This window comes from Strix aluco, chromosome 8 (assembly GCF_031877795.1).
Source record: "Strix aluco isolate bStrAlu1 chromosome 8, bStrAlu1.hap1, whole genome shotgun sequence".
Classification (NCBI taxonomy): domain Eukaryota; kingdom Metazoa; phylum Chordata; class Aves; order Strigiformes; family Strigidae; genus Strix; species Strix aluco.
The window spans coordinates 11,993,564-13,103,055 of record NC_133938.1 but is presented as its reverse complement, the minus strand read 5'-3'; the positions used below and the strand labels follow the sequence as shown (position 1 = coordinate 13,103,055).

At 48.3% G+C, this 1,109,492-nt stretch overlaps 19 protein-coding genes and 1 long non-coding RNA gene across 85 annotated transcripts; 13 read left to right on the top strand and 7 right to left on the bottom strand.

Annotated features, from left to right (window-relative positions):
• The first annotated feature begins 1,514 nt into the window (after nucleotides 1–1,514).
• Nucleotides 1,515–15,754, top strand: TIE1 (tyrosine kinase with immunoglobulin like and EGF like domains 1). Of its 2 annotated transcripts, none has more exons than XM_074832254.1 (23): nucleotides 1,515–2,060; nucleotides 2,532–2,819; nucleotides 6,238–6,348; nucleotides 6,457–6,612; nucleotides 6,710–6,841; nucleotides 7,141–7,281; nucleotides 7,478–7,606; nucleotides 7,997–8,142; nucleotides 8,296–8,440; nucleotides 8,699–8,857; nucleotides 9,051–9,188; nucleotides 9,312–9,602; nucleotides 10,624–10,914; nucleotides 11,452–11,645; nucleotides 11,866–12,076; nucleotides 12,231–12,341; nucleotides 12,445–12,635; nucleotides 12,763–12,876; nucleotides 13,041–13,111; nucleotides 13,364–13,404; nucleotides 13,527–13,623; nucleotides 13,909–14,008; nucleotides 14,267–15,754. In XM_074832254.1, exons 1-23 carry the CDS (start codon nucleotides 2,015–2,017, stop codon nucleotides 14,336–14,338), a joined length of 3,375 nt encoding a protein of 1,124 aa, XP_074688355.1. In that variant the 5' UTR covers nucleotides 1,515–2,014; the 3' UTR covers nucleotides 14,339–15,754. The 2 variants fall into 2 exon arrangements, with proteins under 2 accessions (XP_074688355.1, XP_074688354.1); XM_074832253.1 differs by having other exon boundaries at nucleotides 11,452–11,765.
• Nucleotides 15,755–15,891: 137 nt separating this feature from the next.
• Nucleotides 15,892–22,648, top strand: MPL (MPL proto-oncogene, thrombopoietin receptor). 13 transcript variants are annotated; one of them, XM_074832261.1, is made up of 12 exons: nucleotides 16,729–16,969; nucleotides 19,144–19,282; nucleotides 19,627–19,802; nucleotides 20,026–20,291; nucleotides 20,368–20,524; nucleotides 20,691–20,820; nucleotides 21,127–21,296; nucleotides 21,406–21,548; nucleotides 21,704–21,863; nucleotides 22,025–22,112; nucleotides 22,234–22,321; nucleotides 22,420–22,648. In XM_074832261.1, the coding sequence occupies exons 1-12, from the start codon at nucleotides 16,867–16,869 to the stop codon at nucleotides 22,606–22,608; spliced, it is 1,809 nt and encodes a 602-aa protein (XP_074688362.1). In that variant the 5' UTR covers nucleotides 16,729–16,866; the 3' UTR covers nucleotides 22,609–22,648. The 13 variants fall into 13 exon arrangements, 11 of the variants coding, with proteins under 11 accessions (XP_074688357.1, XP_074688356.1, XP_074688361.1 ...); XM_074832266.1 differs by having other exon boundaries at nucleotides 21,704–21,890; nucleotides 21,974–22,112; XM_074832256.1 differs by lacking the exon at nucleotides 19,144–19,282 and having other exon boundaries at nucleotides 15,892–16,969; nucleotides 19,627–19,798; nucleotides 20,145–20,291.
• Nucleotides 22,649–22,774: 126 nt separating this feature from the next.
• Nucleotides 22,775–28,411, top strand: CDC20 (cell division cycle 20). Its single transcript, XM_074832249.1, has 11 exons — nucleotides 22,775–22,981; nucleotides 23,314–23,516; nucleotides 24,109–24,254; nucleotides 24,992–25,088; nucleotides 25,592–25,720; nucleotides 26,070–26,266; nucleotides 26,624–26,718; nucleotides 27,038–27,269; nucleotides 27,379–27,504; nucleotides 27,667–27,784; nucleotides 28,149–28,411. The coding sequence occupies exons 1-11, from the start codon at nucleotides 22,935–22,937 to the stop codon at nucleotides 28,325–28,327; spliced, it is 1,569 nt and encodes a 522-aa protein (XP_074688350.1). The 5' UTR covers nucleotides 22,775–22,934; the 3' UTR covers nucleotides 28,328–28,411.
• A 3,604-nt stretch (nucleotides 28,412–32,015) lies between these two features.
• On the bottom strand, nucleotides 32,016–46,635 carry ELOVL1 (ELOVL fatty acid elongase 1). 2 transcript variants are annotated; one of them, XM_074832251.1, is made up of 8 exons: nucleotides 46,607–46,635; nucleotides 35,729–35,790; nucleotides 35,128–35,318; nucleotides 34,903–34,983; nucleotides 34,641–34,697; nucleotides 34,196–34,301; nucleotides 33,903–34,039; nucleotides 32,016–33,480 (listed from the first exon to the last, which is right to left on the bottom strand). In XM_074832251.1, the coding sequence occupies exons 2-8, from the start codon at nucleotides 35,772–35,774 to the stop codon at nucleotides 33,226–33,228; spliced, it is 873 nt and encodes a 290-aa protein (XP_074688352.1). In that variant the 5' UTR covers nucleotides 35,775–35,790; nucleotides 46,607–46,635; the 3' UTR covers nucleotides 32,016–33,225. The 2 variants fall into 2 exon arrangements, with proteins under 2 accessions (XP_074688352.1, XP_074688351.1); XM_074832250.1 differs by lacking the exon at nucleotides 46,607–46,635 and adding an exon at nucleotides 38,991–39,394.
• Nucleotides 46,636–59,230: 12,595 nt separating this feature from the next.
• Nucleotides 59,231–69,809, bottom strand: MED8 (mediator complex subunit 8). The gene is made up of 7 exons (XM_074832248.1): nucleotides 69,729–69,809; nucleotides 66,435–66,553; nucleotides 65,225–65,369; nucleotides 64,430–64,570; nucleotides 63,975–64,056; nucleotides 62,711–62,959; nucleotides 59,231–59,703 (listed from the first exon to the last, which is right to left on the bottom strand). Exons 1-7 carry the CDS (start codon nucleotides 69,732–69,734, stop codon nucleotides 59,639–59,641), a joined length of 807 nt encoding a protein of 268 aa, XP_074688349.1. The 5' UTR covers nucleotides 69,735–69,809; the 3' UTR covers nucleotides 59,231–59,638.
• Nucleotides 69,810–69,824: 15 nt separating this feature from the next.
• Nucleotides 69,825–130,020, top strand: SZT2 (SZT2 subunit of KICSTOR complex). 16 transcript variants are annotated; one of them, XM_074832233.1, is made up of 74 exons: nucleotides 69,825–69,885; nucleotides 70,178–70,303; nucleotides 70,475–70,648; nucleotides 70,996–71,166; nucleotides 73,047–73,178; nucleotides 75,696–75,855; nucleotides 76,324–76,430; nucleotides 76,622–76,832; nucleotides 77,889–78,059; nucleotides 83,416–83,647; nucleotides 84,320–84,449; nucleotides 85,705–85,847; nucleotides 86,461–86,613; nucleotides 86,966–87,080; nucleotides 89,631–89,836; nucleotides 90,230–90,454; nucleotides 90,877–90,955; nucleotides 91,321–91,418; nucleotides 91,680–91,848; nucleotides 92,332–92,446; nucleotides 94,487–94,600; nucleotides 95,075–95,272; nucleotides 95,392–95,504; nucleotides 95,998–96,139; nucleotides 96,684–96,848; nucleotides 97,546–97,750; nucleotides 97,968–98,080; nucleotides 98,541–98,799; nucleotides 100,227–100,392; nucleotides 100,476–100,568; nucleotides 100,752–100,833; nucleotides 100,956–101,237; nucleotides 101,568–101,706; nucleotides 101,964–102,080; nucleotides 102,199–102,262; nucleotides 102,646–102,831; nucleotides 102,902–103,240; nucleotides 103,379–103,568; nucleotides 103,971–104,045; nucleotides 104,295–104,433; nucleotides 104,668–104,788; nucleotides 105,010–105,139; nucleotides 105,256–105,408; nucleotides 105,521–105,623; nucleotides 106,006–106,123; nucleotides 106,353–106,464; nucleotides 106,920–107,038; nucleotides 107,430–107,594; nucleotides 108,193–108,277; nucleotides 108,845–108,895; nucleotides 111,886–112,077; nucleotides 112,194–112,391; nucleotides 112,759–112,922; nucleotides 113,108–113,274; nucleotides 113,713–113,810; nucleotides 114,716–114,848; nucleotides 114,963–115,090; nucleotides 115,352–115,482; nucleotides 115,999–116,181; nucleotides 116,622–116,892; nucleotides 117,048–117,127; nucleotides 117,475–117,600; nucleotides 119,231–119,436; nucleotides 119,556–119,649; nucleotides 121,049–121,129; nucleotides 121,537–121,611; nucleotides 122,660–122,725; nucleotides 123,971–124,184; nucleotides 124,473–124,656; nucleotides 124,967–125,089; nucleotides 125,360–125,861; nucleotides 126,168–126,284; nucleotides 126,684–126,752; nucleotides 129,319–130,020. In XM_074832233.1, the coding sequence occupies exons 1-74, from the start codon at nucleotides 69,856–69,858 to the stop codon at nucleotides 129,463–129,465; spliced, it is 11,034 nt and encodes a 3,677-aa protein (XP_074688334.1). In that variant the 5' UTR covers nucleotides 69,825–69,855; the 3' UTR covers nucleotides 129,466–130,020. The 16 variants fall into 16 exon arrangements, 15 of the variants coding, with proteins under 15 accessions (XP_074688334.1, XP_074688335.1, XP_074688336.1 ...); XM_074832234.1 differs by having other exon boundaries at nucleotides 95,072–95,272; nucleotides 104,671–104,788; XM_074832235.1 differs by having other exon boundaries at nucleotides 95,072–95,272; nucleotides 119,559–119,649.
• A 600-nt stretch (nucleotides 130,021–130,620) lies between these two features.
• HYI (hydroxypyruvate isomerase (putative)) lies at nucleotides 130,621–133,575 on the bottom strand. Its single transcript, XM_074832229.1, has 8 exons — nucleotides 133,375–133,575; nucleotides 133,178–133,289; nucleotides 131,948–132,062; nucleotides 131,718–131,796; nucleotides 131,482–131,531; nucleotides 131,223–131,292; nucleotides 130,898–131,032; nucleotides 130,621–130,751 (listed from the first exon to the last, which is right to left on the bottom strand). The coding sequence occupies exons 1-8, from the start codon at nucleotides 133,568–133,570 to the stop codon at nucleotides 130,663–130,665; spliced, it is 846 nt and encodes a 281-aa protein (XP_074688330.1). The 5' UTR covers nucleotides 133,571–133,575; the 3' UTR covers nucleotides 130,621–130,662.
• Nucleotides 133,576–188,796: 55,221 nt separating this feature from the next.
• PTPRF (protein tyrosine phosphatase receptor type F) lies at nucleotides 188,797–579,889 on the top strand. 15 transcript variants are annotated; one of them, XM_074832274.1, is made up of 36 exons: nucleotides 188,797–188,912; nucleotides 280,928–281,008; nucleotides 323,875–324,036; nucleotides 376,446–376,591; nucleotides 379,340–379,481; nucleotides 470,297–470,485; nucleotides 478,035–478,052; nucleotides 486,696–486,806; nucleotides 503,423–503,692; nucleotides 506,476–507,057; nucleotides 507,623–507,756; nucleotides 508,779–508,923; nucleotides 514,145–514,450; nucleotides 517,385–517,578; nucleotides 524,236–524,262; nucleotides 526,513–526,630; nucleotides 528,868–529,446; nucleotides 530,086–530,183; nucleotides 536,061–536,314; nucleotides 537,014–537,104; nucleotides 540,046–540,258; nucleotides 543,326–543,480; nucleotides 546,678–546,793; nucleotides 549,663–549,695; nucleotides 552,614–552,711; nucleotides 560,588–560,711; nucleotides 562,727–562,902; nucleotides 568,739–568,858; nucleotides 569,990–570,144; nucleotides 571,437–571,722; nucleotides 573,570–573,748; nucleotides 576,213–576,339; nucleotides 576,566–576,691; nucleotides 577,308–577,462; nucleotides 577,932–578,067; nucleotides 578,205–579,889. In XM_074832274.1, the coding sequence occupies exons 3-36, from the start codon at nucleotides 323,952–323,954 to the stop codon at nucleotides 578,271–578,273; spliced, it is 5,757 nt and encodes a 1,918-aa protein (XP_074688375.1). In that variant the 5' UTR covers nucleotides 188,797–188,912; nucleotides 280,928–281,008; nucleotides 323,875–323,951; the 3' UTR covers nucleotides 578,274–579,889. The 15 variants fall into 15 exon arrangements, with proteins under 15 accessions (XP_074688375.1, XP_074688374.1, XP_074688376.1 ...); XM_074832273.1 differs by lacking the exon at nucleotides 188,797–188,912 and adding an exon at nucleotides 189,062–189,165; XM_074832275.1 differs by lacking the exons at nucleotides 188,797–188,912; nucleotides 478,035–478,052 and adding an exon at nucleotides 189,062–189,165.
• Nucleotides 579,890–584,336: 4,447 nt separating this feature from the next.
• On the top strand, nucleotides 584,337–610,804 carry KDM4A (lysine demethylase 4A). 4 transcript variants are annotated; one of them, XM_074832216.1, is made up of 22 exons: nucleotides 584,337–584,401; nucleotides 584,814–584,966; nucleotides 585,205–585,380; nucleotides 586,410–586,524; nucleotides 587,364–587,557; nucleotides 589,057–589,106; nucleotides 589,638–589,741; nucleotides 591,096–591,233; nucleotides 592,147–592,397; nucleotides 593,152–593,342; nucleotides 594,619–594,983; nucleotides 596,620–596,740; nucleotides 597,331–597,509; nucleotides 600,393–600,597; nucleotides 600,889–600,965; nucleotides 601,709–601,764; nucleotides 602,577–602,685; nucleotides 603,651–603,839; nucleotides 604,538–604,708; nucleotides 605,201–605,320; nucleotides 605,958–606,050; nucleotides 607,132–610,804. In XM_074832216.1, the coding sequence occupies exons 2-22, from the start codon at nucleotides 584,829–584,831 to the stop codon at nucleotides 607,270–607,272; spliced, it is 3,183 nt and encodes a 1,060-aa protein (XP_074688317.1). In that variant the 5' UTR covers nucleotides 584,337–584,401; nucleotides 584,814–584,828; the 3' UTR covers nucleotides 607,273–610,804. The 4 variants fall into 4 exon arrangements, with proteins under 4 accessions (XP_074688317.1, XP_074688316.1, XP_074688319.1 ...); XM_074832215.1 differs by having other exon boundaries at nucleotides 584,365–584,480; XM_074832217.1 differs by lacking the exons at nucleotides 584,337–584,401; nucleotides 584,814–584,966; nucleotides 585,205–585,380 and adding an exon at nucleotides 585,460–585,847.
• Nucleotides 610,805–613,213: 2,409 nt separating this feature from the next.
• Nucleotides 613,214–815,927, top strand: ST3GAL3 (ST3 beta-galactoside alpha-2,3-sialyltransferase 3). Of its 10 annotated transcripts, XR_012624126.1 has the most exons (15): nucleotides 613,214–614,211; nucleotides 614,832–617,442; nucleotides 628,498–628,642; nucleotides 667,154–667,201; nucleotides 669,225–669,359; nucleotides 677,894–677,936; nucleotides 697,730–697,822; nucleotides 739,833–739,927; nucleotides 754,537–754,600; nucleotides 762,655–762,750; nucleotides 767,232–767,418; nucleotides 787,577–787,723; nucleotides 798,066–798,212; nucleotides 811,553–811,940; nucleotides 814,341–815,927. XR_012624126.1 is itself a non-coding variant. In XM_074832219.1 (14 exons), exons 3-14 carry the CDS (start codon nucleotides 628,528–628,530, stop codon nucleotides 811,640–811,642), a joined length of 1,260 nt encoding a protein of 419 aa, XP_074688320.1. In that variant the 5' UTR covers nucleotides 613,214–614,211; nucleotides 614,832–617,442; nucleotides 628,498–628,527; the 3' UTR covers nucleotides 811,643–815,927. The 10 variants fall into 10 exon arrangements, 9 of the variants coding, with proteins under 9 accessions (XP_074688320.1, XP_074688321.1, XP_074688328.1 ...); XM_074832219.1 differs by having other exon boundaries at nucleotides 811,553–815,927; XM_074832220.1 differs by lacking the exon at nucleotides 614,832–617,442 and having other exon boundaries at nucleotides 811,553–815,927.
• A 7,077-nt stretch (nucleotides 815,928–823,004) lies between these two features.
• Nucleotides 823,005–825,359, top strand: ARTN (artemin). The gene is given in 4 exon segments (XM_074833232.1): nucleotides 823,005–823,148; nucleotides 823,150–823,314; nucleotides 823,442–823,631; nucleotides 823,994–825,359. Coding segments are annotated over 4 exon segments (879 nt in total). The 5' UTR covers nucleotides 823,005–823,061; the 3' UTR covers nucleotides 824,431–825,359.
• Nucleotides 825,360–825,642: 283 nt separating this feature from the next.
• IPO13 (importin 13) lies at nucleotides 825,643–857,333 on the top strand. 3 transcript variants are annotated; one of them, XM_074832213.1, is made up of 20 exons: nucleotides 825,643–825,887; nucleotides 835,380–836,116; nucleotides 841,566–841,706; nucleotides 841,875–842,016; nucleotides 843,089–843,255; nucleotides 843,569–843,689; nucleotides 843,986–844,133; nucleotides 844,299–844,480; nucleotides 845,352–845,378; nucleotides 846,136–846,270; nucleotides 846,501–846,644; nucleotides 847,039–847,119; nucleotides 847,706–847,843; nucleotides 847,924–848,020; nucleotides 849,878–849,930; nucleotides 855,809–855,875; nucleotides 856,043–856,101; nucleotides 856,228–856,317; nucleotides 856,473–856,654; nucleotides 856,772–857,333. In XM_074832213.1, the coding sequence occupies exons 1-20, from the start codon at nucleotides 825,822–825,824 to the stop codon at nucleotides 856,869–856,871; spliced, it is 2,877 nt and encodes a 958-aa protein (XP_074688314.1). In that variant the 5' UTR covers nucleotides 825,643–825,821; the 3' UTR covers nucleotides 856,872–857,333. The 3 variants fall into 3 exon arrangements, 2 of the variants coding, with proteins under 2 accessions (XP_074688314.1, XP_074688315.1); XM_074832214.1 differs by having other exon boundaries at nucleotides 825,645–825,887; nucleotides 856,775–857,333; XR_012624125.1 differs by lacking the exons at nucleotides 849,878–849,930; nucleotides 856,473–856,654; nucleotides 856,772–857,333.
• A 493-nt stretch (nucleotides 857,334–857,826) lies between these two features.
• On the bottom strand, nucleotides 857,827–860,400 carry DPH2 (diphthamide biosynthesis 2). The gene is made up of 6 exons (XM_074833231.1): nucleotides 860,207–860,400; nucleotides 860,014–860,126; nucleotides 859,617–859,837; nucleotides 858,782–859,420; nucleotides 858,457–858,639; nucleotides 857,827–858,360 (listed from the first exon to the last, which is right to left on the bottom strand). Exons 1-6 carry the CDS (start codon nucleotides 860,348–860,350, stop codon nucleotides 858,230–858,232), a joined length of 1,431 nt encoding a protein of 476 aa, XP_074689332.1. The 5' UTR covers nucleotides 860,351–860,400; the 3' UTR covers nucleotides 857,827–858,229.
• A 236-nt stretch (nucleotides 860,401–860,636) lies between these two features.
• On the top strand, nucleotides 860,637–867,375 carry ATP6V0B (ATPase H+ transporting V0 subunit b). The gene is made up of 8 exons (XM_074832211.1): nucleotides 860,637–860,807; nucleotides 863,862–863,910; nucleotides 864,382–864,465; nucleotides 864,932–865,009; nucleotides 865,637–865,706; nucleotides 866,044–866,095; nucleotides 866,475–866,665; nucleotides 867,049–867,375. Exons 1-8 carry the CDS (start codon nucleotides 860,741–860,743, stop codon nucleotides 867,073–867,075), a joined length of 618 nt encoding a protein of 205 aa, XP_074688312.1. The 5' UTR covers nucleotides 860,637–860,740; the 3' UTR covers nucleotides 867,076–867,375.
• Nucleotides 867,376–870,047: 2,672 nt separating this feature from the next.
• B4GALT2 (beta-1,4-galactosyltransferase 2) lies at nucleotides 870,048–876,874 on the top strand. The gene is made up of 7 exons (XM_074832210.1): nucleotides 870,048–870,246; nucleotides 872,558–872,945; nucleotides 873,323–873,558; nucleotides 873,633–873,823; nucleotides 874,080–874,202; nucleotides 875,275–875,379; nucleotides 875,543–876,874. Exons 2-7 carry the CDS (start codon nucleotides 872,630–872,632, stop codon nucleotides 875,691–875,693), a joined length of 1,122 nt encoding a protein of 373 aa, XP_074688311.1. The 5' UTR covers nucleotides 870,048–870,246; nucleotides 872,558–872,629; the 3' UTR covers nucleotides 875,694–876,874.
• A 563-nt stretch (nucleotides 876,875–877,437) lies between these two features.
• SLC6A9 (solute carrier family 6 member 9) lies at nucleotides 877,438–895,113 on the bottom strand. Of its 2 annotated transcripts, none has more exons than XM_074832208.1 (14): nucleotides 894,959–895,113; nucleotides 892,415–892,562; nucleotides 883,811–883,967; nucleotides 883,505–883,636; nucleotides 882,172–882,421; nucleotides 881,963–882,095; nucleotides 881,404–881,538; nucleotides 881,219–881,322; nucleotides 880,891–881,128; nucleotides 880,665–880,799; nucleotides 880,265–880,364; nucleotides 879,881–879,981; nucleotides 879,513–879,683; nucleotides 877,438–879,303 (listed from the first exon to the last, which is right to left on the bottom strand). In XM_074832208.1, the coding sequence occupies exons 2-14, from the start codon at nucleotides 892,442–892,444 to the stop codon at nucleotides 879,091–879,093; spliced, it is 1,899 nt and encodes a 632-aa protein (XP_074688309.1). In that variant the 5' UTR covers nucleotides 892,445–892,562; nucleotides 894,959–895,113; the 3' UTR covers nucleotides 877,438–879,090. The 2 variants fall into 2 exon arrangements, with proteins under 2 accessions (XP_074688309.1, XP_074688310.1); XM_074832209.1 differs by lacking the exon at nucleotides 894,959–895,113 and adding an exon at nucleotides 892,860–893,114.
• A 25,784-nt stretch (nucleotides 895,114–920,897) lies between these two features.
• LOC141926822 (uncharacterized) lies at nucleotides 920,898–922,083 on the bottom strand. Its single transcript, XR_012624213.1, has 2 exons — nucleotides 921,397–922,083; nucleotides 920,898–921,292 (listed from the first exon to the last, which is right to left on the bottom strand). It is a non-coding gene; the product is annotated as an uncharacterized LOC141926822 (long non-coding RNA).
• Nucleotides 922,084–927,243: 5,160 nt separating this feature from the next.
• On the top strand, nucleotides 927,244–931,505 carry LOC141926460 (uncharacterized). The gene is made up of 3 exons (XM_074832207.1): nucleotides 927,244–928,097; nucleotides 928,360–929,335; nucleotides 930,126–931,505. Exons 1-3 carry the CDS (start codon nucleotides 927,477–927,479, stop codon nucleotides 930,299–930,301), a joined length of 1,773 nt encoding a protein of 590 aa, XP_074688308.1. The 5' UTR covers nucleotides 927,244–927,476; the 3' UTR covers nucleotides 930,302–931,505.
• Nucleotides 931,506–937,745: 6,240 nt separating this feature from the next.
• On the top strand, nucleotides 937,746–971,674 carry DMAP1 (DNA methyltransferase 1 associated protein 1). Of its 6 annotated transcripts, none has more exons than XM_074832197.1 (10): nucleotides 937,746–937,805; nucleotides 938,129–938,337; nucleotides 941,068–941,159; nucleotides 941,779–941,974; nucleotides 946,423–946,581; nucleotides 947,739–947,906; nucleotides 948,876–949,061; nucleotides 951,949–952,020; nucleotides 964,120–964,192; nucleotides 965,830–967,119. In XM_074832197.1, the coding sequence occupies exons 2-10, from the start codon at nucleotides 938,236–938,238 to the stop codon at nucleotides 966,174–966,176; spliced, it is 1,395 nt and encodes a 464-aa protein (XP_074688298.1). In that variant the 5' UTR covers nucleotides 937,746–937,805; nucleotides 938,129–938,235; the 3' UTR covers nucleotides 966,177–967,119. The 6 variants fall into 6 exon arrangements, with proteins under 6 accessions (XP_074688298.1, XP_074688299.1, XP_074688300.1 ...); XM_074832198.1 differs by having other exon boundaries at nucleotides 937,748–937,805; nucleotides 938,181–938,337; XM_074832199.1 differs by having other exon boundaries at nucleotides 937,763–937,809; nucleotides 938,181–938,337.
• A 1,486-nt stretch (nucleotides 971,675–973,160) lies between these two features.
• Nucleotides 973,161–1,109,143, bottom strand: ERI3 (ERI1 exoribonuclease family member 3). Of its 3 annotated transcripts, none has more exons than XM_074832204.1 (8): nucleotides 1,109,056–1,109,143; nucleotides 1,099,136–1,099,410; nucleotides 1,084,173–1,084,289; nucleotides 1,077,755–1,077,814; nucleotides 1,075,431–1,075,522; nucleotides 1,055,240–1,055,312; nucleotides 1,011,939–1,012,038; nucleotides 973,161–974,777 (listed from the first exon to the last, which is right to left on the bottom strand). In XM_074832204.1, the coding sequence occupies exons 2-8, from the start codon at nucleotides 1,099,385–1,099,387 to the stop codon at nucleotides 974,695–974,697; spliced, it is 777 nt and encodes a 258-aa protein (XP_074688305.1). In that variant the 5' UTR covers nucleotides 1,099,388–1,099,410; nucleotides 1,109,056–1,109,143; the 3' UTR covers nucleotides 973,161–974,694. The 3 variants fall into 3 exon arrangements, with proteins under 3 accessions (XP_074688305.1, XP_074688306.1, XP_074688307.1); XM_074832205.1 differs by having other exon boundaries at nucleotides 1,099,136–1,099,404; nucleotides 1,109,056–1,109,127; XM_074832206.1 differs by lacking the exons at nucleotides 973,161–974,777; nucleotides 1,011,939–1,012,038 and adding an exon at nucleotides 1,039,040–1,039,241.
• Nucleotides 1,109,144–1,109,492: the final 349 nt, after the last annotated feature.

Here is a 1,109,492-nt window from a genome sequence, read left to right as displayed (position 1 = left end):
TAACCCTGTCCTCAAACGGATCCTCGTGTCAGAGGACATTTCACAGAATGCATCATAACTCACAGCTCTGTGTGCTGCCAGGGGAGCACAGAACGAGTTGCTTCCCCCGGTGCGGTACATGTGAGCACGCGGTGGCATGATTGCAATTACAGTTCTGAGTGTGGCTGGCCTCTACAGCCAGTGAACTAGGGAAGAAGCCATTTATTTATCTATTTATGTATCCTGCAGCTGTACTGAGCGTGCGAATGAATCCCTGACCCAACACGCTTGCAAATGAGCTTGGGGTTGGCCAGGCAAATGGGGATGTGGGGTGCCCCAGGAGGGCACAGACGGCAGGAGGGACCAGCCTTGGCTGCCTGGCCCCTGCATGTCCTGCTGTGGGATGGCCTTGTGCTCCACACTGACATTATGGTTGTGCCTCAAGTGCCCTGGGGGATGGTCCAAAACCAGAGCCCCTCGCCTGTGCACAGCCCACAGCAGAGCACCATGCTTAGATTTCCCAGACAAATGGGGGCAGCTGCATCTGGTGTCCATCTTTTTCAGATCCTCTCCATCCCTCCTGTCACGGGGTGGTCGGGTGGTTGCACTGGAGCCCCTGCCCGCTGCCATCCCTCCCTCAGCACACCATGGGCACCGCACGACCCTGGAGCGCGCTGTAAATAGTCGGAAGCGATGAATGGATTTCCCCTTCCTCTCCATGTGTGCTTTAGATTTTTGGCCGGATACAACATGAGCTCAGGACACACCAAAACATGAAGCTCGCTCCCTAGCAGCCCTGGTTTTCACGTGGGAACAGTTCAATTTGTGAGGCAGCGTGAGGCTTGGTGGGTGAAGCTTACAGTGATTTCCTGGAGAATGCCTTTCTTTTGCCAGGCGAAGAGCCCAAAGCCCACCGGAGGTGAGGGGGGCAGCAGGGCCATGCTGTGCCATGCCTGTGCCCGTGCTGGTACCTGTGCTTGCACTGTGCATGGGAAAGCACTCAGGGAAAGCGCTCAGGGAAAGCACTCAGGGAAAGCGCTCAGGGAAAGCGCTCAGGGAAAGCCAGGCTTTCTGCCGCTTTCTACTTCCTCCCAGACATGTTTACTGCAACATGGAGGGTTTTCTCTCTTGGCAGTAACCGCCCTCCCATGCAGGCTGGCCATCTCTTTGTCGCCCTGCCTGTGATCCCACTCAGCCCCTTTCAACCCAGCCCCGCGACGGGCTGTTGCAGGCATGAGTCAGGCCCCAGCACAACACGGAGCCCAGGTGGGGCCATACCTTGGCACCCTGGCTCGTGGTGGCAGGAGGCCAAGGTGTCACAAGGTGTGTACAGCCTCAGCATCACCACACGCTGCTCACCGGGGGAGAGCCTGCACAGGGCAGCTCCTGCCAGCTCCTGGAGTCAGGGCCGTCTCCAAACAATGGGTGGAGAGCAGGAAACGCTGCATGGGAAACAGGATTTGGCTCCACCGCCACCGCCAGCCACAGCCCCTTGGCCCCTTTCCTTTCCCTGCTCCAGAGAGCCCTTCCCACAGCCATCAGCCACGGGGCTGCACTGAGGGGACAGGGATGCTGCCACCCAGGCAGTCTGGGGCATGAGACCCTCTGCACGGCGGGCAAAGAGGGGTGTTGGGACACCTCCTGTCTGGGCTGGGGGCTCAGCATGGCTTGGGAAGCCCTGAGCACGCAGCCCTAGCCCTGGAGGGGTGGGCGCCTGCCCCCCGCGAAAGCTGCCGCAGGGCAGGGGACCTCAGTGGGCTCTTCACCACCAAGACCCGCTCCTGAGCAGGTGGCCGCCGAGCAAGCAGGGACAGGGGCATCTTCCTTGCTGTGCCCAGGCTATGCACCAGAGGAGGTGGTCCCAGCTACCCCAGATGCCAGAGGCGAGATGGGGGGCACGGGCAGGGAGCAGGGGTCCTGAGCCACCGCTCACGTGGAGTCCCTAGGCAGCCGCAGCTACCGGCTCTGACCCTCGTGGCTGGGACATGTCGGGGATTTTCTGACCTCTGCCAGATTCAGGACACGCTCCAAGGACATGGGACTCTGCGTTTATCTTCTGCTTCTCCTTCCACGGTTGGCAGGTAAATCGCCGCTTTCCCTCTGCCCCAGGGAGGCTCGGTGGGACAAGGCAGCTGAGGGAGCTCAGTGGCGCCATCAGAGCAGGGTTTGGAGGGAGGAAACATTTCGTTGTGATCAGCCATTTGGAGACCTGAGAGGCCGGCAGTGCCCTCCTCTGCCTGCCTCTCCCTAGCGTGGGGCTGGGGCGCAGGCAGCTTGTGGGAGGAAAGGGGTCCCAAGACCCCCATCCTGCTGCACACTTGGCTCATGGCAGGGGGCTGAGCCCATGGGGATCTCCAAAAGGAGAGTGGAAATGCCCACCGTGTCATTCCAATGGGTCTCCACCCAACCTGGCTGCGCCGCCTGAGCTGGGGGTGTCAAAAATATCCTGGAAAGGGGGTGACATCTGGGTGATGGGGTCTGGCCCTGAGGCAGGTCTGGGATGGCCATGCCCTTGTCCAGCCATGACATGCCCTCGTGCTCCCCCACACCAGGGGCCATCCTGGACATCACCCTGATCGCCAATGTGCAGAGCCTGTCCCACTCCAACTTCTTCCTCTCCTGTGTCATGGGGGAGCGCGACGTGAGCTACCTGCAGATTGAGCGGGAGAACAAGATCGTGATGACGCACCCCAAGACGGGCTTCCAAATCTACCGCAACCGCAGCAACCATGTCGAGGCCAGGAGCTTCTCCATGTCTGACCTGGTGGGGATCCTCTACTGCCTGGGGCGCACGCCAACTGAGCAGGCCCAGGTGGTCTATGTGCACAACAGCCACAACGGTGAGAACTGGGGGGGGGTGGCAGGCAGCCCCGCACCTGCCTGCTGGGTCCACATGGGAGTTATCTGCCCCGTGTTTCACAATCCCAGCACCAGCCAGAGTGCTGGGGGGACAGTGGTGACACACGGGCTATATTTGGGGTCCTCCAGCACCAGTGGAGTGAAGGGGGAAGGGATGTTCAGCTGGAGGAGCGCAGCTGAGCCCCACGGAGGTGTGTGGGGATGGGCAGCAGTGCGGGCAGCTGGCTGGGCTGGGAATGGTGCCCAGGAGCAGGGCAAGGTCCAAGAGGAAGTCAGGCGCCCTTGAAGGAGGTGGTGGGGTCTGGAAATCATTAACCAGGGTGGGGGGCAGCCCATCGGAGCCGTGCCCCCACCACAGTCTCCCAGGGAGGAAGCAGTGCTAGGGCGCATCTCCAGCAGCCTCCCCAGGCACTTGGCAAGCACTATGCCACAGCAGCACGTTGCCGCTCCGGCAGTGGGGTCTTGCCGAGATGCACTGCCAGGATGCACCGCAGCCAAGGGCAGCTCTGGGCTCTCGTCTCCAGCTCCCATTTTGGGCCATATAAACCAAAAGGGCCTCCCTGGTCTGGCCAGTGGCAGGGATACCACTTGGGGAACCACTCTCCCACACTGCCCCTCCAACCTCCACTCCCTCCATGCTTGAGACTTTGCAAAACTATTAGGACTGAAATTTTCTGTGATAGGTGCTTGCCTGAGGATGCTGAGAATGAGAGGGTGGGGGATACAAGTTTCCCTGCCTGTGCTAAAACACAGCTTTAGCAAGCAGCTCAAGTAATCTCCAGGCTGGGGGAACAGAGGCTGCCGGTGGGGTCCAAGCATCCCCCAAGGAGCAGGGCCTGTGTCCTTGGCCAGAGGCTTGACCCAAAAACAGCAGCAGTCCTATCGGCAATGGAGCCAGCCAGTCTGGGCAAGCAGAGCGGCACAGAGACGCCGAGGGAGGGAGGCAGAGGCACCGGGAGGCAGCGTGGGGGGCAGGGCTGGTGGCGGGGGCGAGGAGCACAGAGGGGGCCCTGCACCCCCGGATGTCCCTCTATATAGGTCATGGAGGGAGGTGATGGGTCTGGGGCTCCATCGACGTGACAGGGTATCCCGTGGTAAGGTGGGTCCTAGCCAGTCCCCCTGCTCCTGGGTCGACACAGCCAGGCCAAAATAGTGCTGTGTCTGGGTCCATGTCCCTGCAGGAGTTACAAGCGCCAAACAAGCCGCTGTTGCTGTTTAATTTAGAGAAGGAGAAGTAAAAAAAATAAAGGAAAAAATAAGCAAAAAAATTACATCTCTGCAGGGGGAGGGAGAGCTGTGTACAGAACCCACCGGGGAGGCTTGGTGCACATTGTCTCTCCTATTAAGCCCAAGAGCACACCAAAACAGGCCAGAGTGATGAAGCAGCGGCTGGGGAATGCTGTTAGAGAAAAACTGGCATCTCCCAAAAGGTCACGCATGACGAAGGACATAGGAAGGATGATAAACTTTGGAAGTTTTGCTGTAAAAACAAAGTAAAGCAGACCAAATTGATCCTGAGGAGCAATTTCAGAGGGGTTTAAATCTGGCAATAAACTATTTTTTACAATATCCAGAGCAGAAAGATGCCCAGAAAAACAACTGCAGAAAACCAAAATTCTTTTATTTTTGTATCCATATGCCTGATAGAGAAGCTGGGGAAGCTTGCTGGGGAATCTGTCTAAACTGCCAGTGCTGATAGCAGGAGACAGGTGATAAATAGCCAAACAGAGCAGCATGGCATTGCCAGGCTGGGCTTACCGTGAGCGGGGTGTGCTGCTGACTGGTGGTGTGAGCGGAGGGCAGGCGGCAAGGCTGCTCGTGGGATGCCCACCTTTCCTAAAGGCTTTCTGTGTAGGGAGTTACAGGCTTGTAAACCCAAATCAGAACTGGGCAAGTCAGTAGAAACCGTAATAAAGAGCAGAATTTGTGGTTATGTGGTCCCTGAGAAAGAGGCAGTGTGAGTTTCCAGTGGGAGGGTGTCTGGGGTGGCAGCAGTGAGGATGCTGTGGATGACTGCTTGGGTTCCTGGAGAAAATTGGGAAAATTCCTTCTCGAAGGCTCTTTGGGAGCAACTCTGCACCCAGGGGGTGGCAGGAGAGGTCTTTGCATGGGTAAATAACTGACTAAAAGAAAGGGAGCAAGAATAGGAGTAAATTTGTGGTTCTTGTCACACGGAGAAGTCCCCACTGGCATGGCACGGGGTGTCTGCAGGAACCTGTGCCACCGGTTGTGGTTACAAACAGCTGAACAAGGGGCTGGATGCTGTCCCCAAGCTGCTGGGAGAGATGGGGAGATGGTTGAGCTCTGTGGGGGACTGCAGATGCTGCTGAGCGGTGATGGAGTGACAGATAACATTCAGTGTAGGTAAACACAAAGTGCTGTGTTTGGGGATCCCCAGGGAATGTGTTGGGCTCTCACTCCAGTGAGACGGAGTGAGACAGAACAGGGGCCACATCTGTGTGCCCTTTACAAGGGACTGCAAAGTCCGTGGTAGAAAGACCCCAACCGGAGGGATAGGTGGGGAGGCGATTCTGGGGAATTACCGGGATGTGTGACCTGCAGTGTCCTTCCCTGGGCGTCTGTGGTGTGTGCCACTTCCTCCTGGCCCCTGGCCTTGGTGGGGCAGGACACGGGGCTGGATGTGCCTTAGCTCCAACCTGGCGTGGCTGCTTTTAGTGTGTGCGAGCTGGTGTGCTGGCAGGATCCGAGAGCCAGCGCCGGCCTGTGCCCTCTTTTGTGTCTGTCCTGCCTGGCACGCCCAGGGTTTGGTTTCCCAGGCCTTAATGTATTTATAGCCCAGTTTGTGCTCAAAGCTGGGCTCTGGCTGACACATTAATAGTCTGAGAGTTCATTGCTGCTGCACGCCCCAACACCTGGGAAATCAGGAACACAGCCATGACAGGGCCACTGGTCCCATGGGCTGGCGTGCAGCCCTCCGCGCGCCTGCTTCCCCTCACCGCTCCTTGCCTGCCCGTGCTGTCGCTGCCTGCAGCTGCTCTGCGCCACCCAAGCCGGCAGCAAGCAGGGTCCACCCTGCAGATTTGTCCCAGCTGTCACCTCCCCAGGCTGCTGCCACCGGCATCCCACACCAGGCTGGGGCTGGCGGGCTGGCCAGAGGGCAACATGCCCCGTCCCACTCCTTGGTGTCTGCCCACAGGGTCTGGCAGGGCCAGGAAGGGAGTGCCTGTCCTGCAGAGGCTCGTGGGGTCCCAGCTCCCACACGAGGCGGAGGGAGAAGAGTGTCATAATTCCCAGCAGAAATGTGTGGTGGCTGCTGCGCTGAGCCAGGGCTGTGTTTTGGGGTGGCTGGTCTGGAGGCACTGGCACTGCCCTTGGGTGTGAGTGCCCTGGGAGGTGACCACTGCTCAGCCTCCTCTTCCTCCTCCTCTTCCTCTGCAGCCCACCTTTTCCCGGTGAAGGCCACGCAGTCTGTGAACGTCGCCGAGCCGGCCACCTTCTCTGCCAGGGTCCTCAAGAGGAAGGAGACGGACGTTATGTGGAAAAGAAATGGCAAGTGGCCCCAAGAGCAGGCACCGGGCTAGGGCTGCTCCCAGATGGTGCCTGGCACCAGCCCTGGGGGCGTGGGGAAGCCCCAGGTCACCCTCTGCCCCCTTGCAGGTACCTACTACCAGACCACGGACCGGGGTGAGGTGCAGGGCAACCTTGTCACCCTGACTCTCCCCAATGTCAGTGTGACTGAAAACGGTGTCTACAGCGCCACATTCATGGGGGACAGCCCTCTGTGGAGTGCCTTCTACCGCCTGATCGTGAGAGGTGAGTGGGGCCCTGGCTCCCTGGGACACAGGGACAGGCGACTGCACCTTGCCCTCCGGCCTGGTGCCACCCTGCGCTCCCTCCGCTCTCTCTGCAGCCTGTCCCGCGAAGAAATGGGGACCGTCCTGTGAGAAGGACTGTCCCAACTGTCTGAACGGCGGCATCTGCCACGACCATGTTGGCGAATGCATCTGCCCTCCCGGGTTCATGGGCACCCGCTGCGAGCGAGGTAGGTGTGGGACTGCCCAGCAGTGGGAGCTATGCCCAGGGCATGCGTGGGGGGCCCTGCTGCACCCCCAGCCCCAGGCACCGTGGCCAGAAATTCCACGTGCATCCCCATTGCCTCTCTGCCCACAGTGCCCCATCTCTGGAGCAGGGCTGGACCATCCACCTTCTCAGCAGGACATGGCTCCTGTGCCTGCTCAGGGCAGAGTTATGGGGCTTGGGGCACCTGAGCTGGTGCCATGCCATGCACAAGCAGTGCCAGGGTGAACAGCGGGTGAGGGCAAACCACACTTGTTTTTCCAGCCTGCCGGGAAGGCCAGTTTGGCCGCAACTGCCAGGAGACGTGCCAGAGAGCCCAGGGCTGCAGAGGGCTGAGCTTCTGCCTGCCGGATCCCTACGGCTGCTCCTGCGCCTCGGGCTGGAGTGGCTCCCGCTGCAGCCAAGGTACGGGGACATGGGCATCCATCAGCTCGCCCATCCAGCCTGGGCTTCCTGCGAGGCCCAGCTCTGCTCTGCAGCGTCAGCACCCATCCAAACCTCTCCCAGCTTGAGAGGTGGCATGGGCTGAGCAGTGCTGCTGCCTGCAATAGCAGCCCACGGTCTCTGCCCGGGGTAGCAGCGAGCTCTCCTCTTCCTGCAGCCTGTCCCCCAGGATACTACGGCCCCGACTGTGCCCTGGGGTGTGCATGCCGAAATGGAGGCAGCTGTAACCGCTTCAGCGGCTGTGTCTGCCCAGCAGGCTGGCACGGGCAGCACTGTGAGAAGTCAGGTAAGGCTGGCACAGGGCTGTGGCAGGTTTCTGTCCCCCACCCTCAGGTGGGCTCTGGCTCCTTCCTCACTGGTGACTGGAGGGGCCATAGGCTACCAGCCAGCTCAGCAGCCTCCTTGTCTGCAGAAATAGCCCCCAACCCAGGTGGGGGCTGGGAATGGAAACCAGGGTGCTACAAGGGGAGCATCTCGTCTGGGCCCCTGGGATTAGCCATGCCAAGAGCATTGCTGAGCCCAGCGCATGGGGCGAGGATCAGGGCTGGACCGCAGCATGTGGCACCGGCCCCCTGGCACCGGGGGCTGGCTTCAGCTGGGACCAGGGAGAGGTGCCAGCCTCTCTTGTGCCTGGGGAGAAGCAGGGTCAGCCCTAATGCCAATTTCTGTGTGCCAGACCGGTTCCCCCAGATCATCCAACTGGCCTCGGAGCTGGAGTTCAACCTGGGCTCAGAGCCTGTTGTCAGCTGCGTGGCCACCGGCAACCCACTGCCTGCCAGCGACAGCGTGGAGCTGCGCAAGGCTGACGGCACTGTGCTCAAGGTACTGCCCCCATGCCCTTGCCCCACCACCATCCCCATGTTGCTGGCTCACTCAGAAGCACTTGTCTCCCCACCTGGCTTCTGGGAAGCTTCAGACCAGTGCGGGGAGCCAGGGGGCTGAGCCAGGGGACTGAGGCACCCTCTGTGCCCACAGCTCATCAAAGCCATCATCGAGCCGGGGCAGATCACCTGTGAGTTTCAGGTGCAGCGTCTGACAAAGGCAGACACAGGGCTCTGGGAGTGCCGGGTCTCCACGACCGGGGGCCAGGACAGCCGGAAAGTCAAGGTCAACATCCGAGGTGAGGAAAGAGTGGTGGCACAAGTAGGATGAGCTGGGGTTGCTGGGGGAGGCTGACAGCACTGTGTGGCAATGCCAACCTCTCCATACTGAACCGGGTACCACCCATCATGTGCTCCAGTGCCAGCAGACAGGTTTGGGTGGTGATAAAAGACTTCCCTGACAAAGCTGGAAGGAGCCAAGGGGTGGCAGATGTACCCATGCTCTGCTACTTATTGCTCCCAGTCCCACTGGTGTCATTCCCTCCTTCTCCACCAAGTGCCACCAGCGCCCCTGAGCCCCCCCCGACTGCTGGCCAAACAGAGCCGCCAGCTCGTGGTATCGCCTGTGGACTGCTTCTCTGGCGATGGACCCATCATCTCCATCAAGCTGCTCTACAAGCCCAAGGACGACACCTCAGCATGGTCATCCATTGTGGGTATGTGTCTGCCAGGGAGTGAGGGGCACAGGTAGGACTTGGGCGGGAAGGGATGGCTGCCCCAGCCAGTGAGGGTCAGGGGTGGGCAGAGGTCTCCATCCTGGGACCCTTGTGGTGATGCCAAGGAGGATGCCAGTGGCAGGGCAGATTGTGTGTCATGGACAAGGCTTTGACGTGTCCTCTTGGCCAACAGTTGACAACAGCGAGAACATCACTGTCATGAACCTCCGGCCGGTGACCGCCTACATCGTCAAGGTGCAGCTGAGCCGACCAGGGGATGGTGGGGAGGGCAGCAAGGGACCTGAGGCTGTCATGGTGACCGAGTGCCTTGGTGAGCCTCCATCTCCCTCACCCTGACCCTAACACTGACTGTACCCCTAACCCTGTGCGACACAGGGTATGCAAAGCCCTGCAACTGATGCGCCATGAGTTTTTGCTGCCTTTTTGTTCGCAGAGCCCACAGTCAAGCCTGTGATCGAAGGTTGGTCCATAGAGGAGAAAAACACACTTCACATCAACTGGAAATTGCCAAGTAACCACGAGCCAGCACATGGGTTCATCGTCCACCTCTTCGACTCTGCAAGGCGACTGGTCTGTGAGAAAAATATCACATCCATCTCTGTGCTCTCTGCCCGCATTGGGGACCTGGAGTTCAATAAGGAGTACGGGTTGGAGGTGCTGGTGTACCACTGTGCCAGCCTTGGGCCCCCCTCCGACCTCTACAAAGTCATGATCAACAGCAAAGGTGGGTCCAGCAGAACACAGGGAATTATTACAGGGAATTACAATGATAAATCAGTTACAATTGTAACAGTGACCATCCTCAGGTCCGGCTGCCCCTGTATCCCATCTCTGATACAGCATGAACAGCTGCCTGGGGGGGAAATGGGTCCTCCTTTCCTTGCTAGACTCTGCAGCCTCCAGCACCAAGCAGCTGAGAAACACCCTAAGCTGAACATGACATTCAGGCCATCACGAGTGATGCTCACAAACAGATCTGCCCTCCGCACCCTTGCCCAAGCCCTGATGGACCTGTCTATACCTGCAGCTTTTACAACACCCTGTAGCAACAAGTTCCTCAATATAATTATACTTTGTGTGAAAACATTATTTCCCTTTGGTTCACTTTAACCAGCTGCCTGGTAATTTTGCTGGATGGTCACTAGGGCTTGGAGAGACCTGCAGTCCCTCCTGTGGGCACACGCACACTTGCACGCAGGCCTCCATGTGGGTGGGAGACTGTGGGGAGGTGGAGCCTGACCAACCTTTCTGGCAGCCAAGGGGGAAGGAGTGCATGAGGCCTTCAGTGAGGCTTGGCGCTGTCTGGTACATGTTGGGAGGGCTGATGGGCATCAGGTTTGGAGGATGCAAGGTTTTCTCCACTTGGTGCTTGTAAGAGCTTTGTGTGATTTGGGGATTTGGAGTTAGGGATGTGGGCAGGCTGGAGAAGGCTCAGAGGAGGCAATGGGAACACTGTGTGAGGGAAGGTTGAAGAAGGAAAATATTCCAAGGTCTAGTCAATACACAGACATCTAGCTTGATGGTCCCTGAGGCTGGGAGCATTTGGGGGTACTGTTGTACCTGGAGAGCAACTCCATATCCTCCTGTACCTCCTCCAAGCAGGGTCTGGGGGTCCCTGGAGGTCCCTCACACCTGGCACAGCTTTGGTTGCCACTGCCATCCACAGGGTCTGGTCCAGCAGCATTCAGCCCCTGCAGTGCCAAGAGCCCTGTCCTGGGACTGACACTCTCCTCTCCTTGTCCCAGGGCCTTCCTCCCCGCGGTTGCTCTCAGCAGAGTCCATGTCTGACACCGCTGTCAAGCTCTCCTGGCAGGTCCCTGAGTACCCCAACGGGGGCATCACCAAGTACATCGTGGAGCTGCAGCAGGTGGGGGGCACCAGCGAGCCCCAGTGGATCGACACTGACAGCGGCGCCGAGACCACCAAGATCGTCGGGGGCCTCAACGCCAGCACCAGCTACCAGTTTCGCGTCCGTGCCAACTCCCATGTCCCAGGGGAATGGAGCCAGCCTGTGAAAGCCAAGACCCTGGGGGACGGTGAGAGGGGTGTCCCAGCAGGCAGGGTGCTGACGGCTCTGCTGGAGCTTGGGCTCAGCATCTGGGTCAGCAAAGAGTGACCAGGGTGCTTGTGGCAATCTCAGAGAGTGGCTCTGAAGCAGCAGCCCAAGCCCAAAACACTTGTGGGTGTTTTCAGAAATCTGGCTCCTCCTAGTCCTGATGGGGCAGGGGTGGCATGGTGACAGCATGGCCACCACAGAGTGGTTCTGCCTTGGCCAGAGGCTGACATGGTGTGTGAGGGGCTAGAGGAGCAGGGCAGAGCCTGCATGGGAGGAGCTGGTGGCTGGACCCAGAACTGGCTGGAAGACCAGAAACCAGCAGGTTTGGTGGCAGGGCCTGGGCAGTGACACCTTCACTCCTGTGACACCATGGCACCAAGAGCTCGGGCTGTGGTTGTGGTGTCTTCATGGGGTCCCAGGGTGCTGGGAGAGGGCTGCCGTCTTGGTGCCTGGCCACCTGTGCAGCCTGAGCAGGGTTCGGCCGTGGGCCACGACCCTCCATCCCTCCTTTTGGCAGGAGCGCTGAGCGTGCCGCCCAGCCTGGGCAGCCAGAGCACCGAGCAGGCAGGAGTAGACCAGCAGCTGCTCTTGGCCATCGTTGGCTCCGTGTCTGTCACCTGCCTCACCATCCTCTTTGCCCTCCTGGCACTTTTCCTCATCAAGAAGAATTTTTTCCACCGCCGCCGCACCTTTACATACCAGTCTGGCTCGGTGAGTGCTGCCTGCCCCGCCAGGACCATGTCCCCAGCTCCCCACTTCCCAGCCCGATCCAGGTCACGCTCCATAGCCTCCAGTCCGGATGCAGCCAGACCTCACCTCCACGCAGAGAGGGTGCGGAGCCCGTCCTTGCCCATGACGCTGCCCTGCCGGGACTGCCGCGCAGGTAGAGGGGTGCCCAGTGCCTCTAACCTTACCCGCTCCCATCTCCCAGGGGGAAGAGACCATCCTGCAGTTCAATTCAGGGACTCTGACCCTGACACGCCGGCCCAAGCCACAGCCAGAGCCCCTCAGCTACCCCATCCTGGAGTGGGAAGACATCAAGTTTGAGGACATGATCGGGGAGGGCAACTTCGGGCAGGTCATCAGGGCCATGATCAAAAAGGATGGCCTGAAAATGAACGCGGCCATCAAGATGCTGAAAGGTGAGTGTGGGGGCAGGCAGGCAGGGTGGGCTGGGGGATGCAGCTGCATCCTGGGCCATGCTTGGGGCTGAGGAGGGGCAGGAGCCATCAGTGGAGGAGCAGAGGAAGGGCCCTTGTTGTAAGACTGAGGTGACCATCCCTTCTTTGCTTCCAGAGTTTGCTTCGGAGAACGACCATCGGGACTTTGCTGGGGAGCTGGAGGTGCTGTGCAAACTGGGCCATCACCCCAACATCATCAACTTGCTGGGTGCCTGCGAGAACAAGGGTGAGGACTGTTCTCCTCTCCCCAGCCCCATGGGCCCTGCCCGGCTGTGATTTCCTCTTTGCTAGAGAGAGCCCCACAAGCCCAATCTCCTCCTGTCCCCCAGGATACCTGTACATCGCCATTGAGTATGCTCCCTACGGAAACCTCCTCGACTTTCTCCGCAAAAGCCGGGTTTTGGAGACAGACCCAGCCTTTGCCAAGGAGCACGGTACTGCCTCCACCCTCACCTCCCAGCAGCTCCTCCAGTTTGCTTCAGATGTGGCCAAGGGGATGCAGTACCTGAGTGAGAAGCAGGTGCATCCCCAGCAAACCCCTCAGAACATCCTTCCCCTGGGGCCTGGGGACTCCCCATCGGGGCATGAGACCCCTGGGGCCAGCAGGAGGGAGTGTGCAGCTCCTGCTGACTGCTGGCTCCTTTCAGTTCATTCACAGGGACCTGGCAGCCAGGAATATCCTGGTGGGAGAAAACCTGGCTTCCAAGATTGCCGACTTTGGCCTCTCCAGAGGGGAGGAGGTCTATGTGAAGAAGACGATGGTGAGGCAGGAGCGAAGTATCTCCATGGGGCCTGCACCAATGCAGTGGGCAGGACCCACACCGTCAGCAGGAATGACCCACCATGCCAGGACTGGCTGGGTCACAGCTGTCTTCTCTCCGTGGGGCATCCCCCCTCCTCTGATGGTTGCTCTCTCTTTCCCCAGGGCCGCTTGCCGGTTCGCTGGATGGCCATCGAGTCCCTGAACTACAGCGTGTACACCACCAAGAGTGATGTGTAAGTCCTGCAGTCAGGGGCACGGGGGCTGGGGCATGGCCGTGGCTGTCTCCATCCGGCTCTGGGGTGGTCAGTGCAGCGATGCTTTTGCTCTGGGTGCTGTGAGGGCAGGAGGTGATGATGATGCATCTCCCTGGGGAGCTGCCAGCTCAGCCCAAGCCCTGGCTGCCCACTCCACCCTGGGCTTTTCCCATGCCCATCAGTGGGTCACGGCTGGGGGCTCTGTCACAGCCTCAGCTCCTGCCCTTTCAGGTGGTCATTTGGAGTCCTGCTCTGGGAGATCGTCAGCTTGGGTAAGGCTCTTCTGTGTCCCCTGCCTCCAATTGGGTCCCTGCAGGTCTGGTCCTCCTGCAGCCCCAGAGGGGACATCCCGGGGACCGTCACCCTGCAGCCAGCTCTGTGTCTGTGGCTGTAGGAGGGACACCTTACTGCGGGATGACGTGCGCTGAGCTCTATGAGAAGCTGCCCCAGGGCTACCGCATGGAGAAGCCGCGCAACTGTGACGACGAGGTGTAAGTGGGCAGAGAGCCCCAGGGGATGGAGGCACCCACATCCCCCTGACCCCCCTGCCCCACGGGGCTCCCACCAACTTGCTGTAGCTTCCTGCCTGGTTCCCCTCTGTGACTGGGGGGTGACAGCTGTGGTCCCACAACCCAAACACACTTCCTGGGCTTTAGTTTCCCACCTGTTTCCCCCCATATCCCACAAACAGCTTCTCTGTCCCTCTCCCCCCCACCCCCACCCCCCCCACCCCCGTGCACTCTGAGCCGCCACCACCACCGGCTCTCTGTCCCCAGGTACGAGCTGATGCGGCAGTGCTGGCGCGACCGCCCCTACGAGCGACCGCCCTTCGCCCAGATCTCCATGCAGCTCATCCGCATGCTGGAGGCCAGGAAGGTGAGTGGCGGCGACTCAGCGGGAGGGATGCCCACCCCTTGCCCAAATGCTGGAGCATCCCTTGGGCTCGGGGAGGGACATCCAGCAGCAGAACCTCTGTGACCCCACCATGCATGGGAGTAACCCCAGAATCACTTTTCGGGTGTGGGGAGCCCCATCGCTTCCCCCCAGGGCGCAGCACCCTCAAGCATGCCAGCAGGGATGGGAGGTAGACGGGGACATTGTCACAACTGGCTCCTGACTGGGGTTCCCCCACAGGCCTACGTGAACATGGCCCTGTTCGAGAACTTCACCTACGCGGGGATCGATGCCACTGCTGAGGAGGCGTGAGGCTGCGCTGGCACCGTGCAGGGGAGCAACGCTGGCCCCAGTCTGCTGGGACAGTGCTGTGGTGACGAGGGGCTGTCTGCCCCTCTCCGGGGCTGAGCACACATGCCGATGCCCCTTCCCAAGAGCGCCTTCCCCACAGCAGGACTGTGCCATCCCCTCCCTGACTGCCCACCCAGCATGTGCTGGCTCACGCTGGCACACCACTGACCACCAACATGGCCCCACACTGCTGGGGGACATGCTGGGATAGCCCCCAAGGACAAGCAGCAGCAGGGTGTTCCCAGCAGAGTGGGCAGGAGAAGGGCTCTCTCAGGAGCCAGGGTGCTGCTGCCTGAGCCCATGGACACAAAATGCCCAAGGTTTAGGGTGAGAGGGGAAGCAGCAGCCCAACAGCTGCCTGCCCTGCAGCCCTCAGCATGCTCTGGGCCTGAAGTGGTGCCAGCAAGGCTGTGAGCATTGCTGCCAGCGTGGGATGGGGCAAGGGACAAGGGACAGCGTTGGCTGTGCATAGCCTCCAGCTCTGCGGTAACCCTTCAGAGGTGCCAGCTCTGCCTTATGAACAATAAACGTAGAGCAACAGGCAGCTGGGTCCAGAGGAGGGGAGGTGGGGACCCAGCTCTGTGCCTCTGACGGCACCAGGGAAGAAGATGCAGGGCCCCGATGGTCTGCTGCACTCCCTGGGATCCTGTCCCTGTTGAGGTCCTCTGATGATCTCCAGGGATGCCCCAGATCCCCCAGACAAGCCCCAGGTCTCATCATGCCATGGGGATGGGTTTTCTTAGTATCCATCTGGGATCTCTCCCCTGCAATTTAAGACTTTGTCCTGTCACCAAGGGATATGGAGAACAGACTATGTCCTTCCTCTGCGCAGCTCCTTCTCGCATGCTTGAAAACTGTTCCTCCAGCTTCCCCTTGGTTGGCCACTGTACACGGGGATGGCCCCACTCCTCCAGCTGGTCCCTGCGGGGCTGTGCAGCTTCACACCCTTCCCACCGTGGCCAGCCAGCACCTGCCCAGCACTGCACCGAGCTGTCGGGTAACTTCCTGCGTCTTGCAAAGGGACCGTCGTGTTCAACCAGCCTGCTCGAACGCATGCCGGTGCCTCGAGGACCACCTGGGCTGACCCTCCTGTGGGAGCTTCTGTCCCAGCCCATGGTCCTTCATCCTGCTCTGCTGCCATTTGTTATATAGACAGTGGGTGGGCCTTTATCTCTGTTGGCTTCAGCTTGCTAAGCCCTAGGCGTGCCATCCAGCTGCCCATCTAGCCATCTTCTGCAGTCTGCAGGAAGCAAGGGCTGCTCCTCCAGAGTCCGGTATCTCAGCCAAAGGCAGGGGCATTTGCATTTGCCCTTCTGGGCAAGAGTCTTTTTTCCCCAGAAGGTGTTTTAACCCTGTCAATACCATTTTGATTTCCTATTCTGGCCTCCAGTGCTTCTTGGTATCAACCACAGCTGTTAGTAAGCAGCCTCTCTGCCCCATCACTGAGGTCCCCAGTGAAAGGGTGTTGGGGACTGGCTCTTGCAGGCAGCCTGATGTGTGCCACCGCCTGTGTACCTCCTCTGCTGCTGGCTGGGAATGGCATCTGAGTCATCGTCATCAGCCCTGCTCAAACCAAGGGCTTTCTGCTTTTTGCCTCCCTGAGGCAAAGCCCAGTAGCCAGATGGAGAAGGAAGTGGGACTGGTTTGACAAAATTTGACTGTGACAAATTGGTTCTGGCTGTTCCCGCCTCCCCTCAGCGCCCCTGGTGCTGTCTCCAGCTGCAGGGCAAGGAGAAGCCAACTCGCCCTTGACACAGTGGGGATGCGTGTGCGAGTGGCTCCTCATGCCCCGACTGGTGCTCCCTGGGCTGTGCCATGGTGCTGCACCCCAGCAGGGTGGGACATCCCTCTGGCTGCCTGCGCTGAGCGGTGGTAGTGGATTGGCATGAGATTGAGCATGTCTGCAGGACCCCACCATGGTGGTCCTGCTCCTGCACCAACACCGCTAGCATCTGTGTGGGCCCTGCTGATGCCCCTGTGCCTGCAGGTCTGCTCCTGGCACAGCCATGGGGATGGTGCTGCTGGGCCATGCAGGGCAGACCCAGTGCACACCAGTGCCAGGTGGCCCAGGGCAGGATGGAGCCGGAGCAGCTGCCTCATGTCCCATGCTCCCACATGCCTGCAGCCCCCAACAGCCTGCCCTGCCCTGCCTTGCCCTGCCCCACACAGGGGCCTCCCTGGTTTCTCAGGGGTTGTTTTTCTTCCTACCCCAGCCTCCCGGTGTGCCCGTAGCCACAAGGGCAGGACGTGCCGCCTATCTGATAGGAGCAGCCTCACTTGGCACTGCGGCTGGTGGCGGAGGGGCCGCAGAACGGTGGTTTCGGGCACGGGGAAGTGCCGGCGATGGGGTGGGGGGAGCCTCCAGCCAGGCTTCCTGAGCTGCACAGCCGCCACTTCCCAGATAAAGGTACCGCCCGGAGGAGCCGCAGCAGCTCCCAGGACGCTCGGAAGGGCCGAGGCACGCGTAGCCCTGGCACACGGGTTGCAGGATGGCAGCCTGCCTGCGCTGGGACTGGCTCCTCTCCCTGCTCCCTGCCGTCCTGCTCAGCCTCCACAGCCCACCATCAGCCCCCGAGCCAGTGACATCCCAAGGTAGGACCTTGGGGCCATTTTCTCCCACAAAGAATGGGCCAGAGAGGAGCTGGCACACTGGGCATGGGCAGCGAGCACCCCAAGGCAGCCGAAATCTGCAGGGTTGGGGAACATCCCAGGCGGGTGTGCGGGTGGTGTTCAGGATGGGCCATGGAGCACCCTTCTCACCCGTGGGACACCCTGGGGTGCCCAGAGCAAAGGGACATCCCTGGTCTCTGCAGGCAGGACCTGGCAGCCCCCAGTGCCCCTTTGGGGTGGCAATCTGGGGCTCCCAGTCCCATGCAGGTAGCAGAAGGGGCTCCCTGCTCATCAAAAGTTCTTGGAGTTATGGTGATGAGGGTCTGAGCAAAATTCAAGTTAATGTCTGACAGCACGGCTCTGCACCGCGGGTGACACAGCGGCACTGCCAGACTGATCCCAACGCTTCTGTGCCAGCCTTGCAGTGATCTTACTGCCCCGCTGAGCATCCTCAGCTCAGCTGGTAGCTGGCCCCAGCCTGGTTCACTGCACCTGGCAGAACCACTTCAAGGCTTTCTCCCATTTCAGGCCTGTTCACACTTCCTTTAAGCCCCTCCTTAGACTTTTTAACACTTTCTACAGCACCATAAAAACCATTAACTGAACAAAATCCTGTCGATCTCCTGCTCTGCTCTCCAGCCCCACCCCAGGTCTCTGACTACAGCAGGCTCAGGCACACGTTCTGAGTCGCCAGTGTAGGGGCAGTGGGAGGAAGGTTGGGGCTGGGCTCATCCTCCCTCTGCCCGCAGCTTCTACGACATTGCCATGCCCCGAGCCCACCACCAGCTCGGCAGCGTGCTGCCCGGGCGTGGCTGATGTGGGCTGCAGAGCTGGGTGGCCGCTCTTCCTAGGAAATAGCCTGTGCCCAGCAAAGATGCTCTGGTAGCCCACAGGACTGGTGTGGCCTCCCACTGGTGTCATGGGTCCCTGTGCCACCGGGCTGCTAGGACTTGGCCACCCTGGCACTGGGAGCCAGCATGAGGGTGGGGACAGTGGGGTGCAAAAAGGGAAGAGCAGGTGGGGAGGCTGTGGTCTGCGGGGAGGGGATGTTGGCTGGGGGAGGAAGGCAACACAGGGCTGGTAAAGGAGGAACAGGGCTGGGGGGTCAGGGCAAGGGAAGGGACAGGGAGAGCAGAGGGACACTGAGAATGTGGCAAGGACATTTGAGGACTGTCCCTTATTCTTCACCCAGGGTGGTCTCAACTGTCAGCATAGAGGGTGTGTAGCAGAGAATGGATGCACTCAGCACATGGAGCGGGGCCAGGCACTGGCAGTGGGTTTCTTGTGGGTTCCTGCAGCTGGGGGAAGCCCCTGGGGAAGGGAGCACATCTCAGGAGGAAGAGGAGGAGGGGGCCTGGAGCAGGTCCCAGGGCAGAGGCAGTGGGGGAGAAGGGAGTGCTGGAGCAATTCTGGGGGGCAGCAAGGCCACCCCTGTGCTTCACACATCTGCATCTTGGGGCTGTCCCCTTTTCCCTGACAACAGGGACAGGCACCCATGTGCCGGCAAAGCCACCGCTGCTTGGGATGGAGATCCTGCAGGGTGTGACACTCCAGTTCATCCCTGCAATGACAGGGAAGAGGGAAGCTTGCTGAGTGGGGCAGAGAAATCCACAGCCCCCCAAGCAATCCCCAGGCTGGGGTTTGAGCATCCCCTCCTGCTCAGGACCAGACGCCCCCATGCCAGCCCCGAGGCCCTTTCCCTCTCCCCGGGACGCTGCTCCTCCTTATCTCACTTCCGCGCACCTTCCGGCGTGAGCAGGGCAGGGGTGCTTCCCCCCGATCGACGGTCCCTGAGCCCCCCTCCGACCGCAGGGCTATTTTGGGATGTTTGTTTGTCCTGAAGGACCCCGCGTGCAGGGGGGGGGGGGGGGGGGGGGGGAGGGCCAGCCGGCGGGATCCCTGCTGCCAGCCAGGACCCCGGTGCAAGCCAGCAGCCAGCATGCATGCCATGTGCCCCCCGCGTGCCAAACTTGTGGAAGGCACCCGTGTCACAGCCGTGCCCACAGCTGTGCCCACAGCCATGCCCACGCTGCCCCAGGTGCCTGCACAGACTGGCCTTAGGGGCGAGCTGGCCAGCAGGCACGGGGTGGGGGGACACAGGTGAGGTGGGGACAGGTTTGTGCCCACGGGTTCCTCCATGCCCACACTCCTCCCAGATGCTGCGCTGCTGGCAGGGGTGACCGAGGACATCCTCTGCTTCTCACGCTCCTTTGAGGATCTCACCTGCTTCTGGGATGAGGAGAAAGAGGAGGAGGCAGCAAGCGGGATGTGCCACTTCTACTACTGGTACAGCAGGTAGGAGGTGGTGGGGACACAGCCCAGCCTCCCCCTTGCCTGCACAGAGAACAGCAGGGTCAGGGTGCCACAGCCCTCTGTGCCATCCCAGTGGCTCCCAGCTGGAAGGAGGGATGGTGGAGAGCCCATGGGAGCTACATGGCAGCTACCACACACCCTGCGGCAGGGCTGGGACCTCGGCTGTCCCTCAGTCCCATGGGGATGGTGCCCTGCAGTGGATGGGGGCACAGGGAAGGAGCTGATGACACTGAGGTCTTGGTGTCATGCCCCAGGTCCCCTCTCCTCCAGCCTGGCCCCAGGCAGGAGGCACGGGGTGCTGCAAGACCCTGCTCTCCATTCCTCAGGGACATGCCCACAGCGTGCACAGTGTCCACATGGCACCATGGGGCTGGCGGGATGCGGCACGTCTGCGTCTTCCCCAGCCAGGACGTGCGGCTCTTCACCCAGCTCCACCTCCGTGTCCTGGATGCCACCACCAACCAGACCAAGTACTGGCGGGAGCTCAGCGTGGACGCGGTGGGTGAGTCCCTCCCACCGGGCAATACCCCTGTGACACCAGGACAGTCCCCAGAACTGGATCCCCTGCCCTTCTGCCTGCCGTGGGGGCTGGCAGCACCCTGTGCCCTGCACACCGGGCATGGAGCCAGCCCTGGGGGGACTGCCGGCTGTCTCCCAGCAGGACCAGGGGGTGCCCAGATGGGGGCTGTCACAGGAGGGCAAACACCCCGGCACGTTCCCCACAGGTCTCATTGCCCCGCCAGTGAACATCACAGCCCGCTGGGCTGGGGCTGCAGGGCAGCTCTGCGTGTCGTGGCAGCCACCGCTTGACGACTACCTGAACTTCTTCCTCTACGAGGTACAGTGGTGCCCTGCCAGCTCCCCAGAGATGCCCTGCAGCACTGCGTTGGACCCCAGCAGGCAGCGCCCTGGGGATCCCTCCATCCACCCAGCAGTCAGTAACCATGCACCCACGGCCAGGGCAGCCGCAGCCTCCCCGGGAGCGGGGCAGGTACACAGAGGGGCCAAGGACAGGCAGGGGGATTTGGGGGCCACAGCCGTTCCTCAGCCTGGCCCCTCTCCTGCAGGGGCTGGTCCAGGCCAACACCTGGGTGATCCTCCGGGACCTGTGCCCAGGGATGAGGTACCACATCCAGGTGCGCAGCAAGCCCGATGGCACCTCCATGGATGGCGTCTGGGGGCCCTGGTCACAGGCAGTGGCTGCAGAGACACCCCACTCCTCTGGTGAGCGGCGATCCCCCCCACTGGGGTGCTGGCAGGCACAGCGGGGCGGCACCCATGCCTGGGGCTGCAAGGGACTGGGGTCCTGGGGTAGGTGAGGTGCAGCACCCAGGTTTTGGGGAGCCAGGGGGAAGCAGCCCCGTCCCTGCCCTGGATCTCGCCTGCCCAGGAGACATCGGGCTGCGCTGCAGCACCCCTGACCTGCTGCACGTGCGCTGTGAGTGGAGCTGGGACCCCACAGAGCCCCGCAGCTCCCACCAGCTCTTCTACCGTCTGTCTCCAAGCGGGGCCAGCACAAGGTGAGGGGCATGGTGGGGGCACGGCACTCAGGCAGAGGGGTGGCACATCCCAGGGACCTGCTCAGTGCCCCACATCCCACACTGTGCCACCAGGCCCTGTGCCCTGACCTGCCATCATCAACCTCAACCCTCACCACCACCACTTGGCCCACTGACTATGGGCAGCACTGGCCTTCCTGGGCAAGTGCAAGAGGAGCAAGGCAGCGCTGGCTGTGGGGACAGGGTGGCCCCAGAGCAGGGCTGGCAGCAGGCAAGGGGAGTGGGGCTGCCATGGTGGGTCTGACTGGCTCCCCACTCCTCACACAGGGAAGACACATGGCAGCTTTGTGAGGAGAGCGTGGGGGCACAGGGTACCCACGCCTGCACCTTCCAGCCCAGGGCTGGCAGTGCCATCTCTGTCCTGGTGAACATCACCCAGCCCCATGCATCTCTCACGCTCAGCTTCTTCAAGGAGCCCTTCTGGCTGCACCAGGCTGGTGAGTCCCAGCACCACAGTGGCCTGTGCCCTTGCCCATGCCTGGCTGATGGGGGACGCAGCGTCCTATGTCCCATTCTGTGGCGGTGACATGTCCCCGTGCCCAACAGTGCTCACAGACGCCCCACAGCTAGTGCAGGCAACAGTGTCACAGGGCCGGCTGAGCCTGCAGTGGCTGCCACCCCTGGAGGCACTGGCTGAGCAGTTGGACTACCAGGTCCGCTATGCCGTGGAGAACAGCCATGACTGGAAGGTAAGGCACGGCCAGGGCTGTCCCCTGAGCGGCCCTGCCCACCTCCACTGCCAGCACATGTCCCACATGGGGTCAGGCAGGACAGCCCCACACCCCAGCGCTGCCCTTCGCCGCCCCGCAGCAGCCATCATCTCCAGCTCAGCTCTGCCCCGCAGGTCCTGCAGGTCCCGCGGGCAGCCAAGAAAGAAGTCCTGGACCTACGGCCAGGCGCCCGCTACCATGCCCAGGTGCGGGCCCAGCCCAGTGGGCCGTGGTACCAGGGCAGCTGGAGCGCCTGGTCCAAACCTGTCGCAGTTGATGCCATGGCGGATGCGGGTAAGGGACAGGGCAGGACCAGAGGCTGTGGCCAGAGGTGCCACACAGCCGGGGGCGGGAGACCGAGAGTACTGGAAATGGGATGGGGAGCGCCGGGCAAAGGGTGACAGTGGTGGGGGGTCTGGGGAGGGCGCAGTCCCAGCGTTCCCCCACCGATGTAGGCTGGATCATCCCGAGCGTTACGGTGGTGCCGTTACTCTTCACGGGAGTGCTCCTGGGGCTGCGGTGCACCTTCCCCTCCCTCTACAGGTAAGGGCTGGGCCTGGGGCAGGCGAGGGGGGTCCAGCACCAGGCCTGGGCGCCCTGCGAGGGGGCGTCAGGGCACCCCAGGACTGGGGTGTGCTTTCAACACCCCCTTCCTCGCACCCAGCAACGTGAAGCAGAAGCTCTGGCCCCCCGTCCCCGACCTACACCGCGCACTGGGCAGCTTCCTCCACGAAAGCAGCAAGCACGGCCAGGTGAGGGGCCAGGGCAGGGCCCAGCGCGGCTGAGCGCCCCCCGGGGGCAGCTCGAAGGGCAGCCCCCACCGCGCCCCCTCTGTGTCTCCCCCCCCCAGGCCAGCGCCTTCTACAAGCAGCCGCCGGAGGAGGCCGTCCTGCCCTGCCTGCTGGAGGTGCTGCCCGGCCCGCGGCGGGAGGCGGGCGCGTCGCCGCCAGCGCAGACTGCCGGCCGGCTGCCCAGCACCGACATCGCCAACCAGTCCTACCTGCTCATGAGCGGCTGGGAGCTGCGCGGGCCGCCCTGAGCCGCGTCCCCCGCCCCGATATAAACTAGACGGGCAACCACCCGGCCTCCTCTCTCCTTTGTGGCGCCCCGGCCCCCTGGGCTCGCAGGGGAGCGGGGCGGAGCGGGGCGGGGCGGGGCGGGGCGGGGCGGGGCTGCTCTCCCTCCCCGGTGTTCTTCCTACCCCCGACCCCTCCCCGCATTACCGGCGCCCGCTGCGCCCGGTAGAAAGCCCCGCCCCGCCCCGCGGATCAGCCAATCGCGGCGCGACGCGCAGTGGTCGCCATGGCAGCGCGCGGCGTTTGGGTTTGAAGCAGCCAATGGGAGGAGCGGCCGCGCGGGGTTTAAATGCTGCCTCTGAGGGGGGCGGCGGGAGCTTCGGCCGCAGAGTGGAGGTGAGGGGTGGCGGTGCCGCGGAGGGCGGGGAGGGCCGGGACCCTGCGGCGGGGCGCCGGGGGGAGCCCGGGGAGGCGGGGGGGGGGGGGGGTGCGTCCTGAGGTGAACCGGGCGGCGGGAGAGACCCTGGTGGCGAAGGGAGCCCTGAGGCGCGGCCTCGGCGGGCGGGGGGGGGGGGGGGAAGGTTGTGGTGGAGCGGCCCGGGGGAGGGGCGGGTGCCCTGGGGTGGAGAGGGCCCTGAGGAGCGGCGAGGGGGGACGCCCGGCGGGGTCGGGCTGCAGCCCGTCCGGCGTCCCTGCGTGGGGCCCCGGCTGACGCCGCTCGCCCGCAGCGCCATGGCGCAGTTCGTGTTCGAGGCGGACCTGCACGGGCTGCTGAAGCTGGACACACCGATCCCCAACGCGCCGCCCGCGCGGTGGCAGCGCAAGGCCAAGGAAAGCGGCGCCCCCGGGCCCAGCCCCGCCGCCGGCCTGTCGCCCATGAAGCCCGTCAATCGCTCCCACAGCTTCAGCAAGACGCCGTCCAGGACACCCGGTGAGCGGCGGCGACCAGCGGCAACAGGTTGGGTGGGGGAGCGTCGCTCGGGCCCCTTGCCTGGGGCTCCGGGGCTCGGGGCTCCATACCAGGCTGCCCGAGCCGGCTTGCTGGTCGGGCGGAAGGCGGTGGGCTACCCTGCCTGGCTCCTGGAAGTCGCCCACCTTCTCCCCAGCATGAGGGGGGCGGAGCCCTGTGCACTGGGGCTGGGTGAACTGCTGATGCCCCGGCTGAGCCTTGCTGGCACAGCCGTGTGTTGGGACAAGCGTGGGTAGGACTGTCTGCTGACAGCTTTACATGCTGTAACAGTATTTTTGCATCTTCCCCTTATGTGTGAACTCGGGAATTGTGGCACTAGACCCAACGGTTTGTCTTCTGGCAGTCCCTAACCAGACTTTAGTGCAATTATAGGGGGGTTGGGGTGGCAAAAATATAAGTTAGTTGTGATTGCATGACATGAGCTCTGAGTCCTGCTTGTCTGAACCTTGTCTGGTAGGTGTGATGTGGAAGAGTGTGAGGTTTGCTGTCTCTTGAAAGCTCTAATACAGACTGTTTAATAGCTGTAAGACAATATTTATGCATGTGAATGCAGGTAAATCTGGATCCAAAATCCAGAGCACCCCAACAAAGGCTGGGGGCGATCGCTACATTCCCAACCGTAGCACTATGCAGATGGAGATGGCCAATTTCCTCCTAACCAAAGAGAATGACCCTGCTGAGGAGTCACCTACCAGGAAGGTGAGCATGTTGCTGAGTTATGATTACTACAATGATCACTGCCAAACAGCTAAATCTTCCTGGCCTTTTCCAGAGAAGCAAACTAAGTTCTATCAAGTGGGCACCTGGGGCTGACAGCCCGAGCCATCACTGCTTCCAGTGCAGGCTTCAGGAGTCTGGGATGAGGTGGAAGCTGTAAAGCTGCAGATAGAACAGCCTGAGCATAGCTGCTCTGTAGGGTTGTTTCCCTAGGCAGAGGGAAGAACATAGAGCATTACATATCTGCTTCCACTCACTCTAGCATGTGCCACTTCTGGTAGCAGAATTCAACTTTGGGCTAATGAGACTTTAAAACATAAGAGGCTACAGAGACACAAAGCTGTGAGCCTGTGCACAGTGAAACTGCTGGTGGTAGCTATTCTAGGACAATGTCTACACGGGGAACTATTCTGGAATGTGTACAGAGTGTTCTGAAATCTGTTTATGAAGCATTTGGTCCCTTGTGGCTGTGGCTTTCCCCACTGGCAATGAGACACTGAACTTGCCACTCTTCTGTATGAAAATGTGAGCAGGACAGTGTGTCAATCTCTGAGGAAAAAATACTTTGACCTGCCTGTCTGTAGCTGACTCCCCCAGCACAGCTGTACACCTCCTGATTCTAGAAGGGGGCGTAGGTGTGTCCTTTGCCAGCTGCAGTTTTAAGTGCAGTGTGGGCTTTGTTTCAAATGCATCTCGCTGAGGGTGGTTTGTCTCTGTAGGAGCAACAGAAAGCCTGGGCAGTGAATCTGAACGGCTTTGACATAGAAGAGGCAAAGATCCTCCGCCTCACTGGAAAGCCACAGAATGCTCCAGAAGGTATGGTACAGGGCCTGCAGAAGTTGACTCTGGGCAGGGGAACAGCAACATAGAGGTCCTGTGTGTGGACATGGGAGACATCAGCAGGCTTCTCGGAGCTCCTGTGCGCACTGGAGTCTCCCTCCTTGGGGTTCCTGAGCTTGAGGGCCTGCGTCATGATTACAGTGAATTTAATTATAAAAGTTGAAATGACTGTCAGTTGCTCACTTGTACTGCTGGTTGCAAACCTTCCTGAGGTCTGCAAAAGCTTCCAACTCTCTGCTCTGCACTTTGGAGCTTAACTGTCACTAAACATAATGGGATACAGAAAACCAAGTGCTTGTCAGTTTAAATTTGTTCCTGTGAATTAGGAACCAGAGTTCACCCTGGTTCAGCAGGCCACACTGCCAGTGGGGCTGCAACGCTGGGCTCTTCTCAATATATCTCTTCTCTCACAGATTCATTTTCACTCAGCTGGGAGGAAACAGTAACTGAGGTTAACAAGTCTGTTCCTCTGCACACAGGCTATCAGAATAACCTGAAAGTGCTCTACAGTCAGAAAGTGACACCTGGATCCAGCAGGAAGAATGGCAGATACATTCCCTCAATGCCAGACCGGATCCTGGATGCACCAGAGATCCGCAACGACTATTGTAAGTAGGCTGCAATATTGAGTGCTGGGCACTGAGATCATTCTGTGCTGGGGTGCAGTTCCTAGGGCAGTGTAACAACCAGGCTGTTTCAGTATCTTACAGACCACTTCTGGAGTGTCCCTGTGTGGACTTACAGGAACAGTGGTCCAGAGTGCTGTGTAGGCAACTTGGATCAGGGCTCCCTGACTGCCCTAACTGGGCATGGTGACACCCAGAAGGCTGCCCCTTACCCACCTGTGTGCTTGTGCATGCACACCTGTGCAGGTGGAAGAGCTGCCATCAGCACTGGTGAAGGGCAGAGCTCGCCAGGTAACCACGGTGTGACCTGCACTGCTCTTCCAAATTGTAGATCTGAATCTCATTGACTGGAGCTCTCAGAACTTCCTGGCAGTGGCTCTGGACAACTCTGTCTATCTGTGGAATCACGCCTCTGGGGAGATCATCCAGCTGCTGCAGATGGAGCATCCAGATGACTATGTTTCCTCTGTGTCATGGATTAAAGAAGGAAACTACCTTGCTGTTGGCACAAGTAATGCTGAGGTCCAGGTGAGTGCAGGAGTAAAACTAGACGTGTCATCTAGGGATTGCTGGAGCCGTGGGGCCTTGAGACAAAGGCTTGGCTAGCACAAGAAGGGTGCAGTGCACCCTGACTTGTCCTGACTGGTGGGTGGGCATGTCCCCAGCCAGTGTCCAACTGCAGCACACAAGGCAGAGTTTTTTTTGGTTTGGGGGTTTTCTGACACCTGGAGTTACCTTCTGCTCCCTAGGCATGAGATACAAGTTATCTCTGCTCCCATACTGAAAAGGTTGAATGCCAGAGCCTGTGCACCAAGGTTCCTCGGGCAAAGCAACAGGGCTGGGTTTCCTCATCCTCTGGAGAACTTAACTGCTCTGCCTCTCTAGCTATGGGACATACAGCACCAGAAACGCCTCCGAAATATGACCAGCCATTCTTCCCGTGTGGGGTCCCTCAGCTGGAACAGCTACATCCTCTCCAGGTAAAGCAGTGTGGGGAGGGGGGTGAAGGGCAGTGTCTGGCTGTTGCAGATTCCTGTCCTAGCTCTGAGTGGTGCAGGTTAGGGATGGCAGAGAGGAGTTTCTGTCCTGGCTTGGGATTCTTACTCAGCCTGTTCTGTTGGGACTGCGGGGAGAAGGCTGCTCTTCTCTCTTGCCCTTTGTGCTGAAGTTGTGAAGAGCATCTGTGGCATGCCATCAGGCCAGTGATGCTGGTAACACTGGTTGAAACCCATTCTTGTACAAGAATGGATTTTGGTGAAAATATGTGCCAGCCTGACCCTGCAAGCCTTCTCTCTGCAGCGGGGCACGGACTGGCCACATCCACCACCACGATGTCAGAGTGGCTGAGCATCATGTGGCCACACTTGCTGGCCACACGCAGGAGGTGTGTGGACTCAAGTGGTCTCTAGACGGCCGCTACCTGGCCAGTGGTGGCAATGACAACCTGGTGAACATCTGGCCATGCACCCAGGGGGACAGCGGACACTTTGCTCCTCTACAGACCTTCACTCAGCACCAGGGTGCTGTCAAGGTGAGTGCAGGGCTACTGTAGGCATGTATCTGCGTGCAAGGCAGACATGCAGCGCTGGCTGGGCACAGGTTGTCTCTTGCATGTCTTAAAATTAACCCTCTTCTTTCAGGCCGTGGCATGGTGTCCCTGGCAGTCAAATGTTTTAGCCACTGGAGGCGGGACTAGTGACAGACACATCCGCATCTGGAATGTGTGTTCTGGCACCTGCCTCAGTATTGTTGATGCCCATTCCCAGGTGAGACATGAACATCAGCATGGAGATAAACACCTTCTGGTAGGACACCTATAGAGCTGCTGGGTCCCGAGTCCCAGAGGAAAGGAGGGGACCACGCTCATCTCTGGATGGTAAACATCAGCACAAGCAGCTTGTCTTACCTGCATTACTGCCTCTTCCTAGGTCTGTTCTATCCTGTGGTCAACAAACTACAAGGAGTTCATTTCAGGCCATGGCTTTGCACAAAATCAGTTGGTTATATGGAAGTATCCGACGATGGCCAAGGTCACTGAGCTGCGAGGTAGGCTGAGGCCTTTGCCAGAGGGAGGGAGGACAGGTGGGCTGCTAGAAGCTGAGTGCAGATATAACCCTGGGTTTGAGCATGCTGGTGGTCTAGTCTGAAGTGTCACGGCTGCAGAGTGGTGTCTGGGGGTATGCTGCTAGAGGGAGGCACTCCTAGGGCGTGCTGCAGAAACACTGTTGCTCCAAATGCATGCCCAGGGTGCAAATCTGTGCTGCTGCAGCATGGTGTGGGGACAGCTGTGCAAGCTGGTGGGGCTCATGGGGCATACAGGAGTAAATGTGACCATTGTGGTAGAGCCAGAGGGACCAGGGCAGGTGGTGATCAGCCCAGCCCTGACTGAACACCTCCTCCTCCTCTCCAGGTCACACTGCCAGGGTCTTGAACCTGACTATGAGCCCTGATGGTGCAACAGTGGCCTCAGCAGCTGCTGATGAAACACTGCGGCTCTGGCGCTGTTTTGAGTTGGACCCCATAAAGAAGAAGGAGAAAGAGAAGGCAAACAGTGCCAAAAGCAGCATTATTCACCAGGGCATCCGATAAGTGCACATGGCTATTGTGGGGAGGGGGAAACTTAGTTTACACACTGTACAGTATTTTAAAAGTTAATAAACTGCTTTAATTTGATTTTTTTTTTATGGAGTCTGGTAGAAGAAAAGGCTGTGGCTCACAGAACCAGGCTCTTCCTCCCTGAGGTTTGGGATCTGGACAAGTGGTGGAGCTCTTGCTCTTTAGGGCTGGTTTCAGGCAGCCTGAGCCTAGCACAGCCCTGAAGTCCTGGGGGAAGGAGGCAGCTGTGCTATGGCTGCACTTCTGTATCTGTTCCTGACCACAGGCACAGCAGCTCCACCACAGAGGGAAGCTGGAGCCAGGGTAACTTCCTAGCCCTCCATCCCTAATCAAAACTGATATTTTGCAGGGCTCCAGCCCAGCAGTGGGGTTAGGAAGAAGTACCCGACTTGCCTCAGCTTCCCCAGAGCAGTGAACCAGCTCCAAACTGGCCCCTGCCTAAGGCAGGGCCCTCTGCCCAGCTCTTGCCTGCTTTGGTGCCAGCTGTGGTGGGGAGGAGTAAGGCTCAACTGAAAGCACAGTATGTCTGTGTCCCCAGCTTCTGCTGTGTCCTGTCTCTTGGCCAGGTGGGCCTTGCTGGGCCTCTGTGGGCAACCACCAGTAGTGACCACCTGTGCCAGAGCAGCCTGGGGACTTGTTCTGGGCAGTCAGGGCTGTAGTGTCACCTGCACACAGCAGTTAGCCTTGTTCTGCTACATGCAGCCTCTGTGCTGCAGCCAATGCTGCCTGCTCCTATGGTAGAATAGCTACTTTTACAGGGGTTTAGTACTACATTTAGGAGCCAAATGCTATTGGAAAAAAAAAGGGGGGGGGGGCGCATAAGCTGGAACCATACAGCAACAGCTATAGTCACCCCTAAGGCCAGAAAGCGGCTGGCAAGGGCATAAAGCCTGATGCAAAACAAAAGGTTAGTTTACATTGCACAGCCAGCTTGGCCATCATGCAAGAGCCACCCAAAGCACCATCAACCCAGTGTACAGCCCTCAGTCATACATTCTTCTGTATGTCCATCATACAGCAGCCCTGATCTCTGTCCACCCTCCCCCCTGAGGGGAAGCCCTGGTGCCAAGCTGAGGCTCGGGGTAGGGAAGCTGACATTTGGTAGAGCTTGACTCTCCAGCACTTGGAAAAATGCATTTTTTCCAGGTTCAGTTATGCTGGTGCAAGTTGGAGGGAGCATATTTGAGCCTTTATGTGAGCAAGAGAGCTGTGGCCCCAGTGGCCATGCTGCTCTGCATGTTGGAGCCGTGGTGTCTGGGGTTGTGGGGCTGCACCAGACCCATCGAGCCTGTCCTTCAGCTGCACCAGCACAGCCAGGGGCTGCTGGGGACACCATGCAGCTGATTAGCACCTTGGCCTGTGCAAAGCAGCTTGACAAAGCCTGTGCCTCTCATCAGCCTGTGATTAGCTGAGGGTGGATTATTATTAACTGTTTTCACCTTCCTCTCAGCACAGTACCACGCTGTACCTGGTGCCAGGCTCCCGCTCTGCCTCCTGAGCTTTAAGCCAGCTGGAGCCTTCAAAGGTGGGCAGTGCTGGCACCACCATGTGCTGTGGGAAGGCCAGCCAGCATGCACCCTCCCCTGCTGGAGCAGCCCCCCACCTATTGCTGATATGGGGGGCACAGTCTCAAAAACCAGCTTGCAGCAGCTGAGCCCAGCACCTCCCCAGTAGTGCTGTTGGTGCATCCCCCTTTGGCCACCCAGGGAAGAACAGGGGAGATCCAAGGAGGAAACAGAAGCTCTCCTTCCTCTTCAGAAGCACCTCAGAGGACAGCAGCTGGATGTAATGGGGAAGGGTTAATGCAAGATTAGGCTCTTCACCAGAGCCGTGCTGCTATTGTAGGAGCCCTGCCCCACTCCCCTGCATGATGCTGGGAGTTAGCACAGACTGGCCCTGTGGCCCCACAGCAGATTAAGGCTTCCAGTGGTTCCTGACCCTGGAAGGAAGGCTTTACATGCCTGAAAGCTGGTGTATTTTCTTCACTCCTGCATAACAGCAGAGGCTGTCTTCCCTCTCTCCTTAGCACATACCCAGCCCCAGCAGCTGTGCATTACACACCCCTTGAAAGTCCTCTAGGCATTACTAGAAGGTGATGGCATTGCATTGTCTTCCTTTGGCCCCATACTGGTCCTACTGCCCTGGAGCGAGGAGGAGCAGAGGAAGGAGCTGGGCGCTGCTCCGCCAGGCCCAGGAAATGCTGCCATATAAGGTGTGAATTCAGTTCAGAGCAGCAGCCCAGACTGACCCTGACAGCATATAAATTACCAAGTGCCACAGCCAGCCCCTAGAAAAAGATCATAGCTAACAGGAACAATTGGAGGAAGGGAGAGTAGAGCACACATAGGGAACAGCCTCCTTTGAAATGCCAAGCATAAGAAGCTTAAAGTATTGTTACTATTTTGGGCAAAAGAGAGGACTGTCTTTATGAAGAGTCAGTGGGGGGAAGGCAGTGCAGGGAGGAGGCGGCTAGACAGGGAAAGCTCCATCTCAGCTAGACTGTCACCTACAGCTCCTGAAGTCATGAATTCTGAGCACTGAAATAATGTTACATGCCACTTCAGCAGGGACCAGAACAAGCTCTCCTGCCAGTCCTTGCCCACAGAGAAGCAGCAACAACTGCAAGAACACTACCCAGTGCAGCAGCCAGATCCCATTTTAAGGCTTCATACATACAAGGGCGCAGAGACCTGTAAAACGGGGTGATGCCAACTACAGTTCGGTATATTGGTGACACCAGTTCAGGTCACACAAAGAGGTTTTCCTACATTCCAGAGCATGGCCTTGAGGAGGTGTTGAGCAGCTTAGGAAGGGCCAGCAGAGCTTTCCCTCACACCAAGACCTGCTCTAGGGCTTTGGCTGGACATCCACTCCCCAACCAAACCTACACTGAAACTCAGCTTCTGGAGGTCTGCTGGTCTAATGCATTCCTCCCAGCCACAAGCGCCCAGCTGGCTACCCATCCCTCTTCCCAGGCTTGACTCAAAACTAGGCTGGCTTCTCCAGTCGGGAGGGCCCCAGTCACAAGGTGATGGGGAAGGCAGCACTGCACCCCAACAGCACTGAAGGGAAGCCAGGCTGTCTCAGGTGGTAGGGAGACAGAGCCCAGCCAGGCAAGATGCAGTTCTGTAGCAAGAGCAAAGCAGCAGCAACATCAACTTCCCTCTGACCAACCTGAGCTACGTTCTGCACAAATCCAAGCTGCAGGGGCAATCACAGATGGCAGCAGCTTTGGCTTCAGCAGATGCAGAAAGCAAGAGACCGCTGTCTACCCATCACCTGGGTTTCCAGGGTCTCTATTCCCTGCTCTGCCACACCTCAGCTCCCCAGGATTTCTGAAAAGCAGCAGCTCCTCCTGGGCTGCTGGCCTGGGTCCCAGTCCACACCCACACTCCACCCCAGCCATTCTTTCACAGGGTGGAGCCACTTTCACAACAGGAGCCTTAACACATTTCCTGCCCTGAGCAGGGATCTACCAAAGCCCTTGGAAATAATCTGCCATCTGCTTCATCAGCACACTGCTATCACCCTCTCCCCCCAACACACAAACCTGCTATGCCAGCTGCTTCTCCCAGCCCTGCCTCCAACCACACTGGGCAGGACCAAGCATCTGGAACAGCTTCTGAACACAGCAAGCCAGGGAAACAAGAGGGCAGAGCCATTTCTCCTTCTGTCTGTTTATTTGTGATAGAAGAGCAGCCCAATCTGACAGGGCCTGGCTCCTTCACCTCATCCTCAAGGCCATCAGCATGGTTTTGGTTACAGCCAGAGCAGGTGATGGGCGCCAGGCCCAGGAGAGCTGCTGCACTGCCCTGCTGTAGGGCAGCGTACACCTTCACCCAGGCCCAGTCAGATCCACAGAGGCAAGAGGTGCTCACTGTTACACCACAGCAGGGCACACTACAGCCATCCTCTGCTGTGCTCCTGCTGGGCCAGTGCAGGGCTGGTCCCAAGCAGGAGAGCCCAGGAGCTGATTCTAGGGGCAATTATTGCTCAAGTCTTGAGTTTGCAGGAATGGAAGTGGTCCAAGTCAAGGCTGAGCTTGGCCTCCCCCACTCTAGAGCAAGCCTCCAGCTGCTATACAGGATCAGGCAAGTGTGGCTCAAGCGCACACCGAGCACCCAGCCTAGGCACAGAAAGGCAAGGCAACCTGGGCTCAGCATGTGGGTGAGGCATTTCAGGCTGTCACAACCCCCGCTATGTACTAGGCACAGGGCATGTGTACTGTACTGGGCAGGGCTGGGCCCTCGAGCCCCATATGCGCTGCCCCTACATTCTCCACAGCCACACCTGAGCACATACGCCAGGGCAGGACCCCACACCTGGACACACAGGGACCAGAAGGGACATGCAGCACTGTGGCATGGAACAAAGTGGCACAAGGCATGGTAGAGCAGGAGCACTCACACTTGAGCTGGCAGCAGCAGGCAGCCAGGGACAAGTCTGCTCATCCACACAGGCTGTGATGAGACAGGGTAGAGGAGAGGGCACCAGGACAGGGACCAGTCTCTTCTTTTGGTCCTACTCAGAAGGAAATGGCCCCCAGGCAGAAGGGCCAGATGTAGGCACTTGGGGGAAGTTCCTTTGGAAACACTGGAATGGGACTGCAGCCCCACAGCTGTGATGCAGGCAGCTGCCTCTCTGCTCAGCAACACTGAGAAACAGCACGAGCCCTCCCAGGAACTGGAGAAGTTGCCCACGGCTGCTCAGAGCAGAGGGGCTGGGCATGCAGACAGAGGACAGCAGGGCTGGGCACAGGGGTACAACAGTCTGTAGGCACTTGACTTGGCTAGTGGCACCCAGGAGCAGGGGAACAGGTCCCAGCTGCCTCTGCCCCGGGGCTCTCATTGGCTCTGGGAGGGCCTTGCCCTCTAGTTGGCTTTGACCTTGCCGTTGGTGACTGTGCCATTCTCATGGATGCTGCTACCATTGTGCTGGGCTGCTTGCTGAGCCACCCTGGGCAACCGTTTGCCCTTGGTGTAGGACTGGTACCAAAAGTTGGAGAAGAGGATGAAGAAGATGGTCCCATAAATCCAGATGAGGTGGATGAAGATGGGGAACTGGTACTGGCAGCTGGGCATGAAGTAATACTGGGATATGTGGACGGAGACAATCACGAACTGTGCCTGGGAGCAAGGCAGAGCAGGGACAAGTTATTTGTGGGAGCAGGGTCAGGGATCCCACTAGTAACCTCCTTTCTAAACAAAACCAACAGGCTCCTTTCCCACTCTGAAGTAGAGGCCCTTACAGTGAGGCACAGTCAGCAGCAGCTGGAAGAGGCAGACAAGTCTCTAGGCAGCATGTGCCTCTCACCCTCCCAACACAGCTGCAGCCCAGGGGCAGCAGGCTGAGCAGCACCCACACCCCAAACAGGCTGTGTAGGGCTATCAGAGACCCACAGTGTGCCAGAGCTGATAGAAACCCAGAGTGAGAGGCTACAGAAGAGACAGCTACAGCTGCTGGCTGCACCTTTCATAGGTACAAGGGCTGGCCTGCCCCTCACATCAGGGGCTGAGGGCACATGCTCTGCTCCACAGCACAGACTCACCAGCTGGATGGCTGTGATGTGCTTCTTCCACCAAAGGTACTTCTGGAAGGCAGGTCCTGCTGCTGAGAGCCCATAGTAGAAGTACATGACAACATGCACCATGGAATTGATCATGGCATGGAATGAGCCCATTCCCCCTGTTAAGACAGATTTTCATTAGCATAAGTCAATCCTCCACAACAATCAGTACTACAAGGAACTCATAGGAGCCTAGCAGGGCCAAAAAGCCCTTCTCAGCATCCTGGGGCTAATCCCACCCTTTCCCTAAGTTGTGCACCCAGTTTCCATCTTACCTGGACCAAACTTGGCTCCCCACCACCAGCTCCAAGGCAGAACTGAGTGGTGGAAGAGGTGCAGAAATGTGACCTGTTCATTCTTCTTCCGCAGGACAAAGATAACCTGCAATGAGAACCCAACAGCATCAAGGACCTGCAGTCCTGAGAGCAGCTAGAACCGGCTGAACCACTAATTCAATGTCTTATCTCATTGATACTTCACCCCCCACCCCCTTCCAAGCTCACTGCCACCACACATTAGGTCACCCCACACCTTCCAGAGCTATAACGTGCCAAGAGCAGCCTCTGCAATAGCCCGGAGTGGCCTCCTTGGCAGTGATGCCAGACAGAAGCGCTACCAGGTCAGACTGGAAGGGCTGAAGAAAGCATCTAGCCCAAGTACACAAGGTCCCAACTCCCTGCCCAGCAAGCAGCGACAAGGCCTCCTCAGTAACTCACTCACCGTGTCTGTCAGTTCAATGAATTTGGAGAAGACAAAGAGCCAAGCGACACTGACCATCTGTAACAGAGCAGGTTAACATTAGAGACCCACCTCAGCCTGAACAGACCCAGTGACCAAGGGTCTCCATACAGCAACCCTGGCATGAAACCAAGAGCCAGGACTAAGTCCTCTGCCACAGGAGAGGCAGGTAGCTGTGACCTTTCTGTCCAAACAGAAGCGCTAAAGGCCATCCCCATTTATCAGGAGAGGGATGAGAACTCACCCTGAGGGCCTTGGGGTCCTGTGAGAAGTCCACAGGGTCACATCGCCAGGTGTACCCAGTAAGCCACCCTGCCATCAGGAACTGCAACAAGAGCATCATCAGGATGAGGTCCAACACATCACCCACTGCACGGGCAGGGAACAGCCTGCAAAAGGGCTCCCTATTACCCATACAGCCTGCATACGCTGCTTTATATATGCCAGGCTACTACAGCCTATAACTCACCTCATAGACTATGTAAAGTGAGAGTCCCACCAGAAAGAAGTTGTATAGCACCATGAACTTCTTCAGGTTTAAAGGCTTCCTGTTGGCCATTAGCCGGGGACCCAAGGATAGTACAAAGTAGACATATGCCAGAAGGATGCCCATCACAAGGAACGGGGACTGCATCAGTGGATAATCAGCGATGCGGGGGTCTGCAGAGAGAGCCGCAGTGCAGAGCAGTTAGCATCCTCACCCCAATCTGATGCCAGAGCAGAGGCAAGTACAGGGCAATCCTGTTCTCCTAGGACAGGAGTGCAGGTAGGGGGGCAGTCTGGGAGCAGAGGCTGGTGAAGCCAGCCAAACTCAGTAAGGTACAGCCTGAGGCCACACTGCAGGGCAGCCTGGAGATCTGCCCAGGAGAGCACGAGTGCCCCAAAAGGGCCTGCACGGGCACTAAGACAAGACAGCAGTCCAAAAAAACAGAGCTGCATCTGTGTCAGGGCAGAGACAGGATGCAGCTAGACCCAGGCTGCTTCATGGATGACAGATCACCCCCCTGCACCTGTGGCAGTAAGGCATGCAATGCCACCTGCCCTGCAGCAGGGCAGAGCCAAACACTCACCTGCTTTCTTCATGAAGTCCTGATACATGGTCACAATCCCCTCCATGGTGGTGGCAGTATCTCTGTGGGGAAAGGAAGGGCAGATCAGGCAGCTGTTTTCCCAGGAGGTCAGCCTGCAGAGCACAGCCCAGCAGATCAGCAAATTTCAAGCACAGTTTCAGAGGTAGAGTCATGTGTATCTGGCCAGCATTGCTCTCAGCTGATCACACACAAGCATCCACTTTCCAGCTGAGCCACGTGCTCCCCACTTCTCCTCACTGAGCCTGGCCCCATCTCCCCTGCTCTGCTGGGAACCCCATCATCCACCAGCAGTCCTTCCAAGGCAGGATCCTAACATTTCAAGCCATCTAGGAAAGCTTCCAACCTCAGCACTGTATCTCCAGCCTCCTGCTGTACAGGCTCAAGCATTATCATCCACAATCATGATGTTGCCACCAGCCTTGCCACCCATACCCACCCAGCACACTGCTCTGCCTGACCCTGTTGCAACATCTCCAAGGGAGATGCAGAGCTGGCCCACACTCCACAGAGCAGTGCTTTTATGAGCAGCTTTGGGCTCCTGCCACTGTTCTCTGCCAAAGAAGCAGCAGCATCACTGGCAGACCCACTGCATGGGGAAGGAAAGCCATCGGTTCAGAAACAAACAACAGTTTCTGGTGTCAGAGTTCCTGGTTTCACATCCTTGCACAAAACCTTCCTGACAAGAACTACCACCCCATAACCCAGCACCTCAGAGGCTAGGTGCATCCTGCTTGGCAGTGACATTTCCACTCCCCTTCCAGACAGCGGACAGTATCCCCAGGTAGTAGAGAAAGCTGCAGGAGAAGGACTGGCACTCCCCACACTTGCTCAGCCTCTGTATGAGCACACACCAGACAGCAATCCAGACAGATGATCTCCAGAAAAATCAGGAAGGGCCCAGGCTCTTGCTGCTGCAGGCAAGTTTGAAACACCTTCACCCAGACCCTTGTGCTCCCCAACCTCTCCCCAGCCCACAGGACACCAGAGCAGCAGAAAGGGAGGCAGAGCACAGGCCCAGCCTCATCTGACTCACCCACCTGCGAGGGAGGCATTCCCCACAGCTGCTACCAGACACTCCACCTACCCATTCCTCCACAAAGGCGCACATGAATAGCTGCCCACGTACAGGCCCAGGGAAACAGGTCCCCAGCCCAGTCTCCCCAGGAGGTTTATTGCTGCTGCCACCAGGAAGCACACAGCCTCTCCCAGACCAGCAGCCAGGAGGCTGAAGTCAGAGTAACCTTCACAGTAAGGTCCCAGCTGGGAGTATCCAGCAGCCACTGCCACCTCAAGCCCTCACCAGGCAGCACCAGCATTGCTCCTTCAGCTTTGCTGGAAGAGAAAGAGCTCAGCAAAGTCCCCTTTGCTCTAGCTGGGAGGCAGGCAGGACAGCAGCAGACACTACATGTGCAGTGCTACCAAGGCTTTGGTGGCGTCAATCTTCACAGGAGCCTGGCACACACCATCCTGGCTCACCAGTCTCTGCAAATCACTTGTGCAGCAACAGTGCTGGCTCTGTGCCTGCCCAGTCATACCATCCGTGCTCCTCCAAAGTGGGGAGTGCCACCTGACCTCTTTGCAACAGCAGTGGGGTGGAACAGGTCTCCCCCTTCACCCCCACTCCACAAAGTAGCCATTTCTCCAAGCAAGGCTCCAGAGCAGCCCGCACAGGCATGCACCCCAAGGACAGAGCCCCGAAGTTTTGCTGTGCTTCAGCAAGCACAAAAGGTGGTTCCTCATGCCACCTCAGAGGCAGCTGCAGCAATAGGCCAAAGCCCCCTCAGGACTGATCCCCACACCACAGGGGCACCAGCAGCAGAAGAGATGCTCACCTTCCCAACCCAAGGTTTCAAAAGGTTTAATGGAAAACAATACTCACTTGTATCACAGTGATACTACAAGCAATATTTAAGGTCCTGGGCACTGCCAAGATTATCCACTCTCCACATGTAGCAGAGGCCAGAAAAGTGTAGCAGAAACTACAGCATCCTTGAGAGCTACTCAAGGCTCCAGCTGTGGGAAACGCAGTAAGTATAAGTCCTGAAAGCTGCTGAGTTTTATGTTGCTTTAATGGCTAAGAGCAAGCTCTAAACTTGTCTGTCTAGTTTCAGCTTTCAACCACTACATCCAGCTACACCTTTATTTGCTAGATTGAGGAGCCCTCAAGAGTTAGTTCCCAGTACAGGTACCTGACTATTCAAGCTCTGTGTTTATCTTATCAAGCTGAATGAGTCAGCCTTACTACAGGTCCAGGGCAGAGACAAAACTCCTACAGAGTACTTGCCTATTTTGGGCAGACTAGGATGAGAAGATAGTATCAGTTGACCACAAGCTCAGAGCTATATCTCACACTGCAGGGAAACACCTGAGCTCAGACACTACAGATTACTGACCCTGCTGCCAGCAAGGCTCCAGCACCACTGGCCAACTAGGACTCCAGTTCCAGCAATTTGGGGTCCCAGGACACTGGACACTCGGGTGAGAAGACCCACACCGCAGTTTTGCCCTGACAGACCTGCTGAAGGCTGCACAGAGCACACAGTAGACAAGGGTCATCCCGGCAGCAGGCCTAAACCCAGATTACTATCCCCCCAAGCAGTGGGAAAAGTGTACTTCAGCCCAGCACTGGCACAGAAATCCCCACCAGCATGAACAGCAACAAGTCCCTCTTCTTACTGCTGTGTCTTGTGAAGCACCTCCAGCACTCCTACAGCCAAACATCCCACAGGGAGACAGGAGGCACTGAACTTGTCCTGAACTTGGGCTCTGGGCAAGCACCAGGACTTCTACCAGGGCAGAACTAGCAGGATTATGCTACAGGCCCTTATGAAAAGGACACATGCATTTTCCACAGCTTCCCTAGGCAGAACATCATCCTGCTGCACTCAGCTAACAGAGCAACCACATCTCCCAGGAAGCCCCGAGGTCTTCAGGTCTTTGCAAGACCTGGTATCCACACTGGCATGCTCCATGATCCTGCATTAGACAGCAGCTGAAGGACGCCCTGCTCAGTGAGCAGATGCAGGTATGTCTCACCATCCTGTCTCCCAAGGGGCAGCTACTGGCCTTGGAGTGTTGGCAGTTGAGCTGCCAAGGGGAGTTGTGGAGCAGGCCCAAGCATTACCATCACTAAGCAGGAGGATGCGAAGTGCACTGGCCTGCCTGACTCCATGCCAGCCTTTCTGCTGCAGGCAGGGGTTTTCCAGTACAGAGCAGCAAGTGTCTGAGAACGTGGACTCACCTCTGCCACTTCCTCTCGGCAGAACACCAGCATTTGATGTCCCTCTGCACTTTGAGGGGTTCACCATCCAGCCAGGCATCTGCTCTTACTGCCCTCCATGCTACACTGCAGGTGTTCATAGCTCAGTAGTTGGTATCTGTCCTCTCTGCACAGGGGAGACACTAACTCTTCCTTTGACTGCTCCTGGATCCTGATCCTCTTCAGCAAGGAGCTGGGAGGAGATGGGGGACCCAAAGTTGAGCCTTGAACAGTTGAAGAGAAATCATGCAAACAGGTCTGAGCATCCCAAAGCACTGGGAACCCCACTGCTGTTACAAAGAGGTCAGGTGGCACTCCCCACTTTGGAGGAGCCCAAACACACCCTGCACAATGCCTAGAGACCTTGCAACACATCTCCTTTCACCTCTCATCAACAGTGTCACTTCCCCATCTCAGCGAGAAAGTTCTCACTATCTGCAAACCAGATTATCAGGCCTCATTCCGCCTCAGTAACCAACATCAAGGATTAGATACTTGCTTACGCCAAGCAACGTACACTGCATATTTCCAACAAGCTATACAGCTAATTAGTGCAACTTCAGCAAGAACAGCAAGGCCCTTTATAACCAGCCCCAGCAGCCCAAGAGCAGACCACAGCATTGTGAACCATGACACTGACAGAGACTAGAGCTCAATGCAGTTAAGTTTTGTTAACAGCCTCACAGAGCACATCTCTCCCCACACAGCAACCATCTGCAAGCAACAGACAGCTCCAGCCATCCAACACTCCTACTCCATCAGCGTTTGAGTCAGAAATCAGTCCTGTAATAAGTGTGAAAGCAAGCCACCCTAATCTTCCCACTAGTTTAATTACAGGCAGCACCAATACATGCTGGTAGGTGGCCACAGAGCTGCTACCCCAGGGATAGCTGGCACAGGGCCCTTGCTGAACTGGCTAAAGCAGGCCTGGCCCCTGGGGGGCTACCAGGGGAGTAGCAGTCCTCAAAGGTCAGGAGATAACCAGTTGGCCAGATATCAAACCAACCCACACCCCTGACCTACAAGCTGGCAGCAAGGCCTGCTGCAGCTCTGAGCTCCACAGCCTCTCAGAAGGAGGCATCTTCCTCCCTCAGCTCCCCACCACAGCTCCTGCCCAGCTTCTTGGAGCTCCAGAAAGTCACTGTGGGGTCCAGCAAGACCTGCATGCAGCTCCATGCACCCAGGGAGTACATTTCCCAGCAGAGCTACGGGGATCTGTGGTTCTGAAGCATCTGCAAGGAGCAGCTGCCACTGCAGAAGAGTGGGACTGACCAACCCACAGTCTGGTAGCCCCAGACCAGGCACAGCACACACTGAGGCTGGCACCTCAAACCATCACAAAGAACTGTTAGTCACAGCACCAGGAGAAGCTTTCCTGAGCTTATGCACAAGTGAATCCAGCAAGATGAGGAACATGTCTGCCCTGAAAACACACAAGCAGCAAGGCAGTCAGAGCAAGACAGGAGGGAGAAGGAGGCTGGCCATTCCTAATCAGCAAAACCCTGTTCTTTATCAAGTCTGCAGTGGGATCACAGCACAGAAAGCTGGATTTGAATCTCCTCCTTCTGCCACTCTGTGTCCAGGTGAAAGGGAGAGGGGCCTATAACGAAAGAGTGCACACTTGCTTCACACAGCATCTCAGGACACCAGCTCAAGCACATGTTCCAAGCACTCAACAGGAGAGTGTATTCAAGTACACTTGCGTTACTGCTAACGATTCAGCCATCTGACTGAAGACTCACTTAAGGCACTGTTGTCCACATGCTACTAAAGTCATGTTTTTCCCTCAAAAAAAGTCACAGCCTAAAGAGATTCCTGTGCACCAGGCACAGAAGACCAGCCTGGCAGGAGAGCATGAGCTGCTATGTTTAAGCATGAAAAGTCCTACCAGCAGATTAGGGCAGAGCAGGGAAGTAGCTCTCCTAGCCTGGCACCTTGGCTCTGAGGATTCAGGACAGACTCTGATCAGAGTTTGAGGACAACCAGTCCCAGAACTCTCAACTCACAACATAACTACAGAGTCTACAAGGAAACTTCATGCTAACACCACCAGAAAAGTTTTCCTACTTGAATCACATCGATTTGTCACTTCCTCTGGCTCAGCTACTTCATGCCAAGTGTCAAAGGACATGGCTAACAGCCTGGTACCATATGCTCTGCATCAGCACAGTTTGAAGTCAGTATAGGACAACTGTGTTCCCAGAGAAGGGATGCAAACTCTCAAACCCGTGATATGTGACAGCTTTTGCAAGAGCTGGTCTGGGAGTCACGCTGGCTGGGTGCTGCTCCTGGCACACTGGCTCCAAGTGGCAGGAAGTGACCTGTCTGAAGTTGAAGAGTTTCCCCATCTTCACCAAGTGTGTGTTAATACCCCACCACTCTCACACGGTGGCTGTAAAACCCTGAGGCCTTTGGATAGCATCCTACAAACAGAGATTAAGCTCTCCCAGTCCCATGCTTACTGGAAGCAGGGAGAGCAAGAGGACACTCCCAGGTTAGCAGGCAAACTCCACAGAGCCCAGGCAGTCAGCGTGGCACCTCACAAGCTTTCAGGGGAAGGAATAAGCCCAGTGCAATAGGGTACTGCTAACTTGTACAAAAAGCAAGGCAGGTAACCAGCCTTCAAGGTCATACATTGAAGCACACATTGCAGTAAAAGGTCTATATGCACAGCACACAGTGTTTTTTCAGGGACAGCACCTCCCCAAACTGCTTAGGCAAGCTGTTAGAGTAGGCTTACTCCTTATCACACTCAACGCTGGTGGCTGCATATTCACGGCACTGATATCGGTACAGATGAGAGCAGTCAGGGAAAAAGCAGGGAAAAAGGCAACATTAGGCAGAAAGTCTGACACAGCAGAGTGTCAGACTCCTACTACAAAGGACTAAAGTGAAGGAAGAAGAGAAACAGAGGGTGAGATACCTACAGAAGTGGAAAATAAGGTATTTTCTTTCCAAGCTAACCACACTGAGCTGTGTCCACTCCCTTGTGCAGCACCAGGTGAGGGGGAAAGGAGGGTGAGATGGCTGGGCTCCCTCTGAAGCGATGCCACCCAGCAGCCCCCCAGGGTGCACGGGAGAGCACGCTTGGGAAGGACAGAACTAGGAAGGTGAGAGAGGAGGGCAGGGCTAGACCGAGCAAGGCCAACTCCTAAAACCTGCTTCTAGAAATAAGTCAAGCCTCCTAAAACCCTCTAGCAGAGAAACACAGAGCACCCCTGTCTGGAGGTGGGACAGACTGTACCAGAGCATTCATCTCTGTGGTTTTTAATCATTATGCAAGTGCCTCACTACAAGGCTTCACCTCTGTTCTGAAAGCAGTGTCTGTAATCATTACTGTGTAATGATTACTGCGCTCTGTCCCATCCAGGCCTGTGCATTAATTGGACAGGCACACCAAGACAAGATGGACATTAAAAGTCTACAAAGCAAGATGCAGAAAGGAAAGACTCCTAAAATCCCTCCAACAGCTCTACCTGGACCATTCAAGAAGTCCAAAGTGTGAACCCATAGCCACATCTCATTGAGACAAGGGGTCACTGCCTAGAACTCACCATGACATCAGCTTTGGACCCCCCTACCCTCCACACCAAGTCACACAACCACCTTCTAACAAGGGAAAGGGATGTTCTCTGACAGTGCTAGAGATGTCAGACTCCAGCAGCACAGTATATGCACCACAGATCCCAACAGGCATAAGGCTTAATAGATACCACCTTTAACAGGGTTCATAGCCCTCTAGGCACAAAATAAGCATCAGGCCTTATTATCTCCACACAGGTGTAGATGGATCACTGAAAGCCAGGGCTGTTGCTCCTACTGCTGGTCCTGTACAGACAGGGAAAGTCACTTAGGGTTAAGCAGAAGCAGCAAGATAAAAATCTGCATGTATACAGAGCAAATCTATTAACAAACCATGAGAACAAGCTAGCTGATCTGATCCACAGGGTAAGAGCACTCCTTGCAGCAAAGCCGGAGAACTTGCTACTACAGTGACAGCTTACCACCCTGATCCATCCCACAGGGAAGAATCAACCAGAAATTAAATACCCTGTGAGACACTAAAGCAAATCAAGAACCATCAGGCCCAGTTACCACCTCCACCATGCAACTAAAGTCTCAGATAGCTTCAAGACACAGGCCTGCTAATGGGAAGCTGGCTGTGGGAGCTGCAACTTGTCATCTCTGAGCAACAGCAGCTCCACAACTCCTGCAAGGAAGAGCTCTGGCTCCTGGGGACCAGCTCCTCCCTGCAGCAGCCCAGGCTGCCTCACCTGTTTGACTGGCAAGAACCAGACTTTCCAGCACAAGTATTCCCACCATCTGACAGCCAGTAGGGCACACACTAGCACAAATCCAATACAAAAGCACAGAAACACAAAAGATCTCTTGGGCCATCACAGACACCACTCCCAATATCTCCTGTAAGCTTCTTCCTAAAGGAAGAATCTCAGCCTGAGTGTTGACTGTGCTGTAATCCCAGCAGGAAAGGGGAAAGTGTTCACCCACAACCTTCAAGGACAGCGTCAAGCCAAGCACACAGCAATGCACCTGCTTCTGATGCCAGGTTCAGAGCTTCTTGGAGATGTAAAGCTTTTCTCCACCAGGAGAGAACAGAGACACTAAGCAACTTAAATAAGCTCACTTATTTTCACCTCCAAAACATGGTGTGAGACACCTCTAGGTCAGAGTGAGTTTTTACCACCCTAGCCTCAGTTTTAACATTACTTTCTGACTACATTTCTGCCTTGGAGGACCATATAATCCCCCCCTATCTAACACTTTCAGAAAAGAGAGCCAAGAACACAACACAGGGCAGAACTACAGAGGCCCAGGCTGTGTGGGTGGCATGGCTCAATCCCCGCAGCGAGACGCAGCAAGTAGATACTGCAACAGCTGGCATCATGCTACTTATCACAGGACAAGCTGCCAGGGGCAGCTCACACTCACAAGCTAGAGGGGTTTCCTAGGAAAGAGATAAGACACAGCTGTCTCAGTCAAGCCCCAAGGGCTCAGCCAACTGTTTGACTCTAAACCATCCTCAAGAAGCTGCCCAGCAGGTCTGGGGGGAAGGTCAGCTCCATCCAGCTAGGAATCTGCCCTGGCTGCATTCTGGCAGAAGAGAAGGTGGTCAATTTGGGGCAGCACAGCAGGATGGATGCACTGCTGCAAAGGCAGTCCTGGCCTCTGAGAGGGTAAGAGATGCTCTGAGGGAATGCACTAGCAGGGAAAGCACCCAGTGTTATCCCACACTGCCCACCAAGCATAGAAAGGGGTATTTGCCCCACTTCTTCCTGCCTTTAGGACTCCAGAACCAAGGTGATCAGTCACGGGGAAAGCACCTGACAGCCCCCCTGCAGGAAGCAGCCTGGACACAGGCATACAGCCTGCCACCCCCAAAGCCTCCCCTCCTGTCGCAATGCCTATGTATTTATGCTGTCTCATTTAGCCTGTTACAGAGATAAAAAGAAGAAGCTTTCCCAACTGCCCCTTCATTACAACAGAGGAACAGGCCCACATAAGAGACCTACAGACCAAGTCCTGTACTGCTTGTGGAAGGTCGTATGAGCATTTGGCCATGGTTATTAAACCCGCAGTTGCCCAGCACGTGCAGACCCCTGTGCATAACCACACACCAGTCCGAGGTAAGTGTGCAGCCAGGCTACTGCTGCCACCAGGAGGGTGACAGTGACCCCCTCCTCCTCCCACCGGCGTTCCAGAGCAAGGGCCAGAGGGAGGCCAAGCACCTACACCAGCCAGCACTCAAAGCTAACATTGTGTCACAGCGGCGGGGGAGGCCTGGTACTGCCACCCTGCCCGGAGGAGGAGGGAAGAGCCATCTCAATGGTACATTGATGCTGAGGGCTGTGTAGGAGAAAGCTCCTCAGCCACCGAGCAGCCAGTGCTGCCGGACGCTGCTCTCGCCCTGTTGCAGTGAAGCCCCAGCAGACCACAGCCCTCCTCAGCTATTCAGCATCCCCGCGGCTTTCAGCCAGGGCTGAAGCCAGCAGCCGCACCACGACGGAGGGTGTCAGGGAGCCGAGCGCAGCCGGGATCCCCTGGCAGCACCCCACACGGGCCTTACCCCCCCATCTCCCCCCCGAGGCGGCTCCCGCACAGGCCCCGAGCCCCCCATCCCGCTGCTGGCCGTCGGGAGCGCTGAGCCCCGCAGGGACCCCCTCCCACCGCCCCCCCGGCCGGCAGCGGGCAGCGCGGGCGGCTCCCGGCGCGGCCGCGGGGTGGGGCGCCGCCGGGGCCTACGGCCGCCCCGGGCCCCGGAAGCGCGGTGCCGCGGCCCGGCCGAGCGCCGGCACTGCCGCCAACGGGGCCTGCACGGCCGGGCCCGGGGAAGGGCCTCTGCGACACACCCGGGCGGCCCCGCACCGCCGCCGAGGTGACGGGGGCGGGGGGCGACGGGTTAAGCCACCTCCCAGCGAGCCCCGGCCGCGGCCTGCCCTGCTGCCGGCTGGAGCCACAGCAGCTGCCCCCAGCCCCTCCAGCGCCAGCACAGCAGCGCTGATCCTCTCCCGTCAAGTTGTGCAGAAACAAGAGGAGAGGAAACAAGCGCCTGGCTCAGGGCCCATCTCTGCCAGCAGCTGGGAGGAAGCCCCAGCAGTGCCGGGACCCTGCCTCCGGCACAGCCGCCGGGCAAAGACCTGCCGGGCCCGAGGCCAGGGTGCTTGTGCCCTGGCACACAACCAGCAAGGAGACAGTCCTTCCTCCCGGCAGGCTGCGAAAACATCCCAAGCACTGAACCGAGACAGTACAGAGCAGACTGCTCTGGCATACAGCTGCCCCAAGGAGAGCAGCCCGGCTGTGGGGAGGGAATTACACCCTCCCCTGGGCACCCCATGCTCTGGGGCAGCGGCACCACACCATGAGCTGGGGTTCTCGGGAGCATGGCAGCTCCTCACAGCATCAGGACCCAGCTGGTCCTAAAAAACTCTTCAACAACCCAAGTTGGACTCTGCTTATCTTCCTCCTGACACAGTTTTGCCCACCACTGGCCTGTCACAAGGATCCACACTGCTGTTGTAGTTATCACCTCCAGAGGGGTGACAGCCTCTGCTAGCGCCTTCCTGCCTGGTGGCAGCCACACCCAGCCTCGCCACCTGCCAAGGGCATGTCGCAACACCCATCCCGCCCATCAGGCCACAGCCTCCCCAGACTCATCCCTTCACTGCTCGGGTGAGGGGAACACCACCCGCCTCCTCCCACGCCCCAGAGCATCCCAGGCGACAGGGACACAGACACACACACGAGCCTCCTCCAGCCTCTTCCACTCCTACAGGCTATTTAGCAGGTGCCAAGCTGGCACATGGCCTCCCCAGGGCAGGGCCCACCACCCCTGGCAGGCAAAGCTTCAGCACCAGAACAGCTAAACCCCACCACGGGCTTAGCTCTCCCCTGCTCTGCAACAGCCTTCAGCAAACAACCCCAAAAGCCCTTCCAGCACACACTAACCCAAGACACCTCCTCCCAACTCTCCCCAAAAATCCAAAAGGACCCCTGAGGAAGACCAGGCGCCCCCAGCCCAGCCCCCGGCAGGGCTGGACACCCCCCACCCCACCGCGTACGCAGCAGCCGCACACACTCACCGCTCGCCTCACCCCGCTCTGCCCGCCACCACCGCTGGCCCCGCCCTTAAATAGGGCTGCCCTGCCCCCCTCGCCGCTGCCGATTGGCCTCAGGGAGAGAGATCCGCCCCGAAGGGCGGAGATCTCCCCCTGAGGCCAATCGGTGCTGGCGCCGCGGCCCGCCCATTCCGTAGCCACGCCCACGCCGGCAGCGCCTCAGGGGCCGGGGCCGCGCAGTGCCCCGACAGTCTGGGGCGGTGGGTGCTGGGTTTTGGGGCGGGTTTACCTGATTTTTAGGGGCGAGGCAGCTCTCAGGGGAGGCCGAGGGGGTGGAGGGGCAGCGACAGGAGGGAAAAAATGGAAGATGGCTGGGAAAAGGCTGAGGGTTTGGACAGGGTCTGGGTGGGGTGTGGAGGGTCGGCTTGAGGGTGGTGATGAGGGCATGAGGGACCCTGCATGGCAGAAAGAGGGCCCTGGCATTGCTCTCACACCAACCTCCACTTTCTCTGGTGCTCGTGAGGTGGACCCTGTCCTGTTGCAGTCCAATGCCATCTTGACATCTATTTCAAATGGGAGTCCCAGTCCTGTGGGTTCCTGCAGGGTGGGCATGGTCCACCCCAGCAGCACAGTGGGCAGAGGCCAGGCAAAGCCTGGGTGATTGTCTGCAGCCAAGGCACAGCATCCTGGTCACTCACAGGTGATGGTGCACGTACCTTCAGGAGAGCTCAGTGTCAGCGGGAGTCCCTCAGCTTGGATGGTTTAAGGTGGACTCTTCCAGTCTTACACTTTTAGGAAACAACCAACTACAGATCAATAAACAAGTGGCACATGTGCTCATTTGTTTGCCAGTGACACCACAACAGCTACCATGAGCATTTGGAAATACAGGACAGAAGGACACCACAGAGACGTTAAGTCTGACTGCGCGCTGTTTTCGGCACCACTTCATCCTGTGTTGTCTTCACAGACTTATCAAGCTTCATCTTAAAAAGTGGCTGGGCTTTGTCTCGTGCTCATCTGATCTGAAGGCAATTTCAGGGTTCACTATTCTAATTGTTAGGAATCATCTTCTCATTTCCAGCTTAATTTGATGCACGGCCAGTTAATATCCATTTGTTCCTGTGCCAATGCTGTCTTTTATCTCACATAGGTCCTTGCCTTGGTATTTATGCTCCAATGTATTTGTAGACAGCAATCATCTTCCTCTCAACCATTACATGGAAGACTAAACAAGTTTTTCCAGCGTTTTCTTACTACCCAGTCTGTCCCTGCACCTAATGCCATGGTAACTCTTCTGGCTATGCTGCTGTGCAGATTCCCTCTCCTGAAGATGGGTGACCAGATTTTGTGCTCACCTGGTGAGAATTCCCCATCTGGATACAGCCAGGCTGCCTTCGCCCTTCTCGGTCCCCTTTGCAGTGACAGCTCAGAGTCACCCTGTGGCTGGTTATTCCTGTAACTCCTTCAGGTGCGTGCAGCTCACAAAGTCCCCAGAATGAAGAACTGCACTCCTGGTGACTGGCATGCCTTTTTTTGGTGCTACAGCATTCCTTTACTTTCCCCTACAGTGCCAATGCACGACAACATTCTGATTTCATCAGATTACACCCAATATTTGTGCCAGTCTTTATGGAAATCAGTTTATACAAACATCCACAAAGTACCTCAGTAGTAACCTTCTGCGTGTCCTGATATGCTCCTTTTCACCAGGCTCTGCTTTCATCTTGACCTTAACCACTCCTTCCCACATGAAATTCCTGTGCTCATTTCTGCCCCAACATCTACCAAAGTTCCCAACTCCTTCCCTGGAGTATACACAGGGCCTATAGCTTTATAGAAAGGGTTTTTAACTATCATCAGGTTAGTCAGACATAATAGACTATATTTTATCCCACTTCCAATTTCCTGTCCATGTGCTGCGTTACTCGTTAACTGAATACTATTAACATCAGACTGGCAGGCCTGCAGCTGTCTGGATCACTCTTTCTCCCTGGTTAAGTATAGGCATCAGTCTTGTTTGCTATTCTTCTTTTTTGTCCTCCTTTTATTTTGCACTATTACTCTATTTTTAGTTGATTCGTGGTCCAATTCAGTTGCTATGTTGTTTGTCATAAAATGAGAGGTCACCAGTGGATTCCTTCACACTCCCTACTAGATATTTTCCACCTTGTATCCCACATCTCATAGCTTTATCCAAGCATTCTTTCTGTCCTCTGGATCCACCCTTGCTGGCAGGCTTGTCAGGCTCTAACAATGAGCCCCAAATTGCACAGCCCGGCCTCTTCCTGCTATTGGAATAAATTTCCAGGTCACTGTCTTTTCTTCTGCTCTGAATGCAATTTTTATCTCTCTCTTAGCCCTGCACTCTACTTCCCTATTGTGTCTGCTGTCTTCACCATTACTCCTGTGTGGTATTTGCTCTTTAGTTTTCACTTGCTACCGCATCTTTCTGTGTCTCTCCTTAATTCTCCAACACAACAAATATATTTTCCCGTTTCTCCTCTATTAGTTGGTTTTTCTTTTCACACTCACTTGCCTTGATGCGTTATCTTTGTCTGCATGTCTGCCTTTTTTCACTTCTCATGCTCAGCAGGTGTCTGCAGCTCGTCAGTGTTCCCCCTTCCCACCACATCCCCAGAGCTGCAGCAGCCTGGGCAGGAGCTCCAGCTGGTGCGAGGACTCTGATCTGCTGAAGCACCTGGGCTGCGAGCAAGTGGATTCAGTGCAGTGCTGGCCCAGTTATGGCTGGCCAAGGGGGTGATGCAGAGTCCCCTCCTAACCCTTGGGGACAAGCCTCCAGCAAAGACTTGACTAATTTGCTCCCTGTGGTGGATTTGTGTTTCTGCCTTCCAGCCTCTTTGGAAGCACGGTAGCACCAGCAAACATAACAGAGAAAATCCCTCAAAAATAAGGGAGGTGGGGGTGAGGGAGACAAGGCCAGAGTGATGTGATCTGTTGTGTACAGCCCGATGTTCTCAGAATGTCTGGAGAGAGACTTTTATAAATGGATAATCTTCCATCTTCAGTCTTGCCTGTGTGACCTGAAATCTGGGAGAGAAGCTGTTTGCAGGCAGCTAGGCCTGTTGCTCTGACTGCAGTCTAGAGTGCTGAACCAGAGATGATGGTGTCACAGGCCTGCACAAGGGTGTCCTTCCTGCACCAACCACTCCTGCAGCAGACAAAGCCCTACAGGTCATTAACTCTTCACCTGCAATTCAGGAAACAACCTGGCTGCTGTGCTCTTGGTCCCAGCAGCCTGGGCTGCATCAGGCTCCAGTTTGGGAGAATTTAAGCTCCTTCTTCCATTGCTTATCCTGGAGAACAACACACGATTTCCACTGTAGCTTTAGTGAGGGTCTTGCTGATCCTTCTCACCATGGAGATCCGACCAGATGGAGGTGTGTGTGAGTCTCTGCACTCCTCCTTTTTGTTGTTCCTTCCAGTCCTTGTCTTCTGCTTTCTCCTTGCTTCTTGCAGAGCCAGGTGCACCTCTCTTTCTCCTTGTTGCTCTGTCTTGGTGCAAAAAGCAGGCATGCACTAATGTAACTTACTGAAGGCACAAAGATGGAAGCCATCAGCAATGCAGAGGATTATCAGATTAGCAGATGGGAAAGTCTGGAGGAACTAAGCAATGAATAAGGAATGAAGTTCCATTAAAGGTTATGACCTTAGGGATTAGTAATGATGATTTCTTCTGCATGTGATGAGAAATGCTGGTGCAGTTTCTCAGTGTTGCACTTTTTCTGGTGCCGGTCTTAAAGAGTGTTTTAGGATCACCATGCAGCTGGGTGGGGAAAAAGGGGATTTCAGCCCCTCCAGGTGCTAAGTTTCTCAGTTTTTCTGACAGAGACAGAAATTCTCAAAATCCTGGCTTTCTAGGGAACTAAAATATCTTTTTGATGATGTCTGATTTACACAGCCAGTTTATATTCTCTTATTCACTGGTTTTATAACTATTAATTCATTTTTTTAAATACTGAAAAATTGAATAGTGAACTTCTTATGTGGCAAAAACATTGTCATTATTCAACTTGAAAAATCTAAAAGATAATAAAAAGACCAAATGAATTTAGTGACATTAAACACATGTGCACTTGGCCCTGTAATTTTTCAGTAATGTATTTGACATACATAGTTAGCAAATTCACCTACCTTGTTACACTTGGGGAGTGATTTCCAGATCCTCCCATCCTTTTCTTTTTAATCCTGAAAAGCCAGCGATTTTGCATGTGATCAGGTAAAAACACCGAATGTAAATTGGCTCTCTAATGTTGTTTAACCCTTCTCCCTTTCTCCAGAGGTTGGACCCTAAAGCACTATCAACCACACATCATTGCTGCACACTTTCTCTGACTCCATGACAAAGAATGGCAAGCTGATTACGCTGGCAACCGCAAAACATCCAGGAAATGCTCCTATACCGCCTCTCTCTATACTGAGAGAATAAAACAAGGCTTTCACGGCCACTAAAAGTGGACACAGATGACACTACTCAGAGCCTGAAAGACCATTAAATGCCATAATGTCAGCTTGTGATTTCAACAAATAGAGATGGGCAGATAGGCCATGCCCGAGCCCGCATGGTTTGCTACGCTCAGACTGATGTGCTGCCTCCTTCCACGGTTGATATCAACATTAAGTGACTCATCTTGTGCAAACTTTTGTCTGTTATTTGTGCTGATTACATCACCCTGGCAGTAAAGGCCAATTACCCCATCGCTGTCAGTGTTGCCCTCTTCCCCTTCAGCCTGAAGAAATACCTTCAGTCCCAGAATCCAAAGTCCCTAGAAGCCCCTCAAGCTACCAGGAAACAACTCACAACATTTCTGTAGCCAGCAGGCACGAAATCACCTTGCTGAAATCCCTGCTGTAACATGATGCTGTAGTTTTACTTTAAGACATCACCTGGAAAAAGGCTTCTACCTTCCCTTTTATCTCATGGTGTGCATCACCCAGAAGCTTGCAAGGCACCGTGGTGATGTGTGGAGCACAGATGCTTTGATGGCACACTTTCACCCCGGTGTGTTTAATTGCTGGACTTTGCCTGCCAGTGGGGCAGACAGCACGCATGACTGGGGTTTCCTGCACAAGAATTCTTTATCAGCTGCATAAAAGCCAGCAGCCTCTCTGGCGTGAGCCCTGAGACACACCTCTGTGGGCTGGCAACATCACCAGGGCAATGCATGACACCCTGAGGTCCTCCACAGACATGGCAGAAGTCTCAGCCCTCTCTGGACCTGCTAAAGCATCCCCATTTGTTCCTGTGGCCTATAGGATAACCTTATGGAACAGCAGTGCTTGTTCCAAATCCACACAAATCTGGGTGGGGAACAGGCAGCAGAGCTGTGGATGGAGCAAGGGGCCCAAGGTGACTAAAAGCCTGAAGAAGCCCATTCTTCAGTGCCTCTGCATGGCAGCAGGCACAGCTCAAAGCCCAGCATGGACTGGTGGGAGGCTGGGAAGAGTCAGGAGGTTTGGGGGCTTCAACACATGCAGCACAACAGGAGTCCTTGGTCACCAGTGCAAGTGTTTGTGACTGTCCACATGCAGTGTGCCATGGCAGGAGACCACAGCAGCTCTCTGAGCTCTGTCTCTGGTAGGGACCTGAAAACTGTCCCTTCTCAGGGAGCTTTCAAGGCTGTCTCAAAGCTCATGAAGAAAGAAAATGCAGGTGATGGGAAAGCCCTGGTCCTACTCATCCCCAGAATCTCCCTTTCCATCTAAAGCCATTTCATTTTATCTCCATGATTTAGAGCCCACAGGAATTGATCAGCTCCAGCAACCTGTCCTAGACTGCCTGGAGCCTGAGAGAGCAGCCTGGCAAAGCCGGGTGACTTCTCCACCCCTAGCAGGCAGCTGGGATTACAGTCAGATGTGGTGACTCGACACCCACATGCCACGCTCCACAACTGCATCCCAGGGCTGCCCTCCTAATGTGTGGTGCAGCAGCACCATGCAGCTCCATGGAATGAACAAAACCAGAAGAAAACCCCCTCCCAAGTGCTTCAGGCTTTGATGGGTACTTTTCTGGGAAGACTTTGCCTTTACCTGGAGTGGCCACAGAGTCCTGAGCAGAGGCTGCTGGGGCCAGGGGTCCCAGGTGCTGCACCTTGGCCATAGGGCAGCAGAGCTGTAGCAGGCACTGGTGCAAGCTGCCAGGCATCAGGCTGAGCACGCTGCTGGTTGCTCTGCAGGGACTAAGCCACAGAAAGGACATTGTCAGAGCAGAGGATTGTTCTGGGAGAACAGGCCGCACAAAGAGGGATTGTTTTGCTGTGAAATGAGGCTGTGTTTTAGCTCCAGCCAGGGCTGGGCTTTGCCTGCCTGTTGGGGCTGCAGGCTGGCAGAGGACACTGCCTGCTCCCCAGTGGCTGCTGTCCTCCCCAACCTGCCTGGCATCTTCACTGCTTCTGAGGTTCTCCACTGGCACAGTCAGCAACACAGCGCATGTCCTGAGACCCATGGTGGGTGGGGAAAAAATGGAAATTGAGGAATAAGAGAACTCGTGGCAGCTCCTGCACCTGCCTGGCAGGTCCAAGGGGCACCAGGGCAGGGGAGAGCAACAGTGGGGCAGGTCCCATGGTGAGGGGCTGCAATGTTTGTCCCAGATAGCCAGGAGCAACTGACCTCCCTTGAAGGGAGAGATATAACCAGGAGGGAAGCAGAGATATGCAGTAAACTGCTCCAAGATAGTGGACAGAGAACATAGTGGCCTCCTTTCTGCAAATACCTCCAAGAAGTATTGATGGTGAACATCACAAGCCTCCTTGGATGCCCTCATGCTTGCACTGTGTGTGGGGACAAGCAGCTTGCAGTTGAGCCCCAGCAAGACACAGCAGGGAACACAGGACATGAAGAAGCAAAGGAGAGGGAGCTGTGTGCTCAAAATGTGGGTTGGAGCATTCCTATTAATTCCTATATTTTTTATTCTCTATGTGAGTGAACACAAACAGTTAAGAGCGATGGTGGGTGCACCCACAGAGGCTTTGTGTGAGTCATTCCTGGCTCAGCAGCTGCTGTGGGGCTTCAGCAGCCCAGGGCTGCGGATCCTGCTGCCCAGCTCCTCCTGCCCACAGAACCGTGCTGCTCAGCTCCCTGCCCAGCCCCGAGCGCTGCGGCATGGGGCTGCGCATGGCGTGTGCTCCCCCAGAGCCCCACGCAATCAAGTCACAACCTGGTGCATTGTTCTGCTGACTGGAGCAAAACAGGCTGCGCTACGATGATGATGATGACTGTGGCTGTTTCTATCACTGCGATGCCCATGGGAACCTAAATATACAAAAACAAGACAGCCAGAATTATGGCTCCTCGGCCCCACTTACGCAGAATGCAGTTCTCAGGGGGGATACAAACCAGTCCTGTATTAGCTACTGCCATTAGCTCTTTAGGCAGTGCTTTGAAGTCCCACCACGCTGCTGCAGCAGAGCAGGAGACAAGAGCCATCTCTCCCATCCCACACAGCAGGACCCTGACTTCAATACTGCATCGCTACCAAAAATAAACTCCATGTAAACATCCACCACACGCTTCAAAGCCCAGTTCCAGTGGGAGCAGCACACCTTCGTGCTGCATGCCAAGGCAGGCAGAGCCCAGGACTGGCACGTGACAGTGGGAGACACGTCCCACCAAGGCCACCTGGCAATAGGCGTAGAAGGGGGAGGACTGGGTTCAGAAGAGGAACATCCTGGGAAACGCTGCAGCTTCAAAATAACACCCACAGATAGCAATGATGCCCCTTTGGCCCAAAGCATGGCCAGCAAACACTCGATGAAAAAAATAATGCAAAAGTACCCTGGGGCACAGTCTTTACTCAGAGGAAAGGAGCTGTCATGCCAAGCAGGACCTTAGCACCACTGCTAATTTGTTGCAAAAACTGCTTGGACGTGATGGTAACAAAGGGAGAAACCTCACAGCAAGTAAATCAGTGACAGAATCTGAGCAGCAGTGATAAGATAGCTGCTGCAGGAACCACAGCTCTTGATCCCCTGACTTTGGAAAATATGCGTCTGAGTCAGAAAAATACATGCAGTAATTTCCTTTCTTTAAAAAGCACCAGAAAAAAGAAAGAAGAAAAAAGCTTCTCCTTCAGAGGAGCCAGCCAGTACACTTTGCATTAGTCTTATGTGCTTCTTCATGTACAGGGTTACCCCTGCACAAATTGCAGAAGGCTTTCATTAATTTCTAAGTGCAGGTTTCCATCAAGGCAACATTCATGGATCCAGCCAGAGAGCTGCAGTATCATAAGGACAATAAATAAACTGTGGAGTCACATCAGCCTGAACTATTTTTATGGCACATATTACAAATACATCCAAACATCCCATCTCTCAAGCACATACTTTTACTATCACAGCATCTATGTGAGGTACAAAGTGGTAACATTTTCCTTCTAAGACAGATGAAGATTTATTGCACTCAGTTGGAAGGAGGAGCTCCATGGGATTTTTCCAAAGCGCCTGTATATTCATTTGTAGGCATCAGCTGTCATGTAGACATGCTCTGGCTCTCCTGAGACCACCAGGCTCATGGGGGAAGCCCAGGGGAAAGCAGAGAGACAACCTGGGGTTTCTGCTTCCACCACTCAGCTGTTTTCCCTCTGTTTGTGCCTTTGACTTTCAAGCAGTTCCCTAGTGTTTCAATGGCTGGTTCAGAGGCACTTTTTGCTGCTGTTTCCATGTGTTTGTCTCTCTTTTATGAGCTGCAGGTGAAACTGCTTCGGGAGCAATGCAGATGCAAAACTTGGCTTACCGCCTTTTGGCAACACACACCCTATTATGTTGCTTCTTATCATAAAAAAGTGCTCAGGCTCCCTCAACCCAACAACCAGAAGACTTCTCCTTTGGTTTCTGTCAGAAAGGTCCCATCCTGGCAGGAGGATGGAAACCAGCCCCCAGCTGACGCCGAGACCCTGCCTCCCTGCCTTAACTACAGTATGGAGAGTGGAGAACTGCAGTGGTTCCCCTCCCTCAGCTATCCCCTGATCTTTTTGGTTGCCTCTCCCCTCACATCCTACGTACTTTGCCTCCACTGTAAGGGCTTAATGACACCCACTTAAAAGAACTGTAGGTTAAAAAACCAAACAAAAGTGTTACGTTTTTCTTTTTTAAAGAAAAGAAGACACCTGTGTGCACATCTCTGCATGGGGATGGGACAAGAGAACAAACACGCAGCAGATGTTAGTTGTGCTGATTGGTGGATGCAGAGAGATACAGAGAAGTGGTGGCACCATGCCGAGCTTTGTGGCTTCCAGTGGCGAGCTGGCCCAGGGCAGCAGCAGGGCAGGCTGCGGGCACCACCCAGCATGGCTGGATGCACGATACGGGCTGGGAACGGTGGGACTGCGGATAGCTGGGCAGGAAGGAAAGGCAATAAATATCTTGCTCCTGCATTTGGGAGGAAGCCAGATGAAGCATTCCTGTCACGAGGGTGAAACACTTTCCACTCTAACAGTAACTCAGGAAGATGTTAAACAACAGTTGCATACGGTAAATGTTAAAAATTCAGCAGTCTGGGTATCCTGCATCTCAAGATTAAAAAAAGAAAAAAAAAATCTGTTTTTAAAAATCCAGGCGATTAATGCTGGCATTCAGTAAGACAAGGAAGCCTGGAAAAAATCCAGAGAACAAGCAAGCTGATGTTATGCCAGCATTTTAAAAAAGTAAACAGGATGGCCTTGTAAACAGGTGTGTCTATTTGACAGTCATCCCATGCAAAATAATGACTGAAAAATATGTGATCGTATCGAGACTTAAAGCAGAGAAATATAAATACCAATCATCACGGATTACAGACAATGAACCTGTCAAACTAACATGATAATTTCTGTGGCAGCGTATACTCTTAAATATCGGAGAACGAGCTAGCTGGTATGGCAGCGTGTGCGATCAAGGAACAAGAGCGCTGGCATCCTGGCCAAGTGTGAGGCAGCAGAGGAGATGCTCCCCAGGGGATTGCTGCCGAGGATGTGTTTCTAGCAGGGAGTGCTAAACAGTGTAAAGCTGATGGTCTGGAAGGAAGCAAAGTCATGACGGGTAAAGCATGCTGTCCGGGGAGCCGGGGCACGTCAGTGACCTAGAGCCCTTGGGAGCCCTGGGGCACTGGAGCCACACTGCAAAAGGTGTCCGTTCTCTGCACTAGAGCCCGACTGGTACTGAGGGGGGGCTTGGGGGGCCAGTACAAACCAGTGCCTGTGCTCTCCATCACACTCCTGCACCCATGCTGGGGCCCAGGCAGCCCAGCAGTGGCTGCCGCGCTGGGGCTGAGCCTCCTCCCTGCTGAAATTATCCTACTAGGAACAGACAAGTTCAAAAAGAGATTGGACAAGGCAGGGAAAAAAACCCTGAGGGCTCAGCGTGGCAGCACATCCCATGCTTGCAGGGAGAGTGTGCTTCCCCCATCGCCTGCTTGGCCCCTGCCGCAGCGGGGCACAGAACGAGTCTTTGCCCTGACCCAGCAGGGCTGTGCTTTTATTCTGACACAGTGCACCAGGAACGGTGAATCCCTGTTGGACTTGCAGGCCATGGTGACAAGCAGTGGACCATGAATTTCCACCGTGACTTTATGGGTAAAAGGCCTGTTCCTGTTCCCTGTTTAAACATTCAAGCACTGGCAATGACTGGATAAGAGGTTAAAGTCGCTCTGCATTTGAAATCCCCATTCCCACAATTAGAATAGCATGTCCTAGTCCAGTGTCCCAAAGGACACAGATGCATAAGAAGATTTGGACGTGAGCCAAGAAGTGGAAAATATGCCTTAAAGCAAAAGGGACTTTCACCAGTTCAGTTTATTGTAAAAAAGGAACAGGAAAGCTTGATCATAATATCTGACTCCTCTCTCTGGGAGTAACTCAGGGGCTCACTCCCTGGCTGAGAAGATCCAGCAATGTGAAAGGAATTAAAGAAATGCAGCCTCACTATAAGGTGCAATAATTAACCTTTGGAACACGCTAGCAGAGATGTATCGGTTCAAGATCAACTGTTTTCCTAACAACAGTGCTCTAATTTACACAAGAACTAATTCAGGGCAGCCTGTGTCATGCAGGAAGTTACACTGGCGAGCCTAGCCGGCCTCCCCAGCTCTATAATCTACGGAAAAAAACCCTGCCTGTATTTCCCTTCCTCCCGTCCAAGTGTGTGAAAGGTCTGGCCTGCCCCACTGGAGGCGTTTTCGGGAGAGCCAGGTTAGCGCGGGTGACAGGCAGCCACGCTCTGCCTGTGTCCCAGGCTGCCCGAATCACCCCGGCCAGCTGCTGGCCCAGTGCTCCTCCACTGAGGCATTTTAGCTTTATAAGGAAGCCAGTCTGGGGGGACAAACTGAAGCAGCATCCCAGAGCTGAGGCACATTCTGCCTCAGCTGAGGGATCTGACACACATTCCTCTGACAGTTTTCTGCCTTACAACCAAAGCAGGGACACGAGAGAGCAGAGGACAGCGTTCCCCATGGTGCTCTGCCCATCGCAGACTCCCCTGCTGTCAGGCTCCAGGCATCTCACAAAACCCTCGTACCGGAGCCAGCAGCACGCCCCTGCCTTCACACCAGCTCCCCGCTGCAGCCAGTGGCTCCCGAGAGAGACAGGAGCTCCGTGTTTGTTAGAAGCAAAAAGCAATCCCATCAGTCTGGCTGGGCCAGTGCCATTGCGGACACGTCACTGGGGTTATTCATAGTGGAGCTGCTTTGCTTATCATATAGGCTGCTTGTGCATCCAGCTCAACTCTCTACTTACCAGCTCAGTGCTCTTCAAGGGCTTGCACATCAAAATGGGTCAGTAACTGCCCTAGTCACAGCTTTGTGGAAGGTTTTGTTTTGGGAGAACAGCCCACAGCCTCCACAAATAAGCTGGATCTGATTAGCTCAGAGGCAAGCAGTGCAGGAGCAGCTGCAGGCTGTATCTGCTGAGTGGAGATTTCCTCACTCATAAGATTGCTGACAGATGCTATTGAGTAAAACACAGTGCTGGCTTTCACCACGAGTCAAAAGGGAAGTCCAGGCAGGAGCAGTAAGAGGCATGATGGTTCTCTTTAGGATAGTGCTGTACATATGACATGCTCTGTGGGCAGGTGTCCCCACCCTTGTCTCAGAGGATTCTTTCATTAAGCAGATTGTATGTTACAGCTCAAGGGCAGAAAGTAGAACAGGAATGGCTTCACAATGCCCAGTTCCAAAGAGAGATGGGCCAGACCTCACAGCCTGGCCAATTCAGAGGTGCCACAGTCCTGAGCAGACTGAAATACCTCTCTGAAGTGATCAACTAATCCTGAAGTAGTTAAGAAACCTTATAGGAAACAGAGAAGCAGAGGACTATGGAAGTGAAATCAGATCCAGCTGGGATTTGCAGCAGCATCAGAATACAAAAGCTCTGTGCTTCTGTTCCTGAAATGCTGCCTTCTTGCTGTGGGCCTGGTAATAGTCTTTTCCAGTATTTTGCTTTCTGGGGAATAGTCATAATGTGTTTACAATGAAGAGGATGTTTACTGCTTATGTTTGTACCCTGCTGACTCACTTTATAACAGCTCTTTACACACTGCAACTCCAGCACTCAGCCTCCAACATTTTCTATGTATTTTACACTGGAGCTGCTTATAACCTTACCCCAAGGGAAATGAGAGTCCTTATGACCCAAGAGATGGACACCAGTGTCTCACAGTGTGCATAACAAGGTCTTTAATCAACAAGAGGGAGTAAAGAAAGAACATCCTGAGTGAAGAAGCAGAAACAAGGAGCAGAGTGCTCTGTGCAGCTCTTCAGATTCTTTATCAGGAAAGGGTAGTTGTTCTCCAGGCCAGAACTGGAGAAGATGGGATCAATACCAGAAGCAAAGTCCTTTGCTCTGACTGAACAAAGAAGTACTAATGTCCAGGAGACACAGCCACTAGCAGCTCCACACAAGCCACCCAGCACTAAAAACACACGGAACGGCCTCATAAGCCCTATCCCCCTGGATATGGTGTGTGGATATGTGAAGGGACTTGGAAGTCCTAGAAGGAATCCAGGTGTGGCGGCTGCAGCAGGAACAATGCTGGTAACTGCTGTTCTCTGGGTCTGGTTCATCTCAGCTCATCTCTGATACGGATGCATTGAGGCAGATTTGATGTTTGTTTTTATGCCACTCGGCATTTTTCCTGGAGCGGGAAAAAAGAAAAAGAAAAAGCAGTGCAAAATATGAGAATATGAGAGGACATTTGCTCAGGAGCATGCAAGACTCACAGTGACCCTGTCTGGGCTCTTCCTGTCCTACTCCAGGTACTACACTAGGCTTACCTGCTACAGCATCTTCCAGCTTCTGACCTAACACAGTCAATCTCTTCTACAAATTGGCATCTTTCTCTATTGGCAAATCTCCTCGACAATTCCTGTGTCCCGCTGCTATCCCCTCAAATTCTGTTCCATCTTAAACAAGCCTTTCTCTTTGTCAGGAGGCTCCTACAGGAATGTGGAACTTGTTCAGTCTCACAGAAGTTGCTGGCAGCAGCACTCACAGAAGTACCCAGACTCATCTCCACTTCCATTTCAGAGAAGCAAACACAAGAGCCTGTAACCCCTTCTGTGTAGCATTATTTATAGTCAGGGTATATATTTAAATTACTAAAACTCTCTCAGATCTCTTAATTTCTTTTAACCACACCCATCTCTTGGGCATTATTACCTTTTGCTGATACCAATCACACATGAGACTGTGTTCAAAGACACCACACTAGCCGCTTACAATAAGTGTACAGTGCTAGGCAAAACTAAGATGATCAGAAAAATGAAAAGACAGTGATTAAAGAGCAAGAACACTCATTTGGAAAGTGGAATGTGTGTTCAAATTAGAACAGAAAAAATGGACAACTTCTGAAAATTAAAACTGTAGTGCAGCAGGACAAGAAAAGATTTGATGAGTAAATGGCTAAAAGAATAAAGATTATTAAACTTTCTCAAATGTATCCTAAGTGGCTTATTGCCTGCAATGAATTGACAGGCAATCTGATATCACTTCAGTGCTAACAAAGAGTGAACAGGACTGTATGGTTCACCCACATCTGGAATACTGTGAGTGGTTCTGGTGTTCCCAGCCTTGAAAATAAACAGAAAAGGTGCAGGTAAGAGTGACAAGGGTGGTCCAAGATATATTGCAATTTTCACACAAAGACATATTAAACAGAATAGGACTCATTAGCTGAGGGAAAAAAAACCAGATGAACAAAGGGAGGAGGACATGACCGACTTCCAAAAAGTGAAAACTAGTATGGAGAGAGCAACTGAGGAATGATTATTCACCATTTCTCACAACATGAGTAAAAGGGAAACATACAATAAAACTATCAGGCAAAAGATTTAAACATAAAAAGGAAATTTTTTTAAGCAAAACACATGATAATGCTGTGAGACATGTTGCCACAGGCGTTGTAGAAGTCAAATTGCAGTTCAAAAAAGAACTGCAGAAATTGAGGGCTGCTATACCCACTGGTCTCAAAGCAAACTCTGACTTAAAATCCCTAAAGAACAACTGGTGTCAGGATATACTTTATTCTTATATTCTTTCAGCCTTGGCTATGGGCACTATCAAAAGCAGGATAGTGGGACTGACCTTTGGTGAAACCCAGAATAGCTGCTCTTACCAAAAGGGAACTTCCCGGTACCACAGGCTGGACAAGTGCTTCTGTTACCAGTGCACCCTGCTTGATGTACAGAAGTGACTGTGTTCCCATCCTGGAGACAGTGTGTGTGGGTACACAGCCAGAAACCACAGGGACCTTCTTTGTTTCCAAATCACAGTGGAAATTACTTTCTAACTCTTACATAAATACATAATTAACTTAGGATTAATATTGTTGCTCAAGTTCATTTCTGAACAACAGTCATTATACAGGCAAGAAAACACCAATTAGGATATCCGATATCCAAAATCTCAATTCACATGAACACAAGAATGACACTACAGGGTTAGGCCTGTAGGTCTCCCGGGCCAAACCCATTCCTGAGAGCAGAGACATTTAAGGAAGAATACCAGAACAGGGCAAGCCTGCAGCAATACCTCTGCAGAATACGCCCTCAGCTTCTAACATACTGTGGCTCAGGGACTTGGAGTGAGATGGTATCTTCAGGATTAGCTGTTGACTGATCTTTCATCCAGAAATTTACCTACTTACTTTTCCATGTCATATAAACTTTATCTACCAATCACACACTTGACAATGTGCTCTACAGTGTAATTATTTAGTATTTAGAAAAGTATCTCCCTTTTGTTCTGAATCTACAAGCTCATATTTTCATTAGTGTACTTTCATTGATCCTTCTGTATCATGGGAAGCAGTGAACAATCATTCCCCATTCACCCACAATTTGGGATTTTATAGTACTTCCATACTTTCTTCTCCCTGCCCCAAAGCTATCCCCAGTAGCAGAGATCGGAACTGCACATATTGCAGTGTGGGTGTTTCATAGATTTATACAATGACCTAATGATATCCTTTGTTTCTCTGTTCCTTTTCTAGTAATTCCTAACATTTGGTTTGCATTTTTGCCCCAACTGAACACCCAATTAATGTCTTTACCAAACTATTATATCATGTATCTATTTCCCAGATATAAGTAACTAGGTTAGAGTCCAGGTGTTGGATATATAAAGTCAAATTGCTATGCCTACGTGTATCACTTTATATTTAATACAAATGTAATCTACTATTACTAGGTGAAGTCATTTAGTATATAAAATCTTTCCGTGACTCTTTACAGACAGCTTTTGTTTTTTTTTTTACGTTAAATAACTCATTATCATCAAACTTTTCCACTTTATTGCCTACCCTCAACTTGAATTTGACAGCAAAACCCCCAGCATAGATGCCTGCAAAACTACACTGTGATGTCCCTCCATATTGAGTCCTATGTCCACTAAGTCTATTATTAAAATGGTATTGCAGTGTGAGTTAAGAAGCTGAAGTGGGATGGCTGGGATCCATTTCAACATCTGAGCCAATTTTAAGCAGGTATTACTCCACTGTTACAACCTGACTCATGTTATTAAGGCCAGAAATGAACCTCTTACTTGGTTATATCTAAGAGGTGACTGGGGAAGAATCTCTACATCTGCATGCGTCTTTCTTGCTCCCTGCATTTCAGATGCTCTCAGATAGGCAACTTATTTACCTGGCTGTCCTGCTTGTGCCATCTGCACTCCTGCCAGCATTGGCTGCTGCTGAGCTGGAGCACCCGACATTGGGACCTGCTGCATGCCTGAAGCACCTGCAATGATGGCACCAGCTCCCGGCTGGCCTGACTGGACAGATCCTCCAGAGCCAGGAGGTCTCCGGTTTGACAGTCCTTTCCCAAAGGCCACTGCTGCTACCAGAGCATTGGTATCTGCAGGGTTGAAAGTCTGCTTGTTCTGTCGTAAACCTGCAGAAAAAGAAGTGATTTTGGAGCATTTTATCAATCAAGTCTAAAAAGTAGCATAGCTGGTTCTGCTATTTTAGTGCATGTAATAGAGATCAGCTTCTACAAGAGTCTCAGCAGGGTCAAAGAAGCTGCAAAATCCAGGGACAGTGGTCACCCAAGAGCTTCTCCACTGAGAGCAGGGCATATGCTGCTCAGGGAAGGAGGACAGGGGGAGCCAACTCCTCCATGCCCGTGAGAATGTTCTCTTCTAAAGGCTCTTCCGTGCTGAATCCTCTGGCAGGTAACAAGCACTGTGTTTTAAATAAACAACGGCAATATCCACTTTTGGAGGCTCGTGAGCAGCATGGTATCTGCAAGTTTTTCTACCACACACCTGTGCAGTTATACTATTATCCCAGAAACCAGATAGAACCTGTGCTTAGGTCCTTGCTTACACTATGTGTGTCAAAGATGACAACAACAAACTCTACTACCTTTGAGAGTTTTGCATAGCACTCCCTGAAATAGTGAACAGCTGGTGGCAGAGACCAATAAAATAAGGATGTCCAGCATCAGAGCCAGAACCAGAAAAGGTTGACCATGAGTCTGAAGCAGCCACCATCTAGAGGACATCACACAAAAGCCTGCCAACAAACATGTTGTGGACTCATTCAGAACACAGATAAGGTGTTTCCCATTCACTGCCACTGCATTTGCACAGCTATTTTTATTAATCCAAATTGATTGAAATGTTTTGTTGGTAAATAATTACCACCTCCTCAAAGGGGGATATTGCAAAGGGTTGGAATGACGTTCCTGCCATACACAGGTCACACAAGCAAGACACATCGCACCCACAGAACCTCTTTTCAAATTAGTGGGCTCCAGGACAGCCAATCTTGCATCTTCTGGAATCCTTTTGTCTGCACTGCTCATCTGGATTTCCCATGCTTCAGGCTCTCTGAATTTACCTATTTTGCCACTACTCAAGCCTGCTGCTTGGACCCTGCACCCCACCTCCACCACAGTGACATACCTCCACTTTCAGATTCACGCTCCTCCTTACTGATTTTCTCCAGTAGATTTGAGCACATTTTGTTCAGACTTTGGATCTGTTTCTGCAAAATTAAAACCATCAGAAACCACCAGGATACCTCCAACTCAGTACAAGTCAGCAAGGTAAATGAACAAGCTTTGTCTTCCCAGGGTCTGTGTAACCAAACATAAAACATTTTGGTAGCAGAGCCTACAGAGCCCAGCGCTCTCTAACTGGTCTGATGGCACCTCCTGTGAACAGCCAGTGGGCTGCATACCCTTGGTTTGTGAAACTGTAAAGGAAACCAAACCTCTGCTAGCGTCAGCTGCAGAAATCTCAGACAGAAAAGGATACAACAAGAAAAGAAAACTGTCAGATGTATGGATGAAGGAAACAGAGTTAAAGAGCATCTTGTGCCCTAGGACTAAGAGGCAGAAGTATCAAACTTCACCTACCTGTGCCACATCAGGGCTAATTCGAGCTGCATCTGTAATCAGCTGCTTCTCCTGCTCCTCCACCTCAGGGTCAGGCTTAGTTCGAAGATGGTCAGGCACAACCTCATGGCTGAACACTGGCACACGCCCCTCTGTCTGCCGCTGTAATAGTTGGACAAGCCAGAATCAGAGCTTCCTCCTGCAGCCCAGCACTCAGACAGCTCAAGACCAGAGCACAGGCCATGGTGCTGGAACAAGGCTGTGGGGAAACCTTGATCTGGGGAGCATTAGGAAGTTTCAACAACTTGTCTAGGAATTTGCACTGTGCCTGTTTAGTCAGAGCAACCCATTGGGGTCTGCAGTGCAATCCCACCTGCATGGCCATGATCAGTTGAAATGTTGAGAATAAACATTGCCAGTGCACACCAGAGGTTCTGTAACATACCCCATGTTGGTCAGATGACAAACAATGCAAATCTAGATGCAGATGTCTAACAGAAACAGCACAGCCACTGCAGAGAAAATCAGGAGCTTGCAAGGAGACCTCCCAGTTACACAAGACACTATCTCTTTCAGCTCCAACATCATGAAAATAACATATTTATGAACAGGAACACCTCCTGTAACGTGTATCCAGTGCAAGTGTTTGTAGTGAAAGCCTCCCAGCAAAGCAGTTCCCAGGCAGAACTACGCATCACCTTTTCTTCCTCTACACCCAGAGCTGAGGAATGCCAAGCACAAGGAATGGCAAGCTGCAGCAGATACACAAGCATTTTCTGATACTCCAGGGCCAACATTCAGAGGGAAGTTTCTTACCATGATCTCCTCATCGCGGTCTGGAGACAGCACTAGGGGTATGATAACCTGGTTTCGCAACAGCGGGGTCTTCTCGTGCTTTAGCACTTTATTCAAGGTGTTCAGCTGCCCTGAGAGCAATGCAAAGCTGTCCAGAACTGAGGGCCTGGGAAAGCAAATAAAGAGGACAGAAATGGAAAGGGATGCCACAGGTGCCTTTTATCTCTTCTTCACTCAAATGGCTGAGATGTGAGGAATTAACACTATTAGTCCTCAAATCAGTCTACTCCGGAGAGTAATGAGTAAAACCTAGGGCTGAATGTGCAGGTGTGGACAAATCCCAGTCCCTACTGCAAATAGCTCAAATGCTACAAATAGCTCAGGGACATTACAAGCAGTACCACTGGAAGTGGCAGTTGTTTGGGATTTCAGTAACATACACAGAAACAATGCTTTCCTTATCGCTAACTCTCCCAGTACAATTCCAGAAGAAGGTCTGAGAAACAATTTAACTCCTAAACCATACAGTCAGGAGAGACAATATTTATAGCTTGGCTATCCAGACTAAGCAATAATAAAGCAAAATAACTGATAATCTTGTCAAGGACATATCCTTCAGCTTGCTCTCTCTCTGGGGGATTCATCACCTCTCCTGCCTTCTGCAACATTAACTATAGACACTAACAGTCTGTGAAGCCTTGCTGCAGTGGCAGACACTATCTAAGATACTGCACAGGTTATTAAGCTGTAGCTATAACACCGTTATGCTCCATCAGAAAGAGAATGCCACCTTGCAAGTCTCTCAAACTGTCTGGTAAAACATGCGGAACCAGCAAAACACAAGAGCTCAACTTATACCTCGGCCAGAAAAAGCCAAGAAGGTCGAGAAATGCAGAAAGAACCATTGATCATTTTATAGTGTATGTGGGTCTCTAAGATATTTTGTCCAAGGAGCTTCAGTCACCACAGATGCAAGTCTAGTTCTCATGAAGTATCTAGATTACAAGGTGTTAGCATGGCTCTATTACTGTACAGCACGCAACCAATAGATTTCAACTGGTTTTCTGGTGGAAGACATGTAGTGGTTCCTCCAGCAGAAATGTGAAAAGCAAATTTAAACCCCCTGACAATAGGCTAATGGTTTGTAATTATACTTTGTGGTCATTTGAGCTGAGTCTGGAACACCTTCAGCAGTGATCAGAAGTGTCCCCAGCTCTGTGAGACACCTTACCATGTCAGTCGGTCATACTCGTTCTCCAGCTTGTAGATAAAACTGACCAAAGAGTTCTTCAGGTCGGCCACCTGACTGATGAGTGCCTCCAGCGTCAGCTCCAGCTGCTTCTCCTCTCTCTAAAAAAGGCAAGAAAGGCAAGGGATGAGGACAAAGCTTCACACCTTCCCAAGGTGTTGTGGATCCACACACATGCATCTGTAGCCCAATCTCTCCTACAGAGAGCCTCCTTTTCAGGGGAAGCAAACAGAGACTCTGGAGATAAAAATCCTATAGTTTCACACTGACCTCTTCTCCTTGGGTTGGAACACTTAGGCAAGAGACTTGTGCCTGAGACAAACCCTGGCTAGCTGTCCTCTTTAAAACATAGATGAGTGTAGTGAAGACATTATCACTTACATCTGCTTTTTACCACATCACGCAAAGTCATCAAAGTTGGCTTTTGCCACCTTTGTGAACCCTTTAAGCTAACCTGGCTCAAAGTAGATTAGCATTCCCCCAACCTTTTCGGGCAGTAGATGTGGGCACAGTGATGTCTTCATCCAAAACAGCCCTTTGCAAAATGAGTATCAGTTCCATGGCCTAAAGACTCCAGTTTCTGCCCATCACCTCACTCTTTACTCTCTTCCTGCCCAAGTGCCACTTCCAGCTGCTAAAGAAACTGACAGCTCCTATTCTACTTGTGCCTTATCAGCTACAGGAGGCCTTGCCATGACAGAGACAGCACATACTGATACAGGCACACATCACCTCCTTTTGCTCTGGATCACGTTGTTTAACTAACCTTTTCCACTGACATCCCCGGGTGAGGGAGGCTGGTGACAGACAAAGTGTCAGGACAGGGCATCTGTTGCCAAAGACACCAAAGCATATCTTTGACTCTTGCAAAAACCTTCTAGAATCGTATCTATTCTAACTTCATACGACAGTATTGCGCAAAACATAATTAAAGTCCCAGCCCTAATGAACTGCTCATGTAAATTGAGAACTGTACAATAATAATCCGTGAGGAGGGTGGGACAAAACAATCAAATAATAGAAAGGGAATGCTGATTGGGAAAGCAGATAGAGTGACTCAGGCTGTTGGCACGCTTGCTATTGGGTTTGTTGTTGCTCTGTTTAAATACATTGGACCAGTGTGAGCTTCACTGAAGAGATTATCAGGTGTCTTCCACATGCATGAGCACACTACTTTATTTATAGTCTGACAAGACTATAAAGGCTTTTTTTAGTAATCACTGATCAGATTTCACTTCACTTAACCACCTTAGAAGAAACGGCTGAGTCAACTTTGTTAAAATTTGATCCCCACTCCGTGGAGTGGATTCACAGAGCGGACTGCTGGGTGTTCCACCTCCAGATAAAAGCACTCTCCTCCATCTTGTGATGGGACTAGTCAGTTCCTGTGCAATTAAGAAACAAGTCTACAACTGTTTGTCTGCACTGTGTTTGTGCAAGAAGATTAACTAACGCCTGTATTACAAGTTGGGCTGGTAGCCAGTGTTTTACTGCAGGGGTGCCAGGCATATACACCCACGACAATTCACCTGGCCCATTGCCTGTGCTTATCCAAGAAGCCCTGAAGAGGATGAATGAAATCCTGTTGCACATGCATTCCTCTTGTGGCAGCAGAGTACTTCAAGCCTCCTTCTTTTGTAGGCTCTCTCCAAAGCTATTAAGAACTGGAAGCAGATGTAAGCACTGCAAAGCATACACACAATAAGACCAACTGGTGTTTCCAAGGAATGCTGTGCCTCTTGCAGGCATATGCTATATTCAAGCAGTGCTTTAAGGAGTTTGCAGCAATACTAAATTGCCCTGAGATAGTAAAGATAGGGCTTATGGGCAGGGTTGCTGAAGGACCTCCTGATACGGAGCAACTGAGAGGTAAATATGAAATTCAGAGTAGGTAAATGTAAAGCAATGCACCTGCCAACACAAAGGGGAAAAAAAAAAAAGAAACAGTCCTGATTTTCTGTACATAATGACGTTCTCTGAGCTGATAACATTATCACTCAGAAACAAGATCTCGGGATTATCTGAGGGCAACCCATGAAAACATCTGCTCAAGGCTCAAAAAGCGGTCAAGGAAGTAAAAGCAATAATAGGATTTATTAGGAAAGCAACAGAAAACTAAGATTCATTATGTCATCATATAAATGCATGCCTCATTTGTATCTCAAATGTTATGGGTCACTCTTGTCCCTCAAACTGAAAAGGGATATAGTGTGAATACATACAAATAAAGCCAACAAGGATGATCAAGAATATTCATCAGTTCCATAGATGTGGCAGTTAAAAACAGAAAAGAGACTGGTATGTGCAAGTGGCTGAAATGAGGAGAGACAATGTAACGAATCCTGGAGATGAGGACTTGCAGGACAACCCAGTTGCACTTTCTTTTCTGGTAGGACAACCTGGAGACTTGCATGAAGCCAGCAGATAGCGGTTTCAAACAGACCAAAGGAAGTGGATCTTTACAGCCCGTTAACCTGTCATTAACCTCTGCAACTCTTCTCCATTGGACATTATGGACGCTAAAAATTCACAGCCTTCAAAATGTAAGTAGATCCTTCTTCCATCAATGAAAATTCATTCAAGGCTATTAAATGCGAAGGATGTGCTAGCAATAGTTTATACAAGATGACATCAGTAACTTATTTTGCTCTCACGACTTCTTTTGGGCATCGGCTTCTTGGCTAGTGGCAAAGCCAGGCTGCCGGGCAGGTAGACCTTCGGTTTGATGACTCTTACCGAGGGCTGCTGCAAGGGCTGAGAGGTGCACTCAGACATCCCTGCACACGCTCACCCTACAGCCGTGAAGCGAGGGGCGGTTGTCGCCCGGGAAAGCATTGAACCAGCTGCTCGAGGGCGACCTCAGTCTCCCGCCCAGGCCGCTTCAGTCCGGGGGGGGTTTGACCCCTGGGGAGCAGGCGGGCCGAAATCACCGCCACAGCCGGCGGGGCAATCGCCGCTCGGCGGCCGCAGCCGCCGCCAGGGCCACGCCAAAGGCGGCAGGATCGTCGGCCGCCGCCTCAGGCCGAGCCCCCGGGAGCTCGGGGAGTCCGTGGCAGGAGGCACCGAAACGCGAGGCCCAGCCCCGCCACGGAGCGGCCCCGTCGCCCGCGCTGGCTTCCCACCCGCGGCAAAGGCCCCGGCAGCGGCCCGGGCGGGCCTGCATCGCCTCGCCGCCCCGCCCCGGGTCCGGCCCACCCGCGCCCCCGAGCCGGCCCCCGCCCCGCTGCCCCCGGACGGGCCGCAGCCGCGCTCAGCCCCGGCCCCGTCGCCCCTCACCTGCATGGCGGCGCCGCCCCGTTGCCACGGGAGAGCGGCGCTTCCGGGTCAGCCGCGCGCCGCGGGGGGCGGGGCCGGGCGGGCGCAGGGCGGAGGTCAGAGGGCGCGGGGCGGGGCCGTGCCGGACATGGCGGCCGCCGAGAGACCCGACTCGGAGGTGGGGCCGGGCCGGGGTCGGGCTGAGCTGGGGAGGGGGGAATCGGGGAGCCGGGGGCAGGAGCAGGAGCGAGGGGAGGGGTAGCCGCGGTGCGGGGGGCAGGACGGCGGTGGGGAGCAGCGGGGCCGGCCTGGCCTGTGAGGGAAGGTGGGGGGTGTGGGGGGTGTGGGGCCGAAGCAGCCTGGGGGTGAGGGGCAGGGCGGGGCGCCCTCCCGGGGCGCCCTCCCGGGGCGCCCTCCTGGGGTGCCCGCCGAGCCCTGGGGTGACCTGGGCCGCTGTGCTCCTGCCGCAGGTGGAGGAAGCAGGACACGTCTTCCTCTTGATGAAGAAAGACTATCGCATCTCCCGCAACGTGCGCCTCGCTTGGGTTCTCAGCCGACTGCATCAGGTCATCTGGGCTGTGCCCGAGCCGGAGTTGGTGAGTTGGTGCCCGGGGCTGGAGGATGTCATCACAGCCTGGTGTGGCAGGCTGGAGCTACCTACACCACTCACGAGCAGCTGGACCCTGCAGAAGATTTTAATCCAATTCCTTTCTCTGATTCCTCTTTGGCTTGACATTCTCTCACATACCGTTTACTTGCTCTTGTAGGTAAAGTCAGAAAATGAACTTGATGTGCTCAGCATCCTGCCTAACGGGTGGCAGCCAGACGAGCCTGTCCAGCCCAGGCCCTATCTCCTCGTGCCCTCTACACGGGTCACCTTCCTGGCCCGCCAGTACCGATTTGTGATTGAACTTGATCTGAGCCCTTCCACAGGGATTGTGGTAAGTGCAGAAACTGCGTATTTGCAGTGTTTTGTGTTAAAAGGATGGAGACATTTCTATTTGCTTAGAAGGCTTATTCCTCTCTGTGGTAGTCTTACCTTTTGCAGAAGTCTTGCTTTTCCCAGGAGGGAGGCATGCAGTGCTCCTAGCTAGGCAGCTTAATGGCAGATCCTGTTTCTCTGCTGAATGCTCAGTGTGTGACTTTCGTTTACAGGAAGCTGTTATTTTAGTCCCGCTGCCATTGCAGACGGATGTTTGCTGTTGTTGGCTGTGTGTGGTGGGGCAACAGCAATGAGATTGAAAGTCTTAGAAGATTAAAAAGCTGTTTCCTTTCTCTGTTTCTGTAGGATGACTCAACAGGGGAGATCATTTTTGATGAAGTGTTTCATGCCCTTTCCCGATGTTTGGTGGGATTGTTAAGACCCTTTCGTATCCCTGGTTCAGACATTATCTACCAGCCAGAGATCTTTGTCACCATCCAGGCGTATTCCTCCATCATTGGCCTGCAGTCCCATCAGGTAAAGTTCAGCCTCTCCCTTGGCACGGCTCAGTGCATGAGCAGCTCACTGTATGGGCTTCCTGTGCACACAGAGGGAAGAGGGGGCATGTGGTAGCTGGGCCCAGTTACCTGTGATGATGCAGACTTGTCTCATTAAAATGTACAGCCTGGTGTGGTGGGGAAGTGTATGTGAGCAACTTCTGGACAGGAGGCGGAGGTTTCTCCTGGGGAGCAAGGCCCGGCAGAGAATGCCACCCACAGGCACGGTCTCAGAGTTGGGCCACAGGGAATATTTCCCTCGTTGAATGTGCTTTTTGTTGTTGTTTTGCTGTTTTGTTTGTTTGGGTTTTTTTTTAAATTTCTGTTTGCTAATTATTTTTAGCCTGTTATAATTAGCTTGAGGCATTCAAGAAGAGCTGGTGTGCCCAAAAGCTTGTCTGCCTACTCCAACTGTGTAGCAGTGGTTTATTCAAAGATAATTTCCTCTTCCTACAAACCTTGCTCTCTTTTTTGCACTGGTATGAATGTTTCCTTGCTAGAGAGAGCAGCTGGCCCCAGTATTGAGACTATCAGTGAGATTGTACTTGAGCCAGGGCAGGTCTGTTTAATAATTTGAAGTCTGTTTTATGGTGCCAGTGTGGTTTTTGAAGTTTATCCTTTATCCCTTCCACCTCACAGTATTTTCACATTATTTTCACATTTCTGATGGTGTACTTCATTCCTTTGCTAATACCAGGGAAAGTGGGTGATAACAGGAGGAGCCTGTTAGTCTGTGCTTGTTCCCTGCCTCTCTCTCCTCAGCCTGCCTCTGCCCAAGCTTTCTGTGAGGCTGCAGCCTTTAATGGTCTGTGTAGTGCTTGAAGAGCACAGCCCTTGCTTTGGTCCGTTCTTAGGTCCCACCAAAGTAAACGTAGCAGGAATTTCCATTTGCCAGTGATGTTTTGTGTCATCTCATCCAACTGTCCTGCAGATGTCATCATGTTTTGCCTCAGTATCTCCCCTATTTACACTAAATTGAGCACTCTGAAGTTGCTATGTTTTAATTCTTTGGATCTCTCTAAAGACTTGTTTATTGTATGAGGCCAGGAATTGGATATCTGGGTACAACTGGATAAGCTTTATGTTTCTTTTCTGGAGGAAAAGGCATATATGTGTATCCCTTGTCCAGAAAAGCCTGTCTATATTGTAATCACTTATTTTTCTGTGAGGTCTTGCCCATCTGAGGTTGAGGGAATGTGGATAACATGCAGCATCCCACACGTCTGTTGAGTTCTTTGTCTACATATTGTATCTTCTTTGCCTCCTGGTTGTGGACAGAGATTGCCTGTACTGTGGTGGCATCTGTAAACACAAGTCTCATGCCTGTCAGCTTGGGGAGTTTCTGTGGTGGCAGGCTCACTCTGTCACATCACTTAGCCTCTTTTGTAACATCCAGTCTAATTTTTTCTTTTCTTTATTTCAATTTGCTGTTCCTTTATCCAGCCACTTAATGGAAGGTAATTGGATCAGTCTATAGGTGATTTAGATTAGAACAAACAGGCCTTCCTTAGAAACATCAGACCAGAGTTAATGGCTTCTGACAAGGATCCCACATCACTTTCTCCTGACAACTGCTTATTCTGGAAGAAGGCAAATGAAGTAGAAATTTCTTGCCCAGGAAGATTTCCCAAAGAGCGATGAGAGCATCTGCTGTGGAGTGCACTGCAGATGCCATTGGACGCTGCTGCTCACAGGTGGTTGGCCCTGAGCAGGAATAGTGATGAGAGGCCTGTGCTGTACTGTACTTTGTCAGGGACGTGTCTGAACTTCACTGTGCAGAACTGTGTTCCTGTGGACCATTTTGGGGGCTGGTACTATAAAACCTTAACTTGATGACTGATGTGTGTGTCCTTGGGCCAGGTACTATTCCAGGGCTGTCAGCTGGATGAGACGAAGCGAGAGGCATTTCTGCACCAAGTGTACACACAGCTGTGTGCCTTTGAGAACAAAGTGGCAGAGATGCTCCAGCAACAGTATGAACCCAAACCACAGGTAAGGAGGGCAGAGGTGGTTGGGATAACAAAGCTGGTGAAGGGCCTGGAGAACAAATCCTATGAGGAGAGATTGAGGGAGCTGGGACTGTTCAGTTTGAGGAGGAGAAGGCTAAGGGGAGACCTCATCACTCTCTACAACTACCTGAAAAGACATTGTAGAGAGGTTGGTGCTGATCTCTTCTCACAGGTGATTAGTGACAGAACAAGGGGGAACGGCTTTAAACTCCAACAGGGGAGGTTTAGACTGGACATTAGGAAAAAAATTTTCACAGAAAGAGTGGTTAGACAGTGGAATAGGCTGCGCAGGGAGGTGGTGGAGTCACCATCCCTGGATGTGTTTAAGAGTCGTTTAGATGAGATGCTGGGGGATATGGTGTAGGGGAGAACTTTGTAGAGTAGGGCTGATGGTTGGACTCAATGATCCAAACGGTCTTTTCCAACCTGAATGATTCTGTGATCTTTTGGCTTTCTGGAGATTTGTACTCTGAGGCCCCTCTGGGGTGGGGTGACAAGAGGAACAGTGGCATAGGCCTGGAGAAGGAACAGCTAAGGAGTTTAAGATAACTTTGTGATATCCAGTAATGAGACATGAAAACTGAGGAAGGAGAACCAGTAAGTGTTTAGAAGGGCTGATGAGAATGGTTACCTTTCCCAAGATTATTGTACAGTAAAGCAGCCTGACTTCTTGTACATCATGGGACAAACTGTAGGATGTGCTTTCTCTCTGAAGAAGATGGTGGGAGAGGTGATTATGCCCGTATCATTAATCTATAAATTGCTGTGAATACACCTTTGGCCCATGTTAACATTTCTTGAATGAAAATACTTCCTTGTTAGCATGAAAACTGACCATGAAACTGAATAAACAGCTGGTGCAGTTTCTAATACTCTTTGAAATCTGTGGCAGATGTTGTTTAGTAGACATGGATATAAGTATCAGCAAGTTAATAATAGCACTGTAAAATATAGCTTAGGATGAAATTAAAACTGAGACTTTGTAGGGATTCAGAATGTCTATGGATTTCTCATCAAGATCATCTCTCCCGATCTTGGAAATTAAGAATGTGAAGGTTACATTGTGATACTGTCATGTTCATGTGGCAGTCACAATCGTATCTATGGGTGCCCTTCTTGCAGCCAAAGGCATTGTTGGCCTGGCTGAGGTTATTTAGTCCTTATTTAGCATTAGTTGTTAGAGTTTGGGCAGACAGGAAGATAAAAAAAAAAGTCTCCAAAGATGAGGAAGAGGCTGAAGTGCTTCAAATCTCATATTCTATCTGAAATTTCTATCTTTGAATGCTAAGTCTGTCAGCCCTGGAACAGAAAGAAGATTGCAGGAAGTAGACACCTTTATCAGTGTGTCCAGCTGGTGTTTTTGCAGTGCTTTGTATGCATTCCTGCTTGCTGCAGTATTTCTCTCATGGTAAACTACCCTATAACTTCTTCCATGCAAATGGGGGAAAGAGACGCACTTGCAGGCCAGAGGGACTGATGACTCCTACCACAGGCTCTGGGGTGGAGGTGGGAGGCCCCAGGCGGAGGGCAGGGACTGAAACATTTTTTACTTTTGAAGTTTTATTAGCTGTGTCATTGTTAACAAGTGTCTGAATTTAAGGCATCTGGCAAATTAAAGTGATGGATAGTCAGGGTTTTTTTGCTCACAGCCACAGACCACTCCCATTTGTGCAGAACAAAAGTTAAGTTAGTTCTATTTTTTTTTTTTCTCAGCTCCAATCATCTGTAGCTTTGCAGGGGAGGGTCTCGCACATTCTCTGTATTAGCAGTAAAAATGAAGCAATAGTTTATTACAGGGTTGAACTGCCAGAGGCTTCTGGAGATGAGGAGACTATGAACACCATAGGTTCCTCATCAGTGTAATTATACAAATTTCAGGCTTTGCCTGGGGGGTGTTTTTCATAGAAGATGCAGGAGAAGCCTCCCTGCATTTGCTTATATCAGCACTGCATAATCAGTGCTGTTTGAACAGAGTTAAATGTATAGGCACTAGACTTTGTCCTTACGAGGCTCCTTACCCCCTCTGCTGCCGTGCTTCATAAGTGAGACATAGTTGTCTCTGCCTCTCCAGCATTTCTGGGCTTTACTTGAGTAGATGCTGAATAGCTGCAGCTTCTACTAAATGACCAGGAAAAAAAAGAGATATTCACCATCTCTTTAACTGGGAACTGCTCTGCTCTGCAGAGGAGCTTTAGTGAGCCCAAAGTGTCTCATCTTTCCGCTTCTGTGAGAAATCAGCTTATAATAAAGCTCTGAGCATGTTGTCCCTTTCCTCCACCCCTGAGCAGCCTTGCCCAGCTGTTCTAAGGGGCCCAGATGACCAGGACTTTGAGAGCACCTGGAAATAAAAGCTAGAAGTGGAGCTTGCTGAAGTGCTCCAGGGCTGTGGTACCATGGGACTGCTAGACTGAAGGCCATTTGGGTGAGAACTAGAGCTAGGTTGAAGTCTGTCCCATGGGACCTTGTGTTTTTTGTTGGTTTTTTTTTTTTACTTTTCCAGGTGGATTTGTCGCCCCTGAGCCAAGAGAGTACTGGTGACGTGCCGGAGTCATCTGGGAGGAAGCCCAGTGTGTCTGTTGTCACTGCTGATGTTGGCCTTGTCAGCATGGTCCGGCAAGGGATCCTAGCGCTGCAGCTGCTGCCCTCCAACTCCAGCGCAGGTAGGCTTTGTCCTCTGGGTTGAAGTTTGCCTGGTTGTTTGCGAAGGATTGTATTCCTCCTGCCTTAGGCTGAGATTAGTTTTATAAGGGCTGGTGCATGGACCCTTCTGGTAGGAATGAAATTTCAACAGCAGCTTTTGCTCTGTACTCTGTGGGCAAACTGTGGTGGTGGGAATGGGGAGAACAACACTGTGCCACATGCCATGTGTCAGCATTAGGGAGTTTGTGAGGAATCACAGCTGTGATTGTTGCTCAGGACAGCCCAGGGTGTGCAGAGCTGTGCTCTGCCTGAGTGCTTTGCTGTACCTAGTTGGGAAATTTGCTAGCTCCAGGCTTGGAGGCTCTAAACCAACCTCAGGATTTTCCTTTCGACTTTTGCCCTGCCTGATTTTTATCTCTGGTGGATATACTGGGAGAGTGGTAGCTGGTTGAGATGAAGGATGCACTAAGATACTGACTTGTTTACAGGTATAATAATAATTACGGATGGTGTGACTAGTGTCCCTGATGTGGCTGTGTGCGAGACTTTACTCAACCAGCTCCGCAGTGGCACAGTGGCCTGCTCCTTTGTACAGGTATGTCTGCCCTTAGCAGGGAGTGTGGGGGGTGCTGCCTACCACAGGGAGGAAGGTGGGTTGCTGTCAGTGGTGTTCACTTCCAGAGGGGAAGAGGGGTCTTCTCTGCCTGTTTGAGGCCTTTACTGGTCCTCTGCCTTGTCCTCAGCACTGCTGAGCTCTCTCAGGTATTTTCTTTATCCATCCCATAGGTAGGCGGTGTCTACTCATACGATTGCAGCTTTGGCCACGTTCCTAATGTGGAACTGATGAAATTCATCGCCATGGCCACTTTTGGTGCTTATCTCTCCACATGCCCTGAGCTGGATCCCCTGAGCCTGGATCTGAATGTGTATCACAAGGCATTTCTGCTATACTCCTTTCTGCGTACTGGGGAGTCCCTGAATCCAGAATACTACTGTGGTGAGGAATGTGCATGTCCTCCTTCCAGCAGACAGATGTCTTGCAATACCTCTCTTTGGGGTGCCTCCCCCAGGCTTGGTTCTGCTAATACTCTCCCTTGTCCCCACTGGGCCGTGCTCTGGGCACTGTTGGGCCATGCAGCCTCATCTGTTACTCCACTCCTGGTTCCAGGAATTGGGTGGATTGGGGAAAACTCATGTCCCGTTTTACACCACTCCCCTTTCTGTGGACTTCACTCAGCAAACTGCAGTTAGGCCTGCTATGCTGGAACTTGGAGGGGGCGAGAAGCTCTCGTCTGACCTTTCCTGCATGCTGGCTAGCTTGCAGATGGGGATGTTCTGGAGAGCTTGTCCTAATCAGGCTTGCAGATGGCAGTTTGGATTGAAAAACTAGACCCCTGAGAACTGTCCCACATGCCTCTCTGGGTTGTTCTTATTTTGTGAATGTTAGTGACTGACAGTATGCCAGGAGAGATTGGTTACCAGTAAAACGTGGAAAGACCCTTCCATGCCCTGGCGATATGCTGGTGCCATCTGTGCTTTCTGTAACTTGGCAGCAGAAGCCACATACAGTGGCAAGTTTGAAGAGAGCTGGCCTGGGACTTGGAAATCTTGAATCTTAAAAAGATCAGGTGTTAGTCTTTTAAGCTCAAGGCTTCCATGTTCTGATACCTTTTACAAAGCACCTGGGAATTCAAGGTTTTCCAGGGGAAGGGTTGAAGCCCAAATGCTGTGCAACTGTTGCAACAGCTGTGCAGTTTCTGCCTGTCTAGGCTAAATGTGTAACTCCGTGTGCCTTGTCACAAAGGCTGTCCCAGAGGAAGAAGGCCCTGGCACCCCACCCTGCCCCTCTGCCAGGCCTTTTCGCCACGCTAGCGGACCTGTTTGCTGTGTTGCCAAATCAGGAGTGGGTATAAGTGGTGCCTGAAGGATATACTGTTCTTCAGGCCAGCAAGTGTTCCTGGCAGCTTGTGTGAAGCACTTTGGGAAAGCTGTTGCTGTAGGATGAGGAGCAGAGGAGCTGCTCCCTCACAAACCTCATCTCTACCGTTTGCAGTGTCCCAGCACAGACTGTTCAATGAGCACCTGGTGTCTGCAAGCAGCAACCCTGCTCTGGCGATGAGGAGGAAGAAGCACACTGAGAAGGAGGTGCATGCTGACCTCGTGAGCATTGTCTCAGTCCGGCTGCGTGAGGGCTACAGCATCCGTGAGGTCAACATCACGAAAGGTGACTGTGCTGCACTGGGGTTGGAGCTCAGATAAGACTCAGCTGTTCTCAACTGTTTAGAGGAAAGCGCAAGGTCCACCATCTCAGCAGAGGGACCGGTATTGTGGAGGAAGGAGCCGTTTTCTCCAAACTCTTAAGTTTTCATGAGTAACTGCCTGACGCAGGACTGTCCAGTATTATTGTGCACTTGCCAGGCTCATCCTCTGTGGCTGTAAGTGCTTGGGGAGGGACAGGCAGACTGTGACCCTCTATGTCCTGGAAATGAGTCTCCACAGTTGCAGGGAAACTAGTGACAGAACTTGGGGTTTTGCAGAGTTTTCTGGGGCTTCCTTTATATTTCACATTTTTCTCCTTTCCCTTTCTAGTCCTTTGCTAGGTGCACTCCAAAATACTAAGACAAATTTGAGCTCTGGTACAACAGATTTAATGCCTCTTAACTACAGTTTTCCAAAAGAAGAAATGGAGGAAAACGAGGATATCGTCAGGTGAAAATGCCAGATCAGTCAGGACTATGACTGATACTAGAAGGATGTGAAACCATCCAGTGGTCCTGTTCTCTCATCTGACTCGCTAGAGATTATGGCACTTGGAGTGTGAGAACTAACAAAAAGTGAAGGGACTAGGGACCTTGAGGGGTTTGAGTATCCCAAAGAGTGCCAGTAAATCCTGCTTAACTTTCCATCTCCAGCTGTGACTAGTGGTGGTGCTTTAATTAAAAGGGAGATGAAAAAATCCAAATGGAAGTTATTAATTACAAGCAAGAGAATAAGTTATTTTTGACTGTCGCAATGACCGGCAGAAAGCCTGAAGGATGGGATTCTTAAAACACAGCATAAACATGTACGACACATGGTCTTCACTATTCTTTTTGGGATATTAGTACACAGAATATGTTTTCTATCAGAAAATCAAAGTCTGTGATATAACTCAAAAATCATTACAAACTTGCTATATGATGTTTTCTATGAATTAACTGTGGTCTGCCTTAAACTGTATAAATATCTTATGCCACTGCTCTGCTTGGAAGATTGTCCCAGAGTTTCATTGCTCTTTCTCCAGCTTCCTTTCTAAACTCACTCAAACCAAATTAGACCTGTGTGACTTTATTATCCTTAATTAAGTTTATCCTCCTTCTCTGGCATTGCACAAACGTATTTAAGAACAATGCCTTTCTCCTTGTAACCTCCCTTTTGGCAGGTTAAGCAAGCCAATGTTTCAGTCTCCTTTTGTAAGGGCAGGCTTTCTGTTCTGTTTATTCATCTTAATAGCATGGTTTTTTTCCCTCATCAGTTGTTCGCTTTTCACAGTTTGGTCTCATATTTCTTGAAACAGTTGATAAGGATGTTGTAAATGTGGTTTTATCGGTGCCTTGTTCAGTAATGCTAATACTTCCCTGCTTCTGAAGTAAAATACCATATCTGATAGACCAGGAATCATGTGAGCTTTTTCCATGATTGCATTGCATTGTTAGCACAGAAATCCCTGTGTCTTTCACGTACCTTTGCTTCCAGTTGATGAGTCCTTAGGGGTGTGTGTTTGTTTGTTTGTTTAGTAGTCCCTAAATGTGGTGTTCTTCACATAATAGTTAAGCCTTAAGTTCATCTTGCTTGGTTCAGCTTGCTATTCCTGTGTGATGACTGGGAATTGCAGTTCTTTTGACTTGATGCTTCTTACAAACTGAATGTATGTTAGCAACCTTCCCAAAAATCATATTAGGTGGGATAATTTCTAAAGCTGGTCTTTCAGGAATATCCCTAATTTCTTGTTTTGGGAGTTTTCTATTAAAAGTAAGAATCTGCTATGATTTCCTACTGAGACAGCTCTTCTAGTAATGTCTGCAGATTGCTTTCACTATTTTACTGTAGGTGTGGCATGGGATACTTCCTTTAAATCCAGGCAGATTAGGTCCATTGCACTCTCTTTGTCTAGGAATGTCTATGAAACAGTCTGACAAGTCAGTTCCTGTCCAAGCTGTGCTCAGTATTGTGTCTTTTATCCTTCCGTGCACCAGTTCACTTACAGCTTGGACAGCGCTGGAGAAAGAGCCTTTGATCTGGCAGCAGTGGTGAAGTGCTCTTGGTGACTGTGAATTCCTGTATGGAAATGCTGGATAAGGTAGCAGGTGTGAATCATTCAAAAAGCAATCAGACAAGTTCATGTTGTACCTTTTTGCACAAAGTTGTGGCTACAACTCTGGCTCAGGATATCATAAAGCAGCAAATTTCTATACTCTGGAGGAATATATTGGAAATATCACCACATGTTCACCATGCTCCCTGCACTTTTCTCTAGGTATCTTCTTGCTGCCTTTTATCCTTGGAATGCTAAATGAATTGGTCTTTTGTTTTTACAAGAGCAGAAAACAGAGGAGCAGCTGCCCTGGATCAGAGTTACCTTCTGTGGTGAATAGCTATGGGCAGGTGCACAGGGAGGAGTGAGAATAGGGTAAACATACATGGTATCTCCTTTCTCCTTCCCTTTTTTCTTCCCTTTGAGCACTCTCTAGCTCTTTGCAGCTCAGGGCCTCCCTGAGCCAGAAATACTTTCTGTGTATCTCTTTGATGAAGTTTATTTAGAAGGAATTTAAAAATGAGATGTATGAGCTATCAAAAATACAGTGTGTATTTCTATGCTAGCCTTTAGAATAGTAGTAGATAATGTTACTTATACTTTGGAAAGGCTAAATGCTCTGGGGAGTTGCTGTCTGTGATCAGAAAAATTGTTGAACTAACTTCTTAAAGTAGAATTTACAAAAGATCAAGACATTTTGAGGTTGAGCACTGCCTCTGCTAAGGAAAAGCATGTTTGGCTAATCGGGGCTCTCTGGGCCATTCTGTAGAGAAGTGTATAACAAAGAACAGTTAATTAACCTGGATAGCCAAAAGCTTTTGCCAAAACTTGCAAACTAAAGGCTGTTAAGGAGCCAGCTGGCTGTGAAGCAAGAGGAAAGAGTGCAGTTGTGGACTTTGACACTGTGGCTTTTCTGCTTCACTTTGCCAAAGGCAAAATAGAATAAATAGCTAGCTTTGTGCTCAGAGTTGCCTGGAGAGGTTGTTTGTGATATTTATAAGTGCTCCAGCTACCCTCGCTATTTGATTTTAGATATTTAGGCATTTAGAAGGCTACTATGGTTAGTTAGGAATGCAGAAGTGCTTGCGAAAAGGGGAGTATTGGAAGGTATGGAAGGGAGAGGAGCTGTGTCTGAAGCTGTGGGACCATGGTGTTTCCTGTTTCTTTCTGGGACAATGTCAGAGGATTGCCCTCTGCAACAAAAAAAAAAATTCTCACTGACCATTTTGTGTTGCTGTGTGTTGAGGAGAGCCTGAAGGACGTTTTTCAAAACCTCATCTTCCTCTGTGAATCAGTCCAGCACAAAAATGGCTGGGCACGAGCTGACCAGTGAGAATGGCTGTTCTCAGTGTCAGGAATCGGGAAGACAAATTGAGTTTTCTAAAAACCAGAGCTGGACTTTATGAAAGAAATCAAAGCAGCAAAAACTTTTATTGGCTATAAGGTCAAAAACCAGAAATGGTTTGCTTTGCAGTAAGAACAAGCTAAAGATTCATCTAGGTATGACTGCAAACTAAGCAAATATTTTGCCTATGTTTTTAGTTTTGCTTGTGTTGAATCGTAGGAGTGAAGCCAGGATGACTAATGGAAACACAGGTGGAAGTAGGAAATATTTTTAATGATCTAGGCAAAAAATGTTGGAATTTACTTACCGTGTTTGCTGTTGATGAAGTAGAAAGGATTTGTTATGAGAATCGAAATACTGTGCAGAAAGCAGTGGATGAGCACTAAAGCAATAAGAGGTGACCATATGAAATGGAAAGAGACAAATTTATAAATTCTTGTTTAGCCTCTGATAAACTAGACAATCTTCATATGGAAACAACAGATGGTACAACCCTGGCAAATGCATTTATAGTAACGCAAAGCACCCATCGTGGAACATATTAGTGGCCTTAAATAAAATCCTAGTAATCCCTCAGGTGAAATATAGTATACATTTGGTCATCTTGGTTCAGGAAAGATGAATTCTTGAGGTGCAAGAAGGTCTGGGTCTGTTAAGGGGAATGGATATTCTGTCGTAGACTGATGAGCATGGCTTGGTTTAACCTGCACAGTAACAGCTGAAACTGGGTAAGGATTTCTTCCCCTAGTGCACACTCCTTGTCAGTGTTATGGAAATGAAGCTTCTCAGAAAAAGAATAATTTAATCAAAAGAACAACTGAGCATGAATTTGGCATGTACTCTGGAAGGTTTTGTCTAAACATCGACAGGGGAAGAGTACTCTGGGGGAGCCTCCCAGCAGGGACCATGGCAGCAAAAAGCAAGATGGCTTTAAAATGGAGTGTAGTCAGCCTGTGAAGGGGATGGCATGATGCGCCTATGACAGCAGCAAATGCAACTCTGCAGGAAACATAGGATCCAGGCTGATGACCTGTTCGGACGGTTTCCAGCACATCCAATCACTTATGTCACAAATGCTGCAAGTCTGGCAAACTGTAGAGCAGGCTGGACATCAGAATAGATGATTGAGCAGTTGAAACAGCAGAGTGGCACTGTTACAGAAAGTCATGTGTTTCTCTGGGTTGTTTCAGTACAAATACACATGCACAGTCAGCAGGAGTGTGACAGTTTTCTGCTCTTCTGGCTCAGTGAGGCTTGCTGTCAGGTGTCTCTGTTAATCTTGCTAGAGATGCAATGGCCCGCTTAAAGAAAAATGTAAAAATGTGCAGTCTGAATAATGGGTGAATATTCATTCTTAACTTCTTAACTTTGGGAGGAGAAGAGAGTAAACATGGTGAGAAGCTTTTGATGCTTGAAGTTCTGAATTGCATGATATACTGTCTGTGCAGGAGGAACATGGAATTTAGTTCAAGAATTGGGCCTCGCCTTCCAGGCTGTTTGTGATCTGCGCCCATCATGTCTAAATGTCCTTGTTGCTCCAATGGGATAGGTTAACTCTGCAGAGTGCAGATGAGAAAACTTTATAGCTTAAAGGCCCTGCTCATCTGTGCAAAGCAACAGTTTTCTTGGAGACAAAGGTGAAGCTGTGAAGAAGAGTCCATTGCAAACGTCAGCACCTCCTCCAAGTTTCAGTTGTCTTCTCTAGTGTAGATACTACATGTACATTTGAAGAACTGTTCACCAAATGCTACTGTGTAAGCAACGCCTCCCTCTGTTGGGGAGGAGAGAGAATGACTTCAGCTAGAGCAAACAGTTGTTAGATTACTTTGTCCTCCTCACAGCGATCAAACAATCTCACAGTATCACGGAGTCCCTGGTCAGAGAGGAAGCTTGGATGTGTACCAAACAAGCACTTGAACTTATTCCTCTGCTTCCATGCAGGTGGGTCTCAACTGGAGGTGAAACTAGTGCTGCTTTGGAAGCATAACATGAGGATAGAGTACTTAGCCGTGACACCCTGGCCCCTGGACCCATCAAAGCGCAGCACATGGGTGGAGGTGACGATGGAGGGAAGCTATGATATCTTGCATGACATCAGTTGCACCATGAGGAAGCCTATCACCAGTCTGTACCGCACTACGGTCATCCGGCGCTTCTGGAACACCTTGCAGAGGTGAGCCTGACCATCCCCAGCAGTGCTCAGTGTCCAATATAACGAAGAAATTCCTTCCTTGGCATACTGGGGCATAGGTTATACAAGCAGCTGTCACAACCTAGAGTCGTAAAGGAATGTGCTCTGAGAAAGAGGCATGACTGGCATCAAGCTTGCCATCTAGCCAAGGAAAAGACTCAAACTGGCCTGTGACCTAGTCTGTAAGATGGCTTCATGGTGAAGGTATTGCTGCCCCTGAGTCCTGATCCTGTGATGGAGACCTTAACTCTGACTGCTCTTCCATGGAGGTGGTGTGTTCTTACAGTACAGCCTTGCAACTGTGTTGCATGGTCACACTGAGAGCAGCACCTCATGTCTCTAGGCCTGAAGGACCTGCAGGTTATAACCATTTCCTGGCCAGGGTGACCATTACTCCCTGCTATTCAGCAGATTCATTTGCTAGCACTTCATTTCCAACTCTGATCATCCTCTTATATATTAGACTGTTACTCTTGAACTCCATTAACATGCTCTTTGCAATCAGGCATTGAATCCCAGCATTGCCCTAGAAAGCTGAGTTGGTATAGATGGGCTCCCAATACACAGGGAGGTCTGTGTGTGCAGGCACTGGACTGACTGGGCCAGCGGGGGGAGAGCATGGGCTTTTGTGCCTAACTGCCTCTTCTTTTTCAGCATCAACCAGACAGATCAGATGTTGGTTCATCTGCAGTCTTTTGACACAGTCCCAGAACACTTCACCATTCCTGAGAGCACCAAGAATGGGGTGCCCCTCTTCTACATCCCCCCAGGCTCCACCACTCCGGTATGTTCCTTCTCTCTCCTATTTAATGTGGGATAGGTTGTCCCTCCTGCCTATTCTGTCTTGCACCAGGGGATGCCGAGTCCCAGCAGGCAATTGAGATCTTCTGTAACTCTCAGGCTTCATCTCATGCTCTTTGTCCTGCTCAGTAACAGACCTCAGGTGCAATGCAGTGCCTGTGAACATCCCATCACATACTTTTTCCTCTTTAAGACATCACCCTCTGTCTTTATTGCTGCAGCTATACCTCTAAGCCCCACAGCAGGTCTCCTAAGTGTGCTGTAGAGCCTTCTCCTGTAGTGATAGGATGTGTGAGACTGATGGGGAGGCTGACACGCTTATTCTTGCCATGGTTTTTCAGTGGATGCCTCATATATGTGGAGTTGCTGCTGGCAGTCTTGTGCTCTTGTAGCTCAGCACCATCAGGGGAAGATATACGATGTGCTGAATAGTTGTTGTTTGATGGGCTCATTGCTCTGAGCACTCGTGTGGAAGGTTCAAAAGTGATACTTGTCATCTGCAAAGCAGAAACTAAACAAAATATGAGGTAATAGTTTCCACTGCAAAATTCAAACTCATTGAAGCTCACTGAGCAGAAGTGCTAGCATATTATCTGTTCCCTGCTAGCAGTGTCCTTGGCATTGGCTAGAGGAGCTTTAATTTAAGAGAACTATGCCTTTAATTTTATTGCTTAAACCCTACTTTAGGTTTGCCTACTAAATTTGCACTATGTAGGGTTATGTATCCGGCAGTATATCTGGAGCACCCCATCTTATGGCTAACCACCACTTTATTTCTGTGTCAGCAGAGTTGCTATAGCTGGTGAAATTACAGTGGTACTATACAAACATGTTAGAGTTGCCAAAAGCCACCCATTGCTGGTACCCTATTTGCATGAGCACTTTCAGACGAGTTATCTCAATGTGTAATTGCTCTGCTGACACAAGCCATATATCCCCGTCTCAATCAGAAAGCACACCATTACATATGCCATCTTTTCCACGGTTGATTTACTTGATGCTAAGTAGTTAAATTCCTAATTAACTTGACATTTCAGGAACCTAATTTATTTTTTCTTACATTGTATTGCCTGTTTCAATGCGAATGCACTTAGTTATTCTGCTGAGAGGCAGTTACCGAAAGCCAGGGATGTGGCTAGCCTTCTAGGCCTACACAGCTCAGCTACTAGAGAAATTCCTACTCTCTCTGGGTGGAGCCAGACAGCTTCTTGCTGAATATTGCCCTGTCATTTTCTCAGGTGCTATCCCTGCAGCACAGTGGGTCTGACTCAAGCCATTCCCAGTTTGCCTCCTACTGGAAGCCTATCCTTTCCATGGATGCCAATTTCTGGCAGAGGTGGCTGCACATGCATCGTATTGTCCTCCTGCTGGAGCATGACACGTACGTAACTGGAGGGCTGAGCTCAGTGTGCAGTGTGGGCCAGCCTGGGAAAGCAGAGGGTCCAGTTCAGTCCAGCTGCGGCTGTTTTGTGGGTACCTATGGCCAAGGGAAGGGCCTCACTAGTAGGACCTGGTGGATGAGGAAGGCTCATTTATCTGAGAGGGACTGGGGGTGGGGAAGTCATCTTTGTCAAGAGGGGCGCTGTTCTCAGAAGCATAAATTGTTTCTCAGTCCCTCTTAGTTTGGATTTCCTGATTGCAGGGGGTGTGGACCGTCCGGTTGGAGCTATCCCACACGTTTTGTTTGCTGCTGGAAAACATCTTCCCCAAAAGCATTGCTTTCCCGAGGCTGCTCCTAGTTGCAGAGTTATGTAAATAATAGCCATATATTGCATGGAGGAAGATAGAAATGATGCAGGGTGGAGAGCAGGATCCACATGCACTCCGGGAGCCTGGCTCTAGCCAACAGGCGCAGACAGGCAAGGTGCTTGAATATTGGCTGCTGTGGAGGCAGAAGGCTGATGTACCAGTCAGAGAATTAGTTGGAATGGATGTAGCAAACTCTGGGAAGAAGAGAAACTGGTTTTGAAATTACTTTCTGCCACACTCTGCAGGCCTGTTCCCAAGCACCTGCACACGCCCGGCAACAACGGCCGCTACAGCACCATCCAGTGCCGCATCTCTCACTCGGCGCTCACCTCCTTGCTGCGGGACTGGAGCAGCTTTGTGCTGGTGGAGGGCTACTCCTACGTCAAACTGATACACGGGTGAGTGGCTCTGAAGCAGCCCTGTGTGGGGAATGGGGCATGTGGCCAGACCAAAGATCCAGTTAGACCAGTACTCTGTGATGGGCCAGAAGCAGATGTCTAGAGGAGAGGATAAGAGCAAGACAGGTGGTTATGAAACCCTGTGTATTCTGAACTGCTGCCGCTCTGTGCCAGGCACAGCCCAGAGGGAGAGGGAAGCCAGCTGGGGGCTTTCTGAGCACTAGAACTGATATGTGTTGCTGCCAAGGTGTGTGGGCTGTTGAGCTGTGCAGAGCAGGCCTCTGCTTGGTCTGACATGACAGAGCAGCAAGGTCTGTGCTATTTCAGCCCTGTCTTAATCCCTCCTCTCCAGCTCTGAGGATCCCACACCTTCCTCGTTTTATGTGGTGCGGATCATCTCCAAAGCTCCCTGCATGGTTCTCCGGCTGGGGTTCCCCATTGGCACACCTGCACAGGCCAGGAACAAGGTGAGAGCTGGCTGGCTGCTTCCTGGGGTAGGAGCAGAGCAAGAAGTTGTGAAAGTGGTGGGTAGATCCCAGGTGACGCTGTGAGCAGGTATCCTCTGATAACTAACTACTGTGTTAAGGCTTAGATGGGTGTGAATTTACTGTAACAGAAAGGGACGATTTGGACAAAGATTTCTGTGTTAAGTCTGTGAAAGATCTAAACCCAAAGACTCGAAGATCAATATAATAGCTGGTCACATGAGTGTTTTTCCCATTGCTTAATTCAACTGTGGGGCTTGAAATGACTCCAAGGTTATCTAGTCTATCCTTGTGACCAAAGCACAATCAATACTGTCTGTCAGGAACAGCAGATACTTGTCTGACTCATCTGTAAAACCTCTGTGATGGATGTAATACATGTTCCCTAGACTATCTGCTTCAGTAGGTGGTGAATTGCGTGTGTATATATTGTATCATCTGGGCAAGGAGGAGTTAGAGTTAAAATGCAAACAATGCCCTGCATAAGCAGTACAGGGAGAGAAAAAGATGTAATACCCAGAAAATGTTTTAGAGATGCAAGTCTGCTTGATAGACTTTTAATAACCTCTTTGTATCAAAAGAAATGGGCTGCCTTAGTCAGATGCAGAAGGTGGGGTTACTGTGTGGACTCTCTCCAGCTCTAATGGCGGAGACAAGTCTTAAGTCTTCTAGGTGAAACAGTAAGTATGAGAAAGATGTCCTGCTGTTAAGCTGTGTGAACCTTTTGTTATAAACAAGAGGTTTGTCATTAAACCCTGATCTTCTGTCTTCATGAAACAAATCTTTGGTTTGTCTCACTTAGCTTTAGTGTTAGATCAGTCTGAGGAGAAGCTGACAAACATGGGAGGGACCATCTTTTTGAGATGATGAACCCAGATAACACTAAGTGCTCTGGCACTCTGGAGGATCTGCCCTTTCGTGTCTTTAGGGGATCCAGGCTTTGGGCACCGATTGCTGAGCCAACACGTGGGCAGGTAATGCCAAGTGACAGGTTTTATGAAGGAGTTCCCTCTGGCAGATATAAGTTAATACTTCATGAGGAAGGTGTGAGACGGGCAACATACCCTGCAGCTCTGGACAAGCTCCAAATCGTTGCACCAGGAGCTGTGTGTAGATCATAAATTGTATCATGCACAATTTCTTTCTTTTTTTTTTACCTGCCATAAGGCTAATTAGCTATCCAGTGTGAAGGATAGCAACGGAATTTAGCCCGCCTTGTTTAGGGAGAAGGGTTTTTTGTGTTGAGCTATTCAAATTTCCAGTGTTTGTGGGAGGGAAAGCACTTGGTACAGTCTGACTTTCAGAAGGCTTTTAGTGAGACTCCATATAGGGCACAACTGTAGAACTGGAGTAGGAATGGGGTGTCGTAAAACAAACTGTCTTAGGAAACAAGGCAAGGAAATTGAAGTGTTCTGTTCTCATCAAAGCAGAAGCTGCTTGTAGATTTCTCAGTCTTTTTACTAGTCAAAGGGTAGGGAATTCATCTGCAGGTAGTGAGCTGGGAAAATCTGCAGGTGGCACAAAGCTGTTTAGTTTTCTCTGCCCTTTCAACCTCTGTGCTTTGTGGACACCTAAGCAGCACGATGGTGGCTGGAAACTAGTATTGATAACTGCAAAATAGTGCACCTTCGATTTGGGAACTTAAATACCATTAGAGATTCTGTATTATCAGTATGAAACCAGGAAGGGGATCCAAGTGGCGTCATAGTGCAAAAAGAGCTCTGCTTAACATTTGGCGACACTCCTTTCTTTGTAAAGGACATAATAATGATGGGGAAAGTTGCTGAAATAATTAGTGTTGAGGACGGAGATGGATTGCTGCTGTTCTCTTTGCCTACAATGGTAATGGGAATTAAAAGGAGTTGAACAAAGATCATGGAAAGAAACCTAACCATGGAAATTTCAAAGAAAACACTAGGGCATTGTGGGGATCAGATGCTGGTGTGGGTAGAACCGTATTCAGAGCTGCTAAAAGCTAAAAAGAGTAATCAGGAAGTTGTTTTGAAAGTCTCTTGGGAAAAAAAAAAAAAGTAAAAAATAACCTAGGTTCTTGAAACCTTTTACCATAGAGGTTTAACACATGAACCTGGTAGTGGGGGAACACATCAGCTGTGGGAACAGTCTGGCTCTGTCTTACATGTACTAGTTTACATTTACTGTAGGCTGTTGTGGAGAGGAGGAGGCAAAGAATGAGGGTGGGTACTTAGACTGCTTCTGTGGAGGAGCTGGCATGCAATTAATTTCTGTTTCATCAGAGTTATGGAAGGTGATTTCTTCAGCCTTGAAATCATCTTTGGGTTTTCTGGACCTTTCTTTTGCTTTTAAAAATATTTGTAGTTGTTAAAATATGGACTTAAGAGCCTTATGTCATTTTGATCTTGGTCTTGCTAGTGCCTCAGAAGTAAAATGACCTTTAATTCCTGCTCACCTGTATATTCAAGGAGTGTTTTATTCCTTTCAGTCAGGCTCCTGTTCTGGAAGCTTATTTTGAGTAGCTTATGTCATGTTTACCTTTTGCTTTTGCCATGACAGATAGTGGAGGAGTTACGGGACCGAATCTTGCAGCTGCGCTTTCCCCACAGGGTCCAGAGCAAGGAGGCAACTCCAAAAGCAAAGAGGAAAATGTTTGGCAGTAGTTCTCCCTCCAAGTCTCCACCTGTGGCTGGGGCCCAGTCAGCCCTCTCAGACAGACCCTGCCTCGTTGTGCTGCACAAACCCTTGGAGAAGCTACTCATCAGGTAGTGATGGAGATCCAGGCCATCAGCACAGCCTCCTTGCCCTGGGAAGTGGGGAGAGGAGGGTCTGTGGATGGTGCTGCCAGCTGCAGGATGAGTGATGTGAAACTGGTGCTTGTTGGGGTGGGTTTGGGTTGCGTGACTGGGAATGACAGCTGTAGTTTGGGAGGGCTGTGACTTGCATCAGGGAGCTTTGCTGTACAGGCAGATTTGTTACTCCTAACGAATATGATGCAGAAGTAAATCTAGTTGCTGCCATCTGAGCTGGGCTAGCCAAGTTCTGCTGCTGGCAGGCTGTGTCCTGGGCCCAGCAAGCAGGCTATGAATCCAGACAGCTCTGCCCCTGAGCAGAGCATTCTTTCCACCTCAGTGTGCCACACTTCTGCCCTCTCCTAGGTATGAGAAGCTGCCTTCTGACTATCGAGCCCCCTTCATTCTCAACCTGGAGCATCCCCCGGTGTCTGGCCCGCTCACTATGGTGGCCAATCGTACTGCCTCTTCCACCCTGGCCTCGCTGTCCCGCTACTTCTACCACCAGCGTTGGATCTGGAGTGTCCAGTCAGGGCTAGCACCAGCTGTGCCCATCACTGCTGTAGCCCAGCTGCTTTCCACACTGACAGAGTAAGTTGCACACCTGAACGGGAGTCCTTTCTCTAGCTACTCACGGGGATGCACAGAAAGCAGGGTGGATCTGAGGCCTTATTACAGGTAACAGTTAAAGCTGCTGTGCAGAGGGTTTTGATCCTGTACACAGCTTCTAGAGCTACTTGGGCCAGTGCTTTACCCGGTTCTGCAGCTGCAGTTGAGGAAAAGGAGAGTCCTGGAAAACACAAAAAGGCAGGAGGTGTTACGGTGCCTGGCATATGCTGATCTTCACACAGGCAAAGCATCCTGTGCAAAGTGTCACATCTCCCTGTTCTCTGTGTGTAGCTCTGTCTTGGGAAGGAAGGTGTTCTGGGGTGAAGGGTACAATCATTCCTGTATTCAAGGCTTGCAGTATGGGTAGAGAAGTCTTCTATGTCTGACTGCCTCTCTGTTGCCAGGGTCCGTCTGTCAGAGGGTTTCCACTTTGCATCCAGCGGGGATGGAATTATCAATATGGTGCTGGAGCTGCCCATAAAGGTGAGCTTGGGTGCTGCAGTGTAGACACAGTACTTCATTGCTGCTTCTGAGGTGGATTCACCTTCTGGTGATGGGATTTGCCATCTGCTTCTAGCACACCCCCTTGACATGTACAGGAAGACCTGCCTCCTCCCCTGAAGTAAAGCAGCTTGTGGGTTGGGCATTTTCCTGTCTTCATCTGTAGTTAGAGACCTGTTTTGCTGGTAGAGATGTTCTGTGCTGGAGGAGTTCTTGGGGCTGCGACAGGCTCCCCCTCTCCACCACTGCTAGTGGAGCTGGGCGGTGAGGCTGTGTTGTGTAGGGGCTGCATTGGGTGGGTGTGGGCTGTTGCTGCTGCCCAGGCTCATGCAGTGTCTCCCCTCCAGATCGATGGCTCAAGTGAGAGCAGCAGTGGCAGGGAGAAGCACACCTGTGTGGTCCAGTACCTCCTCTTCCCTCCCCACTCCACCTCCACCAAGGACAGGTGAGGCTGCTGTCCTGCTCCCAGGCAGGGCTGGCAACAGAGTCACGGCTCCACACTTGCTTTTTGTGGGCAGTTTGGGAAGGGGGGAGTCCCCCATCATCTAGTCCAGACAACCAGCTGTCACGGATTGCTCACCAGTTAGATGAGGCTTTGCCTGAAAACCCAGGGTTTGCGTGACTGCTTTCGCAGCTCTGAGAGGAGCTGCAGTGGGCTACTGGCTCTGTGCCATCTTGCAGGACTTGCCTTATGTCTTTCCTCCAGCTTTTCCACAGATGATGACAATGATACAGAGGTAGAGGCCATTGAGGTGGATACAGAACTGAACCTGGTCACTGAGTGCTGGGTAGAGCCACAGAGCGGCCACGTCCACAGTACTGCTGAGAACTGGAAGCACCTCCATGGCTTGCCCTACCAGAAAATACCTAAAGCGGTGAGTGCCTGAAGGGGTAGGGGCATGGTCTCTTTTGTGGAGGGAGAAGGTTTTATTGCAAGTGCACCACAACACTGCAGGTGAATTATTGAGGGCCAGAAGAGATGGGAATGCTGTTAACAAAAGAGCCTGAGATTTCTAAAAAAGAAACTGGGCTACTGGACAGAAAAGATTTCTGGACTGCAAGGCAGTGGATGCAGTGCTGCTCTGAGATAGGTGGGAAAATACAAATTACTTTGTCAAGAACCATTCCATTGGAGGGGAGCGAGCTGGCCCAGAGCAGGGGTTGCAGGCAGTACTGCCAATGCACCTCCTAAACAAGGCAAAAAGAGGCTAAAGGGCTGGTGGAGGAGGAGGGAGCAATGAGTGAGAATAGAGCAAGTCAGGGGACAGGATTATGGGTGTTTCCTCTCCTTGCTTTTAGACTGTTTTCTTCTGCATTTGGGGTAATAATTCTGCTGCATACTTGACTGATTATTGCAGCTCTATCCCCGGGACCTTGCATGCATTGCCACCATGCTGACCTTTGAGTACATCAGCCAGTTGTGCCAGAACAAGGAGTGGGTCTGCCCCCCTTCAGACAGCAAAGCTACTGAAGGTGAGTCCAGCATATACATCCTAGCAGGTTCAATGGAGCAAGAGGCAGCTAGGCCCTGAATGTCTCAGGGCCTGTTAGAGGTTTCTGGAAGGTGGAACAGGTATTTTGGCGATGACTTTCTAAACTTCGATGGCTGTGGGTCTCTTTCTTGCACTTGTGCTAAGCTGCCAGAGAAGTGGCTTCATCCTGGGAAGGCCAAAAAAGCATTGAGGCTTTCTGCCCTGGCTGGAGAGATGACTAGGTGACCTTGCTTAAGCAGGGGGTTTGGACCAGATGACATGCAGAGGTCCTTTCCAACCTCGACCATTCTGTAATTCTGTGAGAGGGGTTGGCTTCTGGAGAAGATGGAAGATGAGCTCACTTGTATAGTGTTGGTCAGGGTATGCCTGGGCAGATGGTTGTACAGAAGTTGTAAATGTTGTGAAGGATGAGCTCCTCTGTTCTCAGTTACAAGATGCAGTATCCAGAGCAGTTTGTGGGACGCTTGCTTTCTGGTGGTCCTGTTTATCGCTGGACCCTCTGTGAATGCTCCATTAGCCCACAAAGTCGGGGAAGGGGACCTTAGCTCTGGTCTGTTCTCTTCCTTCAGCATAGAATTGTGTATCTGATCTGACATGAATAACATAGTTCATTGAGAACTCCAGGAGTATGTTCCAGGAGAGTTCACCCTTGTCAGGCAATCGGTTCCAGAACCTCACTATTTTTGCTTTCTTGTCACTAGTTCACCCCATCCTAGATCTTTTGTTTGCTTGCCTTACAGTGAATAACACAGCAGATATTGGGTGGGTTTGAGGGAGCCAAGATCATCCCAAAGTCTGAGGACAGGACCTGAGGGAACTTGGATCATATGACCCAGCAATGTGCACTTGCAGCGCCGAACGCCAACCATACCCTGGGCTGTATCAAAAGAAGCATGACCAGCAGGTTGAGGGAGGGGATTCTCACATTCTACTCCATTCTTGTGAGACCCCACCTGCAGTGCTATGTCCATCTCTGGGGCCCCCAACATAAGGAGGACATGGACCTGTTGGAGCAAGTCCAGAGGAGGCCGTGAAGAAGACTGGGGGGCTGGAGCACCTCCCCTGTGAGGACAGGCTGAGAGAGTTGGGGTTGTTCAGCCTGGAGAAGAGAAGGCTCTGGGCAGACATTATAGTGGCCTTTCCAGTACTTAAAGGGGGCTACAGGAAAGATGGAGAGGGACTCTTTATCAGGGAGCGCAGGGATAAGATGAGTGGTCATGGTTTTAAACTGAGAGGGGGTAGATTTAGATTAGATATAAGGAATAAATTCTTTACTGTGAGGGAGGTGAGCCACTGGATGAGGTTGCCCAGAGAAGTTGTGGCTGCCCCCTCCCTGGAAGTGTTCAAGGCCAGGTTGGACAGGGCTTTGAGCAACCTGGTCTAGCGGAAGGTGTCCCTGCCCATGGCCGGGGGGTTGGGACTAGATGAGCTTTAAGGTCCCTTCCAACCCAAACCATTCTATGATATCACTGGCCTTGTGGGAGGGGGAGAGGGCCAGGAAAGCTCAGGGCCTGGAGGGCAGAGACTCCTTCCTGAGGAAGAGGACAGGAAATGCCTGCAGGGATGTACAGAGCCTGACAGATGGGAGATCTCTCCCAAGAGCAGAGGTTTCTTCTCCCTGACTACACTGGTAATTCAGGCTGCCTCTGGCTCCCAGCACGGTCATTGCTCTCCAGCAGTGTTACCTGAGACAGTGGTGTTCAGTTTTTATCCCCTGACAGCTCTGGGCCCAAGCTCTGTAAGGCCTTGTGGTGGCTTCCTGTCCCTCCTTGTATGAGGTACCTCTCTGTAGATAGCTCACAACCTGCTGCAGCCTCCAGCGGGCCTTGCCCTTTCCTCACATTCATTCTTTGTATCACTGTGCCCTCCGAAGCAGAGGGAGTTGGGGCAGTGTTGTTGTGTATCTTCACTTGTGCTACCTGCACCGTGTTTAGGGCTGGCAGCATGCACGTGGAGGTGTCCTGGGAGGCAGGGCTATGTGGTGCCCACAGGCATGTTACCTTCCCAATTCTTGTTGCAGATCCAGACATGGGGGCTGGTTTTCGAGTGCATGAGATTCCATTCCAGTTTAACTTAATGAAGCTGTTGCCCAGGTGCCAGCAGGTTGAAATGTTCTTCCTAATGCTGACAAAAGGTAAGTGCCTCTTCACCACCTGCCTCCTCTTGTCCTCTTCCATGGCTATGGACACCCTGCTCTGTGTGCTTGTCTCCCTGGGCAGCAGGCAGGTGAGAGCTGCCATGACTCTTTCAGTAGCTTGCTGTTCATCCCCTCTCTGCAGCCCCAGGGCTGTCCAGGTATATTGCTGTCTGTCTTAGGATGAGAGCTTTGGAAGAGTTGCTTTTGAAAACATTAAACCTAGATGGTTGCTCTGTAGTAGTGGTTTCTTGTCTTTAGCCCCAAACATCTCCAGAACAGTTACAGTAGCAGGGTGAGTCAGTGCAGGGTAGCTACCTCAACACCCTTCAGGTCAGCCTTGCAGAGGTGCTGGGGAAAACTCCTGACTGTGTGGAAGTGTCACTTTGCAAAGGGCTGTCTCTTGGGGGCCTGGGCAGGTGGTGGCTGTGGAGATGCTGTCTCTGAAGCTGCCGTGGTTCTGTTTTGGAGCAGAGAATGAGGAGGTGACCAAGGACTCTTCGTTTGTGCCCAATGAAATGCTACTAAACCTCTTCCATGGCTGCCTGCAGCATGACCTCAGTGACCGGGAGATCCCTATGGCTGATGCTGATCATGTGGCTTTCATGGAGCAGGTTCTGCAACGGGATCGTGATGGCCATCAACCCCCCTTCACACTCCCTGTGATCAGAGGTAAGGGCTAGAAGCGTGGCAGCAGTGATACTGGGAGCTGGGTTGTTTCAGGAGCCTTGCTTTCAAGTCTCTTCCTCACCTGGTGTTTCTCAGGCTGGTTTCTTTGTGTTCCATTTCAGAAGAAACCCTGAAAACCTCTGGGACCCTGGAGCAGCAGGATGCTTCTGCATCCTATCATCTTGCTGGCAGCAATGGCACCAGGGATATGACTGGCTCCACAAGTACTCTGCAGGTACTGCTGCGCTGCTGTCCCTCTCCTGAGCCCCCTCTGAAGGCAAGGCTGGTGAAGAGCAGGAGAGTTAGTAGAAGAGTTGAGAACAGATTGAAAAGCTGGTGTTTTCCCCATGCTTGGTAGCAGTTTAGCTGTAGCCTGTGGCTGAAGTCAAGGAGGAATCTGGTAGGAGTGTGGATAGTTGCACTCGCCATGGACCTAGCCTGTTACAGCAGCACTGATGCTGTGCCGTAGATTGCTCAGAACCCATAGGCAGTCACTGCCTGCAGGTCAGAACTGGCCCCAGCAAAGCTGACTAATCATTTCCTGACTGTTTGTGCTGTGTTTCCTGGAGCCAGGCTGCTCTGAGAATGGTGCAGGGTGTGGCCAGGGTGATTTCAGCGCTGTGCCGACCAACAGTCATGGAGGAACTTGCTCTGTGTGGTTGCTACCTGCCTCAAGGTTGGCCTGTGCCATGTGCTATGAGCTTATCCAGCTTCTGCTCTTTCATCAGAGCCTCGGCAACACAGAGTTGCCTGAAGATGACGTGACCCTGAGCGACACCACGGGGCCCTTTCCCCCACAGTGGCGATGCTATGCCAAGCTGGTCAACCTGCAGCACGTGTTCCTGACCTTCCTGCCAGCCACCTTCTCAGGTGAGGCCACCTCTTGTGGGGAGGGCGAGGAGGCAGCCATCCCAAGCACCTCCTCAGGAAAACAGCAGAAGCAGAATCGGTTCTGGCAGGATGAAGAGAAAATTGGAACAGTGGAGTCTAGACCCAGTCTTTTTGCACCATATGGCCTGGCATAGAGCAGTGCACAGTGCTGAATGTCTTGCTCTTCTTTCCTTGGACATGGTGTTGCCCACATACTGTTTTCAGGCAGGGGATGTGGCTTCAAGTCATTTGGTGGCTGCAACCATTGGGCTGTTTTTCCAGTACAGCCCTTGAGGTTGTTACTGAATGGAGTAAGGAGACTGCTAATGGGATGGTCTGGGAGAGTCCCTGCTTCTGGGCATTGGCACTAGTCTGGCTTCCACTGAGCTGCTCGTGCAAGCTGCTAGGCTCAGCTGGAGGTACTCTTCGGAGCAGCTCCCACACGCAAAGAAGTAGCAGGAATATCTGCCCTCTTGGAAATGTAGATGGTGGGATTAAACTGTTCTCACTGGACAGAGGGTAATTTTATTTTGTTTTCTTCCAGATGTACAGAAGCTGATGGCTTGTGGGTTGGACAAACCTCCAAAAGATGAAAGTCGATCTGGAGAGGATACCCTGGGACCTGTCTGTGCAGAGCAAGTCAGGGCTGAGGGTGAAGAAGGAGATGCTGCAGTGCCATTGCCTACCCTCAGCATAACACCAGCCCACGGTACTGCCCTCAGGACAGCACTTTGCTAAAGTATTAGGGAAATATCCTTGCTATTCCCAAGCACACTACTGGGCAGATTGAAGTAGTAGGAATAACAGACTGCTTCAGCCTGTCAGCTCCTGCCTGGCAGTCAGCAGTTGGGGTCGGGACAAGGGGCACAGTGAAGCCTCAGCCAGCTTTCATGATGTTCATGGGAGGTGAGGGAGTGTAACATGAGCTGAGTGCCCATGGCCTAAGGCTGGGTCCCTGTGGGCAACGAGGTTGCGGGTAGATAGAGGCTACAAGGAATGGCAGTATTGGGCTATGCTGGAAAGTCAGTGAGTCTCGTCCTGTGATCCAGACTGGCACTACCTGCAGCACGTCTTAGAGAGAAGCACAGGTAGTGTCTTGAGGTATGTGGGAACTGGTTGCACAGCACCTGGTCAGCCAGGCCTGCAATGGGGATGGCAGGTTTTGCTGCTGCAGGAGGTGGTGATGAACGGTTAGAGCTGCCCAAGAAGGGGATCAGTATAGCAAAGCAAAGCGCTGGGCTGAGTGCTTGGGTGCTGGGTGAGGAGAATGGCCCCTGGGGTTTGAGTGGCAAGAAGCTTGTAAAACCAGTACCTATTTGTGGATGCTGCTGTGAGGGCTGTCACCTCTCAGGCCAGGAGTGAGGAGCCCATTGAAGGCCTTTATCTCAGGACTGTTTCTTTTGCAGAAGTGAGCCATGATGCTGGAGAACAGGGTGGCCCCTCCCGGAGAGATGTGCATATCTCCTTCTGTCGCCAGAACTCACAATCTGAGCTAGGCGAGTGCCGCCGATTTCGCTGCCCCATTTACATCTATAGCTGCTCTTTGGAGTTGTTACGAGAGCAGCTTGTCAGCCCACGGGCACACCGTCCTCCCCGGGACATCTTTTTCAGGTAACATCAACCATACTTGATTCCTAGACAGGAAACAGAGGAGCTTCCTTGGCAAGAGGCTGGCTCTAGCCCTGCGTTATTCTCTTGGTTTAGCCTCTCTGCCTTATAGCAGCAACTGCCTGTGCATGCCCTAGGGCCCTGCTTTACTGCTGCCAGAGCCATCTATAGTCTAAAACGTGCTTCATTGGTGCTGAAGGCTGTGGTTCCTCTTTTCCAGGTCCCAGTCTCTGGAACGTCCTCCTACTACTGCTTGGCTAGACCACAAGCATAAGGAGTTGGTGAGTTACTGCACGCTGCTGCAGGAGCACTCCCACCAGTGCTATGTGAAAGGTGAGGAGCGACGCGATGGGAGCTGAGGTGGGGTTGGGGCTGGACCCTGGATCTGAGTTTTAAGAAAGCACTGTCTCATTTTTCTTGTGATCTTACACCAAGCAAAAGGGGGGAGCTGTGGGACTAATCTCCCACCAGGAGGGATTTAAAGATGCCTCTGTGCATTCCCTATGGGCTTTACATAGGCTGTTCTGGGCCTGTGGAGTGCTGTGGAGGCGGGTCCCTTCTTTGACTTTCTCCTCTCACCTTCAGGGTGGCAGATCCCATGGGCGCTCTGGCATGGCACAAGACCAGGCTAACATGTAGCATTAGGCACTCTGGCTAAGTCTTGTCCCCCAGCACCTGTGCTGACTGCAACTCTGTGTTGGGACTTGGTGAAAATCTGTATGTGGCTATTGCCTAACTCCCACAGCCTTGCATCCTTGTGGTGGGGCGCTCAAGCACTGTGTTTGGTCTGTAGGGCTGTTCAAGAGCCTTCAGCAGTCACACAGCATCAGCTCCCAGGACCTACTTACAGCCATGGATTACTGTGAGGAGCTGCTTCAAGAGATTGATATCACAAACTTTCTGCTGACGGTGTGCAGCCATGTCCGCTCATTCCGAGAGAGCCACCAACATTTCCGTACACACTCCAAGACAGCCAGTTTCCAAGTGGGCAGCATAGAGCAGGAAGAGGAGCAGAGCTCTAGGGAACGGGGTGTCTTGGTCTCTGAATCAAGGTAGGGGCCCACCTTGGTCTTGCTTCTGTTCTTAGTATTGGGCCAGCACAGATCTTTCTTCAAGCATCTTCTACTGCCTGCTAGAAGGAAAGTTGTAGGACAGGATCTAACAGAGCCACATATAATAACAGATATTTCCAGTGGGATACCCACCTGGTATGGTGTCCACCAGGACCTTCTCTTTTTTATAATCTCTGGTGACATCCATCCTTTTGCTTTCTCTTGTAGTCTTAGCTCATTACTGTCCCACCTGGCTTGAGCTGGAGGGCAGTTTGTCTGCAAGTAACTCTCAGGCTTGTTTCTGGAGAAATTATGCATCTCCTGCTGCTTGACTCATTTGAGTTTGCTATTGACTCTGGTGAAAATGGCAGGTTTGTCATCTTTTTTTAATGAATGAAGTGTAATTTTTGTTTAATTAAAACTCTGGAAAAAAATTCACAAGAGAAATATCAAGGCAGAATTGGAATATGCTTGACGGTGAACTTCTGTGCTTCTGTTCCTTAGGGTATTTGAGGTTTGTATTGCCTCTGGAAACTTAAGGAGGGGAAAAAGTACTCTACTGTCCGTTAGTGTCTGTTGAAAAAACACCTTCTTTAGGTCCTTTGTCCTCTGTTTGCACTTGACTGTCCTCAGTTCCTTTATGAGAATTCACTAGCATTTGTTGGGAATCCCCAATCCTGTTTCTTCTTATACTGTAAGTCATTGAGATGAGGCTGTGGTTTTGAAGAGGCTTAGTGTTTGGAAAGTCAGGTGACTTCTTCAAGTGCTAATTCCCCAGAAAAACTGTGGGAACATTTTTTTGTTTATAAGGTGTTACAAGTCACCTATCCCAATGCAGTTTGTACAAACATGTACAGCTTGTGATACATTACACCTAGATTTGCCATCTATATTACTAGTTCGAGTACCTGGGGAGTACTTTGACCAACTGACATCCCACTCCCTAGGCTGCTTTTTCTGAGTTTTAGGGACTGATTCTGCCATGGAGCTGCTGAGTGAGTGTGGGCCTGAGCTGTGCACTCTGCTCTGTGCTGCCAAGACACAAGGGTTGCTGGCATAGTGGTATTTGCTGCGAGGTGCCCTGCACTGGGTGTTGGTAGTTCAAATTGCTCCAGGTCTGTCCCTATACTCTGTCACATGTCTCTGTTTCCCAGAGAGCATGTGTAGCATGGTGTAGAGCACCTGGCCATGGGATCAGTGTGGTTAAACTGCCTCTGGTCTGGCTTCAGACAGCCTGAGCACTTATTGGGGTTAGTGGGTGGCAGGAGGGTTTCTGGGGCTGTAGGGGTGGGGGCTAGGTAAGTCACATGGTGTTTACACAGTTGAGGTGTGGGGCACTGTGAAGTGGGATGCTTGCAGGGTAGATGATACATATAACTAACCTCGTTTCTCGATTTGCCTGTCTGACCTGTCCACAATCCTGTCAGTGCGGAAATGGAGGACTACAGTGAGCAGGACTCCCATAACATTGCTAGCCCCACAGAGGAGCCAAAGAACAGTATGGGCACCAGCTGCTGTTCAGAGTTTCCCCTCTCACTGCTGGAAATTGGACAGCCCTGCCAGGCACACCCTGACTTGCATAAAATTATCCAGGTGAGCAACATGGAAGCTCAGCTTGGCTCCCACAGAAGGGTAGAGTGGAATGTTTGCTTCATGTTTGGGATTTCTCTTTTTAGGAAAAATTTCTGGAAATTGGAAGTTTACATTTCAAGCCAGTGCCATCAAATCCTCACTATTTCTTCTATTGCCCGCCATCAGCTAAGAAAGAGGTAGGCATGGTTCTGCCCTGGCAGGCACCCAGTCCTTGTGCAGGGAAGTAGCTTGTCTTGGTGTCAGACGTGGATTTGGGGCTGGCAGACCCATGGGTAGACTGAGCCCCTGGGGGGCCCATCAACAGCCTGCTTCACTGCCTGCCATTGTTCTAGTGTCTGCCCTTACTCTCTCCATCTCAGGAAGAGGCATCTCGGGATCAGGCAGACAGGAAAGGGAGTGAGGACATGGAGGGATCAGAGGCAGAACTGGCAGCTGAAGAAGGTAAAATTTCCTTGCTCTGTCCTGGAGAAGAAAATGTCTGTAGTCTCACTGTGGTGGTGCCTGTCTGGTGTGGTTTCTGAGGACATGGGCCTGGTTGGCTAACAGGGAACCTGTATCAACAGGAACTGTGTCTGGGTGCTGCATTGCCACAGAGAGTGACCCAGAGCTAGAGGTGGAGTACCGTGAGAAGCTGGAGCATGAGTTCCCAGACACAGATTCCCTCTCGGACTCCAACACGGTGAACCAGGATGATGACTCCTTCAGCGTGCTGGGAGGGGACTCACTCAATGAGCAGGAGTTCCTGGAGCAGGAGATGCCCCCGCTCTTTGTGCACCTTACCTGCTCAGTGAAGCTGCGTAGCCAGCATAGCTCCATGCCCGTGCAGTCCCTGCCAACTTGTCTAGGTAAGAGTAAGCCTTGCTGTGAGATTAAAGGGCAGCAGGGCTTCTGTCAGGTCCCTGCTAGGTGAGCAGCCCCTGGAACAAACATACTGTGTCCTAAACAGCAGTTCCTGCGGACTGGGTCTCCCAGCATCAGACAAGGGCTTTTTCGCCATGTCTCCCACTTGCTGTGGGATTGGTCATGGAATGTTGAAAGGATCATGGAGGATGGGGGCCTTCTTGAGCCTGTCCAAGTGTGTGGGACAGGCACCTCTTGCAGTCTCTGTACTTGCCACCAGGCTGTGTATGTGTGTAAGCAGAGCTTGATTCCCTTCATCTGTGATTTCTCCTCAGGGGAAGTTCTGGGCTGCCTGGAAAGCTGCCAGGGCTTGAACACCATTGACTTGGGGGACCTCTGTGTGACCCTGGACATCTTTGTGCTGACACTGCCCCTGGAGATAGAAGTTGTAAACACAGACATTCTCCACAACAGGTAGGTGGAAAGAGGCCCAGTCACTCACCCACATTCTGCCTGTGCTTCCCAGCCAGCCAGTCTCAGCTCCTCTCCATGTGCTGAGACTTGGGATTCTCCTTTTCATAGAGCCTGCCACAGCCCTAAGATGACTACAGTTTTTCCAAGATAGGCTCACCTTCCCTAGAGGTCCCTTTTCCCTGCTCTGGAGCCTGTGTCTGTTTATCCTCCCTGGCTCAAAAGCTGATGCTCAGCCTGCTCTCTCTCTCCTGTGACAGATGCACCTCGGAGAGCAGCGTGTCCTTCACACGCTCTCCAGGGCAGCCGTCCTCTTTCCGCTCAGATGAGGATATCATGCACAACCTGGAACGGCTCCCATCCACAGGAGATGAGAGGTATGGCACTGCATGTGTAGCAAGCCCCTCATGGGTTCCTTTTGCTGCCTAGGAGCTGCACTGTGGTGGCTACATGAATGAGAATGACTGACTGGTTGATTCTTCTCCTCTCTCCTAGGCACCCTGCACTTTCCAACCTCCCTGGAGTGCACAGGCAGGCCATTGAAGCCACTATGAATGAGGTGAGCCAGCCTTGCCTACTTCTTGCTTCCAACTGGAGTAATGTGGCCACAGCACACAGATGCTGTTCCACACTTTCTAGCCTGCTCCAAGCTGCAACCTCTGTCAGCTGAACTGACTGTTGAGCCTTGCTGGTATCACACAGGCCATGAACCTTGTGCTCCCCAGAAGTGTGGGATTACCCTGACAAAACTCTTACTGGAGTTGGGGTGGGACAAGGCAGAGCTCTCTTCCAAAGATCTTTTCTTAAATACATTCAGAAGGAGATCAGTGATGTGGGCGATGAGAGGGGCTGCCCTTATCCTGTTGGGACTTGGATCAGAATTGGGGCAGCCTTGCAAATGCAGGTCCCCTAAGTCTTGCTCTGTGTCTTTGCTCTGCTCAGATTCGCTGGCTCTTGGATGATGAGATTGTGTCTGCACTGCGCCACTCACAGGTCATCAGCACCTCCATCCTGCACCGGGTGGCCACCCACATCTACAACTCGAAAGGGCGGCCCAGCTGCCACAGTGAGGTGGTGCTACTCCAGTTTGTGTTTGGACCTGAGCACTCTCTGGAGAAGTTCAAGGAGGTAAAGAGAAAGCCCTGAGGCAGCATCATACACTTAGCTGTCAGGATGCTTATTCTTCCCTGTATTGCAGGAGTTCAGAAGAATGGCTCTGCCGGGCTACATGCTTAATGCAGAAGGCAGTGACTACCACTACATCTCCATCAGCCGCCTGCACTCCAGGCGAGCAGCTCCAAACCCTTCGGGGACACCGTGCTTGCAGCAGCCAGCTGGAGGGAGTGCCAGGACAGCCCTGGGCCAGGCAGGCCAGGAGGGGAGCAGTGAAGCAGAGGCAGAGGGCTCTGAGCTACACCACGCAAGTTGTGTCTTCCCAGAAGAAGCCCGGGGTCTCTGGGGGTGGCCAGAGAGTGAGACATGTGTTGTGCCAGACACAGGAAACCCCGTAGGTGGGGGCAGCCACACTCAGGATGAGGTGAGAGACACTGAGGTAGACTGTTGGTGGGATGGTGTGGGACACTCTGGTAACAGAAGGTAGAAGGATACAGGAGGATGATGGGACTCTTCAGTGCCTGTTTTTCTGGTCATTTTTGCAACCTTGGCTTGTGTGCAGGTCCCAGGAGAAGCGCTGAGCCTTGAGCAAAGCAGAGCACCTGGCCATGACTCCCTGGAGGAGGCAGCTCCAGAGACAACCATACAGTCACTGCCATCCTCATCCTCCGAAAAGGGCAACAGCGAGAAATCACCATTGGTGACACCATCTGCAGCAAGCCTGGCTGACTCCGTAATGCAGGGCAGGGAAGGTAGGAGCTGCGAATGTGGGCAGGATGTACCTCAGCCTCGGGAACTTTTAAAGGAAGAGCCTAGTTCTGGTCGTGGCATACAAAATATGACTGCTACTCCTGTTCCAGTCCCTAAACACCAGAATTGGTACCCAGGACTGTTGGTCTCTTCCTTGCCAGGGTACTGGCAATTCACTGCTTAACAGTACCCAGGGTACTGGGCTGTGCTGCCACACTGATATCGCTAATGACATGAAGTTCCTGGTGATTCCAGTAATGGCTGCAAGAGCCCCGTTCCTCAGCGCCACCTCCCCCTGGCCAGCACTGCCTGGTTGTCCTGTGGTGTAGTGTTTTTCCAGCATGTGGGGCGTGTGAATGGCCTTAACAAGTGCTTTCATGATCAAACTCCTCTTCTCTTTGCAGGCTCTAGCAAGCAGCGTCCCAGCCGCGTGCAGAGCCTGGTGTCGAGCCAGGGCAGCATGGACTCCGACCACCTGGGTGAGTCTGCTGGGGCAAGGGTGACCCACAGCGTGCAGCCAGACGCTGGCAGTGACGTAGTAGTGCAGGGGTGTGGGGGGACTGTGTGCCTGGGCTGGGGTGACCCCTGAGCCCTGAGTGCCGCGATTGAGAGACGTACCCGACACCTGAGGACAGGGCTCATGAGTGGCTCTGATCTCCCAGAGCTAGCTGTGCCCAGGGAGGAGGATACATTGCCAGGCCTGGGACTGAAGTGAGGATACATTGCAGGTTATGATGGGGGAAGCAGTGACTCGGAGTATGAGGAGGCGCTAATGAGCGACCAGGAACCCAGGTGTCCCCTCATGCCGGATTTCTGGCTCATCATAAAAATCCAGCAGGACCGAGTGGAGGTCTATTACCACACACGGTAAGGAGGGTCCCTTGTCTGGCCACTGCTTCTCTGTACCAGGATCTTATTGCCACTCACTCATCTCTGGACAGGGTCTCCCTCCTGCCAAGTGTGGGTGGGGAGCTGCAGGGCTAGACTGGTGCTCCATGAGGGAAAGGTGCCATCCTTCCCCACTGTGTTCCTGCTCCCAGTGCACAGGGACAGGCACTATCCAGGTGCCCTGCTGACCCCTCTTTCCCCTTCCCTGTAAAGCAGCCTGAGTGTGGAGAAGGCAGCATCAGCAGAGACAGAAGAGGAGCAGCCAGGGGAGTGCCAGAGTCTCAACCAGGTGGTGGTGAAGAAGATCAGTGAAATCTGCAGGGTTGTCAACCAGGTAACAAATCTGCAGAGGGCAGGGACAGAGCTGCCAGTCATGAGATGGCTTAGATGAGAAGGGACCTCTGGAGGTTGTCTGGTCTGGGCCCAGCTCAGAGGAGGGCCTGGGAAGCCAGTTCAGCAAAGGGAAAGGGACTCAGTCTGGCCCTAAGCCCTCCTCCTTGCTGTCTTCTGTGGGCTGTGCAAGCAACAGAACCAATCTTCTCTCATCCTTTGCAGCGCTTGCTGCTGCAGGACCTGCATGACAGCCACATATGCAACTCATTACTGGTGGCAGAAAGCGAGGAGGACATCTGGAAGAGTGAGACGCCCTATACTTCATACAGGCAGCGCGTCATGCCCACAGATGGTATGAACACTCCCTTGGCCATGCCTCAGCGGCAGTGCTACTGCCTGCCCATGAGCAACTAAAAAAGGTAGTAAGTTCCATGCTATGGCCCCAGCTATGTCCTGTGTTCTTTGTAGATTACTCTGTAGAGGAGAGCTACCAGCCCCGGGACTACCTGGCTGCCACCATGCAGTTCATGCCAGGGCACTTCGCTTGTGATGTTGTGTGGAGCACACTCATCCACGTGCATTCACGCCTCAAGATGGGCCCCAACATGGGGGTCTCGCGAGGTGTGTACAGCCCAGTTCCCTCTTGTTTTGTGTGTCAAGAGTCTGGCCTCTGGCTGGATTGGCACACCAGAGAAGGGTATGTGGGATAGCTAACATCCCACGTTGCCCACAGCTATCCAGGCGCTTCGCTCGGTGCTCAATGCCTTCTCTGTGGTGAACAGGAAGAATATGTTTGTCTACCAGGAACGTGCCACTAAATCTGTTTTCTACCTCCGGTAAGAAGCCAGCGTGACTTGTTGGCCTGACCCTGCCCTGCTACATGCGTTACACCAGACTGAGAGCTCCTTGGGAAAGAAAGTGTCTGCCCAGCCTCAGGGACCCTGCTGCGATCCAAGCAGCAAATGTCTGATTTCCAATGAGTCAGAGTCTCATGAAGCCAAGCCCCTCCTGCTCTCCCTGTGCTAAGCCTTTACATGGGAGGGAAAAAGATGAGTTTTTTGAGGGAGCTAGAGAGCAATTGTTCCACAAGCTCCATATCATAAGGACTAATCCCCAGAAAGTGTACAGGGGAGAGCAGGGAAGATGTGGATCTTCTGTGGAGGTATGATGCTGTCATCCTTGGGAATGGAGGCTGACACGTCTTTCTCCTGTATTCAGACTGACTGAAACCACCTACAGTGGGAAGGTGTGGGAAGCAGAGAGCGTCCTTAGTCCAGCATCTCGCTCGCTGGCACTGACACGCAGCCAGGAGCCCCTTTACACTGAGGATGTAATGGTGAGTCTGCTGTTCTCTGGGAGTGGAGGTGGGTGCTCCTAGTCAGGAGTGGAGGGAAGTCAGTAGTTCCAGCAACCTGGATTTTGTGTAGGATAAAACTTACATTGTAGATGTGTGGAGTGGGGCAGCAGTGGGTGAATTCTGCCTGACCTTGCTGACAGCCCGGGACAGTGATGGATCTAGAATTCATGTGGAAACTGCTTCCATGTGGCTGTTTTTGCTTCTCCAGGGTTCTCGTTCCTCTCTGGACTCAGCTTCATGCCGTAGTGTGGACTCTGCCCGCCCTGTGGGACAGGTAGACAGGCACATCCAGCTGATGGTCCATGGTGTTGCCCCAGCAGGTAAGTGTTAAAGCAGCTGGCAGCAGATGGACTGTGCTGATCTAAAGCAGAGGAATAGAGCTCTGCCCCCTGCCCTCTTTGCTTAAAGAGCAGAGAAGGGATCTCCCTCCTCAGCCAGCTGTTCTTCCTTAGCCCAGAGCTGCTGTTCATTTTGTCTGGATGGGAATGTGAGGAAGGGATCCATGGCCCACAATGAAACCTCCTGCAGACCAGGTGGCTTATGCCAGCTTTCGCTGTGCAGGAGTGCATTTGTCTTTGCCTGCTGTACCAGCAGTCTTTTGTGGTCATGAATGGATAGAAAAAGATGCCTGAAGAAATTGATAGTGAGGAAAGATCTGTTCCCTGTGGGAAGTGAGTGTGAGGGTGGTACATCCTGAACAGGCAGGGAGGGGTGGCTGTGGTCATTCTTACTGGATGGGATGAAAAAGCTGCTTATATCTCTGCTTACTTTTCAGGGCCTGAGATCACAGATGAGCTGGTGAAAGTGCTGCGCAGACGCCTGGATGAGGCCACCCTGGATATCATCACTGTGATGCTGGTGCGGAACTGCAAGCTTACCCCAGCAGATGTGGAGGTATCTCACTGGATATCTGCTCTGCTCATCCCAGAGCCCATAACACTTTCCTACTTCTTACCTGTCTCAGCTTCTCCTGCCCCAGGGCAGCTTGCTGCATCCCATTCCCTGCTCCAGTGCTTGCTCAGGCTAGCGTTCACTGAGGTATATACTGTGTGGGTGCCAGGGTAGGTGGGGGATCCCCTTTGCTGGAGTTTGCAGCATGGCAGGGCCTCCCTGTGAATACCCCTGGAATATCTGCCCTCATCTGTCTTAAGGTGCTGTCTATGGGCCTAGGTTGTGACTATCACACTCTCACTTTGCATAGCCAGCTGGCATAATTTGGATCAGTATCAGAGCCCCAGGGCATGCTGCTAGTCTCAGCTGAGTTTTTAAAGCCTTCTTTCTGCAGTTTATCCAGCCCCCTGGGACGCCACCCACAGAGGTCCTGCAGTTCGCCCTGCCACCCTCCGCCCTGCCTTGGCTGCATGCAGTGGCCTACTATCTGCGCCAGAACCTGCTCATCTTCCTGCACACCCCAAAGTACACAGACAGCAACGTGGAGCACCACTTCAAGGTGAGGAGAGCTGTGAGTTGGGACAGCAGTCTGCCCAGCTTCTACCTCCTGCTGGGGGCATTTGTTGGGACAGCTCAGTCACTGTGTTCCCAGCTCTGCCGTGTAGTGTTGGGGAGGAACTGACACAGAATGCTGAAGCCCGGAGGAATTTTGCAGGACTGAGCAGCTCCTGTTTGACCTGCACAAGCCTTGCTTTTCACAAAAGTAGTCATGTGCTGTGCAGAAAGCAGCAAGCACAAAGCTCATGCCTACAGTCATCTCCCAGGAGCATGGGAGAAGACCCCTTGTATGGCTCCCTCAGATCTAAGGACTGAAACATCAGGATTAATAAAAGGTTGGAAGCAGCTACCCACCACCTCAGCATGACCATAGCAAGGGTAGAGGGTGAGGCCAGATGCGTAGTGCCGTATAATTCTGTATAGAGCTTCCAGGGGTTCCTTCAGCCCAACAGTGGTGAAGGCTGTGCTGGCAAGTGTTTTAAGTAGGCCTGGGTTACTTGCTACAGGTCTGGGGATGAGCTCTGCACACACATGGGCCTTTGCTGCCGGTTAAGACAAGTTCTCTAATCTGTCTTACTTTTTTTTGTTGCTCTCATTAGCACTACTTCAACCATAGTGGGAGCATACCTGACCAGGATCTCTATCTGTACAACAAGCCAGGCGGCCAAGGCACTGGTGGAAAAGGTATCCTGCTCAGCTCTCTTCTGAAACAGGGTGTGAGGCTGTGTGTTGGGGAGCTGCTTCCCATGTTGGAGAGCTCTGAGTGACTGAAGAGGGCCAGTGCTGGAGGAGTATGTTTCTCCAATGGCTGGGGGGTGGGCGGGGTGTGTGCTTGGGGAACCGTACACCCTTGCATGTGTGGTGCAAGCTAAGGCCTCCCACAGAGCAACTTGCTAAGCCTGGCCTGTTGCTGTAGAAAGCAGCTTGAGTTTGCAGTAGCTGTGGGACAAGACTCAGAGACACCTCAGTAAGTGTGGGGCACAGCAGCTCAGTGGGGCTGGATGTGGGAGCAGGAACAGTTGTTGCAGAAGCCTTGCTGCGGAGGAGTAGCTGGATGCTGTGTGTAACTGAGCACGGCTGTGGGGGCAGTGTCCTTGCTCTTTTCTCTGGACTGCTGGAGGAGGGATTGGACAGGGCCCATCCTGCAGCAGGCTGCCATGTCATGTTTTGTCCGGGCCATGTGGTCTGTCACCTGGCCATTGTGTGTCTTGTGCCCCTTGTGCACCATCTGAATGTTCTTCTGTTATGTAGGTACCATGTCGGACCTTGTGCAGCACCTCTTTCCACTCTCCCACTTCCAAGGTAGCACCTGTGGCTCCAAGTATTACTCTGGTCCCCTTTCCCATGCAGCTCCCTGGTCCCTCTGGTCCCTGCTGTTCTTGTTTTCCTTGTGTTGTGGCTTCAGCTCCAACTCCTCTGTGTGTTTGTGTGTGCGTGTCCATTTAGCTGAGCCTCCTCTTTCTTGCTGGCTGGATAAATGAGCAAACAGAACCTGCTGCCCTGAGATGGCAGCTCTGCAGTCCCCGGCTGCTGAAGGTCCGTGTGCTGCCATGTTAGCTTGCAAGCAGCAAACTCCAAAATCCCGCACCCTTTTTTCCAGCAGGTCCAAACAGACATCTCCTCCCTGAGGTAGACAGGAGTCATGATGTTTCAGCTGACGTTTCACGCTCCAGGGTGTAGCATCATCACTCTCCCAGTGGCTCTGTCCTGGGGTGGGGGGTTTTTTTGCATACCAAGGGCCTAGAGTGGCCGGGCACCACTAGATGTGTACTCTGTATTTCAGTGAGCCTGGGTCAGAGGGGGCTCAGAGTCCCTCACAGATGGGAGGTAACAGCTCCCTAGCACCCCACCTCTCTGTGGAGCACGATGGGTGGCTGTGTAGCCAAACTCCAGTGCACCGGGCAGCAAGGTGCTCATTTACCTCTTCCCATAGTCCCAGAGCTCAAGCCTTGAGTTTCCTGCCTGTTTCTTACCTGTGATTTAGTGGTTGCATTTCAGCTTCTCTGTGTTCCTGTAACAAGACTGGAAGCCTTGTGCCCTGCAGTGGGGAGTCGGGTCTTTCTGCTGGTGGGGCAGGGGCAGCCATCGTCTCTGCCCCGAGAGACTGAGCTGGCTGCAGGGTGCTGAGTGCTTGGCGCTTGCTTGGCAAACCAGCTCTGTGTCAGGGAGCACCTGCAAACAAGGAGTCTGCTCCTGCGGCTGCTGACCTGGCCTGCTGGAAAGCACTGCCGTGGGTGCTCCCTCTCTGGAGCACGTGTCCCAGCACGATGAGTATGTGGGACATTGTGCTTGGTTGTTCTCATGTCCTCACCTCAGATAGACTGAAGCACAGGAACAGGAATGGATGTGATAGGGAAACGTGCCAGAGATGGGGAGGCTGAAGGGACTCGGTGTGGTAATTTATCCAGGAGGGGAAGAGGGAAGTGACTACATCTTGGTCTACAATTACCACAGGAACATCCACTGTCATTTTGGTGGGCCTGGGGCTGACCATCAAGTTAGATGACTTTGTGCCCTTGACTGTTTAGAGGAAAATCTGCTTGGTAGACCTCATATTCACTGTCATGTGGGGTAGATTTGCTGCTCTCAATAACTCTGTATAGACACCTATGTCCCGGAGAGCTGCCCTGCTGGAGTGAGAAGCTGTGTGAGGTGGGAGAGCCCCTATGTGAGGCTCCCTGCCCTGCTCTGAAGGGCGATGAGGCTGGGTAAAGTCCTGATCCCCTCTGCCTTTGATATCTAGGAAATTATGAACTTCTCTGCTGTTGGCTGGATAAAGGGTTGTTTCTGTGCCTGTATGGGGGAGAGACATGCTGGAGGCTGTTGCAGAGCACCTCTAAGACAAGGCAGCTCCTGTACTTTTCTTCAAGCAGAGGAGTGCTCATAGGTGTAGAGTTTCCTTTCCGCAGTGTGAGTGCAGGTGAGCTGCCCTCTGACTTGAATGCCCACCTCTCTCCTTTGGGAGCAGCTCTCTCCATTCCAGTGCCCTCTCCCTTGCACCTGGCATGTCCTGAAGGAAAGTGTTGTGTTTTGATGGAAAGGTTGCTGCAGAGCTTATGCTTCATTAGCAATAATGGAGACCAGGTGGTTGTGCTGCTGACTAGACCTGAGCACAGTCTGCTGGGGCTGGATCTGTCTCAGCACAGGGAGGGCACCCATCCTCCACGCACATAGTGCTGTGGATCAGGTTGGGTGCAGCTTGGTCGCTATGTGGCAGCGGAGTCTGGTGTCACTCCCATCCTTGCTGGGATGGAGAGGGACAGAGTATGGACTCATCAGTACTGTGGGGCTGAGGTTGTTTGCATCTGGGCTCATCGCCCTTTGGCAGTGTTGGGGCATCTTTGCCATCCAGTCACCTGAGTGCAGGCTTAATTGGTCAAGGAGCTTTGAAAGGGAGTGGGAGCATCTAGGGTTACAGCGTTGGGTTTGGACCTCACAGCTGCATCTGTGCTGCTGCTTCCCTGGTGCCCCGGCCATCGAGCTGGGCTGTGGGGAGCGAGCTGTTTCCACTCTGGTTCTGTAGCAGGACTTCTGCTTCTGTATGGCCCAGGGCATGCAGCATATGGGCTGTGAAGCAAGAACCGTGCTGCTGCTCTGCATTTCTGAACTGTCCTGTTGTGTGTGCATAGGGCTCAGCGTAGAGAGGCTACAGGCAGGGCCTGAATTTTACTCTGCAGCAACTCCGGGCTAATACTAGGTGTCAGCCTGCTTTCTCACTGGCCCTGCTGGTTGGAGTGCATGGGGGAGGCACCTGATCTTGTAAGTGAGGAGGGGGCTGTAAGTGTAATCTGCAACAAGGTGTCATGCGTACAGACTTCCTCTGCAGGGACTCGAGGTCCTTCATAGCCTGGAGAGGGCTGCTGGAGAGTACCTGGGCTCTGTACTCTGTCCCTTAAGAGGATAGGGATGGTGAGCCCCATCCTGGATCTCTCTGCATAAAGGCCCTCCTGGGGCAAATGGAGATACTTTCCCCTTGCATATGGGACTGGACAACCCCAGAAGCTCCTGCAGGGCAAGGCAAAAGCTGCTGTGACTGCAGGAGAGAGATTCTTGGAGTGATGGGGACACCCTGTGCCAAACACCATGCTTCTTACCCTGGCTCCCCACAGGCACAGCTAGCCTCCGCTCCCCTGGCTGCGTCCCCTCCTGTGGGCCCTGCCTGCCACATGGCACTGTACAACCCAAGTGGTGACATGACGGTCCCAGGCGCGGGGTGTCAGGCTGCAGTCAGGGCTCGTCGGGGTGTACTCAGTGCTGGGCTGACAGAGGCTATCTCTGGCTCTCCCTGGCAGGAATCGCATGCATTGCACTGACGTTCGTGGATGAGCACGGCAACCCCACCTCACTGCCCCATGGGGAGAGGCCTGACCCTCTGAAGCTGCCTTCCTCCTCGCCCATCGTGGGCCTGCTGCAGGACACCGACTTTGAAAGCCTCACTGCAGTCAGCAGGCACCAGCCAGAGGCCGGCACCCTGCAGCATTCAGGTACGGAGTGAAACAGGCCCCAAGCTGCCCATTCCTTGCTGCCTCTGCATCCCCTGGGGCACCTAGGAGGGCTGGCTGGGGGTGCAGAGCCGTGCAGGACTGCCCTTTCCTCACAGAGCCCCGTGTGCTGGTGCGCCTGGATATCTGGGAGAAGGGCAACATCAGCCTGCTGCAGCTGTCAGAGAAGCTGCGCGGGGCCCTGCGTCACGCTCTCTGCGATGCCGTCATGGAGTTCCTTGTGCTGCCGGCCCCGCTCTGCGTGGAAGGTGCCTGTCCCCTGAGTGCCGCAGACATGGAGGAGCTGAGCTCTACAGGTGAGAGCCCGGCCAGGATGGCCACCCTGAGTCCCCAGCTAGCCTCTCTCCTCCCGTGTGGCCTGCGAGAGCTTGGCTCTGCTGGGGGGACTCAGATTGGGGGCACTGGGAGGGAGGAAGCTGCTCTCCCCTCTGCAAGCTGTGCTGTGTGATGTCTCGGGGAAGAAGCATCATAAAACTTAGGGTTGGAAAAAATATTTAAAGGTCTGTCTGCTCCCCAAGACTCAATCCACTTTTGCTGGATGTTACTGAAGGCTCTCTCCCTTCCCTCCAGCCAGGCTCTGGCCAGCCACAGTGGGGTACACAGGGACACCAGCAGTGTCACAGTGAGAGGCTCTGGGGAACCTGATTTGTTCTGTCTCCACAGGAGGCCTAAGGAGGACCATGTCGGAGACCAAGGGCCTGGCCACTGGTGGGGCTGGCAGGAGCTGTCCTCCACCCTTGCACTTCACCTCTGCCCCTTCGTCCAGCTCTGGGGAGCCAGTGACACCCACGAGCAAACTGGGACGCCGCAGCTTCTGGGACATGCTGGTAACGTTGCTGAGGGACCAGTGGGGAGCAGGGCCTGTGAGTCCTCATGGTGTGTCAGGCCAGGAGGAGTGGAGAAGAGGGATCTGGCTGGGGTTGGGAGGCCAGGCTGGTAGCAGGGACTTTGAGATCAGGGCACTGGCTAGGCTGTGCGTATGCACAGCGTTAACTTACCCCCTTCTCCTTAGAGCAAGGCAGAGTCCTCAGAATTGGGCAGTCCCAAGACTACTGATGACATTGTGCTGGAGAGGCCAGAAGAGGCTCGCACAAGGCGGCGGCACAAGACTGAGAGTGTCAAGCAGCACCAGAGCCAGGATCGGGCCACAGCCACAGCTGAACTGGAACAGGCACAGAGGCAAGCACAGCCTGCAGGCCAGGCAGCCAGGGTGTTGTTCCCATCCATCTGCTGTACATTGCTTTGCAACCTGACATCCTGCTGGCTCCATATGTGTCCCTCTGGACCACATCCCCTTTCCTTGTAGTTTCTCCCTTACACAGCCAGTTAGGGGAGCTGCCTTCTACACACAAAGTCTCGATCCTTGTTGCTAGCGTGCTGTTGGGAGTACTGCTGGTTCTCCCTGCCAGAGGTCCCTTCCCTGCATTGTGGGTCTCTGTGCAACACCTGACACCCCTATGACTACTGACCCAGAGGGACCAAGCTCAAGGGCTGTAACAACCCAAAAAGGAGGCTCCCTGGGCTCTGCTCTGGAGCTGGGAGGGGACCATTGCACTTTTGTGCCTTTGTTGCTGTTGACTGCTCTGGTATAACTGTGCTTCCCTTCCCTCTTCCCAGGCGCCGAGCCTGCCAGTTGGAAGAAGGGGATGTAGGTACCGTGCACCCACTCTTCAGTCAAACCTGCCAGCAGTGGATGGCATTCATGAACCACCTGGGTATGTGTCTCAGGCCCCACCTCTTCCAGATGGGCTGGGATTGGGCCTACCCAGAGCTCCAAGGACAAGTCCTCATATAGCACCAAGCCATCTGTCTTCATCCCTTGCTGATCTCTGCCGAGTTACACACCCTGTCTCTCCCCAAACTCCCCTGGAGTCCCATTGGCCTCAGGGCCAGCATCAGCATCACAAAGCTGTGGCAAGAGTCCTGGCATGTGTCTGTGCATCTGAACAAACCTGCTAATGCCTGTGGTTATGCCTTGTATGCTCTGAGTCCAGGACTTGCTGAAGTTGGCTGCAGCTGCTTTGAAGAGACCTGGACTCCAACAGCAGCTGCGGTAGTGATTTAGCTCCCAGATGTAGCAGGGAGGGAGGATCTGAGCCTCTGCAACGTGCTCTGGGGCTGTCAAGCTGCATGGGAGACCCCCACTCTTGCAGGGAGGGAGTGGAGGAGGAATGCCCTTCATATGGTGGGATTTGGGTCTGTGTGGCTGCCCTGTTGCTGCTTTCTGAATACTCCTCACTGCTGTGTTTGTACATCCTCTCATACCTCCTGCTGGCAAGGTAGAGCTGTCCTCCTCCTCTGGTGAGGATTAAGCCGGGGAGCAAACAATAAGTGGAGGAATAACATGCTGTGCTCAGGGCATGCAGGGAGTTTGGTCCAGGTCCCAGTTCAGGCCAGAGCCTGAAACCAAGGGTTATTTCAGCCTTTGTCTTCTTCTCCTGCATATAAGGTCCTTGTTCTCCAGCTCTGCCTGCCTCAGTCCCTGGCAAGGCAAGAACTTGGACTGCTCTGGGCAGCAGCCCTGCACTGGGGCATCCTTAGTCCTCTCTGCTGCCCAGGTGGGCAGGGCTTGGCTCTGGGGCAACCTGGCACCTTGTTCTACAGTACTTCTTCCATGCAGGGTGCCCATCGGTGCAGCAGTGCTCGCTGGAGATTGTGTCCCGTTTCCTCCTGTCCTCCATCCTGGTGGAAGTGGTGAGCCTGGTCACTGCCCTGGCGAGTGACACCACTGTCAAGGTGTTTGAGCAGATCTGGTGAGTTATGTGGTTCATAGGGGGTTGTTTGGCACCAGCAAATGCCAGTCAGCTGTGCTAGCCTCTGCTGCTGTAGCTGTACTTGTCAGCCACCTCTGATGCTCTTCTTTGCAGCTACCATCGGGGCACTGCCTTCCTGCCCTACAAGCCTGGCCAGAGTGCCAGCCCTCGCCCTGCTGCCGTCAGACACTTCATCCTGCTGGGACGCAACTTCCAGCAGTGGCGTTGCAGCACGGAGCAGGGTGAGTGCCCAGCCAGGGTCCACGGGACTGTGTGCTGGGGGCTTTTGGGGTGGGACATGTATAAACAGGGTTCCCCTCCTTGTTGGGACAGACTGTGCCCGGTGGTGGGCAGTGGGTTGTGTTTTCAGCTCCTGAGATCTTATTCCCAAATTTGCTTGTAACTGCTTATTTCAAGATGAGCTGTTACGCCACCTTAACAGCATGTGGGATGTAGGAGTAGGATGAACTGGTACTGAGGGTCATAACTCTGGCTTCTTCTAGCTCACAAAGGGCTCCAGCGCTTTGAGGCCATGGAATTCAGCTCGGCAGAGAGAGGCTCTGATCCCAGCCTTGTTGGACGAGACCTGGCACCCCGGCAAAGGTTCCTCTTCATGGAGATCATTGACAAAAAGGTAGCAATGGTCCCTGTGTGATGTTGTTTCCTGAAAGCCAGGCTGTTCCCAACTGGCCCAAGGCTAGGAAGAAGAGGAAGAGTGTCTCTGCAGGCAACCAGCCTTCCCAAAAGAGGAGCCCTCCAAAGCAGCAGTGCAGGATGTCTGCTTGTGCCACAAGCAGAGCTGGGGGTTCCCTGCAGCACTATGGGAAGTGCCAGGGTGGGCAGCAGCCCTTGCTGTCTCTGACTTCAGCTGCCCCGCTGTGGACTATAATTGCCCTTTCCCTCCCCACAGAAAGGCCCACATAGGGCTGGGCACTTGTGCTGCCAGTGCAAGTACCAGCACCACTGCTGTGGCTGTTAACAGGGGGGCTGTGAATGAGCTGGTGCCACTCTCTCTCTGTCCCAGCCTTGTCATCTGAAACTGGCTGCAGCTGCAGCAGATACCACCCAGAGCACCTGGGGCAGCTTGTGTCACCATGCAGGCCCTCTCTGAGCAGATCCTTCAGCCTTCCTCCCCCTCCTCTCTCTCCAGCTGACACTCTACACCTACAACTGGTCCCCAGACCTGGGGGCCAACTTGAACTGCTCGCTGACTCGCCTGCTGCAGTGGCAGAATGCCCGGTCCCACATCGTGCACTGCCTGCTCAGCCAGAAGCTGGGACTCTTCCACCACCACTGCTTCATGGACACACCATGGCATGAGGACAGCAAGCAGGTAGGGCACCCTGCCAGGCAGGGCAGTTCTTTCCTCTTCAGGAGGGACCTTAGCAGCTCGGGGGTCTGAGGAAGGTTGTAGACACTTCTGAGCTTCTGTGTGCTGGTTGGCAAAGCATCCCCAGGCGCTCAAGTGTCTGACTATGGCCGTGGCCAGCCAGGCTGTTGCTGTCCACTCTTAGAGACAGCCAGAAAATGAAAGGGAAGCAGGTTCTGCTGTTGGCAGCACTTACCTTTGACTAGATTATTTAGGGTGGAAGAGGCTGAGGAATGGGCTTTCCACTGGGCCATGCTGGGCCAACACCTGTTCTCAGGACTGGTGATGCAGAAGGCCAACAGATGTGTCTGCAGGTGGCCAAAATTGGGTTTCCTCTGTTCTTGTGGGTGTTTGCTCTAAGGCTGGCAGTAAGGAGGCTTTCATGGCTGTGTCTGCTTGCTTAGGAGCCAAATCCTTTCCTGAACTCCACTTTGGAGGTGGATGCGCTGATCCGGAGCTCCAGCCCTCCGCCTAGCAAGGAACAAGGCCGGCTGAGCAGCTCTGCCCGCAGCCTGCCGTCTCTGCACTTCCATCCTGATGTGGTGCCCTTTGATGAAGCTCTGCGGGATGTTACCACTGTCAAGCGCATACCCCATGGGCCTGACTTGGGACCTTTTGACCCCGTGTCTCGGCATGGGGCCCAGTTCCTGGAAATCAAGACCCTGGAGAGGAAAGGTAAAGCAAGAGTTCTGGCACAGGGGACAGTTTTTGGCTCCTCCTGTCAGGGTGCCATGAGGGAATGGGTTATGGCCTGTGTAGGGTGGGAGTGAAGGGGAGTGGCAGTACTTGGGGCTGTGGCTTGATACTTATGGCTGCTCTCTTTCCTCCAGAACTGGAGAAGCAGATGAAGATTGAAAATCTCTTTGTTACCTGGCAGCAGAGATCGGCGCAGTCCAACATGCCTATCAGTGTGAGTGCAGCCCGAGTGGGCGGGCAGCAGGCTGGGCCTTCTCACAGCGCACTGGTAGCATCAGCTTCCCTATGGCAAAGGGAGCACTGGAGCTCAGAGCAGGGCGTGTGTCGGGGATAGTGTTTGACAGTGGACCGGTGCTGTCTGCTTGGACTTCTGGGGTTGTTGGGCTCTAGCACCACACTTGGGCACGGGGCCTCGCTGCCCAACACTGGAAAGGCTGTAAAGCAGTGGGTTCCCTCTTGAGTTTGATTTCCATTTGAGCAGCAGTGCAGTGTTGGGGACTGCTTGCTCCCAGGCTTGATGAGGGATGTGTGCTGTAACCTTGTGCCTCTTGTCCTGTGCAGCTGGCAGACCTGGAGACCCTGAAGCAGTCCTCGCGCCTGGTTCACTACTGTGCTACCCCCTTGCTCTTCGACCCTGCTTTCCGGCAGCAGATCCAGACCGACCAGCAGGGCAAGGTAGAGGGGAAGGTGAGTGTCAGCAAGCGCCAGTGGCATTGGGCTTTGTGCACTGGAGCAAAGGATGGCTTTGCAATCTTTTCCCAAGACAGAGGTACTCTGAGCTCACCCCTGCATTACAGGGTGAATTTGCACCCTGTAAGATGGAAACTCCGAAAATCCTTGGGTCCTCAAAGCCTTTCTTCTGCAGCCACACCATCCCTGGGGGAGACTGACTCCCTTTTTCTACCCAGGGAATTCAGAGCTGAGTCTAGTTTAGCCATCAGAGTGTGCTGTCTGGTACTGATCTGTTAGGGAAGCAGAACTTCCCTTTATGCATTCAGCAGCCAGACCTGGTAAACCTTCCCTGGACCCAGCAAATAGCTGGAACAATTGAAAGCAAACCATCTGAATCCTGAGCAGGTTGCAATCTGACAGATTTTAACTGGTGCAGATCCTGTACTGGCTGTTCACGGTCTGTATGTGTGTCAGAAGGGAAGAACAGGCTCTTGTAATTTATCTAAATGTCAAAAGGATTCTGATAGGGTCTTTAAGCAGAGGTTGCTACAGAAATTGAGCACTCGTAAGCAAAAGGAAAAGTATCATCACAGAATGAAAACTTCACTTTGTTTTTGGAACAGAGCGAAATGAAAATTGGTTATTCAATTTGAAGAGCTGGGCAGCAGGGGTTTCAAGGTTGTGTATTGGGTTCTGTATCTCCAGATCATTTATTGCAGTACATATGAGATGTCGGGTGTTGCAATGCGTATGGCTGTTCAGATTTGTCAGAACAGAAAATGAACTTGAGAGAGACCTGAGTAGCCTGTGAAATGAGGGGTATTGTGGGAGCTGGGACCTGGTTCTCAGTAAGACAGAGCACAATGTGGAGATAAATTTGAACTCCTGTATTGTACACTAACTGCAGAGCCTGTACAGAACAGACAGCTCAGTGGATTTCTTCAATTCATGAAGAAATCAGTTGGATACAAAAGGCAAACCATTTAGAGTTCATCAGAAAGGGGTGTTAGTATTATGTGTAAAAGTCCAATACATTTCTAGAATACTAGTGTATCAATGTCTTCATCTGGACAGTAAGTGTGAGACCAAGCATCTTGGGCCAATGGCACTGACCTAGAGAGTCTCAGAAGGTCGGAGAGTAGCCAGAGATCCCAGGTAAGGAGACTGCTCCTGGGGTAGGTGAATGAAAGGACAAATAGAAATATGTAAAAGAGCCACAGCATTGAAATACAGAGATCAAGAAAAGAAATCTCAGTCTCTCACAGCACAAAGACACTTTAAGTCATGAAAAGGAGAACTGAAAATGGTTAAAAGGAAACACTGTTTCTATTCAGTGCTGGTGAACTACTAGTAAATCCTACAAACTCAGCAGGATTCATAAGGGGATGTGAATTTTCCTTTTCTGCCAGGGCACCTTTTCCTACAGTCTGCTGCAGGGATGTTAGGCCTGTCCGTGGCTGGGTAAATCTTGGATCTTGTGTTTCGGCACGTGCACTAAGACAGTGTTTGGGCAACCAGCTGTTAGTACTCTGACAGAGAGAGGTTTGCCCTCTGCTCAACCAGGACACCTGGTGATGTCCCAGCAAGTGTCACCTGCGGGAGCCAGTCACAGCAGGTCTCCTTAGGAAATGATTTTCTCTTCCAGAAGCGCCACCGTTCAAATGACTCTACAGCTTCAGGGAGAGACCGCAGCCACAGCTGTGACTCGGCGGAAGCGCTGCCCTGCAAGGTGAAAGAGGAGCCCTGGCTGCAGGAGATGTGCAATGCCTTCTTGCAGCAATACATCCAGTACCTGCAGAGCATGGGCTTCATTCTGGTCCAGGTGCGGCCACCCTCACCCACCACTCGCAGGTCAGTGACATTCTGGGAGCCCTGTTGTTGTTGAAGGGCGGCCACACTGAGCTGTGCCCTGGTTTGACACACGAGATGTTGGCTCCCCTGCTCAAGGCTGTCTCTGCTGTCATTTCCAGTAGCACAAGCCGGATCCGAGCTCTGGCAGCAATGGGTGTGGAGGGGAGAGGGTCCTTTTCCTACACGAAGCCAAAAGCAGAGGGGAGTCCAAAGGTGAGTGCATGTCCATGAGAGGGGTGGAACTGGGATGGAAGTCAGGCTGTGGAGTGGGGCAGTTCTCCTGGTTGGCTTTTGAATCAGTTTCAGGCAGAAAGCATGTGAAAAGGCAGAGAAAGCATCAAAGCCAAAAAAAGTCTGTCTAGCTCAGCACCATCTTTGGGATGCTGGGTCAGATGAGACCTCCTTGCCCTCCTGCGTGTCATCCTGCAGCCCTTGGAGCCCCTTCCTGGGCCTGGGTGGAACCCAGGACAAATCTCAAAAGGACAGCAACAACTTGGAGGGGACTCAGAAGAGGAGCAGGGTGACGTGTGGCCAGGTCAGCTGCCTTTGGGTGTGGTTCTGGAGGTTTACCTCAGCATCTGTGGTTAAGGACAACTCTGGGGCAGAAGGATCGTTAGTTAGTGAGATGAATGCTGAAGTTGAAGAGGTCAGAGGAGATAAACCCGGAATGGCTCTACTGTGAGAGCAGGAAGAGCAGACTGAGGTTCCTCATTTCTAAGGAAGTGGCAGCTAGGGAGGAACAGGGCAGAGCTCTATCAAATCATAGCTAACCTGGAAAGGGATTGATTCCTTGCTGTCTTATTCAATACATCACCTAGACAGCATCAAACGGAAGTATTGGGAGCCAGTTTCAAAGCTGAAGGGAGCGTGTCTTTGTGCAGCAGGTAACAGTGCTCATTATCAATAGGTTTTGTGAACACTAATAGCTTACATGAGTTCTGTGAAAATGAGCTTACAAGAGAGAGTAGGTAACTACTTGGGAGAGGAATCCATCTGAGTCACTAGATAGGCAGAAGCCACCTGTGGCTCATGAAATCACCCAGGGGTGATGGGAGCACATAACATTTGCTCACCCTTTTCTGACACTTTCCTGGCATCTGCCTTTGACTGATGTTGGTACAGGATTGTGGGCAAGGCAACACCTTGCAGTTAAATGAGAAGAGAGCAATCCACTGGAACAACTTAACAGGGGACAGATGAATTTGCTGGCAGCTAAGCTCCGAGTCCAGACTGGATGCCTCTGATAGCTGCTGTGTCAGGCAGATGTGATGGTCTGGGGAGAGCTCAGCAGGAAGAGTTGGGAGTGAGGTTTTATGGGCAGCATCACTCCTGAGCTCACAGTGTCCTTGAACTCTAGAGACACCCTGTCTTGAGTAAACAGGAGGTGAAGGGAACAGTGTGCCTGGTGTGCCCTCTCAAAGGGTGTTTATTAAGTTTGTTAGAATTCTTGTCACGCTCGGCTCTGGCACGTCTGCTCTCCTCCCTCCAGTGAGGGTGCTCAGTTGATGAGGCTCCTGTTTCCACCTCTGCCACAGAGCTTTGTGACAGCCTCACACCCTGGGTTGCTTTCCTGTGCCAGAGAGCCTCTTCAGCTTTGTCCTTCTCTTCCCAGAGCACAAGCCCTGCTGTTGCCACCTATCACCTACAGAGAGCTCTTCCAGGTGGAATTGTGCTGATGGAGTTGGCATTCCAGGTAAGAAAGAACAAGAAACAAAGTATGATCTCTGGGGGTTCAGAGACAGTCTTCAGAGGTGACAGAGTGATGAGGAGGAGTGCAGCAGGGACATGTGATTCTTCATTTCTTGTCCTGCCTCTTCTGTGGTCCTGCAGGACTGTGGATCAGGTAGAGATGGTTCTGCAGGGCTCAGAGCAGTAAGAGTTGCCTGGAGGGGGGGCTAATAAAAGCTACAAGGGCTCAGCACCAGGTAGGGTGCTCTGTGCTCATGCATGTGTTGGCTGGGCCAGCTTGATTCAGACAGGAGGGGAGACAAAACATGGAGCAAGAGTGTCTGGGAGCCAGCCCAGAGGATGAAGCATGGGGGCTGTTCTTCCCTGGAGAGGCCCAAGGCTTTCACTGTGCTCATGTGCTCTCTCCTCCAGGGCTATTACTTCTGTGTGAAGCAGTATGCGCTGGAGTGCTCGCGGATCCCCATGGGCCAGTCTGTGAACTCCCAGGTAACGGCTTTGCAGGCACAGCTGGTGCTTCTCAGGGTCAGGGATGCTTTGGGGAGGCAGCCATCTCTGGGACAGAGCGGGCATTCCAAGTGTAGCAAGTTCTAGAGAGCTCTGTTCCCTCCTCGTGGAAAAGCAGAACCACAGAGAACCTTCTGCAGCCATGTGCCCTCCGTGGCATGCTGCTTGAGCAGATCTGGAGTGCAGTGAAAGTGGGTGGGAGGTTTGGCAAGAGAATGATGCCTGTCCTAGCTTGGGGAGCAAGATAGAGCAGACTGGGGAGCAATAGGAGCAATTCTGGCAAAGATGACTGCTCCAGGGAAAGTCAGTGCATGGAAAGCCATAAGCTCTCCGCTTCCCTTGGAACAAGAAGGAAGTGGAATGGGAACAGGGATCTGTGAACATGGTTGCTGCCCTTTGTGGGAGGAGATCACTTTCTGCACCAGGAGCCCTGGTTCTTGATACCTCAGTGCCTTGCTCTACAACACCATGGGTTTGCCTGCTCCCTTATCTCTTGGTGTGTCAGGGTGTCTCCTGCCTGTCCCCAGGGCACTGGGTGGCTGCCTACAGGCTGGTCGGCCCCAGTCTGTCTGAGGCAGGTGTGCATGACCATACTGTCCTTTTCAAGGTGGCTCTGTAGCAAGGCTGCGTCTTATATATGCCAAGAGTGGCTCTCCTAAGCTTGGAGCCTGCCAGGACCTTGCCTGAGGGTTTGCTGAGCCTTTCCTGGGAAGCCTGCACATGCACAGCGCAGGGTTACCAGGCTGCAGCTGGCATTGCAGGGAACATCCAGGCTCTCTTTGGCTGACTTGGGAAAAGACTTTGCCTGGTTTTGCAGTGGAAGGGTATGGTCCTGGGAGCAGTGAGCAAGAGGTGTGGGGCTTGCTGCAGGGGCCTGGCTCAGAGTTCTCCCAGGTGGGGCAGTTGAGCTCCTCTGGCCCTTTTCTCCCCTTGTCCCACCCTGGGCCTGTGCAGGACAGGCTGGATGCAGGAACAGGGCTGGGCAGTGCCTTGTCTCTCCTCCCACTGGCTGTGCATCTCTCTCCATCAGGGCACTCTTACAGCCAGAGCTCGCAGCAAGAGCTGCATGGGACCCAGCTCCGTCTCTGAGTCTGCGGTACGTCCTCTCCTCCCACTGCCATGCTGAGCATGGCAGGACCTGCCAGTGCAGGGCTGAACCTCCCACTGGCTGTGCTTCCACCCTTCCTGCCCCAGCGCCGGCTGTGGGAGCTGCCTCTTGCCTCCTGTGCCAGTGCCTTCCATAGCAGTACCTACCACAGTGGGCAGCACAGCTTGGGAGGAGGATGGGGTGGGCCCCAGGTGCTGGCATGGGGGCAGCGCCTTGTGTTTCTTGCTCTTCGCCCTGCCTTTCATGTGGCAGAGCTATAGGCTCCTCTCTGGGCTCGCCCTGGCTGTGTGGGTTGCCCTCTGACTCATGGCAGCAGCAATGCAGGTGGTGCAGAGAGCGAGGGCAGCCTGTTCTGTCAATGCCTCCTTCCTGCTGGTTTTCCCTGCTTGCCCCCTTCTTAAGCCAAGGGATTATGATCTGGGTCAATTGCCCAAAGGTGTCAGAGAGCCAAAAGACATTAAAACTGTGGGCCTCTGGCATGAGGGCAAGGCTGAGGCCTTCACCAACCCTGTCCCCTGGCACAGGAGCTGCAGTTGTGCTGGGAGCATGGCCAGAGCTGAGTGTGTGCAGGCTGGTGCTGCCCCAGTGAAGAACCAGCATGCTGTGCAGAGGCGATGGCCACATGCCAGAGGGATCCTCTCTGGACACGGTTGGATCTGGCTTCCCAGCAGCCAGCCTGGGTCCCTGTTCGTTTCTGAGCACAGGGCATTAGCAACTCTATTGTTGCCCATCTCTGGGTTCAGCCACTCCCCGCAGGCCCCTGTGCTGCCTCCTGCTCTCAAATGACATTCAGGGAGTCAGTCTTTGCCTGTAGATCCAGAACTTGCTGGGGCTCCAGCCCCAGTGTGTCCTGTACCCGCTCAGGGACGAGGCAGTGCAGAGCAGCACTCAGCTGAAAGAAGGCTGTGTCCTCCTTCATAGCCACGTGGCCTTCAGCTTAAGGGGGGGATGAACCTCATGCCAAAAAGGGAGGCAGTGCTGATCAGTCTGTGCTGTTACTGGAGACCTGGAGTGGGGTCAAGGGTGGAAGGAGACACCAAGCTGGATGCCCTGGGGCCAGGCCTGCAGGTCTGCTATTTGCACTGTGCACACAGCTTCTCGGCTGCAGCCTGCTCTGGTGTCGGCGCAGGGGTGGCTGCACTGGCTCTGCCATGCCTTGCTGTCAGCAGGGCTTTGCAGGAGGGTGTGAGGTGCCTGGTAACATTCCTGCCTTGACTCCCTGTCCCTTCACAGCTCTCTATGCTCTTCACGGAGGAGTGTGACAAGGTGCGAGACCTCATGCATGTGCATTCGTTCAGCTATGACTTCCACTTGCGTATAGTCCACCAGTATCTGCTGGGTTCCCACATGACTCTCCGCCAGGGCTACCATCTCACCAGCTTCCTGGAGGATTTCATTGCCCACCACCCCGACATCCCCAAATTTGGCCGCAACCACGTTTTCCAAGGTGTGTAGCTCAACATGTGATCAGTCTGGGGTTGATCGCCAGCCCATAACTTGGCAAAAGGTTTCCAAGTGCTTTACAAATAAACCTGACCTTTGGAGTATGCAGGGAGGTGACAGGGAGAGGGTGACGTGAGGGGCCCAGCTCCAGAGGAACACTTTGCTGCTCTGTTGTGGAAGGGAGGTGGGTTGTTTTAGAGCTCTGTCCCCCAGAATGGTTTGTAGGACACTGCTCTGCCCAGGTAAGAGGCACTGAGTGTCTCCTGTGGTAGCAATGTGTCCTTTCCCCTAGGCATGCTGGCCCTGCCCACCAACATGATCACCGCACACCAGCTGTACAACTACATTGCTGACCACGCCAACACCTACCACATGAAACCCCTGCGCATGGCCCGGCCGGCCACGGGCGGTGACAACAAGAAGGGGACACCAGGCACAGAGCAGAACGAATATGCACTGGTCTCTATTTGGAACAGGTGAGTGCATCTGCTGAAAGTTTCTGGAGCTGCCAGAGATCGGTGGGTACCCCCTAGTCCTGGGGACACTGCCCTGAGGTGCCAGCAAAGCTGACTGTTCTACACAGTGTCAGGCAGCTCTTCTGCCCCGCTTTTCTGAGGTGGCCAACAGGGGTGGTGTGCCTGTGTGCTCATGCATTTGACATTTCCCGTAGCACTTCTGAGGAGTCCTGCTGTGTTGAATTCCCTGTGCCCAGTAGTTCCATTGTGACCAAGAGCTCTGGGGGAACAAAGTGAGGTCCCCTTCATATTGCTGTGCTTTTGCTCCCAGCTCGGGCTCCTACAAGGACTCTGAAGGTCTGCGTCATCACGATGACTTTGATGTGTCCCTCCTGGTGTGTCACAGTGCAGCACCGTTTGAGGAGCAGAGCGAGGCAGAGAGACGCATGCTCCGGTGAGCACTGGGGGCCCAGAGACATGACATCAAAGCTTCCTGGCTGGGGAGGAGGGCTCTGGGAGGGCCTGGCTCTGTCTGGGACATCACAGGCAGGTTTGGTGCTGTCTGGGGACGATCCTCACAGGGAACTGGGCGGTGTGGTATCTGTCCTTGTCTGGGCGGAGGAGCACCCTTACTGGCAGGGACAGAGAGGCCCATGATTCATTCACAGCCCAGCTGAGAAGGGAGCAGCCCTTCCCCAGGTCACAAGTGTCTCCTTGCTCTCAGCTTGCGTTTCTACGTCATCATGACTAGCCAGCGGGAGCTCTTTCCCCGGCTCACGGCCGATATGCGACGCTTCAAGAAGCTGCCACGCTTGCAGCGGGAAGTGCTGGAGCCTGTGGTGGGCCGGGCAGCCTGGGAGGCAGCGGAGCCAGAGACCAGCCTGGGGCAGCAGCAGCCGGCAGAGCGGGAGCTGTGGCAGGACGTGGAGGACAGCAGCGAGTTCTACGCGGGGGGCACGCAAGTCAAACTGGGGCCAGGGCTCTTCTACACCTCACCGCTCTTCCCCTTGCTGGCCTCCGAGGTGGCCTCGGCCCAGAAGCAGCTCAGCAGCATGGTGCAGCTGGCCAAGTGCCACTGCCGCAGGGACAACCTCTGGAAGCGCCTCTTCCTTCTGGAGCCTCTGGCTTCTGACAAGCTGAAGTTGGGCAAGCTCTCGCTGGTGGAGCTGGAGGAGCTGCTCGATGCCGTGCATGGAAAATCCATTGCTGATGTCGACCCCCAGCTGGTGAGCAGCAGGGATGGAGCCATGGTGCACAGCAGCTGCTGTTCTGCTCTGGGGCTGGCATGGGGCGCCAGGTGAAGGACCTGCAGGGCACATCTCTTCCTGCTTGGTGGCAAGGCAGAGGCAGGAACATAGCTCCTAGCTGGCAGGGGAAGGGTGAGGCTGCATGGACCTGTCTACGGAGGTCAGCGTGCCTCAGTGGGCTGTGAGGGATACATCTGATTTGGGGTCTGAAGGCTGCTGTGGCATTATGGCTGCTGGTGCCATGGCTAGAGGGAGGCTGAAATCGGCCCTTTTCTATGCCCACAGGGATGCTTCCTCACCATGACAGTCTCTTGGTACCAGAGCCTCATCAAAGTGCTGTTGAGCCGCTTTCCCCAGAGCTGTCGGCACTTCCACAACGCTGAAACTGGCACTCAGTATCTGGTAAGACAGCCCGTCACCCACCTGCAGCCGCTCTCCACTGCCTGCTGTGGCTTCTCACAGTGTGAGCCTGGCACGGGCTGTCAGGACAACGTGGGCACCATCACAATGTTGTTCTCCACTCTGCTACTAGTGCAGCGTGAGGTGTGTGCTCCTGTGGTACAGCAGTGTCTGTTTGTCTGCCCCTGGCAGGCAGGACACTCTGCACCCCCAGAACCTCATGCCGTGTATAGCCCCATGGGTTAGCAGTGTCACCTGTGAGCCCGGCAAACCTGCACCTTCACAGCTCTATCCTGGCACTCGTCCTGCACAGCAGCATGTCCCTGGGTGGGTGCTGTTTGTATCCCTGTCCTGGGGTTTGTACTGTTCCCTTTCCAACGTGTGCTGTGGCTCTCCTGACAGGTCGTGCTCAACCAGAAGTTCACGGATTGCTTCGTTCTTGTGTTTCTCGATTCTCATTCAGGAAAGACGGTAAGAACTGGGAAACATAAGAGCAGCTATATTGGCTCAGGCCAGGGATCTTGTCTAGATTCATCCAGCAGTGGCCAAGGGCAGGTGCGCATGGGGAGAATAAGAACAGGCCAAGAAGCTTGTGACACCTTTTCTAAATACTGTCCCAACATCTGACAATCCGTGGCTCAGGCCTATACTGAGCTAGAAGTGCCCTTTGCTTTTATTTAATAGCCCTCCACAGCTTTATTTTGCTCAGTTAATTTCTGGCATCCATGATTTCCCCTGACTTGAATCTCTGAGGCAATTACAATCCAGATGAAGAACTACCTTTCTTGGCTTGTTTTTGAAGGTCCTTCTGCTCGTTTTGTGTGATGCCCCTTTGTTCTTGTATTAGAAAACAGTGAACAGTTGATCCTCTTCTCCTTCGTAGGGTTGTTTTTGGATCATGCTGTCAGCCTTCTCTCTATTCAGTTTAGAGAGTCCTGTATTCAGCCCAAAGCCAGATCACACTGGTTCTGGCTGGGAAGGGTCACCAGTGCTGTGGTCTGCTTCTACCTGGGCAGAAAGGAAGGGGACCTGCACTGTGAGGGTCCCAGCAAACCTGCATGGGCCTTGGCCTCTGTTGCACTCGAGGGGAAAAAATACTCTGCTTTCAGCTGTGCTCCCAGGCAGGGTGCAGGATGGGTCACAGGGAAGGCATCTCCATGGGAGAGCAGGGGATCTACAAGACATTCCAGTCCACAGTGAGGCTTTTGCAGAGACTGCAGCTTAACTGATCCCTTTAAGTAAATCATACTCCATCTTAAAAGGAGGTAGGGGAGACAGAGGCAGGGCCTGCTGGAAGGCTGCTCAGTGCCTCCTGTCACCTGATGGTGAAGAGCCCTTCCCATTTTGTGCTGGAGCTTTTGTCATGGCCAGTTCTATCCTCCATGCCAGTGGTAGCTCAGAGCTGAAACTGCTCTTCACTGTGCACAACCACTTCCTCCCTGGTCCACTAGATTCACCTCCGCAATCTGAAGGTGGAATTTTTGCTAACTCCATGTTGCTGTGTTAAACAAGCTGAGCTCTTGAGCCTCCCTTCCCTTCCCCAATGGCTTCATTGTCGTCCAGAGCCGTCGAGGGCTCAGGTCAGCCTTTGTAAATAAAGGTGTCCGAGACAACACCCAGTATTCCTGAGGAGTCTCAGCAGAGCCTTCTGCGATTGGACTAAGGCTTTTCTGTCACTGCCTGGTGCTTCTGGTACAGCCTAGGGTGCTATTTGCCTTTTCATGGTCATGTCTTACTGGTCATAGGGTCACCTTGTGGTCATTGATATGATGTACCCAGACCCTCCATCACCTCTCCCAGTGACTCCCATCTTATAACAGAAATCCTTCGTGTTCCTCACTTTGTATTTTGTGCTTAACATTCATCCCATTCCTGTGGCCTCTCAAAAGTCTCTAGGGCTTTTTTTGCATTATCCCAATCCTCTTCTGTATTACTGCCTCAAATTTTATCAGCGTGCTCCTCATCTTTGTGCCAGACTCATTAAAGTACTAGGCAACATGAGTCACAAAACCTGTCCTGAAGGAACTCCATTTGTAACCTCTCTCCAGCCTGCTCCTTCCTCTTCTGGTTCTACCATCTTCACCTTACAATTACAATTTGTTAATTCCTATCTTTTCAGCTTACCTAAATATCCCACATGGCACTACATCAAATCCTTCCTGAAGCTCAGATAAGATGTACCATGATTCCTTTGTCTAGAAGTATTACCTTATCAAAAAGAACTTTAGCGTTAGCACATCACTTTGGTAACATGAAGCTGCATTTTCCTCATGGTTCTTTCTTTTCGAGCCTGCTCTAAAGCCTTGCATGCTGCTGCAGTTACGCTCGCAAATCATTTTCTCTTCCCTCTTAAATGGTGGTGGTACATTTGCTGTTTTGCAGTTACACAGCTGTTCTCATGGCTTTACGAGTTTGTTAGGGAACCCTGACTGCTAGATGTGCAGCATTTCAGTTCTGGAGAACATCCAGTCACTGTGTCATTCCTCCATGATGCTGAGTGCACCAAGTCACTCACGTTTTTCTTCTTATGAACCCTGTTCTCTGTTCCCCTCTGCCCTTGCCCTGCCTTGTCAGTACAGTTGCTAATGAGAATGGAGCAGCCAGCATTTATTTTTAGGATTGCAGTTATTACGTTTAATCTCCTCCCCTTCCCCATTTGTTGCACTCCTACTCTTCGCCTTAGAAGAAGAAATTTCCCTCTAATTTCCCTGGAAGCCCCTATTACTGTGGTGGCAGTAGGATCCCCTCCTCTCCTGAGGTTGCTGCTGGGGTTGGGATAACTGCAGATGTATGGGGGCTGGGACAGAGTGAGTGGGCAAGTCCTTGCACCTAATTTCCACCAGAAAAATTGGGAGGAGGCTGAAACATGCTCTGTCACAGGAGGAGGCACTAGCTTAGCGCTGTTGGCACTAAAGAAGTCCTAAAAGACTTCTCCCAGCCCCTGCCTGCCACTGCCAAAAAAGTGCCCACGCAGCTGGGCTAGGGACTACACAGTGCTTGTCTGAATCCTGTCCCCTGACCTGCTCCTCCTTCTCAGCAGAGCCTCACCGTGGTTTTTCGGGAGCCGTTCCCAGTGCAGCCCCAGAACAGCGAGAGCCCTCTGCCCCAGCTTGTGTCCACATACCACCACCTGGAGTCAGTCATCAACACTGCCTGCTTCAACCTCTGGACAGGCCTGCTCTAGCACTGGCACCCGTGTACCGGACCCCTCGGTGCGGCTCTGCCATGGGTGACGATGGGGAAGAACAGGCCTCTGGAGGGGTCCTGTGCTCCAACACTGCAGGCACTGCTGCTCGTGGCACGTGTGGGTACTGAACTGAGGAGCCTGGGGATATGCACCTCCGTCGTTGGCTGGCTGGCTGGTGTGGCCCTCAGTGTGCTGACCTTGAACCGCACCGCAAGGGCAGGAGCTTGGCTGCTCTGGCTCGGCTGAAGCAGAGCGACTCTCAGGGACATGGCTTTGGCATCTGCAGGTGAGTTCTGCCTGCTCGGAAGGCACAGAGGAACACGTACGGCACGTCTTCTGCACAGGGCAGCATCACACAGTGCTCTGGCTTTAGGCAGAAAGACTCCTGGACTTGAGGGCTCTGGGCAGTGTGGCTGCCCGCTTTGGGCCTTTTGCTTTCATCAGGAGAGCACCAAATGGGACAGGAAGGGTGAACTGGACCAGTGGAAGGTTTTATGGAGATGTACATTAAAGCCATTGACGTATCTGTGAAATAAACTGAACCAGATCCGTGTTCGGGTGCCGTAGGCTAGGATGTGGAAAGCCTCCTACAGGGGCGCAGAGGCATCCCTGGCTGTGGGACTGGCTGGGTTTGCAGCAGTCTCACACTTGCTCCGGAGCAGGAGCAGCAGGGCAGACCACAGCCCCGAGTGTCTGTGGGCAGGCAGCCCACAGCCTCTTACCTTGGTTGGGCAGCCTGTGAGGGGGCTGCTTACTTCACTTTCTCCACCTGCTGCAGGGCCAGTGCTGGGCACTGGCAGCAGCCGTGAGAACTGCAGGGCTTCTGCAGTCCAGAACCCTCTTACCACAACTCCAGGCACCAGCTGGAGCTGGACTAGGAAGACTCATGCCCTTCCCAAGGAGCGAGTGCTCCCCTCTGCCCTGCTGGACACCCCTGCAAAGCGGAGGTGAAGGTGCTCCTATGTACCACTAGTCACCTACAGTGCTGCCCAGGCCCTGCAGACAGTGTGTGAGTAGATGGGGTCAGAGTGCTTGGGCTGGCCCAATAGGGCCTGGGGAAAGGAAATACAACACAGGTGCTCCTAACATTTCTCTAGGAATCATCCCAGCCACCACCATCCCCTAGCCCTGGAGAAGACAGACATGTTCCTCTTAAGTCATTGCTTTGACTTTTATTCCAGTGGTTTCCTTGTTTTAGTTGGCTGCCTTGCTGGTCCCACCGTGCTGCAGCCCTCGGCTCTCCCAGTATGAGCGCAGCCAGCCCAGACCTTCCAGGGTGTCTCCTGGAGCGACAGGCATGCCCACGCAAGCTGCAGCAGCTTCTGCTCGGGGCAGGGCTCTTGTCCCCGGGCAGGAACTCTGACGCCCAGGACCTGCCTGCTGGTCTGTGCTTGGATGTGGGGCTCAGACCGCCTGCGGGCCCACTCACCTTTCGGAGCATACTCGCACCCCACGTAACCAGTGTAGCCGAGGGACTCCAGGAGCTCAAAGATGTAGGGGAAGTTCAACTCTCCAGGGCTGTCGGGCTCGTGCCGCCCTGGCACCTGTGCAATCTGGATATGACCTAGGGAGGGAACAGGAGCTGCTCAGCCCTGCTTGCAGCCTTCTCCAGGCATGAGACAAAGTGCCCCAAGGGCAGCCCCACACCCCCAGCCCCCAGCCAGCCAGAACAGAGCGTGGGGCAGGAGGGCCCCATCTTAAAGCTGCTCCTGCCCCACGGCCACAGAGGAGCCAGTTTGGGTGCAGGGCCTTACCGATGAGTGGGAAGTATGTCTCCAGGTTGCGTGACAAATTCCCATCCATGATCTGGCAGTGAAAGAGGTCCTGTGGGAGAGCGGAGGATGCAGCAGCTGTTCAGCAGGGAGCAGTCAAGGATGGCTGTGCTACAGCCCCTGTCCCTCCCCATGTCCCCAGGAGGGGGTAACAAGCCTGCACCCCCTGGGCTTCCCCTGGGGGCCTGTGCAAGGTTCCCTGGTAGAGGGTGGACCCTGGAGATCTTCAATGCTGACTCACCAGGTGCAGCTTCAGGTTGGGCCGTCCCACCTTCTCCAGGATGGCAGCAGCTAAGGGTGCAAGAAATGAGAAACCATCACCCCCAGGCTAGAAGCTTCATGGTGAAGCCCTGAGATCCTCTTCATCAACTGTGTTCCCTCAGCATCTCCCTGCATGTGAGGCAACCTCCTGTCTTTCAGACTGGGGATGCTTCTCCTCCTCTGAAGGAGACTTTGGGGAAGAGGTGGCTGCCTTACCTTGGTGTGGGGTGTTCAGATAGTAGCTGGGGTCAGTGATGCGGTTGTTAATAGGCTCCACCAGTCCAATCATGTCTTCCTGTAACACAGTAATGTCACCCAGCAGAGCATCCTGTCATCTCTGCAGCAGGGAGCACTCCTTCCCCATACCAGGCTCCTGGGGGATTCTCCATCCCCGGTACCCTAAGACCATGTAAGTACCTATGGAGCAGGACCTATTCCCCACTTACCTGGGCCAGGAGGTCAGCAGCATATCTGAGATTCTCAATGAAGGTGGTTTCCATCTCGCTTGCCACTGCGGCCAGGTCTGTGCCCGGGGGAACCCGCCCAGCCATCAGGTGGATCCTGCAGACACAGAGCAGTCAGCCACAGGCAGCAGCTTCAGTGATTAGCTGGTTGGATGTAATACACCTTCCTCTGCTGATAGAAAACAGGGCCAGGCTGGGGGAGCAGACACAGAAGGCGGTAAGAGGAACCATCTCCCCTGCAGGAGGCACAACTGGCACCAGCGAGCTGCAGGGACACAACACACACCATCCCACCGCAGTAGGCAGAGGGATGTCTTTGAATCTTTTGCCTGACAAACTGCAGACCTTGATTCTTCCGTCTTTTGCCAGCTCCCTCCACTTCTTTCTCCCCGAGGCTGGAGCTCTCTTAGGGTCTCACTCCTGGGGCTGCCCTGAGGCCAGCAGGATGGGCAGCAGGCGTGCTGCCTCTGCTGGGGACAGCTTCCATGCCTTGTCTCACCGCTTGCTGGCTTTAGTGCCGGGAGGGGACGGTGGCCAGTGCCTGGCTATGCGAGACTACGTGCAGAACTCACTGGCCAGGCAAGAGCAAGGAAAGTGTAGGGTGAAAACAAAACCCTTTTCACTCTGCCTATTATCAGAGTGCAAATGAGTCTGGACAAGCCCTGTCCTGCCTGGCCCGTGCCCTCTGCAGGGCTTTGGACTTTCTAAGGGAAAGAATGATGCAAAGTAAATGGAATAAAAGGGCCACGTTGGGTTTCTGAAGGGGATTGTGCCAGTTGCATCTCTTACAGTGTCTCTGCTGTGCTGTAATCAGTGTGGCCTTCAGTAAAGTAACTGTTGTGTCCTGGGGCAAACGACTGGTGCAATCAGGGAGGAAAAAAGGGAGGATTATCATGGGGACAGTTATGCAGAGGTGCGGACAAAAGCCTCCGCGGTGGAGGGCAGGGTGGACGAGAGTGCCTGCCAGCTCTGGGTCACTCCCAGGGTCACTCCCAGGGAGCACATTCTGGCCATGGGTCTGCAACGAACCGGCTCCCGCCCGACGCCCCCCAGCAGGGAGACGCTGCCCGGGAGAGGCTCCGGGACCCGGCGGCTGGAGGCACCGCGGGGCAAAGGGCGAACCGCGCTCGGAAGAAGAGCCGTGGCGGGATGGCGGAGGAGTGCTCTGGGGTCGGGGGCGCCGCAGGAGCGGGGGTCCTGCCTCGCACCTACCTGGGGCAGCCCACCGCCCTGGCGTACTGCACCGCCGCGGCCAGGCCCTGCCGGAAGGCAGCCTGGCGCCCGGGCACGGCCGCCAGCCCCATCTCGCCCGCCTCCGGGTCCCCTACGAGAGAGCGGCGGGGTCAGCGGCACCGGGACACCCCCGCGCCCCCCACCCCCCCCACGCGGCCCGGGGGACGCGGCGGTACCGGGGGGGGTGTTGAGGAGGACGATCCGCACCCCCGCCCGCTCCGCCGCGGCCCGCAGCGCCTGGGCCGGGCAGCCCGCCGGCCAGGCCGCCTCCGCCGCCCCGAACCCGGCGGCCGCCGCCGCCTCCAGCCGCGCCGGCAGCGACGGGAGCTCCCGGAACAGCCACGACAGGTTAGCGGAGAAGCGCAGCGACATGGCGGGCGGCGGGGCGGGGCGGGGCCACGGGGGGGCGGGGCCGAGGCGGCGGGTGGCGCCCGGGCAGCGCGGCCGGTGCGTCCCGCGCGGGCGGCGGCGCCTGTGGGCGACAAGGACCCACCCGCGGGGCTGCGGGGGGGCCCCGCCTGCGAGCGAGCCCCCACCGGCTGGGCCCGTGCCGGGGCGCGGCCTCTCCCCGGCAGCTCACGGCTCCGAGGGCCGGCGGCGGCTCCAGCGCGTGCCCGCGGCCACGCCGGGGCCTGGTGCCGCGGGCCCGCGTGGGTCAGCGGCCCCGCGCCGCGCAGGCAGGGCCGGCCCCGCGCTGCCCGCGACACCATCGGGGGCGGGGGGCAGGGGCGGCCTCCCCGGAAAGGTGTTTTTGCCAGGTGTTGGCCTGACATACACAAAGCGCCGTGTTAATTGGTTTCCTGGGGAGCTTGTCTCTAACAATGTCTCATTATGCGAGAAACGCTTTTTCTTTTGTCCCACGCTCTGCATATTTTACGGTAAAACGTTCATCTCCACTTCTGCAGAGCTGTGGCTCTGCTGTGCAGCAGTCCGACCTCCGCAGTGCCCGTCCCCGGTCCCTGTCCCCCACGCTCTCTGTGCCTCAGGCACAGGGTGGGGTGTGTGTCCTGTCCAGCCCACGACCGTGACATATAGCTGTGGACATTTTGCAGCCCCTTGTGCTGAGCCTGTTCCTGGGGGCTCTCACCCGCCCGTGCCTGGGGAGCCCTGTGTGCTCCGGCTCCTCCGTGCCCGTGGCAGAACCCTCTGCAGCCCCAGCCCCGTGCCCGCTGCCAGCCCCAGCAACCCACAGCAGCCTGGGAGAGCGCGGCGGCAGTGCTGCCCCGGCAGAGCCCAGCCACAGCAAGAGGGTTTTGGTGGGAGGGCAGGGCAGGGCCACCAAAGGGCAGAGCAGTGACGATGCTGTTAAAGAATCTTAACTCAATTAAGGCTATTGATTAATCAATTAGAAGAAGCTTGACTCAACTTCTCGGTAATAATCCAAACTATCCCCAGTGATGGACAGCTGTGCAGGGGGTGGCATCCGTGTCCCCAGCACGCACGTCCGCAGTGCCCATGTCCCCAGCCCACATCCCAGTGCCTGTCCCCAGCACACAGACTGCTCCCTGCCTGCAGCTGCCATGCCAAGGCACCGCTGCGCCTTCCCTGCGTCCTTCTGCAGCCTTGCCCCACGGTGCGTGGGGGTTGGTCTTCCTCTTCAAACACATCCAGGAGGTGCCTGAGCACGCTGGGCTCAGCACCGCCTGGCGGGTGGGTGGCAGAGCCACACGGGGAGCCCCAGAACAAGGGGTGGCACCTGCCTGGTCCAAGGGTGCAGCCTTACCGGGTCCTTGCACCTTGGGACTGGGAAGGCGCCCACCGAAGCCGTGTGCCATCCCACCCTGGCAGGCACGGCCACATCGCCAGGCACCGGGCAGGGGCAAAGCCCAGGAGGCGGCAGGTGGTAGCAGGAGAGCTTTGCTGGGGGGAGCAGCAAATAAACACATAGCTGAGCCCCAGCATGCGGGTGACCCAGGCAGTGAGACAGAAACACGGGGAGCCCTCACAGCAAACCTGCCCTGCTGACGGCAAGCGAAGCTGCTGGGCTCCGTGCTGAAGCGTTAATGGCATCTTTATATCTCTGGTAATATATTGCATTGATTTTATCTTGTTATAACTGCGGTTCCTGCATTGCAGGCCGGTCTTTTGTCACTTTACCTTGACAGGGCACAGTGAATTTACTCCCGGTCGTGCCACTTGCGGTGCTGGAGCTGTGTGCCACGTTGGCGCTGGGGCCTGTGCTTGGTACCCGCTGTTTGGGGGAGCTGGCATGAGCGTGGGGTCAGACCAGCACCCATGTCCTCCCAGGGCATCAGGGTGGGGGCTGAGTGGGGCGCTGGCACAGGAAGGCATCTTGGTGCCAAGCATCCCTGCCACTGCCCGGGAGTTTTATTGGCCCAAAGAAAACATAGCTCCTGCACATTTTATTAGGGATCTGACATTTTGGTGCAGACCCGGCTCTGGCCTCTATGATGGTTGGGGTGGGGAGGCGGCGAGTGGCCCCCGCTCCCTGTCACAGTGCCTTGGGATGCCCTGCAGCACCAGCAGCAGCAGCCGAGCTGGCTCCCCCCCAGAGCCCACAGTAATGGAGGCACCAGTCCTCCCAGTACCCCATAAATCCCCCAGCTCGTTGTGCTGCAGGGAAGGTTTTATCTCTCTCCTTCTTTATGAAACACATTTTAATTTAAATTGACATTTCTGTATTTTAACTACCTGTCCCTGGGCTCCCATGTGGCTCAGCTGCTCCCTGGGGGCCAGGAGGACTGAGGTGCTGCAGGCTGGGGTGGCTGGATGGCACCGTCCCACTGGGGTTTGTCACCCCTGTCCCTCCTGGGCACCCCCAGACCTGTCCCACTCCCTCTGCACCCCATGGCTGTGCGAAGCAATCTGGGGCTGGGGCTGGGAGGGGGGCACCTTGGGGTGTCACTTCCCCCCTGGGCTTTCTTCTCTGCTCTAAAGCACCCCAATGTTTGCAACCATGTTTAGTTTTTGGCTTTTATAGGTGAGTAAATTCTAGCCTTTTCATGTGCAGAAAAAGGCTGGGAAAAATAATCTGCGTGTGACCCAGCATCTTGTGGAGGCAGCTGCAAGAGCTTTGCTTGTATTAAATCTCATGATTTTTCACCAAAGACAGTCTTCCCCAAACCCATCCCCTCTGGGTGTGAAGGGACCAAGGGATGAAAAACCTTTCCAGCAGAACCCAGCACCGACCCAGTCCCACCTCTCCACCTGTGTCCCTGAGGCCAGTGTGTCCCTGCGATGGCTGTGCTCCCTGCCCCGTCACCCCCAGTCCCTGCCGGGGCGTCCCCTCCAGCTCCCCTGTGTTGGGGCAGGCTTTGCTGAGCAGTGTGACCTGGCTGGCTGAGTGTGTATCCCCAGCCCTCCTCCTTGCCCAGAATCTCACCTGAATCTCTTGGACCTCCCTGTTTTCATGGCCCTGGGCACCACCAAGGCTTTGGCTCAGGGACCTGGCACCAAAGGGACGCACCAGCTCCAGTGCACACTGGGGACTCCTTGGTGGGATCCATCACTCTGCCAGGTCCTTCTCCTCTTACCGTGGTCCATGCATAGCGTGTACAGTTAATTTGTTAATTAGCATCTTTCTGCAGCTGGGCTGCCTGCTTTACTGCCATTGAAGTTTGCTGTGCCCTTCGCAGCCACCTTTGCTGCTCAGCCTCTTGCCCCCTCCCGAAACGAAGGACCTGCCTGGGTTGCAAATGGCTAATGATGGGGTGCAGCAGAGCTGTGTCATAGCCGGGGCTTGCCCTAGTCCTGTGGGGTCCTCCCCTCCTGGTGGAAGCCTCCTCCTCCTCCATCCCTCTGTCCCCCTCATCCCTCCATCCCCTCTGCCCTTCCATCCCTTGGGTCCCAGGCACGCGGGAGATGCAGGGAAAGATGCCAGCCACTCCCAAAGTTGTGACGAAGATTTCTGCAGGATGCCTTAATGAGCACATTGCCCCTCTCAAGCCTCCCTTTCTTACAGCCTCCAAAAATGCTCTGGTACAAGAAAATCTATACATCATATCACAGGAAACAAATGCCCAACCTTTGCCATTTTATGTCTATTCTTCATCAGGGAGGATCGAACTAAGTGGAAACATGATATAAATCCCAGCAGAGCCAAGACAGGGAGGCAAGGACTGAGCACCCCTGCGTCCCTGCAGCTCCCAGCACGGGTGGGCTCTCGATCAGCCGGCTGGGATTTTCTTGCTCTTTCAAGATTTCACGGGAAATTAATGAGGAGGCCAAATTCTCCTCCAGCTCTTGGAGGAGGCCGGGGCAGGCGGTGCCTGGGCCCGCTGAGCTGGCAGATGTTGTTTAACATTCCCGGCAGTAATTAATAGGCGGCTTCATCACTCTTGTATGATTCAAGCATGTCGTCCCGCTTCTCTCCAAATACAGAGCAGAAATATTTGTTAAACGTGGCTGGCGTTTTCGCCTGATCATTAGTGCTTGAGCAGCTCTAGCGGCTGCAGGATTTATTGCCTTGCCAGGATTTCTTTTGGCCTCACGATGCCATCGCCATCCCTCCCTCCGCTGCTGGCCCCTCCTGGCAAGAGCCTCCCTTTATCACTTTCCCTCTGATTTATGTCCTGCCGGTTGCAACCTCTCCTTTACACCACGGTTATGGATTCCCCCTTTTCCATTCATTACACTCCAGCAGGATGGGCTTCGGCCAGACCGTCTCCCTGACCAGGGCGCCCGGTGAAATTCAGCCCAACTGGGCATGGTGACAGAAAGTGGTGGCTCGAGGAGCAGCGGCAGAGCTGGCTTGAGGCAGATGGCAGCCCATTAGCCAGCATCACCAGTGCCCCAGGGAATCACAAATTAATAGGAGCCTTCCAGCTCGTCCTCAGTCGCAAACAAAAGCAAGTGGGGTCCCTCCAAGAGTGCCCCGCTCATGGTAGTGGCATGGCACAGTGTCCAGTGGCATGGCCCAGAGTGGGGACATGGTGGGGACACAGGGAACAGGTGCTCAGCAGGGCCCCAGTGGCCACCCTGATGGAGAGGGAAAGGTATGCTGCCACTGCTGCCTGCCCGGATAAGCCAGGCTGCCAAGGTGCCCAGGGTCTGGGCTCAGCCCTGCCCTGGCTGGGGGAGCAGGGGTCCCATGCAGCCTGGCATCTCCAAGGCACAGCCTGGCCCTGGCTCCCATCCCCTCCCACAGCCCCACATGGCTCAGGAACCAGCTCCAGCTCTGCTGGCCCCAGCACGCTCCAGCCCCGTGTCCCATGGCGTGGGGTGCGGGAGCTGGCCCACGTCGCACCCTTCCCCAGCATAGCCCTCTGCAGCCCGGTCACTATGTTAAGCCATCTCTTAATTAATCAGGCTGATTGTAATGTGTTTTTAGGGCATTAAAATTCAATTGTGGAATTCTCCGCTGGCTGGGCTCGCGATGAATACAGAAGTTTGCCTAATTAGAGCTGACACGCAGCCAGCGGGAGAACCAGACAAACGGCCCCACCAGGGCTGCCCGCCTGCATCCCCTCACCCGGCCCCCAGCATCCCCGTCCCTGCCGCTGTGGGAACCAGCACCGACAGCCCCTGCCGTGGGCACCCAGCCTCTGCCGTGGGCACCCAGCCCCTGCCATGGGCACGGGAGGGCAGCGCTGCCTGCGGTGTCCCTGGGGACAGACCCAGCCCTGCGCCCGTGCCAACCCCCTGAGCCAGGCACCAGCCAAGAGCAGCAGAGATGTTTCCTTATCGGCAGCATCAGGTCTTCGCTGTCATTACCACGGCAATTATCATCTCATTTGGAGTCTTTAGCTGCCATAATCTGTCTCTTGCACTGATTTATTCCGCAGGCCTCTTCCCCAGCCGTGCAGGAGGGAAGGAGCCATCAATAAGGAGGCAACAAGCTCCATCTCCCCGGGAAGCGTCTCCCCGTCCAGAGCTGAGCAGAGGTGCCCCGTGGCCGGAGCATCTTCCCGGCAAGAGCCAGGCTGTCCCCACGGCCCTGCGTGGCTGGGGCCAAACCAAAACCTGCCACCTCCTAGCACCAGTTCAGAGCCAGTTTCCCCAAACATGGTGCATGTGTATTATTTAAGCTGCTGTTGGCACCGGCACACACAGGGCTGAACCAGCCATGCACGCCGGCAGGCTGGGAAGCAGAGGAGGGTGTTCACTCCCCGGGCACAGACAGAGGGACATTGAAGCCGCAGCTTCCTTGTCTTTCTCCTGTCTCCAGACCGGGCTGTTGCTTGGAGCTGGTTTCCCCTCCGGTTGCTTCAGTCAGTACCTCCTGTGACTCTGCCACCAAGAGCTTCACTGAGACTTTTCTCACCTGCATTTGCCAACTGCCAACTCGCACTCACTGCTCCCAGCTTTCCCATTTCCCTGGGCTCTGTGCAGCTCCTGCCTCCTCTTTCACCTTCCCTCGCAACCAGGACATCTGGGACTTTTCCAGACAGCAGTTTGGTGGCAGCCCTGGGGACAGTGACAGGCGCCAGGCAGAGCTCCACAGGCACCGTGAGCTGCCCCAGAGGAGAGGCAGAGGGATGAGACAGGGACAATGAGACAGTGCCAGGTAGTCACAGCCCTGAGTGCTCACGCCATGGCCGGAGTCGCCCAGGGTCTACTGCGTGCGGTCACCGCAGCTCCGTGGGCTGGGGTATCACTCCTGCCTGGCTCTGGCACATGAGGGGCCGTGGCTGTGCCCTGCTCCCCACTGCCTGCTTCTCTGCCCGCCCCTCTGACCCTGTCAGGAGGGAGCCGTGCTGGGCCAGGCATGGGGCAGGCTGAGGCTGTGCTGTGGGGCTGGGAGCTGGTGCATCCACTGGGAAGGACCCAGCGGTGAGAGGTGATGCAGCGGGAGGCTGTCTGCTCGCACCGGCCCTCCCTGGGCACTGCTGCCTTTAGCATCACCCCGGAGCAGGAGCAGGGGTCCCCTGGCTACTGTGAGCGGCCAGCCCAGCTCCCCCCATACACGGGGTCCCCCAGGCATGGGTGCTGGTGGCAGCAGTCACCCTCACTGCACGCACGGAGCAGGATGGCATCCCTGCAGTGCCTGCAGGAGGGACACTCTGTGCCCCCACAGCCTTGCTGACACCCTGAGCAAGACAAACAGTGCCACAGCAGCCCCGGTGCCCATCCTGGCTCCCACCTGCATCCCCATGTCTGTGGTGGGAGGCCTGGGGCAGGTGTGGGGTCAGCGGGACAAGGGGAAGCCACTGGGTCTGGGCACGGGCAGGAAGCCACCGGCCAAGCCCCACGCCACGGCTGAGGCTGGCTGTGGGGCACAGCGGATTGGGGCAGGCAGAGTGGCAGCAGTGCCACTGGTCCTCACAGCTCCATCCCAGTCCAGTGACACGGCTCCCATCCCACCCCTGTACCCGCCACAGCTCAACCTGCCTAATGGAATCCATTTATATGCAAAATCCCTAGAAAAAAGCAGTAATTAATGAAGTCCCTTTCATTACCATTATGCAAATGCGATTAATTTCAGCTGTTATGAATATGCAAATATTACAATTATGATCTAATTGCCAATGTGTGTAGGGAAGTGGGCAGAATATCAAGTCTCAGCCCAGGCCCCAGGAGCTTTGAGGTGCGTAGTTGCTCTGGGACGTTGCAGGCAGGAGGGGGAGCCCATGGGAGGGAATGCCCAGCTGGGGGGCTCTGCCTGCTTCTGTGGGCTCAGCAGGAGCGTGTGTGTGGGACCAGGCAGCAGGAACACACCTTGGCCACTGCCTGCTCATGCCATGGGTCCTGCATGGGCCCTGTTTACCCACCCCCCCAGTGCTCTGGGGCAGGTTCCCCACTGCACCATGACCCCTAACTCCTGTGCCAGGTAAGCCTGCAGCAGGGCTGGGGCTGAAGGGCTCCCCAAAAACACTGTCCATCCATCTCCAGCCCAGTTCAGCCTTATAAGACATTCATCCCTGGGCTGCAGAGAGGAGGAGGAGGAGGATGGAGGAGGAGGAGGACCGAGGAGGAGGAGGAAGGAGGAGGAGGGTTACCAGGCAACTCGGTGCTGCAGCACTGGAGGGCAAGGAGGCAAATAACAGTGGGAGGCAGAGACCTGCCCTGACCCTGCTCCCTCCTGGCCCAGGCCATGGTGGCCCTGTGCCCACACACACTGCCTGCGGGGTGCCACAGCTGTTAACAAACCCCAGCTCTGTGTCAGTGGCCCAGCTGCGATCCGCACAGGGCCACCGTCACTCTTGCCACAAGGGGGTCCTGTCCTCTGAGCCAGCTGTGCTCCCCAGCCCTTCACCCACTGTCTTGGGGGGGTTCGGTATCTTCCACTGCCGGGGACGCTCTGGACTCGTGGTGGGGCTGGGTGGGGGACAGGCAGCACCGTCGCTCTGACAGGGGACGGTCCCTGGTGCAGAGCGAGCCTGCAGCAGGCAGGGTGGGCTGTGGGGATGCCCTGTGTGGGGCCATGGGGATGCTCTGCGTGGGGTCATGGGGATGCCCTGTTTGGGGTTATGGGGATGCCCTGCATGGGACCATGGGGATGCTCTGTGTGGGGATGCCCTGCGTGGGGCCATGGGGATACCCTCTGTGAGACCCTGGGGATGCTCTGCGTGGGTCCAGGGGGATGCCCCGCGCAGGAAGGCAGGCTGCAGGCAGGGCCGGGCAGTGCAGCCGGCAGCCAGCAGGCTGTGCTCCTGCACCCCACAGCGCACGGATGTCACGCCGGGAAAGGCCAGCAGCAGGGCACGGCCCCCCCGTGCCGGCTGCGGGGCCGGCGGGCAGCGGCCCGGGAGGAGGATGCTCTCCCGCCCGCACCACCGCGCTCAGCCCTCACGCTCGGGCGCGCAGCCCTGCGCGGCCCAGGCAGCGCAGCAGCTGGTCCCAGCTGTGCCCGCAGCTGGCAAAGGCACCTTCCTCGGGGTCAGAGCAGCCCACATCTGCCCCGGCGCCTCCCAACCCCGTCCTGCCGTCCCTGCCAGGGGGACAGCCCCATCCCAGCCCTCACAACGGCCCCCCCCTACCCCCAGAGAGCAGAACAGGGGTCCCTGCCTGGCCCTGGGTGCAGGCTGCCGGCTCACGGCGGTGCCCCATGCAGGGGTTTTGCTGTGCCACAGAGGAGGGGTGTGCTGGCAGACCAGGGAGACCCTCTTGCCTTGGGTCCCTCTGTCCCAACAGCCCCCATTCTGCCACCCCCAGCACCCTGCTCCCGGCCTTGGGGCTCCTGCCCCACCGGTGCAGGAGGAGCTCAAGCTGTCACCGCAGGAGAGGTGGGGGGGGGGGGGGGGGGCGGGCTGTAAGGACACTGTCACCCCCCCTGAAGACCCTGGCACCTGCTCCCCACAGCCCCATCTCCACAGCCTGGCGAGGCCAATGGCCCTGCTCTGGCGCTGGAAAGGTTTTCCTCGCCCTCCACCACGACCCTCTTCTCCAGAAGAGGCAGGGACCAGCTGGAATCCACATCTCCTCCCTGTGCCCCCCATGTGGGGATGGAGCGAGACCCTCCCCACATTGCTGATGCTCATTTGAGCATCATGTGCTTTAATGGGGGACTTCTTGCACCCAGGGAGGAGGAACTGAGCAAGGTAGCAGGCAGCGGGGTGCGCAGTGGCTGGCACGGGTAGGCAGCCCCTGTGCCTGCATGCAGCACAGCCCCTTCGGCTTGTCCCCAGCCCCAAACACCCAAATCCCCCAGTCTCTCCCCACGGGGCTCAGCTAGAAGGAGGAGGAGAAGGAGGAGGAGGAGGAGGTGGAGAGGCTTCTCAGAGCTGCTGCTCGGTTTCCAAGGCAATGAGACGTAATGGCTGTTCATCCCAGCAGGGTCATCCCTCTGCGCTGGATGAGCCCTGGAAGAAGGGGCTGGGGAGCAGCTGCAGACCCCAGCTCCGGTGTCCCAGCTCCCCACCCCATCAGGACCTGCTGAGCACCCGCAACCTTGTCCCCACCTGCCTGGTGCAGGTCAGCACGGGCCAGACACCGCTTGGGGACACAGGTTGTTTTGCACAAGCTGCTCCCTCTCAGTCGCCATCAGTGCTGGGGATGGACCGGGACGTTCAATTCTGCGGCACATCTGCCACCATGTCCTGCAGATGCCAGTGGGGTGCCAGGCCCAGGGTGACCCCCAAGGGTTACAAACCAAGAGAAACACCAACGCACGGTGTTTCTCCGCTGTTTCTGCAGGGCAGTGTGGGCACCCATGGGTGCCACCACCGCTGTGTCCAGCGGCCCTGTGGTGACTCGCAGCAGGTGCTGGATGCTCTGTCCCCCTGGGTCTGACGAAGGCACACAGCCCCAGCCCTGCTCCCTACGCTGCCCCCTGTGTTTTCCCAACTAATTGAATTCAGAGAGATTTCTTCCCGGCAGTGCCAATCGATGAACCCCGTGTTATCAACCCCCCCCGGCCCTCAGGATGGATATGGGCGAGGGGAAAAATTGAATTTGCGGCTATTTTCATTGGGATTTAATTGGGCAGTCTCACCTCGTTGCCTTAATCCCGGGCGCTGACGCGTGCAGCCGAGCCAGCAGCTCCCCTTATTTATCACTTTTCAAATATTTGCCTCTTCGCAGTTGTGGGAAATCGATGCTCCCGCCTGTGGCATGCTGGGAGCGACCTGGCCGGGCGGCCGGGCGGCCGGGGATCCATCAGCCGCTGCCATCGCTATCGACAGGGCGATTGGGGTTTAAGAGGCACTTTGATAGCAGAACCGGCACACATTAAGTGCTCGTCATCAGGGGATGATCATGACTTATTACCGCTAATTCTCCCTGTGCAGCGGCAGGGCTGCAGGGCTCTTCCTCGCTAATCGCAGCGCGGCTCCGTGCTGAGGCGCCAGCGTGAGACTCCCACCCCACTCCCTGGGGACGCGGTGCTGTGTCACCCCCTGTGCTCCTGACTCGGCCCTCGGTGCCTTTGGGAGTCCTTGTCCCCAGGGTGCGGGGTGTTGCTGAAGGGCCAGGGGCTTTCTCTGCTCCTTCACTGCATGTCCAGCCTGGGGGAGGGTGAGTCCCTGCTGGGCTCCTGCCAGCCTGGCTGGGCCAGCGGAGGGGCTGCAGAGCTCCACTTGCAGCCACAGCTGCGGGCACCTCTGGAGGGGCCAGATGCCCATGCTGTCCCTCTCACCCCTCGCTGGGCTCTCCAGGCCCCGGTGCTGGCTCCAGCCCCCCTATCTTGCACCATCACCCCCCTGAAGCCATCAACCCCCCTGGACCCTGGGGATCTCAGCTGGATGGGAGACAGGACCAGCACCTGTGAGAACAGCAGCACTGTCAGGGTGACCCTGTACAGCTGCCGTGCCAGCCCAGGGACAGGGAACAGCTGGGCTACATGGCGTCCGCCTCCCTGCAGTCTGGGGTGTGGGGGTGCTGTCTTCCCGAGCTCATCCCAGGTGGTTCTCGGTGCCGGTGGTCGTGGTCATGCCAGCTTGGCTTTGGCCCCATGTTCACCTCCCTGCGTCCCTCCTCCCTGGGATGCTCCGGGATCCCTGTGCAAACCTGGGCAGCCTCCAGCCCTGGCGGCCCCGTTCCCCAGCAGAGCTATGGTGGGGCAGCCACTGAGCCCTTCGCCGACGTGGGCTCTCACTGTTAAACCAGCCGGATTAGTGTCATCCAGCCCCGTCGCTTGGAAGGCGTCCAGTAATGAGCAGCCGGAGAGAGAGAGATCCTCAGTGGCAGCAAACAGACACTGCTGTCGCCACGCAGCAGCTCTGGCACACGCGGGCTGCCAGCTCGGCGCTGGGAGCAGGACCATGGAGGCGCTTCCCAACGGCCCCGTGCAAGGAATGGAAGCAGCAGGTGACCCCGTCCTGTCCCCTCTGGGTGGGAAAGGGGGTCCCAGCCTCCCTGCAGCAGCACCAGGGCAGGCGGGGAATGCTCCCGGGTTGCACAGAGGTCCCCCAGACATGGTGCAGAGGACAAAGATCTTGGCAGCTGGACACCAGAGCCTCACTGGCATGGGGTGGGCGCACCCAGGAGGAAGGGTACAAGGAGCTGGGAATGGCCCCGTGCCTGGCCGCTGCGATCTCACTGGCACCTATCCATCCCTGCACATGGCTCGGCTCCATCTCCAGTCCAGCTTGTGCCCTGGGCAGTCCTGTTTGGGGCTGTGCTGGGGCCAGCTGCTCTGGCAGTGAGGGCCCTGTTTCTAATTTCTAGCCTAAATTTATTCATGGCCAGTTCAAACCCATCATCCCTGTGCCAATGCTGTGCTCCAGTGTGAGAGTGCTGTGCTCTCCTGGGTGCTCATCTGTGCAGAGTGCTCAGAGAGAGAGCCTGTCCCCTCCAACTCCTGGGGGATGTGGGTCTCCATGGGGACCTCCTCAGATGGACGGCAGGATTCATGCCAGAGGGGCTGAGCCCAGGTCCCCCCCCAGCCCCTTGCTCTCTGCCCCCAGTTAGGTCATGTCCCCTGCTGTGGGCCCTGGGGTTGGAGGTGTCCCTTCCCTGTCCCCAGAGCCACCCAGGGGTGACATGCTTCACCCGCTTGTCCCCGTTGCCATGGCAATGGGCGCTCACTGCCCCCCACTCCGCAGGATAGCCCTTAACCAGGGGCCTAACAAAATAAAGAGGTCAAACCCAGCCTAATGGGGCTGGTGACATGCTGCTGACCCCTGACTCATATGGCCTCAGTGCCGCTGCCACCAGCAACCCCAGCAGAGCTCCCCGGGGCTGTGCCACACGTCCCCGCATGAGGAGCAGGTACTGCCCTGGGGTGACCTGGAAAGGGTGCAGGGGCCAGCTCCCCTCACTGCCACCCCTGTGTGGGAACACCTTTCTGGAGATGAAAGATTCAGTGGAGGCTGAGCCAGGGTCTGGGGCTTTGCAGGATGGGAATTGGTTTCCTTGTTAAGCACTGGGTTTGGTTTTTTTAGCAGCCTGTTTATGGGAATGGAACCGCCCCGCCGTGAATTATTCATGGCCCCTCACAAGCTCATTCTCAAAATATCAATTTCTCTCAGTCACGCCAAGCAGCACTTAAGCCTAAAAGCCTTGTTAAAATGAACCGCTGGCCCAGTGAGCCAGGGAGGGGATGGGAGCAGCCAGGAGCGGGGCTCAGCAGGGGGGGTCCTGCCTTTGGCCCCTGCACCCACCTTGCAGGTCCTAGAGCCGTGGGGTAGGAGATGGCAGGAATTGCAGGAGGGGACCCAGTGTGGGGTGAAGGGTGGTCATGGGGATGATGGGCATCACCCCAGAGGTGAACAAGGGAAGGTCATTGGAGCACGTGGGGACTCTCCCTCAGGCTCTCTCCTGAGCAAGCTGCTTCCCAGGCAGGGGGAACACATGGGTGTCCCGGCTCCAGGCATCATGGCAGCATTTACAGAGCCACACGAGGAATTAATCAGGTGGAGGAGCAGGGATGAGCACAGGCATTAGCAGGGGGAGCTGCTGGAGTGGGTGGGAGGGAGGGAGCCGCCGCAGCACAAAACAAACCAGCTGTGGCTGCAGATGGCACAGTGATGCTCCTCTCCCCCAGGGCTGCAACCAGGACGCCAGGTCCCCTGTACATGCGGCCGAAACCCTGCTCAGCAAGTCAACCTCGCCTGGTGGGGCCATCCGTACTAAACCCTCTGCTCTCCTGCTGGTGCGGGAGGAGAGCAGGGCAAGGGTGAGGGCATCTCCGGCAGCCAGGAGCAGGGGCTCACAGGGCACCAAGCAGCACCCCAGCCAGGGCACCACACCAGCACCCGCACCAGGGCCACTCTCGGCACCGGCCAGGGACAGCGGCATGAGGCAGGTGCAGTGCCACAACCTCGACCCTGCCCCGGCGCGGGCAGCCCCGAGCGGCAGCAGGGACCCTGTAGGCAACAGCTGGGCCAGAGCAGCACTGCTGGTAATTACTAATTAAAATGCAGATGCTCCCCAAACTGCAACTTTTAGTTTCTCTAGCAACTGCTAAATCAAACGCAACGAGGCAGGGAAACACCAAGCCATGCAGCAGGTGCCACCGTGTCGGTGCTGGTGTCACTGGAGGCAGGGGAGGCTGGTCCTGTCCCGGCACCCCCCAGTCTGGCCACGCAGCCACGTGTGGTGTTTCCAGCCACGCTGCTGGGGACCCAGCCAGTGGGTGCCCTACACTGGGCAAAGGGCTGAGCCCACGGGGCCCAGCAGGCAGCACCCTGCCTTCCCCCTGCTTCACCCCAGCCTGCAGTCTCCAGGGCAGTTCCCTGCAGTCCCTGGGCAGGAGGGGTGAGGGCCCTGGCAAGGACCCCTCCAGGCCCACCACCCACTGCAGGTCTTCTCACACCCGGTTAACCCCTGCCAGGCCAGCACAACCTGCCTTCGCCCTGTGTTCACAGTGGTGTTGGGCGAGCGGAGGGCAGCGTCCAGCTCATGGCCAGACTGGGCATCCCAAAGCGGGGATGGGGGCTATTTTCCCCAGGACCATCCTCCCCTGCCTCTGAGAGCAACTGCTCACAGGAAGGCAAAAAACCTGAACAGATAGAAAATTCAGAGTTTAACGTGTCCTGCCCACAGAGCTGTGTTAAAATGTGTTTTAGGAAGGAGGACACCCCATTTCTCCTTAAACCTCCACCTACACAGCTCCTCTGTGTCACCCCTTACATTGTGGCTTGCTCTGCTGTGCTCACCCCAGCACCTCAGGCTGTGGTGCTGCAGCAAACCATTTTCTTCCTCGTTATTATTTCACAAGTCTTCCTCATGCCAGCAGTTTTTGCATCCTCACACTGCCTGTTGGTACAAAGAGTAAATAGTTTTGGTCCCCAAGGCCTGTCCTTGGCACGGCCCTTCCCTGATGCCACCCCATTAACAAAGCCATTTAGGGAATCTGTCTGTGAGAAGGTTTTTAATCCATCTACTGTGCCCTCTTAATTCTTCATAAACCAAGTTTTTAATCAAAATGTCATGTGGCAATAAGGGAAACACTGGAGAGGCATCAGTGGTGCTCTGCCGGTGCTGCTGCCCATATCTGCCAGGCTCTGCTCCTGCCCGAAGAGGAGTGGGTCTGTTGTATAGAGCTACTGTGGGATATACAGCGGTTCCCCTCCCAGCTCTTTGACATGACCCCAGATGAACCCTCCGCTGTTTTGCTAAGCTCAGCACCTCCCTACTTGGTCTTTGCTTTTTGCGCTGCCCCTTTTTCTTTGTCATCCCAGTCTAGGGGAAACTGGCTCTGCCTCTTGCACATGGTTCAGGCTAGACTCCGGGTTTTGGGCATGGCTCCATTTTTCCATCATTTGTCCAAATTAGCGGCTGGAGAACTCATCAGCAAGACCCCTTGGCAACGGGGTGGGTTACCTGCACCCAGGCACCTGCCCCTGCTGCACCCGTGCAGCTCCTGCCGCATCCCCTCCCGCTGCAGAGCTGCGGGTCACCTGCCCGTCAGCATCATCAGCCCCAAAGCAGGTGCCAGCGGGTCTGCGGGATACCCAGGTGCCCTGGGTAGGAGGATGTCAGTGTGTGACAGGGTGATCGTTTCCACGGCAACAGTGTGTGACAGCGCAAGCAGCTCCACGGCGTTGACGGTGGTGCCTGGAGTTAGGGTCGCCTGTCGGTACGTTTGTCCTGGAGGGAACCAGCACAGCGTGGGCACCCGCTGCCAATGGCGGGATGCGAGGGGCTGCTGCAAGCCCAAGTCCACCCGAGCAAACCCACAGCCAGTCCCTGACCGCTGCTCTGCGTGAGTGGGGCAGAGCTGTGCCCAGGGAGGCAGTGCGGGGAGATGGAGACCTCCTCAGCCAGGTGCCCATGCTACCCAGTGAGGGCAGCAGCCACTCGGGAGCATGACATGGCAGCAGGTGCTGCAGGTCCTCCACCAGCATGAGCCCCCATCCCTGGCAGGCACAGGGCAAGGTGGCACCCCCGTGTGCCCTGCACCCTTCCCCAGAATAGATGCACTGACACGCAGATACCGAGCACAGCATTCCCACTCTGAGCAGAGCCAGGAGGAGCCCACCCTGAGCCCTGGTGCATGGGAGCCCAGCACCCCCCACTACCACCATGCAGGCGATGCTGCAGCCCCCACTGTGCCCAGGGTGAGCACCCATGGGTCAGGGGCTGGCACCGAGCGTGGCAGGGGCTGCATGGCTGGCTAGAGACACTGCGAGGAGGGAGGGAGGGCAGGAGACCAGCACGTGAGTGCTCAGCCTTGCTCCTGTTCCCAGCACGCCTGTTGCTCGGAGAGAGCTGCCAGGGAGAATGGAGTGGGCACTTAATCTCCCCCTATAAGTTTAATTAATGGGCTGCAGCGCTCATTCTGTGCTGCTGCCTTAATTGGTACAAGCTGCAAACGCTGTGGAGCCTGGAAAAAAACATTTGGAAATGAAAAATATATTAAGCAGGAAACAGATCAATGGTTCTTAATGAAGCTGATTCGGGGCTGCCTGTCGTCGAGGGGCCGGGGCCCGGGAGACACCATCGCTGTCCAGGCTCCACGGCCCTGGCACCCACCCTTGTTAGTGCCAACAAACAGCCCTTGGAACGGGAGCAGAAGCCCCACTCCGGATTGCAGGAGAGTGGTCTGGGGCTGTATCCCCTCTGTGCAGGGCTGTGGGGCTCCTCCCCTACTTTTTGGGGGCAGCTTGAGCTGCCCTTGCACAGCTGAACAGCCCTGCGTGAGCACAGTTGGAAGAGGCAACCCTGCACAGCTGGAGTCCACTCCCTCCGTGCACAGCTGGAGGGGGACCCCCAGGCACAACTGGAAAACACCTCTACACATCTGCAGCCCCTGGCACAGCTGGAAGGGTGACCCCAGCACAGCTGCCCCATGTGGAGCTGCCCAGGGCCAGCCCCAAGAGCACCTCCAGCCCCGCGGGGCTGGAGCAGGGTGGCTGAGGACTGTGGGCAGCGCTGGCCGTGTTCATGGTGGTGGTTTAATGCGATTTTTTCCCTACACCTGGCACGGCGGGGCCAGGGCTGATTTGCATGAAGGGGCCGGGGGGGTGGCAGGGCTGTGCTGAGGGCTGTAATTGCCTTGGCTGTGCACAGAACATTAGCTGCGCTTCCCAGATATTTACACAGGGGAAAACAAAGTCATAACTCACCAAATAAATAATCTCCCAGGCGCGGTGCCTGGGAAGGGGGTGCCCCCCCTCACTTGCACAGCCGCCCCAGCACAGAGCATCCTCCGCCATCCCCCGAGGGCTGGCAGCACCCCCCGGGCCACACGCTGGGGGGCAGAGAGGGCACCCAGCAAGCTGAGAGGGGGGGTCATGGGTGCTGGGGTGCAATGGTACAATTGTCCCCACTGTGGACAGAGGGGTGAGAGACCAGGGACAGTGTGTAGGCAGACATCCCAGCTCCTATGCAAAGTGGGGCAACCCCCAGCCCTTCCAAATCAATCTGGGGCCAGAGAAATTCTGCAGGTGTCCGTTATGCCAATGCACACCCCAAGAGCACCCATCGCCCAGGGCCCAGACCCGTGAGACCTATAAATCGCGGGATGCTGTGTGGGAGACGTGGACCTCGGCGCCAGCCCATTTCACACAATACATTTAATTTAATATTTGGCATTTCGCTTTGTCTACTTGACAGCCAGCTAACAAATTAGCACGGCATGGTATCAATAGCTCCAGACTGCGTAGATTAAAATCTGTTCAACCAATAGATCCCAAGAATAAAATAGTGAATGAGGGCAGCATGGCTGCGAGGGCTGGGAGTCCGCTGGAGCTTCAGCACAGCTGGGAGCAGAGCAAATTGTGTTCGGGTGACATCCAAGGAGGCTCAGGTACCAGGGGAGCAAGCAGGAGGACCCTGTGGCTCCCAATGCCAGCAGGAACAAGGAGGATCCCAGCACAGCCTGGTCCAGCTGTGATCATGGAGCGTGTGGGGACAAGCAGCCCCTTCGTGCCCCTCGACTGCCCAGCTCGCTCGGCAATGGGCCAGGGTCTGCAGGGACCACTTTGATATCCTGCTGCTAAATCCCAGCCCCACTAATGTGATTGCTAATGGCCCACGGTCCCTAATGGGGAAAGTACACTGCAGCCTGCCTGCCTGCCTGGGACAAATTGCAAATCTTGTTACGGGGTTGAGTCCAGATTTTTAACGTGGTAATAGCTCCCCAGCTCAATTACGCCTTTGTCTCAGTCCCCTGATGGTCCCCAAGAAAGGGCTTAAGCAGCCGCACTCTGCTGTGCTCCTGGGGTGAGGGCAGAGGCAGGGGGACAGGGGTTGTTTATGGGAACCCCTTTATGATGCCCTGGGGCCCCCAGTGGCAGTGGCCTCACATGGTCCCCGTGACGCCTGGCCGGGGATGAGCGTGTGCTGGCCACGCTGCCCCACACACAGCCCCACCCGTGGATCTGGCTCCCCGTGCTAACCCCGGGGCTGGGCAGCAGCAGATGAAACCCAGCCCCGCATTTGTTTCCCTCCCGCCGCGCAGGGGCACTCGGCCCCCGTCGGGCTCGAGCGCAGCCGTGCTGCTCCCAGTCGGCCACGCACGGCTGCTCCTCACCGTGTCTAGTTAGAAAAAGAGAGAAAAAAAAAAAAACCTGGATAAATAATTTAAAACATGAAATCCTTTGCACCTCTTTAGTGCTTTGCACTTTCAAAGCCCGACATGTCCATTAACTAATGAACCACAACATGCTCTCACCTTGCATCTTGCCAGCCTCTCTGTTTGTCTGTACTGGCCTCTCCTGACTCTGTCCCTGCTGTTCCCAACCCTTCCCAGGCCCCCTGGCATGTCACCACCAACCCTTTCCCAGCTTGGGGCTCTGGCTGCAGCCCTGGCCAGAGCAGGCAGCCCTAGTGCAGCACCAGTGTGCCCGTGGGCTTCCCGTGACTCCCCTCTGCCATGGGCTGTGCCTCTCGCTGCTCCCATTGTCACTGGGATTACTGGTGAGCACTGTAGCGGATGGATGGTGAGACTGTCACATTTTGGCTGTCATTATGCATTCATTACTCGGTATCTTTTGCAAGCTTTCAATCGTGTTACAGAGTTAGGACCACGTAAGTACAGGGATCATTTTCCTTCTCCCACCTCCGAAACGCAGCCGCCCCGCAGCAGGGTGTAATAGCTGTTTAGCAACACGCAGTGCTGTTACTCAGCAGGGGGAGAAGGATCCCACGTCCCTGAAAGGTGACGGATGTGTAAGTGTAAATTACTCGGATCAAGTATTTAACTGCAAAAGTGGTAGGCTGGGGTGCGGAGGTCGCGCTCAGCCCCGCCGTGGGCACACACTGCTCTCGGCTCCACCGCCCCTCCACAGCCCTCCCAGGTTGGGAGTCACCCGTGCTCCCAAGGGATGCAGAGCTGTGCCACCAGCCAGCCCTGCTCCTGGTGTCACAGCCCCACATGGGGGATGCTCGGAGGCCCCCAGCCCCGCTGCAGGCAGAGCAGCAGGAGCAGGCAGGGCTGGTGCTTAGGCAGCCCCCTGGGCACACACCCACTGCCTGCAGGGTAGCAGGAGAAGTGGGGTTTTGTCCAAACAAAGAGGTGTTTTCAGAGGGCTGAAATTAATAACACAAACCCTAATTTAAAATTATATTAGGCAATCAATTACTCCCCAAGCGTCCAAGAGCTCTGCTGGCAGCGTCAAATTGCCAGCTGTGATAAATGGTTTTATTGGAATTTCATAAGGTCTGAATTATTTGCAGATAGGAAATTTTCATAGATTAATTAAAATTTTGTAACAAGCTGGAGTGGTTTGCGGCAGTCCCCCTCACTGCTGGCCTGGTGCAGGGTCAGGGCTCTCCTGAAACATGTCCCCAGGTTGCCCCCAGGGACTGCTGCAGCAAGGGCGGCCCCACTGGTGCCATGGGAGCACTGCGAGAAAAAATCCTCCGTGTTTGGCAAATTGGCAGAGCCAGTTATCAAAACCTGAGTGTCCGGAAGACGCTCGGCTTGAGCCAGCACAGCTTCTGCACATCAGCATCCAGCCTCATTTGTTGTATTAGAGTTCTTCTAATACTTCAGTAAAGAGTGGGTAGAAGAAAAACCACTCGACATAGTTTATTCAGATTTTCAAAAGGCCTTTTGACAAGATCCAGCACAGGAGGTTACTATAGAAATTAAGTTGTCGTGGAGTGAGAGGTAAAGTATTGCCACAGATCAAAGGCTCACTGAGAGAGAAAGCAGAGGAGGAATAAATGGGCAGTTGTCATCCCAGCGCAGGGCAGTCACGGGGGCTCACAGGCTCTGCCATGGTACTGTGTTGCTTAACGTATTTGTGGGGCATCTGGGGAGAAGGAGCAGCACTTTGAGAGACACAGCGTTGGAGGTATATCAGGGTCTGAGAAGGGCCTGCGCTTGCAGGCAGGTCGTGACAAAGCTCTGGTGCCACAGCCAATCCTTGGGGGTACAGATGGTGTCTCCCACGCCGCCCATCGTGCATTGTCCTCACATGACAGGCAAAGCGGTGCCTGCAGGGCAGAGCTCTCCTGGCTGGGACACTCCTGAGGGACGGCTGCGGGCAGTGCCAGGGCAGGGAGCTCGTGGGCAGCCCACGCATGGGCGCAGGCAGGAGCGTGTGGAGTCAGCGCTGCGCTCCCGTGTTTCCCAGGGCTACGGCACACGGTGCCGCACAGCATGGCCCCGGCGAGCCTTTGTTCTCCTCTGGGCTGCAGGAGTTTCTGCCTCTCCCAGAGCTGCTTCCAACTCCACACGCTGGGGAAGTTCCCTCCTTCATCTGGCAGCACTGCCCAACCCAGTTTGCCACTTTGCTGTCCTTAGCCCCAGCAAGAGCCCTGCCAGCGCAGCCGCGGCTCCCTCCCTCCCACTAACAGGCAGTTACCAGCTGACAGGAGAGATGGACGTGATCACTGCACGGCTGGCTGCTTCCCCAGCACTGGAGCCCGACTGCAGGGAACGGCCCCAGCCCAGCCCCAGCTGCCCCACACATGGCTGCGGTCCCCACGGCTGCTCCTCCAGTGGGGGCTTGGGGGGCCCGTGGGACTGCAGGGCTGCGCGGTGCAGGTGGTGAGTGCAGGTAGCAGCACTGCGTGGGCCCCGGGGAGCCAAACCATGAGCCCACACAGCTCCTGTGAGGGTCCAGCACACTCTGCCTTGCCAGCCCAGCTGTGCGGGTGCTTGGGGGTGCCCCAGAAGCAGCTGCAGCCGGCTTCTCTCAGCTCCCAGGCTGCAAACGGAACACGCTCCCAGGACTAGTAATTTTCTGGGGAGATGGTCAAAGCTCAGCTTAGTGAGCAGATAGGCTGGCAATGCCACACTGCCATGCAGTGCTGTCCCATCCCTGGAGTCACCCACAGCCCTGCCAGGCTGGGCACCCAGAGGTGCTGCCCGTGCCCACTTCTGGAGCAGAGCCACAGGCCCCCAGACTCAGGGCACAGCTCCATCTGCCCGCAGCACAGTGGTGAGGAGGATGCACCCCTGGATGCACCCAGGGATGCCCCGACCCCCCCACTCCTCCATGGAACCCTTTTGCACATGTGTGTCCTAGGTGCAAGAAGCAAAGGGGGATTTACACCCTGTCAGGTGAAGCCAGGCGAGCAAGACCAAGAAGAGTGACTGAGTCACCCCACAGCCCCAAATCCTGGCTGGAGAGGTGCGGACGCAGGAGGAGGGGCAGGGTGTGCTCTGGGAAGCACCCAGCCCGCCTGCCCTATGCAGACACAAGCTCAATCGGGCTTTGGCCCATGGCTGCCCTGGCCCATGTCCTAGTCCCTGCAGGCGACCCCGGCCACTGAGGAGGGTGCAGGGCGAGTGCTGGCGCCCAGCTCGCAGCTCCTGCACCCCCCCCCCAAAAAAAAAACCTGTTTAGCGGGAAAGGGGCCCCACGGGTGCCTGTGTGCAGATAAGGGCGGGAATGTAAACACCCTCCCGGCTCCGGCATCCCAGCTATCTGAAGTAGCAAGTGCCTCCAGAGCAAATTCCTCCCTGCTCCAACTCCCACATCAACTGCGGGGCCCTCCTGCCCTGATCTGCAGGGATGTGGCAGTCCCTCACTGTCCTGCAGCCCCCCATTTTCATTTACCCCACATGCGTATTTGCCTCCTTCCCCTCTGCCCCCACCCGGCTCCCCAGGAGCCTCCCAGGGCACCCCACGTTGTCACCCCGTCTCACCAGGAGCCTCTGAGGAGGGTGGCGGTGATTCCCCCCCTGCTCCGGCAACTTCAGTCTCCTGCTCAGACCGGTTTTGCCAGATGAAAAGTCTCCACCATGCAACCCCACCAGCGGTCAAGGGGCATTTCTCACCAATTTCTGCATTTCTAACTGATTTTGGCAGCCAGAGAACAGTCATGCTGGGATGGGAGAGGTCTTGGAAGAGACTCAGGGGGTTGCAGGGCACCCCAGTATGGGGCACCCAGCATTGCTGCCTGGTGCTTTGGTTGATGTCAGAGGATAAAAATCTCCTTCCCACTCTGAAATCAGTAAAGGCAGCTCCCATCAGCCCCCTTCTTTCATGGGCTTTAAGGGAAGAGCTCTGCTGCCATCGCAGGGGAGCAGATGCTGCAGAGCTTTGGGAGCAGCCACCGGTCCCTGCTGCTCCCTCCCTCACCTGGCCATGGCCTCGGTGTCCCACCTGTTCCCCTCGGCACCGGCCACAGCTGCTCACTCCTCTGCTTTGTGATCACAACCGGGTGCCGTTGTACGGCAGGGATCTGGTCTGCCGTGCTGGCGGCAGGCTGCAAACCAGCAACACCGGGAGAAGAAAAATGCACCTGGGGGTATGGCCTGGCAGATCCCTGGGGAGGCAGAGAGGAGAGGGCACCTGAGGGACATGGGGCCAAGGCAGCACAAGGGGCTCGGCACGAGCAGGGAGGGCTCGCATCACAGCATCCCAAAACGCTGCGTCTGCAATGAGGGGCTCTGACGGAGAACCTGTTGATATGGCAACCCTGCGCGGGGGGAGCGCCTGCCCTGCTCTCTTCTGAGTCCCCTCCATGTTCCCTCTGCAGCTGGCATCCCCCAGGGCCCCTGCGGTGTCCTCAGTCAGCATGGTCCTCGGGGGCCACAGCTGGGTCAGGGAACTGGTGTGGGGGGGGGGTGAAATGCAGTCAGATGAAGCAAAATGCCACATGCAGCGGAAGAATAACCCCAACATTCACACGCAACACAGGGCTTTCAATTGCCGTTTGGGTAAGAGACCTCGAGATCCCTGCAGGCTCCTCTCTGCAGCAGCAGCGGTGCTCAAAAAGGCACTGAGGAGAGGGATGGACAGATGCTGGAAAGAAAACAAACCACTCCAGCAGTGCATGCCAGTGTGGCAGAGCCATGACCTGAGCAGTGCAGCTGGTGGCTGCCCTGGCTCAGCAAGGGACCAAGCACCATCCAGGCAGGTGACGATCTGTGGCCAAGTTTTTGGTTGTGAAGAAATTCAATAGCCTGGGAGTCTTCATCAGTATTCACCATGTCTCTCAAAACAAGGAGAGCACCTGAATTAGATAGTTTGGCAGGTTTAAAATCAAGGAAATATTTTCTTACGACATGCAGTTAAACTGCAGGGCTCATGGCCACCAGGTCTGGTGGAGACGGAGGGGGATCACTCCCCACCTGCCCCATTTTTGTCCTTTTTCTGTGTATCCACAGGGTCTTTGAGAGCAGACAGCCCCAGCAGCACCTGCTGCCTTCATCCAACCCCTTTGACTGCTTTTACCATCCACACTCTTACACGTGTCCACCAGCAGAGTCAGCTTCAGAGCAGGCCTCTTCCCAGGGCTACCCACATTTGTCAGGAGATGGGCTGAGCCCTTGGGCAGAGCCCCCTCCATCCCTCTTGACTTCTTTTTGGAGATGTAAGAGTTTTCCTGACTGTGAAAAGTCACAGTGCAGTGAAAAGGGGGGCACCGCTTGCACCACTGATGCTCGGGGGGTTCAGAGGAGGCATAAGCCTCCCCACAGCACCCACCTCCACCACTTGGGAACATTCATAAGGTGTCAAAGAAACAGGTGGCAAACATCACTGGGCACATTGGGCATCAGTTCGCCAGCTGCCAACACTGATGCTGGAGGGGTCTGGGGGTGCAGAAGCAGGGGGACAGCCTGGTGGCACTGCCAGCTCTCGGGGCTGGTTTTGGAAAAGGTGTGCTTGCACTCATCTGGGAGTCACCGGTGGCGGCAGACTCTGGCTCTTTAAAATCAAACAGTGATTAAAATTAAATCTCTTCGCCAATGACTGCAGTTTGATGGATGAGCAGCATTTCTCTGCATTTCCAAAACGAATTTTTGGTGGCAGCTCTGCCACCCGTCTCCTCGCCCTTACCCCAGGTGCTGGACCCAGACATGGTGATGGCCAAGCGGCCCTTGGGGACACACGGGGCACCCTGGCTGTGACCCTGGGGAAAGGTGAGCGCAGACAGCAAACGAGGAATTGCTGTAAGGTGTAATGAAACCAGACTAGGAGCAATTCCTCACTGCACAGAGCTGCAGTGGGCTGCTTTAGAGCATGGTCAGATCCATCTCAAGAGCTGCTGAGCCTTTAATCCCACCTGCTAATCCCCTACCTGAACCTTTCCCTTCATCTTCCAGGGACTTTGGTGCCTCATCACCGCAGGGTGGTCTCTTCAGAGGGACCCCCTGAAGGTTGGTGCCTCCAGCAGTCCCTTTTCTAAGGGCCAGAGCTGGTGCTGACAACGCTGCAGAGGTTTCTCTCTGGCCTCGGGTGATGGGGCTGTGTGCCTGAGCCCCAGAGCAGTCCCAGCCTTTGCAACGATGCTCGAGCTGCTGCTTTGTGGTGCTCTGGGGTGTGTGTGCTGCCAGTGGCTTTCCCTCCCCGTGGGCTTGTTTCCTGTCTCACTGTCACCTGCTGTGCCCAACCTTACTCCCAACCCCAGACATGTTTTAAGAGCTTGGGAGCACTCGAGGAGACGCATGGACGCGCCCCCCAGGTGTGGGGCTGCAAAGCCAGCATGTGCAGTCAGTGCTGATGCAGCACATCACAGCCCCAGCGCAGGGACTGCCGGCCCGTGCCGAAGGGCTTCTCCTAGGTGGCAAAATTAGTTTGGATGAAAGGTAGGACAGGTCCTTGCCAGCAACCCCCACAGCACAGTTGGTTGATGGACCCCATCCTGGTTTTCCCGAGAACCCCCTGCCCTCCCACAGGTGCTGGGGTGGCTGCAGAGAAGGTGGCTCACCTCAAAAGCTGTCCCAGGGCTGAAGCTGTGACCCTGTGCAGAGCTCTTTGCCAGGAGGCAGGGTGCGGGGCAGTGGGGGCTTGGGCACAGCCCACGGGAGGGGATGGGACCAGAGAGATGACCTTCAGGAGTGGTGACAGTATCAGCCGCCAGCCCTGCTGCGGGTGGCCGAGCGACTAGGCCATTAGGAGTGTCAGATGTCTGCGATGCCATTACACATGTGATGCCTGTTTCTGCACCCTGTTAATTATTAATGGGGTCTGTGTTGCTGCCGAGGGGGACACAGCCAGGCTAAGCCAGCACTGTCGCTCTGTGCAGTGACTGCTGCCAGAAGAGAGTTTCCCACTGGAGCACGGCCTTTCCCGCAGCAGCCCCCGCTGCCTGCGGCACAGCAGCAAGGCAGCCCTCGGAGCAGGGAATCCCGCATCCCACGGAGGAGCTGTGCCACCAGCCAGGGACAAACACACGTTCACAATAACGCCTCTCTTTTCTCCCCTGCAGACTTTGTGCCTTTTTTCTCTTCTCCTTCTCTCCTCCTGGCTTTGCCATATGCAATAAGGAGTAAATAAAGAACACTGATGTTAAAAAAAAAAAAAAAAAGGATCAAGGGAAAGGCTGGGAATCCTTTCCCTGGGATCTCACTCACACCAGCCCTAGGGCTCCCTACACGTGTGGTTTGCAGGGCTATAGGGCTGCCTGCTCTGCACCCTTCACGCTGCAGCCGGGAGGGACCAGAGGCAGCCAGGAAAGCACTGGCAAACTCAGCTGGTGTGACGGCATGGGGATGCCACTCAAAGTCATGACGGGGCCTAGAGGAACGAAGTGACTTGGACAGGCACAGGAGGTGACTCCCACTCCAGGAAACACATTTAAAGTATTGTTTGGGTGTTTCCCACTATTTTCCCCAACAGGTCTCATGCAAGCCCCCGTTTTGCTTTCAGCTTCTGTTTGAGTGGCTGGGGGAAAAAGAAAACAAGATTTCTGAATTTCAGTAAGACCCCCCTTATCTCAGCCTCCTCCATCAAGGCTGCTCCCCATTCTCTGTCCTCCAGCCTCCTTCATGAAGTGATTTACATGGTAATGGCCTCTTCAGCCCAGGGTTAAATGGGGAATTTGCACTGGTGCCCAGCTGCCGGCTTGCCCTTGGGGCAGGGGGCAGGGACCGAGGGTCTGCCTCAGTCCCCTGCCCAGGACAAGTGTGCAGCAGAGAACCAGGCTGCTTAGTGCAGGCGAAGGCATGGGAAGAGCCCTGGGCAATGGGGCATGAGGTGCCCCAAGCCCACCCAGCACACCAGTGTGTGTGGGGTGCATGGACGGCACAAGCCTCCCTGCAGGAACACTCGAGCTTGGCACTCAGCATTGCTTCTTCCCTGCTCTTGCCAGATGGTGACTGGTGCAGAAAGGCAGAAATGTTTAGTAGATATTTCTGTTCTGTATTTGGAATGAAGCAGGAGGATATATTCATCTCCAGATGATACTGTGGATGGAATATAAATCCTGCCATCTGTAACAATGGGGGATGTGAGGCATGATCTCCTCGAATTCAGCATTTGCAGATCATCCGGACAGCTGATGCTCAGGAGTCTAGAAGGAACTAACTCAAGCCAATGCTACGATTTAACAGATCTTAGAAAAATGGGCAAATTCCAGAAGACTGGAGAAATGTCAGTGTAGTTCCAGTGTTTAGAAAAATTTAAAGGCACAGCCCAGAGACCTGCAAATCAGCCAGTTGGTTCATGGTTTTTTGTGGGGTCTTTTTTTGGACAGACTTATAGGTCTGGTTGTTAAAGGCAAGTGTACCAATATAGCAAACTTGGATTTCCTCAAAACATTTTGCTTATTGCTACATGGCATTTGGATTAAAAAACTCACGCTATGGAAGGAATTATCAGGGCACACACTAGATGGACTAAAATCTGTCTCAGACAGATCTCACTGTGTGGTGGTTACTGGGGAGATGTCAGAGGATGGAGGTATCCTTAGTGGGGTCCTTTGGGGAATCCGTTCCTGTTGCAACGCTATGTATGTTTTTATCCAGTGATTAACCTGGTCAGAAAAAAGATGTGATGGTGAAGTCTGCAGGTGATGCAGTGACTGGTAGGGATGTTAATAACAAGCGGGTCAGGTTGCTGCTCTAGTATCTTCTAAATTGCCTGGTAAAATGGCCATAATCCAACTAAATACATTTTAATATGGCTGCATGCAAGCGAAGGCATCTGGGAACAAAGACCACAGCCTTTATTTCCAGGATGGGGCTTGGAAAGCTGTGACTCGGAAGAAGGCTCAGGAATGATTGCAGGTAACTGCCTCTACATGAGCTCTCATTTCAACAGCACGCTGAAAGCAGCTAACACCTTCCTTGAATATATAATGGGAGAATATCAAACAAAAGTAGGGGAGTACTCTCGCCTCTGTTCACGTTAGTGTTGAAATGATTACTACGGATGTTATTGCCAACTTGGTGTCCAGAATTAAAAAGGACACCAAAGTTCTGCAACGGAAAGCCGTAAATACCATCCGGGCATCAGAAAACAAGCTCTGGTATGAGACTGGAATTGCACAAACTGCTTGGCTTTCTGGAGAGAAAATTGAGAGATGTCCCGACCTCATCAAGAAGAGTTCCTGACAGTTCAGCTATCTCCATCTCACAGAGAAGCAACAAGATCTGAAGGCTGAAGCAGAAGTTAGAAAAATTCAGCCTGGAAAGAAGACACAAGATCCTAGCAGGAGGGCAGGAGATGCTGGAAGAGCTGACTAGAAGGCAGCAGATTTACCAATTTCACAACACATTCCTGCATGTGAGATAGGTAAATCCAGATTCTGGGGAGGCTGCACAACCTCTTCTGCACCCAGGGGTACTTCAGCTGCCCCGGGACACCAGGACTGACCGTTCTGGCCTCGAGACATTCATGGCCTGCATGCCACAGGGGACAGGAGGTGGCTCAGGACTGATTTTGTTTCCCTCTCTCCCTCCTTACCCAGGATGGAGAGTCCAGGTCAGCAGGGCCAGGCAGCTGCTCAGCGCACCAGGGTCGGACACCCTGCGGAGGTGGTCTAGGATACCGGGCCCTTGCCGGTGGCTCTGCTAAGTGTCCTCCAGGCTACATCCTGACAGTGCTGGGAAAGTGCAGTAGTGTCACCCAACACCAGATACCTGCCTTGTGCTAAGCTGACCCCTAAGCCCACAGCAGCACACTTTGTGCATGCCCCTACCCAAGCCTCCCTCCAAGCATCCTGCTCCTCTCTGGAAGATGGAAGTGTCTCATTTGGTGAAAAACTCCTGCGGATCAGAAGCAATGTTTTTTTCCTTAGTGGTTTTGGGTTTTTTTAATTAAGAAAATATATCTTTTTTGTTGAAATAAAAAACTTTGGAAGTTTGGTGTGTTATTTCCCCTGCCTCTTCTCCCATCTCTTCCCGTTAGCTGTTCCTGCTCCAGAGTGGAGCAGAAGGATGGTGGGTGGGGACTGCCTTATGACTTTTCCCTTCCTAGCTGGAACAGGGCCAAACTTCCTCAACTTTGGAAAAGTGACAAGGGGAAAAAAAGAAGCACTAATTCTGGTGATCTGGAATGGCAGAATAAGAAAAACAGGGGTTTGGGGTGTTTTGGTTTTGTTTTTTCCAAAGAAGCTAAAGAGGGCAGGGAAAGGAAAATCCATGAAGAAGCAGGTGGACAGAACGTGACAAAAATGAGGGATGGTGTTCAGAGGTGCTCAGATTTTGAACACTGAAACAAATTAAGGAAAAGCTTTCATTTAACCAAGCAAAACAGAACCAAGATTGAGATTTTTCATGAAGTTGCTTTTCCATTTGTCTCTTCGGGCAACAGCTAGAGCCCCAGTGGGAGCACAGCAGCATCTCTTCAGGAAATAAGCTCATCTCCTTTGCTAAAGAAATCACCTGTAGAGCCTCTGCACGAGGCAGCCCTCAGCAAAAGAGGATCCAAGGGGTCCGGAGGAGTGTTTCACCATGTTAGGGTTCTGTGTGAGGGTTTCTGAGTCTGCACAGGGAAGAAAATGAGCCTGTGATGAGAATAGGAAACTTAGAGGGAGAATTAGAGAGGGAATAAGCAAAATATGTCAGAGCTGTCTCTGCGTTGAGGCTGGAAACCAAGGGAATAAGCAGGAGGAATGAGAGGTTCTCATGCATGAAGATGGTTGTGATTTAGCTGGCATTGCAGAGGGCTGGTGGGAGGGTATGTGACTGAAATACAGGTGGGGAACTGCATGGAGGCACCACGGCAGGGGGAACCGTGGGGAGGAGCGCTGGACTGCCAGCCCCCCGAGCAGGCATGCCGGAGAGGGGGAATTAGCAAAATCCTGGAGATGACAGCAAAGACAGCTGCCACCATTGCAGCCGTGGAGCCCTTTTACACCAGGACGGAGCCTTGGTGCCAATCACAGGGCACATGGGAGGCTCTACCATTGTTTAGAAGAAAAGCTCATTTTTATTCATAATTAATTGCAATGCAGATCAACGGATGCACATGTGACGGACTTAAACCTTAAAGCTCAGACATAAGATTGTTGAAAACTTAGTGACTCATTAATAACAGACAGGCTTGTATGGAGAAGATCATTAAGTAAATGAGTTACAGAGGGCTGTGAGAAACTGCCATAGCCTGAACCTCAGCCAGAGGCTTTTGGGGTGAAATTCAGCCTGGGCAGCAGGTCGGCTGCCGGGCTGTACATGGCTCTCGCCTAAAAATGGGGGGATGAAAAGGCTGGCAGGCACCAGCAGGGCTCTAAATCCCTCTCTGCAGAATAAGCAGCTATTTACACTGCATCATTTCCAAAACAAAAAGCTAAAAAAGAAGACAAGAAAGGAGGAATAAGACATTTTCTGACAGGTGGGAGTCCCTATTTGCTAAGTTTTGTTGGAAACGCAAGGCAAAAATCATTTCATATTTAGTCAAATATGCCACAAATGAAGCAGAAAATAATTCTCTCTGGTACTAACAGAGTCATGCCAGGGTGCCTTCTGGCAGAGAGGGCAGAGACAAGACTGCACGTGCAGTGAATGTCAGCAGAGTAAACCCTTGCAGAGGGGTAAATATGCTCAAACAAGCAGTGAAACTTTCCAGGGCAAAAAATGAGAAATGGCTGTGCAGCCACCAAGAGCTGGCAATATTGCCAAGTGCTAAAACCCATGCCTCCATCCACCCAAAATATCACATATTTGGTGTTATTTGCCCTCCATCTTCTGAGAAGGTAGTTGCATCATGTTTTAATGCCCTTCTCTGAAACTTTGTGAGATATAAACTTATTTCCTCCCTCACCAAAAAAAGAAAACTGGCCAGAACTGGTGAATACATCTGAAAAGATGGGCTTACAGAAGTATCCTTGAAACTGGAGCCCTGGGCAGTGCTGTGCTGAGCCAGCCCTGCCCTAAGCCTCAGGTGTGGGCACAGTGGGATGGGCATGGGGTGATGGGTGCGGGGCAATGGGTGCAGTGGCAATGGACACAGAGCGATGGGTGCAGGGGCTATGGGCATGGGGTGATGGGTGCACGGGTGATGGGCACAGGGTGATGGGCACAGGGGTGATGGGCTGCAGAGCAGGAGCCTCCTGGAGGTGAGGCAGCAGGCACCTCACCTGGGACTGGAGAAAGGCACAAACCACTTTGGAAATCACCATTTGAAAACAATTCAGGGTGCTATAGTTAAGGGAATGAATCAGGAGCCTATAACAAAGATTGCTTCACATTTAGGATATAAAAAAGAATAATAACACACAACACCATTCGTCTTTAAAGAAGCACCAGGTAATACATTTCCAACAATTCTATCCAGATGTACCACTTGAGAACCTCTCCTAATTGTGAAATTAGAAATATTTTTGCTGTAAATGCCACAGGATGACATATAGGGAGATACTCACCCCGTGCCACTCCACACTCTTTGCAACAGTCAAGTCCCACTCTAGTTTAAAGGTTGGTGCACAGAATGTCATTTACATTAAAAAAAAAAAAAAAATTCAGCTGCAAAGTGGGAGAAACATTTGCTATAATAGGTTTAACCCGGGAGGATTCTCAGATATCTGGTTGGACTGAGGCTGTCTGGAAAAACAATACCACATTAAACTCCAAAGATCGGTTACTTCAATGATCTCGCCAAAACAGAAAAAAAAAAAAAATCCCACTTTTAATGGCTAAAGCAAAAATGTAACATAATATAGAAAATCTGGGAGTTATTGAAAGGATAAGAAATTTCAGATGGAGCTAATTCTGTATCTGTCATTGAAGCCAGCTTAAGGAGCGAGATGCTTTGGTTTACATTATTTAAATGCAGCTGCAACACATGAACGCTGTTCTGTGAAACCACCATATGACAGGCAGGTTCCCAGCAAAAGGGAAAAAAAGTCACTGTGAAATGAAGGGCATTTGCTTCAGCAAATAAACTGCAAAGAGACAAGCTTAAATCTAACTTCAACAAGATCTTTAATATGCTATTTGGATGTTGTAAGGGTATGAGAATGCCCTTTGATATTCGTCCTGCTTCTGAGATATTTCACACAGTAATTGCCTACATCTTTAAGGTACAATGTATTGAAGCTATGGTGATTGCTATTTTAAATTGGGTGATGGGTGTAAAAAAGCAGAACTGAAGAGCCAGGCAAGAACTGCAGAGAGCAGAGAAGACACTTCAGAATGAACTTTAAAAGGTCAAAATTTGGTCTAGCAGAATTACCTGTACTGGCTCTGAGCTGAGCTACGATGGCTTTGTTGCCAATTTAGATAAAATAGAAGCAATAATTAGAATGTCTAGCCTCTAGGATATAAAGCAGATCTACAGAGATTTATGAAAACAATATACTATTTGGCAATATCTATTCCTAAATCTATGGCCAGTGTTTCCTCAGGAGAGAAGTGCTGCAGTCTGAAATTGCCTGGTGTTAGGCAGGCAGAGAAGCAAGCACTGGAAAGGCTACAACCATGGTGACAGAGATCCTTTAAGCACACCCCGGGATCACTGCCCGACACCTGCCTGCTCTTTGCAGGCCCTGCCTGAAGGCAGCAGGCAGCCAACCCCAGGTGAGCCATTCCTGAGCTTGTCTGCAAAAGCCAGGCAGGCATTTGGCACTGGAGTGTATTATCATCAGAGCCTTTGTGGGGTCTTTCTCTTGTGCCTGTCAGACAGATGTGGCGTGCACTACATTTCCCTACAGGTCTGGATGAAAGCGGGGCAGCGAGCTTTGTGGCAGTCTCCTGGCCCCCCAAAACCTGTATTACCCAGGACATCAGCCTGTGCTTGCAGTGCTAAGCATGGCTAAACACAAAACCACTGAGGGTCTGGAACAGAAGGAGGAGGCTTTGCAGAGCCTGTCTTGCACAAGCCCTGTCCTGCCAGTTCCACCACAGCAAAAAGGATTAAAGTAGGCTGCAGACTAGTCCTTCCTTAGGAAAGCCCGCAATTGCTTAAATCCAAGAGAGACAGAACTGCCAAGTGTCCCGAGGGAAGATCCCTGCTCCAGTTCTGTGGGAGTGTGGGATACGCAGACTGGTCTGTTTCCTTCAGTCTCTATAACCACAGTAATACCCAACTGCTGTTGTCAGCATCTAAATTTGGGCTACCAAACACCATAAGTAAGCATGCCATACATAGGGGTTCACTTAAAAGGCTCAGCTTCAGGAGGTGCTAAGCACTGAGTCTTTCCCACAGCAAAACACATAAGCAAGTGTCTTCAACAGCTTCAGAGTCCTGACATACATATATTGGCTGTATGGATGTGTCAGATGCTCTGCTGTGTTTATGTCCCATGCTCAGCATCTCCCAGAATCACACCGACGGTGGGCAAAAGGAAATAGTTAACAACATCACCCTTCAGGTTGAATAGCCTTTCCTAGTGACATGCAAGTGCTCCTGCAGAAAAGCAAAGCCATCCAGAGTTTTCACCATCACTTTGGTGGTGAGGGGTAGCAAACAGAGGTGGTGAGCCTCACACCTCCCAAAGGCAGGGGGACATCACGAGTGTTTGGCAATGACTTACCTGTTTTCCAGGTCCTCCCTGGAGATGCTGCTGCATCTTCATCAATCCACTTACTAGACAGAGCCAGCAGGTTGGTGCCAGGTCCTTTGTCCTGTCCCCATTTAGTTGTAAGTGACTGACAGGTGACGGATGGTTCTGTCACCCATGGGCAACGACGGCCAGGAGTACATCCTGCAGGGAGAATTGTCGTGTGAGTGGCCGGGTGGTGAGTGTAGCAATTCTAAGGTAATTCATGGGTATAAAATGGCAGACAAGAAATGCATAGCTAGGAAAGCATAAGAAACAGTATCAAAATTACAGGAGAGAGTTAGGAAACAAGAAATAAGAAAACAGTCCATATACGTGGGCAGAGCCATGACCTACTGATTTAAACTATCAATAATATGAATGCACCAGATCCACATGAAGATGAGCAAGTGCCAAAACAATGTATACCTGTAACAGTATATGCTTGAACTGTGTGTTTTAAACATCCTCTAGTCACCCTGTGGTGTTTGTGCATTAATATTTTTATTTAAAAACAAGAACAGAAGGGCAGAGGAATTAGGGAATAAATCTGAGTCCTCCAGCAACTGAAGGCTGAGTTGGGCTGACTCCAGGGCAGTTTGGGTTGGAGAGAACTGCTCTCACCTACCTTCAGTAATAATAATGAAGAAATTGGGGATTCTTCCACAGGAAGCAGAGGATTTATGAAAGAGCAGCTGGAGAGGCCAAGAGCAAAGGATAAACACAGAGATGGTAAAAGAGTATCTGACAAAACTCAACCTACATATTGTAAATCTGCAGGTCCAGACACAGTGTGCCTGAGAATTTTAAAAGAAATCTCTGAAGACAATCTTGAAAAATAATCTTCCCTTCATCGTGGGAGTTATCTGGGCTCTGAGAAAGGCCAAATGTGCATCCCATTGCAAAAAAGGTTGAGAAGATGGGGCAGGAATGTGCCGCCCACCTGCCCGCAGCTCTGGCAGGAGGATTTCAAATTTTTTTTTTTTTCTCATCCCTCCATTTACTCCTTTTCTGCTTCCCCTTGTTACTGCCTTACTGAGCCTACAGCCTCTGCCCAGGGCTCCACAAAACTGTGGGGAGCTCGGAGGCAAGGCAGCCAGCCTGTAGTGCTTATTGCTTGTCTGCATACACAGCCCTGTTTCAGTCCTTCCCGTATGTCAGGAGTGGGTATGTTTGCACTCCACCTTTGCTTTTGCACATGGAGCCTTTTTCTTCCCCAAAATGCAAAGGGAACTGGGTGTCAGTAGGGAGGGAAAGATAACTCTACATCTTCTTTCCAAACTACAGCACCTTAAATAACCCACAGCCTTTTTAAGTGCAGTCCCTGGAAAATAAGAATTTCAATAACCTCCATTCTCAGATAACACACTGAGCAGCCTCACATCTCTCTCCCTCACCAAGAAGCAGATGCATTGCCCTCCTCCCAGCTCTTTTTTGTTTTGGGAGAGGAATAAGATGTGAGAGAGCTGGTATGATTTGGGGAGCAAAAGCTGGGGGAATCAGTGGGATGAAGTTTCTTGACGGTGGGGAAACTCCCATTCGCCCAGCTCCTCCCTGTACACCGCTCACGCCGGGGATGAATCACAGAGTGCTTGTGAGCTGAGCTCACAAAAATGTGGTAATGAGGAAGCCGATGTGGGATGCACCTTGAGCCTTACAAGCAGCTTGTGGTTTTGGGACCTCTGCAGTAATCAGAGCTGCTTTGCAATCAGCTGCTGCAAGGCACCCAACCGCATGCTCTCTCCAACCAGAGGGACATTCAGCAGGTATGGAGGTGGGACTGCACTGCCTCTAACCCACTCTGTCCCTGTGCATTACAACTAATTTTCTTCCCTTTTTGAACAGCTCATCCTCATTATGCAGCCTGCTTCTCCACCTCCTGCGTGGCTGGTCCTCTCAGAGTTGTTCTTGTAGTGCTATAGCTAAGTTTTCTTAAAAACTGAATGAAAACTCTATAGATTTAAAGAATTGGTGTGGGCTAGAAATTGGTTGATGAGTCACAGACTCAGATAGTAACCATAAAAATGAAACTTCAAAATTGGGAACAATTTTAGTGATGTTACCACAGGAGACAGGACCGGCACTTGCATTTAAAGTTTCATTAAGCAGAGAACGAGGTGACACTGTTCATATCAGTGTCACCAGTGGGCACTGAGCACAGCCTGGGATGCATCCAAATCCTCCTGGGAACATTACAGCCATGGGCTGAATGCAACAAGACAAGACCCAGCACTGACAAAGAGCAGTCTGGAACCTTGGAGAGAAAGAGGAATAGCTGGAAAGCAGCGAGATCAAGGCTAATGGGTGAGAGCCAAGCTAATACTGTATAATCATGCAGTTTAACATCCCTGAACAGCACTGATGCCATTCAGCATGGAGAGCCAGCAAGAGTGCTGTACGGCAGCTGCTGTGCGAGTGCTTGCTCCGGCGTCACCCCTTGGCAATGCCAGCGATGCTGCCGGCGTGGTCCTGCACCCTGTTTATTTGTCCCAACTGTGTCTGAGCACCTGCCAGCTGCGCACCAGCCCCGGGAACAGACCCCTCCTGCACTGGGCTCTTCTGTCCTGCCTCCCCATGGGGAGAGGACCCAAGCAGCAGAGGTGCGGGCAGCATGTTGTAGTGCATGTCCACTTGCCTGAATACAAGTTGTTCCATGTTTAAAATATGAAAAATGTCCCTCCATTTTGAGAAATACAGGTAACAGGTAAGTAATAGGAATGATCCCAGGATTAAAGCACATGCTTATGAGAGACTGAAGGAACTAACATTTTATGAATTAGCAGTGTGAAGAGTCAGAGGGGATGCAGTCTTGCTCTATAAATACCTTCAAGGTAATGATATAAATGAAGAAAGGGAATTATTTCATAGTCTCAGAAGATGGCAGGACAAGGAGCCTGAAGTTAAGGAGGAAAAGCTGAGGCTGAATGTAAGACAGTCTCTGCGGTGAGCATCCCCGGACAGGGCACTTGACTCCCCATGGCACACAAAGCTGGAGTGATGCAGCAGGCAGGATGGTGGCAAGGAGCATCCCATGACCCTTCTCCTCCTCACACACTGCTAATTTCTGGCAGATAAAAGTCAGAAAGAAGTTTGACGCTCTGGCTCACCAACAAAATAACACCTGGCAGAGCAGAGACACACTGTGAGCTCGAGGGTTTGTGCGTTTGCTGTGGTGAGAGGCTCTGCTGGTAGCCTTGGAGCGGGGACTGTCTCCTGTCTCATCCTGAAGCAGCAGTGGCGCAAGTCTCCATGCTCCCACTGGGACAGGCAAGTTGAGTTAGTATCTCATTTGAATAGCAGCTTCTCCTCAGGGAGCTGCCAGTGTGGGTGCTGGCCACTCAGGGTACCTCCCCACTCCATCTGGGGCAGAAGGCAGGAGGGAGACGCCAGCAAGACCTGCCCGGCATTGCCACCCGTCCCCATGGCCGTGTCAGAGCAGCTCCTTGGAGGGTTGGATCCTACTACTACTTCCATACATCCAGAGCGTATTCTGGCTAGGATGTAGGTGAGGACAAATCCAGTATCCAGTGCTGCCACACAGTGGTGAAGAGGCATTTCAGAAGGTAACATCTGCAAAGTCACCCCATGAAGGATTTTTGGTTGGAGCCTCAGACAACTCTAGGTTGACCTCAGGGGACACCTGGGCAGGTGCTGGCAAGAGCTCGCTGGTACAGGCCCAATTTAAAGCACTTTGGTGACCAACCCAACTCTTCCCCATTGGACATGATTCCCTGCAAGGTGCGCCCAAAGGCATCCTTTCCTTTCCACCATAAGTTTTGGACACACGTCCCTCATTGTAGTAATATCACCATGGGGAACATTTTGTTGTTATTATTATTATTTTAAGTTTCTTCCATTTGATTTCAGCCCAGAATTCCTGTTTATATCCTTTCACATCATCCAGAGCAAACAGTCTCCCACATTGGGCTCCATAGACTTCACAGACTCACAGCTCAAAAGTTTGTTTTCCTTTGGCCATTACCCGGAAAAGTGGCACTGTATCAACACAACAGGTTCATACAGTAGGTTTTTAAATGTTGGTGCTCAAATATGCAGAAAGGTACTAAGGGGGACTACCGAGATATCCAGGTGCCCAACTTGCGCCTCTTTGCATGGCTCAGAGCCCTCCGGCAGGAACTCTGACCCTGCAGAGATTTACCTTAAAAATATGATCTCTTAACCAGGCAGAATATATTCATCTTTGAAATGCTGAACAGTGATGAATGAAACACAGGACTCCATTTTTCTATGGCCTGAATGACTCCCCCCAAGACTTGTGTCTTTCCAGGATGTAAGTCACTTACTGCGGTAGCTCCTGTCTGTTTTGCTGAGGTTCATGACCCTTTTGTATTATTTATTTTTCTTCTCTGGTGCGTACAACAGTCCCAGCTTTGGGATGATCTGCATGCACACAGTGTGCTATTAATACGCCATTGCAGATCATTACTATAGAAGTTAATTAATACTCTGCGTAAGTATTAGGCCTGTGGCAAGCTGCTGGAAACTTCACACAATCAGGAGGCTGTAGTTTACTGTTGCCCATTGTTCACCCCACTGGCATCCCACTTTCCCCATTTCACCAGTCTCAATTAACTTCTGAGGTACGACAACAGCTGAGATTTAGGTGAGCCCATCATCCAGCGGCTATGAAATTTGATCAAAAGGAATAATTATATCAAGGGAAATAATAAAGTTTTATATAATATGTATTAATAAATTAAGGTTTATATAATATAGCTATAAAGATATTATTATATATAATAATAAAGAGGCCACACCATAGCCGAGCACAGAGTCAACGGGATCTCCTGGCCAGCACTTGGGTACTCTATTTCTACACCCCAGAGTTTCACCAGCAATTTTGGCCCTGAACCATGTTGGCAGCTCATCTGCAAGTCATTCCCTGCCAAGACCCCTGAGTCCTTGTCAGAGTCACCATTTCCGAAGTCCTCATTCCCTGTTTGTAGCCATCCTTCATTTTTAGATAAATTAGTTTCTTATTTCTCATACTGAAACAGATATTGTTTGCAGGCTCCTGTGTTACATGCTGCAGTCTGGATTGCTTAGTAAATGACTCTTTGCTGTTCATCACCTGCAACGCCTGGAATGGTAGCTGTGGGGTAACAGCCGCCGCTCCTGGCAGGCAGCACAACAGTTCATGCCAGTTGGAGGGACCCTCTTCCCCAAAGCAGGAAACTGGCAACACGAGCACTCGCTTTCCTCCTTCACCACCCACTTACCCTCAGCAGGCTGGCAAACACCATTTGCTGGGTTCCTTCGCTCCATCACGGGCGCACAGGTTTCTTGAGACATCTTTGAAGGAGTCTGGAAGCAGAGGGTGAGTAGTGAGATGACACAGTCTGAAGATGATACAAGATTATTCAGGTTACTGAAATGAAGCTAAACACAACTAAAGCTGATTGCAAAGAGTGGAGGGTGATCTCATAATATTGAGTCAGTGAGTTTTAAAATGAAATTCAGTGTTTGTAGCTGCAAAATAATACATGGGGGAAAGAAGTAACCTTAACTCTACATATAAAATCTTGGGCTGTAAATGAGCTGTTAGTACTATGAAAGGGGTTGTGGAGTCACTGCAGAAGGCTCCCTGAAAACAACAACCCACTACTCAGCACCAGTCTAAAAAGTGAATGTAAGATTAGGAATTATTCAGAAGAGTGGAGAACAAAACAGATGAAACCACTGTCACTCTCTAAATCCACCTTACAGCCATCTCTTGAATCTACACCCAGTACTGATTCTTTCTTTTTTCTTCATCTTTCTTCTCTCCCTACTTCAAGATCATGTCAATGTACTGGGAGAGGTACTAAAGCCTATGCTACCAGCATAGTCACCAGACATGTGGAAAAGAAATGTTGAACAGTAAAGTGAGAAAATTTGTCAACAGTAGTTATTCAAGAGTAAAGGACAAGAAGTTGCCATGAAGAGATTAGAAGGATCTTACAATTCAGAATGACTGGACAACAAAATGTCATTAAAATCAATGTAGATATCTGTAAAGTGCTGTAAGGAGAATACACAAATCTAATTTCAAGTACATGTGTTGGTCTATGAGCTGACTGTTACCACACAGAGAAAAGATTTTTAGGTTATCACAGAGAAATGCCTGGAAATGTCATCCCAGTGTTCAGCAGAGATCAGAAAAGCAAGTAGAATGATTGAGGAAGGAATAGAGACCAAACTGCCAAACAGCATCAGGTCAGTATAAAACCCATGTGCCATGGGTGCTGGGTGCAGCTCTGGTTCCCCATCTGGAAAAGCAGAGAGCAGAGATGGAAAAGAGGGGAGCAGAGTACCAAGGGCAGTTCAAAACCCCAAGTACACAGGGATACAGGAATGGCTGAACAGATGAGGACTCCTAACCTGAACTGACAGAATTGCTGGATGTTTATAAGGTCCTGAACAGTCCAGAAAAGCTGAATTGGGATTTACCATCCAATGCCTCTTTCAATACAAGAGGTTGGGGGCATGAGCAAAGCAGTCAGATGGAGGTTCAACACGAAGCAGAGGAGATGCCCCTTCAGAAGAGAAGCAAACGAGCTGAGGAACTTTGCTGCCAGACAATGCTGAGCATCATGAAGGATCACAGCATTCAAGAAGTAATTGAGCAGATTAATGAAAGAAAATTTTATCATAGTCTATAAACTGAAACAAATGCTCACCTTTTCTGGTTTAGGAAAAGCCTGAGTTGTGACCAGTGGGATGAGGCAGAATAGACCAGGAATGTACCTGCTGTTGTTCCCTGCTTGGTCTCCATGGACTTCTGGTGCGATCCCCCATAACCTTCTTGAGGCCTGTGAGGGCAGCAAGTCGTGGAACAATGCCTGTGCAAGGAAAGATTATGCGTCCCATAAACAGACAGCTGAGGAGATGCCATAGAAGTCTATATAATAAAAAATGATATAGAGAAAGTGATCCAAGATAAACTACTCATTCTTTCTCACTACACAGGAACTGGCAAGCTCCCAGCTGAAATGGGTCACAGGTGTAAAACCAACAAAGGGAAGTACTTTTCCACACGATATATATATATATTTGTATATAAAAACACATATATATAAAATTGTGGAATTCATTGCCACAAGATACTGCAGAGTATAAATGGGCTTAGAATGGGATTAGACAAATTCATGAAGGATAGGCACATTTGTGGCTATGAAACACAATCCTGCGGTTGCAAATTTTCTTTTAGAATCTGAAAAGTGCCGATGTGTTACAGCTCTAGCTAATTCCTCCCTGGCTCGAGCGACTGAATACATGTTCTTAGGTTTCTATAAACTGTATAACATTCTGCATACATATTATAAAAAGTATTAAGTGTAAGCTTATGGTTTCTGGTATATTCTTAGTCTTTGATGGAGAATGCAAATGCTATTTTAGGGCATACTGTGAAGAAGGCATGTTGCCAAGACAAGCCTTTGGTGCAGACTGTCTTCTTTCATCTAGTATCAGGGCTTTCCGCATTCCAGTATTTCCACAATTTTTGTGCCATTGACAAACTAATGATTAACAATATATATTTTCATTTTTCTTCACTGCTAAAACTTTCAAAATGTGCATGGCCAGGAACTGATTGCTTCGGGCTCTTTAGTCACATCTCCTCTTGTGAGCATTCCTCATTTCCCATTACACTGCCAAACCTGTGTCAAAACTGTTGAGCAGCCACCCTCCGATTCATTTAATCTTTAGCATGTCTGCTTGCATGTTTCTAATTTATTAAGGAGAATGTTTGGCAATTAGAAGTCTTAGCCGTAGATGGTATTAATAGATTATTACTTTTTAAAATTGAACTTGTCAGCTATTCAAAAATATATCAAATTAGCCTGGTATTTTCCACAAATTCAGTGGGGATGAGTTATATTTGCCAGTTTTAATTCTTCACCAACATGCTGTATTAGTCATTTCATTCTTTTGTTATGGCTAGTTGTCAAGATGAAGGGTCTACAACTGTGTATCTTCTTAAATACTCGAATGATATTAGTTTTTTAACAGATCCCTGAACTTTTCTTAGTTCCAAAACTTCTTGAAAACCAACAATAATCATCTGGACAGTTTCCTGGCTGGCTCCTACAAAATCCTCAGATGCAAATTATCTAAGCTACTGATTTAAAAATGGTGCTATGCCTTCCATGATCAACGAGAGTTAATTATGTCTCACCATCATTTAACATGACAATGTCATCTATCTTTTCCTCTGAAGACAGAGGATGATGATTTATAAAAAATCGTGCTTTTACAATTTCATCATTTCTAGTAATAGACCAATATTACTGTTAGGATTGTTTTCATTCCAAATACGCTTACCAAAAAAAAGGTTTTAAAAATTAATTATGTTAGGCATAGCTTTCAAGTTTCATCTTGACTGATTCTCCTTTTAAAAAATGATGAAGATTAGTCAGGATTTCAGGTTCTTCTATGCCGATTCTTAAATTTGTTTGGCTTGCGACTATCTTCCAGCAACAAAAAATACTGCTCAACTCAAATTGAAATGATAATCTGAAATAAATATGAAATGGAAGAAAGGATGCAAATGAGTCAGTTCTGATGAGAGCTTTCTTCCACTTCTGACCATGGCTCTGATTTTCAGTTCCTCTCTCAAATTCTGCCTACCTTATTAAAAAACTGTATGTATAGTTTAGTAAATTCATCAGTTAGTTCTGGAAATTGGTTTGGGGAAGGGGGAATTTTGTCATAGGGAGGTCATGCAGAAAGGGTACAGCACACATGGAAGTGTGTCCACACAGGAGCCAAGCAGTGGGGTGTAGGCAGGTGGCCATGGCTAGGAGATGCTGGAGGAGGTGGAGATGGACCACGGCTTTCCGAGGAGGTGGGATTCAGGCACCAGCCACCCATCCCCAGCGTGTGGTGCCACCCTTCGTGCTACGGCAAGGGAAGACAGCTATTAGGACCGAAATACATCTTAATCTCAGTCACTCCCTTTCAGTTGCTCATAACTGCCTTACCCAAATTCTGCTGCATCTCGAATCCTAGCCCACATGATATTTTTAAGCCTTTCAGCAAATCCATCCCGCCATTTTGCATTTTTCCCGGGCATAAAAAAACCACAGACATGTCATACAGCTTTCCATCTAAATTTTGCAGAGGCATAACGAATTGTATTAGAAGGAAATAGCTCAGTCAGTTTAAATTAAGAAGTTCTGTTCTCCTTAATACTGATGACCTAAAGATTTTAAAATTTCAGATAACTTAAGTGTTCAAGAAATTGAGTTTATTAGTCTCTATATAATATTAATGATAGATTTGGTTTTCCTTTCAGTTAAGTTAGTACATGAAATAATACTGATGTTTATCATTCTGAAGATGGTCTCAGAAATACTCTCCACGAAATTAGTAGAAATTTTGCTATTGACTGCGATGGGCCCAGGGTTTTACCCCTAGCAATTAGCAGTCATTCTGCTGTATAACTTGGCTCCCCAAAGGTCTGCAGAGCTCAGTGTAATTATAACAGATTGTGTAATCAGACTGGCAGGACATGCAACCAGCAAGGAGAACCATGTCTTCCCCTTTCCTTTTAATTTTAAAATAAGATGTTTCCCAAAAGGAAGGGTAAATTTAAATGAATACATTTTCATTATAAATGTCTAAAATGCAAGCTAATGATTAGGAAGAGTTACAGAAAAAGATTCAACAAAACATCATGTTTGAAAATATTTACATGTTCTATTTTGTCTCTAACGAGGGAGAAATGATGTGCAGTTAAGGCTGACAGGACATTCTCTAATATGACTGGAGTATTCTCTCTAGAAAGAGGGAAATAAGAGAGAGACGATGGGGGAGAGAGAGACAGAGACCAAGAGTAAGCCCTGTGAGTACAGGATGGAGTCAGCTGTAAATTAGAATTTCCTTTAGCTTTGCAAGTACATTAGACAACCAGCATTATTTAGAAAGACATTGTCAAGGTCGCCCAGCCCCAGACTCACTTCCATTCCCCCTTACGACTGTTTGCAAACTTGTTAGGATTCTTAATATTTGTTTGCCTTCGTCTCAAATGCTCCAACGCTCTTAGTTTAAACCAAACACATAACCCGCCCCCGCCCTGTGTTTCTCTAACTCCAGCAGCCACAAGGGACCCTGTTACACCAGCCCTGGCTGCACAGGTGAGCCCCCCCGGCGCAACCCCCCAGCAGCGTGTGTGTGCAAAGGCAGAGGGTGCAGCCTGGACCTTCCCCTGGCCACCAGGTACGATGCACATGCTCAATATCCAGTACAAACCCTAAACCTGATTTTCAAGGAACAACCCCAGCAAGCTGAAATCACTGTGCATTTGCTGGAATTCAGAAGAAATTGAAAAAAAAAAAAAAACACCAAACCAAACCCATGTGCACGCACACCGGGGGGTGGCAAGAAGAAGCTTGGGGAGGGAAAGGAAGCAGATGGGACATTTAATTCAGGGAACAAACTAATTTAAATCTTTCAAGGAGTTTGTTATTATTTCCAGAGTGTTAAGAATGCATTTTTTTGCCTGCATATAAAATGCAATGTCCCTGCTTGGAAAAGCTCTAAGAAAAAAGCCCAACAATCTAGAATGAATAGAAAAAGAAGTCCAGAATGTTTTGATTATATCCTTTAAGAATACTATTATTTATATATTTCACAGATTTATATAAATAATTATAAATGTGCAGTTGGTGTAGGTCTCTTGGGTAAAGGCAAAAGCAGGCAGATTTATAAAACGGGTTTACATGCCAGGGTGATTGTAATGGCTCCTTCTGTCAGGTAAACACATAATTAGGATGTTTTCAAATAAATGTATTATGCACATGATTGAAGCCAATCCAGGCTGCAGTATAAATATTATGCTTTTTTTTAAAGTTGTATAATTACATATCTACCCATGGAGCTTCTCGCCTGATAGGCATCTATTTATGCAACACCACACTGTGGCTTTTCCACAGGTGCTGTAGCAGATACTTGCTGAACATGCAGCCCGGCTGATTTTTAAACTGCAATATCTCAGCTTTCTCTCAAAATACCAATTTTGCCTCAACCCCTTTTTGCCTAATTGCTTCTTAGATTTATTGTTTAATTAAAACTGTTCTCATGTTATACAAACAACAAATCCCACTAATGTGTGCTTTTTCCACGTACAAATTATTTTCCAAGGGGTTATGTATCTTCAGCTTGGGAAAGGATTCCATCCTCCTTGGCTGGGCTGTCATTGCTAAGCGCAGCCTCGTGGTCAAAGCTGTAAGTTGAAGTTTATGATGGCAGCGTGACAAAGGTGTATCTGTAAAGTCAATGTGGCAATACTAAACGCCATTTGAAAGACTGATGCAGTCTTTAAGCTGATGCAGTAAAAACTCTTCTTTACTTTATAGTATTTTCATACTGAGTCTCACGTCTGGTCATGCACTAGGAAAAAATAAATAAGGTGCAAGTAATGAGTTGGATGAGGAGGCACCCCAAGAAGACTCTGAGGGACATCACCTCCATGACAAGCCTTTCCTCAAAGCCTTCCTTGCCTGGCAAGGGTCCCACGGGGACATGTAGGAAGGAACAGCATGGGGACAAGCTGCAGCACTGCTCACGCACTCTGAGGCATCTGAACCTTCACTAACAAATTAATGTTTCTAGACATCTACTCCCAGCCTGGACATCTACCTGCTGGCTTCAGATGTTTGAGCTCCAACCCCTGTTTGCCTAGTTTGGACAATACAGAAACTGCTGCTAAAATCCCTGTACCCAGAGAAAGTTCTAGTCAGACACTCCTCAGATAAAAAACGGTGTTCAGATATAAACCTGCATTTGAATGGTTTTGTAGAAGGAACACTGAGAATATGGAAAGCTTTTCTGCAAGGAGCATATGCTACAGTTCCTGGAACAAGAACCCAGTTCTTGCAAGGATTCTGGCTGTCTCCAGCCTTTCAATATTAAAGGGCTCTCTAGCAGATTAGAGAGGCATAATAAAAGCTAATAAAGATGAAACTGGACAAATTCAGACTAGAAATTAAGATGCACATTTTTAACAGCAATAAACAGGTTCCAAAGGGATATGATAGATCGCCCAAAACCAGAGCCTGCCAAGGGCATGGCAGTGTTGTCAGCAGTCGGGGTGGGCTTGCAGGTGGGACAGAGGATGGCTGGGAGAGGGCATCTGGGCTTAGGGAAGCTCCGCACTGGAGTGGGAGGCTGGAGAGGGTGGTGGGATGGGGGGGACACTACAAGCAGCAGGCTGGAGGGTAATGCAACCACCTGGAGGGAACTTTCTGGGGGCAGAGCTGCCAACTTCTGTATCCCTATGACCTTCTCCTATTTTCTTCTCCATCCTCAGCTCATGTACCTTGTGTAAGGGACCCTCCTACAGCCCAGCCTCTCCCAAGTGCTGTAGGTATCCCCTTTTTCCCTATAGCTTCCATGGTCACCTTCAGGTAGCTCCCTTCTCGCTCCTGTTCCCCTCCAGCACCTGTCAGTGACTCTAGCCTGATGTGGAGGGGAAGGCTCAGGCTCTGCATCCTGCTGGGGAATTTGGATAGAGACTCCGATAGGAAACAGAAGAAGGTGTTTGTTGCCAGGGTTGAGATGGGGGATTGCAACTGTTGCTGCTCAGAGATGGGAAAACTGGAGGGTGGAGATGAATCAGTCTCTGGTGCAGAGGTTCTCTCTCCTTTTGTCTCTCTGATGCAACATATAAAAGGACGAAGTATATCCCTGATTCACCCCAGTGCTGGCTGTGCTGTGCCCCAATGGTAGTGCAAAGCAGCTACGTGAATTTACAGCTGCTTCACACAGCCAGTGCAGAATGTAGCAACCAAAGCATGCAGCACTTTCAGTCCTACAGCTGGAAGTATTGATATATGTTTTAACCTAGGGAAACCTTTTAAATTCAAAGTAGGCACAACGCAATACTCTTTACATTAGGCTGTAATTTTACATATAATTTAGGCCAGCGTAAACTATCACTGCTGCAGAAAGAAATGTCAGTTGTCTAACAGCAAAAGCATAAGAGAGCCCTGCCATGGAAAGCAACCCTGACTTCCCACTGCCACAGGTCTTCAGCCCAGCCCTCGCACACCTTTGCCTTGTGCTGGTGCCAGCATACGAAAGGCTGCAAGGGAAAATGCATTGAGATTAAACCTTGCCCTTTTTTTGCCAGATTAGTTTTGCCAGATTTGATTCATGCTGCAGCCGCTTCTGTTAATGCAATGGAAAATGTGGTATCAGGTAGGAATAAGATGACGTGGATGCTTCCTTTGGTGGCAGCATCAGCTTTTTCTGGATTCAACTGTATGTGAAGGCTAGGTCTTAAAATACTGAGTGTGCCTGGCTATGCATGGAGATCCCTCTTATCAGGAGAATGGGGAAAGGCTTGTTTCAGTGGCAACTCTGATCTGCCCCAGATGTTGGGGAAGGCAGCAGTGGGTAGGAGGAAGATGTGGAAGAGAATGGACTCATCTCCCTCCCAGCTGCCTGCAGCAAATTCACACCTGACCATAGAAGCTGAAGCTGGCTTGTGTCCCCTTCTTTGCAGTTTCATTTTTATCAGTTTTGATTGCTCTAAATCAGTTCCTAAGACAATATGTGATGTTACCGTGCACCACAGGAATTCCTAAGGAAACTTATTTGTATAACTTTTTTACAGATCATTTTGTATTTTATGAGAGTGAGATTTTGAGTGGCAGTTTTACTTCTTGATCATCAAGATGAACTGTTTGAGAATTTAGGGTTCTTTACTTGCTTTTTAAAAATCACCTGGTGATTTTTAAAAATCTCCTGCTGAACACAGTTGTTCCTTTTCTTTTCCAGTCAGAACCAGCTGGAGGATAGGGAGAGCAGAAAGTGAGTCCATCATTAAAACCAAATATGAATCTGATGATCACCCTATTTTATTTCAATGTCTTTTCTAAAGTGGAGTTCTCATTGTAATTAAAAATACAAAGTATAAATGAGAGGAAAAAAAACCACCTCCAGGAAGTGAGCTTCCTGCTACTATTCCATGGAATGAAAGTAGGAAAGAAAAAAGGGTGATAATTTTCCTGGTTTTGTGAATTTTGGGGGTGTACCTTTGTTGTGATTTAAGCCCCACACAGCCGCTCGTTCACTCCCCCCTGCTGGGATGGGGGAGAGAATCAGAAGAGTAAAAGTGAGAAAACTCGTGGGTTGAGATAAAGACAGTTTAATAAGTAAAGCAAAAGCCAGACATACAAGCAAAGCAAAGCAAAACAAAGAATTAATTCACCACCTCTCATCGGCAGGCAGGTGTTCAGCCATCTCCAGGAAGGCGGCTCCATCACGTCTAACAGTTACTTGAGAAGACAAAATGCCATAACTCTGAATGTCCCCCCCTTCCTCCTTCTTCCCCCAGCTTTATAAGCAGAGCATGCCGCCATATGGTGTGGGATATCCCTGGGGTCAGTTGGGGTCAGCTGTCCCGGCTGTGTCCCCTCCCAACTTCTTGTGCACCCCCAGTCTCCTCGCTGGTGGGGTGAGAGGCAGAAGAGCCCTTGGCTCTGTGTCAGCACTGCCTAGCAATAATGAAAACATCCCTGTGTTATCAACACTTTCCAGCACAAATCCAAACCATAGCCTCATACTAGCTACTGTGAAGAAAATTAACTCTACCCCAGCCAAAACCAGTACAACCCTGAAAAGCATCAAAAAAGATTTTGGGGAAACAGGAACACAGAACTGTTCAGCCCAGCCCAGCCCAGCCCAGCCATCTGTGTAGCCCCATGTCCTGCCATGACCAGCAGCGATTGATGCAGAGGAAGGTATAAAAACTGATGGGACACGTGTGGACTGTTCTGCTCTCAGCGTGTTCTCAGCTTGACCTCTAATAGTTAAAGGCTGACTTGCACCCAAAACCAGAAGACAGAATACTGCTGGATGGTTTTAGTCATTAAATATGACGCCAAATATTCTTGGTATCAAAGGAATGTAGCGCAGAGATAACATAAAAATTGTGAAAACCCTCAACATACCAGCAAAGCACATTGAAGGGATGAAAGAATGAAGATTGCAGGTGACACCCAGAGCCTCTCGGTCACAGGAAAATCTCACAAACTGAAACTTTACCCAAACAAAACAAAGACTCCAGCACAGCAGGCACAGCCCTCCTTCTTGGGACAGAATGGGGAGAGAGAACAAATCACCCGAGCCTGACATGAGTCACATCACTTCATGCATGACTGAAAGGTGCTCAGATACTACAGCCATGAGACCAGGCCAAGAACCTACATAAAGAAAATTTGGCAAGTGCCGTGCTAAAGCTGTTAAAAAGACTTGCAGGTGGGAAAGTGTGGGGTAGAGAAATAAAAGAGTGGGTGAGTTCAGTACCTCTGTTTTGAAGTTTGACTTGGAGGCAGTCTGAGAGCAAGGAGAGCTTGGAGATACAGAGGTGATGGCCAGTCCCCAGGGTGGCAACTCAGCCCATCAAGTGCTCAGCAGGGGAGTGCTTTGGGGATGGGGGGGGGACGGGACAGGACGAGGGTCAGAAGAAGGGAAAAGGCAGGCAGGGCTTGGTTTAGAGGAGGGCTGAGGAGGAAGCCTTGCAGCTTTCCACAGGGGCCGTGGTTCAGGCGAGGGACAGTCAGGAGTGCCCAGCCAGCCCATTTAATTTGCTGAACATGCCTAACCCTTCAATATTGGAGAAATGCCATCTCAAGGTGCTTTTAAAAACAAATCCAAACACCACTCTATAATATTTGCGGAGTGACTATTGGAGCCAACTCTCCCACACTTTGAACAACACTGCAGAAACCCTTTATTCCCCAATTTTACCAAAGTCCCTACTGTGTTTATAGTCTGTTCCTCACCCACTTTATTGCTCTTACCTAAACTTGCAGACAGTCATCTTCAAAGTTGGGACACATTTTTCAGGAACAGGTTTTCACATCCATTGCTCTGAACACCTTAATGGGAACAGTGCTTAGAAAAGACACTGATATTATCACCACAAAAGCAATTGTTATGCTGGCGGGCTGCACCTTTCTGCTAGAATCGTGATGGAAAGGTTAGTTAAATTTAAACAAAATTTATTCCCTGAAATTCTGACCATCTTTAATAGGAAAAGCTATAACCTCCCTGATGCACGAAACAGCCCTTGCAGCTGATGTCTGAAGCCTGCACCTGTTATTCCAACAGAGGTGACCTCTGAAACAAGAAAGCCATTCTATATAAACACTGAGTTAAGTGACTTTCCCCATGTCTCCTCAAATAACACCCAAATATCTGTTCTTGTCAAAATCTTGCACTTGTCCCATAGTATACACAGTAAATCATGACAACCAGTGACTTATTTGAAGGCTGGAGCCCAAAGCAAGAGGTGCTGGTGCTGAAAGAGGTTTAACTAGTCACCAGCCTTTAAAATATTAAGCTATAAAATACAAATCTATTTTACAAAAGCAGTTTTAAATGACCTGTCAAGACAGTTGGTCCCTGCTGGGCTCTTTTTTTTGGGGTGGTAGAAGGAATGAATTAAAGGGGAAAAAAAAAACATTAGGAGATCTTTTCCATTTCAGTTTACTTCTAGAATATGCGCATGTCCTGCAAGAGAGCAGCAAAATTCTGCGAAGCATTTAAGTCCTGTTCAAGCTTATGAGATTAAGCGTCATATATCCCTCATTCTGGCCTCTTCCTGGGTGTGAATCCTGCCCTGTGAGCGCTGCGAGTATTAGTCCCACAGCCCAGAGGAGGACCGCTGCTCCCGGCTCACAGCGCTGGTGTTCATCACACCATGGTCACACTTTACAGCACCACAGCCTTCCCCAGGCCCGTGGTGTTCCCATGCTGTTCACATGGACTGACCACTGCAACCTGGTCTCTGCGCAGAGCTCAGATGCTGAGCTTCACACTGAGAAAATTCACTGTTGACTATAAGAGGAATAAGTACAATTCAGCTGCGAAATTCTACTTCTGCCAAGTTCACAGCTGCCTGTCACACTCCAGGCCAGCTCTGGAGCCTGTAATACTTCAACCAGAAGATCCCAGCTTTCACAAACATAGCTGGCCAGGCCCCAAACCCCTCCTCTGTGCCCTTAGTGTTGAAAACTGGAGCACCCAAATGCTTCTGTTGATTTCTTTGCAGACCTCAGCTGCAGAGCGGAGCTATAATAACTATTCTGTGCCCAAGGGCTCCCGCGACCCTTCTGAGGCCACTCTTGCCATTTGCACACAAAAGGCTGAGAGGCAATACTTTATTCCCACCCCATTCCTTTTCCCAAAGGCAAAAGGCAATACTTTATTCCCATCACCTTTTTTAGGACTACAGCTCTCAAACACTGAGGTAAGAATATGGGACTCCTCATTTATTGCACCTTGAAAATTTCAGATCCGATCTTCCAAGTTAAAAAGAAAATTTGGTAAATAGCAGTTGTGTCAGCTCCTTTGGGGATATAAACGTCAATCCAATGTAGCTGTCCTGTTTGCCTGTCATCTGTTGCAGCAGAGCCCTGGTCAGGGTGATCCTTCTCCCAGTTATGCTTGTTGTCTCTGCTCTCTGAATGACCTTTTTATCTGAGGTGGCTGTTGTCAGAGGGTGCTGCTGCACGCAGAATCGAGGGCAGAATCCATCCTGCAATCAGACCTGAAGTCAGTGATGCCGTCAAAGAAAAGCACTAGCTTTGCAATCCTACAAAATACTAAAAACTGGTAAGAGGCGGAGTTCTCTGAGGCAGGAGTAGCCATTTAGGCAGGATCATTTTTGGTGCTGAGGAAGAGTATTTCGGGATACTTGCCTTGCTTTAACATGAAACATTCAGTATGACTTCATCTGCTACTTGGTTGTGAACTGAAAATTTGAGGTGATTTTTATTGCAGAAAGAGGGTGTGGAAAGTTTAGTCAGCACAAAAGTTTAACCTCGCTAACAAGGTCTATAAATTTGCTGCAAGGGTAAGGCAATGCCACTCCCTTTCCTGTCTCAATGCTTATAAGGACAAGCATTTAATCAAAACCCACTCCTGTACACATGAGCTGTGTTAGTGGCATTCTTCACCTCATACTTACAACCCAACCTGAGGTTTCAAAACAGAATTGGTTTTAAGGTCTCTGAACATAGTCTCCAGTATTTTCTTAACCTCTTCATGGCTTCTTTTAAAATGTTTTCAACATGTTCTGAAAACTGAATATAAAAGTAGGCAGGACTAAAAATTAATATATTAAAAAAAAAAAGGATTTGGTTGAAATTTAATTTCCAAAAGCTCCTGCTTTCACTGGTGTGAAAATGAGGAGGGGAGCTGAGAGATTTTCTGACAAGGCTGAAATCAGTCGAGAGCTTTGATCCAATATCAGGAATCACTTCTCAACAGTTGTCAGGAAAAAAAAAAAGCTTCTTCCTCAGACCAAGTCCAAACGCCCAGTCACTCTGCAAACCTGCTGCCTGACTTGGATCTGACGGATTGCAAATCCATCCCTTCCTTCCTAGGTTGCCATGATCTGAAAGGTTGTAGTTTGAATTTTCCACCTCGGGTTGCTGTGCTCTGAAAGCTCATGCTTTGCATTTGCACAGGGCTATAAAAGCCCGTGGGCACCAACCTGGCTTTCAAAACCGTTTGAGCCAACCTGTCCTCCGGCACGCGGCACTGGGACCGGCGGCTGATCTCATCTGACTGCTCTGCCACCGGCTCCTGCACGACATTAGCTAAGTCAATTAGCTTCTGCGTGCATCTGGTTTTCATCTCTAAAAGGGGGACAGTAGTAATTTCCTACCTCACAGAAATCCTGTGAGGATAAATGTATTAGCTTAGGAAGTGCTCAAATAGTAGTGTGATTAGTGCTCCTCTCCATCTCTTTGACAGCCTGTATTTTGCAGCCTGGAAGCCTGTGGTCTGCCAAATTGTAAAGGATCAGAGCTGAAGACCATCAGAGCAACTCTTGGACTGGCTGAGCACAGATGTCATCGCAACAAAAGCCAGAAGAAACATGGTTTCTCAGGGACCTCACAAGAATGGAAAGAAACGCAGGAGAAGCAACTCCAGCAGGAAACACAGAGGGGACCAGAGACCACTCCAGCGGCAAGCTCACTGTATTTTGTATATTGTTTGCTTTAACTTACATGATGTATTTTAGTCTTTCCGTTACCATTCATTTAGGGTTAGAAAAGGACAGTGAGCTGTATTTCTGGGACTTGAACACATGGAGACCATGCTGCAGAAGATAATTACTCATCTTTAAGTCTGCTTTTCCGAGCAAGCGATTGCGTTTTGGGAAGAGTCTTCCATTAGCCAATTGCCATTAGTACTCCAGATTTTGGCCCTTCGCAGAAGCAGGAGGTCATTTTGATTTCAGTATTGGTGACGAGCATTTCCAGGGCCTTCCTCTATCACATTTTATTGAGTCAGGAGCAGAAAACTTTTCTCATTTAATAATGCCTGAAATATATTTACACACCAGGAACAAATTGTCAGGTGGTGCTTTTTGTTTGTTTGGTTGTTTTTTTTCCTCAATGAATTTACCTTTTTTGTTTAGTATGAGGAGAAGGAGGTGAATGAACTATGAGAATTATTACTCATGTTTATGTACTTTGTAGGACCTCTAAGACATCAATCAAGAGGGGAGCTTCACTGTGCTAAGCACTATGCAAAGCCACAGTAAGGGAGAGCACATATCCTGACCAGATCTGGTCAGGCAGCTGAGACAAACGATGCAGAAAGGGAAAGACACTTGCACCTACTTTCCAGAAAGGTACCTGAGGAACAGAAAACTTATGGACCTTGCCCAGGAAATAGAAGCAAATACCACTTTAGCATTGTGACTGCACTTTCATTACAACACATTATTTCTTCAATCAAGTACAAGCTGTAGTAAATCAAAATTAAGGGCAAGTTGTTATCCTCAACTTAAAGATTCCCCAGTCCAGACAAACTAGTGAGGAAGCACCAGGGCTGTCTTTCCAAGGCTGCACCTCTTTCAGTTGGAGAAGAACAGAAATGTGCAACACAGATTTTTTTTATTATTATTATTATTTGGAGCAAAACAAAGTATTCTAATAATTCTGTCTTACAAAGGAAATGAAAGAGTCTTGGGGGTAATACTGAAAACATGGTGGGCAGTCAGAGTCATGGCCATATGGTCCTCAAGCTGTGCTGTCAAGCAGATCTACAGATGGAGATGTATTATCTTACATGAGCACCAAGTTGAGCATTGCACTAGGCACTTGTGAATCAGACCAGTGGGCCTGACAATACAATTCACAATTACTATAAAATCAGGTGAGAAAAAGTCATCAGCAAGAATATTCCCTCAAAAAAAAAAAAAAAACAAAACAGAGAAAGGAGGAGCTTCCGACAGGCTCTGCAGCTTACAGATTCAATCCAGAGCATTTAGCAAGTTTAGCAACACCTGAGATGAGAAGGGAAGTTGTTCTGACAAGTCTTAAATAATTCAGAATCCTGGTCTTTTGATTTTATACCTATTTATTATGTTAAAGGCAAGCAAAACCCATCCCACAGTATCTATACACTCGCTGGGTATCAAGTGGCACATATGACAAGACTATGGGTGTGTATGTTTGCTCTGAAGAGCTGGTTCAAAGGGAAGGAAGAGCTACCAGGAGCAGTGACCTCCAAATCAGGTACTGCAAATATACTCTGAGACTTTGCTTTCCAAAAGTTTACTACTGCAACGGCTGGGCAAGCCAGAGCCAAGAGAGCTACCGATATATAAACTGGTGGATCAATCTCAGGGCTTTAAGACTGTTGTATACCTCCTTCCAGAATACGGCTCTGGTGACAACATGCCAGTGTATCCTGTACTAAGCAAACCGCTGAAGTAGATAGATGCCTTTGCTTTGAGGAACAGTGCCCCCTGACTACAAAGTCCTCAGAGAGGTAAAGCGGTGACAAACCAGCCACCTCATATTCAGTGGAGCACAAAGCACCAGTGCCTACTGGGCTCACACTATTCATAGCCTTCCAGGTTTTTATGTCATGAAGGCATGGATTGCATTGGGGAATAATACAGAGTTTGGGGTGGTAGCTGTATGTGAAAACTCTCTGTTTCGTGATTCAAATGATTAATGGCTTACGCCCATGGGACAATCATTTACCTGCAAGTCTTGGCTAGAAGCTCCAGGGCATCCAAAGTTTATGAGGCAGCTCTGTGTCACTCACATGAATCCACATTTGTGAAGGTGTTTAGAAACCTGCACTTTTAGGTGTCTAAAAATATCTTAAAAATCGGTCCTGTAGGTTGGCCCAACATTTCAGTGTCTCCACTCAAAAGTTCTTAAGCATCTGACAAGATTAGCAAAGGAGCAGTAAGCCACAAATCTTCCATTTTTCAAGCAAACTTAAAAAACCTGTCACTGGCACATAAAATGAACAGGGGTTGGGTTGACATGACCCACCTTAAACTTGCCAACGTGGCGGCTGTGCGAGCCGGGGGAATGGCTCTGGCAGCTCTGTGAATCCCTGCTCTGGAGTAGGGATCTCCCGGCTTCCCCGTGGTCTTGTGCCTCAGCGCATCCTGAAGCAGATCCAAATTTTAACATGGAGAGTGGAGCCCATGGGCACTTTGGCAGTGCTGTGTGGCACTCGGCCAGCACCACTTACTCTAAGCTCCGTGGCCTCACTGTGTAATGCACAAAAGGGCCGTTTTGCAGCAACATTTGGATACTGAGTAGGAAGGAGGATATCCCCAGAACCAAAGGCTTTCAGTGCCAGAGCTTCCCGCCGCGTGGCAGGGGTGTAAGAGTGGCTTCAGGTGCTCCGTTTAGGGCAGAAGCGAGTGACCCACGAGGGACTGGGCATCGCATTCAGGAGTGTGAAGCCCAGAGCTCCTCAGAGTGCCTGAGGCAGCCACGCTGGGGCAGAGGAAGAACCTCTGCAAACCATCCGGCCCTTACCACCACCCTGCGTGAGCGGAGATGAGAGGACAACGGCAAAAGATCCTCAAAAGAACACAGTTACCACGCACGAGGAGAAATCCTGGAGACCAGAGAGGGGGAAAAAAATGCGTAACGTGCTGTGGGAAATGCCCGTGACCCCAGCACAGTGCGCAGAGGAGGGCAGCAGGGCGAAACCGCCGAGCACCGTGGTGTGGCCCGTGCTGACGCAACCCCAGCTCCGAGGACGGGTTGGGCAACGAGCCAAAGAGCACCGACACAATCGGTGCAGTTGACTGACTTAACCCTTCCACCATCTAAAAAGGCGACGAAAACTCCTCCTGGGCTTCACTGCTTCTTAGTTCGGGGCCCCGGTCGGGGAAGAGGGAAGGACCGGAGCCGTGAGGCGGCTGAGGCAGCAGCGTGCTCCGTGACTGCACGGGCTGAAACAACTCCCAGCAGCCGCCACACGGTCAAACCGATCGTAAACCGCAACAGGTCTCGGCGTGGCGCTCACCCGCCGCTGCCACCGACGGGCAGACCCCGCGGCGGGGGGGGGGGGGTGGGGGGTGCGTGGGGAGGGCTCCGGTCTGCCTCTCCACGGGCGCTCCTTGCACCTCCCGCTTCCACCTCCCGCCGGCGGCCCCCCCGGGTCTAGACCGACACCCAACCGGCACAGCCACCCAGGGTGAGGCGCGGAAGGACCGGGCGCGGACAAGTGCCCGCCGAGGCCCCGTCCCTCTCCCGTGGGCCCTCGGGCGGCTGCCCCCGCACCGGCGGGGGAGGGCGGCGGGGCGGCGCGGGGCCCCCCGGCTGCAAGGCCGGGTCCTTCCGGCGCCGCCGCCAAAGCGCCCGCCCCGGGCCGCGGCCGCGCCCTCCTCCGCCCCACCGGGCCGCCCCCCGCCCGCCCCCGCCCACACCTGGCCGGGGCGGGCCCTGCCCGCCGGCTGCGGGCCGACTCGGCGGGCAGGGGCGGGCGGCAGCGCAGCTCCAGGCCGCGGCGGAGCGAAGCGGGGCTCGGCCGGGAGCAGCGCCGCGCCTCGCCGCGGGGCCGAGCGCGGCAGCCGGCGCCCAGCCCAGCCCAGGTGAGCCCGCGGGCGGCAGGTGGCGGCGCGGCGGCGGCGGCGGCGGCGGGGCGGGCGGGCGGCGGGGCGGGCGCGGCGCGCGGCCCCGGCGGGGGCGGGCTGGCGGCGGCGCGCGCGGAGCGCGGTCCCGCGCGGCGGCTGAGGCTGAGGCTGAGGGAGCGGAGCGGAGCCGCCGGGCGGCCGGTGGGGAGCGGAGCGGGTTCTCGCACGGCGCCCGGAGGCAGCATGCGGGCGGCGGAGCCCCGGAGCCCCGGTAAGTGGCTCGGCTGCGGCGCCTTCCCCCCCTCCCCCCACCCCCGCCTCAGCCCCGCGCCCGGCTCCCGGCGCGGCGGGGTCGTCTCCCGGGGAGCCGCCAAACTCCGCCGCCTGTTGAGCTCCGCGGATCGGCGTCCCCCGAGCGCCGGCCCCGCCGCCGCCCCGGGTGTGCCCCGCGGGGGCCGCCGCGCGGTACCGGGGCCGCCGCGCGGTGCCTGGCGACTGGTGGCTGCGCCCCGCGGGGCCTCCGCGGGTCGCCGGGGAGCAGCCAGGCACCTGCCGGCGCCGCGCCGCGGTGCCGGGGGCGCGGCGGGGGGCGCTGGGGCTCGCCGCCGCGGCGTGACCTTCCCGGCGGGCTGCGGCGCTCGGGGCAGCCCCGGCAGGCGGGTCCGCCCGCGGGGCGGGGGGTGGGGGGGCCGGGGCCGCGTCCCGCGGGGCGCAGCGCCGAGCGCCGCGGGGCGCCACGGGCGCGGTGCCTCCGCCGTGCGGAGAGCTGCGGGGCGATCGGGAACGGCCCGGAGCGTTTCCCCGCGGCGGGCACCGGCCGTTCCGCGGCGGGAGGCGGGAGGGCGCTGCAGCGGGGCGCGAGCCGGGCGGCGGGGGGCGGCAGATCGCGCCTTTCCCCCCCCCCCGCCCTCGGTGGGGCGAGCCGCCGCCTGGGAGAGCGCGGGGCTGCCGGGCGGCGGCGTCTTGGGTGGCGAGAACAAAGGGCCCCCGGCGGGAGCGGGCAGGGAGCTCCGCCGCTGCGCCCGGGGTGCCGTCTCCCAAAAGCGGGGGGGTGGGGGGCGGAGTTCCCCCCTTCCTTCCCCGCCCGCCCTCCCGGGGGAGCGCGGCTGCAGCCTCCCCGGGACCAGCCCCTGCCCCCGGCCGCCCCCGCAACCTGTTGGGCCGCCCGCCTGGTCGGGAGCCCCGGGGGTGCCCGGGGAGGGGGGACGCGGGCAGTTCTCCCCCGCGGGACACCCGGGGGTGCCGGGCTCGCGTGGAGGGGCGGTGGGGTGGGCGCAGGCAGCCCGCGGCGAGCGGGAGTTGAGGCTGAAGGCGAACGCTGCGAACGGGTGTGTTTGCCTTCCCGGTGTCTTCGACGCCCAGAAAGTGTTTTAAGACCCAACTTGAAGCAGTTCAAATATCTGGCGTAAATTAAAATTAATGAAATAAAGTACTTCCACGCTCTAAACAAAGATCTGTTCCCGCAGACCTCTTGTGTGGAAAAGATGTGCTCTGTTTCCAGGAGACTGACTGGGGCAGCTGTTTTAAAGCGTTTTGGAGTTTTGTATCTATTTCCGATGTAACCAAATGAAGCTGTATTGTCAGTATCAAATAAAATGTTCTCTTGTCAAGAGTAGAATTGAGCTATAAAAAGTGATTTAGTCTGAAGATAACTGGATGATCAGAGCCCCAAATGTAAGTTACATCGAATATTTGCTGGTTTAGAGATCTCTGAAGGTGGCTGAGTTGAGCAGGGACGGCGAACAAATAGTTTCCTTATGCTGCTTGTGTAACCACCTTTGTTCATTTTTCAATGTAAGTGTTAGAGAAATGACAAATTTAATTTGAGATTACTAAGGTTCTGTGCTGCAAATGACTTGCCTCCATGTCTGGTTACTGGGTGATTGTTCCAAGCCTGTCAGTGTGGCTTTGAAAGCAGCTTTTTAAATAAAGTCCATTGCACTCCTTACGATAATGCGGGAAATGTGTCGCTCAAGAGAATGGTTTTATGGAGGGAGCAAGTGTACTTTAATCCTGATTTTATTATTTCTGCCGTGGTGGTTCTCTGTTGGGGCTGAGGACGTAGGAGTAAAGATATCTGTACATTGAAGCACACGATCAGCAGTCTGAACTTTGAAAGCAAGAAGTAAAATCTGCGTGGCAAAACGGCCGGTTTGTGATCTGAATGTGTGGTGGGTGACAGTGTTGGATTATTTAAGTTCTCAGTTTCTGCCTTTAACCAACCATCTTAACGTGCAAGTTTCTTAGCCTACGTCACTGGCATGCGTCGTGGTAGTTGAAATAGGATGCAGCATGACCGTACATGTGAAGGGGTTAAAACAGTTTATGGCCAGAGAGTTGCTGCATCACTTCAGCTCAAGAGATTTTTATAATTCAGCTTAGTTACAAATATTGCCATCTGCCCTTTTCTTTGCCTGTGCTTGTCCATAAATATGTCTTGGATACATACTGGTTGGGGCTGTTAGCAAAACAGTAGAAGCCACAGACAACATTTTATTCTCATGCGTGTTGCCAGTGAAAATGTCAGTTTCTGGAAAATCAAAGTAGAAACTGTCCTACATTGTGTCTGCATTTGGTTGTGGGTTGAGAGGTATGCAGGTATTTTATTTATTTATTTTTTTTTAAACTAAGTCCTGCTTTTGGGAACATAAGATAACTGTCATTGGCAAAAGCAGAGAAGACGGTCAAAGCTTGTGATTATAAGGAGAGAGATCTGAGCTTGTGGGTAACAGAGAAGAAATGTTTTCCTCTTTGTGTCCACATAATGCAGGGCTGTGGGAAGATATGCTTAATGAGGATGATTATTGCTGTGGCTTTCCATAAATCCACTTGTAATGGAGGCTTTGTACAGTTACTTCTGAATCTGTACATTTAAAAACTGCAAATAGCGATAATGGAGTTGGCTAATAGCAGACTGTCAAGTAAGTGCAATCCTTGTGATAATGTTCAGCCATAGATCTCCATTTAAGTATTACTTTTAAGCAGAGAATGTTTCTTGTAGGTCATAGTATATGCAATTAGGAGGAAAAAAACCACAGTTGTTGCTGCCTGTTCTTGAATCTTAACCAGCTAACTTTAATTGTGCAAAGGGTACTTTTTCTCTCCAGCTTTTTATCAGATAGCAGGAGATCTACAGTTCAGTAGATCCATTTGATGTGAATTTAGATAGTAGAAATAAATAATAATAATAACCAGCTTTAAAAAACTAACTGAAGAGGTCTACCTGAACAGTGAATGTGTGGCTGTGTGCAAATTGAAGCTGGGACTTGTGCCTTTTGAAGAATTGCAAACTTCACTATAAAGCATTGGAGCTGAATGCCACCAGGCGAGAGTCTGATCTTGTTAGTAGTATTAACCAGGACAGACCTTTCTGTTTCAGTGTTTTTTTCAGTGCCTCTTAGAAGCCAGGGTTGAGAGTTAAATTACTCATGTCTGTTTTGCAACTTAAAAATAAAAGGTGAAGGTAAGACAGTCGGGAAAATTTTTAATGTGTTATCTCGCCCCAGTACAGAAGGATGTAAAATCACCCATTACTTTCACGTAAAGCGCTTGTAATAGCTACTGGATGTTTTATATAGTGTTTTGAATGAATGCAGTTTTAACTTATGTAGCTAACAAACAGCTTTTGAAGAAATCTGACATGTGAGTTGCTTATGTTTATGTTTGAAAGGATTCATTGAGAAGGATTTGTGATGCTCACCATCGTTGTTTGCTCTCCTTTAAAAGTAATGCCTTGACTTTCATCTTTCATACAGTTTGCGAGGGCTCCTTACATGGATATACTTTTGCTTAAAATCTCACCATAAAAGTAAGCTTTGTTTCTACAGATCTTAGTGCACTGTTCAAATCCAAAATGTATGCTTCCTTTCCAGTAAAAACTTATAATTACATGGGGTGGTAGCTAACTGGAAAGTATTGCAAAACATATGTAAGAATACTGTCGTACAAACTCTAAAACTGACGAATGACTCACTGCGCCAGTGCTATATCAAATTCTATCTATACACAAGGTTTAAATGACAAGTTTACTTTAGGCAGGGAATATGCAATTTTCTTGTACTCTTTCTTCATCTAATGTCAAGTGAGCTTAATGAAATGGTACATGTGGGCATACAGGAGGCACCAGTTGTAGAGCTTTAATGAGCAAAGGGAACAAGCACTGCTTGGCTCTATTTGTAAAGATGATAGAGACGTAACTACTCTGTATATTAAAAACCAACTTCATGGTACTGAAGCATGTCTTGAGACATTTGTTTCTTTTAATGTACCTCATCATGATTTGTTTATGTGCATTTACTAACATTTGTTCTATTTTTGTTTTCTATAGGAGAGGGTACTTGTGTTTTTAGCAGTATACATATTCATCTTCACATATTTGTATTAATTGAGTTTCTAACTGGCATTTCAGAATTTTGGCAATATTTTTGTAAATATAAAATTCAGGTCACTACCAAAATGAAAACAGGATGATGTTCAGCATGGGAAAGGGGCCCATGACTGTAGGTTAAAGAGGAAAAAACTGCTTTCCACTGCAGCAAAACAGGTTTTAATCATGCCTTTAACATTGTGATTTATTATGAGAAGCTTCATAGAGCTTTGGAGAGGCCCTTCCAAAACCCAGGACATGTAAATAGGCAGTAATGTCCAGTAGCTGGGAAGCCTGTGCGAACTGGGAAGAGGACAGGGAAGAGGAGGATAGGGAAGACAGTGGAGTGGAGGTATTGGGGTGTTGTGCTGTTATGTTGTGTGTTGTGCCTGTATGTCTGTGGATGCCAGGTTGCCTGACAAAACACCTGTGGGGAAGCCTAGCCTGCAAAGCTGAGGAACTCAGTATCCACTCAGCCCTAGGTGGAAGACTTCAAACTCTTCACAACCCCTTTTAATTTCTAATTTAGCCATAATCTATTCTGCCACAGAGCCTATCCCTTCAGCTCTCTGTAAATACTCATCTTCTGGGCTGTGTGAAAGACATAGTGCACGTCCTTAGACTTCACTTTACGTTGTTCATAAGAGCTGTAGTGACCAGCACCTGTAAGTGTTTTTTCTATCTATAGGAAGGTCAGAGTCTCCTCAGGCTGTGAAAGGAGGCTAAGGCAGGCAAGTTGGAGCACTTGCTGTTTAATGTCAGTGTGCGCACACTGCATATACCTGTGCCTTGCTGGGGGGCGGGGGGGGAGGATGAAACAGGTCTTGTTCCTTCAAGGACTCTGTTATAGAAGAACTTCTATAAAGATCAAAAATACAGAGGTAAGTTCCATAGGATGGAAGCAATGTATGTAAAAAGCCTGATTGAGCGCAAAATTGATGAAAGCAGTTCCTAATACCTGGGCTCGGTACTTGAAAGAAGTAGGTAGCTCTGTTTGGATGATTTCATTAGGTGCAGTCCACTGTGTAGCTGAAATACAGCAATACCATTAATCCGAGAAGGGATAGGGTGGTCCCACTTTTTATTCTTGTCCTTCAGCAGGCATAGAAGCTTCCAGTTTACAACCTGCCCGAAAGACATTTATTTCTTGGCACAAAATTTCAGCTGCAGCTGGCAAGTGGGTAAGTACTTTCTTCCAGCCTTACTGAGAATGAGAGGAATTATTTAGGTTGGCACAAGAAGTTTATAGTTCGGAGTTGTCAGATGAAATTGAACAGAGAAAAAATGTGAAGGCTGGGCATGTGGCATCACTCTTTCAAAGGCAGTGCTGGAAATCCCGTCATCACTTGAAACCAAACAAAGCAAGCATGTGCTTGACCATGGTGAGGAATTATCTATTGGCTTCATAGGCCTCGCTTCCTTTTTTTTTTTTTTCCCCTGCAAGTGTAGTGTTTGACACTGAATTGCATGTGTGTATACAAAGGATAACATCTGTTCTATTTTATGAGATCCATATAGCGCAGTTGCTTTTTTATGCCTTCAGTGTATGGATTCTTTTCTCATGTGTCATCCTTGCTGCTGAAGGCAGCCGGACACTTGAGTTTTGTAATATCTCTTCTCTCTTCAGGAGCAGGAAGTTATCCATGGGATGATACTTGATTCTTCAGTTAATTTCCTCACAAAATGAGATCTCGGAGTGTTTTGGAAAAGCCATTAATTTTCTAGAGGGTTTTGTGAGTAGGAATGGAAGGGGAACGATTGTGTGGCTCTTTTTCTGAAGGAGTTTTGCTAATTGTTACATCAACAGGTTAGATTTTCTGCACCGACGTAGATGTATTTTGATACAATCATTAATTGGGAAGGTAAATTAGATCTGAGAAGTATAAAGAAGGCTATTCTAGTGTTTGGATTTTAGGGTATATATTTGAAAATATATATATATATTTATTTTACCTGACAGATACTGTTACTCTGATCTTTTATCTTAAAGGAGAACCATAGAAGTGTTAAAGAGGATCCTTTTGGACACAGTGTTAAGAATGTGTTAAGGTATTGTGTACTTGGAAGACATGAGCTGGGGGGGAAAGGAGGAAAAGTGACCTCTTGTTTTTGGATGGGTTGTTGCCTTTTTATAAGGCACTGTTTTCTTCAAATACAAAGGAGTTATGTTTGTTTATATCTTAAGTAACATTTGTTTCATCAAATTTGATCAAAGGTTTAGTTGCTGCAGAATCAATAATTCTTTTAAGGAAAAAACCTGTAATTTATGAATGTACTGTCCCTTGTATTTTAACTACTTGTAATACAGAATTAGCAAGGTTACACAAATTGACTAGAAGATGCACACAAAATCCAATAATACATTTTCCATGTCAAAGTTCAGTGAAATATGAAACATAATTACCATAAACAATGAAAATTAGCCTCTTAAACCTATGAAGTAGAAGGTGTGGAAATAACTTTGTAATATATTCTCATTGGTTTTGTTGAGACTGTTCTTGGGCATCACCAAAATTCCTTTACAGTCTTATGTATTCTAATCTCTGTGTTATTACGTGGTAAAAAGGCCATACTTGTAAACTTGTATTTAACCTGAGGAGAAAGTGTGCATTTTTGAACATCCATTTTAGATATTGACTGTCTTGTCACAAGGAAACAATTATTTCAGCAGACTCTAGAGTTACTGCTTTAATTCTGCCTCTTGACGCAAAGGTAGAGTTACAAACTTTTGGAGGAAAGTTTGTCACCTTCAGTATACTTGTGAGATGGAAATCTGTTGCTAACGGAGTTGCTGCTCTTGTTGGGTTGAGTTTTCTCTGGATTCTGCTACATCTGTGGAGCCTGTAAAACTATATTTTATGCTTCAGGTGTAGTGTTAAGGTAGAGCACCTGACTGAGGTCTTTTGGCTCAAAAAAAGTCATTTTAGAATAGCTCTTCCATAAACCTAATTTCCTGAGGTCTGTCCCATTGCAAGGGTTTTGTTTTGGCACAGGTCAGTAGGTGCTGGATCCTCCTTCATGCAGACAGATCAAGACAGGTAGAGCTTGTGGAAGCCTGGAGCATGGCCATGATTTTAGCTACTTTTTTGGGTTGATGGAAAGCGTATCTTTCAGTTATTCGTAGCTGGATTTTGGATGAGACTGAAGTGAGCGTGGGCTCTCACTGCCCCCACATTTGAGTGGGCAGGTACTGTCCTTTGCACAGAGATGCCTACCTCCTCACAGTGAGTATCGCACTTTGTTTTTCTTTCTTTGCTGCTGACTTACCTGGCTGTTTGGGTCTGCAGCCGAGGCCGTGATGGCAAGGGGCACCTCTCACCTGTGTGCAGACGTATAACACATGTGCCTCTGTGCTAAAACTCTAGCAGCTCTTTAGGATCAAGCTGTTACTTCTGATAATTGTGCTTAGCTCCTACTACGTTTCTTACCTGAAGCTTTTTCTTTGTAAACAACATAATAATAAAGTGTTCTGCTATGCTACCTCTGTGCCAGTCTCTTGCTTATGCCTGTGGAAGAAATAAGGAGCACAATGAATTATAAGAAGGTAGAGTTCCGCAGGGTTACAAGACAGCAGGCTGTCATGTTCTTCTAGTGATCCCCCACCCCGATGTCAGAGAACTGGGCATCCTTTAAGAACAGTATTTTACTAAAGACTGATCAAAGGCTTTTTCAGTGGCCAAAACCATCTAGATAGAAGGGCAAACGTTTGTCTTAAAATGACTTGCACAGAATTACTGGGATCAGCAACTTGACTGCAGTGACAAGAAACATCTTTAATACACTAGAAATTGTGAATTGTATTTTGTTTGCTTAGATCATTAGGTGTTCAGGGCAGGCACCCTGAATCGTATGGTGTTAAAGAATACACTGCATAGCAGTTATGTTGCTGGAAAGCATTTGTAAATGTAGGCTTGAATTAGAGATGTTATTTTTTTTTCCTTACTAAACTTTGAAGAGTTGTGCTTTGAAGACTAGTGAATTTTTGATGTTCTTAAATATTGTCTACAAGGAGCAGGTGAGAGATATCTTCTTTTTTTTTTTCTTTCTGTATGTTGATTTTTGGTGTTATGAGAAATGCAGACGTTCTGGTTTTGGCGTTTAGGTGATAGAATGGGCTGACACAACTGTGTAGGTTATAAATGGAGGATGAGCTCTCAGATATTGGCTTTCTTCATATCTGAAGTGAGTTAACAGCCTCTTGGATTCTTGTTGCACAGTGTAATTAAAATAAACACTATAATGCTAATCATTTATGTATTTTTGCCTGTGGGTGAAGTTTTAAATTAGAAGTAGCTATACTTCAGTGGAAGTGGAGATTTTTTTTTTTATTATTATAATGTTGCCTGTTTCCAGTCTGGTAATATTTCTGTGAGAGTGCATAAAAAATATTGCTAGGCAGATTTGTTTTTGTTTTTTATTACCTAATTGTATATTCTAGTAACGATGTAATTATTGCTTTTAACAAAACTGCCTGACTTGAGTGTTTAATTCCATCAGACTCAAGCAGTCACTGATGAGGTGATAAATGATAGGTTATATGTAGAAGTGGATTTGCAATTATTTGCTGCTTTGGGGGAAAAAAAAAGAAAGGTGCTTTGTTTCTGTCCAATGACTAATGTGGAAAATCAAAGCAGCGCACCAGATGTTTTTTCTAATGACTGTGGTTCAAGGTCTCTTTCGTATGGAGGAGGGTTTCGACTGAGTTCGTCTCTTGGCTTTGAAGTTTCTCTCACTTGTTAATGCAGCACTCCTCTAAATCTTTTGCTCCGGACTTCTCTCTGGATGGGTTTTATGGAAGAGCTCTTTCCCAACCCTGCGTGCGCCTTGCAGCTCTCTGTTCGTGAGGAGGTGGAGGGGCGACAGCACTTTTACAGTGTGGGCTGAGCACTTCCATTCACTTGTGTTTATTTCATAGAATTAAAACAAGAATAAGTGTTTCGCTGTATTTGTTGATGTCTGATTAGGAATTAGTGGAAGAAACTGAATCGCCTGTGTGATTAATGGTAGGTTTTGTTTCTAATGTATGAAAGGACTCATTGTCTGAGGCTTTTCCTCCATCTCACTCTGCCTAATCCGTCTGAAATCACACTAACGATGGCAGCGCTTGAGGCTCCTTGTCTTGTTTTCCTGTGTACTTAATCATACAGCTGGAAAAATTTCCTCTTCCGAAGGATGGTTGCTTCTTGTGACAAATCTGCTGTCACATCGTAGGGGTCTTGCTAATAAGGTGGGCATTAGTTCAGGGAGGGGTCTATGGGGAAAGAGGGTGATTAATCTGAAATCTGCAAACTGATCTAATTTATGCTACATTTGGATTTTGAGTCGAGGCCTCATGGTTTTGTTAACACCGTCTATTGCCTACCTCTTTACAACTGTGGCTGAAGGAGGTAAGCTGCCTCATTCTAACTTTTAATTCCTCCCAAATTTTTGTTAGATCAACTTTCTGTAATTGCTGATGTATTACTTCTTCAGGGAGGAACTTTAAAATTCCTCAGTGTATGTTTTCAAAAGCACTTTTGTAAGTTAGAGGTTTGCAGAAGTGAAGACATTTCTAAACTACATAGCAAGAAATTATAGGAGATACGACTTCCTCTTTCAGAAAAACCCTCTAAGAAACACAGTACCCCACTCCACAAACACTAACCTTTCTTTTCCTCTGAATCAGGTTGTCATTCCAAGGTCTCAGAGTGATTCAAAATATAAAATAAACTTCCCTGAGGAATCTATTAAAAATTATTTGGTTCACTGAACATTCAGTGCACGTTCAGTCTTGGAATCCATTACAAGCTTGTAGAAAGACTTTAAAAATCCTCTCCAGCGAAGTTGGTCGGAGTTCTGTCCCTTTGGCAGGTGGGCATGAGGGAACTTCATTGCTTTATTTTCAAAACAGAAGTGTGCGGAATTAATATTGATTTTTATTATAGCTGTCTGCTAGTGCCACTGTATCCAGGGGTCATATGTTGGCTCTGCTTTTGTAGTGGCAGCTTTCCCTGTTCCTTTAGTTGAAATCTGTAGTTGTGGAGCTCTGGAAATAATTGGGAAATGCTGGTGTTTTTTTTTTTTTCCTTTGAATTCAGTTTATAAAGCTTTATTCCCTAGAATTAAATTATTTTCAGGTTGAAATAGTACATAACTTGTTGAATGGAGACAAACACTGTTAGAAATTGGTGAAACTAAGCTATATTTTAATCCTAGATTTATTTTCACTTCCATTGTCACACACTGAAAACACTTGACATCTTTGTCCATCAGTATTGGTGTTTTCTTGTTCTGATAATTTTTAATGGTTATGTCTGGGAGAGACAACGTGTGTTAGGTTCCCACTTACAGTGTGGTTGTGTGCTGTGACGTGGGTTATATTTCCAGGTACCTGGTGTAGGTGTTGTCAGTTCCCATCAGTGCATGCTGCCTTTGTGTGCTGATGAGAGTCGTCATGTTATTCAGCAAAAATACTTCTTTTGGAAGAACTTTCCCATGTTTTCAGCTCATGATGGAGAACTGACATCTGCTTTGTTGTTTTTTGCATGCAAATATTCATAGTTGCTCAGAGGGTAGTTTTTCAGAGCCTAAAGTCAGGTAAGGACTTAAAGAAAACACAAATAATGGGCATTCCCTCCGGATATGCAAGTTTATTTGATTAACTCACCTGACCTGCGGCATTCGAGAGCAGTTAAATATTTGGACAATCAGCAGTCCTGTTAGTCATGTTTCATTAGGTGATGGCCTCCTCCATTTTGAGTTTGCTCTGTTCTGCTGCTGTGGCCAAGTCTTGTGTGATCTCGAAAGGAAGTTGTGCATGGGGGTGTTTGGGGGTGTTGCTGAACCCGGCTCCTGGGAGGCACTGGGAATGCATGTTGCTGCAGCAGCTTCATCTGCAGTGGGTAGGGGATTAGAGGCAAGGGAGAAAATTGTTAATTGCAGATTGTCAACACCGTAAAGGTTAGCTAGTAGATAAAGTTACTACCCTAAGCAGAAATAGCAATGCCGCCCTGAGAAGTGTCAAAGACTTGTCAAAACCTAATCTAATCTCCTGCATTAACTGTACATTGCAATAATGAATAAATGAAATTCCAGCAAGCTGAGATAGTCCAATTTTAATAACTTCTCAAAAAATCAAAATGAAGTATTGCACTGGAAGAGGCATATCACGATTATCCAAATTTCTTTCTATAGAATAGTTTTTAATTTTATGTGAGCATACACTAATGGTTTAAAAACTCATTTGTCTCCTTGTCAGCAGCTTGACCAGTATTTTAATACAAAAGTCATGGTTTTATCTTGAACCAGTCTTGTTTTTAAATGGGTGTTGCAGTCAACTGGAAAATTGTTTGACTCTCTAACTGCTGTGGTTTTGATGCAGTATCTACTATAAGAAGGTAAAATTTATGTAAAATCAGTGACGCTTTCAATTGTTGTATTTCCATTTATGTTCAAGGGGAGGGGAGCAGGTGTGTACACTGAAGCACCCAGTCTTGCCCTTTTTGTGAAGATCTGTGGTAACTCTCTGTTAGACTGGGTAAAATTTGTATCCTTGCCAAAATCTGAGGAAGGTAAGGAGGAAACTGCTGCTGCAGTTTTAACTTGGTGCAGTTCTGGATCCATTGCTGAAACTGTTCTGATAGAATGTTGCCAATAAGTTTTATGAGAGAAAAAGCTAGTATAGAAAAAAAACCCTCTAAAACTGTGGGATTAAAATGTTTTAAAAATGCTGATAGTACCTTTTTGTCTATTCTGGCAAGAAAAGTACACGGTTATAATGTGTTTTTATCATACAGGTTTTGTGAGTGACTAGATGGGATTCACCACTGAATTTCTGACACTGGAGTGTCCAAATTGTGCATAATTAACTTACAAGTCAGTTTTTGGACACTCAAATGTTTCACAGGAAAATTAATGAGAAATTTAGTGTAATGTACTACTCCTTTCAGTATGGTTTTCTCCCTTGAAATTGCTGAGTTATAAATACTTTAAATTGAAAATGGTTCTTAAACTTTGATTCTGAAATTATCTATGAACAAGTATTCTGTATTTGTGGTCTCAATGTGAAGAATGTTTTGATTAATAGAACCACTACATTAGTTTTTATGGTAGTTTGCTGTGACACAAATGTAGTTTCTAGGTGTGCTTACAAGGGGCAAGTTTGACAGACTTTCTGCTATATCTTTTCACCTAATTGCTTTATGAGTTTGCATATAATCTTGTTAATTAAATTGTTCTTGCATGATTGCTAAAACATATCTGAGTGGGTAAAAAGTACTTTTTATGGACTGAAGAGTTTGTGGTTTGGTATCAGTTGTGTGGTGGGTGTTGGGTGCTGCTATTAGAGGAGGGCACTGTGGTGTTGCTCTTCACCTGCCTGGGGAAATGGGGTTGTCTGAGCCATCAGAAAGAAAAACAAAATAGTTTGGCTTGGTGTGAAATAACTTGCACCCCTCAGTTTTGCAGTGCCGTCTTTTGTGTGTGTCTACGTGAAGAGCAAATGTGTTCGCAGGGTGGCTTTCTCCGCTAACGGCGTGATGGAGGGGTTTGCATTCTCACTTTGGTCGGGGTGCAGAGCTGCCGGAGGGGGTGACACTGGGTGTTTGTCAGGTTGTCACGCTGCCTTCTGACACTGCGAGACCTTCTCAGAAGGGTTGTCTTGCTATAACCAGTGTGGGTAAGTGGAAATGAATTGACTTCAGAGGAGGTTTAAGTTAAAGGCAACTGTCACTGTAAAGGTAACTCCAGCAGGCCAATCCAGCCCGGCAGCTGCGGGCTCAGTTTTCTGAGCACTGGCTGTGACCTTGGATGTGCACGGGTGAGCTATGAGAGCTACTGACAAGCTACGGAGGTCTTGGGTGGATGTGTGGCCTCTTGCTTTGTTTAATAGTGAAATTTTTTTTTCTTTTTTGAGGAGGGATGGAGAAGACACTAAGACTTCCTAGCTACAATGCTTTTCAGATCCTTATTTGAAAGTGTTTTAAACAAGGGACATCAGAAGCTGAGATACAAAGCAACCTTTTGAAGTTAAAAGTGGGTCTGCATGAAAATGAACTGCTTGTCTGTGAAAAGAGTCAAGTGTGAAAGGATAGGATGGTTTCACTAAATGAATTTGATAGTCTGAATAAGTGTGGCGAGGCAGAGAGGAGAATCTGGAAAGGTCAGGACTGAGCATGTGACTCTAGACAAGGCGGTGGAAAGACATGAAAGGAATTGAGTGGAAATGCCTCGGTTTACTTTTTTTTTTTTTTACTTAGAAGTGATTTATTTATTTTGGTGAAGGTGGTCATAAAAAGGGAACTTTAGAAGCTTGCTGCAGAGAAGTGGGAATCTGATTCCTTTGGGATCTTGTACCTTTTTCATTCAACTTTTGTGTGGTTTCAAATAGCTAAAAGATCAAAGCCCAAAGGAACTCCTTGTTACGTGTGCAGTCCCATTTATAGGACTGCTCTATCCTATACACTCTGCAGTTGAGTGCTTCAGCAGCTCTTTTCCCAAGTACAGGATTTCTTATGATTGCTGGCTCATTTTCAGTGATCCATGTAACTTGCAGATTTTAACTCAAATAATTTGTGACATGTTTTCTAGGTCCCTGATACAGCTTAAAAGGGTAAAGTGTGTGATATCTCATTTGGTGTAGATAAATGTGAGATGATTTGCATTGGTAGCAGGAAACGGAACTTTTTGTACAAAGTGATGGACTTCAGTTTGACTGTCACCACAGTGATGGGTGGGATCTTGAGACTGACAGTAGTTCTATCAAACAATCAGCTCTGTGCTTAGTAGTCAATAAAGAAAGCATATAAAATCTTACGAAATGCTATGAAAAGACGAAAGAGTAAGATACAGAGCGTTATTATGCCATGTCTAAATCCATGGTTTGTCCATACATTAGATACTGCTTCATCTCCCCTTCCTTTCATCTCAAGAAGAATATAGAGCAGCTAGAAGAAGTGTGGAGAAATGCAACACGAGTCGTTAGAGATCTGAAATGGCTTTCACATGACAAATGACCGGGGAAGGGGTGGTTGAAGAAGGATGTGACAGAGGTCTGTGAAATCATGAGTAGTTTGAAGAGGGTTTGGCTATTTCATCTCCCAGTGTAAAAGCAAGGGAAGGTCAACTAAACTTCATAGGAGCCAGGTTCAGACCTTGAGAGGAAGTAGTGGTTCTTCACGCAGGGGTGGTAAGCCTGTGGAACTCCTGGAAGAGGTCTCCTGGGGACTATTCAGTGGACAAATCATGCCAGTCTAGGAAAATCTCTACCAGTGAAGGTATTGAAGGCCACAGAGGTGCTTGGGGGAAGTGCAGATGTGTTCATCCTATTCTTGCTCTTCTCTGTTCTCTAGCCCTGTGCTTACAGGCTGTGTTGGAGACAGGGTATTAGGCTAGTAGGACGTGTGGTGTGACCCAGCACATCCGTTTTTACATTTGTGTCTTGGGCTTTGCTGTGAACTCCATGAACTTTGTGCTTAACATAGGGCAAGCCCTCTGCAGTAAAGCCTTTTCTGTGGAACTTACTTTCTTGAGCAAGAGCAATGAATAGATAAGCTGCAGCTGGCAAAAGCTGAAAGTAAGAAGGAGTTGCTGCTTTCCCATTCCCAGTCGCTGTGGCTCACCTTATGCTGTTTTGGTGTTGGGCCATTTCACTGAAGCAGCAGAAAAATAACTTCAGGGGGCTGAATAGCCTTCTGCTGGTTAGTGGATTAAAGCAGTTCATGGATGCAGTGAATGCCCGAGGGAATGGGACTGCACAGCCTGAGAGAAGGCAACAAGGCATTCTCCTTTTTATCACTATCAGGCCATGAGATAACTCAGATGTCTTGGGGCACAGCCCACCCATCTCCTAGCTGCGCAGTCTTCCCTTGCTTACAATGACTTTGGTGATTGTTAAAGCAACTTGTGGAAGGCTACAGCTCAGTAATAGAGAAGAAAGCTGTCAAATTCTGCCACAGTCTTTACAGTTTTTAGCAAGCTTAAGTAGATCACAAATGGTGCTCAAGTAGGGCTCCATGCCAGCATCGGGTAAATGGCAGCAGTGCCCAAACAGGCATGAGCAGTCCCTTCTGCAGCGGTGGTAACCTCCCTTGCAAAACCAGACTGCTGCCGATGTAAGTGTGGAGCTGCCTCCCACAACATGGAAGAGACTGCAGCTCTTATTGCTGTCCAAAACACGTTAAGTGGTGTCATTACCTGCGCCTGTAACCTTGGGGTGTCCTGGAGTGAAGAGGGCACCTAAGTGTGCAGGTGGGCAGAAGTTATTTACTCACTTTTGCATTGAGAAAAGGATTAGGAAGTGTTTTCCAAACACAACTTGAGAAAGGGAGGGTGGTGGGAATTACATCTGGAGCAGAGTTTCTTCAAGGCCACTGTACAATATGAAAAAGAGATCTGCTTTTAGTTGAAGGGAGTTATTTTGTGAATGTCATAGACACCTATGAGCAGTAACGGTGGAGGATAAAGATTTGTGTTTGAATTCTTCTAAGAGAACTAATACTTGAGATTGATGGAAAAAATGTGTTTACTTTTAAAAAATATAATACAATATTAATGACTTCCAACTATTCTGCAAATATCTTCATCTTTCTAGGTAGATCCTTCTACCATACCTATTTCAAAAGAGATTTGCTCTACTGCTTCTCTCTAGTAGTGCTACATGTCAAAATAATTTTTCTTTCATGGACAGGCCAGCAAAATGTCATGTAGACTGACTTCCATTATCATTTTAGTACGGGCAGGTCACCAGCACTTTATACAGGACTAGAAAATCTCCCTGCTCTTGCAAGGCTGTGTAAATAGGCATATCTGTGGCCTACTTTTCAACACTTCTGTAGTGTTTTTGATTCTCACAAACTTAGATTCTATGTTGGTTTTTTTTTTTTCAGAAAGCTTTACAATTCATTTTCGAAACAGTGCTAATTCAGTGTGTCTAGCTGAAGATCATGAATAGCTTCTCTATTCAGTACAATTATGCAGTAAAGCTCCTTCTGGAGTGATGCTATTAAATAATTCACTTATTTTCCTCAACTTCTTTTTCTGCTGGCCTAGCGTTTAAAATCTTTACGAAAATGTTGTTTGAAATCCTAATCTTATTTCTTCTTTAAAGATTAATTCCATTAGTGCATGGTTTATGGAGGAAAAAGTTCTATTTATGGGAGAAACATATGTAACTTTTATGATGGATTTTGAAAGCATCAGTGTGAATATAGGCAGGACTGGTGTTAGAAGATGACTAGAAAAATAGCACGTTTTGTTTAGCTCTTGGAGTATGTGTATTAGATTAGGATTGTGGATATTAAGGTGGGTAAGACAGGCTACATAAATGGAAATATGTTTAAAGCGGCAGAAAATAAAAACATCTTGATGCACTTTTTTTTGTTGTTTTGGTCATAGTCACAAAAGCTTTCCAAAATTTAAACTATTCAGTGAAGGGAGTGGGTTATACTGTGACTTTGACACCTGTTTATTCCTAAACTTCTCCCACAGCTGCCCTATCAGGATTTACGTTTTGTGGGGGGATATGGCCTGGAGTCATGCCTGCCTAGGCATCATTCATGGGTCCTCAACTTGATTTTTACCTGGGATTTGCACTGGCTCACTTCTTCATCTAGAGAACTGGTTTGTGATGAGGGATTTGCAATACAGTCATTTCTTCCACATTACCTGATAGCCTTCTTTATTTTACTCCTTGGTGCACTGCCAGAAATAACAATTACATCCAAACCTTTAGCTGCATTTTATTGAGGGCAGAATTAAACAGATTTCTGATGAGATCTTTGCTCTTTCAGGATCATTGTGATGTTTTGGATGTTTTCCAAAGATGTTTAACAGTCTTCAGTCCCTTTTCTCCTGGGGTGCGTGCAAGAAACTGTCTTTTCCTTGAGCTTGGTGACCTGGCAGTGGTTATCAGCCTGCTAGGATTCTGTGTGGGTCTGTGCTTGCCCTGTTGTCCTCGGCTCCCTCTGGATATGGTTGGAGGTGTTCCCCCATTCATACTGGTGGGCATGACTTTGGTCACGCTGTGTCTCTATGAAGTGTTGTGCTCAGGGTTACCCCGTGGAGATCGTGGCCTCAAACAGCAAACTCCTTAGCTGGGAGCCTGGGAGAGGTCTGCACCTGGAACAGAGTCAGTCTTTTCTCCAGATTAGTTGTACCAGGCCCCTCTCTCCTCAAGGCTGGGACTGGGTTTTGTTGGAACAGACCAATGAACATGTTTTCCTTTGTGCATCTTGTGCTTAAGAGCAGAAGCTTCCTGCTGTACCATCAGAAGGGCTTTGCTTGGCTGGGCAACCAGACCCTGTAGGTGAACCTCAAGGCTGGTTGTCCTGGGGCATAGAGCTCCAGTAGAGTGATACCCAGCAGCACTTTCAGTGGACAACAGTATGTGATTAGGGGCTGTGTTGGGAAGCAGCAACCCAAGGGATGTGGTTGGGCCGACATTCTCCACCTGTGCTTCGTGCAGGGGTGTTTCTCAGAGCTCTCACCAGCTCTCATCATGCTTGCCCCGTCCTGCACATTAAGCTGCTGGCAGAGCACCTTGGCATGAAGCTGTGCTCAGCAGGGCTACGCTGATTCTTTATTTCCCTGAAATACAGGACTTCTGGGGCCCTTAGAGTTGTGCATACGTTTCGCACTGCTTGCAGATACCTGCAGTTCAAATGAGCATTCTGACTTCTGCTTAAAGATGGGAACTGAGGTCACTTGCCTGTGAGTGGAGTCTTTGAGGATGTGCAGACCATGCGTTTTCATTTGTCCTTGTGGGCTTGCTGAGGGAACCAGGGTTGGAAAGTGTACTCCAGGCCCATCCACTCACACCGTGCCTTTGTGCGTGTGCATGCAGAATCAGTGCTGATAAATCTGAGGTGGTGTCTCCTCTCTCCCTTGGAGTGCTTCGTGGTTGCCCAGCTTCTGAGCGTAATTGTGGGCTACACATCTGGTACCTTGGGTCGGTAGTTATGTTCTTGCTCCGTTAGGTATGCCCCTTTCCCTGGTCCGTGGAGTTGCAGCTGCAAACACAGGGTTTCACAGCTGCCCCCTTTCCGCCCTTATTGCTCATTGCAAACACTATTTGTAGCGGCTAACGATTTGCTGCAAAGACTGCTGCGGGAAGTGAAACATTGCCCGATTGTGTATTTCTTTCTTTTAGCTTGGAAAACAGCATTTGACTCATTCACAGCATGATGCAAAATATTTATAGTACTTGAAATGCTTGCAAATACTTGTTGCAAGCAACAATATAAGCAATGTCTTAAGCCACGTGGAGTGGTTTACTCTATCTGAAACTACTTGCTGGGTAACTTTTTGATCTTACCAATACAGAAGACTGACTCAGGGTAATTCAATCAATGTTACTAATTTTTAAAGTAATAAAAATATCGTTTGCTATACCTCCAAATTGGCCAAAATACTTTCACTGAAACGTGTTTCTCAGATCTCAAACTCCAGTAATACTCTGTAAGTAAATAATAAAACACTATTTGAATTTTATTTAGGAGCTTTACATAAGGAATTAAGAGATGCCAGGAAAGGTGGACAGTGACCATCTGTGTCTGGGAAGATTTCACGTGAAGAGAAGCTGAACTGTTTTGCATCAAAAAAAGGCAAATCTGAAGGGACATAAGAAGTGTAGAATGTAATAAATTGTTTAGGGAATCTAGGTCGGGAGACTGTTCTTGTGTTGTGAGATAGAAAGGAAATCTGAAACACTTTGAAATCAGTCAGTTCAAGATGAGTGAAACGAAAATCCTTTCTGTGGCACATGCAGGAAGACCATAGCAGGTGTTTGTATGGAAGGTCAGTTTTTAAAGTTCAGAAGAGGGTTAGATATTTATAGGGTATTGGAGATAATTGTACAGGTGTTGGGATTTAAAGAAGAAAGAGAATGCTGTACTTCATTTTTTTTTGAGCAATTTTTTTTTAACTGTTAAAAGGCTAGGATGAAGCTTAAACTGAACTAGATAGTGTTTTCTCTTTCAGAGGTTCTTGCATCTTTCCCGAAGACCTGCAGTGTTTCTGTAACAGGTTGGTGGTGGCTGGGTGGGCTTCGAAGCTGATCCTGCCTCGCTCGTAGCATCCTCTGAGGCTGGACATCACGTGTACCTCTGCAAGATGAGCAAAGTGCACTTCATAGACTACTATGCAAATAAAAATTAGAGGACATAGCTTTCCTGTGGGAAACTGACAGATTGTGTCGACTGCCGTTAGGCTTTTTATCTACAGTTATAACTGTAATGGATTTTAATATTTAGATTAATATTGGTATCTGGTGTGAATTCTGCTGAGTTGGTGCAGAGATTGCCTTTGACTTCTGTGGACGTTAGGTCAGGTCCCTTAAAATCAATCCTATATCCTGTGTTAACTACTGTATCAAAAGGTCTATCTACCCTTACTTGATAGTTTTATACCATTGAATGAAAATATTTTAAATGGTAAGCGAAAATCTTTATTGCTAATCTGTGAGGAATTACGCACTTATGATGATCCCAGAAGTCTGTCCAAAAGTCTTGCCTAGCCATCCATATTTTTAGCAGTCTCTGTCTCTAAAGCAGGTCACATGAGTTCTTTTTAGCTATAACTTACTACTAAAATGTGCTTTGTTTTGGGAACACTTCATTCATTTCTCAGAACTGGGGCGATTGCTGAAGGTCATCTCAGAGGAAAAAAACTGTTTTTAAATCTTGAGGTTTAACCTTGGGAAATGTGATGGTGAAAACTCAGTGTGCCAGGCAGAACTGAGGTTGCAGTCACCCTGACAAAAACTGCCAGAGCAAGTGATGATTGAACAGAAAGGACAGGAGAAAACAGAGGACTTTAAATTTGTGTGGTTGATGCATCATTATGTTCATCTTGAAAACCCATGTGTCAGATAATTAGTGTCCTTGGTCCACAAATGACAAAATGGCATCGTAGGGATTTACCTTGCCTACAGCTATTATTAAAAAGTTTGGATGAAAACATAAATATAAAAAAAAATCCTAATTTTTATAATTGCAGGACAGCAAATTGGTCTTTAAATGGGTACATCAGTAGGAGAAGATACATATGTCTTTAAAATCTTTGGTCTCATCTGTAGTTCAAAATAATGTATTTAAAACTAGTGTCTAAACTAATTCTCAGTGGAAACTGGAATGTAACTGGCAAATTTGCCACCCTTATGTTCATTCCTCTTCTCCATCTTGTGCAGAAGTAATCTGAAAACCATCTTGTATTTGAGAAAAATCACTACCCACAAGATTGCTGGATTGCGGTGCTGTTTGTGCCAAACTGATGGTATAACCTCTTCTGTGTTGCAAGAGGAGGGTTCAATAAACATCACTTGGCAAAGTTGTTTAAAAGTTCTGGTATTAGTGAGTTCTAAAATCTCAGTGTATAAATACGCTTGCTATGTTGTTCTCTGAATAATGCATGCTCATGAAACGATCCGTGCTGTGGGGAGACAGGCTGGCTGTACATGGGCTGGTTAGTCAAGCACCACAGAAAGGAATGGAAAAACAAAGCAGACACAGCAGCTCAGATAGTCTGGCTTTCAGTTGCACTGTACATTTTTCCTTTAAAAAAACTTTACTGAACTTGGTATGCTACAGCAACAAAAGAAGACCAGAGCTCTTGCCCTATAAAGTTTACACCTAGGTAGACAAATTTTTCTGTGGCATGCCTCATAGTAAATGCCAGGATAGTATTCTTCTGTTTTGAGCAGTTCTTTGGCATTCATGTTCGAGCTGTGCAGGGAAAAATGTGGATTTGCATGGAGAGGACAGATCCTTGACACTGTAGGAGGAGAAGGGTTTGTGCCTGCATGGTTTTTCAGCCTTCATCCCAGTGATGAGTGAACTTCAAAGCCAGCCACCCGCTGGGAGGTGCAGTACCACAAAGCTTGTGTTTCTTTGCTTTGCTTTTGTTAAAGCAAGCTAGAAATACATGCTGTGTTAAGATACAACAAGTTAATTAAAAAAAAAATCTGAAAAAAACCCACAAATTTTAACACTGCATGTATGGTATTTATTTTCCTTGTTTACCGCTCATGTTTCTGCAAACAAGAGGAGGTTTACCTTCCTCTTTCTGGACACATTTGTTATGAAAATTGTGCTTGGAAGAAAATAAATATTTACCCTAACCATTTGCTGAGAAATTAATGACCTTCAGCCAACTTGAGAGCTACCTGGACTTATTGTTTGGCCCCTGTGTAGAGTTGCTTTGCTTTTTTATACATTCCTGCCTTGGCGGGTCGGTGCAGAGGTGTTTGCAGAACAAGCCCACAGTATTTCCTGCGGGAGACCCTTCAGTGTGTCTTCAGCTTTCTGCTACTAATCGCATTTGTGGGAGTGAACTCTTCTTAAATGGTCATTTAAGTCTCTTGTGAGTCTGGCTGCAGTATTGCGGATTTAGGCTGTTACAAGGAAGCTTTCAGACACTTACCCTATTTTTCTTTCTTTTTAAACGTGTCCACCTACTACCACATACTAGTCTGAATAAGACCCGTCTCATCCCAGTGGTATTTGCATCCATTTTAACACTGCAGACTTCTTTTTTAATAATATTGCTTGCCACCCAAGTGGGCATGTTTAGCTGTTGCTTCTCTCTTGCTTGATGTGGCTTTTTTTTTTTCTTGAGCAGCCAAGGTTTCATTAATCTTTCTTGCTAACAGATCACACTGCAAACCTTGTAAGAATTTCTTGGCTCCTTAGTTTGTCACTCCCACTGAATATTTCTTTCAGATTATTTTCCTGTTGGATGTCTTTGCTGCACTTTCCCAAGGAGAACCTTATTTTTTAATTGCCTGCTTCTCAACTTTCTCTGTCCTCACTGGGGCTTAAAGCTCCTAAATTTAGTATCATCTACAGATTTCAAGAACACACGTTTTACTCCTTTTCCGCATCATTAACTAAGATTTTTAAGTAAGAGAATATAGAAGAAAATTTCTTACATCCTTGAGAGATACTTTCAAAGATTCGGTATATGATTTTCTTTTGTTTATGCTTTTTTTGATACAGTGTTGTGTCCACATCAAAACTGGTTTCTTAAGTAATTTTGAAACTGTATCACTTGATACAGTCAAATGGTTTACTGACATCCAGTATATTTTTATCTATTGTGTGCTTGCTATCAACTAACTACAATTCTCTAAAGTGATGGGCTGCATCAGATTTTGCACATACTTTATAAACCCCATTTCTCATTTTTGGTTGAAAGAAGATAATCGTCTTCTAGGAGTCTTAGGAGCTGGTTTCTCCTATCTTAATAAAACTGTTCTTTTAGGAGAAGTAAAGCTTGCTTGCTTATATGATAACAGTTTCCATGTGTTTTTCTTCTGAAGTCGAGGTCTAAATATGTCTTTCATCTATAGATATTCCATGTCATAAAGGAATTAGTGGCTATATCTACTAAGCTTGTTTGCTAATTTGTGTTGACTGGCTCAACTCCTTGTAATAAATGATATGGAGTGGTTCTGATATGTACGTCTACATTTCCTGAGGCTTCTACTTGTAATTATTAATGCCCATTTGTAATGGCTATCAATTGGTACTTTACTGAAGTAATACAGATAAAAGCACAGAACTGCAGTAGTGGGTATTGCCAGGAGTTCTTGCTGAGAATAGCTGTCCGTCATAATTTTGATTTTTCTGAGTGCGTATGTTTCTCACTGTAGGTGTCTGAAATTTTGAGTTTCTTTGTGGTGCTGTTCATACTTGTCGCAGCTAAGGATCTGTGTGTGGGTATATGTGTGTGTGTGTATATATATAAAAATGTTTTATAAGTTCATAATTACATTCTAATTGTTTAGCTGTTCCTTTATTTTCCCTTTTAGATTTTTAAAGCTGGACAGTGTAGCAAGCTACTTGATTTTTTTAATTCCTCCTCCTTCATCATTTATTAATGGTCCAGCCTATCCTTGTAATGGCTACAAAGCATTAGCTTGTTTGACTTTTATGCTGTGCTTATCTTCCCCTGCAGGCTGTAACTGGCTGTGTAATTCTTGTTAGGGTGTCCTCCTCCTCCTCTTCTTCAGTACAGAGGCTTCAGTACAGACGAAAGTCTTAGTGTAGTCTCCCTGGAGCCCACCTTGATCACATCTTGGTTCTTGCATCCTTGCCTTTGAGAACGCCTGAATTTACTAAACTTCTGGGTTATTTTGTAGATCTCACGAGGTTGTTCCACACTCTTAATCCTTTCTTCCACCTGAGCTTACTCTGCTTTTAATGCCACACAGCTTTTGTTCTGAAATCAAATATGAATTTGATAGACACCTTGAATGGTTGTTCCCAGTTCACTCGTGTGCCAAATCCATATAATTACTTGGCACCAAAACTTTTCTTGCATCACTGGTAACGTGTTGTTAGGAAGCTGATTCAGGACAGTTTCCCTTCTTGGGAGATCTCTCATAGGTCTATTAAGTGCCAAGCTTCACGGGCAGTTGTTGCCTAATATTTTTCTGTGTGTGTATTAATCAATAAGAAGCCAATCTGAAGCCCTTGAGCATGCTGTCTGTGGTCTGAGCGTGCTGTTGTTTGGTTGCGGAATGTTTTGTCATCTCCATCACCCAGTTCTGAAGGCCTGTTATGAACATCAGTACCCTCCCTCCTTTCCTCGCCCTACCATTCATGCCCACCCAGTTTCTGTCTGAAATTCTTTCCTTAAACATACCAACCTTTCTCTGAGTATAAAATTCTTATTACTCTGTAGTTGGGTAAAACTGCTTTAGCTTTTGTCTTTTGTAGCTCAGATTTCATTTGATAGTTAAGTGCCGTAGTTGCTCTTATTCATAATGTATTTCATTGCAGTTCTCATTTATATCATCTCTCTTGGTTTTGCTTCTTTCTGGGTTACTACCTCTTATTGGATTGTTTTTTTCTGCTTGTGTTTTTCCAGGTTGAAACTGATACATTTTTTTTTTCTTTCTTTCCTGCCATAATATATAAACTCATAGTCTCTGATGTAGACTCTGATGTCTCATAGTCTCTTTCTTTCTGTTTTGTAGACTCTCAGAAAATGTAATTGCAAGGTTTATTCCCATCTTGATATTAAATAAGATACTTAATACAGCCAGACAAAATTCTAATCCCTGTGGCAATGTACTGAACGTATTTGTCGGCATGTAGCTTAGCTTACTATTTTAGTCCTTCAGCCATTCTTCAAACCACATCATGGACTTGGTAGTTACAGTCATGCTTCTTTGGAGCTGTGTTTTTGGGAGGAGTTTTTCTCCCTGTCTTTGTGCCTACCTGTTTCAAGACTAGGAGTGCTCTAGATGGTGATCTCCACTTCTGCACAAAAATGAACATACAGGTTTAGAATTTCCTTGCTGTGTGGTTTTTGTTTTTTTGTTTTTGTTTGGTGTGGTTTGAAGTGCAGAGCTTTGTAGCCGAAAGTAAAAAAACTTCTGATTTCTTTGGCCCGATGTACAGCCCCCAGGGACTTTCTGGCTGACCTCACATGCTAAAAATGACCATGAGCATTGTGCTGTTCATAGTTACCCTCTTTTGGTGGTTGGTTTTGTTTTTCTTTAAGAAAAAACACCACCCAGTTATGAAAACATAAAGTGACAAAAGAAAGGGTTGTGACAAAAAGAAGTCCTATATTGCCTCTCCTGTGTGAGGATGCACCAGTGGCACTGACCTGCTGTGCCCTGGGGAAGTTTGGAAGCTTAACGTTGCTCTTTCAAGAGTAAGTGAAAATTAGCATGTTTTTATTAAATTAGAAAAAAAAGGAATTTTTCAGTTAAATGAAACAGACCTCAAACTAGCTTTAACTGCATGGAAAATTATGCCTTGTGTAAGCCTGAAAATTTAATATTTTTTTTTCCCCAAGCATTGTATTTTTGCTTCCAGTAATTAAAAAAAATAATCAAATTATGGAACTTGGGAAGGTATGTTTACCACCTAGATTTAGAGTTAGTAGAAATGTTAAATCAGCTCTAGCTCACTCTACATCTGCAGACAAAACAGTATTGCCCTCGTTTACTTAGCGAATTCCATTCGTGGCCTCATTCATACACTGTTAAGCAACGGAAAGATTTATTTTTCTTGTATGAGATGGAAAGTTCATCTTCTACTGTATATGAATAAAAATTTCTTGAAAGATGGTGAGACTGTTTAGACGTATGGTAGATAGATCGTTAGTTTAAACCCGGTGGATATAAAATAGAAAAATATGTTCAGATAAACCTTTTCCATTTCATGTGAACACTTTGAAAGACTTAAATATTTTAAGAGTCACTGTTGCATACTTTTGAGCTCGGTTTCTATCCAAATTCAGCTGGAACAAGTCAAAAGAAAATAATGTAGTTAGTAAACCAGAAAGGGAAATTATGCCAGGTGTCAGATGTAAAACAAAATCAAAAGTGTGTGTGCATATACAGATACATGTATGTACATACACATGAACAGGTTATACAGTTTATGTGGATACTTTGACCATATAGCTACTTTTTTAAAAGTGTGAAGTGTAGGTTTAGAAGCAAACTAATGCTCACTGGTATCAAGCAATCAATAAGAAACAGCATTTCTTTGGGAAAATAGCTGGAAAGCATGAAAGCAGACACAAATTAAAACTGGTTCTTTAAATCATGGGTGGGAAATCCATTCTTTTTGTCACCTGTTTTAAAACCTCAATCATATATATACAGTTGAAGTAAATGGTATAAAGTATTGGTTGGTAATTTTTTTTGTAGGTGTTTGGTATAGACAGTCTGGTCAAAATGTGAAGAATGGATCTGGTGTGATACCTGAAATCAGGATTGTGTTTTGTGGTTTGTCATCACTGACTTCATCATTTGCTGCTTAGATAATCTTTGCATTTCAGCAGTCATATGGTAAGGATTTACCTCTTGAAACGATTTAGCCAGTTTACAATAGGCAGCTTATATACTGATACAAAGCCCAGTTAGGAGGGGTGAGTTAGGCATGGTAGAAACCTTTGTTAGAAAGGCTAGTTGGTAAGGGAGATTTTGGTGTGGAAGAAAACTTTGTTACTTGCAAACATTTAGTGCCCTGCTTCAATGTAGATGCATATAATGTATGCAGGACCATGCCATGTAAGTATTTCAGAAAGAAGCTCCAAGTGTTGATTCCCTTATGTTTACTGGGGGATTGTGTGGTGGACGCTATTCGGAAAGCTTACAAAATTTGGAAGTTTTGCCTTGGTTTTAATTAACCAGATCTTTTCCCTGAGCTACAGCTGTTGTTTAGCTGCATCAAGGACGGCTTTCTTGCAGTCATCAGTCTGTGTTGTCAAGTTGTGCCAAAACCAAAGGTTCAGCTTGCTGCGTTGTGCAATAGTGATCATGGAGCAGATGCAGAAGTGTTGATGAAGAACCAGCACTGTGGGCAATGCGGCCAGTGGCCCTGGCCATGCATGCTGCTGAGTGCCTGCAAAACTCATGGTTGTGTGTTACTGGGTGTTAGACACGCAGCTAATGCATGCACTGACACGCAGCTAACACATATGTTACTGAACATGAGACTTCAAAGCTAAGTGACTCTGAGCTCCTGCAACCAGGTCAGCAAATCTTAGGGTTTGAGAACTTGAGTGGTAACACAGGTGGCTTTAGGAAAATGGTATGGACACAGCAAACATTTTCTGTCTGGTATAGAGAGCTCATATCTCTTAAAATAGTTGCTGTGTTGGTTTTTTGTATGAATTTTTGTAGCTTAGCCAATTAGAACATGTGCCCACCAACGCTGTGAATGAACATCTTATACCTGATAAGTTATGTAGTGATATTTAACATTGGTGCCACATTCCTAGGCAATGTAAATCACAATTTCTGGAGTTTGAAATGCTGTGGGTTTGTCTTATACTTGTTAATGCACAGCTTGTGGTTTAAGTGTCCACCTTTCACCTGCAACCCACGGTGAAATGCTTCTTCCCTCCTCCCCTTCCTGGCCCCCATGTTGCATCTGTAAAAGAAAGAAAATGCCTGACAAAGGAAGGCATGTTTCAATTGTACCTTAGTTTTGTGGTCTATAACCTTCATCTGTTCTCTGATTGTAGTGATTTGGGGACAAGAAATTCTTGGGGAGAGTAAATACTCTGTTTTCTTTTTCTAATCTGGGAAAAAAAAAGTATTTTTGAGTATTTTCCAGTCCAGTAACTCGGAAGGATTAACTTTGCACTTTAATAAATAAAACAGCCAAGCAGATTTTGTCCAAATGTTTCTTTACCAGACTTAAATCCTAATACTGGACTAAAATCTCACAGGCTTGTAGTAAAATTGTTCCAGACTAAAACTTGGCAAAGTAAAAAATCTCTGAAAGCAGGGTTCACAATGGAAATGCTGATGCAAGCATAACTGGAGCATTGCAAACGCGACGCCATAAGAACAGCTTTGCATATTGCTCATGAATAGCTCAGAGGTAAAAGGATTAACACTTCTTAATACTGCTTTGAATCTGCTAGACTTTTTGCTTGCTGGACTCAACACAGATATTCTGTAGTGTGCATAGGCTTCGTATATTAGCCTTTTATTCTGATCCCTTTTTTCCCCCCCTAGCTGAGAGTCCTTTATTGCTGCAAACAGAAGCCTTTGTTACCTCGAATTTCCTGCATCACCTATCGGGATCTGTCAGGAGACAGAAATTAATACCAGAAATAACAATTTGAGCTCACTGTGTAGCTATTTAATTTGCAGACTGAAGGAACTTTTCCACATTTCGTATTCAAAGAGGAAGAGAAATAGGACTATTGGTGAAGGAGAGGGGCTGGATCTCTTAAAATAGTGTGCACGCTCCAGTGAGGCTCTAGTACTGTGGGTAAAAAGCCCCATTTCAAAAAAAAAAAAAAAAAAAAAAAAAATTCCTGAAAAGGAAGTGCCTCCTATTTTGATGGTCTCACTGAATCTGCGCCTGCAGACGTTTGGGTTTCTTTTTGGTTGTAGCTAAAGCATTCTGAAGTGAGCATGTGTTTGTGTACACTCTGTAAATGTTGATAGGTTTTTGGGCTTCTCTCTTGGAAGATTTTCATCATATAAAACTTGCTGCTGCCACCTCAGCCCTTTCATTTAGAAATGGTTACCTGTTCCTGTTAAAATGAGAGCGAAGAAAAATCTTGATCATTTTAGCCAGTTCAGGTTGTGTGTGTGTGTATATGAGTGTATATGTGTATATATGTAAGCACACACATGCACATGTACACATAGATATATAAATATCCTATTGCTGTTGCCATAGTCACTCTCTTGCTGGGCTTTATACCAGCAACTGTGCAGGGAGGTGTCAGCAAAACATGATGTATTTTAAATATAATCTAAACCACCATCCAGCAGCAAATCAGATGTTTATTAAAGGTCCATTTCTTCCGCCAAGATTTCACTTAATTTGCTTTCTCACAAAAGGGAACAAACCTGAAATACTTCAGTGTTTAGGCAAATAATATTTTATAAAAAGGGTAATATGCATGATTAAAGATAAAATATAAGGACTCTGGCTGATGATTGTTTACAACAGGCACGGCCCTCAGACAGCAATGGTAAGAAAAGTGTGTATGTAGTAACTGTTAATCCACTTGACAACCAATAGCAACAGAAATTACATTGGCATGAAAATAGAGAGAGGTCTTGTACAAACATGACATTATTATTTTCTTTGATTTCGTTTTTTCTTTGATTTTTTTTTTTTTAATAAAACTAAGATAAGTGTGTATATAGATCAAAGTAATTTGAGTTATATACTGAAAAAGCCTGTAGTCATGATCGCTGTAATTCACATTGTTGGTACACATTGCTGTTCCAAGACATATGGTCTTGGTCATTTATTACTGGTGGGTGTCAGATTTTGATGTTGTTAATGCATTTGAGTGTGCTACGGTATGTGCTGTGTGTAGTGCTGTATATGTAAAAACTAAGGACATCATGGTAGTCTCTAATTTCTTTAGCTTTGAAAATTACAAAATAAAAGAATAAGCAAGAAATGTACATAGTTAAAATTCACAATGGAAAGGAAGATCCTTTAGGAAGATTTGAGTTGGTCTGGATGGTTATTAAAGTTGCTGGTTAATATTTTTAATATAACTTCTGAAGCAGCTTTTATCAAAAGATCTAGGTGCATATTACAGACTAGTTTAGACTTATAACATCCCTGTGGCGAGCTGGGCAAGTATTTTCAAGAAACTGATGTCCAGAGATGCTTGCCGTGTTTGCCTGTGCTAATTTGGAAAGCTGGGTCTTGTTTATGCTTGAAGTGAATGCAGATTAAGGTAGGGTGTAAGCACAGTAGTCGTTTCTGATTAATTAAATGTGCAGAAATTCTTTCTCTGGAACAAGAGTGTCTTGTTTCTGGTTAGAATATCCTCTTTGAAATGGCACTCATTACAGAAAACTGCCCACTCGTGGCTTTAATAAAGAGTTATTGTGTGAGCAGGAAGGTCCTTATTATTGAAGCTGGGGAAACAGAACGTGGGGTTTCTTGCTCTTGGTCCTTTGTCCTGTCTGCTGGACTGGTTGGTCCAACAAGTGGTCAGATGGTTGCAGGGGATCAGTGGCTGCAAGCAACTGGAACAGAGGCGTACCAGTTCTTACAGTGTTTGGCAGACAGTGTGTCCTGAGCCTGGGAGGTGTGGTGCCCCTCTGGTGCTTTTCAGTTGTTATGTGAGCAAACCCTTAACAAAAACAAAGGGATTCCATTTTGCATTGGATGAAATAAAATGTTGCAAGGTAGAAAATTCTGTATTTTGTAGTTGCTGTAGTGAAACCCTACTGCAACTCTTAACCTTTTTTGAAAACTGAGGGGACTTCCCAGGGTTTCTCTGCCCCTCAGTACTTTGGTGGGCTGGTGAGATCTCCTAAAATTTAATATTGCTGTTCGTTAGGGAATTATTTTCCTTGTCTTTCTGACTGACTGTTTAATGAAGCCAAAAGGCTTGTTTTTTTTTCTGGGTGGAATTTTGCAGCCCTGAAACAGCCCCTTTGGATTGCCGTAAAAGATGTGCAGTCATTGGTTTCACATGAAGATGTTTACAAGTCCTTCTCTGTCCAGGTGCCCACCAAGGTACTTAGATACAGCAGCAATGCAAGCTGTTGTAAGAGACTTTCAGTTACTGATAGATTTTTATCCTTAGTAAAGTCCTGTGGAAGTAGGATTGTAAAAGCCCCACTTCTTATACATGGAAACAGGGAATCTGGAGGATTAAATAACTTGACATTGAGTTTTCAGCTGAGTTGAGAATGAAACCAAGTAAAATCTCTGCCTGATACTAGGTATGTTGGTTTCTTTCTTGCTAATTAACCTGATACATCCATTTTGTATTTATTTTGCCTTATTTGGAAAAGACTTGACTTAATGTGAGGAATAGTTGATCTTCACAGAATTGGGTTGGTTTGAATGAACATACGAAGGTCCTCTCCTAAATGTGTCTGTAACCACTACATGGAGCAGGAGAACCTCCTGGCTGCATGGTTGATCGGATGTATTAAATGTCTACTTAAAAAAAACCCCAAACCACAAACAAAAACTGCTGAACCCAAAACTTTTCCCCCTTCTTTCAGTAGTTTTCTCTTGCCTTCAGTTTTGCTGGCAGATCTAATTTGCGTGTTGTACCCCTCACAGTGGTGTCTTGGGGTGGGTTGAAGGGGTGGTAACATCATCCCTGGCACAGCTGTTGTTGGGATGCAACCTGAGACCATCACTGTGGCAGCAGAAAGAAAATGGAAATAGGGAGAGCAATGAGATATTTGAATGTCCAAAGGTAGGCAAATAAACCACTTATAGATTAGTACTGTAGAAATCGGCACTTCCCTGGCTTCCTGAACCCTATGAGTGACAGCTCAAATCTGTCTCTGGCAAAAGAGCTGCAAGACTCATGGAACTTGGGGAAAGAAATGCAAGATGAGTGATTCCATTCTGAGTGTCTGTTTCCTAGAGCAAAGGAAGGATGTCGACAGCATGGGCCCTGCTAGTTTGCTGCCCCTTGCTGTTGCAGTTTTGGCTTCCTTGGCATTTAGCATGACAGTATGCCAGCATGGTGCTTCTGCCAGGCAAGAGCAGCCCCTCTGCCCATCTCGTGAGCAACATGAGAGCGGCACTTTGACAGTGACCATGGGTTGGACATGGTCATAGATTTTGGTGATGTCAACTGTCATAGCAGTTGACCTGAAATGTCTTACTTGAGTCTCTAACTGTCTGTATAATGGGGAGGATAAAACTGATGTGATGTATTTTAATTTCTGTAAAGTAATTCATAATTCATCAGGGATAAGTGAATGTCTTGCTTCTGTGTTCTGAAGTGGGCATTGCTTGTTCGTGCTGTGGTCTGTTTGCTTGCAGTCTTTAGTGCTTGTTTGATTACTTAAGCAGCTCATGAGAGCACCCTTGTAATACAGGAAGAAAGGCCAGTTTGAGGAGCCGTTGTATAATAATGTAAAATATTATGACTAGAAGATACTACACAGCTCTTTGTCCTTACAAAATCCTGCAAAATTATTTCCAAGAGTGTCTACACACTAGGATCAGTGGCAGCTTATGTGCGAGTGGAAATGGCTTTTGCTTCACTGACGTTCTGCTTGGAAGGTGCCGTGTCTCTCGGGCAGTGCTTGGCATGATGCTGGTGTCTCTGGTAAATCTGGGAGGTTTACAGTCTCAAGTGTGGAATGAGAATTATGTTTTGAAAGCTTTCCATGATGTTTTTCATGTGATTCTGAAACACAGCTGAGGATTTTACATGGGTTGCTGGAAACTTTTTTTTAAAGTAGTCTGGCTGCTTTTATTTTAAGGAATAAGCTACTTCTGCTCCCCAGGCAAGTTAGGGTTCCTGGGTTTCCGTTTCTGTTTTGAGGCTGCAGCTGGGTTAAGACTTGTCTGTGTTGACCAGGGAGTGTTCTGGAATAGCTCCTCGTGGTAACCATCCCTATTGTGGGATAATTGGTGCGCTTGCAAAGTGGAACTGGTAAAACCAACCCTTGCTGTGGAATAGCATGTCCACTGGAGGAGCAGTCCTAGTTTTCCACCATGTTTCTTGCCACAAAAGCCTGTCCAGTGACCTTAGAGGTTGCTGAGGTGGAGGTACAATTTTTTCCTGAAGTCTTCATTGCTGTGGGCTACTCTCTAAATGAATTCTCTTTTCACTGCCACACATTGCTTAACAATATCTATAGGATGTGTTACTAATTGCATGTTTTCATTGTGGTAGTTAGCATAATTGAAAGCAAAAGTTTCCAACATAATAGAGTACAGCTTCTCCTGTGTAATGTTTTTTCATGCTGACATTACATTTAGGGAGTGCAGTGAAACCAGTTTGATACTTGGGAGAAGCTGAAAGTCCAAGTGGTTAGGCATCTCATGCTGTAATTTTGTGTTCATGGAAGGCCTCAGGTATACATGAGACAAATGTAAAGAACTAATTTTAGAAAGGTGAAATGTTAAATGTGCTCTGGTAACATTGCTTTTCACAGTGCAGGTACTCTGGTTTTATTTGGTCAATAGGAGATAATCAGGGGAACACATGACCATTAAAGAGGAAAACGTCATGGGCTCTGGGGTCTTCTGACACAAAAGTGAAGAAGCCCATCCATAGTAATAGGGAAAGGAAGTCTGTATTGGAAAGATAAAAACCATTATCTCCTGGGGTTTTTTTCCATATAAAATGGTGTCTCTGTTTCAACAGGTACTTTGTTGGCATTGGTTTAGAAATCAGCAAGGTCAGAGCTGTAGTGAACTTCAGAGGATGGTTTTTGCTATCTTCCTCTGCCAAGTCTTAGTGAAAGAAAGCACAGTCTCTACTCGTCTTTCATCCTGTGTTTGACTCTTTCAGAGAAAAGACTTGCTCAACCAACAGGGTACATCACAGGGGTTACAGTTGCTGGGAGATGAGATTTGAGAAGATATCACTTGTGTGGCAAGAAACGTAGGTATAGTCTCATCGTGTTGTGACCAATAACAGAGAATCAGATAATGACTACTAAACTGAATAACAAGCAGTCTTTGCTGACTTTTACTTCTTATGTGTTGAAAGAAGTTGAAGAGAAAGAAGATTGATCCTATTCCTCTCTTTTGCATCCCTCTTTCTTCTGGAGAACCTCTACAGACTCCTTGGGGCCATGAGTCACTCTGTGTCGGGTGATAAGTAACTCCGAGGTAAGAATTATTCTGGGTTAGATTGAAGTTCAGGGAAAATGCTTTGGTATTTCTGTCTATAGCTGCCCGGTTGATTCTTGCTGGTCTAGCCCTTGCAGATTCAGATACCTGCTGTTTGGTTGATGCTTTGTCTAATCTTGGCTCTTACTTCCCACTTCATGACTTGCCATCTCAGATTGCGGGTTTTTTTTATGCCCTTAGTTCTCTCAAAATACTCTTAACTGTCTTGTCAGGCATGCTCTTGCTGGTGTGAAAGCAGCAGGACTTGATTGAAACGGTTCGTGTGATGCTGCTCTTGAGAATTTAACGTCCTTACCCCGAGGATGTGAGTCTGCCCAGGAGGTGGGCCATCCCATGGCAATCTGTTTGTCCAAGCATATGTATACTGCCTTTGTAGTAAGATAGATAGCCCTCCCCAAGCCCTTAACATAAATGTTTATGTGCGTGTGTAAGCTGCAGGTTCACACATGCTTTGATAAGCCTAGGCAGAGCCATTGCTGTTGTACTTGGCTGATGGTGACTTTGCTTCTCTATAAAAGGACCTCTCTGTGCTAATCTTCTTGCATTGTAGCATCTGTCACCTACCAAGTAGGTGTTAAATACTGCATTCAGAGGGGATTATCACCAGCTCTTCTGCTCTGGCTATAGAAAAGGAGCACAAGCGAAATTTCAGCTGTTTTATAAGGGAGGAGTAAAGGGGAGTCCACTAACATGGTTGTAAAGGTCAGGAACGGCACTTTGGGAATCCTTTGGGATGTATCATTAATCCCTATATTTGGGGTTTCATATGTGAGATAGATTTTGATGTAGAACTCACAAGCTGGAGATGTGCAGTTCGATGTTTTATCACTTGAATCGATGCAGGCTGTTCATCATTGCTATCTAAAAAGCCAGTGTGTTGACAAATGACAGCGTTGTTGTATCAACATGAATTGTTCTGACAGGCTGTGGGAGTTTTGTACTTGTTTTTAAAGGTATGTTGTTGTAGACTGGACCACTGGATGATATGGCTGAAATTTTGCTCTTATGTAATTTACCTGAATGCTGCTGTTTCTGTGTGTACAGTAATTTCTTGAATTCTGAGAAGCTCATTTTGCGGAGCATAATAAAGTAATGAGTGTTAACAGAAGTCTGGAGTGCTACATGTGTGTGGAAACTGCTGCTACTGTAATATATTTCAAAGCTATGCTTTAAAAAAGCCCAAAACAACAACAAGCAGCAGGAAACATGGATTGCTATTGTGGATTTACCCAATGTGAGACTACTCTCCAGCAAGCTTGCTTGATCTAAGGCTGTTTATACAAACTGAATATTTTGTAGCTGTGTCATCTTGTGAGTTATAGGCAGTACAAATTAAAAGTTACTTTTGGTGTTGCTCCAACATACAACTTGGCTGGTGACTTACTGGAGAGCAGCTAAAGTGAAAGGGCTAACTTGCCCAGAGCATCTTTTCTCCAACAGTATGGCCTGTGCTTATCCCTGAGAGCAGTCCTGGCTTCTGAAGTACTGTACCAGTAGACATCTGTTGCCCATGCAGTGATGAGGAAAACAAGGGTAATACGTGCTGCAGGGTGTTTCCTATGCATCTGCCCCGTTTTATTTTTATATGATATATTTATACACACATGCTATCTTCCCAGTTTAGTTCTAATGCCCTCTAATTCTGGGTGTGCAGTTACAAAGAAAGCAAAAATCAACATAGAGGGAAGAACAAGGATCTTTAAAGCTTTGCAGAATGTTAGAAATTCCCAAATCTTCAAGTGTTTTGCATGTTTAAATGAATTAGTGCTCCCTATAAAAGTGTTCCTGCTGATAAGTAGAAAATAAAACTGGCTTGAGAACTGTAGCAAAATACAAGGAGACTCAAGCTGTCTGATTGTAGGCTTTAAATATCTAGAATGATTCATCCTGCTTTTTTGTTGTCCAAACCTGTAGTTAAAAATTACCGTATACTTTAAGTAAATTGAAGAAGGGTTACCACAGAAATGTGAGAATAAACTTGAATGACAAAACGCCAAATTATTTTCAATTCCTCCTTTATAAGACTGCTCTTACAGTCAAAGAATAATTATTAGTGACCTGCAGTGCTATCCAGAAGGAGTTTGTAATTTTCAGTTGAGTCGACACTGAGGATTTAGCAGCTGCCTATGTAAGAAGAGTGGGCGACATAAGCAAATTGTGAAAATTGGCAGACTGTGGCTTGGATGGCTACTTATTAGATGAAGACTGGAGCGCACAAGACAGTCTAAACAGACTGCTGATAAATTAGGATGTACCTACTAAGTAGACTGCAAAGAGAAATGACAGTGTAACAAGTCTAGGCACTTGCATCTCAGTTCTTCTTAACTGGTGATTAGGGATGAGCTTAGCCTTTTTATATCATCTTCCTCAACATACGGCTTTTGCTGTCCTTCAGCCTTTGCTTGCTGAAAGTATAGACAGATGGGAGAAACAATAGCCCTTCGTGTCTGACTAAGGAAAGATAAAAGAATTAGGTCTCTCGAACCTGAAAGTAATCTGTTCATACTGCAGCATCATCCGGTACGTAGCTGTGGCATTTGCTCCATTATCAAAAGCCCAAGCACCTTTGGTCAGCGTGGACAAACGTCTGGGACATGCCATTTCTGCGTAACCGAGAGCAGCACTTCTTTCTGCTTGAACTATCTGGAAGGGGTGAAATTCAGAAGAACCCTTCTCTTCCGTCTCCCATCCTATCCTGATTACAGGTAAGATGGGAAATCACAGGTATTATGGGAGATGTCCTCTTAGATGGAGCTACTTGAACAATGTGACCTTTCCTGATCTCCCAAAAGCTGGAGAAGAAGAAAAGAGAGGAGTGGAACTGCAGGGCTAGTTTTGTTTTGGTCTATAAAAGAAAGCATAGCCACCAAGGAGGGAGGTGATTATGCGGGTTGATCTGTGTGGTCTAAGAGGACGAGAAAAACTGCTCCAGTATGGCACTTGTAGCTGTGGTGAGCAGAGTGGACCCTTCATGGACTCGTTTTTAACCTCTTATGTACAAGTAATTCCTCTGCTCCCACTTCATAACTTACGAATGAATTGAGCTTGAGCATGAGTTGTGGCTCTTAGGTGGAACAGCTAACTAGTTTTCATTCACCACCCTGTATGCCTCGGTGGTGATCTCTCAGCCACAGGTCTGTGTTTTGGTAGGTCTGGGTGCTCCATGGGGAAGTGGCAGCTTCTCTCTGCTTCCCCAAGCAACAAGGGGATGTGAAAGAGCTCTTCGTCTCGCGTTTGGGGTCTTGGCTTTTTCCTGTCTCCCTTCAAAACTAGAGAGTTTGTGTTTTACAGTATGTCATATGAAATCCATATATGTAAGTGTTGCTGTGCTAGGAAGCAAAAACTGTTTTCAGACCTCTTCTCTCTTTCTTGGGATGAGATGACTGGAGCGAGGGAACTTTAAAAGACCAGTGCTGTGGCTCATCAGGCAGCATTGCTGCTGTGTTTGCACTGTGTTCACTGTGAGCAGATGTCTTGGGAGCTGCTATGACCTTGCTTCTGGATGACTTATGAATAGGAGATGTGAATAAATTATTTCTTCATTTGTTATTGTAAGGGAGACATTAAACAGGGAGTCTACAGTTTCTAAGAAATCTAGTGATGGGTGGACAACAAAAGGAAAAACAATGAGGGGAGAAGAGATTAGGAACTGGGAATGTTACTTGGGTAAGGGTTTTGATTCAGAACAGAAAAATGTCCGAACCTGGCATATTTTTAATGAAAAAATCTGTTTATGAAAAATTCTTAGATTTCTGTGGAGTGATCCATGAGTTGGAAATGGCTGGCACTTGGAGAAGCACACTGTCTGCTCAGCTCCTACCCTTGTTTTCTTCTCTCTTTGAATGACCAGGCTGTGGATTGAGAGACACGTTTGAGGCGCCCTTGGTCCAGTTCTTAAACAGGGAACCTATCGACATTACGTTTCAGCTGTCTTGGTGAACGTTAACTCGTCTCCTACTTTCTGAGTTTTCAGACTCGGCCAAGACACAAAGAATTGAATAACCCTTGAAGAATGAACTTCTTTGTTGCCCACTGAGGCATAGCAATGGCATTGTTTTCACCACGGGCAGGACAGTGAATAATAGTGTTGCAGCTGCTTCACTGAGCTCTGTGCTGGAGGATGCCTTAGTCTCCTTGGAGTTTTCTTTCCAAAATCATTCACATGTGGAGAAAGATGAAATACATTTGTAAGCAAGACTTCATTATTTTTTTTGTAGATGTAAGAAAACTGAGAGTTGTGCTGTGGAGAAAAAAAAAATGCTCTCAGACTTCACTCTAGAAATTTGAAGGTATGTGTCAAGGTGTCAGCACTAACTTTTTCCAAAATAAATTTTCGAAATGTGGGCACAGCTTTCCTGTGTTCTGCATCTGGTATTACTAGTCTGGACAGAACTTCATCTCCATTGATCAAGGAGACTGCCCTTGCCCAGGTGGCATTTAGCACTGCTCCGTTCTCAAACCCAGCAAGGAGTAGGCTGCTCATTGCATTGACTCAAAGCATTTACCTTGCAGCATTCCACTTTTATGTTTAATTTAGTAGCACCAACTACCTTCAAAAATGTTTTTGCATTGTTCTCAACTCAGTCTGCCAAGAACTTTTGTCCAGTAGAATCTATGCTACTTCTTAAGTGTAATTTAGACATAATTATCTCACCAAGATTGTATCTATTGAGAGCAAGACTGTATTCATCAAGGAGTCATTTTAGAATATTTTTCTCAAGTGGATTCTTCTCTGTTTTGCCAGACCCAGTTTTATATGAGGAAAGTGATAAGCCTTCGGTGTCTTTGCACAATAGTCCACTGATTATCGGTGTGGACAGCAGTCATCAAAAAAGAAAACAATTTTATGAATTACTATGAGACAAATAGAAAATAAAATGAAGGCATAATTGCATTGTTCTCTTAGTCTGTGGTGTGTCTTGGGCCCTGAATGATGGTCAGTTTTTAGTCCTCTGTCTAGGAGAGAACTTAGTAAAACTTAAAATTCTAGAGAAATGAAGCAAGGATGACCAGCTGTCTTCCCAGATCTCCAGCAGAGAAGAATGTGGGGGCAGGGGAGATCCATGTTAAAATTGACAAAGTCCTAATGGAAAGGAGAAGGGTAAAGAGTGGGGACACTCATTTTTCTTCCCCACATGAGGACTGAAGGTCACCATCAGGTTTAAGATGAAATACTTAATCCTGTGTGTAGCTCAAGCTGTGAAATGCATTCCTGCAGGATGTCTTTGGGGCCCAAAGTTTAGAGGAGTTCAAAATGTGACAGGACAGGCTTATGAGGAAAAAACATCTTGCAGCCACACAGAAGTAAGTTCTGACTGGGAATTAATATGGGTCTGCCAGTTGCTCAGTGATTTAAAAAAAAATGGTAAAAATGATAAAAAAAATGGGTGAAAGGAATAATTTCTGTAGGTTTTTTCTGTGTTTTTTCTACCCAGACAGATTTGGGACCCTGCTTTTGAAGACAGTTTGCAGGTGTGCAGATGTTAGTAGAGCCAGCTCATCTATCTAATTTAACGTCCATGATTTTTTTTGGTGAAATACCTTGAGTTACAATGAGCTGTGTTTTCTTTTGTGTGTGATATAGGTGATGCCATGGATTTTGACTGTTCTGTTGAACTTGATCCAGAGAAGAGACATGATGTGATGAGACATACTGTTTTAAACATGCTGAGCTCATGAAACAGTCTGTTCCAGCCATAATTTTAGATACAAAACCAGAGTCTAATATTAGAGAGTGCATACTACTTCTATGTCATAGACAAGACTATTTTAAATTTTTCTACAAATAATTAACTGGAAAGCAATATTTCAGGTATAAATTATGTTTGTTTCTTTGTGCTTTTTAAAAAAAAGATTGTTCTACCTATCCTTGTCTTACCCTTCTTCAAAACAGCCTAATATGAAAGGAGACCAACAGAAGTGTACTCTTTTGCTATCAGTTAAAAGCGAACTATCTTAACAAGACTTGAAGGCCACAATGTGAATACCAGTGTTTTTTTAACATAAAGCATTTGACATCCATCAGTGTTGTCATATCATGCTACTATTGCCACATTGGATTTGGAAGAGGAATGCTACTAGTAATTTGCGGAGCATCATTTAATCATCTTTGTCGAGTAACGGATTTATTATTGATTTCAGGCTCCTAGTTAGCTTAGAGAATTGTATCTTAATTTGCTTTGCCTTTCTTCTTCCCCAGAGGATGTAGTGCCACGCTGCAAATCTCATAAACCAGCTATTTTGGAAGAACATCAGGGTTGAAAATTCAAGCATTTGGTTCAAAACTGAGAACTTAATCACGAGTATCATCTGGTTTATTCACTTACTGTGGCATGATTTTGTGAAAGAAATGGTACCTAGAAGTGCATTTGGGTCAGGGAACATATCCAGAAGAAGCTGGAATATTCTAATTTTAGAATGTACTCTTTTTTAATGTTTGCCTTCGAATTTTTCCTGTTTTGAATAGCTTTTGCATGTAATATAAGGAATAATGGTCTGTAGTTCTTGATTTACAGAGAAAGTAAGTTCAGAGGAAAAGTAATAGTTCCACTACAAGTAAATATACTAAATCCTATGCAGATTGAGTCACAGCAGTTCACAATTCATGGTGAACAAAGAGTAACCTAATCGCAATAGTAGACTCCTATCCTTTATCCATGGGCTTTAAGGTGGGATGCTGTTAGATGCCTTTTCTGATTTTTCTGTATATTGCAAACCAGTATCTTTTATCTAGTCCAGGGCATTAACTCTGATTTTGTTAATACACAATTTCCTAAAAGACATCTAGCTCAAGGTGAAGGTGTAGAGAGGAGGAAATTCCTGTTCTGTTAGTTAATCTACCATGGAGAACATTAGAAAGGTGGACCTTGTTTTTTCCATTTTCAGCTGGACTAGCTTCAGCATCTAGTTGTGGTTTCTGCTTAAAGTTTTCTCTTCTATGTGGTCCAGTCATACCTCTTGCTACTTGGGTATTGTAACCAAGTCATCTTTGACTTTCTGATAAATAGAAACATTGCTCTTCCTAGCCTTTCTCAATTTACTGTAGCTGCATTTTAAGGTATTTTAGCAAGTTTGTAATCCAAATACCATGTGTTCTGTAATTATAACTTTCTAATCAGAATATCAGGTGATAGTAAATCATGTCCCCACTTTGGCCAGTGTGGTTCTGGCAGTTTGCTGAGCAGCTGAGGGGTCTTGAGGTTCATCAATTGTGAATTTGTTTTTAGTCACTTAGCCCTTGCCACATTTTTCATTTTTTTCCTGCTGTTATCCCCATCCTGTCTTCTGTTCTTGTGATCTGTCAGCATTCTCTGCCCTCCCACCTGTGTTCAGCTCAGGTTGCATTCTCCTCTGCTCTGCTCCTGGGTCCACCTGAAGCTGGAGACCCTGGAGGCCAGAAGTAACAGGGAGGAGAGGCATCTTCATTCCTGGTGTCCATTGGGGTTTCTGAGAGGTGGGGGAAGAAATGGGGAAAGGATCTACTAGATCACAAGGCAATTCAGTTTATCTAGATAAAGTGTGCAGTCAGGCAGGTGTGCATTAGTGGGAGTAATGGAGTAATGGGTGTGTGGGATGTGACTGGGGTCTTTGCAGCTGCGTTGCCAGCCTCCAGCAAGGACTGAGCTAGTGCATGCTCTGTGTTTTACGTAGCCATATGCTTCTTGAAACCTATACAGATGTGCTGGGTCAGTTTTCTGGTGAGTATTAATTAGAGAAGCCACTTTGAGAGGCAGAAACTTAAACGATCTCAACCAGGACCTTAGTTATATGTCAGTGTGCAGACTACATAGAAATGCATTTATTAAAACAGAGGAATCAGAAATTAGCCATTTACATGATTCTGTGAGATATTTAATAATACAGTGTAGCTATTACTTAATAAGGAATAACTCGCACTTAATGAGCTCTGGCATGGCATGTAAAGTGGAGCTCAGTCTGGCCACAGCACTGACCTAAGAAGTGGCAATGCTGAAGAATTCAACTGAGCTTTGCTATCTGAGTTGACTTAAAGTTGACAAAGGCCACTTGCATTCTCTTATCTCTGTTTAAGAGGCTGTATAGGTTAGGTAGGCTGCATCGAATCAATAACTTTTACAAGTATCAGGCTATTTTTCTTCCAGAAGAAAAGGATACTTCTGTAGATTTAGATGGTCCTTATTACTGAATTGCAAAATCACTATCATGGAGAATTTAACTCAGATTGTATGTTTGGTTTCCAAAGAGACGATTTAATATTTCTGGGTGGTTTTTTTTTTTCTTTCCCCTGGAAATACTTAACAATTATACAACTTGTTTCACAGTGTCCTTTTAAACATTCACACCTGAAAGCTTTTTATTACAATGAGAAGACAATTGTTTGCCCAGAAGCATAGTAAAATTTTCCAGTGGTGCAAATCTTGCTCTAAATCCTGTTTTATCAATAACTCAGTTTTCTCACTAGGGCACCAGAAGTGATGGGAGAATCAGCAGGCATTTGTGCTTAGTTTTCTTCTTCAAACCACAGAGAAACTGTAGTTTCTGTAATAAAGCGGCATCCATTTTGTAAGAGAAAACAGCAAGCTTTTAAAATGGCATTTTTTTCTCTTTTATAATCTTAGCTTAAATTAAAATTGCGTATGAGAGTGCCAAGCTTACACAGATTTGCCTTTGCAACTTCTAGAATATGCTTTCTCAAGAGACTACAGAAAATTACAAGTATGTTATGCTGTCTCAATGTCTGCCTAAGGGGAGTTTTGCCCTCCAATAAATAAGAGTCTACAGATCATAAATCAGCATTTTATCGTCAGCCACCAGGTGACTCTCAAATGTCAAGAAAAGGTGCATGATAACTCCCAGATTTCTGTTGATGGCAGTAGCTGCCATCATGTTGTATTATGCAGAATTTTGCAAGAGGCAAATGTCACCCTCCCTAAATCTTTCAAGTGTGTGCTTTGTGTCTTTTTAATTAAGGCTTTATAAACCCAAATCTAAAATTTGAACTAAAACCTTTGTTGAACCCAAGTAGAAATCTTTGGAAGAGGAGAATAAGCTGTAGAAGTCTTGGCATTACTGGAGGAGATGCCCAACTTGGGCTGATGTCTAATGATAGTGAATGTTTCAGTGAGGAGCATGAACAGATCAGTTATTCTGCAGCGTAACCTTGATAGAAGGGGTTGTTGAATGCATTTCTTATGTTCATTTGTATCAGCCTTTGGAAGTGCCATAAAGAAGGCTTTGTAACACCTTGGTAATGATGTATATTGTAGAAAGAATTGTTGTGAAAACAGTTTCAGAAACTGGAACTTCAGGGACTGTATTGCTGAGGTGAGAATATTTTTGTCTTTAAAAAACCCCAATTCTTACCTCCCCTCCCCTCCCCCCTTCCACTCCTGCCACTCATAGCATCATGTCACTAAACCGTGAACTGACACAGAGAAAAGTTTAGTTAATTGTGCATCACTGGCACTCTGATTAAATCCACTCTTCTGCATTTAGGCTCTAGTGGATTTATAAAGATGAAGTAAAGGGGAAGAAATGACATGGCTGCTGAGGGGAAAAAATTAGTATTAACATATTTTTAACAACAGTTTGATGAAATGTTGTATGTTTAAGCTATCTGGCTGTTTCAGTTACTCATGAAACAGCATGGGTTGGATGTAATTCTGCTTGCTAGTGCTTGCTAAGTGCTTCATAAGTGCTTTTACATGACCCGGTTTTGGGATTGATACAAGGAACCTGTAATTGTTGAATGCAAAAGAAACACTCTAAAAGGGCTCAGCAAAACCCCTGAATTAGGCTGTGTTCTCCAGGAAATGTGGGACTGGTGTTTTAAAATGCCAGACGCCTATTTACTTGTAAAAGTGAAAAAGTGATAGTATGTTGTTAATGAAGTAAATAAGTGGAGCAGATCAATAGGTGAATATTTAAGAGGCTCTTTAGATGGTTATGCTACAAAAAGTATGCAGGAGGAAGAAATATTAGGCTTCTAACAGCTAAATCAAGCATCGGTAATGCAGATAAGCCTGTCATTGAGATTCCTACCCACGTGCGAGGAAGGAACTGGGACAAGATCTTTTCAGTCTTCACCCTGAGCTTGTTTCCCTAAATCATAAAATCTAACTTTGCTTAAATTTAACAAAGTAGAACAAATTAAAAAAATAAAAGTAATAGTGGAATGCTTCAGTCTGAGTAGAATGTCCTTAGGAAAGCTTGAGCCTTTGACACCAGGGTTAGATCAGATAGGGTGCTCTACAAATTCAGTCGCTAGCTGTGAAGGGCTTTGTTGCTCTTTTTGCATCTTAAGACTTAAATATACACATTTTCTGTGGAAGTAGTGAGGAAGGAATTTTAAAAAGTGCAGAAATTTGCTTGGAACCTTATTTTTAGTGTGCCAAATCCCAATTACTATACACATTGCATATTTGAAGTACGTGAACAGTCTCATCCACTGCATCTTGCCTTATGAATACTTAATAACACTTAAGTGGTTGACTTTTACAGATTCACACCTTTTCTAGGAATATTTTGTTTTGTAATGCAACTTCCATCAGTTAGAGTGGATGGAAGTTCTCTAGTGAAGATCATGAGTGCTGGCTAGCATACTGAAACTATTTTACTCCTTAGACAGAAATGCAGTAAAGAACTCAGCACATTCTCTGTTCTATATTTAGCCTACATCCTCCTCCCCCCCCCCCCAATGGGTTTTACCTGCGTTACCTTGAACCTCATACCCATTTAGTCCAACACAGTGCAGTAAGGTCAGCCTTCTGATGTGTGAGGGTTTCATTTTATGGTTGCACTTGAGCAGACAACAAATCATGGGTGAACTTTGGTTCCTCCGGTTCTCGTTAGCGTCCTTGGTCCTAGCAGTGTTGCACCTTGCAGCTGGAGCAGAGAGCACTGTTGCGTTTCATAACCTGCTGTGACTTCTAGGTATAATCTCCCAGTTCAGCTGGTCCTCCCATGTGGTCAGACAGTGGATGAAGAAGTGGAGAAGGTGAAGAGGTAAAATAGATGGGTACTTCTGTGGGGGTGACATTCATGCAACTTATCAGATCCAGGACTCTGGCTTTCACACCAAACTCCCCAGGAGCCATGCTGCCTGACGAGCAGCTGGGAAACATGTGACAGCACCATGCGTCCCATGTGAAGCCAGTGACGAGCTGCATAGGTGAAGATAAAATAAAAGGCTTAGTGGCTGGAGACACGAGTTGCTACCTTACCTTCACCTTAGGTAGATCCCTGGGGAGTTCACTCTTGTAACGCCCAGAACATTGTCTAACATTTATTTTATGCTTTGTGGTAGGATCCCCTCAAGATAGAGATTGGTCCTTCCTAGTTAAATTGAAAAGCTTTCCTTATCTGTCCAAGTGTCTCTGCAGTGTACAAGGTGAGTCTTTTAAAACTTCATCTTCCACTACTTCTGAGATGTTTTGATGCCAGTTGTGTTGCTCACATGTTTTCCTGTTCTTATTGTGTGAAACATGTCTCTGCTGGAGGACAATCTTTACTTTGTGGATTGCAGACTTTCTTTTCTCAATGGTTTGAAGATTGTTTTCACGGAAGTAATTCCAAATATTTAATTTCTCAATTTGTGGATGGATCCATTTATTGCAACTGTTGAGATTCTCATTAGTGGGAATTAACACAAGCTGTGACATAGCTTGGCTTGACTTTTCCACCACAGACCACAGTTACATGAGCTGAAATAACTCATTACTGAAATCGTCTGCAGTTAAGAGAAGCTTTCTGTCAAGTGGATTTGCAGAGAGCGGAGCATGATTACAGCCTGGGGAGCAGTGTAACGCAGAGCAGTTACTCCACTGGAGCAGCACGTATGGCGAGCCGCCGCCTGAGCCTGCATCTCTAACTTGACGGCCGTGATTGCCTATCTCCAGTGTGTGCTGTAAGATAGGGTGATGCTGCAGGCAGAAAGAGGTGATGGTGTTACCTGGAAGGGAGCTGATGTAAGAATGCGTTCTTTTAATGCCATGCATTTCTGTTACTTATTCTTAGAAAATGTGTTAAAAATCTGAAAGGGTTTAAAAAAAGTACAATATGATGTGAGGTCTGTAGAGCCTGCCTTGCCTGAGCTTCTGTACTCGCTGTTGGTGGCTTATTTCCAAGAAGGTTCAGAGATGACTTAATTACCACCAGTGTGCAAGTGCCTGCATAAGTGGGGAATTTCTGGTGGAGAGCTATTTAGTTTAGCAGCGGAATGAATGATAAGATCAGTTGGAACAAAGAGAAAAATAGTTTGGGGACCATAAATACCCTTTCCTGAGGAAGGGATATTTGCAATCAGGATGACTGAGCAAAGGTGATTGAATATAACTACTCTATGTACTGCTGCAGATGGTGGCTTGCCCTAGCTGCTGGGTTGGAGGAAGAAGCCTTATGAGGAGCATCTATGCACAATGGTAAAAATGACTCCCTGGCCATAGGGAAGCAAATGCTGGTTTGCTAAATACAGAGGTTTGCCACAGCCTGTTGGCCATACTGCCCTTGACATGTTCCATGTTTAGCCTTTCTTCCCTGCCCCCCTCCTTTTTTTTTTTTTTAAATAAAACCCATGGTGGTGTGTGTGGGAGATCCTGTCTGTATTGTGATTCTTGTTTACTCCAGTTACTTCTTGGCATCTCAGTCACTAGTTCTTTACATGCTTTTACTGGGAGCTGTGGTTCTACCATTTGTTCAGCTCCTGGCACAGGAGTCAATTGACTGGTAGGCTTGCAAGGAAACATGCTTCTGTGCTCTTTTTTTTAAGAGTTAAGGATAAACTTGTGAAAACTGTTTTTCTTATGGTTTTTATATATGATAGAATGATGGGAAGGCAGGTATAATAATACTATGTATTGATTTTTCGTTTAATCAATCTTGAAGGTAATTTTTCTGTAGCATTGTGTATTGTTTGTGGATGAATCTACTCACAGAAAAATGGCTAATGTTGTAATATGGCTACAAGAAGTTACTGTGAACCCTTAAATCTAGTGACGCAGCGTATCTGTGAGTTCAGCTATTTGGATTTTGTTGTAAACCTCTTAGATATGATACAGTGGAATCCTCTTAAACACAAATTCCATGTAGCAAGTGACAGAACATAATGAAAGCATAAACTGTTACACAAATAAAACTGTCAGATGCATAATGCTGCAGCTATAAACAGCTGTGGATTTCCGCATGTTCCACAGTTTAGTGAGCTGGGTTAGGATGCACATTTTTGGGGTCAGTTTTGACTATCACAGAAGAGCTCAAAACAGTATTGGTGCTTGCTGAAATAAAACGTCCTTGCTTGCAAAGGAAGCTTTTCTTGTCAATATCTTAAAGTATCTATACTGCTGACAAATTAGTAGTTATCTTTGTATAATGAATTGCAGTTGAAAAACACTGTATGGACATCAGGTGATGCAAATAGTAGGAGATTCAACATGTCTTTGATAGAGTGCAAGAGGATTTTTCAACCTGTGTGGAACAGCACTACTAAAGAATGCTTGAATTAAGGGTGAGGGGTTTTTGTTTATGCTTTAGGTATTTTAAAACATGTAAGGAAGTATGTCAGCATTGTCAGAAGTCATTCAGAGGGCTTTCCTATCTGTCCTCCAGAGGAGTCTGTATTGTTGCTGTTGGACTTGGTGACCAGCTGGGCTGTATATCAGAGTACGGAGGAGTGAAGGAGATCTTGAATGCCTCTGTGCTCCTTGTGGTTGGTCCTCAGAAGAAGGCAGTGGTGTTTTACCAAAACCCTCCCACAGCTGCAGATCTGGGCATCTGGGGAAGAGTTTTTGGGCAGATCCCACTGCTGATGTAGCTGAGAGGTGTTTTCCTGCTGTGCTGATGTTTTCCTGCGCTGTGCCTGGTGCAAACGTTTTGGAAAGGATTTATTCATCATCGTTAACCTTGCTCTGCATGACGATGGATGATGGAGGCTTTAGCAAAAAAAGACAACCTGTCTTCCGTTAAACAAACCCCATGCCATCCTGTCAGGCAGTGCTGGTGCCAGCTCTGGGATGCGTGTTTGGGAGTCTCTGGAAGGGAGGACGGCAGCGTGTGGCTGCTGCCGGCTGTGCTGGTGGGTACCTTGCAGGAGCAGCCGTTGCTCCTTTGCAGCGGCGCAGGGATGCACGTGGTGTTGGCTGTGGTGTGAACGGATGTGTCGACACAACTCGAGTGTTCTCTTTGCGTTGCCTATCTCAGCTCAAACTTTTCTGTGATGCAGCTGTATAAATATCCGAGTTCTGCCTATGTAACCAGTTAACTGCAGATTCTCCTTGTGTCTGCAGCCAGATACAAAGCACACACCTGCCAGCGCTGCTGCAGTTTGGTGATCCCTTTGCAGCTCAGCCTGTGCTGTAAAACACAGCTACTAAAACACATGTAGGTTTCAGAAACACCTGAAGTTTCCAGGTGGGATGCTCATTATGTTATCATTGGATATTTGTTCTTTGAATGCTGTAAATAAAACCAGAGATTTTCCTGCACTGTGGTGCTTATGGCCCACAGATAAGTTGTATTAAGAAGACTGTAGCTTACTTCAGTGGACCTAGAACAGATTAAACATTTTTTAAGTAGCCTGCATTATTTTAACAAGGTGATTTTTTTTTTTCTCCCCAGTAGAATTGTTCCTATGTAAAAGCAAAGTAATTTGGATGACTTTTGAAGGTATGCGGCTCATATTTTGCATAACGCTGAGTTTTCAGGTGACCTGCTTTGTGACCCAGTATGCCGTTCCTCTGGCAGATTCGTAAATGTTCGTAGTACAGATTTGTAATGCAGGGCACGCTCTTTGCTGCTGGAAGGATGTTTGCTGCCACCAGAACAGGACAGATGCACGTCACCCTTGTTGCATTATTACCCGCAGGCAGCGTGCTGAGAGCTTGGTGGCTGGAGTCTGAACTGCTCGGCTTCCAACAAAGAAGCTGAGGCAAGGCGAGCAAGGTGCGGAAAGGGGAGGTTTTAAGGTGGTGGAAAAGCCTGGTTCTTGGCTTAGTTCTGCTTAGTCACCGAATCACTGTGGACCCAAGGTTCTAAAGAGAAGCTTTCTGCAAATCTTCCAGAACGCCATCAAGGGAGAAATAATGGCTGGTACTGCAGTGACAGTCCTCTCAGAAGAAGAGCTTTTAGGAAACACGGATATTCCCGTTTTGTGTAATTTATGGAGAAGGCTTGTACTGCCCTGCTCTTGCTCAACACAAGGGTGAGGATCTCTGCTGAAACCTCCAGCAGTGGAGTCATCCTTGAACGATGTCAGCTTCAATTACAAAAATCAATCACTAGGACTTCATTAAACCAAACACTGTATTTTAAAGTTTATAAAAGTAACTATTAGCAGTCATGAAGAAAGATCTGTTTGTTTTTGTAGAGTATATTAAGTGTAACATTGATTTTGACTTGAAAGTGTCCAAAACCAGAATTTAAGACAAATAAAATGGGCATGAAGGGACGTGTTTTGCTTGCATTCATAAAGATGGTACTTCAGGGATTTATATGAAATAGAAAACCTTCTGCAAGTTGCATGAAATGTAATAAATTGTGCCTGAAAACGCCCCCAGTTTGACTATAAAGGCCTTATCTCACCCATGTAAAATATTTATGCGTAAATGCATATTTTATATTTTTCCTTTAGTATCCTTGGGTTGCTTTATACTTTCATAAACGGCATCTCTGGTGTTTACTTGTAGTGGAGGCAGCAAAAAAACCTCATACTTTTTATTTGATGTTATTACTTTGACTTTTCTTTTGGTTTATTTTGGGTATAAGGAGGAGCAAAAAGGCTGATTAGAGTGCTAGGGTGATAAAATCAAAAGTGGAGAGCTGGAAATTTTTCTTGAAGATCTTTTTTTAATTGGGGCTTACCCCTCAGACACACAAATCCAAAGTTTTTCATGGTGTTTTACATGCCCCTGTTCTTTGTCTGCCACTTCTACCCCACTTAGACTAACACTAGATACAATTCAAAGAGGATACGATTTACTGTATCTGATTTTTAAGGCATTTGTCACTGATTCTGTGGTTAAATGATCTAAAAAGTTCTTGAGTTTTGTAGTTGGGAAAAATATTGTCTGAACATACTAAGGTGATGCTGTCTTGGCATTTTGTAGCGATGTTGCTGTTTGCGTTGTGTCATGTTTTAATGTTCATGTTTCTAAAAACTTTCAGTATTTTGAGTGTTTTCAATAAAATCTTCAAGAGTGTTTCAAGTTTGGGAGACACTTCAGTGAGTGATTTAAAACTCAAACTGTTTATTGAAGAGAAGGTAAAAAGGTGACATTGCTGTTGCTTAGAAATACTTAAATAAGAGAAAGATACCAATTTAGAAAAAAAGGAAAGAAGGCAGCTACAGGAAAAGCCAAAATAGTTGAAGCAAGACAATTTGCAGAGAGAACATAGAAAACATGTTTACAAGAGGTAATTAGCGGTTGATGCAATTTCTTAAGGGACTTGGTAGATCAAAGATGTGGTTTTAGCAGCTTTTCACCTTAAAATTTGTAGTTACCAATTTTATCCCATCGTGCTTTGGACTTCCTGAAGTTGAAAGGTTTATAAAAGGATTCCCACCCCCCCTTCCCCTGTGTCCTTCCAGTGGTGCTTCTGATTCAACCCTTCATTGTTCCACCTCATTGCTTTGATCCGTTTGTTTTCAATGGTATAGCCAAGGCAAGGTGAAGGCTATAGGGGCTGATGCTGAGGGAGGTCTTGCTCTTGCTGCCAGCCCCTGCTTCTCTTGTGCCCGTACTTGTGTCTACTTGGTGGGGTGGTGGTGAGTCACTCCCAGTGCCTAATTAGCAGCTCTGCCAGTTTAGGACTCACAACAAAAATTAGAGGAGCTTTTAGCTCTTTGCAGCAGCTAAACGGGAGTGTTGTTGGCACAGGAATAAAGGAGGGACCAGTGCAATCAGAAGTGAGAAACGGGACAGTGCTCTTTGGTGGCAGTGGTGTGTTGGGTTAGTTCAGTTGTGAGCTGCATCCTTTATTTCCAGAGACCCAGAGCAGCCTGCCAAAGCAGAGGCAGGGAGGTTGCCAGCTGAAGGAGTGGTACAGACAGTCGTGCCTCCCAGCCAGTGGATCAATCCCGTGTTTTCAGCAGATTCTGTGAAATGGATAAATTTAAGACTGTTGTAATGCACTTCACTTTCCAAATATCCCAGTGAAACGTTTGCTGAGTTAGTCATCTAGGGGGAGGGAGAGGGTGGGCAACTCCTACGACTTCTACATGGCATTCAATGTGGGAGGCACAGGATTACACTCTTGTGGTATTGTATTCTTAACTGTTTTTTCAGGCAAGGCATTGCTGAAGAGGAGAGGGATTGGGTTTTTTTGTTTGCAGACCTGATCTATGTTTTATCAGCTCTTTCTTGGAGAAACTATGAATTTCATAACACTAAACTCACAAACTTTTGTGATCCTGCTGGTCATTTCTTGAAAGATTGTCCTTTTGGGATGAAGGACTAATTTCTCAACTTGTTAAGCGCAAAGAAACTTGTAGCGTGGCTATTCTAAATTAAATGTAAAGGAATTGTGGTGTTCTGGTTAAACTAGTATTTGGATGCTGGGACTGAGTTGAGCAAGGGTGAAGAGGGCTGTTGCTATAGGTCTCACTGTGCTCCCTGGGCTTCTGGGCTAGTGAGACTCAGCACTATAAATTTGGCATTTTCACTTTTTTGGAAGCGGGCCTTGTATATATTAAAATATTAAATTTCATCCCATTAGTATTAGTCTCTCCAAATAAATAGTTTAATAGCAGCTTGGGACTGGCTGTTGAGCCAGGCTAGCAGTGTCCGATGAAGGGCAATTCTTACTTAGATCAAATGTGAGCATTGCAGGAGGTCATTAAGCTAGTTAATTCTGATCTCAAAGTAAAACCTTTTAAACTTTCAGTAACTGGGAATTATCTAATACTTCAAATTCTAAACCATATGTTTCTGGCTTTTTCCAGGAAGAGAAAAAAACCCGAAACTTACTTAACTTACCACAAGAGGAAAAACTTGTTGTGCCCAACCAGTCTGGATGGTCTGTTGGCTCTGAATGAATCCAAATTCTTTATTGACATTCAGACTGCAAAATACAACAGATAGCTAGAAGGTAGTTCATTTTCATATGCTATTGCTAACGTAGCTGTTTGAATGCTGATTTACTCACCGCATGAGACCAGCATACAGATTTATGCTATAGGATTCATGCCCTGTGTTTGAGATGGCTTTTTGTATCTGTGTAAATATTGTTTAGAACAGGAGAATGAACTTCTGATTGTAAAAGTACCTTGAGCTTAGGAATGTTTTCATGAAAGCCTAATTTTTATTTTTGCTATTTCTTAGGGTTGTGAAGCCCCACACATACTGTGATATCTGTGGTATTGTGGTAATGGAATTATTCTAAATTCATTTTAGCTGTTTGTAAAGCAATTTTGTGAGTAGAAGAGGATTGTGCTGACTTAACTAAATCGGTCTCTGAATTGGTATGAATTATGTGAGCCATGGGTTGATGGACATGCTGGTAAAAGGTGTGTGTGGGTGAAATGGATGAAAAGTGGATGTGTGGAAGCAGAGGGTCACTCCGGATCCATCGCTGGAGCTGTTACGTTGCTCCTGCAGAACAGCCCGGCAGTGGCAGGTGAGCCCGGCGCTGCCAGGCACTCCAGCCCGCCGACATCATGCGTCTTCCAGTGTGTGGAGTTCCCATGAAGCTGATGGAATAGTTCCTGCAAGAGTCAAAAACGTCTGGATCATGTATTTCTGCATTTCATTGGAAAACACAAGTTGCTAGAGTTTGAGATCACAGCTGGGGCATCCCATCAGTCCATGAGTTCTGCAAATGTGGGTAATGGTGTAATGTGTACCTGAAACCTTTTACTGAGAGAAAATCACTTCTCATTAAGGCTGCAGTGCCCAACCATATGTGAGCACAAGGGGCTTTCAGTTGCACAGGAGAAATTTTGTGTTGTGAAAAGTTGATAGAAGAGAAGAGGTTAATGAAGCTTCTCTGCTCTCTTCTCAGCCCTGGGTTTAGTTTTTAATTAGTTTGGATTATGGCTTGATTTAAAGCGGGTGAAGGGATGATAAGTTCATGTGATCTGGAGGTTTGAACCTTATGCTGCTATTTGTACTCTTTTGGTTAATCATGTATCCTTTGCTAGAAGGATGATGGGTGGGTTAACAGGATTCCTTCCTGTAAAACATTTTTTTTTAAGAAAAAACCAGACTGTTTTTGCAAACTTTATACCAGATTAGAGTTGCCAGACAGCAGTGCAGAATAAAGAACAGAGTGGTTTATTGTGAAATCCACTTCTGTTTAGGAAAAAATAAATTCCATGCAATACCTAATTCAGTGGTGTTATATTTTTTTTTCCTTCTTCCTCTAAGCTATAGGGACAACATAATTTTATATACTTCATATTGAAAATTCATTTAAATGCAGTCTGGATTTATTTATTTTTACTATCTCATCAGCTGAATATACTTTTTTACATGAATGTATTTTATAGATATAAAAAAGCAGGTTAAAAAGAATGTTTCTGAGGAATTGTTTTATTTGTTAGCACAATATATATGATTTTAATGCAATTTAGATTTTATCTAGTGAAAATTGAGCTTGAAATTCTGAAGCTGGTGCTTGTTCTTCTAAATAATGCACACTTTAAGTCAGCACTTCGCATCATTATCTTGAGCAATGGTTTAGCCTTGATATATTTCAAAACACATGTATTAGATAATGTGCTGTATACATATATGGTTATTTATAGATATAAACTTTCTGATGAGATATTAATGTTAAAATAATATCAGAATGTTTGCTGAAGATGTCTTCCTTGTTCTGCCCTTTAATCAAGACATGGTATTAATACTGCATATAAGAAATGATACGCAGGTACTAGAATTTGTCAACTTTTAGTGAATTGGGTAAGCACTCTGTTTATGACTTGAAGCTCTTTTCCTTGAAAATGGCATACTAAATAATATGCAAGATAAATTTAAAAGGATATGTTTTCTAGCAAGCAGTTTATTGTAGTTTGGTTGTTGAAAAGACTAGGATTTTTTGTATTTAAAGGAAGCTGGTCCTGAAAATGTCTTAGAAGAGCAAATTACCTGATAGAAGAAAATGCATTTGATCCTCCTTATTTCAGAAGTGGAGCTGTTTGTGCAGTCATTTAGAAAGACTGAGCTAGTGGTGGTGTCTGGAGAGCCTGTCCTTTGTCTAAATGAAAAACCCACCCTGAGAAAAGATTTTTATTGGGGTATTTCGGGAGAGAGCTTAGACATCTGTTCTGCTATCTTTACCATTACACCTTCAGCTGAGTGTTTCCTTCTCTGTCCTTTCTTGACACACACGGGTGATGATCTGTGCATCGTATTGCAAAAGGACTTCCCACAGATGGAAGAAAGGGGTAGAAAAAAACCTCTTGCCAGCTTCTTTGGTAGCCATTATGCGTCTCAGTTGCATGGAGCTTATGTGTAAATGCAAATTTAGTTATTGTTTCTTGAATTATATGTGGTGGTTAGTCATTGCTGAGATTCATAACGGTGACATTTTGATAAAGTCACAGTGTGCAGATGTGTTCATCTACTTCCATATGAAGAAACTTCTGTTCTTTTAAGTACATTTAAAGGACTCTTCTTAATTCAGAATACCATTGTGTAAAAGGTTGCTGTGAAGCTAGTTATTTTGTTTTCTTAATGTAATTCCACTCACAGCTTTAATTTCATTTCTTCCTATAGTTAAAACAACTGGGTTGCTGACTGATTACACCCGTAGAGCCCTGGTACTGTAAGTCTCCTATATGGAAATTAAGATGAGAGTTTGCAGTGTTTATGAAGAAGGTCTTTGGTTGTCCTGGTAGGATGTTTGTTGCATTTCACTGCTGAAAATCCTCAAGAGCTGTGATTTACTCTGCAACTTACTCTGGCAGCTGCTATGCAAGAAACTCCCCCTGTGCTGTGGTATTTTGGATTTTGTCCATCAGCAGTTTGCAGATAGCTGTTTGAGGAAAGTATGTATGTGGATGGCTAACTTAGTCACCTGCAAATACTAGAGCTTGATGATTTGGAGGTAAAGGTCTTTGCTAGTGTATGCAATGTAATTGGAACTTTGCCTTGTAATTTCATATATTGATTGCTTACATATGTTGGCTAAGCCTGCAGCATACCTTTACTCATCTGACTTTCATAACCCTGTGTCCGTGGTGAAGCTCGGATGGCAGATATGCCATCCCTTGAGGGATGGTGAGGTATAATAGGACAGGGGTTGACATACAAGCTAATTGACCCATGCTTTCCTCTTTGGCAGTTGCACTGCGATGTACAACGTACAGCAAGAACATTTTTAACTTTCTGAACCAGGACTTAATGATGTAGCACATACTTTAAAGCTTTTTAGCCAGGGAGCGTGCAAGTGTTTCAAGAACCACTGATGTTAACTTTGCATGCCCAAACTGTTCTCTGTAGTTGAAACCAAGGAAAAGCACCTTGTGGCATTGGTCCTCTGGGATTGTCCAAGCAGTACTCTGTTTCTCTAGGTAATGTTCTAGGTGGTATATACAAAGAATTTAATGTGAAAAGGAGCTGGATTTAGGTATAAGCTTGCCAGGCGCTGAAATAAAAGTGACGATCTGAGGGAAGTGTTTTGTTAATCTGGTATTTGGGGATTAATTATTCTTCTGAGTTCTGTATGTTATGTCTAGCTGTTTGCTAGGTATACTGTGAGCTGAGCAAAATGGGGCCAATCTGTTCACATCAAATATTTGTCTGCACTCTTCCTGTACCTTTATTTTGCTTGTATGTAGGTGTTGACTGATAGTAAGGAAAACAGTGGGTAAACAGTTCAGTCAAAAAAGCTTATTTATAAGAGTTTAATATGCATCTAAGAAGGAACCTCTGGCATGTAGTAGAATAATGAAGTTTACACAGGCAGTTTCAATTACAATTTTGGATGAATGTGTATTGATGGTAGAAAGAGCTGCTTCTGCTAAAGTGCTAGTGCTGCTGCTGCTGCTAAAGGACATGGAAATATGCTGCTGTTTCCACAATGCAGAATAATCTGATTTCTTGCTAGAAATCTGTTTTCACATTTTCCTTTTTTCTTTCCTGGAGCTTTGTGCATGAGGAAACTAGGGGAATTATCCTTGGCTGATAGTGTCTCCAGTTTACCTCTGCAGTGCCCGGCAAGTCCTGCTATCCTGTTGTCACTTGTATGGTTATGAAGATGTATGAGACCCCAGCCTCCATGTAATACAGCTCTGGGCAGTGGTGGATTTTCGCTCGAGTTGCTTTGCACACCAATGCCAACATGTCAGATGCAGTTTACGCTGTTTGAATGAACATCAGCCCTCTAGCAGGAACTTTTAAAAACATTACTCAATCAAATTCAGTGCAGAGTTGAGATAGCAAAGATGATCCTCTATTTACTGGTAGAACAGGTGTATGCTATATGAAACAGGATGGCAGTGGGGATGGTTTTTGAGGCTTATGGTTGGGAGAAAAAGATTTGCATCGTAGAGTGTGTGCAGGATTTCATTGTCTTGGGCTAGATTTGAGCTGAAATTCCTGTGCATTTTGTGGGGAGGGATATGCTCTGGTCTCTGAGACTGTGCTGCCAGTTTTACAACTCAAATACTGATTTCTTGTCTTCAAACACCTTTTGACTTTGGTAAGCTTTGAAGAAACAGTTTGTAGAAGTGTAATTTCAGTTGTCCTCGAGCTGACCCAGCTCCCTGGTTCATTTGTGGCATGATGTAACAATCATTTAAGCCTCGTAAAACTTAGTATGCTGAGCTCTAAACCTGTATTTGCTATCAGCCCTAAAAGTCCAATCAATAATTGGAAGATCTGTAGTTCCTTATCCAGAAGGAAATGCTGTGCTCCTGTGACAAGCCTCATGGGTTGGAAAGAGAGGCACATTTGGGCAGACCCGTCTTGTCCTGGCATTTGAATCTGCTTGTGTCACACCTCAGGAGAGGGTGGCTCTGCTGTAGCTTTTCCCTGCGGAGAAGAGGGTGGCAGGAGGAAGAGTGCTCTCTGAAAGAGAGCTCTGTCCTGCTCCATAATAGGGAGATAACAAACCATATGAATCTCAAGTATACATCCTTCTCCTGCAGTCAACTCCCTGCTCGCGTCCATCAGCTTTGCTGGGTACTGCTTCCCTGCCCAGTGTCATGACCTGATCCTCTGTAAGGTCTTTTCTCCATAATTACAGGGAATGAAGTTGTGTTTTTCCTAATGGCGAGTGTTTGGTGAAAATCTTGGCCAACTCTTTTGATTTGATAATTGTTTGGCTTTGGTTGGGAGCAGCTGGGTTGGGAGAGGAGGAGGGTTAAGGCTGTTTGGGGACAGCTTGAAGCTGCTCAAGGCTCACACAGGAAATTCAGTAGAGATTTAATTAGATATATTGAGAAATTAAAAACTTGCTAGTGCTGGGGAGGGAGAACTGCCCCCTGCACAGGGCTCTAATGGCCGCAGTTTTTGGACACAACCAAACTCTTTCTGTGTGAGAGTAGAGCTACAGAGAGGTGGTTTCTGGCATCGGTCTGTATGTGCACAGATGTCCATAGCAGAGCCTCCCTGTGAAGGGTGGTATGCAGAGGGGTCTGAGGTTAATGGATGGTATGGTTTTATGGATGATTTTGGTTACACTGGCCAGTTTCTGAGTTCAAACCTCGTGCCATTAAAAGAGTGTTTTTCCATTTAGCTTGAAACACATGTATTGTATAGCCAAACAGTAGGACAGCGGGTGACGATGCATCATCAGCTCATAGACCATCAGTCAAAAAAGATAGTGCTTACATCATTAGATGTGAGATCATTGCAGAAAAAAATTGATAGAGGAAATTAATTATGCAGCTTTTATATTAATCCAGATGCCTCTGGCTGTGATGATGAGTCTACCAGCATACTTTACGAAATCTTTAACATACGTCTTACCTCACTGGAGAAAAAAGTCCTTTGGAGTGTTTTTAAATTCTGTTGCCTTGGCCACTGAGGTCTGATAGCATGCTGGGTTGTCCATGAAGTTGCATTTTGGGAGGTTTGTGTTTTTATCACTGTTAGTAAGTCATTCATTAGTGTTGCTGTGAGCCTGCTTCTTACTGGGTGCTTGCATGATTGCTGGAGGCTTTTAATTTAAACTTAATGCAGAAGAGTGTAGAAATATTGAAGTATTTACCAGAAAAATAATTCATATTTTTGATGTAAAGTTATTTCCATTTGAACTTTCCACATGCTTAGAATGATGGTAAGAAAGCACTGGAGCACGTAGACAAGCTTTTTGTGGTGATTGGGAGAGTCTGGGCTTCAGCATATTCAGGTTGTGCAGCTTCAGCATCTTCAGGCTGGCTGACAAATGTGTTTTGGTATCTTTAAGTTTAGTTTCCATATGTCTAACCATTTTACTTTTCTCCATGTAATTGAGTACTGTAGAGATGTGGAAACCCATCAGGTACCCTGTGGTGGAAACTATTTAACAGTCTTCTGTAGCAGGAAAGAGACTTGAGCATGGTTTAGAATTTTTCACAGCAAAGTAGATCACAGGAGCTGTTAAGTGCATGAAGGAATGACACCTTCAGCAAGTGTGTGTAATGTGTACACTGTGTGCATGCAGGCAGAGGGGGGGAAAAAGCCCCAATTTCACAATCGGCTTGTTTCTGCTATGTTTTAAGAGGATATAGATGTAGCATTGTGTGAAAAATAATGTACCTGTTCATTCATTTTGGAATTTAAGGTCTACTCTGAGAGACAGGCACATCTAATCTAAATGTGTTTGCAAAAGTCAGAAATGCAGAGGCACATTTTCTTTAGGTTTGGAACATCACAGATTTATTTCATTGTTTACTGCTGTGTTGATAGATGCTGCAAAAGCTTTAGATGTGGAGGTAAAGTAGTACTTGTTCTGGGTCTCTGGAGTGTCCAGAATCAGCCCTAATTGGATTAGAGGCATCGTTCTTTTTAAATCAGTGACATCTGAAATCTGTAATTTACATACACACACAGCTTTCACACTGTTCAGAGACACCAGGCAGGGCTGTCCACTATTTCTCGACGTGTTAAAGACTCTGGCAATAGCCATGAGGAAAAATGTGTCACTAAAAGGCATAACTGTGGGGAATGGATTATACAAAACACCTTACTATGCTGGTACTCTGGAGAACTATTGATGGCTACAGAAAACATGGATGTTTAGCTAGTGTTAGCAGATGTGTCTAAATACTGTGCCAAAAGAATGAGCTATTTAAGGAGAAAAGTTGCTGCTGTTTGTTTCAGGTGAATGCAGGAGGAAAGTGCCTTAGGATAGCTGTGACAGAGTGATGGTTTTGAGCATACTGACACTGATGATGCTCTGTTTTGAGGGAGAACGTCCGCAGTGTCACGGTGGGGAAGGTGGCCAAGCAGTGGATGCAGCTGCAGAGTCACCAATATTTGTTATTTCTGGCAGTTATTAGTTACTGAAGAAAAAAAAAAAGAATAAAACACAAGTGGTATGGAGGGTCACAGTGTGTATCCAGTGCTGTGTGCTGGCATCCCAGTGGGACCCTGAGTTGGCTGCAGGTGAGCCACCTCTGTGGCTGCTGGAGCAGACAGCAGCCTTCCATCTTTGCTTTGCTACTTGGAAATGCTTAAGGATAACAGCGCTGTGGCTGTATCCCCCTCCTGGCAGGTGCTGGGCAGGCCAGGGAAGGCCAACTTGTTCCCTCCAGCTACCGGTGACCAGGAGAGTGAGGACTTTTCTCCTGAAAAATTGCAATTTTCCAGCCTTCAGCCAACAAAGAGAGAAAAGCTTTTAGATCATTATATCTGCAAGGAACTCAAAACAAGGAAATCCACTCTTCCCTCCATGATCTTGCACTGGATCAAGAGGAGATCCCTGCATCAGTTACTAACGACCAATCAAAAAGCGTATATAAAACATAGTTTAAAAAGAAACCCCAAACTTGGGTTCAGCCCTAGTGTCTCCTGCAAAGGGTTCCTGGCTTTTTATATAGTTTCTGGAACAGCTTCGTCTACACTCAGAAATACATTATTTACTTATTTTAATTGCATGGAGCATGCTGTGTCCTTTAAGAGGACCTACCCTTTTTGGCCACCACTGGATCAGTCTCATTCAATTAAAAGGAGAAAAAAAAAAAAAAAAGCATGAGAGACACCCATAAGGATGTGTTGGGAGCAGCACAAGGTGGAGGAGCTTGTGCTTGGAAGCTTGCTGGTGCAGCGCCTGCCCCTGTGACGGGAGTTGTGAGAAAGGGGTGTGTTCGGCCGCTGTTGCCGGCATCAGAGTCCACCCTTCACTTCAGCAGTGTGAGTTTGTAATAATGAACGCAGGGGAAACTCTCAGAGTGAAAGTGACCTTGTGAACCTTAATTGCTGACTCATTTGCATCGGCTATGATGCTCCCTGAAGGCTCCATAGCCTGGTGGCTTTAGTAGAGGCATGCTATGGGAGGGTCTTAACCTTTGTTTCTGTAATTGGGGTATTAGGCTCTTGTGTAACAAAATATTCGTGGTCATCTTGCAGTTCTGAGTCTTTTTACTTCCTTCTCCTCTTGGATTATACTCGCTGTTCTGTACCTTCAGTAGCAAATGTTAGTCTGTCTGGGCATGCTCATTAGGAAAATGTTGATGGTGGAGTTAGAAAAATATTCTGATGTTCTAGACTAAGTCAAGTAAATTGAGGCTTCATTCTTTGTACCAACCTACAGCATGCTGTTACATCTCTGAATTTCTTAATTTGCATGTTTTGTGTGCATTTTTTCTCATTATGTTCGTTTTTGTGGAAAAAAAGTACTGTGTTACTGAAAGACAAAGTAAATTAAGCTCAGTACTAAAACAGTCATCACAAAATGTATCAGTTATATGCACTAATGAGTACCTGGGCCTTGAATGGTGCAGAAATAAATTGCTTGCTCTTTTTACTAATTTTTTAGCCTTTATTGGAAAAATAAAATTGGAGCCTGCCTTCCTTCTTACATTCTGCTTTCTTTAAATAAAACTCAAAGCAAATGTGATTTCTTTTCCTATTCTGGTGGAGGCTTGGATAGCCTTTTTTTAGACAGATTTGCCAGGATCTATTTTCGGGGCGGATGTCCGCTGGACCCTTAACAGAAGTCGAGACCTTGACAGATAGTGGAGCTGCTTGGAAGAGGTTGTATTTGCAGGCAGCTGCTGTTCCTCTGCCAGCATTCGCAGCTGATCAATTCATTACTCTGCTGAGTGCTTAAAGAGAATACCCTTGTGGCTGTTCAATGTGGCTCCAAAACTAAAACATATTTTGCTCATTTAATAATTGAAAATATGTTATTATGTAAGGTTTCATTGGTACGTCATGGTGCTAGAAGAGCTATTGTTATTGGGCTTTAACCCTATATTTAACTCCCCACTCTTCTGCATTCTGATTGAAGATGTTGCTTAAAATCCAAGCAATTTTAATGACTCTGATCAACTTCTTTACTATTTTTTTTTAAAGAATAAATTATGAATCTTGGTCTAAATATGTTCTGTGCTCCCTCTGCTGGCTCAGCAGCAAGGATTAATGCTTTGCCTGCCCTCCCCATGGGGAGTGGTGATGAACGTGTGCCCACAAAGTACAAACACAGGAGAGGAGCTTCATTAAAATTACAGCAGGAGAGACTTCGGTGTGTCAGAAAGGAAAAGGTGATTTGGGCCAGGAAACCCATTTTGTATTCAGTGGTCACGTAAGGTTTTACTGACAGAGATAGAGCTAAAATTTGAAAATAGTATGTCAGTAAAAAAGATGGCATCTTTTAGAGGTAGTTAGCTTTTTCAAAAAATAAAATAGGAAATGGGTGATATTGACAGGAAAATAACATTTTAGTAGCAAGCTTGGGGAAGCTGAAGTTTGTACCAGGGTAGAATCAGGCTCTTTAAATACAATTAAAAGAGCAGAGGGAATTAAATGCATTTTAGGTATAATTTGATGCCTACAGTTTCTTTTTCCTTAGAAACCAATGAATATGTGTTAAATTTATCTTGGCATATGAAAAAGATGTAATGACTTGTGCTAACAAGATAAAGGAGAAGGCAGCACTTAATTTCCTAGGTAATACACAAAATAAAAATGATTTGCATGCCTTCAAGTGATTATGCACAACCTCGTTAAATGCTGTACAATACAAATGAAGAACAAATGAGTTATCCAGATAGGACACACTTCTGTGACTGCAGAATGCCCACGGAGGGGCATGAGGCACAGGACTCATTCTCTACTGGCGCTCAGGTTTTTGGCAAGGCAATGCATTGAGGAAACACAACAATGTTAAGAACATAAAATGGTGATGAAATGTCTGTGTGATATTTCATGGTTACACAGTGGTGCTTTGGTTAAGGACGTGCTTGTTCTACGAATTTAAGTTGGTCTGAGTTGCTCTTCTCTATGCGTTTAGTCCCCGATTGCTGTGTAAGGTACAACCCAGTGGTGATGCTTACATCTCAGCTCCTGTTTTCTTCCAAGGACTCTCTTAGTAACGTGACTTTTCTGCTGGTGTTTTACAGACAAATTGCGCTCTTTGAGATTCTGGAGGGCATTTGGTGTCTTTGTAGGCTACTGTAATGAGTAATGGCCCTAGTTGTAATAGCAGGTAGTGCTGTGTATATTGACTAGCGCAGCACTGTAATGAGGCATGGAGAGGAGCTTTGTGCCCAGCTCACTCTGTTCGAGTTGTCAGTCACTGCTACATCATGGTCGAAACGGTTTATTGGGTATGACTGCCAAATTTTACACAGGTGCCAGATTAATTTTGATATATTATACTTGTAGCAGTGACTCTGGACAGTTTGTGATGTCTCTGCTGGAAGACTGTCAATGGAAGTGTATAAGCACTTGGCTAACATATCAATGGTGCTGTAAATTTCCTCTAGTATTTTCAAAACATCTCAAACAGGAAATATATTAAACAGAAACAGGGAAGGGTTCCTACTGTAAGCGAGGCTTCTCTCTGGTTTCAGATTGCCTTTTAGATGGGCAAAGGCCGAAGTGTTCCTGTGCCCCTGGTTGCGACAAGTCCACTCTGCTCTGGGTAAGATGGATATTTGAATCTCCTGCTGCTTCTTTTGCTAGGGTTTTTGTCTCAAAAAACCCTCTTTACAGTCAAGCACTGAAATGCAGCTGCTTTTTCTTTGGGAGGTTTGGAATTTGTCATTTTCAGCTTGTTTACATACTCCTGTGATGTACAAATGCCTCCCTCAAAGGTCCCACCTGGCAAATGTCCTTTTCTCCTCTTCCAACTCACCCTGCTCATGTTGGTGACAGGAGATTGGTGTGTAATGAGGCTGGGATGCTGCAGATACTGGACAGCATGTGGCCCTTCCCTAAGCTTGTGCTGGTTTGAGAAGTGTGACTGCGGCAGTGTGGTGGCTGCTCCATTGCTATCGGTTCACTCTATGATGGATGTTCGAAAGTGCTGTAAGCTGAATCTGGATTAAAATGGAAACATGCTATCAAGGCAAACACGAGTGAGTTAGTTTGAGGTAGAATAGTTCGGGTTGGAATACCAAGGAGTTAGCTTTGGTGGTGCCAGTTACCTGTAATTCCTGGAAAAGTGTGCTCAGAGCAGCACAGGGACCCAGTGTTGTCCTGGCATCCGTCTCTAGTACTATTAATTTTCTTATGAAGCAACATAGCAGGTAATTCCAGTCCATAATGTTGCTTCCTTTTTTTTTTTTTAGATGCTCAGGCTTTATTTCCCCTCATCTGTTGAAGAAAAGCCTTGTGCCCACTGTCTCTTGACTTCCCAAGTGAGAGGTCTTCTCCTAAGAGCCGTATCTTGCTTTCTGCAACTGGTGTCTCACAGTCAAACTTAGTGACTAGTTCAGGCCTCTGGATTTCAAGTCATTCACATGGTTTCTTCTAATGTTGCTATTGTGTTACCTTGACATCATGCACAGTAGTGTTCCTTAATTATTCAGCTTTTGGTATGCTTCTAGCATCGGGATGTTTTTACTCTGCATGAGTAATTTGGGGGGGCGGTGGGACCCAACCCTAATTTTCCAGAGAGTATTAGCCATTTTCAAAATCTGTTCTTTAAAAGCAGATTTGAAAAATGGCTTCTATTAACACAGTGTGATATTTAAAGCAATCTCTGCTGACCATACAAATCACTTCAGTTATTTTACTAGCCTGCTTCTTGCCTGCTTTGCCATGATTTTATAGCAAGGCATATTGATGAATCTTGCTTTTCAATAACAGCCTTCCAAGAATTAGGCTATTACTGGAAACTGATCCAGCTCTGCTTTCTTGTTTTGTAATCACATTCCAGTCCACAGTGGAAGTTTGTTTTATCTCATACCTTCCTTCTATCCCTGGTGAAGTAGCTTTATGATAAATTCACCAATTTCCTCATGATATTTCACTGAAATTACTGACTGGTTTGGTTTTTCTTCCCTGTTTTGTCAAAACTTGCAAAGATTTCTGTTAAGTTGAGGAAACATTTTAGAGAAACGGTGCTCATTTTATTTGTATAGGGCTTTGTAACTTGGCAGTAAGTAGTTGTATTGGACAAGCTATTAGGAAATACATAGTGGGAGCAATCTGGGGACAGGGTAACCTTACAGGTTTTTTCTGCTTCTAACTTCTGGGATTTTTTTAATCTTCTAGCACTGCCAACAAAATTCAAGTAAAGACGCACCAAAAAAAAAAATCATTTTCTGGAAGTAGTAATTTTTCATTTTTTATTACTAGAGCTTTATGATTTGCTCTTAGGCAAAAATAAAGTGAAAGAATAGAGTACTGATCATGTAATTCTCATGCAGCCCATCTTTGGGACAATGCAACTACAAATCTTAGTATTATTTGTAGGCTTTTTACAACTGAAATGTATGGATTGGGTAATATTCCTGTCTGTCTGTGAAGTATCTTTAAGTTTGTGGGGTTTTTTTAATTTTTTTTTTTTTTTACTGTGGGCCCCACTCTCAGCTGAAGGTTTTGGTGGTGTTTCCATACTAGTAATCTCAACACTGTGGACCTTTTGTTCAGCCTTCCTCTGGGAAAGTGTTTTGGGTGAAACCAAAGGTGGTACTTGGTCAACACAAGATATTTGCATAATACTTGTGGGCCACCTGACCTCTCTGGATATAGTAGATGGAGACTGAATTTTTTTTGTATTTGCTGGGGTTCTGGATATATAGATAATAGTGATCATTTTTAGTTGAATTACTATGATTATTTTCTTGCATCAATAGCAGTTACTATATGCAGCTAAAAGATTACAAAGCTTGTAAGAACAAAAAACTCAGCCTCTGTTATACTCTTATGAGGTCTGACTTCATGTCAAGACAAGTTTTATGTGGGGATTATGCATGAAATGTTGTAAACGACTGTTTTGTGGAGCAGCTCAGTGGAGAGTCCCTGAGAAGAGAATGACGTCTTGGTGCAGTTGGTTTGAGGTGGAAGTAGACTAAAGCCACTGTGACAGTGGCTGTCTTGTACTTGATTTTAGAGCAGTAACGCCCCCATCACTGTCCTATTGAAATTCTATAATGAGTGACATGAAAATTATGAAAATGAGATTCCTTTTCTTTTTTTCTTTGTAAAAGAAACAGCTAAAAGTTTAAAGTGGCTGCAGGATGCACAGTAACTGTTTAAAGACAGCATGTAAAGAGGCTCAGAGAAGACTTAAGCCACCAATAAAAAGAGGAAGGTTGTTTTGGAGGGAAAAGCCAATATTGTCAAATCAAAGATGATTACTAGAAATAAAAAGACACTTCTCAGAAAGAGGAAGCCATCATAAAACAAGGATACTAGAAAAGGTCATGAATTCTGGAAAGCTGAATGTCAGAACAAAATAGGAAAGTCTGCTTCCGAGATTGAAGATTAGCTTATTAACAGCTGTAAGTAAAAGCCACTAATAAAATCTTTTCCAAATGGATTGGCTTACAGGTGTAAAAGGAGAATTTGAGAAAGATAGGAGTGCAAATGTAGAAACTAAACTATTTCTTTGCATGTGAGAGGGTTGTCGGGTGAGTTGTACACATTGGAGCCTTTTTCTTCCAGAAGACTTTTCTGAGGAACTGTCTCAAATTGAAGTGTCAGTGGAATAGGATTTATAATTAATTGGTGAAAGGAACTGTAACAAATCATCAGGACCAGATGGTATTAAATCAAGATTTCTAAAAGCATTTGAATGTGAACTTGATGAGCTGCTGACTCTGGTGTGTAACCTATTACTTAAGTCAGCCTTGATGCTGAAGAAAAGAAGATTACTAATGTGATGCCAGGATTTCCCCCCCCCCCCCCTTTTTTTTTTTCTTCCTTCAGAGCTTGGTGAGTGTTGCAAGGAGCTGCGCACAGTAAATGTACAGGGCATATTGATAGAAACTGTAATAAAGAATAGACTTAATGAAAACGTGGGGAAGAGTCAATATTAGCTTTCGGAGAGGAAAGCTGTTTGAAGGAGCCTGCGAGTATGTGGGTGTAGGCGAGCCGGCTGGCACAGCAGGCCTGGCTTTCCAGGAAGGTTACAAGAAGGCCTCTCGCTGAAAGCTCTTAATGTTTCAAAACCCCCAGGTAGAGCCTCTGCTTGACCAGTCACAGGTGAGTGATAAGCTCTGTGCAGTTGAGAGATATACGGGAAAGGGGGTAAGAAAACCCATTATTTATCACTTCTTTTAATTTCATGACTCCGGTACTGCCACTGGGCTTCTCGGACAGGGGGTTTGAATCTGCCGACAGGAGTACTTTAAAACTCATCGCAGAGTGGTCAGATGTTCAAACAGAGAGAGCTAGAGGTTGGTTAGTGCCTATTAAATCCTGAGTTATACATATCAGCTGTAACATGGAAAATCACTGTCAGTTTTTAAAAACTGATTCAGAGGGAGTTTTTTGATACTATTATGTTTTTACAGTTCACTTGCTGTAGGCCATTATGAGAGCAGGGGGCTTAGCTGGGCTTTTGGGTCTGGTGTGGCCACCAGATGCTTTTTGCTGGTTTACACTGACAATAACTCAGTTAATACAGCAATGTTACAGAAAGGCACAGTGGGCTCTACTTCTGTGGCATGCAGATATATAAATACCTATTTTCTTCTTAAGGGTGGAAAAGAGAACATGGGTTCCCCTCTGAGTATTGTAGTCTTAACTTCACATTCTACAGCGTTTGAGGTTATTTGAATAAAAATATTTAAAGGAAAGAATAGAAGCCTTTCAGAACATGTGAGTCTTGTGCATTATGACAAGATAATGAACATCCAGCTTGTTCAAATTATTCTTTGTTTCTGCCACCTTCATCATGTTGAAACTAAAAATGTTCAGAGGCTGCAGAGAGAAGAAACAAAGATATTATGCTCAAGATCAAGAATTCAGATTCCCACGGTGTTACATATTTCCTTGATGTGAGGAAGGGAAAATGGGTTTGAGCCGCTTGTCCAAAACCTGTTCTGATGTTCTGGTGATAGCTGTCTATTTAATGCTGTAGTTTAGGCATCTGATGTCCTGTCTTCTCTCCCTTGCTTCCCATTATGGTTGAAATTTTGCTTTTGATAATCACTGTTTTGGCCACACAACAGTTCCTTCAGATGCATGTGCTGTTCACGTTGCGTATAGCAGGGATGTTCTGCGTGTTGTTACTCCTATACTGGTGTGTGGAAGAGGGACTGCAAATGGTGGAGTGTTTATTACCATTCAGCAGCACTTTCACTTGAGGTATGCGATGGAATTTGCCATCTCCTGTAGGACCATTCTTACTTAGTATTTCTGGCACCATATATTTGCTTTTGTTACAAGAAAAACTCCAGGAAAGCAGTGGTGTGTTTACAAAGAGGAAAGTGTTTCATCATGGTGTCTGCAGCTTATAAAAGACTTCAGGGACTGAATGCATGCAAGTCTGTGTATGAAGCAACCTTACCTTGAATGGTCTGTATCAACACAGGTTGTGGGTTTTCTTTCTCCATTTTCTGTCTCCTGACTCTACCTTTCTCATTCTTTATAGGGCTGGCTCAGCTCCTGAATTAAAAAAAATGTTCAGTGAAACGTGTTGGTCAATAAATAGCAATTAATGTACATTATTCATTTTTTGGTTTATATGCAGTGTAAGGACTTTGCTAACTTTGTACTGGAAATGCATCGGTTTTGGACAGAGGATAATTATATGCATCTTTTAATCATCTCATTGAGATATAAAAGACTTAATAGCTCAGTTTAAAGGGCTTGCTCTTCCTTTTCATCAGTGGAACTTCAAGTAGGGTTATTTCTGAAAAGGAGAATAACTTGCACTACTTGCAATTAGGAAAAGAGAAGTGGAAATAATTTTTGTATATATATATCATATCTGTGTATACTGTGTGTACTGACATACTTTAGAATTACCAATGTGATTTTTACATAGTAATCACTTCATTTCTGGAATTTGCTACAAGAAAGGTTCAATGTTTTTCTTCTTGCCTCGAACACCCCCCCCCCCCCCCCCCCCCCCAGTAAAAATATAATATGATTACCAATAGTAACAGATATGCAGCATAGGATAATTTTAACCAGCTCTCATGTCCTTAGACAATAGGATTGCTTGTTTGAAGGGTCAGGAACCTATTCTTCCCACTGTATTGAAGTCTGATATTTTGCTGCTCGCTTACGTGCCTTTTCCTTGATTTTAAGTGTGGGGCACGCTAGTGGCTTGCTGAAGGCAACTTGCCAGGTGTGGCTCTGCAGCAGGGCTTGTATACATGTATGAGGCCATCTTACCTCCGCTGCTTAAGTGCAACTGTACAAACTAGATTTTAGCCCTTTATAAATCTTTTAAATCCATTTTAATTCCTATTAGGAGTTGCAGAGGCTTCTAGGGGCTAAATAACTCTTGTTTTACTAGACGGATGCTGTTAGGTTTATTAAGCAAAAAAAAATCAAGCGCAATGAATTGTCAGGAATCCCCATGTGCTAGATACGCCATCCAGGCTGCCGTGGTGGTTGCCAGCTGTTGGTGTGTGAGTTTTCTTGTGCAAGGGAGGTATATGGTTGCATTATCTAGGAGCTGTTAAAGGAGCCTAAGTAAGTCAATGACTGTAATGGTTAGTTCTCACATCAGTTACCTCTTGGAGTGCTTGCCTCTGGTGTTAGGTTGATCTAAGAGGAATCTCTCCATTGGACTTAAATTTGTTTCCAAATTAACAACAAAATAAATTAGCCATGAGTAAAATGCATCATTCCTCGCGCCCTCATCTTCATTGTTACTGAAGTGCCTGTAGTGAAGCTCGTATTGAAAAACCTTGGTGTGAGAACTGCTTTGGGAGCTAGATTTTAACCAGAGAAAAACATTTTGAGAGAGTGTTTAGTAGTGAATTAAGAAATACTTCTGACCTTTCAGGTTTTCGGAAGGTGCTGGGTGGCACCAAAAGTCCATTTGTTTCCTGTAAAGCAACACACATCCCCTCTTGCTGTTCATATCACCCTGCTCTCTCTCTTCTTTTTATGAACCTTCTTTTAAAATGAAACTGGTGTGTGAACAGCAGTTTTAGTGATGTTTTATGAAGAGAATAGAGAACTATGTACTTACTTGCCTGATCTCTGATTCCTTCACTGGTTGTCCTTTCCGGTTTACCAGTAGCATTTTCTTTCACTCACGTATGTGCTGAAGAATTTGCTTTTAAAGAGAAAAGCAATACCAGTGCCACTTCAAATTTTTCCCTGTGTTTTTTCCCCTGTTGTGAATACATGTCACATCTAGTCCACTGCTATCGCAGGCAATTACATCAGAGTCCTTCTTGTAATCTGATCAAGTACCACTTCAAAAAAAAAAAAAATTTTTTTTTGGTGGCTGTTGCTTGCTGAATGGGCAAAGCATTCATATTAAAAAAAATTTCCAGTTTCTAGGCTAAGTTTGTTTAGGGATCATTTGTCTGCAGGATCTTGTTTTGAAGGAATATTTTGTGAATGTGAGTGACCAGGACTGCCCATAAGGCTGTACTGAGCCTCATATAACACAGGCAGCAAAAATGCTTCTGAGACTTTTATCAGAGCTACATCGCTTATGTCCTCTAATACACAAAATTTTTTCTTTCTTAATTATTTTCTACCTGATTGTACCAGAAAAAAAATAATTCTTTCTCAAGTGCACAATTTTGCGTGTGGTACTAAGTATTTGGGTCTATATTTGTTACCTGTCCTTAAAATTACCCTGTTCTTAGTGTATGACAGATGTCATCCTCTACACTGACATGCAGCAAACTTGATTAGTGTTTTCCTTTTGTCTTCAAGTCACTTTTATTTCTATATATACATCTACATGTATATATAATTAGAATATATGTGTCTTGGGATAAACCCTTGGGGAAAAAAATCTATTAGTAACCACTACAGCCTCATTTTTCTTGTTCATATTTGACCTTTTGACATATTGCCTTTCCTTTTCTATCTTACAGTTCTTATATTGGTTTTTATTTTCTCCCACTAAATTGGTTATTTCCTACATAACATTGCAGTGTTGTTTTCTGATAGCTGGATAAATGAGACCTACTGCATTATATTTAGAGAACTCTTGTGTTTTATTTGCAAAACATACTAGAAAGATATGGCAAGAATTATTGCTGGTTAACCCAAGTTGTGTTTTATCCTGTTTTTTTTCTTCTTTTCCTTCAGGTCTCTAATTATCTATCTTTTGAAATGTTTTAAAACATTTCATTACTCTGGAGATCAAATCAGCCAACATTTAGATAACAAAATTAGTTTTTCCCTTTTCTTAAATAGACATTTGCATTTGCTATTCTGTAATCCTCTGGTACCAGTCTAGCTTGATATATTTGCTGTCAGACCTGCAGTAATCACACCTCATATGAATGTTTTGAAAGGCCTTTTCTGGGTCCCTGAGCTGCAGTGCAGTGAGTATTGTAGAGCTGGGCTTCCTCTTTGGTCACAGTAGTTCACATGTCCAGCCTGACTGCTTTCAGCATCCTGCCTTTATCCCACCCTTCTCACTGCTATTGCCTTGCTGACACAGCCTATTCAGGTAGTTTTGGATAATTTATCCATGCATTCAACAGCCACATTTTCTTCCAGTTTGCTCATAGGGCTTGAGAACCTTTTTTACTCAATTCCCTTAATGCAAAAGGAACTTGAAACTTTGGTGATCATAATTTTGTTCTTAGGCTGCTTATTCGTTACCCGTCAGTCCTTTTTTCTATTTCTTTTGAGCTTGTTGTTTGTTCCCCCAGTCTTTGTGGAACAGGTCTATTGGCAGAGAGGTGTGGATCCCTTCTTGAAATAAGTTTTTCTCTGGTGATTAGGATCTGCATTCCAGATAGCTTTTACAGCTTTATGCTAGAGAAATGCCAAGTTTTCCCTTAATGGAAAAGTAATCAAGTAAATTTGCCTTTCAAGCATGTACATGTGCATACACGAGTACATGTACAAAATCATGCATGCTGCAGAAGGCTAAAATAAAAACACTTTAGTCCAAATGTGCTACAAGTAAATAAAAATGACTTTGGGATAGAGGACACTTATAGTCAACCTAGTGTTGGTTAGTGTAGCTTGGCTGCATAAAGTTAACCTTCTTATGGTTCTGCAACTGCTAAACCGTCAGAAGGACATTGACTTCTTAACAATATGAACTGTAGGTTTAATTAGTTGGAAGCAATGAGCTTACATGACAGAGAAGCAGTTCTCAGAATATTTCTTGGTAAGTTAATATAATGCAGATTGAACCTTTGAAGCATGGCTCTACAGAAAGCCTCCAGTGAAAATGTGTTCCTAATTGCCAACAGCCCTGGTTAACAGGTTGTCTAAGCAATTTAATGGCCCAACTTCAGGATAGCTTTAGTATATTCTTGTCAACCCATGTGAATAAATTGATATACTGATTAAGATAAAGCTGCCTCATTATTCAAATATTGATAGTAGTTTTTTAATATGTTATCTTTCTTTCTATTTTTATATACTTTTGTACTGCTATGCATATTCATATTTATGGCCACTCAGTGGGAATAAAGGGCCTGAAGAAGGTCTGCTTTTTCCTTGACCAGGGAAATATATTTTTAGAAACTTCAGGTGAACGAGAGATAACAGGTTATTTTATTTTCATAAAGAATGAAGACTCCATAATTTAGGATTATTTGAAGCAACACATACCTTGCCGGCAGGCTTTTGAGACAGTGGTGTAATCAGTAGTATTTGGCTGGGTTCCATATTACATACATTTTGCTCAGAAACTCAGGTTCAGTGTATTACAAATGATGTTTTTTGGAGGATGAGCATTCAGTAATAAAAAAATACCAGAACGGAGATTGTAATCAGTGCATAGTCTTTACAGCCATAGGTCTTGATGATTATTTAGTAAATTGTGGGGTTTTTTTGCCTCTCCATCTATGATGTTGCAGTGTCAAGGTTTGTTGTCACTGGTGGTGGTTTTCATTTGGTGATGACCTTACTTGTCTTGGAGACAGGTTCTACGCTGCAGTGTCAGCCTTGGACAAGCTTTCAGCTTGGATTTACAGGTTTTGGTTCCCTCCATTCCCCGTTGTCACATGTGGCAAATGCTGTTACTAGCCCTTAAACAGAATCTGTTTTACACGGGAAGAACAAATTGGTCACAGTGAAGCGTGGCTTTCAGGAAGGTGAGTGTGGTCATGGAAAATGACTTGAACTAGTGATTTGTTTTGTTTGTACTGGGATCCAGTTACATGTTTTGTGTGTTACAAGTTACATTGCCGAATGTCTTACTGTGTGGAATATACGAAATTCTGTACTTATTACTTAAGTTTTATTGTGATGGTATCCAGAATGGAAGACCTCTTGCCCCAGTGTTCTCCTAATGCGGAAAAATATCTAACTAGGCTTACAAAATGGTTGGTGGTGATAAGAAACAAGTGAGTATTGCAAATTAAATCTGCAAATCAAATTTGCAGATTTAAATCTGCAAAGGAGGAATAAGACAAGTGGGCAAGGGTGTTCAAGGCAACTAGAAACCTTGGTGAATGTAGTTCTTGTTGAAAATGCAGTGAAAATGAGTGGTTAAAATTCCCCCTTCCTAGGCTAGGTGGACATTAACTGCCTTTAAGGACCTTTGTTTTGGCGGTATGGGAATAGCTGAACAAACCAAGAGGACTTCAAGGGGTTATATGAGTTCTTGCTGCTTGATCGCTTGCAACAATTACTTTTCAGTTGTTCTAGAAAATGGCAACAGTGTAGGTGGCTGCTTATTCTGCTGCCACAAATTGATAATGTTTAAGATTATAAATTATATTACATAGTACTAGTTAAGGTTCAGGTTTGAAAGCAGTGTAGCTACTTCTTAGAATTACTTAAGTATTTACTCCTTAAAAGGGCTCCTATGATAAGTGCTACTATTTATCTCTATTTGCTCCCTGCCTGGAGGGATTTTTCGGTAGTTAGAGAACTAACTAACTGTACCTTTAAGTTGATGACTTCCCACTCTTCTCTTCCCTTGATTGCTTGTTGTATTTCTTTGTTGCATCTTGTCTATATTAGATTATAACTTCTTCAAAACAGGAACTGTATGGTGGAGAATCCAGGATCATGGGCTATGATCTTGGTTTAGGACCTTCAGGCAATATTAAAATACAAATAACTATGCCTGAAAGATTTTTAACGTATGATCTAAACTGTTACAGGGCAGCAGTTTACATTCTGTTTGAGCATAGCAATATACAGTCAAGTTCAAACAAGTTGGAAGCTGACTGTCCTGAGTTTTAGTGCTTGCTTTGTGATTTATCTGCTTCTCGAGTCTTAGGCTGTTATCAGAAAATGAAGCACAAACAGGTATGCTAATACAACATTTATTTGGGGATTTTAGTTGCAGGAAAGCCAGATAATTCCAATAGTTCCAGTGGCAGTTTTTGCACTGTAGTACAGCTCTTCACAGTGTGATTTTTATATGCAGAATATGCAGTAGTGCACATTGAGATGCTGTAAAAGCAGTAGATCTTTATTTAAAAAAATAATTTCTTCATAAGGGTAAGCACTTAAAAATTGGACCACAACATTCCTTTTTATGCATGTTAAAGTGTAGTATTCAGCAGCACTATTGCATTCTGTTTCTCAGATAATCAGATAATGTAATTTTTTATAACTTGTCAACTACCAGTAATATGCAGCTGTGTGCAATTTGTATAGGATCCATGAAAGTCTTCAAGGTGGAAAAATGTACAATAAACTATCTGTGCAACATATGATGCATTATTTAACATCATAAAATGTTGTAATGCTGAAAATTTACAGCTGTCTGTGAGCCACTTTAATAAGATGGTAAGTTACCTTTGCAAAGAATATGCCTTGTGTGGGAGCATCTCTGTGCAGCTGCAGTGTCCTGTGCCTGCTCACTGTGAGCAGTGGGGATGCCAGGCTGGTGAGCACCTGTGGAATCGAGACAGACGCATCAGGGGTTTTTGCACTTTAATTCATTTCTGTGTCCACTGATGTTGTGGTGATTACAAGTATAATGAAAAAAAAATCTAAACAGAATTGAACAACCTCGCTGGTGCAGCTGGTTGCCCTTAGTCAAAAGTCCATTTTCTGTCGGTTGAAAGGTTGTCTTATCAGGAATTAAATTTTTCAGCTGAGGAAGCCCTCTGGAAGTGGAAGAGAAATAGAGAGTTACGGTTATGGAACCGTTGGGGGGAAAAAAAGGCATAAAAGCGTTCTGTTGGCTTTCCTATGGGAGGAGGTGGGTCCTCAGTTTGCACAGGAAACATTTGGTGCACTGAATGTTACTGAAGAAATTACTGTGTCTGACAAATTTTTATGTTGGGTAGGGTTGTGTGAAGGAGACCGATTAAGGGACATCTAAAACAGAAGTTTCTTGTGAAATTTAATTAAAAGTTCTGTAAAATGGACAGTCCTACTAAAATTCATTCTTGCAATGCTAAGTGTGTCTTTATGGTGAGCCTAATTGGTTTGGAGATAGGTTGCTGAGTTTTAACACTGGGGGAGAAGGTAGGGTTGTTATCAAATAAATAAGTCCTGCTGGTGGTTCCTGACTGTGGTGGAGCTTCATTCATAGCTGATGCGGGGATGAGGTGTTTTGGGGTGAGGATTTGGGACAGTCTTCTTTGCCCGCTGGCCGTAAAATTGAGCTGTGGGTTTTTTTGGTGGCTATTTTTTGTTTGCTAGCATGATTGAAAACTTTGAGATCTCTGTGAGTTTTTGGGGGTAGGGGTTGATTCTTTTGAAGATCACCTTTCTACCTAGGGGTTAATCTGGGAGCCTGTGATACCTGAGGGTAGGCAGACCTCTCTGGCCTTGATGTTCACCACGTGTGGTGTCACGTACACCTGGGAATGACTTATTGGGTTAATACTTAGCATTTTCTGTCTACCCTATTGGGGTTTTTCAATACTTTTTTTTAATAGCTCTTCCTTCTCCTGAAAGTCTGGGAATGAATGAAAGCAAGTTGGATGAGAACAGGCAGTCACAAAATAAGGTAATAAAGGTGTAATGTCTGAGTGGGGCTTGTGTGTTAGGGCAGATTTCTCCAGAGTGAAGTGTGGGGAGGAGGGGTAGTTGGGGACAGATTGCTGATTTTCAGAGAAGTCACCTTGTTCCTGGTGCCCTGGCAGGAGCCCATCCTTTCCCTGCAGCACTCCTGGCATCTGCCAGGAGCCCAGAGGCCATAATACTGGGGTTTGGAGAATGAGGAATGATCCCCGCTTGGAAGCTCCTCAGATGATCAGGACTGTTTCTCTGACACTTTTTAGACATCTATCTGAGGATTAAATTTCCAAATGACTGTATAAACTCTTTTCAGGTCTCTTAACAGATAGAATTACATAAATCTTGACAGAATGTCATACCATGTTTATATATAATATATATAATTTTCTAAATGTGATTCACCCAGAGTATGAATACAGCTGTAAAATTGACCAGGTAGATAGCTGAATATTTTAGCATGAATTTCTGTATTGTCACAATAAAAAGGAAGCAAATTTTGGGAAACTGTGGATTGTTAAGACTTGGTTTTGTTTTCAACACCAGAGCAATCCTAGATATTATTGGAAAAGAAAGAAGTAATAGGACCCTGGGAGATCTTAAATGTGAATATCAGTGGCATATTTCCGGGTGAAATCCTCCCAAAATATGAGCTGTGTCTTGGTGCTACTCTGTAATTGCCCCTTTGTTGGTTATCAAAAAAAATTACTGGCAGTGTTCATGGGTAGTTAGAAGTGATCTGACAGAATCTGCTGGGAGAGATCATGGGGCTGAGAGTATTTCTTTGGCCTTGCACGGGGCCTGGTTTGGGTTCTTTCATTGATATGTTTGCTTTTTAATAAGTAATTTGCTCTGGGAAATTATTTCTCTGGATTTCTGCAGTTGGTGAGTGGAAGTCTGAAAATTAGGTGAAACTAAAGATGAGAAATTGATGTGGAAACCTAATATCCAGAAAGGCTCTCTGTTAGCATAGAAGAAATAGAGTTAAAACAGATGTGACTTCAAAGTTGTCTAAAGCCGGGGGGGGGGGGGGAGAAATTCTGTGAATTTTAGTGGTGTCACTTGGATAGACTATGTTTGAGAAGAAGGGTACAGCTTGTCCTTCAGTCTTCTTCAGACTTTGAAGACAAGTAATTTCGAAGTAGTCTACAGTCTCTGCGGATGTAGACTACTTCCAAGTTATTTCCTGAAAGTACAGGGCAATTTGTATGATGTGAAATTGTTTATTTGATGCTTTTGTTGTTAAACTTTTCTTATATTCAATAACTAGATCCATGTATGTGAACAAAAATAGCCTCCCTAACATATTGCCCTGCGATTTATTTTGAACTTGCATTTACCTTTTAGATAAAACGGTGAGTTTGGTAAAAAAGTTCTCATCAGTGTAATCTTATTTTTTTTTTAAAAATTGTCAAATACCACTATGCTTTTTTGGTAATTATTAATATTATGAAATAACATTCTGAAGCAGTAGCACATGTTTTGAGTGTTGTCTGCCTTTGTCTATGCTGAATTGGTACACCATTGGAGTGGTGGGCTGAAAGACCACAGAGATCCTATTTTCTTCCTTGCATGTGCAGTTCCTGTGTGTTTATGCAGGATTTTAGAAAACCTCATTCTAACAGCATCTAAAGTGCTGTTGGCGTCTGTTGCCCTAACGCAGTGTAAGGAATTTACCTCAAAGCAGACTTTTGTTACAGAAAAATTGGTTGCAGTGAAAAAGCATGAATATTGAGAAGAAATTTTTCTGGCTGGATACCGGGAGGAAGCCTTTTTAAGCCTTTCTATTTACCTTCTGTGTTTTAACTGTGCTGTTGTGACTGTGGGAGGAAATAGCAGTGGGTGAAGGGGAAGGCATAGCCTGGCATTACCTGCTTTCAGGTGAACAGAGAGACTGGCCCCCACATGAACAAGTTGGTGTGAGCACAGATTTGAGTGTACCTTTACAAAAAATTAAAAACGCAGGAAGCTGGTGAATGCAGAGTGGAATTAAGACTCATACACAGGCACGTCACAGCAGTTGTTGAAGAGAGAAGTGATGTTTTGGCAACCTGATGGAGTGTGGACCAGCTGGCACGTGAGGGAGGCTACCTAGTGCATAGTTTTGCTTGGGTTTTGATGGGGGACAGGTCTTTTGGCAAAACATGTCAACATTCACCTTCCATGGAATAAAAGCAGATGCTTTTAATTGATTAAAGAGAAGTAAAGATGGGACTGTACAGCTAGAGTGTCAAGTCTATCCCAGACCGTGTCTGTCCCCCATTGCATCAGGGGTGTGGGAGTGTGCCCTTGTACGAGTGCAGGGTGGAAGGTGCTACTCCATGCATTCAGTATTCGCTCTGATCAGCGCTTCTTTGTGCAAACACAATACAAATATTAAATTACTCCTTTTTTTTTTCCTGTTTTTGTTAAACATTTCCCTTCACAATGCAGACAAATTGCTGTTGGCGCAGCTATTGTCTTTGGCGGGGTTACTCTGGGGATGTATCTGACAGATCTCTATTGCAACACATGGAGGAAAATTCTGAGTGGTCTCCTCTTTCAAACAATGCAAAAGCTTTTCATTTGGTTTTGTTGTATTTAATTAAAATAAATACACCCAGAGGCTTGAGCAATTGCTGGATGTTTAAAAAATAGAAATAGGAAGATTAAACAATTGAAAAAACATTGTAATGCACAAACTTATTATACAAAATGTTTAAACTTATGTTAATAGGATGATAAAAATTCAGGGAAAAAACTGGCTTAAATATTTAAAAGTGTATCTTTAGATCCATTGCCCTTTAGATCCTGTGCCCTCTTTCGGCATTACTTAATCTTTGTATTTGTATTTTAAAATATTTAGCTAATTACATTTTAATATTGCCTCACTGGAAAGTGAGTTGTATTACACAGGTCCTAATTTTTTTCTATATATGTGTCTTGTTTAACTTGCCTTAAGAGTTCTGTATGACTGTTTGATGGAATATTACTGGTTTTAACAGCTTTATTAGATTAGACGGTGATGGTTATTTTGTTACTTTTTAAAAAACTATTCATAAAAGACTTTGCTGTTCTTTTATTTAATATTAGACGTTACACAAATTATCTAACAAAGGTGAGAAGAAAGGGAAGAGCCAAATCCGTAAATCTATTTCTGGATGATTTGATTGCTTAATCTGTCTGCAGGCAAAAGCATCCTACTCTCACTGCAGAGTTGTGGTCTTCATGGGCCTTGGCCAGCAGTGCAAGTGATGCTGACCTCCTACCCTATACCCTGCTAGTGATGCAGGCTGCAGTGCTCCTTGTTGAAGGATTTATTTTTTTTTTTCTGTAGAAAACAAAATAAGTTCATTTTCCACGGGCCTCAGTTGTCTTCTGGAAGAAGATAGGTGAGTGCTGCTAAGATGGAAACAAGTGATGCTGGCAAGATGGTCCACAGGCTCTGTTGCCTGTTTGCCAGACTTGCAGAGGGCTCTCACCTAATCCTCTTGCTTCTGGGTGTTCTGGGAACTTTGAATGAAATATTGGAGGCTTTCTCAGTGTAAATATTGTCAGCAGAGATCAGAACGTTTCACCCTTTAGTGTCAGACTGTGGCATGCATTGAGATCTAAGTGGCATATCTACATATTTCAACAAAATATGCTGCCTCTCCTGCCTTCGCGTTCACTTTTTAGTTTCATTGGCAGACAGATTGCGTTTTATGTCCTTTCTCTGCACATTATGCCAGAAGGTTCCTTTGCAGAAAATAAATTTATAGTCACTAGCTGATAAAGGTCTTTCTGCAGCGGTCCTGCAGAAACATTTTTGGAGCCATCTTTCCTGTTGCGGTGGCATTGCTCAGCTGTCTCTCCCAGCACCGGAGGTGACAGCCTACCTGCAGTATCTTCTGTTGTGTCATTGTAATTTTCCAGACCACGTCAAGGAGAAACTGAAATTTGTAAATGGAGAATTTTTGGGTAACTTGGTCCAAACTATTCTGCTGATTTGAGCTATACAGTCTCATAAAAATGCTTTCTTCAGGTAGGAGCTGTCAGGTTTATTTGATTATGGGCAGCCTTTGTAGATGTGCCTGAATGCATACGTGTGCGTGTGCACACACATATTTATGCTTCAAAACTGACATTCAAGCAAAAAAACCCTGACATTCAAGCAAAGAGAAATTGCTTGTGTTCATGACGTGCTACTGTGGTTTGATGCCATCGAGAACTTGAGCTGTTCCATGGTGAGCAGTGCCATTGTATGCTGAAGTGATCCCATGTTTTGATAACATTACTTTTAGGTTTTGCAGAACCATGATTGGTTTTATGTATGTAAGCTATTCAAGTTTTTTAACAGTCTCTCAAATCTGCCATTTTACATGCTTCCTTTTTTTATGAATAGAGGTAGGCAAATGAAAAATAGCCTAGCAATCAGAAATTGTTCTTCACAAAAGGTTAGCAGTGGAAGTGGAGATGTGAAATGTGAAATAGCAGAGGTAATATCTGACATGATAAAAAAAACATGCAACTTTTTTCTTGCATTCAGTTAAATTGAAAAAAAATCTTTGAAAGTAATGAAAATTAAAACTGCTTTTGTCTCCCCTGTTGCAGCATTCTGAACAGAATTAAAAAAAACTCAAACAACTGATTTGCTGTAGTTTGCTGAATTTTCCACCTCTTGATATTTCGCAAGAACAGAACACTGTCTTAATACCAAAGCAAGAATTTTGCCGATACGTTTATTGTGTTATGTGGTTAGAAAAAAGTGCTTTAAGATTTTGTTGAAGCTTAGCCAGTAACAAGATGTATTGAGATGACTTGCATATCTTAATAGCAAATTTTTCATCTTGTTAATAAGGAGGAAATGTAAAGAATATTATCAAAATAGTCTGTCTGACATGCAGAAGATGTTAAACTTTTTCACACTGCAACAAAAATAAACTAATTTATGGCTGCACAAAAAATGATTATGCCTTGTGTTTGTCTGCAATAAATTTGATTTATTCCTGTAGTAATTACAGTCGCTGATTCGGTAAAAGTTGAAAACATTTTTTTTCCCCAAGCATAACAAGACTTCTGCGTTCCCATTGCTACTGCAGTGCAACACTTTGAACTTGCTTAGCAGACATGACAAAAGGTTTTAATTAAAATACTAGCGAGATAAAAAAAAATCATTTGTCTGCATTAACTTTGTACGTTTCGCATAATTCTTTAATTCTTGTAATAAAGGAAAAATACCATGACTGAGATAAGAGGTTGTCCTCCCTCCTTACTCCCCTCATCAGTAAAAGATTGTGTTAGAGCTCTGCAATGTTTTGCTTGATCCCACTGTGGGCTCTGAAGTACCATTGAGATGTTACTTGTTGGTGCATGGATAAGCAGGGAGTACTTAGGCTTCGTTCACCAGCAGGAACATGATCCTAGCATGGTTAGGGGCATGCTGAAATCTATCCCAAGTATCCCAGCCTTTCCGGCTTCCAAGCAATTATAAAATAACTCTTGAGTTTTACCCCATCTGAATATTCTGAAATTAAAGGCTATCAGCTACAAAACTGATAGGTTAGCTCAAGGACCTTCTGGAATTTTTCTGCCAAATCCATAGTGCATTTGGGATGAGGCTAAAAATAGACATCATTGTTGAGTTCATTAAATCTTTCCACTCTTTTTGCTACTTTGTAATAAATATCTCATTCTCTGAAACATGATTTAAATAATGATGTAAATCAAGCAGAAACTTTGATGTGAATCAGTCACTTTGATCTTACTTTGTTACATTTCTCAAAGGAGAGGTTAATTATTAGTAGTTTGGTAATTATTAGATTGTCTTGATTTGCTGCTAAGTACAGCTTTTACAGTAAGGCAATACCTTTTGTCAACATTATAAGCATATGTTATAATTGTTTAACTATACCAAATAAGCATTCAGGTACTTCATGCTCTTATTTTTGGTAGTAAAATACTTGTGTAACACATGCTGAGTGCTGAATGTATAGTTGTATTGATGTCAAAATTTGAATTCAGTTAAAATGCATGAAACAAATTGTTAACTATGTTTTTTCTTAAATTTACTGGATACACAAATCAAAAGCAAACTTACTGTATTTTGCTTTTTTGAATTGGTAAGGGAGTCCTTTCGAGGTCTAAAATAGTTAGGGTATTAATTCTGGATAGTGACTATAAAATGGTTTTGGCCGTGGAGGATTTTGTAAATGGTAGATCTCATCATCTTGCACCTAATATTTATTTCTGGTTTGGAAAATGAAAACAAATCTTCATACTATGTTATTTCTTAATTGATTTCTTATTTTGAGCAAATCAAGTAATTGAATTGAATAAACTGAAATTAGGAAGAAAGCTATTTCTATATCAGCCAAAAGGTCAATCGCTATTTGGAGTTGGTTTAGTGCATTACTTTCAGTTGCTTAGCCTGGTGATTCGCCTCTTGAAGGCATGGGAAGCAAATGCAGGTTTTTAAAACATATATTAAATTTGAATACTTTTGATGTATAAATTAATTTCAATATTATGCATATTTATAAAAATATAAAATATGTTGTAGTGCTTTAATAAAAATTAGGTTTGTGTTTCTAAGTACTTTAAGACTTTATTTAAAGATACATTAAAAGTAAACATTTATTTTGCTTCTCAAGGAAAAACCCTTAACACTGTGAAAACACAAATTCATGTATCTGAGAGTTTCTTTTATTCAGTGTCACTTGTATAAGTATGTTACAGGATTATAAGAAATTACAATTTCTTGTATTTGTGATTACAAGAAATAAGAACTCTGACTATCCAAAGTTGGTCATTGTGGTTATTGTACTATTTGGTACTGTTAATATACTTATAAAGGCTGTATCAGCACTACATATTTAGAATTAATGTGGAAGTCTGTGTTGTACTGTGTTGGTTACATTTAGTGTCACATTCAATTTTCTGTGAGTTTCAGAAGACACATATTTCAGTCCATGATGGTATAAATGTGGAATTGTAGAGCAAAATGGATATGCAATGCATTTATTTTACTATTATCAATATATTCCATTTTTTTGTGCTTTATTCACATATATAAAATTGAAATACAGGCAGCTCTGAGACAGGATTTTGGCTTATTTTACTAAGCAAAAATAGAGTGTTTGTATTGTAAATAACTTTTTAAAGCGCTCTTTAATACTTTCTGTTATAGCAGATCACTCACTAGGGATTATAACTCATGATAATTCTGGTATGGGAACGGAGAAGGCTGTTTCTTTGTTTAAAAATATGCTTGTCTAGATTTTGTGAGTATATCCATCCATGTTCAACATGCATCTATAATAAATGCTCTGTGCTAATGGATGTGTGATATAGTAAGTGTGTTTGTCTATTTTCATGTCACACACGTGTATTTTATTTTTAAGCTGCAGCTCACCTTTAGTCAGTTGATGGTGATTGGATATTCCAGTCTGATTATTGCAATTCTAGCTCTTGTCTGGGACAGTAGCACTGCTGAAAGGAAAACCTTCTAGGTTCATGTAGATTGATGCTATTTTATTTCTGATTTTTTTCTTACCCATTTAAAGGAGGGGGAAGGAAAAAGTAGTGTTTTGTAGGTGTTAAGAAAGCTTGATTATATTTAGGCTGAGGGTTTGCTGGTGGTAGTTGTTTACCATTTTAGATGTTACTGCTAATTCTCCATTCTTATGGGTCTTTGGACTTTGTGTTGAAAGCCTTGTAGAGAGACAGATAAACATCAGCTCTTCGGGACACGTTTCAGGCAACACTAATGTGAACTTGATCTAATAGTTCCTCTGAAATTTTCCTTCGTGCTGTTTATTGCTTTTCTGGGATTTATGCTGTAGCAAGATGTTAACGCTAGCTGCTTGAAGATTATCCTGTTGTGATAGTCTGGTGCAATGAATTGCAATGGATTAAAAAGAAACAAATTTTTCCATTTTATATCTTCACATTAATTTTGTAACATTTGTTTCTCATAACATAAGTCTTTTTTCCATTACAGTCGGAATTTACTGTCCTGTGGAGTAAGCCATTGGGCAAGCAAAGAAGGCTGAGAGCCACTAATCCTCAAAGAGCAACCCTAGTCCTGACTTCATGTTGTCTGTCATACGGGTGACACTCTTGCAAGTTTGTGTAGTAGTGTAGTTGTTTGGATGTTTTATCATCTGATTCACTTCTGTACCCCTATGCTAGAGGTATTCTGCTCTTCTTGTCTTGACAAGCTACCGGTGTGGTCTTCTCTTGTTCTAAAAAACTTCAAAGTCCTCTAGACTCCCTTAAAATCAGTTCTGTACAGGAATCTGCTTGATGTGGAGTTAAAACTTTGCTAAAGAGGAGGTGGGGAACCCCTGAGCAGGGCTTGGAGAGTGCTCCTTTCTAGCTCATTCTGGACAAAGCAGCAGTAACTGTGTTCTTCTTTTCTCTTTTCCAAGCTAGTAGTTGAGTATCAGCACAGATTTTTCTCAGACAGCAGTGTTACCATGGCTTATACATTGTGGAGAGCTGGGATTTTGAAGTCTTGTGTATAGAATGAAACATTCCTTCTGGTTTACCCTTGGCAGACTCGAAGGTTGGGGTGGCTGTTGAGGGAATGGATGCATTGGATGAGACGAGCTGTTGCTCAAGCATCCTATTCAGTGCCAGATACTCTACATGGAAGAAAAGACACAGTAGGCTGATGTGTAGTAGTTAGTTTCTTAAAAAGAATAACGCTAATCCTAATTCCTAATAATTAGCTACTCTTAATTCCTAAAACAGGTGTCTTTATCCCTTTGATTACTCAGTAGCTAATGGTAATTTGTATGCCTGTCATCCTTGTCTCCTCATTCAGTAAACCTCCCTTAAGTTCTTTGACATTCACATTATGCATTTGTTTAAAAGCTCAGTACTCTTTGAGGGGGCAGAAGAGCTGCTACATGGCAACCTGTATCAGAAAGGAGGTTCCTACATTTCCTCCTGATTATTTTAGCACTGTGATGAAGAGGGCAAGTGGACGAGTTTTTGGGGGAGTGGGAGACAGTGGGAAATGAGATTTCTAGTGAAAATGAGTCTGTCCCAGGGAAATTGTTCATCTTGTTCCAAGCCGGAGCCTTGTTTTGCTTTGTGTCCTCTCTTTTGAGAGAACAGCCAAGGAGAAGTATAGAGTCATAGAATAATAAAAGATTCTAGGCAAGTAGAAGGTGAATGTGGCCTACGTGTGCTTGACTGCTGAAAGTCCAGTCTGGTTTCTCCAGCAACGTTTGACAGAGACTATTCCTGTGTAGTCACAGAGGATTGCTGTAGTGTTGAGTGTACAGGGGTAACACAGAAGTAACGAGAAAATACACTGATATTGTATCAGCTGCATGAAGAGATTCAGCCACATCTTGTTTTATCAAGCTCATGCCTGCATTGGCCTACCAGTCTGGCGGTGTCAGTACTGCTGAAACAGAGAAAAGCCTTTAATCTGGTACATCTCTGAACAAGATGATGTAGCTGCTGCCCTTTGGTACTCAGCAAGAACTGTGGGCTCCATATTGACGTGCACCTCTACTCTGTGATACAGATTTGTGATTATTCCTGCTCCTTTGACAATATTGCGAATGGGGATGAGATGTTCAGCTGTACTTAGATAAAATGGTAGCATGTTAGTTGGGTATATCTGAAAAAAATTTAACAGTGTAGACAAGATAACAGTCTTTGACTTCAGTGCTTTTTTGCTGATCAATATAGAAAGCACTGTAGGAATTATCTTGTTATAGTAAAAATGTAGCAAGTAAAACACAGGCAGGGACCTTATGGGCATCAGAAGCAAAATTCGTGGTCAAACCTTGAGTTTCCCTAGGCAAAATATTATGCCTACTGAATATCAGAGTTGGGTGCAGGGACACAAACAGGCATCTTCAGTTTGCGGCTCTGGCTGCTGGTGAACTCATATGAGAAGTTTTGATACACTTGACCTTACAGGCATTTGGGGCATGAATTCTTTCCCTTGCTACAGGTTCCTCAAAGAAGATAAAGCACATAAACAGTGTTCCTAGATTTCATACAGGTGGGAGTAGTGGAGGTGTCATTTCTCCCTGGAAATCCTTGTGACTTGTTCATCAAAATTAGTCATGCTTGGCGCTGAGGTAAGAGATATTGTTCAGAATTGGAGGTCTTAAGAGATGTTTTGGCTTATGGTGAGATGTTTGTTTGCTTTGTGCCCAGAACTCATACTTCCGTGTTCAACCTGCTGCTGAGAACCTACTGCCAAAATAACAGATAATCTTTTACAAAACGCTACCAAGAAACCAAACATTTATCCTCTCCTTTCCTTTTTTCCCCAGATGAAAGATTAGGCAAATATGTGTGTTTATTTTAGTAGTCCTGCTTTGGCTAAAAAAGGCTTGGGTGGTGTTGGTCTTTCAGATTGTGTCAAGTGCTCATCTGCCTTCCATCTCAAAGGGATCTGCAGCTGGAAAGGTCACCAGCACATCAGGACACAGATACTTAGTGCATCTCTCTGGTTATAATGGGTCTTAATCACTTAAGCTGAGTGTGAAATGCCAACTCCTCCAGTTCTAGAAATACCCATATGACTCAGTATGGTAAGGGACCTGGCAAATATTTGCCCAGTGGTACCAAAAGGAAGGACATGTTGTTTCTGCCCCGGTGTTGTATGCTTTCTGGCTTGGAAACTCCAAGCCTATTAGTTGACATTCTTGTTGCGGTAGGCAGGAGCAGGGTTTCTTCTCAGCCACATGCCTAGGATTTTTCCCAGTGTAGCCCTTTTGAGCAATTCTGAAACACGTGGGATTCCTCTGTACAATCATGGCTTGGTTCTCCACAGTCTAACTAGCCCTTCACTTGAGTCATGCATTTTGTTGTCTTTTGTGTTTTGTAGACACTGAAGTCTGAAGTGATTGCTGAGATGAGAGCTCCCTTGTGACCCAGAATTGCATTTTTCATAGAGATAAACTGGCACTTGAAATCATAGATTTTTTTTTTTTTTAATTGTTCTATCCTTCTGCCCAGCTCTGTTTTACACTTTGGAGAAGCCATGATATTCTTTAGATGTCCACAGAGTTCTTGAGTAAACTAGTGTACAATTGGGAAAACAAACTTACTTTGTAGTTTAGTATCAAAGCAAAAGAGCACTCAGCACTAACTCTGCATAGCTAAGACCAGTGTAGCTCAGACGTGTGCAAATCAAATGTCTCTTCATCTTAAATGAGTTTTCTCACTGATTTGCAGAATATCAGCTTGGTTCTTTATTATACAATATACAGTTTCTGCAAGCCAGATGTTCACCAGAGGTAACATTAGACACTGAGCAAATAATTGTTTCCTGTCACATTGCATTAGTAACTGGGAAGAAAGTGTTTCCTAATTTGTGTTTGTGCAGAACTAAATATATCTCTAGTGAAGCTTAACTTCAGCTTCAGCCATTCAAGTCCCTAAGAAATTCAGCACCATGTTTATCATTCACTGGGAAAATGACTAGACATTCTTGTGTGCTTCATGCCCTCCCACTTGTGAGTTTTATAATCTTAGGAACTTGAATGTGAGGCTAACCAAACTCTCAGAAAATCCTGGTAGTCCTGGGTTTTTGCTGTCTGCAGGGACTATTGCAGAGATTTTTTTTTTCTATTAGGAGTTTTAGGACAGCAAGCCCTGGCTGCAACTCCCCCATTTCATATTTAACAAGGACAAGGTTAAATTGTCCTGTCGTTACGTTTTCCAGCAAAAATTGCTCTGATTTTTCATCTTAAATCTGTTATTTATTACTTGTTCTACTCTGTAGCTGTTCTGTAGAGCTGATGGCATGATGCATAAGATCTTAAAAAACGTGTTAAAAAGTATTCAGATTGGACTGTGCCAGTGAAATCATGCTGTGTACCTGGTAACAAAAATCTGATGTTGCAGAAAGGTGTATTGAATAGATTGTATCTCTTCCCTGGGAAGCATACAAGCTGATGTCTGTGCCTTGGTGTCACGCCTGTCAGCTGTGGGATAACAAGGTTCGTTCTGTATCTGCATGATGCAAATGCCAGATGCTGGGTTTTGCAGCTTGAGTCTTTCAGCAGGCATCTGTGAGAAGCATGCTTCAGGTTCATCTCTTCCAATGGGGCTAGGTGTGAGCCCTGGCTCAAGGAGTTAATCCCATTCCTTTTTTCATTTGTATTTGAATCCACCAAGATCAGATCATCCTCCTTAGTCATCTCTGCTTGACAGCGAGCAGGATGAGTGTGTTTCAGAGGTCTGAGGGATCTTACATCCAGAGTTCGTAGAGGGACCAAGACAGTACTTCGTCATTCATCTGTGCCACTTCTTCAACCTGAAGTGTGCTACCAACTCGTGCATTTTATCAGTGCTCTGCCCAACTTTCTCATGTTATGGGTGATGCATATAATTAGGAGGAGGAGGGAACACGCTTGCTGTTACTAGTAGGGGGGAGGAATCCTGTGTTGGCTCTGCCTAAACCGGCACCTTTTACCTTCAGAGAGATCCTTGGAGGAAGTGATCTAAAGAAATCCAAAGAAAATTGCTTAGGTTTGTAACAGCTTTCCTCCTGGCAGACCGAGATTTATTTATACTGTAGGATGTGACAGGCAATTCCTGGTGCCTCAGCTCTGTCTAAAGTGTGAGTGATCGCTGGAAATGTGAGTGATTGCATTAGAAGCTTTCCTTTCTCCAGTGGGGAGTTTGAGCTTGAACTCTCTGCTCATTGAGATCTTTGAAGTTTGGATCTTTAAAACGGTTCTCCACTCCAAAGACCTACTAGTGCAGTTGTCATCCTTCCCATCTGAGACAGGCTGGACCAGGCTCCCTTCAGAGGCCATTAAAGCTGCTTGTTTCATCCTCCAGAGAGGTCAGCAGAGAAAAGGCATAAGTAAGTAATTATTCCTAGCCTCTCCTCCCAGTAGCTGAGTGAGCTGTGGAAGTTGAAACATCATTAAATCTCTGAGCAGCGTGGAGGGGCTGCAAGCCTGCGCAGCCAGGGAGCCTGTGGCACGCAGTGAAGGGGAGGGCTGAGTAACAGGTGGTATTTAGAAACTAATTAATATTTGTGAATAACAATGTGCTATTGGTAAGGAAACAAATCAGTCTGCTTGTGAATATTTATGATGATGACTTTCAACACTGCTTGGATTGTGCAGTCCTTTTCCAGCTGCCACGTCTCCTCTTGTGTCACAACATTTCACACCGGGGTGAAAACCACCTCCACTGTGCAGAGCTGGGCTGTGGGGCGGCAGCCAGCCAAAGAGTGTACGCTTTTAAAAGAATATTCTCACCAGTTCAGTATTAGTGGGCCACTAAGTCCCAAACATTTAAAGTATTCTTTGCTGGTGGAGTAAGCCAGACAGTTTAGCTTGAGATTTCATCCCATTAAGAGCCAAGCCATGCACAGAGATAATGCTATGTTTGAAGAGAAAGCAGGTGTTAAAGGTTGTTCTTCCTCCTAACGTTGTGTGCGAGTGTTTTACAGTAGATCAAACTTGCCTAATGTAATCTTCATAATGCTTTCATTTAAAATGCTCCCTGTGGTTTGTATTTGCGGAACTGAAAGAGCAGAATCTACTTTGTAGCTTGGTGGGGCGGGGTGTTCGATTGAACATATGTTCACACTGTCATTTGGGAAAGATAATAGGTTTTTAACCTCTGTCAGTGTTAGACTGAGGTATTTATGGAGCTCTATTAAAGCCTGTGCCTAGGCAGCTAACCTTGCGATACAGGTTTTTCACAATTTGCCATTTTCTTGTGATAAGTTGTGGCTTTTCTTGGCCTCTTGCAGCGCCTCTTGCTGTGTCAGCCAGCATGGGAGCTTACCAAGAAGCGAGGAATTCCTTGCTGTTGTCAATGCTGCATGAAATGCTCGTGGCTGCTGGTATTGTCTGCTCAGTAAATACTGTCACGTAGATTGAAGAGGCGGCCTTGAGGAGTTTCAGAAAATATTCTTCAGGGCTTGACACACAGAAAGTAGCAAAAACTGTGGCGGTAGCGCTCGTACTTTTGGTTGCAGAGGTGTCCCGGCACAGCTGTAGGTGCTGAGCTCTTATTCCAGGGTGCTGCAGGGGATGCGCAGCGTTGCCCTTGCTGTGTGTGCGGGGAAGCTCTTGGCAGCCTCTCCGCTGTGCTTGCTGGCGTTGACTTTAACTTGGGGGTGGGGGGAAGCTGTGTATAATTTGGTGTGCTAAAATCCTGTTGGTATGGTCTCTCTTCAGTCACTTTAGGCTTCTAACAGCCTAAATTAGCATGATGGAGACTGCAGTGTGCTTCACGGAGGAGGTTATCTCCAGTGAACTGCCATTACCACTTTCGTCACTGCTGATTACGGTTTTTCTGTTAATGTTTAATCCTCAACAGCAAATGCCTCGTGTTTCTATGCCCTCTCCCTGTATAAGGAGAACATCTGTTTTATAAAGTTGGCTATGACATCCAAAACTGAATCAGTGTAAAATTTTAAATATACAAGTCAGACAAACAGATGCAAAGAAATTCAGAGTGTAAGGCAATCACTTCAGTGTGCACAGGTTCTGTTGTGGCAGAGGTTTCCAGGGGTCTTAAATTGCATATTAAAGAGTGCTTGGTATGACTGAGAGTGTTTTCTAACCTCATCTTAAAATTCTCTGCTCTCTGTCTTCATATGACCAGTTTAGAGAAGATTTTTTTTTTTTGGGTGCCGTGTTTCCCCTTCCTTTTGCAGAGTAGTGCCACTGTGGTGTGGCTGAGAATAGTTGACTTGAACTGTCCCTACTATGCAAAATCTACTTATGCTTTTGGGAGAAAGCAGTTTTTAGTGAAATACATGCATGTGTACCATGGACAATTGCAACTATGTGTGTTAGAACTATAGGAAATTCCGTAGGGTTTCCAAAGAGTAAATGCAAAATAAATGCATAAAAAATGATATAAGAATTAGCAGCAAAGACTGATATGTTTAAGGGACAATATTTATTTAAATTGTTGGCTTACAGAAATTTAAAGCATTTTTATGCATTTCGTAAAGGGTTGCCATTTAAGTAGCTTAAGTATCCTCCTCTGTATACAGTGTGTCCTGGGATTTAACAAACCACTTACGGCTGGATGGATTCCACTCAGATGTGATTGCCATTCTTACAACAAAGACTAGCTGATGAAGAGAGTGAAAAGAGCCAGTACCAAAATGGTCATCCTGTTAGTTGGGGGGGGAAGGGAGAAAACAGATTTGTATAATCTATCTTCTGTTCATTTAGTATATGGGTCCTGGGCATCAGGGTTGATGTGTGCATGCCTAAAAGAGGGCTTTCCTCAAATCCCGAGGAGCCTGGCAGGAGGTGCTGGGATGCTTCTCTAAAATTCTGACACCTGAGGGATGGAGAGCTGAAGGTGGGAGGTGGTGACCTGACACTGAGGCAGACATGCTGGGCTAGAAAATTGTGACCCTGTATGAGAGAGGAAAAATCTTACAACATGTTGTAGACAAGGGAGCCTGCAGGGACAGAATAAGGAGGGACAACGTGGTCCAAGTTATGAAGAACATTGAGGAGCTTTGTGCATAGATATTGGCAGGGTAAGACCTCTGGATCTAAAGCAGGAACACGCTCTGAATGACTACAGCGAACAGGGCCTGTGTGTGCCAGAAGTAAATATAGTAGAGTAAGCACTGCTACAGTGTCATTGAAGTCAATGCTGCATAACATAAAATTGCATAATATATTTGTTTGTGAAGGTTATTAGAGCACAGTTTTAAATGGATCCAAGTCCTTGGAAAGGTGAGTTTATTCTGGTTCCCTGGGCTGAGGTTTCCAATACATCCCAGTCTGATCTGGCGGCAGACAGCCAGCAGAAGGGGTGAGCTTGCTGTTCCCCTCCTGCCAGCTCGGATGCTTGTCTGACCGGCTCCCAGGCTGGTTCTGCTTACTGTGCCAGGAGGAAGGGAACAGCCCTCTCTCCCCAGAAATTAAAAAAAGTGAGAGGATTTTTGTTGTCCCAGTCAGCTCAGGTTGTGAGGGGATGAGAGAGGGTCTCCAAGGGCCGTGTGTGTGAGAGGATAGGTGGAGGTATCTGTAGGTGCATGGGGCAGCGAGCAAACCAGTGTCATTCCTTCCCCTTCCCACCGAGGATGGGGTTGGTGCATGATGCAGCAGCCATCAGAGACCTGGATTTCAGGGCACTGTCACACTCTGAAAGAGTGCTGAAATTGTTTATGAAATGAGTACTTTGTAAACGATAAAGACTAAATAACGCATTCTATGCATTTGCATAATTTTGAATCACTTATCCTTCTGAGGGCTGTAGTCATTTGGCTCATGTTAAAGAACGCTTAACGGTGTAATTGAGCTCAAGCCGTTGGTTGCTGATCTGAGTTGACACTGAAGGTAGGAGATGTGTTTTTGGGAAGGCCTTATGTGTTCCCTGTAATGTTCCTGGCACCATGGAGCGGTACCCTGAGGGCTTAAAGCACTGCAGGTAGGACAGTCAGAGCTGTGAAGGGTTGGGATATCTTCCAGAAAGAGCTTGAGACCTGGAGCAGTGGAAGTGGGACATATCTCCATGGTGATAGCATGAAGGGTCGTGAAGTTTGGAGGCATTAGGAGAAAGAAACTTTTGCTCTGAGCTGGGTAGTATGGGAGGGGATTACCATCTGGAAATGCTGGAGGAACACATCTTTGTGGAGTCGCAAGGTGACAGTGAGCCCCAAGGATGGTGCTGAGCAGATGGTGAAGTAGGATAACAGAGGAGGTCGGTAGTCTTAAGGATGAGGAGCCATCTGAGAGCAAACTCCAAGAACTTGCTTGGGTGGTAAAAGGAGTCCTGACAGGGAGGTGGTGTAATTCATTTTTATCGTCAGGGAAATAAACTTCAGGGATAGGGAAAAGCTTTTTAAACTGTTGGATTAATGTTGGCATGAAAACAAATAGATGAAAGCTGTTCAGGAATAAATGCTAGGCTGAAAATTAGAAGTTTTTTAACTGTTGGAGGAACTCAGTTCTGCAGTAGGTATCAGAGACAGAGACTGAGGAAGAGCATTGTCAGTATGTTGGGGGTCTGTCATTGTGATCGGGATTCTTGGATGTGATCCTTGTAATGGAGGACCTGAGCTGGTGATCTGTGAAGGAAACACCTTTCCCATCTGTATGTCATGGTGGATTATCACAACTGCATCATGTCCAAGTCAGAAGGGGGAAACTGTCCCTTGCTGTCATGGTTTTAAAAGCATCTGAATAGGAATATGTGCCACTTCTTCCCCAGGATGAGGAATCTGTGTTGTTAAGTGAAGTTTTAACCTTTGCTTTGCATTTAATTTGTGAATATCTCTGCTGTTATGGTCACTTATGACACTTATTTTTATGTTTGTTTTTTTCCTAGGTATTTTTATGGCCTCTGTCACAGTGGTGTCTCAGTGTCTCCGAGGCATTTATGGATTTATTCTGAGAACGTTTCTGTGAGGTAGGGAAATGTTATCACCTTTGTTTTACAGACTGGGAACTGAGGCACAGAGAGGTAAAGGTTGCAGGAGAAGTTTGTAGCATAGCCAGCAGTCAAACACTGATTGCCAGCAACTTCTTCATTGTCCTAATCCCAAGCCCAGCTACCTGGTTTTGGCTTTATTTCTTTCTTTCATTCTTTCTTTCTTTCTTTCCTTGTTTTATTTAATTTTTTTTTTCCCCCTGGTCTGAGTTTTAGTGGAAACTATCTGCAAGGGGCTGGGAGGACCTGTGGAAAATATGATTAGGGTTACTGGTGTCCTTTTTTTAACATTGTTACTTATGAGTTGAAATGCCTTTCTAAAAATATCAGCAGATCTGTTTATGTTAAATGATTAACATGTTTAGACTTTCAACAGATAAGCTGTCATGCTTTTTTGAGTCAGTAATTCCTTTATCCTACCTGTCTAGGCTTGTGGCTGTTGAATTCTTACCCTGCCTAAGCTAATGCCATCCCAATCACCTCAAGCAATGCCAAGAATTTCATCATCCATGCAAAGATCTGATTCATGTCAAGACAGGTGTAAAGTTTCTCAAGCACACTTATGTATAATTACTGTTTAACTTTATTTTTCAAAGGTCTTTCCAAGCCAGCTAAAATGTTCAGCTTTGAGCTCCCAGATTCTCCCAGAAATTGAATTTCAGTGCCTGATTAGTGATGCTGATCTCTTTAAAAGTATTGCAAAGTTCCTGACACGTGTGTGCGCACTGAATTACAATTTACATCATAAAATCAAATATCATGAATAACAGCTTGAAAAATGTCTTTTTTCCTCCTTCAAGTAAGGAATTTTTAAGATAGGTCTCCCTTGAGCCCTTCTTTCCCTTCAAGTTGGTATTTAAAGAGTGACTTTTACTACTTAAGGAATTTTCTTAGAGCTATGGCAACATTATAAATTATGAAGACACTAGCAGGTTCTGACAATTAAATATTTTTATTGTATATTAAAATAAGTAACTATTAAAATGATAACATTGCAAAGAAATATTTAATGCCATGTTTCTAATTTTGCAATCTGTAAAATACACACACTGGATTGTATTTATGCTCTTTATTAAGGTATATTACGTGTCTTTGTGTCCCCCAGAATGAAGCCCTAATGACTCATGAACTGTCTCAAAGTATACTAAATAAGATTAAAGAGCTGGCCAGTGACCTTAACAGTCAATTAGGCTATGCATTACTCAGCCTAGTATTTGTGGAGTGTAGATGGGGAGTGAAAACTCATTAGCTAAGATGCTGATGCTTGAAACAAATGAGATTTCTCTAAAACCAGGAACTGGTCTTGTCCCTTAAGCAGAGATTGAAGCACTCAGAAGTAGGTATGTCTTTGTGTATATGTGTTTGAAAGTACTGCTGGTGTGGTCCTGGGGAGCAGAGAAAAGCCTGCTAGTGAGCTTTTGGGCTCAAAGCCTTTTGGGAATAGATCCTGCTGGGCACAGATGGCATTGGATCAGGCAATGGCAGGTGTAGTAGGGAGATGGTGCTCAGGTTTTGGGATGTGCCATCTGAGAGGTTATGCAAAGACATCATGAGTGGGAGGGCTGGTTTCAGAAACCTTGTGTTTCAGAGAATCATGGAATGGATTGGATTGGAAGGGACCTTAAAGATTATCTAGTTCCAACCCCCTGGCCATGGACAGGGACACCTTCTGCTAGACCAGGTTGCTCAAAGCCCCATCCAACCTGGCCTTGGAACACTTCCAGGAAGGGGACAGCCACAACTTCTCTGGGCAACTTCATCCAGTGTCTCACCACACTCACAGTAAAGAATTTCTTCCTTATATCTAATCTAAGTCTACCCTCTCTCAGTTTAAAACTGTGACCCCTCATCCTATCTCTATGTTCCCTGTCCCTCCCCATCTTTCCTGTAGCCCCCTTTAAGTACTGGAAGGCTGCTATAAGGTCTCCCTGGAGCCTTCTCTTCTCCAGGCTGAACCACCCCAACTCTCTCAGCCTGTCCTCACAGGGGATTTGCTCCAGCCCCCTGATCATCTTTGTGGCCTCCTCTGGACCTGCTCCAACAGGTCTATGTCCTTCTTATGTTGGGAGCCCCAGAACTGGGAGAAACAGCAGGACAGGGAAGAATGTCTTGGCATGCCATGTTGCATGCTTGGTTCTCCTCAAAGGTGAGCCCAGGATTGACAAGACTGCATTTGGATGCATGTGGGAGTGTGAGCAGAAAGGCTCTGGGCTGCTGTGCCCACTGAAGAACAGAGTTTGAAGACTGCATCCCCATCTCCCACAGCTCAGGAGAGGGGAGATAAGGGGGTGCTGAGTACTCAGAGGTACATCCAGGTCAGGTCCCCCGTTCCTCCCCCGCTCCCTACTCCTTGCAGGCTCACCTGGCCCATGGAGTCGTCAGCATGAAACCAAACTGGCAATGGGCAGCAGGGGTGAGCACATCCCAGTGATGGGGTAACTCCGTGAGATGCAAACCCAGACAGTATGTGAATTATGGGACAGTCTGTGTCATCTTTTAGGATGACATTTCTTAACTAATCTGCATGTAGTTTTATATTGCGTTTGGAAGCATCTTAGAGCAGTCCTAGGTGGGAGATGGCCATCCCCCTGGGAGGACACTATGTGGTGACAAAACTGAACCAAAAGCAGTGACAATGTTACATGGGAGCTGAGCCAGCAGCTTGGTCATGCTGCTCCTCAGCAAAACAGTGGTCCCTGAGGGCTTCTCAATTTTATAGTGCTTCTTTTCTGGTATGTGCAGTTATGTATGCTTTCAGCTGACCCTGAGAAGCTGTTCTGTTGTTCTTAATGTAAACTCAGGTTTTGGGAAATAAAAGATGACAGACCTGGTCCATACAAAGTGTGGCTGAATGTACAGTTTGAGTGGCATGCAATAACATCTTTTAAAGTAAATCAATTTTTTTGAGCATAAAGTGGGTAGAGTCTCCCTGATCTAGGTCATAGTTTATCTGTAGTGTTTTCTTTTAAAAATAATTGTCCTGGTTTTGGCTGGGATAGAGCTTATTTTCTTTCTAGTAGATGGTACAGTGCTGTGTTTTGGATTTAGTGTGAGAATTATGTTGATAACACACTGATGTTTTAGTTGCTAAGTAGTTTTGATGCTAAGTAGTGCTTATCCTAAGTTAAGGATTTTTCAGTTTCCCATGCTCTGCCAGGGAGCAGGTGTACAAGAAGCTGGGAGGGAGCATGGCCGGGACAGCTGACCCGAACTAGCCAAAGGGATATTCTATACCCTAGAATGTCATGCTCAGTGTATAAACTGGGGGGAGTTGGCCAGGAGGGGTGGATCACTGGTCGGACTTGGGTCAGCATGTGGTGAGCAATTGCATTGTGCATCACTTGTCTTTTCTTGGGTTTTATTTCTTTCTCTTTTTGCTATATTCATTATTATTACTATTATTATATTTTTAGTCATTAAACTGTTCTTACCTCAGCCTGAGAGTTTTACTCTCTTCCTCGATTTCCTCCCTGTCCCACTGCGGGGAGAGGAGTGAGTGAGCTGCTGCGTGGTGCTTAGTTGCTGGCTGGGGTTAAACCATGACAATAATTTCCTTAAAGTCCATCTGATTGGGGGGGGCGGGGGGGCAAGGGAATCTGGAAAAAAGTGTACTTTTGCTGTTCAGATGTACGGGAGAAGAAAGAAAAGGAAGTCTTTTCAACCATGTCAGGCTGAATCTAAAGCATCAAGGAGTGATGTTACAGGAGAACCCCTGAAGATAGACTGTAACCTAGATTAGCAGAATACAGATTAAGTTTTCAGGAGTTTGGAGACTGCAGTGCATCCTGAAGCAATCTTTTGACATTCATTTAAACTAAAATTGTTGTATGGTTGCTCTTTCAGGGATATACAAAAATACCTAAAGTTTCTATTTGAATGTTTCAGTCCTAAAGTTAATAAATTTATTAAAGTGAAGACTGCTTGAAAGTATTAAAAAACCCTAGCTCAGGATTTTCAATTTGCACTGGCTATTGCTAGGGAAATACTGTATATCTATGTGATTATGGTTTGGGGGATTGTTATACATGCAATGTTACCACTCAAAGCTGGACTTTGGAATCTCAGTTAAAACTGAGAGTTCTGCATGATTAGTTTGCTTCATTCTGACTTTAAAGTATAAAACAGTTGTCATCTGGTCACACTGTCCTCTTTATAATTCTTAAAATATATATTTTTTTTTAAATTTATTTGCATTTGGAAAATCTGTTGTGATACCATGTTCTAATTTAAGGGGTGTTTTCTGTAATATAGGTTATGTATACCGACAAAATGTTGGCATAAAGTTTGTGATACAAAGTGATTTGATTGTGTGCTAATGCCACATTGGCTGGAGCATATTAATACTTAATGCAAAACAGCAAGTTACCCATTATTTTTCACTGTAATATGGTGAAGAGTATTTTCTGGTTGTATTTAAATGGCAGCCTCGAAAGGGCATTGGCTAAATTTGTTGATTAGCTCAGCATTCTTTATGTATGGCTGTTTTTTTTACTTTAGAGTCTGTACAGGTCCTTTTATCTTACAAATGAGTGGAGTGCTTTAATATATTGGAGCCCAAAGGGCATGACTGCTGGGCATTTACCTGGTTTCACATGGTATGTGGAGAGGGAGGGGTGATGTTTCAAGCTCCAAATTCGGACTAGTAAAATCCCCTTCTGCTTTCAAGGTGTGTGCTTTAGCTGTCTACAGGAGTATGTTTTCAAAAGTGTATTTATGAAAAAGAGCACCAGCAGATGCTGGAGATGTTACAAGATTTAACCATATTTGCAAAAATGAACATGAGTTTTTAGCCCTCTGGTCCTTTTAATTTCCTTTTCTATTATATAATCAGTATATTGGTAGGTGAATTTCATTTTGTCACTTTACCTATTTAATTAATTTAGTTATCTCAGGGTTATGCAATAAAGGTGGACTCACCATAACTGGCAACGTAACTTTGTCACCCCATGGAGTCAGCACTTGCTTGTGCTCTGCTGCAGTGGGTTTGAATAGCTGCCACCCTGTGTTTGTGTTTTCTAAACCCAAGACAAGGCTGAACTCATTAAAAATACATGCTACATAAATTAATGTTCATAAGGAGTTTTGGTACTGAGATCTCCTTTGAGGATACATTTAACTCTAATTGGGAGTTAATTGAGAAACTCTTGTTTCATTCTGCCCTACTATCAGCATAGGCTTGGCTGAAACCAGTGAGTATTGGTTAGACTTCTGGTTTGAAGTAGAGCCCAACAGCATGGCAGATGAAGAACGATGCAGTTGTGACTGTGCTGGGGTTCCGGGTGGCTGTGCCAGCTCCTGGGGCTGTGCAGGTGTGAGCACTGGCTGTGCTGTTCCTGGGGGCAGAGTGCCACACCAAGCGAATACGCATCCTGTCGTACTCTCAGGCAAAACTCTGTATTTCTTAAGAGGTCTGAAATAATGAGGTTTGCTGAGCTTTGATTGAACAATTGCGTGATACCAAACTTCTCTGACTAAAAGAGAGTCTGAATTTTTCCACTAACAGAATAAGGAACAGCTGCAGAGACTATCAGTATTTCACTGGTCTGGCTTTTCTCTCTGTTCATACCTTCTTTCTATTCATCATTACCTCAAGGATGATTTCCAAGGATTTTGCTAATTATGGTCTGTTTTTCAGGGGAGGCAGGCAGCAAGACAGGGATTACTGCTGGTTGCATTTGTAGTGAGAACAAGTGCAAGCATACATGGATTGGAAATACTGGGTGGGGATTTTTTGGCCCGACAGTGCTGGAAATCAAGCTTTGTTATTATGTCCAGTAAATCAGGCTTCACTGAAAGCTGATTATAGTATTTTGTGAGAGAAGGTTTTCACTGTAGCACTCTGGAAGAAAATATTCACAGATCCATATTCAAGAGTAGACTGCTGTATTTTGTGTAACTGGAAGAATGTATGGATTTGTTGCATTTTTATCACAGCTAGCAAAAGAAAATGATTTTTTTGCCCTTTTTGACTAGTACTAAGGTTTTAGTCTTGCAAAAGGATTTTCTGGGTAGAAACATCAGGTAAAATGGATTCTGGATTTAAACACTGGGAGGGAGGGGGAAACCACCATACAGCAGTTTTTGAGTGTTCATCGTTTCCTGAAAATTGGACCTTTTAAAGTATTTCGGGTTGGGTACACTAGAAATTGAGGCATTCAAATCACTAACTGCTTTTGAGAATGACAGCCAGAATCTCCATTAACATTGTATCTTCTGCCTAGGGGATCACAGAGCAGAGACTGATGTGTCTTTGAGGATGGAAATGGAGCAGTTTAAGAAGTTACTGTGCTTCAGCTCAGACGTGGTAACAGCACACAACCGTGTCTAGTTCATTTTGCTGAAAAACAAAATAGAAATCACAGAGGATGATCTAAGGCTGTCTGTTTTGCTTTGCGTAGAAGCAGACTAGCTATGCTCCTGTAATAAGTTGCCATATCTCAACTATGAGAATGATAATTTCCAGTTGATGAAAGGTAAATTATAGCTAGAACAGGTGGGTGCATTAAAATCGTAATGTGCTTCAAGATACCTGTCTGTGTTCACAGAGGAGTGGGACTTGCTGTGCTGGTTTGGACCCGTGGTCAGTCTAATTTGGTACCCTAGATAGTGCTGGATAACTGAGGCAATCTACAGGAAATCATGCATTTGATTATCAAATGTTTTATCTGCTGGGGAAGTGTTGGCTTTTTTTTCATGTATCAAACCAGCACAGGCTGGATTATTCACTGAAAGAGTCCCTTCTAAAATGCAGTTACATTTCTCTTTAAATCTTTCTTTGCAGACAAGGAGTTTATTGACATTTCTTAATGTTTTCCCTTCAGACACCTCAGCTGGTTGGTCTAAGCCAGATACAGTCTTTAATCTGGCTTGGTTTTGGGTTTCTGCTTTTGGTTTTGGTGGGTTTTGGTTGTTTTATTTGGTTTCTTTTTTTTTTTTTTTTAAATGTTCTGCATCTCCAAAAAGCCAGAGGCATGGTAGATGAGTAGTCTGGGTTTTTTTTTTTTTTTGCTAACATTATAGCTGAAAGATAAAATACTAAATGGGTTTCATGTAGTTATTGTATAGCTTGAGTGTGTCTTCACATTAATTAAAATTAATTTAAACAAGGTGATAGGAGTAAAGTGCAGAGTAGGAAAAGGATAGATCAGAAAAAGCAGATAAGATAGGTGTATTCACATAGTCAGAGTCTGATGAAATTTGCCCTAGGGTACATCAGCAACTAGCCAAGCAACCTTTGAACCATTTACAATTATCTTTTAGAAATTGTGAAGAGCAAGAGAGGTCCTGGAGGACTGAAAAGGGCAAATGCAGTACCTGCCTTTGAAAAAGGGAGATCCAGGGAATTACAGACTAGTTAGTGTAACTGCAATGCTTAGAGAATTGGAAGAAAATTTTTAATCAGTTTCTAGGAATCTGGAGGATAAGATGATGATAAGGATAGGAGGGAGCAGTACCTGTGATGTTACCTTGACTTCAGTAACTTTTGACTTAACCGCTTGTGGCATTTCTGTGGAATAGGGAAATATATGTATTTAATTATATGGTAAACAAATAACTGTTTAAAGACACTGTTTGAAGAGTAGTTACCTATAACTGGCTGTGAAAATCAGGGGAAGAAGGTGGGTGGCACGAGGAATTGTGTGAATACACCCCTGTTTGTCTTGGGCTGAGCTTTATTTGCTGTTCTCTCTGCTGATGTCAACAAGGGAATACTTCAAGTAAATCTTTAAGTAAGCCCAAACTGAGAGGGACTCAAGCATTGTGAAGCGTAGTTCAGAATTAAATGGCTATGGTAGACTGAAAAAAACATTTGGAAATCCACAGCGTGTAACTTAATGAGCTGAAATGAGGAAATACACAATGGTGAGGACGTGGCTAGGCTGCACAACCATGGAAGAGTGCTTTGGGACATGTGCTGGATCACCACCTATCCACAAGCTAACAGTTGCAGAGAGGACAACCACCATCTGGAGTGTATTAAGTGGACTGTAATTAAAGGTAATGGTTCTGCTGTGGTCAGTGTTGCTCAGGCCCTAGACCGGGAGCTGTGTCCAGCTGCAAGGATGGTATGTCACGAGTGTGGGTTTGCCGAGGGCATCCCCGGATGTGGCTGGTGTCTAGAGGCCAGATGAGATGTGGAGGTTGTTAGAGCTGGGTCTGATCAGTCTGTGGATGAAGAGGCCGAGTGATCAGTTGCCGAGGGATGGACAAGAGGCCCTCCCAGTTTATGGCAAAGCTGTAACTCGGATCGCACCGGCAATCACAAGTGAGAGGGGCATTGACAAGTCAAGAAAGGGGCCAAAACCTGGAGAGAATCAGGCAGAGGACTGTGTGGCTGGCTGGGTGCCGGAGCAGGAGATATGCAAGTGGGGGTCAAGGGGACAGTGCTTCCCGAGCTTGGGGGGAGGGAGGGTATGACCACGGTCACCCACCCCATGTGGGTGGCTGGGGTGATGGCAGTGTCTGACTCTTCTGGGGGGAGCATAGGGAAGGGAGAAGAGCAAAGTTCACAGGATGCAGCAAGGGAAGTTCCAAAAGTTCAGCTTCAGAGTGGAAGAGCACTCAAACAGGGTCCAGAGAACTTGTGGCAGTTCCATCTTTCGAGGTACTTGAAAATCAACTGGGCAAGGCTCTGGACAACATGGTATCATTTCAGAGTTAGCCCTGCTTTGAAAGCAGGGGTTTGGACTAGGGACCTGCAGAGTTCCATTCCCAGATGCTTTATTGTGAGGTTCAATAAACTACTTCAATCCTTCTTTTCTTTAGAGGATGAAGTTTTTGAATGCTAGGTGTCTCAGGTCAGTGGCAGTACTCCTCCAGATAATGTTAATCCACGATTCAGAAGGGCCAGGCATTACTGAGATTGCTTCCCTTTGAGTAGTGTCTCTTAATAACATAAAAATGTTTGTTTTCTCAATCAAGCTTCAGGAGGAAACACTGTAATCAAATGTTTAAATTTCTTCAGTGCTTCAACATTTTCTTTTGTTAGAAGCACCAGTGTGTTTTCTAGGATACAGGTGTTTAAATTCATAGCCTTTAAGAAACCTTTGCATCAAGCACATGGAGTGGCTTGGGTGTTTTGAAGGAGATTGTTGCCTTGTAATATAATGAACATGTACCTAATCAGAGAAGCTGATTATTTTCCATCACAATAAATAGAAGACATGTGATCAGTGATTTTGCCATCTATTTTTTTCTTAATGTTTTGCAAAAGTAATAGCTATGAGCTTGTAATAGTGATATGCAATCTCTGACATGAAGAGGTTAAATATTAATATACATTGGCTGTGTTTAAAGATCAAGAATGGCTCTTAGGTAATGAAACCGTAACTCTCTCTTAAGCTCCATCAAGTTTTGTAAGGTGACTTCTAGAAGGGGAATTTGTTGTTTTTTGGAGTGGTGGTCTGTTGCATAAACCTTGGCAACAATTCAGTGCAATTTTTTTTCTGGGTTAGAATATTGAGAAATTGACACTAAGGTTTCTGTCGAGGTCTGATTTAATCACTTAAAAACATAGCCAGGCTGCTTGACAGGTGACTGCATAAAGCATTCCCAAAGACTAATGGTTTGTCTTGCTCATCTGTCCCCATTTCCTTAATCGTGCTGATGGATTTTTCTTTTTGTTTTGGTTTGAACTGGGGCCATTAAGCTGGCTAGGCCACCTCATTCAAAGGTGCGGCAGTCAAGGGGTTATTTCCTGTGACAGTCCGTAGGGTCACGTAGTTGTGAAGCTGACCCATCCTCCCTGTTGGGCCAGTCTCTCCTGGCACCTGCACAGTGGCACTGAGACTTTAGGCCATGTGTGTAATCTCGGTTAATTGTGTTAGTTATTTGTTCTCCTTGTTTAATGTTTGTTAAAGTTGTGTAAATAAAGTTGCTACAGTGTGAAATTTTATGGTGTCCAAGTTTGAAATGATCCTGCTTATCTTGTTGACTTTCTTCCAAGATGTTTCTTGTGGTTCTGCTCTGTCGGCCAACATGCAGGAGTGGCAGGCGGGGCTTTCTCCCGAGTTTTACTTGATAGCCATTAACTCCAGATGGCAAATACCATTTTATGCTGTTGTAAAAGGTATTTTGTCCAAGCGAAGTTCTGTTTCACATGCAAAGGGGCTGAGTTTTACGTTTCAATTTATCTGTTTAACTCAGGAGCACGAATTATTGTCATTGCTGGAGTTGGAGACCCTAACTGATGAGGTACACAAAGAAGAAGGGCTGGTACAACGTACACTACAGATGTTATGACAAGAACGTCATATTTTTTCCTGGATAGCAGAGTGACTGATTGGCTGTAGACATTCCTGACACTGCCTGACAGAAAGGGTTATTTTATCTGAAAACAGTGCAGTTACAGATGAGAGAGCTCCTGAAAAACATCACTCACTTCTACTAGTGACATCCATCACTTCCTAATTATGGGTGCTTTCAGGTGGAGAAACAAGTTCTTTCCATTGTTCCTCTGAAGCTTTTCTTGTCACTGCAGCAGCAGTGTCGGGTTAAAGTTGGTCCTTTATCCACGAGCAGAGGGACCTGTGGGTTAAATTAATGCACATCTGTGTGTTATGTGTTAGATGGGTATCACACTGTTACAGGAATGGCAATGACCAGCGACTGTGGAGAATGAGTAAGTCTTTGTAGCTTAACCACCTACTTTGAAGCACAGAAGATCTGTTAAACTTTTTGGTTTGGAAGTCAGGAGTTTTCATTGTCCTTTGAAAAGCTGAATCAGATCTGAGCAAATCATGAGTCCAGTGAAGAGAGAAACCTGTGATGCCTGTTCAGAAGTAGGAGTCTCTGAATCTTAGCTTTCCAACACATGTGTTTATTTTTTGGCGTCAGGAGCATGGCTCCCCTGGATGATCCAGGAGCTCTTGCCCCTCTGGATGTCCCTGGAGCTGCCTTGGCCATGGCACCTTCTTCCCCAGCCCCGGTCAGCTTCTGACTCCTTCTGCCTCCAAGCATGGGAGAAGGCAGAGTCCTCCCACACCTCCTGGCCTGGCAGAGCAACTCCTGACAGAGCTGTCTGCTCACCACAGGGGCTGGCCTGGGGCCACTGCCAGGACAGAAATTCGAGTGGGATTCTTCCCAAATGCTGAACTGGCCTGACTTTTTCCTGCTAACTTTGTTGGTCCTGATACCATACTTTCACTTTTTTTAGAAAGCCGTATACATTTTTTGGAAAGCCATATACCTTTTCAGTGCAGTCCCTGGTACTGCCTAGAGATATGGTGCCGATTCCAAACCCTCTGCTGCTTCCTGGCATTGGAGCAGACGTTGGCAGCTGTGTCCATTATACAATGGCCTAATTGATCGGAAATCATCGTATCCACAGGAGCCTTTGCGTGGCTAGGTATCTTACACTGTGGTTTGCTTCAGCTCATCTCCTGTGTGGGGCTCGGATTTTCAGCTGGGCTCTTAGGAAATTTAGTTTCGTCTGTGATGCTAAATAATTCTCTTCTTATAGTCTTACAGCAAGAGCAGGGCAGGAGATTTACCTTCTCTGTGTGCTACTGTTTACATACGGATAAAAATAACAGTTGGTTGAAGTATTGTTTGTTTTTATGTATAGCTGTGCTGTGTGCTCCACCTGTGAGCATGCCTCTCTGCCTGGATTTCTTTGTATTTACTTTGTGTGGCCTGTCGATCAGACCACAGGCATGGAGACACTGGCGATACCATGGTGGTATGGTCAGCATAGGTGCCTCTGTGTGTGGTGTGGTCAGGGAAGAATAAATGAGCATTTTCAAAATTGTTGTTTAATTCCAGTGACTCTGCAGATGGCAAAGTATTTACAGTTGCTGAAATGATCTGTGCTACCCTGCACTGCCTTTTCTCTTTGAAGCGTAGGTGCCTTGGCAGGCCTTCTCTGGCTGCCAGTAATAGCAGTAATTAAACACACCTGGTAATGATAACAGACATGATGCACCTTCTACTGCTGAGGACACTGACATCCTGAGGTTGGGAGTGCCCATTGCTGTTACATATAAGCCCTCAATTTAAATGCAGGCTCAAGGTTAAAACCACAGTCCATAGATAAGGTGGGAGTGGATGTCTCTGTTCCTCAAGTACATCCCTGGCTTCTTACTGGGAAGTGGAAGTAGGATGGCCAATGTCCTGTGGAACTGAGTTGGTATTTTAATGTTTCACTTCTGTCCACTATAGCAGTGCCTCTTTGGAGGAAAACCTGAAGGTATCATCTGTTAATTCAGATAGAAAGAGGGAGTGCAAATGAGATGAAAGTAGTTCAAAACAAAAAGTGTAGGCTTGGTGATGCTGCAGTTCGCAGACTTGCCAAAGCTTTCGTGGCCAAGTGCCCCAAGAACTGCTTGTGAATAAGCATCACCCATGGATTGGAGCTTCACAGTTCTGGAAACAGCTCTGGACAGCTAACGCATTGAGTAAAACCCCCAAATGTTATTAAAGTTGTAGAGAAAAAAGTGAATTGCGCTGATGGTTGTGTATCTTTTCCTAAAAGTATGAACCAAAGTTTAATTTACTAGGGGGGGGGGGGAACCAAATGAAAAACCCCTACCCCAAACCCTGTAATACCCCATGGCCGCTTTTTTTGAGCTCTGAAAGACTGGAATGGATCATTATCCATCAGCTCCCCAGAGACTAATTTGTGAGGAAGGTGGTGCCAGAGCAGCGGCTTTTGCAGGGGAAGTGTGGGAGAGCCCATCTGTCAATATTGTTCTTGCTGCTTTTCCATTGCTTTTACAAATTGATAGTCTGGGAGTTCTCTCTGCTGCAGGTAAAGCCGGTTTCAGGCCCTTGTGTGCTGATATTTTATTGAAGTGAGACATGAATGCTCCAGGGGAAAATGGCATTGTGAGATAAAGGGCTCTGATACATGCATATAGCTTAAATGTCATCTTACAAAAAAGGGGATAAAACAGATGTTAATTGTAAAACTGCACTTCATGCACGTTTTTTTTCTTATTAAAGTTATTTCATCTAATTCGGTGTATGTGAACACATATGACTGCTGTGTTTATCCATCCTAAAAATGTTTATTTGAAACAGTTTTGTAATTATGCAAATGTGTAGTTTTAATAGAATAATAGAATGGTTTGGGTTGGAAGAGACCTTAAAGTTGATCTAGTTCCAACCCCCCTGCCATGGCCAGAAGAGAGGGTAGATTCAGTGGTCTCTGATTAGATAGAGTATTTTCTTCAAGATTAAGAGTCTGAAGTAACAGTCAATTTTATCATTTGTTTTGAAGGAGAGAATTGCAGGTACACATTTTCTTTCAGCATTAGATAAGCGGTCTGACTGGAATAGCAGTTTTAATCTGTTTTAATGATGTTTTTCCAATATGAAAGGGGCCAAGAGATGCATAAGTCTAAAGGTCTACTGGTAATTGTCGAAGTGATGGGAGTTGTTTACAGAACATGCAGTGACTGGATGGTTGCCTCTCACTAAGAGCATATATGTGACCTTTGTTCTTCGTTTAAAGTATAATTAAGGAATATGTGCCTCTGCGTATTTAAAAACAATAAAACCATCCCATTTGCAGGCTGTGAGGTATTTAGGGAAGGTAAATACGAATGCAGCATTTGGTGAATGCTGGTTGTTAACTGTTTTGTTATTTACTGATGTTGTGATGCCTTTCTCCAATGCGGCTATAATGAGGTCAAATCAAATCTTTTATTAAGCATTACTCATATGAGTGAAGTAATGGCTTGTTATCTTATCTATGTAGGTAAGACTCTTTATCTTTTTCAGGTGATCACAAAGAAAAAACTAAGAAATTATGGCCTGGCCTGCCTTTTGCCTACGGTGCATGCCACGACTTTTCCAGACCTGTTACAGAGATAATAAATAGGTTTTGCTTTTTATCTTGCTCTGCTAGTGAAGCCATGTGCTTTCAACATGTACCCAGCTGTAGAAACCTCAGAGAGGAAAAACTGTAGGCAATTCATTTCTGAAATCCGTCCAGACACACTCTTAATTCTTCGTATTGTTCCTTAATGCCTGATATTTCTGGGGTGGTCAGGGTTAATACTGGTCCCGTTGTGACAGACCATCTTTCTAATCTGTTTGAAATGTTACAGCAGAAGCTTTTTGCTGTTCAGGCGTTTGATGTTGTGTGTTTACAGCCCTCTTCTTGCGGTGGGAAACGGAGGAAATGTGTGACACGTGGCAGTGGCAGGTTTAAAGGGAGCAGCTGGGAGCTGCTTGGAGGTTTTGAAAGTGAAAATCTCGTGTGCTAGATGCCTTTCACAATGCTGTGCTGTTAGTCTGGGAGCTGTAGGAGACAAGCACTTTCACTACGCCCAGGGCAGCCGTGAAAACTGCCAGCAGGACGCTGGGGTTTGCAGGTCCTCGATGCTCCTGGTGCTCCCCATCCTGCCTGCCCGTCTTATCTCTCTGTGTGCCCAGCTTGCTGCTGACCTCTGCTTGGAGGGATGTTTTGCCCTCACAGTGCTATCTCCCTTCATCCCTCTTTACTCCCTGGCAGTACCATCAGAGCCATGAGGGTGGGTTTGATGGAGAAGGGTATTCACTGCTGCTCAGGCACTAGTGTGTGGTCCAAGTGCACTTAGGCAGGGTGGGCGTGCAGGAAAAGTGCTGGTGAAACATCCCCGTCCTCAGCCCTGGGCCTACCAGTGCTGTGCTGGCTCTGCAACAGCTGAACCGTGGCGACCCGTGGTCTAGTTGGGACAGGATTTCTGTCACAATTGAATTAATGTAAATATTTCTAATAATGTGTGTATGTGCATAAATACATATTATTTAGCAGCTGCAGTGTTTGAACTACAAACTGTGAAGGGAGTAATGTAACACCTTTTAAACAGAGGAGGCAAGCAAGGGAAATCTCTTAATTTAACCTCCTTTAGCTGGATTGTGAAACCTGACGAACAGCTGCCTTGGAGTATGGGAGGAAAAGGGCATCACTAAATAGGGGGAAAAACCTGAAAACAAATACTCCCTCTCAGTCCTCTTATAGCAGAATATCAGATGGAAATAAACCTAAGCTCTTTGTATGAGGCTAAGCAATAAAATTATGAGGAGTGGGTATTTGTTTGCCCTCCATACAGCCACAGTTATCTGACGGTATGAGAAAGGCCTCTGGTATGTAAATGTCTGTTTTTTCCTTGTGAGGAAGGAACTCAAGATCTACTGTCAGTACTGTGCACTAACTGTGGTGCAAACCTCCTGTTCTAAGGGTTGGTAATAAATAGAAAATTGACAACTTGAAGAGAATTGATTAAAGAGAAAATAATTTTTTTGTTTGTTTTAATAATATTTTTTGGACCCACTTGGAGACATGAAAATCTAGCCAGGGATCTTTCTCATCTCTCTTGTTACTGCCTAAGATTAATGCCCAGACCGTTTTCAAGGCCATTAATACAAGGAACAGAAGTTAAAAGAAAACAAAGTCTCATTTTCAGTTGCTTTCCCAGTTATTCATTTTGGATTCAGTGCATGAACGACTTGTAGTTCACCGTGGGGCTGAGTTGCAGGATCAAGGCTACAATGGAGGCATTGTGATCACCTTTCTCTCCCCACCACCCTGCGCAGTCGAGTTGAAATCCTGCTTTTTGGCATCCAAGCTGTTGCTTTGGTGACCAATTATGACTCCAGAAGTATACATTGTGGTCTCGCTGAATAGCTGAAAGAGTGTAAGGGAAAAGATAAATGTGTTCAAACACAGCTCTGTTTTGCAAGCCTTCAAGGTGATTCAGAATAGAGTTGTTGGCATATTTGATTTAACGTGGTATATCAGTGTAGTGTTAGGAATTCAAATGTCAGTGTTACAAATCCAGAAAACATAATTAAAGGTGATTTAACACTCAGAATGCTGTGCCCTTTACATATACATTATAATTACCTCTGATTTTTAGTAGTATGGAGTTCTTAGTTTCACTAAGCAGCACTGTTTCTCTGCAATTATTTTATTTTATAAATAGTTATGTGTTAATCGCTTAAACCTTTGTTTTCTAGAAACCTAAGATGCAATCTGTAATTCTGGGTTTAGTGGATGCATCTTGTGCTCCTTGGTCTTGTTGATGGTCCTGAAAGTCCTCATGGGACTCTAACAAGGTTGTATAAAGTATTTTTAGAATGAAGAGGGAGCTTTATGCCAGTGACATGGCAGGGGTGAAAGAATGAGAAAAAAGGTAAATTCCATAAACACTTGACTGTAGCAACTCTTCACAGGTAAAGGAATTTTCCAAATTAGTGTACAAATGGAAGAAAAATGCGTAGTTTCAGGTAAAAATCACATGTGATGGTTGGGCAGAATTTTCCTTCTTTGAACGCTTTCAGCAGTGGTGTTTGTAGGATTCTTTCTTTGCTTCCCATGGCAGTTAATCTCCTCTGCTCTGCTTTGTGTGGTTGGTGGTGTCCTTGGGTCAGTGATGGCTTTGTGTTCAGACACTGCTGTCCCCGCCACTCACGCTCGTAAGTGACAACTGTAATGATTTAATGACCATCTCTTCCTAACATGCTGATACCACAAGTTGCTAATGCTTCTCATGGGCTAATGAGTGTGTCCATTCTCTGTGCTGGGTAGATTGCTTTGTTTGTCCTCCCAAAAGGTTAGTGTTTATACTCCCTCGATAAAAGAAAAAGCACTCCAAGCATGTGTTCAAAGTGTAAACTCTCATAGATCTGGCAGGCAGTACAGTATCACTAATAGCAGCAGTTACTTAAGTAGCCTATTTTCATAATCCCACAGGTAGTTTTTAAGAGCATTTTCTCCTACTGGGAGAATATCTATCCCTCTGTTGAACTTCTTGTCAGCTATCACTATATTTATGACCTTAATGTAGTTTCCAGCAATTATACCAAGATATAGTAGGCCTTGTGTATATCCATAATTCAGTATTTTATTTTGCGCCTATTAACACCTCATGTTGGTGTAGATCAGATACCTGGGTCACATCTGTACTGGTAACACAGGCCTTTCCCATGTTCTCATAAATGTACCTTCTTGGTGGTTGATCTGTACTAAATTTAGACTAGCTTTGTAGTTGCATTTTGCTCCTTAAAATGAGACTATTCTCTTGGGCTAGATGGCATCTGCTACTGAAGTAGTACCTAGGGCAGAATTAGTAAATCAGCCATTTCGATGCATTTTCCCAAAATCTGGTGTGTGGAAGAGAATAGATTGACAAACTGGTAACTTCTCACTGGGGTTTATGGAAATTACTAAGTCAATTATATAGTGCAGGAAAGCTGTACAGTGCAGCTTGTTTTCTTTTCCATATATAGTTTTTAAATACATTGCGACAGTTCTGAACTGGGAATAGCGTTTTAAGAGGAGACACTTTGGTGCCGCTGTGAGCACAAATCACACAGTGCTGAAGAACCAGGTTGTATAAAGAGGATTTAAGAAGCTGATAATAAAGACTGTACTCATTGGTGATAGAGGAATAACAAGTGTGTTGCAAGTCAGATTACAATCTCATTATTTCAAAACAAAAGTTACCTGGGATACATATTCTTATTTTGATCAATAAGTCAATCTAGCAAAATGTCAGAGATTTTGACCAGGAAGCACTGAGCCTTCAGAATTAAACATCTGTTGCTGAAATCTGAGCCTCTGATCCCTCTAATCACTTGGTAGAGGAAGGGAGAAAGAAAACATGCTCCATGCTACTTATTTTACCAAATATCCTTTTTCCACAGTTGCATCATTATTTTTTGCACGTTGACCAGTAATTTGTAGGCTCTAAGAGGTGGGATGGGGGCCCTAATTATGGTGACTTTTTAACATTGTATTAAAGCTATATAACATTAAGTGTTTTGGTAGGGTACAGCCTTATTGCCTTGAATGCCTCTTGTCCAGGAAGCATCATCTAAGGATTGGGTGTAAAGCATACGCTACCTCCTACCTTTCTCATCAGAGTTTGCTGATGAACACTTTGCTCTGAACCTTTTCCCAGAATAAATGGGAAAACGTTTAAAGAAGTTTCAAGAATATAATCCACTCTCCATGTGCTGTTCTCCATTGTTTTCTGCACTTGTTAGGGAATTACAGGTCCTATCTTGCCTCTGCACTGCCATCAGCTGTGATTCCCAGGTCAAATGACAGGGCAGAGACACAGTCTTTGGTCTGGCTGAGAAAGACAAATCCTCAAAGGCATCTTTTCAGAGGGGCTATCCTCATTAATTGATCTTTATCAGATGTAGCTGTGCTTCTTGAAGGAATTTAGTCCAGGTGAGCTGTAAATCCTGAAATCTTCAGTCTCCTTATTCAGTCAATCTCTCCTAAAAGATGAGGAAGCATGTGACTCTGATCCTAAAGAAGACTAGAAAGTCCTGAGTGTTGTGCTGAAACACAACACTTACCAGATGATTCTCCTTCTGAAGAGCTGGCAAAGGCTTTAACCTCCTGGAAATTTTGATGATGAGGGAGGAGCACTGTTCTGACTGTGGAGGAGTGCTGGTGCTTTCCTTAGCGGTTGTTTTCTGCAGAGGACATGTTTTAAGAATTGTTTTTTTATGTTATGGAAATATAACCATGGACCCTGGGTGGGAGATTATTTTGCAAAAGAAAACTCAAAATAGTGCCTTGAAATCTTTTGTTAGACATTAGTAAGTAGTTTATACAGTATGCAATAATTGGGCTGCCATGTGTAGTTAGAACATTTCTTCCAGAGATGGTCTGGACTTCACCAGTCTCTGCCCATCTTCTCCTGCTTGCTCCAAATCTGCTTTGTCACTAGCAGTGAGGCAATAAATCAAGAGTCTGCTTCAGGTTAGAGAGAACTGTATTCTGTTTCCCCCATCTTGTTTACTTTTAACTCAGATTGGATCCCTGATCCAGTCTACTGCACAAAACTGTATTGATGCAGCTGGGGAGGTGACTGGGCTTGGGCACCATGACTGCTTAACCCATCACTGTTGCTGAAAGGTGTACTTAGCAAATTACAGCCTCAGTTACAAGAGATGAATATATTATGTTATGTTAGAGACTATTCTGAAAGCGCAGGCTATGTATCTTGGGTAGCAGTGATCCCTGTTGCTGTGCAAGAATCCTTCTTTTTAAAGAATCTGCTATGGTTTTGAAAGGGTTGAAGTAAAAATTAAAAATTCTCTACTATCCTAAAGAACATGATTACACTCTTCAAGGTGTGAATACTAGTACTGACCTGTTTTACTTAAAGTTTTGGGACTATGAAGTCAGATCTTTAAAAAATAAAAAAAAATCCTTGGTTTTTTTTTTCTGTTTTGTAGGTATTGAGCAGTTGGCTTTCAGTTGTGTTCTTAGTGACTTGCCAGTGATGTTATCGCTTAAAGCTTTATGGATGAACTCTGGATTTTACTTCAAAATATTTAAAGTTGAAATGGGAATAACCTCAAAACAGATGGATATACTGGCTCTGCAGTGAAGCCTTGTGATTGATAAAATTTTCAATTTGAAGAGGTCCTACAGTTACTTTTTCCAGAAAATGCATTCAGCAGTGGCTGGGTTTAGATCTTATTGTCACTGTTATCCAAGGAGACAAGTGGACATTCCAGAAACAGTGCTTTAGTGTTTTGAGGTGGACTGCGAAGAGTCTGTTGTCCGTTAAATCTCTTGGAGGACATCAAGTTAATTTCTTCTAGAGGACTGAAAGATAATGGGAGGTAGTTAGATTTTTTTTTTTAAACCTTTTAGTTTGAGAAATAATTTTCATTATCAAAATTGGAGTGATGAATAATGCTGAAATCATGTTTGTCCATATTAAATGGATGCTGGCTGATTGTGACCTGCTCTTGAAGAGGGAGCAGGGGGCATGGTTTTCTTCAAGAAACTTTAAGAGCAGATCTATGCTGAATCTCAAATGAATAGTCATGCACATGAAAAGCACCTGGATAAAAATAGCAATCATTTTATTCTGAAGATTTCCTAGCAAAAGTAAACTTAGTCTCATAGCTACCTTTTTATTAAAAATTTCAAGAAAGAAAAAACACCTTATCTTCACCAACTCCCTGCTCTCTCAGCACAGTCATGCTGTGCTTGATGCTCCTGATGGTGAGATTTATCATTAAAAGGTGACTTTTAAGTTGTTTGTATGAGAGAGATCCTGCTGTACTCTGTAATATTACTTTGCTTTTTACTTACCATCTCCCATCCAAAGAGCTGAACTTGCATTGCAAAGTACCAGGCCTGACTCCTGTTTTACAGATAGTTGAGCTCAGGAATGCAGAAGTGGAGCAGTGTGTTCAGTATTAAGGCAGTTTGTGAAAGAACAACAACAAAAAATTTTAAAAAATCTTGTCTTGTTTAGGGTTGGTGGGTTGAGATGGTGCGCGGCACAAAGGCATGAGGTCTCACTTGGGAGAGGCCCGTGGATCAAGGGTATCACCACCATTACCCATCTTCTTCGCAGTATTGCTCCATCCCCCTGAAAAAGAGGATGGGCAGTAGTGTTTGCAAGTCATTAGTAAAATTATTATTGATTTTGCTGTTCATTAGATGCAGGGGAAGACATAGATATTTCAGGCCTCCATTATTCTACAGCTACGTAAAATCAACACAGTTGCATCAGCCAAGAGCTGGTAGGGGCATCAGTTGCAAATTGTGTCTGCGGTGCAGGCACGCCGGCGTGTGGTGCGGGAGAGCACGAAGGGGCCATAGCCATCGCTGCTGCCCTCGGGCCCTGGCACAGCCTGTGGAGGTGGGCTCTGTGGCTCCCTGCATTTGAGAGAGACAGTGGGATGCAGTTTCTTTGGTTCATTTAGACGCTGAACTCTAATGTCCAGGCACTGCTGATGTTGTTGAAACAGCAGATTTAGTAAGATAAAGGTGCACAATTTTTTTTGTTACACAAAAGAGGCTGTAGCAATTCCATGTGAGACGTGTAGGAGGATGGGGGAGAATCAACATTTGCCAAACAGAAAGGGATAAAATCTGGTGGAATAACAGAAACTTTCTGTCAAGCTATGAGAAAGGCAATAAATAAAAAATTAAACTCTCCAAACCTGAAGAAATTGGCAGGGGAAGAGGGGAGGAGAGGAGAAGGGATTCCACAGCATCTTTTTACATCTAAAGTCAGTTCACACAGGTCAAGAAGAGTGCTCCTAGAGGCCATATGAGTGTCTCTGAATAATTTGTATCTAAACATTCTGATTATTAGATTGTTCTTCTGTGTGTGTATGTGTGCATATAACAGAAATTTTCCAGAAGCACTCGATCACTGAAGCTTGCAGGCTGTGCAGCAGCTTAGCAGTACATGCTTTGATAAGTCAGCGGGCAAGCACTGTACTGGCATTCAAAAGTTCTTGTCTCTAACCCCCGGATAAAAAAAAATATAACTTGGCTATGGGGCCCAGGCAGTGTGAAGGTGTCTAGAAAGCATTACGTAATCAGTCTTTGCTTATAGTTTAGTTGGTTCATTTTTTGGTGCGTGTCAGAATATGTTTATTCTTGTAAGGCTACATGACATCATCCACTTAACAGGGAGGTGTAAGACAGCAAAATAATGTATGAGGCTGGTTTCAGCTGTCTGAGGGGTAAGCATTTTGCTGAGCAAAAGTGGAACAAAACCAGCTTTAAGGGTGGCTGGTTTTTTGTGTTTCACTGGAGGAGCTGTTAAAAGTCTAATTTATAGTTTTCCTCATGGCTATTTGAGCAAGGGTGTAGCTGAGGAGCGTGTGTGTGTTAGTGGAGTATTCGTAAGAGAGCGGCTGCAGAGCGACTGCAGGGGCTTGGAGGGCTATTTAATTCTTCTCCCCTTCCATTAGCTGATGAAGCAAAACGAATGGGAGGTCTGTGAAGCCAGATCAGTGTTGATAAGGGAAAACACAGTTCCCAATGCAAGGATTTAAAAACGCTCTGTAATATTGCAGCAAAAAGCAGAGCAAGGAGGTGTGACTGGATGCTGGAGCCAGCAGTACTCAAGCTGGAAGCAAAGTACACCTCTCTCGGGGTCTTGTGAGAGGGCAGAGAGGGGAGGAGTAATGGTGTGTCCCCTCCATGTCCTGATGTCTGTCCCGGGCATCAGTCCGGATTCCTCCCGTACTGAGTCAAGATTTGCTTTAGTCAAACAGGAGTTGGACTCAGGGTAGTGTTAACTGAAATGTCATGTCCCTGGGTTTGTAAGAGAGGCTGGGCTAATAATTCAGACTTGTCTTCTGACCTGGGATACTGTAAATCTGAATTGGAGGGCTTAGCAACAAGCACAGTTTCTTGGTGGATCGAGGCATCACTGCCCCAGGATTCCTTCCCCGTTATAAAACACGCAACTCGACAACCCAATGTTTTCATCTTTGTGTATCTGAGATAGTGACTGGGATGTGGATGTTTCTGGCGTTAGTGAGTTGTTAGAAGAACAGTCTGATTTTTCTGAAGAGGCACTCACAGAGTGTAGTGAAGATCTGGCTGGTGAGTGGTTCAGCGTGTAGTTTGTTTCCCTCTCGAGGTATCTTTGTTTCTGCTTAGTATTCTGCACACCACACTGAGACCTCGGTCTTGTTTAATCAGTTTGGTTGTGATTGCTTCCTTGTATCCATGGGTCTCATCTTGAATTCAGTGTTTTGCATTACAAATCTTCTCTCCAGAGATGGGCAGAATATATAGCTCCATCTGTCACATCTAGTTTTAGCCCTTTGTCATGGAGCCCTGTTAACAGGTGACATGCATAGCCCAACGAAATTCCAGCTAATTGTTGGCGTGTAATTAGGAAGATGAGTGCTGCCTGGATCCTTTTCTGCAAAATGGAGGAACTGCTGCAGGCTGCAGAGAGATGGGGAGTATTGGCTGGACCTCCTGGTGCAGCTCCCGTGCTCGCTTTGTCCTGGAGCCTGTCTTGGCTTTGAAGGGTGAGATGAGTTATGGGAGCTGGATTATTCTCCTCATATGCCAGCATCTAAATGCCAGAGGAGATGTGGGGAAGTAGATCTCTTACAGGAGTATCATTTGTTCTCTTTTGTAACATTTGGATGACAGCATTTTTGAAATGGTCATTTCTGCTATTACTACTGTGAGAAAGAGGTTAGTCTAAAATCAGTATGTGAAAGTGCTAATAAATACAGTGTTTATGCACCATCAGCGGGAAGATGACCGCTTTGATTTCTTATCTCGTTGTTCTTCTGCTAGAGCTGGACCTCTGTTATTACAGGGTTATAAGAGATAACCTGTATATTTTTAGACTTTTCTTAAGGTGAAAAAGCTAGAATTCAAATGGTTTGCAGGAAGAAACAGGAGAATAAATTAGTCCAGAAAACGTTTGCAGGATAACTGTTTGTGTGTTTTTATAGAAGCCTGGTAGGTAACTGAAGTAAGTTTCTGATGTTTTCAAGATAGCAGTACTCTTCAGAGTTTCATAGTTTGGTTGGTTTGTTTTGGTTTTTTCAATCTATTCTCACAAAATAGTGTCAGGGAGGCAGAATGCTATCGCTGCTTTTATAGTTGGGGGAGTGTAAGGTGCAGGAGTGAAGGCACGTGGCAAGTCTACAGGAGTCCCAGCACTTGGAGGCAGGGTTGGAGCTCCAGACCTGCCCGGTGGCTGAGGACACAGCCCCTGTGTTCTGCTGCCTCTGACAAGCACATCGATGGTGTTGAAGCTATTCAAAAGAAAATTACAATGTGTTGACTGTAAAAATACATTCATGGTATCACTTTTATAGCAATACGTGTATACATGTAAAATATGCACAAATAATGTGTGAATATGTGTGCGCGTCATGCTTGAAAGTACTTTGAAAAGAAACTCTTAGCAGGTCTATATTGGAGTCAAAAGAAGTGAGATCTGCGTGCTAAGTAAAATCTGGAGAGGCACAACAGCTGAGTCTGGCTGCAAACACAGTGAGGAGGATGTCTAACAAGCTGTCTTGCACTGGCCAGTCCCTGCTTTTAGGGAACCTTTTCTGGGGTTTTTCAGCCATGTGATGCTGTCTCATAGCATGCACAGCATCTAGTCATCCAGTCTGGAAAAGCCCTTGGGAGGGAGATTGTGGATTGTATTTGGAATGCAGTGAGTAGGATTGTATCATCCACCTTTAAGTATGCATTTTCTTTTGTGTACTTGATGACTTGGACAGTTGAAACTAAAAGCTTCCCTTGAAACAATATATTGAGACATTAAAGTTTTGAACAAGGGCTCTGGCAGGTAGTTCTGAAACACAAGTGTAGTTTAAAGCTGTTCTGAAATAGCTGTAATGACAGTAACATCATATATTGCTGTCAGAGAAAAACACAATTTCTTCCTCTGTGGGGAGAGGGAAATAGCTGGTTAACAGCTAGAGACTTACCTCTCGAGATTTACCTTTTTAGATAAAGTGCTAAGGAAAAATGCATGACTTTATTATCAAGTATATATTATAAGCTGTATTTATGTTAGTTGCTTTGCTGCCAGGGTTAATGAGGTGACTGGAGGCCAAGTAAATGTAACATATTCATAGGTAACGGTATTAAAAATGAAGCCTGAAAAGGCTGGCTGGCTGGCAGCCAGTCTGGGGTCCCCCGTTTCTCACTGTTCAGCTGGGAGATAAGCTGTGAAGAGGAGCATCTGTGAAAGATGGGAGGCGAGGCAAAAATGTTTAAAGTTGTAGCTTAGTATTTACTTTCCAAACAACACCAGGAGTGCTGGTGCCCGTTTGGTAGCTTATTAGAGCATGCTGCCTGTAAAGTTGGAACAGCACAGGCAGCTGTGGTCTTTCAGAGTGGCACTTACCACTCACCTCCCCTGGCTCATGGAAGTTGGTCTCTGACTTGACCCTGTATTTCTGCTGATCTTGAGTTGTGCATAACACTTTTCAGCAAAAAACCAAATTTATCGTAAAATCGAATACGGATTCTTACATAGAAACCTAATGCAAAACATAGGTGAGGTGAATTTTGTTAGGATTCATATTCATAAAAGCTCATTTTAGAGACTGTAAAGGATGAGAAGCACACTGTAGTGGGTTTATGGTGTTTCATGAAAAAGCTGCCTGCCTCTTCATTTCTAGAAAGCATGATGTTAAAGTGTGTGGCTTTTAAATTATAACTAAGGCTATATTGCCATCCCTCTCGTTTGAGGTGATGCTTTGTGTTTTTAATGTATGTTTTTATTTTGATTCATTCTGGTTTCACAGTTACGGCCTTAAGTAATCATTCTGAATAAAGCAAATCTGTTTTGGTTACATCAACAGGGCATTTAATGTCCACACAACTGCTAATCATTCTTCAATTTGTGCAATTAGAATAAAGCTCAGGTCATAAGTGTTAGAAATATGAGAAGGTCTGAAGCTGCTGTGCTGTCGTCTGCTCTTGGCTTATGTGCTACAGAGGTGATTTTAGTCTGCTCCTAAGCTGGGGCGTATTTACTTCAGCTTAATTAAGCACCAGCCCTCTCAGTGCTTCGCCTCCTAGTGCAGTCAGTGATCTTGATTCATTGGTTGGTCTGGAAGAAGATACAGCCATGGCATAAAGGATGGGGTGTTTTTTCTTGCTGGTACGTACTCATCACTGCTAAGTGCTTCCATTGATTACAGCAGCGTGAACGCAGCTGAAAACAACACGGCTGGTGGTTTCTAGGAATGCTTGTGCTACCATTTACCGAGCCCTCGCCTTGTTGCTTGAGGACTTTATTTTGAAACAAAAGTGGAAATGTCAGGCAAACACGTGCAAATGCTTGTTGTGATTGCTGTTTGGAGGGGCTACCTGCTGGCTTCCCGTGGTGAGTTCTGCTCTACATACAGAGCATCCCTAACAGGCAGGCTCTGGTTGCTGTTGGGGTATACTGGAACCAGTCTGCAGAAGCAGAGCAGGTACTGGCACAACTGGGGTGTCTGCGGTGGGTGGGTGAATGTGTCTGTAGACTGTGCTGTGCTGGTTCTATGCACATCATGTCATTTTGTCCCTAACTTTTAAATGGCAGGTGAAAAGCTTCAGCTAATGTTCCTTTAATAATTAATTGATGTGTACAGGCACATCTTAGAGCCATTTTCATTTAATATGGTATGATAGACTTTTGATTAATTACCCTAGCTTGTAGAGTTGTAACAGATTAGTGTCTGTCTTAAGGGGAGGAAAGGCTGTACTTTTCTTGTCATTGACCAAATACTGATGGATCAGTTAGGAGATGCAGCCAGCTGTAGTGTGTGCATCCTCATGGACACACAGCTTCTCTAACGTGTGGCATGCAAAATATGGGTCCGTCTTGAATGTATCTGTTTCTCTTCTTATGTGTTTGGACTGGACACAGCACTGTAGGCACTGCTGGAATAGAAATGAATTCTTCTTGAAAAGGTGCAATAAACTAACTTGAAGAGTTAGGCTCCTTCTTTCTTGACTACCTCATGTTGTGCTGAATTGAGATTACAAATGACATCCTCTCAACTGTCTTGAAACGCACTTGGGACATTGGGAAATGTGAGGAGAGAGAAAAGGTAGAGGAAATGCAGACGTAGGCATTGATGTATGGGACCTCTGGTGCTAGACCTCCTGTCAGTCAAATTGACCATGTCAGCTTTCTGAATATGCTCATTGCCTGGATTAGAGCAGGGCACGCTCTCAACAAGGTCTTAAATGCTGCAGCAAGACCCCCATGTGCTGCAGCTGTTTAATCTAAATAACAAGTGTGTGTTTTTATTGAATTTAGTGTGAAAATGAATGATACAGTGGCCTCTAGGGCACTCTTCTGGTATGATTTTGTATATAAAAATGGCTTCTCCCTCCCTTGTTTGTTTTTTTTTTTTTTGTGTGAATGGGCAGAGTATAGACAGCCCCTTTCAAAGTAATGTTGAGTTGGGGAGTGTTTGCAGTTTGATCTTGTGACTCCATCTCCTCTAGATACTCTTTGTCTGAGAACTTGGTACTGCTTGGCATCCTTTCATCTACAGCACACGTATGGCCATCCCTGAGATGCACCAGTTCCTCTGAAAACATAACAGAGTCAGAAGAAAGCTTAAGAGTGCGTTTTAAAGGGGTTCTTTGTTTTGTAAATACTGTCCCCCACAATGTAGGGTAGGAGAGCACGACTTGTGTAGGGCTGTTAAAGGCTTCTGGGGCAGGAGTGATACAGATGCTTTCAGCAGGGGTTGTATCAAGCACCTGAGAACCATGCTGGAGCTGGTCTGGTTCTGGTTGCTGTCATCTCTCACCATTCTTCAGCTGCATGAGTTGAGATGAAAGGAATCGCTATCTGATGCTTTCTCCAGAAGTTAATAAACTTAAAGGACATTTTTGATTCTCTCTGTCCACCTGTATCAATTGAGTGTGGAATAGTTCAGAAGACGGTCGTGTAGTTCAGGATTCAAAGCCACTTGAATAAACTTGGGGTTTAATAAACAAAAGACAGATGAGGTGGTTTGCTGTTTTTCCCTGCACATTTACCTAAGGCTTTCAGCTGTTCAGGAAAATGACAAACTACGTCAAACAGAACCAGTTACTGGTGGCAGGGGTTTTTTTTTTTAATACTTCATTTCAGGAAAGTTGCTGCTAAGGTTTTTCCCTAGCTTCCAAAACATTCTGTTGGCAAAAAATGGCCAAAAAGTCCTGTTTGAAGAAGAGCTTAAAAAGGTCTGTGATGATAATAATGAATTTACAAAATCCCTTGAGACAGAAATATTTCTAAATGAGTACTAATTGGAAATTTTATAAAGGTAACATTTAATAATATTTTAGCACTGTCCCCTGTAGTAGGATTTTGACCTTTTTATTGCCTCTGTGAGCCTGGGATGTTAATCGGGGCAATTGCACATGAGACATGAGGAATGTCTGAGATAATTTACCAAATTCTGCAGGTCTTTTCTTGTGGACAAACTAAAACTTGGCCTTCTTTAGCTTGTAGAGGAGCTCAAATTACAATAGTTGTACATGGTGTACGTCTTAACTCTCAGCTTGCTAACACTTCAGAGATTGCAGGCTGCTTAGGAGGATATGGATATGTGCATTTACAAACTCGGAGGGGTTAAGAAGGCTTGTAGTTAATCCAAAATACAAAAATGCTGCAGCAGCAGAATTGCTTCAAGCTCTTTTAAAAGTTCTTTCAAGTTAAGATGACACTGCTTTTGGTTTAATATAATGAATTCAGTAAAGCAAGAAGGCACTAGCTCTTCTGCTTGTTCCCACTCTCTGGTGAGGAAAGGGGGGCTTATGGGATTCTCGTTCAGCTAAATAAAGTTTGGCTTGCATGTAGTGTGATAAATTCAAGTAGAATGCTTTCAGAGATAGAGAGCCAAGTGTCTGCAGCTTTTGTGCCTCCAGTAACTTGCAAGAAACTCTTGGACAGTTGATGGAAAAGGGTTCGGGGATGGTGGGCTTCCCCAGGGTAGTTGGTCTGTTTGAAAAGAAATAATCAGCTTTGTCTGGTTCATACAACTAGCTTTTAGTAGCTACTCAGTCTTGGTCTTAACAATGGTTGCTGCCTATGAGTCTGTTGTGCCAGTAGTTTTGGTTGGCTGTGTCAGTAGTTTTGGTTGGCCATCCTCACTTCAGGCGGTGGCTTGATCAGCTTTTTGTTTCTTATCCAGACAGTGAAGAAAGAAAATCCTGCTGGCTCCTCTGGCAGTGTCAGTGCTGCTCGGCAGCGAAGACTCCCGAGGAAGTCACAGGACAGGTGCTTGCAGGTTGGGTAACGGTCTTTGCTAGGCTCTTGGAAGGTTACCCTCCTCCCAACCACGTTACAGAGTTAGGATTGATCTTGCAGCTGTTCATCCACTGTAAGGCCAAAACAGGACTTGGAGCCCAACATTGCCATGTGCGGCCCTCCTATGGAAGGCTGCCAGGACAAGCACGTAGCAAGCGTTGGCCAAACTTCTGACAGTCGGCAGCGAACTAATAAGTAAAAGAAACCTCTGTGTATCCAGAAACTTTGTCGTGTAATCAAGGGACATGGTTTTCCATGTTGACAGGCAGAGAAATGTGCTAAGGGATGTTTGTATCTTGTGAAGTCCCGACTGTTCATTTCAGCCCTTGCAGAGCTCTTCTGTTGCCTTTGCTCAGGAAGGGTTTTCATGTTACAGAGGTGTTGAGTTTGCTTCAGCTACCAATATGAGTCTTAACTGTTGTTTGATGAACACTGGCATGGAGGATACATACTTCTCATTTTATTTTGCATTTGTAAAAATTACATCAGACGGTACTGACTTCCTTAGGAGGTGCCAGGTCGCAGGCACACTCCAGTTTGGACAAAGGCAGGTTAACTGGACTGCAAAGTTTTCTGAAGCTTGTAAGTCTCGGCTGAAGAGCAAGCCTGGAATACTTCTGCACAGAGATGTACACCACCATGACCTGCCTGGTGCAAGGCTTTAGTGTTTCTATGGGTGGGACAGAAACTCGACAGAGCAGCGGGGAATCTGCAGTGCCTTAAGCAGCCCTTTACTGCTGGTGCCCTTGGTGTGATCCAGAAGGTTAATCTGTCAGGAATTATCTCTGTGAGCTTGAAGGACAGAATAAGCTTTATTATGAACAGCAGTGCTTCATGAAGAATAGCTATTCAAATTCCTTCATGTATTCTTTTTAAAAGGGCTGTAAACAAATTGTTTCTCATAAACCACCTGCATGCATAAAACACATTTTCTATTGCCAGTGTCTCCCGGAGTTGGATTGCTGATTTAGCCCTGACAGTGCCCTGGGTACTTTGTTCTTCCACTTAAAAAGCTGATTGTTGATACTTTTCCAAATGTTTCCACGTCTTTAATGTTAGTTCAAAATATCTAATGCATTGCTCCTTCAGGCAGAGAGGATACCAGCTGTATCAGACAGGTTGCTATTCTGTTGTCTCCTTTCCTACAGTCAGGAATGGCCTGTGTTCTTCCTGGAAGAGGTTTGGGATTCATTTTCACTAGAAGACAGGTAAAAAGTGATAAAGGGAAAAACAGAAGACAGATACATGAGTCTGTCACAAAACCCTATTCAGAAACCTTCTCTTTCCTCTGTGAAGAGAAAATTATCTTGTAATATGTAACCTTGTTGCATATGATTTTGGATGAATTTTTTTCCCACCTCACATTTCAACTCTGAAAGAACTTTTATTTTAAAAAGATGAAATATAAAAATAAAATTTAAGCCTAACCTGCCAGCAAAGGGTAATGCATTCTGAAGCAAAGCCTCTGGACCTTTGAACCTTTGCTGGTTGACTCCTAAAATGCTGCTGGTGGGGTACTTCTCTGCTATAGCTACCTTTGAAACACAGTGGATGCTTACTGGATAGAAGGACTTAACTTGCTAGCCCTGGAGTGCAGGAGCAAGGTTCTTCCAAGAAATTTCTGGGACAGCATCCAGGTCAGTGGGAAATGTCCTAGAATTTCTGTCCTGAAATCTGTGGCTCTGTCTGCAGTATCAGCCTTCCTCCCACTAGTAAGTGTTGGATGAATTTGAAGTGTTCAGCGTGCCAAGATGAACTAATTTTTTTAAGCAATAGGTGGTCTGCCTTTACTGCAGGGAGGGAGTGTTATGGCTTCTGTGTGAAGAAGAGAGACTCCTTCATTGCTCTGTCCTCAACCCATCCTGTCTTGGGGACTTTGCTCCCTGATGGGTGAGAGCACTTGTGTTTGCTGGAGCTGCTCCTACCTTCCCCACCAATGACATAATGTTGGCACGTGTCACTTCAAATGAGCTTATACTGGTGATGCATGTGCTATGACAGGAGTGGAGCTGCCCATTTCCTGACAAGGATCCAGTGGTACAGCAAGTCCTGTACTTGATGGGTGATGGTCCCTACAGTTTTTAAAATGTAATGCTCTGATGCAGAAATTGGGGAATGAGTGTATTCCAAAGATAGACTGGCATCCCTTCTGCAGGGTGCACACTAGCAGCTCCTTTTGCAGAACTGTCCTGACCTTGTTTGTTTTGGACTTAGGCACCATAAAATAGCTTGTTAATTGCTGCTCATTTAGAATTATAATTAGATGTTACCAGATGAGTTCTGTAATACTACAATTAAAATGTTATAAAAAATTTTGTGGTTTTTAATACTTCATAAATTGGTTAAAATTTAATTCAAAGTACACTGATTGCAAGCTCTCTGTGTATGTGCACAATTATTAAAACCCACAAGGATAAAGCCAAAGCAGAGATCTCTCATAAAGAATGTACCAGTAAAATCAACTGTGTCCTTTGCATTGTGTTGCTGGGGAACGTTTGAGTGATGCAGAATCCGTGTACTGGCTGGAGGTCAAACAACCAGGGATGTGAGCTCCAGCATCAGGTCCCTTCAGTAAGCCAGGAAGGAAAGTCAGGGCTCTGGTTACTCTCCTGGGTTATGGAAAGAGAAGGGTGTCTCAGAGAGCAAGGTACAGCTGAAACTGTTTGGGGTTTGCTTATTGCCTCTGTGTAATGCAGGGTGCCTTGCACTGAGAAAAGCTATTCAACAAGTGGCAGCAGATGCCTTGGGCCTTGAAAAATCCATTATATTCTGGGTCATGTATTACCAGATCAGGAGTACCTTAGTTAATGCGATGCAGAGTGCTATACTAGTGCAAGCATAGTGTGGCAATTCAAGTTGATTCAAAATATTTTGAGGGGATAGCTTTGTCCTGTTTACCTGTAGCCAGACTAAAACATAGAACTGGCACAAACACAGTGTTGTGTGCTCTGGCTAATTCAGTAAAATTGCCTGTTTGCTCACGCCTGGCTTGGATCCACTTTAACTAATGGGCTGGGCACATATCTAGAAGCGATGGACATAGAGCTGTGGTCTCCGAGCAAACGAGCTTTCAGAGGGAAAGTCATCAAAACCACTTTGATGCATTAGTTTGCAGGTAAGAAAAAGCCTGGACATCTGGTGGCATTGCATATCTAAAAGCAAATGCTTAAAACTTGGAGCATGTTCCTCACATGTCACTAAGGGCCTTGGAGCTGTTGTTTATTGGCAGCTGAGGAGTTGCTCAGCACTGCTATTATTTTGGTATGATTTGATGAACAAGGTGCTGCATCTTGTGCTGTTAGCCCTATGCCAGCATCAGCCATGAGGAGGAACAGGGACTGTTCCTTTCCTTGGAGTTGTACTTAGCCAGGTCCTGCTTAAGCTTTCCTTTGCTTTTCATTAAGCTAGGTAACATCTTTCCCCTTTAAGATCTGTTCTGTTTTTCTGCTGGAAGCTTTTTGCCTTCAGGATTTTACATTCTGGCAACTAACAAAATTGAAATAGCTTGCCTCCTAAGTACAGTAAAACGTACATTGAATCTGATTTTGATGGCTCCAACTATGCATTTCAGCACACTAATGTACGAATGGATTGAAAAAACAGCTAGCAGTAATTTTCTTTCCTTAGGTTTTACTGAATGGTATCCCAAGAAGCTGCACATTATGTATTATCCTCTTTATGTTTTGCTCAAGGTCATGTAAAGGTGGTGGCCTGGAAGGAGAGAGTGGATAATTTCAATAGTAAAACTACGAAGTTGCTGCAGACGGCATATGTGATGTCTTATTTTTCAAAGGTCTTTCCATCTGCTATTGCAGAAGTCTCCATTACAAAAGGGCAGTTTTGAATGAAGTACATACTTTTTTTTAGGTTGATCTTTTATTAGGCTACAGGTTTATCTTGACTCAGACCATTAGCATGGGACCATTCCCCTGCTAAAGAGAACACATAGAAGTTGTGATACTGAGATACAGAGGAAACACTCTCAAAGTTTGGAGAGAAGGAATTTTTAAGATCAAAACAAGCTACTGTCTTGTGGAAGCAGAATTGTTGTGGTGGTGGTTTTTGTTTTCCTTTGAATATCTTTTTTAAGGTTGAATTACAGAACTTGAAGCTTTTAGAGCTGTAGGATGTCATGGAGGAGAATTTTGCTGAAGGGTGAAGAATATCCCATATCTGTATGTCTGTGCCATGCTGAATGTAAGAACTCATCTCTCCTGCTGTCTCTCAAGTGTAGAAATGCCAAAGCCATTGGAAGCAGCTATGTAGCTGCCATGCACTCAATACCCTTGGTTACCAAAGCATGCCTTTTGTAGTGACCAAAAAACTTCAGGATATTGAAAGCAAAACCCCACATATATTTGGCATGGATTTTATGGTGGATAAAGGTCCGTGAGAGGTACAAGATCACACAGGGTGTAAGGAGCAGTGAGAATTGCACAGGGGTGGTGATGTGCCCAACTTCCCTGAGAGGTACTGTTGTTTACTTTTCCTGTATGTTTTGGATTTCTTCCTGAGCTTGGGAGAGGCAGTCATTCCAGGTTCATTAAAATGTGCAGAATATTTTTAGCCTCCCACCTTCTTTCATCTTCCTAATCCAAAGCAGGTGAGGTTGCACATCCTTGATAAGGTGGCAGGCAACGTGGATCCGCAGCTGTGTGGAGCCTTCCTGGCTGCTGCCTTTAAGTTTTCAGCACTTGTGTGAGGTCCATGTATGAGTTTACTTGCAGAACATGTGCATGAAAACGTGACTGTGGAAGCAGATTTTGTCCTGTTTGACTGTGGAGTCCTGGGATTTGCTTTGTGACATGAAAGATGGAAGATGGCTGGTCTGTCCAGAAAGTGTTGAATTTGCTGCAGCCTTGATGCAGCTGTTATCTTGGTTCCTCTAGCCAGGAAGTAACTAGGAAACTAGTGCTTTGATCCGCCAAACAAAGAAGACTTGTAAAATATATTAATTGATTTTCTTCCATCAAACTGTTTTGAACATACAGGCTCAGATCTGAGACAAAATCTGATGTCTAGATGTTTTGTGTGTCTTACTGTACAGAATGTGATGCAAGAAATCTGAATTTAATTTTTAGCCTGAAGTGCTACTGAAGAAGAGAAATTGTATTTTTGGACTGAGAGTTAAGTCTGACTTTGTGACCATTAATTCAGGATTCTTAATTTACAGATCTTTGCTTTCTTCATCTTCAACAAACATTATATTACACCTAGGGCTTGATTTTTATTTACATACCTTTAATACGGCTTGGGTACTATGTAGTATATGCTGCCTCAGAGGGTGTTTTCTTTTGCCAAAGCAAAGCAAGGGGGCCTTAGTAGATGCAAAAAAAAAAAGGAATAATCATAAATTTAGCATCTTATTACAATAAGGTTGATTGCATCTTGGTTTCTTTATAGGTTACAGAAACAGTTTTCATTTTTCAAACAGAAGGCAATTGCATGAAACTTGTGGTTTCATAGTTCCTGCTTATTAGTTGCGAAGGGAATTTCTGGGTGCTGTCTTCCATGGTAACAGCCAAATGCCTCCAGAGACAGAGGACTGCAGGATGCTGGGGGCGTTCTGCATGGAGAGAATTCAGTTTAATAAATGTAATAAACCCATTTACCCTACCAGGCTATGTTAACTACCTGCATATAAACTGAGCATACATAATGTTTGGGCAAAGGTTAGAGAAGCAGTTTGTAGGAAAGGCTAGCTCCAGCGCACACCAAAGCAGCAGCTATTCTTATTTTAGCCCTCGGTAACACACACAATAATGGGGTTCAAGCAGTATCTGTGGTTGAGACAGTAATAACAAGTATGATATAATTAACTTCAAAACCCTTTAGGAGAGAATAATTCCAAAATCTAGCATTGAAAACGTTCATAGTTTCACAAGATGAGAATTACAGAAAGTTTAATTGGATATATAAACCCTCCAGTAGGGCATAAGTTGTCTGCTAAATGATGGTGTTAGGAAGAAGCCAGCCCCGTGGCAGCCTGCGGCTGTCTTCTCCCACGCGGTCTTTGAGCTGGCTGACACAGGCTGGCTGGGCCTGGGATCCGGTCTGATGCAGTGGTGCTGCTCCTGTACTGGTGGTGACCATGTTTAAAAAGGATGGCAGCCAAGATACGTTTGTGAATTTACCACTTCACGAGCACTTGGTGGACCTGTGGAGGAGGATTACTGTCTCTGTTAACGGGATCAAAGTGATGAGTCCTTTTTACTTGATTGCCGCACGTGACAGCGGCTGTGAGACTGTGAGTGGAGGTTTTGTCGCCAGTGCATGCACGCTTTCCAGAGCCTGACTTAAAATAGCTCCAGACAAGCAATTGCTCAGCATTATTTAATCGCCTTGTGTATTTGTCAAGCTGCTGCTGAGTCAGCAGGGTTAAAGTTGTTTGTAGGATCCTCATGTATGTCTTCATGAGTGGCCATGACTATAGTGCGTGTAGTGCACGAGTAGTCATTGAGCTCAGAGGAACCAAGATGATGATCAAAATGTTGAGAATGATGCTAAACTTCAGAAAGGACAACTTGAAAGTGAAGAAGTTACTCAAAGCATCCCTAAAATTAAAATGGGAGAAAGTAAGAGTGGAAAAGAAAAATGGGAGTGGGGGGAAGTGAACCAGTTCCTTGATGTGGTTTGAAACCAGTAGTGGAACATAAGAAAGCAAGCTGGGAAAAGCAGTTAAATTAGCAGGGCTGGGAGTAATTCACACTAGCTAGATCTCAAAGCTATTTGAGATGAAAATTTGGAAACCCAACTCCCAGGTATTAGTAGCAGAGTGTATAAAGTGTAACGAGTATAAAAGGAAAATTGAAGGATCCAGGGTGGGCTTTGAAGAAATAATGACTATACGTAGAAGATAAATAATGTAGGCAAATCGGTGCCATGTGAAAATTGGGCTTACTGAACAATGGGAGGTTAAAGATGGCAATTAAGGAAGAGAAGGGTACTGCCAAATAGGGAAGTTAGTACTTTGCATCAGTTTCTAACTGCTAAAAATGTTGTGGAAGACTTAGTACTAGTATTGTGCCCAGTCTTTCTAAATATAAAAGATGAGAAAATTTCAGAAATTGAGGTCTTGGCAAAAGCAGATTTGGAATATAGTATTAATCTGAAAAGCATTAAGTGAGCAGTCCCCAGTAGTGTCCTATGTTATGTAAAACATAACTTCCAGCAAAAGTAAGGGATTTTTCATTAAAAGGAGCCATTTTTTTCAGAAGAAAGTTCTTTTTATATGCCTTGTACTGTGGTTGAAGCAAAAATTATTGAGAAAATAACAACATAACTGAAAGATCATGTTCTCGTAGGGTCCCGCTTTCATGGATTCTGCAAAGGAAAACTGTTCTAATAGCTGCTTGACATGTGCAAGCCAGAGATGGACTTAAAATTTGTTCAGATTCCAGGAGGTCTCTGAAAAATCTCTACACTGAGTCTGCTAATGAAGCTGAGTAGATGCGTGGATAGAGCAAAAGCAGTCTTATAAAGAAGAAACTGATTTAGTTTTGAATTAGAATTGATTTAGAATTTAGTTTGGTCTCAAGACAGTAGACACCATGCAAATCCTTGAAGGGGAGGAAGGACAGATTATCCCTCATCTGATCAATCATTTGTATTCTTGCTGGTTTTGGTTAAAATTAGTTTTGGTGCGAAGTGGATCTTATATCTGCTCCACTTCGTGTGTTTTGTCAGTCTGAGAGGTGCGGAGCTGGCATGTTTTGCATTGCTGGAACCAGATACAGGAATAACAGTACCATAGCTGTACAGTACATATCAGTCAGGTGTGGTGTGTTGTAAGCAGCAAGCCCAGAAGGACCGTGTTTCTCAGCTCTCCCTCTCTTTACTTTAAAACCTTCTGTTCTACATCCTGGATGTGTGGAACTTGTTGCTGAGTTGGGGTTTAGAGGGGAGGACTTGGTACCTTGTGATTTTAGTCTTTATGCTGTTTTCCATTGTGCTGAATGCAAGGCTGTAATGGCATGGTCATTTGTGTTAAGAATATATTGTCGTGTGTAGTAATTTGTAGAAAAAGCACAGAAATTCTTTGTGGAAGTGGCTGACTCATGAGCACGTTCTTCCACGTTAGTGGAGTTTGCTGATAGCTAAGGAATAGCTGAATTTCTTTTTAATTTTTGTAGGATTTTCTACTGTCCTGGGTCTTTAATCCATGCATCTGGTTACACTGCTGGGCCTATTCTGTAAATGTAAAAGACCTCTGTTGAAAGGTGATATGCAATAGTTTGCTTCTTTTAAGGAGACTTTACAGCAGGCATTAAGAGCCTATACACTTGGGGAGGGTGATCTACAGCAATCTGTATTTAGTGCTCACTGTGAATGATGGCTGGGCTTGTGAGGCTCAAGGCTGATCTATATTTTAAGTGGATGTTTTGACTTATCACCGTAGTTATTTAACAGGGCCCTTCATAAGCCTTGTTCCAGTAGAAAAAAATCCTCCTTTTTATCTAGGATTGTCTGCAGGCTATGACACCTTCAGAAATTAATATCTTCAGAAGCAAATGTAGCCAATAAGGCTGACAGGAGTACCCAAGCTGTGCTTGCGTCCTGCTTAAAAGCTGCTCTTTCCCTCTGCTTCTCTCCTTGGGTCAAGTTGTGATTGTGTGTTCAGAATCATGAAGATCTGTAGCTGGGCCAGCCTGTTACTAAGGTCTTTGCGTTTGTTTTTTTTTAATGTTTTGCCAAAATAAGGAGAATCTTTCTGTAGTACTTTTGAATCATTCTTGATGTTGTATATATTTGCCCATATCGATCTGCCTCTGTTCAGGTTTGTGGTGGTTTCCCCCCCCCCCTAGATTATGGGATATTTTTGGGGTGTTTCTTTTTTTTTTTCCTACCTCATTTTTAATTTCCATCCAAACAGATGATGAAACATTTTCCTGCTGGTGTCTGTTTTCTCTTGTGTTTTTTCTTTTTTGGAGAGTTTACTGAGAATATTCAACTTACACTTTCTTTTGCTGTGTCTCATTCCATTACTCACAGTTACATGCCCGTGGCTAATTATACTCCTCCACTCCTTTCTTGGTGTTTGTATCCTTCATGTACTTACAGATGGTTATCAAATCCCCATCTTGCTTAGCCGGTCTGTCTAGCGCTTGCTACTTGACAGAGATTTTTATCCTTCCTGGTTCTTAAATGGTTTTGCTCATCGCTTCTCTCCGGATGGTTTGAGAGTCTTCAAACTGATGCTCTAGGTCTGCTCACACCTGGGTCCTGGAGGTGATACTTTTGCTCATGTAGCAGTCACTTTAGCTTTTGGCCATTTTACTGTATTGCAAGTTCATATGAAGTTCCTCCCTAAATCTATGCTAGTGTTGCCATCTTCATATATCTCCCCACTGAATCTCTCTAATACATTCCCTGCATGTGGGAGTTTAGAGTGAAATGAGACTCATTTTGTCTTTTTTGGCCATATTGCTATACTCCCCAAGTCTCTTTATATTATATTTCTTGCAGAAAAGCACAAAGAAATCTATGCTAAAGGAATACTAATGTAGTGAAGTGAAACATTCAAAAGTCATTAACTTGTGTGTAACTGTGCTTCTACAACTTTTAATGTGTACAATATGATGATCTTGAACTATATGGTGCGTCATGGTTTTCTTCTTCCTCCTTCAGAGCACAGATGAGGCGTTATATACAGAGTGAAGCAGATGAGCTTGTAGCCAATTATCATTCTCACCTTTAATAGAATAAATAACTGTCTCATTGTTCTGTGTGGTATGCGCCCCTTACTTGCTTGGTCAGTGTGCTTGACTACCATCATTTGTGTGACACCCCAAGTATTGTGATGATTGGGTCCCTCTGGAGCACTGGTTCCTCTTCAGGGTATTTGTGTAAAATACAAAGTTGTGGGTAGGTGTCAAGAAGGAAAATTTGGTTTCATTATGCTTTGCACATGCGGTAGAGTTGGGAGAAGCTGATTTAGTTTTAGCCCCTTCTTTACTATTGTCTGGGTGGCATCTAGTTGGTATCCTCTGACCTGCATCCTTGAGCTCATGTTGAGAACATTTAAGAAGCTTCCACCTTGAAAAGCAAACACAGTTGTTTCAGGTTCCTTTATGAAAAGATGCTTTTATGTCTCCAGGTCAAATAAGGACATTGCTTATGCACTGGGCTTACCTTCCTGCCCTGTGTGTTTCTAGAGAGTCTCTCTGAACCATGTTTCACAGCAAATGCAGTGGGGGTAGTCACACATAGAACTGAACCTGGCAGTTCTGTGGACATACAGGGGTTCCTGGAGGGAGCGTTTTTGAACTGACTTGTTAGACACTTTGGATTGCGAAGTAGCTTAGATTTAAAAAGCGATTTTAGTGCGATATTTTTGTCCTTGGTTTGGAATGGTCAGGCTTACTTTGGGGATGCTTTTCTTCATTGTGCGATTCCTGGCTAGTGACCCACGTGACACTTGCTTCATTTCAGTTTAGCTTCCAGAAGAGTTCATAGAGGACATAAGCTATTCAGTGCTGGTTTGAAATTCCTCTTGACTCTTTAAAGTTGACTGCTTTTTCCAATCTCTTTGCCGTCTCCTGTGGGACATGCTCATTGCCAGAATTTCCTAGTACCATATGAGCTGTTGGTATTCTTGGCTCTGTTTTAAATGAGTCCAGCTTTTTCTGCTTGTCTGAAAGAATCAAACCATGTAGGTTTCAAAAATGTTCTCAAGACTGCCTCTTTTCCATCCACCTGCCCTACAGCAAAATCGGCTGTATTTAAATGAAATTTGCTTTTTTTTTTGTTGTTGTGATTCCTTGCTTTCTAGTCTTCTGCCAAACTAGCACTTGGTAGTTCTAACATTGGGTTTGGAGCAGAGGCAGAAGTTTAGCTTGCTAAACTCAAAGCTGTTTTTACAAAGCCATCTGGAGTGCTTAGCCTCAGCCTCCTTTTGGGTTACATGGTCTAGAGTTTATAATATTGCCAGGATCAGATGCAGAAGTAACAATGAGAATGTACATGTATTTTTGAAAAATTAATTCTACAATGTCTGGGCTCCCAAATGCAATATTTGTTGTGAGATGCTGGCCAAAGCAGTGAGATTAAAGGAGGCCTTCAAATGAAGGGACTCAAGGTTGTATGGTGCACAGGAGGGCATTACAGATGCAAGAGAGAGCAGCATGAAGTTGTTGGGGCAAAAGACACTAAGAGTCTTAAGAGCATTAGTTGGTTGGTTGCTGTTGGACTTGATTTTTACCAAAGCAATATTGACTCAGTATCTGTTTAGCTCATTATCAAAATCTACCAACGTTATTTGGTTTGTAGCTCCTTTCTGTCTTAGGCTACCTTTCTGCCCTTGGAAAGAAAGCCTTTAGCATTGATTCAAGATGGCTGTTCAGTACTGTCAGACTGACACTGGTCTTCTGAGGGTTAACTGAGCTTCAGCTAACACCCTGTCACCTTGCTTTGAATATTGGGTTGTCTTGTTGGGAGAAACCGCGCCGCTTCTAAAAATGGGAGAGCTGAACCACTGGGAGAGGTTTTTTCATATTTTCAATTTCAAAAGAGAATGACAGCTACTGAGATTTATAAAATTTTAAAACATTCCAATTTAAAGGGCTTTAAATATTGAATGCAGACAACTTTTCCATAGGCAGAGCAACCACAGAAAGAGGAAGCAGCAAAGTTTGATCCTGTTAAGGGCCAAAGGTACTCTATTAACTTTGGAGGGACAGACAACAGCTTTGCATAAGAAAATCTGACTTTTCTACCAGATGGTAAATTATTATAGAGCACTAAACAGTCGCAAAAAGATCAAGCCTATAAAGCATCTGGTAGAGTAACTGACAATTCATCAGTTTTGCATGATGCACGTTGTATGTATCTCATGGGCTTGAGAGGAAAGTTATAAATCTGTCAAGCTTGAAACTGGAGAGAAACTTGATCACATTTGCTGCAAGAAGAAAGAAATTGAGAGACAAACCTATTCTTTAGCTGATGTTCCTGAGAGTTATTCCTGAATGAGGGCTGTGGAGGTGCCATTCACATGACTTCTGAGCAATCTGCACTCAAGATACACAATTAGATCAGGCACTTCTGTTGTTAATGGAAGTGAATGAAAGAGGAAAAAATCTCTGGATACTGTTCATCCCCAATCTGGTATGATACGTACCTAAGATGTTTTCAGCACCACCTGTAAAGCTTGTTTTCTGTCCTAATCTGAGAGAGTTTGACACACTTCATTAGTTTTGAGACAGTAATTTCAACCCTTGGCGTTCTAGCCCCCACCCCCACCCCAAAGAGTAGCCTCTTAAGACGCTGGCTGTTGTTGAGACAGATGTAATGCTGCTTAAAGTGTGCTTCAGTGGGTTTACTTCTCTGGGCTGTACAAATTAGCACTGTACATGCAGAATTTAGAGACAATAATCTTCACTCTTAATCCAGGCACTTCTTTCCATTCCCATGTGGACCATATCTGGAGAACTGGCTAACACTGGGCAAACTGTTTGGGGACTAAACAGAGTTTCCCACTGGAATAGGGCTTATGCAGCTATAAAGTTACAACTATCTGTATCTGTCTCTGCGGTATAAGACATGTTAACGGTGCTTTTAGTAATTCTTTGGCGAGAGATGAATGAGGATATGGAGGTTGGAGAGCAACAAAGAGAACTGAGTGTGTGGCTGGTACGAAGAGCCTCTTTTACAGTATTCAGAATCTTGCTGCTGAGCTTACTTGGATTTATGCTTTCTCATTGAGATAATAAAAGCAGGATGAGATGATCAGTATTCTCTCTGCATCTAGGTTAGAACTAGGTTATTTTGTAAAGTATTTTCAGATGTCTTGGCTGTAGAAGACATTGCATAAATAAAGATTTCTCTGTGTTGTGTGATACAACGTGTGAAAAGATTTACTGTGCAAATACAGTAACAGAATGGAGAAGAATCATGATCTGCTGTTTGTTAGTACGATGCAATGTAAATATTTGCTTAGGTAGATTCTCTTGAGATTTCTTGCATATTTCCCTCAGCACTGTCATTGCTGGTGTTCTTTGAGCACTGTGTTTTTGTCAGAAGTAAACATGTTCGTAACATGTGATACTTCTCCATCAAAACCTCAGTGGTTCTCAAAAAAACCCCCACCAAAATCAACAAAAACCCGTGAGACTTCCTCTTGCAAAACACCATCAAAATGCAAAAATACCTCTGTTAGATCAGTCTTGAACGTGTTTTTGAAATGTCTGCCGAAATGATTAAGAGTGGTGGGTCGTGCCATGTACAGCCTGTGCACTTGCAGATACTTTGTTTCAGGGATACTCACAAGGACCACTCAGGCTGGCATCTGCCAGCATGAGATTTTTTCACTATTAATGCTGTGTTGCCAACTTTAGGTAACACTTGCAACTTTAGTGAAGGAGAATCTCATCAACTTTTGAATGACTCTTGAGCTTTCATTGAGGTGCCCAGCACTGAAGGAGTGAGCCCCCGTCCCTGCAGAGCCTTGTTGCTTTGAGGGAATGGGGCTTGCTAGCTCCTTTAAAATCTGTCTTAACAGGCAGACCTTGGACTTTTAGGTGAAAGTAAAATGAGTATATTCTCATGAAAAGAAAAAAGAAGGCAGATACACAGAAACTACATCCTTTTAAAATACTTGCCTTTTTTGGTTGGGTTTCAAGGAATTTTCTGTATTTCTATATGCAAGCAGATGCCCAAGTTAAAGCCAATTTCCAAGATAACTTGCTTTGTTTTGGAGAAGGAATATCCAATCCTCAATCCTTTTAGACAGTACTCCTCTGCATTTTTGAGAGGTAGAAGCTTAGGTGTTTGCTCTGTGTAAAGCTTTTCTCTATAGACACTTTTCTTAATAACCTTCTACTGTGACTCTGCTAGCCCCGTGAACTGATTCAGTTCAGCTTCTCTTTCTCCTGCTTGGTCCCGTTGAGACTTGTCTGGTGTACACCAGTCCAGCTGGATGGGCCAAGCTATGCTTAACATGTAGTTGGCTGCAAACCACCCTACATATGCAATCAAGCATGTCTCTGTTGGGCAGATGGATGAGGAAGTTAGATGAGCTTAAGACTATTTCTTGTACTGTAGCATGTAACTTCAGAACTACTTGTTGTGAATAAGAACGACTAAAGGATGTTTTAATAGGCCATAATAGAGGCTGGACATGAAGATGAACTTGGAGATGGGCATGCATTTATGCCTTATGACCCCTGAAAACAGCTTATTAGATTTGGGGACATCAATGTGCAGCTCTACTGCTCAAGCAGGAAAGATACTTAAATTTCACTTTAAAGGTATCTCTGTCTTTACAGGGTAGTTTGGTATATTGGCAGTTAATCTGTGTGTCATATTTGATCATTTTCCTTTTCTTCCTCTCTTGGTTTGCAGGAGTAAGTCTGTGTCTGTAACACTGGATGTGCTGACTGCTTGCCTCAGACTGAAGAGGACTTGTGCTACTTTGGAATATGGTGCCTAACTTCTGCGTTCCAGTACTCACTGTGCCAGCAGCCATCCTCTGCTGTTTGATGCTGCCTTTAGCAGGAGCAGACAGTAAGTAACATTCAGTTTTGGCAAGCTTGAATACCTTGCAAAATTTCTTTCAACAAATATTAAACCTTGGTTTGTACTGGAAACACTGAGGACTAAAGGATAACATCCCCCCGCCCTTTATTTTTCCATGTGCGCAGCGCAGATAAACAGTATGTATGTGAAGGGGCGCAAGTAGAACTAAGAAGACTGACAAAATTTATTCAAGTGCAGGAGGAGTTTCTGTAGTAGCTGCAAGATCAAAACCTGACAATTTGATTTCTAACATGTACAGATGAGTAAAGAAGATTGGGGGCGGAGGAAGAAAGAACTATTGGGGTCACAGTAATCCCTGTTACTTTATTTTTCTTGTTCCTTTACCAGCTCTTGTAATTTGTGCAATACTGAGATGTCTCTCCTGAGTCAGCAGGTGGTTGAGAGCTGTTGGGGAAAGGATGCAAGTTTTTACCTTCTGGTGTAGCTCTCCTGTATTTCAGTCGAACGTTTCCTTGTGGTTGTGCTTTAAGCTGTTGTGTCCATGCCTGTTGTCCTGACGGTTGTGCCGCTGTGACTGGCTTTGATTAGCCCCATCCAGACTGAAACAGGAGAAAGCTGTGCAAAAACCACTGCTCTGGACAGACAAGAGGAGCGAAACATGGCTGATGGTGGACTACTGAAAATACCTTAAAGTAGGAATTTCCCATCAAGTGAGTTAGGTGGAGTGCAGGAAACCTTGTGGGTTCTTTGCATGGTCTTGGTTTTCATAATTTGTGCGTATTGCTAGACTATCCCCAAGTATTTGTGCAGCCTCTCTCCCCTGTTTTTTACCAGTAATCAGTTTTTCAGTGTCCAAATGTTTGCACATTCGTTGCAGACTGGCAGTTGTGAATGCTTCATGCCTTTAAAAGCACCCAGGGCTCCTGGGATGTTCAACTTGGAGCAGAGTGGTGACTGTGGTGTACTTCCTGAGCTGCCACCAACCATCTGCTTCTCACTCCAGCTTTAGTCACAGGGCTTGTAATTAAGATGTAATTTTGTGGAAGTTGAAGGAGATCTTGATAAATGTTGGTAGGAGCCTGGCTGAATGGAGAAAACAGACTGGGGGTCCTAAATGTCCTTGCCTAAACAGGAGAGAGTAAATTTGGAGAAGCTGGAGGGAAGAATGAATAGAGGATGTGAAGAAAGATACGAATTTGCAAGTCACTAGGGATCACTTCTGCAGGCAGTGACTTAGCATGTAGTCTGTGTAAGTCTGAGCTGCCCAGTTAAACTGGGGGCAGCAGCTGTCTCCTTCCTCAGCTTCTTCCCTAGCTGCTGGTGCTGCTGGAAGATGCTTATTCAGATCACTTCATGTCTACACATTGTAGCCCATTTTGGAGTCTGGCACAGAGAAGTATTATGTTTAATGTTTGGAGGTGTATAAAAATTCCCTGAGGTTCCTTATTTTTATCCTGGCCCCTGCAAAGGAGAGAAGCATCACTCCATCAGGTATGCAGAAGCTGGTGGAGGTTGAGATGTCCTAGGACAGTTCTTGGCCTGAGGATAACTTACAGTAGACATGGTTTACTAATTTTGTGGAATACTTGCACATGTTTAAATTTAATGAAATTGGCCCTATTTCACTGGCCCAGATCCAAATATTGGTGTCTCAGATGTGGAACGCTTCTGTGTTGAGAAGCAAGCATATCTGTATATATGCCTTTTTCTCTGGCACAGACTGACTCTGAATTACTTTTTCCTAATCTGGAAGGCAGATCTGGAGGACAAACGACCTTTCAACCACCACAGCCACCACGGATTAACTGAGGGTTTCCTAGAATGGAAAGTGTTGTTCTGTGTATTTTAACAATTTACAGCTTTTCTATTGTCTTACCCCAATGAATCTTGCCATCGACGCTGTGGCAGGGAGGTGTATGAAAGGGCCTGCTCTGTGCCTCCACGGGGGGGAAAAAATCATCCCCAAACCTTGCATATTTCATGTCCTGCCATCAGTGATGCAGATGGGCAGGATACTGGTTCAGGAAAGCAGTGAAGGCAAGGGGAAGGTATGGTAATATATACACACTGGAGCTTACTGCAAAAGCTAGAGAGGGATGCTATGTTAAAGGAGCACCCTGTATTCACCCTCTTCAGTTTTTTGGTCCCTTAAGCATCCTGTTGGCTCCAGTCAAAGACCGTTTATTTACATGGATTCCTGATGTAATATGACTGTTCCTGAGACTTCACTGTGATTTTTTTCCTTCTCCCCATTGCTGCTTGGAGGAGTGAAGGGATGGGTAGGATCCATATCTGCAGAACATTCATACATTTCCCCATTTAAAAGCAATGTGATAATGGGGGAAGGGTTATTCCTGGAATTCCTGGAGTTAGTCCCCAAAATCACTTTTTATAGGCTCAGTGAGGATTGAGGGCAGGGAAGGAGGGCTGGGGATAGGCTGTGCTGCATCCCTGGCATCAGGCTGCCCTGTGACTTGCGGCCAGGTGCTTAGGGAGCACCCACAACCAGGGCTTCCCTACCTTCCCTGCTTGCGCTTCGGAGCTGCTGTTGTCGCAACACATTTCAGCGTCACTGCTGTAGCTTCCTGACAATTAGGCAGCTGGCAGATAGCTAGATGTTAACGCCTGAGATAAAACAGATTGAATACGTATTGCCTAGCGGAATTAGCACCAGGCGTGCGCTGCAATGCCTCTTCTGGAATTGAGTTCACAGGAGCTATGAACATTGTCAGCGCTGAGGAATTGAAGGGGCATCCAAAGGTTAAATATGTGGCAGTGTGTCAGAAAAAGAGGGGCTTGCTGGGAGCCTCCCTGCCAGCAGGATGGGAGTGGTGGTTTCCCAGCTGCTCTGGTGGGGTACTGGAAGGAGAAGGTGAGCAGGAAGGGGCATGTGGCATGAACAGTGGATACAGAAGTGCTAATTTGGCAGAAAGCACTTTCAAATCCTCCCCGGCTTTTACAGACTGCAGTAAGAAATTATTAAATTTTCTCTGTGATCTGACTGTGTTTCTGTCAGGGTGACCCTAATTCCATTAGAGCAGCTCGGAGCTGATTCAGGATGGCTGTCTTACACTTTCTCCCTCATCTTGCTTGTGTTTTTTTTGTGCACTCTGTGCTTCCCTGTCTGTCAGCTTTTGATTGTGCATGGGAAAAATGGCTTTGCAGATTTCATTTAATGTTCAGTTCAATTGTCATCTAAAAGATGCTCTTTTCAAGCTTTTGGAAAGATGTCATTTACTCTAATAAAATAAAAAACAACAAAAAAAATCCTCTCTCAAAACAAAATGCAGAGAAAACAGGAAAAAATCAATACTGTCATCAGAAATGATCAGCAATGTGTTTCATTGTTGGCTTGGATTTTTAAAAATTAGGCTCGGTTTTTGAAGTCCTGGGCACAGCCTCCATTAGCCAAAGGAAGAGACTAGGTGACCCATCCAAAGTCTTTTCTAGCCAAAAAATATCTTGGTTCCTTTTGCACAGAATTTCAAAGGGCTTAAGGAAGAAAACCACTTCAAAAGTGACCTTGTAGAAGGAAAGAACTAAGGCAGTATTAGGCCAACTACCTGTGAAGTGATACATGGTAAACAAACAATTTACACCTTTTGATTTCTAAAGATAGAGCAAACTTGGCTTTTGTTTGAGGGAGTGGAGGAAGCTTGTGGCAGTGAGCTGAGTCTGGTGACAACAGGTCTGTGGCTCTTACCACCTCTGGTGAGCAAGGACCCTGTCTGAAGTGTCTCAAGGCTGCCCTGCCCCTTATAAGAGACAGTTGCCTTATATCCGAAAGGTATGCATGTTGTACAGATATTTTATTCTTCAATCAACCATATTTCTTGGACACTAATTGGATTGAGGAGACACATTAAAAGAGAAAATAGGAAGGTGAGATGTTGATACTTGTGAAGGCTGGGAAAGGGAAGAGTACCGATGGCTTTCTGGACATGCAGCTGCAGACGAACTCTGTTTTACCAGGGATTTTGCATTGCCACTGAAGTGCTGTCCAGAGGTTTTGGACAGAAGAGCTCTGGAGCATTTGTTACAGCACTTGGTTCCCCTTGTGCCTCAGCTCTGCTGTCTGCTGTTACTGTTTTGTGTTCCTGGGACCTGGGAGTAGCGTGACAAGTTTTGAATCCCCGATTCAGCTCTACCTGCTTTGCTTCATAACCTGAATGACACCTCAACAACAGCTCAGCTCCAGATACAGCTGCTCTGGGCCACCCTGTGGGACAGACTTGCTGTTGTGGACATCTGGAAAACAGCCACTTTGCGGAGCTGGACAGCAGGGTCCCATCCCAAAAGCTGGACTTGAAACTTCTCCGCTGCTGCCTCACATCTGTTTCTGTTTCCTGGTTTCTTGTTTGCATGCCTGTCCCCAAACACAGTATGTAGTGATTATGTGTAATTGGTATGATCAGATCCAGGTATTGCAGCACAGGTAAATACTAATTTTCTGCAATTCTGCCTTGACTAGGTTGACAAATTCCATCAGTGAAAAGAACATGTAAAATATCGTTTAGGAAGACCCCTGTACCTGAGGCATTGGGGTTGCATCATTAAGGAACAGGTTGAAATATTAAGCACAGTTATTATGCAGCTTTATTTTTGGTGTCCTTACTCATTTTATATATATATATTTAGGTATAAATGGATTCTGCACTTTTCTGTAAAATATCTAAATGCTTCCTGCTTGTAACTGAATGTTGCAGACATCAAGGTGGGAGGGATGCTCTGAGAGCAAACACCCTGTATAGACAACAGATATCTTTCTGCATTTATAGCCATGCATGCCCCTTTTAGCCCAAGCACTTGCAGGAGTTGTGAATTTGTTTAGGTAGCTACCTACAACAGATCACAGTATTGTCATTTGTCTATTTATTTATTGATAAAGCCAACATCATTCATCAGTCAACATCAGCTGCTAGGTCAAAGGTCTGCCTAGCCCCAATCCCTTATCCAGCAATGGTCAGTACAAAGACCTGCAGAGGATGTAAGAACAGCATAAATACATAGTGCAGTTATTCCTTCCCAGTGTCATCTTTTAGCCTTCAGTGAGTGGTGGCTCCAGAGCCCAGAGAAGTGGTGGTGTAACTTCAGACAAGCTCACTCTGGGTTTTGCTGTCGGCCAGCTCTGAGCGTGTTGTCAGTCTTCAGGGACATCCTGGGGCCAACAGTTTGCATGAAGACCACAGTATAGGCTCTGACTTGTGCCTCTATGCATGACTTTTTGTTTATCCCACTTACTGCTGTTCTGCAGGGCTAGGCAATCTCACTTGCTGTTTGCATCTTTCAGACTTGGCTGTGTAGCCAGAGTTACTCTCTTGCCTTCACAAGGGAGTTCCTGTGTTTAAGTGTCCATGTAAGTTATCCAGCACAGCCGTAAATGTTGAAGGGCTGACATATTTAATACACGTTCTTTGAGGGAGAGTGTGCTTATTGGCTTGGTGATAGAGAAAAACAGTAAAAACTACCTGCTTAAAATTTTATCTTCAGTGTAGATTCATAGATTTCAAGGCCAGAAATCAGATCAGTGTAGTCTTCTACTCTGACCTGCATAGCACAGGCTGTATAATTTCAGCTAGTAATTTCTGCATCTGCTTTTAACAGCTGTGGATGAGCTAGCACGTAGCTTTTAGGAGGCTATCAAACCACGATTTGAAGACTAAATGGTAGAGATTTTACCCGTCTCCTATGTGATCTGTAAAAATGGCAAGTAATCATTACTTCTACAAATCTGTATTTATTTCAGGCTTCGTTTATGCATTTTTGGGGTTCAGACACTGGGTGTTGTAACCTGTGTCAGCTAGGCTGGAGACTCCTGATATTTAATGCAATCTCCCTGAGAAGCAAGTTAGACTGCAGGAGTTAGACAAGCTGACAATTTGTCCTTTTTGTTGTAGAAAAATGAGTTGGTCTTGATTTTTCTGATCAGAGACAATTTTTATAGTTCTTCACGAATCTTCCAGACTTTTCAGTATGTTTTTTTAAAGTCAAGGGACCAGGACCAAGAAGGGAAGTGGCCGCATCTTGCACTGGCACTTTAGCCCTTTTACCCATAGCGTTGAGCTGGGACCACAGTCCTCCGCAATGACCCTTGAATCCGTTTCTGGGCCTCTAATTCCCAGGATGCAAACTCCTATTTTATTAGTGTGACTTGGGCTTTTGCTCATTAATATTTGCCCTTAAGTACATTAAAATGCATTTTGCTGGATCCCAGCTCATCCAGTCATCCAAGTAATTCACTACAGGTAATCTGCCCTTGCTGTTATTAGCTGACCACCAATATTGGTAAAACTTACCCTTTACTTTCCAAATCTAGTTGCAGGTTACTTGCATTTATTCCCAGATGTTAATCAGTTATGACTATTTGCAGAGGCCGCTATGAGTATTTTAAGGAGATATTTAAAATATCCTATAGCAGTGATGGTAACATTCTTTGCAGATGGGAGTGCCAGAAAACTGATAAAATAATATGGTCTGTCATGCTACTGCTTGCTAGTAGCAGTACTGACGTCAGATGGGGAAAAAAGCATGAGGTCTGCTGGAGCTTTCAGTGTTTTAGCTGAGCAGTTGTAAAAAGCAATGAAGTGGTAATAGGGATGCTTTTTTTGTTTCTTTGATTATCTGTTTGTTATATTGGTGCTTCAGAACGATACTGTAATATAAGATGATCAAGCTCATTTTTGTGAACAACCAAGAGTATGAAATTTGTTTGTTCAAAATGTTAGTCAATCTTTCTTGATGGTGAACATGTTGGGTTTAAAAACGAGGAAGAAAAAAGCATCTGTTCGTGGATGCTTTTTCTCTAGTAAGATGTCTGTCTTTATGTATCAGTAGCTGAAAAGCAGTGGTGTACTTTTAATTGAATGCTGTATTTAGCCACTTGTGAGAATCAGTGCTTTGTCTATGTCAAAGACAACTCTCATTTAGTTTGTTGGTGTGAAAACACCGTAGGGTGCTTACTGAAAGTTTTAAGTCATAGAAGTGTCTTTTGCCTTGCACACTTTACTGACATACAATTACTGAATTAAACCAAAGCACATTTTAGAGTGGACAGTGGCTTTACATTTCTATATGAATCGTAGCCTGCAATGCTAGGTCTTGCTTTGAATGTCAGTTACATTTAGGCTTTCTCTGATGTATCACAACATTAAGCCTTCACAAAAAAAAGGCACTCACATGGTATTAAAAAGAAATAATTACAGAATATATTCCATTTCATGTAGTATAGACTGGAATGAACTTGCAGTCCTACTGTGCTTTTCAGATGGCCTTTCATTGCACATATTATTTCCATTTTTTTTTCAGTAATTAACAATACAACTTTCAGGAATATGTTTTGTAAAATTGGATTGAAACATGTAGATTGTACCTGGTTGAAACCTAAAGCAAATGGAAATGCCACTGTTTTTCAACAGAGGTTTGTGGCACCAAGGGTGACCATTCTCAGCTGGTGCTCTGGATGAAGTCAGCATGTCAAGAAGAGGCTTGGACTTGGTTTGTCTCTGCTACATGCGGTTATTGAACCGATACTGGGTTCTCTGGAAGTAGCCATGGTCTCATAGAAAGAACCATAATCAGTCCACTGTTGGTGCTGGCTAATGCTGCAAATTTAAAAGGAAGATTGCACTTAAGGAATTCTTCTTGCATGCTTTTGTGTTTTTATAAAAAATTATTATAAATTCTGTCTACATGTGATGACTTTGTTGGTTCACCTCAAAGGTGAGTCATAAAAGCCCTTGCAATTTAATTGCCACACAGGGAGAAGACAATGACTCTTGAGCCTCTGTATTTAGATATCAGAGTGCAGTACACCTACGTGTTTTCTTTGGATTTATTTTTAGCCAAATTCACTTTAACTGTTAGGCAACTGTTGTGTTATTTCCATTAAAAGTTGCTTTGAAAAAGGGGTTTTCAAGAGGCCATGAAATATTCAGCAGCTTTACTCATGTAGTTCTTTTGCCCCTGAAAAACTCCATTTGTAATAACCATTTTAAGTTTTGGCATTAGCACAACTGTGCCTGGCAGGTAGGACTGTTCGTTTTCACCTGCTTGTCAAACCCAGTTGGTGGCTTGTGCAGATGGGAGAGTGAGCGTGTCACCAAGCTCTTGCTTTTATTGTGGAGGCATATGTAAGGCAGAGATGGCGCTTCCTTGGTTTTTAAACTTGAAACTGAAGTTCTCTCTTTTGACTTAAATGTGAGAATTGACATGCATTCGTTTCAGAAAGGATTTCGATCTTTGTATTTGGAAAAAACACAGCTTGTAAGTGAGGAGGCTATAGGTATATTGTACTTATACAGTGTTTAGTTTACAAGAAGGAAGATCTTTGCAAGACTGAATGATGAGTGGTGAAATGCTGAAAACAGTTAAAACACTGATGTGATGAAGATGGCTGTGTATTTTAATCCTATTTAGCATCAAACAGAAGCTTTCACTGAAAGTTTCAGGATACAGGAAAACCCATAGAGAAGTAAACTTAGCTTGTGCATTATCCACACTTGATTTATAGGGCATTTAATAAATGGGGTGGAGGGGGTATGCTAGCAGGGGGAATCAGTAAAATTTGAAGAGGAAAACAGAGAAAATACTTCCATATTTTCATGTAAAGGATTGGGATGCCTTGCTCCTAGCACCATGTTCTCATTCTTGGCATGCTGACTACAGAGAGTTTAGTATGGCTCTTGGGAGGATGGTGAGGGTAGTTCAAGAGCTGGAAAGGCTCCCTTTACTCCTTTTTGGTGTCCTGACTGTTGACTTGTCATTTATACATGCTGTATACAGACTTCCAACATACTTTTTTGTGCTCCATTACAGTTTATCAAGGGTTACACAAAGTTCTTTAGTTATAACCTGTTGTTTTCAGCTTTTTATCACTTTGTTTCATGGCTGAAATGTGCCCTGCTCGATCTTTAGACAAAATTCAAGTTGGGGGGCTGTATTTTATGAGTTGGACATTTGTTTTTTGGATCTTTCTGCAAAAAATATCTTTGGATGCTCTTAAAAACGAAGAGAGTGGAAAAATACTTCTGTACCCTGTAAAACAAACTGTGGTGTTATTCATGTCTCAAGTCTAAAATGTCTGTGAAAACATATGACATTGCTACAGATGTGCTTCAGCAGTCAAGAGAAAAATGGAATTTGATTTGTAGAAGTGAGTGACCCATAGAAAAATAAGCTGCTGAATAATATAAGGGGGATTTCATGCTAAATCATTAAGTGCATATGAGTAAAGGATGCTGTCTGAGTTTGTGTGTAATAAATTGCCCATATATTCATTCTGTGAGTGTAGCCAGAGCTGCTCTCATCTCAGCCTTTCGAAGACCCAGAGGTGTGCAGCAGGGGCAGTCCTCCAGATCCTACAACACATAAGCTGTAATGTGGGCAGAGAGAATTAATTCACATAGTGTCCAGTTTGCGTTCTAATGCATTTGTCTATTTCTTGAAGCAGTTTTGCAAATAGAGAGTTTTCTTTGTTGAAGTTGCTCTGTGGTTGTGCTGTAGGCCACAAGGGTTTGGACTTGTCTGACAATGCCTGTTGAACCTTGATTCTACCTTAGTAAATTCATGAAACATTTCACATATTTAACTGCCTGAGTTTGGGGGTTTTTTCCTCAAATGCTAAGATATGCCTCTTTTCCTATGGCTGCAGAGTTGTGTGCCTTTATTCTGGGAGCAGAGTATGATATTGGTTTTTTTAACATGTTAAGCAGAATCCCTGGGAATATGTATTGTTTAGTCAGCATCTATGCACTGCTCAATGTCTTTTCAATGAGACATGCAGCCTTCTGTTGCTGATAAAGCATTTTTTTCTGAGGCAGATTTAGCTAAAATTTCTGGCATTGTCTTTAATCTGTAGTATGTTGCATGAGAAGTTTCCTATGTAATTTTGAGGAATTAAAAAAAACTCCACTTAACATACAAAGAGTAATATGCAGTGTACCACATGGTGTTTTCCATTTTTATGTCAAATTGCAGAAGAGACTATTAATTATTTTGTGTTATAATCATTGTTGGACTGAGTCAAACTCAAGGTTCATTTAGAATTGCCCCAACATAAGCCTCCAATGATGGCCAACAATGCTACATGTTTTGCTACATTCCCATACTCTTCTCATCCCACCCAAATTAGTTCCCATTTCCTATGTAAAATCAGAAATTTTTGTAAGAAGCTGGACTTTTATTATTGCTTCTGTAATTCTGTTATTTATCTATAATTCTGTTATTAATTGCAACAACTCTAAATATTGTTATATCCACATGGGCAAAGGAGTAATGCCCAATGTAGATTTGTCAAGGTCAGATCAATCTAATTTCCTTTAATGACAGGATAACAGGCTTTGTGAATGGAGAAGCAGTAGATGTCATTTATCTTTAGTAAAGCTTTCAGTGCTCCCTCATGAGACTTTTTCCTGTGAAACATCTGCTCATAGGGTGGGTATTTGGCAGTTTGGTAGCATTCAGCATTTGCAGTAATGATCTCTCTGATAGAATAGAGAACATGCTTATTAAATTTGCAGGCAACAACAAGCTGGGAAGAGCTGCAAGCATGTTGGAGGACACCATTAGAATTCAAAATGATCTTTACAAATTGGAGAAACTGTCTGAAAGGATGCATGTCAATAAGGAGAAATGTGGATAGATGTTTGAAAATGGGAGTAATCAGCTACATAAATACAGAATGAGAGACAACGGCCTAGACAGCTCGTATACAGAAAAGGTCTTGCAGTGCTAATGGATCAGAAACCATACATGACTCAACAATGCCATGCTGTTTTGAGATGGACGAACATCACAGTGATACGCAGAAATGAGGAGTACCATCTTGAAGACACATTAGACAGTCTTTCTACTCTGCTCACATTGATAAGGCCTCCAATGAAATGACATCTCATCTTGAGCATCACACTGCCAGAATGGAAGGACTAATGTGAGAAGAATTCACTCCTCCCTGTCCAGTGGTAGGAGAAGAAATAATGTGCTTAAACTGCACCTGGGAAGCTTGGGTCAGGCACTAAGCAACACTTGCTGACATGAAGGATTGTTGAGCACTGAATTGAATTTCTGGAGGAATTTCTGGAATCTCATACAAATAGAAAGTGTTTCCTCATACAGGTTTTGAATTGCCAGTGTTAGTTCTTAAATTGAATGTTTCTTCATCTTCATTTATGAGCCAGGAAGGTACAGGCTCCCAGTCTGTCTTCTCTAGGTCACCTCATACTCTGATATTTTTATCCTGTCCTTTTTCATCCTCCTCTCAAGTGACAATCGCTGTCTTCCATCTGACTTTGTAACTTTGTGTCAAAATGTTTTCCAGGCCCTTAGTCCTCAGTGCCCTTCTCATCAAGTTCTCCTCAAAAGGAGCTGATGGGAAGAATACAGGGGAGACTATGCCATTAACAAAATGAGACTTAAGAACATCTTCTATATGCGGTTTCCTAATGAACCCTCACAGGTTCGCTGTCTTTTTGCCCACATCTGTGCATTGACTAAAGGTCTTTCAGATGCCTGCTGTGTTGTTTGTATTTTGTAGTTATATGGTTAATTCAGCTCTGCAAATTGTAACAGGTAGTTCTGGGTTTGGATTTTTTTCTCTCCATACATGTTATGTATTTTAGGTAATTGTCTGCCCTGAGACTTTACCACACTATATGTATGTGCAGAGGTCTTGTGTCTGAACCTTCACAGTTGCAGGAGCTTTGCTGGCCAGGCAGCCGCTGCACCAGGGCAGGGAGTTTTTGCACGTGTACGGTGGTTGCTACCATGACACACAAAAGCCTGTCTCTGTCATAGCACCAAATGTCTCTGCTGTTCTGCAGTGATTATCAAATATTTCTAATGAAGTAGATGGGGTTGTGCTGGACTGTATAACACAACGCATACTGCAGTAGTGCAGGCTGGAGGGTCTGCCTGAGGGACCACTCCAGGAGAGTGATGCTGCTTGCTGTCTAGAGCAACGCTGACCAGCAGCCCTTGTGGGGTGCGTTAAAATGGCTTCTGGCAGCAAAAAGTGCTTTGGGGGACAATTACAAAGGATGCTGTAGGTCTTGTAAGACCTTCTGACTAAAATCTGTCCTAATGCCTATTTGTGTGTATGAAAGGGAAAATGTATTAAAAATGTGTGTTTGTGTAGAACACTTCTAATGTCAATGGTAGTGGAAAGGAAGATGTGTAAGGGTTTTTTTCTTTCTCCTTCCAGTAGTTATTCTTCCTATGAATAGCTATGCATCAACCCCTGGACTTCTCTCTGATAAGTGGAGTCCCAAGACTGTATGAGATGGGAGTCTCTCATGCTTTGTGTTGAGAGATTATGGTTAATTCATTGTGTATTTGTTTTGGATAAGAAAAAGCTATTTGCCCACCTAAGCTTTTCCTTTCCTGGGTTTTGTATAAGAGCCATGTGCTTCTTGGAAAGCTTTCTCAGAAACAGATCAGAGGAAATTTGTCTTTTTAATGAATTGATTTAAATCAAGATGCAGGCTACTACATGAGTACTGAATTCTGGAAACTGTAGCCATTACGTTGGGGTGTTTTTTGCAGTCAGACTTTGGCTTCAAATTGCAATTATTTTTCACAAGACCAAGAATGAAGTCTGTTGCCTGTTATGAATAATAGAGTATGGTAATATCACAACTATATATGCAAACTCTGCAGACTGGCAGCACAGCTGCTAAGTGTTACGTTTTTAAAATATGTACAATCTGTTGTCAACAGAATTAAAACCAGGGACATTATATGGTTTGTTTCTGCATGAGGGTGTTTTGTAGGGAGATTTAATGATGAACTGTTCTACATTTTGACCTTTAAAAAAAACTTTCTGAGACTTTGCACCTTCTAGTGAACTAGGGAGATTCTCAAATTAAGACATGTGGAATCCTAATGGCCACCCTGACATTTCCTAGGCCTGGCTGGATACCTGGGTTTGATTAGTTTTCTAATGTACTTGCTCTGCCAAGCTGGAGAGGCTCGTATGCTCTGCAGCTGAGCTTTCTTTAAAGCGATTGCACTGTAAACCTCATTCCAATTAAAAGGTGAATGCTGTTCTGGTAATGGAAAGTTGTTTTATTGTTCCTCTCCTCTGATATGCATGCGAGTGGAAGTGTTGTAGGAAAGTGTTATCGCTGTTGTTTTTGTAGTTCGTTCTTATCTTCCATCAGTCTTCATACATAAAAAAGTGAGAAATGCAGCATGCCCAGCTGTCTGAGGGCAAATGTGAATCAGCAAGATAAACCTTCAGAGGGTGTAATGGGCCTGACTACAGATGATCCTTCAGCGCTTTGCTACCATACTGTAGCCTGTATTGTGTGTTGAACCCCAGGTGTCAGGAGAAGACAGGTGGAAATACAGCAAAGAACCCACAGCAGCCCATCTTTTCAGTGCTGAGGAGGGAATGATGCATACTCAGGCCATTTTCTTCTGCTCTCCTTCTCCTACCTATGGAACAGGGAAATCAGAGGGAACAACCCAGGAACGTGAGAAAATAAGAAATGAGTAAATGTGAAGAATATAGTAAATTTAAGTTTTCTGTCCCTCACCATCAAAATGCTAGAACAGACTTCGGAGTCCTGCTGCTTAAGAGAAGATGCAGACAAGTGCTCTCCCAAAATGCTGGTGCTGGGGTGAGAGACCCCAGTGCTGCTGAGCGGCTCCTCAGGTGTTTCTGTGCTCAGTTTCTCTCGCCTGCAAAAAAGAAGAGCCAACATTAGCAGATCACTGATTGTGTCTCTGCTGGCAGAGGGTCCCAGAACTGATTTATAGCACTTGTTCAGCTTTCAGCGAGCAGCAAATGTGTTGCTTAATTATTCATGGCAGATGTATTATTGTAGGAAATTAAGACATCAAGGAAACAAGTAAAAACTATTACTGAATAGAGCTATAAACAAGATAAGGTGGAAGGAGATGCAGGGGGACAGTGCTGAGACATTAAAAAAACTTGTGTTCAGGAATGTTGCACGCCTTCCAAAAATAATTGGTTAAATTCACAAATTTTTAAGTGATCTTTCATAGTATGTAATTAAATATTCTATTAGCTAACAAGTTGGGTTTAATTTGTTGCATTTGTCATCTAAATTATCACATTTGTGAATGTGTGAAACCTTCCTATGGCTTCTTTTAGCATATCTACTTAGTAAAGACACAGTTCTCTTTATGTCTTTGACTTTCCTCGAAATATTTGGCATTTAATTTGCGTAGGAAGGTTAGGTCAACCTTTGGCTTTCTGTGCCAAAGAAACTGGTTTTTGGTCCCTGGGCTACTGTTCTGCCTGGAGCGATGGTGTAGGATGCTGCTGCAGAGAGTGGGACTCGAGTCCAAGCTGCTGGCACTAGATTTTCCTTGTTTGAAACCACTCTGCAGACCAGCGTGCATGTGCCCAGCTCTCTTTCAGATGGCACTGTGGCTTTATTCAAAGATTGATTCATGTGTGTTGGTGACCTCTGCCATGAACCTGTCCTCTAATCTGCATCTAATGCCACATACTCATACAGAGGTCAGAGCTGTTGGCTTTGAAGAGCACCAGCACCTTCTTGCTCATCAGGTGGCACTAGGAGGTGTCTGGTGTTTGACTGCTCTCCTTTATGCACGGAGGGAGTTTCTCATTTATTGTTACTCTAAGTTCCCATTAGCTTTAAACCTTGCATGTTTCATGACAATTTTTCAAATATGTAGTCAGTAACTTAACAAACTTACTGAGAAGGAAGTGGTTTAAAGACAACCCTTTCAACTTCTCTTTTTAGAGTAATTAGCTTTATTAAAAAAAGTTATAGGGAGCGTCTCTAAGTTTGTGTGTAACCTCAGGCTTCCAAGAGTTTCCATTTCATTACTGTTCGTAAGCTCATTATTTTTGTACATCTGTAGTAATTTTGGAGCCCTTTACTTTATAACTTCAATTATGTAGTTTGAAATGTAATGATATTAGAAGTCCTGTTATGGAGGACTCGGAGCAATTTTAAAGGCGAGCATGCGGGTGATTGAGCACCATATCACAGAGAGTGTGTCCACAGATAGGGTTACTCTTTGAAATGTCTTTTCTGTGGTGCAGGTATACAAAGTGGCAAAAATTCAGAAGTTGTCATTATTCATAGTCTTTCAAATTTAGTGCCCAAACAGCCTCATGTAGTTCCATTCCGATGATGGGAGGTGTTGGAGTCCATTTGCAAACCTAGATGATTTGGAGACTTTGTGAATATGGGAGATGAAAGGCAAATACTCCTTAACTTGTTCTATAAGGTTCATTTTCCTGAATCTTGCAAGCATGGTATATGTGCAGCACATGTATAAATATAACGTATGATAGGAATTGGGGAAAAAGAGATCTTGCAAGAATCTGACACCAAATCATAAACACCAAGGAACATGTTCCTAACTGTGTTTTGTGAAAGCTTGCTGTTCTGTACACGTGCGTCTCAGGATCGCCCAAACAGAGCTTTGCTTGCAGACCTAATCAATTGGTTCTCAAGCCGTTTAGCTTTTTTAATTACTCTTGTCAAAGTGAAAATTATGTGAAAGGACTTGACTGTGCAATTAGCTGCTGAACATTTTCTGCAGCAATAGAGGGAAGACAATACCAAGTCCCAGAATAGCAGTAGATACAACCATAGGAACAAATCTGCTTCAGCAAAGAAAGAGATATTCTAGTAACTAATCTGAATGAAAGATAATTTATTTTTTAAATATGCATATATTCACAGATGCGAGCAGAAAAGGCTGTTTGTGTTAGAAATGTCTGTCCCCAGCTGAATGCCAGGTTAGTTATCACTTGCTGATTTCCCTCTGATCTGAGGGCCCTGCTCTTCATAAGCAGAGGCTGTTGCTCTGCCCGCAGTCAGGGCTGAGCATAAGAGGTGCCAACTCTTTGACCTCCAGGCTGCCAGGGATGGTGTGCATGTGGCTAAATTTTAGGAAAAAAAGTTCATTTTTTCTGCGCTGCAGCTGTGGGAGAGCACATGGTGGGTTTCTTCTGTGGGCTGTGAGAGCCTGGTTAGTGTTCATTCAATGATCTGTAGATCATCTGCTCAGACAAATTATATCTCTCAACAGCTTCACACTAAACTAATCTAGGCATTTAAAAAATAAATAAATGAGGCAGTGTCTATAAAGAGCTCCCGTCTAGTGAAGTGGAGCAGTTGGAGCTTGATTAATGAATCCCATTTACCAGCCTGCGTATGTGTTCACTGCTCCCCTCCACCAAGCTCTGTCATCCAGGACAGCACTTGTTGAACCACACCGTGCACGGCTGGCGCCTCCGGCCGGGACCACAGGCCACAGGGGTGGGGACGGGGCTTTCACCTCTGCGGTCAGTGTGCAGCCACGGTGCAGAAGACAGAGCTCATGCAGGATACCTGTACCGCTGCTGGTGCATCACCAGAGCTGCACTGTCCCACTCCCGGCTCTGCCATGTCCAGGACCAAAGTGCGGAGGGAAATGCAATTGGATCTGTTCAGTGCTGGTGCCCCTCAGAGGTTTAACATGTTGGTTTTCACCAAGTTAAAACAGTGTTTTTACAAATGCAATAAAAAAATACCGTTTAAATTTACTGATTGTGTTAAATTGCTGAGCTGATGGAAGGACCTGTGCTGACTGACAGAGCTAACTCTTCCTGAGAACAACGTGAGGGTGGCTGAACAAATCCTGGTACTCGTCCTCTTGTGTTTGGAAATACGTAATAGATTTGAAGGCTCAGAACTTTAATGCAGCTCTTTTCTATATTGACAGAGGTCTTTGAAGTCACTTGAACATTTTACTAAGCGTGCATGCCATGTTTTAGGTTATTTGTAGCAAGGTGCTCGACATTTTCTGATCCTCACTAGGCTATGCATTGGAAGGTCAGTCTGCACACATACGCACATGCCTAAAATAATTTATTCTGCTGCCTTTTAGCACCTGCTGCACCTGAACATGTTACTAGAAAAGGAAATTGCTGCTTTTGGATAGTGAATAACAAATAAAATTTCTCCCAAGACACAGCATTTTTACAAGGACTCAAATTCCAGGATCGTACATGGGTGGGATTTTTTTATTTTCCCAGGAGATGACAGGGCCAGACCCAGTAGCACTGAGACATCCGTTCCTTGCAGAGAGGTTTGAAAGCAGGTGAAAGGGCTGAGAAACTGGAGGAATGCTTTTATTGGGTCTGAAATAGTCAGCACATCCACTTCTGGTTTTGAATTATAGCTAGAGGCAGCAAGATATCATGAGTATAATGAGTTATTTTAGTTATGTAGAATATGTAGCCTGGGTATGTGTGTAAGCTTGGCTACAGTGAAATCAAGGAAACCAACACATTTTAAGCTTAACTGTGTTTTTTGAGTGATTGGAGAACTCTGTGCAATAGCAGCTCCTTTTTGTGTATTCTACCTGTTTCATTCAGTGCATGAGACAGAAGGGCTTTGGAAATGAGTGGTCTGTGTGTGGGGAAGGACACTGGTGGTGAGAATTGCCAGTGTTTTGTGCTGAAGAAGCTGGAAGAAGTGTAATGAATGGGAAATGGGACTCGGAGGGAAAAGTCTCATTGTTAAAGCATTTTTTGGTGTACCAGATGTTTGAATTCCAAATGGCATGGAGATGTCCCTAACTGTGAAAGGGGAATAAATGTATAGAGGGAGTAAATTTTAAAGGAAAGTGATAAAATGTAACCTAAATGCAGAAGATGATGCCACTCCAGTTACATCATGAGAGAGCATTTATTAAAGGGACAAAACCACATAACTTTGCAGATTACAAAAAGTTCCAAATTGTCTCTAGTGTGTGCTATCATGTGAATGTTAATGCTGAGGTGTTCTTCCAAATCCCCTGGAAGAACAGTGAAGATCTGCTTTCTGTCCGAGACTTGATAAAAAATATGGGGATATTGAGACTGGGCTGTGAGCATCAAGTTTTTAAGCTGCAAAAAGGGGATGAATAGGAGGGAGAGGCTGCATCTGCCTGGGGAAATTTAAGTACCTATTCTCAACGTGTTTGCAGATGGATCACCTTACAGGTATGTGAGAAATGTTTGCATTTTTGAGCTCCAAGAAGTGCTTCAGACATGCTGGTCTTCTGTCTTCACCTCCCTCCTGCCCTCTTCCTTCTTGTGATTTAACGTTTTTGAAGTTCTTTGGGGAGTTGTATTTTGTCCCTGCAATCATTTTTAAATTATAAATTATTTTTATAAGCAAGTCCTCTTGACTGTGGATTGGCAATCTCCGTAAATTATTTGGTGGGATACTTAATTTGAAGTTTCTTCATTGCTTATGACAAGATGTTTCTGCTGCTGTCACTGATGATGATTCATAGCTCAAGTGAAGTGCTTAGCACTTCAGAAAACATGTAACACAGGCAGTCCTACTCATAAAGTCTTTCCATCCTTAAAAGAAAAAGAGGAAAAAGGTCTCGTGAGAGCTGTGGTGGACTGTGCTGAAATGGTGTGCGAGGCTTGTCTGCAGGACTGACTCTGAAATGTGGAGGGGGTGGCAGGTGCCCTTCTTGGTACTGAATCAGAGGAGAAACTGAGATAATGCATGTTAAATAATTCCTTTATTTTTTCCTGAGCATGTGTGTGAGCAGCCAGGGGAGTTTGCGAGTCTGTTAATGTTTGTGTGTGTGCATGGGGACAGGGTGCTAGTTGCAATCCTGTATGATTTGGGGCATTCTGCTTTAACAGTTGGGCTCACGGTACTGTATTGCATGTTCTTGCCTCAGCCATGGGATATCTGGGTGAGTGATAAGAAGGAAGTGGAAAATGAAAAGGCATTGCCCTGGTTAGAGGGAAAGAACATAAAATGGAGTATTGAAGTACTGGCACCATCTGGATGTGGCTGATACTGTGTTCAGTGTCTGTGTCGGAGCAAAAAGGGATCCCTGTTAAAATTATGCAGGCACAAACCTTTTAAGGGCAGGAGGAGGGAGTGGATGGCTGCCTAAATTCCTGCTGTTTTGCCATTACTGATGTTTTCCCTGTAAGAAGCTTCATTGAGGAAGCCTAACAGATGGCAACAAAGGAAGTGGTGCGAACAAGGGCACTCCTGCAAAATAAACGTTCAGCTTTAACTGTTTCACTGAAGTGTTTAAAACATGTGTAAGAATTTGGACAGAACTACACAAGCATGTTACAGTGGTTAGGAGAAATTTCAGAAAAAAGCAGTGGCGGTTGTTTTTTCCCCAGCCAAGCTGAATTCCAGGGATGCCTCGAAGAGCAGCTGCATGCCCTGAATGCTGATGGATGGGCAGCTGGTGCTGGTTGCGCTCCCCCACTAACATCCTTCATGTTTCAAGAAAATTCTTGTGTTCTTGTTTTGGGCATTGCATTATAGGAGTGCATTCACATATAGGAGTGCATCAGGCATCGCACTCCTATTTGTATGAGTTCAGTGAAAAGGAACAAAATCATGAATGAGCCAGAAGAGTTTAAGGGGGGGCGGAAACCTGGCTGGTTTGGGCAGGTGGTGGTTGAGTGCTCTGTACCGGCAGCCACTTGCAGGTAGAGCAGATTCACTTGTTTCAAATAGTTATTCCAGGTTTTGTTGGGTTTTAGCTCTTTGACTGCTCTTGGTCTCATGGAAGGGTGGAGGATACTGGGGAATTGAAGGGTTTGTTGCTGGAACTGGATGAGGTAAATGTAAGTGGAGGAACTTTTAGATAAACTGAGAGGATCATGATGTGGGCTGTTTATAGACTTGTGTCTTTTAAATCTAAAGCAGTGTCCTAGCTGCTGTATGTTTGAAAGCACTTAAGGTTTGAGTTGGACCATAAAAATGTGTGTAGACGTTCTTCCTTCTCAACACAGCATTCAGGATATTCAAACCACTGCGGTGGCTTTCTTCAGAAATTGTTTTATGGGGATCTCCACAGTATTTTAAAACCAATCAAAGACTTTCTCTCCAATATTTAACCTTCACTAGAGAGACGTGTAAAAAAACCACTCCAGTGTGTGTTTCTGCAGGTATAAATTACATCATTTACATTGTAAAGAGAAAGCCTTTTTAAGTCAAAAGCAAATGGAGGTGGAGTGGAAAGGTGAGCTTCTGCACGTCCACCTCATTACCTGATCTCTGAATGCTGGGTTTCTTACCCTGGCTTTGTGCTAGTGCTGTGTCGGGCATGAGTTCAAGCTGAATTTATGCTGTGTTTGACTGTTTTTTGGGGGTTTTTTTGGGGGGGGGGTTTGTTGTGTTTTTTTTTTTTTAATCTGGAAGTCACTGATGTATTAATGAAAGTGAACGCAATTTAGACCGTCATACGACCTTCTGTATTGCCTGTTGCACGTTCGTCTCAAATGCTGACAGAGAAACTAATCCTTTCTTTTTTACTATGAAAGAACAGTAACAGCTTACTTAACACTGGGTAAGAAAGAGGCTTCAGCAGTAATGCATGTCAGTGAAATAACAAAGATATTTCTGAGAGCTGCTCTACATCAAAGCTTACGGAGCATGATTTCTCTGCCACAGTGTGACCTCTGCAGTGCTTCAAAGTGCCAGTGCTTTGCCCATCAGCTAGCTCGATGTTTTTACTTTGACTAGTGGTGTTCTTGCTTAAACCACAGAAAAGCACTTTTATCTGTGCACTTTCTTGGGAAAACTTTTCTTTAAGTATTTGGATTTTTGAAATCAAATGCCACAAATGTTTTTTTCAGTTGCCATACCAGCATACTTGGCAGAAATAGAAGGAACTTGAGTTTAGAGGAGCTTCTTAAGGAATAAAGTCTCCCTTTTGGTGGCTTCTGCAAAATTAAATGCATGTTCTTTCAGTGGTCTTCTGTAGCACGCGAACTTGTGTGTTTTAGATGTATTTCTGTTTTAGCACTCTGGTTGAGGAGCTGTGTCTCATTTGTATATGGGAGTTGTATTCCTTTGCATTGTGTCATGGAAAGTTAGAGTAATTTATTGTCTGTGTTAATGGGATGTGTGATCTGGATCAAAGTTCTCTTGAAACCTCCATAAATCCATAATAGCCAGCCTGTTACCAGTTAATGCTGGCCAGTATCAGTCATTTTTCCTACAGGAAATGAAAATGTTCAAACATTAGACTAGGGGCCTAATCTGGTTTCCTTCCTGTTCCTTCTTTATCTCCCTATTTCAGTCATGTGTTGCTTTACACTGGAGACAGTTTGCATGCCGTATAGGTTGGGTTTCAACTTAATCTGCAAACCCGTGTTTCCTGTGGATTTTTACACATTGGTGACTTTCTGAAGAGGTTCGTTCAACCCAAACAGACTCGGAAGCGGTTTCATTTTGGTTGGGATTCGCCTTGCAGTGGACTGCGTGGTGGAGTACCCTTCTCCACGTGTCTTTGGAAACTTCTTCCTTTGCTGCCCTTTCCCCAGGCAGGGCTCCAGGCATGCACCCATGGTGTATTACAGCGCCTTGTCTCAAACACAAATGAAACCATTGGTAGCCTGACTATTTTCTTTCTTGAAGAAAGTTAAATCAAAACCAGGAGTGGCAGTTCAAGTGGTCGTGCTTCGTACAGACCCATCTCCTTCTTGGAAGTGCCAAGAAGAGCCTCTAAAAGCAGATGTAGCTCTGGTGACACCACTCCAGCTGGGCATGCAGGAAGGTTTGGATTCTGTTTCCCACTCTGCTTTTGACTTGCTGGGAGGAGGAAGGACTTGGCAAGGATGCTTAGCGTGGCGCAGACTGTATTTGTCCTTCCAGACATGGGAATTAAAATGCCTCAGCATTTATGGAGGAAGGTAGTTACCACGGCTAGTTACAGTTAGTCTCCTTATGCCAATTTGCCTTTTTAAATATGTTTTCAGCTATTGCTAATGAATTTAAGAAACAGATGAGTAATTTTTGCTTTAATTAAGACTAATCTTGCAATTTGAAGTAATATGTTATTTTTTGCTATGCTTTTTCTGTTTTAAAAGCTGATATGGAGAAAAAGCAGCTCAACAGACCATTTAATGAAGGATAAAAATGATCAGGTCACGCATTCTTTCCTTGTATTGTTAGACCATAACATAATATATATCCTGTCATTATTCCCACCCAATCCATTAGCCATCGCAGTTCAGAAATAAACAAATTCCCTGCTCCCTTCTCCATTAAATGTAATTTTATAAACTGCATTATAACAAAGCTAACTGAGCTATAAGTAGGGAAAAAAGACCTTAGTTTTCAATGTAAATGGCATAAATCTGATTGTGCAGAGAGGATGTGTGGGAAGGTATTGTTGCTGTAATGATATTAGATGAATAAATTTAAAAAAAAAAAATTAAATCAAAGAACTGTTTTAGAATTCAGTAGTTGCAATCAAGAAGTAAAAGTCTTTGGGGGAAAATGGAAATGCTTCTCCTCCTGGAGGTACACACTGAAAAACAAGTAAAAAAATCACAGGTTGCAACCAGGGTGATACAGTTGGTTATAGAGGAAAACCTTTTGATGGTGAGAGTGGGGCCCAGTTGGAACAGATTTGGGGGTCTTCATTTGTGGAGGTATTCAAAGCTCTGCAGGCCAAGATCCTGAGCTACCTGCTTTAAACTTCAAACACTACTTTAAAGTCAGTGTTTCTCTGAGCAGGAGGTTAGAGTAGCTGACCTGTGCATGTCCCTTCCAACTTAAATTATTCAGTCCTTTGCAATGGACTAAGACGCTTCACATAAATTTGGGAAACAACTTTGATGCTGTGAGCTTCTGTATGGCATCTATTCAGAGCACATTGCAGCGTGGTGAGAGGTATCAGGTATTTCCCTGATACTTTGTTTGCAGCTTCTGGAAACCTGTGTGAAAATAGCAGGTGAGTTGGAAATGCAGAAATAAAGCTTTCTATCTAGAAAGGTAGTACAGAATAGAACCACCTTAAATTTTACCTGGGTTTAGATGTTGTTCTTCCTGTGAGGAGAACGGGTGAGATTGTTCTCTCCTTTCTCAGCTTTTTGACCATATTTCCTTTTTATGGGGATGGTGAAAGCTGGTGCATAACATTATTCAGTACAGCATGTGGTATGCTGTAAATGAGTGTTGATGTCTCCTTTCTGGGTTTTGCATTATTTATAGATCAACCTCTACAAAATTGCATTTGAATACTAGTAACTAGTCATGTTTGCCGTAAAAATAGAAAATGCATATTTTAGACAATTTCTTTAGAACTGTTTTATCTTTTCCCTTTGGGTGTCCCTGTTGTTCTGAACTGTGGTAGACCCCAACTCCTCCTTGGTCTGTGTTCCAGTGATAGCTGCTTTTCAGAGTTAGCTTCCAACACTGTCGGGATATCCACATATCTGAGCTGGCCTCAAACACTGTTGTTTCTTGTCCCACATCCCAAAACCATTGTGAAATAACTGGCTCAGGGTTGAGCTCCTAGTGCCCCCTTGGGCATCGTTGTCTTCAGTGATCCTGTGCCTTGTCCTGGCTGCCTGTGTGAGGTTTTGGTTGATGCCATTGGGCTGACCTTGCTTCTGCTGGTGGGGGAGTCACCTGGCCCCAGTTTATTTCTGCTGTCACTTGAGTCACCCTGAAATAAAAGCCTTAGCTCTTTCCTGTGGAGCAGAGGGAGACAAGCTGATTCTCTCAGCATATATGTATGTTTGTAAGAATTCAATCTTGGAGAATCTTAGAGCAAATTTGAAAAAAAAATTTTTTTTTGATGTGATAGTCAAAAGTTTAAGGGAGAGCTGTGGGGAAGGTTGAGGTTGCTGCCGTGTTTGTTAATTAGGAAGGGGGGGCAGCGCTTTACCACAGAGTCGCTGGAGAGCTCTAGACCTGCTTCTGTATATCCATAATGCCTGTTGAGCTGAAGGGAAGCTTCAAAGAGCATGTGCTTGTGCTTCTGTGGTGGCAGTCTGCTGAGTCGGGGTGCCACTTGTGTCCTACTGACTGATCAGTTTTGTTTCTGTAATTGGCAGATGGTGATGAATGCAGTCCTTGAGCAAGTTTCTCTTGTTTTTCCTGTGTTTAGAAATGTCAAGTGGACACATTAAATAATGCCCTCAACTTCCCTGCTGCGCTTGCAAAAGTAGCAGCCAGTGTATGGCAAGTGAGTCAAGTTGCTTTTTGTCTCCTTTCAGCAGCCCGTTCCCTTCTAGGAAGGCATGGTAGGTTATCTGCTAATTGTCTGGCTGTATGTATATATAATTTTTTTTTTTCATTTTAAATCCCTCCTCCCTACATCCACCCCCTAGCCCTGCACGTGTTCCCTGTGCTGGGAAGGGGCAAGCTGCAGAGACTGTCAGCATCAGCCTAAAGCTCAGGTGGCTGCAATGATTAGATGTGGGAGCTGATTACCATTTCAGGGGCAGAAGACAATCAACATTACACCTAATTATAAATGTGCTTGTTTAATCTCTTAATGTTTCTTGTTTGACCTGTGTCATGCCTGATCCTTCGAGTCTGTGTTGAGGATTGCTGCCTCCCATTCAGTGCGCTTTGCCGCCGGAGTGTCTTGGCCGTACATGTCTGTGTCAGTCCTCTCTTTTTCAGATTGAGGTTAAATCCATTTAAGGTAAACAGATTAACACATTTTCCCATGTCTAACGTGAGAGCAGTGAGTCTGTCATTTCCCTAAAAGCATTACATGCGACAGGTCCCAGATGCTGAGTTTTTCTGGGCAGCTGTGTTATTTGCTTGACTGGATGGGTTTTACAGCTGGTGTCCGGCTGTTCTTTGTTATGCTTATCTGCAGTCTCTGGGGCTAATCAGATTAGCAGATAGCATAATCTTGCTAAATATCTGATTCCCTTCTGAGCGCCAGGGTGTCAGCTTTACTGGCCTCTGTGGTTTCTGCAGGGGGCTGTGCTCTGGAAGGTGGCGGAGGTCACTCAGAAGCAGCAGTTGCGTCTCCCTGGTCCTGTGCTGGAGTCCAGCGTAGGATTGTTCTGGCAACATTTGCTACGGCATTGTGCAACAAGTGCGTACATGAAGATAAACTCTGCTAAATGAATTAGCTTAGATGATTGGCCTTACATTTTGTCCTTTCCGGCGGATCTGTCCTTGGTCTGTGTTCTTAAGTTTCCTACTGCAGGTTCTTCAGCCCCAGTTGCTGTTGCTCGCTGGTGAGGCAGAGGCTGTTGGGTTTCCAGAAATGCTGCTGGTGGCTTGGGCTGTTCAGAAATGGCAGTTGGGTCCATCACTGTGACTTCTCTAGCCTGGAGAGCCCTAGTGTGGGCTGTTTGCATTGCTGAACATGGCTGTAAAGATGTTGCAGAGTAGAACTGGGACAGGTCTGCTGGTGGGATGTGATGGAGCTCAGCTGTCAAGTGTGTTGGAGGGGGAAAGCAGTGGAGATGGGAAGTGAAGGGACTACAAAATCCGCTCAACGACTGCAGAAATTGGGGGTTTTGGCGTGTTGATGACTTGTCTGTAATGTGGCATGTGCTGAAACTGAGTACAGCACATCTCAGCATGAATCAAATTATTTAGTGGCTGCAAAAAGAATCAGTATGGCAGAATTATACTTTTAAAGCACATCCAGCACATGCTGGATATATGCAGTGTAATAATATTATTCCTTCTGTGTAAAATATCCTTGATTTTTCTTTTTTGAACAAATGTTTCATGCTATTAATATAATCTAGAGCTCTACACAGGCTGAAACTCTTGTGCTTTTTTAAAAAAAGGTTTGGCTGCCAGAATCTAAAGTTACAAAAGCCCTGTTTGTACTCGTTAAGGAGTTTTATTGGAAAGTCTTGCTGATTGTCCTGTACTACTTCTGAGGGCTGTGTAAATCAGGACACATTGTTGCCCTTTTGAACAAGCAAACAAAGCTTCCTGGTGGAACATGGTTGCCTGCCTCCTACCCACTGGAGTAGCACGAGCAGGTGAAGCCTTCCCTATTCTCTGTACTCTCTTAACAGAGCCCTCATTTGCTGCAGACTTGTCCAATGTGGGAGAAAGCTCACCAAAGTGTTGATAATGCATAGGTAAAATGCACTGTGGATTGCTGACTTCAGGAGTGTTGCTATTGAATAGACTCTACCTGCTGTCTTTTCCTCTTAAAATGATACCAGCTTTCTTGTTGGTGGACATAATTTAAATAGTTTGTGGACTTTCATGGTACCTTAGGGTTTGGTAGTTTTATTCAGTTGTGTAGAGGTCCTGCTCAGGAACCCAAGTTGACTCCCTCTAGCCGTCTCCTAAAGCCTTGGTGTTTTCTGAGGGGGAAGGAGGGTGCCTGCACAGGGGCCAGGCTCTAGTCCTGTGAGTCCCGGGTACAGACTTGTGCTGGCTCCGTTGGAGTGGCAGCAGCATCTTGCCTGTCTGTGCTGACTCCTGCCAACACTGAAGAAACCACTCAGTGTCTGTCACAGATGCAAGGATCCTTTTTTTTTTTTTTTTTTTTTCCCTTGTAGCCTTAGGATGGTCTGTATGGAGCTTAAACAGATAAGTGAACACTCAGAGATTAAACCTCAACATTTTTTACTATAACGAATGTAACAAAAAAGTAATGGAAGCCTCTGACTAGGAAAGTGTGGGATTTATAGACTTCCTAATGCTGTCAAGGGTTTCTGCTCATGCTGCCTCCAGGACTGAAGCTTTTTCTTTCCCATACTGATGAACTCCCTCATTGCACAACAGCACTAGGAGAAAAATCAGCAAGCCCAGTGAGATCTCCTGAAGGAGGACACAAGTTTCATACTCGGGATCTCTTCACATAAGGCACAAGCTCCACTTCATGATGCACATATCCTATACATATTTATTTGAATACTTCAGCTAGTCCAGCATGCAGCTTCTGTAGGAGCCCCACCGTTTGGTGTTGCCAGTGTTTCCTCCTTTATCCCTCTGCAGTGCCAAGACTGATCTCCTGCACGCTACAGATCTCTCTGACCTAAGTGGTTGCCCTTTAACTTGAACTGCGTTTCTGAGCATCTGTAATTCTGGGGCAGATGGTTGTTGTTTATTAAAATGGATTCCAGTACTGGTAATATATCCCTGAACTGGCAGTATGTGCTGCAGCCCTTTCTTTACAACATTGTTTAACGAGCTGGAAAGAAAGTTCAGCATTTCAGAGGCAGCAGAGTGAAGAGGAGGGGGCCTTCCCTGCACAGTGGATCCTGATGACTTACTTGCCACTTTGGAGATGAGACTTGATCTGTTCCAAGCTCCTCTGGACCGAATTCTGCCTGTTCTTGTTGAAACTTAGCTTTTTCATTGACAAGACTATTGTTTAGGTAAACAAGTGCAGTGGTGCAGTAACTTGCTTGGTTGTACATTGTAGTCACCAAGTGCTTTTACTGGACTTGTGTCCTGTCTTGAGTACTGTGGCCTTTTCCCTGCTTTGGCTCAGGGAGTGGCAGGCAGACCTATAGAACAGGCACCGGGGGGAGCTAGCATTTTAAAGCACTATACTGTTTTTCTCTATTTATGTGTCAGCTGTCATTAATATCTGAGGACGCAGTTTCTGCTGCTTTGGCAGGAAATGTGCTTTGACAAATGCAAATGTGGCTGCTTTTGTTCTTGACTAAGAGGTGTAAAAGTGCTGGGTGTCCTAGTGAGTGGTTCCCACTGCTGCTGGGTGCAGGGGTAGACTAAGTGGTGGAGCAGGTGCAGATTCTCCACAGCTCTGGAGTGTGGTAGAGAAATGAGTCTCCTTCTCTCTTCTCTCCCTCCCCAGAGTTCACTGGAGGGGCTTCAGTTACTGCTTAGCTCTTAAATAGGGAAGCAGACTTTTTTTTAACAGTTTCTGCCACAGAGGTGTCAGTCTGAAGGAAAGTGCATCAGAGTAGGAATTGCTACTCTTCATTTCCAAAAGCCCCATAATGAGAGAGAAACCATTGGAAACTAGATACTAAGTTTTAGGTTCTTATTTTATGAAAGGATCCCTTTTGGGTGGTTCTTAATGCTTGTACAGAGCCATATTTAAGCTATGTGGTTCATGAGAGTTAACCTTTTCCAGGAAGGGGTCACCCAAAAGCTGAACCCTGTTAAAATTACGAATACAAATCCTCCTTTTTTTCATTCAGTGTCAAAGAGGTGAGAATAATTTAAAAAAAAAAAAAAAAAAAAAGCTTTGTTTGTTTGCTGGGTATTTTTTATCCAGAATTGATTAAAAACATATCATGGCTTGAACATACTGCCATTCCAGAAGCATTAGCTAATGGGGAGTGGTGTGATTCCATCATCTGTAACATAAAAATATTGCTGACTTGCATCATGGAGAGCCCCACACTGCATTTGTGGGTGCCTCATAAAAGTGCAGTGACAGCATGAAATGAGGGGTCTGGAGAAGGACCGAGAATGTGATTTTCTGACCTACTCTGGGCACTCAGAGACCGTTTTCCATTTCCTGCCTCTTGGATTATTTGACACAACTGTAGGGTGTATTTCATTCCTGACACTCAGATCTCAGCTCAGTACTTTATCCCCGGATCTTGCTGAGCCAAAATTTGCATTACACCCTCCTTACAGTCTCTGTATTACAATGGGGAGCCAGTTTGTATAAAGCAGCCTCTTTTGACCTAGTAGAGAAAAGCCTAACAAGGACCAGAGGCAGGAGGAGATGGCTAATACACATCTTATGTCAGAAGGGAGGTCAAACTGGATGATAGAGTGGACCATTCAGTCCTAAAAATCTATGAATATTAATATGCATCTATTACAGTATAGAGTACTGTGAGGTCATTGATTAATGCCATTTCTGCCCTAAGTTGTTGTCCTGTAGGGGATTCTCCAAGTCTCCTGCTTCTGCTGCTGCTCTGGGGCACCTCGCTGACTAGAGGTTAATTATCTGTTGTGTGGCTATTAAAACAAAAGACTTGCTGTTTTGAATTTATCAGTTTTACATTCAGTTCAACTACTGCTTCTCTTGCACATATGAAACAGGAGCACCCAGCTCAGTCTTCTCAGAGACAGTTCTCTAGAGTTTTGTCAACCCGGTTGTCCGAGGGCAAAGTCACAGTTGATGCAGGTATTAGATTATTTTGCCTTAGAAATTCTCTTGCCTTTTTACAATAGTGTATTTTTGTATTGTTCCATATCCATTTCTATGCACTTCCTAATGTTTAGTTTCCATTTATGACTGTGCCTGCAGTGAGCAGCTCACTGAAAACATCTACTTAGATAGTTATGTCCAGTGCCTTCCCGAGTGGTTACAGTTAATTTAGAATCCAGAAAAGTGTATGATTGGTTTAAATTATTCCCAAAATGCATTACCTTAAATTAGACAACGCTGACTTTCATCTGCCTTTGCTGACCATTTATGTGGGTTTGTTACCATGGATTCTTACATGGCGGAAAAAAACCTCAAACCTATTTTGTTATGTTTCTGATTTAGTTCCATCTTGGAGAACTGACTATCCTCGTGCTCACCCTCTTTTCCTAATTGAATAATAAGCACTAGTCTCAGGTCAGAACTTTGGGGCACTACAGTGTTGGTCTTTTTGCTGTGCTAAAAATTAAATAGATCCAGGTTGTATTGGGAATTTCATGAGTAACAAACAGGCTCTGAGTTAGCCTCATGAAAATACTGCTAGAGAAAATGGTTACTCTAACACAGTCACGAAAAGCAGATGCTGCTGTGCCTTTTGTGGAGGACTCAAAGGGTTGTGAGAGGGGTATCCCCAGGCATGAGTGGGAGGGAGCTGTGTCCTGGCAGCTGCAGATGACCCGCCTTTATTGCTCGCTGTCACAGGAAACTGCCTGTGGTTCATCCAGGTCAAAGCACCCAAGTCTGAGGCAAACCCAAGTTGACCCAGAGACTGAGATTATGCTATAGCAGCCTTAAAATCAAGCAATAAAGTGGGCAGTGTTAGTTCCTATGGATGAAGTTCATCACATATTGATGGCCAGCCATTACAGTTAAGACGACTAATTCAAATGGTTTTTCTTGTCTCTGCAGCAGCCTTCCAGGGCTTTGTAAGTGCCATGCAGAGCAGCAGTGTTAGAGACCAGCACCACTTTGATTGAGTAGGAAGTAATGCTGCTGGGGTTCAAACAGAAGGAATCACAGGGAGAGTCAAGTTTTTTTGTTTTTTGAAAATTAGTTAAGAAAGCTGCCGTTCAGAAATGTATTTCTTCCACAAAACTTTCCATGGTTGTTTTGAAGAATAGCCCAGGTATTACTTAATCAACAAATCAACCTAACAACAAAACCCCAAAAACTTTCAGAGACCTACAGTGCTATGAATGTTTTTCAGACATGTAACATATACCTAAACTAAGTTTGTGCCAAAATTTGATTCTGAATGTCATGAAAGCAGGAGCTTTTTCCTTTTCAGAACCTCCTCTGTTGAACACAAGAGTATTAAAAAACAACAGTGGTGGTAAGCTTGTGGAAAATCCAGTTACCAGACCTTAAAGGATTAAGCTATTGCTGGTTTTAAGTTGAAATGATAAATACTTTAGAACTAAGATAATCAGCAAATGAGTGGTCCAAAATATTACCATTTTAAATGCTTATTTTTAAAATACATGAAAGACTTAACGTGATTCCTTGCATTAGACATTTTTTTCCTCCCAATAATCTCTTATGCTGCTCAGGAATTTTACTTGCATAGTTTATAGATTCAGTAGTCTGATACATTGCTATGGATGTGTAAACTATTCCTATAATCTAGTATAAATCTGAGATTGTCCTGGCTGCAATCTAGTTAAGTATACAGTGGGAGGCAGACTGCCTGCAGATGCTCAGTGTGGGGGACTGCCCTTTGCAAGGGGCATTGCTTAGCACACGGGGCAGCTCGGAGGACTCTGCAGGCTTGCCTGTCTCCAGGCTGGGGATGTGTCATCTACTGGAGCAGATAAGATGTGTCTACGTTAAAAGAATACTTGACAGTATGAGGGCAGTATTTCTCAGTGCCAAATATTTTCATCCCCATGGAGCAATGGGACGGACACAGGAGTACCTGACAGCACTGTAGTTGCAGGAGTCTTAGTTTGCTCATCTTTAGCTGTCCTCCCACAGGTACGTTGCAGCTGAGAGATTACAGCTATGACCATGACTAAACTTTTCTGAAAATTTTGAAATAAAACTAAGGTTCTTGAACTTTGAAAAGAGATGGAAGACTTCTACTTGTAGCAAATAGTGGCAGAAGGGAATTCTGTCCCTTCTTTCTCTACTCAGACAGGATTGCTCTAAGCTGTTCACAACAGATGTTTGTCTAGCATGTTCTTAAAAACTTCTGGTGAGAGAAGAGTCCACCATTTCCTCAGCAAGCTGTTCCAGCATTTAACTGTCAGTACATTTATACTGTGGGAGTGTGGTATAGGAGTTTACCCAAACATCCTAACCTTAAACTCCCTTTCAGCAGTTTTGTGTCTATGAATTCTTGTCCATTCACATAATGTACAAAAAAAAAAAAAGTTCCTTTTCATCTTGCAGTTTCCTTCCAGATCATTGAAGGCTGTTACCGTGTTCTCCCCCTCCCTGCTGCCACTGCTCCTTCTTTCCTTCCTAAGCAAGATAAACTTCATTTCACCATAGCAGTCACCTTCTTTTCCTTCATTCTCATCCAGGCTTCCTGACTGCCTAGACTCTCTGTGCAAGTCTCCCCTCCAGTAGTTTCATCCACTGTTCTCATGAGCTGTCTCCCATGTAGTTGGAGAAGACGTTGGGTGTTTTTTGTTCTGCTCATTTGCTTTCTCAGGGTAACCCAGGTTTCTGACACTAAGCAGTGTTTGTGACAGTTCCTAGCAGTATTCCTGAAAACAGTGTGTACGCTAGCAGTCCAGCATGATGCAATTTACTGTTGGGGACACTGAATTCCATTAGAAACACAGGGAAAATGTGGGAAGATAACCACTGACTTGATAGAAAATAATTCAGAGGATTATACAAGTAATGTACATTGGCTGTTGCACCTTGAGCTATTGTGCACTTCTCTGTATATACATGGCTGTGTTACCTGTCTGGGGTTGGTGCTGCACCCAGTATATCACCTGCTCCCTCCTCCCCAGAGATGCAGGAGGGGCAGTGGGCCCAGCCTGTCGTCGTCTTATTCCTCCCACCTGCAGAGCTTGCTGCCTTGCTGCTCCATGCTCTTCAACTAATGGATGTTAGTTACTGTATTTAGCTGCATACTGTGGGTAGGTAGGCTGTCTCTAGTGACTGACCTTAAAACTAGATGGAATGGCTTGTCAGGGTAGAAGCTTACTCAGTGCAGGGATTGAATTGCTGTGGCTGAAGGAGTATTGCTAGGAACAGGCTCCCTCATTTCCCTGCCTTCCAGTGAAGCTATTGTTTCCTCTACAGTTAGTATTTTTCTTTTGAGAGGGCATATTTCTTGACAGTTGCTCATTCCTCCTCCAGGAGGATGCAGCAGGTGAGAAAGGCCCTTTTTTGTGCCATGTCCTAGGTGTTTAAGTACTAGAGTAAAAGGATTTGCCCAGCCTGCACATTCGTCAGCTCTCTCTCCAGCCAGCTGGTTCTCAGTCTGAGCTCCCAGGCTCAGCTTCAAAGAGGCTAAACCTTAGCTGCTCTGCTAGTCTTGGAATATTTCTCTCCACCTGAAAGGTTTAATAACCCCTTCACTTGCACCACAAAAAACAGGTTGTCTTAGGGATCCAGGAAAGGAAGGTACATATGTCCTTCTCCAGCGTGTAGGTTATTACCTAGAGGTTGCAGATGGGCACTTCTGCTGTCTCTGCAAAGCCCCTTCCATCTTCCAAGGAGCAAGTAGTTAGCCATTGTGAGAGGACAGCAAATATCTATGTCTGTACGCCCTGATGGATGGCTAATCAAGGAGCGCCCTTCCAGCAAATGATAGATTTCATTAATTCTGCCTTTTGTTGCCATTTGGGGATCTCAGAACTATCGGGAGAAAATCAGAGTTGTGAGCACAGCTGATGTTTACACATTGACAGTTTCTCTTGTCAGTGCTCAGACTTGAGTCCTTGTCAGTCTAATCATTATCTGCTGACTTGTACACAAACCTCCATAAAGGTTTCATTGTTCCTGGTGCTCCATGTTACACAAAGTGCTAAGCTTTCCCTTTATGCCATGCAAAGTATAATCAAAGTGGCTTTATCAAGTTGGCAAGTAGTAATAGTTCAGCTTCTCCAGGGAGAAGTTTAGCCCTGACCATTAAATGCAGTTTCTCTGAAGGTGGGGAGAAAAAAATGGAATGACGTTTTGGTTTTGTTGGTGCTGATTTAATACCCGTGTCAGTGCATCTTCCTGCAGATGTTTCTCTCAAATCTCCCTCATACTGAGGCTAGCAGGCCAACAACACTACTACTTGGCAAACTGGCAAGAACAAGAATGTCACATGCCTTGTGTGTAAAGAGTGAGAAACCAGTAACTGCTTGTCATTGCTCACCTGCTTTGTTGATACCAAAAGATCTGATGCTAACAAATGTGGTTTGGAAAGTTTACTCCTCAGTGTCCATGAATTAGCTCTTGAACCTGTGTGTAAGTGGAAATTAGGAATGTCTCTAAGAGCTGGATACAGTGGAAAGTGAAAGAGCGCTTGAGGAATCAAGAAGAAAGATCTGTTTATATAAAATACATACACAATATATATTTCCCATGGCATTAAGTTCTTCTGATGGTGCCAGAGCCTAAATAGTTTAGTTTCTCATGGACAAAGTTAAAGTAATTCTGGGGTTAGAGAAAAAGGCTGTCTGCTGTGATTGCTACTGGCAGCAGAACCTGCTCTTTTCCTGCTTCCACGGTCGCATTCAGTGGACTGGGGAGTTGCTAAAAGCAGTTTCTTGAAAACTGAGGCTTGACAACAGTGGGCTCTACATGCTGCTGCTCTTGTTATTCACCGTGTAGCTATTGATAGTCCATGAACAGTCAAAAATAAATAGAAATACAGTAATGCAAAGAGTTAATGGAATTGCCAGTCCGGAATCGTGGTCTCCTGCTCTCATTTTGCCATGTCAGAACTGATAAAGTTTGTTGCAGTCATCACTCTCTTTTGATTAACTGATACAGCCTTCTTTTGAGCATTTTATATCTCAGGTGTCAAGCTCTCTTTTTGCAGTGACCAAGGGCTGGTTTAGAATATCCAAAAAAGGCAAAATCTTTTGTTTGTGGCTCTAAAATGCTCAGTTACTTCATTACTTAGTGGAAGTTGCAACTGGGATTCATTTGGTACATAGACTAACATAATAACTGAATGTAAATGGAGGTGATGTGTTGAAACGGAATGTGAAGTGTCTTTGAAAGTGTTTTAATGTTAGTAGTGTGTGTAGCAGCCCTGTGTAGCAGGAGCTCCATTGAACTCCTGTTCTTTTAGAGTGCTGGCACACAGTGATTCAGAAATAACAATACCCCCACATTTTGTGGGGCACTTCATAAGTGTCAGTAAGCACAGTGGAAGAACTGTTTGTCTTGCAACCAGTGAAGGTAAGGAAGTAAATAGTGGAAATCTGATTAAAAAAAATGAATTGAAGATGGGCTGTCTAGCTAGGGGTGTGAAGAATATGACAAGCACCAGGTACCTGGGAACAACAGCATTCAGGGGCTTGCCATGCCCTGTGCTAGTGTTGCAAGATGTGAAAACATTTGAAATAATTGTAAGTGAAGTTAATTCAGAAAGGCTGTGGCTGCTAGTCAAGTAATATTTCTGTGTAAGGGAGATAAATTTGCAGGTTGATATCCTGCACAGTTTGTATGGTCTTGGAGGTATTGTAAGAAGTCATCTTTCATTAGTAATGGCCATACTTTACAGCAGATAACTTGTAGATGCTTATGAACACAGAGGCATGAGCTGAAAGATAGGAGAGGGAGACTGACTGCCAAATGTAGCCCTTTCTGTTTAAGGCAGGTAGCAGAGAATACCATCTTCTGATAAGGAAAGGAGTGCGTCATCATGGACTGGTGTATGGGCAGGCAATACACTGGTACTGAGCTGGTGAGAGGGCTCTGAAACACCAGATGTACCAGGAGAAGCTGGGGGAACTGGATTTGTTCGGCCTTAGGATGAGATGGCTTAAAGGGGGACCTTACTACTGTCTTCAGCTGCCCAGTGGGAAGGTGTAGAGCAGGAGTAGCCAGGCTCTTCTGGCACATTTGTGGTGGTAGGATGAGAGCCAACAGACATAAGCAGCAACGGGGGAAACAGGAATAAAATATAACTTTTTTTTTTTTTTAATTTCCCTACCATGAAGATGGTCAAACATTGTACCAGATCCCCAGGGAGGTTTTGGAATGTCCATCTTTGAAAATACTCAAAGCTTGACTGGACAGGGCCGCGGGCAACCTGATACAGCTTCAGAGTTGGACCCAACTTTGAAGTTGGCCCTGCTTTAAGTGGGTGTTTGGAAAGGATGACCTCCAAAAGTCCCTTCCAACCTAAATTATTCTATGATTCATAAACTCTTGACATACTCAGAACTGTGGCAGGGGGTGTGTGTGTGCAGAGAGTGTATACGATGAAACAAATTCATTGTCCATTTGTTTAATTTCTTTTGTTATTGAATCCACTGCATTGATTGCACTCCAATTTTTCTTTTATCTTTGAGACATACGGTTGGAATGGAGCTCTGTGTTTGTTGAAGCCAGTCCCTGCTGCTGCAACATGCATTCAACCATGTCCTGGAATCCCATTAATAAGTCTATTGATGTGGTGATTAGCCATGTTTGAAAATAGTGTTTTTGTTTATTTAAACATGGGCTCCAATGAATGCATACAGTCATAGTATCTGCCATCTTTAGTCATCCAGTTGCTCAATAGCTGTCATAATAGATAAAGAAGTTTAGCAGAGGTGAGATACAGAGATAGAGGAAACTGTGTTGAAGTTCACTATTAATAATTGAAATAGAGGATCAGATGGTGTTAGGAACAGCTTTTCCTCTTGGAGGGTAGAGCAGCACTGGAGCAGGCTGCTCAGCAAGGTGGTAGATTCTCCATCCTCAGAGCTTCCCAAGGCTCAGCTAGACAACACTACCACTCAAATGATCTAGTGTTGGTGAGGGTCCCACTTCAAGCAGGAGGTTGGCCGGAGACCTCTTGAGGTCCCTTCCCGACTATGCTTTTGTCTTTTTCATAAACAGTTGAAGAAAATTGTTTCCTTTTCCCTCCCTTCCTTACCTGTATCGTTGCAGAAGTAGTGCCAGGCTCCATGCTTTTATTCCCATCACACATTTTTCCATCCTTTGCAGGTGTACTAGTCAGAAGACATCTGAAAACACTCACTTTCCTCAAATAACTAGGACAAGAATATTTTAGCAAGCTGTCACTTGTTTAGGTCAGAGGAGATACAGTCAAGCGTGTTGCAGTGTTTGCTCTGGTTTTCAGCCTGGCCTGTAGCACTGGAAATCAGGGTTCAGTGTGTCACGTTTGGCAAACAGAGCATGTTCTGGACACTCAGTGGTGGGTGGGAAGAGCTGAGCTGCCTTCGGAGCAATGGATATCTTGCCCTTTCAGAGAGCAGTTATCTCGGCTGCATAGTCTTAGCTGTTTGTCACCAATATTTAATGAAAGACCATAGAAACAAAACCCTTGTCTCTGAAATTCCTGAAGTTAACTTGAAAATCCAACTGCGAGCATTGAGTATTTACTTAGAATATACTGGCTAAGAAATTAATACAATTTTCTCTGATTTTATATTGAAAGTTAATAGAAGGATAGAAAAAGCAACTTCTCAGAAGTGAGTGACACTACTACTGCTTTGATACAGTTTCCTCCAGATAATGGCCCTTCTAAACCCTTTTAAAACTCCTAGTGCAGAAATAGGCTTCTCAATGTGGGAAACAAAAAGAAAAAAAAAAAGGTTTGCAGTACTTTTGAGTCATTTAGATACAGATAAATCATGCCAAAATGGCAACAAACCTGGATTTTAAGGAAACTTCAGAATTCTAAAAAAGGAATTACAGAGCAGATGTCCAAAGCAGCTGAGGTCTGTTTCCTCAATAAAATGATGAGCAAAGAATTAGAAGAGAGAAGGAGTCTAAAAGAATACACATTTCTCCTTAATCCTGCCTATCAACTCCTAAATTCAGGATTTTCTTTCCTGTGCAACTGCAAACTCGCACTTGGACAGCAATGAAGCAGCAGTGAAGTTGTTTCTGTCCTCCTTCCTTTCTGTAGCACATTTGACAACGTGTGACAGTCCTGCATTCAATTTAAGTTGTTTTAATTTTAGCAATCAGCATTCTGACAGATCTGTTCAAGAATCATTATTCCAAGAACGAAAAAAAGACCCCAAATCCCTGCATCCAAGAAGGAAATAAGAATTGGAAAGGCATCTCTGGATTTTTTTTTTTCTGGAGTTCCTAGGTCTGTGTTAGAGAACTGCTGTCCTTCTGCCCTGGCTTTCCTAACCAGTTCAGCTGCGCTCCCGTCCAGAAGGGAGTCTGTGAAGAGTGTTCTTGGTTGCAAGCCAGCCCATCAGTGCCTAATGGCATTATGTGCGTGGATATACTCAGAAACCGCTGTGGATGAATTACATACATGGATGCCTGTTAATACAGTAAGAACAACACTAATATTGTTCTATGTAATTTATTTCATGAAGTTCGCTTATTCATAGGTGAAGCACCAAATTAGCAAAACAAAAGTGGCTGGTAATATTATTAATAATGATCACAGCAGTCTGAAAGATAAATCCCTGTCTGCTGCCATGCCACTGCTGAATTTATAATACTTTGAATGGGGCTTTCTAATACTCAGAATTTTAAACACTGGCCTCTGAAATGTGATTTGGTGCAACTCAATGAAAACACTTAATAGCTTTTAAGATGCAGTCACCTGGAATAGGAGGCTGTATTTCCTTGTGGTGGCGGACTGGTGTGTCACTTCTCTCCAGGATGTGGCAGTGTGATGGCTTCACAATGCCAAGACAGTTGGAAGTTTTAAATTAATGTGTGATTAATTTCCATACTGTCATCATCCTTTCTCAAACCTTTAATTCATATACCAGTTTTATCACCAGTAGTAGTGGGAAAATGCTTGGCTGAAGGAAATGTGCATCTCAGATTATGACTGGTGCTGTTGGGCGATTTCAGCACTTTGCAAATTGTGTTGTCAGCCTTGTTTTTACGGTCTAAGCACTGAGAATGTGGGCAGCTGTTGTTGTGCTGGTGGGCTTGTTCTCCCGAATTACAGTTCATCTTCTTTTCTACCTTTATCTCACTTTTAATTATCTGAGGTTATATTATGACAACAGCTGAATTGCATATTTTGTATGACTCTGCAGCATAGTTCCTGGTCTGCACAATAAACATGCCTTTGAGGCTTCTGGCTAGTTACAAATAAACTTTTGTTCATTCCATAGTCATGGTTAAAGTGGAAATCTGGACATGCACTTGCATATGAAAGTGCAAGTGCAGGTTTCTAAGCAGCCTCGTTAACAAACATTTTCTGCATGTGATCAACAGAACTGCAAGTTTTCTTGAAACTTGGAAATGGTATGTAATGAGGACTTAGTTGTGATCTTATAAATTAAACTAAGACTGAATGGTTTCTTGGTTCAGTTTAAATTATATAGAAGAATTAACAGAAGCCGTATCCAGCTTCATAATTTAAAGAAAAAGGGGGAGGGAGGGTGGGGAGAAGAAAAGGTGATAACATGATAAGTGGTAATCTCAAGATGCCCAAACGCAAATGCGTGCTTTTTCTTGGTTTTCGGCAAGATGATGGTAATATAGTATTCTGGATTCTACCAGAAGAGAGTATGAAGCAGAATTCAAAGAAACGTCTTAAGAATCAACATGCGATCTCTCTTTTTTTGGTTGTTTTTTTTTTTTTTTTAAATTAGGGGAAGATCTTTGGTCTATGAAGTCTCACAGCGGTTATGTAAGACAGAAAACATTTTACTGTTATTAAGAAGGGCGTAAAAATAATCTGAGGTATACATTGGGGGAAAGAGAGAAAAAGGACAGAGGTAGAACAGAACACTTTTCAGCTAAATGATCATGTTCACATACAAACAAGTGGGTGTTACTGACAACAAATAACTTTAAAAACCACAGTCTGTTTTCCTGCTGATGTTTCTGTGACCATCATTTTGGAACAGTTTTCCAGTGAGAGAAGTGTGGCTGCAACTCAAACCTATTTTAAGATGGTGCGTGTTTCACTTACAAAAGAGGTTGTGCAGTGCAATTCTTGCGAGGCCAAGAGACAGGACTCCACTTCAGAGAGCCCCTTCCAGCCTCTGTGCCTGTGCATTTTGGCTGTCCCGTGTCACGCTTGCTCTGACAGGCTCCAGTGCTCAGTTGCTGCTGCTTTGTTTCTATTTCAAATTCCTCTTCGATAACAGTGACAGGCAACAACCTGTTTGATACCCTGTTGATGTAACTAATTCCAACTCAGCAAATGGGGAACCCCCTTTGATAAACATTTATTCTTGGAGAACACAAGCAGAGTTGGCAGACACCTACCTTCCAAGTCAGTCTTTAAAACATAACATGAAAATCAAAGATTGGTGATAGGCAGAGGATTATTCCTGCATGGGTAATGCTTAGGCAAGATCCATTTGCCTATATACAGGTATGACATCCTCACTGTTAATACTGCTGAGTGCCTAATAAAATTCACTTGAGGCAGACATAATTGGACAGGCCCTTTTGTCTCATCCTGTTCTTTCTAGGCTGTGTTACAATTTAGCGATGCACTGACTTGAGTAGGTAAGGAAGGCTGCTGTTCTTTCAAGCTTCAGATTCACGTACAGGTTTGTGTTTCACCCTGGTGTATGTCCTTCATGAGATATACTGGGATTTCAGATCCCCAAGGTGGAAACATTGCCTTCTTTTTCACACATGTAAAACCTGAGAAGTGCAGTTAGCTCACACTGAGGTAGCTTGTCATCCTCTTTGCTGGTGTGGATTTTAGTTCAGCAAATCAAGTGTGAAGCTGGGAACTCTGAGACTCGGTCAACAGAGTGGGGATGGGTGAGGGAGACTTAGACATAGAACTCTAAAAGACAAATCTGTTTTCTGTTATAAATATATCCTGTGTAGTCTTCACAAAGAGCTTAAAAGCAAGCTGAGCCTTGCAGGTTTGACATCTGTGTGCATGTCCCTTAAGCTTGTAGCATGTGATAGCTTTGTCTGGCAGTGAGAATGAATGTAAGTGATGCAGGGAAACACTAAGTATGGTAAATCTCCATAAGCAGCATACTTGTTTACTGCTCTCTTGTGGCACCTGCAGCCTTCCGTGTATTTGTGAGTCTCAGACTTGGGGATAATCCTCTTTCCAGGCTGCAAAAGTCAGTGTGAGGGCTAGTATTGCCAGTTCTGGGTTTTCCCCTGATGGGCTTATCTTGGTGAGTGCGTGGCAGGGAGTCAGCAGTGGAACAGCCACTCTCAGTTCCTGACTACCCTCTGCTATTGTGTGAATCTTCCATGAAATTGGGACTTGCTGCTGACATGAGGAGAAATGTGGAAGAAGATGCTGGAGTTCTGGGTTGAGGGACAATCTAGAACTATTTGTGAGCAGGTCATGGCTAAAATATAAAGAGCATATTTGAGTTGAGATGCATGAGAGAATACAAAAAGAAAAATTGTGGGAGCTACTGGGTGCTTTTCATTGTTCATAGACATTCCCAGCCTCTGTACTGAGCTCCTGCTTAATGCCGGCTTGGTAAACATTATTCTTTAGGTGCTATGCCAGCTCATGTGGGTCATGACTCTTGAGTGTGATCTAGGTCTTCACAGAGAAGGCAGCTACTGAAGGGTACCCAGCCTGAAAGCCTGTGTCAGTGATGCTGGTTTATTTGGTTTTAGTAATGGGCTGTAACTCCCTGCCAGCCCTTTCTGTTGGATTTTGGTCTACTCATGTCCCACCAGGTACTGCAGGAGTTGGCGTCACCTGTGGCAGAGCTCTGTGGTGAGCAAGGTACATATACTCCTAAACCAGTGCGGATAATACTTCTGTTTCTTTTAACTAGGGAAGTTTGGTTTTGGGTAGCAGGCAGTGTTTCTGTCTTTGTGAGGATAAAATACATGGTGTCAAATACTACCTCTTGGTGGAATATATGTGCTGCCTTGCCAAGATACGTACTGCAACAGTGATGCTAACTGGTTTTCCCTTTTCCCAGAGACATAGTTACTGTCAGAGATGCTGAAGAAAGAGATAATGCATGACATAGAAGAAATACCTCCTTTAGACAGATTCAATCCCTTCAGAGCCACATGCTGTCACGCAGCCCATAGAGTAACTCTGGTGCTGGGTTTCCCAGCGGCCCCTGTGCACAAAGCACCTGCAGGGGTGGCTCCCTGGTCCTGTGCGCAGCCTTTCCTCTTCAGTGCATACTCCAGCCTGTACACAAGTCCTAGGCCAGCTGTGGAAATTCAAATTCAGCACCTTGTGGTCCCAGTGCATTATGTCCTGGGCTTCAGGATAGACCTGGTGGCCACAGCAACTTGTCACAGTGTGACAAATAGTAACTTCTCCACGTGGATTGCAGTTTTCTGCATTTCTTTCAACTCTATGCATTATCAAGTGAAATCAAGTAGAAGTTGGTGCAGGTAAAAGGTCGCAAAAAAATCAAGTCTGGAACCATGTCTGGTAGCTGGAAATTTAAGGAGTTTAGTTTGGAAACAGTTAGAGGCTGATGTGATCATCTACACAGAGAAAAGTTATTAAAGTGAAAAGAGCTTTTCATGTTATCTGTTAAATTCATAACACAGCAAGGAATGGATGCTAGAAAAATTAAATCAAGAATGCAGCAACCATGAAGGTGATTAATTTTGATGCCTTTCTAGAAGTCAGTCCTTGCTGAACCAGAAAGCCCTGGGTGGAAGAGGGGACTGGGCACCTCCTGGGATGAAACTCCTGCCCTGATCTGTGCATGGAGCAGGGCTGGACTGCAGCCACTGTAAAACTGCAAACCTCTGGCATGTGTCCCTTGATCTCTTTACTGTGGGATTTGGTCACCCAGTATTCACATTGAATGGAGTCAGATGTTTTTCACATGTGTACAGAGCCATTTTGGGAAAACTCAGGGACAGTTCATGGAGAGGAGACAGCAGCTCTTGGAGCTTCCTCAGCTCTAACACTGATTGCACCAAGGTCAGCATGCAGCTGGGTGCTGTGCAGCGTGGCCTTGGCACTCCCTTTTGGTTCTTATCTTTCTGCTGTGGAGGATCAGAATTGCTCAGCAGTGCTCTGCCAGTGCAGTCCTGCTGCCAGACAGAGGTGGTAGCCCAGGCATCAACATGCTGCTCAATGGCTTTTGAGCAGTGTGTGGCTGTGCCTTCATTTAGTCACTGCTAAAATACATCACTATGGGGGAAAAAAAGCTGCCCAGTGTCTCCCGAAAGCACTGAATCTCTCCATCCAGGCTTCTCAAGGAGTCTGACTTGGAGGAAGCCTTGTAATGGGGAAATATTCCTGTTTCTTGGGGAATTTCAAGTAAGATTGAAACTAGACTAAATTGTTTTTACACTTGAGAGTAGTTTGCTTGGGTGCCTAGCTACCTGCTGAAATTTTTTACACTGGTAGACATTTAAAAGTGGAGATTATATTTCTTGGTTTTTTGCAGACTGTACTACAGATGCTGAATGATAAAACAGTTGATACAAACAGGAAAAAAATCATGGGTGTAATAGAAATGCCAGAGTGCACTCGTTATCATTAAGCAGAAAGTTTTCCTTCTCACCAGGTAGATGAGGCAGAAATTCATTTCATTACTAGGAGGAGGACAGAAGAACGTACAGTGGCATTAAAATGAAATGCAGGTCCCTCAGCAAAGGCCCTTCTAAGAGCCTGGGATGCCTTTGCTTTAGTAACAGATATTGTGAACAGGTCGCTTACTCTGGCTCCTAGTTCTATTAAAATCATTGTACTATGCTCTCTGTTTACAAAATAAGGTTTACACTCACTTTTAATTCTTAAAAGCAGAGGAAAAACCTGAGCTTGGCAAAGCCTTTTGAACTGCTGAATCAAGCACTAGCTGCTTGCAAAGAGGGATTAAAACCTTTTAATCCTTTTGTGTAAAAGAATATGGTGTTTAATGTGGTAGGCATGCTGGCAAAATTAATTTTCATGTTTTTTCAAGCACAGGATTTCAGTTCTGTCTTTGTTTTCTGGTCCTGCATATCTTACAGGTTCTTTATGCTATGCAATAATATTTATTAACTTTGAAGTTTTGAAGAAATTTGCAAATAACAAAATGCAGATTTGAAGGAAAAGTAAATTCCTAGGAGCAGGCACAGCTGTTATGTCCTCCCTCAGGTGGCATTGTGATGACTGATTTCAGAGCCCAGTAGCTGGCATTATTATTGTCTTGTCGGTTGTATGTATTCTGTGAAGAGAGAAGAGGCCTGAATTCAGGGACTGAATTCTGTGTATGATTAAATGAATGTTCTATATGTATGCATTTGAAAGCCCTTAAGTGAATGTTGTGTAAATGGTGATAATTGGAGGCAGTCTCCTTGCAATTCTTTCTCAAGCTAAATAAGGTCTAAGGCCAAAGGCCCAAATGTTTAATTGTATTAAACACAGAGGCTGAAAAATTTATTAACTCAGAAAGTGTGTATTACCAAGTTAATTGGAAGTGCCTTTAAGCTATTACCAGGTGGAAATTTGACTTCAGGTTTCAATTTTAAATTAAAGCAAAGCAGAAAACCATTCTGTGAGGCTGCTGGAAGGTGTGCAGTTAAAGTAAAGCTTCTCTGCGCTCCCTTGTTTTTCTACTCTGTATAATACTTAGTATAAATGCTGGGGAGTTAGAATAAAAGCTAAACCCATATATAGGGGTCTGGCTTTTCCCCAACATATGTGGCAAGCTGCATGCACAGTCTCCGGGTGCTCTAGGGAAACGTAAAAGCAGAGGAGGGGAAATGAAGATGACCTCAGGTTCTAGAAGGATGTTTTTCTGGGCTGTTTTTCTGCTTTGTTTTTAATCAGTATTCTTCAGTCGTATGCAGTACTGCTTTGTGCTTCTTGGCATATTTTTCTTTTTCTAGTTACGTGTTATTTCAGTTATTGGAAGCAATTGTAAGAATGGTGTCACAGTAGAGAGGTTGATTTATTTTTTTTCCCCCTTTTCTGGCACACAAAAAACTTCAAAAAACCCATGGACAAGAGTCAATCACAGCACAGGGATTAGCCAGAGTTAGGGATTTTCTTACTAAGATGTAAAGCAGCTCCCACTGATAGCCAGCCAGGCACTTTGAAAAAGACATTGCAATTACAAGAGCCTTGAAAAATAACGAAGAAAATTTGCCACCCTGTGCACAAGATCTCTGGGCACCCTGCAGATATGATATGGAGAGAAACCACCTCCCTGTTGCGTTAAGGTCTAAGTTGCCTGCCTGAAACTTTCTCCACAAATAAATCGGCACCCAAAATGTTCAGTGCCACTGAGTGACTTGTACAGCATCCTTGTGTGATGGTTGCCGGAGACAATTCTGTTTCAGTATCATGTCACTTAATTTTAGGTGTTTAAGCTCTTTCAACAATTTCTGTGATTCATAAAGAGACAGAATTAGAAATTTACTGAAGTGCAATACTATGATGACAGGCTGTTGCTGTAGTTTATTAATATCCAGTTAATTGTGGCCTTAACACTTGAGTGATCTAACGGCTTTTAACCTGTATTTCTGTGGAATAAGCAGGTTTCTCCAAACATCAGCATTTAACAGCAGATGCTCAGTTTCTACTGGCTCAGGGTTGGTTTATGTATAACCATCCAGACACTGACCAGGAGTACTCAGGATACATGAGGTTTTAATATGTTTTTTTTTTAAGATTGAATTTTAAAATACTCACTTTTGACTTAAAGACTATTTAATGTTTATGTCAGATTTAATAAGTATAAATCTTGTATTAGCAAAAGGGAAAAAGAGGGCTTGAAAATGCCAGCCTGGATGTGAAGGTTCCCACCTGTGTGTCTGCAGAGGCACCTCAGCCCCGTCCAAGGCTTTGCATTTAGACTGGCCTTATGGTAAGGAAAGAGCCTACAGAAATTGTAAGCAGCACGCATTTGCTGAGATGGTGAAGAAGCAGGAATCAAAGATTATAAGAGTTTCTGAGCTTAACATGCACCCTTGTATTCTTCTCAATTAAACTTACTACAGATAAACAAAGCACAGGGTCTCGCCTGCTGAAATGAGTACCTTGCATCTTAGTTCACTGTATTTCCTGCTAGCGTTTAGGGAGAAGCACAGCCTCTGCTGGATGACTGCTTTTATTATTTTTGTAATGTTATTTTTCTACTGAAAGTTACAGAGGTCATTGAACATGTTGAAAGATCTACTTCTTAGAGTTTTGTATATTAATCATTCACTTTATTTGATTTCATTTTGTACAAACTCAAAAGGTATCTATGAGTAACTTTATGGGAGTCAGGAGATGAAGGTGAGGAGAAATGCAGCTTGCTTTGAGATAATGTTTGTAGATTTGATTATCACGGACAACCACACTTGAAGCTGGAAAACTCAACCACTAAAATCGGATTGAAATAGCAGAATCATTTGTCCTAGCTGTTGGGAATCTCTTGAGCATTAAAACCTAATAAGATGATAAAACAAAAGAGGAAGATGTGCAGGTAACACTAGGTAACCAGTAATTCAGAGCGATCTGAGGAATGTGGTGAATTTGGAATGCCATTTTCTGTGATTGGGATGCAGTTAAGTGTTTTTTAAAGTGGATGAGAGAAAGGGTTATGATCCATTCACTGGATAAAAAGAAAATTGTGTATATATCTGAGCATGCAACACCCCACTACATATATATTTGCATTTATTTAATAAGTACCTTGCATCAAGAAATAAAGGACAAAAGTTTCATTTACAAAGTGCTGTCGGTGAAATAAAACTGAAATAGGAGAAATGATGAATGAATTAGCATTGTGATCACCAAGACCCACTGATGCTGTAGTAAGCTGTTGTTAAAGAAGTGTTATTACAAGGCTCAAACAAGCTTTTCCTACTTGTAAATTGTACAAGAATTAAAGGTGGAAGTTTGAAAAATTGTATTTTTCCAGACAATATTCCTCAGTATCACAAAGGGACAGGAACCACGTTTAAACAATGGTGGGTATATTGAAAGGAGAACAAAAAGATATTAAATATAAGGATAGCTGGAGAGCCCGTTGGTTTGCCTCCTGCCCTGCAGCAGATGCTTAGGACAAGAATCATAGAGTAGGTTTCACCAGAATATCTTTCCAGCAGGCATCCATCCATGCACAGATATCAATTGTCCAAGATCATAAAGGGAAAAAAAAGAGAAATAGCCTTGCTGTATATGTAAGAATGGGCCACCTCTGTCTTCTAGACCACTTTATTTCCACTTCAAAGTCAGTCATGAACATGAGAAAGTCTGTGTCATTCTTGGTTTCTTCCCAGTGTTATAACAACTGAGCCGACACATCATTTTTCGCGTGTTTGTCCTGACAGTAGCCATGTGAGAACAGCAGGCAGATTTTACTGTGGAAGCTGAGGCACAATTGTGCCTTGGCATATGTGACAGGGAAGGTTAAAGGCAGGGATTTAAACTTCAATTTCACAATTTCCAGGCTCAAGAACTATTCCCATTATGATCTTTTCATGCTTGTGTCAGTAACTTCTTTTAATTCATTTAGCCCAGGCACCTAAATAAGGTTACCCATGTTATGCCTATTGTATGTGCTTATCTAGTCCATCTCATATCACAACTGTAATTTTTTCTTTCACAAAGGAGACTACTTTCAATCTTAATTTAACCCAAGTCATAAAAGCTTTCAGATAAAAATTCAAGCTCCTCTCTTGTACAACACCCATCTCATTTTTGGCTGCCCTTCTATTTAGAACAGTGGGCACTTGTAGCATGAGGACAGAGATTTTTTTTCTTTAAAATCTCTCACAGCAGGTGAGTGTTCATAGAACACTTAACTGCAGACGTGTTTAATTCATTTTTCTCAAACCTATGTGCAACTCTTTGGAAAAATAACATCCACAAGAACAGGAGGAGCAGTATAATTGCCAGTTTCTGAATTAAAATTTTTGGATGAGGTATATTTGATGTGGGTGCTAAATACTGAAAAAGCATCAGTATTCAATTTAATTTTCCCATTTATTTTAAGAAACCATCTAATGATGGGTGTTTGAAATCAAACAAGTTAATATTTGGGTATATGAAGCATATTTATGTTGGCGTATATTATGTTTCAGCCACTTGAAATTTTTGGCTCTTACAAAATTACAAGGGAGCAACTTTTATGTGACTGGTGTGTGTTTAATGTGTAGCAAAATACAAGGATCCTTGTTAAATATACATGATCCAGCATCATTTTTCAAGGCAGTGGCTGATATTCAAGTCAGGTAATGCAGATCGTATGTAACCTCTCAAAGGCCATGGTTCACACAAAAGACACCATGCCAAGTTAGAGAGGGGTTACACCTCTGTGCCTCGGCCTTGAAGGAAATTCAGCAAAAGAGACTTTTCTCCCTAGGAATGTCCTTTGGGTTCGCTTAGAAGCTGCACAGCTTAAAAATAACGCATGTGATGAAATGACTCTGAACTGCTCTGGTAAAGAAAGGAAAACTTGAAGAAGATAACCAAAATGTTACTGCTCTACTACAAATGTTTGGTAGGGCAAATTTTAAAATAGCTGCTAAGATGGTTTTCAGATTTATAACAATTGTTTCACAATAAGCAAATTGTCTGAATAGCAGAGAACAACAGTGATTTTACAGATAAACTGTGGGTGAGAAGGATGCACCTTCATGGCTAGCTGTTGCTCACTCTGAGTTGCCCTGCAGGAAGGCTGTGTCAGTGGCTCTTCGGTAGACCAGAGGTTCTGCCTTTGAGGGCTTCAGGTTCCCCTCCCAAATCCATCACATTTGCTTTCACAGGGGAGGGCAGTCAACAGCCTTACCGATTAGTGCGTACCTGACTTGTCTGTTTGTACTTCTCTCTCTGGCTTTCTGTACCCATGTTCTTGCGGACCTCTTAAAATGTAATTCAAAGGAGCATTTCTTTTGAAAGCATCACACACCCTACCTCAGCCCAGGACTCTGGATGAGTTTGCTGCTGTTTTCCAGCATAGTGAAGTAGACTTGTGTGTGCCTAAATCTCTGCTAGCATCTCTTCCACACCATGAGACGCTCCTTGTGATTCACTTTATAGGATTAACCAGGAATCTGTGCTTTCTCAGCAAGTGACGTTTTCAATGCTATCAACTGTGAAAAGAAAGTCCTTTGCTTCTGAAATGTTTTGCTGGGTTTTTTTTTAAAGAAAGTTTCTCAATGGAGAGCATGTCTGAGGGAAGTTATTTTTCACCCCTCAGCCAAATAAGATGAAGCCTGTTTTTTTTCTCTTGTAAGAAAATACTCTTTATTTTTCACGGTCTTTCTCCTCAGAACCATGTCCTTCCTGTAAGCTCTCTAGAATAATTCAGTTTTGAGCAAAGACCAAACAGGGAAAATTTCAGCCAAGGAGGTGAAAGTTTTCCCATTCTCCTGCCTGAAGCTTATGAGTTAATAGAAATGATGATAGCAGTAATTTCCACTCGCAGTATAGTGGGAGCTTGGTTATGAAGTGAAGAGCAAGAATTAGAGGGTGAGGACTAAACATGCTCCAGGGATCTGACACTGAACAGAGAGGCTAGGAAGAGAGAGGCTGGATTTGTTTGTGCTTGGAGTTATCAAGTGACAAATACACCAGTCTGGAGTTGTTACTCCACGCGATGGAATAAGTGAAGGTGGGTGTGATGGGCACCCAGCCATCCGGCACCTCTCCCTGCTGTCACCCAAGACTTGCTCAGGAGGTTCTCTCTCAAGCTGATATTTCACAGATTTGTCTCTGGAATATGATAACTCTTTTTTCTTTTTTAAACTTTCAGTAAAAAAAAAATCTTCAGCTTTGCCTCATCCTTAGTTCATCATGGAAAAGACAGGATTTCACTGTGAAAGACATTTCTGTTCCTTGTATTTATTAGTAGCTTGTTTGAACAACAGTTAACTTACAACTTGACATATCCATAATTCTCTGTGGGAGACCCTGGTCATTTTTGAATTTAAGAGGAGGGGAAAGACAACAACTAGGTTAATGATTAAATACTGTATTTTTGGTACATCCTTTTTTTTTTTTCTGGTTGTGTGTTTCTAGGGCTACCATAAGAGTGCACACACTCAAAACAGGTTAAAAAAGACTGCTTGTACCATCACCTGGCCCTATCCTTGGTGGTTACCACTGCCCTTTGGAGGTAACTAGTGATGTGTCCCACAGCAGCTTCCTTCAAGTAGTAGAATTACAGAGATGTTGGTTGGAGAGAAGGTGTGGAGGTAGTCTAGTCTGTTTAACATGCATTTTCCACAGATGCAAAGATTTTCATGGATGATCTGTTGCACTTCTGTTAGCTCTCAGTGAGATAAGTTTTGGGATTTGCTGTAGCAGTTACCAATCAGTATAAATATATGTATGCCCATGCCTGACTCTATTGTCCTGGGGCCAAGACTAAGGATTTTCCGTTTGCTTAATTAGTACTTTCCTTCCATTTCAAAACTTTAGGGCATACAAATGTTTAAAATGGCTTTGTAGAAATACCCTTTCCCAGACTGTGTGAGAATTTGGTTTATATATGGGTATACTTTTGTGACTAGTCTCAGTGGATTTAGATAGTTTCCAGAAATCAGTGTTGCTCAATTAAATGTGCAGGGGAAAAAGATTCATTACAACAATGTAAATTCAAGCTGAACAATTGGGGTTTTAGGTTTTACTGCAGGTGAACATTCAGTTTCCTTTTGTTCAGGTTTTTAATAGTATTGATTTTTTTTTTAAAATGTACAAAACTAAAGTAAGTCCTCAGTGTATGAGCTGGCGAGTAGGTGTATGGTGAGAGAGATAATTGCACTGTATTCTTTAAGGACAAAAGTTTATGGATTCTGCTGTATTTGTCATTTGAAAAATTTACACTATTTTACAAAGATCACAGAGTAAATAACAGAAAATCAAAAAACTAAATCAAATACTGAGATGCAATACAAGACATCAGCTCAGCACACTGCATTGCAAAACAGTCAATCACACTGCAATCACTAGCAACCTGAACAGTAAATTAACATTTCACTGGGATAGATGAGAGGTGAATAAACACAGATATATGTAAATATAAACTAAGTAGAAATAGACGTGATTATAGATGAGTAAATATATGAAATCAGCATCAGTTAAGCAAGCACACTTAATAACTACTTGCTGTTCCTGTCAGGACAGTGTGCCAAAGACTGCAGACAGTAGCCGTCATGTCTTAAAAGGCATTTTCTGGGTCTTGAGCTATTTTCTTTGCAAAGTCCTGGGGCTCCCTTCACCAATGATGGCAAAATTCAGTACACCTGTATGTGATCAGGTCTGTGATACTCCTTCACAGAAGCTTGTTGAGGACAGAGCATGTGTATCCACTTCTGCATGGACAGTGCTGACCTTGGTGGATCCACTGTCTGCAAAGGCCTTTGGGAAATGAAGCCAAGCAAATAGCAGTAATAGAGGTCCAGGCCTGCAGCTTAGTGTCTCAGCTGTGACCGCCAGATCACCTGGGTTCGGGGTTGGTGTGTCCCCTGGTGCCTGTGGTCCGTGTGGGTGGCCGGTGAGCTCCCTAGCACATGACCACAGTCTGCACTGAGCATCTGATGTTGCAAGTTTTGAAGGGGTCTGTTGTCCCACTGCCTCAGGAGTGGCATTCCACCAGTGCCTCTCTACTAAGCGTGTCCTCAGTGGGTAGTTGCTTCTCCATGTGGTGCGGGCTGGTCTGATGTTGTCCTTTGTGGGTTGACCTTGGCTGGCTGCCAGATGCCCACCCAGCTGCAGGGAAGTACCTGCTCCACCATGGTGTCTCCGTGGGCTGCAGGGGAGACTGCCCGGGTGCCCAGAGCTCCTCATGCCCCTCTGACCTGGGTGCTCACAAGGCTGTTTCTCATGCTTTTTACCTCACTTCTCACTCCCATGAGGTGTTTTGCCCCTTCTTAAACCTGTTGTGGAACTGGTTGTGTCCAACACAGGGCAGCCCTGACCTCTCCTCACAGAGACCCTTCTGCACCTCACAGTGATGGTGTGCTTGTGAAGCAAGAAGCATCCTGGGCCCTCAGCAGTCTCCCTGGTCTGGTGCCAGCTTGCAGCTGCTGAGGGAGAGGTGCCATCTTCCAGTGCCCCCCCAGCTCTGTCCGATCCTTCCCTGAGCCACTGTGCTCCCTGCCCTGCTTGAAAAAGAAGGAAAAACCAGCTTTCTGTCAGGTTAGGGGTCTGAATCTGCTCCACTGAGGCTCTGGTGATCCTGGAGCTGCTTGTAGGGGTTTGGGCGCCAGTGTCTGGAGGTAGGGAGGGGAGGGGAACAAGAAGCAGAGCAAAGCCCCTTGCCATCTTCAGTTGCTGCAAGCTGCTGGACTGGCTCAGGTGTTACTTGCAACTTCACCCGTAGCATTTTAATCTCTTACACATTAGGAATAAGCATTTAAAGGTTGTTGTCTTTTAAGGTTGCTGAATCTGTATCCCTTCTAGATTGGGGAAAGTCAGCACTCTGTTCCTCAAAAGCTTAGTGTTTAAAGTACCTGGGCTTACAGATGTCATCCCCCTCTCCCTTGAGGACATACTTGTGGACATGTCCAGAACATGAAGATGTGGAACCACCACCAGCTCTGCCGGGGATGTTGGCTTGGTGTCTTGGAGTTGAACAGGTTTCTCCTCTCACTCTTACCCCTTTCTACATCCCAGCAGCTGTCTCTGCCCCTTTTACAGGTCAGGTTCATCTTTGAGGTGGTCGATCAGAATTGTATTTTAAATGTGGCCTTAGTGTCGCTTGTGCACTGAATGACATTGTGGGTCGACTCCCTGTGTGGAGTTAAATGTTTTAGTGCTTTATAGGGATACAAGATCATCAAATGATTCTCACTTGGACAAAGCAATGTTTTAAAACAATCCTTGAATCGCATATCGCAAAATTCTCTTGTACAGCAAGTGCAGAAGAAAAATGATCAAACTGGATGCCTAGTTTTATCCATCCAAATCTGTCATGTAAATCCAGAAGATGCAACTCTATTTTCATCAAACTGCTTTTATTGATTATTAAAATGTTACATGATTTTCTTTCCTTTTTTTATTTTTGCTGAGTCTTTCAGGCCTGAATGTCACTTTGGTTTCTTTGCTGACTTTCACTTTTAGTGATTAGTTTCTTACCGAGCAGAGGCCAGCCTGTGCAGGTTTCCAGATAGACTGTAGGATTTTTATGTCAATCCACATCTAAAATGAAATTAAAGGTGGTTATTTGTATACATAAAACTGTATCTGTTAATTTTGATGAATGTCAGGAAAACTAATGTCAATGTACACTTTGTAGGTTTGCTGTGTCAGCTGTTCTGTAATTTCCAGTGCTATGACCATGTTATAAACCTGCAAAAATCCATTTATTAAAAAAATAAACCGTAAAAATGGTTCCAAATTGTCATATACCTGAACCAATGCCCAGGGGGCTGGGGGGAGCCCTCTATTGCCCTCATTTACAGGCAAACCAGATGGACTTTATTCATTTCAGGGAAAAAAGGGTACTCAAGCAGAAAGTGTGCTTATCATGTTGCGGTCTGCACTAAATTTGTGTAGCTGAGGCCATTCAACCTGGATTTGTAGCTGGAGCACCAATTATCTTATAATTTAGATTAACATGACACATTCCTTGCTTATCTGATGTTGTGTCCTCATGGGGGTGATTTGGTTATTTTTCCAGGCAAGCCAACATTTATGAAAGCTCCTGAAGATCAGATTGGGATTTCTGGAGGAGTGGCCTCTTTTGTGTGTCAGGCAACGGGAGAGCCCAAACCTCGTATCACATGGATGAAGAAGGGGAAGAAAGTCAGTTCTCAGCGGTTTGAGGTAATTACAAAAAACAAAAATAAAAATTTGGTAATCAGTCTAATGCTTGCAGGTCTTAATTACACAACAAACATCATTGCTACCTGGGTATCTCTATAGCACTACAATATAGTCTAGAGGTTTAGAGTAAAGTAAGTTTTCTTCTCTACAGTGCAAGGCAATTGTAGAGCAGGTGTTGTCCTTTGAGCATGACGCTGGAAGCACAAGCATAGGACATCCTTCTTCAGGTGGGAGAGTGGGGCTTACACCAAATTAGATGGCAGATAAGAGTTGGATCTAGCAGTAATTTTCTGTTTTCATTGTAAAAATTGATAAGGCACCTCTTTGGCCTGCTATCCCCAGTGAAATTCGAAAGTGGGATGCCAAAACACTATTGGAAGGCTTTCTAAGTGATGGTACTGCCATCCTTCCCACAGATGTCTTTGGAAGGGGAGTGGTGAAGTCATCCTGAAGGGTGGATTGACTTCCCTGTGTACTGAAGTCTGAGAGAAAGAAAGAGGGAAGAGCAGGTATCAGAAATGCTTTTGTAAAAGGGTCTAATTTGGTTCATATTTTAAATAGCAAATACATTTTCACTGACTTTCTCCGCCTTTTTCTTCACTTTCCTTTTTTGGAGTTGGGCTCTTTTCCCTAAAACTGCCCTTGGAACTGTGACCCTTGTCCATTCTGCTGCCTTTCCTCTAATCCTGTCTTTGATGGTTTTGCTTTTCTGACTGGGGCACAAGATGGCTTTGCTGCCCAGAATGGATTGATTCAAGTCACCAGTTTTAATCATGATTTTGTATGTGAGCAGAAAACCTTGATTAAAGTAATCAATTTTAATCTTGTTTTACATTGTTATTTTTCCCTAATAAAGGTTAAGTTTCGTTGTATAGTAACCATTTAAACATTCTAATTTGTAAGTAGATACAACCTTTATAGTGAATTTGGTACTTACTGTGACTGGCCAGAGGGCTATGCCATATTATATGCATGTATATTAGCAATTTCGTACCTTTATTAACATCAGTTTTGATACACAGGTGAGGCATTTTTATTGTGTTAGGAGACAGTGAATAATATCTTTCTTTTTCTTGCTAGATAATGATTAATTTTACCTCATTACTAAGCCAGTCTTTATTTGGAGGAATATTGGAATTCAGTTTAAATGAAAAAATTAATAAACAAGTCTGATGTACACATGCTGAGTTATTACACAAAAGAGGTATCCATCATTAGCAAATGAACAGCATTTCTGGTCTCAGTATCTGTCAGGTCCTTAGTAGTTGTAGCTCCCTTCTTCTCACACAGAATGTTTGTTCAAAGGATAGTAAGGGCTAAAGAGATTTCCTGGTGTTTTATCTCTTTTTAGTCCTTGTCACTGAAGTGAATTAATCTCTGCATCTGACTTTGTCTTGTTTTAAAATTTGGCAGTAGCTCTATACTGTGAAAAGGTTATAGAAAGTTTACCATTTTGTCACAGTTTCATATTTAATTTAAAATTGATTTTTTTTAAAAAATAACTCCTTAAAGTGTACTGTGGTGATGTTCATATTTCTCTGTCTTGTCTGCTGCTACTTGACCCCAAATTAGTGTTTCTTGCAAGCTGTTTCTATTAGTTAGAACAGAAGGGGCTATTCCTTCCTGGGTGAGGAGTAACAGATTTTTTGGTGGTCTTGGTTACCTTTTGATTTCTTCCTATTTCTCCTGTCACTGCAGAGTCGTGTGGTGCATGTTATTTTTCTCCTTCCAATTTTCACTTATTTGGTCTTAATGCTGTGAGAAGCACTCCTAAACAAGGCTCTTGAAAATAGGGTATCATTTTGCATGAGGGTAATGCAGGTTCTAGGCTGATGTACATGTGTCTGGAACCAAGTATAGCTTAGTCTCTTTCCATCTCCCTCTGCAGTTCCCAAGTGACAGGAGGGGGGCTTGTGCCTTTCCCTCATGCTGTCACCATCTGGAGTTCAGTTAATATTTCCCACTTTTGCTGTGCTTAGTAATAGGAGGAGGATGAGTTGGACATTAACAGTGACCTGAGGCTGTGTGCCTTCACAGCCTTGCCATTAAGGAGTAGCGTATAATGATCCAGCTGCAAACTAACAAATACTTCTTTCTTCCATGTAGAAGTTAAGAGTAATGCATGTTGCAGTTTAGCAGAATAGGTGGAAAGGCAATGATTTATTAAGAACTTGGTTTATTATGCTGGGGAAGGAATTGTAATTACATCATTGTTGATTATGCCAGAGTTGCGAAGTACCTGCTGCTGAAGGACATTAAAACCCCTCACTTTATGTTGGAGTTAGCATGCACTGTAGGTGCTCAAGGTTTTATTCTAGTTTTGTCACTATTTTCCTGGTAATCCCACAGGAGTATATCATTCTGCTCTTCCATCAAGGTGAAAGTTGGCACTAAATTGCTATCAGTGTGATTAGTAAAACCATTAGTGCAAATATGGCTCAGATGTTTTAAATCATCAGATCCACATCTTTATTACCAGGTTGTTAATTTGTCAACCTTAATTGATTCATAAAGAACCTCATTGGATCTTCATTTGTTCTGGCCTCCTCAGAGGACAAATATGTTCTTGACTCTGAAATTTTTGCATTTCTGGACTTGGAATGCTTGAGTAATTGCATGGTATTTTATAGCTTACAGGGCTTGTTTTGGTTTGTTTTTTGCTTTTTAACCCTTGTATTGTTTTGACTTTGAGTTTTTGTTGCAGAAGATGCCAGTAAAGAAGTGCTTTTTTTTTTTTCATTGTTAAAGGTTATTGAGTTTGATGATGGATCAGGATCAGTTCTGCGGATACAGCCACTGCGTGTTCATCGAGATGAAGCTATCTATGAGTGCACAGCAACCAATAGTGTTGGGGAAATAAACACGAGTGCCAAATTAACAGTGTTAGAAGGTAAGTGGGAAGTTTTTCATGCCTTAGGTGGCAGAAGACATGGCTTTGGTAGCTGCATGTTTGTGTGGTGGCATTAAATGACATGGTGATTCTAGCTTGGTTTGGAAAAGCTATGTTCATCCTGTATCATTTGCTATAATTTCCTCTTAGGGATAGAAGCTGATGTTCTTCAGACAATCATGGAAAGATTGCAGATTCTGAACTTTATTTGAAGTGTTTTAGTTGTATTGTCTGAGGTGTGTCATTTCTAACTTGGAGGGCTAGCTAAAGAGACAATTGTATACTTTTCTCATCTGTCTGCTTTGATACAATACCCATCTTCAGGGTATCTAAGAATTGTATGTGACAGTCAGACACTTAATCCATGTTGCTTCACCTTCTGGATTAAATTGGCACAGTTCTTGAATAGATTTTCAGGTTACTCTTCAGATTTTGAGTTTGATGTGGAATTTAGCTGGGTTTACTTTTCACTGTAGTCACAACTTGTTATTCTGTTTCTCCCATTAAAGAATAGATTTTGATCCATCTCTGCTATATGAGCAGGTTTATTTTGCTTGCTATGTTGTTTCTTCTAAATGGAATGTTTTGTGGAAGAACAGTGTATTAGATATAAAAGGATTGTGTGATCAGTTGATGATTTTTTTATATTAGATTGTCAGAATTATTGTCTGCTTTTAAGGAAATGTGGGGTTTTTCAGCACATCAATGTGTTGTAGTATTTGTTTATATATAGGATTTTGTAAATGTACTGAGATGTTACAAATCCAGGGCATTTGGCTGAATGGATTTTTTTTTTTTTACTTGCATTTACTAAGACAAGCAGGAAAAGGCTTAAGCAAATTGCTTGGTGTATATGGATTGATGTAGAAACTTTTGAGTAATGAAAAAACTAGACTGGAAAGCATTTATTGTATGATTTTGAACCAGCGGAGACTGGTTATCCCAATGGTGAGTGTGCCAGCCACACATGACAAGTTACCTATTGTCCCTTGTTCTCCCATCCCCATTTATAGTGTAGAGGTAATCATATTTTCCTCTCTGCTCTGTGACAAAGAATATATTAAACAACTGTAATGTGCTCAGACACTGTGGTGATGGGAATCATAGAAATCATTCAACACTTGATGTGATTGTGTATCTTGTTTCTGGAGGTGGGGCATCTTAAAGAATCAGCTTGCTCTTCAGTAGTAGTATTATTAAGAATAGGATAACGGGTGGTATAGATGAAAATTATTGGGGGAAAAAGCGGATCTTTTTTGTTATTTCTTAGCTTTGCAGCTGTGTATGTGAGTGCATAAAGCTCAGTGGAGCTCTTTCAGCAGTTTACGTGCAGATCTGCATTTAAATGGTTCTTGCAACTGGATTTTTGTGATACTAGATACTTGAATACCCACCTGTTCCAAGCACATTCCCGTTTCCTTTTGTTGCAGTTGTCTTTATGTATCTTAGATAGGTATGCACATGCACACACATGCTAATAATTTATTTGCTCTGTGTTAAATGTTCGAAGGCCCACAGAGACATGCATTGCATAACGGAGCACAACAGTATTTCTCAGCTCTGTGGTGCTCCTGCTGATTTCTTGATGAGGTAAAACTTGCAGACCACCACATAAATAGGGAATGTTAGAAGAGACCAGAGACAGGAAAAGACATGCATGCACACAATTTAAGAGCCACAGAAGCAAAAGTCACTGCTAGCCAGGCAAAGAGCCTGCTTTTCTGTTTGGAAACTTCCTTTAATCGGGAGCAATGCTAGTTTAACATGATCCCATAAGGTCAAAAATGATCTGCAGGCTGGGGGGCTGTGTTTTCCTCTCTAACTGAAGAGTACTGACCCCTTGTTGGGCACTCCCTTAATGGGCAAAATTAAGAAACATTTGCTGTATAACAGTTTGTATGTGCTCATGCATATAGAGTTGTGAGCTTGATTACAGGGGATGAAGAGCTACATGCGCCTTTTCTGTTGACTTAACTGATGAAGAAGATGAGTTCTGTTATGATGTATCTGTATTTAAGGAAAAACATTTTTTATTTCTCTTTTCTGAGACTTTATATGGACAGGTCTATTTTTTTCAGTCATGCCATCTTATTATTCTATGTTGTCTGCCTTAGATTATGCTGTTTCTGCATTTTGGGAGTGTGAATGTTTTTATTAATATTCCTTTGTTTGCTTATGTGTTGGCAAAGTGGATATTGCGACTCAGTGCCCTGGTTGTGGTTGTGTTTACTCTCAATGGCCTCCAAAAAATAGCAGTAAGTGGCCCACCTCTCTGTTATGCTGTTACTTTCCTAACATGAATTTTGTAGAGGTATTTGAAAATGACACATTTCATGTGGAACCCTTGATACCCTCAAGACTGTCAACTAGGATTGGATTTTCCCTCTGCTTCTGGGGTTAAAATAATTTCTGTAATTGCTCTCAGGTGGCAGTTTGAATGATGCAAACATTCTGCACTTCCTTTCAAGAATTTGACTAATACTGTGGTCCCTGGTGCATGACAAAGCTCTATCATAGACGTCCTCATGGTTACATGCTGTTAAATACATAGCACATATTGATTTTTACATTAAAAATCCTTTATAACAATAAGTTTTAATGCTTCTTCACAATTTGCTCTTTAGAACATAGGCCTTAACATTAAATCCAGAAGTCACAGTCAGGGTTTAGCAGGCTGTTATTAGATGTCTTTGTAGCTAACTAATCTGGAGCTTTATTTTATTTAGATTTCTGCAATGTTTTACAGATCAGAGGCAGATAATCCTTTCTAATTGCCAACTTATTCCATTCTGAATATTAAGTGAGAAGCATGAGTCCAGTCTCCTGGAGGAATCGGGAATTTTCACATAAGTGAATCTCTTTTAAGAGTTCAGTTTCCTACTACCCTTTCATTCTCTGCTCCCCTGTCTCTCATTTTTCCCTTCTAACTGCAAATCCTGTTGTGACCAAACTACGCATACTTAGTGTAACTGGAAATTATTTCTCCTGTTGATAGTAGGAGAAATAGACGTGCATATACCTTCTCTTCTCATTTCTCCTGGGTAGCTGATAAGCTGAATTATGTATGAGTCATATTGAACATTTCTATCTTTTTTCCAATTATGACCTGAAGCAGCACAGAAGTATGTTCCTGCCTGCCTGGCAGAGGAGGAAAGCAGTGCAAGGAGTGGAGGGCTAGAATCAATAAGCTGACACACATTCCCAAGAAAAGCCTCAGGGACAGTTAGTGGCACTAACAAATTAATAAATATATTATTCAGTGGTAATGTTGAGAATTACAGGGCTTTTTAAATAGGGAGATTATACAAAACGTTGAGCAGGAAGGATGCCAGCGTGGAAGAACGTGGCAGCAGGCTGATTGCAGGAGTTTCTACGTGGTGTCCTTCCACAAGACTGCCTGTACATTCAGCGTTGCGGCTGTATTAGGAAGGGTGATGATAACAGTGTTTGTCTCTAGTTGCCTGTACACTGAAGTATGCCTTCAGTCTGTGGTTTCCAGCAGTCTCCACCCAACAGGGAGATAGGGAAAAGCAGTGCAAAAAAAAGTCTTCGAGGGGCAGGGAGGAGTATATCGATTCTCTGGGTAAGGAAGGAAGCTCAAATACAAAGTATATTGTCAGTCCCTTCTCCCAGAACTTTCCAACTTGTATGCTTGGTTACAGGTTTTGACTCTGAGAACTGGGAAACTAATTATACCTGGTCCTTTAATGCCCTGCAAGCAGTCTTTTTTTACTCCCCTGTAACCTAGAGCATACAGTCATATCCAAGTGACACTGAATATATTCAGTTTCATTTCCCTTTGTTTTTAAGTAGGTTAAATGAAAATGAAAATATCATCTCCAATTTCCATTTCCAGCACAGATCTATGCAAATCCCCTATGCCGCTATCCCAGACTCCTAATCGTGTGTCATGTAGTTATCTGCCTGGAGAGCACTGCCAGGCTCTGCAGGAGAGCAGCTCCTGGTAAAGAGGACAGACGGTAGAGCCGGGAAAGGGTTGCTTGCACACTGAGTTTCAGGCTCAAGGTAACCTGGCAAGTTAAGTTTTACTGGCTGGCTTTGTGCTGACTTCTGTCAGGAAAGTTTTGGTGTGTTTCAGTGGAGCCCTGGAGTGCAGCAGTTGTCCCAGGGTGGGAAGCACCTCCACCCTATCATAATTTGCTGTTTACTGAACCATGTCATGGGCTTAATTTCTTTCACCATCTGCCAGCTGCATTTCAGTTCCTAGGGTTACCCTGTTTGAAAAGCTGTAAATGATAAACATTTGACTGTTACAAATGATTTCTGCAGAGAGCTAGATCTCAGAAGGGCTAAAACAATATGCCTGTTTTGTAAACACTTTTTAAAAGTGATTTTGTCATCGGAATCGTAAACAGAAGTTAGCTATGTTTAATCCTTGTTTATGTTTGGTTAGTTACAAAAGGATCAGTTGGATCATTGTACTTTGGCTCATGTTTGTCTTCATTGCTTTTGCATCTTTTTGCCAAGACAAATTTCTAGCAATGTGTTATAAATTTGAAACAATTATAGAAGGGAAATTGAAACCATTTGCATGTGCTCGTTGTGATTGTGTAAATGAATTAAGGCTCCCTGTACCCTGCTGCTTCTGGGATTGGTAGTATTCTCTTCATGTCTCTGGCCAGGAGAGGACAGGTCTTTCCTCTACATGTTTCATGTTCATTAACTATTCCAACTTCCTTTGGTCTCTCCCTGGGAAGAAAGACTGCTGTGATGGCAGAGGTCCTACTCCTGTTCTTTGCTCTCTACACAAGCAATCGAAATAGTACTTTCTTTCTGTATGAGGCAGGCAGTTAACAGACCTCTGTAACTATTGCATTTTCAAGAGCTGCAGCACAGTGAGCCTCCATATGCTTCACTGCTTAGGGAAATGTCCTAAAATACAGTGATGCACAGAGAAATGAAGAAGCCTTAGAGTGTTTGCTTTGCCTTAGATTGTGGCATGTCCCATGCTTGTTAAAAAGGGAGACATTAAGCCAATTACTCATGGTGGCCTCATTGAGAAGTTTAGGTTGTCACCTAGAAGAATGTAAATCCCAGGTCACATGAACTTATGCTATTAAGGTATAAATGGTTTTCACAAGGAAAGAGTGCATTGTGCTGCTTGACAGCAGGTCACCCAGTATTCTGGTAAGTCAATGTAGGAGCTCTGTCATCCTGCTAAGAACTCTAGTGATTTCTCAGGTACTGAACAGTGGCTAGAAGAATCCTGAAAGTTCAAGGGGAAAGAGATGGTCTCTTCACATAGCACACAAAAGATTGAGCAAAATTGTTGACCTGTTTCAGGTAGACCAAGAAAATTTAGAGACTGTTTTACATGTATCACCATTATGTCCTATGCTGTCAATACCTAGGCTGCCACAGTATCTGAAGAACTGTTTCATCTATTTAATTTTTGAAATCTAGAGCACCTATCATCTCAATCCAGGTGTGAAACTCCTGGCTCTCTTAATTTTACTTACTTACTTTCAAGGATCAGATTCAGTAAGAATGTTAGTGTTACTTTTATAGTTGGGGTTTTTTTAATAATATTTAAAAAGAAAGGCTTTCTTGGCTGTGAATGAGACAAGTCATTTTCTCAGGTGAATAAAAGTTATAAGCCTTGTTGGTCTCTCCTCCAAACAGGAGAGTCAGCAGATCTTTAGAACGTATCAGACCCAAATGCCATAATTTCCATTTCTTATCTCTGTTTAAATGATTAACTAATGGCACATAACCATATAATGTATCCGTGATAGCAAGTTCCATCAGAAGACTGTTATGCACTAAGGTTAACATCCAGGTTCATTCCACAAGTTTATGAAGCAAGAAATACAACCTTTGGAAAGTTTTATATGAAATATCACATAGTTAATGCCAAGCTGAACCCTTCGGAGCCGTGCGCTCCCATAAAACCTTGTTTCTGAAAAGGTACTGACCTCTTAATCTTGAGAACATTTTTCTTTTACAGCAAGTGGCTGTTTCTGCATATTGCCTCTCAAATGAGGTCCTATGAGATTACATCTGTAACAGGATGGCATGTTGTCACGTTCTTATCAGCAAGCTAATGCATCAGTGATATTGCAACACCCAAAAGCGGTACCTGTGATTCAGGAAGGACTTCCCAGATAAAAACAAGTGAGCTTTAAGTGTCAAACAAACTAGAAGGAAGTATATTCTACAGAAATCTAAAAAAGCTCTAACACAGGATGTGTAGTGCCAAGTACGAGATAGCTTCAAGTTGTAAGTGTGCAGTTGTAGTAAATGTGCAGTTACATCCTGTAAAAAGACTTCTAAGAGCTCCTTGTCTCACACAGTTGATTTATTCCAAGTTTATTCAGCAATTTATAAGCGCTGACTTTGGTACTGGAAATCATATTCAGCTAAGAATTTCCATTGTCAATAATAGTTGTCTCCTTTCTACTTGCTGCATTTCTCAAATCCCTTGTGAAGATATTCAGAAACATGGATGCTCATTCAGAGCCTTGTGGCAACCTACTGGTAACTTCTATCTGTTAGGAAAATTGATAATTGAGTCCTGGGCATTATTTTCTCTTTTTTTTGTGGGCTCAGGGTATAGAGACAGGTTGCTTCTCACTCTGTGCTATCTTACAGCTTCCTGGGTGATTGTCATGAAAAGTGTGTCAGGCTGTTCTCCTACTGCTGCTCTACTATCAAAACGTTCAGCCTATTCAGTAGGTAAATGAGGCACAAACAGATTAGTTTAACTCTCTGGCAGAGATGCGCTCACACAGGCAGGTTCTTGTCTTGTTGGGGAGGTGTCCCTGTGGGTTGCCATCTCCCAGCTGAGGCCAGGGATGGCCAGATGACTGCTTCTGCCTCTCTGTTACAGTTTGAAATCAGACAGGTTAGATTAAATCGTCTGTGGTTTAAACTAATCTGCTTTGACTCTCTGTTGGAACAGATCATCGGTCCCAGCTGGGAGGCAGCAACCACCAGCACTGCCTTTCACGTCACTGCAGAAAGTCTGGCATTCCTATGTGCTCTGACCCCTGTGGCCACAACAATGTCTGAAAGCTTAGACAGGGCTGGGATTTTGATGGTGTTGGTAGGCAGTAAACCAGGTCAGAAACCTTGGCTCAGGCCTAGGCTAAAAAGAGTGCTAGTCTAAAAAGGGCGGGAAAGTGGAGCAACAAAGCGAAGGCTGCCAAGGAGGGAGAGACGTGTGTCCCATAAACTTTTTGGACTAGATAATATGGAAGAAGAAAAGGAAGGAATAACACAGGTGTAAGGTAACACATTATAAATCTTGAAGTAAATACATTTGTTGGGAAAACGAGGGTGTTTAGGTTGAAATGTATGCTAGCCAGTGTACCAGAAAGTGGCCGAGTAAGCCTCCCCTTGCAGTAAAATCCCCACATTGTTTCATAAATGATCTGCCAGTCCTCTTTTCAATTCTCTAGGTCTTAGTGGTCCTATTCTGCACCTGTTCCTGTTTGATTTCAGGTACTTTTTTTTTAACACACTCAACTAAAGATGTGCACACAAGGAGCCTTGAAAGTGTCTTTTCAAAAAGACTGATGGATCCATGGATTTTGGAGATGTGTGCTAAAGTCATAGTTGTTTTTTTCAGTTGGTCACTGGGTAGCATAGCTTCTCTGTGTTTCTCCAATGCACCTGCGTTTGTCTTGCCTTCTCTTGTTTTCAAGCAATATGTGCCAGGCTTATAGCAAAAATTCTTAGTATTTCTTCTGTTTGTTCCTATTATCCCTGTCACTTAAGGTGATTTGACTTTTCTTGCTTGTTTTTTTTGACTGTCTTCTTCATTTACAGCATCTCTACAACACTGTCAATTTAATACCCGCCTTTTGTGCAGAGGTTTCTAATGCATCCAGTCATTTCAAAACTAATATTTGAAGAACTTGTTGATATAGACCATTGTTGCACTATTATTTAAAAAAAAAAAAAAAAAAAAAGTGACCAGGAGAGTGGAGTTCATCAGGTGTTGGTGAGCCCTGATTTGGCTCTCAAAATGTTTATCTGGTAATATAACTAGGCTGAGGCTGGACCCGGTGACTCTTGGATAATAAATTGAGTTTGGAGGACTGGCAGCCAGAAGAAAATACTTTTATTAATGAATTGTGTATACATGTATCTAGAAGTCTGTCAGAGAAGAGAAAAAAGAGAGACATGAAAACCCACAACTATAACAATCAGTTTCTTATTGAAAAAGGCACTTCAACGGAAATGTATTTAGTTCATCTGGAACTGGCAAACAAGAAGTTAGTTCATTTAGGTAATATGAGTAACTGTAAACCTTGTCAGAATCAAAAGTCACATTTCTTGTCAGATTTAACATCTACTGGTGACGACCAGAAGTTAAAATAATAGATCTTTTATCATCAGATGTTTCAAAAGACCTTTCTTATTGCTGGATCTCTTTCAAGATGCCTTGTTCTGAGAGCATCTGTAGCAACCTGTTATTGACAGATGTGCTTTCTGTAGCTTGTATGTCAGTCCTGCTGGTATCTCCTGCTGACTAATAACGTTAAGTTGCTGGTATGTATTTGTAGAGTCTTTGAAGTCTGTTAGGTTGTGGAATAGCCTTCTGAAAGAGTTAGTAGCTCATTGTTTGAACTATTGGAAATTAATGGGAAACACTGCTTGATAATGCCATATGGATTATCTGCTTTGGTTCCAAGGAAAAAGGGAAGGGCAAAAGCAAGATGTCCTGGAAAGCCTTTCTGAGTCCCTGACTACTTTGTCAAAATTATCTTCTGTATCTACTCGTAACCAAGAGTCTCTTTGCTCAAAGCTTAGTGACCTGTTGTCATGTACTGGTATGCCATGACTTACACAGGCACTTAAGAAGACATAGCACCACAGTGATCTTCTATAACTTCTTCTGCAGAAGTGGGAGAATATATCCACTTAATAGAACTGGAGAGTAAGTTCTTAAATGGAAAATGGAGCATGGAGAGAACAGAATGTGTGATAACCATGACTGTAGGGAATGCAGTGCTTACAGCTACAAAAGCATAAATCTCTGCATGCAGGAAAGTTTCTATACAGTCATCTTGGGCTTATGTGCTGTGCCTTATCTTCTTCCTCTCACTAAAAAAATATCACAGCCCCAATTAAATCATTCTTGGAGAAGTATTTTAAAATGAAAGCCAGAAAAACATGAAACTGGAATATCAATGCATGCTAATAAACCTGTAGCAACAACAGCTGTTCAGAAGAGAGGATGTCCATGTAGGGGATTGTATACTTCACATGTCACTGTACCTGTGGAAGGGAACATTTCACAAGTCCTTTAACTTGTGCAGAAAAAGGAAAATCACATAATTGCTGCTGATGGGCCACCTTTTGATCTTGGTCTGAGATGTTGACTACGCAAAACAAAGCTGGCTTTGCATTAAAGACCTGTAATATTGATCATTCTGACAGCTAGTTTCTGTGCATCATGCTTATTCACAAGTCCCACATCTAGTTGTCCTTATGGATCTCTTGTTGATATCGTATTGTTTTTATATAGTCTGGTGTCAGGAAGGCTCTACATTCATGATGCTTATTAAAACATAGAGCAAAAGGAATAATTGGCCCTAATTTTGGATGCAAGGAAGTAATTATTGTGACTGTTCATTGTTAATTTGTTGAGCTGTTAGTGACTAAAATATGTTTGGTATAAAGATGATCTAAAATACATGCATTCCACTTGCTGTCTTAGAAGCCAGGAGAATTTTTATAGAAATATTAATCTTGTGGTAGTAAAACAACACCTTCCCCATAGACTTTTTTAACAGCTGTTTATTCTTGTGGATATTTCAGTTGGATAATACAAGTAGTGACTGTTTCTGGCCCTCTCACCTGCTTAGATTCTTTCTGCCCAGAGCTCCAGAACAGCTCTTTCAAATCCTGTATCCTAAGGAAAACCAGTGGGTGTGAGGTGTAAGATGATCTGTCTTTTCAAGATCATCTAGCGCCTTGATGAGGCAGGTTGGATGATGCCATGGGAAACACTGCAATGTATTCATCTGTCATAATCCTGTGCTCTGTTCCTTCAATCCTTTTATCACAGGGGTCCAGCCTGGATGAAACCTTTCCAAGTTCTTGGTGTATGAGTTAAGTGGAGAAGTCTAAATAGCAATCAGAGCTATAACTTTATCCAGCTATAGTGTACGAATGTTCACTGTGTTGCTGTTCCAAGCTGGGACTGGGGGAATTTCCCTGAGATAAGAGTGCCTGTCAGTACAGAATGCAGAATGCTTTAAATAAAACTAGTTGCACAAAACACTGCACACAACAGAACTGGCATTATGACCTTTTAACTACTTTGAGACCACTGGAAAGGTGCTATAAACATTAACCTGTTAGAGACCTTAAAAACTCGAAGTCTTACTTTGTGGTACTACAGCTCCAAAATGGTGCTTTGTTTACAAGCAAGGCAATACTGTAATTTATTTTTCTGTATCTCTTTGATTTAGACAATGCCACAGTTGGTCCCAGTGAGGAGAAAGTCCTTGGAGAGAGAACCAAAATCATAAACATGTTGATGAAAAATGCATAAACTGCACACAGGGTGGTAGTAACAAAAGCTGTTGCAGGGGAAGGTAATGAACTGGGGAGTGCATAGTCCAAGATGACAGGATATCCGGTATAAAGAGGGGCAGATAGAGAAGGTCAGGAGGAGGAACAGAATGAGCCTTTTGAAGTGAGCCTGCATATCCTTCACTTTGAGTCCCAGCAGGGAAGAGTAGTGGATGCCAGCAGTGCTACAATTCAAGGAAGTGCCTTCCAGGTGGAGTTCCATGCCTAACATGTGACAAACAAGCCAGGCAAAGCAGAGAGCTTGCTGTCCCTTGGAGCCTGTCTGGAAGGAAGACAAGAGCCCACCTGAATCCCTGGCAAGTACCAATCCACTGAAAGCCTACATGTGGTGGAGATCAAAATGGTTCACCTGGAAGAGTGAAGGGGTCAGCAGGGAGTGCCCTTGCTTGCATGGACCATTCTCTGTAAGAAGATTGGATGTTGTCATCCACCTCCTGCTGGGAGGTTAATTAGGACAGCTTTTTTTCTGTGAGAATATCACTGATGTGAAACCTAGCTAGATAATGCATGTAGATGTATCAACAGCAAACCCAGCACTGAAGTTGTTGAATGGGTTGAAGCCAAGGGGAAATTCAGTGTGTGTTCTTTACAAATAAATGATTTCATTTCTTGATTTGGATAGGCATTTGTCCCTTCAAAAAGTGCCATTGCAGAGAACCTTAGCTGATGCTTTGCCTGCAGGAATAATCTGACCTCATGGAAAAAAAATAGCAGTTGTTTTGCCTAGAGGTGGTAGGCTTAATCAGAGTCCACCTGATTGGCATGGAGCACACGTCCTAACATTGTAACTTCTGCCTGCCGTGTGCTCATAGTCCTAAGGAAGAAATTGCTTGATCAGATGAGTAGTATCTAGACTTGAATTTGCATGAATAAAATCTTTATCTTTTGCAGTAGGACTTTCAAAGGGGGGGGGGGGGGAGAAAAGGATTCTGGAGGATTCATGTTTTTACTAATTAGACACTAAAAATGATAGAAGTGCTAAAAAAAATAATAAACCCTTAGCTCTTGCCCCAGGCATGAATTTACTAGCTTTAGTTTGTTGTTCAGTTCGGTTCATTGATCTTGTCACAATTGATGATTCATTAAGTTGTGACTACTGTAGAAATTACAATGCACAGATGTAGCTGTACTGCACATCTGTGTGTTCCCAATGTGTTAATGATTTAAAAATGCACTTTCTGTCTGGCCATCCACTGTGCTTCAAGTGCCAACTGACGTTTTGTATTACTGAGCCATTTGTTGTGGCTGGCAGAGGGAAAGTCTTTTGGTTCTCCTTGTACTTTTTTTTTCTTACTTTTTTCCATATTTCAGATAGTTGGATTTGATTTTCCCAACAACCTTGGCCTTGCAGAATGCGAGTTGTAACGTCTGTCTCTTTCTGCAGGCTGCCACCTTTTTCAGTGTCACATGCTTTCTCCTGGTGTTTGCAGCAGATGGGATTATATCCTGCACCAAGTCATGAAGAACATGTCAGGCTCAAAAGCAGGATTTGCTGGTTTCTTGACTTGCTCAGGATTCTGAATTTTAATTTTTGAAGTTTGACTGGGGTACTGTTGACTTGGTTCCTAGCTTAATGCTAACAACTCAGTTTAGATAAAGCTTCTCATCCTAGCAGGTCCCAGGAGATGTCAGAAACTTTCAGTGTATTGATTTACAGGCTGATTGGTACCAGCAATTGAACAATGTGTGGCAACATTGTAAAACAACTTGTTAAACCTACCTCTAGCCTCCTCCCCTAATTCAAACCACTATTCAGACTGGTCCTTATTAGAGACTTGTATTTGATCAAAGCAGAAATCTGAGGAGTTGTCTGTCTGATGGAGCATGGCTTTGCATTGATGAGGCAAGCTATGCCCACTATTAAATCATAGTAAGGTTATGCGCATGTTGTGTAGTTCATGCATTTCCCTGTGATTACATTCTGTCTCTAATACCATTGTCTAGTGCAGACAAACCCATAAGACTCCTCTTGCTTCAGGCCTTTCAGGAAGTACCCAGGGAGAGCAGACTGCATCTGTTCAAGCACATGCCAGCCAACATACCTGGCTCTGTATCCATTTCCAATTTGATCACAGGCTCTGTGGTAAGAGGGTCCATATCTAGCATCTCTCACTTGCATCATCTTTGTTTCAGTTACACAGATACTCTGAAAGCTAGATTAAAGGATGTCTTTAAGAAATTATTACACTATATCATCAAAAAAAGGACAAAGCAACTGTGAGTCTAGCACTAAGTGGTCAGTTTATTCCAATAATTAGTATTTAATTCCAGAGCTGAAACTGTATAATCTCAACTTTAATCCAAGGCATTTGGCTCTTTCTGAGACTGTAAACCCTCTTTTCTGCCTGGTCTCTCCGAGATGCCTTTTTCCACATATGCTTCTGTAAATTCTCTTCAACAGGCTGAACAGTTTGAGCTCAGTAAGCCCCTGTTGTATGGCCTATTTTTCAGCTCCTGGCTTGCTTTTGTAGCTCATCTTTAAATTCTTCGTGCTGTTTCCATGCTATTCTGGAAGTGCATGCACATTCACACTGTATTTTACTGCCTTAAGAAACAACCACAATGATTCAAACCGAAGGTCAGTCTTTCCCTCCCCGTGTCTTTTCCAGGAGCCAGTGCTGGATGCCAGGGAAGTGTGTAAGGACAGAGCATGCTTATAGCAATGATTCTTCCAATTATATGCTTCTCTAGCCTCTACTGATGTGTAGCTCTGGCATTTTTGAGCTGGAGATAGTAGTTTTAGACAAATGAATAAAAGAAGAATCTAGTTATTCTTTGAACTTTAACTGCTAGTGTGCATAATATCTCATAGCAAGACATTTCCCAGCTTAACTACATGGTCTGTGAAAAAGTACCTGTTAACTGCTAGTATCAGTTGATGCCCTGTAGTCTTTGTATCAGAAGGGACACTGGATTATTATTATTAAAAGGGACTCTGGATTTAATAGCTCTTTATTGCACCCATCCTTGTTTGTGTCTTCCATACTAAACAGTGCTGGTCTATTTAGTTGTGATCTAACATATGTTGCTTGCAACAGCAAAATCATGCACCCTCACCCAGTAGAAACAGGGCTGGGCGGCACCCTGGGGTTGCTTTACCTTCTCTGTCACAGTATTGCATGAATGTTGTTGAGCCTGTTGAGTTGCCATCTTCCGGGACTGCCTCCCATGTTGCAGGTTAAGCATATATTTTTCCTTATTCCTGTGGCAACTGAGAACACATCTGGAAAACTCTAGAACCTCTGTTTGTCCAAGTGAATCAGTGCACAGGGTCAGACTAGATGGAAGATGAAACTTCAGGAGGGGTTTTGTGATGTGCACTGGGAGGGAACTGGCCTCAGTGACTCAGAAGGGATTTTTTTTCAAATTCCTTGTGTTCAGATTACTTTGTACTCTTTTGTGTTCAGATTCAATCTGTTGGATGTTGCCTGTTTAAATCCACACAGTTTGTAGCAGTAGCCTGTCTCTGTTATTTATAATCCTTCTAAGATCTTTTATGTTTGTGAAGCAGGCCTGCAGCGGGATGTGCTTTGCAGCTTGCCTCAGTAGCTATGATGAGGGGAAAAAGCTCTATGGCCTCTTTGTGCATCTGTGGAAGGCTGCACCCAGGTCTTCCTTACATCGATTTTGGCAGCAGAAGTGTGCATGTCCCTTATCTCCACACCTGACTAAGGGCTTTTGCCCAGCAAGGGGAAATACCAAAAGCTGTCGAGCACCAAGGCAGTTTTGTACTCCCTACGATGATACCTCACTAAAATTCAGCCTTGGATCAGTGGATCTGCCCTAATATTCAGGCTACCGGGTTCAAGATTTTGAGCTACTTGATGCAAATGAAGGACAGTAAGTGGCAGTAACCCATTGAGACTTCATTGGAGCCAACTTTCCATTTTTTCTTAGAACATTTAGTCCTAACACAAGTGAGATGTCATTTGTCAGTTATGCAAGTCATAAGCAACGCTGGAGTAAATTGAGAAGTGAGTGGAGCTGAGCCAGACAGAGTTGGTCCTTTTGATCTTTTCTTGCTCTTTTGTATACAGAAAGGCAAGAGACCGCAGGGGTGTCAAGTCTAGTCCTGTGCTGCCATATGCTCCCTTCATCTGACCAATGGCAAATACATAAAAGGTGTCCATAAAAAAAATAAATCAGTGTTTAACAAAACTGTTTGAAACATAAGTCACAAAACTTGACAGCTCATCTTCTCCACCTTCCTAACAATTTTGTCACTAATACTCATTGAAGCATAGAATGGAAATGCCTTCTCTTATCACTTAACCTGTTCTTTTATGGATATACATTTTTTAAAAAAATTGCAGCACTGTTGTCCTTTAGATCAGTGCTGCTATTCTAAGCCTGGCAAGTGTTGTTTTTCTGTGGCTGAAAAATGAATCTGCAGAATCTGAATATAACCTCGTGATTCATTATTTTATGCACTTTTCAGTTTGAGACACGAAGTGCTGGATTTCATGGAAACTGGACCTCACTGCCAAATAACAAAGTTTGAACTTGTTCTCCTTGTGGCATTAATTGCTAATTTACAGCTACTGTAGAAGAACAGGTAGGGTGGTGCAGGCAGAAGATTCACCAGCAGAAATTACCCAGAGTCTGTAGTTATGTAGTTAACAATGACTCCGTGGTGCTACTGTTAGCATGACCCTTTCAGCATTTTTTTTAAAGTTATTTTGGCATTTCTTATAGTAGGCCATTCTATCTTCAAGACACTCTTGACAGATACTCATTAAAGACTGATCTTTAGAGACAAAGCTTTGTACTTAAATACTGAGTTTCAGTAGAGTTACGGCTAAACCATAGGAAGTTATGTTGGTGTTTCTCCCCATCACCAGCGTGTATCCCAGGCTATTTTTCAATCCCAGCCAGGAAGGGGAAGTGAACATTGTTTCTAACTGAAATGCTACTGCCTTTCCACTGAGTACCATTTAAAGAAAGTAAATATGCAGAAGTCCAAAGTGCAGCTCCTGAGGTTGACAGTGCTTACCTTCAGTCCACTGGTCACCTGTCTTAGATGATAACCTTCTACTTGAACAGTAGCATTAATAGCAGCCTTTTGCTTATTCATATACCACAATGTTTTTATAAAAGAAATCTACCTGTGATCTGCTGATGCTTTTCAGGGAAGGGGAAGCATAGTGCCGTTTTCCAGGACATGTTAGTCTGTATGTTACCATGTCAGCTGCTCTGTGTAGTCTAGGCATTCCACTTGCTGCTCTCCCAAGAGCTGTTGATTTTCATAAAGATATTTTGCAAGTGCTTTACCAGTCTGGCTTTATTAACTAATGTATAGAGGGTTCCCTCTGTGAGCTCTGAGGATTTTCCAAACTGAATACTTAGGGTTTGCCAAATGTAATTTCCAAATGTTGAACAAAGGAGGTGCAACAAACGTTTTTAATCTGTTGCCTTTACTTAGAGCTTAATTTCTTAGTGCTGAGTATTTCCACCAGTCATAGCAGTGCCCCTTGCTCTAGCATCTAGATGTGATTGAGTGGTGCTACTTCTGTAACTGTATCTGAGGTGACTCTTCTTCATTTGGGATTAACTCGGTTGTTGTTGTACACCAGAAGCATAATTTGCTACCCCAGTACTGAGACTGTGCTCAGTGGAAAAGTCCTGGATAAAAAAGTGAGTCTTGTACCATCTTACTTGTGGTGAAACTTCAGTTGGTTTCCTGGATGGTAGCAGAGGAGGAAGGCTCAGCTCTCAGGGAGGGCACAGCAACCTCGTGGGCTTCATGGGCCATTGTTAACTCTGTTGTTAGAGTAATGAAGACTCTGATTGTGGAGCTCACAGAAGACCCCATGAAACAGCATGCCATGCAGGCACACAGTGCTACAGTGAGCTCTTCCTCAGGGGTCTGAAAGTCTGGGTAGGAGACAAAACAGTAGATGGGTCCAGGCAAATCTGTATGTGTGGCATGAGATAACGCAGAGACAAAATGATCGCCAGGAATATCACTGGTTACAGCATAATAGTTGCTTGACTCCTGAAGAGATCTGACTGGAAAAGAAGGATTTGGAGGCCTGTGTCTTGCTGAATGTGCTGTGGAAGAGCTTCTGTCTTAGCCTGGGGCACTGCATGGGAAAAAATGTGAAGGAGCTTGTGTGAAAATATGATGTGTGGGTGATGAAGCATTGCTGGTGCCTGGAGAGAGTCAGCACCTCAGTAGAACGTTGTATATCAGGGAGAAGTGTGAGTCTTTCAAACGGAAAAATAGTGCAGTCTGTTGTCTTGGAGAGCACCGGGTAGTAGCTTGGCAGCCCTCACTGTATGACCAAGCTTCAGCAATTTAGTATTGCCTGTCTTCACAGCTCTGCCTGGCAAGGATATATTCTTATTCTGTTGTGCATTAGTGTAACCCAAAGAGCATTTTCAAGGAGCTTCTTGAATCTTTTTAAGATACCTACTTTTGAGGCTCCACAACATTCAGAATGTTAAATGCTGAAAGAAGCTTAAAGGAACAAGGAGTTTCATCATGTGAATATTCACTTTTTTAATAAAACAAAGCAGCTACTACTGGAAGGAGAAGAGAAAAAAGGCAGCCCATTCTCGGGCAAATTACTGGCACAGATTCCCTAGTTAAAAGTAAGGAAGGTCCTGAAGTGTAATGGAGTGAATCACTTATGACCAGCTTTATGGTGGTGTACTCTGACATTTACTTTCGATGGTAAATACAGAAAATGATAGAGAAATGTTGAAAATGTGATGTGTCATAAAAGTTACAGCCTCCTCATCAAGTTCATTATGCTTTGGGAGATACAGGGTCTTGGTTGCTTCCTGGAATAGTTAAGACATTTGAAATTTAGACACCTGAAATGTAAACTAGTCCTTTGCTACCTGTAGGTTTGAGATGGTCAAATATCAGCATAATTACGCAGCCAACCAGTTCTGCTCGAGTGCCCATTGCCCGCAATTGGCTGTGCATCAGTTGGTCGTGAGCTGCAGGTTTCCACGGAAACTGCATGTACCACTACCTGTAAATAATTGAGAATGGCAGCTGTAATGAGAGAATTTGGGGCAAATTGTGTAAATATTCGTAACTAGATTAGAGTGGTAAAATATTTTCACTCTAGCAGATTTAACTTTCAGGCTTAAGGAGATTAAACTCAAGAGGTCCAGGAAAGAATCCATCCTTGTGAAATCTGGTGATGAGTGTTTTAAAACCCATTACAAATTCCCAGAGTTTTAGAGCTGGGTTTGGGAAAGTTGTATTCCCTGTGCTGCCTTAAGGGTCTGATATCCTTTGTATTTTTGTTCTTGGGGGCAGGTAATTTAAAAGCAAAAGCTCTGAATTTGTAGCAGCTGTGTTGGCTGGGAAGTAACTACTCAGACCCCACTGCTTTGGGGCAGGTGCCTTGTTGTTGTCCTAGTTGCAAAGACATGTGAGTTTACACTAGAGGTTTGGAATTAAATAGCCAGGTAACATCTGCCAAGTCTCCCCTGTTTTTCATCTTCAGCTTATGTATTTATTTTTAAAAAAGTTAGATGCAGTAGCTTAATATTCAGAGCACTCTTGTGCTCTGCAGTGTGATCTGCATAAGCTGAAGGAGAGATGCTACAAGCTAGCTCTTTCTATAAAGACAGCTTTGTGTGTGATACAGAGGAAGAGCCAGCTGGATGTAACAGGATTCACTGTGATTGCTGCTCAGATACTGTAGATGTGTATTTATGTTGGGCTGAAGTGACCTGAAGAATTCCCATTGCCCATCTCTGGGCATACTGTCTCTTGCACTGAGCTTGCAGAAGAAATGTGTGCAGTCATGCCAGCAAAAGATATGTGAGTTTTGTATTAGCCTAAGGTTAAAAAGAAATGGTGTCTGTTTTGTGTGCTGCAGCTAATGAAAAGGTTTGGGCTAAGACATCATAGTTAATTTTATACAAAATTAACTTGTCTTTGAAACTTGTTTTGTTTTATTTTTTGCCAGCAACAGTTTCTCACCGCTGGTAAAGCAGTAGAGTATGTCTATTTTTATGTGAGCCCAGAGCAAGCCAGGGGGTTGGCATTACCTGGAAGAATGTTGTCTTCATCTGGGGAGCTTAAAAAGACAGTGCTAGGCTCCCGGTTGTTCTCATTGCCTCTCAAAACCACAGAAAGACCTGGGAAGTAGCTGCTTGCGCAGTTTGGAGAGAGAATGTTAATTGGTGTAACTGAGCTTTCCTCCTCAAAAGTAGTGAACTCTGAAAACCCTCAAATCATGAATGTTGCTAGGTTAATTGGATGGTTAAATTTAGCGAAGCCTCAACTGTGCCTCACTGAATAAAATAGAGCTCACATTTATTATTTAAATGTCTGTTGTGACATGAAGCGGTAGCTCAGGTGGGCTACCTTGCAAACCAGGCAATCTAGTAAACAGTTATTATTGACTCGAGAGATGGAGCTTGTTGTGAATTGCATCTGTGCTGATGCTGTCAGTTAATTTTGAGCCAGATAGCTGTAACCAGCTTTCATTCCACTAGCAAATACCTGGGGATGTATGGGGCTATGTACTAGCAGTGCTTGACTGAAAAGGAATTAGTTTTCTCTTACAGTCAGTGATCCACAGCATCCAGCAGTCTTATTAATTAAAACCAGAACATGTCACAAGACTCTTCATCTGTATATGTAAAATGGAGGTACCTTAAACTTTGTATTTTGTTTAAAAAAAACCCCCAAACCTCACCAAAGAAATGCTCTGCTGATGACTGAAAGATTTAATAATAAAGAAGGTTTAAATGGGAGGAAATACTCTTGCTCAGGTTTCCCTCTGCTCGTGATGCCAGAGCCTTGTCAGAGTGAAATATGTAACACCGGCTGAATGGCTGAGCAGCTTCCATCTGCTTTAGGATCTCTCAAAGATAATCAAGAATGATGAAAATTGTTTCTTCATTTTTGACCTCTAACCAACCTGCTAGCCTTATGTCTATAAAACAAGGGATGTCTCCAGACTGGACATAAATTGTAATGCCAGTGTAGATCACAACTCTTCTATCAATATTTGAACTGGAAAGAGCTTACATCAGTATAGCAGCAGTTTATTGTATTCATGAGAAGAACTCTGTACCCTTAAGACTCATTAATTTGACAGAACCCTAATAGCAGCTTGCAAATCTTACTGCCATTTCTTGGAGGAAGTGAGGTCCTTCAGGATATGCTGTCCCATGACTAGGGGAACCATCAGCAATGTTCGTTGCCCATGCATGGCATCTTTCTGCAAAATAGGAGATTTATTTTTTGCTACTGCAAGAATTGGTTTCATGTATGCAACAGTAATGTGGCACTGGCCCACCTTTACTCATCTCTGTGCCTGCCAAACACCCTCACCCACCAATCTCTTTCACCTCTGTATAACACTGGGTGTTTTGCTGCCATTGTGAGTTTTCTGTAAGTCCTTTGGCTTTTTTTCATGTTTTCAGCCACATTCTTCCTGTGTACTGTCTCCTTGCTTATACCTTCACCACGTTGGAAATCGGCTTCCTCCATTCATCAGTTGGTCCTTATTTCCTATTGCCCTGTTCCTTCCTTTCCCCCTTGTGCTGTACTGATAGCACAATGCTGGTGCTTAGCTGACCATATAAAATGATGTATCTTACACCCCTCCTTTCCCCAAGTTATGCTCTTAATTTTGCTGCACGATCTCTGTGCTTTGGGCTGCAGGTACCTTGAGGAGGAGGAATGCTTCATGTTTAACTCCGTAAAAACCTGTGCAAACTGTTGGTAAGGGGTGTAACAGCATGGGCTGTCACTCTGGTGTAGCACATCTGTGCAGAAATGCTTGCTCAGAGCAAAACAATGCTTGTACTAACTCTTACCTTTTCTCCAAGAATGAGTGTCATAGCTTTCTGGAGATTTATATCATCTCACAGAAGTTTTGGTGCCCTGTTGAGCCAATGCTGCATTCCCACAGCTGGTTAGCACAGCCAAGGCAGCCTGTCTGTCCAGCACTGCCAAGCCCCTTGTGTTGTCTGAGTTCAGTGAGTGGGAGCATGGATGTTTACATACATCTCCACCTAACTGTCAGTCCTTCCCAAATGTCATTCATCTGTCATTTTGGCTGCCACACACTCTTATCTCATTTGCTTACATTCCTTAAACTCTCACTGCAGTAACTCTCAAGGGATGATTAAAAAAAAAAAAAGATTGTTGGGTCTAAACCTTGTTGGGAAAAAAAAATCTTGTTAAAGATTGGCAACCTACCGGGAGAGGCTGTTGGCTTGAGGAAGATTTAGAGGGCCTTAAATAGCAGAGGTCATATTGGCTGTGGAAGAGGAAAAAAAAAAAAGAAACATATTTGCAGTAGATGGAGAAGTCCCTGGAAAACTGAGTATTTCAGCACAGCAGTCATTGAACTACACATGAACCTGAAAAAGCTGAACTGGAATACACAAACATTGTCCTTTCTGTGTTTCTTCACAGCTAACACATTCATCAGAGCCTCAGTTTTAGTGTGGAATGAAAGAAGGGTGCATTGCTTTAGTTGCAGACTCTGTCCTTTGCAGAAAGCCAGGCAGTCAGGACACAGCCCCCCACCCCAGAACATCCGATTTGCCCATTACAGAATTTTAAAGTGGGCCATGTCTTTGGAAGTCTTCCACTGCCATCCTGTGAACCTTCAGAAGACTCCAGAGAGAGGTTGTTTAAAACTCAGTTTAAACTAGTGTATGTCAATACAAAGGAAGATAAAGACCTTCCCTGTCTGTAGTATTATAAAGAAGGCTCAAGTTTTTGAGGCACTGCAGAGTGTTTCAGTGATTGAGGAGGGAAAGGACAGATGAGGCACAGGCTGGTATTAGGACTCGCCTCTGGTGCTTCTTGTTTCTTATTTTGTATGGGACAGAGATTCATTATCCTGAGCTCTCTGTCTTTGCAGTTGGGTTTTGGAAGATGCCTTTTGTATGGCTTGGAAATCTCACTGTTGGAATGGTTTTTCTGGGAAACATGAGAAGTGAGTGGTTCATTTGAAAGGCTTGTTTGCTTGGTGGTCTGTCTTTGGTAATTATTTGTGCTGACAACACAGCCATTGGCTGCAGCAGCCTGCATGCCGCAGGCTGGGTTTGTAGACTGCAGTGCCACTGGACTCCTACCAGAGCGATGTTTGTTCACCTGTAGCAACAAAGTGAAATTGTGTTTATAATCCTTGCCATGTCCCTGCAGAGCTGTCTCATCCATGCACCTTTGGGGCTTATGTGAAGAGATGCCGTTGCTCCCTTTCCAGCACCAAGTAGCAAGGGAGGGGTTATCCACTGCCTGACTATATTTCTCTCCCTCCTTTGCATTGCATCCCCCCGATGCATCTTTCATAGCACTCATGGTGGCTTTTGCTCCCTTGAAAAAGAGCAAAGTCTTGTGGGGCACTGGCTGTGTTCTGGGGCACTAAGATAGTGCCCGTAACAAGACGATTAGCACAGATTTGCTGACTGGTGGAGATAGAGACGGAGGGTGCCTGTTACTGTGTTCATCCTAATGGTGTTGTCCCTGTTAAGGGAAGCGATGAGCATTTCCCTGCCGTGTCCCCAGGATGTGTGCTAGTCCAGCCCGTAGGAGCTTGTGTTCTTTGATCTGCTGCAACACATCTGCTCGAAAGGATTAGCAGAAAACTCCCTTCTCAGCAGCTTACAGTTGTCGTATACTGACACCTGTATTTTGGTATTTGCAAGCTAAGCCTGTGCACTTAAACAAATAAGCAAGCTCAGTTCTACATGGGTAATGTTGTAGGATGAGCCTGCTTTAATTAGAGCTGGTGAGACTCCTCAACACTCCTGCTGTTTGCTATCATAAACATCTTGCATATGTTTGCAGCACAGTGAAAAAGACAGACTTATGGGGCAGGTGTTTCTTTTAAAGCAACAAATCAACTTCCAGATAACTGAAAAAGCCACAGTTGCTTTCAGAACAGCTAGAGGATACAGAAGGAAACGCTGTTGCCAAACATCTAGTACATGGTCCACAAACCTCACGAGAGGAGAGTGAGGAATACCTACAGTCGTGGGTCTCCTAGGCTATTTGTCTCTGGAGTCCAGACTGTTCCCTAGGGGATGCTTGGTAAACAGCTTTTCTGACAGGTTTCAGAGCAAACAGAGCTCAGTGGCTGGAATTTTTTTTCAGGATCAGCCTAAACTTTTCATATGGATAAATCTGGGTACTTAACATTTTTCAGATCCATTGATTCATAAATCAAACTGGGAAACTCTCACAGTACTTCTGTAGGTACTTCCATAGCTTCTATAGGTACGTTGATGATAAAAGGAAGACTAGGGAAAATGTGGGCCCTCTCTGGAAGGAAACGGGAGACTTGGTTACCTGGGATATGGAGAAGGCTGAGGTACTCAATGACTTTTTTACCTCAGTCTTCACTGGCAAGTGGTCCAGCCACACCGCCCAAGTCACAGAAGGCAAAGGCGGGGACTGGGAGAGTGAAGAACCACCCACTGTAGGAGAAGATCAGGTTTGAGACCATCTCAGGAACCTCAAGGTGCACAAGTCCATGGGACCTGATGAGATGCATCCACAGGTCCTTGAGGGAGCTGGTGGATGAAGTGGCTAAGCCCCTATCTGTCATATTTGAGAAGTCGTGGCAGTCCGGTGAAGTTCCCGCTGACTGGAAAAGGGGAAACATAACCCCCATTTTTAAAAAGGAAAAAAAAAGGAAGACCCAGAGAACTACAGGCCAGTCAGTCTCACCTCTGTGCCTGGCAAGATCATGGAGCGGATCCTCGTGGAAACTAATGCTAGGGCACATGGGAAATAAGGAGGTGATTGGTGACAGCCAACATGGCTTCACTAAGGGCAAATAGTGCCTGACGAGTTTGGCAGCGTTCTACAATGGGATTACGGTGTTAGTGGATAAGGGAGCAGCAACTGATGTCATCTATCTGGACTTGTGCAAAGCATTTGACACTGTCCCACATGACACCCTTGTCTCTAAATTGGAGATACTTGGATTTGACAGATGGACCACTTGGTAGATAAGGAATTGGCTGAATGGTCCCACTCAAAGAGTTGCAGTCAACGGCTCAATGTCCAAGAGCAGTGACGAGTGACGTTCCTCAGGGGTCAGTGTTGGGACTGGTCTGTTTAACATCTTTGTTGCGACGTGGACCATGGGATTGAGTGCACCCTCTGCAAGTTTGCCAACGACACCAAGCTGTGTGGTGCAGTCGACACGCTGGAGAGAAGGGATGGCATCCAGAGGGACCTGGACAGGTGGGCCTGTAGAAACCTCATGAAGTTCAACAAGGCCAAGTGCAAGGTCCTGCACACAGGTCAAGGCAATCCCATGCACAAATACAGGCTGGGTGATGAGTGGGTTGAGAGCAACCCTGTGGAGAAGGACCTGGGGGTGTTAGTGGATGGAAAACTGACTGTGAGCCATCAATGTGCGCTCAGAGCCCAGAAGGCCAACCGTGTCTTGGGCTGCATCAAGAGAAGTGTGACCAGCACGTCAAGGGAGGTGATTCTCCCCCTCTTCTACTCTGCTCTCGTGAGACCCCACCTGCAGTGCTCGGTCCAGCTCTGGGGCCCTGTGAGAGCCTGAAATGTCCTACGACTGCCTCAAAGCTTGCTTGTGTCTGTGCAAACGTCAAAGAAGTTGGTGTGGCCTGTGAATTGGTCTGGGGGATGTCGCCTAGAGAAGCGGGAGTGTATTGAAGGATGCACCCCCCCCACTTCTTTGCGGTTGCATTGTCCGGACTCTTTAGACAAGCCTCAAAGGGGCAGACGTGTGCTGAGCTGGCCTCATCCTGTAGCTGTTTGTGGCTCTGTTGTGTAGGCCAGACCCCATACATGCATGGCTAATGAACTGACAAGAGGCAAAGGTTCCTGCCCTGAAGCCAGATGCAACAAAACCTGTTGGACCAGAGAAAAAAAAACTAAAGGCGAGCAGATATGTTAATCAAGGGATACGATGAACTTAAAAAGGCAGCAGAAAATTTTCTCAGTGTACATCTACCATTGAAGCTTGATTCGTGTGCACCCACCACTGAAGAACTGAAGACTGAGGACCAACGGGACATCGCTGGATACATGGTGGTGATTATTCTTGCAGCCCTATCCTGCATCCTTGCTTTATTTCTGCCTTTTCCTTCCATCCTGTCCTATCGCTACTCCTCTTCACTTCTTTAATAATAAAAAACCTGTTTTGGGTATACGGCATTTGACCTCGTTTGTGTCTTAATCTCGCTCTTGGGATCGTATTGAAACCTCCCCTGACATTGGATCGGGACAGGCCCCCAACCTAAGAAGGACATGGACTTGCTCCAGCAGGTCCAGAGGAGGCCACAAAGATGATCAGGGGGCTGGAGCATCTCTCTTATGAGGACAGGTTGAGAAAGTTGGGATTTTTCAGCCTGGAGAAGAGAAGGCTCCAAGGAGACCTTATAACAGCCTTCCAGAACTTAAAGGGAGCTATGGGAAAATGGAGAGGGACTCTTTATCAGGGAGTGTAGGGGTAGATGAGTGGTCACGGTTTTAAACTGAGAGAGGGTAGATTTAGATTAGACCTAAGGAAGAAATTCTTTACTGTGAGGGTGGTGAGACACAGGAACAGGTTGCCCAGAGAAGCTGTGGCTGCCCCCTCCCTGGCAGTGTTCAAAGCCAGGTTGGACGGGCCTGGAGCAACCTGGTCTAGTGAAAGGTGTCCCTGCCCATGGCAAGGCAGGGTTGGAACTAGGTGATCTTTAAGGCCCCTTCCAACCCAAACCATTCTATGTTTCTATGATACCATATAAAGAATATTTAAAATAAAGAATGTACATCACGGTCTCCAAAGCAATGATCCGATCCCATACTGTAGCATCTCTACCTGGATTCAGTCTCTCCTGCCTGCAGCAGGAGTCAGTGATACTTGCCAGGCAGAATAGTGAGCTTGGTTCTTTATCTCAGAACAAAAATAATATGCTATAACCCTTTATTCCCTCCTGTTCACTTGGTCTATATGAAAGTTCCATTGGCTACTTCATGCTTCAGATACGTCAGCTTTCTCCCTAAATGAATCAACCTACTTTATTAGGTAGTAGGTTTCTTCAGTCTTAATTTCTATGCTTGTCACTTTTATTAAGCCCCTTGGTTGTATGTTGCTCAATGTGAGTGGAGTCCTGCTCATGCAAATACTACTGTCGATATTAGTGAGCTGTTGCTGTGCTCTTTCCTGAACTGACTTAGCTTTGCTTTCCTGAAATCCAGTACTGCTGCTCTGCTGTACTGCAGAGATTATAAAAATCAGAAAGCTGTGATCTCTCATACAGGCTTGCTCTGGATTAATTCCTGTTTGAACTTGAAAAGATGTTTTAGAAAAGCATCCCATCTCAACTTACGAATTGTCAGCAATGTGCAGTCCTCCCACAGTTTGTGGTATATTGTTTCAGTTGTTAATTAACCTCTCTGGTAAAAGTTCTGCCTTTCAGCCTTCCCCTTTTATCTATTAAGATTCTCTGGACTCTAAACAAATTTGGTTTTGTGATGGCATTTAGTTACTTTGGTCTGGTTACCTTTCAGTCTTCTCTTTGATAAGGTGAACAGATTGAGACCCTGGAACCTCTCTCTGAAATGGTGTGTTTCTCTGTCCTTAAACCAGTCCTACAGCCCTGGACAGATTTGATGTTAGCAATACCTTTCTAGGAGGAGTACCAGCTGTAGAGGTAGTACAGTCTGCCTGTTCCTTGCCAGTGTCTCTGTGCAGCCCAGGGCTGTCGCCTATGGTTTTCTTTCTTACAGATCTGGTTACAGCATCATGCACTGTGTTAAGGACATAGCTCCCTTGCACAGAGAGGCTGTTCAGACACAAGGTCTGTAGGAAGAGATAACATTTTTATTAGACTAGATAACACAGATGGAAAAAATGAATGAGAAGCCCTTCATCAAATAAGATCCTCCTCTACCCCCGCAAATTTAGTTTTCCTTGAGCTGCCTGGTGATCAAGGCAGTTGCCAGATACTTTGACCTTCATTTTAGTCTTTATCCTATCCTTTCTCTGTAGGATTCTTCTGGCCTCACCTTTAGCCTGACAACAAGGCTCATCATGTCAGGGTTCCACTTTATTTAAGGGATCACAATGTTCCTTCTGCAGGATGGCGATTCTCCCTGCCTTGAAAATTTTATAGTTGACATTTACCCCAAGCACCACAGAGGTAGACTCAAGGTCTCCTTTTAAAATAGGAACTAAACATGCATAGCACAAGCACACAAAAAGACCCTTATCTCTTAAGCTGGTGTTTCATTACCTCCTGTGGCTCTAATCTGATTGCTTTGCATATATTAATGAAAAAGGAAATAAAATATTTGTAATAATAGATGCATGGCATTCTGGGATTGATTTATTTATTTTCCAAAAAGGCATGCTCCAGTATTTATTCCTTTAGGCAGTCTTGGGATGCTGGTAGTAACTCCTTAGTTGTTCTTGGGGCCAAATTGTGATGCACTGAGATGGTGTAATGAACTCCATTCCCTGCTGGCTATTCTTTTTCCAGGAGTATCAGTATTTGGGCTGTGACTTTGGTTTGTAGTTTTATTCAGCACTTCGTAGACTTACAGTAGAGAAGCCAGCTTTCATGGGTATTTCAGACCCATTCGTGACAGAAACTGCTTTTGGAATGGAGGGCTGAAATGAAGGGCTACAGCCCAAACACCCCTCCACCACACCTTGGAGAGTCACCTCTGACTTTGATACTGAAACATAAATACTTGAAAAATCTTGATATTGCTTACTTCTTTACAGAAAAGGCAAGAAAAAAGCATATGGTGTTCCAGCAGTCACAATGGGAGAGAAGGATCCAGGCCTTCCATTTCTGGTCTTCAGGAACACCAATATCTGTTTTTCAAATGGTTGAAGGGAAAGTCTAGATAATATAAAAAAGCAGATTCACTTTAGGGAAGAACAGATGCTTGCACTGAAAATGTGACTGGTTTTCACGTTATCCAGGGCTGTCAGTGGGTGTTGAATATTTATATACTGTAGGGAAAAGGTGATGAACTACATACTAGCTTTTTCTGCAGAGTGAAAAAGCCAAGAATTTTCAGATGAAGCTTCCTGTTAGTTGTTTTCAGTGCGTGAATAGCAGGGATCATGTGGAAGAGTTTGTGGGTGATGAGAGAAAACTCCCTTGGGTTATCTAGCGAGAGGTTGGGGCAATTCTTAGTTCTCAGCATGTGCTTGGTTTGACAGTGAAAATAAATAAGAGGGACCTAAGAATGAGAGTTCTTCTATTTCTGAAAGGAAGCCTCTGGAAGTGTTTTATATTTTTCTTTACAGTCTATAGAAGCTGACAGCCTCTGATTTTAACCTCTAAACAGCTGTAAATGCCACAACGTATTCAGAAGGCACGATGATCATTGGGTCACCGATTGCCTATGGAGATGTGCCTATTTAGCCACCTTGCTGCTATCCTAGAAAACCAAAATACAGCTACGTCACACTTGAAATGTTGTTGAGTCCTCTGTCCCTTCTCTCTCCCAGTGGTGATAAGTGTAGAGATAATGAAGTGAAAACATTCATGACTTCCTTCTATACTAGGTGAGAGCCTGAGCAGATGGAATATTTTTACCAGGGCCCACGTCAGGACAGTCTTTTCACGGTAGATGTGTACTTGAACAGGTCCCTGCTGACGTGATTTTATTGTCCCTTGGAGGCAGTTTCTCTGTGATGAGTGGGGTTTGTCGTAAGCTTTCCCTCCTTGGGAGGAAGGATGTGAGAACATGCGTGCAGGCGTGTAGTCTCTCTCTAGAAGCAGCCTTCGCCATGGTGATGCTGCTCACCTATCCCCTTCTTTTGACTGCTACCTTGTTTTCTTGAAGACTTACCCGTAAACAGCTTGCAGTTTCACAAGAAAGTGTAGTACCTCATGGTGTTGGAAGATGAAGTAGTATCTTTAAGCTCTTCCAGTGGTGCAGAAAAGAAACTGCTTGTGGGAAGAAGCCAGTAATAGCAAGAGAAGTTCCTTCTAGAAATGAAGCATTAAACTACCTGGTGTACTTGCATCTCTGTCAGTCCTGTCCCTGGCTGTTGTGGAGATGGAGTCTGACCGCAGTGCTGGAGCTGGGCAAGGTGAAGCCGTGCAGGGCAATGCAGGGCTTGTGATGCTGGTTAGGTGTGGTGATGTGATTGGACACACACAGCTTGAGCTGCCTGTGCATGACCAAGGGAATGGGGTGGTCTGTGCTGACAGAGACCTGGTGTGCCTCGGGAGAGTGCGGCTGAGGGGTTTCTCTGCAGGAAAGCAGGAGATGGATGTAGTCTGGGGGGGGGTTATGGATCCAGGTAGGATGTGTACTGTCAGCCTGAAGGCTAACATGAGAGTGTGTGTATTTTAGAAATATGCTAGGACACTTAATGAGGACAAAAGTAAAGCTGATGCCTGTGTTCATTAACTTTGTTCATTTGCAAGCTTGAGTTGCTCTGAACTAGGTGTTCTGGAAAGGACCAAATTGTCACCAGCCAGTCTACATTAACTATATATTAACACAGCTTTATCACTGATCAACCTGGTGTTATAAGCAGAAGGCTGTTCCCAGGATCATCAGTTCCTTGGCACAGGACTGGGCTCAGTTAGCTCTCGAGGCTTCACCCAGCATTGCTCTGTGGGTTAGGGAGGGCTTGGGAGGGAACAGGTTTGATCTCCAAGTAAAAAGGAAGGCTGCTGCGTGTTTCACTCTCATATTCTCCGCTACAGTGAAAGGGGGATTATGGCTGTGCTTTCAAACGTCTGAAAGTTGTTGACAGGGACAGCGAGAAATCTCAGATGCTATCTGTATTCCTGAATCTCAGTTGGTTTATTCAGTTCTAGCTACAATAAATCTCAAGGAGAGGAAAAAATGGCATGTCTATTCCCTCTATTCCATTTCAGTGCCTTTTGGGCAGCTCACTGCCCTTCTTGGTCCATTGAGCCATTAGCATTTTCACAGTGCTCAGCTGTTGGAGGGCTGGGGGAGGAAGAGTTGCCCAGAAGCCCCAGTGCTACGTGCCTTTCCTGGGCCCAGCCTGGGGGAGGCTCAAGTGTTTCATACTTCCCATAGCAGGAATGGAAGTTGGGTTTGTTCCTCTCCATTTCTGTGGGAGGCAGGAAGAGGGACTCAGCCCATGTTATGGGGAAGTCTTTCCCTAAAGATTGGGATTCTGGGGGACCCAGCACCCTAAGGGAGATAAGCCATACTCTCATCCCCAGATCCCCAGAGCAGGAGGTGGCAGGGCCTCGAGGGATCCTGGTTCAGGTGGGAGTGGTGCACACACAGATGTGGGAGAGGGGCAGATGGGACCATGCTGAACTCTGCTGGTTTGTTTATGTTCAAATTCTGCTTTGAGCAGCATGCAGGTAGATGGAGGTGGGCGTGTTCTCATCATGGACTTGCGTGTCGCTCCACTCAAGTGGGAAGAGGCCAAGGAGACCACCAACTCTGGCACGTGCCTGTGCAGTGCAATCCCTTTGGCACCGGGGATGCATGGCTGACTGCTGCCTGGCGCTGGCTGGACCAGCAGAGGAAAGCCACGCTCCTGTGCTGCCCCAGGCTGCTTAGCTGTGCTGTACCCAGAGCCAGCCCGATTTCCCTGCTCATGGTTTTGAATAAATACCCAGTGAGTGAAGGGGTGTTGGCTGCTTCATAAGTGTTTGCCTGAAGGAGTGGTAGGTGCATGAAATAGATGGGATAAACTCAGAGTAACAGGTGCTGTTTGAGACGTAATAAGAGCTGCAATCTCATTCCCTAGTCTTTGACAATCTCCCAGTACTTTTATGAAACCTTAACAAAAGCCGCTTTAGGAGCTTCTGCCTTGGGAATCCTTTGCCTGAAGGGCACCAGATTTGGACTCTAAATCTTAATCTTCATTTCATGAGGCACCTGCTCGTTTTTAGACTATCTGTGACTATTTTAGAGCACTCGGAGCTTACTTTTAAGCCAAGATCCTTCTAAGAAAGATTTTTAACTCTGGCAGAAGCTGTACACAGTTGTAGTATTTTTCCTTTGGGAAAGTTGGCACTGATCATTTATGTTCTGAAAAAGGACTGGTTTTCATTTCACAAAAGAAGGGGAATTAAACCCCAGGTTAGGAAGAGTGAGAATAAAGAATTCCCCTGCTTTTATTTGTACAGGCCGCGTACTTCCTTACACAGCCCCAGTGGCATGGAAACCCCATGGTGACCCTGTCATTGTGCAGCACAGAATGGAGATTAATCTGGAGAGCAGTAGGTAATGAAATGAGTAGTTTTAGCTTTTTTCATTGTGTTAGTGGTGAGGATATTAAGGGCTCTAAGTGAGAGAAATACACTTACTACTGTTTTGGGGAGTGTTTATCTGAAGAGTGAGTTTAAAACATCATTATATAGAAGTCTACAACCTCTTCTATTTGTGTTTATGTTTTTGGTCAAAGACCAAGAGGTAGGAAATACTATTTATCGGAAGGAACTGCAGGCGTGGTATTAACTCCAGGCATTAAGATGGCAAAGGACAGAAGAGGGGTTTTCCAGTACATTTTACTGTTCTGCCTCCTTTTGCCTGCTTTTGTGTTCCTTAATCTCTTTGTACCTGGGTTTTCTACCTGTAAATGGGAATGAAGATTCCTGCTAAATGTTCTGGTTTCCCAGTGAGACAATAAGAACAGACAAGTCAGGGCTGGTTATTACTGACTAACAGCAAGTTGGAGGCCGTAATTTGCAAGGAAAAATACTCGCCTGTTGTATTAGCTATGCAGTTAAATTGGCCTCATAGGGCTTCCTAAGACTTAAAAAAGAGATCTCTGATACTGACATATGACAAACACACTCACACCTTTGGAGCAGACACTTCATGGACCTGTAACAAGGTTTCTGGTGCTATTTTAAGGCAAGGTTGGTGGCTACATAGTGAGTAGCCCTGCTCTACGCAGGAAGCAGTTGGCTGTGAAAACAGCACTCACTTCGAGATCTTTGAGACTGTCAGGCTGTGCTTGGACTCCTGGCCCAGTGAGGTGCCTTCTGGACAAGATATCAAACTGCCAGTCTCCCTGGCGTACATGCCAGAAAAATCTGTGTAAAGGTGTTTAACATCTTGATAACTTACTTTTTAAAATCCTATCCTTTTGAGATCTAAATGTTTATAAGAGCGAAGGTTGTGTTATTCCTGGGCTGGCATCTCCTGGGATGACTTTCACGTCATATGGAAGTGACGCTTTGAAGCTGGTCCCTTTACTACTTGTTGTCTCTTACAATCTTTCTGTTCTCCCTGAAGCGTCTCACACCAACCTCCTTTCTCTGCTCCACTTCCTTTGTAACTGCATGGTTCTGCATCCTGCAGATTCTCAAAACTACCTAAATATATACAGGGGAAAATTATTTCCAGAAATCAAAATTGGTTAAGGTGTCTTTCACAAGCAGAAGCTGCAGGAGGGTAGGAGGAACAAAGCTGAGACTCTTCCCAGCCTTGTGTGTGCTTGTTTTCCTCTGTCCCTGGCCCAAGAAAGTGGCTTTCCATTTCATTATAGACACAGCAACACTTCTGTTGCTGAGCTCTCATAATCAGACAAAGCAGGCACTTGGCACCATCATCTCTCCTTGTTTTGGTCACTCAGTTGGCCTTTCTTTCTGGGCCCGTTGTGCTCTGTGGGTGAGGTGGAGATGCTGCTGCTTGCTCTGGATATTGTCCCTCTTACAGTTCTCTCAATCCTGTCCAAGCCTGGCAGTACTGTGAGTTGTGGTGCACAGTCACATCACTCCCATTTCGCGGGCGCTTTTGGCAAGACCAGCACCTGCTTTTCCTTAAAACAAGGCTGGGAGCAGTGAATGCCAAACCTACAGGAAATTGTTCCTGGACTGGAAACAAAAGCAGAGAAGCCTCCCACAACCAGACAGAAAAGTTATTTGAATTAAGGGCACCTGCTATTCCCAGCTGAGCACTGGATACTAGCACACAGTGTCATTTGCTGGGCAGACTGGTACCCACTTCTGTTTCCAGGGATTTGGGTTTCTGCAGATTTCTCCCTGCTGTCTTGAAGAGGCAGTTTGTAAGTTTAGAGCCCCCGGGGTGAGTAGGTAGGAGATGTTCTGGGGAGAGGGAGAAGGTGGGAGTGTCACATGTGGGAAACATGAATCCCACCTTTTCCAAGCCTCCCTGCATTTTTGTGTCATTGGGTAGATGGGACCAGGTGTGCTTTCTGCTCTCCACATCCCTTCAGGGCTTTTATTCTGAGAGTCTGTTGCATTCTTTGTGTCAGTGGCCTGTGGGAAAAACATGACAACCATGGTAAAAAGGAACTGGAGGAAGGAACTGGGATTTATATTACCTTAAAAATAATAATACCCTCTCTTCTTTTTCATGTTGTCCTGCTTATCTAGGATGTTGGCTCACTCCTTCACAGGGCCTCTGAGCAAAATCAATTGTGCCTATGGCTCTGCACATCTCACCCTGAACAGGCCTATGGCAGTAATGCCTGTCTGTGTGTTTGCATGGGTGCCTATCACTTTTCCTGTCTGCTTCTAGCATGTGGACAAGAGATTGAAATGCAAAACATGTGTGCTGTGTCCAGGCTTCCCACCAGCATGCCTGGAGAGCAGTGCACATGGGGGATGTGTGTGTGCACACTTGCCCCACAGGTGGAAGGCTCAAGTTCATGCTAATGGGTTTGAGCTTTGTCTTTGAAAGTCATCTTTGGTGGAGTATGATGTGGCTGAACAAAAATGAACTCTTATAAATTGGAGTGCTTATAAAAATTACACATTTATGGAGAAATGCTTCTGCGGCCTTCATTTTATATAGCCCCCTCTGCCGTTAAACAAGTTGTTATTGAAGGATTATAAAAGCATTATGTTCACAGTATTCATGCTTCACATAAAACCAATAGTGTTTAACCTCTTCTTTAGTCACAGAGAGACTGGACAAGGAAAACCTGATGCAAACTCAGCTGGGAGGCTCTTGGTGCCTCTGTGTGATGAGAGTTCTCTGCTCTAACAGTACAGGACAGCCTGTGGATGGCAGCTCATTTATCTGGATCCCATAAAAGGACTTTTGCTGCCATACAGATCCTTTCCTGGGAGGAAGGTGTCAGGTCTGCTGTCCTCATTACTGGCTTGTTGCATAGGACCGGTGCTGGGGGAAACAGATTAGAAGAGACCTTTGGAGGTCGCCTAGCCCAGCCTCCTGCTCAAGCCAGGGCCAGCTTCAGTTACTTTTGTGACAAGAACTGCCTCAAGCTGGGTGGTGCATGCAGCCTCCCAGATCACAGACATCTGCCAGGAAGGGATGATGCCAGTTCCCCTCTGGATGCTTAATGAATCTTCTGCCTTTTTGCAATTAAGTGCTCATGCCTGTTCTATCCACGCAGACTCTAAAAGAGATATTGAGATACTGACTGGGTTAAGGAGGCAAATACTACAGAAAAGAAGCCTGAGAGTGTAAGAATGGGTGGGGTTTTTTTTTTCCAAAAATTTTTAGGAAAAGAGTAAGTTAGGATTTAAGCATGCTTCATATGCGTGAGGCAGCTCCTTGCATTTCCAGGGCTGCAGATGAAGAGTCCTCATGCAGGTGCTAACTACCTGGAGCATTTCAGTTTTCCCTCCCAAGGAAGGCATGCCTGCAAACCACAAGAACAGACCTTCTGGCAAAGATGAAAAGCCTGAGCTGACTGGCCTGACACTACTCAAGGAGAACAAACTGCAGAGTCCTTGTGTAAAAGTATAAGAAAAAGGATAACTCCCACTCATCCTCTGTTTCAAATAACTTCTTGAATTCAGTAGGTGAAAATCTTACAGATACTCTGACCCTCGCCATGGTTGTATTTGGTGCTGATTAGGAATTTTTCCCTAATACTCATTGTGGGGGTATATCCCCAGATGCAATATTTGAAGCCTGATCTTTAACTACTATTGTTCCTTGATATCTGTGTCTTATGTCTCCCACTCTGAGGAAGCTGCAGGTAGACAGACTCTGATTTTGGAGAGATGGAGCCAGTCCACCCTGCAGTTTAATTGGAAGAGGTGGTATTAGTGCCTGGATATCTTCACCAGCTATTAAGAGCAGCTAGCACTTTGAGAGCAGGCAAGAGTTGCTGGTTCCCTTTTTTTGAGTTACCTTGTGTTCAAATATAAGCAAATCATACCTAATTTCTTTAACTTTTCTGCTAATTGGTGATACTGTAAGAACTAGTTTAGGAAGATAAGTTGGGACTGCTTACCTTGATGCATACAGGATTGTAGATGAAGCATTCCCAATTGAATCTTTTGCCTTTAAATGTGTTTGCTCCACAGGACTGCTGGAGTAAAGACTTCAGCTTTGGGGTGATGGGCAAAAGGCATTTTTCTTAAGCTTCAGATTTATGTAGGGGTAGGGTGGTGGGTTTTTTTCTTTCAGAATTAACAAAGCGGAGCATAGGAAGGACGATGCTGTCCATCTACAGTCCCTTGTCTATGCACAACTCTCTTCCTTATGGGCAGTTTGTGGTCTATAGGAAATACTATTGCCAAATTCAGTAAATGTGCATTGCTTTGGGAATATGCACGAATATGATGCAAAGGAAGGAAAGGAGAATTCAAAGACAAATATTCAGTATGATGATAAATCAGAAGGCTGCATATTGTAATTAGGAGTAGCAGTTCTAGATTTTTTTCATGGGGTGTTAATTTCTTCATAATCTGAAATAATTGAGTCAAATGATCTTTATTTTTATTTTTTCCTTCCCTAGGGAGAATAGAAGGATCTGGCTAGTTTGGTCCCACCTGTCCTTTATTCTTCTGCAGTCTATTTATAGCCTCTGCAGAGGGCAAGGAAGGAGGGAGGCCTTGGAGAAAACGCTGGGGCTTAGCCTTGTTTGTTTTACATTGGAAACTCTGGCTTTAACTTCTTCCTTGATCAGCTGCACCAGGAATATCTGAAATCTTTCAGCTTTGGCAAATAAACGAGTGCATTTTTTGCTGTCTGTTCTATAAATAAAATATGCATGTTGTTAACTCTGCATTATTATAGAGTCGCTGCCCTTCAATATTTATGAAACTGTCATCTGTTGTGTGTTGGCCTCGTCTCCGTGCTATGACAGCATGTGCGTGTAGCACACGCGCAAAGCTCCCATCCTCTCTAGAGGTGCTCTGTGGGCTCCGTGGTGGCAGTGGGTGAAAGGAAGAGTGAGCACAGGATGATACTTTCAGATTCGTTGTGCTGAAGAGATAAATGGAATTGCCAGAGGGTTACTAATACCCTTTAAAAGAAGAAATATTCTCTCTCCCAAAAGGATGTGGAAAAAATTAGAGCAATTACATTTGTATCGTGAACTGCTGCACCAAAGGGAACCGGGAAAGGGGAATGGGGAATGCAGTGGAAGGAACAGGACACACAGTTCCCATTTTGTGCTCCAGACTAAATAGCTGGGCTTAAAACTGGGGCAGGAGAAAATTATTGTCAGTATTTTTCTTAAATATGTTTGCTCACAAATGTAGGGACAAGCAGGGGGCTGTTTTCCAGTATCACTATGATGTAGAATATGTTAAAGCTGCATATTCTGACACCATAGCGTGTTGCTCTGTGCAGCTTTATCTGCTTGCACAAAGAGAGCAGGCTGTCTCTAGCACCCTGTGTTGGTAGAGCAGCCCTCCTTGAAAAGGGAATGAAAGTAAAGGTGGCTTTTTTTCAGTTAATGCCAATTGATTTTTCCTTGTTAAACTGAGTTCTCCCTGCTGCACCCTCTACCACTGCGTAAGTGGAGATGCCCTGCTTGCAAATGTCTGTGAAGTCAGTCTATTTTCCATCTGTAAGTAATGTTTTAGTGTTTAATGCAATTTATCTTCACTCAAATTGCAAAAGATGTCAACACTAAAACATTTGCTACAGACATCATAAACTCGAGACATTGGCAGGCACTGCTGAACAGAGCAGAAACAGTGGCAGTGAATACATATTTTTAAACCATCTGGTATGCAAGTGCTATTGGATCAAAAATTGACATGGTGTAAAAAACTCGCCACTGTTTGTCAGATGACCTTTGGGCAGTCAACAGAGAAGTCAGTACTGCATGTAAATGCACTTGAAATAGTACGTCCTGTTTCGGTTCATACTTCTGGGCCTTGTTCCCTCGCTTGCCAGATTTCAGAAACTAATAGGCTTATTTAGTAACATTTAGAAGAAGCTCAGATAAACCAGTGCCTTGAGGGCTTTGCAAACCACTCAGCTCTCTGAATATGCACTTCCTTTCCTCTGTGGCCTGCAGGGAAGTGGAGCTACAGGAGTGGTGGGTGGGAAAGATGCCCCTTTTTTTTTTTTCTCCCCTTGTCTGTTTTGATGTTTTGCTTTCTATCCAGTTTTCCCTTTGTCAGGAGCGCCTTGCATGGGTAGTGTATACACATGCATGTGTGCACACAAACACAGGCACTGCTGTTTATTTTAGCTTTGTAGTGTATGTCTGTAGTGGGAAGAGGACTCATGGGGCTCTTCGTGTTTTGATGGAGAAGCCCCTTGAAAACAAGAAGGCCACTTATTGCCAGTCTTGGGCTTAGGGTGGTGTATACTTCAGCAAGGACATCTCTGCAGACAGCTGTTCCTGAAATAAATGTTATAAAGTTTCTAGAATTTTCCCCTTTCCTTCCCAGAGGATTTCTAGCTCGTTCTGACCATGCATCAGATGAGTGTGCATTTACTGCTGCCTATAAGCAGCAGCCAGTATGAGAAATGGTACAGTTTCTCAGCTACCCCCTAAAGCATGATTGAAGCTAGGGGCCATATGAGCTAAAGTCTGAAAGGCTGAGTGTGTGCAGTCTCCCTCAGTTACAGGTGGCTCAGAATGACCCCAGAGAAAAGTGACAGACAGTTCCTGGCATTAAAAAGCCACCTACTGCTAAAGCCCTATGCCAGGCCTGGCCAACCCCACACAAACTGTGATTCTGCCTTTCATGGTTAAATTAGGCTTCAAAATACACTGTCTAGCAAAGATTATGTGGAATTCCAAACATGGTATAAACAATAAAAGGAAAATGAAGGTACTCTCTTTCTGCAGTAGTGACAGGCTGTCCTACAGCATTCCCTGTCTCAAAATGCATATAAAATATCATGTCCACAACAGGCTTTTGAGACAAACACGCCATTACTGCACAAGTATAGGAAGACATCTTCAGCACCCTCACATTTTGTTTTGCTTCAGCTTTACCTTTTTTTTTTTTCCATTTGGAGAATGAGGTAATTTCCAGATTAATGCTGTCTCTTTGTGAACAGACTTAACTAGGTTGCTCTAGATCTCTTTGTCTTGGAGGCTGAATAATACACAGGTGATAGCAATATGAGTCATTTGCTCCCTTAAAAGCAGCTGATATTATGTTTTCATTAGGCAAAAAATTAAGAGGCTCAGCATGGATTAAGCACCTGAGTTTTACAGTCTCTGCTCAGTATGTTTATGTGTATGGGAAAGGCAGCCACATCTCCTGGAAGGTGGAGTTGCTCTGAATGAACTTAGTGTCATCATTTGAAAAGCTCTTCTGTAGACAGATATTCCTTGGTGAAAAGGAGCTTTACTCAATTGCAGATTGTGTCCTCTAGGAGAACAGGGTGCCCAGGAGTCCTTGAGATTATGAATGGGATACATTTAAATGAAACTTCTTTCAGAGCCCTTTGCTTTGAGAGGACAGGGAGATGAGCAAATAGACCAAGGAGTGGACTTCCCTCCTGCACGCACGCACTAGCAATTTCTGGATTTGCATAAGTCTCTTGGCAGAAATGCATGCAAACTACATGTTCTACCTCCTGAGGCTACTGAATAGAACGGGGAGGTGGCATAGGGCGTGCTGAGGCATTCTTAGATATTGTTTTCCTTATTTCCTGTAAGAAAGATATTGATATCACAGAGATCTCTAGTTCAGGCTTTAAATAAGCTAGAGCCAAAGTACAAACCTATTTTTAGGTGACTTTAAAATATCCTGACATGTTTACCAAGCTGTCTTCAAACCACCTAAAACATGTGTAAACAGTTAATGCAATATATTGCCAAGATAGAGAATTTCTGCTTTCTTACAGTGTAGGTTAGTAAGTGCTGTGCTTCACCACACAAGCACTAAAAAGGAAGCAAGATATAAATGTAAGCAACAGTGACACCTGACACAGTGTCAGTCTCCAAGTATCCTCTTGATACATACTAGCACCACACTACCTTCTCCAAAGTCACATTTTCTATTCAGGCACACATCTTAAGAAACAGAACTGCAATGCACAGCCTTCAGTCTAGCTTTCTAATGCTATATTGCTTAATAATTTAAGGACAGTGATAGCCTAAAAATTGCAGTCTTAGCAGCTTCACATAACCTACATTAGACAGAGGGTGAATATCATATTTATTACGTACTCAAGATGTCTGACTTTATCAAGACGAAGTCTTCTATGTGTTTGGCACTATATCACTTAGAAAGGCTCAGCTATATGTATTGCTAACAAAGCCATCTATAATCAATTTAAGGGACTGGTGTTCATGGTCTCTGCTTCCCCCAGTGCTGCTGGTGGGGCCTCACTGGAATAAACAGCAGCTCTTCTGGGACAGCACAGAGAGAGAGGAGCCAACTCAAGTGTTGCAGACAGTGTCGTCATGCTATCATTCTGTTTTGCTTCTGATAGCTTTCCCCTTCTCCGTGAAAGGTGCCTGTCCTCAGTGGATCCCTCTGCTTAGCACCTGTGACACCAGGAGCAGTGCAGCTGTACTACCACCAACCCTACTAGCTCTGCTGGTTAGGTGGTGTGGTTTGCAGACAAAGGTGATGTTTTCTGGTATGATGCTTTTGGAAATTAGGTTTTTCCAGTTGTGAGGTTGCTTTTTCTATTTGGAAAAGTGTGATATCAGTGCAGAGCTAAGAGGTCATGGGAAATTACTTTTCGACAAGGTAATTTCTGAGTTCAGGGGACTTTGAGTTAAAATTATAATGTATTTTAATGTTAGTTCCTTACACCATTAAGGTTTTATCAGCATACTAAACAAAAAAATACATTAATCTCTTCAGAATGCAGATGCTTCATGGGGCCTGCTATTGACTGTAGCGGAGAAAGTGATTTCAGGGCTTAGAAGATCTGTAGCGAGAACTGATTTCCTCAGGAGATGACAATATTTCCGTAAACATGGCAGGGAATATTGTGGTAATGGCAGTGACACACACAAAAAAATCTGCATTCTTCCTCTCATACTGGTTTCTTCTTGCAGGCTTTGTGACTTTAGCTAGATTTTGTTTTTTGGCTGACAGTCATCCTACAATCTCCAGCTCAGCTGGAGTTACCTGTGTGGATTCCTCTTGATTTTCTCAAAGGATTCCTAGCCTTCTGGATTTTGGCATTACTGTTAGATGTTTGCCACCTATCTCTCTGAGCTCTGGATTATGCTGCTGGCTGGCTGAGTTGCAAGAGTCTGTTCCGCTTTTGTACTAATGATTAGCTGTTAATACAGGTGCACTGTGCAGCCTCCAGGTGCCTTCTTTGAAAAGGCCTCTGTTTTTCACGAAGAATTGAATTGCCGCTGCTCTGAAGTGTTACATCTCCGCTGTTCTGTGCTGCAGCGGGGAGCAGTAGCCTTTATTTCCACCAGGATGGCGTGAAAGTTGGCTGTCACAGCACAGTTACAATACCATACAATACAGTTGCCAGCCCCAGTAAATCAGCCAAGCCGGTACTTGCTGGGTTGCCATCTTATTCAGTATATAACTTTTTTTCACCAACGAAAAATTCATTCCTGAAATGTGATATTGGTCAGCTGAATTTGCAGGACCAGAGATCAGCTAAATGTCACATTGTGGTAGCTCACATTCCCCTGTAATGTGGCAGTGGTGACAGGGTTATTAATAGGTGTAGGTACCTGTTCTGGATGCTTTATGGGAGCACAGTGGGCATAAATGGCAGTGAAGGGATTTGTTTGTGGGTTGAGTGACTTCACAGGATAACAAATGTTATCGGCTGCCATGCTGTCAAGGACACAATTAATTCTGGTTGCGCAGTACGGTTAATTTGGTATGCATCTCAAATGTTTTCAATGAGCTTTGCATGCAGATCCAGTGGACCGTAAGAAAAGTTTCTTTTTAGCCCTCAAATCTGCCTCATCTATTTTAAAGTGATTCTAAAGGGACCTGACAGTCTCCCTTTATGTGAAACAGAGCTGCTGGTTGAAGTCAGAGGCACTCTGCTCCGTGCTCTCCCTCTCCCTGGGGCACTAAGGCTGATTGCCTTTTTGTAAGACTCCAAACTGCCGTATCAGCCTCCTCATCAGCTCCTAGAGCCCTGTTGGTGCAGGACGATCACCGCGAGTGGCAATCTGTAGGAGGATTCCTGCTTTCAGGGATCTCAGTTAAAGGGTTGTGCTGGCCCTTATTAATGGAAATGGAAGTGTGGTTTAACCATTCTGTTCAAATCTTTCTCAGGTATTTCTAGGGCATCAATTTTAAAATTGAAGCGCCTAACACAAGAATTCAGCTTTGTAAGGTCCCTTCTGTGTTGAGAAAGTGTGCTGTGGTTTTTTTATTATTATTTAATTCATAATAAGGAAATGGTAACACGCAGAGTAACAAGAGTTTTAATTACCATTCTTCCTAGCCACCCTCTGTGTCTTCTGTTTTGTACTTAGGTTGGTGAAAGTCAAGTTTGTTTTTAAAACAACAAACTTGGTAATAATGGGAGCAAAGAAAGAATGAACTCTTTGTTTGGGAACTCACTTAAGTGTGGAGAGGGGGAAAAACTCCTCTTAAAAAAAAAGGATGAGGAAGGGGCAGGAACTTAAATGCAGCTATTAAGCCATATTATTGGGACCCTGGGTTTGTTCTTAATGGAGGGAAATTAGCAATGCAAATATTTCTAGTCACCAATTATCCATGATATAAATAGGCTGGAAATTTGCACTGTTAATACCAGCCGTGTTGAAACCTTTTCTCAGCAGTTCATCAGCAGAGAGATTTTGGGTTTTTTTCTGATTTGTATTCCTGTGGCTTGTTAAAGGCTTGAAGAGGGGGAGGAGAACAGGAGTAGGAGAAAAACAGGTTTAATGGGCTGTAAGGAGTAAAACTCTTTTCTGTTACTTCTACTGTAAACAAAATGATCAGCTGAAGCCTGACTTTGTTTAAAAAGGAAAAAAAAGTAAATAGCAGTGATTCTCCTGTGCTATTGCATTTCCATACTTCTACGACTATGTGCCTTCCTTACAGGGTTTCATCCTTTAAATGCAAAGAGGCATTAAAAGCACATAACTGCCAGAAGAGCTCTCTCCAGCCAGTGTTTCTACAGCGGGTATCAATAATCCAGGGCCATGGTGAGAGATGTAGGGGGACCGGGGTGCCGCACTGGTGGGCGCCATGCATGCATCAGTCTCCTCAACTCTTCCTTGGCAAATCTTTACAGCTTTTCAAGGCACCCGAATATTTTCGAAGCTACTTTTAGACAACATATTCTGTTGAATGAAATATCTTGGTCAGGGACCAGATGTTTCTATTGAAAACTGAATACACACACAGACGCATGGAGGAGACGCGCCTGCTTTCCTGTCTGCTGTTTAATTTTTAATTATATGAATTGAGTGATTGTGGGTTGCTTGTTTTGCTCCAGTCTGCTCTTTTATTTTGCATCCCCACTAAGAAACAGCAGCTTTTCTGATGCAGAAAACTATGAGATAATGCAACATGGTAGTACGGACAGAAAATGGCTTTTTGTGAATTTGGCATTGGTATTGTCGGATACAGTAGCTCAAGCTGTGGAATAGCTGTGCCATCCTACAACATTTTTGCTACCTTTCAAAGAGGTAGGGTGCTCAGCTCAGGGTAATTCTTTAGAGTAGCCATACGTTTAGAATTTTAAAAATAAATAAAGGGTAAGGTGAAGAAAATTTTAGGATCACGTTCACCATCTTCTTCTGGAGAAGCCAGAAACCACTGGTTTACTCATGGGAGGAGGTAAGCCCTAAGCTGCTGCTGGGACCTCTGCTGTATTAGCAACATCCTCCAAGGCTTTATGATGTGCTAGAACCACCCCAGTAAACTAGGAAGATTGGGTTAGAGCCGGGCTCACAGCTGTGAGGTGGGTGTGGCTGTGTTCTACCGCTGATGCAATGGGAATGTCACTTTATTTGAGGTTCATGAAGGGACACTGTCAGAACTCAGGCCTGAAGGCAGAAAACCTTGTTTAGCCTCTTTGTTTCATTCCAGCAACCAGACCAACTCCCTCACTGTTGAATCTGGAGTCACAAATTGCTGTAACTGTTGTGTGTTGCTCAGTGTCCAATTCCTTTGCTTGCAAAGGAGGTGTTCCAGGTGAAGGATCGGCTTCACTGATACTTTTGGGGTGCCAGACTGGGGTTCAGATATGCATGTCGCTCTGTATCAGTACAGATTTCTCTGCAAGAACAGGTGGTGCTATTCCCTCTGCAATTCTTACTCCATTGACTTGTGTGGAATTAACAGTGATGCTAGCGGAAGTTTGTCTGTGAAGCTGGCGTTGGAAAGTCAAAGAGCAATGTACTGCATAATCACATTTCCACGTTACACACAGTAGGAGGGTTTGCAAGGGCTTTTCAGTAGCATGTGGATGTGCTAGCAGGCCAGGTCAGGCTATGATCCCTGCCTGCAACAAGTGTGGTCTCGTGCAAGACAAATTGCCTGGCAAGTGTGTGAGTTGATGCACATTGTGAGTATGTATACACTTTGCTGAAGCAGGGCAAAGCAAAGTGGTCCTTTTTGCTGATTATATTAGCCTTGTAGTTAAAAAAAACCATTCTGCAGCAATGATTAACAACATTCATGCATGGAGATTACTGAAGGCTTGGGACTTATGCCCCTGGTCAGTAGCTATGTGATCTGTGCATTATGGATCATACAGTTTTACACAGGAACATTTTTAGCCTGATTTTAACATCCTATTTCATCAAAACTCACCCTTTGAAGAAACAGCACACAGGGTGAGGGAAGAGTGGTATTCACAAAGGCTTCTGCCCCATAGCCTTTCCCGAGAAGAGCTGTAGCAGCTGCTGCTCTCCCTTGGCTTCTTGCTGTAGGATCACGCTCCTCTCATCACTCTCTGTTCTCAGCTGCTGTGTCAGGTCAGGCCATCAGTCCATCTACTGACAGGATGTGCCTGCTCATGTTTGAGAGTTCACCCATACCCACTGCTGCACTTATCTCAATAACTAGCACCAAACACATGCAAGGAAGATGAATTTCTCCTCTTTCTGTTCCTGTCTCCTGGCATCTGCTTGTGCCCCAAAGCACTTACCCTTCGGTAGGAGCTGGACATGAGGAGCTGTGCTACCATGGTGCTGCTTCTGTCAGAGAGTCCTGGGAGACTCTAGTGTTGTCCTGTCATCTCCCTCTGTGAATTCCTGATATGGTCTATGTGCACCTGCGTCCTGGAGAACTTGGGAACCCGTGTACCTTGAGAATGTTTTATTTTAGTGATTCAGAAAGGAGCATTATCATCACCTGTCAGAAATATGTTATGAAGGCAGAAGGGAAGGCAGCTTGTCTCCACATGCTTAACCTGATGAGGAAAAGCAGCTCTCAAGGGACAGCAGTTCCTATTTAAAAGCTAAAGAATGATAATTTTCTTTCAAATATCCTCAGAGATTTACATTTCATTAGCCCATGCTCTCAAATCCATTGGACCCCCCAAAACACTGAAAACTGGACCAAAACACTAATCCCCTCCTGAAAACAAAGATGACAGAGGTCTTCCCTCACACTGAGATGTTAACAAAAAGCGCAAGGTTGTTGGTGAAAAGCTAAGCAATTGCATCCCCATTGTGTTGCCAGGAAGGACAGCTTTCCCATTGTGTGCTGTTCACTATAAAGCCCTGCATGCAGTTGGAGGGATAACCTGCACTAAAACAATTAATAATTGGATCTTGGATGCTTAAAGGAAAAGTATCTCTTAAGAGGAGTGTTGCAGGAGGAGTGGCAGCAGGAGTTGGGAAGTGTACACTGCTTGGGATGAGACAAGAGCCTGTGATGGCTGTTCAGTGGCACTGCTGGGTTTGAGTTGCCTTGGCTTTGGAGCAACTCATGGCAAGCAACAAGAACACGAAGAAAGAAACCAAATGCTAACACAGAAGCAAACTTTTTGTTAAGTTCGACAGCTCTTGGCTCTTCAGTCCATGATCCAGTGTTTATTTGGGGTTTTTCCCCCATGAGTAGATTTTCCTGTCAGCTTGTGTGATGAGGTGCAGATGTCAGGCAGGTGAATGTGGAATGGTGGCAGAGTAGCTTGCTAGTGGTATCCTCAAAATGTTCAAGTGATGTACTTCTGCAGAGCAAAAGTGCTATGATAGTTCACTTCCTCTGGGGAGCCAAGGAAGTCTTGATAGCCCCCAGACCAGGAGAGCTTATTGTGCAAAGCACTGCCTAGTGATGCTTTCTGCATGCTTTGTTGGCATGGCAGCGTGGCAAACTTCTGGAAAAAGCAGAAATGAAGAAGATAGAAATTGCCAAGCCCAGATGGATGAGGAAAAGTATGTGTGTGTGTTAGCTCACACACAGAATATTGATAACATCTTTTTCCAGCGTGCTGAGCCAGTTGTCACTGTATGCCAGTCCCTGAGTTTCATACTGTCTTTGCCTAGCAAGCTTAAACTTCTTATCCTTCCCTTCAAGGCTTTCATGCTTGCATCTTGGTGCTTTTGTCTATCTGTCATTGTCTCCTCCTGTCTCCTTAAAGCGGCCTTTGTTGTCTTTTTTCACCCACGACTTCACCTTTTTCCTATCACTCACAGTAATCGTGAGGCTGGAATAGCCTGCCTGCAATACCACCAAGTCCCCTGATAGGAAAGACCCACTGCAGTACAAAGTGGTGATGCAGAAAAAGCCTGCAACATGTTCAATCACTGTTCTAGTAGCTGTTGATAGAGCTACAGGATGATGTGGGTATGTGTTGTGTGCTAATGTTGGTATGTGCTGGTTTCTTAAAATTAAGGATGCTAGATGTCACATACAAAGGCTGTGCATTTTTAAATCATAAGTTCTAAAAATTGGATGCTCCTGTTTAATAAAACTTAAAATACCAGGGAAATCCTAGATAGAAATATCATACTCTCTTGCTAATCTTTTTTAAAAGCGAGTGGTTGACCCAATTAATTAAGCCTAATATTTGTGTTAAATAAAAATAATTTTTTAAATTGTGACAGGATTTTGTCTATAAAGACCTAGGGTGCTGCTAAGCCAATTCCAGTTAGTGTGGATTTATGGAAAGTGCTTCCATCTTTTGACACTGCAAGTTTAATTAATAAAGATAACTGTGCAGTAGTGATGTACTTACTTTTATAAGGCATTTGACTTAATGCATCTGATTGAAATATGCAATGCTGAACAGTAGTGTGTCAAATTTGATCAATGACCAGAAGTCAAAAGCAGTTCTTGTTGGACAGTCATCAAACAGGAATGTTTCTAGTGGGGCTTAGCAGGGACTGGCACTGGCTCCAGTGCTAGTCAACACCTCCATCAGAGAGATGGGAAGTAAATCTAATATTTGTGGATGACAAATGTAAGCAAATGACTGTTGCAGAGGGTAAGGTTTTTACATGGCTAAATAAACTCAAGAGCTTTTTCCAGAGTCATGCACAGGGTTGCACAGTCTTTGGGCAGAGTAATCCAGCTTTCCATTATACAGAAGCAGCCCTTTTTGATGTGGCGCCCGCAGCTGGGGGTTTCTTGTTACTTGCCCAGCCTTTCAGCCTGGTGAAATGGACTATAATGTGGTCCTTGGACTTAGGGAACATACAGTGAGGGAAAATCCCCTCCTTTGGTGTTGGGAAGAGCAAAAGAGCATCCAGTTCTCTTCTCTGTGTTTTAAGAGGAGTGTTGAATTGGACGTAAGAAAAGTGCAAACATAATCTAAAGTCGAGAAGAATGTGATATAATGGTAGACTGGAGGAGATCAATTTGCTTTACTAATATGAAGATGAGGAGGAATTTGATTATGGTATATAAATCACTTCATGGGGAGAAGAAAGGCTTTTTAAGGGTGTCTTAATCAAGTGAAAAAACATATTAGAAGGACTTAATAGCTGGAAACTTTAAATCGTGGTGATTCAAATGGCAGCAATGCGCAGGTTTGTAGCAGAGAAGGTGGGCAACTTTTAGAACAGTCCACCACTGGAAGTGACAAATTCTCCATCTCTGGGTGACTTTAATGACACCTGGGTGATATTCTTGGAGATCTTTTAAAGCATACGTTTTCTATATGAATAGCAAGACTGCTGCTTTACAGTCTGTGATGAAACAAGGTATCAGACTGATGATCTCATGTTCCCTCAAGACCTTAAAATCTCTCTGTGTATCTGGATACACAGCTTTTCTTTGTATTCCTTGGCTGATACATTGAACAAACTGGGGGGAAAAAGCCATGAATCTGGCACTGTTTCCAATTCAGGGAGGTTCGGCAAGGCCAGCATGCAGAAATATGCAGGTGACAGCCTCAGGCAGAACTTTGCAGGATAGTATGGAGCTCTTAAATGTGTGAGGGTGGGAAAAGTAGAAGGTAGTGGAGTGGTTTCTGTGGGAAGGAGCTGGAGCAGAGTTCATGTGGTATCAGCTGAGCAGCAGATAAGAACGATGATTAGTTGCTGGTTTCTTGGCTAGACTTGGAAGGTCAAAGAACAAGAAGAGCTCTACTGTATTAATAGAGACAAACAGTCAGTGTAGTAACTTCACAGGGTGAAGATGAGAGAAATATGGTGGGGTTTTGGCATAATATAGGATGGGAAATGCATAGCAGCCTGGAGGGGCAAGGAAGAGGGGCCTCAGGCAGGGTAACAGGGACAGCAGTAATACTGGCAACAACCAAGGAAACAGGAGAAAAAGGAGAACTGGAGGAGATGGGTCACTCAGCCTTCATCATGGTGAAGCTGAGTTGACAGCAAGGCAAAATGTTGATAAGAAAGGCTTTGAAGGGAGTCTGGCCATGTTGTGATGCAGGGAGAAGTTTGAGATTTCTGCAGACTCTCTCTGCCTTCCCTGCTATGTTGTATGTCTCTTCTGAAGGGAGTGCCTGGGGGTGCTATTGCAGAAGATGTATTGAATAAATACGATACAATATAATGCCCCTAATGGTGGCTGTCAGTCAGTAGGGATCTCACACTATTGTAATGTGTTTACACCACAGTTATCAGAAACTAAATGGCCAGGGATGAAGAGAGTACTGTGCCAGTAATCTTGGCTGCTACTTCAGCTGAATGACAGAAACAAATCCTGAACCCAAGAAAGGAAAAGCTATCTGGGCAAACAGCAGTAATCTGTCTGTAGATTCATTTTACAGCTAATCAAAGTTGGATATAACAAGCTTGTAGCATCTGGCAGTCCATAAATGGTATGATGAAACCTTTAACTCTTTGACTTTCTGAAAATGCTGCTATGATTTAAACAACTCTTGTTATATTAAACAATGTTCTTGGAGAACTGGAAGGGAGGACGGAAAACAGAAAATTGCCGAATTATGGGACCTTACATCTTTTGAAGAGGCGGCTGTCAGCCCTTCATCCACACAGGACTCAACAGAGTGGAACTCTGATCTTTTGCTAGACCAGTATGTTCTACAAAAAGTAAAACCCTACATCCAGAGTTGTCATCAGCACTTGTTCTTGCCTGCATGAAGCCCACTGAGGCAGAAAAACATCTTGGAAACAGATTTTCATTGGTAGGAATTCAGTTTGTATCAAATAATTGTTAACATAAGAAGTCCTGTAATTATTTGAAGTATAGAAAGACTTGCTGCTCTGTAGCTTTAAAACAAGTCCTTGACCAAAAGGGTCGCCTTTTAATATCATCCCTAACAGCCAGAAAGCTATAGTATAAAAACCCAAGTAGTCAAGTTCAGATGGGTTTGCTGTTCCTTCTGAGGGAATTCTGCTGAGCGAGTCGTAGGTGTGTTGCATGCAGCATGTACGCCATAGCAGCAGCAAGCACTGGGAACTATGTGATTTCATGTTTCTTAATGCAGAAGTCTGAACAGAAAAAAGTGCGACCTCTCAGAAGTAGTTACCTAAAATTAGAAACAGTATTTTAAAGCTAAACAATGTTTTGCTTGAAACAGTAGTTTGAGGCTTTTGGTACACATTATGCCTATACAAATTTGCATCTAACTTGATAGCAGGAGAGATTCAGGGAGATATACAGTGCTTGTTCTTATCCATTTTTGATTAATTCTCTTTGTGTGTATCCCTGTTTCTTTTTAATGGATGCAGACCCTTTCAACAAGGGTTTCCTTGGTGGTTTCTGTAACTACTCTTCTCCACCATTCTTATTCCTAAGCTCTTATAAGATAAAGTTCTCTTGAAATTCTGATGCTGTTTAATGTGGCTCTTAATCTCAACTTTGCCTTGTCCATATGTAATCGTCAATCATTATTATAGCTTGCTATGCACTGGTAATGTACTTGGCCTTGTACATGGCAGAAAATGAGAATGACTGCTGGAAAGATGAACTAATAGACTAGGGATGTGCTGGGAAACCTCAGGAGGGAGAAATGTGGAGGTCTTTAGTTTTATATATGATTGTTACTATTGACTGCCTTCTTCTGAGCTCTCTGAGTAAGGTTTGAGGATATGCATTGCCTTTTCTCATCTGTCCATCCAATTACTTCATTTTCATTCTGTTCTGTATTTTAAATTATGGCAAACTGAGATGGAAGAGGTTTTTTGTGCAGCATTTCTGCAGCTTTTTCTAATTCATCCCTGGTTTTATGTATGTATGGCTCTGTCCCAGCACCTATTTGTGCAGAGAATTTGGAAGCTGTTCACCAAGGCTTTCCAATTGCCCTCTCCTCTTTTGTCCACCTGTGGAGCATCATTTGTGTGGCTGCGAGCAGAGCAGACCATATCTCAGGGGAAGAACAAGGACTCGAGCTTGTATTCAGAGTGATTGGCAGTGAGCCTCATTCTTAGAAATACTGTAGGAATGTCACACGAGAGCACTTGGGAAGACAGAGATATATATAGAGCTCCCCTTCATTCAACTGTTGTCTAATGGAGTTTCTGCCTGTTATCTGAAGTTAGGGAATGTATTTGTTATCTAGTGTATAATGCAGTTGATTGCAGGTTTTAAAGTAGGCAACAGTGTTTATAAGTCAAGAAAAGTTGATCAGAATTAAAGCTGAAGTATCAGTAAAAATGTGTAATCAGTTATTAGGAGTACTTTTAACAGCAGTGTTTAGTTAGCTTCCCCTAAAACAAGGCATGTAATCTGCTGGTAATAATGATAAATTACCTTAGAGATGTTACGAATCGAACCTCAGTACTGACTTGCGGTAATATTTACTGTAAGATTCCATGACCTGTTCAGTGTCCCCTTACTCACTGCTTATTTTCTGTTGCTCTTTGTATCTGAGATCTGCTTTGAATTTTTACAGAATACTCACTTCAACTGTATTTTTGAAAGGGAACATGGCACCCAGTCCCCTCCAGTTCCATGAACCAGCATTTTGTCAGTGAATCAGCCTTGAAATGTTACAGTGCTGTTCTAGTATTTGTCAACGTTTGTATATAACGTGCACAAAGCCAAACCATAAAGAACTCAACACTTAAACAAAGAGCAGTAAGCATCTGAATTGGCCTGAGAGCTTGAGAGATTACTTGAGCTCCAGAGATTACCATGGACATTTGTTTCAGTGATTTTTCCTGGCTTTTGGTGTAGTTTGCACCTTTGCTTCTAGGCAGAAAGCCAGTGCCCCTCTGTCAGAGCAACGCAGGAACATGTTACTGGGGGATCGCTGCTTTTTCTAGTCACACAAGAATACACCGAAATGGTAAAATACTTCTGAATACATGGCTGAACTATCTTAGCTAACAGTAGTTTTTCCAGTAGAGTGATTGATTCTGATCCTGTTGAGTTGATGCCCTTTTCTGGCCTCTGTTAAAAGTAGAGGATAGAGTGGATGTCATTTTGTTTGGTTGAAATACAGAGATTTACTCCCATCTCCATTTCATCTAGCTTTAAGCTTGCTTCCAGCTGGAACAAAACACTCCTTAAGTTTGGGCAGTGATATCTTGAGCTACTGGAAAGGGGCCAGTCCAAAGCACTTGATTTCAAGGAGATTTAATATAAAGTTTCTCCTCAGAAGAATGTGAAGAATGTGAACTTGGTGCCAAAGGCCTTGATTAAGACCATTTCTAAGCCTGTTGGACATTGTCAGATGCCTTTCCTGGTGATTTAATTAGCTTTGTAGGAAGGTTTAGTGTCAGCTCAGAAAACAAATGGGGAGAGAGGGTATTGCTGGCTGTCAACAATACATTAAAATGTTATGTGAGAATTCAGCTTTAAAAGCATTTTTCTCAAGTATTAACCACAGTTCTCATAAATCACTGAATAACAGTTTCAAAATTATCCTATACAGGCTGGGCTGAAGAAATCTTAATTATCTGAAAGCTTACATGAAATGGGACTCAAGGTTTGCCCCTGCTGGAGGGACTCTGTGACCGATAGATACATCCAGGGTCATGGCAGAGCAGGTCATGGAGGAATTTTCGCAGTGGTGAAATAAACAGGAAAGACAGAGAAGCTGGTTGACATTCAGAAATGCAGCTGACAAATATCACCTCTGCTTAGCAGAAGGCAGGGTGGTCTGTGCTCAGGTGTCCTCTTGAAAGAGGAGCCTTCTGGAGACCTGTGGCAGCACAGCCACATCCAGGCTCTTTAGGGCCCTGGCAGGCAGGGTGCTACTCTGGCATATCGACCCCGCTATCAGCATGCCAGCTTTATAAGCATAAAGTGGAAATCGGTGCACAGTCCTGCCTTGCTATGGGACAAAACCCAGCTTGCCTTGCACACTGCTGTCACTGGCAGAGGTGTGATACCAGTTTGGACGTCTGCTAGTCACGGAGGTTGGATGCACTGTGGGAACCAACACAGCCCTCCTGTGCGCAGGTTGGGGTAAAATGAAATGGGAAGTTCTGGCAGGGGAAGGGGAATAGACAACACATGTAAAGCTGGGCTAGTGCTGCCTGCTGTGCCAATGTCACAGAGGTTCCTTTAATGATCCCATGTGCCATTTCTTAGAGGACAGCGTGGCGGTGTTAGCCGATACTTGCAGGGCTCGGGAGGTGCTGGAGGCAAGGGCAGCTGACTTACTGGCGTGGTAGTTTGTCAGCTGGTTTCTAAGTGGAAAACCTGAATTCCAGAGGCACAAGAGGAATCTCTCACGCCTGTCCGATTGCAGCCAGCAGCACAGGGGCTGCCATTACCAGGTGCTCCATTTGTTGTCCAGGTCCCGTGCCCTGCTGCCCAGCTTGTGCAGAGAAACATACCTTTTCTAATGTGTACATCTTCCAGAAGTGGAAGCACCATGGGGTGCTCTCACGGGTGGTAGAGAGCAGAGCACAAAATGGGGGTACCCTGCTGTATGGGGTGCAGGGAAACCAAATCATAGGTATAGCTTGGAAAGCTGAGATTGCAGCTGCATCTGCTGTTACCACCATGAAGTAGTTACGTGTGCCACTGCAGCGTGAGCTATGTACACCTATCGTAGGGTAGGATTATAACCAATGCTCAGGAATTATTGTTCTACAGATCCCCTCAGATCTGGAAGGCTTACACCACTTTCTAGTCAAGACAGACTTTTTTCATATGGAGAAGATTGAAATCTATGTTGCCATTTCAGAAACGTAGATGATGATGATTTCTTCGTCATCTGAAATGTGCTGTTTTCAAGTATAACAGCTTGGCTTGGAGGAGGCAGCAGAGAGGATCCCACCTGCAGCATGTGTCTGCACACTTGCACGCAGTCTTAACCAAACACTGCCTGGGTCCATCTGTCATGACAGAGTAAAAATAATTCCACAACACTGTACGCTCTGCAGTCTCACTAATATAGAGCCATGCTTAGTAATAAATCAAATGCCTAGGTGTCATGTTTCATCCTGTGCAATTAAACTTTGTAAAACCTCCGAAAGATGTATTTTAACATAAGTAACAGTTCACTGTGAGAACCTCTAATGTGTGTTTGTCACAGTCAATTCAAAAATTCATGTGGTACACTGAGTGTGACAGTGATTAGAGGATCATCATTTCAGTATTCATGCAGCTCCATGATTATTTAACGAAGTTCCAGGTTAGCTGTATGGAAGATACTAATCCAGGCTATTTTGTACGTGAAGTAAATATACAATTAAGCCCATGTCAGATCAGTTGGGGTCAGCAAGCACTCACTCCGTTTCTTCTGTGGAGCAGTATGACATTTATGATACTGGACTGTGGTGCCTAAGCCTTTACTTAGTCTTCCTGAGTCAAGTCTTTGTAAAGCTGTGTTCATGTCAGCAGGCAGGGTAACTCCTGTTCACAGTGTTATTTAAGCTTATCTCCTTCCTTACAATGCTGGCTGTTTAAAAAACACCTGATGAAATTTGTGCCAATCTCCTGCCCCCACCAAATTCTAGAGAGCTTTTTCTGCACTCTTCAATGTCTTACAGCTGGTCTTTGTGATTTTTGACATTTCTGTGATGGAACACTAAGTAGTATAGATTTGAGGTCATGAGGGAAAACAAAAATAAAATTTGCATGCAATTCCAGGTTGTTTTCATAGCTGGTGAATAAGCTCTGGCATTAGGATGTAGTTGTGATTCACTCAAATAAAGGTCATCAGCAGATCAAAATGAGAGCTAAATACCTTGACAAAAATATCTACCATAGCTAATTTTTTTTTTACTTCATCTGTGAGCTTTAATTCAGGAAAGCGTTATAATATTGTCTAGTAACATTTCTGCAATAAACAAGAACATGCTTACCAGGGCTGTGAAAGCTAGGTTGCTGCTGAAATGTTCTGTAGTAGGGAGGACCCCAGCAGTGTGTTTTTTCTTAACAAAATAGAAACAGAACACAAGCACTTCCAGGACTTTTCTAATTATTCTTTTTGTATAGCCATATCAAAAAAATAATTTAATGTTTTACAGTAAAATACAGTGTAGCCTGTGGAGTTACTACTTCTGATATTCTGTAAATAAAATATTTTGACACAGTTGTGATGTGGAGTGTCGAAGCTGTCTGTCTCACATGGGCACTGTGTAATTACCCATCCTAATCGCAATTATGTAATCTAGTATGTTGTTACAAGATTAGGGTATCTATTTATGTAGCTGAATCCCTGAAATGTTCAAAGCGCCAAAAATTACTGTGGGGAAAAGAAGGAAATGTAAACATTTGAAAATTACATTTTGGAAAGGCCGTTAGGGTTAGAAGACATGCTGCCAAAATCAAGGATGTTTGCAATCAGAGGGGAGGCAGCACAAAGCAGCGCTGCGGCTGTGCCAGCGGTGCTCTCGCAAGGCGCCCCGGTGGGCAGGCTCGTGTCTGCCCGGGACTGCTGTGCAGAGTCATCCTAGCTGTGCCTTTCCGGCCACCCGAAAGAAAGCTCACTGTGTTCACTAGTGGTTCACGGCTCTGCCCTGTGACTGCCCCAGGGGTGGGCATCCTGGGGCAGAGGACGTCTCGGCTTAGTCATTGCCACCACTGGGGAGTGGCTCGGCCTGGTTGCAAGCTGAAGGCTCGGAGGTTGCTCCTTCCTCTAATTGTCTGCCTCGTCAAGGGAAGCTGTTTGCTCTAGGTCAAAACTTGGTGCCATTTTCAAATTAAAGTTCATTGTTGAAGGCTCAGGTCTGAGTTCTGTACTTCTGTGACAGCTTTTCTGTTAGGAATGCAGTGAATTATTCTTTTGCTGCTTCCCTTGCCAGGTAGGGAGTGAATAGATTACCTGGGGTTTGGCCCTTCTGCTGAGAACAGAAGCTTCTTGCTCAAAGGAGACTGGTCATTGTGTGCCTCGACCCAGCCCATCGTGTCAGGCTGTTTCGCTGTGTACGGAGGAGACACATGGAGAGAATTCAGCAAGGAAAAATATTTTGTGCTCTAGGGAGGAAGCTCTATAGCAGACAGGGAGAAAAAGCAAAAGAATTATTCACAGTGCTTATAACTGAAAAGGTCTTGGAAGAATAGAAGTCTTAGACTGGAGGCTTTCATCATGAATGTGGATTTGAAAACAAGACCAGGTGTTTGACCTAATAACTTAAGCAATATGTGCAGGAAAGCTACCCTTGCAGAAGTGGTTAATACAAGGAGAGGGGATGATTAAATGAGTTAGACTTTGTAAAAGGATCCGTTTATCAAGGCTGTGTACCAGGGGAGCTGCCATCCTCCGGAGGCTGGCAGGGGGATTTGCACAGCCTTTCTTTGTAGGTCATGGCTTCTAATTTGTCTTAACTTGCTACTGATTAAAAGTTACCAGTGAATCTCTCTGTATTAGCTGTCTGAAATGAATTTGTTACCTCAGTATTGCTCCAGCAGGTGCTGCCTTTTGCAGCGTAAGAGTTGCCATCACAGTGGCCCTCTGCCCAGCAGACTCAGCAGAGAGCTAGACATATAAAACAGTTTGTCTCTTCTCAAGGCTCAGGTTGGGTCCCCAGAGACCATTAAGGGTATTAGTTGCTCCACAAAAGATCTCTTGGGTGACTGTACAAAATTGCTTTCTTTCACAGAGCTCCAGGTCTGTCTATCAAAAGGGACTGTGGTACACCCTCTTCGTAAACCCATTGAGATCTGTTGATGAGTAGTGCCATGGGAGAAACATGAAGGTAGTGGTGAGGGTTTCTTGGGGTGCAGAGACAGTGCAGGTCAGACTGTGTGACATGTCCTTTTTGTGGTTTTTCTACCAGTTTTTTATATCTGCTGCCCAGCACCAGTCACTTGTAAAATGCCCTTACAAAGAGCATAGTCCCTATGGATGGGGAAGGAGGGCTAACAACTTCTGTTGAAGCCATCAAATAAGACCAGAGCCCATGCATCCAGAGCAAAAAGGGGTCCCTTCAACACAAGAGTAGAGACCAATAGCACAGAAAGAAAGAAGAAAATTGGCGATAGTAGATAGCAGAGCTCTTTTGTAAGATCTTTGATGGCCTCTATGCTCTTGAATTTTAATGTACACAATATTTCACCTCTAAACCAAATACAAGTATTCATTAATACCAGTCAAGACCTGCTGTAGAGTTTTTAAATGAGATTCTTCTGCTGAGTCAGATACATGACACATCCACCTTCTCATGTTACATTGCCTAAAATAGAGATCTTTTTAAAAGCGGAATTAAGAGTGCATTTCATCTCACTTCATTCTGCATACTTGCATGGGGATGCCAAAAAGCTACTTCTCAGGCCACAAAGTGATTTCACTGCAGATTCAAACATCCTTGTTTTAATAATATATATTATAACAGTGACTTATTTCAGGTGTTGAAAGGGTGGATAACAATGGTTTAGAGGAAGACTTCTTTCCTGAAGGCTCCAATAGCAGATTGGTACTTATCTCCCCAGTAGCTTTTAATGGGAATTAAGCACCTACAAGCCTTTTTTTTTGCCTTAGAAAATCTCCCCCGCAGGCTATAGAAGAAGATTGGTAGCATTAAAAATGATGACATTTATCCAAGAAATGGCAAGAGGGAGCACAATAACCCTGCGCTTTACAGGTGCTTTTCATCAAAAAAGAAGCCCCACGTCTTTGCAAATTCAAGATACAATGTTGCTGCATCCTGACGTTTGACCAATTCAGTGAACTCTTTAAGAGCTTGTATCAATGCTATGTGCCAGCTAAAGACACAAAGTGAAATATTATGGTGCATCATTTCTTATTGAAGTATGTTTTGATGGTAGAAGTCAGAGCCATGGTCAGAGCAAGCAGGGTGAAAATATGGTATATTCTGAAGCATTTTATAATCTTAAGGATAATAGAAGTGATGCGTAGGTTACCAGGATAGAAGGATGCCACCTCCTTCCATCAGTCTCTGGGTGGGTTAGTGGTTAATTATAACCTGCCACTTGGGCTTTCCTCGTGTGACTAGCAATGATTTCCCTATTCCTAGATTAATTAAAATGTTAAATAAGATCTGTCCCTAACACCAGTCTCAGGGGTACAGTGTTATCATTTATCCTTACCCTTTAGTTATGGACACTTAGTAAGTTTTCAGACATCTCCACCAGGATTTAATCCCAATCAGCTTCAGTTTTGGGGATGTGCTATAGCACGCTTTCCTATTGACTCTGTAATCCGACCAGAAGCAAAATCTTGGGTTTACTTCTCACCAGCTGTTTTTGTATCCCTGATGAGTCCTGGGTCCTGCTAGTGCTTCAACATAGGCAGGTTTGTCACTCGCATTTGTTCTGTTACAGTTTTGGCGTTACAGGGTAGCGATTCCCAGATCAGCCTTTTTGTCTATTTTTGCAGTAGGTTCTGCTGCTTCTCTGATTCTCAAACGGCTTAGCTCTCTACAGACTTTAAAATAATTGCAACTGATATAGTAAATTTGTTAGCTAATTCCCATAACACGTTGGCATTAAAACTAAAAGCTGAGTTTTCTTTCCTATACTACTTTTTGTAAAAGTGCTGAGCAGCTCAAGCACTTGAATCCTAAATGGTGCTCTATTCTCCCTTATTTATCAGACCTGCTTTTCTGTTATTTAGTTCTGCTATCTCCTCATTTCCCAGAACTTTCATGGCGGCATTAAGTCATTCTGGATTTTCCACTTTCTTGACTAGTCTGTGCTGCTTTTTCTTGTTTTGGTCCTGTGTTGTTTCTGTCATGCCTTTCTACTTTTGCATACCAGCTTTGGGGTTTTTTTAACTGCTTGTTTCATAGTGGAGCCACGCTGCCCTCCCAGTTCCCACAGACCAGGCTGGCTGAGTTGGTGGGAGAGTCTGTCTACACAGAGCAGATGTATAACAAAATTAGCTATTAATAAATGACTGTATGACAGTTACTATTTCTGTACCTCTTCCTTTTGGGGAGCTGCACATTAACAGAACTCTCTTTAATTTCACTTTTCTTGTGACTCAATGGCAGTAGCATTTGCTCTTTTATTTGGCCATCACAAGGGAATAGTAATAGATTTTCTTTGAAACCATTTTGCCTCATCATTTCCCATTACAGCAGCATACTTTGGCTTGCAAGGATCTCCTCATACTCTTCTGCTGAAATAGTTTCTTGTACAGCAAAAGTGCTGTAACAGAGCTGTGGTTGCCTTGAAACTGAAGATTTTTTTTGTGTGTGTCTAAATTCCATTTTAACAAATATAAAGGAAAACCTGGGAGGAGGCAGAAGAAAGTGGTTTATTTCCTGTGATCCCAGATGAACGTTCTTCCATTCTTTCACACACCAATATTTTGGATGCTATAAAATTTTTTGAGTTGAAATGTAGGGGGAATATGGACACACATTTAAGCTGGTTTCCCCTGAGAACTGTAGCAATCATGTACTGGTTGTTTGAAAATGGAGGATTGCAGTAAAAACTAATTCTACCCTGTGATGCTTTAACAGTGCTTTGAGGTTCTGCTTGTGTAACAAATGATGGGCTAGTGAGATTTAGAACTAGAAAGATGCAAGCATTTAGGAATACAAATAAAAGTATTTCTGACCTCACCTTAATAATTGTGATCAAAAATATATCCTGACATTGATAACCAAAGCAAAAGAGCAGCTGACAGAAGTCAGCTGGAAAGCACAAGGATAAGCTGATGACATTCTGATCTGTACAATTAGGTGGATGCTATTAACATTTCTGTAGTTTAAAAATCAGCTCCCTGAAATACAGAACTGTGTGCTTGAACTGTAAAAATGCCGTCATTCTACCTGACTCAGTGATAATTGCCTAGTAAGTGCTAAACGCTGTGAAAATGCAGCGAGGGCTCAGAAATGCAGGGTAGGAACCAGTGATGGGAATGAAAGCAACATTCATCTTAAAACAAATTCAAAACAGCACTCAGTTTAAAGAAGAAAAAAAAAACAAAAAACAAAAACACAACAAAAAACCCCCAAGCTTTTAAAATGCCAAGTTTGATGTAACCAAAAGAGAAAATAAGTGGTGGTGGTTTTCAGCTGAAGAAATCAGGGATAAAATCTTCACTGTGAGTATAACTGTTTTCTCACTGTCACACACATGTGTGCATTTGTGTCTGCTCGTGCGCATGCTGGAGCCAAAGGGTCTTCCCTCTTCCCCCCCCCCCTGGCCCATCCTCAGCCAAAATCTATATAGATAGTTGAGTTTGTCTACATGAAAGCAGATTTGCTGGATAAATCATAGTTCTGTTTGGCAACAAGTTGCTGTTGTTGTTAGCACATCTGAAAACTCACTTCTTGGAACTGCATCTTCTGCTCCACAAGTTTTGTCTTGTCTTGCCTACTGAGGCTAATGTACCTCACTGGGATGGTCCCTTAGGGTTGGGCTGCCCTCTCTGTGTAGTTAGACCACAGCCCTGCAGAGTTCATCCCCTCCTGTGGTTTTGCATGCCATGCTGAACCTCCTCCTAGTGCTGAAAGGCTCATTTGCTCTAGTAATCAGCTGCAGGAGAACTTGACACAAGAGGGGGTGGTAATCCAAAGGGTTTCACAGGAAAATGAGAGATGGGACTCAGAGATGACCTTTCCAAGTTAACTCACAGTCCAATGGCAGGACCTTAACTTGGGGAAGGGAGCCCATGTGCTGCTTGGGTATGGTGCAGCTCAGAGGGCCAAGCAGGACACAGTAGAGACATACTGCCTATCCAGGCTGAGTGAGAGATTGCTTTAGGGATCTTAACAGGGTAAATAGCAGCACTTTTTTCTTCCTTAATAAGAAAGGAAGCATGTATGTGCAGCTGTAACTATCTCTGTTTCAGAGCTATAAGTCTCTGTCAACTTCAGTGCCTGGTGCATTTCTCATACAGTTAATGCAGCAGTACCTGGGAGAAAATATGGTCAAAGTCACCCACAAGCTCAGCCAAAATAAGCTGAATCAAGAACCATCTTGCTGTCACCCCTGGCAGCTGCCTCAGTGTGTGGACACCTTGGTAGGAAGCTGCTTCAGCGCAACTGTCATGTCAGCGTGCTTGGAGATGCGTCTGGATTCAGAGAGCTTCTCCCGATATCCATTGGCTCTATTTAAAGTATTTTGCTTGAACATACATGCTGACTGTTTAGAAAAGCTTGCTTTTTTTCACTGCCATATTTCTACAAAGGTCATCTTATTTGGAAGGGGGTGTGTGTGTGTGTGTGTGTGTGTTTTGTTACTTCCATCTTTCACTCCGGATGTGAAGAAGAAAGCCTTTTGACTCCAGAATGAGAAGTTTGCTGGTAATGGACTCTCTGCTACCACCACTACAGGCTCAGCGGAAAACAGGGAGTAAAACTGGGATATTAGTTCAGTGATACAGTAATTCAAAATTTTGCATATAATTCTATTAATGATGTATGAGCCAGAATAGATGCCAGCTTCCTCTCCTAGAGCTACATTTATTTTGCAAAACAATAGGATAAGAAGATGTTTAGCTTCATTTTTGTTAATATAGTGAGCAGACATGACTGATTACACACAGGGAACAGAACAGTTATGTTAAAAAATGATGCAGTCATTTTTCTGCCTATAGCCACATTTCAAAAACACAAAGGATTATTTGTAGATCACTGTGAAGTGTTAAATTAGTTCATTGAATATTCTGTTAATATGCAGAAATGCAAAAACAAAAGATGCAAAGGTAAGAATTCCTTTGCGTCTGTACTTTCTCATCAGAGAATACCAAAGACAAACAACAAATTTTAAAAAACTAACTACCTCTTGTAGGTCTGGATAAGGGAGGAATTAGAACTGTTTGGGGGGGGTGGGGTGGGGAAGAAAATTTAGATAAAATAGGAGAGCTTTCTTCTTCTTGCTTGTAGTAATAGGCGTTGTCTCCTCTTAGCAGGCTGTCAGGACTGAGGAGGTCAGCTCCACCACAGAGGTACCCCCTCCCATGAGAGTAGCCTCACCAGCAGGTCCTCAGGCCGGGAAAGGTCCTTGGTCCACATTCAGTGGATGTATTTCTGCTGTGGGCAGTGCATCATCTCTGTGATAGTGCCAGTGGAGAAGTGAGATATGCTTTGGTATGCTGTCTAGCACAGATGGAAAGATCCCGTGATCCTCACACACATGTTCTGTATTTCTTTGTGTCTGGAAAAGCTGAACTGTGCCACTGGTTTTGTCAAGAGATTTTGTAGTGATTAATATTTGACCAGCTCTTAGGAGGTAATGGAGGCTTGTTGTAGTATCTTCCCTATTCAACTCCTGCCACACACATCTGAATTTATTTTCTTCCTGATTGGCTTTAAAGGTGTGTAATCATGCGAGACTTAGACTGTTGACAGCACAATTTTAATTCTTACCAGCCACTCAACAGACAATTGGTGCAGCAGGAACAGAGTGCAGGTTCCCACTGTCCCTTCATTTTAATAGATGCACTGCTATCGCAGTTTCATTAATCGTCTCACCTCTGAACGCAGTATTGAAATGTTATCAGCTTCTCTCTTGGTCTTTCATATTCTTGCCATGCTTATATGCGACTGGAAGCAAGCTGGCTGTATCCTTGTACAGCTGAGGATACACCTACACCACACAATGCGGTTCAGTATACAAGTGCTCACGCACTGATAGCATGGAGATAAGAATGGACTAATTTATCTTACCTAACTCATTTCAGCAGAGGTGTACCTGAGCTATCTGCCATCTCTTTAGGCCAGGGGTTCAACTTTGATAGGCTTGAGGTATGCTACTCCAGTACAAACAGGAGATGTTGTGCAGGGACAGATTTTGCATCACTGGCATTCGTATCTGCAGCAGGAACAGCTTGATGCTTTCTCCTGACGGTAAATAGTCAGTGTGTCACTGCTTAGCAGAATAAAAGCAAGGACAGGAGTGCAATGCTAAGGTTGCTGTTGTGACTGAATACCACCTGCCCAGTGCCCTGAAGCTTCTTTTTGCTGCTTGCATTAACTACTATTTCTTGATTTTCTTCAATTATTTTTCAACTGCAAAATACCAACAGTCTTTTTTTTTTTCTTTTATTTCCTTTTATAGCACTTTAAGTGCCTCTAGCTCTTTGACTTTAGCCATATATCTATCATCAGGAAGGTTGTTTTAGATCTGCCTACATTTAGCCCAATGCATAAAGAGAAGTATTACTGCTGATCTCATTTTGAAATGTTACAAAGAGGAAAAATGAAATTACTGCAGGTCGTTTTGAAGCAGGAGCAGAGTTTGTAGTCAGAAGCAATGTTTCAATGTTATTGAAAAGGAAAAAGTGAACTGATGACAAAACCAACAGTGAGAAGAAGAGGAGGCCTTTGCTGCTTTGAGCAGCACCCTGTGCCATCTACCCACACTGCCCAGCCTCTCCAGTGACAGGAATCACTGTGTTCATAAAGTGTTCTGGGCAGGCTGAGCTTTGTTTTGAAGGATCATCTTTGAAATATGTTGATTATCAATATTTAAAAGGGCTCAATTAGAAGTTCAGGCATATTACACAGTGCAGCTAATAAGAGCCATGGTGTGAAATACAATAGCACTCTGGTGACACTGTTACGGCATCACGGTTAATGACCAAAATATTAAAGAACTTATTGAAGTTCAATCATCAATCAAGGTAAATTGATTCTTCTGGCACAGAATGCAAATGTGTTCCTTTGATACTGCCTGAATATCAACTACCTAGGCTTGGCTCATGCTTATTCTATGGTTATCAATTTATGAACAGCTGGGTGAGCCATGGTGAAAAGAAGGGGGGAGTAGGAATAATTAACTTTCCATTTACTAATTACTGGCTGAAATAGTCACGATAATCCTGATTGCTAGATTTCTGCTTAGTTTTCCTCCCTCTTCTTTGCATGTTTTCTCCATTGTTGTCTCTGTTGAACCTGGGCCTGCTTTCAACAGCAGAAGTTGGGGAGGGGATGAACGGTTCAAGTCTTTCTGCAATCAGTGTTTCCTTCAGACACTAAATGTGTGTGAAAGTGTCGCAGTCTGTCTTGGTCAAAGTTGCCATTATAATCAAGATATCATTGGAGCAGAGGCTTATTCCCCTGCTGTCAGGAGGTCATTGGTGCCTCTTCAGATCCTGCTCTGGTTCTCTTTCACTTTTCTCATCCAATTTGCTCTGTTGGGCCCTGCACTCAAAGGTCTTGCACAGCTTCTCCTCTCCAGAAGTTTGTTTCTTTTACTTTCTTAGTTCTTTGGCCTTGCCAGTACCATCAGCCTTTGCTTTGTTCCCTGGTGGATATCCTACCTGCAGCTGTACTGCCCCAGACATAGAGCTTGCCTGTTGTCCCTAGACCCTGCATGCCTGGGGCACTCTTCCCATCTCTCTCTGAAGCCTGTAAACACAAGTACAAAGCCTGCTATTTTAGTATGATCCCTTTTTCCCCCAAGCGTGCTATGTTACTGGCATGTGGGGTAGGTTCGTGGGGCACATCCCGTTCCACAGGGAGTAAGTTTCAGGACAAGATGAGAATCCTCAGAGGCTGCAGCCAGTTTCCAACAGTGTGACACACTTCAGGTAAAACAGGGGTTTCAAACATGCTGTTTGCTTGGATGTCCCCTCTCACCAGAACCATGCAGTAAGCCGCAAGCTGTGCAACCTCAGGACTGCATGTGGCGTCCCGTAAGGGTTCCTTACAATGGGCGCTTTGTTGGTTTCCAGCGTGGGTGACAGGCAGACTGTCCTCTCACCTTAGTCATCGCAGGAGTGGCAGAGGTCTAATAGGCACTAATGATAAACACTGATCTCCTCTCATGCTGCTTATACAAATGTCACATTATGCTCTTATAATGAAAAGTGAGAACAAGCCATTCCTTACCTCAAGGACAAAGAGCTGGCACCATGACCATGGCTAGCAATTCCTGAAATCTTGCCAGGACTGATAATACACAAACCAAAATTGCTGTAGTAAGAATTACATTTGTTATATTTCATAAAAAATACCCTCATTAAACATTTTCTGTGAAAGACCAAACTGTCAGAAATAGACCTAGGTTTATAATTGATTTTTCCTACGTGGACTGCTCTCTACCCCAGCCTTCAAGTGAGCTTCATTTATATGTGAAGTGTGTGTTGAGCAAGTATAGGAGCTGTAGAAGACAGGGACAGAAGAGCTAAGTTGTTGCTGGGAAGGAAGGAAGGAAGAGGAATGAGAGAGGGAGAGAGAGGTCAGCCATTCTTCCTAGGAATACAGATTTTTTTTGAGAGATGGTTCTTGTCTTTTGTTCCTCTACCCAAAGTTACCCTGAGGGCAAGTGCAGTAACAAAGATTTTACATGCCCATCTATTGTCTGACAACGAGGAATGCAGGCGCTAACTACAATATGGGGTGCATAAAAGGCCACGAGAAGTAATCTACGAATGGAAAAATATTCCTGCACAAGTCTTTACTTGTGTGCTGCACTTACCAAAAAGAAAAGCAAGAAGTGAAGTATTTGTGGAGTATGAGTATCTAAAGTGAGAGAAGACTAGCAGCAAAGAATGGCTGTTTAATCCATCAGACAGAGCAAGAACAAGAATCAATAACTGGAAACTGAAACCAGAGAAATTCAAGTAGAAATAAGGCTCACGTCTCCAACGGTGGGGCTGATTTGCCACTGGAAGTGTTGGCTTCTACATCTCTTGATGTTATCTAACGCTGGACACCTTTCTGCAGGACCGTTCAGCCCAGCATAGGTGGAAATAGAGTACAAGGCGGGTGTGAAGGACTGTTGGATGGAATTTGTCTGATATGGCAGGTCAGGCGAGGTGACCAAATGCTCTTTCTAGTCTTATAATTTTTACCTGGAAATACAGCAGGTAATTTCTGGATTAACTCAGCTTTGTAGTTCTGGTTAGATCTTTTCCTTGAAAACAGCAAAGAACTGATTTTCACTCAGGTTATTTTGAAGTGTGAATGAAATGAAATTTGTCCTTATCAGTAAGTAATGTCCAATGCAGTGGCATGGAGAAAAACCCAAAAAGCAATCATACGAATTAGCAGCAAATCTTCCTCTCCATCTTTGCAGGCACACTGCTTCCATCACAAGGTTAACTAGTTCCTTCTGCCTTGCAATTTCATCTCTGCGTCAGATGGCAACTTAAATTCCTTTACAGAAAAGTGCAGGTCCCTCCTCTGTGGTCTCAGAAAGATGGTAGCTGTACTGAAACTCACACTGCTGGATCAACGTGCCATGAATCCTACCAGGACGTCCAGAGTGGATGTTTCTCTTTCAGGTGAAATCGAGCCATGGAACTGGCGCAGTGGTGGTCCTGGGAACATCGCTGTAAAAACAGACTTGGAAACTAAGGCTGCAGCTTTTTTGTTCAGTGCTTGTTTGGGACTTTACAGTAGAGTCCGAGTAAAGAGTAAAGTCAGAGTTACCTACTGCATCACATAGACACACACAAGTCTAGGGGACCGGATGGGATACACCCAAGGATGCTGAAGGAGCTGGCTGGGGTGCTCACCAAGCTGCTTTCCAGTATTTACCAGCAGTTCTGGCTGACCGGGGAGGTCCCGACAGATTAGAAATCAGCAAATGGGACACCCATATATAAGAAGGGTTGGAAGGATGATTCGGGAAATTACAGGCCTGTCAGCTTGACTTCAGTATCCGGGAAGCTGATGGAGCAGCTCATCCTCAATACCATCACACAACACGTGCGGGACAACCAGATGATCAGGCCCAGTCAGCACGGGTTTATGAAAGGCAGGTCCTGCTTGACAAACTTAATCTCATTCTATGACAGGGTGACCTGCCTATTGGATGAGGGAAAGGCTGTGGATGTTGTCTACCTTGACTTCATTAAGGCCTTTGACACCATTTCCCACAGCATTCTCCTGGCAAAACTGACTGCTCATGGCTTGGATGGGCACACGCTTCACTGGGTGAAAAACTGGCTGGATATCCGGGCCCAAAGAGTTGTGGTGAATGGAGTTAAATCCAGTTGGCGGCCGGTCACGAGTGGTGTCCCCCAGGGCTCGGTTTTGGGGCCACTCCTGTTTAACATCTTTATTGATGATCTAGACGAGGGGTTCGAGTGCACCCTCAGTAAGTTTGCAGATGACACCAAGTTGGGTGGGAGTGTTGATCTGCTCGAGGGTAGGGAGGCTCCGCAGAGAAATCTGGACAGGCTGGAGCGATGGGCTAAGGCCAACTGTAGGAGTTTCAATAAGGCCAAATGCCGGGTTCTTCACTTCGGCCACAACAACCCCCAGCAGCCGGCTGAACATGAGCCAGCAGTGTGTCCAGGTGGCCAAGAGGGCCAATGGTATCCTGGCTTGCATCAGAAATAGTGTGTCCAGCAGGGACAGGGAAGTGATCTTACCCCTGTACTCAGCACTGGTGAGGCCGCACCTCGATTACTGTGTTCAGTTTTGGGCCCCTCACTACATAAACGACACTGAATTACTCGAGCGTGTCCAGAGAAGGGCAGCGGAGCTGGTGAAGGGTCTGGAGGACAGGTTTTACGAGGAGCGGCTGAGGGAACTGGGGTTGTTTAGTCTGGAGAAGAGGAGGCTGAGGGGACACCTCATCGCCCTCTACAACTACCTGAAAGGAGGTTGCAGAGAGCTGGGGATGAGTCTCTTTAACCAAGTAACAAGCAATAGGACAAGAGGGAATGGCCTCAAGTTGCGCCAGGGAAGGTTTAGACTGGATGTCAGGAAGTATTTCTTTACAGAACGGGTTGTTGGGCGTTGGAATGGGCTGCCCAGGGAGGTGGTGGAGTCCCCATCCCTGGAGGTGTTTAAGAGTCGGGTTGACTTAGCGCTGAGGGATCTGGTGTAGTTGGTAACGGTCAGTGTGAGGTTAATGGTTGGACTGGATGATCTTCAAGGTCTTTTCCAACCTAGATGATTCTGTGATTCTGTAAAGGGGAGGGCTGAGTTTTTGGACTGTGTTCTGCTAGTGATTGACCACTAACAAAGAACCCTGGATGTAGCTGCAATGCTGCAGCTGATAGAAAATGCTGTCAAGTTTCCTCAACTCTCAGTCAGGAGGAAATGAAAATGTAGCACAGAGCTGCTAGCACATCTGGCATAAACTACAGATTTAACTAAACTTTTTAAAGCATCCGTCCTCCAGCTTGGTTGGTTACACACTACCCAAGAACAAACTCTCTGGAAGAGATGACAGGTAACAGATGGTGCAAGCGACATAACTGTTCATCAGCTCCACTGCCAGTCATACTCCATTAGCGGAAGCACCTCTTCTCACCAGAGTTAAGCGGCCTCTAGGAGTACTGCTGTGGACTAAACTTGGCCTGTGCCAGCAGGGTTGTTCTCAGGTTATTTAACACTGACTGCCTTGTTTGGCATGTCAGTAACCACAGTTGTCAGGTATGGATTTTGGTATCTCCCTTTTTCCTCTGGAAATGGCTCGTAACTAATCATGTCACTGTTCTATTTTTAGGTAAGAACACAAAGCTCACCCTTTCTCCTACGGTCATTATTCACTGGCCAAGCTATTTTCATTAAATTATTGTGTGTCTCCTATTACTTGTAACTATAGCTAGAAAACACAGAAAGGCATTAGGGTCATTTTCGCGCTTGTTGGAACCAAGAGCCAGACCCCAGTGGTCCCAGAACCTGAACTTGCCCAGGGAGGAGCAATATTTGCTGCTCTGAGCAGAAAACAGCTAGTTAAGAATAAATGGAGCGCTCGGAGATGGGAAGCAGAAATATTCGTCCTCTTATCATCACCATCTGCTTTTTTCCCATTGAGGCATGTGGCATACTTCACTTCAGTCTAATGCCAGCTCTGCCCAGAGGGGTTTATATGAAACAAATGAAATTCCTTTCTTCCTTATACTATCCTTGTAGAGTTGCCTGACCAGGAGTCTTTGCCCTTTTCCCCCGAGGTTAATAACAAAACAAAATAAAAAACTAGTGGTGGGGACCCTATTACTTTTTGCCTCTCTACAGTTCCTTAACAACGTAATGCTCTCGGCTATCCATATGTGATGCACATAGTTGTTGGGGGGATGGAGATGCTTGCATTTGTATTGTGACCTCCCTCATTGCTGGCCTCACCGCATCCTATAGCTTATCTGTGCACAGTCGTTGGCATGGTGTAGCTGCTGCGTTACTTCAGATTGGTGCCTAGTTAGACTCTTTCTCTCTAGAGAGATGTTTTAAGACTTGCCAAACCAGTCTAGTCAATTGTGCTCCTATGCGGTCTAGTCCCACTGCAGAGAGCCTGTGGAGCAAACTTGCAGCTAAGGCTATTTCCATCTTCTGAGCTGAAGAGCATCTTTGAGACTCTTGTGGGCTTTAAGCCTTCAGGAGCCCACCTGGCCAAGCCTGCACGTCCTTATGAGTTCTTCCAATTGCTGCCTTGCCTAGACCTACATCTTTTCTCCTCTCCCTCCTGCTCCTATGCAAAATGATACAGTACACTGGCACATTTCCTCAGGAGCACAAATTTATGTGGTGGCTGAATTATTTGAAATGTTAAAATCTGGACTATGGTTGTCAAAGCCAGGATGCTTAGAAAAGAATGGCTCTTTACAGAGCCATATGCAGCTCAAGCAAAATTTGAAAAAGAAAATCTGTCGCTGAAGACAGCGTGCCCTTGACTGACTTTTTTTTTTTTTTTTTTAAATAGAGCACCTCATAACACTTGCAAATATCTACTGTAACCACAGCCCAAGCTTCTTTATGAGCATGCATAGTGGGCAGTAGTTTTCCCTGGGCATTTGAAGATGTGCTGCGTGGGGAGTAGGCAGCAGCTCTGTTGTAGACGCCCAGCAGTGATGGGCGGAAGCTGCAGTAGCACATACTAAAATCCTGTTCATATGGAGCTGTGCATTACTCAGGACTGGCAATCCTGCCCCCTCTCTTTGGACCTGCAGGGTTTAATAAACTACATATGCTGCCTCGGCATAGCAGCTTTCCCTCTCCTGCACTGTGAACTCTGCAAGCTTTCTCCCTGTCCCTGCTGCAGTTTATAAGATCTGTCTGCCAGGAATGCTCTGGAGCTTCTTCAGGTTCAAAAAAGGCTTGTTGAATATTTTTAAATATTGCCAGCCAGTCCCATAAGAAGTACTCAAATACAAATTACTAAATGGAGAATTCAACTAGAATGCTTTGAAATACAGTTTTCTAGGAAAGCTGTGAGAGTTTACCCTTCTCTCTGCTATCTCCAAAATACATATTTATTTGACTTCGGATTCCCTTCAAAATTTCTCCTTAGTCAGTACCCTGTACAAGGTGGTTCTTCCACTTGAAAACAGGGCAGTTAATTACAGTCATAAATATGCAGTCACTAGCCAGTCTCCCTGGGTAGATACATACCATTGAAATACGATTTGTGGAATTTGGTTTTGCTGTAGGACATTCAAAATTAATGTCCCCAAATGAGTATCCTTTGGGAGGTTATGGTGATACTGATGTCCTCCTGAAACTCAGGGATGTTGAAAATATGCATGAAATAATGGGTGTAAGAATTCGTATAATCATCTATGAAAAGTTAAACATGAATTAGCAAGAATTGATTGCTTTAAAAGATATAAGTTTAATGAACCTCAAAGAGCAGCAATAGTGGTACTGTTCTGTTTCTCAGTATGTAGCCCTGTAGAAAGAATTATCATGATGGTGTATAACAAAAATGTTAGAAAAATATAGTGCAACTGTTAAAAACACTTATTTAAAAAGATTTTTGATGATTATGAAATGAATTGTACAATTCTGCTAGTGTGAAAAGTGCTTCTGCAGTACAATAAGTGGAACTGTGTGAACTATGAAGCCTTAGGATTGCAGTTTCATAGAAGGAGGTGCATGGCATGGCTCCTGCTACATTATGTATTCCCCCCTGGAGTACTTCCTTCTTGCAGAGTTTCAGGTATGGAAAAGATGAGCTGTTACATTAGCAAAAATCATTGCCTGCAATCGGGTATCGTTCCAAGAGCTAAGTCTTTGTAATTAGCAAAGGGAGCAAGGCGCTTGCTGTGTTTCTGTAAGTACAAAACTGGTATTAGGCAAATTGAAGCAGGGCAGTGTGGTTTTTGGATGTGTATATATGGGGCAGCTGCAGGTAGCATCTCAAAAAATGTGTGTTACCACATGGTATCCCTCCTCTTCAAAGTGTTTTGTTCTATGCTTTTGCTGGCTCGAAGATTTATACGGGCAAGTGTTTCTAGTAGTTGTAGCTGCCAATCCTGTGCGAAGACAACCAGCTAATGCAGATCTCTGCACTCTTTGTTTGGTTTTAGTACGTCCCCAGCGTGGCCAAGATGGGGCATGTGCCAGCTTGCAGCGGACTGGGCTCGGTCTTTGGTGCCCAGCAGCCTTCCCGTCACAGGGCAGTGAGACACGCTGCTGGGCTGGGTGTTGTGGACACAAACTTACTCCAAGGCCACCAGCAAGTGTTTGGGATCTGCTCAGAAGAGCTTGTTTAGGTAAAGTGTCGGTCAAAGAAGCATTCAACGGGGACATCTCCCTTTCTTCCTCCAGGGTGGCTTAATTCAGAGACTACCACCTACGGAGAGGGGTATCATTCAGAGTGAAATTACAGACAACTGACAGGATCCCTGTCCTCGTAAATCCCCAATAATTGTGACATGTCTGGAGCATTGCAGGCTTGTAGTGCTCTACCAGCTGCCCTGTCAGCCCAGCAGCAGGGCCAGCACCTTGTGAGGCTGCAGCAACGTGGCCCTGTCCCAAGGCTGCCAGGGACTCGCTCCCATCACCTGAGCTGGGGCTTTTAACAGTTTTCTGACAGGGACACAGGATCAGATCTGGGTAAAGCAGCCAAAATGGCAGCAGTTGTTTCCTGCTGCCTGATTTGTTCATATTGATTACACACCCTAGTGGAAACCCACAGCTGAAATAGCAGAGTTTGCTGCCAGTTCTGCTGTGTCAGCAGAGTCCTGAGATTTCCGTAGCATGAGATCAGAAGGGAGATTAGGTTATCTGTCCCAATGTCCTCACATCTCAGGCAGTCATCAGATAGTCCTGCCGTACATCCAGGCATCTCGTTGCACAGGAACTCATCCCAGGCACAGCTGGAGAGTGGGAGCCTCAGGGAAGCCGCTGATGCCAAGGCCCCCATAAAGCAAGGGGGGTGTTTGCAAGGGGTTCCTGCCATCCCTGCAAGCAACACTGGGCTGCTCTGGTGGGGAAGCAGCCCTTCCTCCCTCTCCCACAGTCCTCATCCACTTTCTCTCCCCAGAGATCCATTAGTATATCTGATACCCCAGCTTTCTGCAGGTTTCATGGGATCATTCCTGGTGCCACCCCCAGCCATCACTCTCTCCAGCCCATGCTATACTTATAACTCTCTGCTGTTTCAAAGAAAGCTGGAAAGGAAGCAAAACCACGGACACAGAGCAAATAAAATTCCTCCCTGAGCAAAGCAGACAGTTGTCTGAAGCCCTGGGCTACAGGAATTGATTAGAAGTTGTCTTGTTGCAGCTGTCACATGTGTGCTGGGGCAACACAAACATCCACTCCTGCCTCTGGCCCACTCAGCGAGGCGGGTGCTGGGGCTCAGCAGTTTGGCTTCACAAACCAGGCAGCACCCTCAGGCCCATGAGCCCAAACTCCTTTTTCTACACACGTGCACTAGCGATGCAGCTTCTCCGGCAGACTGGAGGAAACTTTGTATAATTTTTTTAAATCTCCTCTGAAAGATCCCAAGCAGCAATGAATCCATCATCCTTCCTGGTGACATGCCCCAGTTTTGAATCAGCTTCACCATGAAGAGATGAAACCTGTCCCCATCACGGCGTGTGGCTCCGGGGATGGAGGGCAGCAGCAGAGCTGCGCCAGCGCCTGGGCAGCCATTGGGTCAGCCCCAGCACCTCGTCAAGGGTCACGAGCCATGTCCGTGTGGTGTAAGGAAGTGCAGCCTCTGTGATATATTTTTTTTTCATGCACTAATCTTTGACTCTGATTTTAGCAGCTGGTAAAATACATGCTAAATGAATGCGTGGGGTTTTGTCCCTGTATATTGTTCCTCCCCTTTCTATGTTGCATTGAACTTGCTTATTCAGCAAACTTTTTTTTTTTTTAATTTCGAATTAAGGATGTGAAATATCTTTCATTTTAAGATCTTTTTTTTAAAAAAACCCCAAATATGTGTGGAGCTACAACACTGAGATTGATTCCCCTGGAAAGTGTGGTATTTAAAGCTAATCTTGGTTGAGTTCATAAATTGCTTACTATGTGTGGTGCTTAGGACTTGAATCACTTTTCTTGGCCAGGGTGCTCCAAGCTCTAGGGGAAGAAGAGGAGTGTGAAAGGTGCAGCTACATTTAAAACTGAAGTGCTCATTTTGAAGTATCTCCCTGTAGCAAAGGGAATTTTTCTCCCTGAAACAAGTGTTTGGTTTCAGGCTGGTTGGAGACACATCCTTAAGGAAAGGAAGGAAGAACAGGAAAAAAAAAAAAAAAGGACTGTCTGCAGATTCATTTTTCCATTACTTGGAAGTCATCTTTTATATAATTTAGATGGGTCTTAACGAGGCATAAAGTCACTTTCAGAAAATTGATGACTCTTCGTTCGCTCCTTCGTGAAATGAAGGCCTGGAGCCTTCGCTTTGTTCTTTTGGTGGGATTGTCAAATCTGATTGCAGAAACCCAATGAAGCTCTTAATCCAAGCACTGGAGTAACCACAGCTCTGGCCTTCTCCTCTTTATTGATCTTGTGGCTGGTCCACGTTTCTATTTCAGCCTAGCATACTCCATGCTTCCTTATCTCTAGCAAAACTCATCCCTGGTCCTTTTGGGTTTATTAACTTTTTAGTCACCTAATGTTGTTTGGTAGCGTTCAGAAAGTCTGTGGCTGTGCAGAGAGGACTTCTGACATCTCCGACTCTGAATTTGTGGTTGTGTGGATGGAGCAGGACACAAGGCACTCAGGGAGCTGGGATCTGTGCTAATCACGACATATTCGTAGCCTCTAATTCCACCTCTTTTTTTTCTTCCTCTGTTTGCCCCCACTGCAAAGTGGGGTGCTGACACAGTCCTTGGGGCCACATCGTGGTGGGTCCCCTTGGCATTTGCAGTGTTCATGCCTGCAGTGGATTTGCATCTGCTTGGAGGGGCCTCTGCAGCCTGGGAGGCAGATGAGCCCAAAGGACAGCTGGGGCCCACAAGAGACAGTGCATGTTGTTCATTCCCTGGTTCTCAATTTGCGAGTTGGAGCTCACTGGAGAAGCCGGCAGGTGTGAATTTTTCATTGCTATTTCCTCCCCGTGCCTCAGCGCGCCGGGAGCTGCAGTTTGCCGACTTGCCTGCTTCATAGCAGGAAAGGTCAGGAACCTCGTAAACAAGGTGAGAAGCAGAGTGGGGCGGTGCAGCCGTCCGGGCTGCTGATTCCTCCTGACATTAGAGCACTAATGAATGTTCTGTCATGGTCCCGTGAATATTGCAGGAGGCTTTCGCCTCTCGCCTCCCCTGCCTTCGCAGGGCCTCGGAGTTACCAAGGTTACCTGACGTGACTTTCCTGAGAGAGAGGAGCCATAGCTGCAGGTCGGCTGCTCCCGGGAGCATCCTGCCTCCGCAGTGGGCATGGGGAGCATGGCTGGCGCAGCATCGCCTGCCTCGCGCTCCCTTTGGCTGTTGCTGTTCCCCTCGCTCCCACTCCACGCTGCCTAAGGTGTCATTGGTTTCGTTTTATTTTAGGGTTTTTTGAGTAAGGATCATATTAATTTTGTTTTGCTTGCATAACCCGGACTGTTATCATCCGACTAATTACTCACACATTTTCCTTCAGACGGCAAATGGGAGAGATAAAACTGCAGCAGGTTTATGTGATTTCTGCTTATCAAATTACTGTAATTATTTGAAGAATGGCTTAAAATTGTATGGAGTAATGAATTTAATTATGAGTTTGCAGCGATGCCTTGTGCTGCATGCGACTTGCAAATGGGCAAGTTTATGAGAAGCTCTTCACAAAGCGGCAGCAGGCAGGATTGCAACACGCTCCTTGCAAAGAGAGGCTCCAGCACCTCCATACCACAGCAAGGGGGGACGGGGCACGCTTTGCAGGTCGGCTTGACAAATTGTGCTCATCATTCAACTGCTCAGCTCACTTAGTCCAATTCTAATACAAACCCAGGCAAGACAAAGTGCTGGCAGCCTCTTGTCCCGGCATGCTGCAGCTGGTTGGCTTTGCTCGATCTCCTCAGCCCCGAGGCATGCGGGGGACCAGCTCACTTGCCCAGACCTCCACACCTCCTCCTGTTCAGGAGATCAGCCTGCGGGTAGCTGTCAGCTAAGGCAGGTCAGGTGGTGCTGACAAACCTGTCCCACCAGAGCCACAGCCTGTTGCAACCTGCTGCAAACAGTTGGAGTAGTAGTGTTTGGCATCTCTCTGCTCCACACTAGGAACAGCAAATTTTTTCACCACAGCTGGGAGACGCATAGGGACATGCCTGACCCCTGTGAGCTGTGAAGCGCACTTGTTGATCCCAGGATGTCCCCGAACCCTCAAACACAATTAATTTCTCCCTGCCTGTTTACACTTTTCTTTACACCCCTGCTTAATTCCAGGTGCTATAAAAACTTGTGTTCTCCTGCATTCCACCAAAGGGCTCCATCCCCTCCTGAAACTGGCAGACGGGGACATGGCGGCTCTCCATCCCCACAGCCGTGGGGCCAGTTGAACAGCTCAGGGGAAGGAGACCCCGCATCCCTGGGGGCTGCTCCCTGACTCTTGTGCGCAGATGTGGAGACTTTGATTTCCTGCCAGTTGAGGTAGTGACGATATATGAGATGTCAGCCTTTTGTTTTGTTGACTAAAACAGAAACAGTAATAAGACAGCTAGTTGTAGGAATACTGAGTTTTCCAGGCAGGTGGTTGGGACTGCGCAATATTTTTCATGCTTTTTTTCATTATATACTGATGGTATTTGATGTAGATGGTGTAACGTAAATAGATAAATAGCTGGAAAGACTGGCCTGGAAAGGGGCAAAGTCAGATGAAATACTGGCCTTCAGAGCAGATTTGTTTCGGAAAGCAGGAGTGTGTTCCTGAGGGACAGCCGGCAAAGGTGGACCGCACCACCGTTCCCAACAAAACTGGGTTGTGGAGAGAGACATGGGGCAATAGAGTGAAAAGATTTGGGCTGGATGTATTTAGGCAGTGGAATAAAAGTGCCAGCAAACAGAGAATTGAAACTGGGTATATGGGAAGCAGAAAAACTGCTGGAACTTCAGATCACTGTGCTGTGGTGTTCTGAGCTTCTTAAAGGCCTACTGGATCATCTGATACAACCAGACTGCCACCTCGTTCTCTGTGGCATCCGTTAGTTATAACATGGTAGATAGTTCAGGCTTAACTACTTAAAATATCAGATATGAAAGGCAAAAGAGTAAGAGGTCAAGGGCCATTCAATGTCTGAATCCTTTGCAATCGTGAAATGGCTTAGAGATGATACTAACAAGTGGTTGGTGGTCTACAGCTCAGTGATTACACTGTGTCAATGTTTGGGGTTTTTTAATTTAAAAAAAAAAAAAAAAGGTGGCTAGCATAAGAGGTTACCAAATTTGGAAGTGCAAGCCTGCCCTAATTTGGGTTTTAGGTAAATCTGGCCTTGCATGTGAAGAGAAGGCATTAGCAGTCAAAACTCTTGTCTTTCTTGACACGCGAATAAGGGAGTTTGTGTGCAGGATGGAGTTGTACATGGTATTATGTCTGTCTAAATGCAAGGTCAAAGCAGATTCTAGATGGTACTGACTTTTAAAAGAGCTTGTCACAAGGCAGACATGATTTCTGCATAATCTCTGCGGTTTTATGTAAGCAAGGAAGCAGCAAGGTACAATGAAGAGTGCCAAAAGAAAATGTGGTTGTTGAAGCCGTAAACCAGGTGTAATTTTTGGCAATCTTTCCATAACCCTGCTTAAGCCAAGAAGAAAGAAAAACCTACTTTTATTTGGAAAACTCATAAAGATTTGTGTGACAAATGCTGTGATTGTTAGTATGTTGGCAGTGGTCATAAATACAGTTGAGTGAGAAGAGATTGCAGGGCGTAGCAGTTTGCCGTGAGTCTGGTCATCTGTGACTGACCTCCAGCCATAGCCAGCCCCTGTGAGTGTCTCCAAGGAGAATGTTTTTTCTTCTTCCCATACTGATGTGAACTATTTCCATGGTTCAGCATGTGGGACAAGAGGAAGAGAATACCTTAAGTGCCAGAGCATGAGATTTCATTACCCTTAGTGTTTTTAGCCTTTATAGCTACAAATGTTATTAAACATCATAAAATTGTCCTGTTCTTTCTAAGTTCAGCTAGAGTACTTTTACCAATTTGTGCTTATATGAAAAAAGAAGACAGCCAAGCTTGTCTATGAAAAAATGAGAAAATAAGAGTCATCTTAAATCTTAAAAGCACTTTGAAAATGTGAAATAAAATTAGCAATAATATTTTGCACACAAAGCTGCCTTCAGGAGGGATCTGTATCAGAGCAAATAACAGTGGCTAATGTTTTCTTCTCTCAATCATTTTAAAAGGTCACTTCATGATCAAAATCTACTTGCTAATTTAATTTCTATTCTCAGTGTAAATGTAAGATGATGCTGTTATTCTGTTTGCAGGTAGTTTGCTGGGGAGAATCAACCTTTTGCCTTTTTTCTCAGTGTGTCGAGGTCTGGGTCCAAAGCTTGTGCACGTGGCAGCCCAGCTTCACAGGCTGGTAAGGCCCTATTTCCCAAACCAGGGTTTCTCAGGTGTTTTAATCCAAAGGCTCTCTGATCTCTCTGAAAAAAATATGTAGACTATCCAGTGTAATGTTGTCTCATGGTACCAAATAAAAATTGTGTTTTTGCTTGCTTCATTTATTTTGCTGTTTTGCTTGCTACTTGCATGTGTGGGAAGGCGAACTTGTGCTTATTTGCTGTTCTGTAGCAGTCCAGAGTTGTTCATGAGACACAAGTTGAGGGGGAGCTTCTGTGCTCTCCCTGCCTCACATTACCTTAGAGATTTCCTCTCCTCAACTCTATCCAGTGTCTCCATTCTTTTAGGATGCACCTTTCTGTCTTAAGGCATGGGATCAGCTATGTTGCTGAGCAGAGTTCAGCAGAAAGAAAAAGAAGAAACATAGGGAGTGAAATGCTTTGAAGAATCATATTTGTCTTAGATCGAGGACTAAGGAGGCAGTATGAAACTTGGATTTTCAGCTCTCAGATGGCAAAATTCATGGCTTTGTTTGGGACATTCCCCTCCTACTTTGTCATGGGAATGATTTCCCTCTGTATGGGCTCTGCAGAGATCTGCCTCAGGTCTGCTGTGGAGGAGATGTGGTGAAAATCCCAACAGCTGATTGTCTGCCAGAGAGCCTTGTCTGTGGTGTGCAAGCCTCAGGAGCAGGCGGCTCAGACTGCATGGGTCTGTGGTTTTGCTGCCATTTCTGTCTCCTAGAGAAAACCCCTAAGGTCTTCCTCCAGCTGCTGAGACATGGGGCTGGTCACGAGGAGACTGAGTGCTGTTTAGAGAAGACTTGGGACTGTGTTGGTTTTCACAGACAGGATGGGGACCTACTTTGTTGTCCCTCGGGCAGGTCATGGGTCTAAAAACCCCTGTCTGGAAGGAAAGATAATGTTTTCCCAAGGAGTTTGAGGCCCCCCATGATCATCTCCAACACCAGAGACTCATTGTGCAGGGTGTTCCCTGGCATTTTGTGTTGGTTGTCAGCTCAGTAAAGTGGGCAGCTGAGGTTCATCCAATTCCACTTCTGTCCTTGGCAAGTATGTCCTCTTGTGTCCCAGGCAAGCTTGTGGTTGGAGCCCCCATCAGGTCTGAAAATTGTAGCTATGACTTCAGGGCCTCAGTAGAGTATGCCCTGCTGCAGGGTTTGAAAACGGAAATGTGTTCTTGTTTACTTTGCATGTGAGGGATGCCTGAGACAGGAGTGCCAGCAGTTATTTTACCCTAAACACACACACTCTTAACTTTTCTTCTAGCTGAATAGTCCCGACACCAGTAGCCTGTGCACTGTCTAGTGAGCTGGGGAAATAAAGATTCACAATATTCTTATCTGCAAGGAGATACCTGCCTCTTACATCCTCTAGGAAAGACTTAGCGCAGCCTCTGCTCAGCAGAAGGTTTTCTTTCCTGTTAGTGGTTGCAGCTGGGAGAGCCGTGCCTCATCTCTTGCTTGTAATTACATCAGTAGAGTACCTTGGGAGAAGGTTAAATAGTCTTTTGTATATCAAATAAAGCCAGTGAACTTCACTGAAATCATTTAATGAAAACAATCCTGATTATCTGTATATACTGCTATGTGATATTTTAAAAGAACATCTTAAAGGGAAACGTGGAATTGTTTAAGGCCTCTAAAGACTAGAGTGCAGAGGCTATGCAGCAAATGCCTTTATAATCTAGGATCTGAAGTAGGCTTTGAATCCAATTGGGTTTTTTTCACTGTTGTAAAACATGAGAGATTTTGATACGGTAACTCAGATTTGATTCAGAACTTTCTTATTAACCGTTCTTCATGCACATCAAATTTTAGAGACTGAACTAAAGGGCTCTGCACATCAAGGATGGAACTGACTCAAGGACAGAGCTATTAAGGTGTGTAATAATCAAGAGAGGAGGATTAATTGTCTTTAATTTGGCATAAATCCCAGGGACCATAACTTTGGTTATTAGGAATTCAGGGCCTATTTCCAATTAGTTATACCCAAGCATGCTCGTGTTTCCAACTTTGGGAGTCTAATCTGTGAGCGCATCAGCGCAGCAATCGTTGACATGCTAATAAAGGACAGCTCTGCCTGACCTCTCCGTGTGTGGTCACTGTCAGCCGGTGTTTACCTGGCAGTAAATCAAACCGTGGTATTGCTTTATTGTTTCTGACACCTTGCAGTGAGCAGCTCAGTGCGTGTCAGCTGCTTGGGCAGTCTGTGCAGACAAAATCACCTGGGCTGTGCTGGAGCAGGTCAGAGAGGCTGCTGTGGCTTTTATGTGCATTTTAGTCTTTGAGCTTCCTTCTAAGACATCTGCTCCAGCAAAGACAGGGTGTCTTCCCTTTAAGTGTATGAAATGTAAATAGTGCAATTGTTACTTATACTGGAAAATCTGGTCTAACCTGAGCTGGCTTAAAGACAGAGGTGGCAGCAGTTTCCTGAGTTGGCAACAACAGCAAAAGCACATACTGTGTTGGAGTGGCTCGAAATGCAACACCTTCATGCTGACAACCTGGGAAAGCATGTGGGACTGCTCGGCCATGGCCTGCCAGCCGCTACTGCACGTACCCACGGAGCGGGGTGGAGGTGCCACGTCCCACAGCAGGGCTGGCTGCTTTATATGCACCAGGAAATGGAAAACACAGTAACATCACCAACTTCTGGGGGTTTTAAGGAAAGGTGGGCCTTGAGCCCTGTAGAAGTAACCTCTTGCAAGCCAGGCTGTGTGTATCTTCCATCGAAACACCAAAACAGGGCTGGCAGGAATACTTGCAGCCATGTGTATATGTGGGGGGCAGAAGGAAAGATGGTTCAGAGCAAGGGAGGCAAACCAATTCATGCACTCAATTCCCCTGTAATCGTTTTCTGAGACCTACAGCCTCATGGTGCTTTAGCCCCTGCCTGTCAAATGCTGCCTGCCAGTCAGTCAGGAATGAAACAAAATTCATGCAGGGCAAGAGCATGATGTCCCCTCATAGCTGTTCTCAATTCTGTTTATCCTGAACCTTGACTTTATTTCATGAGAAGGTCCTGGGAAGTCCACAGTGACTACCTTTTTCTTCCCCTTTTCTGTGATTTTCTGTTTGAAAAAGAAAAAAGAAATAAGGAAACCTCTGCAGTTGCTGTGGAGACTGCTCCTTCCAGCCACTAGTGTGTGGAGCTAGTGCAGGGATCTTCCTAAAGAAACCTGGAATTGCAGTGGAAAAATAGCTGACTGTCTTTAAAACTTCAAGGCCAACTATTCTTCACTTTCAAGAGGGTAAAAATCTTTGTAAGGCTTTGCTTAAGTTAGTTTTCCAGCATAGTGAAGCTGAAGCTTGCCAAATCCAGGTGTCTGTTTAGTATTCTTGGTCTGTATCTGGTAGATGTAATGTTTTGGGGGAAAAGGGAGGGACCATGTTTAAGGAAAACACAACCTTCCACCTGGGAAGGAGTCATCCCATGCCGCTGAGCTCTGCAGCCCTTCTCGCATCCCAGGGAAGAGGGGTGGGGAAACCCACAATTTTTGTAGTGGTCATTTGATAAAATGAACGTTTGACTAACAGCAAATATGTCTAATGCTAGGGAATGCATTTTACTTGAACAGCAAAGGAATTTCAGGTGATCTCCTGCATTTGGTTTATATTAAGATGAGTACCACAGGAGCCAAGAGGTGCCATTTTTTTTATCCACTTGGCCTTGATGTGGTTTCACTGCCAGCCTTCCATTTATCTGTTGTGTGCTCTTTAATTCATGAGGGCCTGCACTGGGGATTTGTTTAAAGCCTTGGCTGAAATTGTCAGCCACTCCTTTTATTGCACATCTTTCTGTAAAGATAGGTGTTGTGGCAAAGCAGTAAATAGGATATTGAGCCTCTGCAACACTTGCTCTGTGTAGAAAGAAGAGTATGTCCTCTCTTAAACTCTGATCAATTACATCATCCCAGCATTAAAAACCATCACTTGTCTGGCAGTGAGGTCTTATTTGTGTTTACATATAGCCATTGGCTTGCTACGGGTCTTTTGCTGGGGGCCCTTCTACTTCGTATGGTCTCTGAAAGACTGTTAAGGTAACCAGAGTCTTCATCTAAAGTGATGTTGGAGCCAGTGCAATTAATGGATCTTCTAGAAAGTGATGGCTTAATGTAAGATGTAAAACTTATAGTAAGAGAATATTTCTGTCCCTGACTCCAGTCAAGTCTTGCTGTGTTTCTCCCCTTTATAAAAAGGTTACTTCCCCATCAGGTAAATAAAGTTAGTTACCCAGAATCTCAAGATGATTTCTGTGAGAGTGTTTTAAAACTTCTGAATGGAAAACAGTGATTTGCCATATCACCGATCTGTCTAGAGTTCAAATTAAATTAAAGCCCTTCTTACAGTTCTCAAGGATTTCCATGCCTACAGATCCTCTATGCCCAAGCTGGCTGCAATAGAACAAGTGCATTGAAATTTCACATTTATTGTTTCATTTGAAAATAGAATTTCTCTGAGAAAAAGTATGTGATAAATTTTCAGAGTCACAGAGATACCTGATGTCAATATGTGAATATTTTCTTAAAGGTTATTTTCTTTTTAAATACTATAAATAAATAATGCCTTGGACTATAATTTGTGTTTTACTATATTGGCCTTTACTGGGACTGGTTCTATGTACTAGCTTTGCTAACTTATGAAAAATATTTTTATATGATTTCTGAGCATTTACTCAAAACGCATGTCACAACAATTAAGGAAATGGCAGATGGAGCCACAGGCATGAGAATTTATTGACAGTGGCAGGAAAGGACAGTGCTGGAGAAAAGGCATGGGGTGAGGGAAGAGGCAATATGGGGAGGTGGAGAGAAGAACAGGCTGTTGAGCACCAGGGCTGGTGCTTTTCAGCTTGTGTGCTGCAGAGGAACCTTGTTTTTGTAAGAATTGTGTTTGCCCTCCTTTCCCACACCCACACGCCTTGATTGCTAGCTTTGGGATTCAAACTCTCACAGCATCACAGAGCTACTCCATCCCATAGTTTGGCAATTTTGGAGGTTGCCTTCAAGTTTCAGTTTAGTCTTTGAGATCAGAGAGCAAAGAGGTGTTTTGGGAGGGCATTCTTTGAGGGCAGGGGCAATCTTTGTTTTCCTTTTGAAGCACTGGCTGGTTGTGAATGCCAGAAGTAGAATATTTTTGTGCTTTCTCTAATGACTCTCTAGCTTCTCCCGAGTACAACCTTAAGTTTCAATTTTGAAGCTAGTATTTCCAGAATATTTACGGTGTTCTCAAGAGTTTTCACCCTCCCCAAAATCCCCTTGAGATTTTGGGGAGGGTGAAAGACAGACAAGAGGGAGTTCTTTTTCTCTCTCAAGTAATATCACAGTGATTATCCTTAAAAAACCAACAGTCATTGTTCTTCCATGTTGTCTGAATACCTTCCTTTTTCAGTAGCTGAGATGCAAGGAAAGGCAGTGCTTTTTCTTTCCCATGTTGGAATAATTGCTAGGAAGGAAGACTTTTTTAGCAAGGTATTTTGTCAAAACATAGAACTTTTTCCCACCCGTAATCTTAAAGTTGTTGCTTGAGAGTTGCTGGCCACTGTTGCTTTGACAGGCTCTGATGTTCCCCCACAGGAGGAGAAGCCACTGGATTGGCAATGATGTGGACAAGCTGCAGGAGCTAAATAGAAATCAGATTTTAGGACGATCTAGCACTTTCAGTAAGAGTTAAGTGACCAAAAATCTTGCATTCTGATCTGTGAAGTGGAAATGAATAGATTTAGTATTCCAGCTGAGTGGCAGCAGGAATGCTTCACTTTAATCTGAAACTTGATGTTAGAAAGTGTGGGAGAGCTCTGCTGTCAGATTAACTCAATTCTCATGCATTTTTTCCTGCACTGAGCTGCAACCAAACATACATGGATCAAAAGTCAAATGCTTCATTAATTTAACCACACGTTGGATTTAATGGCATATGGAAATGCATTATTGATTGCACATCTTAAAAATGAAAATCTCTATGCTAATAGCATATCGCATCAGTGCAGGTGAAGTAATATGGAAAATGTAGGGATTAATAAATGACTTAGAATACAAGAGCTGTTTCCATGCTTTTCTCTGAAAAGACTGAAGTTTTGTTTTGCGTATGTTTTAGTGGGAGTGTGTTTATATATTCTGTCACAAGGAAACGTGCAGTGGCAATAGTTATGTTGTATTTCTCAGTATAAAATATTAAAAAGAAACAATGGTTTGAAAACAGTTTTACAGGCAGTTATGTTCAACAGTTGGTACCAACAAATGGCACAGTCCTGCCTGAAAGCACAGCATGGTCTTCTTTTACTGTTCCTTTACTATGGAGTCTTAATAGCTGGCTGCAAAACCTTTCTGAATTCATTGTGTTTAAAGAACTTTTGTGAGTTTTTTCAATGCATACTTCCAGCTGATGAGGTTTTCTGTAAGTAATAGTTGTTGAAAGAGCCTAGGCTTATTTATCAGCTGTTGGATATGACCCGCAAAACTCTATTTTTACCTACTTGAAATTATGCTGTAATTTTTGGGGAGGAAATAAAAAAACTTTGTCGCCAAACAGGGGTTAAAAAAGAGATGCTTGCTCAGGCAGGGGATCTTGCAGATACAATCTGTTTTACTTCTGTGTAAGCTGTTCTTCACCCACATTCTTGACATTTCTTGCTGTAGTTTCTGCTGTGCTGTACTCTCAACCCTTAAATGACTTTCAGTGCCATACAATTTAAGCCCTTCTTAGTACTTCATTAACACGAGTGACTAGTTTCTCTGGTCTCTCAGGAAAATGCTTGTTTTGATGTGTCTTTGGCTTTGAGTTGTCTGTGCACATTGCTTTATATTAATGGCAGAATAGTGGGCTTGGACTTGGAGCAGGAGGTCTAGGGTGGTCCTCGACTCTTAAGGGGCTTTGTGTCACACTTCCCACCACTCTTGGGAGGCTGTGTCATCAGCTTGGAGAGGCTCTGCCCTATAACACAGAATTTGTTTAGCCTGAACAGATAAACTTCCTAAGTCTTGGAAAAACTTGAGTTTAGGACCAAGACTGCAAATGTGACTGTCATTGCGAGGAAGCCAGAATGGAAAGCAAGAAGTGGTAGCCAGGATGACTGAAGGATCATGTGATAGTAAGGATTTCGTAAATGCCATCTCAGACTGTTGCAATCTAATCTGATAAAGGTGTAAATAATTGTTTTCTTCCAGGATGGATTGAGGTCTCCTAGCTGACAGCAGACTCCACAGCTAACACATACTGAGCAGTTGTTATTACTTAGGAAGATCCCTAAACTAAGAACTGAAACAATATATTGTAGGTGTAAACCTTTAATTTGCCCAAGTTTGTGACTGAATACTTACTTCTGGTCTGCTTTGAGTCGGCTTCAGCAGCTGTTAGTCATCTTTGTGTTGCCCTCCATCAAGCACAGGTCACAAGCTGTTATCTGTGAAAGAGAGAGAAGACTTGCCTGTTCATTGCTGAAGCTGTAGCTAGACTCAGTCATCTCAGCAGATCTTGCAGTGTTAGTGAAGTTCCTGGATCAGAGGAGTGCAAGGCCATGGTAGTGGAAGTGCAATTTCTTCCCAGAGGGACCTTTCTCACACCTTCCCTTGGGCCGTGCTTAGGGGACGGCTATGCTGGAGAGTGACAACTGTTGCAGTCTCCATCAGTGCCTCTAGAGCTGTGGCTCTTTTCTGTGTCCCAGTCTGAATCTAGACCGGATTAGCTACCCCTGAGAAGCTTAGAGGTAGCTTCAGCTGATGTGTGGCTACGTCTGGTGTATCCTGGAGGGCTTTGGTGGTGGCGTGCTGCAGTACTTCTCAAAGGGAAGGAGGACATATTTGCTAATGGAGGGCTGGCTCTACATCTGTGGCACCACCTTTTGTCCTGACCAGTTGCTCAGGGCAGGTCGAGAAGCATCATGAGGCCTGAAGGAAGGTTGTTTGGATGATAACAGTATCTCTAAGGGCCAGGAGAAGCAATTTGTTTCACCCCCTTGGGATGCAGTGCCCCCTCAGGCCTGGGGAACTGAGGTTGTGCCCTGGGTGGGAGGGAGCACTGGGTGCCAGTGCACAGCAAGTGCAGGGTGCTCAGCCCTGAGGAGGTGACATGTTGCTGCACTGACCATGAGTTACCTTATCGCTGCACACGTGGGACCACGGTGAGAAGCAACACTGGGACTTGGCAGGAGCACAGGCTGAATCCGTGTCCGAGCCGGCTGGGAGGCGCCACCGTGTCTTGCTCTTGGGAGCACCCGCCTCTCTGCAAAGCCATCCTGCTCCCCTCTGAGATAAACAGATGCTTGGAAATGGCCAGCTGTGCTACCCAGAAGGTATCGGTGTCTTGTAAATGGTGATAATTGCTGTCCAGCCATGAAAGGACAAAGTTAGCAGCGCCCTTCTGGCGCTTTTGAAGGGTAGCATTGTCTCCATCGGGTGTTTTATGGACTCATAACCTCTAGAATGAGCAGATCCTGTGAGCTCCCACGCCGTGAGCCCCCCAGGCGGGAATCTGCCTGACAGTTTATCCTCTTCTGCCTTGTCTAGTCTCGCATTTTCTTGAATTTTCCTTACAGTACTTTCTTTGTTTTGTACTGACTCAGATTCTTTTCTTTTGTGAACTGTTTTGCTGCTGCTGCTGCTGTGATCTTTCTAAGAGATAGCAAATACTTTGTTTACTGTAAGCTCTTGTGCAGTAATTCATGTGGTTACACCGTGACACAGAGAAGTCATTCTGGAGCTGGTTTCCACACCCACCCATTCATCTGTGCCCTTCTCCCCATTTTCGGCAGGCGGCTTCAGCGTGTCACGTTGGCGTGATGTCATACAAAACCCAGCAGATTTGTCATTAAAAGCCTTGTCATCAATAGATGACTGTTTGTATTTTCTGCCTGCCTGAAACTGTTTTATACTTGCTAACCCAGTAATTAAGACTTTGCTGCTTTTGAAACAGGTTGGTTTCACTGCCCCACCTTTTCCTTAGGCAATTACAAGGTGGTGCCAATGTCGACGGGAATTCATTAGCCTGCATGAGACTTGGCTGAGGCAGTGAGCACGCACGAATGCACTCCTTCTCCCGCCGCTCCCCGCACGCATGGGTGGTAGCCTGACGCCAGGCAGCCTGTAGAGACCACGAATTTGGGTGGTATTTTTGGTGCACCTCTTAGAGGGCTTTTGTAAGAAGGAGGATGCAGGAAGAGAGTATCGCCTCAAAATGGCTGATAAAATGCTCTTTGTGCAGCTTCAGTTGCACCTGAACAGAGCAGTGTCAGGATTTTCTTATCATGTAAAATGATGCCATTCTTCTGGGCCACTGGATTGCTCGACTGCTTTTGATTGTCTTGCGGTAATTGAATAGCCGCGCTGTGTAACCTGTGCTGAAGGAATTAGGGCTGTTTATTCAGCAAACAGATGTCCTGGATTGTGGTGTGCTTATGATCTTACTGGCTTGCATCTTTCATTAGTTAACATTGCCGACTACCCAGGCTATCTTCCTTGCACTGATAATTTTGCATTTGCTAATGCGTTTCAGTGTCTCAAAGGGAGATTTGGAAGCTTGTAAAATTTGCAAAGTAATTCCATTGATCCATCAAATACGAGTCCAGCAGTACACAAGGGCTACCCCTGCAACATCCTATGTTATATTGCATCAAACCGCTTGCTACCTCTTACAAGGATCAGTTCAGCCCTGGTGACTTGAACTGGGTGAGATCCCAGCCTGCCTCACCAAATGGGTAGGGAACCTGTGAAATAGCTTTTGATACGTGTATCCTGCTCCTGCGCAGTCAAACGCATTTATCAGAAATCTCTCTTGCCCTCAATCCATTTCCTGGCTTGTCCCTAGCTCCGCACACTCCTGAGTGGCTTCAGATAGCTGGCAGAATTGAAAACAAAGCAGCTTTGTGTTTTAATCATCCCTACCAAGCCTCTAAAATTGATGTTGGGCTGGAAGTTCCTCAGCTGACGCAGGCTGGCAGGAGCCTGTGGCCCAGATAAGCTGTTTCCAGCCCTGTGTGGGGATAAGGCCCAATATCTCACTTGAAATGAGTTGAGAACACCTCTTCCAGTGGGGCAGTGGTTTTGATAGATTGTAAGAGATTTAACCTCACAGCTATAGCTGTAATGTATAGAAAAGCTACCTTTTGCTATTTCCAAATTATATTGGGTATCATTTTTTTTCTCTCCCTCAGCAGTCTGAACAATTGGACTCATGATACTAAGCAGGCCTGGCTTTTATAGGAAGAGGAGTATGACAAATAACTCCTATAAATGTGTTTACAGTTTTCACTATCATTTCTAAAATACTGTTTCCTACATTGTTCACAGTAGAAGGGGGAAGGTTTTACAGGTGCCAAGTCATGATATGACCCCCGAAACACAGTTGCGTGGCTGCAAGACCAGTGAGTGGTGTTTGGGGTTTGCGCTCTAGGAACCTGATACCCAACCCCTCCAACTTTTCTGTTCCGTGAGAGATTACAAGTTTTGAGCAAAATCCTGGGGGTAATCCTCCAGGATTCAGCCATCAGCAGCTGTGCTCACCCCAGACTCCTCTGCGGGCCTTTCTGTAAGCAGCTGTTATCCACGTACCGTTCCATGCTGGGCTGATCCATGCTTCTCATAAGACATAAATTGCAATTGCCTCCGTGTCCCTTATCATCACTTGATACTTGGAGTGATGCAGAAAATAAGGACGCCCCAAGGGGTATGTGTCTCATGGCAGCATCCTCAAGAAAGGTAGTTTTCTGGGGAGCTGATGAATGAGCTATGTAATTGCAGCTGCTCTGAAGGAGGTCTCAGCTCCAGTTTGGGGCTGTGGGAAAGGTTTCTTAGCTTAGTTTTTCCCTTAAAGATGGGAAATGTGTGTCACAAAAGAGCTGTAAGAGAAGGAGGGTTAGATTTCTGTCACCTCAGAAAGGAGATTAGCAAAGGGAGCTGTCAAGTGAGCATGAGATACCCTCTGCACATGCTGTCATGCTAGATGCCAGAGGGACATTCCTGGCTCCTTGGTGACTGCTGCTAGCAAGGCCTCAGCCTGGTCATGGATTTTCCGAGTTTCTGTTTCTAATTGTAAAACCCACTCTTTTTTTTTTTCTCTCTCTCCCTGCTGCTCCATTTCTCCTGCTTCTCTCTTCTCTTCCTGCTCTCCTGTCACTCCTGCTTCCGCTGCTGTAGTCCATGGAGGGAATTAGAGCTTGCAATGCTAAAAAAAACTCCTGCTTGTGTCTAGATTTTGCTTGCTCTTACCTAATGCCTACCTGAGATACACCCTTTCTGAAAGTATCTGAAACCCAGAAAGAAAAACTGGTTTAGATAGTCTGCACTTGAAAGCAGATTCATAGCCTGTTTTAATGTGTATTAAAAGCACACTAGCTAGCCTTGAATAAAACCAAGTGCTGACAAACTCATTTTGTAGAATAAGGGTATTGGCATGAATAGGAGGAGAGCTATTACTGACAAGCTCCATGTGCAGACAAGTTAGTACAGCTAGCAAAAGCTGAAAGGAGCCGAGGCATGACTGAGCCTCATAATTAGACCTAGATTAGACTTTTGCCAGAGGGGAAGGCAAGGTAAGAACAGCTCTGAACTCCTATCGTCGCCTGTAGTGTTTGAACACAGAGACATCCCTCACTGTCACAGTGAAATCAGCAACACCAAGCCAGGCTGGAAGGAAGCCCTATTATCTCTACAGGAGCATTGCTGACAGGGCAGGTGTGGGCCTGTGCCAGGCTGTGGTGTGACTAGCTCAGGTTTACTCCACAGCCACTCTTCTCCAGGAGGGTTCAGCAGGGCTGCCAGAGCCACACAGTACCAGGGAAAGACGTGCAGTAGTTCAGGTCCCCCATTTCATGGTGGTATGGGCACCTGAGGCCCTTGGATGACCTCTGGAGAAAGTGTTTGTCCTCCCCTTGAGCTTGAGCCCCTGGACACTCTGACCTTGGCCCAGTGCAGGTCCCCTGGAGACCTACTCCAGAACTAATAGCAGGCAAACCCCAGCCTCTGGGTGTCTGAGGTGCCGTCAGGGACTGGCTGTCAGATTTCCCTGGCGTCTCATCACACAGTGATGTGACCTGGAACTGCAGCCTCCTGGAAGCACACTGCTGCTCTTAAACACCAGTGTTGCCTCTACGTTTGATTGACAAGGGATCAAAGAAGTCCCAGCTGCCTGTGCGTTTTTGTAGATGCAGGCATGCCAGTGCCGCTTGCTTGAGTTTTGGTGGTGGTGTGGCCACAGCAGATAGACAGGTTTTAATCTCCAGGCATGCATGGGAACTGGGCTGCGCCAGTACCAGAGCTAGCCCAGGGAGCCTGCTGCGGCTTTGACTACACAGGATGCACTGCTTTTCTACTACTGTCATTTGCCACTATAGTTTTGGGGCTTGTGTGCAGTTAAGAGAATAAAGACTGTGTGCTGCATAAGCCTCTCGCATGCCTGCCTGTGCCTGTCTGTGTCCAGCTTGGCACGAGGTCTGGGGACTGAGGGCCATCATGTGGTGGTCTCTGTCCAGGTGTTGAGTGCCCAGCATTCTCATCCGGGCTCTGTAATGGCTTGGGCTTGCAGGGGGTGCATGGTATGGGAGCAGCACTGTACGTCTCTTTGCAGTTCAGAAAAGGCTTAATCTAAGATTTCTAGTATGGCAGAGGTGTCTTTGCTGCTGGGTCTTTGTAATCAGCATCTCTCTCTGTTGTACCCAGTGAAGTCCAAGTTAGATTGTTTAATTTCTGCTGGTCTGTAGCTCATCACAAACTGCTAATTTTGATTGAGCAGTCACCTCCAGTGCAGCAAGCTGGTCATGTACCTGTGGATCAGACAATGTGAAGGATTTTTCTGATCTCTCTCATTTCTGTGGACAAAGGATCACTGCAGATGGGAAGAGATTTCTTGCACAAATGCTGGTTTCAGATTTGCTTTCAGCTATGTGCTAAACCTCCACACAGACTTTGGATGAAGTGAACTGGGTGATACTTAGCTCAGTGCATTCTTTGTAAAATCTCGAACAAACCAGAAAAGACTGTCAATGGTAATCAAGGTGATTAGATTAGATCACATCAGGATTTCGGCCTCCCCAGAGTTAACATCTGCTTTTAGTACCATAAATAGCAAGGTGCTGCACTTTAGGCAAACTTGGCCTCAATCCAAGGGAATGTCATAATTTACTGCTTTTCCTATGTATCTTCCTTTGCTTTCAGTCTATACCATGGTGTACTTGTGTGTGTACCCTTCTTTTGTTTCTTTCCGGCTATGTAGGAGTATGCATTGTGGTTGGTCAGTATTGAGTGCTTCTGTTGCTTGTTACTGAATGCTAGCTCTGGTGTCATTCCAGTTAAGCTCTATGTACCTTTTGTCTTTGAAAATCAATGGAGAGCAAATTAAAAAAGAACTAGTTTTTGTGGTACCTTTCATTTAAAAAAAGAAAAAAAAATTCCATTTATGTTTGCTCATGATGAGAGAGGTTTCTAGGGAGGCCAGTCCGGGAGACCAAGTATGGTTTGTGCTTTTAATAAGCATCAGGAACCATTTTTTCCGTTAGAAAACCTTGGATGCTTCATAGTCACTCTCATCTAAACAGAAAAACAATATTCCAGGGCATTGCTTTGTTTACAGCAGATGTTGCCTTGTGCTACAGAGTCTTGATTTGCAAACAAGTCAAGGGTCTTGGGAATTCTCCTGAGATCTTAGGGAGAAATAAGTAAGATTAGCCACCACAGGCTGTGTTTGTGCTGCAGGTGTGGCAGTACAGGTAGAAGGAAGCACCTGAGGTGGCCTATTGCTAGTACCTTCCTGTCAGGAGTGAGGGATAGAGAGATGCGTGGTGATAGCAGGAAAAATCAAATTGCAGCAAGTTCAGACTCCTCTGGGACTTGGGAAGATGCTGAGGTCTTGTTTGTTTAAACACTGCAGTGAGCTGGAAGCCTTGCAGAATTGGATTTGCCCAAGAAGAAGGCTTGCTTAAGTTCCCTTAAAACTGGGGAAGAAAGAAACATACTGAAAATAATTGAGTTTCTGGTGCTTTAAAAGCTTGATAATGTTCTTCAAGTTCTTTTTTCTGCGAAAGTATGTCCTTTTGATTGCAGTTCAGGCTTAGCAGAGTACAGTACATCTTGCCACAGAATGAGTAAATGAGCTCTGTTCTGCAGCTGCTATTGAATGACGATGTTGGAGCATGCCTTGGCTTATCAGTGAAGGCTGCCTAATGTATTCCACCCAGCCTACCTGAGCGTGCTCTGCACCAGCAAACCTAATTAACCATTTTCTTACCTGCTGTATGAATGGTTTTAGCAGTTAACAGGGGTATTTCAGTAAGACATGCCAGGGCATGCACTGGCTGTTTCTCACACACCTCTGTTGCTCTCTGCAGCCCAAAAAATGCACCAGGAGCTTGCTATGGCACAGGCTGGCAAGGTGGCTCATGAGCAGAGTGTGGCTCATTAGCTTTACATTCATTAGTTTCTAAAAGCATTCTGAATCAGATTTGGGGACATGAGGAAGAAATTTACAGTCTCTCCTACCAGTGTGACAGAATGTTCCTAGTCAAAAAAAGAGAAAATGGGTCTCTCTGGACCATTCTAAGGGGTTTTATTGTTTAGCTGTTGTTTTTCAAGATGCCTCAAACTATTTGGCTTTGTGTTTGTCTGTTATCTTCAACTCAGTCCTCCCACAAAAAGGCAAATACCTGCTTTTACTGAATTATTAACAACAATAAATGGAGCTTACGTATCAATGAAAATTATGGACGTTTCCCAAGGCAGTTGATTTAAACGGAGTTAAATTTAGTGGAAGCTTCTATTGGTGTAATGAATGCTCATTATAGAGCCTAATGTGCTTTAAGGGCTTGAAAACCTTCTCAGTAGGGAAGTCAGGCTGCTGTTTTCTAGCAGAGGCACAGATGCTGTACCATGACACTGCTGTCGCTACAACCATATCCCATCACTACACCCGAACATTTCTCTTTAACCTTGTGTGTTTTCTCCACTTGCAGAAGACCACCTCCCAGCTGGCTTCCCAACCATTGACATGGGCCCGCAGCTGAAGGTGGTGGAAAAGGCCCGCACAGCCACAATGCTCTGTGCTGCCAGCGGCAATCCTGATCCTGAAATTTCCTGGTTCAAGGACTTCCTGCCTGTCGACACTGCAACTAGCAATGGGCGAATCAAGCAGCTCCGCTCGGGTAAGGTAGCAAAGCAAGTAAGCCTTCCCTGCCTCCTCACTCTTGCTCCCTTTTACTTGCTGCTATGATTTTTTTTTTTTCCCCTGAAATGCAATTCTAAACCCAAATGTCAATTTGATTTGAGCTTGTTTCTTTTACAATATGAAAACAGTTTTTGGAGCTGATCCTCTCTGACAGGATATCGTGGCTTGTTAAAAGGACACATTAGAGTGGACATGCTTTTTGGAACATCACCTGGATTCCTTCTTCGGTAGACCGTCTTGACATTGCCCCAAATCCTTGGTAGGCTCAGACATTTCACTACCAACTCAACAGGTCTCAGATATTTTTAATAGGAGCACAGTGCAAATCAGGACAATGAGATACTGGCTGAGATTTTACAATCAGTGGTCAAGTACTACTTCACTCCTTACGTAGACTCTGTGAGACAGTGCTCTGCTTTCTGTTGAGATCTTTATCATTCTTGCTATGTGACACCACAAGAATAAAGAAAAATCCAAGAAGCAGCAATTCTATGGATTTCAAAGGAAGGTGGACACAGTTTTGAAATATACCATTTCTTTTTGATTTTTATGTTTGATAAGCCAAATACTAGCTTTTGAAATACAGACAGTTAGTACTTGTGGGTGGCTAAGAATGCACTCATTTTAGCAAGGAACTCTTGTTTTTCTGCTGCGCTATTCGGTCTCCCAGGACTGTAAGGCCCATTAGAGAATTAAAGAAAATAAAACGTTGCTTTATTCACTGATGAAGTGCAGCTCCCCAGCGTGAATTGCAGTGGCTATTTAACAATGCACAGCAGCACTACACAGCAGCTTTAGTCTGGGGAAAAAAAGCCCACATTACCCTACACAAAGTACAGAAGGGAACAGAGCTGGAACAACTTTTGTCTAGAAAGGTCTCACACTTGAATAAGAGGCAGACTGCCTTGCCTGGCCACGATGTATCTCTGGGCACTCAAAAGTCATTTGTTATGAGTGCTGCTGCCAGGGCAACACCATCTTCCTCCCAGCAAGGTGAACGTCTTGACACATTTCCCCATAGCAGGAGCCCTCTGGATAAATCTGATGATGCTTGGATGATAAGAAGTAGGCTTGTACTTGGGGGAGTGGGTAATGAGACATCACTCTCATCAAAAATAGAACCCAGCCTGACACTCCTGATCCCACCTTGATGTACCAGTGAGCGCTAATTATACTAATGCATTTATAGCTTATGAAATTTCCCAGTGACCTTTAGCTTATCTCCCCCACAACATGGTTTAATCTTGATCTGTTTGTGCTGAAAGAAAATATCACACTTGTTAATTATTCTGAGAAGCTTTAGGAAGCAGCAATAGGAAAGTGCACATGGATGTGTTTCACTTCATAGCTGACTAAATCAGCATCAGAAATTACCATAAATGAGCAGCAAGGCAGCTCCTGATGCACTTGCTGTACGTTCTCCAGCCTCCTTTTCGCAGGCACTTGACTGCCTCTCTACCAGCTGCTTCACAAGTTTAGTGAGAAAGTTTAAAAACAAACTAGTAAACTCTGTCACTGTGTCCAAGTTTTGCTTCCTATTCACTGTTCTTGAGCAACATCTCAATTGAGTATTTCACCTGGGATTCAAACTCTAGAGCTAGCTGCTTGCTAAAGACACAGTAATTACCAAGGGAGGTGTCAAGGGAACCTTTTAGAAATCAATGAGCAGCACACATCCTCAGACTCGCAAAAGAAATTGATTAGCTCTCTGATGTAGTAAGGGAGGTTTCCGCAGTTCAGTGCAAGAGACTTCCAAATATGAGTGAAGTTTTGTTTTCAGGGACCTGGCGATACAATGCCAAGGTTCTAAGGCTCTTTGAACTTGCATGCAGTCAGATCATGTGCCCAAGGGGGCTCTGAACATCTGCTCCATCCTGGCATGAGTAGGGAGCAAGAAGTTTACCACATCTTATGGGCCAGAGATTCAACCAGTGCTTGCATTGGTGGCTTTTTCCTATATTTATAGTTGATATAAAGTAGTGCCTGAGTCCCACTGCAGTCACCTTGTGTGAGCAGTGTGATGGGTTGGACAGTCTCTGATCCATTCTGCAAGGTGCTAATTGAGCTCTCCAGCACTACACCATAGTGGGGCAGAATTGTTTTTCAAAGAAAAGAGTATTTAAATAGATACCTCATTATATGGGAGAGTTTAATAGTTTGCAAAGTCTCTGCTCCATTAAGATCATATCTTACAGCCAGCCTGGCATATCTGCGTGAATGTGAGTTTATACTATCTCAATCTAAATATACGCTCATTTAATTTCATTTAATTAAAACCCAATAAAAGCTAGACAGATGTAATATAGTTAAAATAGCTACAGCACGGTGTGAGCCCAATATTGCATATATAGAGTGCCCGACCTTCAATGAGTACATAATATATTATTATTCAGATATACTAAATATAGGTCATAAAGGTCAAAGCAGCTTTGGAGTCTGACTTAGAGAGGGCGTTGAGGGATGATTTCATTTCTTCAGGCTCACAGTGTGGAATAAATAGCTAGAGGTAAAGCAGCAGCATGTTTGGGAAAGGTGCTCTCTTCTGACACTCAGTTATGTGGACTGGCAGTGCTCTGGGGGCTTCAGACAGGTCTTTGAACTTGCATGCAGTCAGATCATGTGCCCAAGGGGACTCTGAACATCAATTTCTAGAGGTCTGTTCATCTTTTGTCAAGGTACTAGAGAGTTTGTGGTTTAAGACAACCCAGCCATCATCTTAGGCTCTTTTAACCCCAGAGGACCAGTATCTTTCTCATGAGCAAATACACAGTTTATAAATCTGCCCTGTATCCTACCATCTCTCATTTGCTAATTACATCTGTATGTGCGTGTATGCATTTTTCTCATTAAACCTTCTGACAGCATAACTCTTCACACTTAGAGGGCTTTTTTTCCCCTTTCTCCCCAATACATAGTTCTTTCCTCACGAGTAATGCTTAATTCTTTCTTAAGTCTGGCTCTTGGGTAGTTTTGCCAGTATGTGTTGGACTAATTGCTCTAGGGATGAGAACACAAATAAATACAGGTTTTCATCTCCATTATCACAGATCAAGGCAAAAGCGAGGTCTCTGACTCATGCTGGTTGTAGCAAAATTCTTCCTTGCTCATCTTGCTAATACTTCCCACCTCTTGTGGAGAGGCTGCTTTTCTGCAAATGCAGTGACTCAGGACAACTCCCTGTTCTCCACCAGGGTACATAGGTTCAGTCACTGCCTCTCAGTCATTGACACAGGATCTAAGGCCCGCTCTGGGCTGGGAAACCTCCCCAGCATGCTAACTCGTTTAAAACCTGTTTGGCTGAACTGATTTTAAAACTGTCCAGACATTGTAGTATTTCAGGTGATGTACATATTGAGTTCTGGCAGCAAGAGTCAGTGCTACACCTCTAACCATGTTTTAAAATGAGTTGATGATGTGGTGGAAGCTCTCAGTATAGACCAGATTGTGCTGATGCTTCACAGTTCTTCTGTAAAGATTCTCGGATCACAAGCTTCTGAAGACTTCAAAGCAACTCTGATGGTATTCATACTCTCAATGCTCTTGAATGCTTCCAGTGATTTTCATCATTGAAGAATTGCTCTTTTCCTTGCTCTTCAGAAAACTTACGAACAAAATGTCAAATTAGAATAAATAACTACTCTGAATGTTAACATACAGATATCTTTGCCATGTAAGGAAACTCCAGAAATTCCGGGAGCATTGTCATCTTTCACCTAGTAAAGAACTTGGTCTTACAACAATTATCATTCTTTTTTAATCACCATCAATTAACTGAGTTATGGAACCATGCCCTGGACCCCCTAGTGTGGCTTTCAGGCAATTTAACTGCAAGGGCTCTGTAGGTGACTTCAGTCACTCTCTGGAGAAGTGTAGGGGCTTCTAACAAAAAAACAGTGGAAGCCAGCTCACCAGATCATCTGGGCATTTATGCTCTCAGAGTTACCAGCAAGCGTTTTCATTTTAGTGATCCTATAGATAGAAGCACTGCATACTTGGAAACAAAAGGAATACCCAACATACATAGAACAAACTTCCAAAAAGAGGTTGTGTCCATCCCAGTGAAATGGCAGTGATGGTCATATCCTGCTTCACTGGTAATAACCAGCAGTCAGTACCCAGCAGAAGACATTCAGCTTCTGGCAAGAAACAGCTTTGAGTCCATACATCAGATGGACATCGACCTGGGGCATGGTGTGTAAGGACAGCCCAAAAGAATGGGAATTGGGGTATTATCCAAAAGAATCAGGAAGCCCACACAAGAATGGATGCTCTCTCAGACTAGACAAGGGTTAAAGCAATATTGTGGCCAACCAGTTGACAGCTGAAGTTTTACATCCTGGAAGAACCTATACTGCACATCTGGGTCTAGCTGTGTGAGGCACACACAGCAGTGATGGGTTCCACACAGACTCCCTGTTGCAACTGGTGGCAAGTAGCCAGTCTTTTCTGTAGTACTTTCACTTCTGAAAATAGTTTCCCTAAAACTATGTTAGGAAGTAGCCGAAAGCACTGTCGGAGCTCTCTGGGATTCAGTGTTGCACTGTCCTGGTGCCCAGTTGCAGCCAGCAAGAGCCTTGGTTTCCCTGTTTCATGTTGCTTTGGAGTGATTTTTTGGTGGATTAGGTTCCTACAAGAAAGTGGTGTGTTGGTAAGTCTGGGGTGCGTTTGTGTCAGCAGAGTGAAGTCCCTTCTTCAACAGAGCCTCTTCTCCACACTGAGAAATACTAATGCAAATAATCTCATGGGGTTTTCCAGTGTATCATCCTATGTTTTGCCTTGTTTTGGGTGCCTGGTTGTGTGCTTCCAGTACACAGGTCAGCATTCCAGTACACAGGTCAGCATTCATTCCTGACTGAAGTGAACGTATGGCGTGTTACTCAGTGTCTGTTATCGTAAAGCGGAAAGCAACTCTCCTTCCTTATGAGGGTTTCAAACCTTTCAAACACAAGGAATTGGGTTTGAAGCTTGATCTTGGGGTGCCCTTTGCATAAAGCAGCCTGGTAATCACAGGGCATAAGTTGGCCTCAGTAACCATTCAAGTGATGGCATGTCCATCGCTTGATGGACACTCTTATGTTGTCACTGTGGCCTAAGTGCTGTGATTTGGGCCTTTTGAGGGGCACCCTGAAAAGACAACAAACAGAGATGTATTGTCATATGATATGAAGGGCAAATGGAAACTTTTATTCCTTCTGGATGAGGAAATTTGGGGTCCAACAGGAAAGCCTTGTGCACTCTCCGTAATGGTGTCCTGTGAGTGAAGAGTGAATGTCTTAACTTTGCAAAGGTGAGAGGGACCCAGAACAAACACTGCACTAAATACAGCAAGCTTCTGTGCTGCTCCCACAAGGGTTGGCTTACATTCAGAAGCTGGGAGGATTGGGATTTAACGCTGGAAAAAATGATCTGGTCACACTTACATTTTAGAGAATCTCCTTCAAGTATGCAGTTGCTCCTAGAGCTCTGTGTAGACAACTGCATATTAGAGAAAGGGTTTAGCCTCTACAGGGAGTAGATTTAAAGATTTGCTGCAAATCTTTTCAGTTCTAGGACAGAAAAACAAACCCTATTTCAGCCAGATGAGAGAAAAGGAAGTGCTGTTTTCTGCCCCTTGGGCTTGTGCTCAAAGTCATTGCACCATTCCCGTGGGAAGTGACACACTGTGGTGATGCTTTTCTTAACTCTGAGAATGGGGGGGGTTGGGGGGGTGGCAACAACACAGGAGTGGGGAGGTCCTAGACAAAACAGAACGAAAATATCACTTGGCAAACTTTCCAAAGGGGCAGAGAAATAACCCTGTTTTCCATGGCTGTGATATTCCATACAAGTATCTGAGTATAACTGTTCTGTCAAGGGTAGCGGTAGTTACTGAGATAGATAAATAAGCAGCAGATTTAGTATTGCAAGAGAGAGATTACCCACAACTTCAGTCACTGCAAGATCTTTCCTGATGCTTCAGTCATCTGTGGATAGAAAGCGTCAGAAAATATAACCAGACATAAAGTTAAAATGGGGTAATGTCATCTTGGCAGAGGAAAATGCTAAAATGAGTAGTTTGAATTGCTGCTTCTGCTTAGAGAAAGGGCTCTGCCTAAAGGAAGGGTAGTTAGGAAGGAAAAAGAATAAGTATAAATAATGTAATAACCTTTTAAGAGGCAAGTTAAACATGCTTAAAATATGCCTTCTTTGTATTTACAGAAATTCTTTTCTGTCTTTCTTTCCCATTGGGTGATCATTGTTGTGGATAATGGAATGAGCTGTAAATCTGAGATACACGACACTCTTGTATGCATACTGGTATTTATTAATCAATACACTGAACATGATTTGACACACTGTGTCCTGTTTAACCCTGTTTTTCTGTCTGTTTAAACTCCTCAGTTTTCTTTGGTAAGTGCTTGGTATTCAGATCCTACAAATCTGCATAAAACCAACACATACCATGAACTGCCTACAGATTCGATCTGCATGAATCTCTCCCTTATACTAACAGCCTTCATATGTGCAAAATAAGACCAAGGGGACAAAAGTGGGGATTAGAAGGGTTCCCTGCCAATTTGCCCAGCTGGAGCATCTCCCCTTCAGTCATGCTTTGTTATTGATTGTATGCTGAACTCAAGACACTGACCAGTGGCTCCTCCGCTTACTGAACACATTGACCTCATAAAACAAACCTTTATAGATTGTTGCAACAGGATAACTTAACCTCACTCCCAGAGAAGCCCTCCTTATAAGATACTCTTCATTATAGCATGTAAAATTATCTCCAGTGCCTTATAAAGAGGGTAGGGATTCCCTTCTCCAGCTATCATCCAAATTAGGCAGGAACAACAGAGATCTGGCTAGCGTGCCATTGTTACATTACCAGAAACTACTTCATTTTGAAATATTTCTGTATGTAAAGTTAATTCTGCATGACACCCGCTTCTCTGCCGGAGGGAACCTGATGCAAGGGTTATGTGAATGTGGAGAATGGCTCAAAACTGATTTGCTACGCTCTCTCCTTAGTTTAATTTCTTTAAGCAAGCAGATTTTGTCCCACTGGTCATTCTAACCTCAAAGCAAAATTGCACCTAGCGCCCGCTACCATGCGCTTTCCACCCCTCCTGCCCAGCACACTCACGGTCACACAGCCCCCAGGACACTCCCTCCTTGTTCCGTTTGAGGAATGAAGGGGCACTGCACCATCTTCCCAATGTGTCCTCCATCTCAACTGCTTGAACAGTGGTGTGGGTGAATGCAAGTGGTGAGGCCAGCCAGCAACACCACCTTAGCAGCTTAGTTCAGCCCCCGTTCGTGAGGGTGGTGGCTTTAGATGCTGCACTCCTGGAAGCGATGAGCTTTACTAACCCCCAGACAGTCACTCTGACTTTATTGCACATCAATTTCTTTTTGTTTATTCCTGTCGCGCTAATACAAATTCTAGCTTTAAAAAAACTTTCTGCTCTTTAGTTATAATTTTCTTCCTTTCCTCTTTGTACTAATGCTTCTCTCTAATCTTATTTGCATTCAAATTACCTCACCAGGTGGTACACCGATCAGAGGTAAGAATGCTGAAATGTGCCTCCAGTTGTCAACGTCACTCCATCTCCTGTCTGCCTTGTCCCTTCTCCTCCGGTGTTTCTCATCTCCAGCTTTTACTCTCAGCCCTAACTCTGCCAGCGCTCTCACTCATCTGCACTCTCCCACTAGTGTGTTTATTTTGGTTGGATTTTAGCGTGATTTCTTGTAGACTCATCCATTGCAATTTTGCACTGTTGAAAGGGGGTTATTCAACGGAAAGTTTGCAAACTGGAAAATGGTCCCTGGCCTCTGCCACAGCAGGGTTGACATCTCCTGCAACTTCTACAAGTCTCTGAACTTCCCACGCAGTTTTGGCCTCTGAGGTTTTGTGTCTAGGGAGTTTTAGATGGATTACTTTGTAAGTGTAAGGAGGTAACATTTTCACAAGAGAACAGTCAAATTCTTCGCTGCTGCTGGACATGAAACTCTAACCAGAAGGAGAGAAATTCTGGAAAGTTTGAGCAAATCTGGCTCTGGGAGAAGGAGCACCTTTGTTTGCGTTCCTCATGTTTGCCTTTCAAGTGTGCCTCTAATGTGGCAGCAGAGTGGAGAACCACTGCCCCAGACCCCCCTTTCCAAGCTGGACATGCCGATGTTGCTTTGCAGCACAAAGATTTGTTTTAAACAGATAAATCAGAAGCACGTCTGGCTGCTTTAAGCCTTCATTAATTAAACCCACCCCTGCTTTGACAGCCCAGTGTGCACAGTCCCTGGCTAGTTTTCACAGCCTGTATGCACCAGTAATGACTTTCCAGTTGGAGTGTTGTCTTTTCTAGCCTAAACACTCAAAGCTGTCTCTTTAGATTAACTTTAGCATGTTAATCAGCGTTACATGCTAAGGCCCTTTTGAATTCTCTTGTGATTTTGGTTACCCCTGTTGACTGACCCCTGGATTTCTCGATAGAATGACTACCACCTACAAATCAACATGATCTCGTTAGTTCAGTTTTCCCCCTTCTCCCCTTTCCCCTCCCCCTTTCCCCTGAATCACTGCTGGAAGTTAATAGTCTGACTCTTTGGAACTGGTTCTGTTGCTGGGGGTTAATGTTTTCAGCTCCTGTTAAGTGATTTTAGACTAAATGTGAATTGCCGTTTGATGCATATTTGCATTAAGTTGCCTCTGTAGCAAATCTGGGTCAGGGAGAAAAACTGCAAACCTTATTTTGATATGAATGGGCTTATATATCTGTCATTCCTCCCTTTGGAACGGTGGAGATTGACAGCTGTGATGTTACAAGCTCCTTAAACCATTTCCTCATCTCCTATTTCTACTGCAAATCCTAAAATGAAATGACAGATTGAATGCTAACTAGCCGGCACTCTGAGCTCCCAGCCGTGCACGCCAAGCGTGCAGCCATCCCGGGGCCTCACTGCGCGCTCACTGCGTGCCTGCCCTGTCTGATGACATTAATGACTCAGCACCAGAACCACGTGGATGCTCCATACGTCCTGCTTGGGAACCGAACGCATCTCTGTGGAAAGAACCATCCATCTCATAAAACATAAGTTCCCCGCACCCCCACCCCACTTCCCACCCCCGTTTGAGTCCTGATGAGGTATTTTAAGAATGTTCTTGACATTATTTAAAATATATGTGTCCTGTTTGAATGTCAAAGATGACATTTCTGTGAGAGCAAACAGAAGCCACGTGCTGCTCTCTGTCTTCTCCCAGAGGATTTCTGTCAGCCTAATGCCTTTTATTTAAAACGGAGGTCATTGAATTTCTAAAGATAACGACAGATTAGATGAAAGTGCTTTTGTGATGGTGAGGTTGTGTCCATGTAGAAGTGACTGTTCTGCCATGTTCTATACCCAGCTGCACTCTTGTTCCTCATTAAGGTAAGTTTGATGCTTTGGAATCCACATTAATTTGGTCTGAAAGGAAGGGTGAACTAATGACTCTTAATGAACCCTTTTGGTAATAATATTTGGGGGGAAGGGGTGGTTTTGGCTTGTTTTAAGTGCTGCTGTGACTGTGTTGCTAGGAGTTGTGTGTCTGGAGTACTTGGGAGGTTTAAGCATTACCTTTGTGCCAGAGCAGCAGAGAACCCACTCACAGGGAGCAGCATGGGGTTAGTGAGAGGATGACCTGAGAAATTCTATCATGCACCCCTCCAAACAGGAGATTTTTCTCTCTAAACACCTTGTTTGACCTTGCCCTCACATATTTGATCCTTTCTGTCCAAGACATCTCTGGCTTCCCTGAAATGGGAGGAGCTCCCATCTATAATTCAGAATCTCCATTTGTAGCTTCACTCTTTACCCCTCCAGGGCTGCCCCAGATAGTAATTTAATCTTGAAATCCCTATTTGTTCATCAGAAAGGCATGGAGCTGGCAGATGCCCATCAGATTAGGCAATAGCTAGCTTCTTAAGGTGACCCACAGATAGCATCAGCAAATCCATGTTTAAGCAAGTTCTGCCCCATTCTTATTTTCAAAGTAGAATATAAGATGTTAGTTTCCAGCATTTCTCTGGAATTGGACTCACTCAACCTTTTATGAAACCTGGCTGCATTTTCCTGCCCCGGGCTGCAAGGGAGAGCAGAGCGCAGTTGTGTTTCTGGTGGGTGCTGGACTGAACAGGCATTAGATCGGATTCACATGAGGAGGTAAAGAAATATCACTGTCTCAGGCATTATCACTCTCCAGTCAGATTTATTTGTTACTTTTCTGTCACCACAGGAAATATCTGAGGTTCCTATACATAAGAGTATTTCTTCCCTGCAGATGTCAGCGTAGCAGAGGTCTGTCTGAATTAACTTTAGATCAGCTCACTTGGGTGTCAGAAGCTGCCTGTCTGGGAAGCCAGGTAAACACCCGCACCGACTTCTGTATAGCTGCAGCTAAACCTTTTCCAGTCCCGAGTGAACTGATTTAAATATAACTCCAGTATTTCGACACTATCCTGCGAGCTGGAGCATAAAGCTATCCAAAGAGATTAGAGGAAGCTAAAAGAATTTTGTTGTCTCTTCTTGAGCATGTGTTTGTACATTTGATTGCACTTTGTATGTGATAGGATTTTTTTCCTGTTTCTTGAGCTTTTCCAGTCACAAAATAAAAGCGAAAGGAAAACGATTTCAAAATGAGAAGATGTGCTTGCAGGAGCAGACAGTGTCAAGGGGAGGTTGGGTGGGGTAGTGCCTGGAAATGTTTGTAATAACATGTTTCTTACTGTCGGGATTCAGACTGACTCATGTCCCTTTAGAAGCATATAAGCATTACTGTGCATTTGACAGTGCTGTAGTTTTGCTTCTGATGCAGAGTTCCCCGAGATTTCCTGTGCCTGCTGGTGAGAAATCAAGAGCATCCTGAAACTCCACTGTCCAAGAGGAGACCTCATGTTGCCAAGCACATTAGGTCTCCTCTGCTCCCTCTCTGCCCGAGTCCAACTCGGTGGCAGCAGTTGGGTGCTATCAGCAGCTCTCCTGGTGCACAGGAGAGTGATTTCTCAGCTGCACTGCCATCCAGAATAGGCCCCTTGTGTGCCAATCACCAGCCTCTCAGGCATAATGACCATAATGAACACTAACAGTGCAAATATATTTGTAGTTACCTTGTTTTGCAGTGCTGATGGCTGGTGGAGACTAGGTGCAATCCTCTGTAACAGCTGGAAGATGCTGCTGTTATAAATTACAAAAAATAGTAAATGTGGGACATGCTTATTTTTATTATTAGTGACTCTTGCATGGTTTTGGTGTATTTCAGTTTTTCACATCTCCCACAGCAGGTGTTGGTCATCTTGGGCAGCAGCCAGGGTGTTTGTAGCAGAGGGGGATTGGGACCCATACCTAAGCACTGGCTGAAGGGGTGACTAAGAATACTGCTTCAGGAAAAGTCTGGTGGTGTTTCTGTGGAAGAAGCTGGTAGGAGGCAGGAGGAAAGAGAAGGGAGGGCTTTGGGTAGCCATGTGCTCTAGGGTGCAGGGTGGGCAAAATTTACCCCTTCCCTGAGAGGAAGGGCCCTGGTCAGGTATCTGGGTTCATTAATACTTGCCTTACCAGTCCTTTCCTTAGATGAGTGCTGTAACCACAGCTTGGTTCGTCTGACTCTTGGGTACTTATGTCTGATTTTATAATCAGGGCAAAAGGCCAGTGCCCCCACTCTGAGCCGGGGGTCTGAGGCTGTGAATGCCCTGCTAGAGAAATGAAGCAGCTCCCACTGCTGGGGATGGAGCTCCGACCTGAAGAGATAAGGAAGAGTGTCGCCCCAAGAGCTGCTGTGTTAGCTCCATGCGGTGCTCTCTGGGAGAGGAGAGCACAAGCACCTGATGAGCTACAGAGCAGGATTTCAGAGAGATCAATTTGTATGGCAGCTCAGAGCTTTTACATTTGGTTTGTCACCTAGAGGAGAGAGTGACAAGCCCTCCATGGCACAACAGTAGCCAGCGCTGCCAAGAAGCGGCCCTTATCAGGATCTGCCTTCCCCATGCTCTTTCAGTGCAGTGCACTTTTTAAATGCTTCTTTTAACCACTGTCACTGCAACTAATGATTCTGCCTGAGCACAAGTATATTTGAATAGATAAGTATCTTGGAGAGCTGCTAACGGGGCTGCTGTTTGTCTCCAAGTTTAAAGAGCAAAAGAAAAAGCTGGGAGAGGAGGGAAGGGACTGGCAAGGAGCACAAAGTAAAGAACCTATAAGGGATGCCTGTCAGTCAGCAGGGCCAGCTCCTGCTCTCAGCCCCAGAAAGCTCTGCCTTGTCACCATTCTCCCTGGCACTGGAGAGCAGCCAATGGTTTTTCTCAGGAGCTGTCAGCTCCCTGATAAGCTGAGATGTGTTATCGGGAACAGATCTGAGCTGCAAGCGAGATCAACATGACATTGCAACATGGTGAGGAATGGCTGCCCCTCTTGCGCTGGAGCCCCGCTGTTGTTCAGGATGCTTAGGAGGCAGCGGAGGTCGAGGGTGCTCAGCAGAGAGGCTTTGCTCTGATGCACACCTACCTCTGCAGAGCCCCACATGCTCCCAAACAAGCTGTTTGCTGCTCCTCTCTGTACACATGTGCATGTCCTGGTGGTAGATGGTCCTCGTGCATCTACTGAAGCCAAGCTGTCTGATTGCACATCAGGACTCAGCCATGCAAACAAGACCAGACACCAGACACGGGAGCACTGGAAGAGACCGTATGAGAAGTTTGCAGTAACATCCTGTGTGAACAAGACCTTACTCAGCAACTTGTGCAGCATAAATCCCAAAGTAATGAATAAAAGTAAATCAGCCTTCCTAGCCCTAGTTTGCAGAGACGCAGATTATAAGATGAGATGTTAACAGGGCTAGGAATAGAAATCAGGTCCTTTGCACTTCTCAAAGCAAAGAATTCACTGCACTTTTGAGGGTCTTCGGATACAGCTTCCATGAACTTCAGGGAAAGGGGCTGCTCAGGACTGTTCTTCCTTTCCTGTAGCTCCTTGTGTTCTGTCCAGACTAGACTTGAACCCTCCAAGAGATGAAGCTATTGCCTTTCTTTGGGATGACTGAACTAGGGCCCGGAGCATTTTACACTTAGGGAGTTTTTCCCAAGGCTCGAGTGCATTTCTGTCTCCAGCTTTCTGATCCCAGCAATGGTCTGAGCTTCTTAACTTTCTTCATAAATCTCTGTACTCTGAGATACCCTGCACATTCCTGTATCCATCACTTAGTTGTAGGCTGTCCTTCAAGAAAACCCCTATAATCCCACTGACTGCCATCAGTTTACCCTGATCCTTCCACTTCCTGCTAGCTGTCAGCTATACTGCGGGATCTGTATGTTTGTCTAATGATGATTTATTGCAGTAACTATTTTCTTTCTGGTTCAGTTGAGAGGTTTGCATTAACTTCCTTCTGCTTTCTGGGTTCTCTCCTTGCTTCTGACGCACCACAGTTTGAACAGTTGTGCCAACCCAGACAAACCCAGAATCCCTTGCCCAGTGTCCCTGAGCAGTTTGTAGACAGTTGCTGACACATGTTACATGTTTATAGTATGATTCTAGAAATTGGTCCGCGTTGGCTGCAGAACTGACAGGCAGTAACAGCAAGTAATCTGAAACTCCCTTCTGCCTTCATTTTCTTCATCCTTTTATGTTTTCCTCTTCTCTCTCCAGCAATGATGTTGAGATACCTAGAGGTAAAAAATAGTTTGACTAACCAACATTTAAGAGGCATGGTGAGCACAAGTATAAAGGGTATAAATACCGGGGATATGTATTAAATGTCTAAAGGGGGCATATAAAAAGATATGTGTTCATGGCAGAATTATCTAGGGATCTTCATTTTTTCCAGGCAGACACCACTGCCTGTCACCTGAAGCTGACTCTGCTTTCAGCCCAGCCAGCTGATGAGGGCTACAGGCTAAATCAGAGATAGGGTCTTCCTCGGGGTGATGACATCCACTCTCTTTTGTTTGTGGGTTGTTTTTTTTGAGTTTGGGTATGTTTTGCAGCAAACAGCTTTTCCCGGCCAAGCTTGATGCAAGCACTCTGAATGAACTCAGCAGCACATGTGTGCCCACAGAGTAATGAGCAGAAATTAAGAAGGAGATAATAAATAGTGAGTTTTAGGAAAATCTTCCTGACAGAAAGCATAACCAGGTTGTGGCATCAATTCCTTGAGAAAGTGGTGAAAGACCTATCACTTGGCACATTTAAAATGGGATTGGACAGAACACAAGTACATTTACAACAGGGAGCAATACTGCCCTGGCCCCCAGGGATGAACAAGATAACCTAATCGGTCTTTTCCATTTCTAGATTCTCTGATTCTCTGTATCTTGTCAATGCTGGGAAGCTTCGTCCTGCACCACTGCCTGTCATGCTGCTGTCTGCTTGAAGATGTTTTTCCCAGATAGTATGTAGAAATTCAGCGTTCTCCCTGAATTAAGCAACAGTGCTCTGTAGGTTTTGGCCTGTGGGTGTCCAGAGAGTGCCATGGCTAGGGAAAGCTGGCAGGTCCTTTTGTTAGTAGATGGAAAGACTTCTGCAAACGAGCTTTCTCTGTCTAGCTGGAGCCTCATTTCCAGCACTAATGCAACAATAGGGAGGGCTCTGTACATCATTTTTATTATATGGCAGAACCCAGGGAAGTTCATTTTTCCCCATGACATATAGACTTATGCTACAGTCTCGATTTATCCTTCTAAATAATGTAGGTGGCAGTGGTTGATTCACATTAGTTTTTCTTCTGTTCTGATGATATGAAAAACTGAGTTTGACCTCTGCAGCTTGAACCAGCAAGAAGGGAGAAGGCAATTTCGCCAGCTATTCTCAGTGCCGCTCTCAGTGGTCGTTTTGAACCATGGCAAGCAGAAATGAGTTCAAATCCTTACAAGCAAAGGGGTTAATGTTTTCTTTTAGTTCAGTATATGGTTTGTGAGCAGAGTTCCCTTCTTACAGGCAGTCCTAACCAGCAGAATCTGAGTACTTGGAGGCACTTTAAAAATTATTCCCACATTGCCTGGGGGAAGCAGGCTGAGCACCAGCCGCTTCAGTGTCTGGCCAACGGCCCTTCGCTCCTGCAGTGCCAGCTTGCTGTCATATGCATCCTGCTTCTTTCTTTCTCTGCATCTCCATCTTTTAGTCTGCATATGGGGTCCAGCTGGGAGAGTTTAGATGTGACCAGTTCTGCAGTCATCTGTGCTAGGCAAGAAGTTGGACCAGCCTCCCAGGCCAAGTGGTGCTGGACACCAGTGGAATAGGCTGAGCAGATGAGAGAAAACCACCCTAGATCAGCACTCACTTCCACATCATGAGTACTCCACAGGTTCCCCACATAAATTGCTACTCTCTGTGCTCTGACAATTACTGCAATTACTTAAATTTGCCCCTCATGCATCTGACACTTTGGGGATGGGATCAGATCGTGTCCTGATGAACCTGCAGTCTGGGCTAAGCAACTGTTCCTGACCCAAAGCTGGGGGAGCAGGCACTGCTGGGACAAAGGGAGGGTGGCTTTCATGCAGGCGCCATGCAGCAAAATGGGTGTATTGCACTGGTGTGTATCTTTGATGTCTCAGATGAGTTTCTGATCTTTCTGTATTGCGTATAATGAAATTCGAAAGAACAAGGAGATCATTGACATGGAGAAAGCTGGTGAAAGGCAAAGTGTTTTCTCAAAAGGGAATGTCTACTGGAAGGAGGGGTGGTGAGGTGGGAGAGATGGGACTCTGCCAGTTTCTGCAGGAAGGTCGCAATTTGTTGAGCATTTGCTAGGCTTTGTGTGCATCAGATAAGAAACAAACAGCTACAGTTAGTGTGCTTTGTGCTTGGCTGTTTTGATTAAAGGCTTATTAAAGGTCCTTTTATTAGACAGGAGTCCCATACGAAGCTGTAATTAATATGTGTGTATGTGTATGTGTTTTTCCTTTATTGAAGCAATGAATATAAGTGGCGGGGCAGTTGGAAATGCATCAGTAGCTGGTTCCCTGCACATTAAAAAAAATAACAATAAACAATTTCACAAGCTTCTAACAGCAGACTGGGTACCTTTTGGCTGCATGCTGGTACCCTGTGGGTCCAGGGAATGTCACAATATATTTATCCAGGAAGATACTTTAAATGTGTGGGGCATGGCCTTCCTTTTCTGAGGCTGCCTGTTCAATTACCCCATTTGCCATAACCTGAGTTGTCTGTGTCATTTTGTTTGTGTACAGGAGCTCTGCAAATAGAGAACAGCGAGGAGTCAGACCAAGGCAAATACGAATGTGTTGCAACCAACAGCGCAGGAACCCGCTACTCTGCCCCAGCTAACCTTTATGTTCGAGGTAAGACCAGCTTCCACCCACGGAGATCACTCTCCTCCTGCCCAAAAGGCTCCATGGTTTTCAGCGAAGGAATATGTTCCCTGTCTTAGTGCCTTGATCACACTTTGCAGATTGTGTGATGTGGCCTTTTGCTCAAAAAACAGCAGGTTAAGTTCAAGGATATCTTTGATCCACGTTGAGTTTGACTCACATTTCTGGAAATCTGTTTTTGCTGTTTATGTGGTGTTATGTAAAATGTTGAAATATGGGCAGAATTGGAATTCCTTTCTCCCTTGAACTCCTTAACTTTGTGTCATGGTTATTTTAATTGGGATTAAAGAGTGCTTAATCTTCTTAGTATAAACTAACCTTCGGTGTAATAGTGTAAAACTGGTTATGCTCTGATGAGCCAGAGGTGCTCAGCTATAGGTGAGCCAATATTTAGGCATCTGCTTTGGAATGTGTGTCTTTAAAAACTGAACAGCTTTTTGGAGTTGTCCTAATCCATCTTACATGCATCGATGATTGAGCCTCTGGGTACTAATGGCTCACACTGGGAACCTGCTGGAAATTAGCCACAATTCATGTAAAGTGATTTTTCTAATGGTTATGCTATGTTGCCCATTTAAAACTGTTTTCAACATATCAGAATAGCTAGGTTTTGCATTAAGACAGTCTCCTGCCAGTTTTCTTTCTCAACATTAAAGGTGTTTGAGTTAGGTTGGAGAGAAGCAAGGGCTAAATTCCCTGTATGCTTTCTGTTAATTTCAGCAAGAAATAAATGTGTTGCCTCATATGGAACTCTGTATAACCAGAGCCACTGGTCAGGAGCCCCTGGGAAATGTAGTTATGGATTTTCCCAAGAAGAGAAAGAAGATTCTTGTGCTGGTGGAACCCACTGTTGTTAGGGAGTTAGAACGAGATTTTATTTCCACGTAGTGAATCGACTGTCTAGTAATAAAATCTCATCTTCATTTCTTCCTTCCTCTGTTTTGAAGAAAGAAAACACAATCTTAAAGCTGTACATGCATTGGTTAGTGTGGAAAGGGGGCATAAGAATGATTAAGTCTTCACATGCTGTGTGTTTGCTTCTAGGGGTGGCTTCTGTCATTGTTTTCTTTGCTTATTCTGGGGGACTACTGTTTTATTTTGCAGCGTAATTTGGATTATAAGAGTCTTTGGAAGACTGAAGTATCCAGTTAAGGATATTCAGAAGATGAAGCTGTATCTATGCAGTGGAATCACCCATTTCACTCTCACAATATACTTACGGATGATTTTAAACTCCCCGTGTTCTTGCAAGTTTGCTTTTCAGGCAAGCTGTACTAAAACACATTCCAGATTGTCACTTTGCACTCTGAGGGGAAGGATCCTAGTTACCATGTTGGCTGTTGCTGCATAGGTTTGCGTGGATACCCAGCTGTTTTGCTGCAGCATTTGGGATGCTTTTGCTTCCTGTGACATGCTCAGACTCTCAATGTTCTGTTTTCTATAGCGATGTGGCTGAAAAAAGGCACAGAAGCTTCAAGAGGTAGAAAAACCTCCTCTTAACAACTTTCCGATTTCTTACTAATGAACACTTGATTTAGCAAGTGAATCCTGTAGGACTGAGGAGTGTACTGAATTTTACACTTGACTTGCTGCTCAGCAAGGTTCATCTGTCCTGTTTGGGCTAGGAATGCGCCGTGGATGGTCTGCACATGTGAGAGGATCCTGACATTCACCGAAGAAAGCGTGTTCTTAGACATATGCTTTGCTGTTAACTGTAATTTTCTCACACATAAATTTTTGGAACAAGCCTTTTTATTGCACATAATCTTTACAACGTCAGTCTCCAACCTGTGTGATCCTGATAAAGCCCTGCTGTATATTTAAGACAGGATACCCCATAAATTATTATCAGATTAAATTCACTGTGCGTACTAGGTCCTAGATGGTATTTGTGCTTACAGTTTCTGAGAGCAAATGTTCTACAAAAAAAAAATCATGTTACTGTATTAATGACATCAGAAAGGTAGTCAAACCACAACAATATTTTATTTCTTTAACAAGCAAGGAGAAAAATGAAAATATCTTGCTTTCTTAGGTCTAGGATGCAGAATAAAAGAACCCCTGTTCTTTCTTCTTGTGATAGACCTACAGTGTTGTCATTAGATGGATCGGTGACTTCCAGTAGGGTCTTCAGAAAGTGTCTGCATCTTTACTAGAGAAGACATTAATTAATGCTAAATTACAGAGGAAATTAAGTGTGTCAGCTGCACCACCACTGCATGGCGGTTTCATAATGGTTGACCTCATTGCGGGGAATACCCAAGAAGTTGGCCACTTTCTCGGAAAGCATGACTGAGTACTGAGCAGTGGTACTAATTTCCACCGTGTGTAGTTTTCAGGACTACTTGTACCTTCTCTCATTTACAGCTTATTGTTTTTTTAATAGTTCAAATGTTTGTTTGTCTCTTGACTCTTGGGGTTTATGTTTTTGATCATGTCCTCCCCTTTCCTAGCCTCCCAGGTAATCCGTTGTGAGTGTGCTGTGTTAGAAAGCACGGGCTCATTAGCATCTTTATCATATTTTTCGTGCTAACAAAGGAATATACTGGGTGCTGAGAAGGAGTATCCAGGCACTGCTCAGGGCTTCCTATATCAATGAAAGAACAGGAGGAGGAAGGAGCAGGCTGCACCAGTGTCTTGTCTCTCTGAATCCTTTAGAGCCAGCACTTCTGCACAGATGGACTTCATTAAAAGTTAAAACATTTCCACACCAGGGATTTGTAAAGGAAAATGGATGCATTTTCCTTGAAGCTATTATTTTCATCTTACTAAGTGTGCTGGAAAGCAACCCTCATAAGCCTTCTGCTTCTGGACTGACAGGTCTATCTGTCTCCTACTGCAGAGCCGGGATGGGGATGAGGGACCAGTGCTGGGAGCTGACTGCCTCCCACTGCTGCTCTTCAGCCCTCCATGCACAGAGGGTTGCAGAAAACATCCAGACCATCAGAGGAGCAAGAACAGAGTGAAGGCAAGAGTGGGGAGCATGCCAGAGCAAGGTGGCTATCTGGGGTGTGGCAGGGACTTCAAAGGGGTCACAGTGGCATATGCCTATCCTGCCCTTTCAGCACAAGCATGCTTGTCAGTGCTGATCTGGATGTTATCGTTACCATCATGAGGGAACACTCATCCATTTGTGGTCCTTGGTTACATGTGCTGCAGTACATCGTAACAATGATTAGATTTTGGACTTGATGGTGCTGCAGGGAGAAGGAAAGGGAGTAGAAACGTATGGAAAATGTGATTCCTCTAATCCAGAGAGCTTACTGTCTAATTTAGCAGCAAAAATCCGAGAAGTTCATTCAAGACATACAAGAAATTGATTTAAGTGGAAGGCAGATTGGACCTAGTGTGGAAAAAAAAAAAAAGGTGTCATTTCATCATGCTCACTGGGAGTATGGTATAATTGCACTGATTCACCTACGCTATTGGTTTTCTGTGAACACATTTCACTCTTCATTTGTCTACATCTGCACAGAGAGGAGCATTTTCAGCCAGAAGTCTTGTCGTATGAAATGCCTGTGAAGGTGGTGGCCTGTGTGGTGCTCCCCTCAGTAGAGGCACTGTTATTTGACTCTTTCCCTGTATGAAGGGTTTTTTTCTGCCTTTCTCTTTCTCTACACATGGTATTATTTTTTTCCTACTTCAATGAAACAGATGAGCAGGAAGACAGTGTATAAGAATATCCTTATTAATACACTGTGGAGTTCACTAAGTGTGTTCCCTAGTTCTGATTACAGCAGTAAGCAATGCAGATTCCATTAGAACAGTACTTACTGGAGCATTGGCTGCATACTTCCCATCAAATGAGAAATCTCCTGCCCAGTTCTCACTTCTTAAATGCTGCTCTTCAGGCCTTCAAGGCATGGTCCAGTGGGGCAAGTGCAGTGAGTTCACTGGCCCAAAATGCTACACATACTGTAGAGAAGTAGCTGCACAGCTGCTTTTCTAAAAAGACCATTTAGAACTGAATTGTCTCCTCTGTCCCCAAATCACAAACTAGTAAATCAGACTGCAGTAAATAGAAATGGTATTACTGCAAAAATCTGTGCTTTCTTGGTGTGCTTTTTGAAAGGCCAGGCTAGCATTTCATTTGGCAGCAGGGAAACTTGCTTGGAGTCTGAAGTTTTATTTGCCAAGAAACCATCACCCAAAAGGAGATTCAGATTGTGACTCTGTCCCTAGCAGCAGTTCTGGCCTCCGCAGGGTTTTACACCTGGGGACTTAGCGGTAGCTTAGGCTCAGACACAGGGCGAGCTCACCGAAATGGCTACTTGCAGCTATATGATGCTTACTGCAGTGGGAACCTTGTGTAAATAATAATAATTCTGAATGACTGACATGGGCCTGGAGCAACAAGACTTGAAGCCTTTAAAAAGGACATTTCTGCTTATGAAATATTCAAACAGCTAAAATAGCAACAGCAGTCAAAGCTCGAGGCTATTGCCAGGAGAAGAGTAAAAGCTGAGGACAGTGGTCACACAGTCAGCGACCAAAACTGGAGATGTCTGAAAAATGGCTAGATGATGGGGAATACTTTTGCTTACAACCCAGCTATATGCACACTTCTGGCAATGCGCTCCGTTAAACCTGCCTCTCGTCGGGGCTGATGGGGATGACATTACCTGACCAGAGAGGGGCACTGCCGGTGCTTGAGAGCCTGGCAGTGATCACAGACAAGCAGAGACTGTGGAGAGACTTGTGAAGATGATGCCTGGATGACAGGAAACATGAAGGGGCGGTTGAATCAGGCTGGATGACCCAGACCGCTGCTTCGGACAGATGTCTGCCCTGGATCATCAGAAGAAGCCAAACCAGGCTGCAATAGAGGCCACAGAGTAACTACCCCTCAGCAGTTGGCACATGGCTGAGGAGGGCTGCGCGTCTGAAGGGCCGTGATCTCCCTGTGTACGCTCTGTGCAGTCCTGACCTCAAGATAATGCTGCAGTAGAGCAGTGCAAGAGAGCAGTGACCTTTTGATGAAGAAAGTGCACTCCTTTTTATGGGATTTCAGTATTTTTAACTTCTTTTCCTCTGCCCCCGGGTGCTGCTCCATGCTGAAGGTACTGCTGTAGCAAAAGTCAGAGCAGCTGTAGTTTGGGCAGATGCACCGTGGCTGGTTGTAAGCAGGCTCGGAGTGAAGGCAGCCAGCGGCACGGCCAGAGCTGCACAACGCTCAGCACCAGCAGACGTTTGCTGCTCAGTCAGCACAGCGACTCGTGCTGCTGCGGCTGTGTACCCTCATACTGGAGCTGGCTGGCTTTGAGACGGAAAGGCACATAGAGGCTTCTGCCAAGTTTTCTCTTCCCCACATACTACTATGAATATTTTTGCCATGTCTTCTCCTGGGGTGAAGTATGTTCACAGTCAGTGTTTCTCTGAGCATTTTGCTATGCTGTTAATGATTATAATGATCACGGTTTAATAAATAATAGTTATTTGTCCTTCTGCTAGCACATTTCATCTAAAGATTTAAATGTGCTTCATAGAACTCAACTAAATAAGCTTAACAGTTTTATTCCTTACAAAGTCCTTTGACAGTTAGAAGTGCAATGCGAGGCTTGAGTCTGATTATTTGTAAAATGACCTTTATGGAAAATAGAAGGAGAGTGGTTGGTGGCTCAGTGCATGATAATGCAACACAGAAATGGACTTGGAGACCTATTTCCCCCTCCTCCCCACATGACCTGCATAGACATCTGTGAAACAATTAGGCCTGCGTATCTGCCGACTAAATGTCTGTTCCCTCCCCTTCCGTATCCACTTGCACAAAGGGCTAGGAAATCCATCTCTGGTGCTCTGAGATTTTCTGCTCTTAATTGAATTCATGCATGCATGTGTGTGCACTATGAATGGGAGAGGATGGTTGGGCTCCCTGAGCATCCTGTCTGTCTCTCTAGGATGGAATATACTCATCACTGTGGCATGAGAACATTGTTCATTGCATATAATGGGAGGTTGTCTTATTCTCATGTAATCTGGCGTAAAAAAGACAATCTGTCCTTTTGTTCCTCTATACCTCTAAAAGCTGTAAAGGATAAAATTTGATTTATGTGGAGTCCTTGAGACACAAGATGTGCTTTTGGAGATAAGCAGGAACAGGTTCATCCCTCTCTGGGTTTTTGTTAACCCTTCTGTCTTTTGGATTCCAAAGTGTCTGGGTTTGTCTTTATATTAATAATGCCTTGCATAGCACCAGAGGGTTTTCAGCACAGGACAGATACTGGCAGTTCCCAGCAGAATTGCAGAGCCAGTTGGGATAATGAACTTTCTTGTTGCTTTCAGGAAAGTATTAGCTTCCCATTCTGAAAAGCTTTAGAAATGTGTTCCTTTGTTTGAGCTAGTGATCTAAACTCTCAGACCTGTGCGTTCATATCCTGGCCGCAGCCCCCTGCCTTGTTTCAGGAAGCTAATGCCCGAGAATACACAAAAGCAGAGCCTCCCATAAGCCCAAATTCATTCTTTCTGCAACAAGCTGCTGTGGTTAGAGTATTGCTGCTGCTGCATAAGACAAGGATGTCTGTGGCAGGGTAAAAGCCAAATTCGGTCGGCATGGGAATTTCTGCCTACAAAGCCACTGGAGCCTTCTGACAGTTAGGACTGGCAGACGTGTCTCTGATATGGCCTCGCTCTTTGCTTCTTTGCTGTTTCAACTCAGATCTCAAAAAGAGCCCTGTTTTTACCTTCTAGAGTTTGCTATCCTCTGCTGGCATTTCTGCTGTGACTTGACTTGCTTTGTCCTGCACATAGACTGACATGTTCAAGTTAGCTGCCAGGCAGCTCAGGTTTGTGGGAACACAGTAGCATGCTTAGTGAGCCATGGTATTCTACACAGGGGATGCTCTGGGTAACCCCAGCCTTAAATCCCTACATGGCCAGGGCAGATGTTATTTACTGTCACTGCTTAGAGTCATTGTTTTGTTAAAAACAGAAAAACTGTTGGTAAAACATCCTTTTTAGCTTAGGAGTGACATGGATAGAGAACTGGAGATAAGGGAGCATGTGAATGGGATATGTAAGGAGATGAAACTTTCAATTTACCATTTATCAGGTTTATCTCAGATAAAGCAGCAGCTGTTTAAGCATTAACTAAAGGGAAGGGAGAGAGAACTTTCTGCCCAGGTGTTCCTTACAGCTGTTCCAAAATAGCCTGCTACTGGTTTTTATTCCCCGTAAGCCACTAATATAATAAGAGATTAAGAGATAATCCAGCAATTAGTGACAAATAACAGGCCCCAAACTTGTTCCTGTTTGACAGACCAGAAAGTAATCTGTTTGAATTAGCGTGTTTCACATGTGTTTCCTCACCTTTCCAACTCTAATCTGAAGTGTCAACACGTGAGGAAAACCACTGCTGGAGCCTACCCTGTCCATGCACACTGATGCAGCGTGTTCCCTGCCAGGCTCCCCAAAACAGAGCTCATGGCCGTTCCCCAGCTGCAGCAGCACCCCTCACTTTGCCCCCAGGCAGGCCAAGTGGCACCACAGCAAGTCCCCTTGATATGGCTGAGGTCTGTCAGGCCTTCCCAAGGGCAGGGAGAGGCTCTCCAGCTGTTGCGCTTCTGCAGCAGGGACGGGTGTTCCCATAACTGTTTCAGCATCATCCCCCAGTTTTAGACCCTTCACACCAGCCTCTTGCTGTTCAGTTGCACAGTCCCAAGAGGCGCAGCAAGTTGGTCCAAGCTTGCAGCACTTGGAGTTTGCGTTGTCCTGTGGCAGTGTTAGTGCTGCTTTCCAGAAATGCAGCTGTTCACGGTTACACCTGGTTTGCTAGAAGCAGTGTCCTTCCTGGGCAAGGGCAGGAAACAAATCCTTCCTGTTGGGAAGAGCTGAGCAGAAAGCAGAAGCCCCTGGCTGTCTGCTGAGGCCATGCAGATGTGATACGCTCCATTAGATTAGGAAATAAAGTGGTGGCTTGGGAGCAGCAATAAAGAGGTTCCCTCCCATAACAGGGTCTCACAGGATTAAATGAGCCTTATGTTAATGTTTCGTAGACCAAGAGGTAAATTGCATGTCTGAAGCAGGCCAGAGGAAACCTGGAACTTAAGATAGGACTGTTTGTTTTGAGGATGTCTGGGTGGGGGTCCTCACTGGATGTGGCCCTCGGTTATGGGGTAGTTAAGCTCCAGGTTGGCTGGTTCTGGCCCCCTGGTATCAGTTCAATTGAAGAAACATAATCAACTGTTTTGCTGTTCTCCTGCAAGCTCCATTACACTTCGTAGGCCACTGTTGTAGCTGTTATTGGCAGTTTGTTGCCTGGTCTGTACCATGTCAGTGCTGGTTAAAATTGTGTCCTCTAATCACTGGAAATGGCTGACTGTACTGTTGCACTGTATAATGCCACATGCTGTTCTCTAATTTGCAGTGTTTCTGCTGGAAAGCAAATTCCTCCCCCCACCTTCTCCTTCCCTATCAAAAATGTGACTCATAAGCAGTCTTTAACTATCAAATCCACTTCTGTATTCTCTCAGCGAGGGTTCGATTACAGCTGATATGCCACAGATCTGTAGCTGGAGTGAGGTCACTCCTGCTAGAGAAATAAGATCTCCTTTGTCTATAAGGAAAATGCAACTAACCTTCTACTGTCTCTCCCGCAGGAACAAAAACTGGGACCTGCTCAATTCTCTCTGGGTGTTTTTGTCCTTCTGATTTCTTGTCCACCTCTCACTCGCAGCACAGTGTACCAATAAGGCTCTCCCGAAACTGAGCCCAGCTGAGACTGCGCATGTCTGTCACTTGCCTAATACCTCTCTGCTGCATTTAGCTCTTTGTTTGGAGAGGGGAACGGCTCTTCATGATAGAAGATTTTCCATCTTTTGGAGCATTTCTTTCATACTTGATAAAATACGGATCCACGTATACGCTCTTCCCAGTGTGTGGTCAATGGGTTTAAAGTGCCTTTACCATCATCTTTATAGCTGGAGCGGGTGTGTGAGAGCACGTCAGTTTGTGTGATGGCTGGAGTCCCTTGCTCTGTGCGTGTGCGTGAGTGTTTTGCACATGTAAACGTGTCTGTGCTTCCAGCATCTGGCCCAGCGCTGCTGCCCCCGAAGCACCCTCCATGTGAGTATGTGAGAGACGTGCAGTCCCCTCCGCCCTGCCTCGAGGAGCGGTGAGCAGGTCAGGGAGGCGGAGGGGCCAGCCCTGCTCCAGGCCAGAGTGGTGTGGGTGTGGTGCACTCTTGTCCATGACGTGGAGTGTTGTGTGTGCACGGTGGGAAGTTGTGGCTGACCTCTGTAGTCTTGTCTTGTCGTTTCAGTGGTGTGCGGACAGATGAAGCTTGGCCTGTTTTTACTCTCTGTGTTTTTCCTTGTCTTTTTTTATTCCCTCCTCATCTTCATCGCACTCTGCCATCAAACAAAACAAACTTTCATCTCTCAGATCAGCGAGAAGGTTGGTCCTTTTCACTTCTTATCCATCTACAGTACACCACGTCAGATGGGACTTTTCCAGTAGGGAGAGGAGAGCCATCCCCAAAAGCGGGGGGGGGCCTACAGACTCTGGCTCCCTTCCAGGCACGGCCACAGTGTGCCTGATGAAATCTGCTTACTGTTTGCTGTGACTCTGGTGATGGCATTGATATTTTGCTTGCATGCCTTTGTTGCTTGAGATTTAAAATGCACAGAATATATTTTGCATGCAAATACCAGCCAGGGCGGTTTTGTTCAAAGGTAGGATGGGAAGAAGAGCATGCTGCTGTATGTGGGGTCCTTCTCTAACCCATTACTTGTGCTATAGGTGCCAGTGCCTCTAAACTGCTGCTGCGTTCTGGCCGGAGATCAAGAGCGGTCTTCGGAAGCAGAGATCACAATGATCTCCAGTCCCCTCACAAGCTGCTAGGGAGAGCGGGTTCCTCAATTTTTCCTGTAGCTTTACAAGTTTTAACTTTCTCTAGAGGCGAAAAGCTTACTTTTGATCTCAGCTGGAGAACGCAGCATGCTGCCCTCCCTTGCCACAGGGCAGCAGGGGCAGGTGGCTGGGAGATGCAAGGGCCTCGTGCTGAGGCAGCTTCCCTACTCCTCTGCAGTCCCCAGTTCTCTATGGTCAGACAAAGGCCCTTTGCATGAGCAGGTCTGCCTCTCCTTTATTCCCTGGGGCTGGGGCTTTCTCTTGCTGGCAGGAAGGCAGGGAGCTCTGGCAGTGGCCCCGGCCTTGCCTAGGATGGCTCAGAGAGGCCCATGGTGATGTGCACAGGAGCTGGTAGCCACTCAGAAGAACCTGATGCTTTGCTCTGCACTGTCCTGCTGCCCTCAGAGAGCCAGAGGTGAATAAAGGACAGTAGTGAAAGGCGACTCCAGCTTTTAAATTAAATATAGCTCAAGACCTAGTTTGAGGCACTCATGATTTCATGCTGAGGAAAGCTGGTGTTTTTGGCAGAAGTCCTGAGCTAGTTTCCAGAGATGACTCCTGCGGGTCCGTCCCTCCACACGGCACTGGAGGAGAGGGATGCTTGCAGCGGCTCTTCAGCCCGGCACTGCTCCCGGGTGACACAGGGAAGAGACCCTGGCTCCTTTCACACGTGCCATCAGGCAGCTGCGTGAGTTGATCTTATAATCATCATTGGAACAAGTTTTAACAAGTTGTCATAGCAGTTGTTCCAGTACACTGACTTCGCTCCCATTCTCTCCCTGGAACGTGCTCTCATTTAGATTGTACTGAGGCACAGGGCCCTTGTTGTTTACCCTCTAAAAATAGATTTCGTAGAGGATAAAATTACCTGAACCCAAGACAATGATGAAAAATGAGAAAAAGGAAGAAAAAAGAAGAAATTAAAGCCAAGGCCTAAAGCCTTGCAGATTTCAGTGAATTTGGAGCACCGCTGTGATGGCTCAGGCACCTTTGGAGAATAAACCTTTGACAGGGCACTTAAACGTTTTAGCCACATGGTTTAGCTGAGGGGAGGCAGCCGAGAATGGTTATAAGCCAGCAGGAGTGGATAATTTCTCATTCTTTATGTCGACCCCTCCTTCCCACCCCACCAAAAATACCCACGTACACAAATATTTAATGTGAAGCCAGAAATTAGTTTCTAAATATTCCATTGGGATTTGCCGTGCTTATAATTTGTTTGGCACTGATAATTACATCTTACATTTTTCCAGCTTTACTTAAAACTGTGTACTGCTCACCCATGCATTTAATTATTGCTCTGTGACTGCTACAAGGTTATTTATTAACGAGTTATTTTATCTTGATACAGTGGATCCTTTCTCTTATTCCCCTCCTTAATGTTGTGTTATTTTCATCAGAGAAATTTCAGAGAGTGAATGCAAATTGCATAGCTCCACAATCTTGCTCTCCCTTACTTTGCTATTAGTATGTCAGTATGCTGAATGCTGATGTGTCTCCAGTGCTGCACCACTGTAATGATATATCCTCTTTTATACGTGGTTGTCAGCGCAAATAATTAGACCTAAAAGTTATAGCTGAAATATAATCCAAAAATGGCAAGGCCCTGTTTTGGAAATTGTCTATAAAATGTCAGCACTCAAGGATGCATTGGGAGCATAAATAGTACAGCATTGTTTGAGCACAAGATTAGACTGTAAATGCATTTTTTCTGGTTCCAATTTTTCCTCTCCTGCTGTTGATTCTGTCAATAGATTGTGAGACTCCAGCAACTGCCTTTCCATTTGAAGTCCTTCCTTAAAATGATAGCACTAGGGAGAGATGAAAAGTGTCTACAGATGAGTAAACCATGCAGACCGATGATCATGTTTGAGGATATCTCCTAAATTCACTCCTTCCCGACTGAGGAGGTGGTTCCTGAGGAATGCGGGAGTTTTGGGCAGGGTAGCAGTGTGGCGAGGGCAAGAGCCCACTCTGTGCACCAAGAATCCTCCAGCTTGCCTGGCTGGAGTAAGGTAGTCTCACCTTCTCAAAGATGTGCCACTGCATCACTCTCTACTACTCATCCCAGTTGGGAGGTTAGAACGCAGCCCTCTGAACTTGCATTTGTTGTGCTGAGGGCCAGGGAGGAGCAGCACAGCGCAGGCAGTGCTGCTCCTCCTTCAGAGCGAACGGGGCGTCAGACTGCTGTTCCTTCGTGCAGAGGAAGAGCAAAGGGGAGAGGGTGTCAGGACAGTGATGCAGGACCAGAGCATCTGGGATTGCCTCAGAGAGGAGCGGAGAAGCGTGCAGAGCACAGGCTCCATCGCCATGTGGCAGCACCCAGTGAGCCTGCGATGGGGGTGCCAGGAAGGGGGAGGATGAAGCCCAGAGTTAGACAGATGCCAGGTAGGCATGGTGGGAATGAAACCCAGAAGCAAGAGCAGGCAAGTAGAGGTCCCTGCATCTCTGCAAGCTAGAGTGAGGGGTGTTAGCATTGTCGTTTGCTCAGCTGTACTGTGGCCAAGACAGCCAGCAGGGAGAAGCAATTTGGTTTCCCCTTCCCTAGCAGCACTGCGCAGTTTTGGAAGCACGAGCAGTCCTCCTGGCACTGTTGTGTTTCCAGCAGAGCCTTGCTGTATGCCAGCAGTGTCTCAGCACACAAGAGAGGGGCTAAGAGCACCAGCCTGTGAGCCCTGAGCACTCATGCCCAGAGCTCAGAATCTACAACTCTTGCAGACAGCAGCAGGGAAGGGGGGTCCCTGGTTCTCCGAGGAGGTAACATCACTTTCAGAAGGAACCTGAGATGTTAGGAAACAGCCACTCCCGTGGTGACAGGAGATGGGCAATCGATTCATGCTCTTTGCTCTCAAGTCAAGGAATATGCATGTTAATGCATGCTGAATTATTAACATTTCTCAGTCTTAACCTTTGTGGCTGTTGTGTTGCCTGCTCCCCTCCTTCCTTGCCACGGTCCCTGCAGGGAGTGGGGAACCAGTCTCACACTGTCCTTTCTCCCTGTCCTGTGGGATCCAGGGCACAGGCTCAGGTTGCGCTGCACTGCTCACCACTCTGGGGTTTCACTTCACTTCCCAGGGAACGCTCTCTACGGGGAGGCGTGCTGAATAGTGGGGCAGCACAGAGCCCTTACAATGCTTATTCTTGGGATGAATGACAATGAATCTCATTTTTGACAGTCTGCTGGTTTAACTAAACCTCTGAATTATACTATTGTCCATTGAAATCATTTTAATATTCACAGCAATTTTCCCTGTGCTGTTCTTGCAAAACCTCCAAACCACCTTCTCTGATCTTTATCCAAAAAGAAGATTAAAAAAAAAATACTGCAAATTCTTGTCAAGAAAATTGTAATAAAAAGGGAAATTTCATCGCTGCGATAAATGAAGAACAACAAAATTTTCTGCAGCACTTAAGGTAACATCATGGGCTGTGCTAGCCCATGTGATTTGACTTGTAAATTGGACAGAAATTCTAAGAATGAGGAGTTATACTGATTTAAATTATTACCAGACTCTTATGCTAGAAAAGCAAGCGACTTAAATCGCTGGCTTGAGCCTGAGGAATGTGTTGATGGTGCTCTGCAAGCTGCTATGAGAGCTCTGCCAGCTCTCACTAATGCTAACTGACAGCATCTCCCCTTCTCCCTCCGTACTGACTGGGACAAGAAGCTGCCAATTATCCCCCAAGAGGATGGGAGGCTGATGGAGCCTGTCCCTTCCGTTGCACTCACTCCTGCCAGAGCACTGTCCAGGCAAGATCTCTCACCGAAGGCATTGCCCTGACCCCCCTCCCGCCTCCCATGTTGAGAGCTGACCCCTACGCATGGCATCCACTTTTAGCAGCTGCAGTGCCTTGGGCACCGCTGCTCTCTGGTGCGGAGCAATGAGCCCATCTTAGCAGCTCTGCTGGTGTGCTAACAAGGGGAGGCCGACTCAGCCCTTCCGGGTTGCAAAAATACACCGCAGAGGCCTGTTTAACTGCTCACCTGTTGCCATGCTTGAGACCTGAGGCCCCCCACAGCTTCCCAACATTCCGCAGGCTGCGGTGTGCAGGAGGCATGGCCCATGTCAAGGTTGGCAGTGCTGCAGCCTGCCCACCCTCTTGTATGGTTTGATCTGCAGGGGAGTTTTCCTTGCCATTCATCCTTTCTCTAGGCACCTGTATGCACCAACTACCTCTGCTGCTCCCCTGTGGGTAGGACAGGGGGGAGGCACTTCCAAAGAGGCTCAGCCCTTCCCTTCACTCTGTGAAGTGCTGCTGAGAGTCCCCAGCCCTTTGAAGTGCATCTCCCCTGTGCTGTCCACAGGGGAGCAAGGAGCGGTTGGTTCCTGGCTTCCCCAGGGAGAGATGACTGCAGCGCCCACAGGCACTGCCTCTGCAGGACACATCAAGGGGAACACGGCACTGATGGGGCTCAGCATGGCCTCAGGAGCACCCTGAAAGCGGTGCTTGGCACAGGGACACAGTGTGGGGTGCAGGGGAGTCTGCAGCGTGCTGTGCTGCCTCTGGTCTCACAGGGCTGGGAGTCAAAATCTGTTTGTGCATGCTGGGCACTGACCTTGCTGCATGGCCTCTTGTCCTCCAGTCTCTTGTCTTCCCATGTCCCTGTGTGCAAGTTCCTGTGCACTTTCCCTCTCCCTGTCCTGTCCTTGCACTGCTTTCTTTCTGACTCTGTAGTGGCCTCTGGTGCCTGCCAGTCTGTTTGCCTGGTGCATGTGCGTGAGTGCTCTGCACACCTATGGCTTTATCCTCAAAGTTTGCTCTTTTTTATTTTAATACAATCTGGGTGGGTGGGTTTGGTCCTTGGATGGGGACAGAATCGAACAGCTACCTGGAAAAATTCAACGCCATGTTCATTGGAAAACAAAACCTGACTCTTAACGAATGGTGCTGGGATGCTTTGGTTGGAAATACACGCCATCATGTTGAACCATTGCCATGTCCATCAGGTTAACTCCGTATTCTCATGACTGTGTAGCACTTGAGTACACTTTCAGTTCTGTCTCGTTTGGGGAGCTCTGCCCCGTCAGTCAGGTAACGCCTCACTGGCAATCGCTCATGTAGCTATTGATCTGAGATTTAATAATTGATTAAAAGAAACAACCAGCAAGACTTTGGATTTAGACATTAAAAAACAAAAAACAAAACAAAAAAAAATAAAGCAAGTTATCCTTCCCTTGGCTGGTAAGGAGCTAATGAGCCCTGTTTTGTCACCGAGACGATGTGTAGTACACACACGATGTTGACAGTATTGTCTAATTTATCACGAAGTCTTAGCTCTGTTGTACATGCTAGCGTGGGGGCTTCTGTGTTCAGTCTATTTCTGCAAGCCTGTTGGTTTGGGGATGAATCATCAAAGAGAGCACTAGTGAAATTTGATTTGGGGAGAGTCAGCTTGGCAAGCAGAGCTGACACCTCTGCGGCTTGTCGGGCTGTCAGCAGCTTTACCGTCTGCGGAGACGCCGTGGTGGCAGGAGCCAGGCCAGCAGAACCGTGTCCCCCCGGAACCCCAGTGCCTGTGGGGCCGGTCATGCCTGCGGCATGTTGTGAGCTGGCACCGCTCAGGCTCCTGCCCGATTTCCACCTGCCCCCAGCGCTGCAGCTGTTTGCTGCTCCGCCAGCCCGATGCACTGATGGAGGAGCGTCATTGGCAGGGAGAGCCAGTCAGTCGTGAACCCAGCTGATGTTCTGGGGCTGCCTTTCTGGTGGAGGAGGCTAGAGGAGGGCAAGGCTGCTGGGCAAGACACGTTCAAGCAGTTTCCCTTTTTAACTACAGACTAAAATGAGCTTGCCCAGAGGAGACAAAGATTTACCGAGCACAGTTGTTTCTCTACCCTTGCTTAAATAGGCCCATAACACTAACCCTGAAGAAGGGGCCTCATTTCTCAGTGTCATTTTCCTGACGTGAATGCATATGGCAGGCAGCTTTAGAGCTTTATTGTAGCTGAGAGTTGCTTACAAATAAGTCTTGAATGAAATACCCAGCAAGGGATTGATATGAAGAGAAGCTGTGCAATGAAATAAGGAGGAATACATCTCCCGAAGTGCTGCCACAAAGGTGGGGAGGGTTCTGCCAGCCCAGCTCTCTTCTGTCAAAAGGGATATGATCTCACATCTGTCAGGATTAGTTCTCTCCTGCCCAGCAAGGTGATCTGTTCAGGCCCTGACAATGTCATATAGCTCTGGTGACTATTTTTTCTGAGCCAAGGTAGAACCTGAGTTACATTTTGAAAGGAATTATATTTTATTTAGCAGCACACGTGTGCTAATTCAGAAAGAAACCCTTCTGCTGCTCCTGCCCAAACCCTGGGAGGTTTAGGGGATGGGTTGCTTTACTCTAGAGCTAATAAATTGAGCAGGTAATTCCGTTTTGCAGAGCTTCAGTGGGCCCTGCACAGAGAGAGTGTGTGACTGGCATTTGTGCATGCTCTCTAATTAGAGGGATGTAATTTAAATGGAGGAATGTTTCATGTTAGTAATATGATTTCAAAAGGCTATGTTTGGAGGGAATGGATTGAGCCATCCCTTAATGAGTTCTTCTAATAAGATGCCAGTGGCTAAGGAAGGAGAGCAAAGTGTGTGCAATTTGGCAAAGCAGTGAACAGCTTTTGCACTTCATTTTATCTGTCCCAAGGGATAGACAGGCAAAAACGTTGAACCCCCCTCACATATCCCCGCAATGCAACTGAGTGCTCTCTGCTGGTTCTGTGACCCTACTAGCTGTCTCCTCCTTGTTTCAGTGCGGCGTGTTGCTCCTCGATTCTCTATCCCTCCGAGCAACCATGAGGTGATGCCTGGGGGGAGTGTGAACCTCACGTGCGTGGCAGTAGGTGCTCCAATGCCCTACGTGAAGTGGATGGCCGGTGTGGAGGAACTGACCAAAGAGGATGAGATGCCCGTCGGTAGGAACGTCCTGGAGCTGAATAACATCGTGCAGTCTGCCAACTACACCTGTGTGGCCATCTCCTCCCTCGGCATGATCGAAGCCACAGCCCAGATCACTGTCAAAGGTAAGGAATTATTATTCCTTGTGGTGCTCCTGCTTGGGTTTCAATGGTGTGGCTTTTTGTCAAAGTGTTTTTGGGTGCAGCCAACTGACTGCAGTCTCCTGTGACTTTTCCACCTTGCAAGGGAGGTTCCCAAACCCGCAACTTTGTTTTTTCCTGCTCAGAGTATAGTATTTGCTTTGGAGGTCATTTCCTCTCTCCCTGCACGTGGCATGGTGGGAGACAGGCTTGTGTCAGTTCTGTCCCTGTTATGCCATGAGGGAACCTCACTCAGTCTGTGCTCATCCCAGCAATTTCTACTTGTTCCATGCATCAGCAGGATCAGCTCAGCACAGCAGCAGGCCACGGGCTGTGCTGGGGCAGGGGGCTCTGGATATCTGCAGTCAGAGAACTGTTTGCACAGAGATGTTCTCTTGCAGTAAGGGCAGGACAAGAAGGTTAATCTCAGCAATGTGAAGCTCTGTGGGCCTCAGTAGAATGAACATCCTCCTCCTTGCAGGGAGGAGCTATACACATTTATTTTAAAATTGCTGCATATTCCTGTTTCTTTTTTCCCTTACTGCTCTGCCTCTTCCCCTTTCTTTTGTTCCTGTCCTTAAGGCATGTTTCCTGCTGCCGTTTCACAGGTAGCTTTGCCCCAGAGAGGACGGACTGCTGGGTACAGTGCACCCAGACAGCTCCCTAATGGGAGGCTGAAGTATGTGTCCTGCCTTTCCCATCTGGGGCCAAGTAGGTCCACACTATCCCTTTCCTCCTCTCATTGCAGTTGATTTGTAGCTCAGATTTCCACAGATATGTCATCTTTTGAGTCTGTCTGTTCTTCCAGGCCCCCTCCAGCACCATGGTCACCTTTAGCACTGAGTCCCTGCTTGAACAAATCACAGAATTGAGTGTTAGCCCTCTCTGACCTGGAGTTTAACAGCAAATTCTCTTTCCCCTGGTGTTAGTCAGAGGATGCTTTTAACCGTAGCCACACACCGCTCCCTTTACTCACAGTGCCTGCTAGTCAGTACCTTTTCCAGCCCCTGTTTTCTTACAGAGCACAGGGGTTGCCTTGGTTATAGTACACACCCAAGAGTGAACAGAAGAAAGGGACATGATAGGGAGGTGGTTTGGATGTGGAGGGAGGAGGTGAGAACTGCACCATTGCACTGATGGTTCGGAGTATTTACCTCTTTGTGTGTGGGATGACTCTGCCTTGCTCCCTCTTTGGCTGAGGTGATGCCACCCCAGGACTGCGGAGACCCCCAGGACAGGGAGAGGTCTGCTCAGCAACTTTAGCCCTTTGCCTTCCTCTTTGTTTTTCTGTCTGTCTTTTCTGTACTTTCACTCTGGATATCTTACTGCCTCTGTCCCTAACTCCTTAACCCAGTGTTGCTTCTCCTGTGCTTGCTGGAAAGTAGACTGCAGGGCAGACAGGGGAAGCAAGATGACACAGAAGTGGTTGCAGTAAGTGCATCGAGGGTACCTGACCTTCCCCTTGCTCGCATGCAGGCTGCACACGCAGGAGCTGGCAAGAGTTAAGCTTGCAGCTCTCTGAAGGAAAGGTTGGATGAGTGTCATCTGTCCTCAAAAGCCTGAGGGAGGCTGCCAGTTTCTTGGGTGCTCTGTGAAATGTGTTGCTTCAAGCTGTAATACTGGGGGGGGATGCATTTGGCCTCTTTGAGTCCTCCATGGGTAGTGGTGTGGTGTCTGGTTGTGGGTTGCATGCCCTTCTCTCCCATGTCAGTTCAGCCCTCACCAATTTTCTCAGTATTCATGTTGCAGTGGCACTGGAAAAGGCATCCTCCCCAGCACTTGGAGCAGGCAGGCTCCTGTGGTAAAGAGCCTGCCCTCCTCAGCTGAACCATGTGGAAACTAGAAACCTGATGGCTTTGCCAAAGAATGAAGTACTTGAGGATCATAATTTGGGCTGAGCGTTTTTCCTAGTTCCTCATCAAGCACAGCTGCATTACAAGTCACTAATGACTTTAACTGGAGTGTTTCGTAGGAGGTTTAAACTTACTGTAGACTTTAATTCAGTCATTGTCTTAAAATATTTGTATAGTCTGCAAATCTCTCTCACACACACTCAATCTCTTTGTTCTTTTGGTAAAATGGCAAATCTGGAAATGTTTGCTTGGAGTAGTTGCATTCTCATTAACACTTCAGAGATGTCAGTGTCACAGAGTTCTTGTGTAACAGTTTATTGTCTGGTTGCAGTTTGGCACACCACCCAGTGAAATAGTGGATGTGAAAGTTGGTAATTTCTCTGGCTGTATCCCTCCTGCATGTACTGTAATACTTACAAGGCATTCCCCCATCAACCCATCTAACAGCACTGTCCATGAACTCCCTATGGCCTAAGATGCTGTCTCTGTGGAAGCAGGCGCATAGCTCCAGATCACCTGTGGTGCTCTGATCGCTTTACTGTATCCCTTTGTAAATCAGCTGTACACCTGGCTTCTGGGGCCAGCCCAGCCCAGCAAGCACCTTCCCACTGCCAGCTGAACCCCCATGACAGAAACATTCCTGCATCCCTGTTGAATTACCTTTATTTAGCCTGCTGCTGGTAAGTGCGTCAAGCACGTCTAATAACATGATTGCTCTGTTTATCCTTCCATTAAGAACCACTTCAAGCAATATATGGTAATATAAAAATGCATGTTCTAGAGTATGAAATGATTTCTGCCTTTTAAAGAAGAACGTTAATGGGAGGTGGCAGCTCCATTTTTATCCCTGTGCACATTGCAGGGTTTGAGCTGACTGAATTATTTAAATCACACCTCTCTGCCTTCCAATTGCAGCACTGCCAAAACCTCCAACAGAGCCATTAGTGACTGAAACGACAGCTACCAGCGTGACCCTCACCTGGGATTCAGGCAACTCTGACCCCATTTCATATTACGTCATCCAGTACAAGCCCAAATCCTTGGAGGGTCAGTTCCAGGAGGTGGATGGTGTGGCAACAACCCGCTATAGCATAGGTGGGCTCAGCCCCTTCTCGGAGTATGAGTTCCGGGTCATCGCAGTCAATAACATTGGCAGAGGTCCTCCCAGTGAGCTGGTCGAGGCTCGGACAGGAGAGCAAGCTCCTTCAAGTCCACCCCTCAAAGTCCAGGCACGGATGCTGAGTGCCAGCACCATGCTGGTCCAGTGGGAGCAGCCGGAGGAGCCAAACGGACAGATCCGAGGGTACCGCGTTTACTATACCACCGACCCGCATCTGCCTTTGAGCATGTGGCAGAAACATAACACTGATGACAGCCACCTCACCACCGTGGGGAGCCTCATCACAGGGACCACCTACAGCATCCGCGTTCTGGCCTTTACTTCAGTGGGCGACGGACCCCCCTCGGACATCATCCAGGTCAAAACACAGCAAGGGGGTACGTATGGAGTGAGGTGCAATGGCTCCGTGTCCACCCCAGTGGTGTGCTCGACTATGCGTCTGATCTGCACCAGGCATCGCAACTGCACTTGGTGCTCAGATGGTTGTGTATCAGAGTGGTATCCCTGCCCCACAGCCATCAGATTTAAGCTGTCAACTTGTCCTGGGGAGTTGGTATCAATCACTGTACAAGTAACACAGCCCACAGTTTTGTCTGGGATACAGTGGCTAAGAATGTGACTCAAGGTCCTGGACGTGGATGTTGGCACCTGTGTAACTGTGCTGGCCCTTCTGGGGTCTGAGTACACGTGTGGAAGGAACGAGCTGGAATGCAGTCAGGGGCTGGAAGTGAGCACGGTTCCTATAGTCACCTGCCTGGGTCCCAGCGGTGCTTGCTTGTTGCCTGGCTTGTTCCAAGAGCACGGTACAGGGGAGAGGGAAGAAGGGAGGGTCCAGAAGGAATGAAAGAGGATCCTCGCAAGGTGAAATGCAGACTCTGCAAAGCCGTGCGACTCCTTTCCCTGCATCTACCTCCTGACACTAACCATGTATTTGGTCCCCAGTTCCTGCCCAGCCAGCTGACTTCCAGGCAGAAGCAGAGTCTGATACCCGCATCCTGTTGACATGGCTGCCCGCCTCTCAGGAACGCATTACCAAATACGAGCTGCTGTACTGGGAAGGGGAGGATGGCACTCAGGTGAGGATACTGCCTCTGTGTCAGCAGCACTTGGACATCACAATTCAGCAGCTTGGGAAGGGTGTCTGCTTGAGCTGGGGTGGCAACAGGACTGTTTCTTCTCCGTGCTTCTTCTATTTCAGGGATGTGTGATAGGAGTATGGCAATCTCTGTTTGGCTTCTGTGTAAGTGACCTCAGCAGTGCTTGTTGATGCCCAGCAAAGTAGCTAGTGACTGGTTTGGGACCGGAAAGGCTCAAGAATACCATGACACCATCCTTGAGGCATCCTAACTGCTGGTGCCTTTAAAGACTATGGCTTCTAGGTGGGTCTGAAATGGCCTCCAGTACGTGTCTTCAGCTCCAGGACTGGTTTCACTTAAGGATCAGATTGAGGGTGACCTAGAGAGAGCCCTTCCACATTTACTGCCAGGTCCCTAAAGGAAGTCCAGCTCTAAATATATCAAAAGTAGTGCTGGCTTCAGGGCAGCACAGTGAGAACTGTGCCATGGCAGCGTGACAGTGTACCCTGGTCCTCTACTCCTCCTCTATTTATAGTGGCATGAGAGCTTCCAGAAATAAGTGCCCTCCAGGTGAAGTAGCAGCAAAACAAGTCCTTTACCAGCACTGTTTAGGTGCACTAGAGATCCAGAGTGCTCCAGGAGAAGGGCTTTACTCTGTTTCACAGGCAGACACTGTCTGTTAGGAGGAAACAAACTCACGTGTCTTGTGCCCCTTGTCTGAACTGTACAGCTAGACACAGCATTCCCACAAAGCTGTCAGCAGCGAGTGCAGTCTGGACACCAGACAGTGTAGCCTTGCTGTCAGAGAGGTCTGCTTCCTGTCAGAGTCCTTGTATTTCACCCAGGAAGCTCCATGCCTTGGAGTCCTGCAGGACTGCAGCAGGTTTGGCAGCGTGGCTGTGACTTTGTAGGGCCAGAATGGGTGATGGGGCTGCCTATTCCCTTGGCATTGGGAGCTGAGCACCAGCTTTTCTGTATTCTCCTACTACACCAAATAATCTACGTTTCCTTTTATTTGCCAGCAAAAGGTGGAGTTTGACCCAACCTCCTCGTATGCTGTGGAAGGTCTCAAACCAGACACGCTGTATAAGTTCCGTCTGGGTGCCCGCTCGGAGCTGGGGGTAGGAGTCTACACCCCCATGATCGAAGCCAGAACTGCCCAGTCCAGTAAGTGTCTGACACTCCACACTACTGAAGACAAAGCAAAAGCAGTCCAGTTTCCATTGCCTGGGCACGGAGTAGTTCGGTGCCTCTGGCCTTGTGGGTCTGCAGGGATGCCAGCATGCAGTTTGCTAGAGGGTGTAATGGGGAAGGTCAGCTGGGGTTTTGGATCAGGGCTCTTTGGCAGAGGGGGTGCACCCAAGTGGTAAGTTCTTTCTTCATGTCCCTTTGATCATGCTTTCTTTCCCTAAGGGTAGATTCATAAAAACTGATGGAGGAGTGAAACAGGCCTGGAAATTGCTTTGGAGAGATTGATTTGAGTGGGTTTGTGCATCTCTATGAATTTACTCCCATACAGACAAGCTGTCTGGACAGGCAGCGTATGGATGTTTGGCTCTAAATGTGACTGTCTCCAAACCGTTGGATTTTCACCCCTTCACTCCCCATTCCAGCTGCCTTGCTTCCGCAGGAGTCCATCCCTGGTCCGTACAGTTGATTGCAAGGTGAAGCATCCTTTGAGGCCAGATGTGCCTGAGGCTGTCAGGCAGCTGGAGGAGTCAGTTTGGGAAAGCAGCTGTTTGCCTGGGTTGTGTGAGTAACTGAGGCTGCTGCTTCTGGGACTGCAGCACTAGGGGAAACGAGAACAAACTGCAGCCGAGTTAATAGAGAGGCTAGATAATGAGGTGACCCAGGCAATATCACTTTCATCCTCGCTCTGCCCCGTGTGATCACAGAGCAGGAGTTCGTATTGCTCTGATTGGCAGCTCAAAGTGCTGTGCATAAGCAGATTAGGGCTATCAAAGGGCCCTGCGATAAGCTCGTTTTCACTAACGATTTTTGGGCTTGCCATTATGCAAAGAGCATTAAAAGGGGGAAAAAAGACATTTCCGTTAGCACCGTCTGTCTGGGATTTACTAGCTATGTGGGGTGAGCAGTTGGCAAAGGCATCCAGCCTTCCCTGCAGGGAGAGCGCCAGCATGCACAGCAGCCGAGAGCCTGAGATGGCCATTAGAAAGGGAGCTCAGGCAGGGAAGAGCAGCTCTGCTCACTATTGGAACGACCTTCTCTTTGAGGAAAACTCAGCTTCATTAACATATCAGTTACAGGGATTCCTCCACCTCGTTAAGTGAGCTAATGGTGTCTGTGTGCTGCAGGATAGACAGGTGTGAAAATTGAGAGAGGTTCAGATCATGCAGTTATAAATATTTGAACATTGAGAACAAATTCTGAGTGTGGGGATTTGTATACCTATTTCAGATAGCTTTTGTATTGATAGGCAAAGGTTGAAGCAACTCTCCTGCCACTTAAATTAATTCCATCACTGGATGCTCTTATCCTTGAACACACTTAATCAGAGACAGCTCCATGCATAAATGAGTCCTTCAGAGTCTCACAACTGTCCAAGTAAGAGAAGTCTTTGCTTTGTGGGCTCTTCAAGGCAGACATCTTCCCATGCTGTCTGCTCACAGGGGATCTCATACCAGTCTGTTTTTAAGGTTGTTGCTTCACTGGCCTGCAGAGCAGTAGCTGACTGGTTCTGGCATCTGTTTAGTAAGAGGAATGTGCACAGGTTGGAAGAGATTTGGCCAAAAATCACAGGAATACCTTGGTTTGAGTACTTTACATCGAGGGACCTAAGAGTTCTTTGATTTATCCAGGAAGTGACTGGGCCTTGGTTTACAGGCCCCTACCTGAGAAGATTTCTGATGGCACTATATTCTATGAGAAAAGTCCGTGGCAGTTACTACTGGGCTATTCAGTGAGGGTGACAAACCACTGGCTGAAAAGTCCCAGGACAGAGTGGATTCTTGGATATTGGTGGGTCTCAGAGTCAAGTAGGTCTTTCAGAAAGCTCTGCTTTAGCTCAGCAGAAGTTGTGTGCACAATGCACAACTTCCAGGCAGAAATTCTTCGGCCTGCACTTAGCAACACCTCACATTACATGGTTGGATATGTCCCCTGGGGCCTTAGAACTTACTAGTCTAGAAAGAGCGTTGCTCCCAGCTTCAAATTGGTCTCCTTCCTGCACTCTTCCACCTGCTTGCCCTGAGAAAGGCTGTTAGATCTTGGAGGCTGACATGTTCGAATGAGACACAAACTGCAGGAGGAGTCAAGACTCCTGCTTTCCAAAGAGCCTGTCTCCGGGCTTTATTCCTGGCCCTGACAAACCAGTCAAGAGTAAGGTAGGAAGCACATCATCACTAATGAATCACTAATGGGCTGGAGAAGGATGTCTTTATTGCTGCTGCTGGGCTTTTCTTGTGGCACCCCTACTCAGGAGTGGTAGGGATGCTTGTCCGGCAAGGCCAGAGGGATGCAGTGCCCCTTTGCACCCTTCCAGCAGCACAGCTTGGACTCCGTCTCCTGAGAAGACAGCTGCCTTCTGGGCTGTCTTTCCTGCTAAGCTGCTGGGCACATTGCAAAAAAGTTCGAGCACTGCTGCTTTTTAGGGCCTGAGGAGCACGGGGGAGTTTTCCAGGAGTCTGCAGTGCCTCAGGCAAGTAGTATGATGCAGGAGAGGAGCGTCAGCTCTGCCCATCAGGCCTTAGCATTAAAGTGCTGGTTTTGCTTGAAATACGAAGGTGAGTCTTGAGGCTGCCTTTTCACTAGCTGAGGAGTAGGTAGGCTGGATGGGTGCACAGGGCTGCTGTGGGCCGGTGGGGGAGGTCAGTGTGAGTAGCCTGGAGGCAGCAGAGGTTTGCACAGTGTGCATGTGGGTACATCTGCATGTGTGGGTGCATGCTGGCCACCCAGTCTGCTCTTTGCTGGCCCCAGGAGGGGCAGTTCCACTCCTTGCACATTTTAAGTTGATCCTGCTCATGTTACCAGATTTTATTTTGCTTTCTTTAAGTGTTAATCTGAGTTTTTGCCTTGTACATCATGTGTGTGACTCTTACCCAGTCAACAGCCAATGTTTGACCTGCCCACACTGCCAGCCAAAGCTGCCTTTGGAGAAGGAGCTCACTGCTGCATCCCAGGGATGCTGTAGAGGCCTAAAGCCAGAGCAAGTCTCTTCTGTTAAGGACCTCTGTGCAGACAGTGGCAAAGGAAAGGCTTGCCAAGCTCCTTATGTCTCACCTGTCCCCTCTGAGAGATGCCACCAGGTGCCACCTTACACCCTCCCTGAATTCACTCTTGGTGTTGCTTTGGTGCTATATCTTCCTACTCTCTTCCCTGCCACTTCTTTGCTGATTAACCAAAAGAGCGTGAGGATTCATTTTCTACCCTTGCTCCCTTCCGGTATAGCAGATGGCAGGGCCCTTCCCGCTCTGCCTCCCTCATGTAAGCAACTGTTCGCTTCCGCACATTGCTTTGACTTCTCTTTCCTCCAGTGTAGCTCCCATAGCAGCAGCCTGACTCTGCTCAGGCATCATCTCTTCCAACTCCATCACTGCTCATTCTCCCTCAATCTTTCCTCTCTCCGGGCACCCCAGCCCGGGTGTCAGGGATGGGCTCTGCTCCCTGAGCACAGAAGTGGGAACTAAGAGTTACATGCAGCCTGCAACTGCCTCTGCAAGCAAGTGGGGCTTGTTCCCAGCAAGCAGAGGTCACCAGTGGCATTGGGAGGTCCCACTGTCCCGTTTTCCCAGATCTTCTCCCACTGCAAACCTGTGCCCAGCAAAGCCAAGGCACAATGGTTGGGTGCTTTAATTATCTGAAGTCCCTACTGCCATCTGAGTAATGTAGGTTGTGTTTGCCTTTGCACAGGCAGTGAGCAGGCAGGCTTGTCCCTGTGCCTTGGGAAGGCTGACTCTGGTACACTGATGGCTTCAAGGACTGCAGCATGGGGAAGGTCACCAGTCTTTTTTCAGGTGTTTCTAGGTTTCTGGGTGCACCGAAGAATAGAAGCAGCCTCTCACCTGCCATGGGAAAGCAAGATACCTTGTGCTCAGTTATTGCTTGGCCAGACAGCTTCCTAGCCTCAGAGCAACTGTGTGCACTTTTCTTGGTGATGGTGCCCTGCCCTCTCTGCTTAGGGCTCTTGCCTGCTGTGCAAGCACCCAGGGATGCACCCGTCTCTCTTGTGCCTTCCCCAGCCAGGTGGGCTCCCTTACTTCTCCAGGCTTTCACCCTTGCCAGCTGTGCAAGCACGCTGTCTGCAGCATCCCTGGGCAGTGAGGCCAAGTGAGAGGGGGCTGCTGCTGCCGCGAGAGGGCTCCCATGCTGCCAGGGCCCTGCTGCAACAGGACAGCAGTTCTGCAAGGCTGGAGGAGGGAGTGAACTGGGCAAGTGTCCTAGAGATGCTCTACTTTGTCCAGCTCATCTCTCCTTTCCTGACCCCTCTTTTCCTCCCTGGGATTTGTTTTACTGCTCTTCCCCAGCAACACTGTGTGGAGGGGACTTCTCTTCATCCCAGTGAGAAGTGTCCAGTGCCCAGATCCCATTCCTCCCCCTGTGGCCAGTTAACATTGCTGGGACTTAGGAGTTAACACAAACTGCAGGTGGTCTGGGAGGGGACAAGACCTGCCTACCTTCCCCTGTACAGCTCCAAAGGCCGGGAAGCTACTGAGGCAGGTAGCCAGTTTGGCAGGCATGAAGCAGTCAGTCCCAGATAGTAGGCACACAAACACAAAGCAGCACAACTATGTTATCTCCTGTTTCTACATGGTGCCTGGCTCCCAGCTGGGTCAGGGTGCAGCTCACAGCTGATGGTCATGATTTCAAACCCTGCCTGGACACACTCCAGCCAGTCTCAGTCACCTGCTTTCCCTACCCTTTTTCATTTCCTCCACTTGTCTAGGAGAGGGTTTTTTCAAGCCTTCATACAATCTGGTGTGTGAGCTTCCCCTTCTGCCACTCATGCCTTCTGTAGCTTCCTACCTCTTCTGGTTTCCATCTGCTTCAGATCTTCACTGAAATCATCTTCCTTCTCCCTACTAGTCAATCTCTCTTTCACCCCCCCTTTCCTTACTGCCATTTGTTGTGTTTGGTAAAGTGAGCGTCCAGAACTGCTTTGGGAAGAGGGGTTCACTGACGCAGAACAGCATTTCTGTCTCCATGCTGTTCATGAGGCTTTCAAATACAAATTGCCCCTAGTGCCATCTTTGATAATCTGTGAGAAAGACAGGCGGTTGTGAGGAAGGCAGGTGGTTGTCCAGGAGGCTACTGGCTACATTTCCATTTGTGTGTTCAGTGCTCAGTTGGCTGGGTAAAAGTTCCCTGTGCATTTTGGTTTGTCCTTCCACTCATTTCCCTTCATCTCCCCACTTCATTTATTTATCCCCAGCCCCCTCCGCCCCACCCCAAGAAGTCGAGTGTGTAAGCACCAGCTCCACTACCATCCGGGTAAGTTGGGTGCCACCGCCTGCCCAGAGCCGCAATGGGGTCATCACCCAGTACTCCATTGCGTACCAGGCAGTGGAAGGAGATGACAACACCAAGCATGTGGTGGATGGCATTGGACGTGAGCACTCCAGCTGGGAGATCAAGGACCTGGAGAAATGGACCGAGTACAAGGTGTGGGTAAGGGCTCACACCGATGTGGGGCCAGGACCGGAGAGCATTCCTGTGCTTGTGCGCACTGATGAGGATGGTAGGTGTACTGCACAGCTCCTTCAGCTACCACCTTGGGGTAACCAGGACTCTTCTAGCTGAGTTGCTGGAAAAGGAGGGAAAGGGCTTGGGGATATTGGCCTGGGAGTGCTTTTCAAGCAGGACCGGAGGCTGTCAGGAGCGGTGCTTTGGTCAGCTGCTCCAGGGAGTAGGTCTCCACAGTTGCCCTGGAGTGGGGTAGGGGAATTGCTCCACTGGCCCTTGCTCTGATATGATGGTTGCCTCCAGGCTGTGGGTCAGATGTCCTGGAGTGGTCCTGCAAGGGTCCTGTGTCTGTTAGCAGCATTTCCTGCGTGCATGAGGAGGCATTACATTGCTTTGCTGTTTTGGCTTTCTAGTGTTCGGTGGTAGTGGTTTCCATTTTACTGAAGGTAACATGAGTTCTCTCAGCCAAAGACTTCTATAACATTGTGCGATCAGGACTTAAAGTTTACTTGTAGACCTGAAATCCAGCAAACTAAGAGGGGAAAAGAAACCCATATGAAACTTGTAGATACCGCAGGAAAGCTGCTTCCTGCTCCAGCTTCCAGGCAAGCCACAGCTTATATAAATCTGCTCTTCAGCGCAAGAGTCAGAATATCGCATGTACAGAACACTTCACTGGATACGACAGCTTTAAAGAGAAATTGCTTTGTATTAGCAGGGCTGTCAGTTATGTCATCATGACTTAAGCCATTTCCTTTGAAAGTGCCAGAGCTCAGGGTGACAGTAGAAGCTTCCGTGGCTTCATGCTGACCCCAGAAGCTGCAGATTTAATGGGAGAAGAAAGAGGTGCAGCATCCAGGCAAAGAAAGGATGATTTCTGCATGGCCCAGTCAGCGTAGCAAATTGAAACCAGACACGTTACAGTTTCCCTAAATGGGCTGCCACTGTCCCCCACATCTCTGTGGCTCTGGAAGTGGTGTCTGGGAATGCTCTCTGACTGCATTCCTGGGCTGGCGAACACATCTGTGTGTGTCCTGCTGCCTGTAGTGTTTGCTTCAGTTCTCATTCAGCAGAGTTTTAGCCCAGGGGAAGTTGCTACCCCAGAAATGTCGCAACAAGCTCTCTCAGTTAGTTTTCAGGCACCATGGTTGGACATTCCAGCTCAGCTGTCAGGAGTGATTTCATATCCCTCCAACATGCTGATGCCCAGTAGATACCCATGATGAAGGAATGAGAAATGCTAAATTGTGATCTGAAAACAAGTTGCACTTTCCCTGTTTGGGTCTCAGATGTAGCACATACTTCCCGTAATGGGGTAGGACAGCATTCCTTGAAACACTGTGGTCTGCTCCCATTCACATCTTTTCATGTCCCTGCAACATCCCTGTATCATGTTCTGCCAAGGCCTCCTGCCTTCTCTTGCCAGCAGAGCTTGACACACAGCTTCTGTCTGGTTCTCAGGGAGGATCTTGTTTTTCACTTGGACTCCCAACTGTGTGTGTGGGCAGGTGTCTTGCTAGGGCAGGAGAGCCCTGTGGCTTGTGCAAGGTCACTGCACTAAGTGCATTGTGGATTACAGCGTAGGCTGCTCCAGCCAGAAGGTGGTAACTGTTCAAGCGCAGCCCCCTCCATTCCCATACCTTGAGCTGGCCTCCTGGTGCTAAAATGCGCCATTCTTCCTTTCTCTGTTTTATTTAATTATCTACAATTAAGAAGGACATCTGGGGAAAATAATGAATTGCCCTGCGGCTTAAAAACTGTGCTTACCTGCTGGGTAGCTGTTTCTTCCCATCTAGTTGGTTGAAATAGCAGTACTCATTATGTCTGCTTGTCAGCTATCCATCCCTAATTATCTAATACTGATTATTTCTTGCTGTGTTGAGAATTGGGGCGTACAGGATTCCAAACCCCTGGATTTTCCCAGGCAGTGGAGGGTGGAAGGGGTCCTGCAGTGGAAGTGCTAGGATAGAGCCCAGTTCCTTCACTTAGGTACCAGGTACTCCTGTAGCAGTGGTATCCTCCACAGGGAGTGCTCACCTCTGCTCCCAGCTGCTTCAGCCGGAAGGAGCTTTCCAGGAGCAACTGAGAGGCTAATTTTTTAGCATTGACATTTTTGTCACAGTCAATGCAAGAGCAAAATGTAATAAGGAGGTAATTTTTCCAAATGGTAAATAGGGTATAAATACATTTTTAAACGGGCCTCACCTTGCAAGAAAATTGATATTTTCTGGGCAGTGTAATTTTTCATTTTATTATCAAAAAGCATTCAGCTAGCCGTGCATGAAATACAGTCCCCAGAGCTGTCACAATCCCCATGGGCCCCTTTATCTGGCTGAGTTCAGTGACTGCTGTCTCTGAGCTCTGCGTTATTGTTTTAGGATGGTGCTTTTCCCCCTCATTAACCTCTTGCTGTCACAGGGGAAGAGTGCGTGTGCACTCTGGCTGGTGGCAGGTACCAGGGCTCCCTGCAAGGCAAGCTCAGCGCCCAGTCATGCTACCTGGGGCTGTTGGACTGCATTTAGATATATGCAGAGAGATCTGAGAGGAGGTGTTGTGACAGGCAGGATGGAAAGAAGGCTTCAAAACCATTGTCTCTGCCGCAGGGCACCCTGAGCTGCAGGTGGTTACCATATTCTTTATATTCTGCTGTATTCTTGTATTCTTTCTTGCGCCCTTCTTGATGGAGACAAGAGAGGGATAGATGGACCTTCTGTCTGATCCAGCACAGTGGCTTTTATTAGGTGTGCTCCTGCATATCACAGTTGTGCTTTTTCCCGCAGAGAGTAGCAGAAGTGCTTGGATGCTGGGAAAGGGTCGGGGATGTGGTCACACTGGAGAACTGGAGTATGACCTCCTGGGGCAGGTACAGGGAACTTAAGCCTGCAGGACTGTCCTTGCAGTGAGGTGGAGGGAAGGTAGAAAAGGAGTGAGAGGTAGCTGACAGCAGCTGTGTGGTACCTGCTAACTGTCCGTCTTGTGTGTGTTACAGTGCCCAGTGCCCCACCACGAAAGGTGGAGGTAGAGTCTGTGAATTCGACTGCCATCCGGGTGAGCTGGAAGCTGCCCATATCCAACAAGCAGCATGGGCAGATCCGTGGGTACCAGGTTACTTATGTGAAGCTGGAAAACAACGAGCCCCGAGGGCAGCCAGTGATCAAGGACGTCATGCTGTCAGAAGCACAGGTACAGTGTGGGGACCACGGGCTGGTGGGCACGGCACCTTCCCCCTCCACAGACAGCCAGGCTGGCTGGGTCCAGGTATTTCTTGGCTTCCTCTTGTCACTCCAGAGCATGGGACTAAGCCCTGCCTGAGCAAGGTGAACAGTTTATCCCTAAATTGTGGCTTAGAAACAGGTAAAAAGTTTTAATCAGGAAGGGATTGCTGTAGGAAAGGTGGATGATGTATGGGATGATGTTCCTCTCATACCCCTTCTCCGACATATACCTCTCTCTGCTTGCGGTGTCCTGTGCAGACTCCAGCTGGAGCAAATTGTTTTACCAGTCAGGTTACAAACGATCTGAGAGTTTTAAATAAGCCTTGAGTCTGCTTCTTTTGCGCTGCTGACTATGTTCAGGGTGAAGCTTCTTTCTTGGCAGAGTCCACCAGGGTGCTGCCTGCTTGTGGGGCATGGGGGTGGCTCTGCACCGTTGGGTGGCCACAGCACGTCAGGTGGGGCAGCCCTCCTCTGGCTCAGCAAAGCCTCCTTTCCCTCCTGCTTTTGCAAGGCAGGGACTTGACCTTGCATTGCCTCTTGAAACCAAACTGCAAGTGAAGCCAACTGGGTCTGTGAAAGACTGGAGGGGCAGGGAAAAAGTGAGAGACAGGTCCGCATCGCCTGTAAATGACTTTGCCCTCTGGAATCTCCATACAACAATCTGCTCATATTTATGCGATCTCCTGGATACCTCACCGGCTCTGAGCTGAGGCCTGGTTCCCACACAATGCTCCAGGCATGGTTATGCACTCTGCTCAGCCCAGCAATGCGTAGTTGCCTCTTTCCCAGGGTCTAGGGAAGTTTTTGATGCCCTGTCTGTGATGAGATACAGCTCTTCTTTGGAGCAAGGGTCTTTCGTCCTGGATGACCCATGCTGTTCTCAACAAAGATAATCGTATAAATGAAGTACAGGATCTGCTGCTGTTGGAAGCGACGAGTAATCGATTCAGAGCTGGCTTGCTTGAATGATGCCCAATATAAATACTGGAGAGCTGCAACGATTAATTGATCTGTCTCCTGAACGCAGCTGTGAATCATTTATACATTTGTCAGTGGGGAGTGCAGTGCACAGAGGCAGCTTTACTCCCCATTCATATTCTGAAGGATAAAACACAGTAATAATGTAGAAGGGGAAAACTTTGAAGAGAGAAAATGCTTTGAGGGTCCTTGCAGTGTTGTCTGGGGCACGTCTCTGTTTATGTTTCAGATGTTGCTTTATTTTAATCATTGGAAAAGCTGCTTACTGCCCTTTACTTATTCCAGGAGGATATAATCTTCAGTGTTGTTTGAACAATTGATGCTGTGTTGTTCAGCTGGCGTTTGGAGTTAATGGGTTGGTCCCAAGCATAGGTGGGCGAAGTTGGCAATGTTGTTCTTGTTGGTGTTTTCAAATATTTTATGCTTGCCCAGCCAGTTCTGCTTTCACTCCTTACTCATACATTTCAGAGAGAGAAACCCCATGCTAATGTGCAGGAATAAGGATGCCAGAGCCAGAAACTTTCCAAGGAGTGCTGGATTTTGCATTATTTTGAACATGTGCATCAAGGAGGCAAGTTGCTTGAAGTTTCCTGGCCTGTCAGACCACTTAGGAGTCTTTCGTATTTGGTGAATTTATGTGGGAAAGTTCTCGATTGCTGTGATTTTTTTTTTTTTTTCCTGGTGTGTATGGTGCTGAACTCATCCACTGTAATTTTTGGATGGAAGTGAAGGCCAAAAGATAGTGTCAGAGAAGTGACTACTCTGAAGGAGTCATGTCACTCTTGGGATAAACTAATGATGACCCTGCAGGGAAGAGGTTTCACTGACTTGGCAGAAGAGATCTTTATTTCCCTAAAGAGTGACAAGCCAGGCATGACCTGTGCTTGTGATGAAATACATCTGCTCCAGAAGCTGAAGAACCCTGTGAGAGCTGCAATCTTTCAGTACAGCAGTGCGTGTCTTTGCAAACAGCCAGATCAAACTGTAGCGAGTAGTCTTGGAAGAGTTATTTTCTATGGAAGAAAACAAAAAGATCCACTGGAACACCTGTCCCTGAAGGTCACAGGATGAAGACGGCCAGAATATAACCACAGTTCAGTACTCATAAACATTCAGAAACATTTATACCAGTGCACAAGGCGAGAATTAAACTGATTGAAAATCTAGTGTCAGAGAAGAAATTATCTGGACATGTAGGCAGAGCCCCTCCTCCTGCCTAGCCAGGCTGTCTGCTGATTTTGAGTAGGTATGTACCACATAATCTGCTTCCTGCAGATGGTATGAAGACACTGGTATTAAAGCTGACACGTGATTTTTCCTGATTGAAGATGAGAAATATAGACAGTAAACGAAGATGAAAAAGGAAAGGGAATGGAGATGTTAGCTATGCAGATAATATAGATTCTGAGTTTTCAACACCATTTGAGCAAAAAGGACTAAAACATCAGCAGAGAAGTGGGGCCCCTGGTGCTGGAGAGATCGCGTTTTATTTTACAGCCTCCTGCCTAGGGAGAGTAATCAGTTGGGAAGGTCCTGCAATGGAGCTGAGGCCTCTCCCTCCCCTCTGTGGCTGCGCCTGTGACTGATTACCTCCATCAGACTTCTTTATGCCTTCCAGTCTGAGCTCTCACCTCCTACTGACAGACTGATGGACAAGCAAATGTGACCATGCCCTGTGGAGGAGTGCCCAGGGAGAGCATGGCTGCAGAGCTGAGTCAGATACCCGCACCACCTCCTGCACAGGCCCTGCCTGTCATGGCTCAGCCCGGTTCCATGGTGGGCAGTGACAGAAGATTCATTTCTGTGCCCTGGGTATTGTACACAACATATCCGAGCACCGAGAGAGCACCTTTGAAAGGAGCAGGGGCACCAGTGCAGGGTCTCAGCTGCACTCCGCCACTTGCATACAAGTCCTCACCAGCTTGAGGGAGCTGGGTATAACAGGGCCATGGGGCACAAGCATTAGGTTCTTCAGGAGGTGGCAGGGGCCTGCTTTCCTTGTTTTCCAATCCCTGGGCAGCTGCAGCGTGTCAGGAGGAGCAGTGGGCTTGATCCCTTCCCAGGTCCCAGTTCTACATGCCCTGCAGAGCTCAGTGCTCAACAGTGCTGAGTCTGGAGCACCGGGCACAGAGGAGGCAGCAGGGCCAGGGAAGGACAGGCCTTCCCATTCGGGTTCCTGTGCAAGCAAGACTCGTGTTTGCTCTTTCCAAGACAAGCAGCTAGACCCTGTGTGAATCTAGCTGTTGATCCACGGTGTGCTGCTCCCAGCCTGCTTGTCCTCAGCCCAGACTGGAACATCTTGAAGGGGGGACTTTCTCCCCATGCTGCAGTGTGGCCTTGACACCTGCTCCTCACCTCAATTGTGCAGCATATTTGCTGGGGATCCTGCCACCTGCGTTGCTCTGGGGATGCAGCATGTACGTTAGCCTCGCTGCTTACAGCCCTCTGCAGGTCCAGCCTGCCCAGAGAGCTTCGTAGTGCTTCTGCTGCTGGGAGCTGACCGAGTACAGCTGGGTATAAGGAGGTCAGGCAGGAGAGACTCCTGCCACCTCCTCCTCCTGCTCTGCAAACACTCACGGCAGGGGAGAAGTGTGCTGCCCATGAGAAGGGCCGCGGGCTCACAGGAAGATTGTGTGGTCTTCACAGGCGGCACTTCTCCAAGCAGCGTGCAGACCGAGTGCACGTCCCACCAGCTTGCTCCAGAAGAGCAGGAAGAAGTAACGGCAAGCACTTCAAGCTGTTGGATTGAGATCAAAGGAGAAGGGGGAAGCAGAGTCTCCTATTCTCCCTGGGCAGTGCCCACCCCAGGCATAACACAGAGGAATTTGCAGCCTCCCTCTTGCGCTGGGTGATAGTCAAGGATCTTTATCTGAATCTACTTGGAACAACTCCTTGTGCACGTGTACTCCTCTAGGTAAAAGTCTGGCATAGAGGTGAGACATACTGTGCTTCGTAAGTGGAACAAAACTGAAAGGCATAATCCAAGAAGCATTTCAGTAATGGGCAGAGGTGAAGTTCTGGAGCCCTCAGACCCCTCCGCATCCCACAAGCTGAGCACCCAAGTTTACATCTGGAGTTTCACTGTCATGCCACAGTCACTGAAGCAGAGAGAAGGATCTTCAGGAAAACCTCAATATCCACTTCCCATGGCTGGGGCTGTTTAGGAGGGCTTGAGACTGTCTTTTGCAAGAGCCATGGTCAGGGAAAACAGCCATTCCCTGGTGAGACATGACTACGCTGTGCGGTGTTGAAGTGTAAAATGAAACATTAAGGCATTGCAGCTGCCATAAATACACACTGTTAGCTTTAGCACTTCCCTGAGCCATCCTGCCTCATGCACACAGCACTGTCTGAGTTCTTTTTATGACAGCTCCTGGGCTTTTCAGATCAATTTGTCTTACTGACCAACCTTAAACAGTCAAGAAGCAATTGAACTAGTTTAAGGAAGGAAATGTTTTGATCTGCAGACGGTATTTTCATAATGAAACTGAATTTATACCAGGGTATTTGTGCAGGCCTGGATTTTCACTGTTACTCCTCCAGCACAGACCTCAAGGCATTTTGCACTCTGATCTGATGCGAGAATAAAGTCCACTGAAACATAAGAGCAAACAGAGTATGAACATTAATCGCTTGGTCTAAAATCCTAGTGTGTGATAAACTCCCTGCTGTGGTGTGAGAGGCTGTGAGATGCCGTAGCCTCCTGAGCCCAGGTCTGCTCCACTGTTCGTTGCAGTGGGGTGTCACTTTCTGCTTCTGCAGCTACATGGAGGTGGGTTGGGGTGTTACCATCCATGTGGCCCCCATCCACCAGGGACATGGTGTTGAAGCTGAAGAAAGAGCTACCAGGCCCTTGTATCTGTCCTGGAGCAAGACTTCTGCCAGGTTTTAGTTCAGCAGGGCAGAGTGTGTGGCTGTTGACCACCATGTGGGCTGTCTGACGCAGGTAGGACATCAACAGCAATGTTTTGGGTTGAGCAAAGCATGCAGCACTGGAAATAACACAAGGTGTGTGTGGAAAGAGGGCCTTTAGTGACCATAATACTTAGTGAGGGCCTTGGCTTTATAGGGAAGTCTTCAGGGACAACTTGACCTCTTCTCTGAAATTAAATTTTAAGATGGTTTAGGGGGATAATTCTACTGCCGTCTCATGGCATCAAATAAGTGAACTATAATAAAAGCTTAGAGGAACACTTCTCCAATAGGTGCTTCTTTCTGAATTTAGAGAATAAAATAACAAGTATTTTGAAGTTATGCCATGTATTTTACTGCTGAGGAGAGTACTCTGCCACTGTGATAGGCTGCAGCCTCTGAAAGCCACCTCAAATAGCCTGAGTACCAAAGGGAACTTGTAGCTTTCATACCATTTAGTACTTCTGCTGCACTTGCAAGTTCCTGGGCACTTCAGCAGCATTAGCTGGGCTTCCAGTTGTCCTGAGGAAGTCAGTATCTGAGCACCATTTCGCAGCTGGCAGCTCAGGCTCAGAAGCAAGGCTTGCCAAGGCTCACTGTGAGTCAGAGGCAATAATACCTATCTTCCACTTTCATCTCTGTGCTTGAACCGGTCAACCGGTGCTTCCTCCAGGCAGATTTAGTAACCTGAGATGTAACGCATCACCTTGGCTGAGAAAGCTCACTGTGATCTCTGCAAACCTTCCTTTGGTGCATCAACCACTAAGAACAGCGCTACAGGCATGTGTGGCACTAGCCAAGGTCTGCTAAGTCTCACCACCCCAATGCAGCTTTGATGCCTTAGAACCCCAAATCCAGCCAGAAACCTGCATATTCCTCTCCAGAACCTTAATTGAGCTGCCATGGCTGGGAATCCACGTGAGCTTTTGCTGGGAAATGGTTTGTGTAGAAGTCTTACCTGCAGGGCTGCTCTTGCCAAACGAGTGTTTGCCATTTGGTGTTGTGTAATGAGAAGTAGGGAGCCGTCTCCTCAGTACATGCACCAGTTTGAACCTCTCTCCAAGCCACACAGTGCCATTGGAGAGGAGCTGCTTAGTGTGGAGCTCTGTGCAAGATCTCAGTGTCTCTTGCACTGTTTACAGGAGACGGCACTTCTCAGTTTTCTGGGGTCCCCAGAGCGTTTTCTTGCCAATGATTCAGGAAAGAGAAGCTCTGTAAATGTTGCACTGGTGCTTCCCTGCAGAGAGTGCCCTCTGAGTCTTGTGTGTTGAAGTCTTTGGTTCTCAACAAGAGGTGATGACTGGTGATTAGGCCACAAAACTGTTGTGAGTGACTTGCAGGGCAGCCCCAGAGCCTCGTTGGTACAAGCTGTCCCTTCTTGCTTCTGCTCGTGGAAGAGGCAGAAAAGTGCAAACAAAGTCAGAAGGGGAAAGGGCTGCAAAGTTAGAAAGTGGTGACCTCTCCATCCATATGAGAAGGAAGCTCTTTGCCCCTGTTTGTGTGAATGATCTCAGACCTACTGCGCAGGCTAGCAGCATGTAGAAAATTGCTCTATGCCATTTCTTCCCTTGGCACAGTCTGTGCCAGGTGACCCTCTGTGTATAAGTGTTGTAATCCCCCCAACCCAGTCCTGCTAACCCCTGCTGTTGTTGTCGTCGTCATCCCCTTCCTACATGTTGCCCCTTAAAATTCTGTGTCTCCATTTTTCTTTCCTCCTTCCTTTCTCCCCCGTCAGTGGAGAGCTGAGGACTCCGTCGACCATGTAAGTACCACTTGTGTGTATTCCAGGTTGGAAAAGAGGGGTTTGGTAAATCGATTTGTGAATTTTGTAGACACAGTGCTGTCAAAACATCCCTTTCACTTCCTTAATGAGGCTGGAGAGTTACATTGTGAAACCTTCCACAAGCAGCAAATCCTGAGAAAATTGGCATTTAGATTGCTACTAAATGCAGAAAAGCAATTGACATTTCCTATAATCTGTATTTCCAGCTTGTTGCAGTGCAGTTTTAGGCAGGCTCAAGTGATTGCAGGAGGTGCATCCTACTTTCTGCAGTAGTTGGCCCACCGAGTTAGATGGTAAAATTAGATATATAATCTTTAAACCACATTGATCGTAGTCATGAAAAATAACCTACACTCTCAACCGTGACCTTTGGCTGAAACACAGATAGTAATAAGAAAACAATCACATTTAAACAGTTAAATCCAATTTTTCCCACATAATTTTGAGATATAAATTTGGAGGAACGAACTAGAAAATGACCTTTTTAGAGTCAGCAATTCAATTACGTGCCCTACTGTGAGCTTCCCCAGCACGGTGCATTTCTCCTCCTGCTTTATACAGAGGATTCTCGCTTGGAGTGGCTTTGTCATGACAGCACTGTGTTTACATTATGCAATCAGACCTTCTTTCATCCATCCCTCGTCTCTCTCCCCTCCTCCCAGCTCGCTTGCTTTGCTCCTGGTGGCATGCTTTTGCGTGAGAATTTCTCTTTGCATGGATTTGGGAGGAGTGAATTCTCTTGGGATGTTCAGAGTCTGCAGGTTTTGTGTGAGTGCTTCCCCCGCGGGTCCATTGGCACCGATCGGACTGCGTGTCCACTCACCTGCACACACGATCTGCTGCAGGGGCGGAGTTGGGATCGGACTCTGGTTCACACGGTGATTTTGGCGGGGTTCTTGTTGGTGCTTGTTGATTTTTCTCTGGGGTGGCTGGTTCCGCGATGGTAACACGGTGATTTTGATGAGTAAGCCTGGGCAGGTAACCTGAACCAGCAGCACTGACTGGAAATCAGCAGGTTTAATAGTGTGGGTGTTAGTGTGAATGAGTGGTGGGAGATTGGCTGTGCTCTGAGAGCAACCGCAGGCACCCCTCGTACCCCCAAAGCTGGCAGCATCCCCCAGGCAGATATTGGACCCCTGGAGCAGCACTCATGCTGCCTGTCCTTGGTGACTCAAGCTTAACCCTCCCCATCTCTGCTCTTCTCCTTGTCTAATAAAAGGGTAAATAACCAACTCGGAGCCTCTGCCTCCTTCCCAAAAGCTTCCCCAGCTCCCTATCCAGCCCAGTTCTCTTTATTAGTGCTAATGGCCCCGGTCCTTTTCACAGCACCTGCAGATGAACGCAGTTCCAAGGTACCTGCCCTGAGCCCCCAGAGAGCTGCTGGGAGCTGCTGAGCTCGCTGTGCTTGCTCATTTGCAGGCCTGGCCAGCCAGGCTTGGCACAAGTCTTGTTGCCGCTGGAGGCCAGGTGGGAGGAGCAGTGCTCCCCTCTTTGATCTCAAATTGAAGTATGGAGCCATGCCCTCGTCCTGCCCAGAGGAAGCCAGAGCATGCAAGGGTGCTAGCACCCTGCTGAGTCTGCCCTCCTCACAGACCTCCCACAGCGCAGGGTTTTCCCTCCAGATCTTGCCAACACCTCGCGCTGACCCCATCCCATCCCTGCAACACCGTGCCTGGCAGGGAGGGTGCTGTAGTGCTGCAGGTGCTCCCTGCCCGGGGCCCCCTGCCCCTGCATTGCCTCTCTGCGCTCCCTGCAGCGCTGCTGCAAGAGTCAACTCTAAAAATCCCCAAATTAGCCCCCAAGAAATTTCTGCAGCCAGCTGAACCAGCTTTTGCTCTTGTTCAGAGCTCCACAGTTCTCTTACTCTCAGGCTTGCTGTGACAGGGTGGCTCTGGCTTCATGCAGGACCATCTCTGGAGCAGATCTCCCTCTTGGCAGAGGCTATGGGAGAGCACAGCTGCTGACACAGGCAGCTGGTGGGTCCCTGGAAAGGCCAAGTGTTAGAGGCAAGGGTTGAATTTAGGCAGGTGAGTGTTGGAGTGGCAGAGATTGTTGTTTGCTGGCTCTGTGTGAGACATGAGCTTGAGTGCGATGCATGAGTGAGCCAGCGAGCATGTCGGTGTGTTGCTGATGGAGACGCTGACCCCAGTGCCATCCTTTTGCTTGCTCCAGTAACAAGTATTTGCTCTTCTCGTTTTCCTCTTCTCTGCCTTGTGGATGTGCTCCCAGGAGACAGTCATTGGAGGCCTGCTGCCGGAAACCACCTACTCTGTCACAGTCGCTGCCTACACCACCAAAGGAGATGGTGCCCGCAGCAAGCCAAAAGTCATCACCACCACAGGGGCAGGTGAGTGTGGGGAGCAGATGCTACAGCCTTGAGGGGATGGTGGTAAAGCCTCCCAAGAGGTGCATGGGGAGCATGGCCAAGACACCTGTACAGGAGGAAGCGAGAGGGCTGGAGACGCTGCAGAGGTACATACTCTTGTGATCTCCAGCCCTTACTTACAGGCTTTGCCACTGGATCACCTGAGCCAAGTGCAGCAAACAGATGGACAGACACTGCCAGGGCCTGTGAGAGAGCAATGAAACTCATGGGTCTGAGCTGATCTGCGTAGTCCAGAGACCTGGGAAGAGGAAGCCTGAAAGTCCAGGCCCTCCCTCAGCTTTGGAGTCATGGCCTGTCCTCACGTTGTTCCCGTAGGCAAGTGCCATTTCTTGCTTCCTGCGGTGACTGCAGTGCTGCCTGGGATGGCCCCTGGCACAGAGGGCTCCCCCCATGGCCATTGCTACTGCTGCCTCCCCAGCCATACCTAGCTGAGCCCGACTACTCCTAGAGCCATGGTAAAATCTGGAATGCAACAAATCCTGCCATAGGAGTGCTGCGGACACAACTTCTAGGTCCTGGTGATCCCAGCCAGTTCGGTTCTGCTATTTCAGTAGAGACTCGTACCCTGTGCCTAGTGCAACACAGGAGCCTCAGCCTGGAGCAGGGGCACCCGGGAGTTCATCAGGTGCTTTCCTCCGGATGCAGTCAAGCTTGCCTTTGGTGGTGGCACCAACTAGTTGACATTGTGTTGTCCTCGATTTCCACTCACTAGACCTGTCCTACAACTGATAATCCTGCTGCTTCCTCACAGCAGCCACAAGAACAGTATTTACCACTTGTTATTATGGGAATGCAGCTTGTGCAAACTGAGAGCGTTTGTTCCTGGTGCTTTTAAACAAGGAACAGCTTGCCATCTCCTCCGCGCTGCATATGGGGAGCTCCAGAGGTAGTTTCCACTGTCACAATCTCAAATGCTGTCTCCCTTGTGCCTCGCCATGATGTATGCTCTGTTCATCAAATTGCTACAGCTGTCCTATAAACAGGAAAAGCTTCCTAAACATCCCAGTGTTGCACTGTAAACCACAGTGGGTCTTCCCATGTTATGATGCACATTTAAAGTTAATATTTGGAATCAGCTTTGAAAATAATGTGTCCCTTAATACTAGCTGCTGTTAGACATTGTATTATGAGTGCAAGGAGGATGGCACTGGCAGTGGAAATGTAATTGTATATCTTAAATACCTACAAAACCACCCCCAGAGCTGCCTTTGTACAGGCTCTTCTGCAGGCTTGACCTCAAAGGGGAGTGTTGGTATCGCCCTCTGATGGCAAAATCGGGGCATAATTCTGTCAAATACATTTTTCTCTTGTGCTCATCTCTGGGCTCATATGTTCCAAAACTGTGCAAGGATATTTAACTAGGTTTGGCTACAATCCCATTTTCGTTTTCATATCAATGGCCCCATCCCTTTGATTCTGAGTATCTTCCCTATCAGTTGATTTGTTTACAAATCTGAGCTGATGTGAAGACGCATCCTTTTTTAACTGAAGGAGATCAAGGTATTAAACCATCAATTTAAAGCCATCAGTTCCTAACCAGTGACGGCAACACCCCTTGACTTGTGCAGCATAAGCAAAAATCCTGTGGAACAGTTGTGTTCACCTCTCACATCGACACTGACATCATGAATCTGCTCATCAGCTAAACCAAAATGTATTCTGATGGCAAACAGCCCGCCCAGCTCTGCTCGCTGCCTCTGCAGATTCTAAAACTGCAAGGTTTCAGGATGAAATTTGTCTGCCTCCAGACAGATCAGGGCGCTGGACTCGGGCTTCTGTGTGTCTGTTGTGGTACAGTACACCAGGGCCAGCGTGGCCTGGTGCTGTGCACTAGCTGGCGTGTCTGAAGACCACTGATTGGGAGGACAGGATTCAGATCTTCTCTGAGATAAATATGATGCTTTGAGGTACCTTAAGCCTTAAGGGGATGAATTTTGGGGCTGGATATGGCTGAATTTATTCCCTGTTTAGATGGCAGCACATGGGAAAATGGCAGCCAAGAGCTGGCTGGCTCCAGCTTCCCTCACCACCGGATTAGGGCGGTCTGCCTCTATCCATGTGAATTGTCTGTCGTCCTCTTCACCCTGTTGTCTGAACTTTCCCACTTTCCTCAATTCTTACGGACTGAGCAGCACGGAAGCGGTCCTTCCTTCCCCTCCTCCCAGGCTATAGATGGTCATTGTGTGTTTATGTTGCAGTCCCGGGGAAGCCCACCATGATGATTAGCACGACAGCCATGAACACAGCCCTCATCCAGTGGCACCCACCCAAGGAGATGGTAGGGGAGCTGCTGGGTTACCGGCTGCAGTACAGACGTCTTGATGAGGAAAAGATGAACACGATAGACTTCGGGAAGAGAGACCATCACTACACTGTGACCAACCTGCACAAGGGGGCCACGTACCTCTTCAAATTGTCTGCCAAGAACAGAGCTGGCCCAGGAGAGGAGTTTGAGAAGGAGATCACTACTGCGGAAGATGTGCCAAGCGGCTTTCCGCAGAACCTGCGTGTGGTGGGTCTCACCACTTCCACCACAGAAGTTGCGTGGGATCCCCCAGTCTTGGCAGAAAGAAACGGCAAGATCGTGAACTACACAGTGGTATACAGGGACATAAATAGCCAGCAGGACCTGGTTAACATCACCAAGGACACAAGTATCACTCTGATGAATTTGAAGCCCGATACCACTTACGACATCAAAGTGAGGGCCCGCACCAATAAGGGGGTTGGGCCACTCAGCCCCAGCATCCAGTCCCGGACCATGCCTGTTGAGCAAGGTAAGTGCCCCTCTAACAAGCCCTAACAGCAAGCTCTGCCTCCAGGACAGGGACCTTTGCTTCGGTTCATGAGGCTACGCTCCCCTTTGCTCTGACTAATGAGATCAGGTACTGTGTGGCTCCCTAGACTAAAACTAGTTCGGCGAGGGGAGGCTCAACAAAGGTTTCCTTAAAGTTGCCATTTGGGGGGAGAGGGGCATTGGTGTAGCTTAATTGTCTTTATTGCTCCACAGGCACACTTTGACGTTTTATCTGTACATGAAAGGCTCTTGCTTGAACTGGAGCAGGTGGCTGGGTAGGATCTTCTGCAGATCCAGTACCTGAGCACCACTGTTCTTTGATCATGGCAAAGGGCCAAGAGAGTGTGAGTGGAGAGGGGAGAGAGGAAGGCTACAGTTCAGCCTACAACTTCCATTCTGTGATGCAGAAAAGTATAGTCAAAAAGCAAAACTCCACTGAAGACTGGAGACTTGGTAAAAGGCTGCTGCTCTTTTCTCCTCATCTCTCACTTCTCTGCTGTAGCTGAACTCTTTGACCTCTGCTGCTGAGTTAGACAAAGAGAGACTTGGAGCCGAGCTGCTGCCTGTCTCCCTTCTGACTTGGCCTTACTGTGCTCAAATACCTTGTTTTTCATTTCAGTGTTTGCAAAGAACTTCCGCGTCAATGCCGTCATGAAAACATCTGTGTTGCTGAGCTGGGAAGTGCCTGACTCCTATAAATCTGCAGTGCCTTTTAAGGTAAGGATGGGATGCAGACAACAGGGAGCTCCTCCAGTGGCAGTGAGCAGGACAGTGGAAAGCAGCATCTTGACTTGCCACATGATGTTTTCAGGCCACCAGACAAGAGACAAGCAGAGCAGGGTCACATTGCTCACTGGCCTGGGATCTTGTGCAGCTCAGATCTCCAAGCCCAGGTTAGGTAGCCACTCCTGCTTTTGAGCAGCCATGCATGAACCATGACACACAGTGAGCACACTGCTGCTTGCTTTCCCTGCTCTCACTCTTCTTAGGCCAGAAGGTATTATGGTTTTGTTGATTTCTTTCTGTTTTGATCAGTTGTGGAATAGCCAGTAAGCACTTGGCTCATGGTAACAAAACAGGAGTGAATAATGTTGGCTGAAGCAGACCAACAAGGAATGCCGAGTAGTGAAGGTATACACTGGGCAGAGGCAGTCAGAGAATGGGGATGTCTCAGGGATCATAATACGTATTTCTGGCTTCTCACCATCCAGCTGGAAAACCCATCTTTACCATAGCAGCTTTTGCTAAGTACCCACTCCTCCCTTGATAGTGCCCCTGAATTACTTGCATTTTTGAAGGGAAATGGAAACTGCTCCGGCATCCCAAATCACTGATGCTTTTCCCATGAGCAGTTGCAGTGGTTGTTCACGCAGTCCCAATCAGTGCTTCACTCCTCCATCAGCTTTCTCAAGTATCTTGTTACCTGGTATCACTTGGCTGGGGCCTGCCAGTCAGGCTGGTCATTGCAGCTCCATGACAGTGGTTACACAAGCTTGTCCTGATGCCTGACTCGGAGTTGAAGCGTGAAAAGTTACAAACGTGATTTAATCGCAAGAGATCACCAGGACAAAGTGCTCTGAAAACCAGCCAGTGAATCAAACTAAGAATGACTCCCTCTGCAACATGTCCTGTCTCAGACATCCAGATTGCCTTTATAAGTTACTTCGGAGCATCAAGGCAAATGCACCATCTCAAAGAGTGAAGGAAGGGAAGCATCATCACCCTTCCAGAAGGTGTTACAGGTGTGAGCACCACAAGATGTGTCAGTGCAGAAGGAACTTTGCAGGAACGGCTGCTGCGCTCTTTTCTCCAGTGGAGTTCTGGATGTAGTGTCACCCACCAAGCTGCAGACAACACTGATGACCTGATGTCTTCCTGTTCTTGTCTGTCATCACCAAGGATAATCTTCCACCCAGTCTCAGCAGCTATCTGGTGCCTCTGCAAAGATGGCTGGATGGGTGTGACTTCTCTTCCTCCATGCACCCTGCTGTGCTGTGCCTAAAGAGCAAATGCAAGGCCTGCATGAGCTGTGGGGGATCCATGGCCAGGGGAGTGAGTCTTGAACTGCATCCACATCAAAGTGTGTGAGCACCTCCCCTTCCTTGTTACTAACTCTCCTTGTTTAAATCCTGAAGCTGAATTACTGTGATCAATAGCAGGCACTTGTTAACATGCAGAGTTTAGCTGAAGCAGACAAGGCTTTTGCGAAGGCCTTGTGGTATTCAAAGCTCTCCCAGATGTAGGGTGCATTAGGATCAATGTTCAGATATCTGGCCACAGGGAACTTCACAGAGCCCTGTTACTTTGCACTCTGCTGAAGAACCAGTCTGCTTCATCTTGCCTTATTCTTGTGGCACAAAGCCCACGTCTCTGACAGCGCAGTGCTAGAAAGGGACAGTGTGACCTTTGGAGCATTACCACCACATAAGGATGGTGGAGCAGTTGGAGGTAGCCGGGAGCCAAGGATATAATGCTGATGCCTTGTCTCAGCCTCTTAGCTGCAGTTGCTTACACAGACGGTGACTCAGGGTCTGCCCCTGCTGCGGGTTAACCCTCAGATGACACAGGAGCAGATGGCATTAGCCACTTGCTAACTGAAGAGCAGTCATGCAAACGAGAGTGTTACAAGGATATTTCTCTAATAGTATCTTTTTTCTGTTAATATTCCCAGACTTTCAGACACACACGAGTCAAGGCCAGGAGATAAGAGGGTCAGCTCCAGGTCATTGATTATGCCACTCGAAAGAAATCCTTAACCTTCAGGACTCTGTATTTTTGCAAACAAGATTCACCTCTCCTCTAATTCAGGCACATGGGATGCTGAGGCCAGAGCCTAATACTGTAACTAGCATAGCAGATAAATCTCCATGGGAACAATTAGTGTTATCTACACTTGATAAACAGTCTCATGCTAAATCTATGTCCCAAAGGGTGTCATATTCTACTTTAACAGATTTAATTAAAGTAGATATTGTTCTGACAATGAATAGTGAGGCACAGGCAGGACTGGTCCTTTTTTTTTATAGGGGATGAACTGAGGCTTTAGGAATTTTCATTGCTACCAAATCAATAATGAAGGTTTGAGTTCTCTTTGGGGAATTTTCACAGCTTCTTCTGGTCCAGGAGATAAATTCCTTGTAAAATGTTCCCCAGCAGTTGTGGTGGAGCAGAGGCACTATTCCTTTTCTATTCCAGTGCGCTTGCAGAAAGCTGTTCTGGAGCTTTCATGGAAAGTGCAAGATAGATACTACCTTCTCCTTGGGGAAACTGCACTTTCCTGAGACACATTCTTCAACTTAAGAGTGGGACAGAGAATATATTGGCTAAAGGCAGCATCACAAGGTATTTTACAAATGGAGAGAAGGAACAGCACCTTTTGAAAATTATTATGATACAGGTTCGGAAATAACCCCTGAGAATGCTGGGCAGTGCTTTCTCACAGTGTGTCCTATGGAATGTAGTAATTACTCCTGCTTGCAAAAAAGGCAACCTCGTCTACTTCTCCATCGGGTCATTATCTTTTCCAGTGTTGCACACTGTGTGTCTTTTCATCTTTTAGTTGAATACATCCTTTATTGCCTTAAAATCAGGCAGCAGACCTTCAGCAGTGACATTTGGACCCACCTAGCTTTGCAGATCTTCTCTTGTGGGTAAGAGCAGCACAAATGACATTTTACAGCAATCCATGAGCTAGTCAGCAATGTTTAGCAGTTCAGAGCCCTTGGGCCAAATTTGCTGCTGACTTAAGTAGTTACCAGTGGGCCATGATGCAGCCTCTAAATAGCATTCCTGCTTGAGCTCCTGGGCATCTTCAGCTGCACACGAATGACTGTTTCTGAGCCCTTATGTTATTGTAAGGTTTGTGTATAGGCCTTAACTAATGGTGCATAACATTTGAGAAGACAATGTGTTATGGCAGGTAAAGGAATGTAGAACTGCTACAGCAACTGTGAGAAGGGGGAATGACAGAGAATGCTTCGGGAAAGCATTGCAAATGCCAATTTCACTGTCTTTGGATACAAATTTCTGTGCATGGTAGTAAAAATCATCATCTGGTGTCAGGACTGAATCAGAGACTATGTCCTGACCAGTTCCAGTGCAGAGCACGCAGGGAAACTCTGAAGTGAAGTGCCTGACCATCTCTTCTGCCTCCTTTTGCTCCAGGAGAACAGCTAAGTCCCCAGCAGATGCCTCATGTGCAGGCAGTTGGTGGGTGAGTGTCTTCCCTAGGGCACATGCAGGAGCCGTTGGTGATACCTCTATTAGGGAAGAATTCATAATGAGAAATCTCATCTGAGAGGCAACAGAACTCTGTGGGCTTTGCATCCTTCCAGCATAGCTCTTAACATTGGAAGTTTGGTTTTGTTCAAGTCTCTGTTGGAGCACATGAAGAGAGGTCCCACTGCTCCCCCAGGACACTCCCTGACTTGCTCTCATCTGGAATATCTGGACCTGTGCTATTGCAGTGTCATTGCAAGGGGTGGTGCTGGCACAGACAGCAAAGCTGCTGAGATGACTTGCAGTCTAGCACTCCTGTCTTTGCTGTACCGACTTCTGTGTCAGAGCAGGGTGAAACCTGCCAACTAAATATCTGATATTCCATCACTATAAAAAGTGTTTCTTCATTTTACCTTTTTCACTCACTTTAGCACCCATCTGATGTACATGTCTTTGGAGAAAGAGATTAAAGCCCAGGAGAACATATCTTAAGAAGAGTAACAGCAGAGAATGATTCCATCTGACTATCCTACCTTTGACAGCCTTTCCTGCACATGGGACAGCCAGCAGAGGCTTTGTCCCTGCACACTTCTGTTATTTTAGTACTTGGTACTTATTTTTGTAGTTTATCCCTGAAGATTGAAGCATGTCAACAAACAAGATTGACTGCCTCTCTTCTCCACTGCTGGCTCCTCACTGCTGCTCCGTTACCTGTTGGGAGTCTCTTCTCAGCAGCAAAAATGTTGGGGCTCTTTTCCTATCCTGACCTCCATGCAAAGCGACCTGAAGAGGATTTGAAGCATGCTGTGGGTATCGCTGTTTGGATAACACAAATGCAGAGCTGCAGATTCCAGGTCTAGCCTGGTTCCTATGCTCTGCTGTCCTTCAGATCTCTTTCCAGGGCCTCCCTCCTCCTCCCAAGCTCCAGCACTAAATATTAGAACAGTGCTAATCAGCTGCCCTTGTCCCAGGCTGGCAGCTTTCTGCAGATCTCTGCCACCTGCTAAAAAGGTGACTTGGAAGGAAAGTTTGGTCCCTCCCTTGCTGCCTGCGTCAGCCTGAACGGCGGGCTCAGATGGTGAAAAGTCTGTTTTACTTCAAGTAATTTTTCTTCCACAGAGCTGTGCTGTCTTTCTCAAGGCCACTGTTGAAAAAAGCATGTTTTACCGTGTGGTCTCTGCCTGTAACACACAATAGCTGCCATGGTTTAACATACTCCAGCTCTGCCATTGCCAGTTTTTGGCATGCTGTGTCTCTGCACCACTATCAGGAATCCAGCACTCCCCTGCCATGCTGGACGCTTGCCCAGTTGAAGGAATCATGATGGTTTGTCACAGCTGGGGCACAACCTCTGGTGTCTCCAGTTCTCTACACCCCATTTGTCTCTGTCTCCGGGAACTGTTTGAGTTTCTGGCTTTGCAGAGGCAGCACCCAGGGTTTTGGGGTATAGGAGCCGTTCCATCAGGATCGAGGTTCCCAGGACAGATGGGCTGTTTGGTGCCGCTGATACAGCAGTGCCTGTGGCTGCTGTGCCTTGGGGGAGGGTGGGAGTGCTACATATCTGCCAGGGTGCTGAGAAAATGTCATTAGCTGAGGGGCTGGTGAGCCCAAGGGGGGAAGCTGTGCGTGGGGGCTGCCCCGGGGCCACCAGTGGCCTGGCCCTGCCCTGCCCAGCAGCCCCTCACCACAAGCTCGGCAGGGAAAAGCAGTGCCGATCTCCTGCCCACGGCTGCCGCGGCACCAGCATCTGTTGTCATGGCAACGGGGTGTCACACCTGCAGAGCTGCCGTTTCGGGTACCAGTTTGTGAGCTCTGCACAGGATTTGTCAGATCATTGGTGAGGCGTGTAACCCCACCACCCCCCTCCCTGCGGTCACCTTGCTGGGAGGGGGATGCTCTGCATTAACCGTTCGATCAGGCATCAGCTGGTAGACACAGGAGTGACACCAATTTAAAGCAGACGGGATTTTACACCGAAAGCATATTGTGTGTTGTAGCCTCATGAGACAAGAAACAAAGACCCATTCATCTCCACATGAGGGCAAAGCACAGCCATCTGGATTCCTCCCCCCAACTGGCGCTGAAAAGCAGCATGTGTGGTACCACCAGCCTCACCGCTGGCGCTGGCCACCCAGGCTTTGCTGAGATGACCCCCTCTCTGCTCCATCACCATGAGGCAGAGGGAGCACAGCTCAACCCTCTGCTGGGGGTTGCTCTTCTTTAACTAAAGATTTATGGCTGTTTACGAAGCGCACAGTAGCTGAACCACCTGAGGGAGGGCCCAGAGCCAAACTGTCATCTCTAACGCTGCTATTTTGAGTGTGAGTTTTCATCAGCAGCTGTTGACTGGATGAGCATGTCCTTTTCCCCTTTCAGATTCTCTACAATAGCCAGAGCGTGGAGGTGGATGGCCACTCGATGAAGAAACTCATAAGTGACCTCCAGCCAGACACAGACTATTCCTTTGTGCTAATGAACCGTGGGAGCAGTGCTGGGGGGCTTCAGCACCTCGTCTCAATCCGCACCGCCCCTGATGTCTTGCAAAGCAAACCCATCGCCACAAACAAGTACATACAGGAAGGAAAATTCACACTCACCCTTCCCAAAGTCCAGACCACTGTGCCGGTTAGGTATGTGCTGCACCTGGGTGGAGAAGGCAGGGTGGGGGGCTAGAGATGGGGAAAAAGGCAGAGCAAACCTCTGCGACCCTGTGGATTTTGTAACCTGGGAGTGAATTTCCAAGCAGGCTATGGTACAGAGCCAGGCGTTTACTTGTAACATGGGATCACGCTACTGGCTCGCTCTGAGCAAATATTTATGTGCAATAAAATTAAGACAATTCTCTGACAGTCTGCCCTCACCCTGGTGGGTACACTCCAGATGCTACCAGTGAAAACACAGTTGAGGATCAGGAGGGACTTTCTCTGACACTGTATAATATCCTTTAAATAAATAATGCCTAAAGCCTCAAGGAGATTAAAAAAGCGAGTTTGTGGAAGTCTTATTCGTTACTGTGGTATCCTTGTGCTGAAGCACAATTCCCCCAGGGTTCTTGCTACAATCCGATTATATAAATGTCCTTCTCACAGCTCCTACACCACCCTCTGGAGCACAGTCTGTAGATCTTCATTAACCTAATGAGTGCTAACGGGAGTATTCTCTTTTCTGGTGCAGCTGGAAAGCCAGCCTCTTCTTTACTGAGCCTTTTTGCTGCTTAGAGGGCAGGGAAAGGAGCAGGTCATCCTTGGGAAGCATATGGCACGTGTTGTTCCATGACCTGCCAGAGAGGTGACTTAGGGTGCAGTGCTTATGCTTTCCTTCCTTCCCAGGTGGTACTACATCGTGGTTGTGCCAGCAGATCAGAGCACCAGCAGCCCGACTGCTCGGTGGCGGACACCTGATGAGATGGAGCTGGACCAGGTAGGAGTCTGTAGCAGCTGCTGTGATGGCAGCGGCTCCCAGGTGGGCCAGCACGCTTTGCCCAGGCCTCCTAATAACAGCATGGGTGCAGCGATGTGGGTGCAGGCTGTATGTCAGAGATGGGGAACTGTGGGACATGCAGTGCCCACTCGGCCTCTCTTGGTTGGTGACAGTATGTAGGAAGGAGACTGGAGTCAAGCAAGGAAGGAGCCACCTCCCAGAATGTGCCCCTGTAGGACACCACACTTGAGTGTCTTGGAGCTCTGACCAGGACAGACCCTGTCTCGTGTTGTAGACTCTTTGCAGCCTTTTTCAGCTGAAGCAACCACGATGATTTTGAGAAACAGCTAGGAGAGAAAGGTATTGTTCTGTCAGGAGGGTTTTCCCTCTCTGGATAGGACCTAAGCCTACAGTTTGGATAAAGAGTTCGCTCTAGTATCTAACAAAACCTGCAGAGCTCCCCTCACACTTGCTTGTTAAAGGCTTTCAGCATTCACCCCAAGATGCAGCTTATTCTGTGCAAGGAGTCATCCAACACCAGTAGTGCAGTATGTGTGCAGGTGTCGGGAGAGTTCCACACAAGGGGTTTGTGGGCTCTTTCTTCCCCACACACACCACTCCCACAAAGTAATAAGGAAAAATTCCAAGAAATCACACACAGAAGGGTCCATTAAGAGAACAAAGTCGCAAACTTTAAGCACTCAGAAATTACAAAGTGTTAGAAGCTGTAAGGCAGCCCTTGCTTATCATTAATCTTTAATTACATGACTGCACAGTCTTTTCCATGGGGTCCCAGCTCATGGTGTGTATGGGTGGATCTGTTCTCCACATGAAGCACAATTGTGTGATGGAGAACCATCATCTGTAGGTTTCCTGCATAATTTCATTGCAGAAGCTGTAAGATGTTACAAGAAACAGAAGACTGAGATGAGAAAGGATGGTTGAAAGCTATCAAGAGAACTGGTTCCTATCTCTGTTTCACCCAGCCCCCGGCAAATGTTTTAAACAAAATTTTCATCAGCAGCCACTGTCTTGCATGTTCTGAGTTTTTTTTGGAGTGCTCAGTTTGAGATCCTGGAGCCTCATTTGCAAAGCCTAAGCATCCCCAGCTGCAGAGAAAGTCAATAGGAGCTCTGCTGGATACAGTCAGTGCTATAAAACAAATGCTAAGTTTTCTTTAAAAACAAAACAAGCCAATTTCTTTTCAATTTGACATTCAGAATTAGTGGACGTTTTTTACATTAATGTCCCTGCGTCTCAGTTCTCCATCTGTAAAATTAGGATAATCACTTTCATCTCACCTCATATGGGTGTTTGGAAGATAAGCTCGTTAATGTTTGTGAAGCACTTGTAATGTTATAGTGATCAGCACCATAGAAAAGCCCACGAGGAAATTATTAATTTTGTCTTCAGAGCTGGATTTGAATAGTAAGCAATAAACAAGGCCTCGGGCTGCATAATGCAAAGAAGAAAACAAAATATGGAATAGCTGCTCTTTGATTAAGCACTGTCTGTCCTGTGTATTGAACAAAGCAGCAGAGTTGCAGAAAAGATAGTTTGTGACCATGCAGTCAAGGATTGTAACACAATGCACATACGTAAGACAGCTGAATTAATTTTGTACAGGCAATATTAATTTTCTAATTTCTCAGGATCTGAACTTTGCAAGCATAGCATTCTTTTGATGCAGTCTTTTGATGCGTGTTACATATCTAAGTGGCAGTGGCATCCAGCAATCTCAATCACAACTGGAGCCCTATGGTTTCATGCCCATGCACATATAGCTATGCTTTCTGCCCCAAAGAGCTCAGCTGTCATTTCAGCCAAGATACAAGAGATGTGTGTAGGGCGCAAACTCCACAGTCCAAAGACTATCTGCCTTTTGCCCCTGCAGTTACAAGGATGTCTGTGAAACTGAGATTTCTCCATCCCTTCTTTTTTAATTTTTTTCTTTTTTTGGTGATACTGCAGTGACAAGCTATAGCTTTCCTAAATTGCTCCAACATGAGTATTCATAAGAGGGCAAGGATGGACTGTTGAGGGGAAAGAGCAGATGCTGCCTTACCCAGCTTTTTCTTCTCAAAGGGAGTGAGCTCAGCGCAGCAGTGTGGCTTGATGTGCCCATCACTGTCCCCAGCCCCACTGACGTTCTCTGTCTGCCCTGACAATACTGCACTGATACATTCGTGTGTGAAATGTATTTCATGCCTCCTTCTTTGTTTTAAATTAGAATTTCTGTTCCAAGCCTGATATTCGTTTTTATTCATTAGAAAAACATCTTTAAACATCTGAGAGTCTTTCTTAGCAGTGTAATTGAATTTTTGTGTGTTTATATCCTTTTTCATGAATTTGTGGCTGACTATGAAATTTGCCATTTTTACTCTGAACATCCCATGAAATCTGTTATCATTCTGTGTGATTTACACAAAGCTCTGTCTGCAGCCCAGCAGCAGGTGAAATACCGAGGCACTGACAGAAAGGAAAGACACAGCAAATGTCACTTCTTTCCTATACATCAGCGTCAGCTGTAATTCCCATCCAGTGTCCATAGAGAGTGTGAGTTGCTGTCCACACCGATACTTGGGCTGCAGAATGTGCCCGGTTCCCTCACAGTCCATTGGGATACGTTAACTCGGGGTGACAGGCACAGCCAGGCTGTCCCAGCCCTAACACTCGCCATGCAGGATCCCTGGGCTCAGAACTCTTCCAGAGCTGAGATCCTTGTGGAGGTGCTTCCAGTGAGGGTCTGCAGACAGGTGCCCCAGCAATGCCTAAATGGATAACGCATCCCTCTGGTTTCTTTGTACTACTATGTCCAAAACAAACCCAGTATCTTCTCCTCCCTTCCCTTCCACCCTGCTGGGTCCTACAACCAGTAAGGCAACAGCATAAGGCAGCGTCACGCTGGGCGAAGCAAGTGATGCACCTTGTTTGTCCCCAGCTGCTGGAGGCCATAAGCCAAGGGAGTCAGAGCAGGCGCCAGCGACGCCAAGCAGACAGACTCAAGCCCTACATTGCTGCTCAAGTGGATGTGCTGCCCGAGACCTTCACCCTGGGGGACGAGAAGAACTACAAAGGTTTTTACAACAAGCCTCTGTCTCAAGACCTGAGCTATCGCTGTTTTGTGCTGGCCTCGCTGGAGGATGGAGACACGGTAAGGACTTTCTGCTGGGGGGGGCACAGCCTTTCCTAGCAGAGCTGAGGTGGGCTCAGTGCAGGCAGGGTGAACAATTACTGCAAGCCAGGATGATGGAGTTTTCTCTGAAGAGAGGAAGGTGAGGCTGCATAGCTGGTCTCAACAAGCTGAGACAGCTGTGGGACTTGATAGATGGTGTTTTTGGAGGGAAATGGCACGTATGTTTGACATAACAGATGAGAGTGGAGGGCAGTGTCAACAGCACGTGTTCTACACAAGCTCAGTTGTGGCTTGCTGGGCTGTGCCCAGAGCAGAGTTTGACACATGGCTGGGATGGGATAGGTTTTCATTCTGCTTTGGTTCAAGTAAGTGACTGTGGAAAAGAAGCCCCTTGAAATCCTGCCCTGCGCAGTGGCTGCCGAGGCTCTGCGGTGAACAGGACGCTCCCCCTGCAAACCTGCCTTCGCAGGCCCTTCTCTGCCCAGAATCTCACTTCCAGATGATGTCTGGAGAAGCAAACCTGCCTCCCATTGCAGTGGGTTGTCAGCACACTTGCCTGCTGTGTAGGGATTCTTGCTCCTGTGTCTGTCCTTGCTAGAGGCAAATGGGCTATGCCTTTGTCTGTAGCCTGCGGCCAAGCACACGGGGCTGGGCACGTGAAAGGAGAGGGAGCAGCACGGCAAGACCTGTGCATCAGTGTCCGGCTGTAAGCACGGAGGGCAGGAGCGGTGGTGGCAGCAATAGCAGCAGCCAGTGTGTAAGTAATGGAAATAATAGAGATGCACAGAATACTTTGGTCGGCTTCCAAGCTGTGGCTTCCTTCCTCGGCCTCATTTGCTTGTAATGGCTCATTAGGGCTGGTCAAGTTCTTCATTACTCATCCAGCTCACGTGTTCTTGTGGCAAGATGTGCACACCAGTGAGGGAAGGAGACTCACAGATTAACAGCAAGGTAAAGCAAAGGCCTCAGGATGTGCTATCCTGGCAATCCCTGTCAAGAAGAGATGACCTTAACTAGTTGATCTCAGACTATCATCATCATCTCCTCCCTAGCATAGATCTGCCACAACCCTCCAGTGAACCACCAGCCAGCAGAGTTATTACACCCCGCTCCTAGAGACCACCTTTCTGCATCCCCTGCTGCATTGCATCCATTTTCATTTGAAGCATGAGGCACTCTGTCCAGGGCTGTGCACTATCTCCCCCACTCAGCTCCTCTTAAATTGCTTGCTGTGTCTCTAGTGTCAGCAGGCGAGCGTAACACTGCCATTCTTCAAAGGCAGAGGGGAGTGCGGTTGAAACACCATCTCTGAGAGCAGGGGCACCCACACCTCGCAGTCTGCCTTTGGAAATGCCACTGAGATAGCAGTCCTGATCTCTTCTGCCTCTGTCTTCTCTTGGAAGGAGGCATCTCCAAAGTGTGTCTGCAAAAATAGGAATCCTTGCTCCTTGCACAAAGCTTTGGAGATGGACACACGTGTTACCTTGCTGCACAGATCAGTGTGCTCCTTCCCCCTCCACCTAATGGATCTTGTCCTTTCTGGGTAGTCACAGGCAAAGCCTTTGTGCCTCCCTCACAGAGTAGCTGCTTGCCCATAGAAAGGGGAGCCCAGGCCTTCTGCCCCATCCTCTCACCACTGATGTAGCATCTTCTTGTTTCTGCCATGCTCAGACAGAGCTGTTGCTGACTCCCTGCCCTGTTGTTTGAACTGGACAAGGGGGCATAGGAATGGGCTAATGGGTTGCAGTGATCCTGTGCAGACTTTCTCTAGGAACAGAGCTGAACAGGGGGCCAGCAGCTATTTCAGGGTCATTGAAACAGGGTCTTGTAGGGCTGAAAGGTTTCACAGACAAAGCAGCAACCACCCCCCATGCTCTTCCTCCAGCCAGTGGCATCTCTGATCGCTGATAAATCTGAGGAGAGCAGCTAGGATGCTGCACCTGCACGTGCTGCCAGAAGGATGTCTCGGATAAGAGCATTTTCTGTACTCCACACATGTTTGAAACCAGGCTGGCTGGGATCAAGGGCACCTGCAAGAGGAGATCAAGATGTGCATTTGTGTGACACCAGCACACTTGATTTTTCCCTTTCTTCCCCTCACATGCACACAGACACAAAGTGCACATTTAAACTTTGACCTTAAAGCAGGCGATTTATGGATCCACAGGCACCTCTGCAGTGACCAAAACTTTCTATGGCGAGAGCAGAGCATTTCTGGCTCCCTAATGCAGGGCAGCAGGTGCTGCTCAAAAGCCACAGGCACTGAACTGATACAGCTCTGGCCTTCTCTAATAGGGGCAAAGGATTTCTTTTTTTGCAGCATTTAACCCTCTGACCCAGTGAGGCTGAGCTGTGAAGGGACAACACAGCTCCATAAGCCTTAGCAACAGCAGCAGAAAAAGCCAGGTGCAGTGTCATTTTTCTGCAGGAAGGGTTTGGGTCTCTGCTAATCCTGTCTTGCTGGTGGGGCTAGAAAGCTGTCCCTTCGGGTTATAAATCACTGGGCTGCCAGATTGCAGAAGTCTCTGGAAAAGAACCTGTGAGCATGAACCCCTTTCCAAGGTCTGTTTATCAGGGCTGAGACATCAGGTAGAAAATGTTCCTGTCATTTCATTCCTTTAAGAAAACCGCCTAGCCCAGCAGGGGTTTTCCTAATATAGCCTTGTCCTGGAGAGATGTGTTGATATCAGCACAGCAGGTATTATCAACCACTTAGGAATCATCAGCCAGCCCCACTGTGCAATTGGTTGGGATTCAAAAGCTTGTGATTTGGCTCCGAGAGAATCCAGCACTGGCAAGTGGCTCTTAGCTGGGCTGCTTCAGTTTGGCACCTCGGGGCCAGGTCTGCTAGCCAGAAAGTTGCTGGCACTGGGAATGTTTCGCACCAGGAAGAGACTGTTTCCACAGCATGACCTCCACTGATGCTGAGGGAAGGAGGATCCCTCCAGCACTGCTGGAGTTTGAGAAGCATGACTGTTCCCTGCTGGCCAGAGGCAAGGGGAAACCTCCGAGTTTGAGGGATGTAGTGTTGCTATAGCATAATGGACACTTGCTTTTCTATCCCTCTCCTGCCGGTGCTGTTCAGAAGAGATACGCAGCCAGCCCCTATTCAGATGAGATTGTGATGGAAGTGGCTTCAGCAAAGCAGCAGGATGAACCGGAGATGCTGTGGGTGATGGGACCCGTCCTGGCCGTGATATTAATCATCATTATTGTCATTGCTATACTCCTCTTCAAAAGGTGAGATCCAGTCCAGGACATAGCAGTTATGGCATGAGTGCTACAGCTGGTGGCACCTTCAAGACCCTCCTTGTAGCCTTCAGATATGGGGTGCTCTGATAGTCCTTGGTGATCACGGGGAGGAGGAAAGTCTCTACTTGGCAGAGCAGAAGGCTGCTTTATAAAGGGAGCAGAAGGGCTGGGTATACAGAAGGTTATTAATATCAGCCCCAGGACACAGACCAGCTGTGGATTCTGTGAGCAGTGAGAAAGAGGAGAGCAACTTTGTCCCTAAAACCAGTCTGGCTGCTCTCTGGTCTCGCAGCTCTGGATTTTGAGCCTTGAGGACTTCTCTAGTACTGTTTTTCTGTGGAAATTGCCTGCTTAATCTCTGGCAGGTGCCCCCACTACTGTGAATTTTGATTGAGAAACATGGTCTTGGTGGTGAGAACAGGGCATGGATGTGACAGGCTGAAATCAGAGTAGGAGCTCTCATCTTGAGGCTTCTCAGTCCTGGCTGCTGGATCAGGACCATCCACGCTCTGTGCTCCCTGCTGAAGCAACCACCTGCTTTTGTGCTCCAGAGCAGTCCTGCTAGAGCTGTAACTGTTGTGTGAGATGATTGTTAGTCCTCCCGAGGAGCCACAGGTTGCATTTGCATGTGTTCTTGTAGCCTGTTCAATTACAGCAGGTCATTCTCTATCAGCTCAGCTCCGAGGTTCTGCTCCTCCTGGACTCTCTATTTACATATGTATCTGTAGCTCGGGGACGGGAGCTGGCTTTGTTGTCTGATTAAATGGAGCTCTGCTGTGCATGTGCAGTCAGTGCCTTTCTGTGTCAGTGATATCTCCTTTCTTCTGTTTCTGCTCTTCCCTGGATCTAGTAAGCAAGAAAGGTATGAATCCATTTTATCTTCTTGTTTTGCTAAAATTTCAGTCTACTTCCCTTTTTAAAAATCAAGTCTGAAGCTACTAAGGGGCATCTTTGTTTTTGGGAGCACGGAGCATGCCAGCCCTAGGGATTTGCAAAGACTGTTTTCTCAAAGGTATCAGCCTCCTAGCAATTGTCAGCCTCTCACAGCTCTTAGGGAGACAGATCCAACATAAAGATTTCCCAGATTGGTTTTGCAATTAAATTAAAAATCAAAAGAACAACAACACCAGCAGTTATAGGGGTTTCTTTGTTTTCTCAGTCACTTCAGACTGAGAGCTATTCTGTCAAGAATGCAGGTGCATTCTTGAGGAAGCTTTAAGGGAATACCAGGCAATTGTAAGAAAAAAAAGTGTTTGCTGGTCTTTAAGGAGAGAAAATGGCCCCAGGGGGGATTTCTGTACCTGGGTCCCATAGAGTCTGTGCCCAGCTTGGCTTAACTTTGCTTTGTCCCAGAGTTTGGTGTAGATGGAGCACCAGGAAGCAGCACTGTGCTCAGACCTGACATTCATGTCCCTGCTGCGTCCTAGCCCATGCAGCAGCAGATCCCCTTCCAGCACCACCCACATGCTCAGAGCGATGCTGTGTTATCCTACAGTTTTTTTGCTGTCCAGCTTCTCTTTGGAGGCATTTTCTCCCAAAGGTATCTGTGCAGCATATTCACAGTGTCAAATCTACAATGGGAATGAATTGAAGCTGAGTAGCAGTGGATACCTTGGGATCTGGAGGTTTGTTTAGCAGTTGCCCTGACTAGGCTAATGAGAGAGACAAACATTAATTATGTGCTGTGCCCATTCCCAGAAAAGCTGGGCCACTTTGCTCAAGGGCTCAGGGACTGGTACACAGTAGCACATGGCACGTCCTGCTGTGTTCCTGATAGGAGAAACACTGCTTTATTTGTTTGCCATGTATTTTTCTTTCTTTCTATCAATGCTCTCAGTCCTTCAGCTCTTTTGTCTTGGTCCAGACAGCTAGAAGGCTTCTGAGATGTTCAGATGACTCAGAGTGGTGTAAGACTCACAAGCTGGTCCTCCACATTGAACAACTCCAGTGTTTGATTCAGCCACGGGCTGCAGATGGAGCTTGCTCACAGTCTGGGCCACAGCAGGAACGCAGGTTTCACTCGTGATTTATACGCTAAATTTTCCCTAATTGCTTCTCACTAGTGCCAGCCCAGCATGCACAGCTCCCCATGGAAGTCATAGCGCCCTGCGTCTGTGCAGAGCGTTTCTGATCACGCGTGCCTCGGGGTCACCGCCATGCAGGATGCAGCTGCCTCTGCACAGAACCTGGCAGCCCTTCAGGGTGCTTCAAAATGCCTCACAAGGGGATAGAAAGCAGAGGCTGACTGTTGCAACTTGCAGGATGGTAAATGTGCTAGCGTTCGTGCAGACTAGCAGTGATGCAGCTCCCTCTCTTCCAGAAAACATCAGGTCAGCAGAGGGGTTCACCATCAGGCAAAATCCATTTGGGGGCTGTAGCCAAAAGACAGTCTCTGCGTATTGCTGCGTGCTCAGCATGTTGGCGAAGTGTCAGGGTCAGCACAGACATGGAAGAGAGTACTGCTGTCCGGCTCCTGCCCAACACCCCTCATGGGTATATCCACTGCATTCCAAATATAGAGCAAGAATTGGGACTTAAACAATCTCTAGAAACCCTTCATGCAGTATTAGATTTTCCTTAATATTCACTTGTCCACTTTTTGATTGGATCTGTCCCTGCTTTGCCTGTGAATTCCAGCAAGAGCCTGAGGTGGTGGCATTGCTCTAGGCATAAATATAGCATGAAGAGACAACAGTGTATTTTATTGTTCCATTAATACACGCCTTGGGTGCCTTCAACCATTCAAGACATGTATTAATGGCCCAATAAAACACACCCTGAAGAGCCTTTACACTATTATATTACAGCATTCTATATTTAAATATTTCTAATACTTGAAAAAAAAAATTTTATTATATCCTTCCACTACAGGAAATAGTTCCTAGAGAGAGTAAGAGGAAATAACATCTTGCATCTATCTGCTTTTTCTCTAATAAATATTACACAGAATATCACATTTCAGAGTGCCTCACTAATCAAACCTCTGCCATTGTTTACACATGATCCTTCCTGTTTCATAGATGGGAAATTGGAAGCATGGAAGAGGATGCGACTTGCCCAGAGCCCCAGGGAGCCTGGGATGGAGCTGGGTATATGGGACACGGGGACCCAGACTCCTTCCCAGGGTGGTTCATGCCGGTCTCTGCCAGAGCTCACCTGCTTGTCTCTGTCCTCTCTGTCCATAGGAAAAGGGCACACTCCCCCTCTTCCAAGGATGAGCACTCCATCGGCCTGAAGGACTCACTCTTGGCCCACTCCTCTGACCCAGTCGAGATGAGGCGGCTTAACTACCAGACTCCAGGTAGGGAGCAGCTAACCCCCTTGCGTCCCACCTCCTGCGGTTCCCCTTCACCAGGTCCCCATGCTGGAGGAGTTGCAGTCCTCTGCCCCAGCAGCTCTGCACCTTCTCAGTCACAGTAGCACAGAGTGGGCTTAGACTGAGGATATCCAGGTGTCCGTTTTCTGGTCTGCAAATCCTTCTCGACGACCCTGTCACTGCAGGCACACAAGGCTTGGGAACCTGGACAGGGACAGCCTACTGTGTGGTGTGTGTCAGACCTTATATGAAGCTCACTGCAGTTGTCCTGAGCCACAAGGAGCCTCCACGCAGCGCTGGGAGAGCTCACCAGTGCCTGTACCTGCATTGCTCCCGCAGGTGCAGCATGCTGTGCTGGCTTGGCCCAGGTTGGGATTCAGCACTGAGCACCACTGGTGCAGTGCTGGCCACAGGAGCTGCATCTGGGGGGAGCAAGAGGTACAGAGAGCCTTTGTACTGCTGAGGGCATCCCAGCAGCTTCGTCCTGGGACCTTTGGTGTGCTGACTCTCCTGCTGTGCTCAGCTAAGGGTAAAGAGAAGAGCTACTTACAGCCTACGTTGCTTCCCAGCCAGTGCTGTGGCCCAGTGAAGGGCGCTGCTGGTCACGGTGGTCTTAGTGCAGAGGACGATAGTTCAGTAAAAGCCGTTGCTTTTTGCATGCAACTGTTCACTGCAGAGCATCTCATCATGCCTGCACTGGCCTGTGGTGCCTCAGGGTGTAACTAGTTTGCCAGCCCGCAGAGGCAACTGTACTTCGCACTGCAGAAAGGTCTCGTGCTGCTGCTTTGTGTCTGTATGTCTCTGATGGCACTGAAGGCACAGTACCTGTCATTGTAGCGATCAGAGACAGGCTCGCCCTGACTCGTTCAGAGCCTTTCAGAGAGTCCATGTCCTAGATGAAGCAGGGGAGAGCTTGGGCTTTTGTGATGGAGGGAGCAGTTCAGCAATAAATGAGGCACATACAGCTCTCTTCTAACTTGCAACTCCTCCTGGTCTGTAACCTACTTTTCCTCCTGCTGCTCATTCATCTAAGAGCTTTCATCTAACAGGAGAGTTTTGAAGGGACCATTTCCTGATGTAAACCTGCTGTGTCTGGGAGGGAGGGTAAGAGGACCCTCTCCTCCTGCTGCTCACAGCAGCCTGGCTCACACCTGGGGTGGGCTTCACCAGCACATCTCCCTCCATGCCAGAGCAGCTGTCAGAGAGCTGTAGTTAGTGCATTTGCCAGGCAGGGCCAATGGCAGCTCTCATGGGTAGGATGCAACGACAGCCTGGCAGTTGCCAGCAGACCTGGCATGTTAATTAGCCACAACACAGACCAGCGTGGTATTGCAGCATGGGAGGAAAATGCTGTGGGGAGCAAGGGAGGCACCTGCGCTAGAGGAAGAACATCTCAACAGGCAGGTCAGTGGGAGCAGCGCTAGGGGAGGGGCTCACACTCGGTCAGCAGCAGCATGCAGCTTTTTTGAGGAGGAGCAAGGTGTTGAACAGGGCTGTTCCAGGACACCTGTGCATGGCAACGGGCCTCTGTGACTTGTCTCCACTGCCCAGGGACACAAGAGCCATCTTTGGTGTATGCTTGTGGTTTACACTGCACAGAGGAGTGTGACAGGTCAGGCTTGTGCCTGCTCCCATCTCCAGTGAGATCAGGGTGTTTGCAACAAGGGCATCCTTTGCTAGAGCTGTAAGAAGGGTCAAGAGCTGCCATCAGAGAGAAGAGGGATCTGTAAAATTTTCTTTTCCCACCTGTGCCTAGGGATAGCCAAAGATACTGGCTCATTCGGTAGGTTTGCAGAGCTTTCTGGAGAGACAGAAACAACCCAAAGTGCCCAGTTCACTCAAGGCAGCAGCAGTGCCCTGGGATGCTGCTAGCCAATGCTCCCCCACCAAGTGACAGCATGGAGTCCTTCCTCCCCTCCTCCCCCCTGCATCACTTGTGAGGCTCTGCGGGGCGGAAGCAGGGTCGTGCAGCTAGAATTGACTGTTCCAGCTCCTCATGAGCTTGTTCTCATTAATGAGGAGGCATGAAAACCACCAAGCCTGGTGGCCCCATGCTGTTGCCCCCGTCACCCACCCGAGGTCAAGGCAGTGCTGCGTGGATGCGTTGACAAGAGGTGCTGGCCACCAGCCCTGCACACTTCGGTAGCTGGTCTCCCTGCTGGAGTGTGCTGAGCAGGGAAAACTTGTTTAATGCATAATTAATTGGCTACTGTTATTAAATATTAAGCTTTCTCATTTTTGTGGTTTTTACTTCAGACGAGGGTTATTTCCCCCACTGTCAGCCTCCCTGTTCTAACGTAGCACTGTGCCAAGTCACTGAGAGGATACAGGACCAGACAGTGTCCCAGTGCGCTATGAAACGAGGCTGAGTTGTGCTGCTGATGAGCTGCAAGCGAGCTGGAGGCTCAGGGGCACTGAGTAGGGGTTGCTGGGGCTGAGTGCAGTCCTGGCCACCGAGCAGCACAGATGTCCCCTGTACCTGCCATCCACCTGCCCTTGCTGGCTCCCCTTGGGCACAGGGCCGTGGACAGTGGTGTGCAGTGAGCAGTGTGGCTCTCGGCATCAGACACAGGTCTGCGTGCTCACTCCCCTGCGAGTACCTCCAGCTCCACACATTTGCCAGCGTCAGGGGATGACGCTGGCCGGAGACAAAAGGCTGGTGTGTAATGGCCAGCTGGAGAGCAACCCCCGGGGCCAGGCAGCTGGTCCTGTGCAGGAGGGAGGCTCCTGGTGCTGTGGCAGATGGTGCCTTCCTTTGCATCCTCATCTCTTTGTCTCTCCATTTCTGAACCTCTGCGATGATGACTAAAGGCTAATGGGATTTCTGTTCTTGCCCCATTTCTTTTCTTTGCAGGTGCCAGTGTCCCCAGTTGCCCGAATATCTCAAGTTAGTTTTAACTCCTGTATTTTATCTTTTGACACCTTTTGCTTTTTCTTTCCCTTTCTCTCTCGTCTCTGTAATTTTTGTTTCAATGTCATGAAGGTCACCCTCACTCACAGCAGACTGTAGAAGGGCAGTGATTTCACTTTCTGACATGGTGTGTGGGGCCAAGCTCGGGTACTGTTTGCACGGCACTACAGCAGCTCACCACAGCACAGTGCAGAAGGGAAGGCCCCAGGTCTTGGTCTGCTCCCAGGCCTCCTGCCCACTGGCAGTGGCATGCCAGGCTCTGCTGTAGCACCAGGCCTGCAGCTAGGCCTGCATGGGGGCAGATAACCTTGGCCATTCTGGCAGGGATGGTCAGCTAAAAACCCCTAATGAACAAACAAGGGTGCTCTGCAGCCCCGTGGTTGAACACACTCTCCTCCTACCTCAGGCAAACTGGCTTCCCTAGGCTGGGTTGCCTGTGCCATAGAGTTAGGCAGAATGGATGCCAAGGATACTGATCTCTGACCTGCTGTGCAGTTGGTCTCCTTGGCAGTGTTGGCACCCAAGGGCCAGGCACAGAGCAGAGGAGCCTACTGCTGTTGGATGGAGTAGTACCAGGACTGTGGGTGTAACTGCCCCTTCATCTCTTGTCTTGTGAGCTTCAAGTTCACTCTCAAACAACCACAAAGGTGTGCCCTCCCTGCTGCTTGATGTACAAGGCAGCTGTGTACACACGCAGGAATGGGAGAAGTATGTGACATAGATGCTTCTCCCAGGAGCAGAGCCAAGGGCTTTGGAGTCTGCAGCCCCAAAGGCATTGTGAGACCTCTGAGCCTTTCTAGCCTGGTGAAGAGCTGTCCTCTTGCCAGTCATTGGAAGAGCATGTAGAAGTCCTGGTAGTCTTGCCCTGTGCTCAGTGGCACTTGTTTTAGGTTCACCATAATGGGCTACCAACCACCTCTTTCTCCCTATCTGCTCTTGCAGCACCTTTGCTGCTGCAGCACTCCTTTGGCCAGCAAAACTGAAGTTTGGAGAGACCCCCTTGTATTTCTCAGCAGCTCTGCTGTGGTCCATGGCTCTGCCATACTTCATACATAACCATGCTGAGATAAGCACATACTGTGGCTATGTTTCAGCTTCTCTCTTCTTCTAGCCCTACACTTCCGCCTTGGTTCTACACTGTTCTCATTCAGTTGCTCATCAGTAACAGCTCTGCACTGCAAAGTCTGCTCCTGAGCTACAGCTTCTGGAGCTCTGGCACCAACGAGGAAACTGTGCAGAAATCAGAGCATTGTCTTTGTGGTCCTGCTCAACCACCTCGGGGATCCTGATGGGTGAAGTGGCAAACAGGAGGACCTTGACATTTGCAGGAGGACCTCAGCACAAGGCAGAAGGAGGGATCTTCCCTTCTCTGTCCCTGTGTTCTCAGGCCATCCATGGATAGGTCTGCACTGTCAAGTGATAGAAGGAAGAGTGTGTGTTGGATCAGGTCTTGCCTATATGCAGCGATGTCAGATACTTTTGGCAGAGGTGTGAGGAGCCCTGCTGTGCAGCAGCTGCAGTGTAACACTTCCGTGTTATCACCTAGTGACTCGTCGCCACTGTGTAAAATGCACGTACCCAGCCTGGGGACTGCTCCATCACCTCAGCAGCCCATCACTGCTATCTGCAGCAGCATTCAGGCTCCTGAACGGTTGAGAGGCTCCTGGCCATGCTCCAGCCTGTCTCCCTGGGTGTGAATCAACAGCACCAGCCTATTAATAACCATTATTACCCACATGGGGTTTCTGGGAAACCCACAGAGCAGCCGATGGAGTCACGAGCCTTGGGATTTGGATGAGCCAGGCTTTGGATGAGTTGTTTCACAGCTACATTCCTGCCAATTCACCATCTCAACTTCAGAGAAAGAGGTTGCGATGGTTGAGCCCTGAATCCCAGGGCCCCAGTAGGGCTTCTCCCAATCCCATATGTGCACCCCCACAAGACCTGTCCCCTGTGTGGACCTGTGGGATCCTGTCCTCTGGTCCTCTTCCCTGACCAGGGCTTGGGCTATGCCCAGGATGAGCCATACTCCACATCCCTGCTTTAGACAGAGCAAGACTTCTGCCACGGCTTGAGCTGCATCCCGGCTCGCAGCAGCCTCCCAGAAGCTGCTGCAGGGCACGTCACTGCACGTGGTTCCTTGCACGAGCCAGCCCAGTGGAGCTGGATTTTGGGCCCTGGAGGTGGCTCTGCCTCTGGAGCACCACTGAAAAGCACTGAGTTACTCAGCTGCAGGCAGAGCTGCTCCTCAGCTCTTGGAAAGTTGTGCAGTCTCTGACCAGGGAAGCAACTGTTCTTCTGTGGGGCTCTTCCCATCTTTCTCTAGCTCCCCAGGGGTTGGGGCAGCATCTGCCTAACCAAAGAGCTGTGCACATACACCGCAGAGGTTTCCCCTGCTGCAGGTCTGGGAGAGTTTCTTTATGGCTAATGCCATTGTTAGGGGTAAGGAAGAGGATCAGCCTCAGCCCTTGGCAGTCAGAGCACCAGAGAATCAGCGCGTTCAACTTCAGCCCACGCCGGAGCCCGGGAAGCACATTGACAGCGTATCCTCGGCCCGTTCCTGCCGGGGGCTTGCCCGAGCCCCTGCCTGCTGCGTGGCCTGCTCTGTGTGCCCGGTGGCTGTACTGCCTGAGCATGCTCACCCGGTCATGCACATTCTGCACATCATCTTTCTGTTTTGTTTCACCAAACTGTGTGCTCTGAGAGTGCGTGCAGCATGCCGTGTGATCTCGCCGACTTCCCATCCATCCTGCCCAGCGCTTCACATAGTCACACGTGTCTGCCTTGCACCCACCTTTTGGGTTTGCTGTGCACATGCTGTTGTCGAGCCTTCCTCAGCCGTGCAGAGCCATAACCCTTTTCCTCTCCCTCCTCCCTCCTTGTCTCGCTTGCAGGCATGCGTGACCACCCCCCCATCCCTGTGACTGACCTCGCCGACAACATTGACAGGCTGAAGGCCAACGACGGGCTGAAGTTCTCCCAGGAGTATGAGGTGAGCGTGAGAGCATGCGGGGCGGTGGGGGCAGAGCGATGCTGGCCAGGACCCCCAGCGGAGAGGGCTTGAAAGCTGAGCCGTGCCTCCCCCGCACCGGCATCGCCTACGCGGGCCCCGCGCCAGGCCTGGGAACCTGCCAGCTCTCCCTGCCAGCCCCAGAGCGGTGGGAACTCGCCTTGAGCAGTTGAAGCATAGCTTGTACTGGGGAAAAGGCCTTGCAGCTGAAAACGCAGCAGCCCGCCATGCTCCCCCCATGGTTACAGTCTTAGGAGTGAATGGGAGCTCGTGTCTACCCGTCTGGACTGTCGCTGTTTGCTTTGTTTTTCTGCTCCGCGAGGGCTGCCCTCCATGCAGGTTGGCTGAGGTATTTCAGTCCACAGCATCCTGTCCCCCTTCATTTCCATCTGCATTCAAAACTTTGCTTTCTGTGCCATCCTCTGCTGCTGACAAATATGCATCTGGGTTTTCATTCCTGCTTTCCCTGTCTAATCTCTTTCTGCATACTGCTAGACTGTGCTGGCATTAGCCTGTGCCATTCAGCATCCCTGCCACCAGAAACTCTGCTGATGACCCACTGCCCTGGAGCAATCCCAGCTCCCCTCCCTGCATGGAGCTCGCTCTGCCCATGCTCTGCAGTCCTGAGCTGCAAACTCCCCTGCGCTGCTGAATCACGCTCCTGCCCTTCTCTGTATCTTTGGTGGAGCCCCCAGACAGGTGCTGACTGCACCCGCCACCGATGCTGCCTTTGCTCACATACAGACACACGCTGGGCATTCGGTGAACCCCCCCATCCTACACTGCACCTCTCCCAGCCCAACCCCCTCCCCTCCTGTCCTCCCGAGGACTGCTTGCCAAGGGGTGCACACGTGGAGGGGAAGGGGCTGACCTGCACAAGGGCTGTCTTGCCTTTCTCACCACTCTCCAGGCTGGATGATTAGGTTGAAAATGTGTAAAATCAGGGAAAGTTCCTCTGCAGCCATGAGAGCAATGGCAGGATTATATTTTCCTGTGCTTACATGCAGGACCCTCTTGAGCTGCAGGGGACTTGTAAATAAACTCCCCACTAGTATTAAAGAGGGAATAAATTTGGGAAGTGTCCTTTGCATGTGTTATCGCTTCTGTTTGAATTGTTATCTGCTTGTGCCTGTGGCCTCCCCTTCCTGCAGCATACCTAAACTGATTTATGAGATGAGATCAGAACATTTGCCCACAAGGTAGGATTATATATGCCAGGAAAGGGAAAGCAGATTTCTGTGTTGAGAAGGTAAGGGACGAATTCCAGCTAGTTCAAAGGGTGTGCTGCGTGTGTCTGAGGAAGGCGCAGAGCTCCTTTTTGCTTCAGGATGCCAAGTGGAGGGCTTTGCTGTCCCTCTGCATACCACTGACTAGACCAGAGAGGAGCTGAGATTTCACCAGCTACAGCATTACATTGCAACTTGGGAAGTGTTTAGAGGAATAATGTGCTTCCCTTGCAGTTACCTGTGTGTTCATGTATGTCCTGCCAGTGGTGCCAAGGTATGCAGGCATATCTGTCTGCCTTGGGCTTTCTGTTATAAGGCCAGCTGAAATGTTGAGCAGGGCCATCCACTGCGCTACAGACAGACTGTGCCTCTGCTGTGCAGTGGGGATTCAGCAGGATACGGTGTCTGTGCACTCCCGTCCTCACACTAGGCCTGCGCTGGTTGGAGCCTGCAACATAATACTGAGCTGTGGGAACTGTTTTGGAAAAAATGAGCATTAAGTAAATTCTCTTAGCTGTTTTCATGAGCCTCTCTCTTCTCATTTCTCTTTCTTCAGAATATCATGGCGGGTTGAGAGCACCAATCAGTTGTACTTTTCATGTTGAAGCAGCTATTAAGTAGCTGATTGTTGCATGTAATTTTTTTTTCCTGGATTCTGCTGCATTTGACACCTCATCAGCTAGAAATTACTGAACATGACAGGCTCATATGGTGTTTGACACTAGGATGGACCCCAAAGCAGAAGGGGTTGCCCCTTGTTGGCATGTGGGGATCAGTACAGTCATTTCCCATTTGAAATGCCAGTGAGAAAAATCTTGGACTGAGTTTGCAGAGGACGGCAGCTACCTGTGTAGGGTTGTAGCGGCAGCAGGTCTGCTCTCATCCTGGTCCCTATGCATGCAGGTTTGGCATGGCAGCAGGTCTCTTTGGGGTCTGTGGTGGGAGTGCTGGAGGGCAGGACAGGCACTGCATGCACTGCTGAGTAAGGGAATCTGTGGAGTGGATGCGAAATAGCAGAGGTGGGAGGGGGAACAGGCTGTGCAGCCCCTGCGGGAGCTTGTGCCTCCCTGTATGGGGACAGGCAGGGAACCACAGCTCACCAAATTCTATGCAATTGCAGTCGTTAAGTGATGATACAGTCCCAGCACTCGTCCTGGGACTGTGTGAGCCCCAAAACTGCACAGAGCTGAGTGGTGACCCAGCACTTCAGAAGATGGAGGCCCTGACCCTGTTTCCCTATGGCATGATAGTGCTGCTGGACTGGGCATAGCACAGCTGAGCAGGGAGAGTCCAGGGACGAAGGCACCACAGATGAACCTCCAAGGCTTATTTGGTATTTGGTTGTGCTTTGGAATTGTTGCATTTTAAGTGTTTTTGCAGAGCAGCCTAGCAGTCTGACATCTCCATGGGGTGCAGGGCTGTTTATAGATGGCTCGCTTTCCAGGAGTGGTGGCACCCCAGGCAGAGAGCAAATATTAACAGCACTTCTAACCACTGAGGCCAGATGCCCAGAGCTATCAGTCTGACGCTTGCCTTGGTTGTGCAAGGGATGGCAGGGTAACCTAGACACAGGTGACACAAAGCAAGACCTGTCAGCACCTCCCTGCACGCCTGGGAAGGGAGGAGGGACGGTGGCAGAGATTTCTTGGAGCTGTCTGGCCTCCATTCCCACTGGTCAGAGAACAAATAATATTGCTCACACCAGCTTGCCAGCCCGCATGGCCAAGTAGCCTGTGCAACAGAGCCAGGACAGAGTGAGCTGTGCGCTGGCCGCAGCAAGAGGACCTGCTAGTCCCCCTGGTGCAGCAGGAGAGGTTGACCTGCAGGTGCTGGGAGATGAGCTGGCTGCAGGCACAGTTCACTCTGCTGCCGGCTGCTCTGGCGTGGGGGATAGCACAGCCCCACCATGCTCTCCTGGGTGTGTGGCAGAGCTGGGGGGAGCAGAGTGCAAGGGTCTGGCAGCAGCTGCTGGCCCAGCTGCACCAGGAGAGTATTTCATTTTTAGTGTACAGTGAGAGCTACAGTGAATTTACAGTGTGGGATTAATGGAATTAAATAAGTAGAAGGGAGGCTGAGCCCCTTAATTATTTATCTGCAGGCTGTGGCAGGCGCTGCAGCTGTGTTGGAGCTCCTCCTGTGGGCCACCTTCCCATGCTGCAGCCTGTGGACGCGGGGCAGGATCCTGCCCTGGGATGGGGGGTACCTGCACTAGTACAAACAAGTGGGCACACACACACACTGCATCTTGCACTTTCACTGTGGGACCCAGCAAGCCAAGCACTGCTGACCCATTTGCTATTAGCAAACACAGAACAGACTGGCTCCAACCAGGGCTGGTTCCTGCTCCCTTGTGGCTGCTGCCATTTCTGGTCTGGATCCTGCACCACCTTCCCAGGCAGAAATTTTTTCCTTATGTCCATCACCCCTTGTGCCCAGTCCCTTCAGCATGTCCCTCCAGTGGACAGCCCCAGGGAGCAGAGCAGGCTGGAGGTGATGAGAGCTAGGCAGCATGCAGCTGCCCAGCACGTTAGTCCTTGCTAATCTTTAGGTTGTACATGAGATTTGACTGTGCTTCTGCTTCCCAGTGTGGTGGGGAGGCTGCAGCCCCTTCGCCACAGTTTTGTATGGAGAGAAACACTGCTGGCCTGCCCAAACCCCATGTTCACTTGCATTTCCCTTAAAGCTGCCAAGGACATTGCATCTCCCATGCCCTGGCAAAGCATCTTAGGCAGCAGGAGAGGTGCTTGAGTCCCTGGGGCTGGTAAGCCCAGGAGGTGCTGGACCAGGGGTCCAGATAGCACCTGGGGAGCTGCATGTTGCGGGTTTAATGGGCTAATCGGGAAGCTGCCTGGCAGGCATGCAGCGCTCACGTTCCGGTAATAAGAATAATAAGGCTGAAGTGCTGCCAGCGATTGATTCAGGAGCGCATTATGTCCTCATTTGAGACGCAGCGCAGATTGACAGTGGTCAATGCTTGCGCTAATGTGGTTGATTTCACAGGAGGCCGGGAAGCACTCGCAGCCTGAGCACCTTCCCCCCCCTGTGCCCTTGTGCAGCCACCTGAGCTGCTGAGCAGCACGGGGCCGCAGCCGCCTAGCTCCTTGTCTGCCGCAGCCAGAGCCAGCTGAGCCACCCCAGAGGTCTGCCTGCCTGGGCTGCCCATCCCTGCCAGCAGTGGAGGCAGCTGAAGGGACTCTGCATGCAGAGGGATTTTGAAGCTGGGCTGAGGAAGGGGAGCAGCAAACCCAAGGTGGACCGTATCTGGGAGACAAACTGGCACCCAGGGCTGTTTTCAAGGCATCTGTAAAGTGCTCTCGACTCTTTCGAGGAAAGAGCCTTTTCCAATCCCATTTCAATGGTCTGACTCTGTCTTTATGTTGATGGCAGTAGCAGCAGGGATCCCTGAGCTGCTTTGGAGAGATCGCTCCTTGAGCTTCCACGCTGGGAAGGAGGAGTTTTACTAATTGGGCTTTTTCTTAATTTGCACTTGCTGTTTTACAACATCTCCCCTGTTACTTTAAAGCAAAGCAAAACTAAAAGTCATGGTGCTTTTAAGTTTGTTCCTGCCTCATTTCCTTTCAATTTTCCAGCCCTTCTGCTTTCTAGGAAGAATGAGTTGAAAGTGTTACTCTGATCAAGTTTTGGGATGAAGCAGTGATTCCTGTGAGCCCCAGAAAGGAAGAAGGAAGAAGAGCAGGCTCCCAGTGCCTAGGTTTTGGAGTAAGGCAGGGAGATGAGGCAATACTGCCATAGTCAGGGGCTGCAGAGCAATTGTACAGAGATGGGACAAGACTTGCCAACCACCACTCTATGTAAGGGCTTCAACTGCTCTCCAAGCAGCCCATCATCCTCCCGTTTATTTACTCATTTGTTTGCCTTAAAGGGGGGAACAGGTGTACATTAATTCATCACCAGAGTTTAAATTAAATCATTTTACTTCTAAATGAGTCACTAATTTGCAGGAGTATTTAATTAGAGCCTCTTTGCACTCAGGTGCTGTATTACTTCTGACTTTCTCACCTGTTTGCCCTCTGAAGAGGCTGATGATGATTAGACCATTTCTGCACATCCTCATTGCACATCAAAGCAATTAACCCTAATGGAAACACCTTGATGCTCCTCCTTGGTTCTGGGGGCTCTTGGCAGCCTTGTCTCCCCCAGGAAATAACCCTTTCCACTGCTGTGGCAGGACACAGACTTGCTGTGCAAAGCACACTGCACCCCACAGTTTGGGCAGCCCTGCAGCCTTTTGGCAGTGATTTGCAGCATAGATTCAGAGTGGAAACTGCACTGAACTCTCCCTGCCTCTGCTGCGAAGGGAGGACTCGCTCCAGCACCCACCTGTGCCTGGCACTGAGCAAGTGTTCACAGGATGCAAGCAGGGCTGGTGGCTTGCTTGTGTTGCTCCTCAGCAGCAAGAAAATGCTCACTCAAACCCTCAGGGCTGGTCTCGGCTCCACCACCAGCTAGCCAGCTCTCTGCATGGGCTGTCCATGCAGACTAAGGCCACCTTTTTGATAAAGAAGTGTTATTCATGTCTTTAATAGTCATTGGTGGATTTTCGTCCTTAGTTTGTCTGTTGTGCTTCTGCTTCATTGTGCTCGGGATTGGCTAGACTGCTATCAAAACACTTCTCACTCATCTCTACTCCAAACAGAAAAGTCCTTACACATTTTGTTCCTATTAGTTTTTCATGCTTTTGATCATTTCTACTGCCCTTCTCCAGTTCAGCCCCACCATTAGGTGGGCAGCAGTCATCCCTGCCACACAGCTGAGGGAGGAGAGTATCCAAAGAGCTGATGCAGTGAGCAGCCTGTCCTGCGAACAAAATATAGCTGCCTGAACAAAATGCAAAACACAAAGTGCCCCAGAGAGCCATGAGCTGCGCTGGGACGTCTCTGTGCCTGGGCAGAGTATGCACAGCCATGGTGGCCAGGGCAGTGGGTTTCCAGCCAGAAGCAGTGTTTGTGGCCTCCACTCCCACCATGGCTGCTGCAGTGCCTCTGAGCGCTGCTGCTGCCTGCTTATTATGCTGATAATAGAAAATTACAGGTTTTCTGTAGGAAATGTCTGTTTACATCGTACATTTCCCAAACTACCTATTAGCATTGCTGTGATGTCACATCCTCCTGTGCGCTTTCGTCAGCACTGGCCCCTCTGTCTGCAGGCAGTCTGCTGCTGCGGTGTGGGCCACACGTGGGGACGGGCGACTGCGCTGGCCTGTGCCCTGCACCTGCCACGGAGCCCTCAGGGCTGGTGCAGCGATACAGGCAGTGCCTGTGCTCCAAACCCAAGCTGGGTACCTGCACCCACTGCCAGCTGCTTCGGAAGTGCCTGCTCAACAGCACAGGAGAGTAGGGGACAACGATGGGTGTCACGTTGCACACAGAGGAACCGTGAGGGCTGTCCAGGTCAGCCCAGTCAGGGAGCTGTGCTCAGCCTTTTGCTCACAGCTGATGCAGAGCCGACAGACTCGTGGGCGTTTTACTGCCTGAGAAACCTTCTGACATGGCTCTCTGCCAAGCGATGAACGTGGATGCCTGCAGAGAGAATAACCGTGCAGTGCTTCCCCTGGCCTGTTTGCTCATTATTTTTGCCTGTGGGCCAGCAAAGCTTCCAGGACCCTGAGCTGGAGCATGATTTTAAGAAGGCTTTGACTGTTGGTAATTTCAGGGGGAGGGGGTTCATGGGATGACTGATTTCTGCTGTAGCTGCCTGCCCCGGGCTTGCCCAGGGCTGCATGTGCAGAGCAAGTCCCTGCATGAGGCAGCTGTCGTATCTGGGTGCATCATGTATCTCTCAGACAAAGAGGGGTGCTTTGGGGATGGTCCATTTTCACCTTGCTTTGTGCGTGAACAAAGATGAGCGGAAAGGCTTTGGGAAGGAGCTGCCTGGCCATGGAGGAGCTGTGCACCAGCACATGGCTCATGGGAGCAGCATTGGGTGTGCGAGGCCAGGGCACAGGCAGGATTAGGATGTGTGCTTTTCAGGCAGTTGCATAGCGTGTGGGCCTTTGGCCAAGATTTATAACCATGTCTCTTTCTCCAGGTTTATAGTTCCTTGTCACTCTATTAACTCAAACGAGAGATGTTTACATTGCATAAGTAGCTGGAGCAGTGGATAGTAACCTATCAATTTTCATGACTGCTCCCTGGCAAAAGCTCTTAGGCTGTCTTGCAGGACACTGATACCCAAAGCTCCTGGGGCACAAGACACCCAGGGCTTGCTATATTTCAGGAGAATGCAATTCAACAGCTAATAAAACTGCTAGGTCAAGAACTGCGCAGTCAGGTCTCTGTGGAGTGCTGGCATAAGACCAAATTTCTGCTGATGGGTAGCTTCAGAGAAAAGGATGAGCACGCAGCGAGAGTGCAGGTGAAGGCTCATCTGCAGCAGGTTGCCCTAGCAAGGGGCTGCTTTGCCTGCAGGTCACAGGAGGCAGGTCCCACTGGGGACTGGGTTTCGGTGTGGTCTGGCTTGGCACTGCTGCTGGAGACTCCCACAGAAGCTGCATCTGGCCTGGGGAGAGGTGTGTGGGGAGATGCAGATTTCCTGACTGAAACACACGTGTGCTGCAGCATCCCGCTGTGCAGTAACTGCTCCTGACTCCCTCCCTCTCTTTCTCTCTACAGTCCATTGACCCGGGGCAGCAGTTCACCTGGGAGAACTCCAACCTGGAAGTGAATAAACCGAAAAACCGCTATGCAAATGTGATCGCCTATGACCACTCACGTGTCATCCTGACCTCCATTGATGGTAAGAGTAACTCTGGAGTGGGCACCCCAGCAAATGACTGAACGTGGCTGTAGCAGGGGACCATCTTTTTCCCTGTTCTCAGTCGAGCAGGGACACACGCCAAGAAGCATATCCAGCATAAGTGTGAGCAAATGTGTGTTCTGGCTGGCAAGAAGAGAGGAAGGGCTCTGCAGAGCTGCCTCTGCTTTCCCAATGTCCTCAGAGCAGTGTACCCTGTGTGGTTGCTTCTTGCTACTGCTGGTGCCAGCAGAGATGTCTGTTCCAGCAGCCTCCCTTCTCGCTGCTGGCCCTGCTGTGTGACTTCAGCTGCCTTCCTCAACACATGGTGGGACATGGCACTGTTAGCCCCACCACCCTCTGTCTCAGCATGACTGCAGGGCCAGTATCTTCCTCTGGGACTTGTCGATGTTTGCTCACAAGTGCCCAGAGCTGCACAGGCTGGGGGTGCCCCTTCCCCTGGGACATCAAGCTCCAAACGTCCCATCCCTGTGCTCCATGGGAGATGCATCAGCCCTAGTGTTTGTAACCCTGCCATCCCATGGCTCCTAGAACCAGCCCCGTATCTCTGGAGTCTGGGCTAATACATGCTTTTAGTACCTGCTTTGTGGTCCCCTTGCACACAGAGGATCTGGAGCCCAGGTACGGATGCCCAGGCTCACCCCTTCCCATTTTTTAAAAATCAGCACCCAGCTGTGCACACCAGAACTGAGCCCAGTCATAGGGGATGAGGAAGAGACAGCTAATACAATGTACCCCTGCCTGGGGGAAGAGTCTGGGGCCTGGCTTTGTGTACATGTGGCCCTGCAGCCACTAGCTGCCTTTTTGTTGGGATGGAAGAGTCTTTTCTAATGTTAATGCACCACTCATCCTCTTCTGAGGAGGAGGAGGGGGTCCAAAACAGTCTCACACAGCAAGGCCTGTTCAGCAGCAGCAGCTATGTAAAGGCCTGGTATGCCTGATCATGGGCAAACCCTGTGAGACAGCTGTGGGTTGAGCACACGGGGGAATCCCTGTTTTCCAGCCTGAGTCAGTTGCTGTAAGTAGTGTCTGTCTTCCTGGGAACCATTCCCATAGCGCCCTGCCAGGTCCCTGCGCCCATGCCAAGGGAGCCGGGCGCTGCACTCCAGCTGCTGCTGCTCCCCCAGAGCCGCCAGCGCTTTGTTTCTGCTGGAGGCTGCTGGGACCTGTAGAAAATTCCCCAGGACAAAAGGGTGAGGGGGAATCCCCCAGCTTCATTCCCCTCCTCTAATGAAATGCAGATGCGCTCTCCTCAGGAGATAAGGAGATTCCTGCTGTTTTCCCTCCCAGGCAGCACGGGCAGCCCATGCTGAACACGGTTTGGAAACACAACCCCAGGCCTCTGCTTTGCTGCATTTGTTTTAGTAACTGTGTGTTTGCATTTTAAAGGCCTTTACAAGAAAGTCTTTTCCTTAAAGTGGTGGGGAGAGTGGGGAGCTGGAGCAGCCTCTGCCAGCAGGCAGCAGAGGGGGTCTCACACTGAGGAGGGTTTCAGTGGTGGTGGGAGAGGAAGGTCTTTGGCTCCTCTGGGATACTTGTCCCTGCAGGAAGGATGGGAGGACATCCCTGCTTGACATCCCCGGCTAACAGAGACAAGCTAATGAAGCAGCCTCATTTTTAAAAGGTGCTGTAGGACCATAAAGAATTGCTGGTGAATTTAAGACAATTATTTCAATCAGTTGCTTGGGGCCAAACGAGCTCCTTAATATTCCTGCCTGTGAATTTCTCTTCGTGTGTGGGTGGCAGCTGTCTCTCTGCTTTGGTGCTGCCTGCTTGTTGCATTAATGTGGGAGTTACAAAGGGTTCTTCTTTATTCAGGCACTGTCCCTGTCCTTTGCAGGGTCCCTGGAAGAGATTCTGGCATCACCCTGTAGAGGAGACTTGTCAAGAGCCTTGTGAACATGCCAGGCTCTTCCCCTGCCTGCAGGGCCCAGCAGAGCAATAGGCACAGGGTCATGGGCTGCCCCTGGCTAACACTTTGCCCTCCTTCTCCGCAGGGGTCCCAGGCAGTGATTACATCAATGCTAATTACATTGATGGGTATCGGAAGCAGAACGCCTACATCGCCACACAGGGACCTCTGCCAGAAACCCTCAGCGACTTCTGGAGGATGGTGTGGGAACAGAGAACAGCAACTATAGTCATGATGACCAGGCTGGAGGAGAAGTCCAGGGTACAGTGTGTGCTTCCTCTCTTTTCTGGAGCTGGGGCGGGGGTCGGGGCGGGAGACAGGGATGGGAACACTTTACAGCGTAAGGGCATCCAGGGAAAGGCGAGCTCCAGTGGTGTGGCTCACTGCTGCAGGGACCCCAGCAACAAGTGCCTTCTAAGTACATCTCTGTGGGGCAAAAGCCTGGCAAAACCTCCTGTCACTATGCTGCTCATTAACCCATGTCTTGGCTGCATGCACACCCATCCTTTCCCTGCCCACATCACTTACACCAAAGGGAGAAAGGCAAGCTCTGAGATGGGGAGTGTTGACAGTTGCTGAAAGCCTGGGGGCTGCGTCCCAGAAGCTGAGAAGCTGCGATGGGTAGGTGGTATCAGCAGCATCCTGCAGCCTGACAGGGCCTCATTGCAATAACAAGACTAATTTGTGCCTTGTCCAATGACAACATGTATAAACGATCAGCTCATACTGCCAAGATTAGATATTCTGATGTAATAAATGCAAAGCTGACTGCAAACCGTGGGGAAGGCACAAGGTGGAGAGGAAGGAGCAGGAGCCATCACTGCAGATGATGCTTATGGTGTCTCGTGACAGGTTCTTACTCAGCCCCTGAAGCAGGAGTTCATAAGCTGTGACCAAAGTGCTCCTGTGCCAGGTGCACCCTTCGGGCAAAGCCTGCCCAAGCAGGAGGCAGCTTCTGCCTCTTGTGATTCAGTTTGTTCCTAAAAGTAAAATTTTAGCGGTGAGCATTTGTACTTGCAGAATATTTTAGTGTTGCCATGCCAACGGCAGGAGAAGAGGCTGTGCGCTCAAGCTGTGAAGCACTGGTTATTTTTAGCCCAATAAGCTCGTTCTTGAGAAGCAGAAACTGCCAACTTTGGGTTTAGTTAAAACTTTTGCTCACATGCTCTCCCTCCATTTCAAAGCTTTAGCACTGAAATGCTCGCAGGGGTGTCCTAGCCCACGCTGGCTGGGAGGAAGCAGCTGGAACAACCGATCACCGTGGCAAAACAGCTCTGCTTTTCATGCATGTACAAAAATAGGCTTTGTTCATGGGCTTCCCCAGCTCTACAAATGCCCTACAGCCTGCAGGGAAGAATAGCGTTCCTTGGAGACGAGCTGCCTCTAGAGATCCAACCCCAGCTTGGCACTGTGCTTCCCGCTGCACAGCCCTGCCTGCTCTGTCCGATGGCCACTGTCACCCACCCCAGTCCAAACAGGGACATAAATTAACCTGACCCGTCCTGTGGCTCAGGGCTTGGCATGTGGGCTAAGCAAGATCAGAAGCTGCTAAAACTGCTCTCTGCAGCTGGGGGTTACATGGGGACTTTTTTGTGCCTTCACATTTCAGCGATGGAGCGTGTATTTGAAGAACGAGGAAAAGCCCTTTTAGGTTGCCAAGTAAATCCATGCCCGGAGTCCTGACTCACTTAACTTCTGGGCTGCTTAGTTATGGGAAAGCACTCCAAGGTGTGTGTTTCTCAAAGATAACGGGTTTCCTTTTGACCCCACAGGCGCTTGTCTTTGCCTGAGACGCCTGTGCTGCTGAGCCGTGTGTTATCTCCCCCCAGCACACTCTCTGTCATGTCATCCTGCAGTTACCTTGGTTTCTGTCCCAAACACAGCATGTGTGGCCAGGCTTTTGGTGACGGGATGAGCACTGTGAATCCCTGTCACGGGCAGGGGGTGATCAGAGCCCTTGCAGAAGCTGCAGGCAGCCTGCCTGACCGGGCGTGCTGCCCAAGGGCTCTAGGCTGTCCCGACTGGACACAGACCCCAGCATTTGCTCCCCAACACTGCCTGCCTGTGCCCTGCTGGCTTTTTGGCACATCCCCAGCACTAATGAGAGAAATGGGCAGTTTTCTCAGGCACTGCAGGAGAGGCAGGTTGCCAGAGGAGGTAGTGGGGAAGCCCAGCCACTCCTGAGTGGAACCAGCCCTGCACAGCAGGGGCTTCCCTGGATGTGTTTGCTCGACTCTGTAGGTGCCTCAGGGCACCCACTCACAGGAGGGCCCTGGTGGGGAGCTGGGATGAGGACTTGCAGGAGATTATTTCCTCTGGTTTTTTTGTTGGCTTCTCCAGCATCTTCCAAGGCAGGATGACTTTTCAGCCACCTTCCTGCTCTGCTCTTCCTCATGCCTCTTTCTTTGCTGATGGCTAGAGTTCACTCAGGAGCACACCTTTTTGGGACCAAGAAAGATCCTGGTCACTGCCCACTGCTCCCAGCTTTCAACATGATTCACTGTTTTAGTTTCCTCCACTCCAGAGCCTTCAGATGTCATCTGATGTCATCCTTGGGTCCCTGCAGCATTGCTGACTGCTAATGTTCACACTGCTGTGGGACAGCCACTGCTTCAGGCAGTCACATCGTGTCACAGCGTTACCCATGGGTGACCTTGTTTGAAAGTCCCCTTGCCCAGGGGCTTCAGCGCAGGCACAGGACTGTCTCTCCAGCTGCGGAGCCTGGGGTGGGCAGCAGGGCCTTATGGTGAGATGCCCAGCCCAGAGCAGGCTCTGCCACCTTCCCAAGTGAGCTCGCCAAGTCCCCCTCGGCAGTGCTGTGTGTAGATAAGCCAACCGGGACAGCAGCAGCTTTGCAGCCCTGTAGGGGTGACACTGCTTTAAAGGGCTCCTGAGCTGCAGGGGGAGAAAAATCTTTAAAGAGCATCAGCTTTTACGGTCTGCAATTTCATCTGGCTTGATGGTCCAAATCATCCTCCCTTTTTCATGTTTTCACAAAGCGAGAGGCACATAAAGGATAGAAATGGCTGGATTGTGCAATTTAGCTGCCTTCAAAGCTTTACAATCAGTTTCAGAATCATTTGGTGGCAGTTCAGAAACACACATTGTAGATTACCTTTCCCAAAGCTGCAAGCGTGGTGTGTCCCAGCTGGGGTGTGTTGCACAAGAGAGGTATTAAAACAGGATTTCTCCTACTCTATCCCAGGCTATCCCCAAGAGCCTGGCAGAGCGAGGTCTCCCAATGCCGTGGCTTGCACTGTCCCAGCCCAGAGCACTGAGCAGCCACCCCTGGAGTGTGATCTCCCCTGGCACTTCATGTCCCCAGGCAGGGGTGCAAAGAGGCTGGTGCTCAAGGGCTCTGGGGAAGAGGGGCCTGGCAGCTAAGTCCCACTCCAGCCCTCTCGCTGTCAGCGATGCCATCTGGAGCTTGTGAGCAGAGCTGGGAGCAGAGCACAGCTCTAGAGCTGAGGAGAGGTGCCCGGCTGCTCTTGGGCACAGGGCATCAAAGGGGAGGGACAAGAACCACTCAGAAAAGCTGCAATAAATGGCTGTTCAGGACATTACTGTGCTCCTTAAGTTAATGAGAAGCAAGCACTGCCAGAAGAAAACATCTCTTATCTGCTTTAGTGCCACAGTGCATCGGCTTCAGCATAAAATTTACAGAGCTTGAAAATGGGGCATAAACATTATGGGTAAATTTGGCAGAAAATGTGACCGACTCTTATCTGGTCATGAATAAATAATTTTCAATTACCAGCCCAGGCACTGCTATTATCCCACACAGGGAACTCCTCCGAAGTTTGTTTTGTGCTCGAGTACACACAGCCCTGCAGCATGTGGGTGGCAGGAGGGGTCTGCTGTCCCTGAGGTGTGGGCTCAGGCACGGGGACACGCTGTGCTGCTCCCCTGCAATGTCCCCTGCAAACCACACTGAGGGTGACACAGCAAGTGGCTGTCCCCAGCATTTGCAGGATGCCTTTCTGCTCTCTGCCCCCTGCACCACCCCCCCCACCCCCTCCCTTCTTCAGAGGGGCCACATCATGCCCGAGCCAGGCAAGGCAAACTCAGGTGGCCAGAGAAGCAGCTGCCACGCACTTGTGAGGGTAGGATTGGTTTAGCTGTGAAATAAGGTTTGTGATCTCTGAGTTGTTCACTTTGCAGCTAGTCAGTGAAAATAATGGGCTGCTCTGTGCCAAGCAAGGAAGAGAAATATGAGATTTGTGCAGGGCCTGCCATGTGGGGAGCACAGATCCAAGGCAGCGCAGGAGGCAGCAGAGCTGCTCAGGGCACGCAGGTGCCTGCAGTACCCCATCGGGCAGCCTTGTTGCAGGCGCTTCTGCCATCACAAGACTTGCTAAGAGCAGACCCCAAAGAAAGCAGGGACAGATGCATCCCTTTGTCCCCAGGTTACCGCACTCCAGCAGCCAGAGTATAGGATGAGGGCTCTTAGCTCTCAGAAGCCCCACCCTGCTTAAAGTATCTTCAATTAAAAGGCAGAACTTCATTGATTTCTAATTAAGCCTGTTGTTTCCCTTCCCACACATTCCCCTGTAAACACCCTCAGCTAATAATTAAGTTTACTATTCCTTGACAAGCACAGATGATCTTCCATTCACTCCTCTCTCCTAGGGCGGGAAACCATTTTCGGTGCAGTGCACATGGGTGGGAATGAAGTCTTCCTCCTGTCAGCCAGGCACCACGGCTCCACAAGGCGGGGGAGCCGGGTGCCAGATGAAGTAGGGATGCTCAGGGTGCCAAATAAATAGGGAGCTCCGGGCTGGAGAGAACAAAACCAGAGGAGTAGTTTGCAAATACTGAGCTGTGAATAGGAGGAGGATGAGGGCATCAGCAGGTGAGCAGGGAGGGATGCACAGGGAGGTGAAGGGGGCAGAGGGATGGGGCCCTGGGGATGTGTTAGGGCTTTCCGCCAAGTGGGCTACAGCAGGAGCCATGGCCAGTAGCTCAAAGTGCTCTGGCTGCAGAGTTGGGAGGGGGAGGTAAAGGGTGCTGCAGGGAAAGGGGTCTTTTGGGAGCAGCAGTGTTTTTGTGATGGGACAGTGCTGCCTGCAGGAAGGGGCTGAAGGGGTGGTTTGGCCATAGTCTGTGTCTTCTCACAGAGGGAGAAGAAGTTGCGTCTGTGTCTGAGCTGGCATCTGTGCCTTGCTGCAGAACAGTTTTTGAAACACCTGGGAGATGTAGATTTCCAGGGATGTGCCACTTGCCAGAAGGGCAGGTTGACATCTCTCAGGGATGCTCAATACACTTGAGCCTATGGCAGTGCAGAACGGGGTGGCAGGGTCAGCCCGGTGAGCACAGCATCCAGGCTGGAGGCCTGGTGTGGGCTGTGTCCCGTCTTTCACCAGGGTGGGCCACGCTGACAGGGGCACCCCAGGGACTACGGATGTTACGGGGAAAGGTAGTACCTGTTGTTGTATTGTTGGGTACCATGCTGGACTCAGAGGTGTGTCCTGTCTCAGCTCAGTGCTGTGGGTCAAGGACTTTGGTCTGGGATAGCAGGGAGCTGGTGGGGATACAGGCTGCATCTCCCTCACCTCAGCTGCCCTTGGAGCAGAGCCTTCCCCAGAGAAACCACCACTTCCCCTGCCCTGCTTCACCAGCTCTCCTCCCACCAACCCGCAGCTGCCAACCTTCTCTCCATCCAGGTAGAGCTCGAGCAGGGGGATGCTGCAAGCACAGCCCTGAAGACCCCCATCTTCCCAAACAGGAGACAGAGAAGAAAAACTACAGCAGGCACAAATCACTGCTAGCAATTGCTGCATACTGTCTTCATACCTGGTGCTGCTCTTTCTGCTGTGTCTGGTGTTCTGGCCCCCTTCGCTGCCTCCCACCAGGGACTCCAGCAAAAAAAAAAATAAAATCCCTCTTTGAATATGAATCTTGTGGAAAGGAGCCCAGGGTGCGCTGCCTTTCTGCTGGGGATTGGGACACTCAGGAAGAAGGAAATCAGGGTGTTTGGAGTCCCCCTGCACAGTGACTCTTTTCTGTCTTTACCCTTTGAAGGGCAAAGCCCTGTTCCTCACCCCAAATACCCCAGCCAGCAGCCAAGCATTGACCCTTTCTCTTCTCCTCCCCACAGGTAAAGTGTGACCAGTACTGGCCAAGCCGGGGTACAGAAACCTACGGGATGATCCAGGTCACCCTGCTGGACACAGTTGAGCTGGCCACCTACACCGTCCGCACCTTTGCACTGTACAAGGTATGGTGCTGGCTGGGCTCTTCCTGCTCCAGGTAATGCAGAGCCGCTCCCTGACGCTGCAGGGTGCTGCTCGGCGCACAGGCAGAGGCCACCAGCTGTGCCTGGCTTGGCCAAGCGTGTGGCTAGTCCACACATGGGCCATTTCTCACAGCTGGGCTGGAGTGGGAGACTGACTGCAGGTTGTGCATCTGGCCACCACTGGATTTTGGCCAGGATGCCTGATGCTCTCCTCTACACATTCAGACCATGTGATGAGCCCCAGAGTTGGGGCCGTGTTTGCTTCTGGTGAGTGTACGTGTAACAGCTGTCCTCCCATTAGAGGGACAACATGGGAAGCAGTGAATTTTTAGTACTCCTGTCACTAATAATGCAAATGGAGGGGGCGTGCTGACGCGTGTGCGTGCCCTTCTCTCCTGCCTGCTGCGTACCTCATTAGTGTCTGGAAATCCCTGGAGGCAGTGCTAGCAGCAGAGTGTCACGGCAATGCAAACAAGCTCTGCAGCCGGCTGCCTCTGTGCGTGACTGAGTCTGGGCCACACCAGCAGAGAGAGCACAGCAGGGTGCGATGGGGAAACACTCGTGCCCCAGGATGGCATCTCAGCCCCAGCGGTCACCCAGCCAGCCCTGTCTCATTGCTGCGTGGATCATAGCCCTGACTAGACAGGAGCGGGGCAGCCTCTGCAGACATGGGCTGATCAGCCATCCCAGAGAGACCCATGATGTGAGGAGCAGGGAGGGAACTGGCTACTGTGGCCCTTCCATGCCCAGTGCCTGTTTTTCCCTGAACATGCAGTAAGTACATGGGTAGTGACCCCATGCTGTGCAGAAAGGAGTCTTTTACCTTCCCTTCAGTCTGCTCTGCTCCCACAGAGCTGCTCTGCTCCCACAGAGCTGCTCTGCTCTCTGTATCAGCAGGCTTTCCAGAGCATCTGTGTAGACAGAAGCCTTGTAAGAAGCCTACATTTTGCCTCCAAATTTTAAGTTTTAAAAGCCCAATACATGCGTGATCACGCACAGCATTACATGCCTGTTGTTACCCAGCCAGCTGGGTACCTTATTACCCCATCAGTGGGTTCCTGTCCCAGGATGAGACTGTTCTCATGCAAAACAACTCCTCTTTGTGTTCAACAGAATGGCTCCAGTGAGAAGCGAGAGCTGCGACAGTTCCAGTTCATGGCTTGGCCTGATCACGGGGTACCAGAATACCCCACCCCAATCCTAGCTTTCCTGCGACGGGTCAAGGCCTGTAACCCACCAGATGCTGGGCCCATGGTTGTCCATTGCAGGTAGGACGGTGTGTTTGCAAAGCTGCACCTGCACACGTGCCTTCTGGCTGCGGGGGTTTTGACCGGTCCACCTAAATGTCGAGTCTCCTGTTCCTGCATGGAAGGTTTCATGGTCACATGCACTGCATGCTGGGAGCAGGACAGCAACCATCAGTGATAACATTTGTATTGCTACTCTCCGTCAGATTAAACAGCACTGATGTGTGGAAAGCCTCACAAAACACTTTTTCCTGCAAAACTGCAAGTCGTATTTAAAAATTAAGTGATCTGTGCCCAGCATAAGTAGGTGGTACCTTTCAGAGGCACATCATTGACAGACACGCATGCAGTGACCTCTACAATCATTCATATGCAGTATTTACAGTAGAACTCTTTTGCAGGGTAGAAAGGCAGCTTTTTAAGCAAAATATTAGTCTACTAAGGCTCAGCATCTTATCCAGGCAAGATTTATCTGTACCGGCCAAGTGGGGACTATTACTGAACAAACCACTCCATCATTGCTGTACCAGCATACGCCTTACCAGCAGTGCTTAACGCTCTTCCTTCATGCTCTGTTTCAGATGGGAGTGGGATATAATTAACACACAAACAAGCTGTATTAAAGCCCTGTTAAGGATCTGACTTGCACCATAAATGAGGAAATGTCTAGCTCCCTATCTCTGCCTGTGTTTACATGTCACGACAGCATGTCTGTTGTTTTCAGGGTGCGTAGTTTGGGGATTGCTACTGCCCTTCCAACAGACGTGGAGAGGCATCTGGTGCTTGAGCAAAGGGCTCAGCATGGACATGCGTGACCTCACCTTTCTGCTTTCCCCTCTCGGCCTGGCTGTCCTCATTTTATGGGTTAGGAGACAGTGACTCAGGTTAGGGAACAAGCAGGCTTGAAACTACAGGCTTCACCGGTGCCGGGGCCCAGCCTGGACTTGAGGTCTTTCAATATCGCGCTCACATATGCTGTCACTCTCCTGCCTATTAAACACATTTTTCCTTCTCTTGTGGAGGTGCTGCCAGCCACCGCAGGGACCAGCAGAGTGACAACGTGTCCTTCCTGCTCCATCAGTGAAAGGGGGACAGGAGAAGGGCTGAGCAGCCTCCCACATTCTCCAGTGCCTCTCTCCCTCATTCCTCCTGTTCCCTCTTGTTTGGGGCTCAGCTCATAGCCCTCAGTGTGGGGTAAAGCAGCCTTTACTCCCCTTTTGTGCGCTCTAGGCCCAGGTGCTTACTTAAGCACAGAGCTTGCGTGACATCTGTAAGAATAGCGTCATCTCAGGCCATGTGCTTTGTTCCCACAGTGCTGGCGTGGGCCGAACTGGTTGCTTCATTGTCATTGATGCCATGCTGGAGCGGATGAAGCATGAGAAGACCGTGGACATCTACGGCCACGTGACATGCATGCGCTCTCAGCGCAACTACATGGTGCAGACAGAGGACCAGTACATCTTCATCCACGAGGCCTTGCTGGAGGCAGCCACGTGTGGCAATACTGAGGTGCCTGCACGCAACCTCTTTGCTCACATCCAGAAGCTGACCCAGGTGCCACCAGGCGAGAGCGTTACTGCGATGGAGCTGGAATTCAAGGTCAGTGGCACCCCTGTTCCCCGGCACCCTGTCTCTGCCCACACAGCCCCACCGGGCCGCTTGCCCAGGGGCTGAGAGGGGAGAGCCATGGATCATTGCAGGCAGTTACTCTGTTGTGTGTTTCTAAACCAGGTAGGCAGTGATTTAAAATACATTTGAATTGTAAAGCTTGTGTCAGCCATGGTCCCCCCTGGATTGGCAGCTTCTGGGGAGGATATAAAAGGCAGATGGATGCGCGGTTCTCAGCAGCACGTTCTGCTCTAGGTTCACTGTGCGGCAGGAGCTGCATCTGAAATCAGATGCAGATCGTGTTAGTGATAATTGATGTTACTGTGAACAACTTGTCTAGAAACGGCTCCCATTTAAATATGTGAGACGTTTCTAGTCTCATTTCTTCAATGCTAAGCTCTGTTATCTTTTAACCACCTCAATGCCAAGGCTCAGTGTCTAGAATTGGTGAAGGCAGTGTTTTAAGGCACACTGTTTTTAAGAAGCCAAGCCCACATTTTGCTATCTGTATCTGTGAATGCCAACTGCAGATATTTATTACAGCTTTGGAGATGGAAGCAAGCTCTGGTAAGCACCCATATTCTCAGACGAGGTGCATTAGTCCAGTGAACTCATGGAGGGGAATATAGCTCATGCAGGGAGGCAGCAGACCATGCAGGCTGTGAAATGAACTGCAGCAATACAGCTTCACCCTGGGGATTCCCTGCAAGTGACAAAGGAGCAGGAGAGGCAAAATATTGACTTTCTGTGTAAACTAGGAATAGCTGAGCAGCTCTGTCCTGTGGTTACCAGAGCTGCTGATGTCCTGGGTTTGGGACAGTAGAACATGCTGCATTAGTATCTCCTGGTGACACCTGCCCTGAGAATCTCCTCAAGAGAGCCACGGAATTAGGCTCAACTCTAGTCAAACATTTGCTGTTTCTCCAAGGCTCTCTTCAGAACAGTAATAGAACTGTTCCCTGGCAGTGTACACTGCATGGGAAACCCTGGGGACCGGGATATGGCAGGGCCTCACATGGCTGCATCACTCCCCAAAGAGCAGCCCTGTCCTTCTGCAAGGAGCCTCTGGCAAGGACCAGCTGCCACACATAGAGAGAAGGGTGGCTCTGGAGAGTCTTTTGGGGAAGGGAAAAAAAAAAAAGAGGGAATTCTGTTTGAATGCCTCTGCCAGCAAGATCTAAGCAACACATTTACCAGGACTCCAGTTTACAGGGCTCAAAGAGAACCATGAAATGTCTCACAGTAACCCAAAATAGACCTTCTTTACCTAAAACTGTCACAATTCTCACATTTTTCTTGGGTCCTTCTGGGCTGAGAAGTAAATAGCAAGACATTGTTGGAAGATGGAAAGCTTTCCTTCCCTGATGCCACCAGGCCTGTGTCTCTGGTTCAGCGAGGCACAAAGCTTCACGTCCTGGCCCTTTGTCAGTCAGAGAGCTGCTGTGGGTCCCCGCTCCACTATGTGTGGTTTTGGGGCTGTGCCAGCAGGTCTGTCCAGGTGGGACTGTGTGTCACCTACAGCCATGCACCAGAAGCCAGCAGCGAGGCCGTGCCATGCCTGGGTGTGCAACGTCACAGCAGAGGGGCCAACGTGGTACTGAAAACCAGACTGATTACGGTGAAATAGAGCAGCCAGGTGCAGCCTCCTCATAACATGGCGGCAGAGCCCTTCGTCTGGTCTGATAAGACCTGGTCCCCAGCGGCTGTCCCTGGGTCAGAGGAGGGAGCGTGGCTGCGTGCCCAGAGGGACTCCTGCCTGCCCTGCTGCCAGGGTCCTGATTTTGCCCCCAGACTGCTGCATCCCCAGCAGGGGCCTGACACGTCTCCTCCTCTTTCAGCTGCTGGCCAACTCTAAAGCACATACCTCACGTTTCATCAGTGCCAACCTCCCATGTAACAAATTCAAGAACCGCCTTGTGAACATTATGCCATACGAGCTGACGAGAGTCTGTCTGCAGCCCATCCGGGGTGTCGAGGGCTCCGATTACATCAATGCCAGCTTCATAGATGGGTACAGGTAAGGGCCACCTTAGGTGCCTGGGCCAGCCTGTCCTGCCTGCTTGGGAACCTGGGCAGAGCTGCTTTTTCCTCTTTCCCAAGGACTGGTCTTGGCTGACTAGAGGTGGGCTGGGGACCACTTTATTGCATTTTATCTATTTCCATCTTCTCAGATGCTCCAGCGTGTCTAGTTACAATACGTGAAGACTGCTAGTGAGTGAGCTGCCAGGCTGGCTTGTATTGCTGTAGACAGATGCCCACATGGCTGGAGTGGGAGGCTGGGCTGGTTCCTGCGGAGATTTATAGGGTCTTCTGGTAGGCATCCCTTGGCACATGTTTTACATCTGCAGCACCTAAGGTAAACCTGCCCTCCCTCACTAGCTGTAGCAACCAGAGGTAGAAGTGTGCTTGCGCTGCGTGGCTGATCCAGGCAGAGTCCAAGGCTCATTGCCCTACATCTTGATTTTGGGGGGAGTCTGTGGATCCTCAGGCAGGGCTGGTGCTGGACACTGGGGAGCTTGTCACTGGGTTCTGCTCCCCAGGATACCTTTTAGAAAGCACAAATGAAGATCTAGTGGGGCAATAATACTTACGGTTTCTGTATCTAACTGCTGGCATTGTTTAGCACTCAGCTGCTAAGTGCCAGGAGAGGAGAATGCAGGGAAACAGCTCAGTGGCCACATCTCCTTCCCTGCCAATCCCCAAACAACAATCTAGACCAAATCACAACAATGCACATACAAGGCTCATTCCTGTCATCTCTCTGTGCACCACTGCAGTAGGATCACCCAGTGCAGGAGTGGGGGGATATGATGGATGTGGTACAGTTCCCCTCCAGCTTGGCTCTGCCCAAATGCTTCTTATGAGCTGGGGACCTCCTGGGAGCAACAGGCACGGCCAAAGGGAACAGATGTTGGTGCAGGCCAGCCAGCGGCTCTGTGCTTCCATCCCTGCTGCAGCAGCTGAGCCCAGGAAGGGTTCCCAGCAGGAAGGGCTACATGGAGGCCAGAGTGGGCAGGGAGCAGAAGGGGAGCAACCCTGGGAGCATCCCAACCCAGCAAAACTGCAGTGAGCCAGGCTTCCTCAGGGCGGGATGGAGTAATGGGGAAGGATGAAGGGGCTGGAGAAGAGCTGTCACAGAGCAGCCTCCGCTCGCTCCCTCCTGCCTGTGTGGCTCCGAGCTGTCCAGCACCACGTCATTAACGTGGCCACATGTCTGCGCGCAGGCAGCCCGGTGTCTGACAGGGGGGCTGCAGCCACGGTGCCCTGGCTTCAGGGCTGATTCAGAGCGATGCTGGTTTTGCCCCTTGGTGGTGCTACAGAGGGAGGGAGGGCTGCCAGCACGGCAGGTGGTACCATTTCATGTGCTACCTACCCCATCCCTGAAGAGCGCTGTTATCTCTTCTCGGCCTTTCCTTTGAACCAAGCAATCTTCTTGGCATTATCTAAAGAGATCAGTTGGCCCAACGTCCTGCAGATATCACTGATGCTGCATCTTTATTAGCTCTTTTGTTTCGTTCTGCAACCCCACTCCCTGCTTTTTATGATGTCTTATAAATCCACCTTGAAGCAGCCTCTGTCTTCATCCTGCACATTACAGCTGTCCTGCAGCACGTTCATTAATTTTTAGCACCAGTGGAGAGATGAAATGCCGGACCGGAGGATGCTGCCCCTCCTGCCACGGGCTCCGGCGCCCCGCACTGGTGAAGCCAGACCGTGCCTCCGCCACCCGTGCGGCGCCAGACCCCTCTCACAGGCAGCACGGCAAAGAACCAACACACTGGAGCTCGCCCTTCTCAGAGGCCAGAGCACCAGGGGTGCTTTCTTCAGGGTGGGGGCCAGGCTGGGGCAGATCAAGCTCTGCTGTTAAACAGGACATTTTGAGAGATGCTCTGGTTCACAGTAGAACCAAGGACAAATTTAGAAGCTTCAGAAAAGCTGGTAAAAGGGTATTTGTTGTTTCCACACTGCCCTAGTTACTAGCTGGTGTGCATGATCCAGGTGTCCTGATTCAGTTGCTCTGTGTCTTCCCATGCAATGAGAGGGATGGTGGGTGCTGCAGAGAGTAAAAGTACAGGAACCCCGGGGTGCTGCTGGTATCGTCCCCAAGCACAGCCTCTCCTTCCAGCCTGGATGGGTGCTGGCAGCCTGCTCAGGTGGGGCTGTGTGCCAAGAAGGCTCTCAGTGCAGCAGCGCTAGGGACACTGTCACCCCAGCAAGGACTTACCAGCCTTTCTGGATCCTGCACCCAGTGGTGCTCGCTGCATCTGTGGGGAGCACTTAGAAGACACACGCTGGGCAGGCTTGTTCCTCCCCCTGAGTCCGTGTCTAGTCCTAGAGACCTGCCTCCTGCAGCTGTGTTGTCAGCCCTGCTCCCAGCTGCACAGGGGCCCTGCCTCCAGCTCTCCCAGCCCACCAGCCCCCAGGAGTGGCTGCTGCCCATCTCCCAGGAGCTGGTCCAAGCACCATTATGTTCGTCGCAGGCAGCAGAAGGCCTACATCGCCACGCAGGGACCACTGGCTGAGACCACGGAGGACTTCTGGCGGATGCTCTGGGAGCACAACTCCACCATCGTGGTGATGTTGACAAAGCTGCGCGAGATGGGCCGGGTACGAATCCTGCTGGGGGAGAAGGGGACTGTGTGGCTGCTGTCTGTGGGCACGACCTCTCAGCTCACCCTAGTCTGTCCCCAGCACCAGCTGCTGTGGGCCGGCCTCCTGTCGGCCTGTCCTGTGGCTGACCCTGTGGCCCCACAGCCACATACGCTCCCAGGGAGTGGGAGGGAGGAGCAGCAGCTTCTGGGTGCTGATGTCTTACTGTGCTCCTCATCCACAGGAGAAGTGCCATCAGTACTGGCCCGCGGAGCGCTCTGCCCGCTACCAGTACTTCGTGGTGGACCCCATGGCAGAGTACAACATGCCACAGTACATCCTCCGGGAGTTCAAGGTGACAGATGCCAGGGTGAGTGCAACTGCTGGCTCCCCAGTTCCTGCGCCTCTGCCCTACCTTTGCCCTGCCCAGGCCAGCAACAGGGCTGTGCAGCAGCTCCTGGAGGAACCAGAAAGCAAGGTGTTGCCTCGCACTGCAGGCAGAAATGGCTGCTGCCCCCCACCTGCTGCACCTCTCACAAGTTCCTTCCTTGCCAGCTGTGTCAGCCCTGGTGAGCAGCTCAGGGATCCTATCAGCACCAGACCGTGCCTTGCCTGTGCTGCACACTTGGGCAGGTGTTTAACATGGGCTCCCCTGCACCTGGAGTCTCTGTATGCAGCATCTGACCAGGTGCAGGACCCCTGTGTGACAGTAAACGTGGTCGTGGGGTGGAGCTGGGCCCAAACAGGACCAGGGCACTGACCCAACAGACCCTGCAGGGGCCAAAAGCCCTGCTCAGCTCACCTGCTATGGGGTGAACACGGGAAAGCAGAGGCAGGCCCCAAACACTCAGCAAAAGATCTGCCTGGGCTCATCCATGGCCTGTGGACAGTCTCGCCTGGCCTGGGCCAGGGGGTCTGAGAGCAGGTCAGCCCCTCTTGCTGTCTCCTCACCCACAGTTCACATCTTAACACCCCTGTCCTCGCAGGACGGCCAGTCACGGACCATCCGCCAGTTCCAGTTCACAGACTGGCCTGAGCAGGGAGTGCCAAAGACAGGAGAGGGCTTCATCGACTTCATTGGACAGGTGCACAAGACCAAGGAGCAGTTTGGGCAGGATGGGCCCATCACAGTGCACTGCAGGTGAGTGGGGACAGATCAGCACTCACCTCTGCCTTCTGCAGCCCTCAGAGATGTCCCCTACCTTGCTCAGACTGGCAGCTGCCAGCTCCCCTGCGCTTGGTGCCCCTCCTGCATACTGCTGGCAAGAGGCAGATGGGACGAAGAGGCACCAACATCCACGGGTGCCATTGGCAGCCTTTCTGCCAGGTGACTGGATTAACCCAGTGCCCTGGTGGTACTGATTCATAGCTCCTCAGAAGAGTCCTTGGGCAGGGCAGAGCGCCACGGCAGCTTGGCCCAGGGGCGAGACAGAATCGGTGGACCCCATGGGGCTGAGGGGGCACCTCTGGCTGGCAACGTCCCTGTGGCCTCTCCTGACTCCACTGAGCACGTCCCCATGCGCCATGAGCTTGCACCGCTCCTAGGAGCTCTGCAGAGCCTCGCTGGGGTTGGCGGGTCTCTAACGGCACCTCTTGCTCCCTCTGTGCAGCGCTGGGGTTGGGCGCACAGGCGTGTTCATCACGCTCAGCATCGTGCTGGAGAGGATGCGCTACGAGGGGGTGGTGGACATGTTCCAGACGGTGAAGACCTTGCGGACGCAGCGGCCAGCTATGGTGCAGACAGAGGTGAGTGTCCCCTCCTTCCCGAGGCGGGGGAGATCTGTGGGAGAAGGGAGGAGAGCTGGCAGCTCTGGATGTGCAGCCCTGCTGCCCGATGTCCTTGGGTCCCCGCTTCTCACGCTGCCCCCCTTGCTGCCTTGCAGGACCAGTACCAGCTGTGCTACAGAGCGGCACTGGAGTATCTCGGCAGCTTCGACCACTATGCAACGTAACTAGTGCTTTCCTCCAGTCGCGGTGGGGATGTCTAGGAGTGGAGACGGGTCCCTCTGAGCCAGAGCCGCCCATTCCTCAGTCCTTCTGTACAGACGGAGGTGCTGCCCCGGCAGCAGACCTCCATGCCAACCAGTTCTGACCACGGCATTTAGGAACTTCGCCCCAGCGCCAAACGAGGGAATCCGACTCCAAAAGCATTTCCAGTCTCTGGCTGAATTTCTGCTCATGTGCATCTCTCGCCCTCTCTCACGCGACTGCATTTCACAGCGAGGCTTTAGGTGGGTGGAATGGGATCTTTTTTTTAAACATGTAAAATAGTTACTAGTGGTTTTTATAATCTCCTCTCTCTTTATTTTTATTTTTTGCAAGTCTTAATGTTTTGCCCAGGCAGAACTGGACCCGCCAAACGTTTGGGAGTTGGGATTTTTTTTTAATTTCCTTTTGCTTTTACATTTTTTACTGCCCTGTGTTTATTTCAGCCCAGTCACTGCTGGTTCTGCCCATTTTAGTGCAGCTTCCTTGGTAATTTGCAGCAGCTGGCTTGTGGTTCCTGCCCGGCTCCATTCCCCATAGGCTGCTTTTTAATCCTCTGTAGAATATGAAATTTCATGGAACTGGACCTAAGCTACCAATTATTTTTTTAGCCTTTTCCTCCCCCCCATTATTTCCTGAGTAGGTTTGGGTTTGGGAGGGCTTGTGGGGTCACCGGAGAAGCGGTCCCCTTTGTCAGCTGGAAACCGTTCAGTCCTATTACAATGCGTGTTCAACCAATCCAGTGACCGTGTGTATTGGCAGATCCCGATATGACGTGAGTTGTCGTTGCCTTGTTTGTGAGAGACCCGAAATCCCGGGCTCCAGGCTGTGGAGCCTCTTTTTGTGTGTCTCGCTGGGAAGGGGGCAGGAGAAGCAAGTGGGTCCCACACTTCCCCGGGGAGGGGATGGGAAGAGCGAGACACGGCCCTTTTTGTTAATCCCGCGGTTCCGTGCGTGCAAGCGCCATTCTGTCACTTCTCACCAGTGAAGTGCATCAGAGCATTTACAGTGGCAAGGAGCACAAGCCCAGCCGTCCCCCGAGCAGAGCCGCGCCGGCTCTCTTTGGAAAGCAGGGTACTGCAGGGAAGGGGAGGGGAGTACACATGGCTTCAGAGGTTGGGTGTATCTATAATTTCTGCTATCCTGCAAATGTTAAAAGTCACTAGAATATTGTACTTTCCGCTACTTCAGGACGTTCTAATGAACCAATGTGGCAAGACTACTGGACTTAATTTAATGGTACTATATATTAATACTCCTTATTATATCACGCTTGCACTAAAGATGGGGAGTGAGCAGCCCTCTTTTGAGTGCATTGAGTTATGAATAAAGGTGGTGGAAGGGTATCTAATTGTATTATCACATGTATTCCGAATGTTAAGAATCCAAGCTACGTTGAAATCAGCAATCCAGGGTTGGTAATGTTGGAGGACACATTCATTTTTACCTTGTGGATGCATAGTGCTGTAGGGGTCACTGTTGTATACAGTCTGTTTTCTATTTGTTAATAAAAAAAAAAAATCTACAGCATCATTGCATAATTCTTGATGTTAATAAATTTGAATAATCGGGTTTCATACAAGCTGGCTTTGCTGTCTGTTTCTTCGGCAATAAGCAGAGGCCGTAGAGTCCCTTGGAGCTGGGCATGCTCCCCAGCCTGTTGCCAGAGATGTCCTTTCCCACAGGCACATCCCAGCCATGAGTGCCCCACACTTTCCACAGGGACCCTGTGCTGGCAGGGAGCTCGGAGACCCTCTGTGACAACCCCCTCTGTGCATGCGTGTGCTCACCTTCTGCCCACCTGCAGCCGTACCAGGGTGCACCAGGAATCCTCCATCCCTGGTACCTCCAGCAATGGCTCCTGCCGAGCCCATCTTTGCAGCCGTGGCCCTCTCTGGGTCCCCTCCACTTCCCAAAGGATGGATCATTCCCAGCAGGAGGAAGCCAGTAGCCACCTTCTGCCCAGGCCATGCTCTGCACAAGTTGTACCAGTGGTAGCTGGGGCCTGAGACCTGCCCTCTACAGCTGCTTTAGCGCCAGTTACTAATCCTCAGCGGGCTTTGGGATGTAGCAGATGCAGCCCTGGGGCGATGCTGAGCTTTTCTGGATGCCAGTTTACCTGCAGCCCCCTCCCTGCCAGCATGCTGGCTGCAGGACCAGGCTGGACTTTGCTTGTGAGTTTGCAGGAAAGAGGAGTTTGGTGGCAGTATCAGTCCTGGATGAGGCTGAGACGTTGCCAGCCTCGTGGGACATGGCAGTAACACTGTTCTGCAGCACTGAGCACAGTTGTGTATGCAGAGTTACTGCTCAGCACTAAAACCATCGCCTGGCCTCTAACTGCAGAACAGCACCCACGTATGTTCAGGTGTGAAACCCCTGCCGAGGCATGCGGCTGTGCCCGCTCTGCAGGGGTCGGCCAGCCCCAGCCCTGCAAACCCCAACCCTACAAACCCCCGCGTCAGTGCCGGCTCCTAGAGAGGGCAGCACCTGCAAACAGCACAAGCGTGCAAGGGAACGGCCAGTGCACGTGCCACATGGGCCAGGGCCCTGTGGCCTGCCCATCCTTCCTGAGGAAGCCAAATCTGCCCTGGCCAGCGTGTGCACGATGGGTGGGTGCATGTCGCAGACAGACTGATGAGCTTTTCCCTGACGTGACTATGGGCACCTTCTTGCTGACTCCTCGCTGACTTTGCTGGAGCTCAGCCACACGCGGCGTTTCCTGCCAGGTCAGACCGGTGCCTGAGCAGGTGCCAGATGCAAAATGGTATTTCCCCCTCGCCCGGCTGGTTCCTACCCCAGTGCTTCACCCCTGGGGTGACCTGAGGCCAGTGAAGCCTTTCCCCGGCTCTCCTGTCGGGCAGCCCCACTTGAGGATGCAAATCCAAGGGCGAAGCAGGCTCCTGCCCTTGCAAGGCAGCACACGTGCGCAGGCGTGTGCACACACACACGTGCCAGCACCGCTGGCATCGGGACACTTTGCATCGCTGCCAGGACCCAGGATGGCATGGCTACACAGCCAAGCGTGCACCTGCTCATACGCAGGTGCGCTTGGGGAGGAAGGATGCTGTGCGAATCCCTGTGCTTTAGGAAGCTGGCCAGCTGGGAAGCAGGCGGCGAGCACCTGCCTGCGTTGCAGCAACAATGCTTTGGCTGTGCCGCTAAACTACATTGGTGACAATGCTTTTGCCACACAGATGTGCCACTCCCTGAGCACACACCAGCCACTGCCATGTGCACAACATGAACTGTTAGTCCGTGTGTGGTTTTGAATGCAGTGATTTGCTCTCGCCTAAAACAGCAGTTGCCAGAACACTTGTACGTATGCACAAGCACGCACACATGTACCTTCTTTCTCCTTGTCCGGGAACACTTGGGGCTTCCCTCCCCTACTGATTTCTTGTTCTTAGCCCAAATCCTTTACAGCCAACTCAGCCTGGGCTGAAGTGCTCAGCTTTCCCTGGACAGAAAGGATTTATCCTAGCTGGCATTTTTTTTCCCCATCTTCTTTGATATCAGTTTGAGACTTCTCCCTCCCTCTGGTATCAGACTGGCTTCGCAGTGCCATGCTGTGCTCCAGATCTGAAGGGAATGGTCCCAAGACAGTGCCATAAGGCAGCATGTGGCCTCCTTCCTTTGGACTCTCTGACACACCAACCATATTCGCTCTGAGCAACGGAGCTGAATAGTTACTGCTGGCTTTTTCTTTTCTTAGTGAAAATTTTCCATTCCTTAATTGTATCAGGTAGCCCTAATGCAGCCTCAGATAAGCAGCTTTGTAAAGGGCATGGTTTGGCAGGTGGGACAGCAGCTAAATGGCAGCTAGTCAAAGGTGAATTCCTGGGCACCAAGGTGCTCTTCTGCTCTTTTTATTTTCGTTTTTTTAATTCATTCCACTGATACCTGTAGCAAGAGAGCTGTGTAGGCCCTGCCTAGGCTTGGCTTGCCTCCTAGTGATGCTAAATCATAAGATCATACAATGGTTTGGGTTGGAAGGGACCTTTAAAGATCATCTAGTCCAAATAACATCCTGCCCAAGCACTTGCCCTTTGGGGTTCCATTACGTTAAATTTTGTTTTTCAAGGGCAAAATAGTTGTTAAATAAGGAAAAGAAACAGCTGAGCTTACTCTGCGCAGTAGCTTGGCAACTCCTTCCCCCACAGTCCTGGCATTTTTTGGTTTTCAGCAACATTGCCATTTTAATTTGTAAAGTTTCCCGGTTAAAAGTGACCTTTTTTTTTTTTTTTTTTTTCTTTTTTGCCTGTTCTGACCTGGCTCATTTCTGAGAGCAGGAAAAATTCTGATCCCTCCAATTAAAAGTTCGTTGTTGCCCTTTTGCCAGTTTTAATAAGTAATCTCAGTCCACAGTAACGATTATATGTCATCAGGTTTTCCTCTCTACATGTTTCTGCTCACAGCAACATTTTACCACTCGGCATAAAAAGACTGGCTCATGTCTCCTGCTATTAGAAAGTTGGTCTTTCTTGACCAATGGATAGCAAGTGCAGCTGCCAGGCCACCAGAAAGGCCAGAAATGCAGAGTTCATCTTAAAACCAGTACCTGACAGTTTTCTGTGTTGGTACCTCCATCTGTAGGAAGAGGAGTGTTGTACCTGCTGTGATTTTAATGCACTTTGAGGTTCTGGTCCGAATACCTGGCAATTGGGAGTCTGAGCAGGTCAGGGGGGCAGCAGACCACAGAAAATATGGGTTGGAGTGATGTTTTTGTAAGACTTTCGGGGCTGCTGCGTGCCCATAGCATGACTGAAGGAAAAAATATCAGGAGTAGCACACGGTGAAATTAAGGTTTTCAGGCACGAGGGACAGATTGTTGTCTCTGAGGAGGGTTACTAGCTCTTTCGGGTGGGCTGTGCTTACTTTGAAGGTTGCCTATTGGCACTTAAAAGATTTTTAAAAGCATTTAGCCCAACAGGATCTGTGAAAATCGCAGCCAGTCCCTGCCCAGGGGGGGTCAGTATCCCTAGACGGGCTCTGCCAAGCGCTCAGCCTTGTCCACACTTGCAAGCATTTGCTGCTGCAGCTGCACTGTCAGCTCCCAACCCTCAGCACAACGCCGGCGGATTATCGACAACGGACGCTGGCCACGGGGACACTTTTCCACGTTCCGAGCTGACCGGTCTGTGCTGGCAAAACCTGCTCGCGTGGGCCGGGCCTGGCGCCGGCCCAGCCCCAGGTTGCCTTTGGTGCCAGAAGTTTGCGTGGTATCAAATTCTACTTTGGCTTTGCTTGCACACAGAAATTGTAGGAGTATAATTAGCTCGGTTAATGCGCTCGATTGGCACATGCCTATTGTGTGTCACCATCCAGCGCCCGAAGCCCATTAGCTCACTAGAGCACCCATTTACACAGGATTAACGCCTAACGTCGCGCTAAGCGCCTACACGACCAGGTGGCTCCGGGTGCCCCGCCGGTGCTGCGGAGGCCCCCGGGGCTCCCCGGGCCACCGGGGCCCGGGCCCAGCCGCCTTCGCCGGCCGCTCGGGGCGGGCCCCGGGCCCCTGCACCCGGGACTGCCCGCTGCAGCTCGGCATAGCTGCCAGCAAAGGGGCGAGGCTCCTGTCCCCGCCCGGCCGGCCCGGCCCGGCCCGGCCTCTCCCCTGAGGGCAGCACCGGAAGCCCCGCGGAGCCCGGGCCTGCCCGGGGCCGTTGTCAGGCCGTGCCGTCGCGCTGCCCTCGGGCCTGGCCTCTCCCCCCACCCCCGGGCAGGTGCCTCTGGGGACCCGGAGGCGGGGCGGGGGTGGGTGGTCCCGCCCGCCGGGGGGGCCCCGGCCCGGCCCGGCCCCGCTGGGAGCCTCGAGCAGGCCCGAGCCACCGCCCCCCAGCGGCTGCCGGCCCGGCCCTCGGCCCGTCCGCCTAGCAACCGCCCCGCTCCCGGCCTCCTGATTCGCTGGCTCGTCCCGGCCGGCCGTCGAATTCCTATTGGCTGCGAAGCGAGAGAGGGCAGCGATTGGCTGCGGCGGCGGAGGCGGGGCGGGCGGTGGAGGGGAAGGGGGCGGGCCGGGGTGGCAGGGCGGGGCTCGGGCGGTGGGGAACGGCCGCGGTGGCGTCGGCGGCCTGCCGGACTCATTGGGCGCGTGGTGCGGAGGGATACGGCGGCCGGGCGTTGGATCGGGGGGGGAGGGCGGAGGCGGCGAAGAAGAGGGACGCCCTGCTGACGTGAGCACGCCGGGCGGGGTCTCGGACCCCTCCGCGTCGGAACGGGCTCGCCCCGGCCGGGGAGGGGGGAGAAGGGGGGGGGAGGGGCGTGAATCGGTGGCGTTCTCCGCCGTGAGGAGGAAAGAGAGCCGTGGTCCTGACGGGCAGGCGCCCTCCGCCAATGGGGCGGCAGGGCTGGTGCGGACCCCGCGGCGATTGGCCGGCGGGCGGAGAGGGCGGGGCATGCGTGCGCGACGGGGCCCGCCCGGAGCGGCGGGGCGGGGCGGCGTGGGGGAGGGGTGCGCGGGGTGACCCGCCCCCCCCTCCCCCCCATACCCCCCCTCCTCCGTGCAGGGCCGGCCCGGCAACATGGCCTCGGAGCTGGAGAGCCTCAACCCCAGCGCGCGGATCATGACCTTCCGCCCCACCATGGAACAGTTCCGGGACTTCAGCCGGTACATCGCCTACGTGGAGTCGCAGGGCGCCCACCGCGCCGGGCTGGCCAAGGTGCGACCCCCCCTCGCCCTCCCGGGCGGAGGCCGCGCACCGGGCCCGGGCCTCGTCCGCCGAGCGGGGCCGGGCCGCCTCCGCCCTTTGTTTACCCCGCAGCGCCGGTGGGGCGGGCGTGCCCCGGCCGGGGAGGGGGGGGGGTGGTTCAGTCCGACTTCCCCAAGTTTGACGCTTTCCCCGGCAGCGCCCTGCCCGGTGAGCTCGGCGCTTAACGGGTGCGTTTTGCTTCCTGCAGATAGTTCCTCCGAAGGAGTGGAAGCCGCGGCGGTGCTACGATGACATCGACGAGCTCGTCATCCCGGCGCCCATCCAGCAGGTGGTGACGGGGCAGTCCGGCCTCTTCACCCAGTACAACATCCAGAAGAAGGCCATGACGGTCCGCGAGTTCCGGAGGATCGCCAACAGCGACAAGTACGCCCGCGCCGCCGTGCAGATGGTTACTGCGGGGTAGCAGATAGCGACTTGCCCGAGTTCCCCGGGGCCAGGTCCTCACCTCGGGCCGGTGCCGGTCAGAGGCGTGGACGTCACGCCCCGAGCAGACGAGGTGTGCGTGTAACGCCGGCCGTGCGGATGGGCACCCTCGTCGCTGGTGTCATCTGGAGAGAGAGAGAGGATGCGTAATGCCAGCAGAACTTTTTGTTCCCGCTGTGGACTCCTGTCTGTTTGGCCCCAGTAGCTAGACCATCGAAATGCTTGCTGAGTAGAGTAGTAGAGAAAGGAATGTTCTTGATGTGAAAAAGGAGACACTGAAAAGATCACTTTAAAAGGAGTTTCAGCAAAACAGCCTTTGAAATAACTGTTTAGAAATAGCATTGGAATTGCCAGCAGCAGTCAGTCCACTGAAGCTTATTTTGTCTTGCAAGAGCAGTACACATCAGGTATTTTAGGACTCTGTTTGTCTAATAGAATAATTTAATGATAATTACTCTTTTATGCTATATATGTAATTGTCTGGAATATATATATATTTATGCAAACACATTAAATAGGTGTTAGAATGTAAATTTGATCCCCCAGTGCTGCACAAAGAGGTCAGTATATAGTTAGCAGGGAATGGACATCAGGAGCAGATATTTTGTTGGTAAACTGAGCACGCTTGACCAGGTTCCTCGCATTTCTGGTTCTGACTACATCCATCCTTGCTAAGTAGCAGCAACTAGAAAGTGAAATTGTTCTGACCTGAGAGAAGCGCACAAAGCAAAAATGAAAGTAAACTGAGAAATGGGAAAAGCAGTTTTCTTCCTGATCCTTTGTTCCCAAGTCTCACAGGAACAGAGCTGCGGCTGTTGTCATTGCTGTTCTGGGAGGCAGGGGTCTGGCTGTTAACGTGCATTAGGTATTTTTATTGTAGCTTTAGATTCTTTCAGTGGTGGAAAACGTTGTTTTAGACTCGTCAAGTATCAAACTGCAAAGTCTGTAGTGTCTTTGTTGTTTTTTCAGGTACTGCACACCCCGCTACACGGACTTTGAAGACCTTGAACGAAAATACTGGAAGAACCTTACGTTCAATGCTCCCATCTACGGTGCTGATGTTAACGGCACACTTTATGACAAGGTGAGAAGACTTTTTTGGTTTTCAAGTAACAGTTATCACTGTATATTGCATTCTATAAATATTAATATAGTATTTGACTCTTCACTTTCAGAAAGAGTTAATGATAGTCTTAGCAGAGCTCCAGCTTCTGGAGTAGGCAGGAACACAATAAACTGTACGTTTATAACATACTCTCCAGATAGTTAAAGAAGGCAAATAGAGGTAACGTTCCAAGGGACTTCTGTTAGTGCCTCAGTGTAGTACCGTTTAGTTCAAGAAAGCAAAAACAACTGTTGCGTAAGTGTTGCTTTTATACTGCTTTGCCCTGAAAGGTGTATGAGAGCTGTGTTGATCAGTTAACACACACTGCTTTGATATCCATTAATGTGTGTATTTTTGTGGGACAGCTCTGTAGCCATTATGTTTTAGGACGATAAACATTAGAAAAGGGTATGCATTCTACTTGCTAGTCTCCTACATTATGATTTACTCTTTTAAAAGATGTTTGGAATGAAAAGTGTTTCTGCTCAAGAGGGTTCAGACATCAGCTCAAGCTTGCACTTGTTGTTCTCTTCTCTGTAAAGTCTGTAGCTTCATGATTATTTCTCCTTCTTAACCATTATATTGGCTGATTACTAGCCACCCTTATGGAGGAAAAAAAAGTTAACAATCGGTACATAAGCTAACACCATCCAAAACTTTTGTTTTGGGTGCACTAGCTAGTGATTTGAGCTATGCCAGTAGATGATTTGTCTTGATGTGCTGTTTCACAAGAGTGTGATAGCTTCTGCAACTGTCATCTTAGTTGTGTGGTTCTGTACTTCATAATGTTTGTTTAACATGAGGCTTGTGTTTTGCAGGATGTAGATGCATGGAATATTGGCAGATTGAACACAATCCTGGATATTGTGGAGAATGAAAGTGGCATAACCATTGAAGGAGTGAATACTCCTTACCTATATTTTGGCATGTGGAAAACTTCCTTTGCTTGGCATACCGAGGACATGGATCTCTACAGTATTAATTACTTGCATTTTGGGGAACCCAAGTCATGGTAAGATTTTCTAGGGAAGCTTCTACATGTAAGAGAAACAATACCACAAAATATTGGAGTCAAAGTCATGGAGTTACGAGAGTTGACTAAAGGAATTACCATTCCTCCGATATTGCACTGCAGTTGTATCTGATGATCACTATAGACAAGATGATCACTGATAAGATCACTAGAAATCTGTAAGGAACTGCAAAGCAGTGCGTGTCCTCAGTAACATTTGTATGTTACATTACCTTCTAGAAAGTCCATTTACTGTCCTGATGTAAAGAGTTCTTCAGAATTATAATATAGGGTGGACGCTCTCTGCTGCAATAGGGCCAGAACTTGGAAAACTTGGTTATGATTTCCTGAGGCTCTAAAATAACCATACAGAAGTAATATTCCTGTTGTCACGCAGGCACTAGGGGAACCGGCAATTTTTAACAGACTTTGAAATGTAGCTATTTATCATAGTTTTAAAAGGAGGCTAGTGGATCTTGCTGAGTGGTTCGTCCAGTGTCTGAGCTTTCATGATTGTTTTTAGGGGAGGCTCCCAGATTTTTCTGTAGCATGGGTTGCATTTTAAGAGTGAATCATTCCCTTCTGTTCACAAATAAATTTCTCAAGCAACTTCAACAATTGTTTCCATGGCACTTTTGTTGGAAACTATAATTTTTGGCCGCCTTTTAATACAACTTTGAAGTCAAAAATAATAGCTAGTGCCATGTGACCAGTGAACAACCCCATGCAGTGGCAGTATGGGAACATGAAACAGAATAGTTCAGTCAGATAAACCTTTTGGCCATTGTTTCTCTTACAGTAGTACATGGACGAAGTTAATTTTACTGATACCTTGGTCTGATTTGTTTAACAAGGAGCACCATCAAGAATATAGCAATCTATTCCAGAGCGAAAGCAAGTTAAGTAGGTGGTTTTTATTTACTGTAGTCAAACCAAGAAGTTTTGTGGCTCCCATAAAAAGGTGCATACAGAGAAAGAGACGTAGCCCTAAAGAGCACAGTGCAAGTGGTGCACATGTTAAGGATGTGGCATTGTGTCTGACTTTGTCCCATCTTGGTCTGAGCAGCTGAAAGAGGTGATTCCATTTTCTCTCTTGCTCTCTGTTCCTCCTTGCACTGAGCATACTAGTGATTGCACGGCCGTGAACTGAGACGGGTCAGAAAGTGCTCTTCCCTTTCTTCTCGCAATTCATGTTTTGCTGTGCAAATCTGCTAGTTAAATACATCAGACTTTTTACTTCCTTGACTGCTTAAGCAAAAGTCAGTGGACCAGATGGTCAGCTTTTGGCTCTTGATTTTTCTTGGGATAGAGAGATAAAAGTCCTTGATAAAGATTTTTAGCTTTATATCATCAAACTTTGAAAGAGACAGTGTAGAGATGGAGGATTGATTATTTTTTGTTAAGTAATTCATGCCTTGATGCCTGTTTATGATTTCCAGTCAAACTCTCAGATTTTGTCATGTCACTTGAACTTAACAGACTTGTTCTTATGACTGCAGGTACTCCATCCCTCCAGAGCATGGGAAGCGTCTGGAGAGACTTGCAAAAGGTAATTGGGTGATTCATGTCCTGCCTTTTGCGGAAGGTGGGATGAACAGCTTCAAGGGGTTTGAGCTCTTTTAGAGTACGACACGCCTGGAATGTTTGTAAGAGCACAGGCTGGCACAACTGAACTGATAATTTGCCTTTTAGAATACAGATTATATCGTTCCTGAGTGATTGTTTATAGTATAGACACAAGAGAAATGTCACAGTACGAATAACGCAGTTGTGGTCTGTCTAACTTTTAATGAGAAAATTCTTAACTATTGATTATTAGAACTGGAAGGTTATAGCCGAGGGAAGATTGTTCTATGTGCAGTCTTTTATGCTCTTTCAAACTGGTGTCTGTTAAAGATAAATCTCCAGGAGTTTCCTTTTTTTTCAGAATGCAAGCTAGCACACTTCATATAAGGTGGTCCGTACTTGTAGGCCTAGGGGAAAAATACTGTTTAGACAATAACTTTTCTAAAAATTACTGAAAAATTAGCTTAGTTCACAGCAGAATGGTAACATCTCTCCTCGCCTTTATTTTAAACAGGTTTCTTTCCAGGAAGTGCTCAAAGCTGTGAAGCATTTCTCCGTCACAAGATGACACTCATCTCTCCATCAATTCTGAAGAAATACGGCATCCCATTTGATAAGGTATAGAAGAGTAATCACAGTTATACCAGCTCAGTCAAGAGGTTCATTCAGCCCTGTCTCATCTCTAACAGCAGCCAATAGCAAATGCTTAGAGAGGGAAATAGGAACAGGAAGGGTATAAGCCAATCCTTTCCCACTGTGCCTCCATTTATCTGGCAGTTGGGGCCTGAAAGAGTTTGAGACTGAAAAACCTGTCAAGGACTGTTGGAAACAAAGGCTCTGTCTTCTGTGATTTTTATTTTTTTTTTTTAATCTTACAGCTATATACACCGTGCTGTGTTAGATTAACTTCACTGCTTAGTTGTGTATTAAGTGAAGAGAGATTGTTCTTTTTTTGTTTCAGATATGTCCCCTGATAATTGCTTTTGTTGTGATCTGCTTCCTCAGTAGAAAATATGGCTTGTTGCCTATTTTTTTTTTTTTATTACATTAATAACTATAGGCTTCCTTACTTTCTCAGGTGATAAGCTGCCACCCCTGCTTCCCACACACACATATTGAAGAACTAGTCTTTGAATCACAGAATCACAGAATCAACTAGGTTGGAAAGGACCTTGAAGATCATCTAGTCCAACCATTAACCTAGTACTGCCAGTTCCCATCTACACCATATCTCTCAGCGCTATATCGACCCTACTCTTAAACACCTCCAGGGATGGGGATTCCACCACCTCCCTGGGCAATCCATTCCACTGCCTAATAACCCGTTCTGTAAAGAAATACTTCCTGACATCTAGTCTAAACCTTCCCTGGCGCAACTTGAGGCCATGCCCTCTTGTCCTATCACTTGTTACTTGGTTAAAGAGTCCTTATTCAGAAGTACTGTCACATATGTGTGGGCAGCTCAAGGGTTTTGTTGTCATGAACCTTTGTTAGACAGTGGGGAAGTGTTGGAAGAGCAGCAGTGGAAGGCTGACAGAGTTGTACTTGAATATGAACACCAAAAGAAAACAGTGAATTTCCAAGCTGTATGTGGATAGAAATTTTACTTGGCCTTGGATACTGTTCAGCCAAACTTGTAGCTGATACAGATAAGTACCTGTATGACCTTTAGACAGCTTGTCACAGAGTATTTTATATGTATAACCACTCTGTGCTCTTTTGACCAGTTGTGTTGTGTTTTAGTAAGACTGTTATGTTGCTTTCCAGTAAACAGATATTTAACATAAATAGGAGAATAGTGAAGCTAAGTATCAAGTCAGTCCACTGCAGCGTGTAACTGCAACCATCATCTGTGGGTGGGGGTTTCAGATACGCTGCAAGAGGGGTACAGGAGCTCTTTTTATTCAGACCCAGCAAGTAGACTCTTAAGTTGTGAATAACATAACAATGCAGTGTCTCAATTTTCTTCTAGGTGACACAGGAGGCTGGAGAGTTCATGATAACCTTTCCTTATAGCTATCATGCTGGCTTTAATCATGGCTTTAACTGTGCTGAATCTACCAACTTTGCCACTCTTCGGTGGATCGAGTACGGGAAGCAGTCTGTGCTGGTCAGTGGTCTGTTGTCATCCTATTGCATACAAATAACCTAATGCTCTGCTGCTCATTAAGCCCCCTGTGTTTGCTCTAAGGGAGTGAATTCAGTGCTTTGTCCATTTAAGATGTGATGTTTGCTTTCTGATATGGTAACAATGTCCAGCCAGACTCCTGTTTCATGTCTTTTTTTTCAACTGTGGATAACATATAACATGTTTTTTAGCTTTCTGTAGATCAAGCGAGGCTTCAAAGCAGGGGACTGGTTGTCTTTCCAAAGATGAAAGGGTGTGCTTGGTGGTCTCATCAGTATTTTGTCTTATATTTTAACTATTATATGTTGACTGTTTAGCCTGGAAGTAAGACTTCGGTAACTTAAGTCCCATATCAAAATAAGTATCTTGATGAAACCTTTAGACTGGGTAGTGTTATATCCCTGTAGAGGTGCCTTACAAACATGGGTTATGTTTTCAGAAGTTACACTGAAGTGAATGCTTTGAAGCACTGGTTGTAACCATGCCCAGATGAGGGGAACCTCTACTGCTCTGGGTAGGCGTGGAGTTTGTATGGCTCAGACTTCCTCATTATAGTCTCTGGTTTTGCTGGCTGTTCTTGTATGAGCTCATCTTAAAACAGTCAGCTTCTACCAGCAACTCTAAATAAGCTGGTGAGCTTCTTTCTTAGTTACTGTGATAACATCTGGTTTTCTGTTTTGTTGTTTTTGCTGGCTTTTCTGCCCAGTTTTTTGTAACTTAATATATGCCCTTTTGATTTCCTGGGAAAGAGTCTTGAGAGTTCTGAGGCTCAATTATGTGTAACTGTGGGATTTTTTTTTTTCTTCAGTTAAGCTCCTGGAAGCAAAGTGATACAGGAATGCAGAGTAAAATTGTTGAGCATGTGGCCTTACTTGAATATTTTCTGTGACTTCAGTGCTCGTGTCGGAAGGACATGGTGAAGATCTCCATGGATGTGTTTGTGAGGAAGTACCAGCCAGATCGTTACAAGCTTTGGAAAGCCGGGAAGGATGTGACTGTCATTGACCATGCTCTTCCAACCCCAGAGGCGGCAGAGTTCCTTAAAGGGGATCTCATGCAAAAAGTCAAGAATGGGAAACAGTGTGCTGAGGAAATGGAAACAGGAGAGATGTGTAAAGAGGAAGTGGACAGGGACGAGACAAAAAGGTAGTGCTTTATATAGTCCTCTGTTTTTCTGTTGGATTATTAGAAATTGGACCCAGCTGCAATTGAATGTTTGCCATTCTGGTAGACCAACACCGGTCAGTTAGCAGTAATATGTTTTCTTGGGAATAGGGTTTACTCTTTTTTTTTTTTTTTAAACTATCTGAGTCCACGTGGATGATGGTCCGTGGTAGACAGGAAATGCACCAGCTTGGAAGGTAGTTCTTTGTCTTTGGACAGACATCCAAAGCCTGTATTGGAAGTGTGCACCGTACACTGGGAGACCAGAAGAGAAAGGGGGTGTATTGGGATCACGGGACAGTACTTGCTAGCGAGTTCTGGTACTATCAGTACTGCAAGCTACGGCATCAGTCTGCAGTTCCTGGTTGCTGAAGGTGGACAGGCTAATCCTCTTGCATTTTGCAGTTAAATCTTTTTTAGCCAGTGTCGGTGATGGGGTTTTTTTGTTGTTGTTTTGGGTTTTGTTTGAAGTTTTTTTGTTTAAGGTAAAGAATGCCTGGCTAGAACACAGCTGCTTAATACATGATTAACAGGTGCTAAGGAGTCATCCCTAAGGATTACTGACTCTGCTTCTGTAAAGGCAAAGAAAACACTTCAGAAAAATTTGGAAACTTTGGCTTGCTAGATGCTGTCTTATAAAACACTGATCCAAACCGGACTGTATTTTGTGCATCCAGACAGCAATTCAACACGCTTATGTGTTTGGTAACCTGACATACGAATTTGTCTTCTGCAGCATCCCCAAGCATCGCATAGGCACAAAAAGGCACAGGGTCTGCCTGGAAGTGCCTCAGGAGGTGAGTGAGAGTGAGGCCTTCCCCAAGGAGGAGCTGAGCTCCACACAGTATGAAGCGGACATGGCGGAGCCTAGTGAGAGACCTACGAGTGAACTTGTGCAACAAGGTGAACAAAGGCTCAAGCTTCCAGGTAACAGTGTGTCAAGCTTTATCCTGGTACGAGGGGACAGGGTAGTATTCTTCAGGGAGAGAAGCTGCTAGAGCTGAATCTGGGGCACTCTTTTGTATGATGCTAGTTGGTAGGGTGTTGTCATGTCCAAAAAAGCAGACACTAGTTTTTCAGAGCCATGACAAGCACTTCAGAAATTTACTGTCATGAGACTTGAGGTAGTACCGTTTGATTTTTTTCAAGGCCAAAGAGTGTATCTGAAACAATTTTAGGTTGTGCCCTTTAAACTTCTCTGACACTTCTGCCACTGGTTTAAGTAAATGAAGTGACCACAGTTTGAATTGTTGGCTTTTGTGGCCTGTCTGTGGAGGACTCCCCAGTGGGAATTATATGAAAAAATGCTGGGGGAGAGCAAAGGTGTAGGCAGCCATCTAGTAGCTGCTTCAAGACTGACTGACCAGGTAGGTCATGGGGATGTTGCCTTTCAGCTGAATTAAAGGGAGCAGGAGTATTGATTGAGACTTGCTTAAGAAATTGGTGTTTCTAGCTTTTGATTTTTGCTCTTTATTTTTGCCTGCCTGCATACAGAAATGTATTGGGTGCCTCAGTAGCCTAAGGTCCTCTGTACCCCTGTTGTGTAATGTGACCTGATCATAGAAATTGCGTAGCAAAATGTATGCAGACTTCCTGGTAGTGTGGGGCTTGTATGCTGTATAGATGTTTTATTTGTGGTTTTGTAACAAGTAGGCTGGAGGAAAATTAATGTGGCTTGTAATGGGTCAGTTATCCTTGCTCTTAAGGGAGGAGCAAGGGGCCTGTGGAACAATACAAGAACAGGGCAAACATATGTGATGCTTCCCTCTAGTATTCTGTTTTCCAACCCGTTGCAGTTTGTATTTAGTAATCTTCTATTGGTTTGTGGGTTTTCTATTTTTCTTATATTAGGTCTCCCGTGAACCCTTGTAACCACTTACCCACAGCATCATGTGGCCAGGAGTTGGGCTGTTTAACTACACTCTATAAAGGATCATCTCTGTTTATTTTGAACTCTCTGCTGGTTTTGTTTGATATACCATAGTTCTTGTACTGGAAGAGGCAATGAGTAAAGACTTCTATTCTCTCTCTAAGCCACCCATGATTTTATAGGTGTTTGAATTAGTGATCTACTCTTTACATGGCAATGTTGCTTTTTTGTGTGTAGTAGTTTGCTTTCCTGTTTGGCTTTGTGCAAATGGTTGCACAAATGTTCTCTCTGCTGCCCAGACTTTAGAAAAAGTCAGTGTATCCTTTCTTCTAGATCATGTGGACTCAGCCAGATTTGAAGAACTGAAAACAGTGAAGCTTGAGGAAGAGGAGGAGGAAGAAGAACAAGAAGCAGCTGCATTGGATCTCTCCATTTCACATGCTTCAAATTCCACTTCAGTGTTGCCAACTTCAAAGCAGAGCACAACGTCCAGTGTTCAGTCCAGCTCGCCTGCGTATTCTGGTTCTTCAGACTCTGAATCGACTGATCTATTGGCAAAACGAACTCTTCCTGGGCCAGCTGGGGTGCTTACGGTCCATAGCTACGCTAAAGGGGATGCCAGCGGATCTGACAATGAACAGACATCAGGAAAGAAAGCCAGTGCCACAGCCAGTGTGAATGAGCAAGAACTGGCAGAGGTATGAATGGCAAGAGTACTGAAAGCTTAAGGGCTGTGTTACGTGCTCATGGATTTGCTGTGACAAAACTTCCTGTCCGTGCAGATTATGTTTTCTGGTGTTTGCATAGCAGGTTGCTTAGTTGTTAATGTGGTTTTTAATACCTATGGCTTTTGCTAAACAAACAAGAATTAAGATGAAAGTCTTATACTCTTACCTCTTCTAGAAAACAAGGAAATCCCTTGTTTTGAGAACTTCTCTAAATTATCTAAGTGATTTAAGGGAAAGGGTAGCTTGGTGGTTTTGACATAATAGTGTTACAGGCTCATTCAGGTCCTTTTATAGTAATAGACACCTATTTGTACCTAAAATGAATCTAGTTCAATCCAGCCTTTATTACAAACACATTAATATATTTGAGGGTTTTTTTAAATATAAAATCACATACATGTGTATATCTGTGTGTCCTTTTTAAAAGAAGAAATGACGGAACAAAAATTATTGGTTGGGAGAATAAATCTGAGTGTTTAAGAACTGCCAATGAATGGTTATTAGACAACCCAAGAGAAGGCTGTAATAGCTAAAATCTTTCCTGGTGGTGTCTTTTCAAATTATTTTGCTTCCCTCGTTAAACCTGTGTTTAGAGAGTGGGAGGCTGATAATGATTATCATTTTACAGGGAAAAGTTGAAATTTTGAATGGGTGTAGATTGTTTTTCCCAGTATGGTGTATTTTGAAACAAATTTTCCATCAGATGGTAACTGGGAATGCTAATTTCCATTTGAATAAAAGCATTTCTGTTTCTTAGAATTCTTGTATCCAACTCTGTGTAGGAGATCAGAGATAATGATTGTTATGCTCTCTCCTGGCTTCTTTTATGAAAAGAAGAGATTTAAAAAGATGTAAGATGCATTTAATCTTAAGATTTGCTTCTGCTCTTAAAGGAATAACAGATTAAAAAAAAAGGGGGGGAGGTCTTATCTACTGAGAGACTTCCTGGGCTGTTAAAATCATTGCCTTTATTGTCTTGCTTGTCAGGTTAGTAGTAATTTTGTCAGCATGTCACTTGCTTTTACATAAGGCTAAGGGAACATGAAGTAACTATTGTAGTCTCCTTCCAGTCTGTCTGGAAAGACATCAATGCAAGTAATAAGCAGAGAGAGTGAAAGTTTTCTTCATTTAAAACAAACTTGTTAGTTCAAGAATGAACTCCGTAATTTTATTTTATTATTTTTTATTTTTAAATTTGGAATTTTTAAGTTGATGCACAAACTGAGGATTTCTCCAGAGTGGGTGAGACTTTTTATCATGGCTCTTCCAAGCTGAACCATTCAACTCACCTTTCTTTGTTTCTGTCTTTTACACAATACTTATATAAACAGACTTGTGAAAAGCTGTGCTGGGACCTGTGAAAAGTCTGTATTCTAATGGCTCAACAGAGCTAGTACAGCTCTATCTGGTGTTCTTTAGCAGAAGTGCTGCAAGCAGTTCTTTCAAAAACAGCTAGTTTAGAGCTGAAGTTAATTTGTTAAAAATAAAACCGTAGAAGCATGTGTGCATTTTGTGGAGGTTTCTTTAAGTTCAAGATAAATTCCTTTAAAAATAATGTCAAAAGGACACACGCTAATTGACTGCTGAATTGCTTCTCCTTGTCCAGGTAGCGAAGGAGTACATAAGATCAATGAAGGAAAATAAGAAGTCCAAGGGTCGTCGCCAGCCGTTGAGCAAGCTCCCACGCCATCACCCGCTTTTGGTTAAAGACTGCATTAGTGATGATGGTAAGTAAGCCTTGTGCTCTTTGGGAAATTGTAGAGAGGGTCTCAGCTTCTGTGGACAGCGTGAGGTATTCTGTTAAGTAACTGGCAATAAACAGGAGTCAGCATTGCAGACAAGGTTCTTACCTAATTTTTTTTGTGCTTGCATCATTAAACTTTTCTCTTAAATGGTGTCATCTTTCTTTCCTTTTCCATTCTTTGGAAAGTCACAACTCTGAAATTAAAATTAAACCAGTATGAGAGTGTTGCATAATTGCGTCTGCCTTAGAGCATTCCAGTAATTGATGTAAATACTCCTGTTTTTTAAAAAAAACCAAAACCAACACCAGCTTCTTTGGCTGACAGCCTAGTCTTGACATAATTTGGAGCCAGTGCTGTTCTCACCCCCTAAGCCTCTCTTGTGTATTCACAATTATTTGATTAGTAGAAGCCTCTTAAAAAGGAGACCAAATTACTGGCTCCCATCACCCTTCTGACCATTTGATTTCTGGCAGTCTTACGTTCATGTCCATTCATAACTTCTTGCCTTACTTAGTTTCATTTGCAAGAAGGTAAGGACATATAATAGCTGAGTTAATGATCTCTCATTGCAGAGGCATCAGAGCAACTAACTCCTGAAGAAGAGGCTGAGGAGACAGAAGCATGGGCCAAGCCACTTAGCCAGCTGTGGCAGAATCGGCCACCAAATTTTGAGGCCGAAAAAGAATACAATCGGACCATGGCTCAGCAGTCTCCTTACTGTGCTGTTTGTATGCTCTTCCAGACGTATCAGGTATGTAGACCAAGTCTGTTAATGTTATAGAGATAACTGAATAGGTTGCCACTGTGATGCATAGTTAAATGCCATTTTACATATTGCCACTTAACAAAAGGTGTATCAGTGTTGCAGTCTTCCTGAGGAACTGTTCTGGGAGAGCACAACTGAGTGAACCTCACCAGAGCTGTGATGGCCTGCCTGTGGGTTCCCAGGGCTTGCCCAGCTGTTCAGCAGAAGCTTTTGTGTTCTGTGGCTTTTGCTCAAACCACAGAATGGAGCTTGAATGTTGCTGGAGCTGACTATAAAATCCCATTTCTCTTTTCCAGGCTGACACCTTCACTTCTACACTTGTTTAAAAAACACTTGAAATCCACTCATAGCACGTGGTCTTTGGGGAGCTGGCAAGGAACAAAACCTTTCACTTAAAAGGATTTAGGGTTGTGTTTGTGGATGGCATAGATAGAAAGCTGTCTTTTCTTGGAGTATATCCATATTGACAGTAGCTATGGCCTGTGAAAATGTGCTTTGACAAAGCGCAGCTGTAGCAGTGCATAGCTTAGGATGGGTTGCAGAACCCCTTGGTCATGTTGACTAAATGCTTAGGCGGGAGTCCCACTGAATTTTTTGCTGTGCCTAAGCTATGCAATTTTAAGGTAGCTTGAATAGTTGTCTGGTTGTGTATTGGATCTGCAACTTAGAGATAGTTTGTCCCTTCCCATACGCTAAGGGTATTTGATTCATTTGAGATCCCTGTACGATTATGGTGGCACTAGAAGCATGTTCACCACAGTTTTGGAAATAAAGACCTCAAATTTTTGTTGAGGGTTTATATTGCATATAGTTCGTAATTTTTATGAAAACCATCGACCATATTTCTGTTTGATCTTGCTATTTCTGCCTGAGAGGAGGTTCTTGTTAGGACTGCTAATTCTACATAGAAGCTGCATAGTACATGGGGATTTCTCTAGTGCTGACAGTGTATAAAGTTAACAATTTGAGGACAGTTTAAGTTCTGTTAGTTTCTTTTTTGAGTTCTAAATGCTATTAAGTAGAAAACTCTAGCTGCAGGTTTTCAAATGTCTGTCTACACCAGGCAGTGAAGCAGAAACTCTTCGAAGATTTGAGCTGTGGTTAGGGTCTTTGTTCCAGCTTGAGAAAATCTATAGCAAGTCTGGGAACTCACTTCAGTTACCCATTCAAATAAAAAATTGGCATAAAATGCCAGACAAATATTCATTTTCCCTTTGTGAAGAAGAAAAGTATCTAGCTGCTTGGAAAAAAAAGTTGCATTTTCTTTTAACTTTGTTATAGATTTCCTTCAGTCGTTTGGTCTTTTGCTTGATGTGCAATGTTCAGTGTAAATCAGTAAGTTTTATAGAATCTGAATAATCAAGATTTGTTGAAAACATGTAAGTTTCCTTCCAACTGTGATCCTTACCTGGACTTTTTTTTTCTACCTTTTGATGCGCTGTAGGAGGGACAGTGCAGCTTCATTCTGCTACTTCAATTTCCACTAATAATATTTTTAAAAGATTAGGCAAGCTACTTTTGTGGTGGCCTGTGAGGTACAAAAGATGGTTTGAAATACTTCTTCAGAGAGAAAGATTCATTTCTATTTAGCTGTTAAGAAGGGTAACTTGAATGGAAGAATATTTCTGTAACTTTACATGTAATTGCTGTTTGGTTTGACATCGGTTTAGATGAATAAATTATAAAAGATAAGCGTGAAAGTCTCCTGAGCTTTAACTGGGAAACTGCAGTTTTAGTCTGCTTGTTTTCTAGAAACAAATTAGTTTCAAAGCCCATTAGACTTGTTCAGAACTATGCTAGGAAAAAATAATGGCGATTGCAGTAGATGTCTATTTGTGTGATTGCAATCCTTCCCTACTGAGGTAAGATGAACGTACAAAGTTGGATAGCAGTGTTATGATCCTCTCTGTTAGGGGGTGGGTGGATGTGGCAGAGGTGTTGCCCACAGAGCATGGGGTGGGCTTAGTGATTCCATCTCTTCAATCAGAAGTGATGCACTTTGATGTGTATCTTGTTGTTCATCAGAGGGATGCAGTTCAAACCTTACATTTAGCCATTTGGGTAGAAAATAATTTTATTCTGAGGCTGTAGTAGCAGAGGATTTGATAAATGTCGTGGTTTAAACCCAGTCAGCAGCCAAACACCATGCAGCTGCTCGCTCACTGTCCCCACCCCTGGGGAGTGGGGGAGAGAGTTGGAGAGGTAAGGGTAAGGAGACTCGTAGGTTGAGATAAAAACAATTTAATAATTGAAATTTTAAAGAGTTTAATAATTATGATAGTAATAATAGAAAATACAAATGAGTAATGCACAATGTGATTGCTCAGTGCCTGCTGACTGATGCCCAGCCTGTTCCTGGCTAACAGTCCCAGAGAAGAGAGAATTTTGAAACCACTGTCCTGAAAACCCAAGTTTCCCTGTCAACCCTTATCTACATACTGAGCATAACATTAGATGATATGGAATATTCCGTTGTCCAGTTTGGGTCTGTTGTTTTGGCTGTGCTCCCCCCCTGCTTCTTGTACACCTGCACACTAGCAGGACATGAGAAGTTGGAAAGTCCTTGGTCTCTTAGCAACAACTAAAAACATCAGTACATTATCAACATTCTTCTCATATCAAATCCCATACTGAATCCAAAACAGAGCACTATTCTAGCTACTAAGGAGGAAGGAAAAAAAAAGCAATTAGCTCTATCCCAGCCAAAACCAGGACAATAAACTAACTGTATTTTCCTACTAACTCTTCATCTTTCAGCACCCTAGTTCTTTCTTTAAACTGGATTTTATGTATGAAATAATGGATGAGTAAAGATGATGTGAGATGTTTTTACTTGTAAAACTTAATTTCCCTGTCCATCCCTTATAGGCAGAGTGTGGAGGCAACAGTCAAAACTCTGGAGTAACTCCAGCTGCTGTGGGTGGGAAGATCCGAACCAAACCCCTGATTCCTGAAATGTGCTTTACGACAACTGGCTGCAGCACTGACCTCAATCTTTCAACCCCCTACTTAGAGGAAGATGGAACCAGTGTACTCATCACCTGCAGGAACTGCCATGTCTGTGTTCATGCGAGTGAGTGCACCTAGACTTAATCCTAAACTCTAATGTTCTCTGTAGTAAGTCTGTACATCATAGAAAGCCTCTACTGGTCTGTTTAATGTACAAATAGACCAAGTTCAGGCCTTATCTGAGTGGTATGTACTTGAGCACTGGCCATTGAAATATGGAGTTGGCAGCATGGATAACTTCAAATATACAGCATTGTCCTGAGGCTCATTGGTTTGAATTCATCCTTTACTTCTGGGCCCTAGGTAAAGGGGCCTGAGTTTAAGTAAGCTCTTAAGCAAGATGTGTCTGTTCTAGGTTGTTACGGTGTATCCCCTGACAAGGCCACCGAAGACTGGATGTGCTCCAGGTGTACAGAAAATGCCTTAGAAGAGGTAAAGTTTCTCATAAGATTCTCACAGATGGAGTCTGGTACATCTGGGAACTGGGCTTCCAAGTTAATTTCCATAGTGGTTTGCTCTTGTTTTTTAATTCTCTTCTGTGAAACAAAGGCAATTTGAAGAATGTTTAGGAGCCCATTTCTTGTGTTTTGGTGCTTTTTAAGCCATAGTGATAGAATCCTTTTAACTAGTGCAAAGCTGTTGAGCTCGCTTGAGTCATATGGAAGATGTTTTGCATGAATGTGGAAATAGCTCCGTTGTCTGTCTTAATTTACACTAGCTACTCTTTCTAAAACAGAAAGTAACTTCTGTGTATAACTAGGGAGGTGGCACATGTGAAGGAGGCAAGAAGAATGGGATTCCCTCAAAGCTATGTAGACTTTAGATCAGCAGAACAGGTCAACCTTTTGAATTTGCTAGTGTTTGTTCCAGATCCTTTTACACATCCTCAAAGGACATGGGGTATTACAGTTGTAAAAGGAACCTACAACAAACAAGTTGAATAAGTCTTCAGTGGTAGGTCTGCTTTCCTTTCAGCAGAGTTGCAGTCTCTATTTGTTGCCCTAAGGGCAGCAGCTTTTGAGAGCTAAAGGGCTGATCTGTACAAGGTAGTTAGCTCTCTTCTGACAGTGAAACTATTTTCTTCCTCTGGACATGCATTTTGAGGAGGAAGTTCTGAAGCAAGTGTACTGCTCTGGACTTCACTCTTTCAGCTAATGCTTTCTTCCTTCTGCCAGGACTGCTGTTTGTGTTCATTACGAGGAGGAGCACTGCAGAGAGCCAATGATGACAAGTGAGTGTTCCAGATTTTTTAACCTTAAGGGAGAAGCTCAATTCCTAAGTAGCTGAGGGTAAGGTAGTAAAGACAATGTCTGCATTTGGTGTAACACAGTAACCAACAACACCTTTCATACTTTGTGTTACTGGGGCGGCTGTGGTAAAGTGTGTTCATTGTGTTCACGTGCAGCAATCATCATCTCTTCAGGTATGCCTCGCTCTCATTCTGTTGACAGCAGCTGTTAATTGCTTTGCATTTTATAGTACCACATAAAAATAAGGTTCCTGATGATATAATACCTCTCAGTACCTTCTCAGAGAGGATTTTGATTTCTCCCTGTAATGTGTGGTGGTGATGGAGAAAAAGGACCACCATATTTTTAAGTAGCACAACATACTGAAGTTCAGGGTCCCTCTGCAGCAGGTATACTGTATACAACTGCCTGTCCTGTGTCCTTTGGTGTGGTGGATTGTCTGAAGTTATTTGACAGCAGTAGGACAGACTTGTAGCACTATGAAGTAACTGAAACTTGGCCTCCAGAAACTTTGGGGATGTCATACAGAGCCTCAACCTATCAGGCAGGCTTCTATAATGCAGGTATGCAGCCAGCACAAGGCACACTAAATTGCTCTCCTGTTAAGCCTGTTAGTAGTAGATTGGAAGTATGAAGAAGTGTTGGTTTTGCCCCACATGTGCTCTGTTACTAGTAGTAGGCTATTTATTGTCGTTTACATTGCAAACTTCAACAGAACTCTATTTACTTTAAACTCCAAAGTGTCCTCTGGCCTAACGCATGTTAATTTCTTTCCCCACTTCTGTCCTGGCAGGTGGGTTCATGTGATGTGTGCTGTAGCTGTACTGGAGGCAAAATTTGTGAACATTGCAGAGCGGAGTCCTGTAGATGTTGGCAAAATCCCCCTGCAACGTTTCAGACTGGTAAGGATCACCTGTGCTTCACTGGTGGAGTTTGAAAGTGTCTCTCCAGTCCATTCAGAATCGGGGAGACTTTGCTTATCCCTTGAAACCCAAGTCATCTCCTCTCCAGACTGAGCAATTTAATCTGCTCTGTTCTTTGTATGGGAAATGGCAATTGCCCCTGGTGCAATTTTTTGAACCTTTCCCTGTTCTAATGCATGTTTATTCAGATCAGGAGCCATCAAGGGATCACACTTTTCAGTATGTGGCAAATGCCATTTTATACAGTGATGTAATGGTGATGTTTCTTGTTATTTTTCTAATCCCTAGTATTTAATTTAACTTGCTTTACTGATTGCTCTTAAGCACTGATATGCTTCAGGATACGTAAGGCATTTGTATAATGGTTGAATGTCTTCAGCAAGAAAGCAACTGTACTTTAACTCTTGTAACAGCCCAGTGTTGAGGGGAAAATTATTTTAACTGCTTTGCATATGCTATTGTATTACAGATAACATTCTTCTTCTACAACAGCCCATCAGGCCTGACCCAAGTGTAATTGGGTCACTGATAGTAATGATAGAATTACAACTGTTGCTTCTGTGGTCTTTGCCCATTATTCTAATCTTGTTGCTTGTCTTTGTGTAACTTAATCACCAAGTACTGAAAAGCCCTGTTGGCTTTAGAGCATTGTAGGCCGATTTAATCCAAGATCTCCCATTGCTAGTATCCTTGGGTCACACGCTTTGTGCGTGTTGAGCTGGTAGATATTTAATGTACATTTTTCATCTATGGGGTTACTTTTAAATTTATGAATTACTGCCTTGTCATAAACTAGAACTGGTAGCTTTCTGCTTCTTTTTAGTAAGAAATTAGCAGTGCTGTCACAGAGAGTAAATGGCACAGTATCAGACTCTTAGACCAGATAGCCCTTTGCGTGGGATAAAAACTAGTAAAACCAATAACCTCTAGTTTCCTGTCCACAGAAATGCATCTTCTGCAAGAAACGAAGAAAGAGAATTGCGGGTTGCTGTGTACAGTGCTCACATGGTCGGTGTCCCACATCCTTTCATGTCAGCTGTGCCCAAGCAGCAGGAGTCATGATGCAGCCTGATGACTGGCCATTTGTTGTCTTCATTACCTGCTTCAGGCATAAGATTCCATCTCAGGCAGAGGTGAGTAGGTGTATGGGTCCCAGGGTTTGAACTGCAGTATCTTGGAGGGACTGAAAAAGTTTTAGATTGTGTCTTTCTTTTAAAACTTCACTGAAGGCTTGGCTCTCTCAGTGTGCAGTATAATCTAACAGTGTTGGTCTTGGATTCTGATCTCAACCTTGCTGCTACTCTGAGTGATCTTAGTCAGGTCCTTTATTGTGTTTTGGTTTGCAGCCCAGAAGGACTGAGAGCATTACATCCCTCCTGTGGCTGTTGTAATGAGGAATAATAGTGGGGTTTATGCTGTGATACTTAATATGCGGGAGTTAATGCTGGGACTCCATCAGGCTGCATGAGTGGTCATAGAATTTCATGTTTAAGTGATTGATTTGTTTATAAAGTTCCCATGTAGCACTTTTAGCCATCAAAACCACAACGGTCTGTTAAAGAATATTTACTGTAAAGCCCTTGCATTGCTCTGAAAAATGAGAGCTTAATTTACTAAGTAAATTAAGGACAGCAGCATCTAACAGATTAGGCTTTAAGCATTTGAAATTCCAGAGGCAGAACTTTTCTAAAAATGCTGCTGATGGTGTCTTGAGCAGAGTTACTCACCTGAACTAAATTATTTTTCTTCCTTGTCTGCCAGCACTGGAGCTATGGTCCTCAACACATTCTTTATTGAGTCATTGTGTAAAAAGTGATTTTTGTCTTCTCAGCGAGCAAAGGCTGCACTCCAGGATCTGTCACCTGGGCAGATAGTCATCAGCAAGCACAAGAATGGTCGCTTCTATCAATGTGAAGTGGTCAGTCTTGCAAAAGAGACTTTCTACGAGGTCAACTTCGATGATGGCTCCTTCAGCGATAACCTGTATCCAGAGGACATCGTGGTACGTTCTGCAGTGGGAGCCTTGCCCCAGTAGAGGGCACATGATGCGAGTCAGTTCTTGCTGCTGCAGAGCAGAGACACCAGGGGATTTGGTAATTGTTCCAACCCCAGGTCGAGTTGTAGCTGAGATGTGCTGCAAGATGGCCTTAGGGGTGTTACATGAGACTGACTTAACTGAGGGCACACAGGAACAAGTGTAACAGGGAGTGCGGCTAACCTTTGGCTGCTTAGCAGCAGTAGGTCTGAAGGAAAGCTTGCTGATACTCACATACCATTCCTGCATGAAGTACTTTGAAGTTGGGCCTGCTGTTGGGATTTAAATACAGATGACATAGATGGATGTCTCTCAGCCTAGTTCTCCATCCCTAAAATGGAATAGTCATTGGGGTGGTGTGCAGTGTGACTGGGATGGACTGCCCCGTGCTGAATCTTCACATAAGGAAGCTGCTTACCCTTCTCTTTGCCTCTCCCACCTTCCTCCTTTATGCTGTAGAGTCGAGACTGCCTTCAGTTAGGCCCACCTGCTGAAGGGGAAGTTGTACAGGTGAGATGGACAGATGGACAAGTTTATGGAGCCAAGTTTGTCGCATCACATGCCATCCAGATGTACCAGGTACAGAATTCTCTGAAAATTCAACATTCATAACAAGTGGATCATGTCAATAGGGCTGTTCTCAAAGCCAGCAGAGCTGTAGGGGAGTCATGCTTAAACACATCAGGGGAAGTTACTCAGTGTTGTCAGCAATGCCAGGTGCTGGTAACAGTTGCTGGAGTTAAGAGCAAAGTGATGCTTGTATCTCTACTTATATCTGGCTACCTACTTGAAAGCGTCAGCTTCTGAAAAATTGGTGGTCTGCAGTTCTTCAGCAGACTCTGTTTCTGTGGCTTAAACTACTTAAAATAAGCGTGGGTTTGCTTTTCTCTGTTTAGTGAGAGTACATCATGCCTTGTACACTTCCAAAGGGATGAATGTTCAGAATGTATTGAAGTGACCAGCCAGACTGTCTTGTCAGGTGGTACAAGAATATCCCAAAACTTGCTGGGCTACTTTTTACTGTCATGGGACTGGTAAAGTTTTGGTTGAAGTCTATTGCAGTGTACGCACCTGCATATGTATCTTATAAAATTCAAGTGGTAAAAGGTTATTTCATTAGAGGCCTCTGTGGGGAGGAGACGGCAAGTTCTGGGTAGCTGTGGGAGGGTTCTAACTTCTGAGACTTCTGGCAGAACAACTTCTGGTTTTCTTCTAGGTGGAATTTGAAGATGGGTCACAGCTGATGGTGAAAAGGGATGATGTGTATACTCTTGAAGAGGAGCTTCCTAAGAGAGTGAAGTCAAGGCTGGTAGGTAACCAGGGTGCAAACTTCTGAAGAAGCTCATTTAACTTAATTTGTCCTTGAGCAGCAAGCTGAGTCCGTGGCAGCAAAAGATTACAATCTGATGCTCTCCTCAATCGTTGCAAAGCTTGGTAGTTGATCAGACTATAAAAGCAAAGTGCTGTCTTATTCTGGAGAGATGTTAATTCTCCTTCTGCAGAGACAGGAGTTTATAGCATAGAGTCACTGTTTGGGACAGCATGTTAATACCCTTTAGTGCCTGTATTTGTAAGTCTCATTGTCTGTTCCCATTGCAAAGGATGGCCAGGTTCCTTCACTTACCTGTTGTTCTGAAAAGCTCTTAATAGGCTGGCATTGAGAGCTGGCCATTTTTAAAAATTGTAAAATAATTCAGGTGGGAAAGGACCTCTGCGGGTCTCTGCTCTAGGCACCTGTTCCAAGCAGGGGTAACCTTGAAGTCAGACAGGGTTGCTCAGAGCTCTCTTCAGTCAAGTTTTGATTATTTCCAAGGATGGAGATCCCACAGCCCCTTTGGGTCCCTGTTCTATTGCTTTATGGTTCCTGCTATAAAAAAATTTAACTGTGGACAGCATGCTAAGGTATTTTGCTTTATGGTATGATCATGAATACCCTAATGCAGAACCTGCTGGCAGGCACACAGGATGTTAGAGGTTTAAGAAAGAATGTATCATAGCTAAATCCTGTGACCAGGTGTTTAAACATGCCTGCTCCATAAGACACAAAATGTACTAGACTGCTTGAAAGTTGAACAGATGAGTGTGTTTCTTCCTTCAAGAAAGTGACTTAAATTACATTTAAAAAAAAAAAGAAACAAACTGAAATTAGCTACTCAGTTAAATTTGAAACCTGTGATTCTTCAGACCTCTAATTACAGTTCACTTAAACTTATCCCCAGACTTTTAAATCCGGTTTCTTAAATATTTTTTTTTCTTGTATTTGGTTGATTTTTGAAGAAGGCTGAACATTCCCAAGTGTCCTGACTTGGTTCTTTCTTACATGCAGTAGGAGGATGTGGAGGCAGGGGTTTGATCTATGTTCCAGTGACTAATTCTGTTTTTTCTCTTAGTCAATAGCTTCAGATATGCGCTTCACAGAGATCTTCGCAGAGAAGGAGGTCAGACAAGAGAGGAAGAGACAAAGAGTGATCAATTCACGCTACCGTGAAGATTACATTGAACCTGCATTGTACCGGGCCATCATGGAGTAAGCGCTGCCTGTGGCAGAGGAAGATGATGCCCACCTCCCCCAAGGATTTAAACGCTCCAGTACAACAGGCCATATTTGGATGCTTCGAATCCAGGGTTTTTTTTGTTTTGTTTTTTAAGGAAGCTAAAAAGCTGATGCTCTGCAGTAGCTGAAAGGCAGCTGTTGGATAGTGAAACAGATCCCATTTGCTGAAGCTGATGCCTGCAGACTCCTGGTCTGAAGTTGGGTCCTTATTGAATAAGCCAGTTTGGGGGTGTTGCTCTCATCTCGTCGAGCAATCTTGCTTTTTTATTAGAGACAATTCTGACAGGTGGCAAACTCTATTGGGAGTTTTACCCAGGAATCTTGGCAGCTGCAGAATAGTATGGTCTATTGTTTAATTGAGTAATGTTCCTGATTTTTGGGAGTCTCCCTGGTGATCACACCTGGGCTTGAGCAGGCAGTATTACTGGTGCTTGAAATTGAACCTCTTTTTATATTTATATCCATCTTTTTGTTGCAAGCAGCTTCAGTCTCTTGTTTCTCAGCATCTCCTTTCTGAGGGTTGAGCTGTAGGCTGTTCAGATCCAAGCAGACAGGAGGTGCTTGTGTGAACAGGTGAAATGTGAAATTGAATCCTATAGGGCAAATTATTTAACCCTCCATTTAATATTTTTGTTCTGATACTTATTTTGACTTAATCATAAGTTTAACTGTAATAGTATGTGCCTCAGAATCCATGAGATCTGTCGAGCCCTGCACAGTGCAGCCTTCTAACAAGAAAACGCATTCAGCTCCCAAAGAGTTTCTTTTGAGTTTCTCCCCACCCACTCTAAGGCAATAATGACCAAAGGACAGAGTCCTGATTCTCCCTTCTTGAAATCCAAGCATCACAGTATTGGGGATGACAGGGCAGTGGTATCTGAAGCAGTGCAGTACCTCTTCGGTGGCAGCACTGTCTGTCGTGTGGCCGCAGGCTTGTGCTTACAACAGCAGATGCTGGGTCTGAGACAGATAAAGCAGGCACTGAACTGTATGTATTACTGAAAGGCTGTGCAATGCTCTTCTGAAGCAGGAGTGCTGCTGGGTTGCTGTCTGGCAAAGGTTACCGCAGCACTTCTGTAGAGTGTTAGGAGGGCACCTCTCAGTTGTGTTGGAGAGAACTTGCTGCCCCAGCAATAGGAAGCTGAGTTAAGCTGGGTAGTAGGTGTACCCAGAAGATGTGCCAACTTGCTCCTAGTAACTTAAGCATTAATACACCACAGTAGGAGCTGTGTAAATACCTGTTCCTTTCCCATTCTGTAGGAAAGGGATTTTAGGCTATGGAGCAGACTGGCCACCTTTTTGCATGAAATGATGGGGTGACTTTTCCTGCTGGAGAAAATTAGGGTTACATGTTCTCCAGCAATAGTTCAAGAGGAGAATTTTCTAATTCAGACCTAATGCATCCCTGCTTCTATAGGGACATGGCAATGTGTCTGCAAAGTCTGGATTTGTAACTTCTTTTCCTTTTGTTACCTAGGAATGCTATAAACCAAACTCTTCTGAAACCCCTGGTGCATTTGTGATTAGCAATAAAATGTAGTATTGTGTAGTGATACAAGTCTTGATCAGAAAAGAAATAAACTACAACTTTTATAAAGAAAATCTTACTTATCCCTACATTTTTATAGGGTCACAAGGCTGATATGAGTAGCAAAGATTTGCACAACCACTGTTTTGCATAGAGGTATTCTGTCCCATTTTCGTGGTGGAATACCTCGTTCATCAGTATTGGAAGGCTTAAATAGATTCTGAAAGGAGATAGTGGCTTTCCTTTGTGGGTTTTTTTTCTTTTTTCCATGTCCAAAACTCCTGGTCTCAGGGTATTAAGTCACTTTCTGATGAATGGGATAGTTGGCTTGATAAAACTAGGATCTGTTAAGACTGGAGTCTAGTAGCTGCAGTTACTCTGGTCTAGGCAATGGGAATGAAACTGCACTTTGACAGCTTAGCTTGTACGTAAGCCTCTCTGAAGTGATGTGCTGTGAGCAAACGTGGAGAAGAGCTGGCAGGACCTTAGCAAACTTGCCTCTCTTCTGTCAGCACATCTTAAGATTTGGTATTAACTTCTCATAGGCTATACACTACCTGTATGTTACTGAAAAACATACTCTTCGTATCATCTGCCATTCTGCCTCCAGAGAAAAGGTGCCTGTGTTCAGGCTTTCTTCCCAAACTGCCATGTAACTTAAATGCACCTTTTAGATGCCACATGCTACCTGTGCTGCAAACACCTGGCTCAACAGCTTCATCCTAAAATCATGACCTAGTACAAAACAGCTGGATTTGTTTGGAATGCTGTTGTTCAACTGCAACAGGTTTTGCCACCCACCTCTAACAGTATTGAGTGACTTTCAAGAGCTCCTATGCCTAGTATTTGTTCTGGAAGAGGGGCTTTGTTATATTTTATATGTTTTCTGTGGGCTCCAGATCTACTCTTGTCAGTTGGCTGCACTGTGTTGGAAACCGCTGCCATCCTGCACTCTGAGACAAAGGGCCTTCCCAATTTTGCCGCCGGTTCTTGTGCTGCACTGTTCAAATGTGAGCATACTTTACCTACTGCAGTGATTGAACTGCGTTTTGGCTTCTCTTCATGAACTTAAACTTGGTGACCCTGATGTTTGAGGGGTCTATATTATTTGACTTTGCAAAAACAATTGGTTTTATGGCTTGAAGTATTACAGGTAGCAATAAAAGCTCTTTACAGGGCAGCTGTCTCAAAGGTACATATGCTTTCCGTTACCTGTACTTTGATCTTGACTGATGATAATTTCTCCAGTGGTTTGTTTTTGGAAGGATATTTATCCCTGTTACAGCATCATTCCAGTGAGGGCAGGGTGCTGCCAGAGTATCAGCTAGGCAGGTGCTTCTTGAATGTGTTCAGCAGGAAATCACGCTCAATGTATGCCCCACAGGAGCTCTGATGACCCTTCCTTGGGTCCATTGCATGTGATGCTGCAGGCAGTAGACCTCCTCACTTCACTTTTCATGAAGCTTCCATCTGTGACTGGTTCAGGTTGGACCCATAAATAACATTTTTAGTATAAATAAATAGTGGCTTGCCCGTAATTCAAGATGAGCTTGGCAAGCCAGTGATTACTTTTTATAAGGTTTAAAAAGGTGACTCTATTCTTTGTAAAGCACCTGATTGCAGTAATGTTTCTGCCTGTGGCTGGACTTCTAGGAGACCTTTTTCTCCATCAGCAGACCCCTCAGATGACCAGAGACAGTACCATCAGTAGTAGGACCCATTCTTCTTGCTCCTTCTCTCTCTTCCCAGTGTTTTGAGCTGGGTTGAATTGATTCTGCACTGTTGGGGGAGCGTAGCCACATATCCCAAGGCTTCCAGTGCATCTCTGTTCTTCCATTCTCTAACTGGGCTCCTGTTGTCTGACATGTCTGCAGTTGTGCTTGTTTTTTTTAATGCAAACATGAGATGAAATCAAGACTCTGGTAGCCTGTATGTTGTTTTCAATTTGGTCAAGTAATAAATCTAATTTCAAAATGGACAATCTGTAGACTAATTTAAGAACTAAAACAATGTAACTTGGAAATTCTCATCATGCTTCTTATTTTTCTATTGGCGTTATTCCTTTCTAATACTCATCTCCTTAATGCTTATCTGGTGAGTTCTGGGGTGTCTTTCAGAGACGCTAAGCAGAGTTCTGTTATTTAAGTACTCAGTCCAGCATGGCTGTTCAACTAGAATGGGGACAGAGCCAGAGTCGTCCCTTCTCATTGAAGTACAGACCTGAGACATCTGCAGTAAGAGCTGAGTTGCCTCAGGTTCCTTCTATAGCTGAGAGTGGCAGTGCCAGAAGACAAGTCATCAGAAAATCTGACCTGGGTGCAGAGTCAAACAGCTCTGTTCTTTACTTTGGTGTTGACTCTTAAATTTCACAGTGCTGGTTAAGACTTGCTGAACTGGCCATCAGGGAAAGGAGATTCTTCTGCCTTAGCTCAGGGATTTTTGATAGTGATACACCAAGTGACCTTGAGCAAATTGCTTATTCAGTGTATTATTTCAGCCCATATCTTTGGAGCCTAAAGTGCCAGGTATTCCTGGAGCCAGCTTTTGTAGTTTGGGAAGATGTTAACGTGTCCTTTTCCCTGACAAATTTGTAGACATTGCACAGAACCTTTAAGTGCGTGCACTTAGGTTACTGTAAAGTGTGTAGTATTTTAGATTCAACATGGGCTATTGCTAAAAGTCAAAATAAGCCTTTTACCTCTTTTCCCGTAATCATTCTTCATTTCTTTGTGTTGTTGTTAAAGCTGTTCAGCAGCTTTAGATTTCTCCTTCAGATGAGTGGAGTGGAACACTTCAGATGAGGTGAGTGTGTTGCTACTTGGTTCCAGTAATGAGCAGAGCTGGCAGTGTGTGTCAATAGTTTGCTTTGACCTCACCAGAATGGTCTACAGAGGAATGGGAAACATTCACCTGATGCTATCTTTTGAGGAACACATGACAAATCCATGCAGAAACATCGCCACAGCCTCCTTGCTGCAGCATGAGTAATGCCACAATGCTGAAGTCAAAACTGTTCTGACAGCACCTAGCGAACAAGGGAAACGTGTGGGATGGTACTGGAAAAAGATTTAAATGGTATAGTGTGTGTGTTAGTTTCTAGACAAAACTGAGTGAAGGAGAGATGTCCTTGGCCTGTAATTCTGCATTTAAGAAAAGTTCTCACTTTTATGAATGGTTCTAGTGGGCTGTGAACACCTTTGGTACACAATGCAAGAAAGAAGTGAAGCAGGCCTGATCTCTGGGCTCTTCCACCTTAGCTGGGGGAGTTAGTCCCATGTGAGTCGCTGCCTGGCATACCCAGTGTGGGCCCCTCATGCTGCGAGAGGACCCAGCACCCCAGAAATTGGGATGCTCTCGTCTTTATCCACACTGCTGGCTGAAGGAAGAGCTGCCTCCTCATGTGCTGTAGGCAAGGTCAGTGGCTGGTGTGCTGGGATATTTTCATACCCAGACTGAAGTCCTCTGTATAGAGTTAGGAGAGACCTGTCTTGGCAGCTCAAGAACTGGTACCAGCCAGTCTCATGTCTAAGCAGTGCCTGTAACTGCGCTGTGATACTGCCCTGGTTTCAGATATGTGACATACAAGTATGCTATAGACCAAAGCAAACTACTTCAAGAATCAAGTCCACAGTCTTGCTGAATTAAGGGAGGCCCTGTTGTACCCATGGGCCTCCAGAGAAGCTTCAGACATGGGGATCAGATGGTTGTGAATGTCAGTTGGATGTTAGTTAATATGCTTGGATTCTCATTTCCTCAAGTGCTGCTGCTTCTCTTGAATACAGTATCTCTGCACCTTCTGGGTTAATTTTTGTGCCTATTCTCGCAACAGGGGTTAACTCAAACTTCATTACTGACAGCCATAAGCAATTAAAAAAAAAAAGTTACTCTATCCTGAGTATAGGACATGGGTGCCTTCAGTGTGGGTGGTGGGTGCTGACTGCCTGCAGGTTGCTTGTACAGAGGACCTATCAACTTGCAGCCGGTCCTGTGGAAAATAGGAGAGGTGTGTGATGCTGGTGTGCTGCTGCTGGAGATACAGGATCGTTCTGCTGAGAGCAAGGAAATTGGCGATGAAGAGCAACTACACCGAAGGGCTTAGCAGCCTGTCTGGTTGGAGCTGCGGTTGCCTGCGGTGGATAGCTGCCCAGGCTACTTGGCTCTGCAGCAGGGACGCGGCTTTTGCTTGTCCAGGCCCAGCAGAGCCAGGGCAGGATGAAGGGAGCAGTTGTGTTGGCAGCCAGAGATGGGTCCGTCCTGAGTCCTTTCTGCCTTTCCCATTTCCAGCTGGATAGATGTTTCCAAACACCATATAACAGCTGGTGTCCACGGGGACTGGCAGGGGAGTTAATGCTCTTACTCTGCCTTTTTCCCTTCTATGCAGGGAGGACCCATGGCTGTCCTTGCAGTGGGACTGGGGCCAGCCTTGCTTTTTCTTGCTGGTTGGAGCTGAAGGCTCCTCTTGGATCCATGTGGGAGCAGGGGTCTGCAGCGCTGTGCCCAGCAGGGAGGCCCCAACTTGGGCCCTCAGCGCTGTGCAGAGCCTGGCAAGGGGAAAGGGACAGAAAAACAGACTTTGGCTCTTCTCCCTCCCCAGCCGGAGCAGTTGAGGGGCTGCCAAGGGCTGTACGGCAGGGAGAAGAAAGACAGCGTTGATGGGAGCTGCGTGGCTCCGAGCTGCTGGGCTGGGAGCCAGGCACGTCAGCACCTGATGGGCCAGCTCAAGGAAGGGCTTCTCGCTCCTCGCCTTCTCCAGCCGAGCCCAGGGTTTCTCCAGGTGAGCCCTACTAAGGTACAGTTTAGTGAGGTTTCTCCTGTCCCACAGCTCTGCCTTTTCTGGGCTCCACTCTCACTGGTGTGGGGCATCGCTTTGGCACTAGTGTGCTGGGGGATCTTTCCCCAGGAGCCCAGCTCCTGCACTGCTGCCCTGGATCATGCTGCCTTGAGGCAGCTGCCTGGGGTCCCTCCTACCTTTGTCCCCCAGCCCCTCTCAATTTGTGGGGGCAGCCCTGGTGTGCAGACTCTGCAAACGAGCAGCCTCCAGTCATGTGCTGGCTGTGCTGTGCTGAGGCTGCACGGATGGTTCCCAGCGGGAGGTGTGGGGCTGGGGCTGTGGGGCCAGTGCCTGGGGGCTGGACTGTCCTCGTCTCTCACAGCAGATCCCCACGCCTTCTCCAGGCAGGCTGGAGCACCTCAATCGTTCCTCTGGGAGCTGCTGGACAGAAGAGCCCTTGTGCAGCCTTTTTCGGAGGTGCCTGATATGTGCTGGGGGAGACTTTCCCCTTCCCGGTGAACGGATGCCTGGCTACAGCTGGGCCCTGCCCGGTGCCTCAGAGATGTTTTGGTCTCACCCCTCTCCCAGCACAACCTGTCCCGCAGACCTGCAAGCAGGTGAGATGGCTCAGGGCTCTGCTCCCTGGGGACGGCTCCGCGGGGGCTCTGAGAGCTGCCAAGGGTCCCGATGTGGGGAGCAGCAAGGCAGGTCTGTGCCTAGAGCGTGTCCCTCTGGGAGGTGCTGCCCGGTCAGTGTGGCCTTAGCCCTGGTCACCAGCCCGGGAGAGGTTTGGCTGTGCTGGGGGTATTGCCCTGCTGGCCCGGGCTCTGATGAAAGCGCAGCGTGGGGTGGGGTGGCACTTCAGGTTTGGGGTCAGTGATGCTTGTGACATCCTGGGGACACCAGCTGGGCTGGGATGAAATCAGCGTGGGTTGGCTGCGGGCTGGAGCAGCCGGCGGGCCCTCTTGGACAGCATAGCACCAGGGGACGTCCAGATGGAGGGAGTGGGGCTTGTGGCTCAGGGCGGGAAGCAGTCATGCTGCCTGTGGGCTGGGCTGGGTGCACATGGTGGGTCTCCCGGTAGCTGGCCAGCAGTGGTGGTGGTGGTGTTGGCTGCAATGGGCCCTTAGGCTGGTATCCTGGAGGCCAGAGGAGCTTGCTCGAGCTGTGTCTGCATGCTGCCAGGAGGGATGCTGCACCAGAGGACAGGGGTGCCCTAAGCCGCCTTCTTCCACAGTCGCTGCAGCCGCATGCAAGCTGGCAGAGGGCCTACGTGGGTGCTGATGTGCTTCATGTACCCCAGCGTGGTCATGCACAGCGGTGGTGAATGCAGAGGGTGCTTCAGGTCTAGTGGCTGAAAGCATGTGAAATGCATCCTGAAGGCATGCGCTTGAGAGGGCTGTGGGATGCTGGGCTGGACGGTAAGATCTTGTGCCCTGTGTGCTGCTGCTTTGGGAGGAGGGTGGACAGATATTTTGCTGACCATCTCTGAAGCAAGAGAGAGGAGCTGGCTACAGAGGGACGACATGGCTGCTGGTGGGATTGGGGTGCCAGAACAGCTCAGATGGCAGCTGGTAGAGCATCTGGGTGGGAGCTTGTCAGCCCCTGTGTGATCCTGGGCTCCTAGCCCACATGTAGGGCTGGACTCTGAAGAAGCCTGTTGCAAAGCAGTGCTGCGGAGCCAATGTTTACTCTGCCACGGTGTGGCCTGCCCCAACTGTGGGCTTCTCCTGGGTGGCAGCTCTCGTGGGCACTCTGGGGTGGTGTCGAGCCAGCTTGTGGATGGCTTGGTGAACCTGCTGCTGTGTGTCGAGTAGCTCTGACAGGGCTGTGTTTGCCTTCCCAAAGCAGCCCTCCCTCCTGCCCTGGCCTGCCAGCATCCCCAGGACAAGGCACGGGCTCTGCCTGCTGGACACGAGTCTATCAGAGCCAGAGTCTCTGCTTGGGACTGAATTCGTGCTTTTATCCTGTAAGCCATTCTTACAAGAGCTGGCACGTCCCTCCTGGCTCCTCCAGCAGTGTCTCTGCTACTTTTCCCACTCAGTCGGGTTTATTGGGTGGACGATTGCCTGAGTCTCAGCGTCAGCAGCCGTGCTCACTGACTGGCCCTGTGGGCTTGAGACGTGCAGGGATGGGGAGGGAGGAGCTGACGGCTTTGCCCTTTGCTGGCGTGTTACAGGGCGCAAGGCCAGCCCTCTTCCCGGACAGGCTGCAAACTCAGCCATGCTCCTCTGCTTCTCTGTCTTTTCCTGTGAGCGGAGGTCTGAGCCTGCTCTCCTGCTGCAGCTGCCCCCCCCTGCCATGACTTGCCCTCCAGCTCCATGTCCTGCTGCACTTGCACCCACAGAGCTGACAGCTTGGCTGTCTGGCTGCACTTTCAACTTGTTACGGGGTGTCTGGGCAGCACCCTGTTTCATCGTTGTTAGGGGTTCATGGCAGCAGGCTGTGAAACCCCCTGTTCCCCTCTTCCTCGCCCTGATTATGGACACAGGAGGGACGATGCCTGTGGAGCTGCTGCTCTCCCCTTGGCTGGGACAGCCCCAGCAGTGATGCTGTGCCTGGCTGGGATGCTCTGTGCCACGCTCTGTCCCTGGCACGCCTCTGCTACAGGGATTACCGGGGCACAGCACAGGATCCCGATACCCTGTGTGGCTGCAGGGCAGAGGAGCTGGCGCTGCCCCGGGTGCTCTGGCAGGGACCAGCCATTTCCATCTGTGTAATGGAGACTGTAGCACAGCCACCATCGGCCCACTCCTGGGATATTTTTAGGCCTGGCTGTGCTGATGAGGGAGAGATGACAGGCTCACTCCGCATCCGGACCACGAGATGCCTCTTCCAGCCGCAGCTGCCTGGTGCGATGGGAGGAGCGTGGGCCTCCAGCAAGGCTGCTGAGGGCCACAGTGTGCTGGGGCTGGAGCCACAACCATCCCCCCAGGAAAAGCAGCACTGCCTGTGTGCTGTGGCTTTGGGCTCACTGGGAGCAGCAACTGGTGCAGGATACCTCCATCCTCCCCCCCTCCCTGGACTTGCACAGCTTCACTGGTCTTGAGAGAGCAGTTTAATGTATCACCCAGATCTCACTGGCTCTTGAGCTTGAGGGTGTTTCCTGGCTTGTGAAGGAAAAGGAGGGAGGTATCTGATCAGATGATGCTGTGGGTCTGAAACGTGGGCAGCAACACTCTTGCACGTGGTCACTTGCTGTTGCAGAAATGGGGACCCCTTCTAGCTGAGGAGCTTTTCTTTTCTGCAGGGCTAGAGGCTCAGAAAAGTGTTATGGAGGAAGGGATCAAAAATTCCCCTTTTGGGCAGATCCCTGGGTGGTGATACAGCTGGCATAAAGTGATGAGTCAGAGGTGACCCTTGTGGTGAGATGCTGGAGAGCAGGAGGTCTGGGGTAGGAGGCTGTCCCCCTTGGCCTGCTTGTGTGCAGCTGGTCCCCCAGCACTGCTGGAGATGCCTGGAATGAAGCAGGTGTCTGGTGCTCTGGACTCATGTCCAGAGCTGGGAGTGCTGGGAGGTGACAGTGACAAAACAGGTCTGTGTCCTGGGTGCTGGCAGAGGGGGGGAAAGAGCCCAACGCTCCCAGCAGTGCCAGGGTCTGTGGCTGGGGCAGAGGAGAGCTGTGCTGGGGCAGGCTCCTCTGCCCAGCTTCACTCCAGGGCTCACACACCAACCCAGATGGGTTACAGGTGCTGGACTCTGAACACAGTACTTGTCTGGGTTGCTGCGCAAATCAGTGGTGCTAATCTACCCCATCCACCAGGAACCAGTCCCTCAGAGAGGACGTCAACACCTTGCTGTGGTTAATTTCTCCCATCCCTGTGTTGGAAGGACCAGTCCTGCTGCAGGTATGAACCTCCCTCAACTGGTTACTGAACCCTGGAAAGCTCCAGCCCTGAGCAGCCACTTCTGCCTGGCCCTGTGGACCTGCCAGCCTCCCCCAGCGTAGCTGTGGTCTAGGTGATGGCCTCAGAAAGTTCATACTCCCTCCACTGTGGCACAGGGAGCTGGTTCCTAAGGGGAAGAGGGTGGGGAAGCTTTGCTGGAGAGGCTGAGCTCTGTCCCTGCCTTCTTGCGGCTGGGTTGGGGGGGGCTGCAGCTGCCTCTGAGCTGCAGTGTGTGGGAAATGAGGGACCTGCTGCCCTGGCTGTTCCCCTGTGGCTGCTGGGACAGGGGCACAGTTCTCCATGGCTGGCAGCTCTGCACACACACTGTTTAGGACCCCTCTTGCTACAAGAGAATCTAGTGTTCCTCTAGTCCTGTTCTACCATGGGATTGTGCGAAGGCTGGTGATGTACCCAGAGAGGTTTGGTGTGCTGCAGCAGCACCCCCTCTGTCTGTGTCCCCTGCCTGGGGCTGGCAGCTGCCTCTTCATGGTTGCTGTTAGCCTGGGTCCTGCCAGCAAACACAGCACCCAGAGGCACTTCCCCCTGGTTGTGCTAACTCCTCGTTATGCAAAGCAGCTGCAAGAAAACACAGGTTGCCACAAATGCTGAATCTCTAAAACACAGCATGTTTGTGCCCCTCAGCAGAGCACCAAACCTTGGCCACATCCTGCAGTGCTGGGGGCTGTGCGGCCCAAACCCCCACACCCAGCCCCTACACCCTCCCACACTGGCCCTGCTCTGCCCTAGGGCCCACCCTGTGCTGGGTGGCTCCTCTCCTTCCTTCCCTTTCCCAAGAGGGAGCAGATAAGCCTCGGCACCCAGGAGTGGGGCAGGCACTGGGACACAGTGGGGCTGCCTTGGCTGGGCCCCTGCCAGCCCAGCACCTTGTGCCAGGCTCTCGTGTCCATGGGTGAAGCACCTGCACCAACAGCTCTGGCACCTCCTCCCACCACCTTCCCAGGGACTGGCAGGATTCATGCAGTCATTAAGTTGTCTGGCATTTCCCCTTTCCTCCCAGTGCCTCTCCTTGCCCTCTGCCCTTGCTACCTCCCCTCTCCTTGGTTCCTTTCCCAAGCACCATGCTTGCCCCAATCTTGGGTGAGCAGGTGGTGGGATGCTGCAAAGAGTGATTTCACTCTGGGCACATGGCTGTGCAAACTGGGAGGTTTGAATGTCCCTTGGTGCCTCACAGTGGGTTTTGAGAAAGGGCATTCACCTACACAGGGAGTGCAGCCTGCTGTTTGCAGACAAGACTTGCCCTGGGAGATGCTTATCATGACAGTGTGGCCCACCAGCCTGCAGTACAACTTGCACAGGCTGTTTTGCAAAATTGGTGCTTTTTAAGATAAATCATGCAAGAAATGGGGCCAGCAAAGGTGATGTGAAATGACTTATTCCAAAGAAATGTCCTGGTACCCATGCTATCGGTTCTGCCTCAGCCTGGCAAAAAAAGGGCACATAGCCATGATTTGTGTCTGAAATTGTGACAAATGACATCATGAAATTTCAAACAGGGCACAACTCAGCTGCCACGGGAGTGCAGCTCACCTGGGACCAACATTGGCTCCCAGCCATTTCCTCAGGGCACGTGAGGAAAAGATCAGAGTGACACAAATGTGGGAGGTTTATAAATCTGAAGTGGGGACTGAACCAGCAAAGCCATGGGCTATTGTGCTTACACTGGGGGTTTTGACACCAGGGCACTTGGGCACGTGTGGGAGAGACCAGTACAAGCAACAGAGCTGGTTGCTGTGTTGTGTGAAGATTGCTGGTGCGTTACTCGAGTTCAGTTCACCAGGCATCAGGGAGCAGTGGAGATGATATGGAGTTCAGGTTGAAAAGGCTGAAAAGAGGAGCCTGTGGCCATGTGGCTCCACCACCACAACGGGCCAGCTGAAGGTGCATAAGGGCTTGCCTGCTCCAGTGCAATTAAGTACCGAAACTCCAGTCTGGAAACGCAGCATTCCCTGGGTAAAGGGCTGGCAATGCTCAGTGCTGCAGGCAGGCAGCCTGCCTGCACCTGAGTGCAGTATAACGCTGTGGAGACAGGTCAGGCTGTCATGCCTGGTTTTAGAAAAACACGTGCATGAGCAGGAGGAGAAGGTGAGCAAGACTGTCCTCAGGCTGAGCCCCTCTGCACCCTCCCCAGTGCCTTCTCTGGCATGTGAGGATCAGTCCTGGCTTCCTCTTTGCTGCTGGAGCTGCTTGGACAGATCAGGAGCAATGAACCCAAGGATGTGTATGGATCAGGGTGAAACAGCAAGCACGACCAGGCGGCAGCCCTTCTTCATGACCAAGCCACAGGTATCAAAAAAATTAAATTAGAAGTTGAGACCATCTAATCTTATTTGTGAGCTGCTGGGTGGTGGGGATGGCTGCCCCCGCAGCCTTCAGCAACTGTGCTGCAAAGAAAAGTACTTAATTTCAAGGTTGAGTTTTTCCGTCTTCAACTCCTCACCTTCAGATCTTGCACTTCCCTCTGCCGGACTGACATGCTGCCCATAGCAGTGCTCTCTTCCCCCCATCAGTGAGGAGACCTTCTCCTGGGGCAGTGGAGCAGTCCCCACTCCTCACATCTTGCACAGCCTTATTTTCCACATTTCCAAGTCTTAGCTCCTTTTTTGTGCTGGTGTTGTTGCTCCTCAGGATTTCTGTGTTGGTTCTGAAGTTTGGAGAGCTGGACCAGACATCAAGCTGGCTTTGTCAGAGCTGTAGAGGCACAAGCACTGCCGTGTGTCTGCTCAGAAAACCCCTCTGTATGCTTCTGGCTCACGGCTCTTGGAGCCAGGGTGCTGAGATGCAGGCTCATAGCAGCAGTTGTGTGTGGGGACAGCTCTCTCTTTTGGCTTTTTTTTCTTAATTCCAGCACCTGCCCTGCTTTCCCTGAGATCCTCCACCCTGTGGTACAGCCTGTCCTCTCTGGTCCCGAAAACCTTCCTTTGCAGCCCATTACTGTGCTGTGGCCTGTTATCATTTTATCAGGCTGTTCAGCTCGTGCTGTAGGAGCAAGCAACCTGTTCAGTATTTTATCAGCCACAAATGTAAGACTTCATCTTGTCATCTAGACAACTGATTTAATAAAATGGCACTTGACCAGGAAACGGTTGCTGGGGGTCTAGGTACATTGCCTGTTGTTGATGTCTCCCCATTAAGACTTGGCTCACTGACAGGTCTCAAAACCTACCTGTTGATGTATGTAGTTGTTAATCTATTGTGAGCTTTATTAATTCTTCAAAATACATACCTTTAATTAAAATCCTATGTCACTGTTGATGGCAGCGGAGAAAGCAAAGTGTGCTCTATAGATGCTCCTGCCCTCACCAGCCAGACCTTTCCTTTTGCCCAGGGAGGAGTTTCCCTGCAAGGTCGGTGCTGTGTAACACAGCACTCAGGTGCCCTTAGCCGTGCTTTTGCCTCCCCAGCAGCAGTCTGGGTCTCTCTGCTGGTTCTCTGCCCATTGCTTTGGCTCTTTGAATTACTCTGGCCTCTCGCCAGTTGAGTCTTTGTTAAAAATTAACACGTGTGTTTAGGAGGGCTGATATTTATGTCATCAAAACATCGTTTGCAGATTACCTGGCCCTGTGGCACGAACGTGGCTGGTTTGGGGAGCTGCAGCCTCTCCTTGTGCTGCTGCTGTGCCAAATTCCCTCCCCTTCACAACAGCACATGAGATGGGGTCACCCCTGCCGTGCCCAGTTGAGAGGAGGCAGTGGCTGGATGATACCTGCCTGCCCTGTCTGCTACTTTCAGCTATTTTTATGGCATGAAAAGGGACGGGGTAATGCCTGGCTAGAGGGTTCGGGATGAGCCCATTGGGGTCCATGGCCATCACAGCTCTAACCGTCTCTGAAATTCAAGTTTATTCAGCAATGATCTCAGAAACTCAAGGGCGGCAATCTGGTTATGTGCTCCTGGCTTTGGAGAGGCAGCACAGGCACAGCCAGAGCTGGGCTCCTTCCAGGTTCCCACAGCACCGGCACGAGGAAGCACACTGTGACGTCTGACGGTGGCACGTGGGCTGGGAAAGATTCCCTATTTCACTCCCAGGACTCAGGTAGGCTTCACTGAGGGGGCTGCTGGGGAGAAAGAAAACCCTTTGACTGGCAAATATACGAAGACTATTTGAGCTGGTTTCTTTAAGGGGCAGAATTAAAGATGGAAACTCCACCCAGTTTATTATTTTTGAGAGGCTGTTTTCATGCTGTGCAGCCCAGTAACTAGGCGGTGCACCAGATTCCTCAGTGACTGTTGTCACTGAGAGCAGGTTGGGTAAAATGTTAAGAGGCATTGCGAAATATTTCCCCGACATCACACTCAAACCAGTCTGGATGCCAGCAGGCACCACTTGGTTCTGCCCTCTGCTCTATTTCACAGCACAGTAACCTACTGAGAGCCGGGATGTCTGCTCCTGCAGAGCTTGCTGGGGCTCAGCGAACCTTCCTCCTGCCTGCCAGGCTCAGCTCCCTAAGCCCTCCCAAATGTGGCACTCCTCTCCCCTGCAGTGGGGTCTGCGTCCAGACCTCAATGGGCTACAGGAACCTGCAGCAGCGTGCTGGCAAGGGGAGACATGGGCTGCCCGGGTTAAACAACCACCAGCCAGAGGGAAATCCCCCCAGACTCTGCCTGCAGACAGTCTCTTGGCCCCCTGAGGACCTGCGGGCATGGCACCCCATGTTGTGCTTGCTGTGGGTGCAAGCCCACCTTTGCAGACTGCTCTGGGATGCTGCTGGAGAGGCAGCCATGACATCTGTGATCCTGGACAGGGTGAGGGAGGTGTGTGGGAATGGAGGTGTCCCATTCCCCCCAACTCCGGATGTGCAGCTGAGACACATGCTGGCCAGCCCAGGTGGCTCTAACCTACCAGGGGTGGATGCGGAAAAGATTTGGGACAATCCTGCCTGAATGCTTAGTCTGATGCTGTGGCAGAAAGGACCAACACAGCCCTTTGAGACAGAGAATAGGAAAAGGCGGATTTAATCCCTGTGTCAAAGCATTAGGGAGGCTCATTGTGGGATTCTAAATCTTGAAAAGGATTCAGGAAAATCAGAGAGGCTGTGTAGAGCAGAAATGCAAAAAATCGCTTGAGGGTGGGAGGAAAAGCCTGGCAGTAAGAGAATTAAGCGACTTGGTATATTTAGCTTATCAGAAAAATAGATGAGAGGGGGTTTGCTTGCAGCATATGTGTAGTGTCACAAAGACAAAATGCCAGGCTCTGAAAGGCTCTTTAATCAAGCAGAAGGCAGAACAAAATGGTACGTCTGCAAGCTGAAGCTAGACGCAGGGATGTGGGATGCTCTTCTGAACGTGAGGGTGAGGGACTCCTGAAACAGACCCAGAAAGGTGGGAGTCTCCAACGCTTGTCTTCAAATCAAGCCTACCTCCTTTCTTGGAAAATATGCGTGAACCAAACATAGCGTATTGGAATTAATGCAAGGAGCTGAACCGTTGAGTGGCGTGCTGGCCGGCTGCTCGCACTCGCACAGCCGTGTGTCAGGCAGGACCACTGGATCATTTCATCTGAGGAAGACCCTGGGAAGCCTGGTCCAGTCAGGCAGAGTGCTCGGGGGGAGCCGTCCAGGCAGGCTCTGGGTGTTTACCTGCGCCCGTAGTGGTAAGTGTGGCTCTTTGCTGTTGAAAACATCTGGAGGGTGGCAGGATTTTTCAGCCAAGTTCAGCTTGTTTTAGCTTGTTTTGTGTGGGCCTGCTGCTGATGCTGTTTAATGTTTTCTGTTCTTAGAGTAGCCAGAGCACCAGAAATGTAAAGTGCCGTCCACAGACTGATCACACTCAGCGCTCAGAGCCTGTGTTTAAGAATAATATGTAATGAGTGTGTGAGATTAAATAAGTTTGGCCAGAGAGATAAAGCCGAAATATGAGCGTGTTATGGCCCAGATTGCATTTCCCAAGCCTATGCATCAGCAGAGGTAATCTCTATCTAGTCATTACTGGAAAGAGATCTTTGCTGTGGTATTTAGTGGTATTTAATTAGTAATAAAATACTATATTAATTAGTATCAGGTCTGATTTGATGACATGTAATTTGGGGGCAAGGATTACAGTGTGAGTATTAGAATGAGAATTTTTATAGGGCAGTCAAAATGAGATTAGCAGCCTCACTACAGAGCGAGTCCAGAGACTGACGTGTGTGTGTTTGGCAATTGATGCAGATAGTTGCAGCATAACTTTATTTACTGATGGGAGAAGAACCTGTAGCTGTTATTTACCTTTATGTGTCATTCCATATAATGTGCGGCTCAGCCACCAGGAAAGAAAAAAGCAAGCAGGCATCATTTCAGCAGGAACGCCCCGTGCTGCTCAGCACCACGTGTGACGTGCATTTGCAGAGCAATTTTGGCATGCCCCAGGCAGGCTCCTTCCAGAGGAAGGGAAGGAGGAAGCTTTGCTGATGGTCACCCTGATGTGCCCAAGCCCCACTGGGGACTTGAGTGGCTGAACCAGCACCTGGCCCCTTGCACAGCTTTGACCCAGGTGTGTTATATGTGCCGAGGGCACTGGTTCATGTCTAGTCCAACATGAGCACCCCAAGCAGCACTCAGGGTTGATGTAGAGACATGGGGTGTAGGACCCCTTACTGCCTACTCTAGGCAGCGACTGGTCCCGACTGTCCTGTGTTATCTGCTAACGCAGCCATCAGCCATGCCCTTTGCCAGAGCCTTTTTTTTCTCAGTGTTGCTGCGGGAAATGCTCTGCAGACACATGGACAGCCACGGGCTCAGCGGGTCAGCTGCAAGTGGGTTCTGTTGAGTAGGATGGGCTGCAGCTCTTGCCCTTTCATTTGGTCAGTTTGGCTTTGAAAACTCCAGAGCATTCTGGAAAGCGACACGGCAATATGATAGGATTTAATCAGACTTAATTATTCCCCTGCTGTTGATCTCCTAGCAACATCCAGCTTGACATCTGCCTGTGAATGAAACGTGTAAGCTAAGTAGGAACATGTTCAGACTGAAGTCCTGCTACTCAAACCAAATCACTCCACTAATCATTGCCTTAATTCATCTCATGGCCATTAGACAGCTGCCGGGAGCTGGTACCTGATTTCCGTAGATGCACGGCACTTGCCTCCTGAGTTTTTTCCAGGCTGGCAAGCAGCGTGACTTCATCCTGGGCTCTTTCCAGCACACTGACACCTGATAACAGGGCGTAGGGTTTCCAAGTGACAATCGCAGGCTCAGGAGCAAGCCCGGGCCTTGTCGTTATCTGGCTTCATGCTGTAGGTCCCCGCTTATCTCATCATCAAAAGCAGATCACCCGCTCTGCCTGCAGACCGCAGGCTTTAAGTTCTGAGTGCGCAAGCGGTAGAGCCGGGGCAGTTTAGGTGAGGTTTGAGGATGGTTGGAGCAGATGTGGCGCAGAGGTGGCAGGCATCTCAGGCAGCTCCATGTCACCGGGGCATGGGGGGTCAAGGCAGGGAGAAGAGTCCCGGCTTACACGCATGAAGAGTCAAAGAGGATCAGGCATAAAGCAAGTGTTTGTAAGGCAAAACTGGGCTCCAGCCAGACGTGACGCAGTGCAGGAGTCAGTGGGGTTATTGGAGGAAATGAGCCCAGTGGCTGAGCTGGGGCCAGCGGAGGAGGCTGCCCAGCCTGTCCCTGGTGAAGCCAGAGGGAAGGGAGCTGCCTCAGCCGGGTGAGAGTGACCAACGTCCTGAGTGGGTCAGCCCTGGGAAGCTGGGGGTTGGTGCAGGCAGCAGCAGGGGGGGCAAACCTGCAGATGGATGGGACTGTGTGGATGTGGTCATGGGCCCTTTCCATGCACCTACTTGGGGGTATATTGGTGCTGGTGATACCTGGGTGTTGACGTGAGTCTGTTTGTCTCCTGTGCTGCATCTAGAAGTTGTTGTTGGCATCCAGAAAACCTAATAGGATGTTAGTGCGGCACTTGTCTCCCCCATGTCTCTGCAGAGGAGCGTGACAGCTCTGCCAGCCGGGCTGTGTGGGTGCCACGCTTGCGGCCAACCTGCATTGACTTCACGCGTGCTGCACTCAAAGTGGGGTTTCTGGCTGTGAAAGTGGGGCTGTGTGAGCCCCCGCCAGCTCTCCCTGCAACCTGTGTGGGCTCTGCCTCTCACCGAGAGCTGGGCAGCGGGCTTGAGCAGTGCTCAGCTGGCCCTGCACCATCCAAGGAGATGTCTGCCAGTCAGCTGGCACCTGGGCTTGCCTGCAGTGGGAGCTGCCACCACACTGGACATAATCTTAGCTTCCCTTAAACTCACGTGCCTTTTTGTTTTCCTTGTGTTATCAGTGACTCATGGAGAGTGGAAACAGGAAATCATTGGGCTGCTTAGCTGTCCTGAAGATGCAGGTTTATTCCTTACGGTCTTTTTCCTTTCAGATGACTTTTCCCTCCCTGTGCCTAGTAATTTCCCTCTTTATCATTCCTTCCCTGTGCTGCCTTATACTTGTGTTTCTCACTTGCCCTGTGCCTCACGAGTGTTAGGGGTTACCCAGCAAGGCTGTGGGGCCAGTGGCTGTGGGAAGTGTGAGGTGTGGGCTGGCCCCACCGTTGCAGTGCTCGTGTGGCAGCTGTGCAGTGAGAAGGTGGAGACAGTAATGTAATGGGAACTGCGTGCCGAGGGCTGTGCGACACCGGCTGTGGAGGGTGAGCTGTGCTGTGCTGTGGGAGGGCAGCTGATGTGGTCCCTGCAGCCCAGTGTGGTCCTTGCAGCCTGGTGTGGTCCAGTGGTGGAGGCTGTGCGACACTGGGAAGCCCAGGGAGGTGACCCAGTGCCGTGCAGTGGCTGGGCAGGACCTTGTTGGGTATGTACTGGTGTGAGGATCTGCAGAAGCTGGAGAATAGTGTGAAGGCAGTGACCCAGGGCAGTGACTGGGTGCTAAACTGGACTGTGCGGTATGGCTAGGTGCAGGGTGGTGCAGTGACTGGAAGCAAGACAGGGTTGGGGGGCTCTGTGCAGTGGCTGTAGGCTAGGCTGGGCAGAGCAGTGCAGGGGTTAGAGGCTGTTCCGAGCAGTGCTTAGAGGTTGGGCAGTGCAGTAATTGAAGGGAGATGCAGTGCACTTCAATGCAGGGACTAGAGGCTAGGCAATGCAGTGTCGCTGTTGGGGTGCAGCAGCTGGATAGGAGGGAGGTGTGGTACAATGTCACAGCTGCAGTGACTGCAAGATTTGGCAGTGTCTCAGCTGGAGAAAGGTGCAGCGCTGTGCAGAGCAGTGACTGGAGCAATGAGACAATGCAGAGGCATTGGCAGGACTGGATGGGTCCTGCCGTGCCATGCCTGGAGGAAGGAATGGTGTAGGGGAGTGCTTGAAGGCACTGCAGTCATTTGGAGGTGCCACTGGGAAGCGATGCAGCGATTTGAAGGAGGAGCAATGCCAGGCAGTGACTGGGGAAGTGCAGAGCTGTGCCCTGCAGCCACTGGAAGTGGTGGGGTGCAGTGCACTGATGGAAGAGGGCAGTGTGGTGCAGTGACAGGGGAGGGGGAGCAGCGCGGTGCAGTGATTGGAGCAGAGCAGGGCTGTGCAGCGCAGTGCAGTGAAGTGCAGGGATGGGAGTACCGCGGTGCAGTGACTAGGAACAGAGCAAAGCAGTGCTGTGCAGTGATTGGAGCAGAGCACTGCTGTGCAGTGCAGTGATTAGTGCAGTGATTAGAGCAGAGCGCTGCAGTAATTAGTGCAGTGCAGTGACTGGAGCAGAGTAGTGATTAGAGCAGTGCAGTGCAGTGATTAGTGCAGTGATTAGAGCAGAGCGCTGCAGTAATTAGTGCAGTGCAGTGATTAGAGCAGTGCAGTGCAGTGACTGGAGCAGTGCAGTGATTCGAGCAGTGCTGATTAGTGCCGAGCAGTGATTCGGGCGGTGATGATGATGATGATGATGAACTCGAGCAGCGCCGCGCCGCGCATCGGTGCGGTGATTGGCGGGGCGAGGGGGTGGGCGCGCGGGGGGCTCCGCGCATGCGCGCCGCCGCCCTGCGCAGCGCCCCTCCGGGGCGACCCCCCGCCGCCCGCCCGCCATTGGCTGCGGGCGCCTCCCGCGATAGGCTGCGGGCGCGGCCCCCCGCACCGCCCCATTGGCCGGCGGCGGCCGCTATGCGGGTGGGCAGGCGGCGCGGCGACCCGCCCCGGCGCCCCATTGGCGGCCGCTGTGCCCCTCAGCGCCGCGGCGGCGGCGGCGGCCGGTCCCGCTGCGCCGCGCCCGGCATGGCGGCGCCCGCAGCCCCGCGCCCGGGGGCCGCAGCCGGCGGCCGAGCGCCCAGGGCCGGCGGCTGCCCGGTGAGGAGGGGGGCGGCGGGCAGGGCCGGCCGCAGCGGCCGCCGCTGTTTCGGCGAGCGGAGCCCGGCGGGGCGGGGAGAGGGGAGCGGGAGGGGGGCAGGCGGCGGGGTGCCCGGCCCGCGCTCCGCCGCCAGCCCGGCGGTGGCCGTGTGTCCGTTCACGTTGCCGTTCCAGCCGGCCGGTGGCAGCTGTCAGCCGGCGGCGGCCTGCCGTCCTGCTTGGGCCGGGTGGGCCCCGCTCCCCCGGCGTCGTCCCCGCCTTCAGGGCAGCGCGTCTCGTCACCGCGGCGTGCCCGGGGCTCCCGCCGGGACCTGCGCTGCCCCCGGCCGGCTGCCGGGCTCCCGCGGGCCCCGCCGTCCGTGGGACCCCCCGGGGGGCCCTGGGCGCTGTGGGTTTGCTGTGTGGCGCGGCTGGGCTTTCCTGTGCTCGGGAGGAGCGCGGTGCTCGCGAGGCCTCGCCGGCTGTGGCGGTTCTGGGACTGATTATCTGACTTGGGCTGGGACATAAGTGCAGGCAGGGAGTTGGGCTGCTGCCCTGTCATAGCGTTCCTGCCTCTCCGGACTGGCATTTAGCCTTGTGACAAAAAAAAAAGGCAGCTGCTTAGGGTGGTAGTTCGTATTTCACTAATGTGGTTTGGGTAACTGGTGTGTTTTACCTTGTGGAGAGCAGGGGTTTGGATCTGTGCATTGTTGTGGATATGGGGTTGCATGTTTTGGAAGGAGGATTATCGGAGGAGGTGGCTCCAACCTCAACCTGTTTTTCTTCCTCAGGTCATGTAGAAGAGCAGATTTAATGTGAAGATGGGACTGTTGGTGTTTATGCGTAACCTGCTGCTAGCCCTCTGCCTCTTTCTGGTACTGGGATTTCTGTACTATTCTGCTTGGAAGTTGCACCTTCTCAGATGGGAGGATTCAAGTAAGTATGAGCATCCTGTGACTGTTTCTGGGCTCGCTAAAATGTCTATCAGATAGTTGCAATAGTACTGAGGTGGTTCTGATTTAGTAGTATTAGAGGGATGTGATTAAGCCCAATCAAATGCTGGAGCTTTTAGTATACTTAAGGGGTTGAATTTGTGATTACCTAATGCTCTTTATGGCTTTACTTTTATTATTGGGTACAAAAGCAGGTTCATGCTCTATAAATCTAGTATTAGAGACTTCAGGTCTTAGAATATTGTGTGTTACTTTATGATTCCTAATTGTCAAAATAAAGAGTCTTTGAGCTGAGACTTCTGTTCCCTGGATCTTTCTGTACATTTTAACATATCTAAGGGAAGGGTTTTTTCTCCGGTGGATTTTGATTTATTTTTTCTATAATCATATATGCTGGTTATCTCATCATCTTTGTCCTTCAGAAATCCTCATCTTCCATTTATCTTCCATGTTATTATCTGCCAACTATCTGTCATCTAAAGGATGTCTTGCAACCTTTTTAAGTCCAAAGAGACATCTGACCTCATTGAGTACAATCTGAGGATTGTACTGTGCAGTAATGCCATAGGAGGTTTTAGTTGCAATGAGATACAAATCAGGCTGAGGTTTGACTGCTCAGTTACTGCTCTTAGTTTTGCTTGTGTTGATTGCTGTCTTGCTTACATGTGAGAATTGTTTATTGAAAATATAAGAATAAGAAAACAATTCCCTCCTCTACACCTGCTGCCCAAAACACAAGCCAGCTTTCTTTGCAGCTGTTCCATGGGCTGTTTCAGATGTCTCACAGCCGACCATTGCTCCCTGGATCAGTGGCTGAGAAACACCGATCCAGGATTGTTTTTCTGTCTGACAAAAAGCTGTCGTTCAAATTCCATTATCACTGTATTGCATTTCTGTGCGTGCTGCTGGAGGTTTTTACTGCAGTGCTTATTAAACTTAGTATTTTTCTACCTCTACATGCCCCATATATGTTACGTGCTCTAAGAAGTTTTGCGTGATGACAGATGATGACTTGGATATGACATATGCAGTGCTTTGACAGGACTGCTAAGGTCTCTTGTACTAGAACAGATATTGTAAGACTCAGTTTGTAAAAGGACACACATAGTGTCTTTCGGAGCAGGGATTGTTTATTTAGGTTCGTGCTTCAGAGAGGGAGCCAGAAATCTTGATTGTGACCTTTTGAAAACTAGCACTTTTTTTGATGAGGTATAGAAAATTATTCCTGCATGAAAATAAGTACAGAATGTAGTTAAAAGAACAGTTTTGCCGTATCTGCTACCACATGATGATCTGTTACGAAATTATACCACCAACCATCCTTTGCTTTCTTCATACCACCAGAAATTGTGTTGAGACTTCCCAAGGCCTGCAAAAAAACCCTTCAGGCCATAACTGGGGTGTGAACTTTGTTAGATGTGGAGGAGAAGCTTTGTGTTTGTGTGCCATATACCAAGGTGCTGGGGCGGGTTCTAAATTTCTTCAGGTTTCGCCTCTTTGGATTTTGTGCCTTGAGTTTTGTGTGCCATTTGTTATTTTACGCCATGTCGGTCCCTAGGGAGTTTTGTGGTAACTGTGCCTTGTGATGCAGTGTTGCAAATCTATATGCAAACATTGTGGATCTCTATAGATGGAACATTTCTACCTGGAAAGATGACTTTAAGTTGCAGCCTAGTTAGAGTATTTTGTGTTGAGTGTACTGGCTGCTTTCAGGTAGCCAGGATGTTCTGACAGGAGCACTGTGAGCTGATGTCACAGACTTTTTGTTAGGTGTGTGTTGTCTTTTTTTCTAATCTTGTGTGTAAAATCTGTTCTTCATTTATTCTTGGAAGTTGCAGTGCTAGCGTTAAGTTTCTTCAATATAGAATCGTGGAATGGTTTGAGTTGGAAGGAACCTTAAAGGTATTCTTGTCCCAACCCCCCTGCCCCAGGCAGGCACACCTTCCACTAGACCAGGTTGCTCAAAGCCCCATCCAACCTGGCCTTGAACACTGCCAGGAAGGGGACAGCCACAACTTCACTGGGCAACCTCATCCAGTGTCTCACCACCCTCACAGTAAAGAATTTCTTCCTTGGGTCTAATCTAAATCTACCCTCTTTCAGTTTAAAACCGTGACCACTCATCCTATCCCTACGCTCCCTGATAAAGAGTCCCTCTCCATCTTTCCTGTAGCCCCCTTTAAGTACTGGAAGGCTGCTATAAGGTCTCCCTGGAGCCTTCTCTTCTCCAGGCTGAACAACCCCAACTCTCTCAGCCTGTCCTCATAGAGAAGGTGCTGCAGTCCCCTGATCGTCTTCATGGCCTTCTCTGGACCTGCTCAAGCAGGTTCATGTCCTTCTTATGTTGGGGGCCCCAGAGCTGGACACAGCACTGCAGGTGGGGTCTCACGAGAGCAGAATAGAGGGGGAGAATCACCTCCCTTGACCTGCTGGTCACACTTCTCTTGATGCAGCCCAGGATGAGGTTGGCTTTCTGGGCTGCGAGCGCACATTGCTGGCTCACAGTCAGTGTTCCATCCACTAATACTCCCAAGTCCTTCTCCTCAGGGTTGCTCTCAACCCTCTCATCACCCAGCCTGTATTTGTGCATGGGATTGCCTTGACCTGTGTGCAGGACCTTGCACGTGGCCTTGTTGAACTTCATGAGGTTTCTACAGGCCCACCTGTCCAGGTCCCTCTGGATGCCATCCCTTCTCTCCAGCGTGTCGACTGCACCACACAGCTTGGTGTCATTGGCAAACTGGCAGAGGGTGCACTCAATCCCACTGTCTGTGTCACCAACAAAGATGTTAAACAGACCAGTCCCAACACTGACCCCTGAGGAACGTCACTCGTCACTGCTCTTGGACATTGAGCCGTTGACTGCAACTCTTTGAGCGTGACCATGTACGTGTACAAAGCAGTGATGCTAGTTTGAAGGTCTAGCTTATTGATCTTGTCACAATTGATATAGGCTGTACCATTATTCTTTTTCTTCTAGACACTTTCATGGATTGTGTCTTAAATATCAGATGAAGCTCCTTGAAATATTAGTGTAAAGAGGAGTCTAGTGTAAGAGGGCAAAATTTTATGTGATTACTTTTGAAAACAGTTAAGGTGGTACCAGTTTTCAGTTGACCTTAAGAGTTTTGTATGTATCAAAAAATGGTTTATTTATCATGTAATTTTATGCATGAGGAACTTGGACAGATTTAAAATATGAATTTAAAAGCCTGTATTGGGAAACTTGATAGGGAGAGTTAATGATAAGCTTCTATAAATAAACATTTAGAAGTTAACAAATGACAGAATTGAAGTTGCTCATTTAACCATGGTTAGGCTTCCTTGAGCATGTGTAATATGATACAGTGTATAATAGTGCAATTATTGGTTCTATTTTATGAAGGGGAGCTTGCTTAGTTCAGTGCACAAGACAGGTGGTGCTTAATAGCTGTTTGTGGTTTTATTTTTGGAATTACAATTCAGTGTGTGACATTGTAAATTTCCTTAAGATTGATACAATAATGCTGATGTCCCCAAAGGGCAAAACTAAGTTAGATGTCTTAATTTTGGGGTGCTTAATAATCTAAGATTATTGATTTTATGTGTAAGTTCTCTTCTTACTAAACTGTTTTCTGTTTTCTTGTGACCCGTGTTTTTGTTCTGTGTAGTAGTGACTCCCTAGCTTCAGTAGTCACATTCATCTTTTCTCTGTTCCGTTCTTTGTGCTAGAGGAGGCATGAAACTAAGCTGATCCTGACATCCGACACCTTTGGAATCTCTTCAGAGACTGGTTTTAGTAAACTTGACACCTGTATTTAATATCGGACACAAGCAAATTTGCGTTAGAGTCTGGTGTAAAATACTTGATCTGCTTACTTGCATGTGTGGTTTGTTCACTTGATGTTTTAGAAAATGCCTGTGTATGTTGTTGTTATGGATGAATTTGAATGGTAACTATAAGGAATCTAGTCATTCTGAGACATGTTTTTATATTTAGCTGCTAAAGTAAATGAATAGTTAAAGTGATTTGTTTATTTGTATTTGACACCTCCGAGAAAGGAGGCTAAACTGAATAGACTGAAAGATACACATGAATGTTTCTCTTACCATCTCCATTTAACTTTAAATCTGTCCTCCTTGGGTGATGCCTTAGTGAGTTGTGAGAGATTGTTCTCCTTACTGTGTGACTCTACAACTTGCCAAAATACAAAGGAGAATAGGAAAGAATTAATTCTGTAAGGCTTATCTTTCCTGTGACAAGAATAGATTGAATTCAGCTAATGTGAACTAATTAAGGTTGAATTAAGTTCAACTGCTTGTTCCAGGCAAGACAAACCTCCAGTGACTGCTACCCCTCTCATCCTTTTAGTGAGCATCATGGCTGGCTGCTCTTCCCTGAGCCTTGTTTCATGTTGTTGGCAATATTTTGCTAGTTCTCAGACCAGTAGTAAAGTGCAAAAAAGTGGTGTGTCACACTGTGTAAATGCAGGAGGGCCTCTGAGTTCTGGTGATCATTGGGAGTGTATGAGCAGTGTTTAGGACAGAGGTAAGCTTGCCTTTTTTTTTTTTTTATTTCCTGATTTCTGTAATGCAGCTTCATTCTCTGACAGTAGTGGTAAGAGATGTACACTGTCCTTGCACGTTCTTCCCAGACAGGCAATAATGATGGATACTGCAGCCCTCTGATTAAGAGTATTGAGTTGCATGGAGATGCGCTAAGCACATAGAACTGATAATGTGGTGTGAGAGACAAACAAGGAAATAAGAAGTTTGGTATCAGGTTTAGCCGTCCTGTACATTCTAGAAAGACCTTGCAGCAATCATAACTCTGTTCATTGTGTTTCTGGACACTGACTTGACAGGGTGTTCTTACATAGAACAGTAGTGATAGGAGCAGGTTTTGAAGGTCTGAGACATGTATTGCAGCCTCTTTCCTAACAACTTCCCTGTCCCATTCCTTCCATCTTTCCTAATGCATTTGGCTCTGAGGAGGAAGGAAGATGTGAAGAAAACAGCACATGGGAAGGTGCCCCATTATCTTTGAAAAGTACGATGGGAGATGGAGTCTTGCTGACAGTGCCTCTTAGATTTGCTTTATCAGCTTGGAGGAACCCATAACTGAAGCACAGAATACAATCATGTTAAAATTTAATACTGATGTTTTTTACTTAACCTGGTATGTGTATAGCTGATCTTGCAACTTAAATGAATGTGTTGTAAGGAAGGAATGATTCCATTAAAAAATGTCATGGCTGTGGAAATACTGGACTAATTCCTGCAAGGCAGCTTTTTTTCCCCCTTTTTTTTCCCTCTCAAAGTATTGAAATATACTTGGGACAAGGACAGTGTGACGCTATTTTCCTGTTCTCTATTGTACTTCTATCTATGTTAGCATTGAATTAATTTAAATAAATATATACTCTAGATACTTTTGCCAAAACCAAAGTTAATACAATTTGTAGCTATAGATTTTGAGCTTGTCAGTTTGAAATATCTCCATGTATGTTCTGTTGTCTCTGTAAAGAAATCAAGCACTACTGTCATCTGTTGCTCCGTGTTATTTTCAACTCTAATTCTGGAAAGGCAGCCAAAGAGATAAAGCTCTGGGGAGAGATTTTTCTGAAGGTATTTCAGGACCCTTATCCTTTTTATTTTTTTTTTTTTTAATGTCTGTTTCCATGGGAACTGAGGAGACATAAACAGGCAAAACTGACTCACTTCTGGTTGCAGGTTTTTAGTCTGCTTGCATTTCCATGGAAACCAGTCTCGCAGCAAAAAAAGACTAAATTAATCAAAAGCAATCAAACCTTTATCTTTAATATAAATACTGATTTCTCTCTTTCAAAGTGAAATGGTATTTTTGCCAATTGCTGTATTAGGGACTAAAAATATGTTGAAGAAATGGATCTTTTTACAAGGGTTTGGAACGTGCATGGTCTTTTTCATGTGGCTAAAGCCTCATGGTATGTGTGATGGTATGTAGTGTGGGTACAACTGTTGTATGTTGACTTACTCGGAGTGTAGTTTCTTCAACATTAAGAGAATACGCACACTGGCATCCGACTTCTTTTCATTCTGTTGTTTAATGAAAAACAAATGAAAAGACATTCAGTTGGTGTGTCAGCAACCAGGCCATGGAGACAAAGTTGTCCCCTTGTAGAGAGAGGCATGTAATAGTTTCATGTTCAGATGCTCATCTCTGGGAGTTACTGTCCTACTTGCCTTTGCCAAAAGAAGGAAATGCAGGAGTGCTCCTATAAAAAAAAAAAAAAAAAAAAAAAAAAACAAAACAAAAAACCAAAAAAACCCCCATCTTTGGGTCAGCACAACTTGGCATTGGGAGCATAAATCTCTGATGAAAGTGGTTTGAACTAAGCTGGCTGAATTTATGGTTAGGTGGATGAGGGAGCATATCGTTTCTTACTGTAGAATTATAAGGCACTCATGCCCCTGTTGTGAGGGGTGGCAAGCAAATAGTGAGGGTAACTTTGAGTTGCTCTGTATCTATCTATGGACTTAGCCTTGGCAGGGGGTGTGTGTGTGTTCTTTACCATAGACTTTATTGCTCTTGCTGCTGCTCCCCAGGCTGAAAAGCCTGAGAGACTTTAAGCTTGTGGGCATTAGCTTTTTTTAAAAACTGTTTTGGACAGTACTATGCAGCAGTGTGAGTTTCCTGAAACAGTTGCTTTTTTGCTTTGCAGGAAGAGACTGAGAACAGCATTGAGAGGGATTGTTGTGAATTCACTAATGTTTGAGTTACTAATAACTTCAAGGTTTGTTTCATCTACTCAGCTGTTCTGTAGTCTGTTACTGCTGTACTTACTGCAGCAAAATTGAGAACAAATGTTTAGAAAGTTCTCATAACATGGATCCAGCTACAGATTTAAGGTATCTCTTTGCTACTTTTCAGATGCTTTAGGGATTTGAGGAACACAATGATGCTTTTTGAAATGTTAAAAATAGGAAGTAATGTTATCGAGGCAGCAGCGAATATTAGAAACAAAGATGTAAAAATAGGAGTTAAAACAACAGTTGTCTGGTAAAGTAACTTTCCTAAGAATTCCCCTATTGGGCTGAAATGTTCCACTTGTGTTCAGCTTGAAACTGAAAACTTTAATGCACTGTGGTGGATGATTCTCTTATCTGTGCAGAACACAGAAAAATGGATTTAGTGCCCAGAGATTGTTACCACTGTTCAAGGTAGTTTGTGCTCCTTGTTAACCTGCCAGAATAAGGAGCACGGCTAAACTTAAACTCCTGCAACTCAGGACATTCAGTTGTGGTAGTATCTCCTATAGCTATAATTGTGCCAGCTACTTTTCGTTTGGCTGGAGACAGATGTGTATGATCCTGATTCCTCTTGCTCAGGCTATTTGATGCAGCTGCACAGAACTGCCTGCCCTTTCCTCCACAGGCAGCTGCCTGTTGGCCACCAGGACAGAAGACAGAAGTCTATTCAGTGAATATGAATCAGAACTTTTAAGGTCTATGAAAGGGTTAAAAACAAAATAAAAAAAAAAAAACAGGAGTGCCTCTCTGTCTTTTAGAAGGCAGGGCTTCACAAGGTAGGCCAAAGAAATAGGGGAATGAAAGTGCTTCATCTTTTTCTGACCTGTTACTGTGTATTGAGTGAAATACCCAACGTTACTTTACAACCTTGCTGTTTTAGGGACCCTGCTGTCTCTCCAGGAATTTCTAGTGCTGCTGTAATGTTAACAGTGCAGGACAAAATTCTGCTGGGGCAATGAGAAATGATACATGACAGAGCCATCGAGGGAGGGGGCTAGCATAATGTTGCCTCGTCCTTGGGATTTCTCCAGAGGAGGGAAACTCCCTGAACACTCTTCAGGCTTTGGGAGCCTATAGGAGCAGGTTTAGCAAAGGGCACTAAGAACAAAGCACCTTAAGCACTTTGAGGATTGAGGAGTGGCTGTAATGCTGTACCTTGTACTCATCATTATTCTGTCTTCATTTTAGATTTTTCAGCTCTGGATTACTGTTTCAGTTCTGAGCTAATGCTGACTTTTTAGCAAGATAGAAAAGCAAGGTACAAGAATACTTCGCCATTCCCTACACACAGCTGGGCCTTAGTTTTGTATTCTAAAGTAGTCAGGTGCTCTTGCTTCTCTTGACAACAGCAGTCTTGTTGCTATTTATGTCCCTGTTCAAGCCTTTATATTTTCCCTCTCTGTATGGCTAGCTGATGCAGGCAATTGAGGAACTTGCCCAGTTTAAAACAGAGTGTGGTTTTATTTGTTTCGCTCAGTTGACCTTAATGTGAATTAGTGTTTCACTTGCTCAACTCTTGTGCGTTTTCTCCCTATTCCCCTCAAGTTTGAGAAGGGTATGTTCCTTTGACTTTTGATAGCTGGATTGAGATCGTGTTTGTAAGGAGCAGCACTCAGCTTCGACTACATGTAAGACACTGTGTCCTCTGATACATTTTTTTAGATGTCAAAGTCAGCAGCTTTCCCTATTCTGGAAGGTACAATGCAGTGAAAGCACTTTACCTCTCCTAGCAGTTGCTCTGCAGCTGAGTGCTTTCAGAGGTGAAAGGACTTACTCATCTCAGCTGACTGTGAACCCCGTAGCAATGAGTTCAGCTGAAAACAATACTGCGCTGTAAGGACCATCCCATCTGCCTCTGCCTTTCCTCCATCTTGTCACTGTACATCCCCTTGGCGCACAAAGCATGCTCCTCTGACCTGTAGCCATTGCAGCAATGGCTATTGTGCATTAAGATATTACCAGCCTTAATGGCAGCTCCACCCTGCCACTCGTTTGATAGAATAGATCAGACAGACTTTCTCCATCGGTTTTAGTACAGTCAGGCTGACTTGTGGCACCTTTTATGCCCATTTTAATTCTGCTTCACATCAGTTCTGCTGATGTTGTTGGGGCAATAACTGCTGGCACAAAGGAGGTAATATGTGATTTGTCTTGAGTTGGACAGCTGTTGCTGCTGTCGTCTTCTGACTGTGGCCTTAGTACTGATTCTGGCCATGTCTGCCACACTTAGGGATGTTTTGCAGAGGAGATTTTTCCTAGATTGTTATCTTCTGCCAACCTTTTTGGTGCTCTTGTCACTATAACATCTCATTTTTTGTCACTGCAGTCTGGGTTTACATCACGGTGTCAGGCTGAGGCAATAAAACAGCCAAGCCTGGGCATGACTTGCAAGGGCAAGTACAATTGGGTCATGAGGTATAGCTCTGTATGAATTATGTATCTCTTCTGCACTTCAGAAGAAATGTAATTGTGCACCCAGGCATCAAGCAAAAAGTAATTTGTACTGTGTGTGCATATCCTGAATAGATGTTTGAACCTGAGATAGTTGATTTCAAGTGGTTACTCCTTCATGGCACCATGTGATTATACTGCTTGTGTATGCATTACTTTCCTGAGGAAGTAACAGCGTGTGAGGATAGTGCCAAAATTCTAGTCAGGTACAGAAACTACAGGATGTTTCTTAAGCAGTTCTTGGTATTTTGAATAATAAAATGCCTAGACAATCCAAGATACATATATTTTTGAGGGTCAGAATTTAGCATTTTTGCTCTGTTCCCAAAAAGAAAGATCAGAATGTGTTAAAACTAGCTATTTCTATTTTTAAGAGCTTATAAACACGTATGTTGCTTGTCTTCAACTTCTTTCGGATGGTACTAGGATCCCTCCTACTTTAACTCAGTCCCTGTTAGAGCTTGTCAATTTTTTTTCAGCTATTATCCTGTGGATTTCAGTGTTAGGGGCACTGATTAAATGTGAGGTTCATCTGAGCTGCAACAGTGCTGTAAATATGCTCCTTAATAGCTCGTGGAACAAAAAGAGTTAAACACAGTGTAACTACAAAAAAGTTTAAGCAGTATCTTTTCTAGCTACAGTGAGTGTGCATATTCTGAGGAGTATTTTTGTTCAAAACACTATGCACAGGTGCATGTAGGCTTTAAAAGAAGTAGTGAAAATGAGATGGCACAAAGATCAGTAAGAGTTGAGTTTTCCCAACAGGTTAAGTAGCTGATGGCTTCCTACATACGAAGGCTTACTCTAAATAAATGTTGACAGAGTTAATAATGTAGCACTGCAATTGCATGTTTTTATCTTTGTCAGAAATTAATCTCAGAATAGCTTTAATACTATATAAGTACTGCTTTTCAGCTGTGATTGTGTCTAGAGATCCTAATAAAAAAAAATGTACTGAGACGCATTTCTTAGGATGAAGGGTGATAACTTAGAAAGGCGGAGGAAGCTGAGGCACAGGAAAGTGAAATTATTCTATGTCACACAGCAGCTCAAGGGCAGAGCTATGAATAGAATAAAGGTCTCGGGGTCCTTGATCTAGTGTCCAGCTGGCCAAATGAGGCTCGCCCTCCTGTAATTACGCATTCTACATTTGCGTAGTTCAGGAGAGCAATAACATGCTGAAGTTGCTTGCTTGGGGCAGAGACCATCTGCTGATATTTGTAAAAACACAGCAGTATTTCAAAGTACTGTATTGGTAATAACAAAACTGGTGATGGTCTGCGTGGACAGTGCTGGTGGCTTGATGTAGGTACTGTAATTAGGTATGATGTGGCTAGTGTAAGTTGCTGCTAGAAATTGCCTAAGATGCATCTGTGGAAGTGCCCTAAGAACTAAGTGTACAAGCTGAACAGTTGTGAATACTGTTTGGGGTTTTTCAGCCTTCAGATTCACCACATCAGAGGTACCATACTTTGTGCTTTCCAGCTGCGTTAATACTGCAACTGCCTTTTTCTTTTTAAAGCTAGTATTTTTTTTTATAATAGAAAAGTTTAGTTTTGCTCTCCATACTCAAATGCAGAACTCTCTTTTCTCCTATTTAAACTTTTTAAAAAAATTCTGTTCAGGCACAGACTAAGCTTCTAGAATTTCTGCTCAAAGGATGAAAAACTGAGCTTTTGAAAAGAGGGGAATAATGGAACAACAGTTCAGGGAGTTTTAACCTTAGCAATCACTAATGCTCTAGGTATAATTAGAAATCTAATTACTGTGAATTTAGTTGCTAAGACTTTTCTGCCTTTTGAGACTTGCCCCACACAATTCTATCAGGTTCCAAATAGAGCATAGGCGGTTCAGAACCATTATACTGCTAGGAAATTAGTAATGCCGCTTTTTTCTGTTAGCACTGTTGCCATAATCTCTGTTTAGAATGGCCTTATCTGAACATTGGAAAGGCTTTTATTATTTTAAAATATGATTCATTATAACATTAATCTCAATATATTTGAGTTCAGAGCTTTTATGTTTGGGTCCAGTACTTCATTAGAAGCAGAAGCCTGAGTTAATACAATGTAAGGACTGCAAATTGAATTCTAGTGAAAAAATGTGTTAATTCTGATTGAATTTTCTAAATTTGCTTCATATTTAAGGATGCTTCAGATGTAGTTTGAATATTTCTAAACTTTTGAAAGGTAAGTTAGCACATTGAAAAATAGGCCTTATTTGCATTAAAAAATATGAAAGCTTCAGTACTGTATAATAATATATTACTTCTGCTTGCTGCATATTTTGTTTTCAACAAAGTTAGTTTTATACTTACAGCCTATTGTATTATTTGAGAAATAGTTTGTGCTTCTATGAGTAGAGACCATGCCATTATATGAAGGGGCTGCCTTTAGGCTGGTGTTTCCTGACTTTTGAATGCTTTAAGTTTCTTGATGTAGTTACCAAAAATTTTCTTTTTTTTAAGAAGAGTTAAAAATGGCTCATAAACTAGAGCTAAGTACTCTTTATGGTGTAGTCTCCTATGAAAATTACACATCCTGCTTCAAAGGATGGATGGATGAAGGACTAGAGAAATGTACTGTTGTCTAGTGATTTACTGCTTTTCTGATACAGCCTTGTTGCAGATGCAGAATTCCTTCTTGTGATTAAAGGTAAGCATGGCTTCAGAAAATGGCAGTTGAGAAGTGAGAGAAACCATTATGTGAAGAACAAAAAACTTGGTATTGGGAAGTTCACTCATTTCTAGCAAAATTTATAGTTTTAGCATAAAGAACTAAGATAAGAATTTTTTTCTGCAAAATTTAATGTAATTTCAGGGAGTTAGGGGTACTTTGATTTTATTTAAGACTTAACAGCACAGCCAAAAGGTTTAAAAAAACCCCTCTTGGCTGTTGTGTATTAATTGCTGGTTCTGACATAATGCTGTGCTAGTATAAGTATACCTTGCTCAGCAGTCATGTATTTGTGCCTTTGCACGAATAGAATTACTCATAAGTAGCTTTCCTTATCCCTGTCCCTGTTTACAGTGTTAATTAATCTTGTGATGGTTCCTTTCTTCAAGGACCTGTTTATAAAAATGTTTGCGATTATCTGTATGATTATTTTTGAATTTTTCTATTGTTTGTCTGGAAGAGCCAGACAAAACCTGTAAGACAATTTACTCTGCAGCCAGCTTTGCTCTTCTGTTGTGGACCAGCTGGATTTGAGGAGTTCACACTTGTGTGAAAGTGTTTAGTAGATGTGTGATATTTACAGTCAAATCTCTCTCCCCACGAGCTCTATATAGTGTACCCGGAACTGTCTGCAGTGGTATCCCTATTACCTCTTCCTGCGTGAGCAGGGTTTTTTTTCTTGTTTTATGCTTATCTGTTTCTATAAGCAATTATTTTTTTTTAAAAAAAGGCACATTGTGTCTCATGCTTGAAGTCAAAGTTGCCTGGGATACTGTGATTTTTTTTTTTTTTTTTTTTTCTGAGGAATTAAGTTTTTTGCTTGGCTCTCTGATCTAATTTTTTTTGTTAAATGCTTTTAATCTTTGTAAAGACTAAATAACATGATAGGGTGGGTAATGTGAAATGAATTCTGGACTTTCTGTGCTGGAAAAGTTTCTGCTGAGCTCATGGCTAAGCAGCTTCTGCTCCTCTGGCTTGCATTCAGATATGCTGGAAAACTTGTTTGTATAGTGAATTGGACGAGGAAACTGATATAGTGTAAAAATACAGGGGCCTTCTCTTCCCTCTCCCTCCAGCTCTTTAGCAAATGTTATTTTTAATCCATACCAGGCAGGCTGACATGCTTAAACCAGTATTTTTGCTAAAATATTCTTGCAGCCACGCAGGTGAAGGGTCGAGCTTGAAAGGCTGTGGCTTGTTGAAGCGTGCGGTTATTGCCGGTACCGCGGGAGGGCAGCAAATGTCTTCTGCTTCACCCCTTCAGCAGCACTGCCCTGCCACGTCAAAACCTATTGCAAGTTGAATAAATATTATTTTAAAAAAAGACCCCAACCCACAAACAAATCGAAGAATGCAACATTCTCCTTTCCTTTGCAGTTACAAAGTGGCAGCTGCCATTCCCTGAGTGAACTTTAGTAAATATTACATTAAAAAAACCCAAAGCTATAGTCATTTGGTTTTAGAGTAACTTAATTTGGAGGAACCTTGCTATTCATATCCAGTCCACTACTGTTGCCAGTAGCTATTTGCATAATCTGATCAAGTCCCATCTTGTGACAAGTTTCTGGTTTTGCCTTCTGACACTCATATTCAGAAGGTCATTTATTGTCTTATCCTAATAGCTGGAATTAATGTTGTTTTTTTTTAAAATTCAGTTGAAATTACGCATTTGCCCAAAGAACCTGGGGAGAGTGGGAGACATTACACAGGGATGTAAGGTTTGGAGTACCATTCTTGTGTTACTGCAGAGGGAAGAAAATCTAGACAAATCTAAAGTTCTTGGGAAGCCAGGCTTTGTTACTTCAATTATGTACAGAACGGCTCATTTTATTGAAAAGACTTGCCAGTGGAGGAGAAGGAAGAAAACTTCTAACAATGTAATCTTATTTTATGGGTTGGTGCTGTGGTGAAAATCTGGATGCTTCTAATCTCAAAATCCTTGTTGCAGGCATTGAAGCAGAGGAGAATAAAGAATGAAAGATACATCTGATAATCTGAATTGCTTTTCACCAGGTAGCATTTATATGGGAACTGAAGACCAAAAAATGCTGAAGTCTTCTGCCAAGTGATGATGATATGCTTATAGTTTTTAAAACAAATGCTGCTGTTAATTTCATGTACTTTAAAGACAGAAGCAAAATAAACTTTTTGGGAGGCAAGTTTGTGTTAAGTTTGTGTTGTTTTAAGATATACAACATCTGTTGTATATCTCTTTTCATGTTTCATGGCAAAATCTGTATGGGTAAGTTCTCCCCCTCTGTCACTGGTAACAGTCTCACGGAAGAATGGCTGTGTCTGGTCAGACCAGGGCTCCAAGTAGCGTGGTGTCTTAGAAAACTGTCAGTGGGGTTAGCGGTTACTGCTGTTTCTCCCATCCCACTTTCCTATCTTCCTGCAATGTGTGACCTTTGACTTCCTGAGACAGATATGTTGTCTTTTCTTGTAGTAGTGCCTGCTAAGATTTTCTGACATAAAGCTGTCTGACTACTTTTCAAACCAATATATAAGCTGCTGGTGCCATCTTCCCATGGTATGGAGATTTCCAAACTAATGGTGTTGTGTGAAAAAGCACCCCTAAAGATTAGTTAAAACATAAATGAGTTAAGAAGATGGGGAAATAATTTAGTTTTTCTGGAAAAATTTGGTAAAATTACCCTAAATGAATGGCAGAGTGTTTTATTTGGGTGTTTTGTTTTGGTTTTTTTTAAAAGTGATTAAGATAGTGTAGTGAATGTTTAACTCTGGGTAGAAATTATGATAAGAGTCTTAAGAATTTATATGGGTTGAGAAAAGAATTTAATATCTGTATGGAGGTTGGAAAAACTAAGAATGGCTGACTAACCAAGATTTTAGAAAGCCAGATTTGGAAGAAGAATTAATAACTTGAAGTAAGATTCAACTTCTTTATGTGAACTTACTAGGAAAAAAGTATATTCTGATTGAAGGGTTTCTTTTAAGGATGCCTCAGATGTGACTGAATAGAGGCATATTCCTTTCCTGTGAATTTTTGCCCTAGTCTTGTAGTGGATGCTCTTGACAGAGGAATTCCTGTGTATTGACATCTGATGATTTTGGGTTCCAAATCTACCCTTTTAGGAAACCTATTTCAAATTGTTGCACTTTTCCAAATGTTTCCTATGTTGTAAGCACCTAAAAGATTAAGTGCACATATTACATTATTTCTTTGAAAGCAACTAATCGTTGTACATGTTACATTCGCATGTGGTAACTATTGATAGGAGATCAGCTGGAAGATGAAAGTAGATTTATTCTAGCAAAGCAGGGTTAAATTTGGAATTAGGCTTGGGAACTATTCAGAATTAGGCTGTGGTTGGTGTTGGTCTCTTCTCTGTTACTTTCTAATATCGTTGTTTTGAAACTCAGAAAAGCTTAATAATACTCTGTCTTCTGGTTCAGATTGATTCTGAGAAATAAATTAAGGCTAAGTTGGAGTCACCAATCAATCGATCCCTTCCTGATTTGCTTTACTAGCAAATTAAGAAGGCAGTGTTTTTCTGGAGCAGAATCTCCATCTCTATTCTGTTGTTTAAAACAGAATCATTTTTGCTTTTCTCTCACCTGAGTTTATATTCAGATATTTTTTTTTTTCTGGGTCCACTTAGCCATTATAATTGCAGGCTTACTAGTAAAAAGAGCTCTTTTACTAAATGTAACTGCAGTATACTCTCATATTTGTGTGCACATGTGTAACATGTGAAAAGTGGAAAAAACGAGTTTTCATCTTGTACTGTGTGTCCAGGATCTAGAGGAAAATACATTTATTAGTCTTAATGTGCCCTTTACTGTCCAATTCTTTCTGGTTTAAAATAGCTTTCAAAAATTTTCAGTGTCTTTCAGTAAGACTTCGCAAAATTATAGGATAACACCAGTTGGAATGAACATAAGGGGGTCTCTAGTCCAACCTCCTGGTCAAAGCAGTGTCAGTTATTAGGTGAGACCAGATCTTTATCCAGCCAGGTTTGAAAACCTTTAAGAATGGAGACTGTGCAACCTCTCTGTACAACCTTTTCCAGTGCTTCACGGTCTTCGTGGTGAACAGACTTTTCCTTACATCCAGTCCAAACCTCTCTTGTTTTAACTTATGCTTACTGCCTCTCATCATCCCACCATGTGACACTTCAGGAACCAGGCTCTGTTTTCTTGGTAATTTTCCTGCAGGTGCTGGAGGGCTGCTCTTTTGTCTCCCCAGAGCTTTGTCTTCTGCAGGCTAAACAAGCCTTGTTCCCTCAGTTTCTCCTCATAGGTCTTGTGTTAGCGCTCTGGTATTTGATCATCTGCACAATCCCTTGTTTGTCTGTAGCCCTTCCTAGAGGCCAGGCATGATGTGTTAAGACAGAGGGCTTATTGTCATTTGGAGGGGCTTGTGGTCTTGGGTGGTTCCCCTCCCCACCCCCAACTTTTTTTACTCCTTCATGTCAGTTAAATAATTCCATATACTTTCTGGTATTTCACCTTCTGTTTCAAACACCTCTTTATTGTGCATTTGTTGCACTGGAGGTGCATGGTACCTGTATTGGACCTTGCTGAAGAAATGCCAGATCAATGAAGGGGCACTTAACATTGAATGTACGATATTGAACATACAATAATGGTATAGGTAATGCTGTTGCTACCACAAAGGCCTTTTGCTTCTCAAGAGGCTCAGTCCAAAAGCAGTCACTGTTAAGGAAATATAGAACAGGGGGATGAATAGATAAACAGACTTCAGGCAACAGACACCCTCTCTAGGCAACCTGTTCCATGGTACTATAGTAGAGAAATTTTTCCTAATGTCCAGTCTGAACCTCCTAACCTGTAACTTGTGGCTGTTGTCGCTTCCTTGCCCTGAAGGACTCACAGGATGGTATGGGCATTGAGTAAGTTTTCCATATGCCTTTTTTTTTTTTTTTCTGTAAATGTAATGGTAGGTAGAAAGTGAAGTCCTGAAGGCACTGTGAGAAGTGTGGGGTATTCCAAGATAATCAGGGCTGTCTTGAAATGCCAGAGCTCGACAGATGAGAAAGTCAGTGAGGAAAGGCAGTGGCTGTTTGTGCAATACTACTAATTTAGGCTCCGAGTACTTGACATGCAGCTATTTAGTAAGCTCAGAATAACAAAGAACTGTTTGGAAGAGGATGGCTGTTACAGACTGCTGTGTAATCAGATGTCAAGGACTGGTGTGAAGATGATGGTTGCAAAGAAGGCCATGCATGTGGTAACTGGTTCCCTCTGGAGAAGACAGTGCTGCTGAAAATAGCTGGATTGGGTGTGAACACTGCTGCATTTGAACTGCTTTTACTGCTGCCAGCTGTTGATAGTCATGTCTGGGTTGTGACTAAAAATATGGAGATATTTGGAGTGTTGAACACAGGTTTTATCTTCGCTGAAGTGACTGCAAATTTAGGTTTGCAACCAGTTTCAAGAGAAGTTGTGTGACTGCGATGTGGTGCATCCAGAAGGAGTAGTGTACTTCACTGCCTCCCTTGTGTACTTATGTTTGGGTTTTCTAATACTTTTGAACGTTTGTATTGCTAATTCTGTCATGTTTCAATTTTCTGGACCTTTTTTCAACTCCTAGTTTCTGCAGTTTCTGATACAGTGCAGATGTTATTTTCCAAACTATTTTTGAGGTAGTTTATTTTTTTTAAGTCAATGATCCACACTAAGCTGTTTAAATTTCTCCCATGAATTGCTTCATTGATTCAAAACTCTCTGTGGTGTAGGAACACTTGAGGAATTCCCTCAGTTGTGCAATAAGACATGTGCTGATGGCGACCATAGTCTAGTATGTTGCTAATTCATCTATGTTTTGAGTCCTTTTAGCCATTTCACACAATTGTCTGTCTGCAGTGACTACACCAACAGTAGTGGGTGTCTCTCTTTCATAGCAGCTCCACTTGTTGTCCTTCAAAGGTGAGATTTCTAAAGCATGCAAGCTCATAATCAGTGACAAATACCATAATCTCTTTTCTTTCAGTAAGAGTTGAGAAGTATATTCATCTTCTAAACTATCTTCTCTTAAAAGAACTTTTATCAGTTTCTCCTAGCATGTGCCAGTGTATACTTTATAAAACATTTTAATTAAAAAAACATTATTTGTGGTATTTCCTTTGTCCATGTCCAGTGGGAGCTATTGGGATGAATGTTTCCAGAAGACTTAATTTTGCATTGATTGCTGGGTGGTTCCCTTCCTACATCCTGTACAGTGTGAAGCCTCATCTCTGGAATGTCTGTCTGGTCCCATAAAATGTTTGGGGAAATGCTGTTATATGCTATCACATGGGGTATAAATCCCCTGAAATTGCACATTGGATGCTGTACTCCCAGACAGGATTGTAAACACTTGGAGGCCCTTGTATATTAGAAGTTTCATCTTGAAGATAGGAGCAAATCCAAGTTGTTAATTTTAAATTTCTCTTTTCCCCCATGTTGTTTCTCCATCAAGGCAAATGCTTTTGGCTTCTCTTAAAGGACAGGCTTGAAAGTGTCTCAAATTTCTAGATGAATGCTGGGCAATTGTACTAAGAAAGAAATTATGTTGCTGTGTTTGTAACCATCTTGGGACTTGGGCTATATTGAAAATAATGTGTCTTCTTCCATAAGGTAGAAACCTCCTTATTGCTGTCCTGATGTTAAAAATGCATGAAACTTAATTCTTTTTTTTTTAAAGCAGAAAGTTTTTTAAAACCAGCAGAAAGATAAAGATGTGAGAATAGCAGTCCCGAACAGCAAATCTGTAGGTAAAGAAAGGATGGTGTTAAGTTCCAAAATATGTATTTAAGTTTTAAAAAAATAATATTTATTTTTAACTGCTAAAATTTCACTTATTTATGTTATGCATCTCAGTGCCACTGTCTTGCATTTTTGTACTCCTGGTGTTCTGTCTTTCAGCCCAGCTACCTCACTGGCATTAAAAACCAACTGAGAGTGAGCCGAAACTGCGAGGCAGTTTCCTGTTGTATAACTGTTTAGTTACTTTCTGAGATACTTGAGTAAATATTTAATTTGTAAAATGATTGTCCTATATTTTTTTTGGTGTAGATTAATATACTTCATTTCTAGTACTGTTTATTTTCTTGCTTATCTGATCTTAAATATTGCTACTCATTTTAGAAGCTGTGTTTTTTAACAGTGGCCACTCAAAATGTTTTCCTTCATAGGAAATTGTAGAAAATAGCCTTGGAAAGAACTGCAGGAGGTCTTTCTCTGCGCTTTTAGAAACAATATTTTTGACATCATTTTATGCCAACATATGTCAGAAGTACTCTATAAAAATCTAATGATGGAAACTTGGACAATCTATCACAGTCCTTAATTATTCTTCCCTGTAGACAGATATTTCCTGATGTCTACTCTAAATCACTTTGGCCACAGTCAAGTCAATTGTATGCTTTTCTGATCCTCACCTTCCCCCCTGCCCCCCATGTGTTTATGTATATTAGATTAGTTGATAGGCTTCTTTCAGTGTTACTTTCTTCAGATTTGTGATTTTTAATGTTTCTAGTGGAGAAAATATTCTGCAATCTGATCATTCTTCCTTCTAAAGACTCTACTACTTGTGCATATGTTTCTTGGAGCGTGGTACTCCAGAATAGATTTCTTTGGAGGCTATGTCTGTATGAGTGGAGTAGAAAAATGTGGCTTGCAGTTATGCTCTACTTCATGCTTTTCAGTGCAGAGACACTGGGGTTTCAGTATCATGGTGCTGATTCAGATCAGCTTGTTGTTCACTGTAACTCATTGTAACACCATTATGTCCGCTTGGAAGTACTGTGTTCCCTTGCCAAGATTCAAATATTTGTATACTTGCCGTATACTTGGATGTCTTGTTGCTGTTGCTATGGAATGTGTAAAAATGTGGTTCTGAGTCTGCTCTCATGGAGAGACATGAAACCATCTTTGAAGCTTAGGTTGTTGCCTTTGGTCGAAGGCAATTGACTGCTGTCTCCCATCTCTTTAAAAAAAGACACTGAACTGAGCGGAAGTGTCTTGTTGGCAATATCATTGTGGACAACATGTTTTGTTGATTTTCTTTCAGTTTCAAGCTCTGTAGAAATTTTGTCATGTGTATTCCTGCCCTGATAACGCTTTCTAGATCAGGCAGTAGAGGGTTCTTTTCTGTTGCAAGTTGTACAACGTTTGTTTCTTTTCTGTACTGAAGGATTTTTATTCTCTATTTTCATTTTTTTCTGAAGACAGGTGTGTCGTTCTGGATTATAATTCAGTGTATTCATTCACAGTTCAGTTTTGGGACAGTAATCTTAACCACATAATCTACTTAGAGCATTCCTTCATCTTGTATGTCTTTTCCTCCTTGCTGTTTGTTCATACAGGCATTCTGTGATGAATATACCTGTGCTTCAAATCAAGTTTAGGAGCATTTTTTTCCCCTATAGTTCTCATAGTTTGTGCTTGTCCTCCCTCCCCTTGCTTTCCACACAGTAAGAACAGTATGTATACCCAGCTTCTGAATTTCTCTGCCAATAAAGATCATCAGCTAGGCACTGCAAGGCCGGTGCTTCCTGAAGCTCACGGCTTGTGCTGAAGCTTCACAGTGACCCTCTGTGAATGGGTCTGGAAACTTCATCCCAAGGAGAAGCCAAAGGACTCTCTGCCTCATCTCCCCATTGCTGTGCTGGATCTGCAATGTGATGGTCCTTCTGCCAGCATGGGGATGGTGGGTGGTCATAGGATATCAGAAGTAGAGGAGTCTGCCTTTGTTGTTACCCTTGGGGGCATTTTCAGATGGGATGTAGCCTTCAAGTTGCTTTTTGAAGACCCTTCTGATAGAATATTTGGATTTCTCTATGATGTGTGACTGTTGGATGATGCACTGATTTTAAAATCTAAAAGCCACTTTTGGCTTTACAGAAATAACCCAGAAAATATTACTGGGTGTTGACTGGCTCTGGTCTTCCTTAGAGGATAGTCTTCAATTTTTTTTTTTTTTAAATTTTTTTAAATGTTAACATTATTTTTGAGGCTAAAACTATCTGTTTCCAATCATAGAAAAAAGATCTTGGGAAAAGAAATAGATTAACATTGTAACCAAATCAACACCTGGCTCTGTTTTGGGAAGAAACTTGGAACATCTTTACAGGATGTTAATAAATAAAGCTAGGTACGTGATCTAGATGCATCGGGTGTTCTGATGGTCAGGACTGGGCTTCGTCTTATGCTATGCTGCTTTGTAACAGTAGAGGGTACTGTTGGTGTAAGATAAAAATGATTTTTTTCACATGGAGCTTGGATTTTTTTGCTCCTAATATATCGGTCATTGGAACTGTTGACGTGTTATCACGTAGTCATCTTTGGGTCGCCACCTCGTTTTCATCCCATCCATTTATGGATTTACTAAGTAGCTTTGTGGACAGTCCCCTAATTAAGTACGAATGTTTCTTCATTACTTTTGCTGTCACAAAGTGCTTAAAAGATGTGTCTTCTGATATAGCTTGTTTTTCCTTCCCTGTTGTGGGGAGACTGTTCCTTCTTTATTCTAGATTGAGGTGTTGATTATGCTGGACAGCTTTCCAGAGAGTTTTTCTTCTGGAGACAAAGTATAAAAAAGCAGTAATGGTTTGGGAACAAAGTTGTAATTATTTCATCTCTTCTGTTGGACAGCCTTACTCCTCTGTTTTATTTACCACATTGTTACATAGTCTCTGGCTGCGGTTCACCAGAGTTGTGTTTTATTTGAATGTCGACAGGTGTGCAGTTACTTAAGACCTGCTTTTAAGGAATGTTACTGCTTTGCCAGGATTATTTCAGTTCTGTGGAAAGGACCTGAGCTTTACAAATCTAAGTTTCTGAGGGTATAGCTACATGGTATGGTATGTTGATTTTGGTGGCAAATCTCCTGTAAGTAACTGCATAATAGTATTTTTGGTGGGTTTTGTCCCATATTTTTATAGTAATGTGGTTTATAACCTCTCCTTACCCTGTGAGCAGCTGTTTTGGGCACAGCTGTGCTGGGGGGAGTTGCAGTGATGTGCTGGGCCACACTGGGTGTGAAAATTTCCTTAATTTTGCTTTGCTGCCAAAGTACTGTGTAAGTACACCTTGGGGTTGGTGTTAATTTGGAGGTGGAATTGGTAATCCTGATGGGAGCGAGACACCTTCAGTTTGGTCACTGCCATATTCTAACTGTACTGTAATGTACTTGCACTGTTAGAAATCCTAATATAGGTTTATTTGATATTCTGGCAAAAACTACTTTGTGAGTAAAGTTTTCCACTTGGTAAACTGATTTAAACCATAATGTCAGAAAAGATGCCTCGTAGGTACAAGATATACTAGATATGATAGCAAACTCATTGAAGCCCCAAGTTCTTCAGCTGCTGAATCTACCTTTCATTATGGTTTGCCCACATAGATAATTTTACTGGTACTACAGTGTGATTTCATTGGGAGAAGATTTTATGTAGACAAGCTTGAAAATTTATTCATAGGCCCCTGATAACTGTTTCCCCAATCTGTCTGCATTCTTCTGCATGTTTCTGGGATGGTAGGGTAGCTTTTAGTGATGGAGTCAGTTTGGAGCTGAAAACAGGAGAGATGTCTGATAGGAGTTGAGCTCAGATGGAGGAGGAGGGGATAGAAAGGTATTGGTGTGCTTTTGGGCTTTGGCTACCGAAAGCACTGCTAGCAGTGGTTATAAATGTGTTTTGAGACATCACTCATGCTCTCTGAGCTTCAACCCTAACCCTTGTTTCTACTGCTTACCTTGAGCCAGCTTTTTCTGTTTGACTGACTGTGTGACAAACCATGCCACCTTACTCTAAAACTGCAGAAGACCAAAAGGGAAAGGTTCTGCCAGTTTGACCTTTCAACCAGGGGAGTCTTTGTGATGGCTTAAAGGAAGGGACATGGGGGAATAGGTTCAGGGTCTGTTTGGGGCTGTGTCGTGAAGCTGTGCCTTCTGTGGCATTACTGTTTAAATTGTCACTAGCAGAACATGGGGTATTAATAATCCATCTGCTTGAAATCTTCTAATGGGTGAAATTTGGTGGGGGAAGTTGTCAGTGCAGGACACTTCAGTCATGTTGAGTATATTGAACAACTGCAGAGAAACTGCCTCGATCCTGTGAGCTAACTTGGGTGTTTCCTGGCCAGAACAGTCCAGTTTGCACACTGTTGTATTTAAGTGGCTGCTCCTCTTGTGAGAGCCAGTAGTAAAGAACAGTTTATTATGGGTAATAGTCATGGCTTCAACAGGATCATGATTGGATTTTCACTCTTGGACTCAAATAATAGCCATAACAATACATTCCATTATCTGAGGAAGGAAATTCTTTGTAAGTGAACCCTAACCTTATAGTTACTAGATTTATCCTGTGCTCAACTCATGATAAATTCAGTTCTCACTTTGAAATGGGTTGTTAAGACTTCTTGCCTGGCATAGTATTACTAGCAGACTGGAAGGTTTGTCTTTTTTGCAGTTGACTCCTGCATTCAATTTGTTCTGAATCAGTCTAATGTGAGGGGAGGTACTTTGCACTAAAATCCTGAGAGCAATGCTGATTTAGAACAAGGGTGTTTCACAGAATCACAGAATAGTTGAGACTAGAAGGCACTTCTGGAGATGAACTTCACCCTCACAATACAATTGTGTTTTTTCTTATGTTTAAATAGAATTTCCTGCTTTTCAGTTTGTTTCCATTGCCTCTCATCCTTTCACTGGGCACCTTTGAGAAGAGTCCATCTCTGCCTTCTTTATTCCTTCCCATCAGGTTACATTACTAAGATCCTCCTGAGTCTTCTCTACTCAAGGCTAAACAATTCCAGCTCTCTGTCTCTCACATGGCAGATGCTCCAATCCGTTAATCATTTTAGTTTGCTGGACTGACTCCAACAGGTCTCTCTTGTAGTGGGGAGCCCAGTGCTGGACCCAGTCCTCTGGCAGTGCCTCCCCAGTGCTGAGCAGAGGTGAAGGATCCCTTCCCTCGCCTCTGCCTAATGCAGCCCGGGATGCTGTTGGCTGCCTTTGCCACCAGGGCACGTTGCTGGCTCAGTTCAGCTGTTCCACCAGGACTCCCAGGTCCTTCTTTGCAAAGCTGTTTTCCAGTAGGATGGCACCCAGCCTGTACAGCATAGAGTTATTCCTCCCCGGGAGCAGGACTTTGCATTTTCCTTTGCTGAGCTTCATGAGATCTGTCTGCCTGTTTCACCAGGCCTTTTCCACTCTTTTTGTCAGCAGGAGGCCCACATTTTTCCCTAGTTTTCCTTTAGCTGCTAAATTACCTGTAGAAGTACTTCTTGTTCATGTCTTTCACCATTTTCAACTCCAGGCAGGTTTTGACCTTCCTAAGCCCGTCTTTGCACGCCAGGGCAGTGTGTCTATATTTGTCCTAGCTCACCTGACCCTGCTCTCACCTCTCATATGCCTTCTTTTAAGTTCTGTCAGAAGCTCCTTGTTCATCCATGCAGGTCTCCCGGTGCCTTTGCTTGATTTCCTGCACATTGGCCTGGATGTTTCTTGAGCGAGGTTCTCCTTCAAAATCAACCAACCTGTCTTCTCTTCAGGCCCATATCCTATGCGTTTCTCTGAAGCAGGTCCCTGAATAGGCTGAATTCTGCTCTTCTGAAGCCCAGACACGATCCTGTAATTTACCTTGTTTCCTTTGCCTTGGTTGTGACTTAAGGCTTTGTTCTGTGACTTCTCTGGCTTGAACATCAGTAGCGTTAATACCTCAGCCTGTGTTTGTGGTAAGCTGGTTAGGTCGTGTGTTTTAATCTGAACTAGAGATATTTGTACCTGAAATTCATACCTTGAGTGAACCAGACAGGCCAGGTCTGGATAAGTGCTAAATGTTCCTGCAGTGGGCTATACTTTCTTTTGGCACGTTCTTAGCTGATCCATCTGGTCCTTATGTGTGTTGGTCTTACGTACCAATGCTGGTACCAAAACTTTCATCTAGTTAGATGTCATTAAAATGACTCCCTTGCTGGACCCACTTCCATCCCCTTATGTGTGCCTAGAAATGGGGCTTAAATTTGCACAGTCTAGCTATGCCCTGGCTTGTTCTGAGATCATGGTATAACCCAAAGCATTTCTTCATGGTAAAACTATCCTATCCTGTATGTATCCATGAAAGAAAAACTGGCCTAGAAGAGTCAACTGCACAACTAGCCTAGGAATTATAGGCTGTTCTGTTTCTCAGAGCTCCAGAATCTGTTCAATATCCATATGGTCATTAATAAGTTTCATGTAGCATGGTATAGCCAAGGTATAATGGGATTCTGGCAAGTGATCCAGTTGCCTTCTCAGGAGTGTTTTTTGTCAGTGGAGGTTGTCCGGTACCTTTCTTCAAGTTCTGCATTTTCTCCCCACACCCAGTTGGTTACCTGTAAGCAGTGGCTGTACCAACTGATATGTAAGGGGAGTGGATACACCACTCTTAAATGGTGTACCTCAGGCAGAATGGCAGAATATATCCTAGTTAGTATCTGGTATTCCTGGTCAGCACAGATGGTGAAGTGTTGGCAAAAATACTTGCGAAGTGATGTGAGAAGGCTCTGCTTGCTGTTAGTCACTACCACCAAATTAGCTTAATTAAAACCAGCTGTGGGAAAGTGGTCTGCTGCAACTGATAAATCTCATTTCCTTCTCTCAAGTGTCTGTGGGCCTGGAGTGGGCGATAACTGCCGGCTTGGATGCAGTGAGGATCTTAAGGTGGTTGCAGTTCTCTTCCATATGTGCAATTTTGAAGTTGGCCCTAAATCCTGCTTTTGGCTCGCATTTCTCCATATGGAGTCCTTGGCCTTGAGATGCTCGGGTTTGTGTATCGTGTTGAATAGCATCTATTATGGTTAGTGTTGCCATTACTTGATTTGGTTTGGGAGAATTAGTGGGCATGTTTGTTTTAGTATGGTTTAGAAAGAATGTCAAGGTTATCCTGCCTGAGAAGGATGTTCTTTTATTAAAGTTTAAAAGCCTCACAAAACTAAAAGAACCCCTTCCCCCACAACCAAACCCCGACTTTAAAAACCAACAGCTTAAGCCATTTGAAAACATACAGTGCTTTCTCTGAATGGCCAGCCATCCTTTGTGTTTTGTGAACTGGTGTCTCAGGTTTCTGCAATATTCTTTATTTGTGGAATGCCCTACTCATCACTGTCTCCCTTCACTTAATCCTCTCCTCTCTTTCCTTATCATCTGTTCAGTTGTGCAGGCAATTTCACAGTCAAACTTAGGGCCAAAAAGTTGCCTACGTTGATGGCTTGTCACAAACCAAGAAGAGGCCATTTTTCATTTCTGAATTGATCCCAGACCTGCCAGCATCAAGCTGTTGGGTTTTTTTGCCAGTCAAATAAAGTTGTGTTAGATGAGGCAGCTGTTTTAGAATAAGGTTAATAAAATGACTGTTGCCTTTTATAAGGAGTTCTGCTAGCGCAGTAATCCAGAAATGGCAAAACTCTAAAATTTGTGAATCCCAGTGAGCCCGTGAAATCCTGGCTGGGAGCACACTTCAGCAGGTGCTGAAATGCTAATAGGGAATAGGGTCTGTCATGGAGCGCTGTGGAAGGTTTGTCTTTCCGAGATTACAGTGGGTTTTCTTTGTGCAAATTGAATTAATTTAAGTATGGGAGTTGCTCTTGGCAGCTCTCAATTTCTGAAGTTCCAGCTTTTGGAGAAATAGAGTTGGCAGTTTCACATGATCTTCATCAAAACCATTTGATGTTTCAGTGATGCTGGTACTGCTGGATGCTGGATTACTGTTCTTAAGCAAGCTGTTCCCTTGTCTTGGTATTTTGATTAAAGTAGTCCACTGATCTGGGTTGGTTTTGCTTTCTGTTTTTGGGGTGGGTTTTCTTGTTTTGGTTTTGTCTTTTCCAGAGGCCCTGCAAGTCCTCTGAAAGTCCATGTGGCCACTCAGAAAAGCAAAGCTAATATGGGTGTTTCAGAGGCATAGCTGAACAACATAGATAATTGGACATTGCATTGTGGCAGAGCTGAGAAAAATGTGTGTGAATGCGCGTTGACCAAACAAAAGGAGTTGCGTCAATAAGTACCTTTCTACTGAACTTGTAAAACTTTAGTTTCTTTCCCTCAATATTTTTCCAGCATATAATAATAATAATGTTGTCTGTTATATCTGCTTGCTGCAAACATGCAGGAGAGTTTGTGGCTTTCCCAAATAGGGTCACCCAAGATTTTTGGACACAGTATAGAGATGAGCCTGGTCACACCGCTCATCTACATGCAGTTCTCTGGTAATTTACTGCCTATATCAGTTTTGCACATGAGCTTTGTATCACTTTCAGTTTCATGTCTGACAGACAAGGATCTTTTCAATACAATTCATCCTTGGACAGTAAATGTTCTTGTAGCTGGAGGTGAGACTGGCCTCTTTTTTTAGTCCTTTACCCTCCTTGTGGGAGTGGCAGCTTGGTTGTCTTTTAGCGACTGCTGACATGGAAACTACACTATGAATTATTTTTTTTAAAAGAAGGCTTCCTTGCTTTGTGAAACAGTTTAGTTAGGTGCTCAGCAGTTTAAGTCCATTGATCCTAGATTGGAACTCATGTTTCTTAGTATTTAACCTTCTGGGTGCCTTGAAGTTTGTTTTCTCATTGGCTTGTTTCTCTGCCAAGTGCTAATTTAAAAGGATTGATTGCATTTCTGTATGTAGTGTGATAGGAGGAACACTTTTTCTTTAGATCGTCTCCAGCTGTATTTGTCCAGGGGCTGGGTGATGTGATGATCAACTTCCGCTTCTGGTGCTGCTGTTTGAATAAGTCTTTCCATTGTCCTGTGATTTCTGCATGTGGAAATGAGGCACTACTGACACTATTTAGTCCATCTCTGGGTTATTTTTCTTATGTTTTGATGAACCTTTTTTTTTTCTTCAAATATTATACTTCTGTAAAAGGAAATAATAGGAATTGAGAATCTATATACGCACTGTTCAAAGTTACTGTGGTTTTGGTTCTTTGTTTTGGTGGCTTTTTTTTGTTTGCTTTTCCCTCCAAGTATGGGAGCTTTCATAGTCAAGCAGATACTCTGGGAACAGAATAGCATTTGTTTTTGGCATCCTTCTAGGATGCACAGATGACTTCTGGAACATCTTTATTTCAGATTTGCAAGTGTTAGTGTTTGTTTGGTTTAGGATGATGCAAGGCTTTAATGTAGACGTAATGCCCTTTGTAGACCAATTAGTGTGGCTGGAAGGTGAAGACAAGCTGAGGGCACACAAACTGTTCTTCAAGACACTTGGCTTTGAAAGAACATATGCTCGGTATCTCTTGGTATATACTACCTATAAAATCACATACTATGTAGGACCTCTCAAGTCCAAATTTTACTGCACGTTTTGGAAACTTAATGACTTTTAGGATTTGATGAGCCAGAAACCTCTTCAGATTTTGGAATCAGTTGTGGTGATGCTGCTAAAAACCAAACCTCCAAACTTCCCCCTGGCCCCAAACTGCAGAAAACGTGAGTGAAAAATGGATCCAACAGACTTTCTGTTCAGTATCACCTTTCACGTTAATAAATGGCCTGGGTCCTTGTAATGCAAATGAATGTAGAACATCACCATTTTCTAGAGAAGATGCCTATAAAGCACTTGTATTCAGGAGATGGTTTATGCTCATATCCTTTCCTTGTGCCTTACTCCTTCCTGTCATTTTTTTGTATTCTGGGCAGACACAGGAGATATAAGTCACTGTAAAGCTGTACATAGGAACTTGTTGGCAGTTATTCTGGCAGCTGGGCCAGATGTTGTGTGCTTTAAGGGAGGCTTCTGACCACTGGTTTAATATCATAAGTTGTAGATAATTTTCAAACAAACTCAATAATGTGAGTTTTCTCTTGGAAATATATTTCTGCTTTTGAGGAAGGAGAGGTTTCTGAGAGCTATCTTGGAAAAGCCAACACACAGAAGTTTTTTCCATACCAGGGAGAAAAAAAAAAAAAAAAAGGTTGAATGGCTTCAGTAGGCATAAAACCAAGACCAGGCTATTAAAATTGTTATCTTAATTGCCATTAATTGCATGTAGGTATCTTTATTTATGTAAAACAAAGATGTGCAGCAGCCTTCCAGAGGTCTCTGACAATTGTGTGAGTATATGTAAGTTTAAGACACTGTCACTAATACAGTTCTTAGTCTGTGCTTTGTCAAGGTTAAAAGCTCATGTCCATATTTAATAAAAATACTACAAGAGTAAAGCAATTTCTCTCTAAATATGAATGCTTTCCATTTTATAATATCTAAGGTAACAATATATATTTTGTTTACATTATGAAAATACAGAATTCCTTTTCCTTGTGCCAGTCAAGAAATTTTAGTGTATTTGTCTCTAGTTCGAAACTGAACTTTGTTTAAGGACAAATTTAAGGGTATTTTGCTTTCTTTGTAGTTTCAAGTTGCTAGTATGTAGTAGAGAGTAATAATGTTTGAAGTTTTTTGAGGAGTTTTTGATAATGGAAATTGCTTGGTATTCCAAAACTTATGTGAAAAGCACATGTGAGCACTAACCAAGAAAACTGAAGGGAGTATGCTATTTACATTTTTCTAATGATTGCAATAAATAAGTATTATTAGGTTAAAATTACTTTAAAAATACTTTAAAAACAATTTGCACCTTTTGAAGTGATTGAAATCAACCAGGGAGCTTTGACCAATTAATTTTTATTTACATCTGTCTTGCATCACAAAAATATTATGTTGAGTCTGGCCTTAGTTTGCAAATGACATATTGAAGTATTTCCAAGGTTTTATGTCCAAATAAGTGGTGTTAGGTGCTTTAATTAAAAAAAAAAAAAAAATTTAGTTGTGATCTGTAACCCTCCTGTCCAGTATTCTTGTTTGAACAAAATAATGTCTACACTAATGATAATTAGGCACATTCCACACAGAATAATGAGATTTACCATTGATTCAGTACTTTTCTGTCTTAAGTCATGTAAGTGGTTAAATTGGTCTATCCTTTAAATATTCCTAATAGTTAGATCCAACAGTCATACACAGGTAAGTCTAAATACAATTTCCACTGTGCCTCTGATATATCGAATGTACAGGTTTGCTGTTAATTATAAAGACAGCTGTAGTGTTGTTTTGTTACTGAGATTATCTAGGAAACACTAGTAGTGATGCTTTTAAAATAAATGTGTTAAAGAATTCATAATTTGAAGTATTAGCTAGAGATAGAGATTCAGAACAAGATAATATATTCTGAACCTAAAGCAAGTGCTTTACATTTGGGTACACAAATACCATATTTCTTGATATTGCTTTGATTTCTTCATATTGCTTTGATTAAAGACAAGTACTACCACTGATGCTCAAGAAAATGTACTTGAACTGAACTGGTACTATCTTACTGGCCCATGTTTTCACATTTGTCTGCCAATATCCATTTTTTGTCTTGCCACATGGATTGTAAGCTTAGAGGAGAGACGTTTTACTGTTTTGTAATTTATTGCATGTTCCACTATGGAATTTGGGTATATGTCTGACTTAGTGCTACAATAATAATTGAAACCAAAATATGTGACTTGGCTTAGGAGGACATGCGCTCCTTAAAATACTGAGAATGTGCTTGGGATTAATTAAAAGATTTCTCTCTGTCAAGAGAAAAACCTCTCAGATACCAGCTTTATTAGTACAGTTTGGCCTGTTTGTGACTTTATGGTAGATCTGTACCTTCTCTACATTTGTGTTCCTCAAAGCCAAGTTTTCATTGAACTTCTGCAGCACCTTGATCTCACCTTCTCCTTTGCATTTGGGGGGACTGTTTGTACATCTCTTCTGGAAAGAGCAACCTAAGAGGACGGTGCTGTTGGCCCTCCCCTGGAACAAGGAGCTGTGATGACCACCGAGGAGCTAAACATAATGGATGCTTGGAGTGAAGCACAATGTTGTCCTTGTGCCCAAGAGTTTCATTGGTCACAGCACTGTGAAGTTAGGTAGTAGATCCAAATAAATGCTGATCTCATGAGCAAAACATACCAGCCCTTCCTGCTACCAAACAGTTATTTGGGCACTGCTGAAGACAATAGCAATGTAATATCCTTCTTGAAGCATTTGCCAGCTGGAGCAGGACACATCTTTTCATTCAGTTCATTCATTGCAGAATAAAGAAAATTGGCATGCTCAGAACATTTTAAAAATACATCTGTTCGGAACACGAGTGTTGTTTCTTGCTTAGTTAATTTGCCACTTCATTACGAATGTCCTGATGGAAGAGGAGCGATGCACACAACAGTGGGTGTAAAAGTTGGTTAGGTTCCATGAAATTCATAAAAATTCATTAAAGAAATATTACTACATCTTTCAAGTTCTGTATCACTAAGAGTTGTAGTGTCAATTAAATGACAGGAAATTGAGAGCTGATGGAGAATTACTTTGCAGTTTACAAAGTAAACAGTAGATCTTGATGCCACATAAAATTATTGAGACAAGCGATAATACTTCGCTATATCCATTCTCAGCTCCGAGCATCTTTGGAAAAAAGCAGATTGTTTATTTTTAGAGATGAGAAACACTTAATTTCATCAAAGGATGTCTTCAGGGTTGCGCAGGTTATAGCAAGATTATCTGTATTGACTGTGCTTTAGTTTGACCATGAGTTGGCAGAGATGTGCTTTGAACCAGGTGTGTCTGTGCTACCTAGGGCAGAGCTTGTGCGTGAGCCTCATCGCTTTGTGGCCAGTTTCTCGGAGTGCAAACTGGCTGGCTCCAAGCTGAAACTAAAAAGGGATCTAATGTCTGGGTGGAGTGGATGGCCAAGGAATTTGGGTTCAACTGTAAGCTTGGCCGTGAAGTCATCTGTTAATGAAGAGGAGGTTGGGTCAGCCACAGAAATGGAGAGAGAACCTGCACGGCCTGCTTTAGTACTGTATGCTTAAAAAGTTAGTACTGGATAAATGAGGGTAGTGTTTAAGGAGATGCTGGCTAGAGCAACAATGCAGAAACTTTTCAACTTTGTACAGTACATAAGTGAATTAAATATTTAGATCAGAATGAAACTTTTCCATTCTTATGGTATTTCACAATGATACGCATTCTCAAATGAGGGTGAATGTTCCCCTCAGGTACATTATATGAAACAGGCACCAGCCAGTTCCCACATCTTTGTACCGACACAAATGCAGCCAGGTGGCACACAAGATGGGGATTCAAATTTAGTGCAACAGAAACACTGTATTGCAGCCTTGTTTTAAGACAAATTATTAAAGTAGAAAATCCAGAGTTTATTGGAAGTGTTCTTTACAATCAGATGTTTCCTGTTGCTGAAGATGTGTCCTGTTGCTGGGTGACTTTTCCCTTCCCATAAAGGAAATTAGTTTGAACTTTGAACCTGGGTCTCCTATCAGTTGCAAACAGCACTGGGCTGAAACTTTTCGTATGGTTTGCTTGCCAAAACTTGCAATCCCTGTATCTACTGCTGTTATCTTGCACATCAGTGATTAGGAAGTGTGCCTGTGCTCTGTGTTGTCTTTATATATCCCATCATCTGAGATATTGAAATGTTAAAATAACGCTGCTCAAACAATACATTTGAGATTGTAACTTCTTGTGGTGTCTAAGCGTGGGAACACTACTGACTGTTTTTCACAGAGTATGTGTGTAGGAGCTGAGAGTACTAGTAAGAGTGGTCTTATATGTTTTCTTTGACCTTCACTGACTCAGGGTGAAGTGGTGCATAGGGGATGTCATTAGTGCCTTGAGTTTTGAATAAAGAATACGAGTAACTCAGAGCATCCTTGAGGCTGTGATACAGAAGATGTCCTTCGTAGTGACCAGTGCCCTTAACATAGAGCCATTTCACGGTGCTCAGAAAAAGGTGGAGAAGTAGGAAAATCAGTTGTACTGAAGAAGAAAGAGCTTATTAAAGCAGAATAAACCAAGCAGAGCGGGGGACACAACGTTAATGCAAAAGTAGGATACTTAATAAATTAGTAGGATGGCATTTATCATTAGACTGAATAAATTACTTGGGCCTTCCCTAAATCTGTCTTCAGCAAGTAAAATAAAGCATTCAGAAGTAAAGGATACCCTGTCAAGTAATTTATAAGTGCAGGCAGTTGTCCTTGTGTTTACTAAATCTGAGGAAGGATGTTCATGCTTTAGGTATCTAAGCAAGATCTCTGTGAAATAGAACTGAAATAATTTAGTTCCCTTCAATTCCTTGGATATAAGAATTGTCTAGAACGTTGCATAGTCATGATAAGAGTGAGGTTTTTTCCCAAATATTTTTTCTTTGGGGCAGGGAATGTTCTGAGACGGATCTTGCCAAATGAATCCCGACAGTAGCGTGTTTTCTGAGAGCATTCTGCTTTTGTGAACTTCATTTTCTGACTAGATGAAATAAAAGGACAATTTTTGTTACTACTGACCTTTTCGTCACTAAGTTATGAAGAGTTTTGTGCATTGTGTTTCTTTTCTGGTACATGTCATGTTATAGAATATTGATCTCAAAGAGAAAATAAATTTTGATGGCTATTGGGGTGTTTGATCCTATCCTCTTCAGCACTCCACTGAAAAAGGAAGACAAATGAATGACAGACCCTTTTCTTTATGGATGGTTTTCTAATTCTGTGGTAAAAAACCAGCATCTAAAATCCTTCTTTTCATTCTGACTCTGATTCAAAATTTTATTCTTTATTATTGTTACTGCAACTGCCGTCCCTAGTCCAGGTGATGAAGCTCTGCAGGATATCTGGTCTCTGATCAAGCTCTGGAGGTAGAAATTACATTAAATGTTATTAAATGTAGGTTGCAGTTCTCTAGGAGTCCATCAGAGTATCTGGAGAGCAGGGGTACGGAATGAGAATCTTAACAGTGATCATGCGTACAAGAAAGCAATGCAGACCTCAGAGCTTGAGTCTCTGTATGAGGATGTGCCAGATTACAGCCTTATGTTGCGATGTATTATGGTATTCCCTGTTTGGCTTGGTCTGTGGAGCGTATTACTGTAATGGTATGCGGTATCAAGGCTGTTAAGCCTTTATTATTAAACTCTTATAACTCCTGTGGGACTGATGGTTTGTGGTTTCTCAGGACCACTTCCAAAGCAGCACGCAATCATTTTTTTTACTGTTTGGTTTTTTTTTTTCCTGGGGAAGTTGGTTTATTGCTAAAGTCTGGTTTTGGTGGGGTTTTTGGGGTTTTTTTTGGTTTTTTTAAAAAGGGTAAGAGAAGTTATTGGTTCAGCTTCTTTTGGTTTCCAATACGATGAGACAAATATCTACAAATCCTTGCAGGGAAAATCTGTAAAAAGCAAAATAAGTTAGTGGCTTCTCAGAGGGACTTACTGTAAAAGTCTTAACTGAAATTCTGAAACAGCACTTAAGTTAACATACAGATTATATAGAGTTCTTGATTAAATGTGGCTTATATTTGCTGTTCTCATTCTGTGTTCAGTTTGTATATTGCATTTTCATCAATGATGAAATCAAAGCAGGGACAGTATTTGCATTGGAAGTTGGTCAATATATTTGCTCTTACGTTTCAGGCACTTGACACAACTGGGCTTTAAGAGCTGTTTCCACACATCTCTGAAGTGCAGTACCCATGCATGATACTAAATGTTTATCCTGTGCTGTCCATCTCTCTTTCTTGGAGTTTGAAACTTAAGATATTTTCCAACATAGCCTTGTTTCTGTCTCCTAGAAATATGCAGTTGTTTGGTCAGGATCATCACTCCTTCATGAAGACCCAAATCTTCATTTATTTTTCTGTTCAGAGACTAAAGAGTGGAAAAGATTTGGCAGTCTGTAAGAAATAGCCGTTAAAAAGTTACTGGTGTCCAGAAATGCCTCGACCTAAGATGCACAATATATGCAGCAAGATGAGTAATTTAATTTGCCTGTGTTGGAGACGGGGGACTGTGGTGTAGATTCATCCAGGCTCTGAGAAAGCTCACGGTTAACAAACAGGAGGAAGGATTTGCAGGAGACCTAAGATGGGGGACACTGGAGTGCAAAGGGGTGTATACGTGTGAAGAGATAAGGGATCAATGACACTGGCAGTGAATCCTTTGCCTTGAAATATAATTAGTCCTCGTACCGGGGTGGCTTATCTGGACTGTGGTGTAAGTGCAGCAACAAATGTAGCCACCTCAGATTTGCAGTTGTTCGTTTTTTTTTTTTTTTTTTTACTTCAGGATACAACTGTGCAAATCCCGTTGTGTTCCTTCAAAGGCAAGTTCAGCTCTACGTCTAGTATGGAGCGTTGTTGGAACAGAGTTTAAATTTGTTCCCGGAGCAGCATTTAGTCTCTCAGCACAGTCTGTCTTGGAGCTCCTGGTTCCTGAACCAAATGGGATCCTTGTGTTTGTTCCATAGCAGTAAGCTCTCCTGGCAGAGGGGTCTTGTACGGCATTCCTCTACGCTCCAAAAGGGCTGTGATGAAGCACATTCAGGTGGCCCTGCACAGCACTGTTTTTTGGGGGATGATGGAGCAGATTCATGTGTTGGTCAAATTTTTGATTCTCTGGCTAGGTGGCAGGTGAAAGGGGAAAGTGACCCAGAGCATAGGTCCCAATGCAGCATTGACACAAAGTGACCCAAAGCAACTTTGCAATCTGGCTGGTGAGGTCTCAGCCGTTATTATTCCTGGCACTGAATGCCTTGTTTCTTCTGATGGATTGGATCAGATCCAGAATTGCATTTGGGGTTTTTTCTTTCCTTTTTTTAAACTGCTGTAGCCACTGAAAAAATTATTGTAGCTAACATGAAAACAGATGTAAAAGGCTGGCATTGTGGTGTGTGCAGCCTTAAGCTGTGCATATTGGCAAGTTATCGGGTGTCAGATTTCATGATTTGGGCATAAAGACTGCCCTTCAGTTAAGAAGGCGGGAGAAAAAACATTTTAGCTGCTTTATGGAAGTAGGTAGCTAAAAGGTTAGGGACTGCTCCTTCAGACATAAATGCTTCTTGGCACCCAAAGCAAGGGCGCATATGAGTGGGTATGTTTTACATCGTGTCTTACTAAGTTTTGAAAGATAGAGCCTTTGATGATTGCCTCTGAAAGGTAGAGCAGACTCGGGCATGGGGGAAGGCACCGGGCACAGACTGAGCAGCCACTTTGTCTCTGCAAAAAAAAAAAAAGTCGTCTAGAAAGCCAGGAAGATTTTGAACTGAGTGATGACTGGAAGAGATTTGAAGCTAGAAGCAAAGAAACTTTTTTTCTTATGTTTGGAAGCAGGACTCGGTGTATTTGCAAATAAATCTGGCTTGTCTCAAAGAAATACTTATCTCCATCAACTTCTGACAAAAATAACCTGTAGCTCTGAATTTGACTGAATGTGAATAGCTGTCTGGATGGAAGAAAGGTGACCCGTGATTATCTTGAGCCTTTTTCAAGTTTATAGCTTCTTCCCTGTTGAAGTGTTAATGCCAGAAATAAACATGATGTTTTAATAAAGATCCATGGTTCATGAAATTACTTGTGGGGGTGAAGGGGGAATTGACAGTAATACAGGTTATTCACAGTGAATTTGATATTGAAACTGTGAAACTAATAGTCACATGGAGGACTGGATTGGAAAAGAGAGTTCACGTTTACTCTGCTTGTAATTTTTTTTGTTTATGTGAGGAAGACAATGTTCTTGGTTAAGCGAGTGAAACATTATACTGTTTTAGTGGACTGCAATAATGGGATTAATTTGATGCTTGCAATGCTTTTCAGCCATTCTTAGATAAGTCCTAATATTTCATGTGCAGTGTTTGAATGCAAAATATATTGCAGGAAAATGAACAACATTTAAATTTGGCATTAACTACAAAGCAATACTTTATGTTGATAAAAATCTCAACAGTTTTTTAGAAGTAGAACCCCACAGAGATACTTCAGAATTAATTGATGGCAGATGAATTTAACGCAGTTAAAATGAATTAAACCCCTTGCTATTTTGAATAATATATAAATGTCTGAATTTTATTCCCAAAAGAGGAAATACAGTTGTTAAGTCCAGATGGATTTTTATTTTTATTGGAATAAGTTTTGAGACTAGTAAAATTTTTTTTTTAATTTTGTTTAATGTTACTACCATAGTGTTGGATCTGGGACAGCACAGACCTTTTTTAAAATTGTTTTAAATCCAGTTAAATGAACGGTTTTACTATGTTTATTTTGAAAATTTCTTATTGAATTTGTAAGATTTGCAAAATAAGCACAGTATAGAAGAGCCAAGGGCTTGGTCCTATGTTAAGTTATTGTCAGCTGAAACGTGGTAATTGTCAGTGACTGTGATTGTAGCCTGCCCAAATGCAAGGTGATGCAGCGGGAGCTTAGCTTCTTTTCAGCATACTAAATCTGATTGTGATTGGGCTAAGGGCTTGCACTGGGGCAGCTGCTGTGGTGCTGCAAGGGATGTGTGATCAGTTGATCACATCTGAGGCCTAAGTTACAAATAGAAACTTAAAGGGATTCAATCTATTCATTTAGCTGAAGATGAAAGGCAGTTCTACTATTGCTGTATCAGTTTAAAGCCTCTCATTCCATAAAATTATTAATCCTGTCATGGTGGTTTAGTCTTTGCTGTGTTTTACCCATTGACAAGTTGTCTTTAAGTTCTGGGCCCAATTCTGCTCCACTGGAGTAAAATTCAGCATACTTTCTTCTTCATTTTGGCATCAAAATGGATGGCAAACCAGAAGGCATCCTACCAAAATAAGTGTTGGTTTGTCTCAAGTAAGAATGCAGCTGGGAAAAAACCCCACCACTGACCATGGTGCCCTATTGCAGCTCCATTTGGAACAGAATATTGCATTGTTAGTGATAAATTTTGCAAACAGATTCTAGGCTGGGAGAGTGATATATGAGGAAAATGAATGACTAATAAAGGGATCTGGATCATGGGGTGAGCTTAGTGCAAGCAGGCAATAAGGGTTTCTATGTGGCCAAATATCAAATTGTATGTATAAAAACTAGGAACTGTAAACCACAATTGAAACGAAGTGTGTCGCATCGTATGAAATGGTGACTAAAAGTATTGGGCATTAACTGGTGGGCAAGAGTTGTCATTGCGATCATGGATAAAAGCACTATTGTGATCCCCAGATGGCAAAATAAAACGGTATCAGGTAGAGAGGTTATATTTTCTTGATACTTGGAATGCATGCTGCATATAGAATAAAGGTGAAGGATATTGGTAATTTGAAATGCATTCAGCTGGGGAGCCACTAGTGTGAGTAAAGATGTGGAAAACATGGCGAGAACTGCAAGGAGCACAAAATACTTGGCTTAGCAAACAGTGTCAGGGAAGAACTGATCATAATAGGTGAGTCCCTGAAGAAGGGACAAAATATTGATAATGAATTTGATGAGAAAAAGCTCTTCAGTCTAGCAGTCAAAAGCATATTGTGATTCAGTTTTGGTAAGGTTGACCAAGATTATTAGGCATAATGAAATTATTTTCAAGAAACTGTAGGTACTTCATTGGGTAATGACATCATGATTTGTTGCATACTCCAGTGTTCTGCCTTTGCTAGATGCCTGTTGTTTTGTCTGGCTGGTGTAGAAGTTGTTCTGCTTCCTGGTGGAAGGGAGCATGAGGAGTTATTTAAGCAAAATAACAAGAAAATGTTACAGTGAGAAATGGTACTAAGAAAAAGGGGAAAATGAACTTGTACTCTTGTGTTACAGATTCAGTGGTTCTTTCCTTTGACTCCGTTGGACATACAATAGGCTCAGGTACAACATTGCCTTCTTCTCTATCTCCCACCTCATGACAAGGCTTCTACTTAATTGGACATGGTAGCCATGTTGGGAGGCAGGTCACTGAGTCAGACTTTTGTGGGAATCAACCATCTAGCCAAAGTGGGTAAATAGGTCCTTTCCTAAGTGTAGTGGAAGTATTAAAGGTCTTAGTGCGACACGAGGATTAACATGGGGGACCCCTTCCATTACCAAGCAAGGCCTGGTATCATTACCAAGATGACCTGGACATGTTACATGTGTTAGTGATGCGGCTTGTGCTTCTTTTCTCATGTGAAAGGCATTAAGATGATGTCACCCACCAGCTGAAGAAAAACTGTTCCATGCTACTAGGAGAGTTTCTCAGCTAAACAAACAGTTGAGTTATTTGGGGAAAGACATCAGGAATGCTTCCAGGAAGGAGAAGGCAAAAAAGTCGTAGCTAAACAAATAGGGCTGGAAACTTTTATTTTTTTGGGTGGAGATTGACCAGTATTATCGAGCCCCAGGGCAAATCCTGCCCAATCTAATTTCCTTTGGAACCTGAGCATGACCTTCAGTTAAACTGAACCAGAAATAAAAAATTCTTTTGTGTTGGGGACTCTTCATGAAACCAGTAACTATCATTTTGGCTATGTGTAATATATGAGCTGTAGCCAAGGCACACCATAGTGAGCACAATACTTGATGAAATTCAGTTTACAGTGGATGTATATGATATATGAAGTGCAAGTGAAACGTTAAGAATTACTGTTATAACTTAAAAACCCCTTAACACTTAAAAGATGGGGGTATTTGTTGTCTTGCAGAAAAGAAAAATTAATCCAAGTAAAGGTTTTATATTTTACCTTGCTTACTAGCCTTTCCTCTTAGGTTGGTAGGGGGAACATGCTGCCTTCCAACATAGCACCTGTCTTCTGCCTGCGCAGTTTGAAAGAGAGCCTCCTGCCTGGTACTAACAGCAAAGCTTGAACACAAATTTCCAATTTACTAACCCCTGAGCTAGTGGTAGTGACTTGCTTTGTTCACAACACCCCAAATAGTTTCTGCTCTTCTTGCATCTTCTCTAAAACTTATATCTGAAATGGATCTATTGTGGGTGCATGATCTGATGTGGGAGTACCTCTAGGGTGCTGAGTGCAGAGTGGATATGTTTATGGAGGAAAGAGACCCTCTGTTATCTGCCTTCTAATTAATACCAGTCATAACTGAAGTGTGTTGTTGCCTGCCTCCTTATGTATTGGGTGGTAGTTTCTCTAGTCTGCAAAAGTAGGGGGGAAGTTGCATAGGCTTGAGATACAAAATCTATGAGTAAAATTCAGGCAAATATTTGGATTACAGCTGAGTATGTCTGAATCAGCATACCCACACTGGAGTTATGCTGGATTGATGTTGGTACAGCTAAGACACGAATTTGTCTGGGAGTAAAACTTTTAAATATTACCTGCTACGGATTTTTTTTTCCCCTAATACTATTTTGGCTTCTAACTGATGTGAAAACAGTTAACCCTGTGCATAGCTTCCAGTGCAGGGTATCTGTGGAGTTAGTCATAAATATTGTGTTATGATACTACCTATAGGGTGGTAAACTTAGTTATGAACAATAGTTCAACTGCTCTGTGTCTTTTGGAGTTCTGTTAATATGGAGGGTGGGAGACAAGTTAATGTAAGCCAACGGACTGTCTGGGTCTGTTTTAAAAGTACTGGTCTTGGTTCTGCTTGTATGTTGCAACTTAAGCTTGGATTGGTTAGGAGTAAGACAGTAAAATCTGATCTTTTGTAAACCCTTCCACTGCGACAAGATTGAATTTCTTCATTGAAGAAATATGAAGAAAACTCACATATTTGAGAAGGGAGGCTCAGAAATGTTCAGGAGAGTTGTATGTTTATTGCTTTCATATTTAGTACTTTGCATTCACTGTGCTGCAAACTTTTAACTTGCTCTGAACTGATATGTGTAATAAGATGTCAAGATGTGTGATGTCCATCCAACTGAGGGATAGCTTTCCTTGTTGAACAGGAAGGAGAGAGAGAAAAACTGTGGCTATTGTGCTTCCGCTGTCCATCCCATCTCACCTTGCTGCAGACCCAGGAAAAGACAGAGCCCAGAAAGAACCCACAGAAACAATGGCAGCTCCAGGCCCAGCCATTCCTAGTAGGTGATGTTTCAGGTTGGGGTAAGAAGGGACTAAAGTTACATACTTTGAAACATAAAAATACATATACCTTTTTCTTTACTAGACAGAATTATACAGCTGTGAATAATAGTCTCTCCCTGTTAAGATTTTATGCTGCTTGAAACTAGTACTCATCGACTTATATGTGCATATTAAATAGCTCCTTAGAACTGCTCTTTTGTACTTGTTATGTCATGTGAAGGGCAATGTCTTATTGCAGCTTCTGTATTTTATTTGAATTGACTGTTTGTCCTTATCTTGGTTTTCCCCTTAACTCTTTGTTCTACATGCAAATCTCAGTTTTCAGGCAGGCTGGAAATCTGTCTTTATATATATCTCAGATTAATGATACTCTCTAGGTTATTCTGGATAAACTTTCTGAACTGAGTGTTCAGAACATCATCTTGCTATGGAGCCTTAAAATACTGCTTCATAGAAGATTATTAGCCCAGAGGACGTGAGAATCAAATATACTTGGAGTGAGACTGAACTGTCTGAGGTTCACCCCGTGGTCTAGCCTTCCCAAGTCCAGATGTTTTTGTGATTCTCTTCATGACTGCCCTTTCCCTTGAAAGATTGAGCAGTGAAGTTAAATGTTTGATGTGATGTCTAGGTCAGTGTTTCAGCTGAGACCATTTCAGAAAGGAGGGTGTCATGCTCTGAACTTGGGAAACATTAAGCAGGACACAGGGTGTTTGAGGAGACCTAGATTTCATTTGCTTACCATAGACAGCTAGTACTCCTCTTATTTATTTCTTTTCCGTCCCTCTCTAGTTACTTTGTTTTACTTCGTTGCTAGCAAATCAAACGTTGGACCTTGAAAGTCAGATTTATACCCCTGCTATTTTTGTTCAAGACTTCTACCTCCTGTGTCTGAGAACAAGCAATTTAAATTTTTCTTCTCTAAGGCTCATTAGGATAGGAGTGCATCGAATGTGCAACTCTCCCATCTGCTAATGTGCTTACTGGAAATATTGAGGTTCTAAACACCTTATGGCTGTAGGGCTTACAGTGTTGTTAGACATGTTTGCATTACTGGCCACCGGTTGTATAGCAGTTGTTCTCACTGCAGGTTTAAAACATGATAGTTCTAACATCTCAAGCAACCAAGTGCTAATTAGGTCTTGCTCAAAATTGTTTGAATATTTTAACTTTGTTGTTGCTTTTTTCTTTTCAATTTAATTCTTAACCCTTATCAAAAGTTTGTTTTGACTTATGCAAAGAAAATGGAGCTTTTAAAATTTGGTCGAGAGTGGCATATCTGCTGTAGCTCATGCGCTTGTGAAAGCCCACGTGCAAGACCATGCTTCCAGATGCTGAGTTCACAGTAATAGTGGAGTAATCATCTGAGAGTTTAAATCCATGCTGATTTGGGAGTTTGCTGTTAGTAAATACTTGTGCTAAAGTCCTTAACCATTTTGGGAGAAGCTGTGAGAAACATGAAGAAAACTTTCTCTGTTTCCTTCAGCTGCTGAAGATGCTCAGATAACCATTTCGTGAAGGATGAGAAAAACTCTGTGTCTGTCCTAAATACAACTCCAGAGTGAATTTGGTGACTACTTTTCCTATGTTTTGGATGGAGAGTGGTATGGATGGAGGTTGGGAATAGGAATACAACTGAAACCGTCAGCTATCAAATTGGTAGAATTTGATGCAGTGACAGATTCCTAGCACGAGAGAAAAACATTGACTTGCAGAAGATCACTTGCTGTTCTTTGACTTTCTCAGTGAGAATCTGGTAGTATAGGTGGCTACAATTACAAACTCTGATCTTTCCCAGATTTCTAGGGTTAGTGGTAATTAATTTAGACATTATGTTAATTAATAGAATTTTTGAGGCTCTGGTAGATGTTCTTGGTTTGAGGAAAACAATTTTAACTTGTGTGTTTGGAGCTGATGTGGTTCCGGTATGTTGGATTTTTTGTGTTGTTCTCCCCACCCCCCCCCAATTGCATTTCTGACTTTCACATGGTAGTGATGGGAAAGGAGAGGTGAAATCATGCTGCATTTATCTGCATTCCTGTAAAGTAGAAAAGGGAAAGATTATATATTTTTTCTGCTGGTTTTAGTGGCTTTATTCTGCAAAAATGCTTTTCCCTTTTCATTTTTGATTAATGAAGTTCTACTTCATTCTTTATTTCTTTGAGCTGTAGGCTGTGGGAGCTGTTTGAATCTTTGCCAATGACTGTCATGTATTGGTTGCTTAGTCCTTACATGACTTTGCCAGCATGTTCAGTATCATCATCTGTTGTCTTATTAATGCTCTATTCCTCCAGTTGAAAATACAGCTGTGAATGAGTTGAGGTGCAAATGCCAAGAAGTGGCTTAAAGAATACCTCAAAATAAAAGTATTTTAATGGGATTTTTCTGTCGTGGCATCTCTCTCCATCAAGTCAGTTCATCTTGTAAGTCACTAAAAGCCAATATAGTTTACTGTTTTGTTAATATTGTTCTTGACTTTTATTAGGAAATATGATACAATTTCTAAAATAAAGAATATGTTGGAAGATTCAGTAGGGCAGCATTAACTCCATTAGCCAAGTAGATACATGGTAGTAACTGAAACAACTGTTTATTTAGCAAAGGTTGCAGTCTGGCCTTAAACAGATGACTCCCTGGGAAAAGAAAAAGGGCATATGCAGTTCATAGGAGGAAATTTTTCATCTATTGGTGTATTTAATAAATTCAGCTTAAAGCAATCAGTTGCTTTTCTGCTGTTGAAGGTTGCTATAGTTTTATTGGGAAAAAAGTTATTAGGAAAGGAGTTACATAGTCCATGTTAAGGTAACCAGAGCCTTTAAAAATGTAATATGTTAGAATGACCTTTTTCTTTTGTTACACCTATTTTGGAGGTAAGACAAGCAGGCAAAAGACCTTCCTGATGGATGACCTGTACAGCAATATCAGCAAGTGGTTGCTTATTTGTTCTTTCTGTGCCTGGGGGGTGAATAATGTGGTTGCAGTGTATAATGAAGGAGATGCCTCTGGTGTATTGCTTTCCTCAGGCTGCAGAGCTGTGCCGGATGTCTTTGGGGGCCCCAATCAGGAATTACAGGGGGAAGAAAACCACCTTGAAGGTATAGGGCTGGAAATTACTTCCTTTTGCTGCTAAATCTGAAACTGAAACAATAAGTAGTATCCTCATGATTTTAGGTGTCACCAGGGCATGCAGGGGTTTGTGACTGGAGACAGATTTCTCCCTTCCCCTCTTTGAACTCACAGGTTTGTATTTCAGTAGTTCTGGTAGTGTTTGGTGTATCCATTTTCATCAAATATGGCCGTCTTCATCAGGTGCAGTATCTGGAAAATTAATATTGAGCTTGGTGCAGCAGAACTGGTGTCTTTAGATCAGTTTGCACAGTCTGTGAACATTTTTAATAGATGTGAAATTCCAAGTTTTGCTGAAGTAGTATTGGTTAATGAAGTTCTTCTGCTCCCCAGAAAAAAAGAAAGCTTAAGTGAGGCTGCATTAAAAGTTGTTGAAGAATCTTTTTTTTTTTTTTTAACACGTGGTAGAAATGTCAAATGGGCGGATAGGTATACACAGACGTAGATTGGTGAGGGATGCTTCTAGTGCTGGGCCGCAAGGGTTAAGCAGTTGTCTTTACAGATGTCAGTTCTGCTGCTTCTGTGTATTTTTACAAAGCAGGGAAAGACACCAAGGACTGGGCTTTGTCTTACCAGTATACTCAAGGTTCTCCCTGATGTCACTTGGACAACCTGGATGAAAAGACTGTTAAACTTGGATGCAAAAGAGTAAACGCAGGTGAACATAGGCATGTGTGCAGTCTATGCAGGGCAGTGCTGAGGAGCCCAGGTGGCCTTAGCTCTACCTGTTCTGAACTTGGCTTTGCAATCTTTTTTTTTTTCTCAGTTATTTAAATAGCCTCAGAAAATAATGCTTTCATCAGTAAGTTCCATTACTGAAGAGGTTAAAGTGAAAATCCTAAGGAAAGGATGCAACATTAAGTCCTTGTTTGTCCAGTACTTTCACTATTGCTCAGTAATCCTGAGCAGTATTTTTTTAACCCTGGAAGAAAAGCTTTCTTTTGCCCTTTTCAGTTGATCCATTGCATATGACTTTTTTCATTAATTCTTTCTTGTCTCTTGAGTTCTAGCAGAATTGGTTTACATCAGCTGAACTTTTATAACTGTCCATATGTGTTTTCTTTGTCCAAGGTGAATGTGAGGTGTTTGACCTTTTTCATTGCAGGGTTAGTCATTTTACCTGGCCTTTGCCACAGATGTAGAACTTGCATGTGGACAGTGACGAAGGCTTAGCTCAGTTGGAGCCTCAGTTCCGCAGAGACCAAACTGCACTGGACAGGATGAAATGTATCAGGGTGGTCTGAGCTGTTCTTGATAGGAGAGTCTCTTGAGTGTCATACTGATCTCTTTGTCAAACAGGAACATTTTGAATAAAATAACTAAAATGGAACCTTCTGCCTTCCCCACTGTACTTGCAATTACCAGTTCAACACAGAGAAAACTAGAACCGCATATAGCTCATCTTTTAAAAACAGTTTAAATTAATTTTCTATTTCTGTGGGCAAAGTTATTTGTACTGTACTTCTAAGTAGCTAGCTGCTAAATGAATACTACTCAAGTCATCAGTGAAATCAGTTACGGGTAGTTTGGAGGATAAAACCAGTGAGCCAAGTTAATTCCTGGGTTGTTGATTTCAGATTAGTAGCATAAGGGGAAAAATTTGCCCATTTTGCTGGTATATAGCTATATTGGCCTCAGATGCAAAATGCAGTTTGAAAACTTGTTAGATATTGTACACAGTGCTTTATGGCTTTTTAGGTGGTCTGTAGGGAGTTTATAGACATTGACAATGATTTCTCACTTGCTGCCTGGTAGCTGGATTTCTGTTGGATACTTGGGAGAAATTTCCATGCTAATACCAGCACTGAATTTGGCACAAGATTGTCATCATTTATAGAAATTGCTATGCTTGGCTGTACTTCTGTTCATATAATTCTAATTACATGCTTTATTGTGAATTGTTGTCAGTTATTAGATTCTTATTCAATTCCGATCTTCCTGGAAATGTAGAAATGCATTTTATTTCTGACCTAAGAAGACTTCTTGTTCTTATGGGGCATGATGAAACTTCGTTTCCCATGTTCATTCATTTCTGTGCTTCTGTACACGACTGTACCACATTGTCAGCTGAGATCTGTAGCTTCCTAGCACAAGTGAGCGTGGTCCTTAGATTGCCTTGCTCTCTTTTAATACTGTTGCTTTTATCCCTCATGGGCCTTTCAGTCTCTTGCGGGCTGAGAATGTTCAGATTCTTGTTCAGATTCTTCCATGATGTTCTTCTAGTGGATGCAAAATAAGTTCTTTATTACCTTTACTCATTTTTGGCTTAAAAAAATATAATCTTATTCCACACAGCCATATAAATGCCTTGTCTGGAGACTGGTGGGTCAGGCATGGCCTGAGCTGGACCAGACCTTCCAACCTGGTTAGATCTGAAGGGAGTTCTCCAGAACTACAGCCAGTGGTAGCTCTGCATTGTGCTTCAGTGCAGAGACCCCCTAACGGGGGGGTGTTCATGATGATGTTGGCAGAGGCCAACATCAAACCAGAGTTAACATGGCCAGCTGGTCCAAGCTAGTTCTTGGTGGAGATGCTGGAGTATTTCTACCTTGTTCTCTCTAGCTGCTTTGTTCTGTTTTCTCTAATATTCTAGCACTTCTTTATCCCACTGGATGAAAGAGATAAATGTTTTTGTGTGGATGGTTAACTTGGTGAATAAGGCTTTAAACTAAGGTGATGGGAGATGAAAGCAATCTTGTAGGTTAGGGCACAGAGACGTTACGTGAGTGCCGAGGCAGGCTCTTGCAGCCAGTATTTTTAAGGGAGGAAAGGGTAGGAGTGGGGTTGCCCCTTTCTCTAGCAGTGAGCTGTGATCAGCTCAGTCCATCTCCTGTAATCATCACACCCTGACCATACTGTATTTTAGACTCAGTTGTACTTGTCTTTGATTTAGTGGGTGTGCGTTTTATTTTGTTCTAAATTAAATAAATAACTCCAGACATGGATTGCCTTTTCCTGCAGCTGGGCTATGTGTGTTTGGCTTTCTCCTGGTATTTGGGGTTTTATCTGTCTTTTGTGAATCCAAACCACTTCCAGCCAGCATGTGGGCTGCACTGTTGTGTGTTGCAGTGACTTTTGGCCCCTGTATTCATAGTGATACGGCTAAATGACATTGGAAGTCTGTAACAAGACTCTAATTTTTGCTGAAAAGGCAGCTAACTTCTAATCTGTAATTTAGAGGCTCCTAGTGTCTTTCCTGGGGGAGCAGCATGCGATAGAATTAATTTCCAAGCCAGTAGTAATGCTGTGACTTCCAAAAGCCCCAATGAGTGTGACATGGCCCATGGTGAGAGCAGCATTTCTCTGCCTGCAGTAGTTTGCATTTTTCACCAGCCAGGCGAGAGAAAGGAGCACAGATGCTTCTGGTTTGATGTTACAGCCTGAAAGGATAATTTACATGCTACTGAAAATCAAGAACACACCTGTGCTTCTAGTTTGAAACCTGAAATGTTGTTTTGTTAGACTTGATACATTTTTTTGAAAGTGCCTGTTGCAAGATAGTTGACATACATAATTTTACAATTACTTTACACCTCTGTTAGTAATCATTGGTGAGTATCAAAAATAACCACTTTAAACCTATGGAAGGTGAAATGCATGTGACAAACAGAAGGTAGATCTTATGAAACATTGCAATGGAGGTATGTCATCGGTGGCGTTTAGCATTTAGTATGTGTGTATTTTCTGGTGCCTTGGCTGCAAAGCTCATGAAGTGCTGAGTTAGTAGAAAGCCCAGGATGTTGTTGAGGTTAAGAGGTGATGTATCTCTTATTGCATTTCCTCCTCTTGTATTTTCTATTGGGAAGAGGGAAATGTTAGCTCAAATGGGATAAGACGGATGACAGGTTGGTCAGTGGCTGTAGATGTTTTAGAAAAAAGAATAATAAAAAAATAATCTCTGCTGTTAGCTCAGTATGGATGTTGTCTGTGGAAGAAGGAAGAGTTAATAAAAATTGAAGTTTTTTTTTTTCTGGAATGGATACGTTGCTATCCATGATCCTACATGTGGAGGAGGTAAGGCTGGACAGGAAATAATTTATTGTGGGAGGAATAAGCTGGGAGGAAGTTAAGAGGAAAGCAGCACATGGGGGAAACACAACTGTCAGTATGTGAAAGGTGGAGGAGAGATGCACAGGTGCATTTCTAACATCAAGTGTAACAAGGATGGTGGGTGGCAGGCAGATGCTGGCAGAGAACAGATAGTATGTGCCAGTATTGAGTGCACACATGTTCTGCAATTTCTGTTACCTAAGTTATGTCAGATGTAATTCTTGCCTTGGCTCAGGAATTAAATCTTAACGGGATTGAAATCAATGGTACAGTTTACACTGACCTATCTGGTCTGGTGCAATCATTTTGTCTTAAGTACATGTTTAGGCTTTCCTGTTCTGCCAGTAAGTGATGAAAAGCTTGCGATCTTGTTAGGTAAACTACTGCAGCAGAAATTCTGGTGGTGTTTCATAAAGGAAAGCAAACTTCTCTATTTCCACTGAGCTCTTTCTAAAAAGGCAATGAGAATTCTTGCTTCTTTTAATACATCCTGATCATTAAGCTCTGGAGGGATTATATTTTACTTCCCTGTTTGTATTGGTTTTTTATTGTATGGTAGTGAGACCCAGTGGTTCTCAGTGTGAGGAGGCCCCTGAGCTTGACTCAACGCAAGGACACTACACCTTTTGGTTTTTCTTGTGTATCTCCTGTGAATTCTAGTAGTTTCATTTTTTGTATCAAGTAGTTGATTTACAAGATCACAGTGTATTCAGAGATGCTGAATGCAAAGCTTACTTGATACAGGAGTTACAGATGTTCTGAGTGATGACTTTGTTTCTGTAGCTTTTCCCTGTTCGTGGCATAAACTGTGACTTTGCAGTTTCCTATTGAACAACATCACATGAACTTGAAGCATTTTTTCCACAGTTGAGTGACTTTCTCTTGAAGAAGGGCTGCTTGATTACAAAGTTGTGGGTTGGAATAGACAAGGAATCAAAAAAAATTTCAAAGCTCTACCACGTCAGGACCTAGGAAGAGTGTCATACAAATTATGGGCAGAATGATCTCTACTGCAAGCAAGAAAACTCTGTATCTCATTGTATGCATGGTTTCAGTAGTGCTTTGTTTTTATGACTACAGATATCTTGGTTATTCTAGTGATTTCTGAATTAATGATTTACCTGCACATTCTCTTGCTTTAGTATTTTCTGGAGATTCAGAAATGTTAATTTGGGAACACCTTGAAGTAACAATAATCTGTGATAACAGCTGCTAGCAAATGGAAACTACTATGTAGCTATTTTGCTAGAAATGATTATTGCTTTTCCATAAGGACTTGCTGCTTTTTGGTGCCTTTTGCAGAGGAGACACTTGCAGTTTTTATGATATTGTGTCCCTTGCTTTTGTTTTCCAGAATATGACAAACTGGGCTTTCTCCTGAACCTGGACTCAAAATTGTAAGTAGAACAGTAGGACTCTTCTTTGTTTCTGTAGTTACAGATTTCTGTTGTAAGCAAATTTAATGTTGCCTGGGCAGTTGGCTTACTGGATTATACACTTCTACCTGGGACAGCCAAGTCCTACAGCAACCTGGCAATTACAACTTCTTTCCTTACACTAGGCTTTGCTGGCCGGCTTGGATTGTGGTTCACTGTCATTAATTCCTTAATGACGGATCAAGAGGCTATAAATGTTCACCTGAAGCCATGACACTCAGTCTGCTCTAGATATCCTACTGTTCATCTTCCAAGTGAGGAAGAATGTATTAAACATTTCAAAGCAAGAGGTGTGTCAGTCTGCAATTTACTGGGATGCTTTGAAGTTTGTATTTCCTTTCCACTTGTTTCTTTAAAAATGGATGCTACTATTTTTGTTTGTAAACTGGAGTGGAAAGAACCTCAACACAAGGCAGTGACCATTTGCTATGTCAGAAGAGCAACAAAGTGCTGGAGGATGATACTCATCCTCTTTGCCATAAATCAGTCAAATTGAGACTGAACTTCTTAACACTAGGCGTCACTAGCGACTCTGTTTCTGAGGTCAACAGCCTTGCAGAAATTTTGGTATTGGGAGCAAAACGACTGCTAAAAGCCTTTTGCCTCTACTACTTAAAAAGGCACTGAAGCAATCTAGTGGCTTTGAATGACTTGAGAATGCATCTCCTGTACAATGTGAATATAAAAACCATTCTTAATGTTTAGAAAGTTTCATTGTACTTAAGGGTGTAACAGTTTTGAGTTTAGTCTTGTTGAGCAGCTGGGGAACTTCCATAAATGACAGAAAAGCCTCCTAAGTGTGTTGGGAACTGCTGTTTGCAGGAAATGATAAAAGTCTCTAGGTAAAAGCTTCTTTTACAGAAGCAGCTGGGTACATAAACTCAACTGTAGTAACTTCACTGGCAAAAAGGTGCTGTAGAAGAACACGCATGAGAGAAGGAATATTGACTTATTTTTTGGTTTTCCTACCCCTAAAGACTCTGTATCACAGAGCACAGGAAAGATGGCATTTACTGCATTAATAGCTGGTCAAGGTTTCTTTTGGTCTCATTTAATGTAGTGTTCTGTGCGGTTTTTGTTGCATGCTGACTAGAATCCACGCTGGTTGCATAGTTACCCATTTTCTTTATTGAACTTTATGTATTGGGACATCCTTGTGATTTAGAGACAATAGCATATGTACCCTTAAAACACTGTGGGATGAGATGTTACATTATCTTCAATTTATACATGTAGAAGTCAAAGCAAAGAGATTAGTCCAAAATTGGGCAGTGGGTAAGTAACCTTTGAATGAATGTTTTGGTGTTGGTAAAGGAAAAACGTTTTTTAAGTAGTCTGATTTTGGGTTTTTTTCCAGATTACTTTGCTTATTTTGTAATGTTAGATTTATTGAACGTGCCCATTGACTGTCCACACACTTTTGGCATACCGGCTTTATATAGAATATCAGTGTGTGCTGTGTCCAAACTACTGCTTCAGTCTTGCTCTTCCTATTTCTGTGTTTGTTGTCCTTTTCTTTGTTGCTTTTAGCAAGTCCCATTGAGTCTTCCTTTCTCTCAAGCCACTGTTACATCCTTTTTTTTCCCCGCGATTACAGCTCTCTTGAGACGTGGCCTGCTCCTTCTTATACTTTAGCATGAGGCCAAGTGAAGTTTTTACCTGCTGGAAGGCTTCTAAAACCCTAAAATTCTTCATTAAAACCTCCCCATGATAAAGACTCTCCATTATTTTTAATAAAAGAAAGATTTTGTTGACTACTTAAAAGATATTTATATAGCACCTTAAATGTACATGTTTGCTTTTCAAAGCCATAAAGTTAGCTTCTGGAAAGGCTTGTAATAAAATCAGCATAATTAAAATAAATATTATGAGGTTAAGTTAAGGAACAAAGTAGTACTATACATAGGTGAAATAACTTTTTTTTTTTTACTGTAATTGTCTTTTGGTTTTAGGTTGGCTTTTTTTTTCCCTTTGGTTGTTTGTTTCTTCTGTGGAAGTAAAGCTGGCGCTGCTTTGACAATGGACCTGATGACCTGCAGAGTTCCCTTCCAGCCTGAATTACTCTGATTTTTTTTCTTTCAATAGCAAGGGAGCCAGAAAAAAAGTTGAAAATACCATGAAACATACTAAATCTTCAAAGAGAAATGGGTGACAGCCTAGAGGAATTTGCTGCTGTTTCACAAGTTCACCATGTGTGCTCAGGGTACCAAATACATTTTCTAAGTACACACTGAATTCAGTGGAACTTAGTGCTTTCTGTGACTCAGTCAAGATGGTACTATTGTAGAAGCACTTTCTGGTTAAAAAAATTTGCTGAGAGTTGAAAGGGGTAATATGTTCTGCACTGGTGACCTTGTTGGCAGAAATAATTTAATTACGCCTGTTGTGATATAATTGTTCTGGTGGAATTTTGCCATAGATCATAACTTTATAGGGTTCACTTAACTGACAGCATGTGAGTCTTACGTGACTTGAAGCCCTTGGGGCAACAATCAGTTTTCTCTCTTCCTTAATCTTTCATTTCTTCAAAATCTGTTTCTGGCTGTGTTAGTTGATGTCACTTAAACTGATGACCTGGAGGACTAACATTTTCTACAAAGCATCTTTAATTTTTTCATGTATTAGTACTTTAGTGTCCTCTACCGTGTAGATGTCCAGGGCATGTTATTCAGGTATAATACATTCTGTTGTGGTAACAGCAATGTAATGATTCTGTTCACTGGTTCTTTTTGAGTTCATGGAAATTGTAATGAACCAGATTTGTTCACTTTAGTAAGAAAATCTTTCAGAAGTACTTGAGAAGTGTTTTCTGTGGGAACTGTATGTCTGATGCATGCCTTGCTATAGCATTGGGGAGCCTGCTGTGGCTAGGAATCTCACCTGGAAGGGGATGGCCAGTTTTAAAGATACTGTACAGATGCTTCATGGGAATGGCCAGTTCTGACCAGAAGTCTTGTTACTCTGACCTTGTCAGAAAGGAGAATATCAAGAAGGAAGACGCTTCCTTTCTGCTGCCTGTGCTTAGGCTAACTCTTCTCTGGAAAGTCTTTTTAGCTTTTAAAAAGCAGGATGGTATGCAGGTGGAGATTGTTAATGAAATACAGAATGAATGGAAAGCTGAGGACATCTGTAGGCAGCATAGTTGATGAATTAGTTGTTTCCTCAGTCAAAACAAGACCTAAGGCTCCTCAGGACCAGATAAGTGAAAAAGATCTGTTGCAAAAGGAGTTTCTTTTAGTTATGCTTGTACCAACCATAATATTACCAAAATTAGCAAAATATGTACAAAGTACAGAAACAGGCCCGTTGTATCCGTTTCTCCCAGGTCAAGGGGTTTCCCAAGCCGCAGAGCCACATACCGTTTTAAAACCTTTAGGAATAAAATGCAACGTTTACTGGTTGCACAGAGAAAAGTACTTATAGAAAAAATATGATAAAATTCACAGGTCTTAATTCTTGGAGGGGCCAATAGTTCCTTAACATCTTAAGACCATCAATCACATTAGTGACTCAGCCAATGGATTACTAGGTGCCATCAAATGCCAAGATTTGCAGTCGCTTTCCAACATCTGTGCTTGGCGAAGGGTTGCATGCTTTTATTATTGTTAAATATTTATATTGTAGTAGTTCCTTGAGGCAGGCCAGGTCCTAGAAACAAGAGTCTCATTGACTATAAATTCTGAATTGTTCTCTGAGCAAAATCTAAGTTTGCATTGAATTACATGAGATTTCTGTAGGAGAATCAACATATGATCATGTAGTTAGTTATAGACTGTGTCTTAATGCATATTTAGTGGGCCCAGCTGCATGGTCATTCATTATTCTGTTACTTACGACTCTGTGAATGCTTGGTTTAGTCACCTTAACGATTACTTTGACTATGCCTTGGCATGTTAGAAGTGTAGATTCACTTGTCTTGCGCATGTGAAAAGCTCCTTTTTTGTAATAATCCATGTGATTTGGGGCTTTTCCCTTGCATTGTTGCCCTCATGTTTCTCTACCAGCTTTCCTTAGTCTGCCAACGTACCACTTACTTGGTGGGATGGAAACTAGTGACTGCTACTTCGGTCCTCCTTTCAAACTCATCCTTCAAAAGCTATTTTCAAATGTACTTTAGCAGTTAGATTGGCAATTTAATGCTTCTAAACAATAGCGAGAAAAAAGCTCCCCTTGGGTGATGGTGGATCTTTTCACCTGCTGCCACAGACAGCTCGAAACCTTGGATGTTAAAATCTTGACAGATGAATGATGGAGGAAGTGTCCCAGGGTTTGACTTTGGGAGAAGAACCACTGCCTCATAAAGTTTGAAATGTTAGAAGATGTGATTGAGCTTACTGGAATCATTCTTCACTTAAACAAAAAGATAGTGGGTATTATGATGTGTTAACTTGAAAGTAAATTTTTTTAAGAGTAGAAACAGGGAAAAAAAATTGCTACCCCTCTCAATTACAAAAATGACTACGAGATCAGTATGGTTGACCACAATAACAGAGTACTAACATAGTTACTATACTGTATTTATACAATATATGGTATATATTTTATATTGTGTACTTTGGGAATTTTTAGGTAGTACTTAATTAAAAGGAGAAATATTTTTTCCAGTGGGCTCAGTGCTTTGCTAGACATAGAGTAGATTTGGGAGGTGCAACAAAGATTTTTTTAATATTCATGATAATTTCAAACTTTGCTTTATAAAGAAAAGACAAAGAAATGGAGTCGGGGGGGTGGGGTGGGAAGCCAGAAATAACAATCTTCACCCTGCAAACTCAAATGAAACTTGATCTAGACTTTGAAAAGACCGTAAAAACAGAGAGAGTTTGGGCAAGGGAAACACACAGATTGGGTTACTTCTGTTTGTTGAAATTTCTTTACTTCAGAGTTTTAATAATGAAGAATTGAAACAGAGTGCCTTCCCTCCATTTTGTTCCTAGGGTGGGAGGTTGCTTTGAAACTGTTTGTGTCTATGTGTGGTACTTTGCCATTAAGCACTGTAAAAATAAGCAACAAACGTGTTGGAATGCTGGACTTTCCCTGTGCCTGCTGCTGTGGGATTTCTTTCTGCCCTGTTTTCCTTCCCATTTGTCTTTTTGTATTCCTATGATCCTGAGGGGGGAAAAGAAAAGAAGTGAGAAGTCCCAGTGCCTAGGCAGGGGTAAGGGTGTGTTGCACAGGCTAGATGGAGGGATTTTGACCATCACAAGCAAGAGTGTCTTGATGCTTTTTCTGAAAGATTATTTCAAGGCTTAGCATGCTTTATGACATTGGTATTTTCCTGGCAGTTGGTTATTTATTTCTCTTTCATTTCAGTTTTTTCTTTGACTTTTAATTCATGTCCTTCTACCTAATCTCTTTCAATCTGTACTAATTGTTTGAGCACTTCAAATATTTAAGAAAATGAACTCTAGCTATTCAGCAATTCAATTACCAGGCTGTTTGTTGTTCATCCATCAAACCTCCCACGTTTGGGTGGGATGTAACTGCCATCTCTGTTTCTTTGTTGTGCTGCTCTTAGCTCATTGCAGTTTTTTCCAGTTTTGATCCTTTGGAATTCTTATAAGGATTCCTCATGTAGGTCTCCGTTAGATAACTTCGGAATTCCTGTGTTAGACACAACCTCAGTCAATAGAGAAGATAAAGACTCTAGAACTCTGAATTACTGGCTTCTTAGATAGAATTGATTCATTACTTGATTTGTTAAGTGCAAACAAAGTCAAAAACTTATGTTTGGTGCTTTTAAAAGGGCCAGTTTCCTGAAGCTGGAAGTAATTATGAACCAAACCATGTGGGAAAAGAATGTAAAGCAAAAAATATGAATGGCTGGGCATTGTTTAGAGCAGTTTTATACTGTTTGCCCCAATAAGTTCAGTTTCATAAGAAAGAAGTGTTCATGGAAAAACAGTTTTACCAAGAATATAAGGGAAGACAGTGGTAATGTATTTATAGAAAAGGCAGAAGTGTGCAATAAATACATGGAGTTTTGTTCTGTTTGGATGAGGGGGAGAAAAAAGTGCTTTCCTTAGTATCAACAACAAAAATTCAAGCAGCAGATACCTAAGTTTTTATGTGCTTTAGAATTGGAATGTCTGGACAACATTCTTTGCAAGAATTTCTAAAGTAGCTGAGGACTTTTTGGACTGCTAGAGATTATTAATAAATCTTCAAACACTAGGGGTTCTCCATATTCTTGGCAGAAAAGTTGATGTACAAATATTTTAAAAGCAAAAAGGAGTGATTCATAAGCTTTTCAACCCATTTTTGATTCTGAGCACAGTAACGTAATGGCCAATAAGTTTCCACCGAAAAAAACCCTGTAATACATATAGTTCCAATTAGTGTGCATATTAAATAGGAAACACTTTTTGTTAGGTGGTCTTGTTCTTCAAGTGAATGTCCATGAAGGTGCCAGGTATCTGTGAGATAGATTTCTTTCTTGGTATGTTCCTCTTAGGACTGGGTTTGCACATTGGTGTGTTCTTTTAACCAACGAGTCTAGTTGTATGAAAACTGGGAAGTCTATAAAGAAAAGGCTCAGTTCTTTTTTCCCCTCCGTATCTGTAAGGTGGAACACTTACTTTGCTTGTAGTTCTTCACCACAGTAGCATTAACCTAATTTTATGTATGTATGTTTTCCTGGGGTGGATATGGTTACAACTAGTTAACTTTACAAGTTTCTGTTTGAAACTGTTGTTTGAGCAAAGATTTTTACAGTCGTTGCATTCACAGAAGGCTAATTTTACTTCAGTAGCAAAACCCAATTTGGGGATTATCTATAAGCTCATAAATGACATGGGGCCCTCCTGTTGCTTTATCCTCTTGGAAGAAGAGCATATAAAAAGCCACAGTTCATGTTCTTCCTTCAGAAAACTGTTCTAAAACTCAGAGATAAGTTACTTCAGTTTTGGTCAGCTTCTGCACTGGTAAGCTTCTTAAGTTTCTAGTTACTGAATATCTTCCTACAAAGACCTTCTTGCTCTCTGAATAACTTAAGAAAAATTGAATGGATTGGACTATCTAAGTAGTGATCATTCCCAAAACTTCAGTTAAAGAGGTTAGAAATACTGCATTAAGAAAGTTAAAGGAATTAGTCTCATTCTAGCTGGCTATACAGTTTACTGCAAGGACTATATGTTCTGTGGGATCATGGGTTTTGATATGGTTTTATGTTAAAACACTGGTGTTCGTCATTGTATTCTTGATATTGGTCATAATGAACAAAGTACCAGCACACATTGTGGAAACAGGTGATTTATTGCTGCCTGTCCTGAATCAAAGTTGTTGGGAGCTTATCATTAACTGATGCAAGAGTTGCCTCTGGAAATCCCAAAGGCATTTATGTGATCACCAAGCATCAACTCTTCTGCACCTGTCTGGCTTGACATACATCCCTTCTTGCAGGCAAGCACTGTTCCACCTCCGAAGAGAAATCTACTTCCCTTTTGTTTCCCCCTGGAAATGTTTTAGGGGATCCTTATCTGATTGTTGAATGGAAATCACGCATATTCCAGCAAGGGAACATTATACTGTTTATCAAGCCTGCCTCTGAAGCATGTCACTTACTCTGAAGAATGGACGTGCTGTGGTATCTAGACACAGCTTCGTTGTCAGCTCCTAATTTATATTTCTCTGTAGCTGGCTGTGGGGATGTTTTGTAAGCGGGGTGTATGGGAAGAGACAGCTTACTTTACTCAGTCTGCCTCTAAATTTGTCTTCTGCTTTGCTGTAATGTGACCAGAGATGTCAAAGCTTTGCTGTCAGTATGTGCTAAGAATGCCATGCATAACTTTTAAGAATATGTAGTAGGTCATCAAGGCAGGGAAGAGTTTGGTGAAACAAATGCATACAGACTTCTTGCATGCTGGGGAAGGACAGTAAAACCAAGACATACTTTTAACAGCTGTGATCTATTAGGTAAGAAAACAATATTTCATTTATGCTGAAAGAAGGCAGTAAGCCTTGTTGCTGTGCTTGAGAAGAATTGCCTAGCAGAAGAGAGAATGGTGATCTGTCAGGTAGTGACATGCTGTGAAACCATGATCCTTAGAGATGATAGGCTAGAGGAACTTTAGGTGAGAGACTCAACTCTATCATCCTACAGAGATGATAAACTAGAGGAACTCTTAGGTGAGAGACTGAAGGAATCCTGTTAAATATAATCCAGAGGTGTATTTTAGTTTACTTGTTCTGCTTCCAGTCTTATGACTGGAAACTTGACAGTAATTCTTGCTTAGTAAAAATATATTTTACTGTTTAAAGTTGTTCTAGAACTGAAGGACAAGGTAGGTTTTGATTAGCTGATAAATACAGAATATGCTTTTTCCTTGAGGAAGCATGACGTTGCTGTTGGCACACTTGCCAAATCTGCACTGGTGAAGTATTCTAAAGGACCCCAGACCTCACAAGGGCTGGTGGGAGAGCTGGTGTTGTGTGATGCCCACTGCAGTGAACAAAACATGATGAAGGCTACTTTGCAGCAGAAAGGTTACTTACAGCTGCGTCTGATGTGCCGTGTCAGGGAGGGAGTTGTGTAGCAATTGTTGCTGTAAGATGTTTTTGAGGTTATGGATGTTTGAATTGAATTGTGAGGCTCAGATGAGGTTTTCTCTAGTTGCTTTTGAGAAAACCAAACAATTAACTTCTATGAAATAGTTTGTAGTCTTACGTGTCACAGAAGCCTATGTGATTTTCTCAGTTTACAGCAGAAATGAAAACAGGCCAGAATGCTACTCCTGGCACTAGCTGCGGCCCAAGTCCAGCTCTCGGCAATGAGAATCAGGACCACAAAGGGCGGGACAGAAAATTGACTAAACATGTGTGTGCTGTTTCTTCCTTGTCTACCATGCAATCTGTTCCAGCTCATTAAAGAAGGATAATCTGAAAAGCCAACAAACAAAATGTTTTTGATTTGCATATTGAATATGTTTGGATACTTCTCAATTTGATTTCAGACCTTTTAATTCCTACTTCGAAACATATTTGCTCTGACACTTTAAAAGGGTTAAACTTGAAGACCTGAAAAATGTGAGCGGTGTCCTATACAGCTGCAAAATGTTCAGTGCCTTCTTCCTGTTCTTTTTCATCCTCTTTTAGTGACCCTTTTTTACATCGTTGAAGGCAGAAATCCCCAAAGGTGGTTGTGTCATTTGACTGAGTCAGGGACTCTGATCTGTACAGGATTCAAAGCTGTATTTCATCATTGTGAAACTCAGGCTTAGGTGATTTTTGTGAAGTGTTACTATTTTGATGAATTAACAAGGAGGAGAGGATAGAATTTGTCCTGTTGAAAAGTGAAACTTCCGTCAACGCTGAGCCTTGGAGCTCTCCTTTGGCCTGTACACCAAACATCTTAGAAAACCACTTCCCTCTCTCTTGCAGAGCCACAAATAACCTCCTTCTGATGTAGGACTGATGTTCAGTGAAGCTAGGGGTGATATAAGATGAAGAAAGGTCTGATTAATTGGGCTGTTCACAGTTTTTTTGAGACAAACTTTATCCTGTTCTCTGACTCATCTTGGTTACATATGGCAGTTTGGATGTTGGTTGGATGGCCTTTTCAGACAAGCAGCTGCTCTTTGATGTGAAAGAAAAAAGAAGACGTTATATTAGCAGAAGAGCATTCACTAGAACAATGTATGGAGTAAACAGAAGAGGGTGGGTTTTTTTTTTTCTGGGTGGCTCTGCAGCTGTTCTTACTGTTAAGGGTTCTGGCTATTCTTACTTATTTACCCTGAAGCAATTTGGATTTTTGTTAGTTTTGTGAGGGCCTGTTTAGTCACAGTATCTGCAAGGGTTCCTCCAGGTCAGGTTATGTATTTACAGCAATGTTTCTGGAGGAAACATTTTCCTCCCAATATGTAGCCTTCCTCTTCTTAAGACTTCAGTGTGGTTCTTACTAGATTAATTAGATATCTGTTTGAATTCATTACAACTATCTCTAATATAGGTCAGTGAAGACAGGTTTCTTTGGACTACTGTTTCAGAAAGAAGAGTGAGAGAAATTCAGAGCCTCATGATGATATACAGCATTTTGTAAAACTACTGCTAAATCACATTCCCCAGTTGTGAGGTTGCCTCTACTTACCATCTAAAGCAATTTGTTCACTGACCAATGTTTTTTTTTTTTCCTCTCAATTTCAGTCCAGTCGGGGGGGGGGGGGGGGGGGGGGAAATAAAAAAAGAAAGAATGCTCTTGCCATATCCAGAGTCGTCTTTTTCTTTGGTTAAGAAGAGTTGTTACTCCTTCCTAAGCTGTCCAGATCTTCCAAAGAAAAGTTTAAAGGGCAACCTTTATCACCCTTACCCCTGCAAAGTTACCAAAGAAACCACAAAAGGAAGGTGTTGTGAACTGTTCTTGTTAGAGTTTTGCTATCAGGTAGCTGAGAGAGATTTTTCCAAGTGGGATTTATTCCCCTAGGGTTTGGTCTCTGCCACTTGCCTGTGCAATAGATTTGCTACTGCAACAGAAAGGGTTGAACTTTATTTGTGGGAAGATAAAAATGGCCAGACCAAAGATTCACCTGCCCCAATGTCTTGTCTCAAAGTGCTCCCTAGAATTGTTTAGGAAAGGAGAAAAATACACCGGTGAGAAGCAATTTTTGCTCCAGCATTGCTCTCCAGCTGCTGAGGAGAGGAAGCTTTGGTGTTCCCAAGTTGGGGATGCTTTTGATCCCATCTGTACATCTGTCTCCTATAACATACCAATGTAAAGAAATCTATCGATTAACTGCATATTACATGAAAAGAAATGCTTCCTTCTGTCAGTGTTTTACTGTCTTTGGGATCATTTTGGTTGATGTTCCAATGATATGGGAAATAGTGAATAATAAATCACTGCTGATCTTTTCCATTGCATTCTGCTGTGCCATTGTGCTCTCACACCTAGCTAAACACTGTGAGTTTCTCTGAAATGAAGTGTTCCATAGCCTGGCTGTATTCTGCAATGAAATGAACTACGTTTTTCAAAAGAAAGATTTGGTGATTAAAACCTTAGTGTAACTGATTTTCTCATTTGGCTTTTAAAACTGCTAAGCACTGGACTTTGACATTCTAATCTACTAAACAGTAGTATCCACAGATGTAAAACTGTAATTTTGGCTATGATGCTTCAGGAATTCTTAGTTGATCTTTTTTCCCCCACAACTGTAGGCTTTGGGGCAGTATCTTTGTTTTCAGGTGTACTGATTCCTACTAGTCTGACCGGGGGATTCCTGAATTCTGATTGGGTTGAATTATTTATTCTCATCTCTCTAGCACTTGTTTCTCTCTCTTGGACCTGCACTGCTGGATTCATTACACTACAAATAGAAAAACACTGTTCCGGATCCAAAGAAAGCATTGCCTATTTGTAGATGTAACAGATGAGGGTTGGTGATGAAGACTTAAGGGTTACAGCAACAAAATGATGACATTTCAATTTATCTTCCTGCATTTTTTTATTTGGCCAAAAATGGATGTGATAGGTGAGTGTTTTATTTCCCATGAGACTTTTAATTGGCTCACTTTTTATGGCCATTGTGCTAACAAGTGAGTTTTGAAAGGTCTCACAGCACTTAATTTTTGCAACTTTTGAGAATTACACGTTCTAATATTAGGGAGCACTATCATTTCTGACTTTGGGGAAACAGAATTTATTTAGACATTCTTTAATTCCTTTAGAAAGCAGTTCAGGTAGGGATCCCAAGTGACTGCTGAGAGAGTTTTTATTGACTACTAAGTGAGCCCTAACACATCCCATCTCCAAAAAAGTGACTGTCCTCCATTTAGGTCATCTTTGTCTCTTATCTGTAAAACCAAAATGTTGATATTTATTACTGAGGATGGAAACTAGTCATTTTGGATCTATGGAAGCTAGAATAGATAAAAGTCCAATAATATACAAGCAGGAATTATGTTGATTATCAGCAAGTTACTTCATCATTAAGTTAAAAGTTTCTTTGTCCAAAGATTAATAAATAATTGAAAACTCAGGAAGCAGTCATCTTTTTTTTTTTTCCCCTTTCTTTGGTAAACAGCTGCTTTCTGTGAAAATAAAATTTCTGTATTTCATGCTTTTTGTTTAGTCTAACAATTGGTATTTCAGCCAGTTGTTTTCTCCTTTCCACATTTCTTTAAAAACACAAACAAAGCCTGAAATTGTCTGTTTTATTTACTCTTTATCTGTGTCTATTTGAACACAATTCTGCTTTCTCTCTGTGCTACTAGTCTTAAAGGTAAGATGTAATAGAAACAGAAATTTTTAAAAAAGGGGAAAGTTTATAAAAACCAAAGGAGATCAGGAATATTACTCAATTCTTGGAGGAATATGCAGCATGAGGTCACATACAAAATGTGCCATGGACTTTTCTTGGATTTTTTATGTGCATCCTTTGAATCTGGTTTTATAAATTCAGCATTTAGTTTCTTTATTTATTTATTTAAAACAAAAAAAAAAACTTTCTAGCTTAAATTTCTGATTCTTTTGTCCACAAGGATCCCAACACTTTTTTAGGAGTTGATAAGGGTTATTAATTGAGATGTTCCAGGCAGGGTTGTTGGATTCTGTGAATTATAAGAGATGGTACAATGATAAAGCCCTTTCTAATAGAGAAATCACTTATAGCTGTATTTCTTCAGATCTCTATGTATTTATTACTGCTGAGACTAATCTGAAATTCCTTCTTCTGCCCAGTGATCTAATTCCTAGTATGTCAAAGACTTGGAATGGAATTTAATAAGAAAGTAGGATCCTTGTGCCTTTTTTGTGGATGGAAACATCTTCAGTGTGTTTGTGCAAAGATGACATTTCACAAAGGGTTTTTGCCAATGCAGAAGAGTTTGCAGAAGAGTTGATGCTTGGTGATCACATACGTGCCTTTGAGATTTCCAACAGAGGCAACTCTGCATCAGTTTAATGATAAGCTCACAACTCCTTTGACTGACACATTGCCATTGTTAGTGGTCTGCAGCTGTTAGTGCCCCTCTGCCTAGCGTGCATTTCCCAAAGGGTAGCACTGATTGCATGTTGTGTCTTCATTCAGGGCTATGGAAGTGGGTCATGAGTTTTGGTGGAATGTCTTTAAAACTTTCTTTTCCTAGGCCCGTTTAATGTAACCTAATCTTCTTCAGCTGGTGTTCTTGTGTAGTCCAAATAAATAAAAGTATGTGTTGATTATCTTTGCTGTTAAGAAATTAATTTCATGAGAAGTCACAATTCTTGGTGGAGAAGCAGAACAGGACTTTTTTTTTAGCATGCATCATATCTTTTTAGAAAGAGGGATTTGGGCCATCTTTCCTTGTATTCAGTCATACAACCTCCTTGAGGAATTTGCTTACATACTGAAGTAACATTTGAAAATATTTACATCTATTTAGCTGGCTATAGTGTGATAGATGCATTTCCTGTCTCTTTCAGTGTAAGCATTCTGCTTTTCCTCCTCTTTCTATCTCCTCATTCCTTTCTTTTGTTTGTTTAGTTTTTCCTCAGCTGGAACTAGAAAAATAGCAAATATCACATGATCAGGCCATGTAGTTCTTTGAACCAAAGTTTGGAAACTTCTGACAGAGCTGTAATCAGAGTTCCTTAAACTTCTGTCTCAGTGTTTCTTAACCCACGCTGTGCTCCTGGTACGTGGCTGGAGCTCCACGTTCAACAAGAGGAGGGTTCATTGGCTCATCTTGTTTCCGTAGTGTCTTGCACTCAAGGAAATTCTGCCTGTCAAAATGACGTGATGATCATGACTCTACTTATAAAGTCAGATGTGCAAATATGTTTTTTCAGTCCCTTGCTGTTAACGGTGTATGGGAATTAACTACTATGTAGGTGAAGGCTGCTGCTGTTGTTAATGTCCTCTGTTGTTGTTAATGACTCTTCTTCCTCTGACTGAATAGCAGTAGCTGAAGGAGAGTAAAAGATCTGTATCACCAGACCTGCTAATGGTGTCCTCCCATGCCTTTAAGTGAACTGGTAGTATTTGCTGTGAGGTTGACAGTCTGTAATGAAGGGGAGAGTTGATGGGGCATGCACTTTGTCATCTATCTCTTTAACATAAGTCCTTGCCAGTTGGGAAGGGAAGGCTGGTTTATGGTTTTGTTTCAGGGTTTTCCCCCCTCAAGTGGAATTTATTGCTTTACAAGCTTATGAGATACTATGAAAAAGCATATTGAGGACTGGAAACTGTGTATTTATTAGGCTATAAATGATGTATAAACCAAATACCATTCAAAGATCTGTGACCCTTTGTTATTAATTAAAATATTAAAAAAAGTACACTCTAGCCATTCTGGTTGTGTCTTCATTAGTGACTTGTTTGGAGCAGTCCTGCAATTTTGAAGCAAATCCCGTAATTGTTTCTTACTGTATGCTGATTGAAATGTAGTCCTGGGTTTATCTGGGGGAAACTAAACTGAAAGCTTTATTCCAGGAGTCTACAAAATATAAGAGTCCAAACTAGAACTTGGCCTTTTGGCCAGCATTGAGCCATGTACGTATGGATGCGTCTGGCGCAGGGAATCTCACTGGGATCCTATCTAAAACAAAATGCCCTCAATTTCGTGTGGTGTGATGTGGGGTTTCAGTGTTAACTGTTTTGATTTAGTGATCTGCCCTTTTTTGATCTGCCAAATTACTTGCTGATATTATTTCATTGTTACTTCATAATAACCACTATGTTTTATGTGCCTTTCATTTCATGTTCTCATCTCATATCCTATTCATTCTTCAGGTATCATGACATACACTTTGTAGAGCTGCTGTATAGGTGTAAGACTCAAGTTATTTTGGACCAAAGAGAAAGAAACCCCAGGATGAAGGGACAACCTAGAGAGCACATTGTCAAAAAACTCCTTTTCCTTGTTTTGGATATGTATAAGTACATACATTTTGTGTGCAAGAATAACAGCAAGAGAAATCAGTCCTCAAATAATCTCAAGCAGTTGACTTTTTTCAGTTTCTACAATTCACAATTTAAATTCCATGTTGAAGGAAAAGCAGCAAAATCTGTCTCTTAAAGTGTATTTTGTAATATTCAATTACATGAGCTTAGTTGCAGACATTTTTTTTAGTAGTCCAAACACTGAGTTTGTATTACTAATTTTTTTTAAATCGGTTTAGATTCCAGTCCTATGAGGATGACATGCTGTCCTTGATCAAGACATGATGAAGGAATTAACCATGGTGACGTTTTCCTATTTGAGATTAAAAGAAGACGGACGTCTGCCAAATGCAAGCAGAAGGAAAAATTTTGTTACTTTTTCTAAATCCTCTGAAAGCAGCTGGATTTTTAACTTATCCAAATTGTGAAATTTTGTTAAGATTGATGTCCACATAACAGTGTAGAGAACCACAGAAAATCTTAATTCAGGATGTGTGCTAGTCTCATAGGAGAAAAGTCAGAAAAAAAAGTCAGGAAAAAAAGCAAGAGTGCATTTTCCTTTTAGTGAAATAAATTCCCTTTAACTTGACCCTCGTGCAGGCACTTGTTTAAAAACTGCAGATGTTTACAGTTACTGACTATGAATTGTTTCCCTCATTTACTCCGGATAAATTTATTGTCTTACTGGTTTTTCCTGCACAAAATCTCAGCAAAATTTAAGGGACCACGGTGTCATCTAATTATATTCTTTCTGCTGTCTCCACTAGCTCTTTAACTACCTCGCTCAACCCAGCTGATGCTTTCACTGTAACTAGGAGCATGAGAATCAGGAGCTGGAATAATGTGCTTGGACCTGGAAAATGTAGAGGAGATTTGCACCTTTGTGCCGTAAGAGTCATGATAGCCCCGCCTGGCTTACTGCAACAGCTTTCTGTGTGATCGGGATAGCCGTGTTTTCCAGGCACAGTAATGGAGCTTGTGAGATGAAGCTATTTACTAGTAAAGCACTAAGAAAGTAATATTGTTTGGTTTGGTGCATAGTTCTTGACCCATCTGTTGTAAGCAGCATTCAGGATTATAAAACGAGAATCAAACATAAGCTCTTGTAATGCTGTGCACCATGTTTTGCTAATTTGTTAGGCAGCCTTTGCAGAATATGATACTGCTTCTTCCATTTGGAAATAAGAAACATAATCAGAGAAGCAGCAATATATGCAGCAGTATAATAAGTACATTGTCATCAGATAAGAAGGAGATGCTTATTCATCCACTTCAGTTCTGTACACATTTTTTTTATTATGGAATTGTGTACCTACTAACAGCAGTGTGATTTTTACAAAGTTGGATTTGTTCGAAAAATGTATAGTTCTCTATGGGGCACTTCATGCGGGATGTTTTGCAGTCTGATTTACGGAAGAGCAATCTCTGCAAGATCTGTGAATCTTGCAGGAAAAAAACACAAAGCAAATGTATATATCTACAATTATGTTAGCTTGGATAGCTTCATGTGGTAGCAGAACGGTAGGCAGCAAGGCTGTATCCCGCCTTACTCTAAATGTTTTGCTTTGAGTTACACCTGATGTAGCACATTATCATTATCAATGTGCTGGCAATGACAGTGTGTGCTGTGTGGTCTGAAGCAGTTGAAGCAATAAAATGTGCCCCTAGATAGATTTAAAATGTAGAGTGCCCATTTCTAGTTTTCTGTAGCCTGCTGGCTCAATATGTGGCTAGAAGAAAGGAGATGAGCAAATGTTGAATGATGCGAGATGGCAGCTACAATTGGCTTACAAGAATTGTTCTGCCTCTGGCACTCCGGATCATGAACTTCATCACATCCAAGAAATGTTAACAGCTCGGCCCCTCAGGCTTTAGCAGCTCTTGACTATCTTTGTGGGTTTTGTAATTGACAGCTCCACCATCAGTATGCGGCTCTGATTGGCATTCTGTGCGACTCAAATGCATGAGGGTTTCAGCCTACTATTCTTTTGCAGAAACACCATGATGGGCATCTGAGTGACATTTTAATTTGATAATGAAAGCGCCATTAAATCAGAAAAGAGAAAAATGCCTGTGTTTGTGGCACAAGATATTTTGTGTGACCACTGAGGTCATTTGAGAAAGGCCTGCTCTTGAAATAGTTATACAAGTTTGCCAGCAATGACTCACTACCGTGGTGGCTGCAGATAAAGTCCAGTCGCTTTCTACTTGTTTTTTAAGATTTTGCTATTAGGGGTTTCTCTATGTTGCTTAAACAATAAAAATCCAGCAACACTTAAGTTTGCATGATAAAGATTAAGATTTCCCACGTTTCTTCGTATCTAAAATGTTGCAACAAGCTCTGATCTGTACACTCTGCTGTCCCTTTTGACTATGTCAGAAGGGGATATGGTTTAGCAGCATTAAAACCTTCTGTTTTGTCAGCAACAGGCCTTTCCTTCCTGTGCCTATTTCTAAAGACAACCTGACCGGAGTCAGAACACAAATCATTCAGTGCAAGTCTTCAGGATTCAAACTTCTAGATGCTCACGTCTTAGATGCTTTCTCATCTCTCTCATTTAGAGATGTGTATTATAATGTCACCTATGGAAACCAAAGTTGTGAATTTGGGTTATGCTAGACAATGTTACACCTGTATCTATCTCTCTATGTCTATATAATATATTTAGAGAAATATAAACTTTGCTGTAAATAAGTGATGGTGTGAATAGCTAAATTTTTTTGTTCTACCATCCTATAGATGAGGAATTGTGATAGTAAAATATATACAGGAAATCTGTGACAGAATTAGAATTGGGTCCATGTTCTTAAGTTTTTTCCAGTGCTTTTCATCTGCAAAGGTCTGAAGAAATTATATACTTTATTTTCTCCAGTTCATTACCTCTTCCAGCTGTTGAAGGTTTAGATTTTTATTCAGCAGAAATAGATTTTATTCTTTAAGAACTACAGATTTAGGAGGTTTTGTAGTGTATGCAGCTAATTGTAAAATCAACTGTCCATCTATTGATCACACAGTTGGAACTGGCTAGTGATCTCTTGGGAAGTAACCCCAGGATCAGTACAAGAAGGACAGCAACTATCAGTTCAGCATGGTGTTACTGTCATTCAGATATGTAATTTTGCCAGCTGGGGTTCTGTTTGCACCACTGCTCACAATCCCACCAGGACCTTGTCTTCAGCTCAGGGGTCCACTCATTTGAAACTCTCTGAATCCATGCTCGTTGCAGTTTAGCAGTAGTTTGCTAGTTAAGTGATGTTGGTGATGTACATGTTGGTGATGCCTGGAGAAGAAAACGTGGTTGTGATGATAATGGGCTCTTCAAAATTATTTTTCTGGATCTGCTCTGTGGATCTGTACTGTCATTTCATTTGACTCCTACTGTTGACTTGTAGGAAAAAACCTTTCATTACTTGCCTACTGCTAACAAAATGGTGTAATAAATACGGTATTATTGATTGACTCTTTGCAGTAGTTAACACTTGCAACTTCACTGAATATTGAGCATGTAACTGTAAATGCTTTTTTTTTTAAAGGAATATTAATATTTCTCATACTGTGACTGGCATTAAGGTATCTAATGTTACTTGGAAAGCACAAGTGAGTTAACTCTTGTAATGTTTTCATGAAATGGATGAATATAAAAATTTTGCAGGTGGTGATTAGGAAAATTAAATGTTTTCCATGTGTTATGGTTTAACCCCAGCCAGCACCATGCAGCCACTTGCTCACTTCTCCCTGCCCCCCCCCCCCCCGCCCCCTGTAGGATGGAGAGGAGAATCAGAGAAAAAAGTAAAACAGTTTAATGACTAAAAATATAATAATAGTAATTAAAATGAATATAGCAAACTAGAGAGAGAAATAAAACCCAAGAAAAACAAGTGATGCACAATACAATTGCTCACCACCTGCTGACCGATGTCCAGACAGTCCCTGGGCAGTGATCCGCCCCTCCTGGCCAACTCCCCCCAGTTTATACACTGAGCATGACGTTCTGTGGTATGGAATATCCCTTTGGCTAGTTCGGGTCAGCTGTCCTGGCCATGCTCCCTCCCAGCTTCTGGTGCACCTGCTCCCTGGCAGAGCATGGGAAACTGAAAAATCCTTAACTTAGGATAAGCACTACTTGGCAACAACTAAAACATCAGTATGTCATCAACATTATTCTCACACTAAATCCAAAACACAGCAGTGTACCTGCATGAGGAAGAAAATCAACTCTATCCCAGCCGAAACCAGGATACCAGGTTACTCAGTAGATCTATGGTAAAAGTATGTACTGGACTTAAATATAGTTTCTGGAGTTGCTAATCTTGTTTCCGTACAAAAACTAAATGAAAAAAACCCCAATATTCTAAATTTGGCCCCAAAATCACTAAGCAAGCTGAATTAAGACGCATCTCAACAGAACAGCAGCCATGTCGTCTGTTCCAAATACTGAAAGTATGCATCCCTTGATGATAGCCTGTCAGAACTGCTCAGCAGTTTGTTTCAAATGCTGGAAAGGTATCTTCTAAATAATACTCTAAATACTTTTCTATAATTTTAGCTTTGATCTTACTTTAGAAAAATAGCCAAAGCAAAGTGCTGTTTGTTTTCTTCCTTTTGAAAGGTTGAATTCTAAAATGATGTCTTGATATTTTTCTTCCATGAGCTTTACTTTCCTAGGTATAAAAATCTTTCATCAAAACTAGTAGTTTAGTGGTATTTCAGATATCTTTAACCCTATCCTTTGTTGTTCTCCTGTGACACTATATTGTGACAAATGAATGCCCATCTGTGTTTGCTGTTATTCCTCACAGCTGTTTTTCAGGAAAGCTATAAGGAAAAAAAAAAAAAACTTGGGTGGTTGCAAAAGCCAGTTCATAGCCAGGAGTAGTCCTGACTCTCTACTTATCTTTTCACAGGCCTCCAGAATTGGCATCAAAGTATGCAAATTTCTCTGAGGGAGTGTGCAAGCCTGGTTATGCATCAGCGCTCATGACTGTCATCTTCCCAAAGTAAGTAATTACTGTGGAGTTTTTTCCCCTCTTCCCCTGATGACTACTTATCCTTCAAGGTGGGTGATCTGCAGAAATTGTCTTGAAAAGTGTCATTATTCTCTCACTTGATTGGTTCAAGGGGAGACCAGTCTTGAAATACTGGGCTATTTGAGTGGTCACTGGCAATCGCTTAATTGATTTCAGTCTGACTAGGAGCTTGCTCAAAGAATAGAGAGTTCTGTGTGTTGAATAATGAAACAAATTATATTGTCAGTGCATGATACAGATGTGTGGTCAAGCTCACTGGTGGTACCAGGTGATGCAATCCTTAGGAAACTTCAGTCATGAAGTGACAGATTAAGTTATCTGGAGTAGTAAAGTGTGTTGCTGGTTGGTTTTTTTGGTTGGTTTTTTTTTTTTTTACTTGGGAGAACAGAGTAAAGCATTCCTCAAGTGCCTGGAGGCTTTGCAATAGTGTTTTCTAAAGAGTTTAAGACACGTTAACAAGTCATGCATCTTACTGTGTTGAGAAGTTATTGTTAGCTGAAGTGTTAGTTTCTTCGGAATTGGTTTCCCTCTGAAAGGGTGGAAAGTTGCACTGCCATTTGATAGCGCTCAGAAATGAGGAATGTAATCATAACAGATCAACCAAAATTTACCTTTAAATTTGGCTTATGGCTTTCTCTAATGCACCATGTGGCTTCTGCATTTCAAGAAGTTTGTAGAATTGCTGGAAGACAGTTCAGAAGACAGATTGGCAAGAACATTATATTGTTGAAGCTCAAGGATCTCAGTTTGGTTCATCAAATGGAAAATTTGACCGAATGGTTAATTTGACCTTTGTACAAGCTTCTAATGCATGTGGAAAAAATGCTCTAGGGCAGTGATCTTTTTGGCAAAAAAGGTTGTGGACTTTTTAACACAACTGGTGATTTTCTAAAAGATATATTTTATTTCTTTTGAGGAGGGACTTTCTGTGACTTGCACATATAGAGGTCAGGTTGGGTGACCATGGCCTTCACGCCAAGCCTGAAACTGGTGGTATCTTCTTTCTTTGTTTTTATTGGCAAACATGGTATCCGCAAACTTTAAAAATTAAAAAGAAGAATCTGACATTGCCTTGTAACCACAGCCAGGCCTTAAAAACAAAATACTAAGTGTTGAGACTATGTTCTCCATCACCAGTGTAAAACGAACAATTATCAGTATTATCTTCTGTGTGAATTTTGGAACTCTGGTTAGAATATAAATAAATACTAGAACCGAAGGTAGATACATTATCATTCTCTTCTTTTAAGAACTTTCTGAGTGCTTTTAAATCTGTGTTTGTGTATATATTAAATGTAAATAGTATAGAAGATGAATATAAGGTAAATTAGCTGTGATGAGATGTCTGAAGCTAAAGCCTTCCTTTCTTTATACAGCTGAAACCTAACTGCCCTTTACAAGGCTGTTGTTACATATTGATTCTGCAGAGATAAATCATATACACTGAAGAAGAAAGACTGTGTAATACAGTTAAGGCCAGAAAAATACCATTAATGGTCCCTTATCCTAATTTGTTTCATGACACAGGACATGATGTTTTCTTCCAGTACATTCATCATGGATCACAGGCTAGTGAGCTTGACTTAAAGATTTCACTTGATGGAGAATCTGGTAATAAAGTGCTATATTATTGCTATGGATAAATTCATTATTGCAAAAATATTAATTTTATTTTAAGTTTAAATTTATTTAAGGCTTTGCCTTCAAGGAGGTTTTTTGCCTACTAGAATCCAAAGTGTTACTTACTCTCTCACTCAGTAGCTACTTACAGATCGCTGTTCAGTCACTTTTTCCCATTAGCTAACTGCATTGACTAATACCACGCAAAGAGGTAGTAACTTGTCTCTGGTCTAACTAGGTGGTTGTTGTCTTGTTCATACATTGAAAAATCATAGTCATAGTTCTAAAGACAGCATCTCACTGAGGATTTATGTTCAACTGCTTCTCTAACATGAACCCTATATGTCTAACCTTACTAAGGTAGACATTTTTTTTCAGGATGTCCTTTAATTCTTAATTAATTGAAGTCAGTGTCAGACATTTCATTATTTTACCTAGGAACAGTGTAAGGATGGCTGACCAGTAGTTCTGCAAAGAATTCCATGCTACACTTAAGATTCTTTCTCTTTTGAAACTTCTCTCGTACTCAAAGAACTACTCAAAGTTAATATTACTAAGCCAGGTATCGTAGTGTAATATAGTTAGAACTCTTAAAGTCCAATTAGCTTGCCTGTTGATTTAAGAATTTGGGCTGCATGATTTCTTTTATTTTAGCTTTTATTTTCAGTTGCTCTTATCATTAGGAAAACATCATCTCTGCGGCTGACATTTTTCAGGCTTGGTCTTTGCCATAAAATGTGTGGTTTTGTTGGGTTTTTTTATTATTTGGATAAAGCTGGTTTGGCTGTTTTCAAGCATGAATAAAATGAATGTTTTCCCATTCTAAAGGTTCCTGTCTTTTTAGTGCAATTTTAAATGTAAATAGGCAAAATAAGATGGAAATAGTTGAGATGGAATAAATATTTTTCAAAGGATGTAACTCTTGTTGGTAAGTGCTTCTTTAATGGTAAAAATGTGAGTTCAGACTTTACCAAGCACAAGCAAGCACTAGGTAGATTAAAGAGCAATACTCTGAGAAATCTCAAAATGTGGTTGCTGGTAAGGAAAGACCAAATGGTGGGTTTTTTTGAGGTCCTTGTTCAATCAGTTCTCATTCTAGCAATGCTTGATGCCTTCATCAATAATCCTAGCTGGAAAAAATCCTGGGTTAAGTGTGCAGATGATAGGCTTACTGGAGAGTACTAAATAAAGGATTGATTACTTTTAGAGAACAATCTGGATTGCCTGATTTAAATGGCCACAGTCCAACAAAATATATGTTAATACATCCAATATGAAATAAGACATCTGGTAGGAACAAATGCAGCTTATACCTTCAAGATAGAAAAACCTCTGTCTTGGAAACAGGCACAAAGAAAGCTTCATGTAATCTCAACAAAATACCATAGCTGAAATGCTGTTTCAGATTCATATGTACACACGTACGTTCATAAATTTTGTGTGTAGCACTGGCTTAAAATTAAAAACCTAAACTCCCTGAAAACCCCACAACCTGAGACTTCTGGAATACTGTGTCCAGTTTTGATGGTGAAAGTCCGAGAAGGGAGGGGAAACAGAGATTGAAGGAAAGGCACAAAAATGAACAAGGACTGGCTTAAACAGTAAAGTAAACAAGGCTCCTAGAAATAAGTCATCTTTCTGAAGCAGGAGTTGTATCCAAATGAGGAGAATAGGAAAGAGCATTAACTTTGACAAGTTAAATATAGACCATAATGAAGTAGGCCAAAAAAATGTTGAGGAACAACTTTATAAAGGCGTAAAAAACCCAAATAAAGCTTTTTGTCTAACTGTCAAAAGCAGAAAGCCTGCCAGAGATCCCGATGGGCTGATAGATAATCATAATATTACATGTGAGCTAAGGCAAGGTAAAGCTATAGCAGAGAAGCTATTTGCATTGCTATTCACTGCAGAACAGTTCCCACATGGAGCCTTCCTTTCTGGGGGACAGGCTGGGGGACGTTGACAGAAGGTTGACGTTTTGGAGCAAATCAGCACAATGAATTGCTAGGAAAAGTTCTCACTTTGCGAAGAACTCGGTGGTGAAGTTGCTGAGTTACACACAGTTGCGTATAATCATTGCTTAAATTGGCCTTAGAATGGAAGAATGAAAAGCAGTAAATGTGTCAGGCTTTTCAAGAGGGGCCTGTGGAGCATTTGGGAAACTGGAAACCGATAGTGAGCCTGGTTTCTGTATTAGGCACCTCAGTAGAGACCATAAAAAAAGAATAGAATTAGTGTTCGGTCACAGGACTAAAGGTGATGATAGAGAGGAGTCAAGTTGTCTTCTGCAGCAGGAAGTCCTGCCCTGTAAATCTGCTCATGGTGTTTGAATGACTGGATAAGCGTTTGATAAAGGTGATTTAACGAATACAGTATGTCTGGATTTCTTTAAAAAGCAAAACAACAACAAAAACCCTACCAAAAAAATCAACCAAACACATGGTGTTTTAAAAACTGTTGGGAAATTAAATTGGTGTAATCCTGTAGTGGTTAGGTAGTGACTAGGTAAATATTGGAAACTGTATGGAAAAAAAATAAGATTGGACAGCACAGCTGTGTTACCCCTGGATTCCTCTGGAGAACATGTGCTGCGATCTCTGCTGTTCCAAGTGCTCATAAACTATCTGGAACGGAGGATGAATAATAAAACACTGACACATTTTTCCAGGTAGCAAGACCAAAAGCTGACTGTGAGGAATGTCAGAGGGATCTCACAACACTAAGTGATGGGGCAACAAAATAGCAGGCCAAAATCAGTTCTAATAGATGTAAGGTAGTGTTTGTTGAGAAGATTGGTCTGACAGCATATACCTAATGATGGACTTAGTTATGCTTTGTAAATTTGGAAAGAGATCTTGGAATTACTGTGGATGGTTTTGTGACTTATTGACCAGCAATGGTTAAAAGACCATGGACATATTGGGAGATAAATGCAGAAAACCCAGGAATATGTTATGACAGTGTTATGACACTGTATAAATACCCCTTACACCTCTATCTTCAATAACACATCTATTTCTCTTCAACTAATTTTGAAACAGATCTAGAAGAATTATATATAGTGGTAATAAAGACTAAACAAAAACATGGAGCTCTTTCCATGCACAAGAAGGTTGAATAGACTTCGACTTTCCAGTCTGAGGTAGAGCAAGCAGAAGGTATTCACAAGTATGTGTAACATAGTGAATGGTATGGAGAAGATGTTTAGGTGATTGCTTCTCTCACCACAAGATTTGGAGGTATTAAATGTAAATATTGTGCACCAGATTTAAAATAAACAAAGGGAAGTGCTATTTCATGCTATTTCCAGTTATATTTTTCTGAGAATGAGTTCCATAGTGGGTAAAAGATTTTAAAAAATTAAAAAGCTTGACAGTCTGGTTCTATTGACTGTAAGGATTCAGAAGCAGGCACAGAAATTTCTTAAGTTACAGGAGGCTGGAACCTAAATTGATGTTGAGGGCAGAGTGTAGCTTTATATATTCCCTGTTTCTCAGACTTTTTACTGAAATATTGGCCAGTGGACACAGACATCAAGTATTGGACAAAATGGACGTTTGGTCTAATCCATTGTGCCCATGCCTGTGGTTTTGTTTTGTTTGATTCTGGGTTTCTTTAATTATTATGCCTTAAAAGCAGACTGGCATAGCTTCAGAAAAACATGCTGTAATCTGAATCATGACAGCGGCTCCCCACCAAGAGCAATGGACGCATGATCTCAGAACTGCATCTCAGTGTAGGACCTGGCTAGCTGGGCTGCATCTGCTGCTCACTGTAAATGAAGGAGTTACCGAATTTTTCACTTTCCAGGATAATACGATTCTGCCTCTTGCAAATCTCCCATCTCCCAACAGTAGATAATGACTCAAAGTGCCTGAAGTAAGGTTACTGGTTTCGGAATGACACAAAGAAAATGACAAGTGGTAAAATGGCATCAATAGGTCAGTGAATTAGACTACTATGTTCAGTGAATTAGACTATTTTTAGTAGGTCTGAGGTCACCTACAAGTCTGGAGCTAATGCTTTGACCTTTTTGTAGAAGGCACTAACTTGTGTTTGCAGTGGTAACACTGCAGTCTCCTGCCTGTCTGGCCTTACTGTGGAAACGATGTTGCCTGTGTACAATTCTTTCTATGCCCTATTCTTTATCAAATGAGAAAGGAGACCTCTGCCCACGGTTTGCGGCTGACATGCCAGCCTGGGACAGTTCAGCTACTGACAATTTTCCAACCACAAGCCCTTGTAAGTTGGCAGCTAATACTAGAAATTAGAGGAGGCGGGAATTAGAGAGGGAATGTCTGCAGCCTGCAGACTTGTGAATCTGAGTTTGGAAAGAGAACATGGTAAACAAGTATTTAAAGAAAAAGAATATCTGAAAGGATTTTGGAATAAGGGGGAAAGGGAAGTTCAATATACAACAAATCTATAGGTGTCATGACCAAAATAGTGAATTTAACGTTTGTGATTCAGATACGTAAGACTATTTTTAGCACCAAAGATATGATCATAAACATCTATTTCTAGTTACTTGGTGCTAAGAAATAGTCTTATATGAATCACAAACTTCTTTAAGTCAGTTCAGAAACAAAATCAGTTTGGTTTGTTTGATTATTCTGGTGCAAACTTTCTATCGATTAGCAATTGGCATTTTCTTCAGTCTTTGGGTTTTTTGCTTATCTTTCAGTACCGCAGCCTGTTCTCCACTCTGAGGAAAACCAGCTCTCCTGTAAACTCTTCTGGGCTTGTATGTTCATGCTGAATTGTTTCTCTGTACATAAAGTTCAAAAATTTTTTAAGCTTTCATATCAGCGGAGAATGCATAACACAAATTTATGCCAGCTGTAGAAATTTCAGTGGCTTTCTTCTGTCATTCTTTCTGTCATTCTGTGGGTTTTTTTCTGATGTTTATAAACTCCTGTGTATTTCTCCACTTCCACAGGCCAGTTGTGTATAGCTGGGACAGCTCCGGAAGGACTTTCTGTAGAGTGTACAGGGTAGACTCCTGTCTCCTTGATACCAGAGCTTGGCAAAATTTTCTTGCCATTGCTGTCTTGCAGGTATAGTTCATGCAGCTTTTATACTTTAGGAAAAAAAGCATTCTTGCATGCATTCTCAAATGCAAATGGGGAATAAGGGCTTCAGGTGGAACTGGAGCTTTAGTAGGGGTCAGGATAATTTAAAAATGTGGTCCCCTCATCCCAAATACTTCCCCATTCATTTCCATATCCCCTTCCAGGAAGCTGTGTCTCTTACAATAAGCACAAAAGAGCATCTTTCCATCCCACACTTTCCTGCTTTGTTACTTAGATATTCAGAAAAAATATTTTAAATAGAGAATTTTTAACCCTCTGCTTAGAACTGACTTTATTCATGTTTGGCGCTCTTGGTGCCTCATGAATCACTGCCATACTCAGCATGGGCTTGTACTGAAGTGACAGGGCATGAGCTCAGTGCTTAGAGGCTGTCAGCGCAGGTGATGGCTGCTTCCTTTGTGATTAACTATTTAAGGAGAGCAGAGGAATCCAAAGGATGGCAGCTTCATGTGGTTTTTGAGAGCTCACTGAAGAAATAGGCTGGATAATTAGTTTGCTACTGAGTACTGCTATGGGAATTTGAAACTCTTTCCTGCCTGTAGCGTGACCCATCTGCTGCATATTTTGCGGTCTCTTCAGGTGCAGTGGGTAGCATCTCTTAATTTTGAAAGATACATAAAATTGTGTATATATATATGCTGAATTAATTATTGATAGTAGGGCATTTTCTGTCTTCTAAGTACATGCATAATGTACATCTCATTTTGAAATACACTGAAGTGGTTCATTTTGTTAATTTGAACTCTGAAAGTGGCTTGTGTGCAATGAGAGCAGACACTTCTTGAGGCTTCCACTGAAGTCAAGAGTCCCTGCATCCCAGACGTTGCTGTGAGAAAGACTTTCTGCTTACCTTCAAAATGAGATTACTTCTGTTCTAGGAGCAGAGTGTACTCAAACTGCTGTCCCTTCTTTAAGCCCCTCGTTCTGTGCTTGTGCATTCAGGAATAGTGTATGATGATGGCGGAGATTGTTTCAGAGCTCAAAGTTACATTTTGTGTCGCAGTAACTGCTGTAATCACAGCTCTGTAAGGAAATTTGTACATGCCAGTGTTTGGGGTTTGGGGGTGCTGGTGCGCTGACCTGGGGTCTTTATCACAACTCCGCTCAAATCCTGTATCTTGCTTATTCTGCCTATCCCCGCAGCGAAGACAAAGGAAGTATTTGTTGTTGCATTACTGAGGTTTGAATTTGCAGGGGCAAGTTGATGCAGGTGTATTTTCTCCTGGGCTGTGCTGAACATCATTAGCTTCCCTCAGTTCCTTGGTTAACTCTGACTAAAGGTGTTCAGGACTCACAGGAGGGGAAAGGAGGAATGAAAGAGGAATTGACAGTGCCCTGGTTGGTTAAGCTGTCAGTGTTTCCCATTGCTCCAAGCTGTTCAGTGCCTGCCTCATGCCAGGGGCATCAGAGCATGCCACTGCTCACGTTTACCTCCTGTCACCTCCTTACCCTGTGTTTTGTAAAACCCAGGCTAAATAAACATGCAAGCCAAAACATCCACGCTCCTCAAATCACTTCTGCTGTCTGGGCAGCACCTCCCCCCCCAGAGCCACATGGCTTTTCCAGTAATACATCTTCCCATGCGGTCTGCTGCTGACCCACTGTCACTGCTGACAAAGGGAGCATTTTGCACTGCTCTACCTTTCTTTCCTTGTGTTTTGTATGAAGTAGTGCCTTTTTTCTCCCTTATATGTTGGTTCTGGAGTGAAGATTTTCTTACTTTTTCACTTCTGCAGTTAGTGTGTTGGATATCATATACAATTTGAAGGCACTTACAAAGAGGATTTTTTAAAAAATAAATATTAATGTAGATTGTGAGTGACAAAATTGGGTCAGAGTATACAACAGGTATAATTCCTGTGTTTGTTTTATTGTCACGTGCTCATTTGAGAGACTTAAATCTCTCACACTTCTGCTTAAAGGTGAAAAGTATGTTATCTCTCAAAATACTTTTGTCACAGCTGGCTGTACTTTAGTGATGAACATACAGTACAGTCTGTTAGGAGACATTTGCTTTTAGTGTTCAAACAGGATTGTTGTCTGAGCTGTTGTTACTATTTATATCTGGGGCAATTGGATTGCCCTTCACAACACCGTGACTGCTTCAGTCCCCTCCACCTACTTCATCTGCAGGAGAAAACTGGGATTAAGAGGCAACATTTGATAGCTCATGTTCAGTGTGTTGCAAACCTTTGGTACCCAAAATGGTGGTAACCAAAGTGCTGTTTAAAGTGTGGTTGAATAACTAAGTTTCTGTGACAGATTCCCTGCATTCATTTTTTTTTTGTAGGGAGCAATGATTGGGAATGTAATTCCAGAGATGAGCAGATGAAACTGTACAGAGAACTTCATTGCTAGCTCTTAAATTCATAGCACCGATTAACCAGCTGGAGCTCATACTTCAAAAGCAACTTCAATGGCAACAGCTCATTTCTGCACTCTGGCAGCCTCTGAAGATGTGCATGCTGCTACAGTCAGGTGGTATAATATAAGAGTAGATTTTTTAAAAAAAAAAAAAAGGCTCGGGTTCAGCATCTGCATCCCCTTTTCTATGTGGCACTGTTCATTTAAGGAGTTCATGCTGCCCCTTGTGCTGCTCCACTACTTGAGTTAGCATAACTACCTGTGGACAGTGCAATAAACTGGTGAGTAAAATAATCCATATGTCCAAACATGAGTTCTCCCTCCCCCATCCATCTACTTGCTTTGTGCAAAATTATTTTTAATCCAGATCAGTTCACTGATCCAGTTTATGGAATTACCAAATCATTACACAAACCCCGCCAAGGGTGCAGCTTGGGAATGAAGAGCTAAGGTGTTGGGACTGCAAAAACTCCGTAAGCCAGCCTGGGCACCAGGACAGAGGTATGGGGAGCTGTTGCTTAGGAGGTAGGGATCTGGTTTCACCGTCAGTTCATGCAGGTTGTTCTCTCTATCCCATGTTGTCTTTTTAATCTTTAAAAAAGTGTGTAAAGTGGTCTATGCAATGTGTGCTGGTCATGACAGTAGATTCTACATCAGAGCCATTTTTGGAGCTGAAATCTTTCATGCTTAACCTCTCCCAAGAGTTTAAAAAAAAAAAAAAGTATGTGAATCCATGTGATGTGCAGGCTTTGTGCCTGAAAAGTTTGTCTTCAGATTCCTTTTTGTGACTTCTGAATTAAGTGAGACTGTTAAGATGAAAGCTGGAATATGGGCACATGGACCTTTCTGAGCGTGTGCCTTTCTGGCTTCAAAAAAGGTGCAGAGCATATGCGCTCTCAGTATACTGCATCTTATGCCAGAGTGGGAACAGGACGGGGTTTTTTCTTTTGTTTTGCTTTTTTTTCCAGAATACTACGGTTATTTCTAAATTGTGAACTTTAACCAAAAAAAAAGGGACAGCTTTGCAAATGTACAAATAAATAAATATATTTGCGTGAGCAGGATGATTGTAATAGAAACAATAAACTTAATCCATGCCACCAAATAAGCATATTTTATTGTGCATGTGTGTTTGGGCTCTGTTGTTGTGGCCCATCTGCTCTAAAGCTATACCAATAAGAATGTTTAACTTTCAGGAAAAATCTTGCAGCAAAGATTGCTTGAGGATCTAAATGCATTTGAGTGAAAGAAAATATCAGTGAGCATGAAATGAAACAAATTAAAAATATTAGTGAGCATGAAAGTTAAGCAGTGTATGTCATATTACTGTGGTTTTGATATGCATGTCTTACCTTCTTTTCTTTTCCTCAAATCCCCTTAAAGTGTTTTGGAGTATCTCTCTTTTTATTAAAGCTCTTGCCTTTGACCCTCTGAAGGTTCATCTTTATTGGTCCAGCCCATCATTGCCCCAGAGTTCCACAGAGTTCCCTGGTATCTCTGAGGCTCTGTTTGTCACCGGTGATTTCCTCTTGCCATAGAAAAGTGTGCAGCTTCCCTCAGAGTTTTCTGAATTGTGTTCAGAAGTGGATAATTGTGCCTTCTGAACTCCCTACGGGTGGTTTTTATTGAGTTTCCCATCTTTGAGTAGATTTCAAGTCAATTTATTTTCCTCTTCTACCTTTCCCTCCTCTCTCTGTGTCACTTTGTTCTATTATTGAAATGTTTCAGGAGTGTCAGTGCATGCAAATGTTGTCACTGAGCCAATGTACATTGGTTAAGTATATGGATGAAAAGCAAGTCTGATAATTTATGCAAGATTATTAGGCCAAATTAGAAACAGTCTGGGGAACCCTGCAACTCTACATTAGGCAAATTAAGGTAAACGGAAAGATTAAAAATTCTCTTTGTAGCAATGTGAAAAGTCACTTGAGAATGTTGTTCAGATAATACTGTAGAAGCTCTGACTCCACTACAGCATGAACAGTGTAAGCTCCTTTGGCAATTATCTTCCCGGTACCTTTTACTATAATTCTGAGCTAACTATGCAGCAAAATAAAATCCATAAATTAATTGCTAAATACTGTAGAAGTAACACTGTAACTGTTGTAATAGTGTCAGGGATCACAGTAGCTAGGGTCTCTTGCTCGCTGGTTCAACCCAACCTGAATCACTTGTAATGCTGCAAACCAAGGCAAGAGCATTACCCCATACTGCAGTGAAGCTGACTGCAATGGGATGGCCTATTTCATGAGTGTTACTTGCTATGTTTTTTAATTCTGCTTCTGTTTTGCTAAATTCTGAAGATCTATGCATTCAGAAAATAGCTGTTTCCTTTTTGTGTAACCTGCCCATACCTGTAAGAATAATCATGTCTTTTTCTCTCCTGAAGCACTTTAAGTCATTGATTTACTTGCACAGGAACTTTCTGTGTGCAAGTCAGGGCTGTAGCTTACTCCAATGTCCAGCTTGTAAACCAGCAAAACTGTGTCTAGCTCTCTTAAGAGAAGTGTGATTTTTCCTGAAAACCGTCGCATCTGCCATGCTAATTTGTTATTCTTCCAAGCTTAAACAACTCATGTAACCTTCAGAATTGTGTACATTTCAAATAACACATCTTGTACTGTTCTTGGAAAAAAAGAAAAAAAATTTAGAGGCTTATATGGTTTCTCCTTTGTAAATTAATACTAGTGTCACACCAATTTTAGCGTGTTTCTAATTTGTTTATCAGCTGTGCAAGCCTGGGTTCATGTTTACACCAGGGCATACCTAGGAATAGATGTAGAATTGCACTGCTGAAAGTGATGTCAATGTGATAAAGAGATTCCTGAGAAATTAATTAATTTTCTAGGAATTAAACAGATTAAAGTATCTGTGACCTTCTGTGGGGTCTCAGAGAGCCTGAAACCAGGAGAATATATAAATATCCCAGGGCACAAAATGACAATGCTTTACCTATTGCCCTCCTAAATAAAAAGGTGTGTGCGCATCTGCTTTTACTTTGGGCGCGCCTCTGTTATGGAATCTTTGCTGTCTTTAATGGAAGGTGATGCTGTATTAGCCACCAGAAGTGTTTGTTTCTGAGCTTGGATCTTTTTTTTTTTTTTAAAGTATTACAGAAGATTTACACTGAGAGTGAAGACTTGGCCCATGGATGAGCTGTTATGAATGGTTTAGGAAAGGTGGAATATGTTAAGTCTCTTAAAAATGACAGGCAAGGGAAAGATGTTTGGGACGTGATGGCTTTCCCTGTCCCTGCAGCCGTCGTTGGGGTCTGCGATGTGCTGTCCTGGGCTGGCCAGGCACTGCTGGCCCCAAACCTGCAGCATGAGCAAGTCCGTAGGACAGCAGCTGTTGTGGTTGGAGAGTCTCCTGCTCCATTTTGAAAAGAAAACACCAGCTTCGGAATGGTCTCAGGGATGTTCAAAGCCACACCAGATGCTTCACCAGGCAGTGAGTTAGGGATAAGTAGCACAGCATATATCTGTTCTGCAAATTTTGTTTATATTTTCAGAATTTGTTTGTAAATGTGTAACCTGATGGATGGGGTAGGTATTTAAAGCTACAGTATACAGCTCCAGGCAGTCTTAATGTAACCTGTGGCAAAACAGGCAACTCCTTAGAGCCAGTGGTGGCCAGCTCTTTTTGCTTTTGATTTGTTTCTTAAACAGTGTCTGTGGAGTTTAGGCACCTGCAGAGGAAGATGCTGGTCCCAAGGCTCTGTTTAAACAGGCCTGCACACAGTCCGTCATCGCTGGACTTGTTCCTGCTGCTCTTGGAATGGTTGAGAAAGGATGTCCAGAATTTGAAGGAGGCAAAATATGCTTACAGGTCCTGGTTTAAGCACAGAAAACTAAAATAAGAAAACCACAAACTTTCTCTTGTTTTTTTTCCCTTGTTGGGGATTTTAGTTAGCACATGTACCAGGCATGGTACATTCTCCTTTGGACAGATCTGATCTCCTGGGTAATAAGAACTATTTATGGAACAACAGGATACCAAACAGTTTATAAACGCTAGGCTTGTTTACTTCTCTGTGGCTGCTTATTTCACATAGGGGTTTCCTCATCTGTCAAGGGTAAAGAAACTTGAATGAGTAAACACATCTGTAAAGAAGTACTTGTTGGCCTTACTCTGCCATGGTGTCCTGGCAGAAGATCTGTCCTGCTCAGCCAGCAAAATTTGTCACCTGTGATCAGTAAGGAAGGTATCTGAGCAGGAATTGTCTCATATTTTCTACGAGGAAGGGGGGAACTGTTCTGCTTCACTCCTCCCAGGTCTGGCACCTGCTGCTGCTCATGGGAGGTGTGGATTTGAAGTGCTGATCTCCTCTGTCTTCTCTCTGAGAAGCAGATTCTTCATTTTTTGGTACTGCATTATTAGGATTTGCTATAGCTGGGGGACTTCTAAACTGTGTCCCGATAGGAAATGAGAGGAAATAGGGCTAATAGTTTGGGTGGTTTTTTTCCTCTTTGTATTAATAGGACTTGATTTCCAGTGTTTTACTATCTCTTGTGGATTGTTGGACAGAAAACACAGAGAGGAAGCAGCACTTCATTCTGCATAATTAGCTGCCAGACATTGCACCCTCTGAGGAGGAGGGAACACTGATGGTTCCAGGCTGTCCAGGAGGAAGAGAGAAATCCTGTGAAACATGACAGGCCTGGAGTGCTCTAAGATACAGAATAATTCGCTTAGAAATTCAGAGCAGTGTGAGATTTGCAGTGCTGGCTGTTGTATATTCTGTCTCCATCTGAACAGTGGCTGTGCGATGATGAACTACTGAGATGTTTTGACAGAAGCCAGTCAGAGGGATGTTTTTGACAGATATTTTGTAATGATTAATGTCATTCTAAGCAGTTGTTTGTGTTTCTACATGTTTGTTTTCATTCATCTCCTATTTGTTTCCCTTTCACAGCAGTGCCCAGTTTACCATAATGAGATTCAGGAAGCTGAAATCAGTCTCAATTAGTGAGGCTACTGTAAATATTTTCACTGACAGAACTGTCTTTATAAAGTTGAGATCTCAAAATATTTGAATGTTGTTTTATGATAAACTGTTGAAAATCCAGTTCAAATAAAGTGATACCAGGAGGGCAGTTTATTCTGAGATAATTCTGCCTTCAGCTAATCTAAAGAAATTGTCCTCTCTGGAGATTCAAGAACCCCAATTTAAGGCAGAGGAGAGGTGAGAAGCAGGAGAGGAAGTGGAAAAGGAAATGGTTCCCATAGGATCTAGTAGTAAGTGATTCTGTCTAACTTTATTTAACAAAGTTGTCTGGCCTGTCTAGAAGTGCACAAGGCATTGTTGCCTGCAGTTGATAAATGGAGTAATGGTCTGAGTTGCCAGTATCTGGAGAGTGTGAAGCAGCCATCACTGATGAGACCTTCTGCCTTGGTAGGGGGGATGACCCATAAGTATCCAAGACATCTGGCCTAGGAAGAGCCCTCACTAGCTTGTTTGTAGTGACCACTATGTGGCTGTTAAGGAGTAAAAAAATTAAGTGGGGAAAATCAGTGTTAAGTACTGGGCACTTAAGGTTTTTCTAGAGTTGTGGGAATCTCTTGCTTCTATAAATTATTTTTTTAGCATGGCACTGACTTTCAGCAGCTAATGAGTTTTCTTCCTAATACCTAAGACCTGGCATGTCAGCCTGTCTAAAGAGTTAGACATGCAAGAGTGGAGGTTTCCAAACTTGTCCCGGCTTGCAGGTGTTGAGAGGGTTTGTCTACTACATTTTATTTTGGTTTTGTTTGTAGATTACAATGCACCTCTGCTTGTCAGACCATTGAACAAAATTTAAAAAAAACAACCACCTAATTTCTCTAGCAAATCATGGTTTATATTCTCAATCAGTAGTTTGGAAATAGCTACAAAACAAAAGCATAAAATTAACCAAATGCAAACTTCTGAATATACCTGGCATCGATCTCTTAATTTCATCAGCAGCTAGAAGATTCTGGAGGCTTGTCTTGATTGTGGAAGCCAAATGTCAACTCTACAATACTCTGACTCCATAATGCTGCATTTCACAGCAGCCCTAGGGAAGAAGATGCTTGTTCCCTGTCTCTACCTTCCAGGGTTTGCTCCGTGCCTCAGCCCTCAGCTGATTTTTCTCTCATGCAAGACAATCGCTTCTCTCCCTCTCCCCTGTTTGTTCTCAGAGCTCTCTTCTTGGCTCCATCTGCCTTTTGTGTGGATGGAGTGCATAGATTGTGTAGGACGTGGCCCTCCTTTACCCCTCTTGGGCTACATTTCTGTTTACTTTTTTTATAAATAAACCAGTAACCTTTGTTGTTCACAAGATTTTTAAGTTTTCTACAGCACTTCATAAATCCTGTGTCAGAAGGTGTGTTCAGTGTGCATACGTCCTAGTCATACTGCTTCCTAGCTGAACTTAGCTGTCTGCAGACTTCCCAACGCACAGTAATTGTACAGATGAGACCCTGAGACAGGTGTCTCTTCTCGGCTTTTTGGGGGAGTTTTGGATCTCCAGCTATGCCATTATGAAACAGCTGGTTCTAGACCGCATGTGCCTACCCAAACCTTAGGTCGAAAACAATGTAAGAGGGCATAAAAAAGCAGAAAGTAGCTTCCAGTCTTGAACTCCTTAGAAGTTGAAGATGGCAGGACTGAGTGTATTGGAAGGTGAAGGAACTGAATCGTGGGTATGTGGCTTTCATGTTTAAATTTGAGTACAACCGTTTTAGAGGAGTAGTGGTGAAAAGAGCCAGTAGAAGATGGCTATGCAAGGCATAGATTAGAGTTACATTTTATGTTTATTTGCCTGTGCCTTCTATGTTTCTACCTTTGTATCTAAAACCCTGACTTGACAGAGAATTTGTAAAGTGAAAATCTAGTTTTAGGGAGCAAGGAGGAACAGGATGGAACAGGCAGACTGGGAAGCAGCAGATAAGACTAAGATATGCTTGTGGACCAGAGGGTTCTGGCTCTCCAGGGCATTTTAAGGGAGCATGAGGGTAGGGAGGGAGTACTTAGGTTATTTGTAGTGGGCCAGTGCAAAGGTTTGCCTCCCAGGCCCTGGAAACTCTCTCAGTTCCCTCTGGCAGGTACGAACTGGTGGGCTTCCAGTAAGGGTAGCTCAGGCAAAGACACAGTTCACATCACCCCTGGAGCATGACAGCCACCTTTACTCTGCTGAAATGAAATGAGCTAATTTGTTTCCCAGCAGACTAATTGCTCGAGGTTTATTATAGAGACTATTTGGTGCCCTGTTCTGAAGACTGTTTGTTCCGGACAGCATGTTTTAGAATGTGTTTGTATGTGCTGGCAAATTTTTCAGGGTGGGTTGTTTTTTTTTTTTTTTAAAAAGGTCACCTTGGGTTTAGGAAAGTTTAAAGAGCTGCAACAGCTAAATAGATACAAGAAATTCAAACAAATCCTGAAGGTGATTGGACTGTGGAATTCTTTTCAGCTTTTCAGTCTGAACTTCCTTAAATTTGCCAGATTACTGAACTGACTCATTTACATCTGTATTCTACGGCCTTCCTGCCTTTATTGCCTGCAGCTGCCTTAGAACTTTCCAGGTTTTCTTACATTACAGTATTTCATTAAAATTATTCTTGTAGTATTGCCTTAGTTTCTTCATACTGTGTCATGTTGTTTTGACCTAAACCTGTTTCTCAAATTCCAGAGCTAAAATAACTACTGCTATTGTGTAGTTCCCTCTGCTTGTGAGAGTTGTGTTGCCTTTCCCTTATCTGTCTAAATGAATGACAGTCGGTTTTTGCACGGGCTGGTCAGTGGTTTTATGTTGCATGGCAGAATAGGACTTCGGCTTTGGTCCTCAGGCTCTGCTGTGATTAACAATTGAAGTTGTGAGTAACATTCCTGAGGGCTACTGGAGTATTCTGCCGGCAAAAAATTATTCTGTCCTTTCTGTGCAGACTCTTTCTGCCTGTTCTGCATGCTGTCCTCTCTGGGTAGCCCTGGGGTTATGAGCTACTGCCTTATCTATCCTTTTCCTTTCATGGTAAAATCTTCTGTTTGTCCTGGTAGACCACCATGTCTCCCGCTATGCTGTAAAACTGTAGTGTGATACTACACGTGTGAAAACACTTGTCAGCTCATTCTTGTGAACCACTGTTCATGATTTCTGTTACTCTCTGCCTCTGAACCTGTAGGAACTGTTTGGCAGCTGGATGATAATGATCTTACTTTAACATTTGATGTGGTGCCATGTTTTTTGTGTTTGGAATGCACATTGGAAACAGCAGAAATGAGTTTTGGCTGGAACTTCAGTGCAATCTTGCAGGCAGTAAATAACAAAGACTTTAACAGGAAAAGAGAACCCAAACACTTTGTGTTCTGGGTTGGCTTGTATGAATCAGCAAGTCCTGCATATATGTTGCTAAATAACAAGACCTGATTGCTAAATGTAACCCAAATAGTATACCCATGTAGAGGCATAATCCATGGGATTCTGCTCCAAAATTGATCTACAAAAAACATCAAGCTGCCCTCTCTTCACATAGCTGAGCCCTGAGCTGGGACTTTCTCTTTTTAGTATTATTACAGTAATGTGTTTCTTTCTCCTCTTGTTTACACTTGTATTGCTCCTTTTAGTCTCTTGTAAAACTGCTGTTAAGTTCATCCTCCTCATTTGTCATACTTTCAGTGACAACTTCTGCCCCCTTTCACTAACGCTCTTTTTTCCACTCTATTAAATTCAGGCTTATTGGCCTCGGCAGGACTCTGCAGATAGTTACTGCCAACCACTTAACTGTTAGCTGAGTTAAACATAAAATCTTTTTGTCTTTCCAAGTAAATCTGGGAACATTCTGACAGCTCATACAAGCTGTTTGCAAGCCTGTAGTGGATTTAATTGCAAAGATAAATTCTGAGATGATACTTTCCTGTACAATATTCAGAATTATTTAATCCTTGTATCTGGGTACCTGAGACTAGGGTGAAAAAACAAATGAGGCAGAAGTGAGCTCATCTGTCTGGCAGAAGGAAAAGAAACTTGATTTGAGTTGCATAGTCTTTGCCAGATACTGCCACAAACTACCCTGTGAGTTTGAATGTAGTAAGTTCGAGCAGCATGTTATGTAGTACATACACTAGGCATGAAATGGTGGAGATGAACCTGCCTTTGGAAGGAGCCGCTCATCTGTGGCTCTTGTGCCAGAGCTCGTAGGCCTCGTGGATAGTTTTATTCTCTCTGACATGGCTCTGCTGTTTTTGGGACCAAGCTCTTACGTCAGCACGACATCCTGCCGTGCGTGCATGCGAGGTTGTCTCTGCAGTAGCTCGAGGTCCTTGCACAACGCTGTGTTACATAATGTGGATGTGCTGTAAGGTCTCTGACCTCAAGGTAGGTTAAAGCATCCATTGGTTTTTGTTGTATTTCTCAGTTGTGTTCATTAATGGAAGGGAGGTGGAGTCTGTCTTATGCATTGTGACCATCCCGAAGGACAACTCTCTGCATTGCAGAAGAATAAAACCACATTTTAGTAGCAAATAACAGAAATGCACAACAATGATAGAACTCATTGTAAAGTGACCATGGTGCTAATATAATAGAGGCTATAAATGTTAAGGATCAGTCTCATGGGAAGTTTCTAAATGTTGAATCCTTTGCTGCCTTTGTTATTTCTTCTTACTATTTTCATTTACAGATGCTCTGAATTATGCTGATGAGGAGGGAAGAGAAGGCTCTTTGTTGTCTTTCAATTTGCGGACAACTGGCAAAGCATTTTGGCCACAGGGAAAGAGAAGAGGTTTTCTTCTTGCCTGTGTTGGTTAAGCAGTGTTTTAGTCCTCTAGTTTGGAACTAGGCGGAAAATAAAAAGACTAATGGGAATTCTTGTAAGGTGCTAAATTAGTGTGGTTTCTCAGTGTTTTCTGCAGTGCTTCTTTGTACCATCTGAGTTTAATTGATGCAACTCTGAATTTAGTGTCTTGGTTTGCTTACAGTGAGGGTGTAATTAAAAAAAAAAAAAAAAGGCCAGTAGTTATGTCTGTAGTTTGGTATCTGGAAGACTGAAAGGGAAGCTAGAATAATTCAATTACAAGAGCTCTGCCTGCTGGGACCTGTGCCACAGAAAAGTGTGGATTTCTTTTCATTTCTTTCTAAAGGAGCACATCTCCTGCAAGTGCTGTGAAAAGTAGTTACAGAAAGAAGCAAGCCAGCTGAGGTACCAGAGCAACATTCAAAGCGTGTGTGTCGCATTCTTGCAACCACTAGGAATTATGTGCAAAAATAAGCATTAGCACAGCTACATGGAAGCAGTCAGTATATTTCATAGTGGACATTTAATAGTCCATTAGTACTTCTGTTTGACATTTCCACAATGTCTAAGGTGCTTATTAAAAGCACATCCATTATGGATTATGCTTCAAAAAGGGGACATTTGTGGGCATGGATCCCCCACTGCAATGTAATATTAATGCTAGTTTTTAAAATTTATTTAAAAAGAGAGAGAAGAATGTGCTCAAAGAAGTCATAACTCAGTAATTCTTTGCTGTGTGCTTTATACTGTTGTGGCAGTGGCATAAATGTGCTAAGAAAAAATGCATGGAAAATATTTTCACAAGCTGTCTCTGGTTTCTTTTGTGATCAGTTTCAAATCCTTGACTTTAAATCAACATTTCCAAAGTTTAGTCTATATCCATGTTTTATGTACCTTAAAGTCTGATTTTTTTAGTGTATGTGCTACAGAGCTGTAAGAGCTGAATGCATTCATTACTTCTGAAATCTAGGCCAAAGTTTTTTTAGACTTATTTTAGTTAAATTGACTTAGAAAACTGAACTCTGGGTATCCTATCTTGAAAATGTTGACCTCAGCCACTGAAAGTTGCTAAAGCACAACATTTCACACAGAGATGGAAAGGCATTCTTCGTGCTGCCCATCCCTTCAAATGGTGTAACAGGGTAATAGTTGAACTGTTGTGATAAAACTTATCTCAAAATAATTTCTGAGTCAGTCTTGTCATAGGACTATTCAAGAGAAAATAGTCCAAGAAATTTATAGATGGCTTAGGAATAAATGTAATAGATTTGGTGCCCACTCCACAAGCAGGCAAAGGATTAACTTCAGCTTTTCTTCCTCCTTCATTCAGATAGGGAAAGATAATGAAGTAAGGGCTAGGCAGACTAAAGTGCTTCCAGAAGAAGCTAACAGGGCCTGCCCTAGGATGGCTGCTGGGAAGCAGGAGAGGCAGTGCTCTGGATGAAGGGTAGTTCCGTACTGTCTGAATTACAGAAGCAGCAGCAGTTTGTGGGTTTGACAGCCTTTGCTAAATCACTGAAAGGTGGTGTTTGTGTTGTCAAGAAGCTTGGCTTCATCAGAAGGATTCTGCCTGGGACTGTTACAGTCCTAAGTGAGCTATCCACTTTTTGGATGTCCCCAGGCTCTTTCATGCCTGGGACGCTCTAGCCTCTAAGACCTTTTTGGACTCAGGCTTTGATAGTACTTCTGGACAATAAAACCTGCCATCTAGCTGCCAGGGTAACCCAAGTGCTGACTGCTATTTCTTTTCTCCATTCTCTTGCTTAATACCTTTTGTCAGATCAGCTGGCTTGATGCTGAAATGATGTAGAAATGAAACATCGGATCAGATACACTGAAGTCCCTATTGTTCCCAGAGTTTGTTTGGATTCAGGAAATGTCCTGCTCCGTGCTGGCCAAGACAGTTCATGGGTACAAATTATTAAACCAGATCACATGTCTGAGCTGCATCATTTACAAATTTAACCTCTCTGCCAATCGCTACATGTTTCATAAGGTTATTGGGAGCTACAACTAATAGAGGAATTGACAGATTGTTGAATTACTAATGTGACTTGAGGACAAAAGTGAAGCAACATCCCTGTTTATACTTATTAGTTGTATAAGTTTATATTAGTTTATAGGTTGCATAGTTTCTGTAGTTTGTCAGAGGACTGTTGCTGAAGAGTAGCTTAAAAAAGATCAAAACATTAGGGAGGAGTAGTTGTCACTTTTACTATCAGTTTCCTTTACAACACAACATTTTGCAGCAATGCCATAATGTGCACACTCGCTGGACGTGCTGCGCTTTCTTGTTCTTTAATCTCTGCTCTGTCACTGTCCTTTTGTCCTTGCCTGCAGCAGCACTGCTGGCTGTATGATAGTCCTGAGTCTCCCAGACACAGTTCCCTGTTGTGCCACAGAGCTCTGATGTTAACTAATTTATCAGTCCTACTGCTTCATTTAAACTGTGAAGGGGTTAAATGGTGTGAGTAGACACTTGCATACCTGGGAGACTTTTGACTAAACTGCAAATACTGAGATTCACACTTCCCTATTTTGGTTAATTAATTTCTCCAGCATCAACCGAAAGGAGGAGTTCATTGCTTTCCTTATATCTGTTTTTCAGGAGGTGTCAAATTTGTGCAGGCACCCTCAGTTCAGAGTCTAGAGATTTACACTTAAACACATGCCTCGGTCAAATTATGCTTGTGTGTTTTATGCCGGGTAAATAGGTCCATTTAGCAACAGGTTGTCATAAAAGCTACAGGTTTCCAGTTTTGTTGAATGGCAAATTTAAGCTGTGATTTCCAGAGGATGAAATCCGGTAGTCATATGCATTAATCCAGTTTTTGCAAGCTCTCTCTGGCCAAGCATTAGGTCAGAGGAACAGCTATGGGTATTGATCAAATTAAATGTCTCTTTTTCATTTTGTAATCTTATCACTTGATGAGGCTGATTGAGGTCAGCAAGAATTACAGCATTTCTATAAAATGGAGTTTTAGCAGACCCTTGTTTCTGAGATTGGATCTGGATAGGAATTGAGCTCTTTAATGTTCCTTGCTCCATGTGGAGAAGGATCACAGAACCACTGACTAGGTGGGGTGGGCAGGGACCTCTGGAGATTGTCTAATCCAACGCCTCTGCTCAAAGCAGGGTTACCTGGGACAGGTTTCTCAGGTCTGTGTTCAGCTGGGTTTGAATTTCTCCATAGGTGGAGAGTCTATAACCTCTCTGGGCAACCTATTCCTGTGTTTGACCACCCTTGCAGTAAAAGTTGGGTTTTTTATTTTGAATGGGATTTCTTGTATTTCAGTTTTTTCCTATTGCCCTGTACATTGGGCACCACTGAGAAGAGTCTCTCTGCCTTCTTGACTGCCCCCACCAGGTATTTATGTACATTGATAAGAGCCCCCCAAGCCTTCTCTGCTCAAGGCTAAATAATCCGAGCTCTTGCAGTCTCCCCTCATGTGGCAGATGCTCCAATCCCTTAATCATCTTAGCTCGTTGGACTTTTTCCAACATGTCCATGTCTCTCTTGTAGTGGGGAGCCCAGCACTGGACTCAGCCCTCTGGCAGTGCCTCCCCGGTGCTGAGCAGAGGTGAAGGATCCCTTCTCTTGTCTCTGCATAATGCAGCCCGAGATGCTGTTGGCCACCTTTGCCGCAAGGGCGCAATGCTGGCTCATGTTCAACTTGTCCACCAGGACCCTCGTCTTTGCTTGTCTTTACAATCTCTGCTCCTTCGCAGAGATACCTTGAATAAAGGCCTCATTCATCTTTGAGTTATCTTTCTTCCTTCAGTTTTCTTACTTACACCCTTGCTAATAATTTAAAAAGAACCCCACTGATCAAGAGGTAGAGTACCATGGAAGCTATCCCTCAAACCAGTTGGAAGGCTTATTCTTCTTCATGCTTCTGCCCATAGTAGCAGCAAGTGTTTTTTGAAAGTTAGTTTAAATAGGGGCATTTTATTTTCATTTGAACACTTACAGGAAGGAGGTGGAGGACAGACTGTATCTGATTCAAGCCTTAGTTCTCTTCTGTGTTGGGGGCTTGTAAGTTTGCCCTCCTATCTTTTTGTTTTCAAGCCCCATACACTTAGGAACGAACTTCAGAACAGTAAAATCTCTCAAGCGACATCTCTGGTCTCTCTCACTGCTACATCACCCATCCTGGACTGTATACATCTAGGAATTTTAAAGAGGCTTAAGAATGTAATGACTGAGCTGCTAACCAAAATGTGCAATCTCTCATTAAAATCAGACTTTCGGCTGCAGGAGCGGAAGGAGCAAATATATTACCTAAACTTGCAAAGGGACTTGAGAAACCACAACACAATAAACTTGCTTACCAGGAAAACTCTTTAAAAGGAATACTAAAAATAGACTTCTAAACATTTAGATGACCATGGTATGACACAGACCAGCACAACTCCTGTAACTGAAAATCATGCAGTGTGAAACTATTTTAAGTTTTACTATGTATGTAGTAGCTCAACTCTCACAATTCATTGACCTTTTTTTTCTGTGACCTCTTGCATCACTTATGAGAACTCATTTGCTTTCCTTATACTACCTTATATCCACTTCTTTTCCTCCACTGACAGATGTTTTGTTCTCCCTGTCCTCTTCTTACTTGCTACTCATTCCTTTGCATCCCTTGTCTTCCACCAGGTCTACCCTGGCTCACCCCACAGTGTACTTCTTACCCTGACAGAAATCTGGGACCAGTCTGACCTCTCCTATGTTACAAATGAATTCTTCCTTCTTCAGTTTTGTACTCTTCCTAGTGAAACTGCTCTAGCCACCTGCCATGGCCACAGAGATAAATGCTTTATGTTGTTTGTGACTTGCCCTCAAGCCCTCTTCAGTATTTGTTGCCCATAGTGTCACTGCTTCCCGCTCCAAATGAGAGAGAATGACAATATTCACCACAACATTTTTGCCTTCTCATCCCCTGACTTTCTTTCTTTTCCTCTTCCACAAATTTCTCGTTCCTTGTCAGGTCTTTTCCTGAAATTTCTGCTCTTCTGTTTGCTTGCCTGCTCCCTTACAGTACTTTGGGATCTGAAGAGTTTACCTCTCCACCTTGGAGAATACTTGTCTTTTATCCCATTGCACTAGTGATTACCTTCCTCACTTAATCTCTGTGCTCAAGGATAACACTCCATTCATGTCCTTGAGCTTCTCTCTTCCAGTTGCTTCCAGTACAGCTTATACCTTTTGAAGACCCCTGGAAACTTCTAGACAGAGGTTCTGGTGGCTTCTTTATAGTCTGAGTCTTTGACTTCTTCACTGCTAAGCGGCAAGGGCTGGTCTCAGATGGGTTCCAAGCAGAATTTAGAGGTGTGACTCTGAACTGTAGTTTTAAAAAGTAAATTCTCTAGTCCCAGTCATCAGAGAGCCTGTCCTGTGGTCTATGTAATCTTACATTTACCACTTCCCTTGTTATATCTTCCTAGTTCTTCAAATCACAAACCAGTGTCCAGCCTCCCTTGTCACTATACCATACTCTGGCAACTCTGTGTTCTCCCCTGTTGTATACCATGACCTGCACAGACCAGCATCCTGATCCCATACTCCTTAATACCATGAGCACATTTTCCCCACTGCACTTTTCCAGTACCTTCCACTTTTCCCAGCTGTGGCCCTCGTTCTCTGTCTCCTAAGGTTCTCTTGCTTTTTCCTTACCTCGAAGAGCAAATTCTGGCATGACATTCAGTGGTGCTAAGGTGTGGTACAGCAGGAACTACCTTAATGCAGTAGTAGTTTGGTGAATATCATCAGATCACAGGAGTTGCGGTGTGTATGCAGTGTTTCAGACAGTCCCTGAAGATGAGCTGATGTGATGTGACTTTACAGGAGGGAGTGGAAGAAGCAGTGTGACAAGTGGTTGCTTAAAACTGGTAGTCTTTTAGGTTGTTCCAGCCAACAGCCTTTACTACCTTTTTCCCTTACTTATTTGTGTCCTCTCTTGTTCTCTCACTGCAGCACTCCTTCACAGGTCTTTCAGAAGCTCTTTCACACCCAGGACTATCAAGCTTCCTTTAGGAGGAGGCCCACAGAGCTCAGGCCTTGATCCTCTGCTCTTCTTTTATTCCTTGCTAAGAAGAGGTGGTGGTAGAGAAGGTCTGTGTGTCTGGACACCTACTTCAGACCTGCTTTCTGATCTACTCCAAAATAAAATCATCCTGTCTCTCTAGGAAGGATAGGTTCTCTATGAGCAAAAATGTGATGTATTTAGTTTGGAGAGAAAATATTATAGGTGTGTGCAAGGTAGTGAATGGCAGAAAAGTAGTAAATTGCAATTAATATTAACCCTTCTTGGCTCTCAATTAAATGGAAACAGACCATGTTTCAAACTGGTCTAATCTTATAGACTTTACTGGGACAGGATCTGAGTAAGAGATGTGTCATCGTATACTAACACAAGTAATAAAACAGCTATAGTAACAGTAGATTTTAAAAAAAAGTAAGAATGTGAATCCTTGCTCTTTAAGGCATTGATTTTGAAGCTGTTCGGGCTTGGGAAGAAACTGTATCTCTGGTCAGTTTATTCCACTGTGGTTTAGTACAAAGTTATTTTACTTTTGTGGGAAGTATTTTGCTGTTTTTTGTTTTAGGTGGGATTGCTTATCTGACTTGGTGTAGCCTTGATGCCTGAAGTAATACATGTTCTACTGTCATGTAATTGAGTAAAAACATGTGCGGCTGCACACATCTTATGCATAGAATTTTTCCAAACCTACTGGCTAATCTAATCTCAGTTAATTGTTTGAGTGATTTCAGTGTCTACCAGAGGTAATTTGTGAACACTTCCCATACAAGACTGGGTTTTAAGTCAGTATTGCTGGATGAAAGCATACATATTACTGTGCTTCCCACAGGTCAGTAGAGATAACATGTGAATGTCCAAGGCAAAACTGTACAGAAAGTGGAATGGGAGAGTGTCTCTATGGTCACCTACTTTTTTGCTGTCATGTTGAGGCTCTGAAATTGCTCAGTTGGCCAGGGTTGTAGTAGCACTTCTCTTCTTCCTGCGCCTGACTTGTTCACGTGCCAGCTCTTTGACAGCTGCAGGACATTGCTACAGAGGCAGTTTTCCTGTGTCTAAGCTTTATTCCCACGCTAGCAAGTGGGTAAAGAGAAGTAATGTGGCTGTTTGTCATTTGTGTCTGGACAGACCTCATCTCCTTATGAAATATGGCTTTTTGAAAGCCAGTGTTTTACTCCTTGTGTGCAGCTGCTGAAGAACACTGGCCAGCTCAAAAGAGTAAGAGAGGATCTCCTTGAAGCAGTCGATAGGTGCCATAACTGCTGCTTCTTGTTCAGTGCAGTCTCTGGACGTAGTGACTTCATGTCATGTCATCACTTCACCGGCTGGAAGCCCAGACCCCTTCCTGAGCATGCCATGGGTTTTGTGCCTGTGCACTGTTTCCCAGAAAGCAGCTGGGGCTCATTGTATATGTATGGCCCTTCAGACCTTTACAGATACTTCATTTCTGGTGCTCCAGGAACTACATTGTGCAGAGATTTTCAGTCATATGCAATAAATCTGAAACTTCTGGGCCATCCACAGCTACCAAATATCTTAAGGAAAACTGTCCTGTGTGAATACAGGAGGAGGCTGGATTCCTTATGTGGTGGGAGAGGGACTACTGCCTGCAGTTCTCCCAGATCTTAGAAGTTGCTAAGTCTTCTGCCAGGCCAGAAAGGGGTAGTTGCTTACCTAGTAGGCGAGAGCAAGGGGCTTGATGTAGACACCAGGGAAGCCAACTGAGAGCTTTGGGAGGTACAGTCCGAGGAACATGTAAGGAGTGTAAGAATTGGATTTAAAGGCTTCTACTGCACAGAAGTAGAGTGTGCTTCCAGATGAGAGCTGTGTGAAACAAAACTCATTGAAACTTGGTAACATTAAATCCCAAAGGCAGAATAAGGGAAGACCTTGAGGGCAAAGGGGGATTGAGAGGTAGGAGGCAATGTGATTGCTGAGGCAGCTGCATGTGTAAAAATGGGCTAAAAACATATTGTCCCTGTTAGTGTCTGAGGGAAAGGAAGCAAGAGAGCAGAGGGAGATCTGATCTTCTGTGGTGGGTCTTCTGGCTGAGCTGTGCTGAACTCTCCCTTGGCTTTTACTACAGGGAAGAAAGGTAGAAGGGAAAAAGCACTGATACAGTCTTTCTGCATAATTTGTTTCTACTTTCATGCATCGGAGCAAAAAAGATTGAGTTATTCGTGCATCAGGTCATATACCTGGTCAACTCCTTGCCAAAGCATGTGACGGCTGCAAGATGTCTCTACGAATTCCAGGGGAGTCTGAACAAACATTTGGAGGAGAGATCCATTGCTGAGAGGGAAAGGGGGGTTGCTGAGTAGACAAACCACATCAAGCTCAGGAAATCCACTCATCTGAAAATGTTTGAAAGCCATGTGAATGTTAGGGAGGAAATATTTTATCTCTTTGCCCTGTTCTTGCTTTACCTTGGACATCCATCTATTGCCATTTTTGGAAAAGAGATTTTGAACTCAGATCTGACCCAGCACAGTCTCGCTCACATCCTTACGTAGGATTTTCCTTACTGCTGGGCAAGCAAGCAGATGAATTCTTAAAAAAATAATCCCAAGCTAAAAATCAAGCAACACTTTTTTTTTTTTTTTTTCTCCCCTCCCTCAGACACAACCAGTTCTGATGCAGTAACTAAGTACCAAGAAGGCGCACATCTCTGATCCCTGTTCCTCTCTTCTGGGGTTATTGTTGATGGCTAACACTTGCACAGCTCGGTGCCTTGAGATTGCTGCCCTCAGAGTCCAGGCTCTTTATGTGCATTTCAGGAAATGCCCATGATAGATTTCGGTAGGTGATAGTAGTAACCAAAGCAGGCAGAGTTTGTTCAGATTTGTGCTTTGCAGCATTAAACACACTATTGATATCAAAAGAAGTAGTAAATAGCCATGGAATGAAAGCTCACACTGACTGCTACAGATTCTCCAAAGTTGTGCTGGCCACAGGCAGGTTTGGAAACAATTTGTGATACTGCTACACATCAGCCTATTATTTCTACTAGAGCAGCTCTTGTATTTTTACTCCTAATTCCTATCCTCAATATGGGAGATACTAATCCCTACAACTAGGGATACCATTTTTCAGAGGTTAGCTGATAAAAGTTGACGGGAGCGGACCTGGTTTTTTGCCTCTAAAGCTTGGTATCACCAGAGGGACTGTCGCTTTGATTCACTTCATGACTGGCCAAGATACTAAAATGAAAACCATTGCTGCAGAGCATGTATCAGGCTGTTGCGGTGGAAAAATGTGCACTGGGAATATTCAGAAGTAATTGCTAGAAGATAAGTATGGTAACAGAAGTGACCTGACCTGTTCAGAAGACAGGTTACTATGCAGTTTCTGTTGAATTCAACAAAGTGCTGATTGTCTCTGAAAATCTTTTCTTCAGTCATTTGTAGGCTTAAGTTTAGACAGTGATGTTTACATAGCATTGACATGAGAATCTGCAGGTTTTATAATTGTGTTGCTTGTGAACTTCACTGTCAAGTACACTTACTCTGCAACTCAGGAAAAGCAAAATGTCCAATGGAGAGGAAAGGTACAACTCAGGAGGGCTGAACATGAGCGTTACACAGGCAGAGAGTAATGTGGGATATTGTACTGTTTTCTCACTTCATGGTTGTCTGTTTGAAGTCTGTTTCAACGCTTGCCCAAAGAGCACCCATAAATACTTGTGGGAAGTTCTCTTTTCAGCCAACAGTGTTGTTGTTTTGCTGGCTAATGAAAATCTGCTGCTTCTCTTGTCATTGAGATCAAGGGATACTCAGCTAAAGCAGTCCTTCAACTTTTCTGTTTAGACAGGGAAATTCAAGAGTATGCTGAATTAGATGGGGTTGTGGGCTTTAACTTTTTTTAAACTGCTCTAAGCTAATATGGGGAAATTATTTTTAGAAAAATAACTATTTGGGAAAAATTTGGAAGAGCAGTCAAAATATTCTCTGGGATTTTATTACAGCTTTGAATAATAAATTATTATTTTTGAAGAACTTTAGTTGGTAGCTTGACCCATTGCTTTCTTATTATTTCTTGTTATTTCTTCTATCGTACTTCAGTAAGTTCAAAGAAGTGACTAAGTTTTTGTTGATTTACTGGAGGGTAGAAGTACTTAAGATGATAAGATATTAGAAATAGCTGGTGATTAAGATTACTCATTATTTATATTATGGTCTTTGTTTTCTTTTGCCAGTGCATTCCAAAGCTCTCACTTTTTAGGCTGTGAGCTTTCATGACTTTTTCCAGTTTTTCTTACCAAGGTGATTGTTTTGTTAAAAGTAAGATTAAACGAGAACAAAATGACTGCAATTTGTCATTGTAACGGAGAGATTTTTTGCACTGTCACACCGAGCATGTGTACTTCCAAAATGTCTGGAGTGAAAAGTTTAATACGTTTATGGAATTAGTTTTAAAACTTTCAAGAAGTGGAATGAAAACGCAAACACCTTCTCTGTGACAGATGTAAATTTTAAGTAATTGTTTGTGGAGCGCTTGAATACTGTAATGGTTGTGTAGGCCATCTAAGTGGTTAGACAAACATAGGTGGGCAAACAAAAGAATGAGAAAATAAACCAAAACTGGATGATGCTAAGAAAATACAGTGAATAGACTGAATTCCAGGCTGAGGCGGAGAGTAAGTTACTTCTTTTGTGGCTCCCTGATGGAGATGCTGGGTTACAAGGTCACTCTCTGTACTTTGTTCCACCCACTCACTAGGGGTAATGGAAAACTCCCGGGTGTGGCAGGATTTCTGTGTCAACCAGCAGTGCTGCATACTGGAACTACTTAATATTGGGTTGCCTGAGGGGGACACTGGGAGAATATCAATGGTAGGAGTGGACTTACTGATGCTTTCTATAAAGGCTGAACACAGTTCACACAATCAAATGTTGATACTGGAACAAAAGTAGTGGATCAGCAATGTTCACTGCTCTTTGTAATATTCAGGAGCGAATACAATGCCGATGATGAATATGCCTGCAGAATTTCTTTGGTTTGGAGCTTGGGATCACTTGGACTGCACTTTGTCCATGTGCTATAGCTCCCTTTGATAACAGCCAAAAGACGTGTAATTTTAACTTTCACAGTTACGGCTTGTTTTCTTTCCCACAGCTGTAGGAAAAGTGCTTTCTTTATCAAGGGTACTGAAAGAGAAGGCATATTTGTGTGATTTTTTTTTTATCCCCTCATCTTCATCATAACCATTTCCTTTAGTAGCTAATAATATTTAGTATTTATTTCAGTGACTTACATAAATCTCAAATGCGTAAACCAGCAGCATCCTTTTTTCTGCTGGCTTTTCTTGTGGGAACTTGTTCAAATGAACTATCTCATTGAAAAGCTCCATTCCTGGAATGAGGAGGACTGTTGTACCATTCTTCAGGTGGTATAATAAGAATAATTGGGAGGGTCTCTCTTCTTTGATCAGTGAATCAGGGAGGATATCTTTTCCTCCAAAAGATTTTGGAGAGCAGGCTTTTGAGAACTTACCTTGTGCTTCAGGTATCCATCAAGCCTTGGAGCAGAGTCCTTTGAAGTTACTGCTGTGGGTGCTGTTGTTGCTGCACAGTCTTTTGCCAGATGCATATTGAACTTTGATTTGGGGATACAACCAAGCATGGGACCCTGGTTGGAGGAGGCCTGTAAGTGTGCTGGCTGGAAGGACAGGTCTTATTTTTTGCACCTGTTTTCAAATAGGACAGGAGATGTCAGCATAGAATCATAGAAGATATCAGTTTGGAAGGGACCTATAAGGATCATCAAGTCCAACTCCCTGCTCCTCACAGCACTACCTAACACTAAACCAAACCTCAGCACACTCCCTGCCATCCTCAGGCTCAGGTGCTTTGGGTACAGCTGACAGTTTGTACTGGGATGGGGCCAGGGGCTCCAGTTTGTACTAGAAGGGTGCGAAAGAGGTTCCTGTTTGTACTGGGCCAGGGCCCACTCTGTACTGGGAAGAGGCCAGGAGATCCAGTTTTAATGGGACATGAGCCAGTCTGTACTGGGGCATGGCCAGGGGATCCAGTTTGTACTGGGACTGAGCCCAGACTGTACTGGGAGGGGGTCAGAGGTTCACGGTTCTTTTCTTTGTCAGAGTGGTCAAGTCGCACCTCCAGTCTCTTCTTCCCTGCCTAATGTCTAACTCAAGCCAGACACTTTCTGTGTGGGATGATGAAAAAAGGATATAGCTGTCTGTGCTGTCTACTGTTTGCAGTTTTCTCCACTGCACCCGCTTGCTCCTTGAGTCAGTAAATCCTTTGGGTTTTGTCAGGTGGCCTCTTACATGGAAACTTTCTTCAGTGTCCGGTCTCTATGCCTTATCTCTGGAAGCACTACCCAGAAAGAGGTTTTACAAGCTCAGTGTCTTACCCTTGCTTTGTTAAAATAATTGTTTATTTTTAAAACCATGGGACCAAAGGAGAGAGGTTTATATTAAACAGTGCTGATATTATCTGGAAGATTTTAATGCATGTTGCTTTACAGATGGCTTACTCTTAGGCAAAGAGCTGGAATTAATAAGGTGACAGAAGAGACAAAGAATTACATGAAACTGGGCACAGGGTCCATGTCTCCCATACCAAACTTTCTCTCCGGTTACAGAAGGACCTACTGGCATTGGCACCTGAGGGAAAAAGACCCCTCTGAAAACACTCTTTTCCACTTGGGGTACACTTTTTGGCCTTTTTTTTTTTTGTCTAGGTTCCCAGTCAGAGCCTGTGAGATGCAGAAATCCTTGGAGGTTTTTACATCTGGTTAAAGGAAGAAAAAAGCCTCTGTCTGAACCTTAAACAGTAACAACTGGCTGCCCCCAGTTTGTTCTGCACTACAATGTGAAGTCTATTGTGCAGCAGAGTAACAGAAACACATCTGGTATTTTTCCCATTGGGATTGATATGGATCTCATTAATAGCAGCTTTGTAATCTATCTGTAACTGGTTTTCAGTAAGTGATATTATTCTGATAGTAGTGATTTTTTTTTTTAAATACATTGCACAAATGTACATCAGGTGGCTGTACCTGGGAGATGGTACCTAAAGCTATATTATCCTGTTTCACTTAATAGAAGAAAAAAAGCTTATTCTCTGGTCAAATGAATTACACTGCTTTGACTACTAAGCAAGCTTGAAAATCACACAACGGTTTCTTGAACAACTTCCTACAAGAAGGAGCATGCCGGAGTAAATTATTTGGGCATTAGGAATTTGTGCAGTGGAGAAAATTTCCACCCTCACTGTTTTTTTAGTTAAGATGTCCATCTTCTGAATGGTGCAAATTATGGTGTGGATTTCAACCAAAAAGTTTTGTCTGATTTCAAAATGTTCAGAGAGAACTGTGCTTGCCCAGCATCTCCTGTGCATTCAGTCCCTTCTTGTTTTCACTGCAAATTTCATTCTTGTTTCTAGTTCATATCTTCCTGTTTTTTCAACAAAACTATAGACTTGATTTGATATTGTCACTGCTATGCCGGTTTTTTTATGTCAAACCCAGATTGTGATGACTTTAAAAAAAAAAAAAATCTTTTGAAAATAACTGACAAATTCTAAGAAACATCACAATGGACTAGCTGTGTGATCATCTTTGAGCATCAATTTATGTAGTGTACAAAGGAGCTGAACAATTTCCTACTTGCCTTTGTTTCTTTGCATTTAATTATCTGCTTGTGTGCTGTAGACAACTATTGGTGCAATAGCTTCTGCAGACTTTTTTCCCCTCACTTTTACTGTTCTGCTTTCATTTCCTGTTTGTGTCTATAAGCAGGCTTGTCCTTTGCCTGCATTTTCACTGGGGAGGCTTTCTCTGGAACACCTTAAAGCTGCTGTAGGGAGTGGCACTGATGAGAATTGCAACCTACAAATATTCAGTAATAATGAGTCAGGACAGAAAATGCATGCAGTTTGAAAAAAACTGTTTTCTTCTTATTTTTCCTCAGGTTTCTGAGCCTTTATTAGTTATTGCAGTCTCATTTCCAACTATAAGGCTAGGAAAATATTTTGTATTTGTTTTGGGGTTTTTTTTTTAACATAAAAGTTGAGATTCTCCCAGGAGTGTGATATGAGGAACTGCGTCCCATAGAACTTTTCAGAATATTGCACTACATGTAAGAAAATCAGAAGAGCTGACAATACCTCTGTTAGTGCTGTGTTGTGTTCTTTGCAGCAGATTAATAATTACCATATCATCCTGGTAGGAATTTTCTGTCTAGGTTCTGAAATGGCATTCAGACAATTTTCTCTCAGAACAACCCATCTGTTTCAGTAACGATGCTTGAAACATTGACATTTCTTCCACCAGCATCCTCACTCCAAGAAGATTTATGCAGGAAATTTTTGCCCCAAGCGCATTTTTGACCTGGATAAGAGCAATATGCCAGAGGTGAAAGAACATCAGGCATTCGGGAAACGAATGAATTACAAAGTCTAGTCCCATGCCTATGCAGACAGCAAATCATACAACCCCTTTCATAAAGTGACCAAACTTCACCTTAAGTCATTTGTTTTTCACTTTCCTGTCTTCCTTGGCTTCCATCACAAGGCCGTTGTGGAGCTCACCCATTTTAAATGTTAGTGACCTTATTTTTGTCTTCAGCTGGCTGTATCATGATCAGGTCATACTCATTTGTCTTTTGTGCCTATTTGTTCATTAGCTTCAATACCTCTTTCGCTTCTGTGCTGCATCCGCTGTGCTGTGTGTTGACAGAGCAGTCACATCTGTCCTGCACTTGTGCTTGGCTGTGCTAATCAGTATGTGCATTTTTGGTTTAGCTGATGGTGGAAGGCTCTTTTTCATCATCGTTCTGTTCCCTACATATGTACCAATTTATTTTCAGCTTTCTTTACATACATGTACAAAAATTATATGTGCTCTTTGTTCTCGATGGAGGAATTAAGTATTCCAGGCTCCTTCTGCAGTGGCATTATTACTCATTATGAAGGCCACTAAAATTTTTACTGTTCCCTTCAATGCTTTGAAATCTGAAAATTGGTCTGATACAGTAGGGATAACCTCAAGATAGATATATACATTAAATAATGTGGTAGGAGGAAACAAGATCAGAAGCTTTTGAAACAGTGAAGTGCAATTTGATGTGCTCTACCATAAGACGGCCAGCAGATCAAGACAGTCAAACATGCCAGTGGTGGCAGGAATGAGCAGTGGGTGGGGAGGATTGCTGGCAATGGCATGGCTGTGGATCAACTTTTTTCTGCAAGTAGAATAAAGAGAACAGTAAGATGGCTTTATAAAAGCAAAGTGCAGTCACTGCATTTTAACAGACTGGTTAATTAGTATCTATGACAAAAGGCAACAGGTCAGTGATGGGAACTGTGCCCATCATCTGCAGTCTTCTGGAATGTATGTTAGATCTTCACCAGAAAAAACAGATACCCTACCTTTTGGGAGTGCAATGTTGCACAGCAGTGATTAGCCTATATGACTGCTCTCCTATACTGTTTCATTAGACGCAGCAATCTCCTTCCTGTCCCAGTAGAACGTGAGCAGGAACATAATTGTGCTAAACTTTGGCCCACTGGCAGAGTTGCTGGCTGGCATCTTCCATGTGAGCTAACTCTTTCTGCTAGGGAGAAGGATTGGACCCTTTCTCCTTCCCTCCTCATCTCATTTTTTATTTGCACAGAAGGCACTGAAAACTCAGGCAGTAATTACAGTCTGCTTTTGCTCACCTTCATCATGTTTCCAAATACCATGTAATCTCATCTATTTGGCTCAGTGCTCCCTCAGAGGCCTTGAACACCCCACCTAGCTTTTGGTAGGAGAAACTAGCTGTAATTCAATCTTGCGTCTTTGACAATCACACATGAAAAACAAACGATGATGTTTTAAACTGGTTTTAAACTAACATCATTCTATGCTGTCTAGAAGTCAGCTTTTCACCTTTGCATAATTGTGCTTTGGTATTAGAGGGTTCGGTGAACAATGATGAATTTTGCATGTAGTCTTATATGCTGCATCATGAGGCAGGTCAGGACAAAGTTTCTGCCTTGGCTGAACTTTATAGCTTTTTTTTTTTTTAACCCCAAAAGGAAGCCAACCTTTAAACCAAGCTTCTTGTTATTTTTGTGTGTGCAAGTATATTTTTTGTCTGAAATGTTTGGAGAATCAGTAGGAAAGTCTGAGGATTTTGTTAGAGGAGGCAAACAGAATTATTTTTGTCTTTAATATTTACAGTTTATCTCAAAACTTTCCAGTCCCTGTAATGATTATTTGTATTATATAGGTAAGCTGTTCAGGACACTGTTGGACTTCATGCATGTCAGAATGTAGTCAATTAGCAGGAGGGACTGAACTGATATTAAATCAGTCTTTGATTTTGTGCCTTGGTGGTGCATAAGCCCAAGATATTAATGTCTGCAGAAAGGTTAAACTTTACGTATCTTCCTGTTTATCACAAAGGTACAGGGTACAAACAGAAAGCAATCTTGGCAGGCAACAGGCTTGCAAAATCCGTGTGCTGCTTATCTACAGTTGTGTTTGTACTGAAATTTGATTACCATATATGAAGGTAAATACTTAAGAAGCACAAGGAGTCTGAAAGGTAGCTCTTGATTCCTAACTACAGCAGACTGTAGCTTGGGTACTTGGTCACCTCCTAGCAATATCAGCCCAGTAGGAAAATGGTTTTAAAAGAGATAGACCTGTGCCAAGCTTCAAAAGATCATCTATTTAATTTTCCCTCTTAAAAGTAAGCACAGCTGTGGCTAACCCATGCTTAATAGATGTAAGCTTGTTCTTAAAAATAATACAATAAAATCAGAAACCAATGTAGTTGGTGCAAGTTCTGTAACCCATGTCCGGGCAATAGATTTCAATGTGTAATAATCCCAAGCATAAGAAACCTTTTAATAATGTTTCCTTTGCTACATTTTAGGCCCAGGGCTACTACTTCTATTTACCAGGGATATGGAGATAGTACCTTTCTCTTTTGCAGCAGCCTTGTAATATTTAATGGCTTATCATGTCCTCTTTCAATTTTCTGTTCTCTAGACTAAGTAAATTAATTTCTTTCTAGCTTTCCTCAGAGGTCATGTTTTCTCTAGACCTCTTTTTCACAGCTCTCCTACGGCCTTTTTCCAGTTTGTTCATGTTTTTTCCGTGACGCCCAGAACTGGGCATGGTCCTTGAGCTGATGCTTTCTGATCCTGAATAAAGTTGAATACTTAACGGGTTTTACAGCTGTGATAGTTACATTTTTCAGTCATGATAGGATGTTTATCTTTTCTGCACTAGTATGACAATGTTCTGTGTATGAACCACAGCACAGAGTATGGAGGCCCTTTAAGATATGTTAGAGCAGCTGGTCCAGCTCTAGAGCAGTGAGCAGGCAATGGGAAAATGCCCTGCACTGATGAATTTAAACAACCTAGTAGGTGATGGAGCGCAAAGAGGGCGAGAAGGCTGTTGATGTGCCAGAGTGCCTCAAAGGTACAGAGCAGTCACTCCCAGGGAAGGAGGCTGGGATAACTGCTATATGGCCTGTGGGTGGGTAGAGGGGTTTTTGTTCAGTGGACTTTACCTGCCCATTCGTTTTCTTTGCTTATGCAATAAAGCCTGTTCAAAGACATTTCTTTGGAGTGGTTGTGACATTTACTGCCCCTTCCTGTCAGAAGGAAGGAACATGGTTTACACCTCATGGTCCTTATTGCAGAGCTACGAAGGAACAAGTGATTACACCAGCTCAATAATGGACAAAACCCAAATGATAGACTTATTAGGAAAGGGCAGAGAACAAAGCAAAGTAGTATCGTACCTCTGCATAATTTGGTGGCATCTGTATAGAGAATGGCCAAGTAGTTGAGGACTTTTCAGCCTGAAAGGGACAATTGTAGGTACGAATAGAATGGGAGAAGATGGAATAGGGATCAGTGGCTCAGTATCTCTTCCAAAAGAAGAACTAGGGGTGTCAAATGGCAGTGGTAGGGTGCACTGACCATCCATTCTTCAGTGCTAAGCTGTCTTTACTATATTGTCCGATTTCATTTTAGATCATTTCTGCAGTTTGCTAAGACCAACCTAATTTTTTGTCGTAATCTCTACTGTTAAAGATTTTCTTCTTGCAGCTGTCCATTTTTTGGCTCATTTGTTTGCTGATTTAGGAAAAAAGGTATGTTGTAGGATGGGGTTAATCCTTATTAGTACGGTTTCTTAAATTTTTCAGCTGCTTGAGGAATCCTTGAGCTGTTTGGATTTTTGACAGAGGATTAATGTCAATAAGAAATGTGAAATCAGGACGTCGCAAACCTCCTCATTCCCTGTGCTATCACACCATGCTGCTCCCCAGAGAAGGGAGGCAAGGGAGACCACATACATCTGGGTCTCACTAGGGAAAAAGGAAAAGGTTAGTTTAGATTTTCTCTCCATACTTTTATAAATGCCTCCATCAGAGCTAATTATTCAATGTTAGAGTGCTCTGGTTTGTATTTTGGGCATTTTATTTATACAACTGGTAGATTTTGTGCCTTCTGTCTAACCATGGATGGTTTTGAGCATAAGCAAACAAAAGGTAGAAGTCATGTTGGAACAAGTAAGTAATTCTTTTCCATGGTTGGTTTTTCTTTAAAAAAAAAGTTGTGCATGCCCTTTTACAAATGCAATGTGCAGGTTATGTACAACATTAGGTTCTAGCACCATTTGGTTTTTTGCCTTCAGCTTCCAGTTTTCCTTCACTGCTGATTCTCCCTACCTAAAGAAACAGAAGAGCAGGGTGGCTTAAAGGAGGAGGGGAAAAAAAAAGGAAGGAAATATCTGAGAAATAAGCCCACAGTGGAGCTTAGGGGCTGCCAATGTGCCTTTCCTTAGTGTCATGGTTTCTAGAAACGTGGTGCCATCTTCTCCTCTACTCTTTCAGGGACTTGGCCTTGGCTTCCTCCATCCTTGTTAAAGCCAAAGACTGTAAACTGGTTTGTTTATTTTACTTTCTCTCTAGTCTAGCTTATTTTCTTCTACATATTTATGTATTAATTGCCTTGAAAACAGCAGGTAGGAGTAGGGAGCAGATTTTAGTCATGATTAAATGTCTGAAATTGTTCAATAGCTACCTTTAATAGCAATGGTGCTAGTCTAAGATTTGCAACATACTTTGGGAAGTTAGTGCTGCTGATGTTGAATACCTCAGCACACATCAAAAAGGAGTAGCTGTGATCTGTGTATCAAGGACAGAATGGAAATGCTTGGAAAACTTGGCTGGGAAGCTTCTGGCAGGCTAGTTCAGCCTTCCAGGTAGAAATGCTTTGGGGTCACAACTCTTCTTACTTGTCAGGGAGAAAATAACTGGAAATGTAATTTTTTGTTGCGTAAGCCAGAATCCCCTAGGCACAAATATATATCATACTTTCTGGTATATATACATTCCTGTTAAAGAATAGTTTTCTGGCAGTACACTTCCTTTCGCTGTGTGCAGTGACAAATTGTGTTAGAGATTTTACTAATGTCTTTGCATGAGGAATGCAAACTTGAGAGCTGGGAGAGATTTGGACTGTACCTTGTAACCATATCCAGCATTTAGTCTATTTAGATGTCATTTGCTGTTTTATCAGGGTATGCCATTCAAACTAGAGATTTTAGATGCTTGGCATTTCTCTCCCAAATCATGAAGGTCATAAGTGTGTGCAACAAATACCCAAATTTCTCATCTTTTCATGGCTGTCATATGCTATGAGGTTGCATTATGTCTGTTCTGGAATTTGGGGTGGGGTAGAGAGGAACTGCTTAAAATTTAAATCTGAAAAATCAAAACTCTCCCTTTATGTACTGTTTGCCCACAGACCACAAGCCTATTTCAGTTCTGGAGCTGTGGTTGTTGAAGCTAACCTGCCTTTAGGTAGCCGTGACAGATGAGTAAAATGCAGCATCCCACATATAAGCTGCTCAGTAGATACAAAATTTAATGTAATTCAGAAACATTTACTTTTTCTGTTTGTCAAACTCCCACGCATTCCTTGGAATGTATTTTAGGTGCTCTGCAGAGAGCATTCCCATGGCCCGTTTGAGGCATATCCTGATATTTCCTGAAGGGTCCCAGAATACGCCAGACATGCTTCAGAGCCGAGACAGAACAGCCATGCTCCCGGAGAGGTCTGGCAGACAGCGTTTCCCTGTCACTGCTGGACATCGATTCTGGCCTGCTCTGATTTATTGAAATGGCAAAGTGCTTTTCATAGATCATGAGCTTACAGCATTCATGATTTCTTAATATTTCCAAAATGGAATTACCTTCAAGATTTATGGGAGCTAAATATCCGCTAATTTGCTCCTTTTTCCCCCATATGGATACAATATTTCCCTCCAAACTGTTCCTTCCCTCTTAAATGAAGCAAAAGTATGAATTAAAAGTCAGTTTCCCTAGCTCTGTGTACAGTAGTGTTAAATATTACCAAATAATAGTAGGTGGTCTAAGGCTATTGTGTTCTTTGCTAGAAAAATCCCTAAGTTTATTTGTAGCAAATAAAATAAAAAGGCCAGTGGTCACTTCACCGTTCTCTTTGGGTATCACTTTGGTCCCCTGGTCGTCCGTCACATGGAGAAGGGACACCACAGAGCATCACATCAATCCTGCTAGTGCTCCAGCTGATTCTGGGGACTCCCCTCGGGGCCCGGGTAGTCCCAGGAGGATCTGACCTTCCTTTCGGTTTTACCAGGCACCTTGTAAGGGAGAATCTGCATTAGGGAGAGACACTCCGTACTCCATGTTAGACTGCTGTAAGCTGTCTTTTCCTGGTGTATGACTTGCAAATAGGCCAGTTAATTGCATCCTATAAATAATACCAACTTCTGAGTTAGGCTGACCTTACAGCCTGTACCTTCTTTCTCATGCAGTGCTCTTGAATAGGCGAACTAAACTGGCTAAGTTTTTTATTTACACTGCACTACTTTGTAGCATTGTTGTAAGGGAATCCTCTTGATTCTTGAAAGGGGAATAAAACTTCCTCATATATATCTTTTCCGAAGCATCCAAGTTTTTCCTGAAGATTGCACATCACAGCAGCAACCAGAGTTGCTCAGTGACCAAACAAACCAGCCCAAAGGTGCTGGTCCCTCTCAGGCAATGCAGTCAATGCAATTCTCCACTTGGGCTGCTGCTTGGAGAGAATGGGAACCATTCTGTGAGACCTGGCTTCTGCTGTTAGTTCAAGTGGTAGCTGTAGAGGAGCTGTGAACATCTGTGCCAACAGCCAGTCAGGTTATAGAAGCTCTTGCATTGTATGAGAATCCTGCAGAGATTCCTCCTGTTGATGTTGGAAGGAGGTGGAGATAACTCCTTGGAGACCTACTAGAGTAACATAATACTTACATTTCAGTGCACCAAGGTGCTTGAAAAAACATTGAACTAATTTGCCAGATATTTTAGGATATTTTTAGAGTATTATTGTATCCTGTTCTCTCTTTTTTTTTTTTTTTAATAGGCCTGTGGTTTTTTGTTTTTCACTTAAGATCTTCAGAAGCTCTAATATATCTAACACATCTTCCCCACCTTTTTCCAGAAAAGTTATATAGATCCTTCCGTATCCTCAGCTCTGGAAAAACATTCCTTTCCTTCTAGATCAGCCATGTAATCTGTGCATCCTGCTTTTATGGTTATAGATGATCTTATTAAAGATATGCATGGGTGGATGTGAAGCAGTATGCATGGGTGAGTTTGAGTCTTCTTGTTTTCTTAAATATTCTTGGTCTCCCCCCTTCCCGGGTATTTCTGCAACCTCCAATTTACTAGACATCTGTGATAGGACTGTACTTTGAGCAGTTTATAATACAGAATTCATTCCATCCTTTCCTCACTCTGGTGCTGTCATTGTTGCTCAGTACCTGGCTGTGGTGCAGTGTAGATGAGTTTACCTTAAATCAGGTAGTTCCAGTCCAAAAGTTATCTGATTGCAGTAGCATGGAGTTGCATGCTGAACACAAAAACAGCTTGAAGAGAGGGTTAAGCTGGTGCGTTACATCTATCCCCGCTACCAGTACCTAGGTTAGCCAGGCTGTATGTGTTTCAGAGGCGTGTACATTGCACTTGCATTATGGCTGTAGTGGAGATGTACTCTCTGACTCTGAATGTGCAGTATCTTCCTTTCTTCATTTCTATAGCGTAGTGTGATTGATTTTGATCCAGAATTTCTCTGCTACTGTTTTGATATGATTGAATGAACAGATTTCTAATAGTATTAGCGTATTTTCTAGCAGTGATCCTGATATACTCAGAAATGGTCCCATATGAAAGTTAATATTTCTGTAGTTTCTTTTGCTAATTGTTTCCTTCTATCTGGCCACTGTAGTAATTGTTTCTAGAAGAGACAAATTTTTAGTAGCTGCTGTGTTTGTCTGTTGAGGGTGTAATTAGGATAATGTGTTCCCATAATGACACAGTTAAGAAGGACTAGTTCTCTCTTTTATAAGTGATTTTGGATAGATCACAACTGTTTGGTTTGGCAAGGACCTCTCTTGAATCATTTATATGTTAATGAATGCAGAAGAAAACACCTACATCTGTACTGAATTTCCATTCTCTGTAAACTAAGTTGTGCTTCGTGATCTGCTGAACTGTTTTCTTTCTTGCCTGTGTTACGATAGCTGCTGTGTATGAGCATAGAAGTGAGGCAGAAGCAGCCATGAGAGCAGATAACCCCAGCCTTGCTCTGCACACACATTTGCCCAGTGCATTCACACCTGCACAGAGCAGCACACATGTATGTAATGAACAATATAAAGGCAACTCTGTACCCCTTCCTCACACACTCACATAGACAACACATAAATTGGCTTGTGTTTACAAAGCTGGAAGTAAAACTGCCTAAACTCTGGTTGCAATTTACAATTTATTGTAGCTAAATCCGTACCAAAACAATAGTGGGGAAGTTCTAAATTGTTGAGTGGAAGTGATTGCCAGGCTTGTGACTTGATTGATTTGGGTGTACTCATGGCACAAATTCTGGCAGAATTGTTCCATTGCAGGTGCCTTTGGGTAAAAATAAAAATCTTCCATGTTACTGTATTGCCAGTGAGAATGTAGAATCAGCACTCAGGGATGGTTTCTCTCAACCTCCCTACAAAAATTTATCCTTCCTTCTTCAGGAGTTAATTTCTCTCTCATTTTGGTTTTCTCAGGTTCTCGAAGCCGGCACCAATGTTCTTGGATGATTCCTTCAGGAAATGGGCACGTATCAGGGACTTTGTACCCCCCTTTGGAATTAAAGGACAAGGTATGAGAAAACTGTGCAGCTGTTGGAAAAGAAGGTGGTTCTGCAGATGCTTGCCCCATATTGTTCTTCCATTTTGGAAGCTCAGATGGTTCCTTGGGCTTAGCTTTTTTCCTCTGTTCAAGAGAAATATTGTACATGTAGCTCTCAGAAAGCAAGAAGGATTTTCACAGCTGGAACATGGACCTCAGAGGCTGGTCTTAGGGAGGATGGTTTAGTACATGGGGAGAGTCAGTGCAACAATGGCAATTTAGACCTACCACCACATTCTGGAAGAAGCATTTTGACACTGACTGCCGTGGCATCTTGTTGCATCTTTGCTGACAGCAGCAGAGAGTCCAAACTGATGTAAAGTACCTTTAAGTCAGTAATTCTCTAGCAAACAGGAAAGACTCCTCTTTCTGAGTTTTGGAGCCTTGCGGTTGACCACTGATACAAATCTTGATTTTCTTCTCATAACATTTGGTCATATAATTATTTTATAGTTATTCGACTTGTCAACTTGTATAACAAGTAGGAAAAACCTATTCAGATGCTTTGGTGATGGTTTGTAATATGCCCTGTCCTCCAGCGGGAGCATGGCAGCAGGGACTGTGTCTCAGGTGTGCTGTGGGAGAGAGCAGGAGTGGTGCTGGTGGTGATGAGATGGGAGCCAGTAGTCCACCCAGCAGATGATCTATTTTGTGGGTGACACAACTCATAGCTATCCGATGTGTGCTACCAAAGGCATCTCTAGGTGGTGAAGCAGAAGGCTTATGCTCACCACGGTGGTTTACTTGCAGACTTCCTCAAGTCTGATGTGTTTATTAAGAAGTGTTTGTGGCATTGCATCAACTACCAAGATTTTTTTTTTTTCCATTGACAAACTCAAGATTACAGATGGCCCCCCCAGTAATTGAAATACCTGGTGGAGAAAGGACTGCAGCCACAATAGGCTTGGGTCTGTCTCTCTCCCTGGAAGCAGGTGGTAGTTGTCAGAACAATCCCTGATCAAATCAAAGGCTCTACTGACAAATTTCTTTTGGTTTGCATCAGTTCCCTTCTTTGTTTTGTATATGTCCATTCCTTGTCCAGTCAGTCTTTTGCAGCTCAATAGGCAACTAATTACTGTCCTCTAAATCAGCCAGCAGAGTTTGCAGCAAAGAAATAACAGTGGCAGCACAAGTGGAAGGCTGCGTTGACCACAGAAGGGCTTGTCCCCTTCTAACAGGCACACAAGGTGTACAAAACTAGGGCAAGCTGCCTGACCAACATGGAGGTGGGATTTTCAGATTACACATGATGTCAGCTAGACCTAATAAAAATCATTCCGTTAAACTGAATCCAAAAGGAGAAATTCACCAAAAGGGGATGACGGAATGGCTCTGGCAGCCTTCTCCCTGGGTTTGTTGCCAGCTTGTATCACCACTGCAATGTTATGTAAATCTGGTGTTTTATATTGGATTTCCTCAGTTAAAAAGAGAAATGAGAAATTGCCATTATTTAAATGACTGAGCTGAAGCCATGGGACGGAAACCGTTGAATGGGTTATTTTTTTAATGCCCTCCTGGGACTGAATTTTGTGCCAAGTTTTAGTCTGGAGCAAGTTCTGTGTGTGGGAGGGTTGAATTATAAATCTCTGTAGCCCAGGATTTCTAATGGCTGTGCTGACAGGCTGTGAGTCCTAGCGATGCGAATGGCGCCCTTTCATGTTACACATCACTTGGAATTCTTGCATCAGTCTTTTCTGCTGTCCCACGAGATGCATTCTAGCTCAGCTGAGTGATTGGATGATGGGATCAGCACCTCATTAGAGCTTTCAGTCAGGGCAATCTAATGATATCCAAACAACTGACCCAGGCAGGCAGTGTGGAGCTCAGTCATGTGCTGGTGTGAGATGAAGACTATCAGAGCTGGGATGTGCATGGGAAAAAGAGTAGTTGTGGTGGCTGAGAAAGTATAGGGATGTGCCTGTGTTGAAACAGATGAGCAGAAGTTTTCCTCTGTGCGTTAGGAAGCCCTGTGACACCATCAGCTGGGATTTCTGACGTGCATCACACTGGGAAAGGCGGTCAGTGTTTACAGGCACTGACTGTAGCTGGATTGGTAATGGGAAGATTTTGCTGAGAACTTTGGTTAACATCACCCAGCTTTGCAAGTCAGTGTGATCTAGTCCAAGTGCAAAATGGCTTTTTTTGTGTGTGTGAAATACAGCTACAGGATGAGCTAATTTTCAGTAATTCTGCATGTTCCAAGAAACTTCTAGAAACTAATCTGTGGTAGCTTGAAAGTACTAAAGTTACGAAATCAAGAGATTCTTAGCAGCTTGGAGGCTAATCTACCATTTCTGCCTTCTCTTGTTAAAGTTTCTCTCTATTCTTCAGACTTTTAGCTAAGTTTTTCTTTGCTTTGTCTCTGAAAAAAACTGAAAGAAGTCCTTTTTCATCCATCACTTGGTGTATACTGGTCCAAGAAAGAAAAATTCCGAGATTGCAAGAGAGAGTCTTGCAATCTTCAGGGGAAAGCAGCTTTTGAAGAGCATTGTCTACTAAACTGCACTAATATGAAGTAACATGTCTGTATAAATTACATGTGAAAGAGCAGAAATGGCTCAGAAATTTTAAGGGCAGGACTACCGCTTTAAAGGCGATCATATCAAGGAGAAGGCAGTATGCTGATCATTTTGACAGAGTTCATCAGGGATCTTAATTTTTCTCAAAAAGAGTCTGGTTGTAAAGACAGTTCTTCCATCTCCAGGTGCTAAAAAGTACTCAGCATAACATAGAAAGCTTAACAGCGTTTCTTCATGAAAGTACTTGCTTCTTTTCTCTATTGGTCATTTTCTGATTTGGCCATTAGCCTATGCACCGGAGTTTTATGACTCTCTCCAAGAGCATTTGTGTGTAGAAGCCCTCAAAGTGAATATTGTTCTGAACATGAAAGTTTTTAGACTTACCCCCAGATTATGCTGGTTCTGAAATGAACTGTTGCAAAAGGAATAATGCACATCTCATGTCAGATTGGAAACTGCTGTTATTGCTAGTCAACCACCTTGGTGATGACTTGTCTGCTAAATGAAAGAAGCACAGGAATAAGCAGGTGGTGACCCTACTGCTTTATGAACAGGACTTTCTGAGTTGAGGGACACAGTAGGAAGTCATGTGCAAACTCTTTTTGAACAGCTGTCTCTGAGTGTGTTCTACAAGGTATTAGAAACAGATGAAGAGGATTTTATGAGGAGCAGTTGTACCTTTTTCTTAAACTGTCTTAAATAGGCAGAGAGTTTTAGTACACGTTTTACTTGTTGACTCTGCCTCTGTTCACCAAAGATCTGGACCAAGGATTGATTCTAATTCCTTGATCCCAATCCCCAGTGACCTGAGACAAAACCAGAGCTGAGAACTGTCAGGAGTGTTGGAGCTGATACAGCAGATTGAAGGTGTCGTTGCATTCATTACAGATGTCTGTAGCCCTTTGTGGGAATTCTTGCTTTCTCTGTCTGTAGAGAATAGGGAAAGTAATAGATATATTTCTGAAGAGGCATGAGTATATTAGGTTTTGACACCACAAAGGGTCACTACAAGTATCTGGTTTGGCCTTCTGTGTAACAATGGCTCTAGGTTTCACCCAGTGACTTCTGCAGCTGGCCATGAATGTATGAGGTTCTTTCAGAATCTGAATCAAGATTTTTCTAAATTATGAAGAATTGACCGTGTTGTCAAGAGGCTGGTGTCATATTTGACTGCACTTTTAAAAAAAGAGACTGTTACTGCCAGGTTGATCTTGTCTCCCACTGTATGACTTGACAGAATCTAGAAATGGGATGTGTGACTGTGAGCACTTAGAAATGATGACTCCATCTCTATTAATAAATAAAATGGTTGTCCTCTGGTCCTGAAGGCAGTTGAGCTCTTGGTTCAAACAGGTTCAGTTGAGCTCTTGGTTCAAACAGGTTAACTCCCTGCCTGCCCACCCCCCCCACCCACCCCCCACCCCCAAAGAGGGTGGCTATATTCAGGCTTCCTACCAAGAAAGGTCACTGTCCTGTATTAACCTGTGACCCTATGAATGCATGAGAATTATAGAGGAAGATATTTGTTGGCCCTGGTGAAAACCACTGGGGACTGTGCTAACACTTCAATAGTATGGACTCGTGCAGGACAGTGTGGGCCTGTGCCCTGCTGATGATTTGTTTATTAGCATGTGTATAGCCAAAGAGAGGGATGTCATTCAGGAACACAATGAAATTAGTCAACTTTAGGAGTTGTTGAGAAGATCAAACTGTAGCAAGAAGTTGAAACTCTAAAAGCTACAAATGTCAAGATGTCCTGTGGGGGGACAGCTCAGGCTGCCGAGCACCCTCCTGTGTGCCAGGCTATTGTTTCAGCATTAACTGGGATGTTGGAGTGCCTCCCACGTTCCACCATTTGTGAGGGTCTAATTTGCTTGTAGGAATTCTTCTTTCCCAGCACCCGCCAAGCCTGCTCTTGAAGCTTTTTCAGTGAAGAGCAAAGTGACTGCAGCAATCTCAGGCTCTTAAATGAGTTACATGGAGGGGGTTTTTTTAATTGAAATTGAAATTTCTTCTTTTGTATTTGTACCCTTTTCTAGCAGTGCTTTTATCAGTGTTAACTTATGGAGGTATGAATATGCACATGCTGTCCATATTGTTGCAGAGATCCTCTACCATGTGCACTGCTTTCAGGGTTAAATTTGTCAATGAAAAAGCAATGGAAAAACTGTTTATAGTGTTAGTGAGATTATTAATCCCAGAGGGCCTCCTCCCCAAGTTTACCTCTGTAGCTAAAGCAAAAGGAAAGACTTATTTGGAGAAGGGCAACAAACAAGACTGGAGAAATACCTGACTATTAATAGAATTTCTCAGTACATGTGGCTTAAAGAATATAAAAGGCTTTCATAAGAAAGAGTAGCTAATATCTGGCATCTTCTCTGTGTAATGAGGATGGGAGAGTTGCTGCAGGTTTTTTTGAACTTAAGTGAAAACATAGGGCACAGCATACACTAAAAAACTAAACAGACATGATCCATGTAATATCTCTTCCATGCATTTAGTCAGTAATTGTGTCATTGCTTAGCAGTAATTATAGGTCTTCACTTCTACCTTTGTTCTGCTAGATTGTTTTAAGCAGAGAGGCTGCTTTGTTGGCCCTGAATCAGTTGGTCTTTGAAGGTGATATTTATTTCTTTGGGAGTGACTGTCTTGTCACCATCTTGGAATTTGCCTCCCACTAGGAATCTAGGAAGCAATTTCTCCCCCACTGTGATAAGGGAATATTAAGAACATGTTTGAAGTGCTACAATTTTATCAAATGTAGTATGTACTACTGGCCAGGAGACTTTGTATTTTTGTCTGATACAAGAGGGGCATCTGGAATTGGTGACACATTTGGTGACGAAGAAATCAAGTCTTTGCCCAGAGCACCAGTGCTAATAGATGTATTGTGCAATGGTTAATTGTTCTTGTACTCGGTCTTCTTTTGTGTTAGTGCTTCTGGGAAGAACCATGGTTCAGTGCTGCTTAGCAGTGGTTTCATTAGTCTCATGGGAGAGAGGTCATTCATCTTCAGTGAAAATGTCAAGTTTTCAGGCATGTGAAAGTTGGCATATCAAAATGTTATCGGGAGAAAATCTCTTTCTTTTCATGCTTGTTCTTTTCTTGCATAGCTTTTTCTTCCACATCAACTTTCTTGGCATGAGCAATACTTTATCTCTGAGAAAACATACTCACTTGGACATCACAATTGAAATTTACAGCTGACCCAAAGAAAAAGTATCAGAAAAGTAAGTCTTTTCCAACCTACTCTTCCAGCTCTTCATAGAGGCTGGAGTACCACATGCAGGCACCTTCCCTACATTTGACTGAGTCTGCTTGATAATGAGGTGTCTCTTTTCTGCTTTAATTCTCCAACCTTGTCCTTATTTTGTTAGCTGTACTCTGTTGTACAGATGATTTTCCTACTGTGAGCATTTTTTTGTTGTTCTTGTGTTCTTCCTTTAACAAATAAGCAAGAAGCACAAGCATGTAGGGCCGTTAGTTCTGTTCAGAATAGGTATTAACACAAGATTGTTATTTCTTCTTGAGTTTGAGGCAGATTTCTGAACTAGTTTCCACTCGAATTTTACATTTGACCAAAATTGGTAATAGTTGCCATTATCACACGAGAATATAACTATAAAAATGTTGCTGTTTCCCCAGGGAATCTAGCTGATTTTATAGTCTCAAGAAATTAAATAAGAGGTTTGAAGGGAAAAAAAATTAAAAGTTTCAGAAGAGGTAGAGGATCAGCTTTTCATTACTCAATAAAGCCTCTAAAGGGAAGTTCTGTTGTGAGTTTTGAAGTTAAATCAACTCTCACTCTTGAGCTCTCTTGATGAAAGTACAACCCTCCAGTTCAGTCCCTTATTTCAATCAAAATTGGTGCTTTGCTGTTGAATGTACTTATGGAATAGTCCTTCTCCCAACTCACTGAGAAGGGAAGGGTGCCCCAGGGAGATCTGAAACCCCAAATTTGCAGTTACTTGGGTGACTCCATATTGGAGTTCTTTCCAGAAGTGTAGAAATGCAATTGAGACATGGATATTATTCCTGCCTTTTACCTCCTAGAGGGAAGAGCAGATCTTCTGACTGTTGCGTTTTGAAGTGCCATATCTTAATGCTTCTGTAAGGGTCAGGAGGGTTAGAAAACACGGTAGTAGTTAACTGAGATTTTTGGCCTTGAAGACATTGCCTGGCCGCTTGTGAAGTGGCATCAAAAATCTAGCAACAAAGGGAGGAACAGCTCTCTATAACAATTGTATTTATTTTCCCACTTGTCTTTGGACAGCACATTGTGAATCTTTCAAGGACCATTTTCATTTGGCGTGAATTAGCCTATTTCTACAGGCTTTATTGCTTCCTGTGCATCAGACTTGAGTTTGGATCAAAATGGTTAATGCATAGTTATTGCAAAATGTTGCCCGTTTTTTGGCATAATTGTTTTTTAAATTAATGTTCCAACTTTCCAAGCCCTGGGATTATGTTGGGAACTCAGCTTGTATTCTGAAAAAACAAACTCTTGGTTGTGAAGAAAAGCTTGAAAAAAATCCATAAAGGCTCCAAAACTATGATGTAAATGAAGAGTCCAAATGTTATGTATTTTATTTATATCTTGCTATAAAAAAAGGCCTTAAGGGCTTTCTGGAACTTACATTTAATGCATGCTAGGTTTTCCTAAAATTGTTAGGGAGGTACCATGCATCTTCAGTCTTTCCTTTTGTTTTGTTTTTTTTGTATCTATGGAACACTATATGCCTCTTAATACTATTAAAAATCATCAATGGAAATATTGGGATATTGAAAGTAGTGGCAATTTTAAGTTCTGTCGTTTGTAAGGTGTATCTCAGTTAAACCACCTAAATCTAGTACAGCTAATGACCTCAAGTAACCATTCTCTTGTATTTACACACAAGATGCGATTTGAGGACAGATTTGCAGTTTGTAGTTAACTGTCTTTGAGAGCCAGTTCATGTGTTTTCAATTTGCTTCTAAGTTCTGGAACTGCTGCTTTCTCCTGCACAGACCTCATGAAGTTAGCTGGTCAATAGTAAAAAGAAATGGTGCAGCAAATTTCAGACTCATTTTCATACCTGTTGTACTCACTGGGTACCCACCTTTGCTAAGATACAAATAATATTGTGTATCTACAGCTGGACATGGTGTTTCTGGGAGAGAGCTGGAGGACAGAAAATGTGGTGGGACTTGGGTCCCTGGCCTCATGCTGGGCACCAAGGTGGCAAATCCTTCTGTCAAAGATCGCTCCTTGGCTCCTGTATGGGGCGGTATCTTAAGGGAAAAAATGCTGAAGAAGAAACTTTATACCGAGCTGAATTTTCAGGTAGTGTAAAAAAAAAAAAAAAAAAATTGTATGCACTGAGTTTGTGCTCACAGCTTGTTTGTAAATATTGCGATCCCAGTAACATTGATAATGTTTAGCTTACTCTCCCCACAAAGCTGACACACACCTGGCATTCTGTTATCGTGGGACAGGGACTCATATGCAGAAGAGACTGGCATGCTTCAGGGATGTCTGTCAACCTCACTCTGGTCAGTGTATTCCCAAAAGCTGAAGCTGATGCCCAGTGCCCTGTAGAAGTGCTGACTAGAGGTGTGGTAGCTGGGTGACCAGCTGTGGAGATGGGCACTGACCACAGCTCACAGGGCAAACATGAAGAACTGCAGCCAGTACACTCTTCCGAGACCCTAATGCATGGTATTCAAATACTTACTGCTGGCAAGAAGGGCATGTAGGCTTGCTGATTTTTTGAGGAAGATGGCTGGTATGGGCAACTTGAAAAATTACAGCCTCTTCTCTTGGCCATTTGAGAGTGACGAACAGCCCAATTTGCCTACTTTCAAAGCAGACAGAAGGTAGACCCTGTGAGATGCCCGTAGTAAGCCCTGTGGAGTGGAAAGGTCTCCCATCTTTTTTTAATGATGCAAGCGAGAAGCTTATGCATTAGAAACAACGATGTTAAGTGTTGTTGACATTTACAGTGAAGGTCTCCCCTTCTCCACATAAATAACAGAGAAAAAGGCTAGAATTGAGACTTAGGCTGGTTCTCACTGTGTGGTCACTGCCTGCCTGATTTCTATTTACTTTCAGTTTTTCCAAACGTCTGAAAACTTCAGGGTCAGCCTGAAGTCAAGACATACTTGCATTCAGAGAAATCATGCAATCCTGAGCTGCTTTTGAATCTTCTGATGTTATAAGGCAAAGCTGATAGAATATGTCATGATAACTCAGGATTCTTAGATAAATGTAGTCAACTCCTCCTCTAGATGGGAGGAAATGGTACAGAGGCTTCTTGCTTTGTTTGTATAGTAATAGTGTGTGCATAATGGTTGATAGATGAATCGTTTAAATAATCTCCTGCTCTCCCCAATAATCTAAATTCTCCATGACAAGAAAAAAATATACTAAACAAACTATAGCTGCAGAAAACTGCAGTAGATTGCTTGCCCTGGTGACGTGTTCATTATTTAATAATGGGAGAAAGTGAGGGTGAAAACGTAGGATCCTGGTATTCATTTCCATTAATTTATCATTAAAGGATGGTAGCAGACCCATGTGAAGAACATGTAAGCCAGAGGACTATCTGAAGATGAAAGCTTTTGCAGAGGGCTCCTTATCTAGAAGTCAAAGGCCTTATTCTGTTCCTAGTTATGTCACTTACTTGCCTTATGATCTTCAGTAAGTTTGATTCTCTCAGAGTGTAAAGACATTTACTGCTTTCAGACATGAGAACAGGTGGAGAACCTGAGAGGGTGAATTCAGGAATATGCATGTATGTTTACATATGCATGTATCACCTTATAGCCTTTGACTTGAAGGAGCTGTATAAAAGCCACATATTTTTACTGTTGGAATAAGTTCACTTGCCTAATACTTCAACTAGAATTAAACAGCACAAATGTTCCTCCCTGTGTATGTACGCTATGTTCTTATGCCTACCATACGGATGGTTTCCATAAGCAGAACCACTGCATTACAATTTGCTCTTTCTGATGTGAACTATTGGAGCTAACACAAAAAAATGGGCTGCCAGTGAGCTGCTGCTGAGATGTGTGCCACTCTGAGGTCAGGTCACATCTGTAGCCATAAGGTTGATGGCACTGCATTGCCATTTAAACATCAGTGTTTGACTACAGACTGGAGGAAGGATTTAGCGTTGATAACGTCTGCCTTGAATCTCGTGAGGAGGAATAGAAGGAACAGTACGCAGGAAGAGATACTGTTGTTGGGTTTACTCAGCCTTCAAGCAGTTACCAGAACTGTGGCCACTAAATGAGTGTTGGATGATCTGCATGAGATGAGTTTGGTGTTTGAATTCAGTTTCCAGTGGGAAGTTTGTATTTCACAAAACATGCAGCTAATTAGCACCTGCTGGGCTGCCTGTTTGGCAGCTGGGAAGAGGCCAAAGATTAAATGCTTTTCAAAGATGAATTCATCTTTTTAATTTGTATTGGTTAGGGGAGGAGAGTGACAGGGAAGAAGTGCATGGTTTTGCCTGAGCCGTTCTGTTCCTGCCTGCTCGGTATGTCTGAAGGATTCCATGGAGAGTGCAAGGTAGCCCTGGTACAGTGCTGCCAGCTCTCCTTGTCTGGGGTAAACATGATGTAGAGCTGCTGCATCTGCAGGAGCTGCCTCTGTGCCAGCAATGAATGGCAGGTAATAAAAACATTCTGCTTGGTCTGAGCTGACCTTCCGTGGAACCCTGCAGGTCTCTGCACCGTGCTCTCTCCATGGTTCACATTTCTGGGCATATGGTGCTGACATGTCTGCTGAGCTGATTTGCTGGGGTTCTGCATTGAACAAAGGTAGCAGAAACTTTTGCAGACTGGAAATGGCCCTCACAGAATGAGAGACCTGTTTGAATGAGGATGTGTCTGAGCTAATGAATTCTGTTACACCTGAGCTGGCCGTGTGCCTGGGCCCTGGAAGCAAGAAGTGAGTGCACGCATACCTGTTGCTTGTAACAGGAAGGATTTTTTCCTTTGTAGTACTCAGAACATGTATACTCAGGCCCCTCCTGGCCCCTCCTTGGTGCACAGGTACTCAAGGCAGAGCACACCCACCATTATGTCTGTTCTTCTTGCTTGCCAAGCAAGAGAGAAGTTGTGCCTGGGCTGACATTGTGTCTGCATCTATGCCAGGGTTTCTTCACAACATGGGTAAACCATCTGGGGGTAAAAAAAAATCAAAACAAATTGTTTGCATAGCTGTTATCCTAATAAAACAATCTTTCTTTTAGGCATGGGTTCACGTTAAAGCAAGGGCCGTACACGGCTGGTGCTTTTAAAAGAACAGAAAATAAAATTGATGGATGAATGGAGAAAAGCTGACAGTTATCAGGAACAACATGTGTTCCCCTGAAACACTGATCTTGGGTTGCTCTGTTCTTTGTTGTGTTCAGTGGAAATAGGTCCCAATCACGAGCTCTATCCCTCTCCCTTAAGAATATGCCTACCCCAGAGAAACTCGCTGCCCTGGGTGCCAGCTGTTTGCACTGCTGTCCAGTGGAGGGGTTCAGTGGCCAAGGTGCAGTATACCAGGTCTGCTGCTGATCAGATTTGCTACTAAATCAGGTAATGGTTTAGTATAAGTTGTTTAGAAGTTTAGCATCAGTGTGTACATCAAAACTGGTTTGGTAGCCTTTCTGCCACTGCTCTGTAGAACAGTTTGGTTTTTTTTTTTTTAATCTGCCCAGAAGCTACTGCATGAAGATAGAACATGTCAGTTATTGCCTAGATCATGGGGATACCAATCATGTTGTGCAAACACTGGTGCAGTCTCAGTGACTTGGGTCTTGAAGACTTGGCCTTGCTTTTATCCTTGCAAAACTTGCTTTCAGTCCTTGCCAGATCAGTATTCAGCCAGTGGCTGTGCACAAATCCTGTTACTTGAAACAGGAAGGAATTTTAATTTGTAGCAATTGTAATGTACTTGCACCCATTATTACCACTCAGTACATAGGTAAGTAAGGCAGATGGCAGACTATGTTCATCACCCTTTCAGTTTCTCGCTCTGAAGAAAGCATGCTTCATCAATTAACTTCACATAATGCACCTGCTCTCCTGGTGCCTCATTTTCTTTAGTCATAGTCTGGAGATGAACACTGCTTTGTGTTCTGCGTGTCACTATCTGTGATAGTAGTCTTTGCAGTGGTGATTTCAACTGACCCTCCATGTTGACCCAGCTGTGGTAAAAGATGCTGCCAGTGGTTCCTTATTGTCTTGTAGAAGGTTGCAGATCAGCCACAGCAGCATCTGCTGATCTTCAGACCTTGCCCCAAGAACATACAGAAGCTCCTTCTGAAGGAGGTCTTGTCCTTCCATCCTAGTGCCAGTGAGCAAGGTGCCAAATGTAAGTGCCCACCTCAGCAGTCGTGTTGTGTCCATCTTCTAGTAGAGTTCCAGCTCAGTCAAAAAGATCCAGTGCCTCTCACCTGCCCAAGCCATTAGCTTTTCATGTTACTGCTTGTGACTCCTGCTTCTGGCTTCTGATGAGGGAGACTAGATGAGCTGGCACTGAGGGCATCTGTGCCACCTTCATTCCTGCTGCGAGTCAACACTTGGCAGTGAAGTATTTTGTCTTTTATTGAGCTTCATTCAGCAGTTTTGAATGATAGCACTGTGATTTGTGCAACTTCCAAACCTTGGTGATGCCATGTGTTTTTGGACTGTGGGGCTTCTGAAGAGATATCTCCCATTTGGCCATTCATAATCTGTATGTGTATTCAGTACTGAATGTCCTATATTGTTGTTTGTTTTGTTTGTGTTTTCTCTCTGGATGATGGGAATGGGGACCATCCCCATCCCAAATGCTGCCCTATCCAGTCCTAAAGTAGTCACATTTCATTCCTGAGCATTCACTATGAAGGCATTACTAATTAGCTGGCAAGATGCAAAAACCAGAATTATTTGAGTGCGTTAGTCAACTGTATTCCTTTAATGTGCTTTTTAATATAGTATAACGGATGGCTTCCAAGTAGTGTGGGGTGTTAACTTGTGGGTGGTAGAACAAACCTGGCATAAGAAAAGCTTGGTAGATGGGAGGTTGCAGCCTTTGACATGCAATCCTTTGATCTCTTTTCTGAGAGTGTGGGAAAACAACCACAGTAACGTATACTGTCCAGTAAAAGTCAGTGTATGAGACAGGCCAAGGAGAGGACTGTGGCATGGTGCCATTAGAGGTCACAACAACCTACTGCTGTTGCAGCAGACTTAGGGAAATAGCATTCCTGTTGGAGAGGGAGCCTGCTGCCAGTGCGTCAAAAGAAATTCTTCAGATGAAGAAAAATTAAACAAAACCACTATTTTCTTAGTATGTTGCTTTTACCCTACAAATTGCCTCTTTCCTTACTCCACTCCAAAATATGATCTGAAAGTAATCACAGTTCCCAGCTTGTAATGGTTGGCAGGGGCTCTCGGTAATACCATGTCAAAAACTTCCCCAAATCTAAAAATAACTGTCAGAGTTTTCTGTTTATCACCTTTGTTTGTCTGCCTTGGGTGTCTCACCAGCTTGTTGTCAGGTTCAAAGCTGTTTGGCACATGGACTGCCTCAGGCTTCGGTGTTCATCCCACACCCTCATCCTATAGTTTCTGCAGAGGGATATAGAAAATAAGAACAGAGCTCTTTATTTGAAAGGGACTCCCCTAACTGTGCTGATTGCACTAAGTAGTGTCTATCAGGAAAACTATTTAAGTTCACTGTAAACAATCACTTGATGTCAGTCTTCTTAATGTTCCTCTGTCATTTTTAATCTTTTGTAAGGAAATGAGACTTATTTATTCCTTTTGACTGGTTATTTCCTAAGAACGTTTGAACTAGTTGACCGATACATTTAAGAAAAGGATACGATAGATATTTACAGTCTCCCAAGGAAAGTGGAAGGGGACTAATTGTTCACATTCTTTTCCAGTATATATGAAGGTCAGAGCAGCCATATTCAAAATCAGGAAAGGGAAGTGATTGAAAGTCCATGTGGATCTAGGAGGATTCTGAGCTCATGGAATAGAAAGCACCGAGGGTTGCCAGATACATAGAAGCATACCTGACACATGAAATTCCTGATTTGAAACTAATTAAATGGTAGAAGAAAATTTCACGGAAATATTATGTCTGTTTGCTTTTTTTCTTATGCTCCTCTTAGGCATCTGCTTAAGGCCACAGTTAAGAGTCAGCATTTGGAGACAGATGGACATTTTGTCGGACCCAGTACAGCCATTCTGAAGTTACTGGTGCATTTGTAAATCCAGACTAGCCAAAGCATTGCTGCTTCTTGGCCCTGGACGGGTCATGGTAAAGGAGTTTGGACCTTTATGGGGTAGAGACATGGAAAAATTAGGGGTAAAGGACAAAATCTAGAAGGAAGCAGACTCAAAAATTTCCATAGTCGATAGAATTATTTATGTGTAATCATTGTGCTTCTACAATTTAATGCATTTAATTTGTGTGTATGTCTATGCTTGCATAACATATCATCTGGTTGCCGCAGCATTCACTGGCTAGTGTAGGTATCAGTGTAGGGTGTGGTTCCATGAGCATTTCTTTAAGCAACTACGATGGTTTAATTGGATTCTGCCATGAATAAAGCCAGACTGAGGAACTGAACCTAAAGTAAAAGTAACCCAGGAAAATAAAGAGCATCAGTTTTAACCTGGCTCTGTTCCTGCAGCCGGTTCACTGCTCAGCTGCACAAAAGCTTGTCTAAAAGCAAGCATTGAGAGCAATACTGGCTTTTGAATGTCTGAAGTGTTTGTAAAACTGCAGTCTCGGGGAAGTGGGTACGAAACCACTGCCTTAAACTATACCATGTTTGTTCCCTGTCACGCTCTCTGTGCAAGGCATTTGCACACTGCATCAGAATTTGGTACATAACATGTCTTTGCAGCCGGTATGTGGAGGTCATTGTCCAGAGAAAATAGGAATATGCAAGTTAAAATGTTTATTCCTAATGTGAACCTTATTTCAGTTCCTCCAAGTAACTGCTTCAGATGCTTTACATCACTTTTTCATTTCCATTAGAAGTGAGAACTTGTTCCTAATGCCATCTTCCTTTCTCCCCAGATAATCTGATCAAAGCCATCCTGTCAGCAACCAAAGATTACCGTCTAACTCCAGCTCTTGACAGGTAAGATGAGACCTTTTAGAATAGAAGGAGTAGCAGTGATTATTTTCCACATGTCCTAAATAAATTTTGCTAGATATTTTTGCCAGAAATTATTGCCAATAAATTTGGCTGTGCTTTGGATATAGATCAGATGCTGGAAACCGAGTCCTCTTTCCAGTAAATCTGTAAACTCTGGAGACCTCTGTTAAGTCAAACATGAGTAGAAAAAAACATTTACCTTTTGACTATTTCCTAGTCTTTTGTTTCATGTGGTGTTACAATACACCCTCCTGACTCTTTTTCAAATAAGTAAATAGCAGGTTTTCAATAAACACATTCTCTTTTAGGCTTTCTGACAAAGCAACAGGATCACAAGAAACTCTTAGAAGGAAAGAAGGGACTGACTTGTTGTAACAATGTTTCACTAATACCTCACTCTTAAAGCAGGAATGTGTGATTGTGTTGGCCAAGCCTGTGCCAAGATGCAATAACAGTCTCTGGGGTTCTGTGGTATTTCAATTGATGCCTTTAAAAGAAGCTCCTTTGATTCTTCAGTCCTATTGTAGAGGTTGATTCTGAAACCCACTGGCATGTTTACAATCAGATTCCCAATGTTAGTCCTTTAGTCTTTCCTATCCTTACTTTTCTGTCATTCCTACCCTTTGCTCTGCAGTTTTGGTTTAGAGCCGCCTCCTGGATTAGAGGTCATTTCTTTCAGAAGCTGTCAGAGGTTTTTACTGGGACATGATCTCTTTTCAAAGTCCTGGTACTACTACTTTCCAAGCACCTGGGCTAACAACACAGTTCCTGATTTCTAAACACATTGTTTTTATTTCCTGGTCCAGCTGCCCTTCTGCTCACTTGTTCACGACAAAGTTCATAAGCTTTTCCAGCCTTTCCATAGATCACCACATCTCTCATGTTGATTGTAGAACTTGTCCTCGTGTAGTTAGAGTTGGGAGTTACTCTCTATGTAAAATCTTAGGTTTTAGCAGTCTGTGTGCTAATTTAGGTTGCTTTGAAGTTTGCCTTGCCTCACAGCAATGCCAGATAGGGTTACCCTTCAGAGTTTGGATTAATTTGAGAAATGATGTCCAGAAGGCAAAATCATTTTACAAATGACCTTAGAGATTTTGCACACAACTGAGTCTCACCCATCTGGGGTTTATCTCAGCCCTGGTTGGAGAGTTGAGATTTTAATCTGTTGAAAAATCCACGTATAGACTCTTTCAGAAGGTTGCTCATGGGAAATTAGTATTAATGACAGAAGGCAGGTGGAAGATTCTTGCAGTGAAGGTTAATGTAATTGTGACCCTTGCTGCTCACCTGTTTTTTGAGAAGTGGAATGTTTTGGGTTTTTTAAAAGTCATTCCTCAGGAGGCTGTGAAACATAGCCACTCTAGCATGAGCTTCTCACTTTGGTTTTATGTTCTTTATAATGGGTTTGGTGCAGAGATAGGAAAGACCTAACACTCAAGCCTTCATGAAACATATGCAAAATGCCTGAGATTTTTGTGATAAATGCAAAGCAGTGGATGTTGGTTGCGTAGTACATAAGCCTCACAGTCAAATACCTCCCAGAGCCCTTCCAAGTGAGCAGGTCTTAAGAAAGATAAAAATTTAAGCTGATGTGGGAGAAGGGGACAAGAAAGGCTTGGGATAACAAGCTGCAAAGTGAAAGCCTAAAGCAGTAGGTGGATGAAGTTGCAACAGAGAGGTTAGTGTGAGAGCTTGGGTACTGTAAGAGGTGTTAAGGCTACTGTGGTGCTGCTCTTGGAAACCTGCTTGGTGAGTAGGGCATAGATGAAGACGTAGATATGCTTCCAGAAATGTTCTTCAGCCATGACCGTCCATGAATTACAGTGCTGGCAGCAATGACTATCTGCCATTTTGGATTCCAGAAATGCTGATGGAACAGACTGATGAGGGAAGGTTAGGTACTTTCTCATCTTGTCTCAAGCTCAAAGCAGAGCCCAACAGTTCCTCTCTGTGGCAGCTCCAGTGTGCTGGGAGCAAGGCCTTGGGGATTGGCTCATTCCCTTACTGGTCAAGGAGAAAGTCCAGATCTCTCCCCTTTGCTCACCACCTTGGAGCAACTGGAGATGGCTTGACTTAAGGGACCTTTAAAGGTCCCTTCCAACCCAAAACATTCTATGATTCTATAATTGAGCTGAAAAAATACCTTATTGTGAAAGAGTTAGAGAAGAGACACAGCTAAAGTCTGTGTGGTACAAGGGGTCAGACTTAGGAAATCTTGTGAACCCTTCCATTTGTAGGTTCTCAGAAGTCTAGTGGACTGATTCTAGCAGTAGGGAAAAAGCTTCAGGCTCACATTCTCTTCAGGATGGAGTTTACACCAACATTTTCTCTGTTGGCAAAGCCAGTCTAACGTGTATTTGCTGCTGCTGCCTGCTCTCAGACGGTAGCTCCCTACCTTCTTGTGCTGCTGCTATTGTTTGAAGAGGGACTTTAAAGTGGGTCACTGAAACGATTCCAGTTTAAAAGTTTTTCTCTTAACCTGGGTCATTCCAGTGACCTCATTTACAGAGTTCTCCTCCCACTGAAGAGTTGCGCTGGCACGGCGCTGCAATGGCAGCACGAGAGGCAGAGGGCTAGGGGTGGGTGGGGAGGGTGAGCGCTGCCGAGCCTGTTGAAGCAAGTGTTCAGGTAACCATGCACTGAATGCAGCTTTCCCAGGGAAAGGGTGGGAGAGACAGAAGAGGTGAGGTCAGAGCAGTGCCTGAGAGCATAGGAAGGAAAGAGGGGATTAGAAATGTATGGTGGGGGATCTACACCAAGCCTTTGGTCTTGCCCCACCCAAGCTTGTCCATTTCTGTCCTTCTTCACAAAGCTGTCCCTTGAGATGTTACCTTCGCTTGCCTCCCATAAACTCTGGAAATGAACTTGTTTGGTTGGTTATCCCTGTGCCAAAAGGGCATCCTGAAGCACCTTTCCTGACACAATGTACCGACATGGTGCTAAAATGAGGCAAACTCGATCCTTCCGGGTATGCGTACACCTTTCATCATCCCAAAGCAGCTTTGCCAACTCGATCCAACTAATCCCTCCATTGTGAGTAGAGTTGTGTTAATAACTAGCAGCAGCTAAAGGGCATGTGAACAAATGCTGTAGTTCACACCTGTAACATAGTGAAAGTGATGCCGTGCTTTCTTAGTTTTCTTCATGACTCCTTATTATGGCACCTTTGTGTTGAACTGCATATAGTAACCTGCTTCTGCACCAGGGTAGGAGGTAGGTAAAGCTGCAGTTGTGTTTGTGAAGGTAGTTGCAACTCAGCTTTGAGCTTTTCTGGATAAGACTGGAGATCCAGGGGACTTTCTCTGGAATCGGTCTTCTCTTCCTTCAGAGCTGACACGTCTTTCTCCCTAATGCAGATATCAGTGGGCCTTGTCCTTGACACTTCAGCATTCTCTTTCCCTCTGGCTTTTCCAGGCTCATTTATATCATTGACATTTTCACCGCTTACTTTAGTGGCTCCTCCAGTAGCCTGTCCCTCATTCTGCAAATTGGTCAGGGCTTGGTTTCTAGTTCCATGGCTCTTCTGCTGGCTGGACTTCAGTGGATTTTTGGGTTAAATCTCTGTGGTGATGACCTGTAAATTTCCTTTGAAAAGACGTAAATATAAAAACTTGACCAACTCTTTTGTATTGCCTCCAGGTGGTAATGAAGGAAAACTGAGACTTTGAGCTTATAACTAACACAGTCTTTACTAATGCAGTATATAAACTAGTGAGGGAGAATTTGATAGAGCAGGAGAGGAGATGTGTGTGTCCCTCTGGCTCAGGTTGATAGCACCAGTTTAAGTAGCAGCAGCCAGATCAAACCAGAATATGCTAAGCTTCCCTAAGTACCAGTAACACTAAAGATGTATTTTTTAATTATTCTGTTATATTTCCTCAAAGCCTTTAGTTCCAAAGTTGCGTAAAGGAAGGCTTTGTGGTTTTTCTCCCCGACAAATCCCTAAAGCACTTTGATAAGAGAGGAAGAGGAAGTAGCAATTGCTACAACACATACATGTGTTTACAGTGCTATATTGTTCAAGAAGATCTGTGTGAATCCCGGTTTTGGTGTTGATGAACTCAACATCTGAGCATCTGTGTCAAGAGGCTGTACACCTGGTTGCAGCTCCCATCTTAGGGCTTTAGGGAAAGTCTGGTGTGGAAAGACCACGACCCTCCTTCATACCACCCTGGTAGCAAACTGGAACCTGGCCTGTGTCTGATGTGTTCAGTCCTTGAGCTCTTCTGGAAAAGAAATACAGCTTTGACATACTATGTAAACAAAGAAAGAAGTGTTTGCGCACTTCTTTGTGGAGAAACAATTGAGCTGTAACTGATGCTGCTTGCACGGTGTGTTTCTTCAGCCAGAAACTTGCCTGGAGCCAGCAGTGACACTGCAGGTTTCCCATGCTCGGGCACCATCAGTTGGTGCTGGCTGTGAAGGAGCCCAACTATGCTGGTCCCAAGTGTCCAAACTTCTGGTCGGGATGTGAGGTCAGGTGCCTAATGTCCCTGCCAAATGCTTCCCTTTCACAGTGCCATCAGGGTGGCCCTGCAATCTTCTCACTGTCCCACAGTGTGATTGCCAAAACTGGTGAGACCAAGCCAGGTCACCTTTCTGCCTGTCTGCCATACAGTCCTGGCTGCCCAAACTTGATGTACACGCCTGATGTGCAGAACCCAGGCAGAGTCCAAGACTCACCATATGTTCAGCATGTGCACCTGAGTACTGCCTTCTGAGTGTGCAACAGAAACTTCCAGCTTTGTGATGAGAGTGGGCAAAGTACTTTTGAAAGAAATTTAAGGAAAAGCTGCTAGAAGATCAAAGATTAGACCTTAGCATCAAAAAGATACTAATGCAAAATCTTATCTGTGGACTTAAGGAAAAAGGAGAACACATTTGAATATGTCAAGACCATGAGGGTGTAAGAGTGGTTCAGACATGAAACTGGGCAAAGGTGATTAACCTATCAGTTATGATAAGTAAAGACAGAACCATTCAGTTAAGTATTTGTTTCATTTTTGAGGGTAAAGAGAAAATGATGTTGTCCCTTTTACAGCAGCAATGAAATACTTTGTGTATTTTTATTACTAACTGTGAGGACAGTTAAATGACAATTATATGTCTTTTTAAATCAGTAAACACTGAAGAGTATTTAAAGAGTTAAAAATTAAAGAGTTAAAAAGTTTTAAAAGCGTTAAAAAATTCAAGAGTTAAATAACTCTTTTTGTTATTACTGTTTGCTTATTAACCCTCCCTTGAATGGTAGATAAAAGAGCAAATGTTGTGCCATTCCTAGAGAAGTATGGGAGGTGACAGAGAGGTGGCTGTAAGTTGATTAGCTTGGTTTTGCAGGAAAAATCCTGGAAAGTTAGATATGAGCTAGAATGGCAGCTTAATTGATGCGAGCTATCTTGGGTTTTGTGGAAATGAAATCTTGTCATGTAGAGGGTATCTTTTTTTAGATGAACTAGAAGCTTTATTGATAAAGGTAACCTTTTAAAGAAAGGCATTATTTGTCTCAGTCAATTATATTCTGATTCTACTCAACACTGTTGTAGACATATCCTTTTTAGGAATGGGATATGTCACACAGCTTTAAAAAGTTACTGTCAGAGTTGAGAATTAATCCTTTAGTGACACTTCTAGTGTAATCCTGCTGGCAGGTGTTCGCAGTGGTTAAAACCAATCTGGAGGAAATGTAAAATTACACTAGGAAAATTTGCCAGAGCCAAAGACTGGGAAAGTAAGGAGTAGGAGGGCTGGGTTGGTCTAGACCTTGTTGTAGGGCCCTTCTCTGAATAGTCCTTTACTGGAACCAAATCAAAAGTCAGGCATCTCAGAGGTGACAAGATCATGCTTACAACATGAGGATTATATTCTGCAAAGCAGTGACTATAAAAAGAGCACTGGAATGATGTATATAAAATCTCTGTGTAAAAGGGACCCTGCTTTGAGCAGCATTAGCTCCGCATGCTGGTCTTCTAGAGTCAGTGCTTCAGAGATCTGGGGAGAAGTTGAAAATGGTTCAAAGAGATACTGCAAATATGACTCAAGATCTAGGAGAGCTGCCATACTGTAAGAGATGTGATGAGCTCGCTCCAGTTTGTATGATCAAGAGAAAATTAAGAATGGGTTTTGATCAGTCTACCAGTACTGTGTGGGAACAGGGCCACGAAAAGGAGGCTGGTGGAACTGTGGGTCATGCTCACCAGTCTGACTGTGACTGATTATCCACCTTAAAACATGTTTACACACAGTTGTTAGTAAGTGGATCACATGTAGATGTGGAAGGGACTGCTGACAGTAGATGGTGCTTTAATTTAGCAGAAAAGGGAAGAATGCGATTAAGTGGTTTGAGGCTGAAACAAACACATCTGTATTCAAACTTGGTAAGAGCTAGCATCCTAACAGTGAGTGGGAAATGGATAGAGGGGAGTATCTATAGCTTGCAGCCTTTGGATTTCAGCATGGTATTCTTCTTCAAAACATAAAATTAAGAAAAGTCATGGCTCAGAGGCAACTGGTTAGAGAAATTACAGAATTTCACCCAGCAGGCTGTTGTTTAGGGGGTCAAACTTTCTTATCATAATGATCAAAAGAGCATATATGCATCTGAAATTTCACTTGGCCAGAACTGAATTATGTCTTTTTTCCCTCCTGCAGCACCTTTTTCTTAAAGGTTTTGACAAAGCTGTTACCGTCTTTGTCACTCAGTTGGGTGTATGTGGAGCTGACTCCCTTCCCTGAACCAGATCTTGCCTCTGCTTTCTCCTTCTTGTGAGAACTGTATTTTATTTCTGTGCCATTGTCTATAAAGTTCTTTCTCTATTGTGATTTGTTGACCACAAACATCCACACTTCTTTGGCCCTTAGGGACATGAGCACTGGGCTAATATGTCCATCTTCTTGAGGAGGCTATTTCTTTTGAAAGGGATGGGATCTGCAGTGAAACTTTATCTGGGCTGGGGGAGCTGTTCATGAGTGATTCTTGGTGCTGTTAATTCTGTGCATATCTCCAGCTAATGTCTCTGTCAGCAGGGTAACCCTCCGTGGTTTAGCTGAGTCTTTAAGTGCGCTCCAGCCCTGCTCTGCAAAGACAGACCCCACATAAGTAGAGCTTTCCTCACGCTGGCTCTTTAGACTGATCACAGTGAGGACAGCCTTAGAAGAGACAAGTCGGCTGTGCCTGGGACTAAGAAGGCCTCCTAGCTCAGAGATCTGCTCCAAACAACTGATTGCCTTGGACCCTTTCCGAAAAAGGCTCTGCAGACACGTATTCCTTCAGTGAACTACCAGAGATGGAGGCACATTGCCAGAAGAGCCAGCTGCGTTTGGGATTAGATGGCTGGAAAGAAGTCCTCTCTCTGTCTTCAAAACGAAATCACTTTTAAACATCTGCTGCAGGGTTCTCGTGACTTGCAGTTCCACAAGAAACTGTTCTCTTCCTTCTCTTTCCTGTTTCTTTGTTAATCAAGGTTATTTTCCTTCCCCTTCCTCACCCATTGTGTCTCCATATATGTTTCCTACTGGACAGGAGTGGGGGAACGATCCTTTTTCTATCCATTTAGTGTTTTTCTGTCTTATGAGGTCTTATGATAACTGCAGCAATTTTGTACTCAGCAAGGTGAGCACACTCCAGATAACCTGGCAAGATCTGCCTGCACTCAGAAAATTACTTGGAGAGAGGACTTCCTCACTAAGCCTTTGGTTTATTGTTATTTCAGTGCTAAATGAATAATGAGAAGGTTTAAGTAAACGGATGGGTTTGATTCAAGCCCATCATACCAGGGGTGTGGGAGGAGAGGAGCTGCTTGTCCTGACAGCTCATCTCATTAGGCCACACGTGGTATGAGGTGTTGAAAGCAGTTTATCACGTGTAATGCCTGGGCATGATGGGGTGAGCTGGGGATCAAGTGTATCTCTGCTCTCCCCTTAATTCTTAATATTCCAAAAGGTTTCCTGTAGTTCTCAGGTGCAAACTAAATATGTGCAGCTTGGTGTGTTTGAAGCTATGTTACAAAAATTACCTCTTTCCTCTGTTTCTTTCACAGTCTCAGCTGCCGGCGATGTATTATTGTGGGAAACGGTGGAGTACTTGCAAATAAGTCATTGGGGTTAAAAATTGATGACTATGATGTTGTTGTCAGGTGAGTCTTTGACATCACAGTTTTCTTGTCATATATTCAGTTTCTGTATCACTTCATATGCTATGCAGGCAAACATTAAAACTACAATAGTGACAATATCCATTTGTGTGGAAGCATTAACCAATATGGAGGGGAGAAGAAAACCAAGAGCATATAAACATTTGTTATAAATGGTGATTGCATCAAAGGGTGAAGGCACTCCTCACGCATTCCATTTTCCAGTGCTGTTTGGGAATGTGGTCTCTCGTGTGATGCCACTTGAACCTTCTCTTCATAGCTCCTTTCTAAGCTGCTGCTTTTGTGATGCCCTTAGGTGGTGAAGCAGTAAAACACTGTTAGATCTGCTCCCAGATATATCCCCTAGGTAGCTCATGGAAGTATTATTGTTCATACATGTGTAGTATTCCCTGGGACCTACACTTCACAGTTAGGATGGGAAGAACTAAGAATGGTGCAGCATGGGGCCTTAGGAGGCAGTAAGCCTCCATGAGTTAGGACTCAGTAATGATTAAACAGCCATAGGTGCACCCTAGAAACTGCGAATGCTTTACCTCTGTTTCATTGCGGATCGTGATGTTGAATCAGGGAGCAGAAGCAGAGTGGTACAGGAGTGGAAAGGACCACAAAGCTAGGACTTCTTGGTTTTGCTGATGACCCAGATCATCACCAATGATTGAAAAACGTGTTGATATGTGAAATCACAGGTCTAGTTGTAACTCTTAGTAATAAATCTGTCAAGTCAGGGAGGTGTTCTGGGTGACTGGAGATTAACAAACATAATACCTGTACTAATGGAGAGTGAGAGAGAGATTGTGTGTAGGAGGGAGGGGGGACATGCTCTAGGGAGCTACAGACTCATTAGTCTGACTTGAAAAAAATGCAGAGCTTTATAGCAGGTTCTGAATTGTGAGTTGCAAAATATTACAATGGTAAATAGGAAAAGTGGGATAAACCACAGTATAAGTTTATAAAAGCTGGTTTAGCGTAGTCTAAGTTAGTAATTTTTTTCTTTAGAGAGATAACTGATTTTGTACTAAAGGGAATGTAGCTGATACCATCTCTCTGAACTTTAGTCAACCATGAGATGTGGTGGCAAATAGCAAGTTCTTAGCTAAGGTGGAAAAAAAGGGATTAGTAAAAGAATTTAAGGCACAGTGAAGGTATCACTTAGCATGGTCTCCTTTCTCTCCCATGTACTAGTAATGAGCACATGAGGAAAGAATAGAACATACACAGAGTAATAAATACCCTCTAACTTGGGACAAAAAGGCGAAGAAGATCCCTTTCAGTCTTTTGTTCCTGCTTCCCCAGCAGTTCTCTGGACACAGGGATGACTGTTCAGAACAGGATAAAACTTTTACAGCCCTTCTAGTTCATCCCACTATCAGTTGTTAGCAAAGAGCTCTTAGTACTCTAGTGCAAGTCATAGTCTGGTGACTTGCAGTTATTTGAGCTGAATTAAAATTCAGTTATAGCCTTTTCTTGGGCTCAGACTGTTCAAAAAGTAGCAAGAGAACAGTTTCAATCCATCTGGACTAAGCCACCCACTAACATTTACATCAGAAAGTCCACTATTTAATTTCCAAATGAAAAGTTCAACCTTTTCTCTCCACATCAGTAAATCTAAGTCAGTTTGCAAGCTGAGAGGATAAGAGGGCAGCTAAACACCTGTGCTGTTTGTGGAACGGATAAAGGAGAGAAAAGTCAACTATAAAGGTTAAATGAAGCCAGGTGCTTGGATGTGGGACTGAGGAGGTGAGAGAAGACTTCTTAAATATATCCAACTGCTTCCTTTACTCTTGTGGAAGCTGCGGAAACCCCTGTGTTATAGCATCCTTTTTCATGGGTTGCAAAACTCCTTTGAAGGATCAGATTTGGGACATAGGAGGTGAATTTTAAGGGGGAAAATGTGGTACATTTGTGGACAAAGGAGTGATCCAACAGTACATGGAATTTTTTGATGCCTCATGTTACCATGTGAGGATCACTAATTGCACCAAGAAATTTTGATCTTGTGGTGAAGAGAGTCAGATCAGTTTTGTCAGTTCTAAACCAGCTTGGACTGAGTTAGTTACTGTTTTCCTTTAACTGGGTATTACCAGATTTCAGTGCAGACGTTATTCCCAGCTGTCACACTGTTTACCTGTCAGGAGCTTCTTGCAGCAGTCAGTCATAGGTGCTCTGAAATGCCTCCTTAGAATAGATTGTAGACAGGGGCAAAACAAGCGTGTATCAGAAATTCCTGGTTAGATGAGATAGGGATTCACCTGATTATTGATACTTTAGTGATATTTGAGAGGATCTTCATGGTGCCAAGATGAGGAGTTAATGTCTCTAAGATCGCTGTGTTGTTGGTGGACACAGACAGAAAAACTCTGAAAATTCTTATGGAGAAAGTTGCCAGACCATGGGCAGTACGAGGAGGCCTGGCACCCTAACTGAGTTTTTCTAAGAGTTAGCTGTGTTTATAACCACCAGCATGTCCTGCCTGAGAAAGGGTTCAAGCTGCGTAGTACGCACCTTCATGAACACAGACTGTGGCTGCCAGAACTTTTCCTGCTCCGTTGCCTGTGCTGCCCCTGGGGCAGTGACCGTGGGGCTGACAGTGCTGGCTGGTTAGCAGGACTCCATCACTATGACTCTGTCAGCAACTCACACTCTGGCCCTTTGCTGGAGACTGGAGTTCATTTTACTTGGGGAAATGGTTTGTTTTGTTTCCTGTCTAGATACAAAGTAGGGGTCCCAAGTTTTGGGAGCTTTAACAAGGTAAGCAGCAAAACAGTGAACCCAGCAGCTGGGGGTGGGGAAAATCCATCTGAAGAGTTACACTTTAGAGCTATACGTTTTAAATGACTGCAGACACTAACCTTCCCCTCAGCTTCAAGAAGACAGATGAAAATATGTATAACTAGCTTTCTTTACATAGTACTTTGTTGTATTTGTCTGTTACCTTTAGAGCCACATGCTTTTACATCATGTAGGGTTATCTACCCCAAGGAGACACAATGCCTTGAAGTTTAAATAATGCCCATAGCAAAAGTGAGTGATGTGTGAACACACTGTCAGCAACAGAGGAAAAAGCAAGGGATCGGACTGGCTGGGAGCACTGTTTTTGCAGGCATTCAGGTCTAAATACCTCAAAGTCAAGGTACAAAACAAGGATTTATAAACCACAAAAAAAGGCTTCATCTCCTGTATAAATTGTGGTGGTGCCGATTCTTAAGTTATTTTCCCTTTAATATTTTCTTCCTAGTGATGAAGTAAGTATTTTTATTAAAAATACAGAGGAATTTATTGTCCTTAATTCTGAATAGAATTTCAGATGGTATACAGGGATTTTTTTTCTACTAAAAGGTTTCCCACCTAAAATGCTTACCCGGGCTGAAAAAGACAAATCCAGATCCTCATTAACATTCCTACACGGCAAAATTTGCAGTCCATAAGCACTTTCCAGTATATTGAACTACCCCAAGTCAAGAAGGCTGCAATAATTCAAGCAGGCAATGCTGTTCCATCAGGGGCTGCTGTTTGATGTCAGCAAGATTTGTATTCCAAGTTACTTGAAATTTCCTCAGCTTTGGGTTTCTACTTTTGAATAGAAGTTCTGAATAACTTTAATGTCATGAAAGTAATCATTGCTGTTAATGCCAGAGCAGTTGGGTTTTTGAAGGGAAAAAACTTTGTCTCTGAAGGGTGTTTTAAGAAAAGCACAGCTAAATACATAGCATTCCCTTAAAAACCGGCATGCCCAAGAGCAAAGTTGTGTGTCTGCTTGAGTGTTTTCAGAGTGGGATGGACTTCCACAGCAGAAACTCCTCTGAGTCAGTGAGACTGCTGCGCTGTTGAGCCTTACCCCAGCTGTGCAGCCCAACCTCTTCCTCTGCACTGGCATTGCAGGACAGCCCGCCTCTGGATGGGCCAGTTTGGGGAATTAAACCAGGTGGAGATTGTTTCTTTGGGTTTTTTTAAATTTTTAGCTGACTTAGTTCCCTAAACAATCTCACTGCAGGTAAGATTAGCAGTGTAAGCTCTGTACTGGGGTTGGAGCGTGAGACCAGTTTCAGTTCACTTAAACTGCCATGAAGCTGCATCCTATGTTTCAGCACAGTCTTGCAGAATCCAAGTAAGATATCCCAGGAGCAATGGGATGTTAAAATATTAATGTTTAGTTTGTAACTCTAAATTTGCAAGGACAATCATTTTCAGTTTCATTTTCTAAAGCTTCCAACCCAATTTAAATCACAAGAGTGGATACGCAGAAATGGTTTGCATTATATTCACTGAAATCATTTAAATAGCTTCTAATTAAACTGTTGTCCCTTGGTATAAAGCTTCATAAATGTTTGTGATGAAGAACTGCAAGAGTTAATGTTTGCTGCTGTAACAGCTGCGTACAGGGAGCTGGTGCCCAGTACTGTATCATCAATATACAGGAGTGTAAGTGGGAATCCATGACAGTGTTTTCTCTGGTTGCCCTGCAGGCTGAACTCAGCTCCAGTGAAGGGCTTTGAAAAAGATGTGGGTGGCAAGACAACTCTCCGGATCACATATCCTGAAGGTGCAATCCAGAAAATGGAGCAGTATGAGAAGGATTCCCTGTTTGTTCTGGCAGGATTCAAATGGCAGGATTTCAAGTGGCTGAAATACATTGTTTACAAAGAGAAAGTGGTAAGAACTGTCAGCTGATGTTGTGAAGGTCACCTAATTAGAAACGGTAGGCAAACATGGTATCACAGTCATATTTGCCATGTTTTGGTCTGAGGAGAGTTCCTCTGTGTGTCCTGCTGCATGTAAGTGAAGGCTTTTTTTACCTCCATGGACTTCAGCTTTAGTTACACAGGTTTTACAAAGACATCGCTCTGTAACCTGACCTTGCATCACAGATGAGGCTTTCTGTTCAAGATTATGTTAGTGTGTACTATGAATAATAATTTTTCTTTATTTTAAAGAGTATATAAAAGGACCAGCTTTTGCCTGGATTTTATGGACTCTTAAGACTTCAGAGCAGAGGAAGGAAAAATGCAATGGCAAGGGGAAGAAATGGGAGTTTGGGGATAAGGATGTGATGGCTCAGGAGGGGAGGAAGGGACAGCAGCAGCGCAACTTCTTGAAAGGGCTACATACAGTCCACAGACTTAATGTGACTTCCTGAATAGCACAAGTCATTGTATTTTGCTCAGTTATTGCTGTACTGAGATTCATGATTTGTGTTTGGCTAAAGTATCACCCAGAAGGACAGTATCAAGTCTAATTTTAAAACACTGAAATGGTGAATCCACTGCTTTCCCCATGTAAATATTTTGTCCCAATCAGTTGCATTAGTGCCTTTCTGAAGTACCATGGATCTGTTACTAGTCAGGAATGTTCTCTGTAATTCCCCCAATCCTAAATGGAATCAGGTTGTAATCAATGACTTCTCTTTCAGTGAATGGTTTGTCTTTATCTCTTGACATGGAATCCAGAATAAATGCCCTCTATTTGGGTATGGTTCTTGTTTTACAAATCTTATGTATCTGTTTTCAAATGTTCTTAACGATTTTTCAACAAATAACCAGACAAATGGATTAATGTTGAGAGGATGGGATGTTATATTGTGTGTTTAGAGACACGAAGAGGAGGTTGGCAGCTCACCATATACAGAATGGAACAGTCTGGGAATATAGTTGTATAGGGTTGTTACACAGGTGGCCTTAAGGGCTCATACTTTGCTCTTGTTTCACACTGTCACCAACTTCCAAATATTTTCCTAGTACCAGACAGATGAAGTTACCTGTCGAGCCTCTGGGCAAGCACAAGTGGGATTTTGTAACATGAATAACTGAGTCAAAAGTAATTTTCTCTGGTTTATGGCATGTTCGTGTTCTTCATTTTGGGCAAGGGAAAGCCCTGGCAGTGTCAGTGCCCTGCAACCTGAACGCAGTTGTAGGGACTCTTAGTGTTTAGCGTGAAGTTCAAAGGATGGATTGGTCTACTTCAAAACAAATTGAATTTCCACCTGATGCTTGTAGTCATGCGGTCATCACTAATGTGGTATCCCCTGCTCTTGGAAGGATGCAGCAAATAGTTTGTTAAAACTTGCTAAAAGACTGGGGAGAGCAATTGCAGTAATCTTAACTGAGTGCTTCAGTGCCCAGCTTGGCAGAGAGCAGAAAGAACTTGAGCTTCTTGCATTGCGTGTTACTTCAATGCTCTTGTGGTTGGCTCCTTATCCTTCATTTCTTTGGAATAAACACTTTGTTTTTTTCAGTTCTTGTAGGTGATGTTTTCCAGATCTCTTAATTCCTGTTGCTCTTTTGAATGCCTGCAGTTGATTCATCTTCTTCTTAAAGAGCAGTGCCCAAAAATGTACGGAGTACAGCAAATAGAGAGGAGCAAACAGCTGCTTCACTAGCCTCGTGGTTCTCGTTCTTTTTACATCTGCTGTTTTGACTGCCTTTTCCACAGTGGCATGGGACTGAAGGTGAGGGTCCAGTTCTTTGAGACTCCAGGTCTCAGGAAGAGCTGAAGAGCAACTACTTCCCCAGCTCTGCACTTTTGTGTTTGTGCCGTTGGCTCTTCCTGACAGCGAGCAGCATCGTGCACTTGTCCCTACCGATTCTTTCTTCCAGAGAGCTTCTCCAGTTTGCCAGGTTTTTTTGGCAGAGCTTTCCAGCATACCTGCCATTCTTTCCAGATTCATGTCCTCTGCAATTTAGTAAACATACTTTTTACTCCATCATCCAGGTTGATAATGAAAACACCAAACAAAATGGGTTCCTAGGCAGACCCCAAAGTAATAACATCCTTCCATTTCTACAGTGAGCCCACTGAGAACTCCTCCTGGATAGTTTTTGGCCACTTCTGAACTTGTATCATTAATAACATTTTTTGGCATGTTTGTGAAAGAGGTATGTCAGAAGCCTTACTGAATTGTAGTTCATGTCTTGCTTATCCCCTATGATAATTTTCTTCCTGTATAAAGAATTATTTTTTTTTTCAATAATGACTTGCTCTTGACAAATCCACCTGCATTGCTACTCGGTTTTTGTTATTTTTTTCAGTGCTTACCAATAATGAATCCTGGTATTCTGAGAATTGAAATCATAAATCAACTCTTTTCCCTTTTTTTGCCTTCTTAAAGCTAGGCATTACTTTGCCCATTTTTCAATCCTTTGACACCCTACCTGTTCTAGACAAATTCCAAAAGGGAATCACTTCTGGTTTTTGAGGCTGCTGAGCCAGTTCATTGAATACTTTAGGACACAGTCCAGGTGACTGGAAAACATCTGTCTTGTCCTCTCTAGTCTGATCTCTCTCTATTTGAGGCTGAGCTCTTGCTGTCACTGGCTTTAGCTGCAAGCAGATGGCTAGCACAGCTGCTTTTTCTAGTGGAAACCGATGCAAAAAGTGCTGTCTCTTAGCTAGAAGAAATGACCCGATGGAGAACTAACAGTGCTATGGGAATAAGTCGTAGGCGTCTGTTTGTTCTGGTAGTGAGTGTTAGTATTTTTATCAGCATGTGGTAGGTTCAAAATGACAAATGCCTGCCCAGTACTCTCTGTGGAGAGTTTCTGTTTCTCTCTCAGCTGATTTTCCAGAGAAAAAGGAGGTTTTTTTCTTTTCCTGGATTCATCTTGAGGCACTTGCTTGACTTATGAGCTCTTTATGCCACTGTTGGTTATTCCTTATCTGACATTAGGCCTGTCCCTCTGTCATACCTCATCCCCACTGCAAACCAGTAGTTAGTCAGGAGTCTGACCTCAGGATAGAGATAAGGGAAATGGAAGCATCCTGCTAAAGAACATGACTGCTGTGGAAGTGGACACATTCCTCAAAAAAATGGGCCAAACTCTGCCCTCTGATTCCTTTGCTTTGAACATTGATGGCAACTGCATATGTCCATGGTAGTGTCATAGGTGGGGTATGAGACTTTCTGAATTCCTTCAGACACCAGACATGGAGCTGCTTGCACCTGCTTGATGAGAGGTTGTGGGCTAGGTACTAGGAACCTTACTTAATCATCTCTCAAATAAGTGAAATCAAAGGGAGTTTATCTGAGAAAGACTAAATGAAAGGCAAATGGCTGTTTATTGCTGGAGTCAGTGGTCAGATAAGCTTATTCTCCCTGCAGCTGAGAGGGATTTGCTCTGCGTTATGTTAGTCTTTTGGCAGCACTTGCATACTGAGGAAGGGCTAAGTGCTTTGTAGAGAGGAGGATTTTCAGGAGATGTTACAAGGAAGAAGAATCAGTGTGATGCAGAAGCAGCAGCAGAACGGTGAGGCAGAGGATTTGATATGTCAGGTGCAACAGCCTTCCGGAGATCTGTGTGATGCCTCAGTGCCCTGGGCAGCACTATATCCAGAAAGAGGAACAGTAGAATATGGACCAAAGAAAAAGTAAAAGCTTGGCTGCTTTTTATTTCATTAAACCAGAAATACCTGGAAGCAAATAAAAACTTGAGAGAAAAGATTAATCTAGAAAAAGAATAGGTTTGGCTGTGATGTTATTCAACATCAGCAGGAAAACAAAGGCAGTCTCCATCATAGAGCTCTGGGTGAGCTGGCACTCAAAATTACAAGTCTTGTAGCAAGTTAGGGCAGTACTGTATGACTGGAGAGTATAGATCTGTCTTTAAGGAGGGGAAGGGTGGGCAAACCTGAGCCACTAAAACCCTGATAATCTGATTTCAGTCATTTAACAAGCATTACTATAAACTGAAGGAGAAAATAATTGCACGTGTTGCAAGTAAATGAGGGAAAGGGAGTGTGGGATGAAGAAAGGTTAACATGGTTAGCAGAGGGGAGTATTGCACTATGCTGACCTGTCATTGTACAAGTGGAAAGGAAGTGGGTTGGAGTCCCACAGCCTTCAGTCGCATGAACCCATGATTATTGCAGAAGGGTCACAGATGTGAGTTGTTCGTGCATCTGTGGTGGCTGGTCTGGCAGTGCTGACTTGCAGTTGTTGCTGCAAGAGCCTGCTGACGCTCCCAGGCACCCCCCCTCTGATTAATCGGCTGTTATTAGTGCATCCCCAGAGGTGGATTACTCATGGACTGTCACTCAGAACAGTTACACTCTCTCCTGGACTGTTCTTTTTGCCAAGAGACATTACCCATACATACTGTGACCCACCTTGCCTGCTTCCCATTGTTGTACTGTCCTACATCACCCCAGGTCTCTTAGTGACAGAACCTCTTCCTGAACACCCGAAGTACCAAAGGAATTGTAGGGGGAGGGAGGTTTGGCCATGTACTGCTCTATTAAAATAATGGTCAAAAGCTGAAGGTTTCTCTATTGTGTGGAGAGTAGATGCTTCCCGAAACAAAGAGAGGAATTTACAAGCACTAGTTATGCAAACCAGTCATCACAGCCCAGTGCTGAGGCTGATTCCAGGGTGGGTTTTTTGCCTGTCATTAGTGAATCAGAAGGAGCTCTCTTGCTTGCTAGGGCTCACTTCCCTGAACATCTGGCACATGGTGGTAAAGCAGCCAAGTGAGGGCAAAGGTTTCACTAGAAATTGGCAGCTCACAAGCTTCCTTCTCATGTAGTAATGAGCCTGTGGATGCTTCCAGCAGGAATCTCTGCAGCCTTTGCCAGGAGGAGTCACTTGTGCAGTAAGTGCCTGCGGCACCTTGAAGCTCTTTTCATAGCAAAAATCATAGGAGCGAGTGAGCACCTGCCTGCAAGCGAGGCCAAGTTCGGTTGTCTGTCCCTTGCAGGGACATGCCTCTGTCAACTTGCACACAGCAGCGATGCCATCTGAAAAGCAGTTGTCCTCCAGCAGATGTTGAGACTCCAGCCATGGGCATGCCATAACCCCTCCTCCTTTGTCACAGCATGTGACTGCTGCTTGTGGAGATCTTTTGGATGTAACAGCAGTGGACAATTTTTTTTAACCTTTTACTTGGGAGCTACATTTCTGCTTTAAGTCAACAGGTTACTTCTAGTCCTGCTAAAATGTATGTTATGATACCTTCCTGCCTTGATCAGCCTGTGTTACTGTGCTAGAGCCAAGGCCAGACTGCTGCCAGAGCCCTCGCTGTCTGCTGAGCTTTTGTTTAGAGCTTCTCTTCTTCCATTAGCTAATGGCCTTGTCATGCTGTGTGTTTGCTAGGGCAGACTGTGAACATCACAGCCTTGTAGTACACTGTGAATTCCTCAGAGTCTGAAACAACATTGCCTGTGGGCTGTTTTGCATCCCTGAAAAAAAACTGAGGAGCCACCATGCTCCTCCTGTCGGCTTGAGGGAAATAGTGAGGCTGGGAATCTGTTCTTGCTGTCCAACCCCAAGTAAAGCTTCATCCACATGTGTCTATTTCCAGCTTGTTTGGAACTTGAGCAGGCAGTTTCTCTGGATCTGGACTAGGGAAGGGGGAACCTGCTTTTTTTAATGCTGTCACTTGCCTTTGGTGACAAATGGAGTGGCCACTGCCACTGGCAGTTTCACTCCAGAGTCTGCCTCTGGCCTGCAAATATTTTCTTTCCCTTTCCTCCTACCAGGAGCTTGTTGCTTTAAAATATTTTGTATACAGTTAGTCTTTTCAGTTTTTAAGGGACTGTGAGAAAGACTCTTCATCTGGTTTTGGTGGAGCTGTAAATCCACCACTAGTTGTCTTATTGCGTTATGACTGCAAAGCTTGGTTACAGATTTGTGATGCCTGATCCTGTGCTGAGACAGAGCTGTAGCCCATCTGCTTAGAGATATGCCTGAGTAGGCATTGCCTTGTGTCTTCCTGCTCTCCTTGGACCCGGGTGAAAGGGGACAGAAGCTAGCCTTGCTGCTCCATCATAAATGAGAAGAAGCTTCTGAATTGGGAAGTCAGATTAAGGGTTCTACCATTTCTTTCAAAAATTTGAGTTTTCACCTAAATAGCCATTTGTAACTAATCCCTTCAGAAGTATAATATAGGAAGGCATGACTGGTGAGTAAGGCAGCCAACATGCATAAAGGACATGATGAGGCTTGCACTGGGGACGAGGCAAGAAAGCCTTTTCAGGGGTGATTGTCCTGTGGTTCTAGCACATGGTACAAAAGGCCATTTTCACTCACAGAGCGTGGGGAGATTTTAGGAGGAACTGATAGCAGAAAATATCAACTCATCAGGATGGTTCAACTGAACCATTACTAAATCCTGAAGCAGAGAAAATTCCTTGTAGTAAAGTGAAAAGATGAGGCAGACCCTTCTGGCTCCTACCAAGTCTCTGACTGAGAAGAAGAGCTGGGAGAGTCTGTGTGATGTGTTCTGTGGAGAATATTCCATATTCCTTTGACAGAGAGTAGCTGGGATTTAGTTTGCCTTTCTGGGATGATTCTTGGATGATTTTAGGTTTTGATATCTCTCTCTGGCTGTGCAGAAGGTTAGTCCATACTGCCTGAGGGGTTGTGCTCCCATGGTCAGGACCTGCTCCCTCAGTGCAGTGCATTGGTGGGAATGGCCCAAGGGAACCAAGGAAGACTTGCATATGAAAAAATAAATCCTGCTCTGTGACTGGCCTAGGAGACCAGAGCCATTTCCAGAAGACATCAGAAGTATGAACACTGGTGCCCTAGGAGAGAAGGTGAGTCAGTTTTTTTCTAGTCATGGTTAAAGAGAGACTGGAAAATATATAAGTATGCTGTACAAAGTCTTGTCCCTGCTGACCAGAGGAGGGAGAAGACCTTAGTTCTGTAATGTATAGCTTTAACAAGCTTTCAGCTAACACTGTGATGAGGACCATACAGGAACCTCCGTAGACAAATGACCCAGTTTGCAACGTGGGCCTTAGGGGAGACTTCCTGGCCAGATTCCCAAAGGAAGGTTTTTGGTATGGAAGGTGCAGGCTGGAGCTTGCCATTCATACATACCTGCGTGCAACAGTGTAATAAGATTAGGCAGGTCACCACATAGCTGAGAGCTGTTCCCACCCAGACATACTTAGTGTGTCTGTAAGTACACTGTCAAGCATCAATTGGTGACAGGAGCTGCTCTGATGCTGTTGCAGTGTGCCTTTATAACTTTTAATATTATCAGATGGATGCACGCTGGACAATAAAACTTGTCCACCTGGATTGGATAGTCATCAATATCCACAAGTCTGTAGCCACGTTCACCTAAGCTTCTGGGGCAGATGAAGAAGATAAAATATAGCCATAAGTACACTATTTTCTGGATGAAAAAATTCCAGGTATCAAAAGTTTGTGAAGTATCCATATTTTTAGGAATAACATCCTTGATTACCCCAGTTTTAGACAGTTTATCCTTAAAATTCAAATAAAAATGGTTGATGTGTCTGCCCTTCCAGTCATTCCCACACCATGCATGGTTTTTGTCCTATTTTTTGGCCCTTGTTTTGCTTGATCTTACCTAACTCCAGTCTTTCTTGCACTATACTTCCTATTAAAAGATGAGAAGCATTTACTCATGCTAGACTTCAGTAGTCCTTAGAGAACCTTTATCCCATATCTGCCAGGACAGCATCATCTTCATTACTGGCTCAGTAATCCTAGCTGTGACATGAAAATCAGAGAACTCCAGTCAGATTTTTATTCTTCTTTAGTTCCTTTTCCTTCACGTCATTCTTAAATGAAGAGACCCAAGCAGAATTTACCCCCTGAAGAGACTGAATCGTTGCCATAGTAGGACATAATTTCTGGGATTACTTCACTAACCTGCTTTATCCTGTGACAATTTCTTCCTAAAATTGTTGTCTTCTAATCTGTTCTGATATTTGCTGCCATCCAATTGACGGTTGCTGTCCTTTCCTAGATATTTGATCGCTCCTTCTTTCTTCATCTGTGACTCAACCAAAGTCAAAAAAGGTGGATAATATAAAGAGTTGCAGTTTTTCCACATCTTCTTTTGAAAAGCCAACATGAGCGAAGGCCAACTGAAGAGCTAGTGCAGCTGTCTTGAAAAAGCATCAGGACGGTGTTCATTTTGCACTTGCCCTCTTTGGCAGGCTCTGGCAATATTCAGACATAAATATTGTGCAAATCCTGGTAGGTGCATTTCATGGTGATAGTCCATGTAAACTCAGGTTATACTGGTTAGCTGCATTGATCAAAAGTAGGCTTGGAATATCTGAGGCAATGTAAAGTAATTCATCCAAATCTGATGTTGATCTTAATGAAACACACAATTCCATAAACAGCAGAGCTAATGAAATTGGCTGATTGCCTGTGGATTTATATCCTGCTCCCTCATGCCTCCCTCTTGCACCACAATACTCTCAGATTTCCCCCACCTCATAAATACACAGTATGCTCTGTCCTCCCTTTTATCCCTCACTGCTGCCTGGCGGTTGCACGCTGGCCAAGACATTCATATTCACTGGCCCATACGTACATGATTGGGCACCTGGCAGACCAAATGAACACTTAAGTGCTGAGCTCGCACGGCATCATCTCCACCTGGCCTCCCATGCAGACACGTGGGTGTCTCTTCCATCCAGACATACATGGCTTCACCAGCAGTGCAGCCGATGCCTGCTGAGGATATTGCATTGCCCATGTGTGCAGCAGATGTTCCTCCATACTGGAGCAGTGCTTTGTGAATCCAGCACACGGGAAGAGTCAGAGAACATCTTCAATGGTGAAACTGAGACGTCGCCCAGAGGGTATCAGCTATTCATGCAAGTGTTCATAGAATAAAGATGTTCTGTGTTAACTCTTCAGTAAAGAGCTACAAGAGTCATTGGAAGTATGCAAAGCCTCCCTTAGTCTAAGAGATTTGAGTTCAATTTATTTAGCTTATGCATAAGATTTTGGGGAGATTTACTTGTAGCCTCTCTCTATCCACCTATAGGGAACATTTTTTCTCAGAAGACTTTTTAATTTAGTAGGAAGAAGTATATCTGAAGCTAGGCAAGTGACCAAAAAAGGCAGCACATTTATATCAATATAATTATTTTTGCTGCATCTGCCCTACAGGCTTGATGAATTTTCTCTTGAAGTCTTAAAATCAAGCCTGGCTATCTTGGTAAAGTTCTGTTCAAGCAGTGTGAGAGTAAAAGACTGGAAGGAGAAGTTGCTGATGGAGGGAGCACTGCTTCCTGCTATGTAGGATGTCCAGGAGGATGTTGGCAGGACCTCTCTTGGCCTTTCAAGCAGTGCTGAGAAGAAATAGCAGAATGTGGTTGCTAGGAGCTGAAGCTAGATAAAATCAGCCTGGACAGATGTAATTTTCTAGAAATCTGTGCTTATATTACTCGAATGACAGACTTGCAGAGGTGAGCACTGACTGCTGACACCTTTTTCTGAAATACCAATTTAATCCAGTATCTGGGAAAATTCTGTTTCCTGGGAGAACCCAGGACAGGGCTGCAACTCTTGTGTTGCCATCTCGCCATCCTGTTCTGTGACTCTGGGAACGCCTGTCCTCACTCTCTATGACCCGTTTGTTGATCGTGAGCAACAGGATAGCAAGACAGCAATACCCTTGACAGATTTTTGTGAAAGTTATTTGCTTCATCTAGCTGTCTGCAAGGGTCACAGCAAACTTTTCATTTCCTGGGGCACCACTAGCCAGATCTGTTTCTGCATCCCAGGGGAGAAGGCTTTGTGGAGTCTCTGAGGTGAGCAACCTCCAGCATAACAAAAACCCCCCAGAAGAGCCCTTCGGAAAGCATTGCAACACCACAGGATGCTGTGAGTTCACCCATGTGCAGTGTGAAGACTCACAGAGGAGGGGAAAACACTGATTTGATTTTGTAAATAAAATCACATGCTTTCTATCAGTGGCTGAAAAGAGAATCCCCTTTCACAGCTCCAGGAATTTTTCTATCTGAATTTTTTTTCTTTAAACTGAAAAAAAAAAAGTCTGAACAGTAAATATTTATCCAAGATGTGTGGTTGTTAATATGATCCAGTCTTCAGTCATTTTGAGTGGTGTCATGATGACAGATGTTAATTCAGAAAGGAATAGATTGGACGATTTATGCCTGAAACACATGTGTTCCTTGGCGGGCTCCGTGGATTACTTGCATAGTTAGTGCTGTCTGAGCAATTTGTAACGTTTTCTCTGCCTCGAAACGCTGAGGGCTCCAGGACAGGGGGTTGACCTATATCTCCAGTTTGCTATAATAAACATTGAGGTAACTAAACTCCCCGTGTGCTTTTATCTTCCTAAATTTATCTCTCCCCCTGTGTTCCAGCTGTGTGTGGTGCTTCATTCTTCCCAAGAAGAGCGGCAGCTTCTTTCTGCAAGAGAGGAGAATGCTCCTATGTGTGTGGGGTGCGAATCCCTGACCTCCTCCCTCTCTAGATTCAGCTTCTCTCCTACCTCAACACTCTCAGTTATTTAATGTGAACACTTGTCCTGACAACAGAAGTGAAAATAAACCAAGCCATGTGAAGGTAGTAAGCAAGAGAGATTCTGGGAAGACCTCGCATTTTTTTGTAGTATTTGTATTCTTACAGTTGCAAATTTATGGGTGTTTCTTCTCTTCTTAGTTAAGTCCAAGCTTGTAAAAGATTCTTATTTTTTATTTATTTTTTTAATCAGAGGCATAAAATTGAAGGAAAATGGCCAAGCTGTGGGGTGCACAAGGCTTTTGGTAGGTCTACTTGGAAGTTTTTCTCAACTGGTCCATCAGTTGTGTCTGGCCATTTTCCATGAAATGACTTTGACCACAGTATGGAAAATACTGAGCCTGGCCTAGGCAATCAGTACTTTGACTATTTGGAAAAAAAACTTAAGTGTAAATGTTCTGTTTGGATTACAGTTTATTTAAATTCTCATCTTTTAAGGATATTAAATAATGTTACTTAAAAACTCTTCTTTTGTAAAGCATCTATTACTAATGCAAATCTAGAAAATAAAATAGGGTAACAGCTTCCTGGCATCTTCCCAGCATCTTGTTATTTTGACCCTTCTGCTTTCTCCTCCTAAAGGATCCTGAATAATTTGTATATATTCTATATGAACACTCGGTGAACATACAAATTATTTGGCTTCTCATTTCAGCAAAGATGCCAAAATAGGAGAAGACAGATTTTCTGTGTACTCTTGCTGTAAAAACAATGTAAAAATTTCCCTAGAGACTCACTCGAAGATAACTTCAGAAAGCAATGAGGGATTCTAGGCCATAATTCTTCTTGTGGTGATCCTTTAGCTTTTTTTGTTGTAATGTGCCAAGAGTTTAGCCTAAATATGTGTTGTTTAATGGGTTGTTGTTTGTATTCAAACTCATGAACCAGTTCAGCTCCCTAAAAAAGACTTTGCTGATGGGTGTCCTCAGACGCCCTGGGATGCCCTCATGTTTTGTCACCAAAGCCTGCAAAGACAGCTTTTTAAAATTTTTTGAATTTTTTTAAATTTTATTTTGTGCAGGCATACTGTTGTAAGTGGAGCAGGTAGCTGTGCTTATAGTTGGGACTACCTTATGTTTCCTGTTATAAGCAACAGGGAAAATGCTCTATCATTCCATTACACTGTCATCTTTGAGCTGATGTTTTCCACGCCATGTGTTTGGCACAGCTGGAAAGTTCAGCTAAAATAACTTAGCTGTCTCTCAGGATGAGGCTACTGAAAATGCACGGTTCTATCCCTGTTTAAAAAAATAAAAATTAAAAAATAGGCTCCCACCCTATTTTGCTGAGATTTTTCTAATTCTTCAGGGCAGTGGCTGGGAATCGGTTAGGCTGTGTTACCATGGCAGCCTGCTGCAGCTCCTGCTCTTCTGTGAAATCCCATGGCTGGCTCTGGTGTTCCATGGGGGCTGTTAGACGCTGGCAGCACAGGGCTGTGTGCGCTGGGCAGAGTCTGTCCTACCAGGGCTCCCTGCCCTGCCTGCGCTGGTCAGGCACCCTCCCCATACGGTTAATCTGGATGCAGCATCTCCAGAGATGTAAGAACCAAATAGGATTTTCCCTTCAATTGCTTCTTCACAAAGAGATTGGGGCATGGACAACAGATCTGGGAGCAGGGAATCTTTCCTGGACGCTCAAGAATGTCCTGCCAGCCACCTGGGCAACGTGAAGGAGCAGTAGCCTGGTCTGGTGCATGGCACGAGCAGGATTATTGGAGGTCGAAGGGTGATGGGTACTGGGAACAGCAGAGAAAGGAAGGGTCTGCAACCAGCAGGGAACTCCTCAAACACTTGCAGGTTTGTTAGGTGTAAACAGTTCAGGAGCACTATAAGAGGATTCATTTTTTTTTCTCCTCTAGCAGCTGATCTAGAATACAGTAGCTTACTGGAGCTTGTAGTTGCATTTAGAGGACTGTGCCCTGGGTTTAATTGTTCTATTTGATTGAGTTTTTCTCGAGTTGATTTTTTTTGGTGGATTTTTTTCTTGAGTTGATTTTTTTTAAAAAAACATGTCAAGTTACCCTTTAAGATTTTTTAAAGAGCTTTATGGTTATAAAAACCAAGCTGTCAGAAGTTAGGAAAAGCAAAGAAATAACATTGCACTTTCAACATTAATTCCATTCTCCTGTGCAGATGTTATCCTTAATTACATAATTGCATCCTGGCTCTTTTAGAACACAGCTGTCTACCTAGTGGAGAGGGAAGACTGAGATTTAGGCTAATTTCTGTAATGCAAAACATTCAGCCTTGGTATGAGTAGTTGCAGAAGCTGTAGAACATGTTATGGATAGGAGAGAGAAAAGGAGGGGAGAAATAATGGTCTCCTGATTACAGACCCTGAGGATTCCTCTTGAGGGGATTTAGCCTTTGACTGACCGATACGATGCTGGGCAAGTTAGATCAGAATTTCCCAAATACATGTAAGTCTCATGAGGTGGATATGCCCGATTGCTGGATGTTCAGCAGGAGAGCTGGGTGATCATCAGCAGCAAAGTCAGTGTTACTGTGAGCTTAACAAATGTTCTGAAAATTCAGCTTCAGGTGTCTGAAGTAGAGCATCAGGAGGCAATGGAAACTGTGGGCATCCACTTTTGTCTGTTTACTCCCCTGTAAAATGGTGTAATACATGCTAAATATTCCAGAGATGCTCTAAATATGAAAGTATTGTTTGTATAACGCTTAGATATATGGCAATATAAGTAAAATCTTGTGGGAAAATCAGAAAGTCACTGTTCACAACAGAAATCCTGAGCTGAAGCTCTGAAGTTGCAGGGCTGTTGTCCTACTTCAGCACTTACTAACACGTGGATTTGGCCTTTCAGCCATGGTATTCTTTTAATAGACATTATGAAAGTATGACATTTCATAAACTATGTCATAAAAATAATAGTGAAATAAAGGGGCTGGTCCCTTATGGGATTAAAATACCCTATAAATAATGGTGATATTATAGGGCTTGTTCTTTGGAATTTTTCTGAAACTGTACTACTTTAGATATTTTTTCATTGAAGGATTATTATTATTCACAGACAAAAAACCACAACAGAAACATAAATTATCTAAATCCATGCCTTTTACTGAAAACTTCCGTTTTTCCTAAGTTGTTTCAAAACAGGAATATTTCTTCAAATTTTGGCTCAAAATCCAGCTTACGTTTTGAACAAAAGAGTCTGTAGTACAGTCTATCCATCACCCTGTTTGTGCATAGTACAAACATGTCTTCTGACACACCATATGTGAGCTATCATTTATGTTTTGACTTGTGAAACACAGTATTCGTAAGAATAATCTTCAGGTTTTTTTCTGCAACTCATCTGACATGTTCCAAGTTTCATTTTCTTCACAGGAGAATCTCTTTTTCAATGGTGTTTTATTATCTTACAACTGTGAACTGTATGTTGCTCTCAGTTACACAGATAAGACCAGAGAAATACATTAAGAAAAAAGAATTCCTTTGCATTTACAACATAGCATAAAAATAAATTTGCTCGCCTGACTCTTTAGAGCCAGTCTTGGCCTCACGCTGCCTAGTCCTGTGAATCAGAATTAGACCAGCAACACAGGAGGCCCGTGTCTGTCTGTAGGTTAGCTGTAGCACTGAAAGTTATGTAGGTCAAATGAAGTTTGAAATTCAGGAGGCACATTTTATATGCTTTTCTGCTTGTTCATAATATATGCTTGCAGGTAAGCAGGGCAGAAACTTCCTGCTGACAGCCATTGGAAAGAGCACACGGCTATATTTTAGCAAACTGACCTGGTGTGTAATGCACCAGTGCCTCCCTCATGTCCCAGATGCCTTTTGTCACCATTGAGGTTGCTGCTTTCTGAGCTGGCATCTGTGGACAGGGCAGGTGGTTTCCAGTTTTTTGTGTAGCCGGGGTGCCATACAGTTTATAAGTCTAGCACAAAGTTTAAAGTCTGCAACCGCTACTTGGAATTAAGTTTCCCTTCTCTTGTGGTTTTCAACCTGGTTATCAAGCCTAAAGAAATTAATCTCCAGCCAATGCAGTGAAGTATTATTAGCTCAACTGTACTAATGGAAGAAACATAGTTAGATTTTTACTTTTAAAAAAAAAAAGCACTCTAGTAGTACCATGTATTAAGAGGTGCTTTTTTCTCCATCATGCTTTGTTGCTCTTTGCCACTGAAAACACTGTATAGAAAATGTATTTGGGTTTCACACTGAGAAACATTAGTAAAAGCTAGATTTGGGGGGGGGGGGGGGGGGGGTTACAACCTGTCAGGAGTTCTCTTGGGTTCTGTGAGGCTGTTGGGACATGAGAAATACTGATAAGAGAATAGCCTGGGAAATTACAACCATTCGATTTTAGACTTGGTCAGTGGGAGGGTATTTGGAGAAAAGAAATAAAAATTATAAAAGATTAGAAGTATCATATTGTTGGATAGTCCAAGAGCTGTATCTCTTTTGGCAGTGGGACAAAGAGGAGGTGAGGGAAGGGCTTGAGCACAATCTGCAGTGTTCCTGCTTCAGGCAGAATAAGAGCTTTTCAGTGGGGCAGATAAGAGTGGAACAAAATGCTCTAGACTCTAGAGCCTTTCTAGACTCTAGGAACTGAAGATAGGGAAATTCAGAATAAGTGCTGGCCATCAGAACCATGTACAGAGGGTGGTGAGGGGTTCTCCATCACTTTGAGAAGGTTGGGTAAATATATTTGAAGTGTGGGCTAGTGCGTCTGGCAGTTGACCATCAACCCAGACTGCAGGCTCTCAGCACCTCTATTCTTGTTGCTAAAAATTCCTTGTTGCTTTGATAATTGGTGCAAATGATGCAACTTCATTTATATTACCTCTTGTAGAAGAGCATTTTCTAGGCCTCTGTGTCTACTTGACCGCTGAGAAATGCAACATTGGCTGATAAGATGGTTATTTTCTAGCAGAAACACACCTTTCACATCTAATCCAGTTATGCCTGAGCAGAAACCTTTCAAAAGCCTCTGCAAGATGGATTGCAGCAGTCCTGCTGTACCCTGTGTTTGTGTGATAGTGAGTGCTTATGAATGACGGGTATAGAATAAACCACATTCCAGCTTAGGTGGGGGCAGAGATCCCAGTGAACTATGTCCCAGGCACAGTGAGGTCTTATGACTGGTATGTCATCCTCTGGCTTTTTCTTTCCCTCATGCCCTTCTTCATCTCCATTTCTGGTGTTACCAGAGTTTGAAAGAGCAGTAATCTCCATTTACTACAGGTTCTCTCTCCAGTCTTTTCATCTTTCTTGTTTCTCTGCAGCAGAGTATTGTATACCTAGATATTATTCAACTTTGTGTGGTGCTTAGCTGACCTTTGCAATCTCCCTGTCCCCTTCCCATCATACTTAGAAGTCTTCCAGAGCAATGCTGCTTTGTACTCCTAATCCAGCAGTCTCACAGAGGTACAGAAGAGGCACCATCTGTGTCATCAGGATGCAATAGCATTACCCTTCATTTTGCTTGGTATATTAGAAATGCTGTTCTGGGAGACTCAGCTTGCTTCTAACTGTTTGTATCTTCTATTGAGGTGCACTTCTTGGCTAAGGCTCCAAGTTTCCATGTTTTGTTTTAGCGTATATCGTGATTCACCTTGGTAAATTTGAGAACAGGAGATGGGAAACTGGATGGAGACAAAAATAGCTTATAACCAGCTGTCCCTATTACCCTTCAGTATTCTGCAAATGGACAGAATGACGAATTATAGCTGGATTGTCTTGTCCCTGTAGCTATTAGGTGAGCCTTGACATTTTTTATCCCTTCCTCATAACCTGCCATCTCTGGTCTGTCATGTCTGTACCTGTTTATTCCTGGAGTAGTGTCTCTAGAGGGGCTATTTCTGCCTCTCTCCCTGGATGAGACCTGTGCAAGAGACTGGCCTGAAAGGTCTGGCCCATCTAAATTCTTTCTAATTTTTTAATAGTCTCCTCTAACACCCTTAGTGATGTCCTTTACAATTATACAACTTTGAAAATACTCCAAGATTGCTTAAAAATACTGTGGCCCTCAGAGACTTGCTCTTCAGTCATGCTTTCCTGTCTGCCTCTCTGTGTTGCTTGTTTCTTTATGCTTATATTATAAGGTCCCTTTGGCTGCCCTTAGCACTGCGAATGCTGTGACTGAGTTTCTGGGTGCACAGTGATGCCAACAAATAATAAAGGTGGGAACTTAACACAGGGAACCTGATTTCCAACTGGACCCTATGGTTTCCACCTCAATGGCAGGAGGTGATGAGGTACTGTGGGAACATTGCCTAAGCAGTTTTCAGACTTGGTTTCTGACTTATTATGATTATGATAATCAGGAAGGGAGATATTGCATCTTCAGGGGCCCACCCTAAAGCAGCGCAGGCTTAGTCACTGTAGTGGAGAACAGGGAATGCCCCCAACCCCAAACTGCGAGTCTGAGCTCCCGAATCTGGTCGGAAAAGTGCGCCTTCCCTCCCGGTGCCTGCTGCTCCTCGGGTGGCTGCTTGTCTCCTCCCAGCCTAAAAAGGGACAGTGTTCCCTGATGGGAAGTAATTGCTTTGGAAACCTCGCTGAACATCTGTCTCCAATCAGCCCGAACATCCACACCAGGCGCAGCAGCGGCCCGCGGCCGAGCATCAGCGGTAGCGCGGAGCCTTGGAAGGGGCTGCGCGCCCGACACCACGGCTCCCAAGGGGGTTGCGTCGGGGGAGCGGCCTCCCGGGGCTTGCAGTTGTGGTGGTGCTGCGTTTTGTAGCTTGCCAGTGACAAGCTGCAGAACAAAACCACAAGGCTTGAGATGTAGCTCAAAACTACAGGGTTTGTAGAGCCAAACCACAAGGCTGAGAATTTCAGTAATTATAAGCCAGGAAAACAGTTTTTAGTTCTTTAGTCCTATATGGGGCATTGCCTACTGTATAGATGGAAGTATGAGAGCTGTCTGCTGAGACTCCACATTTCCCCCTACAATCGTTTTAGAAACTACAGAGGGAAAACACACCAAAATGAAAGATTACCCCAGTAATCCCTCAGTAATAATCTCAGGGGAACTGCCCAGAAAAGTTCCAGGGAAGAACACAGAGCAAATAGAAATGAGTCAAAAGGGAGAAACCAGAGCAGTTTCAGAGCAGTGTGATAGCTGAGGAGAATGCTTAAGGAAATAGTCTGGATGAATGACAGGAGAAACAGCCACGCAGAAGGGACCAAAGCAGACAGGTTTGTGTTCCCAGCTAGGCATAGGCTCCACATTTGTTTTGCACTGGTGTTGAACTAGCTGAGAGGAGCCCAGGTATGGTCCTAGTGGTTCACACAGCACTGGGAAAATGGGCAACTCTGATATGTGTGGTTATCTCTTTCTGAACAGCTCAGGCAACAGCAAAAAGTCTCAAATGCTTGTAATCTTTCTTCTTTTTCTCTTTAATGTTTTGTGTGTAATGTAAAAGCCATGTAAGACCGACTAGAATCTCCTATGGAGTGTGACTCCAAACAAAAGGAGCCTTTTGTCCACTTTAAATAGCTTGCAGACCTTTGGTTTGAATTGTTTGCAAAATTTAGGCAATGCCATCTTTAGAGTTGCATGTGAAATCATAACTGAACTTATAAATTTATTTTAGTTTAAAGGTCACACACTATTTTTCCAGGGTGTGCCTGCTTAAACCCATGATAAGATGGTTTCGCTGAATGAGTAGCTGTTCAAGATTTTTGTTTATCATCTTCATTTCTGTGAGACCTCAAGCATGCTTAATGCAAGTGGAATTTGTGATTTTTTTTTTTTATTTAATTTTTTTTCCCTTCTTCCCTGGAACTGAAAGGCCTTTGCTTTGCACGTGCCTTTAGGAAATTCCAAATGTTTAATATTTATCCAATTTTTAATGAATTTTTGCAAGGATGCAAAACTCAGCTGACTTACAAATCCCTCAAACCTCTTGGTCAAATGGATGTTGGACTGCTTTGACACCAGGCATTCTTTCTAATTCAACTATGATGAAAGAACATAAGTGTTAATTAGGACTTTTTTCCATTTAGGCTCCTGAGAGCACTTTGCCATTGTCAAAATGTGAACTTAAACTCACAGGATCTTTGCCCTGGTCAGCAAAAGTGTATTATGCTTGGGCAGCTCTCAGGGGGCACGTGGGACCAAAACAGGATAGCAATGGCATTTGACTGCCTTAGACTGTTGGTTTGGATAATGGTGTGTGTACTCATTGAATTTGCTGTGTTAATGCCTTTTGTGGCAAGAGCCATCTACCAAAGTTTCATTTTTCAGAATGTGAAATTCAGCAGCTAAAGATAACCATGGGATTGGTCTGTAAGGAACCTCTGTAAGGTGTTTAGCATGGGAGTTCACAAGAGCCATGCGCAGTACAAGTAGTGTGTGAAATGCAGCAGGCTTCGGCTATGGCAGAATTACCGTCGGTAATTACAGGGGTGAACACTACTGGGTGGGGAGGCTCCTGAGGATTTTGCAGGGGATCATCGACATTTTAGGCAGTGCCTTGAAAGCAACTATAAAGTCACTGTTAAGCTAGAAGCAACCCAAAACAGGTGTAAATAACTACTTTCAAAGCACATGCTTTTTATGTAGAGTGTAATGTCTGTCTCTGTTGCTTGTCATGGGGATCGCAGGGAAGATGGCTCAATGCTGCAAGGAGGTATTCAGTCAGATGACCCTGCTAAAGCTATTGGTTAGCAGATTAAAATTCCTGCCATCCTCCCTGTGCCTTGCTCTGAATTCTTAACCCAAACAGAAGTGAAATGTCAGAACGTAATTGTTCTGTAAGTCCTGTGAACACTGAGCCTCCGGTTATTTTGAGAGCAGTACATACTATACCTGCTAACATCTGGGCCAGCAGGAGCAATGATATAAAGTAATGTGGCAGAGAGGCATGAACCCCTCTCTGGGCAGGGCTGTCTATCAGAGCAGCAGTATTCAAGGCCAGCGTTCTCCCATGTTTGCAGGGTGAAGACTTTAATTAAAAAACAAATCTATTGGCAAACATAAAGGACATATTTAGGCTTTTTTCCCCTTGTACCATGAACATCCATGGCCATTCGCAAGACAATATGGCACCTTTACAAGCTCACAGCTTAATTCACATAAAATCTAACAGAAGAGGATAAATCTAGGATAAAGTGGGAAGCATGTAGCTCACACAAAGTAGGGCTGTACAGTCATTTTTAGCTCTTTGAATGTTCTTGAAAGCATTTGCTATCCAAGGGTACATTCCCTTGGAGGCAGGTGGGAGTGATCACAGCATGTGCTGGAATGCTTAAGCCGTTAACCAAACCAGCTGCGGTGCCAATAAGAGTGAAAAGATGGCACCAGGGAGGGAGTCATTCATGCTGAAGACCAGGCCTCTCAGTCCTCCTCACACTTGTCATACAGACTAGCTCAAGTGTATCTGCGTATGCTGCTGTCACCCCTCCAGGATGCACCCCACCACTACAGCCTTATACTAGTGCCTTGTGGCAAGGAGCAGGGACAAGTGGGAACTGCTGCCAGTAGTGCATTTAATTTCTTTTTTTTAAGAATAATAGCAATCAGCTATTTTGTATATAATTGTGTTTGTTGTTTTATCATTCCTTTTTTTTTGTTGTTACCAGAGTGCCTCTGATGGCTTTTGGAAGTCAGTGGCAACCCGTGTCCCAAGGGAACCTCATGAGATACGTATCCTGAATCCCTACTTCATCCAGGAGGCAGCTTTCAGCTTCATCGGACTGCCTTTCAACAACGGCCTGATGGGCAGAGGGGTAGGTATAAAACGAAGCAAGCAAAACCACAGGGAAGGACAAGAGACCAAGCAGCAGAGTAGGCTTACGCTGTTCTTACTTTTCCTCTGGGCCTCCACTGCTGGACATTGAAGGGACTTCGGCTCTGTTCTGGTGGCAGCGCTCAGCCTCCTTCAGGCCAAGGCAAGATCCTTCCTTGGAGCACACTGAGGATTTGGGGGGGGAATTGTCAACATTTCAGCAGCACCTTGAAAACAACTGTAAAGTTGAATCCCAGGGTTATAGTAAAAGAGGGTAAAGGTTTGTTTTATGGGGCTTTTGGTAAGAAATTCTGATCTTACAGTGACAAGTTTTAGATCTAAATGCTTACAAAAGAAAACAATGCAAAACATAGTTTTAGGTCATAGTTATTAACAAGTACCTTCATGGTCATTCTCGTATCTCTCACCCCCAGTGCAGCTTTTTGGAGTGTTAGTGTGGAGTAGGTGCTGACTTGGGTTTTCTGGATCATTTCACACTGCAATGCTGTCCTCAGAACCTATTTATATTTGCTCTACCTAATATATCAACCATTAGAGAAAGTATTACTTGGGTGGGTGAATAACTCATGTACACATGTGATATAGTTGTTGATAGAGACTACACGTGACATTTTTGGGCACATTAGCACATCTGACAAACCCAGAGAGAAGCACTTTTGCTGGACAAGGTTTGCTTGCTCTGCCCCTGGCATTGTCCTTCCATTGTTATCAGTACTGGAGATTTGCCATGTCACAGCACGGATTCAGACTAGACAGAATAGTGCCTCATTTTCCATGCTCTAATTGTATCGTGAAGTCTTCAGAAATATTAGAGACATTTCTTTTGTGCAGGTCAGATGGGTGGGTGCCTGGAGATAAGAAATTCGCTTTTTAAAATGCAGTATGCGAGATGTGCAGATAGATTCAGCCACATAGAATGACTCTTTCTGAAATACATTGCTGCATATGTACATACAGACACTGTCATTGGATTCTGGAAGCACTGGATTTGTGCTCTGTGCACTGAAGGTATCTTATCCCAAATATTCCCATCAGCTAGAAAGTAACTTAATTCACTTCTCTGCATTCCCCAGAACTTACCCTTAGAACAATGTGGTCTTCATTTGTCTTTTGGAAAATCAGGCCTGCTGCCCCAGTAAAGGACAGAAATAATCAGAGTTTTGCCTTTATTTTCTCCAGATTTGTATTTATTTTTAAACACGTTATTTTAATACACAAGATATTACTTAAACTGAGAGGAGAAGAGAGAATCCGGAAATGAAAATGCTGTGAACTGAAGTTTATGAGGTTTTGATAGGTTGTTTAACACACATCAGATTGGAAAATGAAGGCATCTTAATTGAAACCTGATGTTTCACTTCATGAAAGTCCATTTGAGCATTTAAAAATAGTTTATGGAGCTTTAAGGCAAGCAGTCTTTGCCTATGACCCCTGCTAGATTGTGTAAATTGTAGTTCATTCCTTCAGCTGGGGCAGCAGGAGCTCTGCAGGTGCATCTGTGGGGCTGGGACATTAGTATACCCTGTGTTGTCTGTGCAAGGACACTCTAATATAGTGATTATATCACAGTTTAAAAACAGAGAGAGAATATTTTTAGCCTGTGTATACAAATTTTACTGCAGATGTCAACTATGGTCTGCTGTCATGGAGCTGCTGGGACTTCACGCTTTAGTGAATGCTGCTGCATCAGTGCAAAGGCTCTGACTGAAGCTACTGCTGCAGTGTAAAGAGGGAAGAAGAGTCTGAGTAGGATCCTGCTGATACAAATTTGCTACAGACCTTTTTTCACTGAGAGTTTAAATGGGAAGAGTGGAAATTGGAGCCTGTAGACCAAGAATCTGACTCATTAAAGATTTGAGAGAGATCCAGCAAGAGGAGTGAGACAGCTAGAGCAAGGAGCATTGCTCTACAAGAGACAGTGTGACCCAGAAGCCACAGAGCATAGCTGGTTGGGTTCAGGGTCATGCTTTAGAGATGTGAGACAGCCTGGAAAACTTTACTCAAGAAAGAAGTATATGAACATGGAATAGGAAAACGCTGAGGTCTCATAAGCAAAAGCACAGCAAACAGTATGTGTCCTGAGTTTCTCCTGGAGAACCAGGATGGGGACAGATGGATGCCCCCATGTTGCAGTGTGCTGTGGTATGTTGGGCAGGCTACACACAGCAGGATCAAGGCTGGGGATGCCTTCATAATCAAGGCCAACAAGAAATCCTCATAGAGAGCAGTAATATTCCACTCTCCTTTGGTTCTGTTGCCTAAATAAACTTCAGTGCTTCTCTTGCACACCACATATGGTAACAATGTGCTGCCAATTAACTTCGTAATTTGAGGGCTTTTTCAGCAAGGTTGAGGAGAGCTAGTAAAATAGTTTGGGGCTGATCTCAAAGTGTTTTTCCCAGGATTCAATAAAGGGTGAATGTAGTAACATCCTCTGCTTTGATAATATAATTTGGGCCAGATGGTTCTGGAGGAGAGTAGGGAGGTGCAACTCATGTGTATTTTGATTGCACTTGTGGCTTTAGTAGCCAAAAGTCTGAGCAAGGAGCAAAACTGGTCACCCATAATGAACAATGACTTCTCTCTGGGACCAGTAAAGCTTTTCAGGAGTTTCTTTAATCCATTTACTGAAGTCATAAGAAGGGGGAGAGCTGTTTCCTACTATGTGTGGACTTCTCTTTTCTTGGGATAAACTGATGAGAAAGAAAAACTTCAGTTTAGGATTCTAGTAATGTCTGGGCAAAATTAAATGTTAATACCTGAAGATGGTTTAGCATGAAAGAAACAAGGTAGTAAAGATCCTCTCTTTGATTAAAGAATCCTCTTAAGGTGTGGGTGCAGGCTTGGCTGTCTCGCTAGCCAAACGTATATGTATGTGATTTATGTTTAGGTAGAAGTTCTGTGTATATAGGGTCTTTTGAGCTTGAAACCAGACATCACTGGTATTGCAGCTGGTAATTCAGGCATGCAGTAACCTACCTTACACTGCAGACAGCTTACTGGGGGACAAGCATGAACATCAGTTCAGAGGCATCATTGCCTGTTGCATGTATAACACTGGAGATGGTTATTGCCACGGTACTTTTTGCTGTGTAGTGAACAGTCCTATCCACTCAGTAGTGTTCAGAGCCATTGGAGCAGCAGCTTTCTGGCTCTTCTGGGAGCCCCAAGCATGGTGTGAGGTGGCCAGGAGAACATTCCAGATTACACAAATTATCAAGAGACTTCAGGACTCCAGTGCAGACTGTGGTGTTTGTTTCTCTCCCTCTCTGCTGGTGCTGTGCATCCATTGAATTGCTTGATTTAACTGCTTATGAGATTAAGTTCTGCTGCCAAAAACTGTAAGCCTTTGGTTTGTTCATCTACGGGAAATGGCTGAATCTATAGACCTCTAACTAAAGAGATAAAGCATCCTCCCCTGGACTTCACCCAGCTTCAGCACCAACTTGCCGAAGGAGGAGCCATGTGCAGGAGGTGTTATCAGGCTGAGTCAGGCGCTGGGCCATGGATTAGCGCCTCTGCAGAGTGGTGACAGCCCCCATGCACTTGGGGATTAACCTCTGATGCTGGAGTGTTAGCACGTCCCACCCAAAGGCTTCTCTTTGTTCCTTAGGCAGTTTTTCAGCTCCCCTGGCTGGTTGTAATGACCCTTTCTCTCACTGGCACTGGGTCACCCTGGTGTCAGCAAGCTAGGTCTCCTGGGCTGGTTTTGCTGGACTGTCACTGTGTGAATGCCGTTTCTTGGAACCTGTTGGGTCTTTATAGAGCAGAAGAGAGGTGGGGGATGGCAGGAGCAGAGCAATCTGCCACTTCATCCTTTCCAGTCATGTGCCTCTCCTTTTTTTGCACTCTGACAGCATCTTCTAAGGCAGATAGAGGGACAGGTAAAGGGCTGCTGCAGTCAGTTAAATATAGAGGCTTAGTGTCATTGTTAAGCTTTGGGTTTGCAAGCCATCACATCTGCTTCATGGGCTGGACTGTTTGATCCATTACCAGTGCAGTGTGATCAGTCCGTGAGCTGCTGGGGAATGGACACTCAGACAAGCCATCATCACAGGGTAGCAGGTAAGTGCATACCAGCCACTTCTTGGTAGATGCCTAACCACATGCCTCTGCACATGATAGATGCAAAGTAGCTGAAGGGAGTTTACTTTTCCATGAAAGAGTAGGCCATGAACTCCCATTTAGCATAGGGTGAAGCATATGTGTGGTTACCACAGAGCAGTTAGCATGTAGTAAAGTCATGCCCTTGCTTGCCCTCTGTTAAATTGTTAGGTCCTTAAGAAATACTCCCTGTACTGCACAGGAATCCACTCTATGGCAAATGATGACTCAGAGCTTGTGCATCAGGTTAGAGGGGGTCAAAGATACTTGATTTGTGCTAAGTTGTATAGGAGCTCAGCAGTTAAATGGCAGAACGGAAACCTGCTGGGCAGCTTGTCATGTCTCCAGCCACAGGCCTCTGGCCTTTCCCTTTTGCTCTGCTGCAGACCACCAGTTCTGGAGGCCCTCTCCCACTTACAGCAAGGGATAACTAGGGGAGGTGAGAAGGACAAGTGTTAGAGATGCTCTGCTTTGTCTTTTGAAGCCCAATATTGAAGCTGATTCTGTGCATGGACAGAGGTAGCTGCGGGAGCAGTGCCGTGGGTTGTAAGCTCCTGTGACAGGGACCACTGCAGAATACCAGGCACTTGTCTGCTCAGAGTAAGTGATGCTAAATTGCTTTTTATGCCATATTTCCAAACTTGCCAACTAAGGGAAGCAAAGAGTAGGTTTGGGGTTTTTCTTATGCAAACATAAATTAACAAAAAGAAAATACAGTGACTGCTGTGTATAACATTTAATGGCTATTATAGTTTTGTTCTGTATTTCTTTTGTTTAGAAAACTTTATTGCTATTAGGTGATCAGGTCTGTAACTGATAAAACTAAGGTAGCAATTTTTCCCATGCAAGCAATTTTTCAGGTTTTCCCTCAAATAAGTTAATACAGTAATCAAACCAATTTGAATATCTAAGTGTATTGTTGTTTGTAGGGAGTCTATTCTTTAGCAACACTTACCCTTTTATTGAAAAAGGTAACAATTGGAATAGTCTGAACAATCTAGTATGTCTTACCCTGAGCTAAGTAAAATCCCATAAATAACTGGAATTCATTTAACATATTAAGGGAGTCAAATATTTCTAAAAACAGATTTACAGCAGTCATTTCCTTCCAGTCCAGCAGGCAGTGACACAGGAATGACCCGAGCATGGAATGAAAAGCAGCAAGAGCTTTTCACATGCACCAAGCAAAGAGCAGTTACGGTCCCCTGGTTCAGTCGCCAGCACTGGATCTCCAGGGCAAGCCTGCGAGGTGATGCTCAGCCTCCATTAAGTCCAGAGGAGAGCTGGTGTTCATTTCTGCTGACTGTCTTCTTTTCTTCTGTGAGTAGAAGTCAGTCTTTAAAGCCTCTTCAGGGGGACCAATGGAAGATGAAACAGCAATGTCTTGAGGGGAAGCCTTTTATCTTTCCCCCTGCAGCAAAGAACAGTGTAGAAGCAGTTAGGTCAACCTGTCCTATGTCTGTCTGTACTGCTAAAGGCAGGTCACCACCCTGACCTGGTGGTACAAACTGGCTGTGTTTGCACCGCACAGAGCTTACAGTGATCCCTGACGCAGCACAAGACCAGACATCTTTGCCTCTCTTGTCTTTATGGACCTCTCACCCAGCATCCGCTGTGCCCGTGCTCACCTCACCCATGGAGGACGTGTGCCAGCAGGCCCCTGGAATGAGGCCCTCTGGATGCACAGGCAGCCTTTGCCCAGCACTGCTGCAGTGACATTGCTCACCACTGCTGTGTTTGCTGCTTCTGTGTGTCAGGTGGCCTTTTGGTGTCATCTCTGGCTTGTCTGTCAGTCTGCTGCATTCTCTCAAATGGGACCAGACAAAGGTCTGATCCCCGGAGAGCCTTATATTAGATACTACATTTTCCAGAAGTCTGGACTTAGGCAGCAGGCCAGGCTTGGAAAAGTGGACTGTCAGTTCAGGCCACATTATCCAGGGAGATTGCCCTTGTAGTTGTTTACCAGTGCTGGAGAGAGTATGCTGAACCTGGTACTCACCGTGGGCTCCAGCTAGGACAGAAACCTAAGAAACACAGCGGGAGGTACAGAGCTTGTAAGGCCAAGTTCAAGGCTTGTGGCAAGGAACTGGCAGGGGGAGAGGACTCCAAATGCTTTCTGGCATCTTGCCATTCCCAACTCACCCCAGTTGGTGGGCACCAGTTCAGGTCAGAAACTCATCATGGCCACATCTGGAGCAGCAGTCCTGCTGGGCCACCCCAGGCAGCCCCGTGCCATGGCCTAGCCTGCACTGGCCAGTCTTTGTGCAGCTGGGAGGCATCCCAGGAGCCTTCTGACTCGGCACTGGCCACTGTTGGGCTGCTGTTCTTCAACCATTTGGTTGAAAGCAGCATTGCTTGGTGGTACAGGAATGCACATAGAAGGCCATGAGCAGCAAGACAGGCTTTGAGCTAGTTCAACCCCAGATTATTGTTCCTGAGGCGGGATATTGGGATTTTGGTTTTTTCCCTTAGCAATGGCCTAGAATAACAAGAGGCCTCCTCAGTTGTTTGAGAGTTTTATTTTCATAACTCAATGCAAGAGGTGTGGTGGTTGCTTTGGTATGTCTTTGGGGCACGGCACAAGGGTGTGTGAGTGAGATAGTACTGACGCACTGTGTAGGGCACAGCAAGCCAGGTTTGGCACAGCCATGTCCATGATGCCTAACTTCTTTTGGAGTGACCTGTCCCCCAACTTGCCCCAAAGGTTGTACATGGTTTATTAGGTCCAGATTAGAGTTTAGCAGCAAATGAATTTGTATGCCTGTGTACAATCAGGAGAGCTTGGAAGCTGTATAGATGCAGCCAGAGAATAATTATAACTGTTTCCTCTCTCTGATACGTGTCTCCTCTCATTTGCCACTTCTCTGCTGAGAGGAGAGGAGAGCCCTTTCTCCTGGAGAATGCTGCTGAGTTGGTTTCTCTGTAGCACAGCCTGGGATGCATCCCTAGATCGTACAGGGCCTTTCCTGTGCCACAAACTGGACATGAGGCAGTGCTTCATTTTTAACAGGGGGAAGGTGTAGCAGAAGCTCATCAGGCTGTCACAAGACAAGAGGGCTCAGTTTCTCTAGTTTATACCGAATCAGGACCAAAGCAACATACTGACGTACTAATGATGTTTAGTTAACCGGCAATCATGCTTCTTTTATACTTCTTTTCAAGCTGACTCCTTTTTTTTCAAGTCTCTCTAATTCCCCAGTTACTGTTTAATCTGCCTGACGGTTGCTTCTTCTTTAACATAGCAGTTTGCAGCAAATGCCCAGTTATGTGTATTTGATCCAAGTGCATGTGCACACAGAGTTTGTACTCATGTTCTCTTAGCAGGTGCTGTTATCCACGCCATTTACTAAGGGTGGGCTCTGCAAGCACCCCTGTGCTGCCCTAACAGTTACTGCCCTCAGTGAATAGCAGGGATAATAATTTCTAAAGTATTTTCCAGTTGGTCTTCTCTAGCCCACAGGATTCTGACTGCAGCAGTGGGATGTGAGGCTGCATCTCAGCAGTGAAGCTGTGAATTGCTGCGGGTCTCTGTGTTCAAGGGGGCGACACACACTAGGCTGTAGCTACCCTAGTATTGGAGGGTGCTAACATAAATAAGGCATAATTTAATTAAAAACTGCCATCAGATCATCAGTTTCTGAATGTGATTTTAGGGCAGCACAAAACTATTTTGCTAAGGACAGTGTGTGAATTTCTGATAGTTGTGGGGGCCAAACCAGATACATCTACGACAACCTGAGAGGTTGGGAAGTCTTTGTTAGTCTTTGGTGTATTAATAATTTTTGAGAGGACCAGGCAGTACTGAGATACTGGCATGTCAGGAACTACTGAAGAACAGAAGCAGATGAGAAAATTATCTCCTATTTTTCCACAAAGGCCTCTAGAGTTGTTATACATCGAATAAAGTCAGGCAGATATTTGGTGACCCAAGGGAAGTTCACTTTTGATTTCTGTAATCTGTTGTTCTTCAAACAGAAATAAGAATATGCTTGAAAGAAAGTTGTTGGTGGTTTGGCAGTCCTCCCATGAGGTTGGGTAGTATGATTAATTCTCTGTGGTTTATAAGACTCACATTAGAAAGTTAGCTCTTAAATGTTAACTTGGCCAGTGAAATTCCCTCCAGGCAAAGACCCTGTGTCTCCCTCGAGCTGTACCGTGGGAATGGGCCCAGTGCAAGTGTGGGTGGTGGTAACGCCATTTTATTCCCAGCGACGACACATTCTCAAGGACGTAACCATTTACTCACTATGTTTTGGACACTGTAACTACAGCTCAGCTGAGGGAAAGGATTTTGCGGCAAGTCCACTTACCAGCTGATGCAATTCCAGTGAAATCCGAATGTCATCTCCTATGTAAAACACAAAGATGAGAATATATGAATTTGGACTGCCATGCCTGGGAAGACAGGATGTTCTTGCATGTTTTGAAATTCGGGGGAATTTTCTTATCCTTGCCTAATAAACTTTTTCCAATTTTTCTAAACCCCTCCTTGATGTTTTATGGCTACCACTGAATTAACAATTAACTAAAGTAACCAGAATAAAAACAATATTGTTTGTGGTGAGTAGCAACTGAAATTGAGCACTGAGAACAAAATTACTCTGCTGTTTTTCCTAACATCTAGACCTGGCACAGGAGGATGTAGTAAGGTCTTTTCATTTCAAATGTGCACTATTACGGTTGCACAACAAATGTTTGAATTTAATGTCGCACTGATTTAGCCATAAGCAGTTTTGCATGTTTGTCTTCAGATTAGTGTAATTCCAGTGCACTGTAGTGGAGTTCCCCATAGCACTTGGGTTGTGCTCCCAGCTCTGCACATCTCATCTATGGTGTGAGTGGCATTTCTTTGCTTGGAAATTGTTGGTCTTGGGACTGGTCAGGCAATCAGAAGCGAGCAAGGTAGTGTGCTGCCAAAAGCTGGTTGCTTTGAATGAGAAGCAGAAGCTCAAAACATTGTGTTCCCAGTCTGTTACAAACGTCAGGAAAGGCAATAGCATTGCTCATCGGTTCAAGGTAAACCATTTTAAATGCAAAATACAAGCGTGCAGTTGGTTTCTACATCTCAGCTAAGAGTCTGTCACCCTTGGTGGCTGTCTGAGCATGTCCTCTGAATTCAGGATACTTTTGATATGGCTGGTGTTGGATGCTCTACAAATGAAGATAAGATATGTGGGTGGATTTCTCAGCCTCTCCCTAGCCCCTGGGGTAAAGCTACCTCTGAATTCATCTACCTAAAGGGGAGCTAGAAGAGTCTGTGAGCTAGGGTTTTACACTGGAAGCACTCGTCTGTCACAGCGGTCATGTTCATCTGAACACACAAGAGGAGTTGCAGCCGTACAGCCCTGCTGTCACAGGGCCTCAGCAGGAGCCAGGTGAAATGGGAAGGGCTGAGGCTGGACTTCGGTGCAAATGGCAGGTCAGCAGATGGGAGAGGACAGTCGGGGTGTCCCTGCTCAGAGTGCTATCACCCATCTCTGACTGGCTTCCCACTGCTCCTTGTCTTCCCAGTACACTGTGGCTGGGAAGGGAATGGCACAGGCCAGAGTGCCCTTTTCCTGTGGGGGTGCCCCTGAGCAAAGAAAGGGGTCTCAGTGTACGCTGCTGACTGGGGCTGCCTGATCTCCTCTCCATCTCCCAGAGCTGTTCAACGGCCTCCTCAAACTGCTTTTGCCATCAGTAAAATGAAGAGTTTGTACTGTTCCTCACTTCTGCTCCTGTGTAGTGGCCTGTTTGAGATAAGTATTCCTCTTTAGCCTATCTGGAAGCCAGTAACATGCACAGAAATGTAATCCAGTATCTACGTCTGTTTTAATTTCAGAAAACTAACTTATCCACTGTGATTCATCCTCCAGCTCATCTGCTGCCCCATTCTCAGGATAGCGAAGTTGTGGAAGGGGAGTCTGACCATTTGCATTAATCCCTCTGCCCTGCAATACTCCCCTGGAGAGTCAGGTCATAGACCCTCAAACAAGAGCCGCTGCTTTTGTGCTAGATGCTTTGTAGTAAGCTGGCTAACATATTAATTTCTTTACAAGTTGGGAGGCTATTGACCCTGCAAGCTGGCACTGGGCAGCTGATGTGCAGATATAGCCAGATACCCTGTTCCTGATTTTCTGCTTAGTAGCAGCAGTGCCCCTGTGAGCATAAGAAGAAATCTTTGATTATAGAAATGGCAACCTGCTAATGACTTCCATTCCTGCTTTCTCTCCTCTCAGAACATCCCCACCTTGGGAAGCGTAGCAATAACCATGGCGCTCCACAACTGTGATGAGGTGGCGGTAGCTGGGTTTGGCTATGACATGAGTTCACCCAATGCACCGCTGCACTACTATGAGAACATCAAGATGTCTGCCATCAAAGAGGTAGGGAGCTCCTGCCAAGCACATCTTCCTCCCAAGCCCGCCGACCGCCCCGACTCCAGAGCCTGACTGGGATGGTGATGTCAACTTACAGCTTTCCTGTATGGGTCAGAACAGCTCCACCCATGCATTTGCGTGTAAAATTCTAGACATTCCCCAAGCACAATGTGTGTTAAAAATGGTTATTTCTGCTGGGAAAAGTTCTCTGGAATGTGTATATAATGTGATTCCTTCTTTGAGCAGCAGGGAAAAGATTCACATAAATGTTAACTAGAGTTAGGGTGAAAGGGAGCAATTCTGCTGTGGGGTTGAAAAGATGTGGCCTCCTCCTGCTTTTTGATCCATTGTATTGCTCTCTAATCCATAGGCTTCTTTTGCTAGATGATCCTCTCCTCAGCCCCTGTGAAATGTGGGGGAGGTGAGATTAGCCCGTGCATGTTAGCTCTCAGCTGACTGTTCAGCAGCAGTTAGCTAGTGTAAACACATCATGGCTCTGTGGAGACTGCTCTTTAAAGACAGATCTACGTTAGAAACGTTTTCTGGTACTATCACAGTGAGTTGAACAGCATTTTTAGAGGAACAAAAGCTCTCATGTTGGTATAATGCAGCAGCATAAAGACACTCTTTCAGGTCGGGCCGTTCCTGTACCAAACTTGGACACTGGTCAGAGCTTCTATAGTGGGAAGGTTTGCTGCTTTTTTGGTAGAGTACAATCTTTCCCAGCACAGATGTGGCCCAGGCCTTTCTAAGATTGCTTCCCCCTCTTCACTGGCTCCTAGATAGGGAAACTTTCTCAATCCTACTCCATATTGTGAAATGTTTTACTGTTCGTGGACAGTAGCTGTCTCCTGGCACTTAGCATTTGTTCACCTGTAGCACTTTGCCATTGATCCAGGCGAGGAGGGAAGCTGGAAAATTGTGTTTTCCCAAATCACAAGATTGTATGTGTTTTAGAACTCTCACAGACTGCAGGCTGTATGACCCTAGGCAGACTGAGAGGCATTAGAAATTAGTGATTAGTCAGCTTGAGAAATGAGAAGAGCGAGTCTAATTATCAGTGTAATGAGGCTTTGGAACAACCTCTCAGGAGAGGCCAAGAGAACAAACTGAGTTTGGGAAAAGACCATGATGAGGTCCCCAACATATGAAGGGACTGGATATCGTGGTTCTGAGGTACCTTCTGGGCCTGTGGAGGTAGCAAGAAAGTCTGCCTTGCTCAATGGAATAACCATGGATTTAATCTGGGCTGGCTGGGAAAGTGAGTGCCCATTTACAGGATTTAAGGGTTATGTCCACAGAAGAAAACTGAATTGAGTCACTATGTACAGAGATGGTGTCTGGCTTGTGAAATCTGCGAGTGGAAAATAGCTGAGGAATATCATTCTTGCAGTAGTAGAGGAGGTAATACCATTGGCTTGCCCAGTTCTGACTCTTCACTGGATGTCTGCTTATAACCTTGAGACAGGACCTTGGGCTATGCAGGCCCAGGTCTGAGTCCGTACAGCTGGTTCTTCAGTCTTCCAGCAAAGACACAACTACACCAGACTGAAAATGCATGCAGATGCCTGGCTCCAGCAGTGGGTACATAGACTGTTCATGAAAGTTTCAGGAAACGCTTTTGTCTTTGTGGTGCCACTGTGTCCACTCTGGTGAAGGGTCTGCCTTTGGTGGAGAACCACTCTTGCCCAGTTGTTCCCCCTGTCTCATAAGGATCTCAGTCCCACAATCCACTCTTGGACACAGGGATACTCACAGCGGGTGTCCTGTGCCAAGCCTGTTTTGCAGCCTGGTAGGTGTCTCCAACTTCAAGGACACTTACACAGGAGCTGACAAGAATGAAGTCTTCTTGCTCTTGATCCTTATATGGATCAATGGGAAAAGGTAGCAAAAAGAGTTAGATGAGAGTCTGCTGTTGAAGTCGCTGGTCCAGATCACTTGGATCTTTGATTCTGGAGGCCAGCACCCTGAGTGGGATGCAGAAGCAAGTGGAAGACAGAAGGGAGTCACTCTTGGACACCATATGTGGTCTCAGGAGTAAACCTTGCATGGCACAGGGCAGTAGATGAGGATGAACATGTGAAATCCAATCAGTAGGGTCTCCTAGAGAGACCAGTTGGTGCCTGGTTTGTCAGGCCTCTGCTGTCTGGAAGCTGTCAGTCATCGTGTCCAGGATGTTCTGTACGGAGGTGAGGGAGTGTTGAAAGGTTCTGGTGAAGCCTCACTAGTTTAGATGTCAGTGGATTTGTTTCTGCAGCCAGGGCTGTCGATGAGAGCTCTGCAGGCCAGTGGAGCTGGTTCTAGGAGGAAGGTTCCTGTTCCACTTGAAGGCTGGTTATCCGATATGAGTCCGCCCATCTAATCCTCACATCCTCACCCACAGGCTCCTCTTACATTTCACTGCCCCAGTACAAGAAAAGCCATCTGTTCCCAAGTATCAATAATTAATGCTCCTCCTGCTTCTGCCACTCCCAATATGACAAATTGTTTGTGATATTGTGGAATGTGAAGAGCAAAGAGAGGATTGCATTTCTTTCTTTCCCATTTAATATTGATGGTAGCTGGTAATTGTTAGTCATCTGAGGGTGAAGTTGAAAGGTGAAGGGCATAGTAGTTGGGTTGTGTCTTCTGCAGATGCCCTCAAAGAACACACAAATGGAGATTTGCCCCACTCTAGACTGGAAGCGCCGTGCACACCCTGCTTGAAGAGAGACCTGCATGTGGTTTGCAAATTGGGAGGCTGGCCTGCATTGGTTCCTTGTGCCAAACCTCGCTCTTGGCATTAGTGAAAGAAGACTGACCCAGAGCCAAGCTCCACCAAGGGTTTTTGTCTGTTCCATCTGCTCTGACACCCAAAGGCCCAAGAGCATCCACAGCATTTTCCTCAGTGTTAACTTGGACTTCTGGGATTGTGTCCAGGTCTAGTTCTTCCTGGTCCTCCTCTATATTTCAGCCTCTAAAGGAGCCACTAAAGCAGGCTATGCCTTGAAATAGGCTGGGGAGGGGCAGGGGAATGGAACTGGTTTGCTTAATGTAGCAACATGACAGCACTGAAACAACTGCCATAATGAACATCCCAGGCAGGAACCTCTGCAGTTTGACTGGGCTTTGGTGGGGCAGAACCTCTATTTCTGAAGTTCATATCATTTCCCTGACTGCTGGGCTCCTCCAGCCTGAATGACCAAAAATCTTCAGTGTTTAAGCCTGGAGAGCAGCTGCAGGGAAGCACTCCAGCTCCACCCTGAAACCATCACTGTCTTTACAGAAGAAATGTAAACACCAGCAGCATCCTGGGTCTGGAGGTGCCACATGTGTGCGTGTGCCTCGTGGGAGCCTCCCTGGGAACATCCATCGAGCTCCTTCCCTTGCCTGGTGTCTGCAGGGGGAAAGGGTTTGCTGACAAGCGTTTGTCCTCTCGGCAAGGTGTGTCACTGATTTACACTTGAGGTCTGCTTGACATCTCTCTGGACACCCTTGAAACCCTGTGAGTCATCTCCGAGGAATTTGTTCTGATTACATAAAAAAAGCCAGCAAAATGCGCTCACTTGCTCACAGCTGGGCGGAGATGCCTCTCCCATGCCAAGACTGAGGTGATAAAATCTCTGTGGAAGTGAATGTGATTTTTCCTGTTGCTCTGTGGGACCAGCGGCTGAATTCCCAAGAGGAGAAACAGGCAGCCCCAGTGTATAGTTTTGCTTAGTCTTTGCTTTCCCTGCAGGGGTAAAAGCCCTCGAGGTCCAAGATTGTGCTGCTATTACAACCACAGAAGGCAGCTGATTCCACTGCCTCTTCCAGCATCTCTGCCTCCCGAGGGCTGGGCAGACATTTCCTGCCCTGGAGGAGAAGGTTCTTCAAGGAGGCAGATGCTCTGGAGCTTCATCAGTGTTACCAGTCAAGGGGAAGTATATGGTCTTGGGACTCTGGTCAGTAGTATGACTGCAAAACATATATGGATTCTCCTGTGCTTGTGAATGCTCATGAGAGTAAATTTTTCCATTTTAGTCCTGGATGGCGTCCTTACCCTCTGTCCTGGGTAGCTCATTGTACTCCAGGGAGGGTATGTCCGGGAAGACCTAGTGGAGAAGACCCTTTTCTGTTCATAAGTGTGCTCTGGAGAGCTGGCAGCACACTGGTGCAGTGCTGTCAGTGCAGGCTGTGAGCTGGAAGATCAATGCTTGCAGTGCAGAACTGCCCCTTGATCCCAGCTCTGCTGCCCAGCACCTTCTCCCCTTCTCTCTCATCTTCTCCCATCATGGCCAGGGGTGCAGCGTCCCTGGCCTGCACTTTGGCAGGGGTTTTCTGGGTGGTATGAAGACAGCCTGCTGTTCTCTGATCTGTTACTGGGAGACCGCTGCCCAACAGACCCAGTGCTGTTGTGTAAACTCTCACAGGTGATTTTTTCAGCTCTAATCCTGTCTCTTTGTTTTAACTTACAAAATGAAGAATGTCCAAGTGTGTCATCTCCCTTCAGTTCTGTTTTCACTATTCCAAATAACTTTGCAACAGCTTTTGACCCTTGGCTGCTTCTATGAATGCTGTACAGAAAATGATTGAGTCCTTGCCAAGGTGTCTGCTCACTTGTTTCTGTTTTCGTGGCGATGAGTCCATCGGAGCTGAATTTTGATATACTTTATTGTATTTTTATTTCTTGCTCAAGTCCTGTAATGCTTCCTGCCCAAGCCCTCCATAAAAGTGTATTTTTATCACAAGTCACTGTCTTCTATTAATGTAGAAGTGTCATATCCACTGAGGACATAGCGAAGGAAACATGGAAATGGAGGTGAGGAAAAAGGGAGTAATTTTAAAATAGAGTGAAGGCTTTTCCGGATTAAAAAAATAATGAACCTGCCTATAAGGGTTACAATATACTTTCACTGCTAATGGCAAAACAGGCTAGTGTTTCAGGCAGAAATTATTTCAGGATGAGAAAGTGACAGTGTTTGGAATAGTAAAAACATATCCATTAAGGAGTTGATGAAACAGAGAGCTGGGGGCTGTGCTAAATCATGAGAATGAAGCACAAGACTGGCTCCCAGCATTCTGCCCCAGCATACAGCCTTCCCCGGCCTCATGATCCAGAGGTGAGCTTCAGTCTCCTGGTCATTTCTTGCAGGAGCAAGAATGTGAGCAAGGAGTCGCCTCGGACACCACACAGGGAGCACCCCGAGCTGTCGTCTTAGCAGCTGGCTGCAGACTGCCTCACGCACTTGCGGTTGGTAAAATGGAGAATGCGTGGTTAAAAGCCACCCTTCTCCATCTAGAGCCCATCTGCAGCATTTGTGTCGTGCAGTGGAGCTGCTGACTGGTCTCCTTTTCACTGTAGAAGCAGATCAAGCGCCAGTGCCGATGTTGTTGGAGGTGTCAGCTCCTTTGATACAGCTGTGCCGGGCATTTCAGTGACTCGCTGCCTGACCCGAGGGGGAGGTGGCACGGCCGCCTTTGATGGCTTCTTTCTGATCATTGGCTTCGCTTCCCCAACAGGTCTTTGTGGGATGCTGGAGGACACCATCTTGTAACACTTCTTATTCAGCCTGTGTAAGGACTGTCACAAGGGCTAGGGGAGGTGGCCTGCAGCATGCAGTGACACACAGCTTTGTCTCTGTCTCTCCCCGCCAGCAGCTACCTCTCAGAATAATCCACAAACATGAAGTTTGGAGTCTCGGCCCATAAAGGCACAAACAATAGCGCTTTATCATCATCTGGGCTCTCTCTGTGAAGCCGTCTTTTGCATTTTAAATCAACGCAAGTTGCTTGGGAGGGGGTGGTTGGGCTGCTTCAGGCCTCCAAGTACCTTAAAGTTTGCGGTAGCCAACAAGAAGAACAAAACTCCTTTGAAAGCCAGGCAGATGTCTAGCCTGGTGATTTATAGACTGAAAACACAGCTATTCGAGCCTGGCTGATGAATTGCGATTGGAGTACAAGGAATGGTGCAGACTGAAATGGAGGTCAGCTTTGGAGGGGGAGGTTAGGGGCTGGGGCAGGGGGACCTCTGAAAGGGCAGAGCTTTTTCTTGGGGCCAGCAGTGATGACTGATGAGGTTTATACATTTTTGTCTTTGTTTAAAAGCCACCTGTTTGACAGCGTTTTTGCTGAACGAAGGCCTCACATGCTGTTCCTGTGCCTAAGGACTGTGTGTCTATATAATAGAAATCTGGAAAAGATTGATGGAATAGCAGCCGTGACCAGACCACAGGTATTGCCTTGTTCAGTAGGACAGAAGTACGGTAACACTCGTGGGGTACCACTGTGCACTAGTAATAGCAAGGAAGGTAAGGCTGTAGGATGGACAAAACCAGAATTAGGGTTTGGACAAGGTATCTGTAGGAAAAGACAGTAAAAGATCTACAGGGGTGTGCCAGAGCCCAGCTGCTGACCCCAACATTGAACACAGACCTCTGTAGGGGTGCTCGGTACCATCAGAAGTCACACTGTCATGGACGTGTAGTAGGAGCCAGTATTACTGTCAAGGGGAGAGTCCAGGTATTCCCAGATGCAGTAGCCAGCCCAGCTCTTCTCATCAACCATGAGGGCACGAGAAGAGCTGCTAAAACCATTCTCAGAGCTGATTTTAGCAGGCATGAAGTCCTTGCAGAGGGACATTTTAGGAAATAGCCTTTGATCAAGTGTTTTCATGGTTGAATTAAGTGGAAAGGCAGCAGAAGGGATGTTATAGCTCAGATTTTGCTTCCAAAAGGAGGGAGCTTGATAAGCAGAGCTGTATCTAGGCTGCGGAGCATCACTCAGCAGTGCTGGCGGGGTGCTCAGTGGAATTGGGACATCTGTGCTGACTTTGACCTCTCTGAATTTAGGCCTAGCCTGGGAGAATGGGCTACCAAAAGTAGATGCACTGAAGAGCTCATGGACTTATTGTAGACTTGAAATCTTTTTTATGAAAAGTGCAAATATTACCTGCAATTCATGTTTGCAGCAAGAGGGGAACTGGCAGAAAAAGGCTGTAGGCATAACTTCATAAATGACTGCTTCAAAGTGGTGTTAGAAGTAACAGCAGAGTGGAAGAGAGCATCAGGAGACTTCACCCCAGTGGTTGAAAAGGACAGAGAGAAAGTGGAAACTGGCAAAAGTCAAGTGGAGTTAGATCTTGCAAAGGAAAATAAACAAACACTGGACAGTCCTACTGCCAAACAAATAGTAGGAAAACAAGGAAAGAATTACCAGGGCTGTGGCATGCAGGGAGGTGAAGGAAGCAGAAGGTGTAGGGATTAAAGACCCAAAGTGGGAACCAGATGAATGAATACATTACCTCCATAAGGGTGATATGATGAACGTAAGGGAGAGGATGGCTTATGGTGAGAAGCTCATAGAAACAGAAAATGACTGGGTCAGCAGGGAAAGGCAAAAGCCATTGAAGCTAATGCACTAGACGTGGGAGCCTGAGATCTCTGTTCCAACCACTGCGCTGCTGAGCCAATGAAACTGCAAGTCCAGAGGAAAAGGTCCTCAATAAATCTGTCAGGTTGCACGTGGTTCCACAGGATTAGATTGTAATGGACATAATACCTCCTTTTCCTTTGTTTTTTGGGGGGATGGGAGCATGACAAGGAAAATAATCCTGTCAAATTCAGACCTCTTAATCTGACCTCAGAGGTACAATTCAGAACTTCAGAGCAGAGTTTAAATGAAAGAATAATTAAATCCTGAAAGCAAGCACAACATGGATTTACCAAAGGCAGGTTACAAAAACTAATTTAATATCTTTATTTGATTAAAAAAAAAAAAAAAGATCATTCTGGGGACAGAGGAAGTGTAGTAGCCCAGTCTGTCTGAAGTTCAGTTAAGCGTGCGATACTGTGCCATGTGAGGTATTATTAGTTAGGCTTCAGAAGCTACGGTTTGGCGCAACACCTGTATGTGAATAGTCTCTCTAAAGGAGAACAAAGAGCAGCACTGAATGGATGGCTGGGAGTTCCCCCACAGGAGGTCATGTTTAGTGTTTGCTTTAATAATTTTTGGCACAGAAGGCAATGGTATGCAAGTGGAATTTGTGATGAGACAAAACCAGGTGTGGTCAATACAAAGGAGGATCAACATACCATCCAGGAAGACCATGAGCGCCTTGAGAACAGGAGTAAACTGGGTGGCATGAAACCTAAGAATATGAATGGAAGGTCATGCTGTTAGGGGCAATACCAGAAATTTTGACTCTAAGCTGGGATACCATGAGGCAATGGCAGAGGAGGAAAGTGCTTAGATAGGTACAAATGAATCACAGGATAATTCAGGATGCCAGGCTGTTACTGTGAAAAAAAAAAGCAAATACAACTCTGGAAAGACAAGAGGAAAGGACTTCTTGTAGAGGGAGAGAATTGCCTCTGCATGAGGCAATGGTGAGCCTTTTTTCTGACTCGGGAAAAGGAAATTTGGGGTAAATGGGGACAGAGGGAGCTACTGCAGTTCTGGGAAATTTCCCATTTTTCATAGGGGAAATGAACAGCCTGGTTTGGTAGAAGGAAGACATGGCTTGTTTAGCTTAGTAAAATGAAGACTGAGAAGAGATACAATTGCTCTCTCTGTGTATGTTAAGAATAAGCAGGAGCTAAAAGAGATGTTTGCGATTTCAAGTTGGTGTAAGAATGACCGGGCATAAAGGATCTGTGAGTATATCTCCTAAACGTGAAAAGAGGAGGATGCCCAGCCCTCCCTTTTGTTTCACTACGTGTGACTCCCAACGGGGTGCAGGCGGGATGGGGCAGTCTGCGGAGCTGTCATATCCCAGCGGATGGACTGAGAGAGGAGGGGACAATGGGTCCTGAATGAGGCAGGGCACTGGTGTCATGGGAGGTGAAACTGCGTCTCAGGGTGGCCACAGAACACCTAGTGTGTGTGGTCAGCATGCTGGGACCAGAGCAAGGCCGTGGGCAAGGCAGAATCATAAAAAATAAGCAGCTCTAGAGACAAGGCAGTGAAGGTTAAATTAGCACCAGTGGAGACTGGAAACCTACTGTTACCAGTGAAGTAGCACTTCTTGCTGCTGCTGTGGTTTCTGTGCAGGTTTTTGGGGAGAAATGGTGCTGACTTGCAGAAATACAGACGATGTAACAGAACTGAGAAACCTCCTGCTTTACAGTTTGCTGTTTTTCTTGAATGCATTCCTCATTGACTTTGCTCTCTCTGATTTAATCTTCCTGTATTTTAAGATATTGGAATACACTTGATAAAACTAATGTGCTCTGAAACTGAGGCATTCCCTGATTGTAATTGATTACAGATGGGGAGCTTACCTTCCTCCTGAGTTGGTCTCTGAAACATTTTCTTAGTCTTAAAATATTCTACTTGGCTTCTCTTGAAGGGACAGAGGATGTTTTGTGCTTCCTCATGGAACTGTCAAGAAAAAAGGACAGGTGGTTTGGGGCTGCTGCATTTGCATAACCCTGAAAGGTGGCTTTAACCGATGATAAATTTTGATCTAATAACTGTGACCAAACGATCAGACCCACTGCTATCTCTCGGGGATGGACAGCCGTAACAGTGCATGTGCTTGCAGAGCAACTCTCCTGCTGCTTCTCTCTCTGCTGAAAAGAGCAATCATTTGCTGCTCAGAGAGAGACCCAAAGCAAAGGAAATCCCAGCCTGATCCCCAAAGAGCAAGAAGGGCTCTGGAGCCTCCTGAGGTGTTCCTGTTGGAACTCCCAGAAGTTCACTACTCCGGCCGTGGGCTCAGACAAGCAGCCCATTTGTCTGCACGAGTGGAAGCTGTACCAGACGCCCGCTCAATGCAAGCAGCAGAGTGGGGAGATGGCAGAGCCAGTCTGCCAGGTTGCAGGAGCAGTAAGTGGCAGTGACATGCAGGGACAAGAAGGTGGAGGTGACAGTGAACGCTCTGAGCTGCTTTATCACTGTCTGCAAGTACAGATTCATGAGAGCTGGTGTTTTCTGCTTGTGATGCTGAGGTGTAGCTTCAGGACTTGGGGCAGGAGGCTTGTGAATCTGAACGATCCCACGTATCAGAATAGGAAATGAGGCAGTAACAGCTTGGTGTACACAGGGAGAGAGCGTCAAAGCAGTCAGAAGGGACAGTGAGCATCTTGCCATCACAGCCAAAGAGCATCCAGGATCCGAGGGCAGGAAAAGGCTTCTTTGCAGTAGTAGCAGGAATAAACCACCAGCATTGCAGCTGCTTCATGTAATCATCCTCCAGGCATGAATCCTACTCACAACCTTCTAGCTAAAATGTCAAAATGAGCACTCTTGACAGCACAAACCTGTCCACGGGGACACAGGTGGCCAGATCATTGCCTCTTTCTTACCATCCTGCTGCAGCTCAGGACGTTGCGCAGCTGAGAGATTTGCAGGACAACTTGCCTGCAAGCTTGGTTACACAGAGCACCTCGGCTTACCCAGTGAGGGGTGGCAAAAGAGAACTTCCCTTTATAACAGCCATAATATGGTCCTGGCCCCAAAGCAAACCTGAGCCTACCAAAGCCTGGCTTTTCATGAGACCCTGCAGCCATCTCACAGAGCCTTCCCGCCTGCTGGGCCCTGTCAGCAGTGTGTGTTGCCCAGGCTGTGCTACCCAGTATGCTGTTTAGGGTGTATATACCCTAAAACCTGCTGGGTTTTAGGGTGTATTTTGTTGCCTTTCCCCTATCAGGGCAGTGGGAGCGAAGTGCGTGCCTCTGTCTGGCAGTTTTGAGAAATCTGTTCCTGCTCTTCTCCCCACTGCAGCCACTGGTGCTGGAATGCAGCTTCCTTCGCCTGATTAGCTCTGTCTGTCAGTGGGGTGAGTCCCTCTCCTGTAATCAGTAACCGGAGCTGGTGTTGAAGACATGCCTCATCCCTCCTGCCTGCATTGCTGTCGGGCATGGGGGGAGCAGCACCACACCAATTGCCCTGCTAGTGCTCTTTGGGAGGGATGGAAGCCCATCCTCACCAGGGAATCCTCTTTCTCTGTGGTCTTACATTCAGCCACAAAACATACTCTTGTACTGCTGTGGACACCACTAAGATCCATGGATCAAGTGGGAGGCTGAATTCCGTTACATGTGGCTTTCTGCTTGGAAGGAGGAGTTTGTGGCAGTGCCCAGGATATAGAGCGGCCTGGATGCTGAACAGCCAGAGGTTTATAGGTCTTGCCAGCAGCCTTGCAGTCAGTGCTGGAGCCAGACCTAGCCATAATGTGCGAGACTGTAATTGTATCACGCAAAGTTTTATTATCCACCTCCTGTACTTAAATTCCTGGTCCACTTGTACCTTTCACGAAGCACATTTCCTCTTGCCATCAGATAAGTCACTTGCATGTGGCCTGAGGTGACGTTTTAGGTGGTTTGAGTTTGCCTGAAAGTGGCTGCTTCCCGTTACTGTCTGTACCAAGGGACGTAAGCAGGTTGTCCTGGGTGAAACCAGTTGGCTTCTCATACAGTTTGATGAGGCTGAAAGATGTGAAGGAGGGATCAGCTGGTGCTATGATGTATCAGGCTCCCTGGTGCTCCAGATAGGCTTTGAACAACAAGCCCAGCCAGATGTAAGTGAAGCATGAGACCTGGTGTTCCCAGCGTGGCCTCTGCCAGCAGACAGCTGCTCACTGCCTGTTGGCAGGAGCACGCACGCACACTTGGCTGCCTCTGCCGGTGCCGTGTGTTCCTAGCAAGGGGCTGTGTTGTCAGACGCTGCTGCGTGGCAGGGGCCAAGCCTGGGACCCCCAGCTGAGATGCCACATGTGGGACTGTTTCCAGCACATTGGGGGATCCTGGCTGTCTGGCTCCAAGTGACAGGGACACACAGCTCTGCTCTCCCAGCTCACTCTGCTCTGTACCACCATCGCTCACACTGCTGCTTTCTGAAATTCATGCTTTTTTCCTTTTAAGAACCAGCTCTCTTCAATGCCAGTTTTCAGTTTCTGCTTTTATGATAGCAGAAGCCAAGCACTGAGTTGTTTCTGGGCAGCGTCTTTTCAGTTTAGAGACGGGGTCTTCTGCATTTTCAGAGTTCCAAAGAGCACAGTTTAGCACATGTGGTCCTGTTGTTCCCAGCGCTGGTGCACCCTTTGCAGCATTCGGGTAACTGTCACTGGAAGCAGAGGAGATCAATAACTTCTTTTGAACACAGGTTACAAGATAAGACCTGCCTGAACTTTCCTTAGCAGCTTTAACTGTTGTCATTGCTGTGCACTGAGGGGATGGAAGTGACTTGTAAATAAATGCACAGTAGCAGCGAGAGGTATTTCCAAAATGTGCTGGAGATCCAGAGAGGGACCTTATGTACCTTGGACCTCTTGGCAACAGGCTGCACGCCATGACCGGGGCTGTCAGTGCCACACAGCAGTCATGGCTGAGAGCTGCTTGTCCTAGACCGGACAGGATGGGACAAGCAGTGGGTGACAGGAGAACCACATGCACGTTGTATGTGATGGATAAAACCAGTGCTTTGCAGGCAGTACCGATGGCAAAAGTGCCCTCAGAGGGCTCATTGGGCTGGTGCTTTGTTGGTTTGAGGCCATTCCAGGGAGGCTCCTGGAGAGTGATTTTATCATGGTTCAGATTGTATTTAGAGCTCAGATTACCAGCTGGCCAGAGCACTGTGCTGGAGACCTGGATTCATTTACTGGGATTCTGGTCTGGTTGGGAGATTTTGGGGAAAGTTGCTTTCCCCTTGGTCTCCCCACAAACTACTTACTGCTTTCATATAAGTGGTTTAATAGTACCAGCACAGGGGGGTGATGGCAGATGCTGTGATCACAGCTAAAGCCTGCTGCAGGGAACACATCTGGGTGGGCTGACACCAGCTATAGCAATCATTGCTTTGAAATGCCTGGCCGGGAGATGTGACCGTTTCACCCTTCGCATTGTATTAGTGTAACCTTTAGTGTGTGATTTCTTCTTGATAGGGCTAGCAGAGGCAAGAGCCTTGATGGGGCTGATCTTGGGGCTTTTCAGCTGAATGCCCCCCCCAGAGACCTCCCTTGGCAGGGAGCTCTGTGTGGGTACAACATGTCCTGCCACCATGTTCTCAGCCAGCTCTGTTCCCCAGCATATACCACAGTTAATGCTGTGCTGTTGGACTCTTGTGTGCAGTGGCTTGGGGGAGCACTATAACCAGCAACATCTGCCCAAGGTACCTGGGTTGCCCAGATCTCACCATGCCAAAAAAACTTCACCCAGCCCGTGGGGAGACCTCCTACCTCAGGTACACAGGTCTGTCCCTGCTGACTGTATTGGCTTTAGATAAGAGAAGGCCCTTGGTCTGCAAGAGCTCTTCTGGTCTGCAGCGGGGTCTGTCTCCTTGGCAGAAGCTACTGCCCTGCCCCAGCTGGAGGCTCCTGCAGTGTGGGGGACGGGAGCATGCTTGGCCAGGGTACCTGCTGACCTCCTGTCTCTCCCATTTCCTTTCAGTCCTGGACACACAACATCCAGCGGGAGAAGGAGTTCCTGCGGAAGCTGGTGAAAGCCCGAGTCATCACTGACCTAACCAGTGGGATCTGAGTGGCTGCAGCCACTGCCTCCAAGGGAGGAGACGAAGACGCACGCTGCAGCTCTGGGAGCAGGCACTGGCAGCCCCCTGCAAGAATCCCACCTCACTGAAGACACACAGAGATGCCCAGGTGCTCTGGGAAGACCCTCTCGCATTGCCAGTCTACATGCGGGTTGCATCTGCTGCCTCCCGGCCTAGAGCTGGTAGGAGGTGGGCAAGGCGCTGAGTGGGCAGTTCTTGAACTCTGCATCGCAGACGGATCTTCTGTGTCCTGAACTGAACAAGAAAGACTCAGGAGAGAGAAGAAAGGTTTGTGAATAAAACGATTTGTGCCAAATGGGAGGTGACGCTGCCCTGAGGCAGCAATGCCTGAATGTACAAAGTATTATTTTTTAAAAGAAACTCTGCTGGATTCACACTAGAAATACCAAGGTGCAAGGCAAAGTCTGCTTGTGCACAGCCCCGCGAAAAGCCTGGCCTCTCCATGCTCCATCTGCATTGTCACCGGCCTCAGACCTTTCCCCAGGAAAACAAATCCGTCCAAAACTTCAGTGTTGTTGGTGCTGCTATAATTCGAAGGGAGAATAATGGCTTTCCCTCATTCTCCACTCGGAGCTTCTGGATGGAGATGAGCATGGATTTGTTTTTCTGCACTTTTCCTTGCTTCCTGCATAGAAGCAGCAGCAGCAGCCACTTATTTGGCTGCGTTTTCCATAGCCATTCGTCCTGCTCTGCCTCTGCCCTGACCCCAAGGTGGAGCAGGGAGCTGATGGCTTTCTCTGCCTGCAGCAGACCCTCCCCACCTTCCTGCCTGTCACGGCACTGCAGAGCCTGCCTCGCTGTACTCAAGGCTTTCAGGCCTCTTGGTTTGTGCCTGCTGTGCAGGGCCCCCATGGAGTCCGTGCAGATTGGTGTCACCGTTTCTGGACAGCATCTCGCTTTATTTTTGTGGGGGAGAGGAGTAATTTATCCTTTGGAAGGAGGTCAGATCTTACGCAGAGATCTGAAGCTTTACAGTTTGAGAGCAGGCCGACGAAGATGTTTGTTTTATGTTCCAGACTTGATCATGTTCCCTGTTTAAGCGACATGTGACCTCAGTGATGATGGAGCCTGCTGGCATGGGTCGGGGCCTGCTGGGACCCCTCACCCTCTGCTCGGCCCCTGCTCACTTCATTTCCAAGCTCCTCCTGTGCTGCTCTAGCACTGCTGCTCCTCCTGCTCTCAGGAGCACGTCCCTTCCTTTGCCGTCTTGGTCCCGAGATGCAATATTTGCACATTTTATTTGTATACGTATTTCAGAGGAGCTGGAATAAACTGAGCAATGTGGCCAAGTGTGAGGACAGCAGGGGTGGTCTTATCCACCTGGAGAGCGTGGGCAGAGGGGGGGATTGCCAGGGGAATGGTTACAGGTAGAAATCAGCTCCCACGCTCTCCTAGCGTGGATCGGGCTGGACTGCGCCCACGGGCACTGTCCTGAGCCAAGCCTCTGTGTGTCGAGGCACAGGTGTGCTGCCAGCCAGTGCTGGGGTCGGTGGAGGGGGGGTCCTGGAGGCGTGCTGGCTGGGCTCGTGGTCCTGGCGCTGCATCTGACGTAGCCCAAGGATTGCAGTCTGCCTTGCTCTGAGCTGAAGGGAGAACATGGCCCTACCATGGACAAGGGATGCTCAGAGCAGGGGTCGCATGGTTCCCCTGGGCCTCCTCTGCTCCCACGGACTTGCAGGGGGCTGTGGCTCTGGCGCTGAGACCCCAGAGCGGATGTGCAAGAGGGGCAGGCAGTGACCCAGGCGTGGTCAGAGGAGCAAACGGTAGGGAACAGTTTGAGACCAGGCTGCAGGCAGAGGCAGCTCTCAGGACATGGTGCTGGGTGCTGCCCACAGACCAGCGTGGGATGTGCTGCTCAGGAGCCTCTCCTGCATGGTACGCCCATAGCCAAGGAGGTTGCTCAGGGGCAAGTCCTGTCCAGCTTCTGGTTGTGGCTGCTGCTTGCCTTGTAGTCTGGGAGCAGCTCAAAGGTCTGCCTCTTCCAGGCCGCAGAAGACAGATGCTGGGAGGCTCTCCCTTTCCTTTTCCTTTCCCATGTCCCTTCCCCTGTCTCTCTGGCCTCCCAGCCAGGCAGTCCCTGCTCCCCCAGTACATACCTCCCCGCAGGATGCTCTGTGCGGTCTAGCATGGAGAGCTGGGGTTTCCAGCAGGTTTTTGAGCATATGCTGTGGCAGATACTCCTTTGAGTATTCTCCCCACTTTGCTTTTCCTGTTCAAGGAGCACAAGGGACTGGATTTCCATGGCTCTCACCAGGCAATGCTCCCTTGGCACTTCCTCTGTGTCAGCCTGGACCGGGGACCATCATCCGTAGAGTCCCTGCCGTAGTGGGGGTGCCTGGGCTGGACCTGGCCGAGGTTGTGGTTGGGGAAGGGTGGGCACCCGCCCTCCACCTTAGTGCTCAAACTGGGTCTTTAACTAGCTGCTGTGGGAGCCCAGGGGCAGTGATGGGGTGATGGGCCACATCCATATGCTACAGTGAGCTGAGATGCCAGGGAGTGGTTGGCTGCAGTCAGGAGGAGGAGAGGGGTGAAGGGCTTTCTCTGTCTGTGCTGGGCTCCTCTCCACCCCCCGGGGGAAGCACTCCCATGGACGCTTGTGATGGCATTCATTTGATTTAGTCTGTTTTATTGAACACTACAAACCTAAGGACCGTTTTTATCTTCCAGCACGCTGGCCCCAGGTGCAAGGAGAGAGCATGGCCCCTGCTCTGCTTTCCCTGGCGTCGAAGCTCCCCACCACAGCCAGGGACAGGTCCTGGTGAGAAGCTGTCCCTGCAGACCAGGGAGGCAACTCCAAGCCCTTCCCTCCACCTTGGTGGGAGTCTCCAGGCAGAAGTGCCCAGGCTGAATAGATCAGTGCGTGGTCCAGTGTGTCTGTGGTGGGTCAGGACCACCTGCAAGCAGAAGGAAAGAGAGGATGGGGGGTTGTTTGGGGCCCAAAGGCTCCCCTCTAACTCACTGTCCCATTTGACATTGGTGGGGCACGCACACCCACAGAGCAGCCCTGCTGCTGGGCGATGGGGCTGTTGCACCCCAGCTCCGGGAGCAGGGCGCAGCGCTGGGTTTTGCTCCTGGATGCTGTTCCTTTGGCTGCCTCCCCACGTGCACCTGCAGCCACCTCCCGCCCTCCGAAACGCTGCAGCCCTGCCAGCTCCGAGCGGTGCGCGCGGGTCAGAGCAGGGTCAGTGGGACGGATGTGAGTCTTGGCCTCTCCCTCAGAGTGACTCACCTTTTCAGCTCAGATGGGAGAGCCCAGGGGAATTCTCCACAGCCTAAATATAGAGCGGGGTTGCCTGGCACCTCTGACGCGCTGTGGTGCAGAAAGGCCACTCGGGTGGCAGGGAACCTGCCTAGAGAGAGGCTGGGGAAGTGCAGGGAGGTCGGGGAGCCAGCTCCTGCAGCGGGGTTGTGCTCCGGCTGGCACAGAGAACAGGTCTGGGGTGCTGCTCCGGGGGAGAGGGGCTGTCACAGAGATGCTGCTGCGCTGACCACACCGTGAGCACAGGCTGCTCGTGCATTTGTAGCATATGGCCCTCCCCAGTGCCTGTCACCCTGGTGTTGGGCTCCCTCCACCACCTCACCCCGTTAGGGCTGGCCACGCAGTGGCCTTAAGCTCACACGTGCCAAGGGGAGGCACCACGGCCAGGGAACACGAGGCAACAGCGGGATCCTCTGCAGCCCAGCATCCCTCCACCCGGCATCTCTGGGCTTCCAGCATCTCCTTTTCCAGGGAGGGAGCAGTGGGGAGCCCTGCCCTGCTGTGCTGCTTTACCCCTCAGTGTTGGAAGGTGTCAGGACAGGGCTGGCTGTATCAAACGGGGGCAGGCAGGCTGGGTACGGGCAGCACGGGGACAGGCAAGGGCTTCCAGACTGCCTGGCAGGGAGGCAGCTGCCACGCTGAGCTCCAGCGGCACCAGCACGGCATGTGCCGTCGGTCCAGGTGTGTGTCACAGGCAGTGTTGGAGACGTGTCCTTCGGTGCAGGCGGCCCGGGCTGCTACCCAGCCCCTCCGGCCACCAGCTCCTCGCACAGCCTGCACAGAGACTTGCTCTAAAGGCCAGTGCTCTCACCAGTACTGTACCCAAGCTGAGATGGAAGAACTCAATGAGTTTTTAAAATTAGTTTTAGTTTCTGCGATTTTTTTTTTAATTTACCCTCTAGGCAGGGAGGGCAAGAGTCTTGCAGGCTCCTCCAAGCCGGCTTATGTCACATCAATTCAGTCATATCACAGAAGCAATAAAGCTATCAAACAAGCTTGGCTGGCCTCTTTCTTCTGCTGTCCTTTGGTCTTTTGTAGGGGTGGCAGAGGGATTCCCCTGCTCGGGCTGGCCCCAGCCTGGTTTCACTGCCGACGCCTCCAGCACCGTAACCCAGAGGCAGCTGCCAGAAGCTGCAGCCGATGCCACTGCCTGGGACAGGAGAGGGCTGTGCTCCTCCTTGCAGGTGACCGCAGGGGTGGGAGAGGGTCTTACAGGTTGGGTGCATGCCATGTCAGGGGGCAGAGGAGTGGGGACTCCCTGCCAGCAGGGTGGCTTCCCGCCGAGGGTCACAGCAGCAATCAGGCTGGGTGCGGCCCCCACAAAGGCGGGTGTCCGGCCAAGTGACCTTCTCACTGCAGCGTCCAGGAAGGAAGCTGTTTAGGAAGCTGAGGGCTGAGGCCGTGACTGGCTCTGACACGTGCCAGGTCCCAGCGGGAGGAGCGTAACCCCTGCAGCAAACCCTGGCCATGTCACATGTCACGGGACGAGTCGGGGACAGTCCCCTCGCCTGGGGGAACGGGGTGAACTGCTTCCAGGTAGGTGACCAGTCTGACAGACCTGCCAGCTCCTAAACACGAGGGGTGGCTTCCTGCCACCACCGATGGGACATGGCAGAGGCAACTGCCCAACCCTCCCCAGTGTGTGGCTGCAAGTTCCAGATCCCTCCCAGAAAGGAGATGCTGGAGCTGCTCAAACCCTCCTTTCTGCCCTCTGCTCCTCTGCTCTTCCCAGCCCTTGAAGAGCAGGGCCACCGCTGCCATCGGGCATGTGCCCTACGCTGTCCCTAGGAGGGCTGTGGAGGGGGAGAGCATAGAGCCTGGGACTGGGGCATATGGGGACAGCCCGTGGGAGGTTCCGGTCAGCGGAGACAGGGACACTTGTTCTGGAGCAGATGTCCCCGAAAGAGCCACATCACCGCTGACGTGGGGTTGATGCAACTGGTCAGTCCTGCATCACCGCTCTCTCCCACATGTGTTTTGTCACACCCAGCCATGGCCTCGCACAGGCACAGCAGCAGCCAATGGTGTGCTCAGTCCTGCTCTGGCTGGGCCACATCACCCCCATCCCACCTCGCACAAGGGTGGCACCTTCAGGGACAGATGTCAAACTGGCCCCAGCCCCGCAGGGCTCATTCCAGACCAGACAAGGGACATGGGGACACCCCAGCTCTGGGGGTGCAGGAGCACAGGCTGACGCAGGCAGTCACGGAGCCAGCAGCAGCCAGGGAGCAGATCACCCATCTGTCTGGAGAGCTGTGGGGTGGGGGACGCTGCCCTGCACCCCAGCACCCTGTGGGTCCCGGCCCACGCTCAGCCCACTCCCCAGGGCAGAGCCGATACTCATGGGAGCCCAGGTGAAGAGAGCGGTGCCTGGATTGAGGCATGGCGCTGGGATGTGCCACCTCCTGCCCCCGTGATCTCGGGGGGACAGGGAGGAGGTGCTGCTGGCAGGACATCAGCAGGGCTGACAGCAGCACTGGGGTCATGTCTGCCAGAACGAGGGCCAGGGGAGAGGAGGAAGCCAAGGCCCCCAGGTGTCTGGGGTGGCATCCACAAAGAGGGTACACCTGGAAGAGGACAGAGGCCAAACTTTGCACAGCCACCTGTTTCACAGGACTGGGGACACCATGGGCCCACCTGTATAGAGTCCCCTGTGCCCCCTGCACAGCCCCCTGCCCACCACCAGCATCACACCCACCGCAGCTCCCAGCTGGGACATGGGGGTATGGGGACCAGCCCAACCCGCAGAGAAGGTGGGAGGGGATGGGGTAACCCCTGGGGTGATCCAGCACCTGGGGCTGTCTCCAAGCCCCGAGGACTGTCCATGGGGGAGGCAGCCTTCCCCTGCGCTGACAGCCCCTCCTGGGCAACCCACCCTGCATGGGCAGGGCTGTGGCCAGTCCCAGCCCCATGGGGACAGCCAGGCAACCTGGAGCAGGACATGCCACTCGCATGGAAACTTTCCAGGCAGGCAGCCCCGTTAATCTGCAGCCCTGCCAAGCAGAGAAACCTGTTCCCTGTCCCCTACCCCTGGCTGATTCCCTCCCCTGGGAATGCTCCTGAGCCTCCAAACCTCTGCTGGGCCAAGGCACCCAGGGCATCACCCCTGCCAGCTCCCGTGAGGGCATCACGGATGGAAGCAGCCTCAGGCCACGGCCATGGGGCAGCGCAGCCCCACGGCAGAGCCCACCCTCCCACGCAGTCCCACTGGCAGGCATGAAGTCACCCACAGCCACGAGCTTGGCCAAGGTGCCTGTGCTGGGGGCAGAGGGGAACCAGGACCACACGGTGCCACGCCAGGGCAGGGGCTGCGTGCCACCTCCGCCGTCCCTGCTAGCAGTGGCGGGGACAGCTTAGCCGGTACTGCCCGTGTCAACACATTCCCTGGCAGGTGGTGCCGCAGGAGGGACACAGGAGTTGTCATCCTCGCGCTGGATAATCCGACGAGATGAGAGACAAGACGAGGCGGCCGGCTCCACCAGTGGCTCACACGCGTCGGCCGGCCCTCCCCGCCGCAGGACCACGGGGTCTGGGCTGCCGTGGGGCGAGGAGGCGGTTAACGCCACGCGGGGGGCCCAGGTGCCGGGGCAGACCCCATGGGCGACCCGAGGCCGGTGTGTAGCCACGGCACTGCCGGCGACCGAGCCGCTGGCCCCGCTCCAGCCGGGGAGTTATATAAGCCCGGGGAGGTTGCGCCGAGGCGGCTGAGCGCTGCCGGGGCAGATGACAGGGCAAGCAGCGCCCCGGGGCGCGCCGCCCGCCCGGACGCCTCCGGACCCCGCCGCGGGCAGGGCCCGGGGGGCCGGTGGGCCATGAGGGCTGGCACCGGGGGGGCCTTGCCCGGTCTGGGCTGTGCCCCGGCGGCCGGCTCCGGCCAGGGGAGCACGTGTGAAGCGGGGCCGAGCGGAGGCGGCCCTGGGATTTGGCACGTTTGCAAGGAGCACTCGAGAGCCCCGGGATGGACGTGGAGGGCCCTGGGCGGTGACGTAAGGACTCGCACGGGCTCGGCTCGGCTCGCCAGCCGGCCCCCATGTCCCCGGGGCCTGCGACGGCCCCGGCGGAGGGAGGCAGGGAGACGACAGAGGTAAGGATCCCGGCGGCGGGTGACCCCGGCGGGGTGGACCCGGGCGCGGGGCGCCCGTGGGCCGTGGCCGCGGGACGCGGGCGGGCGGGGAGGCAGGGCAGGGAGGCCGGACTCCTCCTCCGGCGAGCCCGGACGTGAGCGCCAGGCACACCGGTGGCCCGCGGTGGCTCGGGGTGCGTGCGACGCCGGCCAGCCCCGCCGCGGCCCCCGCGCTGCCGGGACGGCCCCCGGCCCCCCACCCCCAGCCCCGCCAGGTCCCCACGGGCCCGGGTGGTCCCGCTGTGTGTAAGGGATCCCCGTGGGGCTCTGCCCTTTCCCCCCCCCCGGCCTCGACGCCGGGCGTGGGGTGCCCGTGGGGCTCTGCTCCCGGAGCGCTCCGGGAAGGGCTGAACTCGTCCCCGGAGGTTGTCCGTGTGTCCGTCCTGCCAGAGCTGTGACCGGGCTGTCGGGGCGGGGAACCCCGCTCCGGAGGGGCGTCCGTCCGTCCGGGCTGCGTGTCCGTCTGCCCGGCCGCCGGCCCGGCGGTGCCGAGAGGTGCCCACCGGTCCGGGGGTCGGCCGGCAGGCAGGAGGTGGTGGCGGGGGTCGGGCGCCGCCGGAGCTCCCGGTGCCGTTCCCGGCGGGGTGCGAGTCTCCGCGCGGAGCCGGTGCTGATGCGGGTCGGGCTGCGGCTCCTGCTGCTGGCGGGATCCCGGCGCCGTCCTGGTCCAGCGGCTGTCCCGGCGCCCGTGCAGGTCGGAGTCCCGGCGCAGCTGCGGTGCGGATCGGGGTCCCGGTGCCGCTGCGGATCGGGGTCCCGGTGCCGGTGCCCGCCCCGCCGGTCAGGTGACAGCGGCTGGAATTTGACACCGGCGGCGGCGGCGGGAGCGGGATGGAGCCGCCGCTGTCCCGCACTGCGCGCCCGCCCGCCGCCGGCGGCACCGCACCTCGAGGCGCACCGGGACCGGGACCCGCACCCCGAGGCGCAGCAGGAGCGGCAGCGGGAGCGGCAGCGGGAGCAGCGACGGGAGCCGGTGCCGGTGCCGGTGCCGGCGGGGCAGCGCCGGCCCCCGCCCGCGCCCCGCCCCGGCGCGGCGGCGGCGGGCGGCGGGCGGTGGGGGGCGGCGGGGAGCGGAGGCGATGCGGGGCGGCGGCGGCCCGGGGGATGGTCCCCGCCGCGGGCACGGTGAGTGCGGGCCGGGGCGGCGGGCGGCAGCGTCCGCCCCAGCCTGCCGGCGGCGCCGGGCCTCGGCGGCGGCTTGTACCGGGGCTGCGGAGGGGGGGCGGGGGGGGGGCCCGCTTCGCCGCCAGCCCCCCGGCAAAACCTGCGGGGCGGCGAGGGGGCTCGGGCCGCCCCCGGGCAGGTCCCCGCCGGGCGGGTCCCGGGGCGCCGAGCCCGGTCCGGCGGCGGGAAGCGCTGGGGGCCGCGGCGGGGACGGGGTTCCCTGCCCGGGCGAGGAGAGGCGGGACCCTGCTGCGGGTGCCCGGGGGCCACGGGGGACGGTCTCACCCGCCTCTTCCCTGGGCTCCCGCCCCGGCCCTTTGGGCACGTCGGGCAGGTCTGTGCCCCGACTGCCGGGGTGGGGGAGAGCCCCGGGGCCAGGGTGCCCGACGCCCCCCGGCTCCGCTTTCCCCGGGCTGGGGCCGAGTTTGGTCTCTCCCGTGTGCCCCACGTGTCCGACGCCGGCCTCCCACGGCTCTGCGGGGCGGGTGCCAGCTCCGCGTCACACGTGTGGGGGGGTTCATTTCTGACCCCCCCATCACTCCTCCTGCCAGGGGCAGCGCGGCGGGACGCCGGGCCTCTGCCGGCTCCACCGGTGCCCGCAGGTGCCCGTGGGGGGTCTCCGGGCATCCCCCTGCGCTGCCAGGCAGAAGCCGCGGCTGCGGGGCTGGCACGGCGAGCAGTGGCGAGCGAGGCCCAGCATAGCTCCTTTCCAAAAGCGGCCACGCCATGAGCTGAGACCCTCACCCCGGGGTTGGGGCATCCGCTGGCCCCGCGTGGATGGGCTTCAGCCTCCCCCGGGGGCCTGGTCCAGCCCACGGGGCACCCCCTCCCCAGCGCCCTGCGCACAGGGCGGGCAGCGGGGCTCTCGCCGCGGCTCTGCACGGGTGGGTGTGGGGTGACCCGCCCAGGGATCACCCCAGCGCGCTGCTGCTCAGCCCCTGGGCGGGGGACACATGTGGCAGGGGGATCAGGCAGGTCCTCGCATGGATGGGCCTGATCGTGACCCTGCAAAGGGCTCCTGTGCCTGTTAATGTCCCAGCTGGGCTCTTGCAGCCGTGGCAGGGACGGACCCCAGCCAGATCCCCCCCATGCGGGAGTTGGGGGTCTGCCGTGGGGGGGTGCAGCTCCGGCACCCCAGTAGAGTGCCCAGGAGCTTGGCTCAGCCCTGCCCGCGCCGGGGGAAAGCAGGGGCCGAGCGGGGGTGCGGGGCCAGCGTGGGCTGCGGTCCTGTGCGTGCGGGGAGCTGCCCCCGGGGACGGGGCTCCGTGGCTGCGGAGGCACTGGCGGAGCACGTCCGTAACCCCGGCTCCGGGGCTCCCCGGGGGCGAAGGGAGGCTGCTGCCCTCGCCCGGCGCCCCGCCGGCAGCGCTCCCGCCGCAGAGCCCGGGGCCGTGCTGCCGCCGGACGGGAGAAGCCTGAACTGCACCGGCTGCTCCGTCCCGTCCCGTCCCGTCCCGTCCCGTCCCGTCCCGTCCCGTCCCGTCCCGTCGGGATGCTGGGGCCGAGGGGCCGCGGCGGGGCAGTCGGCTGCGAGAGCGGTGACCGGGGGGGGCCCGTCCCCTCCCAGCGGGGCGCAGGGACCCTCGCCTGGCCCCTCCGGGGGTGCCGGCCTGGGAAAACCATGACCTGGCGGCAGCGGCTGGCGTGGGGCCACGGGCCGCCACGGGAGCGACGTGCTGCGTGGGCTGTGCTTGGCCAGGCCACGGCGGCTGGCGGGGCCGGGGGGCCCGGTGCCAGCCCTGCCTGCACCGGGGATGCATCCTGCCTGGTGCACGGCCCCCGGCGGAGGCCCATGGGCCTGGCAGTGCTCATCACAGCACTTTGTCATGCTGTGGCCAGTGCAGGGTGGCATCAGATGCGGCAGTCGGGACCATCCCCTGAGATGCTGGGGCGACTGGGGGAACTGATTTTGTCTCCTTGTCCCAGTGGTGCCCAGCCATGTCCCTTCATTTTTTGGCCGGGAGCACTCTCCTCAGCATATCCGTCCCAGCTTCGCTACAAAAGCACCTGGGACATTCCAGAGTAAAGCCATGGAGGGGACAGGGGAACTCACCGCTGCAGGATGCTACCTAGCTCCAAGGGGACAGTCGTGTCCCAAGAGACAGGGGATGCAGCAGATGGGCCAAGGAGGGTTCAAGCCCCCTTGGGAGCCACCTCTGGGGGATCTTGGCTTGGGACACTGGGGCACAGGGGCCTCCCCGCACCCCAGGGGAGCTGGGGAAGGAGGTGCAACGTGGCTGCAGACTTGGAGTTGTCCCTGCACCCCCCTGGGGGACATCACTCCCCCGAGACCCTGCTCACTGCTCTGCTGGGACCATGCATGACAGGGACCAAATTCCCCTGTGTGTGTCAGGGCAGTGGACGCTGGGCAGGGGTGTTGGGGTGAATGACTACAGTGAGCCCCGCATGGTGCCCCGCACCCTGCTGTGTCCCCACGGGACCTGCCTGCCCATCCTGCCCCTCGGGGCCCCACTCACCGGGGCTGCTCTGGGGCTGCGTCCCAGCTCAGTGCAGGCAGCGGGCTGGGGAGCCAGCGCAGGGCCAGGGGGTGGCTGCACCCAAGGACCCTGCGCTAATGGATTTGGAGTTTCCAAGGTCAGGCTCCCACTGCAAGCAAGAAAAACATTCCCAGGAAAGGGCCATGGGAAAGGGGCCCCCCCGTGGCACTCCCAGCCCCAGCCACCGCCTCACGGCCCAGCCTGGCATCCCAGGCTGCTTGCGTGAGGAGGTGGCTGCGTCCCCCTGAGGAGAGGTGCTGGGTGAAGGCTGGGCTGCTCCAGCTGTCACATCTCTTGGAAGGGGTGCGTGGGGTGGCGAGGGTGCTTGGCTGTGTGTGGAGGGCATGGGGGGGGGGGGGGGGTCATGTGTGGTGTGCAGGAGGTGTTGCAGGGTGCTGCAGGGCGAGGGAGGGAATAGCATGCTTTTGCAGGGGCAGGGGAGAGGTGTGCCAGCTTCCAGCTGGCCAGCTCGATGCCCACCCCCTCCCCTCTGCATGGGCGCTGACCCCCACCTCTGCACTTGCAGCCAGCATGGAGCAGCGAGCGGGGCCACCAGAGCCGAGACCTGCAGGACCCACCACGCACCCGCAGCCCAAGGTGAGCCCAGGCCTGCCTGGCCGTGATGGCCGGGTCCCCCATGTCCCCATCCCCAGCTCATGGAGCCTTGTCCCTGGTGTGGGGACCCCGGTCGGGGCTCACCCCGCTGTGCTCTGCTTTGTTGCAGGAGGGAACCCTGTGGGGGCTCCTCGCCATCCTCTCGCTGCTGGCTGGGCTGGCCGCTGGCACCCTGCGAACACCACACTGCAATGAGACGCTGGACGTGTCCCCCACGCCGCGGGGCATGGCCACTGCCAGCCCGGCTGTGGAGGATGGCGTGGAGGTACCGCTCGCCGCTGCCTGGAGCCCGCAGTACGGTGTGTCTTGGGGCAGGACTCCCGGCCTGGGCACGGTAGCCCTAAACATGGGGCATGGGTGGGTTGGGAGCCACTGTGGGACCCCCAGCCCATGAGGGGCTGCCTCTGTATATTGGGGCTGGGTGGGCTGAACACACCAGGCCCCGTGCTTCACGCTGGGGATGATGGCAGAGCCCTGGGGATGAGGAGATGCTTGGCCGGGCACTCACCCATGGCACCACTCTGGGGGCACCTGGCCAGTGCCGTGGTGGGTGACCAGGGGGGGTCTGCAGGTCACGGCAGGGAGCAGCCAGGCTCGGCAGGCCCCAGGAGGGCGGTGGGTGCAGGCTGGGGTCTGACGGTGCCGTCCTCTCCGTGTGTAGGGGACAACGTGACGACGGGTGGCCTGGGCGCTGCGGAGCTGGCAGAGGACCTGCTGCTGCGTACCGAGCGCTCACCACCGGGCACCAGCAAAGGCAAGAAGGGCACACAGAAACACCCTCGGGGGTCCCGCGGGCGCAACTGCCACATCCGCAACCTGATGGTGAAGGTGCGCGACCTGGGCCTGGGCTTCAACTCAGATGAGATTGTGCTCTTCAAGTACTGCAGCGGATCCTGTCACCGGGCGCGCAGCAACTACGACCTGACGCTGGGCAGCCTGCTGCGGCAGCAGCTCATCACCCCGGGGCCGCAGGAGCGGGTCCTCAGCCACCCCTGCTGCCGGCCCACCCGCTACGAGGCCGTCTCCTTCATGGACGTGCAGAACACGTGGCAGACGGTGGAGAAGCTCTCGGCGGCCGAGTGCAGCTGCATCGGCTGAGGAGGGGGCCGCCAGCTCGGCCCCGGCTCGACACACGCCGGCAGACCCCAGCTCGCCACGCGCAGTGGCACTGGCACTCAGAGGAAGGGTCTGGCAGAGGCCGGTGCCCCCGATTTTATGTGGCCACAAAGGACTGAGGCGAGATGGATCCGTGATGGGGGGTGGGCGGCTGAGCCCCCTCCCGCTCAGTGCCAAGCAGCTGGTGCCACCGGCTACGCGGGGTCCTGCCCGGGTGCACCCCGGCTCCGCCCTGGGAGAGAAGCTGGTTGGGGTACGGAGCACCCCTGCAGCTCGCAGGGGTCTGCCAGCCCAGTGCCCACCAGCAGCACCCAGCTCGCCTGCGCCCTGCCTGGACTGGTGCTCCCACACCCCGGCTTTAGAGGAGCCTGGGCCAAGCGTCGCCCGAGCTTCAGAGGGGGACAGAAAGGGGACAAAACCTCCCTGTCCCCTCGGGCGCCCTGGGGCCGGCGGTGCCCGGAGCTGTCCTGCAGGGAGGGGGTGTCCCTGGGGACAGGGGCGCAGCGGGGCCAAACCGTGCCAGCGTGCAGCAGGGGACCCGCACCCGGGCTGGCAGCGGCCCCCGGTGCTCTGCAGGGCAGCGGGGCACGGGCACCCGCCGGGACCCCTGCCCGGCTCCCAGGGGGGTGGCAGGGTCCCCCCGCAGTGCTGTGGCACTAAACTATTTATTACTCTAAATTATTTATTTATTGTTCTCGAGCGGCAGCTCCTATTTATGACTTTGGGCCCCCCGGGGGCCGGGTGTAATTTAACCCCAGCGCTGCTGTGAAGCCCTGGGCAGCGCCCCAGCCCCCGGTGCCCCGTGCTCCCCCAGCCCCCTTTTTTCTATTATTTGTAAAATTTGAGGGATAAACTCTATTTTTGTACAGTCGCCTTCTCCTGTAGCAATAAAGCGATGGGCTGCGAGTCCAACCCCTGCGTGTGCCCGTGACGGGGGACGGGGGGTGTTGGGACACACGCGGCGCTGGGCCCCCGCGGGCCGGCAGCGGGGGGTGGGAAGCGGCACCGCCCGCGCCGCGCGTGGCGGGGGGGGGACCGGGGCGGCGCCCGGTGCCCGGCAGGGGGCGCGCCCGGGCCGGGACTACCGCTCCCGGCGTGCAGCGCGGCGCGGCGGCAGGACCCGGGCTGCCCGGGCGCGCCTGCGGGGCCGCGGGGCCAGGCCGTGCCGGAGCGGGGCGGGGAGGGGAGGGGCGGCGGGGCCGCTCAGGGCGTCCCTCGGGCGCCTCCCGGCCCGACCGACCGCCGCTCTCTGCCGCGCCGCGCCGGTGCCGCCGCCCTCGTCGGGGCGGGGAGGCGGGTCCCGCCGCGATGCGGCTGCCCGTGCGCCGCCGCTGTCGCCCGCCCGCCGCCGCCTCCTGAGCGCCGCCGCAGCCATGGAGCGGAGGGCGGAGGCGCCGCCGCCGCAGGGCCTCGACTTCACCGTGGAGAACGTGGAGAAGGTGAGCGAACCGCCCCGAGCGCACCCGCGGCGGCGGCGGCGGGGCGGGAGGACGCGGCTGCGGGACGGTGATGCTGCCGCCGGGGTGCGGGGGCTGCGGCTCTGGGGGGTGGGGTGGGCACCTGCTCGGCGGTGCCGGGCCCGGGGGGGGGCGGCGGGGCGGCATCCCCCCTCTCCTCCGCTGCCCGCAGCGGGGGCGGCGGGGACCCGCCTGCGCGCCCCAGGGGGGGTCCGGTGCGCGGCGCGGGAGGTGGAGCCGGCGGCTCCTGTGCGCCGGGACAGCCCGCAGAGGGAAAATGATGTGGCAGAAATGGGAGCAGAGGGAGGAGGTGTGTCTCCGACGGGCGTCCTCTGGGTCACCGTGCTGCAGCGCCGGGCAGGGAGAGCCTACGGGTCTAGTCCTGGCTGCTGGACCAGCAGTATCTGTGTGAAGCCCGGATCAGTGTCTCCATCAGGCAGGGAAGGGATCCTCACCAGGTGCTGGGAATTGTTGGGAATTAACGTTGGGAAAAGCCATCGGAGGGCGGATGGGCCAGTGATGTCCTTCTGAACCTGGAATCCAGCCTTCTTGCTCCTGCTGATGCTCAAGGCCCTCCTAAGCAGCTGCAGGGCAAGAGGAGCGAGGTCATGATGGCCGAAACCCGGGATCCAGGGAATGGCCACGGCAAACCGAGGCCTGCCAGCATTATACTACTGCTGGGAAGAGCCCCAGGCAGCCCCTACGTGACCTGGGGTTCATCACGGAGACCGAGCAGGGCACCTCAGCGAGCGCTGGGAGAGGCAGCCGAGCAAAAACCTTCCCTTGGGCCATCCTGGAGGTGAAGGGGGCAGGGCAGTGGAGGATGCATCCCTGAAGGGCAAACAGCAAGAGAGCGCTTCTCCCTTCCACTCACCCTGTAGCCAGACATCCGCTCGGAGACCGACAGCCTGTCAATCCACAGCTCAGTCCCCAGACAGCTAGTGGGAATCCCAGTGTCCTCATTTTTCCTCGATAAGAATAGACCGAGTTCCTTGCCAAAGCGATGCCCACGGGTGTGCTGGTGGGCACACGTCTTGTGTTTCACACCTGTGCCTCCCCAGCAGCCTCGCGGGAGGTGTCGGGTCAGGGATGTCAGGTTTGTAACTGGGCACCGGTTGCCTTTGTGGCTGCAGGTGAGACACAGCCCACCTCTGCCAGGGACAGAGCACGGCCGGGGGGATTAACTGATGTCTGGAAAATGCTACATTAATGCAACCTTCTGCAGCTTAATCTGCATATGTCCAGGGCTGCTGGATGATTCTGCCTCTGACTTCCTTTCTCTTCGGCAGACACAAACCGCTCCTTTGTTTGCACCAACAATGAAGCGCACACTTGCCCGGGAAGGGTGGGCAGTGCCAGGGTGGGGGGCGCCCGGCGCTGGCTGGGCGAGGTGGGGCTGTGCCGAGAGGCAGCTCGCCCTCACTGCGCTGCTCTGGATTTAGTCTCCTGCTGCCTGGGAGGAGGCAAAGATGCCCTCTAGGATGCTTCGATTCCCCTCCCCCAGCCTGCCCGGCTTCTCCCAGTCTCCACAGGCTTTGCCATCTTGCTGGTGTCCTCGGAAGGTGTGGCTGTGGACCGTGGCGGGGCTCTGCACTGCTGGCTGGGGGCAGCAGCACGGTCCCTGCGTAGGGGAAGAAATGTGGGGTGGGATCAGAAAAAAACTCAGAGGTTCAGCAGCTCAGAGCCCTCCTGTGTCTGTCTTTTGCAAGGGAGGGCTGTGGGGTGTTTCTGGTATAAAGCGAAGGAAAGGTGGGCTTTGCTGGGGGCTGGGCTGGTGGGAGGCGGGTGGGTAGAGCCGCTTTGTCAGAGGTGATGCTGGCACATAAATGAGGCTTCTACTGGCCTGGGCTCTTCTGCCTGCCAGGTTTTATGCATGGCTCTATTAATAACACTGAATACTGATTAAAGTCAGGGTTTGACTCCACTCTGAGTCAGTTAGCAGTAAGTGCTGGGGTTAGGAACAGCATAAGGAGCTGGTTATCTCTTAAGTCAGAGGGTCAAAGCCTCTCCAGGTCACCCGCAGTGAAAGTCATCGTGTGTGGCAGTTGCAGCCAGGGAAGTCTCTGGTTAGACTGTGCCCATCATGCTCTTCTGATGGTTTTTGTGGAGAAGATTCACATCTCTGGAAGACCCTTCTGTACCCCCTGCTGTTGTTCATTATGCAGTGGGCTGCGCAAATGCCCCCGCAGTTTTGCAGGGCTCTGGGTGCCCGTGTAGCTGAAGAGAATCATTGCTGTGTTTATCCAGCATGACCTGTGCGAGGGAGAGCTGGTTAGATCCCTCCAGCTGTGACCAGTGGTTGCAGGGAGGCGGGAGGGTGCAGATGCTGTAGGCTGGGCCCGTGTTGCCCTTTGCCAGCCAGCAGGTCTGAAAGCCCACGGGCAGCAGGCAGGCAGCTGCCTGTTCCTGAGGAGGTGTCAAGTTCAGGTGCTGCACTTCAGGAGCCATCTGAAAGTTGCTCCCTGTATTTTTTTTCTCCGTTTTTCCATAGGGAGCTTACTCGTGACACAGGGAAGGATCAGGGCTGCGCTGGGCTACTACTGCCCATTACAGTACAGTTACTGTGTCAGTGTCCCCCAGTCCCAGCTGAGGGTTGCTTGGCTGCTTTTTTGTTTTCTTCCAAGCCTGACCTAGATGCTGCTCTGGCTTCGGCACAGCTAGAGCAGGCTGGTGTGGCCACGCTGTGCAGACCTGCTGGGCGGCTGGCAGCTCGGGGATGGATCTGCTTCCCCTGCACCTGCTGCTGAGTAGGGCTCTGCTGCTGCGGTTGGAGGGAAGGGAAGGCTGGGCAAGCTGAGGGCTTCAGGGTGCAAGGGTGCTCAGCTTCCCTGTGCCTAAACGGTGCAGTCTGGTTCGTGACCTGCATGCGTTTTTGTGTGCCCACGAGCTGTCCCCAGCATGACTGACAACCTGATGGTGGGGCAACGCTGCCCTGGGGAGGTGATGCTCCTGCTGCAGTATGAACCGTGCTCTGGTGAAGATGTATTGCAGACGTTCAGTCCCTGCTGGCTGTGTCCATTGTGAAGGAGCAGCGCACAAGCAGGACTTGTGCCTTGTGTTTTTGGTTTCCCCCAGGTTAGGGGTGGCAGCACCTAACACTGCGCTGTTGGACAGAAGATGAATGTGAGACCCTCTTTACCTGTTTTCAGTGCAGTTGAGTCTGCACCAGCAGTATCCGCCTTTCTGAAATAAGAAAGAAGGCAGTGCCGTTCCTCCATGAGTTTCCCAAGTGCCTGCTCTTGCCCTCTTTTTTTGTCTGATTCCTTCCAGGTCTTTTCTCCCTTGGCCTGCATCTCATCCTCTGGGGTGTTTGTAATATTCACTGACGTCTTTTCCCTAGCACATTAGCGGTCTGGCATCTCTGGGCCTTCCAGATTGCCGTGTGCCTCTCTGGAGATGCCTGATGAATGCACAGAGTCTCTCCGGCAGGATGGGTAGGCGGGGTGTCATGGAGCTGACATCCGGAGCCTACCGTGATGGGAGAGGGGTGGCTTTGATCACTGTTCCTTGGAGATGCTGAGCCTCGGGGATGTGGCAGCTGCTGGGCTGCCTTCCACCCAGGAGGATGGGGAGGAGAAACCCAAGTGCATCTGCTTTCTTCAGAAAAAGGTTATTGCCTGTCTTCAGAAACCTGATGAAGACAATTACGATTACATCAGGGTCAGGGAATGGCATCCCCTGTCTGGTGCATCACTGGCAGCAGCTTGGCCACTTCTTCCTTAGAGGCAGCCCACGTATGTGAGATGTGGCTGCCGTGCTGGGGATGGTAAGTCAGGGGCCTCAGGAGGGGAGATTCTTGCAAAATTGAGGGAAGTGAGGAGTCACCTCGTTTAGTGTTTAAGCAGATCTTCACTGCAGAAGCAGGTTCCACCCAGACCCAACCTTGGCTGAACACCTTGCTCCTTTGTGTGGCGTGGTGGTGATGGGATGAGAGGGCAGCACCTTCTGTTTGCCAGGGCTTGGCTGTGCCCTACAAGGGCCATCACTGGAGCCTCATCTTAGCTCCAATGTCTTACAGAGTGGGAATGGGTGGGATTGGTACCTGGGTGCCAGAAGGGATTCCTCTCTCAAAACACTTGTGAACTCGTTTACCGAAGTGATGGATAGAAACACGAGATGGTGGGCAGGGGTGTTTGGGTCACCCTTGCAAATCGTCCTGGGCTCTGTGCTCCCAGCAGGCTCTCTGGTCCTGCTTACTCTTCCTTGCTCACCACAGCAGTGGTGGCCCCTGGCCTGAGAGCGCATGCATCTCCTACAGCCCCCATCCCTGCTGGGGACCGCGCAGTTCCCTGCAAAGGGCTGCTGGCAGTGAAGCAGCAGGAGGGATGCCGAGGCTGCCAAGCTGCGTCTGGGCTGCAGCCCCTTCCGGACAGCTGAGGACTCAGCGTGGGCAAGCTGGGCTCAAAGAGGGGCTGCGAAGCAGCAGCATCTCTTATTAGGAGAGGGGGAAAAAATCTCTGTTCTTTGGGACTGCTGGCAAAGTGTGGGTCCCTTGAGCAGTAGCAGCATGCCTGGCAGCACACGCACGGCTTTATTTTGCATCCATTTGCTATCCTTGGTGATTCGGCAGGCTGCCGCCTTCCCAGGGCTGCTGGCTCCTCAGCCTGCCCCGCCGTGGCAGGGGGAGGATGGCTGCTGCGGGCAGGGGGGAGGCAGGGACGACATTCCCTTCACTCGGCAGAGCCGTGATAATGGCTGTGCTGTCACAGGCCTGGAGTGCCGGCGGTGCGAGTGTGTTCAGCTAGAAAAGACAGCGAGAGGCTGCAGCGGGAGGCATCCTGGGGCTCCTGCTGGAAGAAGGCTGGTGGCTGCTGAGGGGCCGTGGCTGCGGGCACAGAGCAAGCAGCAGAACAGGACTGTACTGAGGTTGCAGACCTCAGGGCTGTACCTGCTGTCACCTCCATTTGCACCCCTGGAGGAGACCCGTGTCCCCGTGGAGTCCCCCAGGAACAGCAGGCAGCATGCTCAGCTCTGTGGGGCTGAAGTCACACACCTCTGGGGCTCCTCTTGCCCCCACAAAGAGCACGGATACTACACCTCTATGCTGGGGACTCTATGTTAATGTATCTATGTGGTACAGTCAAGGAGACAGCCTGCTGGCTCTGGGCTCCCTGCACAAGCTCCAAGGAGTGAGAGCTGGGAGATTCTGGGCTCATAGCAGCTCCTTTACCCTCAGGATACTGGAGTGCAACCTAAGATCAGGTGCCTTTGCTTGGCAGTAACTCTGCTTGGACTGGTTCCCCTCCACCTCCCAAAGTGACCAGCCCGTGCTTCTGACCTGTGCCTTTTGGGCAAGCTGCCCTGCCCCAAGGCAGCTTGCTTGAGGGTAAGCTTACTTGGCTCTCTTGAGGGACTGATGCCACTCCAGTGACTAGAGCCTAACTGAGGCTTTGGCCACAGCTTTTTAGAGCAGGGAAGAACCATCATAACAAGCTTGAATTATTTGCAACCAAGCAGAGCTGATGTTGGAGAAAGCTCCTTCCCTGGCCAAAGGGCATAGCTGACAGCCGGGCTGTTTACCAGCTCTCACGTTACAGGTCTAATTGTGGAGGAGGCAGGTCTGGTGTCAGCCACCCGTTCAAATCAGAGTGCACAAAGCCTCCCTGTTAGATGTCACTGCCCGATTTCATGCCTTCTGCTTCTCCCTCCTGGCGCTAATGAGTTCCTCTCGTCATCTCCAGCTCTTCCTGATGGGCCTGAGAGTGCTGGCCAGCGCAGTGATGTCAAAGTCCAACAGCAGCCGGTGCTGGTGCCTGCCTCTGGGATGAGGATGGTGCCTTTCGTGCCTGGGGAGGAGTGTGCTGGGTGTTCAAGTACCCTTGGGCAGAGCACGGTGCCTTGCAGCCTCCTGTCCCAAGCTCGCAGCAGAGGATGGTGCTTGGACAATGTGCATGGTAGTCTAGGGAGAGACCCCTAGTCTTCTGCCAGGGGTTTCATCTGCTGCTTTGAGCTGGGCTAGGATGGTCCCAGTATTGATGCCCATCCTTGGAGGTCCTCTGGAGAGCTCTCCCCTGTCATGTAGAGCACCAGATGGGGCACGGTGTCAGTAGCCCTGGCATGTGTGCTGCCTTGCCTCTCTACCTGGCATCCTGCAGCAAGCAGGAACAGCCGTGCTCTGGCCAGGAGCCACCACGGCCGGTCCCATCCTGGACAGGGTGCTTGGGGAAGCGGGGTGAGAAAACCAGCAGACGTATTTTTCCAGAATATTCTTCTGACTTCCAACAGCTTGCTGTGTGACTCTTCAGCATCAGATTTGTTTCCATCCTATGAATAATTTAATGTAGTTGATAGACTGTGTCATCTCACCACTTACGCTCTTTCCTTGAGGTGCTGAGCAGTGGAGGCTCCAGCATATGTCCCCGGGGGCCTCCACTGGAAACCTCCCCAGAGGCTCTGTGAGGGAAGAGCTGTGCTCTGGGGTGGTGTTGCTGGGTGAGGATGCCTCTCTGGAGAGTTCACTGGTGACAGCAGGCGCTGTGTGCAGGGCAGAGCATGAGGGGTGCAGGGGAGGTGTTGGGGTGGTGGTAGGAAAGCCATCCACATGGCTGGAAAGCTGGTCCTGCCCAGGGAGGTGTCTTGTGACCTGATTGCTCACTGCTCCTCTAATGCAGTGGTAGTGACATCTCCCCAGCATGAGCGTTGAGGGGAACATCTACGATAGTGCTCCCTCTTTGCCATTGTTACGATGCAGCAGCTGGTTTTTTGGCATAGACAGTGCCGGAGTCTCTGCTGCAGGGGCTGCGTGCAGGATGCTTGCACCTCAGCTTCACACTGGGCTCTGCCTGGTCGCTCGCTCCTCTCCCTCCAGTGGGGTGATCCCATGAAAGCACCAGGGTCTGCTTGCTTGGAGGCGTTGGCAGGATCAGGCCTTAGCCAGCAGTGCCGGCAGCCCCAGGCAGGTGGAGGATGAGCCCGCAGCCGCTTCCCAGTGGGCAGGCTGTACGGCAGCCTCTGCTCCGCTGTCCTGCCACGTTCCTCATCACCCACAGTGCTGTGTAAGGCACACCCCACACGCATGCCATTCCGGGGGCTCGCTTTGGAGTGCCCAGAGTGTGTGTAGTGCCATGCTTTGCCTGCCCAGCGACTGTGAGACCATGAAGCAGCGGCCCTGCAGCCAGCAGAGGTGAGCGGCTGGGGAGCTGGTGGGTTGGGAGCCCAGCTCTGGAAGCCAGGTCTGGGCTCCACACGTGGTGTGGTCTGTACTTTGCAAACCTCATACTGGATTAGAGGTTAGGGCTCCTGGGCCATGTGTACAGGTTGTGCCTCATAAAATATGATGAATAGGGATTTTTTTTGCCCTCACAATTTTCTAAGTGTTAGCAGGAGGACTATTCAAAATAGAAGAAATCAGTTAATTAGGGAATGCGTGGGGTGTAAACAGAAAGGCTGGGAGGAGGTGGGGAGGGTCCTGGGCTAGGGAGCAGGCAGAGGGGACCGCTGCCCGCCTTTACACCTTGTTGGGGTGTCCAGTGAGTGGGGAAGGGAAAGAATGAGTGGGCTGTCACCGACTCTGAGAATCTCAAGTGAGATTTCTTTTGGAAAGAAAATAAGCAGCAAGCTCTGACGAGAGCAAGTAAGAGACTGAGCTGGTAACGGAGGAGATAGTTGGGAGCTCCAGCTCAAGCCCTGCTGCAGGATGACTCAGTCCTTAGCAAAAGAGCAGGGGTAGGAGCCAGGTTTTTACCACCAGGAGTGATTGAGCTTTTAGCACATCTGCAGCTACTGCTCAGTAGTGAAGTAAATGGTTGCTTTGATGGGAGGGGATGACAGTGCTTACCTCTGCCCCAGCAGCTGATTGATGCTTTGGGCAAAAGTCAGAGATAACTGGGAACAGAGGAAGGTTTCAGCTAGCTGCTGATAACTCATGGGCTCCCCTTGGCCACTCTGTTGGGACAGATTTCTCTCTCCCCGTGTCCTGCTTATCTAGGGTTAACCTTTTCTGTGTCAGGATACGTCTTTTAGTGGGACAGACGCCTGTCCCTCTGCAGACCACGTTGGCTGGCTCCGTCTCCTACGACGTACTCCATAACCTCTTTCTTTCTTACAAAGAGGTTATCCTCATTTTCCCCTGCCACAAAGTCTTGAACAGAGGTGTTTCAAATGATGGCCTGGGCAATGCCATCTCTCTAAGGTTCCTGCCATTTCATCCTGCTCTTTGGTCTTGTGCTGGGAAGCAGTGGGAGGCACAAGCACTTGCTTGGGAAGCTTGTTCCTGTGCCCCAAGCTGCCACCTCTGCATGCTTAAAAATAGGGTTTAAATCCTCTCCTGGGTACAAGAGCCACACAAGAATTTCATAGAGCTTTTTAGGGGGGAGGAGAGGGATATTTGAGACCTGGAGCCAGGTTGGGGACACAAAAAATCCTCTGCACCTGCTGGAATCATCCTCCTATTTGCTGGTGGGGTGTGACAGGTGCCTGATAGCCTGACAAATGCCATTGCTTTTCCTTGCTCCTGGCGTGTGCAGTCAGCAATTTGAAATGAAACACGCTGTGCCAGGCAGAAAACCTCGCTGCTGGAAGATGGATTCAGGCAAGGGGTAGTCACTCTCCCCCTCTGTGTGCGAGGACATCACTGGTTACCAGTTGCACCCACTCAGGATAAGTAACTAATCAATGTTGGCCTTAAGATCTATATAATATTCCTCTGCAAATAAAGCCTTACAGCCTGTGTGAGGCTGTTTACGTGGATCTGAGCTCTGCAAAGCAGTAACTAGATCTCCCAAAGCCATCAGAGCAGGTAAGTGATGTTCACCTTCTCCATACAGAGATGAAGTGAGCAGCCCCGGACTGTTGTGGGAGGTGGTGGCAGAGGCAGGGTTAGATGCCAGCACTCCTGGCTCAGCTATAACTGGGCAGGTTTGGGAATACTTCAAAGGGACTCTGTGGGCGATTAATTCCCAAGTTTAGTGACTGTGGGTTTCCAGGGCTCTGTACAATCTGACAGACAAAGATATCTGCAGCAGGTCTTGTGTTCCTTGGGCTCCCAGATGCAAGCTTTGAGCTGCATGTGCTTTGTGAGAGCTGGTGCACTCATAGCACCTGCCTTCCACCCCACCTGAGAGCAGGTGGGGTGGAAGGCAGGAGTGCTGGTGTCCCTTACAGCCCTCATGTGGCAGAGGGGTCCTGTGCCCACCCCAGTGACGGCGCATCAGCAGGGAAGCAGGCGAGTTCTGCATGGGTGAAGGCGAGGATGGGAGATGACTAAGGAAAAGAAATTTCCAGTGCAGCATGAGAGGAGGAGGGGAAGAATGCTTTGCAGGTCCTTGCCCGCTGACAGATCACTCTCGCTTTGCTGAGAGTCCAAGGAGGGAGGCCAGCTAATGCAGGGCAATGCGGGGAGCGGGGCTGGCTTCGCAGGGCAGTGGCTGGCGGGCAGCCCGGACACTGGGCTCTGTCCCGCTGAGCCTTCCCCTGGCAGGACCAGCCACGGTGGTGTTCCTCGGCTGCTCTAGGATGCTTCCCTCTCTCTTCCAGGCTCTCCATCAGCTGTATTATGACCCAAACATTGAGAATAAGAACTTGGCTCAGAAATGGCTGATGCAGGCGCAGGTGTCCCCCCAGGCGTGGCACTTCAGCTGGCTGCTTCTCCACATGGACAAAGTGCCCGAGATCCAGTACTTCGGTGCCAGCGCTCTACACATTAAAATCTCCCGTTACTGGAACGACATCCCAGCTGACCAGTACGAGAGCCTCAAGTCGCAGCTCTTCACCCATATCACTCGCTTCGCCAGCGGCTCCAAGATCGTGCTGACCCGGCTGTGCGTGGCACTAGCCTCCCTGGCGCTCAGCATGATGCCAGAGGCCTGGCCCTGCGCCGTGGCAGACATGGTGCGCATGTTCCAGGCGGAGGACTCCAACGTGGACGGGCGAGCGCGGTGCCTGGCGCTGCTGGAGCTGCTGACGGTGCTGCCCGAGGAGTTTCAGACCAGCCGCCTGCCGCAGTACCGCAAGGGCCAGGTACGCAGCGTCCTGGCACAGGAGTGCGGCTCCGTCTTCCCTTTGCTGGAGCAGCTGCTGCAGCAGCAGGACTCCCCGGGTTTCATCAAGCAGAAGGTGTTGAAGTGCTTCTCCAGCTGGGTGCAGCTGGAGATCCCGCTGATGGACTGCGAGAACCTGATCCAGGCAGCTTTCACCTCTCTGCAGGACCCGGAGCTCTTCGACACAGCAGTGGAGGCTGTTGTCAATGCTATTTCCCAGCCCGATGCCCAGAGGTAAGGGCAGCCTCTCCCATGCGCTGCGGGCTGGTGCTCCTGGGCATTGGCAGGGGAATGGGGTAGGGAGGAAAAACCTCAGGCTTTTTTCTAGCTACCATCGGCCCTGGAGGTGATGATGACAGGTTTTAGAAGTGGGAGATGTTAAAAGCAGCCAGAGGTACTGGCTTCACATGGTTGGTCCTGGAACACTTTGCACCATGATTTACTTGTGGGGACCATGTAGCAGCCCATCTCCAACCCCCTGCTCTCAAGCAGAGGAGGATGCTCCCTTCTGGCTCCTTCTGTTGGATCCTGCAGCGCCCAACCAGGGAGCAGCTGCCTGGCTCCTGCCAGGGGCAGTTCAGAGACCCTCCTCTGCCTCGTGCTGCTGGTCCAGCCAAGGAGCTGATTTGATGCGGAGATAATAAAATCAGACCTGTCGGTCTTCTCTCGCTTCCTGGCTCCAACAGCTTGTGCCAGCAGAGGACTCGTCCTTTGTTTGTGGCTGTGGCTGCCCCTGGAGCAGCTGAGCTGGGAGCTGGGGCTGAGACAGGTTCTGCCAGGGCCGCACTGTGGGTCTCTGAGCTCGTCTGCTTGGCCGTGTTGTCTGAGCTGCTGTCAGCTCTCAGGACCGATGCCCGCAGAAGGGAAAGTACATCTCCTCCGGTTCGCATGGCCACATCCCCTCCTGGCTGCTTAGCAACCTTCCCCCCGAAGAGGAGGGTTTCCTTGAAGGCTGAGCTGAGCTGCTGCTGCTGTGCGTCCCTGCGCATCGCTGCACATCGCGCAGGCTCCAACCCTCTGCAGCGGTGCGGATGCTGCTGCCGCTGCGGTTGTGAGTCCTGGTCCTCCCCTTGGCTCCAGGCAGGGGCAGCCGGCGCAGTCCCCAGCTCAAGGGCAGCCTGGGGCTGTCTTTTTCAATGACAAGGGGGTTGCATCTGGAGACTGCGAGTCCCAGCGCGCAAAGGGACACATCAGAATTTTGATGCGTTGCCAGGTGTGGGGAGAGAGTTGCTAGCATTCACAAGATGACCACAAACAGCTTTTCCTTGTACCTGGCAAAGGCTGTGGGCCGGCCCAAACCCTTGTAGTGGGATTAGTGCAGAAAATGAGAAGGTGAGAGAAGCTGACATGCAGTTCTGAAATGTTGAACTCTGTCTTCCTTCTTTCCATTTCCCTTGAGTCTCAGAGGTCCCTTGGCTGTGATTCCACACCTGTGTGCAGTACCCTGGCCCTGCAGCGCTATTCTTCAGTGCATTAAAAGCCTGAGCTTTCGGCTGAGCTTTCAAAGTGAATTTTGGTGAGAAGTGTGGCTGACAGCGGAGTGTTCTCACTTGCTCCTGTGCTGACCCTGCCGTGCAGTTCCTGGCCCCATTCAGTCCTGCCACACTGGCTGCTCCCTTACAGCATCACCGGCACTTGCTCTCCGTCCCTCTCCCTGGAGGCATCATTGGCCACAGCAGAGCACCCTCCTGTCTGTAGGCGTGGGAGCAGTGGCCAGGGCGGGGTGGGCAGCTGGCCTGAAAGGCTGCCCAGTGTGTGGGCACGGGGACAGCGGTGGCATTGTCACAGGGATGCCCTGCCAGGCGGTGTGTGGTGTCAGCTGCTCCAGAGAAGAGCAGGACTGTGCTCAGTGCTGAGATTTGGGATGGCTTCAGGAGTGGGGTAGCTCATAGAACCACGGCTTCCTGGCCCCGGTGGGCTCTCTCTTCCCCTTTGTTCCTTGTGTCCTCCATCCCGTGTCCCTCCTCCTGCTTCCCCTGGTGCCAGCTGTCCCGCCCCTCTGGCTTTATTCCTCAGCCACAGCAGATCCAGCTCTTCCCCGAGCCCCCAGGGAGTCTTCTGACCTTTCTGTCTTATGACAGTGTGGGAGAACCCTGCTGCTTTTCAGCAGCTCTCTGCCTCCACGGTCTCTCGCCTTTTCCTCAGGGGCCTGGCTCCCCAATGCCCTTGGCCACAGGCTCAGAGCATCCTTGGTGCTGGGCTGCTGACATGGTCCTCTCCAGAGCTTTGTAGGGCATCGCTCTGTGAGAGGGTTGGTCTCGGGGCTCCCCGCTTTCCCATGGATTCCCCTGGGCGTTATGGACCCTGTGTCTTTCCTCCTTGCCCCCTCCCAGCTGACTTCATTGACATTGGTGTGGAGGTGATCATGCAGGTGTGCTTCTACTGTCAACAGAAGGCTCAGTGACTCATGAGCTTGGCTTCTGCCACTGAGGGTTAGGTAGCCTGGGGGCCATCTTCCCATGGGAGCACCACCTTGCAAGGCATCCCTCACACTGCAGCTCCTCAACCCGGGAGCAGCTGGCTGCCACTCCTGTCCAGGTAGAGAAGGGCAGGTGGGACCTCGTGGGCAAGGATCACCTGGCCATGGTGCTGCCTCACTCTTGGGTAAGTCGCTTGTGCCGGTGGCTTCTATTTCTCTGTGTGAGAGCAGCAGCGGGTGGCTTTCCTGCCTCCGAGGTGTTACTAGAGATGATGCAGCAGAGATTTGTAGGTGCGAAGCGTTTGATCTCCTTAGCTGCCAGGTGGGTGGGAGCCCTTTGCACCCAGAGGGGAGGGGGTGTCTCGGGCACTTCTGGAGTGTGGACACCACTCCTCTGTTAGGATACAGCGTTCCTAAGAAGAAACCTTGGAGGCTTGGCCAGGAGCTTGCAACTGGAGCACCTCTGTGTGCACCTCTGCTCTCGGGGTCAGTGGGAAGCTCCTCGAGTCGCAGGAGAGCAGGAATGGAGATATTGTTGCATCTCATTTGCAGAGGAGACTTGGGCTGGATTTTCTGTCTCGTTTGAGGATTATCCCCTGGCTAAGCAGGTCAGAGAGCTCGGCGGCACGTGCTGCAGGGGGAGAGCTGGCACGCAGTGCTTGGCTGTGCTCCTGCAGCCTGGTGGGTAGTGTCGGAGGGGAGAGGGACCTCCACGCGGTGTGTGCCCATGGTGGGAGTTACAGAGCATGGGTGTCGGACACTGAACTGCCTCTCTGAAAGCAGCAAGGTGTTGCTGCAGTGGTGAAGCTGGCAGGATTGCAGGTGTCTGGGTGGGATTGCTTGGTGTCCATCCCATCCCTTCCTGGCACTTGGTGCTGAATCCCTGAAGAGGAATTGCATTAGAAGAATTTTGCAAGAGCTTCATTAGAAACAGGTTTTTAATATAGTGGGGTTTTTTCATCAGGACATGGGTCAGATTTCAGATTAGGAAGGGTGAGCTTGTCCTGTGTGAGCTGCCCGTATCTCCCCTCCGCAGTTGTCCCCTGCACCATGGTGTGGTTTGGGAAGGGTTGTGAGCAGAGAAGGTGCTGGCCCCGTGGAGGGAGCTGTGGATGCTGCACTTCACTGGGCTTTGAGAAGGGAACCAGATAAACTCACAGAAAAAAAATTCGCTCAGCTGCTAAATACCAAGATAGCAAATCTTGCTCAGGAAGGCTAACACAGCTTGCTGGAGGGAGATACACAGGGAACCATCACCGTGTGGCTGCCACGTTCATGCACTCTTTCACAGGCATTGCCTGTCATTGGCTGCTGGAGACAGGCTGCTCAGCTGGGCAGCCAGAGGCTCACCTGGGCTGGGCTGGGCTTGTCCTCTCCTGCTCAGTGCTGGGGTGCCAGGGGTGGGAAGCGGTGGCTGGCAGCAGGGCCGGCAGGCACACTGGCTGCCTCCTGGGGCAAGCTCTGCGCCTCGTCAGGGCCACGGTGCCAGCCGGTCACTCGGGGCTGGGAAGCAGCATTGAGTAGGTGGGTGGCCTCCTGCTCCTGGGTGTGGAGGAGAGGAGCCCAGCTCCAGCTGGCTTGGCCATGGCTCTTGGGTGACTGGTTAAAGAAACTCAGAGTAGGAGTCTCCCTCCTCACTGTGGACTCTTACGTCTGCATAGGCAGTGAGCAGAGCAAGGTGGTGTTCAGGACGTGCTTCACCCAACCTTTTCTAGAAGTCTTCACTAACATGAGATGAGTTGCAGCATGGAAGCAAATCCAGGTGGCTCTCTCTGTTGGCTGTGCAGGGAGTCCAGGGAACTAGCTCAGGTCTAGGCATCTGCACTCTGAGTATTTCAAGGTAACCTGCAGAAGGAGGATCCTTGTTATAAACTCCTAAAGTCATGAAAACACCTTTAAGGTAATGTGAGCCCAGTGCTGTGGAGGAAGGACAGCTGTGCCTTACACTGGAGCAGTGGAAGGTCCCCTGTGCCTTTTTGTCAGCTTCCTTGGGCTGACCCTGATGGCAGCATTGGTTCCATGGGAGAGGACCTGGTGAATTACCAAATTCTCCATTATCACAGTGCTCCCACACTGCTGTGGGCATCACTCATGGCTTCAAAGGCTTCAAAGTAGTTTACACCACCAGAGCAGCGCTCTCCCTGCGCTGGTGACACTGATGGCTTTGTTTGCTCCTACATCAGCCATAGCAAGAGCTGCCAGGGCGCTGGGCAGACCTACTGCTCCGGCGTGGATATGCAGCTGTCCTGGTGTCAGCACTTGCATCTCTTCCCCACGGTGAGCACAGGAGAGCTGGCATCATGTCTGCCTCCTACTCCGAGCACCCTTGACCCAGCACCTGTGTGCAGTGGGGCAGACAGGGAGTGTATGGAATAGCTGCAGCTCCGGATAACACGCCTCAGCGGGCAGGGAAATGGCAGGCTGCTCATCAGCCTCCGGCATGGCCTCTCTCCGGGGGCCCTGAGCTGCATTTCACCTTGGCTGCCTCCTTCTCGTTGCCTTGGTTACCATCACTTACAGGCAGCGGCGCGGAGGGGAGGCTGATGTGCGTGATGTGATGTGGGAGAGCTGTGCCACGCAGGGCTGCGGCAGCCCGGGAGGGTGGGGGGCCAGGGGGATGTGCTGTGGGGCCAGCATCCTCTCTGGGTAGGAGTCCCTGAGGGTGGCTACCTGCTTCATCCTAGCCAGAGAGCACAATCTAGATGTGCCCATGCTGAAGAGTCACACGGCTTCCACTGGCCGTTCTGGCTGCGTCCATGGAGAGCTGAGAAGCACAGGCTGCAATCATGGTGGAAGGAGCCCGCAGGTCTGCCCTCAACGCCCTTCTCCCGCTCCCCATCCCCGCCGATGCTACAGCACACAGGCACAGCTCGCTCGGGGCTGGTCATGGCAGTAACAATTTAGTGCTGGTCGGGGGGTGCTGGCAGCCCTGCCAGCAGGTTTGGGCAGACAGAGGCAGATGCCTGCACCATGGTGCAGCGGGGGATTTGCACAGAGCTGATGGCCACTGGCTTGGACCTTCTCTTCACTTGCAGAGACTCCACTGTGAGAGTAGTCAGGGCTTCAGCCTTTGTCCTGATGCCACAGGCTGGGAGGAGAGTCCCTATAAGTGGTAGAGGCTCCTGGATGTGTCCCATTACACAAAACAGCCTTCCAGTAGGGAAAGCTGGGCAGGAGCCCTGAGAGAGCATCAGGAGGGATGGATGCCCTGGCAGCCCATGCTGGTGAGGCAATGCCCAGCATTGATTCAGGTTGTGCTTGCAGGTACGTGAACACCCTCCTGAAGCTCATCCCCCCTGTGCTGGGGCTCCAAGAGCAGCTGCGCCAGGCGGTCCAGAGCGGGGACATGGAGACGTCGCATGGGATCTGCCGCATCGCTGTGGCCTTGGGGGAGAACCATTCCCGGTGAGTGCTGGGGATGATCCCCAGGAGAAGGAATGAGCTTGAAGCACCCCACTGTTCTCCACATGCTGCTTCGTCCAGGGCCTGTCCTGCACCCGGTGATGTGTGTCAGGGCAGGGGAGCCAGGCTTACAGCAGTGGTGCCACCCTGACCATGCTCTCTGCTCCCCAGGGCCCTCCTGGACCAGGTGGAGCACTGGCAGAGCTTCCTGGCCCTGGTCAACATGATCATGTTCTGCACCGGCATCCCTGGGCACTACCCTGTCAACGAAACCACCAGCTCCTTGACGCTCACCTTCTGGTACACGCTGCAGGTCAGTGGCCATCATGGGGCAGCCTGTCCGGATCCTGCGCTCCAGGCAGGGCCGGAGGCACTGGTGCACAGGGACTGGGGTCTGGCCTGGCTGTGTTTTGTCCCAGGGATTTCTGATGCCCCTGCTCCTCGCCTTGCACTTGCAGCCACTGCAGGGCACATGCCTCAGAAATGCTGGCCCCGTGGCTTGCTTTTTCCACCTCCAGTCTTCCTTGGAAGTCTGAGCCAGCCTTTAAGGGCCTTGTTAACATAACTAATTAAAACTTCATGCTTTTTTTTTTTTTTTTTCCCCAGCAGCAGATCTGGTTGTTTAGCTCCTTGCTGCATGGCTGCACTGGCTGCAGGCAGGGAGGAGAGCCCGTGCCAGCTTACCACAGGCTAGACCCTGCTGCCAGGCTGGTGGTCATGGTCTCTCGGAGGAGGAAAGAGGGCTAGCGGCTGCTAGTGTCTGCCTAGCGTAGGGTCCCTCTCTCAGGGCCAGTGTTCCCTGTGCCAGCAGAGCAGCCTTACCATGTCGTGCTCTATTTTTAGCCCCCATTTATCCCCCGCTCTATTCTTCCGCAATCTAATGCAGAGTGGCTGAGCGTGGGCAGGGAGGGGGGCGATGTCGGCGCCGTGCCGGCAGCTTCTCTGATGCACGGGGCCAAGCTGAGGCTCCCACCTCCTCTTGCTGCTTCTCCGGATGGGTCTGAGGGTGTGAGAGCAGGCAGGAGAGCGCTGTGCTCCCCAGGCACCCATCCCAGCCTGCCTCATGGAGGGTTTGAGGCCCATGTGCAGGAGCATGTTCCCGAGGCTGGGACACAGCAAGGACAGTGCGATCCCACTGTAGTGGTGCTCAAACACCTGAGGGTCTGCCCGGCTTCTGGGGCTTCTGGCATCTTGCCTCCAGATAATGCTGCTGCTGCAGAAGGGCTCAACATCAGGTGGACCTTGGGAAGCTGGAAATGCAATCTCTGAGGTGTGACAGGTCCCACTAGCCCTGGGCGATGTCCCTGAGTCCCCTGTGCAGCAGGCGTGCTAGCTCCATTTTCTTTCTCCTGCAACACCTGATGTATTCCTCCTCCTGCTGCCAGGACGACATCCTCTCCTTCGAGCCAGACAAACAGGCGGTGTACCAGCAGGTCTACAGGCCTGTCTACTTCCAGCTGGTGGACGTGCTGCTGCACAAAGCCCAGTTTCCCTCCGATGAGGAGTATGGCTTCTGGTCTTCGGATGAGAAGGAGCAGTTTCGGATATACAGGTACAGCTGGGAGGTTTGGGTTTGCTTGTCAGGCAGGCGAGGATGCAGGCAGCATCCAAGAGGAGATTCCTTCCACCAAGAGCTGTTTTGGCTGTTCTGGTGATATGGAAACAAGCTGGTCTTTTGGCATGGCACCAGTTGCCCAGCCTAGGAAGCCCTGGGACCACTCCATATTGGGCTAGGGCAGCATGCCTGTGCAGGCAGTGTCTGTGCCCTGCCTGGCAGTGGGAGGGGAAGTAACGTGTCCACCACATGTGGAGCGCTCTGCAGGGGATGGGGCCAGCATTTGGAGACCCCTCTGTGTTCTCTGCAGGGTGGACATCTCTGACACGCTGATGTACGTGTACGAGATGCTGGGCGCTGAGCTCCTGAGCAGCCTCTATGACAAACTGGGGCGTCTCCTGACCAACACGGAGCAGCCATCCACGTGGCAGGTGAGTGGGGGGACCCAGGCACCAGGCTGATGGCTACCAGCCCCTCAGGGACCTATCCTCACCATGGGGCGTTGAGAGCAAAAGGGCATGATAGAGGCGAGGAACACGATCACCTTGCCCACACACATGCAGGTTCTCTGGGGTCTACTGGGGAGAGGAACAGGTCTTCTACCTCCCTGTCCTTAGCACTGCCCAGGGACCAGCCGCTTCAGCCACTGTAGGGATCTGAGCTAGTGCCTGGAGCGGGCATCAGGGGTCAGTGCATGGCTCTGACAGTGCCTTTCCTCCCCTGGCAGCACACAGAGGCCTTACTCTATGGCTTCCAGTCCATTGCTGAAACCATCGACGTGAATTACTCTGACGTGGTGCCGGGACTGATTGGCCTCATTCCCCGGATCAGCATCAGCAACGTGCAGCTTGCCGACACCGTCATGTTCACTATCGGTGAGGCCTTTGCTCGTGTGCAGGCTGGGCTGGGGAGGGGGAGCCCCTCTGAGACCGCTCCTTCCCAGCCATAACAGCGGTGAAGAGTGAAGCTGAGCATCCCAGGACATGGGGAGCAACAGCCCATGGCACAGTCCTTCAATCTGATCCTGTTTGTGTGTGCAGGGGCCCTGTCAGAGTGGCTGGCTGATCACCCCGTCATGATTAACAACGTGCTGCCGCTGGTGCTCCAAGCCTTGGGCAACCCTGAGCTCTCCATCTCCAGCGTCTCTACCCTGAAGAAGATCTGCCGGGAGTGCAAGTACGACCTGCCGCCCTATGCTGCCAACATTGTCGCTGTGTCACAGGTAGGAGCTGGATGCAGATGGAGCTGGGATGTGCTCTGTGCACACCCTTTCCTCTGCAAGGATCAGGGCAGGGAGATGCAAAGCAGCAGTTCGGGGCATCTTGCTTGGCATGGGGCACTTGTTGTCTGTCCTGTTCCTAGGCCAGTAGACCCAGGTGGCAGGCCCTGTGTTCTGCTGTGAGTGTAGAAATGGCAGGCAGTGGCAGACACGACTGCCAAGGAGTCTGCTGGGATTGCACTTGGGCATCTATCCTTTCCCCGGGGTTTTGTTTGCCTTGTTGGCAGCAGCATCCTGCCAGCTCTGCACCCGTCAGGCAGCTGGTGCCGCTGCTGAGCGTCTTGGGGGACATCCTGGTGTTCAAGCCTCTTCGTGGAGACTGCGCTGGTCCCTGCAGAGCCAGGGCAGCTTGTCTTGTGCTCCATCTTGGCTCTCAAGATCTGGGACAGATGGGGCTCTGAGTCCCAAGGCACTAGGAGGAGGGGTGGGCTTGGGTGAGCTGCCAGGGTGTGCATGGGAGCAGAGGGGCTGGTGGAAGGCATGACTCTGCTTTTAGAGCCTGGGGCACACTGTCACTGGAGTAAGGAAGCTCTGACTGAGGTTGACTCCTTGAGCCATCCTGCTGTAGAGCCCGTCCAAGCCAGGGGCTCCCCTCACTGGGTGGCTGAGTGGGCTGGCTTGGGGAAGAGCTTACCAGGGGACAAGGATTTTGCTCCCTGCCTGTGGTGGGTTGTGGGCAGTGCATGCCACTTGTCTGTGCCCACTCTGGTGTTGGTTGTCTTGATTTCCTGTGTCATTCCTGCCTCCTGGAATGGAAGGGGCTTTCTGCAGCACTCACCTTCCTCTTTTTCTCTCCCCTTCCCTTCTTTGGCAGGAGGTGTTGATGAAGCAGATTCACAAGGTAAGAGGGACTGGCTCACACCTCTGTCTGGTTCTGCTTGCCCCCCCCGTACCCCTTAGTCGTGCTCAGCAGAAGACGTGAGGGGTGCCATCGTGAGTTGGGCTGTCCCTGGAGGAGAGCTCAGTGCTGCAGCCATCGTGTGCGGGACTGGGAATACCTGCTGGCTGCCTCTCACCGCGCTGCCAGGCTCCCACTGCACATGGGCTGGGGTCTTACTGGGTGGCATGTCCCCATAGAGAGGGAAGCCTCCAGGGAGGCCTAACTCTAGCAGTTCACAGTCCCTCCAAGCCCAAGGATGCTGAGGCAGCAGGCATGTCTTCAAGAGGAAGAAGAAGGGAGATGAGTGTGGGTACAGAGCCCAGGCTGTGCCTGTCAGCAGTATGGGATGGGATGCTTGACCCCCAGGGTCTGAGACAAGCTGTGCAAAGGATGGTGTGCTGAGGTAGGGTGAGTGGTGTCAGCATGGAGATCTGGTCTTTCCTTGGTGGATTGCTGGGAAGAGGCCAGGTGTGCTGGTGACAGAGCACCCGTTCCCTGGGTTCTGCCATGCTGGTAGGGAGCTGCTGGTAGGGAGCTGCTCCCCTTTCCTGCAGTGAGATGCACCTAGAGTGACCCAGATAGTGTGGCTCAGGAGCTGCAGCCCACCAGGTCCTGGCTTTGCTGGCTGGGCCCCCAGCAGTTGTCTTAGCTAGCATGTGTGTGGTAGGGCTGCAGGCTGGGCAGTGACATGCCCCGTTGTGTCCCCTCTCTGTCCCAGACGAGCCAGTGCATGTGGCTGATGCAGGCTCTTGGTTTCCTGCTCTCTGCACTGCAAGTGGAAGAGATCCTGAAGAACCTGCACTCCCTGATCACCCCCTACATCCAGCAGCTGGAAAAGCTGGCTGACGAAACGGTGAGTGCCCTTGTGCTACCTCCATCCAGAAGTGGCTTCTCCTGCTGGCTGTAACCCTGGGGCTGCTTTGTTGAAGCAGCACTCTTGAACGTGGGCTCGAGAGAGCACAGTGTAGGGAACCCCTCTCTGGCTCTTTGCCTCTGGAGTCCTGGTTCCTCAGGATCCCAAAGGCATGACGGTGATTAAGCAGCACAGTCTGTGTCACGGTTTGACTTTATTTTCCCTGGCAGCCCAATCCCTCCAACAAGCTGGCTATCATCCACATTCTGGGCTTGCTCTCCAACCTCTTCACCACCCTGGACATCAGCCACCATGATGATGACCACGAAAGCACCGAGGTCAAGAAACTGCCTGTGCAGCAAGGACCCAACCCAGTGAGTAGAGTGCTCTTTGCCACAGCCTTGCCAAAGCCTCGCTGTTCGCTGCTGGTGCCTTAAGGAGAGGGGGGTTAATGGGGAGTGCAGTGTGTACATGAAGAGGGTAGTGCAGGTGTATTCCAGCTGAAACAACTCCTTCAGCTCATCCCACTGCTTCTGAGGTGGGCAGAGGGGCTCTGCCAGATCCCTCTTGGCTGGGTGCTGCTCTGGAGGACAGCCCGGGCACTGCCTGCCAGCTTTGAGCTGTGCTAGGATGCTTCAGCAGGGAGGAGAGCTGCCCAGCTGCGGAGGGGAAGGAGGCAGTGGTGCCTGAAGCTTTGAGCCCAGGCCATGCTTAGTTTTGAATTTCCCTTCCCCGGGAATTCTCTTCAGTCCCTCTCCTTCCTTACAGGTGGTGGTGGTTCTGCAGCAAGTCTTCCAGCTCATACAGAAGGTCCTCAGCAAGTGGCTGAATGATGCCCAGGTGGTGGAGGTAACCAGGCTCTTCTTGAGTACTGCCTGCAGCTCTGCCTGTCCTTGCTGACCTGTACTGGGGACAGCAAAGGACAGACACTGGGTGATGCCCTGTCAGAGGGGTGTCTTTTTGGGTTGTCCAGACCCATGCTGCTTGCTATCACCAGCAGCGTCTGGCCGTTCTTGTCTGTCTTGTGCCCTCATCAGCTCTGCTCCTCTCCAGTTACGGAGGCCCTGCCATCAGCAGGGACATGGGATATGGGGTCTGTCAAACCTGTGTTCCTTAAGGGGAGAGCTCTGCTCTGCTCTGGACCTGTGTCATCTGGTGTTTCTCCAGTTCGCTCAGTCCAGTAATACCCATGTGCAGTGTCCCACCAACCACTCGGAGAGCCTTTCTGCAGCAGTGCGAAGGGTGTTTCCCAGTGTCTGGGACCATGCTGTGCTGCAGGGCAGGGCACCAGTACCAGCACAGGTCTGAGCCCTCTGCCTGACTGGTCCCTGTCCCCATTACCAGCTCTTCCCTCCCTTGGGACCCATCCATCAAGCCCCAGACCCCTGGGAGAGGTCTCCTGATGTCCGTTGCTCACACTGTCCTTCTCTCACAGTCTGTCTGTGCCATCTTTGAGAAGTCCGTGAAGACCCTCCTGGATGATTTTGCCCCCATGGTGCCTCAGCTGTGCGAGATGCTGGGGCAGATGTACAGCACCATCCCCCAGGCCTCTGCCATCGACCTCACCCGGCAGGTACTGGGGCTGCTGCTCCCCAGGGAGGCTGGGGGCACGCAGGGCCAGCAGCAGCTTCAGTCCTCCTCTCTCTCTTGCAGCTGGTTCACATCTTTGCCCACGAGCCTGCCCACTTCCCTCCCATCAAGGCCCTCTTCTTGCTCGTTACCTCAGTCACGCTGACCCTCTTTCAGCAAGGTACGTGGGATTAACTCTTCTTCGCGCTGGGGCTGTTGTCAGGCTGTTGCATGCATGGAGTCTGGAGGCGTCTTACAGGAATGGCTGTTTTCACTCCTAGCTAAGCTAATGGGGCCATCTCTGTTTCTTGGATTCATCCCAACCCCTGGAAGGTGGGTACCTTCCTTGCAGGGCAGCAGAAGCAGGAACCCCCCGGGTGAGACTCTGGACTGCTGTGACAGCCCCGCTTCTGCAGCAGGGCTGGGCGTTGTGTGCTGCAAGGGTCAAACTGGAGCTCTAGTCCCGCTTGGCAGAGAGGCTGTGCTCCCTAGGAGATCCTGGGGCTCCTCCCGGGGTCAGTTGGTGCTCATAATGGCCAGGAATCAAGCCCTCGCACAAGGAGGAGGATGTGTGTGTGAATATGTGGGAAAGAACCTTTTCAGAGTCACTGCTGGCCACCAAGTCACTGCTGTGATGCTGAGGATGCTGGCATCCTCCCGCAGGGCAGGGACCCCCCTTTGGCTTGCTGCCTGCACTACAAAAAGCGAATGGGGTTAGGACAGGCCCTGCCACGGCTCCCCTCGGCCTCTTGGTGACTTGCCCCATGTTGGGGACAAACATACCTTGGAGCTGCTGGCTCTGGTCATTCAGCAGCTCCATTACAGTCCCCAAGGGATCTTGTCCTTTGCTCATAGACGGGTGCCAGGTAGGGTGATGCCATCCCCCAGTACAAGGCTCAGAGCTCTCTAGGGAGGTGGGGGAGATGTGAGGACTCCTGCTTCATCATCACGCCACGGTCCGAGCAAATCCGCTGCGCTGAGGTGTCACTGGGGTCAGTGACAAGCGAGCCGGGCTTACCCGGAGATCAGGTCCCTGCTTCTGCCAGCGGCGTGTGGATGCGTCTATGCTGAAACCCTTTTGGCTCGGTGCCCGGGGAGGTGACGATGCCTCTGGGCAGCAGCGGACATGTCTGCAGGAGGAAAGGGGAGGGGACAGAGCCAGAGCTGTGCCAATGCTTGGATGCGAGCTTCGCTCAGGCAAGCGGCTGTCCAGCTCGCTGTGTGCCCGGACTGTGTGCTCCCACCCACGCCGTCGGGTGGCCGGCCCCGAGCAGGGGGAGCCCCTTCTGCTGAGCCCACGGGCGGCAGGAGAGAGGGGGACGCCTGACCCCACAGGGGCCAAGACGCGTCTGTGCACAGTCAGATGCCAAGGTAGGGTGAGTGGTGCTGGCATGGAGATCTCTGGGCATGGAGCTGCTCTCTCCCAGGAGGATGCTGGAGGAGATTTCCAAGAGGGTTCTGGACTCAGGGTCTCGGAGAGCATCTGGGAATGGGGCGGGAGGGTGACTGTGCCAGGGGCTCCTGAGCAGCTGGTGCTGGTGACAAGCATGTGCACGCCTGAGCCCAGCCGGGCCTGTCAAGCGTTTGCTGAGGTGTTGTCGTTCACTTGCAGTTATCTTCCAGGACCAAACGGTGCTCTGAAGACACCCGCTCAGTTCCCACAGTGCAAAAGCTCTAATTCTCCTTGTGGAGATGGTGCCCAGCTAGCCCCTGCTCCTCCTCCTCTTCCTCCCCAAGGACATGAAGATCTCCTTGGCTCTGCAGCACCCAGGTGCTAGCCGGAGACCCTGGGGCTTCAGACCCTTTCCTTTGCAGTTTCTTTCTGTTCTTGGGTTCTCCAAGTTTCATGATTTTTTGTATGTTTTGTTTCTTTAACTTGCTTCAAGCTGCTCATGTTGCCCATCCCCTTCCCCACACACCCCTCCTCCCTTACACTCCTGTTTTCACTTGTAAATTCTTTCTGTATCACATAACTATATGATGTTGAGTTGCTGTTTGTATGATTTTTCTCTTAAGTTACATCTTTATTATATTTTAGGGCCCAGGGATCATCCTGATATTGTTGATTCATTTATGCAACTCCTGGCACAGGTGTGTTTTAGTTTCTTATTCATTCACTTTCTGTTCTCTCTCTTTCTCTTTTTAATTCAATTTAAACCTATTTTTAGCTTTCTGTTGACAACGTTTTTTTCCTTTTAGTTGAATATCGAGTTTCTCCATCTGTTTCCGTGGAAGTTGAAAACAAAACATTCTCCTTTAGTTCTGGGTTTGCACCATCCCCAGGGCAGTGCCCTCCTCTGCAGGGCAGCCTCCAGCTGCCACCCCCTCGCCTTGCCGAAGCTGGCGTGGGGCGCTTGGGGCTGCTGCTGTGGTCACCCTCGGGTGACAGACAAATTAGAGCATTAAGTGGATGTTTTCCGACCCGTTTACCTGCCCTGCGATGGGTCCTCTGGAGCAGGGAGAGGCTGAGCTGGCTGCTTTGCCCCAGGACCTGTGGGAGGAAGCCCCTGCCCACAGTAGCAGGCAGCTGCCGGCGTTTGGCTCTGAGCAATGTGGTTGTAATGGCATCTGGACCTGCCAGGGTGCCACGCTGCCTCCCGCCCCGGCAGCCTCTTGGGGTGGCAGCAGCTCCTGCACCTGCAGCCTGGGAGTGCTCCCGTGCCGCTGGCTCGGTGGCACACAGCGACCACTTGCATTGGCGTGACGGGGACTGCGGGCTGGCGCGTGGGGCTGGCACTCATGTCACCACTGGCAGCGGGCAGGCAGGGCTGGCACTGTGCTCTGCTCTGGGAGCAGCAGGAGCCCAGCATGCTTCTCAGCCTGCTGTGGCCCTTGAGGGAGAAGCCCTGGTATCCTCGACATGCTCAGTGCCCCCCTTGGAGATACATCCCCTGGCACCTACCCAGAGGGTGAGTCGGTGGGCAAGGAGGGGCTGGAAAAGTAATTTTCTGCTTCATTTCTGTAATGACAAGACCTCTGTCCGTGTGTGCTGGCCCAGTGGCTGTGCAGGGGCACCCACCCAGGCAGCTGCCAGAGCTTGGCTGTCCTGCCCTTGCTGGCAGCCCAGGAAGGGTGCCTGGCATGTCTGGGTGCTAAGCCGTCAGCCCCCTCCAATGGCAGCTCGGCCCTCTTGTGGGTCTTGTGGGATGGAGCGGGTGAGGGGGCTGCACCTCACCGCCCTGGGCAGGGTCTGCTCCTTATGGGTCTCACCTTGATGCCCAGATCCTGTTGAGACCCATCGCATCTCGCAAGCTGTATCGCGCTGTTTTCTTCCCTGCTTTTCCTCTTGAAAAACATAATGTAATCAAGGTTATTGGAAGTCATTCGCAGCTTTAGCCGGTGCTGGTTTTGGAAGCTGTGACCTTTTAACAAGAGTTTTGAACGTGATGGGAGAATTGGTGAATGGGGTCTGTGCATGAAGTTCATGGAGATGTCCTCCCTGACTGCTCAGCGCTGGTGGGACCTCCGCTTGGGCACTGTGTCCAGTTCAGGGCACAACATTTCTGTAGAGACAGACTGTACAGCACAGTGAAAAGCATCTGAAAAGATGACCATGTTGTACACATGGTGAGGAAGAAAGGCTGATGGGAGCCTGAGGAGCTGCCTGAGTCTTCGGGTGTGTAAAAGGTAGTGTCCCAGTCGTAGGTAAAAACCCCTTTTCTGTTCTCCTCGAGTGGAGCAAACAGTCATGAGAGGAAATCATGGAAAAAGATCCAGGTTAGGCAGTAGGAGATCTTTCTAACAGCACGGGGAAGCACTGGAAGGTCACTTGGGGAGTTGCTGTTGCTTGGAGGGTTTGAAAGGACTCAACAACCCTGTTGCTCCTGGAGGGCAGGTAGAGGTGATCCTGCCAGGAGGGTAGGGGATTAGGTGACCCTGAGAGACTCTTCCAAGGCTTTGCTGTTTCTTTGGAAAGTGCTGTTTCCCTCTGGCTTGGGGTCCTTCTCTGTGTCTGGGCATGGCACATTTGTGCTCTCTTGGACAGAAAAGTGCAACCGTGCTGCACTTCCATGGGGTGTGCTGTCAGAGCAAACACCACCCGTCCTGGCTGCTGGGAAGCTGTTACATGCTGCCCTCGTGGGCAGGATCTTCAGGCAATGCTGGGCAGGGTGCTGGCAACCAGCCTAGTCTCTGGCATGCCAGTCTCCAGACAGTCCACGTCCTTTGGCGGTGCTGTTACAGGAGCATCTCAGAAGCTCCTACCTCCATGGCTGCTCCATCATGGATCACTGTGAGGTGCCTGATGTGCTGCCAGCTCACTGCCACCCACCACCACTCAAGATTTTATGTTTTCCTCGGCTCTTTATTCCAGCAACCCCATGGAGACCAAAGGATCCCATCGCTGTCCTCTCTCCTCACACATAGGACTTGTTTCAAGGTTTCCTCCTCTTCCTTGGCCTGCCTCTCTTCCCAGACTGATGATCTGGTGGGGCACTTTGAAACCCATCAAGAAATGGCCTTGCCATCCCTGCTTGGCTCCTTGCTCTCAGGACTTCAAGAACTGTCTGATGGCAGAGGTGGGTCCAGCCTTTCCTCTTCCAGAGGACCATGCTCTGTAGTGATGCTGTTGAGCATTTGCAGATCCAAGGATTAAAGTTGGAGAGAACTGCAGATCTCTTCAGATCTAATTTTCATGTGTCAGGGGCTGTGTTTTCATCCCAGCCTCCTCCACCTGTGGAACCCTTGGCAAAGTAATGCATCTTCCAGAGCAGCAGCAAGTGTAGACCCAGGAGTGTGTCAAGGTGGAGACTTTGCCACTCCCTGACTGTCTGCTCCTGTGGTTGATCACCTCCATAGAAATATCATCTTCCCTGTTTCAAATTTGTCTGGTTTCCCCTTGCAGGCAGTGTTAGTGTCCTCTCCCTCTGCCAGCATTACTCAGATAACTCAGAAGCAGCAGCTACCTCCTGATATCTGCACATCAGCCCCTGTCACAAGCTCACAGGGAGCCATCTCTCTGCGTGACAGGATTTCAGTTGACTTTATAATATGTTTGGGCTTGGCTGCAGCCTGTGGGACTGCCCAGTTGGTGCGGCTGATTGTTTTGCCACCATATTAATTGGCAGTCCACTCCGGATGATGGCTGGTTGATCACAAGAGCATGCTGGCTTAAACCAAATGTCTTACAGACGCCGGAGACCTGGAGTTATTGTTTCTACTCAAAGCTAAGTATAAAATAACCAGTCTGCCGTAAGGCTGCACAGAGTGGTGCCAGCACCCTTTGCAGTGAGATCTGTCCTCAGCTGCTCCCTTCCTGCCTCCGCGGTGTGCTGGGAACAGTGCAAAGCATCGCTGCTGCTGTGCCCGAGGTGAGCATCCAGCCTGGAGGGCTGCGGGGCTCAGTGCCACCTGCACAGCCAGAGCACCCCTGTCCAGGACCACACAGCCACGGTGGCTGGGGCTTGCACCCGGGTCTGTGTCAGCAAAACCAGGCAGATTCTGGTGTTTGGGAGCTCTTGCCCACTCCCTGGCCAGCAGGTACCACTCGTGAGCATGCTCCCGGTTGCAGGTAGGATTTTTGGGCTCTCCAGCCTGCCTCCCCACCAGGGCTGCAGGCACATCCACCCACCCCCGCAGGGCTCCTCTGTGTGTTCTGGAGAGCTGCAGGAACTGGCCATGCAGCCCTGCACTGTCCCCTGTCTGCTGGAGGAGTGGGCTTCGATGTCCCTTCCATGCCCACCTGCTGCTGAAGAGCCAGGCACAGAAGAGCCTGCTCTGAAGACCTGTCTGGGGGTCTCCCAACTGCTGTGGAGAACCCAATGTCCTTTCTGCACCAGCCTGCAGGACAGCCCTCACCAGAGAGCCAATGCCTACCTCTGCAGTGGCTGCTGCAGCAGAGGATGTTGGGGGGACATTTGAAAGCATTTAAAGCTCTGTCCCCATCCCAGAACATGTGAGCAGAGCTGCTCTGGCAGGAGACAGGGAGGAGAGGCTGGCAGTAAGAGGCCCCGGAGCTGCAGCAGGGTGCTGGGAAAGAGCAGCTGGACCTACCTGGTACTACTTGCTGATGGGAGAAGCTCCACAGGGCCCCATCTCATGGGGGTAAAAAGCAACTCTGTCTACATCAGACATGTGCGCGTGCACCCAGATTGGGTTCTGCTTCCCTTGGTGGAGGTGCACTGCAGGAAGGAGCCCTCTCAGTATTGTCACGCTTTCCCCCGTGGCACTGGCAGAGTGAGGAACAGCTGCTGCAGCGAGTCTGCAGGAGAGCTTGGGGGGCTCTGCCTGCTGCGGGTCTGGTGTGGCTGGGAGAAGCACCCTGCAGGTAGGTAGCAATCTGAGCATGCTGGAAGACTCTTGTGCCAGCTGACCAGTCTTGTAGCATGCAGGACTTGGGTTAAAACCAGCTGTCTTGGACAGGCAGGGTAGAGGAACCTGCAGCCGAGTGGTATCACAGGAGCCAACTGCTCTGGAGCCCACACCAGGGCCCCAGTGGGGATAGTCTCCCATGGCTAAAACTATGTCTTTTGCAAGTGTTTGTGCAGTATGGGGCTGACTAGACAGCGGCAGCCGCAATGAGTGGATGTATTTCTAGACCATTGCCCAGCCACTAGCTAGCCTTCTGAAGGTGGTGCTAGCGTGTCAGGAGGGATAGTGCACACAGCCTGTATATATACACACAGGTGTGTTGTGGCCCGATTGCCCCTGTGAAGGTCTCTGCTTGCATCTAGCAGGGAGGCAGGTCCCTGCCATTGTGCCATCTCCACCTGGTACAGCCATGCCTTCAGTGCCCAAACCCGAGTCCTCTCTTGCAGTGTGTGATACAAAGGGTCAGAAAGGAGATGGGGTAACCCTGAAACTCCCTAGCTTCTTGGTCTCCAGCATATGTTCTCTGCACTGGGCAGATGGCTGTGGGCTTTCCCTTGAGGAGAAGGGGTGGGAAATGTCTGGTTTGCTTCAAGTAGAGATCGTGGCTGTGGGCAGGTGGCCATGTGTCCTGGGTGCTGCTGGCTGAAAGCTGTCCCTGCTTTCATTCCTGGGAGCGGGCTCCGAGGGCAGCAGTGGCCCTGCACGCAGCTCAGCCCAAGGGCTGCCTGCCCTGGTATCCTGCTCTCCAAGCTCCAGGCACAAGAGTGGGGCCACTCCAGTGCTGTGGCTGCTGTCACCAGTGTTACAGTGACAGCAGGGCAGGAGCTGTGGCTGCCATCCGCAGTGCTGGCCCGCAGCAGTGGGCAAAGTGGCACAGTTGGCAGGGCACAGACATGGCTGCGTTATGTGGCAGGGCAGAAACCCTTCCCATAGAGTGGAGGGTGCAGGCTGAAACATCTCTGTCCAGTGACTGCCCAGGGCCAGCACAGGGGGGACCAAGCCACTGCATGAGGTGCCACAGCTCAGGGGTCCTTGGCAGCAGTGCCTGACCTCCACAAAGGCTGGTGGGATTGCTGTGTGGCAGAAAAAAACCCAAAGCTTTTCTGATCTCAGACTTGCTGCTCAGCCACTGCCAAGCAGTGTTGGCATCTCATCATCGGTGCCCTAGAGCCCAACCAGAGCGAGCTACTGGTCCAGTGTGGGGTTACTGCTTGAACCAGTTGCTGTGACCCCAGGGATGCCAGCTTCTTCAAGAGGAATGGAGCAAAGCACAGAGGTGGCTGCTCTCTGCTGGGCCCCACATGGCTGCCCTTGTCCTGGGAGTGCTGCCACTGCCTGGCCTGTTCTGGTGGGACAGGAGCCCTCTGTCCCATCTCTGTGTCTGAAGCATTTGTGTGTACACCGCCATGGCATCCAGCCTCAGGTCCTGGGTTTGGCAGTCCCTGAGCATAGCAAACCACCTGGCTGTTTGCTTGATATTTTCTTGGTGGGGGGAAAAGTGATGGATTCCTGCTGTACTGTGTGAATCTGCTGTTTACCGTGGGTGTGCCCAGGTAAGTGTGCATCCAGGCAGAGGCTGTCTGGGGCACCGGGTTCCTTGGAGGTTTCCTGGCTGCCTCTGCAGCGCTGGGTTTATGCTGCCTGTCTGTGTGCCTTGCAGGCTCTGAAAAGGAAGCCGGACCTCTTCCTGTGTAGCAACCTGGATGTCAAAGCAGTGTTTCAGTGTGGTGAGTACCACTGGCACGGGCGCGCGCTCGAAACTGCTCTGCAGAGAAGCCAGCCTGCTCCTCCTGCGGAGCCAGGTGCAGACCAGCCAAAAGCTGGGGACCACAAGGCTGATTTGGGGTGGTGTGCGGTGTTCCTGGCTGCTAACCCGAGCGATTTCTGCCCGCAGGTGTCCTTTCGCTCAAGTTCCCTGAGGCCCCAACAGTCAAAGCATCCTGTGGCTTTTTTGTGAGTATCGTGGCATCGTGCAGCCCCCTGAGAGCTGGGAGGGCAGGAGTGGGGCTGCAGGTTGGGCAACAGCGCTGCAGTGCGGAGCTGGCTCCGGCACTGAGCGGGCTGGGCTCTGTGTTGCAGACGGAGCTGCTGCCCCGCTGCGGAGAGATCGCCCCTGTGGGACAGGTCGTGCATGAGAACGGCAAAGTGCTGCTGCAGGCAGTGCTGGAGGTGAGAGACGCTGGGACCGCGGACTCCCCGGGCAGCTGTGGGCTCTGTTCCCGAGCAGCATGTCTGCAGAGCTGGGGCCAGAGAGCCCGGCAGTGTGGGTGGGTGCTGGCAGGGTGACACCAGGGGCTCAGCGGGGTCTGTCTGCTCGGTGGCAGGGTGTCGGCGGCCAGGCTTCCCGCAGCCTCATGGATCACTTCGCAGAAATCCTCTTTGCCTTGAACAAGCACTGCTTCAGCTACCTGAGCGTCTGGATCAAGGAGGCCATGCAGCAGGATGGCTTCCCCTCAGCCCGCGTCAGCCCTGAGCAGAAGGAGACCTTCAGCCAGCAGATCCTCAGGTTCGTGCACCCCTCCCTGGGGCGGCTGTGCCCCATGCGCTGTGGGAATACCCCCCCACCCTTGCATGGCCTGGCATGTCCCTCCTGCTTCATGTTTGTCCCCTCCCTCTGTCTTAGCAGAGAGCGTGTGAACAAGCGGCGAGTGAAGGAGATGGTGAAGGAGTTCACCCTGCTGTGCCGAGGGCTGCACGGCACGGAGTACACAGCAGACTACTGAGCACCTGGCCAGGACCGCGGACAATTTGCCCGGACCAGCTCTTCCCCGCAAGGAAGCCCCCCCTCATCCTCCCCGCCCTGCTGCAGTACGGCTCGTAGAATAACCCTCCACCTAGAATTAACCCACTCAGGACGCTCCTCAGCTAGATTTGGTGGCCGCATCTCGGTGTCAGCATCTTTGTTTCCCCCAGCATGCTCCCCCCTCGCAGGGGACGGGAGTGCCGGCTGCAGGAGGCGGTGGCGCGGGGGGGCAAAGCCTGGGCAGGACTGTCCCAGCACGGACTGCCCCGTGCCGGGGCTACCAGCCCTTCCCCGCGGGTGCCCGTGCCCCATGGTGGGGAGGCTGCCCCTGTGCCCACAGCAGTGGCTGGCTGGGCAGGGGGGGCTCGCCCCCTGCTCGTTTGTACGTGTGTGGTTGGGAGGGGGGAGGCCCTGCACCTAATTATATTAAGAATATTTCTATGTTGTGGCTGTCATTTTTGCGGTGCCTGGATTTTGCCTGCCCCTTGCCTCTGGGGAAGAGCCCAGTGGAGGAGGCTGAATCAAGGCTGGGATGCCTCAAAGCCTCCTGAGGGATGGCAAAAACGAGTCCCCTCTGCTTCCCCCGCCCGGCATGGAGCAGCTCACAGAGCAGAAACGGTCCTGCCCCACGTGAGAGGGGCCAGACTCCATCCCCGCCGAACGCAGGGTCCTCCCTGCAGCACAGTGTGTGTGCACCCCGCTCCTGGGCATCACAGCAGGTGAGGGCCTTGCTCACAGTTGAAGCCCTCTGCGCTTTGCCTCAGCTCCCCAGCCCAGCCTGTGAACGCACTTCTGTTTCTGGGGGGTCCCAGTTCTGGTTTTCTCTTGGGTCATTTTTAACCCTGTGCAACACCCAAGTGCACTAACAAGTGTGCACAACCAAGTGCACACCACCATCTATCTGTACTTTGACTCTGGGACCCCAGTCTGCGCTCCTCAGCCCATGTTTTATTCTAGAAGATGATTCACTCACGAGTCCTTTTCAGTTCAGCTTTAGTTAGCAGCAGTAGCCCACAAAAGCCTCAAGTCCTGGTGCTGTTGGCTTGTGTGAAGCTGTGACCTTTCCACGGAGGGCCAAAGCTGCCCTGGAGCGGGGAGCCCTCTGGGCCAAGCACCTCTCCTGGCCTGCCACTGCCCTGGCCATGAGCCCCAGGGTGACGCAAGCACCCCCAAACACACATGCAACTCCTGCTCTCCCACCATAGCACTACTGACCCACAGCCGCATCCAGTATGGGGCCAGCGGGTGGCTGGTCCGGACCCTCATGAGACCCTCATGGGTCTGACAGCCAGCGGCAGGCGACCCCCGGGCCCCTGTGCACCCGCTGCTCCTGCCGAATCAGGATTGCTCACGCCCCTCGTCCTCATAGGCAATGGCAATCCCTCGTCGGCCCTGCACAGCCTTGGAGACAGGGGTCTGCCCCAGCTGCTGCTCCAGGCCCCGCCAGCTGCGGGAGTCCAGGAAGGAGGCTGGGAGGAGAGAGAAAGGAAATTGTTACTGGGAGCAGGGAGGCAACACTGCCCCTGCACCGGGGCTCAGCCCCACCACGAAACCAAATCACAAACCAGCAGGGCTGATCTCCGCGAGGGCCCGTGTCTGGTCCCTGCAGGCCAGGACGGTGCTGGGCAGCTGGGGGGCTGGGGGGTCACAGAGGTGGGCAGCACGCATCTCCCCCGTGATCAGCGAGATGTCAGGAACAGCCTCTGCTGCAGGGACAGCCGGTGGGAGCTCAACGTGAGCACAGGCACCTGCCGGGAGACAGTAACATCAGCCTGGTACTCACATCTATCCTCTGGCTGGTGCAGAGCCAGGGCAACCGTGGCCTCCAGGAAGGGGAACGGGGCAGGATGCGCCCCAGGAGGGTGTTGGGCGGCTGGTTCCTAGCATTACCTGGCAGCAGGTCTCGGAAGTCAGTGAGGTAGTTCCCCGTCCATTCACGGGCTGGGTTACAGGCCAGCTCCAGCTCGTAGGGGGTGACAACAGGCCGGTAGAAATCACTAGAGTCCAACAGGGAGTTCTGAGCACAGGCCACCAGGACAAAAATGTCCACCTCCAGGAAGTTGGCCAGCTTGGCGGGGTTTGGCTTCCCCACAGCCAGCGTGTAGCTGCGCTTGCCAGCCCTGTGCAGAAGCTCCCGGAGGTGCTGCAGCACGGCCAGGTAGCCTGCCACGCCAAGGGTGCCCACCAGGATGCCCACCACATGGGCGTCCCGGGCCCGCTCCACCAGGTAGAGGCGTCGCATCAGGGCCCGGTTGACGTTGAAGGTCTCATGGCGGCCGCAGCCGGTGGCAGGGTCAAAGGAACTGAAGGGGCACCGGTTCCAGGTCAGCATGAAGCTGGTGAGGGCCAGGCCCTCAGCTCCCACGTAGAACATGGCGTAGTCCTGCAGCCCTCCCGGTGCCTCCACCGGGAACTGGCGACCAAACTGCCGCACCTCCCCGGGCGGTGTGGGGCCAGGAGGGTCCCCACACACCACCCTGGAGAAGACAACATTAAGGTATTCGGGGCACAACTGCTGCTCCAGCTCACCTGAAGGGAGAGAGGAGTGACAATGAAAGAGGGCCACAGACGCGTCCTGCAGAAGGTGGGACAGCAGATTAGGAGAGAGGAGAGGACAGAATCAAGGCTGCGGACTGCCTGCCTGCCTGCTGCTGCCTCTCCCCCTGGCAGCTCTGCAGGGCTCTGAGCACTGCCAGAGTCCCACTCCCTGCCCCAGAGCACTCACCCATCGCATGGGCATAGACCACATCGTTCAGCACCACCACACGGCTCTGCCGGTCGGGGTAGAGCTCCCGGAAGGCCTCTGCGCAACACCCGACGTCCAGGGGCTGCTGCCCGAAGATGTGCAGCACCGGGAGCTTTCTGCAGGGGCTGAGGCAGGCCGGGCCGTAGTGCAGCACCGCCTCGGCACCCGCGTGCTCGGCGGCCACTTCGTCCACACAGCAGCTGCGGGGAAGACCCGGTGTCAGACGGGCTCTGCACCACGGAGCTCTTCCTCCTCCCTGGCACTGCTGTCCCCAACCCGAGCGGCTCTGACCCTCGGCCCTGTCAGGCTGGGGATGAGCAGCCCTGTTCCTGCCCATGGAGGCACCCCCGGACACCCCACACGACCCCACACCGACCTGCCGTACGTGGTGTCTCCCAGGATGTACATCTCGGCCCCGGTCGCCGCCTCCATCCGGGCCGCCACCGCCGCCGCGTCCGCCAGGAGCCCATCAGGGAACTGGAGGGCGACCTGGGGGGAAACACGGAGTAAGGCACCGGGGAGGGGCGGCCCACAGCCCCCGGCCCTGCTCCACCCCCGGCCCCGCTCACCTTGCGGAACCCGCCGCCCCGCACGAAGGCGGCGGCTCGGCCCATCTCGTAGAAGCCGTCGAGCTCCCCCCGCGGGGCCGCCGCCGCCGGGCCCAGCTCCCGCCGCAGCGCGGCCTCCCCATCGCTGCTGAAGGCCGTTGCCATGGCGCCGCGGGGTCGGGGGTCAGGCCCGCCACGCGGGACCCCTGCGCCCGCTTCCGGGCTGGGGCGAGGAGTCGGCCAATCAGAATTAGGCACCGCCCTCCCTGATCCCGGAAATCCCGCCCCTGGCGGAGCGGAGCCTATCGCGCTTCACGGCAGGGCGGGGCTGGGAAGGACAGCCAATGGAAAGATGCTCCTGTCGCGGTGCATTATGGTCTATGTAGTTCCCTCGCGGCAGTCAGGCCGGGCAGCCAATAAGCGGGCGCGGTGGAGGCGGTGGCACGTCGTTACTTCCTCTCGGGCGCTGCGGTTCCGCTCACGTGTTCCACGCGGGTCAGGTGACGCGCTCGCGCCCGGTCGGACCGCTCGGTTCCGTCCCGCGCCGCTGCCGCCATGACGGGGCTCGCGCTGCTGTACTCGGGGCTCGGCCTCGCCTTCTGGACCACGATGCTGGGCGTCGGTCAGCGCCGGGACGGCGGGCGGGGGGGCCGGCGCCGGGCCGCGGGTCACGGAGAGGGCTGGGCTGAGGGGCAGAGGGCGGTGGGTTACAGGGCTGGGCCGTGGGGCAGGAAGGGGCTGTGGGCCTGAGGGGAGACTGGAGTTCGGGCCAGTGTCCGCGCTGGCTGCTCCCTTGCCGGAGAGGGGCTGGAGGGTTTGCTGTGGCGTGGAAAAGGGAGGCGGGGGTCGAGGAGGTGCGAGGTTGTCAGTGCCCTGGTGGCTCGTGGCCTGCCGTGGCACCGGGAGGGCTCCTGTGGGGCTCCTCAGCCAGGACATCACCCCCTGGGTGCTCCCTCAGAGGGGCTGGACCCCCAGCAGTGCGCTGTTGGATGCGCAGCTTTCAGCGCTTGGAGCCTCTCCGGCTTCAGCAGTCACTTCTCTGTATGCGAGAGCGGAAAGGTACTGGTGCTAGTCAAGGGTTCTGTTTGGATTTGGCAGATCAGGGGAAGTAAAGGCAGGTGCCTGGTTTTTCAGGCTGTGACAGCTGATGTCCCATGGATGGAGGAGATCGACCTCCCGCTTTGCCAAGCTGTGGCAGCATAAACAAACGTGCAAGTTTGTCTTGATGATTGCAGAGCTGATGCATGGCTGTGTTGCAGCTTGTGACAGCCCAGGCTCTGCTGCTGATGGTGTTGGGCTCAGCAGCACTGAGAATGGGATTAATATGCAAGAGGTAGCAGGAAAGTTTTATGCCGGAGCTATTGGTTATTTCCTCTTTCAGCACAGAGTGAAGTGACCACGAGCCAGGCAGAGACTGGGGAGACCTTGGCTCCTGCCTCAGCATTTGGGTGAGGGGAGAGACTGAGTCAGAAATGAAGGCTGGCTCACTCCCTCGTGTTTCCAGGGCCTGATGAACCCAGTGCTGGGCCCAGGGCTGCCTTACTGGGCTCTTTGAGTCATGCAGCCTGCACCAGTGCAGATGCACACTGTGAACTTGAGACTGTTGGAAAATCTCGACGAGCTGAGATGCTCGCAATTTCCTCTGCCCTGTTGCAATCCCCTTTTGGGAAGGCGTGAGCAGGAAGCGGTCTCATTCTGCGTGGTGTTGTAGTGGTGCCTCTCTGTGCTTTCCCTCCTTGTCCTGAGCCCTGCTTTGGTGCTCCAGTCCTGCTGCCCCAGCTCTTTTCTGTCCTTCTGGCTGCAGGGCTGGGAGCCAGAGCTCACAAGCATCTTTCACTCTTTCTTTTGTCTATGAATCCAAGGCTACACTGCTCTTGAAGAAATGGAAGGTGCCCTGAGGATCTGCCCTGAGCCGGTTGTAGCTCTTCTTTACCACTCCTGGGGAGTGGGGGCGGCTGAGGCTGGCTGGGTTCAGTTCCTGCTCTGGCAGCCAAGCAGCAAAGCCAAAACACAAGTCACAGACCAGCCGGGCCCAGCACCGTAGAGATCATCCCTGAAGGTTGCTGGGTGTGCAGGCTGGGAAGTGGCCTCCCTCTGTGCTCCCTGGCTGTGGTGGCACTGTTCCTTGTTTGCGTGTGTCACAGCAGGAGACAGGGGACACCCCAGTTCTGTGGGTGGGAGTGGCATTACCACTTCCCATTTCAGGGCCAGCTCGCCTGGCAGTGCTTGTATGTTCTTGTGGTGCGTGTGGTGCTGAGCCCTGAGTTACGTGTGGAGGGGTTTAGCATATAGGGATGATGGGGACATCCCTGCTGCAAGGCTGGCAGGTCTCCCTACGCTGCCGCGCCAAGGCCATCCCATGGGATGAGTTGGACAGGGAAGGGCTCCTCTGACCTGGGGCACATGGTCCTGCCCCTGTATTGCTGCTGGGCACATTACCAGTTTGCCATCACCCCCTGCCTTCAGGCTGCAACTCTAGGGGGAAGGGAGCAGCGGAACAGGTGCAGTGACCTCTTTGCTGCTTTTAAGCGTTTCAGAAGTCTCCTGGTTTCCACTTTTCCCAGCCATACGGGGGGCCGGTGTCACACAGCCACTAGTTCTAGTCAGCAATGGTAGACCCATCCCTTCCCCCTCTTTATCTGGTGTGGAGCAGACAGTACCATGCTGCCTGCACTTATCTGTTCCTTAGGGCCAGGTCACCCTCTCTTGCAGCTGTGCTCTGCGAGCCATGCAAAGAGCAAGTGTCTCTTCTGGTCTGCAGCTGTGTTTCCCACTCACGAGCTCAGAGCAGGGCAGGGTTACGGTGAGAACACCTCTGTGTGTGCTTGGGCTGCACGGGGCTGCTTGCTGGGTGTGACTCGTGGCTGCGATTCAGCACAGGAGAGGAGCACTCGGGTTACAGCAGGGCAAGCTGTCCTTGTAATCCCTAGAAAGGAAGGGCTCTGCTGGGTTTCTCAGGCCTGTGCTTTGGTGTCTCCTGCCTGTGTTGGGGTACAAATTTCTCTGGAAATAACTAACCCTGGGGGAAACACTGAGGACAGCAGGCACATCTTGAACACCCACAGCCTTGGGAAGGGGGGTGCTGGGGGATAGCTGCAGCTTCTGGTGTTGATGGGCTCCTGGGAAGCAGCACAGACCCTGGTGGGATGGTGATGAAGCAGCACATGATGGTCAGGCCACAGCCTCGCACCTCTCGCCTTCCCTGTGAGAGAGAAGGGCTTGCAGAAGATCACCTGGTGCTGTGGCTCTCCAGTGGAGCTGAGCCATTGGGTGATGCAGATGGAGACTGTGCTGGGGCACCGGCCTTTGGTTTGCCCTTGAGCCCCTGTTGCCCAGCATGGCCTGTGGGCACTCAGCAGGGTCAGGGAACAGAAGATGGGTGCGACAACCACCACGATCCTCTTCTGGGTGAAGACTGGGATGGGGTCTGGGTGTATGGTAGGTCTGGGCTGTCTCTGCTCTGCACTGATATGGGAGTGCTGGAATCACTGGGGCAGGACTTTGGCGGGCCACCCTGCCCCACAGCTCAGGGCACCTGAGCCAGTCTTCCTAGTAGCCCTCCTGCATGTGCTCCTGGGCCTCTGCCCCGGGGCTTTGCAGGTGGCGGAGGAAACAGCAGTGCAGTGCTGGTAGCTGGTGCCTGTCTGAAGGTTCCCATGTCGCTCTTGCTTTCCAGGGATCTGCTACACAATATTTGACCTGGGCTTCCGCTTCGATGTGGCCTGGTGAGTTCCCTGTAAATTCTGGCATCCTCGGGGCTGTGTGGACAGTGTTGGCAGTGCCTGCAGGGAACAGCACTTGCTTTTGAGCAACGAGCAGTGGTCACTGCATCGCAGGGAAATGAGAGCTACAGTGAGCAGGGCCTCTGCTTTCCATGAGGCGGGATGGATGCAGCCCACGTGTACATGTGGCTGGCTCCATATGGGGTCTTGGTGCAGCCATCACTGCCCTTCCCACCGCCTCTCCCAGCCCAGGCTTCCCCTCACAGTGAGAGTTTGGGGGGAAGATCTCAGTCCATGCAGGTGAGGGTCCTGGGTTACTGGCTGGCAGAGAGAGGCTTTCATGTCCCACTGTCTGGCAGTGCCCAACCCATCTTGGGCTGCATGATTGGGTGGTGGGTGCCTGTTTTGGGGCTGTGCACCATGACTAGGGGGGCTCAGCCTGTATGCTAACTCGGGGCACTTCTTTCTCTCCAGGTTCTTGACGGAGACCTCACCCTTCATGTGGTCCAACCTGGGCATTGGCCTGGCAATCTCCCTGTCTGTGGTGGGAGCTGCCTGGTGAGTGGGGCTGACTGTTCAGCAGGCTCCTGTTGTCCCACTTTGGTAGCTGTGTATACACTGTGGTTTCCCCACGGCAGGGCAGGGGCAGAACAGCATGTACATGCAGGGGTGTGGTGCTGTGTGGGTCGCCACAGCAGTGGAGCCAGGTTGCTGGGCTCCTGGGGGGTCTGGGCAGACCACCTCACAGGCTGCACTGGCAGTGGAGAGGCAGGGATGTCCCTGACTCTCTGGAAGTCGTACTCCTGAGCCCAGGCTGTGCAGTGGTGGCTCTTGTGCCCCAGCAGCTCTGTTGGTGTAGGTGGTGGAGCTTGGGACCATTTGTACCCTGGGGGTGGGACAGGTCAAGTCTGCAGTGTCCCCCAGCTGCATGCTCGATTCTTTGCTCAGCTGGAAGATCCTGGTTTCCCTATTGAATCCTTCTGCGAGTGCCAGACCCTCCACCAACCACCCTTGTCTGCCGCAGGGGGATTTACATCACGGGCTCCAGCATCATTGGTGGTGGAGTCAAAGCCCCTCGGATCAAAACCAAGAATCTGGTCAGGTAAGCACAGACCTGGAGTTAGTTCTCATGCCGTGCTGGAGCCGGGCAGGTCCCAGCCTGGTGCAGAGGCTCCCGTCCTCTCTCTAGCTGGGTGCTGCTGACAGACTGTTCCTTGCTGAGCCGCTGACGCCGTTTGCTTTCAAAACAAAGAGCCCTAAAAGAGCCAGAGTGCCGCTTTGAAGAGTCACTGTGTGATATCACACAGTGAATGAGCCCAGTGTGTTCAAAACAAACACCCTGACATCACACTTCCTGCCCCAGGCAGAGTTCCCCTGGCCAGACCTTGCACAGCCCTTCCCCAAAGGAGCAGAAGGGGGCTGCTGGAGGACAGGGCTCCCTGGACCCGCTTCCCGCAGCGCCGTCGCAGCTTACTCGGGTGGCACAGCACAACTAGCAGCCAGCCTTTGTGTTTGGCAGCTCCCCTTGTTTGAGAGCAAAGCAGTGGGTAGGCTGGACTGCCTTTCTGTCCTTGGCAGCACTGGGGCAGGCTCAGATATGGCTGTGGAAGGGTCTGGCTGCTGATGGCTGGGCGTGAAGTGGTGGGAGCTGCTCGCGGTGGGGCAGAGCCTGGGACGCGTGGTCAGACTGACTGAGGCACTGTGATCAGACTTTGCCTTTCTCCCACAGCATCATTTTCTGCGAGGCTGTGGCCATCTATGGGATCATCATGGCGATTGTCATCAGTAACATGGCTGAGGTATGGGAGGACCTGGGCTGCCCTGTCAGCCCTGCACTGGCCTCAGGGCCATGCATGGGCACAGGCCAGTGTTGGGAGCGGTGGCCCTGTGGGGGACTTTGGACACTGTTGTGGCTCTGGGAGCCCCTGGGTTGGTGGTCTCTGTGGTGGCCCTTGTCCACGCTGAAGAGTGGGTTGGGGGAGCATGCCCAAGGCAGGTGTCGTGAAGCCACCCAGGGACATGGTGTCAGGGACCAGCCCTAGCCAAAATGTGGCTGCCTCACGCTGTGTCGGGGACAGGTGCCTCTCCCAGAGACCATGGATTTGCCACTAACCCAGGCCCTGTGCTTTCTCTCAGCCTTTCTCTGCAGTCACCCCAGAGACAATTGGAGCCAGGAACTACCACGCAGGTAAGGACTGTTCAGTCCCTGGTGCTGTTGCTGTGTGCATTGCCACACCCTGACCGCTGCCTTCTGACCTGCCTGTGGCTTGCTGCAGGTGTCTGGAGGACATGGGACTCTTCTGCCAAAAAGCAGCTTTTTAGTTACCTTCTCCAGGCCCTCCTGCACCCAGCTGGGCTGTGCTGCCCAGTGGTGGCAGGTTGCTGGCACCTGTGGGAGCTGGGGTGCACCCTGGAGCAGTCCTGCTCCCCGAACAGGAGAACGCTGCTGGTCCTTGGCAGCTCTAGGTCTTCTGTCACCTCAAGGCAGAACTGCTGCAGCGTGCCCCCTGCTGGGGTGCAGGTGGAAGGGGGTTACCCCCTGCTCTTGCAGTGTTCCTCTCTCACAGGTTTCTCCATGTTTGGGGCTGGCCTGACCGTGGGATTGTGCAATCTCTTCTGTGGGGTCTGCGTGGGCATCGTGGGCAGCGGGGCTGCCCTGGCTGATGCCCAGAATGCCAGCCTCTTCGTCAAGATCCTGATCGTGGAGATCTTCGGCAGTGCCATAGGGCTGTTTGGAGTCATCGTTGCTATCCTGCAGGTACCCACCTCCCAGGGCCACTAGGCTTATGTAAGCACAAGGTGCCTGTCGCCCTGGGTGCTCTTCAGCTCCAGGGAGACACACCTGGGCTCCAGCACAATCCTCTGCATTGGGGTGAGGAGGCTGCTTGCAAGGTTTGGGGTGGCACAGCTCTCCCCACAGTGTACCATCCCTATCTGCAGCAGTGTGAACTTTTGATGGCCCCTCTGAGCAGCTGCCACTGAGGGTGTCACCTTGGGTGCACCCTGTGTGGTGCTCGTGTCTTGTCAGTGGGGCTGATAAGCTGTCTGCAGCTTCTGGACAGTCCCGAGGTGCTTGGGTGGGACTGGGGTGCTGGGCTGGGTTTTGCAGGGCATGGCCTAACCTCTTTTTTTTCTTTCTAGACATCTAAAGTAAAAATGGGCAACTGAGCCCTGTCCCACCCAGCCTGTTCCAGCCCGCCCCAAGAGGTGCTGTATATACTTATTTAATGTTTCTATCCTTGGCTGGGGCGGGAGCTGCCCAGCAGCAGGAACCAGAGCCTGGCTGTGTAGAGCCCCATCCCGCCGATCAGTCGGCCCCTTGGAAGAAACAAATTTCTCTGTGTGAATTCTGCCCCCAGCGGCCTGGCCCAGCCTGCGGGGCCCTGCTGCTGCGTGTCCCGGTGTGTGTAGAATCGACCACCAGTGCAATTCTGTGTCCGTGAAATAAATATGGTTCTCGTCCAAGGATGCAGCTCTTCCTCTGCCCTGTGTGTGCCGGGGAGGCTTGCAGAGAGCAGGTGCTGATTTGGGCTGACCCCCTGCTCGGAGATTCCTCTCTGTGCCTCTGGCAAAGTCTCTGTCCTGCTCCAGGAACCTGGTGCTGTCCTCCCTGTGTGGGGTTAACCCTGCTGCCTGCTCAGCCTGCAAGAAGCCACCCTCTGGGCTGTGGGAACACAGAGCTCTGCTTTGCTGCCCAGAGCAGGTAGGAGGCTGCTGGAGCAGGCAGCTCTGCGCTGCCTCTGCCAGGCTCCTACCAGGGCTGGCACTGCCCCATGCAAGGCACGCTGGAGGCACAGGCGCAAGCTGGTTTGGGCCTTTCGGCTCCCACCCAGGTGGTTTAGCACAGAGGGAGTGTACACAGTGTCCGTAGCCTCACTGTGCAGCTGGGGAACCTCAGAAGGGCAGAGGAGCAAAGCTTTTGCCCCTTCGAAGGCTGTTCCCCAGCCAGCAGCTCTGTTGGCTGGGTGCTGGGGCTCTCCAGTCTGCAGTGCCCCGCTATTCTGGGGGGCCCTGGCAGAGGTCCCAGGCCTGGGGATGCTTCCTGCTGGCTCTGCCCTCCTCTCCCTGTCTGTAGTGAATAGAGCACGGGGAAACTGGCTGCGGACAACTGGGCCTGCAGCTCATCTGCTGCTTGGGGGAAGGAAAGAACAAGGTCCTCCTGCCTCTGCTCTGCAGAGAGCCTGGAGCCGATGCTTCTGCAGTCTGCTTTATCCAGCACAAGGCCCTCATCCTGCTGTGCTGCCAGTACATTTTTGTAGGGAAAGCATTGATCCCCTGGTGCTGTTAGTGCTGTGTCAGAGCGGGTGCACGCCTGGAGCTGCCCATCTCTCTTCCCACCTGGATGCAACAGGCTGGGGCAGTGGTGGGGCTGCTGAAGCCAGGGAAGGGTTCACGCCTGCTGGTTTTTTTGCCCTTGAACTAGGGCAGCTGCCTCTGCACAGCCTCTCCGAGCTCTGGCGGTCTTCTGGCTTTGCTCCACGTCGTCCGGGGTGTTTTGGGACAGCAGTGTGTTTCAGCCCTGGGTGTGGGAAGGCTGCTGGGGCAAATCAGGCCACTGCTCCCGCTAGCTGTGCTGCGTGCTGGCTGTTGTCTAGGACTGGAGGCTGCAGCAGAGCTCCCTGTGCCCCACGTCATGGCAGGGATGCAGGCTGGGCCCTGCCTGCTCAGGAGAAAGGGTGCCAGGTGTGGGCAGAGTTCTGCCTGTCCTGCATGAGCGCTGTACCCTCATCCTCTGGCATTGCCAGTGCTGCAGGCCAGAGACGTCTAAAGCCCCTGGGAGCTGCAGGGCCACCTTGTCAGACCCATGCCAAACTTGTGGGGCTGTGTTCAGGAAGGAGATGCCTGGGGTTGGAGAACCTGCATTAGTGGTAGAGGAGCTGCTCTGTGGGTTAATCATCTTCCTGGTTAACAACTGTCTGGAAAGACACCCCACTTGTTCAGGGATGGGTCTTGCCCTTCCCTGCCTTGATAGAAATCCATGCGCTGCCAGGTGCTTTTCCGCCCTCCAAATCTTGCCTGTGTTATCATGGCTTTAGCAGGGGAATGGGCTCCAGACTTGCCTGTGGGCCCTTTGTGAGGGCACAAGACCCACCAGGGCTGGTCTCGGGGTGGCCCACAGTTCACTTCCCGCAGCTGGCTGTGGTGAGGTGAGCTCACCCTGCGCTCCCTTGTTCTAGGTGTGTGTGTTTGGGTTCAAGGACTTGGGTGTGCTGAATACCTCCTGCTCAAGCATGGAGAAAAAGCTTAAGGGGGGCTCTTGCACCTTGTCTCATTTAGGAGCAGCAGCAGCGAGAGTTGAACGATGACTTGGTGGCTGCCTGTAAGTACTCACAGGGGAAATGCCACTTGCTGAAGAGCTGAACCAAGGCAGAAATTGGACGGCTTTCAGCAGGGCTTGCTTGCAGGGGTGGAGCAGGGCCGGGCTGGTTGGGTATTGCTCCAATCTCTGCTGTAAGGTTGCCTTACGAAGGGAGCTGCCATGGGGCAGAGGGAAAGCCCCCGCTCGGGTGGTTGGCCAGGCACCGGGCATGAGGAGAGGCCTCGGCAGGCAGGGGCTGCTCGAAACGGGCACCAATGCCATGGGGTGGCTGGCAAGAAGGGAAAGGCTGCGGATGGAGCAAAAATTACTCGTGGTGGGCCGAATGTGCAGTGGGACCAGCCCAAGGTCTTTCAGTGGTGCCGCTGTGGTAGGGAGAGTGGAATTCTCGGTGTTTCCTAGCAATGAAACAGGGAAAGGGGGGGGTGGGGGGGAGAAAGGAGCCACAACTAGGTTGTGGTGGGCGCTGAGCCAGCACTGGCTCTTGGGGACGCCCGGGTCGCCCTGGGTGGGTCCGTGAAAGCGCTGCCTCCCACGCTGCCAAAAACCCACCGGGAAGAAGGGGAGGAAGAAACACCGAGAGCCCGTGTCCCCGGGAGTGCTCGGAGGGTCCGCGGTGCCGCGCTTGCGGCCAAGGGCTGAACATCTCGGGGTGGAGCGGGGGGCATCGGGCGTCCCCGGGTGGGGTTGGTGTTTGCATCCGTGCGGTCCCGGTCCCCGCGGGGCTGCCCTCGCCCGGCGGCAGCGCGGTCGGTCCCGGAGCGCGGGGCGGGCGGCGGCGGCGGCCCCGCCCGGTGCGGCGGCGGCGGCGGGCGGAGCCGGCGTGCGGGCGCGGCCCCGTCTCCCTGCGGCTCTCGGTGGTGCGGCGGCCCGGCCGGCAGGCCCCCCCCGCAGCCCCGGGCATGGGAGCCCGCGGGCCGGCGGCCGGGGCTGGAGGAGGAAGAGGAGGAAGAGGAAGAGAAGGAGGCGGCGGCGGGGGCCGCTGACCGGCGCCGGGGCGGCGCGGCAGCCCCGAGGCCGCGGTGAGTGGAGCGGCGCGGACAGGCCTGGCCGGGTGGGGGAGGCCCGGGATGCGACCCGGGGGAAGCGATCTCGGTCACTTACGCGTGTGCACGCCCCAGCTCGGGAAAAAAAGCGTCTTTTTGAGGTTGTTTCTCGTTTTTTAATAAGTTTTTGTGTGTCGGAGACTGGGAAAAATTAGGGGGGGGTTGGATGTGCTGAATGCACCCACTCACCCTGCTTTTGGCCAGGAGAAGGAAGGCACGGGGGGAGTCTCCTCCTTTGGTGGCACCGGGGCCATCGTCTCCCCCTGCGCCTCCCTTCTCCCAGCCCAGGGATGTCCTGCGGGAAGAAGGATGGAGCCCACTGGGACGAGCATCCCCTCTAAAATGAGCATCGCCGGCCCCACACATCGCATGGGGGTGAATCCCTGGGGACTAGCTCCCCAGTCCCTGGTTGATTTTGGCCTCTCGCACCCTGCAAAGGTGCTGCCGTGGGAGGAGGTGACATCATGTTTCATAGCCCCCTGCTCAGCGGGTGTTTTTAAGCCCACTCATGTTCGTGGCATCCCGTGGCTGCCGTTCGAGAGAGTGCTTCGCTTTTGTTCCCGTCGAGAATCGCTCTCTACTCGCCTCATGGATTGCCCTGCTAAAGGGTCTCTAAAACCCACTCTTATTTTTCCCTAGCACCTCTCTACCTGGCTGTTGAGATGCTCTTGCTCCATGTGCTCCCTGCTGGGAGGGTTTTTGGGGAGGGTTTCTAGCAGGCGCTGGGGGCAGGCAGGTCCCTGTGTCAAGGGGCTGTGCTGGGTGACAGGGTGCCATGACCGTGAGAAGGTTTGGGAGATAATGGCAAAGCCAGCTTTTCTCCAGAGGGCAACTTTCTAGAAAACACCTGGATGAGGGGTTGGGGTGCTGGCGCGTGCCAGGAGACCCCTGCCTGCGGAGACCCCCCCTCTGCATCTTGTGGAGAGAGAGGGTGAACACAGTTGGGGCATTGGGCTTGGAGCCTTTTCCAGCACCTCCCTGCCTGCGGTGGGCTCCTGCCAGCACCCCGCTGCCTGCTGGGGTCAGCCCTGAGGCTGGCAGAGGGCAGCTGGAGCGGGGTTGGGCAGGGGGTCCTGCTTCGCACCTCGGCTCGGATCCCCGCTCCCCGCCGGTGCTGCCGTCACTGCCGGTTCAGTGCCCTGCGGCTCCCCGGGGGGCCCCACTGGCCAGGGCTGGCAGCTGCCGGTGGGCTGGCCCCAGGCCCTGGGCCTGTTGCCAGCACCCTCGGGTCCTAGCTGCACTCCTGCCAGGGGGTCCTGCCGCAGCCAGCCGCTGGGGTCCCCCCAGGGTCCCTGCAACGGCACTGGCCTGTCCCAGGGTCCCCAGGGCCTTGTGATCCCCCATGCCTGTCCCTTGCGGTTGCCTTGCCCTGTGCTAGCTTCTTCCCTGAGAGCGGGGGCTGGGGCAGGGACCAGGGCAGGAACTGGGGTGCACGGCCATGCTGCGGCCCAAGTCCCGGCAGTGGCGGGGCTGGGAAGGGTTGGACAGTTTGGCTCAGCCGGGGCTCTCCGGTGACTCTCCCGGCTGCCTTCCCAGCAGGACTCTGGCCCAGCTCCAGGTGTCATGTGGGAGATAAGGGGACCCTGTCTCCTGGTGGCTTCCGGCGTCCCGGGGGGCCTCACCACCAGCAGCAGGAGCAGAGAGGACCTGCGCTGCTGGCTGTAAGCCGGACCCCCCTGGGCACGGCAGGGACCCCCACCCTGGGAGCCAGGACGTCCCACTTGGCTTGGCTCGGTGTCTGCCGCACAGCTGCTCGCCCTGCTGGGTGCCCCGAGGAGGGCCCCCACCGACATGGCACTCACTGCCAGCCCCGCTTCGGTGTTGCTGCTGGGGTGCAGCACTGTGGGGGGGCACGGGATGGGGAGCAGGGAAATTAGGTGCCTCAGAAAGGGGTAGCTGGTGGGGGCACCCATGGTGCCCTTGGGACAGCCCAGGCTGGGTGCGTTTTTGGAGAACGTGATCTCTGAGGGCCCAGCCTCCTTTGCAGCACCCATGGGGGTATCTCCGTTCCCTGCTGGGGGGTGATGGGGACAGGGAGTGCGTCTGGCCTGGTCTTGGCCTTGGAAAGCAGGGAGGAGACTTGCTGCATGGGGCTAGGGACCTCTTGTGTCTTCACGTCTGTGTCTTCAGAGCAGGAGTCTGAGTGCAGTATCCCCCCCTGGGGCGCTGGCTGGCATACTGACCTGCGAGCCCGTCAGGCCTGCGCTGCTCCTGCTGCCCCCGTGTCATTCGGGCTGGGGTTGGGAGCTCAGGCTTGCAGTGTCCTGAGCATGGGTTGTCTCAGCAGGATCGGGTCCGTGGCTGGAGCCGCCCCCCCTGCCCTGCTGAGTGCACATGTCCGCCTGCCCATGCCCGGAAGATGACCAGGCTGCTCTTGGGGGTGACCCTGGAAAGGATTTGCAAGGCCGTGCTGCTGCTCTGCCTGCTCCACTTCGTCATCATCATGATCCTCTACTTCGACGTCTACGCGCAGCACCTGGACTTCTTCAGCCGCTTCAACGCCAGGAACGCCTCGCGCGCCCACCCCTTCTCCAATTCCTCCCGCCCCAACGGCACCGTCCCCAGCTACGGGCTGGCCGGCGCTGAGGCCCCGTCCCCCAGCGCCAAGCCCAGCGCCAACCAGTCCGCCACCGAGAAGCCCTTGCAGCCCTGCCAGGAGACACCTCCTGGCTTAGGTGAGATGGGTGGGGTGAGCGTGGAGGGGGGAGTTCAGCTCTGGCTCCGAGCGTGGGGCTGAGGTGGGTGCCCATGGGTGGCATCCTGGTCCCCTGGGATCTCGACATGACTTCCTGGTGGTCCCAGGGGTGGAGCAATGGTGAAAACCCAGCCTGGAACTGATACCAGGACAGCTGGTTTCAGGCTTTGTTAGTGGCTTGCCCAGTCTCTTCCCCTGTTTGGGAAAGGTTTTGGGTGTCATCTGCCCTCGGCAGTGCCAGTTCCCCTTGCAGGTCCCCCTCACTGTTTGCTCTGCCAGCCTGGCCGGGAGCGGCAGGTGACCATGACCCTGACCATGTCCCGTCCTGCGGGCATCACCCTGCCCTCCCTCTTGCAGTTGGGCGCCTGCTCATTGAGTTCAGCTCTCCCATGAGCATGGAGCGGGTGCAGCGGGAGAACCCCGATGTGCGCCAGGGTGGCAAGTACACCCCCCCGGACTGCCTGCCCCGGCAGAAGGTGGCCATTCTCATCCCCTTCCGGCACCGTGAGCACCACCTCAAGTACTGGCTGCACTACCTGCACCCCATCCTGCGCCGGCAGAAGGTGGCTTATGGCATCTACATCATCAACCAGGTATGGGGGGGCAGGGCCAAGGGGGTGGTGGGGCTGGGGTAGGCAGGTGGGCATCACTGAACTCTGCCCTTTAGTTCGGTGAGGACACCTTCAACCGGGCCAAGCTGCTCAACGTAGGGTTCCTGGAGGCGCTCAAGGACGATGAGGAGTATGACTGCTTCATCTTCAGCGATGTGGACCTCATCCCCATGGACGACCGCAACCTCTATCGCTGCTATGAGCAGCCACGGCACTTTGCCGTTGGAATGGACAAGTTTGGGTTCAGGTGGGTGTCCTGAGGAGCTGGGGTGTTTCCACCCAGGCATGGCTGGGGTGGCCTTTCTGGGATGACGCTGGGGCCACCAACCTCAGTTGTCACCTGGGGCAGGTGTGGGATTGGTGCCTCAAATTGTGGATGTGGAATGGGACAGGGTGGGAGGGTGACACAGAGGAGGGCTGGTGCTTGTCCCTGGGGGTCCCTGTGGGGCTGACCCCCATCCTTGCCTGTCCCTGGGACTGACCTGTTTGCTGTCAACCTGCAGGCTGCCCTATGCTGGCTACTTTGGTGGTGTCTCTGGCCTGAGCAAGTCCCAGTTCCTGAAGATCAATGGCTTTCCCAATGAGTACTGGGGCTGGGGAGGAGAGGACGATGACATCTTTAACCGGTAGGTGCTGACCCCTTGCCAGTGCTGGCTGGTTGGGGTATGCTGGGAGCTCCCTGTGGAGCAACAACTTGGCACCCTCATCAGTGCTGGGGCTCCTGGTTTAGTAAGGGATTTAATTACCCTCCAGCTTGGGGGTTAGTGACCCTAAGGGATCGAGCTGGCCCCTCCCAGGGTTTTGGAGGGCTGACATGCCTTCCTTGTTGCTGAACTCCCCCCAGCGTGGTGGGGCCCGGCTCCCTCCCGCTGCGGTATGAGCTGCGCCAGCGGGGCGGTGTGCCTGCGGGCTCCACTCCAGGCCAGGGCCGGGATGCTAAACTTGGAAGCATCCAGTGCTGGGATGCAAAACTTGGAAGCGTCTTAGTGGCGGCCGTGTGGCGGCCAGGCAGGCATTTCTGCCGGCAGCCGGCAGGCCGCAGCACAGCCGCATACAGAACCTGAGCTGAGTGTCCCCACACACACCCCGCATTGGGTGCCAGAGCTGGATGGCTGCTGCCTCATCTCCCGTGGGTTTCCCCACAGGGCAGTGCATGGCTGGTGGTGCACAACCAGCCCGTAATGGCTGGGTGACCAAAACACCCCTTGCAGGTGCCGTGGGCAGGGTGGCACAGTTGCAGTTTCCGTTCAAGTTGGGCTCAGGGTGGAGAACAAGCAGTGTGTGGAGCTCTGGGAGAGGTTCAGGCAGCCCTTAACATGTGGGGAGGGCCCCGAGGAAAGGGCTGGGCACTGGCATTTAGAGAATGTAAAGGGCAGAGGCTGCGGAGGGAGGGATGGACGGTGGCGTGCGCTTGGTGCAGGCTGACTGCAGCTGCCAGCCAGCGGAGCTGGAGGTCACAGTGTGGGAGCAGTGCTTTGGGCACGTTCTGCCGTGGGGCATGTGGCACCCTCGGTCATGGCACTGGCCCAGTCATGGCCTGGCTTTACTCATCTTGGCTTGGCACTGCCCCGTTTAACCAGGGACAGGTTTATTTGGGCTGGGGACTGACCCCAGAGGTCTCTGGGCCAGGGAATGTCCCACCCTGGTGCTCACAGGCTGATCCCCCCCCCCCCCCCCCCCCCCGCTCCTGGCCCCCAGCATCTCCCTGAATGGCATGAAGGTGTCGAGGCCCGACATCCGCATCGGGAGGTACCGCATGATCAAGCACGAACGCGACAAACACAACGAGCCCAACCCGCAGAGGTGAGTGAGCCGCAGGGCCTGGGGCAGCTGGGACACCGGGTGATTGCTGGGCTGCCTCCAGCCACTGGCTCCCCTGCTCTGCTCACCCCCGCGGAGGTCCGGCACTGCTGGCACCAACCACAGCAAGCCCCCACAGACCTCATCCTACTCCCCTTTCCACCAGATTCACCAAGATCCAGAATACCAAAATGACAATGAAGCGGGATGGAATCAGCTCGCTGCAGTACCGGTTGGTGGAGGTCTCGCGCCAGCCCATGTACACCAACATCACGGTGGAGATCGGCAGGCCGCCCCCCCGCCTGGCCCGGGGCTAGTGCTCTCACCGCCGGCGGAGCCGCCAGGAGCCGGCTCTGTGTCCAGACTGGCTGGGCACAGCGGGTTTTGCCCCGGCTCGAGAGCCAGGACTGTACGGGGATGTTTTCTGCCTACTCTGCTGCCTTCTGGAGACGGCCGCCCCTCGGTCCCCAGGATTTCTCTGTCCCCCCCATCCCCACGAGTGTGTTTGCAGGACCCCCGCCCCATACTCGGTGTGTTGGCGGACGAGCCCGGCCGCCCCGCGTGTGGCTCCCGGCACAGAGGAAGGGGGCAGCTCCAGACCTGGCATGGAGGCCCCTGCCCATGCCAGCTCCTGCCTGCACCCCAGGTAGGGAGGGAGGGTGAGATCCCACTGCTCTGGGAGAGCTGGGGAGGTCCCCACCAGTGCTGTGAGAAGCGGGGTGCAGGCTTCCCCCTTCATCAGCACTGGAGCTGCTGCTGTCCCAGGGGAGTGGGAGCAGCTCGGGGTCCCCCTGAGCAGGCAGGCTCAGGGTGAGGTTGCCGACCCAGCCAGGCGCTGCCCATGCCGCTGGGCATGCAGACGTGGCTCGCTGTCTTCCTCTGCTTTAGTCTGGTGCTTAGAGCTGGGCCCATCTCAGCTCTGCCAAACAGAGACCTCTGGTTAGCGATGCCCCTCGCTGTGCCTCAGTTTCCCCAGGGCTGGGGGGTGGCGGCCATATCCCGTCCCCTCTCCGCAAAGGCAGATGCTGTGTGTGCGTGTGCAGCCCCTGCTTGTGCCTGCCCTCCCTGCTTGGGGGGGGGAAATGGGGCTCATTTGAACCCCCGCAGCCTCTCCTGAGAGGGGCTGGCAGAGGGGGGCTGCCCCACAGCTCCTTCCAGCAGTGGGTGCCCCACAGACAGTTTAGGGGCCATTGGGGTCTCCCCCTTCTCTGGCTTCCCCCCTCCAGGCCTGGGGCAGGGGGGCTGCAGGCAAGAGAGGCTGGGGCCATGCAGGGCGGGCGCCCCATGCCCCTCCATGGGACTGGGAGCCCTGGCACCCCCACACACCCTGCGGGGTGCCGGGAGCAGTGGGGTTGGGAGTGGGACAGCACGCCAGGGCAGGGGGGCACCGGCAACTTTTGTACATTTGAATGTCTGACCCTTTTTTTCAGCGTACGTTGAATGCAGCGTTCGGTCATAGAGACCGGGGTTTTTGTATTTAATAAAAGTTTCAAAAGTTTGCAGGGTTTGTGGGGCCAGGAGAGGTGGGGATCACCAAGAGATGGGTGGTTTCAGCATCCAGGGGATAGGGGAGGGGGGGCAGCCCTGCCTGCCACCTCCAGCTGGGAGCTGGGAGGTGGGAGGCAGAGACCCCCCCACCTTGCCCTGCTCTTCCCACCCATGGAGCCCCCCCTGCAGCTTACCCAGCCCTGGGGCAGCACTGGGGGGGCTCCTGCCCCACAAGGTGCCCAGCCACAGCTAGGCTGAAGTGCTCAGGGCATGCGTGGGGCAAAGCTGGCTGCCCTCACTGTGTCATGGACATTTGCTGCGCTCCCCCCTCACCTTGGGGACAGTGCTCTCCCCCAGCAGGAACAAGCCCCTATCCCCCACTGTCTGCCTTAGCTCCAGCTGGTTTTGTAGGTCCAAGCAGGGTTCAGGGAGCGTTTCTCAGCACCCAGCCTGGCTGTTTAGTGCCAGTGCTGGGCATCCAAGGGAAAAAGGGCTGCACCCATGGGACACAGTCCCCCAGTCTCCAACCGCCTCTCCCAAGGTCCCCAAAGAATGGCACAGCAGGACACAGCCTCAGGAATATAAATCTCATTAAAATCTAGGATACTTTAGAACTCTACACCAGGAGAGACACTGGCACAGGCAGCGCTGCCCAGGGACGTGCGCGTTATTGCTAACAATTAGAGGTGAAGAGTAGCGGCGTGACATGTGGGGCAGGGCACGGGCACCATGCAGGAACCTGCACCCCTCGCTGCAGCATGGCCGGGGGCTCGGGATGGGGATGGGGGAGCTGGAACATCCTGCTGGGGCTCAGCACCCACCGCCTCCCGCCACTGTGCCAAGCCGCGCCATGTCCCTGTGCCAGCCTCGGGGCTGTGACATGGGGAGCACAGGGTGCTGGATGGGAGGGGAGCAGCAGGGTGGGAAGGGTCTCACCCCATCCACCCCAAATCAAGAGCTCCAAGCCCTTTGGCTGGAGCTGGAAGACAGATTTAAAACCACCCGGCCTTTGCCAGTGCATCCTGCTCCTCTAATACTGGTTGGGGACCAAGTGTCCCCAGACGGCTTGGAGCGAGCGGGCTGGTGCAACGCTCCACGTCTCCGCTGGTACCTCTTGCTAGCAGCAGCTGAGGGGGCGGGGGGGGGGGGGCAGTCCATTCTGCTCCCCCTTAGCACCATGGAAGGTCCCCCCTGCCCATACCAGGGCTTCTGGGCAGAGCTGGACCCCGGTCGTGCCGTCACCCCCTGGCCAGGCTTAAGTGCTCCCCAGCCTCCTGCCCCGCTGCGGGGCAGGCAGCAGCGCTGGGCTGTGCCCATGCTGCTTACGGCTGTGCCCAGCTTTGCAGGCAGTGCCTGGCCACCCAGGTGGGTACCCACAGCCCCCCAGTGGGGCCACAGGGTGAAGGGGTGCATGGGGAGGGGCATCGCAGCTCGACACCTGCATAACCCCAGGGTACCGTGCGTATGTGCATGCCCACGTACACCACATGCGTGCCTGTACCGTATCTGCAAGGGACACACATGCGTGCACACGTGTGCTCTTAAGTGCTTGTGTCTTGTGCCGTGAGATCCCGCTGCCTGTGCAGGCAGCGTGCTTGTCCCCATCTCCCTGTGCTGGCCCGGTGCCTGGCACCGTCCCTGGGCACTGCCACCCGTGGGACCCTAAAGGCTCAGAGCCACAGTGGGTGCCCACCCGGGCTGGGGGGGGGCTGTGCAGTGCCAACCCCCGCCATGACAGCCTGTGCACACACAGCTCGGGGTGGCTGTGGGCAGTCCCAGCGTGCCCCAGCTCTGGCACCACCTCATGCCCTCGCCATGGGTGGGCCAGGAGGGAGCCCCATGGCAGGGCAGGCTGCCTGGCTGTGGGGGGGCTGGGAGCTGGGGTGCATCCTGCTCTCCCCATCCTGTGCATCCTCCTGGGGCAGGGCCTCTACAAAGTGCCTCTGGATCCCGGCCCTCCCGGGGCTGTGCCCCCTCCTCTCTTGTCCCAGCGTTGCGCACAAAGGTTACCGTAAACATGAGGGTTAACGAACGCCACGGCGGGGGGGGTGGGGGGGTCAGGGGTGGGGGGGGGGTTAACCAGCAAGAAGGTGGGGGGGGTCTCGGGGATGGGTGCTGAGAGCCCCCCGCGGTCCGGTGCGGCCCGGAGCCAGGCTCCGCCAGCGGAAGGTGCAAAAGTGTCATCGCAGTGGGAAGGGTTAGAGGGGGTGTGGGGACGGCGGGGTGTCACAGTCTGGAGTCCTGGCTGTGGGCTGAGCCATTGCTGCCCTGCATGGGGGAGGCAGCTGCCGCCTCGCTCCGGCCCTTCTCCGGCTGCAGGGGCTGCACCTCCAGGTGGGACTCGGTAGAGGGGCTGAACGCTGGGGCATAGCGCCCGCTGCGGTGCTCTGCCAGCGCCGGGCCCCAGTCCTTGCTTGCCTTGGTAGCATTTTTGAAGCGCTAGAGAGGGAGAGGATGGGGACAGCGTTAGCACCCCTGCCCCAGCCTCCCCCAGCATGCCAATGGCGCCCAGAGATGGGGTGCCCCATGGATGCTGTCTCCATGCAGCTGCTGCGGGGTACCAACAGCTCTGGTGGGGCAGGGGACAGCCTTGTGGGTAGCCCCAGATGGCACATGGACAAGGCAGGGTCTAACCCCTGGCCACCCACCTCTAGCAGCGTGTCCCCCTCGGAGCGGCACACTTTGTAGATGGCATAGATGGGGATGCAGATGACGGAGGAGAGCGCCATGAGGAAGCCGATGCTGATGGCCCAGGTTGGGTAGATGTAGTCATTGTAGGAGATGGGCTGGTACTGGATCACTGTGAAGACCAGGATGAACTGGGGAGGGACAGGCAGGATCAGCCGGTGGGGAGCAGCCAGCCTGCTTTGTGCCTCCCCAGCTGCCCCGCTCTGCCCCATCCCTGCTGCCCTGCTGCAGCCCAGCACCCCCTTCCTGAGAGTGGGCAAGCGAGGGGTCCAGGTGGGCTCCCGGCCCCTCCTCCTATGGCCCCGTGCCCCATGGTCATGATGCTCACAAAGATGATGGCGGGCGAGATGAAGCGCCAGCAGATCTGGAAGAAGAGCGGCGGGGGGAAGCCCAGCATCATCTCAATGTCCTTGAAATAGTTGCGGTGCCCTGCGGGGACAAGTGGTCATTAGCCCCAAGTGTGACTGGGCTGGGGCCACGGCGGGACCCCAAGCCCTCTCCCACCCCTGCCCAGCACCAGCTCCAGACTCCGGGTTGTGGGACCCACCAGGCCCCGTGGGTCACAGCTGCCCTGATTGGCCAAAGGCCTTGCACTCCTCAGCCAGTCAGCACACAGCCAAGCGCTGATTGGCCACAAGTTATCACACCCCTTTCCCCACTGGCTGGCCGGGGCAGCCCTGTCAGCTGATTGGCTGTAGCCGGTCGCACGTACCGTAGACGTACATGATGGCCACGCACATGATGCAGGAGATGACGACCAGGGAGAAGCTGGCGGCGTAGTTGTCCATCAGCAGGAGCCAGTAGATGCCCGCCTGCGAGAGGGACCCGTTGGCAGAGCTGCCCCAGCAGTACCGCCGCCATCGGCAGGGCGATGGCACAGGCACACTGCCAGGGCCTGCACGGCAACACACAGCCTGGATACCACCACCGCAGTCGGCATGGCAACACTCAGTCTGGGTACCATCGCCAGTGTTGGCATGGCAACACCAGGCCCGGGGTGTCACCACCACCAGGGTGGTGATGGCAACAATGTGGACATGGCTGGTGGTGTCAGCGTGGCAAGGTTGCTATGGCAACGGCACCCTGTCACCACAGTCCCATGGTCACCTTACCTGCGTGGTGAGCGGGACACCCAGCAGGAAGCCCGCCACGGCCACCCCCAGAGTCACAAAGGTCTTCTTGCGGATGATCCACTCGTTGCCCACCTCGTCCACGATGGCCGTGACCAGTGTCTCCAGCAGGCAAAACTGTGCGTGGGGTGGACGGGGCAGCATGTCACCACCTCGGCCTCACCATCCCAACACCCTGGCCCCACCCTGCTGCCCCACTGTGACCTACCTGTGTACCCAGCCCCAGGAGGATGAGCATGAAGAAGAAGAGGATGGACCAGAGGGGCGAGATGGGGAGCAAGGTGAGGGCCTCGGGGTAGGCGACAAAGGCCAGGCCGGGGCCGTGGTCGGCCACATTGGAGACATCCACGCCCAGGTGGTTGGCCATGAAGCCCAGGATGGAGAAGATAACAAAGCCGGCATAGACGCTGGTGGCGCAGTTGGTGATACTGATGATGATGCTGTCCCTGTGGGGAGAGGGGTCAGGGCCAGCAGTGGGCCTGAGGGGCAGCAGTGGGGCTGGGGGGGGGGGGGGCGGGCCGCAGTCAGGCACTCACCGGTAGCAGTTGTTATGGAACTTGTTGTAGGAGGCCATGGTGATGAGCCCGCCCCAGGCACAGCCCAGCGAGTAGAAGATCTGTGAGGCCGCATCACCCCACACCTGTGGAGGTGGGGTGGTCAGTGCTGTGCCCCCCCAGCCATGCTCCTCCCTGGCCACCCGCCAGCGCTCGTCCCCGCTCACCTTGGCATCGAGGATCTTGTCCCACTGGGGCGTCAGGTAGTACATGATGCCGGTGAGGGCCCCCTCCAGCGTGATGCCGCGCACGAAGAGGATGGTGAGCACCACGTAGGGGAAGGTGGCCGTGAAGTACACCACCTGCAGGGAGGCACCTCATGGGGCGGGGTCACAGACAAGGGGTGTGACCTGGGACAGGGGTGTGGTTATGGACAGGGGGAGGGACCATGGACCAGGGGAGGGGTTATGGTCCAGAGTGTGGAGCAATTGACCAGGAAGAGAGGGTATGGTCCAGGGGGAGGGGCTACAGTCAGGGAAGGCGGGGCCATGGCCACATGGGAGGAGCTGTGCCCAGAAAGAGCATGGCCAGGTCACAAGGGGTGTGGCCTTTCCCCAAGTGGGAGAAGCATAGAGGGCTGGGACCATGAAAAGGGGAGGGGCTGTGTCCAGAAGGGGTGGGGACACATCTACAATAGGAGGTGTGTTCCTGATAGGGGAGGAGCTATGCCCAGGGAGGCATGTCCACAGCCAGCAAAGGGGTCCCAGAGGGGGGACACGCGGGTACCTTCCCCGAGGACTTGACGCCCTTGATGAGGCAGAGGAAGACGACGACCCAGGAGACGCCGAGGCACCCCAGGAGGGGCAACCGCACCTCGCCCAGGTTCCCAATGTCATCAGACAGGTCCAGCACGTACCTCCTGCACGGGGGCAGCCAGCGTCAGCGGGGCCCCGCCACCACCGCCTCCCCTGTTCCCCATCCCCCATCCCTGGTACCTCCAGTACTCCTCGCTGGGACTGGTGCGCTTCTGGGTATCATTGAGGAGGGTGAGGTTGAGGGCAGCGCGGCTGGAGAGGTTCCTGTCCAGCACCCCCGTGCAGTCGGGCGTGTTCCAGGCGTTGCTGCAGTACGTCCAGGGCAGCACCCGCGTCATGGACACAAAGAAGTAGTAGAAGGCAATACAGATCACCACGTTGTAGTAGATCCCGATGTACGTGGACACCACCATCATCCCGTAGCCCACGCCTGGGAACAGCACCGGGGAGGGGTGAGCGGCATGGTGGGGCATGGCATGCAGCATGGGGAGGGGGTTGTGGCGTGGAGGGGTGGGCAGCACACAGTGCTGCCAGCAGCCTTGGAGCCACACTGTGGCTCGGGGCCTGGGTGTGGCACTGGGTGTGGAGCACGGCACATGGGGTCCTCTACCTCCAAGCAAGCCCAGTGGTGCTGAAGGTCCTCTGGGACACGTGGCAACGCACAGGGGATGCATGGCTGGCAAGGCTGTAGGCAAACCCTTGGGGTCTGCAGCCCTAGAGAACCACTGGGTAGGGGTCTCTCCTGACTACGGTGACTTTAGGGCTGCAGCTACCTGGTGGCATGTGGCAGAGGCCACACAAGCATGGGGAAACACACCCCAGGCTGAGCACACCACGGTGCAGAGCACGTAGGAGCACATGCACGGGCTGCCCACACTCAGATGTGCCACGTGGGCACGTCACCCAGCAGACAGCCTACAGGTGTGTGCCAGAGGAGCCGGCAGTATGGGAGCACGCTGGTGTGCCTGGAGGTGCACCCGGAGAGGGGTCCAGCCGTGGCAGGGCAAGCTCTGAGCACAGCCAGCACCCACGTACATGGGCACAGCACCCACTGCCTATGGTGCAGGGAGAGGACTGCAGGAGTGTGCCCGCAGCTGGAGGGGCCACAGGCACCTGCGATGTGCTCAGACCTCAGTGGCCTCTTCATGCTGGGGCCACGTGTGGCATGTGCAGGGATGTGTGTGTAATGCTGGCAGTGCAGGGCTGGGGTATGCACAGGAGATGCGCCGCGTGTGCAGGGACATGCGTAAATGTGTGCAGGGGATGCTGGGTGGGCTGGGTGTGTGACCTGGGGTGGGTCTGTGCACAGGGCACCCATGCAACTCAGGGAGTGATGTGTGTGCAAGGCATGTGTGTGCAGGGCTGTGCGAGCTGCAGGTGCCTGCACAGGGCCGTGTGATGTGCCCCAAGTGTGCGTGTAGGGGACACACGGGGTGTGTGGGGGCTGTACCAGGGGCTGTGCCGGCCGGCGTCCCATGCCGGCGTGTGCCGGTGGGGATGGGCAGCTCCTTACCTTTGAACATGGGGCTGACCCTCCAGACGCCGAGACAGCCCTGGCTGGCGAACTGCCCGAAGGAGAGCTCCATGAAGAAGAGGGGGATGCCGCAAAACACCAGCATGATGAAGTAGGGGAACATAAAGGCACCTGGCAGGCAGGAACCAGAGGGTGAGAGTGGGCAATCATCCCACGCACAGCTGTGCTCCCCGCGCCCTGCACCACCCTGGCAAGCCTGGGGCTGGCAAGCACCACGCAGGGCCGGGGTGCACATCCCCACCCCTGTCCTGAGGTACCCCACTCCCCTGGCCCCCTGACACCCACCTCCCCCATTGCGGTAGCAAAGGTATGGGAAGCGCCAGACGTTGCCCAGCCCAACGGCATAGCCCACGCTGGTCAGCACGAACTCGATCTGGTTGCCCCAGTTGCCACGCTTGACGCTCTTGTCCTGCTTGCCCCGCTCCCCGGGCACGGCACCATTCTGTGGAGAGATGTCGTGGGGTGTGTCAACCAGGGACCCCCCCCAGCGGCCCCATCGGAGGGGTGATGGCTGCTGAGCAGGGCCGGGTGGTCCCCGGCATCCCTCCCCATCCCTCCCCCATGCCAGCCCCCCCACCCCGCCACACACAGGCAGTGCCAAGGAGGGGGGAGGGCAGCGGTGGCAGCCCCCCCCGATGAATAGCTCTGCCTGGAGCCCGGCTGCAGCGAAGGAAGAGCCTGCAACTCATACAAAGCAGGTCCAGGCGCCTGAACACAAAGGGGCCTCTGTTCCCATGCCCCCCCCTCCTCGCGCCCAGCAAGAGAGGCCCTGCTGGGTGGCCACTGCCCATGGCTGGGGGGGGAATGGTGGGACCCCCGGGGTGAAGCAGAGCCCCCCCTCAATGCGAAGTGTGGTGCAGAGCAGGTGGGGGGCTGGATGATCGCCCCAGAAAAGGCACCTTGTTGCAGCTGGGGTCCTGCCACCGGCTCAGTGCCCAGCGAGGGCACCGTGCTCGGGGCAGCACAGAGGGGTCCCACGCAGGTGGGTCTCCTCAGGGGGCAGCCCCAGGGCCCAGCCGTCCCTTGTTGCAGGGGACCTGGGGTGGGGCCAGACAGGGGCAAGAAAGGGTGCTTTGTGCAGGCTGCCACACAATGCGAGCTCACACGGGGGACAACAACAACACAACGGGGATAAGCGCCCATCACCCCCAGCGGAGATGGCACCCATCACCCCATGGCTCCATCCCAGCATGGCGATGGGCTCCAGCTAATGTCCTGCCTGGATGCTGCTGAGCTCTGGCAGGTTGGGCTGAGGGCAGATGGCATTTTGGGGTGCTGCAGGTGGCCCTCTCCCACCCGAGGCCAGGTGATGCATGCATGGGATGAGGGTGCTGGTCAGTCCATGGCCCCACAGCACCCATGACGCCATGGGAGCAACACGAGGTGCTGGCAGCCCTAGCAGCACTCCAGAGCTCCACAGTGCCAGTCTCCTCCTCACGGACACCCCCCGTGCCCATGCCCGCTTACGCTGCTCCCCCCGCACCGCTGCAACCTCCCCCCTCTTTCCGTGTGCTCCCCACGATGGCTGACGCCGGCAGCGAGCGGGCCACAAATGGGAGCCGTCGCTTCGGATCTGCTCACGCCGGCGGGGTGCGGGCAGCAGGCGCGGTGCACCTAACCGTATCATTCGATTAGGGCCGGCACAGCCGGGACGTGATGCCCGGCGACTCCGGCACCGCGCTGCCAAACAAAGCCATCTGCTGCAAGCGGGGCCCGCACGCGCCGGGGGCTGCGGGGGGGCTGCCGGGGCGCAGGGCTGGGGGAGAGGGGCAATGGGGGGATCAGCGGGAGCTTTGGGCAGGGCTATAGGGGCAATACAAAGGCCGTGCCCAGCCAGGGAACTGGGGTGCCCACGCCAGCCCATGCGCAAAGTCTCCATCGGAAATGAGCTCACAGCAGCCCAAGGTGGTGCTCAGGGAGCTCATCTGAGGGAGGCTTTTATTGTGGGGTGCTAAGCAGGAGTGGGGCTAAGGGGTCTCCAGGGTGGGGGGGACAGGACACTGGCACTGTCCCCATGCTAGGGCACACTGCCCGCTCGAGCAGGCTGATCCGATTGGGAAGCCTCTGATTAAGCTGCTCGCACTAACAAGGCTTCTAATGAGCAGCATGTCTAGCAGGAGGGGGGGCAATGCTCCAGCCTCCCTGGCAAAGGTTCTGGTGGGGGGACCACACACTGCATGGCCCCAGCTCAGCCTGGAGCCCTGGTGCCCAAAGGGGACCTCATCCCTGTCCCAAAGCCAGAGGGCCACCCCTCTGCTCAGGTGACCCTGGCATGGTGTCACCCCCATGCCCAATGGGGCACCTGGCACCAGTGCAATGAGAGCGCCAGGCCTCTGCTGTGCCTCTCCCCTTTCCTGCAGCACAGGGCTTTGGTGCGCTTGTCCCCAGTAAGGGGACAGCCACATGTGTGCCCAAGCGTGCACAAGCACACACACATGCACAAACGCTTGCGTGTTCAGCCATCAGCTTGCTACCACCCCCTCCTTCCCCAAATCTGGGAAGGTCACCCTGTCCTTTACACTCATTAACTGCTCTCCCAACCCCATGCAATAAAAAAGCAGTGGGGACAAAGAACCCCGATGTCCAGGAAGATGAGACCCCCCTCTCCACTGTGGGGCTGGGACAGAGCTGGGCTGCAAAGGGGGAGCTGCCCCCCAACAAGGATGCAGCCTTTGGGGAGGGGCAGTCCTGCTCCCACACCCCAAATTTTCCATGCATGTGCTCTCATGCAGCTCCGAAAGATGCCGGCTTGGGTGAAAACTTCGGAGGGGGAGGAAAGGTGTCGCTGGCACCCTGAACGTCCCCAAAGGGGCATCCTTCCTCCCCCTTCCCCAGGGACACCCCCCCCCCCCCCGCCCCAGCATGGCCAATGCTTCCCCAGTCCAGCAAAGCAGGCATCATCCATCACGCCGCCTGGCACCAGAGCCTTTCTCATGCTAAGCAGCACCGCCTTGCACAATGACAGCTTGGCTGGGGTGCCCGGATGCCCCCCACTTCCCAAAGGGGCCCTGATTTATGGCTGGGAAGCTTGTGGTGGTGGCAGGGTTGGTGCTGGGAGGGGATGTCCCCATGGGAGGGATCTCCAGCATGGTCACGCCCTCTTTCCCCCCCAACTTAAACTGCCCCCACAGGGGTATTTAAGCCCGGCAGAAGCACTCCATGGGCATAAGTCTTATCCAGTGCCCCCCTGGAATGGTGGGGGACCCCCAATTCCTTCCCCAGCCTCCCAATGGGGTGCCAGAGCTGCTCCAGGGTACCAGTTAGCCCCTGACGTCATCAGCCTGATGTCATTGCTCTTTGCCATGTCGATGGCGACAAAGTCATGGTTGGGCAGGGCAAGGCAGGGGCTGCCGGAAATAAATAGATGCTAATTACATTGTTTGCCAAATAGCAGCTCTTCCAGGGCAGGGAAGTGGGGTGCAGGAAGCTGGGCAGAGGAACCCCAGCCTGGGAAAGAGGTCCCCAGGGATGAAGGGACAGGGTGACTTGGAGAGGGATGTCCTGGCTGTGCACAGATCCTGGGTGCGGCGGCGGGGGGGTGTGTGTGTGTGCTCCTATAATCAGCCTCTGCATTCCTTGTCTCTGGCACATGGTGAGTAACAAACCCACAAGAGCCAGCCCTGCACCAGAGGCTGCCATGCCGTGCCCTGCCAGCCTGCCCGTCCTGGCTCTGCCAGCCCCACTGGCACATCCTAGCCACCCCTGCCCTCTCTCTGCAGTGCCCAGCCCCATGTTTGCCCCTGTTCCGGCACAGCAGTGGCACAACCTGGGTGGTGGCAGCATCAGCTGTGGGTGCCAGGATGGGCACAGGCAAGGGGGCACTCACAGGGCCAGAGTAATGCAGTGCTGAGGGGGAATGTCCAAATCCCAGGACCCCCCCAGCAGTGCTGTACAGCCCTGACCACCCCGCAATGCCGGGAGGCTGCCCATCCCCACTGACAGCCCCGAGCTCACTCTGCCAGCCACTTGAAGCAGCACCAGCCCAGCGCTGGGGTGCCATGGGGGGCTGGGGCAAGACTTGACATTGCTCACTGATGCCCATGAAATGGGGTGGGGGAGAAGGGGGAGGATCTTTGCTAGAGCAAGACAAAGGGGTGCTGTGCACCTCTTCTGCAATCAGTAGGTTCCAGAGTTAACGAACACACAACTGTCAGGCAATCTCTTCTTCCTCCCAACACAGCTGAGGCCGTGAAGGGGCTTTGTGCCATGCTGGGCCCTCCCTCCTCCAGAGCACCCAATGTCCCTGGCTGTGGGGCTTGGGGATGCCCCTCCAGTGTCCCACGGCACAAAACTGCAGCTGTGACTAAGCCCTCCAGAGCCATCGCCCCAGAGCCAGCTCAAAGGGGCTTGGAGAGCCATGGTGGCAGGGGGACAGTGCTGGCATGGCCACCATCCAGCCTGACCCCCACTCTGACCCCTAGACCCTGCTCTCACCTCCCCACTGACCTGCTGAGGGGGCTGGGGGGGGCCCAGCCGACCAGCTTGGTGAGTCCACAGCTTCATTGGCACCTCGGGCTCCTGCACAGCAGCCACCCGCCCGCCTCCCCCCGTACACTGCCTCCAGCACTTGGCACTGCTCCCTGCTCGCCTCCCAGCCAGGCTCTGCCCCTTGCTGCCCGCTCTGCCACAGCACCGGCATCCCACCATGCCACCCACCCCAGCACCATCCCTGGCTGCCCCACACTGCAGGGACCCCCCTGCCTCTGTTTCCCCCTCAGGAGCTGTGCCCCCATGAGCCAGGTGCCCGCCCTGGCAGGCGTGGGCAGGGCAGGCTGCGCAGCGGGCTGAGCCCTGTCCCGCTTAATGAGGCCTCATTAGCGGGGTCCAGCTGCTCTCAGCCCTGCATGCTCCAGCAGGCAGCGCTGCCCTCCCCGCAGGCACCGCTGCCTGTCTGGCCAGGGCCAGGACCTGTGCTTGGAGTGTGGCAGGGGGCCATGTCCCCTCGGAGACCCCTGTTCCCAAACCCCAACTCCCCCAGTCCCACAAATGCGTTCCTGCCCCTGTGCCCATCACCCATGCAGCCACCCAGCCCCACACGCCTGACCCCAACATGGGGCACTCGAGGGCTGCAGGGACCAGGCATGGCCCCGCTGGGGGATGGGGGCATGGGGACAAGCCTGTATGCTGGCACATCCCCAGCCTGGTGCCACACTACCTCACTCTGACATCATACCGCTGGCGACATCATGGAGTCTCTATGGAAACCCTCGCAAGGTCACTGCCCCGCGGGGGACCATCTGGCTGGCAGGAGGGCTGTGCCACGACCCCCTTGCTGGCCGGGCACCCCGCAGCCTCCCTGCTTGCTCCCTTGCCAGCATGGGGTGGGACCCTGGTGGGGTGCTGTGTCCCATGGGAGGGTGGGTGGGGGCTGCCTCCCGGCCAGGCTCAGGGTGCCCCAGCTGCTCCCAGCCCTGTGCCCCGGCTGGAGAGCGCAGCCAAGGCGCCAGTGAGGCATGATGGCGCACTGAGGGTGGGGGGACGGGACAGCGCTTTCGGGTGACCATCTGGGGTCCAGGCAGCGGCGGCTGCGCACATGAACAGCACACGTGTGCGGGGCAGGTGCTCAGTCCCCCACACACCAGCACCCAGTGCCTGTCCCTGTCCCCTTCTGCACCAGTCACCCGGTAGCTTGAGACATGCCCCATCCATGGGATGGCAGCACCCAACTGTGTCCCCCTGGAACTTGTGCAAGCCCAGAGCCACCCCACACTGTGTCAGCCTGTGACCCAAGCCCAGCCCCACCAGCTCAACCTCCAGTCCTGCCCCACATGCAGACAGGCACCTCCTGTGCCCCGACACCCCATGAGGTGCCCCCACGAGCATCCCTCCATGCCCCAGTTTGGCTGCATCACTTTGCCCGGGTCACCTGTATGCCGCTGCCAGATGTCTTGCCCCAGGCACGCTGCCCCCCGTGCCCCCTGCAGCAGCCTGAGCATGGCATAGCAGGACCCACCGCCCGGTCCCGGGGATGCCAGGCCCTGTACCAGCCCGTGGGAGCACAGGGCTGTTGCCCTGGTAGCCCGGCTGGCAGACAGAGAGGACTGCCAGCCCCACAGGGACACACTGCTGGAAACGAAGGGCCTGCAGTGGGACCCTCACCTCCCCTGGCACCTCAGTCCCCACCCTGGCTGGCTGGCAGTGCTGGGGTTGAACTAGAGAGGCAGGGGTGATGGGTGCAGCAGGGATGGCTGTGGGTCTTCCAGCCCCTGTCACCCTGTCCCAGAGCAGGGCTGCAGGGTGCCCAGGGCAAGGACGATGCCCAGGGACCTGCCCCGGTGCCACCATACCCTAACCAGGTGCTTCCCGCAGGGGCTGCCTTTCTCTGGCCCCGTTCTCTCAGGGCGGACATGATTCTCTCAGGGCATTCAGGCAGAAAAATCCCCCGCCAACCCCTCCCCATTGCTGCCCCTTGGTATTCCGGGAAGAGCTCCTGCAGCCAAGAGCCACTTCCGCAGCCCCCCTGGCCCCCCGAACCATGGCACTGCACTGCTGGCGGTGTCTGGGACAGGCCCCCCCACCCCTTGGCCCCCAGGGTGGGCTGGGGCAACAACAGGAGCCCACCTGAGCTGGGCACCCAGCGGCCAAAGGCTGCCCGGCCGTGCCAGAAAGGCAGGCCTGGGAGTCAGAAGTCGCTGGCACTGCTGGAGCCCGAACAAAGCGCTCTGAGGACAAAACAAAATGTTCTTAAAGGCTGGGGAGGGAGAGGCTGTCAGACCCTCCCTGCTCCCCTGTGGCCCCATGGGGACTCCCCCTGCCTGGCCACACAGGGACTGATCCAGGCCCTGGAGCTGCCCTGCACCCCGTTGGGCACCCCCTGCGAGGGCATCTGCAGGGTTTGGGAGTGGTAGTGGGGGCATTGCCTGCCCCCCTGCCCACTGCTTTGAAGTGAGCACGCAGAGCTTCTCAGGGGCATCCACAAAACGCAGAGCCTGCAAAAGCAGGACACAGCACCCTCATCACACCCAGACCAATGGGAGGGCACAGGCCCCAGCCTACAGGTGGGGAAACTGAGGCACACCTGCACATTGCCCAGCTGCTGCCTCCATGACCCCTGTCCCTCCCCAGGCAGGGCACAGCAGGCACCCCAAGCCCCACCACAAACCCACCCAGCCCCACAGGCTGCACACACATCCCTGGGCAGGGGTTGCACCTTGGGAGCCTGGCTGGGCTGGGGACGGTGGTGGCTGGAGCTGCACCTGCAGGCAGGGATGAGAGGACAGGCAGGGACTGTGCCTTACCAGGAGCCTGGCAGGGCCCTGGAGGCAGGCCAAGGAGATTAGCTCCCTTCCCCAGTGGCCCAGGCAGCTCAGAAGCTACCACCCATCCTGCCACAGCTCCTCCTGAGGCTGTCATGGTGCAGGCATGTTCCAGGAGTGGAGATGCTCTCACAGTGACTTGCCTTCCTCCCTGCAGCCCCCACACCAGTCCCCCAGCACCCCCCGTGCCTTGTGCAGGGCTGCCCTTGCATCCCGCAAACAGGGGAGCCCCGGGCAGGGGGCAGTGAGCCAGGGCGGCCGGCACAGCATGTGTCAGACCCTGTAGTCCCCTGACAGTCCCCACCTCTCCACATGCCTGGCCCTGGGGTGGGCTGGTCAGGTACTTCTGAGAAGTGGGTTAAAGATTGACCAGGAGCGGGTGGGTGTTCCTGCTGTGGGTGCCAGGCTCAGTCCTCACCCCAGTGAGATGCCAGCTGCTCCGGCCAGGGCAAGAACACAGCAACAGCACTGAACCATGGCAAGCACCCCACACATGCAGGAGCATGTCCCTGTGACAAACCCCTGATTGAGCCCAGATATAGCCTCAGCACCTCCCTGTTCCCAGCCAAGGGCTACTCCTGGAGAAATCTGCCTTCCTCTCCCGCTGGCCGCCCTGACCCCTCCACACTGCCTGTGGCAGGCAGGACGGGCGCTGGGCTCTCCGCTGCAGGCACAGCCAGCAGGGCCACGCTGGGACACGCAAGTGGAGGAGCTGAGCACACGCGAGCGCGCTGGAAGCGCCTCCTGGAGCACGCCGCTCCCCTGGCTCCCGGCCCTCTGGCTGGAGCGTGCAGCTATTTCGGGAAGCCCCCCAGGAAGGGGAGGGCCCAGCGACCGTGTTAGCCCCGGTGTTCAGCTCCCATCCATTGGGAAAAAGTGAAGAGCCAAGCCCAGCCCGGGCTCACCTGCCCAGCCCAGCGTAGCAGCCTGGCACGGGAAGCCGAGCCCGGGGCTCCCAAACCGCTCACTGCATGGCAGAGCTGCCACAAGCACGGGGCCATCACAGCCCTCCAACGAGGACGTGCTGGGCGCATCCCACATCCACCCACGGCACTGAAGCTGTCTACGGAGCATCCTGCGACACACCGCTTGCAAGGATGGAGGGTTGGACACTGCACCGGTGCCTGGGAAACCCTGGCTCTGCCTGCACACCATCCTACCAGGCCAGTCTGTGAGAGCCTGCAGGGTGGAAGCAAGAGGGGAAGCAGCCCCACACTGTGCCCCTCTTGGGGTACCCGGCACAGAGGAGAACCCGCATCCTTTGCCAAAAGCAGGCAGAGGAACTGCCTGGCCGGGGCTTTCCTACCTTCACCACCCACCCCAAGAGCTGGGGCAGGTGATAAGGCCGGGCAGAGCGCCTGAGACGGGCGATAGCATCTCCAGGCATGGCGAGACACGGCACCCGGGGAGCCTCACAGGCAGCAGGCTCAGGGCAAGCAGCAGCCTGCATCTGCCCCACGGTCATCATGCTGGGAGAGCACCAGGGTGGCACAACCCCAGCTGGGGGTCCTGGGGATAGGGTGGGGGTGCACCAAGCCTTACAGGAGCCCCGGCATCCTGCTCCTGTGCTGGGTGCTCTGGGTCCCTGAGGCAGTAGCCCATGCCAGCCCGCTCCCCGCATCCCAGCACTTACCAGCAGCCCCTCGCTGCACTTATCAGCCATCCCTGGAGGCTGGACCACGGTGCCGGCTGCCCACCGCGGGGTCCCTCGCCTGCCTGCTCTCCGTCGCACTGGCTGCGGCACCAGCACTGGGTGCGCTTCAGTCCACCGTCACAGCAAGCTGGGCAGAGGGGAGAGACACCAAGAGAGACGTGAGTGGTGGGGTGGGCATGTCCCCCCGCCCAGCCTCCCCCTCCCTCTGGGAACTGGGGGGCCGTGCCAGGCGGGTTGCTCTCCTGTGCCTGCCTGCAGGGCACACGGGAGCGGGGCTAACAGAGAACGCAGGGCCCAGGGCCGGGTGGGCTGGTGGTGGGGTCTCTTCCTGCTGGCTCCCACCCCCTCCAGCGTCTCCAAACCCCCTGGCACCCAAATGAGCGATGGTGGCCAGGTGTTTCCCAAGAAGCAGTTAAAGATTTACCCAGTGTGGACAGACGACCTTGCGGGCAGCTGGCTGCTGGCCTCCCGGCGGGTGGGCGTCGGGGGCCGCGGGCAGGAGCGGGGGCCCCTTGAGCTCTCCCCCAGCGAAAGCTGGAGCCGAAGTGGCTGCGGCACACTGCAGCGCCGGGACTGGGCGCTGAGCGGGGCCAGCACAGGGCTCAGCTGCCGCGCAGGACACAGATGGGAAACGATTGCCTTCTGCCCCGGTGCATCGCGTGCACGTGCAGCGCAGGGGGGCTGAGCTGCTGGGCTCTGCCAGGCGCCAGGTGCCACCGGACAGGGCACAGGCGCAGGCAGCTGCCTTCCCTGCCCTTACCCCTGCCCCATCCTGGGGCTGCTGGGGCCCCCAGGGGAGCACCGGGGCCTGACCTCAGTGGGAAGGACAGACGCTCTTGCAAAACACCAGTTTGATTGTCTGTGCAACAGCACTGGTGTTTGCAGATCCCAACCAGCACCTGGTGCCCTTGCTGGCTGGGGAAGAACCCCTGACCCCCACTCAAAGGTCTCCAACCACCAGCAGCAGCCAAGCAGCCCAGGGCCTGTCCCCCGGCTGCCATGGGTCTGGAGAGATCAGCAGAGGGGCACGAGGCCCTTAAGCTGTGGGGAGGGAGCATGGGTGGTGGAGATAAAGAGCTGGAGGCCAGATGACTCAGGGCAAGCCCCCAACCCTGGCCACAGCCCCTCCAGCACAGGCAGGCTGCTGCCAGCAGATACCACATCCCACCACCAAAGCCCTCCCCAGAAGGGGCTGTTTCCAAGGGGAGCCAAGATGTCATCACTGCCACAAGCCTGGCTTCTCGCATGGCACGGGGACCTCTCAGAGGTGGGAGGTGCAGGGCCGGTGGCCAGCTCTCCTCCCCACCGCACACCTATCCCCAGCCCAGCAAAAGCTGCCCACCTTGCGGCCCTGAATTCAGCCTGGGGACTCATTCTGTGTCCTGGGAGGGGAGAGCACCCAAGGGGAGAGCCTGCCACTCCCCCCGGGGTCTGCCAGGCGCTGATAAGGCTGCGTGCGTGCTCCTGGCTTCGGCTCCCAGCCTGGTAAGGAGGCGAGCACCCAGCCTGGCCCTGGGTGGCAAGGGGATGGATGCAGGGATGCCCGAGGCTGCGGCACCCCCTGGGAGAGCCCTGCAGGGATGGGGATGCAACGCGATGGTGCTACGGGGCGGCTCTCCCAGAGCTGGGGATGCCATGAGAGCTCGGAGGACAGGGCGGCTCGTACTCAGGGACGGAATGGGTGGCACCGTGGAAGCGGGGACACCTCGGCACCCACGGGGGCTCCCGGCTGGGGTGTCACACATCGGCGGGGGAGGCAGCCCACGGCACCCAGGGGAAGGGATGCCACGGGTGCCCGGCCGCAGGATGGAGCCCCCCCACGTCCCCTCCCGCCCGGCGGGCGGCCCGGGGCGCCGGTGCAGCCGCTGCCACCTGCGAGGCCATTTCCTCTGCCGGGCCCGCCGCAGCTGGGGGTCCCCGGTACCCACGGGAGGCGGGCAACGAGCCGGCCCGCCGCCGCCCTGCCACCCACCCCCACCTCGGAGGCGGCTCCGGCGGCAGCCCCGCGGGCAGCGCCTGCCGCCTGCAACCCCCCCGCCGCCGCCGCCCGGTGCAGCACGGCGGCGGGGGGGGCCCGGTTACATCAGCCGCCACGTGGTGGCTGCTCCGCCGCCCCGCCCCAGCACATGCCCGTGGAAAATTACCGTCAGCCGCCCCGCTCCGCCGCCGGGCCGGGCCGACCCGGTCCCCGCCACCCCCCCGGGTGCAACGGCGGGCGGCCCCGCTCTGCCCGCCGCGCTCCCGCGCTCCCCCGGTACCGCGCCGCCGCGCCAGGAGAGCAACAGATGCGGGACCGCCCCGCATCCCGCTCCCGCCGCCGTCCTGGCGGGTGGCCGCTCCCGGTACCGTTCCCGGGGCCGCTCCCGATGTCCCCGGCCCCGCCACCCCGGAGCTCCTCGCCGCCCCCGTCCCGTCCTGCCGTTTGCCCCCCCGCCCCCGGCAGCCCCCTCCCCCCGCCCCGGTGCTCCCGCAGCTGCCGGCCGGGCCGGGCACTCGGTACCGGCGGAGGTGCGCACCCCTTACCGTGCCCATGCCGCCGCCCGGCCCCTCCCGCCAAGCCACGGGGGCGGCACCGCGCCGCGCCCGGCCCGCTATCGGTGCCGGTGCCGTGCCAGGCCCGGAGCCGCCACCGCCGGTGCTGCCGAGTTAATGAAAGTTTGGAGGTCGGTGGGGGCTGGCACCGCCTCTCGCCCCCGCCGCCGCGCTCCGCCCTCCGTGCCGCCGCGCTCCCCAGCGCCGCGCTCCCCAGCGCCCCGCACCGGCATACGCACCGGCACCGGGGACGCGGGCACCGCCGGGCACTGCGGGCACTCGCGGGGCGGGAGAGAGCGCACGGCACACGTGGGCACACGTACGGTACACACCGTACACACCGTACACACGCATGGGTACACACGGGCACATATGGGTACACAGGGGAACATGGCACACACGGGCACACGGACACATGTGGGGACACACGGACACACGGGCACACTACGCACTTGGCACTCTTCGGCACAGACATGCCATACTTGGCACACACGGGCACTGGCAGCCCACACGCGTCCCACTGGCACGGGGACACCCAGGGGGACATGCAAGCTGGCACAGGCACACGGCACACACAGAGATATATGGGACACACAGTCACACACAGGCTCTTACAGGGCACACATACATCTGCACACACACATTTTCACACCCACGAGCCCCCGCAGAGCAACACCCATGCAGTGTGCACATGCAGAGGGCACAGCACCCTGACGAACCTGGGCAGGGGGGTGGCCAGAGGCTCCGGCCGGGATGCGTGAGGTTAGCCTGACTGTTGTACATGTGTGTGTGTGTGTGCACACGCGTGTGTGTGTGCATGTGTCTGTTGCGTGCGTGTTGGTCCATGCGCACACACCTGTACGTCCATGCTGCAGCAAGTGTGATTGCTGGCACACGGACACCCATGTGTATGCATGCAAATCTGTACCTACGTATTTAGGTGTGCGTGTATGTGTGTGTACACATGTAAGTGTACCTGTCTGTATCTATATGCATACGTGTATGTGGGCATCTACATGTGTGTGCAAACCTCCATGCCTGTGTATGTGTGTGTACGCGTGTACAGGTACGTATGCACATGTGAACATGCATGTACTGAGACACACATACCCACAAATGTGTGTGTGCGTCCCCATACCCGTGTGCATGTGTGCACATGCGTGTGCAGCCAGCGCACGCCCCCGCAGCCCTGCCAGATGTTTCCAGTAATACATGACGGGTGCGCTGGGGGCCGCCCCTTGCCTGGCCCCTCGCCTAGGCCTCCCCTTCTTCCCCTCTCCTCCCCTTCCCGCTGGGCTTCCCACATGCCGGGACGGGTGCCCGCACCCCGGCACCCTGCCCTCCCCCCTGGATCCTGCCCAGCTCTCAGGGCGCGCTGCACGCTGGGGCCCTGGGGCAGCTGTGGGGAGTGTGGCAGGGGTGCAGCGGGGGCCCTGCACTGCCACAGCCCAGCACCCCGAGGGCACCAACAGCACAGCCCTTCCCACATCCCCATGCCTGTCCTCATCCCACTGGGTGGTCTCTGGTCCCTTCCACCTCCACTGCCCTTCACCCCATCCCAGGGCTGACTTCCCGGTGCTCCAGCCAACTCAGGGAGCATCCCTTACCTGTTTCTCACAGATCCTCCTTGTCCCTGTGGGTTGCTGCCCGGTTAAGAAAATTCTCAGTGTGGGATGGGGTGGAGGTGGGGGCAGTGATGGGGTGGGTGCCCCAGGGGTGTTTGGCCAGCTACTGCAGACTCGCCAGGATGCTGGGCTGCAGAATGGGAGACTGCCAGTGCCAGTGTGCCAACACTGCTTTTGTTTCGCAAGTGTGGTAAAGCCAGGGTCAGAGCACCCACAGCAGGAAGGGGAAAGCAGTAGTGAAACCAGTGGGTGCTCCTACGCCCTCCCAGCACCCATGCATGGCAACTCTGCACCAGGAGCCTCGTTGCTCACTAGCACCCTCGCTCCTGGCTGCACGTGGCCTCACACCTCACCCTGCAGCCCAAATCCGGCACTCAGCACTTGAATCCAGCGCCCCACACCCGGCATCCCAAATCCAGCATCCCATGCCCAGCGTCCTGGGTCAGAGCCAGAACCTAGCTGCAACCCACACCCCTGACCCGGGGTCTGGACTTTGGAGAGGAACTGCCAGCCCACGGAGTTGCAGACTTCACCCTCAAGGGTTGGATTTCTGTGGGTGAACTCATGCTTTCAACCATGCATGGCTTCGTGCAGGCAGGGCTGGCTCCAGAGCTCCTGCACCCAGTGTCTCTGTCCTTGCACAAACCAAACCCAAGGACAGGCGCTGAGGTATGCCAGGAGGGATGGGCTGTGCTGGTCCCACAGGGACTGGAGGCCTCTGTGTCCCAGCCCTCAGGGCTCTTGCTCCCTTTCTGTGCATCTCCTCTGTGCGCTCTTCCACGTCTTGACTTGGGGAAACAGGATTAGGGGTCCCGCAGTCCCCGTTGGGTCAGCGAGGGGCAGCAGCCTTTGAGATGCTGCAGTGCCCTCACAGCACCCAGCACCTGGATGCAAACACATCCTCCCCAGGAGCCTGGGTGCTTCACACAACCGTGGCTTTGCCTACTGTCCTGCTGTGCTGGCTAGCATTCCCCAGGGCCTCGTGGTACCCAGATCCTGTTCTCCCAGTCCCCGGGGTGCAAGGCTGCAGTGCCAAAAGGATGCAGGATGGGTACAAGCCTCCAGCCTTTGCTTGTGTCCCCTTCATCCATCTCTCCCCAACTGGTAGGCATCATCCCCCCATACCCTACTCTGGGGTACCCGTCTCCTTCCTTCCCCACCATCCCTCCTCTAGGCTGGCAGGTGTCACAGTGTCCCCCAAGTCCCTGCAGGCTGGTGGGGATGATGCCACATCACCCCTTCCCCGGTGCCATTCAAATCTGTGGGGCTGATGGCTTCCCTCCCTGCAGGCAGGTGCAGTGACCCCATGGTGGCTGTGACATCTCTGTGGGGGACACGGGTCAGTGTGCAAGTGGCATTGCCGCCTCCGCAGCACGGCCTCTCCTCTCCCATCTCCATGGGTGCTGTTGCCTGGGAAACTGTGGGCAAATGCGGGCAGGGATCCAGAGGGGTGAAGGGTGGGAAGGAAATGCCAGCTCCCAGCACCTGAGAGAGGGCTGGGCTGGCCGAAACACCGGTGATCTCTGGAGACTTTCCATGCACCAAGCCTGTGGCACTGAGCTGTGGTGATCCCTGAGTGCTTGGAGCCCTGGCATGGTCCAGAGCTTGTCCTTGAGTTTGGGGGTGCACCAAATGTAGCAGGATTTAATGCTGCCCCACTGTGTGCCCAGCATGGGGGCTGGCTGTGCCCCTCCCCAAAGGGCCTCTGGGGCTGTGTCCCAAGTGCTTCCTGAGTACTGTGAGCCCCAGCACTGCCGGCTCTGGATCTGGCCCCAAGATCTCCCTGCAGTGGGATGCTGTGTGCAGAGCCAGGGGCTCCCTGCCCTCCTTCCCCTGGATCACACCCCCAGTGCTTGTGTGTGTCCTGGAGTGGGAGGCAGTGTGAGGGCAAAGTTCATCTTTGCCATGATGATACGTCACCCAAATCAACCAGTTTTCTTTTAACCCGACTTCTCGGAAGTGGCTCCCAGTTCCCCAGGCTGCAGGCCAACCCCAAAGAGGACTGGGCTGCCTGGGGAGCTGCAGAGACTGGGGAACCATGCACACTGGGGTGACCCTCAACCCAGTTCCCCAGCTTCCCACCTGAGTACTGGAGCTTGGAGAGGGAGAGAACTGACAGGGGACCCTCTGCCATCAGGATGGGGGGATGGGGGTAGAAGTCCCCACACAGACTGGATGTGACCACTCTGGGGATGGTACAGCTGCCCCTCCATTATCAGGAAGGATCCTGCAAGAGGGGCAGGAGAAGATCCAGGAAAGAGCCACTAGCTTGTGTTTTGCCCTTTCAGCTTTCCCATCTTTCTTTTCCCCCTGGCATGTCCTCCCCACCCTGCCCAGCACACATGGAGATGAACTGGTCTATGGCAGCATGTCATTTCCCACCCCATGGCTCCTGTGATGGTATTGGAGCTCTTGGAAAGTCCCCATAACTGTCCCTGATTTGCCAGTGATTTGAAGCCACCTCATGAAAGCCACCTCACTCCCCAGCAAATACCTGGCACGTTTGCAGTGCTGTGGAGGCAGTGCCATATTCCTGCTCTGGCACCCCCCTGCATCCTGGGACCCCTGTCCCTGCTGTGCCAAGGGCTGCCCCTCACCCAGCCCTGGGCTCAGCACCCCCTGAGCCCTGCCATGCCCCTGCCCTGGGCTTTGCCAGCAGCTCACACTCCTTCCAGCTCCAGGCTTCGCCAGCAGCTCACATTCCTTCCAGCTCCAGGCTTCGGCTGAGTGCCACAGCCTGGGCAAGCGCCAGGGCAGGCAAGTGGCATCAGGGATGGGAGGAGATGCCGCAGGCATCATTGCTCCTGGCCACAGGGAGCTGCTCCCCAGCAGCCACAGCTCCTGGGGACTTTCCATTCCAGTACCTGCTAGTGGCCTGGGAAAAGTCCATCAGGGGTGATCCAGCCAGCCTGGAAAGAAGCTCTGGTTCAATGGGCAGAGACATGGGTGGGCAAACCTTGATGTCCCGGGGACAGCAGCCGCAGGGGATGAAGCTGGGCTGTCATGCTGCCCCACACTACCCACCCTGCAGCCCACCTCGCTGGCACATGCAGCACCCAGCTCACAGCGCAGGGCTTGTGTTTGACACCACAGACATGTGTGGCCAGTGGGGACAGCCCTGGGCACAGACAAGGGCTCCATTGCTGGGAGCTCATACTTCAGCTGCAGGTCCTGAAGCTGTTCCTCCCTCTGCCCTGGTCACACCTGGCTGGGAGGCACAGAGCCGTCTGGATGGGTTCAGCATCATCCATCTCAGCTCTGCACTGGGCTGCCTCATCCCTGGGATGTGGCTCTCCTTTGGGTGAGGGGACCAGCGGGGTGCTGGGGACCTCATGGAAGTGTGTGCACCTCCCGTGCAGGCTCTGTGCTGCAGAGAGCACGACAGCTGGGGTGCTTTCGGCTGCCCAAAATAGCTGTCCCCACTCCCCCCTGCTGCCCGGCCGCTGGGAGCTATCCCATGACAGTGCCCCACAGACCTGGAGCAGCTGGAGGCGGCTGCCATCCTGCTGCAGCACTCAGCCCACCGCCCACAGGCTGCTGGCCACGGAGCACCCCAGGCTGGGATGAGCATCGCCCCTGGGACTGTCTTCCCCGAGGACCGCCCTGTCCCGGTGCACCCATGGGTGCTGTGCCTAGAGAGGGTGTGTGACTGCAGCCCTGGGGCTCTGCAAACCCATCTTTGTCCCCCATAGGGGGATAGCTGGTGCCCGTAGGCTGGGCAAGACTCGCAGAACTGCTCCCAGCTCCTGTTGCAACTTGGCAGCCAGCCATGCACTGCGGGGTGCCCCCCCGTCCCTGTCCCCGCCACACCAGGAGCCAGCCATACACAGGGACCAGGCTCGCATCTCTCTGCTGACATGTCCCCCTTCCTAATCTGGCTGTTTGGCCCTGGCAAAGGCGGGTGGCGTTGCTGCCCTGCCTGGGGCCGGTGCTACGTCCCCAGGGAGCTGTGGGCAGGCAGGCAGCCGGGCGTAAATCATGCTCGGGCTGGGGGGCTGGGCAGCGTCCCCGGCATGTGGGGTTGTGGCATTCCAACAGAGAGCACACAGGGGTGAGGGACAAGGGGCAATGGCTGCACTAGCCTGGCGAAGCAGAAGCTGGCACTTGCCCACATACGATGTTTGCGGATGCAGGTCCATGGAGACAGGCACCAAGGCCATTTCCTCTGCATCCTCGAGGACAGTGAGGATGAGCTGCTCCCCACCCAGCTCAGCCCACATTGCTCCATTCTGCCTGACACAGGGGTTTCGGTTCCCCTCAGGGCATGCACATGGTATAACCATCCACGCAGCGTGTCCCCTCACACATCCTCGGCATCATGTCTCTGACCGCTGCTGAGATTCCCTGTGGGAATTCCACCAAGTGTCCCCAGGGCTGGACCATGGATGGGACACACAGTGGGGCTGGGGACCTGGGAAATAGCACAGGTCCCTGCAGCTCTGACACCCCACTCCAGCCAGGTGCTGCTGTGGTCCTGTCCAGGAGACCATGGTAGACCAAGGAGTTAGTGACCCGCATAACTGCAAACCTGAGCAGGCCCAGACCTGTGCTGTGGGTATCCCTTGGCCGTGGGGTAAGCTCAGCCAGGCTAGAAAGCAGGCTGTAACAGAGGAGTCTGCAGGGAGCTCCTACCTGGTACCTGCCACGTGCACAACTGTGTCTTTATCTAAAACAGCAGCAAGAAGTTTTCATGCGAGCATCTTTCTTTTTGGCAGTAGAAATAACGAATGGAGTTGTTTTCTTCTAAGAAGATTCTATAATAGCTCAAATGACTAAATTTTTTTCCACCAACAGGGTCTGTATGGGTTGTTGTGTGTGGATTGGAGGTCTGGTCAATGCTGTGCAGCTCAGGGTTCCTGCATCTGAAAGAGTCTAAGATAATCCGTAGTAGTCTCTCTATTGTGTATAATAAATAGCATTTTAAATGACACTTAAAGAGTCTGAGTGACTTTCTCACTGGGATCATGACAAACCAGCACCTCCTGGTGCAAAACAAACACCAGCTGTGTTTGGAATGGGGGTCCCAGAGTGGGAGTGGGCAGCCAGAGGGCTCCATGGTTGAAATCCACAGACCCCAGGATGGGGAAAATTCCCGGTGGTGGTGGAGCTGGGCGGGTGGTACGGCTGCTGCCTGCACGCACGGCCAGACCTGAGTGCTGGGGACTCCCTAAGTGGCTGGGGGGGAGTGTCTCCCCAGCCCAGATCCGGAGGGATGGAGGCAGGGTCACCGCACGGACAGGGACCCAACCGTGCCCGGGAAGGGGGGTGTCACCCCTCTGCCGGCCTGACCCACAGGTCGCTCCCCGCTCTGCGCAGGGGACTCTGGGGGACCTGGCGGGTGCTGAGAACCCACACTCTCATCTCATGGGCAGAAGGGCCGGGACCTTGAGGGGAGCTGCCGGCCTGAGCGGGGCGGAGCAGGGGAGGTCTGGGTGTCAGGGTGTCGTCCCCGCCGCCGGGAGGGCTGGGAAGGGGACGGGCTCCCTCTGCGGACTGCTGCCGCTCACTGCAGCCGCCGGCGAGGCAGCCGGGGCCGGCTCCTGCCCGGCCCCTGCGGCGCCCTCGGGGATGTCCCCGCGGGCAGTGAGCGCAGCCCGGAGTGGGTGCCCTTCGCCCCCGCTGCTGGCAGGAACAAGGGGTGTCCCCTCCTGGGGTGCCCCACGCTTCACGTATGCCGGTGCTCCCCTGCAGCCGGGCACCCATTGTCCCCAGGACGGCTCGTGTGTCCCTGGGGGGGCCTTGCAGGAGCTCCGCGTGTAAAGGCGAGGGGGGGCTCCCTTCGGAGCCAATAAAATCCAAATATCCCTGCCCTGTGCTGCTGACAGTGTCACCGAGCCTGAAAACAAGCTCTGGAATGCCCGGGGACAGGGACAGGCAGCCTCCGGGCATGGCCAGGCTCTGCCACACAGAGCTGCCTGTCCCCAGGACATGCACCCCGGCCGCCCCACTGTGTGGCTTTGCAGCTCTTAACGTGACTTGGCAGCAGCAAGGGAAGCAGGGGACAGAGGGAACAGCTGCAAAAGGCTGGGAGGGATGGCCCAGGCCACAGGAGCACCCAGGTGCTGGTGGGGTGGGGTGGGATGCTGGGGTGATGAACATACAGACCCTGTCCAAGCCGGCCAACCCTGAGCTCCTGCTGCTTAGAGTCATTTAGGATGGTTTTGGTCCAGCAGGTAGGATTTTAGGACAAGCTGGATGTGAAAGGCTCAGTGTCAGAGTAGGATGAAGCACAGTACATTTATGGGAGGACATGGGGCTGTCTTAGCTGTCAAGGGTGATCACAGGCTGGTGGGCATCACATCTGTCCTGGAGAAATGGAGAAAAACTGAGATGGGATCTAATTAATAAAGACTGAACGGGTAGGGATCCTAATGCACATTGCCTTTGCCTCATGGAAACTTGACCTCGCCTGTCCAAACCTATCGGGTCCCTCTCTGAGACAAGGAATTCACTTGATAAAGACACTGGGCAGAGCAGTGAGTAGTCTGGTAAGATGAGCACGGTGGCACATCCACACAGCACAGGGCTGCAAGCACTGAGGGGTGCTCAGGTGAGCGCCCACGGCACCTCACAGGGGGTCCACATGGGGCAGCCAGGCCTGCGGGTGCCTGGAGGTGGCTCTGCACTTCCCCGCGGGGCAGGGGCGATGCCAAACCGCTGTCGATTAAACTCTGCAGGCCCAGCTCTGCAGACGATGCCGTAGTGGCGAGGACAGAGCGAGCGACACATCGAGCAGCTGGAAAGTGCGGGGGAACAAAATGCCGCATTTCACCCAAAGCTGGGTGGAGGGAAAGGAGGGGGCAGAGGGGCTGGCTGGCAGGGGACAGTGCTGCTTTGGGGCTGGGGGACTGCAAATCCCGGAGCTCCAAGAATTGGGGAGCAGTCCCGGGGAGCAGTCCCGGGGGGCGGTCCCGGGGAGCAGCGGGAGCCCCGCTGCCGGCAGAGGGAGGCAGACACCGCGGCGACGGGGCGGGGGATGCTCCGGCACGGCCCCGCCGGCCCGGGACAGGCGGCTGGAGGGGACAGGGAGACGGGGGGGACATGGGGACGGGGCCAAAGCCTGTGGAGCTGGGGTAGCGCAGCGTGCCCCACGGCCCTGGGGCTGGTTCAAGCCCGGCTGCGGCTGGGCTCTGAGCTGTAATTTCGGGGCGTAGCCCCAAGGTTGTTTCTGACCCCACAACCAGCTCGGCATGGCGCTGAGCACCGGGACGGGAAGGTGATGGCTTGGGTCAGGGTGCCTTGGGGTCGGGGAGGTGTGGACCTGCCCCAGTGGCACTGGCGTCCTCGCCGCATGGGCACGGAGCCTGTGCCATCATTCCTGGGAGCGCTGTCCCTCTGGGGTGCTGGCCTCATCCTGCCCCCCATGAGAAGCGCCGCTGTCCTCACAGCCGTGCTTCTGTGCCTCACACCCCACGGTGGGTGTTGGTCCTGGGGTTGTCAGTCCTGGGGTGTATCTGGTGCTGCTGGTGCACCCACTGCCTGTGCCGACTCAGACTGTGCCGGGAGCTCCCCCACAGCCCGTCAGCACTGGATGGTGCCTGGGTGTGTCCCCAGCTAAATTTAAAGGACTTTGCGGTATAAATATCCTCAGTCATAAATAAACACAGAGGCTAGATGTTTATCGGGGCCTTCCTGGCAATCCCGCTACAGCGTGCCGAGCACACCGCGCTGTCTCTGCGGTCCTCCCCAGGCTGTCCCCTCTGCCTGCAGCACAGCCGGGTCCTGCGCTGCCCTACAGGGACACGGGCACAGGGTCCTGCTCCATGCCACAGCCCTGCTCTGACCCCACTAGGCCCTCAGGGGGAAAGATCCAGCAGCTGCTGTGGCTCCTCTAGAGATGCCGACTCTGGCCGTTTGCTGGCCAGAGAGGGAATGGCCCCAGACCCTGTGCTGTTGCTTGCCACCAGCCCCATTTGCCCAGCATCCTGGGAACAGGCTTGCGTGGGGACTCAGGGGAGTGGGGTTGGCATCCTGGCACCTGCTGTGACTGGTGTGGGGCAGCACCCACCTGGTGCTGGGGATCACCCTGGGGACTGCTGCTGTGGCCCTGGGGACCCTGTGGCACCCCTGGCCCAGTCCCGGAGCTGGTGCATTGAGAGTCCCCAGGGCTGTGCTGGCAGTGTCCCTTGGGGACAGGCCACCATGGGGCCACTGTGGGGCAGGGCCACAATGAAAGGCAGGGCTAGGACCACAATAGGGGGAGGAGCCAGACTACAATGTGGGATGGAGCTGGAGGTGCTGGGGCAGAGCCGGGGCCAGGTGAATGGGAGGTGAGAACCAGGCAGAGGGTCAGGAGCAGCCCCAAGGCACTGGCAGGAGGGTCTCATGGGCTCAGCACCCATGGGCTGCCCCAATCTGGCCCCTGCCTGCTCATCACGAGTGTCCCAGCATTGCTTCTGTGGAGCCACCCCATGCTGGCACCAGCCTGTGCACACCCGAGTGCATTTTCACCCTCCCAGGCCCACCGGTGGAGAGCTCTAGGGCTCTGTGTGTGCCCCTGGGAATGAAGTCTCTCTGTAGGATGTGCAGCCTCTCTGCAGCCCATGGGATGGCATCGAGGCCAGAGCAGCAGCTCTGTGCCCCTGCCTGCCCCCATCTCCCTGATCTGGGCCAGGCTTTTGGCCAGTTCCTCTCCAGTCCTTACTGGACTGCCCATTTCCAGCCCCTGTCCTGCACCCTGCACCTCTCAGGGTGTCCTGCTGCTCACTTCTACCTGGTCCTAACTGATCAGCCCGAGCTGTGGTGCACAAACCTTCATCTCACAGCTCCCATTATGAGGCCTCTGCAACCCTCCTGCTGCACATGGGGGCTTGAGCTTCCCTCTGTGAGAGCCAGCAGCTCCCCTGTGACCCACGGCTGTTCCAGGAGCATAGGCTGAGCTGGAGGAGAATGCTCTGAAGGGGATGCTGCCTGAGCAAAGCCCCACTGTGCTGTGCAGTGCCATGCAGTGGGATGGCCATGGGCCTGCAGGCATGCTGGGCTGACAGAGGCTTGGCTTCACCTTGCAGAGGTGTGAGGGGAAACCTCTGGCATGTCAGCACCTGGTAAAAGATCACCAGAATTTGCCCAGAGCTGGTCCCCAGCACTGGCAAACTGTTCCTGGCTGGCTCATATGTGTCCTCCTCACCATCTGCAGCCCGGGGTTAATGAGTACCTCCAGGGTACACAACTGGAGGGTCATTAAACAGCAGTCGAACAAGCCGGGGCTGCCAGCAGCACTCGAACAAAGGGGGCTGATTCACTGTTTGCCCTGCAACAATATTTACCGTGGCCGGGAGTGAGGGAATGTTTGTGCGGGGCAGGACAGCGGCGCGACACAGGGACCGGCAGGGGAGGGCAGCCATGCCGGGGAGAGGACCGCACACACCACCGCAGTCCTGCCCGCTGCAGGCAGGGTGCTGGGCACGGCTATGTGCACCCTTGGCTCAGCAAGATGTCCCTGTGTCCCCCGGTGTGTCCATCCACCCTGGGGAGCTAAGGCCACAGAGCCACACAGGGCCGGGCTCAGTGCCTGACCACTAGCCCAGCAGCCTGCTCCAGCATCCCTGCTGGCACGTTGTCCTCATCATCACAGTCTGTTTCCCAGAAAGGCAGGGAGCTGGGGACAGGGATGACAGGGATGGGGGTACCTGGCTGAAGGTGGGGAAAGCCCTCCCCAGGAGACATCTACCCCCAGACCCTGCTGTGAGGCTGCCTGTGGCTCAGGGGTAGCTGGGAGGGATGCTGGGGGGGTGACCCACACCCCCGATCCTCACTTTTCTCCTTTGCTGTCCCCAGAAAGCCAGTGGGGGAGGGTCATTTGCTGATTAGCTCACTACCTCATTACCCCCAGCTGAAGATGTGTCATGTGCACAGTTGATAGGCTCATGCTTATACATACATGTATGCACACACACGTGTCAGTGCACACACTTGGCAGTCCCATAGCCAGGACACCCGCAGGGGAACACGCTGCATCCCCTGGGAGATGCTAAGACAAGAGAGGTGTTCAGCAAAGACGCCGCTTCATGCCAGGGCCTGCCACGCAGCCGGCTTCCCTAACGCAGCAGTGATGGGCTGGGGCACGCAGGCTATACCCTCCCCATGAGCCCTCCAGCCGCTCTGGCTCCCAGCCCTCTCGACACTGCCCGGCACAGCTTTTTCCCACAGCTGTGCATGTACCGCATCTTGCTGGGACATCTCTCTGCGCCCCACCAGGATCACCCTCCCACTCATATGCAGGGACAGAACCTGCCGGGCTGTTGGTGGCCGGTGGCCGTCAGGACCAGGAAGTGGCCCCCAGCTCACCCCAGCACATGCCCCTGGCATAGGGACTGTGCTGGCCGTGTCCTTGTGCAGCTGCAGGGTGGGTGAACAGGTGGCACCAATCCCAGCTTCCTCCCCAGCATCCCACTCATGCATCTGGACTCGTGTCCATGGGGCAGAGGGGTGCCCGTCAGGTACAGCAGCACTGCGGGTGCCCTCCCCTGGTGAGGGGTTCTGCCTGCCTTGCCTGCACAGGCTCACATCACAGCAGCCCACCTGCACACCCCTCCCTGCCCCTCCGGGCCCCACAGCCTCCTGGGCTGAGGGCGGAGGGGGGCAGATTCCTTTCCAGGTGGAGGATTTCTCTCCTCAGGAGCAGTGAATTATCCCCAGCCTGTCACACATGATCTGTCTGCCTCTCCACCCGCCTGCTTGCCAGGCTGCAGGCACAGCGGGTGCACCCGCCTGGTGTGCTGGGTGCACCAGGGTCCCACTGCAGGGTCTTGCCTGTGCACACCATGTCCAGCCTGGGCTCCCCGTGTCCTTGCAGCCTCACAGGGTGCAGGACCCTGGCTGGGCTGAAGTGTGTCCGATCTTGGCTAAAGAGGGGATCCACACCTCCATCCCCAAAGGCCTGAGTGGACCCTCAGCACCCACAGTGGGGGTGAACCCTGTCCCTGGGTCCCAGCAGCCATGGGCTTGAATATGTCCCCCAAATGGTGCTGGCTGATGTGTGCCACCATGCTGGGCCCCACAGGGGTGAGCAGCATGAGGTGGAACTCGCCCTGTACGTCTCTGCACCCTGTGCTGCTCTGGCCCAGGGCTGATGCAGGCTGGAGCCCGCTGTCCAGGCATCTGTCCTGGGTACATCGTGGCCACCAGAAATGTGGTGTCTCCCAGGATCCTTAGGCCTGGGGGTGACAGTACTGGAATGTCCCCCCAGTTGACACGCTGGGGCTGGGCAGATGAGCTGGAGCCAGGACTCCTGGCCAGGCTCCAGCAGACAAGGCATCCCCTTAGCATGACACTGCAGGGGGGTGGGAATGGCCGGGACTTGCTGAGTTCAGCCCTTTGGTACCCATTCTTTGCCTGGGGCATCCTCATCCACCTGCCTCTGTCAGAGGCAGAAGCAGAGGGGACAAAAGCCTGTCATTACCTGGCCCAGGGAAGCCTCCCTGTGCCCAGAACCAGACCCCTGCCCCGCTAATCACACTATCCTCGTTAGCCAGCCCCTCATTCAGTCCTGATGAAGAGGAACAGCAGGGGATCCAATTAGAGCCGAAATGACAGGCTGGGGCAGGGATCCTGCTCTACCTGTCCCAGCCCCAGGCAAGCATTGTTCATGGGGTGAGGGTTCTGATGGGACAATGTGGAGGACAACAGGGACACGGTGGGCTTGTTGGGGCCCTTGTGTCCAGCATCCTTGCCCTAAGACACCGCTGTGATCTGCCAGTGCTGGAGCCAGGGCAGGGGTCACAGATGCTGCCCACATGCTGCTGCAGGGGATCAGTCCATGCTCTGCACATCCCTGTGTGTGCCAAGCATGTACAGCCCCGTGCACATGTGTGTGCAGGTGTGCCAGGCTCTGCCACCTTCTCATGCCCAGGAGTAGGTTCCTCCAGTGATGCAAATTGCTGCTCTCCCATCAGGGGCAACGCACTTGCTGCTTTACACCACAGCAGGTCTTGGCCCTGCCACACAATCACCACTGACTGTGGTGGGCAGAGCCGCTCCCCAGATTCCCACTCTGGGTGCAGCCTGGCCCCTGCCATAGCCCCATTCCTGCACCCCCACCCCACTGCCCTGCAGCGGCCACAGAGACCTTTGGGTCTCCCCAGATTGGCTGTCGCCCAACCCGCTCCCCAGGGCACTTGTGGGGCTGGATGGGACCACACAAGCTGGGCCCATCCTGGCTCTGCTGGAGCATCTGGACTCATCAGGGGCCCCAGAGTCTGGGTCCCTATGGCTGGTGTTTCCTTACCCTGTGGGTGGCAGCAAGGAGAGGGTGCAGGGCAGGCTGCGGGAGCCCAGGTAGGGAAGGGTTACATCCGCAGCAGGACGAGGTTCCCAGCACCTTCCCAGCAGGAACTACAGGGCTCATTAGCCAGATGTCATGGCAGGGATGGGAGGGACATCGTTAAGGATGGAGAGCCGAGGTCAAGTGTCCAGTCTCTGGGCACCGCCGGGGCTCTATCCCTCCTCTGTCAGCCAGGATCTGGCCTCTCTTTCTCAGGGAGGAGACCCTGATGCAGCAGTGGGGCTGGCTAGCCCCAGTCCTCCACCCCATGGGCTGCCCCAGCAGTTCCCCCTTCACTTGCCTCCTGCCCTGGCATCCAGCACCCTGTGTAGCGGCTGCCGGGACACCACACCTGAGGGGTTCCTGGAAAGGCTTGGGGTGAAGGGAACCTTTCTGTCCCTCCAGTGAGGATGCAGCCCCCAGGTCTGGCAAGGTACCATGGGGGGCTTCTAGCCCAGGTGTCCCTCTGGCTCCCTGCCAGGGGATTGCCCCACCGGGACTGTACTCCCCAGGCAGCCCCTGCTCCAGGCAGGGAGAGCTGCAGGTAATTACAGACCCCGGCAGCAATGCTAATCACCAGTTGTGGGAATAAACAGACCTGGTCGGGGTTCCTGGGGGTCTGTGACTCTGCTGCCCCAGACAAGAGCCCATGTCCTGCCCAGCATGGCCAGGAGGGCAACCAGGCACAGTCTAGCATGGTCTGGAGGGGCATGTCCCCAAGACAGTCCCCTGGCTTCTGGGGGACACTGAAACAGGTCTGGCATCGCCATGGTACCTGAGACCCACACTCCAGCTCTCCCTGAAGGATGCTCTGGGGCTGCACAGGGCTGGGCAGGGCTGCTGGCTCAGTGACGGCAGCTTCTCTGGGGCCTTACTGCCATATTCCCTGCCTCGGTTTCCCCATGTTCAGAAGGAGGGGTGGGCAAGTGGGTGCGTGAGCTGTCCTGCTGCTGGGACAGGAGTGGTGGTACGGCTTGGGTTGCCCTGGGCAGGCTGCAGGGACAGCAAGACATGGCAGAGCTCAGCACATCAAGCGGCTCCCACATACCCGCCTGCGGCCACAGCTACACCCTCTGCTCACAACCGCGTCCTCATCCCTGTCGCAGAGCTGTGGGTGGCTCTGGGTGGGGAAGGGATTTTCCATGGGCATCATGAGTTTGGCTGAAGATCCGGCCTCACCCCAAGGCCAAGCATCCCCGTGTGGCCAGTATCCTCCTGCACAGCAGAACAGCCCAGCTCACAGGAGTCATCCCAGACCGCCTCTGCCTGCCCAACTCCCAATCCCGGGCAGCCCCTGCCCTCCTGCCTGTCCCTGGTGGACACCTCTCCGGCACTGATCCTCCTGGCATGTCCTCCAGCTCGGCAGCAAACGAACAGTCTGTGCTGCCCGCCTGGGCCTGACTTGCCCAGCCAGTCTGGCCACCCCAACCGCCCGGCAGAGAGGTAGCAGGTTTCTCCTCGTGCCTCCCAGCCCTGGCGTGACTCAGTGCCCACTCGCTGTCAGCGCTCACAGCCCCGTTCCCTCACCGCTCTGCCCAGCATCACCCAGGCAGGGCGGCCGCAGCATGGCAAGGAACCGGCCAGCACCGGGACGGGATGCTGGAGCCAAGGCATGGAGCTGGGGAGGCAGGGCAGGGGCCAGGGTGATGCGTCGCCTTGGCTTGGTGCTCCAGGAACTTGCCCATCCGGATGGGGAAGAGGCAGGTGCCAAGCAGCCATCCGGGAAATCGCGGCAAGACCCAACACGACTGGCCTGACAGGCTGGGAAACAGCCGGAAAGAGACAGCCCGGCCCCTGTGTCACGGCTTGGAGCCGCCGCTCCGGGGAGAGGCACCAGGAAGGGCTCAGGGCTGGTCCCCAGCCACCTGCTCACACGAGAGCTCCCCAACCTGCTGCCAAGTGAGCCAGCGGTGCTCACCGGTACACCGCTGCGCGCCGGGAACTGCTACTGGGGACACTTGCACGTGTATCCATGTGGCTCAGGTGGATGGACACACGTCCTGACACCCTGCACACCTTGCAGTGCACACCCCTGCATACACACACACACCACCGGTGTCACACCCCCTGCACCCCCCTCCACACTGTCCCCCCCAGGCGCTGTGCAAATGCCTGCACATACGTCCCACAGGCATGCACATGTCTCCCCACACACGCACCCCCCGAACACGCTGTGCATACATCCATGTCCCCCACACACATACGCACCCTGCAAATGCCCCCATCTGAATGCATGTGCACCCCTCACACGCACGCACGCCCTGCACATGTATATGCATGTCCTACACACATGCATATGTCACATACACACCATGTACACCCACTACATCCATGCATACCTCACCTTGACCCCACACCATGTATCCCCCCCACATCCACATGCACACCACTCACACATGCAACTTCTCATGTGCCCACTCACCCAACCCCCTTCACCCCACTCCATCCCCTGACCCACATCTCAGTTTGGACTTGCATGTACCTGCACACCACATGAGGACACGGACATGTGGCATGCCCCGGTGCACACCCACCACATGCCCCCACGCTCCTGTACGTCCCACGTGCGCACTGATCCCCCATCCAGCTGCTTCCCCCAGGGGTTGTCACAGTGTGGGGCTGGCAAGGTGCTGTGGCGTGCCGGCTGCCTGGACTCATCCTCCACCCACGTAGCCTCCACCCACATGGCCACACTGCCCTGGGCTCAGCCACAGATTAGCAAAGCCACCGCGCATGCTGGCACCGCTGCGAGGCCACAGCCCTGCGGGAGGGCAGGCAGGGTGGGAGTCACTGCCATGGTGGTCACACCTCGCCCCAGCGCTGGGCCAGTTCTTGGCAACCCCTGGCACAGCTTTGCCAGGCCCCACAGTAGATTTGGGGATTGTCGGGCCAGGATGAACGGGCAGGCAGTGGGAGAGGCACATACACTCCTTGCTGACAGTGAGCTGTCCTGAGGGGCTGCTGGGGGGAATGTAGGAGGGAGTCCCATACACCCCTCCCTCTGCACCCCATCCCCATATCCTCCCTGGCACCCAGTGCTGCCAGCCAAACATTTCCTGTGTGCCTGAGGCCTCAGTTATGGCTGCTTCTGCAAATGCCAGGCCAGTGCTGGTGCCGGGGGGTGACACTCCCTGTGTGCCTGGATGGGGACTTCGGGAAGCACAGGTGGCCTCAAGCAGGGGCCGGGGCCAGGGCGGGCTGGGTGCCGGCAGGATGAGGTTGCTGGCAGCACTGCTGCACTCTTCGAAAGAGTCAAGCACCATGGTGAGCCAGGGCAGGAGGTGTCAGAAGGTTAGCAAGGCTGCATGCAGTGCCCGGAGCCGGGCAGTGGTGGCAGAGGATGCAAACCCCTTCCCTGGGCTGCTTGGGGCACAGGGTATAAGTGTGGGTGCTCCCTAACTCCCTGTGGCATGCAGGACTCCCAACACTGAAGCTTCCTTAAGGCAGGGCAGGAACATTAGCCCCACACTGCTGGGGTCCAGGGTGGGAAACCCAGCCTTGGGGCAGAGGAGAACACCCAGGAGCATCCGCACAGGGACAGGTGCCCATCGCCTTGCACAGGGCTGTGCACAGCCACTGGAGCCAGCGCAGGCTGCCGGCGCGGGTAAAGGTTTTGGCAGCAGAGGTGCCGGTGACTCAGAGCTGGGAGGAATGTGGAAAATGCAGCCTGGCCACAGTGCCACGTGAGGTGCAGGCAGGGCCAGGCCTGCCAGCGCGGCCAGGCTCCAGCGCCGCGTGCACTGCACCGCGCTCAGTGACGCTTGGCCAGGGCAGCGAGGGCGCCCTGCTGACGAGGCGCCGCGAAGGCTCTAATTAACTGCGTGGGTCGCCAGGACGGGTTCAGCTTGCCCTCCTCTGCAGCATTGAGCAACCATGCGGCAGGCTGGCATGGTGTGGCTGCCCGCCTGGCTGGCAGCAGCAGCCATCCGGGATGCTTTTGGGATCCCAGGGGCCACGGGTCTAGCTCCTGCCCGTTGCAGCCCTGCACTGGGTGATGGTGGTGGGTGGCAGCTCCACTGGTGATCACTAGCAACTGGGCAGGGTGAAGAAAAGCTGCCTGAGCTTGCAGGGTAGTGGCACATGGGAAGTGAGGACCCCATCTCCAGGCTTGTGCCTCCCAGGGTGACATGCCACCGCCCCAGTGCCCATGGATGCTGTCCGTGCCCCCACTACCCTTCAGGGCCCCCAGCCCAGACCCAGCCATCCCCAGGTGTGTTTGCTCCTAAACAGACCTCATGCTGCTGGAACAAGCTGCCCAGGGACCCCCCAGACCTCCCAAGGTGTCATTTGGAGGTGACATGAGCTGCTTCTCCACTCCCAGGTGCCTCCAACCACCCCAGAACAGACAGAGGATGGCCTTGGGGACCAGCTATTGCTGGCAACACCTGGAGCACTGGCATTTGCAGGCAATGCTGCCTTCAGTCAGGGAAAGAGAAGACCCTGCAGAAGCAGACAGCAGCAGCTCCTAGGCACCCGTACTCTCCACCCAGGGCAGAGCTTGTGAGTCCCTCTGGGCAGGGCCAACATGTGCCCAAGGGGAAGCAGACCAGGGATTTAATGCCGCAGGGAGAGGGAAAGGCTGCAGAGAGGTGGGTCCCAAATGGCGGCTTTCCTGGAGCATCCCAGCAGCGTGGGCAGGACTCCGGCTGGCAGCAGGGGCAGGAACGGGGCCGGCTGCAATCCATTTAACCATGGTGCTCAGTCACCAGGTCAAAGCCAACAGAGTGAGGCCATCGACAGAATTAGTGGCAGGGGCCAAATCCAAGCTGTAAAGTGAAAGGAGGTTGTTGGCATCTTCTCTTCCACTTGTGACTTTGCTGACAACCTCCCCCTGGACCAGGGACAGGTCCTTGGGGTCCAGGTGAGATGAAAATAGCATCCAGAGATTTGGTTTGGAGGGATCAGTCACATGACACTTGCCTGCTTATCCCCATCCTACCAAGGGACAACTTGGAAGGACAAAGACCCAGGGGTAGAGGAGTTCAGGAACCAGGGAGCACTCCCAGTGTGGTGGTCTTGAGGCCAAGAGGTGTTTACAGGCAACATTGTTTGGATGCCTGGAAAAGGGGGTGAGAGCCAAGAGGTGAAGCTGTAGCCAGGGTAGGAACGTCTGGGGGCAGAGGGCACCTTCAGGACCACTGGCAGTGAAAAGCGGGAGGGCAGGAAGCTGCGGGGTCAAAGTGAGTCAGGTGCGCGTCATGACCAAATAAAAGGTGAGATGCTCAGATAAGAACCGCAGCTGACTCAGAGTTTCCACATCTTCCAGAGGGTGACCACAGGGGACAGCCAGGGACCAGCTGGGACCCTCCTTTGCATGGAGCCAGCACTGGGAGGCTGCGGCGATTGCACCCCGATGCCTTCGGGACCCTGGAGCCCAAACCTGTGGGGGGGAGCAGCACCCAGGACCCCCATCCAGCACTGGTGTCCGGTGATATGGAAGGTCCCAGGGGGATCCAATCATGAGCCCAGCAGACATCCTGGGAACCTGGGCTGAGAGCCCATACCTTCCTGGAGTGCCCAAGCAGAGGCTGTTTGAATTAAATAGGAGAGATTTCCCCCTTATTAGCAGGCTATTAATCACATTCAGTTTTTTTAAATTGAGTTGTTGCACAACAGGTTGAGTAACAGCCTAATAACAGGCTGTAAATCGCAGTTTGCTCTCGGGAGATTACAGATGTTAATAACAGATAATGACCCACAACTCACGAGCTGCTCCTCTCCCCCGCCCCTTTGATCCCTCTGCTCTGCCCCTCACTTTACCCAGCCCCCAGGACAGAGTGGAGCTGCAGGGAGACCCCCAAAATGTAAACCACCAGGTAACCCCCTAGCATCCTAGCACCATCACCCAGCAGAGCTGGGGTCTGACTGCCCAGCCCTGCCTACAGAAACGAGCCCCCACTAACCCCAACTTCTCCTGCAGCTCCCTACCACCACCCATGCTGTCACCCCGCACCCCTCCAGAGAGCTGGTTTTGGGGTCCTTGGCTCCATGTGATGGTTCATGTGACCCATCTTTAGCGCTGGGAGCACAGGGAGCAGCAAAGCATCAGTGCATCCATGGCTGCGCTCCTGCAGCCTGGGGGTGCCGGCTGGGAGCTGGTGCAGGTCCTTGGGAGCTTGGGTACCTGCAGGACTTGTGCAGGATGGCTGGGGCAGGCAGGGCTTGGCCAGACCCTGGGCATAAGTCTCCCCATCCCATGTCCTCCCTGCTGCAATCAACGCTGGGGTCTGGGTCTCATGCACACTCAGGGGCTGCTCTGGGGCTTGCTACTACCCCAGACAAGGCAAGACCAGAGCACATCACAATGCTGCAAGAGACTGTTGCACTGAGACAGGCACCTGCTTGCTGCAGCAGCAGCTGCCCAGGGGAGCTAACCACTGCAAAACCTCCTGGGGAGTTTTCCAAAGCTGTTCCCCTTCCCACATCCCATCTGCTGCCCCATCCCCTACCTGCCCCCCCTGACCCAAAGTCCCCTTCCCAAAATGGAGGCTGACCACCTGGATGCATCTCGACGTGACTTTCTGTCCTCCCTGGACGTGTGCACACACTGCCTGCATCTTTCCTCCAGGATGCACACACTCCTGTGAGCCCCGGGGCAGCTGGGCAAGGTGTTGGCTGTGCAGGGCTTGGCTCAGCCCCAGGTGCTGCTCTGGGGTTGGGGACAGTCCCTAAAGGGCTCCCCCTCTCCCTGCCCGTGCACTGGCCAGGAGCAGGGGGATGGAGGGATCCTATGGGAAGGGTTGGGTGTGTATTGCCCCTAGAGATGGGGGGGAAGGGGGGAAAAAAGGCATGGAGGATGACTTTCTCCTGACCCTGTCCTGGGTCTGGCACCACCAAGCCAGGGCATGGCAATAGGGTGACAATGATGCAGCCTTTGCCATGGGGCATGAGGTCACTCCATCCCAAGGCCTAGGGGACATCCCCCATGGTGGCAGTCATCCCTGCCAGCATCCTCCCAGCACCCTGCAGGATCTGTGCCCATGACCACCGCTGTACGGAGGGCGCAGGGGCCAGCAGGAGCCATGGGACAGAGTGCAGGAGGAGTTGCCCAGCAGGCAGGGCCGGTGAGGGCAGTGAGTCACCACCAGCTTTCCCTGCCCGGGGTGGGACTGCTGCAGCCACCCGGTGTCCCTCTGCGCTTGCTGGTTGCATCAGGCAGCACTAAGCTGTCGACAGGCATGGCAAAACCCACTCCCCTGCCCCAAGGGCTCCTTCCCTAGCACACGAGAAGCTCCTGGCCATGCCAGGAGCCCATCCCCATCTTCAGCAGGCCAGATCAGGCATGGGGCAGGCAGCAGTGGGGCCCCATCCCTTGTGCAGGCACCTGATGACCCCCACCTTGCTCCTTGCAAAAGGATGCAGACAGTTGGGGTGTTTTGGGTCCCCCTGAGGCTGGGCAGCCCCCCGTGCAAGCGTTCCTGCCACACTGTGCATACCCAGACACTGTGTACACATCAGCACCATATGGCAACAGTCCCTGGCACTGGCGCCACCAGCAGGGTACTGAGAAGGATGGGGAAGCAGCTGTGTTTGCCAGGAGGGGCAACTGCCGGCCAGGAGTTGTGGGCCAGCGCCCCAGACGGCGCCAAGCCAGCGCAGCCAGCACCACTGCGTAGGCGTCCTTGTGTCCCTCCAGGAGCACTGCGCCGTCCCTCCGGCGGACCTGGGACACTCCTGTAGGTGGACACTAGGAGAGCTGTAGCCAGGACCCCATCCAGACAGGGCTTGGTCTCCAGCACCTGCCTATGTCAAGGCTTATGCAGTGACCTGAGGGGGCTCTAGGGTCCTCCTGAGCAGGAGACATAGGGCCACCAGCCTGTGGTGTGGCAGCACCCAGCGCATCCCTCCAGATGTGGACATGGCTCAGGTCTGTCCCACCTGCAGGTGCAGGGTGATGTCACCATGGGCAGTGGGGCAATGTCCTCTCTATACCCAGGAAAGGTGCTCTGAGGGGCCCCTGGGGGCTGCAGAGAGGATAGGCAAGGAGGGAAGTATGCCTTGGGGGATGCAGCAGCCACAGACAGGCCACGCTGGGGTGCTGGCCGTCCCACCCAGCCCAGCCTCCAGTGCCTGGCACCCCGTTAGGCGCATGCTGAGCTGCGCTCTCCCTGCCGGTACGTGGCACCGGGGCTGCCGGTCCTTTCCCTAAGGACGCAGCGGGATGAGGACAGTGCCACTCCCTGGTGCAGGGAATGTGGGCCAGGGCTGCCCCAGCCAGTTTCCTTTCGGATGTTGTTAGTAACTCCACACGTGAGTCACAGTGTTTGTGGGTGCTCCTGCCCTGCGCTGGCCCCATGGCACCCCTGGGCGGGCGGCGGGGGCTGTGGCCCCCCTCCCCAGCCTGTCCACAGCCACGTTCCTCCACAACCTGCATGGGAACAGAATCTCCTCCATGCAGCCCTGTGGGGAGGGAAACCTCAGCAGCGGAGTGCTGGAGAGGGCTACAGGCAAGGGTGCAGTGATGGCCCCATCCCAGCACCTGGGGAGGGCTGGTGGCCCTTCTCCATCCCTTCTCCTTGGGCTTCCCCACATCCAGGGGCTCCCAGGAGCAGTGTGACAGCCACCCTGGCAGTGATGAAAGGTGGTGGAGGGGAGGTTTTGTGGCCGGGAGGCTGCTATAAGAGAGCCCGGGACCTTTGATATGCAGAAGCCTCGGGCCCCGCTGATTGCATCAGTGGGTTTAGTGCCCGAGCAGGCACCCAGCCCCCCCCCCAAACCCCGCTATCAGGAGTAGACAAGCTGCTAAAGGGCCCAGCTCCCATTTTAGATGCAAATGACCCTGCAATTGTGGACTTGGAGGGGAGAAGAATCCCAAAATCACCGACGGGTGGAAGCAGACTTGGCTGGAGACAAAAAGGTTCCCAGGCAGCTTGAGTGGCCCCGTAATCGTCCCATTGATGCCTCAGATGCAGGACATTGCTGCCTCAATACCTTCCCGGAACCAGCCCCTTTATGGGAAGTGCAGATTCCCGGAGGAATCTCCCACCATCACCACTGCCAGCCCGGGCTGCCCACATGTCCCCCTGCCTGCCACTAATGTCCTCAGGGCAGGAGGCTCCTGCTCCAGGGCTTGGAGCTTGGCTCTGCTCTCGGCTTTGAAGTGCATCAGATTGGGCTAATGGGAAGGTGCATCCACCAAACTCTCACCCAGGGGAACTGGGGGAGGTGATCCCTCATCCAGGGCAGGGGTGGTCTGCAGGAGGTGACCAGGCATGGCCAGAGCTCCGCCGGTGTCCCCCAAGCTCCAGCATGCCCTAAGCCCCTGTGCCTGCTGTGGCCCCATTTGCACCAGGTGAGCTGGAGCAGACTCACTGGGTCAAACCTGGATTTGGGTCACTTTAGGAGCATCCCAAGTGCTCTGAGCGAGGCTGGGCCACAGTCCCACTGGGATGTGGCAGCCCCTGACACCCTGGGGCAGCAAGGAAGGCTTTCGTCCTCCTCTCAGCATCATTCCAGTGCTACTCTACTGGCCCCAGGACATCTTGTGCCACCCAACATCCCCACCCCATACCTGTCCCCTAAGCTGCTCTGGCTCTTCCCTTGGGCAGAGGGTGGGAGCTGCCCACTGCCCCATGGCTCCTTACCCCCCACCCCTGGGGGGTAAGCCTGTGAGGGTAGGGTCCGCAAAGGGCTTGGTGTGGGGAGTGCCTGGGATGTGGGTCTGGGCACATGGTCCCTTGTCCACTGCCCCAGAGGCAGCCCAAAAACCAGCCCTGAAGAGCGCCCCAGCTCCATGGAGAGTTCCACAGCCCCACAGAGCCTCACTGCGGCCCTGCAGAAACTCCCCCTGCCCCCCAGCAGCCCCAGCCCCAGAGCAGAAGGAAGGATGTGGGGACATGCATGGGGGGCAGCAGTGGGACCAGGGTGGTCTTACAACTCTAAACATATGGAGATCCCCTCTCCAACACCCCTGATTATCCCTACTCCATGGTGTGGGCTCAGCCATGCCTTGGGCCCCCTGCTCCAGCAGCCTCCTCACCCTCACATGTGCCATGAGTTCAGTCAGGCCTCATGCATTCCACATTTCTGTGAGGGGAGATGGCTTTAGGGCCATTGGTCCTGGGAAAATCCCCTGAGTCCCCAGTGCACAGGGTTCCGGGGGGGGCAGGAGAGACTGAACCGCATGGTGGGGAGCAGGGGACCTCGGGGGGTCCTGCACAGTGCCTCACAGTCACCGCCACTTTGCAAAACAAGGAGACAGGCGGTCAGGTGCGCAGGGCATGGCCTCCATGTCCGTCCCTGCAAAACCACACAGCTCCGCTTTGATGTAGGTGGAAAATTCCCTGTTTGGCCAGGAATCTGGGTGGCTGGGACTCTGACACCGGGTATGCTCAGTGAGGAATTAAAAGCGTGTTTTGTTGGAAAGATTTTTTCCTCTCCTGACTGGGGAGGTGACATCTGAACCTTATTTTCCTTTCTGCGCTGGGACATGTGCCAGTGGGGCTGCGTGGTCCCCGGGGAGTCACGGGACACTGCGCCTGCGCCGAGCCCCTTGCTGGCACGTGGGAGGTAGCGGCAGAGCGGGACTGAGGTGTGGCAGGGAAGATGGAGCTGGGGAAAATGGAGGCCGCTAGAGGTTGGGTTTGGGCTTGGGGCTGTTTGCCTGTAGCCTGAACACGCGCCGAGGTTGGGCAGGGAGCCGGCTCGGCTGTGGATTTTAAAGTAGCACCTCATCTGCCAAGGACCCTCCTACTCTGCCACGGGCTGGGTGGATCCTGGCCCCGCTGTGCACCTTGTGCTGCTGGCGAAGTGCTGCACGCCTGGCCGGCTCCGCTCCAGCGCCGCAGCCACTGCGGGGCCGGGAGGCAGGGAGGGGTGTGCTGGCTGCTCCTGCCTCACGCCCAGCTGTGGCCGTGCAACAGCTCAGCTCAGGGACAAGCAGCCAACGGCCACCCCTGGACACTGTCTGGCTGGGGGACACTTATCCCCAGGCATCCTCTGGGCAGGTTGCTGGGCTCCAGCCCCAGCAGCACAGTGTGCTGGAGCAGGTGGAGAGGAGCATCCCCATCTCCCAGCATCGCCCCCCGCAGCTGGGGGTCCCAGGGATCCTTCACCTCAGAGTGGTGGTCTCTGCTTTGGGACCACACTCATGGGATGGCAGTACCCCTTCTACCTGCTTCCTACAGAGCTTAGGGCAGGAGCAAATGGGGGTTGCCACACCAGGGTCACCCAGGGAGAGAGGAGGAGAGTGGGGTGTTCGTGCTGGGGCTGGGAAACCTCAGGCTTCCCCCTAATTCCTCCCCTAGGGCACTTCCCTGCTACTTCACCGCTTGCAAATGGCAACCAGGTCCCCTTGGAAGCAAAACCTTGTGAGAGCCTCCCCTCCCAGGAACCTGCCACCCCGCCAGCCTTGCAGAAAGCTCAGGGATTGAAGGCTGTGACAAGGATCTTCCTCCATCTTTTCGGATGCAGGTGCCACCCTGGGGGACACGGGCAGCCAGGCACAGACTCTGCCAGAGCTGTGGCTCTCACTCGACCGGCTGCGGCTCTGCCAGTGCCGCACACATGTGGGTGAGCTTGTGAGCTTCCTGGGGATCATGCTTATGGCACGAAGCTTCAAAACTTGATCGTTGCTCTGAGGCAGCCCCTCTCCATCCCCAGAAATGGCTGCAGCCCCAGTGAAATGGAGGGCAGGATTTGGGCTCTGGGTCTGCAGCAATCCTTCTTCATCCCTCTCCTGCCTGCCTGGATTTATCTCTGTCCATCCTTGGACCAAAAGCACCCAGAGGTTCCCTCCATCCCCGCTGTCCCCACCACTCCCAGTGCATGCTGGCACCACCAGTACTGCTAGGGTAGGTGAAGCAGCCAGTTCTCTCCAAGTGACTCATGCTGAAATACATGACGTTCACCGTATTTCAGGGCTTTTGGCTTGGATGAGAAAAACATCAGGGCGTAAGAAAGTTTCTTTGCAAGCTGCTCTTAAAACACTGGAGGGGCTTCTCCCACTTGGTCACACTCTACTTTCTTGGGAGAAAAGTAGCATTTTTAATAAAAAATTCTTTTGATTGTTTATAACGTGGAAAACAGACAATTAAGAAAAATGTTTTCTCTTATGTTTTGTTTTATTAAAATAACCCAGAAGACCATCCCAGTCCATCCCAAACAGCTCCCAGCTGCACGCAGTGAGCAGCAAGTGCGTGGCCCTGCAGCCGGACACGCTGCCTTTGCCACCTCCTCCCTCTGCCCCGGCCCCTCTGGCCGAGCCTTCATGTAGGGGGGTCAGGGAGCCATGTGGCTGCTGTGCCTGGTTGCCACCTGCCTGCGGGGCCGTGCCACGGCCATACTGGGCAATGCTGCCTGTCCCGGCGCAGCTCTCCCGGCAGCTCAGCATGGTTTCACTGCTGCGTTTGCTCGCAGGGTTATCTGCTCCGGAGCTGGTGTTGGTTTTGGCACACAGCGCCGGGACCACACCTACTATTTAAATACCACAGCCAAGGGCTCGGAGGGGGAAAAAAAAAAAAAGAGAAAGAAAGAAAACGAATATGAAGTATTTGTTGCGGTTTGGAGATACACACACACATGCACACACAACACAAACACACCAGCCTGGCTCCGGGTCACTGGCAGCCGAGGAAGGAAGACTCCAGCTAAGATTGTCTTCAAAACCACGCTGGCGGCAGAGTCTGCTGAAGGGAAACCCTTTGGGCCAAAATTAGCCCCTGCCGCATGCCAAGCTGGAGCCTGCTCTCTCCTGGGCTGGGGAAGCCGGGGCAGCCCTGGGGCGCAGCTGGGGCCAGGGAGCTGTGCCAGCCCTTCCCGGGTGGCTGCCCTCCCGCTGGGCTGTGAAAAGCTGGGAAAAGAGTGCCAGGGATGGAAATCCCCAGGGAGGCCGCCCTCATGGGGATGGGAGGGTTTTCACTTCGCAGCACCCTGGAATAGCAGGTCCTGTCCTAGAAATGCCCAGCGGGGCGGCAGCACTCGCAGAGGGGCCAGGGTGGCTAGGGACAGAGATGGGCAGCACTGCCACTCAGTGCTGGCATGGCATAAATGGGCACCCAGCAGCTAAGGATGGGCTGGGGCTGCAAAAGAGGAGGATGGGTGTCCCATGGGAGCAGGTGGCTCTGGCTTGGGACCCCCCTTGGGAAGGGGGGACATCCAGGATGGGCTTGGTGACACTGTGACCCTGCCAGTGGGGCTGGCATCATGGTGGATGGGAAGCGGTGCCATTTACCCCCTGTCCCTCCCCAGTTCACTCCGCTGGGGCAGGTCCCACTGCCCCCTTCCCCGGTGTTGCCCCTGGTGAGGTGGCTGCTGGTGTGAAGCCGCAGCAAGGTAGCCCAAGGGGCGCTGGGCCACGCAGCGAGGCCTGCCGAGGTGGCTGGAGCAGGTGGATTACCGGCACCTTCCTTTCCCCAGGCTCCTTCCCAGAGAAGTTTTCCCGATGATCTCACTGGATGCACATTCTAAATTGTTTGGTTGATTGTTTCATCATCAGAGGTGAATTAAAGAGAAGGCGAGTTCCTGTTGCCCCGCTCTGAACCCCTTCACTGCCAGAGCCCCAGAACAAAGGGAGGAATTGGGCTTGGGCTAGGCCAGCTTGTATTCCCATTTGATTATTTCCAACAAGGGAGCAAATCTATTTTGGAGCTGGTATTCCCAGGGGATGAGCTCACCAGTGCAGCACATGAGCAGGGTTAGGGAAAAAAGAAATAATAATACAGCCTTTTGTAACGTGTTGCAAACCCATTTACTACCAGTGAGGCTGGGTAATTACATGCCACTTCCTGAAGCAGAATGAAGCAGCTTTATGTAACGCCAGCGCAAAGGGGATTGCTCCCGACGCGGGGTGGCCGCTGCTCCTGCCGGGTGCTGCTGCGCGTGTCGCAGGCGGGACGATGCACTTTCGCAGGCTGTGTGTGTACAACTGCACCGCGGCATCCGCGCGCGGCCAGCTGCGAGCTGGGCCGTCATCCCGTGCTGGAGTGTGTGGCCTCGGTGCAGCGTGTGTCCCAGGGGCGTGGGACGGCGGTGGGGCAGCTTTTCTGTGCAATGTTCTATGGTGTGTGATTTACACCAGCGAGGTGGCTGCGGGCAGAGAGCTGCATAGGAGGAATAACAAAATCAGACGTCTCAGAAAACAGCCTTCACACAGAGCAGGACGGCTCCCCAGCTCCCTGCTTGTCCTGCTGTTCCCTGGGCTGTCCTCTGCTGCCTCACACCAGAGCTGTGTCCCCATGGGTGCCAGTGACTCATGGCACAGCCCGTTCCCTCAGCCCCACGCCACAGCTCCCATCGGAAAGCTGTTCCCCCACCGGGGCGGCAGTGCCCCGTGTACCGTGGCCACACCGCTGCCCACCCTCTGGGGCCAGCCGGGCTTTCTCTGGGCTGGGAAACAGCATGGACCTGCATGGAGCAAGGCTGACCAGCGCTGGGCTTGGCACCTGCACTTTCCCTGCCTTTGTGCACGGACAAGGGACGTTTTCCCTACCTGCTGAGAGTCCAAGTTCATTGGAGGCTGAATACCTTAGAGTATTGCTGGGGAGGAGGGATGGAGGCTTCTCAGAAAAGAGTGGTAGAGATTTTTACCTGGATTATTTGAAACATTTGTAGTTGAATTGCTCATACATGATGTACAGGTATCAATCCTCAATGCATATGAGAAGGGCTCTAACGTGCATATCCCCTGTGCTGTGCAGCCGTACCACAACGCCCATCGCGGAACTCCCCATGCAACCTGCTGGTACTGCATGTTGGGGCTTTTTTTTTTAAAGATTAAACCAGAGATGTTGGGAAAAATATCCTGTGTTCCTCCCGGCCTCCCCTGTTTCTCACAAGGAACCAGAAAACAGCAATTCCTCCTTCCACCCCTGGAGATGCTGGGGTGGCACAGGTCTTCTCCAGTGCTGTTGGAGGCGGCAGCCAAAGCAAACGGCTCCCACGGCCGCGGTCCAGACCCAGCTGCTCTGGCTGGGGCCGGGGTGGCTCGTCAGAGCAGGGGGCAGGATGCGGCCCTGGGCTGGCACGTGAGCGCACGCGTTCGCATGTGAGGCTGCTGCTGCGAGGGCTGGCCGGATGCCTGGAGCACGTCGCGCTGCTGATGGAGGCTGCGACGTGCGCTATGGGTTGAGACATCTCTCAGCAGTGTGCAGGGTGCGATGTCCCCTTCGAGCTGGGGGATACCCTGTCCATCGTGGTGCTGGACCCTGTGGCTCTGTGCAGAGCCTGGTGCTTTCAGTTTTCCTGTACCAGTGAAAGTTAAGCAGTGGAGGAAAAACGTTGCTGTGTGTTATAGAGGAAGAGAGGTAAAAAGGGCAGGAAATTTGCACCATGTCCATTTCCCTTTGGCCCCTGGCCGCTGCTCATTCCGGATTCGGGATTTGCGTAGGCAGAGTTAAAAATAACAGGGGTATATAAAGAAGGACGGAGAGGGCTGCACTGGCCCTGCAGCCACCGGGGCACAGTCAGGCAGCAGGCAGAGATCAAAGCAGGATGCGGTCCAGGCAGTGTGGTGGGGCCGGGAGTGCGTGTGGGGTCTGGGGGTACCGCGGTGCCATCGTGCTGCCGCGCCGGGGGTTGGGGTGCTCAGCTCTGCTGGCTCGGCAGCTTCCCTGAGCGGGCAGCCGGGCAGCACCCGTGGGAGATGGGGCCATATATGTTCCTGTTGGCAAAGACGTCACCCCTGAGCCCTGTTCCTCCGAAGCGTTTACTCTATGGTGACATTCACCGGGAGGGACCTCACCTGGCTCCCCTGGCTGGAGAGCTGTGTGGGGAGCCTGAATGTGGCCTCCAGCCAGAGCACTCCATCCCGGGGCCGATCTCCCTGCCTCCCCGAGCCCCCGGCAGCCCCAGTCCTCAGCTGTGCATCCCGGAGCTCCCCGGGCCCAAGGCAGGCAGGGCGGACACAGCAGCTCTCTCGGCCGGTGCAAACGAATCTGCCCTCTGTGCCCTGATAACATTGTGTTTGTTGCAGAGCGGGAAGAGCCTGTCAGCACACGATAAGAGCAGATGACTTTACTCTGGACCTGCTCCGGATTGAATTATGCTTTAATTTCATTTTCGGTTCCTCTTTTCTTTTCAGGAGGGGAAGGGGACTTGGGGGGGTGCAGGCAGGTCTGGAGGCTCCCGGACTCTTCTCCAGACAGGCCAGCCCTGCGCAGAGGGGAGGACAGAGAGTAAAACCCAGACAGATCTGCTTTCTGCTCGCAGGGACGTAACCCCAGAGCGTCACAGCAGCCCAGAGTGTCCTGCTGTGTGAGTCCCCACAGCATCTCTTGATGGGGTCCCCTGCAAACCTTTTGGGGCTCAGGTTTTGCCTCCCACTGAAGCAGAAGCTCTCTGGGCTGTGATGCCATGGCTGCTGTTGGAAGGGCTCCATAGTTCCCACTGGTGAGGGGGCACTGGAGATGCCCCGAAGAGGAGTCCCCAGGTTCACTCCAGGCCCCCAGCTCCAGCTGAGGGAGCCCAGGGCAGGATGCGGTGCTGGTGTTTTTCAGTCTGTGGTGTTTTTGTAGGGTAAGGGACTCCTCTGGGTCTCCTGGGGGGCCTGCCAGGCAAGCTGAGCACTGATGCCATCTCCAGCATGCCACGGGGCATCACCCCCCTGCCCACCCCACGTGTGCTGTGTGCCGTGGGGAGGGTGCTGCGGTGCCGTGGCAGTGTTGGCAGGGCTGCGGATGCTCTCACCTTGATGGAGCCACCTCCGACACACCACGATGGGCATGGCATTCTCCCCCGCTGCTAGATGTGCCAAGAGCAGGGATAACCATTAACCCTTTCCTCTTTGGCCATCGCCTGGGCGGACAGCCCTTCCCACCCTCTGTTTGCTCTCCCGCCGGGACGCCGTTTGATCTCCTGGGATGCCAGCAACTTTACAGCCTGCTGTAGTGGCGTGGGAGATAATCTTCGTTTCCTAAATGGGCCTCTGTCAACAGTGGGCTGTACACACACCGGCTCGGCTGCTCCTGCTCGCCTCCTTCTTGGCTTGGAGGAGGCTTCTGTGGCGGAGGGGATGGCAGAGCTGTGGCGGGGACCCCCACGTGCTCACCCTGCGGCTCACAGCAGGCAAACCACTCCCGTGCCACCCTCCCTGGCTCCCTGCGTGGTCAGCGCTGGCAGCGCTTGTGTTGGTGTGGTGCCTGGTGTGGTGCTGTTCTCCTCCGCTCTGACCCTCCCACCATAGCATCAGTAATAAGAGTTTCCTGGGGAATATCCCACATTTGCAAGAAATACTGGCTGTAAAAACGAACCCAATCTGCTGGCAACGCCTCTCTTAAAATAAGCCAGGACTGCATGGGTGCAGACGCCAAAACTGCTTGGAAAAGGGGAAAACCAAGTGGAATTATTGTTTGTCTTCTGTGGCATCTGCTCTCACTTATCTATACAAGTTTGGGGCAGGAACTGCCTTGCTATTAATTATTATTTGGCCAAGAAGCAAATAATGGGATTAACCGGTGACTTAAATAAGCTACTCTGGGGGCCAGGCTAAAAGGGATTTCGAGTGATGCCCACATGCTTCTTTGCCACTTCAGAGGTGATTTTTTCTGAGGAAGAACTTTGCAGCCCGTGTGTTTCGACCCGGCGGGTGGCATTAATAAACCCGCTCCCTCGCCGGCAGCTGGGCATGCGGGGCCCAGGCAGCAACCCAGCGTGTGCTCTGGAAACCAGGGCAGGGATTCTTGGTAAAAGGGGGAAGATTTGAATCGTTGTTGTTCTACCGGATTACTGAAATAATTTATTGCAATGCTCCACCCTTATAATTAAAGCATGGTGATGAAAGCAACTGGTAGAGTAGCTTTGGATCCAGAAGCGGCGTGTGCGTGTGTGTGCGCGCACCTCACCTTTGCTGTTTATATTTGTTTTTTTTTTAAATTGACTCCTTGCTTCTGAATAGCGCAGGCAGCAGCCCCAGTTCTTAGAAAGGTATCTGGGGATGGAAAGCCCCAGAAAGCAGGGAGACAGGCTCCAGGAGATAAGGGCCATTGCTTCTTGACAAGCACAACAGTAGCAGGGCCATTCCTGGTACTGGCTGGATGGGGGCCAAGCGGAGGAGGTCTTGCTACGAGCTGGACAGGGTGACAGAGAGTCCCTGGGGAGGCCTGCCCAGCGCCCCGGGTCTCTGTGCCATGTCCTGACTCGCCGGTACGGAGTGGGGTACCTGCGTGTCTCCTGTGAGGTGGGACATCCCAGTCCCCTCATGTCTCCCACTGTGGGAAGTCCCTGGGTGGACAGCACTGTTCCGGGGGTCTGTGGGGCGGGCAGGGTCGGCCAGCCAGCCTGTAGCCCCATGGCAGAGCAGTCAGAGGCTCATCTGCGGTGCCGATCCCCAGGCAGGGCAGACAAACGTCCCGCAGGGGCTGTGGGGCGAGATGAGGCGATGCAGGCAGGGTGCCAGCCCCCCGGCAGGGTCTGTGGGGCAGTTATCTCGGCTCGCACACACACCCTGTGCGCAGACAGATGGGAGCTGGTGCGCTCTGGGCTGCTGATTGCCTCACCGACAGCACCGGCGCGGGGGACGCGGCCTCACAGGCTCTGTTACATGAAACGAGTGGTGTGGGGACACCGGGGCTCAGCCACCCCGGCCCAGCACCCCTTGCGATGGCACCTTTGCTCGCTGATGTGCTCGGCTTCCCCCACGGCTCACCAGCCGGCGTAACCCCGCTCCAGAGCTCCCCGGCACGCTGGCATGCGACACGGCCACTGCCCCTGCCGCATTCGGGGCAGGGTGCCGGGGGACCCCCGGCTCTGCGATCTACAGCCCCCCTCCCCGCCCGCAGAGTGGGGCAAGGCGTCAGGGCACCGCTGCCCCCCGCTCCCGTCGTGGGGACGGGCAGGAGGGACCCCGGGCTTTGCGATCCGCACCGGCACCCGTGTCCCTTCTCCCGCGGCGGGGGAGGGCGCGGAGACCCCCGCCACGCCGCCCCGGCGGGCACGGGGAGCGCCGTCGGGGCAGGGGGGGGCCGCCGACCCCCGGGGCAGCCCCTGGAGAGGGGGCGTGGCTCTGGTAACAGGGGAGCCAATGGGAGGCGGCGGCGGTGAATATCAATGCCGGCCGGGCCAATGGGGGCGCAGCCATGCTGTTAACAGCTTAGGGGCGCGGGGCGGCGCAGAGCAGCGCTGCCGCCGCCGCGGGGAGCGGAGCGGAGCGGTGCCGGGCTCCGCGCACCGCGCTCCCCCAGCCCGCCCCGGCCCCGGTTCTCCCGCCCGGCCCGCCATGGCGGCGGCCGTGGACGAGAGCACCCTGCCCTCTATCTCCACGTTCGCCAACCTGTTGCCGTTAGAGGAGCGGCCCGCCGACATGCTTCACGTAAGCACCGGGGAAGGGGCGGCAAGGGGGGGGTACGGGGGCAGAGCGTCCCGGGCTGGGGCTCAGCCCGGTTGGGGGGGGCGGGCCCCCCCTCCCGCCGTCGGAGGGCGCCCCGGGGGCGGTGCAGCCGGAGCGGTGCCGACCCGTCGGACGGGTTGGGGGGAGCCGCCGCCCCGAGCCGGAGGTGTGGGCCGCGGTGCCCGAGCGGCGGGCGCCGGCGCAACCGTGGCTCCGCCGGTCCTGACGCCCCTCTTCCCCGCAGAGGATGCTGCAGCAGGACGGCGCCGCCGTCAAGCGGGAGGAGGACGACTTGGGCAAGTTCGTGGACTTGGACTTCATCCTGGCGCACACTAGCAGCGGCGGGCAGGGGCCGCCCGGCCCCGGCCCCAACTACCCCCTGCCCGAGACCCCCGAGAGCTGCGGCACCACCTATGACAGCGACGGCTCCTACCCCACACCGGGCAAGTTCCCGGCGCCTTACCCCGAGGGCCAGGGCCACAGCTACGTGGCCGAGCTGCTCACCCCGGATCTGCCCGGCCACTGCGACCTGCAACGGAGGGAGTACACGGAGCTGCGGGTGCCCGGCGGGCCCCCCCCACCCCACCACCCCCATCACCACCCGCCCCTGCACCCGGCCCTGGCCCGCCCGCTGCCCCTGGACCCCGCGCAGCCCTTCGGGCCCCGTATCAAGAAGGAGCAGCCGGAGGAGCGCGCCTGCATGCTGGGGCTGCCCGCCGCCGAGTACTTGGGGCCGGGCGGCGGCGAGCACAAGCCACGCGTGGCGCCGGGTCCCGGGCCGGGGCCAGTGCCGGGGCCGCCGCTGCCCTACCCGGGCTTCGCCCACGGCCGCCTGGGGCCCCCTGAGGAGCCGCTGCCTGGCGCCGACCCCCACCTCCTGGCCGACCTGCCGCCCCACTACGCCGTGGCCCCGCACCGCTACGCGCCCCACTTCGCCCCCCAGCCGCCGCCGCCGCAGTTTCATGGACACTTCAGTGTTTTCAGGGAGCCCCTGAAGGGGCCGGGCCCGGCAGGGCTGCCCGGGCTGCTGGTCACGCCGCCCAACTCCCCGGTGCTGGAGTACTTCCCGGCCGGGGCCCCCCCCGAGGACTGCAAGCCCAAGCGCGGCCGCCGGTCGTGGGCGCGGAAGCGGACGGCCACGCACAACTGTGAATACCCGGGCTGCGGCAAGACCTACACCAAGAGCTCCCACCTCAAGGCGCACATGCGGACCCACACGGGTAAGGGTGCGAGGGGGGATGTGCAAAGGGTCCTGGGTGGGGGACCGGGGCGCCCGGTGACACCCGCAAGCCCGCTCTGGAGGGGTGCCAGGGGAGGTGGCACCGGGGGCACACGGAGAAGAGCCCTGCCGCCAGTCTGGGGGAGCACGGAGGGTCCCCGTGGTGGGGCCGGGTGGGGGCACCCAGAGGGACCCCGCAGCCGGCACAGGGCTGCATGGAGGGGTCCTGTGTATGGGGCAGGGTGCAAGTGGGGGTGCCCTCGGGAGGACCCCCATGGTGGGGCCGGGCAGGGGCACACGGAGACCAAGGCACACAGTGAGACCACCACCATGACTCCTGGCCTCGGGACCCAGGGTGCCTGAAGGAGCAGGGTGTGTGTGGGGGGGCACATGGATAAGCCCCCCAGCTGGGCTGGGGGTGAACAGAGAGGGGAGACAGACTGGGGGTGGTGTGTAGTGAGACCCCTGGCAGAGCTGGGCCAGGGCACATAGTGCGGCCACACGGCCGGGATGGGCAGGGGAGCACCCACAGTTTGGAGTGGGGTCGGTGCACATGGAGGGGACACTGCAGTGGGGCGGGGGTGCCCAGAGGATGGGCCCCATGCAGGGCACATGGGACAGCAGAGCACATGGGGAAGGGCAGGGAGACAGGGGCAGAAGAAAAGGTGGGTCAAACAGAGGTGCTCAGGGGATCCCTCCCGAAAAGGGGCTGCTGGGCAGGGGAGCACTGGGGTGAAGGCATAGGGAGGATGGGGACCTGCAAGCCCACTGACACCCCCTCTTCTCTGCAGGTGAGAAGCCCTACCACTGCACCTGGGAAGGCTGTGGCTGGAAATTTGCCCGTTCCGATGAGCTGACCCGCCACTACCGCAAGCACACGGGGCACCGGCCCTTCCAGTGCCACCTCTGCGAGCGGGCTTTCTCCCGCTCTGACCACCTCGCCCTGCACATGAAGCGGCACATGTGAGCGCCGGGCCACGGCCGGACTTGGTGTCCCCAGAGCCAGCTCACGGTGTAAATAGCGTCGGGCCGGGGACGGCACTGGGAAGCAGCCCAGCCGCCCAGCCCTCCCCGCTTGTAGTTGATAACTAGTTTTCTCCTCCTGCCCCTGCTGTGAGAGCTGGGCCCAGCTGAGTGGTGGGGAAGGGCTGCTTTGGGGTGTAGATGGGGAGCAAAGCTGCAAGAAGTGTCTCCAGCCTCTGCCCAGGCATCACCACTCAGCTCCCCGTACCTGGAGGGTCCCCCCCAAGCCAGGCACCTGGTGAGTGGCGGGGGGGCTGGTGCAGCAGGGATCTGTCCCCAAAGCTCCTGGCTTGTATTTGGCATCAGCTTAACCTTCTCCCCTCAAATCCTGGCACCCACCTGGCTCCAGAGACTGTGGTGGCTGACTCTGACCAGGTTTTGGCTGGAGACCTGTGCCCACTGGGTGCATGGGTCACGGCACTGGGAAGTGGGTTGCTGGTCTTCTCAGTTGTGGCTATCAGAAGAAGCCTTCCGACCCAAAATCCCAGAGTGGATGGGGCGAGGGTGGGACCTGACTGGGTTGTGGCTATAAAGGTTTGCAGGGGTGGGCAGCGCAGTGTCACCTTCCACAGGGAGTGGGGACGCTCCTGTTGCTAGCTTGGGACCCTGCCAGGCAGTTCAGTCCTGGCTGTTCCCACAGTTTTCTGCTCAGGAGCCTAACATGGCTCTCCTGGCTCTTTGTCTGCTTTCATTTGTCTTGTTCTTCCCCTCAGGATGATACCAGGTACTGCTGCAGCTGCCTTCCCCATGCTGCTTTTTAAATTTAGTATGTAAAGGATAGCGAGTCCAGCTATGAATGCCCAGGTCTCTGCTATACTTGAAACTTTCGTAGAGGGAAAAAGAAAAGAGAACTCAGAAGAAAATGAGTCTTTTTATGTGCAGCTTCTGCAAAGCAAGTTGTAAATTAAACAAAGCAGTAATATATAATGTTTCTGTTTTTTAATATATTTTTTTCTTCCAGCTGGGAACACAGATGAGTCTCGGCTTTGGGAAGTGCACTGTTCCCGTCTGTGTATATTGTTAATTAACATTTCTCTGCTTGGGCACGTTAGGTCTCTTGCACTCCGAAATGTTACTTTTCTTTATATGCAAACTGTTGAAATATTGTGATCTGCTGTATAATAAATAAACAAGATGTAAACATGAAAGAGCCAGGAGAGTTTACTTTAAAGCTCTCTTCTAAGAGGAGAGGGTGAGGCTGGGCTTGCTTGTCAGTAAATATTTACATCGATGTTCATTTCTGCTTAAGTTAGCTGTGGAGGATCGATGGGGAACGCCCAAGCCTCGGCATCTGAGCAGCATCTCCTGTGCAACAGCTCTTGAGTCACACCACTTCCCTGTGCCTCAGTTTCCCTAATCTGCAGATGGGGCAATTGCGGCACCGGGATGGCGTGACTGGTCCTGCGGTGAGTCATCCCCGAGGGGAACGGCAGCCGAAACCGTACCAGGAGCCTTGCCTGTCCTGTCTTCCCGAGCGGTCCTGTCCCGCTGTCCCCCGCAGCGGGAGCTCTGTGGCACCGGCCTTGTGGTCACAACCGGGAGGTTTGTGGCAGCTGCCCGGTCCTGTGTGCTGTCCCTGCTGCCTTCCTGGGGGTGGCCCAGCAGCTTGGCGGGGTTCAGGTGCTGAGGTTTCCCTGCGTTAATAGGTGGTGACTCAGCACAAGTGTGCTGGCAGGTCCTGAGTTCAGCAAGCAGGTCTGGCTCCATCCCTCCCTCCCTCCCACGGCTGATTACCCGTGATGCACGCATCCTTCTGAAGGCTGGGGCTTGTCCGGACCTGACACCATGCTGGCAGCGCAGGGAGCGTGCCGTATGGGCTGTGCAGTGCCCTGGCCCAGGGTGGTGGTGGTGGCTTTCTCCTTCCGTGCTTGCTGCCGCAACCTCCGGCGGCCGGCCAGGGCTGGGGGATGCCCTGGGGCTCCTTGCCCCGCAAGCGGAAATGGGATGTAGCTCTGCTGCCAGTGTGGGCTGGGCTGATCCCGCTCCTTCCCTGTTTCCTGCTTGCAGCTGGGGAGAGTCAGGCTGGACAAAGAGATGGGAATGGCAGAGCGCGCTGATGTCCCCTTGAGGGGTGGCTAGTGGGGTTGGGCTCAGTGGCTGGCACCCAGCTTTGGGGTCTGCCCTGAGCGGGTACAAAAGCGTGGGTGTCTCCAGGCAGGGTGACAGCAGCTTGGGATGTCATGTCCTGCCTGCAGGCCTGGGCATGGGAGCATGGGACTGCATCCACAAGTGTCACAGATCCACCAGGCTCAATCACTTGTCCTTTCCACAGCTGCCTCCACCCTCTGCTTGCCCCACTTTCTGAGAGGTGCCTGCATGGGGGTGACTGTGCCGGGACACAAGTGACCTGTGATGGGCTACTGGGCGTGTCTCGCTCCTGGGACCCCCGGTACCCAAGGGTGAGGGTCCACTGGTGGGGTGGCTGGAGCAAAACTGCTGCCTCTTCCCCAGAAACTTGTTCAAAATGTCACATGGAGGGAGAGGGAGAGGGAAAGGTGTGGGCTGTTTGAATTAGCGATGAGTCAGGCTGGCAAAGCCAGATGGGGAGAGAGTGCGTGCCTGCGTGTTTGTGTGCGTATAAGTAATCTCTGGCTTTGTGTTTTTATTATGATTATTATTTTTATTTCCAGGGGAACGATGAATTTCTCCAACCATCCCGTCCCACTGGAAAGGCTGGCTCTACTGTCCTGTCCTCTCTAGGCATCCTGGGAGCCGGAGTGACGGTCCGCGGCTGTTTTGAGGTTCAGCTCTGAGATCAGAGCACAAACCAGTTCTTCCTCGCCTTTCATCATCTCTGCACTAGGGCGGGAACGAGGTCCGGCTCTGCTGCTGCTGACTTACACGGAGGCGAGAGCAGGGGAAGGCTCTTTGGCTCCTTCTCCGGGCAGAGCTGGTCCAGGTTCGCTCCCCCAGGCCTGGGGCAAGGCACTCCTTCAGGCGCAGGATGGAGCACGGCGGTCGCATGGACTGGCATGGCTGGGAACCTCACTTGGGTGAGGAGCGGCTGTAGTGGAAAAGGCAATTACGGTTAATTTGTTGTTAATAAAAAACACCCTCTTCCAATTGCCTGGGCCAAGATGCACTCTCCGTTGGAGGAGGGAGCCCAGTCCTGTCCCCAGCAAAACCTGCCCTGCAAAGTGATGAGGGCAGCAAGAAAACAGTACTGAGGAAGGGCTGGGGCGCAATCCCTGCCTGCGGTCTGTGCATCCACGGTCAGCTGGAAAGTCCTTTGGCCTGTCCCGGCAGGGGTATGCAGGGATCCAAAACATGCCAGTCAACCGAGTGGGACCCTGCTTTGCAGGAGGTGTGGCACTAGCAGTGTGTCCTGTGCCGTGGCTGTGCCAGAGAGGGGAGGGAGATGCTCTGGAGAAACCAGGCTTGTGCCTGAAGAGCTGATTTACCCACATACAACCCCTGGGTCCGTGGCTGGCACAGCCTGGGGCAGGTCCTGGTGTCCTGGATCACATGCTGGGCTGCTGCAGGGAAAGCTGGCCAGCAGGGCAATGCCACAGTGCCCACACCACCGTGCCCACACCAGGGGCCATGCAGACCCTGCTCTGGGCCGTATGTCCCCCCACCAGCCTGGCCTTCCTTTCCGCCCTTGGTTACCTCCTGGCAAAAAGGCCCCCAGGAACCATAGTGGTGGGTGATGCTGAGGTCCCTGACCCCCCTGCAAACCTTAAGGCACAGCCCTGTGGCTTTGGGGTGCAGCTGAACTGGCACAGCTGGGAGGCAAGCAGGGAAGGGAAGGAGCAAGGCATGGAGAAACACCTCCTAGCAGAGGGGTGAGTCATGGCCACAGCATGGCCTGGCACCACGCAGTCACCTGCCAGCAGGAGTGGGGCCCTGGGGGTTTTATAGCTGGAGGAGGGGCAAAAGAGCAGCTCGGGTGGGTTTCTGTCCTCTGGGAATGACCCAGCTCATGGGGATCCCCTGTGCTGCAGCCAACAGGTCCCACAGAGCTGGCCCAGGGTTGCGGGGCCGTGGGGAGAAAGGGAGTTGCAGCTCTGGGAGGGGTCCTTGACCAGGGCTCGACCCTGGGGTTGCTGCGGTCCACCGGGACAGCATGGAGTTGGGGAGGGGTGAGGGTGCTGGAGCTGGGACACAGCCTGGGTGCTCTGGGGTTGGAGGGATGGTTTGGAGGTGCTTGGAGGGGCTGACCCAGACCTTTCCTTGCCTCAACGTGAGGTGGGAGCTTGGGTCCCCAGGGCTGATGTGTCCCTGCTGAAGGATGCTCCCAGGGCTGGTGTCCTCTCTCCCAGTGGGTCAGTGGGAAATGTCCCATCCCTGCCACAAGGGGAAGGTCCAGCAGCCTGCCCCTGTGTCCCCACCGCTTGGGGTGGGCCAGGCGCCGTGATAACGGGGCTGTGGTTGTCACCGCACCCTTAGGAAACATTTGGCTTCAGGCACCTGAACCCACGGGGAAGCGATAACTCGCTGGCTTGCTCGCCCTACCTGGACCCACACCTGGTGCTATCATGCCTTAGTCACACACCGAGAGTTTTTCTACTGCTGGGCCCCAGATAACCTCCTCCCACCCCACTGGCCGCAGTGTTTGCACTTGTCCGCCTCCGCTGGTGCCAGGCCGGGAGACACGCACACCTTGAGCCCTGGGCTGGACGCACGCACACCTCTGGCCTGGAGCCACCTTTGGCCATGCCTGGCAGCTGGGGCATGGGCAAAGGGCATGAAGCACATCCTTCCCCCAGGACCCTGGTGTGGGCAGGCAGCTGGCCCAGAGGGGTCCAGCGCTGCCTTCCTGTCAGGGCTAAATGTGGGGGGACATCCCTCCCACAGCTTCTGGCTGGCAGTGAGGTCACCCAGGCTTGGTATCCTGTGCCCACAGGATGGCAGGAGGTGGATGATGAGGTTGCAGTGACAGGAGAGTGATGCTGGCTGTTGCTGTGGCCCCGCCAAAGCCCCGGGGTACAGAAGCACTGGGCTCCCCAGTATTGTTGGCTTTCCCTGACCTGCTGTATTGCCTGGGCTCTCCCCGTGCCCTGGCAAGGTAGGACCCTGGTGCTTTGGGGAGGTGACAAACCTGGGCGTGTGTCCCTGTACAGGACTCTCAAGGATGGACAAGGTGTGTGCAGGCTGACCAACGTCTCCAGCTGTGTCCCTTTGCTCTTTGAAGGCTGTGCAAACTCAGGGATGCAGCAGCTGCTGTCCAGAAGCAACATCTCTGGGTCCCTTTGAAGGCAGTGCTAATTGGTCCATTGGTTATCAGTTTAGCAGAAGCACCCAGCTAATGTGTTTCGATAGCAGGTCCATACAGCTCCAGGTGGGACACAGCCCCACAGTGACACCCATGCTCACAGAGGTGCGGGGGAAGCAGGATGTTAATGCAACCCAGCTGTCCACAATCTCCACCTTTTATGAGGTTAAAAAGCTGCTACTCTGGGTAGACGAGCTCAAAACCTGCTGTGGACTTTGTTGAAGAGGAGTTGATCACCCTTCACTGGGGCAGAGCTTGGGCTGAGTCCTGCTGGGATAGGGTTGGAAGCCAGGCTTGAGCAGGTCAGGCCTAAAAGCAGGGGATATAATCAAAACCCAAGGACACTGAATGACCACCTGTCCCTGGATTTTATTTTGGGACTGATTGTGTTTTCTCTAAGTACTGTTTAATACATGAACACACTGTGAATGACCTGCCGGTGAGGTGCAAAAGGAGAGGTCCTCTTCCTCTGGTCTTACAAAGCTCTCCCTGGAGTAGTAGTGCCTGGCTTGCCAGGCAGGCAGAGCAGGGGTGAGACTGCAAAGGCAGGGCCGGGAAAGCCCTGTCTCCCTCTGCAGACCCACCTTGTGGGAGCATGGACCCCACCTCCAGGCCAGACATGGCAAGAGAGCAAGGAAAAGTGCTAGAAATGATTAAGGAATGGCCACATGTGCTGGTGGGGGAAGGACTCGGGCGGATGTGGCAGAGCTGAGAGCAAATGGGCAGGACAGGAGAAACCTCGGGATCAGTTCTTCTGTTGTGGGAGGAAGAGCCAAGGAGGCATACCTGGCAGCGTAGGAGGGGGCGGAAGGGGTTAAATGATTCCTGGGAACAACAGGTGACACTCCGGGGGTATCACCAGTTCCCATTGGGGCATACTGGTGCTGGCTGGGCCCTGGTGTGGCGGTGACGTGCCAGTCCCCGTGGGAAGGGATCGCCAGTGGGATGGGAACAGCCTGGCTGGTATTGAGGGGCTGCATGCAGGAGTCACCCCGATGCAGTGGGGTTCATCTCATCTTGGGACTGCTGCACAGGAGAAGAGAACTTTACAGGGATACCCCTTCCCCTGGGCTATCTGAGGTGGCTGGCAGATCCTTGTGAATCTCTGTGCCCCATGCTGAAACCTTCTGCTTCGGACAAACCTCTGCCAGGCAGCCTTGCTCCTGCCTCGATGCAGCGGGAAGGTGATTTCTAGAAGTCGCTCCTGGCCCCACACTGCTGTTTCCTCCCCCTTCCCCATTCCCCCCTCTCTTTCCTCCCACAGGGAAGAGGAAACAGGACAGTCCTATTAATAAAACTTTCACTGCCGGCTGCCTGTGGCCTCAGTAAGTGCTGCAGCCCTGGAGCGCTTCGGGAGGGTCTTCTTGCCAAGTGTGAAAGCGAGGAGCATACGTTTTGTAAAACGAAACCCGGATGGGCAGCCTGAACGTGCCACAGGGTGCAGCACCCGCCTGGCAGGTGGCCACCTGGCACAGCCGGCTTGCAACTGGTGAGGCCACGGGCTGGCGGGGAGAGTGGGACGGTGCGACAGCCGGGAGCGCGAGCTGACAGGAAAACTCCTTATGAGCTCTGTGGGGAACTGGGGTCAGCCCCAAGACGCCCGGGATAGCCGGGCTCTGTAGCGGGCTGCCCTCTGCCATCGTGCCGGGCAGGAGGTGGGGTGGGGGCAGCCTCCCCAGCCCTGCCCCACAGCCCCGGTGTGCCCGGCCGAGGCAGAGCCCAGCGACCCATCACCAAAGCCCCGGGAGAAAGGGCATCCCCGGCTTGTCGCCTCGGGCAGCTGGGAGGTGGGAGCGCCCTGGAAGGCCCCGGGCGCCCTGGAGCCCCCTGCTGCCGCTGCCGGGCCGACCGCGGGCCGGGCTGAGATGGGGGACGGCTCCAGGCCGAGCACGGCTGTGCTGCCACCTCCTGGCGCGGGAGCGCCTCCCGCCTGCAGCGGGCTCTCCGCCCTGAGCGGCGGAGGAGGCAGGTCGGCCCCGAGCGGCTTCGGGTGCTGCCGCTGGGCCCCGGGGGAGGCGGCGCCGCGCCCGGGGCGGCCGCGACCTGCCGGGGAGGGGGCGCGGGGGCGCGAACCCGCGACCCACACCCCTTCTCCCCCCCCCCCCTTCCCGCGTGCGGTGCGTCCCCCAAAGGGCTCCGGGCGCTTCCGGCCGCCTCTTGGCGGGAGCGGAAGTGGCGCTGCCCGGGTCGCGGTGTTGGTGGCACCGTCCCGGTGGCTGCGGAGCCGGCGCCGGTGGGTGAGCGCGGGACCGGCTCGGCTCGGGGCTGCTGTGTCCCCCCGGCGGCACCTCGTCCCGCCTGTCCTCCCGTGGGCTTTCCGGGATCCCGTCGCGGGGCTCCGGGCCGCAGGCTCGGCCTGCGTGGCCCCCGTGACCGGCTGGGTACAAGGCCCCGTTGCTGGGCCTGGAGGGGGGTGGGGAGGCGGCTGAGGGCGTTGTGTGTATATGTAGATATACACGTGCGTGTGTGTATATATATGCGTGTACGTATGTAGATATACGTGTATATAATATATATACCAACGCGCACATGTGTGTTTGTGTGTGCATGGGATAGCCCCCGTGGGAGGTGCACGTTAACCCTGGCCCCCTGGTTTCCCTCCGCCCAGAGCTGGAGGGGACGGACAGGACGGCGACAGAGAAGGCCAGCGGGCAGGCGGAGAGATGGCGACGGGCGCAGACGTGCGGGATATCCTGGAGCTGGGCGGTGTAGAGTCGGAGAACACGGGCACCATCAACAAAAAGGATATCATCAACTCGGACAAGGTGAACTGTGGTGCCCCGAGGGGCTGCCGCTTGATTTCTAGGCACTGCCTGACCTTGCATGTGGTGTCTGGGGTGAATATTGGAACAAAGATGGAATAAAGCATGGTCCTACCATAGTCTGCTTAATTTCAGGCTTCCTAGGAGTATCTGGAAATGCCTGGAGGGCCCCACTCCTGGGTTCCTGGTGTTCTTAGTTAACTGCACTGTGGCATTTGGGGAGGTATTTAAACTGGAGCTGTGTAAGTGTTGCCCTGGTGAGCACGGTCTGGCCCCAGGACCTTTTCAGCTGTTTTTAAAATGTAGATTTTATGGTGTAAGTGTGAAGTGTGTTTACCGTCTAGCCCCCAAGCAGATGGAAATAATATAACGCAGTCCCATTTTGGAAGGGAAAAATGTTGTCTGGCTTGATTGAACAGTAAATGTCTTCAAACCTGTGCGGGGAAGGTGTATGGCTGGGGTTTGGGAGAACTGGGATGTGCTGCCTGTGGGAATGCGGGCAAATTAGTAAGCTCCGTTAAGGACGTATGCCGTCATGTGCTGCGTTCTGTGAGTAGTATGCTACAGTACGTTGTTGTATTTTCAATTCGGGCGAGGTCTTGGCTGTCCCATGCTTTGCAAGGTGTTGGGAAGGTCAATTCACGAGTAGTTGTGAGATGTGGAGGTGCTTGGAAATGAGCTGGGGGAGATAAAATCCCCAGGAGCTCTCTGGTACAGAGATGGTCTGATTTGAAGTAAAGCCTGTGTATTTGTTTGGGAAAAACCAAACCAAAACAAACCCAAACATACACAACCACCCCATCCCTGAAAGTACTTTCTGACTGTCTTTGTTTGCCTCCACTGAAATGTTTGTTTCTGAAGAGAAGCACAGTGGTTTCATGACTGCCTTGCTGGGGATAGGACACACAGTATAATAGGTGTAATGGAAAATTGGTGAGTTTTAGTAATTTAAAGGCTGAAATGTTAAAACCACTAGTTATCAGCTGTGTGGTGAATAGTGTGTCTGGTGAGCAGCTCATTGGTTGGATTCAGCCTGCAACGTTGCGCCACTCAGTGATGGGAGTTACGAGTTCTTTGATTTAGATGTGTTTGTTAGCTAGCAGAGAGCTAAAGAAGTACTGGTGTCTTGTCTTTCTTTTGGAGCAGAGAATAAGACAGGCTTCTTCTCAAATTTACTGTAATAGAGAGGAAGGGGAGGTGCTGTGAGAGGTTTTGAGAGGAGTGCAGGAGGCCACCTGCGACCGTGAGTGAAATGTTCTGAATTTCTACAAAGTACAGAAACTAAATCAAACCAAAGGTATAAGCCATTATCGCATGGAGAGCACAAAATTGCTAATAACAGTGCAGCACTTGCTCAGGAAATAGATCTGTTCTCAATTAGAAAAGAAACAGATTGATGTCTTTAAATCACAAGAGAACTGTGAAGTACTTTCCAGTCCATTAGTGACTGAGAATGTTAAAATAAAAATTACTAGACATAAAAACATTTAAATCAGCAGGACCAAGTAATTTGTTCTCAACTCCTAAAAGAACTGCCTGAGCTGATCTCTGGCCTGCTGATATTAACTTTTAATAAATCTGGGAAATCTGGGGGAATTCCAGAAGCCTGTGTTCAAACAGGGTGTGTGGTGACCTGTGGGTAAGCGCCTCGGTTGGCCTTGCATCGCTCCTGGGCAAAGTGATGGACATGCTAGGAGAAAGGTGTTTGATTAAGAGTGAAAAGGTGCTAATGTAATGAATGTCTGTCATGAAGTTTTATGGAAAGTAGTTGTAGTCCAAGCTGATAGATTATTATTTTTTTTTAATGGGATTTTGAATTTGCTTGATAAAGGTGACTGTGTGGATTTAATAAAATTTATGATACAGTGTTAGTTTTACTACTGGAAAACATTCTGATTTAAAAGTTGGTAGCAATATGGTAAACAAGTACTTAAAAGTAGTGACATGGCTAGTAGTTATAAAGATGCTACAATTAGACCAAATGCTCTGGACTACTCAGTAAACTTGGCCCACTTAAGTGTACCTTGTCAATGTGGCTGTTGCTGCATCTACCTGAATCCAAAGCTGATTATTTTATAAACTTGTATATGTGATATGAGGTGGACTGTGTCTTGGAAACCATCAGTTCTGACAAGGTTTTAAGGGCCAGATTTGAGTTGTCTACGCTGAATTCCTAGTGTGGAGAAACTATGTCAAAAAAAATTCTTTGCTGTATAAATGGGAGAGTGGAGGCGGGAACAGGGGTTTACTTTTGTAGGTGATACCGGTAGTTTTGATGTGGGGCTACTGCAAAGACTTGATCACAACTGGTAAAAACTGAAGTTGCTGCAAAACAAAGCGACAAAAACTAAGAGAGGTTGGGAAGTTATTTCTTATTATCTTCTCTAAAAAATAGAGAATCACTTAATTAAATGCATTAATACCTACATGTGAGGACAGTGCTTACCTAGTAAAAAAAGCCTTAGTGCACCAGCCCCTGAAAGCTACAGCCAGATGCTCAACTTGGAATTTAAGCGTGTGTTATCAGCAACAGCAAGTGTCTGAGTTCTGGTGAGTGCTATCACTGAAAGTGGGCACATTTTGTCTGTCCTCCACCAGGAACAGACACTTTCCTGGAGAAAGTCAAGGTGTCTAAAACCAGATAAAAGTGAAAACCATCACAGGGCGCCAGGTTATGTAGTTTAATGTTCCCTTGGGTATTGCTCCTTCTGAAATGCAATTCTTTTGTTTCAGAAAAAATCCAAGAAATCTTCAGAGACATTGACGTTTAAGAGGCCGGAAGGAATGCACCGAGAAGTTTATGCACTCCTCTACTCTGACAAGAAGTAAGAGCTTATGGTCATCTGTGCGGGTTGTGGGGTAGCCTGGGCCTTTGGTGGCAGGGCAGCATCCTCTTGAAACCATGGGCAGTCTCACTTCCCAGATTGATCCCCCTTTGCGCTTGGCCCATGCTTGTGCCCTTCTCTCTTAGGCAGTCATGGACAGTGTCTGTCTTCTCTCTTCTAAATTTGAGGGGCTTGCTCTGTGTAGGAGATGAATTGGGTACAGGCACAAAAGTCTGGTGCAGACAAGGCAGTGTTCTTACTCTTCTGTATCTAATTCTCTTTTATTCACAACTGGGAATAGCACCTGCTTTTATTTCTGCAAAAAGAGTTCTGCTGCAGCCTGTATTTAGGTTGTTATGGATTGTGCCCTCACCTCAGAGGTCTGATGCATAGTTTGCTTTCCAGATGATTCTGTTCAGACCCATCCATGCTGTGTATTCTATCCTCTGGTGCGGGAAGCACTGCAGTCTGGGAAGTGCAAACCCTGGAATAAAGCTTAAACTCAGTTTTCCCACCCTAAACATTGTGGTGGCAGGTCCCACTCTCAATCTGAAATCTCTTTGGGTTTGTCCTGGGCTACTTCTTGCTTCTTGTCAGCTAGTGCTTTTCTCCACCACAGGGATGCACCTCCACTGCTGCCAAGTGATACAACTCAGGGTTATCGAACAGTCAAAGCAAAACTGGGGTCCAAGAAAGTCCGGCCTTGGAAGTGGATGCCTTTCACCAACCCAGCGAGAAAAGATGGAGCGATGTTCTACCACTGGAGGAGAGCAGCAGAGGAAGGGAAGGACTACCCTTTTGCCAGGTTCAATAAAGTAAGTGGAAGCACTTTCAAACAAAGTATATAAATAGCAGCTGGAAAATACCCTTCGGTGAGCTTCTTGAATGTACAGACAGGAAGTTGGTTCTTTCAACAAGTGAAGGCTGAGTTAGATTTGGCAATTGCATTTTAAACTGCAGCATGGCCTGCAGCCATGTGACCACAGACTATGATGTCTCTTAAATCATTCAAGCTAAGTGGGCTCAGTATGTGGTCAGAGCTTGTCAGACCCCCCTGTGTTTCAGGTGTGCAGTCACTGATTTGGTAAGGAGACACTCTGCCATCTAATTCAGTTCCTAACCAACATCCTCCCCCTGATTACAGGCTCTGGGTAGTAAAAGAGTCTATTCTGAGTGAGACATTAAAGTCATAAGTCTTGTTATTTTGCCCAGTATGAAAAAAATCGCTTGAGCTTTGTGGCCAAAAGGCTGGCTTGTGGCCTCTTGGCCAGATTCCAGCACAGATGCTGAATTACGTTGCATTCCCTCTGAAATTGCTCCTGTGGTATCAGTGTGGTGCAGTACCCTGTTCTTCGTGTCTTACATTAAATTGTCACAATGTGTTGTTGTAATCTCCTGCTGTCTTTTGTCCCAGATGTATCTGCTTTGAGTGGTTGGGGCTTTCATGTGTATGCACAAAGAAAACGACATCAAGATTTATACTTCAAAGTCAGGACTTCCAAAGTTAGGATGGAGCAGAGTTAGGGTGCCTCCATAATGTAATTTAACCCCCTTCATGATGCAAATCTGAAGGGGGAAAAAAACGTGTGCTAACATGATTCCACAAAAGCTCTGCTTGCGTATAACTGTATACAGCATTTTAAGTTTGTAACTCGCAGAGCATCAGCTCTAACAAAGCCTGGCTTCCTGCAGAGTTAAGTGGTTCGTTGACCTTATATGTTAGAAGGCTCAAGCTCTGACTGATGCTTTTCCTCTTGCTGGGACATTGGTAAGAGCCCCCTGTGGTATCTCTTCTCTGATGTCTAGGGTGGAAGTCTGAAGCATGACTCACTCAGACAGCTGGGTAGGTAGGTGCCTTGACTGAAACTTTGGGAGTGTAATTGTCTCTAAGACTCTACTGCTCTAACAGTTTTTGGCCGAGTTCAACCAAGTTTATCAGAGGGGGCCACACATGGGTGTTGTAATTATACGATTCTCATTTCCTTACCTTTATCATGTACTGTGAATTGACTGACAGAAGAGCCTTCATCAAGGCTGCAACCTTTAGATAAGTGGTACAGACCTCTTCCATCTGCACATGCACAATTACATAATATTAGGGGCAAGTTGTTACCCTTGTGGGTAGAAGGCACTGATGAAGAGTGTTACAGATATTTGCTATGTTAGAGGATTTTTATTTACTTTTCCAGACTCTTCTGTGGGTTCCTTCTCACATAGTTGATACCTCTGCCCAAATCTCTTGCTCCCCTTGGCATGAGCCCATTTTCCTGTCACAGAATCACAGCATCGTCTAGGTTGGAAAAGACATTGAAGATCATCCAGTCCAACCATTAACGTCACACTGACTGTGCCCTACTCCACCAGATCCCTCAGCGCTATGTTGATCTGACTCTTAAACACCTCCAGGGATGGGGACTCTACCACCTCCCTGGGCAGCCCATTCTAATGCCTAACTCGTCACTGCTCAGCTGCTTTGACTTTTCTCTGTGCTTCCAGTTTCCAAACCACATACCTCTTTTCCACTGTGAGATCCAAAATGTAAACTTGGGTTTCACAGTGTACACTGAGCCTCGATCCAGAGTGTGAAATAGGAATATAAAAGCAGCTTCACTGGTGTCAGAGCAGAGGCCTCTCTCAGCTGATATTTTGTTTCTGGCTACCATTAGTAAAGGCTTAGAGAAAGAGCATGAGAATGGGGCAAATGCAGAGCATTTTTTCCTAGCTTCTGGTGGTCTTTGGCTTAAGGATTTCTTAACTTGGAACTTGTGTTTAATAATTCTTGCTAGGTACGTTCAGGGCAGAAAGCTGCTTTCTGAATATCCCATGGTAATGGGTTCTTCAGGTTAATTTTGTATGGTGTGCAAGCAAGCTTTCTTCTGTTCATTTTAAACTGCTGCCTTGGGGTTTCATTTAGTGCCTCTGAGATCTTGTGTTACATGACGTAGTAAATTATCCTTGCTATGTACTGTGTCTTCTGTAATTTGACATACATCTGCCCTTTGTGCCCTGTCTCACCCTTGTTCTCAAATATCCTTTCTTTTGAAATGGCTGGACTAGGGGTGAGTGTTTCACTTATGGAAGCATGGTGGGTTTGTACATTGGCTGTGTTTCTCTTTATTTCCCTGATCATTTTTACTGTTCAGTTTGTCTTTTCACCACTACTAGGCATTGTGCTGATGTTTTCACAGAACTGTCTCATGGCTCCAGGATCTTTCCTGAGCAGTTTCATCTAATTTAATGCCCATCATTGTGTGAGTTTATAGTGTGAAATGTAGGACTGAGAGGGGTTTTCTGGGCCATTGAATCCTCTTCTTGGCTCTTTCAGGTCCTGCATCATCCAGTCCCTTTCATAAACTGATCAAGTTCCTTTTGAAAAGCATTTGGATTTTCCTGCCCCTGTGCTTTCTTGGGAAACTCTTCCAGACTGTCTCGGCTCCATTTCTCATTTTCAGGTTAAATTTTCCATGTTAAATTGGCATTTCTTTGCAAGCCAATTTCTTTGTCCTTATTTCAGTTGTTCTTTTCTTCCTCTGGGTATTCCTTTCATTCCCTCTAGCATAGTTGAAGCCTGCAGTCAGATTCCCTTTCAGGCTTCCTTTAGGCTCCTTTTTCTTCCAATCTGCTGTGGGAAGACAAGCTCCCTACCCCATTACTCATCCCTGTTGCTCTTCCCTGTACTTCTTTCTGTTTCGGTTCATCTTTCCTGAGCAAGGGTCAGTAGAGTTGCAGTTGGTATTTCTGCCAGGGTCTTGTGCAACTGAAACCCTGCCAGTTTCTGCTGGAAATCCCTCTCTGTGGGTCATATTTGTATTTTCATGGCTGTGTTGCATTTGAACTTATAGTCATCCTGTGGTTGGCTCGAGCTTTCCATCTGATGAATTCCCACCTTCTCACTTCTCAGCAGTTCTCACCTGAACAGCTGTGAGTTTTGGGGATGCTCTTTGCTCTTGTCCCATTCTCTTCTCTGATCAGGCATCTGCCACCTTCCCTTCCATCCACTGCAGAGGGCCCTGCTAGCTCTTTTCGTGTATGTATGCTACTCTAGATAATATTTCTTTTTTCATGATGTACATAGGACATCCTTACAGTGTCTGGTGGGATGGATTTTCTCCTGGTGGAAGTGGTACTTGAATGTTGAGGTGCAGCACATCCCCAAGAGATAGGCCTTACCTTTAAGCTTCTGTGTCTAAGTGATGGAAGAAGGACAGAGGACCTAAAGAAGCTGTTATCTGGAGGCTCAGAAATGTTCTTCCAAGCTGTGTACCATTCACGAGGATGACTTTCCTGGTGTAGGACTCAGGAGGGCATAGAGGTGTTGAAGCAGGCGTGCTGCTCGCACACACATGATATTGTGGAGGCAGGACCTCCTCAGGCTGAGCAAAGTTCCACTGCAGGAATGGTGGGAGAGGGTGAGGGAGGAAAGCACAGGATTGTTTGCAGTTTTGCTTTACCATGCACTGGGACTTCCCCATATACAGTAAGTGTTTTTACTGTTCCTTTAGTACTCATGTGACATTTGTATTCTGGATAGAGCCCTTGCAGAGCAGTTCCAGGATGGGGACAGTAGTGTGGGTTTGGATTTTTAGGCACCTGGGATGATCTGAGAGTTGAACTGTTGTTTGGTCCTGTAGCTCTGCTGGAGAAAGGGTGGATGAGGAAGGGAGGGACAAAGTTGTTTGTCAAGTTTATGGCCCTCAGTTGTACAGCACCTGGCCTTTCAGATCTTCATGGCACTGTCTGCACCAAAGATGGAAGAAGTGGGTTGTGTATCAAAGCAGAAGGTGTGCTAAAGGTAGGAACTACTGCTCCTTGCCTTTTCCGTTCTTCCTGTACAAGTGAGCGTGTCCCAGCCCAATTAGAGTTGACTGTCAGAGCAGTTTCTGTCAAGGTATTGGTGCTGCTATATGGGAGGAATGCCAGGAGGCTGGCTGAACCTTGCTTTCACTGTCATGTTAGCCTGATAATTTTGAAAACTATTGTCAGGATGTGGGTTGCTGACCTCTGCCTGTGTCAGCCAGCTGAAATAGGTTTCAGCCTCGTAGTTTCTGGTAGGCTCCCCAGAACGTCGTGTTTATGGTTCCGAGATCAAGTCCTCTGCCTACTCGTCATGTTTCCTACCACGATCCATTGCTCAGGGTCCTGGCAGCCCCCTCCTGTCTGTGCGCTGCTCTTGTTCTTGGCTCAAGTATCTCGACCCTTACCAGCTGGCAGTGAGAAGGGCAGTGCTGCAAGAGAGCTACCATGTTTTCTCTTCTCTGCACAGACAGTGCAGGTACCTGTCTACTCGGAGCAGGAATACCAGATGTATCTCCATGATGATGCGTGGACCAAAGCTGAGACAGACCACCTCTTTGACCTGGCTCGGCGTTTTGATCTGCGCTTTGTGGTGATTCATGACCGCTATGATCACCAGCAGTTCAAGGTGAGTCCCAGGGGCCAAGGTGCTGCTAGCAACCTGCTGCTATGGCACGTGCAGGCCTTGCTGCACTGCAAAGACCAAATTACCCTTTATATCAACTTAATTAGGGGAAAATAATGAATTATTGGCATCAAGGAATATTGAATTTCCAGCACAGGGCATTGCTGCTTGCTTTGTTTGTAATTAAATCCACTGTGACTTGTGCTTATTCCCTGTTGTGTTTTATTAGAAAGTCAGAAGGTTTTCTCCTGCCAGGAGAACAACTCATTGTTCCTTGAAGATAAGGCAGCTGGGGAGTTTTAGCTGGGCAGGATAGGTGTCCTGGATTCCACTCTAGGTCCTGGGAGAAGGATCTGCTAACGGAGCCTGGGGATTGTGATTTTTCCCGGGTGCTGCTTCCAACTTGTGGTCTGACCTGGTGCATGTTTCTGTCATCTGCTGGGAAGCAGGGACCATCAGTGGTCTGAATATGCAACTCTGGTGTCATGATTGTAAATATCCTTTAACTGCTGGTTCCATGCCTCGTGGTGATGTGGGGGAATGATGTGATTCCTACAGAACAGCTCCAAATGCTGGAGCTTTTTGTTGTCCTCTGAAATGCTCATGTGAAGAGCCTGTAGCAAAGTAAAATAACAAGAGTCTGCCCAGCCGGGCAGTCCAAACACCTTTGGTGCTGGGAGCAAGGGAACGCAACTCAGACTCCATGTAACAGTGGACAATGAATTGTTGCAGCTGATGCCTTCTTGGTTATGGCTTGAATGCCCATTGTCTGGAGCAGCTCAGAGGAGGCCTCCTGTGCGTTTGTCACAGTTCTGTGTTCGCAGGTTTTCTCCTCTCGAGACATCTATACTTGCATCCTTTTATCTGGGAGTGCTTCACTGCTGTATTGTCTCTAACCCTCAGCTGTGTTGTTGAACCCTCTGGTGGGTATTTTTAAAGCAGTAGCTGTGAACCCATGAGAGTTAATTCATGCAGTTCACTGAGAAACTCCCCCTTGCCTGTGGTTCCACCAGAGCTGGCAAGGCTCCCTGTTGATCTTCCTCCCAGGCACTGTCTTGTGCTCTATCTGACATCCTTCAGCCCGTGGTCCTTAGCTAGCTACTGCACAAGGTTTTGCTTGGTTCTTCCATAATGTTGTCCTTTTGTGATGTCTTTCACAGAAAAGATCAGTGGAGGACCTGAAGGAACGATATTATCACATCTGTGCCAAGTTGGCTAATATTCGTGCAGCTCCGGGCACAGACCTGAAAATCCCAGTCTTCGATGCTGGCCATGAGAGGCGAAGGAAGGAACAACTGGAAAGACTGTACAATAGGACACCAGAGCAGGTAACCCGGGGAAGAGAGCATCACTGCTCCAAAAGATTTATGATTAGTTGAATCAGTAGGTGGATGAAATAGGCCGGAGAGTGGGAAAGGAAAAGAAAGACTGGACAAGAAAAGAGCAAAGTACTGCTTTTGTTCTTGAGTTCATGTCATTTTAAGGGATACAAAAGGACAATAACTAAGAACGCTGACCACACAGAAGAGAGGGCTAGGTGAGCAGAGTTATGGTCTTAGGTAACTGCTAACACCTTCTCTGTGACACTTAGTGTACTAGTCCTCTGAAGAGAAACAAATTCTCAGATCAATGTCCTTATGAGTCCCTGAGTCCCATGGGGAGAGAATTATTTCCTTGAGAGTAAAAAATCTTGGCAGAAAACATCAAAGACTGTAAATCTGCATGTTTAGTTCTCCTCTTTGTTGAAGCTGTGTAACAGTCCCAGGGTTTAGAGGTTAAGGAACTGTGTGTTCCCCAAAGGCTGGGGGAGAGCATCCTTTTCTGTTGGTAGTTCCCTCTAATGACAAGTTCCTATGTGTAACAACTCTGCTTGTCCCTCCCACGTGGATGGGTGTGCTGATACTAGGCATAGCTGCTCTAGGGTCTGCATGTCTGGGGAGGGGAGCCAGCTTTTCACAACGCTGCATTTGCAACTACAGTATATTTGGGCATTTTTACTCTTCTGTCTGTGCTCTTGGTCTCTGTCTGGAGGTGGGATTAATAATTTATGGACATTGCTGAAGGGTGCATCATGGATGTTGTGATACAGTACCTGCCAGTCTGTAGACTGGCATTGCCATGGATGCAGGGTAAGGCTATGGAGCCTAATGTGCTCTATAAATCCAAGATACTAGGCGGGGGAGCTTTCAAGTCCTCCCCAGGCTGGCCCAGAGCAGAGCTGTTATCGGTAGATGGCCCCCTTGCCCTTCTAGGCCTTCTCTGCTGCTCTGATTGCCTTTACGTGCTCTGGTCTGCAGGTGGCAGAAGAAGAATACCTGATCCAGGAGCTCCGCAAAATTGAAACCAGAAAGAAAGAGAGAGAAAAGAGAACCCAAGACCTACAGAAGCTCATCACAGCTGCTGACACCACCACTGAGCAGAGACGTGCTGAGCGCAAGGCTCCCAAGAAGAAACTGCCACAGAAGAAGGAGACAGAGAAGCCCGTAAACATTTTTTTTATTTTTTTTGCCCTTTCCCCTGCTTATGCTCTGACTGGGTAACATGTTTCCTTTAGCAATCCTACAGGGATCAGGCCCTCAGCTCTTTTAGGGGGAGTAGCTGCTGGCTGTCTTCTAGCAGATGCTTTTTCAGTTATGTCTTTTGGAAGGCAGATTGGTCTAAGGCAGACATTGTCAGAGTCCTCTGGTGTCCTCTCTGTCTCCCATCTGAAAAATGCTGATTTAAGTCTTGTTTCCCTTTCCCTCTCTGAGAAATGGGATGAAATGATGCCAGACACTCTTGCCTTATGGCAGGGAGAAGCATCTGTCTTCTCCCAGGTGTATTCTGGTACTGCTGTGCAGGGTTGTCCCACATACCTGTTGTCTTTCACCTGCCTTCTTTTTCTAGCCAGGTTTCCCTTTTCTTCCCCACTCCTGGCTCTCAGCAGTGTCTTCCCCATGCTCAGTACATGCCCCTCTCCTGATCCTCAGCTGTGATCAGAGCAGCCCTGCTGGGGGACTCTTGTATTCTGGGAACTATTACTGCTTATTTCTCCCTGAGCCGATCTAAAGTTTAAGGAGCCTAGAACACAGGTTTCAATTTACATCTGATGTTACCTAAATTTCCACTTCTGGAAAGAGGACAGTGTGGACCCAGCTAAATTCAACACCTTCAGTAGGAAAGGACTGTTACAAAATCTCAGATGTTTCCAGTAAGTCCCTGGGAATTCCTGTCCCTCCGGCTTGTGAACAGAAAGCACTTGTGTCATTGTCCTCCAAAAGGGTCTGTGCAGGGAGAGGAGAGAAGCAGTGAATGCTAGACAGTTATTGCTTGATGAAGTGTGCCTAATGGCCACGACTTCCCTAAAACATTATTTTGGTTCCCCCTTTCCCCCCCCCCCCCCCCCATGTAATTAATATATCATCACTGGGCACCTTGTGCATTGAATTCCCTTGAGGGTTGATCTGGTAAAGCTCAACTGTGGCTGGCATATCTCCCCGTAAAGAAAGCAGCTTGTCATTGGTGGTAATGAAAAAGGGTGATGATGAAGAATGGGGCTGGAAAGATGCTGAGGATGCCAAGGTGAGGGAGTCCAGCCCTAGATATTGCCTGTTGGCTGGTGCCTGTCTGCAGGCATTTAGTGGATAGGCACGCCAGGGTGGGCAGAGAAGCAGTTTCTGTTGTTGCACTAGCATCATTTCAACCATGACAGAGTCCATTAGGAGTCAATTACCAACTATAGCCGGGAAATGTTAAGAAAAAAATTGCATTTTAACTAAGAATTTGAATCGGGAGCTGCATCAGCATCATTTCAACAAAGGAAAATCATTTACCAAAGAGTCAATTGAGGTTGAAGCGTTTACAGCATGCAGGCACACAAGGCAAAAGAACCCATTTAATTGCTTATGCTCTGAGTGCAGTCAGAGTTGTCTCGGCTAAGCCAACAATGCTGATTTCCCCTTGCTGCTTGTGTCGGGGTGTTCAGCAAGAGGCCGGGGGGCAAAGTTTGGGGAGTCTGAAAGCCAGCCTTCATCCAAAGGAAGCAGAGAGGATTGGGTTTTGATTGCAGCCGCCTTTGTCTCTAATAATCCAAGCAGGGAGGCTACATCCTACCAAAGATCAAAGTGATCCCTACAAGTTCATAAGCTCTATTGGTAGTTAGAGAATACTTTTTCCACCCTGGTCATGTTTAGAAATCTTTCCAGGGGCCGCTCTTTATTGGACTGACCACAGATAACTGAAAAAAATCTCAATGCCTGAGCACGCAGAGCAGTTTGCAAGGTGCCACCTCAAGACCAAGACATAGAGATAGCTGATAGAGATGTGAGAGTCATTGGCGGGGAACTTGAGGAATTGAGTCACTGTCCTTCAGCATCTCTTATGATCTTGGGGCAGCCCTGGTTGTCTCAGCCCTGACTGGAGCGCACAAAGAGCAAGCTGCAGAGCCTCTGCAGAGGAACGTGGGAGCAGCAAGGCAAACTCTGCCTCCAAAGAAATTGGGAGATTTGAGGTGACTCTTCCTTTTGGAAAAGTGTGATTGAGCACGCATTTTCAGAGATTGTGACTATTCTTAGACTGAATCAGGAGTATTGCTGACCTGTTGAGGGGACCCCACACCATTCAGTGCACAGGGCCCTGCAGGTAGTCTGGTTTAATCTTTTAAAAGTTTGCTCACTTTGTGCTTTGCTCAGTAGTGCAGATTTTTAAGGGATTGCATTATTTTGTTTCCCATTTTGTTAAATGCAGCTAAATGCTCTACTGTCTAGCAGCAGCAACATTAGAAGTTTGCTACCTCGTATTGCTATGCTTAAAATGTGAAGTGGGGAAGAAAGAAAACTGTCTAACGAGTGGACAAATGGCAAAATGTGTATGAACAGCAGGCCTCCCTGGAGGGGTGCAGTCCTTACATCCTCATTAGTGGGCTCATGTCTGTACAGATCAGAGGTTTCTCAGCTCATTCCTTAGAGGACTTGCAGTCAAAAGGCAAGATTTAGGGAAGTCCTGGGCTGTTTTGATCAGTGAAATGGGCCCAAGTTAGATAAGGATGATATTGTGCAAATATGCGTACATTAGTATAAGGAGTCCCATTTGGGGTTATGCTTGTGTGGATGGGTGTAAGGCTCTGTGTAAAGCAGTGCACTTAAACCAACCAAACAAAAATGCTTGAGCTCTCTAAAGATACCTTGGAGTATTTTTCTCAGTGAGTTGCTTGGGATTTTCCCACTGAATCCTGTTGCTTGGGATTTTCCTCTTGCCTCAGCTCTGACATGTGGCCATGGCAGGTGGTTCTCTGTCATAGGAAACAGTGTTTCCCCTTCAGATAGTCTCTATATGAAATCTTGTGTTTCTTGTGTTTCCTCCATCAACACATCCTGTTTCGATCTCTTTCAGGCTGTTCCTGAGACTGCTGGCATCAAGTTTCCTGACTTCAAATCTGCAGGTGTCACGCTGCGAAGCCAGAGGGTAGGCTGTTGTCCTGGTCCCTTGGGCCCTCTGTTAATGTCTTTCAGTCTGCCTGTCTGTCTCCTCATCTGTTCTCCTTTTATAGCTAAAGAAAGTCAAATTCTTGCCTCTAAAATAAGCAAGGAATTTCATAAATGTGGAGACTCAGAAACCTGGAATGCTGGCTCTGTGGAAGCCAGCTCATCGCCTTGCATGGGCACCTGAACTTGCTGGTGTTTGTTACTGGTGTGCCTGCTCTGCTGTTAGACGCATGTGACAGACCCAGACGGTGCTGTCTAGTCCAAACAGAGCTCACAGCCAAGTGTAATAGGCCTCGTATAGCACGTGTGTTCATAGATGAGAGCTGCTTTTAAGAACTGGATGTTCAGGTTGTGTCTTGAAAAAAAGAGAGACGCATAAATGCATATAATTTCTAGCCTTCCTGTTTCCATTATCTTCAGAAAATATTTTTGGGAAAAGCCTCTTTGTTCATTCTGTTGCACAGATATGCCCGAGAAAATAACTTTCTCGCTGTTTTATCAGCAAGACTTGATGCCTGTCTCTTAGGGACAGGTTTTGGGATACTGAGTAAGTTAAACCTGCTGGGCTGATTGAATGTTTTTAGACGAGTTTTGATAGCAAAATCCAGTTTTCCCAGTACAAGTGCTTTTTTAATTTCCTAGCCAAATAAAATAATCCTTAGTTGCTTTATTGTAGCAAAGGTGGAGAAGTAGGTTCCTTGCCCGGCACCCTCACTTGGCATAGTAATTTTCTAGGTTGCTTTTAAAGACTGTTTTATGGGATGTTCTTCTGATGTCAGAATAGTTTCAGATCTTGCTGGGAACACCCTGGGGCTGTTAATAGAAATGTGTTTGTGCTCATCTGCTTCGATGTATGGGGGTGTGTGCACGTTAGAGGTGGTGTGCTGCAGTAAGGTCACTTCTGGGGGACCTCTTTACTGTGCAGGTGCCACCATCTGCAGGCTACCTGTTTGAGTGAGGGGCTTGAGGAAGTCACAGGCAAGTGACAGGCAAGACTGCAGTGCATGTGTTGAGATTTATGGAGATGTGGCAGATGTGTTCTCCGCCACTAAGATAAATAGAGTAATTTATGGAGATTGATTTGGATTTTGAAAACTAATAAGTGATGGTTGATTTTTTTCTATTTTTTTACCCTCTCTGGAAGTGAAGCTGAGCAATAACCTATCAGTGATGGAACCATCTGGCAAAGCCAGCAGCCTTTTTGTGTGCCAATTCAAATCCCAGCCTTTGAAAATAGGTGCTACATGCTTCTCCCTGTTCTCTTTAATGCTCACAAAGTGCAGTGATAAGCTGTGGCATGGCAGTCTGATTCAGCAACTTTAAGCCTGCAGTGTCCAAGCTCCTGGGATGACCTAGACCATCTTTCTATGCTCTGCTTGAAATTTTTAAGGAGATAAATGCTATTATTAGAAATACTAGTGGTTTGCGAATTGAAAAAGATTGCAAATCACTGATCTAGGTGAAAAAAACAACGCTTTGTTACTTGGAAATGTGAAACCTGTCTCCAACCAAGCAAAATGAATTCATTTGTGGGTTTTAGTCAGTCACCTGGTTCCTTATTCAAGTCTTCCTGTTTTTAAACAGGAGCTAATAGACTCACTTGCTTCACATATGGGTGATGGGGAGAATTAATTACATGAAGTCAGTACAGGCCTTTTGAACTGGTAAGAGATGCTGAAGTGCTGAGTGGTACAGAGTTGACAATCCATGCTAATCCGAACTATTTTACTTGTGGGATTTATGTGGCAAACCCTCTACACACCAGTGGTGTGGAATTGATAAGGGTGGGAACTGACTAGGACTCAGTGAGGAATTGGGATGCTGTACTGGAAACTCGTACTCTGACAACATCCAGCGTAAAATGTTTTGCCCTGAGCACATTGGAAAATGATTTCTAAAGGCTTGTGACATCCTGCAGTAAATTCTTTTGCCTGAGGACCTAAAGGGTTCCTCACCTAAAAGCTTCTATTGTCCTCCTTTATTTTCTACTTTGCTACCATGCTTTACGCCTTCATAGTTAGGCGAAGTTGAATTTTGCACTGAGATCAGGGACTCAACCTCTGTCACATGTGAAAAATGTACCATATCATCCCCAGGATAATAGCACTTACTCTTTGATTAGAGATATTCTTTTTTTTTCCCCCCGAGGATTTACAATTAGTCTGAAAACTTGAGTTAAAATTAATTTATAGAAATAAGTCCTTGAAGAAAAAGTTAGCAATCTGTATTCAGCTTAATTTGTTCCCAGTAGTTTTTATGACAATAGGCCTGGCTTTTCAAATTCCCCCTGTTGTTAAAGCTTACAAAATCTTATGCACAGGCTGAGTTTGAAGACTTTTTTTTCCCCCCTAGGATTAATGGTCACTTATGGCCATTATTCTTCATAACCGAAAGTTTCTCCTTCAGCAGACGCTGAAGAGTAATCTTCTTCAGTGAGTTCGACAAGCTGCCTTCTATCACAATGGCTTTCAGTCTCCCATTGTTCTCCATGGGACTGTGGCCACAGGCAAAGAAGGCCACAGCCCCCGTGCCCTTGCTCTGCATGGGATTTCCCCTCTGCCTCCTGACAGCACAGACTGCAAGTTTCTCTAAGGCAGTAGGAAGCTAGGCATTATGAAAAGCTTCGTCTTAATTCAAGGCAGTGTATTGCCTTGGTCCCACTGAGAAAAGGAGGCAGTAGCAGATGTTTTGGAAGGGGGTAAGCCTTTCATGAGTTTCTTGAAAGGGAATTTTAGACCTTTGCCTTTGCTGTTAGTGAAACAGTCTTATGAAAATAACACCAGAAATGTATTATTAATCCTAAGCATTACCTCTGGAAAACTTCCTGTTATACCAGGTCTGCTTGGCTGGGAGGGCAGACAGCCAAAGAGCCAGAGGAGATGAGAGATGGGTAGGGAATTTGTACAGGGAAAGGACAGGAAGAGACTAAAGGGAAAGCAGGGAGCTATGAGGAAGGAAAGCTTTGCTGAGGATCTGCCTGAAGGAGAGGAAAATGGGAGCTGTTGAACTTGAATCTTTTCCAGAGCCCAGACAAACCAGCAATAACCACATGTTTGTGATCTAGGCATCATGTTGCTTCTGTAGGGCAGAGCTGAGTTTGTTTTGAATTCATTGCAGTATTTCTGTACCATGTCATGTTCAGCTTTCTTTTAAGTTTAACCTTTTTCTTTGACTTCATTGTGTTCAGAGCACTTGACTTTGGCATACTTAACATCTCTTCAGTGTGTTTTAAGTTGCTCATCTTCTCTCTCAGCATTATCTGCGAATTTTAAGTTACAATTTTGTTAATACCGTTGAATTGCTGCAGCAGTGCTTTTAAGAAGGAAGGTGATGGATGGAAAAGGGTGGATGTTTGTCCCCACTCCTGCATGTTGAGGTGTAAGTCTGTGTCCTTGCTCTGTTGTCATGGGTTTGGAAACAAAGGAACTGGGAGAGAATCGATTAAGTGATGTCTCATCTGGAAACAAAACAAAACTCTGGGATGAAAAGGAATTTTTAGAGACCTCAGTCTGCAGAAATGACTGAGGGATGCTGCAGCTTAGTCGTTCAAAGCTGACCACCTCCCCCCAGAAAAGGCTTCCAGCCAGCAGCCTGACTCCATCTGCTAACTGGGATCTTGTAGACAATTTGCCAGTCTGACCAATTAAAAAAGAAGTAGAGGAAGGAAAATTACAAGTACAGCTTTAGTACCCATTGATTCAAATATTCACAGTCACCAGCTTTTAAATATTTACTAGCCTGCTGAGCATTTTTTTAGCACTGATTAATGAGTAAGAATTTACTGTGGTTGTGGGGGGAATGCGTGTGTGGGAGTTCTCTTCCATTTTTTTTTTTCTTGGAGCTTACTACAGCTCCAAGGTGAATGATATTTCTCAAGGAAGATGGGTTTGTATGTATGTGTTTAGACATGTTTATTCTCCATATTTGATCTGACCCACAATTAAATGGCCAAGCACGCTGCCTGTTTACTCTGCATCGGGGGCTGTTGGCTCTGTTCCTTCCCTGTCATTAATGCAAACCCAGACCTCATCGGCCGTGAACATGTGAAACATCTGTCTGTCCTCCTGTAATCAATACTGTCCCTTCAGAGGTTCAGTGGTGGAAGCAGTTCCATAAAATATCAGTTATTTTTATTTGGATTTGATAAATTTAATTACTTGGAGCAATTAATAATTTATTTGTTTTGTATTGATTGTACTCCAAGGCATCCTGGCATCAATCTGATGGAGATCAGCACACCCTTATTAGGTAGGAAACTTTATGTTTCCAGATCTGAACATCCCATGGATTAGTTAGCTGAGACGTGCTTGTTGCTTCTGCTAGCAATTTTTCATTAGCAAAGTTGTATGTTTTGCACTCTACAAGAGAGTGGATGAGAGTAATTTCCATGGGGAGCCTGGGAGAGGTGTGGAAGGAAAGTAGTAGTCTCATTTCTGTGAATAAAAGTTATGAACAAATGATGCAGGCTGGATCGAATTCATGTTGTGGCATTGCCATCTATTTGTTGTATTACATGCCCTTTAATTAGGGCCAAGAGAGTGCTGGTGCATTTCCTAATCAAACTCCTGCCTGTAGAGAATGAAATAAGATGAAAATATTGGAGTGTTTATTTTTAAAGAGAACAGCAAAGGATACAAAATCTTGAATGAACTAGAGAAGGTGAATCCAACACTTCTCTTCCTCAGTTCGCATTCTTAGCTAAACTGAAAGGCAGTTGTTGTTAAATTGCTGAAAGAAAATGCACCCATCACCTTTTTTGTGGAGCTCTTTGGTGTGGGAGAGCATCTGGACCAAAGCCTTAGTAGGCTCTGGGGTATAAAGAGGGCAGTCTGGGTACAGTAATGGGGTCTTTCAAAGTAAGTTGCAGTTCTGGAAAGGACACTCTGTGTTGCTGCTTCTGTTGAATTGTCAGGTACCAAACAGTGTCCGTGCAGTACAAGGCCTTGGCGACCTTTGTCAGCCAGTCCTGGACCAATTTGAGAAGTTTATACTACCTTTGTGTGCCCATAGTGACACAGTCTTAGGTGTCATTCATCAGGTAATCTGATTGTATGTAACTTGTGCAGAGCACCATATATATTACTTTTCTCTTTCATTAGCATAACCAATATAACGATTGGAGTGTAATTAGTCACTGTGGTTTTTTGTATTTGTGTAAGTGTAGTTTCAGTTAAATTATTTAAGAGAAAGGCAACGTCAATTCAAGACTAGATGCATGTTTTGCTACAGTTTCTTGGATTTGTGTCTGAGCTAGAGTTTTATGTAATGTTCTTGTACTATGTGAAACTGTCCTTGGAGTTGCCCCTCCTGTGGCCTATCTTAGGGCCTTTCCTGTGATCATAGCACACTTTTCTGTGCTCTTGATTTGTTTGTCAGATGCAGCTCAGAAGCTGCAGCCGTTTCCATTTCCTGCAGCCACCTCTACAGGTCTCATTTTGATTTCTGCACCTGTAGTGAGAGGCAAGGGTAGGACTATACGGGAATCTTCAGATCTCCTAAAGCAAAATACTATAGAGTCATACCGGTAATGTGCTTTTAACATAAAGCACCCTCCAGTAAAAATGTCCTGTGCAGTTCTTTCTTCTGTGCCATGTATTTTACTGTTTTTTCCCTCCACAAACACTTCCTGTAGTTCTTTTGCATTTGTTTTACAGGCTTGCACTATGCTTAAAGCAACCTGTATTTAAGGGCAAGGAAATCTCAGGATTGGTAAGTGGGAGGTAATACTTTGCTTGCCAGAAGATGACCATCTTCTAGATGACAGGCAGTCCTGGCAAGGTGTGAATTCTTGTCTTCTCAGGTGTCTTGTTTCTTGTCACAACCTGCATGTCAAACTGGGAGAAAGCTGACTCTTTCTAGGTTATCAGACATCATTTGTGTGGATTCCAAGTCATTCTTGTTTTTAGGCCACTTGTGCTGGGTCAAAGCAATCTGTACCCCCTTCCTAGGGTGGAAAGGGTGGGAGAGTATAAAAACCTTGAAGACCTTGTTACCTGCACTGGTGAAAACCTATCATGCTGAGACATTGATGCTCCAGGACCTTTGGTTTCTTTAGCAAGCATCTCTTAGCTTTACCCCTTGAATCGGTGCTATAGATGCATAACGAGGCATTAATGTTTATAGGATTAGTGAGCTGCTACTTTGCCATATGCCTGTGTTGTGCTCCTCCATGATCTCTTGGCCTCCCTCGTCCTTGACAAAGCTTTCACTAGGTGTATTCCTCTAATAAGTAGAACTGGTTTAATTTACTAGGGGGATTCAAGTACAGAATTTATATTATTTATTACTTTGGGAATTTGTGGGGTATGTCTAACTTCAGTCCAAAAAAACCCTGAAATAACCATTTACATAAGTTAACATAGAAATGTTTTCTTAAAAGATTGGTTTATTTAGCATTAAGCCTCATTGATGGAGAAAGTTGATGGTCATGTGCCATCCCAGAGTGATTGCTGTGTGTTTAATACGTTACATAGCATAGTAGAGATGGCATAGTGGTGTGACTCTATTTTTATCTGTCCTAAATCTTACTGACTGATCAGCAGGCACTGACGTAAAACATGGGCTTCGTGGCTGTAAGCTGGGGCAGGGGGGAAACATGTATGTTCACTGAGGCAGAGAATACCTCTGCAATTTCAAACTTTTCTAACTTTTGCATATATCCATTGCAATTGCCCATCTGCCTTTCGTTGTAGCACTTCAGTTCTGAGCAGTTAAGCACTTCAGATTTTCAGAAATGTGCACCTTCGTATCTGAAATTGAATTTCTCTGTTGGGGTTTTTTAAATTCCAGAGCTCTAAGGCTAAACTACTTAATATGGTTCTTTCCTTCCTTGAGTCTTAAAACTGTGCAGGAGTGGAGGCTCTCTGCTCCTGCAGAGTGGAGCCATGCAGCCAGGGAAAGGTTGACCTTCTTTCCCCATCTTAAGCCAGAAAATGCAAAAACATTATTCATCTGAAACTTTAGCACTCCTTCCCGGAAACCCACTGAGTAATTCAGTGCTCTAAAGATATCCATGAAGAAAGTGCCTAATGAGAAAGTTTTTGTGCTGCTAAAATCCATGCAGAAGGTGGTTTTCAATGTCAGTGGGCTGTAATAATAGTGAGCAACAATACTGGTGCATAAAACCACAGTTTATAGCTGTACAGACACAGGTTGGATGTGTGGTGTTTTTAGGATTAATGGTTTAGGACAGTCATATTGTTTAGGATTGGGGAAGGTTGAGTTTAAGGAAAAGGTTGTCTCAAAATGGAATTAAAATGAAGTGCAGCATCAGGGAGGGTACATGTGAAATATCCAAGTAACCACTGATTAATTTTAAAAACATTGTATTTTGTTGATAGACCAACAAAAGGTTTCAGCACAAAAGTGGGATTTTTTTTCCGGGAAGTTGTGAACATCAGAAATGGAGTGTTTGTGAAGAAAGCAATAAATTGAGAGCAGGACATTTAAGATGACCACGGAGATATAATCACATGTGGGACCTAGCTGAATCTGTCTGTAGATCCTGCAGACCTCTTCTGTTTCTCGTGCAGATCCCCATGACAGTCTCTACCTGCCAGGTGGTGATGCTGTAAGACATAACAGGGGACTGTGTTGCGAGCTCTGCTGTTACTTAGACTTCATTTCTCCTCCAAAATATACTCAAATACATTTATAGCTATGCTTAAAATATTAGCATAAATCATGAAAACTGAATGGCACACAAAAATAAATGAACCAGTTCTGTTTGGAGAGGCTGTATCTTCAGCTATTTCTTATCGTGTTTGTTCATTTAATGAATTTTGCCAATTAGCAATTAATTTGCAGTATGTCTCCTAGTCATTAGTGTGAATTAGCAAGGTTTTGTTGGCGGAATGTCTCGAACGTTAAATAAAAATCCTGTATCATCCAAAACCTCAAGTGTACTCTACGGTGAGACCCTCTATGGAAATCAAACTGCTCGGGACCACCCCCCAGTCTCTCAACCCCTGCCGTGAAAGTGCGGTGGATGCTCTGTTCATCTATTTAAGCTGCATGGCCCAATTCCTGAGTGATGCCCTCCTCCCTCAGGGGAGAGCAGGCCGGGTCAGTACCATTGTACTCCGTGCCTCTCTGGCCAAGCATGTGCCAGCAGAGGCTGTGCATCCCAGGATCAGGCAAGGCTCCTCTCTGCAGAGGTAGGCTCTGGTACTGTGGCTTCATGGTGTTGATTCACACAATTTTCTGCAGCTCCTTATTTATTTTTCTCTTGGTGCACGCAGTTCATGTGTTTAATGCAGGTTGTTTATAGCAAGGACAAAGGATTACAGTCCTTAAATCAAAAGCGACGTTGGTGTAATTATAAGCGCAGGCTGGTGTTGCAAAGAGGGCTGTAGGGAGAGGCTGTCAAAGGAGAAGAGCATCCAAAATATAGTAACCTCAAAAATCCTGGCTAATCAGTTTTCTGACGGGAGCAATCTGTTTCCCAGGTATTATTATTATATGGGGACTTTAAAGATAATAAATAACAATAATAGTCTAGTATAAGGAAGGAAAGAAAAGGGCAAATGCCATTCACCTCGGAAGCTGTGGTTGTTCACTGGAGTTCTCCGAGGAACATAATTTTCCTCAGCCCCTGCGGAGGACTCGATCCATGACAACACCAAGAACATCCCAGGAGCCATGGTGTAAGCAACGAGGTTGCCCTGAGTGGCGTTTCCATTAACGCAGAGATATGTCCTGCAGAAACCGCATATCCCAGTGCACACATCTCGAGCTAGAGAGCTGTTCTCTGTGCCGTTGGCTGGGACCCGTGGTCCCTGCGGGTTGCCCCATTCCTCAGGAGTGATACACCCCTTCCAGCACTCTGGTGCATCTCTGAACATCTGCTTAAGACCAAAACAAAGAAGGGCTTGCTGAAGTAAGTTTGGGCTTATCAGAGCTGTACCGGGCATGAAGGCTTCTCTCCTGCAACAAGGCAGCCCAGCTAACGGACCCTGGCTAACAGATTATCAGCAGCATTTGAGTAATAGACTGCTCATTTAGTTTTAATACATTTTGCATAGAGAGCAATCAGCCTTCATCAGTCTTAGAGATGAATTGGCTTAGCCAGCTAAATTCTAAAGATATTAGTCCGACAGCAGCCACATAAATCATAACATTTTCTTAATGATGGTAAAATTAAAATATACTCTTGCTTTGAGAAACCAATGAAGCCTTCCTGTTTGCAGGCCAGATACTCCTGCCTGAATTAAAAGGAAGCTTAATTGATGTGTTTTTAAACTAAACTCACAGCCCCACTCCTCCTGAGCATCTCTAGTGTTCCTTTCTTTGAAGTTAAATTAATTTGTCCTGCCTTTCTCTGCTTCATCCTCTAATCTTCAGGAGTGTCAGTGAAGACCTTGGCTTGGTGTTCATTGACCAGACTCCTGTGAGACGTGGGCAGGACATACACAACATCACAGTTGAAGGCTTTGCCAGGTTAATCGTTTGTGTGGCCAGTAGTTTCCTGAACTAGTGGAAGCCTCCCAAGAGAAAAGCTTGTGCTCTTCCTCTAACCAACAAACCAAGACCTCCTGTCTGTCTGCCTAGCCAACCATGAACTTTTCCTATTTCTTGTCTTTTGTTCCTGAAGCTGGCTTGAAGTCCAGCGTGCTTTTGCCAGCTGGTGTTTAACAGAAGGGAACCCTGCCTTTAGCTAGAAAGATCGTGATGTCGGTGTTAGGGGCAGGGGTGAAGACAGACTCTCAGGGCTGTGATAATCACACAAGTATTGTGTGTCCAGAGCTCTCCAATGAGGAGATGCTGGGCCCTGTTAATTCTTTGTGTCCCGCAAGTTAAGCATAGCACAGTCTGGCTAGATCAGTCCATACAGCCCCCAGCTGAGACAGAGCTGGGTATATTGCCCATCTTAAACGTTCTATGTGATTCCTTGAGGGGCAGAACAGTTCTCTGGACCAAGGCCTCTTGCTCTCAGGAATGTCTTTGTGGTGCTCCAGGCTAACCGTTCTGACTCCTGCTAAGCTGTGCTAAGTGACCTTTCCTTCCTTGACGTCCCACTGCTAGCTGCAGCATGGCACCCACCAAATAAACAACCATCTGCTGTTTTAGTGCTCTGGACTGCCTTATCTTAGGGCTCTACCCTGTCCTGCTGCTTTTTAGCAGAGCCTGTGCAGGTAGTCTGTGCAGCAGAGCTCCTGGGAAAACCTTTTTTAATAATGTTCTGCACAAGTTAAGACCCTGGACCAAAGACTTGACTGAAATCCAAATACCTGATACCTCTGGCAGCCTTTCTTCTGCTAAAACAATCATTTTGTGGTCAGCTGTAAAGATTCAGTCTCTGAAGTATGAATGTGCAGAAAGCCCAGCTCTAAGCCAAAGATCCTCAGGGTATAAAAAAGGACAGAGGTGTCCTCTAGCCCTTACCTGTGCTGTTTGCACGAGGGCGGGTTTTCCTTTTTCCCTAGTGCTCCTTTTGGATCCTTTGGATCAGGTTGGTTTCTTAGAAAGCCTCCCCTGATAGTCCTCTTGGTCCTTTGCTGGAGTCTTAATTGTGGTGGTAATATCTAGCAAAAGGACTAGGTGCTTCTTAATGTATACTGTGAAAGACCCATTCCCCTGGGGTGCTCTGTGGTGTCCGTACTCTGGTTTCTGGGCTGAAATGGTACAGAGAAGGCAGGTTTTCCCAGCAGGTCCTGCGTTGGGATTGTGGAGCTGCTGATGGGATGTATTCAGCTATAGCTGAGTTAAGGTTAGCGCTTCTCACCGTTTGGGTGTGTGCGTGCAGTGCTCTTGCCTTCAAAGGAATTAAGAAGTTCAGATGGTGTCTCTTGTCACTTGTGTGTTTGGGCAGTGAACACTGTGGAAAAGATGGGCCTAATTTGGGAGACTGACCCTGGGCTGTCTGTTCTGGGAAACTTCAACCTGTGGCTTATGGGAAGTAAGGTGACCACGGGACCCTCCGGTGAGCTCACCTCAGAGGTCAGTTTTGAGGTGGAGTAAAGAATGGCTCTTCCTTCAGGTCATTCCCAGCCCAGTGTTGCAGGCTTATGGTTGATTTGGCCAAGGCTGGGTCTGCTGATCAGTAGTTGGTGTGCAGGACGGCTGCAGGGTGCTCTTCTCTTGGCTGTTCAGTGGCCCGCTGGGTAACTTGGGCTGGTGACGGTGATCCCTGGGTGGAGGTGGGAGCTCCCCTTCCCAGGAGTGGATATGGAGGGACAGCCCACAACTGTGTGCAGCAAGGTGTTTTGACACTGCGGTGTTGAGAATCATTTCTTTCCTGGTCTGTCTTCTAGCATTGCTGAGGAAGGAAAGTGCTTTCATTTGTTCTTGGATATATCCGCGGGGCTTGGAAACCTGTTCTCTCTGCCATATTGTGCCAGCTGCGTTTGTGCTGCTTGTAATCTAATAAATGCTTGGTCTGAGCAGCTAGCACTCCTGCTAGAGCCCAAATGAATGCAGAGGAAGGACCCTGCTAAGTGTATGCATTCTTCCTCTCCTGGCCAGCTCCGATTCCCTTTCATAGCTCACATCTGATGCTTCCTCTCTCACCTAGCCCCTTAGCTCCGATGTAAATGTGTGTTCACACTTCCGCCAGTCAAGTAACTGTGCTCTCTCTGTCTGTCCCCTTTGTTATAAAGCCTGCTCTGTAAATGAATCCCACAGGTCTGGGGCTCAGCAGGTAAAAGGAGAAGTGAGTCTGTTAGCGCATGAGTCTAATCAGGCCGGCTAAAGCGAATAAAGTAGGGCAGCATTGCACATTAGCCGCTGTGTAAATGAGCCCTTTGATGGGCTGGGCACCGCGGGAGAGGGTTTGAAGCCAAGAAGAACTTTTGTTGTTAATTCAGTGACACATGGAAACTGTAAAACAGCGTGTCTTGCACACACACGAGAGAGAAAATAAAAGCCCTCACGACCGGTCTTTTCAATACCTGCCCTCGGACCTAGTCTGAAAACTTTCAGCCCCTGTCTCCCTCTCTTACCACTTGATTTTCCTTTCTCTCCCTTTCTTTTTTTGTTCCCCCTGCACTATAAAAAGAAAAGCTCTCTTGCCTTTTGAACTAGACGGCTGTGAGTGAGGGCTATCTCTGAGCTGTGTGGCTCTGTTACCTTTGTGTTCCAGATGAAACTGCCAAGCTCGGTGGGACAGAAGAAGATTAAAGCCCTGGAGCAGATGCTGATGGAACTCGGAGTAGGTGAGTAAAGGGGGCACGCGAGAGAGAGAGACACACAGAGCTAGCCTTTGTTCTCGAGATGGGCTATTTTTTCCCCTAGTAATACAGCCAGTTTCTTGAATAACAGTATGTGAATGGTTTTTAAAATATTTTATGTGTTTAAAAAAAAAAAAAGAGAGAGAGGGTAAAAGCCAGAACAAGATGCACAGGGTTTTTTTTTTTCCTCCCAGTAGAAAAATGTTTTAAAAGAGCCTTTGTTTCTCTCTTGTTTGGGCCTTTTTAACCATCAAGAGAGGCAGCACAGTATTAGGAAGGCAAATCTCAGCCTTGCCGGGAGAGGTACTTCTAAGTGTGTTAGTGACCACAGCACATGCATTGTTCAGGGCTGCCCTGTCTTGCTTTCAAGCTTCGTTTCCTCTTAATTTACTGCTCACGGTGGCAAGTCCAAAATGCGTCTGGGACTGTTCATCCCCCCTTTATAGGTTGCATGCTGTGTGAAAATCTGGAGCATCTCTGCTGAAAGGCAAGTAAACACACATCCCTCACTCTTGAACTCCAGTGTCTTAGCAGCAGAAAGAAGGGTTCACTTAACATGTACAATACCCGCTCGTAGCTAGAGGGAAGAAGTGCAGCCCATGGCTAGCTGCTGTCCTCCATGCAGTGGGTACAGATTGCAGATACTACAGGTCCCAGCGTGCCGTGCCCCTTGATTAGACACCTGATGATCCCTTTTCCCCCCACTGCAGTTGGGGGGATTTTTAAAAATAGAAAAAGATTTACAAGAGATTACTGAGCCTGCTTCCAGCACTGACTTCTGCTAACTCTTGTTAGTTTTTTGGGCCAACTGGTGTATGGCTTGATATGTTGTCACAGAGACTGTGTGCAGTTCTTAAGGCCTCCTGTGGCTGGTGAAAGCGGCTCAATTGGGGTGGTTTCCCCTTTCTGCTTTAAAATTAAGAGAGCCACTGTCTTTGCTTGCTAGGGAAACCTTGGGGAAGGATGTGAGTGCTTCTTAGAGCTCACTTTCCACGAGGGTGAGGAGGGGTTCCTGACTCCCCACTCCAGCCTTACAAAACACATGTATCTCGAGGGCTTTCTGGTGCTCCAGCCCTGCTGTGCCTTAGAGTGCAGAAACGCACCTGGGCTTTGTGTGGGTGAAGGCATTGCTAGCAGGAAGGGGTCACATGGGCAGCCCTGCAGACAGGGCCACTGCTGTGTATCAGGACAATGCTCAGAGCTTCATCCTTTTCTTCTCCAGAATGTGGAGCTCTTCCTGGCTCTGTGTGTGTGTGATGGGCTGCAGCAGAATGCATGGTGTGGGGAGGTGATCTGCCAGCCCCTGCTACAAGCAGTTTGGGTCTGCATTAAAACGTGTCTGTAACACAGCAGCAGAGCAATTCTCTGCCTCAGTCCTACCCTGGGAGGAGCAACAAGAGAGGCAAGGGCGCTCAGCCTGTCCGCCCCTTGTTGGTGAAGGTGTAGGGAACAGCAGGAGCTCTTCTGTCCTCTGCGGCAGTGTGTGAGGACCTGTTCCCAGGACTGACCTCCCTTCATACGACCTGGTGGGTAGCAAGGTTCAGTCATCTGGTCTGATCTGGGTCTTCCATCATCGTAGGGCTGCAGGTCTGGGTGTTTAACAGAACCCTTTTTCTCCCTAGATCTCAACCCTATGCCCACAGAGGAGATCGTGCAGATGTTCAATGAGCTGCGGAGTGACCTGGTGCTGCTGTATGAGCTGAAGCAAGCCTTTGCCAACTGTGAATACGAGCTGCAGATGTTACGGCACCGCTATGAGGCCCTGGCCAAAGCTGGTAGTATTGGCCCTCTCAGTGTGGAAGGCACCCATCCAGATGGCCAGGCAGGGCTCGGCATCGAGGAGGGCAAGGGAGATGCCAAGGACCAGATCATTGATGTAGTAGGAGCACCACTGACCCCCAACTCGGTGAGAAGGAAGGTTGGGGGGGCAGAACAGGGAGCGCTCAGGTCTCCGACGCAGATGCCCTGACAAGTGCTGGGGATGCTGCCCTGCTCTCCCTCCAGGCGTGCGCGTCCAAGGGAGCACAGCGCGCCTGTTCCCCCCAAGTCCCAGTGCTGCTCTCTGGGCTTGTCTCCTGTGCTGGACAGTGTTCTTGGTGCTATAGGTGGGGTCAGCAGGGCTTCCTACATCCTGCATGCAGGCAGATGGCTTGACGTGGGTGCCACCGTGGACCAAAGCGGAAAAGCTTTGGGTGACGAGAGCTTGCACTAGGGCAGCAATAGTGATGCCAGTACAGCTGCAGGCCTGAGGCATTTTCCTTCTAGACACAGCCCCATAAGGGCTGCTCAGCAGAGGGAAGCAAGTGGGGAAAGCAGTCTTGAGATGATGAGCCATGACCCTCCTGAGTTCCTGGAGTCAAGCAGTAGCCCTGCCTGGAGCACAAGGTTTGGGAAGGAGAGAGGTGTTTGAAGAGCAAAGGGGTGTTTTTATACCCTACTTCCAGTGCCAAGAAAGGAAAGCCAGACCTAGGGGTCCTTCCACTGCGAGCCCTGTGACAATGTCCTGTGCATGTACCTCTGCAGGATGCTAATCACCAGCCTCTTCTCCCTGTCTCCATGAGGGCAGGCTGCCCGGCCCCTCACCACTGCCTCAGGGCCAAGGGTATGCCTGGGGAGCAGCTGAGGTTGCTTTCCCCTCTGTGCAGTCCCCTGGCACAGCTGAGCTGAACTGCCTGATGAAAGCTGCCCGTCTCCACACAGTGGCATCCCCAACACCTCAGACATACTGCCCCTGGTAGCGGCACAGACCTTTACTTTCTAAAAATGTATAATGTATTGCAGGATATTGAGAACACCTTATCTGTCAACGGCAGAGGCGACATGTTAATCTGGACTTGAGTAATGTCCTATTTGATTGTGACAATATGGAGTCATAAGGAAGCGTTCTACTGAGACAGGTTCATATTTGCAAAGGAGTCTTCTGAATCTTTTTTTTTTTCCCTACTGCATTCCGTTTGAAATCTCACCCCTCCCTGTGGTCTGGAGTGCCCTGGTTTGCAAACTTTTTTGGGCTGATTCACAACACACTTGCTCTTGAGACTTTGCTTGTTGGGAAGGCGGGAGAGGTGGTGGTGATGGTGGTGGTGGTGGTGGCCATGGCTGCAGGAGGAGGGAGCCCATGTCTGTGTTTCTGACCACGTTGTTCCTCTGTGCCACCTCCTGGAATTGGAAACAAAGGGGTGGGCCCAGGCAGCACAGAGAGGGTTAAACTGACCTGGTCTCTGACATATTTGAAAGAAATATAATCAAGTTAATTCACTGCAAGGCAAATTCAGTACCTAAAGGGCCCCCATGTTAAATACAGCACTGACCTTTACCGGCTGATTACACAAAGACGACACAATTAGATTAGTCCAAGACAAAAGGTCAAGCACATTCACACTGTGACCATTTTATGCTACCTTTTGAGGGGGGAAAAATTACATCCCAGCTCGAGGGGTATCTTGGAGAGGAGGGGAATGGGGCTGCTCTACCATGTTCTGCCTGGCTCAGGTATGTTTGGAGAGTCAGGCAGGGCCTGGCACTGTGCTTGCCCTGAACCTTTCCTGCAGTTCTGGGCAATGTGACAGCGGGAGAGACCAGCAGCCTGTGGCCCACAACCAGCTCTTCCAAGGGTAGGCTGAGCTGAGTGGAAGCTGTGTGTTGGTGACGCTCCCTGCCCAGAGCAGGCAGGAGCAGCCCCAGTGCCTCTCACTCGGTGTCATGGCTAAAACCGGCCTCTGGAAGATCAGTGGGCTGGGGTCAGCTCTAGGAAGGCGGGGTGGCTGGGGCAGTTGCTGGCTGTGTGACTGGTGGGGTGCATGCATGTGTCCCCACCCTACACAGCAATAACCCTGTGGTGTCCCAGGCCCTGGCGCAGTGGGGACAGGACATGGTGCTGAGAAAGCAGCCTGCTCTGCAAGCACAGTGCTTTTCCCCACCCTGGGCCGCTTGCAGCAGGGGTAGCAATATTGGTAGTGCAAACAGGCAGCTGTCTGTAGAGCAAGCGCAGTGGTGCTTTGTAGCGGTGCTTTGTAGCGGCCTTTCCCTCCCTTGCCTCCTGCAGCCCTGGCCGTGGGCGCTTGCAGGTAACACCTCACTCTTCCTCTCACCATGGCTGCTTCCGCAGTTTAACCCTGCCACACCAGCCTTGAACTCCCGAGTTCAAGTGTGTGCTTTGCCACTGAGCTGCCGGGTGGCCCTTGGGGAAATCATTTAATCTCCCGGCTTCAAATTCCTCTGAGTTGGAGAATCCCTTTGTGCTGTCTAGCACTGCCTGTCAGTGCCACTCCACATGTTGGATTAAGCATGGCTTAGTTCAGCATCCAAACCAGCTGCTCCCCTGAAGCCAGATTTGTTTCCCTGGAGAGAAGTACCTTGCTCCAGATGTTGGAGGGAGTGAGTGGCGAAGCCAGGAATAGGACGAGGAGTCCTGACTCCTGAGTGCTGCCTGGCATGCCTGAATTCCAGGAATTGTAATGGATGAGTAAAGGCACACCAGGGTCTTGAGATACTGGTCGTGGCAACGGCTGGCTGCCAGCACCCCCCTTGGCAAGCAGTGGGGATGGGGGACATCTCAGAGGGTGTTTTAGCCCAGGTGAGGCGAGGCGTCTGCCTGTCTCAGCAGCGAGACCCACGGAGCAGCGGGAAGCCCGGCACCGTTCTGCCCTGCCGTGTCCACCACATCCCTCCTACCCTGGCTGCCTGTCCACCCTCTCCTAGGGGCTGCGGTGCCCATCGCTGACCATTAAAGCCGAGCTGGGATCCCCCCCAGTGCCGTCTGCCGCTGACCCCGGTAGGGACTTTACTCAGGGCCTTCGGGAGGTGAAAGGTGAGCCGAACTCGGAACAAATTAGTTCCAAGCAGAAGTTCAGCCAGTTACTCCAGATTGGATCCTTTGATTTCCGCAACTCAGACTCCACTCAGTGATCTGTAATGAGTGACTCTCAGAAATCCTCACATTGCAGCACTTTGTTCCTGAGCTCACAAGTCAGCCCATTAATGGGTAAAGGAAAGGACCTTGAGTCTAAGAAGTCTCGGGTTCAGAGTCAGAATTATTTGACTTTTAAGCTTCCTTTATCTGAACTCCTGCTGACTTCTTGTTTTCTGAGCCTGTTTGAAAGCTAGAAGTTACATTGTTAAGATCAAACATTCTCTCTTTCCAGATGGAGTTACAATATCTGTCTTTTATATATATATATATATATATTTTAATATATATAGTGTATATATACCAGGGTGTATATATATTCCTCTCTTTTTTTTTTTAATCGTTCTTTCCATTAAAAGAAACTAGACTTGTAGGCTCTTGTAAATTATAATGTAAAACATTTTTTTTAACCAGACAGTTCCCAATTTTGCCCAAGGCAACTGGAATAGCTGTGCCACAGAAGGCAATAGGAAGGTGATTAATATGAATTTGTGACATATTTGAAAGATGGGTCTTTTGCCATATAAAGATTATCAAACACATGTGCTCTTCCCCATTAATTCCGCAGCCCTCCCAGGAAAGCCACAAAGCCCTGCTCCTTTGTTTCCAGGGTGGGTTTTTGTTTTTTTAAATGTACCTTTCGGTCCCCTTGATTACCATGTATTTGATTTTTATAGGGCATCTGTTCACACTGCTGCGTGGGTTCTCTGGCCCTTTTATTTCCCTGTTAATCGGATCCCGCGAAGGCAGCCGTGCCAGGGCCTCTGACGAAATCCGTGTGTGTGTTGTATTTAACTTTTAGCCGTGCAAATTCCATGCTCTGTTTGCCGTCCGCCCAGCGCCCAGCGGGAACTGGAGGCCGCCTTCCTGCTGAGGGAGGCAGCGGGGCCTCCCACCACGCGTGCTGCCACCGGGAGCACACGCCTGTGGGACTGCCAGGGCTGGAGGAGCCGGGAGGGGCAGGCCTGGCTCATTTCAGAGAGTGTGTCATCCCCTGGGTGCTTGCCAGCTGGGGCAGTGGCTCTGCAGGCCTTTGGGGACAGGGGCTGGCTGCAGGGCTGGGCTCGGCGGGGTCCTGACCGCAGTCACCGTGCCTGTGCAACGCGTGTTCACCAGCGTCTGCCACCGCCTGCGATGCGCTGCCCACAGCGGACCCCATCGCGTGCCGTGCACTGGTGACCCTGGGGCTCTGGCACCCCACGTACAGGGTACCTGGTGGCTCTGGCATGCCTGGGGCACGCCGCATGCAGAGCCTGGCTTTGGGTGCTGACCCTGCCGTGGTCTTGGCTGTAGTGTCTGTGCAGCGCCCAGCAGCTCCGCATGCAGAGCCTGGCCACAGTGCAGCGATGGGGCTAGGGTAGTGTTCCCCGTTTGCTGCGAATGGCTCCATCTTTCCTAGGGCCAGATTCAGCCCTGACATCTCATCTGTGAAAGGGTGAAGCTCACCAGAGCCCCCCAGCCTTGCCTGGCTGCGTCGGTGTGTGCTGACCAGAAAAGTGTTTGTTTTGAGGAGCTGTTGTTCTCTGTCAGCCTCCTGCTCTGCTCCTGGGCCGCTTCACGGCAGGTCTGGATGGTGGAGGAGCATTTCCAGGCTCTGCCCTGTCCTGCACCGAGCAGCCCCGGCACAGCTGGCCGTAGCGCCAAGCTGCTCTGCCCCTCTCTGGAGGCCCTGCTCCTTAGGGCTTGTTGCATGCCAGCTTACTTGGCCGGGGCTCCGGGGGCCACTGGCCTGTGGCAGAGCTTGGCCCCTTTCTCCTGCTCGCTCCCAGGCCCTGTGCTGCAAAGATGACCATCCCAGAGCTCTGTCCGTGTCAGGGAGGTGACATCCCCTGCGAGGGTGCCATCCCAGCCCCTCGTCACTGCTGGACTAGCAATGTCCCTCCCATCATGCAAGGACCTGGCTCTGCCATCAGTGGGCAGGTGGTGGTGTGACCCATCGGGCATGGCAGGGAGTAGCACTGGAGCCCAGTGGCCGGCTCTGAGACAGGCTCTGGGCCACGCGGGTGTGTTTGCCGTGACCTGAGCGCTCCCACCTGTTGACCCTGGTTTTTCTTTTGTCTCCTGTCTCCCTCTTGGAGCAGAGAAAGTGAAGGGAATTGGCCTCCAGCTCCTCTTCTGTCAAGAAGGTGAAGAAGCGGTGAGCCCCCTGCGCCGGGTGAGGAGGAGGTGCAGAGCTGTGTGCAGGGTCAGTGCTGTCCTGCCCCAGAACCCCCAGGGACAGCTGGCTGCCTGCAGCTGTGGGGCGGGATGGGGGCCTTGTTGGGGCAAACAATACAGCTCTCCAGAGAACAGTGGGAGCCATCCCCTGCCCAGCACCGCGGCCACAGCCCCATCAGACCTCCAGAGCCGTCTGACCTCCGAGCACCTGCAGCAGGTGCTGGAGGGTGGCCCCGGGGCCACGCTGGGCTCTGCTGGGGGCTGCTGCTCTGCCCGAGGCTGTGCATGGCTGCCCCGCGCCGCTAATGCTAGTGTGCTTTGTTCTGGTAATTTCTTTTTTTTTTCTTTAACATGCCACATTTTTGTGAGCATCCCTGTAAATACAAACCCCATCACTTGTACTGGAGCAGAGTCATCATTAGCCCTGGTGAGCCCACATGGATCAGGAGATGGTGTGAGCTGTCTCATCTCCACCGCGGGCAGGTCGGGTGCCAGTAGCCATACTGGTGGCCCTGCCTGCCTCTGCTGCAGCGCTGCAGTGGGGGTTGCTGCAGCTCCTGCTGCCTTCGGGGCTGCCAGGTCCTGCTCCAGACTGCTGCAACGCTGCTTGCAGCAGGCTGGGGAGCTCCCTCCAGCACCCCACAGGCCTGGCCCCAGTGTAGCTGCTCTCCTCCGGTGGCTCCTGCGTGCCCCATGCCTGCAAGCACTGCCTCGCCTGGGTGAGGTGATGCGCCTGCCAGGAAACACTCGTGTTTTCCCCAGCACTTGCCGTCAGGCCCAGTTCCTCCTCCTGCTGCCCTGCCCAAGGTAGGCAGACACCTCTGGCTTCAGTCTGTGGTGCGAGGGGCCCCTGGTCCCTGCGCCCCACACTTTGCAAGGCTTTGGAGGGGCTGAGGTGATGCTGAAGCCAGCGATGGGAGCCTGGGTTCATGCACTTGGGCACAGGTGGCCCCGGCTGCGTGCCCCGCTCCGGGCTGCAGCCCCGCTGCCCACCCCGTGTCCCCTCCACGCTGCCTTTCAAGTGTAACTGGCAATCGATCTGCCGTGACAACGTCCTCTGAGTCACATTCTCGCCTGCAGGAGTAAAGGGCAAAGGCCAAGTTCTTAGTTTTCATAGAAAACTAATTAGATGACTCCATCGAAAATAGGTCAATAAAGCTGATCAGGGGCTGCACAGAGGGAGCCATTAAAACCCCTGTGACCTTTGCTTGGAGCAAGTGGGCAGGGGCTGCCCCTTCCCTCCAGGAGCTGCCCACTCCGTGCCAGCTGCACAGCGGCATCCCTGTCACCTGGTGGCCCCGGGCAGCTCCCTTGGGCACCTGGATGCGGTGGCAGCTCCTGTGTGGCCGGGCGCGGCTCCCACCCATCATGGTGCTGCATGTGTGCTGGCTCTGCAGCCCGGGGCAGAGCAGGTGCCCCGGGCAGAGCCACGCTGGCTCCAGCCTCTAGGGGAGATGCTCCAAGTGCGGTAGCGGCTGTGCAGGTACAACGTGCCAGGCTGTAGGGCAGGGTGACAGATGCCAGTGGGATGCGGTGGTGGCTGTCACCCTGCACCAGGCAGAAGGCTGTGCTGGGGCGCACCCATGGGTGCAGCCCTGCTGGGACAGGCTGGTGGCATCTGCGGGGCAGAGCTGTCCTGGGGCACGAGCAAAGGTGAGGCGGTGGGGGAGACTGCTGGGCCCACCTGCGGTGCCCGTGCTGGGGAGTGGGGCAGTGCTCTCTTTCACAGCCAAGATTTTGCCTTTTTGGGGAGCATGGACATGGTGAGGTGCATACCCCAGGGAGGGCAGCCCTGCTGGTGGGGCACCCTGCTCCCGCGTACCCAGGCGGCACAGCCCTGCCTCTGCCCCCCGTACACACTCGCACATGCATGGGCACAGCCCGGGCTCCTTTACCCCCAAACTTTATTCATGTGGCACATTTACAGCAAGGATTGGAATAACTAGACAATGAAAATGCTGGGTTTGCATTATCGGTTGGTTTAACTGGAACACCACACACCATGCAGTCATGTACCGCCAAGTTCAGTGCCTGTATTGCCCTTCTGGCTGCCGTCACCGGCTTTGCTCCAGGCCATGCACGCACGGGCCCGGGGCTGCAGCCTCCCTGCAGGTCAGCGCCCGGACGAGGGCTCCATTCAGCAGGGCCCCGGGGCTGGGTGACACCGGGGGGCCGTGTGCCCTCAGCCTGCCCCACGGCTGCCCCCCAACCGCCCTGGCCGGCTGGGAGCCCACCCAGCCGGAGGGGATGTGCTCGGCAACTCTCTCAGGCAACAAGCCAGCTGCTGCTGAGCGTCCGCGGGGACCTGCGAGGGGCACGGCACGGCCTGCGGGGACCGTGGGCACGTGGAGGGGGGGGGGGGGCGGGGGGCAAGCCTCAGCTCGGGAACCGAGGGGGGCTGGACGGGGTTGGAGGGGAGCGGGGTCAGGGGCCTGGGGCAATTTGCAGCTCCCCTGCTCGGGTACCTGTGGGCCGGGGGCCAGCGCGCGCTGGCACGTCCACCGCCGGCAACGGACGCGGTGCCGCGGCGGGCCTGTCCCCGGTGGAGCTGGAATCGGTTGGCGGGGCCAGGGCAGGGCTGGGCATCCCACCCAGCCCCGCAAGAGGCACGAGCAGACGGGGCGGGGACGGGGAGGGGACGGGACGGGGCTCTGCGCGGACACTGTCACCTCCCTCCTGCCGCCTGCCCACCCGCCGGGCCCCCGCCCCACTGAAGGGAGCCCTCCGGGGCCCCGCAGCCCACGGTGGGGCTGCCAGGGGCTCTGCAGCGGAGAATACAGGCACTTCACCTTGAACATAAAGAGACGGATCGCGTTTGTCACATACAGGAGTCAGAGAGGGGTTAGTGTTGACTCAAAAAGGGGAAAAGGCGCTCGGGGGAGAGGCGGGGGGGCTGGCGGGGAGGGCGAGGGGCCGTCTCGACACTGCTGAGCCTCCGTGAGCGCTGCCCGGGCGCGGGCACACGCCGGCCTCGCTGCAGCAGCCATCGAGGCCTGAAAACAAAACCAGAGAAAAGAAAGAAGAAGGGAAGGCGGGGACGGCCCATGCCGGGGAGGAGATGGGGGGGATGCTCTGGCTACGGGGCGGGAGAGGGAGGACGGGGTGGGGTATGGAGGGAGGGACGGAAATCGGGAGCCAAAGAAAAAGAACAAACTACGAGTCTAAAATGTGGTGCAAGCGCCCTACGCGGCTGTCCGCTAGCATGGCATAATGTCCGGAGCAGCCCAGAGAGGGAGTCACATCAGGTCTACACAGATTTGCCTTCCCATATATACAACCTCTACTGGAGTTAACAGCTGAAATTGAGATTTTTTGTCGGTTCCTCTGGCCTCGGTTGCCGTTTTTTTTAAATGCTGGAGCCCGTCCTCCCCGCCTCGCCGGCGCCGGGCGCATGCAGCCCTTGCCTGGCTTGCCTCGGGGATCAAAAGGGTTTGGAGGTCTGCTTGAAGATGAAGCCTCTATGGGCCAGTGTCTTCATGATGTTGGCGATGTTCTTACAGTCGTCTGTGGAGAGAGCACGGAGATGCCGGGTTAGAGCCTCGATCCGACTGGGAGCTGCTGGATCAAGCTTGAGACCCAGGCTGGGGCTGTGCCCGGAGCTGCACGGCCCCCCATGTCCCCTTTTGAGGGGGCCGTGCAGCTCCAGCCAGGCACTCTGTCCCAAGTGCCTTGCAGTGGTGTGGGGCGCGTGCGGGGTTCCCGGCTCCCCAGCACTGGCCACCCGCTTGCCAGTACGGCCCCGCGCTGCACTGGGACGGATCGATGCCCAGGACCTGGAGGCCTGCCTGGGGCAGCGGCATCGCCCAGGCTGCTGGCTGACGCATCCCTGGCTCCTCCAGGCTGGGGTTTGCCCCACGGTCCACCTGCGGGGAGCCAGTGGATGGGGAAAGCAGCGTTCCTGCAAGCTGGACCCACGCTGGCCCCCAGCTCTGGGCCAGTGGCTGCCTCCCTGCAAGCCCAGTGCTGGTCACCCCAGTCTCCTCTTCCAGCACCCCTGGCCCTCGGTGCCACTGGCCAGCAAAGGGGATGTCCCTGCACTGCGATGGGGATAGCCAGGGATGCCGGAGCTGCCCTCCACCAGCCAAGGAGGGGCCCCTCCTTCCCTTCGCCCTCCTCAGGCAGGGGCTGCGTGGCACCTGACGCTCTGCTCACCGCTGCGGATCGGGGTTGTCCCCATCCCTGTCCTCACCAGAGCCAGCCCTCGGTGCTGCCCTGTGCCCGCTGGCTCCAGGCTGACAAGTGACGGGTGGCAGAGCCGGCAAACCACAGCCGTCCCCAGGGCAGGGCCGCAGCCGACGCGGCCGCCAGAGCGAGCGGTAGCGGGGTGGCAAGCCGGGGAGGGGGAAGGCTCCGGCTGGTGTTATTTACCTGGGACTAAACTCAGGCACCGTTTGCTAAAATAGAAGCCGGGCTTAAATTGATTCCTGGTGTCTATATTTCATGTTGAAAATTGGCTTGTAAATCCATGTTTTGATCTATGAGGGCCGTCTCCTTAAGAAAAAGCAAGAGTAAATGTGTAATTTCTCCCTTGACAGCACACGGCGCAGAGGCGATCCTTCTTCCCGCTCCCCTCCGTTTCGGGACAGCTCCACTCGTTCCGATTACCACTCTTTCTTCCTCGCCCCACGCCTTGATGTCTCCATTTCATTACCGCCCGCCCATTTATCAAGCTGTTACCGTAAGGGTGACTTTGCCCACTTGCGTGTGGCAGCGGGGCCCGGCTGACACGGGGAGAGGGTGCCCCGGGAGGGGGGGGGGGCGCAGGCAGGGCCCCCCTCTCCTCGCCGCTGCTGGATGGATGTTGTGGTGGAGGGAAGGCTGCATCATTACTGATGTGTAAATGATAAAGAAGCCTCCACATCCATCTCCCAACTGTAAATCCAGGGAGTGCTTTATAATCAAGCTACAGCGATAATAATGTGAAATTAGGTCTCTCTATCAACGGGAGGAGGCCTTTTAATCACGGCTTAAAGGGTGCAAACGCTGTTTATCATAATTGAACTGTATCCGGGCTAATTGTGGCCATATTTCACTGTCTAGGAGACAGCAGGCTGCCTGCTGACAGAGCCGTGTGCCGGATTGAGGGCCCTGCACAGACGGGCAGCGCTGCCCTGCTGCCAGGCGTCTGCCCGCAGGGATGGGGCTGCCAGGCCGCCTCACTGCTCCCTGCCAGACCAGCAGCCCCACGGCGCCTGGTGACCCGGTGGCAAAGCCATCACCGGTCCCCCAGCATCGGTCGGAGGTGCAGGGGGCTTCCCCCGTGCGCAGCTCCCCAGGGCACTGCCCTGAGCTGCTGGGGACCCTCCTGGCTGATGGCTGGCAGTGGGAGAGGTAACGTCCCTGTCACAGCCATGTGGCTCCCAAATGTCCCCCCGCAGGACCTCTTTGGCACCCCTTCCCCTCGCCGATGTGCCAGGGGCAGGGAGCTGGGCATGGGGACAGCCCGACAAAGGAGAGGTGTCCCCGGCCCCACGCAGGGGCAAAGATGAGCCCATCTCTCTGTGCCTCTATCCTCTCTGCTAGCCGAGGTATCACTGATGGCTCCGCAAGGGCCCTGGAGATGATGGGTGTCCTGCCTTGCCAAGCCACAGTGCCAGCTCCCACTGCCACTTGTTCCCACTCACTCAAGCCCCTCACCATCCTTAGGGCCCCCTGCTCCAGCCATCTCGCCCCCAGCCAGCTGAGCCCCCAGGAAACCAGCACCAGACCTGCCCCTGGAGCCAGCTTCCAGTGGGACCTAACAGGGAAATGGTGATTGAAAGCCAGGGAAACCGAGGCAGCGGGAGCGCAACCATCTGTGGCCAAAATACCTCCATCCCACAGGCAGTCCTGGCCTGGTCCCCCAAAAAAGTAACAACAAAGCAAATCCTGGCTTCTGAGCTGCATCAGGCAGGTGGCAGGCGAGTGGCTTGGATTTGAAAGCACAGCCCTGACCACTGCCCTTCACCACTCCCGGGCATCCCGCTGCCCACCTCCCTGCCCGCAGCATCACCCTGGCCTGGCTGTTGCTGAAAGAGGAACTGCACAGAGACCTGGGGAGCGGCTACACTGGCAGTGAGACCCCACGGCACCTCCTGGGACCCCCAAGTTGGTCCCCGGGGAGACACTCAGGACCACCAGCTGCTTCCTGAACCCCACCAGCCATCTCCCCAAAGCCCTGACATGCTCTCGCACCGGGAGCTGCCCTGGGCTCTGGGCCATCGCCCTGCAAAGCCGGTGAGACCCCAGTGGGTCGGTGCCACCCACATGCCCACACCGGCAGCATTGTCCTCGCTGTCCCAAACGATGCCACGGTCCCCTGGCAGCGGGAGTGCCAAGCTTGTCATAAGTCATTTAGTGAGACTCATTCCAAATCAGCGCTAAGGTAAACATGCTTATTATAATTATCCATGTAAAAAAAAATCAACAACAGCAGAACAACTTTCTAATATGCAATTACAGCCATCTATTGATTTTACAATGTAATCCGCTCCGATTGATTTAATAACACAATTATAGGCTGGCTCTCGGGATATTAGAGTGGGAGATTTTCATAAACTCCAAAGCAAAAAACTAAGCGGCTTTTAAAACAACACAGTCAGATGGCTGTTTGGGGAATTATTAGCAATATGAAATCCTCTAAATCTGGCCGTCGTTACCTTGTGAAAGGAATTTCTATTACAAAAATGGCAATTGACAGCCTAAGAGAGCGCAAACGGGATTGCTTTGCTGCTCTTTCAGTGCTTAATCCATTGCAAAGGTGACCACGGGGCGGGGGACAAGCCGGGTCCGAGGCAGGCAGGGGGGTGCGGGCAGCCCTGCCCACTCCACACCCCCCAGCCTGGCTCTCCCTGAGGGGCACATGGCCACGGTGGGGCTGCCCCAGCACCCAGGCTGGCACCCCCAGCCCCGTCCCGTCAGGGTGACCCTGCCTGGGGCCGCAGAGGCTGGCAGGGTGCGGAGACCCCCGCCACCCCCACCCCACCACACCCGGGATGCCTCAGCCCTGGACACCTCCAGAGGCCATCGGGGTGCCTGCCTGTGTCCCCAGGCCTGTGCAGGGGGACGGGGTGAAGGTGGCCCCGCGCTGCCGGCCGGCACGGCTCTGCGGGTACCGCACAGGCGCGCACACACGCGCGCCCCTGCTCTCCTCGCGCTCGCTCCCTCAATGTATTCCCGACTTTATGGGCACATTTTTCTTGTCAAGCTGACAGGGTTGCTAAGTGGATTTCTCCCTGATATGCGGACGGATTATCACATTACTCCAATGTCCTACACAAACATATTACTTTATATTCAATAGCCCTAATGAATATAAACTGCTTTTTCTTTTTTGGGGGTGGGGGGTAATCTATAGATTTTTAATGAGGGCACTATTAACTCCCTCCTCTTTAAAACAGACTTAGGTGCAGCCTCTGAGTAGAAAATCAATGGTGTTATTGTAGGAATATTGTATATTGATATTGTAATAATAAGATGCAATTGATTTAGGGGTGTTGTGTGGTGTGTGTGAAAGGGGTCAGCCCGGGGTTATCCTGCCTCCTGCAAACAGCACGGCGGCTCTGCCCTGCCTCCCTGCCCCTCGCCTTGTCGTGCTGCTTTCGAGCATCGCCCCGTGTGCCCCTGCGGCAGCCCCGGGATGGCCAGGGTCGAGCTCACCCCGAGGCGCTGGGTCCCGGCTGCCTCTGGGACCCTCCTTGGCCAGGCTGCCAGTGCAGCGCAGGGCGATGTGCTGCCCCAACCTCCCCTCATCCTGGCTGGCTTAGCCCCGCTGGGTTTTAACCCTTCTACCTGGTGTTTTAGCATTACCCACTGCAATGCTGCACCGCCTCGACACCCACGGCCCAGCCCTCTCTGCCTCTTGCAAAGCTCTCGCCACAGTGACGCCAAAAGGGCACGTGCATGTGTGTGGGGCGGCGGGAGCCCTCTTTTCATTAGGGCTGGAGTTTGCTGCCGTTCAGCATCGCTGGCTGCCCTTGTCCTTGGAGGGGGACGGACATTCCCACCGCGCTCCTCTGCAGGGATGGAGGCAGAAACCCCTCAGCCCGCAGCGCTGGGCTCACCACTCGGCGTTTGCCCTCCCTCTGGCCGCTGCAAAGCGGCACCGCTGCGAACCCAGGACGAGCTCAAGGATTTCGGCAGCAGGAGGCTGGCCCACGGCCCGGGCACGATGCGTCTGTGCCGCAGGAACAGCTGCCAGGAGAAGCGATGCTCACCTGGGGAGAGCACGACCTCCGCACCCGCCCCAGGCACTGGGGAGAAGGGAAGGGGCTGTGTCCCCACGCACGCCGCCTGCGGCACTGCCCCCAGAGCTCCCGCCTCCCCGTGGGACCAGACACCCGGACGCCACCGCCATGGGGGCTCGGAGGGCTGAGCGCCGCCACGACTGCCGTGCACTGGGCCGAGACACTTGCGGTGCAAGAAGTGAGCTTTTCAATCCCAGCAGCCGCCCCAGCAGGCTGCGGGTGGTTGGGGGAGCACAGGGCCCCCCTAAATGTGCTCATTTGGAGGCAGCCCCACCGCACCTGTGCTATGGCCGGGAAGACGGATCACCCCCGGCCCGAGCTGAGCAGGTCCATATTTAAACTGTCCCCATGCTTTATGGGCTGTACAAGAACTGATGCTCAGGCGACGAGGGGCCATTTGTCAATGTTCTAATGGCAGATTACTGTTAATGAATAATATCACTGCTGCCTTTGTATAACAGCTCCCTGCAAAGCGGAAACAGGGCCGCCCGGCCACCACCGCCCTTCGTCTCCCTGCTGCCGACCCCGGGTGACAGCAGGTGGCCTTGTGACCGGCAGGAGCCCTGCAGTCCCCACACAGCCCGGCACTGCTGCTGGCGTCCCTGGCAATCGCAAAGGGGGGTGCTGTGTCCCCCTGGCGGACTGTGCTGCTGCCCCTGAGTGGGCAAGTCTCCAGGAGTGGACAGAGCCATCACAGGCAAGGAACCAGGCTCTTGCGGCCGCTCACCCTGTCCATGCTGGAGCCGGGAGGGAGCTGTGTCTGGTCTGCACCCATCCCCACCATGACATGCCGGGCGAGGTGGTGACACTGGGATGCCCAGCTGCAGCGGTGACAAGGACATGGCGAAGCAGAGAGCTCCCAGCCTAAAGGGAGCTATGGGGACGTCAGGGATGGTCCTGCTGGGCTGCTCCCAAACGAATGGCCTCATAATCCTGCAAGCGGGGCAAGGGGCTCCGTGTGCCCCGCACAGCCGGCAGGTATATTAGGTGGAGCTGACAGCGACGTGCAGAATATTAAGAATAACTTACCTCATTATCTGCAATTACGTTACTGCCACACACCTCATTTCTTCACGAAGAAAAGAAAATTAGTTTTATATTGACTTCATCCCAGTGCCTCCCCTGCCTGCCCCACTACTGAGGGCCCTCATGGGCTCTAAAGAGGGTTTGGACACAATTAATACTCATCCTCCCCCTACCTGTTGCTGTCCCTGTCCTGGGGGGACAGGCTGCTTGTCCCACCCCCTACACACCAAGGTCAGTGAAACCTCCAAATGCGGCTCACCCTAGCAGGGAGGCTGGAGCGGGGAGGGCCTGTCTCTGTCAGTTCCCAGATCTGCAGGGAGGTGACACCTGGGTGTCCCCAGGAAGCTGCCAGGCAGACGAGAGGACCCATTTCAGTGTTCGATCTGCCACCCCAGGCACCTGCTTCCCCGGCCCGGGCTGGCCACCATCACCTGACACCATGACAGGCCACTTCCTACTGTCCCCTGCACAGGCCACTGGAAGAAGGGTGACTGGATCTGGGTGGCTGTGGGGGCACCACATTGCGAGACACCCCGCTGCCGAGACACCCGCCAGCCCCACAGGCTGCCAGATGGCCTGGTACAGGCGATGCTGTGTGTGGGGACCCCGATATCAGGGGCATCCTGGCTGGAGGGGATGGGCTGCTGGGGCTGAGCTCTCTCACACCATCCCCAGCAGCTCGTGGAGCCCACAAGTCCAAAGGGTGCCAACATTGCTGGGCCTGAGGGTGACACAGGGTGTCTGCCAGCGCCTGTGACTGTCCCCGCACATCCAGTGTCCTCGCAGGCCAGCAGCCATCCCCGGGCAAACAAAGTGAGTGTCACCATCGCCCTGCTCCTGGCTGCGGCTGCTCACCGGCCGGGAGGGAAGGGGAGCGGCGTGCACGGCAATACAGGGAAAAAAGCCAATTTCATCTTTATTAGAAGGAGATTTCTCTTTTAGTAATAAGCACACTTCAAATAATTAGCGTGTTTTACGTAATAATGAAATTATGGAAATGCAGGCCACTTATTCAAACAAGTCACCATTACCATATTTTTAAATATTAGACTTAATTAGAGTTTATCACTTCAGAGAAGTACGAGGAGTGGAGATTTTTTTTCCTTTACAAAAAAAATCCTCATAAAGTGTTTATTAAGAGCGGGTAAGAAGGGGATAATGATCTGTTTGGAAATTAAGGCAATCAAACATTTAATGCTCTGCACTCCTGTAGGCAAAAGCATTCAAATGAGTCAATTATACATCCATTATCCAGGCACGATTAAACAAGGCAGGACGGGGAATTTGTCCTCCGCATCATGCGATTGTCGTGAGGACTTATGTCCACTTAAAGGCAGCTAATAAAACACTAAACTTGGGGAAGAAGAGGAAGGGAGGACTGAGAAAAGGGAAGACAAGGGAAAAGAGGCGGCGGGTCAGTGGGACCACAGAGGGGTGAGGGTGGGAGGTGGGTAAGGATGGAGCTGTGTCTGCATCCCAGCCCTTCATAAATCAAAGTAATTAAGTTAACATGAAAATCAACTTCACCATCCCGTTAAATTACAGCATTTGCATATTAGGACTCAAATGAAGTAGGTAGTGGGCGAGGGGGGCGGGAGGGGAGGAGGGAGTGGGGGGGGTCAGGGGAGAAGGATGGGGGGGACGCGCACCAAAAAGGGAACCATTTATTATGGTGAATAACTAATTTCAGAATTTATAGCGCTGGATTTTCGTTCCTGTGCCATTTATATTACAGAAGGAAATTAAGGGGCGGGCAGGAGGCTGGCTGGACATCTTTCTGCGTTATTGCTTGTCTGCCATTTGCAAATCATTATTAATTGTGGCCCGTGTCGCTGGTGCAGCAGGGCAGGGTGCCTGGACAGCCGGAGCAGACACACATATCTCTTCATCAGGACCCCAGCCGCTAGCCCTGGAGAGCCAATTACCCCTCCCTGATTGGTATCAGATAAGGAGGGAATTTTTACAAATTAGGGAATAAATAGAATTTCCACACGTGGAGCAGGGAGGGCTTGAGAGGCAGTAATGAAAAACGATACATCACCATCAGCCAGACAACCCTATTCATACGCCGATGCATTACGCTCACTACTCATAATCCCGCGGAGTGACAGACAGCCGCCGAGCTGGAGGGCAGCACATCCCGCCGGCCGAAGCACGGCCTCTGGCCGCCAGCACCCTCGCGGCAGCCCAGGGAGGTCTCCCCTCCGCCGGCCCCGTGGCGCAGCCTCTGCCGCGGCCTCGCCGGCCGCACGCCACCTGCTTGGCATCGCCCAGCTGTGCGGGTGGTGGCGACAGACCTCCCCCGGCAGGGGTGACGCCACGCGGGAGCCATCCCTGCGCTGCTGCCCACAGGAAAAGCACAGCAGGATGAGCCTCCAAACTTGGCCGCAAGTTTGGCGGTTAAAGTCAGCAGCTGGACACCCAGCTGCACCCCAGCCTCTCACCCAACTCCCACGTCCCTGTGGGTAAAGCACATCTTGCCCAAAATTATCCAGCACAAACTGTGTCCTCAAGAAGACCCACCCCCTCCCTTGGTGGCTCATGGCAGTACCCTGCTATTACATGAGCCCTACCTAATTTCTGGCAAGGATTTGACTTTTTGTACTATTCAGCCCCCAAATCAGCCCCGCAGCTCTCAGGTCTGCTGCTCAGCCAGTCCCTGTGTCACCTTGTGAGCAGTGTTAGGGCTTGAGGACAGGGGAGGCAGCGCTGGCTCTGACCAGCCACAGGAGCAAAGCATGCGCTCCTGCATGGCTCTGCTCCGTTGGGAACAGGCTCAGGTTGGGGCATCTCCATCCCCCCGTGAGCCTGCTGCCAAGGCAGCCCCCACGCCAGCCCTCGCCCAGGGCAGACCCCAGAGCTGCTGCCGGCTCTGTCCCCCAAACCAGGAAATCCACTTTCAGACACCAGCAGCTCCCCAGGCTCCTTTGCCCTGGGCTGTGACAGAGCTGGATGGCTCTGAGGACACAGCTTCCACCCAGCTAACAGGGGCCTGGCACGTCACCGGCCTCGGAAAGAGCAAATCCTGGAAGTGCGGGGACCCCGCTGACATTCGGGAGCCCAGTTTGCGCCGTACTCCCCAGCATCGGAGCTGCGCGCCTCCGCGCCCGTAATTAGCTCTCCCTTATGACAAGCACGTCACTAAACAAAATGCTCGGCAGGAGATCAATCTCGCCTGTAAGTCACGCAGCCTTTAATTTATTCAGCATACAATGTCGCTCCACCGCTGGCTTCCTGTAATTTATACCGTACACTGTCGTGTATTATTTAACTCGTCCGAGTGTTTTACAGCTCGCCTGAAAGTCGCTGTGCAAAATAAAGTCACGGTGGGGCACTGGCGAGGTGCAGGGAGGATGTAAGCTGCCTCCCTGCTCCAGGGCTGGTACAGGACTCCTGGCCTGGCTCAGGGACAAGGTGACAGTGACAAGTTCCTGCAGAAGTTGGTGGCTCAGGATACCCCGCTCTGTGGGTGGGAGTGGGAATGGGAATGGGAATGAGAGGTGGGTGCCCACAGGAGCCCAGTAAACTAGAGGCTCCCACACTGGTGCTTCTTTAGAGGAGGAAAGGATGGCGGCAGGGGGAAGAGGGCAGCAGGACTCCTGCCTGCTGGGGCTGGGGTGCCTGGAGACACCCGGAGGGACAGGGCAGAGATGCTCTGGGCACTGACTCCTCCCAGCTGTGCTGGGGATGGCCAGGCCAGTGCCTGCCCCTCTCTACAACATGGATGGAGGGTCCCTGCCTGCAGGTGCTTCTCAAACACAGCCAGAGATGCCAGAGCAAAGTGCAGTGAGGGAGCTCCATGAGCCCCAGCAGATGCAACACCCTCATCTCCTGGTCTGTCCTGGGCAGACTGTAGGGCTGCAGGCAGCTGCCACAAGGGGATGGGGCAGGCAGGGGAGGTGAGTCAGCAGCAGCACTGCCAGTGTGTCCAGCCCCACCAGTACCAGGGCAAGAGAAAAGTTCAGGGGATGGGTGGGAGCCGGGATGCTGCTGCAGCAATGCTGCCCAGCCCACAGCCCGTCACCACCACGGCTCTGCCTTTGCCCTGCCCGCACAGCCAGGACCATCGCTGCCCCTGGAGCGGGCCCCTGGGGTCCTGGGGGCACTGGTGGGAGCAGGCAGCACTGCCAGGCTGCTCCATCACCCTTTGTCCTGCTGCACACCCCAGAGCGGGCAGAGGGCAGGCAGGCAGGCAGCATGTGGTGGGATGGCTCCTTCCTGGCCCCTCCGGCAGGACACAAGGCAGCAGCAGCCAGGCCCTGAGAGCAGGAGGGAGGTCCTATCCCAAAAGTGGGGTAAGGACTGGGGCCGGACTGGACTGAGAGCTGGCTGGTAGCTGGTGTGGCTGCTCCAAGCAGCTCACCTAGTGCTTGTCTGTGGCCGTGCGGCTGGATGGAAACAGTCAGTGATGTAGAGCTGGATATCCTCCGCGGGGAAGGTTAAAACCTCTGTTCAGTGTAGAGTTGCACTTATGATCACGGTATTTATGGCTAGTTTATTCCAGGCTGTTAAAGGCAGCAGTAGTTATCCACAGATAAAGGGAATTCGGCTCCCCTGACGCCTTTTCTCCCCGCGGCAAAGGCATGCCTGGCCGGAGCTGGGAGCTCGTGGTGTGTAATGCACCTGATGGTCCCTGCCAGAGCCAGTGCCGGGGCTGGGCACACGGATGCCAGGGATGGCAGGGACGGTGGCTCTGGTTTTGCTGTGCTGCGGGGACAGACATGGGAGATGCTGTCTCCCTACCCCTGACTATGCTGCTGGGGCCCAGGAGGTCCCCAGGCTGCAGGGAGCAATTCGATCCGCCTTCCCGCTGGTCCCCAGCACTGGCGCAGGTGTCCCTGCCTCCCATATCCCTGCTGCATCCTGCCATGCCTCTGCCATGCCCTGCTCTGGTGGAGGGTTTATTTAGGGCACCAGAAGGTCAAATCACTCTGGGATTCTGCAGAGCATTTCAAGGCCTGCAAGCCCCCTGCCACCACCTGGCTGTTGGCTCTGCTCCATGTCCAGCCTCTGACACCCAGTCCCACCACTAGGATTGGGACCCTAATTAGGGAGAAATTTCAAGGGAGAAATGAGAGAGTTTATAAAGCTGAGTTTCTCCTGCCTGTGAGTGACACGAGATGTCAGAGAAAGGAAATAAAAGGCAAGGATGCAATTCCAGTGCCGCTGAGAGTGTGTGGCGAGTCCTAATGGAAAGTTCTGCTCTTTAAAGCTTGGTCAGATGGCCTAGTTATTGCTTTAAAAGGACCCAGAATCAAACCACGGCGCCGCACTCGAAGCCTTCAAATAAAGCGAGCTGTGTTTCTGCAGGTCCAGCGAGGCAGAGGCAGGCGATTACACAGAGAAGGGCAGGTCTCTTTATCTTGGAGGGAGACCTACCTATTTTTAAACATTAGCTCCAAATCAGCAGCTCACCTCTTTGTCTCACACAAACCCTCTCTCGCCTTCTGGAGGAGAGATCAAACGCCAGCCCTGCTGCCATTGTTTCTCTCCCAGTGAGATGGATGCGGGACTGTAATCTTCCCACAAAGCCGCACGCTTCAAAGGCATCAAAAGTGCTTATTAAAAGTCCTAGGAAACTAATTTAATAACATCCCAAAGGGCTGGAAAAATCAGCGCCAGCAGCTCAAAATATAACCTGGCGAGGGAGACGGGTCCCTGTTCAACACAACTACGTCTGTGGGAGGCTGGATGTGGGGCCGGGGTGCTTTGGCACAAAGACCTGCCCCCCCTCCCTGTGGCGTGACCACCCTGGCGCTGCCCACTCTCCCACCGAGGACACAGCCAGGCGAGCGGGAGCATGGGGGATTCCGCCCCAATGGCACCGCCAGCGCAGCTCGTGCAGGACTCTGTCCCCACCAGGGGCTTTGGGCATCCTCACACAGTGGGGACAGAGTGTGTCCGTCCGCCCCAGCTCCACAGCTCAGCTGCCCTTGTTGAGCCAAAGATCCCTGCACCATCCCAGAGGCAGGATTTCAGGCTTGCCTCTGAAGACTGCCGGGCTGGAGGGAGCCACACGAGGCAGATGTGTGTCGGGTCTGTACAGGGTGCAGACGGGGATGTCAACCAGATCTGCAGAGCCACATCAGAGACACCCGTCTGCTATGTGTGAGACAGACCTACACATCACCCACAGGGACCGGCCGGTACACGTGCCTTCCCACTAACGCCTACGTGCAGCAGCACGTGCTCACAGCCGCAGCAGCACGAGGGCTGTGCCCCCTTGCATCCCCCAGAGCCGGGCCCGGCTCCCAGCCCATGCCAAGCAATGTGCGGGACCCTGGGGCTGCGTCCCGTCTGAACGGTGCAGGAAAGGGGCAGGGGATAGAAATTAACGCTCCAGCCTCCGTCTCATCCTGCCCATTAGCGGGGCTGTTTTACTCCGGATCATTAAATATGTATATCTTATTACACGCCTTGTTACAGTATTGAGCTCTATTGACTGATAATAAATTCCAAGCATCATCCTGGTCATAAATTTATCTGGAGATGATGAAGACTCAATAATCTAGTCATGCAGATAATATGATAGGGCCTTAAAAAAGATCATTACATTATATGCCAAAATTAAAAGTGAAATACACTTTATTAACACTGTTTCCACACTTGGGGCCATTACTTGTTATATCCCCTCCTGCCCTTCCACCCACCTGCACACTGTCCCTTGGGTGAGCCAGGGAAAGCGAGTCGAGGCAGAGCTGCCACAGTTCTACCTGGGCAGGAGCCTGGTAGAGGGGTACAGGGGGGTGGCAGACAGCACAGATGGTGACACCAGCACTTTCCAGCTTGACCCCAAGGACACCTGGCACAGCAGCACTGCCCTGCCCATTGGCCTCAGCCATGGCCACTGGCAATGACCTCCGAGCATCTCCAGGTGTCTCAACAAACCCCTGTGCTTGGTGCCACTTGCTGCCTGCAGGCAGCCCTCAGCAGGCCCTGGCCGTAGCCACCAGGACAAAGAGCACCCTTGTCCCCAACCTCCAGAAGTAAAAAGCAACCCCTCTGCAGCTTCAGGTCTCCTGAGAAAGCTGTCCACCCATCGGGGTTAACCCAACAGCTCCCACCTGACAGCACCTCTCCCCCAAGCTCCAGCAAGCTGCAGAGCCAGGATGGGGGTCCCCGCTTGTGCCTGGCCGCACTGCGGTGTGGCACAGACAGCCAGGGAGCAGAAACGGGGATGTGGGTGCAGTGGGTGTCCGCTCTGAGAGAGGGGGGCTCCCGGTAGGTTCCCAGTGCCCTGGTGCCAGTCTCGCTGAGCTGCCCCTCAGTGGGACAGTGAGGGCTGGGCAGCTCTCAGCCACCCTCCTCGGGGATCGGGGCTTGGGCCCCTCCTCCCGCCAGGCTCCAAAGCCATTCCTCTCGTTTAATAAGAAGGTCACAGCCATTTAAACTCCTCTGATGAGGGCAGGCAGCTCGCGCCCCTCCTGCCTGGTGGGGCCGGCCTGGCCACGCTCCCGCCTGCGGATCAATGGCACGCGGCAAGTTTAAAGCGTGTCCCCCCCCCAGCCCCCCTTTCCCTCTGCCACCTTCCTCTCCAGACACGCAAGGTGACGAGCGCTGGGGGGGCCCGCGGATCGATGCCGCGACACGGATCGGCTGCCGGGAAAAACCAATCGCGGATCAGATGGAAACCGACTTCTTCTTGTATCTGCCCAGCTCTCGCCGGGATAGATTGGCTGGAGAAATCCGATGGCGAGAGGAGACAAAGGGGGAGGCGATGGGGAGAGGAGGAAAGGGCTGATAATGCTCATGCCGCGGCCGCTCTAATCTGTGACAGCCCGAGGATTTGCTGAAAACCATTATCACATTGCTCTCCCTTCTCTTGTCCCTGATAAAGCCCCGGCTAATCTGTTTGTTGCAGGTATTGAGCGAATGCATTTAGCGAAACAAGGGGTGTGTGCGCGCCTCCCTGCCCGCGGAACAAATTTTTTTTCCCTGGACCTCTGGCCTCTCTGGGAGGCAAAGGGGGAGCAGGGAGGGTGGGGATGGTTTCGGGTGCAGCCTTGCTGTGGACGTGGGGACCACCTCTGCTGTGGGCAGAGGTGCTGTACCTGGCACGGGGGAAACATCTCCATCAGCCGCCCTTTGCGAGTTTTGGGGAGCATTTCTCCAGGCACTGCATTCCCTCTTCAGAATGCAACTCGTGGAGGGCGGTGAGCGAAGCCCTGGGCCGGTGGGCGATGCTGCGGTACCGTGGCACATCCCAGCCGGGAGCACGCCGCAGCCCGCCGCACTCCCGCAGGGCAGGGCAGCTGAGACCTGGGCACACGGGCTCCCAGGCCCCCCGTCCGCCAGAGCCCAGCTTGGCTCATGCCTGTCTGTCCCGGTGCTGACCTCGGCCCTCCCCTTGTGAGAGGCTCCTTCTCCGGGGAGGAGAGATAATTCAGTGGCTGTGAAAGCCCAGACCCGGGGCTCCCGCAGCCGCCTGTTACAAACAGTTCTAGTGGAACATTAATTATAGTAATTTAGCCGTGGAACACTAACTGCAGCCAGTGCAATAGCATTCAGTACATTAGTGGCTATAACCCACTCCTTAAAAAAGACATTTGGCTACTGACAGCTGATAAAATGAGTTGTGAAGCATAACCAAAGGGAAAAAAAAAATATCAGAAGCGCGCTGGGAGCGAGACGTGGGGTGGGAGGGTGGGGGCTAGCACCCCATGGGGTGCCGGGGCCACGGGGGGTGCAGGCAGAGGGGCAGGAGGTGGTGGGGGCCGCAGCAGGCACCCTCCTGCCCACCACACCACGGGCCAGTGGGCTCCCCGCGCCGCGGGCAGGGCTCGGCAAGGCGGGGGGCGCGGGGCCGCGTCTCGGCAGTATGTCAAACAGAAGGACATTTCCTTCTATCTCCCAGCCGCCGCCCCAGGGCACAATCCACCTACATTCAATCTTTACTCCACTACACATGTTTCCTTTCCAGCCTCGGATTATTTTTTATCATCAAATTACTGTGGCGATAAGATGGAGTAGATGTGATAGCGAGCAGAGCGCCTGCCCTCCCCTCTCCCCCTTCCCCGGCATCCCTCCTCCCTCTGCCACCCCCACCCTCCTGGCTCTGGTCAGGCAGGGGGTTATCCAAATGTCAGGGGGTGAGGAGAGACCCCCTGGCAGCTGGATTCACTGGCTGGGACCAAACCCCATCTGGCAGCGAGTGCCTGGGTGCAGGCAGGCAGGCAGCAGCTGCCACACAGCTCGGGTGCCCATCAAGCTGGCCGGGAAAACTTGCGGGGTGCCCTGTCGCGGCGTGGGACCCCACTGGCAGCTGTGCTGTGGCAGAGCTGGAGCCGAGAGTCTACTCCCCACTGCTCCATCGCAACACCCTGGCTGCCCCACTGCACCCGGTGCCCCAGCCTGGCTCTGGAGCTGTGACAGCCCAGTGACACCGGTGAGGCGGAAGGGACACAGGGAGCCCTGGCACAGGGGTGGCCAGAAAATGCACGGCCGTGCTGTTACAAGCCCAAGCAGCGCCGCAAGGCCCTGCTGTGATGAATCCTCCCCATCTCCTTGTTTACTCCAGTCTGCAACAAATGAGTCCCTGCCCATCCGGGGATAGCTCATCCGGAGGAATGCTCTTTCAGGCCTCTCCCTCTAATCCCTATTAATTTAAATAATGCTCGGCCACTCTTCTCAAACTATTTATTATTTATCAGGTTTGTTTATTTGTAGCTAACAGGTAGCGCTCAGCATGCGTCCCCGGCACGGGGACAGGGGCTGTTCATCACACCGGCTCCCCCGCCATCTACCATCCGTCAATTACTCCTGCTTCCTTTAATTAGTAATGAGGACTAATATCTCTGCCTGGGATGGTGGCTGGAGCGGAACTTCCCTCCGGTGGCATTCGAGCAGCACAAGGGAGGGAATGAAAAATAAATACCTGCACCAGGCTGCTGCTGCTGCTCCCAGATGAGCAGGGGGGCTTGCCAGCCCCTTCCCAGAGAGGGTCTGGTCCCCGGCCGCTCCCCAGGTGTCCCCAGTACACTAGAGGCTTCTACCCAGCAGGGCAGGGGAGGTGATGCTGGCCAGGTCCCGATCCACGGGTACCCTTTCCTGCACGGCAGGGCCAACCCAAACAACGGGGGATCCCCTGCCGAGCCCCAGCTGCTGAGCTCTGCACGGGTATCGGCAAGGGGAAGCCTAAATTAAATGCCCATTAGAGCCTCTGGCCTCGCCTGGCGGTCCTGGGGAGCTCTGTATCAGAACATGCCATCCAGAGGCAGCCTAATAGCGAAGGCAGCAGATGATATAAATGGAGCCCCTTTGATTTATTGACTGGGAGAAGTTTTTACACGATAGCCCATTAAGACGGACGGCTCTGTTTACAGCCAGGCCATCTAGCTATAGGGACCCTGAACTGGATGGTGTGTTTTGCTATTGCTCTTCAGGCAGACATCTCATTAAGGGGAACAGCATATGGAGCTCTCTGGATCTATACTTCACGAGTCCTGAGGGAGGCTTTTACCATTTTTAATAAGCGGGCAAGGTTAGCAAACCTGCAACGTGGTGACCTCCCCTCCCTGTGCGATGGATCTCCCTGAAACGCACAGAGCTGGACTCACCGGGTGCGTGTGGGACTCCATAAATCACATCCCCACTGCCGGCCAGGGAAACCGGCTGGGGAGGACAGCAAGAGGGGTCCAGAGCAGGCAATGCTGCATCCGAAATGGGGCGGCACTGTGTGGCTCAGTCGAACGCGCCAGGGGCAAGCAGCTTGGCGGGGAACAGTGCAGAGCGTGCCCCTGCCCATCACGCCAGCGGGGTGACGGGCAGCACGTGTGTGGCTCAGCCGGCAAAGGTGCTTTAAGGAGAGAGTGTTAACACGATAGCCACAGTGCAGGAAACGAAACCCCCAGCTGGCTGTTGAGGGGGGATTATTCCGTATTCAGTAACATGGTTGTTTAGTAGAACAAGTAATCTCTGGCAAAGACCTCTGGCTCTTCTCCGATCTGATAAAGCCGTGCAGCCTACAGGCAAGCTGGCCCCTGCGGGGGCTGCCTTGGACGGATGCAGTGGGCTGGGGCCACCGGGGCCGGAGGAGGAGCGGGGAGGCAGGCACGTGGGGTGAGCTGCCAAGGGATGGGGTGGACACACTGCAAACAGCTCGCCCAGGACACCTTTCCAAAGCAAAAGGGTTTGTGCAAGGTTTAGGTGCTCCTGCTCAGGCACCGCTTACACTCCCAAGTACAGCAGCACAGACATAGGGCCTCAAGGCAGCGGGTAACACGTGTTTATGGGCAGAGCTCCCACCATCTCCTCCTGGCCCGGCTACACGGCTGTGCACCCACCCGCTCCCCAAAACCAGCAATCTGGCTCTTGCCCATCAGACAGCCCTTAAATCCCTGTTCTTCACTTCTGTGGTACCAGCTAAGCACTATAACCATCTCCAATCACTGGCATTTAACTTACACATCTAAAATTCACACTATGGAAAAACCTGTCAGAAAAGCAGGAGACTGAGAACGTGATTGTTTCCTTTTGAGATGTCTGCCTAGCTCTGGTTGGGAAAGAGGGAAGGCAGAGAAGGACAAACAGCGGTGGCATATTTGGGTCTCTTTCCAGCAATTCTCTCACAAACAGTCTGAGCATCTTTGAAATGAAATTTTGTAGGCGATTAGCTCACAATGTGAACTTAATTGCTTTTGGTATTTAAAAAACCCCATTAAATTAAATGGCCGAGATATTGAGGCTTAAGCAATGGCTGCTTCCAATGCACAGTAACTACCAGCCTCATTACTGGGACGCCAATTCCTGCGGCGGAAGGCGCAGACCCATGCGACGTGACCGGTGTGGCTCTAACACTGCCTCCCAGCTCACAGCCCATGGGTGAGAGGATCATGAACGGCAGTGAGAGGATGGCTCAGAGCAAGGCTGCCATGGAGCAGCAGCCCCACAGCCTGCTCAGCTCCTGGTTCCCCAAAGCATCCTTGTGGGACCAGACGAGCCAGATCTGGCATCTGGAAGCGAAGAGAATATCAGGCTGCTTTGGCTTGACGAGAGGAGTGGCTGGAGCAGGACAGTTCCACACTGCAGGACACCTGAGTCCTGCTCCGCCAGGACATCAGGGTGATCTCCACCGAGCCCCTTTGGTCCCCACTCCTTGGGGATCCCATGGCGCTTGCACTGCCTGCACTCGAGAGTGGTGGGTGCACAGCCCCCACAAGTGACTATTAAGTGATGTGAGCTCGGTTGGTACCATCTATCTGCAGGGACAGCCCCAAAGCTGGCACCTCACACCTCTTTATGCCAGCACCGCACAAAGGAGCTCTCCTCTGCCACCAAGCCGGCAGCACTGCCCCGCTTTGCATTTAGTGCTGTAATACAATAGAGCGGCCAACGGTAGTGCTTTCACCTGACTTTACTTGTTTGTTTAAATTATTTACACTCCTCAGATGCAAGATTGCTCTCCAAAAGGAGCATCCTTTTGGCTGCTGCAGCTTTAAAATGACTTGCATCCATCACTCAATCGCTTTCAGGTCAAACACACGCTCCCGACTTAATGACCACATTTCCGCAGCAACAAATCTGTCACTGCTGTTTGTTTAAAGCCAACAATCTGTAGGAGCACTGTGTGCAAGGATTGAATTAACTCAGCATCTGAATGACTGCGGTGCCAGATCATTCAAATTGCACCTTTCCTAAGATCTTCTAGCAATGTTAATTAATGTTCCTTGGGTGATATGCAACATGCTGCAATGCACAGGGCTGTCGGAGAGAGCAAAGCCCCGATCCCTGGGGGCCTGGGGCCATGGGAGACAGGTTCCAGCTGCCCCAGCCCCAGGAGCATGCTGGTGGCAGGGGGTGTTGGGAAAAAGAGGGGCTGCTGTCTCCCCCTTGCTCTGACATGACCCACCCTGATTTTCCCCAAAGTTTAGCGATTCAGCTGAGATATTCCATGCTGGATGTCCTACTCACGCTGAATTTTTTTCCCCAGGAAATTCCAGCCCAAACCATTAATACGTTGCCATCAAGAAGAATGAAAAATATGTTGCTATTTCCCTTAAATTCCAGCTACTTGTGTTGCAGGGTTTTTTTGTGTGTGCCCAGATGTTTTGGAACAAAGCCTTGAAGTCTGTTGTGAAGGTTATTTCGGGGCCAAGGAGCGTTTTGGATTTCCCATCCAAATCCCTCCAACTTTGGGCAAAACCAGCCCTGCCCGCAGCCCCGGGTGGCTGCACGTGCGTGACACCCAGCCCCGGGCCGGCCCCCAGCTCCCAGCTGCTGCAACCCCCCTGGCACCCGCTGCATGCACCTGCATGCGGAGCGGGGACCCGGCTCTCTGGGCGCTCGATGACTTCCCCAGGAAGTGCGAGGGAGGAAACTGCTTCATTGAAATACTTGAGCCAACAAGAGCTGGAGTCAGGGGCAGGTGAAGCAGGAGGAAACAGTGACGGGGAGTTAGTGGGGCTGGTGATGATGGGAGCTGAGATGATACCAGAGAAATGGGGGAAGGGACCAGGACAAGGAAATGAGGACAAAGAGCTGGGATAGGGATGAGGAGGCAGCCTGAGCCTGGCAAGATCTGCAGAGAAGGAAGAAGGGAATGGGATTTAATCCAACACCAAACCACCCAGGTCTCCTGCTGCCATCCGCAGCCGTTGGCTACTCCAGTCGTTGCCCACCAGCAAGTCCTCACCCCAATGTTCTGATCCCAGGCCCCCAGCCACAGTCCCCATTTGTCTGGGGCATTCACATCTCCACAGAGCAGAACTGGGGTCCAATGAGGGGTCTTAACCTGGAGAGCTAGAGCCCTCCCTCAGCCTCCCCTCAGCTCGCTGCAGTTAATTGGGGCACCACTCTAATCTCTACCTGCCATTGATTTCAATTCAGCTCCAATTTTCTTCTTTGACCTTCTCTCCTCCAGACCCCGCTCGCGAACAGAACACAAATCCTCAAATATCCCCTTCGTTTTCCCCTGCAATATTCCAGCGTGCCCCAGTCCCAGGCTGGGGAAGGTGATGACCGGTGCCTGTTTGAGCCTATATGCTCATGCACAGACACACTGCTGCCTGCAGATACCCTCCCCACGGCATGCTCACCCATCCTCCAGCATGGAGAGGGAAGTGGTGATGCTCTGATGCCATCCAAACCACAAGAGAAAAGTATGAGAAAAGGACTTCCAGATGGTTTCCTCCAGGACAGTTGCCTTTTTCTAGGAGCCTGTGGGTCCAAGGGGGCACGCGGGAGTGCTCCTGACTGTGCCCGGGTCTCAGCTGCAGGGTTGGCATCCAGCACCCATCCCGCTGGAGGGATCATCTTCTGCCCGCCTGAAAACTGGTCTCTCCATGCTGAGCCCCAGCCCTGTGTGGGCTGAGATGCTCCAAAGGCAAGTGGAAGGAGATGAGCTGGCCATAAGCTAGGGAGAGATCTCTCCTTCGCTGTGTCCCTGGGGCTATGGATCAGGCACAGAAACTGGGAGTGCCTGCCCCCAGCTCCCTGATGCCCCTGGTGCTCTGTGACATGATCTGGAAGGGGAGCCAGCCACTCGGAAGCGGTTAAGATCAGGTTGTAGTGTGCTGGTGCAGACAAGCTGGGAAGGAGAGGGTCCTAGACAGCGCCTGGGAGATGTCCCCTGGTGAGAGACATTGCCAGCACCAAGGGGAAGTGGGGAGGAGCTGTCAGGGGGCATGGGACAGGAAAAGCATTATCCCTTAATGCCCATCCCTTCCTGGCACCCGAAAATGGGTGGGGAATCTCTGCCAAGGCTCCTTTCTCAAGAAAGCCTGGATGACAGAATTTCAGCCCTCCCAGCTCCCTTCTTTTCCTGGCAGCAATTCACTATGTAAAGAGGCTAGATATTTATAATTATGCTCAAAGTGGCCACTTTGAAAATCTATATGTCTCTAGGCTCCCTGTACATCATAATGTCAAGTCCGTGAATGGAGGCATCCATCAGAGGCCTCACATCACAGACCTTGGAGCTGTGATAAACACTCAGGAAATGCTCGCTGAACCCCAGGTCCCACTGCTGCCTTCTGGGAAGATATTTGGTCTTTGTGGGGTGCCCCCATGGGGACTCCTCCAGGAGGGACATCCCTGGCTGCTTGTGAGTCGCTGCTCAGAGATGGGGATGGGAGCAGGGTCTGGGTTCCTCTAGCCAGAGCCTTCCCTGCTGACCCTTGCTGTTCACCAGGAAGGGGGCTTTCCTCCAGGTGGGACCATCCAGGCCATCACCCTGTTTCCACACCGTGGGCACGCCGTGGGCACATCATCTGCAAAAAGGCAGCTTCTACCCCACCATCTCTGGGAAAGCCCTGGTGCTGGGAGGGTGGTGAGCTACAGGGACAGGAAGCACCCCTCAAACATCATCTTCACTCTCAGTCATCAAATCCCCACCCCTTGGCCTTGTCAGCCCCAGGATCTCCTGAGTTTGACTGAGAAGGACTAGCTCAGCATCAGAGGGACAGGCTCAGCCCCCATTCCCAGCAGGGAAACCAAGGCAGGGAGATGAAGCATCTTGCCCAGGACAGCAAATGTCAGAGCTGACCCCGAAGCGATGCTCCAGCCTGATGCCCCACCACGCTTGCGGGGAGTTTCTACCGCACCTCTCCCAATGTGGGGACACAAAGCCCCCCCTTTGCATCACCTGCTTGAGAAGTGGGGCAGGTGCTCTGCTGGCAAGATGCCCGTGGGAGACGGGGAACGCCGCTTGCTGCTGACAGCGTGGCAAGAGGACATGCAGGCTTCGCTAACGCTTTGCCCAGGCTGTTCTTAAAAATTTATTACTCTGTTGCAACATGAAAAATAAGACAGAGAAGTAATCATTAGTATAACTATAACTCCCCGTGCAATAGTCCCACTTGTAAATTGAGATTTATGATTGCAGCTGCCGATATTTTAGAGGCCGGTGCAGGCAGCAGTGGCAGTACAGCCCAGCTACGCGCTGCCCCGCCGCAGTTACAGTTTATCACAATCTGCAGAGATTATTGCAATGAATAATACACAACAGGCTGGCAGTGAAGAACTATTCCCGATCAAACGCTTCTGTAAACAACTGAATAAATAATATTGCTCAGCCCCTCTTTAGAGCCCTCGGAGGCCCAGGGAAATCTCTCATTACTCAGCAGGAGAGGCAGCGGGGGGCTCGGAGATGCCACGAGGGAGGGATGCAATGACTCTGGGCAGGCACTGGACATCCCCGAGACTGGCACTTGCCAAGCAGACAGCTCACCCTGACATTTTTTGGCAGAAAAGGAGGCTGAGACACTGAAAAGACCTGCTCATGGTTCCACAGCTCCACGTGCAGCCAGGAACAACCTGCTTGGACAGACAGACAGATGCAAGCCCAGACTGACAGGTATTGCTGTCTTCTCTTTTGCTTGGCAAGGCTTTTGCTCGCTTCTGATACTGAGTTGGCAGCAGGTAAAGAGCAGGTCTGGGGACAGTGTGGCCCACAGGCAGCTGGCCCCCGTCTGCGGCAGGGATGGGGTGTTTGGGGCCGAGCTCACCAGCAGCAAGGCTCCACATGCTCCCTGAAATGTCAGTAAGTAATGCAACGTGATCAGGGTTGTGCGCCAGCAGCTGTAGAAAGGGCATTTCTCACACAGCTTGAAAGGATAAAGTTCAGCTCCACGCTGCCCCAGGTTCCCCCGCTGCAGCGAGCTCCGGCTCAGCTGCTGCGCCGTGCTGCCACGGGCATCGGGTCTGCAGAGACCCCTGCCCAGGGGGTGAGCAGGGGCGAGTCACCCCTTCCCCAGCATGTAGAGGTGCTTTATTTAGTCTCTGAATGTCTATGCTCAAAATACAATCAGCAGAGGAGGAGGGACTTGAAAGGAGCTAACCCTCCCCGGGCTATAACCCAGCCCTGCAGCAGCTCTTCGATGTTTCAGAGGCCTCACACCATTCTCTCCATGGGTGGGTGCCCACCTGCCTCTGCCCAGACACCTACAGGCAGGGAGCATCCCCCTGAACCCATGTTCTTCCCGCTCCAGGACCAGCTCCCAGGGTCATTCCCTGCTCCCTGCAGACTCTCCCCATGGCCAGTCCATGCAGGAAAGTTTGCATCCCTGCATCGGCTGCTCTACAGCGTCTGTATGTGCAGGAATCAGCTCCAATTAATCCCCCCTCAGCTTGGCCCGCCCGCTTCATTACCTCCCCTTGATGAGAACCATCAGTGGGGCCTGTATGATTTTGCTAATTAGCCTCACTTCGTTTATCATTTCCATTTTCTCCCAGAGACGCTCGGCTTGCTGGGCGACAGCTTCATCTCCCGCTGAAACAATGCGGCCCCTTCTGTGCCTGTCTCACTTAGCGCTGTCACTGCAGCCATTATGAAATTGGGGTTTCATTTACACACTAATTAAACATTACAGCTTGTTCACAATTACAACATGGGGATGAGGAGGTAACTAATTACTTAAGAAATGAGCTAACATTTATCTCCAATTCCTCCCCCTAGCCCACCGCCCTCCTCTCCAATCAAGATTAGAAATTGTTGTTTGACGGCGTCAGCCCAGTGGGCCCCTGCCCGCCTCCACGCGTGCCGCGTCCCCTTCAGGGGGCCGTACCAAGACTCCAGCCCGGGGACAATCCATCAACCTCTAATTGCAGCCGGGATGATGGGGCACCATGGTGGTGGCACGTGGTGCTGTGCCAAATGGGCTGCACGAGGACGAGCCGTGATGCTAGGGATGCATCCACCCTGGCTAGCCCACCCGCTGATGCGGCGTCCCCAGGACAGCCCAGTCACGGTGGCAGCAGGGACTGAGGTGCTCTCTGGGCATCACAGCCCCCTGCTCCTACCAGGCCCTTGCCCGTTGGGTTTAACGCCTGGCTCTGCACAGAGGTCGGGGAGGCCAGCACACTCTCCATGTCCCTGCTGATGGGCAAGTCATCCTGAAAAGACATTTTCTTCAGGGAGGAATTAACATTTAAAACTGAGAACCATTAGAGTAAATAAAGCAGCCTGTCACTCGGATCAAAAGGCAATGCAAAGTATGGGCTTGGGACACAAATGTGACTGGGGAGACAGGTCCTGGGGAGCAGACAAGGAGAGAAAGGGGCAGACGCCCCTTCATTCATCCCTCAAGGTGGGGTGGCCAGCGTGGGCAGGCTGGCACCCCGTTTGGCCTAGCAAGACTGGGTGCTGCCACTGGGCAAGCAACAGCCTCCTTGCATGGGCAGCACCGGGCTGCCATGTGCTGCTGTGGCAGGCGAGCGGTCCTCGGCTCGCTGCAGCGCGGGCAGCTGGCGGGGGGTGCGGGCTGTGGCCGGAGAGCTACAAGGTTAGAGCACAGGGCAGTGGAGAAGGGTGACAGTGACCAGGATTGTCTTGGGATGGATGAGAGAATGCATGGTCGCCTGCAAGGCGGCAAGTCGGCTGGTGGGAGAGAGGCTGGAGAGGCCGGGGATGCTGCTGCCGTGCCTGGACACTGGTGCAGCGCCTGGACACTTCTGCAGACTCTGGGAAAAGGCAAAGCTGCTGTACAGCTTTTGAAACACAAGAGACTTCCCCCATAAACAGCCCTCATGCTCTCAGAAAAAATACCTAGTTCAGCACCAGACAATTAAGGTTTTTTTGCAACTCTTAACCCGTGATTTTGAGACAAAGAATTTGGCCTTGGTATAATTTGAACTGCTAATTGCTTTCCTGATCCCGAGTCAGAGAACTGAGCCGAAGCACTGGGCACAAAAAAATCACCTTCGCCGTCTGGGAGAAAATTCAGAGCCGCTCTCCAGGGGGAAGGGGATGCTCTGTTCTTCCCTCTGAGCAGCTTAAAAAATAATGATCAGGAAACAGTTAAGCAAAAGGGGGGTGAACTGGTAGTTTTAAAAAAAAAAACTCACACCACTTTATAATAATAGTAACAACTCATTCCCATAGTTTTTATCCTTCCTGTCTTTAGCCCACAAAAAAAAAAAAAAAAAAAAAAAAAGAAACCCTGAGCTAAACTACTGACACTGGCTGGGAGCTTAGAACTGCCGCATCAAACAGAGCCCTTGAATCTCCTGAACATAATTGTGCTGCCCTCTAACCTCAACCTTCAATCAGTGCAGTGTAACTATCTCATTTTAGCCTACAGGACACACCCCTCTGCTAACTAGCAGCCATATTCTTCTCATTAGGAGACTGCTCTGGACGGGAGCGTGGAGGCAAAGCCGTTGTCTCTCTTTTTCTCTTCCTCTCTGCCTCTCTCGGCTGTTATATATGTACTTCTGGAGAGGGAGAGCACTAACAGAGGGCTTTGTGGGTGCTAGAGATGGCCCAGCTGCCAAGCTCTGAGTCCCCTGGGCATGCAAATAAAGCCAAATCACTGGTTCTTGGTTGGAAACACATAGGATGGGAGAGGGGACCCAGCCTCAGTACCCCTGGCACCGGGCAGCTGGCCTGGGGGAGCTGCAGCTGAGGGCTGGAGTGGGCTTCCCCACACGATGCTGCTGCTGTGGCCTCTGCAGGGCAAGGGGCCGGGGGTCCTGCCTGCGGCGGGCTCCCCCCTGCGCAGTCCCCGGGGAAGGGTCCCGAGGTGGCAGTGCCGGGGCGCGAGTCCCCTGCCCGCTGGGGCCAGGCTGAGAGACTGAGAGGCGGGTAGGGAGATGTGCACGTCCCGGTAAGCACAGGCAACCAGCAGCACCAGCACCGTGCCTGCTGCCGGGGGGTGGGCAGGAAAGCAAGGGGCAACGCAGGGCTGGGGTGCAGCAGGAAGGGCTGCACAGAGACAGCCCCTCTGGCCAGGTGGTCACTGCCCCTGCGCATTACAGCCCTATGCGCAATTAACAGTGAGGCTAAATACAGCAGGAAAACTTACCCAGGGCTGCTGGGTGCTCTCCATCACTGGGGGGATTGCATCACGTCACTGGGTAGGGGTTTTTCCATGGTTAAAGATCAGCTCAGCAGCACCAGGGGATGAGGCAGGACAGTGTTGTAGCCCACTAGGCACAGCAGCCCAGCCCAGTGGATCGTGTTGCATCCCTGGGCCACCACCACCTGGCCAAAAACTGACTGGAGCTCTTAAGCCCCATCCCCTCAGAGACCTCTGGGCACACAGGGCAGACATGTCAGACCACAGCACGGAGCCACCTGGACACAGAACCTCAGTCCCAGCAGTGTGGACCGGCACGCCCACCCTCAGCAGTGACCGTGACCCTCTCCTCCTGCTTCCCCTCTGGGAAGCACACCATCAGCACCCAGTTTGGGGCCCAGGCTGCTCAGGCTCTTGCTGAGTTTGAAGAACCCAGCTTCCATGCTGCAGCAGGATTGCTCAGGACTCTCGCTGTCCCAGCACCTGTCCACTGCGGGGCTCTGCCGCAGGACCGGGAGCAAGCCAGAGCTCGGGCGGTTAATGGCACAGCTGTGGCTTTGGGAAGAATCTCACACTATGGAGGACAGAGGAGAGCAGATCCCCTCTGATCCCTCTGCAGACCCACAAAGTGAGCAAGGCTATGCTGGGAAAGGGCAGCAGTTTGGCTGGCACAGCCCTCCCCTCCTGCCAGAGCCCTTTGCCCTGGGATTTCAACACGTTAGCAACTTGGGAGCAGGGGAATTACACTGATTTGTGTAAGGCCTGGGAAGAACACAGCACTGGACAGATTTTCAATGCCTCGATGCCCATCTTCCCCACCCAGCAACATCTTCCCCATCCAGGTCTTGTCCCTAGATCCTCTGCTGACTTATACCAGCTATTAACACACTCCGAGTTCGTTATCTTAAACAGGCCACTCAGGACACGGGGCAGCGATCCTTAAACCAATTAATGCGATCCTTTGATTTCAGGGGAGAATGAAGAGGGGACTGTCAGCGCAGAGGCGAGGCAGGAGTTACGGGTCAGAGCCCAACAGCACAGAGGTGCCCGTTAGCTCTTAACAAGAGGTGGGGGCCGGTGGGCAGCTGCCAGACCTGGCTTCTGTCAGAGCCCTTCTCTGTATCCTCAGCCCTGGTCCAGCGCCGCTTCCCAGGCACTGCGGAGAGTGAAGGAAAGCAGCACCATAGCACTTAATGGGGGTCTGGATGCCAAAAAAAGCCTCTGCTGTCCCATGCCTGGGTCAGGGTTGCCAGGAGCAGAGCAGTGATGGTAGCACGTCGCAGCACTCATCCCGGCACAGGAGGCACACAGCATGGAGCAGGGTCCCCTCTGCCGCGGCGGGGACAGCCACGGTGCTGGCAGTGCTCGGCCTGAGGGCCCCGGGCACCCCAGGGGGCGAGGGGCAGCATCACCCCGCGGCCCAAAACTTTCTTCTCCTTTCTTTGCTTGGCCATTTTTTAAAGCAGAAGTTCTCTTAGCGAAGTCTTTTGGGGGAGGTGGAGAGAGAGTAGGAAGCCAAAGAGAATCATCTTGCTAGTCAAAGCCTTTAACAACTATTTTTAATATCAGGCAGAGGAGCAGGATTTTGAAATGAAACAGCCGGTGCCTCTTTGATGGGCGAGCTACAGATCTTGAAACAAGGTCCATTCCCTCCTCCTTCACTAACTAACAGCCATATTTCTCTCATTAAAGACAATCTGGCCGTATTTTCAAACTTCTTAACAAGGCGATCACCGTAATTTGAGATTTCTATTATCCATGCTCCTATTACAGCAGTCTTTTAAGCAGCTAGCTTTTTTTTTTTGCTTTCTTTCCCTGACTTTGTCTCTCCCCTCAAACTGCCATCAGTGGTAATGACGTGCAGGAAACAAGAGCGCCAAGAACCATCTTTTTTTTTTTTCCCCTTCTTTTTGGTACTAGGTTGTGTGGGGATAGCAATAAGGAATAAAATAAAAAGTGAAATGAAGTTTGGTTATCTCTTATCTGGAGTTTGGTTTTTAATCCGCCCAGGAGCACAAATGAAGCCAATGCAGTACCTTATCTCTCTCGTTGATCATGGACCCCCCTCCCCAAAGACCCCCAGCTCTCTCCCCTTCCCGAAGGCGCCTGGCCACGGCCCCCTCCCTGCCCCATTAGTCCTTCACTGGGCTCTGCCAGATGGATGCAATTTGCATAATATCACCGGCGGAGGCTGGCAGATCAACCGGGGTCAGGCTCTGACATCTCCAGCACAGTCTATCTCCAAGTGCTAATTTGGACTGCATTGATCTCTCTTTCTGATTTCTTTGTCATTTACGTCTGCAATGGTTTGACAGGAGATACAGAGACAGACAAGGGGGGAAAAGAAGGGAAGGGGGGGGGAAGAAGAGGAGAGAAACAAAGATTGTAGTTACAGATGTCTTTAAGGGAAAAAACAGATTAATCCAAGGACTCCTCTGAGGGTCGCAGCTTTGAAACATCCTAATTATCCTATTCTTATGAATTCCTGTACAGACTTAGAGGGGGGTCTTGTCAGGGAACTCAGGGGAATGGAAACTTGTTAAATTGCAGTGGAGTCTCTCTGGCTAGCTGCTACCCCTTCCCCTCCTGCACCTTGCAATCGTTTCTCATTAGATGAAGCGGGGCAGCTTCAAACCTGGTGTCCCTCGCTGACACAGCCTTCCCTCTGTATCTCTGCCACCACTCTCGTTAAAGGCAGATCTTCAGTAAAACTTGGGCAGGAGTCTCTCCTCCTCACAGAAAGGGACCACAGTACTCACAGCCACCAGCCTTGTACTTGCTGCCCAGGGAGGCCAGAGCTGGGACAACATGGATGCCCGAACCCTGGAGACAAGGGCTAACCTGAGAGGGACAGCAGCAGCCTTATGATACCCCAGGATGCAGGTGTGGATGGCAGGTTTGGGGACACACTGCTGTTGCAGGACAGGATGATGTTAAGACACCTTCCATCAGAGTCCGTTGCAGAGCAGGGCAGGCAATCTGTGCTCTTAATTGAGATGTTTATGTACATTAACAGGAAACTCTTCCCCTCCTCACAGGTAAGGGAAGACGCGCTACCATTTAGCCTCGTCTGGGACACATCGCAGAGAGACACCAAGGCACCAAAAGAATCCACAGGGAAATCAAAATGTCACTCAAGTGTTTTACATTGCTACTTTCTACACAAAAAGCTCTCTAGAAAGTTAATGATCTTCCGAGGCTTCTCACCTAACTCGTGTCTTGCTGTGTCGGAAGATGCAGCACAGAGTACGGGAAGTGCTGCTTGTTACAGGGGCAGGAGAACAATTCCTAGCAAAGACGTTTTATCTGTCCAGCACAACATGGGACAGGGCTTGGGCAATGCAAGGGTTGTTCCAGCAGTGTATGTAGATTTTGCAAAGCTCAGCCACAGGACTGGACAAACAGCCAACAGCAGGATGGGTCTGAGGCAGTGCAAGGGTCTCTCTAGTACAGATCAGTTCACATCTGCACACTCCTGGGTTTGGGACTGGCTGATTGGTAAGACAGAGCGCATGTCATATAAACCATCAGCCTGTCCCCCTGCTCCCAGTATGCCACGACAGCTTAGAGTGATATGAAAAGCATATTTAAGAGGTTTCTCATCTGTCAGTGGGGACAGGAATTGGTCCAGGTGTTGGGCTGAGGATTACAGCTGGCCTGGGAGGGAGGGAAGGACAGCAGATCTGCTCTTCTCACCAAGGGAGATAGTTCCCACCGCTGGTCCTAGAACCAGAAGCCAGAGGAAGGGGGCTACAGCAACAGCCATGCCAAAGGGTGGCTCCAGGACAACGGTAGCATTGTCCTGCTGGGGGGTCAGCCAGGTCTGAGGACTGCGACAGATCTGTCCTGATCTGCAGCTGGGCCTCCCAGGCATTGAGGCACAGCAAACAGCAAATAATCCAGAAATCCCTCTTAAATCTTCAGTCTGACACAGGTGCTGCAAACGTTAACTGCTTCCAGCCAGAAGAGAGGGGCTCACGCCTGCCTTCCACACATTCCAAGCAAGTGGCCACCACTGCTGCCTGCCCCAGGGCCGGGAGGAGTGCACGGTGGCACTCTGACTTTTCTCAGGCAGCCGAAGCCTGGAAGCCCGTCTCACCGTCCCCTCCAAAGGCTGCTCTCTCTGGGGACCAGGAGCCCTCAGGTGAGGGGCAAGGTGTGACGAACCCACAACAACCCCCTGGCAGGCAGTGAGGTCGGGCAAGCACGTGTGCCCCCACCCCAGCGGGTGCACAACCAACTTTCGGCAGGGTAGGACGGAGGGGTGAGTGCAGTCAACACAAACACTCAATCATCCTTCCTTTCTTTCTTCTGTGCCTCCTTTGTTAACTGCAGGAAACAGCTGAAAGACCTTGAGTTTCCCATTGTAGCGTGTATGGGAACAGAGCTGCAGTGATCAGAACATACCCCCCGCTGCTCCCGGGGAAAAAGGGAGAGCAGAATCCTTTCTAAAAAGGGTTTACGATTAGAAGAGTGTTCTGTCACTCTGGCGCGCAGTAATCCACTGCGCCACCAAGTCCCTTCAGAGAGATGTCGAAAACTTAAATGACTGAAAGCAAAAGAGCCCCGGCTCAGGTTCCCAGGCAGCCAGACATCCTAATTATCTTTAGATCCACTCCCACATGGAGGGGAGAGAGCACACAAGAGTAAAAAAAAAAAAAAAAACGGAAAAGAAAAGAAAAAGAAAGAGGGGAAAAAAAAAAAGACTGTCACATTGCTTTTTTCTTTTTTTAAAAGCTTGTCTCTGCTCACTGCTTTTCCAGCTGTGACACCTCTCACGGTAGTTAATTAGAATCATGTCACCGCGTTAATGTGCTCTGACTGGACTCTGACAGACGCGCGTCCTCTAACCGGCCGCCCCGGCCGGCCCTCCCTCCCTCCCCACCCGTCCTTGGGGACACGGGGCCCTGTGCTCGCGGTGGGACCCCTCGCCACCCGCCCGCCCTGGTCCCAGGGGTGCCCCTGCCTCCCTGGGTGCCGAGACGTGCTGCCTGGCCGCGACACCCGGCACGCAGCCGCTCCACCTGTTCTGGATCCGCCTGACCTTTACAAGCACTAATTCAAAATGACACTGCTCATTTGATGACATTTCTGTTGATTTTTACTTAAGTCTCTTTTAATTATTTAACTTGGAGTCTTTCCCCTTCTGCCTTGGGCTGGGGCTGCCCTGTGTGGGGCAGCGGCCCGAGGCAGCCCTGTGCCCTGCTCTGCAGCAGTGAGCCCCGTGCTTGGCTCTTGCTCTCGGCATCCCCCAGGATAAGGATGGTGCAAGCGGCACTGTCCCTGGGCATGGCACCGGCTGTGTGCCACCTCCGCTGAGAAACAAAGAGCCCAAGAATGGGGTTTGCCTGCTCCAGGGGAGCGTGGGGTTCTCCAAGGCCTCTCCCATCGCCTGGAAAGGATGGGGAGGGTGAGACTGGCTCTGCCAGCCAGGGCCATGCAGGCTGGGATGGAAAGTGGTAAAAAAACCAGAGGGGAATTTCACAAAATGCTGTCCCTGTCCCCTTGTTCCCCCTGCCCTGCTGCAGAGGAGGAAGATGGTCACCAAGGGTGACCAGGGATCCCACAGATGCTGGATTGGCTGCAGGCTTCCCTGTACCCCTGGGAGAGCCAGGAAAACTAAAGAGGGGAAAGGAAAGCAGGGAAGAATGAGAGGAGGCTGAAATAAAGCCAGTAAGCTCCCAGGACCGTGCTGGCACGGACAGCCAAAGGCACCCATTACGGCGGGCGGCCTGCTGCCTGCCACCGCACTTAGCGAGCGCGGCCCTCGCTGCCCTTTCCTCAATGTCAGCGTGGAGAGCAGCCCGGCACTGCCGGGACACGAGCAGGCAGAGCAGGCAGAGCGCTGCGGGGAGAGGGATGCTCCGGCGGGCAGAAGGCACCCCCGGCAGGCGCTGGCCCGGCTCCCCGCCGTGGTGGCAGCTCGAGGTAGTTAATTAGAATCGTGTCACTAAGTAAATGCGCTCTGACTGGACTCTGACAGACGCTCACCTATGACACCGGGGGCCAGGAGACAATCCACATCAAACTACTGCAGTGTGACCCTTTTAACACAAAGAGTAAACTCACTGCACATCGAGTTGAAGCTCATTAAAACTGTCTACTCTGCGAGCATCCCATTAACCTCACTGTTAAAAACACGCAATTCCTCTTCTTCTTTCCGAGGCCTAATTAATGCTCTGGATCAGGAACAATATCACACCCTAACCTTCCGAGATTTCCAATCAGTAAATGAAAAGAGAGAGATGGAGATGGGAAGGCATGGTGGCTTGCTGGGTTGCTCACTGCACGGGCTGCTGACCTGCCCAGGCAGGTAGGGCTCTTCCATTTGGCACAGGAGAGATCCCCATGGAGGGAGAACAGCACAGTCCCGGCCAGGGGGACTGCGGGCACAGAGAAGATGGTGAAGCGCTGTGCAGAGGCTCACAGCTCACGGGCTTACACCAGCTGGTGTAAAACAGTCCAGTGAGGGCATCGTGCTACTAGGGGACCAGATCTCCTGGTCGCCTGGGGTGGGTGCTGCGGGTTCACCAGCAAGAGGCACAGCAGCCTGGTTACCCTCTTTCCCCCAAAAAGAAAAAAAAAAAACCCAAACCAGACATTTAGTGCTAAATCTAAAATCATCATAATCTGTGTGCTAAAGCCTAAACTTCAAAGATTCAATTAAATTCAATTAGATTCAAAAAAGATCAGTAGTGAGGGGTAACATCACGTTTTAGAGACAGTCAGTGCGCTGTAGGTGGAAGCAGAGATGAGAAATGAGAAACAAACTTTCCCAGCAGCTGCTACTTCTCCAGATTTGGAAACTTTTTACTTTTTTGGTGTATTTTCAGTTCAATAACTGGCTTGTTCAGAGCTGAGAAACAACAAAGGACTGAAAAAAAAAGATGTGCCTTTTATCTTTTCCATAATCAGGGAAATAAACCAACAAACTAAGGTGGGAGAGGATGAGATGTGCTAATTCTAAAATCTTGAAAGGGTGGTCTCCAGAAACACTCCTTCAACTCACCAATCACTTCTTGCTTTGGTTTCATGCACCAGGTGTTTTTAACTAAAAAGTATTCTGAAATTTACTTTTCTTTCTGAGTATATGAAAGAGAAACAGGATTTTACTAATAAAACTAATTCAAATTATTGCTGGGGTACTTTAGCATGGCATTCCAGTTTTCATCCAAAAGCATCACACATGAGTAATAATTTAATCACCAGCTCCTTAATAACAAATAGGAATTCACCATTTTTCGAATGTAACAAATATCTAAAAACTAAGACTAAAGGCATATTATGTTACATAATCAATCAAACTAAATGTAGCAAATACAGAACATCTGATGAATAAAAGAATAACCAGATTTAACAATTGGGCAGTGGTAAGGAATGCTGCAATTGGTTAGATAGATGCTGTCAGTAAAACTTCACCTTTTTTAGGGAAACAGATAATAAAAAAAGAGAAATGCAAAAATAGAAAAAAATCAGTTACTGAATCCAGGTGCCCTGCTGGCTGATTTAAATCACAACTACAGCCTAGGATTTTAATCCTTCTGATTTATATCAGTCTCTGAAACTCAATAGAGACCCCAGTGCAAGAACGCAGCTCCAATGGTGCGGAGCCTGTGAACGCTGGTCTTCGCGTGAGAGTGCCAAGACCTCCATTACAAGCTGCAGCTCTTTTTTGGCAAGCAGCGCCTCAAACACGTGTTTTAAGAACCGCAACGTGCACATGTCTGTAAGATGAGTAACTTCTTCGCAAGACTCAACTTCATTTTGTTGAGGGCCAAGAAAACACCAGGCAAAAAGAAGTTCCTCACCCCAATATCCTACAGCCCATGCTAGAGCTGACATCCATTTCATCTATGTCTAAGGTGAGATGGAAGCTGCAGAACATCCTCTGTGGTCCTCAGAGCCACATTACCAACACAAGAAAAGGCATGAAAGAACAGGTTTCACTTCCCTTTTGCTCCTTTCCCATGTCCCAAGGATTTTCTGCATCCTCACTCTCTGGAGCACGATTTTCCAACCTCCTTAATCTGCCCGGCACTTCTTAACAAGCTGAAATACTGATGTTTCCCCCCTTCCCTTGCCTCTTCCATCCCAAGAAAACAACTGCAGCAGACCCTTACCCGTCCAACCCCAAGGCAACTGTATTTGCAATGTATGCATACACATTTTACTGTATTTGGTGACACAAAACACTTTGGTAACAAAACTCACTTTACTGATCCCTCAGCAAGATTTGCAGCTTGCTTGCTCGTGAGTAGAAACCAGACGAAAGCTAGAATGTAAGCCCTGTTCAGCAGCTTGCTGCCGCATATGCCCAGCTGTGTGTCCCAGGGGATGTGGTCCAAGACTCCACCGTGCTCCACCACGAGCCCCTCCTGCCCGCATGCCCCAGATGCTAAAGGTGAGGTTCTCATCCACAATCCAGCCTTGGCCCTGCAGGGCGTCGAGCACCCTGAACTCCCAGATTTTGAACAAGACGAAAGGGAGGAGATGAAGCCCTTGAGTGGGACTGATCCCAGAGCATGCCAGGTGCAGCGATTTGGAGCAGATATCTGCTGAGCTAGTGAATCAGAGAGTGATTTGAAAACAAAGCAATACACAACCGATCAGGCCAGACGGCAAAATTCCTTGCAAATCGTTTGCAAAAACAAGTGGCCATCCACTGCAATTTTTCTGTCAGATTTAAAGGGAAACATCCATGTTGCACATTCCTGCGTAAGCGAGCTGAGGCTTCACAGGACTGACTGTATACCCCTAGACCCCTCCCCACACTGCTGGGAAAGGGGCTGTGTGGAGGCTCTCCTGCACAGCACGGTATTTGTGAAACCGCTGTGGCTGGCGAACACATTGTCTTGCTGCTCCCTCCTCAGTCCTCTTTAGTCTGCAGACTTCTGGACATCAGTGACCCAGGAGGGCTATGAAAATCAGAGGCTGACCCTGGTTACACCCACCTTGGGCAGCCCTGGGGACTGCCCCTCTCAATTCCCCAAATTCCCTCGAGCCTGTTGCATCCCAGGACCAACCACAAAAGAGAAGGGAGGCTCTAGACCGCATGGGAGCATCCCCAGAGCCACTGCCAGCTCCCATCTCACCGCGGGCAGCAAGAGGTGGGCAGGCAGCATGCTTCACTGTTCTCCACTCTTCTTCCAGCTGCACTCCTTGAGAAGGGGTCATTTATTCGGCTGAGTGGGCAGGGTTGTGTCAGGAGCGAGGCTCCTTACAGTCAGGAAGGGAAGAGGAGGTCAGCCCTGGGCAGTGAAAGGAATGGCTCCTCCCAGCCCTGAAGCAAAAGGAGTTGAGAGCATAAAGCAGGAGAGTGGTGAGGACGGCTCAGGTCATAGGGTGACCGTCAGCAATTGGGATGACCGTGCCCAGTCCCAGCAGCTGAACAGGAGGACCTGGCTGTGCAGGACCAACACTTGTTCCAGGACAAGGCACCAAAGCTGGACCCAAGGAAGGCAGGCCACCTCTGTAGTGAGCTGCCCCTCCTCTGCCCTTGGCCTGGGGACCTCTCAGGCTGCCACTAGAGCCAGTGCTTGACTAGGACCTGAAAAGCCAGCAGGCTGGGAAATGAAGTGGCCAGAAGGCTGGTGTCCTGACAAAATGCCAGGCAATGGATGTCTCCGGGAACCAGCATTGCCCTGAGCCTTCTCCCAGCAGGGACACTGGGCTACCAAGCCCCAAAGCCATGACACCACGGGTAGCAGCTGTGCCTGGGGCTCCCAAGCTGTCCAGGAGGAGAAGCTGTTCCCCCTAGCTGCCATTCAATGAGACGTGCCTCCAGCTCACTCCTGGGGGAGCTCAGCCTGCGGTAAAGCCACCAGGCACAGGGTGCCACTGGCTGCTGCCTCTGTAGGCAGGCGGAGGATCACAGATGCCTGGGGCAAAGCTGCTCTGGATCCAGCCCAAATGGAGCAGCCAGCAGGCTGCAACACACAGGGCATGTGTGTGCTGCTGGCTGTGCTGGGGAGGTCGAGACGGTCGCACTGCTGGCCTGGCATCCTTCACAGCACCCATGCAAATCCCCGTGTAAACAGCATGTGAAAGGCAGGTTTGCCACTGGGATGGAGCGCTGCAAGAAGGGAGCTTGGCTGTTGGGCCATACTTCTCCATGGGCAATCTGCTCATGGCTCACCCTGTACAGGGGAGAGCTGGGAGTGCTCCCCCACAGAGGGAGCTTGGCAGAAATGAGGAAGTAAAACCCTCCTAAAGGACTGGAGTGGAGAGGGACATGAACACCACCTCTCTGAACGCCATCAGGCAAAGACACCTGTGTAAGACAACAGCACTGAGATAAAACATGGGCAGAAACCAACGGCAGACAGATGATACTCCAGAGCTGGGGACGCTTTGTCAGGGTAAGAGATGACAGCAACAGAGAGCTCTTGCCATAAATAAAATGAGGAAAGACGAGTCACAAACCAACCCTGCATCCCCCAGGAGACCCTAGGAAAAGGCCAAGCCCCCAGAGCAGGACACGCACGCACAACTCCTGCAGTCCCCGCTTCCTCCCCGTGTTCCCTCCAACATGGCACACAAGCAAGGCAAATCTGCTCCCAGGCAAGGAAGCAAATTTTAATGCTACCTCTGTCAATAATGCAACCAGATCCATAGTTCAAAAGGAGCTTGCTAATTAAAAGCTGGTGAGCTTTAAATAATTCATCTCCTTAACTTGGATTGATTGGAGAGTTTAATGGTTAGTCCTGAAACAATATTAAACAGACTCCTTAAGGCCCAGGTAGCCAGTGACTTTTCCAAGTAAATCTTACCTCCTTGAAAACTTTAATGTTCACCAGTCACCGTGGATGAAGGGCTGGGAGACAGAGGAAACACCTGACTGGTGTCCAAGAGGTGATCCAACGTTCCACAGAGAAACAAGACAGGCAAAAGCGATGCAGCCCTGAGTTACAGCCCTGCCTACAGCCCAGTAAATCCGAGCTCCTGCCTGTACTGCAGCCTGCTGCTGCCTCAGCTCTGCATGCCCAGCGTTAAGCAGCAGGCAAATATATGGCCTCAGTGTCCTGGGCCAGGTTTCCCTCCTCATATCACTTTGATCCCTGGTGCAGAGGAGTAAGGGGAACATGGAGCTCTGCCACCGTGCATGGTAGTCTCAGTTGTTTATCTTGGAGCAGGCTGCAGGACCATGAAACTCATCACATGTGTGAGCAAATGGGACGATGATCCAGTTCTCCAGCTGGGGCCATGCATCTTCACCCTGCAGCGTGTTTCCAGCCAGTTCCCGAGGCTGTGCTGCCTGGCAGAGCCTCCTTTCCGAGGACAAACACAGCATCCAGAGCAGCTGGAGGACTGGTCCAACAGCGAGAGCATCCCACCCAGCCTGGGGACCCCTGCCCTGCGCTCCAGGCACCACGCGAGCCCTGGTGCTGCCCACATCCACCCCCCAGCCAGTGCCAGAGTGGCCAAGGAGGGGAGCAGTTCCCCAGCCAGAGCGACAGGCAGGTGTGTTTAGCACACTGAGACGTGCCAGGGACGAAGAGCTCATCCCCCGTGCCTGTCGTGCCCTGACACATCTTCATCTCTTCCACCAGCCAGAGACCTCGCCACCTTTTGGCTGGCTCTCAGCACCCTGGCCTGGACCAGCTCCTGGGAGCTGAGGCATGTCCTGCACGCCTGGTGCAGCAGCCGCGGGGACAGGAAGGGCGCGGGGCAGCATCACTCACCTATCCCGCTGTGAGGCCTCCCTATGTGCTGTAGATTCAGTCCTTTGTTCATGTCTAAGAGCCCGTTCTTTGGCCAACTCCCCATGGCAAAGCTGTACGCCTGGAAGAGAGAAGCAGAGGGTCAGATTGGTGCACAGCCCATGTGCAGACATGTTTAGGGGGCTCGCCCAGGCCCAGCGGCTCCCGGGGCGAGTGTGGGTCTGTGTTTGCCATGTTCAATGTGGGCCGTGTTCAGTGCAGCCCTGTGCATCGCACTCGCAGCAGCTCTCCTGGAGCTGCCTGCACAAAGCACTCTCACCCTGGCCTGTCCCACCTGATGCTCCTCAGAGAAGAGGTGTCCAGGGTCTGTCCCTGAGCCTTGTACAGGTAACAACCTTCACAAGGTTTGCTGTGCTGGATTGGCATCACCCAAGACCACCTTTGCCGTGCTGGGGTGAGTCAGCGGCTGTGAGTTCATCCCACATGTCCTGGGGCTGTTCCAACATCATTCCCCCATTCCTGCTTCAACAAGGATGGGGCTGGCAGCAGTAGTTGGGGGGATTTGGAAAGGGGTGCCCATGCCCAGGCTGTCCTGGCTGACAGTCCCCTTTCCCTCTGGCAAGCACAGCCCTCCCAGCCTTCCCTCTCCTTTCCATCCCCAGAGACCTGGGGCTCTCCATCACTGGGAGAAACCCCACTGGGAGCCAGTACTGCTCACCCCACTGCACAGAGCCCGCAGCCTGGCTGGAGGGAGCCTGCTCTATCCTGGCCACGTCCCCCAGCAAGGCTCCCAGCAGGAGTGAGGCAGCTGGGAGCCTGAGCAGCACAAAAACCCACTGGACAACACAAACGTGAAAACAGCCGGGCCTCCGTGTCACACACATGGCTGTAATTACAGCCTGACAGCCACGTATCTTCTTCATCTTGAGGAATTAAGCTCAGCGCCACATTGTGAGCAGTAAGAAGGGCGCGCGGGCTTAGTGTCGCTCACGCCGGCGCTATCTCTGCTGCCGTGAGGGCCATTGTCCCCAGATGAGATCAGGTCAATCCAGCAGCCCCTATCTCCCTCCTGCAGCGGGGATCATCGCTAACCACGGCCGCGGCACGGCAGGGCATCGCTGACACCCTCCGCGGGCTGCAAACACTGAGGGAGATGCTCTCTGCAGCGGGAATGGGCCCAACTGGGTAAGTGGAGCTGAGTGGTCTCCCCCACCAGCCCACCACCCAGCTGCCTGCCACTGGGACCTGCTGCCAGTTCCTCTGCCCCTGCTGCCTGCCGCCCTGCCCAGTGCAGGCAGGGTCGGCCCCCGCAGAGCCCCTGCTGCTGGCAGCCCCCTGGGAGCTACGGGGCTTGGGGGAGTTAATTTATTACTGGCCTACGCAACCATTCATGCTGCTTTGTTACTCCTGCCTTAGCAAAACAGAGGGCTCCACAGATAATTAATAGACAGCATTGCTAATCCTGTTGGGAGATGATTAGCAATTAAAACTCCTAATTAAGTCTATGCATAATTCACTGAAATTAGACTTTGTGTACACAACAGGGAGGTTTCCTTTGCCTTCAACAAACATGCTCTGGCATCTTCATTGCCATGGCTGGGATGCAGGCTGGCCAGCCATGAGGCAAGGGGGAGCTCGGGGTTGGGGTGCAGGATGGGACCCTGCCCCCCACCTGCTGGGTGGCCCTGGGTGACAATGGCAGCAGCTCTCTGCATGTGGCTCCCTCTCCTGGGCTTCATCCCAAAGAGCAAGCCCAGGCACAGTGCAGGAAGGTCCCCACGCTCAGCACCAGTGGGTCCAGGCCTGGGGTCGCCAGCAGTGGGGGGCACACCTGGGGAAGGGGTGTCCCCGCACACTTTGGGGGAGGACACTTGGGACAGGGAGGGAGCAGGGCTGTCCCTGAACAGGGTCTAGTCAGGCTCTGAGCTATCATATCACAGGCTGCCTTCCCAGCCCAGACACATCCTTTGAACCCCGGCCAGGAGCAACGGAGGGAGCACAGCAGGGGGCTGGCAGGATCCTGCGAAAGCCACGGGGACAGCTCTGGAAAGCTCCTGACAGCTGGGTGCTAGTGCCAATCCCAGCCTGCCTCCCCTGGCTCTGCAGCAGCAGTGTCACCAGGGAGCTGGCAGCACGTGCCCCAGCCCCGGGATCGGCACCTGGCCAATCTTTGCATCACGTTTTGCTTCCCTAATCAAGGTCATTCGGTACAGTCGCAATACCTGAGCAAACTAGCTAAGCAGCCAGGGTGGAAGCTGGCCTGACCACTGAAGGTCAAGTGTGCACTTATGCATATTCAAAGCTGCCTGCAGGATCGATCAGGTTTTAATTGTTTTTCCTGGGGTTTTGGAAGGAAGTGCCATGGGCATTGATCAGTCCCAGTCGAGGCCACTCACACTTTGGGGCTGGCAGGGACCGTCACTTTGCTGCAGGCAGAGGGAAATGCAGGCAGAGAGGCAGAGATGAAGGCAAGCCAGGGGAGAGGTCAGCCAGCCCCGGCTGGGAGGAGGAGCCATTGCTGGGCTGCGTTAGAAAATAAAGTTTTTTAATTAAAATTGGCAATTCTGAGCCGCCTGCCAGCAGCAGCCACACAATCAAGAGCGAGGAGCTTTGCTGTTTAATATTTAAAGACAACGTTTAATCTTTAAACAGGAAAGTTCTTCTTCTGACTGTTAAAGCGAGGCAGAAAGTGCCGGAGGCTCCCTGACACAGGGCTCCCCAGCCCGCCGGGGTGGCCGTGGCCACCAGCTCACTGTCAGCTCACTGCAGCCGCCAGGCCACCGGTGTGGACCACAGCCACTCTCCCACCAGCTCTGCTGCTGCTCCAGCCCCGCGCAGCCGCCAGTGGTGCAGACCCCTACCCCTTCAGCACTTATTGTTACGGCAAACCGTGAGAAAGTCTGAGATGCCCCTAGTTTGCTCGCAAGCCAAAGGATTTAAAAAAACACCTTGAAACCCTTTTCGTGAGGAAATCACACTAATTTGTCCTTCCCTCTGGTTCAATCCGGTGTTGCAGGGACTGGGTTGCTCCCTTCTAGGTCAGACACTGAAACAGGGCCAGGACCCTGTGGCATTTTATTTTCATCTGCATTTTAATTGATAAAAAATGCAGGCATCTTTTAAAAAAGCTATTTTAAAATGGTTTTGGTCAAAATTCTGATTTAAAGACAAACTCAATGCCTCTGATCTGCCAAAACCCACCCAAACGATGTTTGCAGAATAATTTTCAAGCAGCTTGAACACAATTATTTCCATTCATACCAGCTCCTAGAAAGGTCTCCCTTTTTCCCTGATTTTGTTTGTAATGCTATGAAGGCTACATTTACCTCCCTGCCAATGCTGCTCTGAAGTCAGATGATTATTAATTATATTTATTTACTTATACAATCCCATAGGCATACGCAGCAGTTCACAGACAAATACTGCCCTGGGTCCCTGATGCAGGGATCTCGAATCGAAGGTAAGCAGATACTCCTGTGATAAATGTGAGCTAACAGCAGCAGGAGATTAGGAACATACTGTTTCCATGCATAGAGCTAGCACCACAGATAATCCACACCTTGTTAAAAGTGTCCGTATGGGGAGGTAGGTCCTTAGGTAACCTATACCTCACATAACCAGAAGTGGGGATAAGACACGGGGTACAGCAGCCTGGGGATGGAGATGCTGTGTGAGCAGAATCACAGCATCCCGGGCTTGCTTCATAATAAAGCAAAAAGTGTCTGAAACCATCCTCCTGTTGCACTGGGTCAGAAAACTTCCCAGTGGCCATGATGCATCTGTCTCAATTTGCAAAGAGCCTGAAACAAGAGTTCCGTGGCCCATTTCTGGTAGCACTGGGGGACAAAGATGATCCTCTGCTGGGACAGGAGCACACGGAGGACACACCAGTGAGGCTGGGCAGTGCCACAGCACTGCTTGCAGGGGGAAGAACACAGGATTTGTCCAGTTTGGTACTGAGTTTGCCCTGCCCGCCCTTGCTGCAATCCAAGTGCAAACCAGCCCCTGTCCCCTGCAATGCCAGGGCCAGCAAGGCGGCAGCACCAACACAGCTGGGTCCTGATGCACCGCTCCCTGGAGCTTGTTTGGGCTACACACCACGGTTTATAAGCAGCACAGCTGCAGAGAAGATGTTCCAGGGGGTCAGAAAATTCCCAGAACTGGAACTTGTCAAGCTGATGTATTGATCTAAGTGGACTGAATAATGCTCCATCATTTATTTATGGGGAAGTGCCCGGCACACTTCACAAAAACTGGTGTTCGGCAGTCACATTAAGGCAAGATTTAACATCCCGCATCATGCAAACAGGGCACCTGCGCAGAGGTCAGGATGCTCACTTACACGGGGAGCCCCACAAATCCTTCCTGCACACGCAGGCAGGGACGGGGCTGGTCCTCACGGAGCTGCTGGAGCCCTGCTAGGGCAATGTGCCGATGCTGACAGAGCCAGACCCATCCTTTCCACTCATGTTGATGCTGTGACCTGCTCCGCCAGCCCCCAGCCCCTCTGCCCTCCACCAAAGCTGCCGGCATTGCACTGCCCTGGGTGTTTTAGCTGAAGGGCAGGAGGGAAGCGGGGCTCTGTGCTTTGCAACAGCACAAGCATGTTCACAAACCACAGCGGTAAAAACTGCCAGGAACGACACAGAGCCTCCTCCTGCCCTGCCCAGCCCGGAAACCCTGTCATTTTTTATGTCCCATCAAGAGGTTTTAAATGTTTCACCCGCTAATTGCAATTTTAATATTAATACGGACACTTTCAGGCAGGGAGAAAATACTTCCTTTTGGAAAAAATCCTCCCAGGACCAAAGGGGCTCAGCAGTTTGAGAAGATGCTGAAGGGTGGGTACTAATAAATAAAAAAAAGTGATTTTTTTGCTGAAAGTTTCTGTTAAGAATTTCAAGAAGATGCCTGAGAAAAACATGTTTTTAAACAGATAGAAAGCGGTTGTGAGATCTCCCCAGCTGCCCTCAGCCTGGGCAAGCAGCGGGCGCCAGCTGTGCTCCCCCAGGATCAGGCCAGGCACAGCAGCCTGCCGACAGCAGCCGACCCCCCTGACATTTTTGCAATGGAGAAAATGACTTTGCGACAGCAAAAGCGTCTTCCTCCTCTTGTCATGTCAGCTGTGCGCTGCATCTGCCCAAAATAACCATTTCCTTCTAACTCCCCTCATTTCGCTATTGCCATGATGGGGTGTCAAGGTTTTATATTACTTGTATGGTGGGAAGAAAAAAAAGAGGTCATGTCTACAACTAAGTGGGCTTTTAAACACCACTTAAAATGCTTTCAGTGCCACCCTGTAACTGTAAGGTTTTGGGGCTGGGGGTGTCTTTGTGGCCAACCCCACATGGCACCCAGGACACTGGGGACTCCAGGGTGGTCCCTCAACATCCCATTTTAATTGCATGCCACTTGAAGCCCACTTCAAGGATGGGATGTGGACATTTTTTGCTGGGATTTCTTGCCATGCAGACTTTCTGGCATGACACAAGGCAAATCTAATGACAATTAGGGCTCGACCCCACTGCCAAATCATTTAGTAGCAAGGCTGCTGGATTGGGTCTGAATGCAATTAAAGAAGAGGCAGGTAATGAATAAGCAGCTTGCCAAACCCTGGCTGACAACGGCAGAGCTCCTCTGCCAGAGAGAAGGTGCAGAGGAAAGCTCATCTGGCAGGACAGAGGCATGGAGCCTGGGATGGCTCAGCCCTGGCAGTGCTGGAGCCTGCTACCCTCACTGGCTGTCAGAAGGCAGGAACTAAACCCAGGTGTAACGTGTCCCTTTTAAGCAGTTTAGTCAGAAGTGCTGCCGCATTCACAGCTTTTCAAGTATTTTTAAATCACTTACAAAAGCAGGATTAAATGATCAGGAATTCCATTTAATAGGACAAATAAAGAAATAACAATCTACTCCATCAGCCCTGCGAAAGGCAGGTTTGATTTAAGAAAAAAAAATAAAAAAATAAGTATAAAAGAGGGAGAGAAAAAAGGAAAGGGGGGTGGAAAAAAAAGGATAATGTGTGTTTACTCAAGCAAAGAAAAAAATATTTAAGTGATGTAGGGGAGAAGATTGCAGTAACTAGTGAAGAATAACATCGTCTGCTTTGCTGTCAAATCACACAAGAATTTCAGTAATAGATTCTCATTCTGACACTCAATTCAATTCGAAGGTGATCCTGCTTTATCCCAACACATCAAATATTAAACACTCGTATTAGCCAGGGTGCCGTCGCCTTTCCCGGCTTAGACGCGGCAGGAAGCTTTTCCCCCTACTTTCTCTCACTTGCTATAATATTCTCAATGTTATCTAAACATGCCTTCATACACTGGGGTTCCTTATCAATCCCATTTGGGGAGGGAGGGGGGGTGTACTTAAAATGGTATTAGTTGGGGGGGCTTTTATTATTATTATTTCCAAAGCTTTTCAATTTTGTGTGGAAAAAGCTTAGAAAAAAAAAAGGCGGAGGGAGGGGAGGCGGCGAGAGAGGGAGAGGGAGCGCGGGAGCGAGAGAAAGTATAAGAAAGGGAAAAGCAGCCAGCAGCTCTTGTTTGACTGATGCCTTTCAACAAGGGCAGTCTAGCTTGTCAAAGCCCGGGCTCGAGATGAATTGGCATATCTATTCAGCCTGCCTCTGGATGTCATGCAATACAGTTTCATATTCCCAGATAAGGCATGATAAGCAATTGCTGCCCTGACACCAACTCCATCCATCCCTGCCTTTCTGTCCACACATATTACAGATCTCTGCTGTGCTGCTAATAAGAGGCATTTAATTTTTACAAACGCAGCGGCAAGAGGGGCCTCCAGACTGACCAGGTACTGCATTAACACCATTCACGTTTAATTACTTTTTCTCGGTGCACTGAGCTCCCCAAACACTCATGAAGGGCACAGGGTGCACAAAAACAACTTCTGCCCAACGTGGCACTCACCGAAGTCTCGGGTTAAACATCTGTGCTAATAATTGAAGGGTGGGGGTGACGAAAGTGGAGGTATTTGTCCTCTGCCAAATAAATCTGCAGTGCCATTGAGCAGGAGGTGGTTTGGCTGGGGTTTGGACATGGGAGGACGCAGAAGAAGATGCGAGTGGTGCCTTTTCCCAGGGAACATCCCTCTCTGGAGCACAACCCCCACGAGCTGTTGGGGGAAGGAGAGGGGCTGACACATCGACCACAGGGACGCCATGGATGGGTCTGGCCCCACTTAGGTGGAAGCAGGTGCTGCCCTTGGAAATTCCTGCCATTGCCAGCACCCTGCAGCAGGAGGATGAGACCTGGACACAATCCTCCCATGTTGCCGAAAAGGTGCTGGGACCCTGTCTGGTGCTCTGCCCTCTTCACACAACGGCACTTGAAGGTTTTTCAGAGAACACTGCCACACAGCCAGCTTCCCCGGGGTCCTGGATGAGCAGGGAGCCCTCGGCACACGGGCCACCTTGCCAACCCTACCTGGCCTTGCTGAGCAGTCTTTGGCAAGCCTAGCTGGTGTCCACTTCAGTCCATTTACAAAGCTGCTTGTAACACCAGCCACATCTTTATGCCTCATGTCAGGCAGTAAATTAAATAAATAAAAAGACGAATGATCTATTTTTGGAAACATGAGCGCTGGGCACACAGGAGCTGCCTGGCTCTGACCACCTTTGGGAAGTGCTTTAGAGAGGTGAGGTGCCTCCAGTCTATGGGAGGATGACAGGTCAAGCTTAAGGGAAGGCAGTAAGGTATCAAATAAGATGCAGAGGATGCAACATAACTGTACATGCTTTCTCCGTATTAAAATAAGCAGTCCATGCCATCAGATCTCTGTCCATAGGAGCACTGCAAAAGGGAAACTGAGGCACACAATGATCTCATGTCTGGCCCTTCTCACCTAGACACACATCTGAGCAGCCTCAGCCTATTCATGTCCCAGCAACATCTCAACTCAGCCGCAGCTGTGTAAATTCAATGTCAAAGCTCCTCTTAACTTCAGGAGGGGCAGGATGGACCCTGCAGCCACCAACAGCCCCTCTCCAGGGTGCATTTGGACACTGTGGCCCCGTTGGGCAGTGGGGATGCGGCCCTGCCGCCGTGCAGGATTAGCACGTGCCCTGCCTTAGGCTGCAATAGAAACATGCTGGTGTGCCTGACTCTGGCGTGTCAAAGTGCCAAGCGGTTTAGGCTTCACATTTCCCTGTGTTTGAACAAGAACAGTCTCTGCCTTGCTCCCAAGCTAGGGATTATCCTGGATAAAATGTTCTCGACTGCTGTGTGCTCTGCAGCTGGCGACACACTAGGCTAATGCCGTGGAGACCTGGGTCAAAGCCCTGGGTTTGGTCACAAGCAAAACAAAGCTACAGGTCTGGGTCCCTGGAGGGCTGGGAAATAGAGCTGGGGCATGCACAAGCCAGCACCGGCCTAGGAGAGGGGACAAGCAGAACCATAAACTGTCAAGAAAGCAGCTCAAGGATGGGGGCTGCTGGCTGGAGCAGGGGGTCTGGGCTTGGGGTCAGACAGCTGAGCAGAGCATCGCAGCAGGAACCCAGGGGCTGCTGCGGAGACAAGGGGCCGGAGGACACATGCCCAGCACCTCTCCTGGTCTGGGGAAAGCGGCCCTGCCCTTGAGCTGCAGGTTATGTCTGCTTGAACAGGGCTGCCTTCTCACAGCGTCCCAGTGTTTCTGGCTGCATCTCAGGGTGACTGAGACCCAGGCTGGGTTACACTGATGTATGTAATCAGCTCCCAAGGCTGAGATACACAAGCAGCTCCTAATTAGTGCCTGAAAGGCAGAGAGACACAACAACAGCTACCAGGGAGTACCTACATGCGGCTGATTCACCCCTCCAGCCCTGGGAAAGATGGGCTCACATCCTGAGGTGCTATCCCTCGGGGTCTGCCCCAGTCCCTGTGTGGACAGTTCAAGAAGGAAAGCATGCTAAGCCTTTCCCCACCACAGCACTGTGGCCAGCAGAGTGGGGAAGCTGGGTATGACACTAAGGAAAACCCTCAAACACACTTTATGGATGATTCACCGCAGCAACGGTTGCCTCTCCACACAGACAAGAATGAATCAGTCCGATTCTGGCTGCTCCTGGGGAAACTGCAGGTTCAGGGGGAAGGGGAAGATGCCTCCAACAGTGCTGGGAAACAGGCAAATGTTGGCACTGGCCCCAAATCAGAGCCACTGTCAGCCCCTGCATACATGAGGACAGGGAACAGCATGATGGGGCCCCAGCAGATGTGCCATGCTGTCATGCGGAGCCGTTGGGGCAGCAGCAAGGTGGACGCATCTTACCCTCCTTGGATTTAGCTGGAGATTAACAACCACCAGAGAGATGCAATTTTGCCATATTACACAAGGGTGGGTATCAGTATCCACCAATCACCCCCTTCTTCTCTTTCCAGGGCCACAAATGATGGCTGCAATGCCCAGACGTGCCCCACAGTCCCCCAAACACACCCCTTTAATCTAACTCCATGTTTTTCCCAAGCAAAGCCGGCACCAGGCTCGCTGTCAAAACCTTCAAGCCCTTCCAAAGGGGGTATTTTCCCCCCTCAATTTCTATTTTTACACACGCACACACTCGCCTATCCCTCGCTCGCTGTTTAATTTCCGTGTGAGAGGGAAGCAGGTGCCCGTGCTCCCGTGAGCTCTCCCTTCTCTAGGTTTTTTTTCCCTTCTTGGATCCTGCCCCATTAGTTTAGTGCCCAGCCATCTGCGACGTCTCCTGTAATGCTGTCCCCCTTGTGTACCAGGGAGCTTTTCCATTAGCGCCTTTAATATTCTGACACCTTAGCACAGGCTGCTATTACATTCAAACACTGATCGCCCTGTGAAATTACATCGCAGGGCTTGCTAAAATGGAATTGTGTATAATCAGGCTCCTCCATGCACTGTCAGTCCCATCACAAATACAACGTAAAGCAGGCTTATGGATGGGCTTAGCAGCTGCTACAAGTGTATTTTTTTTTTAATAGATGAAGTATCCCTTATTTAAAGCATTTCCTTAAGAAAAAAAACAAACCAACAGTGAAAGACAAATCAACAGCTGCTGCACAATGTTAACCGTACCACCGGTCTCTTAAAAACATGTTATTTACTAAGGTAGCTATCTGTTTATCTATAACTATATCAAACAGAGAAGGAGGGCGAGATAAAGATAGTTAAACAGACAGCCAAGGAGATATCTGCCACTGGGAAATAATAGCTAAATAAAAAGTACCATTATTTACTCCAGAGAGGAGGAGGGAGAGCCAGCGCTTTCCTCCCAGTGCTGCACAGCCGGTAACACACGGCGCAGAGCTGCTGTGGGAGCTTCTGGTTCATAAGGGCAGCCCGTGCCAGCCTGTACGTGCTCCAGCTTTCCTGGCTCCAGCCCCTCGTCTCCCCACGACCATGTCAGATAAATCTGGGACCCAAGTACCGCACCTCTGCAGGAAGGCTGCGATGCAGAGAAGGCAAGAGAGGGCAGGGGAGCTGTGCCACTGCTGGGGGGTGGCTTGGCAGGGCAGCCCCCCACCTCCACGCAGCTGGGAGAGACTCAAATTAAGGCAAAAATGGCCACAGCAGAGGGTCTGGGTGCATTCCCGCAGGAGAGGCTGGTTTCTGCATGGCCAGAACACAAGGGAACAACTCCCCAGATTTATTTTTTTTTTAAATTCCAACCAAGGAATTGATGGATTAGGACAAAGGTATTTCAGGGGGATGCAGGAAGCGGCAGGGACATAGATGATATGTCAGAGAAATGAGCTCCCGAGCTCCCCAGCTCGGAGTTCAAAACGCTGCCTCTTACCATGCCCTAAAGGTTATTCTGTCTGTCTGCTGTGAAATGCAACGGCACATCGCCTGAAGGGAGATTTCCAGAGGCGCTGTGACCCTTCCACTATCTCCTCCGAGAAACCTCCACAGGAATGATGAGATTGTAGCTCATTTCCACACACCTTGAAAGAGCTGGGCTGGATCAAACGTGCTGGAAGCAGAAGCAGCACATCCCTGGGACTCATCCTCGCCTCCTGGCGAGGAGTGCGCTTGCTGTAACGGGGATGGGAAACCACGTCCACCCCACTGAAACACCGATGCTCTGACATTGCCTTTCATCCTAGACCAGGATGGAGAAGCCAAAATATTGTCTTGTTTCACTGTGTGGGAACAGTTCTGCTTGGGAACCACAAAGTAAAACCTAGTGACAGAACTGCTGCCCTTTGGAAAGGAGCAATCTATTCCTGTGTGAAACACTGACGTGACATTTTGACTCCAGTTTTTCCAGAGCAAAACAAAGCCATTTGTCCAGAGCAGACACACTGCTCCTTTGCACCACACATGGCATGTCTCAGCACATGGTGCTCTGGACGTCTGGTGACGGTTTGGCTGCTGTGCACAAACATGCCTGACAGTGGGAGGATGGGACCACAGAGTCCAGAGACCCATGGACAGGTTACCAAGAGAAAAGTATAGGGGAGGTGCTGTACGACTGTGTATCTGTTCACATTGCAGGTGCAAGACAAGGCAATTCAACGCCCTGGTTTTCACTACCTGGCATGGTCAAAGTTAGGTGCTTGCAAGGTGGCAGCAAGGGAGGGGTGCTGGGCAACCAGCAGGCTCATGTCTCAGTTTCACAATCTGTTCCTAAAACCCAGGCCCTGGGGGATAGGAAAGAAATCAGAGGGTGATCCTGCAGGATATTTTTACCACTTCTATGCACTTGCCTGTACATCTGATCACATACATCTCTCCCTCTCCTCACATCCTACAATCCTTCCACACTCATGTCCACCACACCTTCCTGGGACAGATACACAACCTTCTCCAAAACTCACCTCTGGTGTGATGCAGAGAAACTGGCCCATACAGGACAGAGCAGAGGGGCATGGAAATAGGTGCCCTGATCCCTCTTACCTCCTCCTCCCAGACAGCAGACTCTCAGGAGCAAAACCCAATCTTTCATATTTGGCACAGCACCAACCCAACAGAGCTGTCAGGGCCCCTGAGTGTTACTGCTCTGCAAGAATCGAATAAAACAGTTTCTCAGCACTCCCACAAGATGCAAAGCCGCTCAGAGGAGAGGCAGCTGGAAGAGCAAAAGAAAGGCAAGAGAACACAATGCACAAGGCATCAGGGAAAAGATCAATAAAGATTACGAGGGCAGCAGCCACGTCCCTTGCCCGTGTTGGAGGCTCTCATGGCTGCAGTGAGGGAACACCAAGGAAAGTTAACAAGGCGCTGCTGCGCCGGTGCCTGGGGATGATACCTGTCTAATCAAAGGTAGAGTTTACACTGGATCATCTAAGCAGCAGCTCTTCCTCATGATTGTTGACTCAGGTCAACGTTAAGACTGAGGAGGTTAAAGCAGAGGCGCCTCTAAGAGCTCTGAGGGATGCAAACACCAGGCAAGCAGGCAACGCACATGGGCACAGCCAGCACAGCCTACTGGGTCAGCAGGCAGCAAAATTGAGGCTCCCCAGTTTTGATGGAAGAGCAAACAGAAGAAGATGGTCCGAGGGGCTGGGCAGCATGCCATGAGAGAATCAATTTGGAGAGAGGTCAGGAAAGCAGTGAATAAAGGGACCTGAGAGGAGGACATGGCAAGGTCCTGAGAAGAGGTTATTAAAGGAGGCGTGGGGGGATGTGCTGCAGGGGTGTGAGGCAGGACTGGCTATCTGGACTGGGAAGGGGGGACCAGCACTGCGTTATGGTGCTGAGAAGGTGACAGAGGAGATCATGACACAGCTGATAGAAATGAAGGGCTTCAGGTCCCCAAGGCCTCAACTCATGTCTCCCAGGGAACCTCCACAGCTCTTTGGTGCCACCAGGCTCACTGACCACCAGCCAGGGCTCCCGCAAGGACACAGGCAGCGACCACCCTCTCTTGGAGCCAGCAAGCCAGGGTCTCCTTACTGGGCAAGCTGGGACACTCTCTGGTTATGGCTTTTAGCCGTGCCTGCAGTTCTCCCTGTAGTAAGGCGCTGGGGAGGGCTGTGACACCCAGCCACATGGATGCCCCTGCGCCCTGCTCCCTGCAGAAGGAGGCATCATTGCCTTGCTGCTGCCAAGGGACAGATTCAGAGGCCTGGTTGGCCCTTCCCTGCCAGTGCACCTGAGAAACACTGTTAGGATTTGCCTAGTTGCTGCCTGTTGATGGTATGAGACCTGAGGAACAGGTCCCAGGAGCACGTGCCCAGCAGAGTTATTACTGAGCATGGGATGCGGTGCAAAGACAGAGCTGTGGGGTCATGTAATGCTCATCCCACTCCTCTCAGCATCTCAGCTGCCCTGTGGGCATGTCCCTAACCTACGTGTGCTGTCTCAGCTCTGGCTACAGCTGGTGGAAACAAGAAGAGCAAGCGAGAACAAATACCCCCCAGAGGAGAGCTGCAGAGGGCTGGATGGCTGAGATGTGATGAGGAGGTTCATGGGCTGTCTAGAAAGTGCTTGGCCGTGGACCACCTGGCTTTCCCAGCCACAGACCTGTGCCAGGCAGCCCGCCTGCTATCTCCTGCCAATGTGCCAGCAAAGAGCGAGCGGCTGGTATGGAACAAGGTGTCCCAATTAGCTCTCCACTGATCTAATTAGATCTCTGCAGGGAGGACTGGAGCTGGAGAAATGACACGGCTGCCTCCTTGACCAGACACTCAACCTTTCCCGCCTGCAGCATTTTATTTTTCAGATTTTTAACTTGCAGTAGCTTTTTTGTCCGGCTCAGCAGAACCTGCTCTGCCTTGAGTTCTGCTGCAGCTCCTCACCAGCAAAGAGCAATTATGTGTGTACACAAACAGGCATTCAGCGATCACGCGCAGCATCCAAGCTCTCTGCTCCTGTGTCGGGGAACAGCTTGCCAGGGTTGCAAATCAGAGGCGTAAGGAAAGAGACAAGGGGGCACCAGGAGGCAGAGCCGATCAGGAGGACATGGCAGAGTCCCTCTTACTCCCCCCCGAGCAACAGCAAGCCGTGCGAGCGCGCCTGCCCTCCCTGCTGCCGCCCTACACCACCCCAGAGAGCTGGCAAACGAGCTTCAAACCAGCGCGCTCCTTGTAATCGGAGTCAGTCAGTGTGTGTGTTACGCTTGAGTTGATGGCTGGTGTTAAATTCAATGCCTTGAGTATTGATTTCCTCGCACATCCCGGACTTTGTTAAAGGGTTAGCCGTGAACCGAGATCAAAGGGAGGTTAACTCGTTTCTCATAAGTGGTAAAGCAGACCTCTAGCAAAACTGGGCGCAGGGCCTCCTCCGCAGAGGATGCTCCATGCATGTTGTTAGCTACCCCGGCCGCCTCAAAAGCCAGATAAAGCCACAAAGCTGCCTCAAAGCAGGGAGAAAAAATGATCCAGACAACTTCCCACAGACCCCTGAGCTATTATGAGTGCACACTGGGGACAGGCAGTGTGGGCCAGCACACTACTCCTCCCCAACCCGTTTCCGCACTACAGGGAGCAGCTTCCCTTGCTCGGCCACAGGAAGAGAGGGGGAAGTAAGTCTTTGTCAGCTGCACCCCAAAGAGGCTACCCCCGAGGGGCCTGAGAGAGGGGGAGAGCCCTCTCCAGGAAGACTAGGGTATCCTAGAGTTGTGGGTGGGAGAGGCGGAAGGCACAGGGCTGCTCCCCGAAGGACCACCTGACAGACACAGCACCCTCCTCACCATGGCCAAGTGGAGAGGACACCCTCACTGGAGCCAACACTGCCATCAGCACCATCTCAACCTGTGTGGCACCTCCTTGCTCCATTTTACTTTACTCCCTTCTTGGCTTTCCCTGTCCCACACGAAGTAATTTTGGCACTGATAGCACCAAGATCAGCAGGTTTTGCCAAGGCAGTAAGAGTTAAGCGCACAAATAACATGACACTAACAGGGTTTTGGTTTTACCTTTGTAATTTTTAAGGGATTGAGGCAGGGAAAGAGGTGTAGGAGACAATCTGGAATTGTTATCACTAGTATTAATGAATGCCCAGAGGCTTCCAAGAAGCATCCATTTCAGATGAACATCTGTCAACAATAAGAGGTAAAATTTCAAAAGTAGCTAAGGTACTTCAGAGCCTAGATTGCACCAGCTTCCTGGGAGGCTTAAGCACCCAAGTCATTTCTAACAACAGGACCCTTGGCTCCTAAGTCATCTGGACACTAGTGCTATTTCTCAACCCCTTTCCTCTATGCCAAGAACTACTTACAGCACAGTCCAGCTTCCCAGCAGCCACAATGTTCTTCAAACAGATTCATCTGATTTCAATGGCACTGTATATTCCACCCCAGGGTGACACCATAACCAGTCCCCACCTCTCCCAGGAGCCAGGCAGCTTCAGCTGCAGAAAATACAGCGCAGTCTGCCCCTCCACCCTTAAAAATCCCAACCCAAAGCAACCCAGCAATGCTGGTGGTGTAATTCCCCCTGTCCTGCAGCACTGGTAGGAAAGAGGGCCCCATCATAGCCCATCTTGGGGGTGAAACCCTCAGCTTTACTCCTGAGCACCTATAGTCACATTTGAGGTCCTCCCTAGGGTGCTAAACAGGTACTTCCTCACCCCCTTCTCCCCTCTCCCAAACTCCTGCCACCCAGCACTGCCCCAGCAGCCCATTTTTTTTAAGAGAAAGGCTTATACCAAAGTGCTTAGGGAATATCTGCTCAGTGCCCAGCATACCAAGTGCTGAAGATTTCACTTAAACTCTCAGCATCTGTGTATCTCAACTAAATTAAGCTATTTGCTATAAAAGAGCACAATGACAGTAATGGAATAATAACAGCATTAATAAAACACAACAATCCTCGAATGAGAAGCGGACGCATCAGCTAGCTTCAACCAAGAGAAGAAGGCTATTTTAAAGTCACACACAAAAACCATCTGGGGGTGGAGAAAACCAACAAAAGCTCTGGAACTCAGAGGTCAGACTGAAATTATGTTTTTAACCTCAAAAGAAAGATGCTTGCCAGAGCTTTCCCAGCCAGAGTGCTCCCACACCAGTTGGAAATGAATTTTCACAGCTCCCAGCAAAACAAGGGCTTATAATGGGCATGCTGGCTCCACAAAAGAGGGGTGGGAGCACTCTTAGGGGGGAGGACACAGAATCGAAAGCCTAAAATAGAAATGACCCCTCAAGCATCAGCAAGGTTTGTAACCCAGCTCCTGGGACAGATGCACTGGAGCAGGGGGTGATGTTGCGCCGAACGTGTGAATGTCGAGCTAGCGATGCAGGGCCAGATGCCGGCGCATCATTATGCAAACATCCAGATGTCTCAAGCTCACCACACTCCCATTCCCCTCTTGGTTGGAAAAGACGCCTTCACTCCATCCACAAATTCTTCCTCCTTCCTTTGTTTTGGATGAGGATGAGATTAAACACAGCACCTTCAGTTTCAAAGTCACCTACACACTGTCTCTCAGGGATAAAATACCCCTGGAGACCTGCAGTAGGATTAGGGACAGGCGTATCCGAGTCCCAGTCACAGCTCTGGAAGGCCATATCCCCTCCCTGGCCCCCTTTACAGGAGACTTAGCACTCGGTGATGATCAGAGCAATTAATGCATATTAAGCATGTCATGCTGTATCTCTGAGGTCTTGCCACAGCCCCATCCTGCCCAAGGCAACACCCCAAACTATCACTTGCCTTGGGGGAGACTGGGAGGGTGGGTCACATTTGTTTCCCTGGAAGGGGAGGAGATGGAGGAAAAGGAGACCTCTGTATTCACCACCAGTTTCTTGTTCACCCCCATGTTGAGAAGGACCAGTAGCAGGTTTGTGCCAGCAGCAGGCAGGGTCTTCACGCTTCTTCTGCAGGCACGTTTCCCTAGCACAAGCCTTGTCCCAGTCTCACGGGCAGAGAGAGGAGAGTCCCTTCCCTGCTCAGACTCCAGTTTAGCTGGCTGCCTCTGCAGAGGGTACATGATAGCTGCTCCTCTCCTTGCCCCAGCTGCCCAGAGCCCACGTGCAGATCTTCCTGAGGATAACGTGGCAGAGACAGATGTCACCTCTTCTCACTGACATGGAAGGAAACATGATCTGGGTCACAGTCCTTCAAGCAAGCTCACTGCTGCCTACCTGACCTCCTCGGCATGGCCCGAGCCAAATACAGGCAGTTGAGCAATCCCTGACTCCAAAAAATGCAGAATTAGGCAGAAGGTGGGGAATGGCTGGCTGGCTTTCCCACAGCACAATGGGTACCATCTTTGGATCCACTTGCCTTTCAGAAAGGAGCCAAGAGAGACTGGCAGGTCAGTGGTATAATGTCCATAGCGCCCAGGCTCATGTGCTGCAAGATGGCTGGAAGCCTTCTGGGTACAGATCCATAACACAAGTCCTCCTGCTCATACCCTGAGCACACAGTTTCAAGTTGGCTGACCTATCTCCTTCAGCTGATTCACAAGACAGCACTCCTGACGTGTACCTTTCTAAATTCCTATGGATAAAAAGACAAAGCAGCAGTTGCCCCAGACTTGAACAGGCTGCAAGTTTCTTTGTTTTCATTACAATTTCCAATCCTGATGCCTTTTTATTTTTTTTTAGCCATTTCTGCTCTGCCCCCCCCGAGGTGCTGCTGTGATTGAATGAAACACGACCCCAGGCTCCAATAAGTGTATTTCAATTACATCTGTCACCATGTAACAATGTAATGATATATCATGTGATATTAAATCCATGGTAATCATATCAGCGATTTTTTTAATAGTGCACTAATCACATTATTACATCTCAATAATTAACAACAGAAGGCCTAAAAAAACTGGATACAAAGCAGAAAGCTCAGAGGGTCCCCAGCTCCTACCTGGGAGAGGCCCAGAGGAGAGCAGGGTGGTGAGGTGCTGCCAGGTGGGTATGGCATGACAACGAGCAAAGGCACAGGAGTTTGGCACCGGCAGCATTGTGAAGAGCAGCCAGGTAAGACCAGATTCTTCCCCAGTCCCACACTAAAGGAGAAGTATTTTGGAGCTGGGAAGAGACACTTGGTACATCCCATCTTGCCCAGCATTGCTCCCTTCTCTGCTGCTCCTGTACTGCCACTTTTCCTCCAGCAAACCTGTGCTCTGGAAAGTGCCTCGAAAAGGTGCCATCCTGCTGCAGACAAGAGGGAAGGATGGTGTCTTGAAAAGGGAGGACCAACCCTACCGACATGTCCTTACCAGGCTGCTGGAAAAATGATATTTTCCTTCTGCCCTTGCACCAGCTAGAGACGAAGCTGAGAGCGCCCACCTCACTGAGCCACTGCAAGGCTTGAAGTCACTCTGATTTTTGCAGCAAAACAAATCTGTCAGCTTAAAACCAAAAACCGTTGAGAATCCTTCGGAGGGACAGGGGTCCTCTGGCTCGCCACCTTTCACCTGCATGCCTGGAGCAAACTGGGGCTGGACTCCAAAGCACTGACTGACATACACATCCCCCTGTGCCGAAGGCAGTTATCCAGTTTTGTGAAAGCAGGCTGCTCTCCCCAGCTCCCAGCTCCGTTCTACTCCTTGCAGGATGAGGGTGAGGATGGGTGTGGGCAGCAGCAGGCTGGCACAGAGTGCTGGGGCGTGGGGAGTCAGTCCTGTGCTGCACCGTCCCTGGCTGTGACAGAGCTTTCTTCCAGTTGCAGCCTGGTCAATCTAGCAGTTTCCACATCACAAGCTGATCTGAAGAGAGCCTCATTACCTGCCTTAAAGTTCCAGCCAAGCACTTAGCTCTTAACGACAGGATTTAAGAAATATTTGACTGATCATTTCTCTCCTCATTTAGTTTGGCTGCTCTGAACCAATTCAACCTGTGAAGTTGAAATAGCAAGGATGGGAGGAAATGTGTGTGCAAGCAGTCACACCACACACTGCACACAATGTCCCAGCTCCTCCACCAGCTCTTCCCAAAGGGCCAAATACTGGCTCAGCCTGATCCGCACAGACTTTCCTGTGCCATGAGTGCCCATAGAGCATTTCCCAACACCAAAGGGGAGCCACCTCTTCCTTCCCACTGCAGGTCAGGCATTTGGGGGGATCATTAATTTCCTGGCATCCAGACGGTATCTTTATGTATGCTTGGAAGTGCCAAGAGCAGCATCCCAGACATGGGAGCAAGGGAAAGGGAGAGTGATGAGCTGGTCAGGATTGACAGCACCACCATTCCCCCATCTTCAACTGATCCAGGACAGGACATTCCTGTGTCCTTCATCTCCTTGCACACCGTCTTCCTATTCTGCTTTCCACCTCTGCTGTCCCCACACCTGTGCTGTACAGCGTTTGGGCTGCCTGCCCTCCTGCTGCCCGCCACACTCTTGCTCGCCCAGGGGTGCCCTGCTCACTTGCCCTGGGGATCAGAGCCTGCGGAGGGGCTATGGGGGGGCCTCAGGGAGATAAAGAGGCTCCCAGGGCCAAACGGGAGTTGCAGCAGCAAGCAAAGAGACCATTTAAGGGTGATCCTGCCACGGGGCAGGCAGGATGGAAGTACACCTCGCTGGCCAAGGCAGTGCAGTTGGACTTTCTTTCCTTCCCCCATCCCTTTTTTTCTTTTTTTTTCTTTTAATTTTGTCTCAGAAGCCACGATCCTTTAAAGATGTGCACGTCTCATTAGCTCTACCTTGACAATCATTACCGTTCCTGCAAAGGCAGGAGGAGAGCTCAGCCCGAGCGTGGGGGAGTCCATTACCTTGCAGTTAAAGGGACATTGACAACTCTGGGCAGCCCGTGGTCTGACTCCCCCTTCAAAGCAGGGTCCCTCCTGCACATCACTGTTCCTCCTCCTCTACTGAGCAATAATCCCTGCTCAACCTTGCGGTGGCAGGTGCTCCTGCACCCACCACCAGACACTCGGTGCTCTCCTGGATGGGCTGTAGGGCCCAGTCCATGCCCATAGCCCCTGGGGTGAAGGGCACTGAAACACCTAAACCTTCCCAAGACGTTGCACATGGCCTTCATGCAACTACATCTCACTTCAGCAAATGCACGCTCCCGGTCTGGACCACAAGACCCAAACCTAGCCATGACAGCAAGCAGTGAGCCCAAAATGTCCACAGCAGAAGCCATAGCACAGGCTGGGGTAAAGGCTACCATGAGGGCTCTAGCACAAGGGCACAGTCCCCATGTATGAATGTCTGGTGGCACAACTGCAACAGGGCAGTGAGGTCTGTGCTCACAAACCAACTTCAAAGTGCAACATACTCTACGAATCTGTCCCTACCTTTTCTGGCTCTCTGGGGTGCAACATGGACCATCACACACCCAAGGGTGGGTATGAGGAAAGGTTCAAGTGGGTGAGTGTGCAGTGGGGTGATCCCAGGAAAGGACCCTACTTACTAAAGATGCTGGTCCAGACAGTCCTGCTTTGCCCCATAGCTGGGGGCTGCTGCTCTCCCTGGCTGTCCCCAGAGCCTGCTTTGCACCCCCCAGCTTGATAACAGAGGACCTGACTCATGTTATACAAGGGCAGGACCCCTCATTCAGGAGATTTCAGCGCAAAGACCCCAAAGCAACTTTTAATGAAATACCCCGCCTCTTCCTACCCCCATGGGGCTTTGAAGCCTGGTGCAATCCTCAGGAGGCAAACGCAGCAGGGCGCAGCCCTACAGGAATGATCCTGCCTCTTTGTGCCTTGCAGGGCAGGAGCTCTGCTGCAGCCACACTAACTCCTCACTGCTCTCGGCAAAGCCAAGGCAGGAGACAATAATGCATGGTCGTGGCTCCGAGCCATACTCCAAGGAAGGATCCTACCTCCACACAAGGCTGTCCAAGAACTTGACAGGACTCCGTTTGAAAAAGATGTTGAAAGAAATGATCTCTTTAAGTGCAATGGGAGATATTTGTCTCTGATTTACCCTTGGCTTTTTGCTCTGGTTCAGGTAGGAGCGGTGTGGGATGGCTGGCAGATCTGAGAGCATGGCACGCCCCAGCGGGCAAAGCGAGCAGTGCGGAGGAAGGCGCGAGTCAGTTTGGAGTGCTCCCCATTTATCAAACTCATGCAGCCCGCCAGCAGAGCGAGTCTTTCTATCATTACAGCTCTCAAAATCCGATTCATACCACTAATCCTGCCTTCATTCTCCCAGATTAATAACATCTCTTTCAACCTTCACAGTGTGATAAATAGACAAAGAGAGAACAAAAGGAGAAACAGAAGTGAGAGAAAGAGCCAGAGCAACTCCACATAATAAAGAGAACCAAGAAAGGGGAAAGAAAAAAAAAAGGGAAAAGAAAAGGGAAAGAAAGGAGCCGGCACACTTGACTCTGCCATTTACTTTAGCAGATTCTCCCCAAGAGCTCCCTGCGATCTTTAAAGAATGTAAAACATAGCTCAAAGGAAAGGCTCGTTAGCAACCCTGACCAGCCCAGGTTTGCTGGAAATCTTTTCACTTCCAGCCTCCGCTCAGGTCAGCGCTGAAAATGAGTTTGTTGGTTTCTTGTCCTGCTCCTCCCTGGACTCCTGCAGAGGCAAAGCCTCCAGCACACGCTTGCTCTCTCCTTTACCTGCACCAGCTTCTCAGAGGAAAATGGGGGGTCTTAGCTGGTGTCTGCTCCAGCGGTGCCCCAGCCAGCTCAGTGAGCCCAAGACACGCTGGCAGAGCAGCAGCGGGCTGTCCCAGCAAGGGCTGTCCCACAAGGCAGGACCATGCGTCAAGCCTGGGATGGGGATGAAGACCAAAACCATGATGGCAGCAGGGCAGATGTGGGGCTTCACACCATCAGTCCGGCTGGAGGGCACCCATGGGGCCAGAGGAAAGGGGAAGCCTGTGTGGGACACAGCAGTACTGCAAGGGGGGTGTCACAAGCCCTGGCTTCCTGGGCTGCACCTCTCTGTTCCCTGCCTCGTCCCCTGGCAGGGAGCTCCCATCCCTGCCCATGTCACACAGCCCAGACCTGCATTTGGGCCACCTGAGTTCTGCTGGCGATCGTGGAGGCTGGAGCCCCCCTGTATGCTCATGGAGCTCAGCCGTGCCTGCTCCAAGCAAATGGGTGGCAGCCACAGGCACCCCCTCCCCAGCACTCCTCTGCTCTGGTTCATTTGGAAACAACTGAGCCCCAGTGAAAGCTGATCCTACAGCCCAGGACCCCAGAAAGCCAACCCCACTGGCTCCAGGGTGCGTGGATGGAGACGTTTCGCCACTTCCCACCCACAGCTTGCACCAGAGCTGCACTGTTCAGCTTTTTCACTGCCACGCCATACTGAACACTCCATGCAATCTCCGAGTTATTTTAATAATTAAATGTTTATTGGCACATTTTTTCCCATACTGCTTCCAGACTTGCCTGATTTTCTTTCCAGCAAGTGACTGCCCTTGGTTCAGTCCTTCCATAGGGTGCACACCTGCAAAACATTTCCTCTGCTCCCCCCACAATGAGCATCCCCTTTGCAGCCCATCCCCATGGACTCCTGGCAGGTGCTGTGCACGCTGAATAACACCATGCCAAGCCCAGATGAACAGCTCGGGCAGAGCGCTGGATTTCTGGCCAGGATGGTGCTCTATTATGGCTCTGCATTCACAGCCCGTGTGCAGAGGCTGGGCTTGGTTGTTTTTTTTTTCCTCTCTCCTTTTACACTGTTCCATATTACTCCAGGCTTTGAAGTACAGAGAAAAGCAACACTCAGTGCTTTTTTTTTTTAAAGCTACCTTTATCATAGCAAATCTTTTCCTTCTCCGCTGTGTCGCTGGAGATAGATATCAAGCAAAAAGAAAGTCTCCTCTTCTAACAATGGATTTCCCTTCCCTTCTGAACTTCAAATAGAAAACTCTTATCTACAGCCACAGTTGACCAGAAGAAGAAAAGAAAAGAAAACAGACATATGAACTGAACCCAGGCTCTCTTTCTATTCACTCAAAAAGGCTGTGCTGGGTTCTTCATGCGGAGATGCTCTGAACATGTTTATAGCACATATTTACTCACTTCACTAGCTATCCCCCCACCATGGAAACCCACCTTTCCTCCAGAACAACTCTGCTCTGCTCCATGTATCCTTGCAATCTTTTCTTTGCTTAGCAAGCTCCATGCACCTGGGCCATCCAGCCCAACAAAGCCTACACCTAAAGCTGGGGACAGCAAGAGCTCTTCAAACTCAGCTAAGAGTAACAGCAGTGATGCCCCTGGCTCATATAATGCATCACTTCCGTACAGCGTAAGTTCTTCAAACGACAGGATGGATTGCAAGTCAGACCTTGCTGGCTGTACTTGCACAAGATGTCTTGCACAGCCCTGGCTGAGACCAGGCAGCTCCAGCTGCCCATGACCTACCCAAATGCACACCCTGCGCAGCACCCGCGTGCCCCTGCTGGTGCCAGCCAGCTCCTCTGTGTGTTTTAAGATCTGCCTTTGAACCATCTTCTTGCCTTTGATGGAGCTGCTCCAAGGAGAAACGTACAGAATCATGAAACTCCTTCTCTTCCCCACTTCAGTCCCTGGGTGCAACCCTCTCCTGCCCTGGCTTTCCTCCCCTCCAGCTGCCTGATCTCTGGGGAGGCACTTCCAGGTCCCAGCTGGGTTGAACACCCACCTCCTGGGACTCACTGAGGTCCAGCTGGCTGCCAAACTACCCTCACTCCCTGTCCAGCTAACAGAAATGTAAAAGTGAGCACTGTGCTTAACAGGTAGCGTTTCTCTTGAAGGCACAGTGCCAGGACAAACATGCACATAGCAAGAAACCTAAGGAGGCAGGCACTACTGCCTTCCCCACCTCCCAGTGTGTCCTGCCAGGTGACGTGTGCTTCTAGAAACCATTCTCACTTTCAGCCTTGACAGACATGGTCACACAAGCTTTGGGGAACCTGGCCTTACAGCCCTGGAGCACCTCCCGACCACAGCCACAGAGATCCTGTTCCTCCTTACCCTCTCAAACCCAGTTTGATTTCAGGCACCAATTTATTCACAGGAGGCTGCTAGACAGACGAACTGTCCTCCCCACCACACATGGCACCATGGGCTCCGCCACCAGAGGTGGACACAGCTACTGCCACGTGTTGTCCTCCAGCCTGTGAGGGGGATCCAAATCAAAGAGACTTGATGCTAGAATGGGAGCCAGAGTACCAAATCAATCGGGGCAGAGAGGGCTGGAAACTTTCCCAATCATTTTCCATTAGAAATAAGAAGTTTCCTTCATCAAAAGCCAAATCTCATTCTCATTAGGAGAATCTGGAGCTCCTGGCCAAAAGGAGGATGAACTCCCACCTGAGACATGGCCAGGAATCCTCCGCAGTCATGTGTGGGGACAACATGCAAGTCTGAGCTCTGCCTCATTCAGACCAGATGCTGTTTTGGTAACTCCACCTGACTCCAAAGCAGCCCTCAGACAGGAGAGCCCAGCCCGCAGCCCCCGCTGCCCAGCAGGCCCTCCTGCAGTCTCCCACCGAGCTTTCCAGGCAGCAGCATCATTCCCTTCACATTAAACTCCACAAAAGCCCCCAGTGCTCTTCCCTCGGGGCACTCCTGGTGATGCAGAAGGCTCCTCCCTGTGGACTTACAATGGGAAGATCCATCAGACAAAGCACCTTCTCTTCAAGCTGTCTGATGACAGATGTTCAGCCAACAGAGCAGTGGGACTGGCAGAGCACCGCAGAAGCACTTTATAATTCTTGCTCCTCTCCTCCTTCCTCAGCGTCTCCCAGGAGAGACATGATGATGGACGGTGACATAACTGACTGTTCCCAATCAAGGTAATGTAAGTAACGACAGCTGACGTGATTCCTGGAACGTGCAGACACTGCTGGCCCACATGCCTTGCCTACTGCGGGCAGCACTGCCAGAGCTTGTGGAAGGAGAGGAGACTGGAGCATGGAGGCCTGGCTGGGGGACAGGGGAGGAAGAGTCCCAAGACACAGAGGCTGTCTCCAAACCAGCTGCAAATAACTCGTTACATCAGCCTGCAAACCGAGCCAAGGGGTGGTGGGTAGCACCTACCTCATAGAGCAAATCCCTCCTGGGCTGTTCACAACACCTGCCCCAGACCTGGACACCACCGTATCTCTCTCTAGTGTCACCTGGGACTGTAGTACCCCTATTCCTTACGAAGTGGTTTGCTGGGGTCTTGCCTGGCCTCTCAAGGTTTGGCAAGGCTTTTACTGCTCTGCCCTGCCTCTGCTCCGCCCTCCCCCCATCAGTCACTAGCTGGAAATGGGAACATTAAGTCAATAACCCGGAGCTCACCTCCCCAGGCAGCTGGTGCGCAGGCAGCACACATCATCCGTACCCAAGACAAGGGGGAACAGCAGCCCCAGGTTGCACACATGGGTGTATGGAGACTCATGGAGGGAAAATACTGTGCAAGCTCAGAGCCGCAGTCCTCTTCCAGAGCCTTGAAATTAGTAGGCAAATTTAACATGCAGAGAAGCAACCGATTAATAACCCAGCATTGACTTAAGAAGACCTTGAATAATACATAGTGCTTGTACACGGAAGGGGAAAAAGTCAAGTCCTTCTGCTTGTCAAGTGTATCCGCCTCCCAAGCACCGACACTCGATGAGAAACCTCCCTGCCAACCAGCCACAGCTTTAAGCAGCTCTTCAGAAATGCTTTTTGCTAAGATGGATGGCAAGACTTTGCGCCAAATTAGACTGGCATTTGGACAGGTCCAAGTATGGTGTTGTTTTAAATGTAATTAGCACTGCCTGTTAATAAAGTCCCTTTAAACCTGTCAAGCAGAAGAAGACGCTGAACATTCGGAGCCCACAATGATGAGCCATGCAGATGCCCCGTGCTGGCTATGCTGATGGGTGAGAGAGAGGATCTTATCATGAGGCTGCCCCAACCTCTCCTCTGCCTGTCTGCACCGCAATCCTCCCAGCAGCTTGGCCATTTCAAGGAAAAGTCAGACCCAAATAGACAAAAGATTGGCAGAAGCTCAGCTGCAGGCGCTGGGCTCCACCGCATGACGATGACAGCAGATGAAGCTATGAACGGACTATTCCCTTCCCACAGCTTGATTCCGGCTTCTGTTGTTTAATGCTCATTTTGGTGTGAGACACAATGCCCATTGTGAGAGGGGTGGAGTGCTGCAGAGCACCAGGGATCTGTATATCATCAGTGAAAAACTGCGAATCTCAAATGCTTTTATTTTTGAGATGGGGAGAAAAACTGAATGGCACCTCAGGCAGAGGCTCCCAATAGCCGGTCGTTCTGACTCTTGCGGCTTGAGTGACCCTCCTGTGCAGCCAGCCCACGAGGATGCTGCATGGATTTAATGCCTGTAAAGCAATTTGAAAGTGAAAAGCCTCACAAACAAGCCTTGTGGCTGAAGTCCAGGTGCAGGAGAGATGAGACCTAATTTCTGTTCCAATCTCTGATATGGATTCACAGGAAAATTTTCCAACCCCACTGTGCCTCAGCATCCCCACAATAATATCTACTGAGCGTCATGAGCCTAAATTCATTCACGTCTTTCAAGAGCTTTAGCATCTACTGACTGAAGACCAAAGGACCATCACTACGCAAAACATGAGCTGTGTATGACACAAGGTCAGAAGGCATTTAAAAAAGCAGCCACCCGGTGCAAAACACAAGGGAAAAAATTTGAGCAGGAAACACGATTTGTCTTCTTCAGATGTAAATGAGTGCCAGCTAGCAGCAGAGCTCCAAAGACATAAATTTTAGCACCAGAAAGTGTTTCTACAAAGGGAACCAAGAAAAAAATGTGATAAACAGGCTCAATTCTTAGAGTTTGATTTCCAGAGCAATAAGCGCAGAAACTGAGTCCAAAGAAAAGAGCTGTATTAGCAACCAAATCTAATCATCCTGATAATAAAGAAGAGACATCCGGACTGGTGCAGAACTATTTCCAGAGAGAAGTTTGTCTCCCTATCCCTTTCACACCCTGCAGTGGCTCCATGGAAGAATACTTAAGAAGTTGCAAGTTTGGTCATAATGTGTAAAAAGCCCCTGAAATGCGACATCATTTACTCTTCTGTGGTATTGCTCAGCAGAGCTAATAAATCTTGCATGAGCAGAGCTGATTCTAATTTTCTAATATGAAAAGGCATTTGGATTGAGAGAGAGGGGAAGATAAAAGTGATTGAATCTCCAATAGCCCAGCGTCAGTGACAAGAAACATCCTGCTATGGACCCCAAGGAAGAATGGCTCCCCCTCCTCCCCGAACCACAGGCACACTCACCCGCTCGCACATCCAATTCTCCCTGCTTTCTGCTCGCCACGTCTCAGTCTCCCCTATTGACAGGACGTGGTTTTAAACACAGTTACACAAGTTATCATTTCTGCCTTTTGATCAATCTGAATTTTCAGGACAATTACCCTCTTAATCAATGATTGCTATCAGCAGCCCCTTGGATTCTTCACCAAGGCAATCGTGCCGCCGGGGCAGACGGCGTGTGCATATGCAATGAAGCTGCGGGGAGGTGCAAGTCCATCTTCCCCTGACGTAGTCGTCGGCTGAAAGGGTGGAGAGCTGTGAAGGCCACTTCAAGGAACACCTGACGTAAAAAATAAGCGAAGGGAATTAAAAGGGACGTTGTGCGAGGTATCTGTGGCACAGCCGGGCTGGGGGAACCAGGGACCTGCTGAAAATATCATTGGGTTGAAAAATAAGCCAACTAAAACAACAGATTTACCATCCACTGAAACCATATATTTAAGAGCTATCTATAGCCAGCACTAACCGCTCCTAATGAGGCTAATAAAGTCCGTTTCCAATTAGAGACTGAAACTGTTAAAAGAAGGAAAGGCGGAGAGGCAGCTTTTAACAACCTTTAAAGATGTGGGGTTTGGATTTGGGGTTTTCAGTATTTTTTTCCATCAGAAATTATTTAATATCACCAAAATGCCCCTAGCATTTACACACACAAAGCAAGCCTTTCTTTGCCGCTCTTCCCTGGCAGGAGTATGTTTCAGTAATTGATGTTTGCACAGAACCTCAGCTCTTGGAGGACACAGCTCCTCCGAGGCATCTCTTACCACCACAGAAACACAGCTCCAGATATTTAGACGCCACAAGAAACCCCAAAGCAGCTGAAACCCAACTGCAGGGGCTGCGGGTTGGCTGGGGGATGAGGCTTAGCATCCCTGCTCTTGCAAAAGCACCACCAGGCCGTTGGTAGGTTCACGATGCTTGGCTTGTGTTTTTGGCACTCCAGATGAGGCAGGGCGAAGGAACACATGACTCCCACCCACCCATTGCCCTGTGCTGCTCCCTCGACTAACTTATGGGCTTCCCCAGAGCACGGGACTCCTTGATACATCATTCTGTCCAAAACATAGCTCAGCCAGACCCAGGCACCACTGTGTCTTTGCAAACAGCTCCAGCAGCAAGGAGGCTGCGTCTTCTCCCACGCCTGGAAAGCACCCCGCATCTCTCGGGCGCTGTCTCGGCAGGAGGGAGCTTTGGGACCTGGACGGCAGCAGGGAAATGCTGCCAGAAAGCAGCTGAGCTCCCTCAGGGGAAGGCGGTGTGGTGGCAGTGTGGTGGCTTCACCATCTTGACCACCAGATCGGGCTGGCAGTAAGCAGCAGAGGCAGCGCCAGGTGAGGCTGGCGGGCCAGCTGCCTTCGCAGGCTGCTGGCTGGAGGAGCTCTCCGAAAGGCACAGTATTTCACTAGCTATTTTATATGGAGAATTGCCGATCAAAGATATCCCCACTGTGTACTCCAGAGCAATAAAAATAAAAAAAACCCACAAGAAGAATTTTTTAGGCGGGTAATGGGCATTTTATTCCTTTTTATGACACTAAACATAGGCAGCTGGCATAATTACACCACAATAAAGGCATAATGTGCACCTAGCAGAACAAACTCATACTTTTGATAATTAGGCAGAGCAAACAGAGTCTGGGATTCAGTCACACGGCTTCACTGTCTCCTGGATCTGCCAGAGCCCCCGTCCCTGCAGCACGTCGGCCCCATTCCCACAGCTGGATTTAGCCGGGCCCCACGGGGAAGGCTGAGCAAGCAGAGCATCACCAGAGCTCTCCTGCACCGAGAGGAATGGCCACGCAGCTCCGTTGTTTAGAGCAGATTGAGGGCAGAGCGCAAGACAGGGAGATGCAGGATGGGTCCATGTGCAGCTCCTGAGAGGCAGGCGGAGATGGTGCACTGCAGAGCACTGACAAAGGATGTCAGTCACCTCCTGATCAGCAAGAGGGACAGACCTGGGAGCCGCGAGGGCATGTGTGAACTCTGCAACTAGAGCTTAAAGGCTGAACCCACAGAAAGGCTGCAGCAGAACCAACTCCATGTGGCCACATCATCCATGGTGCAATGGCAAAGGGAGACCCAAAACACAGGAGAGATGCAGAGCTCTCTTGGGTTTGGCAGCTCTGCTTGAGGCCAGCTCCAGGAACTGGAAGGGCTGAGTGGAGGTATGGTGACACCCTTCCACAGCAAGTATCTTGGCCAAATGCAGTCACTGGGACAAGGTCCAGAGGGAAGTTGGCCCCTTTGTCAAAAGGTAAAGACAGAAAGGAATGTCCCAGGGAGGTTGAAAGACCCTCACCTACAGAAAGGGCCAGCTTGGACTTGCTGGAGGTTAGCAATTAGTTCTTTGAAGGCTTTGTGCTCCCATTAGTCCTGGTGGCCCTGCTAACCTGCAGACCTGCCTCCTCCAAAACACACCGGCAGGCAGCAAGCGCACTCCTCTGGCAGCTGCAGGCATCCAGGCAGGGCAGCTCCTCCCTGAGAGAGGAGCACAGCCAAGGCGGAGATCCTAAATGATCTCTAAAATATTAATAGCATCAATCAGAGCCAGGCTGACAGAGGTTACAACACTGGGAGAGTGCAGAGAGCAGGCTTTCCTGAAGTTGGCACAAGACCATACACTAAATATCCAGAGTTTGTTTAAAAATGCATCTGCAGGATGCATGCAGGAGCAGAGCTGGCAGAGCGGTGCACTGAGGTTTCATCTCCACGCCACTGAAACCCGCTGAGGATGCTGACCACTGCACACAGGAGAGAGACCAGGTCAGCTACACTCCGTCCTATGCAGCTTAATGGAAGTTGTTCGCTTTAAGGTATATTGAGTGCAATGCAGAAATGCTAGAGTATCTTGGCTCAAAGAAAGGTGAGGGAGGTAGAGCTGATCCATCAGCCATGAGTGAGACCCGCATACTCATCTGTGGATAGGATGCCCAAGAAAACATCAAACAACATCATTATGAGCTTTTTCAACATGAGATTCAACACAAGGAAGGGAAGATGCATGTTGCCAGCAAATATAAGCATCTTGCCCCCATACCTACTGCCACCCAGAAGGGCACTGCTGAGAACTGGACGGGTACTGAGCAAGCTTGGGAAGGCTGCAGTGCGGCAGTCCAGACCATGACTTCAGGATGGCTGTTTGCTCAGGAGCTTTGACGCCCCATAGAGCTGGCAGCAACATTCATGTCAGGCTACCCAAAGAGAAGATGGTCCCGGTCTGTAGAAGACAGTGCCCAGGCGACTGGGAAAACCAGCCACTGTGAGATAGCCCCTGGCTGGGCTCATGCTTCGGAGTGACCAGAGCCTCCCTCCTCAGCGGGCCACAAAATAGGAGAAGTTTATGTCTAGATAAGGCCAAAAGATGGGCTGTTTCCTAAACAAAAGCAGACCATATCTGCAGACTTTCTAGCCAGTTCTTAGCAAGCCACTGTGACAGATCCAATCCATGGACTGCAGGCAAAGAGCTCAAGCAAGGAAACCTGCAAGTGCAGAGAGCAAAAGCCAGGATGGAGCCAGAAGTGCTGTGCCAGCATAGGGGAAGGGCGGCAGGAGACTTTTAATCCCAACTCTGAAATCAACCTGCTTAGTAGCCTTGGGGTTCTGAGGGATTTAATTAATTAATTTAATGAGCAGAAGCACTGCAAGTTATTAATATACAAATTCCACTACCGTATCTCCCATCTCCCAGTTCAGCATTTCTTGCTGCTTTACATCGAGACCATGAGAAGCAAAAGCCTCTGTTCAATGGGGCAAAGGCTGCACACCCACATTTTCCCAGACAAGACAGCAGTAGCAAAGTCCCATCCCTTTCAGCAGGATAGTGCAACACACCCAGCACTTACTGGCAAGCTGATATCTACCATAAACCAGTCTGCTGCTGCTGGTGAAGGTGGCAGGCAGTCACTCTCTCTCATAGCCATGCTGGCTTGGTAGGACAATGAAGACTAAACCAGTTAATGTTTTAATCCTCAAGGCTAGAAAATCTGATTAACCCCTCATCCCTCCCTGGAGAACTACCCAGGTCCATTTTCATGCTCCTACATGAAGCTCCTGTCTTTTAAATGCAGAGAAAAGAGGACACAGCTCCTTTCCCAGGAGCTAGGCAGCTGTGCTGGTACCCACATGAAGCTCCAGCTGAAGGGCTGGGATGCAGGGATGCTCTGCCTCTTGTCTGACCCAAAGGCCATCTTTCACGCATTGCGCCTTCGCCTCCCAGCTCTTCCTGGCCTGGAATGCAGCACACGTTGCAGGATTATTGTAAAACATGCCCTGCCTCTAATCCCTTCTCCTCTTGCCTTGCTCTGGTATTGACTGCAGGGAGCTGTGTCAGGTCCAGGGTCAGGCTTGCCTCTCACAATACCAGGGCACGCAGAAGGCTCCGGTCTCTCTGGCTGCCCTCAGTACATGAGACATGGGAAAACACCAGCTGCCCCACACCTTCACATAAGCAGTCTGGAGATTGGAGGCCCCCAGCACCAGACCTGTGCCAGACACCCACTCGTTGGGAGACTGAGGGTCTAATTCTGACCATCCTTACAGTTTCCCTGGTTTGCTCCTGGGCTGCCATGCCAAGGACATGTTACAGGGCAAGTCTGGATGCAAGCATGTGGCACATCAGCCATGCTGCAGTCACGCAGTACACACCGTTACCCCCAGCTACAGCAAGCACCCAGCTGCCAGGTCCCAGTCACACCATTACCAGTGCCTTGCAGCAACTCCCTGCCTGTCCAGACCCCAGCACGGAGACCATCAGGCCACTTCAGTCTGCATAACTTTGATACTGCAGAAAGATTTCTCATCTAAAGCACAAGTTGCTTAGATTTCACTGCAGCTTATTTTGCCTGCTTTTGAATGCTCTTTCCAAAACTTTGTCTTTGGCACCTACAGCACACTGCCCCATAAACAGGCACGACCAGGAGAGCCAGCACAGCTCCTTCCTCAACCGGACTCAACGGTGTAAAGGTCTGAGCAGTATGTTTAACCTCAGCAGCAGCGCACACACAGCCAGATGGGAACCAGGAGGCTGCTTGGTGCAGGGGACAGATGTTCAAATCCCTCAGCAAGGGGAGCGCAGGCACAGCGAGGTGCAGTCACACAATATGGCACTCAGCAGGAAGAGCAGCACACAAGGTCTGAGCAGCTGCCTCTCCGCCTTTCGCCTGCAGGCTACAGCGATGTGCATGTAGAAGAACCACAAATGCCAACCCACCTCCAACCATTTCTATAGACAGGGATGCTTTCAGTAAAGCAACCATTGCAGTGCACTCAGCAAACCGCTGCTTAAAATTTCATCTGGAAGGCAAAGCGTTTGCACTGGTTAAAAAAAAAAAAGGCACAAAAGCATCAAATTCTACTCTCTGATTTGTCCAGTACCTGCAGGCTGCATGGGGCCAAGACAGGTAATTGTGTTCCTCAGTTTCTCTTGAGTCACCACCTTCCTGCCTTATCCAAGAGTCCTCTCTACCACACATGGCACCAGGAAGCCCTAGTCCTTGCTGGAGCTCAAAGGCACTGCCAAATAATAAAGGCTGCCTTGGAATTTTCCCAGTGCAAATGTCCTGATCAGGGCACACAGAAAGGACTGGAGACAATACATGGCACCCAAGGCAACCACCCCTTCTTTCCCTGCTCATGTACTCTGAGTTTCATCAATGTGTCCCAAGGAAAGCAGATAGCCCATGTCCAAGTGTAAGGGAGCAGCAAGTGTCACAGCAAACAGGGTAGGAAGGGAGAAGTGATGACCCACACTGCTTCAAGGCAGGACCATCTCCACCCAAATCATTCCCCCCATATTCTTCTAAACTCTGAAGAGCTAAAGGTCCTGCATGCCTGTCCTTACCACAGAGACTGTTTACCGATCTCCTTGCAGCAGGTAAGGACATGACTAAGAGCTGTCCACCACAGCCACCCAGAATAAACTTCTCCCTTCCTTTGAGAATATTAATTCCTATAAAAATGACTCCTGCTTAGTATTCTCTAAGCTGAACATCCCAGATCCCTCAATCTTCCCCTGGAGGTCACTTCTTCCAGTTCCCTGACTCTTCTTCTGGGCTTTCTCCACCTGTGCCAGATCCTCCCTGAGTGCAATATGCAAATCCAGTTTGCCCCAAAGACTAAAACTAGACTCCAAAATACCTTCCTTAGGAAAAGAGGTGAGATTTTAACATGCACCTAGAGCAATTTTAATATGTATTAGCAAAAGAAAATGTAGGAGAAGCACTGATGGTAAAGAAGCTAATTGGTGTGTGAGATGCCATGAGATGAACACATAGTAAAGCACACACAGGATAGCTACAGGAAAGAAACAGCTTCTTGTTATTAGGACCAACATACTGAAATGTTCCCTTTGCACTGGAGTATCTCTAAAGGGCTTCCATGTAACAGGATCTTGTCAGAGATTGTGTTTACCCACCCAGCAGAGTCTAAACAGCAGCAAGAGAAGAACTGGTTGCCTGTGCTCAGCCCACAACCCTCTGCTTGGCATGAGTTTGGCAGCAAGAAGGGTGCTCTTTCCCACAGTTGTGGATTTTTATGTCCAGAAGGAATTACTAAACTAATCCACTATTTTGTAAGCCAGGAAACTTAGCTACTTTCTGGTGAACCAAGACCAAGAACTTACATTAACCCTCTGCGGATCACATCTTTCATGTCTGCTCTCAGAAGTTCGTACAGACACATGCTCCATAGAAAATTGCTCCTGTGTGTTTAGGATGCAATAAAACAAACACTAAAAGGCCAAAGGAGAAGAAAACACACAAAACTATCTGATTTAGGCAAAGATGGACACTGCTCTTTTCTGCCCTCCTGGGAAGAGCATGTATGTTACCACTCAAGTCATCCAAAACCAGTGAAGCCTCCAGGCTGCATCTAGAGCCCCTCTCAGCTGTAGCAAGACCAGCTCCTGAGACTGCAAGAAAAGGAAATGAAATGCGAGGCTGGGATCATTACTTTGAAACTATAAGCCCGTGCCACTGAGCCAAAGCCTGTTATATCGACATGGGTTTGTGTCACCCCAGCAGCAGAGATCATTCTCCATCTCCGCTTGCTCAGCTCCCCTCCTCCCAGGACAGCTGTTGGCATGGCATTCCGCAATGCTCTGTGAAGTCTAGTTACAGAAAAACTCCCAATGCCTTGCCTGGCAGGTTAAAGTTATAGGGCTGAGCTACTGCAAGGCAAAAAGTACCCTGCTGACTGCTCCACCACACTCGGAAGCTGCCGGCAAAGCACAAAGTGCCACTTACAGAGGATCAAATAGCAAAAACCCCAAGTTTCCTTCCCTGGTAGAGATAGCCCAGAGGGGTGTGTTGCTTCTTAAAGCCTCCAGTATTTAAAATTGAATTTGCACCTAACTGTCACACAAGATGCTCCTACTCTGTGTTGCCAGGCGCCAGCCCGGGCAGCAGCTCTGAGGGAGAGAGACAACCCTGCCTGCCAGTGACTCCTGAGCTGAGGAGGTGTAGGGCAGAGCCCTGAACAACTACTGGCCACGTAGCCCACACACCATGCCTCTGCTTTCTTCATTTTATGTGAAAGTGGATACCAAAATCAACCCTGACAGTTACTCTGTGTTACATGAGCACCCTACCTTAGCATGTATTGCAAACCCAACACATCAACAAGCCCTTGGTCCATCTGGTTATAGCTTCTAGGGAAACAGAGACAAAGAAGCCTGATGCATCAACCCATCCTGTATCCCCTTCTAAAGAGTCCAGAAAGAGGAAAGAGAAAAGACTGCCAAGAAATTGCAGACTCTCACCTTCTCTTCTCAGCACAATCCCCCGCTTGTTGGTTTTCCTTGGAAATGGAAGTGTGTTTTTACTCAGCATTTCTTGTTAAATAAGAAAGGCAGGACAGGTCCCTCTGCAGTGGGACGGAGAGGGCTGCTCCTTTAAGGCCTCTCCTGGATGCCCTTTCCCTTTGAGATGACTATCCTCAACTCCCTCTCTTTGATTTAAGAGTTCCTCTCCTGGCTCTGACAGTAAGGTATTTCTGTCCCACAGATTATAACTCACTCTGGGCTATTATTCAACTCCCAAGCCCTGGCCCTGCTGCATTTAGTCCAAACATAATATCCTTCATGCATATATTATCTGTCTCCCTATTATCTGGAATCATTTCGGAATTAAATTTCAGTCCTGCAATATTGGCTTGAAGAGCGGCTCGCTTTATGGGCTAGTCAAAGGTTAGAATACCAATCAAAATAACACTGCCGATGCAGAGAGACATTTTAATATTCCAAAACCCGGTAATTGTAAAAGGACATAATATTTTTTCCCTGATTACCCCAAAGGCAACACATGTTAACAAGGCGAGGGAGAGAGTGAAAGAAATTTCAGAGTTCAGACAGCTGCACGACAGATTTAAAGGAGAAGTCGTGGACGGCTGCCACGCTCCAGCCCTTGGAGCAGGAGGGCTTCCCTGCCCGTGCTGGCAGCATCGCGCTCCCTGGGATGCTGTCGCCTCCGTCCCCACCCTTGTGGCGTCTGTGCCACCCGCGCTCCCTCAAGTCAGGAGCCTTTGAAGGTGCTCTCACCGCAAGGAAACGGAGCAGCCAGAGCTCCGCCGAGACGGACAGTCGAAGATTATCACGGCAGGAGAAACCGCCGCGATCGGCTGGCCTGACCTGTGTAGGCCACAAGGCTGCCCCAAATTAATTTCTGTTTGAACCACAGCTGATGTTTTTTAGGAAAAAACCTCCACTCCTGAGCTGGAGAATCCACCAGAGCCCTCGGTAAGTTGTTCCAACGGTTAATTACCCTCACTGTAGAAATCCGCACCTGAATTACCTCGCTTTGGCTTCCAGGCACTGCAACTGCTTATGCTTTTGTCTGTTAGACTGGAGGAGCCTCTCTTTCAGCTCTTCCTTTAGATACTTAGGGACTACAGCCAAGCCTCTCTTACCCTCCTCTCCAGTACCCTAAATGGCTCCCAGGAGCTTTACAGCATGGTGAGTGTTTCCACGGGTCGTGCAGTTCTCATCCAGTCTTCAAGTTTTCAGAATCCTTTCTGATGCTGAGATGGGACCCAGCATCCCATATCGGTCAAAGCAGTCCCAAAGAAAGAAACGATCCAGCCCCTCTGCTCCTACTCACCATTGCCTGTTTATAAATCCAACAGCCACCGCCTCCTGGATGCAGTATCTGCACACTTTATCAAAAATGATTTTCATGTTTTCTTTCAGGGCATTGATAAAAGTGTTAAATACAAGAGGTCTGAGAAATAGATCCCTGTGGGACCCCACTAGGAAGACATGCACTCCATGATGATTACCCATTTACAATTAAATGCTAGGAGCTGTCAGTTTGCTCGTTCTTAATCAATGTAATGTGTGCCATGTTGATTTTGTATCACTCTTGTTTCTTAATCAAAATGTCATAAGGTACCAAGTCAAATGCCTTCCAGAAGTATATTACATTGACATGGTTACCTTTATCAACCAAACATGTAGTCTCATAAAAAAAATATCAAGTTAGTTTGAAAAAGATCTAGTTTCCATAAATCCACATTGATTGGCATTATATTACCCTCTTTTCATTCTTTATTAATCAACTATGATATCTGGCTTTTCATTACTTTGCCCAGAATTAATGTCAAGCTGATAGGCCTATAATTACTTCATCGGTCATCCCATTTGCCCTTCTAAATTACTGGTACAACATTAGCTTTCTTCCAGTCCTCTAGAACTTCCCCCATGTTCAAAGACTTATTAACAGTCCAGGGCTTCTCAGTCAGCTCTTTAAAACTCCTGTAAACCAGATATGCAAAATGCCAGCTGAAAGCTACCACTTAACTTTATCAGAAAATTGTGTTGTAACAGCAAACCTCTTGCTCAGCGATACAGCATCCTTTGCCTTTCTGTAAATACAGAGCAAAATATTTATTAAACACGGTCATTTTGCTGTTATAAGCAATTCTTTCATTTCCTTCCAACTATGAACCAATGCACTGAACAGGCACTTTTCTTTCCTAATCTCCATGGAAAAGACACTCTTGCTCCCCTTAACCCTGGAGTCACACTTTTCCTTCTGTTTCTTTTCACCGCCTCTCCCATTTCTGCCTTCTGAGAGAGACTTTCCACAGCCAAGACCTCTGCAGCCAGGGACAAGGAGCCATGGAAAACACAGCTCGCATTGAAGGAAGGTGTGACCAGGGTCTCAGAGCACCCACCCATGCTGCAAAACAGCAAAGCATGGAGCATCATGGGCATATGAGCAGCTCTTTGCAGTTAAGTGGCAACATCTACTCACATGCTTGATGCTTTGGTCATGAAGCACTCTGCCTGACAAGTCCTCCTCCGTCATTTCTAACCTTATATTTTATATTCCCTACAGGCAGTAATCCAATAAACAGGCAATTGATAACAATCACAACAAATCCTTAAGAAGTTAGACCTCATGAAAGCAACTTCCAGGCATATGGGCCAACAATTAAACCATTTTTCAGTTGCACCCATTTCAGTGTTCTTTGTCCAAAGACACTTAAGCACCAAGTGCCTCAGAAGCACTCAGAACTCCTCCTCCCACCCCGAAGGCAGAAGGAATTGTTAATTCAGAGGAGAGACAAAAAGCTGTTAACAAATCTTTGTTTGTTTAGGATGTGTTTATTTCTAGTTGCCAAATATTAACAAAAACATCCTATTACATGCTTCTTCTGTCAGATTTCACAATGTGAGTAGGTGACCTTAAAACATTTGTGAATGTGTATTAACAGTTTGCTTCCAACTACAAGTATCTACACATCAGTAATGCTGGGGTTGGAAAAGGCCAGCTCTGCACACAGCCATGGCAGCCCCAGCACGTGCTCCCCAAGGCTCCATCAACTCTCATGATGGCTAGAGAAGAGGTGTTGCATTTATCCACACACATCATTCAGCTCTTGCCTTTCATAAAAACTCTCCTGGACTTCAGGAGGATGTCAAACTAGGACCAGTTTTCTGTCACTTGTAAAGCAACCACTATTATTTTATCTAAAGACATGCTGCCCTCTGTGAACAGAAATCAAAGATGGTCAAACACGCCAGGATAGCTGTCCTGAGAAAGGGGCAGCTCTGTGATGGGTATGAAGATTGTTTTTATAAAAACATAAAGTATCATTTGAAAAACAAGGAATAAAGCAAACCCTTAGTGGTTACATAAACCACTCCTCTGTTACCTTGTAACTGCATAATATCCAGAAGAAATAGAAGATCGGGGTAGTGTCTACAGTGTTAAAAATAGCTTCCACAACCCAGTTCTAGAGTCACAGAGCCCGCAAGTGCCTTTGTGCCAGCTCTCCAACAAGTTATGCTGCACTGGCAGAGAGACAACTAAGCAAAAGTATGGCAGAGGTCTCAAGTCAAGAATAACACAAGAGAGAAGAACAGGAAATATTTGCTCTTTCACACAATGCAAGACCTAGGTCCAAGAAATCTGACAGTAGGTTTAAACGAAACAAAAGGACCTGCACCTTCACACAACATATGAATAAACAGAGTATAATTAATGCATAATTAAATAGCAAAACTCATTGCTGCAGGATGCTGTAGAAACCAAAAGCATGAGCAGATTCATAAAAGGGTGTACAGTTCCTGGTAGACAGGCATGGTAAAAACAGTGGGTGCTAAACACAGCGGTCCAGGGGCAGCTGCCAGCTCACAGTCTTGAAGAGACAATTGATGGGAACCAGAGCAAGCTGACTCGAACCATGCTCTCCTTGTTACACCTGCAAGCATCAGCTACTGGCCTCTGGCCCTGTCCTGGTTTCAGCTGGAATAATTTTCTTCCTAGTAGCTGGTACAGCATTGTGTTTTGGATTTAGTATAAGAATAATGTTGATAATACACAGATATTTTTAGTTGTTATCAGTAGTGTTTATACCAAGTCAAGATTTTTCAGCTTCTCATGAACAAGAAGCTGGGAGGGGACACAGCCAGGACAGCTGACCCAAACTGGCCAAAGGAATATTCCATACCATGTGATGTCATGCCCAGTATATAAACTGGGGGGAGTTGGCTGGGAAGGGCAGATTGCTGCTTGGGGACTGACTGGGCATCAGTCATCAAGTGGTGAGCAATTGCATTGTGCAACACTTCTTTTGTATATTCTAATTCTTTTACTATTATTATTGTAATTTTATTATTTTTATTATCGTTATTATTTTTTTCCTTTTCTGGCCTATTAAACTGTCTTTATCTCAACCCATGAGTTTTACTTCTTTTTTTCGACTCCCACCCCCATCCCACTAGGTGGGGGGAGCGAGCAAGCGGCTGCATGGTGCTTAGTTGCTGGCTGGGGTTAAACCATGATAGTCACGACAGACACAGAGAAGACCTGGGTTAGACCTTTGGTCTGGCCATTTAAACACCTTCATCATCCTTCTAATGCTTTTCTTGCACAAGCTAATTGTAAGAAAATCTAGCTTCACTGTCCTTCTTCCACCTCCTCCCTCCATCAAACCACTCTCCCCTCTGTGACGTGCTCCCCAACCTGGCGGTGCTGGCACTCCTGCTGCCTGCCGGGTTTCCCATTCCCTGGCTCCCAGCCACCCTGCAATCACAGGCACCCTGCCCTCAGTCTAACACAGCGCTGGCTCCATCCCCGCAGGGCGAGGATCCATCACCGGACCGACCACGCTGCTAACTCAAGCGGGACCTGGAACAATAAACCACAGAGGCTCCTGAAAGAGCAAAGGGCGCACGAATGAGAGCTGATCCTTGTGTTAGAATAAGCACTAATGAATTTATCCAGACTACCTGAGGATACTCTTGGGGCAGCAGCTTGGTTGTAGCTTGTTAGCTGTAGCAGCTTTCCTTTTCACATAAATCTTGACTCACAGCCTCCTGCTTTCTGCACATATTTCTCCACTGGTGTCCCTTGCTCCTGACATGAAGCACTCTCTGCTATTTACATCCTGAGCATCCAGCTCCAACGAGGTAGCTCAGGTTCTGCACCTCAGTCCTAACCCACGGTGCCTCTGTGGATCGACATGACAGACACATAAGGAGAACTGGCAGGTGGAATAGTGGCTCTCTCTTGAGATGGTTTAGGGGGATATCTGAAATGTTGCAGCATCCAAAGAAAGCCTCCTCTGCTTTCTGCTGCCCTCCCACAAGGCTGAGCTAATCGAAGTGAAGAACATGATAAACTCTCTGCCCCAAGTCAGCTTTACACTGACAGTTCACCAGAGATACAAGATCGCTCAGTGACATTAAAAATGTCAGCAAACACCGATCAGGCTTGACGGAAGGGATGCATTAGCAGGCTGGGGGGGGGCATAGGGCAAGGTAAAACTTCAGCAAATATGGTCAAGTGCACAGGCAGCTTTTCTCCTTTTGTCCTCCACAGAAGGCTTTTTCACAGATCCCAAGACACTGTGGCCACCATCACAGCAGTCAGGCGTGGAGCTCACTACCACCTGCATGGCCAGATCAATCCAAAAAGGTGTCCTGGGGCAACACAACCATGGCAGCTAGTGGGGGGCTGATTCCCATCTTCAGCTTGCCTGAGAGGCAAGTCTTGCATACTCTGAAAGAGGCCTGGAGGCACAGGGTGCTCACCTCAATTGCTCCTGCAGCACAGAAGTGACAAGGGAAGAAGTTTACTGGAGAACGAACCCTGGGAAAGACTGTCTCACCACCTCGGGAAGAGGGACTGCTGAGCTCTGGAGCATGCCGTGCTTTGGCAGAGGCAGCACAGACAAGGACCATTTCTTTAGATGATACAGAACAGAGACAAAGAGGAGCTGAAGCCATGTGTGCATGGGCAGAGGGAATCTGGAACATACTTTGTTGCTACCACACTACACACAGGTATACAAACACGTCTGCCTCATGCACACACCTTTCTGTACGTAATCCCACTCTTCTGCATTGCCTTGGATTTGCAGCAGCAATTCCCAAACTCAGTAGGGTCCTCTTGGCATCACTGCTCACAAGCAGATACCCAAAGGACAGAGAGCAGATGCAGGTGGGGCCATCCTGCAGGAAACAGCTCTCAGTCACAAATGTCATTTACACTCAGATGAACTGTTTTCTCAACATCTGAAACATCCACCTCTGCATTATCCATGACCTACAAATGAGCAGTTTCACACCACCCCCTCCCCAACACCTTCACTTCATGGATCAGGTCAGAGGCAGACTCAGCCTAGGAGGTATTTCTAAGTCAGGAATGTGACAGAGGGAGGGGAAAAGGGGCCACCTGAGCCATGCAGGGAAGAGAAGGGGGACTAGACACCTGTCCAACCTCACTTGTCTCACAGTGGGAGCTTGATCAAAAGAGACTGGGCTCCCATTGGGTCCCACTGCTTGGCCAAAATTAGGTATCTAGGCTAGAAATCCTCTTGTGAAAACACACAGGCGGTTCCCCTACAAGCATCCCCAGGGAGCAGGGCAGTGAGTGGCATGGAAAGATCCTCACCCTGGGGTAAGAGCGAGCCCCAGGGGAGGCAGCTCTTTAGCCACAGGACGGGAGAGGTCCCTGCTCTCCTCTTCAACCTGGGTCACTTCCCAGAGAGGCACAGGGACCCTGGAACCACACTGTGTCACAGGGCATCAGATATTAAAGAGTCAGAAAAACTTCAGATTTTTAAGGGATTAGAGAGATTGAAGGAAGATGAACATTTCTTACACACGTCCCCTCCCTGCATGATCTGAAGGACATTGGAGCTTTACTTTCTGAGTAACACATCTGCAGAGGTGGACAAGAAGACACAGGCTCCAACTCACATGCCCCCATCCTACACACTCAGCTTGCGACCCCTCCAGAGAGCTGGCAGGGGAGTGCTTTCCTCCTCCTCCTTCTCCTGCCTTTAGCCCTGTGCTTGGTACTTTATGGATGCTCACCAGCCCTCAACTTAGTACCACAGTATTTACTGAAGCCCAATACATGAATGTCCATCTTGAACAGCCACTTGCCTGGATGTCCACATTACGATGAATCCCAGCTCCTAACACGCTAAATCCAGGAGCCTTGAACTATGGGGAAGAGCCATAAATCAGTCATCCTGAGGCCCAGAGGAGGAGCACGACTGGATCAACCTACTTCTTAGCAAACATCATGGAACACAGGGATGATTTTTTTTTTTTTTTAAATATTATTATTCTGCAGCCATCAACCTGCTGGTTATATAGCTGCTATCCATTCACCGGAAGTTTAGTGAACTTCAAATGGCGATCATTAATGGTCACTGAACTGCAGAATGCCCCAATGTGCTTTCAGATTTCATTTACCAAGGACCAGCAATCAGCCAAAAGATTTGCTCTGACAGCAGGGAAATACAAGACCCTTTGACAAGTTCAGCCGGGAATGTGCTGCCAGCATCCCTTGTTAAGTTCATGTTCTACCCTATTTGACGGAACAGATCATGCAAATTGTCCTTCTGCGGCCGCTCAGCCTGTCACTCATGCTTCCATTTAAAACAATAAATAAATAAAAGAACAAAAGAAAAGCCCACAAGTACAACGAGCTGTTTACAAGCAAATTCCACTTACTGAGACCCCTAATTATCAGGAAAAGGCACAGAAACCCAAATAAAACATTAAATTGGATGGGGGAAGGGAATCTTACTCATCCAAAGGTTTAACCAGGAGGGCCACCCCAGTTTCTCTTGGGCACAGGCCCCAGCCTCCCCCCTCATCCTGCTACTGCTTGTAATCACACTTTTTCTTTTCTTCCCACTTTGATTTGTGGCTTATGGCATCACCACATTTTTCTGTGCAGATGGATGCACAGCAGGCTGCTCTTTAACCACCCAGAGAAGGTGTGGAGCAACACAAGGCACCAGACAGTAAAGTCCAAGGTATTTGCTTTGCAAAGTGACCACCGGTTTCTTTGGTTGACGTGCTGCTCAGACAGCTCCCCTTCCCCACAGCACAAAGAGAAATACTGATTTTGATTTGGGAATATTTCCACATGTTTATCAAGCAGAGTTTGATCTGAAGGAAACTGAGCTCCTAGGAGCCTTATATGGCTGCAAAACAAAACGGAGTCAGCAACACCGGGACCAACAAAACCTTTGTTGAAGAGGGGCCTCACAGTGTCCCACGATTATATGGAGACACCGCACTGTGCCTGCCACAATGGGATTCTCCCCAGCTGCAGAACACATCCCATCAAGTATAGTAAGACTCTATTAGAGGAGATACAATAGGGAGCCGGAGGACTCGCTCAGCCCAGCTTCTGAGAAAATAACTCATTTCAATGCAAAACAGCAGTAGTTATTAGACACCTCCTTAAAGAGGGAAGGAGAAGGACAAGGGGAGGGGGGAGGGAGATGGGGACCATGGCAGTTTGCACAAAAGTACCTTTTTCAGATTAATCCACTGTTTGAAGTAATCAGCAACCGGCAGCCCTAAGTACTGGCATTGTCCTGGTAACCTGTAAGAGAGAAGAGAGAGCAGGTTTGATTCAATCAGTGTCCTGACAACACAAACTCTGTTTTCTTAAGTGCATTTTGTTGAGATGGAAGAGACCCTCAAGCCTGCTGTAACACGCTGCACATCAGAAGGACCATAGCTCTTGGCAAAAAAATCTCATGAGAGCACAGCTTGGCTGAAGACTTATTTACATCCAGCCACATCCAGGCTGCTGACACCTTTCAGACTGAACATTTTGAACAGGAGCTGTATGCAAGTGCAGCGTGCAGCTCTTCTACCACAGTGCCTAACACACAAACACAACTGGAGCATCCAGGCTGTCCTTAGCTAAGTGAACTCATCACAAATCCCCGCAAAACCATCCTGCTCAGCTAGAGGCTTACAGGGCAGACAGAAGGACTGACAATTCACCTGTTATGCCCTGGTGCTTCTCCATTTGGCCTTTATGGTTAAACACTGAATGAGACATGAGGGAGGGAAGGAGACACCAGTGCACTCATTTTTTGGGTACTAATGCTACATGACCAACGTTTTAGGGCTAAGACAGTAGAGGCTGTTTTCCAAGCAGGTGCTTGGAAGAAGAGAGCAGTCACAACTCTGAAGATACAAGGCACTGTCTCACTAGGGGTTTAAGCACCAGCAGCCAAGAGCTGCGAGTATTTAACCTCTCCCTTCCTACAGCAAGCTGCTGGAATACGGCTCACAAAACAAAACAGCATCGGTGAGGGAGGTGGATTGCCTGAAGGGACAGCAAGACCCCAGGATTTGGAAAGCTGTTTCTCCCACACTGTGCCAACCTCAGTGTGTTTGCAGGGGAGCTACAATGTGCCCCTCAGACAGGGAAGGCTGGGTTGCAAAGCCGTGCAGCTCCAGCCGAGCCTGTGCAGGGAGATGAGTTATGTGAGTTTTCCCCGGCCGGTTTGATCTGATCAAGAGTAATTGATGGATCTTGTTCATTCACGTACTGCTGAGCACGCCTGGGGCACTGGTCACAGGATCTTTAACTGAAGCAAAGGAACATCCCAAATAAATATGTCAACTAAATAAATGACTAAATTAGAGCCGTTTGTGCATGTTAAAAGCCACAACCCCAGAAATCGGCTTTTGCAAACAGAGGGGGGTGGGGAATCTCACAACTTCCTCGGGCACTTGGGGGCTGTCGGAGGAGGTTGTAAAGGAGGGAAGAGCTGTGAGTGCCAGCATCAGCTGCTCAAACATCCCAGCACAGACCATGTCCAGGGCAAAGTCTTCTGCCACTCTCCATAGAGGAAAGAGTGAATAATCCAGACTGGACTTCAGACTCAAGGCTGAAATTCAGGAACAAAGTCTGATCAGATGTGGATATAAGCTAGATACACCACCTTGAGCCGGGGTGCATCATCAGCATCCCATGCAGTACCTGAGTGCTCAGGCCAGCTGCAAACCCTCTGATGAACAGGGCAGCATCTCTTCAGACCTACAAGCAGTTTCCCAAGTAAGGAGATGAAGGAAGGACACAGATAACGCACTTGCAGATAACATGAGACTCAGCGTAGTTGCAGTGCTAGAGTGGTTTGGTCTCAGTGCTGCCTCCCTTTCTATGAGAAGAAAAGGAAGGAAACTGGCAAACATATCCAAGCAAATCTCCCGGGAATGTGCGGCCAATGGAGCCAGCACACACTGGGCCCCACCAGCGTATGGGCTTTGTGAGCCCTGCTTAGGCTAAGGAATAGACTCCCTGTGCCAAAACCAAATGCCTGGTCCTGAAAAGATGCACAGTGTCATCATTTAGGGGCAATAATTTAAGTCATACAAACACATTTGAATAAGGAGATCCAGATGAATCTTTTTGAAAGCAGGAAGTCTGTGAAAAGAACAAGCTTGCAAGCAGCAGGGCTATGGCAAGTTGCAGGCTAAGCAATGTGATTTGACAGCACGGACTCATCTCTGGGCACGGCTCATCTGATGCTAGCACCATCGTGCTGAAATAAACCACCTGGAGTCACTCCTTGCAATTGCACAGCCATCACAGAAATAGCAGCCTGGTCCATGCATTTTACAGCCATTACACATATATCCATGACACCCCACAGTTGAACAGACCCCACCAGCCCCATCCAGCATGCTAAGAAAGCTCTTTCTCCAGGAAAGCTGCTTCCTAGTAGTACCCAAATCAAAGAAGATCACAAGAAAAAAATGACTGATCTAAATACAGACGTGTGAACAGCTCAACCTCTCTCAGACTGCACACATTTAGCTAGAGATAATAACAGTAGTTAGCAAAAGGTATGTTACTAAAAGCTGAGTTTTCCCTCCCAGCCCAAGAGGTTTTCATTAATACAGGTCTCAGCCTAGCTCCAGTTAGAGAAATAATTATCAATTCACCTAATATTTGGATAGTGCCCAGAAGAAGCGAGTACAGCATTGTTCTTCTTAGCCACAGGAATTGACAGCTAACCACCCAGTGCAATGAATGACATCTAAAACATTCCCATCCCTGTGGGACCAAAAGGCCCAGCAAACTGGACAGTCTGGTTCTGCTTCCACCCTGAGACTGATGGCAGTATGCCCTCGGCGCTGGACAGTGGGTCTTTAATTGGAGAAAATAAATGCTCCAAATAAATATGTCAACTAAATAAATGACGCATTTTTGCAAACAAGTAACAACCCCAGAAACTGCCTGTGAAGCTGTGTGACCTAAGGACATTCCCCCTCCCCCTCCGCGCTTGTGCTCCCCTCCTTTCACATTAGCACTAGAGAGACTTCACCAAGTTTTTCAAGCACTAGAAGACCTAAGCTCATGCTATAACCTGGGCAGCCTGTTAGCAGCACGGACCAAAGCTCAGCTTCCTCAGCTGGAAGATGCAGGCCTGGTGCTCCAGGCCAGCAGGGATACAGCCACTTGCCTTTAGCAAATGATTGCCATATCGGTCTGGTCTAGTCTGTGTACGTGTACGCAGCGCTCCCAGCACAGAGAACCACGAGCTCTCACAGCACAGAAGCCAGGTCCCCAGGTAGGTACGGGAAGGAAAACACCCCTGCAACGTCTTTTCCCCAGCTCCAAGCTCATCACCACTTCCCAGCCTGGTGACCAGGCAGGAGTTTCTCCAGCATCTTCTCCAGGTTGGAGTGAACAAGGCACATTTGTCACTCTCCTGGTGAACAGAAGTGCCAGGGACTCTAAGGAAGTATCTCCATTTATTAGGGCCACTGTGCACTTGAGCAGCTCATTTGGTAAACATGCTCTTATGTTCAGTATGGTTGCTCTTGCAAGAGTCAACCTTTCTCACTGGGGGCAGCTTTGCTTGAGCAAAGAGCTCAGGATTTGGCCCTCTCTCAGGTAAGGGAGGCACATTTCACAACATTCAACATCCCATGATCCTTACAGTTTTTGAACAAGGTCTTTCTGCCTCCCCAAACACTGAAGCTCTCACTCTTCGGGAAGAAAGCTGACTCTCAAAACCAACCCATCAGCCAAAGGCCGTGGCTTCAGGTATGACTGCACCTGATAGAGAGAAACTTGAAAATGTCTGTGGGATTTTCCAGCCCCCAACACATCTCTAATAAAGTCTGTCCTCCCAGCAGCAGAGATGGGAGCACGCAACCTCCACTCACTCCCAAAATGCAGGTTCCCTTTGGGCAGAAGAGCAAGTGACATCAGGCAGCACGCTCTCCTCCACCAGCCAAGCAAGTCCAAGTCCTCCTTGGACTGTGGTCAGCAGTAGCAGCTCTGCACCACTTTCAGAAAGGTTTCACCACCCCAGGCTCTGATTTCCATCCAGCCCTGCTCCTCCACTCCGCGGGGTAAATGGGGCCTGCAGATGAACGGGATGCAAATAGGAGGTGAGGTGACATGGCTGCATTTCTCCCGTTGAAGCTGGCTCTCTCCAAGGCAGCAAGAAGCGCACAGCTTGGCGGTGATAAACGGCCTTGCTTTAGTTATCACTTTCCTTAAGTTAAGGAGAGCAGCCTAGTGATGGATGGGCTGGAATTCGGTTATCAGGGAAGGCTGTCAGCCAGAGTTGCCTATCTCCACACACATTTAGCAGGGCGTCATTATGCGATGGCATGGAGTTAAAATATGACCAAGGGTATTGAAAGAAAAAGAACAGGATTAAAAAAAAAAAGGCAAATTGAGCAACAATAAAGGAGCATGAGGCAAGAACGTTATCGTACTAGTGACACCTTTTATCTCGGTCTGGTTAGCTAGAGCAGGGCACAAATTGGTCCTTCCTCCACTATTGTATCCTCTTGTACAAACAGAGGCAGATAAAATGTGTCACCAGTGCGATAGCATATCAATTTAACCCTAATTATCTAGGGGGTCAAACTAAGAAATAGGGGTTTCTCATTTCAACAGGTTCCTCCGTCTCTGCTCAGAGCCACCACATTAATATGGAAGGGGGAGGGGCAGCCATAATTGATTTCCGTCACTCAGGTGGTCCTGGCATATAAAAAATTAATGCTTGATTCTCCCAACTAATCAGAGCTGGTTAACGTCCATCTGCTTCTGGGTTCAGGATGTCAGGAGACAAAGAAATTGGGGCACTTTCTACACACTGGGTGTATTGATATTGAGCCAGTTAAAAGAACAAGTCCCTCTATGGGAAAGATAAAGGGACATTAAATCTTGGTTTTTATAGACCCAGTCTCAGCCTTCCAAAAAATCCATGCCCTGGAGACCTTGTGTTGTAAGAGATGCAGAACATTTTAATTGTGTCCTGGCCAACCCCACTGCACTAGCTGCAAAGGAGAGGGCAGGCAGGCTCCTGCCCTGGGAATCCTTTGCTGAAGGAGGGCTGGAAAGCCTGGAGGAAACTGCTTGGATGCTGCAGCATACAACAGCAACAGGGTGGCAGCCAAAGAGAAGAGCTGTCAAACCATCTCAGCCTCGCACCCTAGTTCAAAGCAAGGCTGGTCAAGACGTCGTTCTGGACCATGCAGCGCAGAGGTGCTGCTCTGTTCTGATGTGGGGTGAGATGTCTGCCAGGCCAAGAGGAAGGCTTGGGTGCCCTCTCCTAACAGAGAAAGCTAGCAAGGGAATAACATCCTGTGCTAAGGCACCTGAGATGTTTTAGTAGAGAAACAGCACCATGACAGGCAAAGCCACATCTGTCTGCACTGAACCTTGCTGTAGCTGAAGCCAAGTTGGGAATTTAAAGCAATTTAGGTAAACCCACACCCTCCCAAAGAGGCAGCCTTAGGTTGATCCAAACTTGGTTAAAACAGTAAGCCCCAACCAGCAGGGTTCAATGGCCTGGGGACACAAAGGGCTGAGAGCCTGCTCCAAAGCACTGAGGCTGCAGGAGCGTCCCACAGATGCTGGGCCAGGAGGGCTCTGACAGCGCGATGCCACAGCACCCGCACATGAACGGGGTGCCCCGGGCACGCAGAACAGCCCAAGCCATCCTGCAGCCTATGGAAATTGAAGCATGCTGACACATACCTCCACAAAAAAAAACCCACCCCCAAACCCCAACTTCCTAGTCCCAATAATTCAAGTTAGACCAGAGCAGCTTTCCTGCGTAACCCAAGACTTTGGCAAGGAGATGTCTCCTCCCCAGTGCTGGAGTCACTATGCCACTCAGTGCAAAGAAACAAGACCGAGCCAGTCTCCCTTCATGCTTCTGTTCAAAGTGAAGGATGGAGGGATGAACCCCCTGCCAGACGTCTGGCACCCCACTCACACGCTCCTCAGCCCCACAGACCTGCCAAGGGGCCAGAGAAGCCCATCTGCCCTTGCTTCCTGCTGGATAAGCCCTTGTCAGGTGACTGCACCCTGTTCTCACTGAGCACAGCTATAGCACCATCCCCCTCTGCCCCCCATCAGTGCAGGACAAACCACCCCAGCATGGCTGTACTTAAAATTCACAAGCAGTAACTGTGGAAAGACAATGCATTTGGAGAGGGTCTGAAAAGCCCTGGGCTTTCACAGAAACCCTGAGACAGGTCCCATCTCCCTCCCTCTTTGCTTTCCTTCCACCTTCTCAGTTCTCTCAACCTCCCCCAAACTTGTCACAGTGCAACAAGCCTACAAGCCGCACATCAGCTTTAAATATCAGCATGCGTGAAGCAGGGACATGAGAGCCGGGAAGTGGCAACAGACAGAGCAAGCCTCCATCGCCTGTCAGGAAACACTAATGAATTTCAACACGAGCAGCCATTGCCTCAGACGGGCTAGCGAGAGGAGGAGACGGAGTTACAGCAAGGAGCCTTTGCAGGAGCAGCCTGCCTTTTTTCAAAGCCCCCTCTGTTAATAAATGTCATTGCCAAGCGGGCTGCAGCAGTCCTCAAGCTGGGATGGGGTGGGTCGGCGGACAGACAGGCGACTGACAGCGCTCAGGATGCCTGGGCAGTGCAGCCTTTTCTTCTGCTGCATCCCCAGACAGGAACCAGGAAAAAGAAGCAGACGGGACATCGCTGTCAGCATGAAGCTGTCTTCCATTAAGGTCCCAGTACCCAAATAATGACCTCCACAAGGAGTCACAAGTCCAACCCCAACACCCCCCAGTCCCGTTCACTGGGAGGGATGGAGGCCCTACAGGGACCGGCCCTTGGCATGGGCAGAGGGATGCAGAGACATCCAGCCGTACTGCCTGTGCTCCCGGCAGCAGCAAAGGGTTACAGAGCAGCCTGTCCCTTTGCTAACACAAATGCATTCCTGAGGCAGCACAGGAAGAAGCATCCAGCACAGGGCACCGCACAGCAACCGCACTGATGCACAACATGAAGGTCAATGCAAGTCTTCTTTACAAATGTCAACCTGTCATCTCTGGATATTAATGAGGGCTGACCAGCAGCTAAAATGCATCCATGCTCCATTAGTAATAAGAGAGACACGATGCAGGAGAAGAGCACACACCACAGCATGTGGAGGCACCAGTGGGTCTGCAGGGCCCGGGGAGGTGTGGTGACGCACAAGATAACTAGGACCACTCCAGCTGCCTAGGAAGGAAAGCAGTGGCCACACAAACCCCTTCACTGGAGTGTGTGTTATCTTTTTCCATCAATCTTTAATTGGATTAGTGTAATGAGGCCAGAAAACCCAGGCTAAGCAGCGAGGCTAATACCTGGCACTTTCAGACCTTCATTTCTTTTTCTGTGATATCCATTCTGGACAGTGCTGCTTTCTCTCTACCAGGCATATTCCTGCCTAAGAAGTTTAAAAGCCAAGCTGCAAGCCTTAACACTTGGGACTCACGGCAGCACTGGCTGAAATGCCTGAACACCCATCACATGCCAATAGCCAGATCCCTCTTCTTGAAATTTTTGCTGGGTACTAAGAAATCTGGGAGAACCTCAACATCCATGCTTTCCAAGCAGATAGCCTGTGAATGGAAAAGGCTGTTACCCTAGATCGCAACCAGAGCAACGTATACACTAGGAAAATAATTCCACCAAAAAGCACACAGGGCAAGTGGCTCGTCGTGACTCGCTCGTCCTGCAAAGCACTGCGTGCCTTCCACTGCCATCAACCTTAATGAAACATGAAGGCATTTAACACCATGCGAGATCTGGCCCTTTTATGGGTATCTGTCTGTGCGTCAGCTAGATGCTGGCAGAGATGCTATCTCAACATTAAAAGCAAGGCTGTAACACAGCAGGTATTCAGCCGCTGAGAGAAGATGTTCATCAACAATTGCACACACATGATGCTACAATAAATCTATGGGCTACTGCTTAACAGCTTCTCTTAAAAAGATTCATAGCTCTATTTACTGGGCCTCATTCTGCTGCTATGCATGTGGGAGTAAATCTGGAGTAACTCTACGTGGAGTTAGTAAGTAGCCAGTGAGAGCAGGATCAGAATCAAGCCTTTTGATTTTTAAATAACTACTTAATTACCATGCAGGAAACCAGAGCTCGATGGCTCCATGGTTCAGCTGAGGTTAGGAGTGCAGCAGGCAGAAGCTCTGCACTCCTCCACACCGAGTCCTCCAGATCAGTGAAGGGGTAGAGCAAATGCTCTCACCAGCCCTTCCAGACAGGGAGGATGACTGGGTGGACTTCCCTTTGACATCAGAAATGCATGACGCTGCTCCCAAGGAAAGAGAAACTGGAAAGTCTCCAAGTCTGGGTCGCTCCCCCCCAGCCTTGGGAACCTGACACTATGAAAAACCCTTAAAAACAGATTTCTACACACTGGCTTGCTGTGACAGTCCATCTGCTTACTGAATACAACATCTTATGAATACAAGTGTACAAAATTAGATACTGGGTACATCTGCCACACAGGCATGTTCTCGGTGAAAGTCACCCGTCATGACCACAGGCTGCAGCAGATGAACTTTCAATTTGTCATCAGGAAAAACTCTTCGCTGTGCAGGTAATGAAGTACTGGAACAGATTGGTGGTGGAATCTCCCCTGGAGACATTCAAACTCATCTGGAGAAGCCCCTGAGCAACCTGATCTAAGTTTGAAGTTAGTTCTGCTTTGAGCAGGAGACTGGATTAGAGATCTCTAAATTATTCTGTGATTCACGCTGCAGCGGAGCCTGATTACACAGAGCATGTCCTTTCTCTATCTGTATGGTCTCTTACGAAGTCTTTCATACAGACACAAATTTAGTAATCGCCCGGTCCTCTGTATACTAGCTGTTTTAAGAGGGAGCGTTCAGACTCCTGCTGCAGCATACTGTAATTACACACCAAGTGAGGGAATGTATCTGATGCAATGGATGCACCCACAACGCATCGTGTCTAAGCCCCCTCAAAACCAAAACACGCATAAAAACTAAGCTAAAATTAAACATGCTTCTCCTCCCACTGCACAACTCCCATTGCAGAAGTATTTCTCCCCAGGAAACCGGAGCATGCAAAGTCTAGAGCAAGATGCTGCTCTAGAACTGAGAAGACACATCTTGTCCCAGTCCTTCCTTAGACCTGCTGTGTGACAGGCAGGAGGAAACCTTTCCTCTCCCATGCCTTGCCTGTCCAGACTATTTAGCGTATAAACTCTTCAGGACAAGGGCTTCTCTGCTATGAGTCATAAACTGTTTAGTGCCTAATGGTAAAGCCTATAGACGCTTAACATAATACAATCATGTCACTTAAAGGCCATTAGTCTCCAGTCTAAACAGCACTTTTCCAGTCACAGAGGGGACCTGCCAGCTCAGGAAGGCAGGATAAGGGACGTGGGCGGCCAGTCGGGTCACTGGACTCGCAGACACCCGACGTGAAGCCCCAAGCAGGACAGAGCCCAGTCAAACGGCATGGGGGAAAGCCATGGCAGTCCTAACAAAGAGCTTTATCTTTTGGGCTTTCTTGAACCACTTGAATCAGCTGAAAGCTCCTGCCTGCCAGGTGAAAAACCTCTCCACCTCCAGCCACAGCTGTATCGCTTGCAAGGGGGGCAGGAGCCCCTCACCCACACAGAGGGTCTCCAGCCCTCTGCATCACCTCTTCCCACTCACTGAAGCAGACCATTTATCTACAAGAAAACATGCCATTCTATCTTGTGACACTGTTCGAACCCCTCTTCTTTCCTGGCACTGTCTCTGCCCTCCTCTGGCACCACATCAACCAGGTCTACTGTCTCAAATGACTTCTGCGATTGCCTCTTCCCTTTAGTGGGGAGAGGGAAGAAAAGAGAAATCCTACAAGGAGCCAGTGGGATGGGGTAAATCCCCTCCCTGTCCCCTCTGATGATACACAACCCAAAATTACGCACACAAAAGCTCCACAGGCTCTCGGCAGAGCCTCCAGGCTGGCAGCAGCAGGGAGTCTGGCACATTGTATAACAGGGTCCAAGCAGAGGTTTCTGTGCAGCTGAAAATTGTATCTGCATGAGGGGAAAGAAGTTTGTCTTTTCCTTGTGGGGAAGAGACTGCTCCCCACCTCCAAGCACAAGCTGCCATTAGTATTTGCTTCGCTGGAGAGAAGGAGCAGCGAATCCTCCAGAGCAAAGGACAAGTGCAGCAATTAGGATGCAGGGGCTGCGGGAGCTGTTTAACAGCACGACCCGGAGGTCAGTGCCGCCGACTCCCAGCCCTGCATAAATATTGTATGAGTTGGGGAGAGGGGCTGTTACAGCCACCCTCAGCGCCAGCCCTCCCCCCCTCCATTGCCACTCCGCATCTAGCTAGATACGCCAGCAACATTATTTACAGATGTGACAGTTGGAAAAATCACTTGAGTAACTAGGGGAATGGGAAAAGAGGGCTGCTCGGTGGAGCAGGCGCCTGGGAGCAGGCTCCCACGCGCACCTTCTGCTTCTCCTTCCAGGGGAAATTGCCAAATTGCGTGGGTAATTGCCAAATGGCTCGGCCTGTTCTCAAACCGGAGAATGAAATACCACCAAGAACAAGGAGAGGCTGTGAGCTCCCCTCTCAGAGGCCGCCCAGGGGTTTGATTATCAGTGCTGCTGAAGGACGCTTCAGTCAGCAGCTGCTTTCCAGTTTCTTATCAGTATCTCTGCTAGACCCTCCCTTTGGAGGGAGCTTTACAGCAATATAATGAGAGGCTTTATAGAGAGCTTCCCCTCACACTCTGTTCGTGTAGCTCTGCAGAAGGGCTCCTACTCCAACAAAGCCACAGCAGCCTCATCCCTGCAGAGACTCCCCCAGCTGCTCTGTTTGGTACCAACCACCTTCTTCACCCATGACCTGTCTGCTGTTTGTTCTCTGAAGGATCATCTTCACCTGCAGCTTCAACCACACTGATCAGCACCATCTCTACTGCATCCTGGAAGGATCTCTCATTCCTCTGCCCACCTTTTTGCTGGAGATGCCAGTCGACTGCCCTTTTGCCATGATGATCTACAGAAATACAAACCTACTTTCAGGTTCACCAAGACTGGAGGCTCCCAAGGACAAGGACACAGGCCCTTCTTTAACTGCACCAGCAGCCCATGAATACCTAGGGGCACACAGCTAATAAACATCGCTGCCCTGGGCAGCACACAAGGGCTGCAACATAGGAAACACAGCCTGGATGTGCTTCTGCCCATGATACCCCTCCAGAAATTCCTCCACTACTCTGTTGCTGGTTGCTGGATCCGGGGAAGGCAGAAGCCCAGTCTTACCATTCTCAGCTTTCCTGAACTCACTGTGCAATTAATGGGCTTAATTGTTGATGGCAAAGCCAGGGAAAGGAGGAAAGAAAGAAAAAGCCAATGAGAAGGGAATGATGCGGAGGTGGCAGGCGCCAAAGGTCTCCGAAGATCTTCCCTCAGCCTAGAGCAGAGAAAGAGCCCCTAGCCGCTCTGCTGCTCCCACAGCCCTGCTCTAATGCTCCCTGACATGCCTCTGAAGACAGCGAGCTGTTTGCAGTCACCACCGTGATTTGTTAGTAATTATTTTCACGGTGTCACATTGCTGTCACTCTCTTAACAAAGAGACAGGCAGCCTGAGGCTGCCTGCGAGAAAGAACCAGCAGAGAAAAGGAATTGTCAGGCACCCAGGGATCCTCTTTGCTTCCTGGGTTTCACAACCAGAGTCCTTACCAGCTTCTGAAGAAACTTCTGAGAAGTAGCAAGTCAGAATCATCCTGGTCACAGCAAGAGGAATTAATTACTTAGCCTCCTCCTAATTTCACCTTATCTGTAAATCCAGTGCAAGACCCAGGTGCTTAGAGTCCCTTAAGCCAGCGATTTGCTTCAGGCCTCCAGCAAACACAAAAAACTTTGGCAGTTGATGACTTTTAGCACTCTCCTTGCAAGCTTCCATTTCTTTTCATGTGGTCTTGCCATTAGACTGCACTTCCCAAGCATGGCAACCCTGATGACAAACCCCTGCCTAAGTCTATCACCCTCACACACACTAACCCTCCACACCAGCCACATGTGCTCTCCCTACACCAGTCTCATTAATTCTGGCACATTGCTGTGCTCCACGTGGCAGCAACATTTTACTTGGCATTTCACAATGCCAGGGGACCTCAGCAGCTTCCTCACGCCCAAAACGCACAGCCTAATGGCTTGCCATCTCTGTTTTCTCATACGCAGCATGGTGACCTGACAAGAACCTCCCCTTGAACCACCTCCCATCCATCCATCCATCCATCCATCCATCCATCCATCCATCCATCCCACACCTGCTGTGCAACCGCAGCCATCCATCCTTCGGCTGACTTATCAGCCCAAGGTAATCACTCCTTTTCCAGTATGTGTGGAGCCTGCTTAGGCCCCCAAGGAATGGAAGCTATTTTGGCACCTGAACTGCCACACAGTATAAGGATATAGAGATGGAAGTCTGAGACACCTGGCCAGCCAGCCCTTAAAGCACCCTTGATCTCTATGCAGAAAGCAAGTGGACTTCTTCCAGAGCAATTCCAAGTTTGAATTACTCCCAGCAGAAGCATTCTTCTCCCGCCTACTTACTGATGGCACACAAGGGTCAGTCCCTGCAGCCGCGGGGAGACTTGGGTATTAATTCACCCTCTTAGCACAGGGAGAGTTTGGAAATATTAAACCTCACAGTCTAAGCAAAACCCTCCTGCAATTAACTGCATGGAAGAGCACTGACTCAGAGGGCAGCTCCTTTTCAGGGGTCCTTTTAATAACCAAGAAATGGCACATACATGCTGTGAAGAATTAGGATCACCATTGGGAAGCTAAATGGTCCATAAAATGTAACAGTTCTCTTCAGAGCTGGGAGCACAGCGAGCTGGAGGAAAGGTCTTGGCAACCTCCCACCAGCCTCCTCCCTCCGCCTGGTTTGCTGGGGACACAAGTGACTCCAGGCAGGGACGAGGAGCTGAACTCAGCTGGTCCCCAGGCACCTCCAGCACGCTGGCCACCGGTCAGCACAGAGACCTGCCTCAACACTCAGATGGAAAAACCGAAGCAGGGAAATTAGAGATGACCAAGAGGCACCTACAGAGGGAAGATGAAGGGTGTCCCAGAGTGCAGGTGCTGGGCAGGGGGAAGGAGAAAGCCCTGCTCAGAGAGAGGCAAAGCTGGTGGGACAAAGGCAGAATGGGCAGCACAAGCTTCCTGCACACAGCCCTGCCAGAACATCGCACTGCTTCCTAAGTTTTCTTCCCCCCAACTCCTCTATTCTGCTCTTTCTTCTAGTACCACCTCTATGTGCCTCACGTCACTGCTAACACCTGGTCCAGACCAATCTCTAAGCACAAGACACCGTCTTCGAGGTGCCAGGCTGAGGGAAGCACCCTGGCCAAACACACAGAAAAAGGTGATGACAACATGGAATGGACTCAGCTCAAAAAGTTAGTCTGCAGCTCTGGCATCCTCCTGAGAGTCTTGCACACACCCAAACATCCACTCCTCAGGATACGGAGAGTCGCTGGACAAGGCACATGAGAATATGCTGGAGGGAAAATACCAGGGATGACCTCAAGATGGCCCAGTAGGTCTTTGCCAGTCAGGAGCTCCAGGAGGAAAGAGACTGAACCCATCCAGGAAAATGGCTCCCAACAGGAAACAAACATGCAAACAAAATAAAATGCTTTCAAGAAAGCTACCGACTCACACAAGGCTTGAATAGAACAAGTGAAAGGGGAAGGATGCGGCTCCCAAGCTGGCAATACTTTTCAAGCAGAGCTCTCTAAGCAGAGAAGCCATGAGAGCACCACTCCCAGACAAGCCACCGGGAGGGCAGCACTGGTGCCAACACACAACTGCTTTGCTTCAGCTGAGAAGAAGAGCTGGGATCCAAAGGGAGACAGCTAACATTTTAGCCCCAGCACGAAACACTACGTCTGTCTAATGCCATAAAAATTAAGCTTTTTGAAGTAATAAAGAAAATTCACACTTTGTGAAGCTAATCCTATTTTCCACACATGCTGTAGACAACAAAACTCAGATGGCAAACAGCCCTTCAGTGGTTTATCCTCTGTAGTCCCCAAGCCAACCAGCTTTTCGGTTCCCCAAGGCACAGGATAACCACAATGTTGAGTTGCTATTAGATGGCTGTCTCATACAGAGGCCAGGGTGTGCTTTTTACCAAATATCCACTGTAGACCCATTGATTCTGAAACTGTTTTGCCTGAATTCATTACAACACTGGACATGGAATTCACCTTAGCAATTCCTGTTGCAGAGGGGATTATGGTTCCTTAGTGTATGAGCAGATGACACCGAGACCAACAGCCTGTTCAGTTCAGCGTGACTGTTTCCAAACGCAGCTTGAGTTAAGTTACCCAGGGATGTAAAATCCACCTTCTCCATTCATTACCCCATCCCAACAGTTCAGTGCTGGAAATAAAGTACTTGATGCAATGCCTGTCTCATTCTCCCCTACACTGTAGATTTATTCGAAGTTTCTCCACCATCTTTCATGCTGCTTCCAACTTTTTTGGTCCTAATTCCCAGGCAGCAGAGCCTGTGCTCCCCAGAGTGCATCAGGTATCACAGCTCAATAAATCTGTGACCACTACAGCCCGGACTATGACAAATGTCTTTACTATGACGTGACAGACAAGTAGCAGACCTGAAGGTGATAGTCCATTGCATGATGACTCCTGTGCAAAGATTCCACGTCCAAAGCTTAACCCAAAGGCATTCCCACAGTCACACATCTTGGACAACATAACTTGCAGAAGCTCATGCAACCAACAGGTTTCAAACAAAGGCAAGAACAGGAAACAGCCAGGGGAATCGCTGTAGAATGATAACAAAAGTCAAGTGTACTATGTTCATTTTAAATAAGAGTGTACAGAGGGGAATCTTAAAATCCAAAATTTGTTTTGCAAATAAAGTGATATCATTTCCTTTAAAAACAAAAAGCTAGACTGCAGGGTCACAGAAGTGAATGGGGTCAGTGCTACTCCCTGTAAGTGCTAGAGAAGAGCATGCTCACAAGGCTGCCTTGCTTAGCTGCAGCAAAGCACTTTAGGATGTAATTACATGAACAACTCCATCAGCAAAGCTGACTCGAAAGGTTCCTGACCCTGGATACTCAGTCCCATCCCTGCACTGTAGTTCACACCACTCTCTTCCTTCAGCCAGTATAACCATGTGAAGAGATACACCATAGGCTTGGTCAGCAAAATGATCCCCACTAAAAGTGACAACAAGCTAATCCAAAGATCTTAGCTGGAAAGGAACCGGTTTATTATTTTTAAACACAGATTACTATGTTATCTTTCCATTTTCAGCTCTTTCTTTGTTACTCTCAAAGCCACCCTCTGAACATACCTTCTGTCCTGGTGCCACCCAACCAGCCCACCCTACAACTTCTCCTGCCTCTCCCCACAGCTACCCAAGTGGCCCCACTCACTCCATTCAATGTCTGCCTGCAATTTCTCCCCCAAGCAAAGACTACCAACCCCCTCCCAGCCCTGTGATAAAGAACAGCATGCACAAGGGACACTAACACCATCAATCCTTCTTCATTCATGACCTAAGGCTGATCTCAAACCAGGTCTCCAGGACAGAAGGCTGGAAAGACCAACCCATTACCACACTTGGAGCTGGTCTGGGAAGGCAAGTATCCTCCCAGCCTGTGTAACTTGCAAAGAAAGAATTAAAACAGTAAGATAAAATTAAGCAATGGTATAATTTACTGCTCAGAATTTACTAATATGCAACCTAGGAAGAGCACCAAGGGCTATAAACATTTCAAGACACTTCACTGTGTTTTATCACTATATTAGACAGTACTTGCCTTTTAACACTTATTTAAGAAAATAAAAAACTTCTGAGCAGTAGTTTCCTGTAAAGACATAAATTAGCATGTTCTGATCAGCCACAGTAAGTGCAGTACAAGCATCTTCAGGTCAGAGGTATACAGACCAAAGCCTACATTCATTTTTACCTATGTTCAGTGCATGTGCAGAATGATCCAAAACTGGAAGGAGAAGGATTAACTGATGCTCTTGACATTAAGGTGCAGGTCTGAGATGCAGCACATGTGGCTTCAGCTCTTTTCTCTGCCTTTGCCTGCCTGCATAACCGTAGGCATATCACTTAACCTCACTGTATCTCAGCTCTGTAGCTATGAACACACAGTAAAAACCTTCTTCAGTTGCCAAGATTAATTCACATTGTGCTTAAGAGCAGGCAAACCAGTTCCATACATGGAGGGAGGCAATTCGACATTTCAGAGGAGCTAAACCACACTAAAGAGCTTACATTACAAGGGCTCAACCCTTGCAGACACCAAGTACCCTCTTTTCCACTAAAACTGTCTCCTGCAGTCAGCAGCTCCCTCAGCCCTTCAGAGACACGTTACCCTCACCACCCAATGCCACATCAATGCAAGTTGCTTAATGAGTAGTGGCAGTTCCACCCTAGGTGCAGGATAAGGTCCAAGCACTAAAAGCAGACTATGCCAGGTATCTGAATCCATCCCTGGAGCTGTTAAACTTGGAGGATAGCTCCTTGCAACAGGCTAAAGGAATCCTCCCGCTGAGCACTCACAGGCCTGAGGACCGTGTGCCTAACGAGGCTGTATCCCCACTCATATTTTAGCTTGGCAGGTCTGGTGCTCCTTTCATCTTTTGCTTCAGGTAGCTCTCTTTAATTAATAACATTTCTGTGTCGACACAGGGAACTTTCCTCCCAGAATGAATGGCCCTCTCTCATTAGAACCACGACTTGTCATGATGTATTCAAGAGCAGGAGTGTGATTCATTCCCTTGTCTGGGAACGAGGGGTGTTGCTGGGGGGTGCGGGGGGAGAAGAGTCTCTGTAATGAGTGACTGATATTTGCTGAAGTTGATATGCGACTCTGTCGGCTTGAACTGCCTTGTCAGGACAAGCCTTCAGAAAGGTGATGTTCCTACTCAAGAGGTTTTCCTCATTAAAGAAATTGCATCTTAACAAGAGCGAAGGGGAGGGGTGGCAGGAGAGCTGCTGTCTCCCCGACTCCAGCCTGGTTCACACACACCGAGCGCTGAAAGCTGGTTGATCCAAGCACAGCCAGCAGAGGATCAGTTCTCCATTTCTGAGCCCTCTTGTGCAACGGGCTCTCTCCAGCAGCAACCTAGTCCCTCCAACAGGGACTCTCCTTCTGATGGTGCACCACAGCCATGACAAAGCCTTTGGTGGCATGGCAAGAACCTCGACTCATGCTGAACTTCCATGAGCCCTTCCCAGATGCTTGGTGTCCTCTTCTGGGCAGCCCACTCCCTGTGACTAGTGCTCCCTGTTGTCAGAGGGAAGCCAGACAAACAGCTCTGTGACCTTCCAAGGAAGTTCCAATGTTCACGAGAAATCAAGTCTGTAGCCACACAGTGTCTCATTCCCTGAAGAATCCTGAGCTGAGCAGAGGCTTTGCAGGTCCTTTAGCAGCTGAGTTTCCATTTGAATCCTGCAGACTCAGATACTGCTGGACACCATCAGCAGAGAGCAGTACCTTGACAATCCTATACCTCTGGTGCTTCTGAGCTAGGAGTGCTACACGTATTGCAACTCCTGGCTTTGACAGGACTGTCTCCCCACCTTGTCCCCACATCCACCATTGACAGGCTTGTAGATTCCTCCCGCCATCCAGCTTTCTCACCACACTGTACCTCCCAGTGCCACCTACTGGAAGCACTCACAATAGACAAGCCTGTCCAGAAGATACCATGTCTCTGCTCTTCAACAGCACGTGCAGACAGAAGCCAAACTAAATGCCCAGGTCATTGCTGGAGAAGCCAGGAACAAGGCTGCACGGTGTCCCACCAACAGATGAGCTAAGGACAATGGAGGACAGGAACTCCAAACCACAGAAGACACTGGGTAAGAGGAGTGCAGCTTGTTTCACAGGCAGCTGTGCAAGCAGCTGTCATTACTAAGGAAGCTGAGAAAAGGAGCAGCAGAGTTAGGAGGGGACCTGCCCCAAATCACTGCTCCCTAAGTCAGGAAGTGCTGCACTCACCTCATTGTCCTGAATTACTCTGGAACTCAGTGGGGTTTCTACCATGCAATGCCTCCAGCATCACACTCCTCCAAGCATGGACAAGCAGCAGTGCCTCCCCTCCCACTGTCCCAGTGCTTTCCATGCCCAATGTGTGGTTTCAACACAGTATCAAAGGGCACCAGCTACACCGCAAGTATTGTAGGGAAGCATGGGGCGATTCCCTGGAATATCTCCTAGATGTTCCACATCTCTGAGGCTCTATCTCCCTGCCTGAGCAGTCCTGCTTCAGCTCTCTGCCTTCCCTCTTTAAAAAGAGATGCTCAGTTCTGCTTTGCTAAACCCTATTTGGCAATGTGTCTAAACACACGCAAACTTAATTAGTTCAGGAGGGAGACTCGGCATTTGTGGTGACGGATAAAAGTAATGGGAAATGAGACAAGTCAGAGCTGGCAGGGAGTTCTCACTCAAGCCTCATTCACTGGCACAGCACTAATCAGATGTGATGCTACACACTGCGGCACCCAATCGGCGACGGAGGCGTGATGTGCTACTCACCAAGCGGCTGCAGCCAGACTCCCGCTATCCATGTGGTTGGAAACACAAAATGTATTTTCTGCTTTGCCCTGGAGATGTTTCAGGATTGAATTCTGAAGTTAATGGTTTAAAAAAATTTTTTAAAAGGAAGAGGGAGAAATGAACCACTCGCTGCAACCTTATGGCCAGGAGTGGAGTCTTCTGTTCCAGCTGACTAGTGAGGCACAATCCATGCGAGAGACCAATGCAATTGGCAAACTGAGGATCTCTGCTCCAGAACTGCACGTCCTGCTGAATCAGTTCACCCCACAACCCCTATGGCTCACCAGAAATGGGACTCATCTTTACTTCTATTTGCCCACTGTAGAGCTCTGAAGCAAAAAAAAAAAAAAATTCCAGAAGGTTGCCCACTCCACACAGACACCAAGTTAGGATGTCGTTATCTGGGAACCTTGTTATCCCACTGTGAAAGTGATGGAAAGATGGACTTTGAGCAAAGATAACTCTGTTCCTCACAACCATCACCAAAAGCGGTAAACTGGACTCTCAGAAGAGCAATACAGGAGTAAAGAACTGAGGAAAGAGAACAGATGAGAAACAGAAGTTTAGCACATCCCTGCAGCTATCTTTGTGCTAGTCTCTAATAAAAGTTTAAACATGATATATAAAGAAAAATAAGCCTCACTCTTAATTTAAACCAGTAACACAGGAATTGGCAACATATACCAGCTCGGGACACCACCCCAGCAGAGACCCAGATTTTGACTCAAAAGCTCACATACCACACTCCTGTCTGGAGCATGGCAAATTTCTCATCTCCACTAGCACTTGTACTGCTGCTTCGATCCTCATATCTCATGTCTCACTAATCACACCAAGAAGAGGCAAGGAGCTGCCACTGTACAAAGACCACTCTGCAGGGAAGAACCAGTGCTGATTGCTCCCAGGCTGTGTGCAGTTTATTTAGGCTTCTGACTTGGGGAAACCAATGTCACGCTGAAAACCAAGTAACACTACTAACGAGTTGTGGATGTCAGTTTAGCATTGGATGTGTCAAGCCCATGCTTTACCCGTGTGATAACAACAGGAGTCTTTATGCAGCACTCTGTAGAAATGAAAAGCTGAAGTAAGATTATAGGAATCCAAGTGAATTCAGTACAATATGACATTCATCTGAAAACACCTTACAGATTAGACTCATCTAATTCTTAGACATTTAACTCCATTTCTTTTAAATAACATTTTTAGGTTGGTGGTCTAGCTATTTTCATAACAAAACACACACATACACTGACACTTGCAGATCCCAGTGCAGGTCCCCATCTGGTACTTTCCAGATACAGTCGTCCAGCTGATGAAGACGACCTTAACGATAAGAACACCAACGAAGCATGCCAGACATGGCTTGTACTCTCTGGAAGACTACTCTGTGGTTCGCATCCAGTTAGTGCGCTAAGATGACAGAGAGAAAGCCTTGCATGTGGAAGTCAGGTAAGCACTACTGCTTGATTTGGCTGTACAGAGTTCCATGGTTGTGCTCAGAAATACCCATCCCTTTGAAAAGTATATTGGATAAAAGACAAAACATCACAAAGCTCCAGTTTAAACCTTTCTTGGGGTTCTGAAAGGATTCATTTGCTATAGGGAATATCCTAGGCAGTGATCTTGCACTATACCCAGCACCTACCTGTCTTCTTAAACCACCCTCCACTACCACTTATGCATGGCAAACAACAATTTTCCTAAGAAACAAAGACTAGGGACAGTCAGAGGCTTGTAAGGACAAAGATGTACACACTACAGGCAAGCATGGAGCAATAAAGCCCAGAAAAATCTCCCTCCCCTTCCATACTCACATCACTTTCAAATCCCAGTCTCCACAGGTCACAAAAATCGACTTGACGCTAGGATCTAAGAGGCCTTCCTTTGCCATCCACTCGTCAACCCTCTGAAAGGAAGGCAAGAAAAGGGGATGAGTTTTGCAGAGACAGGCCGAGCCACAACAGTTAAACTCAGATAAGCTGCTTGCAATCAAGAGAGAAGAAAATTGTGATCTTATCCACCCTCTCCCTCTCTCTCGTCTCTCTTTGCTTGCCATCTCAACAACAGCACGTTTGGACCTTTGAAGATTTCTGATAGGAGACATCAGGCAACCAGAGCAGAGATGATCTTATCAGACACCGCAGCAGCTCTGCTTGTGGAGGGATGGAAGTTGTGCTGCTTTAACGGGACAATACAACCACACTGTTACCTGGCATTCCTCCTCCACTTTTCCTCTCCCTGTACCAAATTAGCTCATCGTGAGTGTAACTTGTATCCCCTCCAGTGAGGGGAAAACATGGGCATCCCAGGACAGCATCCCTCACCTACAGCATTTCTCACATGCTCCAACTCATACAGCTCCAAAGGGATATGGGAGAGGGGGCGAAATGGAAGGGCTGGGCACACACAGGCACTGTGTGGCAGTAACAAGCAAAGCCACATGTCCCCTTCCTCTTCAGGCTGGGTCTCTTTCCTCCTTACAGTTCTGGGGAGGTGCTTGTTCAGGGTACAGTGTGGATTTAAAGTGAATCCCCTATTCCGGATCAACTTCTCATAGGGACAGATGTTCTGGATCCACTTCAGAAATGGGCCATGTTAATCTGGAGGACACACATTTGTTTCGGGGACTAGCCAGGAGGAACTAACCTCAACTAAAACCCCTGTATAGACACTTATTCCAGCTAAAACTAGCAAATGATGTACCCAAAATCTTCCGGTGGCAGGTGACAGGCAAGCAGCAGCTATATGCCGCCTCACTAGCAGCATTTCCAGTGCTTTGGCAAGAGAAATCCCTCGTCTTTTTCCTCACTTGACACCTTCCGCTCCTGAGTAAATTAGCATGCACCAGAAGCTGCCTGACCCAAATCTCATTTTAATCTAGAAACATGATGCTGTATGAACACATTTTTAGTCCAAAACCAAAAAATCTACAGAAATGTTTCCACACTCTAAGAAGTTCCTGTAGAAACAGAAAGAACCATTTTCTGTAATACTCCAGCGGCGATGTACGTACACCCATCCAGGCAAAGAGGGCTCTCTTTCCTGGTGAAGCAGGCACAGACATCCGTATGCTTACAGACAGACACCACCACTACCTGCTCTCTGGAGAGCACCAGAGAGAGCTGGGGGTTTGCATGGATGCAAGATGTCACTTGCACAGAGCACCATCTTTGGCCTCATGTCACTGCTTCAGCCTTTCCGGCAGAGGACGGTGCTTCTTTCTGCAACCGATTGTACAACAGCCCTCTGGGGTAAAGCTCCCCCCAAAGCAGCATCCAGCCTCTCAGCCACACTTCTGCCTCCCTTGGGCTGCTGGGATCTTCCAGCCAGCCCTGGACAAGGCTCCCCAGAGCGAGGGACAGCAGCAGTAACCCTTCTAAACTCCCTGATGTGAGCACCCATGAAGTGCTGTCTCCATGGAGGATTTTAAAGCCTTTAATTTGATTTCCTCAGATAAGCAATTGTTGTAATTATTCTGATTAGGAACGATTAGGTAACACAGCAGTGGAAATCCTGACAGAGACAATGCATCGAACACCAACCTGCAGCCCAAGTGGGCTGTGCTTGAGGAGGTTTCCTCCACTATTTGACTACCAACAAAAGCTATTGATGGAGAAATACTTCCGAGCTAATTAAGCCCTAAATGCTGTAGGAATTCAACATTAAGCAGATGGCATTATTAGGGCTATATCTGCATTCGCATATCCTCTAGATTAGATTTCAGAAGCATTTTCATTCTATACTACATGTATTATTGAGCATTTAAATAGGTAGAAAAAATTAATTTAATAAAGTGAAAGAAAACGAAGGCAGAAGCTCCCGAAGCAGTGGTCTCGAGCAATGTCTTGGTGCTTTAAAACTGGCTCAAGCAAGAATCGCCTCTTCTCCTATCTACTGGCAGGAGTTTGGATATCTTGTCAGCACCCTTGACATGAACAGCTGGAGATGACAGATCAATGGTTCAATACTCTCAGCAGTGTGTCACCAACGTGACAGCAAATGTTATTCTAATGAAGCTGTAATCATAGTCAAATTACGCGGTTCGATTCTCAGCAAGGGGAGGGTGCAGGGAAAGAGATGAAGAGGGGACAACAGGACCAGAGGTCAGAGTTCAGGAACTAAAGGTTACTCTGCTTACCTCAAGCACTTGCTGGAGGCTTGGCTGCCCATCCACCATGCCTTGAATAATCCCAGTCAGCTGAAATGAGAGACAAACAGAAAGCAGGCATCAGAGCAGCACTCAAAAGATCGTTAGAGAGGTCTCTTCTCCTGTCCATCTTGCTGCAACCAAAACATGCTCCTGTGACCCATATGGACATTGCCGAGGAGCAAGACACAGCAGAGTGACCCTGGCAGCTCCCCAGCCACAGGCAAGGGCACAGCTTCAGCCCAAACACAGAAATGTAGGGGGGCTCCTACCCACACCATAAACCAGCAAACTCAGCAGGGCAGGATCCACCTGGGGAGCAGTGGTGCCCTCTGCTTCATGTATCAGCAAGATTTCCAAAATGCTCTTTCTCAACATGCATTTCACCAGTTGTGATGTTGCCTTGACTTACACAGGCAGCATTTACTGGGGTCTCTGGTCATTCTCCTGCTATTGTGGTGACACCAAAATTGCAGAGTGTTAGATGAACAGAACAGACCACTATTGGTGAGACCCAGAGCAGACCCAGTCATCCACCCCACACTGGGCTGCCAGCACGTGCGCTTTCCCACGGTCCACTGCAGCATCCCTCTGCATAACAACTGAATGAAATCTGAAGAAAACCACTTTATTCCAGAACCCTGGTCTACTCTGTTTTTCAGGAGATTCCTTAGGAACTGGTCCTGTCAACAGAGAGTCCTACTGACTGCACCTGGACTGCTTGGCTGTTTAAAGCTAGACACATACATAAAAAGATGCAGTCTCATGGGCCTCTGCCTGTGTCTGCCCAGGATAGCTTGAGGCACATGGAAAATAGATAATTTTTCTGTCTGCCTTCCAACTGACAAAACTGTCTTTTAACATATTGAATATCGGAGGTCAGTAGCTTGCCATCAATGCACCCAAGTAATTAAAAAAATCATTATTAAAACAAGTGCACACTACAGGATTTCACTTCATATGGCACTCTCCTGAAGCTACACATCTCACACGTTTTCATAAAATAAAGGTCAAACACAGCCTAGGAGCATGCCCTGCTGCCTGCACACACATCCACGCCTCCAGAAGCCATAGCATCCCATTGAAAGGTGCTGACAGCCCCCCCCTCCACCACTCAGGAGTAACTCTTCCATGCAGACCAGCTCAAACTACTCGTAAAACATAAGTCCTCTCACAAACCACAGGGCTCTCCTTTATTAAATGTGTGGCAACTGGAAGAAGCTCAATGTTTCTACCTTTCCGTTTCTTTGGCTGCTTGGCTTAGAGCACTGAACTCAGAGGAAAGGAAAAAAAAAAAAAGAGATTAAACTCCAATTAAACTGTAATTACATTTAATGAATACCAAATACCTGACTCACTGAATAAGCTGTAAGGGAAAAGATTATTTTCTCATAGTGACTTCCATGGAATGGTAATATATACCTTTTAGGGAAAGTATTTTAATTTTAAGAATGCAGAGTTCCTCTAGGTGGGTTTCTCAAGTTCATCAAGCCATTATGAGGTGGAATTTTAAGGAAGTGGAGGGATGCAGATACTCTTTTATATTCCAGAAACTGTTTTTATATTAATCTGTATTTTAATTGGGTAACAGCTGCTACCTACAGACTTCCCATACTATAAGAGGCAAATAGATTTGAGAGATTAATGCACAGCTCTTTACAGCAGTTTTTAAAGCTCACTGGCTTGTTTTTTGATTTTCCTGCCATCGTTTTCTCCATGCATTCGCCTGGCAGAGGTGGACAGCTCACCTACTGCAAAGTGCTGGCTCTACCTCTCAGAGAGCAGCACAAATCAAACCTCTAGAAGTGGCTGAAAGATGAGCTTTGGGAAAGGATCATAGGATCATACAACAGTTTGGCCTGGAAGGAACTTTTAAAGGTCATCTAGTCCGACCCCTCAGCAATGAGCAGGGACATCTTCAACTAGATCAGGTTGCTCAGAGCCCCATCCAACCTGACCTTGAATGTTTCCAGGGATGGGGCATCTACCACTTCTCTGGGCAACCTGTTCCAGTGTTTCACCACCCTCATCGTAAAAAATTTCTTCCTTACATACAGTCTCAATCTACCCTCTTTTAGTTTAAGACCACTATCCCTTGTCCTGTCGCAACAGACCCTAATAAAAAGTCTATCCCCATCTTTCTTATAAGCCCCCTTTAAGTACTGGGAGGCCGCAGTAAGGTCTCCCTGGAGCCTTCTCTTCTCCAGGTTGAACGACCCCAGCTCTCTCAGCCCGTCCTCACAGGAGAGGTGCTCCAGCCCGCTGATCCTTTTTTTGTGGCCCTCCTCTGGACCTGTTCCAACAGGTCCATGTCTTTTCTATACTAAGGATGACAGGCAACCATTTGGTATCACGGCCAGCACTGATGTAAACGGCTTCTACCACTCCAGACACCTTCAGGACTGCATCTGTTCAGCACCGCATCGCTGATGGGCATAGGAGGGCAGGGTGAAATGAGCTCATCCAGACGTTTCCCATCAGGAGGGAGGGGTGGGAAAACAAACACAGAGGCCCCATCAAAGAGTCACTGCTTGATCTTGCCCAAGACTCCTTCCCTCCTTCTCTGCCAGGCCAAGCAAAGTACCAACTTATCCATACCAGAACACATTGCCAAGCACACATGCATGCAAGAATCATGCTACAGAATCACACACATGAATACAAAGGGATATACCCGCTCCACAGGTAACATTTCAATAAAGGTCAGAGAGTGCTCAAAAGGGACCAGATTTTTACTCTCTCACCCTTTCTGATCCTTTCCATTATCAGTTACATCCATCTGTAACATCCAACCTAGTGCACTGGGTCTCTGCAGCATTACCTGGTCTTGCAGCTTTGATAAAGTATAAAAACATAAAACTGCACAATTGTAAAGTTTCACCAGTGATCCCAAGAAGCACATGGTACTTAAAAACATAAACAAGCTATAAGGCATTTATCTTTTTGTACTTTTATTGCCTGTTCCTTCAGGAAAAAAATCAATAAAAATTAATCATAAAAAGAGAGCGAAGTACCATGGAAAAGCCTGTACAAGCACCTTCTGTGTAGAGGGAACCTTTCACTTAAGCTCCTGTCATGAACCTTCTTGGGCATCAGACAAACCACTTGCATCTTCCAAAAGACCATGATGAGCTTTATATAAGTAACAGCAGCTTTTAACCATTTGCAAGCACTTTCCACCTTCTCTGTCTAAATGTCCAGCACACCCCTCATCACAACCAAGCCTCACGACCTGTTGTTTTACACAAGGTCAAGAGAAAGGGGACCAGATGAGGGCTACCGAGTGAGCCAGCACTGAAGTCGTGCTCCTGGCCATTGGTGTGGGGAGTCGAAGGAACCTGCTGTAGCCAGGGGAGAGCACAGACACACTGAAAGCTAAGCAAAGGGATGCCTTAAGGGTGACCATGAGCTCTCCACCCTTGCAGACACCCTTCCTGTGCTGTGCTGTCGTCTTCAAGAAGGAAGAAGGATGTGAGAGGTACTCCAGATCCAAGGAGTAATGTCAAGCAAGCCTGGTAATCCTCCCACACACAATCTATACCAAGCAGTCCCATTGCTTCATGGCAAAAAGCAGCCAGTGGAGGGGAGAGGGGAAAGCAGCAGCACAGCAGACAGGCTCCCGTGTAATGTCAACACCACTGCTTTTCCTACAGAGTTTATCTGCGAAACCATCGTATTTCTACTCCACGACAGTTTGCTGATTACCTAAGCACTTGTCTCTGGTGTACAATCTGATAATCAAGCCTGGTCTTTCTTTGTAGACAAAGAGGCCAATAAATCTCACCCTTTGTAAGTAGAGGTGCCTAGACAAAGCCCTTTACTGGCATTTAGCAAAATGGGTATTTTTCAGAAAACATAAACCAGCTGAAAGTCAATGGCAAGCGCGGGAGCTGTGTAGAAAGCGGCTCCACAGGAGCTGGACACACAGCACGTCCCGGCTGTGTCCAGGGGGTCTCAGGGGAACCCACACTAGCGGCACAGGGCTGACCCCTGCGCCTGCCTAGCAGGAGCCACCCACCCCACAGGTCTCTACACGGCCACTACAGCCTCCACTAAAAGTGGCTGCAAATACAAAAGGGTATTTTTGCAACTGTTTAGTAAGGTCCTCAGTACGACCAGCTCGCTGTGGCTCTTAGGGCAGGGTTTCAAAGTCAGCTCCAGAGAATGGGCCCAACGACAAGCCCAGTTACCCCTCCAGCACGATCACACTTCCCAGACCTCGTGGCAGCCCCTGCACAGGCAGGGGGACCGCCAGGCCAGGAGGCACAGGGGTGATGCTGTGCACCGAGCAGCACACACACAGTGGGGGTGTTGCCCAGGAGCCAGGGGTTTCCAGGCTAGGATGAAAACCAGCTGCCTAACCCATGCTGTTAATAACAGAGAACTTGCCAAACCTGGCAAGCTGGACCATTTCATGCCACTGATAGACACAGGTGGGAGTTCTGAAATCATTTTGCCTGCTGGCCTCAGCACTGCCCATTTTTATCCAACTCTGGACACAAGACATCAGACCGAGGTCAGCAGCAGAGTCTGCAGCACAATGTTGCAGCTGGGACATCCATGCCCATCCTGGGGACTCCTGCAAATGCGCAGCCGGCGCGCGTGCGCGCGCACACATACACACACACACACAGAGCTTTGCTTGCTCAACGGCTCCACACAGGAGACACAAACCTGAAGAGACACTAATAGGTGCTTTGGGCTCCCATGGCAAGCACCACAGTGCAGGAGCGTTAGATGGGCTGAATGTCTCAGTCACAAGCTTGGAATCCAGAGAATCTCTCAATGTCCTCAGGCTGCAGCAGGCTGGAGGCTCTGTTCAGTTAGGACAGCCACACCAAGCAAGTCATGCAGGCTCTCGTGCAAGAACAGAGCTGCAACCTTTAGCAGTGGGGGAAAGGACGCAACAGAGGAATTTCCAGAAAAAGGAATTTTGGTGGGAGTTAGTGAGTGAGATGACTTCTCTATAGAATTTAGATGACATGCAAAACAGACATTTTGGGCTCTACTCTAGAAGATGACGTTGCTTTTAGCAAAGATCAGGTGCAAGCTGTGAGATTTATCACATTTGTACAAGCATATGTCCAGCAAGCCTCATGGGGATAAGGACAGCCAAAGTAGTTGTCCAGCCTTCTAGCATTAAGGTTGCAAAACAGTTTCCATTATAACCCTCTGTTTTCACACATTTATAGCTTTCTGAACGCCCCTCTCCTGGGAATAATGTTTTCTGTGCTTAGTCTTTTTTTTTTTTTTTTTAAAACATTTAAATAAAATACCTTCAGATGGTTTTTAGTTACAAGAGAATAAAAAAAAAAGTATTTGTTTTTACAACGTGGAAATATGGAAGGGGCTGGCTGGTCCTGGAGGGAACTCCACCTAACATGGAGGAGACATTTTTCATCAAGTTAGTACACATGGGACAAGCACTTCAGGGGCTTAAACCTGCAGCCATGGAGGTTGGAGAAAACACACCACAGCGTCAATGACTCCAGATGAGACTGGGACAGAACAAGGAACTTGGATACCCTGATTCCCACAGTCAGTACTTTAGCTGCTCAACTGGCCAACATTGAACCAGTGGAGTGACAGGAGAAAAACCCAAAGCAAAAGGAACTTAAACTTTGTTTTGATGGTTACAGCAGGGAGGAAGAACAAACTTGCAGAAAGAGTTAACGTTTTGTGTTGAATGAAAAAAAAAACCACCACAAAACCAAACCAAAAAAAACCCCAACACAAAACCAACCCCTGTTGCCCTATTGAACCCTCAGGGATCACATTTACTACCTTCATCCTCTTCTCTCTATCCGGAGAAGGGTGGCCACAGCTAGAGAGCAGCTGTCCTCAGCAATGAGAGTAACCAAGTAACAAGAGGCCACTTCTCCAGCAATCATTTCAAGTGCCCCAACAAGCATGACATCAAAAAGAAAGCCTTAAAAATACAGACATGGGTTGTCCTACCATTCTGAAGGGCTCATCAAATCCCAGCAGGCAGGCCTCTGAACCATGCAGCCGTACAACACTTTCTTCCTTCAGACCATGCTCTCTTTGACCTTCCCCCCCCTCCAAAAAGAGCAGCACAGCAAAATCATGAAGAGCTCACAGAGAGGCTACAGGATTTTGAGCATCAGCTAACATGACTGATTTTATTTTGTGGTCACCCAGTTAGACGTTTGTTAGTTGTAAATAGAGCTATCTCAGTTAGCAGACGATAGAGTTATTTATGAATCCAAACTGCGGTCTTCACATGGTACTGCAATGACAAAAAATGATTCCCCTTGCCCTTAAGTCAAGGCTGGCATGACATGCTGCCTTGCAGCTGCACCGTGAAGAGGCAACCCCAACCCCTGGTGCAATGGAAACCTGCTTCCCAGGGAGACTCTTGGAGCACCAGGGAACCTTTGCACTTTACCTCTGTACAGAAGGGCGTAAGCTGGGGATGCACCACAGGCTGAACATACATGTGAAAGGTGGATTCGATCTCCATCGTCCTGCCATTCAGCTTCAGGATAGGGAATTCGATGATTTCCTGAATAGGGCAAAAAGAAAAGCAGCTGTTCATTTAAAACAAACAAAAAATGAAGCTGGAAATGATCCTGCCTACCAAGTTGGCTGTAAAAAAGAGGGGCCTGACAGTTGCAAACAAAACCAAGCCTAACACAAAGCTGTGCAATACAAGTGGGAAAGTGGTGCAGGAGCCCAGAGGAGGACAGAACTGATGCTCATCCCAGCCGGGACGGGCAGCAAGGAGGTCTCTGTGCTCAGCACTGCAACTGCACACATCATTGCCAAAGCTGACCCTAAGGAAGATGGTCAAGCACCACTCACACACACTACCCAGGGACATGGAGATGTACTGGCAATGGGCTCACGTCTGTTTAGTAATGAAAACCCAGGGGCTGTGCCCTCCCCAAGACCAGTCCCATCTTCTCCACCTTGCCATCCTGTTGGAGGACACACCAGGCAGACACAGGAGCTACGGCAGGAAGCACCTCCTTCCCGAGAGAGGCTGAGGAGCACTGCTCTCCTCCAACAGAGTGAGGAGAGGAGCTAGAAGCCCCCTCCAAATCCATCCCTAAGGAATATGGCACAGCAGCAAGCCCTGCTTCATCTTCCTCTTTGTAGCCAATTTATGCTGATAGGAAAATAAAAACATTCTTTCATCAGAAGAATGTTCAATTATTTGAATAATCAGCAATCAAAAATTTACATGGACCTGTTAATAAAAAGTTTAAACAAATCCAGTTGCGATGGATTTCTCAATTATTAAAAAATATACATGAAATTAAAAAAGCCAACCACTGAATAAAAGCGATAAAATCCTTTGTGTTCACCCCCCTCCTTCTCCACTCCCTTTCCTCCTTCCAGTTTAATGTAAGAGGAGAAGTGACAATTTGTTTGGTGTCTTTAAAGAATAATTTGTCTATGTTATTTAATAGAGATGCATGGCACCAAGGTTCTGGAGTGCAAATGAGCCCGCTGAGTGATATCCATGCAACAAGCCTCTCAAATCACTTCTGGAGAGAAACAGAGAGAGGGAGAGAGAATAAAAAAAATATTGCTTTTTAATATTCAAAAACAGTTTGCAAAATTTAATCAAAGCAGAGCAAAAGCTAACATTTTTACCACTTTGACATTTTTATTAGCGCTTTCATAAATTTTTAAAACATGAATGGAATTAGTTTAACAACAAAAAAAACTGCCTGAAAACATCTGGAAGAGACAAATAAGAAATAATAAAAAAATAAAAAAATCCAACTCCTGTGAGTAAAATTAGCATGTGGAAAATGCAGCCGCTGCGGAGGAACTAACACAGTTTTTGGACCCTGGCTGCAACCCTCATGACCCACAGGAGGAAATTATTGTGAGGTCATACATATAAGCTGCTGACATCACCACCCCAGCAGGCAGAAGGAGGGCAAGAAGCTGGGTGGGTAAATGGAAACAACAAATAATTTAAATAGCCAGGAGAAACACCCAGTGGACAGAGCCTGTGGCCGCAGCAGAGCAGCCCCCTGGAGCAGCAGGCACAAAGCCCAGCCCAGGGCACATGGGGAGCACGTGCCGTTGAGATGGAAAGTTATGAAAAAAAATTTTATATAAAATAAAGTGTTAAGAGTGCTGAAGTGCCCAGGTGCAGACACAGAGTAGTCAGGCTGCAGAGGACACAGGGCTTAACCATCTCCCCATGGTTGGCTGTGCCACACTCTGTGCAAGCTGTGCAGGCTAAGGCAGAGGGGACATCTTTCCCCACAGCCTTACCGCCCCTCCAGGAGTCACCAAGTTTCCCCAGGAACGAGGCAAAACTTGACCTGTAGGCTGGAAGGGGAAGAGGACACAGAGGCAAAACACCTGAGCATCACCCAGGTTGTCTGTTGTGGTGCAGCCAAACTCTCCAGCTTCAGCCACCCAGAAGCACCCGTGGAAACATGAGAAATTCAACCTGAGTAAGAAACACTGGACACAGTTGATCCTGCCTTCAAACAAGCTACCACAGATAGGCTCTGAAAGCAGCAAATTTCTGTTCAGAAGGAAAACAGACTGCAAAGTTTGAAGCCAATGGACAGGATGTCATAATAGAGCCAGGCTTAACCCCAGGGTAACATGACCCCATCCTTCAAACCAGGCTGGGGCGGCTCATTTCCCTATAGATCTGCATCTCACCCAGGAGGTGACCCTGGAAGCAGGCAAGCCCACGACAGGGCAAGACGAGCATTCCTCCTCCCAGAGAGGGACACACACCGGTTGGATTTCACAGCAGGGCTGCACTGCAATGCTGAGATGGATCCTAAGGGACCAGAAACATCCTCAGGGGCCATCAAGTGGCTGGATACAAAGCGAGACTGAAAGACAGCCCTGCCGCTGATCTGATACACAAAGGCGTCACTCGCCTTCCAGAACCAAAGGCAAAAAGCACTTCCAGGAGGGTCGGATTAAGACAGACGGAGGAAATAAAAAGCCGTACTAAAAAAATGTGGAAAATTTAACAATATCCAGAATTACTGCAGGTCTGTGCGAACCGCGTGGCCAGGAGCGGAACCCCAGGAGCGACCCAAGCGTCTTAGGAGAAAGCGCAGCTGCTCTTTTGGGCTTATGTGGTCAGTTTTTGAAGTAAGTGGTAAAGGACCTTTCCCAAAAGGCTGTTTATCTGCATGCTTCCTATAGTGGAGATTTTTCCAGTCTCTGGCAGTGTTTGCTCCGCTGGTATCTAAGGCAACAGATACCAGCCCCATGAAATCAGCCCCACTCCTCACTAACGACGTTAGCCAGTCCTGCAATGAAATTTAACCTGTGACACTGCTGTACTTTTCATTTAAACTTTCATTTGGAGAGAAGCAGTGTTTGGAGACCCTGCAGTTTGTCCTGCTAATAAAGACAAGTGTTGGGACCTTTAAAGGTGCCATTCATCTTTTGCCTTTATTAAATTCAATTTTCTTAAGCCCATGATACATCATGAAATTAAGAGTTGACATTCCTGCAGAAACAAAAATATCTATCAAACATAAACAGAAAGGGGGGGGGGGGGGGGGGAAAGAGGCCTCTTACCAAGAATTTATGGCTTAAAGTTGATCTGTTTCCACTTTTTCTCTCTCTCTCTTTTTTTTTTTTTACAAGCATATGGTTTGTTTTAGATATCCAAAATGTTATTACAGATCTAGAATTTCATTAGTAATTATTATGAAATGGTGAGCACTTAGACACACACACACTCACACAACTCCCCAACAGACCGTGATGCAGGAAGGCAGCCGGGCGCTCTCTCACATTTCACAGCAGCCCGGTGAACTCAACATGTTCAGCTCCATCTCCACCAAGGACCTTCACTGCTTCTTCCCAGGTGGGAAAGGTGGAGGAGAGCGACAGAAGTGAATTAAAAGGAGAGGTTCACTGACACTTAGTTTCTTTTATCAGAGTCTCATCAACCATAAGCATTACCTTGAGATCCTCACCCATTTCCACTTCCAACACTGTGTCCATGTTCCAACTTTGGCAGTGATTTGTGCCAGGAGCATTTGGGGCTTCCTGCCCCCTCACCTTCCCCCACCCTGCCCCAGCTTTTCCTTATAGCACAACCAGAAGTTATGGATGTGCTGAAATAATGCTGAGGGTGTCCAGAGGCTGCAAATAGCCGCAAGCTACCAGAAGAACAAATGTACCCATTTGAATTTTGCGAGCACTGCAATTAGGTATTTTATTTAGCACTGCAAAGTAACTTGAAAGGAAATCCAGGATTCAAACCACCAGCAATAAATAAGCGGCTTTTTATTTTCCTTTCATTGTCATGAAAAGTTGAACATGTTTTCTGTTGAGAAATTCTGCACGCGGCTCCCAATTACAGGCATTTGCATTTATATTGTTGGAACACAGAGCTTCTAAAATCAATATTAACACGCTTAAAGAAAAAGACATCAGCACCCTGTCCCTCCCCTCAGCTGCGCCCCCAAACACAGTAACAATAGGAACCTACAGAGCCAGAGGCTTATACATATCCATTACCAGGTCCACTCTCTTTACAACAATCTTGAGTTTATGATTTCATGGTACTTCAAGCAAATCTATGTGACAGCTTGCTCAGAATTCTTGCCTTTAGAAAAAAAAATGTTCCCAAGAAAAAGAGGTGCCAGGTGGAAGCCTCCTGTGCAACCTGGCTGTCCCAGGCCAGTGGGCTGAGCAGCAGCAGGAGGCTGCAGGGTAACTGCGGAATGGCTCGGGACTTCCTTTTAAGAGACATTTGAAAAATTCATAAGGGCATGTGAAAGTACTGCTACGAACCCAGCCTTTCCTTACCCAACCATCCTAAATGAAACTCCCCTCCCTTTACACTGAAGCAGGGATGCACAAATTCAGCTGTCTTGATCTTGCTAATAAAAGAACAAGCACACAACTATACTCGCTACATAATTTCCTATAATGGACATATCTCTGGTGTTCAGAGAAGAAAGCACCTGAAGTTACACTAATTCCCACAGAGGAATCTGTTTGCTTATCCTTTTGGATCTGGGGAGCACTAATAACATTAGATGAAAAGAATACAGTGCCCAGCAAGAACTTCGCGGCTCTCAAAACCTTTTAAACCAGAAGCCCACATATGAAGTGGACAGGGAACACTTCAGGACACTGAGTTATATATTTGAGGAAGACCATGTAGCCTATCCAGTTCAAAAACTACCAGAGAATAATTTATCCCTTACTCCCACCCCCACGTGAAGAAGTTTAATAAACACAGGAATAAAAGATGCCCATAAAAATCAGAGCTGACTGTTCAAAATGCAATAAAAACAAGCAGAGGCCGTTCAGAGAAGGGGATTTTTTCCTGATAAGGAAAAGCATAAAACTTCCTACCAAAAGACTCCTTTACACCTTCAAAAAAGGTAAGGGCAGAAGAGGCAAGGGAGTCTCCGTGGAGGGACACAGTCTCAGCACCAGCTCATTTTGTTCAGGGATGCTCTTCCCCCCCTTCTTTAAAGAAAAAAAGTCATTTTATGCACAAGGAGCTTATTTCTTAAACAAACACTCGTGTTTTTGATTTACACCACGGGCTGCTCCTAAATAATTTATGGCGGGTTAAATTTATTGCACAGCCCTGGCCGGCTGCAAATTCGAATTGCCAAATAATTAGATTTTAGGGCAATGCTTATAAATTATCCGCCGATTTGTCCGGACTTGTTTGTCAGTTGCTTTGTGCTTCGGGTCATCTTTGGCATTTCGCTGTTTGTGTTTTAATTGCTGATTTACACTTTGACAGATGAGAGTTGATGCCTCCAAGATCGGGGAGGGGGCGGGGGGTTGAAGAGCAGGAAGAATCAGAGCTTTTAAAGCCTTGTGATTTTCCTTTTTTTCCAAGGCAATTAAAATCGAAAAGGGACACAGTAAGGACAGCACTAGCCTAACAGTTCTGCCTCCCCAGTTTCCATCCTCTGCCTTAATTATTATTTTAACTAAAGCTGTTTCCAAGTGAGCAGCCTTGCACTGGCCCTCAGGGGCAGTAACCAAGATGACCTCATAGGTCTTTTCCCCACTTCTAAATTTTTATTTAACTAACCAAAACAAGTACCATAAAGGCAACACCTCTGCAGTGGGGGGACAGCAAAACTTCTGCTGAATCAGGGCTATGCTGACTTTCCGAAGGATGCCTACCTGCACACACGGCAAGGAGTCTCTCAACGCTTCTGTCCTGGGTAATTTACTCTGTGTACCGATTAAGCCTGTCAAAAGATCTCTGGGGAAGCACCTGACCCCCAAATTTCTTTTTCCATCACTACCTAGCTTGAAGTACACATATGCACACACCCAACAATTCAACACATTTAAACAACTGTTATATCCCAGAAAAGCATGAAGGGAAATACACATCAAAATCAAAACACAAGAAAACTGGCAGGAATATGGAAAGATCAGGAAACACTGGAATAAGATGATGTGAACACAAATTCTGCTGTCCGATCATTGAATATCTAAGGTTGTTTCTTCCCCCTGCTCTTAGGTGAACCGCACTGCCCACCCCCAACACTCATGCACCAGAGCCCCATGTCAAAGGCTGGATTTCCTCAAAGATAAATTTTGAGTTGTATTTTGGGTTCTGCACTGGCATTCATCCTGGCTTTTATTTCCAGGTGCTTCCTTACAACTGTGAGGGTGAGGGACCATTTCTCTTACTTTAATAGAAGCTGAAATTCCCATCTAATCACATGCCTCCAGGAGCTTGAGCTTTAAGAGAGAGATCTAGTCCATGCACCTGCCCGAGGGCAGCATCACCTCCCCCTAAATAATTTCTGACTTTGTCTAGGCTGTTTTTACAGACTCCAATAAGAGAGACTCACACACTCCCTAGGCACTCTATCCTCCTGTTTCATTAGTCTTATCATTGGGAAGTTTTTCCTAATGTCTAATCAGAATTTCCCTTGCTGTTGTTTAAATTCATGGCTGCTCTTCCTACCCACAGCAGATACAGGCCAGAACATTGCCTTTCTCATTTTTGCAACTGAGGACTTCATCATACATACCCCTCTCGTCACTGCACTAAACACAACTCCAATGCCATCCAGCCTGCACTCACAGTTGTGTTTTGCAGACCCCTGGTCACACTCACTGTTTCTCCTTTGCACCATCTTGAAATAGTCTAATAATTTTTTAAAAAGTATGGAATCCAAAGCGAAGCACTTCCTTAGCTGAGGTCCCCTCTTACAGGGCCAAGAAAAGGAGGATCCACATGTCTTGCAAATGAGATTTTCCTCCTAAACTTATCACTGTGGTCTCAAGGACTTCTTTCACACCTGCTGTCATACCTGAAATCTTGACAGCTGGCTCACAACCCTTGTCCTGCCATCCTGAACAAAACTTCTGGTAGTCATTTGCTCCCAGGATGGTTCATGCCTCTCACCATCAGCATCATCTCACCTGCCAAAACCCACAAAGCTATTCTGATCTTTTCAGCAGTACCCAGACATCAAGAAAAAGGCAGAACCTCTCTCCTCTTTCCAGACCTGGGATGAAAAATGTAGACCAACAGACATCAACACTTCAACTTCTTTTTTCAAGTACTACTGACATATATTTAACCACCCAGAAAATCTCCACCGACACAGCCAACAACAATTTAAGCTTGACAGTTTGGGGGAAGTTTAGCACTCCAACCAGGTTAAAGACAGCACACACACATTTCTAAATATTACCTTTCCATTGCAAGATGAAAACTACACTATATACTTTTTCATGTCTGCTCCTTTCTACCGCAGGCAACCAGCCTGTGCAGTCCCTGTTGCAGAATTATCAAATCATTTCAAGACCCAACCTCTTCACCTGATATTGAGCAGCACAAATGATCAATGTTCCCAGCAACACTAAAACATCTGAGATGGGTAAAAAGGGCATGCTACCGCATGTAAATGAACACCCAGGGTTTTACAGACATCACAACTAGCTGCGAGTGACAGCGCGCTTCTGCCTGGCAGAGAGGAACTAAATAACATAACCAAGAGCTATTTTGCACAGACCAACAAAGATAACACAGGGATGGCTGCACAGCCAGCTTGGCACAAAGGGGAAGAAAAGCACAAGACTTAGGCATGACCTATGCCCTTCTCACCAAAAGAGCTGAGCTGCACTTTCTCTTTATCAGGACAGTTTTGTTCAAAACTAAGACAAGACCACTTTAACGCAGCAAAGACCATTCCCCAGCGTCCTGGTTTCAGCTGGCATAGAGCTAATTTTTTCCTATTAGTAGCTAGAATAGTGCTGTGTTTTGGATTCAGTATGGGATTTGGTATGAGAAGAATGTTGATAATACACTGATGTTTTCAGTTGTTGCTACGAAATCAAGGATTTTTCAGCTTCCCATGTCTTGCTAGTGTGCAAATGTACAGGAAGCTGGGAGGGAGCGTAGCCAGACCAACGGACCCAAATTGCCCAATGAAATTATTCCATATCATGTAGCGTCATGCTCAGTATATAGATGAGGGTCAGCTGGGAAGCTGGGGCTCTTGCTTCCGGGATCACAGTTTCGGGATCTTTGCTCCTCTGGGATCGCTAGCCAGGAATGGGCTGGGCATTGGTTGGCAGGGGGTGAGCAATCACATTGTGCATTACCTATTTTCTATTATTATTATTATTAGTCTATTTTATTTCAATTATTAAACTGTTTTTATCTCAACCTACGAGTCTCTTTACTCCTCTAATTCTCTCCCCGATCCCCGGGGCAGGGAGGGTGAGTGAGAGGCTGTGTGGTGTCTGTCTGCCCACCAGGTTTATACCATGACACCCAAGAACAACAGCAGCCTGGAAAGTGACATCCCCGTGCAGCACTAGATAGATGCCACACCATAGAAGAATACTACCTGGTTTTAAAACATCATGCTGGGAGGGATGCAAAATACCCGCCCTGCCTCAGAGGCTGCAAAAGAGCAGCAAGCACACACTGATCACCAGCAACTATACGCATGACATGCATGGCAGGACAAGCACAACAAACATACAAACCTGTGGCACCCATTCCCTTCACTTTAGAAATGTTCGTAGTGTGAACATTTCCAGCAGCACGTTACCCTCAGCAGCAGCTTTACAGAGAGGCGAACAAACCTTTAAACACGATACAGCGGACTCGCACATTCCTGAGCTAGCCTGGATCTTTTCTTTTCAGGGTGACTGCCGCTCAACTACTTTCTGCTGTAACAACAAGTCTACTTAACTTTGCAACTTGTCACCTAAACGATGTGTAATGTTTGCACAGCTAAGGATACAGTGTTCAAACAGCACAGGTGGGGAATTGCACGCCGGGATGCATAACTGATGTGGGGTCTCCACACACTGTGAGGGAAAGGGCAACATGACTGATTGCTTTAAAGTAGTCATCTCATCGGCCTGTCAATAACCAGCCGAAAGCTAAGCAGGTTGGGTCAGGTTAGGACTGCAGCAATTGGCCACCTGAGTGCCTTGGTATTTTAGGCTTGTTGCTATAATAATGGTGGGTTTGTATCTTTAAATAAGAAATCGCTTTGAATTTTTTTTCATACATAGGATGCCTTGCCTGGTGGTCTCGTGGTTGTACTCTCCAGGAGATCTGGGTTCAGTAACTGTTCATGTTCTCTAGCTCATCGGGTTTTAAATAAATACAGCTAATTCTGTTGCCTGAAGCCATAACCCACCCTGTCAGATTCATATGGGTCACAGCAAGGTTGTTCCCACTTACTAGGAGAATGAGGAAGGTCTCCAAGGCAAAATGACTGCCGTGGAGAATGCAGCTTTTGAGGGTTACACCATAGCTGGTGTCTCAGACCCTGCAGAAGCCTCTCCAAAATGATGGCCTTCTCTCTGCATCTTCTAAAATAAAGACATTATTCTCATATTAGTCAAAACAAGATTTCACAACAGTCCAACTGAACTGTAATGAAGCACATGATATACGAAAAATATGATTGAAAAAGAACAGCATCTCTTTAATTTCAGATGCACCTTGTAGGATGTTGAGCTATGGATATTCACGTGCTCTTCACAAAATTTTTAACTGCTCAGAGGAACTAGCTACGAGGCCTCAAAAAGTTTTTTCAAAAGATCGTTCAAAAAATTAATGTGAACAGAAAGCCCCATCTGAAACAGCTTTTATATGAACTATTTCCTGGCACTCTAAGAACTGAAAGCATTCTAACATAGGAAGAATGGCATAACAATTTGCCACAATTGCCAAAGAGATGAATAAATATATATATGCATTTACTTCCTTTTAGTCAAAAGAAAAAAAAGACAAGACTTTAAGTCACTGTATTATGTGCATTTTTAATGACATTCCTCTAGAAACAACATTTTAAGAAGCTGAATTGAGAACTAGGTATTTAAAACTACACCCAAGCCTAAGCTGCATGAAGACAGGTAATTGCAGATTAATATTCCACTGTAATACTTATGCACAAGAGTGCCGAGTTAAAGTTGCCATGGGAAACAAGCCTGAATTTCTTCACTTTTCAGCAATTCATGATCATCCTTAATAAAGGTTTTGGCAGGTGATTTCTAATGCACTGAGCTTAACAGCCACACAAAAACCGGGCAAGAAGAAAGCTGCTACGTGGGGACATCTAGATGGAACAGGCAGGCACGGGCACATCTCCATTATCTGCCTCTGGGTAGGATTGTGACAATCTCCGTTACTGTGTGAGCCACCTTCTGCATTCCCATCCTGGCCTTCAGCTAGGATTGCCTTGGTATAAGCTCCACAGAGCACAGCTTGAAAAGCAAGCAGAAGATAGATACCTTGCAGCCTGCTTTCCAGCAGACCAGCAGTTCCTCCATAACCTCCTCCCACAGCAGGCTTGCGATTTCAGGGACATATGCCTCCTAGAAAGTCCTCTGAGCCTAGGCTGCAGCTCCCAAGGCAGCTTGCCTATCCCCGATCTACTCACCCTCAGCAGGGAGCTCAGCAGGGACCGCACATCTGTTGCTACAGCCTAAATTTCGTGGAAATCAACATCCATTCCCATTACAAGGTCAGTCTATAAATCACAGCATCTCAGGAGCAGAGACACATTGTTCAGTTGTTCCTGCCATGGGAATGAGACCACGGGTAGAGCAGTACAGGCAGCAGAGAGGCAGCGATCATTGCAGCCACTCCAGCTACACCTGCCCGTGACTGCAAGCCAGAACTGCAAGACGGATGTTCAGGGAAAAATGCCTTTAATGCTCTTTTACACTAGCACTCAAGGAAACACAGCCTGAACCCAATTTAACCTTGTCATGCACTTGTACCTAATATTACCTTACAGAAAGACTGGCTCTCATTTGTTAATATGCTTTTGCCAATCAGGAAATGGACTATGATCATCCAGATTTGTTTGTACACTTAAAAATAAATTAGTAGCTGGACACATGCTTATTCATAGTCTCAGTTTACAGTTTTATGTTGAAATGGTGAGTGATGTTCTGTATTTATTAGTATGTCCAGTTTAATTTGACAGCAATTATAATTAAAAATTCGCCCCCCAAACAATCAGAATGCATGCTAAACAAACTTGAAATATGTAGGATACAGCAAAGAAAAATATCAAGATATTTTTGTATTTAAAATGTGATGTTTAAGAGAACAAGAAAAGTACTGTCTGTAAACAACTTATTCTCTGCCTCTGGTCACAACCTCCTTCAGCAATGAGAAGATCTGAACATTTCATACCTTCCTCTTACAAAGAGTTTGGAAGAGGCAAATTTCTAATTCCCAACTGATTATCAAATTTGAGGGAATCTGAGACACTGAAGTCAAGTACCTGAAAAAATTGACATGAAAAAAAGCAGCTTCATCATTACCAAAAGCTCATTTAGCAGCTTCACAACTCCCAGGTCCAGCTTCTTCTGCCAGGTCAGGGGTACGATACACTTTTACACTTCCAGGCAGCAGACATACAAAGCTTGAATTTTATTTGGTTTTCATTTAAGTGGCTTTAATAGATTACAGTAGAGATTAACATGCTATGTAGAAGCCTAATTTCAAATTCAGCTTTGAACAGATCTGATTTCTACCTTCAGACTTTTTACATTTAAAAAAATTGCTGCTTTCATCCACTCTGCTGAAGTTGAAGGCAAGATACTTGGCTTGCTGACTGAAAGAGGCACACCCATTCACTGCATTAATAAAATAAGGTTACAGGCAGTCACGGATCTGAGCGTGGGGAGCTCCTTAACACAGTCACTGAAAGCACTGACCACCATAAACACTGGTGTATACAAGGACAAAGGGACAAAAGAGCGAGACTCTCACTTATTAATGCATCTTCTCATGTGTAGCTAAAGCACTGTATGTACCCGGCTCTACAGGCTGACAGCGTCTAAAAGCAGCACATACTTATAAACTCTTAGCAGACAGTAAAGGAAAAAAAGTCAGTTAGAGCTGAAAAATGAAGCACACTACCACCATCATGGTCCGAGGTCTGACCTCCGCAGAATGACAACTCCCACCTGACCCTACTGGGCTTTGGATCAAATTCCAAATGCACAAGGTAAGCTTTAAAGAGATACAAGCGGCCAGCCATAAACATCCCTTACTGCCAAGCCCTACTGACCTTCTGCTGGCTAAAACACTACACGACACAGACTGTGACTCTATCCTTTCAGGTTTTCCATCTATCCATTCAGAGCAATAGAGTTACACCCCCCCACCCCCCACTTCTTTTCTCTCTGGGATGGTCTCATTATTCATAAATATATCCAAAAATCCCATAAAGCTAAGCTGCTTCTTTGTGCATATAAACATGCACTTTGATTTAGGGGCATATCTGTTGAAAACCATCAGAAGTCAGGACTGCAAGGATGTTACTGTTCCTCTGTGGCTGTAAGGCGGGGAAGATGAAGGACCCTCTATGCCCGATCCAGAATTGGTAAAGCAAAGGGCAGCGGCCGTGAGGCACTCAGTCCACGGTCCCAGCCACCAGAGCCATGAGGCAGACAGCTTCCCAGGGAAATACCACTGTCCTTGACCCTCCTTGATCCCCATTACAGAGGCTGTACCACAAGACCTCAGAAAGAGATCAGGCAGTGTGAAAGGGAATGGAAATGAAGGAGTCTTCAGGGCTCCCGAATGAGCATGAAGGACTTCCCCAGGGATAAAGCCAGTGAGGCTGTCGGTTGCAGAGGAGCACAAGTAAATACAGTGGAAGGAGGGAGCAGATGTGGCAGTCACACACCTTAGCTAGATAAAAAGATAGCTCTTTCAACAGTTTCTGGTAAGAAGCCAGAATATTTTGAAGAGCAGTTAGTGAAAAATGTGAAGTGTGCTGCACTGTGGCAAGTGCACTCCACAAGACTTTTAGGCTGAGTTGGCTAATTTACAGCTATGCCTGCCCACTTAAAGTAACCTGGATCACAGCTCAGCTCTGTATGTGCAGCTTCCTCATCAAATCCCAATGCATTTGAATTTCATTGTATCTAGACTTCTATTTTGCAGATATTAAAACAAAAGCAGAAAAAGGATCAGGGTCACAGTGAAGATCAGCACCTGACCTTTCCTAGCTCCCAGGTCTGCTCTCAGACCAAACCTCCAAAACCTGTCTAACACTGCTCCAGTGAAAGATCCTGCCACTAAAACCTTGCACAAAACATCACTGAAACACACACCACAGTTTGCTCACCATGACATACAGCCCAGCAGTGAAGAGGACAAAAGCCATGCTGGTGAGCAAAAAGGTAAGATGTAGGTAGAGACATCAACTAAAGTCTTGTTTTATACAGTTGCCCAATTCTGGCAGTTACCTTCAGCCTTTCCAGCTACACTGATTTCCATGTAGCAAGAGCCATTTCTTTATTTGTCAAACTAATTTGTTGGTGAGGATGTGAGGGACTGACAGCCATTTCCACACTCAGTATGATTCAGGCAGGCACTGAACACAGCAGACTGAAAAAACAACACTGAAGAACATCTCCACCTTAAAGGTGCTATCTCACCAACAAAATATATAGCAGATCTGCATTGGCCCAGACCATTACTTTCCCTGGCAAGGACTTGGGGACAAAGCTCCTTAAAACAGTAGTAATCATATTCCACTCATGCTCCTTTTTACTGCCAGCTGTAAACTAGCTCCACATGCATCATGGTTTTGCATCAAAATGTGCACAGACCAAACCCATATCCAAAGGGACAAGGTAGATCCAATTTACAGCTTTGACAGGTCTGTGCACCCGAGGCAGAGCGTGCAGGAAATAGCCTGACATCTCACTTGGAGAGCGGTTAAGACCCTGCTAGTAGAACTGGATGCAGAGCCACAACAGCCTCCCACAAAGACTCAGCAAAAGAGCTGGGAATTTGCTGTCCATTTTTCAAGAAACATGAGAGGCAGGAGGCACTCACCAAGGCACTACTGCAGAAAAGAGGAGTCAAGTTTGATCCCAACTTGCAACATCCCTTTGACAGGACAAGCCCAAGGGAAACCACAGGTGCACTGGGAAATGAACACACTGTATCAAGTCACTTCAGTAATGAGATACCACACTGAAAACCGGTCAGCCTTTACTATATTCAAAACAAAGCACACAGAAGTAATTCTGACCCAATGCATATATTATGACTACTCCTAAGAGGCCAATTGCTTGGCAAAGAAGGGTGAGAAGTCCAAGTTCAATCTGTAGACTCAGAAATTCTGTTTGTTACCAACCCAATATTAGGGTTTTTTTTCTTTTTAGCACAGTTTTCTAATTTAAATGGAAAACCTAGGCCCATCCTGCTGACAAATGAAAATACATTTACTAATATGCTCTACGCTACTATGGAAGAACCATCTATAGAAAAAAACTCTGTACTTCATCTGGATCTCTGTATGTCTCAAGTGGTAGAGCACTGGAAAATCTCTCTGAAACTGAACTCTTCGTGTCTCATTACACTCCAGAGTTAACAACCAGGCAAGATAACTTCAGCAAGTTCAGATAGCGTCAAACTATTGTTGTTTTCTACTTAGAAACACCATTATGTTGCACATGTTTGTATAATTCCAACTATTATTTTCCTAAAGCTGCTGGCTACCAACAGCCTTCTGCCTTGTAGAATCAAACAAGGTTGCCATGAGTAGTCTACTAATGCAGGTTCCCAGCCAAAAATTTTTAAACCCTCCCCAGTTCAGGCAGATGACAAGCATACATGACTTAAAGATGTTTTTGATAACACATGAATTGTCACTATTGTCACTTCCTTGATGGAAATCAGGCTCCTTCATTTAATTTCATTCCACCGAACGGTCCTGGCATTGATCCTGAGAAAGCAGGTGACTGGCAAGAGCCCTGGAGGACCAGCAACAGAAAGGAGGTGGGACAAATGAGAGAAAACGAGTGAGCCAGCGCTTTGCTTTTTCCTTTCACCTCTCAGAACAGCAGCAGCAACTTGCAAGGGGATAATTAACACGACTGACTATTTACCTGAGGATGAATCTGTGGTTTATCACACGTAGCCTCAAAATCCAGCACTAAGAAGTAGTGATATCTCTGTGGAGGGAAGGATGACATTGCTGCCATGGAAGCTCCAAAGCCGTGGGACGCCAGTTTCCTGCTTACGATGGAGCTGTACCCTTCGAGAACACCAGCTGGGAGCAGGGAGCACACAGCTTGTCTTGCCCTTGGAAGTAAGTTTTGGGGAAACTTTGCTGCTCCAGTATGGAGGAGTGCTATCATTGAACATCCAGAGGCATCTGAAACTGAAGACAGACTCAGGTTACTCATGCACACATACATCTCATCTCTGTTAGTATCTCTTCAATGTCCTCCTCTGACAGGGATTTCCTCTGTGCTTCCTGGTAGAGGTTCCAGCTTCATAAACCTGAAATAACACAGTAACCTGCTCTAAGCACAACAGATGACATCTGGGCTGAGCTCAAGGTGTTCAGAATCACAGGCAACTGGAAATTAACCTCTGCAAATGGCTCTAAATTAAAAACTATGACACACACAACAGTCATGGCTCCAGGCACCAGATCACACCCCCCTGCTGAACCTTATCATAGCAGAACACAGCAAACCACTTAAAACCACAGAAAATCTGATCTAAACCCCATTGAAATTTCTGAGGAGGCCTTTCGTCTTTTCATATACAACTCAACTTCTGATACATGGTAGGAATTAAATGCAGCAATACACATATCAACACTACAACCCATTCAAACAGCTTGGCCCTGAAACACCTGCTAGTTGCACCAAAACCTCCCACTGCCATTATAAATCCATGTGTGTGGTGGTTGAAAGGCTCCTCCCCAGGGAAGTTCTCATTTGCTCTGTGTACGACGTTTCTCAGAGATGTGATTCTAGTGCTACACTCGATTTCTTACTTTAGGTATTTATCAGGGGAGGATATCAGTTCAACAAACGCACACGTGAACTGCAGGAACTGTAAAATGCAAGCAGGACTCTATAGGTTACAGTCTTCCTCCCAAAGAAATACCTCATGAAGCCATCACCTTCTGATGCTCTATTTAATAATGCTGTTTAATAAATTACATTATCCATGTGAGACTACCTGGATTTCCCCTCCTACCCTTTTTCTTTTAAAACATTGCAGGAAAAACTTGACAGGACTGTCACTGCTCAAGGTGGGTCAGCCTCGAGGCTGTTAATGGATTTATTGGGATGAGAGTTCAAGCCCAACTCACAGAGCTGTTACAGAGCTGGGTACAGGTGAATTACAACAATCCAGTCCCCCTGAACAAGGATACGAGTACCCCCTCTAACTGTATATGTATCCACACCTTGCTATATAGGTATTTAAATCCACCCCACTGTTGGTCCCACTGCTCATGGCTGTGGGCAAGAGCTCCATCGTACCACACGCCCCCCACCCGCCTGGTTTCTGAGCCTCGTCTCCCTGTGCCTGCGCTCACTTTTTGCTCCACCGTGAGACACGGAGCCGAAACGGGCAAGGCGAAAGAGACGACTCGTCACCCACGAACAAAGTCGCTGTTTGCACAAAAGACAGCGTTTGCTCTCTCCCATCCGTTAGTCCGTCAGGTAAATAATGCACGTGCCAAAACACACACTTAATGAGGTAAATAATATGCCTTGAATAACGGCTAAATCTGTATTTACCTGCGAGACCAGAGAAACGCGGAAGGACCAGATTAGGAGATAATTGCAGCTGAGCAGGTTGTGTGCTTCGAGTAAACATGCATTTGGTAACCTTCCCTTTCCAAGGTTTGAGTGAAAGGCAAAAATCAAAAGAGCTGAAATGTTTAAGACTGAACCAGTGCCCACACTGCCAATTCCATGGCGTAAATGCATCCCCCACCTTGTGGCTTTCATGTTTTGGGGAGCTGCTTGCTTTACTGAAGCAGTGTGTTAGAGAGGAGGTACCCAGAAAACAAAACTCAAGTTACAAAACCATAACAAAGAGCCCAACATCGCATTTATCCTTAAGGGGCTCAGTTCTACCTATTGCTTTTCCATCTACAGCTTTTACTGTCATTAATAAATGCATTACAGCCAAATAGAAGTTAGTTACATTCACTTCTGACCTGCCCCAGATAAGAGATATTTAAGGTATACGTGCTTTAAATCTTCAAGCTACTGGCTATGAATCTAAAGGCCCATCACAGCAAATATAGTATCTCAGAATAAAGCAGCTTGTAAGTTAGTTGCGGTAAAACCTGGTCTTTAGCCTACCGCATAAAGTAAAATATACAGTTGGAGTGGGGGAGGCAGGCAGGCTCCAACCCCTGTATCAAACTCATGCAATAAAACATACATTATCCACCCACACACAGCAAGATCAGTACTTCTCTAATGTATCTTAACCAGCAAGTCTAGGGGATCAGACATGAACCCCATGAATCTTCAGGCTGGCCCACACCACACACAGCTGTGCAGAGGTTCCGGAGCCACTGAGTCCACACGGCCAAGGCAAACTGGCCATCTAGACAGGATTCGGGCATGTCACCATGCCGGCACAGCAGCACCACTCCAGACCCCTGCAGGTCTGTGTCACACAGGTACAGTGGGACATCAGCAGAGGGAAGTAACAGCCAACACCTAGTGCCTGTTCACACTAACAACTTCTGCAGGTGGTTCATGTCTAACGGCAGGATCAGGCTCCCCATCCTAAAAGCAGCCTCCTCCCCACTCTCCCGTGTAGCAGAGGGAGCAATGCTCCAAACAAAGGTGCACGAGCCGAGTATTGCATGCCGATTCCCCTACACAGACAGCATACAAATAAGAGCAACCCCACTGCAAACTCTGCACCTTCAGCCAAATGAAGTTTTAACTGCATGTTTACCCAGCCACTGCTCTAGGCGCCCTGGAAAGACCTCACATCATCTTCTTTGGCAAGGTCAGAGTGCCTCAGAGCACAAGATAGCTGGTGAGCAAACACACTTTATTAGAAGTCATGTAAAGCATTTATAACAGCTATGACAATGCAAAGCACTAGTAATTATCCTGTATTTTTTTTCCACAGACAACAACGCAAGCAACACAGCTTCAAAAATTAGAAACCCAGCTCTATCCATATAAATCCACATGTTCAGTGATTCCATTTCCAAACCTATGTAAAACACCACATATCTATTTCTTACGCACACAGGGTCAGATTATAATCTCAGACAGTGCAAGCTGTCACATCTGGCATTCAACCCTGCTAGGTTAATATTTCATATCACACAGCTCCAATTCCTTACACAGATACGTATGAAATGTAATGGGACCGTGAACTGAGGCTGGACCTCAGGAATTATTTTGACAGATTGTACACAGACCTAGGAAAATGTGACAGCACTTTACATTTGCAACACCCAATAACATGGGAAATGGCCATGTGTGGTGGATTTCGGCTGGAAGATAAAGTTCACATTATGTGCTGTATAACAGTGTGTGCCACATGTGACATAACTGAGTATAATCAGCAACTGTCTTTTAAAAATAATTTTAAAAGAATTAATCTCTGGACATCAGTCGCAGGTAACAGGACAAGCTCAGGCTGACCACAGATCTTGCCTGTTAGTGGTCCAAGCACACAATACTAAAGCATGACAGTTTGATCACCAGCAAGTAAAGAAAGTCAAGAGAAAGGCAAGTGCCAGCTGTAGCCACCAGCTTGCCAGGGGCCCCACCAAGCGCAAAGCAGAGAATCTGCACTGGCGGCTGTCAAGCTCCAGGTTTCCCAGCAGGGAAGCCACTTAGGGGCAACCACAAGTGGCAAGAAACAAGACGGAGAACTCCTGCCACATGAAGAACACTGGTGACAAAAGCCAGCAGGGCATTATAAGTGCTCTCCCCCACCCGCAGGACAGCCCCAAAGCCACATACAGAGATGTACACCATGCAAGTTGCAGAGGATTCAAATTTATCAATGGTGAGACAAATCGGCTTATGAACTTGAGCTTAATGTGCTCCTTGCACATAACATTAATATTTACTTTTTACAACCACATCTAATTAAAATCACCTGTTAGTAAGAGAAGGCATAACTTTAACAGTTTGCCTTTAACCCAAAAATATTCCCCTTCACTGTCCAGTTTGATAAGCTGATGTAGGGAGGGGGCAAGACAACAAACACCTAAGTTCAGGTTGGAGGGGTGACCCAACAAATTGCATCCTCCATTTACACTGTAAATTACTGTTATGGCAATATGGCCTTCCACCATATTAAAAGAAACCCCGCACTAATCTAAAGGACAAGACAAACAAAAAATAAAAAATAAAAGCAAGCAAGCTTTGGGAGTCATATGGTTCAGTTTATTCCCTGCGCAAAGCCTGCGTAGGAGCAGCTGTGATTCCTGGCCTCCAAGAGACAACTGAACTCAAGGCTAGAGCAACCAAAACCAATCCAAAATCTAAGTCAGGTTTGTCTTATTTTATTATAGTGTCTTATTTTATTAAATTATAAATATAAAAAGGATAGGGTAATAAAGATGCTTTTTGTAGAACAAAATTGCATACATTTAGCAACACCTGGAACAGAGTATAACAAAAAATGCAGGACTTCCATTTTGGTAGCTGTTCAAATGCATATTCAGAGGTCAAATGTGAGCCCATATTTCAGTTGTGTGAAGATATAACTGAAGAACAATAGAGATAACTCCATTTTTTAAAAAATCAACCTTAACCTAAAACCAAATATTTCATTAGACCAACTACAGTCCAAAAATGACAGCACCTGGCTAGCCTGCGAGGCAGGAAACAAGAGATATGAACAAAATCAGCTTATCCACAGTCACCATCCAAAGTTGAAAAAAAAAAAATGCATAAAGTAAAACAAACAACAAAACACAAAGCTTTTAGAACTGTTTTAATAATGTAACATAATTTGTTACAGGTAAATTTGCTTCTTTAAATTGTTAACCTCATAATATCATCCCTTGAACATGAATCCAGTACACTTCCATGGTTGCACTCCCTTCACTTTAGGCTTGGGTTTGTCTCCAGCACTGCTAGACAACCAAGCCCGTGTCTTGGAAAATTTGTAACATAACTTTCCCAAAGCATTGCCACGGGATGCCTACATGCTGTCCCATCATTACTCAATGCAGATACAACTTGGCATCAATTATTTTGTTTTTACAGCACTCTGCAATCACACCCAGCCTCTTCCCACTAGAGATGAAGAGGTCCCTGTTCTCAAGAACTTACAGTCTAAAATTAGATGCAATACAACAAGTGAGGGTAACAGCAGAGAAGAATGAGGGTTACAGGAGCAGAGTCAGGCAACCACTCATCTGGGAGATATGTGCATCTTGGTAGTTCAATAAAAAAAAAAAATTCACTCTATATAGGCATCGGCTTCCCTCTGTATGGCCACTATGGAAGAGATAAGTGAACATGGAAAGGGTTGACTAAAGGATGGAAGACACTCTTGGGTTAAGGAAGATCTCTCCCGTTTCTTGAGCTCATTCTTCCCGCTGCGTTCCTTGGCTGATATGTCAAAGGCACCACCAGATATGTCAGCTATGTCAGAGCACCAGAATCTCTTCCATTGTGACATCACAGACGCGATGGCTTGTGAGATCACAATGAGCGAGGCCGAAGGCGCTGATTACTTAGGGAAGCACTTGCTGGGGCTATCGCACCCTATGAGGCTGGGAAACAAACACATCTCAGTTCACTTGACAACACAGTGAAACCCGCACAACACCAAACCCGCAGGACGCGAACTCGTCCGAACAGACCACCCAGAAGCTGTCCCAAAGATGCACAGTACAATTCCACTCCAATTTTATTAGGCCACCTCCGCTAGGCAACCACTTTCGTCAGCTCCTTGACTGGTCTCCTAAGACAGGCTTTGCTGTGTATTTTTAAACCTCCAAGAGTAACTGTGGATAGGCAAACAGGTCTAAGCTGGACTCTGAAGAAGTTCCACACAGTAAAGGATTGGTCACTTAGAGGAAATGTAGAGGAAGGAAACAATACAAATTAAAACAAAGAAGCAACAATAGAGATGCATACAGCAAAAGACTGGAAAGCTGCACTGGAAAAGCAGATCTGGTAGTAAGGAAAAGAACTGTTGCAGAGGATCGGACCAAGATCCCCTAGTCCAGTCTCCTGCGTGGGAACTGTAAGAAAATGCACCAGGGTGAAGCTACACAAAACGGGGTTAACCAAGCCAATAGCTTTGGGAGGCCAAAAGGAGGCAGGCCTGTCCTTCCCTCTCTTCCTACTCTGATGCTGATTTCCTTACACCAGTTTCTGAGCTTGTCTGGCCCCTCTGTGAGCCAACTCAACCACAGGAACCTATAAAAGGACTAATGCAGCCAGAATAAAACACAATTAAAACAAGATAGTTTCCTGCTGGTTTAGTGAGACGAATCAGCTTGGGGCCAGGCTGGATGAGTACCAAAGCTCAGAGGATAGGATGGGCCCACACTGGCAGAATTGGGAAGGAGATGAGCCCCTTGGAGCTGTTGGTCAGCTCAGCCACTCACCAAACCATGTACTCAGACCAGGATAGGTACACCTGGGATGGTGTGGCACTTTGCAGAAAACGAAGAAGGTATCTTGGCTGTAACAGCATCAACACACAAAACTTGAAGTCGAAAAGCCCATCGGACCATCCTGTCTGAACCTCATGTAATGCTGGCTATAAAGTTTCCACTTCATTACTGCTGAATTGAGCCCAAAGGCTTGAACATCTTTCAGAAAAGTTTCTGGCCTTGAATTGCAGCATCAAGTACGGAGAGGCTCCCCACTACCTTCAGACAGCTTGTTGCAATGGTCAGTCCATTCGCTGTCAAAAAATAACACAGTTTTCATTCAAACTTTCCCAGCCCTGGTCTTTGGAGCAAGTTCTGAAATTTATGGCATTTCAGTGCTCTCAATCCACAGCAGAGCTCCCAGTGCCAGGAATAAGAGCTCTGTAGCTACTACGCTTCTAGTCAGTAAAAGCTACTATTGCATATTGGCCTAATTTAGTGGAAAAGAGACATAGCAGGCCACCCTTTGTTTAACAGAATCTAGCACGCATAATTACTTGATTTTCATACACATGAATGCCACAGTTGTTCAAGCCACTTACACAGCCAAACACCTTTGTTATCCAAAAAATGAACTTGAAGGTTAACACCTGAGAGTGCTAAATGAATCTCAGTCTGGATTCAGGGAGACAACACTTGCATTGCTCAATACACTGGTCATTTTTGATCTTCACAAATGAACTTAAGTGTTGAAAGTCTGTACCCTGCCAAAGCTCTGTCCTGATAGAGAGGCAAATGCCCCAAGCAGGGTAACAGCTACAATGGGGCATGGTTTCCACACCACGCAGTCTCAGTGAGCCTGGAAAACCAGCCAGGGAAGGTGTTGACCCTAATATTCAACCACAGAAAAAAGAACGACTGTAACAAATACAGCTGATTTTTTTTTTTTTTTTTGGGGCGGGGGGGAGGGGGGACACACAGGACTGAAGTATCTTTATCTGCACAACCTATCTGGAGAGAATACAACTTCTCAGATGGCATTTGGCCAGCACAAGTAACTTCTCTTAGGGGAGAGAAAAAGTTGGCAAATGGTATCTAGCAGCAACAGCCAGCACCTCTGCTCTATGTTACGCTTAAAGAGACACAACTTTTCCTCTTCTCCCCTCATTCTCCTATTTGACATTGCACCATGCTGGTTTATTAGCTCAGCGCTATTAGAATAAAACACCAAGAGTCTCTGTGATGACCATTTCCAGCAATAACACATGCTTCAGATCCAGGGACAAACTTGTGACAAATGAATAGTTGCTTAATAGCCTTCAGTGTTCTCCTGCAAGTACAGCCACAGTGGCCATTCCTATACCCTTTACCTGAACATCACCAGACCTGTGCTCTACAGTCTCGTGGCCATTTACTGGAGGTCGGTACTAGAGCAATACAGGGGCAAAATCAAGTGCAAAAACTTCACACATTTAAGTCTTTTCCAGAACTTCCAAAATTTCGGGGGGAAAAAAATAACACACAAAAAATAAAATCAAGGCCTATCAAAGTTAACAGAGCCAAAACAAGATAAGCACCAAACCAGCTGTAATTGGGCCTCCTAAATGAATCAAATTGAAGTATCTTTCAACTGCAGAGCAGAAACTTTACCAGTGTATACTCAGTTCAAGGACTTCTTTATTTAGCATCAAGTAAACAAACATTTTCTTTTTAATGCTTCAACAGGTTTCTTCTTTTGGATTTTGGTAACACTCAAATCTGTCTGGCTATGCACACTAACTTTAAAAAAAAAAAAACAAACAACAAAAACAAGCCAGCACACCATTCATGTAGAGCAACCCAAAGCTTGAGATGAATAAGAACCATAAAAGGGCCACTCTTTGAAACAAGACAAGCATTTAGTCCACACTGTAAATTAACATGAAAATTCAGTTGCAAAGGCCAAAATTCAGTACTTGAAAAAGGAAACAAAAATATCTGAAATCAAATTTCCCAAGCCCACACACTGAAGAGTAACCAACTGGCCTCCTAACACATTACTTATTTTAAGAATACTTCATTCCTGGAAATAAAGTTCAAATGCCAACTTTAACATCAAGTGATATGAGATGCTACAATGTTGCAAAGAGCAACTAAAGGATAAAATAAATTCAAGTTATCATTAAAAAACAAATAAAATCCTCAAACAACTGTCTAGCAGCATCCAATGGGACAAAGCCCCATGTACCTCAACCTTTCCAAGGCACAGTGCAAGCATTAACCTATTAGAAAACTTGCTGGTCCATTGTATCACAGCTGAAAGACTATTAAGAGTTCAGACTAAGCAGCAGCTGTCAATCCACCAATTTCTGAAACCAAAGCTCAATAAGGAAAAGAGGTAAGTAAAGTAGTAAAACAAATGTCAGCCTTATTAGCAAATGACCATGTAAATCCACCAGACACAGGACTTGTAAAAGACAGCACATGAGGAGTAAATGACAACACCTTTTCATACGTCTCAGCTTAGAAGAAACACCTGTAACAGTACAACAGCAAGAAAAGAACAGAAGAAGAAATTCCTACTGCCAGTCAGGAAACAAGTATACAGATCCTGCACTTCTAAGCCTTCACAAGTTTACTTCAATCTCAAGATCTGAGACTGGTGACCAATTTAATCTCACAGGATAAAAATATAGAAAAAAAAAAAAATCAAACCTCCTACTCCCCCATCACCTCCGTCTATGAACCTCCACATCCCAAGAGGAACATGAAAAATCCTCGTTGCTGCAGCCTCCTGCTCATCCCGCGCATGCCCCCCGCTCCCTGGACAGACAGGGCTTTTCCCTTCCTCAAGCTCTAACACCGACTGATCCCGCTCCAGCTGGGACCTGGGGGACCGCTGCCACCGCCACCCTCGAGACTTCCACCCAAGGCAGAGCCCGGGGAGCGGAGGGCCCGGCAGCCCTGAACCCTGGCAGAGAGAAGCCGGGGCTCGGCGTCGAGCGGGCGAGGCGCCGCCACGCCTGCCCGCCACCGCCCCGCGCCCTCCCCTCGGGCCGGGGCCGCCCCCCCCGTCCCCAACGGCCTCCCCACACCCCCGCCGCCGCCCCGCCCCGGCCCGCAGCCCGGCTCGCCACCCCACACCCCCCGGCCGCGGGCCGCCGCCCCGGCGCAGGCCCCGCCGCCGCGGGGGGGGTGGGGGGGGGGGTGGGGGCCAGGCCGCGCCCTCCCCCCCCCTCTCCGCTCCAGGCCAGGCCTCCACCCCCCACCCCGGGCCACGGCGGCCCCACGCCTCCGCCAGGCCTGCCGGGCCCCCGCGCCGGCCGGGCCCCGCCACGGCCGTGCCGCCGCCCGCTGCCCAGCGGCGCCGTGCCCCCACCGCACCCCCCCCGCGGCGGGGGCCGCCCGGGGCCGGCCCTGCCCCCCCCGCCCCGCACACGCTCCGCACCACGAGTCCCCAACACCGCCACTCACCTCCGCGCACTCTGACCCCCGACCCCGCTCTGAGCGGCAGCGCCGCCGGCCAACCGCAGCGCCGCCTGCCGCCGCCGGGGGCGGGGCTTCCTCCCCGCCGCGCCCCCTCGCGCAGGCGCACACGGCCCGCCGCCGCGCGGGGCACGCTGGGGCCTGTAGTTCGGCGCCGCCGCACCGCCCCCTCGCCCTGCATCGCCGCGTGGCCGCGTGTCGACGCCGCCGCCGCGCCCGCGGTGGCCGCCCCTTCCCCTCCCCACCGGCTCACTCTCTCGTGTCTCCCGGGACCGCCCTTTTCTCCCCGTGTGTCCCCCGGGGTCACCCCTTCATGTCCCCCAGCGCCATCTCCCCCTGTCCCCTGAGGCCTCCCCTCTCTGCTCAGCCCTGATTCCAGCAACTCCGGCCTTCAGCAAACCCAGTGTCAGCTGTAAATGTAAGAT

Bases quoted from the DNA above. Each gene is read 5' to 3' on its own strand.
- MPL (XM_074832255.1), top strand. From the start codon at position 16,263: ATGAGATTGAGCATGTCTGCAGGACCCCACCATGGTGGTCCTGCTCCT. The intron at 19,803-20,025 runs GTGAGTCCCTCC...CGTTCCCCACAG, and splicing joins GCTCAGCGTGGACGCGGTGG to GTCTCATTGCCCCGCCAGTG. The intron at 21,864-22,024 runs GTAAGGGACAGG...CCACCGATGTAG, and splicing joins TGATGCCATGGCGGATGCGG to GCTGGATCATCCCGAGCGTT.
- ST3GAL3 (XM_074832220.1), top strand. From the start codon at position 628,528: ATGGGACTGTTGGTGTTTATGCGTAACCTGCTGCTAGCCCTCTGCCTC. The intron at 739,928-754,536 runs GTATGAGAAAAC...CTTTCTCCCCAG, and splicing joins CTTTGGAATTAAAGGACAAG to ATAATCTGATCAAAGCCATC. The intron at 754,601-762,654 runs GTAAGATGAGAC...TTTCTTTCACAG, and splicing joins CTAACTCCAGCTCTTGACAG to TCTCAGCTGCCGGCGATGTA.
- LOC141926460 (XM_074832207.1), top strand. From the start codon at position 927,477: ATGCGACACGGCCACTGCCCCTGCCGCATTCGGGGCAGGGTGCCGGGG. The intron at 928,098-928,359 runs GTAAGCACCGGG...TCTTCCCCGCAG, and splicing joins GGCCCGCCGACATGCTTCAC to AGGATGCTGCAGCAGGACGG. The intron at 929,336-930,125 runs GTAAGGGTGCGA...TCTTCTCTGCAG, and splicing joins GCACATGCGGACCCACACGG to GTGAGAAGCCCTACCACTGC.
- MED8 (XM_074832248.1), bottom strand. The intron at 62,960-63,974 runs GTATGTCACTGT...CTTTTTCTGCAG, and splicing joins GCGTGAATCTGAAAGTGGAG to GTTTACGACAGAACAAGCAG. The intron at 59,704-62,710 runs GTAAATAAGTTG...TTCCCGCTCCAG, and splicing joins GGCACAAGCAGGACAGCCAG to GAAAAATGCCGAGTGGCATA.
- ATP6V0B (XM_074832211.1), top strand. From the start codon at position 860,741: ATGACGGGGCTCGCGCTGCTGTACTCGGGGCTCGGCCTCGCCTTCTGG. The intron at 860,808-863,861 runs GTCAGCGCCGGG...CTTGCTTTCCAG, and splicing joins GACCACGATGCTGGGCGTCG to GGATCTGCTACACAATATTT. The intron at 866,666-867,048 runs GTACCCACCTCC...TTTTCTTTCTAG, and splicing joins TCATCGTTGCTATCCTGCAG to ACATCTAAAGTAAAAATGGG.
- DPH2 (XM_074833231.1), bottom strand. From the start codon at position 860,350: ATGGCAACGGCCTTCAGCAGCGATGGGGAGGCCGCGCTGCGGCGGGAG. The intron at 860,127-860,206 runs GTGAGCGGGGCC...GTTTCCCCCCAG, and splicing joins GGGGCGGCGGGTTCCGCAAG to GTCGCCCTCCAGTTCCCTGA. The intron at 858,361-858,456 runs GTTTGTGATTTG...CTCTCCTCCCAG, and splicing joins CGCGGAGATCAGCCCTGCTG to CCTCCTTCCTGGACTCCCGC.
- KDM4A (XM_074832216.1), top strand. From the start codon at position 584,829: ATGGCCTCGGAGCTGGAGAGCCTCAACCCCAGCGCGCGGATCATGACC. The intron at 594,984-596,619 runs GTATGAATGGCA...CTCCTTGTCCAG, and splicing joins ATGAGCAAGAACTGGCAGAG to GTAGCGAAGGAGTACATAAG. The intron at 605,321-605,957 runs GTACAGAATTCT...GTTTTCTTCTAG, and splicing joins ATGCCATCCAGATGTACCAG to GTGGAATTTGAAGATGGGTC.
- CDC20 (XM_074832249.1), top strand. From the start codon at position 22,935: ATGCTGCCTCTGAGGGGGGCGGCGGGAGCTTCGGCCGCAGAGTGGAG. The intron at 25,089-25,591 runs GTATGGTACAGG...CTCTGCACACAG, and splicing joins GCCACAGAATGCTCCAGAAG to GCTATCAGAATAACCTGAAA. The intron at 25,721-26,069 runs GTAAGTAGGCTG...TCCAAATTGTAG, and splicing joins AGAGATCCGCAACGACTATT to ATCTGAATCTCATTGACTGG.
- IPO13 (XM_074832213.1), top strand. From the start codon at position 825,822: ATGGAGCGGAGGGCGGAGGCGCCGCCGCCGCAGGGCCTCGACTTCACC. The intron at 844,134-844,298 runs GTGAGGCCTTTG...TTGTGTGTGCAG, and splicing joins CACCGTCATGTTCACTATCG to GGGCCCTGTCAGAGTGGCTG. The intron at 856,655-856,771 runs GTTCGTGCACCC...CCTCTGTCTTAG, and splicing joins TTCAGCCAGCAGATCCTCAG to CAGAGAGCGTGTGAACAAGC.
- ERI3 (XM_074832204.1), bottom strand. From the start codon at position 1,099,387: ATGATAGCACTCCTCCATACTGGAGCAGCAAAGTTTCCCCAAAACTTA. The intron at 1,055,313-1,075,430 runs GTGAGTATGGAA...TCTCTCTTACAG, and splicing joins GACTGGGATTTGAAAGTGAT to GTTACCAGGACAATGCCAGT. The intron at 974,778-1,011,938 runs GTGAGTGATGCT...CTCTCTCCACAG, and splicing joins GAGGCCTCACAGCGGGATAG to ACGACTGTAAGAACATCGCC.
- TIE1 (XM_074832253.1), top strand. From the start codon at position 2,015: ATGGGACTCTGCGTTTATCTTCTGCTTCTCCTTCCACGGTTGGCAG. The intron at 10,915-11,451 runs GTGAGAGGGGTG...TCCTTTTGGCAG, and splicing joins AGCCAAGACCCTGGGGGACG to GAGCGCTGAGCGTGCCGCCC. The intron at 13,112-13,363 runs GTAAGTCCTGCA...CTGCCCTTTCAG, and splicing joins TACACCACCAAGAGTGATGT to GTGGTCATTTGGAGTCCTGC.
- SLC6A9 (XM_074832208.1), bottom strand. From the start codon at position 892,444: ATGGCTGATAAGTGCAGCGAGGGGCTGCTG. The intron at 881,323-881,403 runs GTGAGCGGGGAC...CCACCTCCACAG, and splicing joins ACAAGATCCTCGATGCCAAG to GTGTGGGGTGATGCGGCCTC. The intron at 881,129-881,218 runs GTGAGTGCCTGA...CTCTCCCCACAG, and splicing joins TTCCATAACAACTGCTACCG to GGACAGCATCATCATCAGTA.
- HYI (XM_074832229.1), bottom strand. From the start codon at position 133,570: ATGTCGCTGCGCTTCTCCGCTAACCTGTCGTGGCTGTTCCGGGAGCTC. The intron at 133,290-133,374 runs GTACCGCCGCGT...GCTCTCTCGTAG, and splicing joins CCTCCTCAACACCCCCCCCG to GGGACCCGGAGGCGGGCGAG. The intron at 131,033-131,222 runs GTAAGGCCCTGC...TTCCCTCCCTAG, and splicing joins GACATACTTCCCACTCATCG to GTCATATCCAGATTGCACAG.
- DMAP1 (XM_074832197.1), top strand. From the start codon at position 938,236: ATGGCGACGGGCGCAGACGTGCGGGATATCCTGGAGCTGGGCGGTGTA. The intron at 941,160-941,778 runs GTAAGAGCTTAT...TCTCCACCACAG, and splicing joins CTCCTCTACTCTGACAAGAA to GGATGCACCTCCACTGCTGC. The intron at 952,021-964,119 runs GTAGGCTGTTGT...TTTGTGTTCCAG, and splicing joins TCACGCTGCGAAGCCAGAGG to ATGAAACTGCCAAGCTCGGT.
- SZT2 (XM_074832230.1), top strand. From the start codon at position 69,856: ATGGCGGCCGCCGAGAGACCCGACTCGGAG. The intron at 101,707-101,963 runs GTAGGTGGAAAG...CTCCTGTGACAG, and splicing joins ACAGACATTCTCCACAACAG to ATGCACCTCGGAGAGCAGCG. The intron at 115,091-115,351 runs GTGAGTGCCCAG...GGCTTCTTCTAG, and splicing joins GCGTTGCAGCACGGAGCAGG to CTCACAAAGGGCTCCAGCGC.
- PTPRF (XM_074832274.1), top strand. From the start codon at position 323,952: ATGGTGCCTAACTTCTGCGTTCCAGTACTCACTGTGCCAGCAGCCATC. The intron at 507,757-508,778 runs GTGAGGATACTG...TTTATTTGCCAG, and splicing joins AAGGGGAGGATGGCACTCAG to CAAAAGGTGGAGTTTGACCC. The intron at 517,579-524,235 runs GTACAGTGTGGG...CTCCCCCGTCAG, and splicing joins TCATGCTGTCAGAAGCACAG to TGGAGAGCTGAGGACTCCGT.
- ELOVL1 (XM_074832250.1), bottom strand. From the start codon at position 39,109: ATGAACACCTGCAGTGTAGCATGGAGGGCAGTAAGAGCAGATGCCTGG. The intron at 35,319-35,728 runs GTGAGTGTTTGG...CTCTCTCTGCAG, and splicing joins GGACTTCATGAAGAAAGCAG to ACCCCCGCATCGCTGATTAT. The intron at 34,040-34,195 runs GTAAGATGGAAA...CTGTCTTAACAG, and splicing joins GGGAGCCAAGTTTGGTCCAG to GGGGAATGGGCTCATTCCAT.
- B4GALT2 (XM_074832210.1), top strand. From the start codon at position 872,630: ATGACCAGGCTGCTCTTGGGGGTGACCCTGGAAAGGATTTGCAAGGCC. The intron at 873,824-874,079 runs GTGGGTGTCCTG...GTCAACCTGCAG, and splicing joins ATGGACAAGTTTGGGTTCAG to GCTGCCCTATGCTGGCTACT. The intron at 875,380-875,542 runs GTGAGTGAGCCG...CCTTTCCACCAG, and splicing joins AACGAGCCCAACCCGCAGAG to ATTCACCAAGATCCAGAATA.